At 41.0% G+C, this 1,148,505-nt stretch overlaps 3 protein-coding genes across 3 annotated transcripts; 2 read left to right on the top strand and 1 right to left on the bottom strand.

Annotated features, from left to right (window-relative positions):
• The first annotated feature begins 303,768 nt into the window (after nt 1–303,768).
• On the top strand, nt 303,769–304,275 carry Ferd3l (Fer3 like bHLH transcription factor). The gene has a single exon (XM_038338139.1). It carries the CDS (start codon nt 303,769–303,771, stop codon nt 304,273–304,275), a length of 507 nt encoding a protein of 168 aa, XP_038194067.1.
• A 30,875-nt stretch (nt 304,276–335,150) lies between these two features.
• Nucleotides 335,151–336,401, top strand: Twist1 (twist family bHLH transcription factor 1). The gene is made up of 2 exons (XM_038337806.1): nt 335,151–335,812; nt 336,309–336,401. The coding sequence occupies exon 1, from the start codon at nt 335,151–335,153 to the stop codon at nt 335,769–335,771; it is 621 nt and encodes a 206-aa protein (XP_038193734.1). The 3' UTR covers nt 335,772–335,812; nt 336,309–336,401.
• A 75,111-nt stretch (nt 336,402–411,512) lies between these two features.
• Nucleotides 411,513–1,029,509, bottom strand: Hdac9 (histone deacetylase 9). The gene is made up of 25 exons (XM_038336352.1): nt 1,029,484–1,029,509; nt 767,313–767,554; nt 763,560–763,710; nt 762,421–762,547; nt 760,040–760,161; nt 737,840–737,971; nt 732,969–733,084; nt 723,258–723,380; nt 720,180–720,390; nt 719,565–719,782; nt 702,578–702,835; nt 634,373–634,553; nt 624,907–625,040; nt 609,464–609,584; nt 604,599–604,648; nt 577,236–577,343; nt 554,997–555,052; nt 554,663–554,750; nt 549,467–549,586; nt 549,057–549,154; nt 505,873–505,991; nt 449,139–449,272; nt 438,091–438,175; nt 425,134–425,281; nt 411,513–411,574 (listed from the first exon to the last, which is right to left on the bottom strand). The coding sequence occupies exons 1-25, from the start codon at nt 1,029,497–1,029,499 to the stop codon at nt 411,535–411,537; spliced, it is 3,198 nt and encodes a 1,065-aa protein (XP_038192280.1). The 5' UTR covers nt 1,029,500–1,029,509; the 3' UTR covers nt 411,513–411,534.
• Between the last annotated feature and the right edge of the window lie 118,996 nt (nt 1,029,510–1,148,505).

Genomic DNA, 1,148,505 nt, shown 5'->3' with positions numbered 1-1,148,505 from the left:
ATGATGTCAGCTCTGACAAACAGACTAGTTGGTTCTCATAAACATCTATTTACTGTGTAAGCCAGTGATTTCATCTGTAGGTTTTATGTGTATGTGGTTTGTTGGCTTCTTTCATACAATATATTTTGATTATATTCGTTCTCCTCTTTTGACTCCTCCAGATCCCACAACTCCCAACATACCTAACCTCATGCTGTCTCTCTAAAATACAAAAACAAAACCTCAACAACTATTAATCAAAGCAAACAAAGATAGAAAAGCACACACAGAAACCCGTGGAGTTGGTTTTGTGCTGGCCTCCTACCTACACTCAAGCGTGGGGCCTGCTCTGCAGTGGCGTGACTGACGTGCCCAGTGACTCCACTGGAGAACACTGATCTCCCGTGACTGATGTGCCCAGTGACTTCACTGGAGAACACTGATCTCCCGTGACTGATGTGCCCAGTGACTTCACTGGAGAACACTGATTTCCCATGACTGACGTGCCCAGTGACTCCACTGGAGAACACTGATCTCCCGTGACTGATGTGCCCAGTGACTCTACTGGAGGACACTGATTTCCTGTCACTGATGTGCCTCCTCAGTGATCTGAGATAGAAATTCCATGTGTAATTCTTATAACCCAGGTTTCTCCAGAGAATTGGGATCAACAAGGTTCACATATACATTAAATATGTACACATATATGTGTTATACACACAAATAAAGTCACATAAGAGAGAGGTACAGGCGGGAGAGACTCATGTACTTGAATGAACTAATTCTTAAAATGTGGGACTTAGCAAGTTTAAAATCTGCAGAGGAGGCCACCAGGCTGGGCATCTTCAGAGACAATGTTGCTAACACCGTGGAGAGGCAGCAGCATGGCTTCTTCTTATGGGACCTCAGTTGTGTGTCAAATGAGATTTAGGAGATTATACAAGTCCCATCTACATTATGGAGGATGAACTGCTTTATTTAAAGCCTATACATTTAAAAATAAATCAGGTATAGCCAGGTGGTGGTGGTGCATGCCTTTAAGTCCAGCACTTGGGAGGCAGACAGGCAGATCGCTGTGAGTTCAAGGCCAGCCTGGTCTACAGGAGCTATTTCCAGGACAGGCTTCAAAGCTACAGAGAAACCCTGTCTTGGAAAACAACAACAAAAAAATCAAATTTAAAAGTTCCTCTACAGCAACATCGCGACTGCTGTTTGACTAAACATCTGGACATCACCCTGGTGACAACCTAGCCAGGGTGACACACAGGGGGAACTGTCACTGCCTACTCTACATACATCCTCTCCTCTGTAAATAGATCTGCCCTTCAACCCCTTCCTCTAGAAACAGTCTCGTGAACATCTTGTTTCTTGAACTCAACCATTTTTTTTTTTTTCGGTTTCCACAAGATTCAGTTTCCTTGGTGCATCTCCCAGAATGATCCTCTCTTTTCATTCCAAGCCTAAGGTGCTTCACTCCAGTTCTAGAGACTCTGAGCTCACAGCCTCTGTTTCCACACTTTGGATGGTCACAGACAATTAAACATGGCGTTAGTAGATCCCTAAAAACTCCCAAGGAATTCTCTCACTTCTCTTCTATGGCTATCCTAGTGTTTTTCCAAAATTATATTATAAACATTTCCGTAAACTAAAGTTCTGACACCATGACTCACTTCATCTGTCTTTGCAATAGAGGACTTGCCATTGTTTATTGTAGAAAAATCATTTGATATTGTGAACCATTGCATCCTCTTAGAACCTGCATTCATGTTCTTCAGAATGCACCCTCAACTCCCAACTCAAGTCACATGTTTTCTCAACACGCGGGGGTGATTTCTAAAGAAATGAAACTGTTAGCTGGTACTGAATGCTCACGTCCTGTGGTCCAGAACTCTTGTGATACCTCACACTGAAAGGTTTAGTGGACACTCAGAAGGATTGATTGAACCAGAATATTTACTCATTTCTGAATCCAGTTTTCTGTCTCAACCATTTAAAATCTGAGCTGTCCTTGAAGGATCAGTTCAAATGCCATTAGGTGCTTTCATGTACAACTTAAGTAGATTGATTCAATCTCAAGAAAGCAACAATTTTTGCACTTGTATATCACATTTAATCATGTATCTGTCATTAATGTGGCACATAATATTTTCTTCCTTTTGAAAGATTTCATATTTAGATCTGTGCTAGAAAACAAGCCTCCATATATATATGCATAAGTATATACACACATATATAGTATATCAGAACCATATTACAATTATGCTATGGCATTCTATTTGATTAGTGCTGATCAAAGAACCGTTGAGTGGTTTCAGTATGATAAATGAATGGGTGGAGAGATAGAAAACCATGTCAATGAAGCATGCTCTCTCCATGGATTTTTGATAGTATGCCATGGTCCTGTCTCTAGGCAGCCAACTCTTCTCGTTCCTTTGAACACCTTAAGGCATTCCCCCAAAATTAGGAGCTTTCTTTAAATGCAAGCTGTTGTATTGCCTTTCAGAAATTATGAATGTGAAAACAAACCACATATACATAATAAAAGAGTAAGTTTATTTTTAAATAGCTAATGAAAAGCACAGCCTTTACTGAGAGGAAACATCAAAACATAACACACCTTGCCTTTAAAAACATGTTGACCCTGCCCTGCAGGTGAAAACAGATTTGGCAACGCCATGACAAAACAATCTAGTGTGACAGAATGCCAAAAGGAATACGGCATTTGCTTTCAAAAGAAACCAGGAAAATATGAAGAAAGCTAGCCTTACTGTATATCAGCTTCTTTTAAACCATGATAGAATTTCTCCCAAGAGATGATCCATCACCACGAGACTACTAGAAATTAATGACTCACTCCTAATGTTCTGGGAAAACCCAGAGGGCGGCAACAAATGAGAAGGCTTGGTTTCTGGCAGCTTCTCCCTCATACCCTCACCCAAAATGTAATTTATTATTTTTAAAGAAACATCATTTTTCTTTATTAAGATTTTAAAGATTTATTTATTTTATGTGTATAAATATTTTCCTGTGTGTGCGAATATGTGTGCACGCACGTGTGTGTATGTGTGTGTGTGTGTGTGTGTGTGTGTGTGTGTATGTTTGTGCCTGTGAAGGTCAGAGGAGGGTGCTGGGTCTTCTGACACTAAAATTGCAGGGCACTTTCAGGCCACCATGTGGGTTCTGAAAACAGAACTGAATCTTTTGAAAGATCAGCAAGTGCTCTGAACTGCTGAGGTGTCTTCCCACCATGGTTTTTTAAAGGCATTTAACTACTAAGTTTTACTGTTGGAATCTTTTAGGATATGGTTGTCTTTAATGTACCCCCCAGGGAAGAAGTCATGCCACCTTTCAGGCTCATATTTTCAACCAGGCGACAAATGAGTTCAGGGAACCGAGATGTCCACCCCGCTAGCTGCTCTCCTCTGTTGTATTTTTCATACAATAGGGTATTTATTTCCTATTAAAAATTAGTACAAAGAAAATTATGTTTATATAGTGATACGGGAAGTCCTTCTGTCTGTGTGTTGCTTTTTTGGTTAACGAATAAAGAAACTGCCTTGGCCTGTTGATAAGGTAGAACTTAGGTAGGCAGAGAAGACAGAAATGAATGCTGGGAGGAAGAAGAGCGGAGTCAGAGAGAAGCCATGGATCCTCCACCAGATAAGACGTGTGGAAATTTTACCTGGTAAGCCACAGCCTTGTGGCAATACACAGATTAATAGAAATGGGTTATATTAATATGTAAGAGTTAGCCAATAAGAATGTAGAGCTAATGGGCCAAGCAGTCATTTAATTAATACAGTTTTTGTGTGGTTATTTTGGGGCTAAGCTAGCCAGGTGGCTGGGACAAACAAGCAGCCTCATCCTCCTACAATATAGGCATATTTAGCATATTTCTCAAGCAAACACAGTAAAATTTTTATTATTTATTTTTTTAAAAGAAAACTACCTTTTTTAAATTTCACATCCAATTCCAGTTCCTACTCCCTCCCCTCCTCCCCTTCCCTTCACCTATCCCCCACCCCATCCCTCATCCACTCCTCAGGGAGGGTAAGGCACATTGCTTCAGGGAAGGTCCAAGGCCATCCCTACTATATCTAGGATGAAGAAGGTATCCCTTCAAAGAGAATGGGTTCCAAAAAGCCAGTACAAGCAGTAGGGATAAATCCTGGTGCCACTGCCAGTGGACCCTCAGTCTGCCCCAGCCATACAACTGTCACCCACATTCAGAGGGTTTAGATTGGTTCCTTCCCTGTCCTGCTGGAATTGGTGAGCTCCCATTAGCTCGGGTAAACTGCTTCAGTGGGTGTGCCCATCATGGTACATTTGCACAATGGAGTACTACTCCGTGGTAAAAAAAACAATGACATCTTGAAATTTGCATGCAAATGGATGAAACTAGAAAACAATCCCATCCTGTGTGAGGTAACAGACCCAGAAAGATGAGCATGGTATGTACTCACTCATACTAGCTATAAAGCAAAGGATAATAAGCCTGTAGTCCATGACCCTATAGAAGCTAAGTAACAAGGTGAACCCTAAGGTAAACATATATAGTCCACCTGGAAAGGGGTAATAAACAAGATCTCCTGACAAAATTGGGAACATAGGGGTGGGGGTGGGGAGAAGGGAAAGCAGAAGGAGAAGAGAAGAGGAGAAGAGGAGGAGGAGGAGAACTTGAGGGAACAGGATAGTCGAGATGGGGAAAGGGCAAAGACAGAGAGCAAGAAAAGAGATATTTTGATTGAGGGAGCCATTGCAGGGCTAGCAAGAAACCTGGAACTAGAGAAATTCTCAGGAATCCACAAGGATGACCCCAGCTAAGACCCTAAGCAATAGTGGAGAGGGTGCCTGAACTGGCCTTGCCCTGTAGTCAGATTGACGACTCTCTTAAATATCACCATAGAACCTTCATTCAGCAACTGACGGAAACAGAGGCAGAGGCCCACAGTGGAGTACTGGGTTGAGCTTCCAAAGTCCAGTTGAAGAGTGGGAGGAATGAGAATATGAGCAAAGAGGTCTCAACTGTTTTCAACTATTAACTTGTAGGTTGCTACTCATCTTATGGCAGTAGCTAGGCTTCTGTTGTAGGGAAACATCTCCTAAATGGTCTCCTAGGATGAGTTTTACGTTAGTGCCTCTACATTTAGTGTCATGACTTCACCAAATATTTCACTGAGTTACCCTCGTTATACCTACACCACTTAATGTCCTTCAGTTTGGAACAGTGGTTGTTAGGGTCCTACATATAACACAGCGATTCTAAAGGCCATGTTCCTACTTTCATTTTGACTGCTCTGTAAAGTACCAGTCAAAAGCAATTTCTGGAAGAAAGGGTTTATTTGATTTATAGTTTCTTGCACAGCACATTACTGTAAGGAAGTGCTGGTAATTGCTTAGTCATCACTTCTAAAGTCAGGAGAGCAGAGGAGTGAATACATCCTTGCTTTCTTGATACGCTTACCTAACTTTCTCCTCTCTTACACAATTCTGCACCCTGGCCACCTATAATGGGTTTTCTTCCTACATCAACTAATGTCAAGATACCACTGTCCCAACACATAGACATATCCAAAGGCCAAGCCAATCTAAGTAAGTCATTACTCATTACGAAGTTCTTTCTGGATGATTCTACATTGTGTCACATGGACAGTTAAAACTAACCGGTACAGCCACTAAGTTAACAATAGCAATACTAAATCTGCTAAATTGATTATGTTTGGCACTCTAATGTGTTAACCACAGAGAAGGTTTTAAAAGTTTGTTTGTCAGAGAAAAACTTTGTTTATAGTTCATACCGATTGCCAACAAAGACTAAAATGTGAGTGTAGAGATCTTATATCTACACCACTTAATGTTCTTCAGCTTGGAAGAACATTTTATCTCAAGCTATGGGTGATTCTAGAACTAGAAAAGAGAACACATCAAACTAGCTCAGATGACCTTATGGTATCAAAAAGAAAGCACTGGAAAGAAAACAGAATTTTGTGTATGTGTGGGGGGGGGAAGGGAGGGATTACCAAAGGGACAGAGAAAGCAGCCCGTGACTTCTGTGGCTATCTCTGAAGCAGTTCTAGATAAACGATAGATGACACTTGCAGCAGATCATAAGTTAAATGTTCACAAATATTTGGTGATAGAAATTATGTTTAAAAAATTGGAAGAATTGAATATAGACAAATCTACCATGTGAGATAATTCTATGTAATTGGAACAACTCTGTTAGTAGAGATAAGCTTTTCTCAAGAAGATGAAACATTGCTCCCGCACTGCCAGGCTCTGTGTGACACCTGCCTATGCTGATTCTCCTCTCCTGCTCCTGCCAATTTCCACCTGGGACAGGAGAATAAAGAGCCGCTTCAGAATGGAGAAAGAAGTTCAGACCTGCACTGGCCATCTCCCTGGCTAGCGTGGGCCACAGGCTAGCGTGTGTCGTCACAGGCTAGCGTGTGTCGTCACAGGCTAGCGTGTGTCGTCACAGGCTAGCGTGTGTCGTCACAGGCTAGCGTGTGTCGTCACAGGCTAGCGTGTGTCGTCACAGGCTAGCGTGTGTCGTCACAGGCTAGCGTGTGTCGTCACAGGCTAGCGTGTGTCACAGGCTAGCGTGTGTCACAGGCTAGCGTGTGTCACAGGCTAGCATGTGTCGTCACAGGCTACTGTGTGTCACAGGCTAGCGTGTGCCCCATCCCTGTAGGAGTCCTCCTGCAGATTCATAGCCCGAGCTACCGTAAGGACAGCATCAGATGATTCCACAGCCTGGAACTTTCCACAGAGCAGCTTCCCTGTTCTGTGCAGAACTGTCAAGGTCTTCAAAAGCAAGGACAGTCTGAGAAGCTGTCAGAGCAGAGGAACCAAGAAACAGGAAAACTAAATGGAGCATCGTATCCTGGATGGAAACCTCAGACAGAAAAGCATACTAGGCAAATTCTGAGAAAAATCTGACCAAAAGCCTTATAAAGTTTCTCCTACGAACTTCAGATGATAATCACGCTGCCATAGTGCTTTATTGCTTGTGACAAGTGTGTCACACTAGCACACATGTTAATTGGAGAGAGGGGCCGTTGGCTGTATCAAAACTATACGATCTTTGCAACGTCTCTGCAATCCAAAAGCATTTTAAGAGAGAAATGTCATATTTGATTTGAATCTTTCTGCTATAGGATGCTAATGTTCACAGCACAGGCATCAAACATAATACATTTTGAAGGAGGACACCCACACTTCAGCTGCATCAGCCTTCAACCGCAGGGCCAGCGAGGAGGAGGCAGAGATTCCCAACAGGCTGTTAACACCAAAAAGCACTTCCTCAAGCAATCTGATCGGATCTTTCACAGCTCAGTAGCTACTTCAGGTTTTATGAGAATTCAGGGTGGCTATTAATTTAAGTAATAAAAGCAAATCTCCTGAAATCTTAACGTTGGACCATCTTTCCACTGTCTTCAGACCAGCACGCTGCCTTCCCAGAAAGCGGACCATTCAGTGTCCTGTCCGTTGCCCTGTGCCTTCCACACAGCTAAACACGATGCCAGTCCCTAATTCTATGAGCGTGACAGAATCAGAATTGATGTTTCAAAATTTATTTGTATGATCAAAGCCTCAAATTGGACGAACTGCAGGTTCCGTATGAAACTAATATCCCCTTGAAGGAGCGGCTGGAAAGATCTGATCCAATTACAACAGAAGCTAAATTCCCAGGCTTTACACAGTGGCTAGATTGGCGCTCATGCAGAGGAGCCAAATACAACCCTTTTGCTTTGGTAACAGCATCCCTTGGACTGTCTGTGTTTTGCTTTGAGTCAGGCTGGACTGTTGAGCCACTTTAAAACTTTGGGACTGCACTTGAGTAACGCAACTTGGGGCTGTGAAAATGGTTTAAAACTGAAAAGTGATTTCAGTTAACCCTGTAAAATTCACATGGCAACAGTTTATTTCTTTTTCTGCAACATTCAGTAATCCTGTAAACAAAAGGACACCCCATATTCGTAGTTATCACGTCCAGGGCAAGGTGAAATTGAAAACCGTGACCTACCACGAATGGACTGTTTTGATAGATCAAAAATTTTTAATTCGGCAACTCTTTCTCAGATAATGCAACCATGTGTGGAGAGAAATGGACTTGGTGCGTGGGAAGCCAAGGGGAAATCCTGTCCAGAGACGCGGAACCTGAGTTTCCAGTCCCACCTCCTCAGTCTTTCTTGGACAGAAGGCCATTCCCTCTGGATTCTCTGGTAAACATTTGACTTTTCCAACATCAGTTCTAAGTTGAGTGCCATCCTTTCTCAACTTTAAGATACATGTATTAAATTATACCAATAAAAGTCTTTTTCTTATATTCCTAGGAAGCAGGAAGCATGAATTTGTGAATGGTGATTCCATGCATAGCCGTGGAGATCAGGAGTCACAGAAAGTTCTGGGAGACACTAAGATTCCCAGACAAATATTGACTAGCATTTTAGAGAAACCATGTAATGCTTCGCAGATTCCAGTTTCCTTCATTACATCTCCTTGTGCTAAACTAAAGGAAGCCAATACCCTGAGTGATAGAGGTTGTGTCTTCGAATGTGTTGTTTGTTTATTTATTTGCATGTGACCAACACAAGGATCAGGTCTGACAATTTGACGTTATCCTATAATGTTCCAGAATGTAAATGAGGCATCAACATCACTACATGTTTCCATAAAGATACCTCTTCTGTGCTCTTCATCCCTTACTGAACTAAATTCCAACCAATGTTGGTGGGAGATGACCGAGTTCCTGGAGTTTGCGTTTCTGCACATGCTCTACCGTCTGCTTCCCTATGTTATTTGCCTAAATAAACAGTAAAAGATAAAAATAAATAGGAGGGGCTTAGTGTAAGACAACATAGATTTGAAAATGGGGCACCCTATTGACAAGTGTGGTCCAATCCTGGCTCTCAGAAGAGCTTAAAGGGCTCTGGACATGAATCAACACTCTCAAAGGTCTGTCTGATATGTCCCTCGCTGTCCCCAGCAGTCTGAGATGTAGGATTTGTAGGAATCATTTTAGTGGGTAAGTTCCAATATCTTATTATTCAACCTGCTATTCCAAGCCTGCCATTTTCATTTTTAAATTGAGGTTATGAAAAACAGTAAGCAACAGGTTTTTTTTTTTTATTTCTATTGTCTCAAATCACTAACTTAACACTTTTAATTAGAAGTAATTAAAGGGAGCCGGAGAGAGCTTAGCGGGGAAAATGCTTGTTGTACAACATGAGGCCTGGAGTTCAGATCCCAAACATCCACATCATGAGCTGATGTGAGCTTAAAATCCCCGTGCTGGGGAGTCAGAGATGGGAAGGGAGATCCTTGGAGCTTGCTGGGCAATCAATCAAGATGAATCTGCCACCTTCGGGTTCAGTGCGAGACCCTGCCTCAAACACTATGGTGACACACAGCTGAGGAAGATGCCCTGTGCTGACCTCTGACCTCTACCTGCACACACGTGAGTACATTCCAGCTAGATCCGTACACACAGAAATAAAAAGAAATCATCACAGCAGAGAGCTTCCTCCCATGCATGTGGCTTTCACTTCACAGCGCATTTCTTACTAAGTAAAAAAGCATGAATTCATTATTCTATGTAGGAGAGGAGGAAAGCTAGACTCACGGTTTAAGTAGTAGAGAGCCTATTTGTAGCACCAGAGAACACAGACAAAACTTAAAAGCAACTGTGATAAATACTGTTTTCAATTCCTCCTCTATGGTGTTTGCAACGTTCTTCGGGGTAAACACTCCCACTGAAGCAAATTCCAAGCTACTTTGTGATGTCTTTAAATGCGGAGTTGGGAAGGTGTCCACGACTGGCTTTTTCCAGCCAGCTGCAGCAAATAACAAAATCCGAAAAGGGGTGAGCCCCAATGCTATCAGTGATCCGTCTAGTGGTCAGAGGAGGCAGTGGAGCCTAAGTGTGAGCTCAGAAACAGTCTAAAGGACAAGGGTCATGTAGGCGCTGGACCAGTGGGCAAAGCTCAGGCAATGGACTTCAGCTAGAGAAGATGGCAGGCATGAACATGGCTGAGCGGTTTCTGACAGAGAACGGCCAAGTCTTGCTTAAGAAGCAACACTCTACCATAAGGTCTGAGGAAAGACTAGAAACATTATGTAGGAACACAGTAACAAAATATGACCATTTGAAAATACAGCAAACACCCTGTGGGCTATAAAAGAAAAACAGGCCGCTGACTAGATTTGGCCCGTGGGCTGTAGCTTACTGACCTGTCTTAAAAGATGCAGGCCACGGGCTAATTAGACTAATGTCTCTCTTCTGCAGAATGGCTGTGTTTTTCCAATTCTCTTAAACTGTCTGAGCGTGCCAAGAAGTCCACTGCACAGACTTCTGGAAATCGCATTTTATTTGGCCTGAGCTCACATTCCCTGATCCAGGGGAACCAAGGAGTGCTGTGAGCAGCAGCAAGTGAACACAACTCTCTCCATTTGCTTTAGACACTGAAGGGCATCGTACTGCACACTGAAAGCCGTGCACATTCATCTTGCCAAGTCAAGGAAGAGAATGGAGCACAGACTGCACCAGTGATCCCTTCTCAGAGAACCACAGGCCTCGGAGAAACCACGGCACTGGCAGCATCCTGCTTCTTCAGTATGGCCAGCTTACCTTGACTACAGGCAACTGCTTGCATAGCACGGGGCAAAGACTGTTGTCAACATGACTTGTTCGGATAGTAACAGAGCATAATCTTTTTTCTAGTTTATCATTTATAACACACTTTACAAAAACCTAGTATGTGCTACAGTCCAAAAAACTCCGAGAGCCTCTGTTTGTTGCTAAGCTTTCTTTTGTACTAACCTTTACGTGATACCAAAACGTACAGGAACACTCAGAAAAGGATGGGTCGTGTCGGAGGGGTACAATGTGAGTCAGAAAGGTTCCTAATAGCTAAATCTCAAACAATTCAAGCAAAATAAATAAATTACTATTGGGTCTTAACCTCAGTATGGAAAGCGGGTGAACGTAGGAGGGGCTGAGTTAGAAGGCGGTTGAGGGAGTGGGAGGGAGGCAGGAGAGAAAGTAGTGGGGGACATGTACCCACAGCAACTGTTTACGAGTATGATACTGTCAAACATCAAAACAACCACTGCATAGCACAGAGCATTCAACATCCACATCAAATCAAGGAATGAGCAAACTCCAATGAAGTTAAGCAGCAGCTGGGCAACGGGTTTTACCTCACAGTGGCTGTTCTCAAAGGGCTGCACCTCCCTCCTGGGTAAGACAAGATGGGTCCAGAGACCCAAGAAGAGGAAGTGGTTGTAGCTCATGCTCACGACCAGTGCACATGTCTGTCTGTCCATTCATACCAGGACAGCGGAGGAGACTTAGTCTGACTGCAGCAAGTGATTTTTTTTTAATCCATTTACTTAATTATTCTTTAGAGAACCAGTGCTCCACGTTAGAACAACTTTTAAAAAGTGTTTTCTGAGAAATGACATAAAATATACCACAGTGGTATGGCTTCCATTTTAAACAGTAGAAGGACAATACCAACGGTTTTGGTTAAATTTGATTCACCTTCCATGGAATAGTTTTGTGGAATTTTCCCCATGTATTTGGCTGAGTTTATTTGAATTTGTCTCAAAGGGTAAGCTTGAATAATATTTTCATTTCTCTACCACAGAACGTGACAATTAATTTAAATCACATCTCATGTTTCAGCACTGTAGTACCTTTGGGGTTAGACATTTTATTTCTGCATTGCTGCATTGAATACTCTGCTGCAGACGGAAGGGTTGGCTATACGGTTGGCAAAGGTCTGGATTGAGCGCAGGAGTGAGTTCCAGGGCCAGCTCCCCCTCTTGCCAGCGTTGTTACTCCAGCGTCCCTCAACACCCAGGCCTCAGTTTCTCTACCATGACAAAGGATACAAGACGTGGTTGGGTGTTTTCAGCAAAGCTGTGTGCACAATGAAATTGTGATGTGTACACGATTATATTTTATAATTCTAAAACACTACATCCGAGGATATTTGAAGTGAGAACTCAGAAGAATAACCTATTTGTAAAATAGAAAGCAATTGCAAATCCTCGTGTCAACTACCTTGTATGTTTGTAACCTGTGACTGATTTATTGGTATAAGGCTTCTAGTTTTTCTAAAGTTTGTTATTTCTGAAGTGAGCTTTTTATCACCAGTAGTTATAATAAACACGACACTTTTTAATCAAATCTTTTTCTCCATAATTGTTCTAAACAGTTTGTTACTTAGAAGTTACTGGGTCAGTATCTCCATTCACTTATTATATATGTATTTATTTATTTTAAGGATTTATTTATGTGTGTGCCTGTGTGTATCTGTGCATGTCCTGTCTTTGTGGTGTCTTCAGAAGCCGTTAGAAGGCATCAGTTTTCCTGGGCTGGAAGTTCAGGCCGCTGTGATCTACCTGGGTGTTAGGAACTGAACTCAGGTCCCTAGAAGAACATCAAGTGCCCTTCACTACTGTGCCATCTCTCCCACCCAACTCCCACCCCAACGTGGTAATCAGATTTTGCTATTTTTTTTTTAAGAACAGTGTTTGATAATGTATAGAATGCTGTGTCTAAAGACATAAAAGTAAAGATTCGTGACCTCAAGATTATCCATAGCCTACTGGGGCTCCCCCTAATTTTCCAAAAATTACAGGTACAAGTTGATTCATTAACTTTTAAATAGGAAACAAATTGAAAGGAGAATAAAACAAAAGCGTAATTAGTGTTCGGCTCATGGGTCCTTCGTCTGTATCACTGGTTAATTTAGCTTTACAAATCACCCACTATTTAGGCTCCAGATGTCACTCACTTTTCACTAAAGCAAACTCAGAACCCTTGATCCACATCCCTCTCTTACTCTGACCCCGAGCTGGTAGCTACTACCCTGTTCCATGAAGTGTTACATACTTGGGTTTTTCTAAGTGGGGAAGCTGAAGTGCCTATATCCACTGTGTACGTAGCAGCCGTTTGGGGCTTGGTTATGGTGACCACTTCCAAGGTTCATCAAAAGTCAAGTTGTATTACTAAGTGTCTGTTACATACCAATAAAGGTGTGTGTGTGTGTGTGTGTGTCAGGGGTGCCTAAAGTACCATTAAGCTAATAATAAATCCAACACCCTGAATTCCAGTGCCGTGAGGGTCAGACAACACAGCTGAGAAGAGCCGGTGGGGAATGAGCCGGCATGGAAGCTGAGGAGATCCAATGCTCTGAAGTGCTGGGTGTTGATTGCCACAGGGCAAGGCATGGCATGTGAAATTTAGCCGTTAAAGATCACTCGTGCTTCAGAGGGCTTGAGAACTGCATTTTCACTTAATTGATAAATCTAAAAGAAGTCAAAGTTTTATAAAAACAACATCGTCAAATAAAATCATTTCCAGCATTACTGGTTTGGAAACCATTGTTATTGCTTCTCAATCCATTGATCCGTTTCCTTGAGTTACATTACTTAGTTAGAAGTCTGGGTGCGGTAAATTCTGAGCCATTTCCCTCTAAAACTCTCCTTGCCTTACTCCCCTACCTCGAGCTTCCCCCAGCTACTCATTCTTCCTAACCCTGCCACCTCAGCATGCAGTCTCTTGTCTTCGTCTCTTATTCCCCCTCTGTCTCCTTTTTCACAGCCAGGGCCCAGTATGACGGGCCATGCTCGGTCTATCTCTTTCTCTTCCTGCCCTCAACTCTGTCAGATGCCTCTGGCTGTTCTCTCTCTCAGATGTACCACCCCACCCCCATCCCCCCTTGACTATACCATGGAGCGGATCTATCATCAGTGTCTGCGGTCCGGCCCCTGGCTGCCCCATCATCTCAGAAGAGGTTCCTCCGTCTTCCACCTCCCTTTACTCACCTCGTACCACACTAACAACCACCCTCACACCGAGCGCATTGTCCCAGCTCCAAGAAACGAAAACTAAAAAAAGCACATTTATCAAACCAGCTGTGAAATCCTGCCTTACTATCTTTCTGGTTGTGTTTTAGTTTCCCCAGAACGTCCCTTTATTTAAGTGATAGTCAATAGTACAATATCCCAATAAGGATATGGAGAAACAGTCCACCTCAGATGCTGTGGAGACTACACATTGGATGTTCACTGCCCAGACCCAGTCCTCCCCATAGAGCTTTCTGCATGTATTAAATACAGAGTATGGGTAGACACTTCTATTACTCATGTGGGATATGATTTCACTCCGTCTGTCTTTTATAGCTTTGCAGATAGGAAGGAGAAGTCTGTGGCTCCCTCTGCAGCCCTCCTTCCCTGGACAATCTGAACTCACAATGAAGCCATGACGTAACTGCTTCATCCTTGTGGATAGATGGCATCATCTTCACTTAAGAAAAGGAAACAGCAAGACCAAGTGTGGTTAACTGACTTGACAGTGATCTCACGGTCTTCTGCTCTAAAGCGGGCATTATAATCGCGACTGTTTCAGAGCACCTGGCCTTTGTCCCCACGCTATTTGCGTACGTCCTTCCTATGCCTCTCGAAACCTTAAATCCATATTTAATCATAAAGCTCTCAGCAATGGGAAAGTGTTTCTGCATCGAATTCAAAACAAATCACTGACATTAGATTGAAGGAAAAAATCCACTTTACACCTATGTACATGTGTGTACACATGCACTGTATTTAAGCTGAGAACCTTAGGCTTTGATCGTACAATGATGATCATGCCCTCACAGGCAAAGGCTTACAAGAAAATCTCCCATTTAAAAATCCTACAATTCTAAATAACTTGAGAAGAGAAAATTCATTCAAAAAATACTGGAACAATTAAAGAAGAAAGGGTAGTGGGAAAAAGAATCTTCGGGCACCTCCTCTGGCCGTATCCCAGACTACCCTTCCGATTTTACCAATCTCCTCCACTCTCTTGTGTTGGAGACCTAAAAGCAATGAAATCAACCAACAGGAACTGATGCCGCTGGAACTGTGACCCCCCAGTAACCATTCCCCTGCTAAATGATGTCCCTGCAACTGTGACCCTCCAGTAACCATTCCCCTGCTAAATGATGTCCCTGCAACTGTGACCCCCCAGTAACCATTCCCCTGCTAAATGATGTCCCTGCAACTGTGACTCCCCAGTAACCATTCCCCTGCTAAATTGTTTCTTATTGGCCTTTGTTCAGTGGCAGAAAACCCAAGGTGCTGTGATGTCCATACTCCATCAAGGGTCCTGCTGAGCTCTTAGAGAGCAGCTGTCAGCACCACATGTGTGGGTCCTGTGTTAGACATTGGCACCACACGTGTGGGTTCTGTGTTAGACATTGTCACCACATGTGTGGATCCTGTGTTAGACATTGATACCACATGTGTGGGTCCTGTGTTAGACATTGTCACCACATGTGTGGGTCCTGTGTTAGACATTGTCACCACATGTGTGGGTCCTGTGTTAGACATTGTCACCACATGTGTGGGTCCTGTGTTAGACATTGTCACCACACGTGTGGGTCCTGTGTTAGATGCTGGACACAGACTTCCTGAATCTCTCCTATGTCCTCAAAGCCCATCTTCCTGTTCTAGCCTCAGTAAGACCCCATACTTGGAAATGAGCAGTGTCAGAGCCTTCTAGGCCGTGGTGCCATGACTAGGAATGGTCTATTTTAGGAAGCTCTCTTCCTGCTCTTCCTGTTGCTATCCCCGTGTCACGCCCTGGTTCAGCCTTAGAGGTGGCCATGAACACACTAAATGACCTGCTGTGATACATCAAGTATCTTCTAGCTTTCTTTTTGTGGCTATTTCTCTCGGCCTTATGGGAATCAGGAAACCCAGAATTTCTTTCAAAATCAGGCATCTCTGAGAATGATTTTCACCCCAACGGGGAAAAGAGAAGTAGAGGCTGTTGAGAACAGTTAACAGAGGATAAGGCCCAAGGACAGAAAAAATCGGATGGAACAGTCTCATCGCTGAGAGACTTTCCCTGGGTCCCACCATATGAGGAGCACCAGGTCTCCGAGAGTACATACTCCGTCTTCTCTGTGGTCTGTAAGGGTTAACACTATGTTCTGGGCAGAACAGAGAGTTCCAGATAAACCTGTCCAGACACACACACACACACACACGCGCGCGCACACACACACACACACACACACACACACACACACACACACACACACACACACACACACATCACTCTGTCGACCAGGCGAAAATAAGCACGCACACACAAGCCAGCTTTCAGCGACTCTGTCTCATGGGAAGTGCCAGTTCCTTTGGCGCTCGGTATTGTTTTTGTCTAAATGTGCCTGGCCAAGTGACCTTGCAGACTTTGCTCCTGGCCTTGTTTAGAATGGACAAGGCTCTTGGAACAAAATGAGATCAAAGGCCCATTCAGGCCAGCTTCAGTGGGAGACTTTCTCAACTCTCGAGAGTGCCTCACTCACTCGGTCCTCTTCAAGTGCCATGAACTTCCCACCCTCAGGCACCAACTCCAGGCCAATTTATATTCCCTTTGAGGCATTGTAATGCTTCCTCCCACCTTCCTGCCTGGGCTGGTGATGTTCAACAAATATTCTGGAACTCCTGGGTTTGTTCCCTGTGCACTCTCTCCGGCTAGACCCCACCTGCAGCAGCCCTGGCAGCCAACCTCCTAGGACTCTTTCCTCGACGTATGTGAATGACCCAGGACTATCTAATTTCATATCCTTATGACTTCCCCTTATCCACCCCTTCCTTGATAGCATGAAACTCTGAGAGGGCTCATTGCAGTGAGGAAAAGAGCAAATTATTATTATTATTTTTTATTAATTTTTGTGCCTAGGGCCATTGCTGGAATGTATAAGCAGAAAGGGAACATAGGGCCATGAAGTGGTAGATACACGAGCCAAACTCCCGGCGTAACTTCACAGTTCCACTGCTCACAGGAAGACTTTCTGCTGCCGTCATTACTTAAAGGTTTCATTGATAACATCTTGGTTAGGAACGATTAAATTTTACACGTTCATAACGGTTGTTATGAAGAGTGACACTCGAGAGAACTTAAAAACACCCCAGCACAACAGACCCTACATCCTCTGTGGTCACCCCTCCGTGACTGTCCACCCAGCAAGTCGACTCATGAGCTCATTCTCTGTAAACCACTCCAAGCTAACTCTGAAAGAAGTTTCTTTTGGAAAGTGGCACCGACTCTCAGTCTCTAAGTTTACTACGTTCCCGAACCCAATTCCCATCCCTACAGTCTCTCATGCAAGTGGACAGTTTGATGTTTGCTTTGATACTAACCTAGGACATTTGCAGACTGAAAAAAGGCTTCATTTCATTTTTACTGCCTTAAGGAAAGACAATCAAAGTTTACCGTTTGCCTCCCCCAGTGCGCAAAGGAACCTTAAAGGTTCTATAGAGAAAATGTTTACCGTTCATTTTCAATTCAAAGGGAAACTGCTCTCACTTTTGATCCTGCAGGGAAAGCTAGGCGGCTGCTGAAGCACAATGTGTTCTTTGTGTTGGCCTAGGCTGCATGACAGGAGCTTACAGACCAAAGAGATATTCCAGCCACATGTTTAAAAGAACAGGCAGCAAGAAATGGCTTAAGTCAATTATAACCCTCCTTCCCAAACCAGCTTGTGGGATGGATACTATTATCCAGATACTTCTACCTAGCAGTCAGCCAAGGCTCCTCTTAGCTGGCTGAGTGTCTGAAACCTCCTCACTCTTGAGACCGACCGTAAAACCAACACACTGGCAAAGCAACAGTCTCACATTCCAAACATGCACAAAAACCAGGACCATAATTACCTCCACTGTAACCCAGTGGGAAAATGAGGCACGCTGCCTCCTATCCTTATACTGGGCTGGGGACCCTGTCAGAACTTCCCAGATGCAGAATAAATCCTCAAAGCTCTACTCTTCCCATGTGAGGCCACGTGCTCACCAAGGCTGAAGTCAAGGCAAGAGGGATCTGTTTGTGGGAAGACATATACTAGAATTAACGTTCATTTTGCCTTAGTTTGACCATTTATTTAGCTGGGAGTCATGCACACACACACACACAAAATTAAAGTGTCACTCACGGGAGTGTGCTAAAAAAGACTGGCCAGACACAAACAGATATAACTGGCTAGGTTCAGCTGACAAATATGGAAGGCCTACAGACTGACGCCTATTTCTGCAGGGTTGAGATTGACAAGCTTCAAGTGTAGAGAGACACCCTGTTTTAGAAATGAACTGGAGTGATTGAGGATGACTTTCAACATGGCCCTTGCTTCCAGATACACCCAACACCTAAATGCAAACATGCATACATACATATACATATGCAAGCAAGCTCAAGGGGAAAGGACCATAAGTAGATGATATATATATATATATATATATATATATATATATATATATATAATGATAGATAGACAGGAAGCAGAGTCCATTTCTAGGAAGAAGACTAAAAGCAGACCAACTTTTAATTTCCAACAATATTAGAAAGGAGAAATTCGACACCAAAATATTTCCTGTTAAATTAGGCATTTATACCAGAAACCTCATTTTAGAAATTATAACATTGAAGCAAAGGATATAGGCTCATGTTGTCATCCCAGCACATGGGAGGTTTAGGCAAGAGGCTCTTTGGTATTTGAGATCAACCTAAGCTACAGAGTGAGTTCTAGACAATCTGCGCTATAGTTACATCTTGTCTCAAAACAAACAAATACTCCTACCCAAATTAAAGAATTATGGTGTAAGCTGCGACTGTTTTAAGAATAATGTGCTATCAGATCTATCTGGAGTAATCAAAAAGGACAGCTTGCAACTCAATAACACCAACTGAGCAACCAGTCTTACAAATGTACTTCATGAACTTTTTAAAACATACACTAAGAAATAATTTTATTGTTTTAAATTAAATTATGTTCCATATATACATATATGTAATATAAAATATCTCAGTTCAAATATATATATATATTTGAAATATATACATATATAATATATATAAATAAGTATACACACACACACACACACACACATATATATATATATATATATATATATCTGTCACTTAGTGTGATGGCTAAAGTTCTTGGAATAATGTTTTAATTTTAAGTCTGTAATACATTTCAATGACTCTATGGTTTCTGGGTTATCTTAGTCTTCTTTTTCCCTTAAATTCTATGTGTTTCTCACATCATGTATCTTGATCCCATTTATGCTCTATTTAAATATGTCAGCAAACTAACTGAGCACTATGCTAATGGCAACATATGTCCTTTGGTCAACAGGGGGAGAAAATGTGTCTTTATCCTTTGGGAGTATCCAATGTAGCAAGGACACTGATACTATCATTAACAAATGATTCTCCTAAATGGGCTATTTTCCAAACCAAGAAAGTTTTCTTATGGATAACTCAGTTTATTAAGATAGCAAGGAAGAATTTCTATAGGGTGTGGACTTTTTCTGCCATAGGAAGCCACCTACTTCAGGCATCTAAAGAACCCAATGATGTGGTTCTGGATGTGGTAGGACACTCTCATCGATGACTACGTGATTCTCAGCCCTGGTTGTGAATACTTGTATAAAAGGCTAAGGGACAAACACATGTCAAGTCTCCTGTGATTCTGGCCACAAGGACACACATTCTGCCTCTGGGGGAAGGCTTGACTGAAGCACAAGACTGGCTCTTAGTTTTAGGAGATCTTTACATGTGCAGATATGAAAGAGGCAGAAAGCATTTACCAGCTGTTTCCTCAAAGCTTGCCCAGAAAGTGTGCTAGCAGCTAAGCAACAAGTGTCCAATCAACAGCAACCTGCAGAGTCAGATCCATGCAATAGCTTTGCAACAGGTGAGATCTCAGTTGACTGACAGGTGTGCCCCTTTGAGCACCCGAGATGGGAAGTAGCCAATGAAGATGATGATTTGTCTCAGAAGTGCCTTAAATGAAAGGGACATTTATTCTTTAGTTGCTGTAACTCTATGGCCACATTTAAATCACGATCATAATTTTTTCATAAGAGTCCCCTTTCAAAGGGTTGGAACAAAGAAAGACTTGCTTTCAAAAGCATCAAGTCCTATTCTGAATGTAACACTGAAATGTCGGTATTTACAACTGCACTTGTAAATAATACTCGCTGTGTACCTTGGTGTGTTCCTGTGTATTGTGCACCTATCTGGGTTTCTCTGTGTATTTAACAATGGTTTTAAAGTTAGTATAGAATGGAAAAAAACCAATGGCCTAGTAGATAATACAAAGGATCTGAACATTAAATAACTGGAATAAGAGTGTGCTACATAATAAACCCAGTGTTTCCAGTTTCTGCAACCATTCAAAAGGTTTTTGATTCATTGCAGATTCTGAATTGCTGGAAAAATGGCAGTTAATCACATCTAACACCTATGCAGGAACACCTGGTGGGGGGAAGAGAAGGAACACGAAATTAATGCTCTGTGGCAGACTCAGACACATTATTTTAGCTTCACAGAATTGACTACCATAAGTCAAACTCAGGATACACAGAATTGATTTCTTTTGTAGGCCAAAATTGTTTTCCTTGATATATCAATTCCTTAACTGAACCTGACTTTTATTGATTCTCTTTCCTGAGCAAGGCCGACTGCCAAGAGCGGAGTGGTGAGTGTGTCTTTCCCAGCACAGAGTATGCCAAAACGTCTTCTATATTTCAAAGTGACTTTTCATTGTATTTTAGCAAGTTGGCATAACAGTGTGCCTATTTTTAATCTGTTGTCTGCTGGGGGGTCCAGTTCAATTAGAGAGAGAGAGAGAGAGAGAGAGAGAGAGAGAGAGAGAGAGAGAGAGAGAGAGAAACTAGTATTTAATGGCATCTAGTAGAAAGACAAAATGTTTGCCTAAAAATATTTGAATTGTGCATTAATTTTACATATCCATAAAGAACTTAAATGAGTTGCAGGATATTAATTAGTAGGTCTTTCTACATTTTTGGGAGATTCTGCTATGAATTGGCAGTGTTGTTTTGGTTCATTCATGTGGCTGTCTGTTTACTTGTGGACAGATATTTATAGAGTAGATAGTATGTGTGAAACACTCAGTGTGTTCTGGGGACAGACAGATATAATAGATGAAATTATACTTCCTTCCTGAGAATGTGTGGGTCTCTATAATTACCTGAGTGGTAAAGATAGCTAAAATTGGAGAATAAAGCACACATAGCCTTCCTTAATGTTGGAAGGCAGAGAAAATGTCCAGAATTTCTTTAGTTCATTTTGGGGTGGGGGTAGATAAATGACAGATCGTAGAAGGTGAGACTCAGTTGCTTTCTTAGGAAGATCACTGCATGGTGTTTTAATGAAAGCCACTCTTCAGTATTTACACGCATTGCACTTGTCCACCTATGAATTTCTCAGTTTCTAGAGACCTTGCCAAGCTGTATGACCACCACTATGATCTTGTTGTGGCATCTTTCCACAGCTCCCACAATACCTGTTCTGCTGTTGGTAGTTAATTCCTGGTCCCAACTCTTACCCCAGGCAGCCACTAATCTACTTCCTGTCTCTTTAAATTTGCCCTTCCTCGGACATGTTATAAATACAGGATGAGAGTAAAACAGGTGGGCTTTCTGTATCTAGTCAAGCCCTTCTGTTAAGAAAAGCTCCTTAAATTCTTACTACATTAGTTGATTTTCCAATTCTTAGTTCCTCTCGTTGGGTGATTGGATGATTCAGAGCTGCAGGTTTACAGAGTGGGAGACGAAGCAGGACAGACCGAGTTCGTTTAGATGATCAGTTCAAGGAAACTAGAGACAAACACCTCGCTGCTGTGTGTATTTATGAAATAATCCAGGGTCTCAACAGGTCATTTTAGTGATGATGAGTGAACTGTATATTTGTTGATCAAACTCATTGTTGACCTCAGAAACTCATCTGGTATATTTGTTGATCAAACTCATTGTTGACCTCAGAATCTCATCTGTCACATTTTATAGTATAATTTATAAAAAAACATAAAAATTTAAATTTAGCTGGGCGGTAGTGGCGCACGCCTTTAATCCCAGCACTCGGGAGGCAGAGGCAGACGGATCTCTGTGAGTTTGAGGCCAGCCTGGTCTAGCAGAGTTAGTTCCAGGACAGGCTCCAAAGCCACAGAGAAACCCTGTCACGAAAAACCAAAAAAAAAAAAATTTAAATTTATTGTCATGAAGCTTGTTGGAGGAGGCTGCTTGTTAATTCCAAGCTGCTCAGCCCCAAAATAATCACACAGAAACTGTATTATTTAAATTGCTGCTTGGCCCATTAGCTCTAGCTTCTTATTGGCTAACTCTTACATATTAATTTAACCCATCTCCATTAATCTGTGTATCACCACGTGGTTGTGGTTTATGGGGTAAAGTTCTGTCTCTGGCAGGGCTACATGACTTCTCCTTGATTCTGCCTCCTTCTTCCCAGCATTCAGTTTAGTTCCCCCCAACCCCCAGCTCTGTTCTACCCTATCAGACCAAGCCAGTTCCTTTATTAACCAACGGTATTCACAGCATACAGAGGGGAATCTCACATCAGAAGCTTACTTAGTTTTGTATTTCAGTTATGCTAAAGCATGCTAAATTGTTTCATTTCAATCCACTGCAGATTAAGGAGGATCTGCCATGTGCTAAACGCAAGAATATGCTTGAGATGCAGCCTAATCCGCTCAGGGGCAGCCAAGGCCATGACGAGAAGAATGAAGACGCATTTCCAGCATGGATTCAGCTTGTTCATTTATGACGTCTGATTCGAATGTGCAGTGCAACCCCCCCCCCCCAGCCAAATGCTGATTCCCCAAACAAAGTGGAGCTTAATACTTTATATCCTCCCCCCCCCCAAGGGTCTAGACTCTCCAAGTTGTCCTCCAAAGCAATCACACAATGCAGCTGGGGATGAAGAGAGCAAACACCAGGCTTCCTTCTGAAAGGGTCTGTATCCCTAACCTTAAATTTAAATACAACATTGTATCAAAGCTAATTGACAAGGAAGAAGCTCATCAAGACAGCAGACCTTAAAAGTTACCTTTCTCAGACCGAACCCCAAGGGCAAATGCTTATTTAGAAGCTTTGTGGAACTGTTTTGAAAAAACAGTGTGAGCCACAGCCTTGGTCAGCCTGCACCTCTGCTGACTTGCTTCTTACTACTGCAAACACCAAGCTTTTCCCGGTGCCCACCCATAGCCTCCAGGAAGTGCACCTTCATGCGGTACTCTGAAGCCTCTGTTCTGAGAGGGTAACAGGCACAGTTGGGAAGTTTGTGACGTCTCCTGCAGGAACTGACAGCTCTCACTGGGCAATTCACAAAGAGTGGGTTAAAAGGGCCAGGCTTGCGTTTAAAAAATATTATAAAAACAAGGTAATATAAATTACATCACAAAACATTGGCAAGCAGAAAAAGGAAAATATTTTAAAATCATAACCCCAAAGCATAGCTACCCTTACAGTGTTAGCCCTTGTGCACATGCTTTCATGTCCATGAGTACAGGTGCACAACGTTGTCATTCCCCAAATCTGAAGAAGCCTTTTCCATGCGGTCTCGTGGGATCCACACCCACTGCTTTAGGGATTGAATCTGCTCTCTAACTCAGACAACCCTCTCCCTACCAGTGGGCCTGCTTTTCTCGTCAGATGATATGAACTTTTCTAAGTGTTTGCTATTTCCTTGTGATAGATAGCGAGATAATGGATTGCTGGGTTTTGATGTTGTTTTTATAAATACATTTAAAAATAGGTTGCCCAAAACTATGTTCTTATTAGTATAATGAGCATCATTAAAAAGGCAAGTTCACTTTATTTGCATTATTTATTGCTATTTATATATACTTGTGATTAAGTTAATATAAACTAGCATCCCAGGATGCTATTATAAATGATCTATCAATAATTAATGGGATAGACATTTCTTAGGTTGTTATTTAATGTTTTCCCTACTGTGATTTTATTCTAACCCCCTCATTGTTAATTCATGGATAAATTGAAAATCCTTTTATTCTATTTTAGTTAAGTTACTAGATGCTGTGTATTATGTGATAATAATTAAAATTCTTTTGAATATACTATAAAGTAATTAGTTCTCATTCATGTTGTATAAGGACCAAGATCTTTCTTACTCTGAGTTCTGTAATACACATTGGCTCAGTAAAATAAGAAAGTAAATAAAACACTTTGGTCAAAGCCCCTAGGCTATAGTCACATGATCAAGCATAATGGAGGCATTCTACAAATGAGTTTGACTATGGGCAAAAAAAAAAAAAAATAAAATTACTCAGATGCTGTAACAGAACAGGTAGAATGAGCATATATTAAACCGATCACTGATCATTATACCCATAAATTACTGCATCATGTCTCAAATCTCACGAGACAAGCTTCTTTTGCAGCAGACGGCAATTAACATAGAAACCCACAGTGCTCAACGTTCATAGAACAAGAAATACAAGAGTCCTAAGAGGGACGTCTGTATCACACCTCTTTCTCCCAAGGTTCAGAGGTCTCAGAAGAGATGAAGGAAAGTCAGGGGCAGGGGATAATCACAACAGAACAGCCCTTTTTAGATCAGCCTGGGCAGTAGTTCATACGAACTCACTGTGGTTGCGACAGCATGCATGCGAACTGAGCAAGAGCAAGGCCAATACGGCCCCAGTGTGGGGGCTGGCTGTCACAAAGATCCCTCTGCTGTTGAAGAGATGAGGGTAGCTTACCGCTCCCAGGAAAGGAGAGCTACTTTCTCTAAGGATGTGGCCCCAGGTACACTAATTTTCAGGGAATGGCCACACACCCAAGAGTGTATTGGTAGCACTAATTGAACTTGGTGGGTTAATAAAAAACAAGCTAATAAACAAACAAACAACACTAGGACCCTAGGTTGGATGGGTATAGAATGGAGTCAGACCTGGGAAGTGTTGAGGGAGATGATGATGCCCAAAATGCAGTATATGAAATTCCCAGAGTTAATAAGACCATGTTTTAGAGAGGATCTATAAGACTGGCTTATCGATACAGCTGGAGAAGCCCAACAGTGCTGTCTCACACCTGAGAGGCTGGGTGCTTCAGAGGAAGGATTCCTGGAAAGATGCTGGGTTTCAGTCCCTACAGAAGGCTGGAGAAGTGGTTTTAGCGTCAGTGAAGGTGTCAGCAGTGGCAGCAATGGAGTTGACCGACTCAGCAGCCAGAAGGACGGCCAAGCTCACAGAGAGCAGAGAACTTTTCTTCTTCCTTTTCTTCTTTTTCTCTTGGCTGCAACCAGAAGGGCACCACAGTATTCCCAAATCGATCAAGGCAGTCAAGATGATCTCCCCAAAACCTGACATAGACTCTCTTTCCTGGTGACCCTAGGTTATGCCACCACCATAGCTAAGATCACCATAATACCCATATGGCCGTAAGATGAGGACACACTCAAATGGACTACATTTTCACTCAAATGCTAGCTAAGAGTTTCATTCTAGTATGTCTTTCAGTTGTGTAGAAGGTTCATTTTGAAATCAAGAAGTAAAACCTTGCTTCCTCTGAATATATATATATTCATCTGAATATTTATGTATGTATGTATTCATATATATGCATACACGCACACACATCTCACAGGCCTTAGGGAGAATGCCATCATCAGCACTACAGAATGAACTAAAAATGTCCCAAAGGAAGTTCTAATGGAAAAAACATTGTAGCACCCCAAGAATACGATAAAATTCCTGGTCAAGTATAAAAGGGTAACACACATGCTTCTTAACATTTTGCATACATTTTGTATTGTTCATTATTTTCCTTGAGAAATACACATAATTTAAAAGAAACTAAGTAACCAGGTTATGAGACTTTGGCCTGAAGAGCTGAGCCAAAATAGAATCCTCTTTTCAAAACGTGAAATGCTTAACAAGTCTAAAAAAAAAAAAAAGAAAAAAGAAAAAGATCCAGTCTAAACGAGCAGTTGGTAAAGCCATCAGCCCCTCGTACTGGAACAAGCAACAAACACATGCACCAAGCCTCGAGAGTTGCTCCTTTGATTTACAGCCGCCTTGGAACTCAGCGTAACAAGGCGGCACTGAGCCTCAAGAGCCTCTGCAGTCAGTTTATTATCTAAGTTGTTAAAGATGCTAATTAGATTAGGAATTTGCTGAGCCTCTTTTATTCCTTGCAGAATGCAGAGTGTTTCTCCTGTTGCCCTTTGAAATTCAGCTTTGTGGCATGAAAACACAGGAAAGAAGAAATCTTACACTCAAGGAAATTGTAGGGTCCCATTGAATTCCAAAAATATTGTAAAAATTCCAATAATAACAGTCACCAAAGAGCCAAGAAAGAACCAGACCTGTTTTTAAAAATAATACACTTTAACGACTTCTGCATTGTTTGATGTATATTACACAAGAAGGGGGCAGATCGTGGATGGTATACCTAGAAGCCCGGGCTAACACACAGGGTGGAAACCACACTGGATGGTAAGTTCAAGACAAAACAACGGTTTCTGGGAAAGCAAGAGGCAGGGCCTTCCTCCTGGTGTAATAAACATCACTCCATACGTCATTTTAATGCCCTGGACAAATGGCTCAGTAGCAAGCTGTGGCAGAGGATGAAAAGGTTGCTGTGTACTTTGCTTTAGAACACAACCTGTTTGCAATAGTCTAGTCTAGAAATACGTTTGGCTTTAAGCAAAAGAAAAAATGAAAGCATCCATAAGATCACTTATTCACCTCAAAGATTGACATGAATGGAAAATGCTCTAAGAAGGCTAAAAAAAGTAAGAGTATGTGTATGTGACAAATAGAGTATTAGGATAATTATTTATAATTACTAAGCTATGAAATTGTGGAGCAATTTTCTTAAAATTATCTTTAGTTTAAAGCAGAAAAAAATGCATTTGTATGTGAACACTGCTTCTTTACTATATGACCAGGGAAGAATATATATCATAAGGCAATAGCAAAAAATTATGTTAAATAGATTATTAAATAGATTGTCATGGGACCTAAGAAGATTTTTTTATTCAAAGACAAGAGTTCTTCAAAGAAAATTGCTGTGTAGTAATTGTGAGAGTAACTGATGCTTTTGGAGTGAGAACATTAGATTTTGTGAACCAGCCCCTTAGCCTGTAGAGTGGATGGTCTTTGGCCACTGTTGAGATCAGGCTAGGCCTTATTCTAAGTTAAAATGGTGTTTTATTTTCTGGCTGTACATTGTCATAGGATACTTCATTTTAAAAGCAGCTTTGGTCCTGTTTTGAGGAAAGGTGACTATGGTCTCTGGGGAGGATCGGGTGGGGGCAGAAACTGCAGCATCTTCTAGAAACTGCCCATTCGGCACAGTAAATTAAAAGGGGAGCTAAATGAATTTATTGGAGTGAACTGACATTATAGAGCCAAGGGGTTTATTAATACATACGAGGAAAACCAGGCACAAGAGCTTACTGGACAGGTTATATCAAGTAAAAGGTATAATCCCTCTCCTGTGCTTCCTAAAGGACGGACTTCTGACATGGGGAAGACAAAGTCCCACACCAGTCTACCATCTAGAGTCTGGCACATGCTTCATGGACTGACGGACTGGCCTACCGCTCCTGGAGCTTTGGCTTAGCTCAGTCCCTGCCTGTTGGTATGTGGCATACTCTGCTGCCTGCTCATTCTGCTAGATCTGGACTTAACTTCCTCATTCCCTGCTTACAGCTCTGGATCCTTAAAACCCTTTCCCTCACAGCTGAATTTACTTGTCAATCTCAGACCCAAATCCAGCGGCTGCAGCAGCAGCACCCTCTGAGCGCTGGCCTCGTCGGAACGTTATCTGGTCAGTACAGTCTCTGCTGTGGGATGATGCTCCTGTGCACTGGGAAGACTTGTCATTCATATTGGTTTTAAAAAACACTGATTGGCCAGTATCCCAGCAGAAAGTGTAGACTGGGTGACCAGACCAGGAGAATTCTGGGAAAAGGAAAGGCAGAGAGGCAGTCATAAGCCAGACACAAAGGAAAAAAGATGAGAATGCATTACTGAGAAAAGGTACCAAGCCACGTGGCTAAACATAGATAAGAATTATGGGTTAATTTAGTAGTAAGAGCTAGTTAATAATAAGTCTGAGCTAAGAGAGCAAACAATTTATAATTAATATAAGCCTCTAGTGTTACTTTAGAACTGAACAGCTGTGGGGTTGTGTGGGACAGAAACTTTCATCTACAATCTCTTAGACCATTTCTGAACCTTCAGCTCAGCTGTAACCTCCTTGTTATAGTATTTGTACAACCCGTCCATATAAATAGAGATTCATAAATATATTTGCTATGTGCTTTATGATGTGTGATAGGAAAGTTCACCTAAGGAATGAAAATAGAAATAAAAACTGGCATTTACTTTGGCCAGGATGCCAAGATAGTCATGTTATCTGGCAAATTACTGTTATTGGAACATTAAAATTGGCGAATCTATTGCTACCCAGTTAATCCTGACATCGTGGAATCTATTGCTACCCAGTTAATCCTGACGCTGTGGAATCTATTGCTACCCAGTTAATCCTGACATCGTGGAACGTCGCAAACGTACTTTTCTGTTTCTGTCGCAGTGTGCTGACAATTGTCAGACGAGAGCCCTTGGCTCTGTCTGATCCTTGTACCCCTACCTCCATCTCAACTATGGTGGGTTGTGGAGTGAGCATCAATGAGCTTCACAGAAGCCCTTGAACACTGGGAATGGCGTAGATACATTTTCCTTTGTGACTTTTAAGGATATTCATAAGTGGTGTCAATAGCTTCAAAGTGATGTCTTCTTCAAAATTAACCAAGTGGCTTTATTAACCTCACCTCTCCTTTTAGAGACTGAATCTGCACCCTGTCCCCAGTTCACACGCCGAAGTTTAATTCCCAGAGTGGTTATTGTTGGAGACGAGGGCTCGAAGAATGGAGTTAAGGTTAAAGGAGACCACGAGGTGGGGCTACGGTCTGACCTGGTTAGTGCCTTATAAACAAGCAACAATAGAGAACACATACGTTCCCTGGTTTGTGCACAGGCACGCAGTGAGAACCAGCCATCTCTAAACCAAGAAGAAAATCCTTCCAAGAGTGCAGCAGCCTTTTTATCTTGGATTTTGAAACTTCAAAGCTGTGTCTTTTGAACCATCCCACTTGTGATGTTTTGATATGGTAGCTGGGGCAGACTATGTGCAAGATATTACTACAATCGAAGCAAGGATTTTTCAATATTTCCCACAAAGAGTATGGTACTTGTTTACTAGTGAAAATCATTGTTATATGTTTAATTTGGGTTTTAATCTGTGATATAATCTCATCTTGTTAATTTTTTTGTTTTATACTTTCCTGATATTTTATTCTCCAACCCTTTGACCAAAGTAAGTCTCTTTAGTATTACCTTGGATAAAGGCACAATTCGATAATGCAGTGAATACATTTTCATTTTATACTTACTGGAAACATTTAAATATAACTGAAAAGCCTCAATAGATTGACATTACCTTATTCTCTATGAACACCACAATACTTTATTTCTGGAGTACACTTAACTTTATACTGCCAATTTTGTAATGTTATTCTAATATGAACCATATCATCAAAACTAAACTAAAAAGCTCAAAATGATGTGTGAGATACATCCAGCATCATTTAAATATAACTATATTTAAAAAGTCATTCTATTTTAATTTATTTTAACCGGATTTCAAATTTTGATGTTAAAGATATTCAGAACGCAGTGATGAAATTCAACATTTACTCTTTAAAAATGTGTAAGAAATTAAGTATGCAGAGCTAAGAATACGGCTCAGTGGTTAAGTATGTTTCCTGTACAAACATAAAGACCTAAGTTTGGATTCACAGTACTTATGAAATAAAAGCCAGGAATGGCTTTGTGTACCTAAAGCTCATACACTCTGGGGTTGGTGACAGGATTGCTGGATCTTGCTAACTGGTCTGGCTGAAAACCAGAAATCTCAAGGTTCGTTGAGAGACTTATTTCAAAGGAACATGGTGGAAAATGACTGACTGAGACATCAGATGCCCTTCTCTGACCTTGCAAACACTGATGTATGCACATTCCTGTACATGTACATACACAGAGAGACACACACAGAGACACATACACACCGACACACACATGAAGATACACACATACACACAGAGACACATACACACAGACACGTGCACACAGACACACACATGCAGATACACACAGAAACACACGCACACACAGACACATACACACACAGACACACACAGATGCATACACACAGACACACACACAGACGCATACACATGGACACACACATGCAGATACACACAGAGACACATACATAGACCCATACATACAGACACACACACAGACTCACATACACAGATGCATACACACATACACACACAGACATACACACAGACATACAGACATGTAGACAGACAGACAGACAGATACACAATTTTGAAGAGAAATTAAATTTTAGGGGACATTACTTGTCCCGGTAGTAAATGTATTTAGAAATGTATTAGAGAATGGAAGGGCTGGTGGGAAGATGTGGTCATGGCCTTTATTGCTTTAGTCTTTTTGATGAAAAAAGAAGTTTTCCCTTGTCCATTTTCAAATCTCTGATTATCATCAAAAGAAAAAAAACACATTAGTCATCCATGTGCTCGTGTTGCTCATCCACACTCATGCACCAGAGCAGACCGTTTGGGTTGTAATTCTTTCACGACTTCTTCTTTGCCCCAACCGGAATTTATGTCCCTCGAGGCCCAAACCACAAATTTATGATTCTCAGTGGTAGCGAGTTCTGTTCTCTCTTCTTTCCATGTTGGCCTTCCTTCACTCTCAGCAAGCACTTTTTCTTCTACTACACAGGAAAGAAAAAGCAGAGTATATCAAGCAGGAATTCCCCAAACCACCTTCTTCCAGCCTTCACTAAAAAGATCAAAGAAAGCCAAACAGATGACTAAACAAAATGTGTTTGGAAAATCCACACCATTTCAGAAAAAGTTTCCAAAAAAGAAAGAGACTCTTGAAAGAGCACCAGAATAAAAGCCCGTCATATAACAAAGAAGAAACCAGGGAAAGATAAAATAACAGAAGCCTAAAAATCTAGCCTACAAAATACAGATTTTTTTTTTCTGAGAAAGAATACAAATGGTTTAGAAACAGGACTCTACTTTGTGGGGAAGGAAAACTCTCTCAGATCACACATAATGCTGGCTTGGGAGTCCTAGACATTGTAAAAATGTTTCAAGTAAAATCAGTATCATAGCATGAACAAAACACCCAAGCACACTGTTAAATTTTGAGATTAAGGAATTCTTCCAACATCTAGGAAGAAGAAAGAACATTTTCAAAGAAGTGAGATCTAGTAAGTGTCATATTTCTTCTCTGTAAAAGTAAACACACCATAATGCAATGAAAAATAGCTTCAAAGTTTTGACAGAGGGAGAATTATGACCCAATGATTTTATTGTATTATAGCGATATCCTCAGATGTACAAGGTTTTGGCAAATGCTCCAGCGTCATACTTTTTTCCCCCAATGTTTTCTCTGTGGTAAAATGACTCAATAAAGTGCAAAATTCAGGAATTGGGGAAGTCAGCAGTGGAAGCAGAGCGACTGTGGGGGTTAAGACAAACCAAGGGGCAGAAGCAAGCAGAAAGAAAACATGTTTTTAACACTTAGGATAGAAACCAACCCCATTCCAAATACACAAAATGCATCCCATTGCTTAGACTCACACTATTAGTGGGAGCTGAGGCTGCATGCATGCCCAGATTTGTTCATTTTTAGAAGGTAATTAGTTCTGAGAGTTTGATGCAATTTCTAAAGAGCTGCCATTCGGCCCTCAAATATAGAAAAGAGAAAATATATGTGTTTAGAGGAGGGAGGTTAGCAGGCACATACAGTTTGTAAAAATAAAAGACTAAAAGCAAAATGAAAGAAAAAAAAAAAACAGGCCAGAAAAGCGATATTTGCTCCTAAGCTGAGTTTAAAATAGATTCATTTGAAATTTCACAGTTTTCGACCGACTTATGCACATTTGTATATCAATTATACTCCCATCATTGGATTAAAAATAATAAGATATTCTTGAAAAAAACCAATGTAAAAGACAAAAGTCAACCATTTTATGAAGCAAAAGAAAATAAGGACAAGAAACAAACAGACAGAAAAACCCCAACGACCTATTAGTGATGAATCCACGGTATACTCGCAGTCCAGATTTTACTGGCATCGTGAGCAGCTTGGGCATGGCCGTTTTCTTTGTTGCTCTTCCCCATCCTCCTTTGCCAACCTTGCTTTTTATACCAAGCCACCAGGTGGTAAACGTTCCAACGAAATTCTATAGAGTTGGTGGTTTATGAGCAACATGTACTTCTCAGCTTCTGGAGGCTGGGATCGACTAGACCACGGCAGTTGACTGTGTAGCATGGGCCTACTTTTACTGGGTGCTCACATGATATCAGGGCTAACTATCTTACTTAGGGTCTCCCTCATAAGAGTGTTAATCCCACTGCAAGACCTAATTACCCCTCAATGCCTGCACTTCCCATTACCTTCAGTTTATGGAGGAAGATTTTCTTTTCTAACATGAATTTTTCAGAGGCAAGCATCCATATGACTGGAGACTGTAAATCCATCTTGGTTAAGAAGGATTTTTTAAATTTAATTTTTTTAATTTAATATTATATTTTAATTTAATTTTAAATTATTTTTAAATTTAATATTATTGTCCTTACAACCGCTTTATAAATAACCAGTTTGTACTGCAGACATGTTTGTACACCATCTTTCTGGAATTTTTCTCAGGCTCTTCAAACTCATTGCAACAAAAAATGAACAACTTTTAATCACACCACTCCAGGTCAGAGTTCTCTTCCAACAGTTCGAACTCCCACAGAGTCCTAAACATAACTTAGGATTGGTCTTGAATTTTTCTTTCACCATAGAATCTTTTTAACTCATTGTTAGTCTTGTTAAATCTTCTTAGTTAATCTAAAGACCCTGGGTTGACACTTGATTTTCTCCAAACTATTCTCTATTAAATTGATATTTTTTTCATTAAGGCAGATGTCAACATGCCATTCTTTTGTTGAAAGTGCTTCTGAAATAAAACCAGCCCATGTTTCTAGTCATGCCTTATCCAGGCATAAGGATTAATAATACCCCCTCTTGTTCTCAACAGTATAGAAGATTGTGTTACTTTATATCGCCACGATCCTTATAAAATGCCCTCTGACCTACCAGCCTCCTGTGCATTTGTCCAGACTCACCTTACACTACTTCTTGTCTTGTTCCACACTAGTCATGGTAACTCACCCTCAGAATCACTTACATGTTTATACTCTTGTCCTGCCTCCCATTCCCCCCAATTCTTCTCTATAATAGGAGGGCCACTTGTTTGTTCCTGGCTGCCTAGACCCAAAATAAGCACACAGAAACCATATTATTTGCAAAATACTATTTGGCCAATAACTTAAGCATATTTCTGGCTAATTCGTATCTTAAATTAACTTATCTCCATTGATCTGTGTATCACCACAAGGCTGTGGCTTACCCAGGTAAAGTTCTGGCGTCTGTCTCCCAGTGGGGCTACATGGCTTCTCTCAGACTCTGGTTTCTTTCTCCCAGCATTCAGTTAGTTTTCCTTGCCTACCAAAGTTCTGCCTTGTGCAGGCCTAAGGCAGTTTCTTTGTTTAACCAATGGTATTCACAACATACAGAGGGGAATCCCACATTACCTCCCCTTTTTGTTTAAATAAAAAGGAAAAAAAATTACTTCCTTTTAAATTAATTTTTATTGAGCTATACATTTTTCTCTGCTCTCCTCCCCTCTTCTACCCTCCCCTTCAATCTTCCCCCATGGTTCCCATGCTCCCAATTTACTCAGGAGTTCTTGTCTTTTACTACTTCCCATGTAGATTAGATCCATGTATGTCTCTCTTAGGGTTCTCATTGTTGTCTAGGTTCTCTGGAATTGTGGTTTGTAGGCTGTTTTTCTTTGCTTTATGTTTAAAAACCACTTATGAGTGAGTACATATGATAATTGTCTTTCTGGGTCTGGGTTACCTCACTCAAAATGATGTTTTCTAGCTTCATCCATTTCAAGATGTCATTATTTTCTTGGCTGTGTAGTTAGTACTCTACTGTGTAAATGTACCACATTTTCTTACCCATTCTTCAGTTGAGGGGCATTTAGGTTCTTTCCAGGTTCTGGCTATGACAAACAATGCTGCTATGAACATAGTTGAACACATGTCCTTGTGGCATGGTTGAGTATCCTTTGAATATATACCCAAAAGTGTTATATATATCTAGATCTTGAGGAAGGCTGTTTCTTAATTTTTTGAGAAATTGCCGCACTGATATCCAAAGGGGCGGTAGCAGCTTGCAGTCACACCAGCAATGCAGGAGTGTTCCCTCTCCACATTCTCTCCAGTGTAAGTTGTCATCAGTGTTTTTGATCTTGGCCATTCTTACAGGTGTAAGATGGAATCTCAGATTTGTTTTGATTTGCAATTTTCTAATGACTAAGGCTTTTGAACATTTCCTTACGTGTCTTTCAGCCATTTTAGATTCCTTTGTTGAGAGTTCTCTGTTTAGGTCTGTACTCCATTTTTTTATTGGATTATTTATTCTTTTGATGACCAATTTCTTGAGTTCTTTGTATATTTTGGAGATCAGCCCTCTGTCAGATATGGGGTTGGTGAAGATTTTTTCCCAATCTGTAGGCTTTTGTTTTGTCTTGTTGACCATGTGCCTTGTTTTACAGAAGCTTTTCAGTTTCAGGAGGTCCAGTTTATAAATTGTTTCTCTCAGTGTCTGTGATACTTGAGTTATATTTAAAAAGTGGTCTCTTGTGCCAATGCGTTCAAGTGTACTTCTCACTTTCTCTTCTATGAGGTTCAATGTGGCTGGTTTTATGTTGAGGTGTTTGATCCATTTGGACTTGAGTTTTGTGCATGGTGATAGATATGGATCTATTTTCATTCTTCTACATGTTGATATATAGCTATTCCAGCACCATTTGTTAAATATGCTTTCTTTTTTTCATTTGATATTTTTTGCTTCTTTGTCAAAATTCAGGTGTTCGAAGGTGTGTGAGTTAATACATGGTATCGATTCAGCTCCATTGGTCCTCCTGTCTGTTTTTATGCCAATACCAGGCTGTTTTCAGTACCGTAACTCTGTAGTATAGTTTGAAGTCAGGGATTGTGATGCCTCCAGAAATTCTTTTATTGTACAGGATTGCTTTGGCTATCCTGAAATTTTGCTTTTCCATATGATGTTGAGTACTGTACTTTTGAAGTCTGTGAAGAATTTTGCTGGAGTTTTAATTGCATTGAATCTGTAGATTGCTTTTAGTAAGATAGCCATTTTTTCTATGTTATTTCTACCTACCCAAGATCATGGGAGATCTTTCCACTTTCTGGTGTTTTCTTCAATTTCTTTCTTCAAAGATTTAAAGTTCTTGTCATACAAGTCTTCCACTTGTTTGGTGAGAGTTACTCTGAGATATTTTTTAGTATTTCTGGCTATTGTGAAAGGTGATGTTTCTCTGATTTCTTTCTCAGCCCATTTATCATTTGTGTCAAGGAGGGCTACCGATTTTTTTTTAGTTAATCTTCTATCCTGCAACATTACTGAAAGTGTTTATGAGTTGTACAAGTTCCTTGGTAGAATTTTTGGAGTCACTTATGTAAACTTTTATATCATCAGTAAATAGTGAGTGTTTGACTTTTTATTTTCTGATTTGTATACCCTTGATCTTCTTTTGGTGTCTTATTGCTCTAGCTAGGACCCCCAAGGAACTATATAGAATAGATGGAGAGAGTGGACAACCTTGTCTTATTCCTGATTTCAGTGGATTGCTGGGAGTTTCTGGCTATTTAGTTTGATGTTGGCTGTTGGCTTGCTGTATATTTTTTTTTTATCTTGTTTAGGTATGTTCCTTGCTCTCTCCAAGACCTTTATCATGAAGGGATGTTGTATTTTGTTGAAAGCTTTTTTGGAATCTAATGAGATGATCATGTGGTTTTTATTTTTCAGTTTGTTTATATAGTTGAATCCTTTGACAGATTTTCATATGTTGAACCATCCCTGCATCTCTGGGATGAAGCCGACTTGATCATGGTAGATGATGGTTCTGATGTGTTCTTGGATTTGATCTGCCAGTATTTTATTTAGTATTTTTGCATCAGTGTTCATGAGTGAGATTTGTCTGTAATTCTCTTCTTAGTAATGTATTTATGTGGTTTGGATATCAGGGTAATTGTAGCCTCATAAAAAGAGTTTGGCAATGTTCCTTCTGTTTCTACTGGTTTAAACAATTTGAGGAATATTGTTATTAGTTCTTCTCTGAAAATCTTGTAGAATTTTTTGCTGAAACCATCTGGTCCTTTTTTTTTTGGTTGGGAGACTTTTGATGACTGTTTCTATTCCTTAAGCAGTGTAGGTCTGTTTAATTTGCTTATCTGGTCTTGATTAAATTTTGGTAAGTGATATTTATCCAGAAAGTTGTTCATTTCCTTTAAGTTTTCCAATTTTGTGGAGTACAGATTTTCAAAGTATGACCTGATGATTCTCAGGATTTCCTCTGTGTCTGTTGTTATGTCCCCCCTTTATATTTCTGATTCTGTTAATTTGGATATTCTCTCTCTACCTTTTGGTTAGTTTGGATAAAGGTTTATCTATTTTGTTGATTTTCTCAAAGAACAAACTATTTTTCTTATTGATTCTTTGTATTGTTTTCTTTCTCTGATTTTCTATTTTGTTGATTTCAGCTCTCAATTTGATTATTTCCTGCCATCTAGATCTCTTTGGTGAGTTTGCTTCTTCTTTTTTTTTTTTCTAAAATTTTCAAATGTTCTGTTAATTCACTAGTGTGGGATTTTTCCAGCTTCTTTATGTAGTGCTATGAACTTTCCTCTTAACACTGCTTTTATTGTGTCCCATAAATTTGGGTATGTTGTGTGGTCATTTTAATTGAATTTTAGGAAGTCTTTAATTTCTCCCTTTATTTCTTCATTGACCAATTAATGATTAAGGTGAGCATTGTTTAATTTTCATGTGTTTGTGGGCTTCCTGGAATTAGTATTGTTGTTGAATTCTAGTTTTAAGCCATGGTGATCTGATGAGATACATGGGTTATTCTAATTTTTTGTATCTGTTGAGGTTTGTTTTGTTAATGAGTATGTGGTGAATTTTTGAGAAGGTTCCATGAGGCGCTGAGAAGAAGGTATATATTTTTTTATGTTTGGGTGGAATATTCTATAGATGTCTGTAAAGTCCATTTGAGTCATAACATCTGATAGTTCCCTTATTTCTTTGTTAATTTTTTTGTCTTACTGACCTGTCCAATGGTGAGAGTGGAGTTTTGAAGTCTCCCATTATTAGTGTGTAGGATTTAATCTATGATTTAAGCTTTAGAAGTATTTCTTTCCCATAGGAGGGTGTCCTTGTATTTGAGGCATAGATGTTCAGTATTGAGATTTCCTCTTGATGGATTTTTCCTGTGACTAATATGAGATGTCCTTTGTCTCTTTTGATTGATTTTAGTTTGAAGTCTATTTTGTTAGATATTAGAATAGCTACACTAGCTTGTTTTTTAGGTCCATTTGATTGGACATTTTTTTCCAAACCCTTTACAATGAGGCAATGTCTGTCTTTGAAGTTGAGGTGTGTTTCTTGTATGCAGCAGAAGGTTGGATTCTGTTTTTGTATCCAATCTGTTAGCCTGTGTCCTTTTATAGGTGAGTTCAGTCCATTTATATGAAGGGATATTAATGACCAGTGATTTCTATCTCCTATTAATTTAATTCTCATTGTTGGTAATGTTAATTTGTGTGTTTGTCCTTTCTTTGGGATTTGCTGCTGTGAAATCATCAATTTTCTGTGTTTTGTTGATGTAGCCAACTTCCTTGGGTTGGCATTTTTTTCTAGTGCTTTGTGTAGGGCTGAGTTTGTGGCTAGATATTGGTTAAATCTAGTTTTGTCTTGGAATATCTTGTTTTATCCTTCAATGGTGATTGAAAGTTTTGCTGGGGATAGTAGTCTGGGCTGGAATCTGTGGTCTCTTAATGCCTGCATAATGCTTAACCATGACCTTCTGGCTTTTATTGTCTCCAATGAGAAATCAGGTATAATTCTGATAGGTCTGCCTTTATATATTACTTGGCCATTTTCCTTTGCAGCTCTTAATATTCTTTTTTTATTTTGTATGTTTATTGTTTTTATTATTATGTGGCAAGGAGACTTTTTTGATCCAATCTATTTTGTGTTCTATAAGCTTATATCTTCATAGGCATATCTTTTTTTAGGTTGGGAAAGTTTTCTTCTATGATTTTATTAAATATATTTTTCTGTGCTTTTGAGTTGAACTTCTACTATACCTATTATTCTTAGATTTGGTCTTTTCATGGTGTCCCATATTTTCCTGGATATTTTGGGTTACGCTTTTGTTAGATTTAATGTTTTCATTGACTGATGATCTATTTCCTCTATTGTATCTTCAGCGCTTGAGATTCTCTCTTCCATCTCTTGTATTCTTTGTTTATACTTGTATTTGTGGTTCCTGATCATTTTCTCATGATTTCTGTTTCTATAATTCCGTCAGCTTGTGTTTTCCTTATTGTCTCTATTTCAGTTTTCAAGTGTTGAATAGTTTCATTAATATGTTTGATTGATTTTTCTTGATTTTCTTTAAGAAATTCGCTGATGTCTTCCATTTTTTGTTTGTCTTTTCTTCCTTTTCTTTGAGGAAATTTCTCATTTCCTCTTTAAGAATCTCAAAAATTCTACTGAAGTTTTTAAAGGTCATTTTCTTCTGCTTCATCTATATTTGGTTGTTCAAGTCTTGTTGTTGTGTTGCTCTTTGTGGTGTTGCATGTGTTCTTACCTTGTCTACTCATCTTTTTCTCCAATTGGTGTAGCTGGGGCTGTTTGTGACTCTGGTGATTAATCTTCCAGGTGTCACTGGATCCAAGGCTTAGATGGTTGCTCCTCATGGTGCTCTCAGTGCCAAGGTTCCTGTTACCCTGCGGATCACTCCATGTTCCTGGAGGTCACTCAGTGCTCCCAGGGTTTCCTCTGCTCCTGTGGAGTTTGCTGTCTCAGGCCTGCTCTGGCTCAGGTCCTGGCTCAGACCTGTTTCTGCAAATGTCCCTGGTCTGGATCTACTCCTCCAGAGGTCTCTGGTTTGGGGTTGGTCCTGCAAAGGTCTCTGGATCCAGTGTACTCCCTCAGAGGTCTCAAAAGGAAGGTTTTAACTGTAATTAAGTAAACTTACACAAAACAGTTATCAAGCAAGAATTATAGGTGCATTATTTATATCTATTTTATCTTTAATCATAACTAAGGAAAACCATGACTATCTGTTCTTAGCTCCATCAAAGACTCCAGAAGGATAAAAAATTGCCTTAGTAAACAGAAAGAGCATTGTAAGCAACTTCCAAAACTCTGAAAATGACAGAGACATCTCACTGCCTAGACAGTCACCCAGAGTTCTTCTGTACTGCTAGGGCATCCATCTCCTGTCTACAGGCCTATAATATCCAGCAGACTTTTCAAAAAAACAGAAAATTTCAAGTTTCACCTATATTGGCAGTTTTCAGTCACTTTTTTCTGTGTCCTGCAGAATGTCTCGCAGACTCTTTCATAAAGCAGGAACCCTACATGACCATCTCACCTTTGGGCAAGTTCAGCAGTCATTTCTCTGTGGGTCCTGCATGTCAAGTTCATCCATCATAGCATCAAATAGTCCAGGCAAGAGCAGTTTCTTGCCCAAATGGCTAACAAACTCCATAACAAGCCTCTTTGATCCCTATTTTCCTCTTGAAGTAGACACATCTGCCAGGAACAGATGTGTCTCATTGTCATGAAAAGTTCTAATTTCTTCAAACATTCTAACTGCCATATTCTGAAGGTCTCTGAAAAATCTGAAGAATATCTAACTATCTGAAATATCCATATATCTAGAAAACCTATCTAGCATGACTATACACTTGACTATCATAGATTATTATTATTAACCTATACTTCTTAATTATACATTACATTTTTAAAGATATGTATAAACACAATACCTTAATCAAGAACAGAAATATACATATAAGAAAATTGACCTAAAATATCTAAGTATTTTGGGGGGGGAGTGTTCATGGTGACCTTTTGGGTGGTTTTGTTCCATCAAACCACATTAGTCCTGAAGCAATCCACAGGTTCTCATCTTCTGTGGAAACAAAAGAAAAACCTCTTTTCCAAAGCAACATATCCTTAGAACCAAATATTGAAGACAAGATACCTTTAAAATATATATGTTGGTTACTTAGCTCCATCACAGTAAGAACTCATAGAAAACACAATAATATACACAATCCAGGCTCTCTATTTATTTTCCATTTTTATGTGGCTTATTTTTCTTTATTTCTTTAATCTACGACTGTCTGTACTCTGTCTCTTTAAAGACTTTGTTTTTTAAAGTCAATTTCTTTTTTTCCAACTCTCTATACCCCTTTACTTCTCTCTCCCAGGCCTATGTACATTTTATCCAACATTTAGAGGTCTTTTCCATCTGAATTTGTCTTTATTGTGTATCTGTAATCCTTTTCTGACCAGGACTTCTTCTTAAAATGCTACCTGCTTCTTTAAAACCTAAGCAGCATCATTGCTAGCGCAAATACGGTCCTGCCTGCTTGCTCTGCCCCGTCCAACATGGCAGAAGTCCATTCACTGCCTCTGAGACTGCTGGGTGGGAGTCGTCCTCACCACCCCAACTTTGGTAACCAGTTGGCTCATGCTGCCACCAGGTAACTTGCAGCACACTGCCCACAAACCCCATTTAACTGCTCAGCCTCCTGAAAGAGCCAGAGTTTGTACTGGCAGCATAGCCCAGAAAGCCACAGTTTCAAAACACCGTGTCTTTTTTTTTTCTACTACCACTGAGTCAGGAAAACTTCTCTTAAAAAAAGCCATAAGATTAAGCCATGCTTAACTGTTTTTTTTTTCCTTGTCTAGAATTCCTTTCCAAACTCTCTCAGGTTTTAAGTGGATTTTAGTTGGCCATGTTGGCACCAATTTGTAGTACAAGGACTGCTTATTTGTTCCTGGCTGCCCAGACTCAAAATAATCACACAGAAACCATATTCTTTGCAATACTGTCTGGCCAATAGCTTAAGCATATTTCTGGCTAACGCATATCTTAAATTAACCCATCTCCATTAATCTGTGTATTGCCATGTGGCTGTGGCTTATCAGGTAAAGTTCTGGCTTCCGTCTCTGGTGGGGCTGCATGGCTTCTCTCTGCCTCTGCCTCCTTCCTCCCAGCATTCAGTTTAGTTTTCCCTGCCCACCTAAGTTCTGCCTTGTACAGGCCTAAGACTGTTTCTTTATTAACCAATGGTATTCCCAGCATACAGAGGGGAACCCACGTCACTCCATCTCCTTCCCATCTCTGGTTCTCTCCTCCCATTATCTTCCTTTCATTTTGGCTCTGGGACAGTTCTGTTTGATCACTTTAAGAACAGGACATTTGCTCTCATTCTCATTCAGTGGCTCTTACTCATTAATTCTCAGTATTGTAGAGACAAGATCATTAGCTTTAATTTTCCCCTGTCCCTTATGCTCAATCAGGAATTCCGCTAGGGTTTCAAGAACATCTTGTCTTCCTCTCATAGTGCCTCAAACAGTTTACCATGATTTTTTTTGTTTTTGCTTATATTTCTCAGTGAACTTGAAAAGGCATCAGACCTGGGCCATCCGATTTGTCATTTTATCCCCAGTTCTCAAGTAGTCACTGGCAGTTAATAAATATTCCTAAAGGCCATAAGAATGTAAGTTCACTCATGAGCATCATAAAAGTATGAAAAGATACCGATCATGGCAGCTTTGATCATCATCAACGGTCGTTCTCAAATAGACGTGAATTGAATTGCTTCTTCCATCGGCTCTGAACATTTTAGCTGAGTATTCATGTCTGCAAACTCAGAGGAAGGACATTTCATTGCAGAAAGAGCAATGTGCTTTGTGCTTGGGGCACATCTCCCAACTGCTGCTTCTCCTGTTGTTGGACTCCTCTAGGGAGGTAAGGTGTTTGAAGGGACCCTGGCTCTCAGTGGGCTGCAGAGACCCTTCCTCCTGTCCATAGCAATGCAACTGTTCAAGGCAGCCAACCTGTTTCACATCCCCTTTCTGCTCACAAGAAGATGAAGGGGTTCTTTCTCTCAGGATTCCCTTCTTCCCTGTTCGGCTTAGATGCTCATTGATTCCCAAAGCTGCTCCTATTACCAGTCTCAGGATGGAAATCACGTGCTGCATTCTGTGCTTCTGCGAGCTGACCAGGCTTCAGAAGCAAATGACTTCTCAAATTATGGCCACTGAGTGGCTCTGAAGCCCTTTCCTCCTCTGCATCTCGATTTGATGGTTTTTTGGTTCATATTTCAGTGAGATTCTTCACTCACCTGCGCCTTTGTGCTGGGGCTTGGGTGTTAAGTATGGATGAGATAATTCTTGGATCAAATCCAAAGAATACTTTAAAAATTTAATGTGTGTGGGTAACAATAATGAGCGCACACTGTGTGTGACCCAGACACACTTGAGTGTGTTACGTTACTGAATTACCCGTAGGTAAGCACAGCTATACCTGGGTGGTCACTGGTAGCAAGTGAAGGTGAAGAGTATCTGTGTCCGTGTGGTGGGAGGAAGTGACGGAAGAGCAGAGGCTGGCTATGGCTCTTCCTCTCTACTCAACAGCTACAGTTGGCGGCCGCTTCTGAAACTCTGTATACAAATACCGCATTTTATATGCGTGTCTCTCCCTCAGTGCTGCAAACTGCTAGGGATTTGTACTAACTGTTTAATGTAGAGTTAGTAACTTTGTGGATTATAAAACTTCCAACAGCTTAACCAACAGCCTGCAATGTGCATTTGGAAAGGAATGCCTTTAATAACTCACCGTTCCCGCAAATGGAGCACGTGGACAAGATGAACTCTCCCTGAGGCGACGATGGTACTGGAATAAGCACAGTTAATGTGGCTGGAAGGTGCTTTAACAGCAACTCAAATTTCCCAGCCCGCTGAATGGTTCTGCAGGTCGAAGGGAGTGGAAGTTGTCTGAAGAAAGAATATAAAAGGAAATGTTTCTAAAGCTTTAAAAATACGTATGGAATTCCCAAAATACAAAGTTTTTATTTTCTTTTTTCCTTTTGGTATGGTGTTAGCAACTGCTGAGTCCAGTCCCTTCTTTTCAGAAGCACATAATCCCACATAGAAGAACATAACCTGACAAGTCTACCTCAGGAAAATATGTACCCTTAGTGCATAGGTAGACCACAAGGCCAGGAACCTGGGTCAATTTAATTCATTTTTAAACTTGCATTCTTCATTGTCTACTATGAAATTCAGGCTTTTAATATGGAGTAATTGAACACATTCCATTTCTAAAACAGTCCACTCTCACACGAGGGAAACAGAAACATGAATAGGGCACATTATTTGACTATAAATGATTACACACGGAGGGAGCACTACTGTAGACTTGGCACAAATACTGAAATTCACAGGTGGAGAAAGAGGAGCACGAACAGTGGTCTGGACATGTAGGGAAGGCAACGCATGGGTGCTGACAGGCTCCAGCAAGGATTTACTGATAGAAATGGCAGATAAGCTCCTCCCAAGCCACAGAAGAATGGCATTTTGTTGCTGGAGTATGTAAGGCTGTCAAATGGTTGCTCTGAAGACATAGAGAGATATAGAGAATACCACATGCTACATCTCAGAGCTGGCTGCTTGTTCTATACGAACGTGAAGCTACTGATGGACTCTGAGGAGGGAGGAAGGCTCAGAGAGTATTAGGGTCCAGACTCAAAGAGGGGCTGCTAGACAAGGGTCTGTTATTCATTGTCTTGTTCTGAATTGTCATTTGGCTGCAGACCAATATGTTGCCATACTGCATGTGTCAACAATGCTCATTTTGTGCCACCACACACTTAGCGTAAGAAATCAGCTCTTCTTTAGGTGGTCCACAGCCTGTTCAATAAGATAAACGCAGACATGTTTGGAATTCCTGATGGGAAAATGCTATCCCAACATGTATACACCGAACTTTGTTCCTGGCTACTTGAGGAACAATGAGTTAGTATTACAATGGTCCCAGTGAGAGAATAATAAAGACCTGAACTATACAAGTGATGTCGGGAAGGAAGATTAGAGAGCAGAAAGGCAGAGGGGAGACCTGGGAGGAGAATATGGAGGATCTGGAACTGCGGAGGAGCATGGTAAGCACCGAGAAGTTCTGTCACTCTGAGCCGCTAATTGGATGGGTATAGGATTACCAACTGAGAAAGAACTCCACGGGAGCAGTAACTACCAAGGAGTTGGGAAGGTCTGGCTTATTCGTGTCAGACTGAGGTGCCTGTGGAAATGCTGAATAGGATTATGAAATTGAAAGTTTCCATCGGTTAGAGCTGAGGGGGACGAGAGACATGAGCATCTGAAAGGCTTTGAGAACTTAAAATAAAAACTGTTTCTAGGAGCAGATCGTGGGAAAAAATGCATAAGAAACAGATGGAAGAAACGGAAGCTGAGACTCAACAAGAAAAGAAAACCATATTGCCACTTTCCTACAATTACCCCTTAAATAGACGGATGCCATGAAGTGAATCACCACACTTTAGACTTTATTTGAAGTGTTTAATGAACGTGCTTCAGTTCTGAACGTTCTGTAATATATTTAGCCAGTTGTTGATGTCAGTGCTCACGGGGAGGTCTGACCTGAGGATGCTCTGAGGGAAATGTTTCTGAGACCGTGTAAGATTCAGGTAGAGTACACGTTACAGGCCTGGATGCCTGCATAGAACACGTTACAGGCCTAGATGTGTGCATAGAACATGCTACAGGCCTAGATGTGTGCATAGAACATGCAACAGGCCTAGATGCATGCATAGAAAACTCCCTAGCTTTACAAAGTTTTCTATATCTGCAAAAATTTAAGTATATTTTCTCATTAAAGGAATCTCTTTTCATTTACTTTGCAGAAAAGTTCTATTTTAAAGAGTCAATCTTACTAAAATGGATTACTAATTTGACAACACTTTCACAGATGGATGAATAACCGTCATACGTAGAGATGACAAGGAGAGGTTACAAAGACATGGTGACTCAGAATGTAGAGTAACAGAATTTGAAGCTGCAAGAAAACTTGTGGGAATGGGAAATTTGCAAAATACTGTCTTAATATTAAGAATATGCTGTGTGTTCTAGTAAAATCTTCCTTCAGATGAGACAGATACAACACAATTCCACTTGAGTGTGTAGGTATATATCCAAGTATTCAGACCCATCATGTGTGATGTGTCCATCTTACAAGGACTCATTGAGTAATGCTATTCAGTTCACACCTCCACATGAACACCAAGATCTTACTGGTTATATTACATCATGTGTTAGAACCGAGGTAGATGTTTTAATAGATCTGAACGTAAGCGTAGAAGATACCAGAAAATAACCAGGAAGATAGTTTGCCACCATAAGTTATTATTAGGGTTGAAGTAGGATCCAGGATCCAGGAAGAAAACTTGTCTGTTTTTTTTTTTCTCTCTGATGAGTCCAAACCCATAGGAAGATACATTGTGAGCCTTCTACACCTTTTTTTTTTCTGACTTAATTGTCAATCTGAATGAAAATGCCTTATCATTATAGGCACCTCAGTACTATGGGTGCTTACTCGACTTTAGCAATTTAAGAGGTAAGTATATCAGTGAAGAACAATCAATTAATATGGAAGACAAGAACTTAGAACTCAAGTCTTCAGCATCAACACAAGCAACTTTGGGGTCAAGTTAACTGCTAAACCAAATCATACCAAGAAAGAAATTCAAAAATTTACACTGAGAAATATAATTTTACTGGGGGCTACAATTTTGATGTGTGTTTCAATAAGGTTGCATCTTCCTGTAAAAGTGATCCAGAAAAGTCAGCCACAGGAATTTCCTTTGTAAATATGTCACCAGGTGAAAAGAGACACAGAACGGTGGAATTGTCCTGAAAGGGGACAATGCGTGTTGTATCCAGGTCCGATCAGAACGAAGAGTAAAGTTAGCAGAGACCACAGTCAAGAGTGTCCAATCTTTTGCTACTGGGATACTGTGTTAAAGTTCCTATTCAGGAATTGTGCAAATGTGTTTTTTTAAAAAAATACATAAAAATTTTGTAAGTCAACCAAACCAAGAGGCTTCCGTGCCTTCAGAGAGACAGCTTGCAGAGATGAAGCTCTCTCCAGCAGCAGAGAGAGTAGAGATGTGGTGGTTGAAATGAGAATGGCCACATGGGATCATATGTTTGCATGCTTATTCCCTGGGTCATGGACTGTCTAGGAAGGATCACGATCTGTGTTGCTGGAGTAGGTTGTCAGACTTCAAAGCTGCTCCAGGTCTAGCATCTCTTTTACCTGTGGGTCAGAATGTAGAGCTCCCAGCTATTGCTCCAGCACCATGTGTGTCTGCCTCCTGCCATGATGATCTTTGACTAACCCTCTAAACCTGTAAGGAAGTCCCCAGTTAAATGCTTACTTTCATGAGCTGCCTTGGGTATGGTGTCTCTTTGTAGCAATAGACAGTAATTAAGACAATGGGCAAATACCCCCTCCAACAAGGGAACGACAGCCAGAGCATAAAATCAGCTCACCAAGCTGAACTCCCCAAAACAACCAATATAGATGAAAGATGGACTATGAAATTAAATAGATACTTCTCGAAGGAGCACAAACAGCCAGTAAATTCACAGGAAGGCTCAGTTTCACTGCTCACTACTGAAATACAAATCTAATACACTATGAGACATGATTGCATTCCAAGTAGAGTATTTATTATTAAAAAGATAAACATGAGGCAGAACAAAATCATTAGTCAAATAAATCATGCTGCTAAGGACACAGAGAAGAAGAAACATGTTCTGTCTGTGGCAATACAAACCATAGAGTTAGCATGTAAACTGGATGTGTTTTCTTAAAATTCTAAATATAGCCCTACTGTGTCACCCAGCAACTCAAAGTCATGATAGTTAATTCTATCCAGTCCCACTTTATATTGATATGATGCTTCCATGCGAATAGTATTCCTAATGTAGGCATGCATTTAAAAGATATAAATCCTTATGACACAGATTCTTTGCTGCTATGCCTTTTCAGCACTATGAACAGTAGCTAAAGATTAGTCAACACAGACGGAGAAAGGAAGCCTGAGAACATATAGGATGGAATACTAGTCAGCTGTTTAAAAAGGAAGCCCTTCCTTTGCCATAACACAGACAGGATTGCAGGTCATTGAGCTAAATAAATAAACACAGAAAGACAAATACCACCAGTTTTGAATCATTCATGGAAACTCATAAATTAATCTTGTGGAGAAACTGAATGGAATCTCTGCCAATAAAGACAGAAAAGGACGAATGTGGGGATGGAGGACGGCCATTTAGTGAAACACAGCAAAATCAGGGAAGGGGTTTATTCTGGTATTTCTTCAGTACAGTGGAGTCACTGTGGCTTAAAATAGTGTGCAACACATTGCACTAGAAACAACTGTAACAGAGCCGAAAGCTTATTATTATTCTATCTTTCTAACCACTAATTCTGTTGGTTTTATTTCTCTGTGTTATAGCTAGCTGCCATTGCTTGTGGCTACCTTCCTCAGAATCATTTTGTAGCACTGACCTGTGACAGGTACCCGTAACAGTTGCCGCTGTCTTTGTTTTGATGCAGCTGCAAAGTGTTTTGTTGTATAAAGTCCACGCTTTGGAATTTTCAGTAAACACTGATGAGAGCAGTAATTTCTGAATTCTTTCATGTCCACAAACATCAGGTTCTAGTCTTCGTGCCCCAGGGACGCCTGTGTGGGTTGGCCATGCCTGTGCTTCTTTTTTCTTCCCTCAGTACGAGGTGTTTCCTCCTGGTGTGTCAGAAGTCTGATGATAATCCTGTTTTTACGTTGCTGTGGTGAGTTGTTTCCTTTCTACTCACAAAGCTGGCCGTTTACGAGAATGCTTCAGATTTTAACCATCCAAGCGGAGCTCTGCTGGATGCACTGCTTATTAGGAACGTGGACTTTCACATTCACTTAAAGGAGAGCCATTAGGAAGTTTTGTTTTTGTCTGTTGTTTGCTTTCCTCCTTCAGGACCTTCTGCTGTGCACATTGGGTCTCTTCTGTTACACATTCCTATGCATATTTCTGTGTTTGGTTCTAAAGTGACCCTATCCCCAACTGTACTGTTCTTGAGACCAGGTCTTGCTATGTAGCCTAGCCTGACTTTGTGTGATTCTCCTGCTTTGGTCTACATGTGCCAACACGTCTATCCACTCTTTTCTTTAAGGGATTATTTAGTTTTGAAGCAAGGTTTCACTGTGTAGCATATGCTCGCCCCAAACTCATTAAGCACCCAGTTTGTCCTTCACCTCATGATGGCCTGGCCTCAGCCTTCCTTCTCATTGCTGGATCACTTCAGAGTTAGTGTTTACTTTGACAGTTTCTATACACACGGACCAAGATTTTGCCCTTTCTAATTACTTTGCAGAGTAATAATACAATGTTTGGCATTCTTACCCACCTCCCCTGTTTGTTCTTAAAGTTTGTCTAGATTTTTATTTTCTTTTTTTCTATCTTCTTTGCTTTTCTAGCAGTTCACAGGGCCATAGTACTTCAGAACCCTAAGGTCTTATTGCAATGTCCCTCTGGGTCTCAGTGCACACTCTTTGTTTTATGGCTTTTCAGATACACTCCTTGCTACTTACTGGCCGGAGCCTAAAGCACCATTGTTGGTCTAGTTCTTCCCTGGAACTTTGATTTGTTTAGATATGCCATTTTCTGGAGAGCCTCCAGAATATTTAGTAGCCTCCAAGTACGTCCTCCCGAATATTAACATGAAGATGCCACCTCCACCACAACCCTGGGATTTTCCTTCTTTAACATTTGGGTTGTTAGATTGGTATTTCTCCAAACACTCTTCTGTTCCAGTGCTAGATCCCAGACAGACAGTCGTTAGGAGAACTGCACTTGTCTGTGATGATGTGTATGCCTATGAGAAGAGTCTAAAGTAATACAGAGAGGCCTCACCTCTAGGATTAGTTTATGAACCTGCAAATCATAGCTTACAGATACTTCTTTTCATTCTCTTAGATCTCTGGCTCTTTCAAAAGGCTTTATAAACTGTAAAAATGACACAATTTTTGCAACTTATCATTTGGGCCTTTATGAAGTGTTCAATGTAAGTTTGAAAGCAAACACAGAAAACACACTCTAGACATAAACACCTGATAAAAGACTAATTACCACTCCCTCAGTAGTGTGCAGGTGTCCGCTCACGATGGGAAAGGTAAGCCAGTTAAACTCAATCAGGGCCAATTAAACATGACACAGATCCATGTCATCTAAGCCTTAATGAAAGGAGAACTGGATTATAAATTTTCCAACTGTGCTCAAAATTATGACTTGCATGTTGCATTGACATATCCTATGAAGTTTTAATTTACTTTTAGGCTGATAAACAGTGGTGTATTTTGTGAGGGGAGACAAGTTTGCTGGCAAGAGGAGGGAGGAGGAAAGAGGAGCTGGAGAGGAGGGGGGGTAGGGAGAAGGCTAAGAAGTTGGTCGTTCTGTTCTGGAATGTATTGACACAGGACTAGAGGAGCAACGCTCTTGCCTAGAAATCACAGCTAAAGGTTTGAAACCCGTTTCCCCCTAGCTTGTCAAAATGTAAATAACAGAGGGAAAACTGCAAGCACGTGGAGCCTACACTGTTGTGTTAGGATGAGTGTACATTGTGTAATTATCCTCACACAGAGATTCCCTCAGCTTATCAGGCTATTCGGGATTCAATGACTAAGGTAAAGGCAGATCCAGCGGGTGGTGTGAGCGTGCTAATATTTAATATTTACTCTCTTAAATTCTGAATTTGCAGAGGCTATATTTTATATGAAGCTGTTTGTCCTGCCTAACTGAAGCTCTAGCTGTTTGGTCAGTACACCCCACGCTCCTCCCAACCTACTATTTACTATCTACCGTTCTATTGCCTGCTTCTGAGGTTGTGCATCCTGCAATATGCACACGGACCTAAAACATAAACTTCCAATTCTTTGCTTCAATTATCTAGACTTCTATATAGAAATGAGGTCATGAAATAATTGCCTGGCTTATTTAATGAAGCAGAACGCCCCACAGTTTCATCTCAGTTGTTGAAAATGTCTAGACTTTTTTTTTTCAAGTTGACTAACATTGCATCATCCAAAAATAGCACATTTCCTTAATCCATCCCATCTGCCGAGGGATTCTTGGGTTGACTCCATATCTTGGCTTTTGTGAATAACTCCGTAGTGAACAGGGATTAGGATGTAGATATCTTTTCAACATTCTGATTCCAGTTTCCTTGAAAACGTCATAGCAAAGCAAGATTTCTGCTCATAATGTAGTTTGTTATCAGTTCCACGGGGAACACACATATGGTCTCCTATGATGGATACCCTTACTTCCATTTCTCTCAGCACTATACAGACTCCCCTTCCTCTGTGTCTTCATCAATACTTACCGTCTTTTAGATCATAGCTAGCCTCGTAGACGGAGGTGAGCGTTTGTTATAGCTTTGATCTGCATCTCCCTGAAGGGCGTGTTTTTATACACCTGATTTGTTTGTCCTCCTTGAAATAATGTCTCCGATTGTCTTTTGCTTTTTTAAAATCAGGTCATTTATTGTGTTATTGAGTTGGACGGATTTCTAAAATATTTGTCTATGAGCTCTTTGTCACATACATGGTGTAAACATAGTTTTCTAGTCCACAGATTGTCTCTTCTGATTCTTAAGCTTTATTATGCAGATTCTTAAACCATTTTAAGCTTTTGGCACACTCAGCCCATTCTTGTAGCAGAGTGGAGAACTTTTCACAAGTTTGGATCACAGAGAGGGTTTCTAGTAAGTAAAAAAATCCACTGTGGCTGCATGTGGATGTGGATTTTTTTTTTTTTTTTTTTTTTGACAAAGCAGGCTGGTTCATAGACGACTTAGATACATCTGTGTTGACCTTGGTAACTGAATCCCTGCTGTTGAGTAATTCTGTGTTCCCCATGGAATGGCACTAGTTCAGGGTCTGGTCAATTAAAGGACTGCTTCTTTAATCCCCTGAACAAGCACCTGCAGAATCCTGAAGGAGCAACCTCGAAAGTGGAGGGATGGATACGCAGCTGACCTCTGAAAACCCAGCGGAAACCTTCACCTCACCTCTCTCTCACTCTTGCCTCGTTCTGTCCCGGGAAGAACAATGTCCACTGAAGTTTGACTTTTGTAGAGAACCCCTAGGCTGTCATGGGTAGGGAGAGGCTTGAGGATATTAAAGACACAAAACCAAAGCAATGATTTCTTCTCTTTTAGAAACAGTGCCCAGTTTGCCAGCAGTTAGGCAGGGCAGCTCACAGGCAAGCCCAGGGGTCTCTAAGAACAATCTTTGTTTCTAAACAGAAAGGATTTTTGTCTTCTTGGGCAGGAAACCTAATGCAGGGCTTACGCTGGGATATATTTTCCACCGTGTGGCCTGGACAATAAACACGGGTCTTTTGATCTGTGTGGCAATGACGGTGGGGCTGGAGTTCTGAGAGCAGAAACAAATCTCCCAGAGGTGAGTCTGTGCCCCGGGGTCCTTTTGCATGTCTAAAGTTCACCAAGGAAAGCCAGAGAGATTTCAAATAAACATGTCTAAAGGGGTCATAAAAATCTCAACCAGCCTGATAGCTTAAATCCCTAACGTCAAAACACAGCAACGCATGGCCAGCGTCACATGAAACTTCCTTGGCCTCGGGTTTATAAATTAAACCTGCTTCAGACTCCCCTTTTTGCAAGGATGCGTGTACAAATGTCCGTCCTCCTTGCCAGCGTCTTCCTCCTACTCAGAACAACAGCAAATTTATCTTCCTGTTAATGCACGTGGAATCATTGTGTAACAAAACTCGGGGCAAAGAGGATGCTAGCGATGAATCATATCTAATTTTCATTAGGCCAGAACTGCATGCCATTGTCGTAATATCCACGGCCTTTCAACTCGCTGCTTTAACATCTTATCCTGGAAATCACCACCATTCATTATTATCCGAGCTGCCTCCATTTTCACATCAAAATGCCAGGGGTAGCAGGGTCGGCTTGAGCGGGGTGGAAGCCGAGAGCGTTATTAGGAAACGTGAGTGGGCTGAAGAGGGGCTCCCCGTGGAGCCGACTTGGCAGACTCTGAGTACCCAACTCAACCTAATATTAAAAGTGAGTCATCAGTTTACCCACACAGCAGGGTACCCCCTTTGTACCCTTATTCTGAACAACTCTGCTCCTGGCCAAAGAGTCCAGTTTAGGATCTATAATTAATAACCGAGTGAAAGGAATCCCTCATTTATTTTGAGAACCATTTTATTATTCATAAATTCCACAGCTACGGTTTGATAAATAATAAAACGCAAATAAATTCTGCCCTATAGAAAGGTTGCTTGTGTGTTCAGTGTGATTTATCTCTAGGAGAGGCCAAAGGCATTCAAGAAGAAAGTGAGCTTCACCTTCTTCCTCCAATAAGAAAAACGTGCCCTGGCCCTCGGAAGTTTCATGGGCCGCTGCTCCTGTGCTAGATCGTTGCAAAGATAAAATTCAGTTAACTATTGCGTGTCCATATAGGGTGCATTGAATCATCATGACCTTTCAATGGTGCAGATTTCAGTAAACGCCAGAGTCGAAATCCTTGCTTGAAGCACCGAAAGACAAATGCAATTTGTCTTTATTTTAGTTCACATACTAAATCAAAGGAATACAAGCACCGTCTTAAACTCAAAACCATGACTATGGTTTCCAGAACAGCCTCAGAATCCCTTGGGTCCACACTAGAGCACGCGTTTCAAGAAGCAGTTCCCTGTTTAACACACTATGAGGAGACAGCTCCGGGGTTAAGAGCGCGCTCTGCCCTCACCGAGGAACTGAGTCCTGTCTCAGAAACACGAAACCGCTCACAACACCTATGTGTCTACTTCCAGGGAACCCCGGACCTGACCCCCAGGCACCCGTGCTTACAGAAGCACACACATTCACACACGCACTTACACTCTCTATTTTTATTTATTGATTTTTAAACACTACATTTTTATTTTTTAAACATTAATTTTTTAAACAACTCACCATCATGTTTTCCGGCTTACAGTTAACTTCCCGTTTTTCCTTTCCATGTCTTTCTTCATTCTTTTTGTTTGTCATACTGTGCTGTATTGTTCTACCCTTTGAGTTAGATACATACTTAGTTTCCCCTTATTTTTCTAGAAGGATAGAGAGTGAAGACTGTAAACTCCTGACATTGGTGATACATTTTCCAATTGCTTTTATTCCCCCACTCAGCATGGTCTTAACGCCCGTGGGGTACTCCATGCTCCTGAACTTATTTCTTATTTTTTATAAAAACTGCAGGAGAGTGAATTTTTACGGATTTTAGAATCACTGATTGTATCCTGCTTTCTGCAGTTCCACTTTTATTCATTTAATGTTTTAATCAGGCAAAATGGGTCTTAAAATATAATCTTCCTAGAAATTTTCAATTCAAGCTTTTAGGCTTCTTCATGTAGGCTTCATGCATTCCTTATTCAAATGATACTCAGTTGTTTAGCTTTCTTATTTGATTATTCCTTTGAATTTTATCTTCTTTGCACTGACTGTTTGGTCAGGTTTGAATGTTGACATTTCAATACTTAATATACGTTTTGATGTGTTGGTCCCAAATATGTTAAAAAGGTCCTCCATGAGTAGAAACAAAGTCAACCCAAGAATATAGAGAATATGTAGAAAACAGAATCCCTGCATTTATGTGTACATATGGCATTTAATTTATGTTCCAGTTATTAGATCACACATCAAATGGATACTTACAACCTACTCATCATTACACTCATGTCTTCTTACAAAAGACAAAGGCCCTCAACTTAGACATTCACATGGGATGTTCATCTCCTTTCTTCCACAAGCTCCTGTTAAAAACTTGCTCTGCTTGAAAGCGAAATAGGTTAAGATTTCTGATACGTGCCTGGCACAGAAGGCGGTGAGGACCGCTGGAGTGGTTCTCATTGTTGCTTCCTGCACAGCTGACCTTTCAACGTTCCAAACACAAGAGTCTGAACTCTTCTGAGTTGACATCAGGATACTCATTGGTTCATCCTAGTGTATTCACTCTAAAGTCTTAGAAGACTTACATTTCAAAACTCAAATTAAATTCTGCAATTCAGTTTTTAAAAAATATTTACACTTAAACACTTCACTCTGACATGGAAAACAGGTTAAAAGTAGAAATGACCTAAAAATTGCTAAATATTAATGCACTAGTATGTTTAGAAAGAGCGTGTACTGCAAACAGCTTCAAGCGGAACACTCAATGGACAACATCCAGAATTTTCTATGACTCTAATTCTTTGTTTCGGGAAAGAAAAGGAAGTTTGAAGTGGAGTTCCATAGCAATTTAGTTTTACTTTTTAAAAACATGGACCATTCCCCAGCATCAAAAGGTCAGTGTTTTTCTTGTTAAAAATTCTCTAGTTTTACTAATACTGGAGCTTACAGGTTAGAGGTCAGCTTCTGACTGGATTTCTGACCCCAGGAGGCAGATCCTTCAGAAAACAGCCCAGGGATCTGTGGAGTGTCTGGAGAGCCTGTGCTAAAGGTCACAGAAGCTAAGTGCTCCAGCAGTGAGCCCGACTGTTAGCAACCTTCAAAGGGTTCCGTTCCGATTCGGCCATTACCTTGCATGCAGAGAATATCAAACGCATTGCTGGAAAATGTTTGTGTTCTTAATTTTGACCTTCTTCACATGTTACAGGCATTCATGGACTCTTAGCTTTGTCTTTGGTTGCTTTTCCTTTAACCAGGATGAAGTAAAAACTAGATGCTGACATATTGCAGTTCTCTCTGTCTCTCTGTCTCTGTCTCTCTGTCTCTCTCTCTGTCTCTCTCTCTGTCTCTGCCTCTGTCTGTCTGTCTCTGTCTCTCTCTCTCTCTGTCTCTGTCTGTCTGTCTCTGTCTCTGTCTTCTAGATTGAGAAAATCACTTTCTTTTTTGGTAGGTATATTTAAACTTTTTACTCAAGTCTAGAACACAGGAAAAATTTAAAACTGCTAGCGCATTCCATCCTGTGAGCTTAATGATTAATTAGTATGTTCAGCTTTATTTATATACCTTCTGAAATTTAATTTCTTCATACTGAAACAGTGTGTATAATTTGATATCTGAGAACGGTTTAGTGATCTGCTTGAAGTGTCTCGTGCTGACTTGTGAGAATGCATTTCTACTTTTTGTAACTTTTGGAGCTAACTAATAGACAACCGGGGTGGTTTAAATGAGAATGGATCCCAGAGCTTTGCACGTCTGAATGCATGCTTTAGCTTTACAGTTAGCAGAACAATGTGGGAAGGGTTAGGGGGTGTGGCCTTGCTGGAGGAGGTGTGGCCTTGCTGGAGGAGGTGTGGCCTTGCTGGAGGAGGTGTGGTCTTGTTGGAGGAGGTGTGGCCTTGCTGGAGGAGGTGTGGCCTTGCTGGAGGAGGTGTGGTCTTGTTGGAGGAGGTGTGGCCTTGCTGGAGGAGGTGTGGCCTTGCTGGAGGAGGTGTGCCCTTTGGAAGAGATGTCTCACTGCAGGGTGGGTTTTGAGGTTTCAAAAACCTACACCAGGCCCAGTCTTGTTCTCTCTTTGTGTTTTCCTGACTGTGCAGAGGTCGCTACCCTGTGCTCTCACACAGAGAGTAACCTCCTTCCTGGTCTTTTCTCCTAGGCACTAGCAGTTTTGTCCCTGCTTACCCCACATCCTCATACTGAAAATTACATCTTTCCTGGGATTTAAATTTTTTTATTTATAAAATTACATCTTTCCATGCACTTTATTAAGGCAAAATGACAGGGTTTCTGTGTTTGGACCAAAGAAACTTAACACTTGGTGAAAATTCCATTCTGGCTGCTCCTGCAGCTCTCTCTCTGGTAATCTGGACGAGAACATTATGCACTGTTTCTCTCAACTTAGCTGGGCCTGAACTGCAAAGCATTTCCAGAAAATACCTATGAAAATATGTGGCTTAACTTAATTAAGTGATATATTTTAGGCAAGTATCATAGAATTAAGGAGACACAAATTAATCTTCAAATCAGGAATGAAACATTCCTTTTATATCTATTGATCAATTGAGAACAGAAAACACAATTAAATTTGAAAGAGGATTTAAATAATTTAAAAATAGTCTCTCTACTTTTCCTTGCTGCAGGCCAACATTCTAACATTTATTTAATTTTCCCCAAGGCCCACGGATATACCTGTAAGTCATCATACTTTCATATGTATGTCTAGAATACATCAGTTTGATGAATAATAAATTTTTATAGATCAAAACCCTACTCTATCTGAGTTTTACTGTGCCATATTGGAAACACTGTTGTGCTAGACTTGACTGGACAGAAGTTAGGATAGAATCTCAAAACTGGTGACTAAATAAAACGACTGTTATTTTCCTGCACATTCAATATCAAATATCAAAAATTCAAATATCAAATACAGTGGTTTCAACATCAGATATCGAATTAGGACCTACAGCGCATGCTTTGAGAAGCTGGCTATTCAAACTTAGCTGCACAAGAAAGACGTGTGTCCTCACCAATGTGTAAATTAAGTAGATATCCCTGCCCTTCACCAGCTGCAGCACTTGGGAGAGTGGCCCCTCTACCCGGGGAACACAGTATAGCTGGCCCTGCGGGTGTAGATGTGGGAGAACCGACCCTGAGGAGTTGAAAGCAGGAGAACTGGTCCTGCCTCTTGCTCCTCTCTGCAAGAGGTGAACTAAGCAGGGCAATGCTGGAGAGCTCACCCTGGTGGTGAGGACGGGGAGAGCTGGCGGACCCACAACCCTGCAACAATCCAGGTCCAGAACAGGGTTTGTGTTGGCCCACCCCAACATCTACCCCATCTGTGATCTGCTGGACCACTGCAGGGTGGGCGATTGGGGGGATGTGGCTGGGTGGATGTCGGTCCTGTAGATCCAGGGCTCCGGGATCTTCACAACACACGGCAGCAGCTGGATACCCAGGAAGAGTTCCAGCGAGAGCCCAATGTCTGTGGTGTAGTAGAGATCGGGGACTTTGAACTAGACCAGTGATTCTCTGTAATGACATTGCATGTAAAAATGTATGGCTATATATTGAGGTATTTAATCCATTTGGACCTGAGTTTTGTGCATGGTGATAGATATGGATCTATTTTCATTCTTCTACAGGTTGACATCCAGTTATGCCAGCACCATTTGTTGAAGATACTTTCTTTCTTCCATTGTATAATTTTAGTTCCTTTGTTGAAAATCAGGTGTTCATAGGTTTGTGGGTTAATGTCTGGGACTTTGATTCGATTCTGTTGGTTGACGTCTCTGTTTTTATGCCAATACCACGCTGTTTTCAATACTGCTCTGTAATAGAGTTTAAAGTCAGGGATGGTAATGCCTCCAGAAGTACCTTTATTGTATTGGATTGTTTTGGCTAGCCTGGGTTTTTTGCTTTTCCATATAAAGTTGATTACTATTCTTTCAAGGTCTGTGAAGAATTTTGTTGGGATTTTGATGGGGATTGCGTTGAATTCATAGATTGCCTTTGGTAGAATTGCCATTTTTACTATGTTAATCCTCCCAATCCAAGAGCATGGGAGATCCTTCCATTTTTTGGTGTCCTTTTCAATTTCTTTCTTCAAAGTCTTAATGTTCTTGTCAAATAGATCTTTCACTTCTTACATTAGTGTTACCCCAAGATACTTTATGCTATTTGCGGCTATCATGAAAGGTGAAGTTTCTCTGATTTCCCTCTCTGCTTCTCTATCCTTTGTGTATAGGAGGGCTACTGATTTTTTTGAGTTGATCTTGTATCCTGCCACATTACTAAAGTTGTTTATCAGCTGTATGAGTTCTTTGGTAGAGTTTTTGGGGTCACTTATGTACACTATCATATCATCTGCAAATAATGAAAGTTTGACTTCTTTCCAATTCGAATCCCCTTGATCTCCTTATGTTGTCTTATTGCTATTGCTAGAACTTCAAGAACTATGTTGAAGAGATATGGTGAGAGTGGACCATTTTCCATTGAGGGGCATCTAGGTTGTTTCCAAGTTCTGGCTATTACAAATAATGCTGCTATGAACATAGTTGAACAAATGCTTTTGTAGTATGATTGGGCATCTTTTGGGTATATTCCCAAGAGTGGTATTGCTGGATCCTGAGGTAGGTTGATTCCCAGTTTCCTGAGAAACCGCCACACTGATTTTCAAAGTGGTTGCACAAGTTGCATTCCCACCAGCAATGGATGAGTGTTCCCCTTACTCCACATCTTCTCCAGCATAGGCTATCATTGATGTATGTTTTTTTATTTTAGTCATTGTGACAAATGTAAGATGGTATCTCAAAGCTGTTTTGATTTGCATTTCCCTGATTGCTAAGGAAGTTGAACATGAAGTGTCTTTTGACCATTTGAACTTCTTCTGTTGAGAATTCTCTGTTCAGTTCAGTTCCCCATTTTTTGGGTTAATTAGAATTTTGATGTCTAGTTTCTTGAGTTCTTTATATATTTTGGAGATCAGACCTTTGTCTGATGTGGGGTGGTGAAGATCTTCTCCTATTCAGTAGGATGCCTTTTTGTCTTAATGACAGTGTCCTTTGCTTTACAGAGCGTCTCAGTTTCAAGAGGTCCCATTTATTCATTGTTGCTCTCAATGTCTGTGCTATTGGGGATATACGTAGGAAGTGGTCTCCTGTGCCCGTGTGTTGCACTCTACCTCCCCCTTTCTCTTCTATCAAGCTCAGTATGGTTGTATTTATATTGAGGTCTTTAGTCCATTTGGAACCTCAAAGGACAGTCTCACCTTTAGGCAAGTTTAACAGTCATTTCTCTGTGGCTCCCTGCATGTCCAGTTCACACAGCATACCATCAAGCAGTCAGGGCTAGAGCAGTTTCTTGCCCAAATGGCCAGAAAACTATAAGGAGCCTCTTTGGTGCCCATCTTCCTCTTGAAGTAATTGGTGCTGCCAGGAGAAGATGTGTCTCATTGTCATGATAAGTCCTAAATTCTTAAAACATTTTAAATGCCATATTCTGAAGGTCTCTGAATTTCTGAATATATCTGAAGGATTTGAGGAATACCTATCTAACTGAAATATATCTCTATATATCTAGACAACCTAACTAACATGACTACAAGCTTGGCTATTATAGTTGACTATCTATTAACCTGTATTTCTTCATTATACATTACATTTTTAAATGAGCTGCACAAACACAATACCTTAATCAAGAGCAGAAATACACATACAATAAAATTGACCTTAAATTTGTATCAATAAACCAAGGTCCATACCAATGCAAATTTCTATAGCAACCCCCCACAACTGCTGTCTATCACGCTGGAAAGGATATAGTTCTGCAGTTTTAATCATTTCAAACATTAAAACTGAAACCCCCTTCAGCAAGGCCCTGGAATGAGGACTCGATTGTTATTGCACAGAGGATTTCGAAGACATTAGGCAGTGACATCAGGGAGGGGGGCGATGTTCTTTTATAAGGTGGGAAATCTCCTTTTACTATAATAACTTCATAGTTGTTACCTGGCACCAATTCGATAAGCCACTTCTGTATCAATTACAACTCAACTCAATGGAATATATAGGAACTATGGATGCAGATAACTCCATAAACACAGCAGCCAATAAAACAGAATAAGCAATGCTTGCCCAGTCACATGCAAATAGACAACTGAGGAAGGGAAGCTTAAAGATAATTTTGGTGTAAAATAATCCAGATTTGCCCTCCATAACTACGTGTTAAAGACTGTAGAGTAAGGTTTCACCCCAAGTCGTTGGACGCAGCTCCTGTTTACTGCTTTGAGCAATGATTCCTGCTACCGCTGGCCCTTATTATGTCTTCCTCCACATTTGCCTAAAAAAATAAAAAAAAGCTCCTATCCAAACAATAGACATTCAACAACACTGCATAAATCTTATTACTAATATTCAAAACATTCTTCCAAGGTTGTATAAACACGAGCCTTCATTGGAGAATAAGCTTTCTGTTTTGGTTGTTATGTTCATTACCAAACAGGACCGCTAGAGGGCGCGCTCTTGCATTACATGCAATTTTTTTTTTTTTTTTTTAAACCCATGCTTTACAAAACCCCCATAAAAGCTAAGATCAGTGTTTTTGCCTTCCTACTTGCCTACTAAATCAGGGATATGCAGTTCTTTACTTAAAGGGTTGGTTCTGAGTTTCCTTTTTTTCCCCCCTTGCCTAAGTGGAACAGATAAAGACCAAACCAAGTTAAATTTAACATTTCCAAAGGAAAATGGCCAAGTGCGGATTCAGCCAGTACTTCTGCCTGACTCTCTAAAACCTGCAGGGCAGTTCTGGGAATTTAACTCCTTGCTCTTGGGAACACACAGGCTTGCATAGTAAAAATGGAAACTGGAAGGCGGTCGGATCACGGAGAGGAACACAGGTTCTCATGTGACCAGAGGATCAATGAAACCTCGCAGGGCTCTGCCAGAAGGAGGCTGCCTCTGGCCACAGCGGCAGGACCTCGGTGGCTCCACCTGCAGTGTGCTCTCTCTCCTGAACGCTGTGTGGGAATGGGGAGGCGCCTGTGAGGGAAACCCACATGAAACGGGATGCAGAAAGAAAAAAAGCGTACCCTTCACCAACTGGTTTGCTTACTTTTGCCTTTTCTTTTCAGACCACCGGGTGTCTGGAATTAATATACTTAGGGCCAAATCCACTTCAACCCAGCCACAGTTCTGGCAAACTGAGCTTTCTACTGTGTGGTTTGGTGTGCCTTTGGCCCTCTCTGTCTGCTGGTCAGGTAGTTACTTCTCTCTCACCGTGAAATCTGCGGGCAAGGTTCCCAAAGCTCCTCCCAGCTCTTTCCATAGCCCAGAATCGAAGCATTAATATTTATTTAAAGCTTGAATCCTTGAGCACTGGAAAAATGTGTGGAGATTACATGTCCCTTCACCAGCGCGTGCTCCAGAGAATGACAGGTTGGGACCCTGGCCAGAGGAGGGCTTCGGCTTAATCCCAAAGAGCCGCTGCTGTCCTGGATGCCATCCCTGGTATGAACTTTTAGCTGCGAGTCTAGAGGTCCTGACCACACACCGAGCCTGTAAACCCGAGGCCGCCTCGGAGGGTGTGGCCTTCCTCTTTGCAGACTCCGGCGTCCGGGTTAGAAAAACAAGGAGCAGCTTTCTCAGAATGTTCAGTTATTTTTAAAATTTACCTCCGCCTGATGTTAAGTTGCCAATACTTTTACTATTATTATTTTTTATGTTGTCAATATCAGCCAGGACACTAACATTTTATTTATAGCAGAAAGGTACATGTTATCCATGGTAAAAAGAAAGTAGATTTTTTTTTTTTAAAATAATCAACAACAGAAAAAAAAAAAAAAAAACCCCAACAAAGCAAGAGCTTCCGTCTTCATCTGAGAGCCTCATAGGAATGCCACTAGTAACCCAAAGGAAGCAAGCCCACTGGCTTCCACCATGTGACGTTTGGATGACTGGAACCCACGTATGCAGGCGTTCCGGTGGATGGGGGCAAACGAACATGCAAGTTAGACACACAGCCACACAGTTGTATAGATGCACTTTACACGGAAGAGTTGAAGGTTGAAGTCTGCCCTGGAAAGAGAAAAAAAAGAAAAAGAAAAAAAAAAAAAAGAAAAAAAAAAAAGAAAACCCGCTTAAACCAGCAGGTTCTCAACCTGTGGGTCGCGAGCTCTTTCCCGGGAGTCACATAATGACATTTGGAAAACACAGACGTGAACATTAAAATTCATAACAGTAGCAAAAATTACAGGTATGAAGTAGCAATGAAAATAACATTATATGTGTGTGTGTGTGTGTGGGGGGCCAACGTGAAAGACTTTCACCGCAACGTGAAAGACTGTATTAAAGGATCAAAGTTTAGGAAGCTTAAGATCCACTGACTTAAATGAAACTTTAAAAAAAAAAAAAATGTAACCACGATAGTGAATATAGAGCCCGGCAACAATGCCACAAGATGGTCTTGAAGGATTTTTGATATCAATAAAAGGGATACACCTGGGTAGTTGTCGCTCAGGTTCTTAATTGCCCGGGGAAAACACAGCAGACTGCACACAGCGGCTGTTTCCCCAAACCTCTTACAGGTGAGCAGTCATGCCAGCGAAGGCCTTCTGCCTCCTGCAGTTGTCCTTGTTAGAGCAAAATAGACCCTCAGCCTCGGTCGTGATCTAACATTCCGTTAGTTCAGGTTGTTCATCTGGCCAAGGACCATCTAGGAAGGGGTCTTAATAAAGTCAGGCAAGGCAGCTGAGGGGAATAATTAGCTCCTTACTGAGATACGGTCGTCTCCCCTCTTCCAGCAAGAAACCCTGCTCCAGGTGTGGTAGCTTGAAGGGCCACAGGGCTATGTGATTTCTCCACCACTATTGTAAGCGTGGCTTCCTTGCAAGTTTGAACTTTTCCTTTGAAATTTTGGTCTTCATTACCTTCTCTGTCACCTCCATCCCTGCTATGTGTCTGCTTGTGGGCCACATGTCTGCCTCCTATGCTAGCTTACTGTGAAGCGTGGGAATTGCCTTCTCCCTTGCATTCTTTTCTGAAGTACACAGGTTGTTTGCATTGGGTTTTGGTTTTCTTTAAACTCTAATATAATTAATGTCTTTAAGCTTCTGTTTGAGTCCTTTCTTAAATTCCTTTATTAAGGAAACTAAGAACCCCAAAGGGGACTGCCATTTCCCCTAGACCGGCACTCACTGTGACGTATGGGATATTTAGGATGGGGGATGCCCTGTTGTTTTCCTATGTGGATATATTTTGAGTTGAGAAGAAAATGTCAGCAAAACACTTGTGAGACATGCACTTAACACACGGAGATGATGTGCACAATACATGTAGTGCTAAGAGCTTTATAGAAATTATTTCATGCGATTCTTCCAGAAAATCTGTAGGCCATTATTTAATCCAGAAGACTGAAAGCAGCTCTTAAAGAATAATTCATCTAAGCCATCAAAAAAGGGACTAGCCAGATGGCTGAGCATAAAGCCCCATAAATCTGGTGACCTGAGACTTGATTGAGTTCAGTCCCCAGAACTCACCTACAGTGGAGAGAACTTATTCCACAGGTTACATCCTAACTGTCACATGTGCTCCACGGCACAGGGATGTGCACACATCCACACACGTACATCCCAACTGTCGCATGTGCACCATGGCACAGGGACATTCACACACGTACATCCCAACTGTTGCATGTGCACCATGGCACAGGAACACGCACATTCACACATGTACATCTCAACTGTGGCATGTGCTCCATAGCACAGGGACGTGCACACATCCACACACATACATCCCAACTGTGGCATGTGCACCATAGCACAGGGACATGCACACATCCACACACATAAAGGCACAATAACAATTAAAAACATTTTAAAAAAGAAAGATAAAATTCAAACTTCAATACCTCATGGTTCGTGAGAGTATTGTATTATATCCCTTTGTATTCTGCTATCCTAACCTGTGGCAGGTTTGATTACTTTCAGTTAGTATCTTCTATAAGTGATAGACATTGAAGTCTGTGGCCAGTCAGTCAGCTTTGGGTACTTCCACCTTCACCATGCCTTACAGAACTTCAGGGTGAGCACTTGATGGAACTAAAGTCTTGATTGAGAAGAGAACTGTGTAGGATAATGGTTGTCATGTGCAGAGCTCAGAGTCTGAATTGTCATTTGGAGTTACCAGAGGCCTTTGAGTCTGTTAGGGGTCTCGGTTCTGGGTGCACGGGGAGGGGAGTTCTTTACAAGACCCCCTCTTGGTGTCTTTATAGACCTGAAACGGTCTTTAGCTAGTGTCCACTAAACTATGTGCTTCTTACTGCTTCCAGAAAACCCGGCAGAATTCCAGATCTGGAGTTCCTCAACCGAGATGCCAAACAACTGGACACAACCATCCACGTGGACCCTATACTACTGTCCCCACAGGGTCAAGAGGTAAGAAGTACTATGGCTGGAAAATCCTGATTCTTAGTAGATCCCAGACTCAATCCGTGGAGTCCTGACTAGGAGGCCATGTGTGAACCTGGCACCTTTCCCAAAAGAAACTAGAGGCTGCAGGGTGATTAAAGGTGCTAAGGAGTTCACCTTAAAATAGACCAGGTTTGATTGCAAAGGCAAGAACGGTAATCTAATTACAGTATTTCTCCTTCCCTCTTCCTCCTTCCCATAAACCTCTCTCCACTCTGCATCAAACTCACAGCCTCTTTTTTTTTTAACTGTTATTGCGTATATGTGTATATACATATATATTCGTAAATACAACCTGCTCAGTCTGTATACTGCTATTTGTATGTATGTATTTAGGGTTGACCATACGTACCGGTTGGTATGGTCTTTCCTGGGGAAGACCACCTTTTCCACCCCCAGCTTCACTCTGTTGCCTAGAGTTCTTTTTGTAGGGTTGAGGCCTCCCTCGTGGGGATTTCCTCCGTTGACTTTGGCATGGCCATTGGTGTCATCAGCTGTGTGGGTGAGGCGTTAGAAGGTATAGCTTATGATGTGACTGGCAGACACAATCTCATAGATTAGGGTGTTTGAATCAGTACTTATAGTTAGATGTACTTACAAAAGAAGTCAATGAGAAATAGAAGAGTCAAAGATACCCAGCTAATAGTGCATTTGGAAGTTGAGGCTTCCGTGAGCCTCTGAGTACATAAAACAAACGAAGAAAATGGAAAACTTGCCGGGCGGTGGTGGCGCATGCCTTTAATCCCAGCACTAGGGAGGCAGAGGCAGGCGGATCTCTGTGAGTTCGAGGCCAGCCTGGTCTACAAGAGCTAGTTCCAGGACAGGCTCTAAAAAAGCTGCAGAGAAACCCTGTCTCGAAAAACCAAAAAAAAAAAAAAAAAACGGAAAACTTGGTTCCTTCAAGGAAACAAGAATTGCAGTCCTAAAACCACACTGATTCAAATCTAATTCTACCAGCAGTTTTCTGAATAGTCATAGTAGTGGCTTCCCCTGAGCCTGGGCCCACTCACTCTAGGCTTTTGTGTGAATATCATCATTTTCTGGTGTTAGATGGTGGTGACAAAGTCCTTTGTTACGATATAACTGACTGGCATGCTGGGGAGTGATAGAGTTCAGAAAGTCTGGGTTTCATTTCTGCCTCAGAAAAATAGCTATAGAATCTTAGGATGCTTAATTGATCTTGTGGAGTTTTCGTTTTGTAATTTCACCCTTTTCTCTTTCATGAGCGGGGACGAAATCCGAGGCACCAAATACTCCACCATTGAGCCAAACACCCAACCATCACTCTTGTCTATGGGTCGCCCACTACAATGATAACTTAGTAGTTAAGATATAAACTTGAGAAATTTCTCAATTTATTAAGAAGAAAAGATACCTCATGTATATGATGCTTTAAATAATACAGTATGCAAATCAATGACGTGTGAGGGAAAACTTAAAGATTTCCATCTCCTCCCTCCCACCTCTCTCTCTCTCTCTCTCTCTCTCTCTCTCTCTCTCTCTCTCTCTCTCTCTCTCTCTCTCTCTCTCTCACACACACACACACACACACACACGAGACACAGAGACAGAGGGAGGGAGATCTGAGACGTGCATCAATAGCTAGTCCTACTGCGACTCTACTGCTGGCTTTCAAGTGTTCCTGTCCTAGCCTCATCTCTCTGGTGCCAGCTCCTTGACTGCTCTTATCCATAACACAGCATTAGACAGCAAGTGTTTCTTCCTGCTCTTCTGCAATCTGTTGAAGGATCTCCAAATACCCACTCAAAGGTGTCGATCAAACCCTGTCTCTGCCTGGAAACACTTTAGTTTCTTCTGAAGTCTTTAGGTAGGAATTTGAAATCAGCATTCATCATTGGACATGGGCCAGAGAATTTGAGGATCTGTGAGATTCCAATATTCTTAAACCTCAGTCGACAAAGTTTTATAAACTAGGAAAGATCTTAAGCTGGTGGCCTCTTGTTTAGAGACAAGAAACGTGTGGGCCCCGAGGTTTAAGGATACAGTAGTGTCTGCTTCACTGAGATCTGAACCTGGTTCCCCGACTTTTCAAGGTTCTGAACTTCTATTCCCCATCTCTAAACACGGACAGAAATGCTTGTTCTTTATGACATGGCAGAGACAGAAAAGGAGAAATGTGAGCCCTCCTGCTCTTTTATTACCCACCCTGCATTTTCCTACCAATCTGAGTGGTAGCTATAGAAAACACAAATGTATTCATAGTAACAGGCTCCAGGAATTCTCCGCTACAGTTGTGGATTACCCTTCAAGTGCCTGAGCAGGAAAGGAAGAAGAAAGAGACAAAACAAATTTGAACACGGAGTCCTAGGCAGGTTACAGAATATTTCTAGAGGACATTTTACTTTCATTTTTTCCAAACTGAGAAATATGTTATTCTTTGTTGGGAGCAGTGAACCTGCAGATCCTGAATTTCTTGTAAATAACTTGTTTTCCTCTGCGCTGAGAGAGCCTGCAGGCTGCTTTGAGCACGAGACTCTCAGTTCCTGATGGCAGGAGAGTGGTTTCTGGTGGGTTTGGCTGGGGCATGGCTGTTCCTATATAAACTGCTTCTGAACACAATAAAGGGGGCATTCTTGGGGCATCCTGTTTCAAGGATGACCTGTGTCTCTGTCTGTGTGTCTTTGTGTGTTTCAATCTCCAGCCCCTTGCCCGGTTCACGAACTGTATGGTGGTGCATAGAGCGCAGACGGGCAGGGTGTGCTGCAATTCTTCTACAGATACCATGTTTCTCCATGTTCTTAACCCTCCCTAAGATTAAAATAAAATCTTCCTTCTACGTTTTAAGAAGTCTTGTTTGACCAGGCAACTAACTAGCATAGAAGGGAACTTGAATTATTTCGCTGCCTGGGCGGTCAGCCGCCAGTAGCACAGGGCTCAAAGAGAATCCAGAGAGTCAGGGCATACATACTGTGAACTTTTTATCTAAGAGGATTAGGGGAAAAAACACTCACACACTCTCTTCATGGTTCCCATCAGGCCTTTTCTTTATTCTTTCTTTGTATCCTCAATTCTCTATTCTTATCTCTATCCAGAAATGTCCTTTCTGTCTCTCTTGTGTTTTCCTTCTAAGTCTCTTGATAGTTTCCTTCTGATTATATTTTTATTCTTTATTCTTGTTCTCCCATTCTTGATGTTTTCCTACTGACTCATTTTAGCTCTATCTTTATGTTTTTCCTTTGCAGCTTGTATACCCCAACAAAGTCTTTCAGGCAATATAGAAATTACAACAGTTACATTCTGTTTTTCGAGTGAATGATTACAATGGATACAAGTAAAAAAGCAGCATGTTTTCCATAGCCCTCTCATGATTAAATGTTTTACATATTACAGGGGAAAAACAAATTATCCCAAGAACCCACGTACATTCATAGCCAAGTACCTTGTTATTGATTAACAGTGTGTAAGTAAGCAAGATATTCTTTTATTTATTTATTTATTTATTTATTTATTTATTTATTTATTTATTTATTTATGTATACAATATTCTGTCTGTGTGTCTGCCTGCACGCCAGAAGAGGGCACCAGACCCCATTAGAGATGGTTGTGAGCCACCATGTGGTTGCTGGGAATCGAACTCAGGACCTTTGGAAGAGCAGGCAATGCTCTTAACCTCTGAGCCATCTCTCCAGCCCCTATTCTTTTACTGGTAGGGTATGTTTTGCTGTTACAAAGAAAGGGCCAATCACGTTATTACTTATCTTGAAAGATCATCTTATAAAGAATCTTAAAGGAATCACAAACCTAAACTTTTATACATGGAAAAAACCAGTCAGCTCTACTTTAAATCTTTAAGGCACATACCCACTCATCAATAGTTTTTTTTATATCAGAAGACTGAGGGCAAAAGGGTATAAGAAATTAATCGTTGCTTTTGATCACCAACCCTAGCAAGGGAAGTGTGTGTTTGCTCCATGGCTTTAGCGAGTTCCTCACTCAACTCTGTGCCGTTCTAAAACTTTAGACTGCCTTCTTGGGTTTTTCACCTCAAAGCTATTAGGTAAAAACATCTTAGTCTAACTTTAAGTTATTTTCAAAGCTTTGTTTAAGCTAAGATGCCCTCCCAAACCTATGAACACATCTCCCAACATTAAGATTAAAATAATTTAAATAGTTGGGCTACTGGGACTCAATTGTTTTTCTTAATCACTTACCCAAGCCACAGTCTATGAGGCTCCTCAATAAAAACTCATGTGTTCTATCTGGGTGACACTTCCTTGTTTTATTTTTTTATTCTCAAACCTCTATTTAAGCTAACATTATTATTATCAATTAGATAGTACAGTTTAGGAAGAAATCATCTTCATAATAATTCACAGGTAAAAACGCTCAGTAGGTATTTCCATGAGATAAATACACTACATACAGGCAGTGGGGATCTCCCTACATGCATACACACCATGCCAGATACCAGAGAAAGATGGCAGCAGCAAACATGCAAAGACACAGCAGGCGCAAAAGACATGCTGAAGTCTGTGGTCTCAGGGCCTGGCCTATCTGCTGTTCATCCATCAGGGATGTTCCTCCTGCTGGACAGACACCTGATCTTCGCCACCTGCTGCTCCTCTGCCACCAGCAGAACTATTTAGTGGAACTAAATTAATGTCTCGGAAGGAGTTAAAGATAAACATTAAAATTTCTGTCAGTGATGGAGAACTATCCTGTATGTTGAAAGAGCCCAGGATACAGGGCACGTTTCTCACTCATTAAATCACACAAAGAACTTGCCATTGTCAACTACTTTTCAAAGTAAACAGCCCAGGCAACACACACACACACACACACACACACACACACACACACACAGGTTTGGTTTGACCCACTCCATGAAACAGCCAGGCTCACCTCTGAAGTTGAGTATAAATCTCGCTTGGTTTGGTAACCTGCTGTGGAAGATGGACCCGTGTAAAGGGCAGGTGGGTAGAGCAACGGTAAACAGGGCTGCAGCAACATACTCCAAGCGTGGAACGCTGCCTGCCCAGGCATTTCTGCTCGCTCTGCTCAGACAGTCCGTTCTCTCCACGCTAACACCATCTCTATTTCTTCCTGTATCACTCTGATTTCTTAAGCACAAGCGTGTTCCCTCATCCTCTCCAGACTAGCCACTGTCAGAATAGTAGCATAGGAAAGCAGAGGGCCTCGTATTTCCCAGAGAGGAGGATGCTGTGCCAAGCAGAGGGCCTAGCGGAAGTGTTTTCAAGTCCCTCCCTGCCTGCTGTGGAGGTTCACCGCAAAACAGCGATTGTCTGTCTCCTTTGCGAAAAGTTAAAGCGTTTCAGAGCAGTTCATAGTTTTTGCTAATTCCATTTCAAATCCACACTTTTTCTTTATTTCACTATTATCACCTCACATTTCTTTTAGAGATTTATTTTTCTATTTTCCTTGCTATGTTTTTTTCCTATCTTTAGGAGACACATTTCTCTAGATAGTTTTCATTACCATAAGTTTAAGATATTATTTTTCTCTAAGCTTAGTTTTATCTGCACCCCACAAATTATAATATACTATACTTTCACTATTTAATTCAGGTTTTATTCTGCTTTCCAAAATGCTGAAATGTATTGCTAAGGCACGGTAAAGTTTCTGGGAATTCTCCTTTGATTTGGATGCTGGTTACACATGTGTTCACGTTTAGGAAGCTCTTGTTTCATTAGACTGTACAGATTGATTTATATAGTTGATGATACAGGATATTCCAGTGCATTCCAGCTTGAATTAGAAGGTATATTCTTAAATTTCCAAATATTTTGGTAATTACGAAGCTATCTATTGACTATCTTAGCCTGATTTCATTTAAGTTATTTCAGTACTTTGTTAACAATTGCTAGAAGTTTAATAAATGATATCACTTGCTAAATTTAAAACACAGTTTAAAAATATTTTTGGAGTCAGTGTTTTCTATTTGCCATCCTGGCAGGGACTGTTAGTCGTGTTGTTCGAGACATATTCAATTCGTTTTCCACTCCATGTATTACTCCAGTCTTCTCTCTTTTAGTTTTAGTGATTTTTCTTGTTGTTATGTGATAGAATTCTAAACAAAAAGCATATTTATGTGTCATATATAGAAGATAAATTATTGGTATTGGGATAAGCCTCTTGTATTATGTTTCTCTTCTTAGAGTATAAAACCCTTGTATGTTCATAAAAATGTAACTCAGTTAATCAGAACTAAGATTTAAATAGAGGACATTAGAAGTTCACACGTCTGCAACTTTTGCTTTGTGTAACTCCTGAGGTAGAGGATGGTAGAAGCACTAAGTGTTGCACCTTGGCACAATCTGACAGCCTGATGTTTTCTGGGAGATGAGCCCATACAGTCCACCAGCCCAGGATGCTCTAGAGATGAGCCCGTACAGTCCACCAGCCCAGAATGCTCTAGAGATGAGCCCATACAGTCTACCAGCCCAGGATGCTCTAGAGATGAGCCCATACAGTCTACCAGCCCAGGATGCTCTAGAGATGAGCCCATACAGTCCACCAGCCCAGGATGCTCTAGAGATGAGTCTATATAACCCACCAGCCCAGGATGCTCTAGAGATGAACCTATACAGTCCACCAGCCCAGGATGCTCTAGAGATGAGTCTATACAACCCACCAGCCCAGGATGCTCTAGAGATGAGCCTATACAGCCCACCAGCCCAGGATGCTCTAGAGATGAGGCTATACAACCCACCATCCCAAGATGCTCTAGAGATGATGAGCCTATACAATATGCCAGCCCAGGATGCCCAAGATGCTCTAGAGATGATGAGCCTATACAATCCACCAGCCCAGGATGCCCAGGATGCTCTAGAGATGAGCCTATACAGTCCATCAGCCCAGGATGCTCTAGAGATGAGCCCATACAACCCACCAACCCAGGATGCTCTAGAGATGATGAGCCTGTACAATCCACCAGCCCAGGATGCCCAGGATGCTCTAGAGATGATGAGCCTATACAATCCACCAGCCCAGGATGCCCAGGATGCTCTAGAGATGATGAGCCTATACAACCCACCATCCCAGGATGCTCTTTCAAAGAGCTTACTCATTACAATAAGCAGAGAATGCACCCTCTATTATAAAAGAAACAAATACTTATTTAAATATCTTCTATAATAAGAATATAATCAGGCCCACAAAATGCTTCAGGAAGTTTCATTGTTCTTTATATTACTCTCATTCTATTTTGGTAATTTTCTATGAATAGGAAAGTTATGTATCTAATTAAATTTCATGCCTATGTTAATGCTTATTGATAAATCTCAATTAGTCAAATGTACAAAATTATACAATAGGGAGAGAGGAAAGGCAAACAGTGGTGCTTTAAAAGATCAACAAAATTGATCAACCTTTGCAAAACAAAGAAAAAATATTACTGCCAGTATAAAAAGAGTGAAGGAAGCATCGTTGTGAGTTATATGACCATAAAAAAGAGGAATGGAGACTTTTTACAAACAGCTTTCATAGGACAAATGTGAAAACTAAGACAAAGAACAATAAGCAAAGTCTGAAAAGATCCAAAGTGTATTAGTGAAATTAAACCTCTAAATTAAGAACTTTAGCAAAAGTAATGTTATTAGGATTATTAAATAAAACCCAAGAATTGATGAAAATAACACCATTCACTTGGAAATAGAACTGTAATAGGCATGATTAGATGTCTAAGCAAAAAAGGGTATGCAAGGCTATTACAGGCCATGCCACCCCTAATATAGGTGGGAAATAAGATACTAGCAGAAAGGACCTAAGAATATGAGGAGAACATGATTAGGTTAGGGTTGACACATGAACACACAGTCACAGTAACATCCAAATGGGTCAACAAAACTTACCATTTATCTCTAATGTGGAGGGGAAAAGAATACATTGTTGACTGGAGAAAAACTATTAGCCAGAAATAGACACTCATGATAAAAATCCATAGTCAACTAGGGAATAAACATTATTTTACTATGATTGGAGTTCTGCCAATATCTCATAGTAACTATTACACTTAATGACTAAATGCTAAAACTTCCCCAAAAATCTTAGCAAAGGAATGTTAGTACTCAAGTGAAGGTAGATAAAATTCAGTGAATGAATATATAAGCAATATATGTGAATAAAAAGCATGGTTATGTCTCTTCACAGCAACAGAAACCCTAAGCAAAACACTTACTATCTTCCTCTCTTCTTTAGTGAGGGGTCAGAAAATGGTCCATGATTTCATTTAATTTGTTCTATGTTTTAGATGAATTTTATACTGGACATTTTGCTAATTTCCTATTGAGTACTAATTATCAAGTACTGTTAAGAATTAATTGCCATTGAGATTTTTTGTGTATGCTTTGAATAATGATCCTTTATTGGTTGGGTGTTCTATAAATATTGTGTTTTGGTCTGAGGCTTTCTCACCCTACTAGGATTTCACAGAGATGTTTTCATCATAATGGGGAGGAAGTAGGGCATACTAGCTTTAAAAATTAGCTGGCAAAACAGCGTGTATACGCTTCGCTTTCCTGTGGGAAAACTGTACCAATAGCAAGAAACTCAGGTACCCACTTAGCTGGTTTGGGAGGTCCTTCTGTATATGTGTTGCTTTTATTGGTTAATGAATAAAGAAACTGGCATGATCTGTCATAGGACAAAGTAGAGCTAGGTGGGGAAAACTGAACTGAATGCTGGGAGAGAGCAGGCCAAGTGGAAGAGATGCCATGGAGCTACCAGAGGGGAAAAACAAGATCTACGAGCTGGAATTTTGCCCATAAGCCACAACCACATGGTGATACACAAATGAATAGAAATGGGTTAAGTTAAGTAGTAAGAGCTAGCCAATAAGAAGTTAGAGCTAATGGGCCAAGCAGTGATTTAATTAATACAGTTTCTGTGTGGTTATTTCAGGTCTAAGCAGCCTCCTACAACACTTAGTGGCTGGACCTTTGGGGATTTGGGGTCTGTTCATAGGTATTATTTAACTCCAAAAACCAGAAGAACTGGGAAATGAGCTTTATGGCTAGAAACTAACTACTCTGACTTGATAGACTGCCTCTTTTTTAAGAAAACTTACATCTTTCTACATCCTTTCTGTAACAATTCACTTTTGCATCTCTCAATTAAAGAAATGATTCACTATGTTGAATTGCGATATTAAAGAAAACCATATATTCTCATCATAGGTATGTCCTCAGATTGACCAACTTTGTTTAAAAGACTTGTAACAAGTAAAAAAAAATAACCTAGAACATTGTTTTAAATGATAGAAACATTCTAGAAATCCCTTGACAGAGATCATATGATTAACCAATTGGTGCAATATATACAAGAGACATGGAATTATTTGTATAAAACTTACAGCTTCAAAATTTATGGCAGTAGCCGGGCGGTGGTGGCGCACGCCTTTAATCCCAGCACTCGGGAGGCAGAGGCAGGCGGATCTCTGTGAGTTCAAGGCCAGCCTGGTCTACAAGAGCTAGTTCCAGGACAGGCTCTAAAGCTGCAGAGAAACCCTGTCTCGAAAAAACCAAAAAAAAAAAAAATTATGGCAGTAATATAAACTCTCGAATGTCCCGGCTGCTGGAGGGAATTCTCTGCAGTAGCTCAGATGAAGGACGATGTGGCGGAGTGTGACAAGTGCAGCTGCCTCCACACAGAGGGAAACCTAACAGGCTGGAGAATAAATCCTCTAGGAGGAGTCTCGTAACGTGACAATCTGCTTTCTTGCTTCCCTGTGATAGGATTTGATCATCTGCTATTTTCACCCAATGTATAAGCCAACTTCTTTTGATTTCTCATCTCAGTTCTTCAAATGCTATAAGTAAGACACTAGGAGGTAATATTTTAAAATCAATCTACAAAATAATTCAAACAGTAAATAACTCAAATCTCTGGCAAAAAAAGCACACCCAAGAAAATCATTTCCAGGAGCATTTATGCCATTAGTAATGCAATGGTCCACCTTTCATGGGTTATTTTAAAGTCTGATGATTCTTTATGGCTGTTGAGATGTTAATGCTTCAAAGCTTTGGAAGTTATTGGTGTGATCCACAGATTCACAGCCAAGCACTGGGCTGACCTCCTGGAGTTCAGCTGAAGAGAGGGAGGAGGGATCATATGAGCAAGGGGTGGGGGGCAAGATCATAATGGGGAAAACCACAGAGATAGCTGACCCAAGTTAATGTGAACTCATGGACTCTGGATTGACAACTGGGGAGCCTGCGTGGGACTGAACTAAGTTCTCTAAATGTGGGTGACAGTTGTGTGGCTTGATCTGTTTGTGGGGCCCCTGGCAGTGGGACCAGGACTTACCCTGAGTGTATGAACTGCTTACAAGGATGAACATTTTGTTATATACTGAAAAAATGGGAAATAGACAACTTATACAGAAGCTTGAGACATCTTGGAAAACCAGAGTCCTTGATACTATGTTAGCATGAGCTGCTAATTTTATATTTAAGATGTCATTTCTGGTGTTACCATGAAGGACAAAGGGAAGCAAGGTGTTACCAGTAAAGGGATCGGGGAATCTCAGTTATAGGGATTGTGAGTGCCCTGATTACTCCTTCTTTTATCTCTCTGGCTTCCTCCCCACCCCTGTTTGCTCCCTCCCATTCCTCTCTATGCAGAGTTATGGGAATAGAAACTGCCCTTGCCTGAGAACTAATTCCACCAAGGTCAACTTAGGTAGGTACATATTTCTGAAGAAGTTTCCACTATAATGAATTACTTAGATTCAGGGTCTTGGTGAATCAGACCTATAAATGACATTTTCTTATATTCTTGACAGGAAAAGATACTTTAGATATTCTTCTATCTTCAGGCAATAGCTGAAAACCTTTGAACAGAGAATGACTATGGCACATCAGCCAACTACAGAAAGTGTTTGCTGTGTGGCAAATAAATAAATGTTGCTGAGCCAGAATAATTTTATCCTTTATATCTACATGAGCCGTAGAAGGTGGATTGGTTTGAGATATGTTTTATTTACTTAATGAAGCAGATAAGTGGTACCCTTTGATGTATATTGCTTGTGAATCCCAAGATGATTATATTTGACAGATGTTTGAGAATGAGTTGTAGAATTTAGAAGACTGTAAGTAGATAATAATAATCAACTCCTTTATTTCCAAGTCATCTTACCTTCAAAAATAAGGATCAAGAACTGGAGAGATAGCTCAGTTGTTGAAGTCTTACTGCTCTTGCAGGGGACCCAGGTTTCGTTTCCAGCAACCACACAGTGGCAAACGACTGTCTGAACCTCCAGTTCCAGAGAATTCAGTGTTGTCTCCTGGTCTCCATGTGCACTGTACACATGCGTTATACAGATGGACATACAGATAAAACATCCATACACATAACATTTAAAAAACCCCTTTAAAACAATGGCTAAAAGACAATACATGCAACAGACACTATTTTCTGATATTATATTATTTCATTTAAATCCATATAGTATTCATCTCAAAAATATGCCAACCTAGTCTTTTAGAGGCAGTTAAAAGGCTAACCTGTTTCAGAGAAGATTCCATTAGCATTACTGAGTTGTGAATACGTTCATGTATTTTTTCTTATACTGGTAAATAATGTAAGTTACAAACATGCTAATATAAAATTAAGGCTCTTTTATCATTCTATACACCTAACATGGTATCACTTCATCATCAAATTTTACAGATAGGTGGCCTTAAAGTAGGGTGGGAGTTCCCTGCTGTGTTTTGTGCTTGAGTAAGGAAACAGATAAAGCTTTGCCTGTCAGCCATTGTCTCTCCCATTAGTGGGATGGGTCATATGTTAGTAGACAAGACTTGTGATGTCGTATGTTTTAGGCAGCAATAATATGTGACATAAATTAGGCTGCCTCTTCCTAATATACTAAATATTATTATGAGATAGAAGAAATTGATACTTTTTTTATTTGTGAAGCCTGATTTCAGATTTTTCAATTTTGATTTAGTTGTTTTCATGGTTGAGAATGTTGGTTTATTTTTATGCTTCAGATTTCCTTGATTATCTAGTGAAAGTTTTAGTTAGTAATGAACTATTTTCAAGCTGGATGTACATTACCTAGGGTATTAGAGGTCTGCTATGGGCTGCATGTCAAATATTTGAAGATAAAATCAAACCCTACTAGGGTATTTGTTGGCACAGAGGTGGAACTTAATAAATAAACGATTCCAGGATAAAGTTCAGTGCTCCACATTGACATAGCCCCTTTAATCTTAGAATGCTGAAGCACCTAATAATCTCTGCTTTCATTTCCAGGAACTCGTCTCACATTTAAAGTGGGATCCATAAACCTAAGACACGTGAAAAAGAAATGTGTAAAGGCTGCTATCTTTTAACACACCACTAGAGCAGCCTGGATCAGTTTCAGGGGACTATCAGCTATGGCATTTGATTTGAAGGTGGACTAGGAATTTTCCATTTACAGCGATAACTCTTAGAGCTCTGATCCAATTATAAGGGATGGATTAAGAATGGCAGTGTTGGAGTAAGGTCCATAGTTTCCTCTAATTGCTCACATACCCGAAGAACAGAAAGAGAGAGTCCTGATGGACAGCCCAAGCCTGACCAATGACAGCACTGGGTCCTCTTCTAATTTCTACTTTTTCTTTTGTTTTCACCCCCAAATGGAGAAGACTAACATTTCACACATATATGCATCAAGCAAAATGAATAACAAATATTTCAAGAAAAAGGACCTCAAAAACTTTTCCAGAAACCATGAACCCATGAAAAGGAAGATGTGTAGCCAATGGAAAATACGTTTATCTTTCAAATTAACTGTTACTGAGTTGTCCATTTTTCTCTTTGTGCCACAGAGTAAGCTTTTTATTGAATTAACACTACATACCCCCTTCAAAACATTAAGAAAGCTGACAGTTGTATTAGTACGTTTTAAAGATGGACTTTTTCAAAATCACAAACTATTCATTGGAGAGCATAACGAGAAGACAAAAACAGGACCTCTGTGATTAAGAAAGCTTGTTGATCTTCCAGAGAACTTGCGTTCAGAACAGATGCCATGAAGCTCATGACTGCCTGTGACTCCACTTCCTGGGGATCTGATACTTCTGACCTCAAGCGACACCTGTGTTCACATGCATGTGTCCACTGGCAGACACTCAGGTACACATAATTAAAAATAATAAAAATAGACATAAACATTCCCCGGTAAATGTCACTTCTTGATATCTCAGGGTGAAAGGCCAAAGTCTTGCAATATCACTGTCCTAGAATGAGAAAGGACACAGTTGTTCCCAGGAATGCCCTGAGGAGCCATGGGAAGGTGTGGGAAACAGCTTGGTTAGCCTGCAAGCCTGCACCCAGCAGTTCCAGTTTCTCATGGGGTTGCAGGAGAAATGACCAGGTTATCATTTGTTATTACATTATTCTATCTTTTTGTAATTTAAATAAAAAACATTTTTAACAAAGGGCAACTCTGCTTATAACTCTAGGGACTTATAATTCTCAACTCCTGGGATTACGTCATTACGTTAAAACCTGGTGCCACAGGATGACAGAAACAGAAAGGCGGGAATGAATTCTCGTTGGGAAAAACTGATTGTAAAGTCAATGCTTGCCTTCTGTCAAGGCAAGGAGATGCACCATTGCCATGACTCAAGATCTTCTCTCTTATTTGAATTTCCCCAGGTAATTCTGTACATGATTCATGTGCGTACTACAGACAGAGGGACTGGGACCCCAGGGCTGCTGTTTAACATAAAGTCTATAAAAGCCAGCATGTACACTGAATATTTTAAACATTGTGGCTAGCGTTTGCAATAAGTTGGAAGTGACATTTTTATTTGATGTGATGCTATGTTTCTTTTAAAAATTATTTTCTCTTATGCTGATATGGTTACATGGATTATGTCTTCAGATATCAGTAAAACAGAACTGATTGAAATATAGAATCAAATAATGAAACAGAACTTTGAATTTAAAGAATGCATAAAAATACTGCTGGTTTAAGCCAAAGATTTTCAAGGACCTCAATTGTTTGTAACACTAGATGAGGGTTTAGGTTCCCTGATCTGTGTACAATAATGTTGCCACAGTGTGCTTCATGAGCAAACATAACTGACCTGTTCGCCTATTGCTTTGTGAGCAAAGTATTTTGGAACACAATCATACATTTATTTACATATTGTCCACGACTACCTCCATGCTTCCAAAAGCAAAGTTAAGAAGTCATGGCACACATCACATGGTACACAAATGTTATTCACGCCTTCACAGAAAACTTTTGCTGCCTCCTGCTCTAGAGTAAATGCTCCCCTTCAGATTAACACTCGGAACAACTTTCTGCCTGACCACCTGCTGACCATCTTCTAACTCAGGCCAGGAATGACTATTGCTCATTGCCAGAGAAACCCCAGATGAAGAACAATCTTTCTCGGAATGAAAATAGCACCCCTGTGGCAGATTCTTCCTGTTGTCATTATGAAGTTCATATTAACATGGGAGAAAGCACAGATGAGAGCACACTATAAAAAGATACGAGCAATAGAAAGAACAAGTAACAGAAGGCTGTGTGTGTGTGTGTGTGTGTGTGTGTGTGTGTGTGTGTTAATATTGCAATTTTGAGGTGGTCAAAGTCACGAGAAGTTCAAAGCATATTTTAATATACTTTTAATATTTAATTTTTGTGAGGTAAGACCCTGCTAGATGGGACCGTTACCTGGTGCTATTAATGAAGCCAATAACCCATGGCTAGACAGGTCCTCAGTCCTAGGGGAAAGCCTACCGTTACTCTGCTAAATGGACATAGCATTGAAATGATTCCTAATGACTAATTGTTATACTCACAGGTCAGAGAATCTTTCAACCCTCTTCAGAGAAGATCCTTCTTGCAGTAGATGACGATTAGCACTGGCTACCATGAGGAGAATAAGAGACCTCCGAGTTCTCGACCCTAAAAGGCCTTACTCTTGCTTCAAGGATAGGTGATCTACCTGGAAGAGAGTGAAAAAGATTTTGGAGCCAGAGGTGGTGGAAGGCCTCAAGCAAACAGTGTTTTCTATACATATCGGGACAGATGCCCCCGTTAACTCAGAGTGATTGAGCTGTGACAGCGTGTCTAGACTGTAGAGTGCTCTGTAACCTGTCTATGACCGTGTATGAGATGTGACAGCGTGCCTAGACTGTAGAGTGCTTGGTAACCTGTCTATGACCGTGTATGAGCTGTGACAGCGTGCCTAGACTGTAGAGTGCTTGGTAACCTGTCTATGACTGTGTATGAGCTGTGACAGCGTGCCTAGACTATAGAGTACTTGGTAACCTGTCTATGACTGTGTATGAGCTGTGACAGCGTGCCTAGACTGTAGAGTGCTTGGTAACCTGTCTATGACTGTGTATGAGCTGTGACAGCGTGCCTAGACTGTAGAGTGCTTGGTAACCTGTCTATGACCGTGTATGAGCTGTGACAGCGTGTCTAGACTGTAGAGTGCTCTGTAACCTGTCTATGACCGTGTATGAGCTGTGACAGCGTGCCTAGACTGTAGAGTGCTCTGTAACCTGTCTATGACCGTGTATGAGCTGTGACAGCGTGCCTAGACTGTAGAGTGCTCTGTAACCTGTCTATGACAATGTATGAGCTGTGTCAGCGTGCCTAGACTGTAGAGTGCTCTGTAACCTGTCTATGACCGTGTATGAGCTGTGACAGCGTGCCTAGACTGTAGAGTGCTCGGTAACCTGTCTATGACAATGTATGAGCTGTGTCAGCGTGCCTAGACTGTAGAGTGCTCTGTAACCTGTCTATGACTGTGTATGAGCTGTGACAGCGTGCCTAGACTATAGAGTACTTGGTAACCTGTCTATGACCGTGTATGAGCTGTGACAGCGTGCCTAGACTGTAGAGTGCTCTGTAACCTGTCTATGACCATGTATGAGCTGTGACAGTGTGTCTAGACTGTAGAGTGCTCGGTAACCTGTCTATGACCGTGTATGAGCTGTGACAGCGTGCCTAGACTATAGAGTACTTGGTAACCTGTCTATGACCGTGTATGAGCTGTGACAGCGTGCCTAGACTGTAGAGTGCTCTGTAACCTGTCTATGACCGTGTATGAGATGTGACAGCGTGTCTAGACTGTAGAGTGCTTGGTAACCTGTCTATGACCGTGTATGAGCTGTGACAGCGTGCCTAGACTATAGAGTACTTGGTAACCTGTCTATGACCGTGTATGAGCTGTGACAGCGTGCCTAGACTGTAGAGTGCTCTGTAACCTGTCTATGACCGTGTATGAGATGTGACAGCATGCCTAGACTGTAGAGTGCTTGGTAACCTGTCTATGACTGTGTATGAGCTGTGACAGCGTGCCTAGACTATAGAGTACTTGGTAACCTGTCTATGACCGTGTATGAGCTGTGACAGCGTGTCTAGACTGTAGAGTGCTTGGTAACCTGTCTATGACTGTGTATGAGCTGTGACAGCGTGCCTAGACTATAGAGTACTTGGTAACCTGTCTATGACCGTGTATGAGCTGTGACAGCGTGCCTAGACTGTAGAGTGCTCTGTAACCTGTCTATGACCATGTATGAGCTGTGTCAGCGTGCCTAGACTGTAGAGTGCTCTGTAACCTGTCTATGACCGTGTATGAGATGTGACAGCGTGCCTAGACTGTAGAGTGCTCTGTAATCTGTCTATGACCGTGTATGAGCTGTGACAGTGTGCCTAGACTGTAGAGTGCTTGGTAACCTGTCTATGACTGTGTATGAGAAGTGAAGCGTGTCTAGACTGTAGAGTGCTCAGTCTATGTAGAGTGCACCTGTCTATGACGGTGTGCTCCCTTGAAATCAGCCTTTATTAGATTAGTGTCTGTGTGTCTCTGGGTGTTGTTTATTTTTTTTCTTTTTTCAAGGCAGGGTTTCTCTGTAGCTTTGGAGCCTGTCCTGGAACTAGCTCTTGTAGACCAGGCTGGCCTCGAACTCACAGATCCGCCTGCCTCTGCCTCCCGAGTGCTGGGATTAAAGGCGTGAGCCACCACCGCCCGGCCTCTGGGTGTTGTTTATTGTCAAACTGTCAAAGGGCTTTTTTCTGTAGCCTTACTTGTCAATTGTCATATCTTCTCCCTGCCGTTACAACTTTTGATTGAATATAACATCAGTATTGAGGAAGGTTCCTTTGAGAGTGCACAACCATTTACCATTTATAAAGTTTTAATTGCTGAAGAATTAATATATTTTCTTTAAAAAGTACCTCAACACGAGGCTATTTTGATTCCAAATGCAAATGCTTCCATCTCGGCATGTGTATAAACGAAGTGTATGATCTTCACAGTTAAACCAACATACATAATACTTTTTCATGAAGCAAATTCTGATGACATGGATGTCTGTTTATAAGATTTCTTCCTCAGATGTGAACTTTTCCACTGTGTAGATCCAGCATCTCTTCAGGCTCGCAGTTAAGAAGTGTGTATCAGCTTCTGTCATTTTAGGTCTGACTGAAGACTTGGATGCTTTCATGTAGTGTGGAAACTGGCACAGTGTCTGGAATGAGGGAGGCAGCTTAACATCTGGGGCCTCCACAGAACAGGTGCACACCTCTAAGAAAGCTAAGCCACCTTCCAAAGCCTTGGCTGCGGAATCCGTGTGATGAATGACACCTGGGTCTCCCTGCCCCTGAGCACAGAATGTGCTAAATCAAGCTAATTACCTTTCATACTGTGTGTTTTGATTTTGCCTGCCTTCAACACATAGCTATTCAGTCATCTGTGGGGGGGGTGACCTTACCTTGACAAGCACCCCCATTCTTTCTGACTGTATTCATCTTTTGTGTAATGATTTTTCCTCACTGTTCCTTGAGTTCATCCTATCTGTTATGACACACTGGTCCCTCATCCTCATCTCTGTGACTGGGTTCTAAACTTACATAGGACAGAGGTATAATCATATAATGAAGTGTGTAGTCCCCAGCATTCCACAAAATTCCTTCTTAAAGCAGAAACTCACTGAAGATTTATTTATCATCATTTCTGGAGACATTTAAGTATTTTCAGGGATGGTGGGGAAGGTTTTAGAGGCCCTCAACACCAGCAAGTAAGTGGTGAAATATCCTGAGAGTTGTGAAATTCTTTAGAAATGTAAACAATTGCAGTTGGTGAGTTTTGTTGTTTTGAGGAGACAAAAGGAGCCATGTGTGCTCAGAAATAACTGCACAGCTAAGCTGTGTGAAGAATCAGTGACCAGTCTGCATGGTCATTGTCTGCATGGGCATCATCTGCGTGGACATTGTCTGCATGGGCATCGTCTGCATGGTTAACGTCTGCATGGACATTGTCTGCATGGTTATCATCTGCATGGACATCGTCTGCATGGTCATCGTCTGCATGGTCATCGTCTGCATGGGCATCATCTGCATGGGCATCATCTGCATGGTCATTGTCTGCATGGGCATCATCTGCATGGTTAACGTCTGCATGGGCATCATCTGCATGGTCATCATCTGCATGGACATTGTCTGCATGGTCATCATCTGCATGGGCATCTTCTGCGTGGTCATCGTCTGCATGGTTAACGCCTGCATGGGCATCGTCTGCATGGTTAACGCCTGCATGGGCATCGTCTGCATGGGCATCATCTGCATGGTCATCATCTGCATGGTTATCATCTGCATGGGCATCGTCTGCATGGGCAATGTCTGCATGGTCATCGTCTGCATGGTCATCGTCTGCATGGACATAGTCTGCATGGGCATCGTCTGCATGGGCATCGTCTGCATGGGCATCGTCTGCATGGGCATCGTCTGCATGGGCATCGTCTGCATGGTCATCATCTGCATGGATCTGTGTTACGCACTGGGCAAAATCTTTGCTCTAGTTCATCAGGTGATGTGCTGATAATTTATAAAAGGTAGAAATTAATTTTCTTACTGGTAGTCTGGAGGCTGGGAAATCAAAGATGAAGCCCCGCTGGTTTCTACGAGGAGAACAGCTTGCGTTCAAGGGTTACTTCTCTCCTCAGGAGCTGGGAGCACTGAGCCTTCACAGGCTTTGGATCCAAAAATGCACACTCTTTCCAAAATAGCACGCTCAGGTCTGTATGAATACCAATCAGTTTGCCAGCACAATGATGGTCTTGAGATTGGAATGGCCCTTAACAGTTTTTATTCTTTACTTTTAAACTTTTTTTATGTTCATGTGTGTGGATGGCAACACAGGCATGCAGTACCTTCAGAGGTCAGAAGAGGGCAATGGATCTCCAGAACTCTAGTTAAGGATGGTTGTGGGTTGTCCTGTGAGTGCTGGGAATAGAATCCAAGTCTTTTGAAAAGCAACTGAGCCATCTCTACAGCCGAGATCGTTGTTCTTAATATAGGTATGGAGTGGTGTTTGTAGCATGATTAACAAAAACCCAGAAACAGAAATTGCAGTTCAGCCTGCAGGTCAGAAAGGCAAAGTAGCCAGCTACTGGCTTTTACCTCTGCTTCAATCCGAAATGGCGATCTGCCTACAGGAACTCAGAATGAGACTGCATGTGAGAGCTGTCTCCTCCTGTCTTATATTCCTCTCTAATGCTGAGATTAAAGGTGTGCACATCCTGGATTCTACAGCAAACTAGTGTGGCTCCTGGGATAAAGGTGTGTGTCACCACTGCCTGGTCTGTAAGGCTGACCAGTGGGGCTGTTTTACTCTCTGATCTTCAGGCAGGTATTTCTCACTCTTGGAAAGCTAATCTTCCATAAGTAAGATTTTGTGGGAACACATTTCTGCCAACTTACTAGTGTATTGTGTGTGTGACTTATTTTTCTCTATAAGAGCACAGTTGAGTAATTGAAACAAAGACCATATGTCCTGCCTAATCTAAAATATTTACTAATTGGGTTTTCATGGAAAATGGTGAGAGGTTTCTATTCTCACAGACTCTAATATTACAGTAATATGATATTAAGACCGATCTTGACTGTATCATTGATAGTAATCTATATTTTTACTCTATTTTTTAAAAAGCATGTTGTCTACATTGGAGAATATGTTATCTTTGATTATTAACCATGCCTCATTTCCTGATTATGTTATACTCATACTGCAAAGAATGGTTTTCCTTTAGTTACTTTTAATCTATTCCTTTTCATCATCATTATCACCATAAGGGAAACTGAAACCCGGGGACAAGTGTTTCACATAAGTCTAGATAAATGTGCTTAGTGAATATGGCTTAACATAATAATTAATGGTTTCATGCCATCCTGCATGAAAACAGGTTGCGGTATTCTACAAGTGGTTTGTATTCTTTGCCATTCTTTTCAACTTTTTTTTTTTAAATCAGAGATTTGAATAGAAACAAAAGGCATGTTTAGCCTATTTGTGTCTTACACAGAGTTATGGAGGCAAGATTTACCATATTGGACAACAGAAATGATATTCAATAAGACTACAAAAGGTTGGAAAGATGGGCCAAAACTAATAAAATGAAATGTAACAGAACTGGATATAAAATTCTGTGTTTGGGTTAGAAAAATCAAACCATGAATATACAAATACAGCAGAAAAAATACATGGTTCAATAGAATTAAAAGGTGGTCATGTTTTAGGGTTAACTACAAGCCAAATTATGAACGAACCTTTTGTTGTGTATATGAGGAATGCTTATAGACTCTTGGCACACACTTTAAGGTAACTCTGCATCCTGGCCATGTGAAGGGGGCTGCTGTATAGCTCGCTGAGTTGATCATAGCCCATACAGAACGAAGCAGTCGGTTTAGGAAGCTAAATGTGGAGCTTGGCAAAGCAGTGGTTTTTGTTACTTTGCTCCCACTGTGTATGTCAAATACCTGGCCTCTCAAAACCTTGAAACTAAGACGTAGCATGTGAGGTTTAATTAGAAGCACCTGCAGAGGGAACCAGACAGGCAAAGCAGCAGGGCACAGCTACAGTTCATTCTAGGGAGAATGCAATTAGGGCTGCAACTAAGTCCTAAGTGGGATGTCATTAGTAGCAAAAGCTGTGGTGATGGGTTCATTTAAATTGCATATCTGATCTTTATTAGACTTTGGTAGGTGATATATATCAAGAAAATTATTTACTTCTTTCATATTTTCCAATTTAGTAAAGTATAGATTTTTAAAGTAAGCCCTCTAGATTCCCTTGTTCTCTGTTGCTATGACCTTCTTTTCATACCTAATTTTGTTAATTTGGATCTTCTCTCTCTACCTTTTCATGAATAAGGATAAAGATGTATCAATCTTATTGACCTTTATTAAAGAAGGAAGTCTTTGCTTCATTGATTCTTTGTGTTATTCTTTTTAGTTTTGCTTGTTCGTTTCTGTTTTGTTGATTTCAGTCCTGAGTTTGTTTATTTCCTGCCACCTACTCTTTTTGGTGTGTTTTCTTCTTTTGTTCTAAAGCTTTCAAGCTTTTAAGTGTGCCATTAAGATGCTAGTATGAGTTGTCTTCAGTTTTTTATAGATAAACTTGCTTCTTAGAATGCCTTCATCATTTCCAATACGTTTGGGTATGTTGTATGCACCTTGCTTAGTTGATCCAGAGGGCCATGTTCTTCTGATGTCCTCCATCCCCTCTGGCTCTTACAGTCTTTCTGCTTCCTCTTTTTCGATGTTTCCTGAGCTTCTAAGGGAGTGATTTGATGGAGACCTCCAATTAATGTTCTCTCGCCACATAATGTCTGGTTGTGTGTCTCTGCATCCATTCCCATCTGATGCTGGAGGAAGCCTCTGATGATGAGTGGACAAGGCTCTGATCTGTGGGCACAGCAGAATATCATTCACCGGTTTGCTTCTTGTATCCATTTGCTTGGAATATCTCTTTTTAGTCCCTTCCCCCTGAGGCAATGTTTATCATTGATGTTAAAGTGTGGTTTTTTTTTTTTTTTTTTTTTTTTTTTTTTTTTTTTTTTTTGGATGTTAGTCTGTGACTTTTCATTGGGAACCACCGGAGCCATTTAGGTTGAGAGATAATCAAGGAGAAATACTTGTTGATTCCTGTTATTCTGATGTGATGGTATGTGTGTATTTCCCTTCTTTTGACTTGATGTTATGGAAATATTTATTCTTTGTGTTTTCTTAGATGTGGCTAAGCTCTTTAGGTTGATGTTTCTCTTCTAGCACACTTTGAAAGGGTGAATTTATAGTTAGATATTGTTTAAATTTTATTTTTATCACAGAAGGTCTTATTCTCTCCATCTATTGTGCTTGACAGTTGTGCTGGGTAAAGAAGTGTGGCTTGGCACCTGTTCTCCTACAGCCTATAGAATATCTGTGCAGATCCATCTGGCTTTTAGAGTCTCCACGGAGAGGTCAAGTGTTATTCTAATGGGTTTGCCTTTATTCATTACTTGGACTTTTTATTTTCTGCTTTTAATCTCTGTTTTTTTATGTTTAGTGTTTTGATTACTAAGTGCTGAGGGGAACTTCTTTTTTCGTCCAGTCTATTTGGTATTCTGTATGCTTATTGTAGTTTAATGGGCATCTTCTTTTTTTTTTAGGTTAGGAATATTCTTTTCAATGCTTTTGTTGAAAATATTTTATGTGCTTTTGACCTGTGTTTCTTCTCCTTCATATATTCCTATTATTTTTAGACTTATTTTTCATAATGTCCCAGATTTCCTGGATGTTGCATTTCAAGGTAATTTTAGAATTAACTTTTTCTTGGATTGATGCATACCTTTCTTCTATCATGTCTTCAATGCCTAAGGTTCCCATCTCTTTAACTCTGAGTCTCAGAGGTTCCTGTTTGAGTTTCTAAGTTTTTTTTATTTCCTGGTTTCCCTTGGTTTTTGTTTCTTTGTTGACTCTGTTTTCAGCTCCTACACTGTTTTTATTCATTTCCTTCCACTGTTTGGTTTTGTTTCCTTGGACTTCTTTAAGGATTTGTCAGAGTCCTCTTTGAGTACCTCTATCGTAGTTGTAAAGGCTGTTTTGAGGCCTTAGTCCTGTGATTCAGCTACGCTGCAATTCTTGGGGCCTAACACAGTAGGATTTCTGGATTCTAATAGAGACATACTCTCCTGGTTGATATTGATAGTGTATTTACACTGGCATGTAGGCTTTTGGGTTTCAGGTGACTGTAATTCTAGGTGTAGGTATCTGGTCTTGTCTTTGCTCTGTGGGTCTCTTGCTATTTGGCTTCCATTTCCCTCTTTGGTTCTTTACAGGATCAGTGCCTGACTATGTATTCCCTGGTAGGAAATGCTTCCGGTATCTTGCTAGGTGGTCACTGTTTGTTCTGAGTAAATTGTGTTTCTAGGTATTGAGAGCTGACCCTTAGGAAGGGGGATTGGCAGGGTGGTGGTGGTAAGGGTGTCTGTCCACAAGAGGGAGGAAAGTAAGGTGTACCGTAAGAATCTGCTTTGTCTCCTGGCAATGGAGCATAGTGTGCAGAGAGGCCACAGCAGGCAGTCGGCTACAGAGCTGGAGATGAGACTGTGGGCTGGGATTTGGAAGAGTGAAGGAGGAGGTGAGGATCTGCGGTTAGCCTACCTGCTTCCCGGCCACAGTCACCTGTGTATTTTAAACATGTAAGACAGTCATATTTATACTAATATAGAGTTTTATTTTACTATCAAAGCAAGATATTGTGGAAAATTGAAATTTTTTTCTTTGTTTGGTAGTTGTTCCCAGTGAGACATCTGGGCCTAGGGATTTGTGATAGGGAAAGCAAGTAGCTGTTTATTGAAACTTTGTAATTGACACAGGCTTAAACACCTTCTAGACTTTCCCAAGAAGTGTGTGCTCTCAGTTTAGAAATGCGTGTCTTCAGAGAAACTCCTCCTATCTCGTTTTCAAGTGTGTAGTCATATTCTTTATCATCCTCACAGTTCTCTTAGGTCCAATGAGCCCTCTTATTAAGTATCTTTGTGAACTAGGACTTTGTGCACCAGCCTCTGCTCACAGTAGGCTGGGATTACCTCTATTTGCCAAACTCTCTGGTGTGGGGCTTTTAGTTAACCTGGTGACATTAGTTCTTTGATGAGACTAACGCTCTTGTTTTTGTTTGTTTGTTTGTTTTAGTATTAAAGGGTGGTAGAGACTCTCATACACAGAAACTGGGATTGATATACTGCTCTGTAATCCATTAAATATTATAAGTATATCATATTTATAAAGGCAAAAGGGTTTGTGCCCATCCTTTTCTTGATGGCTCTTGCCTTTGAACATCTTGAATTTAATGAAGTTGCATGAAAAGGAGGCACATTAACAGTCACTACGAATTATGTAGTCCAAACCTTCAAAGCATCAGGATTGCTAAAGTCAATGGATGAATATGGGACAATTCCAGACCAGGAGATTAAAGATGAAGGACACCCACATACAACACTGGTGCAGAAGAATTGTCTGTAATCTGTCAATCATGTCTTAAATAAACGCTGATTGGCCAGGCAGAAGGTAAAGGTGGGAAAACCAGACAGGAAGTAGAAATGATGTAATGAGAACAGGAGAATTCTGGGAAGGAGGAAGTTGATTCCTCACACTCCTGCCCAGATCACCGAAGCAGCAGGATGTGATCTGCACCACTGAAAAAAGGTACTGAGCCACATGGCTAACATAGATCAGAAAAATGGGTTAATCAAGATGTGAGAGTTAGCCAGTGAGAGGCTAGAGCTAATGGGCCAATCAGCTTTATAACTTAAAGAGATCTCTGTGTTATTTCTTTGGGGCTTGCCGGCTGTGTGGTACCGGGCAGGACAGAAACCCCAACAAGCAGGCCTGGCCCTCTCATGTTACACAACACACTCCTAGGTGCTGAGTCATGGATTGAAACAGCAGCGTCAGCAAAACTGGTGAAAGCTGAGCGGGGAATAAGGACGACCTGGTAGTGACAGATCAGTGCTAATTCCCACATCCTAATACCAGTATTGTGGCTGTATGAGATACTGAACTTGTTTTTAGTAAATCATAGAGGAAATTACCCTAGAACTTATAAGTTAAACACCAGGTTGAGAGGTTTTTTTTTTTCAAAAATAGTTGAAATATTTGCAAGTATTTTGTGATTTTTCAAAATTAGTAACACAATGTAAAGCTTTTTCTGATGGGTATGAAAGACAAAAATGTCTCTGAAATGCTCTGAATGGGTTTTTTTGTTCATTGCTGGTGCCTGGAATCTCTCATCTGTCCTCCGTGCTGAGCTTCCTATTGCATGCATTCTTCCCTCGTCTTCTTTTAGAGACTGGAATCTGATCAGATACCTACAAGTTGAAAGCATGAGAGGGATACTGGAGGACGTGTAAGTTTATCATACAATCATGGTTTAGAACATAAATCTCTGACTTACAACTGGGAGCGAATGAAACAGACTAGCTCCTTGTTCTAATCATTTTATAAATTATGTTAACAATGCAAACAAATCTAGAAACTATAAATGCTATTATCTCCAGGGGGGGAAAAGTCTGCTTCAGGGACTCATTCTTGCTTTGCCCTTGGCTGAAAACCAGCATTTGTCACCAGAAAATTCTCAAGTAAAGTTAAGTCTGCAATACTCTGCAAATGCTCTTATTTATGATGCCTCTCAAAATACAACCAAAGGAGCTGGGCAATTGCCCAAATTATTCTCAATATTTCAGAAGATAATTTAAAGTCTAATGACTTTTTAGTTGGTGTCTTATTGTTCTAGTTTAGAGCACTGGTGCTTTTGGACGTTTGACTAATGTTTAATAAAGATGAGATTTTAAGTACATTTTCAAGGAAAGGGAGAATATTTTGTCTGTCTGCTCTGCAAACTGCTTCTTGCCAAGATTTTTATCAAACTGTCTATCCAGATAGCCAGCCAGACATTTTTATAGTATTTTTATCTTGAATAAATATAACCATAAATCTATATTTCCGGAAATAAAATATTTACATTTCAATTATCAAATGCATTTCTACCTTCCTCCACTGTAAGAGCCTGGTAGATGATGTTGGAAGATCATCCTAAAAATTATTAGTTTATCAAAAAATCAGAATAGTTGTCTCAGGAACAAATGTTACATATGCCCATACATGCATACCCATTTCAGCTACTGTGTCAATATTTTGAAAACACAAATTTAGATGCTAAACTACAGCATAATATAGTTTTACTTCCAGCCTTTGAAACGCCCATTCTCCAGCTACTTCCGTCAGCAGAATCTTCCATTCAACATACAAATGTTCTTGAGCAGTTGCTGCAGAACTGTCTATCAACAGCCAGAGGCAGCTCCCATGCTGTGCAGACAGCTAGGTCACTCACGTTGGTCAATAGCTAATGTGCCCTGGATACTTAGCTGAACCAACCACTTGTTCTTAAAATTTCCCCATGAAGTCATATCATACTTTTATTCTGTCCTGGGGTACCTCTCCTTCAGACCAGGAAGAAATGAAGTTTAGTTTTTTAATCTGAGTACCAATGTATTTTTCTCACCATCAAAAATAATCATTGAATCTTATAAAAAAAATAGGGACATATATTAGTAGATGAGCAAAATATTGGCTTTGATCTAATTGAGCTGTCATAATGCTTGTGAAGGCAGAAAACAAAGATAACTTTTCCAATCCATGATTTGAGCTATTGTCAAAACCTGGATAATATATATGGGAGCCATTAGAAAAGGGTTATGAGAATAGTGAAAAAATCTATCTAAAGACTGAGAGATAAGAAAAGGCCCAATACCTTTCCAGGGTGCATGGTGTGTGATCTAATGGAGTTGGAAGGAGATTATGCCGAGGGACAATTGAGTGGGAGCAGAAATTATGGTGCATTTTGTACCATGATAATAATGTGGACACCACCGTCTGTCCTTGAGGCCAAGGGCGAGCTCACTACTCATGGGTGTTAGTCAGAAAACTGACAGGTACAGTATGATACCTTGAAACAACATTTTGATTTTAACATGAAAAGTTATTAAGAAGGAGTCTACTCAGGAAAGCAGGGGTATTTGACCCACAATAGTGGCAGAATAGAAGAATGTCATGACCTGTTAGCAGAGAACACACAGACACATACACACACATGCAAACACAGTCTCCTGATTAAAGGCTTCCAGGGACATTATATTTCATCTTCTTCCCTTGTTCTAATACATTCTGTTATCTCTCAGCAGTTATGGCTTCAGCTCAGTTTTATAAAATTGATCTTACTGAAACCCTCCAGTGTAAACCAAACCTTAATCAAAAACACAGCTCCTGCTAGTACTTACAATACTAATTTGCACAGTAGTAAAAATGCTGCCCTAAATTAGCTTTAATCTTCATTTGTATCATATCATTCACAATTGAGTTAAGCTATTAAATGTAATTGATTACAGATCATGCTTTGTGAGGAATAAATATCTCCTCTCATGGAAAGTGAACAGATGGAAAATCTAAGCATCTGATGCAAAAAAATCCTCAACATTCTCTAGAACAAAAGGATCAGGAGCAGGCTTTTTTTTCTTGTATTTTGTCTACTATTGAGTCAGGTCTGTCTATAAAAAATATGCTTAAAACATTTACATGTATTTAAAAATATTTTTGGTATTCACCTACCAACCATTGATAGCTAAACTCCTGAGCCTACAGTAAGCCCAAACCATCTGCCTTCAAAACTAAGACCTCTCTATATTTGTGTGTTTTTTCAACTAAGTGATTATTTAGGAAGTTATGGAAGAAGAAAGTATTATTCTGGGAGGAGAAAACTTCATTAAGCGTAGTTTATCTTTTTGTAAATTTGGCCTCCATCCTGAATTATTCATTTGTTTTTTTAACAAACCATACCCCTAAATGTTCATTAAAAAGGAGCCACACTGTTCTTCATTGTCCCCTGTCATTCTTGATGTTCTCAGAAGGCTTTGGGGATCACACTAGTCAACAGACACTAAATATTCAAAGCAACTGCCAACTAGTCTATTAATCATTTTCCAGAATCCATAAATAGAGGACTCATTAATCTCCAGGACCCCGTGAAAGGCCTAGGACATAAAGTAAGTCACAAATAACTTTAATAAAATAATTCTGTACTTCAGAGACAAGGGTGAAGGTCTCAATGATAAAGCTTCATAGAAAAAATGACGAAATACGCCAAGTGCATAAGGCAAGGCTAAAAGTGAAAGAGTACTTACTTTGTCATCCTGTCACGTGTGTGTGTGTGTGTGTGTGTGTGTGTGTGCGTGTGTGTGTGCACATGCACGCTCACACACGGAATCAAAAGCCTAGAACTATACCCAATAAAGATGCTTTCAAGTTAGCTGCTCAAGCCATCAAAAAAGCAAAAGGACAAGCACTGAGAAGAAAAAACATTTTAAAATCTTGCTGTAACATTCTATGCATGCAGCTAGAGTAAGGTAAAAATAGAATTTATGTTTAAAAAAACTCTGATGACCTGCATTTCTCTACCTAATACAGAGCTTCTTTTGCTTTTTTATGTGTTTTTAAATATGAAACAATTGCAGGTTTACACAGTTATGATAAATGTCCGGGTTGGACATGGTATCATGCCCATAGCCTCAGTGAGGAGCTGAGGCAGGAAAATCAATGGTGCTTAAAACAGGCCTGGGAAATGTAGTCCCTGTCCTGAAAGAAAAATGCTAAAAAAAAGAAATATTCAGAGATATCCTATGTATCTTCCCTCAGTGAAACTGGGCGGGGGGAGGGGAGGATTTTGTAAGCAAGCTTTGTTGTAATTTAAAAAAAGTGGGGTACCAGAGAAAGACGCCATGTGACAGAGTTCATGTGGAGGTTTTTGTTTGTTTGTTTATTTGTTTTTTTTTTTAATTGGGAGAAAGGGTATGAAAAAAGGGAGAATGGGAGAAGGGAGAGCAGTCTGTGGGAAACAGGAGTGACAGGAAATTAGAGGAGAGGAAGGGAGGGGAGGGGAGGAGAAAAGAGGAGAGAGAGAGAGAGAGGAGAGAGACAGAGAGAGACAGAGAGAGAGAGAGAGAGGAGAGAGAGAGAGAGAGAGGAGAGAGAGAGAGAGAGAGAGAGAGAGAGAGAGAACAATGGGAGGTTCCCTTTTAAAAGGGAAGAGTGAACAGGCACATGAAGATTTCTTAATGGCTACAGCTGAGGATGTATCCTGTGAGGACCCCAAGGGCAGGCCAGTACAGATGCCTGAACACTAACAGGCTTCTCTTCTCCCTCTGTTTCCCCCAGATCCATCCCCCAGTCTCATCCTGAACTTGATAACAGAACACCTGTGGAAGCCTTACTGCCCTCTTTCTTATCTCCTGGGGATCCCATAGATCTTCCTCTTCTAACCTTCCTCCTCCAATTGGCTGCTTTGTGCTAGCCCCCAAACACAGCAGGCACCCCTGCGATCCCCAAAGCCACTCCTTCCAAGGCGGTAAATGCACTGAAGACAGATCCACACCTCTCCATCTGCACCTCTGGATTCAGTGCCCCCCCAATACCACCCCTAGCTCTGTAGCAGAGAAGCTGATGCAGTCCCCTTTCTTCTCTGACCCCATCCCCGATGGATAACAGATGCCTTCTTCCTCAGCTCATCCCATCATTTCAGTCTCCAACGCCAGTCGGCATTCCCTGGGAACGGGACAGCTGAGCAGGCCAGGGAAACAGGTATGCCCACTGATGACTTTCACTCTTCCTCCTCCCCTCCAAGCCCAACTCCCCAGTCTCATCCCTAGCCTAGCTTTGCTGTGGACTCCAGCTGGGGCCTTCCTTTCGTTACCCACGTCTCTTATGGATCCCACAGACCACCTTTTCTTAGCCTCATTCCCTCCCTTGATCCTTTATCACAGCCCCAAACTCCAGCCGGCCCCTCCTTCCAGGGAAGCAGGTACACTGTCTTCAGATCTTCCCCTCCCTCTGTTGCTCTAGACCCAATGGCCCAGTCTCATCTCCAGCTCCATAGCAGACCCTCTGGGGTGACCTCTATTCACTGCTCCTCCATTCCAAGCAAACACAGTAAAGCATCCTGGATGAACACTCTGCTCTCCTGGCTTATCCTCACTTTAACTGAAAGCTCCCAATACCCAGAAACACATTACACCTGGAACTCCAAGTAGGTATAATTATTAGGTCTAAAGAAATTTTTTTTTTAAACCAGGCAAAACACAGTTACCACATTCTCTGAAAATCTAGAGAGGAAATAAAAATCAGTAAACAAAACACCCACCCAACAATCCAGAAATCAGCACCTAGACCTATTATCATCCCAATCCCAGATGCCTAGAAGCCAAAATAAAAACACAATCAACAGTAGCCAGGGCAATAATCTTCACCAGAGTTATGCTATCCTACCAGAATAGGTCCTGAATATTCCAACAGACCTGAAGCACAAGAAAAAGAGCTTAAAAATTGACTATATGGAGATGGTGGAGGTCCTTGAAGAGAAAGTGATTAAATTCCTTAAAGAAATGCTAGAAAGCACAAACAAGCAATTGGAAGAAATGAATAAATTTCTTAAAGAAAGCCAAGAAAACACAGAAGGAAACAAAAAGGGTTGAAGACCTGAAAATGGAAATAGAACCAATAAAGAAAACCTAAAGTGAGGGAATTCTGAAAATGGAAAATCTGGGTAATCAAACATGAATTACAGATACAAAAATCACCAAAAGAAAACAAAAGATGGAAGACAGACTCTCATGCATTGAAGATATGATAGAAGAAACAGACTCATCAATCAAAGAAAATGTTAAACCTATAAAACTGTTGACAAGAAAAGTCCAGCAAATCTGGGACACTATGAAAATACCAAGCCTAAATAAAAGGAATAGAGGAAGGAGACTCCTAGCTCCAATGTCCAGAAACTAGTCTTGACAAAATCATAGAAGAAAAATTTCCTAGCCTAAAGAAGGAGATGCCCTTAAAGTAACAAGAAGCATATAGAACCCCAAATAGAATGGACCAGAAAAGAAAGTCCCTTCAGCAAATAATAATCAGAACACTAAAATACAGAACAAAGAAAGATTATTAAATAGGTCAAGGGAAAAATACCAAGTAACATATGAATGCAACCTATTAGAATTACACATGACTTCTTAATGGAGACTCTGAAAGCCAGATGACCTTGAACAGATATGGTGCAGATTCTAAGAGACCACAGATGCCGGCCCAGGATACTAAGCTAAGGAAAATTTTTCATTTCCATAAGTGAAGCAAATAAGATAGTCCATGATAAAGCTAAATTTAAACACTCTCTGTCTATGCATCCAGTCCTACAGAAGGTACCAGAAGGAAAACCCCAACCTAAATATGTTAAGTGTATCCATGAAAATGCAGGGAATAAATAATCTCACACTTGCAAACTCAAAAGAAGAGAAGCAAACACACATACATATTACTGCCCCATCACTACCACCAATAACAAGAAAATTACATAAACAATCGTTGGTCACTGATATCTCTCAATATCGGTAGACTCAATGCCCCAATAAAAAGACACAAAATATCAGGGTGGATGTGAAAACAGGATCTGTCCTTCAGCTGTATCCAAGAAACACACCTCAGCATCAGGAATAGACATTACCTCATGGTGCTGGGTTAGAACAAGATATTCCAAAAAATGTACCTAAAAAACAAGTTTGTGTTGCCATTTTAAAATATCACAAAATAGACTTCAAACCAAAACCAATAAAAAGAGATGGGGAAGGATATTACATAGACATCAATGAAAAAATTCACCAAGATGATATTTCAATTCTTAGCATCTATGCCTCAAACACAAAAGCATCCATATCTGTAAAGAAAAATATTATCACAGCTTAAATCATATATAGGCCTTCACACACAGATAGTGGGAAACTTTAATACTTCACTTTCACGAACAGGTCTTCCAGACAAAACCAAGACAGAAAAACACTGGAGCTACCAGATATTATAAGCCAAATGGATCTAACAGATATTTATAGAACATTCTATCTAAACATAAAGGATTACACCTTCTTCTCAGCACCTCATGAAACTTTTTCTAAAAGCGACCACATACTCAGTCACAAAGCAAGTCTCAACAGATATAAGAAAAGTGAAATACCTCCCAGAATGCTATCAGACGACCAAGAGTTAAATCTGAATTTCAAGAGGAACAGTGAAGAAGGACGCTAAAAAAAAATCCCACACTAACTCAGAATTGAGTATAATAAAAGATTATTTATTTAGGGGTAGACTCACAAATCACAATCCTCTGCTGGAACAAGGAACAGCAACCAAACCCCACAGCCAGAAAAGAGGCCGGGTGTGCACTTTACATAGGCATGTGTAGTTTAAGAGGCCACACCGAAGTGGGCAGGTAATTTAAAGGGGTACTGGTGATTGGAATTCCTACAGCACCTCCCATTTTGTTTAAATAAGAAAGTTCTAAGCCTAATATAAGGTTTTATACAATAAGAACAAATATCAGGTATAAAAATTAGAACTATAACCATCATAAACAATATCAAGCAAGAAACATGTAATAAATGTTTCAATAATAACCTATCCTAATGAGTTTGTCTTGTATAATAAATAACTTAGCAAGTCATGAGAGGAAAATAACTACAACTATCGAGTTTTCAACCCCAGTGAAGACCTAAGAAGGGAAATAATATTACTTGAGTAAGCAGAAAGTGCAATCAAGCAACTTCCAAAATATGCAACAAATGACAGAGACAACTGGCTACCTGGGCAATCACCCAAAGTCTCATTTGCGATGTTGGAGCAACCAACTTTAGCTAAGACCTTGAGTAACTGACAGACCATTTTCAGAGGCAGGAAAATTTTCAAAACCTTCTTACCCTGTCTTGGCAAGACTTGACAGTCTTTTTTCTTGTATCCTGCTTGTCCTGTCCGGACACCATGCATTTTGTCAGTGGCTGATGCATGGGCAGTTCCTTGCCCAAAGGCAAGTTTTGCCAAGAAGAAAACATGCTCCAAGTGGAGTGTCTTCAGTGCTCAACATTCTCTCAGAAATAGATCGGTGCTGCCAGGAGCAATCGTATCTCACTTCAACAGAACCCTAAGTTATTTAAATGCCATATTCTGCAGTTCTTTGAAATGGTTGAAGATTACCTATCTATGCAGAATACAATCTCTATGTATCTAAAGAACCTGATTAGTCTAACTATAAGTATGACAAACATGGATGATTATTGACCTATGAATCTTAATACCTATATAACTTAAAGACCAAGATTTCATATTAGAATATTAATCTTTAAACAACTGTGCAACAAATAAGGACAATGACTTCAAAATGTAAATAATGTATAAGTATCTTGATCTGAGGTAGAAATGCATATTGCAATCAATATAATTTAAGCTTGTATCAATATACAAGAATCTATACCAATGTAAATTGCCTATAAATAATAGCTCACAAGTATTCACTCTATTACTCACTATTATTATTAGTGTGAGTAAGCTCACACTAATCTATTATCCCATCCTATTTCCCTTTTTTCCATAGAGATCCCTGATCCTACATAATTTCCCCCTCAACCCACAACCCTATACCAATTATAATCAACCCCTAAATGATGTTCCTAACCCTGAGGACAAACTTTGTTGGAAGACAGGATGTCATCTTCTAGAATTACTTTTAGCTGTCATGGGGATGATGTTCTTTCTATGGGATCCTGTGAAAGTAAAATGATGGTTAAGTTCCAAGATTACTGTCTGGTATAATTGCAAATAGTCTCTGAGTATTTGGTAGGGTTTTTCTGAGGCTCCTATTTGGAGCTCTGGCCAGAATGTTGTGAAAAAGCTCACCATTTCAGCTAGCCAAGTTGGAACCATCTTGAACAGCTGGTACCCAAAACAGGCCTTATAGTAGTGCTATCAGTATCATGTTCTACACTGGGGAAGGGGTTTCACTCTTGTTTCCACAGGAGAAGAAAAACTATGGATACCATCAAAATTAATAAAGATTCACTTTGAGAAAAAGAAACTGCTTGAGAAAGTGAAATGGCAGCACATCCACAACAGTGACAACCATACAGGTGGTAAGGAAACCATATAGGGTTGGGGCAGGGTTCTGCTATTGTGTTTATGGAAAATTCACATCTTCAAAAATTCAAGAGTCCCTGGATGGTTGGATGCTGACAGAAGGAAAAATAACAATCCAATAATGATCATTGAGAAAAAGGAATATGACTTACGAGGACAGGTGATCAAAATATACATTTAAATATATGTTTAAATATGTATTTAATTGTATATATATTTATGAATATATAAAGCTGGCTTTTGAGTTGGACAATGGCTCTGTACTTCTCTAAATCCAAGTGTGTTGTTAAAAGGAACATTCAGAGTTTCAGTCTCATGTCAGGAGTCATCTGGCATGGGACAGAAGGAAGACTTTAGGAAAAATTTTACTTTCTCCATGTTTATTTTGTCTATATTGTATTCTTCATTGAATGTATGTCTATATGGACAATGTTTCAGTTTTCCACAACAAACAATAGGTTCCTTCAGATCCTTTTCCTGCAGTAATCTTTGAAGTTTCCAGGAAGAAGATGGGGTCCCCTTTCTCAACAAATTTTGTTCTCAGTGTTGGGAGCACCATTTATGGGTTGTTGATTATTACTTTTATCAGGTAGAGGGTTGGGGTGGAAACTATGTAGGTTCAGAAATTTTAAAAAAGGGTTAATAATAGTGGGTAAGAGTTTATAATTGCGAGCTATTATTTATGGATAATTTACATAGGTATAGTTTTCTGTATATTGATACAAGTTCATATTATATTTGTTATTTCTGTTTACAATATTTATACACCTATGCAAAGTTATTCTGTCAGATTTTATACATGCCTGTTTCTACCTTTGTTTAGGACATTTTGTATACTGATACAACTTTTAGGATATATTTTCATATTGTAGTATATATTATTCTTACCTCTGACCAAGATAATTATACATTGTTTACATTTTGAGGTCATTGTCCTTATTTGCTGTACATTTGTTTACAGATTATTTAATATTTGACATGATATCTTAGTCCTTAAATTTTACAGGTATTTATAGGTCAATAGTTGTTCATGTTTGTTATACATATAGCCAGATCAAAGAGGTTCTTTAGATACATAGAGATTGTATTCTTCCTAGATAGGTAATCTTCAGCCACTTCAAGGATCTGTAGAACATGGCATTTAAATAATTTAGGTTTCTACTGACATGAGACATGATTGCTCCTGACAGCACCAATCTATTCCTGAGAGAATATTGAGAACTGAAGACACTCCACTCAGAGTTTGTTTTCTTCTTGGCACGATTGACCTTTGGGCAAGGAACTGCCCATGCCTCAACCACTGACAAGCTACATGGTATCCGGACTGGATGGGCACAAGGAAAAGGACTGCCAAACCTTGCCAAGACAGGGTAAGTGGTTCTGAAAATATTCCTGCCTCTGAAAATGGTCTGTCAGTTATGCTAGGCCTTAGCCAAAATTGGTTGTTTCAATATTGCAAATGAGACTTTAGTTGATTTCTCAGGTAGCCAATTGTCTCCATCATATATTGCTCAACTCAAGTAATATTATCTTCCTTCTCACGTCTTTGATGGGGTTGAAGATTAGGGAGTCATAGTTACCTTCCTCTTATGATTTAGCCAAGCTTATTTCTGAAGCAAGATCTAAATTTTTTGGAATAGAATGTTTATTAAAACATTTGTCATGTGTTCCTTGCTTAATATTGTTTATGTTAGTTGTAATTTTATACTTGATATCTGTTCTTATTGTGTATAGTTTTGTATTGGGTTTGGATGGCTCTTGTTTAGGCCCAAAGGGGAGATGATGAGGAAGCTTTCTTAACCAATTATCTTCAAGAGGTGGGACCAAGTTAGGGTGTGGCTTTCTGGGACCCAGAGAAAAGCTCTCTCTCTCTCTCTCTCTCTCTCTCTCTCTCTCTCTCTCTGGTTCCCATGCAGCACAGCTGAGCTTGGACTTCTTGTTCCTGTTTCGTGAGTTTTTCCCTTATAATAAAATAAAAATATAGTTGCTTTATCTTTTAGGTAGCCTGGTTATTTCCCAAATCAAGCTAACTTATACAAACTATAATCAGGATATATTGTATGGGAAAAGAATCTATTTCCCGTAAAAGAAAAAATATAAGATGTTAACATGGATGTAATTTTCTCATTTTGTTAAAGCTATATTGTAATATCTGGTAAACACGTATCATTTGGACTGAGCATCATCCTCTCAACACATGTGTTTCTCATACTCTATTCCTCCATTCTCTTGGGGATGCTTCTGCACATCATGAGACAAGGGGCGTAGAAGTGGCAGACACCTGTACCTCCTGCCAGGATGGCTTTGGAGGGAGGTTAGGGAATATGGAGATGGGGTTATTCAGGACACTGAGATGAGACTGGATAACCGCAGCTCAGGTCTCCACACTGCCATGCCTCACTAGAAGGCACACATTATCGTCAGCTCAAAGACACCAAGAAAATCTTGGCCACTTTCGGAGAAAACACCACCACCAAACGCCTGCGGATCTCCTCCAGGATGCCCCTGTAGAGAAACTGTTCTATATTTCTTGAAGTTTCTATTTATACCCTTTATTGCCCTTTATAGTGAAATGTCAGGACTGCAAAGAGTGATTTGATTTTGTCTGGGGAAACATTTGTTTTAAAGATGCTAACAGATTCGGGTAGTGGCAGGGTATAGTTTCTATAAGATGAAATTTCAAACAGTCAGTTACTGTTCTTCCATCCCTTTGAAGGGGCCCAAACAAAACAGCCCCACATTCATTACAAAAGACCTCTGTAGAGTGCCTTATTATGCATCATTTAGAAGGAGTAGAACACCAATCCAGGAATGCTTTGGAACTTCAGACTGTATAAATAGCCGCTCAGTGAATGACAGCTTAAGCTGTGCATTGCAGAAAGCATGGCAGAGACAATAAATTATTTGAACTGAGTTGCTCTTTCCATATTATTCTAACCCTTGAGCATCATCGGGACAATTTCCCTTCATTGTATTTCGACACAAACGTCCAAGGGTAATATTTAGAGGGATTTCCCACGAGCTCTCATGATGATCTGCTTTATTAAAAATGATTATTTCCAACGAGAGGCTCTAGCTTCCAGCAGAGTCAGGCGGGAGAATGCACGAGTCTCTGGCTCCAGGAACATTGCTGTAGATCCCTGGACAAAGTGCCAAAGGCTTTTTTTTTCACCTGGCCAGAGGATTTGGAAATGATTTTCCTTTGTGTCTGCAGCTCAGTTTAACAGAATTATTTCTGCAGTTAGGGAAAACCAGGCTAACATAGTAGTGGTCTTTTATCAAGTAAGGCTTTCTTGGCAAACTTTAAACAACATAAAATTGTTGATTTTTCTGACCAAAACTGTATAGTTGGTATACTCATAGGAAGACTTATAGCTTGCATGTGGAGTAATAATGTACAACAAATGCTTGTATAGACGTTAGAAAAAGTGAACACAATTTAGTAAACATTACCTAATGCCATTTCCTGCCTACATCTTTGCTGTGCCCCTGATACGCTTTGTTTTTGTGTGTGGGTGTGGTGTGGTGTGAAATGCTATGTGTGTGGGTAGGGTCATGTGGGGGCAGGCGACTGAGTGTTTACATGGGTGTGTGCCTGCCCAAAGGAGCAAAACTTGACAATGAGCGTCTTCTTTGATTACTCTTCCCCCTTTTTACTGGCTTAGACTTAGGGTTCTCTTGTTGAACCATGAGTTTTCAATGTGGCTAATCAAGCTAGCCAGCTTTCTCTGGAGAGCCCCGGTCTTATGCCCTTGAGTGCTGGAATCAGACATGGCCCCATGCCCACTGAACATTTACCTGCATGGTGGAGACCTGAACTCTGATCCTCATACTTAAAAGGCAAGTGCTTTACCCGCTGAGCCGTCCTAGACCACGCTCCTCATCTAAGGCTCTTCTTCCTAGAATGTTTCTAACTGAACTCAGTGCTGTCTAAAGATGGGCAGAGGAAGTTTCCCCCTGGAGTCCACCAAGAACTTCATCTTTAGGAGAACAACCACCGGTGCGTCAACTTTCCTTCCATTGGCATGTTTCTGCCAGTGTCCTTCTTGACCTGAAACCATACTTCCTTCACGCTCCTTTATAAGAAATCCACATATGTGCAGCATAGTCTTCAAATCTTCATGCTATTCTGGGCCAGAGTAGGGAGGTCACAGCCTACTGCTCTCTGGCATTTCACTTTAAAAAAAGATGTCTCTCTGCCAAGCCACAAGATCCCGTGGTTTGAGCCATTTTGTCCACACAGTGGTTAGAGTCCTCCTTTCTTAGATTAATTCTATTATTTTTAAAATTCTTTCCTACCCTCCCTCCTCCTTTCCTCCCTGTTCCTTCGCCTCTCCTCTCTCTCTCTCTCTCTCTCTCTCTCTCTCTCTCTCTCTCTCTCTCTGTCACACACACACACACACACCCTTTCCCTGTGTATGAGTGTGTGAAGTGAACATGCATGTGTGTGTACATGTGTGTCTGGGTAGGTACACATGAGTACAGGTTACCACAGAGTTCGCAGGAGGGCATTGGATCTCCTTGTCCTGGAGTTAACGACAGTTGTGAGAGGAAGATGGTTCTGGGAGGCAGACTCAGGACCCTGCAGAAGCAGTATCTGTCTTTTAACACTTGAGACACTGCTCCAACCCTGACACCCTTCCTTTGCCATGACTTTGGCCCCGGCACCCATCCTTTCTCTACTAGTCTTCTCTAAAGGGCTCTTTCTTCTTTACAAATCTGGATACAAATCCTAGTCTAGGAGATATAGAGCGTTTAAAACATCTTCTTAGTCAAACACGGTGCTCCACAAAGAAACAGAATAATGAATAATGTTCTCCAAAGAAAGAGGGAGAGACAAAGACGTCTCCTCATCTCCAGACTGTGCAATGCAAAAGAGAATGTTATGTGACAGAGAGTGGGCAAAGCCAAGGTCAAACCAGTAACTAACTCATAGATGATAGGCTAGCCTGCTGCTTTTACTCCATTTTCTGATAACGGTATCTGAGTATTGAAGATACTGTGAAGTCCTGTGAACTGGGCCTGGCCCAGGCCTCTAATCTCAATCCCAAGGAGACTGAGGCAGGAATGGAAAGCCCACCCTGGGCTGTAGTGAGACTCTGTTTCATGAAACTGAACTACAACATGAAAGAGAAATCAGGGACAAGGGCTATTTAGGCACATTATCCAACTAGCATATTTGTGGTTTCCTGTTCTGAGCTTTGTGGTTCTGCATACATTTGAAAGTGCAAATATCAGTCTTGTAAATTATAATTTTTCATATGTACATTTAAATATAATTTATCTAATTTTCATATTTTAATATTCAGAAATTTGATATGGGTATTTGGGAGGTTATAAACAAATATTCATACCAGTTTGGGCAGGGGGAGCCTTAACAGATAGTAAGAGAGAAACACTACCACAGGCTGTCCCCTGGCCAATGCTTTAGGGAATGGTATGCTGATATCCCCCCCCACCCCGCAACTCGCTCTCTTTAAACCTTACTCTAAATCCCCCCCTCTGCACCTGTGTCAGGACTAGAATTCACTTCTTTCCATGAGTAATACTTTTTTGGGAACTTCACTTCCTTGAAACTGCTGATGCAGTTGGCAGTTTGTCTGTCTTCCCTTCCGTCATTCAGGGAAGTGGTAAGCTGCTCACCTGAGAAAGGGAGATGATTCTAAGTTCCGAGTCTGCTGGGTTTGAGAGGGGATGGCAGATGAGGTCTGTGCGAGTCTTTTGTGTTGTTCTCCCACCCATGAGGTTGATGAGAACATTGAGAAAGGTTATCAAAGCCTTTCAGATTTGGACTAAGAAGGGGCAGGAAATTGCTCTCTTTCTGGCTTGCTTAATTATTGAAGGAACCAAAGAGGAAACAAGAAGATACTGGATAGCTGTCAAAAGTTGCTTGTAAAAATATTCTTCATAGCTACCGACTAGTAGGAAATGTCTTGTGGCTCCATGAATTTATTCTGCCTAGCATGGAAAACATGTGTTTAGATTCAGGCAGGTGTCTCCAACCCAAGGCTCCCAGCCTGCTGTTAGACAATGGTCTGTACCCTGTCAATTGTATTTTAACAAAACGCTGATTGGCCAGTACCCAGGCAGGAAGCATAGGTGGGGCGACCAGGCAGGAAATAGAGGTGGGGCAATGAAAACAAGAGAATTCTGGGAGGAGGACAGAGTCAGTCTGCAGTCATCACAAACGAAGCAAGATGAGAATGCCTTGCTGATAAAAGGTACCAAGCCGCAGGGTAACACAGACAGGAATTATGGGCTAATATATAAGAGTTAATAAGAAGCCTGAACTAATAGGTCAACCAGTTTAAAATTAATGTCTATATTAATCTGTGTGTTTCTTTGGGACTCAATGGCTGTAGGATGTGTTGGGACAGAAAACCTCTGGCAACACTGGCTGCAGTGGCTTAGGGTAACTATGAATATAGCCCAATATAAAACTGTAGATTTTCTTAAAACATGATGAGATTTTCTCTTTGAGCCAGGGTTTCTAGCCAGTCTGGCCTTGAACTCTTCATGTAGCATAGGATGAACTTGAATGTCTGACCTTCCTGCCTCTGTGTCCTCCTTGCTGAGATTACAGTCTGTCTATCATAATCATGTGTACAGTGTACAGTGGTGGGGACTGAACCTGGGGTTTTGTGCATGCTAGACAGACTCCCGATAGCTATGCCTTATCCCAAGATTTATGAATTGACCTGTATTTATCTACTTTTGTAACTGGTTATGGACCATAAATTTCCTCAATGACAAAGGCATCATATTACCATGTCAGGAAACTGGAACCATTGGTAGAAACATCTCTGTGTAGTCGCTGCTATTTCAGAGGAAAAAGGCCCTCCAGGGTCAAGTAGAATAAAGCCAGGAAAAACACATGACAAGAGACAAACAAGCATTGAACTAAACACCAGATTTAAAAATTTGAGCCTGGAAACTATGAGTTTCAAAAATTTAGTTAAAAACTACACAGGTTTTTTTTTTGTTGTTGTTTTGTTGTTTTGTTTTTTAAGTTAAAAGCTACCTTAATGAGAGCAAAATAGGACTGTTTCCTTGTTCTGCTTTATAAAGAAACTGGAGCCTACATAGATGAACAGATTTGCTCATACATCTAACAATAGACAGTGTTTAGACCTTTAACCCAATTTTCCTGGAGGAGAGATGGAAGGGTTTTTGCAAAGATTTTCCATGCTGAGGTCACTTCCAACACTGTATTTGTCAGGCACGGTGAGTTTGTACTGGACCTGTGTTCCTCTGGATCTCTGAATCACTCAAATATCGTTTGGGGGACATATCTGGCAAAACAAAAATAAGTAAAATAAACTGTAGAAACATTATTTTGATGTGGAATTTATGTACTTCATATGTGCAAAGAATTGAAAAGAAAGTAGAAGAATAAAAATATTGTTTATCATTCTATTGAATAAAGGATGGACACTGGGTGCACTGAAAAACTCGAGGAATCACCACAGCAATTTCCTTACATTTTTAACGTTTCTTTTAATGCCTGAATTTCTAGCAAATCCAAATCACGTGTTTTCTTTGCAACCTAATTAATGTGCAGCTTTCTTAACCAGTGGGGAAGATGGGATGTGGTGTTTTATGTAAAGGACTTGCCTGGCCTCTGGCATGCAATTGGCAGTGTTGGCTCTCTTGTTTTCTGAAAAGGGTTAAAAGAAAAGGGAGGCCTATATCACAGAAAACGTAGAATTTGGCTACAAGCGTCAGCTCACTGTGAGCAACAGCTGGTCTCTTTATAGGGCTTAGAATACAGATCGCATAAAACATATATGAGGAGGAAAAGGGTAAAACTTCCAGCGCCCACCAGTTGTAGCCTGCAGCATTGCACTAGAGCTCATTAGGGCGTTTACATTTATAATGCAATCTCTTTGAAACAGATTTATTTATTTTTTTTTTTTTAGTAAGGATCTTGTAAATTAAAACTTTCCCAAGGGGCTAACCTCATACGGCTTGTTCCAGAGGTGGAACTGCTTCTGAGAAAACATCTCAGAGCAGGAAGGAAAAATGGTTCTGTGTGAGCCAGTTACACAATTAGCCGTGAGTATAGGAATACCAGGGGGCAGGGCTGGCAGATAATAATCCCTTTGTCTTCAGAACCACGCTTATAAAGGGGGAGATACTTAGCCCACGTGACAGACCTGTGCAAATTAACAGGACGTTGTCTCAGCCCAGCTGGTGTGGTGTCACCATCTGGCTCTACACTCTACCTTTATTTGACCTTAGAGATTAGAAAGGCTTAAAATTACCGGCCCTAAAGGTTGTTCTGTTTCACATGAAAATGTATCAGTTCATCCACACCTTTTGGAGGGAAGTAGTTAGTGTATGAGGATTACAGTTTATATCCTTACCTTTTCCTACCACCTCATCTGACAAGATTCCTATGAAGGAAGTCATACTTAGACATCAAGTAAAGTCACTCAAAGGCAAACTGAATTCTGCTCCTCGGACCAATGTCTGCCTAACCCAGATTGCTGAAAGGGCTGTAGAGAGAAAGATCAGCTTCAGGGGCCTCTTTTTAGGTCACCTCAACATAAGAATGCAGTGTCTCTGTTAGGATTACTTGAAGCTCATCTGGAATACTGGCCAGCATGGTACATGCCACCAAGTTGACACTCCAGAATGAAGGATGTCTCAATGTATACATTTTTAAGCACCAGTAGTACAGTATTATAAGCCTGCTATTCTTTGCAAGACTTTAGTCCACGGGGTGGAAAAAATTTAGTTTCTTGGCTAAAATCTTGCTGCTATAAGGAGGTGAAGAGAGATGGAGTGAGGTGGAGCCAAGAGAATGAATGGGCACCTCTGGCTGGTAAACGCTGCATTCCAATGGAGTCAAGTGTGTGTGTGTGTGTGTGTGTGTGTGTGTCTGTGTGTGTTATGCATGTGTGTAGAAGCCAGAGGTTGGCATCATTGAGGAATCTCTCTCAGTTGATATCTTACGGGGGGAATAAGACTCTTGCTGAACCTGGGGTTTATTGTCTAGATAGACTGACTAGCAGCAGGTCCTCAGGAGCCCTCAGACCTCGCCTGCCTGGTGCCGGGGTCACAGGAAGGTGCTACTGTGTCAGTTCTGCTGTGTGGATTCTGGAAAGCTGACTCTAGGTGGCAAGCCCTCGACCAATTGAGCCGCCTCCCCAGACCAACATAGTCTTTTAAAAGTGATTTTAAAACTCATCTACAAATAATCTTAATTTTAAAAAACAGTATTGTTGGAATTATGAAGCATAGTAAGTACATATTTTACACAAAGATAATGTGGAACAAAGGACGCAGGTTATATGGGTCTCTACATAGCTGTTTTCTGACCGTTACAGATCTCACTTCTTAATCTCTCCAACTTCTTCCTCCTTTTCTTTTTCTTTTATCCCTTCATATTTTTATAACTCTTTAAACATCTTTAGATCATTCTCTGCTCTAAGGCATACCAATGCAGGCTCTGGGATTTTCAGATATGAACCTCACGGTTCACACCCTATAGTGAGGATTTTACATTGTCAGTTCCCATTTTGCTGGTCACTCTTTATGCCCCATTTCTTCCTTGTATGATTCATACAGTGTTGGATCAAGTGTGTATTTCAATTTCTTTTTCTTTAACTAAATATAAAGTTTAAGTAAATCATCTAACAGCAAAGCATTGGGAATCTTTGAGTATCTTATGATCTTTTTTTCTTATCTTTTGGTTTCTGCATCCATTTCTCAGATTATTGTGTTTTTTAGGAGTATTCCCTGTGCTCAGCCTTTCTAGGACATTCATTTTCCTAGAAAAAGCTCTGTTCTTCTTTGAACTCAGATTTCATATGATTGACTAATAACTAATCATATTACAGTCACAATCCAAATGGAAATGAACAGGTAAGAAGCAAGCCTGCTGTCTCTTGCAGTGTATCAATCAGTTCAGCCACAGTGGCACAGTGGATGGGCATTAGCCTTGCAGCTCTGAGCCTTCTGCATGCTCCAGACATTTTCAGTGTGTTCTGGAAAGGGCAGAGGAAGCGTTGCTGGCCCTGTGAATGAATGTAAGCAAGAGTTTCTATATAAAGTATATAATATAGGATTGTTTGGGCACTATGCCAAGAACTTAATGTTTGTTCAATGGTCAGGGAGATAGTTTTCCACCATAGAATAAGAACAGCTGAGACACACGACACTCAGGCCATTGAGCAACCTTATGTGTGCCTTCTTTTTAAAATTGCACCATAACTCTGTGCTGTAAGGGCAAGTTTTAATATCCTATTACTGATGTTTATTAGATATACAATTTTATCCAAGTTATAATTTTCTCATCTCACCGTTTTATAAAGTAGTATCTACCTAACACAGTTCCTATTATTTCAATGATTTATTGAGTACTCACCGTGTCAGTTGGCACTGGGGATAGATCGATGTTAAAATCTGTCGTTTCCAACGTGTGGTCCCCGGCTCAGTAGCACCAACAACACCTGGAGCTTGTCAGAAATGGACAACCTTGGGGATAATCCCAGGCTGGGCCAAAGAAAAGCAGTCGCCAACCTGTTCTGACAAGTTCTCCAGATGGTTTTGATGCAAACTAAAGTCTGAGATCCACTGGCTTAGCGTGAAAGATCTTGTCCTGCTGGCCGAGGTGTTTTAACAGCCTGGTGTGAGCACTGGCAGCTAATACACAAGCTCTTAGAACTCTTCCAGCTGTAAAGGGCAGCACTAAATGTTCATTGTCACGAATACTGCTGTAAACATTATGCCTCTTGGATAGAAACGGGTTGTTTTTGTTGTCTATCCTTGTATTATGAATATAGAACAATGCTATCAAAGGCAGGAGATGCAGAACAAGCAAAACTGGGCAGTGTTACAAATTTCAGGGAAAAGGAAAGGATCAATTAAGAGTTAAAATTCAGAAGGGGACAGGTGCCATGAATGATCTATCCTTAAGATCAGCATTATGTAGAAATGAGGGCAGCTGATCCTTACCCAGCCATTGCTACGTGGGACACAACACAGTTCTACCATAGTGTACACATTTTCAAGAGAAGCTGCAGTCTATGGTTCTAAACAGAACGTCCTGAGTTTTAAATAGTTTAACCTGATTCAAATGATAGTTCTAGTCAGACACCTATGTGGGAAATCTTCTTATTTCACCATTCTTCTTCATTTTACAAACCTTCAAACAAAGGACTTGAGAAATTAAAAATCACTGATGGCCATAGTGTGCAACACGGAAGAGGGGCATACTTTTTCTTTTGTTAGAGGCTCTGTTTAGCCTTCTGTAACTTCTCAAAGACGTTCACTCAAGCTGCTGGATTACTTAGTGCACAAGAGAAGCAGAAATTGGGCTGAATGAAAGAAATTCTTCTCAGAATAGGATTTTATAAATGCACATTGTACAAAATTCCAATATTAGCATTAAATGAAAAAGCTGTCATGATTTTGATTTGTGAGTATAATTTGCATCCAGTTGAGTAAAGATCACATCATTGTATGAAGAGCTGAAAGTCTAACACACCATACAAGGCCAGCTTCCATTTGAGGCACCTCATTCTGCATCCAATATGGCATTTCTGGGCCAGCAAATGAAGCTAAAGTTAGCCATACTATACACCATCATTCAAACTTGTTTAGATTTTTTCTTTTGATTCATGCTTTTGCTGCATTTTGCACATCCTCCTGACCATTCTCAGCAGCTGTAACAACACTTGTGGTTATTACCAGTAATTTGCAACTTATCAAACATGATTGAACCTTGTTCTTTTGTGTAAACGAAACAGAACTCTTTGGTTGGCTTTCTTTATACTTTGGACCTAGTGTAAAGGAAATGGAGACTATATTTGCATGCCAGACAATGAAACATAACACACAGTGTATACATGCCTTTGACATTGTAATTGCGAGCTGTTGTTTAGATTCCATGGATGGTCACTGGCTTTGGCTGTGTTGAAATCAGCTGTATCAACATTTAATCAAAGCCTTATAGATTTTGGTTGTATATTTTTCTAACGTCAAAATAGAAATGCGGAGACTAAAAAATAGCTTGGGAGGAATGGAGATGTGTGTGACACATTGCAGAACTAATGAACGTTCCCGGAACAGTAAACGGAGGCGTTCTAATTTCGTCAGTCATGAAATCAGACATCACATGGAGCTCATTTAGGATTGTTACCCACTCTCTAGGGGTTCAGCAGCTTCTAATTAATTTTGCTTCAGTTTACATCCACAGTGGCCTTCCTTACAATGTCGTTTATGGAGGTATTTTCTGGTTTAGAATGGAATGCTAAAAACTAAGCAGTAGTAAGATGTTTCCCATGAAAGCGTAATATGTAAGTCTTGGAAGTTAATATGTAGAATATACAACTACACATACATGCTATTTAATGCCATGTAGTAGGCGGTTTTGGAAGTCACAATGCAAAGTATTATCTTCTTCCTGAAGGGTGGGATAAACATCTGTATATTTCCACATGGAATTTATTAAGTTTCATGAGCAAGGTTTTTTGTTTTGTTTTGTTTTGTTTTTTCCCCTGGTGGTGATAGTTGGTGGAAGGGCAAGCCAATGCTTTATATGAACAAATCTAGGTTATCGCTCTGTGATTTTTGAGAAAACTACAAAGGTAATGATTTTTTTCTATATGTTATCACCCAGACTTCTATCCTTTCTAGAATATACAGAAATTCCTACAAAATGGAATGTCAAGAAACTATATTTTGATTGCAAAATTAGGAATGTATTGGTTGACTCATATACATATAATCTGGCATTAACTTTCACAGATACTGGCTGATGGGTCTTTTACAATGAGATGCAATACGATTATATTATGTAAGTGTAATGCATATTTAATATGTTCATTTTTCCACTCAGTGATAACCGTGGAAAGCACCAGGGTATTTCCTGTAGAAGATGGCAAGGGTAGTGGACATGAAATAAAGATTTGATGAGGTTATAGCACAAAAGTATGGAGAATTTATGTAACATGGAAAACAAGTCACGCAGAAATATCATGCTACCATGTTGGAGCTCAGAAATGTAATGATAAACGTTTAAGATCACAGATAGTAAGTACTGGAAAGACCCCTTTTCCATTTTCAGCAATGCCAGTGACAATATACTCTATTTGCTAATGTCTGTAAGGATGATTTTAAAATAAGAGCAGTTATACCAGTCAGGACCTATGGCCATCACCACATAACGGTGTGATCCTCAGAGTAACTGCTCTACTTAGCTGCTCATCTCCAAAGTTGAACAAGAGTCTCCTAACTCTCTGGTCATGGTTAGATGAAGGAAACTCGGAGGTGAATCAAATGCCAAGGTAAGGAAATTAGGAAATGTCTGTCTACGGCATAAAAGCAGAGTAAGGCATGTATGTCTTCTTTAATTGAAAGTGGATGTTGCACTTTGTGTTAGTGAGCGAATCAGAGCTGTTTCCGTCAGGTTCTCACCTGTGCTGTGTCACATGACTTCATGGCAGCCTTGCTTCTGCAGACAGTGTGCACACAATGTCACATTGCACAGTGTGCCGACTCCACAGTTCACACAATGTCACACTGCACAGTGTGCCGACTCCACGGTGCACACAATGTCACACCGCACAGTGCCAACAAAACTGTCGTAACTTCATAGGCTTGAATTCAAGATTATTGCGTATTATGAATTAGTGTTTTTAATGTATAGCAGCTTACTGTTCTTATAGAACATGATGGTTTAATCACAGAAAGACTTTTCATATTTTGCTAACATTATTCTTCAGCATCTAAGTTACAAGTTAGTATATTTTTGATTGCATTGTGTTAAAATGTTTGATTTTTAAAAATTGATGTTTGAGTTCCTGACTTCATGAAAGTGATTAAATAAATTTTGTCTTTGATTAAGATAAGATTTCCAAGAATTTCTTAAGTGGTGCTAAATGCATTTCTGCTGTTTTGTATTACATGCTTATGTGAAATTGTATTCTTGCTTTGATTATTATTAAATAAAAGTACCAATCAACTCTGAAAAACACTGAATCTACTTTATATCTAAAATATCAAGTATTTAGTCAAAATTTAATTTTTTATGTAAAAATATATTAATACATCTGTCTCATTATAGTGTCCAAAATTGCTTTTGTATTTAATTCATAGAAAATGTATTTGTCTATCAAAAATTTCTTTACATAAATATCTTCATGATTTGTTATTACAATATACTTGATTTGTATACCTATGATGTATACCTACGTACCCAGGGTCACACCAAAAGCAAGATAGAAAGAGATAAAAGAGAAATAAGTTTAGAAGGGCCTAGGAGAGATCAATGCGAATGTCTCTGAGGATAGGAGAAAAACGGAACTAAGGGGCATTGTCTGAAGTCTCACATATGGAGAAGGAATCTATTTCTTTCATTGGTGAAATGTTGGAGAAAACTTATGAAGACACAGAAAAATTAACAGCTATATGTTCATATGAAAGGGACTTTATGCTCCAAAGTAAATAAAAAATCCATGGCATATTAACTTTAAAAAATAAGTCCCTTTATATATTTATGCCATTATTTATTTATTATTTATTTTACATAAAAAGATTTTATTAGTAGGGAACAGGAATTTGACCAAACAAGTCAAATCCTGTGTCACCATCCGACTCCTTGGGTTCCTCCTCCTCCTCCTTCTCTTTTTTTCTCTGCCACAGTGGGAAGTGGGAGGGGTGTTGGGTAGCACAGAGCCCACAGAACCACTGGCAGCAGGAACAACCACAGCTCCATCAACAGGAACAATAGCATGGTTGCCAACACCCTAGGCAATGACATCCTAAGTGTTTTCTTCTTTTCTTTATTCTTTTCAGAATTTTCTTCCATTCAGCTCACTGATGAGCTTGTTGATCTGGTCATTGTCCACCTGGATACCCATGATGTCTAGTGTTCTCTTGATGTCTTTGGCATTGAGAGAGTAATTGTCCCCAAGGATGGCCAGCAGATAAGAGGCAATTTAGTGCATTTTGAATGGTACTAAATTTAGTTGCATGTTGCATTTACTGCATGATACAGGCCTCATGCTTCCAACCTCCACAGAGGCAGCAAAAGCTCCCCCTCTTTTTCTTGGCTATAACAATTTTAATCCCACTTGGATATAGCTTTAGGTAATTTTTTGGCACAGTGTCAATCTCTAAATTTCTTTCCCCCCAACATAATATTTTTGTTTATTTGGGAATTTCACATAATGCATCCCAATGACACCCACTTCCTAAAGTCCTCCCAGGTCTACTTCCTACCTTTGTGATCTTCCTTTCTGCAAAAAAAATCAAAGAAAAAATAATATGTTTTTTATTTTTATAATTTTTTACATCCTGATTATATTTTCCCACTCTCCTACTCCTCCCAGTTCCTCCCCACCTCTCCTACTATCAAGATCCACTTCATCTCTGTCTCCCACTAGAAAAGAACAGGATTCTAAGAGATAACCAAACATAATAAGACAAAATAATAAAACATAATAGGATTGTTTCCATATTCTGGCTATAACAAACAATGCTGCTATGAACATGGTTGAGCACATGTCCTTGTGGAACAATTGAGTATCTTGATATTGCTGGGTCTTGAGGAAGGCTGTTTCCTAATTTTCTAAGAAATCGCCATACTGATATTTAAAGGGGCTGTACCAGCTTGCACTCCCACCAGCAATGCAGGAGTGTTCCCTCTACAACAGTGTCTCCAGCATAAGTTGTTACCAGTGTTTTTGATCTTGGCCATCCTTACAGGTGTAAGATGGAATCTCAGAGTTGTTTTGATTTGAATTTCTCTGATGACTAAGGGTGTAGAACATTTCCTTAAGTGTCTTTTCAGCCATTTTAGATTCCTCTTTTGAAAGTTCTCTGTTTAGGTCTGTACTCCATTTTTTATTGGATTATTTGTTCTTTTGATGACTAATTTCTTGAGTTGTATATTTTGGAGATCAGACCTCTGTCCGATGTGGGTTTGGTGAAGATCTTTTCCCATTCTGTAGGCTGCTGTTTTGTCTTGTTGACTGTGTCATTTGCTTTACAGAAGCTTTTCAGTTTCAGGAGGTCCCATTTATTAATTGTTTCTCTCAGTGTCTGTGCTACTGGGGCTATGTTTAGGAAATGATCTCCTGTGCCAGTGCATTCAAGTGTACTTCCCACTTTCTCTCCTATGAGGTTCAGTGTGGCTGGCTTTATGTTAAGGTCTTTGTTCCATTTGAACTTAAGTTTTGTGCATAGTGGTAGATATGGATTAATTTTCATTCTTCTACATGTTGATATTCAGAACCTGGAAACAACCTAAATGCCCCTCGACTGAAGAATAGATAAGGAAAATGTGGTACTTTACACAATGGAGTACTACACAGCAGAAAAAAATAATGACATTTTAAGTTTGTAGGCAAATGGATGGAGCTAAAAACATCATATTGAGTAATGTAACCCAGGCACAGAAAGACAGTTATCACATGTACTCACTCATAAGTAGTTTTTAAACATAAAGCAAACAAGCTTACAAATCACAATCCCAGAGAACCTAGACAGCAATGACCCTAAGAGAGACATACATGGATCTAATCTACATAAAAGTAGGAAAAGAGAAGATCTCCTGAGTAAATTGGAAGCATGGGGACCATGGGAGAGGGTTGAAAGGGAGGGAATAGGAAGGGAGGGGAGCAGAGAAAATGTATAACTCAAAAAATCAATAAAAAACAAAATAAGATAAAGCAAAAACCATCACACTGAGGCTATACAAAGCAACCTAACAGAAGGAATAGAGCCCCAAGTGTGGGCATAAGAATCAAAGACCTAGTCATTCACACACTCAGGAGTCCCCTAAAAAATGCTAATGAACAGAGGACCTAGTGCAGAATCATATAGGCTCTGTGCTTGCTGCTCCGGTCTCTGTGAGTTCATGTGAGTCTTGCTTAGTTGATTTAGAGGGGATTTAGAGGGCCTTTTCTCCTGGTGTCCTCCATGTCATATAATTCTTACACACTTCCCATCACCACTTCTTCTACAGAGTTCGCTGAGCTCTGAGTTGAGGCATTTGATGGAGACATCCCATTTATACCCGTGTTGCTGTGAGACAATGGTCTTTTATCCTGTTACTTGTATTATTTTTTAATAAAATGATGATTGGCTAGTAGCCAAGCAGGAAGTATAGGCAGGGAAATGAGAATCTGGGGAAGAAGGAAGGCTCAGTCTTCAGTTGTGACTCAGATGCAGAAGAAGCAAGATGTGACTGCTTCACCGAATAAGGTACCGAGCCACGTGGCTAACATAGACGAGAATAATGGGCTAATATAAGTTATAAGAGTTAATAAAAAAAAATCTGAGCTACTAGGCCAATCAGTTTATAACTAATGTATACCTCTGTGTGATTTTTTTGGGACTTAATGACTACGGGAACTGGGAAGGACAGAAAACAACACTGTATTTCACAAGGTCTCTCTCTCTGTCTCTCTCTCTGTGTCTCTCTCTTTCTCTCTCTGTCTCTGTCTCTCTGTGTCTCTCTGTCTCTCTCTCTCCTTTCTCTCTGCATAATATCTGGCAATGGGTCTCTGTATTTGTTCCCATTTGCTGCAAGCGGAAGCATCTTGGATGATGGGTAAAAAAGACATTAATCTATGAGTATAGCAGAATACTCGAATACTGTAGAACACTGACCAGTAGTATTTGGTTTTACTCTAGGTCTATGGGCTGTCTGGTCTCTGGTTATTAGTCACCCAAGCAGTGTCAGCTATTGGTTCTATCTCATAGGTGCATCTTAAGTTAAACCAGGCAATGGTTGGTTACTCCACAGTTTTGTACTGTCATTGCCCTAGAATATTTCAGGCAGGACAGACTGTAGATCAAAGATTTTGAGGCTGCATTGGAGTTTGCCTTTCTCTTTTGGTAGCCTGCAGAGTACCTTCCTGTACTAAAGACCCTAGAATTCAGGGGTGGATCAATGTAGGCATCATCTTGATTTCTCCATGTTCAATGAGTTGTGTGGGTGTTGTCTTCAGCAATGAGGCCCTGTTGTCAGTTAGTGAAGAGTACCTAATTGTCTTGGCAACAGCCTGAGTTCTTTGGGGATTTCCATGGGACACCTTTGGACAATAACTCATTGGACATAATCCAGTCCCAGTACACTGGTAGCTTCATTTGGTGGCAAAAGATAGCCTGATGGAGGAGAGTTATCTGTCTATGTTACTTTCATTGGTTAATTAATAAAGAAAACTGCCTTGGCCCTTTAAGAGAATGGAAAATTAGGTAGGCGGAGTAGACAGAACAGAATGCTGGGTAGCAGGAGTGGGGAGACGCTTCAGGCAGTCTCCATAGTGAGTCTCCATGCTTCTCCTCTCTGAGATGGATGCAGGTTAAGATCTCTCCTGGTAAGCCACATTTCGTGGTGCTACACAGATTACTAAATATGGGTTAAAGGAAGATGTGAGAATTAACCAATAAGAGGCTACAGATAATGGGCCAGGCAGTGTTTAAAAGAATACAGTTTCCGTGTAATTATTTTGGGTAAAGCTAGCCGGGTGACGGGACACAGCCCACTGCTTTCTTCTACAATAGCCAGCTGGGACTCTGTCTCCCTCATTATTTGGATAATTGTTTAGAATTGCCCTCCCATATTAAGACATTTCCACTGCATTAGGTTTCCATATCACCCTCGAATGCGCCGATTCTAGCTCTCCCAGCGTCTACTTCTTCAGTTCCATCTCCCCTTCCCACCAAACCTCATCCTCCCATTGCCCTCTCCCTACTCCCAGTACACCCATAAAAGCTATTTCATTTCCCTCTCCCAAAAAGATCCATGTGTCCACCCTTTTCACTTCCTCTGTACCTAACCTCTGTATCTACAGACTGTAGTTTAGTTATCACTTATTTATTGATATCCACATGTAAGTGAATACATACCATATTTATCTTTCTGGATCTGAGTTACCTCACTTAGGATGACGCTTTCTAGTTCCATTCATTTGCCTGCGAATTTCATGGTATCTTTCTTTTAACAGCTCAGTAATATTCCATTTTGCTAATGTACTACATTTTCTTCATACATTTCTAGTTTCTGGCTATTATGAATAGAGAAGCAATGCACATGGCTGAGTGAGTGTCCTTGTGGTAAGATGAGTTGTCTTTTGGGTATATACCCATGAGTGGTATAGCTAGATATTAATGTAGATGGGTTCTCATCTTTCTGAGAAACCACCATATTGATTTCTATAGTGGCTGTACAAGTTTGCACTCCTACTAGCATGAATAAATGTCCTCCTTGCTCCACATCCTCTCCAGCATGAGCTGTTACTTGTGTTACTGACATGGTAAGATGGAATCTCAAAGTCATTTTGATTTGCATTTCCTTATGGCTAAGGATGTTGGACATTTCTTTGAGTGTTTCTTACTCACTTGAGATTCCACTATTGAGAATAGTATATTATTTGTGTTTTAACAAATAAAGCTTGCCTGAAAGTCAGTGCAAAGCAGCCACACTAGTCAGCCATACAAGCCAGGCAATGATTGCATCACACCTTTAATCCCAGCAGCCACAGTAGTTAGTCAAAGAGGCCAGGTAATGATGGTGCACACCTTTAATCCTAGCACTAGAGAGGAATATTAGGCAGCATGAGACAGGAACTCTTCTCTTTCAGTCTGAAGATTTCATAACGGTAAGAGTTCTCTAGTGGCTTAGCTGCTTTGCTTTTCTGATCTTCAGGTTGAACCCCAATATTTATCTCTGGGATTTTATTATTCATGCTACAGAGTTTGTTATATATTTTAGATATTAGTCTTTTATCAGATGTGGAATTGGTAAAAATCTTTTCCCCCCAAAAATCTTTTATGTGGGCTGCCACTTTGTCTAAATGATGGTGTCCTTTGCATTACAAAAGCTTTTCAGTTTTATAAGGTCCCATTTGTTAATTGTTGATCTTAGTGAAATAGATAGATAAGCCAAAGACGTCCCTTTATTTTTGATGCATTATAATCTATAGGTAACTCAATACAGTTTTATATAAATTGTGGCCAGCTTTTGTCCTTTGAGATAAATATAAATGATGCCAATCATTTGATGTATACCCAGACTCTATCACCTTGGGCTGCTCAGGAAAGTTCCTTATGCCAAATAGCTTATAACTCCAAGAGAGTTACTGAATAAGAAATCTTAATTATTTGTGCCAATGTTTAGAATGATTTCTGTGTAAGTTTACCAATAAATCTCAAATAGAAAAATAAATTATTTTGATATACAAATTATGTTTAGATATTGATTTTACTATGAGAAAATAAATTTCTGCATTTTACAAATGCACAAATTAGTAAAATATTTACAACAATTTGTTTGGCACCTAAAGACCCAACATCTGCCAATAGGTAGAGATGAAAGAATTGGTACTACACAAGATAGAAGCAGCATCTCCACAAAAGCATTTAAAACCAAGACTTTGTAACTTTCAAGGATGCTGGAAAGCTCATTTGTTTGGTTTGGTTTGGTTTGGTTTTTCGAGACAGGGTTTCTCTGTAGTTTTGGAGCCTGTCCTGGAACTAGCTCTTGTAGACCAGGCTGGCCTCGAACTCACAGAGATCCGCCTGCCTCTGCTTCCCGAGTGCTGGGATTAAAGGCATGCGCCACCACTGCCTGGCATCATTCTTTTCTAAAAGTGAGAAAAGATATTCTATATATATAATTATCTTTGTAATAACTAATTTTTTAAATTGACTTCTCTGTGGGATGAGGTCTTCCCGTTCTAGAACTGGAACACCTGGGATAGGACAGAGTTGTCCTGGATTCCTTCTCTGATCTTTATTTTGTAAAAACTCTGCTCATTCTTTCACTTTTTCAGCAGTCAGCTCTCACTGTGTTCTCACAAACCTGACAGCATATCCGTGTCTTGACCTCCCAATACATCCACACTGTTAACCCGAAGTACGCAAAAGGTCTTTCCAACGTTCCTTCTTTCATTATTTCACGTCTTACTTATTTTTTTGGCACCAGGATTGTGGTTATTGAAATGAAGGAAAGTAGATGAGCTTATATGTTCTTTAAAAAGGTTTTGATGAGGTATTTTGATGGGTTGGGTTTGAGGTGTGAATCAGAAATGATCCAAAGCCTTTTGGTCTGAGTAGCTGTAAACATGACGCCCTTCACTGAGAGGAGCGAGGCAATGGAAAAAGAAGACAATGGATTAGAAAAGTCAGAAGTGCTGTTGAGTGCACATCAAGCTTGAGCGATGCCTGCTTAACAGTCAGAGGGCAGCTGGAGTTAAGATTCCAGAACGGGGTGGGAAATAACATCTTAAAGTCATAGACATATAAGATTGTAAGCTGTGATTCTCCAGGGAATTGTGCATAGACAGAAAATGGAAGTAAGCCAAGACTATAATTCAAAGAAGATATAATGAAGTAGCAGGAAAGGATGAACAGCAAAGTTCTGTGTGTATACTTCATTTTTATGGCAGTGATATCAGTGTGAGGAAGGATGGGAGGAAGTATGAGAGGCTTTGACGGAGGAGAAGAGCTTGCACAGACGCCCAGGAGTGTTGGAATGTGACGGATTGGAGACATAGCGGCTGCCATCCAACAAGGGCTCAGATGAGTGTAGCTGTCTGAAATTAACATGTAGCTATCGATTTTCAGATATGAGTGTTTGAGCCCATGCATAGAACTGACAGAGAGTTGGACTTAAATCAAACTTTCAATGTTTCATAATTAATAATATTGGCACATTTTTACTTTTAGTTGTACAGTCAAGAAAAAGTAGTCTATAGATTACTAATCTTAGATTTTTTTTTCAAAATGAGTTGCATGTTAAAACAAAGGGCATCATTTTTTCTGTAAAAGGCCAACAGTTCATATGTTAGCTTGTATGGTCATATTGGCTCTGAAAAAACGAAAGTTTTGGTAGCATAGGTGTGGGTAGCAATTACCAACTCCACTGTTGTAGTCTAAAGCAACCCCAGGCTATATGCAAATGAGTGGGCGTGGCTGAATCCTAATAAAGCTTCATTTACAAAAACAGTTGCCAAGCAAAAATCACAGAACTTATATTGCCCAACTCTTCTTCAAGGCGTTGTCTAATATCCCTTGGTTACATATTATTTGGGAATAGGTGGGCATACATTTAATATGTATTCATAAAATTTCAGATTAAATTAGAATTAGTGAAACTTTACCATTTGCTGGGCATAGAAAACCAATTTCAAACATTGTTTCTCAGTGGGATGTCACTGACACCCAAGGGTGATTGTCAGAGCAACAACATCAGTCATATACTGAACTTTTCAGGGGTGCAGGGTATTGGCATTTACCCTGATCTTTAAAATCAGGTTATACATTTAAAATGAGCCCTGTGTGTTTGTATACACATAGTGGCATTTGAGGTAATTTTTATTAGAAGGTATAGAGTCAAATAAACTGTAAGAAATAGCTTTATGCTACAAAACCCAGAGTAACATGAAGCTAAAAAGAAAGAAGAATAAACGGGAAAGGGGCAAGCATGCCCTGAACACATGACCATCTGGTGTGAATCTATGGCTAACATGTGTATCCATGTAGCCAAATACTTTTCTACCCATGGATGAACTTTGAAGTCATTCTATCTAAACAATAGAGTCAATCACAAATAGCACTATAGTGTACGATTGAAATTATATAAAATATGCAGGAAAAGCAAATCAATAGAATCATCGAGTAGATTTGTGGTGGCCAGAGGTTGGGTAAGGGAGAAAGAGCCGTGGCTGGAGTAGGCTGGGTTTTGGAGTGGTGTTAAACATTCTGGAACTAGAAAATGGCAGAGTCTGCACAACTGTAAAGATACCAAAACACCCAACTCTACATCTAAGCTGGCAAACTTTAGGGTGGTGAGTTGAAGTCCAACCTGTACAGAGCAGCGATGACCACGTGGCGATGAGAGGTTTCCCTCTGGAACCACGCGTGGTGCTTACTTTAAAGAGCGCGTGGTGGCGTGGAGCAAGGAGAGATGGGTGGCAGCTCAGCTTCCTTAAGGACACAGCACTAAGGAGTTTTCCACTAGACCTCAAGGTGGGTTTAATTATAGGGATGAAAAAGTGCAGAGAAATGGATTTTCTGGTTCACCTAAAGTAACCTATTTTGAGTTAGGTTGGCAGGAAGGTTACCTGGCAACTACTGAGAGAGAAGGGAAGGGAAGAAGGGGGGAAGGAGAAGAGGTAAAGGAAGCAGAAAAAAGGGATAGCAGGGAGGGAGGAGAGAGGGGGAGAGAACAAGGTCATGGAGAAGAGGGGGGAGAGGGGAAAAGAAAGAAAGAGAGTGGGAGGGGAAATCTTGCTTTGGATGTAGCATGAGCACTGTCCTATATTAAGTATCACCCCATATCCTCACCACCAACACCACCACCCCACACCCAAAGCCACAGGCGGCCTTTAGGCTTTCCTCTTCATCTCCATAACAGCCTTGGGCCCAACCGCATAGTCTGAATTGGAAGACCTGGTTGTTTGTATATGTTCTAGAAGGAATGCTAACTGCTGGAGTGTTCCACACAGCTGGGAAGCGGTAATCACACAGCTCCTCCATGGCTGGATGAGTCACGCTGGGGAAAACAGACCCAAGGGAGGCTCGTTTCCCATCACAGATGCGTCTCCCTCCCACATCCAGGGGGAACCTGACTGCACAGCCTCTTATCCAACTCTACAGCTCTCAGTACCCTTCTCTGACACATAAGGTTCGCAAAGCCCATGGGCTTTCTGAGCTGAAAACTTTCTTAAGTAAAGCCCACTGTTTAAGTAACAAAGTGTTTACAGATGGAAAAATATAAACAGAACATCGAAGGCTTTAGAGGCTGACATCTAGCAGGCTGTGATTTCAAGGCTTTTCAAGGATCATTTCCCTTAAGTTAATAGCATCAAATTCGTGTCTTTAATTTTTCTTTTGATTGACACATGATCAGTGTTTTTATAGTATTGGAGTACGATATAATGTTTTGAAACATGTGTAAATTGTATAATCATCAATAAAGTTAATTAACATGTCTATCCCTTTAAACATTTATCATATCTTCATTAGAAGCATTAGAGAGACAGCGTTTCACTTTGTAGCCCTAGCTGGACAGGGACTCACTATTTAGATGAGGTTGCCCTCAAACTCATAGAGATTTGTCTGCCTCTGCCTCCAGGTCTTGGGATTAAAGGTGTGTGCCCAGAAATAAACCATTTTAAAGTTCTTTCTTTGCAATCATTTTAAATATATATTTTATTGTTAATTATAACTACTCTTATTGTATAGTAGAATAATAAAACATACTTCCTTTTGTTACGATCCAGCTGTTGACCAGTATTCTATCCCAACATCCGTGCCCACCTTCTGTGTAGTGATGAGCTGTGGGCCGGCTTCCCGCCGCCCTATGCCCCAAAATAACAACACACAAATTTAAACACTGCCTGGCCCATTATTTCTAGCCTCTTATTGTCTAATTCTCACATCTTGCTTTAAACCATTTCTTTTTTTTTCTTTTTTTTTTGTTATTTCAGAAAGATTATTTTTTTTTCTCATGGTTTATTTTTTTTTTATATTTAAAAATTTCCATCTCCTTCCCTCCTCCTCCCCCCTCCCTCCGCTCCTCCTCCCCCTTCCCTCCCCTCCTTCTCCCCCTTCCCTCCCCTTCCCTCCACCCATACCTCCCCTCCCTCCCTCTCAAGGCCAAGGAGCCATCAGGGTTCCCCACTCTATGCTAAGTCCAAGGTCCTCCCAACTCCCCCCAGGTCCAGGAAGGTGATCGACCAAGCTGAGAAGGCTCCCACAGAGCCCGTCCATGCAGAAGAATCAGAGCCCAGCGCCAATGTCCTTTGCTTCTCAGTCAGCCCCCGCTGTTGGCCACATTCAGAGAGACAGGTTTGGTCGCATGATCCATCAGTCCCATTCCAACTGGAGTTGGTGATCTCCCTTTAGTTCTGTCCCACCGTCTCCATGAGTGAACGCACCCCTCACGTTCCTGACTTTCTCCCTCATGTTCTCGCTCCTTCTGCTCCTCATCAGGACCTTGGGAGCTCAGTCCAGTGCTCCAATGTGGGGCTCAGTCACCTTCCCCATCTGTCGCCAGCTGGAGGTTCCCTCACGGTCCTGACTTTCTTTCTCATGTTCTCCCTCCTTCTGCTCCTCATCAGGACCTTGGGAGCTCAGTCCGGTGCTCCAATGTGGGGCTCTGTCATTTTCTTCATCTATCGTCAGGTGGAGGTTCTATGGTGATATGCAAGAAATTCATCAGTATGGCTATAGGAACTGGCCTTTTCAGGCTCCCTCTCCTCAGCTGCCCAAGGAACTAACTGGGGGCGTCTCCCTGGAAACCTGGGAACCCCTCTAGGGTCAAGTCTCTTGACAACCCTCAGGTAGCTCCTTAAATTAAGATATATGCTTCCCTGCTCCCATATCCACCCTTCCTATATCCCAAGCACCCCATTCCTCCGAGCTCCCCCCGTTCTCCCCTTCACATTTTTCTCTCCCCATCTTCCCTTGGCCCAGTCTCGCCCAACCCTCAAGTTCCCAATTTTGCCTGGCGATCGTGTCTACTTCCAATATCCAGGAGGATTACTATATCTTTTTTGGGGAGTTCATCTTCTTATTATCTTCTCAAGGATCCCAAATTTATAGGCTCGATGTCCTTTAATTATGGCTAGAAACAGATTATGAGTGAGTACATCCCGTGTTCATCTTTTTGGGTCTGGGTTACCTCACTCAGAATAGTGTTTTCTATTTCCATCCATTTGCCTGCAAAATTCAAGTTAAACCATTTCTAATAATCTGTGTAACACCATAAATGTTGTCTTATCTGGAAAGATTCAGCATGTCTGACCTGGTGGCTATCTTCATCGCATCTCTCTCTAGGAGAGGCACGGCAGTCTGCTCCAGAGAGCAGAGGCATGGCGATTTCACTAACTTAGGAGAGGTGTGGCATCTGCCTGAGCCATCTACCTCACTTCCTTCTTCCTGTTCTGTCTACTCCACCCACCTAAGGGCTGGCCAAGGCAGTTTCTTTATTAAAACAGAAGAACTCTCTCACATCACTTCTGTAAATCACTATTTGCATTCTCAACTTGTATAATACCTATTTTTTTTAGATTCCACATTTATGCTTTTTGTGTCTAGCTCACTTCACTTAGCATCATATCCCCCATGCACATCCATGTTATTGCAAACAGAAGGAGTTTATTCTTTCTTATGGGTAAGGTGTCAACACATCACAAATGTATTCCATGTAGATTGAACCTGAGCTTGCTTCCATATCATGGCTATCATGGACAGACTGCAAGTAACCTAGGCATCAAGACGTCTCTCTGAGTTTGGCATCATGATGCCATAGATCATAGCCATGATCGTTAGAGGGGATGACAATATTTTCTGTGAGTGAGTCTGGCACTGCATGCATCATCCTCTTCAGACCACTGAGATTTTTAGCTGTGCACCACTGAGCTCAACACTATGCAAATATTCACTCCTGTTTGTGTAGCAATATTTCTTCTCATACTATATTTTAATCACCAGATCCCAAATAACAACATAGAGACTTCTTATTAGTTATGAAAGCTTGGCCTTAGCTTAGGCTTTTCCCCAACTAGCTCTTTTAACTCAAATTAACCTGATTCTATTCATCTTCCTTCTATCACATTGGTTTGGTTATTTCTCCTCTGTACTGTATATCTGACTTGTTGTGTTTCTTCCTACTATCTCTGCCTTTTTTCTTCCCAGCACTCTCTGCAGAAACCCCACCTATCCTCTCCTGCCTACCTACTGGCCATTCAGCTCTTTATTAAATCAATTACAGTGACACATATTCACACAGTGTACTTAAATATTCCACACTTCCCTCCCCCCTTTGTCTAAATAAAAAGGGAAGTTTTTAACTCTAACATAGCATTTACATTTGGAATATTTGCAGAAAATATTCCATTTTCTCTCCTATCTTGGTGAGTCCAAAGTTTTACTGTAGATGAAAGTTTCTGTCCCACACAACCCACAGTCATTAAGTCCCAAAGAAACACACAGAGGCTTATATTAATTATAAACTATTAGCTCAAGCTTATTATTAACTAGCTCTTATAACTTAAATTAATCCATAATTCTTGTCTATGTTTAGCCATGTGGCTTGGTACTTTTTCTCAATAAGGCATTTTCATTTTGCTTCCTCTGTGTCTGGCTGGTGACTGACTCTCTGCTTTCTTCTTTTTAGAATTCTCCTAGTCTGGTCACCCCACTATACTTCCTGCCTGGCTACTGGCCAATCAGCGTTTTATTAAACCAATATATGAGTGACAAATCTTTATAGTGTACAAGAGCATTATACCTAAACCACTTTCTATCATAAGTATTACCAACCTAAAAATACCTTTTTAGACCTAAAATTATTTTCTTAGATAAACAACTTAAGTTTTTATGTCTCTCAACCTTTTATACTTTACATCTTTTTGTGAGTTTCTTTTCTGAAGTTGGTAACAAGGAAAACTATAACAATAACTATCTAGTTTTCAACCCCATCAAAGACTCAAAAAGGATAAAATATTACCTGAGTAAACAGAAAATGCAACGCAAACAACTTTCAAAACTCTAGAAGTGGCAGAGACAGCTGACCTTCTGGACAGTCACTCAAGTTTCCTCTGAAATGTTGGGACATCCATCTTCAACCTACAAGCTTAAAATATATGGCATACTTTTCTGAGATGAAAGAAAATTTGAAGAACTGTCCTACCTTGTCTTGTCAAAGTTCAACATTCACCTTCTTTTGTGCTCGTCCAACTTGGACAGCATACTTTCAGCCATCAAGGCAAGGGCAGTTTCTTCCCAAGTGGCCAACTTTGCCACAATAAAAGTGAACTCCATATGGAAGTTCTTTGAGGCCCATCATCCTTTTTTTTTGAAGCAAATTGGTACTGTCAAGAGCAGATGAGTCTCGCTATTATGAAAAGTCTTAGATTATTAAAACATCGTAAATACCATATTCTGTAGGTCTTTGACATGTTTGTCTGTTGCTTAATCTTGAAAATATTTTTCTAACATGACTACAAGTTTGGTTATTATAGATGGCTAACTACTAAACTATATTTTTTAAAATGAGCTGTGTAGGTACAATACCTTAAACAAGAGTAGACACATCTATAGAGTATGTTCTAATAAAAAATAACATTAAATCTGCATCAATATACAAAAATACCCTAAACAAGAATAGAAACATATAGAGCTTATTATAACAAAAATAGCCTTAAATCAAAATACAAAATTCCATACCAATGTAAAATACTTGAGATTAATCATTTCATTTTAGTTTAAAGTAGATTTGATAATCTACCCTTTTATTCTATTGTTTCTATGTTCCTCCTTTTCTTTCTTTTCAGAAAGAAATCCATGAATCCAATCTCCTTTGTTTAGTTTTCTTTTCTGACCATGACTAATAACAACTTATAACCAGCCCCTTAAATGATGATAAACATCCATCATACAATCAAAAAACAGCCACCTTGTTTCTGGGACTTTGGACTTCATGTTCTCTAGACCGCTTCTTGTTGTTTGGGTGGTGACACCATCTTTAGGGGACCCTGAGGAAATTGGGACAATGGTCAAGTCCTGGGAGAGCTGGCTGTATTATTTTTGTTTAGTCTCGGTGTGATGGGAAAGTGTAGAGGTTATCTGAAGTCTTGACTAGAGTAGTCTGTAAGGTTGGATCATCTCAGCTAGCTGCCTTGAAGCTATTCTGGATAAAGAATTTTGAGGAAATTGTAACAGAGACATTTTGAGAGGCTGGATCACTTGGGCTACTTGTTTTCATTGGTGTCTGGGCCTTTTGTTCTAAATATATATAAAATTTCAAAGGTAACATACATATCTGAATTGACACAAATATGGAATGTATAGCTTAGGTTTTTTCCCAAATAGCTTTTATAATTCAAATTAAACTGATTCTATTCATCTACCTTATATTATGCTGTTTGGTTACCTGTTATCTGTACTGCATGTCTGATTTGTTTTGTGTCTTCCTGATGTCTCTGCCTTTTTTCTTCCCAGCATTCTCTCTCCCCGCAGAAATGCTGCCTATCATCTCCTGCCTAGCTACTGGCCATTCAGTTCTTTATTAAACCAATCATAGTGACACATCTTCACATAGTGTATACAAATATTCCACAACATCTTTGCCTACTACTACTCAAAATAATTGTAAAATATCAGCAGTATAAAGTACAATCTATATCACAAATAAAGCCCAACTTCTTAAAGAACTGCATGTTTGATTAACTCAATAATCCGTATGATTGAGCCCCGAGAAAACAATAGATAATTATGAGAAAATAGATTATAAACTGACAGGATGCTTTTGATATAAGTTTCTTTCAAGAATAATGAATTGGTTTATTAAGGGTAGTAAGCCAAGTTATATAGGCAGACACTGAATAATCACATGGAAACTATAATTAAAACACTGTTTGGCCTATTATTTCAGGCTTCTTATTAACTAACTCTTACATCTTAAATTAACCCATTTCTATTATTTTGTATTTTACCATGAGGCTTGTGGTTTACTGTTAAAGCTCTGGGGCATCTGTCTCCTTTGGCAGCTACATGGCGTCTCTCTGTCTCCACCTTCTTTTCTCCTCTATCTCTGCTTGGAATTCCCACATTGCTCTATTCTGTGCTGCCATAGACCAAAGAAGCTTCTTTATTAACCAATGTTAATAAAACATATTCACAGCATACAGAGGGGAACCCCCATCAGAGTTTTAGAAGGAAATTTTGCAATTTATCTCTCTGTAGAGCTCTCCAGGACTCATGAACAGAAAAGTAGACAGTAAGCGAACTTTTTGTAAGATTCTAAAATGAGGTGGCGAGGAGACTTCTCCACTTGAGTGAATTTCAGTCTTCCGTGCTGCTCAGTACAGGGACTTGTGGGGGGCTCTGGAGATACCCCTGCTGCTCACTTGCTGTGGGCCTCAGGAGTTGGCAGTGGGAGAGTTCCTGTTTGCTATCACTTTCTTGGCTTATCAATCAAGCCATGGATACCTTTTCGCACCTCAGTGAGCCCATCAGAAAGTTACCTTCTTGGAAAAATATACTCAGGTTGAGTGCTTAACTCTCTCTTAAAATGAGAAGAGAGAATTTAAAAAATCTCGAAGTCATCAGAATGAGACTCACTTGAGGAAAACAGTGAAATTCATGAAAAAATTTACACTTGTGTAAAGCAAGTTGGCAGAGAGGAAACAGTAACTCGTTTAGTATGCATGTTCAATCATGCCTCAGAATTCACATAACTAGGAAAAGTCCCCCATGCTGTTCTTCCCTCCTTTTCTTAAGTCCCCCAGGATCGCCAGTCTTTGCTTAACGCATTTCTTGCTCAGGTATTTTCTTATAAAGTCAACTATTTCTCTGATGAATTTTTGTCATTTCGTCCAGTAAATCAAATATTCGACATGGAATAAAAATCAATCAAAACTGGGTTTTGTAATACATAATATATAGGCATACATTCCTGGTTGTCTGAATAGTGTTATATGGCTGTGGTCACTAAATAACTTAAAATATACATTTTTTTTTGCCTTATGCAGCATTTTCAATTTCTGTCACTAAATGAGCTTTGCAGGTGTGCAAATACCCTGTTAATCCTGGTGTTGTCTGAGAGACTGTTAGTCACATCAACCAATGCTTTAGAAGACTAGCAAAATGAAGAAAAGAATTTCAAAGCCCAACAATAAATTAGTATGAGGAGTTAGGTAACAACTGGAACTCTGTTATCTTAAGGAGTAAGGCCACCTGAAGCTTTGTTTTTTTAAGTCATGAAGGACTGGGTTGTTAAGTACAAAAGCAGATATGACCAGGCTTGTCTATCCTTGGCTTTTCCTTTTACGTGTTATTTCCTTGTATGGGATTGGGTAAAAAGAACCGAACCTACGCTTCCCGTTGCCTTTTGTGGTAAGAAGAGCTACTGCTCCCGCAGAGGATCAGAACTCAGTTCCCGGCTTCCACAATTGTCTGTAACTCGAGTTCCAAGGGATCTGGCACTCTCCCCTGACCTCCGGGCACCAGGCACATACACGGTACAGTCAGACAACACACTTGTGCATATAAACTAAAACTAAATAAATTGAAACAGACAGAGAGACAAAAATTAAACCTTCCCTGAAGGTCTGGGATTTCTTTCCAGATCTGGGATTTTGCAGGTCTGGAGATTTCTTTGAACAGACATTATGAGAATAGAGAGGATAGCCATATACACTTGCTTCTTCCCACTTCTGCATTGGAAAGGTAACCTAAAACAAAATCCCTACTTCTGAAAGACACGGTGGTGTACACCTTTAATCCAAGCACTTGGGAGGCAGAGGCAGTTGGATTCCTCTGAATTCAAGGCCAGCAAGGTGGTCTACATGGCAAGTTCCAGAACATTTAGTAGTATGTAGTAGAAAGACCCTGTTCTGGAAAACCAAACACAAAAGGAAAATCGTCTTTTCTAAAGTGTGTCAGAGGCATGAGCATGGCTTTGCATCACTTCACTGTAGCCATGAATTTAAGTCATGTACTGCACCTGAACTTCCTAAATCATCTAGAAAACCCAAATTACTGAGGTGTGTATAAAAGGGGTAGGTCAGAATGTGTCTCAAACTTAATATCACAAAGACGACATGAGAGGTGGCACATTCTTAGATATGACCATCACCCCGGTGGTGCTGAGATTTCATCTGTTTTAAAATGATCCTATAAATACTAGTTATGAATGTGCAATAATTGACTCACTATGAATTTGGTAACTCTTTGCTTAAGCAATTCTCCCCCAAAAGAAAGTAGGATCTGAGTACCGGAGGGCACATGGGTGTCTCAAGCATCCTTTGATGGTCAGCCTAAGGGATTGTGTTTATTTTTTTGCTACATGTGAAAGTTCATTCTCAGTATCAAGTTTATTTTGCCCGCTAACTTTGTTAACCTTTCCAGTTCTGTCAGTATTTGGTGTCCTTTCACAGAGGGCTGTTAGGATGGAGCGGCTGCATCGGGGCTAAAGGTCAGGCCCATTACTATGTTAACCTGAAGCATAGAGTACAGCTTTGGAGCCCACAATATGCTTTTGATTACCTTTTTCTTTTAAAATAAAAAACATACCAGCAAGAGTCCTGCAGCAATGTGCAGGGCCGCTCATAGCTACTGCTCATGGTTTTCAATTGAATGCTTTAAATTTTCTATTTGAACATCACTAAGAAGAGTGGATTTTCTCATTAAAAGAACAGCTTTGATGATTTTACCTCGGTTAACTAGCTAAGCTTATAAAAAATGTCAGGGATTTGAACTGTTTCAAAAATGATACGTATACTTCTCATCTTTAAAAATAATATTTATCTGACAGCATGGTTAATGAGTGAAACAATATCTATCCTTATTGAAATCACACTATATTAATGAATAGCTAACCTTGAGAGAGTCTCTTGTGAAGATTTCCTTCTAATCCCTGAGTTGTAATTCGTTTCACTCTGGAGAAGACATTCAAACCATCGCTTAGAAACAGTGTTTACAGACTTCACCAGGGCAACAGCCTAATCCTTAGGGCAATAATCTGCTGCCGCATCACCAGCTCCTTCTGATTTCAAATCCTTATGGGGTTACTTAGAAAAAAACAGAAACTAAAAGACAGGTTTTATTTTCTTCCATGGGATAGTCTATCCCATTCAACAAAAAGCAAAACAAAACAAGAGAAGAAAACCAACACTGTCTTCTTATCTTTCTCTTCTAAAACAAGTGTTTAGGGTCACCTCTCCTTGTGCTAAAATGTTCCCAAAGTAGGGGATGGGGAGATGAGAGTATACAGATGGCCAACTGTGAGAATTTGGTAAGCGAATTCCATTCGTTGTCTTTTTATTTTTGAATCTGATATCCAAGGGACACCAGGGAGATAGAAGATGATAAAGAAAAGGGGTGAGAGGAGGAGGAACAGAGGAGCTGTTCTTCTGTTAGAACTCCTACCCTCCATCGTTTGAAGGAGTTCTCTTGGCTACCATAACTGATATTGTAACATGAACTATGATCAATGTTAAGACAAAACCATTGTCACTGAAAGCAACATTTTACAATGTAGCTTCAGGCTATAAGGACAGGATTTCAGTAGGAATGGATTACATGTTTCTCCACATGCCAGAGAAAAGCACAAAGAAAAGATCTGTGAGCTCTTTTGTGTCAAAGAATCATCTGTTAAAGAATGAAAGCAATTGCAGAACCGTGTAGCCCAAGCAAGTTTTTTATGGCTCTGAACGTAATTTGTTCCTTCACTCATCGTGTGCTTTAACTGACAGATGTAAAGTTCCATGGGCATGTCAGAGTTTCTCCAAATAACTAGAATGTCTGAGCCATCAAAACATCTCTCGATCATCTGAGCATAGTGGTACGCAAGCCTTTAATCCCAGCACTTGGGAGGCAGAAGCTGGAGGACCTCTGTGAGTTCCAAGACAGCTACAGCTACATAATAGTGAGATCCTGTCCCAGAAAAGGAGTCTCTAGATCACAAGGCATACCACAAAGAGATGTAATCTGTACCCCAGTGCTGGGGCACAGGGGCAGTCTTCTGCTTGAGGCAAGGGCTGCAGGATAAGACGCCAGATTTCAAAACTGTGCCCTCTGTGATCCAGAGAGATGGTTCTGCGGTTGAGAGCATAGCTGCTCTCCAGACCACTCAGGTTTAATCCACGGCTCCAACCTCATGAAGTGGAAACCACCTGAAACTCCAGTTTTAGGGGTCCTGGCGCCCTTATCTGGCTGCTAAGGGCACTTGCGTTCATGTGACAGACATACCTATACTCTTTCATACACACACATATAACATATACGATAAAATAAATTTTTGTAATTAAAATTCCTTATAAAATGCTTTTATATAGTGAAAACAAAAGTTTGATTCTCAGCCTCAAGCTGATGTTAATCTCCAGAAAGGACAGAACCTTTATTTTTAATGAAAATAGCCTTAGCACAAATAAAGTTAGCAAAAACAATACTCCATTCTGTAAGAATTGTACTTTTGTAAGAACTTCCACAAGTGACAGTTAAAATTAAATTCTGATTAAAGTGTGTTACTGCTTCCTAGTATTTTTCTTTTCCCATGTGCATTTATTCGAATCTACCCATGATTCTAAGTCAGGACTTTTATGAGACCAACACACTACCTACTGTGCACATGAAGTACCTCGTGCTAGAGACTTTGAAAGTCATTAGACCCCTTCTCATTACCATCAAGTTCTCTCAACTCTCTCTTCTAGAATATTATGTTGTTTATTACTCTCGATAAATCTTGCTTCAGTTCAAATACTTATTGAGTACACTCAGAGGCCAATCAATAATATTCTTAGTTTCTGGAAAATATTGACAATGCAAAATGTGAGAAAGCTTAGGTAAAATCCATTTATCCATAGCTTCGCAATGAGACTCTTTGGATAGTAGTTATTATAATTATGACATTTGAGGTAGGTATTATTTTGATTTCAGCATTTGTTTTCACTTGGTAGATTATGTTTAATGACATGAATAGAGTCCCTAGTATATTTTCAATGTGTATGTTACTTTAAAATTATGTCCGTAGGCAGAATGTGACTCAGGAAGTGTGGCGCTCCAGACGGAAATGGTTCCCATAGACGCGAGGGAGTGGCATTGTTAGAAAGAGGAAGTGCGTCACTGGGGGCGGGCTCTGAGGTTTCAGAAGCTCAAGGCTCCAGCGTTCCTGCTGCCTACAGATCCAGAGGGAGAGCTCTGCGTTCTCTTCTCCAGCCCATGTCTGCCTGTGTGCCACTATTCTTCCCGCTGTGATGATAATGAAGTAAACTCTGAACTGTTAAGCCAACCCCAGTTAAATGCTTTCCTTATTAGAGGTGCCGTGGTCATGGCATCTCATCGCAGCAATAGAAACCTCACTAATCAATGCACAGCGGAACCTTCACAGGCTTCGTGACTGAAGTGACATCCCTGTCACCAACATAAAAAACATAAAGAGGTGGTGGCATGCATTTTAATGCCAGCACTCTTACAGCAAGAAGGGAAACAGAAAAGATTTGCTGAAGCTTGCATAGCAATTGGCCTGGAGTACAGAACAAGGCCAAAAATAGCAATAGACTTCAGATCAACAAGGAGAAAAGACAGAACTGACTCCCAGCGCTGTTCAATGACCTCCACACACGCACTGTGGCACATATGTTCCTGTGCTCACACACATACATGGACATATGTACACACAAAATAAACATACTAAAATAATCATATTACACTATGTTAGAGATTTTGGTTGTCCTATCACTGTAGAGAACTTTTAGAAACTCTCCAGGTATGTCCCTCACCTGTTCGTTGACCTAAATGGTCTCTAAGCACAAGGACGGTTCTTCATACAAACGAGACCATCAATGACATAGCCAAGCTGCTCCCCTCTGCCTGACTATCACCCTGGACCCTCCAGTCATAGCCAACAGACAAAGTGTTTCTGCTGACTCCTCTAGTAGGCGCTCACAAGCCGCCTTTCTGAAGGCCACGAGAAACACAACTGCACAGCCAGTACTTTGTTACGGACTTGGAGCACCAGCTCTCAAACTTCGTTTGTTTCTTCTCCTTTGACATATTTTATACGTTTAGGTTCCGAGGAACCCCGACTTTAATATACTCCACAAACAGAATTCAACTGGCAACATCCGTCCTCAGAGATTTTGTTTTTGAAAAGGCAGGATGTGGTTTCTTCAACCTGCCCTTTGGACCCTCTTATTATTATACAAATGCATAAGTAAATTATAAAAATCCACTTATTGAGTCATGTTGGTTCACCATATAAAATCAGCAAAAATGTCACCACAACTTTTATGTACCACATCCAAAAGGAGAAACTCCATGAACTACCATGCTATTAAGTAGCCTCAGAGATCCCAACCCTCCGTCTCAACACTGAGTGTTCGATTCCACAATGAGGTCATGTGAATAAGGCCTCGGGCTCCCACAGAGCAGTTCTCTCACAGGGAAAAAAAGTGGCTTTACTCCCTTGAGGTGCTGAGAGCCACATGCAGTAACCTCAGTCGCTTGGCCAGATCAAGCTCCGCGGACATCCAAAGCCAACTAATACTTTGGTATCCCGGTAAATGTTGCTAGCTTACATTTGCTTAGAAAAGTGGTTGAGAACTCAGAAAAATGCAGGAATGATAGTTTTCACTCAAATTCTTTCCTTAATAATAAATTCCTTAATAATAAATCAACATTAAAAAACAAACCTGAGACTGAGAGAAGCCCAGGTGGGCTGTGTGCCCACCAAACTCCCCTGTTGTCTAGGCCTCTGGCCACTGTAACCTCAGATTCTTCCCTCTTAGTGGGCATACCCACCCACCCAACTGGGCCGAGACTCCCTGCTCTACTGGAGACCTTGCAGACTGGGAGAAGTCCAGGTAGGCTGTCCTCCCCCATCTTCCCTATTTTCTGTCTCAGCACCCCCCATGCTATCCTCAGTCCTGCACCCACCTACTTGCTGTGCCCCAGCCTCCAACAGGGGCAGGGACTCCCTGCTCTTCCAGAGACCAAGGAGATTGGAGTAAGTCCAGGTAGGCTGCCTATAAATTCACCTACTCTCCCAGTCTCTGCACGCCCCAGTCTCCTGTGCCAGTCTAGTCTCCATATGCCAACCCCTAACTGGGGCAGAGACTCCCCTGCTCTTCCAGAGACCAGTCTACCTAAAGCCCAGTCCCCACAGACTTCCCACTCTACCAGAGACCAAGCAGACAGTGAAAGCCCAGACCACACAGACCAGAAAACCAGAGGAAACAGAAACCAAGGAACAAAACACCCATCCAACAAAGACAAACTCAGAAATAGGTACCTAGCCCTTTAAATACCCAAACCCAGACATCTAGAGGCCATCTTAAGAACACAAGAAACAACAACCAAAAAACCACGCCAACACCAGAACCCAGCTATCCTCTACAACAACCTGAATGTTCCAACACAACAGAAGCACAAGAAAAAGACCTTTAAACCAGCTTTATAAGGAGATTGAGGTCCTTAACGAGGAAATGAATAAATCCCTTAAAGAAATTCAGGAAAATGCAAACAAACATTTGGCAGAAATTAATAAATACCTTAAAGAAAGCCAAAAAAACAAATAAACAAGTCAATAAAGAAAACACAATCCTGGAAATGAAAAATATGGGTAAGCAAACAGGAACTATAGACACAAGCATTCTCAACAGAATGCAAGAGATGGAAGAATGAATCTCAGCATTAACTATACAATAGAAAAAATAGATTCATTGATCAAAGAAAACATTAAATCTAAAAAGTTCCTGACAAGAAATATCTAGGAAATCTGGGACACTATGAAAAGACAAAATCTAAGAATAAAAAGAATAGAAGAGGATTCCCAGTTCATAGGCCAAGTAACATATGAAGGCAGACCTATTAGAATTATTCCAGATTTCTAAAAGAGACTCTAAAGTCAGAAGGGCTTGGTCAGAAATCTTGCAGACTGTAAGAGATAACAGATGCCATCCCAGATTACTATACTTAACAAAACTTTCAATGGAAATTTGGAAAAAAACAATAGATACTCCATGAAAAAGTCAAATTTAAACAGTATCTATCCACAAATCCAGGCCTATAGAAGGTGATGAAGGAAAGATTCCAACTAAGGAGTTAAACTAAATCCATGGAAACACAGGAAATAAATAATCTCAAACTACCAAAAGCAATCTTTCTGTCTCTCCTCTGTCTCTGTCTCTATCTCTGTCTCTCTTTCTCTCTCATATACACTACCACCACCACCACCACTACTACCATCATCAATAACAGCAATATATAATAACAAGAATTAAAAATCAATGGTCATTAATATTCCTCAATATCAATAACCTCAATTCCCCGATTAAAAGACACAGACTGACACAAAGGATGTGAAGACAGAATCCATCATACTGTAGCACACACATCTGAAACATATCTGAACATCAAATATAGACATTGCCTCAGAGTAAAGGGTTGGAAAAGGTTTTCCAAACAATTTCACCCAAGAATCAAGTGGGTGTAGCAATTTTAATAGCTGTCAAAACAGACTTCCAACCCAAATTAATCAAAAATGATGGAGAAGAATTGAAGCATTATTAATAAAACCTCAGATATAGAAATTGGGATTCAACTTGAAGACTCACAAAGCAAAGTTGCCAGCCACTGGCTCTTACCTTGACCTCAGTCAGACAGAGGCAATCCTGTCTCCAGAAATCTCAGAATCAGACTGTGTCTGGAGAGCTTTCTCCTCTCATTCTATAATCCTGTCTAGGGATGGGATTAAAGTTGTGTATCACTGGGATTAAAGGCATGCGCCACCTGGTTTCTATGGCAACTAGTGTGGTTACTGGGATTAAATGTGTGTTTTACTACTGCCTGGTCTGTAAGGCTGACCAGTGGGCTGTTTTACTCTCTGATATTCAGGCAGGCTTTATTTATTAAAATACAGATAAAATGCCACTGCAAAAGACCCTTCATACTCAAAGGAAAAATCCATCAAGATGACATTTGAAGTCTAATGATCTATGCCCCAAATGCAAGGGCATATATACATTTGTAAAAGAAACATGCCTAAAACTTAAAATATACATTAATAGTAGGATACTTTCACACCCCATTAGCACCAATTGGCAGGTCGTCCAATTAGAAACTCAACAGAGAAACAAGGAAACTAACATGCTATTACTCAAATGGACCTAACAGATATTTTATAGAACACTTTCACCAAAACACACACAAAAAAAATACCTTATTCTCAGCACCTCATGGAATCTCCTTTGAAACTGAACACATACTTGGTCACAAAGCAAATCTCAACAGATACAAGAGAATCTAAAAAACACTTTTATCTTATCTGATCACCATGGATTAAAGCTGAATTTCGACAAACAGAAACAACAGAAAGCCTACAAACCCATGGAAACTGAACAACTCTCTACCGAATTAACACTGGGTCAAGGAAAAAATAAAGAAATTAAATACCTCATAGAAATCAATGAAAATGAAGTGTAATATATCCAAACTTATGGGACATAATGAGGGCAGTGCTAAGAGGAAAATTCACAGCACTAAGTGCCTTCATAAAGAAATTAGAGAGATCTCATTCTAGCAACTTAAGAGTACACTTGAAAGCTCTAAAACAAAAAGAAACAAACCTAAGAGGAATATATGGCAGGAAATAGTCAAACTGATGGCCTAAATTGATAAAATAGAAACAAGGAGAAAATACAAAAAAATCAACGAAGCAAAGAGTTGGTTCTTTGAAAAAATCAACAAGATAGACAAACTGCTATACAAATGAACTAAAAGACACAGAAAGAATATCCAAATAAACACAATCAGAAATGAAAAGGGGGAAATAACAGACACCAAGAAAATCCAAAGAATCATTAGGACATACTTCAAAAACCTGTGTTCCACAGAATTGGAGAAATCTAAAAGCAATGGACAATTTTCTTTAAATATGCCACTTACCAAAGCTAAATCAAGAACATATAAACAATTTAAATAGACCCATAACCCCTAAGGAAACAGAAGCAACCATTAAAAGTCTCACAAACAAACAAAATAGCCCAGAGTCAAGCAGTTTTAGTGCAGAATTCTATAAGACTTCAAAGAAGAGCTAATACCATTGCTCCTCAAATTATTTCACAAAATAGGAAGAGAAGCAACACTGTCAAATTCATTTTATGAGGGCACACTTACTCTGATACCCAAACCACACAAAGATTCAACAAAGAAAGAGAATTACAGGCCAATTTCCCCCACAAACAGTGACATAAAAGTACTCAATAAAATACTTGCAATGAAACCCAAGAGCATATAAAAAAGATCATCCACCATGCCCAAGTAGGCTTCATTCCAAAGATTCATGGATAGTTCCACATATGAAAATTTGTCAGTGTAACCCATCATATAAACAAACTGAAAGAAAAAAACCCACATTATCATCTTATTAGATGCTGAAAAAGTATTTAACAAAATTCAACACCCCTTCATGATAAAGGTCTTGGAGATATCAGGGACGAAAAGGACATACCTAAATATAATAAAGGCAGTTTACAACAAGCCAAAAACCAACCTTAAAATTATGGGGAAAAACTCAAAGCAACCCCCACTGAAATCAGGAACAAGTCAAGGTTTTCTACTCTATCCATATATATTCATGATAGTATTTGAATTTCTAGATAGAGCAAAAAGACAACTCAAGGAGATTAAGAGGATAAAAATTGTAAAGAAAGAAGTCAAAGTATCATTATTTGAAGATGATATGATAGTATACATAAGTGACCCAAAAGTCTCTCTCAGGGAATGCCTACAGCTAATGAAAATCTTTAGTGAAGTTTCCAGATACAAGATTAACTGAAAAAGAAATCAGTAGCCCTCCCATGACAAACAGGCTGAGAATGAAATCATGGAAATATCACCCTTCACAAAAGCCACAAATAAATTTTGGGATAACTCTCACCAAGCAAGTGAAAGACCTATATGATAAAAACTTCAAGTCTTTGAAGAAAGAAATTGAAAAATATACCAGAAGATGGAAAGACCTCCCATGCTTATGGGTCAATAGGATTAACAGTAAAATGGCCATCTTACTGAAAGCAATCTATATATTCAATGCAATCCCCATCAAAATCCCAACACATTTTTTTTTTTACAGAACTTGAAAGAATAATACTCAATTTCATATGGCAAAACAAAAAACCCAGGATAGCTAAAACATTCCTGTACAATAAATGAACTCCTGGAAGTATCACCATCCTTGATTTTAAGCTCTACTATAGAAATATAGTAAAAACAGCATGGTTTGGGCTTAAAAAACCAGAGAGTTGGATCAATGGAATCAAATTGAAAACCCAAACGTAAGTCCGCATACCTATGGACACCTGAATCTTAAAAAGAGAAGCCCAAATTATACAATAGTTAAAAAAAGCATCTTCAACAAATGGTGCTGGTCTAACTGTATGTTGGCATGCAGAAGAATGGAAATAGATTCATATCTATCACCCGCACAAAACTCAAGTCCATGTGGATCAAAGACCTCAACATAAAACCAGATACACTGAACCTGATAGAAGAGAAAGTGGGAAATAGCCTTGAATGCATTGGCACAGAAGACAGCTTCCTAAACAGAACACCAATAGTTCAGGCACTAAGATCAGCAATTAATAAACTGGGCCTCATGACACTAAAAAGCTTCTGTAGTGCAAAGGTCACCAGCAAAAGGACAAAACGCAGTCTAAAGAATGGGAAAGATCTTCAGATCAGACGGAGGGCTCCATCAGACTTTTTCTTTTCAGTCAACAACCAGTTCCCAAATGAAAACATGGATATTTACTGGATTTGAATGCTTTGTCTTGCTTAGCTCTAGTCTGGATAGCTCTTTTAACTTAAATTAACTTGTTTCAATTTATGTACCTTTTGCCTTGGGACTTCTTACTTTTCTTTCCTTATACATATGCTATTTTTGCTGCTTCTCATGTCTGGCTGGCTTCTTGCCCTGGGCGTGTCCCTCTCTTTCTCCCTTGTTCTCTCTTACTTCTTGTTCTTTTCTATCTATCTACCTTTCATTCCTGCCTGTCCTTTCTCTGCCTAGCTATTGGCCATTAAGCTCTTTATTAGACCAATCAAGTGCTTTAGGGAGGCAAGGTGAAACAAATGCAAGACATCTTTACATAATTAAACACAATCCTTATATTGTTAAACAAATGCAACATAAATAAATCTAACACACCTTTACAAAATTAAAGTAATATTCCACACATATTGCCCATTTAAAATAATATTCCACAACAGAAGGCTATTTACAAAATGCATAAAGAGCTCAAGAAACTAGATATCAAAAAGCTAAAAATACAATTTAAAATTGTATACAGATCTAAGTAGAGAATTCTCAACAGAGAAATCCCAAATGACAGAGAATCACTCAAAGAAGAACTCAACATCCTTATGCATCAAGGAACTGCAAATCAAAATAATTCTGAGATTCCACCTTACAACTATGAAAATGGCTAAGATCAAAAACACAAGTGACAGCTCATGCTGGAGAGGGTGCGGAACAAGGGAAACCCTTCTCCATTGCTGATTGGACTGCAAACTTGCACAGTCGCTTTGCTAACCAAAGTTTAGTAGTTTCTCAGGAAACTGGGAATCAATCTACTTCAAGACTCAGCTTTAACACTCCTGAGCATATACCCAAAGGATGCTCCACCACACCACGAGGACACTTGCTTAGCTATGGTCATAGCAGCTTTATTAGTAATATCCAGGAACTGGAAACAGCCTAGATTTCCCTCACCGAAAAATAGATTAAAAATGTGATACATTTGCACAATGGAGTATTACTGAGATGCTTGAAAATAACATAATTAAATTTGAAGGCAAAAGGATAGACCTAGAAAAAAAAATCATCCTGAGCAAGGTAACCCAGACCCAGAAAAACTTCTGAAACCTCTGTACAATACAGGCTTCTGGCAGTACTGCTGATTATGTAGAAAATAAGACAGTAAGTCTCTGCTGCTGAAGACACCACTTCTTTGGCCACACAACACTGAGGCAGAAGTCAAACTGAGATTGAGACGGCAAATTCCCTCCTCCTCACCCACAGCGCCAGGCCAGACGGTGCTACGTGGGCTGCTGGGGATATATAATCACCCATGTTCCGACTTGGGTACGCACCGTACGTGTTATACTTATCAGCGACCTGGACAAGTTGTTCTTATGGGTGCAACAGGGATGTGAATGTCTTTAATGCAACCAGCTATTTCGTGGCTGAATTTAAGGGCCATTCCGTAGGAGCAATCCAATGGTTGGCGTTATAAGTTTTCCCTGAACTCTGTAACTAGCGAAACCGTCGGCCCCAGGAGGGAAGCTTCTTTTACCACTTTTGTTCAACAGACTGGATATGCTGCCAAAGGTCTTTTTAAGCATGTGTGTTTATGCTGATAGATTACTGCTTCCATCAGTCATAAAGGAAGAAAACTTTTACAGAGTGTTGTCACTACCGAGATGTACAACTGGTTAAACTGTTTTGAGTAATCATCTGGTAATGCGAGGTAGACTGTTGCTATGGTACTAACAGACCAAGGCTTATCCCTAGATGAGGAAAAAAACAACCCTAAGATGTCTGTATCACTTCTCTTGTGACTCAGGGCACATGGCAGAAGCGGGAATTAAAAAATAAAAACTAACAGTTGGAGGGAGGGGTACAGTGTCATGTAGTTGTTTTTATGTATTGAAGATGATCATTGGCATCTTGAATTAGTCATCTGTGATGCAAAAAAAAATCTCTCTAGTGATATAGATGCTTAGGATTTCCCCTGGGGATTCCCCAGCGGTGTCGCTAATCTTGGGTCTCCCATGATTCTATGAGAAAACTCCATCCATTCATTGGTTCTTTGATAGACTCCTTCAGTCCTTCAGTGTCTTCTCTAAAACCGGCAGGTGTTTCTTTATGTCTTCCTAGGAAGAGTAACGTGTGGGTGCCAAGACATCTCTGTGTTGTACTAAAATCGCTCCGTCTGGCTTGATGCTTAAGACGAGCGTTGACTTATTTCTCAGCACTTGAGCCTCCCAAAATGAATTGTCCCTTTGCATATCTCCTTTCCCTCACAAGAACTCTGAGTTAGATAAAGAACTACAGGCAAGCCGGGCGGTGGTGGCGCACGCTTTTAATCCCAGCACTCGGGAGGCAGAGGCAGACAGATCTCTGTGAGTTCGAGGCCAGCCTGGTCTACAAGAGCTAGTTCCAGGACAGGCTCCAAAGCCACAGAGAAACTCTGTCTCGAAAAACCAAAAAAAAAAAAAAAAAAAAAAAAGAGAGAGAGAGAGAGAGAACTACAGGCAAATAAAGGATGCTGAGTATCGGGAGGAACAGTCTTCTCTGAGGGAAGAAGCAAAACACTTGGTCATCCAAACGGTCGGCCTGAAAACATCTACAAACAGGTAACATTATGTTATGTTACCAGTTTATGTATTGAGAAATTAAACATGAATGAAAGAACAGAAACACACACACACACACACACACACACACACACACACACACACTCACACACACATACACACACATGTAGTAACAGTTAAAGAAATAGAGGACACGAGTTTGAAAGTGAGCAAAGAAACTGGGGGACTGGGGGTACCTGGACAAGTTTGAAGAGAGGAAAGGAAGGAGTCATGATGCAATTATATTATAATCTTAAAAATTTTTGAAAAATCCCTCTCCCACTGCTAACTGCAGTATAGAATGGCAGGAGCCCTGCTCTCAAGTAAATCATCACAACTCATGCCTAGTACCACCAACTGTGCTAAAACCCAGCACGACCTGCATTTCTACCAACGTAAGTAGATCTCTTCCCGGAGGCAGAAACCTGTTTTGTTCTCATGCCTCACAGTACAAGGCTAGTCTGCTTGCTAGTCACCTGCCCCGTAGGCAGAAGGCCAAAGAGGCTTTCCAAGTAAGTAGTTATTACAATACCTGCCTGCTCAAATTCTTTAAACTAATTGTTCTGGATTATTTTACAATCAAGTTGATGTTTCAAATTTTATATTGAATTTTTATGTACATGAATGCCTTTCTTGTAAATATGTGCACCATCCATGTGCCTAATGCCTGTGGTGGTTAGAAGGCATCTCTTAAAAGTGGAGTTATAGATGATTGTGAGCCACCACGTGATTGCTGAATCCCAATCCTCTGGAAGAATATTACTCTTAAGTGCTGAGTCATCTCTCACCCTAAGTCGGAACTCTGAAATGGAAGGTCAGCTACTCATTACTTGATTATTATCCTTTGACACAGCTCTCATTCTCCAAACACACCATCCAGTATTCTGAACTAATTATAAAGACTCCTACATGTTTCTGGCCCACTCCTTCAGAAACCTTATGTCTTCTCTAGGCTATCCCAGTAAGAAAAGTTGGCCTGTTTCTGGATGCTCATGCACTCTGTCAGCATGCATCGCCATCCTGGCTGATCTGATCATCTCCAGGTGCTTACAGCTGATCATGGATATACATGGGTGCGTCACTGTGTGCACGGCATGCTCCAATCCTCCTTTGCCAAAGGATGTGAAGTGCTATAAAGGGGAGGCCTTTGTGACGTTTGCTCTCCCTCGTTTCTCGCTTCTGATTATGTGCACCCTGAGGGCAGTACTGCCATTTCGGTTCACCACCTGGCTGGTTACAGTACTTCTAATGTGGCAGGTGTTCAATAAACTGCACCGAGTAAGGATCTGTGGCTGACTGATTAACTTCTTGGCAAGTGAAAAGTATTTGATATTCCCCTTGAGTTTACAAACGGTTTATGCACTTCGCAAAGCGCCATGCCTCAGTCATTCTGGCTGAGTGAGAATGTGAACAACAGCCTCTAAATAAAGCAGTAAGGGCCCTGTAAGGAAGGCTGTCTCTATCCACATGGAATGTTTCCATTTTTATTACTCTGTTGTTGTGCACAGAGCACACTGGAATATGAATTGTGCTCTGAAGCCTTCCACCTCCAACCCAGAGGTCTTCTCGTGGCCTTTCTACACTGTTTTCCATGCAAATGCAGCCTTTCTGAACTGCAATAAAACTCACATATTCTCTTAAACATATGCTACCACACAATGAATTTCATTGAAGGAATAAAAAACTGATGTGAATTCTACCTGACTGACTATTCTCAGGTTTTCAGTGCTGCGGTTTAAACGATCAAGTGATGTTAGTCACAGCAAGTGACTTCAGGCCTCTGCAAATTCTGATCCTGGGAACTGTGTGACAAAATTAGAAAAAATAACTTTCTCAAGACAAGGTGTATTTTCAAGTTTAAGCCCCTCTCACAATGCAGAATCAGAAGTTCTATTCCAAACAAGAAAGTGGTGGAAGAACAACGGCTGAAAATGAGACTCACTACTGGAAAAGTCTCTCTCTCTCTCTCTCTCTCTCTCTCTCTCTCTCTCTGTCTCTCTCTCTGTTTCTCTCTCTCATTATCTTCCCTCCCTTCTCTCTCTCTACTCTAAGTGTATCTTTTGGAAAATATGATGTTTCCTATTACCTGTACCAAATCAATCTATACTGAGACCTAATTTGAATATATGAAAATTTATCTTGATTACTAAGTAGATGAATTTAAAAAAATCTTCTTTTCTAGATATATGTATTAATAAGAGTTCTCTAGAGAAACAGAACTTACAGAATCTGTGTGTGTGTATATATATATATATATATACATACTTATATATATGTATGCTTACATACACATTTATATAAAGGGGATTTATTAGAATGACTTACAGGTTGTGATCCAGCTAATTCAAAAATGACTGGCTATGAGCAGAAAATCCCAGATTCCAGAAGTCACTCAGTTCACTAGGCTAGATGCCTTAGCTGGTCTTCAGTATACGCTGGAATCCCAAAGAAGTAATGGCGGTGAATGAACAAACTTACTAGCAAAGAGACAGCAAGGGGACAATTAGTAAAAGCTTCTACGTTCCAGGCCTTATACAGGCTTCCAGAAGAGGCGTGGCCTAGATGAAAGATGTGTGTATCTTCCCACCTCAAAATCTGGTTTAGAAGTGGGTCTTTCTACTTTAATTAAGCAAAACAGGCTTCATGTGTGTGCCCTCCATTTCTGGATTTAGTTCATTGCAGATGTAGTCAGGTTAACAACAAAGAATGGGCATCACAATGTAGCTTTATTGTTTCCAAGAATTTTATGATAAAAGGCGCCTGACCTGTACATTACTGAAGAATACTGCTATGATACTCCCCTCTTCTCTACGATACTCCCCTCTTCTCTACGATACTCCCCTCTTCTCTACGATACTCCCCTCTTCTCTCACCACCTTTGAAAGATACATGTGTGTGTGTGTGTGTGTGTGTGTGTGTGTGGTGTGTATACATGCATATTAAAACACGATAAGTCCTTAACTGTTGAAAGAATCTATGTGCATTTTAGGAAGCATTTAAGTAAGTATGTAATATTTAGGTTTTTATTATCAGTGCACTAAAAATACTCAAATATATCTTGGCTTTTTGTAGAATGTGAATGGGGGACTATTATTTTCTCTCATCACCAATTATGGCGTTATTTTACTTTCTTTTTGGAGTAATTGTTTGAGTTAACATTGAATTGTGTTTTCGGGAGCAGATTTCCAGGCAGTTTCCCCAGGAAGCTCAGCTTTTCTGAGGGTTATCCTCTCCCTCCACTCATGACTCCCATTATAGGTACCATATTGATCGATGAGGGACCTTCTGAATGTCTTAATAACGCAAGAAACTTAAAACTAATATCAAAGTTCTGGCATCAGTGGGATGTGTATGTAATGGATGTTTACATTTTTATTGAAGATATATGGGGCTGATCTAAATAGTTATTACAGCATCGTTTTTTAAATATAAATACTACATACAACCATTTTCATTTTATACTCTTATAAAATTTTAAACCTACTCTGATGTTTTATTTCAGACACTCGCATAACTGCTTGTTTATTTTGGGAAGAATGCCTGGGTACATTTGTTTGCAGTGTGCCCATGTCTCTGCTTTTGTTTGGCAGGGCTCCTAGCTAGGCCACATGCCTTTGCCAGTGCAGATGTGTTCACACGGTCTATGGGTCACTTGTAGCCGGTCCCTTCAGAGTCTTTCAAGACCAGACTTCCAGGAGTCTAGCCAAAGCCCAGGTCATCTAAATGGGTTGTCCCCAGAACTTGTCGTGGTCAGAGTCTGCCTTCTATTATCATTTTGATGCCAAAGCACTGGCAACATAATTCCTTACCTGATGATATTGGATTTACAAAGGTGTGACTTCAGTAGATAGTTGATAAATATCTCCAAAGACCGTCATTCCTAACTTCTTTCAGGGAAGAGTTAATGTAAGCATTGTTCTTAACAGTGTAAAGTTCAAATTCAAATATTTGTTAATAATTCAAGCAATATAATTTCAACAATGTCAGTACTGCAGATGTGAGATGAAACAGAAGGAGAAATCAGGAAGCATTAATAGTCAGGCCCAAACTGTAGATATAAAGTAGTTGGGGACTTATTTTAATGAATTAAAGGTAACATTTTTCCCAGTGTGAGATTTGGATACCTTGCCAGTTTAAGTTGCCTGACAAGAACTCAAAATAATTGTTTTAAGGGAGTTTATCAAACATCAAGATAATATTGACCTAGAACTTAAAGAAATTAAGAAAGAAAAAAGAACGCATGAAAGAGAGTTCTCACAGGTACAATGGTGAAACCAAAAGATACAACCATGAGTTTAACAGACTTGATCGGGCAAAAGGAATAGAATCTGTGAATGATCCAGAGAGGATGATGGTGACATCTAGTCACAGGCTAAAGGAAAGGATGTCTGAAAGGAATGGAGAGAGACTCGAGAGGGGTGACAACCTCTGTGCAGACTTTCAGAAAGAAAAAGGCACAGAAAGTTATTTCAAGGGAAAAATGACTGGAGATGACCCCAAACAGCTACGTGAAGTTCCAAGGTTTCCAAGCAGTTCCAGCCCAGTGACGAATTCACAATGGCACATTGCAAGGGAACTACCAGTCAAAGACGAAAGCACTCTCCAATGCACTAGGGAAAAGAGGTACAAAGGCTGTCAGTGGATTTCGTCAGGAACTTGTAGATCAGAAGAGAAAAAGAATGTCTTCAAAAGAATGGGATAAGCCGGGCGGTGGTGGCGCACGCCTTTAATCCCAGCACTCGGGAGGCAGAGGCAGGCGGATCTCTGTGAGTTCGAGGCCAGCCTGGTCTACAAGAGCTAGTTCCAGGACAGGCACCAAAAGCCACAGAGAAACCCTGTCTCGAAAAACCAAAAAAAAAAAAAAAAAAAAAAAAAAGAATGGGATAAAAAGTAAAACCTGATAACCCCAAATCTTCTACCTAACAGAGCTCTCCTTCAGAAAAGAATTCTGGAAATGTGGCAAAGGGGAGGATGCATCTCTCTCTCTCTCTCTCTCTCTCTCTCTCTCTCTCTCTCTCTCTCTCTCTCTCCCCCTCTTTCTTCCTCTCTGTCTGTCTGTCTGTCTTTCTGTCTGTCTGTCTCTCTCTCACACACAGACACAGACACACACATAAGCACAACACACTAAATAAAAAATAAGAGACATTGATCACATTAGCAAATAATCAAGGACTTGATCAATATTATATCCGTCTGAAAGCATACTCGGAAGAAATGAATCCTGCAGGTGAAATGGAAGATGCTGATGAGCACCTTGAGAACTCAGGAGTTGTGTAGGGCAGATTGGTAACATCTAAGTACATAGTCAAATTCATAGTAGCTAATAACAGTGGTTGTGTGTGAAAACACATTTCTAGTAAAGGGTTTTAAAACTAGAACTTTAAGTTGACTGTAGCTATGATAATGTATTAATGACTATATGATAAAGATGTCAATTTTAGCATTATAAATATAGTATGAGATTCAAAGTGTAAAATTTTGCATACGATCAAAGTAAAGTGGTAAGGGATAAAGAAGACTATGAAAATTACAAGTGTTTATAGTGAATCTCATTTTAACCAAAGGGAACCTCCTATAGGATAAAAAGAAAAGAAAAAGTCAAAGTCAAACACCAGAAAATGTCACCAAATCACAAAGTGAAGTGGCAAGAGAAGAAAAAGATGACTTGAAAACACCCGTGGAATGGCATTTATAAATCTACACCACCAGTAACTATACGTTAAATGCAAATGGATTAATTTCTTTACTTCAAAGATACAGGGTTAGATTTCAGACGTTTTAACTAAAGAAGATTCAGCAATATTTTAATTTGGAGACTGACTTTGGCTTTAAGGACACCCAGGCTGAATGTGAAGGATGAAGCAGATCATTGCATGCAGCTACAAGCTGAGAGTGGAGGCAGAAGTCCCTTTATCACATAAAAAGGAAAGTAAGTCCAAACCAAAACCAAAGAGAAGGCAATGACATAATAAGTTCAATAGCAAATTCATCAAATGTGCACAGCTGTTTTAAGTATACATGTCGACAGAAGCAAAACACCTGAGTATATAAAACAGATAATCACAAAAATGGATGCAGAGAGAAGCCATGACGTAGCGATGCAGAGAGGCCATGGCGTAGAGATGCAGAGAGAGGCCATGGCGTAGCGATGCAGAGAGAGGCCATGGCGTAGAGATGCAGAGAGAGGCCATGGTGTAGCGATGCAGAGAGAGGCCATGGCGTAGGGATGCAGAGAGAGGCCATGGCGTAGGGATGCAGGAGACTAGGGTGATGCACGAGACTTAAATATTCCACCTTCAATGGCAAATTGTCTAGAATGAAGTTGATGAGGAAACACTGAATGAAAATACAGTTTTAAGACAGCTGTCACAGATATATACAAAAGAGAGTCACCAGGAAGCATGTTCTTACTAAATACACACAGAACAGTCTCCGAGATACATTGTGCGGCAGGCCACAAGACACATCTTAACAAATTTAGAACTTTGAAATTATATAAGCATCCTTTCCAAATTTATGGCATCAAAAGAGAAATCGAATGGCAAGACAAATATGGAAATTTCCCAAGTAAGGAATTTTAACAAGGGCTCCTTAGCAACCAAGATGTCAAAGAAAAAATCAAAAGGGAAAGTTTATCCCTTTATTCATTCTATGTGTGTAAATGCACGGGCTTGTGTGCCAGGGCTTGTGGGTGGAGGCCAAGAATCATACTCTCCTGTCAACCTGTGGGATCCAGGGATCGAACTCAGTCGAACTCAGGACTTGGTTCATCAGGCCTGTACACCAATTACCCCGTGCTACCTACTAAGCAATCTCACCATCCCTAAAGGGAAATTTTAAAACATCTTGAAGTAAACAAAAATGCAAATTTAAAATGTCAAAAATTAGGAAATATAGCAAAAATATTCTAAGGTAGAAGTTTCTAGCAATATACATCATCATTTAAAATGATAAAACTTACCAAGTATCATAAAGGAAACAACTCAAGAACTAAATATAGAAGAACAAGCAAAGTCAGCAGAAGTAAATAGTGATAACAGTAGAAATGAATGAAACAGGGGAAAATGGGAAGGATTCAGTAAAATTAAAATAGACAAACCTTTAGCACTTTAAGAACGAAAAAGGAAACTCGGGCTGGAGAGATGGCTCAGTCATTAAAGGTTAGGCTCACAATCCCCAAAAGAGAAAACTCAAACAAATAAAGCAAACCTGAAACAAGAACATTCCACCTGGTACCACAGACAAATACAGCATCACAGAGAAGCCGTGAATAATTATATATCAACATATCAGCATAAAAGGCAGAAATTTCTAACCATATTCAGATTATCAAAACACAGTGAGGAAGAAAGTGTGAGCTGGTGTGAGTGGCTGCTCACCCTTTCACAGCTCACACAACGGCAAATTAATCCCACCGAAGCAGTGCTAAGACTTGTGACCGCTAAGATGTCTTAATAAATGGCTCCATGCCATCATCAGGAAAGAGGCCTTGCTTTGCCTTTGTCCAAGTGGCATCTTCTGTGCTTCATGCACCAGAACCACGACCAGATGCTGGCTGGGGGTCACTGGACTTTCTGGCACCCAGAACCATGAACCAATAAATTTATGTTTACAATATATTAGCTAATACATGGCATGCTGTCCAAACAGATTATAACGGTCTCAGAAGTAGAAAAGTCTGAAGGTTTTAACAGCAAATAATAACTAAAATTAATTATTAAAAAGTTTATTCAGTGGAAAAGACTGGATGCTTTTGTTGATAAACTGTAAAAATATGTTTAAAGAATCAGTGGAAAATCTTCTCAAACTCTTCCGATAAGAGGAAACGTTTATTTCACAAGGTCAACATTATCGTGATATTAATCCCAGTCTAAAGAACTTCAACAACAGTCAATATTCCTGATGATAAATAAATACTAAAATACTCAATAATGCACTAACAAATAATATTAGGCATCACAGTAAAATATGTAGCATGATTAATTGGGATTTATCATCATGGCACAAGGATAATTTGATAACATAAATCAATATGTATACTATACCACATTAATGAAATATAAGATAAATATCATCTTAATCAATCGCTTGAATATTTTTTGATCATTTTTTGTTTTCATTTTCATGACAAAAATTTTTATATAATTATAATAAAAGTCATAAATCAGAACAAAATGCTGACTGTATAAGACAAACCTACAGTTAATGTCACACTCAGAAATGGGGGAGAAAGTCAAGAGCTTTTCCTCCAGGATGTAAAAGAGGCAGTCTTGCATATGTGATATGTGATGGGCTTCTGTTTAACATAGTTCTGGAGGTAATAGTCCCAGCAATCAAACAAGAAAAACAGAATAAAAGTCAAATTGGAAAGGAAGAAATAAGGATGTTTCTATTACAGATAGCATGGTATTTTATACAAAAAATTGCTTATCACCCCTAAAACTATCAAAAAATTCAATATAGTTGTAGGATACAAAATCAACATGTGAATATCAGTTTCAATTATATACACTATGAAAAATTTTATTTGATAATATGTTAGGAAAATAAGTACATCTACAATAGCATAAAACTAAAACATTAGTTGAGCCAGTGAGATCAGTTATATACACACTGAAAGATATAAAACATTGTCAGAAACAAATAAGTTCCAAGTGGAAAAATGTTCTGTACTCATAGATTGGAAGAATTTGTTTTGTCAAAACTTCCCAAGTAACAAACAAATTCAAACCTTCTAAAATCTCAACAGACATGAAGAGTCAAGCAATCTTAAGCAGGATGAACAGAATGGAAGACATCAAGCTTGGTGATCTTCCTCAACAACCAAAACAAAAAGGTGCTGATGTATGCACAGAAACAGACCAATGGAAAAGAACAGAGCAGCCAGACACAAAGCCATCGGTATGTGGGTACCTAATATTTGACAAAGGTGCCAAGAACACACCATAGAGGACAATTTCTTCAATGAATTATACTGCATATATAAACATGAAAAGCTGTGTGTGAAGTATCACGTCATCTTGAATAAACACAGAAATAAAGACAAGTGCATTTGCCACCCAAAAGTAAGATGAGAAGCCATACAATCACCTAATGACACTCAGAGTTTGTATGCTTCTGTATCCTACAATACTTAGTTGTGTGCGATCTGTCTCAGTTCCTTCTTACTCATGTGACTTCTGGCTGCCCAGTGAACACAGTTCTTGCCTCTGAAAGTATTACAGTTTATTGAGATTGAGTGATGCTATTATCAAAAACATAAGAAAATATTTATAAACGTGGCATGCAGCAAACGTTCCACAATTCAAAGTTACACATTGTGCATCTATGAGTCTGTGTGTGTGTGTGTGTGTCAGTGTGTCTCTGTGTATGTGTCCCTCTGTGTGTATGTGCCACTGTGTATGTGTATGTGTCTGCATGTATCTGTGTACATGTGTTCATACTTGCATGGAGGCTTTCTATTTTATTTTGTTTAAACTTCACCAGAAAAGAAGACATTTTCAAATCTACACATTGATTTGGAAGCATCAGGATCAACTCTGCCTATTGCACCCTTTCTGAGCTTATGCCTGACAACATCCCCAGGAAGAGCTGAGCCGTACTTTCCAAATGGAGGAATTGCCTGTGCCACCAGGGAGTCAGTCTGAATCGACAACCTCTTGCAACAGACCTTCAACATCAGCCTGAGGACAAGCGATGTGGTGAGTTCCTCAGGTCTGCACCGTGGGATGGAGTGTACCTCACTGTGGTGAGAGCGTGCCTCATTGTAGAGTGCTTGGACAGTATGCATACAAAAGGTTCTGGATGCTACTTCCCAGCACCACAAAACAAAATCTACTTAGAAACAGAATCGTAATTCTGACACACAATTTTTTTTATATCAGGTAGATGACATGGCCCTTGTCAACAATGGGATGACCAAATAGAAGCCAAACGTGTGGATCTGCAAGGCAAGAGGAATAAAAGCACATGTAAGCCAACACGCACCTTCATCCAATGTGGACACCTTTAAGGCAAACTCTCAATTTGTCTTTCCTTAGTTTAATTTTTTTATTGGCTTTTGATTAAATGAGAATAGGCATGTTTGCTGAAATTCTGTTTTTAAAGTAATTTAAGTAATTTTTTAAAAATTATGTTTTTTAAAAGATGAGTTGAAAAAACTACACTATTATTTTTAAGCCAAATGACAAATCCAACTGTATACATAAGCACCTTAATAAAAATATAAAAAACATATAAAATAATCTGATATTTGAAAATCTAAACTCATGTGGAAATGATAACACCATGGTATCTCATGTTCAAGTTGATCTTTTTCTCAGAATTCAGATGTGCTTACCTAAACAAATGAGCTAAGCATACAGTTTTATTTAATTATAAAACATACAGATATTTATTTAACTTTGTACATAAATTTTAAACTCCTTTTCCTCAAGTAAGTGTGAGTTGTTGTAATTTAGAAGCTAGGAACTCTTACAAGTGTTACAAAGACCATGAGTAATTAATACAATAATTCTAATTTATTGCTGCGGACCAGGTATTTTTTTTCAAGGCCCGTGTCACCTGTTAAAATAAGGTAACTTGATACTTCCTGCAAACAACTGCCTAGTGTAAGCAAGTTCATCTGTGGAAAGAAGTTGTATTTAATTTTGATTTGGTTCTTGGTTATCCAAAAATATCTTTAAGTCTGATTATTACTCATTTAATTTTTAAATAGAATGCATTTTTAGCTGGTAGAAAAATGAAATAAAAAGGGATAAGAATAATAAAGGACCCAGTTATTTCCTCCTAGCTTTACTATTCTGAGAACCTTTTTGAGGAAGACTTTAGACAAAAACTCACTGAATCTATTAGATAATAAAGAGAAAGCTTATCAAATAATTGGCTTAGCAAACTGCTCAATATAACTTCAATAAATTGTTTCTTGCTTAATTATTTTTATAGTCAATAAGTCAGGAAAAACCATAGAGGAACTGAAAATAATCCTTGGCTTTGTTTTTGCTCTCTTTCTCTCAATTTATATTAATTAATTTGTCTATATCTTTACATAGGGGCTTAATCATATTGACCTGTTTTCTGATAATATCTCACATGATAGAGTTCATTCCCAAAAGTGATATATGTGTTTATAAAATATAAATAAAAGAACCTATAAAGGTATCTTTTATTTCTAAGATAGTCCCTTTTTTCTGTATCTGTAAGGAAGAAAAAGAGATGCTAAATCTTTCTCTGAACTCTGAAAGTCTTCCAGCTGTGTCTTGAAAGGAGGCTTTGGCTTTCGACTCTCTTTCCTGCCTTGTGGATAGGAACCCGCCTGCTTTCATAAACAGTGGCCAGCTGTTCAGCTTCTAGTACCATGCAACAGCTACCACTTTTCTCTAGGGAAGTTCATCTTGATTGTATCTTCTTCTCCCACCTATGCTAGAAAACTCATTAAATTTTTGATTTATAACTGCTTCCTTAACAGAGACATTCACCCAGGTATGGAGCTGTTGGTACAAGTTTAGAAGCCCTGGAAGTCCCAATGCCCTCTCTTTACTCACTGACTGAATTTAGAGAAATCTTTGCATGCAGAGCTAGTTCTGTTAAAGCAGGAGGACAGCTGAGGGGCAGTGCATGCTGGGCACGTGAGGAAAAAAGCCTAACCACGCGATATTGCACGATATTCCGTGCAATGCCAGTCACACAGAGCACAAAGGGAGAAAAAGATTGTTTGGTTCTTTTTGTTTTTCCCATCATGCAAATGCCTGTAAAATCAGAAGTACAGTAGTGTGGGGTGACCAAACCCAAAACAGTTCTATCTCCAAGAAGTATTACAGCCCAGAGCACACAAAGGCTTACACTGAACCATGTTTCAATTCCTTAGTAAAGATTTTCTATTAACTCTTTTTTCTATCACCAAACAGAGAAGAATAGAAAGAATGAATACATAAAACTACAGATACATTTTCAAAAAGAGATAAAACAAACTTATTTTGCCATTAAGTGTTTGTCTTCATGATATTCTCAAAATATTTTTGTGTGAAACGCATCAGGCGAGGAGTGTACCATTATTAAAAACCAAGAGATAAAAGCTGGAATGTAGTTTTAGATGCCTGTATTTATGGGACAAATGGACACTGAAGTAACACATTATCACAGCGATGTCTCATTCCTAAATGCCACAGACAGGGGTTGTTTCCGGATTGAAGGAACGAGATACTGAGAGAAGCAAATGAAAAAATGTTCCCCGTGGAAACCCAAGTATTTAATGATAAATTCCTGGGTAAACATTTTCTTAGCCATTGTTCTCTCAGACTGTCCTTAATTGCTTTTCAATGCAATGCAAAATGACGTTTCAAAACTAATGTCTTTAATGGTATGGGGGTCGTATGAAGTCCGATGTAACTCCAAGTCCACTGTGTATTTTCTCTGCTAAGTCAGTTCCCTGGGATCTTTGAACTGGGAGCTTCAACAAAGGAAAACATAAACATTGGAAGTTTTTCTGCAAAGTATGATTAAAGTGTCTACAGAATGTGATGGGCAAGCATCCTGGTGTGTTTGGAAATGAAATCTTGAGCACTCTTTTTTAATATCGTTAGAGTGAACTGACAATAGTGTTTGTATATTTGGTTAAAGGCACAGTGTAAATAAAGTTTTCGCACACAGCAATTTCTTATTACTAATTTGGCTTTTCTTCAAACTTCAGAATTGTGCCTCCTAGTAATTATGGGCTTGCAGGGTACTATCTGCCCTTCAGAAGGAATGAGTCTGACTATCAAGAATAGTTTAAAACTTCGGCAATGTAAGATTACCCAAGGTTTATGTCCATATAAAATTTCCCCATGTATAGAGCTCCTTGGCAGCCATTGTATCGTTGGCTCTCGCCACAGCCCTGGCTGGAAGGAAGTGCTGCTGTCTTTCCCATTTCCCAGATGGAAGCGCCCAAGGCTCCAAATGCTTGCATGCCTTGCCTTTGAACAACGTGCTGCTTAAACTGAGACCTGAACTCTGTTTTGTCTGATCCATGTTCTCTTTTCCTACATCATCGGCCAAAGCAGCGAAGCACAGGAGATGGAGGGTGACCAGTTCTTTCCAACATCAGAAATTAAACAGCACACTATTTTTTTGCATTCTAAATTAAAATTGTTTTGAATGAAGAAACAAAGTTCTGGATTATTTACATGCAGAACATTTTTCTCCCTCAGTTTGGGGAGATGTAGGGAAGCGGCTTCAGGGCTGATGAGAAGGAGGTCAGTATGTAAACACCTCAGTGAAATCTTTGAGCGTCTTACTTGTCATTTTTTTTGGGGGGGGGTCTGGCTAATTAATATGATTTTAAATAAACATGGAAGGATTTCTTTGGGGGAAAAAATGAAAAGAACCTAAAGTTGAGTGGAATTTACAAGCTCATTTGAAGAAAAGTCTCCACTGTTTTTTCCTTACAAATGTAAAACCTCCCCAGACGGCAGTCTTTGTAGTTTGTGGCCCTGATTCAAAAGGCATATATTAACTGCTACTCTCTGCGCTGCATCAAGCATTTACAGGCCTCCCCACAGAATGGGTTCAGTAGTAATTAAAATAACACCCTTCCTCCGGGTGAGGTTACACTCAAAGAGTCGGGGATGTTTTCCTTTCCTTCCTTTGGGTAAATCCCCCCCCCCCTCAAGTCCAAATATGAAAAAGAATGGGAATGGGGTTGGAAAAAAAGAATTTGGAGGTGGGGGGGGGGTGTTACGTAGGCGGAGAGGCGCACAAAATAATATCGCCGTCGTGGCTTCCATAAACTATGGTCAGATGTTAATATTTCCTTCATTCTCTATCAGACACTGATAGACACACAGGTTTAAAAACAACAGAAAACAAAAAAGGGGTGGATATCATTCACTTACTGTAGCAGCAGGAAATCAAAGAAAGAAAATAAACGGTTGGAACTGCGGACCTTTAAGGGGCTGGGCAGACAGTTTCGCTCTCTGTGTATTTGTGCTCTGGTAAATGGTGAAGGGGAGGTAGAGGGATGGAGGCTTATGGGATTCGTGGGACTCCCACAGCTACCAGGCCAGCTGTACAAACACAGCAAGCTTTGTTGAGGTATGGTGGGCAACAAGCTGAGGCGGCTGAGCTATCTGACCTCTGAATCCCTCCTGAAAGCTGCACTTGAAGGAAAGCCAGGGGTTCTGTGTAAACGTCTCCTCCGGCCAGGAGCTGCTTGCTGGTCACTTCTGCAAGTCCCCCTGTCTCGCAGTGCCCGCTCCGGCTGGCTATATTTGAAGTAGAGCAGCTTCAAGAAGACAACCTTAAATTCTTTCCCTCCTCCGAGGCCAAACAAAAAGGGAACAAAAGACTCAAAAGCTCCGCCTCCCTGACTTGTATATTGTAGCAAATGTTCCACAATTGGGAACAATCTCTTGAGGCAGAGCTCTGGAGTTTAAAAGATTCCATTTTAAATTCAGTAAGTGCATCACAGCTTAAAGTGCCATGACCTTAAATACACACTTCTGTAAACAGCATGGAGCCCGTGGATCTGAACCCTGGGCCCTTTGTCCCTTTCCCGTGTTGCCTTTTGCGACTCACAATAGCCTCATGGCATAGAACATCTCGACTGCAAGCAGCCCACGGACCTAAATTGCTAACCTCAAGGAGAAACTTGCAAAGGTTTCGTTCTCTTTTCTAAACATTTCTGAACTCCAAGTGACCTCCTTTTATGCAGTCTCCAATTGGCATCCAGCACCTTAAGCATCATGCAGTCACTAAGCCGTATACAGACCATTAAAAAGTAGGAAAAAGCTACGCTGAAAAAAAAAATGGAAGAAAGAAAAGTGAAATAGATTAAATTTAAGTAGAAAATAGTTTTTGTAAACACCAAGAAATCTAGCAATGACTCATTGTTTAAAATGCTTAGAAACTCCTTTGGACTTCCAAAAACCCTGGGGGAAAACGAAAGAACAGCCCACACTGCAAACAGAAGGCGTGCACCAGCAGGGCCTCTAGCCTGTGCACTGTTTGCTCTGAGAACTCGAAGCTACATACTTTCAGTAGCCTTCAAGCATATATCTCTAGATGCATAGAGATATTAGCCCCAAATTGTATTTCTTTTCCTGAGAAAACATTCTGGGGTAGTCTGAAGTTTTATCGAACCTTTCCAGTGCACTTAGCTCTGGACTGTCCCTGGACCGGAAACTGCCTTTGCCATCTGACCGGAACCTGTGCTGGCAGAGGGCACGAAGCAAGAGCACAGCACGTAAACGTAAAAGCGAGATACAGAATTGTAGAGGCAGCCGGAAAGGCTCACAGACAGGGGAGTCAATAAAATAGGCCAGAACATCATGGTCTTTTTACGATATATCCCATGATAACTGTGAATAACTCCCATCCCATTAAAATAAGGATAAAATGAGCAGAGGTTGGCTTGTGGCGGAAGAACCGAAGCCACGTGAGGCATTCCATAGTGAAGAGCGCTTGGCTCAGCACAGCCAACTTAAGAAGGGTCACAGAATCCTGATTTCTGGCTCCGATGCAGAAGGCAAGATCTGCTCATTTAGAGAACATTTAGATGACATGAAACCTCAAACGAACTTGCAGAGTATACAGCTTCATACCTCTTGCTGTGGCCTTTTTAAATGAGTAAGATAGGTTTTAGATGGCTTTGAAGAATCCAGAACAGTCTGGCAAGGCCAATTTCATTTGGCTTTCACCGCTATGACAGAATTGCTGATATAAGCAAGCTTTGAAGGAGGAAGGCTTCACTTGGGGTCACACTTCTGAAGGTTTCAAGCCACGGTCATTTGGCCACCCTGCTTTTGAACTTGTGCCGAGGGAGCACTCATGCACGGTGCAACTCACGATGGAGCAAGCTTCCCGACGCGCTGACAGCCAGAATGTAAACGGAGAGATTGGGAGGGGAAGAGACCGGTGTTCCATAAGCAGTACGGGCTGAGGGGACACCATTAGGTTTTCTTCCTTTTCACAAGGTGCCACTTTAAAAATGTTCTCTCATCTTCCAGCAGCACTTGGTTCCATCTTTAAGGAAAGGACATTTGGGGGATATTTCAGATCCACGGCACAGTCTCCACATCACGTGTTCGTGTTTGTAGAATTCAACTGCTGTGAAAACGAAGTAGTTTTGCCCATTATCACTACCATTCTGTAGGACAGAATCGTTCGCTCTCTAATGTTCTCTTGATATCTACAGTATTATAAGAAGTGGCAAATTAATTAGCAGTACATGCGAGGTTTATTAGTAAAATAAGTAATGCATCCAGCAATTCATCGTGTCTATAAATTTGGATGTGGGTAGTGGTGACTAACTGGTTGTTATGACTGGACATCAGTCTTCTCTCTCTTTTTTTGTGTCTATAAACTACAGGAGATTTAAGCAGTCGAATGGCCGCTACCAATGGGCAAATTCAGAAAAATCATCATGGCACAAAGGCCCTGGGGCAAAGGTTTGTTGGAAATGGCAGACATCCTGAGTTTACATAGCCACAAAACAGTATGTAGCCTCTGGGATGAGTCTTTAACTCATTTAGTTATCAGATGGAATAGTTCATCTTACTTGAACCCCTTGGAAAATTTAAATAAAAAGGAGAAAAAAACAGATTAAAAAGAAATATTCCATCTTTCAAGTAAAACTAAAATAAGAATTTAAAAACCAAGCTTAGGGGCTGGAGAGATGGCTCAGAGGTTAAGAGCACTGACTGCTCTTCCAGAGGTCCTGAGTTCAATTTCCAGCAACCACACAGGTGGCTTACAACCATCTGTAATGAAATCTGGTGCCCTCTTCTGGCCTGCAAGTATACATGCAAGCAGAACACTGTATATGTAATAAATAAATAAATCTTTAAAAAAAATAAAAACCAAGAATATATGTTTTTAAATTAGGCCTTTATTCATTTTTTCTGAGCCATATATATGTGCATGGTTGTGGTTACCAAAGCATGTCAACACTTTTACATGCTGGGCTGGCCCTTTACCTGCTGGCTGTCCTCTGGCTCACTATTTTTTTTTAAACATAAAAATGGTTACATAGAGTTTTAGGACACTCAGTTGCTTTACTGAGTCCCGATATTCCCTGATTGTTTGCTTTGCTCTATTGGTATTTAAACCAGAAAAGCGGTTGTTATAGCTGATCGGTGTGAAGATATTCTAAGACAATTAACCATATAACCATGAGCACACCTTTCAAAACATCACTTAAGTATAATAATAGAAAATTGTGGAGAAAATTAAAAATTTATTATGTTACCCAATGTAAAATGTAATACTTTTAAGTTTTCATTATATTTATATAAACCACAACTATTAAATACCAAATAAAAACTATTACAAATATTTCAAAGTTTTCTGCACTTAATTTATCACTGTAATTCTTGCCAAACAGATACAACAAAGTATACATGGCTCAATAACTTTGGCCATGTTTGTCATCTGTGCTGTTAGACATGGACAGACTATTCATGGCACTGTGAGACACAGCTTTCCTTTGCGGGCCGTGCTTTCGTCTAGATATTGGTGTGTTGTTGCAGACTGCATGGTAGTGTTTGAAGGTCATGACTGAGTAGACATTCCACACTATGTTTCCTTTTTCATCCTAACAATTCAGTCATATTAGCTGTGCAAAGAAACGCATTCTGCGGCTTTGACCGTACCCTTCCTTTTCAAGTCTTACCTCTTTCTTCCCCTGGTCCTTTTCTCTCCCCAATTTTAGGCTTTTTTCTTTGGTTTTCACAAGCAAGAGACATCATACAACACTTTTCTCTATAATCTGGATAATTTTATTTAACAGAATGTCTTCTACTTCATTTTCCTGTAAATTACATTGTTTTCAACCGATCTACTCAGATGTAGGCTAACTGGATCTAGGCAGGGTTGTTGTTTTGAAACTTCTTATAGTTTTATATAGCGGTTTCATTAACATCTACCTACATCCTCTCCTGCAGTTATTGCCATGGGGACTATTTTGTTCTGTTTTTTTTTTTTTTTTATTTTATAGAGCCATTTTGACTAGGATGCAGCGAAAGTTGCATTGTCCTGGTGACTGGTGGGATTAAACGTTTTTTCTGTATTCGTTGGCCCGTTTGTACTTCTTCTTCTGAAAGTGTCCATTTTCACACTGATTTAACCACAGCACTGTCCACAGTAGCAAAGTCACCGAACCAAGCTACTTGTCCGCCAACACAGAAATGTGTGACACGCCTGTGCCGTGTCTTGTGAGTGGAATGACTTTCAGCTTTACAACAAAGTACTGGTTGGCCGGGAGTGGAGACAGCCTTGTCCTGCGAGATGAAGTCTGTCTGGGGAAGATAATCGTCACACACTCATTTGTAGTTCCTTGATGTTACATAGACACATGGAAGCGTGGATGTGACAAGAACATACAAATGAAACTGTCTGGAGCACCAAGGGGGCAAATTGCTGTGGGAACTTCTTCAGCCAATAGCCTTTAAGATACCAGCCCACTTGGGCGTGGCCTGTTATACTAAATGTGAAGCGCTTGCTCTATCTGCTGCTGGATTCGGTTCATCGTGCACAGGACTGTGAACTGTGCATCTACCCCTGAATAAAGACCCCCTTATTACACTCAGTTCTGAGCTAGTGTGGTGTGAAAGAGTCGCTCCCTTGGCTGCTGTGGCATCCTTTTCCAAGTCTTCCATTGTCACATCAGCAAGGGGGACAAAAAAACAGTCTGACGGGAGCAGGACTTTAGAAGGACAAACACAGACTATGGCTGCATCTTTGTCAGCCTGGCAAATTGCCACACCAATAGGAAGCGAACAAACCTGCTTCTCATAGCTGGAGATGATCCAGGGATATGGGCCATATCTAATGTTTTGAATTTATTGACAATAGTCACTGAAGGACATCAGATCCTTTCTTCTCAAACTACAATTTAACAAAGCATTTGTACTACATTGGTACATTGTTGCATATTAGTGTACATAAGTTTACCTGCACATATACCATACACATGCCACACATAGAAAAATTATACTAATCGGTGCACTGTACATACACACACTATATATGTACATACATACACCATACATATACCACACACAGAGAGAAATGACACTAACTGGCTGGAAGGCAGCTCAGGTAGAACTTCCAAGGATGTTTAGGGCTGTAGGTTCAATCCCATCCCTGCAAACACACAAACATATACACACACACACAGACACACACACACACACATACACACAGGAAGACTCACTAAAACATAGATATACACACAAATACAGACACATGTACACACAGAAAAACGCAGGCATACAAGAAACATATGTCCCTGAAGCTGGGAGTCTGCCCTGAGCAAGCTATGCCCTCTATTCCATCGGACAGCAGGGTGGCAACAGTATGCAGTGAGTGGCTCTGGTCTCACCTGCAGCCAGTCACCATGAGGGGACCACACCGCTGAGACCACGATCAAGTAGCCACGTCCCAAGTGCAGGTGCGATCAGCTGGCCAGGGCTGTCAGGAACTCCATCAATGGATTCCAGCCAGCTGCAATGCCTTTCACCTCTCAGATGTCACTTCCTCTGCTGCTCCAAAAACTGTTCCAAATGGCAGGAGTTTGTGTGCATAATGAAATAAGTTTGGGGAAGGGGAGGCTGTGGGAGAGCAGAAGGGTGTCTGCGGGAAAGATCTGGAAGGAAGAAGCTGCTGTAGGGTCTTAAGCAGTTGTTTTACTGCTGATTTCTCATTATCTCAAGGGCCAGTCTTATAATGAATGCATCTTTCTTGCCCCTCTCAAACTCACCCTTCCTTCATGAAAGTAGAGCCCTGTTGTCCTTTGAATAACTTCTCTGAAAATAGTATTATCAATTTATTATCACTCTGAATCTCAATTGTCTTCTTTATTCTGATCATTTCTTAGTTTTAACTAAGGTCCCCCCCCCCCAGTCTCATAAATACCGTTTTATAGTACTGCCTTTCATGACAGACACATGAGTAAATTGCTCAAATTCTGAGCTCTTTAAACTTTTAATGGAAGAATAAACCTTAGCATACAGGAAACACTACTTAAGAAACAACACAAAGGGCATTTTGCTTTTGTATTTAAGAATGAGAATTGCATAAGCATGATATTTTTACTTTTTAATGGTTCTCAAACCACTGTGTGCAGGAGGATTTCCCGCAGACTTTTAGAAGTCCTGTGTACCTTAGTCTGATCAGTGTGTGGGTTCAAAGTGCTCATTATGAGAATACAGGAGTAACCAATCAGTATGAACAGTGATATTAAACATGACCTTAGATTACAAGAAAGATGATTGTCACTTTACTAATATGTAATGCTTTATGGATGTCAGATATATTTGATTATGTTTCCTAAATATAACCTCTAAAAAGAAAAAAAGTTAAGGTAATTATTAAATGTTGAAGTATGCAGTGGAACCAGGATTTATCTCTACTGCTTATACTGGCTTTTCAGGAATCCATTCTCTTTGAATGGATACCTTGCTCAGCCTAGGTATAGTAGGGAGGGCCTTACCTTCTCTGAGGAGTGGATGGGGGTGGAAGGTGGAGGGAATAGGAGGAGGGGAGGGATTGGTATGTAAAGTGAAAAAGATAGATTTTTTAAATAAATTAAAATAAAAAGTTGAAGTATGTTGAAGATCAGTATGACCAACTCGATGAAAATGAAGATGAACACAGAAATTAGAGACTCAGAAAACAATTGCAAACACAAAGAAAAGGTTGATAGAACCCAACCTGGGGCTTTCACTTGGTAACACAAGCCTGGGGATCTGAGTTCAATGCCAGGAACCAATGTAAAGACGGAAGGATAGAACAAACTAATGGAGTTGTCCTCCGACCTGCACATGTGTTCATGGTGCATCCACATACACAACACGTGTGCGTCCACATACACAACAATCATGGAACAATTTTTAGCTAAAAATAACAAATCCACTTCTTAAAAAAACTATTTTAAAGGCCAAATAACAGCATAGTTATATAAACTTTCTGTACAAATGAAAATGCTCTCAAAATCAACATTTTTGTTAATGAGTGAACTTGAATAGTAAGCTATGTCAGTGAGCTTTTTAAGAGAACGTATATTTAAAACATGTAAGTAGTATTGACCTCGTGCCTATATCTTGGTGTCTATGGACTGTGCTCAGCTAATAAATATTAAAGTTTCTTGGGATGCTTGTTGTTCTTAAAGATGTTGTAGAAAAGATTACAGTGTCTAGGTGCTACACATAAAAATAATAAAATGGTTAGGGGTATCTTGACATTCCACAACATGGAGTATTTTGACATGCCACAACATATGGAGGCTCAAGGAATGTTGAAAACATAACAAGATAAATCATTTCAGAAACTAAAATTTGAAGAGCAAAATTGACATGTGAATTGAAGAAGAATTTCTAAATTACCTAAATCAATGGGAAAACATTAAGTCAAGAAAGTGTGGAACAAATGAAAAAAAGTTATTCCATAGAAAAACCCAACAGAAAGACAACATAATGTTTGGAAGAGGTCGACAAAGACTAGATGCCAAGTCTTAGAGTCAGAGATGTTTTTAGAGAAATTAGAGTTTTACTTGTAAAATTATTTAGACACAAATTAAAATAATTTGAGTCAGACAACAGTGTAGCAATTTCAGTGGCTAAAACCAGAAGATTGCAACTTCAAGTTTCAAGTCACAGGGCAAGTTCAAGGCAAGTCATGGCAACTTAATTAGACCCTTCCTAAACAACAAGTCAAAGACGAGCTGAACTAGCTCTCAACAGTAGAGCTCTTGTCAAGAAGAATGAGGTCGGAGCTTCAAACCACATCTTTTAAAATAATATTTGGATTTTAAAAAAGAAAATAATTAGGCATGCAGACAGGCTTTTAGCCTTCCCTCCCTCCCTCCCTCCCTTCCTCCCTCCTTCCCTCCCTCCCTCCCTCCCTTCCTCCCTCCTTCCCTCCCTCCCTCACTCCTTTCCTTTCTTACTTTTTTCAAATAAATATAACTAGAGAACCAAGACACAAACACAACTTAGCAATGTTTAAATAATAGGGATGTGGTGGTTTGAATGAGAATAACCCCCACCCCTAGAGCTCATATTCGTGTATGCTTAGTCCCCAGTGTGGCCTTTTTGAAGGAGGTGTGTCACTGGGGACGGACTGTGAGGTTTCAAAAGTGCAGTGCGTGCCAGGCTCAGTGTTTCTCTTTCTCTGCTCACTACCTGCAGACCACAAGGAAGCTCTCAGTTACTTCTCCAGCCTGCCTGATTGCGGCCGTGCTCCCCGCCATGATGGTAACAGATCAACCTTCTAAACTGTGAGTAAGCCTACAGTTAAATGCTTTCTTTTATAAGAGTTGTCTGTGTCTTTTCATAACAACAGAACAGTGAATAAGACCAGAACAAGCTGGGCATGGTGGCACATGCCTTTAATCCCGGTGTTTGTGAGGCAGAGGCAGGAGGATTTCTGAGTTTGAGGTCAGTCTGGGTCTACAAAGCAAGTTCCAAGACAGCCAGGGTTACACAGAGAAACCATGACTCTAAAAACAAAACAACAACAAAAAAAAAAAAAAGAAAAAGAAAAAAGGACCAGGATTTAGCTATGTATATTTGAGAAAAAAATCAAATAATCTTTGTATAACTGAATTTTACAAGGAAATAGAGTATTGATAGTAAGAAGATGTGTTGATGAACCAATGTCCTTAAACAGGGGATGGTGATGCTTCTTGGAGGTGCGCCATCTTGCTTTGCTGCGGCTATTCTGTGCTGGGCTCCTTCCCAGCCGTTGTGAGGCCTGCTTCCTTATCCTCACTTTCAAATGTTTTAAAAAAGAGGTTGAGGAAAAAGGTGGGAGGAAAAAAGCTGAGTGCTTTTTGTTTTTCCTTTTCTTTTTTATTTTTTTGCAGTGTTCCCAATTTTCTTCAGATTTGGGGATTTGTGTACATACCAGTTAATATAGGGGTATTCAGTAGCTAATATTTAGTAAAAGGAAGTTGATGTAGGTCAAAAAGTATTTGTTTAGGGCAAGGAAAGACACTTCTGCTGGCTCTGTATTCTGATTAGTTTCCATCTCATCTATGGAATTGGTAGTGTATTCTCCCTCCTCAAAACACTTCATGAGGGTATGCAAATATTATACCTACAGTATACTCGAGGATATGCAAATATATCTCTTAATAGTATACCTGAGGATATGTGAATATATCTACTTATAGTATACCTGAGGATATGTAAATATATCTACTTATAGTATACCCAAGGATATGCAAATATATCTGTTCATGGTATATTTATTTTATCTTTCAGCTGTATAGATAAAAATTGTTGCTCAAGATTGCTAGTTCTTGTTAATGCAGCAGATTTATCCTGCAATAGATAATAATTGTAAACCATAAACATTCTATTAAACATAATTTTTTTTATTTAAGGCAGGATCTATGTATCTCAGGATGTCCTCAAACTTGCTGGGTAGCATGAGGATGGCAGAAGTTCTGATCCTCTGCCTCTCCCTACTGATGAGACTGTAGGTGAAGACCACTGTGTTTGTTTATTTGGTTCTGGGACTCATGTCCAGTGCATACATGGTATACAGGCATTCTGCTGTCCGAGGTATATCTATGGCTCTCAGATTAAAAACTCTTTAAGTACATAAAGCAATGAAAATCATGAATAAACCAAGAGAAACCAACCTTGAAAATGAAAAACTTCTCCAGGTGAGTCCTACCTAAACTTGAATTTCCTCTCAGAGGCAGAAGTTGTACAAAACTGGAGAAGAAAGCTCCAACCTTCGAGTCTTAGGAACAGATGAAATAGAGGGACAAACTAAATGATGCATTTGTGAATTTGGGGGAATTTGGTTAAGATTAATAGATGCTACTTATCTTGATGCTAAGACAAAATGTACCCTACAGAAAGGATTTGTTTATCATACAGCTCAGGGTATCGCTGATCACAGAACGGATGTCTTAGTGACAGAATCCTGATGTACATGATCGCATTGTATCCACAGTCAACAGAAGGAGAGAGAAGAGAGCTGGTGTCCAGCTCACATGCCTTGTTTGTCACTAGCCTGTAGAATGGTGCCAGTCATAGTTAAGGTGGGTCTTCCCAACTCAATAAGCCTAGTCTAGATAATTCCTTAGGTCATACCCAGGCTTTGATGCCTTGGTTCTCAGGTGCCATTAGGTTTAAGATAGTGGCCATTACAGTATGCATTAAAGCAAGTAATAAAGGCACAATGAAGCAAATGCTCCCTGAAAGAAAATGAGGAGGAATCTAGATAAGCTTGAGGAATAGTAGATCATCCATCAATCTGCTATCTGGTGCAGGAGGAGGGTGTGGTGGTCTGTTGTAAGCATTTTAGAGCAGTCTGATGTTCATCAGTTTCTCAAGAGAGCATCTGCCTTGGTCTTCCTGGGACACAGTCATTGGTTCCATAAAGCCCATGGAAAGCATTCTCGGAGTACACACTTGGAGGTTACTGATCATTATAGATAGAATCTTGGTCAATTAAGCTGTCAACTGGCATTCTCTGCAGCACGTTCTCAATGTCACAAGTACTCAGAAAACCTAAAACCCTAGAGTTATTAAATCAGTAATCATGCTGGCAACAACCTTTCAAGACAGTCTTGTGAAATCCCAACTGGTTACCTCTGAGTGCTGCATAAGGCAGCTTTAATTACTAATACTGAAAGTCAGAGTCTTAGTTACCAGCAAAACCAACATAAGCTTGACCCTCTAGGAACTTTGTTTTCTGAAAACCTCCCAGATAGAAGTTCCTGGAAATCCCTTTATCACCAACTTCTTATTCAGACTGGTGTCAATGATTTGACGGAGAAAAACTTATTTTTCCATAACAACCATGGAACCTGGGGAGTCAAGCAAAAGATATTTTCTACTTAATGCAGGGCCATTCCTTTCCACCCAAACTCAATTATGGGAAGAAAAAAAGAGTACCACCCAGATGTAATGGTGCATGCCTGTAATGTCAGAATGGGGGAGGCTGAGGCAAAGGAATCATGAACTCAGGCCATATCAATAACCTGTTGAAGAAAGGGAGAATTGGATAGGAGGAAGGAAAGGAAGAAGTTCAAATGTCTACTTCTATGTCTGTCCAGAAAAGAGAAAACAAAGAACTAAATGACCTATATTCACCATCCGTTGTATGTAAGCAGTCAGTGGTGCTTACCTATCTTCCTGAAGAGAAATTCTTGGATAGAATAGGTATAAGCATATTATAAAGAGACTAAAGCAATACACTTGTCAAACATGTGGAGTAGTCATTGAAAATTCTCTCTGACACGAATCCTTTGACTATACCTGCAATCTGAATAAGGAAAAACTTTCCAGGTGTCAAATATTTCCCCCAAAATGTTAATGTATTCTAAAGATTGTAGCTGGTTGCTATACCATATGATTTTGAGGTCATACCTTTAAAGGCTGCATGTGATTTTGCCCAAGGGCTCTTTCCACAATCAATTTGATTAAGAGTAACTTTAAAACTCAAGCAATTTGCTCGAGTGCCCTGTGTGAACCAACTACAAAGGTAATACTCATAAAAGTGATACAATTTGGGGCATTTCGTCTTAAAATTGCCTTCTCATCCGACTCCCTGTGTGTATTCCTTTTTCGTTTTGTTTTCATTTTACATCAGAGAATAGTGGTAATTCAGCTAGCTGTCAAAACTGTTAGATAAATCCCTAACTGTAGTGCACACTTCTGACAGAGCTATGATACACAAACAAGGGGGATAGAAGACTGGGAGAGGGAAGGTGGGGGAGTTTTCTTCTTCATATGCCATGAAATACTTAACAATAGCAAGCTAACTAGACAAATGGAGAATAATAAAGTGTGAAAATTAATTAGCAAATAATTTCACATAATCTCTTTTACTGCTATAAAAAGCATTCTAAGAATATAAGACATAAGAATATAATTAAACATTAACTTACTATGTTTTCAGTTTATGGTTTAGAAAAAAATCATCATTAATATTTCAATCATATGGCCTTATTTTAGCAACTCAATATCTGCTTCCATCAGCTACTGGATAGAGTATCTCTGATGACAATTAGGGTAGTCACAATCTGATTACAGTAGATGGACAGTTCAGGCACCCTTTCCACTGTTGCTGGGAGTCTTAGCTGGGGTCATCCTTGTGGATCCCTGGGAGTTTCCCTGGGACCCAGATTCTCCCTAACGCTGAAATGCCCCCATCAAGAATGTCTCTTTCTTTATTCTCCCCCTACATCCTGTCTCCAACCTGCCTCCAACACCCAACTGGCTCAACCAGATCCCTCAAGTTCCCATCTTTCTGCCCCCCCCTCCAGTTTACCCAGGAGATCTTTTTTATTTCTGGGTCTGAGTTACCTAACTCAGAATAATTTTTCTCTAGTTCCATCAATGTTTTTTCTTTCAGTTTGTTTATATGGTGGATTACATTGACAGATTTTCATATGTTGAACCATCCCTGCATATCTATCTATCTATCTATCTATCTATCTATCTATCTATCTATCTATCATCTATCTATCTATCTATCTATCATCTATCTATACATTTTTAACAAATTATGATGGACTCACACTTGTCTACTAACTATTTTCCATATCTTTGCCCTTCATGGGTACCAGGATGTAATTATAATAATAATAATAATAATAATAATAATAATACATTCAACCCTTATCAGAGGATTATGATAGTCTTTCTTCTCACAGATATTTTATTTTCCAGTTTATCTTGAATAGATACAAATGACCCAGTGACTCACTCCATTGCAGCCCAGGAGACATAAAGGAAAGTTTATTGACAATGTTTCTTGACATCTTTAACATTTACTTAATGGCTGGAACAACACCTCTATTATTCCTTTACATTTTAAATGAGATCATAAATTCCAGTGCTCCACAAGCTCATTTTGCCACTATATGGGAAGAGCCAAGAAAAATGTGGGATTAATGTTTCTAATGTTGTGCTTATGAACAAACATCAGAGCTCTTATAGCCAGATTTAAATGCTATGTGATAAATTCTTCCATGTTTAAGTCAACTTAATTCTTTATTTCTACTGCTTTAATCTGAGTTTATCTCTAGTATTTGTATATGCAAATATAAGCACTATTGTTTATGCAAGGAAGATATTACCATATTTAAGGGTTATTATTGATATGTTTCTGCCTACTAGGGGGTGTTCAAATAATTCAATATATTTTTATAAAAACACTGTTTCAATCACGATTAAGTGACTACAGTATACTTAATCATTCCATAGATAACCAAATATTTATTTCTCTTATGTATAAATAATCAATAGACATTATTATCATTGTTGTGAACTTGATCATTGTTAGCTTTGCACATGTTGATTGCTCCTCTCTGAAACTCTGGGTGCATCTGGGCACATCAGATAATCTACTCAGAAATCACTTTGTATGTGGCATGGTGTGAGTGTAGGTGCCTTTTGAACTCTGGTTTTTCAAATATCACTTAAAGTATTAATAAGAGAATTATTAAGAGGTCAGATATTCAGTAAAGCTTCTTATATTATCTCAAGCACAATAATATAGTCTCCTGCTATGTTGTGTGTGTGTGTGTGTGTGTGTGTGTGTGTGTGTGTGTAATACTTTGAAAGAAAATGGCCCACAAAGAGAGTGGCACTATTGGGAGGTGTGGTCTTGTTAGAGGAAGTGCATCACTGTGAAGGCGGGCCTTAAGGTTTCATATATGCTCAAGCCATGCCCAGTGAGAGAGTGTTATGATAGTTGTAATGGCTATTCTTTGTTATCAACACACACGCATACATGCACACACACGCGTGCGCGCACACACACACATTTATTCTGTAACTTCCGTTTCTCTAGAGAACCCTGACTATTTGTTTAGTGTGTCTGAAGTATGTCACACACACACACACACACACACACACACACACACACATTTTTTCTGTAACTTCCGTTCCTCTAGAGAACCCTATTTGTTTAGTGTGTCTGAAGTATGTCACACACATACATGTGTGCACACACACATACATGTGCTTGTTTAGTATGTCTGAAGTATGTCACACACATACATGTGTGCACACACACATACATGTGCTTGTTTAGTGTGTCTGAAGTATGTCACTCTCTGGTAGAGGAGCTTTCACTGCTGTTCAGTTTGGTTCTGAAGACGCTTCCATGGACTGTTGTCTCCCGTGTGTCAGACGGCACATTGATAGGCATCCATTCAAGAAGGTTCCATTGTTGGAAGTCTGGAATCCATGTCCTTTCCTTACAAGGACAGATGATCCTCATGGTAGTGCCAGTGTAAGGAAAAGACCTAGCATGCCCAGTTAGACTCATTCTCATGAGCCACGACTGTCTGGACTTAAAGAATACATACAACTTGGGAGTGCATCCAAGTTAGAGATAGCATCCAAAATAAAAAGTATCAGGAACTGGAAGAAGTAGCTTTGATATACAGAGAAAATTAATAAATAAGAAAGAAGGGAAAATTTGTTCGGTGCAAAAATGAAGAGTTTACAACTGCGACCAAATCAAACTTAGAAGGGGCAGAACTTTATAGACAGCTGTGGCCACACCCATCATCAGGGGAGACAATTTAACAGGCTCATAGTGTCTGGGTACCAGTGCAGCAGAAAGAACACTTTGTCTTTGCTGAACTTAGTGATGGCACAACTGATAAATTCCCCAAGGCTTTAAAGTCCAAAATCTTTCTCTATTGGAACCAAAGAAGAATAACAATCAAGTCATAACATATTATAATGCTTTATCTGCTCATTTACAAACTGCTTTGATGTGACCAACACAGAAAATATTTGATCTGGACTAAACATTTGTGGTTGTTGCAGTATACAATTGGTGTTGCAGCAGCACCTATTCTTAAAACTTTTCAAGTAAAATGCATTTTAAAAGGAGCATGAGGCAACTCAGAAGAAGCAGAGTTGTTTAACAATCTGGCCAGCAGTATGGTTCCAAAGACATAGGCATGTGTCCACATGTGTCAGCTTGTGTATGCTCAGCATGTACAGTTTAATATCTATTATGCTTTAAATAAATATGTTTTAGAGTTTGATTTCAACTTTCATAACATCACCACTGCAAGTGTAACAACAGAGTTGGCCACTTTGGAGTCTACGAATGTTCTCTAACCGCCAATGAAAACTTGAGTTTCTTAGAGAGTTAAGTTTTAAATCTGAACTTGACAGAAATTTAATTTGTGGCATACTAAATGCAGCTATTTTCCATTTTTCATAGAAAAGTCAAAGGGTGAAGCAGCCATATGGGCTACAAATACATCAGCAGGCCGAATCTATTTCTGAGTCACATTCGTCATTCTACCTTGCCTTCAACACGGTAGGGCAGCAGGGATTGTTGCTCTTGTTTCCTGCAGGACTGGAAAGCCCTGACTAAATCCCCCGGCCAAGGGCGAGAAAGTGAGTTGGTTTAGGGCATCACTCGAATGAAAGTTTGTAAGTCGTGAATCAAGTGTTCTTTGATAGCAAATGTGCACTTTCTAGATGTGACGCAAACCCCATTCTAATTAAACCCTAGGCCTTCCTAAGCCCAAGACTGAGTCAAGAGACTTAAAACAATGGAGTCTAAAGGCCCCCAAGCTAAGAATGCTTGTGTTCAAAGACAGGGGAAGGTAGATGTCAGCTAGATAGAATACAGCTGACTTCCTTTGTGATCTAGTCAGGCTCTTGTAAGTCAGATCTGATGCATGCTTATGAGAAGGATCCCTGGAGCCCCTCTCTTCTGGTCAGATCTGACGCATCCTTATGAGAAGGACCCCTGGAGCCCCTCTCTTCCGGGAGCAGCTTCACAGAACTAGCATCTAGCAGCTGAGCTGGTAGCCTAGAGCCAGCAACACTGAGAGACACAATGAACTGTCTTGGCAGCTTTATCAAATACAGCAAAGTGAATCCTGATTTCTTATCCTCTGATGCCCGCTACATATTTAAATTTCCCTGATCCTCATTGTTCCTGAACACAGTTTGCAGTTTTTTTTCTTCAAGCCAAGATTTCTTGAGATCTGTATGGGAAACAGGAGTTCTTCCTCTCTGGGAATTTACTGAGCTTCTCAGCCTGTAACGCTCTCCAAGTGGAGACATTAATTTACTGCAAAGACAGAGTCCACAGTCTTGTAGGTGGCTTCATGTTCTGGGTTGCTCTCTTTTTCTGTCATTGAGCTTGTTTGCCATATAAAAAAACAAAACAAAACAAAACAAAAACCTTTTCTAAACTAATGAAAGATGAAACATTTTTGGCAAGTGGACTTCTTTAACAGGCCTGGGAAGCTCTGTTTATAATGGGAAAGTAGAATAAGCCTCAGGTTTTAATTTGTTTTTCTAGGGATAATGTAATTAGTCCTGATTTCGTGGCAGCTAATGGCTTCAAATGCTAAGGACTTTGGAAGATTTTCTTATTTATTAGGTGACAATGTGGACTGACCTCCTAGGTATTTAATTATTATCAGGGGCTGGGCTATGGAGCAAACTGCAAAAAATTCTGAGGCCAAAGTGTTTTCAGTTCAGCAATAAAATTAAAAGGATCAAAAGGACTCCTGAGAAACCCACAAAGCAGACTTGGGGAGTATGTTAAAACTCTGGATAACACACATTTTCAATGAAAGTTTTGTGACTGAGAGGAATATCCCAGACAAAAAGAAAAGCAGAGGTTGGCTCACTCTGGATGCTTCTTGTGAACCCTCTTCCTTCCACCTTGTACATAGAGTTGGCAAAATGGTGGCTAATTTCAGTGTCCTCTCCCTAGAAGTGTGTATGTGTGTGGATTCAGAAATCATAGTGGCGTCAGCATAGTGGTTAGCTTATCTGGAGATGCACAGAAAATGTCCCTTTCCATCTTTAACCCTTTAAGTTTAGATTGAATGCATGCACAAGGAAGGCCAACATGCTTGTCTTGAGTACGTAAGTTGGGCAGAGTTAAGGACAGAAAGTGCACGGGGGTGCTGATGTTCTTCTAAGTTCTAAGTGGTTGACTTACCAGTTCTTCAGTCCTAGCATGTGGTTCATCCACACTGTGGTGTACTACTGCGTTAGAAAGGAATTAATGAGGTATTTATAAAGTCCAAGGCTCACCCCTGACAAATGACTGGAGCCTTTCCTCCAGACCACACAAGACTACATTGTAACCGTGCTCCATAGAAATTTCTGATTATTCATAGAAAAATGCGTTCTATACAGTCCCTGGGCTCATTGTTTGTGAAGTATGAATTTGTTCAAATTTATGAACAAATATACTCCTATATTGAATTCTTTTGAGTAAATAAAGGAATTTCTGTATATGAATGAAATCGTGGAGTACCATTTGCAAGGAGCAAAAGAAGAAGAAAGATTTTTAATAGTTGGTAGCAAAATTCCCATTGGTTGTAATTTGTATCACTTTACACTGCTAAATCATTTACTTTCCTAAATTTTCATCAGTCATTGTCAGAAATTGCTACAATTTGACAGGATCTTCTTAATATGGCCTTCACTTGAAAGCATTTTTGTTTGAGCTGACACAATAGTAGAAGAAGAGTGCCAGGAGATTTGCAAAATTCAAGCTCATTTTTGACTATGTCAGGCCAACTGCATACTGTAACACAACAAAGGCCTTAGCAGGCTTTTCACAACAGGTGTTCCAGAGCTGAAAATCAGGGAGCACCATCTATGGATTGCTCCAGGCACTATTCAAATGTCATCACGGTATGTGTCAAGTGGATGACCCGAGAAATCACCTTCAAAACTGATAGGTTCTGGGTCCTATCAGAAACTCACCAGGCCTCAGTAGAATTATTCCAGTTAGCATTCTGAAGATATTATACCATTTTTAAGCAAATTATAGAGGACTAGTTTTTAAGTTAGGTTTTGAAACTTGAATCATTTTCTGACTGAAATAAAAGTTGACTTACAAGGTCGTTGTTACCTAAACCTACCATCCCTGGAAATGTATAATGAAAGCAGATATTGTTTTTATAATAACAATCCAAAAAAATTGACTTGTTGAGAGCACTATATTTCAGAAACTAAACTTTTGGGCATTCCTATGTATGTGCCTGAGGGTATGGCAGCCTTACGAAGTCAAGAAACTTACTAAAAGTATTAGCATGAAAAGACAGAGCCTGAATCCATCTCTACCTGGCTTGAAAGCAATTCCATTTCCACTTAACAGACAGTCTGAGGACGCCCAGTAGGGCATCTAGTGAAGAACATGGAAGGTGCCACTCCATCGCACCAACAGATAATGACTGGAAACCAAAATACACTCAACGGTAACGACCCTCTTAAATTTAAACCCACCAGAAAAGTGAGACAGGCCACTGTCTACACCACCAGGGCATGGGGAAGGAGACAAAGAGAACACGCACGTTGCTGTGGAATACTCCTTTTGTACACTGTGGAGATTTGTCACTTGGATTTGTTTAATAAAAAGCTGAACGGCCAGTAGACAGGCAGGAAGTATAGGCACAACAACTGAACTAAACATGCTGGGTGAAGAAGGGTGGAGTCAGAGGAGTTGCCAACCAGATGTAGAATGAGTCAGATACACAAAATAGGATAGAGGTAAAAGACACATGGCTGTAGACAGAAGTTTCTGTTCCTCCCAGTCCCACAGCCATTCCCACAGTCCCAAATAGACACACAGAGGCTTATATTAATTATATACTATTTGACCTATTAGCTCAGGCTTATTACTAACTAGCTCTTGCCATGTAAATTCACCTATAATTCTTATCTATGTTTACATAGGTGGCTTGGTACCTTTTATCAGTGAGGCATTCTCATCTTGCTTCCTCTGCATCTGGCTGGTGACTGGATCTCTGTCTTTCCTCTTCTCAAAATTCTCCTAGTCTGGTCACACTACCTATATATCCTGCTCGGCTAATGGCCAATCAGTAATTTATTAAATCAATATGAGTGACAAATCTTTACAATGTACCAGAGCATTATCCCACAATTTCCCCCCTTTTTTTCTTTTCAAAAAAAAAAAAAAAAAAACTTGAATCTAATCTTTTTTTAAACTTTTTTTTCCCTGGACATTATCCATAACAACTTGCAGCCAACACACTAAACAAATACAAACATCCATAATCCATTTTGGGGGGCGGATGTGGGCATAGTTTTCTAGGCTACCTCCTACTGATTGGGGACATCAATAATCTTACGTGGATCAAAAGAAAATTTAAGATTATGGTCAAGTCCTGACTGGAGGAGTCTGTGAGGCTTGATCATCTCAACCAGCAGTCTTAAAGTTGTTCTGGATGCAGAACTCAGAAGAAATTGCAACAGAAGTGCTCTGAAATATTGGATCATCTGGGCCATCTGCTCCCATTGGAGATTTTTTCAGGGGGGTCTTTTTGATCATACCTTATGTTTTTAACCAAGAATGAATCCACAACATCTCATTTCCTGTGGAAATAAAAGCAAAACCTCTTATCCAAAGTAACATATCTTTTGACTTAAAATTTGAAGTCAAGACATTTTCAAAATCTATAGGTTAGATTAATGAAGCAGCATTTATAATCAAATGTGTGTTTTAGCAGCTGTTGCTCCTTCCTCAGCAGTCAAGCAATTCAAAGATAGCACAATAAGATATAATATCCAGATTCTCTGTATATTTTCCATCTTTATGTGGCTTTTTTTTTACTTTGTTGCCTTTATTTTTATTTTTTATTTTTGTGTTTTTGAGACAGGGTTCCTCTGTGTACCTCCAACTGCTTTGGATCTCACTCTATAGACCAGGCTGGCCTCAAACTCACAGAGATCTGCTTGCTTCTGCTTCCCAAGTGCTGGGATTAGAGGCATGTACCACGGCCAGTTACTCTATTTCTTTTTTTTTTTTTTTTTTGGTTTTTTCGAGACAGGGTTTTCCTGTAGTTTCTAGAGCCTGTCCTGGAACTAGCTCTTGTAGACCAGGCTGGCCTCGAACTCAGAGATCCGCCTGCCTCTGCCTCCTGAGTGCTGGGATTAAAGGCGTGCGCCACCACCGCCCGGCTCTATTTCTTTTTTTAAGGACTTTTCTATCCTTTTTCTTTTTTCTCCCAAGCCTATGTATATTTTTTTAACAGACTGCACAACATCTAGAGGTGTTTTGTTTTCCATCTGACTCTGTCTTTACTGTATATATCTATCTTTTTCTGACCATATAAGTCTTTAGTATGCTAAGCAACATGGCTAAAATTAAAGTTGTGGCTTTGGCAGCTGGATCTGTCCCATTCCTTGGCTTCCTGAAAGTCTAGCTTCATGGTGGAGGTACAGGTGGGAGCTATGTTTAATGCCACAATTCTGTGGAGAGGGGAGGGGAGTAGGGATAAGGAAAAGGAAAGGGAAGGGAGGAGAGGAGGGAAAGGGTACAGAGGGGATGGGAGAAGAGAGGAGAGGAATGAAGAGGAGAGAAGAAGACAGACGAGGAGAGGAGAGGAGAGGAGAGGAGAGGAGAGGAGAGGAGAGGAGAGGGCTTACAGAAGGTACTCTGCTATTTCCTCCTCAGCTATCAGCTTGATAGATCTAAATGCAGAGTTCTGGCAATGTATATCAAGAAAACCAAGGAGAACAGGGCACATGAGCAAGGAATTCAGCACCAATTAAAGATGGAAACAAGAAAGGAATGGAACTATAAAATGACTCCTAACAATATTCTGCTATGCCCATAGATCAGTGTGTTCCTTGGCCATCATCAGAGAAGCTTCCTCTTGCAGTAGATGGGAAGTAACTCAGAGATAGAGACTCACAACTGGGAAATGTTCAGAGAATGAGAAACTTTGGAACACTCAGTCCTCAATGGGTTGTATTCAACAAACCCACCCCCCCACCTCCAACCAATGCTTAGGGGACTCTGTAGAAGATGAGGCACAAAGTCTATAAGAGTCACTGATGGTGGTTGACTCCAAGGAAAAGGTGTCTACCAGACTCAACAGGATGGACACACATATGAACTCAGAGACTGTGGCGGCATACCCAGGGACTAAACAGGTCCAAGTTGTAGTCTCTATGGTATTTTTGTCCCCCCCTTTTGTCTTTTATTGCTTTGTTTGGAATTTGTTATCATACTGGTATTTTGTTTGTTTATTATGGTTTTTAGATTGGCATTTTCATGAATTTGGTTGTGTGTGTGTTTGGTTTTTGTTTGTATTCCTGTTCATTTTCTAAAGAGAGAGAAGGTATGGCTCCAACTGGGTGGGGATACAGGAAAGAGCTTGGAGGAGTCGGGGAGGGGAACCTTGATAGGAATATATTGTATGATAAAAATTGATTTTCAGTAAAAAAAAAAAAGTATAAAAACAAAGGTTGTATAAATGTTTCCTTTTCATGTATTTTGCTAAATTTGTTTCCAATATTTGCAAAACTATTTTAAAAGTTCAATAGACATCTGGATAATATTGTTTATTATGCAAATAGAACACTAAAAATACAGTTTCTATTGAATCTACATTTTACTACTTTCTTCAGAGAATGCATTCCATCAATGTAGTTGGGTGGATAGAAATGACCTTCCAAAGGAGTTAAAAGGTTGTAGTACCAAGTCAGACTGATGTCCTTGTCTAACCAAAGAGGAGGCAAAGAGAGAGGGTGGAGGGAGAAGATGGAAAGGCAATTATATGCAGATTTGCTCATGTTGCTTCGCAGATTAACTGCCATTTCAAATTACAAAATCTCCCATCCTTGAAGCTGTCACTTTGCTTAGCACTTTCTGGAGAAGTCTTCTTAGCAAAGGGAATGTTAAAAAAAACATGGTCCCCCAGGGGGCCACTAAACTTTGACAGAGGCTTGACAGTCCTTGAAATTATATCTCCAAACCTTAGAGAGCCTGCTGCTTCAGTGGGAAAGGACATAGCCAAGCAAGTTATATATAAACTCTTTCATCGGAGGTGATGGTGTCATGGTGATTTCAAAGACCAACCCACGGGTAGTAAGTTCTCTGGTGTTCTGAAGACAGCAAGCTCTTTATTGTATTGGATGGGTCATTCTTGGAGCTATGCTGAAATCTGATAGCCCTAGGGGTTTATTTCCCTTCCATCTGAACAACTTTGAGTGAAAGTAAACTTTCTAGTAAAGTAAGGTCAGTATATGTATCATTAAAAGAAATGTGGTAATGTGCATTCATAATAAACTACTGCCGTCTCTTCTCACAGAATTTTCTGCTGGACAGTGCCATCCTTCACAATGTTTTCTTTCTTGAGTGCAAGTTCCTAAAGAGGAACAACATGCATGCGACACCCAGCAAGCTGTTCTTAGTGCCACCATAGCCGTTAAGGACACAGACAGTGGTCTGGCAGGCTCATTCCACTGTAAATGCTTCATAGTCAAAACCAGTAAAGATTAAGTGAAATAAAATACACATACTCATTCCTTGGAAAACATATAAAGATTTTTTTAAAAAAATTATAGAAGTCACATTCAATAATTTTCCACATACCTTTATTTATGTGTATGTGAATATGTGTGTCTCTCTGTATGTGTTTATGTTCTTAAACACTGAGCCATCTCTCCAGCCTGAATTCAGTAGTTTTTATTTTTGAGACACAAACTAACTACATATCCCAGGCTGGACTTAATCTCATATTTTTTTCTTCTTTTGCCTTAGAACATTGACAGTACAGGAATATATCACTACACCTAACCTCAAAGACTATTTGGGAAAATATTCAAAACACAATTTAAAAATCACTAATGGAAGAATTTGAAGTCCAGATACCTGAAAATTCATTATGAGGGCATTCAAAAGTTCAATATATAGAAAATATGTCTTGCTATGCTAAAAGCGTTAGTAAAGAAACTACTGAGATATAAGCTGTATCCCTTAAGTATAGTTTGTGTAGACATAGACAGCTTGTGATTTCTTAGCTAGGACTTGTTACTGCTTTAGTGAAATAAAAGAAGTGAGTCACTGTGTTCTGTACTTCTTTCTAAACTCTTTGAAGACTCTTAATGGGGGCATTGGAGTCTCCAATAACAAAAGCAAGTAAAGAAAGGGTGCACATGGAATAGAGTACAAATTACAAAGAGTCTGAGACAGAAAACAACAAGGTTTAATGGATTAACACCTTCCTAGCTAGGTAGCTAGGCTTCAGGGAAATCAAGGAAGAACAAACTCCAAGAAATAACAAGGACATTTCTAAAGACTCCAGTGCAGAGGCCTGAGGAGAGAAAGCGCTCGTGGCTAGAGTGAGGTGAGGAGGGTGAGGGCCAGATGGGAACGGAGGAGTGCAGAGGAGCCTGTGGCCTTGGTAGGAGCTTCATTGCATTCTAGGTGGCAAGGACACCCACTGAAGAAGCTTATGAACAGGAACAACCTGGTCACACGTTGAAGCTCTTGTGAGAGTTGATCGGGTTGGGAAACCAGGGAACAATTGTGCCCGACAGTCATCCCAAGGAGAGAAGCTCCTTCAGCTCAGAGGAGCTTCCCCCACTGAAGTGCCTGCTGTTTGCCTCCTATAAGATGTGCAGTGCACAATGTAAACTTCCTGCAACAGGGACATCCTAGTACTTAACTTTCTTTTGGACAAAGCTGGCCATTGGCTTCAACATAGCCTATCGAATATACCTACAACCTACATACTAACAGGTTGTACACAATCTAAGACTCTACACATTTTGAGTCTTAATTCAACCCTTATTAAATTATATCTTGAGAAGAAAGAGAAAATATGAAACATCCTATCAAATAATTGTTTACACGAAAAAAATTAAAATATGAGGGTTTTCCACCAGTTCTAGTTAATTCATCTGTTGCATTGAAGTGTTAATTCAAATTGTAACTAGAACGATGGAGGTCTTCAAAATGTTTGAATGTTTACGCAAAATAGCCAGGGTCTTGGGCCAAATAGAGAGACGTCACAGTAGGTGAGGAACCAGTGAGTCCATTTGCTGTGGCTAAGTGTTTCCGTCCACCTTCACGGAGGTGAAAGCAAATGGGGAGCACAGCTGCAGAACTCACGTCTTACAGCTGGTGATCACGCCGGCCCACCCTCTCATCAGGGATGAGATAGATAGTACCTGAGCACAGCTGCAGAACTCATGTCTTACAGCCGGTGATCAGGACAGTCCATCCCATCAGGGAAGAGACAGTTAGTAACTGCTCATCATTAACCAATGTTAACCCAATGTTAGTAAGCTGCTCATAGCTGAGACCAACTGGCAAAGAATGATGTGATCAAAAAGATACATTTTCTAGACTATCGTTTAGGTTTAAATTATTGCCTCTGACATTGCTCTTCCTGGTTGTGTACAAGGCAAACTTTTGCGCCTAAATGTTTCCTTTTTTATGCAGACGTATCTGTGATGAGTCCTTAACTCTGCCCTGACTGGAGGCCTCACTGTCCCGTCTAGAACAGCAGCACTACGCTCTTCTTGTTTAGCTCAGCTGGCTGTGGGCCTCACAGGATCATGAACAACCCCAGCTGCGACTTTCTGAACAATACATCCTTTTGTGTCAGCTGTCAACTCTGCTTAACGTAACCAAAGAGAAGAAAGAAAATTTTAGAATTCTAAGTCTCTGCTCAAAAGTAACTCTACCTAGCTCCAGACAGGCTGTACAGAAATGATCCAGCTTTGTGATTTTAAATTCAAATAATACAAAAATGTTTGGATGCCAATGTAAGAGGCGTAGTTAGGAGAAGATAATGTATAAGGCAAGGCACCTACAAACTCGGGTTCAGACTAAGAAATAAATTTTCTTCTTGGCAAAACTTAGTTCTGAATCAAAGACGTGGAATTTTTCAGTCTTTTACCAATGAAGACCTGACTTGTAATACCAATGAGATTCCTTTGGTTCTTTATAGAACAAGAAATTGCCCCAAATATCTTTTTTTAACATAATGGTTAATATAATTATCTGCTCATAATTATGTATATATGTGTTTCATATATAAAACACCTGCTAGATATGAGAAAATATATTCATCACATATTTTACTATTATTTTCATAACCTTTTAAGAACAATTGAAACTTGAAAATCTTTCAAGCAAACCAAGCCTTCAGTATTTCATACATGTATAAAACAAAATGGTATTATTCTGTTTCAATTATGTATCAAAGTAGTATGCATATACATACATATATTAATGGAATCTGTGCATTTTATACTTATGGTATTTAAAACATTGTATATTGAAAAGAATAAAGAAGCTAAAAATTTGAAATTCTCACGTGACAAAAAATGCAAAGACATGCATTATCCATAAACATTTCACAATTTATTTTTGCTTTATATTAGTGAGCCCATAAACATGCTGTTTTAAATGGATCTGAACATTCTATATTGGGCTGATTGGTTTCTTCCACTTTCAAATGTCCATGATTGTTAGAAATTCAAATTTACTCTTTTCTGTGATACATAGAATTCAGACTAAATCATCATTTAATTAATGTTAAAACACTGAAAGATAAAATGTAAGTTAATTACCGGAGAGATTGAAAGGAAAACAAATGAATTTGGTGGCTAGTTTCTACTTTTACATTTTTTGCCTTTCTTAAAAGCTATTTCTTTCCCTTTTCCCTTCTTATTTATACTTTGTGTCTTTCACATCGTGCATCTCCATCTCATTCATTTCCCTTTGCTTCATATCTGCTCTCTGCCTTGAAACCTTCCTCCCTCCAAAAAAATAAAATAAAATTTAAGAGAGAAAGAAAAAGAGAGAGAGAGAGAGAGAGAGAGAGAGAGAGAGAGAGAGAAGGAGGAGGAGGAGGAGGAGAAGGAGGAGGAGGAGGAGGAGGAGGAGGAGGAGGAGGAGGAGGAGGAGGAGGAGGAGGAGGAAAGAATCAATCTCGTCACGAAAGCTGCAGTGTGACACAGCGAGTCACACAGTAAACCCTTTTGTCCTTTTATCTCTATCTTTACCTGGGAGTGTTCATTGTAGAGTCACTGGTCTGGTTCGGGGCATCTGGTTTCTTCTACACCATCAAGCTGGACCCTCACTGCAACTCCTCTTGCTTATTCTGCTATTGCTCTGTGTTTGGAAATCCTGCGGCTTTGGGTCTGCAAGACCTGTTCCTTCACAAACTCCAGCAGGTCACAGATGGGGTGAATATTGAGGTTTGCCAATGCATAATCCTAGTTCTAGGCCGGGGTAGTTTCAGGGTTGGTCGGTTCTCCATCTCTCCCTTGTCTTCACCACCAGGGTGAGCTCTCCTGCACTGTGAAATTGTTAGACTCCAAGTGGATGTTGCCAAGGGCTAGGAAGAGAAGAGAAAGCAGAGTTCAGGACTTTGTGAAATGATGAGTTCTTGGTGATGCTGCTGGCACGGTGATGTGCGTACTTGACAGGAGTGACTGGTGCACTTGAAAACAATGAAGGTGACAAATATTTTATGTATTATCCCATTATTAATAACAAAAGATATCTGAATTCAGCTCTATTTGCTCACCCATCTCATATGTACTATTGAGTGATGGGATGTAAGGTGGTCAATAATCAATGCAACAGTTTAAGGTTTCTATCAATAGTGAGTGTTCTTCCTGTGCCCCCCATGCTCATCTCTCACATCCTTCATTGGCTTTCAATCAGCTCCTGACGTGGGGACCACTCAGGGTCATGTTATCCCAAGCCTACAGATGAGAAAACTAAGTTATAAAAGATGAAGCCATGTTACCATCTCACTTGTCCAATGAATGGTTGGGGGCTGCCCTTGACTGCATCTACTGACCTCAACAAATATTTACTCAAGGAACTGGATTTCCCATCAGTTACAAACAAATATATAATGTCTCTTAAAAAAAATTCTTTAATAAAGTCTTTATTCCAAGTCACTCAAATGAAATTTTGTGTATTTATTTGTTGACATACATATGAACATCATGCTTTGGAGGGTCTTGAGATTGGGAAACGTAGGCATTGCTGCTCCGTGACAGCACAGGTAGTTGAGAATCTTGGCCCATTGCTGACGCGATAGCCTTGCACACCTCCTGCTTTTGAACTTTCAATAGCAATACGTGAAGCTGTTAGGTGTTTTTACTTAGACTGTGGTGCACTGGGAAGAGAGCATGCATCGGAAACAAAAGTTTGCATTTTCATCTTCACAGATGTCTTGTGGCTGCCAATCACACGGCGTCGAGCCAAGTTTTCTCGCTCTAAATTCTCAGTTCCTGTGAGATGTGTCTTTGTTGCTCTACTCCACGAAGACAACGTGAAGGAAGATAACGTTCTCTATTTGTGTCCACTCGTACGCTGTACACGAATGTAAAGGAAGATAACGTTCTCTATTTGTGTCCACTCGTATGCTGTAGACGAATGTAAAGGAAGATAACGTTCTCTATTTGTGTCCACTTGTACGCTGTAGACGAATGTAAAGGAAGATAACGTTCTCTATTTGTGCCCACTCGTACGCTATAGACGAATATAAAGGAAGATAACGTTCTCTATTATTTCTGTCCACTCGTATGCTGTAGACGAATGTAAATTAGTATTACACATACTTCAAAGCTAACATCTGTGCGAAAAATGTGTAAATATGCTTAGCCTAAAAAAAGTATTGCTTTGTAAAATAAATCCAATTAGATTTATAGCAAAATATTTTGACCATATTAATTTTTTGAACAAGATTTGTACATGTATTTACAGCCTTAGGAAGAGCACCATAAATAGGAGGGATTTTTCTTTTTTTAGCATGGCATTTGCGTTTCTGCTTCTCTTCCTGCCCATCACGTTTACCCTACCCACTCCATCACTCTCTCACCATCTTCTCACAGGCCCCGGCGATTTTTCTCCCCTCTCTTTCATCGCCATCCTTATTTGTACATTCTTTCAGGAAAAAAGAAAACAACCCTCTCCTCTCAAACACAAATAATTTAAGAAATTCCTAAGCGTACACAAAGTACAGACTGTTCAACCTCCCCCCCCCCGCCTGCCCCCCTCCCTGATACCTTGGATTTCTTGCGGCTTCATATTTCACATTGAATATAGAAAAAATGTTGCAATCTATTTTAGAATACGGATCTGCTCCGTGTACCATTTATCATGTGTTTTCAGTAAATATATTATTTTTAATCAGTTAAGAAACAATGATGAGTGGATTCCCAGAGCTCAGCCTGATGCTTGGCTGCGGATCTCTGCCTCTGGTTCCATCAGTTGCTGGATGAAGGCTCTATGATGATAGTTGGGTATTCACCAATCTGGTTACAGGGAAAGGCCAATTAGGGCACCCTCTCCAGTATTGCTGGGAGTCTTAACTGAGATCACCCTTGTGGATTCGTGGGGATTTGCCTACCACCAGGTTTCTCCCTAACGTCATAATGGTTCTCTCTATCAAGATCTCTTTCTGGTGTATGAGCTAACTTGTTGGAGCCCATTCCCTATGGTGGGATGCCAAGCTCAGCTTTAATGCAGGGGAAGGGGTGTGGTCCTGCCCCAGTTTAATGTGTCAGACATTGCTGACTTCCCATGGGAGCCCTTACCTGTTGGGAAGAGTGAATGGGGGGTGGCTAGGAGGGAGGGAGGCGGGGGTACTAGGAGGAAAGGTTGGATGGGAAAAATGTGGATGGAACATAAAATGAAATTTAAAAAATAAATTAAAAATAAAGATGTGAAGTGTTAAAGGGTAGGCTGCTGATGTCCTTAATGATCAATAAAGCATTTTCTCAAAGAGAAGATGGTTAAGATGGTTCAAGGTGGTCAGGTTTATGTTGAGGTCTTAAATCCATTTGAACTTGAGTTTTGTGCATGGGGATGGATATGGATCTAATTTCATTCTTCTACATATTGACATCTATTTATGCCAACAAAATTTGTTGAGATGCTTTCTTTTTCCCATTGTATAATTTTAGCTTCTTTGCCAAAAAATCAGGTGTTCATAGGTGTGTAGAGTAATATTCGGGTCTTCGATTTGATTCCAATGGTCAACCTCTCTGTTTTTTTGCCACTATCAAGCTGATTTCAATATTGTAGCTCTGTAATAGAGTTTGAAGTCAGGGATGGTAATGCCTCCGGAAGTTCCCTTATTGTATAGGATTGGTTTAGCTATCCTGGAGTTTTTTGTTGTTGTTGTTGTTGTTTGCTTTTCTGTATGAAGTTGAGTATTGTTCTTTTGAGGTCTGTGAAGAATTTTGCTGTGAATTTGATGGGGAATACACTGAATCTATAGAATGCTTTGGTAGGATTGCCATTTTTATTATGTTGATCCTATGTATCCAAAAGCATGGGCGATCTTTCCATTTTCTGATATCTTCTTTAATTTCTTTTTTCAAAGACTAAGTTTTTATTAAGCTGGTCTTTTGCTTCTTTGGTTAGTGTTACTACGAAATACTTTATGTTATTTGTGGCTATTGTGAAGGGTGATATTTCTATGATTTCTTTCTCAGCCCTTTTATCCTTTGTGTATAGGAGGGCTACTGATTTTTTTTTAGTTGATCTTGTATGCTGCCACATTACTGAAGGTGTTTATCAGCTGTAGAAATTCCCTGGTAGAATTTTTGGGGTCACTATTATATCATCTGCAAATAGTGAAAGTTTGACTTCTTTTTTTCCAATTTGTATGCCCTTGATCTCCTTTTGTTGTCTTATTGCTCTAACTAGAACTTAAAGAACTACATTGCAAAGATATGGAAAGAGTGGACAGGCTTGTCTTTTTCCTGATTTTAGTGGAATTGTTTTGAGTTTCGCTCAAATAATTGCTATTATTATATTTACATAGGTTTCTAGTATCCCTGATCTCTCCAAGACGTTTATCATGAAGCAGTGTTGGGTTTTGTCAAATGATTTTTCACCATCTATTGAAATGCTCATAAGGTTTTTTCTTTCAGTTTATTTAGATGGTAGATTACATTGATAGATTTTTGTATGTTGAACTATCCCTGTATCTCTGGGATGAACCCTATTTGATCATGGTGACTGATTTTTTGATGTGTTCTTGGATTAGGTTTGCAAGTATTTTATTGAGAATTTTTGCATCAATGTTCATGAGGGGGCCTGTAATTCTCTTTCTTGGTTGAGTCTTTGTGTGGTCTCCATTTCAGGGTAACTATAGCCCCATAAGAAGAGTTTGGCAATGTTCCTGTGTTTCTATTATGTGGAACACTTTGAGGAGTATAGGTGTTAGCTCTTCTTTGAAGTTCTGGTAGAATTCTTCACTGAAACCATCTGGTTGTGAGCTTTTTTTTTTGGTTGGGAGACTTTTGATGACTGCTTCTATTTCCTTGCAGGTTATAGGTCTATTTAAATTGTTCACCTGGTCTTGATTTAATTTTGGTACGTGGTACCTACCCAGAAAATTGTCCATTTCTTTTATATTTTCTGGTTTTGTGGAGTACATTGTGGTTTTGTGTATACATTGTGTATGTGTGGATGTCCACACACCACAGCATGTGTGTGGAGTCAGAGGTTTTCTACTTCCCACTTTTATGATTTCTGGAAATAGAGTTCAAGTCAGCTGGATTACACAGCAAGTACTGTATCTCCTGTACCTTTATGTGGGTCCCTTCTGTCTTAAAAGGAGAGCTAAGCATACCACTGAAATTTTAAGAAAAACATCATGATGATCTCTGATTCTTGTACAGTATCAAAATACTGCCTAAATCAGTATATAAATTCAGAATAAAGCAGCATTCAGGTGTGTGCAAACCTAGTCTTCATGAAGTACTACCATAGATTTCTGTCATTCCCTTTCAGGTTTACTTCTGTAAGATTTGTACTCATGTATATTTGAACATCCCTGATCAGGCTGAGGGATGTAAGATTTGGTACCCATGTATATTTGAACATGCCTGATCATGCTAAGGAATGTAAGATTTGATACTTATGTATATTTGACTATTCATAACCATGCTGAGGAATACAAACCATAAGAAAGCAAATGAAGACATTTATTCTTTCCATTTAAAAATGTTTTATTATTTTATGTATACGAATGTTTTGTCTGCATATGTCTTTGTACTATGTGGATGGCTGGTACCCTCAAAACAAAATGACTGTGTAATTATTTGTGGGTTTTTTTCAAACATAAGGTATCTCTGTGAAGCCCTGGCTGTTCTAGAACTCACTCTATAGACCAGGCTGGTCTTGAACTCAGAGATCTACCTGCCTCTGCCTCGAGAGTGCTCAGATTAAAGACGTTTGTCACCATGCGAGCTTTTATTTTTTTATTGCTTAAAACAATTTCTAAATTTAAATATACTTTGATCATACTCTTTCCTTCCCCAAGATCTTCCAAAGCCTCTCCCCCTGCCCACTCAACTGCTCAACTTTAAGATTTTTCTAAAAAAAAAAGAAAGAAAACAAAAACCCAATACAATAACAACATCACACACACACACACATAAAACCCAAGAAAACGAAATGAAACACACTGCCACAGAAATAACCCTGAAACCTGTGAAGTCCATCACAGGCTGGGAAGATCTCTGTCTTGCGAGAGTCTGCACAATGTCTCCAATTAGATAAACCCCCTCTTTACATTTCCATTCTTTAAACCCTATTATGCGGCCTCATAGATAATTGCTATCAAAATAGACCCTTGATTGATTGATCTGGAAGTGTTCCTTATCCTCTTTTGGAAACATGGTACTTCATATTTTAACTTTTCTTGGGGACTTTAATTGTCAGCAATTTGTCTTTAAATCATCTGCCAAGGACACAGCACCAAAAAAAAAAAATTGAGATAAGAATTCTAGAATTAAGCCTGTTCATTAATCATTCTCTTCTGCTTTCAATGACAACACAGACGGTGGTGCGGCTTCCAAACCTTTGGTCTGAGGTCCTTCCTATTAGAATGTTTAATTCTTTACGGGGAGGAAACAGAAAGACTGACCACCGTCAGATACAGCGCTGTTTGTCTAGGAAACAATCTCATGCATTGCCTGTCTGGAAAGCACGCTGGGAGCTCACAATGCTAAACGCGTGACTACAAAATTCGGAAGTAATTCTGCACTGTGTTTCCCCACAGGAAACCTTTGTGCATAATATGACTTTGTTGGTTTTGTTGAGATTTTTCCTTGCTCATCTTGGCAGTGACCTGACAACCATCAACAGATCTATTTTTACTGTTTCTCTATAAAAGTCACTTTCTCTGTGTTTCCAAAGGAAAGACACATTTCTGTGAAGACTCCAGGAGATATTTGTCATAGGATCACAGAGAAAGAACGCTCATTTGATGGAGGAGTGTCTATGTGTTACTTTTATTAATAAAAAAAAACTGCCTTGGCCCTTTAAGAGAACAGAAAATTAGGTAGGCGGGGTCCCGCAACACTCATTTGCTTGCAAAGTAAATAATTGATTTAATTAGGTAGGTAACGATGGCTATGAATTAAAGGAGTTGTTTTCTGGATGTTCACCTTCTCTAAGGGCTTGCTGTGGAGGCTACCTGTCTCTGAGTTGTTTTCTGGATGTTCACCTTCTCTAAGGGCTTGCTGTGGGGGCTACCCGTCTCTCACTCTTGGTGGGTTGCAATACACTGCCAATGTACTTAAGATTTGAATTTCATTTAAATGTCACCAGTTGGGATGTCGGTTTTTCAGTGTTTCAGCCTTGAAGACCCACCAAATCTACAGCCAATGAAAACTCATACTTTTAGTTTTGTGCCCAAAATACATCATCACATAACTTTAAAAGATCAGACTATTTTATTGCAATATCAGATGGACTAAGTTTGTTTCGTCCCAGCAGATGAACCGCCAAGGCTGTACCAATTTATTACATATGCACATCAGTCAACAGACTACAGCATAATTTATTGTAATTAAGCACTTCTGTGTTGGGACACCCAAATGAGATTGGCCATTATCAGTGATGTTAATGGTTTTCTGAATAGTTGCCAAGTCATCCACTCCTCCCACCCTTCAATAATAAAATAATTTTGACAAAGGGCCCATGTTTCAACATTTTTAATAAAAACAAAATAGAAAAACCATCAGTAACTGAGTAATAAAGTTTCCTCTCAGTTTCTTCTTTGCCAAAACTAACAGAGAGGAAAATGTTCGTCTGGCACCTTGCCAAAAAAAGGAGGAAATTGAATGGTCTCCGTTTTTATTCTTTGACTAGTAGCATTGTAAACAGAGCACTCTTGGTGTTTAGATTCACTTTGACAGAACTGAGACACAGATAAGAAGTTTTGAAGACTCCATTCTGCAATTTATAGAGCTTGATTCTGCTTAAGATTTTTCAGTACCATATAAAAAATCAACGTGATACAGTAAACAATGTTGTGTCTGCCACTGACATAAGCCATATGTGTGCTGCCAGGCTACTATGCCAGCCACAGCTGGCATTTTGGTCACTTGCTGTAGAGTCCTTGCTATCCGGGAGCTCAGGATAATCCACACCGTTATCATCATCCTGATGAATGTCTTACTAAATTGCTGCCTGGAAGTGAGCTGAAAGTGTTCTCACACTACAGGAAGATGAAGCTGTTCTCAAATCAGTTCCCTAGGTTATTCATTCAGAGTGATAGTGAAACTTCCTTTTTTGGAAACAGAATCTGCTAAATTAAAACCACTAATACTCCCTTCATAGACACTATGAATGTAATCTAAGGAACACAAGTATCAGGAACAGACAATGCTTGATCCAGACATCAGAGCAAGCAATTACAAGAAATACCTAGTCTGGAGTGAGTTCTAGATATCCTTTGTTCTACAGATGTCAAGATGAGGTCTGGAGTGAGTTCCTGATACCCATCATTCCACAGCTGACAAGATGAGGTCTGGAATAGTCACATGACTTCCATTGATCTACAGATGACAAGATGCATTCTTGCTTCACTTTTAAGTTTTCTCACTCCAAACGTCTTACTGACCAGAAGTGTTTCTCCTTGTAGCTGAAAACAGCTGAGCTGACATGTGCGGCTAATAAATAAAATGGAGACTTATGTGGAGGACGGACATTTCCATTCCTGTCTCCTGTATTTTACTGAATGCAGAGCAGTATTAAGTGTATAAAAAGGCTTTCATCAGATTTAGCTCATTATTCCACGATCCTCTGTAGTAGGAGGCCTCTTGTTTGCTCCCAGCTGCTCAGCACCAAAATAACCACATAGAAACTATATTATTCAAATCACTGCTTTGCCAATCACTTAAGCATATTGCTAGCTAGTTCTTATATCTTTGGTTAACCCATTTCTATTGTTTTATATTTTACCATAAGGTTCGTGGCGTATTGGCTAAGTTCCAACTGGTAGCTCGCATCTTTCCCCTCTGGCGGCTCCATGCATCTCTCCAGCTTAGGTATATTTTGTTAAGCCATTGGTTGAAAGCAGCTTCTTTATAACCAATAAAAGCAACACATATACAGAAAGACTTCCCACACCAATCCTCTCTTTCACATACCTAGAATAAAAGCCAAAGCACCAGTGTGAAGATTAATACTTACTGTCAAGGTGACAAGGCCTGCATCATCCAGGAGACAAGCCTCTGGGCTTCCTAGTGGAAGATTATCTCCATTAGGTTAGCTGAAGAGGGAGTCATCCATACCTGGGGGTTTGAAAGTGAGCTGAGCATTAGCACACACACACACACACACACACACACACACACACACACACATGCACGCACGCACGTGTGCTTGCATCCCTCCTCTGTCTCTCTGCTTCCAGTCTGCGGGCACAGTGTGACCCCCTGCCTCAGTTCCTGCTGCTGTGACTTCTGCATCACCTCAGAATGTGAGCCACAACTAGCTCTTCATTTTGAAGAATTCATGTCAGGGACTATGTTGCTTCAAAGAGGAAGGCTGTCCTACAGCTGAGAGGTATGTTCAAACCTCACTCTTTGCCTGAAACACTTTTGAAGCTCATTACTGAACCTCATTCTGTGAAAAAATACTTTTCTAACAAAATAATACTAAATCAATTCATCAAACACATGTTCACAAAAGTAGTCAAGGCCCTAGATGGTCAAAAACCACATTTAAGGGTGTTCTAGCATCTCTCTACTAAATTTGTAAGTTTAATGGAAATCACCTCTTCCTTTACAATTGTAAGGAAGGCACTCAGCTCACTCCACTTTACAATTCGGTTAAATCCATCCTCTGTGACAACTATACAGAATCTTTTAATTGATTTATGTAAATTATTTGATCCTTAAATGTAAGGATACAACTTTCAATACACACATCCAACTAGGCTTTAAGTCCACAAACTTTCCACAAATTCAGTAATAATTGGCAAATTATTTATCCATTTCATACTATTTTTAGTTTCAAAAATTAAATGAAACTGTTAATTTAAATTAATAGCAAACAAAACAATAAAATGACCTGGAATTTTGAGTGTGAAGGCAAAATGTTAAGAAGTAAATAAATAAGGCTGTGGCTAGGGACATGGTTCAGCAGTCAGGTTTCTTCAATGCAGTTTCTCTAAGATTGTCTAACCATGTTCTGAGACAAGGATGATATAATCCCAAAACAGCACCTGGAGACCTGCTTCAGAGCGGGGTCAAAGTGAGCTGGTGGCCTCAGGGTGTGGTCTATCATGAAGGACCTTCTGGAAGTTGGCCAATTTGTGCGGTGGGGACCCTTCCAGGAGTAACACAGTACTGAGTGAGTGAGAGGCGCCGAGCTTCTGTCTTCCCTCCCTTTCTTCCCTTCCCCCTTCCTCTCCTTCTTTTGCTACCCCTCCAGCTTTCCCTTTGCTTCTGGTGGTGGTGGTGGGTGCTTCTAACTTCCCAAGATTCAGCCAGGAAAGAACTTGAAGCTGATGGCATCAAAACCCCAGATTCTCTCCTGGGCTTTAGTCTCATTTGACTGAGCATACCAGTGGACAGCGATCAAATGGAACTAATGACTAGGAACACTGTCCTGTGCTTTTCCCTCTCACTGAAGTTAACCTATCAACCACAAACAGATGAAGAGGCAAGAGCATCTGACCTCCCACCATGGCCTTTGCTCTCAGTCTCACCACATAGCTGCTCCCGGACATCCTAGCCCAGGACACCTAGGTAGCTGTGGGGTGATCTCAGCATGGGGTGTTCTCTCATGATCACCAATACACGGTGCGCTGAGATCTCCAAGCTTAATTTCCATTGCCTTCCTTCATAACTAAGGATGACTTCAGCCAGCCAGGACTCAAAACTCTGATTCAACAGAGTTGAGGTTCGAAAATAGAACTGTCCCCCCAGCAGTATTTTGCCAACCATGCATGGCCAGATATGGTATAATAAAAGTCACATTATTTTATTTTAATGCACTTTTGATTGCATATAACTTTGTAGAAAAAAGTGTTTGTGTTTGTCTGAAATATTGTTCCCTGGAAATAGACTTTCCTTTATAAAGAATTGAACGGGTTGTGGGTCAACCCTTCTAAACAGAACTCTATTGAAATTATACAATCATTAAATAATACATTTTATTTTATAATTGAGATTCATATTGCAAAATATATCATGATTTCTAGATAAAACTATTTTCTCTAGTAGGGAGGGCCTTGGACCTTGCACAAAGCAATGTGCCTCACCCTCTCTGAAGATTGGATGGGGGTGGAGTGAGAGGGTGTGTGGAGAGAATGGGAGGAGGGGAGGGAGTGAAAACTTGGAATGGTATGTATAATGACAAAGGGTAGTTTGTTTTCTTTCTAAAAAATAAATATATTTAAAAACCTATTTGCTCTGTGATGTGAGTTTACTTGAACATTACTGCAATATTGTCTTGCTATGGGATGATTTTAACTTTAAAGGGTAAGCATTTTAAGAAGAGAAAGTGGATAAATACAAATAAAAATCAGTAAATTCACCTCTCCTTTCCTAGCTTTAATCTCATGATATCAAGTCCTACCTGTGAGAAGTCACAGGGTGATGAGGGACAGCTCTCAGCATCTGATGCATCAGAATGTAGAACTCATTCGCTTTCCCGAAACTGCTTATTCTTTTGCAAGTCCAGTACTGAATAATAATCATTAAGACCTAAAAATGATAAACTCAAAGCGTGGGAAATATTGATTTTGAAAATAAACATAAAACGAAAAAGTCGCAAAGCAAATTTAAAGGGGAACCATGACAAACCCATCCAGGTGTAAGTCCCAGCTGATCACTAGCGAGGATGGATGAAAACAGAAGCCATTGAAGCCGACAGCCCCTCCTGGGGGAGTCTGTTCTCTGAATGAAGCAATTGTCTTTTCACACGAGCAAACATTTGAGAGTGATGAGATCCACTGCTCTTGAGATCCCGCTAGGGAAATAATGAAGTTTCACTCTACAGACACCACCCGAGAGAGGCTCAATAAAGTTGTTCAAATTCTTTAGCTTTTTCTCTTCTTCCCACTCTACCCCAAGGTGGGCGTACATCATTATGGAACAGGCTTATGGGAAATTTCCCTTTGCACTTCTTCCCTCGGGAGACTAAGAGTGGGTCAATTTTCAAGTTAAAAAAAATATTTTTAAAAAAGCTTTTAGTAAAATTTAGGGCAAAAATGACAATGAAAATGTCAATCAGCCTCAGGATTCGCAGTCACTAATTTTTGCCTGTGGAGTCACATGCTGATAGAGTGGTTGGTTATAGCTGCGTTTGTTATTTACCCCAGACATTATGAGATTTTGTGCGTGCGTTCTGGACTTGGATGCTCACCAGAAAAAAACAGGGGATTTCCCCTACCCAGGCCTCTTTTAAGGAGCAGTGTCTAACAATCCTATAGTAAACATTTTCTTCATTTAAAACTTTTACTTAATATCAATGTTGTTACTAATCACAAATACTGCAAATAATTTAAAAATATTTTAATAAAATAAAACTATGTCCGCAAAGCTCTTGGCAGCCTCTGAAAACAGAAAGGAAATGTTATTATTTAGAGCAGTATATCAAAGATATCGTATGAGGCCCAAGTGAGAAAATGTTGTTTTCTTTGAATCAAGGACTCCTAGAGTTTAAATACCAAAAAGACTGAGGAGAGCAAGATTGTTGCTTCTCTTCTTCACTCTCCATGCCTAGAAGAAAGCTTGGAAGAGTGGCAATTAAAAAAAAATATTTATGAAAACAAAGATGTGTTCTACAAACGCACAAACCTCTCAGCAGGATTTCACATGTGGATAAGACAAGAATAGCGGTGCCCTTGCCCAGCTTTAAATTGTGCTACGATTCTGCTGATCTGTGCAAAATTTAAATAACACCAGCTGTGTGTGTGTGTGTGTGTGTGTGTGTGTGTCCCCGCATGCGTGTGACTGCGACCCAAACACAACTCCTCACCCTTATCAATCAGAGAACAGATGTTTATCATTGGATATATTGTTCTCTTCACCACCCTTGCACACACACACACACACACACACACTCACACTCACACACACTATTAAACATCTCAATGTAAACAGCAAGAAACTCTCCCAGGGCACACTGCTTGCATAACCACTCCATCCCTCTTCCCTTTCTAACTCAGCCCCTTTGGGATACCTGCCTCTGCTTCCTCCCTCCAGCCTCCTCTCACTCCCTTCTGACCAATTCCAGGCAGGAATTCATCTTCCCGTCTTCAGGGAACCATTCTTCCACGGATTCTGCTTTCATGAGCATCTCACGTTTGACAACATTTTAGCTGATCATAGTCTCTTTTTTCTGGAAACCCCTTTCTCTGAGGGTTTGCAGTTTCTTCTTTTCCTCCTCCCATGGTGCCCTTCGCTTTTCAATCTCATTGGGAGGACCTCATCATGAAAGACACCTGTCTTCCATCTCCAGGAAACACCTGCCCAGACAAACATTCCCCCACCCCACCTCATTCACGTTGCAACAACGAAACAAGCTTCAGAGAATAGACAACAGTATCCCAGAAAGATCTGAAACTTATGAGAGACACGGGTTAGACCTGACTTCAGAGGGTTAAAAATACACAGGTAAGAGGAGAGCTTAGTGTGTTTATATAAAAATATTAATACTAGGCAGCAAAAATGAACTGAGCAAGATTTCTAAGCAAAGGCACCTGAGAAAAGGCAGGCTGTGGAATACCCTGCGTAGAGACACTTGGCTTCAGTCACTCCCTAGAGGATGAAGGTATTTTTGTTCTGAGTACTTAGTATGCAGCAAGAGACAGAAACTCCAGACAATTTATCTCAGGCATAAGAGGAAAAAGCCAATACCAAGAAAAATATGTTCCAGACCATGGCCATCAGATCAAATCATAATTTTGTGAAATACTATGTGGAGCATCTGCACGGCTTTTCATCCTAAAGAGATTTGAAGACCAAACTAGCTTAACTTTCATATGGAATTATTGCCCTGTTTTGAGTCTATAATGATAGATATTACAGAATTGTCAGAAGATGTTAGCTTCAAATTTTGACCATTTACATTCTTATGTGTTTTAAGAATCACTCCACAGGAATATTTGACATTAGCTTTGAAAACAATTTTCATCCTTTGAGAAAAGTATTTGATGTCTTAGAAAACCACACAATGTATTGTCTATGACTATAGCTTTGCTTTTATTTTTTTGACAAGGAATGATTTATGGTTGCTTGCATAAGTGTTGAACAATAGTGAGTCTGATAAAGTATCAACTGCTTAATTGTTTCTAAAGACTTTAGGTCAATTCTTAATCATTTAGAATAAGTCTACAGCAAACTATCAAAACAAACTACTGGTCCAGAATGAACAAAATGCTCCAGAAAACTGTTAAGGAAGTCTTACTTTTTATTTTCAAATACTTGGATAAATTATCTTTTAAACAAGCTCATAAAAAAGTATTGGACTTTGGCTCTTACTAATTCACTAATACACTCATAGGTTCCTGTCAGGCAGCTGCGATTTCTATAATTTTTATGTTCTCTGACAGAAAACTTATATTATTGACAACAAAAAATTAAAACAACAGTAGCTCCTTGAAATGGGAAGAATTAAGTAGCAACGGCCAGAGCAAACACAGAGAATAAGCTCAGTAGCAGAACACCTATAAATCCATAGTCATTAGCCTGGTTCACATCCTGCTTGATTCATATTCTCCCCCACCCTCTCTCTCCCTTTCACTCCTTCTTCCCCTCACCCTCCTCCCCTACTTCTCTCTAAGAGGAAATTCCTGTTTACATGGACAGTCTCCTTGGGAGTGTGGGGGGAGTAGAGATTGTGCTCTCTGGAAAGATATGTGGGAAAAGTGAGCTTAACATGGCCTGAGAGGGTTGTACATCTATCCATTCAAATTCCTCTTAAGAGATCTGTCATTTTCAGTCCAATGAAGTCGAGCAGGAGCCTCCTGTGAGCATCAGTGACTTACAAACGCTGCAGCTAATAAACCAGTACAGCTGACCATGCAATAGGAACACATGCTGATCTGGAAAATGGCAGCAGTGTGACAAAGCTATAGAATGAAATGGAGTCTTAAGATAATTACCCATCTGGCACTTAAATACTAAGTGACTGGAGGAAAAAATGGTTTTGTTACGTGAGTGAGTATCTCTATCGACGATGCTAAAATGAAATGGCTGGATTAACGCAAGGAGGAAGAGTTAAAAAGTTAACGAGGTACTCAGCTATTATCTGGTAGAAAGATTCAGTCTTTGAGCTACAAAACTGTGAGGTCTGTAAAGATGGTTATCTCACATAAAACTTTACAAATACATCATGCAACTGCATACTTGGCTGCGGAATGTTTTGTTTCTAGGTGAAGTGTTCTGTTTAAACCACACTAGGGAGAAATGTGGAGTTATTGGTTTTTTTTTCACTTATTTTACATTCTGACCAGTATTTCCCCTCCCTCCTCTCCTCCCAGGACACACCCCCACTTCCCACTCCACCCCTGGCTTCCCATCAACCTCTCTCCCCTTCCACTCCTCCTCTGTCTCCATTCAGAAAGGGGCACACCAAGTTATGGCAGGACCAAGCTAGTCCTTCTGCCTCAAGGCTGTGCAAGGTAATCCAACATGGAGAACAGGTTCCCCAAAGACAGCTAAGTGCCAGGGACAGGCCGGATCTCACTTTTAGGAGCCTTGCAAAGAGACCAGGCCACAGAACTATCACACACATGAAGAGGACCTAGGTTGGTCCCATGGCGGCTCCCTGATGGCTGTCTAAACTCTGGCAGTCTTGCTGAAGAGAGGGAAGAGGGATTGTAGGGGCTGACCGGGGCTCCTGGGAGCTAATGGAGTCTGGACCAACAGTTAGGGAAATATGGAGTTGTGAGGACAGCAGACAGGAGACTGAGGATGGGCAGAAATACAAACAGGGTTCAAGGGCACTCTTTTTGAACCTGCATCAAATAGCTATGAAGAGATTAGTGCCCAAATTCTTACACTGCATTCATTATGATCCAGTGTTCTAATACTTCTTTAAATCTCACTTGATTCTTTTTGCACTTCATTAATGAAGAAAGAGCCCACGCATTTCCCAGAAGCATTTGCAATTGTTTATAAAATTCCATGGTAAGTGACATGATGCTCTAAGTGAGGAAAATCAGAGAATAAAGAAAGCGAGGTTGTTAATTAATTTTTTTACTGTAAAATAATATTTTTTACAGAAACAGCATATTCCTACAAAGAATTTAAAAATGGATTGTCAATTTAGCTTCGAGCCTTCCATCAGGAAAGTGAGAAGTACGATCGTTATAAAATTATCATCACATATAAGATTTTAAAATAGTACCAATCATTTTAAAGTAGCATCCATTTTTGTGCAATGAAGTACACGCAAAAATCCCCTGTAGTCCCCTATAGAATGTATAATGGGATGATGTGGGATTGCCCCCTGTATGCTGTGAGTATGTTTTATTATCATTGGTTAATAAAGAAGCTGTTTTGCCTATAGCGGGGCAGAATATAGCCAGGCTGGAAGAGACATAGAAAGAAAGTAGACATAGTCAGGAAGACGCCATGTAGTTGCCCAAAGAGAAAGATCCAGAACATTTACCAGTAGGCCACAGCTTCGTGGTAATACACAGATTAATAGGAATGGGTTAAGATGTAAGAGTTAGTTAATAATAAGCCAGAGTTAATAGGCCAAACAGTGTTTTAATTAATATAGCTTCTGTGTGATTATTTGTGTGTGAGTAGTCGGGAAACACAAGAGCAGTCTCCATCTATAGTGGGACACCCTCGTCACTCGTATCCCTGTGCCACGTAATTGCACAGAGCTGCTTTCACTGCGACTGGCTCACCGCATGCCCCTGGGACTTCAGTGAAAGAGGTTCAGAAGGACTGCCAAGACCACACAATCTAAGCGTGCAGCTTTCTGACTGCCTCGCTGTGTTCAGATACATTTTCATGCTATTTAGCAGACAATGGGGACTGGATGCATGCCCTTCAGGCTGTGTTCATATTATTTCTCAAAACCAGAGCTCTGGTAGGAGTTTGACCTGCCGAGCTTGTCATCTCTGGCAATATCTTGCAGAATCAGCACAGCATACAGCTGGTTCTGATTGACAGTTTATCTAAACCAAGCCCCCAAAGTGCCCCTGCTAGAACCCCATGAAAGAGCCTGAGCCAATCCCCATTCCAGCTCTGTAGGAAAGTACCAAAGCAATGAGTTTTGCATGGAGCCAAAGTTTAGAAAAGTAGTCTGGCTAAGATATCACATATATGTTATCACAATATCCATGTCACTCAAAATTTCAGATGCTCAAAGCGGGGCATCTTGCACATTTTCTTCCTGGCTGCCAGGTAGAGTCACACGTAGGTGGAAATGAAAGCAGCTGGGCAGCGAATGATGACGACATTGAATGGCAATTAAATCACATATTATACAACGGTAGGATTTAGCAATTGCAAGGTGAGGATCACTTTTCAAATCGAGTCCTGCTAATATTGCTTTTTGTGCGTATGTATTAGCAGCTATTCTTTTATATGATGATTGTCTAGCCAATGATAAAGCTCCTAGAGCCAGCAATCATCCCTAATTGAATCCTGTTCATAAAGCGCATATTTGCGTTTAATAAATAGTACTCTCTGACATCTTTATTGCATGTAGGTAATGTGATGTGTCGTGTGTATTTAGACGCAAGGATGCCTTATATTAACGTGGATGTCCCCCGGGGAGTCATGATCCAAATGTTGGAAAGCACTGCACAAGAGTTTTACCTCCATTATTTTGGCCTCGAAATTTGTCTCACAGGATTTTAATGTCATACGCTAGAGCCAATGAAAAATGGTGTGGTTATGTGCGTGGGATGTAAACCCACATTTGGATCAGATTCCCTTCCACGATCTGAATGGATGGCCTTGGGTAGTGATGCGTACTTCTCTGGAGTTTCTGGAAAGTGCACAATCGTATCCACATCACAGGCAGGCGGGAGGCAGAGTGGGCGTGGACAAGGAGAGCTGCATGTGTACGAAGAGCTCTGGCAAGTGATCCCCTCTGTCCAAGAGACGCTAGCTGGATGATGAAGACCCACGAAATATGAAACAAACATCAGGTTTATTTCTTGGCACCATGTTCCTTTCTCAGGGATGCAGCATCTGAATTCATTATCAGCTAGGCCTACAAAAGATGCTCTGTGGTCCCCGATTCTCACAGGAGCAGCATGGTATGAGTTCTAATCCACAGCCAGGCCGTCCTGCCTGCACCGAATGAGTGTGCTCTGGATCTCTCACATTGAACCCTTGAAGCTTGTTTTGCGTGGAGTGCCGTGAGCCAGGGGTGAAAAGCAAAGGACGAGACCTGTGTTCTTTCGTGCCATTGTCAGATGTTCATAATTATATTCTTAGTGAACTAAGTTCATACCAGGGGTGTAGCAACTGTGGCAGGTCCCTGTAAATCAATGTGATGCCAAAGAAGGAGCATCACCTCAGCATTTTCCTCAATATCCAAAAGAGATTCAGACATTCCGTGTACCGTTAGTGGGCAGCAGCGGAGAGTTAGGGGTCCTTTAATGGCTGCCCTTTCTAGAGGCACCAGACAATAGTCTCTTTCTTGTAGCCCCTTCTGACATTAATGCAAGTTTTTCTGACAAGTGGAAAATCTCCCTGTAATTAAATTTCTGTTTTACTTTAATGTTTGTTCCCTAAAGAAAGTTCCTGTTAGCAGATTTCAAGCTGTGATAATAATATTTTCTTGCTATGCTATCAAAAGTTGTAATCTGTTTTCTTTCCTGGACAGAACTCAAAGAAGCCACTAGACTTAAGAAAAACTTAGTCCGTTCTTTTCAAAGTTTGAATAAGTTGTTCTTAAACAGCAACTTAGAGTTTCAACAGAGTTGGAGAAGCATCCGCAAGCCTACTGTAAACACTTGCTTTACAAGTGAAAGTCTCAGCCAACTTCCCAGTTTAGAGAGTGCTGACGTTTTCAGAGTGCAGAGGTGAAGGTGAGCAAGATCAAAGGAGAGGAACTGACATGTGTGTTGAGAGCCATGGCCTTTGATAATTAGCTTCTAACGTCAATATGATGGAAATGAACTCGGAAAATAATTGAATTAAGCTCAATTTTTCCTTTTGGGAGTTTTGCCTATTTTACTTAGGACTAACTTACTTAATCATGAGCTGACTAACTTCTACGTTATTAAAGTCAAATTTCATATGTAGCAGACTTTCAATCAGCTCCCAAATCATGACATGGAGACTTATTATTAGCTATGAATACAAAGCTCTATCTTATGCTTGTTTCTTGCTAGCTCTTATAACTTATATTAACCTGTTTCTCTGCATCTGCATTTTCCCTCGGGACTTTTTTATCTTTCTGTATGTCTTAATATGTGTCTGACTGGCTGGCAGCTGCCTGGCTGACTGGTCCTGGCATCTCCCTCTCCTTTTCCCTCATTCTCCTCTCCCTTCTCTCCTCCTACTTATTCTCTCTGCCTGACAGCCTATCCCTCTACTGCCTAGCTATTGACCATTCGGCTTTTTATTAAACCACTCAGGTGCCTTAGGCAGGCAAGGTGGAATAGCAACACATCTTTACAGAATTAAACAAATCAGCATAAACAGATGTAATACATCTTCACACAGTTAAACAACGGCAACATAAACAAACGTAACACACCTTTACACAGTTAAATTAATATTCCACAGCATTCTTCAAATCCTTGCCTTGGACTATCTACATGCTCTTTCATAAATAAGAACAAATCCCTCAGCTTTTACCAATCTGTTATGTGCTACTCATAAACAGAACACATACATGCTGGGCTTTTACTGTATGTATTTTAATAAACCACAAAACCTATCATTTTCTCCTTTTTTGCAGTCTCAGCTAAATCCTTGATTTTTGAAGGTAGGATTGTAGTGTGTAAAACATTTACAAAAAAATAACTCTTGTTCTTTTGCATGAAATGAGTCCTTCTAAAGTATAGATACAGTAAAATTCATTGCTGCTAAGGAGATAAACATCAAAATCTTTATTTAGTAAAGTTATGTTTATTTCCCCGGCTATAGAAAAGTTAGAAACATTCATTCCAGAACAGACAACAATAGTCAAATTCCTGGCCTCAAAGCTGGGAGAGGGTAAGTGATATAGAGATTTGCATTGGTATGGATCTTGGTTTATTGATACAAATTTAAGGTCAATATTCTTATATGTATGTTTCTGCTCTTGATTAAGATATTGTGTGTGCAGCTCATTTAAAATATAATATGTAATTAAGAAATATAGGTTACTAGATAATCATCTACAATAGTCAAGCTTATAGTCATGTAAGTTAGATTTTCTAGATATATGGAATATGGCATTTAAAATGTCTTAATAACTTAGGACTTTTCATGACATGAGACACATCTGCTTCTAGCAGCACCACCTACATTTAAGATGCTTCTCATAGAGTTGATTAGTTGTTTGGACAGGAAATTGCTCTTGCCTGGACTGCTTCATGCTGTGCTGTATCAACAGAACATGCAGGACCCACAGAGAAATGACTGCTGAACTTTCCTAAAGGTGAGATGGTTCTTTGTGGTTACTGCTACATAAAAGAGTCTGCCAGACATTCTGCAGTACACACAAAAAAAGTGACTGACAAACTGCCAATATGGGCAGAGCTGTCTTTAAAATTTCTTGCTTCATGGAAAAGTCTGCTGGATACTCTGGGCCTGTGAGCTAAAGATGGATGCCTTAAAGGTACAGAAGAATTTTGGGTGACTGTCCAGGCAGCAAGATGTCTCTGTCAATTCTAGAGTTTTGGAAGTTGCTTGCAATTTACTTCCTGTTAACTTAGGTAATATTATAACCTTCCGGGGTCTTTGATGGAGTTAAAAAATAGATAGTTATAATTATAGTTTTCCTTAGTTAATAAAACATAAAGTAGATATAAATATTGTAACTGTAATTCTTGCTTGATACTTGTTTGTTATATATAATTTTTCTGTGTTAAAGTTAAAACCTTCCTTTTTATTTAAACAGAAAGGGGGAGGTGGTGTGGGATTCCCCTCTGTATGCTGTGAATACCATTGGTTAATTTAAAAAACTGGCTTGGCCTGTGATAGGGAAAAGAGTGGAGCTAGGCAGGGAAAACTAAACTGAATACTGGGAGAAAATAGACAGAGCCAAGAGATGCCATGAGCCCCACTGGAGACTGAGCTAGCACTTTACCAGGTAAGCCACAGCCTAGTGGCAATATACAGATTAATGGAGATGGGTTAATTTAATATGTAAGAGATTGCTAAAGATATACTATAGTGATTGGTCAAGCAGTAATTTAATTAATACAGATTCTGCATGGTTATTTTGGGAGTCTGGGCAGCTGAGAAATGAACAAGCAGCCTCTGACACCAGGTGAGCATTTATTGTATTGGACAAGGAAGAGTTCCTAGAAATTGAGGAACTTCTGATTTCATGATCGTTATTCCACACTCAGAAACTCCATCTAGAACACTTATATTCATAGGTGCTTTTAGTCTCTGTGAATGGAGTCCTCCATATCTCCCCCAGTGGAAACCAAGATTCTTAAAAATATTGAAAAGTCTTCCTTATCTACTCCATTCAGAAGACAGGCTCATGCCTCCTGAAAAGTTAACTTATCAATTGACTATGGGTGCCAACAAGCCATACTTCTAAAATACAGCTTCTGAGGGTACGGGTAAATGACCCGAATGAAGGGTCATATAACCAATTTGGGGGGGGGGCACATGAAAAGCAGAACAGCAGTAATTATTCCTGAACACCCCAACCAAAAAAAACTATTTCAAAATCGTGTGTAATTAATTCAAAGTGTTTCTGTGCATGCTTGCCCATGCAGTATCACGTGACCTCGCTGCAGCCTTGGTGATGAAGATACAAAACACACACGTACTGTGCATTACACAGCAACACTGCAACACAGGCATGGACTATAAAGGCAAGAGTTCAGCTCACACTCACAACCATGCTACATTATAAATTGCATGGATTTTGCTGTACATACAAGAGTCCTTCATCTTAAAGAAACATAATGAGGCCACTATAAAAATAAAAGACTAAATATTTTTTGTAAGGAGAGCTGCTTGTTTGTTTCACAGCCACCTCGCAGTTCAGACCTGAAAGAACCACACAGAAGCTATATTATTTAATACAGTTTGGCCCATTAGCTCTTCTTATTGGATAACTCTTACATATTAATTTAACCCATTTCTAGTAATCTGTGTATTGCCACATGGCAGTGGCTTACTGGGTAAAGTTCCCAGCATCTGTCTCTGGCATGGCTACATGGCTTCTCCCTAACTCCTCCTTCTTTATCCCAGCATTCAGTTTAGTTTTTCCTGCCTACCTCTATTCCCTGCACAGGCCCAGAACAGTTTCTTTATTAACCAATGGTATTCAGGGCATACAGAGGGGAATCCCACATCCCCTCTGTGATATTTTCTATCATTCTTCAGTATACAAAAATTAAATTAGTATATCTTGGATTCATTGTATTTCAAAGGTTTATTTTTTTAAACAAATTACTGTTTAAGCAGTTGACTTGAGTTAATATTTACTTATTTATTTATTTATTAAATTTCCGCCTCCTCCCCACCTCCCATTTCCATCCCTCTTCCCCCCCAACTTCCCTCCCCCTCCCTCTCCAGCCCGAAGAGCAGTAAGGGTTCCCTGCCCTGCGGGAAGTCCATGGTCCTCCCACCTCCATCCAGGTCTAGGAAGGTGAGCAGCCACACAGGCTAGGCCCCTCCAAAGCCAGTACATGCAGTAGCATCAAAACCCAGTGCCATTGTCCTTGGTTTCTCAGAAGCCCTCATTGTCTGCCATGATCTGGGAGTCTGGTTTTATCGCATGCTTTTCAGTCCCAGTCCAGCTGGCCTTGGTGAGCTCCCATTAGATCAGTCCCACCATCTCAGTGGGTGGGTGCACCCCTTGCAGTCCTGACTTCCTTGCTCATGTTCTCCCTCCTTCTGCTCCTCCTTAATTTTTAAAGTATTAAATGACTTTTAGTTTAGGATTAGGAGGCAATTTCTAACAATTTTTGAAGTGGCTGTACATATGATTATACCGTTGTATGCTGCATATTTACATAAAGTGGCAATCTTAGTAGAGACAATCATAAAATCAAAATGTCAATCAACTCTAAAAACTCTGAAGCTTCATCACCATCTAGTATTAAGTATCCTGATAATGTTTAATTCTTTATATAAGATTAAACTCACATGTTCATCTCATCAGTAACAAATTTGCTTTTACTTTGAATAAATGGCAAGATTACATGTTTACCAAGGAACCAAAGTATCCCACCAACTTTTAAGTTTTTATATGAGATTAGGCATGCATGTTCATCTCATCAGTAGGAGATTTTCTTTCACTATTAATAAATGTTAAAAATATATGTTTACCAAGGAAGCAGTTTAAAACAACTTGGTGAGTTGCTATTAGCAAGTGTTTGGCTGGAATACCTGTTATATACTTACATATGTGAGGCAGCGTGAATGTTTCTTAGGCAGAAGAGGGCAAGGAGTGGAAAAGTTTAAGAAGTCATGCTCTAAAGCATTTGATGAAAGGAGGGTTTACAGTTGACAGAAGCCATTCCAGTGGTCATGAGGTAGAACAGTTCAGAGAATTCTGGCTTTCATTAGCAGATAAAGACATAAAACCCTTTCCCATTTCAAAGACGAATTGCCTATGATAATACCTAACCAAAGGAAAATAGACTAAGAAGAATTCAGAGTTTCCCAGACTTCAGATGAGTCTCTGGTTATCACTCCTTTAGGTGAGGGGTGTTTCCTCCCATGCAGACAGGACTGACAGCACGGAAGGTTCATTGAGAAGGTAAAGCAAGTGTTGGCTTTGTTGTCAGTACCTGGCAAGCTGTTTTTGCCATGGCAACTATTAAATACGTGACTTATTCAGGAAACTATTCCCTGTACTCACCATGATATCTTACTGCGAGTTATCATCCTAGCATAAATAAAAATTCCTAGTCAAAAGCTGTGTGTGCGAAGCTGATGGTTTGATGCAGATACCAATGAATGTGGGAGCTTGGGACATTATATGTCAGGACTCTAAGGAGCTTGCATCGTTATACATCGGGTCTCTAACTGCAACTCTTTGGTCTATATTTAGGGCTCCCACCCAACCAAAAACTCATTCCTTGTCCACCTCTCTGTCAGGTCTAGCATCCAGATCAACAGATTAAAAACCGTTTGAAATATATTAAGACAACCCTATTATTCACCAATCAAGGCATAGTGTCCAATATGGGGTTGGTGAAGGTCTTTTCTCATTATGTAGGCTGCCATTTTGTCTTGTTGACATTGTCCTTTGCTTTACATAACTTTCTTAGTTTCAGGTGGTCCCATTTATTAGTTATTGCTCTCAGTTACTGTGCTACTGAGGTTATATTTAGGAAGTGGTCTTCTGTGTCAAGGCGTTCAAGTGTACTCCCTGCTTTCTCTTCTATAAGGTTCAATTTGGTTGTTTTATGTTGAGGTCCTTGATCCATTTGGACTTGAGTTTTGTACATGACGATAGATATGGATCTATTTTCATTCTTCTACATGTTGATATCCAGATATTTTTGCACCATTTGTTGAATATGGCTTTTTTTCCTATTTTATATTTTTTGCTTCTTTGTCAAAAATCAGGGGTTTATGGGTGTGTGGATTGATATCTGGGTCTTTGATTAGGTTCCATTGGTCTCCTGTCTGTAATAGAGTTTGAAGTCAGGGATTGTGATGCCCCCAGAAGTTCCTTTATTGTACAGGATTGTTTTAGCTATTCTGGTGTTTGTTTTTTGTTTTGTTTTGTCTTTTTTTTTTGCTTTTTCATATGAAGTTGAGTATTGTGTTTTCAAAGTCTGTGAAAAATTTTGCTGGGCATTGCATTGAATCTGTGGATTGATTTTTGGTAAGATAGCCATTTTTACTATGTTAATTCTACCTACCCAAGAGCATGGGAGAGCTTTCCATTTTCTGGTGTCTTCTTCAATTTATTTCTTCAAAGATTTAAAATTCTTGTCATACAGGTCTTCCACTTGTTTGTTTAGAGTTACTCCAAGATATTTTATGTTATTTGTGGCTATTGTGAAAGATGATGTTTCTCTGATTTCTTTCTAGAAGAAAATGAGAAGGAAAGGCACCAGGTGATTTCCAACAGAAAAAAAGCCAACTCTCAGTGGCCAAATTAACCAAACTGTTGGCCACCACAGAAGAACTGCGTGCTACATGAAAATTACTTTCTTTCCTGCTGGTCTGTTTTACAAGGCCATGGAGCTAAGAGCTTTTAATTACAAAACTACCACAAAGAATATAACCTTGGACTGGTTATTTAGAGTGTTAACGCTGTTTTTTTTCTAATAGGTGACATAGTTATAAAATTGTTTCTGGGGCTGAGGAGATTGCTAAGTCTATAAATTGCCTGCTTTAGAAGCATGAGGATTGGGTTTGATCAGTAAAACCCAAGCAGGGAGAGCAGGTTTTACTTTCACAGGCTGTACCTAAAAAAAGAGAAGGCAGTGTAAGTTGAAATCATGTTCATCATCAAAAATGCTTTGGAAAGTATAAAAAAATACCTTATGAGCAATTCAAATCCAAAGGAAGAAGGCGAGAAGAGGTGAAGGGAAAAAGGACAAAGAAAGGAAGGGAAGGAGGGAGGGAGGAAGGGAGGGAGGGAGAGAGGGGAGGAAGGGAGAAAGGGAGGGAGGGAGGGAGAGAGGGAGGGAAGAGACAGTGGCACTGGAGACTGGGATGATGGAAAAGAGGCAGGAGTTCCAAGAGTGATGTCTGCTGTTCTGTTCCGCTGCAAGTTAACTTCACTGCAATAGCCTGTGATATTATTTCAAAGAAAATAGAGACAAAGGGGGAAAGCTTTCAATACCTTAACAATAATTAAAATCTGAAGCAATAGAAATGCTTATTATCCTGCTTTGATGAATACATATACTATACATGTACTGAATTATCATAAATACATATAAATACCAAGCCTACATAAAATTAAAATTTGCATGAGGATGAATGAGCATATATTCAGGAAAAAATAAATGACATTCTACACTGAAATTTTACAGAACAACTTCTGTTATTGGCAACACTGCTACAGTTTCACACCATGCTTGATGTCTATTTATAAAACTGGAAAGTAACACGATCCCACATTATAGAGTTCTGTCCAGCTAAAGGGTCACGTTTACCTGTCATTGGTAACTAGTATTCAGGTCTCAATGTACGTAATTGGAAGACTAAACTAAGGTTTACAACTTCATAGAAATCCTGGATTTACTCTATAAAGGTAACTCTGTTATAAAATGACCTTTAGATATTAGTTTCTCAAAGAGAGACCATTGAAACTTAAGTGGTGTGGAAACGTCCAGGGGAGGGGGATTTTTAGATATTTTTATAGTCTCTTTTCTATTCTTCTCACCTTATACTGCATCCTAGGATCTTGCTTGACTCTGGTGATATAAACGAAGACGGCGATTCAATCATAGAGGCATCTTATCAGGATTATAATAGCAAACAGTGCAGCGTTGCACCCCGTAGGATGATTTCTTTAATATAATGCATATAAAATAACTTAATATAGAAGGTCTCTATAATAGATATATGTCGATCTAATAGATCATAAACGTTTTTCATCATGTCTGGAAAAATGAAGTGAATAGAAAATAAGCAGGAAAAAGGATATTGTCATGCTATTTTAAATCTTAATTCACCTAAGATATTGTCAAAGTATTCGAGTTATTCTAATTAAATCCTCTGTTACTTTAAATAAACATGGCATGGGAGACACTTGAAGAGGATTCTCCTTTGCATCGCACAGCTCCATTTTAATACTTGTGTGTTTAGTTTGGCCCAATTGGGATGACTTACGAACATATCAAAATAGAGATACCGTCCCTTGATCTTTTACTGCCCAAAGGTTCCTTTTATTTACTTATTTTGAGTGAAGGTCTTGGAGAAAAGGACCAATCATTATTAATGAATTTGGTGCTGGTGAAAAACACCAGATGGGCCGTCACAGGGGCTGGAGTTCTTTTATCCGCAGGCTAAAGCAAAATACTTCTCTGTGTGGTTTGATTCCAGACGCAACCCGGAGTACAGATTATCTTTCCTTTCCAGACCTGTACAATCTCCGCTTCATTAATCAGCGTCTTTACTTTTCAGCACCCACCTCTTCTGGTAGGAATATCCCAGCAGCACAGAGATTTCTCTTTCTTGGGTTATTTTTGAAAAGGAAAGAGATGGCATGAAGTTGGGAGGTAGGCTTGTTTAGGGCATCCGTGGGGAGAAAGCCATGTAAGTTGCATATGGATGTGATCAAAATACACTGTATACATGCATGAAATTTCCAGGGATGAAGATAAAGTTGTTTTAAAAAGAGAAATAACTGGTTCTCATCATTTTCACACAACCTTTCCAGGAATAGATGTTTCACACCAGCCATGTCTTTTGATAGACAGTTTATGTCAGGTTAAAGGGAAATAAATTTGGGGCTTGCAAAATGTGGTCAATAATGCATTTCAGCTATCTAATTAAAGGCATGTTCACGCTGCACCAACGGAAAGTACCCACCTTAGGACTTTTCAACTTAACCGAAAAATGGAAAATCTCTAGACACTCAAGACTGTGTCTCCAGCTGCCACACCAAAGGATATGTTCAGTTCTAGAGGAGCAGCGATGGAAGCCCCATGACGGATTTTTTTCCCTATAATGATTACCTTAGAATAATTAACATTTTAATTTTTCCTATAGCATGCTAGTCACCAAAATTGTGAAAGACAGCTTTTAATTTCCCAAGATAAAACTGCAACTTCTGATACTTTGATGACTTGTTTGAGGTTACCCAGGTAACAAAAGAAAGGATCCCAATGAGCTCTGGCTGTGAGCCAGCCTATAATCTCTGCTGTGCTGGCCTCCTGTTGCTAACCCCTCATCTCCAGGCCACACCTTAAGCTCCCATGTGTCCAGCAGTCAGGTGGGCAGCACCATGTCCAAACGCAAAGCTCCCAATCACTCACAACTCACGCCCACTCCCTTATGTGTGCCGCCGCTAGAAAAGTTCCCTAGAGGAGCCTTTCATTTTCTATGCTTCATGTTCTCGTTATTCAGACACTCCATCATCTATTTATTTTACTGGTTTTCAATGATAACACTTTTCTTAAAATACACTATTGTGATAAAAAATTTGATCTCACTATTTCTTTGAATGCTATTATGAATACTGACATAATAGGTTATAAAACATGTATAATATCTTTGTTTTGTTTTTTTTTTTATTTTTTGAGACAGGGTTTCTCTGTAGCTTGGAGCCTGTTTTGGAACTAGCTCTTGTAGACCAGGCTGACCTCAAACTCATAGAGATCCACCTGCCTCTATCTCCTGAGTGCTGGGATTAAAGGCGTGCGCCACCACCGCCTGGCAAAATATGTATAATATTTTTATATACTCATGACAATCAAGACTGGGTTGTCACTGTCGAAACTGAAGTTACTGCAGAAGAGGGATTAGCAGTGACTTCCTTATTTTTGTCAAAAGAGTGTTTACTACACTATTACAAAAACATGGAAATATCAGATAAGGGTACAAAAGTGTTAGCAATCTACATCTCTCCATCTCTCTCTCCTCTTTCTCTCTCTCTTTTATTCTTTCGATTTGCTACCTCTTCAGAACTTATTAATAAAACATTTTTAAAAATTGTAATTTAAAAGGTAGAAAATTTCTACAACCTCTTTACCAAGTGGCTCTAATCTAAAATATTGGTGGCAAAGCCAGTCCATGCTTGGCAACTTTCCTTCACCATCTCTCTGAATGAGCAAGTCTCTCCTCCCACTGCCGTGTTCTCTATGTGACTAAGTCTCTCCTGGTGCCTCGACAGTTCCCACTGTTGTGTGCTCTGTGTGAGTAGCTTCTGCCACTTTGCCTTAGATGCATTTTGATTGGCCCCTTCTCAGAGTCATGCTTTCTGGCTGTTGCCTTCTTAGATACAGAGTGACTACCTCGTGTCAAACATGTGTTCACTTGAGGCTGACCTTTGATATTCAACATAGTTTCTTGAAATCAACACCCATCTTAGAGCCTTTCTCTTGCCTATGCAATGGTGCTCATTAAATTCAAAGAAGGCATAAGATCTCGTTGATTAGAATTAACACTAACTGTGTACCAAGCATTGAAATAAATGTATATATGAGTTTTCAAAAATTATGAATTTTCCTCCAAATTTGAGCATTGTAATATTAGATAATTTTTAAATGCCTCGGACTAGGTAAATTATGAGTTCTTAATTACAGATTAGGTTTTGGATTCATGCACATAACAGCAGTTTCATATATAGGCAAACATTATGTTTAAAGAGTAGATTCTGAGTTCTATATTTTAATAAAAATAATATGCCAATAATTCAATTGGTGTTTTAGATGTAACCAAACCCCAGATTCTATCATCAAAATTTCCCATTTAAAATAACTATTAAAAACGTTGACTGTCTAAAGGTTAGCATTCCCTTAGTAAATTTAATTAAACTGAATGTATTACAAACTTAAAAATTATAAAATGTATTGACAACTATTGACATGTCAGACTTATCTAGCAAACTCGTATAATAGGAAGGAAAAGAAAATGAGCATATAAAAAATAGGAGAAAAAGCAGAAACAGTTACACTTTCCACAGAATGTGTCAGTCACATTTCCATCCCTGTGATAAAGCCCCATGACCGAAAGCAGCTTTGGAAGAAATGGGCTATTTTGGTTTTGGAGGAATAAGAGTCCATAATTACAGAGAGGGGCTTGGCAGTAAGAATCAGGCAGAGAAGTAAGAGCAAGAGACAGAGAGATGGCATCTTCAACCCAAATACAAACAAAACCAATAAAAACTGGGAATGAAGTGGTCTCCTAATGAGGCTTGCCCCTAACAACATACTTCCTCCGGCAAGGCTGCATGCATACCCCAAACCTCTTCAATCAATACCACCAACTAGGGATTATTTGTTAAAATACTGGAGACTATAGGGGACATTTCTCTTTCAACCCACAACACAAGTCATACAAAAGCATAGAAACCTTCATTTATGGTCAGATTATCTTCTCTGGATTGTAAAAACCAGGCAGACTAAAATATAAAACAATAAAACAAAAAGGAAAGAAATGACTAAGATTTATTACAAACAGCTCTAAACTTCCTCTATAATTAGCAGGTGTCTTTCTTGCAAACCTTTTAAGATCTGGATACCTCTTACTGTCTCTGAGTTTCCAATTTTCTCTGGAGAAAAAGGGAGGAAGGGCGGAAGGAAGGGGAGAAGAAGAAGAAGGGAAGGGAGAAGGGGAGGGAGGAAGGGTGAAAGGTAGAGGAGAAGGGGAAGAAGGGAAGGGAGAAGGGGAAGAAGGGAAGAGAGAAGGGGAAGAAGGGAGGAGAGAAGGGGAAGAAGGGAGGGGGAGAGGAAGGGACAAAGGAAGAGAGAAAGATAAGCTTAAAAGAGAAATAGTGTCCCATTATGTAGCCCAAGCCTTCCAAGTCACAATCCTGATGCTACAGCTGGGGATAGTGATTGGGATGATGACATTGCATTGCTTTCATCAGAGCTACGGGATACTGAGATCAGCAGCAAGCTATCACTGGGGTTGATGTTACTGCCTCGGCCTTCCCTTTTAGGGTCGCTTGCATTGTGTGTCGTTCCTAAGTGGGAAGCACAGACTGTACTTAGAGTTGTCTGCCCATGCTTTCGTTGGCTGTGCTCAACAGAAATGGACTGTTACCCTTGCTTCTTGCCAGCATTTGCTTCCTCGGTGCTCAGGGAGTCACAATGCATCTGCTCACCACCAGCTTCCTTAGGACCAGGACCCAACGCTGGCTATGACTGGTCAGTGCTGCCAGATTTAGTGTGCGGTATGTCTCAAGAACAAGAGCCTTACCCCTGTCACCGCAAGGGTGGTTTCCTTGATGTCTATATCAACTTCATGAGATGATGCCGGTCTCTAAGAAGACCTATGTGACTAATTTAATATACTGTAGATCTCTGTTTCTTTCCATGTTATATTCCATGACATAGCTGTAGAAATTAGAAGATGAAATGAATGTGACCAGAATTTGTAGGTACCCAGAAAGTTGCATATTACAATCATCTAGACAGATTTAATAACTGCTTCTCTCTTGTTCTCCCCCAAAACAACTAAATCAGGAGTGGCTGGGTGTTATCCATTGGGAAAGGGGAACATTTGCTCCACAGGGCATCTAGGTATTCTTAGTGATGTGGCCAACTCTCTGGCTTCTATCTGGGATAGCTAGAGTTTCCAGGACTTTCCATCTCAGTGAGGTAATTTACAAGTTTATGAAAAAAATGGTATATACATGTTTTCTAGGCTATTCAGAGTTTTGCAATACCTGGGGCAGATGCTAGGAAAACAGGTATTGCAAAACTCTGCAAGTTTGTCTTTATTTCAGTACCAACTCTCTCTAAAAGACTGTGAAGACCGCTTTAATTCATGTTCTGTCGGTTGTCGTAGTAAAACTTTACGGAAAATTGTGGTGGAAACTTTGGGAGTCCCTCTGACTATTTTGCAATGTTGGTAAAGTAGAAAATTATACCAGTGATTTGCCAGGGAGATAAAACAGGCAAGTACCACATGCAGCTTCTACATAGGTTTTCTATAAACAACTGAATGGCTTCTTTAAGGTACAGTTTAAGGACCAGCTATCAGTTCATGTTACTTGAGATGTGTTTACATTAAGGTTTCATTTCCTTTCTTCAAATACTTTAAACTTAGTAGGTTCAGTGATGCTCAGTGAGTCCAGACACTCCATAAAGGCTTTTTGATGATGATAGTGATGAAGCTGGACCGTGGGCGTTCTTCTCTCTGTGCACAGAATGCCTCGATAAACTTCAGACCACACTTTGTCTTATCAGTTTGTTGTCTTTGCCTTAAGCCACATAACGTAGTTGTTACGTTAGTGAGCTGCTTTCGCTTCATTCCCTTACCAAGGAATAATAAGAAAAGACAGTTTTCTTAAACCAAGTTGGATTTTCGCGTCACAGGTAATTCACAAGAAACTCCATCATGGGGAGTTTTGGTCCATGCTTGTTTTTCTTTGCCTGGATCCCCTGATCTTTGTAAATTCTGCTCTTTGTGCAGTGTTCCCACAGGTTGTCCTATGAAGTAGGGGTTTGGGGTCAAGGGCCAGTGGGTTTGCTTTCATGTATGTAGCTCTAACTGTAACCCAATGCATCTCCCTCCCCAGAGCAAAGCGTCTGTCTTCTCAGCATGAATTATCTGTACACAGAGCAGGGTTGGAGCCCGCAGACCTTTTGAAGATTGACGTTTAGAGAGTCAGAACTGACACTTCACTGCACTGTTCATAATGAAAAAATAAATATAGAATCAATGCTCACACCTCGTGCTTTGACAGAACTTGAAATACTAATTAGCTTAACTTCTAAAAGTGGGTCTCAGATATCCTCCACCGTTAGAGATTGCGCACAAGTGAACTTTGCATAGCTAGCCCTCACAGCGGCTTTCCGAGAAGACAAAGAAGAGCCAAAAACACTGCACAGACCCCTTCCAATCAAAGAGCCTGGGCTTTAAAAGTTAACTTTACTGCCCAACTCTAACGTGTGTGTTTTCTTTGCCAGACAGGTTCAAAAAGAATGTCTGTTTTTATTTCCTCAAGCTTAATCCACACACAGGATCCTTCCCCAGTCTTCATGAGACGGCAGCTATCAGGCGAAGATATGCTGTCTGTGTTTGGGTTAGTGACTTTAAATTCTAATGGCCATGATGTAATCATTGCAATCAAGAAAAGCTGGTCTGTCTTTACATTTAGGTCCTTTGCCGTTGGCCTGGTATACTTTTGAACCTTTTCATTAAGCTAACCACAATTTGCCTAATTGGTAATTATCAGCAAGCCTGCTTTGCGCGGGGTTGTGGCCCCAAATTAAGTCCAATTGCAGTGGTTTTTGTTGTGGTAGCTGTTCTGACAAAAGAGTTTATAAATGTTTAGATAGGAAAAGGTCGTCAGTTGTACTTTTTGTTTTAGTATACTGATGTTTGTGCATTTGAGTGTTTTGCTCAAATTATGCATTTAAAAAAATTATGTCTTAGATTTGAATTTTTCTTTCCCCCACATAAATGTTTAGAGAATATTGGAAGTCTAGAATGAATTTAAAACATCTTCCCAAAAGGTAAAAAGTAAAACAGACACACAGGCAGATGTAAACAGTTTTCCCTGTCAGTCTTCAACTTTTTAAAGAATAAAAGCTTCTATAATTAAAATAAAATGCTGCAAACGTCTCTAGTGCACCAAGTCAAGCTAAGTCAAACTAAACTTCACTGCATCTGGACTTTAAACAAAGGCTCTTACAGTTTAGTTCTTTCTGATGATCACCGAGAGATTGCGAGAACTCCTCTCTCCTTCAAGTATGGAGAGCAATTGCTAAGAAAACAGGAAATCAAGGAGCAGCAAATAAATTAGTTGGTAAAAAGATAGCTATTCCTGCAGACAGATTTTTACCACCAAGAACTGTAACATTTTGCACTATTTCTGCCATATCCCAAACTTACAAAGAAATCTTCATTTGTTCGTCCTTATGTTCCTTATCCATGTGGTCTGCAGTGGGTTGAATTTTGACTTTCCAGGTCGGAAGAAGCCATGGGCAAAGGAAAGTAATTCTGTGGCTTATTCAAGCTGAGGATGGGAAGCAATAGTGAGCCGTGTCTGCGTCACAGAGTCTCTTTCTTGCTTCTTTGGGGGGGGGGTGTCATTGTTATTGTCATTGTTACTGTTATTGTTCTGAATTTCTTGAGGCTGAAGCAAGATTTTGCATATGCTTGGCAAGCCCTCTAGCACTGAGTCATATCCTCAAGCCATTAACTGAGAATGACAACCTATCCACAAGATAGTGTGAGTGACTTCTGTGCTGTATGTCATTGTAACCATGGTCCTCCTGTGCAGTATGTCAGTGTAACCATGGTTCTCCAGTGCTGTATGTCAGTGTAACCATGGTTCTCCAGTGCTGTATGTCAGTGTAACCATGGTTCTCCTGTGCAGTATGTCGTTGTAACCATGGTCCTCCTGTGCAGTATGTCAGTGTAACCATGGTCCTCCTGTGCAGTATGTCAGTGTAACCATGGTCCTCCTGTGCAGTATGTCAGTGTAACCATGGTTTTCCTGTGCTGTATGTCAGTGTAACCATGGTTCTCCTGTGCTGTATGTCATTGTAACCATGACTGTCCTGGGCTGTATGTCAGTGGAGCCATGGTTGTCCTTTGCAGTATGTCATTGTACTGACAGAAAACTCAAAGCTTTCCAACACCCAAAATATTTTTACTCTGCCTGAATGACGGATATTATTAATCCTTAAGGGTAATTAATCAACTGACATTAATAAATCGCTAGAACATCTAAAATAATAGACTGGTACTTACAACTCTACAGTAATGTTATAGGAGATGTTATTTCATTTTCTCCAACTAAAACAATAAAAGGGATAGACAGCAGTATTAATTCATGTTTTGTGCAAAATTACCTTGGGAACTTATTTCTGATTGGATTTTAATAAATTATAGTGAAAATCCTAATGTGAATATAACCACTAAAGAGAACTAGCTTCAAGACACTCCTAGTGACTTAGTGCCAGAAACCCAGGGGAGCAGATCTGTTAGGAGGAGCAGGTGAAAGAAATCAAACTGAGCATGGTATACACAGCTGTGTATTTAGGTTAGTCGGTGTGACAACGTCTGTTTTATAAGGTGATGTCCGAGCCATGCCTATTAACTGTAACCTTAAAGCTTTATTTAACATTTACCTTGGTCAACAGGAGGTACCTTCTAAATCTCTTGATTCGATCTACACACAGGGAGGCAAGTCCTGGGGTTGTGATGGGAAAGATAAACCATATGTTTCCTGTAAGACTGCATCTTTTATGGTGGCAAATTCTCTGGTTGACGTTATAATAAGCCAAGAAAACCATGAATGCTTTTAGGTGAAGCGATGAGACAACTATACATTTTATGCTTTTCAATTCTATGAAGAATTTGAAGGGCAATTGACTATGAATAGAACAAAATATGACATATGTTCAATTTCTAGTAAATATGCAATGCGCATTATTCCCACATGAAATGGAAATACACATTGATAGAAGTTGTTTATGTTTTTTAAATTTTGTCTTTGTCCTTAATGGGTTTTTAGTATCACCCTTGCAATGAAGTAATTCTTCCACAACAAGAAACAGAACAAACTGTGGCGCTCTGCCCTCTTAACTAGACCAGGCTGCCTCATGTTGGCATTCCCTCCCCCGTGAAGACCTGGGTGAGGTCCCATCTTCTCAAGGTCTTACAGCACAGTCCATAGCCAACACGGAAACCAGGGATCTGACTCCCTTCTTGTCTCACGTTCTCTTTCTTCCTCGGGTTTTACTGAGGCCAGGAAGAGGAGCTTTTTCTTACTTTCTATAACACATGCAAACTCTGTTTCCTAACATGAAAGTGCCTTGCTAGCTGACAGAGTGACCTGTCTAAATGAGGGCCCAAGGCCACACATGGGTTCTCCAGAGCAGGTCTATACCATTGTGAAGTCCTTTCTCTCTTCACAGTCATGACTATCATCTGTGTTATTGCTTTCAAGTGCAAACATGGCTAACACCAAATCTCTATGAACACATCTAGTCTACCACCCAGCTAGCTTTACCCAAAATAATTACACAGAAACTGTATTCTTTTAAACACTGCTTGGCCCATTAGTTTCAGCCTCTTATTGGCTAATTCTCACATCTTGCTTTAACCCATATTTAGTCATCTGTGTAGCACCACAAGGTGGTGTCTTACCAGGAAGATTCTTAACCTGTGTCCATCTCGGAGAGGAGAGCTATGGCGTCTGCCCGAGACATCTGCCTGACTCTGCTTTCTTTCTCCCACAATTCTGTTCTGTCTACTCCGCCTACCTAATTTTCTGTCCTATTAAAGGGCCAAGGCACTTTCTTTATTAACCAATGAAAGTAACACATAGACCGATGACCTTCCTCCATCACTACCCATTGCTCCCAGTCTCAAGCCTGAAGACCGGAAGCAGCAAAATGTGAAAGCCTAGTGAGCCAGATGTCATGTGTTAAGAAATTCAAATGTGAGAAGCATATCAGAAACTCAAACATGTTATCTGCCTTACTATGCTATGTTAAAGATGAAAAAAATTAAACTTTAATTATGCTGTCTTCTGTTCATGCCAAACTTACCAAGCAACTTTTGCAAATTGTTTCTCCAACTTTATTCCAATGTATCATTCAATCATGCAGGTTTTATTGCTGCAGGTCTGGAGTAAACACACCATGAACTCTCTCTGGCCTGGGGAATGTGGATTCTGAGGCTTCGGAACATATTGCAGCATTTATCATTTCATTCTAGTCATCAAAATTTAAAAGACCCTCAAAGCACAAGATGATTGGATACAAATGATGTAATGTTAAGTATATAAATTTAGCCTTTTCCTTCCCAAATTTCCATGTGAAAAAACTATAAAACAATAACAACAACAACAACAAAAGACATTACAGATGGTATAGAGTGTTTATATCCTGCAGCTCAGCATCTACCTCAAAATGGAAACCTCCCCTTAAACACATGTTAAATTCTTCAGCGAGGTAAATCTTGGTGATAACATTCTTCTGGTTTAGTGTGTCACAGCTAGTGATGATGATGGAATTCATTCAGTCTAGGTTGATGAGTAGTTTCTGGTTGCACAAGCAAAATCAATACTTAACCTCCACGTTTTTATGTTACTCTGGGTAGATGTAAGAAAACCAAGCTTGTGTCTTAAAGGATGTGACATTTCTGTGCTGCCTTAGCAGATCCACCTAGAGATAAGGATGTGGAGAAAACGGTCCATAAGCTGCAGCAATACATGGGTGCAAACTGTTCTTCACCGTGGCATAGAAATTGTTTTTGTTTCCAAAGGCAAAAAGAAAATATTAAAATTTCTTTCAGTGCTCCTTCCAACAATTTGAGCAAACTTAGGGAAACAAAAACTGTGATATTACAGAGAATGGTAACTATTGAATTTATGATAGGAAAATGCCAGCATCTGAGATATTTGGTGTTCTTGTTCTAGAAGATGGCTGCACAAAGCCAGCTTAAAGCAAAGGATAAGATTTCACATTTTATTGGTGTTTAGGGAAACTTTATACCCTGTTTCTGGAAAATCAGAAAGGGAAGTGGTTATAAGGAATCCACATAATAACGCATGGGAAAGCCAACTAGAATTTACAAGGGTGGGGGCCTGCACTTGTGTATCTGAGAACTGCCAAGTCACATGCTACACAATTTATTAATAATGGGCTGCTCCACAAGCCAGGCTTTCTCCATCTTCTCTTCATTTATGACTCTATTCCCACTAAGCCACTAAATTATTTTGGTGCAAAATATGTATTGTGAGTGAAAACAGCGTGGGACAAGATCAAAAGAAAATAAACGGCTGGTGAATCTTGCAGGCAGGTGGAGCATTTTCAGATCGTTCGTCGCCTACATCTCGAGGTTTCTGTTTTGTTAAACGCTGCACAAGTCACAGCTTGGCTTTGAAAGCAGCAAGGCCTCAGCATGGTTTCAAAGTCTAATTGCAGGAGACTTGGTGTTAAGCAAGGCTGAGTGCTCTCAACCCCACTCCAGTCTCGCAGCTGTGAGCCCAAGAGAAGGAGCCTGGTAGGTGGCTACCGATAGATTTCCCTGAGAGCCCACTTGAAATTTTTCTTTTATCGTCTTGAAAAGTGTCACACGTCAAATATATGTGTGTCACTGCTGTCATGTCCACCAGTGTGATTCTATTAAAAAATATTCCATTTAAGTCACACAGCATGCATTTGGGGTTTTATGCATAGATGCATCTCTCTGTGTGCTGTATTCTCTAAGTGCGTTTAAATGAGGTCAAAGTATTGAGCTCAAGAATTCACATTCTAGTTATGTTCTCATTGTGCCGCAGAGACTAACAGCATTGGCTCTGGTGAGTGGGGCTAAGTTTGTGCTGAACTGTGGTAAAGAGAGCCCTCTCTCAGAATTTATTTTTGTCAGTTTCCCTAACAGGATGTGCAATGAAACGCAGACTCACCCTGTCCCGTCCTGGCCACGCCAAACGCTTTTGCCCCATGGGCCAGCATGTCATTGTGCTTTTCATCATTGATTAGGCCCAGTGGTGAGAGCCGTAAGGAGAGTACGCTCACTTAACCATACACCCAGCAGAAACAAAGCAGGTCTGTTTGAACTTTCTGAGTGATGACTTTCTGCTCAAGCCAGGCACCCACAGAGGCCGTCCTAGCCAAGGGGAATGTAAACACAAAGCAGCCTGAGTCTTCGCTGCTACTTGGTGATTTCCAGGGCATAGCCTCTCATCTGTCTTCTGAAGACTGTGCCAGCAGATGTAGTCAGACTCCTTTAGTTCCTCACCATACTCACGAATTGTCAGAAGGGAAACCTCTGTTCATTTACTCCCAGAATGAGCTCAGATATCTTCCTTTGATCTTTTCTCTAGCCCTTCTCTTCCTAGGTGCTGTCTCTCCCTCTTTATTGAAACCATGAGGTGGTACCATTTTTCTCACAACAGATGGCCTCACATCTTCTTTAGTTTTACCCAGGGTTTTTGCTCCATCATGATATGGCAGGTTGGATGTAGAATGTCTACCACAGAGTTGTATGTTTGGTCACTTGGTCCCCAGATGTTCATAATGCTTTGGGAGGTTGTAAAACCTTTAAGACACAGAGCCAAATGACAGATATAAACCTGGGGAATGGGCTTTGACTGTTATAACTGGCCACTGTCTGCTCTGCCAACATTTGAACAAGCCAATCTGTGAGTCCCTCTTACCACAGATGGAGCCTGAGCTGAAACTGTGAGCCTAAAGAAACATCTTTCCCTTTAGACACTTCCTTCAGGTGTCCTGTCACAGCCTCAGGAGAGACTAATACACTTACCATTGCTCAGAGACTCGTAGACTCCCAGAGAATTGCATCTACAAGTTAACTGGTGGGCCTTATACTTACAGAATTGCAAACAAAACCCTCAAACAGTAGATAAGAAGAGATAATTAAAATCAGGGTATAATTAATAAAATTAGAGATGAAAAAAGCAATAACAAAGAATCAATGAAATGAGAGTTGGAAAAGATAAGGTTGACAAACTGTTAGAAAAATTAACCAAAATAAAAAGAAAAGATACAAATTAATAAAATTAGAAACAAAAAGGAGACATTATAACAGACAGCCATGAAATTTAAAAAAAAATCACAAATTGATATCAGTGATGAACATAGATGCCCAAGTCCTCAATAAAACACCTGCAAATGGAATGCAAGTTCATATCGAAAAGATCACTTATCATGACTAAGGTGGTTTCATTCCAAGGATGCAGAGACAGCACTACTTGTATAAATCAATAAATATTACACATCTCATAAATAAACTCAAATATCTATGATCATTTTCATAAATATATAAAAAGGCTAAGGATACAAAAGTCATTCCTCAATGTAATAAAGGATTTTAACTGATATTTTAATGCCTTCATTAAAAACTTTACTTGGAGTCACTAAATAATGTCATTTAAAGTGCAATGAGGGTTTTATTCATTTTATGATTGCAAAATTATTTAATATATAAATCAAATTAAGTGTTCTAATTAACCACTTACGTGATTCATAATAAAGATGTGTAAATATTTTTTGAAACAATGGACACCACACAACCGGCAACAAATAAAAATCGTCTCTGAGAAACAAAAAAATGATTCAATTTTTCTTTATGACATGGAAGTCTTACTAGTTATGACAAAAATCAGAAAAAGTGATTGAGTTTCAAGTTTTAGGTCAGCATGTATCTCGCTCTCTCTCTTTTTTTTTAACCTGAAAAGCAAAAAAAAAAAAAAAAAAAAAAACAGATAATAAGTGTCTTGGTGAGTGTTCTCTTGCTGTGAAGAGACCCATGGTCATGGATACTCTTATGAAAGGAAACATTTAATTGGGGATGACTTACAGGTTCAGAGGTTTAGTTTGTTATCCTCATGGTAGGAAGAATGATGCCACACAGGCTGGAGAAGGAGCTGAAAGTTCTACATAGATTGGCAAGCAACGGGAAGAGCTAGACCCTGGGTCTGCCTTGAGCATTTGTGCTCCAAATCCCACCGCTAGGGACACACTTCCTCCAACAAGGTCATACCTCCTGTTAAGTCCCTATTAAGTAGTACCCCTCCCTAAAGACCAAACTTCACATATATGAGCCTATGGCGCCATTCAAACTACCACACTATGACAAAACAGAAAAGTGAGATTATGAACAATTTAAAATGGTATGATTTTTTACAGTTTCTTTTTATTGTTATTCAAACATATTTCATAATATTATATATTTTATGAGTAACATGTTTTGGGAGGAGAATATGTACTCAACAGGTGAAAAACTGCTTTCCAGGCAACATCCTCAGGGACATTAGTGAAAGAGGGTGCAGAAAGGTTGTAAGAGCCGAAGGTGGGGAATAGCTTCAAAAACCAGGTTTTCTACATACAACAAGGCAGTACACACATGAACACACAGTAATTGTGACACTAGCAAGTTCCATCCAGATACACTGTTGTGGGAACTCCTTTATATTATTTCCCTTCTCAGGTCTTTAATGGGGTCAAAGACCAGATAGTCATAGTTACTTTTCTGTCATGACTTAGCCAAGGCATTTTTAATATAGGATTTAGACTCCTGAGGTTAGGATAACTATTGAAACATTTAGCATATGTTTCTTGTTTATCACTGTTCATGATGGTTGTAATTCTAATTTTTATGTAGGTTTTCGCCTCTTCTTTTTTCTGGACAATACTTGATATTTGTTCTTATTGTATATAGTTTTGTATAGAGTTAGAGGACTCTTATTTAGACAAAAGTTGGAGGTGTTGTGGGAACTCCTTCAGAAATGGTTCTGAAAGTTGGAGTTGGTTACCAAATCGTAATTTTTTGTCTGTCATTTTTGTTGAGTAAACAGTTTGTTGTGCTACTTCTTTTCTTTGTTTTTCTTTTTTTCAAACAAAAACCGAATGGATAGACCTGTGTTTTCTGGTGTGTCCATAAGTTTTGTTGCAAATATAGGAGCAGGGAAGGAACAAGGTCAGGCCCAGTTGAATATATGAATGATGGTGGCCACCTCGAGTTTTATTTTTGACTGGTCTTCTTTGAATTCATGAATGTTGTTCTGTGTTTATTGCGTTTATTTCTGCTGCCTCGGCTGGCACTGGCTGCTGCTGCCATCACTGCTGTCATGCCAGGGCTCAGAATTTCTCTTTTCTGAATGTTCTGGTCACTGGATTTATCGGGGATTCTGATGTCTTTTAGGTATGGCTAATATTGAAATGTTGTTTTATGCTGTTCTACTTTATTGAAAAGTTGACTCTGGAATTGGGTTTTGCCTCCCCTTTCTCCAGATCCCAGCATTCTTCTTTAAAAGTTTTCTATGTGTCCTATGTCAGGTGGTCCATATGATTTTTGTCACAGGGAAAAGAGATCAAAGCAAAATATCCAAAATAATTATACTACTGGTTTCATGTAACTGCCTAAAACTTTTGCTAAAATATAAATCTTATCTTGAGATATGTAAAATTATTGTGTAAGCTTTCTGTACTTCAAGCTTTATAACTTTATTGGGTCTGGTTTTTAAAATCTGTAAAATCTATAACAAAAAATTAACTTAAAACCCAATGCAGGGGGCTGATAGCTTAAAATCTATATGTAGCTAATCTTAAATTTACTCCAAGGGCTCACCTTGAAATAAATAGTAACCATGTGGATTGACACCAACTTGGCAGAAGATTACATCAGGATATAAGCAAAAAGTGGTTTGCCTCCATCTTAGCTGAAAAAAAAACCCAACAGGATGGTGGCAACCATCTGACTGGCAGCCGTCCATTGTGCCATGTGACTCTGAGACATTTTATGTCAGGTGACCTAGTAGTACAACCAGCTAAGGAGGCAGCAACTGGTCTCCAAGATATTTTGTATTAGGATTGATTTTGTAGGATAATTCTTGTCCTGAAAACAAAATCGCAGAAACAAGGTGAGGGTCCGAGAGCAGAACTGACCTTTCTCCTTGCTGTAGGCTGCACTGGATGACCTCTTCTTAAAGCTGACCTCTTCTGTCCATGTGTGAGTGTATAGGACTACACACACACACACACACCACGCATGTACCCAAACATACAAACTGACTTACACATAATAAATAATTTTAAGTCACAATGACTAAAAATCACATGAAAACTGCTTAGCACAAGCAATAATATAATTTACATAATACATTGTTATATAGTTTATGTAAGTTCAGATAGCACCCATGTGCCTATAAAGAAAACATGTTTAAGGAGTTCAGAATACAGAGCCTCAGTGTAGTCAAACTGAATCACACTATCAGAAAGGGTCATCTAGCACATCTTCCTGAAATGGCTGCCTGATCGATATTGAATCTTTGGTAGCAGGTCACTGAATCTCTACCAGGGGTTCTTATTGATAAAACTGGTATCATAGCCTGTTAATTTGAATGATGAAGTAAACTCATGTTGGTGAGGTCTGAAATGATCAAGACTTAAAAGTTGCTAAATCATACTTTAACTCAGTGTTGTTTAACCCCTAACCACACAACATTACCCAGATGTTTGTCAGAAATGCAAAGATCCACAAACTCTGCTTCCAGGTTACTAATTCAGGTTGTGCATTTTAACAAGAGTCTTGGGGAATGCCCATACATTATCTAAACTCTTTTTCCCATCATCACATCTATAAATTAAATTACACTTCCACAAGGGCTCTGAGGTGCTTAATACTGTCATCTTAATAGGATCTATAGTTGCTGTGGAACAATACTTTACCCTGTAAAGATTTGTTTCTTGTATTTGTTTAATAAAATGCTGATTGGCCAGTAGCCAGGCAGGAAATATAGGTGGGGTGACCAGGCAGGAAGTAGAGGCAGGACAACAAGAGCAGGAGAATACTGGGAATAGGAAATATTCAGTCTGCAATTATTATCCAGACACAGAGGAAGCAAGATGTGACTGTCTTGCTGAAAAAGGTGCCAAGCCACGTGGCTAACAAAGACAAGAATTATAGGCTAATGTAAGTTATAAGAGTTAATAAGAAGCCTGAGCTAATGGGCCAACCAGTTTATAGTTAATGTAGGCCTCTGTGTGTTTATTAGGGAGTAAAAGGATGTGGTACCTGGTGGGACAGAAACCTCCGTCACCATATAATCATCTAGGCGACAACCTTCTGGTCATATCTATGCAGAAATTTCTAGAGTGGGGTAATTCAGATGAAAAGACCTGCAGTTTTTTGTGGGCTGGGGTTTCAGACTGGATAGAAAGGAGACAGTGGCCTGAGAACCAAAGTTCACCTCCTGCTTCTTCGCTGTGTCCATAATGTGACCAACTGCCCCCCAGTCCTGCTGCCATGACATTGAAGTGTGAGCTCAAATAAGCACTTCCATCCTAAAGTCGTCCTTCTCATCAAGAAAGGTAATTGGTATAGCTTGTAGCATAGCCTTTGGGTTGATACCTGAGATATAAACCTAAGGAGTGTGTTTCTTCAATCCTACCTTTGGGGTCTGTAAGCCAACATATGCCTTAATGCTGCCCTGGGGACTTTGTGTTCATTAGAACACCCCTTTAAATCAGTGTACTGAGAGAATAACATGGCACAAAGTATTGAAAGGCTGAATTTATATTCAGATTTACATACTAGAAGGTATTTTTTTATGTCCATTCTCTCAGTCTAATTACTCATAACAATAATATTTCATTTTCAAAGATGTCTGGGGTGTTCTTGCTTTACTTGTTATTTTATTTTACAGTTCTGAGGCTTGGACCCATGGCCTGTAATCAGCTGAATGACACTCCCAGCCAGAGATGCCTGGGTTTTGATTTAAAAAGGCTAAATAGGTCTGAGAACTTCTCTCTTCTCTACTTACCTATTAATTGAGGAGTCCACAGTGGTGCTTTTACAGAGATAAGGGATGAAAATGTGGAGCAATGATGGATCTTTGATCATCAATGTTGTCTTAGGATCACTGGGTTGTTCTGATGTCTTGGTGTGTGATCTATGTGAAAACAATTACCCGTTGGGAATAAGTTATTGGTGAATTGGGAAATTAACAATTTAAATCTACACTTATATTTTTGTTTTCTAAATTTTACATTTTTATAATATATTTTGTAGGCATATAAATTAATCTAGATAGAAAATGCTACAGTTCTAAAATACAAAAGTTGTTGATATAGAAACAACCCAAGATTCAATGTATACTTGCCCTTCATATAAAACCAAAAAAATTATGCAATTTTTTTAATCCAACCTATTTAAGATAAAGTTAAATCAACCACTAGACCATACAGGTTAGCTTATACTAAATTTTAATTGGTGTTTTAATGTCCTGCCACAACTTCTTATGGAATCAGTAGCAAAATGATGGCTTCTAAGGCCTTTCTGTGTGTCATTAACTCAACTGCGTCATCTATATCAAAAGGCATTTGTTACAATGTACTTCAAGACTACATTCGGTTCTGAGTTATTGTCTCTAAAAAGTAAATACAAAGATCTAGAGCCGTCATTTAAATAGATGATAGATCTGTGCTGTTGTTTTGGCAGTGATGAATTCTCTTAGTGTATCCTTGATGCCATAATGGCTAAGGCTCTTGTGAACGTAACATTAGTGGTAAGTGGTTTACAATTGAGAATGAAAGGGTGCATTTTCGTGATCACAAATAAAGCTAAATACCCTCTTATTCAAGCGACGGAATACCCAAACCCTGACCAGTTGTACAAGAATCTCAATTAGGAGAAGCATTTCTACTTGTGTGCAGGCCGGTGAGTTACTACCCTGCAATTGTGGAGGCAGAGCACAGCAGACACTGTCTATCTTAGGGGTGCCCTTCTTCCCAGACCAGCTCAATTCCTTTTATATTAAACGTGGCAAAAAAAGCTCATATACTACGAAATAACCTATCAGTGTATCCATCAGTCAAAGTTACCAAGAACAGGATGATAAGTGTATTGAAGTAGTGTATTAGCCTATCTCAGAACTTTATCAGATGGATCATACTTCCTGAGATGGCGAGAAGTGGGGGAGGAAGGCTACAGCGTCACAGCGGAGCAAACACAAAGCCCTTGTAGCTTGTTACCGACTTGATGTGAACGTTTACAAAGCATTGCCTTCCAACGCTGACTGTGTTACAACCGATGAAGCATGAACACGTAATGCCACAGCGCACGACCGTTTCTCCAACACCGCAGTCACACTGAGCCCGGCTGGGAAGCCTGTGGGTAGCAAAGAGCTGAGACTACAGCCACTGGCCCAAACGGCCTTGCGTTCCCACTAACTGATGCAGATCTAAAGGCCTGGTAGAGAAGGGGAACTTACGCTAATTCCCGTTACTACTGCCATGCCAAATGTATTAAAAGCTGAGGAGCTAGGCATTTTCCTCCAAATTCCAGATACTGAAGTGCAAATCATTTTATTTTTCATTGGAGCAAACCAATTTAATGGATTTAAGTTTCTTAAAATTAATAAACTACTAAGAACATTTGATTTTTCTAAGATTCTGAAAATGTGAGTAACCAAGAGGTTCTGTTTAGTCCTTGTATCTTACTTAGGTTTGCATTGTGGAAGTACTCTTATCTGAATCTCAATTTAATCTAATTGTTCAATCACATTCACACATATGTAAAGTGGTGTGTGTGTGTGTGTGTGTGTTGTGTGTGATGCATATGGAAATCCAACATTAAATTCAATTATATAAAAAATGGGAAAACAAAAGACCAAATCATTACTTAACAATTAAAAGAGCAAAAGAACAGTGAAGTAAAAAACAGAAATCACTACATCTATAACAAAATCATAGTAGTACTTCCGTAGAATTATTTGAGAATTATTGTCCAACGCCTAAAACCTTTATATTGCAGATTAATGCCATTGAACAAAGCCAGGGTTTCACCATGTATCTGACTTCAGTTGGTCCCATTCCACACAGCCACTGATGAAGAAACCCCAATGCTTCTGTTCCGGAGAGGCTGCTCTATTTCTTTCTTTCTTTATTTTTTTTCGAGACAGGGTTTCCCTGTAGTTTCTAGAGCCTGTCCAAGGCTGCTCTATTTCTAAGATTGCCTTCATTCTAGCTGAGACACACCAGCTTCATCCTGCCCAGAGACACAGGTCCGCAGGAGGAAAAGCAGTTTATAAGTTGCGTGTATCAGTCCTGGTATTGTAAGGGAAAACACTAATACTGTATGCTTTAGAAACAGTACTTATGCTTATGTGAACAGTAGGTTCACATAAGAGGACAGGTTGATTCTCAGACATCTACAAAGCTTAAAACAGAAGATCACCCTCCAGTCCGTACTAAAACCACCCATAGCTGCTCTTGCTGAATGACTGGACCAACCCCGAAGAAACGTTCTCCTCCATTTCATAGATTTTGTATATAAATAATATGGAAAAATAACAATAGGAGGGAAATGCCACACTGTAGAATTATGAAGAAGACTCAGTATGGCTGGGATTCAGCTGTTTTATGAAGATGACAGGGAAAGCTGATGCTACCAAAATCAGAACTTCACTCAGACAACTCTCAAAGGAAACACAGTGGTAACTCAGGTTTTGGGATGATTCATGGAAGACATTAAACATGTGAAAAAAATATCCTAAATCTGGAAAACAAAAGTTCTGAGAAATCAAGCATGAGTGTAAGCTTTATAAAGATTTTTGCATTTTTTCTCTTATTTGTATTAATTTTTATAGTTATTGCTCTGGTAGACATTTATTTGCTCAAATTATTATGAAGACATTTAGTCCTAAAATACTGTGTCAATGTGACCATCCACTTTACTTTAACCTTCACTTCTCATGGTGTGCTCCACTAGACAACCATTTGGTAAGAAGAAAAATAAGCCCAGAAGAAGGAAGTGGCATGTGAGTAATACATCATACACACATCAGTAAATCTAAAGGGCATTCAAGAGGAATAATATCAATGAAAGTAGATGAACTAAATAATCTAGACATAAAAGAAGAACTCACACACTTGTTAAAATAACAAGAAACTAAGAGAAAAAAGAGCAGGGGTAAAGGAATCTTGAGTTCTTTGAATGTATGTGTAACATACTGCTTAAGCTTAGACCTGTATATTCAAATTCGGCTGCCTACTCCCACACCAGGAGAGAGAAGATGTGACGAGGTGTGGCAGGGAGCCTATAAGTAGAAACTGCAAAGTAAGATTATTACTTAACGAAATTGTTTAAAATGATTGTTTTAAATTCGTGCATACATTGAGTTTTCCAAATACAAATAGCAAAACCAAATAAATGTGTTACACAGAAGCTAAAAGAAATACAAAAGAAGAATCAAGTTGTTACTTCCTGCATGCAGTGTGGGCTTTCTGCATGGACGTTTCAGATGCAAGTGCAGAGAAAATATAATCAGCAAGAAATTTAATTATTGCATATTTTATGTAAATGCAATCTTTTTTTTTTTTTTGGTTTTTCGAGACAGAGTTTCTCTGTGGCTTTGGAGCCTGTCCTGGAACTAGCTCTTGTAGACCAGGCTGGCCTTGAACTCACAGAGATCCGTCTGCCTCTGCCTCCCGAGTGCTGGGATTAAAGGCGTGCGCCACCACCGCCCGGCTGTAAATGTAATCTTTATTTCTATTCTATAGTTGTCCTTTCTGAGGTAGTGGATTCTCTAGGTTTTGTCTAATGGTTGTGGTTTATTTTTGTATTCAATTTTGCAAGTTGTCTTTAAAGTAAAATTAAAAATTACTAACAGTTCATCAAAGCTGCTAAATCTTCTCCCTAATTTCTGCTAAGTTCCGACGACAACCTTCCAGATGATTCCCACACGTGGTAACCAACCAAAGCAGGTGCTTGTTGCAAAGAGTAAAATAAAATATTGATATTTAGTGGTTTTAAAATTCTCTTTGCCACTGTCCTCTCTGCTCCTTTCCCTTTTCATCCTCTGTTTACTTGCTTCAGGTTAAATTAAATTTCATATGTGGAGTTTTATTTCATCAGTTGTGTTTGCTGAACATCCAAACACCTTGTTCTTCCTTGGCCGTTCTGAGCATGATGTCACATGCACTCCCTTTATCACAGCCAACCAGGAGATAACACTACGCTACTTCACACACACCGAAAGGAACGTCAGCCAACACGACTCCATCAGTTTCCTCTTGCCCTGTTGGGTCATTGCCGTACCTTCACTGAAATATGCACTATGATTATTGAAAGTCATTATTGTTAGTTTTGTTTTTGGTATAACCAGATTTGAAGATATTCTAGAACATGCAAAGTAAATATTTAATGTTTATATTTAAGATTTATAGAAAGTGACATATGTATTGTTTCCCATGGTTTGTAGTTACACATTTCCATCCGCGGCCTTTGGTCTGAATTTAACACCAAACACACTAAATCCTCCCAGTAAAGACCTGCTGATATGGGCTAGGGAGATGCTTCAATGGATAGAGGTCCTAGCCCACGGGCTGGCAACCTAGGTTCACTCATCAGACTTCGCTAGGTCACAGGCATGAGCTGATGTCGTCGAGTCGACCTCCGACATCCTACATATGTGACAGCCATGTTCCTCCATGCAAACGCACATCCATACAAAGAGAATAAATAAAGCTGTCTTCTACACACTGTTAAAATAAAATAACCAAAGGCTGAGCTCCAAGTCTGCTCCTCTAATCCTGGAATGTCGTCCCTGCCCACACGGCCCTGGCATGGTTGTTTCTTCCGTGTGTTCCTGAACAGTGTTGCAGCCAATTCTTCTCCTTTGGTGGGATCATAATAACAAATCTGTCTTTCTTTCTCACTGTGGAATGAAACTAATACCTTTGTTTTCATTGCTCCGTTTTTTCACTTGTTTGTAGATATTTATGATCAAACTTGCTATAATTTTCATATTTCTTTTCTTGAACTTTGTGTACCTATAAATACAGTTTCCAACTATCTTGGAAATTTTTTTGTCAGTTTTTGCCTTCCTCTTTCTTTCAGATTTTCTCAACACATTTGGTACCAGCCAACGTGTGTAACTCACATTAATTTTTTCACCTTGTCACCCATTTGAGATCATTCCCATGGCTGTGCTTTTTATCACACTATACTTTTGTATGATTCATGGTATTAATAAAATACAGCCTACTTTTCATTTCAAATACATTTTTCATGTCTAAAGATTCACTCTAGTCTTTCTTATTTTGTTGTTTCTCTTTTCATGATATTCCTTCTTCCACAACCTCGCTGAACATCTGCAATGTATTCGTAACAACCCTTAGTGTCACAATTTGCTAATTTTCTTATCCAGTTTTTCTGTAGTCTATTTCTGTTGATAAATTATTGAAGCTCGTGTGGGTTATATTTCCTAGCTTGTGAGCAGTTCTATTGCATTTTTACTGGACTCCAGGAGTCTATTTGCTGGGAGTTTGGGAGCGTGGAGATAACTTCAAAACTCAATTTTACCCTTTACAGCTTAGAAAGAAAGAAGAAAGGAAGAAAAGAGTAGGAGGGGAGAAGAAAGAAAGGAAGAAAAAAGAAAGGAAGGGAAAGAGGGAGAGAGGGAATAAGTCTTTATTTAATATTTAATACATTTTGAGGGGATTCTGCCAAATGTCCTATATTTCAGATGTCCTGTATTTTCAGAGCTCACAAGTCTACCCTTCCTCCTCTGCTGGCTTTTGTCTTGACCTCTTGTGTTTTCTCCACGTGTGTCATGGTAACCAGCTCCTGCTGGGCTTCAGAGCTCTGTATCTGTGCTGTTTATTTTTGGCTACAAAATTCTTCAAGATTTAGTCTCTGAAAATCCGTCTCCATCACTCTGCAAGACTCTGGGTGTCATTCAGAATTATCTTTCTAGCGGCAGCCCTGGGAACTATAGAGTTGAGAGAGACACGGTGCTGGCTACTTGGCGGTGTGTCCCCCTTCCCTGTGATAACCAGGCCCTGCTCTGCTTAGCTTCTGAGGTCAGAGGAGATGGACCAAGTTCTGTCTGCTTTGACCTACAAAGTGGCTTCCTTCTTTCAGGAGTCAAAGTTCTATAACCTCTTTTTGCCCAATATCTGAAAATGAACACTTGGCTGTTTTTCTAGCTGTTTAATATTTGAGCACGATTCTGAGTCCATTATTCCACCCCACCAGAACTGTAAACCATTGACTGTCTAAAAAGTATAAATTTAAGACAAGTGTAATTATTTAATATTTAATATTTTTTGAAAGTCTTACCAACATATAATAATTTTCCAAGTAAAACCACTCTCTGCTGGTTGGTTAGATGAGCAGCAGAGGACACACATATAATTTCTGTGCTTTCTTTCTCTGATGCTTCCATGACCCAGCATGGAGTGTCCTTACTGGGGGCCCTACCTAATTCTAAACTTCTCCCACTACACACCACAGTGTAATTAAGTCACAACACTTTTAATAATTCACACTGGAGATTAAACCCCAACAAACATCTAGGAAAGAATTAAATTGAAATTACATTAGTTATATATTTATATCTGCAGCCAGACAGCTATGCAATATTGATTTTCTTTTGGGTCAAAGCCGTTTTCAATTCAGTGTTATTTTACACATCTAAGGGAGACTAAGTCTTTAAGGTTCTACAAATTTTTAATATTTTTTTCTGAAATAAGAAGAGAATTCAAAATATTGAATTTTTTCTGAAGTAACTCCCCTATGTAAGATTGTATTTTCAAAATTCCATACCTACTGGGCACATGTCAAAGGTTTCAAATTTGCTTTTCCTAACTTTTGGGATTTAGAGAGAAGTACAATGTCTCTATGACAATGCTGGAGCTCTCTGCTATTGATTCTTCATAAGTAACAGGTAAGAGAATTTTATATTCATCCCAGAGTTTAGGAATAAGAGGTTAAATGGGATTAAACATCACTTGCTGTATAAGGGTTGTTTTTAGGAGACAGGTTTATTTTCAAATAAAACTATACATCAGCCTGGGACTTCCCTGTCAATCTCCAACGAGGTTTCAAAGGAGGGAGAGAATTCCCAGTTTCTCACACTAGAATGTAAAACAGAGACTACCTTTTTCAAAAAAAAGAATCACATAAGCAGGCCTGCTTATTTCCTCATATTTTCTTTTTGTTTTGGTTTAGAGTGGGTTTCTTCTTAAACAAGTGTGAAATATTTCCTTTGTCAGAAGAACAATAGGGGAAGAAAAAGAAAAAGGAGGAGGAGGAGGGAGAAGAAGGAAGAGGAGGAAAAGAAGATTTAAAAGAAGAATCTACAACTCATCCAGAAAGTTGAAGAAAGAATTTAACTGAGATATAACTAAGATGATTGGTCCTTGAATTTCAGATTCCCACAGCTCAATCTAGGTCAGCTAAGCCCCAATCTTTCATTTACAGAGTAAGTTCTTTGGAAACACATGAACTAAAAAAAGATTCACTGGCAAAGAACGGTGTGATCAGTGGCTCGGTAATATGAAATGATGACATTTTGATTGTGTGTCGCAAAACTATTATGCCATTGTGAAAACACTAGGCAGTGTTTGTCACATCTAAGAGACAGATTTCAATGCTGCATCTGTAATTACTGCAGTATAAAATTATCAATACTTTCCTTTTTATTTCTAGAACCAGAATTTTGAAAGTGGTCAGAAAGTGTCTTCCAAGGTTTTGAATTAAATTAGAGGGCACAGCTTCTCTCTCTCTCTCTCTCTCTCTCTCTCTCTCTCTCTCTCTCTCTCTCCCTCTCCCTCTCCCTCACTCCTTCTCCCTCTCCCTCCCTCTCTCTCTCCCCCTTCCTTTTAAAATGACAGCAAGAGGAAAAGACTTCCTCACTAGGAAACCTTGGTTATCAGCTATTGACAATGGATCCCCAAATGTTTTTCATTGATTGCCAAATCCTTTGAACCATGAGTTGGGACCAAAATAAAATAAAAGCTGGCCCATAACATTTACATACTTATCATTACTGTTACTGATTTAAAGTAATCAGCAACCTCAGAAACAATTCTTAAATCTCTGAAGCTGAAATAGACTCCCTGTCCCTCTTTTTGGCTACAAATTTACATAAGTCAACTTAAAGGCTGATGTGGTAGAGGGAGACTTGGTTGTTGCCAGTAGCCAGCTAGTTTACTATTAATTATTAGTACTATTAATAAGCACTTATTTCGGGGCTTTTGTGTCCAGTTTCTAAAGTTTTTCTATAATCTGTGTAGTGAACGAGGAATCAAAATGAATCAAAAGAATGTGCTTATTAGAAGTGCAAAGGAAATAGTCTAAGGAAGCAACAGTTCCTTAGCTAGAGAGCAAAATATATCGATGAGTTATTGCACACAGATCGAATGCGATGGTTGTTTGAGTTAGCTATACATTATGAAAAAAGAAAAAAAAAACAAGAAAATCCAATTAAGAAAGCCACCTTGGCAATTATTTCTTCCAGTACAGAAACAGAATCATTAAACGAGATAAAATTCCGAAAGAAACTTCTAGTGTGAGGTTGCACACAGGCCATACATAATTCCATGTGGAAATGTTACTCAGGGAAATCCAGAAGCCGGATAATACCCTATAAAGAAGCAGGTGCCACCTGCCCTTGTGCACTTCAAAAATGCAAAGAATCGAGGACTGTTGCGTAAAATCAATAACAGGGCGTGTAGAAATCAAACGTCCTTGCCTCTGCGTATCCTTCCAAGCCTTAACCAGGAGCCGTGAAAACCATCCGGTTGCTGTTTTAATTTTACATATTCAGGTAAGTGCCTGGTTAATGTTTCCTTGGGAATGAGGTAATGCGGTCTGTGTTTTATTGACATTTATTGCAACGGCTTTTAAAAATGACTAGTATTTCACTCACAGAGTCTTGAGGCAGCTATGAAGACTGTTCACTTATTTTATTTATTTATTTATTTTTTTTAGTTTCATGTTCTTGCTCTTTATGGAAGGCTGTGTAAGCCAAAGTGATGTGTTGTAATTTTTCTTTAATGGACATAATGGGAAGAGTTTTGTGGATATAACTAAATTTTTATAATGGCATTCTCAAGTTCTAAAATTATTTTGTAAATCAAGCTGTCAGTGTTTCACTATTTGCAGAGATGTTGTCAATTGCACCTCTCAGATGGCAGACTATGTTAATACAGCTCAAACTTCCATCTTAATGATTAAATTATTAATATCAAATAGTTCTTCTAAAGCATAATAACAATTTAAAATGAAGGCAATTCCATTCAAATGGAATTTTTTCACAGAAACCCACAAGGGGATAACTGCTCCCTCAGCTTTATCCCACAGGATGCATGAACACCGTGACAGCAGCCTGTCGGAGTTAAATACCATCACTTGTGCGGCACACGTGGTCCAGATGTCAACTGGCATTGGCCACATCCTACTAGATGACGTGAACACGGCACATCTGTTATACAGTCACACCCACTCCAAGCACACGCAGATCTGAACCACGCTTCCCGTGAAAGGCCTACTGGGCAGGAGTTGACTTCTCTGCGCATGCCTCCGCTCAGGAGAATGAAAGTGAGCAACACTCCAGTTTGTCAAATCAGGGAGGAGAAAGTCTGGGTTTTCTAGAGAATAGTGACGCAAGCTGCCTTGGGGTAGGAAAAGACTTCTGTTGCTGCTAAGCAACTAACTTCAAACAGAAAACTGAATGTGATATTCTTTGAAAGGCTTTGCTATGGTTTGAACATTAATGCCCTGCTCCCTGGCAATGGCAGCGCTATTGTGGGTGGAGACTTAACGAAAGAGGTGGGGATTAATGGGAGAAATGGCTCTTAGGGGAGTGGGGAGGGCCTTGAGAAAGTTATTGGAATACCAAGGCCCTCCAACTTTCCCTCCCCTCTTCCTCTCACTCTCCCCTGTATGCTGTATCCCATCGCTCTCTTCCTTCCCACTCACGTCCTCTCCTGACCCAGTCATGTAACTAAAGGACCAAAACCTCTAAAAATAAGGAATTTTAAAGTCACTCTCCCTACCTCTTAAGTTGTTTAATTCAGGCATTTTGTCATTGACGAACAACTATTATTAGCTCTATGCCCCTGTTTTTTCAGAAAGGATCAATTAGTTGTTCCTCTTTTGCCACCTATTTTTTCTTTCTAATGCAAGTTATACCTCCTTTCTTGACTTTTGTTGATTTCTATTGGAACACGGTCCAAGAATGGAGTTGTGCAAGGGGAATCCCGAGTGCCTGTGGGAAAACGCCAAGAATACAAGACATGCATCTTGTGTCCTCACTTTCTCCAAAAACACAGAATTGTTCTTAAAATGTGTTTTCCTGCTTCTCCCAGGATTAGTGGATCGATATGAGTTTACTTCAGATTATTCATTACAACTGGAGATTGTTGTTTATAAACCTCTAAGGGAAAAAAAAAACAGATTTTTGCCATGTGAGGCTTGTCCTTGTGATTGTTGGCTTCACTCAGGTGACTCTTCTTAGCTGGCAGAGTATAAATTGTCTGATGCTCTGGATAAAGTTGGCTATTCCACGGGACCTCAGTGTACCTCATTTTTAGGCTCTGCTTTCCCAGGTTGCACACCCTTTAGACAAAGAACAAATCTGCGCGTTCTGAATATTAGCTCTCAAATAGTTTACAAAGAAGCTTCTGTGGGGTGAAAAGGTCCAAAGGGGAAAGAAAAACACTCTGCACCTGACTTGACTCCGGGACCAGGGCTTAAAATTCCGCCAATCCCTGAGCACAAAGTCCCACCAATCCCAAACCACCCTGGAAAGCTCCTACCTCCTTCCGCTTGAAGAAAGCTATATAAGCTCCACACCTTGTTTGGTTTGCTGCTGCTTCTCACCCTAGAGGAAGTCACCCACCTGAATTTTTCCTTTGCAATCAATCTCTTGAGGGAGGCTTGGTGTACGGTGTGATATTTTCACTAGAGGTGAGCCCAGCTGTAACGACTATTTTGGGAGCCACGGCAGAGAAGAGCAGGACTGGTTCAGTATCCCTGGGGAAACTTTCCCCTAGCACAGCAGAGTCCTTACACTTCAGGGTACCTGAGCAGAGCTGTAACAGCCTTGCTGGGGAAACCCTTCCGTGCCAGAGCAGAGGTGTTAAACTTGCATTTGAGAGATCTTTCACTGTAGCAGGGCCCTAAGCTCTTAGGCTTATAGTGACGCTGTGGTATCTCTTGGCTCCTCACTGTACCAGTTCTGCATACAGCTTACATAAATGAAGATTTGCTGAGTTTAAAAAATTTAAATATCAGCAATTACTATATTTCATTCTGTGGTCTTGCAGGATATTGCAAACCTCACTGCCATGATGCACGCTCTTGTACTTTTGGTATAACCCAATGGGCATTCTTGCTGCACACTTTCTTCATACCACATTGTTCTGCAATTAGACACTTGTGGCTTTTTGGGGGGCTGGTTTTGAGATATAATTACAAAATGTTCCCTTCTCTTTTCTCCCAGCAAATATTCCCCTCTCTACTCTATTTCAAATTCATGACCTCCTTTCTCATTAATTGTTATTGCATGCAAGTATGTGTATATATTTGTATATACACATATATTTTTAAATATAATCTGTTGAGAAGATACAATGTTACCTGTGTGTATGTTTCATGGCTGCCCATTGGCACTGGACAATCAGTTGGCATCCTTTTCCTTGGTGGGGACAGCCTCTCCCATCCCTGCTTTCCTCAGTCGCCTGTATTTCTTTGTGTAGGGTTGAGGCTTTGTTGCCTCTTTCTCATTCTGTTTGGCATGTTTGCTGTGTCCTTGTTCATTGTGTTTGGGTTTATAGTGCCTCTAGCTCTCTAGTTACTGTGTAATTTCTTCAGAAGGTGCTATAGCACCTGGAGCAGCCTCTGTAACACAGCCAATATTTTTTCTAAAGTAAAGTTGTAACACCATGTAACCTAAACTGTGCCCAAATTACAGAGTAACAGTTTTACAGGCAGTGGGCAACTTCTCTACATTGTAACTGTCTTAAATAATGAAAATAAATCTTGTTCAGTATGGTTTAATAATGGCATGGCCCTTTTTCCTTCTCATTTTAAACTGCATTTTAAGATGCATTTTCTTTCTTTTTGATTTATTCTCTGAAAGTTCTATACACAGACACAGTATATCTTGGCCATGTCTACCCCTTGTTCTTTCACTTCAACATAACCCCAGGACATTTCCTGTCACCACGTCTTCCTCCCAGCTTCATTCATGTCCTCTTTTTTTCTTTTTGCTCATTACTGTTCTGGCTCTCTCTCTCTCTCTCTCTCTCTCTCTCTCTCTCTCTCTCTCTCTCTCTCTCTCTCTCTCTTTCTCTCTCTCTCCTCAAACTAGTTTGTCCATATGCACAGGAGTGTGGGACCATCCACTTGAGTATGGAGAACTTACCAGTGGTTACATCTTCAAAGAAAACTGACTGTTCCCCACAGCCATTAACTGTCAACCGCTTCTCAGCTAGTTATGGAGCCTCTAGCTCTCTCCTCTCCTCTGAGTTGGAGCTTTTAATTGGATATCTCTGATACCCAACCCTCGGGGTAGCTTTTACACAATCAAAACTCCTTCTTGACATTAATATTCACAAGTTTCCTCAATGTCATTATATATAATAAATTTGTATAATCAAATAGTTTTCTACATTTTTAAGAAGGTAGTTATCAACACAAGAACTAAAAGAGAAAATTGTAACAAGCTGTTAACCAAAGATGAGATCACAGAAAATATATACAAATGATTTTCAAAAAAGTCTCCAAAGACAAAAGTTTTGCCAATAACCTTTTAGAACTGCAAAGGTCATAATGTCTTGTAAAATTCTGAGCTTTCTAGGCATACAGATGTACTTCTGAAAATTATAAGATGGTTTCTCTTCTAAGAGAATGTAATATAAATAATCATCAAAAATGTGGCTTTGACTTAGACATGTGTTGTAAGTAGCAAAAGAGTTTACCTTTCTATCCATCCATTTTATTATTAACAAAATGTGAGCATCACTAATACTAGACACATTGATTTCTGATATAATATCTTATATATGAGAAGTGTCAGAAGATGTAAGTATGGGCACAATTGTTACTATTGTATATTCTGGTCAGTTCTATGAGTCATAGAATAGAAATAAGTATACTTTAGAAAAGATTAAGTAATTATCATTTTGATTTATATATGACAACTACTAGAAATTCAGATTTCTTTGAATTATCAAAGACTAGAAGGGCAATTAACTATCTGATAAATGAGTAAAAATGATAGCTTGAATAAGTTAAAATCTATAAACTCATTATAAAAATATTTCCTTCCTGGAAAGACAGATAAATGTATGTCTAGCAAATTTGAAAAAAAATGAAAATTATCTAACTGCAAGAATGGAAGAATTCTAAAAACTGACAGAGGCAATGTATCAGAAAACCGTAGTTTGCAAACACACATACAGGCATGAGACCTTAATAAAACTATCACTGCAAGTCAGAAACAAAGGACCAATGTTCCCCCGTTAAGAAAGGCTGCCTTAAAGGAAGCGAACTGGTTCTGTATGTCTGCACTACCATTTTCTTTTATGTTGTCTCTCCAGCTCAAAATATTTTTTCTTCTCTGGTTACTACCCTTCCCCTCATTCTCAGATAAGGAATCTGATCCACAGAGACTGGACCGCCAGCAGCTAAGGTTCATCCAACGTGACCTTGTTTCAGGGCAGCATAGAGTCCTCCAGCCAAATTAGAAAAACAGTCATTTTACTGGGAATTCGGAGAGCAAGTGAAAGGCAGATTGAGTCTTTCTCTGGTTGGTTAGACGGTTCCCACGGGGACAGAGAAGTCACACAAACAATCGAGAAGGCTGAGAAAACACCCTGAGAAGACAGGCCGGAGAGGAAGCCACGGACACATAGTCGCGGTAGCAGGTGGGCCCTGCTTCAACGGGCACCTCTGAAGTGTGGCTGCATCTAGACATGGCAGCCAGGAATCACCCGGCCTCTCCTCACAGGAATGCTCCTGCCTTTCACTAGTTCCAGATTTTCTGTGATCTGCAAATAGAATTATCCTAAATAAAATTATCCAAAATAAATTCCAGCGGGTATAGTTAAAATTTTTGCATGCACTAAAATGAAAGTAGAAAAATGTCGGTGAGCACTGTAACTCCTTTTGGGAGGGTAAACAGCATTTCCCATTAAAATAAAAAAGAAAACTACTTAGGCTTCTGCACATAAATTTATAAACAACTGATAAATGGGGGATTGTTTGCACTAAATATAAATAGTGTAAAGAAGAGTTGCTTATATTATTACATTATATATTAGTTGAGAAATATACTAACGTACCCAAAGGTAAAGTCAAACGTTGGTCATGAATAGACAAATCATTGGAACATTTTCAAAGGTGCTCTGATGAGTGGAGAAAATTTAGCAATGTACAGAACATTTTCCCATATAAAATACATGTGAAAAGAGTACACTTAGATTTGCTGCTAGTCAGAAATTAATTTTTTAAAAATATATGAAGTTGTTCAGATCGATGCATACCCTTTGGACCAGCGTGCTGGAACAGCACTTCTCCTGAGTGCAAAAACCCAACTCAAAATGTAATGTTGAGAAGGGGATGAGTGGGCTTGCATGGAGAAATGCCAGAAGGCTTATGAAGAATCCGGACTCTCAGCTACGAGGCGCTCTCTCTCATTTCCACTTTAGCTGTGGCAGCTATCCGGAGGAAGGTAGCAAGCCCTCTGTGTGAAGGATGGCTTTCTATACTTTAGGTGTATGTCCTGCCAGTTCAATGGGCTGGCAGAAGGACTTCAATTTCTCAGTGGTTTTCTGTAATAGCCCAGAATTACACCCCATGACCCCATATTAACACAACTTGGGTCACATGTTCCTCATCAACATAATCTCTATGAGAGAATAGACTCACCTCTGCTGGAGAGTAGGAGGGCGTGGGGTTGTTCTCACAAGTCAAGGTCTTGCTCACATGGGTTAAAATGGGTAAAGGTTTCTCCTAAAGGAAAACTCAGCAGCAGTTCCAGGAGGAAAAGGAAATAGCTGATCACATGAAGATCTATGGCTGCTTGTGGCTTCAGACTCGGCATTCTCCCCGCCCGAAGCCTATGGAGTAGGTGGCAGCACACTCTGAAGCTCCCCCAATGGCCCGGGGGTAGCAACTCTCACATAAAGGAGCACTGTGATCCAGACGTTGACAACACAGCTCTTCCTAAGATTGTTCCAATGAGAAAACCATGAGTCATAAACATGCATGGATACTACATAAGCATAACACAAACATGAGCATGCAAGGATGCTATATAAACATAAAAACATAAACATGAATGGATACTATATAAACATAACATAAACATGAATGGATACTACACAAACAACATAGGCATAAATATGAATGGATACCATATATAAACAAAATATAAACATGAATGGATACTATATAAATATAACATAAACATGAATGGATACTATATAAACATAATATAAACATGAATGGATACTATATAAACATAACATAAACATGAATGGATACTATATAGACATAACATAAACATGAATGGATACTATATATAAACAAAATATAAACATGCATGGATAGTATATAAATATAACACAACATGAATGGATACTATATAAACATAAACATAAACATGAATGGATACTATATAAACATAACATAAACATAAATGGATACCATATATAAACAAAATGTAAACATGCATGGATACTATATAAATATAACATAAACATGAATGGGTAGTATATAGACATAACCTAAACATGCTTGGATACTATACAAACATAACGTACATATAAACATGTATGGATAGTAAGTATATAAACACAACATAAACATGTATGATAACATATAAACACAACATAAACATGAACATGCATGGATACTGTCTTAGCTTTATCTCTGTTGCTGTGATAATATTTCGTGTGTTTCAGTTTGAAGGAAGTTCAAGGTACAGTCCATCGTGGTGGGGAAGCCATGTGGCAGGGACCCAGTCAGGAACAGAGAGTGAGTGTGCGCTGGCTTTTGCTCACTTCCTTTTTCCATTTTATGCTGTCCAGGGTGCCGGTACTGGAAATGCTGGGGATATTGCGAACACTGGGAATGGCATCCATGCTGGGCAGGCTTTCCTACTGCCATGAACATAACCAAGATAATCTATTGCAGGCACACCCAGACACCATTCTCCCAGGTGATTATAGATCCTGTCAACTCAACCATACTAACCATTACAGATGTCACGTGGACCCACGTGAGGCTGTACTTTCAAGGGTAGCCAGATAGCAAGTTCTGAAGAAAAAAAATAACGGTAGGTGGGTGGAGACTGATACAGAGGGATGTGGAGATAGCTCATGTGGTAAAGTGTTTACCTTGCAAGCACAGCAACCTGAATTTGATCCCCCCCGCCCCAAGCCCAAGTGTAAAAACCAGACATGGTGGTATGTGATTGGAAATCCAGGGCTGGACAGGCAAGCAAGTCAGATACCTGGGGCTCACCAGCTAGCCAGTCTAGACCACTTGCTAAGCTTCAGACCAGTGAGAAACTGTTTTGTTCAAAAGATCTACTGAGATCACCTAAGGAATGACTCCTGAAGCTGAATTCTGACCTCTACATGCCCACGGAAGCATGTATACCACACTCACAGGAGCACAAACACTGTCACGTATACACTGCATGCACACACACATGCACACGGAAGCATGTATATCACACTCACAGGAGCACAAACACTGTCACGTATACACTGCATGCACACACACATGCCCACGGAAGCATGTATACCACACTCACAGGAGCACAAACACTGTCACGTATACACTGCATGCACACACACATGCACACGGAAGCATGTATACTACACTCACAGGAGCACAAACAGTGCCATGTATACACTGCGTGCACACACACATGCACACGGAAGCATGTATACCACACTCACAAGAGCACAAACACTGTCACGTATACACTGCGTGCACACACACAGGACACTCAAACAACCCATATGTGAAAGCTATGATTTTTCTTTTGCTCCTGCAACCAACTGTTCGAATGCCTCCTACCTGAACTCTGTCCCTGCCTCTCTCTAAACCTGCTAAGGAAGTGTGTGTCAAGTGCAGGTTCATCGGGAGCCAAGCTCCCTTGCTCTCCCTATGACCCCGTGACAATCCTCAATACTCAAGACAAGAAACTGTTTCTTTACCCAAACAACCACAGCCTGCCTGAAATTTTGGGCAGCTGAGAACCTAGCTTGTCCCCACAGGGTAGGAATATATTAGCCACCCTGTAAAAGTTATTTTTAACGTTTTAAAGCAACAGCAGATGGAGGATAAAGAAAGATGGAATTGGTATGATTTCTTCATACCCTGGCCTTAACCTTCTCCCTCCAGTCTCCCGTGGTTTTCTGTGGGAATTTCGCCCATGCAAATATTTTAGTCTTACCCCCACAACTAGAAACCGGAGACTTCAGAAACTAAAAACAAACAGGAAATAAAAAAAAAAAAAAACCCTGTCTACGCACACACTTCCAGTTGTCTTACTTAATAATATTAAGGGAATTTGACAAAGCTTGAAATCCTATAATTGGGTTTGGGAATAATTACCAGAAAAATTAAAGAGACATTCAAGCATTCTCACATAATTTGCTGACTGCCGTATGCAAATTATGTTCAACTGGTGCATGGACAATGTGAGTGAGGGCAACTTGTCGCTGTCCTGAGGGTGAAGGTCACCGCTGGAATGACGGAAAGACACAGACTGCAGAGCCCTAATGTAGATTAATACAGTCTGCATTTCATTAGTCCTGAATTGTGAGGAAATGGGGTCCTATTTTCACTGCCAAGTTCAGTGTGCTTACATTTGAAGTATGTGACTGTGGGTTGGCTGGTTGGTTTCATCTTTAGTTAGAGCATCTATTCATTAGATGGGAAAGACAGTTTCTGTCTCAAGGATGAGAACAGAAATGTGCACACAGAACACTCAATGCACGAGATGCAAAAGCTTATGTAGTTTCGTTGGGAAAATGTCACATGCAGCGAGGGACTTCGGGGTGGATCTTTACTGAAGATCACCTTGAGGAAGGAGTGGAAACCTAACAAGAACATAGGAAACAACAGGCTATGCAAGGCAAGAAGAACGTGGTGAGGGGAGGAGGCCATTCAGAAAACATCAACGACACCCTGAAGAACTTGAAGAGAGCAGTGAGTCGTCCAAGACAACTCCTGATGCTGTTTGAAAGGAAGCCTTATATGCTAGTAAGGACCAGTGGTTAATGCTCAATATTGTAGCAGAGAGAAGCGCCCCAGCTGCTGTGAATCCCAACCATGAGCAGAGTGTGTGCCTCCCCTGAGGCAGCTCCTTAAAATACAGTCTGAAATAGGCTTACATCAGGAGTAACCTAAGGCAGATTTAAGCTCAAGTTCAGGTCTGTTAAACAGCATTTCCTTAATGCGAGTGTATGCATATATGTGTGAGTGTATGCACATATGTGTGTGGGTAGGTCCACTAGATGTTCATACATGTGGAGGGCAGTGGTTGACTTTGGGATGTTTTCTTCAGTCACTTGTATTTCATTGAACCTGGAACTCACCCATTCCAGTGACTGTGAAGTGTGTGCCCTGGCAGACACCTGTCTGTGCCCACTCCCAGCACACAGCCTACTGGTAGGCACAGCTGTGATCTATGATGCAGACAGAAGGCTTGGATTCCCATCCTTTCAGTTTTCTTACCCACTGAGCCTTATCCCCAGCCCCAGATCCAAACCAGAGTGACTTAATTTCAGCATGACTTAAGGTAAACCTTAGTGTCTCTAGGTTTAGCAAGTTCCTGGATGAATTATGAACATGAGTCATTGAGACCATCTAAGATTCTGAGTGTCACAACAGGCTATGGATATTTCCCTCCACCATGCAAAACTTGCTGAAGTCTGAGCTCCAGCAGTCCATGCTGGTCCATTTGTGTCAAGGGTCAGAGAAAAAAGATCTCTACACTGTCTTCTACAAATTGAAAGAACCATTACAAGCCAAATGCATTGTGTATAAAAATGTCTGTTCCATTGTAGTGTGACAAGCCATCATTAATGAGTCATCAATGTGGAATCAGAATTTATTGATTCGTGGGACTATTTTCAATGCTATTACAATTTCAGACACTTTTAACTTACTATTTATTAAATTCATATATTGATTGGCCAGCAGGATTGTCCGTTCTCATGTCCATGGACAACAGATGCTTTGGTGACATCTCGGCATCCCTGCACACACCCACATGAGTGCAAATGTGCTCACACACCTGACTTGACTCCTTCTTTTTCATGTGTCCTCCAGGACCCCTTCTTAAATAGCTGAGCTGTACTTTATTTAAACTGATCATAAAAAGTCCTGCCTTCAGCATGCATCATAATAATTCACCTGTTAAAAGATGCATTGCTAGAAGAAAATAGTCCTCATTGTGGCTGTAATGGTTTAAGTAAAACAGGGCAGTTCATGGCACCAATGTCTCTTAAAGGGACAGAACAGACCATTACATTTGGGACATCTGCAGGGAGGCATTTTCTCTGAATACCTTCAGTCTCACTTCTTTGTTGGGAGAACTGAGCAGAAAAATTCAATTGACAAGAGGAATTAAATCACACAACTTGGTCCCTAGTTCTTTTCTTCTTGCTGAAAGTCTTCTTGCCAACAGCAACTGTGAATTCTGGTGTGTGTGCTGAGATGTAAGTTTTAAAAGGCAGTCATTCTGTGGTTTCAGAGAAGTCTGTGGCAGTCTAAGAGGTCTATGCCTTAGAAGGCACGTACAGCTGAGGTTGGTATTGGACTCCTATCCCTGCCATATCCTGCAATGAACTGCTTATCTACATTAAAATTTTATTTTGATTTCTATCCGTTTAAATATTTTTCTTCATCTCATAATTGTATTCAAATTCAAGGTTAATACTAATGTTTATTGTACTACTCCAATTTAAAAACAATTATATAATTAAAGCAAATATATGTATAATTTATAGCATATGGCCACTCTCGGGGGCTGTATTCTTCACCATTAATCTTCAAAGTAGACTGTCTATTAATTTTTTAAATGCTCTCGGGTTTGCGAATGGTAGCCAAGTTATTCTAGACATAGCCAACAAAAAGCTTAAAAGTTACAGAATCTTTATTTAGTTTCTTTTAGGGTTTAATGTAAGTTTGATGGAGGAGAGTTATCTGTCTATGTTACTTTCATTGGTTAATTAATAAAGAAAACTGCCTTGGCCCTTTAAGAGAACAGAAAATTAGGTAGGCGGAATAGACAGAACAGAATTCTGGGAAAGAGGGGGAGATGCTTCAGGCAGTCGCCATAGTGACTCTCCATGTTTCTCCTCTCCGAGATGGACGCAGGTTAAGATCTCTCCTGGTAAGCCACACCTCGTGGTGCTACACAGATTACTAAATATGGGTTAAAGGAAGATGTGAGAATTAGCCAATAAGAGGCTGAAACTATGGGCCAGGCAGTGATTTAAAAGAATACAGTTTCCGTGTAATTATTTTGGGCAAAGCTAGCCGGGTGGCGGGACGCAGCCCGCCGCTCCTTCTACAAAGTTAATTGATAATAATCCCAAGGAGAAAGTTTCCGTTTTACAATCCTTTTGTGTGTTTACGAAGGAGCTTCTGTCAGGGAGAAATCCCGGTCTCTGTCCTGGTCCACACTATCCTTCTTTAGTTCCTCTAGCAATTGCTGTTTTGAGGAAGAGTGTAGGTGCAAACTAGCCTTCCAATCGCAACTTTATGAGGTAGCTGCCTTGGAACGCAGGCATACTGGCTTCTTTTTTATTATTATTACATTCAGTGTGTGTGTGTGTCGTGCATGCTTCTGAGTGTCTGTGTATGTTTCTGTGTGTGTCGTGGTGTGAAAGCCAGAGAACAATCTGGGGAGCTTGTCTCAAGAATTGAACTCGGGTTGCCAGGCTTGTCAGCAAATGCCTTTACCCACTGAACCACTTCACTGGTCCCAAGTTGTTTCTAGATAAGCAATGTTTTGAAATGGTGGCTCCTGCTTTTTCCACACTTCTTTTTTTTTCCTCATTTTTTTATTAAAGATTTCCATCTCCTCCCCTCCTCCTCCCCCTTCCCTCCCCTCCCTTCCACCCATACCCCCACTCCACCCCTCTCCAAGACAAAGAGCCATCAGGGTTCCCTTCACTATGTTAAGTCCAAGGTCCTCCCAGCTCCCCCTAAGTCCAGGAAGGTGAGCAACCAAACTGACAAGGCTCACAGTGAGCCCGTCCATGCCGTAGAGTTCATGTTCATTGCCGTTGTCCTTGGTTTCTCAGTCCTCCTCCACCATCAGCCACATTCAGAGAGTCAGGTTTGGTCCCCTGTTCCATCAGTCCCATTCCAACTGGTTTCCACACTTCTTAAGCCCATTTCAATGTCTGTTTAACTTCTTTTATGAGTGCTGAGAATATTACTCAGGTACTCGTATGTGCAAGGCAAATATTGACCAACCCATCTAACTTCTTGGCCCCTTACCCTCTTCTTTGACAGCAAGCATGCGATGTAATGAGAAAGCCAGTTATGACATGTATAAAGCCATCACTTCAATTTCTTTCTAGTTCCAATCCTTTGTCCCCCAAATAAAAGGTCTTGATACACTTGGATATTCAGTCATTTTATATATGCTCTTGCATGCTTGTATACATGTGTGTGGATTCCTAATATCCTTTAATAGAGGTATCTCATAAAGGATTCAGCTAATAATGGAGTTTTATATTTCCAATTTTCACTTGAATACTTGTTTATAAAACTGCTGTAGCAAGTACCCCATCTTTGTCTTTATATTGCAATGTTTTGATCTTATAAATAGTTTCCTAACTACTCTGTACATGCAAAATCCACATTTTATTTCATTGTCTACTGGTTATATTTTTAAAATCTAGTCATTTGCCAACAAACACTCCTACTTTTTTCTTATGAAAATTTATAAATTCACAATTTATAATATATTTTATTTTTAAATTGTAAGTGTTCTAGACAGCTATGAAATCCTATATGATATACCATTTCTAATTCTATTAAGTACATTGTTATTAATTTAAACCAGCAATTTTGTGGACTTTTTGTTTCATTTTGCTTTGTTTTGGCATTTTTGGTCTTAATTGATTTTTTTGTTTTGATTTTAAATTTTTTGTAGTTTCTTTGTTTAAGATACCTAATGGGAATATGAAGTTGAGTGGAAAGGGAGTAGGGAGACCCTGGAAGGAGATGGTAAAAGAAAACATGATCAAAATATTCTGTATGAAAACCAAATTTAAAAAAGGAAAATATGTTTTAATGGTGATATCTTATATTGGTAGAAAAAAGTTATTTATTAGTATGTACTTGTGGAAAATAATTAGTAAATTAGAAAATAGAAGTGATTATTATTGGGTGTACAATTTTGGAGGAATATTTAGGGCTTACTGGAGGCCAGTCAGATCTAGTGATCCCAGGTAAAGACTATGCTCACTGCCCACTAATACTCCTTAAACAGTCTCTAACATCCCTCTCCTGGGCTCCATATCTGGCTTTCGCCTCCAGCAGCTTGACCAGGGACCAGGATGGTCCTGAGATCCCAGGTAAAACACCACTGACCGTCAACTGACCATCAGCTAACGTTCCTTAAAGCCCACCCGAAATCCCCAAACTGCACCCCCCACAAGGCTCCATATCCAGGCCTAAAACTTCAGAAGATTTTTACTTTACTAGAGGTCAGGCCAGATCTAGGAACCTATGGCCTCAAAACCCTAGTGGAGATAACCTAATGGACCCAAAGACTCATTAGTCACCAGAATCCTTGGACACTCAGGCCAGAAGACCTGAGAGAAAACAGAAACCAAGGAAAAACCACCCATCCAATAAAAAGACAAATTTAGGAAAGAGCACCTAGACCCATAATCACCCCAAATGCAGATGCCTGAACTCCAGCATAAGAATGTGATCAATAACAGAAAGGGCAATATGGCACCACCAGAACCCAGATAGCCCATGACAGCAAGTGAACATTCCAACACAGCCTAATCACAAGAAAATTATTTTAAAAACAACCTTATGAAGATGACAGTAATCATTAAAGCAAAAATTTTAAAATTCCCTTAAAGAAATTGAGAAAAAGACAAAGAAAAATTGGAGGAAATCAACAAATCTCTTGAAGAATGCCAAGAAAATCAAGGAAAAAGAAACAGATGAAGGAAATGAATGAAACTGTTCAGGACCTAAAAATGGAAATATAATCATTAAAGAAAACAAAAAAATGAGGGATTTCTTGAAACAGAAAATCTAGGAATGCAAATGGGAACTACAGACTCAAGCATGACCAGCAGAATATAAGAGGTGAAAGACAGACTCTCAGGTATTAAAGATACAATAAAAGAATAGATAAATTGGTCAAAGAGAATGTTTAATTAAAAATATTCTAACACAAAACATCCAGAACTCTGGAACATCATGATAAGACAAAACCTAAGAATAATAGAAACAGAAGAAGAATCTCATCTCAAAGGTCCAGAAAATATACTCAACAAAATCATAGAAAAAAGTTTTACAACCTAAGGAAGGACATGCCTATAAAGATACAAGAAGGTTTGAAGTACCTAATAGGCTGGACCAGAAAGAAGGTCTTCTCGCATAATAATCAAAACACTAAACATACAGATTAAAGAAAGAATATTAAGAGCTGCAAGGGAAAAGGCCAAGAGACCTATAAATACAAACCTATCAGAATTACACCCAACTTCTCAATAGAGACTCTAAAAGCCAGAAAAGCCTGGACAAATGTGTCTTCTCTAAGACACTACAAATGTTGGCCCAAACAACTATACCCAGCAAAACTTTCAAACACTATAGATGGAGGAAACATGACATTTCATGACAAAATCTAATTTAAAAGTATCTGTCAACAAATTCAGCCCTACAGACGGTACTAAAAGGGAAACTCTAACCCAAGGAAGTTAGCTACATCCACAAAAACAAAAACACAGGCAATAGGTAATTTTATACCAAGAAAACCCAAAGAAGGCACACACACAGACACAGACACACACACACACACACACACACACACACACACACACAACCACTTGTTCAATGGGTGCGTGTGAGACAAAGTCAATGGAAGATAGTTTCTCACTTGGCAAGGACCAATGGACTATGGGGCAGTGCTGAAATTCGGTAGCCAGAACCAGGTCTGAGAGTTTTTTCTGTGAAGGAGCAACTTACATGATTGACCTCACTTAGGTGACCAACACAAAAATGTCTACAGTTTGAGCAGAGGCAACAAGCGAGGCATGGGGCAGTTTTACCCAGTGGTTAGTGTTACCATAATCCAGGTGAAGTTGTGTATTTATTTGGATACCTTTAGGGTTATTTTTTTTTTTTTGATACCTTTAGGGTTCCCACTAAGAAGGGGGAATTCTATTATTAGGCACTAAATTACTTTAAATGTCCTTAGAGGACCTCTCTTGAGTTGTCTTCCTAAGACAAAGACTTTCGTAGCAAACATACCACACAAAAATCAATAGAAAATGTCTATGAATATTGATAAACATTATCCTGTATTAGAAGATAAATAAAACACATTTAAATTATGAACAAATATTACATGATTATTAAAGCAACATGAAATTACTATTCCACACATTTTCAAGTTAGATCATAAATATAAATTACTTCTTGCCAAAGAAAATATATTTAAGTGAACAAATAAAATAGAATAATTAAAAATAAAATTGACAATGTTAACTTACTATTTTGTTAATAAATTTTTGTCAATTAGCATGATAATGTCAAATTAAAATGAGGAACAAAAACTTTTGATAAAGAGGGTGCAAATTTAATTAAATATTAAACTTAGAAATCATAATTAATAAACACTGCAGAACTAAAATAGTATCCCATTAACATTTAATTTGATGTGTAATAAAAATAAAGGCAGAATTCTGTTTATAGTTTCTGGAGACAATTACTAAACTAGCAAGCTGAAAATATACCTAGTTAAAAAAGTATATTAGAGATATTTTCTAGGATTAAAACTAGCAATTATAACTGGAGCATTAAGGAAATAATTAACTTACATTTAATTTAACCACATTTAAGAAAGGGCACATAATATTCTCCTTGTGTATGTATGTGCACATTCTGATGTGAGCTTACATCCCACTTTCTGAGACAGAGTCTCCCTGAACCTGGAGCTGGCTTGACTAGACCAGCTGCCAGCATGTCTAATGTGTCTCCTGTCTGGGCCTCCCAGCACCTGGGTTACAAGTATTATCCCCATTCCGGGCCCAGATTTTATGTGGTGCTGAGGAATGAACTCAAGTCTTCCAACTTGCACAATTGACACTTCACCATCAACCAAACTCAATTTACTTTTCCTAAAATCATTAAAAATACATTAAAATCCAAGCAGTAGGCAAAAACCTCAAAGTGTTAACTAGAAAGCCTGTGTCACACTGTGCCTTTCTAGGTATATTTTTTATGACTCTTCATTATGTTTGAACCCAACTACCTATAACTAAAGATTTATGCATGACATTTTGGAAGCTGTTTGATTGCACTTCCTGCCTACTCAAGTAATATTATCTTCCTTCTCTATCCTTCAATGGGGCTGAAAATTAGATAGTCATAGTTACCTTCCTTTTATGATCTAGCCAAGCCATTTCTGAGGCAAGACTTAGACTCCTTAGGATAAAATGTTTATTAAAACATTTAGCATATATTCCTTGTGTAATATTGTTTATGCTGGTTGTAATCCTAATTGTATACTTGGTATCTGTTCCTAGTGCATATAGTTTTGTATTGGGTTTGGAATTCTCTTATTTAGACAAAAGGGGGAAGTGATGGAGAACCTCCTTCAGCCAATGACCTTGAAGAGGCTAGACCAGGTTGGGGTGTGACCTTTTGGGTACTCAGAAAAAACTGCCAGCCCACCCAGCTCTTTCTCGTTTTCCCATGCTCCACACCTTGAGGTGGACTTCCCATATCTGTCCCGTGAGTTTCTCCCTTGCAATAAAGGATAATATTTGGGGGAAAAAGATTTGTGCATGAAACAGTTAACAACGTTCAGCTGCAGTAAGAAGGCAAACTCCCTGGATAGGAAATAGCCCCAGATGATTTTAATCCTTTCAGAGTATTTTTATAGTCTTCACTCATTGATTTTAAACATATGAAATGTTATTCCTTATATCTATAGAAGAGCATTACAATTAGAATACATACATTAGTTTCTTTATGTACATCATAATTGGAATTATAATTGAATTATCCTTAATGAGTTTACCATTTCGGTAACACAGTATTCTGGTCTTCCTCTGAATAAACTGGACATTCCGATATTTGGTCACCTCTTCAACCACTGTGTTCCTGGAACCTATGCTGGCCTCTACAATCTCGACTGTGTAGGCTAGACTAGACTCCCACAGGAAAGGGACAGTTCACACTTGCCAAACACACCTAGATCTATGGTTGAAGAACTGGATAACCAGGTCTTGGAATTACCAAGATATTAGCAATTTTGAGAGGTTTGTCATCAACAAGGACTATGGTGTTCTCAGAGAAATCATGTTCGTTGTCTGGCCAAAGTTAATAATTAATTTTGATAAGATCCCTTCCAAGGGCACTCTTAACTGGGAGTAATAAGAAGGAAGTCAAATTCTGAAAATCTAACTACACAAGATGAATGGCCTACAAGAGAAGAAATTCCATGATCCACCTAATTGACCATTGGGGTGTTCCCACATAGCGTCCCAAGGGAACGTGATAGTCTACAGCTAGGTAAAATCACCTACGGACTCTGAAAGATGGGTCTGAGTTTGGATTGTTAGAGTTCTTCTGTTCTTGCATCTTCTAATGCTAAAGCAAAAGCATGCACTGTGCCTCACAGCAGGAGACTCCGACCCTACTCAGACATGCTTCCCATAAGCTGTTTAATCCATTGTTCTGTGTTGTCTTATGGCTTCCTCACAGTTCCCTTTTCTTGTGAGCTTAACTAGGGCCAAGGAGCAAGAGCTGGTAAGTGGGTAGTAGCTATTATATCTTCAGACCTCCCAAATGAGGGCTCATCGCCCAGAGGAGCCACATGCTGTCCCTTTGATACCTAAACATCTAACAGGAAACTAGAGGAAGACATTACACAGACAGAGAAGTCAACTTTTTATTCACCGTTCCAAAAGGCAACAGATGGCAAAGACCCCAGGAATCCTTGCCCTTGAGTGCCAAGTTGAGCGTAGTTTAAGAGTCCAAGGTGACTCAGGTTGGGTCTGAGATCCCCTGGGCTTTGGAATGCAGAATGTGCAGCTTCCTCGGCACCACCTGTTTCTGACAGAGCCCCAGCAGCAGTTTCAACTTCTCTACCTTTCACCTACAAAATGCCAGTATGTTCAGTCAGTAGACAACGTCCTTCCCAGTAGTCTATCGCAGAAACATCACCATGTTATACGTCACTGCTACTAGAAACAGAGTAAAGAATATCACTGCCCCATATCAGTTTTTAAATAACCCAATAAGACTGAAAGGTTAGAAATAAAATCCCTTCTATGAAGCTTTATGCCTGCTGCATTTAAAATTATACATTAATCCAATTTGCAGAGTAGGTAACCTGATAAAAGTAAGCAAAGCTCATATTTAGATACAAAACTAAATTCCTCCATCTGCCAGAAAGCAGTTACCATTCAGTGTGCGTTCCCAGCGAATGTGTCTATTTCAGATTTTGTAACCACTAATGTGCTTGAATCATAAAATGAAAAAGCCTAAAATTTCACGTGAGATAACCTTTTCTCAGCCATCAAAACACTTTGCAATGTGATCCTCCTATTAGTTAAAAGAAAAGTCAGGTGTTGGTTTACATCAGAAACAGTATGAAAATGGAATTGCTGCATGGGAAGTTTGGCACCACATCAGAATGAGAGCGGGAAAGTCGGCGGAGGCTTGCGCTAACCAGACTGCTTTTGTCCTATGCCTGTGTCAAGCCTCATTAGTCAGCAGGTCGGTGCGAGGTGACCTCGTGCAGCCTCTCTTCTTCTGTGCTCCTAAGCCTCCATTTATCACCTGTATACAATCAACATGACTAAAATACATTAGAAATTCATTACACTAAATCCTTGTCACTCATTAGCGCCCTGGGAAGCAAAGGTTCTACCACTCACACATTAGAGATTAATAAGCTGAGACCATCCCTGACTTTAGAAGCCTGGATTCCTGCAGTATTTATTATACAATAGCCAGACGTTGGAAGCCATCCAAATGTCCATCCCTGGAGATCTGGGTAAAAACAAAGTGGTGTGTGCCTTCAACGGAATATTATTTAGTTTTAAGATGTAAGAAAGCTCTGACATATTCTGTAACGTGGGTGAAAGTGACAGACGCACTAAAGAGAATAAACCAGCTAAACACATGGGGAGGGGGTACGTTTCTTCTAACACCAGGCTCCTAATGTCATCTCTAGAGGCAGAAAATAGAACGGTGCTTCCTGAAGCTGGGAAAGTGGGAAAGAGGGAATTATCTTTTAGATGGAGTCTTAAACGATATCATTTAAACAAATATTTCGGTTTTCTGGGAGTAAAAGAGCTCAGAAATTTGGCTGCACCACAAGGTGGGGACACTTGGTTCTGCTTGCTTGCGTGCTTCACAATGGTGGTTCTTTATGACACACATTGGGACACACAAAGGGTCTCCTTCGTGGGGGATGCAGCCACCTTTCAAATACCCACACCATATCTAGGTCCTTAGAGCCCGACATTCCTCTCCATGCACGAAGTCACAAATTCCTATCAACCCAGCCGTCTCTCCTTCCTGTTTGTGCCTTCCCTAACATCATTGCCTTTGCTTTATGAAGGCTGGCAGATTGTCAACTTTCACATTTGTTCTTTGACTTACTCTAGAAGGATCTCATCAACTCTGGTCTGAAAACCTTCAGTAACAAATTCCTTTGAATGAACTTCAATTGCATTCACATGGCATGCGCTATCCTGAAGAGTACACATCCTATCTCTTCCCCCTTACTAACCCTGCTTCCACCGGAGCTCCTGACATGCCAGCTCTCCAGAGATCTCAAACAGGCCCAAGCCCCTACTGGTTTCATCTTCCCTTGAATATGCTGTTTTGTTTATGTGTAATTCTTCCCTGGTCTTCTGATGTGGGAGAGTCTTCTGTTTGTGTTGATTTCATTCATTAATAAAGAAACTGCCTTGGCCAGCCCTTAGGTGGGTGGAGTAGACAGAACAGGAAGAAGGAAGTGAGGTAGATGGCTCAGTCAGATGCCACGCCTCTCCTAAGTTAGTTAGACTGCCGCGCCTCTCCTCAGGGAGAGAGATGCGATGAAGCCAGCCACCAGGTCAGATGTGCTGAATCTTTTCCGGTAAGACACCATTCATAGTGTTACAAAGATTATTAAATATGGGTTAGTCAAGATGTGATAAAAAGGCTGGAATTAATGGGCCAGGCAGTGTTTAAAAGAGTACAGTTTCGGTGTAATTATTTTGGGTAAAGCTAGCCGGTGGCTGGGAGCAGGGCGGCGGGATCTGGCCCACAGCTCCTCGCTACAGTCTTCTCCACTAAATACTCTTCCATTTGTCACTGAAGAGTTATTTAACAAATGTCTGATCTTGGAAGTTATTCTTCATATGAAGGAGCCCAAAGAGCTTTCTCAAGATGAACAGTGGTGCTCAGGAAATATCTTGTTCAGTACTTGTTGATTTATCCCAGAGTGAACAGCCTCCTATTTCTGAGCAAAATATCTTCTGTTATTTTCACTGCTACCCAGCAGCCCAGTACAGTAAGTCCAATGACTGAGTGAGGAATGAATGATTCAAAATGAATGATTGATAGATTAAAGCTTCCTAAGCATGAGGCCCACCACTAGAGCTACCAGGAGTAGCACATCTTCCTTCTCATGGGTAGATTATCAATTCTGGAGACTAGCCCATGGCTTTAGAAGAAACTATATGCGTTTGGAAAATTCTACAATTTTCGTTTTATTAAAGAAGTCAGATAATTGCTAGTCAATATCAAAGAATTATGTATCCAAAGGAAAAATGAAAATATTAAAGGGGAAGACAATTCACAGAGAGTCACCAATTTTGACCTATGGGGAAAAGTTTGATATAAGGTATAAGGGTTCAGAAGAATACAGCACCTTTGAGATCATTTCCATATAGGGAACAACTAGCTTCTCCACAGTAGACTGAAAAGCATCCAGTTCTTTAAACAAAAGCAAGAAAATAGTGGATCCCTGGAAACTGAAATCATTGTTGATGCTAGATGAAGACATACACATCAAAAGCCTACAGAGTCCTGCTTAGAAACAGTAGACTGTGAGTTGTCTGGCTAATTGGGGTGGGTGGGGGGATAACTGCTGAACCAGGGCCTGAGGAGCAAATCAAAGTGGACAGTTATCTGTCAAGGCCAGTAGTTGCTGTCATTTACTGGTGCTGCTCAGCTAATATCAGTGGTGTTAATGAATTCCAAAGATGTGGATGAATTATGACTGTAAAGCTCTTGCTGGCAGAAACTGGAGCAATATGATGGCACTTCTACTACTTTCTTTCCTCTCAGTTGAATGTCATGAGTTTAGAAAGAAATCAATAACGACAAGCTGGGATCACATCAGAGAGCAAAGAATTCCAGCAGCCTTGGAATTTCCCACTGAACCACTAGGAGTTATTGAAGCTGCCTGCAAAGGGGAGTAGATTCGCATTCCAACATTTAAGTTAGATGTATGTACACTGATCTATGGAATCAGCTAAATGTGGCATAAAGACCTCCAAAATCAGCTAAAACGAGAAACACTTTGGGGGGTGCTACAAAGTCCTAAATTTAGAATGGCAATAACCTTGCTAAGCTTTACTGAACCTTGGAATTATTGAGCAGATTCCTTAGTCCACTGTGTATCACTTCTTTATTTTCTATTCATAATACTTAAGACTACTTGTGAATATACAGTTACATCAAACCCCTGGAAATATTGGCACAGGAGGGCAAGAACAGTATCCACTGCCCATATACAGAGTCTTCAATCCCACTAGTACTTCTAATAAGGGTCATTACTAGTGATATAATACTATATGATGAGGTATATACATATATATGCACACACACACACACACACACATATATAGTGTGTAAATACACACACATGTATATACACTTCCCTTCCTGAATTACATGCATGGAGAAGATGAATTCTCAGGTTTGAAGGGTATGTTAAGATCATACATAAATTTTCTATAGTGATTTTCAGCTTGGCACAGCCATACAACAAAACATTTTTCTCCACTAACTAGGGAAAGGATGAGTCATTTTAAAGAAGATATTTTAGATATAAATAAAGATGTACTCATATTTGTAACTGAACTCTCAATGTAATCATCATCAATTACACCACAAAACCTAGCTGAATTGCTTCAAGCAACTCTCTCTATATTCTAATACAGGATTGGGAAAGTAAGGATGTTTCCTTTTAAGCTAATGTTAATTATTTAAATGGATCCAGAAAGCGTGGTCATGATAGGAACTCTAAAACTTTCAGCATTCCAAAAGCATTGCCCATTAATATCAAAGGCTGGAGACCAAATAAATTATGGGAGTAGGCTTAACATTTATCACAATGGTGATTCACACAGATACAGAACTTGCTGTAAGTCAGGGAGGTTGCTAACAGACCTGTAGGTGCTCATTTAACTTCAAACTTTAGCAGACAGTCGCCTAACACCCGTCCACTGTGTTGCAAATTACTATCAGAGTTTACAAAGTGGAAACAGACAAAATGACGTTAAACAATACAGGCAGCATTGTGCAGGAAGGAAATGACAGTGTGTAGGCTTAAAACTAAGCAATCTACCTTTAGATTCCACTTGTAATCAGCATTCTCTGTGTTGCTTTAATCTGGTGCATCCCTCTTATTCACATTTATACAGCATTCCCTGCTTGCCTTGGTCACACTTGGTTAAAGATACATATGCAGGATGAAGGAAAGATGCTCCCCCATCCATTACTACCTGTGGCAGGAGACAGAGCTGGCCTTGGGGTCTAAGGGTGGGAGAGTCAGTCCTGACTTTCACCAGCTGCCACGCATCAGAAAGCAGGCTCTGCTTCCCTTCTGGGCAGCACACTAGAGCTCACTCTGTTGAGGGATCAAGAGATGCAGATGAGCCAGCCCTGAGGGCTGGAGAGCAGGAAAGTTCTGCAGGCTGCACTGGGTGAGCTCACCAAGGCAGTGCTGGAAATTACCTAAGGAAGTGTTGAAGAGGGAAAGCAAGCTGATCTATGCAGCACCTCAGAGGCCTAGAACCAGGACTGTGAGTTGGCCCACCCCAACATGTAAACAGAGACTTGCTCGTTTCCCAGACCCGAATAATCACACCAAAACCATATTAATTGTTTGGCCAATGTCGTATGTTCCGATTTCTTACTTGACTTTACTCTGCTAAGCCATTGGCCAAAACGGCTTTATTCATCAACCAATAAAAACAACACACATACAGAAGGGCATCCCACAATCCCACATCATCTCCTCTCTTCTGTCTAAATAAAAAGGAAGGTTTTAATTTTAACATAGCAAAAATACACAAAACAAAACAGGTATCATGCAAAAAATCACAGTTACAATATTTTTATCTATCTTATCTTTTATCATAACTAAGGAAAACTATAATTATAACTATTTATTCTTCAACTCCACCCAAGACCCCAGAATGATATAATATTACCTAAGTTAACAGGAAGTGCATTGTAAGCAACTTTCAAAACTGTTGAATTGACAGAGACATCTTGCTGCCTGGACATTTATCCAAAGTTCCTCTGTACAGTTGGGGCATCCACCTTTGGCCTACAGGCCCATAGTATCTGGCATACTTTTTCATAAAGCAGGAAATTTGAAAGACTGTTTAGCCTATACTGGCAGTTGGTCAGTCACTTCCATCTGTGTCCTGCAGAATATCTGGCAGATTCTTTCATGAAGCAGGAACCCTGAAGGACCATCCCATCTTGTTGAAAGTTTAGCAGTCACTTTTCTGTGGGTCTTGCATGTCCAGTTCATACAATAAACCATCAAGCAGTCCAGGCAAGAGCAATTTCTTGCCCAAATAGCTAGCAAATCCATAAGGAGCCTCTTCAATGCCCATCATCCTCTTGAAGTAATTGGTGCCTCCAGAAGCATAAATGTCACATTGTTGAGAAAAGTCTACCAAGTTCTTAAAACATTTTAAATGCCATATTCTTTAGGTCTTTGAAATGTTGAAGATTATATATCTAACTGAAATATATCTCTGTATATCTAAAAAACTAACAAGACTAAGCTTGATTATTAAAAATGATTGTCTATTGATATATTTCTTAATTATACATTATGTTTTTAAATGAGTTGCACAAACATAATACCTTAAACAAGAGCAGAAATACATATACACAGTGTAACAAAATTGACCTTAAATTTGTATCGATAGGCTAAGATTTATACCAATGTAAAGAGTTCACATCTGTACTATATCCTCCTTTAAATGAAAACATTTATAAACAATCATTTGGGGAATTTAGGCATAGTTTTCTCCAAACTTCTTCCTGCTGTTTGTTGGGCAAACTATTTTTAAGGTTCATGAAGCCCTTTTTGGGGGGTCTTGTTTCATCAAACAACATTGGCCTAGAAAGAATCCACAGGTTCCAATCCTCTGTGGAAAAAAAAGCAGAACCTCTTTTCCAAAGTAACATATACTTAGAATGAAATTTTGAAACCAAGAAAATATATATGTTGGTTTAGCTTAGCAGTTCCCAGAATCAAATGTCTCTCTGCAGTTACAAAAATTCAAAGAAAACCAAATAACATGCATAATTCAGGCTCTTTGTATATTTCCTATCTTTATATGGCTTATTTTTCTTTACTCCTTCAATCTATGACTGTCTGTACTCTTTTATATTACTTTTACTGTCTCTTTAAAGACTTTGTTTTATTTTTTTTAAACTTTCTTTTTGGGACTGCCTATAATTATTTTTCTTCTCTCTTCGAAGCCTACACACATTTATCCAACACTGTGACCCATTCAGAGGTCTTTTTCTTCTGAATCTGTATTTATAGCATATCTGTAATCATTTTCTGACCAGGAGCACGTTTTTTTCTCTACGTGTGTGTGTGTGTGTGTGTGTGTGTGTGTGTGTGTGTGTGTATGCAGCAACATAATCTCAATATCTCTGCGAGGTTTTCCTGAGTAGGAAGGAATGTTATTCTGTATCTCATCGTTCCCGTAATCTCTAACACAATGGCATAATATGTGATCATTATGTGCTAATGGGAACTTACTGATTGTCTGTCTTCCATGACTGTTGAGTTCCTCATATCACAGAGTAGCGATGATATATGACCTAATCATGACAAAAATAATTGTAGAAATAAGGAAAGTATATGATACTTGAGCATCAATTAAGATATCAATTCTGGTTACTTGGAGCTTTCATAGTCTGGGCTTTGTAAAATACAGAGGATTTTGCTGAGATGAGTCCTATATCCTACACATATACACATCCTATACAACTGTCCAGACAAACAGTTTATCAATGAAATGTCTCCTATTCAGTAAAATATTCAATCCAGGAACACCAAAAGAGAATGGGTCTTCGCTCCCTGAGACAATATTCAGCTTTTATGTAATCAAAACATGGGTAATATTTTTACTTCCCCATCATAGCATATCAGTTGTTGTGAGATAATTCATTAAATCAAAGGCAAAAATCCCACCGGTTAGAATTTTAGCTAACATTTCAACATACCCCACTGCAGCATGCAATTAAGAAGCAGTAATAATAAGTCACAGTTTATCTCCATATAATGACTTCTGGGTCTTATGAAAAAAACCAGCCACTAAAGAGTGAGAACAAGCTTTCTCCTGCACAATTAGTATTTACTGAGTCTCCGGGGCTGAAATGACCTCAGCCTCAAGTCTTCACTCACAGCTGCAGTCTGTTCTCATTGCTATAGCAACCACAGGAACGCAAGCACTGTATTTCCTTCTCTGCCCAGAGCACATAAAAATGGGCAAAGTAGCAACAACTACCAGGAGACAGACAAATACCCTAAGAATGACCGTAATTAAGAACTTATATTTATGCAAGTATTTTGAAAGCACATCTGACTTCAGAGTGCTTCGATCACTCAAGTATGACAAAACGCACATTCATTCAAGTTTATTGAATCAAGATTCATTCGTTTCAGTTACAGGGACTGTCTATAACGAAATCCAAAATGGACTAGCTTTGTCTCCTTGTCTAAACAAATGGTTGGAAATAGATCTCCTCATTTAGGTTACAAAGAAACATACTGCATGAAACAATACCTTATTTACCCCCAAAGGGAACTAGAAAATAGCCAAAATATAACAAGTTAATGGCTTGATTCCAAGTTTTGTTATTTATCCCTCAAAACTATAGTAATAACAAAGACATTCCATCATGATTATGTCTATATCTTTAGTCTAAGTTCATTTTAAAGTAACACTAGTGTGGGATTTCACAAAGAACTCAGGATCTTTGTAATGCCTGACTCCCATTCTATAGGCCTGTGGTTGGAAGAACTCAGGTGGTGGCCCTGAGTAGCTCCATAGAGTGACTTTTCAGGTGAAATGTATCTGTGGTGTTCTTCGTTATAAATGCAACAGGGTTGGGTTAGGGGCACAAGTACCTCAATAGTGTTGTCTGATACATTATTTATATTTGGGTAAGGGGGACTTTTGAGTATCTATCTCTGTAATCTTCACAGACCTTTTCCTACAAGGAATTAGTATAGGTTAAAATAATAGAAGGAAGGGTAAAGGATACATGAATACATAGATTGAGTTCCTTTCTAATAAATCAGGGTTTCTGTTAGTACTTATTACTGTTTTAAACTTCAAAGTGGGATAGTGCTGCACTTTCTAAAGAAATCCATCCTGAGTTCACCAGTTCATTTAAGCTCTAGGAGTCTTCCTTGAAGGACAGGGCCAAACCAATCTGCAGAATGTGCTGGCGTAAGCTCTGTGAGCGGATGGACTGACAGCAAAATGAACACATATAGCACAAGTCCCTCTTCCCGGAGCAGCTTCAGAGAATGGGAACACATATAGCACAAGTCCCTCTTCCTGGAGCAGCTTCAGAGAATGGGAACACATATAGCACAAGTCCCTCTTCCTGGAGCAGCTTCAGAGAACGGGAACACATATAGCACAAGTCCCTCTTCCTGGAGCAGCTTCGGAGAACGAGAAGGCTTTCTTTTCTCTCACCTAAAGCACGTTTTGTTCACCAGTACAGAGAGAGCTATTGGGCATTAGCCTGTCTTGGGAAGGGCCTAGGATGTCACTCCCAGGAGTCCCGAGGAAAGTGAATTGTAGGACAGTTTATCCTCAGCACGTCAGTGACAGATTTAGAAGACTAACTAAACAAAAGGGAGTAGTGAGGGGACTGTGAAGCTGCTGATCTAAACCAGGAACGAAATGGAGCAGTCACAGTGAGATAAGAAAAATGGATGACAGTGACATCCAGGAGGGAGATGATAAGCGTGCGGTTTCTAACTGCAGGGCCATGAAGGGCAGCGAGGCACACCGAGACACAGAGGAACTCTAGACTTGTCCACAAAATCACAAGCGTACCAGCTTTTCTGTTTTGAAACAACCTCCATGCACTATGCTTTATGTGTGAGTCTAGATTACATTTGTGTGTTTTAAAAGACAGGGTAATTGCTACTTTTTAATCTCCAGATATTAACAGAAAATTGCTATTCATTATTAATTACTATTAAATAATTTTTAAATCTTTTGAGTTTGTCAAGAAAGGAAGGAAAGAAAAGAAAAGACGGAAAGAAGGAAGGAAGGAAGGAAGGAAGGAAGGAAGGAAGGAAGGAAGGAAGGAAGGAAGACTTTAGGCTGGGTGGTGGTGGCGCACCAGCACCTGGGAGGCAGAGGCAGGCGGATCTCTGTGAGTTCGAGGTCATCCTGGTCTACAGAGCAAGTTCCAGGACAGGCTCCAAAGCTACAGAGAAAAAATTAATGTTTAAAGAACTTATAGATGAAGTTTGCAACAACACCCATTTAAATAGCATTATAACTTTATTTCTTTTGAGTCCATACAGATATGCTAACATTAGAAAGAAAGGGATACAACGAAGTCTGTCTCCTGAATGAGCAAAACAGGAGAACAAAAAAAATTATGATGCACTTTCTAGTCACTAATGACTGTCTGAGTAAACGACAGCATAAATCCAGTTATTTGATGTCATTAAACATCTGCTTCATAAAACTAAATTCAGGTGAAGCACACTGTCGCTGTCAGGTAAGACAAGATGAAACGTTAAGTTCCTTAGAGAGTAGGAAGCAGTGGAGCCAGGTTTCCATACTGACAACTCAGCTGACTATGTCTGTAGAGTAAGTGTCTGGCTGAGGTTGTATAAGCATTTTAAAAGCCCTCAAGTTTCCTTCCTGACTCCTTCTCACCTCTCAGTGTGGAGCACACTTCCTGACAGAGTTGTGATGGCGCCAGCTCCCTGTCAGTGAAGAGCAGAAAGGAGAACCTTGACACAGTGGCCACCAACAGCTCCCCATGGACCACCACTACTTGACGCCGTAACTCTAGGAGGAAGCAGCTTGTCAGTCCACTGCCTCTGTGGTTGGTTCTGCATAGTTCTCCAGCAAGGGACTCTTCTTGGGAATTTAAAAGACTCTGAATGAGCCATATAATTTGCCTCTGCTCTTGGTGGAACTTAGTTTTGGAGCATAAATTAGTTCCTAAGATCATCGAGTACAAAACCTTCAAATAATTATTTTCTAACATTGTTGTAATTAATCAGTAATTCAATATTTAAGAAAATTCACATCCAATGAAATAATCTCATGAGAAAGTATGATTCTTAGTGGAATTTTAGAAATGAAAGGCCACTCAATAGAAAACAAAAATATGATTAATGTAAGGAATGAGTGATTTTAACTTTCTACCCTGTTTTGCACAAAAGTGTTCACTTATTTATTGCAACTAATTGTAAGTACTTGCTATTATCCTTCATAGTAGTAGGCTTCATTGGTGGTAACCTTCACAGTGGACATCTGTATATCTATAACAGCGGTGAAAACAAAGGAAAGGAAACATATATATATATATATATTCTACATTATATTACTACTATAAGTATAAATACACAGAGAGAGCAGACATTCACTCTTACTTCTTAGAAAAATAAAATTACTCACAACAAAAAACCTCCATAAAGAAAAATCTGCCTTCTTGTTCACTGGTGAAGTCTGAAATAGCAATATCTATGAAAGGTGCTATTAAACAAATTATTAAATAATGAAAGAATTTAACAATAAATAAATGTGATCATTCATAGTTTAATTACCCTATGGATTTAACAATATATACATGCTACAAAGAAGCCACCTTCCTTAAGGGTTTTAAGCATGTATGTGACACAGAACATTTCTTTCAGGAGAGAAATTATTACTTTTTAAAGGAATCTATCTGCTTGGAAAGGTACTTTAAGAAACTGAAATTTAGAAATATTCATGCTGCCTCAGGAATTCTGAGCCAGAATACATAACTTGATATTCTCAAAGAACATGAGTCCATGAGACTATAGATGTATGCCTAACTCTTAGTGAAAGACCAACAAAACAGCTATGTTTGAAACTACATACAAACATAAAAATGGACACATAGATTTTATATTATCTACTATATAAAATAGTGTAACATGCTAATTATAGCCATTGTTTCTTAATGCCATAATGTGTCAATTGTGCTAATTCTGTGACTGCATGTTATGATGTATGTAATACATAAAAAATTATAGAAAAATTTGAAATTTTGACAAGGTAAGAGTAATCTGTTATAATAAAGTCAAAAATAAAAACAAATGTAAGTAGAACAAATGTTTTTAATATACCTTTGTACAAGATTATAATAGGTGCAATAATTGAAAACAATTTTTGTTTGTTTTCTGAATATTTTCTCAATATTCTACTGTATCAAAAGAGCTTAGTCATAAGCTTATTTAAATGGAATGTTCTCATATTCAAATAAAGATATCTTGTTCTTGATTTTGTAGGAACAAACATCAGTTAATAACAACCTCTTCTCTCAAAAGGATAAAAAATACTGGATTATTTTAATTCTTATTATGTTATACATAATACTATCCTCAAATCTATCAGAATATTTCACACAGTCTTATTAATACTCACAAATTAGCACAACATCATTATTAAAATATGTGATAGTTACTTAGAGAATAACATGACCATTTTCAAATTTTCTCATCCTCCCCAAAAAGCAAATCCAAGATGGTTAAGTTAGTTTACACAAAGAAGAAAACATGGTCCCATGGGTAAAGCACTTGACACGAAAGTCTGGAGACCTAGATTCAATCATGGGAACCTACATAAAGATGGAAGGGGGGAATCAACCCCACAAAGGTGCCCTCTGACCTTCACAAATATGACGAACACATGCATACAGACACACAACAACAACAGAGGATTTCTTTTAAAAATGAGTTCGCACAATACCCAGACATTCTCCATAAGACAGAAAACTCTCTGAGTTCACACGCTCTGTAGGAAGAGGGGAACATTCAAGCCAGAATGTCCCCTGCTGTCCTTTGCAGCCAGACTATGGAAACGGGAACACTGAAAAGACGAAGAATGAGCAGAGAGAATAGATGGGGGAAGCTGAATGTCCACAGAATAGGAAAGGGAAGCCATTGTGCAAACAGCAGTGCAACAGGTCTGGACCTGGTCAACGTGAGCAGGAGATGGGAAGCCCAGGAGACCAGGAAATGTTCTCTACTGCTGCGTATGAGAGTCTTCCGGTGGAGATGGAGGAAGAATGGAAGTCAGGGTTTATTTGTTTACTGAGCAGGGTCTCACTATGTAGCTCTGACTGGCCCCGAACTCTCTGTTGTAGACCAGGATTCCTCTGCCTCAGACCCAGCTGCCTTTGCCTCTGGAGTGCTGGTGTTAAAGGCCAGTGGAAGTATCAGGCAGTGGTTGTACGAAATCTTTCAGGTGGAGATTGCTGGGTGAAAGTATGGAGAACTGGAGATTTTTAAATAAATTTCATAGTTTATATCATGAAGACTATGCCAAGAAGATCCATTCTCAACTCTGTGACCAATCATTAAGAGTAGCACATGCTGACTCTTACTCTATGTAATCGCTGTGCAGCTTGGTAGGCGGAGGATACAGGCAGCACATGGGACCAAACACACCAAACAACTCAATGTTGAAATGACAGATATCTTGTGATTCTCTGCAGTACTTACTAAGAAACAACACAGTTTGTTTAGGAATGGTATTTTTCAACATCGGTAATATTAGGGCTTTTATCACAGTAGAGATGGTTTTCAAAAATATAAACAAGACCTAAGTGGAGAGTAAGTGAGAATAGAAGAAAAGGCTGGGAACACACAGGAAATACAAATACCTGTGGGGAAGCAAAGCTACAAATTTCTATTACCCGTAGCCTACTTACCCCTGTCCAGTCCCTGATTAAATGGCATGAGATCATTAGTATTTCATCTATAAATTATTATCTAAAATATATAGATGAACGGAATATGAAATCATTAGTGTTTACACTAGCATCATCACTACGCATATCACTGCCCTACTTCCCTGAATTACACTCAGGTATTAACATTCAGATGTGCGGGCTGCATGAATTCTACCTCGTCTCCATAATCATATTTGGGGGCCCAGAGCCAAAAAAGTAAATAAGTTACAATCCTTAGGAAAAATGCCTTGGCCACAGTACTTCTGCCACCATGTACTATACATAAAACACCTTGACTGGCTAAGAATTTTAACTCTAGAAGAAGAGAAGCCAGAGTTGCAGGCAATGATGATGTGAACAAACTTATCCCGTGTATTTTATAAATGTGTGTGTGTGTGTGCATGTGTGTAATTTCAGACACATTTCAAGCTCCTAAGAGAATTCTGCTCTTTTATTTTTACCCAGTAAATTGTCAGAGCAGAAGCTGAGTGAAGGACCACTTCCCGAGACTGTTTTAGCCATTGAGCTTTCTGTACTCTTCAGACGCTCACCGAATGAAGCATTAGCAGTAGCTACAAGGATTGCATTGTTTCACACCAAACCTCCTCTACACTTGGACTCACGTATCACATGTGCTCTGTTTCTTACATTTCTGTTTTCACACCCACTGCTGAAGTGCAAAGGGATTTGAAGACAAGCAGCTTGGCCCCCTAACTTTCAGCTGCTCTGGCTGTGTTGATGGTGGAGATCATGCAACATGTAGAAAGTGGGGTCAAGATTAAGGAGATCGTATTTCTGCTTTATTCCTTGTGATAAGGTGAACATGGGAACACTGATTTTGGGTAGGGCATTCAGTTTTACTAAAATCTTTTAAACTGGCAGATAAAATAAGGGGAAAGATTGCTGCAGGAAGAGTGAGGAAAAGGAAAGCATCATAGAGCACAGAGAACACCAGCAAGAATAAGTCACTGAGACAGAGAAGAGCATTTCTCCTGGCTATAGGAAATACTAAGTGAGAAGGCCAACTGTCGTGACTCTAGAATGTTTATTCCTAATGGATTTTCTGAAATATAAAAGTATCATGAGGATATAATGCATGATTGTATGGTTTGCTTTGTGGGATTTTTAAAACGTCTATACAGTCCAATATTGAATGCTGAAATTTCCAGTAGTTATATTTTCTAATGATGTAGGATTATTAAGGATGAATTTGAGAGATAATGTTAGTGAGTCCTGTCTCATCCTATTAATTCATGTCTTATAAATGAGCGTAAGTAATTCTTGATCCAATAAATGAACAAATAGGTAACAGATGTTCAACTCCCTTTCTGAGGAATCACGTTTAAAATAATAGGTTGAATTTTGCAGGGTAGGGGGGCCGTGTGGCTTACAACCAGACCCTTTTTATTCAGAAATGAGGCAAAGCTGGAAAATATTATAGGCTTGTTCATCTCCGCACAGCAGTGACACCCGACTCTGTAGCTTGTTCATCTCTGCACAGCAGTGACACCCGACTCCGTAGCTTGTTCATCACTGCACAGCAGTGACACCTGGTTCTGTAGCTTGTTCATCTCCGCACAGCAGTGACACCCGACTCTGTAGCTTGTTCATCTCTGCACAGCAGTGACACCTGACTCTGCCCGACTCTGTAGCTTGTTCATCTCCGCACAGCAGTGACACCCGACTCTGTAGCTTGTTCAGAACTGCATAGCAGTGACACCTGGTTCTGTAGCTTGTTCATCACTGCACAGCAGTGACACCTGGTTCTGTAGCTTGTTCATCACTGCACAGCAGTGACACCCGACTCTGTAGCTTGTTTAGGACTGCACAGCAGTGACACCCGACTCTGTAGCTTGTTTAGGACTGCACAGCAGTGACACCCGACTCTGTAGCTTGTTCATTACTGCACATCAGTGACACCTGACTCTGTAGCTTGTTTAGGACTGCATAGCAGTGACACCTGGTTCTGTAGCTTGTTCATCACTGCACAGCAGTGACACCCGACTCTGTAGCTTGTTTAGGACTGCACAGCAGTGACACCCAACTCTGTAGCTCAGAAATCCTGTTCCAAGTTCACAGTTTGACAATCTAGTTAAAGAAGCAATCTACCAGGACATGCTACTGCTCCTGCCTCTCTCTTCTAAGAAGATCTCTCCTCTCTCTCTCTCCCTCCCTCCCTCTCTCTCTCTCTCACACACACACACCTCTCTCTCTCTCATGCACACACACCTCTCTCTTTCTCTCTCTCTCACACCTCCCTCTCTCTCTCTCTCTCTCTCTCTCTCTCTCTCTCTCTCTCTCTCTCTCACACACACACACACACACACACACACACACCAGAGAGTACCTGAAAAGAAGATGGTTGGTTAAGGTGTTTTGCCTGTGTTCTTGGTAGCTACCATGGAGCGCGTGAGGGAATCAGTAACAGCTGGACCTTGATAGTGAGGGAGACCAGGAAAACGTTACGTAAGGATGACAGGGTGGCAGAGCCACAGCTCAAGTCACATATATGAAGGAGAAAAGAGGGGATACTTATTGATGGCAGAGGGAAATCGTGTCTAAAGCACAGGAAGCACATAATAAATGCCCCCAAGTCAATAAAGGAGAAAGGAGGGCACAGCTAGCTACAAGGCAGATATGGAGACTCTTGACCACATCCTTTGTTCTTCCCATCCTGGTCTGCATTTCTTCAACACCTCCCACCCCCATTGGTCATCACCTGTCCATCATGCTACTGTGCACTCATAAATACGGCTTTAGTGTTACAGTGTTTATTAAATTACACTCGTGATTATCTTTCTAAAGTTTGGTTTATTGTTTGGTAATTTCTCATATATAACGTGCTTTGATCAATTTTCCTTCTCAAGCTCCTCTCCTATAACCACCCACAACTTCCCTCTTAGCTTCATTCGCTTAGTTTTTAACCCCCTGAATCTACTTAGCGATGCACACATATAGAATCATCTCCTGGAGGACATGGAGCCTCTTTGGAATCACATTCCTGAGGAGAACTGGCTCCTGCCCTACCGGTAACCATCAATGCCAACAGCTTCCCAGCTAGGGATGGGTCTTCCTGAGACCTCCACACCCATGCCAAAATCTTGAGCAGGTTCTGAGGCTGTAGTAACAGCTGCCCCTTACAAAAATCTTCAAACTATATCAAAAATCCCAAAGAGATAAATAGAAAGATTATTAAAGTAAAATTTATCTTTAAAACTAATTGCCATTGTATAGATGGGATTTAGTGTCTAATATGAAGTATGCATAGAAATTTGTCAAAATCTCTAAGACGTTAGGCTAAGTCCTCATTAGTGTGACTCACGGAATCACTGAAGCATTTTCTAGACTCTGCAATTAAAAATACCTCCAGTGCTTTCAAGCCACGGGTGACCACCATTTGGCACAGCAGCAAGAGCACCACTCTTAAGTGGTAAACGCCTGACTTCAAAGAGAAGCTAACGAAGAGCTTTCAAGAAGCAATGCTGCCATGTTGTGCTGTCTTGAATTATTAAAACATAATTCTAAAAATGAATTTCAATACTGCTCAGAAAAGTCAAGCATAGCATGTTGTCTCTTGACCTGTTGTTCTGGGGAAACCCAGAACTCAGAGTAGCCTCTGTAGCTATACAAAGACTGCTATGGCACTGGGGCCTCCTGGGAAATGTGTGCCTTTAGAAGACATGAATATGCATGACTGCCTGTGTTTCTCTAGTGAATAAGAAGAGTCTGTGCATCCATTCTAGCCAGTTCAGGTTTTTATTTTAATTAAAGAGACAGCTATTGCTCCTGTGTCATTTGTAATTCTTATGTATCTTTTTATAGTTGTATTTGTGGGAAAAGGAAACTAATAAAAAAGAATAATAGTATATTTACTAAAGCATCATGATAAACCCCACTACTCAGTATATTAACCTAAACATTTAGAAATGTATAATTATTCTTGATAAGAAAGACATATAAGTTTAAAGAAATTTTACTACTGTCATTTGCCAAAAACTAAAGTAACTTAGTAAAGAACACACATGTTCTTTATATAGAATGGCATGCAAAACTGGTAAGTGGGAAAGGATTGGTATTCCTTGCGCAAAATGTCTTCACATATTTAAAAAGCAAAGAGCATAATTTTCACTTGAAAATAATCCAACCTAAAATACAAAAGATAATCCAATTAGAATCTGTAGTTTATATAATCCAACGATTTCCCACATAAGAATTCACTGTTTGCATCTGTGGCAGGTATCATTACAGAGGCCCTGCATCAAGGGGCTCTGGACTGGGTTTTGTGTAGCCTCACAAGCAGTCAGATGATAACTTTCCTATAAACAGACACAGAAAAGCAACTGAGCCCTACCTAAAATTACCAAACACGTATTCGACATACATGCTCTAGTGACTGAACAGTTCTGAGATGCAGTATTCCAATGGAGGACCAATAATTTAAACCATATTTCTATGGAGGAATATGTAAACTCAAAAGACTTGTAACCATGCCTAAGAAACCACTATAATGTAAGCATTGGGTGTGATGTTCAGTTTACCATCACGTACAACTCTCTGAGAAAATCGACTTAATGGAGGGAAGAATCATTGGGACCACAGTTTGGGGGGCACCTGGTACATTTGTTTGCTATTTCTGGACCTGTGATGAAGCAGCGCCTCATGGCCAAAGTGCATAATGGACTAAAGTTGCCCACAAGATAGTGATTAAGAAGCTGAGAAAGAGAAAAGAATGAGTTGGGAAGGGTGTACTAACATACAATCCCCAAAATATGTACTTCCTTCAATTGGGCCTCATCTAATGAATTGTCCAATACTTTCCAAGAGTGTCACTAGCCAGGGACCAGGCTTCAACATGTGAGTTTGAGGAGTAGAGCCCTTCAGATCCAATCCATTACACTAGACTTTCCATGACTTTGCGGTAATCACATAAGTCTTTTTAACATCTGGCAGAAGAGGAATCACAACCCTTATGCAATCTCTAGTTTAATGCCCTTCAGGGTATAAAGACAGACCTTTGAAAAAGTGAAAAGAATTGATAGAATCAAGACAGCACAATGGGCTGAGAGCTGGGGCAGCAGTTACCCAAGCTTGCAGATCCTGAGAGGAATGGGAGTTCAGTTCCCAGCACACATATCAGGGGTCTTACAAGCGCCTAACTTCAGCTACAAGAAAAGCAGCGCCCCCTTCTAGCCTCTGTGGACTTCTGCAAACACATGACACACATACTCAAAGAGCATATGAATAAAAATAAATATTTTAGATAATATTAAAAGTTGCAAGTGACAATGATAAATGTAACATATAAAGGCAGACCTATCTGGCTTCTCAATGAGGACTCAAAAAGCCAGAAGAGCCTGCCTGGACATCCACCCAGTCCTTCTGTAACTTTGGAGCATTCATCTGTTGCCTACAGGCCCATTGTATCCAGCAAACTTTTCCACAAAGCAGGACATTTGAAGATCTGTTATGCCTTGTAATGGCAGTTTTTCAGTCACTTTCTACTGATCCCTGCAAAATGCCTGCAGACTCTTTCATGAAGCAGGAAACCCAAAGGATGGTCTCACCTTCTTTAGGCAACTTCAGCAGTCATTTTTCTGTGGGTCCTGCATGTCCAGTTCATGCAGCATAATATCAAGCAGTTCAGGCAAGAGCAGTTTCTTGCCCAAATGGCTAGCAAACTCCATGATGAGCCTTTTCAGTGCCCATCTTCCTTTAGAAGCTATTGGTGCTGCCAGGGTCAGGTGTGTCTCACTGTCATGAAAACTCTTAAGTTCTTAAAACATCTTAAATGCCATATTCTGTAGCTCTTTGAAGTGGTTGAAGAATACCTCTCTACTGGAAATATATCTCTGTACATCTATAAAAACCTAACTAATATAACTACAAACTTGACTATTATAGGTGATTATTTATTAACCTATATTTCTTAATTATGCATAGACTATATCTTCTCTGCACCTCATGGAAATTTCTCCAAAATTGACCACATACTTGGACACAAAGAAAGTCTCAACAGATATAGGAAAATTGTAAAATCTCTTGTATCTTATATGACCACCATGGGATGTCAACACCAACAGAAACAATAGACAAACTCATGTACACTGAACAACTCTCTCCTGAAGGAACAAAAATGTATCAAGACAGAAATAAGAAAGAAATTAAAGACTTTCAAGAATTCCATGAAAATGAATGCACAACATATCCAAACTTAAGGGATACATTAAAGTTGTTTTAAGAGGCAAGTTCATAGCACTAATTCCCTTCATAAAGAAATTGGAAAGATCTCACACTGGGAACTTAGTAGCACACCTAAAGGCTCTAGAACAGAAAGAAATGATCAGACCCAAAAGGAGTATACAGCAAGAAATTATCAAACTTGGAACTGAAATCAATGAAATAGAAACAGAGAACAATACAAAAAAAACAAAGTTGGTTCTTTGATAAGAGCAATAAGATAAACTAATCCTTACCTAAACTAATTAAGAGGTAGAGGAGGATGTCAAAATTAACAAAATTAGAAACGGAAAGGGGGAAGCATAACAGGAGACATCAAGGAAATCCAGAGAATCATAAGGACATACTTTAAAAACATATACTACACCAAATTGGGAATATATAAAGTAAGTAGATAATTTTCTTGATAGGTACCACTTATCAAAGTTAAATCAAGATCGAATAAATGATTTAAACAGAACTATAACCCACAGTTAAATATAAACAGTCAATAAAAGACTCCCAACCAAAAATGTCCAAAGCTGAATGGTTTTAGCACAGAATTATACCACATTTTGAAAAGAAGAGTTAGTGCCAATAGTTCTCAAATTGTTCCAAAAATAGAAACAGAAGAAACATTGCCCAATCCAGTTCATGTTATGAGGTGACAGTTTGATACCCAAATCATATGAAGACTCAACAAAATAAGAGAATTACAGACCAATTTTCCTTATGAACATAGATACAAAGATATTCAGTAAAATGCTTGAAAATGGAATTTAAGAACACATCAAAAAGTTCATTCTACATGATTATTATCAAGCAGATTTCATCTCAGAGCTGTAAGAATGGATCTCTCTCTCTCTCTCTCTCTCTCTCTCTCTCTCTCTCTCTCTGTGTGTGTGTGTGTGTGTGTGTGTGTGTGTGTGTGTGTGTAGAAAAAACAGCTGCATTAAAGAAAATGTGAAATCTGAAAAATAAATATCCAGGCACAAAACATCCAGAAAATCTGGGACACTATGAAAAGACCAAAGATAAATAATAGCTACAGGGGAAAGCAAAAACCAGGTCAAAGGAGGGAGAATATTTTTAATGAAATCATTAAAAAAATTCCTCATCTAAAGAGACAGAAACCTATCCAGATATAAGAGGCAGAACACAAAATATTCAGTACCAGAAAAGAAACTCCCCATGGCACATAATAATTAAAACACTAAATATACAAAATGAAGAAAAGATATTAAAAGTTTCAAGGGGAAAATACCAAATTAAAAATAAATGTAGGTATATTAGAATAACATCTGACTTTTTAATAGAGACTCTGAAAGCCATCAGGCAAAGATGGATATCCCACAATGACCTGAGACCATAATTCCAACCCAGACTACTATATGCAGAGAAACTATACATCACACTCAACAGAAAACAAAAACTGTTTCACAATAAAAGTAAAGTTAAGCAGTTTTGGCCAACTAATCCAGCTCTACAAAAGGCTCTAGAAGAAAAACTTGAGTCTGAAGAGAAGCTTAACTATATTCAAGAAGATGTAAAAAGTAAATAATCCTAGAATAATTAATCAAAATGGAGAAGAAAGACACCACCATAACACAGTAACATGAATTAATATGCACTGCTCAATAATAACTCTCAATATTAATGATCTTGATTCCCCAGGGGGAAGAAAAACACAGACTAGTAGATTAGATTATAAAACATGACCTGTTTTCCTACTGTATTGAAGAAACACACCTCACCATAAAGTACAGACATTACCTTAGGGCAAAAGCATGAAACAAGGTATCCCAAGCAAATAGGACTAAGAAGAAAGTCAGCGTAGTTATTTTCACCTATGACAAACCAAACTAATCAGAAGAGATAGGAAAGGACACTATATAATAATCAAAGAGAAAAAAAACCATTAAGAAGATTGTACAAATGTAAGCATTTATGCCCAAAACACAAGGGAACTCAATTTCATGAAGGAAATGCTAGCGCTAAAATCACACACTGACTCTAACACATTAATTGTAGGTAACCTCAACACCCTACTCTTGCAAATAGATCATTCAGACAAAAACCAAAAAAGGGTGGGGAGAGTTAAATAATAAACCAAATGTTCCTATCAGACATCTCCTTTCCTACCCCTCCTCCTCTGAGTCTTTTCAGCATGAGGTCACTGTGTCAACACTCATGAGAATCGCGACCTTGTCTCACCTTCTGCCTGCGACCTCTTTCCTAGCTTTTACCTGTATTTACAATGAGGAAATAATAATAATAATAATAATAATAATATTAAATAATAATTAAATTTAATATTAATATTAAATAATAATAATAATAATAATATTAAAACCCATGCCGATGTGAAGATCAGATCACTGTGCCTCTGACAACTTTGAGCATGCGAGAATGGTTTCCTTTAGTTTAGACCTTTCACAAACTGAGAAATTCCAAGTACTTAGGGAGGACAGAAGAGATAAAATGAGATCCAGGATACGGCATGGAGCAACTCGAGCAATGACAAAGTTTCTGCAGAAAATAGATTAATATTCCCAACCCGTTAAGTCCAACAAAGAGTAACTCCATTTTTAATGAAATAATGTACTTAAACTTAAAATATGAAATGAAAATAACTGGCAATATTGACACATTAGAGAAAATATAAACTACATCTTGACCTAACGAAGAACTTATATTTATTTAGCTATGCCAAATTGACGAATATCGACAAAGTGAGCTCTGGTTTCCTTGTACTACCGTTTAGATGCATCAAAAATTTAAGCAGATCTCACACTTTAATCAATTTAAGTCATATTTTTCTAGTTTAAGGTTACTGCTACTTTTGTGCATAGCCAAAAAGCATTGAACTTAAGAGTAACATATAGCCGGGCGGTGGTGGCGCACGCCTTTAATCCCAGCACTCGGGAGGCAGAGGCAGGCAGATCTCTGTGAGTTTGAGGCCAGCCTGGTCTACAAGAGCTAGTTCCAGGACAGGCACCAAAAGCTACAGAGAAACCCTGTCTCAAAAAACCAAAAAAAAAAAAAAAAAAAAAAAAAAGAGTAACATATATACTTAAATTTTTTAATTAAACTTAGACCTATGGAAAATAATTGTATATATTTTCTACCCTTTTATCATTCATCTCTTTAAATTATGAGAGTGCTGGTACTTATTGTTTACATGATTTTCTTTAAACAAAATCTGATCATCAAACTAATGATAGTATACACACACACACACACACACACACACACACATAAAGGTGATTGAAATATGTGCCTAGATATGTGTGTTGTGATTACTGAAAACCCTAAAGCTTTCTGGTAGCATACGTGCATGCGTGCATGTGTGGTGTGTGTGTGTGTGTGTGTGTGTGTGTGTGTGTGTGTGTGTGAGTGTGTGTGTGTGTGTGTGTGTTTGTTTGTGTATGTTAATAGAGAAAATACCTCTATTAAAAGTCATTTCTTATAATCACACTTGGGCTGAATCAGAATACCAAAATTTACTTCAAAGAATTTCCTTTTACTGTTTCAACTTTCAGTTTTCTGTGCTTCTTTCAGAACAGGCTCAATTTCTCGTGAGCAGCCTGGTGGTTACAGACGGGACCATTCCTACAGACACAAACTGTTTGGTGATTCTTGCTTGTCACGTCATGCTGCTGCAAAGGCAACCAGAAGCCCCCCCCCACCCCCACCCCGCTGTCCCTAGAAAAACCACAGGTCCTGGAAGCATGCCCCCTGTGGCTGCTGCAGAAAGCGTTCTGGTATCCATTCCCCTTCAGACACCCATTCACGATCCTCCACCCAACCCTTGAGCCTGGCCTTGGAGCAAACTAGGTTCCAAAGGAATGTCCTCCTGGGCTTGAACGCTGACGTCTGTCTGGTTATCTGAGCTCAGTATTCACCCTGGGATAATCTCACCTGCCTCTGACATGCCACAGGTACTGTCTGGGAGGTTGATCAATCTAAAGATGCCAGGTACCCCATTCACTGCGTAGGTTCTGGCAGTCCCCTCAAAATTGCCATGTTATATTATACAATACTTCCTTAGCCAGATTCCAAGGATTCTATAAGGTATAGTTTAATCTTAAAAAAAAAGCAAAAACCCACAACTGGAGGATATTAAATGGTATAAACTTCCTTAGCCAGAAATCCCTGATTTGGCTGCCCTTTGAAGTTTGTATCTGAATCTTTTTGATGTCTTAATATTATTTTAGAAATCGAAGGGGAAAGTTGACTTTGTAAATCATTTTAGGATTGCAAAAATGACATTATGATGATGAATGGCACAAGGCTTTCTTAAAGTTTCCCTGAATATTAAATTAATCCTGAACCAAGGCTGTCCAGCATCAGTCCCTGATAACGCAGAGGTCTGCGGCCTGCCAGACGCTCTCAGAAACCAAAATACTCCATCTGCATTATGAGCACCTTGCCACATCTGCAATTCTCTTACACAATAAAGTCTTGTTCTTTTGTTGCAAAATTGCTCTGGTTCATTTTTTTATTATTAATTTAAACCATGTGGCTAAAGGGTAATCCAGTAAGCCATAGGATTTCAGATCAGAGCCCAAATACAATCACATGTAACATCAAACATCTGGATATTTAGATGAACAGGAATGAAATTTAAAAAAAAAAATATCAGGAACTAAAGCATTGTCTGAATGAATCAATTTTAATTGTATATGAATACATTCATGTTCGGTTCATTTTCTTTGCTTGTTTCTTTTAAATAAAAGCCATTTTTTAAATTTAAAAAGTCATGTGTATCAGTAATAAAAAGGTATAAAAACAGTTATAGTTAACAACTAAAAATAATAATGATATAAATTGCTTTCACAACCTTTAACAGGTTTGTGTAAACAGAAGAACTACCTGTTTTCTCCCAGCATCAAGGTATACGGCTGTTCGTCGACCACACAGCCTTGCCTCAAAATATTTTACCTTTCAATATAGTCTATTGATTTAAATGTGTGTGCGTGTGTCATGACGATAAACAATTAGAAAAATAATTTACCTTGCTTCACTTTTACAGTTTTCTCAGATATCTAAAACTTGCAACCAGTAAATAAAATAAGGAAAATACAGTTCCCTGCTAAGGAGTCATGCTTCTCTGTGTTTGATGGAGCATTTGATGCAGCAAAAAGCTCCTCAGAAACTTTAGAGACAAAAGCTGGTCAGTTTTCCTAAATATACTAGGCCAACACTGTTTAGAATTAAAGTGACATTAAGAATAATCAATATATCTAAAAGGACTAAAAGGAGGGGTACAACGAGTCTATGCAAAAAAGTTATAGTTGGCTTATTAAACCAAAGGAAGGTCTTCTGCACTCCATGGTAATTTATTCTCAAGCAATTATCCTTAGATCTCCCTCTCCCTCTCCCTTCCCTCCCGCCCCTCTCTCTCTCTCCCTCTCTCTCTCTCTCTCTCTCTCTCTCTCTCTCTCTCTCTCTCTCGTGTGTGTGTGTGTGTGTGTGTGTGTGTGTGTTGTTTGTACTCTGTAATCCAGATGCTCTGCATTTTACTGCAGATGCCAGCTGTAGACATTCAAAAGTAAGATTCTTGAGATCAAAGAAACAAAGGTTGATCCTGCTGAAATGTTTAGCCACAGCTCACTCAGACAACTAAAGACTTCATGTTTCATGAGGTGCTTACACACTTTGTTGTTAAAACTATGTATTACGTTTGAAAATAAGTCACCTGCCTCTTTGGAATACTACAGACTGTGATGTGGTCTTAGCTCGTGTTAAAGGAGCATCCCTGTTTGCAATGGAGTTTTTGTTATTTTGGTTTAAAGATTGTTTTAAGGTCAAAGTATTGCTTAACAAAGAGGTGACTAAAATTCTTAGTGTTTGATGTCAAGTTGATAGGTATGAAAACACAAAGGTTAAAAGTAAGCGAAGGAGGATAAAATACCTATCTATAAGATAAATCATCAGGGGAGATAGAAGCCCCTGGGTCCATTTGTCAGCAGTGGCAGAAAAGGCCAACATCAATGGAGCTGACCACCTGATAACAGCTGCCTCTACGTTCATTTCTTTATATAAATAAATATGTTTGTTGAGGACCTTATGAATATCAAGCAATAGACACTCTAATGAGAAAAGCGTGCCTTCCCTCAAGGTGTTTATAGTCTACTGGAGGAGGTCAATACACAAAGATTCTCAGGTTCTAAATGGAGGGAAGTACAGATAGTCACAGACGGAAGCTACAGGAGAATGAAGAGATACTCACAGGGAGGGAAAAGAAACCAAGGAGGAAAGTGAACAGCCTGAGAGGAGGAGAAAGAGGTGCCGGAGTGAGCCTGGCAGACGTCCCCAGTTGAGCAAACAGCAAACATGTTGCACACACATGACATGAGGGCTTGCAGGCAAGCGATGCCATGGGCTAATGCGTGAGAACCTCTAAAGTTTACTAAACTAGACCTACTCCCGATTATGAAGGAGCTTTCTCTCTTCTCATCTCTGTTACGTTTGGTCCGTGCTTTCAGTTATTGATCTAGAAATTCCTCAGGACTTTCATCATCATCTAAGCCCTGCTCCATACTGCGTGGCATATGTTCTTTGAAAATGTGGCCATGCTCTAGGAAAAAAGAGTAAGGTGCGGTAAATACTTAAGATCAGTGCTCCATTGTTTACCACTTTACAAGACCACTGGGAGAACTTACAAACAGCAACAAGGAAGGACGGGTCTTCTAGGAGGTCCTGTGCCTGACTGAAGTTTATTCCCTCAGAAGCGGTGAAGCTCTGGAATTACTCCATTCCGCAACTATCTTCCGCCCTCCTGCTACATTTTATCCTCTGTATCAGTTATACTGTATGATAATAGTCGTATTTATTTAATGCATATTTAAAGAAAATGCCATCAGCTAGGCATTCCCTTGAGGTTTTCCACACATTTATTCTTCATAACAAAGACTCAAGTGATGGTGGGTCATCGTTCCCTTCATTACTTCCTAGGGTCAGTGAGCTAGCTAATTCACCTAAGTTCACAGGCCTTAAAACTCTGGTTCAAAGATTCGCGTGTAAGGCTCTTGTGAACACGTAAACAGCAGCAATACATTTATTCATAGTATACACATAGTTCTAAAGGGAGATGAGAAAAGTCTGCATTTAAAATAGGGGAGAACAGGTCTGTGTGGTCTCTCAAAGACATGCTGAATGTCCACTGGAGAGGGGTCAAATCATTCCTGGGAAATACACCCTTTAGCTCACTGGAGCAGAATTGTGCTCAAAATAATGACATTTAACCCTGGTCACCGACACATTTATGCCTCCATTCTTTAGCCAATAAATCGCTGTTAATAGCCAAATGCGGCGACAGTCAACACACAGTGTCTCTGCTTCCTCCTGGTTTCCCTCCTAGTAATTACAGAGAGAAAGAAGCTACGCTTAGGAAAAGGAGAGCATGCCACATGGTCCCCTTCAACCTCTTTCCTGTGCATCACACAACCCTGAGCTGCAGTTTAGAGATCAAGGGTTTGTGTCATCAAATATCGCATAACTGACACACAGATATAATGGCATAAGGCAAGAATTCGCTGTCTCGTACCTAGTGCAGGTTGATGAGCACAGCCAACTGGCTCTTATTTAGAATCTCACAGTCAGATAATTGGGGCCATGTGGTCCTGGAAAGGCTTCAGTGCCTATAGGGCTGCTGCCTATACTAAAATGGATGGAGCTGTGATGGACCGAAGAGCCATCCCTCTGCCCAAGTAGCTCTCCACACGACTGGCCTAGCCTTCTGGCATGACCCGTCCACCTCAGCATGGTCAGGCTTCTAATATACAAGGTACCTAAACTGAGAGAAGCCATTCCTTAAAGGTGGATGGAACCTAAAGGTGGGATGGGGTGTCCCAATGTCCATTGCTATATTCGCTGGCCAAGCAAGTTGCAGGCTCATCTAGCTTGTGGTGGGGCACACAATTTATCTCCCATGGGAAAGAACATCAAATAATTTCTGGTGGTCTTTAATCTACCAAGATAAGATTTTGACTTGGAAGAAGGGCAACCTGAAACTTATTTTGAGAAAACAGATGCTTAACTTCACAAATTTCTAAATGTAAAGCATAGTGGAATTCAATGAATTTAATCTTATTATGTATTAAAAATAATTTCAGCTGGGTCTTGGTGGTGCAAGCCAGCATTCAGGAGGCAGAAGCAACAGATCTCTGTGAGTTCAAGGCTAGCCTGGTATACAAAGTGAGTTACAGGACAGCCAGTACTGTTAAACAGAGAATCCATTCCTTCAAGGGCGCTGATCTTGCCTTTAATGGCCTTTAATTTTACCCTTTGCCTTGTGCATTAACATCTTCAAAAGCCAGAGATTCAATTACTATTCATCTAGCTTCTGAATTTGGTATCATTGTACTTATTGCTAAAATCAGTCTTTGTAAGTAATCTGTGAAGGTTTCCTTTGGGCCCTGTATAACTTTAGTAAATAACTCAATTTTCTTTCCTACTTGTTTAATTCTGTGCCAAGCATTTAAAGCTATTGTAGGGCATAAAGCCAAGGTGTGGTCATCATATAGAGATTGCCTTTTTACATTAGCATAGTTTCCCTCTACAAGAAGTTGATCTTGGAAGATTTTCATACCTCTAGCCCTACTTTGTTGTTCGATGGTGGCCTTGAACTCACAAAGATCCATCTGCCTCTGCCTCCCGAATGCTGGGATTAAAGGTGTATGGCAGCCACCACTGCCTGGCCCCTACGACTAACTAGTGGCTCACTGTATACTCTGATCTTTCAGCAAGATTTATTTGTTAAGGAGCAAATAAAGGGCTAGAGAGATGGCTCAGAGGTTAAGAGCAATGACTGCTTTTCCAGAGGTCCTGAGTTCAATTCCCAGCAACCACATGGTGGCTCACAACCATCTGTAATGAGATCTGGTCCCCTCTTCTGGCCTGCAAGTATACATGCAAGCAGAACAGTGTATATGTAATAAATAAATAAATCTTTTTTTTAAAAAAAAGCAAATAAAATATCACCACATTTGTTCTTGTCAACTTGCCCCTTTTCATTATAGATCTGCATAAGACCGGCTACTAATAGTCATACAACACAGTCATTTTGAAGTGCCAGTTCATCTGGTTGGTTTGTTTGTTTTGGGTTTGTTTTTTTATGTTGAGATACAGGGGGAAAATAAACACTGAAAACAGAGATCAAAGTTGATTATATTTAAGTAAAATTACAAATAAAACATTAGCTCCAACTAAAAAAACAAACCCCAAACAAACAAACAAACCAGATGACTTGGCACTTGAAAATGTCCCTGAAATACAACTCTGTCGACTATGACAGTACAATTCTAGAAAAAAAATCTGGAAGAAGCTTTGTCTAATTTAAAGATATCCCTAGAAAATAATAGTGAATAGGGGCTTGTCAGATAAAACACAAAATATGAACAAAACCTGGAAGACCTTAAAATAGGACAGATACATTTAGGAAAGACCAGTGTAGTGCTGAAAATAACACCAATTTGTACATTATGTCATTAAAATATTTACTATTTGAAAAGCATTTTTATATTTATTAATAACAAAAGCAACCGACTCATCTTATATTTTAAGTAGTAAAAATGAACATAGGATACACCACAAAATAAAGCCATGTTTTGCTGCGGTAATCTGATTTTCTGTCGGTGATGCTATTCAAATGTAAATAACCAAATTGTTCTTAAGCACAAGGACTAGACAGGGGGCTCAGCTCTTAAGAGCACTTGCTGCTCTTGAAGAGGATCTCGACTCAGCTCCCAGTACCCTCACGCTCACAACTGTCCCTCACTCCAGTTCCAAGGGACTTGACATCCTCTCTGGCTTTCATGCATGCTGCACCTATGTGATACACATAAGTACACACAGGCAAAACACTCATACATATAAAATATTTTTTAATTGAAAAGTTTCTTAGGAAAATATCAAAGACTATACATTATTAATAACCTCCAAAATTGTTGACAGAATGCTAGTTAAGAAGGTATTAGCTAGTATTGTCTGTATGCAGACTCTTATAATAACACTGATGTCATGGTTGGTAAAAAAAAAAAAAAAAACATATCTATTACTATGTCCTAGTCAAAAAAATTACAAGTTAATTTTGGTTTATCTGGCATAAATACCTAGCTATTTAAAGATTTTTCTCCATCATAATAAAACAATCTGCTTAATAATAGGGAGATTTTTATCTCCTATTTTTTTATCCATTATAAAAAACAAAGTTTAGTGAACAGCAAAGGAACAAGAGTTCTAATACATAAACAAGTACTTCCCAAATGTAATTTCAGATGTACAAGAGCCAGAATATTAAGCCATCAAAAGATAATTCATGGGAAAACTGCTGATTCCATGTACTTTGGACAAAGCATAGCCCTAAAAATATGTTTCAGAAGGCTTGCTTGGTATTGTATAACTACTTGGGTTATGTGGTTTTCATTTTTTTTTCATTTTTTTAGTAAACCATTGGTCCTACATTTAATTGTTCAGCACACAGGGAGGTTTTCCAAGCTCCCAAACAGAATCTTATTAAATTCTATTAAAGTTTAGGATGAGGTTTACATGACAATACTACCTAATAATATATAAAAACAGGAGCTTTTAAAATATACATTCAGTGTGTGTCCTATTCAAAACTATATTTATATAAACTTTAGTAAAATTATTGCCTAAAAACCTTTGCCTGAGTTACCAGAAGCAGTTGTGACAAACCTGGCAAACCAGTTTTCAAAGAGGTGGGCTTGTTCTGGGCATGCGCAGTTAAAGCACCTTACAGCGCATGCCCGTGAGGCCCAGGTGTCACAAACTACGACAATGGGCTGCAGAAGACTATCATTGCACTGATTCGCAGTTGATAGCAATGCCTGAGATTTGCAGAATCTCGCATTTGTATTTGAAGATCTCAGATCCTGAAGCACCTCTGTGAGGGATTCCCAATCTTTGTGTTAAAGTATACAGGGTAACTGCTTTCCTTCAACTCGGGATACTGACGTTCTGCTTAACAACTTCCCTACTAGATACCTCCCTCCCTCTCTCTTTTTAACTTTGTTTTGATTTATTCAGTGTGTCTTTCATACCACACATTTTGACCCCCTTCATTTCCTCTTTCCCTTCACATTCACCCTCTGCCCCTGCAACATCTCCACCCCCAAAATAAAATAAAATCTAGGAGAAAAAAGGGAAAAGTTAATACTCTGATCATGGAAGCTGCAGTGAGACACAGTGAGTCACACAGTAAACCCCTTGTCGGTGTATCTTTACTTGTAAGTGTTCGTTACAAAGAATCGCTGGTCTGGTTTGAGGCCTCTGGTTTCTGTTACACCATCAATACTGGGCTCTTACTGGGACTCCTTCTGAATACTCTGTTGTTGTCTGTGTTGTGGAGGACCTGCAGCTCTGCGTCTGCAGGTCAGGCCATGTCACGTGCTCCAGCAGATCATAGACGGGGTGGATGTTGGGACTGGAGATGTCATAACACTTGTTCTGGGCCTAGGCAGCTGCAGGGTTGGTCAGCCTGCCCGTTCTCCCCTGCCCTTACCACCAGGGTGAGCTCCCGCAGCATTGCCCCCACTAATTCACCCCGACAGCAATGAGAAAGGGATGGGGCCAGTTCTGCTTTAATGCCCTCAGAGTCTGTTCTACCCCACTTACACCATCAGGGCCAGCTCTACCGTGTTGCCCTGGTGAGGTGCAGGGGCTACTCTCCCGAGTGCTACAGCTGGTGAGGGGCAGGCACAGTCTTCCCACTCTTCTGACCACGGGGCCAGCTCCTCCCATCAGCCTCAATCATTGATGGGCAGGCAGGAGGGAGCATTTTTCCACCACCCATGCTGCCACGAGACAGATGAATGGGGACAGTTCTCCCATGCTCACAGGTTCGGGGCTGACTAACCCACACCTCGGATGACAGGGTTGGCTATATTGTGCTGCCCTGGTAACATGGAAGGCCTTCTCTCCCGAGTGTTGCAGCTAGTGGGGTTGAGGGGCACCACTTCTATGACCACAAGACCAGCTCTCCCACCTGCCTCAGGCAAGAAGAGTGCTGGGGGTAAGGGCATCTCTCCTCAACCTGTATCACCATATGGCAGGTGAAGAGTGGGGCTAGCTCTCCAGGTTTAGGACATTGGGGTTCAATAGCACTGGCTCTATTGGTGTTGCCTAGGTGAGGTACAGGGCCTGCTCTCCCAAGTGATGCAGCTGGGAGAAGCCAGGGACATGTCTTCAGCTATTGTGATCCCTGCCTCAGGCATTGGTGGTGGGAAGGGGAGGGCATCTTTCCCCCACCTGTGCTGTCACAAGACAGATGGGTAATAGGAATAGCTCTCCCATGCTCACAACCTTGGGGGTGACTAACCCACACCTCTACTATTGTGTACAGTTCTGCCCAAGCAAGGTGCAGGGCCTGCTGGCTCAAGTGTAGCATCCCATGAGGGGCAGGGATAGCTCTCCCACTCCTATGACCATAGGGACAGCTGTCCCACAGGCTTTGATAGTTTGGGGGCATTTCTCCCCAGTTCACGCCACCACATGGCAGATGAGGGGTACAGCTTGGTCTCCCACACTTGTTCTCAGAGTTGGCTCAACTGTCCCCTTGTCAACAGGATCAGCTCTGCTGTGTTGCCCAGAGGAAGTGCACGGCTCACTTTCCCAGTTGTTGCAACTTGTCAGGGGCTCAGCTCCCTCCCCATCTAGAGGCAGTATGGACCAGAGAGGAGGGTATCTACCTCATTCTTACCACCCTACTGCAGCCAAGGGAGGCAGTGCCAGCAATGTTCCTCTCGAGCTTTCAGGGCTTCTCTACTGTCCTGCCTGGGTGAGGCCATATCCTCTTCTGAGTGCTGCAGTTGGTGAGGGGTTGGGTCGCGTCCGCCACCTTCTGCCGATGTTAAGGAGTGAGGGGAAGGGGGCATCTTTCTCTCACCCATCCCACCACATGGTATATGAAAGGGGTGTTACCCATTCTTCCACTCCCAAGCTCTCGGGGCCATTTGCCCATGTCCCTGCACACGGGAGTCAGCTCTATGGTGATGTCCAGATATGGTGTAGGACCCTCTCTCCTCAGCACTTGAGGCAGTGAGGGGAGGGGCCAGTTCTCCCTAGTGTTGCAGCCAGTGGGGTCGGGGCCAACTCTGTCCAGCCCTGTTTCCTCGGCTTTGATGGTATAAGGGTCTAGAGACATCAAAAGAGACAGCGGCTGTGGCAACGCAGGTACTAGATGTAGGTGCTAGCAGCAGCCCAGGCCCATACTTCACCTTAGCCCCAAGTGACAATAGAGTCACTCACCTCAGCCCCTTCCCTTCCTCCCTCTCTCACCTCTTCAGATATGCCTCCGTTCACAGCCGTGAACTATCCCCCACTCCTCCATCCCCGCATATTACACAGTACCTCTGCTTACTCTAATAGTGCCCATCTGACTGGCGCTACAAGGTGCCGATTGGGTCCCTGTTTTCTCCCTGGACCCCAGGGTGGACAAACCCAGACCTGTGCGTGGGTCTCCTTGTCCTGCTCAGTTTGCCAAAATGTTGGGCTGGGTCATGCTTTCTCATCACAAAGAGATCATTATATTGCCCAACCACCTGGGCTTTTGGTTGGTCCAATGATGCTGCTGGGGTCCTGTGGGTGGCCTGGGCTAGAACCCCTAGACCATGTTTTACTGAATTCTGACTGCTCTGTCTGCATGGCATGAGGCTGAGACCCATAGCTTTCTTTTTTTAACAAAAAATTCATCGAGGTATAACATATTTGATAAATAATACATATTTAAATACAGTTTAATAGCATTCACATAAATTATACCTGAAAAAAATAATGTTGGCAATAAAAAGATAAGAATCTCAGTCAACAGTTTTCTTGGACTACTCTAGGATTCTTTCTCAACCATAGAACTCATTTATGAAAAACCGCTGGTCTGATTTCATTCACTGTAGGTTAATTTGTATTTTCAAGGGCTGACTATAAGTGAAATAAAATGTTCATTTTCATCTATTTTCTTGAAGTTGGTATGTTTTAAGACTTTTACTGTGCATTGGTAGTTCATTCCTTTGTTATTGGTGAGTACTGCTCCATTGTTTCGATATCCTACATTTGACTATTGGTGAATGTTTGAGCTGCATTAAAATTGGAGCTACCATAAGCAAATGAGCATTTGGGGTCAGCTTTACTTTCCCTTGTAGTTACCTGTGCACATACAGGTAGCTGTCTAATTTGAGGAAACTTTTCCAAGTCTTTGATTTGTACAGGCACTTTTGAAGAATAAAAGTTCTATTTTTTATTTTTATTCTTCTCTCATATATTACATCCTGACTGCAGTTTTCTTTCCCTACTCGCCCTGTCTACCCCGACCTTCCCTTTCCCCAAATCCACCTTCTCCTTTCCCTTCAGAAAATGGCAGGCCTCCCAGGGATATAAGCCAAACATGGAATAACCAACTGCAATAAGACTATGTACATACACTGTAGCATAAAGGAGAAATACAGTGATATTTTGTTTATGATCTAACAAGTAAAGCCTGCCCGAAGACCAGAGAAGCAAAGCATCCAACCACTAGAGAGCTCTCACCTCTAGAAAATCTTCAGACTGTAAAAAAGAGTTCCTTTCTCATTCTGCCTTCTGTTCCTCTCTAGTGCTGGATTAAAGGCATGTACCACCGCTGCCTGGCCTGTATGGCTGACTAGAATGACTAACTTTGCATTCTGATCTTCAGGCAAGTTTCATTTGTCAGCCTCTCTGGATCTCTGTGCAGGGACACACCTGCCACACACCTAGCTTCAGTAGCTTTCCTTAGTCATGAAGGGGGATTCTATAACCCCTTTCTTCTATTTTTGTCTCTAAACCAGAATAATGTTTCCAAAGCTGCCAAGTTCTGATGTTTTCTGGGGCCAGAATATGGCCTCCTCATTCAATTACCTCTTCATGAGTTTTCTCTTTTTGATGGTTAACCTCACTGTCTAAGATTGGCTATCCTAAAACTCTCTCTGTAGATCAAGCTGGCCTCAAACTCAGAGATCTGTCAGTCTCTGCTATCTGAGTTCTGGGATTAAAGGTGTATGCTACCACCCCTGGCCCTAAGTTTTTTTAATTCTTTTTCATTTTCTTTAATTTCTTTTCAGAAGTTGAAAGCTTGGCTAGGTGGGGTCTTGTCCTGAGGTTATCATTCCCTTTATTTCATTTCTTCATGTTTATCTCCTTAAACACAGGACCTAACGCCATTCCACTCTTAGTACCTTCTTTTCTCCTCTGTTTGTACATTTTGTATTTTTCCTTGCTCAGTGTATTCTTTTTTGTTATAAATCTTCATCAAAATGAACACTAATAATCACAGGACAGAGTTCTGTTTTGAGATTCCTCTGCTAGTGGAATTAATCCAAAACACTTCCATTTTGTTTCAGGCCAACTTTTTGCACAAGGGCAAAAAACAGTCACCAAAATATCATAAAAACAGTTTCTAGGTTACACACCAACGTTACTCAACTCTGAAACCACTTTAACCAGGTCCCTATAGTACAAATTCAGAACCACTGTCTTTCATGCTGCCACGAGTATGGCCAGTTGAGAACTGTTTAAAGCATTACACTGCTTTCCTAATCCAAAGTACCAAAATCCTCATTCCTCTGAACAAAAGCATGGTCAGGCCTATCACAGCAATTCCCCACTCCTGGTACCAACTTTTGTCTTAGTTAGGGTTTCTACAACTATGAAGAAACACCATGACCACAGCAACTTTTATAAAGGAAAACATTTCATTGGGACTGGCTCACAGTTTAGAGGTTTGGTCAATTATTATCTTGGCAGAAAACCTGGTAGCATGGGGGGCAGAAATGGGGTTGGTGAGGTAGGTGGCAGAGAGTTGAAGTGTGAATCTACTATTCAGCCAAGATTATATTAACAATCTCTAGTTCATATCATTCGACAAAGTGCAGAGAAAATACTCCATACCCCTCCTATCTTGGTGAGTCCAAAGAGTTGTACTTTATTTATTTTCTGTCCTTACATACATTACAAAGCCAAAACTATCTTTTTTTTATGTTCTCATCCTTATACACTTTCCACGTCTTTTGTGAGTTTCTTTTCTGAGCTTGTCAAGAAGGAAAATTGTAACTATCTAGTCTTCAATTCCACTAGAGACCAGAGAAGGAAATAATATCTTAGTAAACAGGAAGTGCAAGCAAGTAACTTCCAAAATGTGAGAAATGACAGAAACATCTGACTGCCTAGACAGTCACTCCAGGTTTCTCTGTAACATTGGAGCAGCAGTCTTTGTTCTACAGGCCTAGAATATCTGTAAGAGTTTTTTATAAAGCAGGATATTCTGAAGGGCTGTCTTACTTTATCTTCGCAAAGTTCAGCAGTCCCTTTCATTTATGTCCTGCTTGTCCAATTCAGACAGCACTGTCAGAAGTCCAGGCAGAGACAGTTTCTTTCCCAGTGGCTAAGTTTTGGCACAATGAAAGTAAACTCCATATGGAGTTTCTTCAATGCCCATCATCTCTAAAGTAGATTGGTGCTACCAGGAACAGGCATGTATCAATTTCATAATAAAAAAACAAACCTATATTATTTAAAAATTTAAATGCCATATTCTGTAGATCTCTGAAGTATTTGAGGACCACCTGTCTATCTAAAATATCTCTGTTTGACATTGAAAAAACACCTAGTATGACAAGATTGATTGCAATAGGTAACTACTAAGTTGCATTTATTGATTATCCTAAAGAGTTTGCAATAATAACTTTCAAGGACTAGAAATTTGTATTACATTATTAAATGAGCTGTATAGGTACAATACCTTGAACAAGATTAGAAATGTACGTACAGTATGTCCTAACAAAAATAACCCTAAATTTGTATCAATATACAAAAATATATTAATGTAAAATATTTTAAATTAGTAGTTGCCTTTTTGGTTTTAAAGTAGATTTAATAATCTACCCTTTTATCCTATTTCTCTTTCCCCCCCTTTTTTTTTAAGAATGAGATCCTTAAATCTAATCTTCTTTGTTCAGCTTTTTTTTCCTGACCATTAACAATAACAACTTGTAACTAAGCCCCCTAAACAATGACAAATATCCATGACCCACTGAACAACTGAAAACTTCCTGTCCCATCCCTTGGGAATGTGGATGTCATCTTCTTAAAATTACTTCCTACTGCCTGGGGGTGATGGAATCTTTAGGGGACCCTGAAAAACTTGATATAGTTAGCAAGTCCTGGGAGAGCTAGCTATATCAATGTTGTCTAATATCTGCACAATGGGAAAATGCAGGCTTTATCTCAAGTCCTGGCTAGAGTAGTCTGTGTGGCTAGACCATCTCAGCTAGCCATGCTGAAATTGTCCTAAGACGTTTATAGTCCAAAGCTGATCTTTAGGCGGTATTACCACAATGCAGTTGGAATAATCATCGTGGGGTTCCATCTTCCCTTTGGAGACTTCAAAGGTCACTTCAAGGCATGGTCATGGTTCACTGTAGAAAAGTTAAACATTTTAAATGTTATATGCAGCAGAACTTGAAGAGGTTAAAGAACCATAATTTGTTATATACATCCAGAGTACAAAACTTAATTCCTTTTTATCTGATAGAGACCCAAACCTGAAATCATGTACAGGAAGCCAGACGAAGTCTTTTTCTAGAAGTAGTTAGTACTCTACATGACCATTAATATCCTGACAAAAAGTTTAAATATTAATCCTATAAATTTTGAGAAAGTATTTACACCTAAGGAAAGTTTTAAAGAGTCAAATAAAACTAAAGAACTATGAGATTAGTGGCAAAAAAATACTCCCTAAATTTTGGGTTTTCTTCTGTCTCATATCAGGTAAGTCTTTGACATGATACAGAGATTCTGGATTTTCCTTTAACAAACATTTAAACAAGGATTTAGAGAAGGAGAGAACCGCACTCTAACTCCGAAGTCAGCTTTAATTTTTAATTGAACTGGGACTACAAAAAGACCATATGCATTTTGTATCTGAAGAGAACAGCAGAAACAAACATTTGGGAAGATTTGTGGCATTTTATCCTGTTGAGATATGCTATATCAATAGGCCAATTTATTCTTTTTGGGACATATTTTCTTAGCTGGATGTCTTCATTCTTCTGAAAAGACAAAAACAAACTCCTGCCTCAACTCTATAACTTTGAGAAGGTTCCCTTTTGGTAAGTTATATCTGATCAAATTAAAAGCATTTGTTAGTTTTATAAATTAGTTTAGACTGAATGGTCATGCTGCCTGATGAACTATCACCTCTTCTAATTAATAGGTTTTTCTTGTTCAAATCTAATCTTCATCAACTTTGATGGTATCCATAGCTTTTTTCTCCTGAGGAAACAAAAGTAAAACCTCTTCCCCAATGTAACACATAAAAAGGTCAACACATCTTTAAAGTCTTCAAGATCTTCAATGACAATATCATTTATTTATATTTTTAACTTTGGTCTTTGATCATTTATAGAAGTTTACCAAAATATTTGCTGCTTTATGATTTCTTCTGAAATTTTTATTTTATCTTCTAAAGCTATTCTATCATCCAGAGCAGAATGTCTTTTTTTTTACAATGGGCATTAGGTCCTTTAATTGCTCTGTGAAAAGTTTCTTCCATGATGACAGGGAATGACTGAGCCAAATTGATATGGAGACCTGTGAGACACCACCCAAGGCATTCACTGATGGCCAAGGGTTGCCTTTCCTGGTTCTTGTTGGTCTACATTTATTGGTCCAATGTTGGTCTTTGCCACACCTTCTGCATCCCATCCTCCAGATGGGAGAGATATTCTGTTTAGATTATATATATATATATATATATATATATATATATATATATATATATATATTTAAATAGTTGACATTTTGATTTTTCTTCAAGCCTCTGGAAATCACCTCTCCTATGCAAGCAACACAATGGTTATGAGATTCCACATTGATTGTATGTCAGATCTATTACTCTATGGCTTCTGATCTTGCCTTTAAAGACCTAATTACTCTTATGCATTGTGAATTAGCATTTTCAAAATCCAAAGACTCAATTATTATTTGTCTAGCTTCTGAATTTGGTATCCTTCTATTTATTGCTGAAGTCTATCTTTGCTTAAAAAAAATCAGTGGTTTCTTTTGTGCCCTGAAAACTTTAGTAAATGACACTCTTCTTTTTCTGACTTCTTCAGTTTTGTTCCAAGCACTGAAAACTGCTGAATGGCATAGAGCCATGGTGTGGCCATCATACAGAAACTGTCTTTGTACGTCAGCATAACCGTCCTCTCCAAGAAGTTGGTCTTGGGAGATTTCAATACCCCTAGTCCTTCTTCATTGTTCAATGGTCCTAGCCTTGTCTTTCCACCAGATCTTCCAGTACAATTGAGGACCAAGTTCCAATACTACTGTAACCAGTCTTGTAGGACAATTCTGTTACTAATTGACCATGAATTTAACATCTGTTTCACAAAAAGGTAAATGCATACCATATGAAATTATTGCTTCTTTAAATTTCCTCAAATCTAACATTTCAGCTCTTGGATAGCTTTGGGGATACCTGTCATTTAGCAGTTCTTGTAAGGTGACTGGATAAATTAAGGTTGTTTGAAAACCTTGGCCTGTTCCTCATTAACCTTATACTGTAATGCTGAGAATGGTTCTCCTTTAAATGCCTCTGTCTGGATCTGAATATCTCTATGATCTGTTTTAATAAATTTTTCTAAGACTTGTATCTTGGCACTCATATCAACGAACATTTTTAGGAATAAAGCAAGAATAAGAAAACCAATAATGAGCCGGGTGGTGGTGGCACACGCCTTTAATCCCAGCACTCGGGAGGCAGAGGCAGGCAGATCTCTGTGAGTTCGAGACCAGCCTGGTCTACAAGAGCTAGTTCCAGGACAGGCTCCAAAAGCCACTGAGAAACCCTGTCTCGAAAAACCAAAAAAAAAAAAAAAAAAAAGAAAAAGAAAACCAATAATGTTTATAATTGTCATTATGTAAATCCCATCTCAGTTCATCATTTAATTGGTCTGTTTTTAAACCATTCATTATGTAATCATACAGAAACCTAACTCCCTCCATTGTAATTGTATTTCCCATTTTCGACGTAGGGAAAAAACTTTTTTAAAAAACTAATTCTCCCTTTAAGAATTCTCAATTACCTGAACAAGTCTGCTGACAATGACGGTGAAGTGGGAGGCTGCTGCTGCTGTGTAGAACAGTAGAAGCCCCAGCCAGTTTTCAAGGCAGCCACCTAGTTTGCCAGCATCCCAAGGAGGAGGTACAGGGAAAGACCCACTATCCACTGGGAGAGGGAGCCCGCTGTCTGGAAAATGTACACATGGGATTGGGGGGAAAGCATGTGCAGCAGGAGTTGTCTAAGGGCAGAACTGGCTGGTGTAAGGGGCTAACTCTGGGCATTTGGAGCCCAGAAGTCTGTGGAGTTTGCTGCAGAGAGGCTGCAACAGAAAAATCCCAGGCTTGCTCTGAGGAATTGAAGGATGAATAATGAAAGCCTAGCTGGTGAGGTAGAGACTCCACTCTGGCTGCTTGCAGCTCCAGCCTGTGTTGGTGGTTGCAAAGTGACAGGCAAGTGGCTTTTTTTTTTTTTTGTGAATTCATGCCCTAAAAGTCGGATTACAGATGAAATATTAACCTAGTCGGTCTTATCAATAAAAGCCCAGAGTCAGATATCGAGGTAAACACAGAAATACCAGGGAAGCAAAAGAGCAGCCACAGTCTCTTCTTCCTCTTGCCTCCGACTGAAAGGGGTCAAGATCCTGTCTCCTCCTAGTCTTATCGTTTCATCTCCCTGCCCAGGATTATCACTTCCTGTCTTCTCTCCGTATAGACCTTCAGACCTCTGTGCTTAACTAGTGGCTAGCTATGCCCTCTAGTCTCCAGGGAGGCTTTATTGTCAGAACACAAACAAAATATCACAACAGAGAGTTCTACATCTTGATCTACAGGAGCAGAAGCTGACTGTGTACCACATTGGGTGTAGCTTGAGCATATGGGACCACAAAGACCACCCCCATGGTGACAAACTTCCTCCGATAAGGCAATACCTACTCCAGCAAAGACACAATTCCTAATACTTCCATTCCCTATGGGCCAAGCATTCAAACACATAAGTCTATGGAGGGCCATACCTATTCAACCACCACAACATCCCTCTTGATTAATTTTGGTTTGAAGTCTATTTTGTCACCTATTAGAATGGCTAAACCAGCTTGATTATTTGGTCCATTTGCTTGAAAAATCTGCATTGTGAACAGCTGTGTGGTTCTGTATCAATTGACATCTGCTGCAAAGAAAAAAAAAGAGAGATCTTCCTTAATGAGGACAACCCACCAAATTTTGATTAGATTTAATGTTTTAACTACAACAAGTCTCTCCATGTATTGATTTTTATCCTAATCAGTTTAAATAGCACTTTCATGATAACAAAATTATTTACATGTCAAGCAAGTGACCATCTTCATGGGCTTTACCAATGAGGGCAACACTAGAGTAGATGCGTTGTGTGCCTGCCTTTCCTGCATAATCTCTGCAAGTTCAGGCCTGTGGCTGTGTGTATACACACACACACTAAGTGCTCTAATTTGAGACTAGTTTGAATACTTAGCTCAAAAATTGCATTTACAGTCTCATGCTGATTTTTTTCTCTTTCTATAAATATCATCAATCTCCTATGTAAATACTAGGTAGACAGGCAAAGTTAAAGTCATCACAGTCAAGGAAGATTTAGAATAAAGCAAATCCTGAAATATCTTGTTTTGTCTATAAAATACAGATCAATCATTGGAATCTTTAAAAAAAAAAACACTTGTTATTTTTCCCCAAATGTTGTGTGTGTGTTATATGTGTGTATGTATATGTATGCTCACATGCGTGTAGTTGCAAGTGTTATGGTTTTAGTCCCTGGTCCCTTTAAGAGACAAGCCACGCCCACTCCCCCATCTGCTGAGGCAGGCTGATCTTCAGCTTCCGGCCTGAGCTTGCTCTCTTTCCCATCTTCCTCTTGGAGAAGCAGCTTTGCTTCTGCCTCTCTCCCCAGTTCTCCGCTCCCCCCTCCCTCCCCCTTCTCCCTTTCCCCCTTCGTAACTCCTGAATAAATATTCAAACTCACTCTGCAAGTCATGTCTATCCACGTCTCTGTCTTCTGCCCGCCCGCCATGTGTCTCCCTGCCTGGGACCAGCCACTGCTCTAAGACCGGCAGCCTTCTCTGCCAGGGACTGGCTGCTCGCAGGGCCCGCTGTCTGCCACAGGACCCGCTACTACCATTTGGGACCTACAGCATTTCTGCTGCCTACTGCCGCCTGGGACCCATTTTTTAAAAGAACAACAGCAAGTATATGAGCATATATGCACACATGTGGGTTGATACTGAATGTCTTCCTCTTTCTCTCTCTACTTTACAGGCAGGGTCTCTTCTTGAACTGCGGGATCAGCATTCAGGCTGGTCTGAGAGCCAGTTTGCTCTAAGTATTCCCTGACTCGTCCTCCCTAAACTAGGATTACAGGAAAGCCTCCTCATTCACCCAGCATTTATATGGGCACTGGAGGGCTGAACTGTAGTCTTCATAATTGCCTAGGACTTTGCCAAGAAGCCGTATCTCCAGTCTAAACCTACTCTCTTAAAAATACGTATTCACATTCACATTAAATTGTCCCCACCACTTTAGTGTGCCCAACATCTTATAACTTGGCCTTTAAAGAAAAAGGAAATTATGATGTGAAAAACACATAGAATAAAAATAAATTTTATTAATAAAGAAGAAAGATCTTTAAAAAGGAAAAAGAAAAAGGAGGAAATTGACCATACGATTAGCAATACAGCATCACAGCATGTATCCGGAACTACAAGTAGAAGTGAAGGATTATAATTAACCAAACCAGGCTGCTACTTCAATGTCAGCTAACCATGGGGGAGGGTGGCCGATGAAATCAGGGGACTAGAATCTCAAATACTGGTAGGAAAAATTATACTCAGTTTTGAAGCTTTGGGAGACTAGATGCACGTGTGGGATAGAAACAGACAGGCAGGAGATCCCAGAGCAGTTACATTGACCCAGCCACCTGGGTGAGGCCCCAACTTTAAAAGAGTCTGAGTCAACAATGAATGGGACAGCCAGTGTAGATTGAAGTGATTTCCTCAGATTTGGGTCTTAGAATTGCGTTAAATCCCAAAGGAATGTATAGAAAGAGGTCACCCGGTAAGGCATAGAAAACAGAAAGTTATCGAACAGTTTGAACAAAGAAGATGACCTAGTGTGAAAGAAATAAAAGAACTTAGCTTAAAACTTGAAATTTCCATGTGGCATAGAGCACTTCCGTGAGTGGCGCCTGAAGGTGACCATCCTTCAGGACCCACAGAGACACACATGCTAACACTTCCTCCATGATAACCGTCTTCATCCATGATGCTAACCAGTACGGAGATGCCGTAATCCTCAAGTGATAGCCATGCAAAACCACAAAGAGGCTAAAGACAGTGGCAGAATAACCAAAAATCCCTGTCAAAAAGCAGTGAAATGGTTCAGAAGTCTTTCACTTCAAAGTTGTTGGCTCTGGAAGAGCCAGCATTTTTAAGCTTAAGTAAATCCCTTAAATTTAGAAGAAATAATGGAGGATAGAAATAAATCTAAATGATACCTTTGGCATCAATACCTTAGCTTATTTAATAAAAAATATTGGATGAACCTAATGTAATATTCTTCACTGAAGATGATAGTTTCCAAAGAAAATGTGAATAAAATTCAAGATACATATTTAATATGGCTACAAAAAGGTTGAAAAATTATTATGCAAGGCTCTGTGCTGATATCACAAGGATGCCATTATTTTCAAGAAAGCAGTGTTGGGGACCAAACCCTAGAGTTCTGGTTGAATTCTGACTCAACCATTTGGAGTGTCACTTGCAAAATGAGGAACTGGGTAACTAGTCTGCATTTTATTGAGGTGTTAAATAAAAAATGCTTGTTGTATATACTTAGAATGTAGCAAGTCAGTGTACGTGTTACTATTATTACTATTGTTCCAGTCCTGGGTAAGTCCCAGAGGAGAATAAAGTGAATATCAAGCATAACTCAGATTATATATTTCAAAAACCTATTTACTCAATGCCTACAAGGTGCTGGCAAATCATCTGAAAATTAAAGATAAACCATCCAAGATAGTTTATAATCTCTTCAACTGAAACATTTTTGCCCACTATCTATCCCCAATGAAACTTTTATCATCTATATTATGATATGTAGTAGGGACTAATTGGTTCCACAAATGGCCCAGGATGAGGTCCTTGATGTCAACCATGTCTGGAGGCAGCAACTCCCCAAATCTCATTTAATAATTCAGTCTGAACACTCCTAGCTACAGCTCTGTCGGTTCAGATGCCAAAGATCAAGAATGCCGGAGAGTTTGGGACAATGGGGATGAGCAGGATGGTAACTCATGCGGAAGACAAAGAAGAAAGACTGAGCTGGAAAAAGCTTGAGACTTTAGTGCCATAATAAGATACCTATGAAAGGAGATAGAGGCACGGTCAGGATGAAATATGAAGAGTCTCGCACTGTGACACAGAGTGAAAAGAAGAAACATCAGCATAACATGGGGGAAATGCCTGCAGAGCTCTGCAGTGGGCAGGAGGGGTGGGGTCCCAGCACTCTCATGCCCTAGGGATGCCTTGGTGTGTATGGTGCTGCAGTAGAGATAGCTTGATGCAGTCATTGAAACTGGAGAAGAAACCCAGGACATTTAATTCCATGGCCAGCATTCAGAGTTCACATTATACTAAAGAAATCTCAGAGTTAAGAAGTAAATATGTTTTGTGTGTGGCAGTTTATAAGCTGTGGAAAAAAATAACAAAGTAAGGGAATCAGGAGACAGCAGACAAAGGAAAGAGATTGCTTTGTTTGGGGTAATAAGGAACCATCTTATCTAGTACAGAGTGATCCTCTGGGGATCTGTGATTATCAAGGCAAATGCTGTAACAAAATCATCTGTGTGAGTATCTGGGGGGAAAGTTATCACAGTCAGATGTGGAAAGGTACCAAGGCAGATAAACCAACTCAGCCATAGAAGGTTAAAGGAGAATGTGTTCTTACACGCTTTAGCATTGATTGACACGTAGCACCCAAAGTGATATACTTACTTAGTGTCTCTATTTGTCTAATAGCCATACTAAACTTACAATGTTCCAAGCTGACTTTGTCTTTACCCTCTCTCAAATTTCCCCTTTCTGCGAACTCAGAACTTAAGATCATCTCTGATCCCTCCTCATTCCTCCACACTCCATATACATGTACCAGCAAATCTTGATGCATTTTCTTAAGAACACATGCAGAATGCAGCCCTTCAATGTTACTACAACTCCCAATACCCTGAGATTCTATGGCAGCTCTGCAGATGTCCTTATTCCCTCTGTCTTGTTGAGTTTATTCCCTATATATTTGCTTAATGGGAAAAAAGCACTCTAATGTTCCCATCTTTGCTTAAAGTCAAACTCAAGGTCCTTAAGTGACAGAAAGGCCTGTCATTGAACAATGTTGTCTGTCATCACACCAAACTCAATCCTGTCACTCCTTCCTTCCCCCTCTTCTTTCTGAGGCAGAACCTCCCATGATAGTCCTCCAATATCCAAGTCAGCCTCACACCTAGTCTTGTCTCTGAGTCAGTTCTCTCTGCCGATGATGTTTTCCTACATCTGCAACTGAACCAAGATTCTAATTGCCTTCAAGTATTTATTAAAGTTTTACCCTTTTCTTTGGGAGCCTCTTAAGAGCAGTAATTTGCCCCCAACTTTCCAGTGTTCCCCAACAACCCTTTTATCCTGAATATCTTACATAGTTCTTCACCCTCAGTACTACAGGAAATACTTGTATTAAGTTTTTTCTCTTGTTCAGTGGCTCACACCAAACTTTAAGATCCATGCCATAGGGATCAAGGACACCATCAACAGTCAATAAACCTTTTAAATGTTTATTGTATTTTAAATGTACTGCATAGTACATTTAGATGATAGCGGAATAGTATGTTAACTATTCTGCTATATATTGATACAAGAAATATGTTAATATTCAATTGATCACAATATTTTGAATTTTACTTTTTTATTAAATAATTGTATCTTCAAACACATTAGGTCAAAGCAAATGAAATGATCCATTTTTTTAGCTAAAAGTAAATTGAAGCAGGTTGTTTCATATATTTTAACTTCATTCCAGTATTTTTCTGTATCATAAATAGTATAAGAGTAAACCCCTTTGAAATGTATTAAGTTACAAAATCACACAGCATTTAATCTACAAATGTACAAAAATACTTAACTTTAAGGATGAACATAAGAGCTATAAATTTTATTACAAAGGAAAATCACTATTAAAAAGTAATGTACAAAAATACAGCATAGGAAATGAGAAAAATGGAAATTATTTGAGGGCACTAGTTTATAGCAACCTGGGGGATATTTTTTTCCTTCACACCTCTCTAATTTCCACATTTTCAAACAGTGAAGAATTTGGATAGGGTTCAATCAATAACTAAGTACTAATATAGTTGAAAGTTTGGAAAATAGATTTATCCCAAAGGCTAACAGAAACAACTTTATTGCAGGTGAAGAAGAAAAGCCTGAGGCAAATAATGTAAGAACTTATTTGATGCCATTTTCAAACGATGCATTTACAAAGATGTTAGAAGACCGTCTGCTTAAATTGGTTTCTCCTGCTGTTTTTGTTTGGTGCTTGGTGCTAATTCAAAGTAGGGCACTTTCAAACAGTTCACTTCCAGCTAATGTGCTACTCTTCTGTATCTGGAAGGTTCTGCTTTGCCTACTGGAGGTGCCCTGCCCTGGTCTCCTGTGACTCCACCCTCCCCTTGGACAAGTGTCAGTAAACCACCACCTAAGCACCCAGTGCCAGACTCCCTGATACCCACTTTCATATGTAAAGCATCTTCATTTACATACAGCCAAAGCTTCTGGAACACTACAGTGGCAGAGTTGAGTCATCTTGGCGGAGACTGCACAGCCAGCAAAGCAAGCATGTACTATCTGGTCATTTTCAGGAACTGTTTCCAGACTCCCATAAAGTGAAGTTCCATCTAGATGGCTAATTCTAGCTCAGCAAGACATCCACACCCTGTCTGGAGACAGAGAAAAAGGAAAAAAAAAAAAGGCCAAGTCGGGGGAACCCATGGAACCACTTATATTGCGTGTGCCGTGACTCTTCGTCTTTTTCTGACATGTACTGACATAAAGACAAGTTCATTTCTAGGTGGCAGTGGCTTTAGTGAACCCCAGGAAAAGGAGCAACTTTAGGATGGTGTTGTGGGAGGGATAAGCCCCCACAACAGCTGCCTACTTCACTGGTTTAGACAAACTAGTCAGTGCAATTCTTGATATTGAAAAGCACTTCAAAAGTAAAACCTTGCTTTAGGACTTAGTCTGTTCCTCTCTGACTTCTACTTATCTGTAAGACAGCCAGAACTTTGGGGGTAGTGATAGTCTAAGGAACAAGCCGTTAAACGCTGAATCTGCAGTCAGTGGCTGAAACGTGGGTGCTCATCATTGTTCCTGTGCAGTTTCCTCTTCTGCTCTGTGCACCTCCAGAAATCTCTATCAGGAACTACAGGTTCAGTTGCTCTGAGCACATTGTGCTCCTCCTCTATGCCTCTCCTCCTGTGCTGTACATATATAAACACAGAAGCAAATACACCCTGGACAGCTCCACATTCATCTTAGTGAGACCACCTGTTAGGTATGTCAGTGAGTACACACACAGGTTTAGCACAGGGCAAGAGGAAGCAAGCCTAGGCCACTGTCTAGTTTTGTGTATAAAGCTTTAGAGAATTGGTCTATGCTGGTTACCTTTATGTTACTGTAACAACCTGAGGCAAATAACTTACACAGAATAACAGTTGAGGACATTGAGATGGGATCGTACATCATTGAGTGGAGCAAATGACAGAACAGGTTTGCCTAATTCATAGCCAATAATGAAAAACAAAAAGAAAAAAAAGAGATGGGGGGCTCATGAATCCACTTCAAGGCCACATACCTAATGATCTAAAACATTTCAGAAGGCTCTTAAATTTTCTACCTATTAAAATTTCTACCATCTTTCAAAAGTACCAAGCTGGAGAAGAAGCTTAACCACATGAGCCTCTGGGAGCTCTGCAGATCCAGATGGCAGCAGCAGCCGTGTTTGAGCTTCTGCATTTGTCTGTCGTGTTCTTGCTTCCATGCTGAGTGGAGGCAAAAAGAGAGTTTGTGGCCTAGAAAACCTAGATTCTTCCCCACTGAAGAAAATCTCGTCAGTTCTCGATGGCCACCATTGAAGGGAAGCCTTACTCCTATTTGAACTTGCAAATTTCCTGTTTAAATAGAAACATGAATCTCTTACCCTGTAATAAAAGAACACCCAGTGTGGAGGCCTGAAATTATGAGCCTATTTTCACATTGACCAAAGGTTGGAGAGTTGGAACTTGTTTCTAGTTCCTTCAAGGTTATTGTGCTTCTGCCTCAAAACAAAGGCCCTGCCTAGGTGTTGAGCAGAGAGTTCTGCTCTCTGCGAGCAAAAATCAATCTGTCTCCCCACCCCCCAGTGCCTGCAGTATAAGTCTGTGTTAATGTGTTTGCCTTCCTACATGGATGCTGGAGACCCAAAACTCAGGTCCTTGGGTAACTTTACCGATTTAGCTACCTTTCCAGTCCCTGGCTTTAAATAATTTTTATTTACATGTACATGTCTCTGAGTGAAAACAAAGTGGGCATCAGGCCCCTTGGTACAGTTCTAGATGATTGTGAGCTACCATCTGGGTGCCGGGAACTGAACTCAGGCCTCTGCAGGAGGGTTATTGTCAACAGCTGTGGCTAATAGTTAGCCCTTGTGCTCCAGGAAAGGGGCAGTAGATTGTCCCTACCTCAGACAAGAGTCTAAGGATCCAACTAAGTTCCAGTTCCCTTTATGGAGATAACTTGGGATTCCACCCTGGGAGTGGTTTGCCTAGAGTGTTTTGGTCTAGGATGACTTGTTTTGTTCTAGCAACAGAATAATTAACTATGAATGTAGCTCCCGACTTTCAGTTACTGTGTTCATTTTGTTGTATCCTGTTAATGCAGTCTTTTGTCTTACTCCTGCCTTTTGGGGTCAGGGGTATTTTAAGCAGTTGGAAACTAAACACAGGCGAGTTTTCAGTGCTCAGGGGCATTCCCTCCTGGTACTATCCTAGATATTTTCTCCATTTATTATTTTTATTCACGTCTTCATATTATTTACTATATTTCTAAATCCCCATGCCTTTACCCTGGTGAGAGGTAATTTTTGTTGAGGCTGGTCCTCGACAACCCAGGTAGTTCAGAAATACTCTAATAAAAAAAAAAATAAGGTTAGCAAGAATGATCTCTTCAGTAAATGGTGTTGTTCTGTCTGAATACCTAATTAAGGTAAAGAAATCTAGACCACACCCACTACTTCCCATAAAATGCCAAAATCATGACTAGATTATTGGTTCAACATATGAAGGTTCCTTTTAATGAAAACAAAAAACAAGCTTCTAGGAAAAATGCAGATTTTTAAACAGTCTCGAGAAAACGAAAGAATTAAAGATGATGATTGGGCGTTTGCTGAAAGCAGCTTCTTCTACGAGAGATCGATCACTGAAAGACCCACACCTGAGGTTCCAACCCCCGCAAAGGGACAATCGTCAAAACAGTGCAGCAGTAACATAAGGACGCACACGCAGCTCAAAGGAATGAAACGGAGAGCTAAGAATAAACCTGCACATTCACAGTAAGATAATTTTTCTCAAGTGCTTACTAGAAGGAGGGTGATCTTTTCATCAAATAATGCTGGAAAATTGAATCTCCATATTCAAAAGAGTGAGGTTGGATCTTATATAAAAATTAGTAAAAAGTGGACAAAGTTCATGAATATATGCTATAAATTATGAAGCTCTCAGAAGAAAACGTGAGACAGGAGTCTGAAAATACAAGTTTAGCAATGGTTTCTTGCACATGACACACAAAGGAAGGACAAAAATTTAGATAAATTATCTTCTATGGGAATTCAAATTTTTTATATAAAAACACTTTTTTGCACAGTAATAAAGCAACCTACAGAAGAACAAAATGTTTAAATCCAAAGTGAATAAAGACCTCCTTCCTTCCTTTACATGTTCAAAACAGAACAATTATTGTTTTCAGAGTATTTTTCAGGGATAGACTGTGCTTAAAAGTTCACAATATATAGTCTAAATCATCAAAATATTTTTCCAATAATACTCTCTGAAGAAGTAAAAGAGGAAGTGAAGTGAACCAGTTCCAGTAGACAGAGAACTTAGATTTCCTCAAAGAAAACATAAACATATTTAATAAATACACACGAAGGAATTTAACAGCTCTGATCCATAGCAAACCAAGTGGGCAACCATAACAAAAATCCCTTTCCCTTTAGCATGTCTCAGGGAAACGTAGATTCTTAGCAGAATTATCACAATGTCGGTAAGGGAATGAAGTGGAAATTCAAATAGGAGAAAAGATAAACCTATTAAAGAAGGACACTTTGAAGTAGATCCTGGATCTGAGGATCAAAACAAACAACAAACAAACAAAAAGAATTCAAGAGTATGCTGCATTTTTTAAAAAATATTTCAGCTGATACATAAGAGCATAAAACTTGGAAATACTGATAAGTAATATATATATATGTATATATATGCTAATATTTAAACCACACTAAGCATGTTATCTCTTTAAAAATTTCTTTGTAGTAGAAACTGAAAAATCTTTTTCTTTTAATATTGCTTTTCCCTGCTATGCGCACTAGGAACCCTTGCTTTGGTCACCCTCTGGGAGGTGAGGTAAAGACAGAAGAGAGAGGTTGGAATAGGGGGTTCTGGGAGCTGTCCAATGTACCGAGCGCTTGCCACCGAAAAGAATCTTTGTCTTCTCCCTGAAATCAAAAAGTCTCCGTTTAGATATTTGAAGCTTGCTGTTTCTTCTGACCTATCTATCTTTGAAATTGTTCTTCAGCGTGTTGTTTGCCTGTGTGCTTCTCACAGATCTCAACCCTGCTTGGTTAACTACAGCCATCAATAAACAAACAAACAAACAAACAAAAACTGGAAAATAGAATTTCTGTGTGAAAATTCGGGATATACAAAAATCAGTAAAATTTCATTCTTAATGTATCAAATTTACAATCTCTTGCAATTTTGTGGCTAGCTTCCGACTTTCCCTTAAGAAGAATTCAGTAATTCCCTTAAGTATAATTCTCCCTTACTGCGGCGTGCAAACGGATGGGGGTAGCACAGATCAAAGTGTTGGATTTTTCTTTGTTCAAGAACAAATACTAGACTGGCAATTTAAAAGTTCGAAGACCGACTCCTCTACAGAGGGTGAGCGGTTCTCTGGATTATTGAAGCTAAATCGTGTTTTTGAAAAGAGTCTTGTGGGTTCGGGGAGGAAGGGGGTGGGGACACCACGTGAGTACGGAGCTACTTTGTCCCCTATATACATACAGCAAATGTTCCGAGTCTCCAATTTTTATTTCATTATCACCATAACCTCTTCCCTCAAACACAGCCCTCTACTGTAGAGAATAAGGCCAGGGACGGTAAAGTCAAGTATCACAATTGTCAGGCTGATTGTGTCCAAGCCGACTTCAGAAGTCTGGGTCTGTAACCAGGCAGTGAGTTGTTTGCGGTGCCCTAGAAACAGAGAAAACACCGGTTCCAACAGAGACACTGGGGAATGCGCCCGGCCCCCCTGGTCATGCTTACTTAAGCTAATGGAAGGTCTTGCCTTTCAGCAGCCGCTGCACTGGGATACCAGACAAACAGCTCCCCTCGACCCCTGGCTGGAAGGGCCCCTCTTCTGGACATCATTAAAAGCGCAAGCACTTGCTTCATATCGATTGGCAAATGGCGGCAAGATTCAGGGCTCCTACCCTGAAGCCAAGGAGAAGCCATCGCTGTGGAAAGATTTGGGCTTTGAAGATCCTAACCGAAATTAAAGACCTACATGGAATAAGGAACCAAGAGAACCTTGGTTGGATACAATGATGAGACCAGACACAAAAAAGCACAGCAGGTAAAAACTGGGGGTTGCTGCCAAGAAGGAACTGCCCTGCGTGGTACTACAGAGGAACAATTCTTAGAACCTGAAAGCCTGTTGCCTTGAGCCTTCTATGAGCTTGTCATCTTCTATCAGTTTCCAGAAAAGGGTCTTTGCCCCAGCCTTCCCTCTCCCTGCGAATAATCCTTTCGGCTTAATGTCTCCCTGCGTTTGGTGATGATGCCCCTGAAGAGTCAAGGCCATTAAGAAGCCCCATCCGCCGCTATGCCCTGGGTGCAAGAAAATCAATGGCACAGTCAATGAGCAATGGCCACCTATCCTGAGAGCTGCCTGGACGCTACCATGCTGAACTTCGTCGCAGATCTTTCTTTGGCCTCTCCGAGACACCCTCTCCTCTGCGACTTCCCACCTGGGGTCCCTTTTGGGGACGGAACACTAGGGTTCAGAGAGAGAAGACCCAGGAGGCTGTCGCAATTTGAGGCAACAGACCAGGAGGAAGAGGGGGGCGAAGTGGTCTATGTGGACCGCGAGGAGGAGGAAGAGGAGGGAGAGGAGCGCGAGAGAGTAGCATCCTTGCTGGGCCGCCCCAAAAGGAAAAGGGTCATCACCTACGCCCAGCGCCAGGCGGCCAACATTCGCGAGAGGAAGAGGATGTTCAACCTAAACGAGGCCTTCGACCAGCTGCGCAGGAAAGTGCCCACCTTCGCTTATGAGAAAAGACTGTCTAGGATCGAGACCCTCCGCTTGGCCATCGTCTACATTTCTTTCATGACGGAGCTCCTGCAGAGCAGCGAGAAAAAGGAGGTCCGCTAAGCGTGGACGGGAGGGCCGAGGAGGACCACCACTGCCCTGCTCGCGCCTTTCTCGGAGGAGAGCATTTGAAAGGCAGAGCTATCGCTGGTCTTCTGAGCCTGAGTTTGAGATGGTAAAACCCGCACTCGTGGCGGCTCCGCAGCCAATGTACTGGGGATCGCGCGCAAAAGGGTTTCATAGGGTTGCGCTGGGCAAGTTGGGTGTCCTGGTGGTCAAGGCACTAGGGTTTCTGCGTGGAGCATGCGGCCTTTTCTGAGCTTCCCTAGAGATCCCTCCTCCTTGCTCCTTTCAAAAGTAGAAATAATAAAACAGAACCTTTTCTCACGCACGATTCGTTGCTGTCCCATCGCCACCTCCAGCAGGGGCTTTGCTGTGGCCAGTGCGGGTGAGTTCATCTAAAGCTCAGACCGGGTGAGCAGCCCCCCTGCTACTTTCTTTGGGTATCTTAAGCTTTGCTGGGGCTCGGACTAGTTAGGGGGAGGGAGTGGGCAAAGAAGATGAGCGTAAAGAGGGGGTAAGGTCTCCAGACCAACTCACAAAACGCAACCTCTGAGAAGGATAGTTCTCCCTCCCTCATCGTGCCCTCAACCCAGGGTACAGTGACCCCAATCTTCCTGTCAGGCGGACCCCACCTTGTTACGTGGCAGAATGCCTCAGAGTTAAAAGCAGCCCTTTCAGTGAAAACCACCATTCTGGGGCGGGAGGTGGGGGTGGGGGAGGATTCCTCCGGTCCCACACTCTCAGGGGGCCTCGGGATTAACACTTCCAACAGTTTCCAGGGGGAAGAGCTGCTACCTCTTAAGGAGTCAGGTAACCCTGTGCGCCTAAAACACAGACTTAAATCCTGGTTAGGAAAAGTTTCTTTCAGTCTTCAGCCACCTAGAGACTGTTGGGAAGGCAAATAGCCAAAAGGAGAGATGCGTTTTAATGTGTTGAAAATGCCTGCAGGTGGAAATTGAAACCGGTTTGTTCTGGGAGGCTACCTTCTCAGATCCTCTGTTACTGCGGTTCTTCCTCCTGAATGACCGGGAAGCACCTGAATCTGGGGGTCAGTGAGGAAAGGAACGGAGCGGGAGCACACGATTGTCAACCCATTCACTCCAATGATAAATCCCAAAGAAGAAATGCCTGGTTTTGCCAGGTATTGGTATGCACTAGCAAACCCAAGTCCTAGCGAGCTTGCAGCTTGTGCAGCGCAATCTTCTGTCATCCTCCAATACTAATAACGTGGGAGTGTTAGATAAGCTCTTTCTAAAAGACTGCAAAATGTAAATTTAAAAACTTAAACATGAAATGAACATTTAAATAAGCCCCCACTGCTAATGCTACTAGAATCTTCAATCTTGTTCCTTCTGTTCTCTTATTTCCTATGCAGTTAGAAAGTCAATATACGTAACAAATTTGTAATACTTTCGAACATTGATTTTTCTGTTAGAATTATGGAATGGGCACTTTAAATACTAGAGGGGATTTCCATTACTATATATTACTGCCTTGCCAATGTATCCCAGCATAATCTCCTTCCTTCACAGATGGCTAGCTCAGCACTTTCTCTTTTTTTTCCACAGAAGGTTACATTGCAAACAGTGTTCTTATCAACGTTTCTCTGTTATAATCACTTTGTGTTAGACACTTACAGTTCCTACAGCACACAAGTGGACTGAATTCCTCCCTGGACGCTGCCAGTTTGCATTCCCTTTCAGCTACACTGCAGAAGCACCTCCTGTCAGCACCCAGAACATTCTTCTTCCCACAAGGGAGCTTGTCATTCTCTGAACTGTGTACATTTAATTCTCTTCAATTCCCATGGTGATTATATAGGCATCTTAAGAAAGCGTACTATGCCTTTCTGAGGTTGGTATTAAGGCTCACGTATTTCTGGGCACTTCCATAAACTCTAGCACAAAGCCACACAAAGCTACAAAATGTCACATGCCAACTGTACTCAGGTAACGTTTGAGATAAATACTGGTATCATTGGGAGTTATATGACAGAAACCAGTCTTAAAATGTGTTCCTGTTGCTATATGAATAGGATGGGAAATAGTCTGACAGATGATACAGGTCAGTAAATTATAACGATGTCAATATTATTCTACTTTAGTGAATAATAATTGCTTCATTGCTCCTTTTTCATTTTATTTCAACGCACTCCATATTTTTTAGCTGAATATACTCGAAAAGTTATCTTCTGGGCATTCAAGAGTGGTTGAATTAAGCTTGAAAGGCAAGATATACAGACATGGACATTAGTTCACATTTAGAATTACATCTCATTGCACCTTTCCTTGGATGATGGAGAGGCGTCATGACTTCTGTGTGCCCAGTCTGCCTCCTGAGAGTGCATTAGAAATCCTGTAAAAGTCCTTGAAAATAGATTACATAAATGTAGCATTAATGTGTGGCTAATAACATTGACACTATATTATGAAATATAATTTACTAAATAGTAAATCTCTTTGGACACAGCATAGCGTACTTTGTGTATTTATATGTAGTTAAGAGTTAGTCATGCTTAAATCTTTTAAAACCTTTCCTTCTGTTCCTTTTGCTGGGACTAGGTGAGGTCTGCAATTGGTGCCTTTTCCCAATATCGTTTTAACTATGTCTTCCCCTCAGGATGTTTTCTACCTCTGCTATACGAATGTCAGAATAAACTGAAAGAGAAAAAGTATAAGTATCTAAGCCAAACACTAATAAAACCAGGGAGGGTATGTTTTCTAATGATCTAGAACCTTTGTTAAAACGGGCTGAGTCAAAAGACTGAGGGTGTAGCTCAGTGGTATTGTGCTTGCCTGGAGCATACCAGGCCCCAGGCCGTGGGTTCAATCCCCAACACTTCTAAAATAAACTGAGTCTTAAAAATGACTTTATATTGCATTTATAAAATAGTGTTTTTAGCCCCTCTTTGTCATGTTTTCATTGCCAAGGCTGGTATATGCTGTGTTTTAAGATACTTGTGTAATTATTCATTTTCATATGTGAAGGGAAAATAGCTAGTTGTTTCTCAACTCATCAGATGGTATTGCTCATACGATCAATAAATACCCATACTATCCAATTATTTATTTGTTTAATCAAATGTTTGCCTTTTACAGATCAGGTGGATGGGTTCAAAATTGAAGAGTCTATAGAATATCTCTTCATTCAGGTCCTTCTGGGAAATAAATAACAGTTCAGTTTATTTACATATATATATGTAAAGTATGAGGCTGGAGAGATGGTGACTAACACTGCCTGTTTTTCAGAAAGTCCGGTTCCATTCCCAGGACCCACATTGTGCTTCACAACTGTAGGTCCAGTTCCAGGGCACCTGACACCCTCTTCTGGTCTCTGAGGACACTGTATGCATGGGACACAAAGACATACATTCAAGCCAGAACATCCGTGCACATGAAGTAATACAATAAATAGAGATAAAACTCTACAAGCGTTGAAAAAGTAAAAGGAAATACAGAGTTCAAAATTTTACATGCTGTTGAAAAAATGTTTTAATTCTGGAGAGAAAATACCCTCCGCAGTCTAACAGCCATCAGCACCGCTGATCTCAGTGAGTGTAGTGGTCAACCCATCATGCTCCATCATTTCCGCTAGCCCAGCATTCTCTGCTGTGACCGTAGCCAACACATGCTGTTCCTACATGGCATTTCTCTTCAACATTCTCTGCTGTGACCGTAGCCAACACATGCTGTTCCTACATGGCATTTCTCTTCAACAATCTCTGCTGTGATCGTAGCCAACACATGCTGTTCCTACATGGGATTTCTCTTCAGGAGTAAATGGTAGCAATGAACTTCTACATGGAAAGCTAGTTCTCATTATTACTGAACGAATTACAACCACCATTACTTAAACTGTTATATCTTACAAGTATTTTTGCTCTTTGTAGATTTCTACATGTCCCCCAAAGGCAATGTCTTTTAAAGCATTTTCATAACCACCAAACTAATGTATAGTTTAAACCCTTGTAATGACCACAGACTCGGAGAAATTGAATTACTTAATCCTAATACCAAATCATCCTTAGGAATAAGACAAAATTATTCATAGCCCAACATTAAAACCTGTGTGCCACCATGTTTGACTCTAAGTAGCTAAACAATGTGCTCTTATTTTAGTTTTATCTGTGTATAATCTATACAGCCAATGTACATTCAACAAAAACTACCTTAGTATGTCAAAATTACTTTATTTTTTATTATCGACCTTAACATTAATGAAATATCATAGGACCTTGGGTTTTTAATAACTTCTACTACCGTAAAAGGGCCTAATGGTGTCAGTTCTAAAATGTTACAATAATTGGTTTTTGAATTTTAAAGTTATTTGATCATTTTGAGTCTAAATATCGTTTTAGATGTTGCTTGGAGGCAATTTATCCATACACCCTCTACAGACTGAAACTGACTTCTGGTCTCGAGCTCAGCTCTCCAGGAATATCAGGTTACTATTAGTATTCAGACATGCAAACCATAAAAAGATCTAAATGAAATCATATTTGAAAGACGTAATTAAGCCTTCCAAGAAAAGTAAAAATAATCAAGAGGCTTTTCCACCAACAGAGGAATGCTTAGACTGATCAGCCTTCCTGTTCGCTACCCAACTCAAAGGCAGATTCTGGCAAAATTAGCACTGAAAATTAAACCAAATATTCAGCTATTGTGCACAGCCTTGCATGAACGTTCAATTAAGGCCCTTGTATTGGTGCCTATTATCACATGTGTCAGCGTTTCCATTATGAAAAGTAGTTTATAGAAAGTTTATAATGAAGTTCTAAAAATACTGAGATTCAATTTAACATGCAAAATTTTAAGACACCTTTTCTAATTAATGACAGATCTTCAAGAGGAACTTCCAAGTCACACAGCCAGAGTTATATTTCACATACGTTGCTCCAAAATGTACCTACATTTTAAAATCCATTCAAAAATATTAATTATATCTTACTATTTTATTTTTACCAAATAGAGGTAACAGAGCCTTATTAAATGTTAAGTGCTCCACAGACAGTTTGCAGCAGACACTATTTCGTTAAATAATATTTGTTCTGATTCTTTTAGAAAAGTGATTTTTTTCTATATATCTGTAGCTTGGCTCCCATTCATTCACAGTTTCTTGAACTTTGCCAGTAATTTAAGGGAATTCAGACCCAAGTCTGGACAGCACCATCTTCCTGTGCATGCTGGGTTTAAGAAATGGCTACAGAATAGGAGTCAGCAGTTCTGACCATTTTGTTTTGACTTTGGGGTTTCTCTGAATCTGAGCTGGAAGGGAACGAAGCAGCGCAAAGTGGCAAGGATAAAATAGCAGAGGGATGGAAAAACTTCAAGTTCTACAGATGAAAGCCTAGAAATTTCCACAACTGTCTAACTGACACCCAGCTTTTCAATCTGTGCCTGTGGCACAGCCCTTAAGAGAGAGAAGAAAATACAAAGAGAGTGTGGTTGTGCATCTAAGCAACACTTACGGTTGATGTTTAATAAGACCCTGTCCTCAATTTAGCAAAAGGCAGTTAATATCTTAGTGTTGGTGAAGCCAAAATTTGACAGATGTGGCATGATGAAAATGAACCTGATAAAAACGTCTCATGTCTGATTAGTGTGATGTTTTTTCAAAGGCACCTTTTTCACATGCCTTCTCTCAATAAACCCTCACAGTTGGATTTCCACAAGATCTAAGGTCTCTCGATTAAACTGAAAAGTGATTGTACCATCCTGAATATTTCTTTTACTCATCACTGAAAACAGCAGGATACTAGAACTCCTAAGAACAAACAAACAGAACAATAACAGAAATAAAAACAAAAAGGCTGATGGCTACGTAGAAGCCCACATTACTTTCAAAGTCATGGCTGTCAAAGATGAAAAGCACCTTCATGTGTTCTCTGGATGATAAATTATACAAAAGGCTGGTATGGTCTGGCTCCCTCAAAGGCCACGTTTTACAACCTTCTATTCAGGGCTCTGCGAAGGAGATTTCCACCTGCAACCAAGAAATGTAAATGACCTCAGTGCAGCTGCTATGGACAGGGTTTTCCTTTTTTATGATTTCCAGTCTTCAAAAGAGGGAAAATCCTATGAGGATATGGAAATGGATCAAACCACTGGGGAAGAACGGGAGTCAGGAATCAGGTAAACGTGTCCGAGTAAATCGATGAATCCCTGCTATTTTGTTTGAAGTGACTGGGACTTCTTACAACAGCACTAAAACCCTAATCTTTATTTGTGATGGGTCCTAATGTATATTTTGAGTTAGGTGATCATATTGAATTTCATAGTGTTTGGGTAAGGCATGTTCTAAACACTGTGTTGAATTCTTTATATAACTCTTTAAAGGCCGCAGAATCATTTTAGGGTGCAGATAGGATTGTTTATTGAATTTTAAAGGCGATATAGAAAAAGGAGTTTGTTTTCCTAGTTTAATCATCTATCAAAAAGCAAAGCTAAGGTTTCAAAGATTTCAGTGCCCAGATCAGAAGGAGAGAGTTAATGGGGAAAGGGTAGATTATCTTTATACTTAAGCAGAGCAACCAGGCAGAAATAATATTCTTCTTTTATGTATTCCTGGAAACCTACCATTACTTCAAAATTGAAAATTTCAAAAATTTAATTATGAACTCTATTATCTTTTGACCTTGTAGCTACAATAAAATGTAAATGCCCAATTTTAAGAAATCATTCACAAGTACCTGGAACATGTTTTTGTTTTCTATAATTCTTCTGCAAGTGTTTCGTGAATGTGAGCTGTTACTTTAACATTTATTATGAACCCTGAAGTAGACACTGGGATATCCTTCCATCCTGACCTCTGTTTATGCCTTCTTTGGTCTGAGATGATTGGTTGCTGCAGACACATTCTGAAGTACAGAGTCATAGCATCCTGGTCCTTAGCTCTACCCTCTTGTTCTATAAAGAAAAACATAAACACAGCATTGTCTAAAGAAAGGCAAGAGATAGTCCAAAGAACTTACTGCTTGGGTCATATGAAGTAGATATTTAGTCAACAGTGCTACTACTGTAAGTGTTGATGATGATCCAGACTTTGAGCCTGTGAGAACACACATTTAAAAAAATACTCGACTGCCTGCTTTTCTGAGATAAAGTGAGAATTGTCTAAATAGCATAGCAATTTGTGTTCAATTAAGCTGCTAACAATTTGCCATTTTAAGTGTAGAAACTTTGATGCAGTGCTCGAGACGTGAAATCATGATCTGTGGTCCCTAGGAAAACCATGTAAATACTCGCAAAGTTATCTCTAGGATTATATATCTCTAGTATACAGGAGGGTTTTTTTTATTTAAAAAATTTCCATCTCCTTCCCTCTTCCTCCCCCTTCCCTCCCCTCCCCTCCCCCCATACTATCCCTCCCTCCCTTTTCAGGCCAAGGAGCCATCGGGGTTCCCTACTCTATGTTAAGACCAAGGTCCTCCCAACTCCCCCCAGGTCCAGGAAGGTAAACAACCAAGCTGAGAGGGCTCCCACAGAGCCTGTCCATGCAGAAGTGTCAAAGATCAGCGCCTTTGTCCTTGGCTTCTCTGTCAGTCTCCACCGTAGGCCACTTTCAGAGAGTCTGGTTTGGTCTCATGTTCCATCAGTCCCAATCCAAATGGAGTTGGTGATCTCCCGTTAGTTCTGTCCCACCGTCTCCATAAAACATCCATGTGTCACAAGAACATGACAGCTCAGCTGGCGACACCTTGGGGAAGTAGTGCTGCTAAGGGCCATCGCGGAAGATGGACTGTTCCAGTGCCAGCCCCTGTGCGTCCCTGTTCTAGACTGATAATGCAGTCTCGGAGTGCTGCCCACTCCACTCAGTCCAGGGAACAGGGGCAGGGTGGCTATGCTTGGCTTTAGGTTTCTGAGATGTTGAAGCGGTACCGTCCACCTCTCCTAGAATGGACCAAGGATTCCCAGGTCAGAGACCTCTCTTGGAGCATCCGCAAGGGGACATGGGTCCCAGGCCACATCCTTGGGCATCCTGTGTCACATCTGCCATTTAGAATATTTTTGCTTCTAAGGCCTGATCTTGTGTTCATTCGCATAGGCGTTTTGCGTCTGGACACGAGCACATTTACATACTTCTGAAAAGAAAACAATGCTTGGACCCTTTGGCTTGGGTTTCTTTTGCAAGCTGAGTAACAGCCTTTCTGTTTCTTTTAAATAAGATTAACCCTAACTTAAAAATAATCTCTCAACATTTAAAAGGGGGAAATTATTTTTTAGACGTATTGTTTTATATAAAAATTTGTCTAGAAAGATTTCTTTAAGTACCTGTTCCTTCAAAAATCTTTGATTCATCCTCATGTGTCTCATTTGAAGGCTGGTGATAAATGGCTTTCTTGAAATATGTTAATATTTTCTCAACAGAAAAGGAAATCCCCAATTTCAGATATCGTTATGATGGATTCATAGTTTGGGCTAAGGACTTGTGGTGGCTCTCCTTAACGAGTAAGTGACAAGCGGTGGCTTTGTTCACTGAGGACTTTATTGAACACGCCCCATCATCTCTTTCATCAGCGTTCATTTACGTGATCTCGCCAAAGCCCATCAAAAGTGGAGCTTAGAAGCTCATTTAAATATATGTGTATATAATATATATGTATGTTTCACATATATATGATACCGCTTTGCTTCAGAAGAGCAGAACCACAAATTAACTATCACACTCTTTGTTGTCATACTACACTTCATCAAACACAATGAATTGCTGCTAGAGCTGAGCTGAGACAACTGAAAGATGCCCCAGACACAAAAGCGTTACACAACAAAACAAGAAAAACCTCTGTAAATTGTATCCACATGAAAATAAGCATCATATCTCAGTCCAAACCTCAGGGACTTCCCCCTGAACACTCTCAGGCTTCTGCTTATTAATTCAAACCCATGATCCATCGTATGATTTAAACATGTTAGCATGCATATATCCAAAAACATTTCCGCCAGAATATCTTCATATATATTTCAGAATGTATTGTGCTTATGCAGATATTTTTATTCCTAACTAAAACTTCTAAAAAAATGGTTTTCCTTCCTTTTCCACAGCATTTTTTGGTAACTCCTGTCTGTTTTATTGCTGGTATATTTTTCTTGGAACTTAAACTGTGTTAATGATTATTATTGAAGGTTTCCATCTGTTGTCACAGAGTGGATTTTCAGGCAATGCCCTCATCTTTGCATATATTTAAAACAGGTATAGGAATGCTGAAGTTCTTCCCTAAACTCTGGCCCCACACAAGTGTATCAGCCTGAATATAGTTACTAAGACCGGCAGCTCAGACAGTGGTAGAAAAGAAGGCGTCTGGAATTGCAATTCGGGAAACCTACAGAACACTCATTGATTAGATGAGGGTCACTGGCTCAATGAGAAAAACAGAATTTTCCCTGGGAGAACAGCTCCTTCCTCTTGAGGAGGTTCAAGCGTTGCTGCAATTCAGGCCATTTCCATGTCAAGAAAGGGGTTTGGAGGGATTCATGAACACTTTCTGAACCTTGGCTCTGATCAGGAAGATAGAAGCAGAATTTTACAATATGATAAAATTTTGTGGATTTTACAGATTCCTGTAAATTTTCACTTGCAAAAATTGAGCCTATGGAACTCAGACTATGAATGCCTCGAGACTGGATTACAAAATATGCAATTCAGAATTGTTTACAATAAAATAGAAAAAATAGCATAGATGTCTAAATTGTGAGATCTTCCTTAAAACTGATACAGTCCTTAAAAGTATAAATATATAACAATTTGTTCTATAGATGGTATTAGTAAGTAATAATAAAATATTCTATAATTGCAAAAAACATTGTAAAACATGATTTTATTTCAGTTTCATCTAGGATATTATGCATATATTCACCCTTACATTTATAAATATACTAGAGGGGGATATTATCTTGTGCCCATTTGCATTCGTGTGTTTGCTATAATGCTTTTGTAACTAGCAATCCCTAACACAATCTGTGAGCAGAATCCTTAGTTTGAAGAACAGAACTGAGAAGAATTCCTGCTTTTCAATTCTAAAACTTTTAATGCAGTGTTTAAAATTCTGAGATGATGGATTCTACAATATTTCTCTGTGGTCGCTGGGAAAGAGAAAGCCCTTCTGCCTTCGAGAGCCACTCTGACGGCTGCACACCACTGTCCTTGCAAGGACATCCACTATTTTATTTCCAACAATCTAGGCTTAGATTGACAGATTTTTACAACTATCTTATGTGAAGGAAAACTATTTTTTAGACAAAAAATAATTTCATTTTCAAATTTGCCTTCAATAAAATCTATGTGCTAATGGTTCTCCCCCAGAAAGACTGTTGAAAATTGGAAGATAAGGATTAGATTCAGTATTAAACAAGTGTTTGCATTTTTAAGGATAAGCACTTATCAATACGCCTTTCAGTTCCAATGATAGTGATATGGAACACTTAGCTAAAATGTGAAGGGAATTCCTTTTAAAACATAACTAAGTTCACACACTACTTATAGAAACACACACACACACACACACACATAAGCACAGATACATAGTCAAAAATAACTCTCAATAATCTATACTGATATTGTGTCACTTATTAGTCAAGAATGTACTTACCATTTCAAATGACTCCATATTTTTAAATAATCCTCCAGGCTCGGTTCCTATTAGACCCAAGGAAACTTTAGTGAGCGGGAAGCAGGAACAGTTCCGTGGAAAGTGGGTAACACTCAACATTTATTTTTTAAAAGGATGTGCTAGTATCTGGAAATATAAGCTCCCAAAGTTTTACATATTCATATTCATTTTCTATGTGCATATTTTCTTTTATGTAATTTATATATTAATCTTTTGAAAACTTTGCCATATACCAAAAGCCAAAAAATACCCACACGTTTCTAATGTAATTTATAAATATTTAAAATGTGCACTGCTTTTAATAAGTTTTATTGTTTTTAACACATGACATTTTATCCCCATTAGCAGGAACAGATGTCTAGTGCATTAAAGAGGAAAATCCTGCACACGTGTTGAAATGGTGGACTTTACTGAGAGGAAAGGCATGTGCTTTGATTTATATTAGTCGAAATCTAGATACTGTACTTGGTGCTATTTCAGGAAATGAAAAGGTGAGGAAACAGTTATATACCAGTTAGAGCAAAAGTCTCCATAGAAACCAAAGTCTAAGCGTGAGCCACTTGAACAAAATTAATGCCTAGAATATGGTCATATTAACCCCATGAGAGCTAATTCCAACAAAACAAAACCTGCTCAATGATAAATGCAAATCACATAATATTTATATATTTTTTTTTGGTTTTCCACCAATTATAAAGCTAAACACTTATTGGAGATTACAAACATTTAGGAGAACTTTGAAAAGATCACAGGGAAAAAATGCTGCTTCTTCATTGTTCTCAGTGAGACTTCACTTTTTTTCACTACTGATTAACAGAAGCACAAAGTGCAGACTGAAAAATAATGTGGGGAGATGAATATAACTCAGTGGTAGAGCCTTGTCTCTCATCCATGAGACCCTGATTTCAGGCCCAATATTATAATACATGAATAAGTAAGTAAACAAGCAAAAACTTAGGGAAAGACAGCAATACAACCAAGTTTGTTGCCTTGGATGGTTTTATACCTCATAAACCACCTTCTCTTCTGATGACTACTCATGGTATTGCTGGGAACTTACTGCAGCTTCCCATTGTGCACAGTGCAGAGATAGACCCCCAAGTCATGGGATAGCTCCCACCATGCACAGTACAGAGATAGATCCCCAAGTCATGGGATAGCTCCCAGCATGCACAGTACAGAGATAGATCCCCAAGTCATGGGATAGCTCCCACCATGCACAGTGCAGAGACAGATCCCCAAGTCATGGGATAGCTCCCAGCATGCACAGTGCAGAGACAGACCCCCAAGTCATGGGATAGCTCCCAGCATGCACAGTGCAGAGACAGACCCCCAAGTCATGGGACAGCTCCCAGCATGCACAGTGCAGAGACAGACCCCCCCAAGTCATGGGACAGCAATTATGTCCCTGAACAACTCTAAGGACTAAGGTCTGAGTCATGTCATTCAAATCTCCCAGCTATTCTGAGAAGGAAATGATCACATTTACATCACAAATAAGCAAACAACTTCCAATTAGTAAAGAAGAGCTTAAGTAGTTGTGAAGCCAGACTTTTACAAGGCTGTCTCCTTTTCTAGAGGAAACCTTGACAAAGACTCCATGTTCGTTCCATGGTCAGGTTTACACCCAATCCTTATGAAGATGGTGGTGGAGTCTTGTTCCGAAGGCCTGGCTGAAGAGCTATCAGGAGTCCAAAGCACAAGATCTTTCAAGGAGCGCGTGTGATTCATCTTACGTGACGTAGAGTGCACATTATGTTTTCCCTGTCTCATTTTGCTCACTAGAATTGCTCCAAGTTCATACAGCGAGATAAAAACAAGTTTTGAATGTAAATTGGGATATTGACTTAGAAGCTTCAAAAAGGTGAGGGGGCGGAGAGACAGAGATAGAGATACATGCATCCTACAGCTTCACCTGGTGTTATAATGAGATATTCAGTCTCCATACTTTCTTTCAGGTGATGCATCTCATTAAAGTCCCTACTTCATAACTGAGCAAAATGTACCCTGTCAGCTAAAGACCCTATTTCAGATACTTATTATATTCCTTATGCTTAAGCATTAGAAAGAGAGGGAATAAATGTCCCTTTGTTAAGTTCTCAGTTTGTGCTTCTGTCCAGACCTACCCTACCTCCATAACAAGGATCCTAACACCTCTGACCTGCTGGTCACAGTTACTCCCAGGACTTTTTTGCCTCCAACCCGATTTTATTGGCCTGTTCTTGAACAAGATTAAAATCAGGTTGAGATGGATTCTCAAGGGAAAATTTAAGATGGAAATAAGGAAAATTCTTATGTAAAGACATTTGCAAGCTGGGCGGTGGTGGCGCACGCCTTTAATCCCAGCACTAAGGAGGCAGAGGCAAGTGGATCTCTGTGAATTCAAGGCCAGCCTGGTCTACAAATGCTAGTTTCAGGACAGGCTCCAAAGCTACAGAGAAACCCTATCTCAAAAAACAAAAACAACAGCAACAGCAACAACAAAAGACATTTGCTTTGTCATCTCAACACAAGCAGAACACAATTTGTGGGTTAAAACACTGGTTCATGGTCATGGATAATGCTTTTACAAGAAAAACTTACCACTAGGTACCGAATCCAGAGGTGCTAGGGGCCCTGGGCGGGAGAGTGAGTGCAAGGGAGGGACCATGGGAATCCCTGAGGCTGACAGGAAGGGGAGTCTGCAGAAAGGAAGCCTCTCACAGGGGTCATAATTAACTTATGAACAAATGGATCAAATGTCAAAAATGAAAACAATTCTCAGACTTACGGGATTTAATTCAGAAATAGAAGTTATCTCAACAAAACTTACAACCATTGGAATAATTTCCAAGCAACATGTGATTTATAACATTTTCTTTATAAGTCTAAAGTATGACATTGTTGTACCACTGGTTTTGTGAATATTCTTTAAAGTACTTCAGTCTTTGGAAAAATTAACATTTCCATATTACCCTGACCAAATTTAGCTGCACTTTCTCCTACAAATACCCCTATATCAGTAGTAATTGGAACATTGTAGGACTATTCATTATTTATTATTCATAGTATAAGTAGCTACATGTAACAATATAAAAAAATCATATAAATTTCTTGTGATTTCTTTTATCCCTGCTCTTATTCCATCCCCTTTTCCCTAAAAGTACAGCCTTTATTTTTCTTGTTAATGCTGACATTGCCATTTGAGCCCCTTGCATTTCACACGCGACCATATAAAATTAGAAGTTTATTTTTTTTCCCCAAGATACTTTCCTCCTGTAAAAGGCATGCAAATTGAATGCTTTCTACAGAAATTACACAAGGAGAAAACACGAAGATATACTGTAGCTCAGCCTAGGAAAGTTATTGGGCTACATAAATGTCTCCTTTGGGAAGGAGGGGTTGACAAAATGATCAAGAAGGTGAACAATTTCCTGACTTCCCTGTCTCAAGTCAGATGTTCATGGTCATTCCTAGGGGTCGCCCCAAACTAAACAAGCACATAAATGTCATGGTGAGGAGAGAGTGAACGGGGCAATAAGGCAGGCTCGGTTCACGTTTAAATTGGACTGGATCACGTTGAGTTTCCTTGCTCTGTTCAGCATCCAATTCTTGTGCTAACTTTCATTACCAATTTAATAAACATCTATCAAATATTTATTGGATGGTTACTGTAGACTTGGCTCTGCTCTCAACAGTATTCTAGCTTGGTTAAGAATCTTGGCCTGTGAGGAACTCCAAGTAGAGTAAGAGCTAGACATTTAACTGATTTCTGTAGATGCTTACTAGGAGATGTTGGGCAATTAGTCATTTGAGTTGTGAGGATAGAAGAAATACGGCTGCATACACGTTCTGCCTTATTTTAAATGCCTATCAGCTGAGACAATCAGAAAACTAGCAGTGATGGGTTGGATTAAGTGGCTCCAGAGCGGTTATACCATTCAGACTGAGTACAGGCAAAGGGCTAAACCCTAGCTTCAGGGTCCTAGGCCTGTTTACAAGCGAAGATCACTGGTTCTCAACCAGTGCTAGTCCACTCCTTTTCTTTGAGAACTAGAACCTGTAGAAGTGGTGACAGATGTCAGTCTCCTCTCCATTACTATAACAAACACCAAAGAGATCAACTTAGTCATCCAGCTAGATGGGTCACGTTGAAACCGGCACTGGGAAGGAGGTGTTACGTGCAGTACCTACCCCCCCCCCCCACTCTAGTGTATGCACATCATTCACGTCTGTACCCTTGGTTTACTTCACACGGCACTGTTCTGAGGCTTCAGAGGGTGACGACGATCTAATGATACAAAATACCGACAAATCTAGCATTACCTAAACCAAGTATGTAGGGACTGTTCTCTCCTTGGCAACACAGACTTAGATTATTACTGTTGAGTGGTCACCGGTGGTGATTGGATGGTCACTTGTTACATCCTGCCTCCAATTGAGGCAGGAATGCATTCCAGCTGAGTGTATTTTCCAGCTAAGGCTTTTGAGGACTCGGTGGTTCTCTTGAGAGAATATCACTTCATTTAGAACCTAACTGATCGTATTTATTATCACATTTTAGATTATATAGAATCTCAATTCCTTCTCAACAACTTCCCATTCCTCACCTTAAGAAATGCATTTGCTGAAGATCATCCTAAGAAAATATATTGTTTTAGATACTGAAAGACTATGAAGCATTTAACTATACCACCAGAGGGAAGATTTCCTTTTACCACCTTATTAGAAACCTATAGAAATGAAAGTGTGTTTTAAAAGAAAGAACAATCCTGTAAAATAATTTAATACTTATTTTATCGAATTATAGCTGTTCCTCATATTTGTCCACGCTCACTGATCCCCTGCCTCTTCCCAAATAAGCAGTTAAAAAAAAAAATCTAGGTACTACCTATGGCAGAAGACACGGAGTATTTGTCTTTATGAATCTGGCTTATTTCATTTTGCCCAGTGATTTCTATTCCTATCAAATAGTCTCTGATAATAGTATATCTTGATCTTTTATATGTGAATGAGACCTTGCTGTAGGCATTCTACATTTTTTCTTCTCACTGTTGGCACCTAAGTTAATTCCATAGCCTCTCTACAATGAATGGTGTTTGAATAAACACGGACATGCATGGGTATCTTTGTGGTGCCATGAATCAGATGCTCTTATGTAATATACCCAGAAAGGGTCTTACTGAATAACACACCAGTTGCATGGGAGTAGTGGTGTAGTAGCCTCCATTCTGATTTCCATAGTGACACTATATTTATTTTATATATTGTATATATTTTATATATATTTATTATATTTATTTTAATTAAAGACATAAAGAAGACATTTTTCTCCCAATGGCCTCAAGAACACTCTCAAGTACAGTTTTGAAGATGAAATCAAGATTGTGAAGAAGTCATGAAACAAAGTGTGCAGAGTATCTGTGCCTTTGTCTGTCTTTACTTTCTGCAAGGGAATTGTGTTTAGTGAAATCCACCCAAATTTGTATGCCATCTTTTATCCAGTAATCTCTCAGGTTCTTGGCGTGTAGTTCTCTAGAGCATCAGAGAGTGTGTGCAGGCACAGAGTCTGCTTCCCTGTGTCTTTGCTAGTACTTTTTGTTGGTTTTCATTTTCTCTATGATAGGAATGTTCGTCTGGGTAACAGAGAATCTCAGCATTGTTTTGATTTTTGCCTCCCTGATGACTACGTTGTTTCCATAAAGGCCATAAGTTACATTCTTATTAAGGAGGTGCAAAAGAATTTTTTCATGTATTCTTTTGGTCTTTTTCTATTTACTTTGTCCCCCAATTTGTAGATTGTATTATTTGCTATTGGTGTTTAGTTGCTTTGATTGTACATCAGTGCCTAGTCGGTGTAAAACTCTTCTCTCTCACTCTGCAGACAGTTCCACTGCTCTGTTTGGTTCCTTTGCTGTGCAGAGGCTCTATAATTTCATGCAATCTCACTTATCAGCTCCTGCTATTTGCTTAGCTCCTGGAGTCCTGTTCAGAGTCGTCGCCTACATCTAGATCTTCAAAGATTTTCCCTGTTTCCCCCAGCAGTTGGAAACTTTCAGGTCTTACATAAAAAAATATTTGAACTGTTTGGAATTTATTTTCTTTTGGTGTGAGACAGGGATCTAGTTTCCTTCCTCCACACGTGGATTCTCAGTCTTACCTGCACCATCTGTTGCAGGGGCTTCCTTTTTCAATGTGTGCTCTGACCCTCTTTGTTGAGAGTCAGGTGGCGGTAGCTGCGTGGATTTGTTTCCAGTCCTCTGTTCCAGTCCCTTAATCAATCCATCTATTTTTCTGATGCAACTGTTGAAATCGGAGACCGCTTTTTTCATTTCCTGGCTGCCCAGACCCAAATAATCACACAGAAACTATGTTAATTACAACACTGTTTGGTCACTAGCTTAGATGTATTCCTGCCTAGCTCTTATATATTAAATTAACCCATTGCTAGTAATCTGTGCATCACTACGAGGCTGTGGCCTACTGGTAAGGTTCTGGCATGGCTCTCATTCGGCAGTTGCACGGAGTCTCCCCGACTCCACCTACTCTCTCTATATATATCTCTGTTCAGATGCCCCCTCCCGCCTGGCTTTACTCTGCTAAGCCATTGGCTGAAACAACTTTATTCATTATTCAATAAAAACCAGCGCATATACAGAAGGACATCCCGCATCAAGCCATGCTGTTTTGTTACCGTATCTCAGGAGTATATTTGACGTCAAGTATTAAGGTGCTCTAAGCATTGCTCTTCTTGTTTGGGATTGCTTCAGCTATTCAGCATCTGTTATGTTTCTGTATGGATCTTAGGGCTCGTTTTTCTGTGTCTGTGTTCTATGCCATTGAAAACTCGATAGGAGTTGTTATGAACATAGAAACTGTTTTTGATGATGCAGTCATTTTCACAGGATCGGTTCTGGCAATTTGTGAAAACTCATCTTCTAGAGCGTTCTCTTTCTTTCATTATTATTTCATGGTGTGGGTCTGTCACCACCTTGGCTGGGTTTGTCTCTTATTTTGACAGTATGAGAATGTGATGGTTCTCCTGGTATTTTTTTTCATTTTTTACTTTGTAAGTGTTTCTGTGTTTTGCCTGCATATATGTCTAGGCATCGCATGCATGTCCGGTGCACATGACATTCAGGAGAGGTTGTCAGATGCCCTGTTTCTGTCATTGCAAATGGTGGTGAGATGTCACCTGGGTGTGAGAAATCCAACCCATGTCCTCTGGAAGACCAACAGGGCTCTTAACTGTGGACCATTTCTCCAGTCCTAAATATTTGTTTATTTTATGTGTGCGTGTGCCTGTGTGTATATACATATATCACATGTGGGTAGGAGCCCTGAAAGGTTAGAAGAGTGGATCAGATCTCATGGAAAACGGGTATTATGCACAATTGGAAGCAACCATGCAAGTTCTTGAACCCAAATCTAGGTCTCTTGCAGAAGCAGAAAGTGCTTTTAACTTTGGAACTCACTCTCCATTCCAAAAGGTGATCCTTTTCTTGTTTTGTTTTGTTTTTTTAATTTTTGGTTTTGGTTTCTTGAGACAGAGTCTCACTATGTAGCTCTGATTGGTTGGCAACATGCTATGTTGATGAAGCTATCCCAAAGCTCACAGTGATCAGCCAACCTTTACCTCCTAAACTCTAGGATTAAAGGCATTCACCACCATGCACAGTATAATTCTTTTCAGTAGATATGTCTCTTGGTGTGTAGAAAAGTTATTGGAGTTTGTTATCTTGATCCCTGAAGTTCCTTATCAAGTCTGAACATTCTCTTATTGACGTTTTTGGGTGTTCTAAGTACAGAATTCTATCACATGGAAATAAACCCTAACAATGATTAAGGATGTAAAAATTACTATACCCTTGCCCATATTTTCTATTAGATGTCTCAGGGTCAACATCTAATTTACCACTACAAAATACATAAGACAATGCATGCATATTCTGCTGCTAACTTGGATAAGTCTCTATGAGTGTGTGCTCTTTATTGGCCAACCTTACTTTAAATACACATCATCCTGGTGATTTCCTTCTCAACCCTCAGAAATTTACACAATCATAAGTAAATATTTTATATAAGGCCTATTTTATATTCAGGATTGCATAGTCTTGGCTGGGGAACAATACTGGGATACAACATGCATTTATCATTTGCTCTGAGCATACCTAAGTTGTTTGATTTTCATTTTTTACAGATAATTTTCTCTATTTGGATACCTTTAGAATAATTAACCTTCAATGGTATTCTTGGAACATTTACGGCTATGGATCTGCTTTCACCAAGTTTGACGCAGGGTATGGTATAGTGTCCTAGTTCATAAATGCTGCTGTAGTTCTCTAATTCTGAATAACTTTTCCTCTTATATCTTGTATTATTATTACTTCTCAATTTGTTCTCGCTGTTTCTAGGAAAATGAATTTTTTAAATTCTGTATTATCCTGCTTAAAGTTGTAATTCCTACAACCCTCTTCTGCTTCAGCTTTTCCACAGTAGTGATCAGGGTGTCCTCGTACTTTCCATGGTGATCCCGTGATGCTCTCCCCGTTGCATAGCTTAAAGTGCTACATCTCTGCTAATGAATTCCAAATTTTCTCTCTAGCCCAGGCCTCTCTCACAGACTTCAGACTCACATATCCCACCGCCTGCCCAACAATCCCACTTGGATTTCTAGCTGACAACTCAAATTTAACATGTCTAAAAACTGAAACGTCTCCCTGAAATATGTTCCATCCACAGTGTTCCCCATCTCCGTGGTTGCCAGCTCCCCGCATTCTATGGCTCAGATCAGAAGTCTTGAATTGCCTTTGATTCTTCCCCCTCACATGGTTTATCTGTAGCAGATCATGTTGTCTCTGACTTCAAAATATACATAGAACCTAACCAAATTTGGAATAAAACTCCAATCCCATTCCTGCCACTCAAGTTCAAGTTGAAACCATTTCCCACCTAGATTATAAGAATGGCCTCTGAACCTTGATCTTCGCTTCTCACGAGAAGATGATTCTCCTGCATGGCCCAGGAATGGCGTGGTTCCTGTCAGCTTTATGATCTTTGCACCAGACTCTTGGGGTCTTCCACATATTCAGGGGTCTCTGAAACCTCTCACGGAGGGACATCTTCATGCTATGCTCAGAGTGGAGTGGTCCTTAGAGGATCCCCACCCTGAGAAAGCAGAAAAGGGCAGAACTGGTGTTTGGGGGCTAAAAGAACAGCTCTCTTTCTATAATGACCAGAGCCTCTAAAGTGGGTGCTTCACTTGGCATTTGCTGCCAACTTTTGCTACTTTTTTGTTGTGCACAGGATAAGGTTGGGTTTTACTTGTTGTTGTTCATTTGCTTTTTGTTGTGTGTTAACTGCATAGTTGGAAGACTCTTTTTCTCTTCCGGCCCACGGTCAATGACACTAGCTTCTTTGCAGAGAAGATAAAGTTTCAGATGGATAAATCGTTCACACTTTATTGTAGTTCTTTTTCTCCTGTGCAATATTTTCCCTCTGGGATAATTTTCTCGTGCTATGACACAAAATATGGTCCTGTCCCCATCATTCATGACAAAAACAAAAACAAGCGAGTGTGGCCAAGATGTATTTACTGGGCCACTTCAGGACTCAGATAAGGATGCTTTCAAAGTTAATGTCATAGCCGGGCGGTGGTGGCGCATATCTTTAATCCCAGCACTCAGGAGGCAGAGGCAGGCGGATCTCTGTGAGTTCGAGGCCAGCCTGGTCTACAAGAGCTAGTTCCAGGACAGGCTCTAAAGCTGCAGAGAAACCCTGTCTCGAAAAACCAAAAAAAGAAAAAAGAAAAAAAAAGTTAATGTCATAGAATGGGGGAAAAAAATGCTTCCATGAATGGAGGTTAAAATTGCCATGGAACCTGATTTACATCATGTGGATATCTCGTTTTCCTAGTCTACATTGTATGTGATTCCCATATTCTGATCTTGATTAAGCTATTTTGATTGTGTAGTTCATTTTAAAAACTGTAATGTATAATTAGAAAATATAGGTTGTTAATGGATAATCATTGATAATAGTTAAGCTTGTAGTCATGTTATTAGATTTTCTAGATATGTAGAGATATATTTCAGTTAGATAGACATTCTTCATATCTTTCAAAGACTGCAGAATATGGCATTTAATGTTTTAATAACTTAGGGTTTTTCATGACAATGAGACACATCTGCTCCTGGCAGCACCAATCTACTTCAAGAGGAAGATGGGCATCGAAGAGGCTACTTATGGAGTTTGTTAGCCATTTGGGCAAGAAACTGCTCTTGGCTGGACTGTTCCATAAACTGGACACAAAGAACCCGCAGAGAGAGGACTGCTGAACTTGCCTAAAGGTGAGATGGTCTTTCGGGGTTCCTGATTCATGAAAGAGTCTGCGAGACGTTCTGCAGGACACAGCAGAAAGTAACTGAACTGTCTTTGGAATTTCCTGCTTCATGAAAAAGTCTGCTGGACACTATGGGCCTGAAGGCTGAAGATGGATGCCTCAACGGTACAGAGGAACTTTGGGTGACTGTCCAGGCAGCGAGTTGTCTCTGTCATTTCTAGAGTTTTATAAGTTACTTATTTCTTATTTACTTAGGTAACATTATATCCTTCTGGAGTCTTTGATGGAGTTAAAAAATAAATAGATAGTTATAGCTTTCCTTAGTTATGATAAAAGATAAAATAGATTTAAATATTGTAACTGTAATACTTGCTTGATAACTGTTTTGTTATATGTAATTTTGCTATGTTAAAGTTGAAGCCTTTCTTTTTTGTTTAAACAGAAAAAGGGGAAATGATGGAGGAGAGTTATCTGTCTATGTTTCTTTCACTGGTTAATTAATAAAGAAAACTGCCTTGGCCCTTTAAGAGAACAGAAAATTAGGTAGGTGGAGTAGACAGAACAGAATTGTGGGAACAAGGAAGTAGAGTGGGGGAGACGCTTCAGGCAGTCACCATAGTGAGTCTCCATGCTGCTCCTCTCCGAGATGGACGCAGGTTAAGATCTCTCCTGGTAAGCCACACCTCGTGGTGCTACCCAGATTATTAAATATGGGTTAAAGGAAGATGTGAGAATTAACCAATAAGAGGCTGAAACTATGGGCCAGACAGTGTTTTAAAAGAATACAGTTTCCGTGTAATTATTTCGGGTGTAAAGTTAGCCGGCAGCCGGGTGGCAGGACGCAGCCCCGCCGCTTCACACTACAGAAAAAAAAAGTTAATGTCATAGAATGGGGGAAAAAAATGCTTCCATGAATGGAGGTTAAAATTGCCATGGAACCTGATTTACATCATGTGGATATCTCGTTTTCCTAGTCTACATTGTATGTGATTCCTCGTCCCTGGAAGGATGACTACTCTAAGCGTAAGCACATTTAAACAGGCTTGCTAGAATAAACAGACAGACTGATGGCAAGTGCTTTGCTCTCAATTCCTATCTGACAGTGAAATCAAAGCACATCCCATATTTGATTGGGACATCTGAAAACTGTATCTTCCAATAAACAGAAATAAAAACAATAGACAAGACCAGCGAGCTCTTATTTGCTCACTCTCTCACTACCCTCTGTTTAGAATGAATTAATAACAGAACCAACCAACTTCAGTCATACTAAGTAAAAACTGTTGTGAGGCCTGACAGACCCACAGTGTGGAGATACTTGGAGAAACAGCAGAACGGTGAAGTCCTGCCCTGCAACCTGGGCAGACCCACGGCGTGGAGATACTGGGAGAAACAGCAGAAACACAGAAGCCCTGCGTGGCAACCTTTCCTTTACCCAATTTCTGTCTTGCTTTCTAGTCTGACTTCTCCACTCTTCAGTCTTCGTCAGTCCAGAGCTCTCCTCTCGGAAGGAACATGTCATAGGATTTAATTATCTCACCTGGGCTAGAGATGCGATGCAGGAGCTATTGTTTGCCTGGAATACAGGAGTCCTTGGTTCCATCCCCGGGACAGAGAAACAACAACAAAACAAAGAAGAAAGCAACCCCAAATGAAACAACCACTGAACTCACTCACGGGTCTAGGGAATCCAAGATTGACCACAGGGAGCATTCTTCACATTTAAAGGAGAGTGCTGGCGTGAGAAATACCAGCTCCAGTGATAGATTTAAAGCTTGGGTTACGGAAAGGAAACTCCTTCTGCCCCTGTTCTGCTACCTCACTGCCTATACTACTCACATCTGGCACAGAACTTTGAGCCCAACTGGCCACAAGCAGTGTCCACAGCTAGAAGAAACCTTATCATCATTAGTTTGGAAAATGCTCTCAGGCTCCAGATGTGGACAAGTCATCGAGCTAGAAACAGCCAGAGTGTTTTTATTTTATTTTATTTTTTATTTTTTTATTTATTTTTTATTTATTTATTTATTTATTTATTTATTTATTTATTTATTTTTTGGTTTTTCAAGACAGGGTTTCTCTGCAACTTTAGAGCCTGTCCTGGAGCTAGCTCTTGTAGACCAGGCTGGTCTCGAACTCACAGATATCTGCCTGCCTCTGCCTACCGAGTGCTGGGATTAAAGGCGTGCGCCACCACCGCCCGGCATTTTAAAAGAAATCATGACACAGCTTTCTATGCAGACAAGATACTTGCGACGTCTTTCAAGTGAATCAGCATTTCTCAAATATCCAAATATCCAGATGTTTCGTTTTACATCCGAAGGAAGGATATGTTGAATGCTGTCACACTGCTCCCAAACTCAGCCCATGTCCTACCCAGCTATCCGCGAGAAACTCTGGATGCACAGTTCCTGCTTCACATCTAATCATCCCTCAGAACCGAGGCTCGGCTGAAAGTCTTTCAGGAAGACTGCAGCGGCTACACTGTTTATGAAGATCGGCTTCTGCTAGAGAAATCACACGGGATGAGTGATAAGATTCAATACAGAAACCATGAGCCTGAAGAACATCTTAAACACGTGGAATCTGTGGGTTCACAAAGAAGGAAGAGAGAGGAAGACCAAAGAGCATCACATAGTCACAAGCTCACAGTAAATCTTTATTTCTAAGGAACTTGTGTAAGCACAGAGTCACAAAAAGACTTTGTAATAGCGGCATCCATTCTGTCGAACCTGACTCCTAGTCAGGATAGAACCATAGAAGGAGAGCCTCGTCAAACTGTGTCATGCTCCAGCTGTAGACAAGTGTGTCCACCTAGTCTCTGCAGAGCAACTGCTCATGAGCTCGAGTCTCCCTCATCGTTGCTTGCCCTCACTTTGGACCTCTAAGGCACAGTCCATAGGGAAGGCTGACGAGGAAAGGAAAGTGGGAAAGCCACACACGCGATGATCATGATGATCACAATGATCACGGAGTCCTTCCTGCCCACAGCCTGCCCTAGAACACCCAGTAACCGAGCTGCAGATCCCCCTTCATGCTGTGTGGAGCAAAGTGGCTCCAGAAGCCACATATTGCACCTTTTCTGTTGAGTTTGGTCTCTGAGCTTCCCTTTGTATTTCAAAGAAAGTCTTCCTAGGGAGGTTGCCGGTGGATTAAGGAAATTTCCAAATGCACAGATAATACTTATCACCTCATTCCAGGCCCAGAGTTCTCTTTGCTAATGGCACTCTTTGCTAATTAGATGTCAGAACTTTTCTATACTTCCTCATTTGCACAAACCACATCTTATTTTCCATTGTTCTGTGACTTGCTTGGTGGTATGAATTAAATCTTCTAAGAGTACCTACATAATTAGAGTCATCAACAGCTACAAAGGAACCAACCCCAACACTGCAGTTAATGTGTGCCACTGGGAACTAGATTTCAAGTCTGGGATGTACCTTTAAGAGAACCAGAACTTAACCATTTCTGAGGTTCTTTCATAGACTGAATGAGAACAAGCCTTGTCTAATTGAAGTTCTGTCTAAGAAGGTGAAGATACTGAGCCCACTTACTACCAGAAGAAATATCTAGCTTTGCCCTCATCATGTAGGTACAACGGAAATAACCAGGGCTCTAAGGGGTCCAAGCAACTGCTATGGGAATCCTGAAATTATATCATGGTTAATAGCATTTTCAATGAAGTAAGACATCAGCATTTCCCCAAAAGAAGGGTGCCCTGAAGTCCAGTAATGACAACATATTGTCGTATCCATTCTAATACAAGAGAAACCATACCCCATAGGTGAACATCATCAATAATTAAAAGTTTCATAGACTTTCACCCTGTCTTTGCTTTCTTAGTATGTCCTCAATAACGATTGGGATTTTTATTTAACCAAATGACTCTACCAAAGGATAGGAAAACACTTGAAATCATGCCTTTGAACAAACACTAATCTACCTGAATAATGCTGGTGGGTTCCTTCCTTGTTATTCAGACCTTTTGCTCTCTACAGCATGCAAGCTTCAGTCTGTTTCTCTTTGTCTCTCTTCTTCCTTTGCCCCAGCTGCCATTCTACTGTCTCTTTCCAGATTCTGTGCCATCTGTCTGGAGTTCTTCCTTGGCTTTCTCACTTGCTTTCCTTTTCTCTTTTTCTTTTCTTTTTCTAGATCTTTGTTCCACTGCTCAGTGCCTAGGGCAGAATATCAGCAACACTATGGGGACTGTATCCATAGAAAAACACAAATACAAAGTTAGAGTTTAACAGTGACTGACTCAGGATTCCCCAGCTCTGATGCCACTGAAACTCAGTACCAACATGACACAGTTCCTCCAGAAAAAAAATCAAAATGCATCCATTTTAATTTATAAAGTAATCAGCTGCTGTAAAACTTTTAAACCTTGGGTTCTCTCTGTTCTCCCAAGGTATCTTTAAGCTTACGACCGTCTTGTCTCCACTTCCTGAACGCAGGAATTATAAATGTGTGTCACTCATCTGGTCTCAGATCCTTTTCAGAGAAGGGAGGGGACACAAGGAGGAACAAGTTGACCAAAGATTATGTATAATTATTTTGAAGACATACAGAGAGTGACTATTCTAAATAACCCTACAATCTTTGAAAAATAATTTTATTTATCTAACATGTGTATTCAAACATATTTGACAAACCATGAAAACAATTTTAACATACCTTCCTATGCAGAGATAATGCAGATGCTCAAATTCAGTCAAGGGAAAAATTTTATTGAGACAGTATCTCACTATAGTTATGTAACTGGCCTAGCAAGCACCACATGGCTCACACTGGCCTTGAACTCTAAGCAATCCTTCTGTCTCAGCTTTGAAAGTGTTGAGATTTTAAGCACACACCAACACACCCAGCTAAGAATTTTTCAAATGCTCATATGATCCTTAAAAACTATTTTTTTGTTATTAAACATTACTCTAAAAATAGAGGTGATCAAGAATTTTGCAGAAAATCTGTCAAATACAAACATTTTTCTTTAACAACACTAATATTTTCGCATTTGCCGTAACTGTACTTTCCTCTGAGTTTCACGGTAGGGGGTAAATAAATAAAATGCCTAAAGGTTGAAGATTGACTTATTTTTATGCTTTTAAAAATTAATGAAAGTGGCACAGAATAACTAGACATCTCTAAAATGACATTCACTAACTGCTGTGTTTGCTATGTTGCTGTAAACGTCTTTTTAGGCATAGTACCTAGGAAATTGTGTCCTCTTGTGGTCACTGGCAAAAACAACATGTTTTCCTCAGGAAGAACCAAATCAAATAAAGAGAATGGGATTTGAGGGTTCAGGAAAAGCCATCTGTTGGGGCGGGGCGGGGAGGCTCCCGGTGAAAAGAGTTCGGATAACCAGAAGGAAAAACTGAGCTGGAAAAACAGTGTAAATTGTCCGATGTTTACTTAAATTGCTGAGCATCCAGCGGCTGAAGATAAGACATTGAGACAGCAGGACCAGGATCATGGTAAAATGTCCTGAGGAGTTCTGTATTTCTTAGGGTTTTTCTTCAGTTTTCAGAGCAACTTGACAATAACTAGGGAGTTAGGGAGGAGTGTGTATTTCAGTCAGGTCAACCAGCAGTGAGATGTGACACACTCTCCAAGCTGCACTTCACCATAAGCAGTAGAAGAATAAAATGAAGTCGTGGGGAAAACGTAGGACTCTGTGCATCACTTCGCCTGGCTCGTTCCAAGATACACAAGTCTTAATCCCATGCTCATCTCAAATGCAGAAAGTCAGATATTCTAACGATTAACATGGATGCCACTTTTATTTGCTCCTTTGTGGGGGTCTTTCAGTTCTTTTGCTTTTTAATTTTTTCTCCTTACTTCTCGATTGGAACTTTCAAATTGTATAACTTTAGTTTCATATTATTAAAGAAATAAGATGAAAGTAGACTCAGTTAGAGCCATGAATTAGAGTATCCCCAGTGGGACGAAGATGCTCAAACATCACCAAGGCTGTCTGCAAGGCAGGAGTGATTGAAGTCACTGGTGCTGATGGAGACTTTATATTACACTGTAATGGAATTATCTCTTTGAAATATCAAGCTGGGAAATTCCTGCAGAATGTCCAAAATTAGATGAAATCTAAGATGCACAACCTAAGACCTATTCAACTCTAGCTTCTCAGTATGTGCCCCCTTCTGCAGGTGGTCCCTGTGCTTCACCTAAGTGATTCAAAGACACAGTGACTTGTCATCTACAGACTGAGGAGAGACCCTGGAGAGTCACCGTGGAGTATACAGCTTTTGTACAAACCCAGCTTTAAAGTCTACCAGCTTGCTAACAATTTTACAGTGTGTTTCTTTTCCTTTTCCCAGAGTATTTGTAACTGACTGCTAAGAAAATGTCAGTGTACATTGGAAGTATAAGGATAATTACAGAGATGCTGCGTGTGCCCAGCATGAGATTTCTGTCTTTTTCTCATTTTTTTCTTTTTATAAGCACTGCTCAGGAAGAATTGCAAACATGCCAAGTTTGCAGCCTGAGAGCAAAGCTCCTTGTGAATTCTCCAAGTGCAAAAGGCGTTTGTTGTTTTCAGTGAACGGTTTTGTTTTTTGAGGGGGGGGGAAATCTTTCCTGTTTCTGAAGTAGTCAAAGTGAGTTAGATCCTAATTAACCCATCATCCCCCAGTCCCCAGCTGATGTCACATTGACAGAAGCCTTAAAGGGGAAGATGTAAAATTGTTTTACTGAAAAGACCCAAATCGGGGATAGAAAATAAAGGGAAATAACTCTCTGATGTTAATTTGAAACACTGTGCAAATCGCATTCACTCTCGTATCCATGAGATATCCAGAATTGTATCAGACTTGCAGGCAAATAGAGGACTCAGCTGTACCCAGCAATGACAGGAGAGAAGGTCTTTAAGTAAGCCCTGACAAGGAGCTGTACCTAGGACAAAGCAGCCTGCCTCAGCCCATCACCCACTGTGCACTGGTCACCAAGTCCTAGCTATTGCTGCATTGATTCACCTGGAAAGGTCCCACCTTTTGCTCAAAATATAAATCCCAGCCCCACTTAACAAGTACTTCCATCCTCCACACCTGAGAATGAGTTCAAAAGGAATGTCTATTCAGAACTAAAGTGATTCCTGGTGACCCTGTTCAAAAGATCACAGGACAGAAAATGGCTCTGTTTAGGTCATTCATTTCCAATGCTCTTCTAAGCTAGGTGACTTCAAAAGCTTAGCCTAAGCCCGGGGTGTGTGTGTGGTGGTGGTGGGGGCAACACAGAGGAATACCAGGGCTGGCTTGCTGACTAGAAGCCTTGAGAAACACGCACTTGCTAATGACCCGGGCTAGGCGGGAAGGTGAACTGTTTCTCCTCACCTGGTTCAACCCTTCCCCTCTCTCAATAGTGCCCCTCTCTGAAGTACGCCTCTCCCATTTCGCCCCCCCCCATCTTCCTTGGCTGTGTCCCCAAAGGAAGAAATGTTCCTATCCTTTGTTCTCTTTGCGTTATTTTTAATGCTCAACTAAAGGAAAATATTGAGATTGATATTAATAAAGGGAAAATTGAGATAGCTGAAAAATGGAAAATTCTCTAGAGTTCGGCAGCGACCTTCTAAAAGATAATTGCGGGACACTCTGCAATTCATATTTACAAAGCAGAACGCTTCGTAGAGTAAGAGGCAGAATTTCTGCCATGCTTTGTTTCCAAGGGATATTCTTGTCGGTGAAAGATGCAAATACGAGGGTGCAGGAGTGGCTTTATTTTGAGAAGAATTGGCTACGAGCTATTAAAATTAAGTGGAGGTCAAGTAGAATCTGGTTTTTAGCCAGGCTGTCATCTTAAAATATGGCAGAAGCGGGCGGGTGGGGCAGTCCAGTTGGCACGCTGTGGTCATTGTCTGGATGTCGGTAAAAGCTGCGCAGGACAACTCCAGGAGGTCTCTTCTCTGGTGAAAGCACGGTCGGGTTTACTGTTCTCTCCCCACAAAGACTGAGCCCTAGGACCAGACCCAGGCATTCCACACCCCAGCGTTTCCGTGACCCAGCTGAGCGCTTCAGCAGGAGGCGGCCACGTGGCCTGCCCTGCCTGGCAGGGGCTCCGGCCTCCAGCTTCTCAGGAAGTCGGTGCCCGCGACCTTTAGTCCAACCCAGAAAGGGGCACTTGCTGAGCTAGCATTTCCCCGGGGGATTGACCCGGGGATCCTGGGCCAGGACCTCAGCCAGTGAGTGGTGCAGAAGCTCGAGGCGCTGTTCTCTGAGCCTGTAAACTCTGCCCCTGAACTCTGGCTACTTGCTGCCTTAGGACCCAGAATTGCCGTTTTTTGAGTAGTAAGAGATCATCGTGAACAGACCCCCTAACCCCTCATCCTTTAAAAAAAAAAAAAAAAAAGTGCTGCAGGCTTCTCTCCTATAGCCGCTCCCCTTCTTGCTCAACAACCTCTCAGCTTCCAGTTTGCCAGACTCCTCTTTGGAGCTCTTGGGTTTTTACGGTGTTAGGTGGAAATGCTTGCATCGCCAAAGATGGCTGAAGGATCAGAATTTATGCATTTGAGGCATAACTACTCACGGGACCTGCTAGGAAGATGACCTGGGATGCATGCAGTTGAGTTCTCACTACACACACACACACACACACACACACACACACACACGCCTTAAAATTTTATACACTGACTACCCAACATTACTACTCAGGGCCTGATTTGGGAGTAACGGCGGCAGCGGCGGCGATGAAATGGTCACAGGGTCCTCCACCTTGAGCTCCAGCGTGGGGCCTTGGGGCCAACATGAAGGCTGCTCTACCCTCCCTTGCTTTTCCTCCCTTCCTAAGGAGGAGGATTGTCTCTGTGGAAGAATGAACTTCAGCCGCCTTCCAGCACCTTCGGAGGCTCGGTCTCTGGAGAGCAGGGAAACTTTAGATTGGGTTGCCTTAGCAGGAAAGGAGAGCCCAGCTGTTTCTCCGGGAGGGGTGAGATGGCAGGCCGGGGCACAGATCCACAGCCCCCGAGGTGTGGCCACGTCTTCAGAACTGCCCTGGGACTTCAGGGCCTGGCAGCGGCCATGGATCCCCGAGGACTAGAGGTTTCCTCTACCTGACTATTGGATGGGCTCGGAGATGGGCACTTTTCTTGCCACTCAACTTGGGCTCCAGCCATCCCCCAACCGGGCGGCCCCGAGGACTCTGAAGGATCCCGGGAGGGATAAGACTTCACTTAGAGCGTCGAAGTCGCTCGCCGCGGTCACAGCCACTCCCCCCCATGGGGGGGGGGCAGCAGCCGGGACAGGCCCCTCTGCCTGCCGGCCTTGCGGCGCTCGGGTGCGGGGGGGCGCTCGGCGCGGGATCGGGCGCGGAAGGAAATCGCCCCGCGGCCGCCTCACAGCGGAGGGGGAGAGCTTGCGGGGTGGGGGGGGTGGGGTGAGCAGGGAGGCGGGCACAGAGGCTGGCCGCCCGGGCCAGGTCGGTTTTGAATGGTTCGGAGGACGAATTGTTAGACCCCGAGGAAGGGGGGCAGGGCCGGGGGAGGGGGGCTGGAAAGCGGAAACTTTCCTATAAAACTTGGAAAAGTCCCTCCTCCCCACGTCAGGCCAATGACACCGCTGCCCCCCGAACTTTCCGCCCGCACAGAGGTATAAGAGCCGCCAAGCCCGCAGCCCGCGCCCGACTCCCAGACACCTCGCGGGCTCGCCAGCACCGGCACGGGCTGCGCCAGGGCTAGCAGGGCGCGCGTGCGGCCGTCGGGCGCCTTCTTTTTGGACCTCGGGGCCCTCCACACCGTCCCCTCCCCCGCCCGCCTCCCTCCCCGCCTCCAGCGCCCTCCCCGCGGAGGTTCCCCCCCATCCCTCCTCCCTGCGTCCTCCGGGCCGCATCGCCCGGGCCGGCGCCGAGCGCGGGGAAGCTGGCGGGCTAAAGCGCCCCGCTCCTCTGCTCTTCCCCCCCTCCCCCTTTCCCGGCTCCGCGAGGCCGCACGTCGCCGCCCGCGAGATGATGCAGGACGTGTCCAGTTCGCCAGTCTCGCCGGCCGACGACAGCCTGAGCAACAGCGAGGAGGAGCCGGACCGGCAGCAGCCGGCGAGCGGCAAGCGCGGGGCTCGCAAGCGGCGCAGCAGCCGGCGCAGCGCGGGCGGCAGCGCGGGGCCCGGCGGGGCCACGGGCGGGGGCGTCGGAGGTGGCGACGAGCCGGGCAGCCCGGCCCAGGGCAAGCGCGGCAAGAAGTCTGCGGGCGGCGGCGGCGGCGGCGGCGGCGGCAGCGCGGGCGGCGGCGGCGGCGGCAGCAGCAGCGGAGGCGGGAGCCCGCAGTCGTACGAGGAGCTGCAGACGCAGCGGGTCATGGCCAACGTGCGGGAGCGCCAGCGCACGCAGTCGTTGAACGAGGCGTTCGCCGCGCTGCGCAAGATCATCCCCACGCTGCCCTCGGACAAGCTGAGCAAGATTCAGACCCTCAAACTGGCGGCCAGGTACATCGACTTCCTGTACCAGGTCCTGCAGAGCGACGAGCTGGACTCCAAGATGGCAAGCTGCAGCTATGTGGCCCACGAGCGGCTCAGCTACGCCTTCTCGGTCTGGAGGATGGAGGGGGCCTGGTCCATGTCTGCGTCCCACTAGCAGGCGGAGCTCCCCACCCCCTCGGCAGGCCGGAGACCTAGGTAAGGACCCACTCCCGGGTCGCTCGGGCCAGGCCTGGGCTCCCTGGCCACCTCGCCGCCGTTCTGGGTGACCCCACTTTCCTTGCTGCCCTCCACCTAGCCAGGCACCGCCATCCCATCCCCCAACCCGCGTCCCTGGCAGGTAGTTCAGTCCCCACTGGGGAAACAGGTCCGAGTCCGGGAGACGGAGTGTACCCTTGAGAGAGGTGAGCGTGTGCGGGAGTGTGCGTGACAGAGACTTAAGAAAGTTAAGAGTGCCCAGAGCTAGCCCTCCCCCCTTTCTTTCGTCTTCAGAATTCCCTTCTTCTTAAAACAAATGTTTCCAAATTCCACCCCCTCCTTTCCGCCCACCCACTTCCTCTTGCCCTTGGGCTGAAATCCTTCCAGGTTGTTCAGCGAAAATTCTCGCTGGTAGTGATAACCAAGCTTAGCGGTCTTAGAAAACAGTCGCAGAGACATCCACAATAACCAACTTTCCCCTTCTGGGTTTTTGCAGATGTCATTGTTTCCAGAGAAGGAGAAAATGGACAGTCTAGAGAACTCTGGAGCTGGATAACTAAAAATAAATCTATATGACAAAGATTTTCTTGGAAACTTAGAAGAGCAGAACCCAATTTCAAAAGAATCAGGGCGTGGGGCACACTTTTAAAAGAGAAAGCCAGACAGGCCCGGTGGACCGAGATTCCCAGAGAGGCAGCGGCACCACCCTCACACCTCTGCGTTCTGATAGTATGAACCCTTGTTTGTGTCCCCCCCCCCACCTTTTGACGAAGAATGTTTTATTTTTTTTATGCATGCATTCTCAAGAGGTCGTACTATTCAGCCACTGAGAGCAAAGGCGTCACTGTGGACTTTCTCCATTTTAAAATGGTAACAATCAGAGGAATTTTAACAAGACCTTTAGAAATAAAAACGCTGGGATCAAACTGGCCTACAAAACCATAGTCAGTGAATTCCTTAAAAAAAATACTTCCTCTGAGGGAAAAGGAAAACATAAGATACAAAAGACAACATTCTATTTATTTATTGATGACCCATGGTAAAATGCAAATAGATCCGGTGTCTAAATGCATTCATATTTTTATGACTGTTTTGTAAATATCTTTTGTATATTATTTTTCTGCAATAAATAAATATGATTGAAAAATTTTAAGAATTTTAAAGTTTGGTCTATATTTTTAAGACTCAGAATGAAGGTGGTGGTAAATACTTGTTTGTTTAACTCTAGGGATGTCCAGGAGGGAGTGGGGCACTAATATAAACAAAGACGTGAAAACCTCAAATAAACCTGCTACTGACAGAGACAGCCACGCTATTTAAAGGACAGCTCTATTATTATTATTACAGCTTGGCGTTCAGCGGGGCTCATTGCCTCCCCATTTCTTAGGTTGAATTGAACAGATTTGCTACTAAGTACCCCTTGCTTACAGTCTGGACTAAAGCATCCTAGAAAGCCATGGGAAAACAGTATTATTTCTTTGTTACTAAGTATTTTCGTCCTTCCTTTAAAAAGGCTTATTTCAGCGAAAGGCCACTGTGTTAATGAAAACTACATATATATAATGTTTCAAATGTGTGGAAAAATTTAATTCAGAGGGAGATCGTTCTGTGATTTATTCACCTCTTGAATGAATGAATGATACCCAAGTGCCATGTTGATTAAAAAGGAAAAGGGGTTGCTTTATTAATGTTACCCCCCTGGGAAACAGGCGCCTGATATATACGTAAAGAATATATATCTGTGGAGTAAAAATAAATATCTAGGTTCTCGGTGTCCTTAGCAACTGCTGGAACAATTTCAGTTGTTAGATGCTACAGCTCTTCAGTCTTCAGTCAGTACCGTGTACACGCGCGTGCACACACACGTATGCACACACACAAACGCACACGCATGCACACGCGCGCGCGCACACACACACACACACACACACACACACACACACACACACACACCTGAAGCCCCATGAAAGTAGGACGGATGGAGATGGACTTTTATTTCAGGATATTTCTGGGACAAAAACATAGGTTTTTTTTAAATGACTAAAGTGAGTTTTTTAAAAGTTTAGTTTTTCAATTTTCATCAGCTCAGCAAGTCATGTGTAAATAGAGACGTTTTTGAGTTGGAAATGTTTCTGGTGCCTAGGTCACACAATAACTCACGTAGGCTAATGTCTCCAAACAGGCTGCATTTCCTTAGCTGAGGTCGAGATTGTCTTGTTGCCATAAGGTTTTTCTTTCCCACTTCACTCAACAGTGCCAAATGCTGACAGGACAGCCTTATGCATTAATTGTTGCGAATATTTTAGAAATATTTTATAATAAGGAGCCCGTAGCAGTGAGTCACATTAAAATATCAGTGAACGCATGGGGAGTTACTGGTTCTTATTTCTCTATTCTGTTTTAAAATTTTTGGTTACCCATTACCTTACAGTAAACAGATAAGGTGATTCTGTGTGGTGTATCTGTGGGGTATTTGTGGATTGCATCGTGTAAGGTAGACGTGTAAAGACAGTGTCCTAAAAGGACCAGAAAGAAGACCAAGATGGCAAATCAGACTTACGTGCTTCACCCCAGCATGTCCATTTTCCAGATGCTCTGGAAGGAGCGTCTGTGTTCACTAGCCTGGTCTGACTCTTCTTTCAGATGTCTTCAGGTACAGCAGGGTGGAAGTCCCATCATGACTGAGAAGGTAAATGCTACCCTAACTCCGGGTGTATAAGCTGATGCTTCAGACAAGAGTTGCTTTACTTTTCCTTCTTCATTTCTATTTTTTTTTTCATAAAAGGAAAAACTGGGGAAAGGCAGTCGTCATATTGACAGTAATAGAAAAATGAAGATATTTTCTCCTGGATTTTTGTAAGGTAGACAAACGTTTTTGGAAAGCTCATAAGTAGTTTTATTTAAGTGAGGCGACTTTGTGGTAGAGATTGTTGTCTAGAATGTAATCTCCAGCTTGCGAGGTTGTGTCTACAATCTCACCTCCACTACTGCAACATAAAATGCTTCATTCTTCATTGTAAAAATGGCCTGTTTGTTCACCGCCCCCCCCCATTATTCTCATTTTATTCCAGTGTTTTATTTTAGTTACCTTTGTTTAAAGTATGTGTTGGATAGATTACCCGTTTCGTGGTTTCATCGCGGAGACACTAAATCTTATCATTGTCCCCCAACCACAATGCTATGGCTAGGAGGAAGAATTGTATTAAATGGTCTTCCACCTGAAGAAATGAATTTGTTCTTACAGTGGAGATAGTTGTTTTTTATCTTGGTTTTAACTTCCTCTAATTGCTAAGCCTTTTATAATAACAGTTCAGTGTGTTCATGCACACACCTCTGGGTTCCGTGCATATATTGTACCGGTTAAGCAATGCACACATAATACAGACACAGTTACAGATCCCAAGTGCAACACATTAATAACATAACCTCAAATAGAAACTCACAGAACCTGTGTCCTTTCTTCCCACAGTCAAGATTGGCACACGCTTCCTGCCCCTGGGGTCTTTGGACTCATACTCATAAGGGGGCCTTTTAAAAGGGACACTTGGCCCCTCACAAAAAAGTAGAGCGTTTTGCACATTCCACGGTTTGGCAAAGTCAGACCTAGTTATTTTCTCTAGACCAGTATCAAGTTCTTCTCAGGCATATGATTTCACTTGAAGTCCTGCCCAGGAATCCTTCAAAGTGAGCATTTGTCCCGCTCTCATGATGTCAGGCGGTTTTCCCTGCATCTGTAATTTGAAGAAAAACAAACAAACCTGCGGGGGGGAACAAACGCCACGGAAACCCAAACAGAACTCCGTAGGGAACGAGGGTCTCACCTGCGTAGGGTGCACCAGAGGGGCACTGACAGAGGCTTTCCCCTGCGTGGGTGGCAGTCCCACCGGTTCTGTGGGGAGAGTGTCAATGTCGCTGCTCCCTGGATGGCACAGACCCACTGCTTTGGGCCTCTGGCCGCTGCTAGGGGGCCGCTGCGCCAAGTGTCAGCGGTAGCACCGCGAAGCAGCTATAGACGCAGGCAAAGGCCCAACCTCAAATTTCCAAAGACAGGCCCGCATTAGTGGCAAACTGGGGGTCGGGAAGGGAATCCCCAGGGGCCACTTTTCCAGAAATTTCTGCTAATGTGTCATAAGTGCCCCACCCCCAGCCCCAGTGAAAGTGGAAGGAAAGCGCTCCCGCACAATGGAAGAAGTTGGCTTCTTTCTTACTCTCAATAGCGACAACTGCACTATTTCTCAGACTCATCTTTGGAAACTGAACATCGAAAATACAAGCAGAAGGATTAATTTTCTGTTTTTAGTGGGCAGCAAAAGACAGACCCAGTAAACTGGGTACCGTGTGTGTGTGTGTGTGTGTGTGTGTGTGTGTGTGTGTGTGTGTGTGTGCGTTTTTACACTCTCTTTTGTTTCAAGGCCCAAGACGCAACCCCACTAAATGTTCTTAGCAATCAAAGCACGCGTCCTTTGAAGAAGGTGTGTAATTGGAGTTGGAGGCATGTATGGAATTCCCAGATGTCTATAAAGTAAGAAGGAGCCTGTGGCAGGTCGCTGGAAGTTGGGGGCAAGTTACAATCGCTGAGACATGAGGAACTGCTTTCTCTCCCTTGATGCAGGCCAGAGAGTTAAACGTCTGGAAAAGTCGGGATGTGAGCATCTTCTTGTATCAAAGTCATAGCAACATGGCAAAAAGCACATGGTCAGAAAACCTCAAGGAAAACAGTCAATTACAGTGGGGATTTCGTGGGCGCCCTGCAGGGAGCTCATTTGAGGTTTGCTGCAGCAAGGGCCTTCGGTGACTTCTTTCTTGTTTACGTGGGCTGTTTTCTGTTTCTTCTTTTCCCTCTTACCCAAACTGGCGACTGGATCCTCGTTTAGGCTGAGGCCAGACGAACAAAACTTCAGACTAGAAAAGGCAAAAGCCTTGCAAAAAGCATTCCTTTCAGAAGGCAGCCTTCGCAGGGGCAGGGAGACTGCGAGCAGACCGAGAGAAGTAACGTAAACCGTGCAGCCTAAAGGTCTACCAGACAGAGGGACCGCTCCACGAAAAGACTCGAACCTCAGCGGCCCTCTTTCTGGTTGTACCGAGAATTATGAAGAGGGCTGAGGAGTAAGGTCTGGCTGACGAAGCTGAAGAAGCTGGATGCGAATGCAAGCGTGAATGTTGCTTACTGGGCAGGTTTTGTTTTGTTGTTTTGTTTTTAGTCTGTAGCCCGAATCGTAATAAGACTTTTCTCCCTGGGTTCAAGGCATTGCTCTCATCTACCTGCGTAGAGGCGCCCCAGGCGGGAAAATTCTTAGTGTGCTGGAGAAATGGGCTTGGCAAAGGCTGGCACTGGGAGGGGGCATTTGGGGGGGATTTTGACCGGGGGAGGGGAGCTGGAGTAAGTGGGGCGTCTAGAACAAAGCCTAGGAAGGAAATGGCTATTCTAAGGCAGAGGGGAAAGGGACTTGCAGGAGTGCCTCAGAGAAGAGTTGAGCAGGTACCTGAGGAAGTTTATCTTGCCCAGATGTTGAGACTTTTATGAAATGTCACGTGAAGAGAACAGATGTGCAAGTGGAGCCACGCCCTTAAACACAAGGAAGTCTTGCAGGGGAATCTAGGCATAAATCAACAGCCTCTTTTTTCTCTCTTAAATACTCACTGAAATTGAAGGCTCATCCTAACTGCATCTTCCTAAAGTCCCTGTTCTTTCCGGGCCCAGTATCTTTGTTTCTCCTCCAGTGTCCTGTTTTCCTTCTTTATGTCCCCCACCTCCCATGTTTCTCTCCCTGCTTCTTTGCATTTGATCCGGAGGAAAGTATCGGGTCTCAGTTTGAAAAGCTGAAACTAATCAATTGCCTATTTGAAGGGGTAGAGCGCGATAAGAGAACAGGAATGCCAGGCTTGACAGACCCTAAAACTCCAAGATGCCTGCACGGGCTGAAAGATGAGCGGGTGATCCCTCCCTCCTGGGGCTGAGAACCTCTGCTCTGGGGATCCCTGAGTCCGTGGGGAAGGGATTTCACCAAGATAAGAGCCTGCTTTGATTGAAAAGGTATTTTCCCTCAAAAGACTTGTACACATAAGACACTTTTTCCCCATGTGAGGAGAGAAGCTTGGTCTGTAAACAAAATGAAAATGAAATAACAGTTACCCAGTTTGGGAAATCAATATGATTCCTTTTCTGTGTTTAAGAGGTTGTCCCTGGAGGTCCTTGTTAATGCTAACATGTGGGCAGCCCAGGATCTCCACATACAGTAAGAGTTTAAATATTTGTCTCCGCCTGTACAGTAAGGGTGTAAAGTCACTGTGCTGTGGCTACATCTCTTTGACATCCGTACTGTGTCTGAGTCCGGCTTACTTGTTATTTAGCCTTCCACTAGGCTCTATGCTTTAAACAAAACTTAGGGAGTTAGAGCATTTTCTTCTACAATATTATATTCAATTTTACTGCCAGGGTTTATCTTATTAAAGTTTCCTGTGTGTGCGTGTGTGTGTGTGTGTGTGTGTGTGTGTGTGAGAGAGAGAGAGAGAGAGAGAGAGAGAGAGAGAGAGAGAGAGAGAGAGAGAGAGGGGGGAGGGAGAGAAAATACATTCAAAGTGATTCCATTAACGTAAAAGGGTAACCTGAAATTTAACTTCCCAGAACCAGAGGAACAGGCAGATCCTTCCCTATAGCATTCAGTCTCCATACACTTCCAGCATTATTTAAGCCTGATTTATTGTTTTCAGGTATATATAATGTCTAGCTGCAGCTCCCTGACATGCTGAATGCTAATACTGTAGCCAGATCCTGTCCCCTTTAGACTTGCCTGGTCTTCAAGGAATCATTACACTGGGGACCCCTCTACCTCAAGTGTAAAACTTTCTTTGAGAGACTTTCAGGTCTCCATTTTCTAAAACGCGTCACTGTGAAGTCTATGTCCTCCCCCTCTTTTCTTTCTTTCTTTCTCCTTTATTTCCTTCCTTCCTTCCTTCCTTCCTTCCTTCCTTCCTTCCTCTCCACCCCCTTCTTTCTTCTTTCTGCTTTTCTCTTCAACTTAACAGAAATAGAAAAGGTCTGTGGTCTACTTTGAGAGCAGAGACATTTCCCTACTGCAAATTTAGCAGAGAGACAGGAGCACCCCTGAGGCAGCGTGCTGCTCCAATACTTGGGGGCATTCCTGCCTTCCCTAACAGTATTCTTTTAAATGTTCTTGTAAATCCCATCTGTACTTTGAAGGAAACTTCTGTTAGCCTTCTTGCTTCGTTCCACCCCTGACTCCTCATGCCATACCCCATCAACACACACCTTTTAAAACTTCTGAGTTTTGTAGCACAGAAAAGAGACCCAGGATGAAGGAGAATCCTTCCTCTTCCTTCTTTCTCTGCAGACTGAGTGAAATTTAAAACACATCTCATAGATCAGTTTTCCTCCTCTGATGTTAGGCAGTCCACGACCCGGATTTTCAAATAGCCAGGCAGGAGTCTGCAATATTTAATCCAGCCAGCTATTAAATGTCCTCAGGCTAAATCAGGAACACGAGAAAGAATCCTTACCGGGATAATGATACCAAGACCGGTTGGGGGGAGGGGGAGGGGCAAGTAAGGGGCAGACAACCCCAGGAATATCTTGGGCTTGAAAAATCCTGTTTTTAGAACTCCTGTCAGAATAATAACAAATCTAAGAAACATGAAAGAAAAAACTCTTTGTTCCAGGAGATGGTTTTAATGAACTACTACAACACACACACACACACACACACACACACACACACACACACACACACACACACACACACACACAGTGCTTCAGAGAGACCGCTTTTCCTTTACCTATTAGGGACTAGGAGGGTCCGTAATGTGATACCGTCCCTTTTCCTGCCGCCCCCTTCTTTCCCCAATTAAGCCAAAACGGTCTTTCTAAGGAGCCCTGGTCTGCGGACTGAGGCTGCTTTCCACACCCCAGCTCCTGCTCCAGTGTTCACCCTCGCTGCAAAGCCAGGCCTAGTGGGATTGGGCCTCCAGGATCTCACCTTCTTAAGAAGGCAGACACCTTCACCTAGAAGCTAACTGTCCTGGTATCTAGCAGGGACAATTCTTAGGAAGGCAACAAATGGCGTTCCCCAAATCTGCCTGCCTTGGCTCCCCACTGACCTGGCGCAACGGTTTTTGTTGATTTAAACCTTCAGGGGGAATTGCTACTAAGACAGCAAACGGGGCTGGGGGTAGGAGAGTAAAGTCAGGAGACCAGGCTGGAGTTCACCAGAGAAAAATGCAACAACATGGTGGGGGGAGAGAGAAAACCTTTTAGGCAGCAAGGACTAGGCATTTTGTCAGTCACATCTGTCATTTGTAGCAGTGGACAGATAAAACTATCCCTGATCAAAGAGGTCCGTTCATAAATCACCCATAAGAAACGGATTGTGAGGAGCAAAAGACACGTGTCGAATAATCTCGACCCGGGCGTAAGCTCCCCACCACACGATTCCCGCCGCCCCTTCCCATGGTTTCCCGGTGCCTCGGCTCCCAGCTGAGAATGGGGGGCGCTCTCCTTCCTGGCCCTCCCTGCCCCCAACCCCGCCGCCCCATGGCCTCCGCCGCACAAATTCACCGGACCAGCCAGGTTCCGGGTTTGAGATTTCCTTATGATCTTGACTCTGGACTGACCACGCAAACATCAGGGCAAAGCCAATGGATGAAGTCTTTATATAACTTGGGAGACAAGGGAGTTGGTCTCTCAAAACCGAAGATATCTTGCTTCCAGGTCCTGTCCTTAGATTCTTCTTCCTACCCTTTCCATGGTTACCCCACCCCCTACCCGAACCTCATGGATCTTTATTCCCAGAGAACGCAAATCTGCAAACTGTTCTGGGCATAGAATGCGCGGAGGGGAGAGTTCAGTGGGAGCTGAAACCGGCCGGACGCTTGCTGCCTTCCGGAATATTTGGGTTTGGAGGTTCAGTGTTTAGCTCGCAGCTCAGCCGCCCAAGTGCACTAGGAGTAGTTGCTGTCTTCGACACTGGAAACAAGTCGATTCTCTTTTCCCTTCCCACTTCCCAAGCCCGGGACTGTCCATCCAGCACCTGCTTCCTCTGGCTGACACAAAGCAGGTTCGTGCGCTGAGCGCCGGGCTAGCTGTTGGAGGACCCCGGGAATGCTTGAAGAGAGGCCTGAGCCATGTTGCCGCGGTCCCCAAGATAGTTGGTCATGTTAACGGACTTCGTGAATCTGTGCGCAGGGTTTATATCAAAAGATGCCCCCAGCTCCTTGCTTTTTTCCTAGCTTCAGCGTTCCGTAGATAAGCGAGATTTTGCATGAAATAGGTGTTTATGGTTCTGCAAACTGCTCTTTGATCTGGGATTTGAGGGGTGGAGTGTGTGAAGGGTCTCCAGACGCTTGTCTGATTTGAATGCTTCTCAGGATGATTTATGGCAAAGGCTCATTTCTGACACTTCCAGATGCCCACTCTTTTTTACCCAACCAGGAATGGCTGGGAAGTCTGTTTCCAATGGCCACTATCAGAGGTACCTAGACACCTATGGCTCATTCTTGCCTCTTATCCCAAACTGGTAGTGTTTTCTGGTCCACTAGGGAGGCCGAAAGCCTTCTCTGCCTTCGGAGAGTGGGACGTGATCTGAGATGGCTAAACTTCAGGCGTGAAACCGAAGCACCCGCCTGCAAAGTTAGGCTTCTGCAGTAAGTCTACTTTGTGCAATTAACCACTAGCTCCCCGCCCAGTTGGTGGTTTGGCGTTAATGCGCTTTGACCCCCCCCCACCACCCCTCCATGTGAAGTAGGGCAAAAATAAGCCCTCCGCTGGGACCCCTAGCAGTTTCAGCCTCCAGTTTCGGCCCCAGGCCGAGGCAGAGTGGTTCGAGGTCCCGGTTCCCGCGGGGCGGGGGAACCGACAGCGTTCAGAAGCTGCTCAGGCTTGGGATGAGGGGGGAGGCGATGTCTTTCGGAAAGCTCCCTGCAGGCTCGGGACAGCGAAGCGAGGCCAGGAAAAATAACCCTAGCGACTCATTTACTGCAAACTGCACGGTGAGGTTGGGAAGCTGGAATGCGCACCGCGGCGGGGTGGTGGGGGGGGGGGCAGGTCAGGCAGAGCCGACTGTTGCGCGATTTTAGGGGACCCCTAGGGCCAGTCGAGCTGAGTATGTGCTGAAGGCATTTGTCAACTCGAAGCCAAAGGTGGGCCCGACCCTTAGTGGCCTCCAGTGGACGCCTTTCTCTATGGAGAGAAGTTTCCCACTGATTTTTTCTATGCAGCAGATCGGGGTGACGAGGGGGTCTTCTTCCTTCATTCCAGGAACAAAGGGAAATTAAGGAGCGAATGAGCCTTGCAGGCTCGCCTGAGACCTGGCACTGCTGGTGGTATCTGCTTTACCCGGAGAGCGGCCCTGTGCCTAAGAGTCTTCCAAAATGGAAATCTGCACTCTTTGAGAGAATCTGTCCTGTTGCGGGTGGGGATATCTGCACCATTTGGGGAGACTCACTATTTGGTGCAAACTGCACTATTTGTGGGACTCTGTACTATGTGAAGGAATCTGCACTGTTTGGGAAACAATACCTCTTTGGTCACTTTGGGTGTGGTCTTTCATTCCTCCTTTCAATATTAGTGATTTGAAGGTTTGTGGGTTGTAATATTAAGTGGAAAAAAAGCCTGGTATCCTGGGTGACAGAAAATATATTAATTCTCTGAACAAACAGTGTGTAAACTTTCCTCATTCTCCCTAACATTACAAAATGAGGAACCAGATACTGGGTTTTATAGAATCTGTCCTGATTGGAGAAGCTTACTTATAGGCCAACACTGCAGGTTGACTACTTTCTCCTATCCCTCCAAGGGCAACTGGAGAATTGTTCAAAATCATTTTCTCTATTTTTAGAATTTGATCAGTACATCAAAAGATCTAGCTCACATCTTATCATATAAATATATATGCATAGTATATATTCAAGAGCACAGACTCTTAAAAAAAACACTTTCCCAACTTCAAACCTATCAAATGTTTAACAGCTGAAGGATATTCATCTTTCGGAGGCTCGCCAAAATGTCAATAAAAATTTAATTATTTCTGGAACATATGGGAGTACTTACAAGACCCAAAAAATGTGATAGCAAGTATTGATATTAAGAGGAAACTGTACAATATACTTTCATATTTTCTGGTCAAGACCATATATCCCTGAAGGAGTCTACAAGCCACAGACTTATTTATTCTTCCTGGCAAGGTCTCCAAAAACATCATGAAAGGTAGGTTGGTGACTAGCAGGGTCTCCTGTGTTCTCTGTAAGAAGAACCACAGTGCCATTCTTGTTCATTTGCTGTTTGTTTTCTGTAGGAACCTCTCAACAATGTCTATAATAGCAAAGACCATTTCATTGCAGAAGAGGGAGCAGCGTCCATTGCTACAGTCTTTGTGTGTGTGTGTGTGTGTGTGTGTGTGTGTGATCAGCTAAGGAGAATCACCATCCAATCTGCTCCATTTAAACATCCTCCCTAATGTATGACTTTGTCCTGTTGTGTGATAAAAGGACATCCACAGGTGATCTGTATCTGGCTGTAGCAAAGAAGACTGATGTGTGACTTTGGATAAACACCAAAATAGGAGTCTTTTGATAAGGTACTTCCACTTAAAAGCTTCAGCTTCTTCTCCTCTACCGCTTTCCAGAAGGTCTTGGGCATTCGAAGCAGAACACTGGTACATCAGCTCCTGGAGAGCAGTTTTCCTTCCAGTTGGCCACTGCTCTGGGGCCATTCCTCTGGAACCCTGAGAGTCGGTTTGACTTCTGTGTTGCTGTTTCCAGCTGTCCCTGGGGTTCTCCAAAGCTGCTCGAGTCCTGGTTCTTTTCACCCAGAACAGGCAGGTCCCAGAAGCCACACTGCGGTGGTGGTGGCAGTTTGCACACCATTTTGGCTAATTATAAATGGACTCTCCACCATTGGAATAAAGATTGTGTCCCCCCCCCCGTGTTTAGATTCAGCCATTTAATTTAGAGGAAGGACTCGAAACACAAGTGTTAGAGGCATTTTCACTAGAATGCTGCTCCTTTCTCTACTGAGACATGAAGTTTTCAGATTTTAAGAGCGATGGTAAACTCACAGATCACCTATGTACCAGAATAACCAGAGAAGCTATTCCCTAAGGCTCACTCTTTCTCTCCTACTATAAGTTTTAGGTCAACAGAACAGATAACAGGACAATAACTGTCTTTTAATAAATGAAACTAGAAGCTACTCCTCAAATCTGCTCAACAACTGGCAAGTGAAAAAAATATGGAAATTGCATCTTTTCATTTGTACAGAATAAAAACAAGAGTCTTGACTGAAGGCAAAACTTGTCTGTAACATCTTAATACATGTAAAGTTCTGGGTACTAAATGTTGATTTTGACTTTTTATAATTTTTGCACCCAATCTTTACTTGTAGAAAGGTGCCCTGAGACCATTATTTTTTCATTAATAAACGTGGTTGTCTCTAAGGATGCTCTTGTGTATCAAGATTGATGGAAAAGGATGACTTAACCATGTACGTACAGACCGTATTGTTCAGACCATCTGAGAGTTCAGTTTGCCCTATGGAGTAATTAAGAAATGGGGCAGAACCCAAGGAGAATGATCTGAAGTGGATTTTTCCATCCCATGCAAATGGTCCCACAGGCCTTTTCTGTCTGTGCCCTGAAGTACAATTCTTAACTTCAGCATGTTTCTCTAGTGGCTTTTGAGTAGCACAGAAAAATAGCACCCTGGGTGAGAAGTGAATGAAGTTATATAACCATAGATGATTCCCGTTTGCTCCTGCAGAATGACCTGCTCGTTTATCGGGTGGTCCAGAAAGAATCTCCAATGTTTTAGATCAACAGGAGCATTTTCAAAACGTTTGCTCGTTCCCAGGCAGTTTTCTCCAAGTGTCAGGCTGCATGGGTGGCCGTTGTGACTGCTTTTAGCCAAATGAAGTAGTACTCAGTCAGCAAGCGTTTCCTGAAGGTTTCACTAAGGTCCAGGGGGTTGTGCTGATGTGACTTTGTGAGCATGAAAGGAGCAGCTTTTCACTGCAAACCTCACACAGCTGAGCCTGTGAGTGGACGCTTCCTGTCGCGGCTGCTTCCCTCTCTTTTCAGGATATCTTGGAATGGTGTAGAAAGTTAGGGACCCACTATCCTCAGAACCAAAGCCCCTTTGCTTCAGCGTACTGAGACTGTGAACTCGGTGTGTCAATGGAAAGAAAGCCCTTCTGCTTTTTGCCAGGCTGCTTCTTCTCATCAGTCTGTGCCAGCATCCCACAGACTGAGACCCACTGCTAACCCATAGGCTCTTCTGATAGAGGCATCCCCAGCTCTCTGACAGGCTCAGCTCTCCATCCAATCAGCACCAGCACCTGGTGCTGTGGAACATTTGAATTAACATTATCTCTATTCCAACAGAAGATTCCCAAGGCAGAGTGGCCATAATCCACACCTAAAGGAACAGAGAATCACAGCATTGAACGTTTCCATACTGAACATTTCCATACTTCTGTGTCTAACACATTACACTCTTGTGTTAGCCCCAAATTTGTATTTCTAGTGAAGACCAAAGCAAGCACAAATGACGTTTCAAAAGATATTTATTAAAACGCCATGACTCAAACATTCATTTTCTCTTAAATATTTTATGTTTTAAATAGCTATGAAGCCCATTGCTGCCACTTGCCTAAAGGATTTTTTGTTGCTGTTGTTCAAATAAGTGAGGGGATATGTTTGGGGAACTCAAGGCTTAACCTGCAGGACAGCATTGATTTCTCGTGCTGGGAAAATGCTATCCCCATCAGTGACCCTCTCTGCAGTCTTATGTGGAGCCTTCACAGCCTAATCTTCACAGCCTAAAAGCAGATAGGTATCTAAAAAGGCTAGCTTACTACCAGAGCCTTTTAATGTCTATCAAAATGATTCCATTTCCATTTGATCGTGGGTTTTTTTTTTCTCCAAATAAGTTCTGCACATGTGCATTGAGACCAATTCTAAGCAACCTGCCTAGAAGAGTCCACCCCTCCGTGGACCAACCTTGTAGAGATTTGTGTTTTCTATTCCTGGGCTATAAACATACAGCATGACTTTGTCACCTCCCAAAGTAGCTCAGTTGCCCATAACTAAACAGTCCACGTCAATCAATAACTGTGAGCAACCCAAACTCTAAGTTATTTATTGACTACGCACACGTGGTATTCCAGAGTCAAGAGTGGTGGTCTCCAGGCTGCAGTGTAATCGATTCTGAGTTGAAGGAAGCATTCTGAGGAGAGTTTCAGTTTGGCGTGACCAGTATGAATGGCGAGAGCTGCCTCTCCACCCTTCTGCTCTCCCTCTTGACTCCAGAGATGCGGTGAACGTGCGTAATTTAAGGCAGGTGCTCCACATAGTGGGCTGACCACAGAGGATGAGAGAGCGTGCATTTGATATCCTGACGGCTGCTCGTTAATAGACTTTAAATAGACTCTGACTATTATTTGGCTTTTGGCTACAACATTTATTTTCACTTTCTTTCAAAGGCCTTTCTCTTTCATTTCGTCATTTTCCTCACCCTGAAATGTAACCCTGGTCCAGTAAGACCAAACAGAGGATTTATCTATATTGTCATCAAACTAAATGCAAATGAAATATCAAAGGGGAGCGGAAGGCACCAGTATTTTTGGATCTTGGATGCTGACAGAAAATGCATGCGTTTTTCTTTGCCTAGGTAATAACAACACTTTATTTTTATATAAAGCCTTTCATCTGAGAATCTCAAAGGCCTTCAAGGTGTCATTTGGGTCTGGTATTCTTCAGCTGGCTGCCCTTGGTCTTTTCAGTAAGACCACCTTGCTATTGGATGGAGTTTCTCAGCCAATCTGCACTTGGCCATGCATAGCCAGAAGTGTTTCTTGAATTGATCAAATAAATGACCAGTTATGATGTTTCTGAAACAACACTTAGAGGAAGTTGGTTGACAAAGGTGATTATTGAATTCGCAGGTGGAGCAGTTGTGATACTGTTTCTGCTCCAAAGAGGAGCCCATGCTGCGACCCTCAACCTGGCTGCATCTTCCGGACACCCTGTCTACCTGTGTCCTCCCCTTCCTGGCTCATCACTCAGGGAGGAAGTGGGGTCAGCACATGAGCCAAAGGTTCCACTGCATGGGAGAAAAGAGCAACGTGCTAGGAAATGTGAAAGATGAATAAACATATTTAAATGATCCCAAATTAAAATAAAAAGGACACAGTGTGGATGTGCCAGAGGGAGTGTGGCTTTTAAGTTCCATACCTGTTAGCTGAAGGACTACTTGCTTTGGGGGTGTTAGGCTTTGGTTGTCCTTTACTGATGGTTTTGGTTCTTGGAGACCAAGTCTTGCTATGCATCCCTGGCAGGTGTGGACCGCATGCACACATCTGACTGAACTCAAATTTGGGTGTGATCCTCTGATTCTGCCCTCTGGATGCTGGGACTATAGGTGTACACTAACCACACTCAGTGGAAAATATGTATTGACATAAAGCAGGAAGCAAAGGCATGGCATTCTGTTATATTATATGTCATACATACACATCTGAATTAAAAAATAATTTATACATTTGTACTATTAATTTTAGTTTATACACAATATAATTATCTTACTCTTTGCTGCATTTTGTTTTGCCTCATATATTCAAACTTATTCATTTGCTGCAGCATCATGGTTGTCAGGGTGAAGAACCCTGAAGTCTGGACCGTTTCTTCTTGGCATCATTATCATTATGTGATTAGCTGTTAACTGGTGTTTCATAATTTGAGGTTATTCCACTTAACATTTATAGCTTGATATTCTCTTGGGACCGCACATCATGATCTACATTTAGTTTTAAAATTCGTGGTGAAGTTCGGGCAAGGGATCTTTCCTTTTAAATGTAAGACAGTTCCAGGGCTTTATTCCAGTGAGAACAGCTTAAGTAAGAGGAACATGCACACTTTTCACTAAGAAGCGTCATACAGAAGGAGACTCGATTTCATCTGAGAATAATTATAGATTTGAAAGAAAAAAATACTAAACAAAAATATTTGTTTTTCTTTTCCATTCCTTCATTTCACATTTAATCAGAGCTTTTGTATTTGAATTAATCTTTCAGAGTAAATCACTGTTACATGTAGACAGAAACAAAACTCATAAGCGGTATTAATATCACATATGGGCACTGCCTGCCATCACTCTTGTCGTGGCTTCTAAAGGAGTCACCTTAGATGTGTGCCTTCTGATTTCCTAAGATCACGGATTCCTGGGACCAACTCATGTGGTGATTTAGGTTAAGAGAAAGCCCTCCACGTAGCACGCTAATTCCACCATGTCTGGAACAGAAATCTCAGCATGATATGCCATGTTCCTCATCTGTGCGTGCCATCTGGGTCCCGAGCTCGACTGTGATCAGCTCCAGAAGAAATGTGCGTAAACAAGCCAGAGTAGTGATGAAAACAACATCCGATCTTGATCGTCTCACTGTCTGAACCTCAAGGGTCTGGCGTCTGTATGGCGTTCGTTGCCGTCGGTCCCGCTCATCCTCAGAGTCGTCCTTTGCACCTCATCTATGTGTGAGTAGACTTTGAGGAAAGAATGAACACTTCAGTCAGCAACATGAAATAAGGAAAGACGCTGAAGAATGTTTCTTCATTAGGGAATCTCAGTATGGGGTTTGCTTTTATATTTCTTCTGGGCAGCAGTCAGAGCATTAACGCTGCCTTTGAGATTGGCATCTCTATTCCTGTTTTGAACTTATAATGTAGTCTTACATTATTCATTTTTCCATAAACAATAAATCCCTTTCTGATGTGTCGTTGAGTTAGTTGGTTTAGGGAATTAAAAGGAGAAGGTCTAGTCTGAGCACTGCTTCATATTGCTGTGCTGTTTCCCATGTGCCTGATCTCTTGGGCACCAGGTTACCTGAAATTGAGTAATGAATTATATCACTAGCAATTTCACGCTGCCCCTCCATGATCTAAAACCTCTGTTAACCCTGCAATAAAATGGAATCTAAAATATTATCTTGGAGATACTTTTCTCTGTGACTGGACAAAATTTAAATTTACAAGATCAATTAAAATGTTGATCTTTCTCAAAAGACAGCTTAGAAGTTGTAAATTGAAGAGTTACTGAAAATTTCCAAATTCTGAACCTACGGTCACTGTAGGTTAAAATTAGGGGTTTAAAAACTTGAGATGAGTAAATAGAAAAATAGCCATAAATCCGTATCACCTCCCTGATGTCAGAAATCATTTTGCTAAGAGTTGCGCTTTTCTGTTTTTCTGGAAAACAGTAAAAACCAGTAAGTTTTGAACCAGTAAGTCAGAGTGTTCTAACTCCTTCCCAGGCTGCCTTGCCCAGCAGGCATCTCCTGCACAGCTGACTCTCAGGTTAAATGCCTTGACAGCCAATAAGCAGGTAAATTTACATAACAATTAACGCTCTCATCATTGGTGATTGGAGGGCATGTGTAGGAATACATCTTGACTGTGACAGTCCACACCTTCACCCCAATTCCTCATTTTTACATCTGGTATCAAAGGAAGGGTCTAAAACTTACCTCTTGTTTTGTTTTGTGGTCACTAACCACGAAGAAATTTGTCTTTTTTTTTTTTTTGAACACTGGAAATAATTTCTGGTTTTAGAAATATTAAACCACAAGGGGAAAAAAAGTTTGAGAAACATTACGGGTCTGCCGAAGCCCTCAGAAAGGCAGGAAACGGAGAGTTAACGCAGGGGCTCTGATCTAAGTGTGTCTGAGGGAGTTAACAACCCCCAAAGAATGACAGCTTGTGCCTTTGTGCCTAGCCCACAGATAAGGAAACTGAGAAATCAGCCTGGTGTTGGCAGAGGGATGTGGCAGGGAGCACCCACGGTGACTACAGTTGGAGCATCGAGCATCCGTGTTTACTAACGTACACATAAGCATCTCCTCTTGCACAGCTTCATCACGTAAGATAACATTTGCAAGTTCAAAGCCGACTAACACAGCCAAGTCTGTTTCACTTTGTGGCACAGATGTAGTTAATGTCAGATTTCTCCAGTGAGATTGGAGTGATGGCCATTTGCATAATTTATGTGCCTGGCATATGGAAGAAACAATGCCTTTCCTCGGGTCACTTTACTAGTCACACAGTAAAGGCCAGAAGAGAGCTCAGAGAAGAAAATCCCCCTGTGTTCCTCACACAGAAGTCAGCCTTTATTGGCAGTAGTGGGCGCAGGTTTTAAAGGGAGCTTTTCAAACATTATGCACTTCTCATATAGAAACCACATTTCAAAAAGCAGCCATGAAAGAAAACTTCGCTAAGAAAATCATCATCAGAATTTCTATTATCTTGTAACGAGTTTACTTAAAGTTATACCTTTTTAAAAGACATGTGCCAAAGTAAAGAAGGAGCTCTTTCACCTTGCTGTATAATGAAAATGTGGTTTGTGAAGACTTGGGGGCATGTCAGTATTTATGCCATCCTCTTGGTTCTTGAATCCTGCTATTCCGTTCTAGAAATCTGAAATGTCTAATTCGAAATCTTTATTAAATTGAATCTAATTTTACATTGGCAAAAAAAACCCCACACATGCAAAATTATGTATTTTTCCTCAAGACCTTAATATTGTTATTTCTGTTCTAATAGCTAATTATTATATAGTATAGAAAATCTGTATTGACGTTTAATAAGAATATTTATATTAAAGTCATTTTACTTCTAAATAAATTATTTAGTATATATGCTATTATTATAATTAAGCTAAATTTGTATCAGAATGTTGTCCTGGGTTAAATTTAATGCTTTGTGTCTCTTTAGCTTGTAAAGCTAAAAGAATTGAAAGTCTTTGAATTACAGACACATCTTTGAAAGGACTGAACCACATCACCACCACAAGATAGAGGCTCTGGAACTGGAGTTTTATGAACTGAAGCGTGACTGTTAGTTGAGGGATACTGTATCATGTCATCGAGAGTGCATTGTTTCCTTTTGTATGAAAAAAAGTGACAATTTCCATATGTGCCAGTTACACATGTAACCAGAAAATGAAAGATAAACTTAGGAAGTCACAAATAGACTGCTCTTAACTTAAAGAAAAATAACTTTTGTTTGGAATCACTTTGCCTTCCCAAATATATACATACACACATATGTGTGTGCGTATGTGTGTATGTATATAAAGATAGCTATATATTTGAGTGCTGTCTGTTTCAAAAGAAAACTAATCATAAAAATGAGCCATGTTACATTGTTGTACTTAAGAAATGTCCATTTTAAACACACAGTTATATTTATTGGAAACTAATCATCTGTTTGTATGCACTAGTCATTTCAGAAAGCTCTAGTAAAATAAGAGGCATGTAGCAGTCTGCTAGGCAGCAGTGGAGATTGCTACAGGTAGGCAAGGATTAGCTTTTGTAACCCAGAAATATTGTTTCATCTGAATCTTATACCTTGGTGATTAAACTTTAGTTTTCTATGCTTTAATATAGAAATGTTTAAAAAATGTTTGTGCATAAACATTATACAATGGAGTATTTCCAGATTCTGGAGCTAAATTATAATTTCCCATATTGCATATTCCAAAGCCTGGGTTGATAGGGTTAAAGCCATATGTATGATACAATTATTAAACCTATAACTCCCACCCCTTTACCCCACAACATGGAAATCACATTACCAGGGACAGAAAAGCATACAGAACCCAAAGACGTCATTAACACACTTCTGATACTCTAGATGCTTGAAAAGGGGCCTCATTACCTTAACGAGCCTGCTTTTCTATTCTGAGCTGGAAGGACTCTTGACACATTTACATAGAAAACGCAGTCAATGTTTGGAAATGCTTTGTAGTGGCCAAAAGCTGTGCATTTCCTTCTGCTGACCTGATTCTTTTCTTCAAATAAAGTAAATTAATAGAAGATGCCTCACGCAGCCTCGCTGCAGATGTGTGCACGCTGCAGAGCTAATTGCTCTTCTGCACATGCTGAAGTGAGCTTTTCAGGGAATGAGCGGCACTCTGCCACACAGTGGATAGCAATGCGCTTGCATCACCGGATTATCTCAGCGCCATCACTGCCTTGGATCCATGCTCCTCATTTCCTTACCACCCACACCCTTCCCTCCCCTCTCTTCAGAAGGCTGATTTGTGTTAAGAGGGGACCACCAAGCCATTAACTCCAGGACAGAGCTAGCCTAGCGTTCTGCGTGGAGGACGAAGCTCATGATCATATCACATTAGCTCTTCCCCTGCACTATCCTTGTTTCTCCCAGTGCTTTCAAGAGGCAATAACTTCAAATACCTCGCATGGAAATGATAAAGTGCCTGTTGTGCCTTCTCTTTGAAGGCGTTCTCCTGCGGAGTATCATATTTAAATAAATTGCCATTGAGTTTAGCGAGCAGCACAATCATGCCCATTGAGGTAGAGTCTTTTGATCATATTTGGTAACGCAATCAAGGATCACATGAGGATTCTCTAGCAGGCCAGCCTTGCTGTGTGCTAAACAGGCGACAGGAGAGAGGGCATTAATTGCCCTGAATCCACCAACATAACAAAGCACACCTGTGTTCCATATACTCTAGCCCCTCAGGCGGTGGTTACATCTACCACCAAAGAAATTCTTTTCAGTTGATTGATCAGTAATTTCATAACAACTATTCAATTTTTAAAATGCAGGTATACTCTTGTTAAAAAACAAAAAGAAATGTGCATAGACACACGCCATTGTACTTTTATGGAAGGGAATTATCTGAATGGGACAGGAACCATAAGCTCTTTGCTGACTGACTACTCAATTTCCATCTTCACCATTGGTCCTTCTTTCATCCTAATAAGGAAACAATAGCTGCCTACTTACTGCAACAATTTTCTCAAGGATCCTAGGAAATACTGGTTAAGAAGACCTTTGGAAAACAAGCTTTCAAAGCACCTTACAAATGAACTGGTCTTACCAACTGTGTGGGCATGTGCGGCACACAATCCGTGTGAACAGTGAACAGGAGTCTGCCTCATGGTCTCTTTGCAAGTGCTTTTGTGATTGAAAAAAATAATAGAGCTTTGGTATCTTTCATCTACCAGAAATACAGGGTCGCTGGTGGGACTTGCCTGGTGAACATTAGCTGAGGGAGCGTGGGGACACTACTGAACTCCAGCAGATGAGTTCCCAGAGGAGCAGCAGATGTGGACGAGGGGGCTTGTGAAGAATTTCCTGCCGTACAGTCCAGCACTCCGACTTTCCGTTCCTCTCCGAAACATGAATGAGAGCTAACTGATGGCGTCCTGAATCACTTCCTCCTGGCAGACACTTCGATGACCTCTTACCCTGCCTAGCCCCTGACAACCATTTTTGATAGTGAAAGAAAAATTTAAAAATGGAGACAGCAACTAGTAAAGGCTTCTTTTTAATCTCTACCTCTATCAGTTTTGGGAAACGTCATTTCCCCCCAGCGTGATTCAACACCGCTCTTCCGTGGAGAGGAGACGGGAAGGCTAGTTCCAGGCAGAGTCCCTGACTGACGGTCAAAGGGACAAAGAACCAGAGGAGCTGGGCACAGAAAGCACATCTTCAGTTCTATGCTGGCAGTGGTGGCCGAAGTTCCTTCATGGATGTTAAACTGCGCTTCCTATCTATACACCCTTACTGCGAATGAAGTATTAATTCTATAACTAGACAGATAGATGCCTATATCTCTAGCCTTTAAATGGTGTGAAATATGTAATCGCCATTTTACAGATAAGATAATGAAGGTTAGAGATGTTTGACTCATTTACCCAGAATTCTTCATAGTTAGTTAGCATATCCAAAATCTCAATCTAAATCCATCCAGTTGAAAGCGATGTGATCTCATTTCTACCCAAAGCCCCTGGAATGGAGTTGGGGCAACCAAATAAACTACATGCTGACAGTATTTGTATGTATTCTGCTAGAAAAATTATCAAAACTCCACTCTCAAAGTGGAACAAAACAATAAGTATTTGTTCCAAATACAGCATGTGTAATGAGAAACTGGGTGGCATTTTCTGAAGGGAAGAAAAGCTGCTGTCTTTGCTTAACTGTTTCTCTCATAACCTGACTTCGACTGACCTTAATGATCAGGACAATGAGGAAGACTTCACAAGGCCTGTGAGTCAGCCCTTCCAGCGCCCCATGTCAGCAAACAGCCTGAAAGCACAGTCATAGGGTTTCACACGGTGCATTTTTGTTTATGTCGAGGGAGGTAGAGGGAAGAGAGGCTGCCGGCTTTGTTATGTGTTCAGGAACAGTTAAAAGTCTTCATCCCCAGAGGCCACTGGGCAGTTGTTGGCTTGGTGCCGACATTGTTAAAACTGTGTTTGTTCTCAAGTCTCTAGGAGGAGTTTTTAATATTTTAAATATTCGTGTTCTTCATGTTCCTTCTCTATTCTCTAGAGAAATTGTTTAAATCATTTGATTGATCTATTTTTAGGGAGCAGCTCAGTTGTAACCCATTAGCAGAGAGCCTTGCTTTCTGTGAGCTTTATAGTGCTTTCTGTAGGATCTGTCAGTCATCTTTGTAGAATCTCCCCAATCCACAGTCCCAGTCTCGCCCATGAGTTAAACAGTTTGCACAGTACCGAGAGCCTTTCTTTTCAGTAGAACATAATAAATTTGAAAAATAAGCTAATCAGCTCTTCTTTTCTCTTTATAGTCAATCCTAGTGATTGAGTTTTAATATTGAAGTTTATGATTCTCATTGTGCACAGGCTATCAAAGGTTGGTGAACGGACCTAACGAACAGGCTGTGTGTAATGTTTCACTGTCCAGACCCCTTTTGCTGCAATTCTGGTTTCCCCTGACAGCTGAGCCATGTGGTATTATGGAAGGCGTCAATCTTTCTGCAGCTTTGACACTTGTGACGTGAAAACTAAGGACGTTTTTAGTAGGGGATGCACACATGCAGGAGATGACCTAGCTCTGAGACGAAGCCTGTTGTTTTATTAACCGGCCTTACTGTGTTCCCTACCATCCCCTCCAAAAATGAGTCAGCCATCCTTTGCTTTTATTGAAAAGAAGGGACACCATTTATCTGAACAGTTTCACTAAGTCCTTTCCAAGGTGCAAAGCATGTGTGTGTGTGTGTGTGTGTGTAAGAGAGAGAGAGTATTTGTGTGTGTAAGCGTGTGTGTATGTGTTTGTGTGGTAAGTGTATGTGTGAGTGTGTGTATGTGTGGTAAGTGTATGTGTGTATATGTGTATGTGTGTGAGTATGTGTGTATGTGTTTGTGTGGTAAGTGTATGTGTGATTGTGTGTATGTGAGTGTATGAATATATGTGTGTAAATGTTTGTGAGTATGTGTGTGTGTGTGTGTTTAGTATATGTGTGTGTGGTAAGTATATGTGTGAATGTGTGAGTGTGTCTATGTGTGTGTATGTGTGAATGTGTGTGTGTGTGTGTGTGTGTGTGAGAAAGTGTTACAAGGTCGGATGTGGTTGGTTCAGTGGGGTGAATAATTTCTCCTTCAGCTCTGCCCCTATACTTGGTACTTCTTACCTAGTGTGCAATGGTTTGCTGCAAACACACGGGGACTAAGAACTCCTCAAATCATAAAGGATGTAGCTGATTCTGATTTAGCCGTTGTTGGAAGGTTTGTATTAGGTCAGAGGGGAGCTTGTGTGAGCACCTTCCTCATATTTAGGGACAAGCAGGAAGCTGTTTGTTGATGCTGTATTGCTTCAGGTTGTGGTGAGTGTGTGTGTGTGTGTGTGTGTGTGTGTGTGTGCGCGCGTGTGCTGTTTTGACTTAAGAATCTTGGCAAGTTTTAACAAATGTTTTGTAATTGTTAGCATGAAGTAAAGACAAAGCAGAGGAGAGAAATGGAAGGCTTTGGAATACACGGTGTGTGTCACTCGTTTCAAGCCGGGACACTTCTGTTGGCTGGCAATATTCCTGGTACTTTTGTACCCTGAATCTGCACTACAGTCCCAGTCAGTGGACGCCCTGCAGTGAATGTCCTCCTGCCCTGTCTAGGCACGTGGGGCAGCCTCTCTACTCTCTGCAGATGAGCCCGTGTTTATTGTGATTGTGTTACATATGGCCAAACCTCCCGGCGTCTGAACTTGCTATTGTGATTGTGTTACATATGGCCAAACCTCCCGGCGTCTGAACTTGCTATTGTGATTGCGTTACATATGGCCAAACCTCCCGGCGTCTGAACTTGCTATTGTGATTGTGTTGCATATGGCCAAACCTTCCGGCGTCTGAACTTGCTATTATCTCGCACATCAGTGTCACATGTAATCTGCCTCATCACTCAAATCTCAGGAAACAATATGTTCCGCATTTTTACACAGTGTAGGACTCCCCTGTGCAGTTGCCGAGATCTGAGCCTGGAACTGGAAACGAACCTTTCCATAACTAAGTTAAAACTAATGCTGCCAAGCCCAGCACCGTGATTCAGAGGGGAAAGAGGAAAACATCCGACCAACATTCAGCAAAGAAAGAGATTTATCAGCCCTCTTTGTCACTAAATGCTCCTCAGGAACCGCTCTGTTGAATCACATGTCAAAGAGTCAGCAACAGGGGTAACGAACCTGAGTCTTAAAGGGAAACACACTTGACTGTTTATTCATTCATGTTTTGTAGACATTCTTAGATTCTATAGCAATATGTTGGAAAGCAGGTTTCTTTCTTACTTTTTTTTTACAGTTTTATGGAGAAATAGTTTTCATGCCTTAAAAGTTCACCCCTTTAATAATGTACAAATCAGACATTTGTAGTGTATTATCTCCGCCAGTCTCAAAGACAAATCTTACACCATCTAACCATCAACCTCTGTAATGTCAGTTGCAGGTGTCAGGCTGACTGCAGAGGAAGCAAAGCACTCGCTCTGGGTATGTCTCTGAGGGTTCCAGGGGACACCCACACATGCACTTGTTACCATGGCGAGGAAAACAAGTCTTCCCAGAGTGTTACCATCCCAAAGACTGAGAACAGGCAAGCTAAGCGGTGAATTTACTCTTATACAATATCCTCCCATCTGAGTCTGAATACCCTGTGACAGCCCTGAAAAATCAAAACTGGGATTCCCTGGTCTGGGGACCTTGACTCTTGCACCAGCCTTGCCCTGTGTCTCCGTCTAATCTTCTCCTTCTCTGACGGCCTCAAGCTGACTAAGCCACATTACTGACTTCATGTTTTCAAATGGGGCAAGGCCTCTCTTGAAACTTCCTATAGTAAATAACCTCTGTCTGTCTGCCTGTGTCGAAGCACCTGCTTATCTATATTCTGTTATGGCATTTTGACATAGAACCCTAATACACTATCATGACTCTGTTCTTCCCAACAATAAGCTACAATGGTTTCTATTGAATTGTCTGTTTTGACCGTTGCAAACAAATAGAATTGTTGAATGTGTGTGTGTGTGTGTGTGCGCGCGCATGCGCGTGTGTGTGTGCATGATGTGGGATTCCCCTTTGTATGCTGTGAACATGTTTTATTACTGTTGGTTAATAAAGAAGCCGCTTTGACCTATAGCAGGGCAGAATATAGCTAGGCTGGAAGAGATATATAGAGTAGGCAGAGTCAAGGAGATTCCATTGTAGCTGCCAAAGGAGACAGACACTGGACCCTTAGCAGTAAATCACAACCTTGTGCAGATTAATAGAAATGTGTTAATTTAAAATATAAGAGCTAGCTAGGAATATGCTAGAGTTGTTGGCTAAATAGTGTTGTAATTAATATGGGTTTTGTATGATTGTTTGGGTCTTGGGCAGCTGGAAACCAATAAACAGGCTCTAGCTACATGTGTGCATGGCATGCATTACTTTTGACAGGTTTCCCCTTAACGTGTTTCAAGTTCCATCAGTGCCACAGCACGAGTGGTCCTGTGCTGTTTGTATGATCATTGTTTGGATGGACCATGTTTTGCTTATTCACTTAGCAGGTTCAGTTCAGCTGTCCCAGGAGTGCTGCTGTAAACATCCATGACCTGTGTTTTTAGTCCTGTTGGGTGTACACTTATGACTGGGATGAATGAGTCATAGAATGTCTCCCTGGTTAACAGTGTGAGAACCTGCTAGAGCGCCTCTCAAAGTGGCTGCCCCATTTCACAGTTCCCAAAGTGGTATCTGAGGGTTCCATGTCCCTCACAGCCTTACTAATGTTCTTTTCTTAATGTGACTTTTTAGTTCTCCTGATTCTTTAGCTACGAAGTGTTTGGATTTGCAGTTGGTAACTTATGACATAAAACAAGATTTGCAGTCTTTACTGATTTCATGTATTTGGAGAAATGAGTGTTCAAATCCTCCAGTCATTTCTCAGAACCTGGTCTGTTCTTGAGTTGTATGTCTCCGCGTGTATTCTAGATATACATCTCATAGCACATGTATCCAAAACAGGAACAGGTGTCACAGTTTGAACACAAAGATGGTTTTCTAGTTTTCTGTATTTCTTTCTCTTTTCTTTATAGCATCTTTAAGGTATGAAAGTTAATAATTTTGAGCAAATCTGTCTCTATTTTGTTGCTCATGCTTTTGACACTGCATACTATAATCATTACAAATTCAAGGAAATTTCACTCACAAGTTTTCTTTAAAAAACTTTATAATTCTAGCTCTGATGCTAAATTGAGACACTGCCTCCAGTTTGAGTTAAGTTTTGCATATGGTATGAGGTGTGGACCTAGAGCTCACACGCAGCTCTCAGGCTGTGCTAGCACAATTTGTCTGATAATTATTATTTCCTTATCAAAGGACTTTGAAACTCTTGAAAACCAGTTGACTATGGTCAACCTCATTCTGTACTCTCAGTTCCACTCACTTGATCAACGCGTCTGTACTTAAACCAATATCACCCTCGATTCATCCTGCTTTGAATAAGTGTGAGTCTTCCCTACTTTGATCTTGTTTTCAAGACTGGTTTTCCTATTCAAGCTTCTAGACAAACATTGCTGAAAGAAATTAAAGTGTATTTAATAAATGGGAAAACATCTCCCATATTTCCCAATGATGTCCAGATTTTTGTGAATTAGCTACGTCAACCCTAGATGGTATCTTGGTAGGAATTAGCAAACTGATCATAAAATCGCTAGGGAAATTTTGGTGAACACAATAAACAAAGCAATCTTAATTGCTTGATAGCCCAAGCATGGTATCTTCTGTGGATGAAACTATAGTTAAAATTGAAATGTTCCAGAAGTCTTGAATTTCTTTTTTCTGGTTTTTATTTTGAAAAGCATAAGAAAAATCATACAAAATATGAAATTTACCTTTTGACTTCATGGAGTAGCAGGAAAGGGTAAGAGCTCACTTTGCACTTCTTGAATTTACCTGTTTCACCTCTTAAACAGGTATACAATTTATAGCATCTATGAAATATAATCGTTCTGATACCAGTTCTTTTTGAAGGATTGTATCTTGGAAAGAATTATTTTTATAGGCTCATAATAAATCACAGGTGCTCAGAAAATGTATGGAATATTACAAAGATTTTCAACACTAATTATTAACCATGTGGATTATTTGGAATTAACAAGTGTTATGACTCCCTGAATTTTATTCAAAAGACATCATTTTTGAGATACTAGGTGATGCTTCTTCTTTATCCTTCTCATTCTCCTCCTCCTTGTTTTACCCACCTCTAGTAATCTCGAATATTTCCACAAAGAAGTCCAGTAAGTCTCCATGAAGTGAGTTGTGCTTATTTTTCGTGTCCGTATCATGAGACACAGGAATTTTCTGCCCAGCCTTCAATTTAGGCAGAAGTGATATTAAAAGTGATTTAGTAGGTAGGAAAATAGATAAACTCAGAGGCATTGGGGGTTCTGTAGGTAGGGAAGACAGTCAGGCAGAATGGCTAGTAAGTAGCCTTACCAAGAGTGAGGCAATCCGACCATGATGTGTTGGGTAGCCATGGGAGAATTCCTCACCTGGGAGCCCTAGACCAGGAAAACGGGTTTATGACTGGCCTGGAGTGACCACTGGGACACCCAGTCTGCATGAAAAGGTCGGGTAAGTATGAACCTGGAACTGTTTTCTTAAATACCTTACATGTGTTTGACAACATCAGTGGGAACCCAAAGGAACAATGTAAAATACAGAAAGCATATCATTGCTCTTTTTTACATTTTGATATAACAGTTCCTATTCTCGGAGAGAAGCAAGAAATCAGCATCTTACTTCCTCCAGTATGGCTTATTAACACACTAACTCCATAACCAGAAGAATAGTCTGGTAGTTTGTATTCTAAGCCCATTTTAAAGATATAAAAAAAAAAACAAGATTTCACGAATCTGAATTAAGTGGTTTATTCTAACATAGGAGTAGTTATATTAATCCATTTTCTTTGGTTGCAGATTACAAGAACGGGAAGTTCAAAGGCTTTAAGAGAGCAGCACCATTTCTGCAACAAACAAGCAGAGTACAGGGGCTGGAGAGATGGCTCAGCGGTTAAGAGCATTGCCTGCTCTTCCAAAGGTCCTGAGTTCAATTCCCAGCAACCACATGGCTGCTCACAACCATCTGTAATGAGGTCTGGTGCCCTCTTCTGACCTGCAGGCATCCACACAGATGGAATATTGTATACATAATAAATAAATAAATATTTTAAAAAAAAACAAAACAAGCAGAGTACAGTGGAACGTACAGGAAGCAATCATTGTGAGATACTATCCGGAGTCAGGGCACGACTGTGGTCTTCAGAAAGCTAAATAAACAAAAGGAGCCTGAGGACAGGTCCAGCATTGTGATTGAAGGATTTTCAGGACCTCAAAGCAGGGCGATGGGATCTGCGAGGAGTGCAGTTCTTTTGCTGAATACAGTAAGGAGAGCAGAGCTCTGGGAGGAGGAAACTCCCCTCTGCATGGGCGATTACCAGACTGTGCACAGGACATGGCAGCTCATGAAGTCAAGCTAAGCCATAATTCTAGAGAGAGCAGAGGAGAAAAAGAATCTTTGAGCTCCATCTAACCAGGGAGGGAAGGCCCCTGGAGCATATGGGTATTCAGTAGGAAATATTAAAAAAAAAAAAAAAAAACTAAACTAGATGTGGAGTAAAAAGCATGACAGAGTCTCACTGATATAATTTAATATTAATGTGTGAAGCTGATGTGCAGGTTGTCCAGTTGCCAATAGAAGAGCCGTTCAACCCTAGGCAAAGGAAGGCTGTGTTCGTCAGTAGACTAGCATCTGGAATGGGAGGGAAAGTAGGAGCACACCGCCGTAAATATTTCCCTCTCTGTGTGTTGCGTTACAGCACGGCTTGAAGACAGATGACAGTATGTTAAAGATGTCTATTGTAAACTCTTGGGCAACTGTTTAAAAAAATCAAAACACAACAAAAACAAAGAGGTATTGCTAATGAGCCAAACACACAGATTATTTCTGAAGCTGAAAGATAATTTAAAACAAATTAGGAAATAAAAGCAAATGTATAAAAGATAAAAAGAGAAGAGGCGATGGGTGCAAATCCCACCATATGGGCAATTACACTCACTAGAAGTACTTCATCTTCAAACAACCCGGCTGTGAGCATCAACTAAATACACTCAGCCAACTGTGAGCACACTCTAAGGAATTTCCAGTAATACATGAAGCTACTATGATTGTTTGCCTCTGTAGACCAGGGTCTTGCCTTTGAGCATTTCATTTTTAAGCCTTCATTGCAATCTTCTTATTGTTAATACACAATTTTATGAACTATATATATTATATACATAATAGCAAAATTGACATTTATCTAATAGACTGCTATTTCCTTCTTAATCTTTAATTAGTGTGTATTTGTTGTGCACAGAGTTGGGTGTCATGTAATTTTTTTGAAGTATATCATGTTGTTTGAACATATTTACCCCAACGATTTTTCTCCTCTTTGCCCTTCAAATTTTACTCTCTTCTTTTAATTCACTGAATGTACCTTCATCTCCTTTCTTGTCTTCTCTCTCCCTCCCCCCCCTCTCTCTCTCACACACACACACACACACACACACACACACAGAGACACATAGACACTTAGACACACACAAACATACAGACAGACACACATAGACATACACAGATACACAGACAGACATACGTAGACACACACAGACACACACACAGACACATAGACACTTAGACACACACACAAACACACAGATAGACACACACAGGCACACATACACTTTACACTTTTATGTACCAGTGGGACTCACAACCGAGAGAACATCTACAATGTTTGTCTTTCTGCATCTGACGTCTTTAGCTTTATGTGCTCTCTAGCTGTGTCTATTTCCTAGCAAAGAACATAGTGTAATTCTTCCTTACGGCAGACTAAGTCTCCAATCTGTACACATGCCATGTTCTCTTTATCTGTTTATGTGTAGTGGATATCTAGGTGATTCCATTACTTGGCTTTTGTGAACAGTGCTCCAATAAACACGCACATGCAAGTATCTACATGGGTATGATATCTTAGCATTCTTCAGGCGTGTACCATGGTTTATCTGGGTCCTGTATTGGTTACATTTTTAGATTTTTACTTTTGAGGGAAAGTCATACTGATCTAGAGTGACTGGGCCGGTTTACACTTGCAGTTATGTGTAAAAGGGTTCCCTTTCTTCATGCCCTCTCCAGAAGCCATTGCTTGTTTTCTTAATGTTAGCTGTGCTATTCGAGGCGAGGAGTCTTAGTAGAGTTTTAGTTGACATTTTCCTGATGGGTAAGGATGGTGAATAATTTTTTTGATAAATTTATTGGCCATTTGTACTTCATTCTTGAAAACTGTTGAGAAGTAGTACGAGCTGAGGTAAATCGGCCTTTATAGTGGAGTTTTATGTTTAACTGCTCATATAGATGACAGACGCTTAAATCCCTCTAGTGTCCTTTAGTCTCCACTGTCAACTTCCGGCTTCCGTAAGGATTCCTGCCCAGAGTATGCCTGGCAGCTGTGTATCTGTTACCACCATCTGTGCGGTCTAGGGCACAGCGGAGGAAATGAAGTGTTCTGTTGTCTTGATTATGTGCTCACCTTGCGATGGGCTTGTACACCTGAGCTATGGCTTCACTGGACTCTCTCAGTGGCCTCTTCTGTCTCCTCGGGAAAACAAGAAGAAGGTAGGGCGACAGACTTGCGGAATGCCGCTCTCCCGGTCTCTACCTGCAGCAGAGGGAGAAGAGGTCGTGTTGGTACTCTTAAGTGTTATATCACAAGGTAGCTCATCACCTTCTCTGCCACAGGAGACACAGAGACGTGGTAGGATTCCTGGGGCTAAGCCCACAAAAACAAGAGGATCCACTAAAACTCTGGCCACCATGGGTTCTCAGCCTCATGTGTCACCACGTTCAGACACTGGCAATCCATACAGCTTGCCGCTGAAGTTTGACCAAAAGTTGGTACTACAATAGCTTCTGCTCCGGATATGTGTATCTCTGCTGGGACTTCCTGTTTCTGTGTTTTAACAGATTTAGTGGGATATTTTACTCATAGTCCATAGTTTTACATAGAGTCCAGAAAAAGTAACTGATTTTCATGTTGTTCACTTATTTATTTATTTATTTATTTATCTATTTATTTGTTTATTTATGTTTGTTTGTTTGTTTGTTTTAAGTCAGGGGTGATGATTTACAATCTCTTTATATATTGTATATAAAACTAATGGCCCATCCACTTGGATTCCTTTTTTTTTCAGTTCTTATAATCTTTAGCTCTAAAATTACTATTTGGTTCATCATTTTTCATTGCATATATTTCTCACCTATTATGTATTTCAAAAGTATTTGCTACTGTTTCTTTGATGTGTAACTTAAAACACTCAATGCTAACACCTCTTACTTTGGGATTTGTTTCTCTTGCTACGTTTGAGATATCCTGATTTTTGCATGACAATTGAGATGTGACTGAAACCCGAATATTTTGGATCCATTACATTACAAAACTCAGAATTTTATTTAATCCTGTGTACTTTTCCAAAGGCATTTCATTATCTTATTTGTATGAGTGCTCGGCCTACATGTCCATCCGGGCAACATGGGCATGCAAGTGGCCACGGAGGCCAGAGAGGGTGTCACAGTTCCTAAAACTGGAGTTATGGGTCTTTGTGAGCTGCCATGTGGGTGTTGGACACACACTGGGGTCCTCTGGGAGAGCAGCCAGTGCTCTTAACCACTGAGCCATCTCTCCAGCCCCTATCTTGTGTAACAGGAACCCTCCTCTATTGTAACTCCATTAGGAAAAAGGGGAACCTCATCAACGCTACCAGATGCAAATAGAAATCAGGGCACTTGCTTTTTATTGGAGTTACCTCAGATACAGAAGGTTCTCAGTAGATCTCAGCTACAATGGCCCCAGCATTGCCTGACTCCTTGTGCCACTAATTGGCTTGCTTTTCTTGTATACACAAGACAGAAGCTGTTAAATTATTTAATTTACCCCCAAACAGAAGTTGCTAATTTATTTGTGAACTCAATTAAACCACAATAACAGAAATTCAAAGGGTGTTATGAGAAAATTATGCTCTTATTATCCATGAGCATAGATCCAAAAATCCTTTATAAAGTATTAGCGAATTGGTGTATAGAAATAGTAAAGTTAATTTTATATTTGAAAAATTATCAATGCACTTTGTGTTGTAGGTAGATAAATCCAAAAATCAACACTCGGACTAGACTTGCCAAAAGTCCGTTTGACAAAATTAAATGTTCATCAGTATATATATGTATATCAGTATATATCTATATCTATATCTATATCTATATCTATATCTATATCTATATCTATATCTATATCTCCCCACTTCCACCAAGCAGCTATACGGGGTGTGGCAGCAAGCAACAGACGTGGCAGTGGCAGCATAAGAAACAGAAATCACACTGGTAATAACTTGAGGCCTCTCTCAAAGCCCACCTCCACTGATGTCCCTCCTCCAGCAAGGCCACCCCTCCTAAGCCTCCAGTAACACTACCACTATTGGGGGGGGCAAGCATGCAAATGCCCAGGTTATGGGGGACATATCGTTCTAACCACCACAGGAACCAAACAAGGAGTCTTGCTTTCAGTAATGCTATCCAATGTTACACCTAGTGTCTTAGAAATTGAAAAACACAAGGAGAAAAAGCAGGACATATCAATTGAATAAAAGATTATCACTGAATAAATAAATAAGTCACAGAATGAAATAAAATATTTCTGGCACATATAGCTAAAGCATTTATATTTTAGAATGTAAATCATTTGTATACTTAGTAATGAAAAGTCAATGCAAATTGGAACGAAATTGAAGATAGGTTTTACCAAAGAGTCACAAATCTTGAAATACAGGAAAGGATACTGAAATTCATTAGTTACAAAATAAATACAAATTAAAACTCCAACAAATGCTTCAGTTATTCTCTAAAATGACTGTTTGAGACATACTTTTATGTTTTTATTTTACTTTGAGAATTTCATATATGCATATATTTATATAATCATATCATATTTACTCCACTCTACCCCTGTGACCCCTCCTAGACCACCAGACCACATTGACCTCCCAACTTCATGTCATCTTCTTAAACTAGCATTCTAAACAACCCACTAAGTCCTGTTAAGGCTGTCTGCATGTGCATGGGTGAGGGACCACTCACAGGAGCATAGGCAACCTATCAGGGGCCATTTTCCTGAAGAAAACTGACTCTCCCTGCCCCAGTATCCATAATCTGGTAGTGGAGCCTTGTGGGGTTCTTCCCCATCTACGTGGGACCTTGGCTGGCTTGGCTTTGTGGAGTCTCGTTCAGACAACAGCCTGCTGTGAGTTCAGAAGTCCCATGGCCATGCTGGGTCCTCAAGATGGGGCTTCCGCCATACTGAGTCCTGAAGACGGGGCTTCTCAGCAGTTCTCTCTGACCTCCGGCTCTTACAGTCCTTCCTCCTCCACGAAGCTCTTGGAGGCTCGAGGAAAGAGGATGCAGAGGAATTGCACACAGTTGTCGCATTTAGGATTGTATACCTCACAATTCCTTATTTTCTGTACTCTGATCAGTTCTAAATCTCTGTATGACCTCTCATCCACTGAAAAAAGAATCTTCTCTGATGAGTGCTGAAAGCTATATAATCTATGGTTAGCAATGGTAGCATTCGGTAGGTAATATTTTTTTTTTTTAAAAAAAACCCTACTATTCCTCTGTGGGAAGGTGTGGATATATCTCAACTGCAATTGTACAGGCGAGTTTTATGGCAACTTGCCCTAAGCTTGACACAGTCGTCGTCGGAGGAAGCCTCAATTGAGAAAATGGCTTTATAAGATCTGGTTGTTGGCAAGCCTGTGGGGCATTTTCTTCATCAGTGATTGACGCAAGAAGGCCCAGCTCCTTGTGGGTGGCACCATCCCTGACTTGTGGTCCTGGGATTTGTAGGAAAGTAAGCAGAGCAAGCCATGAGGAGCAAGCCAGCCTGCAGCCCTTCCATTGCCTCTTCATCAGCTCCTGCCTCCAAGTTCCTGCCCTGCCTTGTCTTGGTGATGAATGTTGCTTTTGGTTATGATGCTTCACCGCAGCAATAGGAACCCTAACTAAGACACCTGTATTTTACCAAAAGAAGTGAGGTCCATTCATCAAATGCTGGAATGGGCAAAGTTAACATGATCTGACAGAAATGTAAGTAAGAGCAAAAGAATACCAAACCTCATCATGGTTCCCAGAGCTTTGGGAAGGAGTTATTGACTTCAATGGAACACGAGTAACTTTTTTGTCTGATGGAAATATTCAGTGCCTTGAATTATAAAGCTAATCAAATGGCTGAGTACATTTATCAGAACGTGGAGTCTAACACTGGGAACAAAAGCTACATTTTCCATGGCATGCTTAACAAACCTCAACAAACTTGATTAAAAAAAACCCAGCAACTTCAAAAATAAATTGTCTTGATATATAGATAGAATGAAAAATATTTATTGTTGCAAATTATAATAAAAATTGATTAATATTTTGATAAAATTGTGTAAATAAAATTGCTTATGTTTGATAACAGCTGATGTAACACTTTGGATTCAAATTAATGATTTTGCGGCAGTTTTTTTTAATAGCAATGTGCCATATGGTGTTGTTATGATCTTAAATTTAGAGTTAATAAAATATAAATTCCTTGAGGTGTTAAAGGATAAATTTCACAAATATATTAAATACCTGATTAGCTGAACATGCCCGAAACATTTTCTTGTTATTTTTGAAAGTTGTTATGTAGTTAGATGTGCTAAAAATTAAAAACAAATTTCCTGTTTTGCTTTTCCCTCCAGCCCTGGAGAACATAAAGTCTTCCAATGTGAATGAAACAGGAAACTATTAGGAATTATCTTTTCAAGATGACAAGATTTATTGTTTACAATTTTTTTTTTTTTTTGTGGAACATCTCGTTGGGCGGGCACTACTTAAGAGCGAGCGACTCCACTGCCAGGCGCCAGTTCTTGACGTTGCTTTGCTTGCTCTCCACCCTTTACAAAGCCTAGCTGACGGTCAGTATGGAGGACAACTTCTGTTTGTTTCCCACGCTGTGGCATGACGTTACTGTGTGGGGGGAGAGTCCTCTAGACTGTCATCACAAAGAATGAATTTAAATAAAAGCCAGTGTTTGAACGGATGAAAACACCCAGAAGAAACGGAGGAAAGGACTTAAGCCATTGAAGTCTTATAATACTGTCTTTAGTAGTGTTTGAGAAGAGGGCAGCATGCGAGCACGTCAGAGTGTCCGAAGGCGGACGCCATTTCCTTTGGGTCTCCGCAGCGTCAGAGACCTTGTGGTATCATCATCCCCGTGTGAAGCGCTGCTTACTATGAACAGGAAAGAAGATTGCATGAAAGCATTACAGATCTTCTGAAGATGCAGGGCACTTTTCAGTAAAAGAGTCACATATGCAAAATCGAAACTCGAAAGGAAGATGTGTGCGTCAGTCCTAAGTACTCCTAATTATTCCGGTAGCGTTTATCTTTTGCCTGCCAGGGTGGCCTTGAAATGGGCTGGCCGAGCCTTGTCTCCTGCTCTCAGACCCCGGAGCTGACACTGTTAATCACTGAGCCAAATAGAGGGTGTCAGATATAAACTGAAAAACCCAGAAGTACTCAGCGCTTTGCTATTATTTTGCCTAAAAGGGCTGGACCTCCCTATCGGGAAAGCATTTTTGGTTTTTTCGTGAATGCATGAGCATCACACTCTGAACAGGATATTAATTCTTGTGCTGATGGTTGAGTATCCATTGTAATCCCATGCAAGCGAACATCGGGAAGCACTCACTTTCAGGTGTAAATGTCCAGTAATAGCCTCCTTTACTGGTGATTTCATAGTGGAATTAATTGTCATACTCATCAACAATGTGAACAGCGAGACGTGAGACTACATGTATGACAGGAGGAGATGGCAGAAATACGGTTCATGGAATACAAAACGCTCTTCTTCTCTACTCAAATGATTAACTATGTGCGAAACATCCCAGTGAGTTTTGTTTTCTTCTGCGCCAGTTTGTTCTTAACTCATCTGCATAGTTAGATAGCAGAAAGACAAACGCAGTACACATTGGCTCATAAATGGATATTAGAAGGAAAGCAAAGGATAACGAGGGTACAATCCACAGCCCCAGTGAGGACCCTAAGAAGGAGGCATAGGTCTCTCTAGGAAGGGGAAATTGGTAAGATCTCCTGGGTAAACTGAGGGGGTGGGGTAAGAAGGGAAGAGATGGGGAGGAGAAAGCCAGAGAACTGCTCGGTCGAGTTGGGGAGGGACAGAGAGGGAGAGCCATGAAAGAGGTGTCTTGAAAGAGGGAGCCTTTATGGGGTCAGAGAGAGACCTAGTGCCAGGGAAACTCCCGGGAATCCATAGGATGAACCATGCTAAGACTCCTATCAGTAGTGGAGAGGGTGTCTGAACTGGGCTTCCCCTGTAATCAGACTGATGATTGCCCTGATTGCCATCATAGAACCTTCATCCAGTAACTGATAAGGTCAAGCACTGCACTGAGCTCCGAGAAGCCGGGCGGAGAGAGAAGGGCTTATACCAGCAAGGGGTGTCAAGATCATGACAGGAAAACCACAGAGACAGCTGACCTGAGCTCATGAGAGTGCATGGACTCAGGACCGACGGTTAAGGAGCCTGCATGGGACCAAACTAGGCCCTCTGCCTGAGGGTGGCAGTTGTGTAGCTTGGTCTGTTTGTGGGGCTCCTGGCAGTGGGACCAGAATTTATTCCTGGTGCGTAAGCTAAGTCCATTCCCTATGGTGGGATGCCTTGTTCAGCCTTGATGGAGGGGGAGGAGCTTGGTCCTGCCTCAACTTGATATGCCAGGTAAGGGAAGCTTTACCCTTTCTGAGGAATAGTTAGAGGGTGGGAGGGGAGAAGAGGGGCAGGGAAACTGTGGTTGGATGTAAAATGAACAAAAAACTTAAAATAAAAAAAAGAGTTTAATAGATGATACTGATTTGAAAGCACTCAAGTGTTAAGGGTGATAGTGCACGCCTTTAATCTGAGCACTTGGATTAAAGGCAGAGGCAGGTGGATCTCTCCGGATTTGAGAGTTTGATTCCACCCTCATCTACACAGCAAGTTCCAGGCTAGACAGAACTACACAGTGAAAACTCTGACTCAAAAAAAAAAAAAAAAAGAAAAAAGAAAAAAAAAGAACAGGAAAGCAGGCATAAATGAAATCAATGTTTTCTATATTGCCACAGGTATCAGTTTCTAAAATAAATCATTCTCTTGGAGATTTCAGATAAAACTGTTATAAAATATAGCATAGGAAAGATGTGCAGTCGGGTGTGGGTAATTAATCTAGAGCCCGGCACAGTGAGGTGGTTAGAGAGTGACGTCATTTGTTTGAAGAGAGTGAACATAACGATGTCCATGTTTAATGTTCGCAGAAAGTGAACGGAAAGCTGAAACGTTTTTTGGATTACTCACTTTTTAACAGATTCAAACCCTCTTCCCCTCTTTCATGTGGACAATCAAGAGTTTCCCTGGATCACATGACAGTGAACTTGAGCACAGAAATAGATTACTGTGATGATACTTAAGAGACTGTTTTGTGCTTGTCATAAACAAGGAGCGGGATAAATGCAGGGGAAACATGTGACCTTCATGATGTAGGAAAAACAAGGATAGCTGGTGATAGAATTGATGAGCTAGAATTTAGGCTATACATGCAGATGTTTGATAGTTCTCTTTAGAATATCTTGTTTGGAAAAGGCGTTTTGTTTTGGATAATCTAGCTTTGACATACCCAGTGAGCTCAAGTCTAGCTTGCAAAAATTCAAGGTGAAAATTGCATAAAATTTAAAATGGAACAAGCCATTCTGACCCTTTAAAATAAAAATGCATCTCTTGGTGGACCTACAGTAATATTTTTAAGGTACACATAAACACACACACATATGTAAATATATATTTATGCACATATCTATGGACATACAACCATCCACCCACACACATATATATACCCACACATATATGTACAGCCATACATACAGGTGTACACATATAGGTATGTACACACATATATGTACATGTGTGTTCATATATATGTTTGCACACACATATACATACACACATGTGTATATATATATATATATATATATATGTTCATATAAAAATTTCTTCAAACTTTCTGACTCAGAAACCAAGATGTTGTTAGGTTGGTGCTGTGTAGATGACTCATTTTGGTGCTCAAGATTTTGGTGTTTTCATATACAAAATGAACCGGGTCAAACAGATGCTCCTTCCTGTTCTCCTATCACAAGCTCCAGTTGGCTCATACTTGGTTGTAATTTGCAGACAGGAAATAAGGGAACCCGGTGGAAGGCAGAAAGCTAAACCACAACATAATCATATAGACTTTAAGTAAAATTTCACATTTATTTATGCTCGTGCGTGCACCCGCCTGTGCGCCTGTGTGTGTTCCTGTGTGTGTGTTCCTGTGCAAACACATGCATATGGCAGACTTAGCACATCTACCTCCTTCCTCCAGAGGTTGAACTCAGGTCAGCTGGCTTGGTGGCAGGCACTGGTGTTCATTTAACCCCCCAAACTCCCAGCCTTCAAACAAGAAATAGTATAGCAACCGTTTATGTGTCTTTTTCATATAAAGTCCATTCTTGTCTCTGTTCACTTCACGTTGTGCTCAGCTCCACTGTAAATCTGTAATGAGGACTCACATGGGGTGAGGCCACTTACTCCCTTTGCTCTGTTCTTCCCAAGCAGTATTTTGAGCATACACTTTTTATCCCAGGTTTTTGCTATTTAAATGTTTTGCTCCAAACAATACAGAGTAAATGGTTCATTCGTAAGATCTCTTTGAAAACACTGGGATTAGAAACATGACTGACTGAAACTGAACAAGTATACAAGCCTATTCAGGCCTCCATTGCTTTTTTTTTTTAATGGTTTTGTTTTCTTAATATGCTTTTACTTGAATTAGCCTCATATTACTTTCTCCTCTCCCCTTCTTCCTTCTAGTATCCTCTCATTACCCCCTCATTTTCAGGCTGATAGCCTCTTTTATTATCAATCATAGAATATAGTATATAGACGATGTATTATATTCTTCTTATCCAAGCAGTCTTTCTCAATGTAACGTTTTAATTAATTCTTTGAGAATTTCACACATGCACACACAATGTATTTTAATCTATTGAATCCTCACCCCTGCTCCTTACTCCTCCAGAATCAACCCTGATTTTCTCTCTCTCTCCCAAATTGTTTTTTGCTCAGATCAATTTCTCTACTTTTATACAGTTCAGAACATCTTCCTTAGGGAACAGTACTGCCCACAGTGGGTTGGCTCCTCTCATATCAAAGACCATCCACAGCAGATATCATAGACACAACAGACATAGCAATAGGCCAACCTATCTAAGACAATCCCTTATTGAGATGCTCTGCCCAGATTCTACATTGTATAAAATTGACAATAAAACCATCACACCAAAAAGAAATTAAAATAGATTAACATCTGACATCCACTCGACATTGAAAACATTTTTGGTGCTTTATTTTTTTTTTTTGCTTTATTTTAAATTATAGATTGAAAAAAGTAGCTACATGTCTTGTGTGTGATTTCAAAGTGATGTTTTACAATACAGAATACAGTATGGAGCAGTAATACTATAAAGAATAAATAATTGAATCTGAACATTCTATCACTTGGCCTTTTATTTGCTATGCAATCACAACCTAGCTATTTAAATGCCAAACTTCGAATTCTCGTTCATAAGGTAGAAATGGCAGTATAGGTGAAGGGCAAAGGAAGTGTCCCACACATTTGGTGTTCTCTGTTTTCTCTCATCCTTACTTGTTTCGGGAGGGAAATGCGACCAAACCCTTAGGAAGCATCAGTATTACAGAAACGGAGACTTCAGAAGACTCAAACAGTTTCTGAGTCCATCAACAAATTGTCCCTTTAGTAGGAAACCATCACCCTTCAATGGAATCCCTCTCCTAGGTAGGTGTCAGTTCCTGTTGTCATTTTTCACTATGTTTAATCTGGAAGCTACCTCAGTGCAGCAATTTTTCCAACTGAATGTGTCCTCTAGTAAATAAGAACCACATTCTTCCCCTTGAATAATGTCATTTACAAAACAAAAAACAAAAAACAAAAAAAAACAAAAAACAAAAAAAACAAACCCATGAAACAAAATCCAAAGCCTGAGCATTTAGAGATCAAATTATTCCTCTGAGTTAACAGGCTACTCAGTGGACCTGGGAAAGCTTGCCATGACTGCTCTGTGGTTCATCTGGCTGGGGATCAATGAAGACAGTCTACTCTGGGTTCCAGGATAATGTGGATCAATGAAGCAAATCAAGCATAGAAAGTTATGCAACACTATTTGGAAAAGCCAAGATACTACAATACAAAATGATTCACCATATCAATAGTAGTATGTTGGATGGAATTCATATTTTTAAATATATTTTCAGGATGAGAGAAAAAGAGCAAATATTGAATGATGAATTTTAGAGCAACAAAGAGCACCCAAAACAATGGTGATTTAAAACGCCATGTTATCTGTAGTGCAAGGAAGCTTGATCTATCACAAAAACATCCAGATACCGGATATCATTGCTGGGCCATGACAAAGACTTTGAACACTCTTCGGCTGCTGCTACATAGTCAGCAGGCATGGAAAGGCTGGGATTACACACAAAATGATTTATAGATTACAAGTATCCACACTAAAGTTTGGATGCATACAAGAATGTTCCCGTATTCACGTCCATGGTTAGAGCCAGTCTTCAACCCAGCGTTCATGTCTACAGCCAGAGTCAGTGTTCACTTTCACGGTTGTGCTTGGGGATGGTCTGGGGAGAAGCCACAGAAAGCAAGCACATCTTGCTCATCCTGATTTATGCTACTCCCATTTATTTTGCTAAGTAAATTGAACTTTTTCCAAGACAATGATGGATGAGAAAGGCTTCTTCACATTTTTTTTCAAATCCTAGAAAAGATTGAGCTTCTTTAGGGAATACACTCAATAGGAAAATAACTGGGAATAACTTACCCTGAGCATTACTAAAGTAATTTTGGACAGGGGCCACATTCAAGCAGGAGCGGCTGGCCCAACCTGGGCCTGAATCGGCAATGGACACAGCACAGCCAAGTAGGGACATAGGGCTCTAACTCTGGCCTGCAGCAGATCTCCAGCCAAGCCACCACCCCATTCCATGCAGCTGAAGTGGACAGAAAGCAACCGAAGGCATGAACCAGGAGCACTCCATTGTACTGGGTGTTTGGACACTACCATAATCTCCTATGATGAGGAAGCATGGCCCAGCCCTGTGTCACAGCCACCTGAGTGAGTCAGGGAGACCCACATGCAGGCCTGGGACTGCATCCCCCCGCCCCAGACTCCAAAGACAAAACAGGCCACCCAGCACCTTGCAGCACTAGTCAGTAGGCTACCATTAGAGTGAACAGAGGTATGGTATGATGCCTTGACAGAGAGAGAGAGAGAGAGAGAGAGAGAGAGAGAGAGAGAGAGAGAGAGAGAGAGAGAGAGAGAGTCCACAGGTACAGGCACAGCAGAACACCAATGCCTGGGGCTGCTGGGAGAGCTGGCCCTGTGGTCATAAGAATGGGAGAGCTGTCCCTGACCCCCACCAGCTCCAACACTTGGGAGAACAAGCCCTGCACCTCACCAAGGCAGCTCAGTAGAGCTAACCCTGTTAGTGCAGGTGTGGGTGAGCCAGTCCAGAAATTGTAACCATGAGAGAGCTATCTCCATTTTCCATCTGGTGGACCAAGCCTACAGCTGCCCAAGCCCAGACCTGGGGTTATGATTTGTCCTGCCCCAACATCTACCCATCTATGATCTTCCAGAGCATGTAAATTGACCTTACCTGCAGACCCAGAGCTACAGGATCTGTACAAGACGGCAGCAGCACGATGTCCGAGAAGAGTCACATACAGTGGAGACCTGGGGCCTCAGACCAGACCAACGACTCTTTGCAAGGAACACTTGCAAGTAGAGATGGAAAGGAAGAGGGGCATACGGTGTGACTTGTTGGGCCACATTGCAGCTTGCATAAGATTTTTGACGCCTTTCTTTCTTTTTTCATTTTCCTCATTTTATTTTCTTCCCTTTTTGTCTTGAATTTTATTTTGGGGGTAGATGGCATATGCGAAGGTATGGGGAACGAATGGGATCAAGATACATGATTTGAAAAGCACACAGAATAACAAGCAAGTCATTTTGACAAAATTCTAAGAAAACAAATCATAAGGCAATGTTATCATTCATATCTCACCATACAGCCAGAATGGAAAATAATGCAGACACTTTTTAAAGGAAAATTTATTATAGATTCATGGCACCTTCCAGAGCTGTAAATGCTGGCCTGCAGGGAGGAAGCTACCTGGTCATCAACTTGATTTTTCCATGTTCCACGACCAAGTGTGTGGTGTCTTCAGCCATATCTGAGTATTTGAGTATTTGAGTGGTTAACTTGGAGTATCTATAGAATACAACAAATTAGAAAAGGACCACTGGTTGGGGACAGGGAAGAAAGATCCTAAAGGTACAGGCACAGCAGAACATGGTAACACAAAAAAGAAAGGGTAACAGTGGGGAAAGAGGTTTATTTGGAGAGGGATGGGAGGGGAAGGCAGTAGGAGGCTAGGAAGGGGGAAATAGCTCTAAGGAGTATTTGAAATAGCCATGCAGAAATCTACTGCTTTGTAGGTTCAATCTATGTTTATGTAAAAATTTTAACTGAAGTCACACAAAGTAGGGAACAATGCTCCCCTGGCAGCCTTAAATGACTAAATAAAAATCCCACTGCTCCAGAGACCCTCAAAGCAATACAGGCTGTTGCTATTGCTCTCAGCTACCCACTAGAACTTGATGGAGAGGCAATAGCAATCTTAACTTCTCTGACTTCTTGGGAGTTCAAGTTTGAGATCTTTGGCTTCATTTGATGCCTTTTATTTTGAGACAATACTTTTATGTAATCTATAGTTTTCTTTTTTTACACTATTTGATTCCATTTTTCAGAAAAAAAAGAAATACGAGAAAAATCCTTGCTTCTTTGTTTAAGATTTTCTTATTTACTAGATAATAATTACTATATATTGGTACATCGCTACATTGTCAAAATATAGACACATAAACATACTTGCCAAAAAAAGAGCTAAATAAAGAACAGTATTGCATGGCTTGTGAGATAAAAAAAGTCCTGTATCCTGGGGATAATTGACACTTTTTATTCTCTGATACAGATGATAAGTGTCCCTCGCCAATACTTAAATGGAAACTTCAGAGATGTACTATAGGAATTCCCACAGCAGTAGCCTTTAAGTTACCTGCCCACTTGGGCGTGGCCTCTTACACTGCATGTGTCGATGTAAAGCACGCGTCCAGCCTCTCTTCTTGTTGCAGGATTTGGTTGCAATTCACCATTCAAGCAGAGAATTGTGATTTGTGAGTCTACCCCCCTAAATAAACAACCCTCTATTATACTCAATTCTTAGCTAGTGTGGAATTTCTTTTAAGCATCCGTCTTTAGAGACGTGAAATATTAACAAAAATCCAAGCCTCTGCCTTCTGACTTGGAATTGTGCTCTACAGAGAATGTCTAACTGTACTCTCCTTGTAGCCCAACAAGAGTTTCAGTATCAAGTTAAGAGAAGTGGGTAGTCACGGCTTAGACCTTCCAGGAACTTGTGCTCCCTGCCCGTCTGCAGGCAACCTCCACAACTCAGCCCCTTCATGGTTTATTTTAGTTACAGACAATTGCTTGCCCTGACTTCACACTTTGTCAGGCATGTGGCATCTAATGGCTGGTCCAGCTGGGATTAGAACAGGTTGTCTATTCCAGGTCCAATTCTGAGATCCCACTGTGGGGGTTGGCCAAGGGTTTGTAGACCCAGCATTCAGACTCCCCCATCATTGCTGCCTCTTCCTAGTCCTTTGTCTAAAAACCTCATCTCAACCTCTGCTTCCAAAGAACCAATCTGCAAACACATGATACAGATGTGCTGACACTGTGGCTGCCTGCCTCTACTGCTCCTTCACTTGGACTGTTCTTCATCGCATTTACTGGTTTTTGTGAGATACAATGCCAAGTATCTTGAGATGCCATTCTTTGTCCTTTGGCACATTTGACAATCTTAGGTCCTAAGGCCAGAAGTTTTGGTTATTCAGCATTGTTACCAGACTTTCCATTTAGAGGATTTGGATATAAAGTGTACTTTTGATTAAATCAGTCTGGGTCTCATATAGTCAGGCTAGTCTTGGACGTCCTTTGTAGCTATGATGGATTTGAACATCTGTTTGTTGTAGGAGGCTGCTAGTTAGGTCCCGGCTGCTCAGCCCCAAAATAATCATGCAGAAACTGTATTAATTAAATCACTGCTTGGTCTATTAGCTCAAACTTCCTATTGGCTAACTCTTACATTTTTTAAAAAATTTCATTGATTTTTATTGAGCTCTACATTTTTCTCTGCTCCTCTCCTTGCCTTTCCCCTCCCCTTCAACTCCCCCTCAAGGTCCCCATGCTCCCAATTTACTCAAGACATCTTGTCTTTTTCTACTTCACATGTAGATTAGATCCATGTGTGACTCTCTTAGGGTCCTCATGGTTATCTAGGTTCTCTAGGATTGTGATTTGTAGGCTAGTTTTCTGTGCTTTATGTTTAAAAACCACTTATGAGTGCTCCATCCATTTGCCTACAAAAGTCAAGATATCGTTATTTTTTTCTGCTGTGTAGTACTCCAATGTGTAAGTGTACCATTTTTTCCTTATCCATTCTTCGGTCGAGGGGCATTTAGTTTGTTTCCAGGTTCTGGCTATGACAAACAATGCTGCTATGAACATAGTTGAGCATATGTCCTTATGGCACGATTGAGCATCCTTTGGATATATACCCAAAGTGTTATTCCTTGGTCATGAGGAAGGTGGTTTCCTAATTTTCTGAGAAATCTCCATACTTATATCCAAAGGGGTTGTACCTGCTTGCACTCCCACCAGCAATGCAGGAGTGTTCCCTTTACCTCACAGCCTCTCCAGCATAAGCTGTCATCAGTGTTTTTGATCTTGGCCATTCTTACAGGTATAAGATGGAAAACTTGTGGAACTCCAGTAATGAACTGTACTTTTAAAATTTTGTAATACATTAAAGAAGAATAAAGCCAAGGTTAATGAACTGTGTATATGACAGGCAGTTCAGGGAAACCACAGAACAATCTCTAGGAAAATGCAAATATGTTGAGAGTAAGAAATAAATGAAGTAGCATATGTCAGCAAGCTGTTTGCTGTACACCATTTGTCTACTTTTATGAATAAAGTTTTATTGATATACAGTCCCACATATAGCTGATTTTATTCTATAATGTCAATGTTTAGAGACCACATGATCTACACAGATGATCCAATCCTTTGTAGAAATGTAAATAACTATGATTCAGAAATATAAAGAAATATATTCTAATCTCTGAAATGAAAAATAATTAATAAACTTTTCAGGAGACTAGTAAGAAAATTAGGTAAGGTATAGATAAAGATTATTATAAATAATGATGCATAATTAATGACAGTATGAGGATATTATGAAGAACTAATATCATTAAATTTGAAAAATTAGGATTGAAGAAAGTCCAAGGAAAGTATAAATACTTAACACATCTACAGTCTTGACAAGTATGTGAAGAAGCTGAGCTCATAGTCAGTTTTCCCATGTAGAAAACATTAAGTCCAGATGTGCTTCACAAATAAATTCCTGTGAACACTTAAGAAACAATGCAATATCTAAACAGTTTTGTATACATTACTCTAGAGTAGAAATAAACAGAAAATATTTTCTTACATTCTTTTTAAATTTTTTTTGTTTATACGTTTATTTATTTCAATTATGTGTTTATATGTGTTGGGAGGTAGTGGTGGTGTACGCAGTGTTCTCAGAGACCAGAAGACGGTGCTGACAGACACCCTGGAGCTGAAATTCCAGGTGGTATGAGTGTTGGGAACCAAACTTGGGCACTCAACAAGAGCAGCCTGTGTTCTTCACAGCTGAGCCGTCTTTATAGAGTCTCACCTTCTTAAGAAACTCAGAGGCGTATTTACCCAGTATAAATCAGAATATGTGAATAACAAATTATAAGCAAGTCCACTTGGTAAACTGTAAAATACTAACAAAACGTACATATACAAAAATAATCTGAGGTAGAATATACAATTAAAATCAGTTTTGTAGCAGAATGCAGGAGAAGGTTTTTGTTTTTGTTTTGATTTTTTTTTTGTCAGAGATACTTCCCTTTGCAGCAAGTACCAATTAATATAAAGACTCAGAACTGGTCAAAGCACTGAGAATAGGTGAGCATGGACCAACTAGCTTTAAGCAGGACATCTTAGTCAACTTTCCAGGGTTCACAGAATATTGCAACAACAAGAAGAAAACAATGTAAAAGCCAGAGGTTGGAGGCAAATGCTGCAAACAGTGTCTTCTGGAGATGACACAGCCATCGTGTTCACAAACTCTCTTTAGCCATGGTGACCTGTATGAGACCTACAGAAGACTAGACTCCACTATTTCATCATCCAGGGGAAGGGGATCCTGAAGCCTTCATTGAGGGCCCATGTGCAGTGAAAGAATATTGAGAAGAGAGAAAGAGAGGGCCATCTTCATCAGTGGAATATCTACCACGGTCTGCCAAATAATCCCCACTCGAAATCATGCAAGTACTCATAACTAAACTCAGCAGATCACAGATGTACGAAATATTTTAAGCCAGGAAGGAGGCTTGTTGGGAAGGAGGCTTCAATAGATAAGAGAGAGGCATAGGGTGTGAGAGTGACCAAACATCATCATATGCATGCATGAAACTGTCAAACATTAAAAATATTAATAACATTTTAAAAGGGAGTTACTTTTTAAAGGAAAATTTCGAGCCATCTGGCAATTCTTTGGTAATTAGAAAATGGCCACGGTGGAAGTATTTATAGCACAACGTAAGACCGCCGCTGTATTCTGAAATCACAGTGTTCCCGTTCTGCCTCCTTCATTCCCCTCACTCTGCCTTCTCCTCCTGCTTTCCTTTCCCCACAGCATGCTCTACCAAATTATACTGGGTAATTTGTTTATTTAATATCTTCACTATTTATCAGACAACTCTGTGCATAGAAAATAAGGTTTTCTAGAACAAGGGCTTTTGAGTTAGCCAAAGATTATGTTGACTACATACTAAATATTTGATGAACGTCAAAAAGATAGTTATTATATGTCTATTATACTAATATGTTATATATTACTATGCCAGAAGTACTAAGTAAAACAAATACCAGGTAACTATTTTTACATCAGTGACTAACTTACTTGAGTTGATTGATAAATACGGGACTGAGTGATAAAGATAATGACTTCAAATTTGAAATAATGGCAAAAATTATTTTTAGTAAGAAATGCTTACTAATTGGAAGTATATGAAAGTAGCTAATATTGTTTCAGAAAGACAATATTATTAATAAAAATTTCCAGTTTTGGCCAAAATTCTAAATAGACATTGTAATATATATTTAAGTGATTGTCCTACACATAGACTTATGCACTTAGTTCATAATGGCATATATATAATAAAACTAACCTTTTAACAACTACATTTTATTTGTTATTTATGTTTCTTTTAAGCAAAAGACTTTAGCACTTAGGTTTCCTGGTTTTGACTCTTACAGATGTTTAGAGACTTCTAGGGCTAAAGTAAAATCGCTTTTTACTTCATTGCTGGGGTTTGCAGAGCAAAGATTGGAACAGATGTGATGTTCACTGTAGAGAATTTCACATAGGGACTGCAGAATGTGTGTGTGAGTGTGTGTGTGTGTGTGAATGTGTGTATGTGTATGAATGTGTGTATGTGAGTGTGTGTGTATGTGTGTGTATGTATGTGTGTGAATGTGTGTGTATGTGAGTGTGTGTGTGAGTGTATGTGTGTGAATGTGTGTGTATGTGTGTGTGTGAATGTGTGTGTACATGTGTGTGAGTGTGTGTGTATGTGTGTGTAAATGTGTGTGTGAATGTGTGTATACATATCTGAATATTGTACACATTTCAACAATCTACCTGCTAAATTAGTTAATCACTGGCAGTTTGTTCTCTGTTTCAGTTTGTCTGTTGCACACCTGAATATTGGGTTTAGCAGTGTTTCCAACAGGTCGTTTAGCTTTTGAATGACTGTGGGCATGCAGACATGACTAAGAAAATGAAAATTGTAAAAGACTGGCAAATATCCATATATATTTTGCAAAGCACAAAAGAAATAAGAATGATCTGTCTGTATTACTATTTCTCGACTGGATGGTATTAAGTCATTTCTGAGCTGGTGGAAGTGGCTTCTCTGCAGCGTGCTTTTAGATGCTCCTTGTTTGTCTTTCTTGGAAGTATAGATTAAAGTCTTTCAGACTGTAATTTTACGTATCCTAAAACACCACATTACACTCCCTTAAATGACTAACATTTCTCTAACTACAAATGAGAAGGCAAACATACTCATTGCTGTACACTCATTGCTTGGGTCCTCGATTCTGTTTTCTCCAATGTCATATTTAGGGATTTTTAAGCATTCAAATTAGTATTTTCTTCCTTGTCAGTTTTGTTCATATAAGCCAAGAGGTTTACACAAAGTCAAATGGCAAGCTGATCTTTGAGAAGACAAACATACATGACTCTACCTAGCTCTAACTTCTATGTTCTTTGAAACCCAGTGAAATATCAGAAATCTTTCGGGAGTCTCAAATATGTCTCTCAGAATTGTTTCGCTTTCTTAATTTTTCTAAACACAGAGCTGTAACCCCGCCCCACACTGTTATGTTCTTGGCCAATCACAGTCACTGTGGAAGCTCCACAGTTAAATAAAGTCAGCCCCAGTGTGGAAAGGGAGTCATACCCACCAGGTCATTCCTCAGAAGGAAGTTGGAATAGTCGGGGGATAAAGGGACACATTTCTCGTATATTCCCATGTGTAACTAGCATCCGTGGGCTCCACTAGCATCCGTGGGCTCCATTAGTATCCGTGGGCCTCCCTAGCATCCACAGGCCTCCCTAGCATCCACGGGCCGCCCTAGCATCCATGGACTGCGCTAGCATCCGTGGGCCTCCCTAGCATCCGTGGGCCTCCCTAGCATCCGTGGGCCTCCCTAGCATCCGCGGGCTGCGCTAGCATCCGTGGGCTGCCCCTCCACACAGAACTTCACCCCAGGAGTCCCTTGCTCTCAGACGTCCGCAGCTGGAGAGTCTTCTCTGCTCACTCACTATCTGTGCTGCCAGCGTTACTCACATTCTAGATATTTCTTGCTCTAAAGAGTACCACAAAATTTAAAATCCAGCCGAATCCTGAGATCTACAGGATGTTTCATGACTTAAATAGGCATGCTTCATTGTTAGAAGTTATTTCTTTGGTTTTTCTTTGCTCTGTATTCTAAGGCACTGAGTCTAGCCCAAGACTTAGGCTGAAGGACATAACGTTTGTTGGTGCCCATGAGCAGGGTCAGCAAGCGTGTTTAGCAGTCTGTGATTTGGGGTGTGATAAATACATCAATGCCATGCCTTTGTTGTGGACATTTTCTGAGATTGATCGATTAGCAGCAGAGGCTGCTGGAAATAAGTGAGAACACATTTTCTGTAACTTAAAGACTACTCTACCTGACACTGCCAACCTTGTAACACAAATGCCAGTGCCACGTTGCTTGGAATTGATGCTCATCGGTGCGTTAGGGATACGGTTCTATCTGCATCCTTCAGACATTCCCCTGATTCCCCTGTTGTCTTTGATTTTCGTGCTTCTCATTTCTTGGATATACATAGCTGGTATATCAACAAGGATTATGTCCACAAGAAGAATGGAAAACATGCAGAGACTTGTGCTAGCTATTTTTTTCCCTTTTGTTGAAATATATAAAAAAAAAATCCCTTCTAGAAGTTCAGCATAGCTGGCCTACATTCTTCTATCTTTTGCCATAAGCCTAGCTCCAGACCAATAAGTGAGACCTGACCCGAGAAAATGCGAGAATCAGTAAAACATTTAGACAAACTATCTTGTCGCAAGTACAAAAGTCTCTGAGGTCAAGATACAATGTCTGAACAATCTCAATTAACAAAGAACAGTGTTGGATGCTGTGCAGGCAGTTAAAGGATGTTTATTTCTTCACAGTTATGCTTAATTTTCCTTTTGAATCATGAGTAGCACACAGCAATGGTACAAACGCAGTACCTCAGGTACCATTGAATGAAAGCATTCTTTAAGCTCTACCTTCATCAGTTACTTAATTTTAAGGCATGATGGAATATAGATGTCATATGAACATTGATAGCTTGATGTAAATGAATTATAATATCAAGATTTTGGCTCTGGTTCTCCATTCTGGCAGCTGTGAGCTGGGGCACTCTGAGGAATGTTAACTGGAGCTCAGCGTTTTCTTTTGTAGCGCATTGGTGTACTGTAAGGATGCGTGCCATGGTATGATTGTAAAGATTAGAGATTTAGGAGCTAAGCACAGAATCTGATATGTTAAAATGCCCTATAAATGTTTGCAGTTGGCTTTCCTTACTCTTGCTGCCATAGCGACGGGCAGGCTGAACAGAGGGCGACATAGGGATGCGCAGGGCTAAAACAAACCTCAGTTTATCTCACGTGCTGTGTGTAACGTGGGAGGCATGAGGAGAAGCCCTATCATGTCCTGTTAGGAAATTCTCTCTCTTGTTAAAATAGCAGGTAAACTAAAAAAAAAAAAATCACCCCACACCTCATCTATCACATAATCACAAACCTTGGGATTCAGTCAACAGACATTTCTAATAAATTTGAGATTTTATAGGAATGAAGACTATTCCAGGACATTCTTGAAAACCAGAGGGAACTAGTTCTTCTCAGATGCATTGTCAAAGCAGTGTATTTAAAAATTAAATGTGAAAGCACAATCCTACAGATAAAGCTCTATCAGTACAATTATAAACTATTGTCTCTAAAGACAGGCCCTCTCTCTCTCTCTCTCTCTCTCTCTCTCTCTCTCTCTCGTGTTGGGAGACTTGGTGTACGCATACATGTGCACTCAAGTGTGCGTACCCATGTCCAAATATGTAGAAATGCCTTCCTGTATTGTTTACCACCTTATTTTGTGAGACAGGACCTCGTATTGACACTGAAGCTTTCCCTTCCAGTGCTGTAGCCACACCCAGCTTTTATGTGGATACTGGGGATTTGAACTCACACCCTGTTCCTTTCATGACAAGCATTCTTACCCCCAGGGCCATTTCCCCAGCCGTGATGGAGGTCATTTCTAATGATGGTTTAAACCGCTGTATTATAGCAGACCCCCGCTTTTCACCCAATTTTTTGAAAAGCCGCCATCTCACTTTTAAGTTAACATATTCAAGAGCTCAATAACATCCACCCCATCATTAAAGCAAATCACAGAACTATTCATAGATGTAAGACAAAAAGCGACAGCAAAGGATCGTTTAAAGAGCCAAAGGAGTTTGCAGTTACATTCAGAGAGTCTTCAAAATCACATGGAAGGGTTCAGGCTGTAGCTTAGTGGTGGGATGGATACTTTTCTAGCATGAGGGAAGCCACATATTTAATGGTGAACACTGCAATAATTAGTTTGGAAAACAGGTTAAAATAGCTTTTCCAATTAAACATAGCATACTATATGTATTTTATTCACACACACACACACACACACACACACACACACACACACACACACACCCCATTGGGACAAGAGCCTAAACCAACCAGAGGTCATCATGTAGCAAAATTTTTGAATACCCATTATGAATACGATACTATGTAAAACTTATTTCACTTTTAAAATCAATAGTAGGTAATATCTCTCCTTGAGACTGAAAGGTAAAGTCTGCTGAACTTTTTCTAAAATATGTTCAGTGCAGTATAAAGAGAAAATTCTGAAGGTCCAGAACACTACAAGGACAGAAGACAATTTGCTGGAATTCTACTAAAACTAGGAACATCTAATTTTAGGTGGATTTTTCCTGTCCCAGTAACCTGCTCCCAAATACTACAGAGAGACTTAATATTAATTTTGTAATTATTACATTTTAATTAGCCCATATTTCTTATCTATGCTTTGCCACGTGGCTGGGTACCTTTTTCCAGCACTGCCTGCCCGTTTTACTTCTCTCTGAGGCGGCTGGCGACTCCTCTGACTCCGCCCTTCTTCCCATCATTCTCAGTTTGGCTTTCCCACCCAATTTTATCCTGTTCACCTATTGGTCAGTCAGCTTCTTTATTAAGCCAATCACAGAGACAAATCTTCCCAGTGTACAAAAGGATTATTCCACGGGACTAATTATTACATAGGAGGGAAGATATGAGCATATTGTGGCCTGACTGCACTGCATGTGTTATTTAGCATAACCACAGATCTTTATATAAATTATACTCCTTGTAATCCGCAACGCTCATGTAATTCTTGCTATCTATTGTAATTTAGAAAAAGCAGTGTGCGAGAGAAAGACGCCATGTGGCAGAGCTCAGGTGGTGGTGGGGGGGGAGGATTTTTCACTGGGGGAAAGTGAATGGGAAAATGGGGAGGGCATAGAGGAGGCCAGCCTCTGCGGACAGAAGAGAGAAGGGGGCCAGACAGATGACAGACTACAGACGGAGACAGAGAAAGAGGGAGGGATGAGAGGTCCTCAGGGCCCTTAAAAGGGAATGGCGTGAAGGTGCACGGGAAGTGAGTGCTCTTAGTGGCTACAGCTGAGGACGGGTACATCAAGGTCAGGCTGGTACAAATGCTTGAATACTAACGCTCTCCTCACCCAGAAGCCTTTCAACTTCGTGCCTTTTCTGTCTGAGTGCTTCCAGTCCATGCTTAGCTATTTTGGTTTTTTTTGTTTTTATGGCACTTTACAAGTTTATTCTATAAAGATAAGTAATCACCACTTTGCTTTACTGACATCAGCTGTCTTTGATTTCCACCTATCTAGACCATCTTTGTGAATATTTCTATGGGAAAGGAATCACAGTATCTAGGATAACTTTCGCCAAAAGTTGGTCTTCGAATCCCTTCCACATCCAGCAGTGACTGCTTTCGGTACACAGAACCCTGAAATCAGTCAATTCTGTCAACCCATGCCTGCCCCACATCCGGTTTCCAATCTCCTCATTTCGCCATCATGCTAAATTCTGATTTTTTTTTCCTCATCCGTAGTAATAATTCTTGTGAACTTCATAAGCTATGGGTTGTCTTTATCTTCCCTGATTTATATGGGCTTGTCATAGCTTCAGCATGAACTAGCTTCGCTCTAGATACCATGCTAGGCCTGCAGGTTTGAAATGACAGTTGGGTACTTCCTGGTGGCCTAAAATTGTAATCCCACTTAAGAATTTTCAACAAAAAAAATGCAATATTCGAGGAGTGCAGAATTGTTTCCTAGAGTCTTAGTCAAACATAATTATTTTCAGATACTTGGTTGCTATTAATATTGCACAAATACTGTATACATTTAATAAATGTGTGTTTTTCAATCAATTCTTAGTATTGAGGCTTAATTGGCATGGTAGGGATCCTGTACTGAATATCGATGGTCACCCTCAAACTGACATAGATATTAAGGGTTTGATGGTCTGGAAAGATGGCTCAGTAGTTAAGAGAACAAGTTACTGTTCCAGAGGATCTAGGTTCAGTTCCAGAACCCATGTGGCATCTCATAATCTCCGGCCCATAACTTTAGTTTCTTAAGACCTGACACCTTCTTCTGGTCTCAGAACACAGACAGGCAAAAATATCCATACCAATAAAACTCCTTAAAGGGAAAACTTAATTTTTAAAAAAGTATTTAAGGTTTGATTTACTTTGTCTTATTTAACATTTTTACTTACATATCATACTGCATTTCTTCCAGGAAATTCAAGGGTAGTCAAGACTCTACATGAGTGCCTTCTCACAGGGGTTTAGAACATGAACATGGCACCCCAAATTTAGCATCAGTCATGCTCACTGAGCAGAGATAGAGATAGGTTTAAATATCATCCCATTGTTCCAGGTTCTTTAGGGATGGGTTTAAATATCCTCTCATCGTTCCAGGTCCTTTAGGGATAGGTTTAAATATCCTCTCATCATTCCAGGTCCTTTAGGGATAGGTTTAAATATCCTCTTGTCGTTCCAGGTCCTTTAGGGATGGGTTTAAATATCATTCTTGTCATTCCTGTTCCTTTAGGGATGGGTTTAAATATCCTTTCCATTGTTCCCCTTTCTTTAGGGATGGGTTTAAATATCCTTTCCATTGTTCCCCTTTCTTTAGGGATGGGTTTAAATATCCTCCCTATCATTCCAGGTCCTTTAGGGATGGGTTTAAATATCCTCTCCATTGTTCCAGGTCCTTTAGGGGTGTGTTTAAATATCTCTTTCATCATTCCTGTTCCTTACCAACACCTTCTCAAAAAGGCAAACTATTTTTCAGATTTTCTCCTTGAGATTTCTGTTGTGATTTTTTTTAAAATAAATGGCTTCTTTGCTGACCTACTTTTAAACAGAAATATGTATCTCCTGCTCTGAAAATATGCCTGGCTGTCACATGCAGGTAGTCACGGTGCTGTTGGTTCAGGGGATTGAAACCTGACATGCTGTGCAACCCAGAAACGTCTGTGACAACATTTTCAATAAGGTCAGGTTCCTGAAGATGATGAGTGTGCTTTATTTCCACTCTGGGGCACTGTCTGTTTCAGAGGAGGGGCCAGTCGACCTTTGATCAGTCATATAAGAAGTCACACATGGAAACCTCAGTTTGCTAAGACCGTTTTTGGTGCCTTTTACATCAGTCTTTCAAGGCAACACCCAGGTCAGACTCCCCTCAGCCTCACTTGGCTCAGAGCAATCACAACTGTCAAGTTAGCGGTCCAGACAGCACTTCCATCGGGGACAGAAAGGCTCCCTGTGGGAACTGCCAAGGGAAGAAGTCCCTTGCAGTTCAGCTCCAGCTAATGGGCCGGTGGTCTTCGTGGCCACATATTTGTCTGCTTTTTGTTTCTGATAACTTTGGGAAACCACCTTGCTGTTTTCCAGTGTGGTCTCCTTTGAAAGAAGTCCATCGGTAATCCACACCTTCCTGTCGTCGTGTGTGAAAAGATGGAATTGAGGGTTGTTTTTTCCTGTGGTTTGGTGATGTTACCCAGGAAGTTCCAAATTCCACTTTCTAACAGGAGAGAACGGTATGCCATGTATCACAGGGACACATTTTCTTCGGCAGGTGTAAAGGAGAAGCATATTTTTTTTTTCTCTTCCATCGTGCTTTATGATCTACTTGTGGATTTCTTTAAACTGCTCAGACACACTTTTACCTTGCTCGCACAATACTGCAGGTAGGTGTGTTTTCATTGGATGCACGGCTTTTCCTAAAGCTATTTGCAGTGTTGTTGTAGAGTAAATGGTTTTCTTTGTGGCAATCATTTATCCTGTATGACTGAGTACACACCGGAGCAAAGAGCTGATGTCTCTGGGATTACGGTTTAGGAGCTGCGTTGGCGGAGAGGACTGTATGCATTTATCAGCCTTGCCCTGTACGCTCTCACAATCAGGGCCAACCGGGAAATAATGCATCCAGGTTCGTCCAGAGAAATAATGAGGCAAAGTGAAAGTGTTCAGTGTTGGGACACTGAGCGTAGATCTTGTTAGTCCTGCTGACTTCCTACCAGGTCTGCTAGCCACATCATTAAGGGCCGTTGCTTTATTTATGTTCCCAACTTCATTTTTAATGATCCTTACAATGTGTACACATATTTTGTTTAGAATAATGGTGCAACAAACAATTATAGTTCACGGGGAGCAGAAATAAAACGCATTTGTTTTCACCTTCTGAACTCTCAGCTCGGCATCTTAAAATGTTGAATGTATTTAGGAAAGTCGGGTTACAGCTTAAACGGATATTATATTACTAAGTTACATGCAGCTGAGTTTCCCCCGGGTCACACACCTACAGTTCCCCCTCTGCCTTAAGAGGTTCCTAAATTCAAACATTTTTGAAAAGTTCCAGCAAAACACACCATTTCAGTGTTGCAATATCTATGCAACATAAAGTTTAATATCACAAATTTAATACTGTGCATATACATTCGATGGCATGAAATATAATTAGGCTGCTGTGCACCCACTATCACCTGCATTTCTAGTTTTTTTTTTTTTTTTATTTCTCCCAACTGAGCTCCTCTGTGCATTCTACGCTAACTTTTCCTTCTTATAGCTCGTGGTAGCCGTCTTTCCACTTTTACGTCTGTGAGTGTGGCTGCTCTGCAAACCACTCACGTTTAATTATACCGTACACATCCTTTTGTGACTGGCTTGCTCAGTTAGACTTAGCATCTTTAGGAATCAGCTCTATCTCTAGTACATGTTGAAATGTTATTCCTTATAAGGCATTTTTCATTTCCGGTAGAAACTGAATAATAATCCATTGCACATATATACTATTTTTTCTTTACTCTTTCTTCTGCCTGTGAACACTTTGGTTGTATCTATATTAACATGGTGAATAAGAAAGCTGCTATGAATATCTTTGGATTGATTTTTCCACACTTGTCTTTTGACAGTTTCGTGTATGTATGAAGAACATTCTGATCACTGTAACTCCATAATCTCCACTGCTACCCCAATATACACAGAGCTCCCCACAAATTCCTTTCTCACATTTATGTCCTTCTAGCTTTGTTTTGTTTTGCTCAAGACTGTACTTTCAAATGTTTTTGGTCTGTATCCAAAAGTGGAATCACTGGATGATATCACCACGGTGTTTTTCAGTGGCTGCCGATGGTTTTATTCCTGCCAATGTACAAGGCTCCCAGTCCCTCCCCACTTCGTGCCAACATTTAGTATTTTCTCTTTTGGGTTTTTGGTTTTAGCAATAGCTGCCCTAATACATGCAAAGCGGTGTTGATTTGCATTGCTTTGGTGGGTACTAATAATGAATTTCTTTACATATGTAGTTTGGCCATTCCTATACTTTATTTGAAGAAATGTGTGCTTAAGCTCTTTGCCCATCTTTAAAGCAGGTTCATTTTTAATTTTTGCAGTTGCTGCATGGACTTGTAGGAATCTTTACATTTGGGGATATTAAATCTTTATCAGACATTAACAGGACACAAGCTGTCAACTACCACTAATTCCAGCAGTTCCCAAACCACTGTGTTCTCCTAGTCAGAGTAGGGGGTTATGGCGGTCTGGTAACTAAAGAAGTGTTAGCCCATGTCTTCCTCACAGTGCTTCTTAAATGGATGGAATAAATATACTCAAGAACTGACAAAACCTCTAAACATTTTCCTGACCTACAGAGTGCAGGATATGGAGAGAGAGAGGCATATGAAAGCCCGGAGCCGTATCCACCTCAGATGATGGAGTGAGCATCTACCGTATTCCTAGAGAGATGCTAACTGTATACCTAGAGGTAGTGACTCCCCCTGCATTTTCACAGAATTCACATTGTTTACTGTCCAAAACACAAGCAGAGTTTGGAGATAGACAGAGGGTTATTTTAAACACAATTAGGTGGTGACTCCAATTACACCCTCTAAAACAGATGTGGTCACATTGGTTGAGCACACAAGTTTATCTCTTAGTTTGGTGTGCAGCTATTGAGGTAGCTAATGCTTCTTTCTCCATGTCTTCCAATAAAGAGAGACCTCATGAAGCTGTCCTTCAGCTGATGAGGGAAGCAATACACACCCGAGTAGTGCATGGACTCTCTAGTTCAACCTCCTGATTTCGATTGTAGGATCTTTGACGATCCTTTGTTTCAGTAAGGTATCACATTGATCCCCTACATTGATAACCATATGCGCATTGGTGCTGCACAACACTGCATTAACGCTCTCTAAATCTATGGGATAGAGAGAAAAATAAATCAAATGGAAATCCAGAGCCTTGTGCCGTACCGAGATTCCTGGGAAGCCAGTGAAATGGCACAGGCAGAGTACAGTGGGGGCAGGGAACTACCAGAACGTTCTACCACTCCTTCATGCAAAGAAACGTTTCACAGCCATTGGTAATTCAACAAGAGGATGCCCTGCATACCTTGGCCAGGATGACAGCTTTCCAGCCCTATGGCTGCGGTAAATACATGTCTGACATCAAGGCATCCAGCTGATGGCATTCTGTTACAGCAGTGGAGCAGACTTCAGATGCCACTTCTGCCTTCAGTCTACATAATAGCGGGGAGGGGAGCCATGCATAAAAACTCCAGGGAATCGGCTTTCCTGTTTCCCCATATCCACACCAGTGTTTGACTCCATTAGTTTGTTTGTGTTTAATTTTTATCTAAGTCATTCTGATTGAGGTAAAATAAAATCTCAAAGTATGTTTTAATTTGCATTTTCCTGATGACTAAGGGAATTGAAATTTTTTTTTTAAGTTTCTCAGCCATTTATGTACCATCTTTTGAAAACTCTGTTTAGATCCACACCCCAGTTTTTGACCAAGCTGTTTTGTTCTTGATATTTAATTTATTTAGTTCTTCATGTATTGGAGGTTCTAATCCTTTTTCAGACATAAAACTGGTAAAGTTTTCTTTTCCCTTCTGTAGATTGCTGCTTCACTCAAATGATAATGTCTTGTGCTGTTCATGTGATTTTGTTCAGCAACTGTGGGTCTTAATCCTCATGAATTGCTGGGGAGAGTGTAAACAGGTACAAACAGTCTGGAAATCAGCTTGGAGATTCCTCAGAAGCACAAAATAGATCTAGGCCATGATTCAGTTGTACTAGTCTTGGGCGTATACCCAAAGGACTTTATGTTGTTCTACAGAGATTCTCTTCCATGATCATCGCTGCTCTGTTTACACAACAAGAAAATGGAAAAGTCTATAGTTTCATCAATTGATGAATGCAAAATTAGAATGTTTATTTATACAGATAAATATTTAGTTGCAAAGAAAAACGAGGTTATGAAGTTCACAGAAAAATGAAGGGAACAGGAGAAAGTCATCCTAAGTGAGGTAATGCAGATCCAGGAAGACAAAATGGAACGTTTTCTCTCAAATGTGGGAGTTAGCTGTGGCTCTTTAAGTATGTACATTTCATTTGGAATTCCCATAGAGATTAAAAACACTTTTTGATAAAATCTAAGGCCCAGTCCGTGAGATGGAGCAGCTTGGGGCTATATTCATAGATGAGTGCATCCTTCAACCCCCATCAGAGGTGCTTCTGCTTGCAGTGGATAGCAATTAACACAGGTAGGCCTTCAACTGGTCAACATGGAACTTACAAGGGACCGAAGAATGCTTAGCTCTAAATGGGGCATTTGTATTGCACACTCTCCCAAGCCTCAGGGATCTTTGCTATAAAGGGCCAGAAGGAAGGAAAGATCCTCTGGTGATGGGTAACTGCAAGAGAACTAATTTCTTGGCATGATAAGGCAGATGCGTATATGGACGAGCAGCAACTGATGATGACAGCAAACCCAAGACCCGTGTGAGCTCAAATGAGACATAAACTCAGCAGATGAGGCAAGGGGAGGCATGGATAACCGCCACTAGCTGAGGAGGCAAGGGGAGGCATGGATAACCGCCACTAGCTGAGGAGGCAAGGGGAGGCATGGATAACCGCCACTAGCTGAGGAGGCAAGGGGAGGCCATGGATAACCGCCACTAGCTGAGGAGGCAAGGGGAGGCATGGATAACCGCCACTAGCTGAGGAGCTATTGGCATTCAGCTGCCAGTAGATGGAGAGCCAGTTGTTCCGTGTTTTGTTTTGTTTTGTTTGTTTGATTTTTGTTTTTTGGGTTTTTTTTTTTTTTTTTTTTTTGACAGGGTTTCTCTGTGTAATAGTACTAGCTGTTCTGGATCTAGCTCTTGTAGACCAGGCTGGCCTTGAACTCACAGAGATTTGCCTACCTCTACCTCCCAAGTGCTGGGATTACAGGCGTGCGCCGCCGCCGCCGCCGCCGCCGCCACCCAGCCCTCAGCTCTCTCTTTGATGGTGTGATCCTGGAAGGACAATCATGTTCCATGTCAGGCTCCACTACCAGGAGAAGGTGGGCAGCAAACATTTGACTCAATGTGTTTTGTAAACAATGAAGAAGGAAGCGTGAAGATGAGGAGGCAGGAAGCTGAGGGTGGGCATGGGGTGAGTTTTGGAAGGGGTGAATATTATCAAAACAAATTGTCAAAATTATCGATGAATTAATAAAATATTACTTTTATTTTTAAATAGAACACCACGATATTCTCCAGCGCATGAGTGCAGGTATGACTTTGTTAGGTACTCTCTTGCCTTCTGTAGATCTTTGACTGGTTTTTAGAACTCCTATCCAGTTATCCTCATCCATCCTCTTTTGTTTATTTTGTGTGTGTGTAACAAGCAAGTTCCTAAAACATCTCTCTCTATCAAACTTATGTGACCTTCACCCAAACTTAAAATGCTTGCTTTTAGAAATAGGTGGATGATCTATAATAGTTCTATATGGTCCAACGTAAATCCAATTCTTTACCTGGGACTTCAGTCAAATATTTAATGGACACACTTGACAAATCCCAGTAATATAATTTTATGGAAATGTTTAATTTCTGCCAACTCGCTGATTTGACTCTACATACAAGTACATTCAGTCTAATATTCTGAAGCATATGTGATAATGCCAAGTTTCATGTCTCAGTCTCTGTACTAACCATGCACATAGAAGCATTCTTAAGTAATTATAAAATATAATATTTTAGCAAACATGTTATTCATATGTAACAAGTGCATTATTTCCTTGTGCCCAAAATGCAAAGTTGCAAATTACATCCAGGAACTCATCAAATCTGCTAGATGAATTATGTAATTCAATTTGGCAAAATTTTTGCACACAGCGCAAATAGTTTTCTTTGGTTTTCTTGGATTCTGTTCTGAGAAGGAGGTAGCTGGGGAAAAAAAAGTGAAAAATTACAGGATATGATTCATAAAAATCCCACATCTTTTTTGTGTGCTCGCACATTCTTTTTTGAGGGGAAATATTTTTGTCCCACAGCAGTGATTTTTCTTCTCTTCCGTGAATTCATTTAGTCAAAAAGATATCCATACACAATCTATACATAGCATTGAAAAAGAATAGCTAGAAAGAGCCGAGATTCAAGGCGTTCAACAGATCAAATGTGTGGCATATTCATGAAATCTGCTCTTCAGCAGAACGGAATGTGAAGCCTAAACGCGAACATGGCCACAGTATGTAACTCAGAGCAAAGAAAGGAAACCTCAGCTGCGTGCTCTTGCCAAGCTTCGCCCCAAATCCTTTGCTCTCCAACAAGGAACGGGTAACTGTTTTCCTGCCGCGGTTGGAGAAAGAAGAAAGAGATGTCCGAGTAATCGCACCCTGATTTCTCCATTTCAGACAAGCAGCACCGTTACCACCCTTCCTTTCCTTTGCTGCCGACAGGAAGATCAAGCGCACCTCCCCCATCTCCCGAAGGAAGAACTATCCTGGGCCTCTTGGCAGAGGCACCTTCCATAGAATGCCATAGACATCAAATAATTAGGAGTCCAATCTTGCAGCTGCTTAGTTTCGGTGTTTCTGATATTTGCTCTCTCTCTGAACCTCTTTTAACACTTCAGGTTCATGAGAAACTGTTCTGGGAATGGATCTTCATGACCCAGTCAGAGGGGCTGTCTTAGTGGGACAAGAAACTATTTTAGAAGCTGAGGTGTAGAGAAGCCGCTTGTTGGTTCCTGGCTGCTCAGCTCCGAAAAAAATCACACAGAAACCATATTATTTAAATCACTGCTTGTCCCATTAGCTCTAGCTTCCTATTAGCTAACTCTTACACATAACCAACCCATCTCCACACAGCCTGTCTTTGGCAGGGCTTCTCTCCGACTCCCCCTATAGCTCTGCAGTTCCTTTATTCATATGTTGAGTGCATGTCTATATTAATTTATTAAGTCAATGTATGTTAAAATAGCACAGTAGCTGAATCATACCTGTGGTGGGAGTGGGCTGAAAACCTAATAGTTGCTCAGTCCTTGAGGCAGGGTGCTCGGCAGTTCAAGGACTACCACATTGCTAATCTTTCACCGGGAGAAGATTCCTGGAGAATCATGGACCACTGGCCTTTGGTCCATGAAGGAAGCCAGAGCATGCTGGTTCTGGTGTAAGGAGAAGTGGGAGCAGCAACAGTTAAAACCAACTGCCGGCTGGCAAATAGGAAGTCAAATAATCTTCCTTCTGCCATGCCATTTTCATTTGGGATGCCAATACAAGGAGCCACCTACAGTCCAGGTGGTCCTCATGAACCTGTCAAAGCAATCAGGAGAGTTCTCCTGGCCAAATTCCCTATTCAGGTGATCCTGATATGTGTCGAATTGATTAAAACCAACCTTAACAAAACTTGGAAGTCAAGCTCTGGGCAAATGAGGCCACTGATACACCTCATACACACAAAATAACTGTTCACACTTTAAACAGCTAACTCACTGGGATCTCAGCACAGGGGACAAATGCTTTGCTTAAAAAGTGGTAATTATACAAAAGTACATCCGATGACACCTTTATAGATTTATATCATAAATTGTGCATTTGTCCCTTTTTCCTGGCTTTCATCAGCCGGCATCTTGTGTTCTCCATATAGTAATTCCCTTCTCCTTTTGTATACCCTGGATGCAGGCACGCACGCACACACACGCGCGTACACACACACACACACACACACACACGGAGAGAGAGAGAGAGAGAGAGAGAGAGAGAGAGAGAGAGAGAGAGAGGGAGGGGGAGGGAGAGGCAAAGAGAGGTAGAGGGAGGGACAGGGAGGGACAGGGAGGGAAGTGTTGTATGATTCTGCATATAAGACAGAAAGGAATATTTGCCTTTCTGATTCAGGTTTGTTTTGTTATCATAATCCTTAGTCTCACCCATTTTCCCTAAAATAACACATTTTTGTTATTGATCCATAAACCACATTTTTATCTGTTTACCTGTCGGCTGGCACATCTAGGCCGATATCATGTTTTGTCTACTGTGATCAGTGTGGCAGTGAGCATGTCTGTGTGTGCCCCTCTGTGGTTTGCTGACAGATTCCCCTAGGTGTATGCTCAAGAATGGGATGTGTGAATCACATGGCCCTTCCTCTCTCCTTTTTAATCTTTTGTGAAGAATCTCCACACTTCTTCTACCATGTCTGCCACTTCACATCCCTGCCAGCCGTGTATACAATGTCTTTCTCCTCACACTCTTCTCAGAACTCTGTGTCACTCACTTTGCTGATGATGGCCATGCTGACTAGGGTGAGAAGGAGCCTGAATTCTATTTGAATTTCTATTTTCCTAATGGCTAATAATGTTGAACCTTCTTTCATATACTTTTCGTACATTTGCACTCTTTCTTTTGAGAATTGCCTGTTGAATGAATTTGCCCACTCACCAATTAGATGTCTTTTATTTTGCTGTTTCTAACATTTTAAATTATAGCTTTCTTGCTACAGAGTTTCTGTTATATTTGTAGTTAGTAAATGATTCCCCAGTCTGTAGCTTATGTCTTTAAGTCTCTCCTTTGCTATTCAGAGCTTTTAAACTGCAATTTCACTGGACATTCACCGCAGCGATTGACGGAGCTACAGGACTTTTCAGAACGCCATGCCTGTCTCTGCACCACGCTTTCCTGATATTTCCCTCTGTCAACTTTAATGTTGCAGATCCTAATAGCTTTGGTCTGTTTCAAACAGATGGCTATAAAGCATGAGGGATAGGGATATAGTCTCATTATTTCAGATGAGTATCCTCTTTTCTACTTCTGTTTCATAAGAGTTGTCTTTGCTCCAATATATGTGTTTGATACCTCAAACAGTGATAATTATAGCTTTGTGAGTTTATTTCTAGATCCTTTCCTCCATTGGTCTACTTATCTTTTTGCTTTTGTGTTAGTTATCCCTTGTGTGACTTTTCCTGGGGAGAGAATTTTCCTGCTTATTCAAAATAGGGTAGCAATTATAGCCCAAAGATTTCACCCAAATTTACCTTTGAAGCATTTTTTTTAAACAGGGTATTATTAGGATCTCTGAAACTGTACCACTACCCACTCCAAGTTAGCATCAATTGGTCTTGGAATTCATCACCATAGGGGATACATTTAAAGAGTTAGTGAAATCCAATATTTTAGAAAAATATCTCAATTATATCAAAATAACAATGTTGGTGGAAGATACTATACCATATAGCCTGTTTTATTTTATAGTCATTTTTTTATAACTCACCCTGTCCTCAAATCAAAGGACGCTGCTATGGGGCTGTTCTACACCTCACCAATCCTAGAGGGCTCAAAGGGGTAGGTAGCCTGCCCTGGCTACTCCTTCTTTGGATGAAGGGAGTAGTCAGTACATACTCTTGCTTACTGTACCTGCCACTGGAGCGAGTTTTTTGTTCTGACAGGCTCTGAGGCACTACTGTACCTCGGTATCAGCCACCCTGACTGCGGAAAAGACTGTGGGTTGGACAAATAATCCGTCTGTGGATGCAGGGAGAGTCGTTCTTTGGCGCCTAGCCATTGGTAAGGAATGTATTCACCTGTGGTTGGCCCCATGTGGGTAAGCACATGGACAGCACTAATTGGTCTCAGGGGGCTATTTAAAACCAAGGCGAACAACCTGGTTTTCTGGTTCTTGGACTCAGGTCACCAGGCTCAAGTAGCAAATACGTGTACCTGTTGAATCACCTCTCGATGAACCATCTCCAGATTCCCCAACTACATCTCAGGCTGGAGAACTGGAGACTTGTTCCGTGGTCAGGGCTGACTACCATGAAACTGATGTCACTTGACTTAACCTTGTGGAAACGTTTTAAACTCCTTCTCCTAGGGAAGCCAGGAGAACTGGTTTCTCATCCTTGTTGCTTAACCATTTTTTTTCTCGTTTACCATTTTTTAATTAGTTCTTTGAAAATGTTGTACAATGTGTTTTGGTCCTATTCAGCCTTCTCCCAATTCTTCCTATCTCTTTCTCCTTCGCTATACTGTCAACCTTGGGGCTTGCTCTCCCTCCCTCCCTCCCTCCCTCCCTCCCTCCCTCCCTCCCTCCCTCCCTCCCTCCCTCCCTCCCTCCCTCTCTCTCTCTCTCTCTCTCTCTCTCTCTCTCTCTCTCTCTCACACACACACACACACACACACACACACACACCATGCCAAGTCCAGTTGGTGCTGTCTATTTATACTTGGATGTGTGGCCTCCCACTGGAACACAGCAGAATGACCAGAAGCCATACTTGTGTGGAAAACTGATTCTTCCTTGCCCAGCAGCTACCAACTGCCCATAGCTCCTCGGCTAGGGTGGGACCATCAGCCTACCTCCCTCTCCAGGTTGGGATTTGTCTTCTCTTGAACTTGTACAGATCTTGGGCATGTGAGGTCTTCTGCAATAGGCTCTTACTCTCCATTCTGGAGGGTAACCATTAGTATTGGCAACAGCCCTTTGTCAGAGCATGGTCCAAGAAGAGTCCTTCGAGCAGAATTCTGTCTGGGGGAAAACAAGACGTGAGTCTTGTGACCTCACTTTCTTCAAATCATGGACTTGTTCTTGGACGGTGCTTTGATGTCCCTCCCGGGTATGGCAAATAGAGTGAGTTCCCTCCAGAGCATTCAATATGCTGGCTGTTTTGATTTATCTGCCCTGATGGGAAACCATGTTCCTGCTGTGTGCTCAGAACATGTGGCTTGCTGTCAGGATTGTACACTTTACGCATGTGTCTGCTCTTAACCCTCTGAGTATAAATAGTCTGCTGCTCAGAATAAGGCTGGCTACTGCATGAGACTTTAGGCCGCCTCATTTATTGCCACCATTCTCCCAGATCCCAATGTCTCTAGAGCAGTGACAGCCTGTAATGTTTGAGAAGCTATGGCACTTCATTGGCTAATAACTCCAAAAGAGGTAACCCATTCCTGGGATGGGGCTTTTTTTAAAAAAAAAATAACATATTTTTAATTTTTAATTATTTTTATTGCGCTATACATTTTTCTCTGCTCCCCTCCCTTCATCCCCCTCCCTTCTGCCCTCTCCTGTGACTACCAATTTACTCTTGAGATTTTGTCTTTTTCTCCTTCCTACATAGACCCATATATGTCTCTTTTAGGGTCCTCTTTGCTGTCTAGGTTCTCTGGGATTGTGGACTGTAGGTTGTTTTATCTTTGCTTTACTTCTTAAATCCGCTTATGAGGAAGTACATATTATATTTGTTTTTCTGGGTCTGGGTTACTTCACTCATGTTTTTTTTAGATCCGTGCATTTACGTGCAAATTTCAAGATGTCATTTTTTTCCCACTGTGTAGTACTCCATTGTATAAATTATCACATTTTCTTTATTCATTCTCCAGTCGAGGGGCATTTAGGTTGTTTCCAGGTTCTGGCTATGACAAACAATGCTGCTATGAACATACTTGAGCACATGTCCTTGTGGTGTGATTGAGCATCCTTAAGGTATTTACACAAAAGTGGTGTTGCTGGGTCTTGAGGTAGATTGTTTCCTGATTTTCTGAGAAATTGTCATCCTGATTTTCAAAGCAGCTGTACAAAGTTTGCACTCCCATTAGCAATGGAGGAGTGTTCCTTTTACCTCAATATCCTCTCCAGCATAAGCTGCCATCAGTGTTTTTGATCTTGGCCATCTGACAGGTGTAAGATGGAATCTCAGAGTTGTTTTGATTTGCATTTCTCTGATGACTAAGCATGTTGAGCATTTCCTTAAGTATCTTTCAATCATTTAAGATTTCTCTGTTGAGAGTTTTCTGTTTAGGTCGGTACCCCATTTTTATTGAATTATTTGTTGTTTTGATGTCAAGTTTCTTGAGTTCTTTGTACATTTTAACGATCAGTCCTCTGTCCAATGTGGGGTTGTAAGTATTCAACCCACAGCTTTGTGAATATCAGGAAAGTGATCTATTCCTAAGCTTCCTCTCCACCCTTTCTAAGGAATTACATACTTTCCATCAAATGCTTATCTTTGTATGCATTTAGATGTGTGTGTTTGCACGTCATTAAACCAGAAAAAAAGTGAAGTGCAGAAAAAAAATTCTAGTGGAGGTGGGAAATGAGGTAATGGATTACTTTTAAAAGAAACAGAAGGAAGAACTAATGGAAGGAAGGGAGGGAGGGAGGGAGGGAGAAGGAAACAGGTAGGAAAGAGTCAGGTACTAGGGAAGGGACCCATTTAGAACAAAGAATAATGATATATATATATATATGTATATATATATATATGAGAATATATGTATGATATATTCATATATATGAAACACCACGATGAAACTCAATACATTGTATGCTAACTTATGAACAAAAAGAAAAATAAATTTTAAAACTGAATTAAATTAAAAAGAACTTCAAAAAGATGTTTCATTTGTTATTTAAGCATTGATGTGATGATAATTTTACTTCCCTAGTGATATTTTTCTGAGATTTCAATGACAGAACAGAAGAATGTTAAATGTGTACTAGTATTTCTATTTTATTTTATTTTTGGAATGAATAAGCATGACAAAACATGAATAACAAGGATCACACAAACTAAGCACAATGCACTAAAATGTGCATTCTTAAAAACAATCTCATTTAAGTGGATATAAAATTTTAGAATTAGAAATAAATCATAAACATAATATTACCATGTTAAAATATTCACATATTTGCTTTTATTATGTCATGAAATGATTCTCTGTGATCACATCTTAAGATTTTAACCCTTGTGATTATTTTTTAACTTTCTTTTCATTTATTCTTTGTGTCTTTGACATCAAGACTCCTGATCCCATCCATCTCCCTTCTCCCCCAGAATAAGACAAACAAAAATAAAATAAGGGGAAACAGTTATAAAAGGGAAAATCTCATCATGAACGCTGACGTGTGACACAATAAATTTTAATTTTAAGCCTTATTTCTTACAAAACAATTAAAGGAGATACATAAGTGGGCTTATGCTATATTTTATTATTACACTGCAAACTCTTTCAATATGGAGTTCAATGGGGTTTCTTGGTTTTTAGACATACTGAGAACTTTAAATCTTTTCTCCTCTTTTCAATTCTTGTACTTCTTATTTTCTTCTAAAAAGAAAATTTCTTGGTCTCTTATCCCGAGTCTTGCTTCCCTATTCTTAAGATACTTGCCAGGAGAATTTTCTGGTTTTACAGAATAATTACAAAGATACGTATAGAGTGATCCATTTGTGACCAGCCAGGAGGACACTGGTACCACGGTTCTGGGGTGAATGGCAAGGTTTGAAAGTACTTTGTGTCCAACACCAGTAAATGGCACAGATACAAACGTGCTGAGAAGTGAAAGACATGCTTTGAGCTTTCGACTATGCTTGCTCCTTAGGCGAACCAGACACCCAGCCTTATCTTTCTGCTTACATTCTGCTGTTTCTTTCACCATAGAAACTTAAAAAACAGACAACCATGAAGTAACATTTGCCATTTGACAAATCTGATTAGGACAAAGGTAATTACCATTGAAATCAACTCTACTCACAAGTTTACATTTTCTTAGACAAAATATGCCTATCCTTTCCCAGAAGGAACCCAAACCATTGTCCATTGGAAACAGTCATATTTTAGAACGTTAAATATTCCAGGGGGTTGTAAAATAAAAAAATAAGTGTTGGTCCTGATCTAGATTTCAAAAGATTTGTAGTATGTGTTCCAAAGACAATTTAGAGTTCTTGTCTTGGTTAAAGTAAGGTGAGGCATACGGTGAAAAATAGCTGTTTTATACTCTACTAATCTAGCCATGACGACCAGATCCATTTAACTCCACAATTTAATAACCTCCCAGGTTGTCAGAGGCTGAGCATACAGTCCTTCCTAAAGGTTAGGTATAGATTTTTAGTTGAAATTTGCACACTGTGTACTCTTGTATGGGTAGTAGAGGACATTTGGAAAGAGCATAGGCTTTTTAAAGCTAGAAAGTTGTAGGCATCTCTTACTGACTATAACAATGGTGAGTGCATTATATTCATTCTCATCGGTAAACAGCCCACGTGGTACAAGAGTCATGTGATAAAGAGAATTCTACTATAGCATTCTGTAGAGGAATATGCATTTGGCAGACCTTATTGCTCTTCCTCCTGACAAGCAAAAGCAAGCTATGATCAAACCAGTTACTGTAACTTGTTTGAGACGGGGTCTCCCACTACAGTCCAAGTTGACTTGAAACTCACTACATAGCCAGGTTGTCCTTGAACTTGTGGCAACCCTCTTGTCTGTCTCAGCCTCCAAAGCTCTGGGACTACAGGCATGCACTAGCAAGTCAGCTAGTAACTATGTTTTGATTTACAATTTTTTTTATGTTGTGAATTTTCATTTCATCCTAAGAAATACTTGGAAGCAAACATCTCCAGCCTTTAAATTAAAAAAGGATTAATTTTCATTTTATATTTGTGAGGTATTACCTGCAATTATGGATATATAGCATGTTTGTGCCAGGGGCCTGTAAAGGCAGGAAGAGGGTGTCAGATCCCCTGGAACTCGAGCTGCAGACAGTTGTGAGCGGCTATGTGGATCCTGGGAAATGAACCTGGGTCCTCGGCAGGAGCAACCAGTGCTCTTAACTGCCGAGTCGTATCTCTGGCCTCAGATCTCCAGAGTGCTGAAAAGTAGAATAGTGTATATCATCATATCTCACAATTAGTAATATTTGTTTATCACAAAATGTCTTTCATGTATTTGTAATTATTTGTGATAGAGAGTCTAAGGGAGGGCACCTAGGATGTAGAAACTTTAGGACACATTTATTTCAAATAGCTTTCATTCACATAGGACTAGAGGAAAATCTAATCAGTAAAAACCACAAGACAAAATGGGCATTGTTATTCTTTTTAAGGAGTGTTGACACTAACAACATCAACGATCCTTTGGAGAATAATATTGTGTTTTCAAATCCAAAAGACTAGGAAGCAGGGAGAAGGAACATTCTGAAAGCATGTTCAACAATGGTGCCGTTATTAGGTACTGAACCTTTATTAGGTAATTATCTTGCACACGTGGGAGCGCATCACTGGCAGAACAACTTCATGTTTGACTATGTATACTTTTCTTAGCAGTTTCGGATGACAGATTTTGATGAAAGTCAAAAAATTAAGGGCAAAACTACTTGGTCACAGAGGACAAGCAACTGATCTTATTACAGTAACAGCTACAAGACCACAATACAAAAGACACATTTGCATGACACAAACCATAAAGTCTTCATTATATGCACTCACTCCAATAATCATGGTCTAGCATTTAACCAAAACAGTGGTGAATTTGTTTGCCTGGACTTCCCAGTTGATTTACAACATCAGGTTGTTTGTCTCGAATGACACGGGTTGCCAACGGAAGGTGACAGCACACTCGCTGAGCCCAGCCGTCCCTGAAAGAACAATGTCACCTCACCCAGCTTCTGTGAAGGTCTACACTGGCAGAGCCACCCAAAGAGAGTCTGAGAATCTTACAGTTTAGCAAGAGAGAAGGAGCTTTTTCCATTCTAAAAATAGCCTTTGCATACACACAGAAGTAACATTCCTCTTCAGATTACAAAACTTTTCGTTCTTTTGTGGGTTTTGTTATTCCATTTCTACTAAATGTTAATTAACAAAGAGCTCAATCCAGACACTCCTGTGACAGTTTTTGTCATTGTTACAAATGCCATGTCCTTGAGAGGGCAAGGGATCTGACCACAGTATCTCTGGAGACAATTGACCACATACACGTGGCATTGTTTGTGCCTGTATGTGCAGAAGGACCAAACAAGAAAATTAAAGGAGTCCATTTTCTATTTCACATGTCAGATATTTTTATTTCCAAAGTATATAGTCTTCTAGTTTCTCCTTTGCTATTCTTACTTAAGGTGGTCATGTGTACTTGATGGTTTGCCTCACGTAAGTATCTTCCAAACGGCATGGGGAGTGTGAAAAATCTTCCCTGTCTGATAACCAATTATTACCCAACTGGATAGTAGCAAAAATGGTGAACGATAATTGACCAAAAATAAAATTCTGCATTAATAAAAGAAAGTGGCAAGCCCCAAGTACAGAATAAATCAAAGCTTGGTATGCTTTTAGAAAAAGCTAGCTAAGCCAGGTATCTCTCGATAAGGTATAAGTAAACAACACAATCAAGACTATAAGGCTAGGCTTAGATAAAATGCCTGGAGACACATATGTCAAGTGGGGTCTCAGAAGAGAAATGTGCAGGGTTGTTTCTGCTTAGGAAACATAAGGTAGGGAGAATTCAGAAACTGATTGTGTAGATATGCCAATTTGCCATTGGCAAGGAAGCAAGGGAAACAAGAGTTAGGGGGAAGGAAATCATTGGTTAGAAATATTGGCACTGTATAGCATATTATATATTTGCTAGCTTTTCTAATTTGAGACTTAAGACAGCTGATAAATCATAAGCACTCTAATATGTTCTCATTGAGATACAGTCCAGCTAGCCTCAGGTTTATGGTGTAAGATTTGTCTGATGGAGTTACTTCCAACATACTTACTAACAATCGACACACTCATTCCCGTAGATAGATCCATCATGAGACTAGGTAGGAATGTTATAGACAGAACGCATATGTACTGTGTGACTGGTCTGGAGAACAGCAGCTCTACGGTCTTGGTTATATATAACATGAACACGAGAGCTGACGGTGAGCGTGACCACAGCTCTGGTCATCTTTGAGGTAACGGAAAGTCTTTCTTCTCCACCTCAGACAGATAATCTGCCTTTTGCTTCTTTTGGGGGTAAAAATGTCATCTTTATTGAAGTAGGGCTACAAGTGTGCCATTTGCATTCTCTCTCTCTCTCTCTCTCTCTCTCTCTCTCTCTCTCTGTCTGTCTGTCTGTCTGTCTGTGTGTGTGTGTGTGTGTGTGTGTGTGTGTGCCTCAGCAAGCACACGATTTCATTTCCAAAAGCAGGAGGAGAATATTGAGACAGATAAGACTAGGAAAGACAATGTCACACAAAGACGGAATGGCGAGTTCAAGCTCAGAATGAATCAGACAAAATTTTGGCTTCTTTCCAGGCTGCTCAGTTTTAACACTTGCTTCCACTGAAACTCATAGACAAAAAATTTTGAGAGAAAAATAGAAAAAAAAAAAGAAAGAAATCTTAATAAACTGCCTTAATCACAAAGTGCCAGAATCAAATAAAGCGAGTTAAAAAGTGCTGAGCGAGGAGGAGGTCTCCTCCAGCTCACCCTCAGGACCATTCTCACACGCACTCCCGTGTGGACTCTGTAAAGATATCAGCACATTCACAAAGCTTCACGATTGACCTCTAGCAATAAAGCAGGTCTGACCTATTGGGAGAGACTAGTCCGATGGTTTTTGAAGTCTTCGAGGGAGGAAATGCCCCATTTTCAAGGCCACTGTGTTTTTAGTTAGATGAATGAAAATGTCCCTAGTGGGTTGTAGTCCACACGGAAGGCACCATTTCTGTTCCCAGGACTGTGCATGGAAATGTCACTTGTGGGAGTTTTTAAACAAATATATCTATTATCTCCAAAATCCGAGTTCTCTCTCCAGTCTGAATATTACAAATTACATAAAATATTTAAAAATATTTCCGTTTCAATATTTTCCCATTTGCTAGTCTAAATTTTCATCGATATTCATACCTGCTCAGTCCTTTCTAGGGTTGCTTAAGTCACTCAAAAATAAAATGTCAAATTATATAGAAAACAAAACTGATTATATTTCGCTTTGTTTCTATTATTTAAACTTAGTAATTTTTACACATATATTTCTCAACAAATTATTTGGTTTCAACAGGTGTGTGTTGTGCTAGACTGTGAGGGAATTCATGGGGTCATCTTTCAAAGGGTGGGTCAGAATGAGCCCCAGGAGCCATAATGTTTCTCCATTAGCCTTTCATTTGGGACCACTGGGAACAATAAAAACTAAATGTGTAGGTGAAGAAAAATATACCAGTTGAACTGAAAATGTGGTCAGCTTCAGAAGAAATGCTGATGCTCTCGGCCCTCTGAGGCCACACTCTGTTGTGTAAGGATACGTGCAATCAGGTGTAGAACATCTCAGCCTCCAACGCTACCTAACTTCAGCTGCTGTCCTTCCCCTCCAGGGTGTGTCTGCCTCTCTCTGGATCCTAATAATTTGGATTGCAATGAATTACATGTGTTGTTACACAGCGGGGAGGAAGAGTGTGATTAGCTCTTTATTAAGTATTTTAAAATTCTAAACTACCACAGAGATGTCTCAGTGAGTTGGCTTCCTCAGGCTGAGAAGCCACCTTACGAGGCCATGTGGTCACAGGAAGATCAGTGAATTAATAAATTAACATGCTTGTGCTGCCTTGTTTTGTCTCATTACCCAGCATCTAGTATAGATTCGCAATGACGGGACGTGTAACTCTAAAGTTGGTTTTAAAGGTTTACAATTACAGAGCTTTTTGAAGTATGATAACTTTCCCTCTTTTAAAGTGAGGTCTTCCTTGTAAGCCTTTAAGCCTTTGTTTTTCTTTAAATAAATTTTCTCCATTACCAAGGGGAAAAAAAGGAAAAGAAAAAGAAAATTAAAAAAGGAGTTAGCAAATATAATTGGCAGGAATTTCTCTAAAACATCAAGAAAATGGAATTTACAAAACATTTATTATAATCATGAGTCTAGATTGACTTAACCCTTATGCAATGAAAGTCACTTTTACCTAATACTGAGTTACATTCCATTTCAGATTTCCTATTTCAAAGGGTATCTCAAATTTCTAAGATGTTAAACCAAGTACTGAGCCATTTTTGTATATGTAATAAAAGTCTTTAAAATTAAAATGGTAATCCTAAAAAAACCAAATGCATGAAAAATGTGGCCTGGGTGTATAACAAAGGGGAGTTATGTAATTCTACGTGAGTGAGATCTTTCATCTTTGATTTACAGGTTGGAGTCCTCCCTAACTAAAACCACATTGTTCCATGTCTTTCAGATCTTGGCCTTCCCTAAAACCTTGTTTTAATTAAGGTTTCTTTCAGATTTCTGAATAAAAGCATGACAATCTTCACTTATGGCTTTAATATATCCTTTGAGTTAGGAAAATATATAAAAAGAAACATCAATGTTCAAAAGCATTGTCAGATATTAAATATGTGAGCTATTCTACCTCAGTGTCTTAGGTGTTTGAGTTATGCACTGAAATGCATTTTTCAGAGGCAGCGACTAACTTGCTCCTATTTTACTTAGTAAGCTGTTTTTAATCTCAGAAATAAATGTCCTTTATTTTGAACCTTTGCTGGAAAGGCAACCCGTGCAAAGGTGAAGTTCTGGGTTAGTGTCCATGTGAGGGCACAGCTCCTACCTTAGCCCCATTCACAGCGACTTCAAATCATTGCCTCCTTCACTAATGCGTCTCTAAGACCTGGAACACTCACTGGCATCGCTTAAGCCGTGTGCACTAAAGTAGGTCCGTGGCAGAATTGGATAACAAAGTGGGTTAGCCTGAAAGGTAAACGGTAGAAACCAAATGCTAAGCTCCCCTGAGGATGGGAACGCTGCCGGGGTGACTTCTCTAAAGGAGGAAGCAGTGGACGGAGAAAGAAAGGCGAGAGGTGTGCTGGAAAGATGTGACGCAAACCACAGCGGTTGAAGTCTGTGCTTTGCACAGACAGCACATCTGCCCAGCGATGCACCCCCACAGCCATGGTCCTCTAGATGGAGGTGCATGCGGTGGAAAAGACCTCACTACCGGACAAAACTACAAATCCATAATCTGTGAGAACTTGAAACAGACAAAATAGGACACAAAATACTGTCCCATTGCACATGGTAGGCACGGTGTGCAAGTTCCATTTGGACTGCCAAATACATTGTGATTTTTTTTTCCCCACTAGAACAAAGCCTCATCCCAGCTCCATCTTGAACTATTACCACGAAGGATGGAAGTGTGTTAGAACAAAGAAAAAAAATCCAAAACAAAACAAAAGAAGAAAATCCCTGCAGCCCACAGCAATCTGTCTGTAATTCCCACCATAGCTGAAAAGAAACAATTTAAGTCTACTTGACAGTAAACTGCACAAAAAAAAAACACTGGTCACTATGCCAGGAATGAAGATGGCCGTCCTAGCTTCTGAAACGGACAGTATCTAGTGCTGCACTCAAGGTTTCTAGCTCACACCGCGTCTGGGAGTGGGGGTCTCCAGCATAAATGCACGCGGGAAGCAGTTTCTTCCAGTCCTGGTTACTGTAACTTTAGACTCACAGTGGTTAAGTTTCAGGAATCTGCACTGCCCTTTCAAGTCCATCCAAAGAACAAGTGAAGCTGCTGTTCAGAATCTGATGCCCAGTGTTTACGTTCCATCAAACCGTGCCACCCAAGCAGCAGACGTGTCTGAGGGTGCTGGGGTTGGGGGTGGGGGATACACAATGATGTCACACACAGGAAATATCGGGGGAGACTTGGCACTTCACAGGGCTGGTTCCTCTTCCATGGGCTCACCAGCAGTTCTGTAAAAATAAACAGGCAATCAGAATACGGCACAAGAGTACACAATGGCATTGTAGACTTTCATGCACAATCAAAGCTGATTTTTCAGCTCTCTCCCATGTTTATTTGTGCCATTCAGTTATCCATAAATAGAGTTTCTTTCCTCGGCAGTATAAACAAATGTCAAGTGGAAAAACATTTTAGATCCAAGCAATCATTGGAAATGTTCCTGTTTATATTAAAACATGTCAGAATATTTTATAACTCTAGATTCCAAAATGTACATGTTTTGTGTCTTGGACAGTCGAATAATTTATTGGGAAAAAATTTAGGAGCAATAGCAGTGATTTCTGGAACCTTTTTGCTAAGGACAGTGAAAGATTCAGCTACCTTCTCGAGGAGGCTCATCCAGGCTCTGGGTTTTGCTTCTGTTTTTTTCATGACTGGATTTGGCCTTCTGCCGGAGGCATTTCAAATCAAATCCTGAATTTGATTAGCAAATCACCGCTACAGACCTAACATTGGTCTAACTATGGTCGTGTATAAATCGTTTGCGTTTGGCATCATAAAGTGGGGTGCTCAGCTCAGCTAAAAACCAAAGCTAATTGCTTGAAAATTATCCTTGAGTGTTAACCTTAATTTAGTAACACACTGAGAGTGTTGTAAGGCTAACTTTTACAATGCTTTTTAATTCAGTCAAAAGGACAAATTGCAGCAGGAACCCGAATACATCAGACTGTTGGATTGTCTTGGGAAGTTGGATTAGGGGGATTCGAGATGCTGGGATGGTGGAGGTTGAGTCTGAACCCTGGTAGGCTAAAAATGTGGTGATGGGTAATTATAGCACTAGAGTCCGTGAGATCCAGCTCCAAGTATGGACCACGATGAGGAAGACGCTCCTGACAGAATTAAAGAAGAGGGTAAAACAGCAGCGATAACAGGAAGGGTGCGCAAACAGCAAACCCTGCAATGCTTCAGATCCGTCCGCTCTTTACCCCATACGTACAGAACTGTGTCAGATGGCACATCAAGACCGTGTGATGCTTTCGGCGCCAGTAGGAATACAATATACAGGCTGTACCTCTTGCTAGCAGATAGAACAATGCGTAGATAGATAGGGAGTTTTCACTTCATGATGTGTACTTGAAGACATTCTATAACATGTCACTGTCATGAGAAACCTTAGCATGCATGATATGCGACAGTTATGGAGACAAGCAGGCCGGGTAGGCATGCTATTTTACAGGCTAAAGAGGAAGGACAATAGGAGGATTTTAACACATCTTTTAGGAAATGAAGAATAAAAATATTAGGCACTCATTACTTAATATTATCTAAGATTCAAGTTCTAAAAGATTCCATGAGTAGTCATTTTTTTTAAAAAAAAAAAAAAAAGGAAAAAAAGAGAAAAAATAATTTCCTAGGAATGCCCAAGAATGTTCAAAATAAAGACACTGAGGATGTGTTTAGGCTTCATCCTCAAAAGATAAATACAATTAAGATGAGTCATGGTCAAGATTTGCCGCTAACCATATTCATCAGCATTTGAGAAAGAAAAATCAAATTAAGAAAACATTTTCATTTTTTAAAAAATACTTATAAATATACAAACTTATTTAAAAATAATATGTGGATCAAAACTTTAAGAACAAGCTAATGGACAGCGATCACCCCACTTCTAACCCAAGGCTACAGGGGAAGGATCTTTCTGGACACAGCTACTCGAGAATCACTGCGACTGGAAGGCCACAGAGACGACCCGGTCATCCCATGTGGAGGAAGCTGGCTGAGTCTCGGTGGAGGAGCACACATTCTCCATGGGCACAAAGGAGGCTTTTCAGACATGAGCATATGTGGGTAGAAAATAATATAAAACATATACAATAAATAGATTATTAAATTGTCTTTTCAAAAAAGCCTGTCCCTGTGCTCTCTATGGAGTCACTTTCTCAAGTAACCCTTAGCAAGCAAGTGAAAGGCTTGTAGGACAAGAGCTTCAAGTCTTTGCAGAAAGAAATTGTAGAAGATATTGTGAGATAGAAAGATCTCCCATGCTCAAGGATAGGTAGAATCTACATAGTAAAAATGGCCATCCTACTGAAAGCCATCTACAGATTCAACACAATTCTCATCAAAATTCCAACACTTTTTTTTTTTTGCCCAACACAATTCTTTATAGACCTTGAAAGAAAAATGGTCAACTTCATATGAAAAAAAAAAAAAAAAACCCAGGATAGCTAAAACAATCCTGTACAATAAAAGAACTTCTGGAGGTATTACCATCCCTAATTGCAAGCTCTATTACAGAGCTATAATAATAAAACTGCATAGGATTGGCATGAAAACAGACACAGTGATCAGCTGAATTAAACTGAAGACAGATAAATCCACATGCCCATGGACAAGTGATTTTTGATAAAGAATTTAGAAACACACAATGGAAAAAAAGAAAGCATCTTCAACAAATGGTGTTGGTCTAACTGGGTGTCTGCTTGTAGAAGAATGAGAATAGCTCCATGCCTTCCACCATGCACAAAACTTAAGGCCTTGTGGATAAAAGACCTCAACATAAAACCAGATACACTGAATCTGATATTAGAAAAGTGGGGGGGCGGGGTAAGGAGGGGATAGCTTTGAATGCATTGGCACAGGAGACGACTTCCTAAATAACACTGATAGTGCAGACTCTAAGACTGACAATAGATGAGACCTCATTTATTGAAACTGAAAAGCTTCTGTAAGGCAAAGGACACCATACATTGGACAAAAGTAGCAGCCTACAGAATGCGAAAAGATTTTTGACTAACTCAGCGTCTGACAGAGGGCTAATACCCAAAATATTTACAGAGCTCAATTAACTAGAAATCGACAAAGCAAATTATCCAATTGAAAAAATGGAGTACAGATCTAAACAGAGAATTCTCAACAGAGAAATCTGAAATGACTGTGAAACACTTAGGAGAATGTTCCACACCCTTAGCCATCAGGGAAATGCAAATCAAAACAACTCTGAGATCCCATCGTATTCCTGTCGGAAAGGCCAAGATCAAAAACACAAGTGAGAGTTTGCGCTGGCAAGGATGTGGAGCAAGAACACTCCTCCATTGCTGGTGGGAGTGCCAACTTGTACAGCCACTTTGGAAATCAACATGGTGGTTTCTCACAAAACTGAGAATTGATCTACCCCAAGACCCAGTTAGAACACTCCTGAGCATATACCCATAAGAGGCTCCATCCTACCACAAGAAGCTCAACTACGTTCACGCAGTTCTATTTATAATAGCCAGAAACTCGAAACCACCTTGATGTCCTTCACCTGAAGAACTGATAAAGAAAAATGTGATATATTTACACAATGGAGCATTACTTAGCTGTTAGAAAAAATTACATCACACAATTTATAGACAAATGGATGGAACTAAAAAAAAATCTGAGCAAGGCACCCAGACCCAGAGAGACAAACATGTTATGTACTCATTCAAAAGTGGATATTAGCAGTTAGTTAAAGGATAATCACACTATGATCCACCGACCCAGAGAGGTAACGAGGAGGACCCACAGGGGGCGGGCAGAGCTCATAGGTCTCTCTGGGAAGAGGAAATTTAATATCATGGGTAGACTTGGAGAGGGTGGGTATGAAAAGAAGAGAGATCAGGTGAGGGAGGAGGTGGGAGAGACAATACAGGGAGAGAAGACCCGAATGAGTGGCATTGCTGAGTGCGAGGGGATGATATGGCAACCTAGTGCAGTGGAAACTTCCTGAAATCTGTGACAGTGACCCCAGCAAAGAAGCCGATGGAGCCCAAACCAGCCATCATCTGTAATCAGCAGGACCCCCAGCGGTAGGGCTGTGACACCAATCCAGCCCCAAAGCCTGTGATCCACACCTGTCCGGCCTGCAAGATAAGCAGGGGCAATAGTGGCTCAGGACTTGTGGGAGTGGCCAGTCAATGGCTGGTTTAACTTGAGGCCCACAGCAGGAGAGGGAGCCCATGCCTGACACAGTCTGGACGGCCAGAAACTGGACGCTGGTTGGCGCGGAGACCTAATGATCAACCAAACACTACTGACAAGACAAAAGTTAAAGAAATGATTTCTAATGCTATTCTGACATACTCATAGATCGGTGCCTAGACCAATCACCATCAGAGAGGCTTCACCTGGCAGCTGATGTAAGCAGATGCAGAGACCTAAAGCCAAACGTTAAGTGGAGCTCAGGGAATGCCCAAGAAGACGGGGAGCAAGGGTTGTGGGAGCCTTAGAGATCAAGGTGGCCAGGAGAACAAGGCCCACACAATCAACCAAGTAGGGTTCATGAGACCTGCATGGGTCTGTCCTAGGCTTGCATTCATGCCATGGTTGTTTAGTTTGGTGTTTTTGTGGACTCCTAAAGGTGGGAGTCTGGGTATCTCTGACGCTTTTGCCTGCTTTTGGGACCCTCCTCCTACTGCCCTGTTGCCTGGTCCAGCCTGGATAGGAGAGTTTGTGCCAGCTTTATTTAAACTTTCTCCTGCTGTTCTGGGGAAGCTTGTTATTTTCTGTAGGGAAATAGAGTGTGTGATAGATCTGGGGCAGAGGGGAGGTGGAGGGAGGGGCTGAGAGAGGTGGGGGAGGGAAGGGGAGGTGAGGGGAGGTGGGGCAGAGGGGAGGTGGGGAAGGAACTGAGAGAGGTGGGGGAGGGGAGGTTACTGTCAGGATGTATTGTATGAAAGAACAATAAATAAAAAGAAAAAAAATCACTTTCTAGTAACTTCTTTTTCAAAGCTACTTTATCTACGGTAGTCCACCTTTAGCATGTGCCCCCTCTCATCATCACTATAACACAGTGCCAGCAAGTTAAAAAAGCTGTCTTTGCTTTCAGAGGGAATGTCCTGCACTCAGTTCCAACGCTGTTAGGTTTTAAACCCTAACTGTGGTAGAAATTTCTTTTCAGAACAGAGAAGTACTACTTGGTTGGTCCTCAGGGCCATGGGAAGCAGATATGTTTTCATAAGAGAGGGCGCTTTGTAAACTGTGAGCTGTGAAAAATATTCAGAACAGTTGTGCTACTTGTATCTCAAACCCACCCATCCTGTCTCAGCTTCCCCAGAGCTGAGGTTGCAGGAGTGACCCCCACATCCCACAGACATTATCTTCATCAAATCTGTATCCAGGAGAGGAAATCAAACATATTTTATATGTTTGCATGTTGTGCTTTAGACACAGCGAGCGTGAGAGTTGTTACTGACAGATGACAAGCACTTTCTTGTTGGAAGGCCCCGCTGGCCAGAGGTTGCAGTCTATCATGGCCAGGAAGCCCTTAGGCCAAGCTCAACAACATGGTCGCTTCCACCAACCCCCGGCAAGATTTCTTGCTTTCCACCTGCCCTTGTCTGGAGAATGTTCCTGGACCCAGAGTTCTGACTTTATCTGAAAGCTGTCTCTAAACCTGGATGCCTGATTTATCTCCAGGGTGACCCTGGGCACGGTTTCCTGCTAGAAGCCTCCCCTGTTGTACACATGGCAGCTAAGATTTGTGCTAGGAGCTTTGCAGTAGGACCCTGCTGCCATGTACGAAACCTTGCAATTGGACCGTGCCAATTAATAAAAATTAGAGTTTGTCTCCCAGCTGCCCAATCCTCTATATTTCCTATGGTCTGGAATAAAGCTGAGCTGATTCACCAAAGTCATACCCCGGAGGGCCTTCTCTGTCGTCCTCACGGCCATCTGAATCCTTTTCCCTGCTTCTGCTCCCTTGACCCTCATGGATCAATGCCTCAATGGCCCTGAGAGGAAAGCAGAAATACACTTTTTGTTGGTGTTTGTTTGCTTGTTTGTTCTGCTATTGTTCTGACTTTTGTTTTTTGACACAGGGTCTAGTGCAGGCAAGCTAGCCTCAGACTTGCTATCTAGCTGAGGCTGGCCCTAGGTTCCCGATTCCACCTCCTAAGTGTTGGAAATACAAACAGCAACAGTGTTGGGAAAAAGGTGAGATGTGGCGTTCTGGAAATGTGGGGGTTCTCGCTTCAGCCATCCACAGACTAGCACAGGATACTTTGGTTAGCAGATGTTCCCCCAGGTCCTATGACCTACCTAGTCACAGGTTCTTGGCTTCTTTAAGAATGCTAGGTATGAATGCCATTTCATGGAGAGGGCCTTAGAACCAATCAGAAAGTTAGCCCGTAACATCCATGTGCTCCTGTATAGCATTGTGCCTATCATGTCAGGCCAGGCATGCAGTCTTTGCATATTTGAATTTAACCCCATTTGCAATTTGAGCACAGTGGCACACATTCTGGGAGGCTGAAGAAGGATTAACACAATTGCAAAGACAGTTTGGGCTATATGGTGTGTTCAAGACACACCTGTCCTGTGTACTGAGTCTCTGGGGAAAAAAAAAGAAAAAGAAAAAGAAAGTAAGACTAAATTTGAAAAATAATCCCACCCATATGGATATAAGGAAACCAGAGCTAACAATACAATAAATCTGCCAGAGAGAACTCTGCAACAACAGCTCAGTTGGTTGGAAGATCCGCTCCTTCACCACTGCAAGCCAGGGCCTTTGAGCAAACATGAGCTCTGATACTCAGGGAAGGATTCCTTCAGCCCAGTGTCACAGATTAAGATCATTTACAAAGTGAAGGGAGGAAAGAGAGAGTAATTTTGAGATCAGATATAAGGAGTCTACTGAGTGTCCCGGGCTGGTGTCGGTAAGGAGTCTACTGAGTGTCCCGGGCTGGTGTCGGCGATGGAAATGGCACTGAACAGGAGAGGCCAACTCCCTGGAGCTTGCAGCCTACAAGTCTTCTCAAAGTCGGATGACTTTAATGTATGTAAAAGAGAATCTGATTGCTATCCAAATTTGCATGTTTGGGTTATACCTTAAAGCCGGGCTTCTCAACCTGTGGGTTGCAACCCCTTTGGGGTCATGGGACCCTTTCAAAGGGGATGCCTCAGCCCACCTCAGAAAACACAGATATTTGCATTACAATCATGGGTCGCTGCAACATGAAGAGCTGTGTTGAATGGTCTCAGCATTAGGAGGATTGTGAATCACTGCTTGAAAGACTAGTCTATCAGCAAACTGCATGACTTCATCATGGGAAGAAGTGTATTGGTCTTCTCCTTGGCTCTTTGCGATAGCCATGAACTCCCCCCACACTGTACTGCGTCCCCATGCCCTGTGCTTTATGACTTTTACATTCTTCCTCTTCTCTCTGTTGTTTTCCTCCTCCAACAATTTAACACACATAGGAGATATTCCATAAAAACCTTTGAAATGCTTCTATGCAACCAGAGCTGGTGCTATAGCTCTTTAGAAGCAAACTAAATTAAGAATAAAATAAGAACTTCAGTGAAGAACAAAATTTTCAGAAATATTCTCAATCTAAGTTACAACCTTACACACATATGATACGTATGGGGATATATATATATATATATTTAAGAAATTGATGTATCCATCAAAGAAATTGTTAAATCTAAAAAATTCCTGACAGAAAACATCCAGGAACTCTGGGATACCATGAAAAGACCAAAGCTAAGAATATCAGGGATACAATACCCTCCACAATACAGCGAAGCTCTACTCTCTTAGCTAATACGAGTCATCATATAGATTACTCTATTGCTCTTAAAAAGCAATGAGGTAGAAAGTGGGATGGGGACTGAATCTGGGTGTGAGGAGAAAGGGAGACATCGAGTCACGGAGATACAGTTTGTGTTCTGCAAGATGAAGTTCAGGAAATGGATGCAAGTTTGTTTCCTCCGTTCACACTCCTGCATAGCACACTTGAAAACCATTAACGTGGTAAATTTTACTTTCAACATAAAGAAATCAAAATCATAGCAGTTTTATTCATATTAGTCCAATACTGGAAGCAAGCCAAGCACCAATCTACAAGTAAGTGGATAAACAAATTAGGATATGTCAATATGCTTGTTCTAACGAGCAATTACACATGAGCGGAACACTAACTGTGAGAGACATGGACAGATGTCAAAAATATCATGCTTAGTGGAGTGAGAGAAGCCAGATTACCAACCAATATGTAGCACACAATTCCACTGAAATGAAATCTAAGAATAAGCCGATGAATGGTGGTGTAAAAAGGTGTTACGTCTCTGGTGGGACCTGTGTTGACTGGGAAAGCAGATCAGGACTTCGTGGAGTGGCAGACATGTTCCCCACCAGTCTCGCTGTGGGTGTGGCTTCCACCAGTGGGGTGCCAGCAAATAGCACCATACAGGCGATTACCACAGGAAACATGTATTTTAGTCAAAAACTAATTACGTCAGGTTGTTGTCGGAACCTAAAGCAGAGCTCAAAGAGAAGAGAGGGTTACAGAGGACTTCATGGGACTTCAGGGAGGGTAAAATGACACAGAAGGTGGTCTCTGTGGAGATGGAGGGCGCTGGGGACTTTCAGCAAAGAACACCAGGCCTCGTTCTTACAGCTGGCGGCGTTTGATTTGTTTGTTTCTTGTTTTGTTTGTTTGCTTTTGGTTTGGGGTTTTTGAGACAGAGTTTCTTTTCTTTGTGTAGCCTTGGCTATTCTGGAACTCACTCTGTAGACGAGGCTGACCTCAAACTCAGAGATCCACCAGCTTCTGCCTTCTGAGTGCTGGGATTCAAAGCATATGCCACCACTGCCTGGCTACAGTTTTGTTTTTTAAACAGTTTCCTGGTTGCTGAATAGAAAAACGAGCAGAAAAGAGACTTGAGAATAAGGAAAGTACTAGAAATATTTGCATGAGAGATTGAAGTAGGTTGAAATGTGTATTGGTCGTACATATGTAGAAAAAAAATAAAACACTGAGTCATTTCCTCTACCTTGAATGTCACTCATGTAGGCTTTATACCACAGAATTCTTGCTTGATTTTGGCCAGAAGGACTGTATTGACTGAAGAAAGTCAAGGAACTATGAACTGCTACTGGCTTTCAAGGCAGAGGAAGAAGCCATGAGCCGAGGGATGTAGGCAGCTCCTGGAAGCAGGGGAAAGGGAATAGCTTCTCCCTGGAAGAAAGCCTGCTGACACCGGCCAAATGGGAAATCTGCCCCAGGATTGGGCCTAGAGAATCTCTACCTTGCTTTAAGTAGTTAATTTTTAACTTTTTTTTTTTTAAATAGAAGCAGGTAGAAACCTTCAAAGTAAGTTGGTGACCTTGGCTGTGAGCATTTTGTTAGGCATGGAGAGAAGAAATCAAAGGCGTCTAAGGAATGAATGACATGATGCTCTCCCTGCTCGTTCTGCACACCAGATGGCAGGCCTGGCGTTATTTGCATCACCTCCATTTTGACCTTTGCCCTTAAATACTGTCCCATTAACTGTGACTTCAGATTTCCTCTAATACAATTATCCATTCACAAGAATTTCTCATACAGCATCCCTACTATATGTTCTTAGCTAAACCATCTTTATGATGTAAGACAGAGTTTGGCTAGTCAACACTCTCTCAAAATGGGGATTGCCAAAAATGAAAATGCTATATTTGAAAAAGTGCAGTATTTATTTCCCTTGAAGTCACAGCAAACAGAGTGCCCAGTATCATTCATCATATCATTAAATAGTAAATACTTTACTATTTAAGAGTGTTTTTCTTCCAAATTACTCTTTTCTTTATTCATGAAATTACATATATGTAATACATATATTATACATATATAATATTTGTATGCTTTTTGAGGTGGGTTAGCCAGCTACACAGTATGTAATAGAGTCAACTTACTACTAAGTGGTTATGCAGTGTCGATCTCCTGGTGTTTAACCAAGAATACTAGAATGCACAGATGTGGAGGTATTGTCTCTGTATTCTTAAAGGTCACTGGATCACGAACAACTGATTAGGGGAAGAACAAGAAGAGCAAACGGAGGGAGGAATAAACATGAAGGGAAGAGTCAGATCCCACGCTCCTAGGGGTTTCCTAGAAAGCAGGTGTGGGGCTGGATCCTTTACGTGTGCTCTTTAATCTCTCATGCATAGGAGTCAGCCTCCCTCTCTTAGAGCCATCTCTTTCTTAAGCAGTGAGGACCAGAATGAGCAGGAAGAAGAGAGGAGACACTAAAGCTCTTGATGTACCCCAGTCTCCCCAGCGTTCTATCTGATCCTGTTTCCTTTCAATAAATTAAATACTGTTTTATGAAGGATGTAGACTGGACCCACTGGATGGACCAGGTCAGATTTCACCCCTGCTCCGAGTTTGTATTATGTAATGAAAACACACAACGTAGGCCTTCCAAGAGGACAGGGATGGAAGGACATGTGCACAGAGCTTTCCTGTTCCCACAAGGAGGCTTCTAGATCTGAGGCAGCTTTTCAGCTGATGCCTGGCTGACACCGAGAGAAAACTGAAAGCGAGATGCATTTCGGAATGTTTGCCTGCTTAGATAAACTGGTGCGGCGCAGAGTGACTCCGGAGAACGGCACAACCCGTGCTATGTCCATTCCTAGGAGCCGTAGAGACGTACTCCCATTGTCCAGGAAGTCTGAACAATCGTGCTTCTTTGTGTGTTAGATATGAACATGCATTGAGAAGGTCTATGCTTTCCTATAAGTCACCATATTCAGAAAAACAATACCAGTGTCCTTTGGCTCTGTGGATAAGCTGTTCAAAATGAAGGCCGAGACATCAGCAAGTTCTCTGCTAATGGCACCTTATCTTCACAGGAAGACAGCTATTCCACAAACTCCGAAGCAAATATTCCCCCAGGTTTCAAAGATTATACAAAGGCTTGAAGCTACCTCTTTCATGAGAAAAGTTACCAAAAGTCGAAAATTAACTGATTAAGGACCTTATAAGAGATGTGCTCAGATAATCGAACACAGTGAGCCCGTCTGTCGACAGCTCAGACTGATATGTGAACATTTAATTTTCACTTTCGTTTCCAGCCGGGAAAGGAAAAGGACTCAGCCAAGATGTCTGGAGTGCCAACGTGCTCCTAATCCTTTGTAGCTGGCCATCCTGAAGTCACTGGGAGCCGACTGACCTTCCTTTCTTCTAAGAGGAAATTGAAGCCTGTTACTAACTCACCCAGAGTCCAAGCACAGAGGCACACAGCTACACACGCACACTCCAGATCTTACCGGCATGCTGTCCTAGCAAACGAGAGAGAAAAAAAACACCGCAACCTGCCTCTAAACCATCTGCTGGATATACCAAGCCTACACTCTTATTTTTTCTTTGACTCCCACACGTGGGCATGCTCTGGGATTTGTTTCCCACTTTCTGCCGATCTACCCATCATTCCCTTCCCATTTAAGTCTTTTGTCACTGAAAAATGACACATGATTGCTGTGTATTTGGGAATGTTCCACAGCATGAGCTCCCACTGGCCTGTCTTTCCTCAATACTGTGTTCTACAAGGCTCATCAGTGTGGTCATAAAGATGAAATGGCTGTCACCCCACCCCCATTCAAGAAAACGAACAGAAAACACTTAAAATGGTTCTTAGCCAGGAGCATTTTATCCCTTATTCACTAGTGGTAAATGAGTCAGATATGAGTTGGCCAAGAAAAGGGCTGCCTTACCCAGAATCCGAGTACAAAATGAGTCATCTCCCTCCAAACACCAATATATCCTCCAAAATAACTGGCAAGAATTTCCTATAAAAAGAATTTGCCTTTGCTCTTTCCATCCATTTAACTCTCTGATTTTTTCTATTTTTTCAATTTCCTGTGTGATTACAATATTGCATTCACAACAAAGGCCCAGGGGCCTTCCCTTTATTTTTGCCTGCTGAGCAGGGGCGATTCTGATTGCAAACCCTGGGTCAATCTCCCGTGTTCTCTCCATCCCCCTCCCTGCCCCCACCCATGTCTCCATCATCCTGGTCAAGAAAGTCATACCCAGTTTAACTGAAACACAGGATCTGGTTCCAGGAGAATTGTTTTCTGTCCCTTTGTTGAGGGAAATAAAAAACCACAGTTGATAGTTCAAGTCAAACCATTCTTTTCTCTCGATGATAAAATAATCATAGTTTGTACAATCTGTCTGAAAAGGATAAACAGACAAGAATCCTGGCTTCCACTCTGCCTTTCTGTTCACCAGGACTCAGCATTCATGTGCCCTACGGGCCCTCAGTGGAAGGGCAGAGTCACGGGGAACCGAAACTGGGTTCATTCTTACAGATTCTCAGGAGCCAAGCACATGAATTACCACAGAATACGCAAATGTGCTTACAGAGGTAGTTCCTGCCAAACGCCGACATTTTTTATATTGCTTGGGGTTCACAACATCTCATATTATTGTTAATTATTCAAAGCACTGCAATTTCACGGACAGAATTACTTAGAATTCACTTCGCCCAGCGTGGAATTCACCGTACTTTGCTGTGTTAAATGTTTCTGAAGAACAGCCTTGCTCTTTTCGATCCCACACTAACAGATGTTAGCTTCCTTGGTTTTACGGCCCTCAGATGACAACTAACTGGGTTTGGCCTTGGGAATCACTGCAACACCTCTGGATTATGAACCTGGTTCAGTTCTGAGCTGGGGACAGCAGGGGGCTAGTTCACATAATATCAAAGATGTAAAACACATTTTCCCCCTTTCTCCAGGTACTGTGGGGGAAATGCCTTCTACTTCAGCATCGCACAAGTGATCTCCCCATTGGTAATTTTCTCCTCAGCTGGTTACAGCAAGAGAAAACATAGGCAGAAAGATTAAATCTCTTGTTCAGTGTATCAACTGTTTGGACACAAACAAGATGTTAAATCCATTAAACTGGGAGTATCCAGCTAAGGCAAGAAAGCCAGAACAGCTCACATTCATGTATTTGGGAGGTGGCAGGCTCTGATGTTACTGATGCAGGGAGCTGGAGTTCCTTCTCAGAAGCAATCCCCAGAGTTATACCTGACACAAGCCCAGAGACAAGATGTGACCTTGCAGCCAGCTGTGGAAAGCGCCAGTACGGCTGATCACAGTGGACTGCAAAGAAATAGTGAGGGTAGCATCTCTATCAGGATGAGGGAATGGGCAGGACAATGTGCAAGCCGACAATGGTTCCTTAAAGAGTAAGCAGGCAACCCACCCCAGTCTGGGTACATACGAAGACAAATCGAGAACATTCTCCTCATGGAATAGAGAATAGTCAGCCTCATTTCTCCTAGACTTCACACACACTGCTGTCTCCTTGGCAAGCACCTTCCATCTTTACACTCGTAGACCCAAGGAGACCCATGTATGTATACAACCCTTGGCCCCTGACCAGCATCCCGCGCAGCTTCACCTTCCTGTGTTCCCTTTCTTATATCAGTAATTACGAATGATGAGAAGAAAGAACATCTGGGAAAACAGAGAGAGGGGAAGATATGAAGTCCCCAAGCAGCCCTTTCCAGGGTGACCTGCACTAAACTGCCCAGCGAGGAGTGGTTTTCCTCACCATCTCTCTCACGCTCTCTCCTTCTCTGTGAGCCGTGTGCTCCAGCTCTGTTTTTCCCAGGAAGCATGAAACAGTTGAGTTCTCCACAGCCTAGAATCTACACTCTGCCATCTGTGGCTTTGGAGAAAACAGCTGGAGAAAGTAGAAGACGTAGGCGAAGAAGAAGCAGAATGAAGGACATTCCTGGCCACATGATTCCCCCCATGCTGGGCCCGTACCTGCCATCTTCCTGAGCGAATGGCGGTTCCACATCGACCGTCAGAGAAGCCAGTGCAGACACGGTCTCCGACTCCTCCTGCAGCTGAGACCCAGGCAGAGCACGGCCCCGCGCAACAGCCACCATCTTGATCGACTTCCAGTACTTGCCTAGAAAAAAATCCACATGTTTTGTAGGAATTTTAGTTAGATCAATAGTAATCACAGTATGATTACAGGTTCAAGTCCTTTTGCTATGCAGTTGTAATTTGGTTTCTGAACTGCTGTAATTAAGTCCTTTTGGGGGGACGCTAAGGATGCCAAGTTGTGAAGTACTCATGGTCCCAAGCCAAGATCTCAGCCTTGCTTGGAAAGCAATAAAGCAAGGAGTAATCTACGGTCTAATAGACTTGCTCACAGACTGACACATGTCCCTACAACTAAATAAGCAAACTCCAGGCATCATGCCCTTTGCGAAACCCCCAAGAGACCCGGAGATAGAAGTCTCCTGGAGAAAAATGAATGAAACAGCAATGTTAAAAGTCGCTACTTGAACCATTACCTTGCTTTTTTAAAAAAATGAAGTTGGAATACCGAAGGAAAAGAAAACCCAGAGATGCCAGCATGAATTGAACGGCACCTTTGCCAGAACAATCAGGTTTGTTAGTCCTGGATGTTCTTTCGTTCTCAACCTCAGGGTGTGTACTAGAGCAATAATTGATTTAAAACTTTAATATATGTGCTGGCTGATGTTGGAATTTGTCCATATGCCATATTGATCTTTCTTCTTTTTTTTCTCTCTCTCTTCCTTTCTCTTTTTCTCTTCCTTTTTGCTTTTTTGGCACAGAAGAAGAAAGGGAGAGAAGTGGGTCGTTTCTTTGAGAAGTTCCAGTAGATAAATGTTCCAGGGCAGAGGCAGAGGCACACAGTCACTAAGACTCATTTTATTTTATTTTTTATATTTTTTAGTTGTTAAGGGTTGAGTGGTCTCAACACTTAAGTCACTACACTCAGTCAAGACTGTCCACTTTCAAACTCTGTGTACTCACCAACAAGAAAGGAACTTGGCATGCCGTTTACTTATTTTAAAACAAGAAGGTATTGTTTGAGAGCAGAAGATAGATCCATACTGAACTGCAAAGTAAGACCACAGCCCTGGGTCCAGCTCTGCTTTTAGCCATTTTTACCTTGTGTGTAAGTCTTACTGGGATTTTGTCCTTTCCAGTTCTAATTTATGAGAGGAGGATCAGTCTCCATCCACTCTCTGCATCAACACGACCTTCAGATGTAGGTGCCCACTACTGACTGCTACCCTTATGGTTATCACAGTTCCGGCCATAGTCTAGGAATCTCAAAGCTTCCAAATCTTACCAAACAACAAGTTCACCAATGGACTCACAAGGTTTTTTTCTTTTGGACAATAATGCTGCATCAGATTTTCTTAACTTCACTAAAGAAAGGGAGAAGCCTGTTGAAGAGTTCTGTTAGCTGATGACATCAGTCCTGTAAGGTAAAAATCTCAGAGCTCTCAGGAGGAGAGAAATAGCAGAACTACCCATGGTGATGGCAACACAAGGGTAAGTTAATAGGGGCAAAAACGGTAGTGGAGAAACAAGCAGAAGGCGATTGAACTAACATGGAAGGAGGCACAATGCCAAGCGTTCGTGGCAGAGGAAGCAGGATGTTCAGGGGTCTGATAACCCTGTGGCTTATTGGGGACCATCAGCTGCTAGGCACAAGAATGACAGAGGGCGAGGTGAATGAGGCGGTTTGGAAGGCAGGGACTAGCTAGCACGCAGTCTTAAACCTGAGACGGAGAACTCCGTTTTCTTTTTTAAAAAGGTTGCTCTGGGGAAACGATGAAGGGCAGATTGACAGCTGGTAAGAGTGGAAACAGGAAGATCAGTTTCATATCTCATCAACCTAGAGGTGGGAAGGATATCTACCCAAAGGCAAGAGGTTTTGGTGTAAAGACTGAGGAGACACACTCAGCGGCTTAGGACGGGGTATGTCTGAGCACATTCTTCAGCATCCTTCTACCTTTCAACTGTGAACGTTATCCCCGACTGACAGATCCGTTCTAAGTCTTAAACTTTTCTGTATAACAGTGTCATTATTGTCTGACCCAAGTCAGGAAATACATAGGCTCCCACCAAGTAGACACATCTGCGCGGGGCCTCGGATCTGTCTATTGACAGATCTCTACCACTATTGAGCCTTGTTTTGGTACTCGATATCCAGGAAGGTAGTGTCCCACACTCCCTTGCAAATGACCAGGCATATCTACAGCATCGGAGGGCTTGGCTTCCTTTGCCAAGCACCGCATCTTTCCTCAAGAAGAGCGTTCCTGACCACAAAGGAAACAGACATATTTACATCCACTAGACGACGAGGAAAGACAACACGAATTATTGGCAGCAGCCTCTGAGAACAACTGACAATGGTGGCCCTTCAAACGCTACTCCATGTATGTGAGTAGCAGCAAAGCCGTAAATCAGTGAAGCTTTGTAAAATATAGTTTAGCATGTATAATATATACTGCAAAGTTAAGATTAAAGTTTGACTTTATACATTACTTACTGATTTAGGCAAAGTCTATCAAAACAAAGGAATAGTTAGCACTAGTAATACACAGATAGGCCACTATCTGTCTTCATAAAGGAGAAAACTTTAACTGGAGGCAGGGACAACCCAGACGGTGAACTACAGAGTCAGCTCAAACCCTGTCATTTATGGAATATTTTCACATGATGTGTGGATTTTTTTTCTTTTCAGAAACAGATGTGCAAAAAAATCATATCTAATGGCTTGGGAGTAATAACATCATTAGCACATGCGAGAAATGATCCAAGATTTGCTATTGGAGTTTTCAGGGACTGCTGTTCATAAAGTAAAATATTAGTAGCCTGCCACTCCTGGGTGCTCGCTCCTATGGCAATAAAACTGGCAGAGGAGAGGGGTTTTCTGCTCAAACTGGACGAACACCGTCCTCTTCTGTCGTGTTCTTTCTCCTCATTCATTTCTCCCACCATGTAAATCTTCCCACTTTTCAGCACGCTTTAAAAGAAAAGAACAATTTAGCCTTCACCATTCTGCATTTTTGTTTTTCCTGGCCAAGGGAAAGTGAAGAACGAATCGACAATAAAATCACAAAGTGGATGGTGGAATGTGGCCAGGCCAGAGCGGGCGGGCGCGAAGTGTAGACAGTGCGCTTGGGCCAGAGCGGGCGCGAAGTGTGGACAGTGTGCTTGGGCCAGAGCGGGCATGAGTGTGGACAATGTGCTTGGGCCAGAGCGGGCGCGAAGTGTGGACAGTGTGCTTGGGCCAGAGCAGGTGTGAGTGTGGACAGTGTGCTTGGGCCAGAGCAGGTGTGAGTGTGGACAGTGTGCTTGGGCCAGAGCAGGTATGAGTGTGGACAGTGTGCTTGGGCCAGAGAGGGCGTGACTGTGGACAGCGTGCTTGGGTCAGAGCTGGTGCCAGGGGGGCGCCTGGCAGGGACTGTCTGCTGGAGGAATGGCCATGGGAATAAATAGGTAGCTTTGACATAAGGAGATCTGTGATGGAAATAATCCACTGACCTTGAACCTTCTCCTCCAGGGGCTCAAGGTCACTTTGAGACTTCTGGGCCTGCCAAAGCTCTCCTTTCTCCATCCCATTGGGAACCTTGGAGTTACTCAGACTGAGATTTGTAGATTTCACTTTCTTCCCATTTGATGACACCCTTCACCTTTCCACAGCATGCTTTCCTAGGTGGACGGCTGCCACTGATTCCAACCACAGCGACACTTGGGGTTTGTGATAGGCCCAGATCCTATCTTCCCTGTAACTTAATACTTGTTAGAATTTACTCATAGCTAAATGGAGAATTTTATGAGGATCCAAAATATTGCATAGGTATAAAAATAAAGATACTCTTAAAATTTGACGTATGAATTGAGTGACCAGTTAGTGTTTTCCCACAAACTGGTACAAGTTTGTCCCTAGGTGTACGGCCAGCAAGGTATGCGTATGGGCTGATGCAGTCCTGCAACCATCTGTCTTTGGCAGGGGCAGGGTTGCCAATGCTGGTTTATGATTCACTTTTCATCCTTCCTGCACATCTGCTAAGATAATAACAGATGGTCATCTGTGGTCCAGGCTCCTTTTAATTCCTTTCTTATTCTTTATTTCTGAGTTTGTCTTTTGGAAAAAGGAAAAGGAAAACCTGGGGAAGTGCTGGATTATTATTTCTGTGAAGTTTTATGCAAAACTGAGGGTAGATGGCCATTCTTCACCCTTTGCTGTTATTATAACCTTCATATTTAACCCTAAAATGAATCTCGTGTCTTGCTTCTGCCGACCTTCCCTATTGGTACATGTCCCTATGGTTTGGATTTTATTCATTTCTCTAAACAGGTTATTTGTTAATTTTTAAAATTAAGTTCATATTTTGTTGAACCCAATGTTCCTATGCACTGAACACTTGAGTTAGGGATACTTGCCTCCTGAAAGAAGGTTCACTGGCATCTTCCAGAACCCAAGTTAAATAACAAACAACTTCTCTAAGACCTCCCAAGCTCCTACCCTGACTTTTGACAGATGCTGGACATGTGTGCACACGTCAGGCTCCATTGTGAGCTCACACACCTTTCTGGTCACGTAGATGCCACTGCCCACTGCTCTTTAGGATGCTTCAGCTTAGATTTTTCCTCTCTCTGTTCTGTTTCCCCACATCTTAGTGAGTTCAATAATATATTAAAGTTTATTCTTTTGTACATATACTAAATCTCTTTGTTTTTAGGTGGGGCCTGTTGAAGCTTCTGTCCAGTTATAGCTGAAAGAGGAAGTTTGTGGGATTCTAATTTTACTTAGGAAATAGGGTGGAGACATAGACATCTAGATTAAAAAAAAATGGACTTTGATGTCACAGTCCCACCGAGGATAACCTACGGAGATACAGAACAAATGCTCTTCCCCTTAAACCCAGGCTTCTGGTCTGTTCTGCCTTAGCTGATGGGGTCCTGCTTGGTGACATCTTAGGATGCTCTCCTCCCCAGAGCACTCCCATTGGTAAAGAGGTTTTGGGCTCAGATGCATGCTTTGCTTTTTTGGTTCTTTGGGTTTTCATTAGCTTGGATTGGTTAGTTCTGTGAGCGAAAACTTTTCCAACTGCAGTTGCAGTGGGGAAAAAGCAAATTACTGTACCAAGTTAAATCTCTAAGCAGATGGAAGAATTTTTGCTTTTATTTGGGTGCATTTTAGAGTCGGGGGCTCCTCCACGCGAGAGTCAGAGTCTTAGTGTTTCAAGAAAATGGCTAATTAGAAATTCAGAATGGGCTTTGAATGTGTCATCTGCACATCTGACTTGGCTGAGGTGCAAGTGCAGGGGAGTGGGGTTAATAGTGGGAGAATGCCTAACGTGGCTTTTCTTCACCAAAGCTCTGCCTGGCCCGGGGCTGGAACATCAAGGCCTCTGTCTACAGCCAAGGGCTCTATGACAAATCACAGCTCACACCTGACAACAGGGCAGGGACTTGAAATTCTGCCAGCCCTTGCATTTTTTTCCTGATTAGAGTTGTTCTACAAGTTTACAAGGGGCTCTAGAGCGGACTCAGAGCTCTGTGGCTCCTTGGAATTTGGCACAGGGCTTCCAGACCTGACTACGGCTCAACCTCAATTAGTCTGGACAACTAAAATTCCAGTTTTTAAGTCTAATTGATTTTCCCCCTTAAGTATGTTACCTTCAAAACAGACGGGAAAATGGGGGAGAGACACACAGACAGGGCAGTGGGAGCGAGTTTACCCGTGAGCTGCCAAGACCACAGTGGCTGGGAGGGAGGATGCTGGAGCAGACGCGTTTCTGTGCTCATTTCCCCCTGCTCATTAGCTGTGTGGCAAGTCACCTGGTGTGCCTCAACTTCCCTAAAGTGGCGATGAGGATAGAGAATTCACTTTATTGAGTTGTTGGGAAAAGTTAAAACTGTTAGTTGGTCTTAGTAGGAGTCTAAGGTAGCTCATGGCAGACAATACACCCTTAAGAACTGGTGATCAAACACTAACAGCTCGCAGCATTTGTCTTGTGTAAATCATTTCATTCAGTGGTCCTCTGTCACTTCCCCGTAGAACGTGGGTGCTGAGAACAAAGCTCACATTTCTCCAACACTCAAGACTCTCAGCAAAGCTCGTTCCGAAGCCCCACTTTCTGTCTTCAATTTTATGAGGTAAATATTGCTAGTTTCCCATTTTCAAAATAAGAAAACCTAAAAATTGTTTGTCTTCTCCATGCCAACTAATGACCTTATGCTAATTCTATTTTGAAACTGAAGCAACCAATAATCTTTGCATATCTCCTGATCCTGGTATAGGTACAATAATCTTGTAAGATTTATTTTTATTATTTCATGTATAGATGTGTGTGTGTGTGTGTGTGTGTGTATGTGTTGTGAGTACAGATGAGCAAGGAGCCCAGACATATGCAATCCCCTAAAGTTACAGATGGTTTTGAGCCGCCTGACACAGGTCCTGAAAACCAAAGCCAGGTCCTCTGGAAGATCAGCTAGTGCTCTCGACTCCTGAGCCACCCGTCTACTGGTCCTTCCAATAGAGGCCAGATGATGCCTCATTCTTGCTTGAAAGCAAGCTATTCATGTCTGGAAGTAAGCAGTCCTTTCTAAAACTATAGCCTCTTATTCTTCTCTCCAGATCTCAGCAGGATGGAAAGGAGGAGAGCGCAAAAGAAAGACCAGAAAAAAGAAAGACAAGCCAAACAAAAGAGTATGGGACAAAAACTCAGAGGGACATATGAGTTTGTGTAGGCATGTGGGTGTGTAGTCAGGTCAACTACAAGTTAATTTGCTGAGGGCATGTCAAAATGCAGAGAAAACGGAAATTCAACTGCATGCATGGGCCTTGAGGTAAAATATTAAGCAGTTTCTCTCACATCAAGAGATATATGCAAATTCCTATTAGAAGAGGAACCATCTAAATTTCCCCCTGGTCTGTCTGATGCAAATGCTTCCTCTCTGGTGGTGGAGGAAGCATGGTGTCTGAGGAATGGGGGAGGGTAGCTGGACGGACATTGCACAAGAGTGAAGACAGTGGCTGCTACCTTTATAGCCAGTCTCATCTTAGCTTCAATAGCCATTTTCAGTTATTACTCTCATATCTTCTGCGCTAAAAGACCTGAACAGCTCATGTTCTGGCCATCCATTCTCGTGTAGGATCCATCAGTGTTTATCTTGCTCTGAAAACTACTTGATCCCTATAAGAAATAGAGTATGAATAAAATCACTCAAAATAGGCTTCCCTCATCTTTGTTTAGTTGTTAACATCAGTGTTTTCTTCTGAGGATACTTTTCAGAGCTAGAGGTTGACCCAGGATGAGAAGGAAAATGGGAGAAAGGGAAGCGATGCCAGCAAGGAGGTAGGAGCCGTTCACTCAACAGCGCATGCGCCACGCAGACAGCAGTTGTAGCTAGGAGGAGCAGGCGTTGGACAAAGCTGCCTCTTCATAAGAAAGTCTGTTTCCATTCTGATTTGCTAATGTGGAAGACTGCTTGAGATTTGCTTTCCACACTGGGCTCAAGTCCACTGTATATCATTCTCCTGGGTACAAGAAAATCATCTCCTTTTTCAAAGTGGCTTAAAAGTTGGGTCTACTCAGAGAACTGTACACATGCTGGTCGTCCCTGAACAATGCTCTACAAGTGTGCTTTAAAAACAATAGTGGCATCTTAGTACTCTTCTGTTGTCGTGATAAGACACCATGGCTGAGGCAACTCACAGAAGGAAGAGTTCATTTGGGGGTGTGGTTTTAAAGGGTGAGTCCATGAGCATCACGACAAAGACCATGACAGCAGGCAGGGATGGCATTGGAGCCCTGGCTGTGAGCTCACATCTCATCCACAAGAACCAGGCAAAGAGAAAGAACTAACTGGGAATGGCATGAACTTTTGAAATGGTATAGCCTGTCCCCAGTGTCACACCTCTTCTTAATCCTTCTCAAACATTTCCATTGACTGGAGGCCAAGCATTCAAAGCCCAAGGGAGACATTCTCATGCAGACCAAAGCAACAAATCCTTGGGCATGAATATACTTTCTTGATCCTAAAATCAAAAGATACTATGATTATCACATAAAAAATCTACAAAGTTGGTTGTCATTTATAAAGGGAATTTTCACTAAGAAATTAAATGAAGGGAAACCATGTCTCTATATAAACTTCTCAAATTTTGGGGTTTTTTTACACATGAAAATCCATACCATTTCTTATGCTTTCAAGAACTTAAAATTTTGCTCTTCCAATCTGAATCACTTTAATTTTATGGAAAACTCGGTTCACGGTTCTCCCAGCCCAGTCATGGGCCAGCACTGGTATAAGAAAAGCAGTCAGAAGAGCCTGCTTCCTACCATGCTCTGCAGAAGTGTGGGGAACTTCAGGGTCTCATGGATGCTCTGGGCTGGAAGCATGTGTTTTAGGACAGAGTGCACACACATGAGGGTCCTTTATCCTGTTCTGGTCTGGCTCTGCCCTGGCAACACTTGCTAGTGATTACGGCTGTGCAATCAAGTACCAGACTCAGGTCTGAAAAACATTTCTTCCAAGATTAGCAGGGGAATGGCAACACAAAAAAAGTAGTTTGGTGTCTTCACAGAAGGACGGACTCCTCCTTGCAGGCTGTGAAGCAGGAGAAAATGTGCCCTCATGCATTTTGGTCCCTTTTCACTCCTCTGAAGCAAGGATGCTTGGCAGGTATAATTATATTAAGCTATCTAAGAAAAGGCAATCTAGCCAAACTAAAAAAGAAACAGAAAAAAAAATTGCTAATTTATTTCAAATATTTGCAAAGCAGCTGTGCATGCCACTCTTGGCACACAAGTTTCAGCCATTAAGAGACAACAAGCAAAGCTCTCAGTAAAGTGGCTTCTGCTGTGAAAGGCCATGAAGCTAAATGAGCACATGTTACAGGGCTTCCTTTTCAAGACCAAACATGATTCCTTTGCCTCTACATACCACATTTCTTTCTTTGTTCCTCCACCGACAGTCAGTCAGGCTTTATTCTAAATAGTGCTGTGACGAACTTGTCAATGCCAGTAATTGTAGATATTTTAACAATTATTTTTGATAATATTTAAAAGTGAGATTACTAGGATAATATATGGTAATTTTACTTTCAACTTTTAAAGGAAAAAAATCTTAAAAAAATATATTGCTAGGCCGGGCGGCGGTGGCGCACGCCTTTAATCCCAGCACTCGGGAGGCAGAGGCAGGCGGATCTCTGTGAGTTCGAGACCAGCCTGGTCTACAAGAGCTAGTTCCAGGACAGGCTCCAAAGCTACAGAGAAACCCTGTCTCGAAAAAACCAAAAAAAAAAAAAATATTGCTAGCCATATACTCTCACTTCTTCACAAAGACAGCTGACCCTTATATACAGTTCTCTGCCATGAGAGGTACGTAGCCTGCAGTCTATCAGGAGAGGGGGCTCCACCTGTCAGGGGAACTGACCGCCCTGCAGAATCCTTGCAAGGCTTTCCTCTTCAGCTGAATAGGACCACAGGGATGATCCTGCTGCAGAATATAAAAGGCATGTGTCCAGGCAGTGGGCCAAGGCTAATCACAGCGACCAGCACCTGCACACCCTCAGCTGGGGGGCTCTGTTCTCAAAAAGAAATCCACAGAAGGCCTGTCAGCACCTTGCTGTGTGTCTGGGGACAGAACTCTCTAGGAACTTGTTTGAATGCTTCTTCCCACATGGGAAGGCTATGTCCCAACATTTACATGGCTCTAAACTGGAGCACAGAGGAATCCTTCAGAACCTGGGCTAGGAGGTGTGCTAAAACTCAAACACCTCCTTGAGCTGAAAGAAGGACCCTTGTGGCACTCACTAAAGAACAGAACCCTTGTTAAAGAAAGGCTCCTTTCGGGCCCGTTTCCTAGGTGTGAGGTCCATGGCCTCAGAAGCACCCCTGCTTCTTGGACCACTTTTCTGCTGTGGACTCAAAATTCATAGCAACATCCTAATAAGGAAGGGGTAATGTGTTTTTCTTTTGTTTGTTCGTTTTTTAATTCCAAAACTCTGTAGCCAGGATTGCTTACTATTTTCCACGCAGAACCAGAAATGGAGAAGCTGGTCAAGGATCCAGAATACTCCAGGACACTTAGTGTGGAAGAGTGGGAGTTGATCGTGGAGAAGTAAAGGGAAGAATACAACCATACTTTGTAAGAAGACCAAGTACTGTGTACTGAACACAAAGCCCATCGTTTAAATTTCCCTTGTCAATACGATGTTTCAGACCCCAAAATACCCACTTTACTTTGCAGTTTCATGGTCATTCCTAATTTCCTTCTCATTCCTTTAGTTTGAAACAGCAGCCTAACAGCCACACACACTTAGAACCAACAGAAATGCCGCACAGTGCGGAAGGACCGTGTCTTATGGATTTCAATTCTTTCCACACGAAGAAGTCCCCTCCAGACTTGGGTAGGCCTGTCCCTTTACGACCCCGTCCCAACACCATTCATCTCCCTCTAACTACAATTTAAATATTTCTATTAGTCTTTTAGTGTTCATTTTTATTATCAGAGCTTTGTCATCGGAACTGGTTATGTTCTGGAAGGGCCCAAGGAAAACGTGGGCTTCTTGTTATAAACTTACTGAGAATTTGAAGGCAGCAGCAACAAGAGTACTAACTCGAACATGGATCATTCCAAGAATGGGATCTGCATGAGCACAGGCCAAAGGACAATGGAGCTCAATTCTCTCTGTCCAGATTCTGAAATATACTCTTTCCTTTTTTAAATTAATTTTTTCATTTATTTTACATACTGACCACAGTCTTCCCTCCCTCTTGTTCTCTTGTTCCCTTTTTCTTCCTTCCTTCTACTCCCCCTCCATTTCCACTCAGGGAAATGGAAGTCAAGAAAGCATGGCATATCAAGTTGAGGCAGGGCCAAGCTCCTCCTCCTACATCAAAGTTGGGTAAAGCGGCCCAGCTTGGGAATTAGATTCCCAAAAGCCAGTTCAAGTGCCAGGGACAGATCCTGATTCCACTCCTAGGATCCCATGGACCAAGCTACACAACTGTCACACACATGTAGAGGCTTACATTGGTCCCATGTCCTAACTAGCTCTCAGTCCAGAATCTATAAGCACCCATTAGTTCAGGTCAGGTGTCTCTGTGGCTTCCCTTGATCTTGGCCCCCCTTCCCTTCAGTGAGCTCTTCCTAGTAAGGAGAGAGAGGGAAGATTGTACATTCTTTGTTCAAGTGATAACTATTAAATGGGTTGCCTGTCTTGGCCTAAGACTAAGAACAGCTCCCACAAGGCTAGGGATAGTTAATCCTCATGGATTTGCATGCTATTTGTTAGTAAGAATTCATGAAGAAAGCCAGACTGAATAGGTGAGAGGATAGAGCATGAACTTTTCTCTAGAAGCTGATGCAAGCTTTGTTTCATTACAGCTTTGAAGACTGGTTCCAGAATTACCTCCTCAGGTCTACCTCCTCTAGAGTCTAAGCTTGTACATGGCAAGACTCTTCTTTGCTGAAGAAAAAAGCTGCTCCTTCACCATGGCCTTGTGGCCTCTAGGGAGCACTGAACTGAAGCTAGACATTTTATATTCCTTCATCTACTAGAATGTAAAACCATCAAAGCCAGAAACTCTTCTACCCATTCTCCTCTTCATCTTCCTTCTCTTCCCCTCCCCCCTCCTCTTTCCTGATCTTTGTAACTTGATAACTGACCAATACTTGACAAAATCATTCTTAAATTCTTGTTGAACTGTTAGTGTTATACTCTGAAGATACACATGAAGAATTTTATATGAATGTTCTGTGTGTAGAATGGCAAAGGAATCCTCGGGAAAAGATTACAACACACATAACGACAGAGCTCACTTTATACTGTCAATATCCTACACAGGGACTTTGGATAGACCTGGAGGAACAGGAGAGGCCTGTCAGAGATCACCCAAAGAGTCCCTCTGGGTGACCTGCACTGGTATCCACATGACCTTCCTCATCTCCTCTCAAATCAAGAGGCAGACATGAGCAAGCTATTTTATTAGGGCCAACGAGCATCCCAAAGCTGGTCTTTGGAGACAGTCAACTCCTGGAGCTTAGCTTTATCCCAGGAACCTTTCTCTCTAGTATTTGAATATTTATTTTTCTGTTCTCTGAAAACACTTGAAATCTTTCACTTACTCCATAGTTATGTATAGTCAGTAAAGCTTAGTGAATGCCAAGAGCCCACAAGCCAGGCATGTGTGAGATTTAAGGGGGAGGGATCTTTCCAGTTTGTGTGTGGCATTATTGGTACCAAAAAATGGTAATGGCACACCTCATCTCCTGGTTGCCACTGCTCAAGAGAAGACTGCCTCTAAGATAAAACAAAGACTTTTTGGTGGTGTGGAAAGCATGCTTCTATGGGAAATCCTCAAAGCTCAGGGGTTTCTTGATCTTCCTGAGAACCTACCTTTGCCATTCAGCACTTGTCTTTGTGCTGACCTGCATGCTACTCTCTAGTGGGGGACCTTGGTGCCTGTGAAAGTAACTGCCTAATGAAAACACCGTCTTACCATGTTTGCCAAAGTGGGGCTTTCTCGTAATGAGACCTACTCATTAAGTTTTCTCGCTTGTCATATTTAAAGCCAGGGCATGACTGTCAAATCCCAACACACTCAGGAGATGAGTTGCTCCTAGTTAAAGCTGCTACACAGTCTACACAGCTGTAGTTTCTAAATGTAGTTAGCTGCTCAAGGTCAGCGTTTGGCATTTGAAATGATCTTAAGCACACAGAAAGCAGGAGAAAAATGAGATTCAAAGTCTAGATTCTGAGTTAGGACACCAGTGGAAGATAAGACTATCTCAGGCAATAAATCAAGACATTCCAATAAAGTATATGTGCAAATGAAAATAATTATGTGTTGCTGTGCTTTTATTCCCAGTATAGATCCAGTGAACTTGACCCAGTTAGAGATGAGAAAGAAGCTGGAGACATACTTTGGATTTCAGTGATCCTCTGTAAAGAAGCGGCAGCGTTCATGTTCGGCGTCTGGTGGAGGACATCTTCCTCAAGGGGCCCGAGCTGCAGGAACACAGGCAGAGAGTGAGGACAGTGATCTGCACAAAAGCAAAGCAGGCAAACAGTCTCACCCCAGAGGCCTGCTCCAAGAACTGCTTAACATTGTGCTGACATCAGGTCCCCAAGTGTAGTCAGTCATATTCTGTGTCCATGTAATTAAATTCCAAGGAGGTTTGCTATTGGTCACAAGATTAATGTATGAAGGCCCTGAAGCAGGTGCACATCTGTGAGTTAGTCATTTAAAATCTGAGTTATTTGTGTACCTTTTGTGGGCCTCCCACAAACCGAATTCCATCATGAGGGGATCCACAGCTGGGGCTAGTGAACAAACTCAGGGAGGGCATGGGGCAGAGTGGACAGTCTACTATCTGTGTTTCCTCAGTGTTCTGACATTTAATCGTCTTAAACATTAAACACTTCCTGGTGAAAAGCCATGAAACATTTGTTCTTACTCTTGAAATAGAGCAGAAGAAAAAAAATGTATTAAAGAAGCCGGAGGTAAAAGGACAACACAGCTCCATTTAACATCTACTTTATTCAAAACTGCGATCATGTCAGCCTCAAGCTTGGGATAAATTCCTTCTGTGCAAATCTATCATGATCTTCTGGAATTACACTGATTTTTCATGGAGGAATTCAGCGAACATTGCAGGAAATGCTGCAGAGATCCCGATAGTTCTGGATCATCTCCGTTAGGAACAAGTCTGGTGGCACAGACACTAGACACATGGGTGATGGGCGTTCTGCAGGGTACGGTAGTCGCAAAGAAAACAACCATCTAGCTTTGGGAACATAGAAAGCAAGCGACCAATGGTTGGGACAATGAACCCTAAACACGCTGTTTTCCTGGAAAACTTTAAGTTAATAACCTCAACTAAGAAGCAGTGGTTGAACAGAATGGTGTGACCAGGAACTGCTGTCAGCAGGCAGACCAAAGCACACTCTCATCCAAATTTCTTCAGCGGGAGGAAAAACTAAGAAAAAACCACTCAGGGATTATGAATTTCCACAGCATATGTGAGTGAATCCCCCCCACAGGGTCTCTTGGAGTTGATTATTCTGTACTTCAGTCACGGGACAAGAACAATAGCACCTTTCTTCCAGATGCCACAGGATAGCAGAGTAGCTCGGGGATATTTACACATGAGCAAATTCACTAAATATAACTTTGTAGAGTGTTTTTCTTAGCTGCCAATGAAAAAGCTTTAAAATATCAAAAGGTCTGTACGCAACACAATTTAGCAAGAGGAGAAACACCACTGCACCCAAGCCCATGTCAGTGAAAGGCCATGGAAGCTTAGATACATAAATTCGGTAAAAATCATTTTTTTTTCAAATCAGTACTTCACATTGTATCTTTAAGAATATGTCATCCTGCTCACGACCCTCATCTCAGAGGCAAGACCGAACCATAAGCCGAGATTTCTTGGGAAATGTTTACGGAAGAGTTAGATAGGGTCAAGCAAGCCACTCTGCTCATACACAAACGTCCCTCCCACTCACATCTTTCTCAGGACCTAGGGAAAAATAATTTTTAATAGCAATAAAATGTTTTGATATGCCATTTCATATTAGAACTTATGCACAAGATTGGCACAGTCCATTTTTTTCAAAAACCTTCCTTGGGACTTCAGATTAAAAAAATGCTGACAAACTTAATGGTGTTGGATCCTGGAGGGAAAACGAGAGACAGATCACACATGCAAAAGCCCCACTTTTGCAACTGGAGCTCACTGAGGTCTGTGGGCTTGTTTTTAAGTCCCGGGTAATATAGAAAGTATATGTGGTTCAGCGTGTTGAGTATGAAAACACAAACACTTCTAAACCCACAATTTAGAGTTTTCAGTAGGATGGATAAAGTTGTGCCTACTTATAAAAGCAACTCAGAGAATTAAGGAAATTAAATTGATCATTTAAGCCTCTCAAACCATTTCCCTGAATGTCATTTGAGGGTTTAACCTTCTGTAAATTGCCCCAATTTGTTTCATTTTGAGTGTGTACACACAGACAGGGCTGGATTCAGAGCGTTCTCAATGTGGGCTCTTTATATTTCATCAGGCAGCGGTGCAGAGAAGGCCGTGGGCAGCAGTCTCTCCACTGGCAAGGACGCAAGCAGCGTTTACAGGCTGTTTTCCTAAAATTAAAGACTTGTACACAAGGACCACAGAATTCAGGTGTGTTTTCTTTCTTTCTTTTTTTTTTTTTGTTTTGTGTTTTCTTTAGAGAATTTGTTGACTTAATCACTCAAAATTATGGGCAATAAAACCATCTGATTGAAGCATCCACTTGATAAATATTTATGAGTATTGGTCATTATTAGTAATCTAATAACTAAGTAATGAAATAATACTAAGCAAATAGTCATTTTCAATAAATTTGGAGCAAACATGATATTATATGGTAAAGTTATGATAGGTGTTTAGTTTGGCCAATAAGATGTAGTAAAACATTGGCTATTGAAACCAATCAGAATTACTAAGTGGTCTAAGCAAACAGGCCAGTAAGATAAGGTAGATCTAGAAGCTAGAGGTCTTACAGGCCCATCATGGTATCTGCCAAGCAACTCTATTAAATAAAGATAATTTTCATGAAGTTATTAAGATAAATCATACAATTTAAATACAACCCATAGACACACAAAGCTAGTGGTTGATCATTCTTTTCTACATGTAAAATATAACCACAACCATTCTTTATGTAGATTTAAGCTCAGTGATAGAGAAACCTGGTTCTCTATATCTCTTACATAAAATTGAGCTATTATATGGGCAGAATTCAAATGTTTGCTCACTCTCACCTGTCATGACTTCCAAGGTCTGCAGTTGTTGGAAAACACCAGCAATAGGCAATTAATTAGTGGAAGAGGGAGCCTTAGGGGCTGTGAATTAGAGAGGGGGTGGGGAAGTTTGAGGGAACATGGGAAGGTTAGAGAGAGGATGAGGGGAATGACAAAATTATATTTTAATTAAAAATAAATTAATAAAAAAGAAAATTTGAAATATTTTAAAAGTAATAGCATGAATAAAGATAGAAGGAGAAACAGGGGGACACTTACTAATGTGTCTGGAAGAACTTAAAGCTCCAATGCTCAGGTTCAACCTCAGTTATTCTGGGTGTTTGGTATACTTTATGATATGGTTATAAATTATTTATGTGTGTTTATTTATTATAAGTTAATTGATTGATTTTTTTTTAAAACAGTCTCAATAAAACTCAGACTGACAATGGAGTCATGATTATTCTACATTCACCTCCCAGCTATTGGCAGTATAGAGGCACATGCCACCACACTCAGACGTAAATTTGATTTAAAAAGTTTTGGAGGTAGTTTTAACTTTCAGAGACTTCTAAAGATCATTCAGAAGTCTCATAATATGGAAGAACTCGTACAGGTTTTCCTCATGTTCATGTAGCTATGTAACATCTGCATATACCTCAACTTTATTTCCTATGCTATTCTTGATATAAAGACATACCGTTGGCTTTCACCAACTTTTCCAATGAATTTTAAATTTGCACAAATGTTAGTTGAATTTAGTTGAGTTGACCATTAATCTTGTTAAACTTAAGTACTAAACATGCTTTAATGAAAATAACATAGGGGATTCACTGCACACCCAGTCATGTGTAATTAGTAAGACGCTCTGTGGCATCTTCAGCCTGCAGAGCCTTCTTCCTGGCTCATTAAGCTACCTAATTCCCACGCTGGACTGTTGAGAGGAAAAGTGAGCATCCCAGACACTCTTTACATCAGATAAAGGAAATTATAGTCCACCACTGAAAGAGAACTTGAAAAAAGTCCATATCTACTAAATAGAGTATAATTGTAAATAAACTGTAGTAGTCTCCTAAAAATTCTCTTTCATGAAATATAAAACCATAAAGTGTGAAAAATGAATGGGCTATAGCTGTGCACAATGACAGAGAAGACTCTCACAAACAAAATATTCAGAAAAAAGACATTATATATAAATAGTATATATATGAATATATAATATTGCATCTTTATAAAGTTTACAAGTGGGAAAAATGGAACATGGTGTCAGAAATCAGAAAATGAGTTACTTTCAGAAAGGAGTCAAGCAGTACCTTAGATTCTCTTGACGCGACTCAAGGTTAGACATGTGATTCTAATTGGATTGTGCATATTTGTGTAGATTTTTGCATGGGTATTAGAGTTATACCTAAAAACAACTTTGGAAACACTGACCTTTCTTTCATGTACTTAATAATGGGAAAGATCTCTGACTAAGGCAAGCAGGGATACAGACTGGGTTTTCAGACCGTGCATGTTCCACGGCATGGTGATGCCCAAGAAATCAAGGGAGAGTACCTTGCTGCAACAACGCTATGTTCTTAGACATGGACCATAAGTTCACTGGCAGAGAAAACCGAAAGTCTGACTACAACATTCAGACAACTCAGATGTGGTCCAAAAAAATGTTCAGATGTAAGGATCAAAGGGATTATGGAAGAAAACAATGGAGGATAAAGAGTCGGGGGTACTCACTTGACCTTCTGTGTTGATGAACTATTTATTATCAATTCCCCTGCGAGAAGGGATTGATACTTAAAACCCTACTCTCATCTAAATAATTGCTCAGGAATGACTGCAATTAGTTGTATATCTTTAATTTGATTGCATAAGCAAGTCTGGTTATAATTTTATCCATACTGTGAACCATGAGTCAGTCATTCTTAAAACAGCCCATTGTTGTTGGTTTGAAGCCACTAATGTTCTTCAGCGAACAGACTCGGAGGGGCTGAAATCAGCGTGGACTGGGTTGACCACTAAATCACTAGGCTGAGGTTATGACTGTTAACGCTCATCTCCCACCTCATGTGGAGGATGAAGGACGATATCAACACAGCCCTAAAGAAGCATCTCTGAACAGCAGCAGGTCCAACTGGTCTTGTAGGAGGGATTGGAGGACGAGGGAGAAGTTGTGTTCGTCAGTTCTTGATACCAGGAATATTCTTCCCCATGACAGGAAGCAACGGTGGACCCAACTAACATTAGCGGTAGCTGATTTTCATGTTTTCATTTCTCAGTTTTGATTTATGTATTTTCATTTTTAAAGGTTTTGCTATGTAGCCCAGGATAGACTCAAACCTATGGTAATTCTCTTCCCCCTGTTTCTTGATTACAGAGTTTATAGGCACTGGGCACAATATATGGTTTCCTTTTAGTTTCACTGAAAAGATTTACACCAAGATTTGCTTTCCCCTCTTGCTTCAGCGATATCCTGGTAGCTTTCATGATGGAGAGGCTTCATTTGGCAAGTGATGCACTCTGTGGGCTAATGGCCTATTTCAACCTGCCCCTTTGATGCCACTGAGCCCAGAGCAGGTAAAGCTACCCACAGCTGGTTTCCGGATCTCCCAGGAGACAGCTGTGGCATCACAGAGGAGACAGCATTGCTCCTGGTGAGATGCTTTCGGCAGGAGCTGAGCGTCTACCGCCCCTAAGCCTCACACCAGTGGTTTCTTCTGTTGTTCCATCTGCAGTGATTGTCCTCTTACTACGAGGTATGGGCGTATTCGTTAGGACCTCCCACGTTCTTCATAGAAATCCAGTTCGTGATGATGCTCTTTCACTTACCCAGATGTATTGCCTGCTTTACACCTCTGAGCTTGGACTCTTCACCATCAGAAACAAAGCAAGAGCATCCAGCCAGAGCCTCACTGTCCTCATTTATGGTTCCTATTATATAATGGATCTTTTTCTTAGATACTAACTTGTCAAAGTCTTACTTTGTACCCAACATCAAGGTTAAATGCTATTTCTCTGTAAAATATTCTCACATTCCTATAGACAAAACAAATATCCCCCAGCTGGGCGGTGGTGGTGCACGCCTTTAATCCCAGCACTCGGGAGGCAGAGGCAGGTGGATCTCTGTGAGTTTGAGGCCAGCCTGGTCTACAAAGGGAGTTCCAGGGCAGGCTCCAAAGTTACAGAGAAACCCTGTCTCAAAAAACAAACAAACAAATAAAGATAAATATCCCCACAACGCACCCCTAGGATCTTTACCAAGGCTGCCATTACTCTTGCTTGCATTAGAACCAATAAACATCAACATAAAGAACAGATAGGTAAAAGCATTCCATGATGTTTGGTTCTTTATAAAAAGAAATGATTTCTTTCTTTTTATGAATAACTATAATCCATGATGTGTTCGAACTCACAACCCGTATTTTTTTTTTAACTCTGTCTTAACAACCTGGACAGAGATAGTTCAGATGATTTGCACACAGTTTTGAGTTATCTGGATCAGGAAGCATTTCCTGAAGCACACGCTTCACCTTCCTGTACTCATCTCTGAATAAAAGCAACCGGTCTCCCAGGCCACATCTATACTGGAAAGAATATCCAGATAATATTTTTACCAAACTATTTTACTCCCTTTAGATACCCCACACAACTGCTTTTGGAGTACAGGCAGGTAAGAAGACCACAGAGGAAAATGTCATTCTGGAGTAGCAAACACTCTCTCTCCTCCTCTACTCATGAATCGTAACTACTTAGGATTTTGCAAGCATTCCCAGATTCACACCAATTCCCCAGTGGACTCAGCCTCAGTCATACATAATCTAAAAGATGAAAAAGATAGCAAAACAATATCTCTATGTAAAATCCAATGCAAACACTCTCTGTCCCCCCCAACTTGGACAACAATCTCTCAAGGGTTCACCTCAGGGGTGGCTGTCAACACCCTCCAGGAATTAGTTAAAGAGGTTATTATTATTATTTTTTTTTATCCAGCATCTTTAGAGCACAAAACCATCTTTAAAAACAAAGGCAACTTCCACATTCAGCCACTGTCTGTGAAACCCCAGACAAAGATAAAGCAGCTGGGTGTATTTTAGAAGACAGTAGTAATTTTTTAAGAAGCATGAGAAAAGGAAACACAGAGGGAGTGGGGTGAAAAGAAGGAAGAATGGAAGGGAGTGAGAAAGGAAGGGAGGAACCAAAAAGAAAGATAAAAGGAGAAAAAGGAAAGAAACCAGAAATCAAGCATTACTGAGTAAGAGGCTCCAATATCACCCATCGCTGTGAAAATATGGGTTTAGTTTTCAAAAATCTTCCTATCTTTCTAACAAGCTTGAGTCCATTGTTTATCCTCCTTTGGTCTGTGGCCTTTGCTAGCTCATGTTTGCAACTCAAAGCTTCTACTCCTGTGCCGTCTTCTTCACTCTCCAGAAAGCCTGTTTTCAGACTGGATTCCACAGGCATGGGAAACGCCTACAGCTTTTCTCACCTCTAAAGCAGATTTCTTTCAGAGGAAGCAAACTGAGGTGCTTTTAATTGGCTTTGCAGAACAGTAGTTGAATGGAGCCTTAAGGAAACTGTATGTTTCCTAGCCAGCTCCAACACAAATGACCAGAATGAAAGACTTCCAGGGACTTCATGTGTATCCCTGCCGCTAAATCTTTAAAACGACGTGACAGCTCACAGAACAGTACCTGACCCTTTTCTAATCAATCTCCTGAGTTTTCTCATTTTAGATATTTAATTCCTCAAATTCCAAGTTGGAGTTTTTAAGGGCTTCGGTGATAATGTAAAAAAATATTCATCATAATATGATTTGACGGATAAAGCCCAGCTCCGTACTTGGCCAGAACAAATTAAAAATAAAAACTTTTAGTATGATTTCAAAAAAATCAGCCTCCTCCTGGAATTTCCTGTACCATATTTGCACATATTTCTTGAAAAGAACAGCTAGATGTTTTGCTAAGTAGTTCATTCCCATGCTGGAAGTGTTTGAAAAGAGAATGCCTGTTTAAGGCACAAATGTTTAGAGAGCCTTTTTAAAAAAAATAGTAGTTCTTGGTACCCATCTATGTGTCTGCAAGGACAATGAAACCAGAGGTTCTTGCTGATCCTACAGTTCCTTGGGGTTATGAAATTTGTATTATTTTCCTGATGATAAGTTAGAAGCAGCAGCAGCATTTTGATATATTGACAAGGCCTGGCCAAGAACAACAAGAAAAAGAAATGGCATTGAAAAAAAACCTGGCAAAATGTTTATAAATTCTAATCCTCTACACATGAATAAATACATGTGACGAAGTGCAGAGTCCCTGGCAAAGGCCCTCTTGACCTTTCTAATTTGAGCTCAATTGCATCTCGCGGTCGGGAAGCCCGTTGCTGCTGTCAGTGTTTGAAGCTCCAGCTTCAGCACATTTTGTTATTTGTAAAAGTGAAATCCCAGATAATAAGTCATAATTGCTCTATTAATCACTTGTGGGGGGGGGGGTTGGAGGGAAATTGGGATTTTTAAATTGCAGTAATTGGTAACTGAAAGACGTCGTTTTTATTTTCTTATCCAGAGATTACCACATAAAACTGCTGTGGAAATTATATGTAGGTATTTTGGTTAAATGGTGAGGCACATGCAATATGCCTTATATATTATTTTTTTCTGCAGGAATGAAATTTAAAACTTCAATGTAGTCACAGTGACCTGTGACCTGGAAAATACCCCAAGCTAGGCATTGGATTATAAATTATATTGTCAATGAAAGTGAGAACTCTTTGTTTCTCAAGTTGTTTCAAGTATTACACGTTCATTTCCTCTTTCTACATGAATTATAATGTACAGCACACTTGGATTTTTCTTCCACTTTTCATTTTAAAAAAAATCCCCTTCTCTCTTTGCTTTGTTCTTTTTGGTGTAGATAGATCTGCTGCAACAACATTTACCTTCCAGTGCTCAGTTTACTAGCTACAGCCGTCACTCCTGTAGCATCCTGGAGGGAATCTATAGCCCGGTCTACATCCCTAGAATCTTCAATAGAACAAACTAAACTCCCCTTTCTGTAGAGTGGGATAAACAAATTTTAGATTTTGCTTATGCAATTGAAGATGGCCAATGGAAGGAGACAAGATGTGGGTTAAAATATTAAATTGCAAGATAGAGCTTACTAAACGATATCCAGAGAATTAAAGTCAGTTACACAATCAATTTCTCTCCCAAATAATTCTGGTTATTACTTCCTGGGCTTTATTTGTTGGCCATCTCTATACCTTGCAGACTGACTAAGATTGGCAAATCATGCTTTTATCCTCTAGGTCAGAGACTGGTGTTACCTAAAATATAAGAGATGGCTGGAAAGATTAGCTACTTCACTGGAGATGCTTTTGGGAAGTGAGAACTTGGCCCAGCACAGAGATTTCAGTAGAAAAGGCATTATCTTATGACCGCACTGAAACTGAGGCTCTGAATCTGTAGTTGCCTTCCACGTAGCTGGAAAGGCATCTGCCTAGGCTTCCGGTAATGCTTCTGTCTAGGCGGGACAATCTGTGAAGCCACAATGCACAGCTCATGCTGGTTTTCTGCTGCAAACCACTGTTCTGCTTAACAAAACACTCTCATAGTCTTCAGGCTTATAAAAGAGATTAAAAGCCATATACAGCTGGTTCTAAAAGCAAATGTCATCTGGTGGGCAAGCAGAGCCCGCTATAATCGATGCCCCCAACAAGCACCCAGCATTTTGAACTTCCTTGGTCGCCTACCCCTAAATAATTCCACATCGTGCTTGACATTTCTAGCTTACAGCAATCATAGAAGACTATTTGTTCATCTTTGATACTGTGAGTGATGTATGAACTGAAAGAGCAGCCTATTATTGATCTAATCGTTAAGTTGTTACAGTCTCCCTAAGCTCCTCGCCAGGAGGCTGTGCTGTGAGCACTGTCTAAAACTGTAGGACAGTGTTAGACACTGTCAGTACTGCAATATTCTTTAGAATTATTATTATTATTATTATTATTATTATTATTATTATTATTATTTATTATTATTATTTTGGTTTTTCGAGACAGGGTTTCTCTGAGGCTTTGGAGCCTGTCCTGGAACTAGCTCTGTAGACCAGGCTGGCCTCGAACTCACAGAGATCCGCCCGCCTTTACCTTCCGAGTGCTGGGATTAAAGGCGTGCACTACTATTGCCCGGCTTTCTTTAGAATTATTAAGTGCGCTTATTCAATAAATATGGCAAATAATCATGTGGTGTGACTTCAGACTCATGATCCTAGCAGCAGCACAAGTAGTTTCCCATCAATATGCACACAATATCCTAAGGTTTTGTTAAAAAAGAAAAACCACGAAAGGTAGGTTTCAAAAACAATTCCATGAATAAGCAAAGCTACACTTCCAGTTCAAGTTCACGATAGGAAGGTAAAATTCTCCCCCAAACTAAAAAAGGAAACTAAAAACTAATTCATTAACCGGCCATACATTCACTATAAAAACCTAAGCAACTTGACGATTCTAACCAATACTCACAAGCCGTGAAATAGTTGCTGAGTTTCAATGAATTGATCTAAAATCTTGTCCTGACCTATCCCCAAATGTCCAACTGACTAGAAATGAAGTCTATGGAGTGATTAGCAATTTGTACTGCATGTTAGGTGTGTGATGGGGACCTCTGATCTTTTAGATTCAAGTTCTGGTCTTAGGTCTCCTGCAGTGCAGCTGGATGGCAATAGTGGAGGTTTCAACCTTAAGGAGATTCTTTATCACTCTCAGGAAGACAGGACTTGATTGCAACCTTAGGAAAAATAAACATTTTCAAATGCTGAAAAAAAAAGCCTAAGATTGTTTTTTAAATGGTTTTGTTTTTCTGACAGTAACAGGAAATTTCAAAACTTTTAAAAGTTTAATTTCACATTAAATGATTCAGTGCTCATTTGATTGGCTCAGTAGACAAAACATTCTTCTTTCCAAGCATTTCCACTGCTCAGTTTTTGACTGTCTGAATAACTTGACTGGCAGGAATGCTGTGTGGCCACACTACCGGGGAAGACAGCAAAGCATGTCACACCAAAGTACAGAAACTTCTGGTGCCTACGTCGTTCATGGTGAAAGCTATGTAGAACGTTCTTCTTTCTTAGATTCAACAATCAACTTTAAAACACACTTGCATACGTCCTCCTCCTCTTACCCCTGACCTTCTGTTCTTACCTCGTTTCCTAGAAGGGCGTTTATGCAGGCTTCAGACGCGTCACAGATGGCTGTCAGATCGTGGCCTCCTTCTAGAGCCAAGGCCACACGCCCATCGGCCAATGTCATCAGCTGCTTTGTCAAGTGACCAAAGCCTACCATAAAAAAGAGAACATTTAAAAGCATTAAATCAAGGAAAAGTACACGTAGGTAACAGTGGTTGAGCGTTTACTTTGTCAGAGTTCCTGTTCAGCATTCTCAGCACTTTCTAGTGGCACCTCATGTAATGCTCATCTTCTTTTCTCAGAGTTATAGACAAGGGCATGAAAGCCCAAGACCCCACAGATGAGAACTGTCACAAGACTTGTGTTTTTCACCTGGCTCCTCGCCCAGCAGGGTGTGTAACCATCTGGTGACAAATTTGAAGAAGGTCTGAAAGCAAGCTAGTGGAAGAGTGCTTGATTAGGCTGTATGACTACATTCCCTTCCCCATAGGTGTGCACACGCGCGCACACACACACACACACACACACACACACACACACACGTGTGCGCACAAACACATAGCTCATGTTGTTTGTCACGTGCTTCTTGTCTCCATCATTAATCGTTATTATGAAAGGAAAGTTAGTACTTGACGATTACACATGGTTCAATTTTTATAGTCTTTTGCTATAAAATACTTGATAAATGCAAATATATAAATAACATCTATACATTAATAGGCTACTAATGAACTGACAGCAATTTCACTTGCATCTCAAGGGAAACAGTGCTGGCCCTTCTGTCAAAAGCCTGTATGTGCTGTTCTCCAGTAGCGTCGGCTGCCTCCATCTGGGAATGAGGAGTCTGAGTTTGCTTTTTGAATTCTATTGTTTTCCTTTGTTTAATTTGCTTGCCTTCAACTCTTACAAAAGCAGTTTCATATGTGTGCAGCTTGCTCTCCTTGCCTCGTGAATCTTGCTTTCTCTAATCTGTGCATGCATGAAGCTACAACTCTTTGGTGTCTAGTAGGCAATCTTGTCTCTACAGAATCGACTCACCCAGTTTTCTATCTATAGATATTCGGTGGTGCTGTTACAAAACTTTTAGGGTTTTCTTTTTTGTTATTGTTATTGTTGCAATCAATGTTGCCAAGATTATCCTATGAAGGGTCTTCTGTTGCACATATGTAAGAATGGAATGAAGTTGTGAATTAAAAGCTATTAAGTAATGCCAGATTACTTCCAAAGGTCCATCAGTAGTCCCCACACTTAAAAGCAATGCCCACAAGGCTTCCAGTTCTATTCTACCACACCCTTACCAGCCTTACGGTGCTGAGCAGGTGCATGAAGAGTGTCTTATTATGATGGTTTCATTATGTGTAAGAGAGGAGCTTTCCCTTTCTAGTTTGAGTTGAAGTTCCTATTTAAATAGTTGTAGAATTTGGTTTCATTTTTTTCCCTCTACACGAAGTGGGTTTTTTTCCCTTAACATTTGGAAATATTGTGAGTTAGAAGGCATTCATCAGCATTTCTGTCACAACACCATCGTTGCACATGTGACATAAAATAATCTTTCTTCTATTGCATTATTTTTCTGTGAGAGTCCAGTTCGTCTCACCGATATTTTCTTATCTTGTATCGATCTATGTTCACAAATGGGGTTAATCTTTAATTTTCCATTCTTGTGTTGATTATGATTGTGGTGTAGCTAGAGAGTCCTGTCTTGGCTATCTGGTCTAGAATGTTGCGTAAATATTTCTTCTAGTGTCATTTAGCCATTGACTTCTCTATGACAAAGGTTTTTTTGACTATTGATTCAATTTTTTGAAGGATTATTCATGCTATTTCTTCCTCAATTATATTTTTCTATGAATTCATTCTATCATTTTCATTCTCAAATTTATTGAAAATTCTTGCATTTTTATCTTTTATCATTTCCAACTCCAATGAGATGTATGTAAATTTTGTCACCAATATTTCTTAAATTCTTTCATATTTTCCACTTTGATTTCTGAGCTATAGTTTCTCTTTTTACATAGTTATTTTTTTCCTTCTGAACTATCTTTCAAACTTTTTCTCTCAGAAATGTCCAACCTGTTGTTTAGAACCATTATTAACTTAAAGAGATTATATTGTTTAATCACAGCATTTCTATTTGTTTATATTTCATAATTTCCCAGTTACTTTTATAAATTCCTGTTCTGTGCTTGTGTCTTCTAGGCATTCACTGTATTTCCTTCAGCATGTTTTACTTGCTGCACCTTGTATTTAAATTCTTTCATATTAGTTGGCTCTTCCTTTTTTGTCTTGATTCATCTCCAATTTGTTTTAGTTTCCTACTTCTGTTTTGTTTTCTTTTGCTTTTACTTTTTGTCTATGATGTTCACATACAGTTTATATATGAGAAATCTTTGAAGCCTGGAGCTAGAGACTGAGTGTCTGTGACCACATTCCCACTTTCCTCAAGTGGATATGATGAAATCCTAACTACTGAGGGGATGGTACCCACAGGTGGCCTTTTGGTGAGTAGGTGATAATCTCATGAATGATATTAGGGCCTTTAAAAAAAGGGGAACTCCAAAGAATACTCTAAACATTTGGTTTTTTCTCTGTTTTCCTGGCAAGGAGGCCACTAGAAGCTGTAAGTATGGAACCGTTCATTGAAACTAATCGTGCTGGTGCTCCGCTACAGGTTTGGCAACGGTGAGGAAAAAAATTCAGTTGGTTTTAATCCATTGTTCTATTATACTTTATCGTATGAAACTTAACAAGGACATTTTATTGAATGTAGCATCTGTCTTTCAAGCCCGGCAGAGTGTAGTTTAGTTTCTTCTGCTAAATGCTTAAGATACCATCATCTAGGTCCATTTTACCATCCTGAATTCAAGGGTTGATTTAGGATTTTGATTCTGCATGTTTATCATAAACATGGACCAGAAATTTGATCACATTCATGAGGAAATTGCTTGATTTTTTTCCCCACCTCTTTGCTTTCTCTTCCCTTCTGGCTTTCTTTTCTTCTCTTGCTATGATAGAACAAATAGGCTGGCCTTCTTTCAGCTGCACTTTTTCTCATTTGAGCTGGCCTTTTCTTGTTCTTGGTCTTCAATCCTTCCCCCATTATAGGATCACGCTTTGACTGTTCAAGCATCCAAGAAACGGTGTTCAGAAAAATCAAGATTTGGGGACAAATACTAACTAACATCTCTAGTATTTGTTCAACTTCCTTCAGCTTTTCATAAGTCATCAATAAATCTGGAGGTATGTTTTTTATATTTACCTTAATGCTTTAAGATATTTTACATCAAAGTATTTGAAGACACACGCTCTTTCATGTTGCCAAATTGGAATATTCTTATTCAATATTTTTTAAACTCATCGTATCATACAAAGCTGTCCACTCGAGGAATAACTGCACAGTAAATACATATAGACAAAAGAATTGTTTCAGCGTGAGTTTTGTTTTAGATTTTCTGAACTTACAGAGAGAATACTTAATTTTAAACCAAATACACTTTAGTAATTAATGAATTCTCTTTTTCAGAGTAGTTTGGAAGTTACAGTGAAATTGATCAGGAAGTACAGATTGTAGCCCGTATTCCCTTCTCTTCCTGTTACTCGTTCACATCAGTATTTTACATTCACTGTAGTTCCCAAGTGAATAATGATGTATTCTCATGAACTGAAGTCTACACTCATGCTTCACACTTTGTGTCTTACGAGTCTGTGGAGTCTGACAAAGGCAGAATGCCATGTGTCCACTGTCTTAATATCACAAGAATTGTGGCAACGGCCCTAAGAAACCCATTTGCTTGACCTCACCAGCCCCTCTTGCTGCTCAGCTTTTGCTGATCAATGGTCTTCCCGCGTTTTGTCACCTACTTGGCGCTTTCACGAACTCAGAATTTTAGTTTGTTTTATTACTCTTTCTAAATCAGAGAACACACGGTCCCTTGCCCTCTCACTGATAGCACCCATTTGGAACACGTGTGCGTGCCTGCACATACCAAAGACTGAGCCTGCAAGAATCAATCTGAACACAGAAGCGCATGCTCTAAAGACATGTCTGGGCTGCTTTCCATCGAACACGTGCTTTTCTCTGAAGTATGACAGTCTCATACATGAAAAGAAATCCCTGAACTGCCGTTGGTAGAGCAAAGCTAGAAGCAATGGGATGGGTCAAGTAGGAAGAACACAAACTTAACGCAAAGTGGCCTCCGTGTCAGAACAACAACAACAAACATAATAAATAATATCGTTTTATGTTCTGAAATGAACTGGAGCACTCACCCAATCAGCAACTGTAGAGTTTTCGGTTGTGGTCTAACATTTGATCTCAGCTCTGACCCCTACGAGATGGCTTTCCCACAACCCCCCTAAAGCACTGTAAGTCAGTCTTAACCACTTAGCTACTATTTGGATGGAAGTCAAGACAGTCACCTTCTACATGTCCTATATTCTTATGTGGTTGGGAAATTATGTTTAACAGTACACGGAAACCAAGCAATAACAGCTTCCTAGCTGTCAGTACCCTTCCCTGCCTGTGGAGCTGCTGATCATTTCACACTGGCCACTTCAGCACGAGGCTGATGACAGTGAGTTCCAATGAGCAGGAACGGAGGAGAGACGCTAGAAAACAGGAGATGCAAGGTGCTCAGAAGTGTCCTCGCCCCAGTCAGCATCAACAACATTGGGAAATATAGAATAGCTCAGACAAGGTCACAGGTGATATTAAGTATTCTAAAGAGCATCTTCTGTAACTTAACCAGGGCTATAGCGGCTGTTTTCATGATAGAATTCTAACGCAAGCCCATGTACTATGCATTTCATACTGATTATTACTCCAAGAAATTGGAAATGCAGTGACGAAAGTCTCATTGGCAAATCAAATTGCGTGTATTTCTCCAGCAAGGGCAGAGGAGTCCCAGATTGATTTAAGCTTAGTTTTACCTTTGAGAATAAAAGAAATGTCTCATAAAATGCCAAATTTAGACTGGATGGTAAAAAGTCGGAGGGAATAGCGGAATGGGGCTAATCTTTGATCTCGCTCCAAATTCCTCCTCCTTCTACCTCCAGGCTTTGTTTCCATTCACGTGCTGCCCATGTGATCGCTGGAGTCAGAGATGGTGGCAGCTGAGCTCGGGTGCTTACGTGTGGAAAAAACACCAAGTACGGCAAAGAAATGAAAGTGTTCCCTTCTAATCTCAGTCAGCAATTCAGGACAGTGCTCCTATTCTTTATTATCCCAAGCTCTTTCATGTTCATTTCTACCGCACGCACATGTATGAAGCAACAAAACGTCAGCTGAACAGAGACCAATGAATGCCAAGACGTTACTTTTCAGTACAAGAGAGTTTGAATAGAAGCTAGGCCTGGGCATGTGTCTATGTATCCGATTGATTAGAGTCTAGGTAGCTAGTTTTAAAAACCATCAACCCAACTTTTTGTGATCGTGTTACTTCTAGGTTCACAAACATCACAAAAGTTATTCTCACTTTTCACAGCCTCCAGAGTTAAAAACTCAGCCTTAAGGAAGAGAGAGCACCCTGCATGTGAGGTCTGGTGAGCTGAGTCCGCCGGAGAAGAAACTTGTCTGTATGAAACAAGGCATGGAGGACTCCAGTAAGCATGGACTGCAGAGATGTTGGGCTGGAGCTCCACAAAGACCTGTAGCTTTGGGGAAGATCCAGAGAGTGACAGCCATGTGGACAGGCTCAGGTATTGATATCAAGTTACTGGAAATCACCCTAGACAGGCCCCTGCTACCTCTAATTTCTACTGTTGAATTCAGCAAGAAACAGTGTGAGCATGTGTGTGCATGTGTGTGTGTGTGTGTGTGTGTGTGTGTGTGTGTGTGTGTGTATGTGTGGTGTTTTCCAAGACAGATTTGACACCATTTCTTTTGTGGTTATCTTGTAGACTAAGGCATTAGTCAATAGTGCCATGACTACAGTATTTAAAAAAATACTATGCTATATGTTACATTATATCACTAGACTGTATACATTATACACTGATAGACTGCATGTATTGCAGTTGGTGCTTTTTTTTGGAAAGAATTTACATGTATGAAATTGTAAATGCCGGAGCGAAGGTACAACAAGGCCAGTCATTTCTCTTGATAACCAAACACAGCTGGCTTGGTTACTGTTCTCATCAGTGACAGCAGAGCTGAGAAATTGCACTAAGGGAAGGAGGAGTTCCTCTGGTTCGTGGTTCAGGGGCACAACCATCACAACCTACAGGAGGGTGGTAGGAGTGGCTTACACAGGCAGCTGTTCGTATGTGTAGAAGACAAGCACACCTATGATCCTTCAGCTCCGCCCCCATTGCCCTCTGACTGCCCACTAGGGCCCACGTCCTAAAGGTTTTACAATCTCATATGTCAATGTCATACAGTGGGGACCAAGTATTCAATGCATAGACTTGTGGGAAACACTTCTCCCGTCATCAACAGCCATGAACTTGAGCGCTATAGAAACGCAGACAGGACTGCTGCAGAGATTGGAAAAGCGTTTTTAATTTAAAATCCTGTTCAGTCTTGTTGATTTAGTAGAAGAAAATGCGTTTTTTTTTTTCTCCTTAAGAAGTATCCAATGAACTGTAAATAGGGAAAGGTTTGAATTATCAGCTTCAGGGAGATTTTCTGCCATGCTGTGTGTCTTTGCTCTGCCAAAGAAGTCATTTTGTGCTGCATTCTCAGGAGTTCAGAAAAGTTGCCTGGAATGGAAAGTTACTCTTAGAGATCTCAGAGATTAAACCTTATATACAGAATAGCTAAGTCATAGGACAGAAAAAAAATCCATCTCTCCCATCGGCACAGCTTCAAGCCTTTACTTTAAGGCAACCAGATCGCTCGAGAGGAGCAGAGGTGACAAGGACTAAAAATAACTTCATTTTAATTGTTTTAACGGAGAACCAAAATCAGTACATCCCTGTAGATTATTTCGAAAATGGTTAAAGTAAAAAATTTCATTGTATGGCAATGTAATACATGAAAAACATGCCATATGCTATTATATTTTATAAAATATCTGCCTCTCATTTAATAAATAAGTTAAATAACAACAGTTATAGAGCAATTTTATATAATAACAAATCCATGTTTCTGTCAACCAGTGATAATAAATTCTGCTTTCTTTGCTCTTCATTGTTGTTTATTTCAAAAATAAAAGAAAACCATGCTAGATTTTTTTAAATTTATATGCTAAAATGTCACTATAGTGAAAACATATCTCATATCCTCAATGTCATTTTAAATACATTAATAAACCAGCCAATTATGTTTTTATGTATTTGTTATTATTCTTAAGTTTTATATCAGATTTAAAGGACATTTATATCATGTATAATAAAAATAGTCATTCTATGGTGATTCCTGGGTTGTTGTGTGTTGTTAGGGATAGATTTCTATTATGATTAGTTTCCTTTCTTTAAAATAGGGCATGACACAGCTATAAAGGCTGAAGCATTTAGAGCAAAATAAGAATGATGTGCAGTCAGTGTTTTTCCTTCCTTCCTTCCTTCCTTCCTTCCTTCCTTCCTTCCTTCCTTCCTTCTTTTTTTGTGTTTTCGAAATAGGATTTCTCTTTGTAACAATCCTGGCTGTCCTGGAACTCCCTCTGTACACCAGGCTGGCCTCGAACTCAGAGATCTGCCTGCCTCTGCCTCCCAAGTGCTGGGATTAAAGGTGTGCGCCACCACTGCCTGGAACAGGCAGTATTTTCTAAACCTGATTCTTTAAGGATCTATGTTTGGTAACACCTGGTGTAAACAACCCATATATTCTTGGGAGCCTCCCCAAAAGCTTGTTTTTAATATGAAATGGCAAATGTTGCTAGAAAGCTGAGGGAAATCTACCACAGAGCGAAGATGGAATTATCCCCAAACTGCAATTTAGCGTCCATTTCTATCTTGCTACCCTGTCATAACATAGATACAAGCTGAGTGTCAGGCAAATATCAAGGAAACATACCCTTGTCATGACTGACTTGATGGATACAGAATAATGCCACACGGGAGCGCTTAGAAAAGTCACCTCACTTGGAATTACAAAGCTCCAGTTTTGCTGACTTCCATCTCTGTTCATTGCAGGTCTTCCTTAAGCATTGTTTTCTGTCTGTTCCACAAATGCACCAAAGAGGAAACCCGAACAAGTGTTACCACAGCTAACCTTCCGCCATTGCCAACACTGCCATTCTCCAGAGGTGCCAGAGGAAAGTCAGCAGTAGTCAGGGTCTCTTGAAATAGTCGCACTATTATCTTAGGAGTCTTATCATTTCTCTGTGACTCTTAATTGCATAGCTATATGACACAATATCAATATGCTCATTTATTAGCAGATTGGTTTCATTTGTAGCCTAATGTTTGCAAAAACTTCATTGCATATTTTATATAGAAAAGATTAAAGAAGTCAAATGATCTTGCCCAAGTTTATTTGAAATTTAACATTGTATATCAGCTGTCATAATCTCTATAGTTTTACTAGTGAAGAATGCTTCTATAGTGAAGTCTAATTATAAAATCTGTAGCCTTTCTTTCCCTATTCCCCTTGGTCATTAAGTTACCATGCTGCATTGGAGGGAAGCAGTCAGGCTGCAGTTGAGAGAGAGGCAGGGCTAGCATGTGGCAGTCTCATGTCCTGTGAGGCTCTCAAGCAGGACTTCAAAGCGGAATCTGATTGTGCAGATGGGAGGAATGCCTGCCACAAAAATACCTTTTTAAGACGCATGGTGCTGTAATTCATATGGTAGGCACTTGTGATTCGTTCCTGATGATGTTGGGATCATTTAACTCACAAAACCATTGTCGCTACCATAAAATCCTTTCATCTGTAGCCAAAAAGGTCCATTTCATGTAAATGAAAAAAAATTTCATTAAAGTATCACCTTAATAATGGGAAAAGATATATTTTTTTTCCTGGTCGTGTTTAAAATGCAAATCTATAGACATATTCTGAAGATTCATTTCATGTTAAGATCTTGACTTATTTGATGTCCCAGGACTCTTTCCAAGTTCATTGAAACCGGAAATCAATTTTAGAAGAAATATGGAGATTATTATCATTAAATCTTTCAGCTGGCTAACTCCAAGCTGCCCTATAAATATTACATATGTTTTAAAGAAGGCATTTCAAATCCAGTAAAAAATCCTTTTACTCTTCTAGTTGGTGATGTTCGGGGAAGTAAATAAGTTTCCATTCTTAGTACCTTCAGAAAGAAAATGAGTATTTGCACCGGATTCTAAGAAAAGTCTGAAACAATGGACTATTTCACTGTTTTATTTCTGAACAGTAAGATGAATACTTACCTTCTCAAGAACAAGAATAGTGAGAAACTCTGACTGATATTTTTACTACACACCAACCCATCCATCCATGATCTAAACAAGTAACTTGACAGGCACTGTCATGCGCTGTCAGACACTGTCATGCGCTGTCATGTGCTGTCATGTGCTGTCAGACACTGTCATGTCTACTGATGCCTTCACATAAACCTGATGTGCCAAGTGGGCACATGATGATACAAATCCTGCACAAACCTCATTGATCACTCAAAGATATAACTAAATCGTGTTTATTCTACTGCACAGGTTTGACTTGAGTGCTGAATCAAAAGACAGTGAGAATCCTAAGCGGCTCTGTAGGGCAAAGCCTGAAAGCCTGGACTCTGCTTTTGGAGCCTTTCTGTTTGGTTTTAGCACTGCAGGTTTAGCTGGGGGCTCCAGAGTGCCGAGTGAGCCTTCCACCACTGACACATCCATGGGCTGTCTCTTCTAATGAGGAGTTCTTCATTTTGTAGTTTCAGATTCAGAAATCAAGATTATGTATAATTCAGTGTTTTTTTCATTTTAAGAGTGAGAAAGCTAGACACTAAAAGTCAATTATGAGGGCAAGCAGACAACAACAGAACTAGAGTGGGGGTCCAGATGCCCAGGGAACTCATTTCACATCGTTCCTTCCCAACTACATTTATGTTAATACTGGTCATGTTCTCGGATAAGACTTCCATCTCAAAGATGGACTCTCCCTCCCTCCTCTCCCCCTCTGTGTGTATGTGTGTGCACATGTACATGCGTGCTCTTATCTCTTCTTCTCCTTCTTCTTCTGTTACAAACTGTTGCTTTGTTGTGTTAAGTGCAAACAAACCAGAAGCCCAGAATCATATGAATTCAATTTCTACTAAAATATGCAAGTGTAAAACCAATGAGGGGGAAAAATCCCTAGAAACCCTTCTTTTGGCAAACCCCAATTGCAACTTGATTTGCCAATCACTAGCTTTTACTGCTATTTCCAATAATTAATCAAATACACAGAGTCTATCCTTGCATTGGTGTCTCTGTCCATAAGTGACCAAGTGACACCGAGCAAAAGCAGATCATCTCCGGCAGTGATGGTGCCATTATAGTAGCTCGAACAGCCCAAATGGCACCAGCAACCCCTGCACTCATCTCTAAGAATAACGATGGTGAGACTAGAGTTCTGGCTTCCAGGAACCAAAAAATATTAGTCTTGTCCACAGACAAATATCAGTTGACGTGGAGAAATATGAGTACCTCAAAATAAATGAAGCGATATAAGGCATAATAGAGAATGTAAGTGCACACAGAGGACACTTGGAGGCAGTGTTACATCTGTGAGCCTTTGCTTTAGCTTCCGTTTCCGACATGACAGTAGTCATGCTGCTCGTTTCACCCGAGATGACACAAAGGACAGGCGTCACTCAACCATGGTGTCAGGGCAGTACCGTGCCAGCAGGGCTGTACCGTGTGAGCAGGGCAGTACCGTGCCAGCATGGTAGTATCGAGAGCTAGCATTGGTCGATTCAAGGCCATGGACCCATTCATAGTTTCAAAGCATTTCTAGATAAACATGTGATATCTCCTAGATGGCATCACCCTCTTAATTTATTAATTTATTATCTTTCAGGAAATTTCACTCAGAGCAGAACAGGATCACATGCTTTCCGTACCCGGAGAACAAAGTAGGGAATGTACCAATAAACTTGGCGAGTAGGAGCCTGTGCTTCCAGATAGTCCTCTCTGAACATTATTTTTGCAAAGATAAATCACCAAGACCTGAACAATATTCTCAAATTCAGTGTCGAATTTGGTCAGGATGGGTGCTCGGTATAGGTTACTGACAGCTGCTTAATTGTAATGAACTCATCCAAGCCTACACAATCCCATTTCTATGACACAAAGCAGTAGGCAGGACCTGTGGAGTATCCCTAGTGACGTTGATCCTGTAGTACCCTTCCTTGGGGGTATCATATATAAACAGCGTGAATTGGTGATTCAGGGAATGACAGATTGTATTTCTGTTGAACTGGAAAGTACCAAAGAGCTCTTTGAGGCACTGTGATGGGGAAGGGAAGGATACTCTAGCCACCCAACCATTTTAACCCAAATCTCACTACCTGGCCACAGAAGAGGAATTTCAAGAGATTTGAAGCATAAAAATTCATAGAGAAGGATTTGAAAATTGAGGAAAACATGTGGTATGAATGTCAGTGGCTTCTAGACAGTATGAGGACCTCAGGTTGGTACCCACCATGGGCTGAGTTTTGCCCAGCAACCCGAGCTCAGAAGAGGAGTCTTGCCCAGGGCCTTCTAATTACACTCTAGCCAGGCTTGATGCCGAGTTTCTGAGACCCAGGGCTGAGGACACACTTGAGTCTGTACAGATTCCTGACTGGCAGAACTTGGAGATAAGAACGTAAGCACTGAATCTCCAAACTTTTCTCCCTATGCCAGAGGCTACGAAACACCAGACGGCCCACTATCCTTCATGAAGTTGGGGATACAGAGAAACAACGATAAAGGTAGCTATAAGACTTAGTGACAAGAATATATTTGTCCTGTACAAGTTCGTGGCCTTAGAATGACATTTCATTCAGTCTTAACGCTGACCTCATGAGGCAGCTATGAAAAAACACTGTATGTGGCTTTCAATGAAGGAGCAAATGAAGAGTTGAGGGAGCATTTGGGAGTGTTCCTAATCTCACAGACATGTAAAGGAGAATAGAGGACATCAGTCTTTCTGACTTTAGAGTCTAAGGTCTTCACTATTGCACAGACTTCCTCTTCAAAATGAAAAGTGCAAATGGACCCTAAATTCTTAAACTAACTCTCTCTCTCTCTCTCTCTCTCTCTCTCTCTCTCTCTCTCTCTCTCTCTCTCTCTCTCTCTCTCCATCATCACCACCATCATCATCATGTTGGAATAAGATAGAGTAACAACTGCCAGAACTGACCATCCCATTGGCTCTATGTAGGTGGACTACTGGAAGAAAATACAATTGTGAAGTTCTCTGCTGTGAAGGGATTCTGTGGAAAGCCATTGCCCGCCCGCCCCCAGCTTCTCCATGTCCCTGAGCCAGGCCAATATCTATGGGTCACTTTGTGATAAACAGCACTGCACATTATTTCTGGGTAAGTATCCATTCGTGGAGAATAGGACATCATCGTCAAGCTTAGAAACATACTGGTTTCTGACCTCTCCTAAGGCTCTGCTAAAGAGACATCCTTACTGTAGCAGGATGCATGCTGCAAAGCCTTTCCAGCCAACACACCTGGTTCATGATGAGGTTTCCAAGGGCTAAGAGGGCATGTGAAGTAGAAACCCCCGGGTTCTGAGATAACAAGCATGCTAGCAGGAAAGTCTGGGCTTAGTGCACAGCACTTTAGCTGCTTCTCACATTCTCAAGAGCAAGTTCCAGTTCTTCAAGACACGACCATATTTCCTCTTCCCACATTCCACCACACCCACTCTTACCTAGCACACAGCTGTTATGTATGTGTTGAAAATACTCCCATCATCTACTAGCCCAATACTTCAAGCTTCTACTTATCATTCTCCCACCCATCTTTAAATTGCAATCAGCTTCCTGTTCTCTCTGTACACTCTTCACACCCATAATTTTTCCTTATACTCCTTAATATATCTACCTCTTATGAGACTTTAAACACCTGGAGTTTGGGAGCAAATCTTAGCACCTACCACAGGACCAGCTGAACACAATATATAGTAATTAAACTATTGATGACTAAGCCGTTAAGCACCGACTGTGCAATGATGCCTCATGTTTCTATAGAGTTCATGGCAGGGTAACTTCTCTACTAAATACTCGGCAGTGTGTGTCTGCAAAATTTTGCAAATACCCATTTTAGAGTTGAAAAGGCAAAAAAGTTAAGCACATTGGCCAAGAGGAAATAGCAAAGGCAGAATCTGAAGTCTCAGACTTGTTGCTTTAATTACAGCTCCGATTTTGCAATTTAGGATCTATAATTACACTGGAGTGTGTGTGTGTGTGTGTGTGTGTGTGTGTGCGCGCGCGCGCACGCGTGCGTGAGCGTGTTTCAGAAAAGTAAATAAGCTAAAAAGAATGAAAAATACTCTTATGGTGTATCTGTTATAGTAGATCTATTCTTTTGTTTGTGTGTGTGTGAATGTGTTGTGTACATGCATGTTCATATGAATGTGGTATGCAGGTATATGTGTGTACACGATGCATGCGTGTAAGCAGTGCATGCAAGTAGAGTCAAGGGCCAATTTTGAGTGCCATTCCCCAGGAGCTGTTTGTTTGTTTGTTGTTTACTGTTTTTGAGGCAAGGTTTCTCACAGGGACCGACCTCATGAAACAGAGGAGGCTGATGTGCCAAAGAAACCTAGGGTCTTCCTGCTTCTTCCTTCTCAGTCCTGTGACTCTCTGAACCACCTCATCTGACATTTTATAAAAAACATGTTGATTCTGAATGTCAAACTCAAGTCTTCTTAGAAGCATTTTAATGATAAAGTTATCTTTCCAGTCCTATTTTCTATAAGAATGTTTTTTTTTCTTTAAAAAAAAGATACTGTTGAAATGTAAGTAGAAAATCTTTCTCAAGGATTGAGCATGGGGAATGAAGGATAAAAAGGATTTAAGAAAGAAATTCAAACCAAAGAAACACAATATCCCAAAGAGAAAAATCAATCCCTTCTTGTCTCAGACTGTTAGTAACATAAGCCCATAACACAAGGAATTCTGCTGATTTAGCTTCCTACAGTTTTCAAGGGGACACCGTCAAACAACCATGAGGAAGAGCCCATTTAGGGAAGGAACATTTGTGGAGTTCTGACTATACGCTCCAGTGACTGTGCTGGGCAGTGGTTAGTACGCTGTGGGCCAAGCAAAGTAAGTATTTGCCATCATAGTTTGTAAGCTAAAGCTCGTCAGAGGTAGCCAAAACAGGAGCAGATGGCATTGTCCCATCTAAACAACCTGTAACTGACCAACAGGCGAGGAAGTAAGAAGAAAGGTCCCTCACCCTCTCAGCCAGCTCAGTCGACGGGCAGACTGTGTTGACATCTTCAGTTGGCCACAGGACTTTCCAGCAAGCCACTTTACTAAATCCAAAGGCTGCTACATTCTGACTGCAAGTCCTCATGCATCTACGATCGATGACTAAACCGTCCTTGTGCCTGCTTTCAATTACACTGATAAGCATTGAGAAACAATCCCCTTGGAGTATTTTGTAATTTTTTGTTTGATATACCACCCCACTCCCTCAAAACCCTCAGATGGGCGTTTGCATTCCAACGTCAGCCCTGCATTCACTCATGGCAGTGGCCCCAAGCTTAGCTCTCACGGAACCCTTCGCAAGGGTTCTGCTCACGGCCACGCACCCGTTGCGTTGCTACATCCTTCCCGCAGTCACTGCATGATAATCACTTTAAAAAATATTTTGTATTTTCAGCCCACTTGGTATATGGTGCCTAATGTCAAAATTATTTTTATTTTTCCCTTTGAAGGAAATGTCACTGCTGAGTCTCATCACACATGTTCTTTATGAACAGGTGATAATTCATCTTCAGAATGCCAGGTAAGTGTCTGCTATATTATTAAGGTTCGAGGAATGGTAGTTTTTTTTTTTTTTTTTTTTTTTTTAAAAAAAAAAGCTAAATTATTCCCTCTATGCCATATGGCAATGTATGTCTCTGCCAAAAGCATTCTTTGGAATTGCATTTCCCAAATGACCTTGGTTTTTAATTTCAATACCCAAATACCTGATTTTAAAAGATAAGTATCTACCCTCGAGGCAAAACTGATGACTTCTTATTTTTCCTTCCTTAAAAAGCAGCTTAGAAACCCTCTCAATTGTAGGTTTCAAGCAACCATTTAATTTAGATTAAATTAGACAGCAATTGTATGTTAAATAAATATGAAATGGCCCTGGATATTTTTTAAAGATCAAGAACTCTGTAATATGTAGGCTACTATTACATATTTGTTATTGCTAATTTAAAAAATAAATAACCATTTAATTGAAATACTTAAGGAACCTTTGCAAAGGGAAGCACAACACTCAGCAAGCCTTGAGAGAATTGAGCAAGCCCAAGGAAGTCATTGCAAAAGCAAAGTGCTGCCCAGTGCCTAACAGGGAGCAGAAATGCGCCCTGGAACCATGACCAGAATTCTTCCTACAGCCTCTTTATAAATGCCTGGTGCATCCTTTCAACATGAGCAAAATAAAGACTTTGCTTCAAATATTGATTATTCAAGAGATTTTGTTCTCTGTTTAGGGCATTTCCCTTTGTCCTTTTTTTTCTTTTTGGATAAAAATAATGAAAGCTGAAAAAGTCCCTCTAATACTCTACACACATAAAATATTTTAACATAACTATTATAATTTGAAGAAGTGCAAATATTGCCAGGCACATTCTTCCAGGCCTTTTAATTCACACGGTTCTATGCTCTTCCAAGTTGGAGGTATGGGACGTTAAAATGGCCCATTCTAGTGGTATTATGACTCAGGTTATGGCTTCTCTGTGAATCAAGCCAGGCTCCAACTTATGTTACATAAGATTGCATAATGTTACAGAAAAATATTTCACAAAGTATGGAAACATTGCAGTTCAAATAGTTTAAGACCCTTCGGGATCTGTAAGGTGATAGGACTCTAGAATGAATCTTGAGAGAGTGAAGAACAGAGTCCAGATTCAGGACGGGTAGATCAAAGATAAAGTTGTCAGGACTTTGATGACTAGCTGGGTTTGTACTAGAATAAATAAAGCATGGTCTGCTGGCCATTCTAGAATCATTACAGCAGGGAGGTCACAGATACCTCTCAAGGAGAGTCTTAATGAGATTAGGCAATTGAACTGCAAACCAAAGCTGTTCCCAGACGCTCTAGGCTGGAAGCCAGGCTGGGATGCTCCAGGTGGGATAGCTGTTGGATCTGCTGCTCCTTGAGAACATTCGTTCAGATTTTCAAACACACTTAAAATTTCATATTAACAGACATATCTAGAAGATCGGGAATATTGGGATTTTATTAAGGTGTGATTATCAACACTTTTTTAATCAAACAAAAAGTACAATAGCTACTGGAAGCAAAAATGACAAGTGTAAAGATGACTAATTAGCCGTGGACAATTGCAGAAACCTCAGTTGACTTTTACAGGGATGGAGCTTTTGTCGTGGTGAGAAAGTCTCAATTGTGTAGCTCTTCATCACCATTTCCGGCGTCAGACAAATTCATTAAAGAAAAACTATTCTTTTAATGAAGCTGTGCTCCACCAGCTGCTTACATGCTACCCAGACACTTGTTGACTGCTATTTCCTAAAAACTGTTAGCTGCTAGAAAAGATTCTCTTGTCTGCTTGGTGACCTTCAACCGTAGAATCAGGAGAGAGCCATCGACTGGTCTTTGGTAATGACCAGCAATTAAAGGATCCGATCAACTGAATTCCGGGATGAAAGAGGGAGGGTTCTTGAACCAGCTAGATAATTTCCTCAAAAAATCAAAGGCAAGTGTTGAACTAAATCAGTATTTCTTAAAGTGTGGGGATTAACATCTTTATTAACTAAAACCACAGGGCAGTGTTTTAAAATGCAGTTTTGAACCCCATCCTGGACAAAGTCAAACTTGAATACAAGTCTCTGGGAGACCCAGAATACTTCTAAATTGTATCCCGCTGAGGCCGACTCCGTCTGCCTAGGTTCTTCTGCCAGCACACATGAAGGCCTCTTCTAGACATGACATCTGGGCTCGGGGGTTTGATATGTCTGTAGTAGTAGTCAAGAGTGAAGGGGAACAAAGAAAGAAAGCAGAAAGCTCCAAACAGAACTGGCCCAGCATTGTGTTATTAATAAGACGCGTATGCATTGCAAAGATAGCAGTAGAGCATGCTGCGCCTGCCCATAGAGCATGCTGTGCCTGCCCATTGGCAGTTCCCCAGGCCACTGTGTGTCAGCCTCTCTCAGCTATTGACTTCCTCTCCCTCTTAATCCCATGAACTCTGTATTCTTGAGATCCCTAGCATGGCTTATCTGTGTGAAGAGGTCATCATTCTCTGGCAGCTTTGGACTTGAGGGTTTCATCCTTACATTGAAATGTCTCTGTATGTAAGAATCATAGAAAACTATCAGAATCTTGTACTTGTGTGTTAAGTTGGAGTGACAGAGAACCTTTCTTTTCCTATTAGGGAGAACTCTCCTGAGTCTTGCCTTCCACAAATTATATTATTGAAAGAAATAATTTAATCATATTTAAGACCAAACTCATTTACTGTGTTAACTAGTCTTATTGTGGATTAAGAAAAGTAAAATGCTGATAGGTAGATAACCATCCTGTAACTGTGAATAAATAGTATTAAGTTAATGGCCATCTATTTCCTATAAACAATGACTCCCAAGTATTCAAATGCCTTTGTTTTAAAATGCACATTTTTTTCTGTATTAACATTAAATTTTTCTGATTATTTCAGTTTTTAAATTAATCATAATTTGATTTTTAACTGCAGTGTTTGTTAATGAAACTCCTGTATTGTGATTATGCCGTCTTTTCTACCTTAGACTTAAAGTTGCAGATAATTTGAATAGAGGGCAAGGGACAGGATAAAAAGGAGGATGTAGACAGTGTTGGACCAACCAGAGAAGTGCATTGCAAAAGACAAGTGGCTTAAAAAGAATAAGGTCACTGGGATTAAAACCAAGTTCATCACAAGAAGAAAGAAGTCTGGCTATTCTTAATACACACAGAATACATGTGTTCAGGATAAATCCCTATCGGATTTAGTTGATTCAACAAAATCCATTGACTCTATACAAAGTTTTGTTTCCGGTTGTGACAACAGAGGTGGCAGCATTTATAAAGAGCGTAGTCCAGGTGCAGGTGCGTGGCGATGCTCAAGAATGCATTCAGCCTTTAGCGCAGTAGGAGCGGGTGATAGGAAGAACGGTAATACTGTGCTTGTGTGCTGGCTCAACTTAACACAAATTTCAGCAATTGCTTTAAAAAGTCTGGAGTTCTCTTAAAGATTAGTTGATTTATTATTGTGTGTATATGTGCATCATATGTATGCCTGGGAGTAGGCGTGCACGTGTGTGGCACGCATGGCATGTGGAGGTCAGATGACAAAATTGTTAGGAACCATTTCGTCCCTTCCATCATGGGGTCCAGAAATCTAATTCAGGCCATTAGGCTTGCCTGGAAAACAATTTACCTGCTTAGCCACTTTTCCCAGACCGACCTGGAATTCTTATAGCTATAACAGCACACATGGAAACTGTACATAATTACATAAGTACCTCAATTCGAATACATTAATCTATAGGATATCACTTGAGTGGCATTCTTATTAACACTTGATCTCTCTTTCTTCACTTTCTTCATCCTTTGTCCTCCCTCTGGGAGCACTACCCTCATCCTTTGCCCTCTCTCTGGGAGCACTTTCTTCATCCTTTGCCCTCCCTCTGGGAGCACTTAGCCTCAGTGAACTCTTCCTTAGTCACAGTTACTCCGTATCACTAAGGCAAATGTTGAATTCACCGTCTTCTACATTCTTTTCCTAGCTCCTGTCTCCAGTCACACATCGCCAGTAGGACACTTCTTTGAAGACCTACTACAGGGGTGTCCAGACGTTTGGGCCACATTCATAGTAATTCTGGTCTGCATGCAGCCTGCAGGCTGTAGGTTGGATGCATCGGTAACAAGACTCTAAACATGTCTAAATAGTGCACTGCCCATTTTACCCGTCTTCCTCACTTTCTCCCAGTGACATCCTTACATCTTGTTTATAAAGCTAACGACAAAAGAGTTCAAAATATGCAATGACCCCCGAGGTTGGGCTATTTGACTTGCTACTCAAGTATCCAATAAGCTATTGTTGTCAAACTGACTCTATCAGACTTTCCTTAGTATAGTAAACGTTGAGATTTTGGAATTTCACTTACATCGAATACATATTCTTTGAAATCCCCGACTCTCCATTTTTTTTTTTCAGTAGGTGGAGAGATAATATTTGAGAATTGTTGTGAATACCTGGACACGGCCCCTACCGGTCATGCTGTGCAAGGGCAGAGTAAATGCCAGGGAAATGCATGGTCATTTCTCTCAGTCTTTCCATCAGCCTCTCCTGTTCTTAGTACCTATGGTTAGTTAATTCATCGTTTAAGACAGCTCTAGCTGGGCCTCTTGGCCCCTGCCTGTAATCCCAGCTCTTGCAAGGCTGAGCTGGGATGGCAGAGAGTTTGAGGCCAGTCTGGGCTGCACAGGCTGCTTGAAGAAAGCCTGAGCTATGGAATGAAATTTTTTTTCAAAAAGAAAAAGAAAAATATTACAGATTCCAAAAGAACAAAAAAGAAGGATGCAAGGAAGGAAGGAAAGAGGGGAGGAGAGGAGAGGGAAGGGAGAGGGATGAAAAGGGAGGGGAGGGAGGGAAGAGAGGCCAAGGAGGGAGGAAATTAGGGAGGGAAGACAGGAAGAATGAACTGTGTTGCCCCCACCCCCACCCCAGCCACCGTACTTCCTCTGAGCTCTCTATCCTGTACTGGCAAATTTACTTTAATCAGATACTGCCTTTTCTATCACATTGGTCCTTTATTATTTTTAATTTAACTGTGGGATTCCCATTCTCAGCACACTAGCAAGCAAGCCAGTGCAGCCATATCCAGTGCCTGTTTGTCCCCCACCCACAGTGACGTCCAGAGACACATCTGCATCAGATGGTATCCATGCAGGCATCTGAGTTCCTCCTCATCATAGACGACCGGATCCTGACTATGCCCGGGTTGGGAGGTCATAGCTCTAGCCCTCTGTTCTTTCCTAAGGAACACAGGAAGGTTTCATGTGAGCACGCTTTGAAGGCTTTCATGCTAACTTGAATTCTTCTTCTCTTTATCGTATGTGTTTACGGAACAGGGAGTGTGGACACCGCCTGTCTCCTCTGCACTTGGAGAGTATATGGTCTCAGAATTTAATTTAGAGTTAAGCAACATGGAGTCTACCCTACACTCGGAGAAGAGTCTCAAGGTCCGGAAATAAACATTCTGGGATGCTCTGCAGGCCAGATGTGCAGGCTGTAAGATGGCATTGTGGGAAAAAAAGAGAATGAACCCCATCCCGTTAAACTTAGGGTATCCCCAGAGAGGCTTTTCTATTGCTCTGTTCTTAGCAAGGAAGCAGCACAAAGTGCTTTGCCCCCTGCTGGTTATTTGCCCATCCTCTGTTAGTATTGGTTAAAACAGGAAGCCAGGGGTATGCTCCAGATCAGTGCAGTGACCCGCAGGTAGCAGCCTGCATCCAAACCCAGGTATTTATGAATGCGTTCCTCCCTGAAACCCAGTAATTTCTCTTTTCCTGCAGCCACGTCTTACGATCCACCCGAATTTGACCCCACAGTTACGCATTGTGTTGTTAGCAGACCGCGTTGCCACGGTGAGGGTCTGTGTCCTTCCCAAGCTGGTCATTAGGGAGGGTACAAAGTCCCTGTAGGCGACAGGAAAGCTGTTTTGCGGTGACGAGTCTGGCTCACTCAAAACGTAGCTAGGTCAAGCTCTCATTGCTCTCTACCGTGCTTCGAGAAATGGCGGCCACATTTCAGGCTGGTGACTGACGGTTCATATTCACGCTGGTGCACTTTCAAATACAAAACATCCCCAGCCCGGCTTTGTTCTTTTTGAGATGTCTGTTTCCATCATCCTAAGAAAATGCAAGAACGGTGGAAGGCAGGTGTGTGGGCGTGACCTAAACTAAGGTTCATTTCTTTTTTTCTTTTTTGAGGGGAGATCTGTTTTAATGTACAGAAAAAGTCACACAGGCTGATCCCAAAGCTTTGACATGCTCTCTAGCTGTCTGACATTCCTTCTGAAGTCCATGAGAGTTTTACTCTCCGAAGGGCCTGGGCCATAATTGCTAAATGAAGAACTATCCAAGAAATAAAGAAACTTGAAGTTAACTCAGGAGTAGGGAGAGACCTAAATGCAGGAAAAGTGATTTTGTTGTTGTTGTTGTTATTGGGGGAAAAGAACAGGGGTTTAAACAGCACATTTATTTCGTTTTAATTCCTGGGCTGTCAGACATCGGCTCTGAAGCCTTGATTCGGAACACATGCGGGGCCCTTTGAAGTTCTGCTTGCTCTTTAAAAAAATTTTTTTAACAATGGCAGTAAGATATAAAGAAATTAAACTGCAGCATAATCATAAAACAGAACCTCTGGGCCCCTGATGTACAAATTGTCCCTGTTTCCAGGTTTTCCAGTCTTTGTTTGCGAAGTCTTACTAGGGAACATAAATTTATACTTTTATTTATTTTTTTGTCCGCTCAGCTTACTCTTCATCTGCTGCCTAAAAAGTCGGGAATTTTACTTTTGCTTTATTCAACTGAAAAGAAGTTTTTTGTTTTGTGTCTTTTTAAAGCAAGATGGGACTAATTTACTAAGTGGCATCTTTTACGTTTTTTATAAAAGCCATATATATATATATATATATATATATATATATATATATAGCTTTTAAGTACCCAAATTCTCTTGGTAGAAGGACAAAAATGTGAAGAATTTTGAATCAGGCCAAAGAAAATGTCTATCTGGCTTTCGTGTTCTAATGATAAAAGGTTCAGATTTCAGCCATACTTAATGAAAATGTGCCCAGGTTTGCACATTTGGGGCACATAAACTCATGTACGCATGTCTAAATCACGTAAGTGAATACCGGCCATCAGTTTATACACACACCTTACAAGTTTGAATGAGTATGAGTGCTCAGACCCCATTCAGTCTCTACCATTACCAATAAGCTCTCCTGGGGCTTATTATGTTTAGAAACAATTATTTATAACCCTTCCGGATGCTGTCACTGTTTATCAAACCTTTGCACTTCTAATAGTGAAACTCCCATACCCAAGGTGCCTTTGTCTCCTCTATTCTCAATGAGCTTTTTAAAACCCTTGTCCTCCCATAGATTAACCTTGAGTACCGCTATAATGGCCACTTGTCACCGTGGCTGTTAGGTTCCATTCTATGGCCAATGGGATCTGTGACGTTGGAATACCCTACACACAACACTGTTCTGATCAGGCTGTCTCAGCTGGCCCTTGAGAATGGACTGCTGAATTGGTAGGAATTTTTTGCACCAGGTATATTACAACTATCATTTAATATTACATTTCATATGCTTGCAGTTTACTGATTATATTTTATAGGGCATCACAAAACCCCAACCTCATCACTTCTTGATTGTAGGATTATATTTACTATAATTCATGCTCTAGGGTTACTTGTATTTATTGTGTCACGTGAAGAAAATTCTGACTTCCCCATTGTGCATCGCTTCTAAACTAATGCCAGTGATTTCCATGTTGGCAGCTTCACACTGCCTGAGTGTGAACCCATCTGCGATGACAGAGAAGAGAACTTACTTCTCACAGTTTTGGAGAATGCCAAGTCCAAGATGAAGATGCTGTGTAGAGATGGTCCATTTTCTGCTTCATGCTGGCAAATTCTCCTTATACCATCACACAGGAAGAGCAGGGTGGCTTTGGGGGAACTAATTATATTGGGGCACTAACTCTATGTTTATCTGTATAAGGATAGGCCTTTCAGTATCTGTCATTAGGTTCCAACATGTCAGTTTTTGAGACACAAATACCCACGCCACAGCAGCAGGACTTTTGTCTTCTTATCACTGGAAGAGTTGCTTTTAAACTGTTTGCCTGCACTAGTCACTTGCCAAAGGCCACCACATCCAACACACTCAGAGGAGTTCATTTACAGTTTACAGTGATCACTTTATTTTAATAGTGTGACCTGGGCATATCAAGCAAGAACTGTATATGAAATTTATTTTTGTTTGCCTTCCTTTTGGCAGATATTAAATAGGTACACTTGTTGACAGAGGTTTCTGTCTCACCAGGTACCCCAGGCATTTAGTTCCAAGAAATCACACAGAGGTCTACATTAATTATAAACTGATTGGCCTAGTAGCTCAGACTTCTTATTAACTCTTCTAACTTATATTAGCCCATTATTCTTGTCTATGTTAGCCTTGTGGCTCAGTTTCTTTTTCAGCGAGGCAGTCACATTTTGCTTCTTCTGTGGCTGGGTAAAGACTGCAGAATTGGGCTTTCCTCTTCCCAGAATTCTCCTGTTCTTTTTGCCTGCCTCTACTTCCTGCCTGGCTATTGGCCAATCAACGTTTTATTAAAATACATTTGACAGGGTAGAGGACCATTGTCCCACAGCACACACTTAGATGCAGGGACTCCTGCTTGCGTTCTTTTTGGCGGACACTAAAGAGGCACACTAGATGAAGGGACTCTTTCTCCTTCCCTACACCTGGAAACTACTCCTTCTTGCTCAGGTGCATATTCTCCTTTCCTCTCCAGTGCCAGTCAACACAAGGACTTTCCGTTCACAATGTCATCTGTCTCATCTTCTGGGCTCTCAATTTCTCTTTTACTGGGAATAAAGTTATACTTTCAAGTCTCTGGAAAGCACCCCTCACAGCTTTAATGAAAACATACATCCTGTGTGATGTCAGCAGTAACTGGGAAAGCTAAAATAACATTCTTCTTCTGTCTGGCACAGGGTCAGCTAGCTCCATGTGGTCCGTGTGTAACAGGAACAAAATTATACCTATTATCTTCTTCCAGGGGGTTGGTGCAAATTGTGTATTTCTATGTCATTAGCCTAGCATCTGAGACTGGTGACTGGAAGGGTGGTGTCAAGGATGTCATATAGCCTAATCCCATAAGCATTAAATAATCATCACATGGATTGCCAGCCTCCTCCCATTCTACTTAGATAACTGCCTCCATCTAAAAATGAAAAACATTTTTATGCCAAGGGTTTCAATGATGTTATTTTGATATGAGTGACTGACTGTCTTGAATACAAACAGACTTTAGACATAATAAATCAATACGCCTATCTCTGGAAAGGATGTGGAAGAGATCTAGATAAGAACTGGAGGAAGTTTGAACATGGACAACAGCCATATGTTGAAAAGATTGAATGTATACACTCTTTCCTAGTCTTGGTCTGGCTCTTAAGATGGCTAGATTCCTATCATACTCAACAGAGAATCACACAATTTTAAGGAGAAAAAAAATGCTCATTTATACGTATCACAAATGAACAATTCTACTAAAATCTCCACTTTAGTTTTCCTTTTGTTTTGAGACAGGGTCTTACTCCAAGGACAAGATTGACCTTAACCTTTCTAAAATCCTTCTGCCTTGCAATTAGAGACCTATGGCACTCTGCCTGCCTCTACACAAGTGGTTCTCAACCTGTGGGTTGCGACCCCTTTGGGGGGTCAACTGACCTTTTCACATGGATCACATACGAGATATCCTGCACATCCTATATTTACATGATGATTCATAACAGTAGCAAAATTGCAGTTGTGAGGTAGAAACAAAATAATTTTATGATTGGAAGTCACCACAATGTGAAAAAACTGTATTCAAGGGTGAAAGCATGAGGAAGGCTCTGGACAATATTCTAATAATTGAGGTTTAATATCATCTGTGGTGTAGGAGTAAGGAAATTACTAAGCATATTTCTAACATCTATGATAGTCGCTTCTGGATGCGTGAGCATAACTTTCGAGCATTATTATGACAACTCTACTTTAGGTCTGCCTGGGTTTAACTCAGCCTGTGACAGGACGGCTTCCTTGCAGTAGAATACCTAGCTGTCACTAGAATCTTTACTGTTAATGCCTTCCACTCCCGTTTCTCTTGGTGAGACGAGCTATGAGCCATGTTCCGAATCGCCACTGTATTGACATTTAACTCAGATGAAGTGTTGCTATGGAGAAGTGACCTATGCATTGCAAGTTTTCAATTCAATGCCCTTCTTTCCCTGTTGCAGGCCAGTAGGTGCCTCTAGTTGTGATGGTCACATTTTTCTAAGACATTGTTGTCAAACGACCCCTGGCATCCACAATTTACCTGTAGCTGAGACTACCAAATAGCAATACTTTTCAAGAAAATGCTAATTTGATACACAATAGCTTTTCATGCTTCCTATGAATTGATTAAAAATACTATTTTTTATTTACTGTGTATTTATAGTTCTCACTTATATCTCATGTGATTATCATTAAAACTCTAGGAATGTAGGATTTTATGTTCATTTTCACAGATAAAAATTCTGAGCATAAGAAAGAAAATTAGCTTCTCAAAGATTACAAGGCGATAAGGATCTAAATAGATCTAAAGACCGATATTCAAACAACATATACAATGTAAAGTTAATTATGACTATTTAAAGGTACCACAAATATTGATATTCTTATTATGTATGTTATCTTTAAGAACATTAATCCTAAGAATCTATCTAATTTGTGTGGTATCAGTATTTTGAAGTGGTTTTTGTATATTTTTTTTGTTAAGAGACAGTATAGTCAATTGTCTCCTTTTCTTTAAAATAAAATAGAATATAACAGCTAAAGACAAACAATATGCAATTAAATATGCTATACATATATAGTAAAATAGACTGTGTGGTAAAACACAGCTGTGCATGTCATTGTAATCAATCCCATGGACGTTTCCCTGAGCACACACCTTCCATGTTGCTGGCCATGTAATGATGTTGAACATGACGAAACCCTGTCTCCTTAGGTGTCAGTAGTCTACTGATATGTCACTGCTCCCACAAGACTGAGATGACCAGGAAGAGGACCAGTGCGGTGTTGATGCTCTGCTGGGCTGAATTCTGGAATTATCTGGTTGCATATCACTGAGGATGGTTGGTCCACCCAGGCCTCTTCTCAAAAGCAAGGGTCTTAATGACGTCATAAGTGGATTCTACTGGGCTTTTCCAGGTCGTGGGAGAACCTACCCCGTTAAGTTTTCTCCATCTTTATGCAAAAGATATAAAGCACCCTTATGTGCAACCCAGAGTGAAAGCCAGTGGTGTAATAAATACTTCCACTGTATACTGATTTCTAATTGGCAAGTAGAAACCGGACATGTTCGGGACTGGGGATTTAGTTGGCCATTCAGTGCATGCAGCCAGTGCATGAAGTTCAGATCAGAGTGGCTGACATAAATTTGCTTTTGTTGTTGTTTTGGTAGGAAACCTTTAAATTCTTCTTTGCTAGCTATTTTTAAATATTCATTGATTGTTGTCAGAACCATCATCATACTAATATTAACAGAATATTTAGAAGTTGCTCCTTCCATCCAGCTGCAGCCCCCTGGTGTCCATTTACTAACGCTATCTCCCTTCTCCTTCCCACACCATCCCAGGCTCTGGAAACCATTACTCTCTTATCTACTTCTTTGAGATGAAGTTTTTAGCTCCCAAATATAAGTGAGAACATGTGGAATTTCTTTTTCTGTGCTTCATTTATATTTTCCATCCATATTGCTTCAAAGTACAAAATTTACTTCGTTTTCACGGTTGGATAAATTCTACTGTGTATACATACCACATTTTCTTTATCACTTCACCAATGAAAATTTGGGGTAACACAATATTGGAATACATCATAGCATCGCAGTGTGTGCATTCCCTTTCACTCTCTTTAAACAAACCTTCAACACTTAGGCTTACGCACTTTGATATCCCCACGGTTACTTACCTAGTGACAAAGCCACTTGGTGTCTGTACTACTATTTTCTGTTCTGTTTGGCTTGGCAACCTTCTTCCCAATCACAACCTTCTAGTAAGTTAGATGGAAGCTTCCCTCCTCCTCTGCCCTGGAATGACTGTTTTTCCGTGCTAAGAATTAAGAAGGAAACACGCACCACTGTGTTCCACATGGACCACAATGCGCAGGACAGGTCCCGTGGAATCCAGTTGACTTTTTATTGAAACTATGTATACACTATCAGTGCCTCTTGTGATTTTCAAGATGCCAAGCACACATTCCAGGGTTCCTTTTTTTCTCATGAAAATGTTCTCAATACGAAGAGAAAACATCTTCCTACCATCCTACTTCCTCTCTTCTCTCAAGTTTACATACAAACCCTCTCATTTCCAGGTTGTCAATTCCCAGGTTGCTGTTGCTCTAAATTAAAGGTTTTGTGAACTTAAAACCTTGTGTAAGGGTGCAGTGTGGCTGTGATCACATTGGTGATGACCTCATGGTCATCGTTACCGCCTACGGCCCTTAAAATTCACTGCATGGGTGCACAGAAGAGTGCTTAGAGCACATTTGCCAGTCAAAACAAAGAAGCTGCGTGCCAAAGACTGCTCGGGTTAGTTGCCTCTGACTGTATGCGGACCGACGCATGCAAATGAGACCTTAAGAAGCATCTCCGAATGCTGTGGGATCTCTGAAGCAACTGGTGGATGGGCCTTTCTTCCCCGTTCTTCTGCATGTCATTTTTCTATTTTGCCTCTGTTTCCCCCACCATGAGTAAAATCCTCCTTATAACTCAACAGCCTTGGCTAACTTGACCTTGCCAGTTTGTACATTTTCTCACAACTTAAGCTACATTTACACAATTTTATGTCAAAGCAACTAGGAAGTCAAGAGCTATACCCAGTGGCTATCTCTAGTAAGACAAACAATTCCCCATGGGGGGAAAAATCACAATTTGGGATGGGGGAAAAGGAACCTGTGGCCCCAGAGGAGGAGCAGGAGGCTGAACGATGGGCCCAATGGCTGACGCTTGGATGCCAATGGCAGAGTACTTTACCATCAGGGTACTTTGTGTCTCATTCATTTATAACGGGAGTCTTCTCAAACTCACATTAAGTCATTAAGACTCCTCACGAAGACACTTGCATGTCAGTTTCTTCATAAAAAATGAAAAAGAAAGAGGCAACTTTCATATTATACTTTTCTAATATGGTTGGTTTTCCACAGGGTATGAATGAGATTATATCCCTCTCCTGAATGTCTGTCAAGATATCCTGAAGGGCTCCCCATTTGATTATGTTGTGTCTAGAAAGTGAGACACTCAGACAATCAATAAGCTGATATAATACTTTAAGGATCAATGGATTTTAGAACAAATTCATTCCCTCTACACACTTGTAAATACATGAGAACCTCTACCAGGGTGAAGACCCCATCTTATGTAAAGATACTTTCTTTTTTTCTTTTTTTTTTTTTTTTGGTTTTTCGAGATAGGGTTTCTCTGCAGCTTTTTTAGAGCCTGTCCTGGAACTAGGTCTTGTAGACCAGGCTGGTCTCAAACTCACAGAGATCCGCCTGCCTCTGCCTCCCGAGTGCTGGGATTAAAGGCGTGCGCCACCACCGCCCGGCTGTAAGGATACTTTCTTACGGCAATGTGAACCTCTACCAGGGTGAAGACCCCAGCTTACGTAAGGATACTTTCTTAGGGCAGTGTGCTTTCATTTGGTAGCTATGTTGGCCGTTTCTTCTTTTGAAATATCTTTGGTATGTCAAGAAAAGTAGATATTTTATAATACATTTTACTTTTATTATATGGATATGCAAAGTAGTGAAGTTACTGTTTTAGTAAATTTCTACTTCACCCCAAATTATAAATTATATAGGCATATTTTTACATTGTATAAATTATGTATATGTGCATATTTTTTATCTTGTTATTTTTAAAGCTTGTGCTTGTTCCAACTGTTGGGTGTTTGGGGGAAAAGATAGGAATTTCTCTTGCTGCAATTATGATCATTGAAACTATAGACATTCACCAGAATCTCTGATCCCAGTAGGAGCCGACGTCGGTCTGGTAATAGAGCCTTGGCCAGTTGTGTGGAGGTCATGTAGAGGTGAACAGAATATGAAGTATCTGGCTCCAGTTCCTTTTGGAACATTAAAGAGACTCCAGATTAATACAATGGGAAGATGGGGAGAGGGGACGGCAAACCTGATGACAAGCCAAATGGTCCATTCCTGACTGACAGTGACCGACAGGTATGGGGAGGGAGGCTGAGGAACGGAAGCTTGGTTTTATCAGTGTAGAGAGAATAAATAAAAAGCATTTGGTTAAAAAAGATAACTAAAAACATGGAAATAAATATTTGGCCAAATGAATCAAAGTAAAACAAACAAACAAACAAAAAAGCCTATTACGTTCTCTGCAGATATGAAAACTCACTCTTCCCATGGTCCAACCCTGGCAGCCAGTGAGATAATGAGAAGGAATGAAGAGACTTAACAGTTGTTCTCAGAGGGCAGGATGTTCCAGTGTAGATCTATTTGATGCTGCACAGAAGAACACGAAGGAAAGAAGCTACGGAAGGCGAAATGGACCAAAAGTTGAAGGACAATTGCTGACTAAGGTTGCTGCGCTAACATATGCCATTGCGGGACACCATGAAAGCATCTAATTGTATTATTATTTTGTGTGTGTGCATGTATATGTCACGGTGCATGTGTGAACGTCAGAGCACAATTTGCTGGGGATGGTTTTCTCCTTCTGCCGTTTGGATTCTAGAGCTTGGGTCATTAGGCCTGACGACAAGTGCCTTCACCCACTGAGCCATCACAACACCTGAAAGTATTGTATGTAATAGAAAAAGAATAGTAGAGTTGTTGTAGGAGAAGCAGAAGGGCCTCCTACACAAGTTGTTATCTATACAGAACTGAGGAGATTAAGGATCTGAGAAAGCAACAATTTCCTGGAGCAACACCACTAAGAAAATTGTCCACTGGGACTCGAAAGCAACTTTTCTGGCCGTAAGCCTTCCTCTAGCTACCATCAGGCTAGATTTATTAATCCTCAGACCTCCCCCCTCCTCACACTCTGACCTATACACCTTTTCTCTGACTGGAACATGAACATGCAAATTTCTTGCAAAGTCTGCATGCAAGAAAATTTTAGAATATATTGGCTCAGATTTTCCTAATAACTGGATAACACTTTATTTGACCAGACCAACCTTTCTTGTAAGACCTGGATGGACATTTATTTTTCTGGGCAGTTTGTTTGGTTTGACTCTTAGCAAGGCACCACCTGCGAGTCAGGGTTTTCCCCGCTGCAGGGGCCCACACCCCTGAGACACACTCAAAGGAATAGGACTGGGGCAGTTCTGGAAGCAGAAGCCCCTGTATCCAGGGCAGAGGTGTGTCTTAATTATCAGCAGTGTGAAATTTCCTGCTCCCAACATTTTCTGGTCCTTGGACACTAAAATTGAAAAGAGCAATGTGCTTCTTCTGTTCATGCATAGATCTGATTGCTTGGCAAAGCCGTCACAGTCTAGAAAACAGAAGGCAATGCTTAACTGAAGTTAGAATATTTTTATTTATTTCTACAGTCCACTCAATCATTGACCTGCCCATATCAGTGTTGCAGTTGCTCGCAGGCAATTCTATTAGAAATGAAATATTGTCAGAGGGGCTTCTCAAAAAGTGCTTCGTCTTCATTGTATTGAGAATTCCATTCCAAATGAAATCTTTGGGGAAATCTCTTTACTGACATACTTTTCCTTCATAGTTTTCTCTCAAATGCAGGGAGGTTTTCCTGCCAAAACCTCATTTCTCTCTTTCTTCTTGGCTAAAGGCAGACTTCATTCTGCAGATTTCATTCCTCCCCACCCCTTGGTGGGGCTCACCACGAGGACTCTCATAAGGACAAGGTAGAGGGGCTTTGCCCTAATCCATATCCCAATGAGCTGTCCCGGGAGGAGGAAGGGCCATTGCTTCCCCACCATTCCATTAAACTGCTCTCAAAGCCCTTACTGAGTTTAGAGCCTTGAGAGATGGCGGCTTTAGTCTCTCCCCACCAGGCCAGCATTCCCCTTTTTAGTCAGCCTCCAGGAACACAGTTGGGAACGCAGAGGATCCTACCAGATTAGTTCCAGAGGCCTGGCCCTCCGGGGGCTTTCACCTTGAGAGTCTCTTTATTGCAAAGCAGGACGCTGCTGAAGCTGATGTCTCCACACAAACCGGAGCAATGTCATGTGCAACATTTCTTCTGTCACCTCATATGGTTATTGAAAGAGCAGAGAGAAGTAGAGCAGGTAAGATCAGACAAAGCGTGATGAAATTGAATCTGGCGTAAAATAGCATGGCCACCCTCTGGGCGTCCAACACCCCCCCCCCCCCTCCAACTAGGAGAGGAAGGAAAGCCACTGGCTAAATGCAGGGAAGAAAGGTATATATGCAGATCTGAACATTAGCATTAAACTCAAAATACTCGCTGTTTTTATGATTATTATGAAAGCAGTCTTATCGAAGATGCACAAAAACAGCTAACACAAACCAAGCTGGAGGACATGCAGTATATCCTTGGTCACACATTCATATGTGAACACAGCAAACAGAGAGGACCCGGACAGTCAAGACCCTGTGGTTTTCCTTGATTGTAGATACTAATCTGTTGCTGGGAGGGGTGTAGCTACAAGGCAACAACAGCCTCACAAGAAACGAACCGTTGTAAATATTTCTATCACATTGCATGTTCCATAGATAGCTTGGTATCAGGCCTTCCTTTTCCTTCTCCTAATGCCAATAATACATACAAATAGCAGGGCTTTGGGAAAAGAGCGCTTTTATTTTTTAACTTTGGGATATTTTAATTCTGTCCCAGCAGAGAACAGGATATATTGTTCACAGACTCTCAGAGGGAGACACGTACACATTATGTACACATGTGTGCGTGGGGCATCTGAACTGCTGTGGCATGGAGCACTGGGAATTAAACACTTGTGGAGGATCTCTGCCGGTTTTTATTAGAAGATCATGATTAATGTCATAGAACTTAAGCAATCTTTGAAAAGAAGTCAAAATGTGCCACAAAAATTCACTTGATTGTGCCAGTGGGAATATTTCCTAACATAGTCCTGAGCTTCAAAAACAGCGCAAGCATGTGAACCCAGCGAGGGCGGGTTCTTCCCAAGTACATTTAATTTATTCAACAGAAAAATGTTGGGAAAGTTGTGGGTCTCATTAGCATGAGAGAGGAGCGTCAGGAGGTGTCTCCCCACTGGCTGTCCCCATGCTGATTTTCCCAGCCAGGGTGGTATTCCTGTTCCCTATGGCTTCATGTCACTGGTCTGCAACTCAGATGGTAACTTTAAGATGTTATCTCCTGGCTGCTCAGATAAACAGCCCATTATGGTTTTATGGTGGGCCATTCTGAACCCTCAGAGGATTAGGAGATATAGGCTGGAGTTTGTGGCTCCCTGCTGGACTATCAAGGGGGTCCTGGAATCCTGTCCAGACTATGTCTCTAAGCAAACACCTCTCTCATAATGGTATTCTCACCCCGCCTTCTTGGCCATGGACTTCAAACACTGAGGGCCAGAAAGGCAATACCCTTTAATATAACAGAGCCAACCAAGTGGGGACAGACAGGGCAAAGGTAAGGCGTCTCGAAGTTGGCATTTGTGTGTTTAGCCACATGGGGTGATTGGGGCCATCTGTTCCTTAGTTAGCTAATGTCCTTCCATTCCCCCACCGTCTCAGGATCAAGAACACTCCAAGCTAACTGGAGTAAGCTTTCCTAACCAGAGTGGTGCATATTTGTTAGTTTACTTTCAATCTTTAAATAAAGAATATGTAGGCAATTGTGTATGGTATAAATAGTGTGTGTGAGAGAGAGCGAGGGAGGAGAGAGAGAGAGAGAGAGAGAGAGAGAGAGAGAGAGAGAGAGAGAGAGAGAGAGAGAGAGAGAGAGAGAGAGAGAGAGTGTGTGTGTTGGGAAATTGGGTCTGAACTTGAAAGCAAGATGCTCAAAACAAAACTCAACTGTAACCTCTTGCTTCTTTATAACCTTATAACCTTTCATACAGGAGAAACCCCTCTGGAGAACTGTGCAGACAGAAAGCTTTATTTTTTTGAGTAGTTTACTTTGTAGAGTCATATACAAAAGAATACCTTTCTCTTGTTTTCAGGCAGTTGTGTGTGTATTGCATATTCTTTCAAGGAACATCTCACTTCAAAGAGTATATACTCTCAAAATCTGAAGTTTGGAAATATGAACTAGAAGCTTGATTCTTTTTTTCTTTTGTCAACATTTTCTGTTAACAGAGTGCACCTCCCGTTTAGGGGAGAGTAGGCAACTCTCAGAGGAATTAGTGCTGGTAGGAACTAGAACCCTAGGGGGTTCACTCAATGGAACCCACAGCTCTTTGCTTCAGTTCAATCAAGGCTCCACACGGGAAGGGCCCTCTATTGATGGGACATCCAATTAGCATTTTGACTGGGAGGGGGAAAATCTCTATCTCATCCAAAAGTTATGTTTTCAATCAGTGAAAGCATAGCAAATATATTCTGAGATTAAAACATGCTTTTTCATTAATAACCGTTTACTTTGTGGGGATTCCAAACCCAAAGCCATACTTTGGAAGCTTTTCCCACAAAATAACACAGTCATCTTCATATTCCTTGGCATCGTGATCTTTTATTAAATTAAAATTAATTTTACCAGTTTATAAAGACCAAAATTATACATAGTAGTGGGGAGCCATGTGATGTTTAAATACATGCATACATTATGCAATGTTGATATTAGGTCAACTCTCTCTCCCTCAGACAAACACTGAAATGTTTCAGAATCCTTTCATCTATGTCTGAACTGCACAGCTCATGACCGGTGCCTGTAGTCAGTCTCCCTACTGTGCGCAAGCACGGTAGACCTCCTTCACCATCTTCCTCTAAATGCACAGCTCATGACCATTGCCTGTAGTCTCCCTCCTGTGCGCAAAGCCCGGTAGACCTTCTTCCTTAACCGTGCAAGTGCAAGTGTTGAGACTCACTGTGGAAATGAAGTCATGTAGTAGCTGTCTTCTGTGCCTGGTTTACTTCAACGAACATGATCCGCACTTCTACTTTACTCTCTTTTATCCTTCCAACGTTGAGGGTGTGAATTTTGATGGACGATGTAGGGTCATTGACAAGGTATGGATGGATTGGCACGTAGGAACAGACACACATGCATGTGTACACACATGGAGGTACACAACTACTCTCCAGTGAGAATCTGTCTTTCTCAACACTTCTTATGATAGCTCAATAATCTGTTTTCTTGTTAAGAAGCTTCCTCAAAAAACAAACAAACAAACATACTTTCTTATTAACTATCTTTTATGCTCCTCGAACACTGTGCACAGATCACTTACTTTTTCCACTGAAAATACGATGCGCTTGCAGACTCTGTCTGTTGTTTTGACAAAGCACCACTTCTTTTTAAAGTTATACTGAAGCAGCCTTGTTGGTGATGTCTTCCCCAATCAAGAAAACTGTCATGTTTTTATATGTGCTCCCATTGGACTATCATGAGCATTTTGCATCTATAGTGTTACAGTTGGGTCCCTGTCTCTGTAAATAGGTTATAAGCTTTTCATGTACTCAAGAACCAACAAATACTTCAGTGAAACTAAGAACTAGTCTCACTGAGCAATGTCTAAGGCAGCACACCGTGAGGAAAACAGCTGTGCGGGGATGCGTGTTCCAGAGAAATAGGTCCCTCACAAGCATGCATGGGGCAAGCTTTACTAGTTCCTGTACACGTGTGAGTGCTATCATCCTTCTGTGTTTCTGGAAGGATGGATTAGGCAAAAGTAGAGCACAGGTGGTCATAGGCTTTTGAACTCATTACATGGTGCACGTGCCCTTGTGTACAGACCCTTTGCTGGAATTGACTAAACAATGTTTTAAACCCCCCAAATTTAGCAGGTATATGGATAAGGAAAATATAACACTTGTTTTATTTTTTTTAAAATCAGTTTTAGCATTTAATTATACCCATTGAAAACAGGTAGCAACTAGCATATAAAAATTGAAACGAGACTAATTCTAAAACTACGGAGAATGATAACCTACTATTCACCCCATCAAACGGCCCAGTCAGGCAACTTCACCAGATCCCTTTCTAACACAGCAGAGTCAAACTCAATTTGATTTCAAATTTGATTATTCCATATTCTGCAGATTAAGGAGGCAGGAGACAATGAAAAGCTAGCAGCTATATACTGTGGTCTTTAAACAGTTTGTTGGTGAGGTTCACATGGATGTTAGGGATTGTGTTATGAACACATTCTCGTCCAGCTATATTCTAATACGAAGGGATGGGTGAGATCCTAGCCCAGCATACACTCCCTCTGATCTTCAAATATCATCCAGTGAGTCATCATTCGAGAGGCATGCTTGCCTTTTACCCAGTGACGGCTGAGTTTCTTTTTATTTCAGCATGTACGTGACATAGTTTCACATTTGTCGATCACACTGCTGCAAACAAATATGCAGGGAGCGCCACTAAACCAGTTTCAGAGCTATTTAGTCGGGCCATGTTTTCCCACAATGGATTTTAATGGAAAATATTAGTAGAAAGTGATTTAGAAAATACAAAATGGTTAAAGGTCATGATTTTAAATTTGGTGAATTTAAAATTTTAAAGCTGATGAACATCTGGTTGTTGAACTGAACGAATGAATGTTGCTACATCTTTAGATTGTTACTGTCTCTAGAGATAGCTCAAAACCCCTTTCTTTTTTCTTCTTTTGTCTTGGGAACTGAGGATGAATTTTCAGCATTGGACAGATGAAAGTTTAACTTTTCTTTTTATTTTTCTGTTAATGTCCTTCGTAGTGAAAGTCTCAGTAAGAGAGCTTGCAGTCTTACAGAGCTGGGCCGAACCCATGCTCTCATTTCTCCCTGGTCCTCAGGAGTGGCACGTGACCCGTGCTCACCATCATTGGCAGAATGTTTTGTATCTAAATCTTTACAAAGATTTTTATACCTAAAAACAAAATCTTCAGACACACTGGGAGGTGATTCATCTGGCACAGGAGTTTATTGTACTGTCTGATTCATGAGGGAGACAAAAGACCAGTTGAAGAATTCAAAGAAAAACACAGAGGGCGTCTGGGCAGTTTTAGCAGCCCCAGCGAAACACAACACCAAACAGGATGTCTCCGTTCCCTTTGAACTTGAGGCTTCCCATAGACCAGTGCTACTGATTCTCCAGTTAGTTATGTGGTGCCCGACATCCAGGGCACTTAGCGAAGATAAGCTCCTACCTTGTGCTTTTAAGGGTGATGGAGAATGAATTCTGCCTGACCTGACTGAGTGCTTTATCAACGTCATTGTAAACCTCGGGGAATAAACACATTGTGTTTGGGTCTCAAAGCAGTTTTTTGTTTGTTTGTTTCCGATTTTCCCCCCTATGATTGAACAGCAATAAATCTTCACCTCGGAAAACAGATTTTTACACATTTATATGTCAAGACTAATTGTGACTTTAGGAATTGTGTTACAAATGCATCCTTAAATAGGAGTTACAAATACACCCCATTTGCTCATTGATTCTGAAAAACAATTATATGTGAAATAAACAAATTTAACCACCCAAACTAATAATTTTCCTATATTTTATTATCATAAGTAATGGAATTTTCTACATATAAAGATAGAAAGTATTGTCTTTGAGTTCTTCCTTTTGCATGAGTCAAGGCTTTATTTGCTCACACCAGAGGCTTCTTTGATTTTTCAAGAGGCCAGATGGAATACCATCTCTCCCTGTTCAGCCTTGCAGGGGAAAGAAGCCCAAGAGTTTCTGCTGGAGTAGAGGGGATGTGCTATCCTATTTATTTCTGATAATGAATTTGAATGTCAATCGGTTGTATCTCACCAAAAATGTCTCACTTCATGAAGCGATGGGACTCACTGAGATGTTTATAGATCTTATGGCATTTAGAGGGTCTGTACATGAACTGAAAATGTCTCACTTCATGAAACGATGGGACTCACTGAGATGTATATAGATCTGATGGCATTAGAGGGTCTGTACATGAACTGATCTCTGGGACGCAAGTCATGACTCATTCGTATGCTCATATGCTGGTTATCTTTGCTAGCAATAATTGGAACTCTTCCTTATTATCAAGCTAACATCCTTCTTTCCTTATCGCTGCCTACTACCTTTCTAGCTTTGACTCCGCTGGAATAGAGTGATAATCCCGGGACCCACAACCCATCGATCCCACCAACCTTTTGTGTCTCAGATCCTCATTTCCTCCCTTCCCTTAGTCAAGTTAAAACTCTTGCTCCCTCACATAACTGGTTCCTTCCTCTTTTGTGCTTTCTCATTTCTGGTTGGAACCAACTCTCTAATAGGCATCTAACCCCTTTGCTGAACATGTCCGTGGCAATTAGATTACTCTTCTGACTTTGGACTGTTAGGGGATGTCCATGAAATTTACATCGGCCTTTAAAATTGTTCCAAGATGTTTTTCTCTAGTAAAGTCCCATCTTCAAACCCCTGAATAATTATGACTATTTTCTATTTTCAAAACTTCAAAATGTCTCCCTACTTTAATTCACAACGATCACTTTCTTATTTACTGAGGGAAAACCTAGTCAGAAACACACTCCACCCATTGCCAACCACTGTGTGTGCCACAGAGAGGCTGCCATCTGGACAGAGTGCTCTGCATTCCCCACTGTTCGTGCAGAGGAAGTCTCCCATACCCCAGCCAGATTTCTGCCTGTAAGAGTAGCTCCTGCCACGCTGCACACCCGAGTGCAATTCTGCAGCCATTTTCTTCTGCACTTGTGGCAGCGTCGATGTTCCCTCTATAGCAGGTCGCTGCAAGCATTCTGCAGACGTGTTGCTGTTTAACTAACATCACCTCTTAAAACAATCCTTGGATCACTCGACTGCCTCTGCTCATTGCTCCATGAGTCTGCTCCCTCTAGAGCGAAATTCCTCAGAACAATCCAATTGCGCAGCCTACTGTTCTATTTTACAATGATCTCTTGGAACTAGGCTTTCCCCACCAAACAGCTTTCTATCATGGTCAGCGGTGGCTTTCCTGTTAGGAAGTTTAATGGTCAGTTCTCATCATACCAGATCCATCAACAAAGCTTGACAGAACTCCTTTGCATTATCCCTGCTTCCGCTGGGTGGCAGGGGAGTGCAGAGTGCAGGCCGGGTCGTGAGCCTCAGTCCTGGTGAGGGCTCCTCCTCTGAGCTCTGTTCAGGTGATCTCAGCAGGGCTTTTAAGTTTAAGCTTTCAGCTTAATGCCTATCCTGAACTCAAATGCATCCAGTTGTCCTCTTGACAGAGCTACTTGGATATCTGAGGAACATCTCAGGGTCTGACATTTTCAAAGATAAAGGCCTGATCTTGAGATTCAGTCTGATTCCACACTTTTTCCTGATTCAGTCATCAGCAGCTCCTTCCTGTGCAGAACATGGGCCCTCTCCTGAAGTCAGCGTTTATTTTATCCAACCTTGACCAACTCCTCATCCTAGATCCCATTATGCAAACGCCGCCTACAAAACTATCCATGTTGTGGGCCTGAAGGGAGAGGGCATGGGTCTGCTGTTCGCAGTGTGCAGCTTTCACCCTGCTTTCCCTCGCCGCTGTCACCAGCAGCGGCCAAAGGCACAGATAAAGAGGCAGAGGCAGGGCACTGGAGATGGCAGCCTGTGACTCTGCTGTCACTACCCCGGTCACATAGGTAACAAAGGACAGTTTTGTTATTGATTCCATCTTTTTACCTACTTGAAACTCTGTGTTGGCATTTAACACTCAACTTCAGGAAACAAAACGCACCGGGTTGGGGAGGGGGGGTGTCAGATAGGAGCAACAGCTGTGGGCTGGGAAGGGGAGAACAGCGGTGGTATTGAAAATCAACAACAATCTGACATCTGAGGAACCTCACTCAGGTGAAGGGAAGATACAGACAGCGGGAGAGCCGCTGCAGACTGGCATCCTCGTTTGTCCATGAAGAGGAAAGTTCTTCAACCAGCCTGGGCAGAACCTTAATAGCCCTGTAGGCATAGCTCAGAATCTGATGAGCCATCCTTGGTGCTCTAAACCTTCTGAATCAACACCCTGACCCCGACACGGGGGTTAAGCCAATGACCTCACATGGTAAGTCAGCGCTTGACCACTGAGCAACCTCCAGTCTTCTTGTTACTCTTTTAAATTTTGAAAACAGCCTCTCAGTAGCTGACCTATAACTCACTCAGTGGCGCAAGCAGCACTGGGATTTGTAGTCCTTGTGTCTCGGCCTCCAGAGTCACTATTTATTTCATAGGCCTGCACCAGGAAACCCAGTGTGGATTTCTGTCTGTGCCGTCATTCTCCTGTCCCCACGGTTTTTGTCCTCTATTAGCCTTTAAGAAGTCTCTGTGGGAGAGAAGATGCTAGGACCAAACTGCAGCTCAGGGACCAAGTTACCTCTGTGTGGTTTTGCAAGAGAGGGGCCTAGGTTCTTCAAGGAGGGAGGAGAGAAATTTATGCTCTCTATATGCTCTCTATATACAAGATGTCACTCTGGGACAAAAGGAACATCAGTGAAAATATGAGAGAGAGAGAGAGAGAGAGAGAGAGAGAGAGAGAGAGAGAGAGAGAGAGAGAGAGAGAGAGAGAGAGAGAGAGAGCTGCCTTTCCCTGTTTGTAAGGCCTACTTGTCATATTAGCATAAATGGACGATACATTCCACCTGGAGATTCCACCTGCTCATACTCAGTCTCTTATCACTTTTATACTTTTGTTTCCTTAGTAAAACTGCTTATCTGATGGCCTTGTTAGACATAATAAATAGGAGTGAGTTGAGTTTACTCTAGATTATAAGAATTTATCAGTTCTTGTGTCTCCTGTTACTCTAGAGAGGGAATTTTGCAATGCTGTATTAATGGACCGAACACTTCTTCCCATCTGAAGACAACCAGACATGTTCTTCAAAGAGGTAGATCCTTAGTGTCTGAAGAAAACACAAAAGAACTGTCTGCTCATCCTTAGTCCTCAGCGCCAAAGGGCAAGTTCATCGACTTCCTTTATTTTTCATTCCTTCTTGTTGTCTGAGACTGCAGTCTATGGTCTATAGATAATCCCTGGATTATCTGAACTGGCTTTGTCCTGTGGGCAGGCTGGCCTTGAACTTGTTGTGCTCTTCCTCTCCTCTTCTCTAGACTTAGAGGCAAGGTGTGGAACAGTGGGACACTCCTTCCCTCTGGATGCTTCTCACACTTCCTGGACTAAAATGGGTAGTTTAATCTAGGAGGTTTGATGTACAGTTATAGATTTGGTTGCAATCCCAGAGTTACTGTTCCTGTCCTCTCTTAACTACACAGGGGCCATCAAACAGATCCCTGGAAGGACCCCATACCCCAGGGGTAGAGCCCCCACCTCTCCACAGCATCCAAAGTCCATCTCACATGCCGTTATCTCTAGGACCAGGCTAGACAAACTGATGCAGCCAGTGGAGTTTTCCACTTCCAGGGGATAAATGTTCTAAACATTTGGGGATCAATTCTGTTGGCCTGAAAAGTTGGTTGAAATTGCTTTTCTCCTTGCCAAATACCTGAAAGCACCCCTGGAGGCAATGACAGCAGGAGCTGGACCAGAATGCACTGGGAAGGAGAGAAGCCAGACTCCCTAGCATCCTTAGGCTATGACTTTGGCCTGGTACTGACTCTCTGTGAAGTCTGGTACTCCGTGATTTACTCAAGGGCCTTGGTGGTGTCTTTCCCTAATTGCTGAGCTCACTTTGTGCCCTGGTGCCAAATAGTCCCCCAGAGACTACTGAGTAAAACAACAGGCGGAGTTCCAGTGACCATCGCAGACCCTTAATGAGATGCAGCTTTTAGAAGCAGCCGACCTTCCTGGAATGGCCCCAAGTAGCCGGACACTCCCGTTTTCTTTAGGCACTTCATAGGCCTGTCAGTAACTCAAACTAGCTTCGTTTAATAAAAGATCCCTTCTGCTGGCTGCTTTGGTAATGCCGTGGTTTTAGGGACCCTTCCATGTGCCTTCTTTAGAGAATTGTACCAGAGCAAAGAGGAGACCATTGTACATGACAGTGCTGTGGGAGAATGTTTCAAACCAAAAATAACACCCGAGAAAGCTGCTTACCTTCGACCCACCAAACGGCAGACAAGTGAACAGAGCTGGCGACCGGCTTTGAACCTGAGATAAGACACTTGAAAGGGACCACTGGAGGTTACAGGGCACATGGATGCACTAAAAAGGCAGATCAGAGAGACTCACCGAAATCCGCAGGGTCAGAGTTGGGAGGAGGCCAGTAACTACAGTAAATCCTGCCGGTGTTACCTGGCCCTGACCGAGCTGCAGGCTGCTTGATCTTGGCCAGTCTGTCACTGCCTCCGTCAACCCTTCCGTCTCTCTCTCCTCAACCTTCACTTAAAATTGTATCACAATTCTACCAGAGAAACACATGTATATATGTATGCACATACAAATAAAATATCCTTGAAAGACTCCAGTGAATGCCTTACTTTTTAGTTTCAGAAAGCCACTTTGGAAAAGGCCATGAATTATGTTGCCATAGGATACTCCTGGTCTCAGCAGCAAGCTTTCTTTCTTTGATTCCTTGTTTTTCTCTCCAGCAGCATCAAGATGCTTGTCTCCCCTATTTGGAAACCTTTGACGTGTTTGTAGCTGTGTTTACCAATCGGAGACGTCTGTTGTATGCAGGGGCTATCACTAGCCTGCACTGCTTGTGTGTGCTTGTCCAGTTAGACTGATTCTCTCTTACGCAAAATTCTGAGAGAGCCATGCCATGGCCAGACAAAGGCATCCAAATGTTGCAAAAAAAAAAAAAAGTCATTTGGGCTTCGGTCAACAGTTGTTAATCATTTCTAATTTCGTTATTTTGAATATATAAGTTATATATTATAAGAATATAAGTTATTTTGAAGTGCATTTAACGACCCGATACCTGGGCTGGGCAAAGGTGCTCACTGGTAGGACACTTACTCAGCATGTCCAGTCACTGGTTTCTAACTGTAGCATTCTAACAAAGACAAGCAGGTTGGTTTCAAGACATAGATGTGTTTATCATGATCCACATGTCTATAACACAGCTGGTAACATGGCTGAGGCAGTAAGGCTGCAAGGTTGAATCCCATTGGGCTACATAGTATGTACAAAGCCAGCTGGACCAGCTTAGCAAGTCCATCTCTCAAAACAATGTCTCCTGTTAAAGTCTAAGACTAGAGTTGCTTGACAGAGCACTTGCTTAGCTTCTGAAACACTGTGTTCTCTTCCCAGCACAGTGAAAGCAAACCAAAACCAAACACACAGGCTTAGACTTAGATGACACCAGCACAGGAGAGCGGTTTGATGGCCAGCCTTGAGCTTGTTACAGTCCAGATCCAAGCACACTCTGGAGGCAGATAAAAATGCTGAGACTGTCTAACACTGGCTAACATTTGTGGAGTGCTTGCTAAAGGGCACGGTTCCAGAGGAGCATTCAATGGGATGTCTTATCTAATCTCCACACAAATCTACGCACTAGACAGTTTTATTTGTATGTGAGAAAATGCAAGTGATTAAGGCTCCCTAAAAGGCAAAGCCCTTTGTGTAAGCTCACACAATTGGAAAGACATCAGAAACAAGTCTTAGGAAATGACCCAGTGGAGCCACGGAGCCTGCTTTAAGAAATTAGTTTAAGGCCAACCTGGGCTACATGGGGAATTCTAGACCAGCCAGAGCTACGTAGTGAGACCGTGTCAAAGAAAATAATTAACTAACGTATCTCAGCCTATGAGAAACTCAGGAGAAAGGGCTCTAGATTGGAGCAGCGTGCTCTTTTGTGATACGGCAAACCTCACCAGACTGGAGCCTCCTGAAGGGAGAGCAGAAGAGGCAGCCTGGGGAGGGAGGGCCCATGTGGTTAGAGATGTGAGGTGCAAGTTCTTGCAGAAAAAGAATATCAAGCTGTGTGTGGGAAGGCGTGCTCACTCGTGGGTCGTCAGTGGACAATAACTCAGCTTTGAAAATAAGTATTTTGTCCTCTGGAGTTTTTAACTGAAGCAGAAGAGAGAGGAAAGTGTAGCCATGAAAGACCATATGTACAGATTATACCATTAAATACATCAAAATGGAAGCTTTATAATAAAACGAACATTACAGACTTCATGATTCTTATTTTAAGCCTTCTGTTCTGCTTTAATTATTAAAATTATAGGTACTTTCACAAGCATAAAGATACCTTTATGCTGAGAAATTTCACACATTGGGAAGTGATAATAAGAGAAATAAGAACTTATATCCTGGTTGGACGTACACAATTTCTGGGATGATCTAGTAATAAAGTCCTTCGTGAGGGTGAACTGGAGAGACGGAATAAGAGACTGTAAAGGAGGCTTTGCATTTATTGTCTGCTGTGTCCATTATTTCTCTAAGCTCCCTATGAGAATGAATTTCATTGGTTTTAATAGAAATAAATGGCATTTATCCATGAGACTGAGTGATAGCTCTGATTTGTGGTAAACCTTGGGAGCGCTCAGCTTTCCTGGCCAGCTCACACAGCTCCGTAACCTTGTGTCCCTCTCTCTGTGCATGGAGTACCTCTCCTTCTCGCGTCTGGGCTTCTGCTGATCCTTGAAGTAGGTAAATCATCAGTAAAGTGCTCATGGACTTCCATATTGTCAGAATCAATTCTGGTAGAAGTGACAGTGACAAGCTTCTGGTGAGCTCTGCACATGGGATGCGAGCAAGAGGAAAGCCTCAGCACACCTGAGGCTGCTGCTGAGTGGCCTCGGGAAAACCCACTCTTCCAAGCCCCTGAGGGCTGGGGAGGGCAATCGGGCAGTCCCAGCGCATATGGGCTCTCGGGTTCCTAACACGCTGACTGCTGGGCTTGGCACAGTGGTTCACGGGTCCTCAGTGGCCCATCCTCAGTAAGATTACACCTAGGTCAGGTACCTGGAAATCTGGGCACCTCCATTCTTGTCCCTTCCTCCTGTGTGTGGCCTTTGGAAAATGCAGCAAATTGAGAGCACAAACTGGAATCATCTGAGGAGCCCTCTGTGAAAGAGGCGCTCAGCTGTGGAGCTACATTTTCTCCTCTTTTTAGTATGGTAGCGGCATGTTTAGCGTCAGGTTTTTCTTCTTGTCTGATAACTCAGTCCTTGTAGCTGTCATCTGGCAAGATGGTAAAGAGGAACGTCTTGCCTTCCTGGAGCAATGCAGGTTATCTCATAACGTTTTGTACTGTGCATTTAAAATGCACCCAGTCCTGAGACCAGAGAAAGTGCCTTTCTCCAGAGCTCTTTGGGTCTCGGGCTCAGGTGCAGTTTGGGGTTTGTGAGTCAAAAGATACAGAAGTGCTCTTGATTTGGAATTCGAGGGGTTATCTTTGGACAGAGTGGGCTAACTATCTAGGATTCTCAGATTCGTGGCAATTGCTGTTGTGAGAACTGCCACAATCCCCAGAGATTTATCTGTAGCCATGAATCCAGCATCGGGAGTAGAAACTGAAAGACTCTGTTGGGATAGAGTTAGGGAGAGGAAGTTCTCTTTAAGGATAACTACAGTTAAGGGTTTCACATGTGTTTTGGATATTTTCAAATACTGAACTTTCCACAGCATTTTGATAATGCAGTATTAGCTTTAGAATGGGACTAGAAAAGCAATCTGACACACGAATTCTGACCTTATATGCACGGGAATAGAATGATCCTAAAATTTAGTGTGCTCAAAATCATATCTTAGCTTTCGAAGATTGTCACATTTGAACTTTCTGAAGTCATCCTCACTGATACTTAAAATGGCTCTATACTTAGCCAACATTCACATAATTAGTCTTAATTCTAGTTGAGAAAAAAGTTAAAAGCACAGAAAAAGTGAGTTTTTAGTCAATTAGACCAAACTGCAAACCATTCATCTCCTGAGCCCATATCTTTTCTTTCTGTAAGGAGATAGCTGCTAGGTTGGAAACCCATGGACCGATTCACAGAAGCGCTGTCCCATGAGATCCCTGAGAAGAAAATGTCTTTTGGGTACAAGGAACACATTCGTTCCTGATAATTTCCTTGATTGCTTATCAGCTACGCACAGGATCGTTGGTAATTCCTGGTCACATAGGTGCAACTCCTGCGTAGCACTGCACAGACCTGTGACGTCACTTATCAACCTGCTGGACTGGTGCCTTGGGAACCGAGCTGCTTCGTGAAAGGAAACAGACATGGTTGTGATGCTTCAACGTGGAATCTTTCTAAAGGGGTCATTGTTATGCAATGTTTTTGCTCTTCTGGCTTTTTACCTTTTTGGGAGGAAACCCACCACTCAGTTCCCAAATAAATCACACACTGAGGCTTATTCTTCCTTATGGATGCCTAGCCTTAGCTCGGCTTGGTTCTAGCCAGGTTTTCTTAATTTAATTAACCTTTTCCCTCTGAGCTTTTTATCTTTCTTCTGTATATCTTACTTTCCTTCTTACTCTGTGGCTGGCTGGGTGGCTGGCCCCTGACAGCCTCCTCTCCTTGTTTTCTTGTTCCTTCTCTCTCCTTCCCGATTTCTCCTTCTATTTGTACTCTCTGCCTGCTAGGCCCACCTAACCTTGCTCCTGACTCGCTATTGGCTCTTCATCTCTTTATTAGGAGCATCAGGTGTTTTAGACAGGCACAGCAACACAGCTTCACAGAGTTAAACAAATGCAGCGTAAACAAAAGTCACACACCTGAAAATAATATTCCCCAACAGGTCATGGATTGAAGACTTAGTTTCCAATAGAGTCTTTGGTGGTGGTGGTGGGGGTTGGGAGAAATGACTGGATCAGAGAAAGCAATGACTTCAGCAATTAATTAAGGCATTAGTGCACTCCTATCTGAATGGACTATTGGGCATACAGAGGATGAAGCCTGACTGGACAAAGTGGAGCGCTGGGTTCAGCTCTGGGGATATCTTTTCCCTGGCCCCTTTCTCTTGGTTTCTCCCTGAAGGCTGGATGCACTCAAGTATCTTTGCTCAGCTGTACCTCCATGACTTGATGTTTCTCCCTACAGCAATGCAGCACATAAATATGGGCTGAAATCTATGAAGCACCTCACCTGCTTGGGTCTTTGCCACAGTGACAGAGAGAGACTAGTAATGAAGTCAGTGACTACAGACAGCAATCATCAAAATAAAGGGTTATAGCCGTTTCCTACGGACCTTTCGAGAAGAGGAAGAACAAATTTTGTCTGAGCTAGTACAAACTCATAGTAAAATATATATTGATAAATTCCCTAATAATATTATTACTTTGGATTTTTTTCAAATATGAACCAATAAGAATCTGAAAAGAAAGTACAGAATTAAAATCTAAGCTACAGTTTTAGCATGGCTTTCGGCTGGGATTTCAAAAAGTATCTCAAAGAATAAAATACTGTACTGCATTTCATATAAGATGTCATTGATTCTGGTACAAAATAATTGTAGTAGTTTTAGATGCCATGTTGTCAAAATAAGAATCATTGCTGGTCTGACACTGAAATGTCACTGAATGTGAATGGCATCCCAATTTCAGGCATGTTAAAGTATGAAAAAGTACACATTAATATTAGTGAAATATTATATACATTTAAATATAAATTGCAGGTGGCAAACTCCTTCAGGGTGAGCTCTCCTTATGTGCCTTCTTTTCATAAGCAATACTAATATGGCTACAGTTACAGTAATTTTGGTCTTCAAAACTAAGCAACACTACCTAGGATAAGGATGGTTTTATAACATCAATAACTAAACAAACACTACCGGTGGAAAATCTTCCTCTATAGCTTGGTTTTTGGTTTGTCATCTAGTGTAAGGGAAGAGACAATTGAGGAGAAAGTAAACAAATATAAGATTTAACACAGGGAATTCATTCACTTGAGTAAAGCTCTTGGTTGTCATAACAAATAAAAGTATCCACAAATTTAAGATATGCTAGTTTCCTGCTAATATTTTTCTTAAATTAGCTAAGTTCCTTCTTTCCATTGGTTCTTATATGTAAGTGGAGTATGTTGTGTAGTTTTAAAAATGTCTTATAATTCTACTTGCATGTGTTCATAGGGGACTGTGCATTTGTTTGAGCATTTAACACAGTGACATGCTTCTGCACAACAGTGTTGAACCAAAGCGCCAAACCCTGACTGCTTGCTGCAAGAAAACTCCGTGTGAAGCAGGGAGCACTGCCTGCAGCTCTGACTGCTTGCTGCAAGAAAACTCCGTGTGAAGCAGGGAGCACCGCCTGCAGCTCTGACTGCCTGTTGCAAGAGAACTCCATGTTATACAGGGAGCACCGCCTGCAGCTCTGACTGCCTGTTGCAAGAGAACTCCATGTTATACAGGGAGCACTGCCTGCAGCTCTGACTGCCTGTTGCAAGAGAACTCCATGTTATACAGGGAGCACCGCCTGCAGCTCTGACTGTCTGTTGCAAGAGAACTCCATGTTATACAGGGAGCACTGCCTGCAGCTCTGACAGCCTGTTGCAAGAGAACTCTGTATTAAGCAGGGAGCACTGCCTGAAAACTGTCATCTTTGCAAAGCAGTTTTTCTGATTTGGAGAATTTTATTCAAATAAGAAACTCACTGTTGTTAAGATTTTATTTCATTTTGTATATTTTCACAATTCTGAATAAGCTTATACATTGGAGATATTTTTAGTAACCATTTAAACCTAGTGAAAAACATAGGAAGGTGGAAATAAAGAGATAAGATCAAGATATGTTTTGTTATTCTTTGGCTCTATAACTTTCACAAAACATGACTTAAAATTAGATATGTAAATGATGGTTTAAATTCTTGTTTAAAGATTCCAGGGATATAATATTCAAGGCAATAAATAATAATAATAATAATAATAATAATAATAATAATAATAATAAACAAAATGGTGTGTTTTAAGATTACTGTCTTTTTTTATTAGATCTATGTAAGTCTCTCTTAGTGTCCTCATTGTTGTCTAGGTTCTCTGGGATTGTGGTTTGTAGGCTGGTATTCTTTGTTTTATGTTTAAAAATTCACCTATGAGTGAGTAGATGTGATAATTGTTTTTCTGGGTCTGGGTTACCTCACTCAAAATAATGCTTTCTAGCTCCATTCATTTTCCTGCAAAATTCAAGCTGTCATTATTTTTTTTCTGCTGTGTGGTACTCCATTGCATAAATGCACCACATTTTCCTTATCCATTCTTCGGTCAAGGGGCATTTAGGTTGTTTTCAGGTCTGACTATGACAAACAATGCTGCTATGAACATAGTTGAGCATATGTCCTTGTGGCACAATTGAGCATCCTTTGGATATATACCCAAAAGTGGTATTACTGGGTATTGAGGAAGGTTGTTTACTAATTTTCTGAGAAATCGCCACACTGACATCCAAAGATATATACCAGCTTGCATTCCCACAAGCAATGCAGAAGTGTTCCCTTTTCTCCACAACCTCTCCAGCATAAGTTGTCATCAGTGTTTTTGATCTTGGCCATTCTTACAGGTGTAAGGTAGAATCTCAGAGTTGGTTTGATTTGCATTTCTCTGATGACTAAGGATCTTGAACATTTCCTTACCATTTGAGATTCCTCTGTTGAGAGTCCTCTGTTTAGGGCTGTACTGCATTTTTCTATTGGATTATTTGTTCTTTTGATGACCAATTTCTTGAGTTTTTTGTATATTTTGGAGATCAGACCTCTGTCTGATGTGGTGTTAATGAAGATCTTTTCCCATTCTGTAGGCTGTCTTTTTGTCTTGTTGATCATGTTCTTTGCTTTACAAAGCTTTTCAGTTTCAGGAGGTCCCATTTATTAATTGTTTCTCTCAGTGTCTGTGCTGCTGGGGTCATATTCAGGAAGTGGTCTCCTGTGCCAATACGTTCATGTGTACTTCCCACTTTCTCTTCTATAAGGTTCAGCGTGGCTGGCTTTATGTTGAGGTCTTTGATCCATTTGGACTTGAGTTTTGTGCATGGTGGTAGATATGGGTCTATTTTCATTCTTCTACATTTTGCTATCCAGTTATGCCAGCACCATTTGTTAAATATGCTTTTTTCATTTGATATTTTTTTCTTCTTTGTCAAATATCAGATTTTGGAAGGAGTGTGGATTAATATCCTGGTCTTCTATTTGGTTCCATTGGCCCTCCTGTCTGTTCTTATGCCAATATCAGGCTGTTTTCAATACTGTAGCTCTGTAGTAGAGTTTGAACTCAGGGATTTTGATATCTCCAGAAGTTCTTTTATTGTACAGGATTGTTTTGGTTCTCCTGAGTTTTTTGTTTTTCCATATGAAGTTGGGTACTGTTCTTTCAAGGTCTGTGAAGAATTTTGCTGGGATTTTGATGGGCATTGCATTGAATTTGTAGATTGCTTTTGGTAAAGATTACTATTGTACCTAACCATAAAAACAAGTAGGCAGTTCAGACAGACAGCTGTTGAGTACAGCCCCTTGCACAAACACTCCGTGATTCCTAGGAGGCAATTTAACGGTGACCACACTACCGAGATGAAATGAGTGTTCCTGCTTTAGTCACGAAATGGTCTGCAAGAATTTGTGGTCATCTGAGAGCCCAGGGGCATTGACTTTGAGATTATTTTCTTCATTTCTTTTTTTGGATAGTTTATTGTTTATTTATAGATTTTTATGGATTTTTTTGATAACTGGAAACTACAATTCCACTGTCTTTATTTATTGGTCCAGTTTTTTCCCACATTCCTTAGGATTTTATATACACAGAATTATGTCTTCTGCAAACAGAGAATTTATGGGTTTCCTTTCTCATACAGATGGCTTTGGTTTCTTCTTCATGTATTACTGTTCTGATTAGCCCTTCCAGTCCTTGGCTGAACAGGGGTATCCCTGTCAAATAGGGCATCCTCAACTTTTGTTTCCTGTCTTAAAGGGAAGGCTTTCTGTTTTCCACCATTGTATATGATCTTACCTAAGTTGTTGAGGATTTTTTTTATCCATAAAATTAATGCATTTGTGGCATCTAGTGAGGTGATCGTATGGTTTTATCCTCTACTCTGCTAACATGGGGTGTCACATTTATTTATTCGACTGTACTGAACTACTTATGTGTCTGAAGATAAATCCCACTTCACCATGGTGAAACTTCTTAGTCTGCTATTGACTTGAACCCCAAATGTTTGATTCAGGCTTTTTTTTTTCTGTTTCTTGACTGTGTTTAGACAGTTCAGTTTTTAAAAATGCATAACAGTAAAGAATTTGTTCTGTATCATATTAAAATGTCAAGAGTAGATTTCCTTTTTCAATACAGCAAAACAAAACTCAAAGTGTTTAAGCAGGCGAGGACTAATGCTTCCTTACCATGAAGAAATACTTGTTTATTTTCTTTTAAAGGCACAATATCTGTCCAGTTGCCTCTGGACTTTTTACAAAGCAGTCATAGACACAGATAAGGAAATGTGAGATGCAGGCACTTCTCTTATTAAGCTGACCTTTGTTTTGTTTGATTTTATTTCTTTGACACAGTGTCTCATGTATCCAAGTCTGCCCGCTAACTCGGCGAGTAACCTGGGATGATCCTGCACTTCTGACCCTCTTCCCTCCATGTCTGAGAGCTGGGTTCATAAGTATGTACTTCCACACTGTGTATATGTTACTAAGGATTGAACCTTGGGTCTTGTGCATGTCAGGGAAGTACTCTAGTAAGGAGCTGTATTCTGCAGCCACCATAATCTGCAGTTGAACCAGTAATCAGCTACTATGTATCCAGAACCTTGATGGCTTTCCTGGACTTTTCACCATTCTACAAGTTGTTTATAGGAGCTTACACCATCTACCAGGAAACTAAAGTATCTGCCTAGTGTATCTGTTCTTCCTAGAGAGTACTTACATGCCAAGAATTAGTTTAACTTTATCTTCAGAATGTTTGAAATGATGTCAACAATAAAATTAACAACTGACAGTAGTAAGTTATTTATTCTTTTGAGATGATGTTGCTCCAGATCCTCACTAAATTGTTTTCCTAGTTAAGAAACAACTTATCTGGACCTAGTAGAAAATGCTTATAATGCTGGATCATGCAGGAGGGTCACATACTTCAGTCCAGCATAGCACAAAGAGATCTTATCACGTACACCACACTACACACACACACACACACACACACACACACACACACACACACACGGCTCCTCTGTAGTAATTATTCATGTCTAACTAAAGTTTAATATTTACAGAACTCAATAATCCTCTAGTCTGACTTTTCCCAGCAAGGGTGAAAATGAATTTGTCTTAACCAATTAGAATCTAGCAGGTGCTAATAGCTAGAATAGGCACATGGTCCAAGACCCAGAGGGACAAGGAAATTATGACTTCCCTGTCTAATTGTTAGAGCTTCTTTCAACACAACTCACAGCAGGAGAAACCACTGAACAGTCACAACTGTGAGGGATAATTTTTAGAACTCTGAGTTTGTGTTAATGAAAATATTGTGAGATATGTATCTGTGGTTCAAAATAAACAGGAAGTGTAACAGTGAACAAATTATTAACTCATTTATAGAGAAGAAAACACAGTAGAAGATCTACACCATTGGCTTCACTCCTTCAAAAGCTGGTGTCGACAATTTGCCAGACACTGGGCTAGTCTCTGAAAACACAGTGCAGAATCCTACAAGATCCTTCTTCGCAATGTAGCCTGGTGGTAGGAGCTTTGGAGAGTCAATGCTGACTCCTTTCCTCCCGGTATTCCTGTTTCCGTGTTCGTTTTTATTTTTGAGACCGGTTCTCACTATGTAACCCTGGCTTATCTAGAACTCACTATGTAGACCAGGCTGGCCTCAGGTTCCTCCTCCAGCCTACGCCTCCAGAGTGCTGAGATTTTAACAGCATAGACCACCACACCCAGCTTGTTTCTTCCAGTTCTTACCCTCATATAGAGGAGGACAAGCAGAGAAGTTACTGGGGTCAGTGAATCCTCAGGAAGTATAGGTTATTAACTGTCACAGATGCTGTCCTCTCCGCCCTTGTTGCCCATGGACTGATGTTCTATCATTAGAGGGCATGACACAGATTCCCCAGTCACAGGTAACTAGTAAGACCAAACTGGTGGATAGACTTTTCCCCACAGACTGAAATGCAGTTTCCTTCACAGAGAAAGAAGAAGCATACAGTAAAGAAATCACACGAGTAAATGCATTCAGTGTCTTTATAAATTTTAAGTAGTGGGACGAAAACCAAAGATTTAAAAAAATGGGCAATTTAAGATAGATGTGAGGCCCCTGGAGAGAAAGACACAGTAGAAAGGGAAGCAGCTGTACCACGCTGCTCTTGTTCTGGCTCAGTCTATTTTAAGCTCTGGGTTAGTAAAATGCGCAGAGGGAAGGCTCTCTAAGCTCCACCATCCTCATACAGATCAGAACCAAGATGCAGCACACACAGACATTATGGGCAGGTGGGATGGCCAACACAGCCTAACGTATGGAGCACGTTTGGTTCTTTGCACTTATTTGCTGTTTTGATTAAAACCCAGCTTTTTAGAGACTTATTTTTAGTGGGCCAACTAATCAGGAAACACTTGTTCTTCTGTGAAAAATCACTGGCAGTTAGGTCTGAGTTCATCTAAGCAGGTGCTTGCCCAAAACTGTGCTGGCTCCCTATCCTACCGCACTCCTAGTAGTAGGGAGAAGATTTACAAACAGGAGAAACAGTAGGAAAGCAAGTCTCTAAGATAATGTTACATGGTTTCTTCTTCAAAAATTAAATGAATAAAAGCAATGCTGTTTTATCTGATAAAAATGGTTTATATGGTTTATATCCCAGGAACTATAGAATTATTACTAAAATAAAAATTGTATATGGTTTTAAAATAATATATATCTTATCAGACATGCCTATCATTTTTTTCCAGAGGAAAAAGATTCTTATTCATATGGGATAAGCAATCTGCCTGTAGGAATTCACTACAGCACACCAAGGGACACAGAGAACAGGCACAGCTGGGAAAGAGACAGAGAGAGAGAGAGAGAGAGAGAGAGAGAGAGAGAGAGAGAGAGAGAGAGAGAGAGAGAGAGAGAAAAGCATATTTATTGTGAAACTGAAACTGAGCTGGAACTAAAGAGCTTTTGCTCTCCTGAGGTGATAACACCACAAAGCTGGGAACTCTGGGAGGGGAAAAGCCAGTATCACTCTTGAACATGGCATTGTTGCCATGACAATCTTCTTAAACTATAACATGAAGACAACCAGATACGAACTAGAATATCTAGTAAGGGGAATGGATGCTTTCAAGGTCACAGCTCTGGGCTTAGGGCAGAGAAGCCTGCATTTAGGTTGGAACTTAATCTTGGCTCTGAATTTAAAGAAGAACAAAAATTCTAAGCAAATATTTCTAAAAGTCCGTTAAAATTGTTTTCAACTTTAACACAAACAAAACCCAACATTTATGTTGTAGTTTTGTAGCTAAGACAAAAAAAGGATGAGAGAGGAGAGAAGAAAGCCACGCTAAGAATCGTCTTTATTCAAAGTCACCTCTGTATTTAGGCTGAAATTCTTGTCTCAGAAACAGCCTTCCTTTCTTCCTTTAATGTCAGACAGCTATTTAGATGTTTAAAATGAACAAAATCCATTGTTGTTTTGACTTGATCTTTCCTTTCCTTTCAAAAATATAAAATAAAGTACTGTAAAAACTCAATTTGACGTGCCAAGGAAATAAATTTTCAGATGTCTGAAATGACAGTACCCTCAAATCGCTCTCAGATCAAATCATCCAGTGTTTGACTTGGAACAAGAATGAGTTTAGCTAAAATTGAAAAAGTTTAGCAGAACATTTGTTTTCATATAGTTTAGTTACAATTTACTTTAGATTTGTACCCCATTTTCAACTTTGTGTTGGGACTCTGCACCCTGGCAGGATGACTTCTGGCACAGAGCACTGAGATCTCAATTTTAATCGCCTGTCTGTCAAACTGAAGAGAATGCATCTGCCTGGTACAAGCCAGAGGAGAGCCACTTGGGAGTCTCCGGAAGGCTGTGCAGCAATCCCAGATCCTGCCCAGTTAGGGTGGTGACGTCCATGGTGAGAAACTGTTGCCAGCATCCCACAGCCTCCCTGAAATGATGATGTGGTTGCTCAGAGGTGGGTGCTGGTGTCCATGTTATCACAGATAGTATTTGTGGGTCTTTGACCCCAATGTGACCTACTGAGGGCACATTCCAATCTCTATTCTTTTGTATGTGGTGGCATGGTTTTTTTCCCTCAGTGAAGAGAAATCCAGTACATAGCTCACGCCATTTCAACTAAAAATCCACAAACACTTTATCACACTCCCAGTTACGAAATCTATGACCTGTTCCAAACAGCCTCTCCTCTTCTTCACATTCTAAGAACCTCTCCCCTCATTATGAACCTTCCTGATGGAGTGGCCAAGAGCAATCACTACTACCTGATAGCCTCCTGCATGGCAGCTTCTGTTGGACAGTAAATCCAAGAAGAGAGATATGAGCAGGGACTAGGAATCTATGAAGGGACGGTGGGACTGTTCTACAGTCATATGTATTTGGGTGCAGGAAGCAATAAAATATCCCTTATATAAATATAAATATGCTAGCATGTAGCACAAATAATAAAAATCTAGAGTCAGATACTGGGGTTCAACATGAAAACCAGAAAAGCAAAGCAGCCAATCCACTAGAGAAGTCTTACCTCTACCAAGGCTGGGCCACCACAGACTAAAGAGCCAGAGCCCCTCTCTCTTCCCATTTGCAATTCCCTCTAGTGCTGGGATTAAAGTTTGAGGCACCGCCACCCGAATTTGTTTCTGCACTGATCTTGTGCAGCTCACGGTGGCTTTGAATTCACAGAGATCCATCTGCCTCTGTCTCCCAAATCCTGGGATTAAAGGTGTGTGACACCACTGTCCGGCCTCTAGTGATTTAGCTTTACCCTTCTGATTTTAGACAAGCTTTATTTTTAAATAATATAAAATATAAATAAAATATTGCTATATTAGTAGATTTGAAACGTTGAAGATTTCCTTGCATTCTGTGTGAAAGGACTGGGGTCTAAGGCCACCAAATTAGCAGCTGGGTCCTCAGGATGGACATGGTGGTGTAGGAGAGAAGTAGGAATTTAAGAGACGGGGCTAGTAGGGGGTTGTCGGGTCACGGAAGGGGTGATTTAGTAGAGAATTATACCATTCTAGGGTCTTCCCTTCTCTTCTCCCCCCTACCCACGAGATAAACAATTGTACTATGCCGCTTACTTCTCACCATAACAGGCCCACCAGTGATAAACTCAAAAACTGCTGGCAGAAACAACCCTTCCTCATGGTGTAAGGCGACTATCTCAGCTAATTTATCACGTCATCGGAAAGCTGACCAGCACTGCCGGAGCAAAAAGTGTTAGACACAATGTTTCTAGTATCTATAAGCAAAAGAGACCACATCGATACTGTTTGTGATTCTACTTTTCAATGTGACATTTGAATCATTTGTCCAAGATTTAATACAATGGTTAGTCCCTTTTCCCTTGGAGAGATGGAGAAGTTAAACCTCCACCTCTTGGCAAGGGGAAAGACTCAAAGACCCGCGTTTCCCAACTCCTGAAGGAGATGTGTGAATTCCATGCAAAGGGCCACCCTTCCCAGATTTCTGTCTTTCTCCCCTTGGGGTTTGTATCATTTAGGTATTCCTTTGTTTGGATATAAAACTTTACTTTTCTTTACTTAAAGTAAACGAGTTACCAGCCTTGACTCCAGTAAGATTTATCTACAATAGAAAGACAGATTTCTATTTGAGGTGAGTTCTGTGAGCAGCATCACCGCAAGGATCATAAAGATATTTAATACAAGAAAATGCCTCTGTATTCAATTTTTCACAATATGCATTATCTAGTTTTTTGTTGTGTGTGTGGAGTTGCCGGCTCTAATATGTTTTCGATAGACAACAAGGCACCAAGAACCCTGGGTAAATAATAGATGTTAAAAATAGCTACTACCTAACAATGTTACTGGAACAATTAGAGCGCAGAAATGTTCTCACATGAGCAGCCAACGACAAACAAAGGTTGGCACGAAGCTGTTTCTTGGTTCTTTGCAAATTAATATAGTAAACGCGTTCCAAACTCATCTCTCCCACTTAAAACCGCTGGAATTGTTTTTGTTCTGTTTGCTCTCGGCTCCCCCAAAGCCTATAATACCGGATGCCGTCCTCTGTAGTTCTACAGTGTTGTCTTGTTTAGTAAGTGCGCATGGTGCCAATGCATATTTACATGCATGCACTACACACATGCTTCACTTTCCTGTGCAGAGTAAGGAAATTGTTCTTAAAGAAAGTTCCCGTCTAGCTCAATTCAAATTCTTCAAACACAATAAAACACAAAATTCACTTCTCTGCTGGGTAGCTGGCTGCTGTGGAACACAGCCAGAAAGTGTGTCCTTGCAACCCAACAGAAGGCCAGCACAGGCCTCAGGGACCCTTAGGAATGCTGTAGCACAATGAAGCCTGTATTTGAACCTGGGAGCACATGACATTATTGCCAAGTAGCTATTTCTATTCCATGTACAATGGAATAAAAATCACGGCTACGTTCTCCGTTCAAAAGGCCCAGTAGTTTTCCTAGACTTATGACTTCTCGGATCAGCTACTAGATCACAGACAGAAGCCATATTGCTTTACTCTCTAAACGCAAAGTAAGACTCCTGAAATGCAGCAAGTTTCTGACATGTCTATCAAGTCCACCATAGGAAATTATTTTTGCTTTTGTTCAATGAAATTTTCTACAGAGACACAAAACTGACAGAACAGTAAATACCACGCCAATCATTTTCAAACATCTCCCCAGAGTTTACAGAACTCATGTAAAAGGTATCACATATCGCAGAGGACAAAACGGTCTATGACGTCATAGCATTTCATGACGTCTTGGAAGAGATACTTGCATTTTGCTGTCACTTTGTAACCTCCTAGGGGAGGGGTGTGGCCTTCCAGCGCATCAAACCCTGCGGACACCAGGACCATGTCTGGGTCAAACTCTTTGGCCACAGGCATCACGACAGTCCTGTAGGGTGAAAAGGCAACAGTCACTCAGGGAATGCTGGGTACCTGTAAAAACGGCTTTGTGAAAATGACTTGGCACAGCCTCAGTCACTTCCCAGGGAAAGAAGGAGAAGGAAACGCTAGCTGGATCAAAAGCTTAGCACTTCCTTCTTATGTGAGCATCCCAATCCAGTCTTTTCCCTTTCATCTTTTCCCCTCCAGACTGCACACCCCCATGCTCCCCAGGTACATTCTGCAGCCTGTCCCAGCACTGGCACATCTGTGTGCTGCTTTATTCCCTCGCCTATAAAAAAGAAAGCCCGCTTCTTCCAGAGGAGAGCAATGTTTTACGGGAAAACCGAAGCTTTAGGGAGAACCTAGCTTACTCTAGTTAGGAAGAAATTGGTATAAATTTGAACTATAAATTTCTTTTGGGAAAAAGTTTGCTTTCCCAACTTTAAAATATATATATATATATATATATATATATATTTAAATATTTGTCATGGTAGGGGGTGACTCTTACAGAGGAAAAACACAGAATTCCCTTAATAGAATCCAGATTATGATGTTAAGGGAGTCCAAGGCCAGACACAGCAGGAATGTGGCAGCCTTGTCCCTGGCAGCAGCCCCTGCTGGCCCCACTTAGACACATCAGCAGTCACCTCTCAGCCTCCTCAGGGCTCTGAACCTTCCCATCCCTCTTAGTTTTGAGAGAAAATGACTGCAGGACCTCAGGAAAAAAGTTTACGAGAGCTTCAAGCTCAGAGTGCCATCATAAAAATTCAAATACCAAAGACTTATTTAATCAGATGAGGAAACAGCACACTATTATGAAGTTTACTAGGAAGACTTCTGTCTGTGCCGAGGAACTGAAGCAAGTGGTCCAGGACTAATCCTGCAGGAGAGAACTAATTAGCTCTTTGACTTTTTAAGAAAAACAATTTAGATTTTCAACAATGATCACTTACCTTTATGTAAAGAAATTTTGACTGAATGCTGTACATTAGGAAGTTGAAATTAGAAAATAGCTAAATGAAACTTATCTAAAGAGAGAGAGATAAATCAGCTCAACGCTTTTTCTCACACCTCTTCTGCTAGCATAAAACGCCAGCCCTTGCGCCTCCAAACATGCACACATCAGATTTCCAGTCCTCCCACCAGCAACTGGAAAACTACCGAGCCTGAACTATTTACTAATGAAACTAAGAGAAATAGAATACTGCCCACTATGTATAGCTTATTTATGTTTTTATTCAATAAAGTTATAAATATTTAGAATGGATCCAACTCTGAAGAGATTCATAAGATTCTTTTCTTCAATATTATCACCTCAACATTGTTTTCATAGAAGTATCATGTCTAATCATTCACTGATGTTCATGAATGAAAAGACCATGTGTTACTGAGACATTGGGCTACTCTCTCAAAGAATTCAGAATATTTCCCCAAGATTCTCCCTTTATTTTGGCAGGTAGTAGATACTTTCTTAGCAAACTGGTCTAGCTTATCTGTAAGCCAATCAACACATTCGGTGTGCCAATCATTTCTGAATTCACAAACAAGGGGTTTTCAGTCACACTTCGTCTCAGGGAACTCAATCCGATGCAGGTGGATTCATTCCACAAATAATAACACAATGAGAACTTAGGGGGGAAATCTAACACACATCCCAGTAAGCTTTAGATGCAAGCTTGTCGCAGCCTGGGGTCATCTGAGAGAAGAGCCTTGACTGAGGAATTTCCTAGGGCAGATTGGCCTATGGGCATAACTGTGGGGGATTGTCTTGATTATTAATTAAAGCGGGATAGCCCAGTCCCTTATGGAAGGCACCATCCCTAGGCAAATAAATGGTCCTGGGGTTGGGCAATCCATCCAGCAAGCAGCATTCTTCCATGGTTTCTGCTCTGCTCCCTGGGCAAGAGGGCAGCTTGCCAAATAGTCAGGAAGCCTGCCTTCCGGTTCCTGCCGTGGCTTTCCTCAAGGGAGGACAACAGACTGAGAGCACAAGACGAAATAAAGCCTTCTCTCCCCAAGTTGCGTTGGTCATGGTGTTAGTCACAGCAAAAGAAAGGGAAACTAGGATACCACAGTATCTACTAGAATCTTTCATTGAAAGCACACATTCTTAAAACTCTGGTTTCCCTTCAGAGCAAGCCTTTAATATTATAATTATTAGAATTTGTCCAGATGGCAACTGTCTATGGAATGAACTAAGCTATGTGTGATTATAGAAAGTTTGTTTGATGTTCTGATACAAAATATTTACAAGTTTTCTGTTACACTGAAGAACTACATGGCAACAACTGCTTACGAATAGTATCGCTGGTGACGTTTTTGTTCATTGACTCCAACTAACACACATTGTCTACTTTGTTGCAGACACTGTCATGGCTAAAGACTGTCCAATTCTAAACTGGATCTTAATGATTTTCATGCTGTTGATACAAATTCTTCCTTGCCTACATCTCATAAACAGATAGAACTAATATTCCCCAAATATCATTATATTGGTAAATTAAAAAAAAATTCTGTGTGTGCAAGTGCTTTGCCGGAAAATATGTCTGGGTATCACCGCATGTCTCATGCCCACAGAGGCCAGAAGAGGGCATTGGATCCCATGGGATCAGATGGTGATAGATGATTGTGAGTCACTACAACCCTGGGAATAGAACCCAGGCCTCCTGGAGCAGCCGCTGGTGCTCTCAACTGCTGAGCCATTCCTCCAGCCCCATATTTGAAAACTTTTAAAGAGACATCACCTTTGTCTTCGAGCTCTTTTATTTATGTTGGCATGGATCTAGAATGCCCACTACAGCCGGGTTTCCTTTCCGAGACTCATTCTGAAATTAACTACCATTGCTACAGTGTGGATCACTGCCGTTGCTCTGGGAGTGGGCTCCTGAAGCAAGGATGAGTCTGTCAAGGGTCTTCTCTGTGCTCTGCCTGTTTGTTTGTCCTTCCACCATGTTATGGCTCAGTATGGTGACCCATACCAGACACCAGCACCACAGTCCGGACTTTGTAGCTTCATAACCATTTTCCAAATAAATCTATATTCTATATTGATCATCAATCAGTTACAGCCACACAAAATGGACTAAGACCATGTATAAAATACCAAAAGACTGTTATGAAAATATTAAGTGAAAAAAGCAGTATAATTTTTCTTGAATAAATTTTTCAAAGGCATTCATGGGGTTTGTTGTTAAAGAGAAAAGCAAAACATGCATGTTTGCTTGGGTTATCATACACTTCCTAATAACCATGACACCCCAATAGCAAAAACCTGTCATTGAATATCTAGTGTTCCATTGTCAATCTCCAATAAAAGAATACAGAGGTCCTTGAAAAGTGATTGTCTCTAGGACATTATCACTGGAAATATGAAGTAGCTCAGGAGTACTGTAGGGTGGCAAGGAAATTGTCAGAAGGGATGGAAATGTGCCTACGGTGCGTATGGACTAAAGCAGAAAAGCCTGGGGAGGCTGGAGCTGTAACAATTCCAGAAACACAAAAAGTAAGGCTAGCGGTGGATTATAACCAATAAAAACTAGATAAGTAGTCATGAGTTCATAGCATAACAGAGATATAACCAAATAGAGAGGAAACCGCTCTTCCTACAGAGTAAACTATCAACTAACAAGTGTCCAAGAATTAATGAAAGAGAAAAGCACTATTTGAATAAGATGAAAAAGAATTGAAGGAAGCAAGATTTACAGGTTCTATTTATTTTTCACATCAGGGGACACAGAGATGCACACAAAACCTTTACTATTGTAAAAGCTTCTGAAACTCCTCCAATATTCCTCCAAAATAAAAATTTTCTGAAAAGAAACGCGACCAACTCAACAAGGAGAATGCTATCAGCAAAAGAACTTTAAATTTTTTTTAAATGTCTTGCTCATTTATTTTACTTATGTGTATGTGTACTTGCATGAGTTTGTGTGTTCCACAAGTGTGTAGAACCTAAAGATGACAAAAGGTGAAACTGGAGTTACATATGGTTGTGGGCCACCAAACAGATGCTGGCAAAACTGGTCCTCTGTAAGAGCAGCCAGTGCTCTTAATTACTGAGCCCTCTCTCCAGCCTACCAAACAGATTTTTAAACAAAATTTGGGCAGTGAAAATTTGGGAGCATATTAGGAAAAGGAGCTAGAAAAGGAAGCTGCTGCCAAGAAGGAAGTAGAGAAGAGATATCTGGCCCAAGGAAGCCCTTGGTAAGAAAATAGACACAGTGGAAGGGAAAGGGAGGACTGAAAGAAGACATTAAAGAAATGTGATCAACAATCGCCTTTTTCCTGCTAACAACTAGGCTTAGCATTTGGATCCTCTCTTCCTTACTGACAAGTAGGTGTGCACAAAGCCCAAACTTTTCCTGTGATGTTGGTGACCTCCAAATACAATTCTCTTTGTTTTGTCTTTAGGGCATTCAGTTACCACTAGGGCCCCTTCCAGAAGATTAATCCCAAGTAGAGTGAAGATAAAGATACTAGTTGATTCCAACTCTCAATTGACATTTATATACTCCTTAGGAAAACTGACACCATGTCCTGCCTTCTATCAATGGAAAATATAAGAGGATTTACTACTTATGAGAATACCCAAGAGTATAGAAAAAATAATAATGTTTTTGTAGTACTATAGATTAAGTCTCAAACACACACAATGTGCCCAGATACATAAGACAGTAACCAAAAGGGAAAAACAGAGGACATAAATTCCAGCAGAAATGAAGAATTAGTGTAGACATCAGTGAAGAAGGTTGACAGTAAACAACAGTCAACGACTAGAACAAGGAAGAGAGTCGGTGGGTAGCGTGCGAGAGAATAGATGTAGACACAGAGGAAGGGATGGAGAGTGGGGGGGGGTGCTGAGCATGGACTAAGGGGCAGCAATGGCAGAGAGGGCAGAAAGCAAACAGATCTCGGGCTCTGCCTGCTCCTCAGGAAGAATGTGGCGGTGTCTTATGACACAGTCATGGTTGTATCTCCCTGCACATTCTGAATCCATCACTTCAACTCTCATAGAAAGATTTCCCCAATAGGGCTCTCTTCTCGGCTTTCTCCAGTGTCTGGGCACATGGTCTGTGTCTCCTCTACTAACTATGTACTCTCACCTGAGCTCTTCAGAAGCTGGAGAACAAGTGAGCGGTGGCAGGAATGCCTGCCCGTTTCCATCCATCCGCTTCTTCCACGAAACCAGATTTTACCAGCCATCTATCAGGCAGGTTCACTGACAGTCCTGCCCTCTCACTTCATAGACTTCATGTCTTAACTGAGAAGAAGGAGTTTATGAGCAATCAAGCAGTCAATAGCCATACCGCCCTGAATGCACCTGATTTCATCTGAACGAGCAAACGTTTAGTAAGAACTAGGGTGAGACGTAAATCATGCGGAAGGCCACAGCAATGACTGGTCACAGAGACTGACTGTCTAGTGACTGGTGTGGGGAAGGGCATGTGCAGTTATAGGGAAGAACAGTTGCCAGCTAGGAGAGTATGTCTACATGCCCCGAGGGGGGGGGGGAATTGCCAGGTAGGAGAGCACATACACACGCCCCGAGAGGGGCTTGGACGTACTCAGAGACCAGTGGGATGCTGCTGCGGCTGACACACAGTGTTAACAGTGGAAGACTGTTGGATGTGGTCAGTTGCATACCTGGTAATGATGCCAGGGCAGGTGGAGCACTGACGGCCATTGCAGCGCTTTGAAGCTAAGTCTCAATAAACAAGAAGACCCTGAAAGACTGGAGAGGACTGTGCCATGTTCTCATTGATGTCACCTCAAACAATGGATTTCTATCTCCTGTGTGACTGACTGAAGATGGCATATATTCATGCATACAGGAATTATAGGAGAAGAGTCATATCGACACTTTTTGTATGTATAATTGTTGGTCATGGCTTCAAGGCATCAGATTACGAATTAAACATTTCCAAATGGGGTCAGGGGTTGTTTTCTTTTATGATCCTTTTCCAACAAAACAAAGCAACATGATATTATGCACATTTCCCTTCATGCACCTGTACTTCTACACAAAGTGCAGGAAACAACATCTGCAGGAAAGCTACTCATGACAGGCCATACTTGGACTGGCAAACAGCACTGTTTCACATCCAGACAGTTGCCTGGGACATGCCCAACATCTCTGTAACCTCTGGACCACTGTGCCCAAGACATCTGCTAGGGAATCTGTGCTGGGGTCACTGCGCATACCTCAGACGGTTGGTGTTCACAATCAGTTACACAAGCCCTGATTTCTGTCCTGTCTTTCTATCTTCATCTTGCATCTCCATGTGCAACCACCTCACACATGACAAATACACTCCACAACACACACACACACACACGCACACACGTACACACACGCACACACGTACACACACGCACACACATACATCCCTAAACACATAATGGATGCCTTCCCAAATACACCCTCTACTCTGTATACACTCAACACATGTACCCCACACAAACACCCATGTAACACATGGGAAACATTCAGCAATTAGTCACTGAACAAAATCTCAAATGAAACTCCTTCTGTTGTGTTTTGGTTTCTTTTTTTCCACTTATCTCAGCTGAAGTTTCTTGACTCCTCACCCTGCTTGGGCAGGACACGTCACAGATGCATTTTTTTTTTTTTTTTTGGTTTTTCGAGACAGGGTTTCTCTGCAGCATTTTTTTTAGAGGCTGTCCTCGACCTAGCTCTTGTAGACCAGGCTGGCCTCGAACTCACAGAGATCCGCCTGCCTCTGCCTCCAGAGTGCTGGGATTAAAGGCGTGCGCCACCACCGCCCGGCCACAGATGCATTTTTAATGGCTGTTCTAGTGACGGCCATTGCCTCTTCTTATGGTTTCATTGATGCCAACATCTGCTTCAGTGTAAAAATCAGAATTGTAAAGTTCCACAGAATCAAAGTCAGAATAGGAGCAATGACATCGGGATGCATAAATGCTCACTCTGCCCACATCATCTGTGAACTGCACTAATGAGGAGCATGGGCATACACAAGCACCGTGCAGCGCAGAGGCCATGCAGAGGCTGTGGCTCCCGCTCTCCCTAAAGCACCCTGTTTTTCTCTTTCTGCCTTTGTCTACCGAGATTTCCTTTCTGTCCCCATCATTCTGTTTTAAAGACATCCCACTGTCTCGCTTGTACTTTGGTACACCAACTTACATGTTTTTCTTCTTACTTATCCAATTAATCATTGAACTAAGGAAAAGCTACTCTTAGTCCGTCCCTAGTGATCTTGATTTGGTGGCTTTGGAACAGAGCATGAAAGAGGAGACGGCAGGTTTTCAAGAAGGGGTCAAACTCAGCAAAGCTTCCCACTGGCTGCCACCTCACTGCTGAATTCTCTGCTTCCAGTGTGTAGTGGCAGTGATCAGAAGACACTTGCTTGCCAATGCAACACATCCAGTTTCTGTCCCAGGCAGTGCTTCTAACGAAGGGCTGGAAGACTCACCTCCATGCCTTACCTCCGAGGTCAGATGCAACTCTCATCTCGTGAAGGCTTCTGATCCCAGAGCCACCGTGTCACACAAGCACTTTCCTTACATACACTTCTGTGTCCTGAAACTTAGCATCCCTTTTGGTCAAAGTATGGGCGCATGTTTACTGATTCGCCCACGTCCTTCCTGGGTACTGTGATATTCCAGTAAAGTCCTGTCACCCTCCAGGATGAAGGTGGCATAAGCACCCACTTCTGCAGAGGCTGATGTCCAAAATAAGACACTCTGAGATAAGTCCTTGCTCAACCGTATCTCTCTCTGGCTCTGGAATATTGTCAGGGAGTATAATATTATATATATGGTAACATATTTGGTATTCTACTGAATGAAACATTATGCTAGCTCTCTGTAGCATAACTTTAGTGTAGCAAGTAGAGGAAAATTATAAGACTGCTTATCTAAAGATAAAGAAATTTGTTTGATTAACAAGGATAAACACGCTGATGACACAACAAGACATGTATTTTGCTGTTCTTAAATGCCGTGTTGGTGTCTGATCTAGAAAAAAAAAGCACACAAGAATTTGAAGCTGTGAGATACACTGAGCTCAGCGTTTTCAGGAGTCATACAAGAGTTAATATTAAAATAGACATTCTTTGGCTGAGAAACATAGAATAGAAAGCATCTCAATACACATGGATCTATAAACTATGCCGTGTGCGTCCCTTTCCTGTCATTATTGAGCAAAAGTGTATAAATATCACATTTAAATATATCAAAAATGTAGCATTGTTTTGCAACAGCGGTTCTGAAGTGTTTTGTTATTATTCCAAATGTGGGTCCAGTAACTTATACATCATCTTACGCAAATAGATAGTAACTTATAGATGATCTTGCACAAATAGTGACTTATAGACAAACTTATACAAATAGACAGTAACTTATAGACGATCTTACACAGATAGTGACTTATAGACGATCTTACACAAATAAACAGTAACTTATAGATGATCTTACACAAATAGTTCTATAACCGGTTCTAAGCCAATTTTTCAAATCTGTAAAGGCAAAGGCTGGAAGGAATGGGGTCCATCCTGTGTTCTTACCTAATCCTTAATTTAGAAACAGCTTGAGTCCTCAGTCACAACCAGAAGCATGATGTGTGATGGCCAAGGGTCTTAACCATTGTTAGCTCAAATCCTTGGCTTTTTTTTTTAAAGTTATTTATTTATTTATTGCATGTGGATGGGGGTTATGTCTGGGTATCATATATGCCCAGTGCCTTTGGAGGGTTTACAGCTGGACGGCTGTAATTACAGATAGTTCTGAGCCACCGTGTACGTGCTGGGAACTTGACCATGGTCCTCTGAAAGAATAGTTAGTGCATGTGACCACTAAGATATCCCCTCAGCCGCCAGATTTATTCGTACAGGCCATGAAAAATGTAAGATGCTTCTAGAAAAATGTTTACAAAAATCAAAACAAAAATTTCAACTTAATTTCCTTAAATAAACACCAAAGATACAAGCAAGAGAAAATATCATTAGTATGTGAGAGAAGAAAAGAGCCCATGTGACATGGACAGAACAGAGTCCACGTGACATGGGCAGAACAGAGCCCACGTGACATGGGCAGAACAGAGTCCACGTGACATGGGCAGAACAGAGTCCACGTGACATGGGCAGAACAGAGTCCACGTGACATGGGCAGAACAGAGTCCACGTGACATGGGCAGAACAGAGTCCACGTGACATGGGCAGAACAGAGTCCACGTGACATGGGCAGAACAGAGTCCACGTGACATGGGCAGAACAGAGTCCACGTAACATGGGCAGAACAGAGTCCACGTGACATGGGCAAGAACAGAGTCCACATGACATGGGCAAGAACAGAGTCCACGTGACATGGGCAAGAACAGAGTCCACGTGACATGGACAGAACAGAGTCCACGTGACATGGGCAGAACAGAATCCACGTGACATGGGCAGAACAGAATCCACGTGACATGGGCAGAACAGAATCCACATGACATGGGCAGAACAGAGTCCACATAACATGGGCAGAACAGAGTCCACGTGACATGGGCAGAACAGAGTCCACATAACATGGGCAGAACAGAGTCCACATAACATGGACAGAACAGAGTCCACGTGACATGGGCAGAACAGAATCCACATGACATGAGGAAGAACAGTTTAAGTAACACGAACAAGAACAGAGTCCACATGACATGGGCAGAACAAGCTCCAGTGACATGTATCTTTGCAAATCTTAGTTTATTTTCATTTCTGTAGCAACATGGTGGCTGTAAAACCCAGCTGTAATGAACTGAAAGTAAAAACTTCTTAACTGAAATAGCAGAGTACTGTTCAGAAAATCTAAAAATTCTGATTTGTTTGCTTGTTGAAATGGGCTCATAGCAGGAATATTTTCTGCCATAGCAGATTTCCTTACAGTGGGACAATAAGATGACTGTCACGTGTGAACTTTGGAAACTTCAGCAGGTGCCCATTTCTTGTTATGACTTTCTTTATCCAAAAAAAAAATTCCTACAGAGACTTTACTACCATCCAATTGGTCATAAGATTTCTCCGCCTTTGGGGGATGCAATGAGGGGCTTAGCACACTTATTGCTTTTCCCATCACCCAACAACGGCGCAGAACAATCCTTTTTGTAAAGTTTCAAATGGGTCTCTCTTTGGTCTTTCCACAAGCGATTGCATTCCATAAAATATTATTACATGAAGCCAAAGGACCCTGGCTAAAAATTAAACTCAAGATTCTAATAAAATCTCTCTCTCTCTCTCTCTCTCTCTCTCCTCTCTCTTGCTGTCTCTCTCTCTCACACACACACATGCATGTGTGTGCACAAGAATGTTTGCCTTTATATTTTTTCTTAAAGAGAGGACTTTGTAGACAGAAAAAGAAGGAAAAAGAAAGGTCAGACTTGGCTTTAAGTAAATGTTCTGTGGTTTACAGAATTCACAAAATAAATTACGGCATGACATCCTCTTCAAGGAACTGTTTGTGTCTTTGGAAAAAGTGTGTATTATTTTTGGTGAACTCTACCTTTTGATGTGGCCTTTCTGAGGGAGGCAGCATCATCAGGTTTTTTAAAAAAATTGAATAACAATGTGGGATGAACAAGACAAAAGGCACCCTCATTTAGTAAGGAAAACCCTTCTTGTTCCCTGAGGCATAGCCAGAAAGAGACCAAGAAAGAAGACAAAACTTGAGGCCTGCCTGGAGTTCTGAAGTCCAGAGAAAGGCTGCGTCCTCAGTCTGAAGGCCAAGCCCAGGGACCTTGGATTTCACTCACAGCTAAAACGGCTGGGGACAGAGTTAGTCCGCAGGGCAATGAAATAGTTCATTTTTGCTGAGTTCTAGCAACACTGTGCGTATTGACCATTTTGAAGGGTACTATGTGCCAGGGACGACGTTTTACAGTTGTTATTCTTTCTAATGTTGTCATACCCACAGGTGACTTGAAATTATGTGTTTTATGTGAAAATATGCATTTGCTCCAAGTCTATAGGTGAATAAATTGTGAATATAGGTGACTATAAGTGGATAGTATAGGTGAGCATAAGTGGATATTCACCTGTGTTCACAATTTGTAGCTAAGGAAATCGAAACTGTTGTCAGGTGAAAACCTTTGGTCCGTCTGCTCAATTAGCTGGTTGGATTTTGGTTGAAACCCAGATTTATGTTAAAGCAATGGCTGCATATTCTGAAACGTGATAATTTCGCTGGCATTTGATTGATTTCTGGATGAAAATGTGCTGCTTCTGCATGACAGGACTCTGTGCGGCTAGGAGGGCACATGTTCCTAATCAGGCACTTCAGTGCTCCTATGAGGGAAAAGCTGCCGGGGTGCGGTTCCCTGCTTCGTAGGAGACAGGACCCACGAAGGCCCAGTCTACTCTGAGGTAAAATAATGAAGAGTTTTCTACAGTGCTGGAGTAAAGTAGTTGATGTTTACTGTTGTGCATGTGTGCATGTGTGAGCTCATGAATAACAGTGCCTGTGTGTGTGCCTGCATGCATGTGTGTGTGCACGTACGTGTGTGTGCGTGCGTGCATGCGTGAGCCCCCAAATGCCAGTGCCCTCAGATCCCAGAGATATTGAACTCCCTGGAGCCGGAGCTACAGTAGTTGTGAGGCACCCAATGGGCACACTACGGGTCAAGCATGAGGCCTCTGCAAGGCCAGGAAGCAGCCATCTCTCTTGCCCCTGATACTTACTATTTTGGGAAAATATTGAAATATTACTAAGACTACAGTTCACCAGTTGGTTTCCTATGAAAAAATTCTAAATGCACTCAAACTGCAGATATAAAAATTATTGTTCATTATTTTCACAAATACTTAGATACGTGGCTTTCAATATCTATTTTCAGATTTTAAAAGTTGGATGCTATAGTGAAAGCCACGCTATGATGCATAAGCACCTGTAGAATCTCTGTGTTGGCCTACGTCTGCAATCTCAGCGCTGGGAGGCAGAAACAGGTTGATAGGTCCCCAGAGCCAGCGTCATGCCATCTGTTGGGTGAGCTCCATGCTCAATGAGAGACACTATGTCAGAAAATAAAGAGAAGAGAGCTGAGCACTGGCTTCCACACTCACTCACATGCACACGTGTATGACATACACATATACATAGAGCACACACACACACACACACACACACACAGAACACACACACACTGATTCATTCACTCACACACCCATGCACTCACACACTCAAGCACAAGATTTCATTTGCTTTAAAATTTTTCTCAATAAGCAAAGTAATCAAAGCTGACTTTGACAAGTCTGTCTTACTCACAGATCTGTTTGTTCATTAGCGAGTGGATTCCCCAAACCCTCTTACCACATCTGCACTGGATCTCAATGCCACTGGACGAAGTGCAGGGTTTCACTGATTAAGGAAAACTGCTCTATTCTGGAAGCTTACACGGCATTTAAGAAACAGACTTGAAAACAAAACTTTCTTCAGTGCAATACGGCATCTTCTCCCTCACATTCCCATAGATATATTGATTGTTTCCAGTTCAGAAGAATAATTGCTTTAATAAGTAGAGCTATAGCTACAGATGCAGAGAAGGAAGTGACAGGTTTTCCCCAGAAAATGGAGAAAAGGCTTCACAGATAAAAGGACATTTATAATAATAACTGGCTATTTAAACAATGGCTTAGAAGGTTTTGATGTTTTTAATTCACAGCCAACAAAACAACACACATTTCACCTCCTTAACGAGTACACAGACACACAGACACAGTGCCTGCGCACACACATGTACACACATGCACAGACATGATTTAAGAAACAATATTTGTACTCTTGCCTTTTCTATTATTCCCTAATACACTCTATTAACATTATTAGACTTAACCCATCAAATTGATTTTATAGCCTTCTAACGACTTTCAACTCATAGCTAAAGAAAACAGGACTTTAAAGGAAGAAAAGCAATCACCAACTGAGTGAAAGTAATTCCAGACAAAGGGAAGAAAGATTTCAGTCACGGAATTGCTGAGGCTGTGAGGAAATGTTCAGCTTAGGTGAAAAATAAATCATGATGGTGAAGGGTGAAGGATGGAAGCTGAACTGAAGACAAAGAACAGAAAAAGTCAGCGCCATAGCCGGGGAGGACATGGCGTGGATGATAAATGCAGCAGATCTCCTTCCAGGAGAGTCAGAGCAGGAGGAGAGTGGCCCCGCTCTGTAACCTGGGGACAGAAAATCACCTGCATCTCAACAGACAGCGATGTGGATGGAAAATAGGAGTATACTAACACAGTAGAGAGGAGAAGCTATGAATCCTCAGCCATGGTCAGGTCAGTTGGAATGGGCAGGAAGGTGGTTATCTCAAGCATTGTATCCAGAAAGAGATTCAAGGTTAGACAGTTAAAAGAAAAAAAAATCCTAGTAAAGAAGAAAAAATTAGGTGAAGATGAAAAAAAAATACATAAATTGTTTCCATCTTCCAAATGGAAAACAAATTATATCAACAACATCATGGGATTGGAGAGATGGGTCAACAGCTAAGGGTACATACTGCTCTTGTGGAGAATCCAGAACCCTTGCAGGGTGGTTTACAAACATCCATAACTCCCACTCTAGGGGATCCAGTATCTCCTGCCCTCAGCAGGCACCCACGCTCAGCCTCTCAGATTCCAACAGACACACACACTCACTCACATATACACACACAGAGACATACACACAGACACACACACATACACGCACACACAGACACACACCTTTTTTAAAGTCATGTATTCAAACAGCTATTCTGAAGAGTTCAAGTCATTCTTTCAAATAACAGTTACAAGTGAACATCAGGTTTGCAGGATTGACTATTAAATATTTGAAAAAATATTCACCTTATAAATAATAAGAGAAACAGAATATTCCAATTTTCATTTACCAATTGCCTAAAATTAATAGCTTCAATATTTGATATTGGTACAGAAGAATTAAAATTAGTAAGCACATATCTTACTGGCAACATTACATCCTATGATCTTTTGGAATTCAGCTGGATTATCATACCAAGAAATTTAAAAAATGATTATCATAGTTGTTGACTAAATACTCAGCTTGGAAATTATTTCTTTGGGGTGGATGTGAGGGAAATTTAAAAGGTAAAGAACCTGCATCTGTTCACTATTTAAAGTAGTGGATATTGAAGAACACTTTAAATGCCCACCAGGAAGTAAACCACAGCCGGGAGCTATTCTGAAGAATTTCATCTGGCTGGGGGGGACTTTGCGCTCACACTTTGATAAAATATTTTTGAAAAAAATTATCAATGACCTAAGAAATTGTTAATTCTGATTTTAAAATGTAGGAGTCAAAACAAATGTAAAAAATAAAAGAAATGCCAAATTATGGTGGGGTAAAAATAACTTCTTATTCTTACTCTCCTATATTTTTCATGAGTTTACTAGTGATTATGAGCACGACCTTTGAAATTTACTGTGGTAAAAAATGGGTATCATGTATAAATTTATAACCATTTATCCATTATTCACTCATGACTAGAAATCAGTTTTTAAACTTTCATGTATTGATGGTTTGCCTACATGTATGTACATACCTAGGGCCAACAGAGGCCAAAAGAGGGCATCGGATCTTCTGAGACTGGAGTTATAGGTTGCTGTGATCTGTCGTGTGGGTGTTTGGAATTGAACCCAGGTCCTCTGGAAGAACAGCCAAGGTTCTTAACCACTGACCCACTTCTCCAGGACCCTCCAAATTCTCTTAAAGTTCTTTTTCATTAAAAATGCGTGAAAACACCCATAACTTCCAAAAGTTTGGGAGAGTACATGATTTGTTCAAAGATAAAAAGCAAACCAAAACCTATTTTCAAAGTTTAAACCTCAATTAAATTATTGTATACCATTATTCCATCACGGTCTTTTCCAGCAAAGACATCGATGGAACAGTCCAAATTGTTCTGTGGACAAGGACAAAGTGTTCTCTAACTGCATCTATCTTGAACCAATAGTAAGGATACCAAAATTTTCCAAAGAACTACTATTTAATATTCCACAGGGAAATATAACTTACATTAAGACTGAATGTTTATCAAATTTATAAATATATTAGCTACATGAAAACACTTTAATTATATTCAAATTAAAATAATTATGCTATCTTTCACAAGGGTTGTTTTATTATCTCTTCATTTTTATTCTCTGCACTTGTAAAGACATCCTTTTTAGTAGGTGAGAGTTGAAGTATTAACCCTTCTGTTATGGTTGGAACCTACACAGGCTCCTGTGTTGTATGCTAGATTCTCATCTGATGCAGCTCTTTTCAAAGCGACTAAGGCCTCAGGAGGCAGAACAGAGCTGAAGGGGCAGGTCATTTGGAGAGAATGTCTTTGAACACTTTTTGGTTGGTTCCTAGTCCTTCACTCTCTGCCTCATGACTGGCATGGTGAGCCCCTGTGCCAAGCTTCACACTAAAACGACGTTCTGCCTGATCACCAGTATAGCATCCACAGAGCCAAGGGCCGGGGCCACATGAAAACTTCCTGTGTGGGATGCTGCTGTCAGGTCCTAGTCTAAGTTATGAAAAGCCTAACAAATTTTTTGTTACTTTTGTCAAATCCCTAGACATAAAGAAACAGTGGCACAGAACCTTGGACACTAGCTAGGAAGGGAACAGAACACAAAGGAGAAAGAGTCAAACAAAGGAGCCTTTTCAGCAGAGAACCACAAAGATTGGACAGGATAAAGATTCAGGAGAGATTTAGATATCAAGTAACAGTGAGAATAAGAAGTTAACAAACCACTGGCACTTTGGGTTTGGTGACCAGATGAAGAAGTGACTGTGGTTCTGGAGAAAGGATAATGCCCGAATAACCAAGGAGAGTGAGCTCTTCTCAGTTGGGTTTCAGAGTCCACAGCAACGTGTGTTTATGGCCCATGCTGTAAACGTAATATCCTATCCATCTACACCACAGTGAGCTCCACAAAAGCTACTGATACTTTATCAGCCAATTTGAGATGTATCCTGAAGAAGAGGGTTTTCCAGATGTAGCTCCTCGAAGACTTGCCTTCTGAAGACTCAGATCCTTTGTCAAAAGCATAATAGTTTTAGCACATGATACCCACCCAGTAGGCAGGAGGCCTTATTCTAAGAGCTCAGTGCAAAAATATTAATTGTGTTGCACAAAGAGCCCTAAAGATTTACCATCCATGCTTCCTAGTTTGCGGATCTGAAACACTGAGATAGTCAGTCGACGTTGCTTGTGCCACACCGTACAGGAAATGGAAGGGCTGAGTTTTGAAACCCGGTAGTCTGGGTCCTAAGAGCACACAATCCAGGGAATTACACAAACTGTTTAAGAGTGTGACAAACTAAACAATCAGTTTTCTAATTAGAAATAGTTTACAGTTTGAAATAGATCTGCTATATTGTTCCCATCACTCAGAATTGTGGTAACAGAAAGCAGCTGATCCCATTGCTGTTCTAGTCGCAGAGATGTGTGCACATGAGGTTTTCCACTTCCCGCCTTTACAACACAAAATACCAACCTGCAATCAAGAGAGGGAGGCAGAGTATTTGTAAAATACAGGCTTCTTTTTGCCTGCTTCAAGTTCAATATAAGAAAAGAGTAAAAGATGTGCCGACATTGCTTCTATAATCCATTATGTCAATATTGCCGTTGATAGTAATCGCTGTACCAGAGAGCAACCAGGTGGGAAGCCCTGCTGTCCATTGTCATGATGGGAGCTTTCGGACATATTCTGATAGTCAGGGTTGTTTTGGAGATTGAAGTCACAATTGAAAGTTATTTATATTTTCTTGGGACTTAGGAGCCTTTATCTTCTTCACCTTTGCTGCAATATTTCTCATGAGCAAACTACAAGTGCCTTCTTTTAACATGTGCATCTCAAGGGAAGAGCAGGGCTCTGTCTCCACACCACAGCACCACTCTGAGGCACATGTTGCGTCTGTGTGCAGAACAGCATCTTTCCTGCTAATGTGACTTGCGCTTTATTCTTTGTAATTAGGCCTTTTTCCCAGGGCAGAGTCCCAGTCAGTAGCAACACTCAACGCTCACAATTATTCCGCCCCTCGTGTTTCTCTGCCTGAATCCCTGGAAGACCGCAGTGAACGGGACTCACAGAAGGGGTGTTTCCATTACCACGAAGGTCTCTAGGTGCCTTCAAAACTGGCAAGAGTAACAAGAGGGCAGTGGCATTCGATGCCTCTGGTGTAGCAACATGACCAGGATTTGGTTAGGGATCACTTATTTTGGGTTTTTCAGTATTTTGACCCACTCAAGGGACACAGTCGATAGAATGGCAAAGCAAGAAACTGAGGAAATAGCAACCACTGCTTAATGAGATTAAACACATTAAGAAGTGGAGAAACCACAAGCCATTGGGGAAGAGCACTGGACTTCGGCATGGCTGTGGCGTCTAAGACAGCGGTATGTGAGCGGAAGCAGGACTTGCACAGAAATGCAGAGATGAATCACAGGGAAGACCTGGAGCATGCGCTCTCAGCATGCTAGAGATGAGAACAGAACCATCATTGAGCCAGGTTTAAAAACTAGCAATACTGTCTTGACTAGAGAAAAATGTACATTTATGCTTTCTTCCCAGATCAGTGAAGGAATCAAGCTTTAAACTCTCCTCTATAAAATAGCGTAGTGGCAGGAGAGGGCAGAACACATACATGCGCTGCTTCCTTTGGGGAGTTTGCATGTAGAAACTACTGCTATATGGGACCAAGGCTAAAGGAGGTCCTGGCTGCACAGCTAGATTCTGCCACCCCATGGCTACAGTGCAGACAGAGTCCATCTGTTTTTGGAGAGCAGAACCAAGGACTGAAGGATCCTTTTTACTTAAGGCCTCCTACCTCTGAAATGCACTGCTAATAACTTAGCCACTAAGTATACATGTTTAGTCAATATGTCAAATCATAATCAAATTATTATGGAAACCTTGGTGATATTCAAATATTTAACAATGGCAGCACAAGACACTGCCACTTGGGGGAGTCACTAATCATGTGGGTTTCCTTGGCGATTTAATAGTTTCCAAATTAATTGCGATCTGCAATCAACAACAGAAGCCTTTTCTTTCTGTTCAGTCTGTTGTTTGCTTTCTTGTTACCATGACTGACTTTTTTTTAACAGGGTCACCCCATAGCTCACACTACAGTGGGACTCAACACTTGACCCCAGAACACTCTTCCTTTCCGACAATCCTCCTGCCTCAGCCTAACAAGTGCTTGGATGGCGGATGTAAACGACTATCCTTAGCTCCTTTTCAAAAGCACACTTTGATCATTTGCTCTTCTGTGAGACTTTTTCTATTTCCTCTGCTATTTTTCTTTAATGTCTTTAACCATTTGGTTTCAGCGTTTTGCCCTCTCTTCCTTTCCAGTTCTTCCAGTCATCTGAAGTATCTCCACCATTCCGTTATCTCTGCCTCTGTTCGGCGTTCCGTGTCATCAGCATGCCTTCATCTCCCTGCTCTACGGGATGCCAGCAGCCCCGGAACACCTTACATTTTGGTAAATATATACCTACATACATATTTATATATACATATGTGTGTGTTTACAGCTAAGGATAATAATGACAAATGGCATATAAACATTTCTTAGAAAGGTATTGAAAACATCCTTTTATTTTTATTAACATAACCTGCCTATTGGCAGTACTGGCTAACTAACACGCTTGCCAACCATATCACATTAGGAAAATTTCTGGAACATTCCTAGTGAGATGTACTCACATAAAAACAGCCAGACAGACTTTTGAGGATATAACTTATTATTCTAATTTTGATTCCTAAATATTGTCTTCTTAATACCGACTGCTGTTTTCTGATACCAGAGAGAAGAAAGCAGTTCGTGTGCTTCTTCTCCAACTATGGTTTCACAAGCTGGTTAAGACACAATTCAATCAGCTAAGATTATCTTTTGTCCAGTAATTTTCACCAGACAGATAACTTCTGAGAACACTGACAATCAGCTTGTTTTTGCAAAAATTGATTCATCTGACTAATTCAATTTTGTACAGTTTAATTGCATAAACATGTTCTGCAGGGACAGACCACTACCGCCCACTGGAAGAGTCTACAAGTTGACAAGTTTTCAGCTGTGTAGCCAGTCCATTCAGAGGACTAGCGAAGAAGAACAATGTAATAAAAATGTAATAATAAAAAGGCAATGACAAACACTGAGCATTAATTCTAAGTTATAAAACACTTAAGGGGGTATTTTAAAAGTAAGATGTCACATGCTTTATTTTCAACATAATAAGGAAGTATTATTTAGTAGAGATCTTAGCGTTGCACTTATAAAGGTGTTGTGAATTTTGGATCATGATTTGAGCAAGGTGGTTTGAATGAAATCAGCCCCCATGGACTCATAGGGAGTCCCACTACTAGAAGATGCAGCCTTGTTGGAGTAGGTGTGACTTCGTTGGTGGAAGTGTGTCACACAGGGTGAGCTTTGAGGTCTCAAGCTCAAGCCAGGCCCAGTGTGTCTCAGTGTCTCCCTGCTGCCTGTCAATCACATGCAGAATCCTTAGCTCCTCATCCAGTGCTATGCCTGGATGCATGTAGTAATGAGGCCGTGTCCTGCTGACTAGCTTTACACCTGAAATAATTACACTGAAACTGTATTCATTAAACACTGCCTGGCCCATTAGTTTCAGCCTCTTATTGGCTAATTCTCACATCTTGCTTAACCCATTTCTATTAATCTGTGTAGCACCACGAGGTGGTCGCTTACCAGGAGAGATCTTAACCTACATCCATCTTGGAGAGGAGAGGCATGGCAACTGCCTGAGGCATCTGCCTGACTCTGCTTTCTTTCTCCCACAATTCTGTTCTGTCTACTCTGCCTACCTAATTTTCTGTCCTATGAAAGGGCCAAGGCAGTTTCTTTATTAACCAATGAAAGTAACACATGACAGATGACCACCCTCCATCAGCTGCATGCCACTGTGGCGGCCAGGATGATAATGAACTAAACCTCTGAACCTGTAAGTCAGCCCCAATTGAACGTTTTCCTTTATAAGAGTTGCTTTGGTCATGGTGTCTCTTCACAGCGATAGAAACACTAGCAAGACCAGAAAGGAGTTAAACTTTAAAAGCCAGTCAAAGTGACATTTGATATCATCATCTAGTCAGCTGTGTTGAAAATGACTGTCACTGTCTGCACCTTCTGTCACTCATCTCAAATGGCCACTTAGAACTGCCAGGCTTTGTATGAAACCCCCAAATTCATATTTTTCCTAATGGATTTAACCTTAACAAAGATCACCTACAAATTTATTCTGCTATTTATTGGGGCCTTCCATTTATTTTAGTAAACAGAATTATGCAAAAATCTGGGACATATTTATTTAGTATTTTTCAAAGGACTCTAGTATGTCAAGGGTATTTTCTCTGTTTAACTTTATTAACATAAATCACTCTGGCTAAGATGAAACAGCATACACATGATCTGTACTAAAGCAACTCTGCCCTTTAGGAGGGAACTTAGCCACCCCCACTAAGGACTAGCTTTAGCCCAGGCTTGGACTGTGTTCACAAACAGGTACCCATATTTCATACTGGAGGTGATAGAAACCTGCATACTCCCACATAAGCTCCACTTGGTCTCCTGTTCCAATGCTGATTTTTTTTCCTTTTGTTTGGGATGCTTTCATTAGATTTCTGGTTGGTTCTTTTCTGTTTAATATATATATATATATATATATATATATATTAAATATAGACACTACCCCCACGTGATATGCATATCTTAATATATGCTGGAAGGAGAGAAAAAAATCTTTACTTTGACCTCGGCATAAGCCCTCATGTGAAAATGCATCTCAGTTGTGTTTTTACTTCAAGAGATTCCTCCTGGGAACAGTTTAAGAAACTCTCTCCTCTTACAATACTCCATGTTCCTATCAAGACCTAGAATAATCCTTCATTTCATCTAAGGCTCAGTGTGCAGTGTGCTGTACATTGTTTTTATCTCAACTAATGACAGAACAAGCCAGGAAGACTACATGAACCCGAGTATATCATAAAACCAACGAAGCTTCATTGTCAAAATCCCTGGCTTACATAGACCTTTTCCAAGACACGTTACCTCTTTTCTTTGTCTTTGTATGAATGCAATTTAACAGGACTATTGCATACTACAAGTTTTCCATACAACTCTCAGTTCTGCAAAGAGTAAGTCACTTCCTACTTCCTTCAGTTCCTAAGGCATTTTTTTTTTTGTTTTTTTTTTTGGTTTTTCGAGACAGGGTTTCTCTGCAGCTTTAGAGCCTGTCCTGGAGCTAGCTCTTGTAGACCAGGCTGGTCTCGAACTCACAGAGATCCGCCTGCCTCTGCCTCCGAGTGCTGGGATTAAAGGCGTGCGCCACCACCGCCCGGCTCCTAAGGCATTTTAAATGTAAATGTGTTCTCAGGAAAACACACCTCTTCAAAACACCAATGGCTCAACTGAGATGCTGACTAAGGCACTGGAACAGGGGGATTTCTATTTCTGTGCTCTCAGTGCCATGCCAGGAGAGTTCTGTCTGGGAGACAGGTTTCCAATATCTTTAGTCCCCTTGGTGTTTCTGCCACAGGCAGGTACCTGTGTGAAAGGGAAGTTGCCATTGCTCAGTGGCCGGTTGGTTTCACATTTGAAAAGAGGATGACAGTCTAATGAATGGAAGGAAACCAACTCTGGGCTGATGATGGAGCAAAGAAAGTGGAAAATGGTTTCATTTCATAAACACATTTTAAAAGACAAAAGTAATTACAGGCATTTGATGTTAATGGAATTTTAACAAGTTGATTGGATGATGTAATAGAAGTCATTGCAATGACCAACATTTCAGAAAAATTACATCATATAAATTTAGGTCTTAACCTTTCATGTGTACTCTTTGAAAATTAAAAATACAGTTTAGTGGGAAAGGAAACAAAGGATGGAAATTGCTAAAGGATAATGCTAAGGCTAAATGGAGGAGGAAGTAAAGGGCAGGTGCTGCAGCCCAGATGGTCCTGATGGGAAGCTGGTAAGGGCAAAGTCTAAAGTTCCTCCTTTCATCTCTGGCAATCCTACCCAATAAAGGGACGGTATAACAAGACAGAGGCCTCTGACGGTGATGGTGACAGTGACGAGCTACTGAGTCTACAGCCTTGAAGAAGGGAATTTATAGTTCTATGTAAGAGCCCCAGAGAGCTACCTTGGTCCTTCGACAGAGCAAAGACTCAATAGGAAAGAAGAGCACAAAACCAACCCATACCAGAACAAGAATTTGCCAGAATCTTGATCTTGGACATTATAGTCTTCAGAACTGTGAGAAATTAATGTTTATTTCTTACAGTCCATGATATTTTATTACACCAGCCTCAAGAGTTGGAGACGGGGATGGACTAGTTTTCTACTTTGAATGAATGACAAAGTCATACAGACACACCTTTTTCACCATGGCATTAATTTCCATGGGCTCTTTCTTAAGAAGGCTCTCTCCCAAGCCTAAGATTGCTGGGGACAGATGAAGGATGAGATACAAAGGTTTTGAACTTTCAGGAGAAAGACACACTCTCAGTCTTTTCTGGGCTCAGACAAGTCCATGACATCCATAGGTGAAAGCTTTTTACAGATTTGATTACAAGAAAAAAACCCTCCCTTCTATGGTCAGTTTTGCTCTACTTGAACAAGAGGCACAGGAGTTCGCATGACATGAACAGAGCACCTCACAACCGCGTTGTCTGTTCCCAGGCACAGCCGCTAGGTAGAGCACCTCACAACCATGTTGTACGTTCCCAGGCACAGCTGCTAGGTAGAGCACCTCACAACCACATTGTACGTTCCCAGGCACAGCTGCTAGGTAGAGCACCTCACAACCATGTTGTCTGTTCCCAGGCACAGCTGCTAGGTAGAGAACCTCACAACCACATTGTACGTTCCCAGGCACAGCTGCTAGGTAGAGCACCTCACAACCACGTTGTACGTTCCCAGGCACAGCTGCTAGGTAGAGCACCTCACAACCATGTTGTCTGTTCCCAGGCACAGCTGCTAGGTAGAGAACCTGACAACCACGTTGTACGTTCCCAGGCACAGCTGCTAGGTAGAGCACCTCACAACCATGTTGTCTGTTCCCAGGCACAGCTGCTAGGTAGAGCACCTCACAACCATGTTGTACGTTCCCAGGCACAGCTGCTAGGTAGAGCACCTCACAACCATGCTGTACGTTCCCAGGCACAGCTGCTAGGTAGAGCACCTCACAACCATGTTGTCTGTTCCCAGGCACAGCTGCTAGGTAGAGCACCTCACAACCATGTTGTCTGTTCCCAGGCACAGCTGCTAGGTAGAGCACCTCACAACCATGCTGTATGTTCCCAGGCACAGCTGCTAGGTAGAGCACCTCACAACCACGTTGTACGTTCCCAGGCACAGCTGCTAGGTAGAGCACCTCACAACCATGCTGTACGTTCCCAGGCACAGCTGCTAGGTAGAGCACCTCACAACCACGTTGTACGTTCCCAGGCACAGCTGCTAGGTAGAGCACCTCACAACCATGTTGTCTGTTCCCAGGCACAGCTACTAGGTAGAGAACCTGACAACCACGTTGTACGTTCCCAGGCACAGCTGCTAGGTAGAGCACCTCACAACCATGTCGTCTGTTCCCAGGCACAGCTGCTAGGTAGAGCACCTCACAACCATGTTGTACGTTCCCAGGCACAGCTGCTAGGTAGAGCACCTCACAACCACGTTGTACGTTCCCAGGCACAGCTGCTAGGTAGAGCACCTCACAACCATGTTGTCTGTTCCCAGGCACAGCTGCTAGGTAGAGAACCTCACAACCACGTTGTACGTTCCCAGGCACAGCTGCTAGGTAGAGCACCTCACAACCATGTTGTCTGTTCCCAGGCACAGCTGCTAGGTAGAGCACCTCACAACCATGCTGTACGTTCCCAGGCACAGTTGCTAGGTAGAGCACCTCACAACCATGTTGTCTGTTCCCAGGCACAGCTGCTAGGTAGAGCACCTGACAACCATGCTGTCTGTTCCAAGGCACAGCTGCTAGGTAGAGCACCTCACAACCATGCTGTATGTTCCCAGGCACAGCTGCTAGGTAGAGCACCTCACAACCACGTTGTACGTTCCCAGGCACAGCTGCTAGGTAGAGCACCTCACAACCATGCTGTACGTTCCCAGGCACAGCTGCTAGGTAGAGCACCTCACAACCACGTTGTACGTTCCCAGGCACAGCTGCTAGGTAGAGCACCTCACAACCATGTTGTCTGTTCCCAGGCACAGCTGCTAGGTAGAGAACCTCACAACCACGTTGTACGTTCCCAGGCACAGCTGCTAGGTAGAGCACCTCACAACCACGTTGTACGTTCCCAGGCACAGCTGCTAGGTAGAGCACCTCACAACCATGTTGTCTGTTCCCAGGCACAGCTGCTAGGTAGAGAACCTGACAACCACGTTGTACGTTCCCAGGCACAGCTGCTAGGTAGAGCACCTCACAACCATGTTGTCTGTTCCCAGGCACAGCTGCTAGGTAGAGCACCTCACAACCATGTTGTACGTTCCCAGGCACAGCTGCTAGGTAGAGCACCTCACAACCATGCTGTACGTTCCCAGGCACAGCTGCTAGGTAGAGCACCTCACAACCACGTTGTACGTTCCCAGGCACAGCTGCTAGGTAGAGCACCTCACAACCATGTTGTCTGTTCCCAGGCACAGCTGCTAGGTAGAGCACCTCACAACCATGCTGTACGTTCCCAGGCACAGCTGCTAGGTAGAGCACCTCACAACCACGTTGTACGTTCCCAGGCACAGCTGCTAGGTAGAGCACCTCACAACCATGTTGTCTGTTCCCAGGCACAGCTGCTAGGTAGAGAACCTCACAACCACGTTGTACGTTCCCAGGCACAGCTGCTAGGTAGAGCACCTCACAACCACGTTGTACGTTCCCAGGCACAGCTGCTAGGTAGAGCACCTCACAACCATGTTGTCTGTTCCCAGGCACAGCTGCTAGGTAGAGAACCTGACAACCACGTTGTACGTTCCCAGGCACAGCTGCTAGGTAGAGCACCTCACAACCATGTTGTCTGTTCCCAGGCACAGCTGCTAGGTAGAGCACCTCACAACCATGTTGTACGTTCCCAGGCACAGCTGCTAGGTAGAGCACCTCACAACCATGCTGTACGTTCCCAGGCACAGCTGCTAGGTAGAGCACCTCACAACCACGTTGTACGTTCCCAGGCACAGCTGCTAGGTAGAGCACCTCACAACCATGTTGTCTGTTCCCAGGCACAGCTGCTAGGTAGAGCACCTCACAACCATGCTGTACGTTCCCAGGCACAGCTGCTAGGTAGAGCACCTCACAACCATGTTGTCTGTTCCCAGGCACAGCTGCTAGGTAGAGCACCTCACAACCATGCTGTACGTTCCCAGGCACAGCTGCTAGGTAGAGAACCTGACAACCACGTTGTACGTTCCCAGGCACAGCTGCTAGGTAGAGCAATATGACTCAACATAGAAACATAGAAACCTGCATTTGTTGTCACAGTCAGGAAGGAGGATTATTTTTCTGCTTTGTCTATTAACCTATAAAAGACCTACAAAGACCCACTTGTCACAATGCCATTTCACCACTCGGAGCACCACGGTGTAAATAATGCTTCTTTGTTTGATTTCCAGTCATGTGATTCAGCCTATGGGAATGTGCTGAGGACGCTGGCATTTCTGCAGTAAAATGGATGCACACTAAGGAAGCAGCAAGGAACTCTGCTGACTCGGGGCTTTGATAGTCATAGTATCTTTTGAATAAACATGTGCCAACCACAGCTGTGGTTTAATAAAGCACAGAACATCTGTATATCTAGAAATACTATCCTTGAGAACAAAATGCCATTAACGCTCATGGACCCAGACGATCTACTGCCAAAGCCCTGGTCATTTTTAATCAGGGAAACTGATGGATTCTCTCTCATCAGGGCACGTGTTCTGTTCGTGTCATACAAAATACTCACAAGGCAAGTGTCGGTTGACACTGTCATCTCATTGACACGCAGACAAACAAGTCTTTCTTTCCCTTGGCATAATATCATCACAAACAGTAAAATGAGGCTTTAACTTTGTAAATCCATAGATGGATCTACTCATAAACCCAATTAAATGTTCACACTGTTGTTAATCACAAATCAGTTCTTAATTACAAAAGTTTCAAGAAAGAACCAATCCATATTTTTAATGTGTTGCATCTGATCTAAAACACACATGGGAGATATGTGTCTATATTTAAACTGAAATTAAATATACATGGCGACTCCAAATATCAGCAATTTGTTATAATTCTGAATGGCAGTAACTTTACCCTAAGAAAATTCACTGAGTGATTTCATAGTGATAGCAAAAGAAACCAACCCGCTCTTCTCTTCCTTCATTCGCTGTTTTTGCTTCTTGTTGGTCCTTTATCTTCTGAGGGTATTTTGTCTAGGAACTGCTTGGACGCAATCCTCAGGACATGGGGACATCATCCACAGCATGTTTTTGCTAATGACTGGCGTGTATGATAATGCAGTACTGTCCACGAAGACTCATAGACTTATTTTGCATTAGACAGTACGAGCCTTCCAGGTAGATTAACCTCATGTATGAAACATGCTTATTGAATTAATGATGAACTCACTACCTAAACACCCACTGTATTCCTACCTGTCTATCACAAATTTAAGTAACACTGTGTTTGGTTGACTGTTAGTCTTAAATTCATTTATCAATACTTTAAAGAGGAAAGCTGAGAGCATCTGGGAGTCCAATTATCAAATAATTTGAGGAAATAATTCATAAAAATTTATGGATTGATAGATATTTTTAAAAAAGTCTTTTCTAATGAATTTTTATTGTTGAGAAACATGCATTAATATTCCTTAAATCTAGTGTTTTGCAACTGCATCTTGGAAGCACTTTCATCAAGACATCAGAGTGCAGTTTTTAGTGGGCTATTCGACCTTGCAGAAGGCTTTAACATCCCTCGTACTCTGCCTAGGCTAGCATCTTAAACAACAAATCCTGAAAGCAAGAAATGTGGAACTGGCGTGCTTGGGGTGGTGGTTCTGTTGAGGACGTCTTCGTGGACTGCAAGCATGCAGTCCCCAGGTCTTCCCTTGGTGTGTAAGTGACAGAACAAGTACCCTGTCCCTTTTAGTTCCCGACAAGGACACTCGTGGAATACGTACATGTAGGCCCTACTCACCATCCCAAGGTCCTGTCTCCAAGACCATCATGCTGGGCATTACGGCTCAACACATGGATGGTGGGGGACACAGACATCCAGTCTATAAGGGTACACAACGATAACTAAGTTGATACTTCAAGTGAGCCGAATACACCATGGCTTTTCCTTTTTCTGGCTCAAGCTGAAGTCATCTTTATGATTGGAAAAATTCTGGCAAGGCTCACTTGCATTTCTCTAAGAAAAGAGAGAGGCTACAGAGTAGGTCTCGGTTTCGTCTTCCTAATACTGTTCTCCCCAACTGTTTACTGCTTACCTAGAGTCAGCTGTATACCGTGTGAGTCCCAAGTCCTGGTCTCTGTCTTCCATTTTTGGAGGTCCTGTCCCTGTGCCCACCAAGCCTTGACCCCTCCCCAGAGGAGTGTCAAGATGAGCCCGCCAAAATTTTGTCCACTCCCCAGTCTACTTAAACTGCTTCCTCAAAGGTCCCCTCGTGGTCTCTTCCCTACCTCCTCCAGAGAGCTCGCATTAGGAACAATTCCTAACACCACCCTCCTGCCCTCCTGGAGAGCTCCTGTCCTGTACACCTATACACTTTATGCTCAGAATGCTCAGAAGGACGGACCAATTGTCCACAAGATCATGCATATTACTATAACACACTAGTCAGGTTTACTTACATAATGCAAACATACTTAGTTATTTCTTTCATAATACCTAAGTATTATATATTAAGTATTATATACCTAAGTAATATATAAGTATGATATCTGAGGCTATCACACACTGGCTACTCAAAGATAGGGTGACTAGGGCAGAAAATGGAGAGCCTACATCCTGCAGCTTTCCCAAGCGAGTTTCTGAGAGAGCTGAGGATTGGATAACTCTTCACTCGCTCAGATGCATAACCCGCCCTTTCCCATTCTACCGCAGAAGGAGCAGCCTTGAGACTGGAGAGCGTGGACCCCCCCCCCCCCCAACACACACACACTGCTCAGCGGACCTCTGAGAAGAAACTTCCACGTTTCTGCACATTGGCTTCCAACTGGAATGGGAGCACTCCATTTCGTGCAGCCTCTTTGTGAGAGCTTCTGGAAGTGGGGATTTAATTTTGTAGGCTCTCCTGAGGGGGTCTTTACTCCTCAGGGTGTCAGGACAGCTCTCCCAGCACAGGGGGGGTTCCGCACTCATTTCTACTTCAAAGGTGAATTAATAATAATCCTCCTTATTATAGAATCCTATCAGATCCGCTGGAGTGATGATTAATTGGGAGGCATTGACAGTTTGTTTCTCATTTTATTACTTTCAGTATATGGTGTGCAATCATTTTGGGCCCCTAAATATAACTTTTCCCTCCGGTGGGGGGGTGGGAAGAGGCACAGCGAAAATGTTTAGAGAAGTAATCATTTGCTTAAAAAATGGAAATTGGGCTTCTGTGTTGTGAGGAATGTATGTACATAACGCTGAAATTTAACACTGGTAAATGACCTGCGTACCTCAAAGTAAAGTTGCTGCCTTCCTACAGTGGCCTTTAACCCTGCCCTTTCCTCCAATCTGAGAAGAGCTGATGTTGATGGAACATATAATGGCCCCTTTCCTGTGCAGTAAAGTCAGCAATAAAGCTTAGTAATTAAGGGTACCAGGGAGGCCCAGCCCAGCAGGCTAGTGGTGTGGCGAACACTTTTAGAACTTCAAACAATATCAAAGTCACTGAGAAGCAGGCCGAGCTCAGTCCTGGTTTGAATTAGGCCCCACTTCCACACGCGCTTTTCAAATCCAAGCTCAAACAAGAAAGCCAAGGCCTTCTGGATTTCATTAGGGCCAATTATCTTATCTGTTTCATCTCAGGCCTGACCCTAAGGCTGGCAAACAGCTATTCAGTGCATTTGTGTGGTTGTTTGAGAAAGCCTCCAGTCAGCCAATGGCCCGAGGACCTGCTAATTAAAACACCGTTGCCCCCTGCCTCCAGTGATTAAATATTTTCAAGCTTTTGTAAATAATTTTTCCATTCTTTGCCCCAAGCCTCAAAGGTCCAATACATGCGGTAATTTATTTAGTTTGTCAGAGAATACTGTTGGAAATAGGGTCATAATGGGACCTTTGGAAACTTTTATACGTCTTCGTACTTCTGAAAGTGACAGTTTATAAACCAGCCCAATGTGTATACTGTTTCTGATGTAATTATGTCCTAATGGCCTTTCTCCTTTTGAAGTGATATAGTGTATAACAGGCTTACATTTTGTCAATAATCATATTTCCTTAAATGTCTACTTGATATCTAGAGTCAGAATTTAATGAGATCATTTAGGTCCTAGAAATTGTACCAAGGTACTTTGGCTTTACATTTTTTTTTTTTTCCGTTGCTGGAGGCTGGGTCCCAGTCCCAGATTAGCTCTGGAAGAAGACAGCAAACAATGAAAATAACTCTTGCTGTCTGTGAGGACCTGCTGGGAAACACTGAACTTTCTCCAGAGTCAAATCCTAAGGAATTCCTGAGTGAGCCATGTGGCAAGGAAGGGAGCATTCGGAGAGCAGAACCTTAAGGATTAGAATCGCTGAATTCAAAACACTTCCCAGGCCGAAGGTATGCTGGGAGTTAGCTGAGCAGAAAAGAGTTACCTGGCAACTAGGTTATGAAGATTCAGAAGACACCGGGAGCCATCCTTGCCACTCGGATATACACGGAAACACACATGGGCCTGGTAAATGCTGCGAGAAGCTGCCATACCCGCTGGCCTCCCTGGGTCCCAGGGCCATGTGCACCGGCGTGCCTGAGACTGGAGACAGCTACTTGAACAAAGGCAGACAGAGCAGATGAACACACACAGACGCCCTTCTTGCCTCCTGGCTTGGGCACAGCCATACTCACACACGGCTCTTCCAACCAATCCAGCCACCTTTTATTAGGGGAAAATAAAAATGCAGTTTTGTTTGTTGTTGTTGTTGCTCTTTTTGAAGTATTACAAGAAGAAATTTCGGCTCATTAGCTACATCCAATGCGCATTAAACACACCCATGAAAAAGAACCATTAGACAGAACAGCTCTGCCTCTGTTGTTCCCAAAATGACACTTTGGTCTTACTCTAAATAATAGGCTTTTTATAAAAACATTCACCAAAGGCAAACAATTAAACAATACATAAAGCACCAGGGGGCAACCTTGTGGTTCAGTTATAGTTAGAAGCCCTTCCAAAGGAGATCATGCAGGCCTTTTATAAGAAACAAACAGTTCTCCAAAGATTATGAAACAAGAAAATTTTAAGTTGTCTTATGTAAATGCTGCTTGACCCCAAATTTTGTGTTTGTCCTTGACAATGGGATGATGCCCTCCTTACCTTGTGACTTTCCAAACCTCTGGAGCATACCAATTTTTACACATTATCACCATTTTAAAACAAAGACAAGATACTGCAAATTAAGTGAAACCTTCATATCAGTTAAATATTTTCATTGGATTATGCATATAATTATTTGATTTAAAAAAAAAAACTCAGTCAAGTGGAATATATTGACCTTCTTTGGGCAGGCTTTAATTCTCTGAGTAGTTTAGGAATTAATACGTTATTTAAAGAAGTCAATGCCATTCGTCCCTGCCTTCCTTTTCCACCCTGCTGGAACACCAAGTATAAGCATATTTGCTGGAGGGTGAGGAGCCATTGCACTTCTGAACTGGTATTTTCATTTTGGAATTTCTGGACATACTTTACCAAGTAGCAGAGCTATGCTCAGAGAGGGGACTGGCATGCACACAATAAGGCTGGAGAGTGAGTAGAGCCACCCGGCTTGTAGAAGTTAGGGTCTCAGACTGCAAGTAAGGAAGAGAGGACCCACGTGCAACTCATGCCTGTTTCATTACACCTCAGGTTTTGAATGTGTGTCGCCTCATACCTTTGACTTTGGCTCCTGTCTCATTAGAAGGCTCGTTTGTGTCTGAGCCTCCGCCTACTTCAGTAGCTGCAGTATTGCTGTGATGTCATGAAGCCGGGAGAAAGCTAAAATCTCACATCATAAGGAAATCAACCTTTTGATTCTAAGTGCAATAATAAGTACCTCTTTAATGGGGAAAATAAAATATGGACGCGTTTCAAAAGGAAGGTACCCTGAGATTGAGATGTGGGTAGATCTGAAACTCAGCTGAGCGTCAACACAGACACCATCATTAACCTCGCCTCATGGTTCCTATATTATGAAACATGAGCTGCTACAGTAAGATTGCTTTTGGCCGTCCTTCTCCCGCCGTTTATAAGCTCACTCTCCTCCTTTGTGGCTTTCCGTCAACCCTGCTCTTCAGAATTTATCTAGACAGCCAGTACCTGGTTCTGCTGTGCCCACAAGAAAGAGGGGCAGATTTATACCAGATACAAGGGTAAGCCTTTGTCTTCCAGAAGGTGCCAGAGGAGTTTAAATACCTACATAAGTGAAAACAGATGCTGATTTGAAAGTTTCATCTACATGATATCAAACCATGGGGATAGAGATGGAAAACTGAGTCTACAATCTGGGGTTTGATGTCCTGTAAATACCAGAACTCTCCATGAAGATTCTGTCACTGTATTAACCTCAGCCCAGGCCTTCGGATTTAGGAGAAGCGGAATTTCCATGAGTATGATTTCTCCACTGAAGGAAGTCAATGAGTAAATTCCTCATAGTAAATCATCATATTTATTTAGTTCTCACAAAAGGAATACAGATTTATATTCACTGTATATTGAAATGGTCCACTTTTTCCACATTGCTTTTCATCTCAATAAATCTAGTTTTGGCAAACTTTAGATTTAAAATCATGGAATTATAAAAAAATTTTTTCAGTTGAAAAAAAACCCAAAACAAACGACTATACTAAAACCCAAAGACACTGGACGCTGGGCGCTGTTGGCTGAAGGACAGGGAGAGTGGACTGTTTGGGGCAGGGCTCTCCCTTGTCAGTGAATGCAGCAAAACAGAACAACAACGGATCCTTGTAATTTCTCCTAGATATTTATCTTCCATCTGGCTATATCACAAACGGCCGCCTAAAGGTGAAATCATGTAAGCTGGCAGTCCAGCTGACCTGTTACTTCTAGCCTGGAAACTTCGCAACAATACTTTGTGGTGGGATTTCATGTCTTGATATTTCAAGGAACTGCAAACACACTGGGAAGATTTTATACAAGATGAGGGCTTTGTAATTGATGTTTTTTCATTTTAAAACTGAAAACACCATTTCTAAGAACACGGCTGAGCCCCTGTGTTAGGAAGTACTGCTTGAGAAGCATGTTAAATTAAATATAGCCATCCCTTTAACTACCCTTATTATTTGGAAAACTTTTTAATTACTGCACAAATTCATGGAAATTTTAGGCTTTAGAATTCATTTAGGGCAAAAAAAACACATTTTCTTAAAATTTTAATAGTTTATCTGACCTTTTAGAAAAAATTTTAAAAGTAAATTATAGCATTTGAACTACTTTAAGAAGTTGTCCCCTGAAGATACCAATGACTTCAAAATTAGAGGACTTCGCAATATTTCCTGGACTTTGTTAACTTGACTCCACACTGTCGAACAGCATCATATCTCTTTGATGCTCAGCTCAAACATCAAGTTTGCAAGCTTCCTGAGGAAGACAGGTGTGCACAAGATCAATTTTCTCTCAGGGTCAAAGAGCAGAAATTCTAAGAATATCTAGAGACACACACCTATAGAAATTGTAATTTTTGATGAAAATTGGTACAATATGTTGCACAGATGAGAAAAAATGCTCTTATGTTTCTTCTCATAGCAAAAGAGCAGACAGAGCTGATAACTTCCTAAAAGTTCTTAAAAGTTGTGTGTATTCTATGACTAGTTTTGATTAAATGTCTTGAAACATCTCAACATTCTGAATATAGAGAACAGAATATGGATAATGACTAAAAATGTACCTCACAACATCCATAAATTTATACATATTGCTTTCTATTGAAATAAAATATTAATAGCTGAAAGTCATTACTGCTTTGTTCTCAAGATTGATTGACAAGTTCAGATTTGAGGTCCACATCGTATTTATTAGCTACGTCTTTCAGAAAGAGAAAATGTGGGCTTGATTTGTAAGCTATGATAAATGGTCTAGGAAAGAAGGTAGCAAGGCCAATTTGATATGTACAGTATTTCATATTGGCAAATTGCTTCAAGAAATTTTATCCTCATTCCTAAAATGTCTTGGGCATCCTTGGGAAAGAGCACACTATCATAAGCATAATATATTTATTGTCACTGATGATGGAGGATTCATTCCAAAACTGGGCAGCATCAACCACAGCTCTCAGAAACAAAGCAAGACCCCCAAATCATATGATGCTACTGAGATTGAAGTCTACTCTTTCTTCCAAAATAGAATCTAAAAGTTCATTTTATATTAAAATTTAACTTGTTTTAGGTCTTGTGATATGTGCCTTACTTGAAAAAAATCTAATTACATATGTGAGAAAAACATGTTTCTTTAAATAAACTTGAAAAAAATCTATTGTAAATAAAACTTTTGTGACCAGAAAGGATGAAGGTCACAGGGTTCTGGTTTGAATGAAAAAAACTCTGACTTGATCAAATGGACAGAAGCCTTTTAGAGAGAGAGCAAATAAAAGTCCAAAAGGTCGTTTTCTATTTCAAAATGTTGCTATTGTTATCTGCTGCGGTGCCCAAGTGTGTGCAAACACAACCTCACTGTATTATTATTTTGCCACCTGTACGCTCGTCAGCGTACACTTTGGGGCTAATAAGTATCGTCTCAAAAATGATGCCTGAGAGCTCTGCCAGCAAGGCTCTAACCACCATTTAGAAGTGTGTGACATGGAGATACCTGGGGAGCTTAAGAGGTTTGGTGTCGCCACGTGGAAAACAATAGCCCTTTAAAAAGCACTGGGGATTTTAGAAACAAACATCTACCAAATGTTACAAGCTCAATGCATGCTTTAGGTTGCTATTATTATCATTATATTCTTCTTGTCTCGCTGTTACTGTTTTCTTTTCAGTTTAACCTTAAATTATATTAAAATAAGAACAATGCCCTTAGAACAATATTTACTTACTTACCCTTACCAAATGTGGGGTAAAGTAAGCATGTAAGCATTTATGTATGGTCTTACTTAACTTTTTAAAGGGAAACAGCCTTTCTTTAGTCTGTGAATATAACAAAGGATTCAAGAAATACTCTTCTAAAATTAATTATAAAATGATAAAGTGCTTGATCAAATAACAATGAGAAGAACAAATATGAGGTGCTAATTTATGTGTCTTGCTCTAAATGATCTGCTGTTGACCTGTGGCAAAAACATACACGCGAGACAAACCATTTTTTAGTAGCTGTCAGAAGCCTGTGTGAGGAATGTGACAGCAAAACTCTATTGCTTCTCATAACCAGTAGAGGAATCATGGGCAGACACCACTTCTGTTCTGAAGAACTTGTCTGAGAGAAGGAATTGAAAGTCTGAATGATGAGTTGAGAATGCTTACTGCAGTTTTACAATAGTGAGTTTGAAGCATGCTTATGAAGTAAACAAATAGGTATGAACTGAAGAAAGAGACAGAGGGGATGGAACAACTCTTATGTCCTCAAAGTGGCTTCACTGTTCTTAGCTAAGAAGCAAAAAGCTGCCCTTCTGACATTTTTAGTTATATGGCCAATGATGCTTAGCAAAGTCTACAACATGAAGTACAACACACTTTGATGAAACATGTACTTCCTTAGTCAACAGAATGAGGGAACGTGGTGTTTACAATGATACCACAAAGGTCTATAACTTAAATTTTCGTTTCTAAAAATGAAAACTCTAAAATCTCCCTCTCAGCACACTGAGAAGCCCCAGTCATCTCTAATTATTCTCAGTTGATTTTGCCTTGAGATGATTTTCTCTGTACAGCTCATGTTTCAGATATTTGTCTTTTGGAAAATCTCATCAGTGGCAAACACTCATGAAAGTAGCTACAGAATATAACACATTGGCTTGGTGTTTATTTCTTAAAATCAAGACAGACTGACACAATGCAGACTGACAGCTCCATGAACCCTGTTGGGTTACACCCTCAGCATCTGCCAAAAGGACGCACATTGCAGGAGATAGCATAGTCTTCACTCAGAATCTGTGGGAGCTTGATCCTGTAGAAACTAAAATTTGCAAGAGTGTATGCCCCCTGAATCCTTTTTCATAAAACGGTGTGGTGTTTGTGTACAACCTGTGTTCATCTGTCTATATTTTCTAAGTTAACAAATAAATGAATTTTATCGTGATAGGGATCAAACCCTGGGTTTTACATGATAGACAAGTACCCCTCCACTAAGTTCCATCCCTGGCTTCCTCCTATATTTTTTAAATCACTCTTTTTGCTTTGTGTTGTTTGTTTCGAGACAGGGTTTCTCTGTTCAAAAGTCCTGGCTGTCCTGCATCTTGCTCTGTAGACCAGGCTGGTCTCAGACTCACAGAGATCTGCCCACCTCTGCCTCCTGAGTGCTGGAATTAAAGGCTTGTGCCTCCACCGCCCAACATAAATCAATCTTAGATTACTGATAATACTTAATATAATATAAACTCTATAGCACTATACTGTTTAAAGACTAAGATAAGACAATAATGCCCATTACTATCAAGTCCATGGGCGTGAAACTTGTGGACATAAAAGGGACTCTCCACTGTGGTTCTCTTGAAATGTAAAGGGGGGGAGTGGAGAAGGTAAATACAAAAGGAGGGCAAAATAGTGATAAAGATTCTGAAAAAGCTATAAAGAATCATACAATTAATCATACAATTAAAATATATAATAAACGAATCTTTGTATATGTATACACAAAAAATTATATATCATATTTTATTATATAACATAATAGTATATAATACAATGTATTCAAAATAATAATATATATAATTATTTTTAATGAACTTTTCCCATCTTGAGTTGGCAGTACAACCTCCAAGAGTTGAACACCACATAACAGAAACCCAATCCCAGACACGAGAAGCCCTCTTTTGAGCTGTTGGTCAGGGCTATCCAAGGGATTCTCAAAATATACAGCCTATTGCTATTGCCTTTGATTGCCCTCTGAAGTGGAAGGCAAGACTCTGTTCCTGAAGAGGAATGCACTTCTGAAACAGAGGCCTCTGAGTTGAAATGGACCTGAATGCCCCCTCTCTGAGGACTTCCATGGTACCAGAAAGTGACATGAAAACTTACAAAGGAGGGAGAGATCCAATAATCCTACCCAGCTACAACACCTATGAACCACTTCAACAACCAGTACGGCATGCTAACACAAGAGTGCAATAGTGGCACACATACCTTGTTGGCAACCAACAGCTCTCTAATTGGACTTATGACCTTTTCAACAAGATGGTAACCATAACTAGGAAAGACAACCTCACCAACTCTACGGGGCCCATGAAGTCATGAAACTTGGAGGAGAAACTACAGACATCACTTTACTAAACCATCGTAACTCCCAACTATGTTCCCTTGTTTGTCCTTCTTTATATATCACCCCACATGAAACACACTTTGAAACAGGTGGAGACCACAACAGAAGGCTATAGCCAATCAAAGGGCAGAGTTATGGAGCCCATTCCCAATAGATGCATCTACAAAACATTTCCTCACCTAAGGTGCAGGTAACATTGCAAAAGAAGAGGCAGAAAGACTGTATGAGTCACAGGAAAGGGAGTTTGCTGTGACACTGTGTCTCCTAGAGTGTCAGAAGCTACATTCATACAGTCTCACCAACATGTCTGCTCAAACATGAGTTTAACAAGGTGGCACCAATGGACATACCAAACTGGATGGGGAAAGCTCATGTGACCTCATCCCTACACAACAGGCAACCAAGGAGCACTGATAAAGGGAGAAATAGTATTCTCCAGGAACGGCACTCCAACTGCTTAACTAATAACAAATGGTCAACTTAGAAAATATGTGTACTAGTATATAGACAGAGTAGGCTATATTTAGGAATACATATATATATATATATATATATATATATATATATATATGCAGTAATAACAATTAATGAGAAGAGAGGCCATGACTTTGAAGGTACCTAGACATCTTAAAAACAGTGGGCTCATAAGACACGATAAAGATAACATTTAAAAACAGTGCTCATAAGACATGATCAAGAATTTAGGATCGTTGGGGTGATCTCTTAAATGACTGGGCAGATGGTATTTAGCAGGCACGTTGATGTCTGCTGAAGAAAGTGAAGACACCTGGCATTCTTTGAGCAAGTTAAGAGATCTTCAAATTCCAGGTAGCCTTTGCAAGCATCTTGGGAATCATCTAAAGCAGAGTCTTACAATTCACCCCTAATAGTCCAAACTTTGTCTCTGCTCTGAGTAGGGAGCCAGAGCCATGTATGAACTCTGCACACAGTCATCATTTCTGGTTAGGCTGGACAGTCAAGGGCACATGAAAGTCTTACCTTTTGGCACTATTTGCTGTACTTTATCACTCCTTAGCATTTTAGGGCATAAGAGAGTAGCAATGTGGTAAAACAAAAAAGGCTTAGAGGTTAGAGCCAAAATCGAAGCTCAGATCATGACTCTTCCAGTTAGTGTACTCTGACTTATATTCAGAATTTTAACTAGCCTTAATGCTTATAAAATAAGACCTTGCTTATAAGACCTCATTATAAAAAGCATAATTGCCTTATAAATGGTAACCCTGGAAGCATATCTTAGTAGAACATAAAATATATTTAATATTATTGAATATTTTCTAAAATTCTTATGAAAACTATAGCTTTACTGTAATGGGGCAAAGCACCATGACTGGGGACAAGAAGAAAACTGTTCACTTCATAGAGACCAGAGAGACCAAGAAAGAAAGGAAGAGTATATTCTGACTTCAACAGCACACCCACAGGGCTTAAGTTCTAGTGGGCTCCCTTCATTTCCTAAAATTTCCCCACTGTATGAAAGCAGCCTTAGTATGGGAGCAAGTTTTCAAACACACAAGCCTGTGAGGAACATTTCAAGAGCACAGTGATAAGCTTGGATGGTAATACTGCATTTAAAGTGATTCACAAAATTGAGGTGATGGAGCACAAGACAAGACCAGAATTCAGATCTTACATAAAAGCAAAGCAAACATGGCATCCTTCTTGTAATGCTATCACTAAGGAGACAGAAACAGGATGTCCTCAGAGCAATCCTCTCGTTAGCTAAATGTGATAATCCATCAGCACCTGGTCCAAAAGACCCTGTCTCAGTAAATAAAGTGAAGAGTCTCATGATCAAGATACTTGCGGTCAGTCAACCTCTGGGCTTGACACTTGACAGCACCCTACACAGACTTGCACCACATACATGCAAAAATACAGATACACTCTTGCCACATATACATGCAATAATACTTGTTACTATATTATTTATACTACATAATAATATTATATACTTTAAACAGTTACTATTGCATGCATATGTGGCATGCAGATGCATTATTATTATTGTTATTGTTATTATTTCTGGAATCCATCTGACATAAATGCAAAATTTATAACTGCCAATGGATGACAGATAGATAGGTAGATAAATGATAGATAGATAGATAGATAGATAGATAGATAGTGTCTTACTTTTCTATTGCTTTGATTAATCACCGTAACCAAGGCAACTCGGAATAGAAAGCACTTAAATGGGCTCACTGTTTCAGAAGGATAGAGTCTGGGATGTTATGACAAAAGTATGGTGGTAGCACCAGCTGAGTGTTCCCATAATGATCCACGAACACTGCTGGGCCTCAGAGGTGCTCCAAACCTGTGGGGAGACCCTACACCTGGTGTATCCCTCAGGACTCTAAAGCCAGAACCTCACAGAGAGCGAGATCAAGTTTGTCTACTGGCGTTGGATGGATTTGACCCCCTTGAATCACATTTGTAAAAGTTTTCCTTTGTTGTAGCTTTTTAGAAACAGAAAATGCTTTAGGCCATTTACCTTTCTCAAGTTGAAAGCTTAGCGAGATAGGGTCTTGCCCCCAGCCTCCCACCCTTCCCTTTATTCCATTTTGCAGAAGGCTTCTCCTTAACCTCATCTCTTTCAGCACCAGCCTCGACTCCAACATTAATTCTTATGTCTTTTTTCTCTTCAAATTGATGTGGGAGAGTCGTCTGTTTGTATTGATTTCATTCGTTAATAAAGAAACTGCCTTGGCCCATTTAATAGGCCAGCCCGTAGGTGGGTGGAGTAGACAGAACGGGGAGAAGGAAGTGAGGGAGATGGCTCAGACAGATGCCACGCCTCTCCTCTCTGAGCCAGTCACCATGAAGCCAGCCACCAGGTCAGACATGCTGAATCTTTTGTGGTAAGACACCACCTGTGGTGTTATACAGATTATTAGATATGGGTTAGTCAAGATGTGAGTAAGAGGCTGAAACTAATGGGCCAAGCAGTGTTTAAAAGAAAACAATTTGTGTGTTGTTATTTTGGGGCATAAGATAGCCAGGCAGCCGGGAGCAGGGCGGCGGGAACGTGCCCCACAGCTCCATGCTACATCAAATGGTACATGTTGTGTTTCTTTCTGTCCTACTCCATCATTTTCATTGTAGATCTACATATCAGTGATTACTAATAACCACATGACAGAGTCAATGTTAAGCTATTTTGAAATCTCCACCAAAGAAATTATTTCATTACTATTGAATTTAATCCCAGGCAAACTCTTAGGACAAGCGTGCAGTAACCACATTCTTCAGCCTCTTTCCCAGCAGCTGCTGAATATCGTTCTTCTCTCTGAAGTCCCTGGAGCTGGGCTTCCACAGTCCACATAGTGCTTATGGCTGTTATTTAGGCTCCTAATATGAAGCCCACTAAGCCCTGTTTATAGTGTTCAATTTCTTTTCTAGTCTGAAGTAACAAAGTTTTTCACAGTCATTCAGAGCCTTACAAGGTCATGTCTGTCACAGCAACCCTGCACCAAATTCTGTCTTAGCTATTTTTCTATTTCTGTGATAAATCACCATGTCCAAGGCAATTTGTGGAAGAGTTTAGTTGAATTTACAGTGTCAGAGGGTTAGAGTCCACGCTGGTGGAGCAGAAGTATGGCGACCTGAACAGCTGAGAGTTCATATATTGATCAGGAGGCCAACAGAGATAACTCAAGATGCTAATAGTCTTTTGAAATTTCAAAGCTCACAGTGGATGACAAACATCCTCACCAAGGCCATACCTCTTTTAATCTTCCACAAACAGACATGAACTGGAGACCAAGTATTAACAGTTCAGCCTATTGAGGCCTTTCTCACTTAAATCACATGGACAGTTAAACTAATACATAGAGCTGGGCCAAAGACATTCATAAAATTATGATCCATTTACCTTCTACCAAGGTCCCTTCCTGACCTTGGGGAAACAATAACAGGCCATCTCATGCCTCCCCTCCCTTTCAGTCTTTTTGCTTTGACTGGTATGGATCTATCTTCAACCCCTCATGGGCATGCTGTGGGATAATGCTCTTGTACACTGTAAAGATTTGTCACTCATTAGTTCTAATTGGCCAGTAACCAGGCAGGAAGCATAGGTGGGGTGACCAGACTAAGAGAATTCTAGAAAGAGGAATGGCAGAGAATCAGACACCAGCCAGATGCATAGGAAGCAAGATGAGAATGCCCTCCTGGGAAGAGGTACCAAGCCATGTGGCTAAACATAGACAAGAATTATGGGTTAATTTAATTTATAAGAGATAGTTAATAATAAGCCTGAGCTAATAGAACAGTTTATAATTAATATAAACCTCTGTGTGGCTTTTGGGACTGAACAGCTGCAGGACCAGGCAGGACAGAAACTTCCAACTACATAAGCAAGTTCCCTTCCCCCTAGCAAACTTCTACTTACACCTGAAAGGCTAAACACAGTCTTCCCTGACCTTTCAGGGAGAGTTGGCCCTCTCTGCCTAAGCCGTTTGGGCTCCACAAAAGTTACACTTCACTTCCTAATAATGCTACAGGCCAAGATGCCCTGATTCTGAGCACCACAGTCTATGGCATACAGCATGCCCAAAAGATACTTTTTGAATGAATTGCTTACCTTTTTTGACTCATTCAAAACAAATTCACAAGTATTTCCAGGCATAAACATTTAAAAAAATAGTCATGATTGATTGTCAACTAGTAATAGTTTTAACTAATTATTATAGTTTAAAATCTGGTTCTCAAATAATTATGAATATTGTATAAAATAGTTTTTAATTGCTACAGTAATATATAAGGCCACGTTTGTAGTTAAACTCAGGTAATATGGAATGAACTGGGGAGTTCATAACAGTTTTCTAACATAACTTGTCCACATCCAAGCAAACACAAAGTGCCTTTCTTGATTCACTTACCGTCTCAATCACAAAATAACAAAGTGCACTTACTATCTGCTTGTATATTATTACATGAAATTATGATCAAAGGAAACAAACTCATCTACCACTCACATCTGATGTGAGCATAATTGGAGCAAATTATAAATAGTCCTTTGACACTGCACATGCAAGATTCATTTCTACACAGAGCTGAAAATTTAATGTGTGTTATGAAACCACATCAACTTTGTATTTTTGGTTGTGAGCCTAGCCTTTAACAGCTGAGCCATTTCTCCAGCCCCCACATTAACTTTATATGTGTTATATGTGTTAATGATTTTTACATATACATGTTATTTATATACTTATTACATTTATATGTATTTATATGTTAATATTAACATCCACAAAACCCTTAGAGTTCCTTTAAGATGTTAATTATTTTTAAATAATATTTCTAACTTGCTGTTAATTAAAGCAAAATTTCCTCAAATACAGCCTAAGTTCATGATAAATAAAATTGTTCCTGTTTTTCTTTCTTTAAGTGTTGTGGACACCTTTGTGTATATTTTTTCCACAAAGTGTACATCTAAAACGTGGGTAGAATATTCTTTCATATAGCCAAGCACTGTGCTTTTATAAGTAGCTACTTTTCTACAGTGTTGTGGCCCTCTTTTCTAAAAAGCGACCCTTTCAATGAAACCTCCGACACAAAGAAGACTGGCAGCTCACGGGATGTCACTCACTGACATTTCCCGGCCCTTCCCCTGTGCTCAGATGTATTACAGAAGGCTTCTCTTTGGGGAATTTATGAATGGTGGATTTGATGGCCACTCAGGTTTGTTTTCACATGGTCATTGAGTTTACGCTGTGAACTAAACAAAGCACGTGGGGAGCTCTGCATCACCTTTGAGTTAGCCCTCTGGATCTTCCATGCTGAGCTTATAGGGGGATGAGACCTTCCCAAAGACCTTGTTTTTAAGTTTTTAATTCAAGAAAAGAAATGCTGCTTTTAAAATTTTACAGAGCTGGAAAGCAATGGAGAGCGTAGAGAGGGGGAGGGGGACACAGACCATGAGTGAGATCCAGAGACAGAACACGAAATTGTATTTATTTTTTGAATCATCAATCTTTGCTTAGTAAAAAACACATGTGGTGAAATTTACTCCTAAATAAGCAGGAAACAAAGAATTGGCGAGTATTTTAACGTGAGCAGGAAATATGCAAAGTCTTTTGTTATCAGATGTCATAGCTCAGGCCAATGGTCTGAGAAGGCCAAAGGGATTTTAGCTTAGGAAATGATTGCTCTACAATGGGACATAGGCACTAAAGGACTTCTCAGAGCATTTAATATGTGAATGTCTACTGCAAACCACTTCACCTATTATAACAGGCAATATTTTCCAGAAAAAGTCAATTAATAACGCATTTTCTCCCTTTGCATTCAGAGGGAAATATGGCCACCGGTCAATATACTTGTATAAAACAGCTAGGTCTCGATAAGCCTTATTTCCATATGCATATCTCCACATGGCTTGGTGGAGAATTAGCATTTCTCTTTCATTTGGTATTTTCTAACGTGACACTTTCAGGGAGAAAGAAGTACCAACCTGAAGGCTTCGAGGTACTCAACATCTCCCATGGGGGGGTCAAGGCCACCTGTCCAAGCAATGTTGATGTTGAAGCCTTCTCCCAAGCCTACTCCAACCTGGGAATAGAAAAACACACCACTGTGGGCGGAGAACAGAGGAGAGGGAAGAAACAAAAGGAGTGGGAAACAAGCACATGGGAGCTCTTGAAATAAACATCAAACACAGCGTCAAATCAAGCCAGCTCTGCTTGACAGCCAGCTCTCTGGATTATGCACTTGTTCTGCACTGGTTCTTGGTCCTGTGGGACAGGCGGGTAATCTGGGGTAATTTAAAACAGCAGCAAAGGACAAGAAAATTAGGGGTAATCACGCAATGCAATTACCTGCGAGATACAAGTAAAAGCAGGGCTCTAAAGAAATAAACCGAACCTCATTCGGGGCTCCACTGCCGGGGAAAAAGTTTCCTTCATCATAGCGATGGAGCGAAATGTACAGGACGCTGGGGTCAGCATAAAAGGCCTGCTGTGTACCGTTGCCATGGTGAACGTCCTACGGGAAAGAAAACAGATGACAAGCACCGTCACATCTGACTCTGGAGATGGCACTTCTCATTCCTGGTTTCTTCTCTTCCTACCTCACCCTCCCTTTCATTTTCTGTCTTCTCATCGGCTTTTCTCTCTCTCCCTTTCAGCCTACTTCTACACAACCCTTTACTTCCTGAACTTTCAGGCAAATTACCCTTTAATGCTCTCCTTTTTTTTTTTTTTAAACTGGCTTCTAAAAATCAGGAAACCATAGCGAGCATGCCCTGGAGACTCCAGATGAGCAGTCAGTGAGAAAGCCCAGTCCTTCGGTCCAATTAGATATTTATACATCGGCACTTTGTACTCTTTGCTTCAGTGATGGAATCCTGCATCCTGTTTTATAGAGGAATTTTATGACTTATTAACTGCCAACAGTTCATAACCCCTCAGGCTTAATTAACTAGCCTCATTGGCCTCTGGAAAAAAAAAGGACTAATGTTTAAACTCCAAACTAGTCTTTTTCAGGGGGATCTGTGGGTTACAGAACATTCTCACAATTCTTGACAGAACAGTAAACCATACGTGTATGCCTTGATTTGCCAAGTCCCACCATTAAGGTCAAAGGCTTTGCAACCAGCTGAATAAATTGGCTTTCTTGAAGCATTCAGTTCAGTTAGCAATCCCTCGGCAGCTAGAGTCACTTCAAAAAAGACGCCAGATGGGAAAAGGACTTCCTACTACATTTCGCTAAAACTGTGGAAGCAAGAGTAGAAGAAACAGGGGCATGAGCTCATTAACTGTTAAATCATTTGGGCCAAAGCAGGAAGATGGCACAGGGATCTACGCAATCCTTTCCAGTCTGTCTCACAGATAATGACTGCATCACGGATCGCTTCCCAGCTTTCTTCCTCATACTTCCCCAACTTCCCACTCAAAAAATCCCATTATCAATGAACGAATAAATAATTTATTGGACATTGGTAGAGGATAATGATTCAAAACTTGATGGTTCTATTTTTAATATAGATACATGTCACAATTGACATAACTATTGGAAACAATAAAAGGAGTACGGTTTAAAATATCTTTATTAAAAAGAATTCAGGTATTAAGGACTTCAGTTAATAGACTCAATATTTTCCGAGGAGAAACAAGCAGGCTGCTAACGAATGCTGAACTACACATTTTATGCAGAAAATATTATTCACTTATACAATTATAAAGAGCTTTGGTACTTTGTAGCTATTTAACACATTGGGCTTCATTTTTTTTATCAGTAAGCTTTATACTATTTTAAACAATGTTTCTTACCATCATTGAGTGAACAAATATTAAACACCTTGAATTAATTACTTAAAAATTATATAAGACATGTGGTATTATTTCTATTCTAAAAAATATGACAACTGATGCTCTAAGAATTTCAATAATCTACTATGAATCTACAGGCAGCACACTGTGAAATAGGTTCTTGAATCCACTTATTACTGCAAATGAAAAGCCAATTTTATTCTTACTTTTCTGCTTCTTTTAGTGAGCTTATGAGGTGAACTTTTGGAAACTAACTATCCTCCGTGAGATAGACAGAAACCCCTCCTTCTCCAGTCTCCAGCCCCCAGTTCCACTAGACATCTCCAAAGCCCCCTTGATGCTGGAGACCTCCTCTGCACTTGCTATCTATGGTGTAGACATAAAATAATCTGCTCTTATCCATGCATGGTGTAGACATACAATAATCTGCTCCATGCTTCACATACCAGGCACACCCAAAAGTGATCAGAGAGTCATATTGCTCAGGCGGACAGGAATCATCTCAGAAACTTTTCTAGCCAAAGATAAACACATCAGAAAAAATATATAACTTGCTGAAAACATATTAATTACTGGATTTCTGAATATTCAAAAGAAAGGAAAAGATAGTAAAATTAACTTTTTCTTTTTCATGTGAACAAAAATGAAACAATTTAAGCCACAATGTATTTTATACTAGCTAGTACTTATCCAGAATATGTTTAAAAAACAAACAAAACCAAAATAACTCTAAAGGAAGACACACCAGAGGGCTATCTCTGCTTCCCCTCTAGTAGCCAGGGCTGTAAGGCCAATTTTGTTCTGGGTTGAAAAGCAGAGAGAAACACTGCCTTGACTATTCCCTTTTCTTTAGTGACATTGGAAAACTTTATTTAAGAAAGAGGGAGAATAAAAAAATGACACCTATATCTATCCCTGATACAAAATCATCTGATCTTTAAAACTGTGTGGGGTGCACAAATTGTAAAAAGTGCATCCTGTCCAAATCCATCCTAATCGCTGAGCAATGCTCCATTCTGTATTTATTTGACAAATACTTAGAGATAAATATGAATCCGCATACTAGGTACGAGGCAACAAGTTAAGAGTGTAGGGTTGAGAGGACCTTCTGCTACTTACTCCATTCAAAGTAAAGACTGCTCAGGAACTAGCTAAACCTGCTCCTCCATGGCAACAAATATATATATATTTGTTGTACTTAGATGTACTTAGAATTATGGAAAAATGCCTATCAATATTTTACTGTTTAAAACAGATACTATAAAAACCGATTCTTTATAAGAATTTAGAACCTATGTATTTTATTCTTATTTAAGATGGCTATGAACAAATCATATATTCTTCCAGTTAATATTATCCTTTATAATTATTTAGTATATGGAGACAAAGGTCTAAATGTTTTGATCAACAATGGAACATCCTAAACTATAAGACATTCGAAGTAACTATTTTGTTATAAGTGAAAAACAGAACTTAAGAAGAATTGTGATGTAAAATTTCCTTCTACGCTACACATATGATTCAAGGAAGAAAGTCAACTCCACGGACACGCTGCCTCCTGGAACACAAGGCTGTGCTCTGGAAAGTGGTAAGGCAAAGATGCCTACTTCCTTTCCCTACTGATTTGCACATCAGAGAGAGAAAAGGCATGAACAGACTTCATAAATAACTGGAATCCCACCTGACTAACATGAACACACCTCTGAAGTAGGCCCTGGCCCACATAGAAGAGAGTTGCAACTCTGGCTTTATATTTACTTGGCTATAAAATGTCTAAACTAGCCACTAGATGAGAGAGCTGCACTATGGTGAAGGACCCTAGAGCCTATGATGCCAGTGGATCTGAGGGGATGAACCGTTCTCCCCTTGAAGAATCTTCTTCTCTCCTCTGTCACTTGCACAGAGACCAACTGGCCAGGGAGAAGGGGTGTCTCGGCATCTCGTGACGCCTTAAGATGTCCTTCTCAGTTGCTGGAGGAAACAGGAGTTTCCTCAAAGTGTCCTGTAGCTGCAGAGTTTGGAAGACTGGAAAGTAAGATGTGTGGGCTGGTGGTGGCCTCAGAGGCTACCCTTTGGACAGGACTTCATACTCTGAGAGGACCTGAAACAAAAACTCATCTGTGGGAGCCGAATGGGAAAGGAGTATCCTTCACGAATTGGATGACAGAGTAAAATCACAACAATTGCCAGCCACATAGAGGAAACTGACTCCTTAGAGCTACCACATCAATCAGTATAGAAATTGAGACAGTTTCTCTCTCCAGTCAGACCCATACATCTCTCAAGAAATACCTACACAGCTAGAATAGCTTGTCCCTCTTAAGAAGAACAAGGCTAACCATTGACCTTGCCCAACTCTCAAGTTCCTGGATTTCCACTTGCCATCTTTTCCTTCTAAGCTCATCCTTACAAAACTCCAGGAGAAATGATTTTTAGATTAACGTGCATGCAAACTCTGAATTACGTCAAGCATCATTCAGAATGTATTTAAGAAAATAGGTATTCGTGCAAAGTTACAAGAACTCTGCAGTGTTATAGCTCTCGTCTTCAACATAGCCTATTCAGTAGTGAACTGTGACCTACTTTGAAACTTAAGTGTGTTTGGAAAACACATTAGAAAATTAGAATTCAATATTTTCACATAAAAATGCCTGCAGAGAAGCCACAATATAAAAAATCCCTGTTTTAACCAAGCCATAGAAGTGGTTGTCAATCTTCCACTTTTTTAAAAAAAAATCTTCATTTTCATTTAAATATTACTTTGCACAACTTTGTTAGTGGTCCCTCCACCCTTTGGGGGTGCCCGCTTAACTAAATCTAAGGGCTGGAGGTTGATGTCATGACTTCCAATAAGATTTAATTATGAGTGCAGATATGAGCAAGATTTAAACTATTAAGGCTTGCACTTCAAAAAAAACCTTTAGCATTTTTTTGCCTTTAAATCTTTTATCACCTGTAAAAATTAATTAAGTGCAGATGCAGCAGGTTTAGCTTGGATGCCAGGGTTCATTTCCTGTCTATGCTTTGTCAGACAAGCCATTACACCTCCTGGTGAAGTGCAGGCAAACTGAGAAGCGGGCTCATAAATCACCATTGCCTTTCCCTCGCCCTTTCCTGGGTTGTTGGTTCTTTCTGTATGGGGCAGATAGATCTCCAGCTCATTATTCATTCATACATTTTAGACAACCTGCCAAGTGTCATCTGCATTTAAACAAACCACTTGCTGAACAAATTATAACTATTGTGTAAGAATGCTACATGCTAAAATACAGGATGCATCCAAGGCTTCTGACTTTTAATCACCCAGGGTTCCTGCAGGGAGTCATCCCAAACTGGCATCTGAGAACTGAGATCTTTTCACCGAGAATGACATGTTGACTTGTTTTAATACCAGTGTTGCACAATAAGGGACATGATTGCTAACTGGGGAAAGCGGCCAATTGGTTACCAAAGCAACAGCATTCCTTCCAGCACATCTGACTAGTTAAAGTCTATATTCTGTAGGGAAAAGTAAATTCAGGTTCTGTTGGGTTATTTTAACTGTGGAAGTATCAATTCATTTAAGGATCATAAAAGTTGCCCTGATCTGCGCAGTCTTCTCATTAAATTGCAGTTAACACCATGAAAGTGAAATGTGAATGTTTATGGTTTCAGAACTGCAGTCCTGAGTCTAAGGCGTTTCCACACGCAAAGGAAACACGCCTATCCGAGGTTTGCAGGGTTAAGAGCAAGACAGCCTTTCAGAGAGTGTGCATCCACTCCCCTCTACCTGGAGGTCAGGCATACATACCAGATCTACAATCAATATCTTGTTCATATTGAGTTGGTCTCTCAAGTATTTGGCGGTAATTGCAACTGAATTAAAAAAGCAGAACCCCCTGTGGAATAAAGAAGAACAGAGAAGTAAGAAGGAAAATCATCCAGGAAAACCATTATAAATAATGTTCAGAGCATTTTTTTTTAAAGATGCTATATGATCTCTGAAGTCATAAATCTGCTTCTGGGAGTACCTCGCGAGAGTTTTCAGCCCATCTGTTAGCAATTAGAGACTTCAGAAACGTGCATGGGGCAGGTGACTACCAGGAACCATGGCACTGGAGATGGCGGTGGGCCCTGGTACTTACATGGCAGCAGACTCTTCAGCATGATGGCCTGGGGGCCTCACAACAGCAAACCCGTTCTGGAAGCACAAGACAGGGTTTTCAGTAGCAGGGATAGTGATACTGATCGGATCTCTGCAGCTAAGCACCACAGACACACAAGAAGACGTCTGATGTCTCTCAGACACACCCAGGCATAGCTCCTTGTCCTTATCACCATGTCACAGCATCAAGTGAGACACTTGGGTCACTTTTGCTCAGATCCAGTCTCAAACAGGCCCTCGCTGATCCAGAGGAACAGAGCGCTGGGAGTTGTTCATAGCAGTCAGACAATCATCTCAGCTGTTAGACTCACACAACTCATTTGCAAGAATACCCTTTAAATTTCTAACATCAACATCCTAGAGAGAGAGAGAGAGAAATTCACTCTTGGTGCAGGTTTGGGTCAAAGTTCAGAAAGACGGGAAGATGCGAAGTGAAAATTCCTGACCTGGGTCCCTTCAATGGTCCTTTCCACTCCAGTGTCAGCAACATGATAAATTTACACTTGCACATGCACATAGACACAAAAGAAAGCCCAGAAAGGTGAAAAGGAGAACAATGGAAATCCCATATTTCTTCCAGTCTATAAACTGAGCTTGGATGACTGCCAAGGAGTGTGAGTTTATTGGATTCCCTAAGTCAATTTCTAGCCCAAGTTCTGGAATTTTATAAAGAATTCCAGAGCTGAGCAGCAGTCAGATATAGCCATGATCAAGAAATGCCTTAACCTCCAGGTTAGTGGAAATGCATCAGAGAAAGCTGAAGAGACTCAGCGTGAAGGCAGGGAGCCATAAATCCCCAAAAGCCGCGCGAACGAATGATGGGTTGTCTGATGTGAAAAAATAATCGTTTATCACATGGGTCACACCACTTTTCACTTAACTATGATTCAAGGAGCATGCTCCAAAAAGAATATTTCCTTAACCACAATCCATAACTTCTGAGATTATTCTAATAAACCTCAGGAATTTTCCTTCTAAATCTTTCCCTGAAATCATAAGAATCAAAGAGTCATCCTACTTAACCTTCATGACTCTTTGATTCTTTATGATGGTAACTCTTTGTTACAATTTATAGTCGTTGGGTAAATTGACTTTATATTCTGTTGAGTGAATATAGTAACGATTTTCGAGAGAAATTAGAAGTGGCAATAGTATCTTCCTGTGATTGGAAACGTCACCTTTAGTACAAATTTATTATGAAATGGCACTGTCACAGAGCAGCTTTTTCACGAGGGCTCTTCCCTCGTGTGCAGACCCCTGCTGTAATTGAGGGGGTGGCTAGAGATGAACAGAGCGGGCTGCTGACGAAAGGGATCAGGTAGACTGATTTTCCCTCTCTCTCTTCGATGTGGAATTTCCCTCTGTATGCTGTGATTACCACTAATGAATAAAGAAACTGCTTTGGACCTATAGCAGGGTAGAACTTAGCTAGGCAGGGAAAACTAAGCTGAATGCTGGGAGGAAGGAGGGCAGAGTCAGAGAGAAGCCATGTAGCCCTGCCGGACACAGATGCCAACCCTTTAGCAAGTAAGCCACAGCCACATGGCAATACACAGATTAATAGAAATGGGTTAAATTAATATGTAAGAGTTAGCTAATAAGAAGCTAGAACTAATAGGCCAAGCAGTTATTTAATTAATACAGTTTCTGTGTGATTATTTCAGGACTAAGCAGCTGGGAACCAACAATGGGCCCCTGCCTCCTCCTTCATCTCTTGCCTTTTCCTTATGTTGTGACTGAGAATTACAACTTGACCATATGCTGGCCTTGCCTCCCGATGTCATAGCTGCCTAGTCTTGTATTGTCTACGTGTGAGTCTGTGGTATATTGTTACAGCAGCAGAAAATGGACGAAGAAGCTGAATCACATCTCACTAACTAAAGGCCAGAGATGATGATAAACATGTCTCCCACTGTTTTCCTGAAATCATTTATGCATTCTCCAGACTTTATTATAGAGAAAGAAACTATTGATAAAATAAAACAAAGTAACAGACACTGGAATTTTAAGGTTAGTGGGGAAATCTGCAAAGATCACGATACACTCAATAAAAGCCACTGAATGAAAGAAATGAATATAAGGCTTGGTAAACACAACCCACGTGCAAAGCCTTGCATGAACTCTGCTGAGATGGCCTCCTTCCTCTTAGAGTCTGACTTCCAAACAAGGTTGGCCTTTTGTTTTATGATTTTCTGAGTAGCTACCAGTATTTTGTTTCCGGTTCAATTAAACTGGTTTATGAATGAAGGCCATGTTTATGTAGCACAAAGAAAAAAACAACCAATCACCAGTGTGTACTGAACACTATGACTAATCCAATAAAAGACATGGAACCCCCCATGGTAAGCCATATTCCGTCATTTCCCTCGCGTGCTGTGAGGGAGTCTCACGTTCATATGGTGCCTGCAGAAGAGACATAAACTCTCCGTAAGGTAGCCTGCCTGTATCTAGACACAACTTTCGGGAAGCATCGACACTCTTTGAATTATTAAAGAGTGCTTTCCCTAACACAACTTTATCAACTGTGTCTACAAGCTTCTATGTGAAAGGTCATATTTAATTTATAATGATAGAAACTGCTAATTATCTAAATAATCAGCTAATACTATGAAAGTGGTAATTAAATCCTGACCCACTTAGCCATGTAATCCTAATATTATCTACCCACTCAATAGATTTACTTGGATATCTCAAGGGCACTTCAAGTCAATTTCTTTGGAAAACAATCTACAAATCTCCTAATCTCCTTAACATGGCAATGACACCATCAGCTCAAGTCAGAGGCTGATGAATTCTCTCTCCTGGCTCCTTCTCCATCCTTCTTCCATTCTATTTTAGTTCACAACCTGATGATATAACTTTGAAAAATTACTCAAACTTCTTCTCTTATTCTTATGTCCAGTCCTTTTGCTTTGCTGGGTTATGCTGCAGGACCATGCACACTGACAACAAGTACTCTGCCGAGAAGCCACACACTCAGCCCTTCCTTGAGGGTTTTGGCTTTGTAGGAGTTGTTATCTTCAGAATCCATACAATCTTCTGTCCCCTGATTTCTCTGCTTTCTGAGGCTTGCTATTAATAAATTTGTATCCTGCTCAGTCTTCTTTTTAGGCTGTCCTCAGTGACAGCATCACCTTCATGATTCTATGACAAGCAAGTGTCTATTTGCCCAGGACCTTCTCTTCCCAAACAACACTGAACAGACACCCCACTTCTAGTTCATCAACCGTATTTAATTTCGCAGCCGGGCATTCATCAGCTACCACGTTCAGTTCTCTCTCATCCTGCTTGGACTCTCAGGCCGTCATTACATATCCACACAGATGGCCACCTTGTCCTTTTTACTCACTGAAGGACACTAGCAGTACTGGGTTACGACCCTAAGAACCTCGTATACTCGTTATTACTGACTTATAGCCTTATTCCAGTGACTGGGAGCTACATGTTCAATACGCCATCTCTGAAGAGGCACAAACATTCAGTCTGTTACAGATTTTCAACCATGTTGCCCTTTCCCTTCTTGTGGATTCAGGCAAAATTACAAGTCTGATAAGATACAACTCACACCTGCTCCATCCCTGCATCTATTGAAGCACACATAAAAGCCAGATGTCTGGTTGTCCTTTACAGTTAGGATCTTAAACTCCAAGTACATTCCTCAGGATGGCTGGAAGCCACACTGCATTCCTCCATCAATGAACCGACTGTCCCTGACTTTCACATGAGTCATCCGGGCTTCTCCTTTTCCTTCAAAGTTTCAACAACCCTTCGCTAACTCCTTAAATTCTGCTTCTGCTGAAAAGTTATTTCATTTATAAAAAAGCAAGTAGAATAACATATCTACATACTTCAAGTGAAAACATACTGACTCACTCCCAGTAGTCCTTGCTGCTGACCTGTCTGCCCTTGCTCCTCCCACACCGTTCTAGGCACAGCTAACTATGACCCTCCTCCCTCTCTCTGTAGCACCTTTATCTCTTCTGCTATAGTATTGCAATCAGAGCAAATGTTTAACTTTCTTGTCTTAAAGAAAAGAAATAGAAACTTAAAGGCCAATGTGATGCGATCAGGACATGGGACTTTAAAGATGGAACTCATCTTGAGGGCTCCTCCTTTTAAAGGGATTAAAGTCCGGTTCCAAGGGGCTTCTTGCAGCCTGTTGTTTATTTGCTCTTTTTTTCCAGCATCTTGGAAGCAGAAGGCAGCTCAGCTCGGGGATCACAGCGAGTCTCATCTGGGCTTGGGATTCAAGGATGTCAGACTGGGAGGCTAATCCACTCTTTCTGAGCTTCTGAGCTATGCAGCTGGTGGAATTTTGCTTTGACAAAAACAGAGGAAGATATTCTCACAGTTGCGCCAGGCACTATTTTGAGTACCATCTTATGTGGGTGAAGACTGGGTGTACTTCTGTTGATTGGTTTTGATTATTGTGACCTGAATGTATCATGTCCTACTCACCAAGGCACCTACTTCCTGCCTGTCACTTTGTTCTCTACTCTGATAGGACATGGGCACATAACAAGACGCCAGTAAGCAAATGAGGTGTTTCTGCTCAGTCGCACGGCATGTGCCTACTTTGCTCCTCCATGCTGGCCTTGGCCTCAAGTTCTTTACTCGCACAGGTGTTTGTACTCTTTCTCTTTGTAGGTCACCATTAGGCTTGTTGTGAGAAGTCACCCATTAGGTTGGAGGTCACCTCTTAGGCTAGATTTCCTCAGAAACACATGAAATACTTATGCCTTATAATAATAAATAAAATCTTTGTGTTCCATTTTCGATGAGAAGTATATCTCACAGGCACGTGTGTGAATATTTGGGCCCCAGCTTGTGGCTCTGTTTTAGGATGCAGTAGAAATAAAGGATGCCAAATAAAACATTTAAGTTAAAACAAATTGTTCTTCTTGAATTTTGACAAAATGGCAAAAAGATGATGAGTATTTTGGTTTGATGAAATAGGCTGGGAATGACTTCAAATGACAATATTAATATTATAGAAATATCTAGATACTCTGAACTCCATGACAAGTAATTAATTTACTATTTGTCTATATCCCTCTATGTCTGACAAACAAAGATTTGTTGTATGTCATACTGTAAAACAGGATTTCCCCAGATTTTAGATTCATACGATTCCATTAATATTTTTCTAGTAGTCTTTAATACTTCACTGTTTTGAAACAACAATATACTAGTCACAAAGCATAGCTATTAGAAAGACTAGAGCCATTTTGGGAAACTACCAGCATTCTCAGCATTTCTGGGCAGCTCTGAAGGTCTGGAAGTTTGAGGTTGGCCTGGGCTACATAGCAAAATCCTATCCACGTATGAAGGAAGAATGAAAGAGAAGGAGAGATAGAGAGGTGGACGAGGGACAGAAAGAGGAAGGAAGTTAGGAAAAAGAGAAGGAGATGAACATACAGTGCACACAAAAAATGCATACATTTGTCCTTTTTTACTACTATGGCCATGGTAAGAGATAATGATTTTAGTTTTGTAAAAAATAACCAGTTATTCAAATTTTGGAGCACATGTACTACTTCTAGCCAACCCTACCCTTTTAATCTGTATTTAGATGGCTAAGGTAAAAAAGTAGAAATGTTTACTCCATAAAATTTTGATTTATCATTTTACTCTATGAAACTGCTCTTTAATTTACATTTTATTCCAAGTTGTAAAGACCAAAGCATTAATCTGAGCAAATTCATACTTTTCTATGCACCGGGGGCAACTTTATGGTGCTAACATTTTCATTTGAATAATCCAATTTTCCTCTGTTACAGTTTCAAAGTCTCTGCAGCTTAGAATGTGACTAACCAGAGAGCTTTTAGAATATTTTATCACCATCAACAGTGAGAGTTTATATCTTACGTCGCGAGTTTACTCCGGCTTTGCGTCTGGAGCTTCAATTAGTGCAAAGGGCCCTTCTCAGTTAAAGGAGAGAATTGATATATGTTTGGTGCCATCATTTGAAGAAATATAATTGACTCTCCTATATGGCCAGATGACATTTATAATATTGCCTATATATAAAACTTGATTTGAGGAAAAGAATTCTAATCACTTTAGACTACTCTATTTTTACAATTGATGAAATCTATATTTTTCTGGACAAATTTATCGAAATGTCAAATTTATTTTTGTGTTCTTCACAGGCAGAGTGAAATTTTTTTCAAGGCAAATAAAGAGAAAGCAGTAAAGAAATTACTGGAACCACTTTAAACAGTTGCTTCTTCACACAAAGCTAAGTCCATTGCTATGGCAACAGCAGGCACAGAAAATTCAGAAGGTACAAAATAACCCAGCTATTTTCTTTGACCTGCTTATAACTATCGTTCCACAAACGGCAGGAATGCATATTTTCATTTACCTGATAACCATGTGGACCACTAGGTCGTCCACGAATAACAAAATATCACCCACAATTCCAACACGTGCTGAGATGAGAAATGCAGGGTTCAAAATCATGGAAAATAAGGGCTTGTGACCCCAGACGAGAGTGACCTTGAAGGAACACACTCTGTCTTACATTCAGCTAATGCAGTCTCCGATGGAAAAGTGCATGTTATTATGTATGCACATTTTAAGAAAATCTGAGGCATGAACCTATAATTCTGACATGTCTCATAGGCCAGCCATTTCTTTTCTCTTCTCTAGATTAAAGTCAAAGCGAAAGGAAGACCAGAAAGTCAACGTTGCCTTCACAAAAGGACATCAGGGCATGATGGCCGCACATCTTTTTCTGTAAGTCCCTAATCAAATTTTAGATTTTCTGATCAATTATTTTAGACATAGCTTTATTTTGAGCACATTGCAATGTGCTTTCTGCGTAGCATTAACCACAAACCATCCAAATGTTGACTGAGATTTCAGAACAGTGGATTCAGATTTGTTTTGCAGAAGTACTATTTCAATATATTGCTAATTTAGAGCTTGGTCATTATCTCCTGATATTAAGGAGTATTACTGAAGTATTTCTAAATGTCTGAAGCACCAGTGCTCAGTGGAAGAGTGTCTATCCAAACCAAGCACAGCCTGGAAAAACTTTGCAGCACTTCTTTCCAAGTACCATCGATGTGATGGTTGAATTCCTACCTCTAATGCGTTGGCTGAACTGGAAGTTCATAAGCTATGCTTGATGCGGCTGTAATAGATCACTGGAAGCCACAATCCCAGCCACGCCAGAGATATGCATTGAAACAAATGACTTTGCAACTCATTCTTTACCTTTATAGAGGTTGTGGGTGGGTTTTATTTCTTTCAAGAGAACTAGTTTGGGATATTCAAACCCACTCTCATCTTCAGTTATAACTATATTTATCTAATATGTCTATGAATAAGCCATCTGATTATGATTAAGTAAACAAATAAACAAAAAGAAGTGGCTGGAAAGCAGCCATTCCTTCTTTGTATAATACTATATGCCGTGACCGTCAGTCTTTTCTTCCCTCATATTAACTTGATCATAAGTATCCTTTCCAAATTCTCAAAGAGTTTGTCGTATGTACAAATTTTTTATCTGATGATGAAGAACTCTCTCTCTCTCTGTGTGTGTGTCTGTGTGTGTGTGTGTGTGTGAGAGAGAGAGAGAGAGAGAGAGAGAGAGAGAGGGAGAGAGAGAGAGAGAGAGAGAGAGAGAGAGAGAGAGAGAGGTGGGGAAGGAACGAAGGAAGGCTAGAACTATTTTAAAGTGCTTCTATAATACTCAAGCTATAAAAATATTTATTTTTATTTTACGTGTGCGAGTGTTTTGCCTGCATGTATGGATATGTACCACATGCATACCTGGTTCCTACAGAGGCCAGAAGATGGAATCAAATTCTAGGCAACTGGTTACAGACAGTTGTAACCTGCTATGTGAACGCTGGGAACAAACCCTAGGTGTCCTGTAAGAGCCACAAGTCCTCTTAACCATTGAGCCATCTCCAGATTCTAAAGTTTGTTTTTTAAGCAAATAGTGTAGGGCTGGAGAAATGGCTGAGTAGTTAGCAGCATTTGTAGAAGTCCAGGGACTAGGGTTCAGTTTTGACATATAACCACTGGTGACCCTAGTTCCAAGGGACCTGATGCCCTCTTCTGGCCTCCATGGGCACCAGACATGCACTTGATAATCATACATACATGTGAGCAAAATACACATACATGTAAAATAAAATATGTATTTAAAAATTAAACTATAATCTGTTAGGTCTTATTGGGGTCTTTTAATCTTTCATTTAAGGGGTGGTTGGTAAATAACACCGAAAATCACATCGCATTACAAACATTAAGTACTTGAATAAGGCCAAAAATATCAATCACAATTCTTGGGGAAAACCTATGATAGGAAATTTGAATTCCTTTATCTGTGTTTGTATCCAAAATTGCGTTTGTGGTACTAAGATAGTGGCATAAGATTTGATTCAATTACCCATATGATAACTAAAGAGAGCAACATGGGATTTGACTCTTTTACTTAAGCTGAAAAACCCTCCAGTGGAAATTAAGTTTCACTTGTTGCTACCACTGCATGGTAAGGTATTTGGCCATGAATATTGAAGGAAACTGTCCCTCCTCCTGCCAGTCTCCAATACTGCACTTGGGGAGTTACACCATCAGAGATATACTCAGGGATAGACAGACAAGTTGTCCCCTCTTCTGTCCCCTCTCATTCCTTTCCACATCCGTAGTATAAGAATAAATAGCAAGTAAATCAGAGTCTACTTTCCAGGAGTAACTCAGGCATAGCCATGTGGCTGAGGAGTTGCTAAGTATCCTAACTTTCTAACATTGACTTTTATGAAAATGGTACTGCTCATTATTTACATAACATGTCTTCTATCACCCCCATCAAAACCCTTGCTCTGTACCCACCGTGGTGCTGGATCCGTCCTGAGCTCCTTCTGCTTAGCTATGCTCATTTCTGCTATGAAATATGGCTCTATGTTGATTACATTGTAATGGCAATTTAATTCTTAGAAATTAATGTCTACCTAGAGTAATAAAATAATTTGCATTTGTTAAAGATCATAGATGTTTAGCTTTCTCTAACATACAAATCTTTATGAAAAGAAAGAGGCCCACTGGCCAATAAGAATGCCCTAACACTATCCAAATATTACATATTTATAAATTTTACATTCAAATTAGTAAATCATAGTCGATTTTTTGGATTCTCTTCTACTTTACTTCACTAGACTGCACAATATTTTGGAATGTATTTAGTATAGCACTTAATACCAGGTAATTTAGCCTGCAGAAGGACTTTCTAAAATGATTAGTTTAGCTTAGAACCAATGCCATGAATCAAACCTTTGAAGGAAGAAAAGTATCACAAGGAAAGGCTGTCTTAAGCAAACCAGAATCTGGAAGGTTAAGAGAGGTGGGAAGACTTGCCAAGAAAACAATAAGGGACATGTGGGAATCACATTTTGTTTCATTGAGTAAGCTCAAGGGAGCCAGGAAAATAGGAGCCCAACATTAGCAGTTTAACTGCATGAGGATGCTGAAGCAGAAGCACAGATGGCAGCCTTTCTTTCTCCCTGAAAGATCCAGGAGGAAGGAGCTTGATGACAGCATTAGAACACAGGGTCAGGGCAGCCTGGCATCTGTGGGCTTTAATGCCCACAGGCTTGAGCCTGGCAGCACTCTGGCTGCACAGGGATGAAACGCACTCCTGAAAAATCAGGCTTCTGGTAAGGAGACAAGGGACCCGATGATGCTCATGTTACATGTAATTTAAGTTGAGTCTTTTCGAAAATAATAACAATGGGTCCACTATGAAGAAGGCCTTGGGAGGGAGGAAGTCATCAGGATGTGGACTTGGTAAGGCCATAATAACCTACCGAAAGCAATTTGTTTAGTTTATCAATCAGTGGTTGAATTTGACTCATGGCCCAGCAATTCAATTGCTGGATTTTTTGAAACATGACTGTTTCTTGGACCACATTAACCAAAAACTATCAGGTATTTTTCATCATGTAAATAGAACCACATTATGAAAGACTTCAGGGGAAAAAAAAAGAATTAGGGCAAGATAATTTTGCTATTTTTTTCAGAAGTTGAAATTTTTTTTTAATAAAGAACGATGAATATAGCCTTCCATAAAAGTAGCAAGACAAAATATAGTGATGACCACGCTGTGAATTAAGGCTGCTCTGGGTGAGAAGGATGATGGCCATCAAGTGTCACAGACCAGACCTGTTATCATTATACTCCTGTGGACTACAGCAGATTTATTTGTTCTCAGTTACAGCCCCCTGATAATTTTGGTATCATTTAGTTTATACAAACATCTTTGATTAATTTAATGAAATTTCAGTAATTTTATTTCTGTACCAAAACATATATCTTTTGGATATAGGGTTTCCATTTTGGCCATGGATTGTTTCTTGCATAAAATTCTAATTGTCTGTGAATACCTTTCATGGGAAGAATAGCTACCAACAAGTAAGTTTGATCAATAAGTTCAAGCTAGGCAATTAAATAAAAATTTCAGCCACAGAATTTAAATCGTAGAGCATTAAATACGTAATAGTGGTTATTGCTAAAAAAAACACCAAATGAATTTTCATTTTACATGGAGTTTATGTGTATGTGTGTTTGAATCTGTGCTTGTATGTAAAATTTACCACCACCTCAAATTCCAAAGGTGTAAAAAAACTTACATTCCCTGAGTGTGTATGATATGTGCAATTCAGATTTCAGTATAGAAAACCATTTCCTTTGTAGAAACTGAAACACTTGCAGTATAAACAAATCAGTAGGTATCAAACTTAATACTATCACAGACAAAAGAAATTACTTGGAACATATATTTATAAGATATTACTTATTTCATATTTTGAGTTCTGAAAGTAAAACAAAGCTCTGGAAAGCTTTGTATATAAATGCTGAATTTGATACTAGAGTTTGTGTTGCAATTCTTTCCAAACTAAATTATTTTTTAAGTCTCATTGAAGCTTTTTTCTTTTTGTCAAAAAAAATCCAGTGGTTTTTATTACTCCCAGAAACAAGAATAGGAAGAGAAAATTAGGCAGTGGCTGAGCTTGACTCTTTCCAGAGAACGCATCAAACTGGGGAAGAAGCTTTTATTGACTTTATGGAACTTGGCATTTTAAAAATAAATTTATTTATTTTACATCCCAGCTGCAGTTTCTGCTCCCTCCTCCTCTCCCAATCCCTTCCCAGACCTCTTCTCTGTTGCTACCCCCTAATCCACTCCTCCTCCATTTCTGTTTAGGAAAGGGCAGGTCTCCTAGGTATATCCACAAAACATGGCATATCAAGTTGCAGTAAGACTAAGCACCTCCCCATGTATTAAGGCTGGGCAAGTCGACCAAGTATGGGAGTAGGGTCCCAAAAGCCAGTAAAGAGTCAGAGACAGCCCCTTCTCCCACTGTTAGGAGTCCCCCAAGAGGACCAAGCTACAGAACTGTAATAAATATGCAGAGTGCCTAGGTCAGCCCCATGAAGCCTCCCTGGTTATTGGTTCAGTCTCCATGAGCCCCTATGAGTCCAGGTTAGTTGATGATTTGAGTTTTCTTGTGCTGTCTGTGACCCCTCCGGCTCCTACAATCCTTTCTCCTCTTTTTCAGGATTCCAGAACTCCTCCTGATGTTTGGCTGTGGGTCTGCATCTGTTTCCATCAGTTGCTGGATGGAGCCTCTCTGATGACAATTTGGCTGGGCATCAGTCTGGTCACAGGAGATAGCCAGCTCAGGCTACCTATCTGCTAGTGCTAGAAGTCTAAGCTAGCATCTTCTCTGCAGATTCCTCCCTAGTGCCAGGCTTTGGTCTGACCTAGAAATGCACCCCCTTTCAGTCTCTCTCAGTACTCTCCTTTTCTGTCCCTCTCCCTTCATGTTCCCACCACACCTGCTCCCAATCCACTCAAAAAACTCTTTTTACTAACAGTGTAAATTAGGTGTCAGTGAGAAAACCTACGCCTGATTTAGGTTTTGGCCTTTGATAGTCTCCAATAAAAGACAAAGTTTCTATACTATGAGTTAAGCCACAACAAAGTCAACAGTCAGTTGCGGAGGCTGGGAATACGCACATCCAACCACCGTGGACCACACAGTGAAAACCCCAATGAAATATTCGCTATGAGAAGAACAGATGTGTGGGAAGACATTCTGGAAGGAGCCCAGCCATACACCTAGATGATGGCTGGGAGCATCAGGCAGACCTGCCATCTACTTCCCCGTCACCAAGATCTAATAAACATTCCTAAGTTTGTCAGTTCTCGGAGACATAATGGCTTACTGAACAACTTTCAGGACAAGTCGGAGCCCCTGGCACACACGGCAGCTGTGAGGAGACCCCAAGGATGCGTCTACTCACAGATCACCCGTGTGAGTGGGGCTGTTCCTAGTCTCAGGTACGGGGTCAGCACTTACAAGCAGCCATGCAGACACTGTCTTAGTGACGTAGCTGCTTACTCTTTCATTTGGACCAAAGAATCAAACAGATCTAAATTTAAATTAAACCCATTTCCATCCTAATCACTGAAATGTGTTCTGTGTGAGTCTGCTATGTAGAATTTTCAAATAGGAAGAATTTCAGCAACCTAGTAAGCATAGATTTGTTTTTTTTAAAAATCTATGCTTGATTGGTAGAAAAACAATGGGCAAAATTTCAAATCTGCAAAGTTAACAACAAATAACTAAATAGATAAATAAATGGTTTAAAAATCATATAAGATCGTGGGACACCAAAACTTTCAAAATTGAACTAGAAATAAACAGCCTTGCTAGTCTTTACTTGCCTTCCAAAAGGTGATACCTAGCATATACTAAATATAAGATATGGAATGAAGCAAGCAGAAAAAAAAAAAAAACCACAACGGACAATGAGGGCTCCTGAGAAGCCAAAGACAATGGCACTGGATTTTGATCCTACTACACATACTGGCTTGGGGGGGTGGGGCTAGTCTATTTGGATGCTCACCTTCCTAGACCTGGATGGAGGGGGGAGGAACTTGGACTTCCCACAGGGCAGGGAACCCTTACTGCTCTTCGGACAGGAGAGGGAGGGGGAATGGAGAGTGGAGGGGGAGGTAAATGGGAGGCGGGGAGGAGGCGGAAATTTTTAATAAAAATAAAAAAGCAAGATACACAAGCAAGTAAAAATAAGGTACAAACAAATTCTAAGCATTTGTAAATTATCACACACAAAGTTTGGGGAGATGGGTATGCTGAAAAAAAGGAAAATTATAAAAAAGAGAGGAACTAAGGAGGAATCTTAACATCATGATGTGAAAGGGAAGAACCTATTTGCAAAGGAAGAAGAACAGACAGGACGCGAGAAAAGCCAGTCCCACAGAACCTGCAGAACCATCGAGGGCAGGGATCCAAACGGAAGCACAGAGAAGGACACAGGCCTGAAGACAGTAAACAGAGCGCCAGTGTCCAACGGAACAGCGTGTAGTCGGCCTAGGACACGCAACAGGAGCCTTGGGGGTGCAGGATATCAGAAGTGCAGCAGAAAGTATTCAAAGAAGGGTAAAGTTATCCAGTTTGGAGATAAAAGGCAATAAAATATTTTTTAAAAGATCAGTAATAAAAATGACAAATGACAGCTGATTTCTCAAATAAAAAGAAAACAGTAGGTAACTATGAGTACATTTAATGTGTGAAATGACTGGCAGCATGAAATTTCTAGACTTATCTTTTAAAAAACCCACATTATTTATATATTAAAGGTGATTTGGTGTCAGTAACAGGACAAGGAATGGGGAAGGATGTATTGCAGGTTGAGAAGAAACACTACCAGATGTACAGATAGCTGAGTCTGTCCGCATGGGTACAGAGCACTGGGGAGAATAAAGATGTGGGCTAACATTAATCATTGTTTTACTTATATGTTTATACGTATCTTCTCTTCCTGTCCCCTTCTCTGCTCCTACTCTTTCCTCTCCTCTCCTTTCTCTCCTTCTCCCCCTTTCTCCCAACTACAATCCGTCATAAGAAATTTAATCATTTCAAAAGCATTAGGTGTTAAAGGAATATGGATAACTCAATGTGGGTATCTATAATTATTGCAAAACTGAAATATATGATCAAGTAATATGACATACATTAGGAGGTAAAGAGAATTTCACCATTTTAACTTGCAATAACTTTGAAAGGTTTAAATTACAGAAAATAGTTTTTTGACCGTAGAAAGATTCATTCCATGTGAATTATGAAAGACAGTCTGGGAGTGTTCAGCTAGGAAGTAACTGAATAACAGAATTCTAGTAACTGTACTGGAGAAGATGTCAGGAGAGAAATAAGACAGTATTTTAATACTTTGAAATTTATAAAATGTGGCTAAAGGAGTGTTAAAAGAGAGAAATATATAGTCCTAAAATGTCTTTATTGGAAAAAACTGAAACCTACAGACTTAACTTTTTCAAATGTTGAGGAACAATCACATGGAACTCAGTGTAAGCAGGAAATAGTGAAGGTCTAACCCATGAAATAGAAAAGAGAAAAGAAGAGGATAATAACAAAGCAGACACACCTGCTTCGAAACAATCTGCGAGCATCACGATAGGAAGGAGCGAGCTAGCATTCAGTCTACAGTCCAAATTTTAATTTCTTTCAAAAATCTTTTTTCTCATAAAGCACACAGATTCTTAACTTATGACACAGAGTTTTATCCTCTAGGCTATTTCCCATATAAAATACTCACATATGCCAAAACACTGTTGGAAAGGTATCTTGCTGATGATTTTATTCATGAGAAATTCAAGCAAAAATGAATCAATATAAGGAGTAATATTCACCCAGTATGACATTTAGCAATAAATGTTATTAAGCTCCTAATGAATGCAACTTCATGGGTTTGCATTACTATAACACTGTGCTAATAAAGAGAAGTCAGAGCAAAAATATTAGAAGTTAGTTTTTATATACTTATAACTACATTATTACTGTAGTTGACACATAAGTGAAGTTCTATATCACAAAAAAGAAAAACATCTTATGATGAGAAAACTCAGATGCACATTTGTCTTGATCTTGAGGGAATCTGAAGGGAATATTTAGGTATTTTACAACTTGTGGTATAGCTAGATACAAGCACTTTTCTTAAAGAAGTAATGTCTTGGTTTGATTTCTGCTGCTTGGGAGGAAAGGGTTTACTTTGCTTACATGTCTGGTCATATCCATCTGTGAGGGAAGTCTGGGCAGGAAGTCAAGGCAGAAACCTAGAGGAAGGAATTGAGTCAGAAGCCATGGAGGAACTTACTATCTGGCTCCCACAGCTTGCTCTGCTTGCTTTCATACACAACCCAGGCCCACAGCCCAGGGGCAGCATCACCCATAGTGCTCCGGGCTCTTCACGTCAACTGTCAACCAAGAAATGTTCCATAGACACTGCCACAGGCAAATGTAATGAGAGTAATTCTTTAATTGAGGTTCCCACTATGAAAGTGAGTCTAGTTTGTGTCAAGTTGACAAAACCAAACCATTATACGTACTGGATATAATTCTATATCATACTATGACCGAAAAAAACCAAGTCAACAAAAACAAAAACTCTTTTATTTAAGAAAAATGTAATGCATTACTAAATGGCTTCCATCTGAGGAGTCTATCTTGATTTGGTATGACTGGCTATGAGTCTACCTTGAGTGGGGATGACTGGCTATGAGTCCACCTTTAGTTGGGATGATTGGCTAGGAATCTACCTTGAGTTGGGATGACTGGCTAGGAGTCTACGTTGAGTTGGGATGACTGGCTATGTATAGTTAAGCATATTTGTAGTCACTCTTATAGAGAAATCAAACTGATATTTACTTGGGAGTTCATCCCTACTGGCTAATTTTGATAGTGCTACAAGTTTCTATGCATGCTCCCCAAAGGTCTTATCACAAGCTTCCAAATCTTGTGAGCTATAATGCCAAGTGGTCCGACACATATGCCCACTGTTTCAATGCTGGCATGAATGTTACAGGTGTAAGCAAACCATTTCTGGTGGCACTGAAAGCCTGCACCATGTGGAGGACTCATGCCTGATAATATTAACTGGGCCAAAACCCCATGGCTGAGCAGATCACACGAGCTGAAGAAGAATCCAAATCTTTTATTCTGTTTAATTGGCATAGCATTATTCTTCTCCTGAAATACTTATCCCTATACCCATAGGTAAATGCATCTTTCAACTGTCACCACAGGGGCTTCTTTTTGCAATAGATGGTGACATGAAGTCTCACCCATCTCTACCCTCGAAAGCTTCACCCTGGAAAATTCTGCCCCTCCACAAGAAAGACTACATAAACCCTGTATCCTGTTCAGTTCTCTTCTGTTTCTTGCTACAGCAGAGGCAGCTACCCTTTTGTTCTCCCAATAAATCTTTTTGTGAGGCTTGTTGTGTGGTGTATGGTGTGACTTTGTTGAATTCCTTGGCTCCTGACTGCCATGAGACCTTCCTATCCGAGCTGTAGGGCTTACAGGTGAGGCAGGCAGGAAACACCCACCTAGTCAGCCAGATTAACTGAATCAACCCTCAGTTCAGTCAATGGAGTGATTGATGTCACACATCCCAGCTCTTTTCTGGAAGGGAAGTGGAGGAGCAGCATATCTGGGAAAAAGGAGGTTGGGGGAGGGAGGTAGAAGTGGAGGGAGAGGAGGCTGCAGGTGGGATGCATTGCATGAGAGAAGAATAAATAAAAAGAAAAACGAATAAAAAAGAAAAGTAAGCTTTTAAAGCAGTACATAGCATGTACCATTTAAAGATGTTTTCTATGTTATCCCTGAACATTAGAGCCCCACCTCTCTGGGAGCGGGGCTTAGTACAGTTGATAATTGTTTTGTTTGGTGGTTTTCTGAACTACTTCTATAAAGTTTGCTCTCTATTCTTTGTGTAGTACTGTCTTCTGTTTTGTTAGATTAGTGCCCAGGTATTGCTTCAGCCTTTGTGGGGTCACCACATGTATGCAAGTGTGTCAGTGTACACACTCAGTACCTATTTGGGCACCTAACCTTGTCTTTCACTGCCAGTTTGAGGAGAGTCTCAAAGTCAGCTTGAACCAAGGGTTTAGGGCTTCTGTAGGTCTTTCCTGAGCTTGAACACAGCCCTGGGTTGACACAGCACCATAGCCTGTCATGCATGTAGCCTGCTGCATGTCTGTCATGCATGTAGCCTGCTGCATGCCTGTCATGCAGTTGTCCATCAACTGAATCACATGAAGCTTCTTTATTGCCTCCTAGTTTTCCAATAAATGACTTTGGAAGAAAACTTTTATACTGATCTTATTTTAGGAGAATTACTTTGGAATTCCATTTGGCATTATTACTAAGATTTATTATGTGGTTAGCCTAGAAACTGGACATTCTTGTAATGCATAGTTAAAAAAAAGGAGTATGTTGAAGTATTGTTCAAAGAGCAAATGCTGGCAATAACAAAAACACCCAACAGAACAATGAACTATTTTTGATGTACAAAGGAATACTTTATTACTCCAATAAAGATGCATACATCTTCATGACATGATTTTTAAATTAAAGAACACTAGAAGAGAAAACATCAATACTATTCTATGTTTTTTTAAAGACTAAAATGTTCAAAACTATCAGAATAAATAAGTAGGTAATTTCTCAAAAGGCAGTAGATTTCTATGCCTGGTTCAAAAAGATAGGGATGAGGTGGTTGTGAGCACATATTTGTTTGGCCAGCACACTGTCTCGAGTCTGACGAATGTACTGATCCATGGATAGCTTGTTATTCTCCTGCCTTTTGAATTTGGAAGTACTTCATTTGTCTTTCAAAAAAGGATTTCTTTATTTTTAATTTATGTGTATTAATGTTTTACCTGTATGTTTGCATGTGCATCATATGCATATCTGATATCCTCAGGGGTACAAAGAAGACCTCAGATCTCCTGGAACTAAAGTAACGGGTGCTTAAGATGCTACTTAAGATAGAGCTGGAATCCTATAGCCATACTGATGAATTTCTTGCATATCACCATAGAACCTCCACCTGGCGATGGATGAAGAAAATGACTGAGCCCCACATTGGAGCACCGGACTGAGCTCCCAAGGTCCTGATGAGGAGCAGAAGGAGGGAGAACATGAGAAAGAAACTCAAGACCGTGAGGGGTACGTTCACCCATGGAGATGGTGGGACAGAACTAACGGGAGATCACCAACTCCAGTTGGAATGGGACTGATGGAACATGCGACCAAACGGGACTCTCTGAATGAGGTCAATGGTGGAGGCTGACAGAGAAGCCAAGGACAATGGTGCTGGGCTTTGATTCTTCTGCATGGACGGGCTCTGTGGGAGCCTTGTCAGCTTGGTTGCTCACCTTCCTGGACCTGGGGGGAGTTGGGAGGACCTTGGACTTAACACAGACTAGGGAACCCTGATGGCTCCTTGGCCTGGAGAGGGAGAAAGGGGGTATGGGTGGAAGGGAAGGGAGGGAAGGGGGAGGAGGAGGGGAGGAGATGGGAATTTTTAAATAAAAAAAATATATAAACTATGAAAAGAAAGATAGAGCTGGGAACCAAATCCAGACCTCCTTAAAGAGCAGTTGTTGGTCTTGATTGAGCAATTTCTCTAGCCCCATCTTGTCTTTTCACACACATCAAATAATTCTAACCATAAAATGAGGACACAGGCCATCTACTTGTGCTACAGGACAGCTCCTATGTGACAGCTGGAAGAAAATAGAGGGTCGTGAAGTTTATAAACTTTATTAGCTGAATACAGGATCTTAAAGGGTTGGTTGAATTCTTTAGGTAGTATCCTACCAGGGGAATTTACTTCAAGAGTGCTCACTGAGCATGGGGGGGGGGGTTGCATGCCAAGCAAACCAACTTTACTAGTTACTCAAAGAAGGGTTGTCATAGCAACGTCACATTGCAAAATATGCACTCAAACATCAGAGACATCATCTGCCACGCACGCAGTCAGATAGCTTGACTTTTTGTTGTCATTTCTGAATAAATTGTGCAGGCAGATCAAAGTGTCATCAAAGTAGATTGCTACAGGAATTCGTAAGAGATTCTTACTGCATATTTGTTTAATGAGCTGAACAAGTATTACCACTTAGAGATATTTCTATATTCCATGTGTACTTTCTATAATGCCCTACAGAATTTCATTTTGAGATAATTACTCTTCTGGTACACCAAAAATTCCAACATTTTCAGAGTGTCTGTCCCTTGGTACCAGAAACCTATGTGAGGAATTATGCATATATGTTGTTAAAAACCGAGAAAGCCTGAAATGTCTCATAATTTCCATTCCACTCTGCTGATTATTTCCATTCTGTTCTAAAAATATACCAATTTACAGCTATAGTTTGCTACACGTGTTATATTTAAATGTCACTTTGAAGCCTTTCCCGTTTGCTGGATTCATTCTTGTAATTCTTCTGCTTTATTAGTTTCTCCAGCGCCAATCCAGGCAAAAAGGGAAGACAGGACAGGCAAGGTGAGGCGCAGCTCCTGGGTGGATCCAGGTTATCTGACTGGGTTGTTTCTCTTCTAGAGTGTGTTCAAATCAGCTTTCCATCCTTTGTGATCCCCATGATCTCCCTCCAGCTCATCTCTGAGCTCCTGACATATCCAGCCCCACTATTTTTCAAGAAAGCTCTTAATTCTTTTATGTATTTTCCAAGATAAAGTAGCACTCTCTTAAAAGATGTAATATTATGCTACACCAGTGGTATTTTATTAAAGTTTAGACTTTCTAGGAAAATGGGCAAAACATGTAAGAACTGAACATAGACAGAAAATTACAAAAAGTGGGGTTTTTAATTTTTTGGTATTTATTACCAAGGTATTGTTTACCAGTGTCCTAAAATATGCCTCCCCATTTCCTTCTTGGATCAGAATGTAGTGGACCCAGAAGTCATGGGCAACAAAGCCCTTAGCCAGCAGGTCCACCAGGCTGGAAAATGGCGCACAGAGACAAGTGAAATGGAACGACCATCTGGTTTACCAGGGGTTCACAAGGGTGTCTCTAGCTTAGTTTTTGGAATTCTCACTGCGGCTACAAATCATTTTTGGTTTCTGTGTTTCCAATGTAATTTTCCTGTCCCCAAATCAGTAACTGCCAGGGGCTCATTTGTAGTGTCAACATGGAATCAGTTCCTATTATGGTACTGTCTATCTTGGATTTTCTTTCTTGACCCTCAGAAAGAAGAGTTAACTCCAAAATCTGAAACGTTCGCCAAAGCCAGGCGAACTTAGGTTTGTGATATTTGCTTATTTTCTATGCTGACAGTCCATACTTGAGACTGAACTCTGCTTTTCTCATTTACAAATGCTCAGGGTCAGTGTCTGCATTGTGGACAACTTTCAACTTCTTCAGCCCTGCTTGGTGATCAGTCAGGAAAGACGCCCAGAGAAGCCACACAATGCTCCACAGGGTACTGGGATAGCAGAGCCTTTTTCTCTACCAACCACGCCTGCTGACTGTTTAGCAAAGAGGAGAAAAAGCATCTGCAGGAATTCTTGCTCTTAACATAAATAGCCCATGTTAGTACAGCTGGTGGCCAGCATGCCGCAGGACTCTGTGTCCACAGCTTATTTGTAACTGATCATCTGAAATGACTACCTGCTTAAAATGGAATTAAGTTTCTGTTTCATTCTCTTCATTCATAAATTTGTGAATTCTGTAGAGCCCGAGAAAGGACAGTCATGATTTTCTTGACTGTCTACATTCAAGCTAAGAAGGCTTCTAGATTATCAATGAAATAGTCTGAAGCTAAAAACAATTAGGAATTCTGAATGCTGAAGCAGAAATTTCTTTTGACATCACGAGTGGGTATGGCAACAAAGCAACCGTAAAAACTGGAATATGTAGTCAGGTTATTATTGCTTGCCACGTGAGTCCTTTTGAAAACAAGATTCTCAAATATCCTTTAGAGATGTCCACTTATCATAATTTATGACGTCATCAAATAAGAGTCATTATCCCGAAGGCACTACGGGGGACAGCAAAGCCTGCCCAGAAAGCAGAATCCCTCTGACCTTTTGATTTATCATTTGCAAAGATAAGGCCTGAAAATTAACCATTGCTTTCATTAATGGTCCATTAGTCTCCAACAAGCAGTTAGTGTCCCCAGGCTCAATCTTGTCAAACACACACAGGCATTTCTTTAAAAACAACAAAACCCTAGAACCTACCACATCCAGAGCTTATTTCTATAAATTCTGACTTCTGGGAAAGATGACACCACAGTTTTCAGTACCACCCTACATTTTCAATCACCAGATTCAGGTATAATTTGAATAAAAATTTCATTTAACCCTAAGAATAGCCATTCTATTTGAACTTTATCTTAGATTCACAAAACTCCCAGTACATATATTGCTGGTCGGGGTAATTTCCCTCAAGCCTCACAACTGCTAAAAATACCAGACCAATCACCGTCCCAGATCACGTTATGAAGTGTGTGAACTAGTGCATTAAACCTGTGTTAGCACCAACCAGGTTTATTGGGGTAGCTACATTCAAGACACACATGGCATACCTTTAAATAGCACTGTTAAAATACCAAATAAAATGTCAATGTCTGTCAGGTCTCTGGTTTTTATAAATTGTTTAGACTGGAGACGTTGGAGTTTGGACATTGTTCTTTTCATATGGAACATAAGGAAGAGGCCATAGAAAGAGAAGAACAATAAAGCATAGCTCATGTTTGAAGTTCTTTCATGGAAAAACATACTTCGGTTCATTACCCATCCAACCAACAATTTCCTCCCAATCCTTCCGTCTGTGTTGACTTTCTCCCCCTCCTCTCTCTCTCTCTCTCTGGGTGGTATTCTGAACTTATACACACTACTCAGGAACTGTAGTTCCTAAGTCACTTCAAAAGAGAATGTTGGGAGAGCATCACAGATCTCTCTCTCTCTCTCTCTCTCTCTCTCTCTCTCTCTCTCACACACACACACACACACACACACACACACACCACACAAACACCACGCACTCACACAGACACACACGCCCCACATCGTATTTTTAATATGGACCACAATTTTGTTCACCGTGACTATGGTCTTACAAATACACTGTTGTGCTCTGACTACAGAACATTCCAGAGAGGAGTAAAACTCTTCAAGCAGGAACTCCTTACAGAGGAGTTCTGCTCACACCTAGTGACCACCTCCTTGCCCTCCTCCCTCCATCTCTTCCCTTTGTTAACACACTACACCCTCCACATCCCCCAAACAACAACATCTCTGTTTCAGTGTCTTCTCTGGATTTCCCACACTTAATGCAACCCAGACCTCACCTTCAGCTCTCCTGAGGCCACTTTGGAAGCCAGCTCAATGACACAGCCAACAGCCATGCGTGCAGCACCGGACGAGTGAAGCTCATTCCAAATGGTGTCACTGTCCACCTGAGCAAACAGTCAGCCGGGCCCAAAGAAGGAGAGAAAAGGAAAAGAGAAAAGAGAAGGGTGAGAAGAGCGTGGGGTGGGAGGAGGGGAAGAGAAAGCAAACCCGCGAGGAAGGGCCTGTAGACTAAAGGCTATGTGCAACAGCTTTAGTCTGCAGGCCTGGCCGGCTGAAAAGACCTGCTGGACACGGCTTTGCATAGACTTTTTCTCTGCGCTGACTTCTCCAATGGAAACACATTCCTGCCATGCCTCACTGCCATTCCCTGTTTAGATTTCTCATTACAAACAGCATTACATAGGCCGGATCTGGCTTAGGTACAGGCCTGCTAGAAACCAGGCCCCAGCAGTAGGTAGAGCGAAAACCAAGAGCACTTAGTTAGACATAAAAATCGGATTTGCAAGTGCTGGAGAGAGAACACGCCATTCTGACTGCAGGTTTGTCGGGAGCCAAAGTCAAGGTTCAGGCAGGTAGCAGTAGCAGGCAGTGAAGAGGAAGGAGCAACGGTGGCTCAGCCCCCAGCACAGAAGGGACTCCTGGACCTCCCACTTAGAGGGATTTGATTTACAGAGACGCTTCCTTCTTGGACAGGTGCCTTTCTGAGGTTGGTTCCCGTGCACACTGCTTGTGAGCCACAGCACCTCCTGTGCACCAGGGCACTGGCGCCTGTAGGAAATGCCGCTGGTTCTTTTCCATGCACACACTAAGAGTGCATGTATTAAGAATATTAAATATACAGTAGTAGTGGTTTTAATTATAACGTGTGTCCCACATCTTACGTATCAAGTATTTCAAATATTGAAATGTTGGTATCAAATGACAGGCAGCTCTGATATCAGATTTCAGAGTGTGTAAACCATGTGAAGTGTTAATAAATGAGATTAAATGTTTGTGGATGTAAATATCAAGCCTTTGCAAATGGGCCAGAGAGGGTTTCCTGCTCAAAATAAGATTTGGTTTTAAAAAGTTGAGAATAAATCTAAGGCAAGTAACATGGGAAAATGAAATTGATAAAAAACAAGGCATTCTTGCAAAGCCCTAACTGGTTTCATGAGTCATATCACGTGTCTATTCATTTCTCATGCAATCATGATTAACTCAAATCATGGCAAGCTGTCAACAATAGAACCAATAACACAATCACATTGTTGTCTAGGAGTCCTGGGCACACGGGTGCTCAATGCATGCTTGAGGTTCTGGCCCTTATCCAAACAACTGTGACCCCAAGTTGTCAATAGAAATAAAAAAGCATGAGAATTATATAATCATGCAAACACAGATAGACACACAGAAAATAAGGTCCGTGTAGACAGGGTGGCTGTGAGGAGATAAAAATTTCAAGCCAATCTGCTAGGGGAGACCTCATAGCTTTATTATTAAACCTGGGTTACACTGAGCCAATGATTAAATTCTCTGTGCCCCAATTTGCTTATCCACGAAACCATCTTGAAAATCATCAGAGGTTAACAGCATGAACTGTTTTTCCAGAGGCTCTGATCTAGGTTTCTGGTAACCACATGGCACATCTTCACACAAACAAAAAAAAAATAATCTAGAATATCATGTGTGTATGGTTGCTCCAAGGCTGAATAAGGAGGTGAGAAGCAAAGGGAAGCTGCTTTGATCCCAGCCACTGCTGCACCCATACAGCACCAGGCACAACTGAGCCCCGGGAAACGCTTCATGAACCACTGTTGGTTGGCGTCATATAGCATAGAATCAGCGTTCACATCACTACACACCCACTGCGATCATAGTAGAGTCTAAATGAATGAGAGCTTGACCTGAGAAGTTAAAGATTTATCACTGAATCCACAGTAGCCAGACTGGACTGAATAACCACGTAGATTCTAAGCACCTTGACTGGTCAATTTGGAACAGTCAGGCATGACTCATTTCTACACATTCTTAAGGCAGCTGGAAATTTCCTTCTAAAAATGTGAAATACTCCATCGGGTTAGAAGTATTAGCTGTTGCTGGGTGGTGATGGCAGCACATACCAGCACTAGGGAGGCAGAAGCAGGCAATCTCTGTGAGTTCAAGGCCAGGCTGGTCAACAGAGCGTGTTCCAGGACAGGCAGAGATACATAGAAAAACCCTGTCATGAAAGAAAAAAAAAAAGTGGGGCGTAAAGGAGAAAAGGTAATTTTATCTGTTATTTCAACTGAGGACAAGGTTGGATTAGTCACAAGACTAAAAGGCTTTGGTTACCACAGATACTTTTTTTGTGTGTGACATCCACCTGCATGTTCGCACACCTTCTGCTTTCTGGAAGTATTTTGTGTTGATAAACAGTCTGTGCCTGTACAATTAGTAGTAGTGCAGGAAACAGTGGTGGTGACGGTGTGATTTTATGTGGCTAACATCTGTCTAATATCCAATATGAGTTGTTATTTGGGGATTTTAGTAGTAAAGATATAGTTATTGTTCTCAAAGCCTGGTCAATAGATTCTTGAGATTTTATGACTTATATCCAAAGTTTTGCTTATCTCCAAACACATCCTCTTTTAGGAATCCATGGTATTTCTCACATGTTCATTTATTCATACGTAACTATGCAGGATGCTTATGTAGAACTGCTTGAATGTCTGTGTTATGTACAGTTTATAATTAGGTGGTAAAAATGAGCAAGGTTTGCAGAGATCACCCGATCACTGGCGTCTAGATTTATGAGTAGTTTTCTTTCCCTCAGTGACTCAGCTGTGACAACATGGCACAAGCAGGGTAATTTGCACAGCACAAGTGCATTGGACACAGTTAGCTTTGGCCTGCAGATGGCTTTCTATTCTCACACAGCTTTCCCTTGTTCTTAGGGTCTAAGTGGCTTAGAAGGCCACTTGCCCTATTAGATGAGGAACCCATTTTTCTAATTTCATTTACTATTAATTATTTTCTAAATGCTTATTAATCCCTATCATGGGTTTTGGATTCGCTGTATAAGTTTTGGAAGAGTTTTAGGGATATCAAGGCTCTATCCCCAAAAGTTTGTTCACCAATCCATTTACAAACACACTCCCAAGACGCTATGGCTCCAAATGGCATTGCAGGATCAACTTAGCGATGAAACATGCCTCACCTGTATTTCCACATCTTACAAGACCTCCCGCAGCATAGTTAGATACTCTGGTGGCTGTATTAGCCAGTTAGCGAGATCTGGAAGGGACTGTTAGCACATGCCAGACAGATCCAGGGAGGTTAGCAAAGTGGTTCAAGGGAAAAGACTCTGCACTCATGTTTGACACCTTTACATTGAGTTTATACTGAGATTCGGGTACCACTTGATGAGAAAACTCTAGAGTGAGGTCAAAGGTCAGCCAATGATCATACTGATGCATGCCTAAGAGGTGCTTCCTGTCTGGTGGGAATGGTAGTCGCAAACACCCAGGACCAACTAAGGCTATACTGCTAGAAAGCCTACAGAATCAACTGACTACAACTTAGTCCGTATGGAGTCTATGACAGCAGCCCTGGAGACCCTAATATGAGTTGAGTTGAGGTTGCTGAGGTCCAGTGACGAGAGTTCCAGGTTGTAGAGAAGTCAGAAATCAGGGGTCAGTCACCAGGTAGCACAGTTTCAAAGTCAGAAGGCCAGGAACAATCAGACTGCATTAGGAATCAGGTTGCCATGGAAACCTGAGTGTTTAGAGAACGGAATGAGGATTCAAGGACCCTTTTGGTGTCCATCCTTCCTAAGGCACCCAAACGTTACCTCTGGAGAAAATTCAAGAGACTGAGTATTGCTCAAATAGGCTTAAGCCAATCATGAGTGGGTCTTAAAACGATAGAATTTTTTTCTGAAGGAGGGGATAAAAGTATAAGAGACCAGTGTATTACTAATTGTGAAGATCAGTGTTACTGGTAGAAAAGGGGAAATGCTCATTCAGCAGTGCTGAGGGAACATAGAGTCCTCTGTCTTGCTTTCCTTCTCAGTTTTGCTTATTTATTTTGAGACACAGTCTTGCTATGGGTGTTGGGCTGACCTGGAAATCATAAATCAACTGCTTCAACCTCCCACGTACTGGGTTGAGAGGTGTTTATCACAATGCCTAGCTTTAGTGATGTGACTTTATTAATATCAGTGTTAATTTTGATCGTTGTGTATTGAATCCCCTTGTCATGCTCAGCAAATGTTCTACCAACTAAGCTACATCCTCAGCCTTTATCTCATTTTCAAGGACAAAAAATGACTTGGCTAGATCCCAGGGGAAAATATTTATCCCAGGTTCTGAACAAAGTCTCTGAAGGCTACTTGTTTATCATTGATTTTATTGAGCTATATATTTTTCTCTGCTTCCCTCTTTTCCTCTCCCCTCACCTCCAAACCCCCCAGGGTCCTCATGCTCCTAATTTATTCAGAAGATCTTGTTTTTTCTACTTCCCATGTAGATTAGAACTATGTATGTCTTTCTTAGAATCCTCATTGTTGTCTAGGTTCTCTGGGATTGTGGTTTGTAGGCAGGTTTTCTTTGCTTTATATTAAAAAACCACTTATGAATGAGTACATATGATAACTGTCTTTCTGGGTCTGGGTTATCTCACTCAAAATGATGTTTTTCTAGACCCATCTATTTGCCTGCAAATTTCAAGACGTCACTATTTTTTTCTGCTGTGTAGCACTCCATTGTGTAAATGTCCATTTTTCTTATCCATTCTTCAATTGAGGGGCATTTAGGTAGTTTTCAGGTTCTGGCTATGACAAACAATGCTGCTATGAACATAGTTGAGCACACGACCTTGTGGCATGATTGAGCATCCTTTGGATATATACCCAAAAGTGGTATTGCTGGGTCTTCAGGAAGGTTGCTTCCTAAGTTTCTGAGAAATTGCCATACTAACATCCAAAGGATCTGTACCAGCTTGCATTCCCACCAGCAATGCAGAAATGCAGAAGTGTTCCCTTTTCCCACAACCTCTCCAGCACAAGTTGTCATCAGTGTTTTTGGTCTTGGCCATTCTTACAGGTGTAAGATGGAACCTCAGAGTTGTTTTGATTTGCATTTCTCTGAAAACTAAGGATGTTGAACATTTCCTTAAATGTCTTTCAGCCATTTTAGATTCATTTGTTGAGAGTTCTCTGTTTAGGTATATACTCCATTTTTTATTACATTATTTGAGAACATTCAGCCCCCAAAAGGATATCTCCATCCCTCCCTTCAGGGCTCAGGAAACTGAGGAAGAGGAGGCAGAATGAGTGGAACAGCCAAAGGGGATGGAGAACACCAGGAGATCACAGCTTTCTAGACACCACAGGGCTGGTGCACACGTGACCTCACAGAGATTGTGGCAGCATGCACGGGGGCTGCATGGGGTCTGCACCAGATGGAGCTAGCACAGATGGGGCTAGCCCTAGAGCTGAAAGGACAGGTTTACACACCCAGCCTCCATTCCTAACCCAGAGACTGAAGAAGGACACTTAAAAGAAATTCCACACTAGCTCAGAATTGAGTACAATAGAGGGTTATTTATTTAGGGGTAGACTCACAAACCACAATCCTCTGCCGAAATGGAGAACAGCAATGGAATCCCACAGCCCAAAAAGAGGCCAGACATGTGCTTTATGTGGGCATAAATAGTATAAGAGGCCACGCACAAGTGGGCAGGTAACTTAAAGACTACTGGTTGTAGGAATTCCTACAGCAAGAGGCCTTCTCCAATTGACAACTGCTTGAAAAGGAAAGTTCCGTTTTCTTCAAGGGCCAAAGGCGAGTCACTGAGGACAAAGCCTGAGGCATGTCCCTGCCCAGCAGTAGATGACCGACCCGACACAAGGTGAACTCAGTGATAGTTGTAGAGGTTTCTTGTTTCATGATGATTTGTCTGGGCTTTTTTTTTTTTAAACCTTACAGGTTTTTTGCTATGATGGTTTCTGATTTTGTGCTTTGTGGGAATCCTGTGTGAGCAAATGTATGTGTCTATGCATTTGTATCTGCTTTTCACGCTTTCTTTGGCTCTTTTTCTTCCTGTTTGTTTTATCCTAGTATAGTTTGTTTTTAATTGCTTGACTGTTTTCTAACAAGAGATAGAAAGAAAGAAAGTGAATCTGGGTGGGTGGAGAGGTAGGGAGGAACTGAGGGGAGTCGGACCGTGATTAGAATATATTGTATGAAAACAAATCCAGTTTCAATTCCAAAAAAAGAATTCTAATTGGAGGAAAAGTAATATGGAGCTATCACGATAACTTAGTAGGTAAGGGCATATTTTTAACCAAACCTAGGATATGAATTCAGCCCTTAGAACTCCCATGGTAGAAACAAGGATCCAGCTACAATGACAGGTTGTCCCCTAATGTTCATATGTGTCCTGTGCACGTATATCCACACTGCACCCACACAATACAAACAGATAAATACACACACCTAATAAAAACTAAAGTATCACATGCTTCACAGTCAGTGATGCTGAGCTAGACGGCCCTTCCCTGGCAGCACAGAGGCATATGGATGGGGGGTGCCTTCCCCACATTGGCAGCTGGAAGCATCAAACCCAAGGCATGGTCTTCCTCCAGCCAAGGCCACCAGCACCGCCCGTGCTTCATACAGAAAGCTCTTTCCTCCGTCACTGTATTTTCATGGGTGAGTCCCTCTCCCACCAAGTGAAATCCAGTGCTGACAGCAACTCCACCCATCATGACCAGAAGAGGGCTTATGTGTCCTATGCTGACTCCCTTCTAGCCTCCTCTTTTCAGGTAGGGACCCCAAACACAGGCTGCTAATTCCATCCATTCCTGACAAGTGTTCTTGGGATCTCCCCTCCATCTTGAAGCCGGGACCCTAGACTCTCGTCCCCAACTCCATCCATCCTCAAGGGCACCAAACCCACACTAGCAACTCCTAGAAACCCACACTCCTGCTGCCCGTCTGTGGACCACAGGTCTGACACCCTGGTTTGTAACCCCTCCCGTCTCTCCTCTTTGGTTAGGGATCTTGGCCTCCGATGACCATCTCCACCAGCATCCATTGCCTGAGAAAGAGCCCAATCCCTTTCTCCACTCTCCTGAAAATTATCTGTGAGAATCTTCTAACTCTATAGGTCAGCTTCTGGGTTTAGAAACCACATTTAGCTGAGGTGAGATTACTGTTGCCCCATTTAAACACCAACACTGAGTTGCCCGAAGACTAAACCCTAAGCCCAATGCAGCTAGTCTGCCACCTGATAATCTGTGGTAATATCAAACAGAGATTCAAACACCTACTCAAAGGAGAGAAAAGAGTTCGATGCCAAGAAACACTACCTATAACCTAGCTTTAGAATGCCTAGTAATAACCACAAACACAAACATGAATAACCAAAGCAACATTTTTTTCCCAAATCAGTACTTCAGTAGTAATGTTTCCTCAGAAACGCTACTTAGATGGCACACAAAAGCTATAACTTCAAAGTAACAAGAGCATGCATAGCCAGGAACCTGAAAGATGTAACGAATAATTACTAAAAGGAAACTGTAAATATACAAACAGTGGACTGAATAATAAAAACAAATCAAGACACGGAAATAGGATTCATGAAAGGATAGAATAGTTTAAAAAGTCAAAATGAAATAATACTTCATGTGAAAAATTTAAGAATTTGATCAAATTAATAGAAAAGGCCTTTTTAAAAGAGACCAAATAAAGTGGAAAAGAGAGTATCCTATCACAAAGACAAGCTAGAGGAACTAGACCAATCGAAGGAAATGTTAAATACATCCCCTCCCAAAGAATCCAAGGGAACATACAGGAATTCTAGGATGCTATAAATAGACAGAATAGAAAACAATAGATATAGGAGGAGAAGAAGGGGAGGATGGGAAGGAGAGGAGCATCAATGTGAAGGCAAAAAAATAAAATTAAAAATTACAAAAAAAATCATAGGAAAAAAACTTTCCCAACCTAAGAAAAGAGATACTTATCAAGTGTCAGGATGCATACAGAACACTTAAAGACAAGACCAAGAAAAACTCCCTAAGTTGTCTAACTGACAAAACAATAAATACAGGGAACAAAGAAAGGATATTGAGAGCTGCGAAAGAAAGAACAGGGTGTGTGAAATGGAAACCCATCATAATAACAGCTGGCTTCTGAGTGGAGGTGATGAAAGTCACGAGGCATTAGACCAATGATCTACAACTTATAGAAGACTACAGATGACAGCCCAGACTACTACACCCAGGAAAACATTACGTCATAACTGAAAGAGAAAGAAGCAATTTCCATGATATAAACATATTAAAAAGCAACAAGAAAAGTTAAGAAAGGGTTTTCTTAATTTAATTTTCATTTAAAGGAAAAAACTCAACAAGATATCACAATCCTAAACACACATGCACTGAAGCAGGAGTGCCCAGCCTCATAAAAGAAGCACTATTATACTAAAAACCACAGACAATCCGAACACAGTAAGAGTGGGTGATTTCAGTGCCCAACGCTCATCAATGGACATGTTATCTGGTATTAAATCTAAGTTGAGGAACACTGTAGTTAGATGACATCATAAATCAAATAGGTATCAAGAATACACAAATATATAAAGCAGGTATCTATAGAACATGCCACTCTAACACTAAAGGATATGCATACTTGTCAACAACCCAGGGAACTTTCTCCAAAATATATTACATGTTAGAACACAAAGCAAGTCTCAATATAGAAAAATCGAAATCATGTCTTGCATCCTATGTAACCACTATGGAATAATGAGAGTTTCAACAACAGCAAAGTGGATAAAAGGGACACAGACTCATCGAAGTTGAGCAACACTCTGCTGAATCCAAACTGGGTGAAGGAAGAAATCAAAAAGGAAAATTTAAAATTCATAGGATTTAACTAAAACGAAAACACAGCATATCCCAATCTATGGGGCACAGTGAAGGAAGTTTCAAAAGGAAAGTGTATAGCACTATGTGCCAACATAAAATATTATAACATATCTCATATTAATAACTTAATGACACATATGAAGTCCTTAATAAACAAGAAAACCAACAGCTCAAAAGTACATGGGAAGAAATAGTTAATATCAGGCTGTAATTAATAAAACAACAATGAAAAACTTACAAAGAACCAATGAAACAAAGACTTGGTTATTTGAAAGGACCAACAAGATTGATAAATTCTTAGTTAAACTAACTGAAAAAGGATTCAAAATAACAAAATTCGAGATAAAAGGGAGAGATTACAATGGACACTGGAGAAACTCAGAAAATCAAAGAAAATACCTTTAAAAACTTATAATCCATCAAACTGGAAAATCTAAAACAAATTGACCAATTTCTAGATATGTACACTGTGCTAAAGTTAAATTGAGATGAAGCAAATAATTGGAATAGACTCATGACATCTATTTAGATAGAAACAGTAATTAATTTTAAAGGGCCAGATGGATTTGGTGCAAAATTATACCAGACCTTCAAAGAAGACCAGCAACAGCTCTCAAATTACTCTAGAAGACAGAAATGGAGGGGACATTTCCAAGTTCCATATGACCCTGATATGAAAACCAAGTGAAATCAACCCCAATGAAAAAGAAAGAAAGCAAGCCAACATCATCTTAGCTGAAGAAAAATTGAGATTTCTGCTAATATTGTGAGCAATTCAAGGATGCCTATGCTAACGTTTTAACTAAAGTGATAGAACAAGTAAAAGAAATAAAGTAGTTACAAATAAGGAGAAATAAAGCTATTTCCAATTTCTGACGATATGATTATATTCAGAAAAGAACTGGAAGACTCTACCAGAAAATCCCTACACCTAATAAATACATTCAGCAAAGTGTCATGATATGAAATTAACATACAGCTGGGTGGTGATGGCGCACGCCTTTAATCTCAGCACTCGGGAGGCAGAGGCAGGTAGATCTCTGTGTTCAAGGCAAACCTGGTCGACAAGAACTAGTTATAAGATAGCTAGGGCTATTGCCCTGAGAAACTCTACCCTAAAAAACCAAAAAAATTAAATAAATAAAATAAAATAAACACACAACAATTGGTGGTCCTTTTATAACAAATCGCAAAACATCTAGAAAGAAATCAAAGGGGGCAAAACCATTCAAAAACACCTTGACATATTTTGGAATAACTGTAACCAAGAAAATAAAAGTGTTTGTACAAAGAATAGTTTTTGGACACTAAAAGAAAAGAAAAATAACTTGAAGGAGATACCAGAAGATGAAAAGAACTCAGTGCTCATGGATTGTCAGATTAAATTTGTGAAAATAGCCACCCTACCAAAAACAATCTAGATTCAATGAAATCTCCATCACAATTCCAAGGCAATTCTTTACAGAAATGAAGAAAAAAATCTTAAATTTCATATGGAAATACAAAAGACTCAGGATGTCCAAACAAGCCTCAAAAACCAAAATAACAACAACAAGAACAGATCTGCTGAAGGCATCACCGTCCCAGGTGTCAGGTTACACTTTGGATTGACAGCAATACGGACAGCATGGCACCAACACTAACACAGACTCCGTGATCAGTGGACGGGAACTGATGACCCATATGCAAATCCACACCCTACAGCCCACATAATTTTTGACAGAGTCCAACAATACACAGGTGAAGGGAGTATCTGCAACCAATTGTGTTGGCCAAACTGATGACACCATGTGGAAGATGGAGGTCTGATCTTTATCTCTTGCCCTGTGCAAACTCAAATCCATGTGGAACAAGGGGTGGACACCCTGCACTATGTTTAAAACCATTGGCCGAAGGAAGTCTTTTCTCAACAGGACCCTAACAGTGCAGGCATTAGGACCAACAATAAATGGCACTTCGTTAAGCTAAATTGTTTTTAATAGAGTGAAGAACACTATCACTTGGGAGAAAAGGCAGGATTTGAAATAAATTTTACCAGCTATGCATATGACAAAGGATTAATATCTAGAATATACAAATACCTCAAAAAAATAAACATTGAGAAAACAAACAACTCAATTAAAATGGGGCATAGAACAAAACAGTTCTTGAAAGATGATATACAAGCCGGACAGTGGTGGCACAAGTCGTTAATCCCAGCACTCGGCACAGAGGCGAGTGGATCTTTGAGTTTGAGGCTAGCCTGGTCTACAGAGTGAATTCCAAGATAGCCTGAAGCTGCACAGAGAAATCCTGTATCAAATAGGAAAAAAAAGATGAAATATAAATGACTGAGAGACATCTTTAAAATGTATAACATTTTAATGCAAATTAAAACTATTGTGAAACAATCCTTAGAAAGGCTCCACTGTCATGGCCAGGCTGGTTCCACAGGTATCACTTCTGCTCAGGGTGAGGATGAATGATCACAGATGAGATGGTGTCTGTGTTCTGTCTAAATGGGCAGTGGCTATTGAGTTCCAAATAATGTTTAAGGAGTGGATGGCATGGTGTTTTAATAGAAGTTCTAGTTGCTATACAGTTAGAGGCAACATTTTAATTATTAATATTGGTAAGAATCAACTTTTTAAAAGTCCCAGGGCATGCTAAACCAGACAATCTGTGCTAAATATTTGTGCTCTTTATCTATATTCAGTTAGTCATTGGTTTATCTATTTTACAGTGCTGGGGATAGAACCCGAAATATGGTACATGCTGGGCAAATCTTCTACCACGCAGGTATTGTTACCCCAACCGTTGGAGGGCCACACTTTACACAAAGTTTAAAAGCTCCAAAGTGAAGAAGGCAAAACCACAGCTCATTTGAACTAACCAGGCTGCTTCCTGTGTAGCTGAGATCAAAGCTTAGCCCAGGAGACTCCTCAGGGTAGGGCATTTGGGAGGCTGACCTCCGAGTTCAGGAGGTGTGCTCATGATTCCAGCTCCCGTATCAGGGCTGCCACTAGAGAACAGTGGGTTGGACAACAATTAGGGGTTTTATTCCGTTTTTATTTTGTCATCTAACCTCATCTTTAGTGATTAGAAATTATTATCTTTTATAAAAGTACTGCTGCATAACAGATGGGAAATATAACATGAGTAAATACATGTCTTGCAAGCTGTGATGGCTGGAGAAGCTTTAATTTCACAGAAAAGGACTTTCTTTTCAAACTGAACAAAGAAGGAATCTTATCTGAGTAAAAAGGACACAAAACAATGCAAAGCAGGACTATGAGAAATGCACTTGGAGTATTTATATTTGTAATAACTTACAAATGGTCTTAAGATGGCTATTTTACTGAAATGTATGGGAGAGGATGGTTGCTAATACCGTGTCTAGTCACATATGAAGAATTTGTATCTAGCGGTTTCCAAATCCTAGGACTAGAAGAAATTAATGTCAAATATACTTTTACAGATAATTGCAGGGCATCTTCCCTATTCCCTTCTAGTGGTAGCATACTAATACTGTCCTCCACATAGATCAACGAGATCTCAGATTCTGTATTGACAGGAATGATAGGCACCTTAAGGACCAACCCTCCCGTTCTCAGATTACTTAAACATTGGCACATTCATTAAATAATTGAAACTCCAAGAAAAATGAAAATGACACCACTCCCATCAGAATAGCTTTGAATTCATCAGAGCACACAGTGTGTTTTAGAAAAAATGGTGGAATGCAGCACCAGTAAGTGCTCAGTAAACATTAACTCAAACAGAAAAAAAGAAGGAAGGAAGGAAGGAAAGAAGGAAGGAAGGAAGAAAGGAAGGAAGGAAGGAAGGAGGAGGAGGAGGAAGAGGAGGAGGAGGAGGAGGAGGAGGAGAGAGAGAGAGAGAGAGAGAGAGAGAGAGAGAGAGAGAGAGAGAGAGAGAGAGAGAGAGAGAAATGAGAGGAGAAGGAAAGCTGGGGGTTTAGTTCTAACATTACTTTCTATTCAGCAGCACATCAAAGGACTAGAATCATCTGTGATGATGCTGGAAGCCAGAAACTCCCTCCAATCAGCGAGCTCCATGTTTAAGCAACATATGGATCTAGTTCAGCCGGAGTTTCCTGAATGAATGTGGGCCTTTGCGGGCTTTCCAAGCACATGGAGCGGTGCTCCGTCATTGGCACTGGAAACAAAGCTAATGGCCTGCAAAGCCGCACATGATAGAGATTAAGCTACCTGTCCTGAATGGATGTGATGGTATTTAAACTGGAGAGGGAATGACTTAGAGGAAAAGGAATTTAGGCACCGTCTCCTTTGTAGGATCTGAACGCGGCCAGTTGATTTCTTTTGGAAATAGTTCCAGAGCTAAATATAATACTACTGTGCCCATTAAGAAAATGGGTTTCCTATGAGGTGGGCATGTGGCACATGATGGTTGCTCCAATGTCTTGAACATTTCACCCTGCAAGCTGGGTACTGAAGCCCCTCTCCTGGCACTAAGCAGTTTAGTGAGCATTTGTTATTATTGTGCTGGGCTCCTAGGGCCGTGGGCATGCCTGGATAATCGAGTTTAAGCTTAAATAATGATCAGATGCCCTTGGAGACCCCCTGACAGACACCAGACTCAACATGAAGCAGAGGCTTTTCATCACGGCGCAGACTCTGCCTTTGGAAGCATGCTGTAGAATCGTTAGTGGCAAATGAAATTAAGGGCATTTTGAACTTTTCATTCTCCCAGGTAGTGCACTTATTTTAAAGCAGCCATCTACTGTGAGTCCACTGTTTCTGCATGGAGCATTCTGGTTTGGTAATATAGAAAACAAATCCAGTGTTTTCAGATTGTTAAAATAATTCTTACTTTGTTTAACATATAAAATACTGTTTTTTTTTTTAATTTTTTGACTAGCTTATTCTGTTTTAAGCCCTATATACTGATTAAGCTGAGAGCCACAAGTCAAATTTCTTTTTCTTTTTGTTAAAATAATATTTTATTTCATTTAAAGGGTATTTGAGTATATTTATATTTTTCTATTCTGAACCCATCACTCTTAGAGCTAGATCCAGAAATGCTAATCCTTTGTTTAAGGTCATGGACACAGAAGGGGTGGGAGTAGAGTAGTCCACAGAAAGGAAAATCTAACTTCTTAGCAGATTCAGTGGACGCGTGTATGTCAGATGGATCATCCCATAAATAGATTTGCCAGCATCTCACACATCCATGTTGATACAGCGGCACCTCCTGCCTGTGTGCTTTACCCTATTTAACCTGAGGTGCGTGACTAGTTTCTGCTGGAAGAGGAGAAGCTGAACCTGAGAGAATTTAGGCAACTTGAACATAAATAGCTGGGATTGTACCTAAGTCTGCTTTGGTCATCAATCATATTGGCTGAATCGTGACCTCCTCCCTGACATTGAAGTCCTTATTGTGTCTGCATTTGGAGACAAGGTCTTTCAAAGTTCCACAGGGTTGTATGTATTATAAGGGTGTATTGCAAAGTGACAGATTTCTTTATAAGGAAAGAGACATAAGAAGCATACATATGAACAATTGGAAGACCAGGAAAGGCGCAGGGCTGTTACCTGCAAACGCAGGGCAGAGGCCTTTGAAAAGCCCACACTCCGATCTTGGATTTCTCACCACCAGTACTATGAAGAAATAGCTTTCTGCTTAAGTTGCCCAGTTGCTAGTATTTTGTTTTGGCAACATTAGCTAGACTAACAGGAAGGTGAACTCCACATCTGGTCTATACATGTTTGCCCGATAACATCCCTACTAATGATACACCGTGACGCTGATGGAAAATGCCTTAAGCCTAGGACGGTGGTTGGCTTCTAACCATATCTCAAGGATGAGACACATAAGAGCGACTCTCTCAGTTCTGTTAAGATAATGAACTGATGAATGTGAGTAGTGATCTTATGCTCACACTTCTATGGTCAGGATTTCACTGCAGATAAGAATCAACAATGTATTATTAAGGGTCTCCCCCACCCCTGACCCGTTCAGGTTCTGTAATACGTTCATGATTTAATGAAGAGCTTCCTTCTCTTCTGCAGTTAGCACAGTCCAGGACTTCAACTCTCACTTGCCCATGCTTTGGGCTTCACTTTATATGTCATGTGACATTGGGTCTTCACTAAACCATCTACATCGTAAGTACCCACATATCTGGACACTCTATTGTCATGGTCTTCCTTGACTTCCATAGAAATTTCTCTCTCCGGTATCTATTTTCCAAAAAGAGATAGATTGTCTAGAGCACAAGACAACTAAGTCCCTAGTGATGAGATAGTGGGAGTCTGCTATCCGATCTCTGAAGAAGAAACAAAAGAATCTTTATAAAAAACTCAATTTCAAATGTGGGCAATGGCCACGGACTGTGTGATACCCAGGGAAGATAACTGTTCACCTCTCACTGGACATCTTCGGCAAAGAACCTAGGCCTAGAGAAGTTAAATGGTGTGCGGCTATTCCTCAGAATCCTGACCCTCGAGGCAGGGACCCTGCTTGGGTAGCGCAGACATTACCCCTACACACTGTGAGTCGTGCAGGCAGTCTGGTCCCACGCGGCCCTCGGGGTGAAGTTAGAGACGCACCGATTGGCAACCAGGGTTTTGGGTCCAAGTTTAGTAATTAGTAAACCAAGGCCCCTGTGCTTCTGTATCCTCACGGACGTTTCTGAAGGTAAAACCTACCAGATATGGCCCTGGATTGGCGTCCCATGGAGTCATGGTTTTCACAGCAGCTCATCTGCTGTTTCAGCAATCAAGTCAGATCTCAAAGGTACAAGCCAGCTTTCCCAGGGCACACGCACGTGTTTGCTCCCCAAGGCCAGCTGGACTACTTCATGGGGATGGGGCGGAGGTGTACTAACCTACATCATCACATTTGACCCTCAGGGAGGGTCATGTAATAAGGGAGGCTTCTCGAATTCTATTGGATAGATGCAGAAACTGAAACTCAGATCAATAATTGCCAGAGGCTTTGTATGGTCAACATTTTAGAATCGCAGATTGGAAGAAGACATCTTAACATCATCAAACTCTCCAGGAACCATTCTGCAGTGACTTTGCCATTCTCTGAAACCCCGCGAGACCTCTCTGATTCAAAGTGATGTCATTTATTTCCTCCTGCGGGATGGCACTAGGACTCATAATTCTCATGTTCCTTACGGTGCTCTTCCTCCGTCATCTCTACAGCCGTAATGATGTGTATGCTTGCTTCTCACATGATACAAAACAGACGTGTACATGACAGACATAGTCATGTCATGTTCTGTTGACACCCTGAGACTCTTGCAATGGAGCTGAGATGGATTCGTGATGACAATGGGTAGACAAACCCACATACGTTCTCTCTTCTCCTCAACTCTAGGAGGAGACATGACTGACAGCCTGCTCCCGTGGGATCACTTGTAGGCTGTAATGCCCACACCTTAGCTTCTTTAGCCATGGTGAGATGAAAAATAAACAGAGTGGCTATGGGGAAGACCTCAGGTTCCCGGTAAAAGCATGAATATGATGAATGAACACTGTGACTGATATTCCATATGGAAAGAAGTCGTGAACTTCGTGTTACCACCGGGAGTCAAGGGGAATGCTGACAGCCTTAACACGCAACCGCAAACCATTCCCAGTCTGACCAACTGCTTTCTGGAAGCTTCGCGGATCTTGCATGTGTGAATTCTAGTTACTCATCCTCTTCAGCAAAGTATCCCTTTGCTCTTTAGTTGCCAGAAATAAAGGACAGTGTGTGTTTGCTTTAGCAGTGGGGCTGCATCTCAACACTTGAAGGATGCTTACTTAAAGATATGGATGCACTCATAAGTGTATACAGATTCTGTAGGTTAAAAGGGCCAGGCCAGCAATCTGAGCATCCTGTTGTTGCTACACATAGTTTCAGTGAGTACTCATCCATCCTGTTAGAGGTGAGTTAGAAATAGAGACAAGAAACACTGTTCTATGATTTACTTACCACTTCATTTCATCTGAAGTATATACAATGTAAGGAGTACTTCATAATACGCTAATCCCATATTCATCAGATGGCAAGTGTTATAGCTCTGTTTTTACAGAGAGCAGCTTAATAAAATTAAGCTGACTCAGTAGGTGTGTGGAATGAGATTTCCTCTGCATTATCTCAGTGGTTTGGCCCAAGGTGTAGATTTCCCAGCGACATGCTTTCTACTGACATGAAATTCTTTTGAACCCTAACCCATGGGACCTAGATTTAACCCTTCATAGGAGTTTTAATAAAGAATAAAATGCTTTTGGTAAAAGAAGAAATTATATTTTTCCTTGTGGTTTGGGGTGTTTTCATTCCAGACAGGACTGGTGACAGTCATATGAGGTTAAATCACAGTGAAGTGAGTGCCCAGTACTGGGGTTGAGAGCTAGGAGGTCAGCCCACCTCTATTCCAATAACCCCTATTTGTGTGACTCAAGGAAGTGGCCTCTCTGAACCACAGTTTCTCTTCTATAGACTACAAAGTCTTCACGGCATCCTTAGGAACGAGATGCCTGGGACTATTGTGCAGACTGAGAAGACTGACGTGGACTGTCATTGGACGCTTTGCCTACGTAATTGCCAATTTCTTCTATGAGGCTGTGAACCATCCCAATTTTTCCAACCCTAATGTGACATGTTTCATCGGCTTCTCTGTGGAGTCACTTCCTCTAAAACATCTTATCTGTCCCATTCTTGATGGATAATATCAGCACCAAACTCAGTCTTCTGGGCACAATTCCAAATGACTCAGTCCAAAAAATGTACTGATAATGTCTCAACACAGAATATGCGGAGGGTAAAGACTGGCATATGACAGCAAAAAGTATTTCTAAAATGCAGATATCAACATTTATGTTCCAGGGAACACGTTCCTATGACACAAAATTAGAAGTCATAAAATAAAAATGGGGAAGTCAGGAGCTGGCCAGATGGCTCAGTAGTTAAGAGTACCTGCTGTCCTTGCAGAGAATCCCAGTTTCCAGCATGCATTTTGTGTTGCTCATTAATACCTGTAACTCCAGTCTCAGGTGATCCTACATCCTCTTCTGTCCTCCACAGCGCCAATCATGCATTGGTGAACATACATGCATACAGGCACTCACACATAAAAATAAATCTTTAAAAACTCAGATGTTGGATAAGTGGTGGTGGTGGTGCACGCCTTTAATCCCAGCACTCCCGAGACAGAGACAGGGGATCTCTGTGATTTCGAGGCCAGCCTGATCTACAGAGCAAGTTCCAGGACAGGTTCCAAAGCTACACAGAGAAACCCATGTTGAAAATTAAGGGGGGAGGGTCATGAGATGGCATTTATTGGGCCTATATTAACCTAATGAAACCTACTTGTATGTTTGTTCTCCTGGCTCTTGCAGCTCAGATATAAACAAGGAAGAAACAGACATAGATAAATGTGTCATAGCAAAAATGCCAGCTAAGAAGCCACAAAAACACGTGTACATCTTCTGTGGGACAATGGTTTTACCCTGTAAAGATTTGTTTCTTGTACTTGTTTAGTAAAATGCTGATTGGCCAGTAGCTAGGCAGGAAGTATAGGCAGGACAACCAGGCAGGAAGTAGAGGTGGAGCAATGAGAATTCTGGGAAGAGGGACGTTTCAGTCTGCAGTCATCATCCAGACAGAGAGGAAGCCAGACACAGAGCAAGCAAGATGTGACTGCCTCGCCAAAAAAGGTACCAAGCCATGTGGCTAACACAGACAAGAATTATGGGCTAATATAAGTTATAAGAGTTAATAAGAAGCCTGAGCTAATAGGCCAATCAGTTTGTAATAAATATAGGCCTCTGTGTGTTTATTTGGGCCTGAATGACTGCGGGACCAGGCAGACAGAAACCTCTGTCAACATGCAGATGTGCTACATGCAAATGACATGAAATTTGCATCAGACTTGAAAATTGGCAGATATTAGGGGAAGGTACATAACTTTAGCTTGACAATTTAAATAATAAAGTATATAGAAATAATAGCCCCAGAGACTGGGAACCCCAACACACAGTCTCAGACATTGAGGTCACTCACACAGACTACATGTAAGTCCTAGACCTTTGAATGTCTAGATAAGTGTGTTTGTACCTAGGCTCTTCCTGTCATTCCTGGCCAGATCTTTGGAGATCTTAGGATTTCAAGGTGTGCTCATCACTCCTCTATACTGGCCTACAGCACCAAAATCCAGAAATTAAAAGGAAGTCTACCTACTCTGGGTTCTGGACAAAACAACCCTCCTACAGTTGTCCATGACTTCACAGTTAGGATGGAATAGCTCTCCCAGATGTCTGGGTAGTTGTGGCTCTTTCCCGACCTTCTGAGTTCTCACTGCTTCTATACTACCTCCATAGAGGTCTCTTTCTGGACTCCTCTGATGTGGATTTCCTGTCTGTATGCTGTGAATATCACTGGTTAATAGAGGAACTGCTTTGGGCCTATAGCAGAGCTATAGGGGAACAGAGCTAGGCAGGGAATACTAAACTGAATGCTGGGAGAAAGGAGGTGGAGTCAGAGAGAAGTCGTGTAGCCCCCACTGGAGACAGATGCCTGATAGAACTTTACCCAGTAAGCCACAGCCACATGGTGATACACGGACTAATGAGATGGGTGAAATTAATATGGAAGAGTCAGCCAATAAGAAGCTAGAGCTAATAGGCCAAGCAGTAATTTAAATAATATGTGTGATTATTTCAGGGCTGAGCAGCCGGGATCTAACAAGCAGCCTTCCTACAACACTCTTCTTCAAGCCAGTCACTAAAAATTCTGGGGCTCTCGGTCCAATTCTCACTTTTCCTATCCTAACTGTGAAAAGGTAGCACTTTCCCACTAACCTCCAGGTCAGTATTCCAACCACGCCATGCTCAACACCATGTTTACTTTTTCTCCATAACAGTCTTCACAAACACACACTCGCACACACAGGCTCACATAGAGATACACATATGCAAGCACATACACACAGACACACACACTCACACACACAAAAAATACACACAGTCACATACAGATACATCCACACACAATACATACACAAACACAATACATAAATACATATACACACACTAACACAAAACACACACACATTTATACCCTCACACAACACACGCATATACACACACTCACACCACACTCAGACTCACACAACACACGCACATACACATTACACACACACACACAATACACACACAATACACACACGTACACTTCAACTCATTTACGTCCATTGTTCCTCTCTCTCCCTCGCTAGTGTTTAAGTTGCATTGGGATTGTTTTTCGTTTTAGTTTCATATTCTAACAGGAAAAACATCTTGTTTTATGTTAACTAAAACAGAAACTTTGTTAATAGAGACAAAGCAGACATAACAGACAAGGTCAGCTGTGTCAGGGGTGCTGTGGTTGTAGTCACAGACAGTCCGAATAATGAAGCATCATTATTGTGTACTGGAGTTTAGTTTGTCACGAGGTTGGGTTTCTGACACTGAAATCCTTGGAGATGGAAGCATAACAAAAAAACAAAACAAAACAAAACAAACAACAACAACAAAATAAAAACCCTGTGAGTTTGATATTGTCATATCCAAATGGAAACGCTGAGCTGGGACTCAGTTTACCTCACAGCAGGCTGTCAGAAGATTACTTACAGTTCCATTTCCTATACTTGCTCTTAACTTTCACTTGGCCTTGTATCTTTCTTGAGAGTTAGTTAGAAGTGACAATCAGATGTTTAGATGTTTAAATCTAGTCAGTATGTTTCAATGTTCTGGGTTTTTATTTCATAATACCGCATATGGCTTTGAATTAATTAGTTAATTAAATGCGTATGAATGTTTTGCCAGTGTGTACGTAAGTGCACCATATGCATGCATCGGACATCCTGGGAGAAGTCACAACAATTGTGAGCCACCAGGTGAGTGCTGGGACACAAACCCACGTTCTAGACGGAAGTCCCTGCCCTTACCTACAGAGCCATCTCTCCAGCAGCTTACTCTGTGTGTCAGTTTATATAAAAGCTCAAACTCATGTCATTAATTTCTCTGCAGCGACCACAGAGTCCACAGCTAAGCTTTCTGTGCTCTCAATATTTATAAAATGCCAGCATTTACAGTAAACACTGAGGACCCTCATGTTGTCGTCAATACCCCACCGCTCTTACACGACTGAGGATATACAATTAGCATAATCTATATAATACTAGAAACTTCCTGAAATATAATTCTTGCTACATTTTTTAAGTCAAGGGCAACATGAGTTTTTAATAGAATTCACAACGCGAAATAAACCTAAACGATTTCAGTAAGACAGTTTTATCAATTTGACTTTTTCCAGGTGTTGTGGGTATCCTCCTAGTGTCATTTGTAGCAAGTTTAAAACTAATGAAACTCCAAATACCACTGGGCTGAGGACAAGAAAAGGAGACATGAGAAAACATGGTGAATCTTCTGGTGCCGAGGGGACGGTCCTGATGCTGGTTTGATCCAGGGATGGGGGGAGCATACATAGTTATATTCAGCTCTGGCGCTGACTGCAAACACCTCTGAGCTGCACGAGAACATAAAGGGGAATGAGCATTATCTTGATTTCTCCGTGTGAGAGCAGACACTACCCTCAGTCTCTTTCCGCTGATGGCATAAAAGGCATTGTGCCTGCGGAGGGTACTGGTGTGGAAAAGCACGAGATGAGATATGATCAAAAAAGAGGTTCCTCAGTCAATATCATAACCTAAGGAACACCCAGATGTTTGGCATGCTTCAACATGAAGTGCTCTCAGGGGTTGGGAGACTGGAAATTCTCTCCCAGTGACATCAGGTTGGTGCCACTGTCAGCAATACAGAGGGGCATTATGACCAGAACAGTTATGCCAGGCTGCCTCCCCGACTCTCCCGCATTCAGACCACTTCGCTCTACACGACTCCCACAAACATCCACGGCACAGTACTCAATGTTCTCGGGGGTCTGCTCATGACTGTGCAGCCCTACACCATCCTTCTCCTCTGCTGTGGAAATCCACTCGCCTGTACCCCCACAGTGCATCCGACCAAACCAGGCCATCCCCGGGCCCAAAAAGCTCAGTCTTTGCCATCCTGGACCTCTTCCCGCCTTGCAGTCACCACCTGACAGCACACGTTATACTTCTAAAACATTAGTAATGTTTTGAAGAGGCAATTCTAAATAACAGATAAATCTCAATGAACCTTTTATTATATTGGACTTAATGGTATGTCCTTACATTTGGTCACTACATTATTCTTTACTATTATGTAATAAAAAGGGAAATTCAGAGCAACCTGTCAGAGGTTTTGCCATGGAACTTGGTTCACAGCTATTGAGGGGACTTAAGGTAGTGAGGTACCAATGCAGTGTGCACAGTAGAAACAATAAAGCTACCCAGATGGTGCAAATGTCCGATGCCATTAGCTTCTGTTTGTTGGTAATGGAGGTGGTCATATATATGCAAATATACGTATATGTAAATTTGCATATGGGAGGGAAGAATAGCTCTGAGAGAAGGAAAGAGAACAAATGTACAGGATTACCTCCAAACCTACCCCTGTACAGAGGCACATAACTGGGACGTCTACAGGAGACCTCAGGCTAACTAACCAATCCCTCAGCACACACAATAGTTTCTTTTCCATTTGCCCGCCCCTAAGTAAATAAATAAATAAAACAAAATATAAATGACATCCACAAGTCCTCTAAGTGTGTGAGATCCTGGTGTCACCATATAGAACAGAGACAAAAAAAAAAAAATAGACGTTAGTAATGTAAAAGCTGTATTGGTGCCCCAGGGTCAGAAGCTTGCCGCTGGGGAAGGGGTTTCAGTTTAATCTCACACAACGCCTTACTTTCAGGCCCATCCTGGACTGGTAAGTCAGGCCCTGATTTTGTCTACGCATTGTGCCTGTGTCTCTCAAGGTCTAGGGACTTGCTCCTCCTTTCCCCAGTCCCTCTTCTTCCCAGCAAGGCCCAACGCTGCCCAGTGAGCAATGTTCTTTTCTACATCTTGGCACTGGGGGCTGGTTTATTGGAGGATTAAAGTGGAATTCTCTGCTGTCTGCAGGGCTTTCCCCAGGGAACAGAGCATGAAACCCAAACTTATATAAAATCATATCCTGTTTGCAAACACCATACTCCCCCCGCTTCTCACTGATCGGGTCCCATAAACCCCAGCATAGCTTGAGAGTCCATTCCTCATCTAAACAAATGCCATGAGCCGCTTTATACTTTTACAACCATGTCAAAAAATAATATTGCCTGCCAATAGTGATGTGATTGGAGTTGCCTCCTCTGAGCCATAAAAGAGGGGCAGAGTCTGTTATCAATTTCTCTAAGTGTACCGGGGGAATTATGGGTCGATTCAGTTCCAAGTTATAAACGACATCTCAAAAGCCACAGAAGCGTTTGAAGCCGGGAGCTGATGACGACATTATCATAAAAGCCTGCTCGTCCTTGCGTTTGTGGTTTTTTTTTTTTTTTTTTCCTATCAAGTGAAGAGGGGTAAAATAAGGCTGAGAAATGACTTCAAGATTTCTTCGCACAGCCGTCGTCAGATGGCCAGGAAAATGATCACTGTTTTTAGTGATGTGTCCTGAGGAGAGAGAACTAGCTTGGCCTCGCTCGGGCCATTGTTGCCAGGGTCTCCTAATAATCTGTTTCACTACATGATGGCCAAGGCTCAGATTTGGCAACGTGCTCTTTCAGATGGTGGGTCTTCTTGCGGCGGCATTACTTCACAATTAGAAATGAGTCATGCCCTGGTAACTAAGAAAATGAGACTCGAACACAAAGAAAATTGGAAAGCCGACATTGTCGCTCAAAACCTGGTTCTGGCGAGCATATTCTACAGGATCCTAAATGCTGCTTGCCTGTGAGCTGCTTGACCGAGAATCCAATTACTGCAAGCAATTCTAGGGGAAAAAATCTAATAAGAAGCAGAGGTTTTCTGATTTCATAATGTCCCAGGTCATCTCCTCAAAAACCAATTAATCCAGCATCATTCAGTAGCTTCACATTAAACCCAGAGAGAATCAAGCTCTAGATTCAAAGCAATGACAGTTTACATCAAGGCCAGGAAATCACGGAGTATTTCTGAATTGAAAGCAATGGGTCTATCTTAGATAATTTGAACCAGAGGAGTGTTTTAAGACAAAAACAATTACCAAACGATTCCAAACCTCCATGGTGCATCCTTAACTCTAAACTGGGCTACTCCAGGTTCACGTTGGCTGTCTCTTGTATATGTTTTATCTGTGGTTGCTCTGGAGGTGAAAATATAGACTGGTTCAAATCCAAAGGACCCAGAGCTCTTCCTAGGGCTGTATCAAAACTAAAGACCCAAGGAAGCAATATGACTTAGGTATAGTCAAGAATATGATTTGGTTCTTTAAAATAACAGTAATAATTAATAAAAATAATTATAGACCCAAGATGGCTCAGTGGGTAAAAGCACTTCTGACCTAAATTTAATCCCCAGAATTCCTGGTGAAAGGAAAGAATTAAATCCCCAGAGTTGCTGCTGACTTCCACAATCTTGTCTTGGGTTCTTCCCAACCTATCTATCTATCTATCTATCTATCTATCTCTCTAGGAGCGAGCGAGCGACCGAGCGGCAGCGAGCGAGCGACCGAGCGAGAGAGCGAGCTGAGCGAGCGAGCTAGCGGAGCGAGCGAGCGAGCAGCGAGAGAGCGAGGCGAGCGACGAGCAAGCAGCTAGCGAGCGATCAGCGAGCGAGCGAGCAGCAGCTAGCGAGCGAGCGACCAGGAGCGAGCGAGCGAGAGCGACGATCGAGAGCGAGCAGCGGGCGAAGCGGGCGAGCAGCGAGGAGCGAGCAGCGAGCGAGCAGCAGGGAGCGAGCAGCGAGATAGCAGCGACCTAGCGAGCAGCAGCAGAGCAGCACCTATCATCGGGCATCAGCATCTATCATCATCGGTCTATCATCAATCTATCTATCTATCTATCTATCTATCTATCTATCTATCTATCTATCATCTATCTATCTATCTATCATCTATCTATCTATCTATCATCTATCTATCTATCTATCATCTATCATCTATCTATCATCTATCTATCTATCTATCTATCTATCTATCTATCTATCTATCATCTATCTAAACAACAGACGAAATTGAAATGTAACTACACAGACAAACAGAACTATTGAACCATATAACTTTGCCACAACATCAAGTTAAAAGTGTGGTCCTTGCTATACGTGTGCATACATGTACACACACACACACAAACACACACACACACACACACACACACACACACATGATTCACCAAGTCCTATCCAGACGACAGAATAAAATTTGCTAATCACAGTGTCCCTCTCAAGTCTTCCCCAACCATGTCCAGGACTAGTCAGGCCACCTGACTCATGTCTCTTCCTGTCTCTGCCCACACTGTCGTAATCCTCCAGCACAGCTGCTGCCATCCTGATCAGGGTTGTGTCTGAGATAAAGATAAGAATGTGTTCTTTGGCCCTGCCGTGCTTCACGTTGGGCATACAGAGCCGGCAGGAGCGGTCACTACTCTTGCTTTAGGTACTTTACAGAGGTTACCAGAGTCATTCTCGCTGAAGATTAAGTTAACTTGGTGTGAGTTTAGTGAGGGTTTGCTGGGGCACTCTGGAACAGTGGACTGCAGGAACCCATGTTATCTTTTGGAGGGGAGTCTCACGGAGGCATCGGTAGCTCAGCTGTGTGTCGGGACATAATGTATGTGTACAGGAGTAGATTTGCACCATCCCTTTAATTAGCTTTGATATCCTTCCCACCACAGTTCCCAGAAAATAGCCTCGTTTCATTCTTTGTCCCACTTGTAAGTAAGCACTCTTTCTCCCAGAACGGTCACTGGTGATATTAGAACATGCTGGCAAAGGCAATGAAAGCCGTTTCAAAAGTCATTTGTCCTCCGCCTTTTTAGAAGCGTCCAGCAAGCTCCCAGCACTGCAGGGGTTTGCTACAACCAGCCAGCTCTAGAGTGGGATGGTGACTGTTTTGTGTCAGGGTTCAAACAACCACAGTCAGTGGTGAACAGCTACGAAGAGGCCACACCAGGCACCGTGAGGCTGGAGGGGATGAGGACAGAGCCAGCAGCCATCTGCAGATGGTGAAGCCCGTGGAAGAACTGGAAAGGCTGCTTCACAGCGTCTGCTTGTGAATGTGCCCGTCGGTCCTTCTAGCCCTTCACCACTGGCTGTGCGATTTGAAACAACTGTGAAAAACTGTCCAGTCCAAGTAGATATTGATTAGTGTTGGCATTTTATTTCCAGAGAGGCAAGATTAGGGAACAGGAAGAGATTCCTAGATTAGGCATCATTAAAATGAATAGAAGTCTATGGAAATTTTCTGTATAAGGCTTAGCAAAGAATTGTCAAAAACATGATTTTTGTTCTCTCTGTTCAAATTCTACAAATTGTGTTGGGACCACTTGGAGTCCTGGCCTCCAGCTGCTCTTCCCTGCTAGTGATCTTTACTTTCCTTCTGATTTGAGTTACTAAAGGCTGTGTTAAAGTTGTTTACCGGCTCTGCTTCACGAGCACGTGTTGCCTTGGCCTTGAGGATCAGAGGATAAGGTTTTCACCTGTTGGCCCACCTGACTGATGGGTATGTAAGCCTCTGTGGTGCTATAGAATAAAGGGCTTCTTACCAGTGACTAGAGGTCCGTGTCTCTGTCTCTCTGTCTGTGTGTCTTTGTGTGTTTCAACCTCCAGCCCCTTGCCTGAAGCTTGAAAGATCGCGAACTACATGGTAGCGCATAGAGCACAGACAGGCGTTGTTTGCTGCAAAATTGTACTTGATTTAAATGCCTGAGTCCCTGGGAAGCTGACGTGAGGTAAGCTGTACCGATATGACTGGCCACTTTCTGTTAGAGAATGAAGGTTTGTTACTGGTAAGGACTAACTTTAAATAGATTACGGGCTATAGGGTTTGTTCTAATCATCCACAAAAATGTAGACATTTCTCTTCATATGTTGCTGAATCTGAACAAATCTTTCCTTGAAATGTGGTATAAATATCCTGGGTCAAAAGTCTTTGCTAATTATTGAAGAAGAAAAAAAATCAACATCAAGGGGCTCATAATGTGTCCCATAGTGCAAAGCACTTTGCATAGTCGGTGGCATTTTAATGCATGCACACAGCTGGTGGCATCTACAGAAAGAGGAGTTGTGAGCACAGCCACTTAGAAATCGTTCCTGGGAATGTTCTTCTGCCACAGGAAAGTCTAACAAAGCCCATCTCCAGGAGTACGTGCCTTATCACACAGCGTGAATGGATAGGCCCTCGCATTTGGGGTAAGTCTAAGTCATCACCTCAAAATCCATAAATCTGTTTGGAACAGGAAGCTCCAGATTTTGCAACAAGCTGAGCAGGTCACACTCAGCCCTTCCTGCAAGGCAACACTTGGAAATCATGGAAGAGTTTCTGCAAAGCCTGTGCAACTTAAAAGCAGTAAACAAATTTCTACTTACCCCAAGTCCACCACAAGGCAACGAGGAAAAGAACTTTCGGGAGTCGTCACCTGCACAGTGAGAGACATGAAACATAAATGCTATGAATGGACACTTCTCACTCCTCGGGTGTTTATAAACATATTGTACACATATGTGTTCCTTATTTCACTTACTAGAATATAAACGGAAATTCAGACCAATCGGAGTTAATTTTGAGAACACACTGCTTCTTTATACAGGTGCACAACTACAAACTCAAAGCCAATAAAAACAGGAAAATAAATCACATACACACACACAGAGAGAGAATTGGTTAACTCACATGAACAAGAACATGTAAATGAAATTTGGTTTAAAAATTGGTTTGTTTGCGGTACAAAAATTCATCTCATGACTCCCGTGGGGCCTTTGAGCCCCAAGTGAAGATACTGGCTGAGCATCAGCTAAAGCTTTTCCCTATTTCTTGGCCTGCAGCCGTGTCCCCATGTCTCCCCTACTCCCTCACCCATACTTCCAAGATGTCCCTGACCTCCATTCCCTGAAGCCCCTCTCTTGCCGGAACCCTCCTTGGGTGAGGCAGTGTCTGTTCAGGGTTGAAGCAGAAGCAGAGAGGGATTGTACACACAGTCTGCTCACCCCACCACCCCTTGAGGGCATTTGGAAATACACTCTGCCTTCCTCAGAAAGATAGCAACTTTGGTTTTGTTTGTTTGTTTGTTTTTGAGATAGAATCTCTTTCTGTCTTGCTAGTTGGTACAACTCTCTCAGTAGCCCAGGCTACCCTTGAACTCACAACAATCCTCTTGCCCCAGTCTCTAAAGCACTAAACCACCAAAAAAAGCTCAAAAAAATTTTAATTTATGGCAATAACTGTTCATTGCCATTTAAAAAACTGCGACTCATGGAAGGCGACTCTGTGATCTACTGAGCTTATTTTCCAATAGGGTGGCTCAAGCGATTTAAAAATGTTCAAATGCAATGTATTTTCTCATTGTCTTTTTATTAGTTATTTAATTATTTTATTTGTGTGTGTGTTTGGCCAGGTTATGTGTATGGGCACCACGCGTGTGCTTGGAACTCCCTAAAACTGGAGCTACAGGTAGTCATGAGACGTCCTGTGGGTGCCGGAAATCCAAACTGGGTTCTCTGCAAGAGTAGTCAGTGCTCTAACCACCGAGATACCCCTCCAGAACCAGGAACTTAGTCCTAGAAATGTGTATGTATGTTACATATTCTGAGTATCTCAGTCTACCTAAGGAATAAGTAAGATCAAGTGCAGCACAGGCGTCTCCATTGTTCGCATAATTTTGAAAACGTAATATAATAAGGATGGTATCATTTGAGGGAGGGTCTATTGATATAGATACAAAGTCAAATTTAACATATGTCCTGAAATATTAATTATGATTATCTCCTGAAATGAAGGTAGGGCGCTCAGCATCATTGGTGGAGCCCAGTACAATTGTCCACTTCACCTATGGCTGATCAATGAAATGCCAATTAAAACTGAAAAGAGGTTTGTGGTGAAATACACACGAGCTGAATGTAAGTCTGCAGAGATGGACTGTAACCGAAGAGAGCTGATTTTGAAAGCAATACACTTTATGAGTTGGGTTTTTTTTAATACACTAACTTACAAGAAAATTATAATGAAAACTCAATGTGTAAATCAAAACATCTAATTAGGTAGAGACGTTACTTCTTAGAAAAAACTAACAAGAGGCGTAGCTCAGTGAGCTCAATGATACAGCACTTGCGTAGAAGGCACAAGGCCTCGGAACACTGGCACCAGTAAACGACACTTAAAAAGCAAACACAACAGAGCCAGGTGATGGCGGCTCACGCCTTTACTCCCAGCACTCGGGAGGCAGAGGCAGGCGGATCTCTGTGAGTTAGAGGTCAGCCTGGTCTATAAGAGTGAGTTCCAGGACAGGAGCCAAAGCTAAAGAGAAACTCTGGCTCAAAAAACACAAAAACAAACAAAAACAAAACAAAAAACTTAGGAACAAGAGAGATGGCTTAGTGGGCTGCAAAACAGAGTAACCTGCGTCTAGGACTCAAGAGGAAACAAGAGTCTTGTAACCTGTTCTCTGATCACAGGGCCCTTGCAAAAGTCACTGATACATACAAACAAGTGAGCACACACACATAAATCAACAAATACTACTGCATAGCGCTGTACAAAAATACAAACAGGTGAGTACACACACTTAGATCAGCAAATACTACTGTATAACTGCACAAAAATACATACAAACAGGTAAGCACACACATAAATCAACAAATACTTCTGTATAACTCCGCAGAAGGGTAAACTTGTTTAGTATTGTTATTATTAACAAGGGTACTCCTATCTCAAATGTGAATTAAACACTTTTTTAATGTCTGAACTCATTGCTTATGAGCGAGCAACAGAGAGGTAAAGGAACTGTTTAATATGATCAAGTATTTTAAAGAAGTGATCAAAGAATTCATTAAACTCTAAGGGAAATAAATGTATTTAATGATGTTTAAACTTTAGTTATATGATAATAAAAATGCATTAAGTAACTGGTAATTTTAATTCAGCTGTGTGAAAAACATTTACTTCATTTTCTGAAACTGCTATTGACAGCACTATATTAACTAATCAGAGGACTGAAATCTGACGAGCTGGAGGGAATGGACAATGGCAATAGAATGGCAGAGGCATTAACGCTACAGAAAATCTCCTGCTAGAAACCAGGGAGGACAATATTTTCAAAATATCATCATCGAGGCCCAGAGTATCTATGGAGATAAGTGGGCAGTCACAATAAAATACAATTACTTTGTAATGTATAGATGTTTTTCAAGATACAAAGACTGGTTGGTCTGGTTGTACTGAATTTTACATAAATCTTCCTTCTAATTAAAATCGTAGTTATCTGGAGTCTAGTATAAATTTGGAGTTAGAAGTGACATCTCCTCCCATCTTGTTGGGAGGAATAGGGGAAGTCCAACAGTTGCATGGGGCTGAACAGGATGGATAAATTAGACAAAGCATCCTGAGTTTCTACACATAGAATAGTATCATTCCAGTGTATTGGAAACTAAAGAATCACAAAGCACAATAATCCAAATTCCACAAAGAATGTAGTGCAAGCTTTTAAGAGAACCTGGCCATCTACTGAGAGCTGGAGCTGATGGGGATCAACTGTACTGTTCCTCTGCACACAGGCTCAGGGAGTTCTAAGTGTTGCCAAAGTGGAATATGGTGGCTGGCTGAAAGGCTTCAGAGAATGTGGCCCCTCTGCACTGCCTGCACTGGGGTAGCCCATACTGGAAGTGTTGCCTTGATCAATGTAGTTATCTGTAATTCATAAATATAGTATATTCATAAAGTATAATGTTGTCCAAGTTCAAAGTTCACTTCATTAACAAATCTCTTTGTTCTTAAAACATGGAATGGTGGTTGCTAGGATGAAATGGTGGTTGCTAGGGAAGACTGCACACATCAGTCCATGCTCAGTAATGCTTACACGCCTGAGTGAAACATTTGTATGTTCAAAGTGTGATTTCACCCAAAGGACAGGGACCTGGGTATGGTGGCCGGCTCTTGAGATGCTGAGGAGGGAGAACCAAATAGCTCAAAGCCAACCTAAGCCACACACATAGACCCAATAAAAAGAATCAGAAAAAAATGATCTAAACTATAGATGTTTAAATCGATTTATCTGTATTCGTGTATGTCATACATGAATTTAATTATACGAGATAAATTTCTTACCAGAACCAATTTTGAGCAACATTTTTTTCTAAAAAACTGAGGAATATCTTTGTTCTTGTTCAGTTTAGTTCTCCTGAGATGCCAGGCCTGTCCTGGTCCACACATGAGCAGGGACACACTAGTGAAGCCGTGCCCTCATTAGAGGGGCTTGCCACTCATGTAAGAGGGCCCGGGGCGTGTGCAGCTAACCCGGTTTCACTGCTTTCAATGCTTCCCTATGAGCACCATATTCTTGCTCTGAACTGCTTAAGGCCGTTAACATAAATTACTTTGAAATAGTGTCGAGTTATGTAAGAGAGTTTGATAAAGTAAGGCTGATTAATAGATTTCTTCAAAGGAAAGAGGCAAGTTTCCAAGTGTTTCTCTTAAGTTAAAACTGTAAAATACAATTATTTCAGCATATGTTTCCAAGTTAGGTATTGTTATTCAATTATAAGAGGCTATGAATAAAACACAATTTTCTACTACTGTTTTGCACTAATATTTTTCCAAAAATACTGCTTCAAGTATCCATACCAAGTCTCGTTGCTTAAATTTTATTTTAAAATCTGATACAGTTTTAGGGGAAAAAAAAATCATCTCTTCATGGAAACAAATTACAACCATTAATTTTCTACTTGCAGCATTTACTGGAATATTTAGTTTTCAGAAGTACAGCAAGTATTTAATGGACTGCATTAAGACCTCCAGCTCTCATTTCAATAAGGCACTCTGCTATCTCTCTGTGTGGAGCTCAGAAATAAAAACTGAAAGAGAGAAAACAAGGAGAAGGGTAAAAAAAATCCTTATAAAGAGTGTGAAAATGTCTTATGAGCTTTCCATTTAAAAAGATGAGCAAACACACTTGGCAAACTCCAATATTTCTACATGCAAAAGCATTACCATGTAACTGCTACTCAAATAAAAGTTAATTTAAAAATAAGCCCTCCACACTCGCCGCGTCATTTTCTCATGCAGGATTCTCTTGATCTGCACTGGCTCTTCTGTCTTACACAACTCATTCCAGGCAGCAACTGCTGGAAAAATTGATTTTTATTTTGTCACACTGCTTGCCAAGTATTTTGAGCTGACACCAGCGTTGACTAATGGCAGTGGTGGAATGTGCTTTCTCAGTAGAAGGGAGGCCTGTACAGACCTAACAGTGTCCGGGAGTCCAGCTTCTGCCCGTCCAGGGGGCTGGCGCCGTACAGCAAGGAATGATGTTCAGAGTGAACAAGCTGTATTTCCTCCAGGCTGGCTTTTCGACCTTGAATTCGCTGAAAGAAAACAACAGCAATTTACAGTCGTCCACTGGCAACACTCGGGAGAGAATGAGACCTCCAGTCGCATTTACAATGATTAATAACGGACTCAGATTCATCATGCAAGCATGAGACATAGTCTGCTTGGTAAAGTACAATACCAAAAACTGGAAAATGAGCAGATGCAAGATTCAGATAATAGGCATCTGATGACATAAAACTTATTCTTTTCTGGCATAAAAATAAACTTATAACAAAGAAATTAGCAATTGACTCTTCTGTATAAAGTGTCTGCTCAGGAACAAACAGGGGTCACAGTTTATATAATGAGCAAACTTATTGCCCTCTCGTGTTTCATTGACCTGAAGGAGATGCTGAAGGAAGGATACGCTTAACATCACTAAATCTGACTGCACTGGGATTTCACTATCACAAACATGACGATTACTTCATGTGTATGCCCCTCATGGTAACCGTACACTAGATCAACATTTCTCAAAGTGTATCCAAAGAATACATACAGCTCAGAGTCTGGTTATCAAAGGATACATACAGTTCAGAGTCTGGTTATCAAAGGTCTGTACTGTGTCAGTGTAGAAATTTGCAGTCAATATTTAGAAACTTACAAGGCAATCTGACTGTAGTTATTTTTTGTGTTTTAAAACAATTTTTTTCAAGTCCTCAGTCTCGATTTCACTCTTAAAATGACTCATTTAATATATTTTATAAAAGTCTTAGTCGGTGACGGATTTGCAATTAAATACAAACGCTACTGATAATTTGAGACAATCTAGACTCAGGCTCAGGAGAGAATTTCACTCATTCTAACAAAGAATTGACCTTCGTAATTGTCAAAACAGTGCATTAAATTAAATCTCAATTAGCCGACGTGTGGTCTTCCTGACATCATTTCTCTGTTAGTATCCATGAACCTGATAACAGTTGTTCTGACATACGATGTTAATTCACCACTTTTGAAAGCTGCTGTGCTCCCTAAAGCTACACAGACGACATTAATGCTACACTCAGACCACAAGCAAACAGCAAGTGAACACTGAGGCACAGAGCTTTGGTGAGATTTAAAAAGAATCCATTCTTCCATGTCGCAGAGGAAGAAAGGAGCACCAGGTAAATTGGAAAAGCATCTCCCTAAGGACCAGGACAAGGCCATCTTCAGTCTCCTGGGTGTAAAGGGATGAGGCTGAAGGATGGCCATTCAGTGCTGATATATGGTTCACTGAGAGGGCAAGCTGGAGAAAGGGCTGCATAGTGACCCTCACGTTTTACTGTGCAGGAGGCAGCGCTGTGCTTGTCATTAAAATAGATGATCAGGTCATAGTTATTCACAGTTAGGGAGGAATGGCAGGGGCCACAGAGTAAGAGAGCAACGGGAAGCAGGAAAGACCACCGTCATGTCGCAAATAAACAAGCAAATACTTAGAATACTTAGGAATTTTCTTTGCTATACTATTGAAGTTTCCTGTTTTCGACACTATCATTCAGCATTATATAAATCTAGTTTACAGTTCTAGAAAACTATAGAAGGATATAATTTAGAGAAATTATTCCTAAGATGAGAAATCTAATATGAAAGATTAAGAAAAAAATTGGAAATGATGAGCCTTTGCTCGGATTAAGTCACAAGCATCTGCTAGCAGTGGGTGAATGGCTGCTAAACATGAGGTTTGGAAACGTTTATGAAAGCCCAGGACAACTGAATAATTAGAACAACTAGCAAAAGGCAAAACAAGTAAGAGAAAGTTGAAAGTCAAGAACTCAAGACAGTTTAACAAGGAGATTTCAAAGGTGGAAACCATTGAAACCCTGGTAACTCCATGGTTTGAGTCATCTAAAACTAGAATGAGAAGAGATCAGAAAATCAATATATCCAATAAATCCTAGTTGCATAACAATGACCACTTAGAAAGGAAACAACAGCCTGTCCATAGACACATATGATATATGCAGATAAAGTGGAGCAGCAACACATTAAACAATGTCAGGTATTTCTGTTGTTTTTTAAGTATTGGAGATTGAGCCCAAGACCTGTATACTAGGCACTCACTCTACCTCTAAGCTCCATCCACAGCACTCTAGATGTCAAGACAAGGTCTTACTAAGTTGCCTAGGAGGACCGTGACTTGCAAAACTCTTGCCTCAGCCTGGGATTACAGGCTGCGCCACCAAGCCATGCTAACAAAATCAACTCTATAGTTGATATTTAGACCCATGATTTGACTATTTTATCCTAAACACTTATCATGTTCCTCCCCCTCCTTTCTTGCTAAGATTTTTCTGTACATTGAATTTTTGCCTCTGGTATGAAGTGAAACATCATCATAGTGTTTTTATAGCTGGTCACATACATGTTCATAATATATACCCCATGCTTGCCTCAAATGTTTTTCTTATTCTTCAGTGATTCAAAAAGCATTCTAGTTGAACACCCAGCCATGTAGCAAACAATAATGTGTAACAGGATTTAGGATTCCTAGTAGTAGTAACAATAGTCACTCAGTGATGGCAATCGTAAAAAGACACCTACTGAATCCCACTAGGGTAAGACTCCAAACAGGCGATACGGATCCAGCCGGGCTCTTACTTTGAGTTTCCACTTCTATTTCATAATCTATTCTTGCGTCATTATTTAAATTCACCACTGTAGATAAGTTTTCATCTTGATAACTCATTTGACACAAATGTTGGATACATCTGGCTCTATCTGTCTGTCTATCTATCTATCTATCTATCTATCTATCTATCATCTATCTATCTATCTACCCATCTATCATCTATCTACGCTGTTTGAAAAAAATAATTGTATTCAATATAAGGAAGCAACCATTCTTTTCCTGTGTTGTTTGCTTTGTTATTTGAGTCACCATCCTCCTGCCTCAGCTTTGTGAGTACTCGGAAGACAGGGATGCTCCATCACACCAGACAGGAAGAACTGATCTCCTGACAACCACTTTTGTTTCTCCCAGCTGCAGGAGAGGAAGAAGCGGTAGAAGCCAGCCTCTGACAGGTTTCTCACTCTCTAGAGGAACTAGGAGAAAGCATAGCTTGGGAGTTTTGTCTCTGTGGGCACCTAGTAGACAGCTGAGCGGAGAGTCCCTGGTTTGCCATGCTCTCTCTCGGAACCACTGGGTGGCTCTGGCTCGCCCACTCTTCTCAGATGCCTTGCACGAGTCACCATCAACTTTCCTCAGACTGATAGCCAGTCCTTCTCATTTTCATCTACTCTTGCACTTGTTTAGGCTTAACTGTAGATATTTTTATCTCATCCTTTCTCTTTCTGTTTCCCACGTGCCCTTTATTCTTCATTTTTCCTCCAAGATGCTCCCAAGAGCCAAAGGTCAAGAGCATAATGAATCACAAAATGGGACAAAGTGCTCTGTTCGTTATGATTTAGGGAGATGCTGGTTCTATTCTCAGAGATAACTAACTGGTCTGAAGGATGGCTATGTAAACTCTTTTATGATAGTCTGATCCAAAGTATTATTAAGAATTCTGAGCATATTGGGACATTTAATGCATTTAAAAGATATGGTTTATCCGGGGAGCTTCTTCATGGCACCCAAACATAGGCCTAGATTTTTGCCTATACAGGCCAAGCAGTAAGTACTTACAGTGCTTCTTATGTCTCTCTAAGCCTGTGTTTATTGCTCCACTACCATTCTTTGTGTCTTGTCTTCAATCAGTGCCCATTGAAAATCAGGAAGGAACCAGTGCTTAATGAATACCTACTTTGCAATTATGAGTGTATTCTGATTCAACACAGATCCAAGATAGTTTCCATTCAGATTGGAAGTTTGACTAAAATCATGTAAAATGACGGTATCATTGAGTCTCACGCTGCACCACGGTTCTTTCCTAAAGAAATAGTCTTTCTGAAATAAAGCCCCTTAATGCAACGTGATTACAGAAAGAATGCTCTGAACATGATCTCCAAAGTCATACTGTGACAGGATAAAACATGGCCTGCCCACACCCACCCACACACGGAGTGCACACACGGTATAGATTCATATGCTTTTCTGCCAAGGAGTAGAGAAAAAAGGAAACGGTTCTATTCCTTCCTCTCCTGTGTTCAAAGGCTGGATTGAGGCCAGTGTCCTAATCAGTTCTCATTGGCCCTGGAGGAATCAGAACCTTTTGTAAAATATAATAAAGGGCATAAAATCATGATAAAATGCATGAAAAAGCAGTGCCTTTGGTTAGGGAACTAGAAATAATTTGGCAGAACAGATGGATTGCATTGGTTTGGTATTATTGAGGACATGAAAGGGCTTATTCTGCGGCAGTTCCAAACGAAGAGAAAAATGTCCAACTTAAATTTGACAAGTCAAAGTACCTGCCCTCACTGGGGGGAGGGGGACTCCATTTTCTTTAATCATTTTCAAAGTATGGACATATTAGGCAAAATTATCTACCGAAGTGTCTCAATTTCTAAGAAGATTTCCTCCATTATTTGTAAGTAGAAGGATGTGTTTATATGGCTTTTTCCCTGAGAACTCCACAGAGCTGCAGAGAGTCAGAGTGTGTGGGGGAGGAGCTGTAAGTAGCTTTAGTTGCCTTCGACAGCAAATGCAATGTCAAACAGCTTCAGCATGGCCCACTGATCAGTCTTAATATAAGTTTTTCTCTGGATACAAAAGAAGTATGCTCTCGCTATTTACGCACAAGTATATCTCTTTCAGCAGTAAGAGGCTGCAATCAGCTGTCTAGCTATTCCATTCAGACTGTTTGTAAGCCCTCCAGCTACTCCTGCAGCCCCTAGTCGCCTGGTTCCCTCAGAAATTTGCTTAGAATAGGGAATGAGGTGAGGAAGAAAGCAAGTCAGCAGGTATTCTTGCTGGGTTTTGGTCTTTTTTATTGGTTGTATGGAAACAAAGAGGCTTGTAATTGGGAGTCCCGAATTCCAGCCCTAACTCTCCTGTGTCATAGGTGACATTAGCGACCCACGAGGCGTTTGCACAGGCCCTGGTTTCTTCATGTCAACAACAGAGGTTGGATAAGCTATTCTGAAGTTTATATTCATAAGAGTGATAAGGTCCTGTGTGAAAACAATAAAAACTACACATTTAAAACTTAAAGCACACTTCACTGTGATTTTCGAATTTGCCTTGGGGAAGAAAATGCAATTTCAATATATGTTACTGTGTTTGAGGCAAGAGAAGAGGCTGGGGGTGAGGGCGTTTGCAACAGGTATCCATCCCTTTCAGAAGCCAAAGTTTACAGATAAAATCATAGTTTCCCATAGCCGGTAAGATGGTTCAGTGGGTAAGGGTACTTGATATTAGGCCTGACACCCTGGGGTCCACATTGTAGGAGAAAGCCTACCCTAATGTCATCTCTGACTTCCTCCCCTACCCTCCACAATAAATAAATACACTTTAAAAGAGTGTTTTTTAAGAATACATATTTTTATATTATGAGGGCTTCAAATAACTTTTCCCTCAGTCTTTTTTGTTTGTTTTTGTTTTTGGTGACAGGGTTTCTCTGTGTAACAGCCCTTGTTGTTCTGGAACTAGCTATTATAGACCAGACTGACCTCAAACTCACAGAGATCCACCTGCCTCTGCCTCCCAAGTGTTGTAATTAAAGGCATGTGCCACTACCACCTGGCTCACTCAATCTTTTTTTTTTAATTTGGAGGATTATGTCACTTCTGTTTATTTATGCTGCTTTGGGTACTACAGATTGGATTCAACACATGGGCAAGTTCTTTCTGAACAATGGCCCCTTTGTGTCTCAAGGAAATAATGGTAACTATAAGTGTCTCATTCCTATATCCATGATCTATGTCCCTCTTTCTGTCCACCTTGTTAGCCTTGTGCTAGAAGCTGAGTCTGTGCTGCAGTTATTCTTGGTTGCCTGTGGGTCCAGAGCATTTGACGAGGTCTATTGAGGTACCAGACAGAACTCTCTCCAGTGGATTCTCAAGAACAGTCTACATCAAGAACAGCAATCCAGAGAAGGCAATGTGTTCTTCCCACTAACACATTACTGGATACTGGAGTAACTCACATTTTGGACAATGAGACATGAAAGAAGGTTAGGAAGCTCTTTCCTGTCTTCAACTTGCCATTTAATTCAGTAATTATAATTCAATTAAAATATTTTTAAATGTTCAAAACCCCTTCAGAGAACCGGAAAACCCCATTTTAATGTAGAAGTCTTCAGAAATAATGAACATATACAGTACCTGTTTTTAATTTTTATTTACAGCAAGTTCAAATGGTTATGCTCACCTGGAAATAAGAGGGACCCCAAAATATGATCCCTTACTTTAACTGTTCAATATTCATAATTTTAAGAAGAATCTCAGAATTACTTTTTAATTATAAATAACATAGAAGTTTGACTTAGAAAGCTTTTTCAAAGCAGTAAACATGCATATAACAAAGTTTCTCTCAATGAATATTTTGTGTTGTTTATACACTGAAGCTTTTGGAAAACTGAAAGCTATATAACTGATCATTCTTTAAAATCAGATGCAATGCTGCTATTTGAGAAGCTCTGACTCAGTTTCCATGCCCATGCAGAGAGGCAATTAAAACATTGTTTTAATTTTTCCTTTTTCCTTTTGATTTTTGTTTTTTTTTTTCTCCAGGCTAATACTTACTGCTTTGCAGACATTTTAAAATTCGAAATCATAAAAGTTCATGTGCAAGTGAACAAGCTGCAAGTGATTGTTGTGGCCATCTGTCTCGGCCCAGTGTCCTAGGATGCACCAATACTTCTGGAAACAGGGCATCATGTGCCCCTTGCTCACACCTCACACCTCACACCTAGCTCACTTACAGTCTCTCCAAACCGCCATATTCGTAAGAGACAATCCCAGCCTCCTGGCATGAGCTTGTTACTGCTTTGTGGTTGCGTTCCAAGGCACAAATATATCTAAAAAAATTTTTGTGGAAACTAAACAAAACAGTAAGCTGTCGTGTGCTGCCACCTAGGTAGAGTGCTCTATAAGACAAATGTTTAATTGGATTTCCATTAACTAGCAGGATTCGTGCTTTGCAGTCTTGAAGTCAAAAGACCTGTGTGCTTCCAGAGTTTCTCCACAGAGAAATTATTTCCTAGTGTGGGTTTGAAAGGAGAATTTTAAGTTCAGTTTTGTGTGCAGGAAAGTGTGTCAGAGGTCCTGTCCCCAGGCTGCTTGGCCATCGTATGCTTTGTCTACCAAACTCAGTCTCCGTTTGAGATGTTCCAGAAGGGGCAACGGTAGCTTGGTTATGTCCCAGGATTATTTGGTAATTACTTTGTGTTGGCACCAGAATAAAAGAGTTAAACATTTCAGCACAGTGTGTTGCTTGGGTTTTTTTTTTTTCTTATGAATTTAGCGAAACAAAGTTATTCAATATTAGTCACAAGGAGGCAATGCAAATCCCACATAGTATGCAATCCAACAAAAGCATTATAAAATGTTATTATTCTCAAAACAAATGTGAGAGTGAGCAAATGTCTGTGGGTGGCTTGGTGGGGCTGGGAGTTATGGAAGCTTCTGGAAAAACAACTACAAGTGCATCTCTAACAGATGATGGGTTAATCTGCAACTTTTTACCCCACTAAAGAGTACATTCTCTTCAGGAACACAGGAAAGCAGGGTACCTAATCAAAGAGCTTATTTCTGAAGAGGACTCTAAATAACCCCTCTGGATCCATTTTTCATGGTGACCCAAAATGTTGCTGGTTTTGTTTTTGCTCCCAAGGGAATCACTGACTTAAGTATGAATGATTCAATAGGGGAAAAAATTAAATAGTATTGGCATGGAGGACTCCTAACCGCCTCAGCTTTTTAAAAAACAGTGCCACTTCATGCCAAAAAAGGTTAACCCATGTAACCACCGTGTTCTAATATAATAAGGATCTGTGTTTTCCCTGGCGCTAATCAGGACTTGTCAGCAGAGCCAAATCACACTATAGCCCACAAGCAACAGCAGTGTGTCCACCACAACATCCCTGAGTTAAGTCTACTAGTAAGGCAGGACTGTACATCTCAGATGAACTCCATAGCAATTCAGATTTCAGACAATTCCAGTGAAGGAAGCAATCTGAACAAATATCCCATCTAACACTTTCATGGAGACATGGAGGACGCAGTGATCAGTGAGGTTAAATGACATAAGGCACACAGATGGCTAAAGGCACATTCAAGGCTAAATGTAATAGTGACCTATCTCTTTTGAGGAATCCATTTTGGTTAATTTAGAAAACTAACACTGGCTTTGCAGATCACACTTTTGTTTGGAAAGAAGTAATCCTTTCAGTGTCTTTAACGATGCCTTTTGTAAGATATTATTATCTTAGGTATAAAATCACCAAGTCTGCTGGCTAAGAAGAGCTGACTGTACTCTGTCATCAGCAGAATGGAGGGTCCTTATCTTCTGTCCTGGGTTAGTTGTAACTTCAGCACAAAATGAAACCAGGACGAGAACAGGAAGGAGGGCAGGTTATTCAACTATTGAATGTAAGGTCTGGGGTACTTTCTCCTCGTTCTGATGCATAGCATCACCTGCTCTTTTATTGGCACCAAGAGAGCCTTCTGGTGCTGTCAAGACAGTGGAGAGAGGGGCCACAGTCTTTCTTGATCATTTTCTTTTCCTAAGCTTAATCAACAAGAGTCTTAGTAACTGCAGAAATGTAAACCAATGAAGATGCTCTAATTATATTAGTGTTTGTGTGAACATTTGGCCAGCGCCTGGCTTTTCTCCGTAGCCTCCTCTGAACAGAGGTATCTAAAAACTCAGATGCTGATAAATACCAATGAACAGGTGTCTCACTGTCACCAAGGCATGGTGGTCATTCACTGGGTCACTTGGGCACACATTTGTAACATGATGGGGACCAGGCCTGCTTGTTTGGGTTTCTGTCCCGCCCAGTACCCCACAGTCAGCAAGCCTCAAAGAAATAACACAGAGATCTCTAAAAGTTATAAAGCTGATTGGCCCATTAGCTCTAGCCTCTCACTGGCTAACTCCCACATCTTGATTAACCAATTTTTCTGATCTATGTTAGCCATGTGGCTCAGTACCTTTTTTCAGTGGGGCAGATCACATCCCGCTGCTTCGGTGATCTGGGCAGGAGTGTGAGGAATCAACTTCCTCCTTCCCAGAGTTCTCCTGTTCTCATTGTATCATTTCTATTTCCTGTCTGGTTTTTCCACTTTTACCTCCTACCTGGCCAATCAGCGTTTATTTAAAACATGATTGACAGAATACAGACAATTCTCCCGCACCACACATTAACCGTACAATTTTTCTGTCCTTAATCCTGGCCTGCAGAGTAAAAAACACAGGGGTTGGAGATCAGCAATCTGTGTTTGACCATGCCTAGGGTATTCTGACATAAACTAACATTTAAGATTTCTGTTTTTGGAAACGCATGTTGATTTCCAAACATAGATGTTTACAATGACCTGGAGAGAAAATGGTATCTCCCAAGTGTCATTTTTAAGATTTAGACAGTGGAAAGGGATGTGTTGCCATCACTTGGGGGCATCTTACTCCTATTTGGTGCCCTTTTCTGTGTATGTGAATATATCCTGTCTCTTGTGAGCAAGTAATTTAAGAGGACATTGCCATGAGAAAACATTGTCATAAAACATTGTATTTTTCAGATCGCTAAGGAAATAAAACACCCTCATATCAGACCTAGTACTCAATCCCTAGGGAAGCAGCCCTTCTGAACTTTTCCATGAGTTCCCAGGGATTACGAGGTGGACAAGGAGCTCAGGTGTAACTTCCTGTCGCTCCCCACAGACACTTTAGAAACACTGCATTTGGTTCCCTTTACTCAGATCTATGGTGCTCCTTATTAAATAGTCACACCCACCAGGCCTGCATCCCCAGCTAACTCTGGCAGGCAGATTTTTCTCACTGCTTTTGATTCCAATTGAAGGTCCAGAAGCAATAACTAGAAAGCCTTTTAGGGTGGTAGGTTACCTTCTCTTTCAACCAGGTGAAAGTCCTGCACACCCCACCCCATATAATGGTGTGATGTGGTTTTGTTTTCTTTAATTGCTGGGGGTTTTGTTTATTTTTGTTTTATAGAACAGAAATTTTCAAAATAGTTTAGTATGAGATAGAAAGCTAATATATTGATACATTCATATAAATAATTAATTTATTTAAAAAGAGTGTAAAGAACTCCATGAAAAGAATGTATTCCTGCAAGCGTACTTAGTAAAGACATGGCTGAGTATGCTGAAGGGCTCCTCCACACAAGGCCGACACTCAGCAAGCACAGGCAGCAGACTAGGTAAGCCTGATCTGCATGCAATCAAGAACTCTGGCAGACAGTTAGGAGACACACACACACCCATCTTGTAGCCCATTCAGAAACAGGACTTTCTTCTTCATAGGGGCCCTTCAACATGAAAGTTGATTCGGTTTAGTTCTTCTTGGCACCGATACTCCAACTTAGGGTTGTCTTGAAAGTCTTCCCGGGACCGAGTCTGTGGGTGCTGAGTCTGCAGCATGCATTTCTCACTCCTGCCCTCCACAGAAGCAGGAAGTGCTGTGCAGGGCCAGGGTGTCTGTGGGTGGCATTGAATGGTTTCAGGTTTTGAATACAACTGAGTGGGTCAGATAAGAAGCATGGGTTGAATGAGTTTTAGGCTGCGTGTTGAAAGGGAACAGGGGCTATTCTTCTGATCTTGAGTGGATTTAGGGAAGATCAGGACTCAGGGAGTTAGCATGACCCTAAAACACTAGGGGGTTTGTGGTGGAGCCGTGGGTGATGTATTGGGAAGTACGGACTTGGGGGGTGGCCTGCGGCTAGCCAGTGTTTATCCAGAGCTCACACTGCATGGCACAGTATACTCCCCTGGTCTTTAAGAACCTGGCAGACACAGTCCCTGAGTTCTTGAGCAATTGAGGTGCCTGATGAATTACACAAGGAACACGTGACGTGACCTTGGAGTTTAACAGAACACAGACTGAAGGAGGGAAGAAGAAGAAGAAGAGGAAGAAGAAGAAGAAGAAGAAGAAGAAGAAGAAGAACAAGAAGAAGAACAAGAAGAAGAACAAGAAGAAGAACAAGAAGAAGAACAAGAAGAAGAACAAGAAGAACAAGAACAAGAAGAAGAGGAGGAGGAGGAGGAGGAAGAGGAGGAGGAGGAGGAGGAAGAGGAAGAGGAAGAAGAAGAAGAACAACAACAAGAAGAAGAACAACAAGAAGAAGAACAACAAGAAGAAGAACAAGAATAAGAGGAGGAGGAGGAAGAGAAGGAGGAGGAGGAGGAGGAGGAAGAGGAAGAGGAAGAAGAAGAAGAACAAGAAGAAGAGGAAGAAGAAGAAGAAGAAGAAGAAGAAGAAGAAGAAGAAGAAGAAGAAGAAGAAGAAGAAGAAGAAGAAGAAGAAGAAGAAGGCAAAAAAAAGAAGAAGGCGACTGTCTGCCCCTCCGGTCCTCCTCTCTGGGATGGAGACGCTTCCTGTCTGCCATCCTTGGAGCCTGTGTGATGAGGGGGCAGAGTGGCTGTGCTGCCTGCTCTTTGCATACACCAGGTGAGGAAGCCTCGCTCCCTTGGTGGCCAACACCTTCTGCCTACATCTGGGTCTCCAGTAGCACTTTTGTCCCAGAGGGTATAAACTGCCTGCGGTTTCCCCCTCACATCCTACGAAAGGGATTGCAGACTCTCATCTCTTTCTGCCTTGTTAACGAACTCTTCCTTGTCTTTTCCTTTGTCGCCACTGTTGTTTGTTCTTTCTCCATCCCTGGGGGCTAAGCTGTTCCCCCAGCCGCCAAATTCTGATCCTTCCCTGTTTTAACCAAATCCTAGATGGGGGAGAAAATGCTAGGATGCCAAAAATAATATGCTATGCATTAGGAGATTCATAACAGTTCCTAAGAGTCAGGCGGCCTGGGACGGGCTTGTGCCCAGTGGCGAACTCCTTCTAGAAACGTAGCTTTCAGGAGTTGCTTTGGTTTGAGCTGTCCCCAAGGACTCCGCGGAGAAGCAGAGCACAACTAGGAAGCAGCTAACCTTGAGGTTTGTGCCCACCAAGACAGACTCCTCTCTAGCAGCTAGCCAGGCTGGGTGGGGGTATTCGCAGCTCCTCTGGAGCTCCTGTGGCGAGCAGGATATCCCTCAAAGGGAGCTTAATAGCTTTCTTATAGTCTAGCTCTTTGGGGACTACCTGTCTTGCTTGAGAGCTGTAGGACTAAGATTGGATGGCTTTCACAAAGAGGGCAAATGAGCTTTCTCTGCATAGGCAGGCTATGGGGACAGCACTGGGAGGAACACACCTGCGCTACCTGTTAATTTGAGGGTTACCTGCCACAGTGATGCTTATTTAACAAGGCTGGAAAAAAATTATACCTCTTCTTTTCATCTTTTGCTTGTGGCATTTCCTTCTGTGGTATGTATCAAATCAGGCTGGGTTGTATAACTCTAATTTGTGTGGTTTGAAACAATACAGTTGTATATTTGAGGGACTGAAAGGAAGACTGGCCAGAAAAGAATGATTATAATACTTGAAAATTTTAAGGTCAGTGGGAACCGTACTACATTCCACTCATTCCTACATTCCGAGTCTTCTTATGTGCAGTCTTCGGGCAATAAATCCCAGGAACACCACGACCAGACAATGCACTCAAGTCTAAGGTCGGCCCTTGGCATTCCTCGGAGAGAAGCCAGCTGCTACAGGGCACACCAGAGACCCGAATGCAGAAAACATGTAGACGGCAATGCCTAGGCTGACAGAGGACCAAGCAGGTTCAAGGGTGAGTCACCTAGGCACATGGATAAGAGCGTGCGTCCGTTCAGATCAGCCTACAGACACCCCACACCTCCTCTTTCTCCTACATCATGTGCCCCATAAGGGATATTTGAAGGACCGATTTGCTCCCCCAAATCACATTATCCAAAACCATAAAATCTTTAAAGATAACTCTAAAATTAACCAAAGAATATGAAAGCCTTTTGCCAAATAATGCGGGTGCCAATAAGAAAGGATAGGTAATGGTCCTTTACTCGGGACCAGAGGAATAAACCCAGCTGACTGTCCTTCATCTCGCCTTTTGTAGGAGAAGGATCCATTTGATCAATAGTAGAAACTATTCTTTTGTTTGTTTGTTTGTTTTAGAGACAGAATTTCTTCTGTAGTCCCAGCTGCCCTGGAATTCACTCTATAGACAAGGCTGACCTCGAACTCACAGAGACCCGCCTGACTCTGCCTCCCGAATGCTAGGATTAAAGGCACGCACCACCACCGCCTGGCTGTAAAAACTTTTAATATGAAAAGTGTTTGATAAATCCATCACAATCAGACAAATAAGTTTGTGACGCCAACGCTGACCACACTGCTCTGGGGTGCTCAGTCACAACAGCAATTGCTAAGGAACTGCAAGGCATTACTATTGCCTTTATGTTAAAGGATTAATACTTTTACATCACAGCATATATTTTTCACCTAATTCAGCCTTCAAATGAATGAGCAATAAATAACTTTGCATTTTCTAAGGGAAGGAAAGGACCAGACAATTTTAAGTCATAGAATCAAACATACTCTTTCCGCTTCAGAATTTCTCTCTATGCATCTACATTTCTACACGTAAGTATCTATCTATCTGTTTTATTATTATTGCTATTTTTTTTAACGCATGTCTTTCCTCTGTCTTTTTCCATGCTAGAGATGAAAGGTTCTCTAACCCTGAGCTATGTATGCCCCAGTCCCCTTTTCATTTTGAAATTATGAGCCAGGTTTTCATCTAAGTTGCCTAGGCTGACTTTGAATTCACCCAATAATCTAATAAATGCCTAAATTTGTGATCTCCTGCCTCAGGCCCTGGTGTAAGAAAGGCCAAGTTACAGATTTAAACTAACTTGGATTTGAGTGGCAATTTTGTTGACTGCATTTTGGGCGGTTAAAAACAATGTACTATTGTGAGTTTTTGAAGATGTCTTTGGGAATGATAACAACAATATATAAATTATAAATGACTAACACAATCAACACTGAAAATATTTGCTTAGAACTTACATGTTATGCAAATAGCCAGATATAACTTAAAACTCCTAATATTGTCTTTATTCCGGCTGGAGAGATAAGTCAGTGGTGAAGACTAAGTTTTGTTCTTACACAGGCTAGATTCCCAACAGGTGACTCCAAGCAACCTATAACTCCAATTCCGGAGGATCCAATGCTTTCTGGCCTTTGCTGTCATCTGCAAGCTCAAGGCGTGTATGGACTCATGCAGGCACAGACACCCACAGAAATAAAATAAATAATAACAATACTAACAAATCTTAAAATAATTGTTAGTTTACTGAAGTATAGTGATTTTAATATGTTCTTAATAGAACAGTGTTCTCAGGCCATAGTTATAATCAAAGGCTATTGATCTCCCCAGACCCTAACCCCAGAAAATGAACACTATGTTGAATTCTTTTCATTGATCCACAGAGAAGCACAACCACCCCGATCCAGCACGGTGGGATGCTTATCTGTGAAGACAGAGATGCTATTCGTCATGTGAGCCTTGTCCTGCCAGAGTTTGGCACTCTAGAACACAATGTAGACATGGCAAATGAAACAAAACTTCTTAATCAAGAAATACTACAACAAAGCAAGAAAATATATGGAGAATATTGATATTTCAAACTGGAATATAAAATGCTACTGGATTTTAGAGAAAACGGAAATTTAGAATAAATAAACCAAACAGCTGCTACTCATTTATCCCAGATTTTGTAAATTTTAAGTGACTTATTCTGAGTTATTTTCATCTTTCTTTTTAACCTCTGAAAGCCTAAAGAAGCAAGCTTTTTAAATGGGCCTGGGACTTACCAGCAATCTAAAAACATGAGCCTAAAGGAATATTGATTAAAATCAAAAATATCCGAACCTATCACAAAATTATAAAGGTCTCAATGAGTCACTTCAATAAAAAGGAGAGACTTGCTCCAGTGAGAACTGTCAATCTTTAAAACCTACTCATCCCAGCTAGGCAGAACTGGCAGGGGCCTGCATTACGAGCACAGTGCAGATGACAGACAGCAATGGCTAGTATTTAATGCTTGGCAAAGAGTTTCTCACGTTAACTTGGTTATCAGTGCCCATCTGCAATAATTATGCTATGCTCCACTTCCCACAATAAAGTTGGGGTAAAACACACTGCAGCGATGGATAGCCACTCTGTCCACTAAACATGGAGAACCTACTGTGCATCCAGCCAATGGACAACTGGGCCACTTGTGTCTCAGACACATCGTCAATCAGTGTTTGCCCTGCGTGGTTAACATTTTTCTACTGCCACTTGAGTGACTACTAGCCTCTTCACGTGATTTATTTAAGTAAGTACGAGAGTGTGGCCAATTCAGGATTACCTCACATTTATTTAGCAGCCCGGTTTCTTGCAGCCGTGACCAGATGCTCTGTATCCGCCCAGCGTGCTCAGGGTGGGTGGCGGCATTGCCACAGATGCACCGGTGTCTCAGCATCAGAGGGTCGTAGGCAATCCCTGCGAGACGGAGAAACCACAGCAAAGGTCGAGTGACGCAGGGCCTTGTTGTGCATTATAAGACAAAACGCTTACCCTGAGGCCGTTCTCAAGGCCGAGTCAGCTCTTTAGCCTCGCGTCTGAAAACCTGTGCAAAAAAACGCACACCATGGATGAACCAGTGCTCAAATCTTAGTTCAATAAGTACGTAAAGTGATATAAATATGTGTATATATATATATATATATGTGTGTGTGTGTGTGTGTGTGTGTGTGTGTGCGCGCACTCATAATAGTAACATTCATATAAGGCAGTCTTAATATATTTCTGTCAAGGACTCTGTGCTTCAGTCTCACGGGAATGACAAAGTTTTCCCCCAAACCAGGCTCAGAAGAACAGCAGGACCTTCTGGTCTTAATATGTACGTTACGAAAGATTTGTCTGTAGCTAGAACCAGTGTGCACAGACACTATCAACCGCAGCCTCCTCTTCAGCAGCCTAAAACTTCGGGAATTTTTCATGCCCGACAAGAGGCTTTTCTATAATGTCTCCCGTAATATTTTAGCCAGCAATACCAGTGGGGAGCAGCTGACTCACCAAGTGAATGCATGTCATTGACAAGAGCACAGTCATGTCAAGGGCTGGCCCTCAGCTAAAACCAGTGTGTGGAGACAGTGTTAAGGCAGCTTTCTCCCCCTGGATGTGACTCTGTCTGCAGAAACTATCAACATTACCCCTCCAGGATGGCTGCAACCAGAGATTGCTCGGCTAAGAGACCTTCTGCCTAGACTGGCTAGCTACCTCCTCATTCAGCTGTATACAGCAAACCCATTTCCCACTCAGCTGTATACAATGAACCCACCTCCTCGTTCAGTGCTGAGTCTTTGGGCTGCTGCTGCATCTCCATCAGAGCACACAGCCCACCCAATCCCAGTCTATCTATAAGGGGGTCTGTGTGTTTGTCCTTTCTTCATGCCCTCATAGACCCTGTCAGGTCAAGTCCAAAGATGTGGAGGTCAAATCAAGTCCAAAGCCATGCAATGCCAATTGTAAACATTATAATATTGGGAAACTCTTGTCGGGTTTCTTTTAGAAATGAGTATCAAATATAGTGCCCACACTATAGATAACAAAATTGAGCGTCAGAATTTAGTATATGTGATGTTTTAGTTATATCCAATGATGAAAAAAATATGTTATTAGAAAGTTATTAGTGAAACATAATATGGGATTTTGGTTGGGCAAGCCATAATGTTGTTTACAAAACTGTCTCTTATTAGAAATGGTTTAACTGATCAATTATCTTCTGATCAATGGCAGCTGAATTGCATTCAGAGTGCTGGGTGGATCAAGTACCTATAATAAACACTGTTCAGTAACTTACAAGTGCCACCCTTTGATTTGGTATCATAAAGTTGACTTAAACAAATTTTATTTTCCCTTTGACCTACATTATTATATTAGAGAGATGTTACTGAAGATGTTCAAGCATTTTCCCTTGAGTGTCCTAGAATCATGCAGAAGAATGACATCTGCGTTTTCAAACCATGTGGTAAAAATTATGTCTGTCAGAAAATACTGTTTTACTGTTCCAGATAATATCCATTCTTAAGACTCACTGGCTTCAAAACCCGCTGCCTGTCCCTGATCTCTTGGAACATTTCTCAGCCTGGACCTCTCTTCCTAGCTGTCGACACACACACACTTGCCATCTGGATGCCCACATCTCCCCTTGATGGCCTCATTGCTTTTCCTCAATGCTAATGGCTCTGATTTTCAGTTCTTGGTCTTAAACTGCACTCTGTGCTCTTCATTTTTACAAGGGACTTCAAGATCCTTTATTGCTCACCGCAGAAACCTTGATGTCCTCTTGATATTTCCTCGACTCCAAAGGCGTCTGTTTTCCCTCTCAAACAGATCTAGAATCACTCACTTCTTACCTCCTCGGCTCAAACCATACATAATCCAAAGCACCATCCCTTCTAATCTGGACTCCTGAGATAACTGGGGACTAGCTACTTGACTTTCCTTACTTCATCCCGCTCCATGGTAGCCACTTTGCTCACAGACTTCCCTTCACTGAAGAGAGTGACATTCCATAAATACAGCAGAGATAAGTCCCTTCCCTGCTCTTACTCTCTGTTCACTGGCCTCTCCTTTCTACAACAAAGGCTTTTCTTACATTCCTCTGAGAAGGTCATAGCCTGCCAGCTCGAGATCTTTCTAGTGCTGTTAAATCTACGTGCAAGTCCTTCCTCGTCTGCCCCACTCGCCTGTCAGCTGGCTCCTCCTACTTCATTCTTCAAGGCTCAGTGTTGAAGTCACCTGCCCAACATAATACCACCTGAGATCTGTGCATCAGATCTCCCCTACCGGTGAGCCTGCTTTCTCTATGCTCCAGGGACTCCTCCAGAGCGTGGATAAAAATGACATCGCGGTATATTTTTGTCAACTTTATGTTTTCTTTATTAGACAGTAAGATTTACAGAAACACAGACTGCAACTGTGTTACTTAAAAACGTTTGACTTCCCAGTTCTGCAGTCATGTTTGGAATGAGGCAGCTCCTCCAGAGTGCGCTGGGTAAGGGAGGGGAAAGCTCAGGTGAGGAGACCCAGGAAGAAAGGGTCAGCATTTCTGTGACACAGCCCTCCTTGATGAGTTCGGCCAGTAGGTCTGCTCGAACTCTTGGTGTGTGCACAACCTTCTTCGCTGATACAGTGCCCTTTGCATCAAACCCCTGATTTTTCAGTCCAAAAACATTTCTTTGTCCTCATTTTATATTTGTATAAAAAATTTTGCACATTTTCACTGTTTTAATTTTGCACAAAATCCAACATGAATGAATATTCTTTTTTATTCTTTTTTTTTTTAATTTGGTTTTTTGAGACAAGGTTTCTCTGTAGCTTTGGTGCCTATCCCAGAACTAGCTGGGATTAAAGGCATGTGCCACCACTGCCCGGAGAATGAATATTCTTAAATGAAGTAAAAGGAAAATGTTAAAAAGGGCAGGAGAGAGGTGGGCAGCAAGGAAGGCTAACATGCAAAACACAAGGTGCACATGTATGTCTTGATCGTCGTCCTTATCAAAGTGGTTTATGAACTGCACCACATACTCGGAGCTGTTTAATACATTTTCAACTTCGGTTATACACTATAATAAATGATAAAATAATATGGAAATAAGAAGCATAATATCTGCCTGGCTAAAATTGGTCCATTAAAGAACACAAAACATAATCGTTCATGTTACTTAATTGCTTCTGTTTTTCTTTACAAACCCAAGCTCATATAGATAATAAATGTTCCTCTTTCAATTTTTTTGTTTTTACAACACACACTGTCAAGAAAGCTAAAATGATGAAACCAGCTGTGGCCGCTGCTAAGTCTTGCCCGGTACCTGGAAACTGTAACATAAGTCCGGGAGCTCTTGCCCCGTACCTGGAGACTGTAACATAAGTCCAGCAGCTCTTGGAAAGGCATTTGAATTTAAGAGGAGATAAATGAGCCCTGGAAGCCCAGCACTCTACTGCCTCATCTTAATGACATCTCGATGAGGTGCTAACAGGTAGACAGAGAGGTGACATCAGCCCAGCCTTCTCGGTTCCCTTCCTCCTCTTGTCCCTTCCCCAGGAACACTGACTCAGAGGCTGAGGAAGCAGCCTGCTGTCCTTCCTGAGAGCCACGTGGAACTGACCTTTGCTTTACTCTCTGTCCCTGCTGGCTACCAGCTGAACACGATCTCATGAAAAATGATTATGTAAAAGTCTTAAAAACCATTGCCTGTACTTGAAACCGCAGAAGAAAGCTTTCGACAATGCAGACACACACACACACACAAACCCCACATACATATATACTGTACACTCTATACTCATACACATACTGCATACTTACTACACACACTCAACACACAGATACACATACCACACACACGTGTACACACACTACACACATACCACACATACAACACACACAGACACACACACCTGCACATACACTACACATACCACACACACATATTATACACATACCACACATGCACACTACACAGAGACATACACACATACACAGACAGACACACACACACATACTACATGCACACACTACACAATACTTATATACACACATACACACACATACATGAACACTACATAAACAGACACACACACAATATTCACAGACATACACAGACATAAACACACACACAGGCATACACACACAAACAAAACTCATAAAAAATTTGGATGGTTTTGATAAATTTGCACTGTGTTTTCTGTCGGTTTCAGCTTACTAAATGTGATGTTGTATTTGAAGTAGCAAGTGTATTGTCTTCCATGTTCCTGACTATTGCATTGCTAAATGACTTATTAGCCAGGTAATTTGTTCATGTCTACAGAGCAGTCTCAGTCTAGTCAGACTTGGTTTAGTTTAGCTGAGTTTTTAGGGTCAATTAAAAAACTTGAGTTTAGACAAACACTTTAGATAAAGAATTACCAATGTGATTCCTAATTCCTGGCATTCAGTTTCTTATTTCACTTCTGGTATCTTCCTGGAGAATCACACCTTCTCAGGACATCTGTCGCTAGCATAGTTCCGGGCACCACCCTGCATCTCTGCTCAGAAACACGTGTTCGTATGTAACTTTCCAGTGTGTATCACATCCATTTTACCATGTTTAACTCATGATCTAGCATGAAAATGAGACAGACACGAAATAGCCACTTGAAATGCATTTTCAAACTGTGAGTAATAGTGACGGCAAAGGCTGTGCCAGTCAGAGACCTCTTAAAAATAGCAGCTGAAACATTTTTAAAAGACAAAATGAGAAGATGGTAGGATTACTAAACCGGGTAGAGGGACCTGGGGAGCCGTTTCATAGATCCCGTCCAGGAGGAATCCAAGACCTTATGGAAAATGATGCCTTTCAACTGATGCGTCCGAATGTTTACCTTGTTCTTCTTTCTGAAGTGACCAACAGACAAGCTATCCACATATCTATTAGACTGCGTTAGGAATTGTCTGTAATCTATAGGTGACGTAACAAACTGCACACACATGCAAATGCACTCCATTGCATATTAGAGACTCTTGCATCCTTAGGGGTCTGGAACCAATCTCCCGCGGGCGCTCAGAAAGACTCTATTTTGAAACAAGTGTCATTGCTGACAACCTGCAGGCAGGCGCACGGTTGCTGTAATTCTTTCTGTTCATAACCCCAGTCTACCCATGAGCCTATTTGCCTTGACCTTCTCATTTCTACACACTCTTCAGAGTGTGCTCTTCCTCACATCTGTTATATCTTTTCTTGGGAACACATAAATCAAGCACCAAGTTATTTAATTTAAAATTTTAGATTTTACTTTATGTGCATGATTGTTTTGCCTGCGTGCATGTATGCACACCACATGTGTGCTTGGTATCCACAGAGGTCAGAAAGCATTGAACCCCCTGGAGCTGGAGCTATGGATGGTTGTGAGGTACCCTTTGAGTGTTGAGAAACAAAACCTGGTCGTCTCTTAGCTGTGGAGCTGTCTCTCCAGCCATGTAATATTTAATTATTTGTGAAATTTAATATTTAATTATATTTAATTATTTGTGAAACATAATGTGTCAATGAGCAAATTATGTAATATCCAAAACTAACTTTCAGAAGATTTGGTAAATTGCATGTTTTTACTAGTTGAAAATGTTTTTTTTTATGATTCATAATTTGTGTTTTTTAAAATGATATTATCAAAGTATCAGGTAAAAAAATGAATTGAAGAATTTCCAGCACAGACTTCTGAACTAACTGTTACATTGCATGAATCGAATTAAGTGCTGACATTCAACTACAGAGCCAAGAAAGCGTTAACCAGCATGTAAGCTGGCAAAAGGAGAAGCCAAATGTAACACAGATTTACTGGAAAAATGGGATGATTTTTCTATATTCAAGAATGAGTGAGAAGATAAAACCAACATGGACACAAAGAGAGAGTGGGGAGGGAGAGGGTGGGAGAAAAGGACGGGGGGGGGGGGGGAGAGAGGGAGGGAGCTACAGAGAGACAGCCTAAGAGACTATGTCACAGAGATTGCAGAGGAAGCCGGTCACACTTCCCAGCTCAGTGGTCATGATCTACTGTAGACTGAAAAACAGTATTTTAAAAACTGCTTTGGCATCTTCAAATTCAAAAGTCATTGTTCTAAAAAGATGTATGTATAATTTTTTGTCTTGTTAAGAAGAAATTTAAGAAGAAGGAAAATACTGGAAATAAGTACAACCATATCTGAACTGATTCTCTTCGCAGATAATCGCCAATTCGTCTTCTGTGAACGCATATCAATGTCCAAAGGCTTTTAAAAATATTCGTTTATTTTTATTTTACATGTGTATGTGTTTTGCCCAGGTGCTTGTCTGTACACCAATATTCCTCCTGCAGACTGCAGAGGCCAGAAGGTAGCATTACATCCCCTGTAACTGAAATTACAGACAAGTGTGAGCTTCCATGCTGGCTCTTCTGGACGCGCACCCACGGCTCTTAACCCCTGAGCCACATCTCCAGCCCCAATGGCTGCGTCTGTACACTCCTACAGAACCCACATCAACTTACTCACGTCTCCTCCAGCTGCTCAAAGGCTCATGTGTTTACTCTACTTGACGTGTTCCAGTCACGTACCTGAGTGCTAGAGTTAGCGAGAACAGAAAAGTCGACCCGTTCCTCATACATTCTCCTCTGTCACACAGTCCCCAAATCAACAGTATTTAGAGATTTTGACAGAAAACAATCAGTGTATTACAAGGGACTACACTAAGTCTTCTGGGTTTAGTGGGAAAAGAAGGTTTTCTTGATGACATAGCATCCTAAAGACCTTTGAAACTGCAGGGATACACTGAAGTCAGCTGACCAAGACATGGCTTTCATGCATGTAAAACCAAAATGGCAGCAGGCAGAGAGAAGGGGAACTTAGCAGTTCCCATACTGACATGCTTGCGTACACTTGCTTTTCACTATTTGTACTCTTCAATACGCATTGATTTAATGTTCTAATTATTTTCACGACTTCTACAAACATCAGTTTAGTTTCAGCACCATGATTCTATTTCAAATTCACCTCTAAGTAAAATGGGAGTGGTGTAAAGAAATAACTTATTAGCGTGGACTAGGTCCTGTAACCTCTGGACCAAAGGAAGAGGCTGTCGGGCTTACAAGTGGCATGGGAGAGAGACCAGTCTAGTATGTTATGAATTTTTCATTGCAACAAATACATTCAGTGTAAATTCACAGCTATTATCCTATAGTGGACAAACTCTGTGAGCCATGGCTGAGTCTTGGATTTTGTGACTGGGTCCACTTAGTTGAGATAGCTCAGTGGTTAAGAGTACTGCTTGCTCTTCCAGGACTTAGGGAAGACCGCAGAAGGGGAGCCAGAAAGATGGTAAGAAATGATCAGAGAAACGAGGGCTTTGTTGTGAGACAGTTCCCCTGGGAATATCAGAGTTTACATCCATATAGTCTCACCAACATGAATGCCTCCACACTAGCTACACAGAGACAATAGAAACAGATGTGCTTACAGGGGTTGAGGAAATCCCAGGAAGCCTCAGTCCTGCACAAAGAACCACAAAGCAGCTAAGGGATGCTGAGAGTGGGAGAAACAGAAGGATTTCAGGGCTAGAGAGATGGCTATATGTTTAATAAGAGAACCCCTTACTCTTTCTGATAACCTGGGTTTGGTTCCCAGTAACCACATGGCTAATGATAACTATCTAACTCTGGTTACAGGAGGATCTGTAGCTCTCCTCTGGCCTCTGTAGGCACCAGGCATGCATGTGGTACACACACACACATACACACACACACACACACACACACACACACACACACACACTTACACATATACACATGCACACACACACAAACACCAACTCATACACAAATACATACACACAAACACACATATAAACACACACACATAAACATATATACACATAAACACACATACACATAAGCATACACACAGACACACATAAACACACACACCATCACAAACACTCACACACATCGGGCATAGAACATTAATACACATAAAATTAAACAAATAAATATGGGAAAAAGCATTACAGTATATATTTGGCATCCTGGTTTTGAGCAAATTTTTCTAACCCTGGGACTAGCACAGGTGTGATTGATGCCAAAGGCTTCCACGGACACTGACAGCTGTCAGGTGCGGGCTTTGAAGGATCTCTAGGAAGATTTCTCAGTACTGCAGGAATGAGGAAATCTGGGTAGAGGCTGCTGACATGGCAAAGGAAATATGCCTAAATTATAAAATGTAATATGGGCATTGCTGCCTTTTGACATAATCGCTTATCAAATTATCTCCTATATACACTCTTGAAAGATATCTATCGCCAGTTAACTAACCTGGTCAATCCATTAACTGATTTCTAAAGTAAAAAAAAAATGATAAATCACATGAAGGGTTGGGAACACGATTTTAGAAAAGGCATTTTAGTATGTCCAAGCTCAGAGGTCTGCAGGAGGTCGTAGATGCCCCATCACCAACCCTGGATCCTGAATAACAATTTAAGAGGAAGTCTAACAGACATATGTATAAACTCTCCCTTGCTATAGCCACGCCATAACTCTCATGGAGCATTAGTATCTTCTATTTGCTCAGCCACAGTGGGAGAGCAAAAGTATGGACCACGCCCCGTTTTTGGCTTGTGTCTCAGACCCACCCTTGTTCTGGACTTACAATTATATGCTTGTTTTGTCTGTGCTCAGGCTCTTAAATATCAAACACGGTGGAAGTCAATGAAGATGGTGGTCACGCAGCCCACCCAGAGGCACCATAATGAATGGACAGGTAACCACCATGCATAGATCAAGCAAGGCTTGCCTTGGGACCCTTGACTCCCATGAGTCATTTGTGTGGGAAGTCAAGAAAAAGAAAACAAAACTGAAGCAAAACAACAAGAAGCCAATGAGGAAAAGATACTCTTCAGAGCCAAATGAGGACGCCAAGCATCATAAATTTACTTGCGGCCAGTCTCGGGGAAGGTAAGCGTCTGCAGAACACTGCTGAAGAATGTGGTGGGGGGGTTTCATTTCCAGGGGGATCCATGCACCTGTTGATGAATTTTCCAGGCCCTTGAATGATAACAATTTATGAGGCTATTAATGCTAAGCCCAAGATTTATCAGATGTGCCGTTTGTCTTGTGACCAACATAACCTCATAAAATTTGTGTTGCATTGAGTTAAAAATGGAGCATTCTGCTATCAGAGTTATTCAGAGCATTTAAATCGGCTAATCCTACAAGAACTGCGCATTTCTCCTGCCTATTAAATGGTCTTTAGGGATGCCTACCAGTGGTAGAGGCGGGCTGGCGGGGACAGTCTGCTGTTGAGTGAGGTAACGTGGAGGCTGCAGGGGAGGAATGGGTCCTGGAGAGGAGGCCATGCTTCTCTGATCCATCGATGCCAACCGCAGCTAGCCGAGCCTGGTGCACCGAGAGCCCGCGTGTGTGTGAGGACTCCAGCAAGGGAGGCTGCCAAGGAAAGGGGAAAAGAGAAAGAATGTGTGAGCCCAGCATTGAGGAAGACACTGAGAGCAACATGTCAACAAAATAAGTTCATCAGGCCAGGGACATAAACAGTGTAAGGGGAAAGGAACAGAAAACATAGAGAGATGGGAAGAAAAATCAAGATTTGGGTCAAGATCAATTGATCCATTCAACAGATGTTTGCACACTGACAGCCATCCCTGCAGTCTAGCTAGGAAAGCAGCAATGGCCGGATGAACTGATTCCAACTGCCAGTCTGAACCGGTTGAAGGAAACAAATCTTTAAGTCCAGTAAGAGCATCCACTCACTCTTGCCTTCTTTAATACCAAGGTTTTGAACTCAGCCCTAGAAGGCACTCTCACGAAAGGAAGAACCAGTTAGCCACTGTTAGACTAGCTAGGAAGCTTGATTCTGAACTGTGTGCCCTGAGTTTACTTCACTGGTGTTGTGGGGGAAAATCTTGAGCACTCCTGAAATTACCAATTAGATGACTATATTTTGACACCTTTCAGATGTCATAAAATGGCATAGGATGGCAGAGTTTTGTCATAGTTTGAAGAGGAGAATATCAATGCTATAAAATCCCAAGTGCCTTTTAGAGATTCTAACATTATTTTTGTACTGATCAAGTTATTCAGTCAAAAGACCAACTCTTAAAAGCTTCGAAGTATCATTAATTTGGTCCTTTGTGTAAAAGGACAATCTTTAAAACACAGACAGACAGAAGACAGTCTGTAAAACACAGATAGTGGATGGTCTGTAAAAACCAGACAGACAGTGGACAGTCTATAATACCCATACAGAAAAGGACTGTCTGTAAAACACAGACAGACGGTGGACAGTCTATAATACCCAGACAGAAAACGGTTGATCTGTAAAACCCAGACAGATGGTGGACAGTCTATAATACCCAGACAGACAGTGGACAGTCTATAATACCCAGACAGAAAACGGACGGTCTGTAAAACATGGACAGACAGCTGGCAGTCTGTAAAACCCAGACAGACAGCGGACAGTCTATAAAACCCAGACAGAGAACGGTCTATAAAACCCAGACAGACAGTAGATGGTATGTAAAGAAACAGACAGACAGTAGTTAGTCTATAAAACACAGACAGACAACAGACAGTCTGTAAAACATGGATAGTGGTCAATCTATAATTTATACTGTATAATCTTATCTAATTGTAACTTTGCATATAATCTGAATTAACAGATACTTATATAAGCTGTAATGATAAGTAGTTATAACTGCTTACAGTTACGAATGTGTGAAAAGACTTCTTGGTTTAGAAGAATTTAAAAGTACTTTAAAATTAACTTTCCCATAGGTGTGGTTAGGTCTGAGGATGCAGCTTAGTTGATAGGTTGCTTGCCTGGCATGCTAGCTCTAGATGGGAACAGTGGTGCCAAAACTCAGAGCTAAAAGTTGGAAAGTCTCTGAAGTTCACAGTCATCCTTGGCTACATAGCAAGTTCAAGGCCAGTCTGGGATACATGACAAAATTTAGGTTACGATTAATATTGTGAAATGTTACCTCTGCTTTGTTCTGTAGAAAAATCAATCTGCCTATATGATGGATGCCTATATGATCTGTCATATAGTCTCTCTTTGGCTGGGATGGCTTTTCTGCGACAGAATCCAGCTGCAATAGTTTCACGGCTTTACAAGAGCCTAACTCTCCTGTTTCCTTACCGTCACCGTGTTCAATGCCTGAGCCTGAGCTGTGAGAACACACACCACCTATCCCTCCTAGAACGTAAAATTCCAGAGAAGACCAAGTCATAATTCTGACTTCGAAAGTTTTCCAACACTATCCTAAATGCGTGAATAAACATTGACCTGAATGTTTGTGATGACTCTCTCCTATGTCTGTTCAAGCCAAATCTAAATCGATGCAAATAGCTCCAAACTGCCACCCTTCTGCGCCACCCAGACTTACTCCTTCCTGAAGGAATTCTCTCCCATGCCTCCTGCGAGCCAGGAGTAGACAAGGAAAACTACAGATAGACAATTAAGTCTGAAGGAGCTGCTCGGTCTGCCAGTCTGTCCTCCTTGAAGGGAGGACATTTCCAGGCTGATATCATCTTTTTCTCTTCTAGGGTCAAATCAAAATAGTGCCTGTTACACACAGGTATTATACCCAGGGCTGCCTGACAACCTTTATGAGTACTCTAGTCTATCTGGGTCTCTTCTTCCAAAAAAAATAATATTAAAGTTGAATTTTATACTCCTATGGGATTCATATATGCTCGCGAATATTATATGCATATTCTATTATATGATTAAGAAATGAAAATTTGAGATGTTTCATGGGTTCTTAAAAGTTTCATGAGACCTGGCACCACGCTCATGATGTCGAAGGGATTGGTGCTTCTGATAATTCGTGCTTCTGTCTTTCTGCAACAGGCTTTACACAGGACTGTGAGACTCCACACACTTTACATAGAGCATTGTTGAACAGTCCCGTTCAATGCTGCATCTCTTTCTGGTAAAGTCTCATCACGTTGGACTTTCTCCTTGTTCTTGTCAGTTTTCCACACATTCAAGCGAATGGCATACAAACACTATCTCTTCGCTCATGATTGCTGCCTGGCATCTTGTTAGTGTGTTAAACTACATAACACAATACACATGTAATAACCACTGGATGAGGAAAAGTCAGGGTGCTTTGAAACTGTTAGAAATTTAAAGAAGCCTATGAAACTGATAAAGTTTCAGGAACTTTTGTCTTAAGAAAGCAACATTTGAGCTAAAACGCAGAGGATAAGTGAAGAGAACAGGGATAGCCCTGGGAAAGCTCATGAATGTGTGTGTGTGTGTGTGTGTGTGTGTGTGTGTGCGCGCGCGCACGTGCACGTGCGCATAAGTGTGCTAGTGTGAGGGTTGGGTGTGCTAATGTGTGTGCTCCATCTTATATACCACCACAAAGTTTTGAAAGCAGACACTAGCTACAACCCTCCGCTGATGAGCTTTCTGCTGCATTTACTCCTGTGGATTTCTAAAAGCTAAAATATTATTGTGCATTACGAATATAGAATAAGTATTTAGAAGTCAAAGACCACATTCCTTCTTTAATATCATAACCATATTTCAGATGATGAGGAAATAGTTACTGTCAGGACTCTATGTGGGTGAAACAACCATCATCTTTTTTTTTAATATGGTGCACATTTATGATTTCTGCGAGCTTCAGAGAAACTCTAAATATAACTTTGAAGGTTCATAATTTGCTGACTCATAACTATGATGTAAGTGGTTTGTCTTTGTACGAAACTTTCCAAGCCAACTAGCAACCTCCAACTCATCCAGTGCCCATCATTATGAATACGCACTGCTGTAAGAGAAAAAGAGTGTACATGATAATAGTCATTTATCGCACTGTGTCTGGTATCTACTCAGAAGCTCCGCTGTGCTGTCTAGGCAGCAAAGGGAATCAACCACCCCTCCTGAATTTGCAGACTATCACCTGAAGTTTCAGCATCTTGCCTCTAGCAAGTTCCACAAAAATATGAACTTTGCCTGTTACTAATTCCCAGTCAAATGCTTCATTTCAATACACAATAGATATGAATATGTTGACTAACGTAATAAATAAAAAAGAGGTACATAACCATCTTCAAAATCTCACAGAAACAACAGTGGAGAAGAAGAACAAATGTGATAAATTATCATAAGGTGTAATACAACCTGGGGTATCTGAAAAGTTTGTGAGCAATGGAGCCAAGGCCACATAGTTTCCAGTCCTTAGGAAGAGCAGCATGCACATCCCAGTTAATTGAGGACTGTTTTTAATTGGTACTTTTACGTATTTTTCCAGGTTTTTTTTTTTTTTTGCCCTTCACTGCTATTAAGTTTTTAATTAATAAAACTTCTTGGTGTTCATTCTTTCAAGTGTTTTCATTGGGGCAGATGCATCATCAATGGACCAACAACTAAACACAGCCAGTTATATTCAAATTATCAAACAAAATAGGATGGTAAGGGGAAAAACAGTCATGCACTTTGGGAAAATCGCCGACCAACATCGAGTTCTTTCGCAATGAATCATGGCTTTTAATGTACAAGGAGGGCCATGACAATCCAGGAAGCAAATGAGTCTTGCAATATTGTCCACTGATGAAAAGTCAATGATGAAAAGTTTTCTACCAGTATCAGGTAGAAAAATGATACTGAGACTTTCCCTAACAGCTAAAAAGAGCTGAAATGTTTCATGTACTTTTTAAAATTTGAAAATAATGAAAGAAAATTTTGTCATTTTATGCTGCAGTTTTGAGTATGAAAGGCCATATTCCTATCTTTTATCCTCAGAACCCATAGATTTTTAAACTGTACACGTAGCCAAACTGCCATTTCATGTATTAGCATGTATCATGCTTAAGTGCCATAATCATGCCGCCTCAAAAGAAAAATAATTTATAGATGGGCTGAACAAAGTCTGTTGTCCTTTAATGCTAGTTATAAATGATAAATTTGCCTCTGTAGCATGTAGGGTGTGTGGTTCATCACCTGGCCCCCTCATGTCCCATTGATTATGTTCAGGGAAGTTATCATGTACCCACACATAAGCCCTTCATATTGCCCAGTGAGTGTTAACGTGTGTGGCCTGCCTTCCAGCACTGGGTTTGCTGTCTGAAAGCAGGTAACTCACTGAAGCTCTTCGCAAAGCAAGCAGCCTCTAAACAGCTCAGGACTAGCGACTGTGGCTTACTAGCAGGTCCTCTCTGCTAATGGCTGTGTAGGGCAGAAAGACTTTCAGACTCTGTTTCTGCTTTCTGTGCTGTTGCCTTTTGCTTGGTGCTGTTATGCTTTCTTGGCTCATTGCTACTTTGATGAAACCTGTTTTATGGCTTCCGGATTTCAGCATCATCTCAGTGATTGCATTTTTGCCATGTGGGTGCTCATCAATGGCTGCTGTCAATGTCATAGCTTTAGCTACAGCAATAACAAAATTGATAATGTCTGCACTTTGAAACAATCAGAGTTATTTGAATTTGTTTCATAAAAGATAAAACTTCAAAGAAAGAGTATTAAAGAAAAAAGGAAAGAGGAGATCCCGGGGCTAATAATTGGGAGGAAAAATTCTGCCTGGGTTTCCACTCAAATCCTATTTCTAAAGCCATTTTTCAGAACACCTCCTTCCATTTTTAGTGTTAGTTAGGCAAATTCAATTTCCTTCTTGGCTTACAGTGTTTTGAACTTCAGAAATATTGCCATTATAAAAAAATAGATTGCAAATATTTCTCGGGGTTTTCATAAAGATTCCAGGGGCATTTACACACTCGAACCTTCATAGTCTTTGGGATGAGTGTGTAAATCTTGGTTAGCTTTAGACTTTGTAAAATTAAACATACCTGCTAATTATTTGCAAGTCATTGTTTAATAAATAGAAACAATATACATTCTTTAAAGTAAACGGGGAAAAACTTTAAGAAGAAAAAACAAGAAATAATATAAAAGTAAATGCAGTAAAAAACATACTGAAATAGTTCTTCAAATACAAACCATAAAGTGAAGTGCTAGAAAAAAAATCTCAAACTCTTAGTAAGCACAGCTGATGTGAAAGCACCCAGTTACCAGGTAGAGGACAAAGGCAGCCAAACGTCTTTGGCTAGACATATTAAAGGCAAAAGTTCTACAGAGAAATAGAAGGCAAATAACAGCATAAGACAGAAGCCAACTTTTTTTTTAAAAAAAGAACAAACCAGATATTAGGGAGAAAATATCAGAGACAGAGAAGTATATCTATAAGATAATACAAATATTTAATTAGCAAAAAATTCTAAACTCCAAGGAGCCCTATAATATGGACTTAAAATTACAAAACAAATTGGCAGGGCTACTAGAACCAACTGCAAAAATCCACATGCAGAAGAATTTTACTTATCATGAAATGAAGCTAAAGAAGATTTTAACAAAATTCATCACTAAAGAGTTACCTAATTTTCAACCAAGGAATATATTCTTTCGTGCACAGCAAAGATAAATCATAGCCAAATTGATGGCTATAATAAAGCAAGGATTAACATCTACAATGCATTCTGTTCGTCTACAAAGAAAGGGGATTCTGGCACAACCACAGGAGGGATAGACCATAGATAAAGTATGATACACAAAATAAGCAAGGCACAAAAGCAAATATCATGTGATTTCACTTCTCTGAACAAACACATGGATACCACAGAGGTCATGTGATTTCACTTATGGGAACACTTGGACACATGGATAACACAGAGATTATGTGCTTTCACTTACATGAACACATGGATAGCACAGAGGTCATGTGATCTCTTTTATCTGAACACATGAACACATGGATACCACAGAGGTCATGTGATTTCACTTCTATGAACACATGGATAGCACACTATACTGCAGAGGTGGCTTACTAGTTGTCAGGTGAACATGGAATGTCTGGGAAGGTGAACCCTGCTGCATGGAGAAAGAACACCTTGTACCTCTCTTACTATTACACACAGAAAACAATGGAAAGTGTTTAAACATAAAGGCACAATGTTTCAAATTTAAGAAAAGCTGTTGAGATTACCATTATGATTTTGGATAAAAAAAGGAACCCCCAAAACTTCTATTTTTTATAAACTAGAAAAACAAAAATCAGAGATAGGGTAAATACTCACTTAACAAAATAAAAGGAAAATTTTAGTGCCTATTAAATAATTTCTAAAAGAAAAACAAGAAAATAGACAGAAATTATGAATAGGAAGCTCCTAGAGAATGAAAATCTCAATGATGTAACAAGTGTGTACACAGCAATAGCCACAGCTAAGGAAGAAAACACAAACCAATACAACCATGAGATACCACTCTACACCCTTGAAACTGATCAGAAACACAGACTTTGGATATCAGCCATTATTGAGAAAGCAGAAGAGAGTAGGATGAATGCATAGAGGCCTGTAAGAAATGGTTGTGAGCACCTTAAGAGCAATTCTCTAATCTGTATCCAAACGAAGATGAAACAGACTACAGTAAAAGTGAGTAAAGAAAATAACCAAATCAACAGACATAACTCCTACTGCTAAAGCCTTAAATCATGCAACTCAATGCATATGCAAGCACGTATAAATATAAGAGTAAGAAAAATGAATAATAATACAATCCAAAAAAAGAAAGAAATGTGAAGAAAACACCCTCAGACAATTCACAGGAGAAGAAATGGAAAAAGCATATATTAGGAAGGAGATATACAGGAAATTTTGATGGTATCTGTATTTCTTTTTCTTTAGCTAGGAGTTACTGGTGTTCATTACACACACACACACACACACACACACACACACACACACACACACACACAGATTCTCCACCTGTGAATGCATTTTAGTAAACTTTACATTTTTGTCAGTATTTTATGTTCATGCCTGTGCTGCCTGTGTGTGTCTGTGTGCCGCTTCTGTGCAGTGCTTGAGGCTAGAGAAGGTGGTAGAGCCCTGGGAACTGGAGATACAGATGATTGAGACCTACATGTGGATGCTGGGAATAGACCTAGGTCCTCAAAGAGCAGCCATTGCTGTTAACCACTGAGCCATCTCCACCCCAAACTTTAGATGTTTAATAAGTACTTCAGAGGAGACAGCTACCGTGCACTCACTCCACTGAGAACAAAAGGATGTGTGTACAGCCGCAGAATGAGATGACATGTCCCAGCAGAACAACTGGAAGTCAACAGCAGAACACGGCACCCTGAGACTATAGCAGGAGAAACAGTATCATGGCCTGCACTGCCTAATTACCTTTACATGGGGGAATATGGAGTCTCTCACTGCAGAGATAAAAATGAAAGAGCATCTAAAAAAACCCAGTCAACATAGTAGCGGGGAACCTCACCAACAGGCTTGCAGCCTAACTAGGTCTAAACCTTCTCTGGACAAACCGAAATTTGGGGTAGTCAGGATCCATCTTAGAACAGACACAGATTGGAGGCACAGGGTTCTGTGGCTTGGTTTGGTGCCTGCAGAGTACCTTTTCTTGCAATAGTCTAGAATGTAGGGGTGAAGGCTCTCTGCAGGCACAAGCTCAACCTCTCTATGTCCAATGAGCTAAGTGGAAGTTGTCCTCAGCAATGAGGAACCACTGTCGGTTTCCAGAGACTGACCTTCTGTTCTAGCATCATCTGGGGTTGCTTCTCCACAGGACCTCCTCAGCTAACAACTCAACCAAACGTAACCCAGTTCCAGCACTGGTTCAGAATCAGTATCCTGCAATCTGAGAAGTCCTCACTAGGCCCACCCTCATAGATTCCAGGAAGTTTCCCCTATGCTAGGTTCCCCCGCCATCCCTAATACCTAAAATACACCTTGCCTGCAAGTTGTGCTGGGGATTGGTAGTGCAGAGCATGTGGGAGTCACCAAACAACATTTGGTTTAACTTGAGGCCCATCCACAACAGGGATCCCATGCCCTACCCTGCCTGGATGCCCAGGAAAGCTGTGGGACAATAGTCTTGTACCCTGTCACTTATATTGTATTGCTTTAATAAAATGCTGATTAGCTAGTAGCCACGCAAGAAGTATAGGTGGGGCAAGCAGGCAGGAAATAGAGGCAGGGCAATGAGAACAGGAGAATTCTGGGAAGAAGAAAGTTTCAGTCTGCAGTTGTCACCGACACAGAAGAAGCAAGATGAGAATGCCTCACTGATGAAAGGTACCAAGCCACATGGCTAACAAAGACAAGAATTATGGGCTAATTTAAAATGTAAGAAAGAGTTAATAAGAAGCCTGAGTGAATAGGCCAACCAGTTTATAACTAATATAGATCTCCGTGTGTTTCTTTGGGACTGAATGACTGCAGGACTGGACAGGACAGAAACCTCTTTCGACACAGCAACCAGAGACTGGGTAGCCCAGACCTAGGGTACAATAAATACTACTAAAGAAAACCAATAAAATTATTCTTAATGACATTCTACTATACTCATTCATGGATGTCTTGTCCAGTAGTTATCAGAAAGGCTTCCTCCAGCTTTATATGGCAGCTATTGCAGAGATCCACAGCCAGACATTATGCAAAGTAAGAGTCTACATTAGAGGTCTCTGTTGGTTTCCTCCTATTGGAAATAGAAGGCCCAGCAGAAGAGGGTGGGGATGATTGTAGACGTCAGAGGAGATGGAGGACACCAGGAGAATATGGCCACAGAATCAACTAAGTAGGGCTCATTCAGGCTCACAGAGACTGAAGCCACAAGCATGGGGTCTGCACCTGGTCCTTGCTATAAATGTTGTGGCTGCTAGTTTGATGTTTTTGTGAGACTCCTAATGACTGAAGTATTTGTATCTCTATTTTGCCTGCTCTTGAGACTCTTTTCCTGCTATTGGGTTGTCTTGACCAGTCTCAATATGATGGCTTTTGCCTTGTCTTATTGCTTTGTCATATTTGACTGTTGTCTCTTGAAGGCCGGCTGTTTTCTGAAGAGGAAAAGGGGAGGTGGGAGGTACAGGGATGGAAACTGTCACTGGAATGTATTATATGAGAGAAGAATCTATTTTCAATAATAATAATAAAAAGAATGGACACAATTTATAAATTGGAACTGCTATACGGTCAGAAATCCATGCTGGTTTCCATTCTGGGACCCTAGAGATATTCCACTGAACCACGTAGGCAAGCTACAATCTTGAAACAAACAAGCAAACAAACCAAGCAGAGTGTGTGTGACAAGAACTCAAGGAACACGCTGCTATTTGGGGGGACATTATTGTCACAGGGATGGAAATAAGAGAGTGTTATCCTCAGGGTTGGATAACTAGGGAGCCTGCAGGGCTGTGGCCAGGTGAGTATGGTTTCAGAATAGTTAGAGACAAACTTTGCCCAGATACAAGCTGTACTCATCCCTCTCCCACCTCGCTGGCTCTAATAGATACTCATTTCTCCTCCATAGTCCTGGCTATTATTTCATTCCCAGGTACGCACAGGTATCTGATTCCAAGGTGGTACTTCTAGTTTGGCATGCACACAGTTGCAAGAGAGAAGATTGCCACAACTCCGGCTGCCACTGCCACTTTAAAAGCTCATTTATATATATTACACCTGTTTCCTCCTAAAGCTCAGGTGCTATCATGGAAGAGGGGGTATAAAGATGGTAGGAAGCAGAAGCAGTGGGTAACTACAAGGAAACAAGGGGTTTTCCAGCCTCAATAGAGCAGTTGCACATATGAACTCACAGATGGTGTAACACTGTGCACAACACCGGGGGAAACTCAAGCTAGACAGAGTCCCAGCATGGGTGGGGGGGGGATGTGCACCAAGTCCCACCCCTCGTCAAGGAGTTAATGGTAGTTGATAGCTACTGGAAACAGGAGAGTTAGTTTTCTTAAGGGGCATGACCCCTGGTAGGTTCAGTATGTATTAATGGATAGCCACACAACTCAGCGGTACTAATAGGACTAGATGGGTTTATAAAAAAATAAGGACATAAAGTTGTGTAGTTATGGAATAGAGGGAAGATCTGGAAGGAGAAGGAGAGAGGAATGAAAGTATACAAAATATATTGCATTCTCAAAGAACTAAGAAAAATATTTTAAAAGCTCATTTAGATCTAAGAGAATATAAATAAAACTAAGTATTAATTATATGAGTGTGTGGTTCTTTGAAAGAAAATGACAGGATTGGCACTATTAGGAGGCATGGCCTTGCTCAAGGAAGTGTGTCACTGTTGGGGCGGGCTTTAAGGTATCTTCTGCTCAAGTTTCCCTTGGTGTGACTCTCAGTTGACTTCCTGTTGCCTGCAAGATGTAGGACTCTCAGCTACTCCAGCATTCATCTGCCGCATGCCACCATGCTCTCTGTCATGATGATAATGGGCTGAACCTCTGAAACTGTAAGTGAACCACCTCATTAAATGTTTTCTTTATAAGAGTTGCCTTGGAAGCCGGGCGGTGGTGGCGCACGCCTTTAATCCCAGCACTCGGGAGGCAGAGGCAGGTGGATCTCTGTGAGTTCGAGACCAGCCTGGTCTACAAGAGCTAGCTCCAGGACAGGCTCTAAAGCTGCAGAGAAACCCTGTCTCGAAAAACCAATAAATAAATAAATAAATAAATAAATAAATAAATAAATAAAGAGTTGCCTTGGTCATGGGGTCTCTTTATAGCAATAAAAACCCTAACTAAGATACAAGTAGGTAACAGGAGTAGGGGATGTGTGTTTGTTTTCAGGAATTTGGACTTTGATACCTTGGGTCTGGAAAGCAATGGACTGCTTTAAGCACTGTTTAATGAGCCATACTAGTAGGAGCATGGAAGACAGTGGTGCTAAGAGTTATTTGAACTGCTGGGGTCTCACTCAAGAGGTTTCAGAGGAGATGAATTTTAGTATGTGTCTAGAGATCATTCTTGTGATATTTTGGTGAAGGAAGAGGTTGCCATTTGCCCTTGTCTGAAGAGTCTGCCTGAGGCTAAAGTGAAGAGTTTTGGACTAATTCTGTTGGCAGAGGAAATATCAAAGCAGTTTATTATAGACTTTGTCATGTAGTTATTAGTGGTAATGCTAATGAAGATTTACAATGTAAAGGAGTAAGCTGAGCAGAGTAAATTACAAAATGTAAATTTTGAGCAAAAGAAACACCAGGAATTGAAAGCTAACTTCTATGTTCAAGGAGATACATGTACTAAGAAATGGAATAAAGGGAGTGGTAACCGCAGGGCAAGATCCCACCCAGCAAGTTTCCAGCTTGTGAAAAGGAACTAAAGAAAAGATTAGAGACTTGTGTGGTAGTGGGTCGCACCTTTAATTCTAGCACTGGGAAGGGAGAGGTTGGCAGATTTCTGAGTTTGAGACCTGCCTAGTCTACACAGAAAGTTTCAGGTCAGTCAAGCTTAGGATGCCAGAGTTGTGGGTTACCTGCTGAAGAGACCTGGTAACAAAGAATGGAACCAGTCTAAGAGAAATAAGTTAAATGCAGTCAATACAGATGACTGGTGTTGGAGATAAGGAGAACATTTTGATATCAGACATGAAGATGCAGAGTTTGTGTTTGTTCACTATGCTCTCCTTTTTTACATTTTGAAGTGGTAATGTATATTCTGTGCCAATATATGTAAGAACTACATGATCTACTTTTTGATTTTCATTTTTACAAGGGGATTACAGTTAAGAAATTGCCATGCATCTTAGAAGAGACGTTAGACTTTGAAACAGGTTTGAGACTGTCATACTTTATGGGAACTTTTTAAGTTGAACTGAATGCATTTTTGCATTACCATATGGTTATAAGCCTTTGGGGTCCAGGGAGTAGAATGTGGCAGTTTGAAAAAAAAATGGCTCCAAAGGGAGGAGCACTATTAGTAGGTGTGGCCTTGTTGGAGGAAGTGTATCACTGTGGGGCTGGGTTTTAATGTCTCTTTTGTGAAAGTTTCCTTCAGTATGACCCTCAGTTGATTTTCTGTTGCCTGCAAGATGTAAGACTCTCAGCTGTTCCAGCACCAAGGCTGTCTGCATGCCATCATGCACCCTGTCATGATAATGATGGACTGAACCTCTAAAACTAAGCAAGCAACCTCAATAAAACATTTTCTTTATAACAGTTGCCTCAGTCATGGAGTCTCTTCATAGCAATAGAAACCCTAAGACAGAGCATGAAAAACAACAGGGTTAGATATTAGAAATGAGCAAGACATATTTTAGCATCTGTTCAACAATTATAAAATTTAAATTGCTGCAGTACTTTTTCCCCTTTGCACATAACTATCATCCCACAGTCAGAGTAGAGATGATCTCAGCCAGGTTCTTATCAAAATGTAATAGAAAGAACAGTACAGTAAGGATAACACTCCCTATGGGAAGGAAGAAAGGGAGAGTGAGTCACAGGGCCCTTGATGGGATTTCAGTGGTTACTGCTTTCTAGGCCTCTGGCTTCAAGCAATCGTCAAGATGGAAGAATATAACACAAGCAGAGCGGGATCTGGGAGGGGCAACGCCAGTTTCCGTGAGGTCCTCCTCGCGATGAGCTCTCACTTTGTGGTGATGCAGCTATTTCCAGGTCACTCACGATCCTCAAGCTCCTCCCATGCTCTGTAAGCAAGCAAAATAAACTCACTGCTTTGCCGAGCTGGACTTCCCTGTAATCCTTACTTTAATGTGTGGTCAGTGTCTCACTGAAGTGAACACATTTGTTCACTCGTCTCCAGAAAAAGATGACAAAACATGATTACACCAACCTGAAGGTACAACAGACAGGATAAAATAGAAATAAGAATACCCGACCTTGAGAACAGATCTTCTGAAAAATATTTGACACAGATAGAATTAAAGAAAGAGCAAAATTACATTGAAGATATTCGGGACAATGTCAAATGATCAGATATCTACAATACTGTTATCTCTTAAGGTGAGGGGGAAGAGGAGGCAGAAACCTACTCAAAAAAATCGAGAATGTTCTTTATTATAGGAAAATCCTGAACATCTGAAGATAGGAAGGCCGTAGAACGACAAATGACACAGACAGAATACTCCTGACCTCAGCATGATATACTTGAACTGCCAAAAGTACAGAACAGAGGAAGGAAGTTTAAAATGTGAAGAAAACATATTTAGGCCACAACCATGTAACTAAGAGAAGATTTTTCTCCGAGAAATACCATCGGGCTAGGATAACATGGAAAAATGTATCTACAATTCTTAAAGAAATTGACTGCCAACTTTGATTATTTTACCAAGCAAAGATATCCCTCATAATGAAAGGGAACATGAAAATCTTCCAGTATAAGCTAAAATTTGTGAAAAAGAATGAATTTATGAGACCACTAGACCACTCCTCCCAAAGATAATTAAGGAAGTCCTACCTCTAAAAGTAAAACTAAACAGTGCTACAATATGATGTAAATATATGGATCCCTCTAGAAGATTATATTTACATAGCAGAAATAGAGAGGAACCAAACCAGAACACCACAAAACTGCAAAGATGAACAAGAAAAGACGACACAAACAAACATATTCAAATTCTTAGAAGGAAATAAATGATTTCCACTCAGTCCTTTCAGCAATAGCACTGGATATAAATGGTCTTAACTCTCTAGCTTAAAGGTATAGACTGAGCTTATTGTGTTGATAGTGCCAGGAATCCTGTACCCAGGGACCAAGAAGGGAGATTATGAGTTCAAGGCCAGCCTAGGCTATAGTAAGAACCTCTATCAAAAGAAACAAACAAAATAATTCTGCCCTCCATCCAAAGAATAGTACCAACAACAAATAAAAAAAAGATACTTGTTACATGCATTTAAAAATACAATGCAATAATATGCTATCTACAAGAAGTTAACCTCCTCCATAAAGACAAGCAGACTGAAAGTACAGGGATGTGAAATTATATATAAACTAATAAATTGGTAACATAAGCACAACATACACCCAACAAAACAGATTTTACTAGACAATCTTACCAATGACAGAATACTTAGGACAAAATTAAGTGAAGAGATATCATAGCTAAATCAAATTATAGATCAAATAGACACAACAAATATTTATAACAGAATACAGTGGTTGAAGAATACATGATCTTTTTATGAACACAGGAAATATCTTCTAGAATACACAATATACAAGGCTGAAACACAAGTCTTAGCAATATTGAAAAGACGAAATCATGTTATATACCTCTCCTGATCACATGGAAGGAAACTAAAGTCCAACAAGAGAAACTTTAGAAGTACACAAATACAGGACAACTAAATCATAATTTTGAACAATTTCTATGTTACTTAGGAAATCAGAAGGCGAATTAAACATTCTTGAAGCAAATAAATTTAGCAATACAACCTACTGAGGCATGTGGCTATAAAAAGCATTGCTGTGGATGATGTTTATAGAATGAGTAGGGAGGACAGAAAAAGGTTTCAAAAAACAGTATAATGATGCACTTCAACGTCGGAAAAACATATATCAAATGTAAAATTAGCACAGGGGAAGAATTAATACAATTTGGAGTGGAAACCAATGAAGCAGAACAAAAAAATTAATACAAGGGTTTTTTAGAACAAGGAATTGACTTCTTGATTAAAAAATACTTACAAATCCTTAGTCAGAGAAGCACAGATACATTAAAGAAGAGCTGAAAAAAGAGATTTGTCAAGGGCTTCCATATGCTAAGTATTGTTTGGATGATTATAAAAATCTGTATACTTACAAATTGAAAAATGTAGATTAAGTTCTGGTTACTTTATAATTGTTAAAATTGAATCAAGAGAACAGGGAGAGTTGGAATGATCCTGTAAGATGACAGTGACTGGGTAAGTGATAGTCTTCCAATGACATACAGCCCTTCACTATGGTGATAGTCTTCCAATGACATACAGCCCTTCACTATGGTGATAGTCTTCCAATGACATACAGCCCTTCACTATGGTGATAGTCTTCCTATAACATACAGCCCTTCACTATGGTGATAGTCTTCCTATAACATACAGCCCTTCACTATGGTGACAGTCTTCCTAGAACATACAGCTCTTCACTATGGTGATAGTCTTCCAATGACATACAGCCCTTCACTATGGTGATAGTCTTCCAATGAAATACAGCCCTTCACTATGGTGATAGTCTTCCTATAACATACAGCCCTTCACTATGGTGATAGTCTTCCAATGACATACAGCCCTTCACTATGGTGATAGTCTTCCTATAACATACAGCCCTTCACTATGGTGATAGTCTTCCCATAACATACAGCCCTTCACTATGGTGACAGTCTTCCTAGAACATACAGCTCTTCACTATGGTGATAGACTTCCATTGACATACAGCCCTTCACTATGGTTTCACTGCTGAATTTTATCAACCTTTTGAAAAATCAACGATATTGCTTTTCAAAATGTCCTATAGATTTGATAGAAAGAACCCTTCCAAAATTATCCAATGTAGTCCAATTATCCTGCTACCAAAACCAGGTAGAAACACCACAAAAATATAACTATAAGCTCCAAGCCTCCAAATAATACTAAATAAGTCCTGTAATTTGTTAAGTCCCAAAACATAACTAAATTAAAGACAACATGAAAAAACCCTCAAATTGCTTTCATCCCAAGTGTGGCTCAACACATGTGAATAAACCAACAGAACATCACATAAACAGAATGAAGGAGGAAAATCATGGACCTTTTAATACATACAGCAGAAAGCATTTAATCAAATACAATACCCCTTCAAAATAAGAGCTGTGAAAAACATAAGGCACACAAGGACCATGCCTGTAAGTAGGCGATATATAAGACATACAGCAAATTTGGTCATGAGTGGGAAAAATAAAGCATTTTCTCTAACATGGAGAACAAGCCTAGGATGTCTACTCTTGCAATTCTTACTTCAACACTAGAGGTTGTAGTCTGAGCAACCGGGAAAGAAAATATAAAAAGCCCATGGGTAGAGGAGGAGCGAGTCAAATTGTAACCATTGATACATGAGATGCTTGGATCCATAAATCCCTCTAAACTCCACAGAAGAATAGTAGGATTGATACAGAACTCAGTAAAGCAGCAGGACGCCAATCAACATAAAATTCAGTAGTTTTTCTATAGAATACCAATGAATTTAATGAGGGAGATCTTTATATCAATTCCATTCGTAATAGCCACACATAAACAGGCACAGAGCCAGGAATGAGTCAAATAAATAAGTGAAGGACTTCTATAATAACAGCTACATAGCAGAAAGGAAATAAATTAGAGAGACCCTATTCAAGGTACAAAGACTACCAAAAATTCACATGGCAGCAAAAATCCCAGACAGTCAATGCAGTCTTAAACAAAATCCATCAGAACAAAAAACTTCATATTAGTTAACTTCAAGACATATAACAGAACCAAAACAACACAATGTTGATATAAAAGATAGATGTGTAGATCAACGGAACAAAATTGGGAATTTAGGAAAAAGCTCACACATCTACAGCCACATAATTGTCAAGAGTGTCAAAAGACAGGGCTGGAAAGATGGCTCAGAGGTTAAGATCATTGGTTGCTCTTCCAGAGGTCATCAGTTCAATTCCCAGCAACCACATGGTGGCTCACAGCCATATGTCATGAGTTCTGGTGCCCTCTTCTGGCCTGCAGGCAAACATGCAGACAACACTGTATGTATGTGTGTGTATAATAAATTATATGTATAATTATATCACATATAATATATTATATACATAAAATAAATCTTTTTTAAAAATAGTGTGCTGGCAGACATATTCACTGTAAAGAGGATAGTCATTTCATTTGACGGTTCAGGGCAAACTGGATTCCCACAGGCAGAACACTGACACAACCTTTGTCTCTCATGATGTACAAAAGTCAACAGAAAATGAACAAAATACACCAAAAATTGAAGCTGTGAAGAGACTAGCAGAAATGTAGGGGGAGGGGTGCTTCAATTATTATTAAAGGGAATGACTTTCTATAGGACAGCAAAAGTATCAGAAAAGTTAACAAAAATAAGATTACAATAAATTAAAAAGCTTCTACACAGAAGAGCAATGAAAAGCAATGAGACAAGGTCTAAAATGGAAAAATATTTTTGCCATTTATTTCTCTGACATGGGTTAGCATTCATGTTATGTGAAAAATTAAATATAAATTTAAAAAATCAAGGTAAAATAGACAAATGATCTAGATAGATTCTCTGTATAGGAAGGTATGCTAATGGAAAATGAAACATTTCAATTGCTCATTAGCCATATTAGAAATTGAAATTAAAGCTACAATGAGATACCATCATACCATTCTGGGTAGGTACCAGAAAAAAAATAATGCTTTGAGATCACAGCAAGAACAAAACTGTGATGTTTGATGTAGATGTACTTAGAATCATCATGTGTACTATAACAGGAAGATGCCTAAAACAGATCAAAACAGAATTGCAATAGTAGATATCCAACTGCTGGGAAGATCCCCAGAAGAAATGCGGGGATGCCTGTGTCCATGTTGGCTGTAGGAATGTAACAACAAAGCTATGATATTAATCTGGGTGCCCACTGAGAGAAGAACGGACATGTATGATGTGCAATAGAATATTATTCATCCAAAAACAATGTTATTCTGTCATTTGATGAACAGTAGTTGGAACTGGGGCAACCATCACGCTGTCAGAAGAAACATAGAAGTAACTCTATATCTATAAAACCAAAGACACATGGGAAAAGGCCATGGATGTATTAACCATCATCAAAGTTAAAAGGTTTTCTGCTTCAAAAGATACTAAGTAAAGGAAATGTTAACAGTTAAGTTAGAGGCAATATGCAGATCACGTGACATGCCAGCTGTACTGAGACTCTAGAGTAGTCTTCCAGCATTACAACTGTCAGTAGAAGACAGCCTACGTCTTCTTGGGAACTGCCCAAGAGACGCTGTCTCCCACACGATGGAGCACAGGAAAAGGTGCTCAGCAGTTGCAGCCTCTAGACCTTTCTAACCCACAACTACAGGAGGATGCAGGACCACAGGAACTAGAGCAGTTTATTCTAAAAGGATCCAAGCAAGCGTCAGGTGCGATGTGGAAAGATTGGAACACCCTGCTAATGAGAATGTGAGAGGTGAGACCATGTTCCAGTTTGCAGCTGCTCAGGAACTTAAAATAAAAAGGGACCTGGGACTCAGCAACCTCAAAGGTGGTCATAAATTGGCAGAAGCATATTTCCACACAAAACTCACATGAGTGTCCATAGTGACACAATTCATGGCAGTCTAAAAACAACCTAAACGCTCAATGTTTCGTGGGTTGGTAAATAAGCACTACATAGAATGTTGTTGCACAACCATGATAAAGCAAGAAGCATGGATAAATAATTAGCTGGATGCATCTTGATCATGTGAAAGGAAAAGGAAAAAGCAGAAATCATGTTTCATATTGCCAAGATGGCTCAGCCAGCACCCACACAAAAGCTGCGCGTGATGAGGCATGTCTGTAGCTCTAGTGTTCCGGGAGAGGTTACAGGTGGCTCTCCAGAGTTTGCTGATCAGCAAATCAGTGTGCTCCGGACTCAGGGCAGACCCTGTATTGAAATGTGACATGGAGAGATGCATAGGAAAATACTTATTGACCTCTGGAACTAATACTCCCATCTACACATGTACACACACATGCACACACATGCACAGACACATGCATGCACGTGTACATACACGCACGCACACATAAACATACACACGTGCACACACACACACACACACACACACACCCTCCATTCCCATGTTAAAATGCATTACTTTATGGAAACAAAGATAAATAAGTAGTTGGGCTATGTTCTCAGTTGATGTATCACTGCTAATGGGTAGGGTAGTAAAATGTTCTAAAACTGACTATGCAAGAGGCTGCATAGTATGTATGCTGACTGCACTCAAATAAGTCTCTTAATTATGTACAGAAACCCATGTATGTTACAATGTGTACTGTGTGTTAGCTATAGTACCAAAAACGTTTTCTACTATTAAAATTTATTTTAATATATTTATTTCCTTTTGAAATCATTTTGGTTTATACCTATTTGTATAGGTAGCAATATATTTTACAGTTGGTAAATATAAATTTATGTGTTTACATATCTATGCAATTATATAATTATATATAAACATGGTAAATTATATTTTCTGTGCTAAAGAAAATAAATGTTAGTTTATTCTTCACTCCTTTGGTGTGAAGTATAAACCTGCCTTTCACAATATTTTAGTTAGGGTTTCTATTTCTGTGATAAAATATGTTGGAGCCCATGAATGTGGATTCATTCAATCTTGACCAAAGGTCAGAGAGTTCAGGCCTGTTCTTGTTCCTTCAAGGTTATGATAGGAGATTTAATCCAGGGTGTGGCTGCCTACAGGCTGCTTGGCCTAAAGTGTGGTCACTGCATGCCCTATGGAATTCTTAACTCAGGATATAGTTACTTGATGTTTCAGGTATTGAAGGGGTAATTATTCTGTTTGTTCTTTGTATCATGGTAAAGAAGTCTTGCCTTCTTCCCCCCCCCCCTTTGGATTGGGGTATTTAAAGCATATAGAAAATAAACATGGGCAAATTCAGTATTCACTGGGTTGCCCTCCCAACTCTATCCGGTGTCTGTCCTTTCCTTTTGTGTGTCTGTTTTTCCTGTCTAACATTTCTAATCCACACACCCCTACCCTGGGATGTTGGACCCTGACAGATGGACCTCAATGTGGTGCCCATGACAAAAACATCGTGGCCCAAAGCTCTTGATGGAGGCAAGGGTTTCACCCTACAATTCTCGGGTTATATTCCATCAAGTAGGGAAGTCAGGAGAGGAAATCAAGATGGGAACCTAGAGGCAGGAGCAGCTGCAGATGCCATGGAGGAGTGCTGCTTACTGATTTGCTCCTCACGGGATTCTCGGCTGCACTCTGACTGCACAGAGGAACAGCAGCTCGGGGATGGCGCTGCTCACAGTGAGCTGGACCTTCCATATCAATTGTCGATCAAGGAAAAGCACCACAGGCTTGTCCTCACACCAATTTAGTGGGGGCATTTTCTCAGTGCAGGTTACAATTTAGAGTAACCTGTGTCAAATGGACATAAAACCAGGTAGCACACCTAAGCAGAGAAGGCTGTGTCACCCCCTGCCTGCCTGAAGAGCACATCAGGATTCTAAATTTCAGTAGGCAGGGATGGTACCCAGTGCAAGCAGAGTGGCCTCGCAGTCGTGAGCATTCGTGACAGAGGGTACTTAGGGCATTCTTCTGACTTCCTGCAACTGCCAAGTGGTGGCCTCTTGGGAGAGGTCAGGCTCAGGTAGGTGAAGTAGTTCCTTTGTCTGCTCATTGGCCATTCTAGGTGAGGCAAATACTACACTCCTCCAGTTCTTGTTCTGAACAACAAAGTGGAACCAGGTGGATGGATGGACACACACACACGGAGGGGGGGGGGGGGGGAGAAACGCTCAGAGGTGAAATTTGGATATCCCATATCCTCACGCTAAACTCACCAGGAATCCATAGTTGACAGTTTACAAGGCAAGTTCATGAGTAACTGAACGTTCCATAGCTCGCATCTACAGCATGGTCACAGGACCCAGGGGAACTGGGTTCAGCGGTGGCCAGTGTTCGTAAGCACACATGGGAGGGTTGAGCATGGAGTCCTAACACTGCAAGCAGGCCTGCTGTGAGCCAAACCTACTTTACCACATTGCGCCTTCGTACAATGGTGTTGGTAACATTTACTGCCAGTCACACAGAGTTCATAAGCAACTCCTGCCGCGAGGAAATATGCCCAGATACAAGAGTTTCCTGAGGGAAATTATACCTAATTTGTTTGCATTATGCATTTTTCATCCTTGTAAGGGTAGTTGGTTTAGAATTGTTGAAGATTCAGCCACGTTGGAGCACTCTTGGAAAGTGACCCCTTTAAATCAAGAAAAAATCCACTTCATTACTAAACACAAAAGAAACCACAGTCAAACTTTTAAATTAAATCAGTGAGTCGTCCACAAAGGGTAGTTTCTATCACAATAGAACTTTTTTTTTAATCCAAGTTATATTTTTTTCCTTCAATTGCTTTTCAGTTCTGTTTTTATAGTTGCCTGTAGGAAGAAAAATGTTCAAGAAGGCAGATTGAAGTTATTTTAATTATGTAACAACCCAGAGGAAGATGAAATTGTACAATGGCCTAGACGAACATCTTCCGTCTGGTCAGTAGCCAATGGCTGGGGAAGGTTGAACAATAGAGCCGGGCTTAGAAATAATAGCCTGGAGATAAAGGGAAAAGCTAAGTCTGGCTTGAGGATGATAAATCTCCTGAGTGTTTCCTTTATTCCTCCCTTAGATAATTGGAGTCCAGATATAAAATAAATCATAATGAGAGAGAAGACAAGCAATATAAATCACTGCTTCGTGGAACACTTGGATTGGATAGATTTATATTGAATAGATGTTCTCAGTCTAGGATTTCTGGAAGAATTCTAGGGGGTTTTAAACTCCTGAAACTATATGTAAATTGTAAGACTGTGTATTAGTACACCTCTTCAGTAGGTAGTCTAGATCACTGATCGAGGAAATAATTAATTTTTAAAGTAATACCATGGATTAGCAGTCTAAAAAAACTTGAATATGTGGCTGTAATAAAAGGCCACCAATCACAACGTCCAGTTCTCTCTGCTGATCTAACAGTTTTGAGGCAGATAGTAAGACTGTATTGGGGTTTTGGAAGTTTAGACTTGGGAGTTTAGACCCATAGTTGGGTTACGAGAGTAAAAATAGAACTCTCAGACCTTCCCATTGGGAGAAAGCATTGTATTGAACACAACTTGGGTGGTTCACCAATAACTTGCCACTGGTTTCTAAACACAGCTACTTGTGTGCAAGTTAACAAATATGAAAAGCTCAAAACCACAATTGCCTTTTATCAACATTTGCCCTTTCTCCCACAGCATACATACATCAAGGTAAGACGTGCCCATCTCTTGTTAGTGAACCAGAAATCACTCGCAGACAGCATGCATTGAAATATTAGACTCGTCACTACAGTAAACAGAATATTGTCTGATTTTCATGTACTCTTGTATCTTCTTAAAATGGAGCAATGCTTCATAAGATCAGTGAGATTTTTTCCTGAACTGCACACTTGAGCCCACAGGAAAGAAACAGTAACTTAAACACATCACTGTATGTGAAAACTGCCTATTTATTTCACAATTAGATATTGAAGAAAACGACTCTGTTGCATTTGTCAACATGAATGTCACCATATATTTAAAAAAAAACAGTTATTTACTTTTTGAAAGGAAGTTATTTATAAAATATTTCCTCCAACTTAAGTGTCTCAGGTAAGATATTTGTAATTTGAAAAAGTTGGTCGTTATTGCTTGGCTTTAGTGGGTATAACTGGTTGGCACTATTTCTATACTCAGCATCTGTGTGTGAGACCAGACAATAACAATGCTCTAGCAGTGGATGCACGACTTCTCTATAGGAGTGCGTGGTCCAGGTGGGAAGATGAATATCCAGTGAGAACAGACATGCAAGTGCAGCAGGGACTGTGAAGGGGGACACACTGGTGGGATTTAGAGCAGGGACTGTGAGGGGGACACACTGGTGGAATTTAGAGCAGGGACTGTGAAGGGGACACACTGGTGGGATTTAGAAGCCACCAAGGTAAGCATGGCAGAAGAAGACTAAGATGGAAGAATAGAAGACAAAAGAGAAGGATGAGGATTTGGATGAGCAGTCAGTCAGCGGAAGATGCCCCTGCAGAGAATAGTACATGAGGCTACTGTGAACGCTGGACCCTAAATGACACAGAATGAACGTGGGTTTTCAGCTACTCCATGGCTGCTGTTGCTCAAGGTTTTTAGCGTTGCTCACTTCCTGTTCAGTAGGCCTAATCCAAATGTCAACATTATCTTCCAGGTGTTAGAATCTGGAAGCTGGCTATTATGCAGAGTGGGCAAGAACAGATACACATTTTGAATCAATCATGATAGTAGAATAATGGCCCACACTATGAAGCCATAATTTGCATTGGCTAGCCATTCTTCTTGAAAGAATAGTGACTTTTTCTGCAAAAAAAAAACTTACCTGAAAAGTACTGTTAAGAGTCTATGTCTCCATACAGGATAACAGATTCATCACTAATACTACATTATTCTTGATACCAATGATATCAAGCTATTATGGTAACAGCACAGTTCAAGTCAATCATGGGTAGTATCAATCAACAGTATGCAGATTCAGTTTTTCATAACCATCAATAGACATTTTTTCCTATTTTACTCTACCCGCATAAGTATGTGTAGGAGTTACTACCCACTAGACAGGCGTTGTAGACAGAAGTTGCCACATCATGCCGAACTGGCAACATCCATGCCAGGGGACTGAACTGCTCTGCCAGGCTTGGTGTCGAGTGCCTTTAGCTCTTGAGCCATCTTGCTGGCCACTGTATAGGAGTTTGAACTTCACCCAGACAAGCAGGAGAACTCACCGGCATGTCTGAAACCTCCAAAGAACACAACTATATTTACATTTGAATAGGACATAGGCCACCTCAGGTGATTTGAATTAGGATTTGAAAGCTGGTTGTATGTAAGACTGACCAGTGGAGTGACAGGGAGCCACACTCCCTCCATCCAACCACCCGCATGTGTTTGCATGGATATGTAAGAGTTAGATGGTGTTTGGTGATTGCTAAAGGAGAAAGGATGAATTCTGATGAGAAACAAGAGAAAAGAAGGGAACAAATACGGACTGAAGAATGGCACAGAACCCTGCCCTCTGACGAGGCCCAGGAACCTTCAAACACATCATGCCTTTGAGCAAACATTGAAGAACTGTTTGGATGCTTTAGTAAACGGACACTACTCATTCGTTTTCCAGATGCCTAAGTCTGAATAATCACACAGACACTGCATTAATTACAACACTGCTTGCCCAATAGTTTAGGTGTATTCCTAGATAACTCTTCCATCGTAAATTAACTCATTTCTATTGTTCTGTGTATCACCAGGAGGCTGTGGTTTACTGGGCAAGGTTCTGGCATCTGTCTCCTCCAGCAGCTACATGGTGTCTCCTTGGTTCCACCTACTCTCTCTATATATCTTTTTGGATTTCCCGTCCAGTTCTATTCTGCTCTGTCATAACTCAAAGCAGCTTCTTTATTAACCAATGGTAATAAAACATATTCAGAGCATACAGAGAGGAATCCCACATGATGCTCTGCTTGCTTATAATGTGATATTAAGCACAAGCACTAATCATTCTAGCAAATGGAGCAGAATGCAAAGGAGGGTATCTTTTTATTTTTTTATTTTTTTATTTTTTTATTTTTTTTGGTCTGGTAGAAACTATTTGAATAGATTTAAGAGCACCCAGTACTACTTGGCTCTCAGGGCTGTAGCAGTCTGAGAACCTGGGAGTCCCATGTGACCACTGAGCCCCAGGTGCTGGTGGCTTGCTAGTGGGAATGGATTAGGGAATATTCAACAGTAGCCATGTGGTACTAAATCAGGTTCTCGTTCTCGCTTCCTGCCAGGGACTACCTTTCACAGCCTACTTGCTGTGGAAGATGGGCAATCAGTATCATGCCAACTCATCTGCAATCACCACAAACCACAGTAATTAGGAATAAAGCCAGAGAGTCAGGGGATGGCAAGGAGACTCTCCTGCCAGCCAGGTGGCAGGGCAGCAGCCAGCCCAGGAGGTGGCAGACTGCAGGGGGAGGAGCAAAGTAGGAGACCTCAGAGAAAGAATTGTCATTTCCCGAGGGACAGAAGTACTTTCCATGTGGGCGGTGAGGAGCATGGCCACTGAGAATCAAGGTACGTATCTTCCCCAACCCACAGGTGTCTCACTTTCTGAATTCACAAATTTCCCAAAACAGTGCATATGGCACAGACGTTTTTGTCAAAATTCAGATAAGACAATCTATTTAAAATATTTAACACAGTGAAAGGTGCATACTAAACATTCAGACATACCAGCATTATTCCTATGCATTTCAAACTGAAGCAAAACATTACACTGAGGAAGTCTTATTGGTACTTGATAAAACTGCAACTCAGGCTAAAGCTTGAGGCTGTTACTTTTAAGAGTCACGCTTATTTGCATTTTCACACGTGCACATGTGTACGTGTACAATTGCAGTCTTCATCATTGACTGGTAAAGCAGTAAAGTAAATTCTCTGCTTGGGTTTTTTTTTTCTCTGTGTTCACCTGTGCTCTGTTAGGGGCAGAACATGTGAGATTCTGCTTTGGCTAGCTCATCCATGAGCATGTGACATACTTTCAATTCTGAGATGTGCATGTCAGCTGTGTGCTAGGTAAACAGATGAAGAGAGACACTGTTCCAAGTGTGCTGAATGTTGATGAACTACGGATATTATCTTTGGACTTGCACTATACACGATCATTTTTACTAGGATGGACAGATGTGTATGTAACATGCACATACATCTCTCTGTCCTTTTGTGTGCATGTGTGGATACATGGCGGATGTATAATGTCAGCATATCAGTCATGTTGAAGGGAGGTTAAAGTTAGCAATTAAGATGTTTTAAACGCCGAATAGAAATACGATCAATGGAAGATAAAATATTAACAAATTGGTCACAGATCTTCAAAATCATTATTTTCCAACACTCCTAATGGGCCACGAAAGAACCATCATTTAAGCCTTAGGAGAGGGTCAAAAATGGAACCAAGGGGTGAAAGGTGCCCACACACTTGTAGGATAATCCCTTAAATTCATGTACATTTGACTCTAACCCCATAAGGGAGAAGCATGTCTTAGTTTGATAACCATTATACACAAAAGTATGTTATATTGTTTATACTGTCTAATCAACATTTGCTCAATATTCCAGTTAAATAAAAATACTTGAGCTTTAACTCAGTATGTTAGAAAAATATAATATTGGTCATAAAAATACTTGTTGAACCAGATACTATTCACCACTCTTACCACTGAGAGTCTCAAATGTGAAAGTGGCCTGTCAAGACAGTGAGCAGTTAGGTCAACATCTCCAAGACAACAAGGGTATCCTTATCCATCATGTTTGTTCAGAAGTTTGTTTAACGCCCAAAGTGCTTCAGAATAACAGATAAAATCACATGCTCTAGTATCCCTTTGTAACCATGTCACCCCACATCAAAATCCAAGAGTTCTCAAACCTCTTTTATAGAGGGATTATAGTATTTGACTATAAGCCAGGCATATTCTCCTGAATACATAAATGATTTCTATGGTACTTAACAATATCTAACATGGGTAAAGTCATGACCCTATATTCCTTATGAAACAGTGACAGGAAATTGTTTATGCATGTTCAGTACAGATACAGTTATTTTTAATACTTATGATTAGAAATTGTTGAGATGAATAATGAGAAATTCAAGTATATAAAGAGTATGTTTATTTTTTGTGTGTGTGTGTATGAATAGATACAGAAATAAGATAAATTGAAAATATATGCATGACTAGAACTTCATTATTGCTATCTGGTGACCACATCAATGTAGGTGTTCTGGAAGACACCAACTCTCTCTCCTCACCAGGATCTTACCCACCAGTACCCAACTACAGAGCAAACCTACACATTAAAACTCCAGCATTCCTGTTTGCATTGCTTAGGGTGTCAATGTCATGTGACTTCCATTCCCTGGGCAAGCTCTGGCTTGTTCGAGTCCCTTCAAGGATATACCCCATACCTTCTCCTGCGAGATACAGGGACACTTCTTCTCTACTCTTCTGGGCAGAAGGGCCCTGGGACCAGTTATGCTGCTTATGTAGAATCTACAACCTTAGCATTGGCCTCACTGCTTTCTCTCCCTGTTTTTAAGCTAATATTAAATCACACTGGTGGAAAAAAATCCACAAGGCCACAGGAAGTCATGACTTTGACTTACCATCCAGCCTCCAGCCTCAGCTGGCTCTCAAGGCAGCCAGGCACTCCAGTGCTCCTGGTCCCTCCCTTCTATCTTTTCTCACTGCGTCACTGTCTACAAACCCTTAACCCCACTCAGCAAATGACCTCACCTTCTGCTTCACAAAGGAAATGGGGGCCAACTGACAGTGACTCCCTCCACTTCCTGCCGTCCTCTGGCGTTCTTATCAGCAGCTACATCCATCCTTACCTCTCGTCCTCATTTTTCAGCTGAAGTGATCTCCCTCTCCGTAGTCAGCACTAATCCCACCACCTGTGATCTGGATCCCATCCCTCCCACTTCCCCAGGGAGCTACCTCATCAATCACTGTGCTCCTGTATCCTCAGCCTCCCCTAGTAGAGCGGCCCTCTCCACTACACACGCAAAAATGCTTTCCGCTTCTGCCAGTACACACGCACGTGTGTATGTGTGCGCGTGTGGACGCACAAAAGTCACACACCTTAGTGACACAAGGATGGCAATTGTTAGTCGTATGTAGATTAGTATTTCAATGTGTGTACAAAAAACATGTACTGCAAACACGCATGCATCTTGGATTTTTCACGTAACACTGAGTAACTTTTCCTAGCCATTAAGGTGTCTATTATTTTTCAACATGCTAATTCATTATTATTTCAATATATTTACAAACTTTAAACATTTCATTAAGTTTTCAGGCTCCTTGCTGGTTCTTCTCTACCCACACTTCCTTCCCTGCCCACAGCAGTGTATCTGCCAGCACTTGTAAGCAAGCCTTCATTGCAGATTCCTCTAATGAAACTACCAGTGATCCCACAAAAACTTTGGCTTTTTCTTCTGTTTGTTTTTCCCTACTCAAAATCGTGACTTTGCTTTACCTTTTTAATTTCATTTTTATTCCTAGATGCCTGTTTTCTGGAGAGGCAGAAAGGGTGTGGATAGAATGAGCAGGGATGAGGGAGGAACTGGAGGGAGGTGAGGGAGTAGAAACTGTAATCAGAATACATCGTATGGGAAAAATTTCTATTTTCAATAAAAGAAAAAAAAAAAACCACAGTTACCAGCAACCTCTTTCCCGAGACTGAAGACATTTTCCTGTGTTTGTCTAGCTCGTGTTCTCCAGATATTTGGCATGGGTAGTGACTCCCAAACTCTCTTTTCTGTCATCTGGCTCCTTAGCCCCCTTCAGCTCCTCCTCATGGGCTTACAGCTGACATTTGGTTCCCAATCTCCACCGTCACTCTGGGGTTCTTTATGCGCTCTTCTCCTTAGGGGGAACCAAGATCTCATGTTTTACATCCTGCTGGTTCCCAAGCTGCACCCGCAGTCTTCCCAAGCTGCTCCCCGGGGCTTCTCTACCTGTCAGTCAGTACGATGAGCTGCTTTCCTTCTCCAACTCTCCACAGCGTCCTAGAGCCCCTCCCTCCCTCATGGGCAGACTGTGTCAGTTAACTGAGTGCTGACCTGACCTTCTCATTTTGGATTTCTTGGCCTCAGAACTGCTCATTTTCTAAGAGAATTCTTTGTGTGGGGCTCTGCATTTTATTGTATGTGTGTATCACAGAGTATGGAGCTTCCCTCAGCACCACCCACTAGATGCCAGTAGCAACCCACCTTACTGTGATCACTGAAGGTGTCTCCGGCTACGGCTAAGTGTTCCCTGGGGACAAAGTCGTCTCGTGCTAAGAACTGTTGTGCTCAATTTGAATTTCACCTATGTAGGGCCTGTGTGCTCATGACTTTGGTTCAGCAGCTACTCTTGTATACTACAATAAATTATGACAAAGAAATTGGGCAAGTGCAGTAAACAAGGAAAACACAAATGTGTGGGAACAAAGTCATTATTTTATGAAAGCATTCAGTCTTTACTGTGAACTATTTCTCTATATACTTATTTATTTTGAAACAGTGTCTCCCTATATTGCCCTCCTGGCTCTGTCTCCTAAGTGCTGGGATTACAGGCTGTTGCCAATTTGAGCTAATCTATTACTTACAGATCTGTGGCAAATAAGAGGTCATTAACATAAAAGAGTTTCAGTCTTGAGGTTGTGAACAGAATCGGGCATACACTTAGCATGCTTGGAAGCTTCTTTATGCAAACGAGATATCTTCTGTACCTGATATAGAAAAGGAAGGCACAAAGGAAGAATGTTCTAATGGGACAGACATTTTATCACATGCCCTCAAATGACTCGGCTGTGTGCAAGGTGAGAGGGCTGGGGCGGCTTCTGTCATCCAGAGATGTCAGAGAAGGAGTTCCTGAAGGAGGTCAAACTCTATAGGGCATTGTTTCTCAACCTTCCTAGCACCATGACCCTTTAATACAGTTCCTCATGTTGTGAAGATTCCAACCATTAAATTATTTTCATTGCCACTTAATAACTGTAATTTTGCTACAGTTATGAATTGTAATGTAAATATCTATGTTTTCTATTGCTCTTGGTAACCCCTGTGGACGGGGTCATCTAACCCCCAAGGGGGTGTGACCCACGGGTTGAGAACCCCTGCTTAAGTCTTCAGCTATGCAAGCCCACCCACAAATCAATGACGTTACTCCTTTCAGGCTTAGCATGATTTCAGCTATGGAGTATGATCATGCTTTTCTCCAGTGAAACACATCACAACGTATAGTGTACTAAAGTATTCTCATTAGTTAAATTCTGTTTATAAGCACAGGCCAAATAGTCCTAGGATTATGCGTGCTCTCATAATCTCTGGAGAGACCACACAGACATTCAGATGAGCATCTAGATGGGTGGACTCAGGTCCCATATTCTAACCAGGTTGAGGGAGGGGCAGACTTTGCACCACAAGAGGCATCTGACATTGTCTAGAAAAAATGTTTATTGTCCACCTGGATGAGAAATCTAGGGAAAGTCCTTTCCTGTGATCTCATAGGGAGAGGGCAGGGGTGCTACCGAAATACTGTGGTACGCAGGATAGCCTCAAAGGTTATTGATGGGCTGACATCTGGAATGCCAACAGAGGAAGGCTGGGCAGCTTTCTACCCCATGTTCGTAGATCTGCGTACAAATCAATGTGCTAAAGACTCCCAGTGCCCCCAGTTCAATCAATCCATCCTCATTAAGATCTCCCTGGATGGTTTTGCCATGAACCTTGAGAATATATTAAATATGCTGGAAAGACAGGAAAATAAAGAAGACATTACAAATAACTTTATGCATCTCTTTTTATTGTTTCATGTGATTTTTAGAAACTTAAAATCACACATGTGGCCTCCATATTTCTGTGGGCCCCTACTAGCCTATGATATTTCTTCATATCATAAAACAAAGTATTTCCGTATTTCTAAACTCCTATGAAACAATATCCATTTTACTCAGCAACCTTTGGTATTATACTGATCTTCCCTTTCTATATTGATGGTTAACTTTTCATCAGAAGTTGGAATCACTGGTATATGTCTGTATTTTAAGCCAATCCCTGACTTCGTCCTTGCTTTAAACTCTTCCCATATGTGGCAGGGGTGAGGCACAAGCTGGTGCCCTCCCCTGACCAAGTCCTGGGATCATAGACCTCTGCTGTCACACCCTACTCTACAAACTCCTTTGTCACAATATTTGTCACAGAGAGGATCAGGCTATCAGAGTTCAGGCAAATGAGAATGCCGCTTGAAAACGCCACACTCATGGGTCTGCTCACTGTGTAACATAAATTCAGTAAGCTAGAATACTTCTTCCAGTCTGGGGGTGGGGGAGTCAGCTGAAACACAGGCTTCCTGCAGCACAGGAAGTGCTGGTACTTGGAGGCACAGGAGAACCCCTAGCAGGTCTACTTATCGGAATTCGTCCCTGTCGGCCCTGGATGCTCACTCAGCCACTTCTCAGTATGGATACAGTATGGATACAGAGTGCCTGGCCGCCACTGGGCGCTAATCCTAGCAAGGGCACTCATGCACCTTTGCCACACAACAAATGCCACTCAGACGAGGCAGCCACGCTCTCTGTGCCACAACTTAGTTCTGCATCTCCTCTTCTCTTCTGCGCCTGGAGCGGCAGGAATGCCAGATTCCTAAGGCAGGATAAGGTCAGGGCTTGGCCTAGGACCCAGTTGTGGGAGCACTAGAGGAAGTGGCTAAAATTAGTAAGGACTGAATGTGTGCCTGTGTTGCAGAGAAAAGGGACAAGGAGAGCGACCCCGAGCACAGTGGTTTTGTTCTTCCAGAGCAGGAGGAATGTGCCACTGCCCATGGGCCTGGAGGAAAGGATGGGGGCATATCCCTGACTCCTTCCCTTTTGGGGTCAGACAATTTTATTGACCTCTCCCCATTATTTTTTTCTCTCCCACTATTCCAATTTGAAACCATTTGCAAATATGCTAAACTAGGTCATGCATTCAGCCCCCAAATCTCATGAACAATATTGGAAAGAGAAAAAAATAGCCATAAATATCTTGGTTTGTGTCCTAGATAAAAATACAGAGAAGTAGACAGAATCTAACCTGGGTTGTCAGTCACAGATGAGAGTTTGCTCCAAGGCCAGTTATTAATGTGCCCATGTGGGAAATACAGCAACCAGATTTGCCCACATGGATACGTTTGATGTATTTAATTTAATTCTAAGCATTAATTATCCAGGGGACTGGGATTTCTGATACATGAGCATCCAGAACAGACGAGTGGGAATAGGAAGTTGGGGACATAATTTCATTATGTTTGCAAAATTCCGTAATACTTTTCAATAGCCGTTTCCTCTGAGCTCCCGTCTAGAAATTAAACATAAAGTACTGACGTATATAGGGTAAAACACTGGAAAAACCAAAATTGTGTTTCTCTTTTAAGGAAAAATTTTCTAATCATAGAAATTTGGTTTCTTTGGTTATATGGGAGAATTTGAGGAAAGAATCCAGTAGAAGGGTTTGAAAGGAATGACTGTTGAAACAAGTATCGCTTGCTATGAGACAGCTTTTTCTCAGATCCTTGTTTCATCAAAATGCAGTAAATTTAGGGTCCAAATGATAAGAGGGATTTTGAAATATCTGTCATTCAAGAGACAAAAGCCTGGGTTTCCTGTGGGAAGGGAGAAGAAATGGAAGCAGCTTGGCTAACTAAGCAGTGACTGATGTTGGGCCAGACCTTGCCAAACATGAAGGCGGGACCAACAGATGAAGCCACGTAATGTTCAGTGAGGATTCAAATTCATTTCTAGAGTTGGCGAATCGTCCCAGGCTCCAGCACCAGGACAGGGGGACACAGAGAGTCACCTCCTTTCTCATTTGCCACTTTCCGGATGTGCCACCTGCTACAGTGCATCCATCCTCTCACTGCAAGCATTGGCTCTTGTTCGCTGAGTTCTCATTATGGCCTCTGAGAATCAAACCAATCATTCGAGGCAAAAACAATCTAGTTGTTAGGATGCAGGGAAAGTTTCAAGGTCTCCAAAAATAAAGGCATGGAAAACACGGGAGGGAAAACAGCCTTGGGAAGAAGGGTCTGGCACTTGGAGCATCAACATCCTGGTCTTTCAACACGGGCCAGCAGTCTGGAGATCAAGCTAGGCAATGCTCTTGTCCTTACTCGGCTGTCTATAGTTGCCCAACATATGTGCAGTAGCTGAAGCTAACAGTCAGGGCATGAGGACGGAAGTTAGCAACAAACACTTTCAGAGACTGCCCGTCGGCATTGCCGCCCCAATTTAACCTGCGGTACTGCTATAGGAACATAGGAAATTGGAGGATTGTGTTCAAGGTTTGAACCCGTGCCTGCCTCCAAAATGCATGCTCCTTCCTGCCACTTCTCCACATGGGGAACCACATGTCCTGGATACCGTGTATACATGAAAATTGAGAAGGTCTCTGAAAAAAATCAATGGATCTTTCTTATCTGTTTCACCCATGCAGGAGCTCCATCACTGACAGAGCCTTGAGTCCACAATTATCCCAGGCCTGTCTTCCCATGATGACGAGACACGTCGTCTCTAATTCCAGTTACAAACTCTAATTTTGCAACAGTAAAAGCATGATCTCAACATACCATATTACATATCTAGGAACTACCAATAAAAATTCTTAAGAGACTAACAGAATCGAATCAGAAAAGAAGGGTCAGTTAGTTTTGGCTAGTTTAGTGTGTGGTACTCAATTATGATAAATTGTTTTTTTATTAAACAGAGGGTACAACAAAGTTTTGTTATAAAAAATATGCAAACAGGGCTGATGCACATATGAACTTACAGGGACTATGGCAACATGCGTGGGACCGTGCATGCTCAAGCCAGAAGGGGTCCTAGTGCTGAGGCAGCAAGTGGACATTGGGACCCATTCAACTGAGAAGCTATTTGTAATTGACACCTTCTGGCGAAGGGAAAATTAGTTTCCCCAATGGAGTGTCACTGCATGTATCAAACACACTCAAAGGGAACCTTTATTTGTCCTGTTGGTTTTTGTTGTGATTTTCCTTTCTTTTGAGAAAGAACATGAAATTGGCTGGGTAGGGAGATGGTTAGGATCTGGGAAGAGTTGGGGTAGGAGAAAACATGATCAAGATATAGTGAGTGAGATTTCTCAAAAGATGTCTGTTTTGGTTTGCCAGATCTCATTTGTGTGAAGCATTTGGATGCACTCTTCCCCTAAATATCTCAGAGTGTTTGGGATCATGGCCAAAACTGCAGGGAAGTCTAATTATCTCAGCTGTTTTCTTGTGTTTTGTTTTTGGCTAGAGAGGAGGAAAAACACTGTGCCTGGCTTGTTTCACGAACAAATTTCAATATATTCACATTTATTGATTCTAATATTATTAAAAAAAGAAATTCAATAGTCATACCACAATTTAATATGGTTTTCTATATAATTAAACTGCATTTCAGGAATTAGGGAGACTTGGTAGTATAATGTAGCAAGAAATGCCTGTGTGGCCACTCTGTCCTGTGTATGAACTAAGAATTCATTTTTATATCAGCTTTGAACTCTGTCAGGGGAGGTACCTTAACCAATAGGATAATGGCTGGCGTGGTGGAAGCAGAGACTGGAAAGCATGGGGTGATCTGGCCAACTGGGCTGATCGTGGCCAGAAGACCCTGAGCCATCCTGTATATACGTAGCCACCACGAGGATGAGCAGCCAGATAGATGGAAGCCACAGCCCTCTAGCAGGGTAGCCTTCCCAGACAAGTGAAGGAAGGGTCATTCCGAGCTGGCTAGTCAAAATTACCAAACCATGAGCCAATGCTTGAGAAAGGACACAAAGTCATTGTTCTCAGCTTAGCATGGGGAAGGCAGCCAGCTCGGTATTGTCTCCATAAAATCTGCACATGCAAATCTGGCTAAAGTGCAGGGTGATTGAGGGCTGTTGCTAACACACAGTAGCACACAGGAAAACAGTGAGGTGCAGCCTCACTGGCGAGCGTCACAGTGAGCAGACTGGCTATTGCTACTTTCAGGAAGTTCTAAGAGAAGGTAAATTCTACTAGATTCTTCACGTGGAAGGGTCAGTGAGGGTTTCATGGCGTCAACAGAGACAGTGCACATAGAACAGCTTGTTTCTAAGGTGCCAGAGTATGTCACACAAACCCAAAGACTTCAAATGCTGCTCCTCAGCCAACACACCTTCTATTAGTAAAAGGGAACATTCCAAATTTCCAAACTTTTACAAAAGCTACTTCTCCGGGAAGGAGCCATTTTTAAAAGAGATTTTCGCCCCTTTCCACGCATGACAAGCTTGCCCATTGCTCCATAATTGTCATCTATGGTCCTCCTTTTCCTTAAAATGTATTCCATTAAATCACTGCAGATAAATCAAGAAAAAATAATTTCAAAAATATACAATAATTTGAAAAATAGTAAAATGGAAGTATAAATGGCTGCTATGGACATCTGCACATCCAACATGAATTTGGTTTTGTAAGCATTCATTATACTTTCTATAAAGGAAGAATGTCTATTGTAATTGATTAAATTAATTTTTTCCTAACTTTAATCTTCAGTGCTATTAACACATATAATAAAATAAACTAACACAAACTGGAATCAATGGAAAACATATCAATATATAACAATATGCTAGAAATAGTCTCTGGAAAAATATCAAGAAATTTGGACCAAACTATTAGGCGTGGCATTACAGTTATGAATGGTTATTCTTTACAGCATTAGTAAAAGCATGTTCAGAACTTGTATAAATGGATGGAATTACAGAACATACATGTACTGTTAAACCTTGTACATGTTTTCTCACATTGATTTTTTTTTAGACATGCTCACACATCCCACGGCTACTTTCATCAAGCATTTCCTCGTCTCTTGTTGAAAACATTTATGCAGGTCCCAAGTCTGATACATTATAGGTTATTCTTATGTGTATACACACTGCTGGCCCACTACACTGTTCTGAGTCTCCTAAACAGACAAGGGAGGAATTGCTTTAAATCACTGGAATGCTTGGAAATACTATCGATTGCCAGTGTATTAAGGCAGTGCCTTGGAAACACAGCCACGCCATACACGACTGTTACTCACAACAAAGCAGACAAAATCAGAGGTGAGTCAGGCATGTGGGTCCTCATGGTGCCCAGCTCGTGGACAAAGACACAGGCAAACTGCACGGGATTCCAGAGTCACTGCTGTGTATTGCTTTAACACGCTCTTCTGCGGGGCTGTCCAGTCACACACTATGAAGATGACCTTCACATGTGCACTGCCAAGAAAGAATTTTTCTAACCAATGAGATGGCGTGAAGCCTGCCACTGACTTTCCAGCCTCACTACTCGGCAGCGTACCCATTCATGCTGAAATACTTTGCTGACAAATTGTGAACGGGACTTTTAACTAACGTGGTGTGAGAACGAGGTTTTTAAGAGAAAAAAAAAAAAAAACTACAGAGAAATCAGAGCGGCCTTCTCCCTGAATGCAATATCCACCTATTACTGACCACTGTGACCTTTCTGGGAAAAGTCACTTCCATTGGACAGGGTAGTGGCCGCAAGGCAGCAAAACACCACTCAGTGTAATTCCTTACAGATGACAGGAACTGGAAGTTTCAAGGGGGAAAAATGAAAGCCATTCACTCTTCCAATGACACAGTCCTTTGATACCACAAAGCCATTTGGGCTGAGAGCTCCAAGGTCAGGAAGGCACGTAAAGATTGGTGATTAGAGAATTCTATGTCAGCAAAGTGTGGCAAGCTATTAAAGGAAACTATAGCTTTTATGATTGTGTGGCTGAGACTCCCCAGGGCTATTTGTATTAGCTATTGAGTTAAGCATAACTTATTTAGCCCGAGCATTCCAGAAAACATTCTGATGTCAGCTACTGCAGGAAAATCAACACAAAGCAAAGGAGGAAACAGAGCTGATCTCAAACAGATAAAACGGAGTAATTTAATTTTCTGAACTCGGGCGTTTTAGAGCATTAAGAATGAGGAATTTTAGAATGGTCCTTTCAACTTGAAAACTAGAGTTTACTTAGGCATTTGGTGGAGGGGGAGAGGTAGCACAGGGCTTATGTAAGCAATTCATTGAACTTATATTTAATTCTGATCAAAAACTGCTTTGAATATGTTTAGTAAAACATTCCCAGGGCTGTGCTTTGGGCTCCCATTAGTGGGAGGTGGGGGTGTCTCCCTTTTCTTCCTATGGACTAAAGATAACTTAATTTTGTCTGTGAATTTTTGCAAGAGGATATAGTTTCAGTGTCGCTCCTAAAACCATGGATTCATGAGGTCTTTGGGGTTCACAAAACACTTCCATGGTTATCAACAAAATTTTAAGACAAAGCTTCCTCATTGACCACAGGGATATGCTACCTCCAAAAAATACCTCTGTAGGGAAGCTTAACCCAAAAGTCTATATTCTTCTGCAGAAGCAGAGAGAGGGGTGCTGGAGTTCTCAACTCCTGGTTCATGCCAAGATACATGAGAGAAATTTCTTCCCAGGTCTTATTTTCTCAGGAAAATCCCGAGGCTCATGGGGAAAACAGGAGCCATGCCAGCATATCAGGGGCACCAGTGCCTAAAATACTCATTGCTAATCAAAGTAGTAAAATAGGTGTGTAAGAGTTTAAAGATATCGGAGACAGATTTTGTCTAAGCCATTAAAAATTAGCAAAAGGAAGAAACATTTCCTATCTTTGCAAACCAGCACTGTCATTTTCAGAGAGTTAAAACAAAGGAGAAGTGCCTACCTCTCGGCGGTGGGATTGGGTTGGTTTTGCCAGTTTTGATGCTTGTCCAACTTTAATGAATTTTCTAACAAGATTATGCACCCTTGCTGATTAAAAGTGAAAAAGAATTAAATAACCGCTGCCTCTTACAGAATGGGAAGACAGCTAACGATGCTGTCTCCATAGGTTCATCCTTGCCCTGGTGGACGGCTCTGCGGATCTCAGCCTGGGTAAACACAGAACGCAGAACGCACTGTGGGGCCATGCCAGGGACGTGACTAGAGCATCATCTACAGAAGACCCTGACAGGTATGATGTCACACACATCTGCAGGCAGATACCACTCCTGGATCATAAACTGCAGTTGCATTTTAACTAGTAAATGGAGCCTTCTAGTTCCTTTTAAAACCTTATTTCTCCTTAAAACTGTGCTCATATTGCTTGTGGGAGGAAAGACCACTCCAAACAGTACACTTGTAGTCACATCTCTAAACCATGCCAACGCCATTAAATGTCCATATTATAACTGCTAATGTCCATGTCGAAGGTTTGCTTACCATTCTGTCACCTTTAAATTGAGTTTTCAGAAATCTTTTCACTCAGGTAATGACCAGAATCATAAGCTATTATTGTTGTTATATAAGTTTATAGTGTAGGATAGTTTATCATGTACTAATTAGGTCATACATCTAAATAATCATATACAACTATGCAATATATTTGAACACATAATTATGAAACCCTAATAACATTTTGCAAGCTCTGATAGTTTTTAGATAACTAATTACAATCTCAGAACCAGCCTACTTCAGTCAGTTGGAAGTAAAAGTCCGCTGGGATAAAACAGCTGCCATTTGGGGGGCACTGTCGATGAATTCAGCTAAAATCACTGCGTGACTGAAAACAGGATGGATCAAGGTGACCTGAAGAAAAAAGTTCTATTGTATTTAATCATGGTTATAAGGCAACAAAAGGTAATGGATTTTACCTTCCCAAACAATGCAGTAACAGTTCAGAAATTCTGACTACAGCAGTCACGTGTGGTGTATTCACAGTGTGGACATTGTCTGCCAAGTGCAGCCAGAAAGTTGGCATTATAAATGAAGGTGTGAGAGAGAACTCGAAAACAGAATGACCCTTCGAAACACCATATGGGCTTTATTTGCTTTTTGTCTCTTGAGGCAGGCATTGCTATGTAGTCGTAGCAAGCTTAGTATGCACCTTGTATATGTTCAGGGATCTCACTTGCAGCAATTCTCCTGCCTCAGCCCACCAAGTGCTGGGATTACAGGCATAAGCCACCATGCCCAGATCTGTTTGTTGTTTTGGCTGCCGTTAAAGTTCAGGTGAGGATAAGTTCCAGTTAGGACCCTCATTCGGTCTAAGCCTAGAACGCCAAAGAAACACAGACCTGACGTGAAAGTCAAGATCCATTCTGCATCTCTAAACTTCCTACATTTTCGTGGCGATAGTCTGAGAGAACCAGAGAGACTGCCACCAACTGTTCATCCTAACCAAGCCCTTACTGGTTAAAAAGGTCACTCTATGCTTGCGGTGACTGGGACTCTTTTCAACCAATCTACCAAAACACTGAACAAATAAGTCCTATGTCAGGCAGCACAGGCCTATGCCACAATTTCGTGTTATGATTATTTATACAACGGCATAGCAGGAAAGACGGGGAAAATCAAGACTGCCCTGTACCTGTACAGCATCTTACATTCAAAGCCCAGCACAGCACTGCACAGACACGTGCTTCTCTTCCAGCTTGAGCGGCCAGTCCACATTTACCAGATGCATAGCTGCTGGTTTCATCATTCTGCCCTACCGCATGAGCCAACCTTGTTTAGTTTCAGGACTGGGTTTCTTCTAGTCATCTTGGTCTAGAGACGAAGTCCCAAGAAGGTTCAAGATGTGTAACTTCACTGACTCAGAATAACTATGAAGCAGCATTTACATTGCTAATTCCACACATCAATCTTTCAACTAAACACAATCTGACTTTTTTAGAAGAAACATTGTGAAAATTTAGAGTGTTTAAATATTTTAATGGAGTTGCCTCTGTTACCTAACGCAAGTTAGGGTAAACAAGGAGATGTCAGGAAAAAAATAACGTCCAAAAACCTTCTCCTTCTATAATACTTCTCAGCAACAAAGAAATTCTCCCAACCATTTGTCCTCTTTGAAGATAAGATTCTATTTGCATAAACTGGAGGGCCTCTTCAATGCAGCTCACATTATCTTGACTCTAAAGTGACTTATGTCAAGATCAAGGAAACCAATCAGAGAAGATGCACTCCAGGACACCTTAGGAGCATAAATCAGCTCCCCCTCTCACTGAGTCCTGACCTGCCAATGGGATCCGTGCGTCTCTGTTCTGAAACAGGAGGCCAAGGTCCATCACTGTGGCACTCACTCTCTTCCCTTAGAAGTCCTTCCTTTTCGTAAGTGACGGGGATACCTAGAATCAGTTATCTCAGGGGCTAATGAAGGTTGGAGATAAACCAGTTCGTGACCATCTCATGCCCTCTGAACCCTCCCAGGACACCAGCCTACTGAGTCATTTATCTCTTTATGTGAAGAGAGAAAATTAACCCTGGAGAAAATGAGATAGCCCCTTGGGTGTTGGCTAAATGGGGTATGGGCTTTCTTCTGAGAAGAAAGAGAGAAGAACGGAGGGAAAACCATCACATTCACTAAACCATCGGTGACGAGTAACCCTTCCTCTACCACAGCCACGTTTCCCCTCCACAGTGGCACTCTGGCCTCCAAATGTCTACTCAGCCTAGTCTCATTTGCCCAAATCTTTAGATGGTGCAAGAAACAGGTCCACCTGTTTATCACAGTTGTGGTGAACTGGAGGCGTCCTCCTTTGGTCTCTATTCCCGTGCTCACTTGGGAAATACAAATGTAAAAACTAGCTACAATCTCATTGCTGCTCTAGAGACTCACTATGCATTGCTTGGACTTCGTGCACGCCATTTGTTACCAACGTTCCAGGCTGCTTTAGATATCTTCTAGTTTACAACCCTCAACTCAGTTCTCTAAATCTGTGTTTCAAACAATTTAACTACACTTTGATTCTGTTTGGAAAAGCAGTTCTGAGTTCCCCTCACGGGTGCACTGGAACATATATTTACTGCAGTTTGGAAACTGTCATTTGAGGGCCAATGACAAGATGAAAATGACTCATTTAGCGATCCTTTAATTTTACAAGTACTGTTGGTCAGAGTGGGTATTAGAGGCCGGGTTACTCCTAGAGCACATGAAGACGGTCTTTTGAATAAAGACATTCAAGGGTTTTACAAATCCCAGCCTCTGCAGTGCTCAGTCTGCCTGCTCTGAGAGCATCCCCTGCTGGACAATGCCTCAGGGTGTGCCACAGCTGGCCAGAGTGCTCTCTCTCTCTCTCTCTCTCTCTCTCTCTCTCTCTCTCTCTCTCTCCCTCCCTCCCTCCCTCCCTCCCTCCCTCCCTCCCTCCCCTCCCTCCCTCCCTCTCTCTCTCTTCTCTCTCTCTCTGTCTCTCTTTCTCTGCCTGTCTCTCATTTCCTCCCCAGTATGATGAGAACTTCTCACTTTTCTTTTTAAAAGTAAAGTCTGTCACTTTCTCTGTAGTGCCGAATATTCAGTTGAAGCAGGCACACCACACACCTCATTTGAAATGAACTGTTTTTCTTAGAATAATGACAGGATAATGCTCACTCAATAATTTTGTTTAAAAAAACATTATTTTCCCAGCCAAGGATGTCTACTGTAAATATCACTAATAAACATCTTTAGTTTTAACAAATACTACTCAATACCAAATGAAGGGCTGGGCAAAGATGGCAATGCCGGGGACAGAAATAGGCCCAAAGGCATGTCTGTGTATTGTCTTTAACACATGTGTCAGAGGATAACATTATCTTAATTTATTGTTTGTTTTCTGTGTGTCCTAGAACATTAAATAACTCCTAGTCAATTCAATTCCAATCATTAGCTACTATTTAAAATGTATTATTGTTTATGTTATGTGAATTTTATCATAGTAAAATTTGTAATAGTAAAACCACAATATCTATGTAAAGCAGTGCAACATACAATGTTGTATGGAAAATGCACTTGTCCAATGCACAAATCCAACTACTGGATGTGATTGACTTTTAATAGAGACATATGACTATAATGTGGGATTCCCCCCCCCCCCACACACACACACAGGGAAGAGCAGCAATATGATCATTAATTGTCAGTACCCAAGCAAAGCATATTTTCCTCCTTAGGAGAAACTGTAAATAAAGATTTTAAAAAATTGCTAGTTAAGGAAGTTGCTTGGGGCTGGAGAGATGCTCAGCAGCTAAGAGAATTTGTTCTTGCAGAGGATCCAAGTTTCATTCCTAGCACACACAGGATAATTCTAACCACCTGTAACCAGGGGACCCAACAGGCATGCAAGCAGTGCACAGACACGCATGCACATAAAGTAAAATAAATTAAAAAATAGTAGAAAGATAGTAGCCTGCAAGTTCTGTATATTGTAACCACTATCTATGGAAAGTTCATCAAACAGCATGATGCAGCCACTCAGACAAGGTATGTGTACTAGCCAGACCCCCATTAGTTTATTGTGGCCCACACAATAGCTTTAAAGGAAGATCAGCAAGAAACACCAAAGTTATTGCAAGATAAATAGGCTTAGACCCAAGTCTTTATCCCACAAATCACACAAAAGACAACGAATATGTTGTTTATTCTTCAATTTGTTACCTAAAGACAAAAATGTGGTAAAATCAAGGCTCATTATCAAGTCCTTGATCAGTGTTTAAAAAACTGTGTTTCACAAAATAACATTTAAATCAGCGACTTGCTATTTCATTTTTATTTTTGGTATTAGGTCAAACCATAAATAAGTTACTTTGGTGCAAGACTCCTCTAAGGAGGATTTCCTAGAGTGTACTGGACATCTCTACAGCACTGGTTCTTAACCTGAGGGTCGTGGCCTCTCTGGGGGGGTCAAACAACCCTTTCACAGGGGTTTTCTAAGACCATTGAAAAACATAAATATTCATAATAAAATTCATAACAGTAGCAACATTACAGTTATGACGTAGCAATAAAATAATTTTATGGTTGGGCATCACCCCAACATGTGGAACTATGTTAAAGGGTTGTAGTATTAAGATGGTTGAGAACCACCACTCTACAAGATTCCCATATAAAACTGCTTCCAAAATGTATCAGATTGGAAAACATCTCTCTAGAGTGATGTTTCAAGATACAGCTTGGAAAATTCACTCATAATTTATCGCCTTCTTGCCTAGTGTGCTTAGAGACATCCCATTCCATCCCACATGCAGGGAGCCAACTGAGCACCGACTCTGCACATGGCCAAATGTGCTTCTCGATCTCACTCACGAGCCCCTTGGAGACAGGTGTTGCTGGAGGCTGCTGGTTTTATTTCCAGACACCCAGACCAGAAAGAATCACACTGAAACTATATTAATTACAACACAGTTTGGGCAATAGCTTAGATGTATTCCTACCTAGCTCGTATATCTTAAATTAACCCATTTATTTTAATCTGTGTATTGCCACATGGCTGTAGCTTACCAGGTAAATTTCCCCTGGGTGGTTGTTCCAAAGAAGGGGGCTACATGGCTTTTCCCTGACTCGACCTTCTTTCTCCCAGCATTCTGTTTAGTTTTCCCACCTAGTTCTACTCTGCTCTATTACGGGCCAAAGTAGTTTCTTTACTCATTAACCAATAAAAGCAACACAAAGACAGAAGAACTGCCCACACCAGACAAGTGTTATTAACTCCTCTCATCTGTGAAGAACTCCTGTGTCTGCTTAAGCTCAGGATGAAAAAGGAGGCAGAGACAGGTTTAACCCCAGGCTCTGTTACTGTCATATCTGTGTATTTTCTGATGCTATGCCATGTGAACTACTCATTTGGTGACACCCGTTGGTGGCTCTTCTGCTACGACTAACCCTAAGTCGTGTGGCAGAATCAGGATCAGCATGGACTCCTTTGCATTGGCAAGACTGGTGGTTTGACCTCTGGCCTGTAGCCTAGTAGAAAAACTTAAATTCTATGTAGTGTGCAAAACTCCTCCTTGATGCTAGTTTTTTGTATAATTCTATTCAAGCTGAAGAAAGAACATCCTCTAAAGCAGATAATGGAGCTGAGAATGTATATCTCTTACATAATTCAAAACTCGCGTCTTCAGTACTAAAATAAACACAGGATAAACAGGAGAGACACAAAGTAGGTCACAAGCCACCAGAAAGGAAAAGTTTTGGCAAAACATTTAAATGTATGGATCAAGAGTCAGCATGCACTAGACATATTAAACACCTTTATTTCTGGGAGTTTTTTTCTAATTTGGAAATAAAAGGAGGCCTGCTGCTTTGGAGACAGGGTTTCTCTAATAGTCCAGGCTGGCCTCAAACTTATGGTCTCCCTGCCTTGAGCACCTAAGTGGTGTGATCGCTGTGATACACACTCAGCCCCAGAGATTGAGGGTGGAGTGTAATAATTGATCTCAGCAGTTTTTCTCAAGCTTTATGTTTCCTAAATGTGCTCTTCCTTCTCCCTGTCAATAACCATCTAAGTCCTTGTCACAGACAGAAAGACCCTTCTATGTGTCAGTATGTCTAGTCAAATGGAATTAGCATCCATTCAGAAGGCTCTCCTGGAGAGGAGAATGTCACAGGAATCATTCAGATGCAAACACACATTAATCAGACACATGTTGATACCATGGCTATCCTTTGTAGTCCCTAGTGATGAGCCAGAGTCACCTGGTATGAAACCATGCAGAGTTCCTATGCCTTCTTCTCTGAGAGTACAGGCCCCATCCCTGAAGTAGACAGGGAGCCTGATGATCAAACCATCGCTGTCTGCAGTGAGAAGCAAGGCACACAGCTGAGATGTTTTAGCTACACGTGCTCCATTTAGTTTGCAAAGTTAGTTACTTCACTCTCTTGGTTTCATGTTCAGAGCATTTTTACTTGAGTAATTATGATTTTCCTCTTCTTTGGGAAGGCATCAGTCAATTCTACTACCTACTGCTTATATCCCCATAAACAAACAAAAAGAGTGCACATTTTAAACTTTAGAAACTTGACATTGGTGAAAACAGGAAGGGGACTTCTCCTCTGTCTCAGAGCAGCAGCAAGCAAATGAAAACAGCCGAGTCAGGAATGCTAACACAGAAGAAATACCTGAAGGAAACTGTCCCATGAGGGATCGGGTAGAAAGTGTTTTTTGCCCCCATCTTCTCAGCATTGGCTTGCAAAGCAGATTCAAAACTTTCCTGGTTCTGTGCAAAACAAAAATCCCCCCATCCCTCCCGCCATCTGATCTGTGGAGCTGTAGCCTGCCATTCACAATATTTGAGTTTTGTTACTACAGATTGTTGCTGTAGCATCCTGACATGATCGTCGGAAATGTCACGATGCCACCCAAAGGTGTTTTAATGCCCTTCACTATGCATCCAACCTTCGGGAACATGAAGCCTGAATGGAAAGTTGTCCCCCAGCCTCACTCTCTGACAAGGGGACTTTTGCAGTAAAGGTTGAAAAACAAGCAGCAATGTTCTGTGTGGTTTGAACTGGATCATTGGCCATGGCACCACACTGTCCAGTCCCCACATCTTTGCCTTTCTCGAGGATCCTCAGGCTGCCAAAATGCCACTGACTGACATTGCTAAACCTTGGTGCAAGGTATAAAACTATCCATGGAAATGAGTCTCACAAGCACCGCAAGGAAAACTGTTTCTCCTTTACAAGAACATGGTTTCTTTTCTTAGCACAGTTTGGAGAACTTGCATGGGTTCCCTTGTCTATATACAGTTGACAAATATAACAGAAGCTCTCACCTTAAACCCTAGATAGCCACAGAAGAACCACACCACCAATCTGATACAATGTCCTGCTTACATCCATCCATAGGAAACCAGGCTGACTTGGTCTCAGTGACCATACATTTGCCACGAGGAGTTCAAGTCCTTTTTGCACAAGCTCTGCTGTAAAGCCAAGCGCTGGCAGAAGGGAGGTCCTGTGTGTGATTCTGCAGACTCTTACTCTGTCCATGAAGAGAATGCCCTTGGTCAAGATAAGTTTTTGTCCATTTCTGAAACATTCCAGAGAAGGCCCACTAAGCTCCTTAGCAAGAGTTAGCACCCATAGTTGCTGCTTTGCTACTTATTCATGTTGTACACAAAAGGTAAAGGCATCTCCTAGTCTCACAAAGCATAATAGTGGTCAGAGTACATGAAACCTTGGCTATGTTCTGGCATGGACTCATTAGGAATCTCACACTGATACGCACTGGGAGAAAAAAAGGTATTATTTTAGATATCATTATAACCTTCAGAAGATAAATTTCATAAAAAATACAAACTGTGTGTTTCTTTCTGTACTCTGACAATCTATTTTATTTATATTATTGTCAATGTAAATCTTTTGGGAACTTAGTTTTAATTTATATGAGAGAATGCGAATTTAGATGCACCAAGGCTAAGACAGCCTTAAGCAAGTGATAGTTGAAGCCTCCATTCAGCCAAATTGCTTTCCCCTTTTTTTATCTAGACTGGTGATGCTTTAATCTGTTTCACTGGGAAATGATTTGTGCCGGTAGCTAACAACAGCCCAAGTGTCTCACGAAAAGGTATTTACTTGTCTTAACCTTTCTTGGCCACCATTAGGGTCCTTGTCATTTTGACTTCCTCTCAGCCAGTGACCTCTGCCCTGCTCCAATTTAAAGATAAACTAAAAGGCTTTTCCCCTGAATCTGTGCTTCTGCTAGTTTTTCAAGGAAGCCGTACGATGCAGTTGTCTAGCCAATTACTGCCTATCTGAAAGGATATATGAGGTAGATAATTGAGTATGGAAGAAGCAGGTTTAGGAAGAAATAAACAGGAGTAGTTGACGGGCCAACTCTGAACGCATCCTGCATCAAAATAAGGAAGGGAAAATGATTACAGATAGTAAACCAGGAACTTCTCACAAGCCTGTTTCTTATCAGCGATATATGGCAATGTGTGAGAATATTCCTGAAATATTTTATGAAAAGTGGACTAGAATTTCAGTGAAGCAACGCCTTGCACATGTTCATAACAACTGGGTAGATATGTTAAAGGGCATTCGCTATTTCACACTTAACAGAGACCTTCTCTATGTCATTAGTCAGAGATAAAGGGAGACTCCCAGCTAATACCATAACGTTGTCCCTGCATCCTTTCTGCTGACCAAGAACTGATGCTCATCATATTGCTTGGCAATTCTAGTTTTACTCCCCTTTGTGATAGATAAGAGAGTTAGCAATGGAGTAATATTAAACAGGTGATTTGAAAAGTTAGACTCTGTAGAACACACACCTATCACTGCATCCATGTCTACATAAGTCCGTACACGAGATTGTCACTTTTTCAGTTGTTGATCTCAAAGCTGCTTCTTAGTCCCCAAGGTTCAAGTTGCCTATAAGGTGAAATCTGATAGCTGGGTCATACATATCCATATCACATTATGAATTATCACAAACTAAGGAGGGTATTCAGCAAGGCTGTGTGGTAGATAACATGGATACTGTATTAGGCGAATTCTGAGATTATATTTATTACATGATACCACATTTCATTATAGAGTCAGGGGACAATTTTCTCTCACAGAAAAAAAAAGAAAGAACTTGCCTTTGAACTCTGAAGACATGCAGGAATTCCTTTGTCCTTCCCTTTCTGAATTACACTTCATTTTGAATTAGGCTAGCCTGGGTCTTTGATTAACCTTCAAGGTCACCCCCTTGATATGTTCTTTACATATCAAAAAAATTATTCCATACTGAATATCAAAGTTTCCTGAATGTTAACTATGCTACAGAATTAGTTGCTGTATTTATCAAATTTATCAAAATGCATGGAGTGGTGAAGAATTAAAGATCACATAAGAATATAAAGAATATAAGATATACCATGGTTTTATCATTCTGAATAGCATAAATGCAAATCCCATGACAGATGTGTTTATCCGTGTGAGGTCTACAGTAGCACTGGTCATAATTCTCTTAAATTAATTTGCGACACTGCAAGCGAATATATGTAAAGGAAACCAGGATGGTGAGGTGCATAGGCTTATCAAGGCCAAATCTACGGAATCTGTTGTACGCACAGTATCGTTGAATAAACAGTGTATTTCCTAGAAAATGTGGATATGGAATTAGCAAAGCTAATTTAAAACTTGCGATGATACTAGAGAGCGCATCACTTACTAATTTTTTAATATCTACATAAAATCATGGCATTTTGGAAATTCAACTTTTAACAGCTGTAAAAATGTAAAATTTTATTATATATACTTTTAGCTGCTTAGGTAATAACTACTCATAAATGTGACTTAAATTGTCACTGGCAGATTATAACCCATTACACTCAGGTAGAAAAATGCTTGGCCTTCAAAATAATGTCCCTCCCATTAAAGATGTGTGATCTGAAATTACACATGCTTTATAGAAACATATATATATATACATATTTATAGAGTGAAGTTGGAGATGCAAAGCTGAAAGTCAAAGGTTTTCAAGCATGCTTCTCACAACTGCTTTAGCAGCAGTGTGGCGGATGAAGGGGCTCTGGTAAAGTGACAAATATTTAAACCCCAGGTCGGTTAAGAGACAGAAAATGTGGGAAATTTACACCGAGTTATATGTTTAAAGTTGTGTTTACTTTATATACTAAGAGATAAAAACAATGATTTAGACAAAAATCTTAACATGAATCCAAGTCTGCATCACGTATGAAGGACAAGGATTCAAGAGTTGGGGATTCCCTGAGCGATACTCTTCCGTCTTTATAATGACCACGAGATGTACGGCTTGTGAGCCACGGTCTAAGAGAATGATTACAAATGCCACTGGCTTCAGTGAGAGTCAGCGCCATCGCTGTGAAGCCCTCTCCACGAGAGCTAGCACACACCACTCAACGTAAGCGGAGAGAGTAAGAGATAGAGGGCTGGGGGTCTGAAGTTGATGGATGTGTAGATCCTCTCTCAGGAGCGTCACGCCATGACAGGCAACTGTCAGGGAGACCGTGTCAGCCTCTCCCCACCTCTGGGTTTGGACGCAGTGGAAACAAGATTTCCATCACTGCTTGGGTGGGTGACTGCAATGACAGAAGCCTCTGCGACCAGCCGCCCAGGACTCTCCTGCGTTTGTTTGTTTGTTTTTATTAATAAAGGCTAATGCAAACTGATATACATAAATTATTTGGCACTGTGTTTGCCATTTAGTTCTCGGTATTCACCTCCCTTTCCTGTGGTTTGTTTTCTTCAATTATTGAACATGTCTGCCATTAATAAAATTTTTTCATTCTGCGCTATTTTTGGTAGTGCTCTTTGTAAAAATGTAAATGCTGGCACATGCTGACTATTTTTACATATATTTTATGACTAATTTAACTGGTTTATTTTTGTTGCTGAGAATATCAGAAAGTCTGTCAGAAGAGAATATGCTTCTCCCATCTCCCTCCCTTCGGGAGAGACTCTATTTGCCAATTCTGGTTCAAAAATAGTAAATTAGCATTCACTTGACATTTTAAAAAAAATTCAACAAAGCCTTTTCATTTTAACGATTTGGATTTGGGAAGAAACTATGCTTGGATTGAGGTGGGGGGAGAGAAAGACAGAGAGAGAGAGAGAGAGAGAGAGAGAGGGAGGGAGGGAGGGAGGGAGGGAGGGAGGGAGGGAGGGAGGGAGAGAAGGAGGGGGACAGACAGAGATGCAGAGATTTTTAAACTAAGATAACCATTCAGCACTGGTTGGTCTGCTGACAGCTGCCCATGCGCTGTGGATACACACTGCCTGTCTATCTAAATGTGACAGATTCAAAGTAACTTTCGATTATTAAATGAAGAAACCCAGGAACCAAAACTTAGAAATCTCTTATGTGGCCATGAACTAGGCCATACTGTTCCCTCTGGTCTCACTTTGTCATCTCAAAGGTCAGGCCCAAAGAAGAGGCAGGTGCCCTTAGGACGGCCGAGCCAGACTGAAGGAGCGGGCACGACACAGACAGCTTTAAGAACTTTCCGGCAACACACCATCAGATTTTAGAGAAGTTTTGCAAGTACCCCTTTTTTCTCCTGTGCTCCAGTTAGCCTTTCTAACAGCTGTGGTCAACCACAGCGAGGGTGGAGGACAGCTTTTGCTCCATCAATTACCTTCAAAGAGAGATTAAATCACTTTTTATTCGACAATAACAACAAAACGTGGTAAAGCCTTAAGGAGGAATGGAGCATGGTAAAGAAAGCCACATTAAACGGGAGAGCAGATTAGAGTATAAAAGAACCAATTCACATTCAAACTTGAAGTGCTTAAAATCAAGAGAAATAGTTAAACAGCTAGAGAATTGGCTCTAGGACACAGATTTGCTTGGCAGAAGCTTTCAATGACAAAAAAAAGCAAACACTAGAAAGAATCATTCACAATAATATACCCGCACACACACACAAGCACACCCTCATTGCACATGCACACCCACGAGCATACACACACACACACACACACACACACACACACACACCCTTTTAGGTAAGAAGCAAGGCTCACGAATAAGTGAAGAATAATAAACTTATAGTTTAGTTTTCAGAATTTAACTTTGCATTTAAAATTAGGAGGTACATAATTAAAATTTAGATAACACACTTGATGTAAGAGCCCCAGAGACCTCTTTAAACGATCTGAGTTGTCCATTTGAGTACTAAACAAGATGAGTAAAATGGTTATAATTTAAAAAGAGTTGTCAATTAAATTACTCAAAAATCATCTTTTGATCACAGGGACATAGATATGTGTGGATATAATACATATATATATATGTGGATATAATAAGACTTGAAAATTAAATTAAAAGCATATTGAGAAAAATACATTTAAAACTTGAATTTGTCAAATTTTTATATTTTAAGTTTATTAACAGGCATTTTCAGATAAAGCTATAAATAATGATTTCCTGTTTGTCAAATTTTTATCCTTGAATGAGTCAAAAATGTACAAATCTTCTAATAAGAAACAGACATTTTGTGGGCTGGGGTAATAGCTCAATAAGTAAGAAGTTTGCCTTGCATGCTTTTGGACCTGAGTTCAATTTCCCAGACCCAAAGTTCATAAAAGCTGGCACAATGATAAATTCTTATAATCCTGATATGATATAAGAACATCAGACCAATAAGAAAACCTGTTTCAAAATATGAGACAACATTGAAGAATGACAATTGAGGTTATTTTCTGACCAATACGCCTATGCTTACCTGCATACATATGGATACTTCACACACACACACACACACACACACACACACACACACACACACACACGGAGGGAGGGGGTTACCAATCATCATAAAACAACAAAAAGCTATTATATTGATGGAATCTCTTTCTTAGTCATCCAGTAGCCATTAGGGGGCATAAAGTTGCAGAGTAGGAACCCAAATATCCTTTTCACTATAAGCTTTCGGGGGACGCTAAACTCTGCTTTAGCATGACCACTGTAGAGAAGACAGACACTCCATATGGGTTGCAACCACAGCTCAGCAACTTAAAAGCTACAAGACCTTTGCCAAAAGTGGCATCAAGTTTTGATTTTCAGGTGGGTGTTTTCCCCATGTGATGTTAGAAATGACACCGCCTTTCCAGCCCACTTCTTTAACAGAACACTACTCTGGGGGAGGACACATGGCCGTCTTGTTATTCCTGATATTCTTCTGCAGGCTTGGAAGGAAGTTTCAGTACTGGGTCATTGTCCAGTGCACACGTATTAAGCTAGACTAAGCTACACTGGTTTATTGAACTAAATCTCAATAAAAGTAGATGAGAGACACTGGAAAGTCCATAAAGCAGCCACACATTCATAGCTGTATATGAAACAAAACTTTATGATGCTGTATAAAAATGTGGATCTGTGGTTTGGGGATGTCCTGTTAATTTACAAGCCCATTGATTGACAAGGACTCTTGGCACAGTTCCACATTTCCACAGATTTATTTAAAACTTGCAACTTCCTTCACAGTTATTAGGATTTTTTGTAAAATATATTATGGTAGCACAAAGTTTGCATTTTCAGTGGAATAAGGCTGTATCATTTAAAATCTTTATTCTAAGACTTTACACATTTTTTTCTTTAAGAATTCTTAGGATGGCCTCTGTCATCTGTCACCTCTTCATTAACATCAGTTCCAGCTTTACTTCACATTTTCAACAAAACATCTACACCTAAAAGCACACAGCAAAAATTACTTCTACCTCCCATAAGTATATATTTGTAAGAATCAGTGTGCTTCCTTGTATTTAAGTTTAGACAGCCATTTCTAAAATACTCCAATAAAAGGAATTTTCTTAGGTGGACACTCGCTTCTCAAATCTAAATGTGGTGGTGACACCAGTATGGCTGGGTGTGGCAGTGGTCACGTTGTTGCTGTTGATGGCTGTTATTGTTTTTGGTGGTGGTGGTGGTGGAGGTGGTGATGGAGGTGGAGGTGGTGGAGGTGGAGGTGGTGGTGGTGGTGGTAATAATGTTGAACAAGTCACTGCCTTAGAGAAATGGCTGTTTTTTTTTTTTTTGACTACACCACTCTACACTGTGTTTCTAAGATAAGGCATCCATTCTAATATCTATTTATTTTCAAATATTCATAAGTTTATATGTAGCCTTGCCATATTTAGGTGTATAATAAAAGTATGAATAAATAGAGGTTTAAAGTTTTGATCACAGGGGTTGCTTTGATCTGGGAAGAAACTTTAAATACTGGGAACAACTTGTGAGCTGGCCTGGGGAGCTGAGCGCTCTCTCGCATTGAACAAGACAAAGCACACACCTTCTTTCCAAACAAAGCAAAACATTGTCTTCTTCAGCAACGAGTTCATTGAAAGATTTAGAGGTTCAATAAGACAAAGATCACACTAAAATATATAAAAATCAAGAACCCACAAAAGAGTCTTGAATTAAAGCAGCAGGGTGCTAGCCAGGCCAGGGTCACAGCAACACAGGCTGTCTTAAGTGTCTACTAACAGAGGACTTAGAGACACACTCTCCTAGATTTTCAGATGAGAAAATGCAGATGCTCTCAAACTTATTAAAGCAGTGAGAGCAGTGGCTCTTCTTCAGGACGCTCTGTGCTTTGTTTTCACTTCCCAGAGGCCAAAATGTCATTTTTCCCTCCAAAGCAAAACGAAAGCCAAATGGTGAAACTGCAGAGATCTGGCAAAACAAACAGTGGGGTTTCAGTGGTTTTATCTGCAGCATCCCCAGCTACCCAACAAAGCCAAGATATTGTCCATCTCTCCGACAAAGAGCCTCAGAGGTCCAGAGTGACGTGCCCGAAGGCTGGCATGTGACTGGGCTAATTAAATTAAATAGCAGGAAGCAGCTCTTCCCCAGGCCTCTGCCTGGCCACACACACACACACTGTAACTATTAAAAAGTATATAGTATCCACACACCATCCAAGAACTAAAAGTCATTTATTGACCTAAGTTCCCTGAACTCTGCTTTAATGCCAAAGTCTAAGAACTTCCTAAATTGCTTCAGAGTAATCCGTGAGTCTTTAGTAATTAAAGGGGATGGAAAAGGACTAATTTCTCAAGGTTTACCCACAGTATAAGCCAGTATTCTGAGTATTCTAAAACATTCTAATACACCAAATAGCCTCAGTACTTCTGAATCACATGGAAATCGCAGTTCAAATGGTTATGCCCCCTGCCAGTTTTGTGGGTTCTCTTTTCTTTACCTCACTGCCGACTGCGAGAGTAAGACCAAAGAGTCACCACCCTTGGGGACTTTGTGAGAAACTGCAATTTCTTCCTGTTGTAGGTTTAACCGAAAAGGATAATTTGCTCTGAATTATTTCAGCTCTAGGCTTTCATACAAGACCACATCATTTTAAACACACACACACACACACACACACACTTGATGTTTCTAGAAAACACGCATACATTGAAAGGTGCCACTCGATTTTATAAATGAGAGTTTTTCGTTTTCAGTGATTTCTAACAGTAAAATATTTATTATGAAATCCCAGTTGTCAATCTGGATGAAGAAGTAAGTGACTAATCATTGTAAAAGAAATTAAAGCAAGGAAGTCATCTAATCTAATAGGGGTCATGAATTCTGAGAGTGGAAGGGAATTTTAATTTAAAGATACAGAAAATACAGAATCACCATAGATTATGACTTCCCCACTTACATAAACACACTTCATATATGTGATGAGCATCTACATTCTGCACGAGTGATAGTGTGTGTGTGTGTGTGATTTGTCTTTCTGTGCCTGGCTTACTCCACACATAATGATCTTCAGAGTCATTTCAATTGTCCCAAATATCAGGATTTCTTATTTTTTTATGTAGAAATAATATCCCTCTGTGTGTATGAACCACCTACACTTCACTCAGTCATCTGATCATGAACACTGAAGCAGATCCTACATCTGGTCTATTGCAAACAAGGTCACAGGGAACTTATCACTATATAGACATCTCCTGCCCAATGATTTCATTTCTGCCAGTACTCAGTGGTGGGATCGTCCAGCCATTTACCAGTACTTTCAATAGTTTGTGGTGTCTTCATACTGTTTTCATAGATGGGGATGGCTTGCATATCTGCTCACAGTGTGTCAAGAGCTTCTTTGAGTCACATCCTCTCCGGACCCTATCTCTGTAGGTGCCATTGGAAGGCACGTGAGACAATACCTCCTTGTCGTGTTCCTCGCCTTTCTCTGGTGATTAGCGGTGCTGCATGTCATGGCGTACACATATGAACACTGAGCTAATTCCCTTTGGGGAATTACTCTTCAAGTGCTTCGTTCATCTAAAAATCAATTTATTTTGGTCTTGCTATGAAGATGTTTGATTTCTTACAAATGTCGAATCATCTTTACCAGATGATACATGTTTACGAATATTTTCTCCTATTCTGTAGATGAGACTGTCTCCTTTCTTTGTGGAGTGTTTCCATTGGCATGTGGTGGCTTTAGAGTTTCACATCATCTACCTGTCTGCTTTCTGTTTTTAAAGTCTTAGCCAGCAGCTGATTGCCTATATTAATACCACGGCAAGTTTTCCTGAGGGTTTCTCTTTAGCAATTTATAGTTTGGCATATTATATCTAAATAATCCATTTTAGCTGATGTTTGTTGTAAAGTATTCCTGGGGTCAGAGGGGTCAAATTTCATTGCTCTGCATGTGGTAATCCAGTTTCTCTAGCAACATTTGCTGCAAAAGGCTGCCATTCTCCAAAGCATTCCTGACACTTCCACAGAAAATCAATTGTGTGGATGTATTTGTAGGTCTCTACTCTGTTCTGTTGTCTCGGGGCCTTAATTTCCAGTATGGCACCATTGGGTCACTCGAACTCCCACAAGCGGAATCTTAAAAGCTGCTCTTCCAGAAATAAAAACTCATAGGCCAATTATTTAAACTAAAATCCAAATGGGCTTTGAAAATTAGGTGACATTGTATATATTGGCTTTATTACATGAAGTACAGAGTAGACAGCACTGAGGATGCATGGGGATAGTGATGCCCATTCAGTCTGTGTTGTCTTGTGTACATATAAGTGAAACTTCATGGTTGTTCTTCTACAATTATGTATGAAATAAATATAAAATATATGCATTTGAATTCCTTGAATATAAAAATGACCGAAATATAATAAATTCAAAGCCTAGTAGAAAATGGCCCAAGCATCCCCAGAAACTGACTTGGTAGGAGTCAATAAGAGTTAGGATTCTTAGATGAAGATGGGTCTAAAATTAAGCCAAAGCAGTTTCCCCCAAAGTAGCTGTATTTGTCTTAATGCTATTCTTGATAAATTCTTACCTTCTTCCTCATCGCCCTTGTCCCTTATCCCTTGAGCTAAAATGGGCTCTATGTTGTGTCACTCAAGGACCCAAGTACTCAGTGTAGTTGGTGTGGTCCCGAGGACTCACATGGTAGAGTAAGAAAAAGGTACACTGAAATCAACGGCAGCTGTGTGCTCAGAGGAAACTCCGGGACAAGCCTTCAGGAAGGATACCAATCTCAAACTTTCTGCTGTCTAAATGAAGTTACTAGGTCTGAAAAGGAGTGAGAAAATGTAAGTGCGCTCAGGAAGAAAACTATGCCGTAGTACCAGACCTGGAAATGCAGAGACCGTGCTAACAAAATCAGTTCAATAGGGCTATGTCAATACAGAGCAGAGGAATGGGAAATCTATAGCAGAATCAAAGAACTTTTCCAGGTAAGAAAATATGAGAAAAACAGGAGGGAAAATATTAGAACAAAGAAGATCTTGCATTTTCTCAAAATGTAAGATACTCAAATTCTCAGATATATAAAGAGAGTGGAACAAAGAAAATTGTCATTAAAAGAAGGATGGATATATTTAGGCAAGTGATAAACAAATTGTAGAAAACCAAGACAACTAAAACTCCTAAGGGCCACAGAAAGAGCGCACAACGTGACTTTAAGATCTACTACACAGCAGCAGAAATCATGAGTCTGTCGTGTTGATACAAATTTAGATGTCAGTAGAATACAATAGTTTCAACATTTGCCTACACACTGTATTCAGTCAGTTTTTTAGAAAGTACCAGAATAGTTCAAAATAGCATAGACAATACTTGAAAAAGTGGTGCTGAAATTTTAGATAGCCAGATGTAATGATGAACTCCAATTTATCTTCATACCACACAAAACTCTAACTATGAAGGTAAACTGGAAGAGATAAGGGCTTTCAAAAGAAAAATGGGAAGGAACCGACACATCAAAACTAAAACATTGCTTCTCTGAATGCAAGGTGAGCTACGGGGTAGATGAAAATATTTTCCAAGGCATGGAACTAGGAGAAGATTTATCCAAAACATGCATTATTCCCTGAGCCAATAATAGAAGGATATGCCTATGAAAAGTCTGCAATGTGAATGAATGAATTACTCACAGGTACAAGAATTGCCAAAGAACACATCTAAAGATGCTCAACCACATGAGTTGTCAGGGAGACACAAGTTAGGACACAATAAGAACCTATCAGCGCATCAGTTGAGTGGACACAGTAATATAGTGCATGTGTCAATCAATACTGCAATGCCCAGTATTGACAAAGAGGTAGACTGATAGAAGTATCCTTTGTTGATCAAATGTGGATCAGCCAGTTACAAAAAGCTTGGCAGGCTTTTATATAGCAAAACATATAATTAGCATCTAGTTGAACAATTCCATTCACATATAATTATCAAAATAAAGACCCAATATCTATAAAACTCTCTGCCTAATATCCATGAAGCTTCATTCATAATGGACCACATGAGCATACTACTCAGGTTTTGACCAATAAATCAATGCATAACTATCTGTAGTGTATCTATGCAATGGAACACTACCCAGGATCTAAAATGTCAATATTACTGACACATCAGTGGATTTCAGAAAGATTTTTGTCTGAATAAAACAGATCTTGACTGAAAGGATCACAGATTTTTTTTTTTAAAAAAATGACAATTCACTGGCAAAAATTAAAAACAACGAACAGATAAACAATCAATAATTGCCTGGATCTGGGCAGACTATGAGAATGGGAAGCTGGTTTTAAGAATTGGGGAGAAGCCGGGCAGTGATGGCGCACGCCTTTAATCCCAGCACTCGGGAGGCAGAGGCAGGCGGATCTCTGAGTTCGAGGCCAGCCTGGTCTACAAGAGCTAGTTCCAGGACAGGCCCTAGAAACTACAGGGAAACCCTGTCTTGAAAAACCAAAAAAAAAAAAAAAAAAAGAATTGGGGAGAAGATTCTTTAAGTGACATAAATACTGTGCATCTAGATTATAATAGATACATTTGTCAAAATACAAAACAATGGATTTTGTAATCTATATTTTGAAAAGTAATTTTAAAACTCAGTAAAAATTGTGAAGTTTAGTGGCCAAAGAATAAACTTTATTAAAAATAATTCAAATTATTATGGAATAACAGCCAATATGAGAAACTGGCAGTTCTGAATTCCAGAACTTCTTTCTGAGGGGAAACCTTTAGCAGCTTCAATACAGTGACAGATACAGGTGCGGCGAGCATATAGGACACCAGAGAAAGAGAAACCAAGTCTAGTGTGGGGAAGGAAAGTCAACAGCAACAGAATCAAGTTGTGTTATATTGATATTTGTAAGACAATCGTGTAAACAAGCAAAAAAAAAACTTTTAAAATATATACTTCAGAAATAATGTTAAAGGCATTTTACTGCACACAATTTAAACGTTAAAGGAAAAAAAAGATAGCTAAAGGTTGACCAACATGACCAACACTCATAAAAAAAAAACCTCAAACAATGGATCAGAGAGATATGTCCTCTGTGTTGAAAGAAATTAACAGGCTAAAGGCTATTTAAATTCACGAAGTAAGTTCTCTAAGGTCAAGAAACCAGCAAAAACTACATCTCCCTATGCCCTTCCTTCATTTACCTAACTGGACACAGACAAAATAGTCTCAGAATGTTTGATGGAAAACAGGAACAGAATCAAGTAGGTGATATTGTATCCCAAGCAATAGGGAAGGGGACTCAAGAGGATAAGGAGTTCACAGTTGTTCTCTGATGCACTGGGAGTTCAAGGCCAGCCTGCTATACTTTACACTCTGTCTCAAAAGAAAAAAACTCCTCCAACCCTAACAAAACATAAAATCATAGCATCACTTGTTACTATGGTAACAGCAAAGAAGCAGAGCCCATGTGACTCCAAAGGAGAGCCTCCTGTAAACTGCTGGGCAGTGCAGCAGGTTTCAGGACTTTGTTTTTTGATTGTTCATAGGGATCTAACTTACAATTTCTATAATAATTACAACAGCTGACCAGATTTAACAAATGATCAGCACGGCCTTGGGATGATTAAATAAATGTCTTCACATGCAGTTGCTGCGAGGTGACGAGGTTTCAGTTTGAACTCCTGTAGCCTCTACATTCAGCAATACAGTCACTCAGAGGGGACAGTCATGAAGCACTGCCATGTGTGGAGCACAAAGACAGAGCACAGAACCACTGTCCAAGGACTGGTTCATACATTGTAAAAACGAACACACCAGCTTCTATGGTTAGCCATAGTTTGCTAAGATAAAGATGAGCTGATATAATATTAATATGAATCATTTTGTCCTTTTTCCAAATTTCAATTTTCAGAAATTCTGAGGATCCTGCACAAAAGTGAAAAGTTAATTAAGAAGTCATGACCATTATGAGATAAAGTACTTTATCTAAATGTGTAGACAAAATATTGTGATACATATTTGAACATAAAATATATAAAACCAAGTAATTCATGAATGATATTAGCCAAGAAATTCATAAAATAAAAACCTATCATTTACTAGTCATGAAAATGAATTGTAGCTGTATTTAATAGTGTTGGCTTAGAGAAAATACTACCTGTGAGATATAGCTCAGGAAACAGGTTAGTGGAGGAGGCTCTGTCTCACATAGTAAATAAAACTAGCAAGTAAAACATGGAAAAATGCAGCCATTATCACATGAATAAGTAGAATGAAACCCAACAATTGCTCAAATGAAATTAATGTGCAGTTCATAGATTCCAAGTGGTAGAGGAATCACAGGTTACTCAGTATATTCCCCTCGAACCCAATGACAAGAGCCTACAATCACAGAGAAGAAAGATTTAAAGAAGATTTACTCATAGAAGAGTATGAAACTCATTCCAAGAGGGTTAGAGTTCAAATGAGTTGGAAAATTCAGAGATACCATACAAAGGGAAAACAGGATTTAGAAAAGGCAGTCAAAGCTCCCAAGACAGGAATAAAAACTTGAAGAAACCCTGCTGACTAGACCCCCATCCCCATTGAAAATGTGCTATTCAGTCTGCATCCTAACGAAATCTTAGGTTGGGAAATGTCCCAGGTCAGAGTGTCAGGCTGAACTTTGAGGAGGACTCCCTGATGCCATTTGCATGAAACAAGAACTTGCTGCAGAGAAGAAGAAATGGTATCTTACGTTTGTTACTTCGATGGGCACATCAAACACAAAGGAGACTATCACCATGATACAAGACTGAATTTGTGTCGGCATGAATTAGGGCAGTGACTGAGGAATCAAAAGCCAGGGGTGAAAAGATGTGGTGGTTTGAAAGGAGCGAGACAGAGAGCGACAACTAGAAGACAGGGCCACCAAAGAATACTAAGGGGTAATCTATCCTGGGGTTCAAATGGGCTCTTCCAGTGGCGATAATGTTCAGAAGTCAGTTCCTCATCCTTGAGATGAGAAAGGCAGAACCAGTGAACGGCCCTTACAAATAATAATGAAAGTGGAGCTAAAGCTTTGAGTTGTCTTTAAGGTAAAGCGGAAAGCTCCTTAACGTTGACCCATTCCCATAGTCTAGAGCTCTGCTGTCTGCATCGTCCGAGCGTGAGGAGCCGTCGGCGTGACATCTGTTCATTCAGATCTCACAAGTCACATTTGCCAAAATTATGGGGTGAGTTCTATCTAGTTCCAAAATAGAAACTGAAATGAGGATTTCCTGGTGTAGAAACATATCCAGTGTATGATTCATTTATTTGCATAGCATATTTAATATTTTTCATGTATGTGATAAATAAAATTAGCATGAATTGTACATGAAAATAACATATATAATCTTGACTGTTAGATTAGCTATATTGAAAGGGGAAAACAAATCAGATTAATTTTACCGATGTTATTTGATCCCATATATTTAAACCTTTTTATTTCAATATGTAACCAACAAGGATGATTTCCATACTAATACTTATTTTCCTGTGTCTTTGAAAGCTTGGCAATACTTTGTCCATTGGAAAAGTTCTGTTTCTAGTCAGCCACATGTTAAATGCTCTGTAGTTATATGTGGGTATCCAATTTAACAGTGAACTTTTTGAAATCTTTCTAAAAATTCTATTAACAGAAAGAGGAAAATTAAAGAAAAGGCACGAGAATTAACACAACATGAAAATTGAAGAGTAATTAGACAGAGGTAAATGTGAATAGCAAAAGTAGGACTTTATACCTGTGGAGAAAATTAACTACCTCATTTTGAAAAGTACACCTCCATGAGGCATTCTTTATAAAAAGATAAACCTATTTTCTTTCATCCAATTAATATCAAATATAAATACCGAGATGGTTGCTGTTCCATGCTTCCTTGTGAAGGCAAAACAAAGCAGCAAACTACATGATATATTAGAGTGTCATTAGCAGGAACGGCAGGAGAGAAAGAGTCAAATCCACCAGACACAGGGGAAGAGAGAGCCCCACACCTATGAAGAGTTGCGTTATGAATCACAGGTCCATCACGGCTGCCAAGGCAGGCTGCAACTAGAGATTATGGAGCCTGAAGTAGGAGGATTCTAAATGCAGTCTGGGATACACAGCCATAGCCTGTCTAAAATATCAAAACTCTTGAATGTATAAAAGAAAATCATTTTAGTAATGATACGTAGAACTCAGAACAACTCACAGGCCAAACTCTGCCTGCTGCAGAATATGTAGAAGGCAAAATAAGAGTAAATCTTTGTGCTTTCATGTCAGAAGATGGCTTCTTCAATGACATCTAAAGCACAAGCAACCAAAGGAAATAAAGGTGGACTGGCATTCAGTAAGGTCGAAAGTGTCTGATAGTCTGATAGTCAAAGTACACTATCAAGGAAATTATAAAAATCACAGGATGGAGTAACATTTTAATTGGAGTCATATGCACTTATTAAGTCTCAATAACAAAAGGACAAAATTTTAAAATAGTAAATATGTAAATAGACATTTTCTAAGGAAGTTCCTCAAATGGAAAATAAGCAAATGGAAAAAAAATGTTCATGATCATTAACCCAGGGAAAAGTAGAAAGCACTTGAAGAATAGCACTTCCCAGCTGTTATCATGACTGCCATAAAAAATGAAAAATGAGGCCGGGATGATAGCTCAGATGGCAAAGCTTCCACTCAAACAAGTGGACCGAAACTGGACCCCAGAACCCACATAAGCTAGCAAGGTATGGGAGCACGTGCCCTTCATCTCAGTGCTAGGCTGGCAGAGGCAGCAGGTTCTTTGGAGGTAAATTTCAGGCTCAGTAAGAGACACTGCCTAGGAGAACAAGGGGGAGAGCTCTGAGGTGTGGTACAAGTGCACACACACACGCACACGCACACGCACACACACACACACACACACACACACACACACACACACTCGAGTTGAGGGGCAGAGCCAGCATGTGCTGGAGAGATGGGGAGAATGGGGAAGCATAGCTACTGCTGGTAGGAAAGCCATATAGCTTAGGTTTACGGAAAAGAGGTATTACTCCTTCAAATGGTAAAGTTGCCAAGGGACTCACCAATTATGGAGATAAATAAGAACATACATTAGCAGAAACAAAACTCTTATATGAATGTTCACAGCCTCATAATTAGTAGAGACAATCCATGGTCCCACATCTGATGACTGATAAATTATACAGTATATAATTTTGTAATGGGTTAGTACTGCAGGTCAGTAAGTAATGAGCTCCTGATAAGTGTCAGTGTGGACATTTCAGACCAGAGAAGTTGGGCACTGTGTGGCCTTTTGCTCCCAACTTGTCTCCTTTCACAAAGTATTTCCATCCTTGAGTGCATATCAGAAACTCCTTACTTCTTGTACCCGAAATATTGTGTTAAAGGGACCAAAGGCCACACAGTATCTAAGTTCATGGATATGAAATGTCCACATTGGCAAATCAAATTCGGTAGGTTGTGGCCAAATAAAGTTGTACAGATAAGCTAAGAAATTGTTTAAATTAGCAGATATGTGTTTAGACTGTGTGAAGACGTGTCACTGTGGTTGGTGTAAGAGCTGAAAGGCCAATAGCTAGGCTGGAGAGAACAGGCAGGAGTTACAGGGAGAGAGAGAGGAACTCAGTATGAATCCAGGCCCATGAGACACTGAGGGAGTCAGACATACAGAATGGAAGAAAGGTTAAAAGCCATGTGACAAAACACAGATTAATAAAAGCAGGTTCATTTAAATTATAAGAGCTAGTTGGGAACAAGCCTAAGCTAAAGACCTAGTTTTCATAATTAATAATGTCTCCATCTCATTGCTGAGGGGTTAGTGGGCCAAGAAAGCCCAACAAGAGAGATAAGTAGAGAAGTAGAGAGTAGACAAATTATTAGAGATAAATAGATAAAAAGAACAAACCTTGCTGAATAATAGCGGTGATCGCAGTGAGAATAGTCTACAGCTGAGCCACACTGCAGAGGACACTGAAGTAACACACGAGAAAGACGTTATAGCCTATAAACTATCAAGTCTCTCGATATCAAGTCAGACGATCATGGTTAAAGCCATGATAAATCAGACCGTGCACCAGGGAGTCATTTGGGACCTCCATTGTCTCCAAAACTGATTGGGAATTGGATTGTCCTCAAGGGCCTGCATGCCTCACGTGATATTTAGGCAATGGGACCAGAACTGGAGCATGTGATCAGAGCCTAAATCTCCCTCAGACAGGTTTTTATATACTCCAGACAGCCCTCTTGGATGTCTAGAATCCTAGGAACGATCCCCTTTGCCTCTCTGAGATCTTATTGGACCACTTTTAGTCCAAATGAATATCAGTGTAGCCTCAGCAATTCAAAGGATTCTAACAGACGGTGTCTGCTTATGTGTTAGGCTGGACTTCAGCTGCGAAAAGATCCAAGAAAGGCCGAAAGACAGACAGAGAGCATAACTGAAGTCCTTCCTTTTTTGGTCCTAGCTTGGTTTATTTTGTTGTGATCAACGCCACAATCAAAAGTAACTTGGGGAGGAATGGGGACTTGCACGTTACAATCCATCAACCAGAGAAGCCAAGGCAGAAACCACAGAGGAATGTTGTTCATTGGCTGGCCCCTCCGCACCTGTTCAGCTAGCTTTCCGAGACAAACCACCACCGACAATGGCCCAGGCGCTCCTGCCTCAGTTAGCAATGGAGACATTGCCTCACTGATCCGCCCACAGTCCAGCTGAGATTCCTTCAGACAACTCTGGGCTGTGATAAGGTGCCCGCTGAAATCACCTGGGCAGTGTTCCTCCCTCTCCAATGTTTACCCCAAGTGCACAGCATCTCGGTCCACCCCAGCACTGCCTCCAGCAGGAAAGAAGAGGCACACATGTTTTCATGAAGAAACATGGATGCATTTCAAGATGAAATTACATGCACAAAACTCTCATCTCTGAACTAGGAGAACACTCGACACTTGTCATTTACAGTAATGATGTAAAGAATTGATTCGGATCAGTTAATGTTGATGGAAAAGGGGAGATCTGGGTGGAAGGAAACTAGGAGAACGGTAGGAGCAGCTGAATACGGTGGGGGAGTAGGCATCTTGGATCTGTAAAAGGGGATCTTTGCACACACAGCACAGGAGTCAGGGCTGCGGATACAGACTCGAGGGTCAGAATGCCCAGGTTCCCATCAAAGGTGGACGGCCTCTGCCAGGAGTGCTTCACGCAATAACCACCCCACATGCCCATGGTACAGGTGGATGGAAAAGGTTAATAGATTCAAGGTGCTCGCAACTACATTTCATGCATTTAAGTCTGCCATAGTTAAAATGAAAATCCATTTCATCAAAAAGATGCAGGAATATGGCACTGTCTAAACATTTGCTAAGACTCCAGGAAGTTACTGTGCTAGGAAACAGCTATGCGAATAGAAACACGGAAAAATTTAGAGTCTTAGCTTGACTCAAAGGCCGCATTTCTGGTTCCTTAATATTTGTCTACATTCTGTGACTCCCTCCCCCACCCCGCCCCACGTTCTCCTCTTTAAATTGGGTGTGGAGAAGTTAATGATAAAGAGAAATAATCCCCAGGTCCTTTTGTACCTCTGAGTTCTTCACTGTGAGTGGCTACAATTACAGACTTGAATCATTTGATCATTAACTTTATACCTATTTTTACCCATACACAATTATTTAGAACTACATGTTTCAATTATTTAAAAAAAACACAAAATCTAAGAGCCACTATGCTATTAATATCTATATGAATCAGGTGCTAGATTTAAAAATACGTTGAAATTGAATCCCCTTTTAACACTTTTCGGCAAACACTAAGTATGACGAATATAAAAATTCTTCCAGACGCCTGCTCATTTCTGTGAAAAGCAGGAATCTCTGCTTCAGCCTCCCTCCACCTCCACCAATGCCAGCAGGATGATATCTCATGTGATATTCTGCAGTGCGGTTCTGACCTCCAGAAACATTAACTTGCATGACAGTACTATAGAGTAAGATATAGAGGGCAATGTAAATGAACCAGAGGACATTTAAAAAATCATATTTAACCCCTTTAATTCAGCACACGGTAGCACATTCTGAAATTCTGACAGTAAGTTCTGCCGCCAACAAACCAGAAGGGGAATAAGCTGGACAGTCTGGGGCTGGCTCACATCACCTCACACTGGACCTCAGCATACAGGAAAGCTTGCTTTATCTGGCTTGCCACTCTCCACCCAGCATTACAGTAACTGCCACCATACACGGGGAGCGCGTTTCATCCCTCATCTCTCTCTCTAAATGTATTCAGTCACTTTTATATGCGGTTTGGAACCTCACCGTAATAGACAGCATTAAGGTACTTGCAAAAAGATTCATTTTATCGTTTATTGAGAGCTTGTTATTTTCAAGGGAGCATGTTTAGCTTATTTTTAAACTTTTAATTACATTTGTGTGTGTGTGCGCGCGTGTGCCACAGCCGATGTGTTGTCTGAGGACTCAGTTCTCAGTTCTCTCCTCCCACCGTGTGGGACCTGGAAATCAAACGCATGTTGTCAGGCTTGGTAGCAGACGCTTGTAGCTAATGCTGAGCTCTTGACAACCATGTTAAAAGTTTAAAATAATTTTTAAGTTGAATAGCACTAGGGACTATTTATATTTCTTTTATATTTAGAGGATGACATTTTAATTTAAATACCAAAGAGGATAACACGTCCTTTAAAAGGCCACACTAGAAAATGGAGCATGCAACCGGTTTTACGTCTGTCTCCTGGTTGATAATGGCTGATACAAATAGTTCAATATTGTTATTGTTTTATGTTATTTTAAATGGTATTAGAAGCAATTTTTCAAAATATCTTCATTTTCTTGTTTCAACAAAAAAATGGAAATTTGTATATGTGATCTAATGTACAGGTTTCAAATTCCATTAAACATATCAACTTTACACAAAGCCAAATGTATGAAAAGGGATCTTTTAAAAAAAACTTTATTTGAGAAAGGAAGAGACTTATAACAGAAGGCAAGAAAGGTAACATACAGACAATATATTTACAACACAAAACAGGATCTCACCTCCAAGGGTGTAAATCATAATAAATACAGTAGATCTTAGAAGAGACATTTATCGGTTAATTCTAAGGGTACTTATGTCCAGCTTTTCGTTTTACTGGCTCCAGGCAGTTTCTTGACTAAATCCAAAGACTATCAAATTCAAACAATTACGTCCACCAAATGTACTGATGAAGATCTCTCCAATGACATTATAAAAAATAGTTTTTTTTGTTTTTGATCACATATCTTTGAAGAAGTATTATACAAAAGTCTGCTCAGCCACGTGTTCCTCCCCAAATAAAATGTGTTTTAAAAGATGCACTATCCCTTTTTTTTTTATGAGATTGAAAAAGGAATTTGAAGAAAATGAATATTTATGAGATGGAAAAATATACAATTTTATCTTAGGCATGCCATATTTTTAATGCGAAACAACTGACAACAGTCATTTTAATATGAAGGAATATATTAACCCAGGCATATGGGTGATAGGGAGAGTTACCTATTAGAACTAGCTGTCAAATTATCAGAAGGACTTTCATTATGTGGAAAAACTTTTAACTTTCTAACTCTAGTTATGTTAATTTAATTCAAATGGAGACTTTTTTAAAAAGGATAATGTATCTTTAGCAGGAACATTTTAAAAGAAATAGTTTTAAATGTCACAGCGAAGTGTAAACAACACGTGCTAATAACATACAGTTGAACCATGTCTACATTTGGCAAAAGTGCTGTCTCCTGAAACAGGATACTACACCTTAAATAGCAGGGATCAAGGAATATAAATATTTTAATAGAAAAAAATCCTCACGAAGATTCTAGGTCAATTTGGATTATCCATACCAAAGGGGTCTTAATACAGCACACGTTTGACTAGCTTAACAAAAGTAAACCCGTAAAAGAAGGCAAACATATCAAAAGGGAATATGAAGAAAACGTTCTAGCCAATAGCTTCCGTAAGGGTTTCCCAACTCATGGTGGGATTTTCCCAGCCAATAAATCAATTCATAGAACACCCTTTAAAAAGTGAAAGAGCAGAACACTACCCTCGGATTGTTTCTCCTACATCCCCCAGAACGTGAGTCATTCGGAATTCCTGTTTCCAGGAGACATTTCCGGTCCCCTCTCAGGATGGCTTTTCTGTAGAACAGCGGGAACCTGACAAAGAACTGACTTAAATAAATATCGTCTCGGTTTCTGTTGCGTTCAGAGTTGTTTGTGCTTTTATAGCATCAAAGGACACGGTCATTCTGCAAGGGCCATCATATTCAAGCGGATTCGTCTTGTTAAACCAACACTCGGCTTTTTTATTTATTTGTCAAAATGATGTGGTATATGCCATGGTATGCGAGACATCCTAAGGATACCAGGCATCAGTGTGAGTCACCCTGTGTAAGCCTGCTTTTAATTTGGTATCAGGTGGTAATCATACTACATTCTCTGCAGCTGTGCATACATCGCAACATCTGCGTGGACCACAGGGCTGCACGCTGCTTCTCGACAGCATTTGCATGGGTTCCGTTTCAGAACTCAACACCAGCAACTTACACAAGGTTTAAACATTGTGCAAGGCTGCGTCAGACATAGGGTAATGGTCAAAACGGAACTTCAGCTTGCATCTCTGCTCAGAACCACCCGAATGGCTAAGGTTTTCAGGTGTGATGTATGCAATAACCAGAGCTGCAGGCATGGTAGCCAGGTTTCTACTAAAAAAAAAAAGAGAGAGAGAGAGAGAGATAGAAAGGGGGCGGGGAGCAGACTACCTTCAACAGTGTTCAAGACTATGGTATGATACACTATGTACAGCTGTATGAAAAAAATGAATTCGATATGTTAAAAAACATCATCTCTAATAGAATGCTTCAATGATCAGGCTGTAGACTACATTCTGTGCTCACAGACCTCAGCAGCTAAAACTGAAAACAACAATGAGCTCATTTTCACTAGAAGTAACTGTTGTATCAGGCTTTGAGATGGATTTAAAGCCTATTAATTACCTGGATATTATATAGCATGATTTTAGTGTAACAGGCATTTTCTTACCAGTAAAGGTTCAATGAAACCTTGATACCCATACTCATTCAGAGATCAGTATAGAGTGGTCTTTATAAAGAAAAAAATATCATTTTACCTGTTTTAGAATTCTTAAACACTAAAACTGGAGATATACGCTGATAGGTAATAATAAGCATTTAGCAAAATCTGCAACACATTTATGTTCAAATAATGACTTTAATTACAAATCCTGGAGCTAAATCTTTGCCTATTACCTGTTGCATATAGGCAGCCTGCTCCCCACATTCCATTTCCTGTATCTGAGCATCTTCATCGCTGTCCACTGGCTCCTCCTTGACCTTCACAGCCCCAACTTGTCCCAGTGTGTCCTCCACACAAGCACGGCTGCTCCCAGTGCTGTGCTCGCTAGAGGTCGCTCTGTCTTCCATGGCCTGGTCCCCCTGAAGCTCCTCCTCCGCTTCTTCAAGATGGCTGCCTGGTTGCTTCAGTTGTTCAATAGATTTCGAGAGCAGCTAGAAGAGAGCGTTCAGGGGTTCAGAAGTCAATAGTTCTTGATGCAACAGATTCAACTCATACTCTCATTTTTAATACCTCAACTTGAGCTAGAAAATGCTGGAAGCATTAAGGGAAGAAGGTGGATAAATCTTATCCATGGAAGCTACAAAACTTTCATAAGGACTTTAATATAAGTAAACTTGAGACTAACCCTTTCCTAAGAAAGGCTGACGTTAGCGTAGAAACCCTTCAAACTCACATTTAAGCAAATACTAACCGCTATAAAACCGCCAACTTAAATGGTAGTGGTTCTTTAGAACTAATTCTCTGGTGCCCATAGGATCAAATTATGACAGTATTTCAAAACTAGAATTGCAAAATACAGAAATACTCATTGTAGAATTCTGATGTTTAAAGATATCAATGATTTTTTACCATTTTGGAAGGGCATAATATATTTTTGATTGGACCCGAATGGAATTAAATAAGAAGTAAACAAGAAACTAGATTCAAAATAAAAAAAAAATATTCAGATGTCTTTCTTACTTGGCTGGGTCGATACCTGTGTAACCGTTTTCCGGCCTTCCTGGTTAGCAGCAGGCAGTGAATGTGACCACGGAAAACAAAACTACAATCAATATTTTTCCGCATAAAATTTTAGTTTAGCCGGGTGGTGGTGACACAAGCCTTTAATCCCAGCACTCGGAGGCAGAGGCAGGCGGATTTCTGTGAGTTCGAGGCCAGCCTGGTCTACAAAAGCTAGTTCTAGGACAGGCTCTAGAAACTACAGGGAAACCCTGTCTCAAAAAACCAAAAAAAAAAAAAAAATTATTAGTTTAACTCATATTCACATATAACAGGGTTTAAAGATCTAAGCATGTTTTAATGTTTGAATACAAAGTTTACTCAAACTTTGAAGGGCAAGCTCTTTAGATGTCATCCATCCATCGCAAGCAGCCCTGAACATGCTGGTACATCCCTTAAATTTAACTGAAGGGATGCATATTGGAAGTTTTCATCTTTTCTTTTTTAAACATTTATTTAGTCGTAGTTAGGCTCCAGCCACTGCTAATGACTGGAAATGGGCAGCCCTTGTGTCAGTGCGTAATCATGAACTAAGACCACTGCATTTTGATCTCATTTTCATGTGCAAAGATTTTATTTTATATCTAACAAGGGCTTTAAAGCATAAACTCTGGTTGTTATGCTAGTGCCCTGCGTGTACAGCTGGGCATGGGAGTGGGGTGAGATGGCAGAAGCCATGGCTGGGAAGGGAAGGCGGAAAAGGAGACAGACAGACTGAAAATATTTCGTAAAAAGTGTCACGGCTCATTCCATATTTTGGTGGAGAACAAGAATATACAGAAATGAACTGTAGGGGCTGGAGAGATTGCTCAGTGGTTAAGAGCATTGCCTGCTCTTCCAAAGGTCCTGAGTTCAATTCCCAGCAACCACATGGTGGCTCACAACCATCTGTAATGAGGTCTGGTGCCCTCTTCTGGCCAGCAGGCATACACACAGACAGAATATTGTATCCATAATAAATAAATAAATATTTTTTAAAAAAAAAAGAAAAAAAGAAATGAACTGTAATAGGATAAGACCCAAATATCTCCAAGCCCAGCAGAGATGATCGAGCAAAGAAAACACATACCAATTAAAATCCATATCAAAAGGAAGAAAGACAGTTTCAATATTCATTTCCTTCGTGCTGACAACTTAATTTCTATTATTCCTGGGCAGTCAGCATAAGGAGAAATTCCTCCCATCATCCTTAAAACATCTTTAAGTGCATGCTAGGAGACTATTTTCTGTATAATTGTCCTAGTTCTGCACAGTAATCAGCAGTTCCTGTCTTAAACACATAATTGTTTGCACACTGCTGAAAGCTCGAGGAGCAGACACTCCACTCCTTTTGAATTCGGGCTGTGTCACTGTAGAGCACATGGTCCTGCAGGTTTGGGAGAAAGAACACTAGGACCATAGAAAATGAGAAAAAAGTAAAAGAAAAGTCTTATTTTTGGTGGAAACAGCAGAGTTGAGAAAAACATTCTTCAGAGAAAAGACATCAGGCAGGTCTGTTTCAACCCTGTCCAGCTCCCACCCCTCGGCTCCATAGCCATAGGATATTAGCGCAGTTTTATGGGGAGAAAGAACGGATTTGAGAAGAGGACAAGAAAGTGCAAGGGCCTTCAAGGAAAATATTTACAAGAAGATGACTGACATTTCTTCCTGAACAGAAGTTCAATGAACCATGGGAAACCTCCTCTTGATACCACAGCTTCGCTGGCAGAATGAATGGGACAGGCTGGCATGTCAGAAAATGCTGAAAAGGAGGCCCAAAGACACTGGTCAAGCAGAACCTCACACAGGTGTTCAAACAATATTGCCAGAAACAGCTTCACAAGGATAGCAGATTAAAGGAACAACACCACATGGGGTGTGTGGCATGGGAATTGTAAGAGACTGGCCGGACAGTCCGAAGCACAGGAGATGCGTGGCAAAGGTCCCTACTTGATGGGGGAGGGGGCAGTTCTGAGCAGCTTTCTGGATCCATCCCTTCTTATGGGTCCTTTGCGGAGTGTTCTTAGGGAAGCCACGTGTCTTCTAAGCCATTCTCCCACGGCTATCACTTGCCTCAGCTGCTTGCTTCCTCCACTGCAGGACCAAGTTCAGCATGCACTGTTTTCGGCGCCATTGCCCTCTTCAGTATGTGTTGTAATGCGCATGTGCGCTAGCGCGATTGAGTGGCTTTTCCTTCTGCACGTAAACGACACCCAACTGCATTCCTCTGTCCCCCTGTTAATTTGCTCCACCCTTATCCCTGGGTCGCCAGACTGCCTTTCTTCTCAAATCTTTCCTTGCTGGTACTTATGCTTGTTATTTCACTCAGAACATACAAGCACCCAAAGGACAACTCCAGACACTTTCCGGGGGCAGGGACAACAGTGTTCTTGCTATTACAGTTAACAGGACCTTTGTCCCCTACCCCAGTCACACCTTTGACTTATGTCCTGGGCCCAGTGGCTCCTGCTAACTTCCTCTCTACCTTTATGAACTTCACGTCTTTTCTGGGTTTGTCTCGCCTGCATGTTTACAGGAACTTACTCAACTGAAAGAAGACATCTTCCACCGTTACACGTCTGCCTTCACAGCAGAACCTGAATTCCCTCTTCATCCTCACCTCTCCTCATTTGCTCACTTTAAAAGCTATGTCAATTACGTTTTCATCCACACCATTTGACTCATAGCTTTCTTGCTGAGCTCAATAATAACAGCACAGAGGAAAATTCAGGTGGGCATTTGTAAGAAGTCAATTTTATGTTTTTTGTTTATGATGTATGTGCTTGTCATTATGTGCTGTGGACTATCAGTTGAAGCTGTGTTACATTTGATTGTGCTGTGGAACATTGTTTTAAGGCCGCAAAGATGGGTTGCTTTCTTTTATGCTACATTTGTTCAACTCTGTGAAGCTATGTTACATTGCCTGTTTAAAACACCTGATTGGTCTGATAAAGAGCAGAATGGCCAATAGTAGGGCAGGAGAGAGAAATAGGCAGGGCTGGCAGGCAATGAAAATAGGAAGAGCAGAGATCAGGGAGGACAAAAGGAGAAGGAGAGCTAACATCAGGGCCCAGTCACACAGCTATACAGCAAACCACGGAGTAAGAAGTAAAGGGCGGTGTACAGACAAGGAAAGACAAAAGCCCAGAGGGAAATAAGCCAAGCTAAGGCTGGGCATTTATGTGTAATAATACATCTCTTGTGGTTATTTGGGAGCTGGGTGGGGGGGAAACAATTACATGATGAGGATGCTACGTGCGTGGGTGACAGTGGAGGGCACGGGTTGGATCCTTTGGAGGTGGAGTTACAGACATATGTGAAGTGGCCAACAAGACAGGTGTTGCAAACTAAACACGGCTACTGGGAGCTGAACTGGAGTCCTCTGGAAGAACAGCACTGAGTCATTTCTCTACGGCCTGCCCTCTCCCCTACCCTCCATGGCCATTTAAACGGGAGATTGACAGGTGTCATGGAAGGTCAAGCAATAAAGTCAAACAAGATGCAGATAATGGCACCTTGGAAAGAGAGAGGCTATGCTCACTAGTGTGGCAAATGTCATTATTAACCAGAACAGAAATTCTCAGCAATGGTAAGTATGGTAAGCTCAGCTATGACCTGAGTGTTCATGGAACACATATGTACTTTTAACAGAAATCTTTCTGAAATTTAACCTCTTAATGTGTTTATAAGATCCTGGAAACTCCCAGAGATCACCTCATGAACTCAACTGACTTAGCATTTGCAAATTCACTGACATAGATACATACGTGGCATTGCAGACAACACTTTTTTTTTGTTTGTTTGTTTGTTTGTTTTTCGAGACAGGGTTTCCCTGTAGTTTCTAGAGCCTGTCCTGGAACTAGCTCTTGTAGACCAGGCTGGCCTCGAACTCAGAGATCCGCCTGCCTCTGCCTCCCGAGTGCTGGGATTAAAGGCGTGTGCCACCACCGCCTGGCTCAGACAACACTTTTTAATGTGCAATTGAGGAACAATGCTGCTTCCATTGAGTTCCCCGACTTCACCTCTACTACTGAGGTATTGGCAGGAAGAGAAGGATAAAGGCATTCAGAAAAAATGATGTGGCCATCACTTGGTCATAAAGCTACATGGCAAATACTTTCTTTCCAAGAACAGAATTCCACTAGGGTTTGTAAAAGAAATGGTTCCTGACAGAACAATGGTTTATGAGTTGAAATCACATGTGCATATATGTGTATGTTTGTTTGTGTGTGTGTGTATACATATATATGTATATATATGTATGTATGTATGTATATACATATATATATAGATATATATAGATATATATACACGTTGGAGTTGAAAAATGTTTTATAACATCCTAAACTCTTATTTTATGAAGAAGGAATCTCTATTCAAAAGAAACCATGCCATCCCCAAGAACATGAAATGGGAACCTGTGACTTAAAAGGAGCACATTCATAATCTCCCTGTCTACCTCCTCTTCTAAGAGAGCAGCCCCGTTGTGACAGGCAATTGAGCAGGGTGAGCAATTCCAGTTGCTCTAATGCACTCCAAACACCCATCTAACACCTTCCCAAAACCACTTGGCTAGAAAATATCTAGAAGGTATCATAAACTTCCCAACAGCACCAAGATAATCTCTAATCCATCCACCCATTCACCCACGTGTTCTCGCGAAGTGAACACCAACACCCCACTCCACAAGCCGTGAAGCTGAACTTGATCCTTGTCTCCCTTGTATTTCCATTGCGTCTGTAGCAAGCCCACAGCATTGCACAGCGGAGCCTAAGTGTGGACATGGTCCTCCACTACCACTCCTGTGGTCAGCATTATTGCTCCTTCCCCGAGTGTTTCCCTGAGACGCTTGACTCTGGGCTTCTGTCTCGTGTGGAACCTTTCAACAATGCGGTTCCAGTGATCATCTGCAGCTATGTTAGGTGCCATCTGTCCTCAACACACAACTGTCAGAGAGCTTCCCACCATGTTTACAATAACATCCAAACCTCTTAAAGTGGTCCACAGATGTCCCGTGACCGGGGCCACCTTATTTCTCACAGTGTACTGTAACCTACCATTTCTGTGCTCCAGATACCCTGGACCCTGGCCATCTTGTAAACATGAATATGCCATGCTGGCTCTTGCACGAGACCTTGGCAGATTCTGTCCTTTTTACTTCCTCACAACAACATGCCTGATCTGACTCCTTAGAGCACTTCATTGTATTACCATTTAACTAATATATTTTTCTTTGTATCCTTGATTATGGCCCTGCATTTTGTTGTTATTTTTGCTAGCAGTTATTTTGGTTTCTTACTGAAATTCAAATGTCACAAGAGTGCAGGGTGGATATCTTTCATCATCTTATATCCAAGCACCTCATGGCATGGCACCCAGATGGGCACCACAGATCTCTGCAAACCTAATGCATGGTAGCAAAGCTTTCAAACTTCCCCCTCAGAATGATGTAGGGTACTATGTGCATGATCAATATCTTCCACTTTCTCATCTGAGGAAGGAAGATGCTCTCTGTGAATATTCGTGACACACAATCAGGCAACGGGGACATCTTGAAGCCAGTTTCACAAGATATAAATGCACAGAGGAGGTTAATTTTCATTTCTTCTTTTATTTTAGGTATCTGACTAAAGCTGTTTTCATTTAAACACTCATATTTGCCAGAGTGGAAAAATTAGCAATTAACATCAGCAAGAAAAATCTACAAACAAAAGTCACAGAGAAATTCTGCCTGCCAGGTTTGACTTCTTTCAGACTTTTAAAATGAACAGTTACTGTGTACTATTTGTAAGTATTCGGATTACGCTGTTTTCTATGTGTTTTTGAACTCCAAACACAACCATTACAAAGATGGTACAGCTAACCCTTTTCTAATTTGCCTTGCTGCTGAGTGGCCACAGATGGGGAAAGATGTCTGCTTACTCTCAGTAGGGTGGCAGGGTCTCTCTTTAGTGCAACATCTGGAGGTGATACCCCAGCAAAGTGAGTCTGTTGCCTGGCTGGCTGGAAACATCTGTGTGACAGACAAAGGCACAAGCCTGTGTGAATCTCTGCTGAGTCCCCTTCTGTGAAACACACTGTACGCTGTCTACCTGACCCCAGGTAAGACACGCTGGTGGGGACTCCAGCCGAGACGAAGACAGGGACACACAGCGTCTCTACTCCCTTAGCCTGTGCTCCTCCTCATGGGACACTGTGCCCCTCAGTCTTTTTACAACCTTGCTGCCATTGTGCAGGTTCTGAGAAAGCCACAGATAGTGCATGACCTCACTGGGATGTGGTCACCCATGACAAACACTTGCTCACATGAATACTCTTCCAGGAACTATGACCAATGATCAAAATACCTTGTTTTCATGTAAGGAATTCAATTAAGCTCTTCAATTCTTACCGATAGCTCCTAGGGTTGGATGCCATCTGTAGTTTTAGTGTTTTATATTGCATGACAAAATCACATATTCTATCAATACATGATATAAATTCATTCAACACTGTTTGAAAAGCTGGATTGCTAATTTCAGCATATTAGCACATTAAGCTCATTGCTATAAATATACTACAGCCATAAGTGCTTTTCATTATAATAGCTAAAATTCTACAATTTAAATATTCCTCATGAAATCCTTTATATGTCCACAAAAATCTTCATTTATGAACCATGAACTAAAAACAGTCTTCAGGGGTAAACCTACTCTTGATTACTGATGACTTTCGGACATTGTGGACAACTCAGCAAGCACTGGGTTTCTTATGCAACAGTTCTGCAAAACAACCTTCAAGCAGGACAACCCAGTGAGCACGGGGGTTCTCGTGCAACAGTTCTGCAAAACAACCCTCAGGCAGCTCAGCACTTCTTAAAAATTCTGCCTCGAATTTTAAGACAGATTTTCCTTAGGCAACAGTGCAAATATGTCTTTTTCCCTTTTCTTTTAAATAAATGTAATATTCTTCTTTTGGAAAATAAGACCTTTTCCTTAAGCTCCAAGGAAACTAGACTTAAAAATAATGATAAAATCCTGTCCCGATTCACAAATAGATTAGGTATGTACCAACTGTTCTCAAAAACAGCGTGCAGAACTGGGAGGATGTTCAGATCAGGAGGTCTACGAGAGAGGAGCACTGTCCTCCAGCCAAAGACGCTGTGCCACTTTGATGCTGTGCATCTCAGGAAAATAATCGGTGGGGCCCAGACGAAAGGACGAGAAGACAACGTCTCTAAATATTCACTCATTGTTGACATGATTAAAAGTCAGCCACACACCCTTCCCTCCTGATGACGTCTACTGATCTAAAGGACCGAGTGAGTTTTGGATAAGTTCATCTTTGTCTTTTTAACCCTTATTGATTATCCAGACAGTGCCTGTAATGAAGACAGCTGGCTCCCAGAACGTCTTAACATTTCAGTGACGACTCCCTTCTGGAAAAAACCCTCAAAACATCTTCCATTTAGCTTTGCTGAGTAAGTTGTCCATCTGGGCTTTCATCCCTGCAACCATTAACTTATTAAGCATTAACTGGGAGGCCCTGGGAAGACACTGGTCAAGGGAGGTTGCTCCCAGGTCTGAGTAGGGAACACGGACATAAGAACTGGCAGTCAGAGAAAGCAGAGGAAAAGGAGTTTATACTGAAGCTCCTCAGGAGGGAAGGCCATGTTGACATGGATTGCAGTGACAAGATCATCTTCAGATAAGACCTAGAGGATGTGCAGACCAAGCGACGGTCACCTTAGAGGATCTATTTTGAGAGGTAAAGACAGATAGAAGACTGAATTTTCAGAAAATATAATCTTTAGCTGAAGAGTAGATTTCTTGAGAGTTTTTCTTTACGACACTAGCTGTCTTCCACACTTTGTGTTTTAAATAATTCTGCCATTTATATCCATTAATAGAATACTGAAATTTGTCCTTCATTATCTCCTTGCCAATATGCAGCTGGTAAAACATTTAAAACATTTTCTTCTTTCACTCTTTAGGGGAAGAGATAAAATGCACATTGGAAGGAGCCCTTTTATTTCTATGCCTGGCAGCTTTACCAGGGTCTCAGTAGAGACAGCAGCTCAAAGCCAGTTCCTCCAACCACTGCTCACTTCCCTCCCTCCCTTTCTCACCATCTCTTGTTGATCAATCCTTCCCTTCTGGAACTAGAAACAGTGCGTGGGCCATTTAAGAATGGAGACAGGAAACTCCGGATGGCGATGATCCAAGGAAGAGGGGACAAACAATAAGCCTGCAATTCCCGCAGTTTCATCTTTTGGAGAATAGCCAACATGTAGACTTGGCTTGGAATCTATTTTCGAATGTGACCAGAGTTGGTAGTCCTAAGACACTAAGCTTGCTCACACAGACAGCTCTCAGCCTGGACCCCACACCATAGGCTGATGCTCCATGACCCTGAAAATAATTCCCCAAGCATTCTATAGGGAAAACCAGTCTCTTAAAACAATTTCCTGTGCTTGTGATATGTCTTACTGTCTACCCTTAGTTAAAAAAAAAAAAAAAAAAGATGACTTTGCCAGGAGGTAGGGTAGAAACTAACTCCAGAGGAAGGGCAAGAGGGAAGTTGAGGGACTCATTCTACGCTGTGATTTTGGTAATGATAAGACAATATGGATTTGTCAAAACTCATTGAACTGTTATGTTTTACTGTGTGGAAATTACGCTTCAATAAAAAGCTTGATCACCAACAAAAATATTGTTCCGAAGGGAAAGCAAATCCTGCTTCCTGACGAATGCGCAGGCGCAGGAGGGAGCTGGCACAGGGTATGCTGATTTGGTTTACAGCAAAGGATGACCATTGGGGCATGTGTGTGCAGTGTGAGCAGCCCACTGCTTCCCGACGTCATAAGGAAAACGGAATTACAGTGTTGTCCACGCTCATGCATGCTGTGGCTTGCACAGGGACCGCCATGTCTGCAAGGCTCTGTCATGTGCATCCTCTCAAGTCTTCCTCCCCTCCCAGCCTCTGCAATTTGTTCATCAGAGGATGATCAGACACAATGTTGACTGTTCCAACCGAAGTTACAAGGCTTCAGCAATGTCCCTCAGAGGGCCTATTGAGTGCCCTCAGTTTCGCAGTTCATGTGGGTTCTATGTTCTACACAACCATCTTTGGTTATTGTTAACAGTTTGCATGTCTTTGGGACATCCGAGGAAAAGAGCATGCTTTCTTTATGTTTATTTACACTTTTACCATAATTGTAAATGGGCTAAGACTTCTGTGGGGGTATCCTCAGTTCCTCTGGACCAGCACTAACTCTGTCTAACTACAGTTTTGCGGCCGGATGCACAAGAAGTAAGAGGGCGCTGGGTGAGACTCATCCTCGGGAGAGCAGAAACTCTATGACAGATGACAGTTCTGGATCCTAGGCCCCCTCAGGTGTGACCAAACATTTATGGAAAGAGCTGCGGAGTACAGAAAATATGGAACTAAAATTGGGGGCGTAAAGGTTGCTCAAACCTCTAGGAAAGAATCTGTTGTACACTTGCAGTTCTCAGCTTTACAGACCACAAGCTAGATTAAGACGTCCTTATCCAGACTTATCCATTATTTCATTCTGTCAAATGAAACTACTTGTCAAGGTTGAGAAGCACCCGAATTATTTAGCATTGCTTAGATCCAAATGAGCCACGCTGTTCACACGGCTTCCTTCCCCAGGCAATTTTCTTTCCGCTGGTCGCTTACCTCATAGTAACTATTCAGCTATTTTTTTTTTTTATTCAGTAAAAAGTGCCTCTGAGGAGATTAATGTGTAGATTGAAAGATAAAGGGCTGAGGTCTCTGCCCTCGACGCTAGCGCTCTGAAAGCAACGCTGGAGCTGTTTATGGAGACTAGGCTTTCATCCACTGGAATGGCCACTTAGTCTCATTTCCAAACACAGGATTTCATCATAGTTAATAATAAAGCAACAAGCAATTTTCTGTATTATAAGCTACCAAATTGTAATTATATAGCGAAATGCTTTTATATAAATTTTCCGTGGTGATGCAAGCTGGTTTTGTAGCAGAAGTGGACTTTTTAAAACGCACACTACATACCTACAAGGATCTGTTTATATTGGCCTAACCATGTCAAAACAGAACCATTTTAGGAGAAAAGTCAAAGTTTCTTTTACAAAGCTCAACAGATAGATAAATAATCGAGGGGGCTTTTTACTGTAATAAAAGCTGCTTTCAGTGCGTGCTAGCGTTTTTGAAGATAGTATCCATCTAATGGGCAGAATGCTGTCCCCGGCTGGTGATTAAAGCACCCTCATGGAAACAGGCTGTCAGACGGATGGAGAGAAATGAGTCCTGACAAGAGTAATGCCTGCTTCCCCAAAATGAAAGCGCTGTTCAAGTTTCTACTCATCAGGTTTATAAGACTTAAAACAAGGCATTTTCCAGCCACCCAGAGAAGAGATGCCAACATTAGCATTTCAGTAGAACATGATGAAGTCAGTAAACGTTCAGCTTTGGGCTTGCTCAGAACTCCTGTGAGAAGATGGTTTGTCCCGCGTTAAAACATGACCAGGTGGCGGCACGCAAGAGAGAAGCACAACGTGACCTGTCTGCCGCTAGGCTCAGCACTACATGCACAACTGACTGCCAGCCATTTGCAAGCCTTGATCCAACAGGACATCCGAGAGTCCCACTGCGAAGGCCACCTACGGGACTGCCAAGCGAGTGAGTACCTGGATAGAAAGCAATGCCCAGGAAGACAGAAGCAGTGTGGGCAATAGGATTTCTTCACACTGGCTTTTTAAAATGTGTTTCTGCTCTGCTTTTAATGCGAGCTCAGTAGCTTTGTGACGGACACAGGAAGGACCGCTCCTCTACTTATTCATAGGCACATGACTAAAATCACTGACACAGTAGTTGAGAACAGACTTGAGCTCTGTGCACAGGGAGCACTGCCAACTTTCTAAACTTGATGAACCCTCTGGAAAATGCACATCTTTGGTGGTTTTGTAAATTGAGTTGTTAACATTCAAGGGATAATGCACAGAAGGATGCTGGCGTGAAGAATTCAGCACGTAGTGGATGCTGTATGTAAAAAGAAGCTGGTGTTATTTAGGTATTACTCTCTGGGAGCTGATGGTGGGGAGATGCAGGCCGCAGGAAAGAAGCAGAAAAATACACTAAAATAAAAAGGTTCAACACACAGAGCTGAGATGGCTACAGGCCTTTAATTATGCCTCAAAATTAAATCTCATAGGTAAATCAGAGATAAGGGTAGACGTATTAGAATAAAGCTATTATGAAGTATAGGTTTGTTTCTGGATATGAACCACAGATTTATAATCAGTGAAGTTTTAAGATACAGATGTCTACAGGATAGTGTTGATCTTCAAAACAGCTTTGGCAAAATGCATGCTGCTTCCAATAGGACAAACAGCAATCCTGTATTAGCACTCAATTCAGGAAGGAAATCACATGTACTGTTTGCATGTGACCACTGACACGAAAGATATTTTCCTGGGTTTCTGAGTACAGATGACTGGAGCAGGGAGTAGTTATCAATCATCAGGGAGTATGGATGATATGTAACATTGACTCATACAATTACACTAAAAGGAATTAATGAAACATATACTACTTGAATTGAGGGTCAAAGTCCCTTACAAAATGTTGAGCAAACTCCCTATTTGCTCATCTTTGGGGTTGAGCGGAAATGTACTTTGTCAGCACAGAACCACCTAACCGTTCTAATAAGGCAACACAGAACATCTGTTTGGCCTTCAACTCACTGGTCATGTCTTAGACATACTTTTATTATGATAAAATAATACTCATGTCAAAGTGCTTAAATATGGTAATAAATAAATAATAAATATTTTTATTTAGACTGAGCCTTGACATACATAAGATATCATCTTTTGAATTATGTGTTTTAAAAAAAATGTGTTGGCTGATATCCAGCCACAGGAATGAGTAAGATATTTATCACAGAGCCAGTAAGGAAAGAAAAGGAAAAGAAAGATTATAAAGATTAAAATAATCAAGAGGTAACTAAACAAATCGCAAATATTATTTCCTCAAACAAGTTCATTTCTACCCTTGCTTTCTGTCCTGATAATGCACACTGTGTTACTCGAGTTACTATAAGCTCATCTTCTACTTCCTTCCCTGAGGACAGGGTGAAGATTATCAGTGCCTAAGGCACTGTCTACCAAGATTCAGTAGTGATCTGCCGAGGGAGTACAGGTCGACGGACATGTTGGTCAAATATATAGTGAAACTTCAGGGCAAGTTTATTTCATGGAATGAATATTAAAAAAGAAATTATTAGCGGATGTGTGAAAATTTCAGTTAAAGCAGAAATTCTTGGGCATGGATCAATGCTATCTTATTAAAGTCACAGAGAATGCAGGGGTTGGGAGGGCAGGGGCTGTCAGAGATCTTTGTTAAAGTTAAACTAGAACATCTAAAGAACAATCTCAAAAACAACGCTCCACGGTGACAGAATTGGAGATGCATGCTTTTATTAAACTATGTTGAAATAATCATCAATATTAGCAAGCGATGTGTGTTTCTTTTAACTCAATCATAGTTTATTGTCCTGGGTGTAAAAACTGGCAATATTTAAACTCAAAGTGGGCTCAGAAGAGAATTACTCACGTCTTACTATTTGGGGGGGTTGTCTTTTATATTTTGGTGAAATTTTTGTTTTGAGAATTCTTTCTATCTTCTAACAGGAGAAAGAAAACACACTGGCAAAATCAACTGCCTTATTTTGGTTCTAGGATGAAGAAATTGTAGTTTGTTTATTTTTTTTTAAATTCACCTAAATGTAAGGCATCATAGTATCCACATACCATATACCGGCAATAAAAAAATGCACAATTTTGCTTTTGAACAATGTCTAAAACAAATAAATGTTGCAAAATATGATTTCTGCATGATTAACTATCTCAAAATACTTTCAGTGAAAATAGAGTATTCAGACTCCTGAATGGAATGGTAAATCATTGTGAATGAGTTTCTTTTTCTTACTTAGATCTATCCTTTCTTTCACAATACCCCCATTATTTGCTGTTAGACATTGCAAAAAATATTGTATTTCTGCCCACTTCTTGGGCATTTATAACATAATTATAAATAACAAATAATCTTGGGAGGCCAAACACCCCATGTGAATGGCATCAAACTAGAGGCAACAAGTAGTCAGAGAGCCAGGGTGGCATTAGTAACATTTGTATTACACATTTCATAAGTTCTTCACTGTTTCCATCTAAGCTCTCTAAGAATTATTGGCAATTCAGATATATCACTGAAGTCCAACTATGTAACCAGATACTGGTTCAGAAAAAGCCGTATTTTTAAAATACTTATTATACTTATGTATGTATTTACTTAGTTTGTATTTGTTTGTGTGAGTGGGTGTGCATAGGCACATGACACAGCACACATGTGGAAGCCACAGGATAAGTCGTGAGAGTCTCTTCTCAGCCTCTACCACATGGGTCCTAGGGTGGAACTCGGGTCAGCAGGTGGGATGGCGAGCACCACATTTAAATGGATCAGTCTGACAGTCCTGAGCCTTTATTTTTAACTATGTTCTTATTTCATGTTTTTCTCTAAGTCCTCAAGGGGAAAAAGCACTATAAAAAAGCTCAGAGACTTAAAGGAAGATATATTTTAGGCATGCCATTTGCACACCTAGGTGCTCACATATGCTTACTTCCTGTCATGACTGCTCATGAGTGAAGGGCCAGGATTTGAGGATGCCTGCTATTTGCTCCAGTTGGAACGGATGACATCAAGGTTCATCCATGATAGGAGAAAATGGCAAAAGTTTTGTGTTTGTTTCTTACTAATAATTATTCTAAGAAAATGAACAGAATGCACATAAATGTATTATTAAGGAGAGACATGGCAATTCTTGGCATCTGAATAAGGGCACTAACCCAATAAAAAGTAAATAACCTCACCACCTTGGCAGAAGGGTAACCAGCAGTGGCTCACTTCTTGCTGGTTCTCATGGAAACACTTCAGAATACAATACAGTCTCAGTATTTTCTTTAATAGGCTTCTTCTCCATTTCCTTAGACAACTGAGGACAGCTCAAATATTTTCACAATCTAGAGAACATCCAGGGAGCGTATGCCACTCGACTAAACATATGGAATATATATTTGGAGAAAAGCCAACTGGAGACATGCTCAAGTCATCCAAACGCCCGAGCTGAGAGGAGCTAACACACAGAGGTCAGCAGGCACTTTGAAGTTCTCTGGCCTTCATTCTACCTAATTAAGACAAGATTTAATAATCAAACCACTGTATAAACGTCTACCTCAGCATAGAGGTTTGTTTCTAATTTGGGGGAGAATTCTTAACAGATTCCAGGGAGTCAGCCCCACATAGGAAGGGCTGCTGATAAGATTTGCTTTGCTTGTTGCTCGAATGCAAATGCCTGCTTTTCATCTTAGGTTGATTCTGAGATTGAGTTTAGCATCTGCCAGTCAAATCTCTAGCATGATCACAAAGAGTAAAATGTAGCATTAGCATCCCATCTGAAACACCGAGTCAGAAAAAGTGAATTCTAAAATATTCTAAAGGTATTCATATAAAACATGTGATTCCAAAGGAGCATACCTCCCTGATTTATCAACAGCAATATATATACACATATATTCCATGCACTTTTATAAATGTGGAAATGTGTACCAACAGAGGCTTAGCAGTCCAATTGTGTAAGTTCACCAACAAGTTTTATAAGCAAACCTAACGTTGAGTCAAAGCATAGGATTCCTGCTCTTTCAGCCCATATACATTTCTTGGATTGGATGTGTTTTTATAAGGAATATGGAGTTACTTTAAGTTGTTCTGGGGCACCACAAAACAAATCTCACTCTACCACTAAGAAGTAAGCCTGTGCAGTGGGCAGAAAAGGACACTAATTCCTTCAGGAAGAAACTGATTTGACAGAAATAAAGTTAGCAAACTTAGAGAAATGCTATAGCAAGCAAATGGTTCAGAAGGAGTCTAAAGCAGTGGTTCTCAACCTTCCTAGTGTTGTGGGCCTTTAATACAGTTCCTCATGTTGTGTTGAGCTCCCAATCAGAAGCTTATTTTGCTGCTACTTCCTAACTGTAATTTTGCTAGTGTTATGAATTATCATGTAAAATCTGTGTTTTTCAGTGGTCTTAGAGGACCCCTGTGAAGTGTTGTTCAAGCCCCTAAGGGGTCATGACCCACAGGTTGAGAACCGCTGGTCTACAAGATCTCATGAAAGAAGGTTGGGAAGAGCTCAATTCCACCCTGATACCCCAACCCACTCACAGTAGACTGTCTCAAAAACCAGTGGCTACGCTGGACAAATTCGAGTTTGTGTCTCTTAGCACTGCTCAGAGCTCCTCAGTCCAAGCTCCTTTCATGACGCCCTCTTTGAGCAGGGGTGGGGGTGGGGAGGGGGTAGCGTGGGGTAGGGCTGACACAAAATGAAGACCCCACTCTTCCTGCCATGAGGAAGAGGTAGGGCTCACCTTGCTGTGCTTGTGTGTGCAACAAAGCATTTACTAGGCTGAGCTGTACACCTGCTTACCAGTGCACAGCAGTGCCATTAGGACTTGCACACATGTGACAGAGTACCACAAGAGAGACGGATCATAGCCTACAAATCCACAGAACGTGCTATCCCGTGCCGTCAGATACGATTACACTGCCATCACTGTTACTTCGTGGGTGGTTTAGTGATACAGGCCATCATTATTTCAGCCCAAATCGGGACTGGGAAGAAATTACCAGAAGTTGCAGTGAAACTGTTTCAAATGGTTTTTGGAATGAAGTAGGCCTACTGAAAACTTAACACAACCTGGAAGGAAACATGTTGCCAAGAAACACCACGCTGGCTTACACTGCCCTATCTACCAGCACCTGAGGTACCTTTCCAGCCTGTCCAACCTCACGTTTACCCTGTGTCACAAGGAGGCTTCATCCACACAGGACTTATGTCCCTGTGAATGAAAACAAACACCCTCCTGATTGTAAATCAAATTGTTAACCCATGATCTCAGTCTTACTTCAACAGTCCTGTGGACAGAAAAATGGTGAAAACAGTGGTATTGGGGGCCCGTCCTTCAACCCAGATGTCTGCACAAACATGGTGACTTTTGCCTTGTGTGTGATTCCCAACATCCCCCTCTCATTCCCAAATGACTTGGAAACGGTACTTTTAGTATTTAACGTCGCTTCATGGCTTACTTTGTTCATGTGGACCTGCTGCTGGTACTGCTTCTGCTTTTCCAGGAACTGGTGGTGTTGCTGCTGAAGGACCAGCTGAGCCAGTGTGCTCTGAGGCAAAGGCGCAGACTGGGTTCGATTCAGGGGTCGGTGACGGGGCAGTTTGTGGGTACCTCTAATACCCGGTGAAATTCTTTCTTTCGTTGCCAAGGGAGACTGAGGGTGTAAGGGAACTCCACCTGAAAAACAAAATGTGCATGTGTGTATGTGAGAGAGAGAGAGTGTGTTTACACATTGATATGTAAACAAAGATGCACTTTTAAGAGAAGACAAGAAGCATCTGCCAGACAACTGAAGACAGGTAGGTTGTGTACTAGAAGACACGAGTACCAAGACGTGACCAGGCTTATGTCTGTGCAGCAGAAGCCTCAGCCAGCAATGAGGCTCGTTATATCCAAGGGTTCCCTCCCAGCTCCAGCCTACAGACCAGGAACACATAACGCTCATAGCTCCTCCCCCAGTGCCAAGTGTCTGGACTTGTACAGCAACATTACAGTTTTGAGTTAGAGAAACGTCACATTGGATCACGGATAACAGTACTAAAAGGACTTGGAAAATGATGTCATTGTTAATTACCAGTCACAAGGAGCTTCTGCTGCCGCATTTGTTCCTTCAACAGTAGGTGCTGCAGGAGAGCTTGGTGGCTGCTGTTGGGTTTCCCCTCCATCGCTACGTGAGCATGGCTGGAGGGGGCTGCAATGCCACCGCTGAACTGGCCAGGCAAAGGGACGCCTTGCCTGAGGATCTGTGTCTCCGACTTCTGCTTCTCCTTGAGTGAATTAGAAGCCTGTGCCAAGAGAGAAGCAACTTGTTAATCTTCCTTATCCCAGTGACACACCAGGCCTCTAGCTATTAGGTAACATGAAGAGGAAAATGTATAATACAGTATCTTTTACACGACTTTTAGCAGAGAAAGAGAATTAACAAAATATACATTCGCGCAATTGGAAACAATTTAGCGAGTGAGTATCATTGTACTGAGCCTAAGGAAAATTTGTGTTACCTATTAAAAATGAGAGTAAACAAAACCCTCAGCTACACAGGGAAAACAAGTTTAAATGTTTTGTCGTTTATCCTTGTGATAATGGTTACATAAATAACAAAATATACTTCAAAATTTCTTACTGAGAAGCTAAGTGTTCTCCCCCCAAAAAAGTATGGGAAAAATGCATATGTTAATTAGCGTAACTCATTACATTATGCAGATCAAAAGACGATGTTGTAAACCACAAATACATGTACCTTTTGTACATTAGCTTAATAAAAAGTCAACATGAAGTTTAGGCTTTGTAAGAGGGAAGCTGAGTTTTTATAATACTTTAAAATGCACTGCTTGAGTAAAAGGTGTGCTGGAAAGTTAACACTTATTCAAATAAAGGCTATCGTGTGGATGAAGATAAGGCAGGCTGTAATTCTAGAATCTCAAGACAAACACAAAACATACATTTTTACATTTCCTCTAATTTTCACAAAGCTATACATTTCAAATATTTTTCTAAAAGTGAAATTGTCTCACTCTGTGAAAGCTGGTACAAATAGACAAGACTTTGATTTAAATATATTTTTTCTATTAATTCATAACAGATCCCTACATCTCTGAATATTAAAAATGACAACCTAGATACTTTTGTATAATAAAGTAAACTACAAGTGAAATCAGATATCAAATAAAAGTGTTATTAAGAACTTGAAAGGCATGGTAACGCAGTAATGAAGTCATTATAATTACATCATCAAGAGCAATAATGAATTATCCTATTCAAAAACTTTAATGAATGGCGGTCATTTTGGTGTTACAAAAGCAGAAGGCTAATACCTCAAAATTATTTGGCATGTTTCTTTCCAAAACTTATGTTTCATCTTTCAAAATTGCTGTGCACTAGGGAGGCAAAACAATTTTCAGTGATGGAGAAATTGAAGGACGAAGAGGTAAATGGTTTGTCTGAGTCACAGAGTGGGTCAATCCGATGTTTAATATACAAGGGATGCCTGGCCCAGACTCCTTCCTTAAAATCTTCCACGATGCAGTGGGGGAGGGAGAGTTAGAGATCCTTCTGCTGGGGAAAGGCTAATCTTCCAAGATGCAGTGGGGGAGAGAGAGCTAGAGATCCTTCTGCTGGGGAAAGGCTAATCTTCCAAGATGCAGTGGGGGAGGGAGAGTTAGAGATCCTTCTGCTGGGGAAAGGCTAATCAAGATTGGTACGACTGAGAAATTAATTGTGAAGACCTCATCCACACCAAAATAGAAGCAAAGAAAAACAAAACGAATCCAAACCACGCTGGCTTATTCATCCAAAGGCACCAAATGGCATTGCCACTGAAACGTAAGATGGTCTGCCTTTAGTACGAGTCCTCTGGGAAAGAATTTCTTGGACCACATTAAAAGTTGTGCATGTGTGAGCTAGCAAGAGACAGTGGCTGAGAACACAGAAAATGGAGGCATCCAAGTGCCTGTTGGCATCTCAGGGAAGTGTGGGGCTTGGTAGCTATAACGTTAAAACAAACGACAGAGGAATAAAAATAATTTTAGTAAGTGATGATTTAAAGATCCTCATGTCTTATTTATAGTTTAATTTCCACTTCCACTTTACCTTCCATTAGAACCAGTTGTTTACAAGTCTTTGGAATTTCAAGAATGTACCTGACTCAGGATTTTCATGCTTCTCTCTGTAATCCCTGGATTATATCGGTCACTGAATCTGCCTACTCACAAATGGTGTACAGTCATAGAAAAAGATATTGTGTTCTATTAATACTCCACATGGAATACACTTCTAGTTCTGATAACATGCTTATCTCAAAGACATATGTGATCCTGACATGCTGCACTAAGGAGAAGACGTGGCTCCGAGAGTGCCCACCCAGGTGACAAGAATCGGGATGGATTTCCCCTTCAGTGTCTACCATCTGACGTCTATGTATGCACAGTTTAATTTCCTAACGTCTGTGGTGAATTATCCCATGGGAAGCTGATAAATATTTGCTAACAAGTAAAATGCATATTATTTTAGAGAATGTGTATAAAGTTATTATTTTAATCTTCTGTTATACTCGGACAATTACTCTGCCTGAAGATCTTATCTCAGTAGTCAAGATTTTTAACCTAAATAATTCTCCCTAAAGTCTCCTGGGAATGGCAGATATTGTTCTTAGGGTGCCTTTTCCAGATACGTAACCTTCACTGCGGAACCAGTGCCTTCCCCAAACAAAGCCACTCAGGGATGGATTCTACAGACAAGGTGCTATCGGGATTCATGGACTGAGCGCTGGCCTAGGGGATGCTGGGTCTGCCACTCGCTCCCTGAGTCTGTGATCTTGAGCTTTTAAATCCCCAGCCTTGGCTTCCTGGTCTGTAAATGTGGACTGCAGTCTCCCCTTCACAGGAAGGAAGCTGGAGACACAAAACTGCGTGTGAAGAGGATTACGTATTGTTACGTTAGAAATCATTACCCAATCAAGTAATTTGTAAATGATGACCTGATCCAGTTCTGTGAGTTGAAGCTAAACTGAGAGCCTTTAAACAAAGCAGCAAATAACAAACCATGGACGGGATGCTGTTTCTAACAAGTTTCTCAAGTCCAAATACACAAGAAATAGCAAGTTCATGTAAGACGTGTCACTGGGCTGGCTTGGGCTGGGGGCACTGTCACTCACATTGAGTGGGGACGACACAGCTGGAAGTCCCAGAGTGATATTGGGCAGGGAGGGCGAGGTGTAGAGGCTGAGCAGGTTCATGGAATCTTCGTGAATCAGAATGCGTTGCTGTGGAACCAGCTGCTGTTGAAAAAAAAAAAAGGAGAAAAGGAGATTCTTAAAATATTAGAAATTCATCAGTTTTCTTGGTAAATGCTCAAATCCCACAATGCAGTTTCTATGTTACCTTAGCAAAGAAAGACTCTAGTGCTTACTGCTTGCTTCTATATAATACTCAGACATTTTAGTATAAAATTTAAAAGTCTTTTTTTTTTTATCAGAAAGTCATAATATGGTGAAAGTCATAAGATATGGTGAATTAATTTCTATTTTCATTGTGAAGAATTCTTTTGGAAATCTAGCTTTGCGGACTATAATTAACATGTTTGTCATGTATCAGGAGAATACCAGAATCAAAGTTGGTGACTGGTGCACATTTATAACCCTTCCCGTACAACAACAGCCACAGCTTTGACCACAGTCTCATGCCACTGTTCTGTGAGGAGAGCCACAGGAAAGCAAGCCACACCAGAAGGCTTCTACATTAATCACATTTTAGTATAAAATTATCAATAAGCTGTGGGTGGTGTAATTTCACATCATATACTTTCAAAACTAAATCTAAAATGTTACGGGATTTCAACTTGACAGTAATATGCATTTATAATGAAATACCCTCAACCTTTTGGCGTCTCAGTACTTTTTACAACAAATACCTTTTCAACCCAACACTAAGAGATGTGTGTTCCCACATGTGGCTCACAATGGCTGCTTAGCCTACATTTTCTGTGTAACTCTTGCTCCCCCCCAGGACTTTTACACAGTAAGAGCTCCAAAGGTCTTATGAGACCAGGGAACTCTGGCCCGATACGGTTCCCAAGGGCACAACATCCTGAAAAAGAATACCCCATGTAACAGTGTGGCACAGTGACTGCTTTCTTCCCAAACAAAAAGCATATGGGACTCCAATAATAGACCACCTCCAAGAGGGATATTGCACGCACGGGCTTTGACTAAAGTAAATATAATAACTTGTCAAGCATGTTTGGAGGAGCTGTAGATTTTCCCCAGGACAAACCTGGGATATCAATTAACAAGGGGAAATATCACGTGCCAATACAACACAGCCCCAGAATGTCACCGAAGAGTGATGCACCAGGAAAACACAGGATGTTATTCCAGAACGTTATCTCAATCATAGGGCTGTTTGGAGATGAGACTCAGCCTTAACATAATACAAGCAGAAGCATAGCGTGGGGTTTTCCCATTGCAGCCTGGAGCTCTAACTCAGGCTGTGTTCTTCTTAAAAGAACATGTCAGTTATTCATGCATGAGAATCCTGTGTTATGTCGAACTATTAATGCTCCATTGAGTTTATACGGCAAAATTAAAGATGCCTAAGCCTCCAAAGCAAGAAGATTATTGGGAAAGATTTTTAAATTATAATGTACGAGATTATAATTTTATTTTAGGAGTTTTTGGTAACAGTTGTGTGTTTGCTCAAAGTAAAATAGCAAGCAACTGTTTTGTTTATAAAATGGGCTTTGAAATCAGCTTTAATATATAATATATGCACAGAATACAAAAGATGCAAAGAAGTAAAAATGTTTTATTAGCTCACTGGCAGCTAATACTCTTTCAAAATGAGGGAACAGCCCACTCATCTATATTCATAAAAGCGAAAAAATGTGGAGCAAGAGCCACTTCAATTATGAAGTGCCATTCAAAGTCGACTGCTTCCCACAGGAGCCACACAACTGAATCTCTGGTAAGAGAGTCCACAGGCCACAGAGAGGAAGTTGTCTCCACACGTGGGTTGACATCTGTAAACCCTCCTGCCCCATAACACGAAAACAACACAGTTGGGTGAAATCCGGTTTCTTTCCAGATGTGGTGATGGGAACAGCTGGCAGGCCTGGCTGAAGTGGGAGGGATATGTATTTGGTTCTTTGCTGGGACTGTAGACCCCAGAATTTATATAAAAATTCTGTGATGCCATCTCTCACGTGGTACATTCATTTTCAATATCTATCAAGTACCAAGCCCTGGAGGTTAGCATCTTCTTCACTGATCCTCCCAGACTACCTCGCAGTTCAGGCAAGGAGACTGAGCATGCGCATGAAAAGGAGTCCCTCACAGCGGGACCAGCAGCAACATTCTCAGTCCATCCAACTCTGAGACTGCCCTCCTCCCCAACGGAGGCAAGAGAAACAAGGAGGATTGATACCATGTTTGAGAAAAGCCCTAAGGCTTACAAAGAGAAGCAAAGGAGAGAGTGTGAGGCCTCCTAAGAAGACAGTCCTGACCATCTTACAAATAAAAGAACTGCTGACCATGGCAGACATTGCCTAAGGTTCTGCAGAACTCAAGGGCTGTTCTCTGTGCCCATGTCTGTGGGTACAGTTGTCCTCACAGGCCGGAGCACCATATGGGGCGTAGGCATTGCTTGTCTCTCTCAACTGTTACAAGGGTACTAGGCACAGAGTTTAAGGAGATTTCCAGCGTTGCAGATCTAGAACCTCCTAGAACCAGACAACTGTTTCCTACAAATTTGCCTTTTTGTTCACAGCTTTCCCCAGCTAGGGTTTTGATAGGAACAGTCTATCTGTTCTGGGCCTTAATAAAATCTGAGTGCCGACAGATGGTGCAGAGCCATTTACCTAGACAATGAGGGATCCTGACCTGTGGTGCTCCCCACCTCAGCACTGACCCACTGTGTGCCCTCACAAGCTGTGGTGCTCCCCACCTCAGCACTGACCCACTGTGTGCTCTCACAGGGTGGTGTGCTCCCCACTTCAGCATTGTGATAAGCGTGCACAGATCCAAAGTAAAACACAGAACATTTCTAGAAGATGGTTTCAGAAAGACCATTCTTGGTGCTATATTGCTGAGATGTCAACGTGTCACAACATAGAACACTGGAAAGGTGGCTTTAACATAAAACCTTTCAACAACTGCAAACCCACACTGTAGACAAATGAACTAGAAGCATTAAACGTAAGGCTATCATATAACCTTTATGAAGCCCTTGACGATCAGCTCATCAGGGGTGAGTATGGGTGGGCAGGCAAAGAATTCCTGCGCCTCTCATCCTCAGCGGCTAGTCAGTTACGGCAAGAAAGGAGAACAAACATCAACACTCCATTATCACCACCACTACAGTAAAGTCAGAACATGGGAATGGCACAAAGGATGAAGTTAATGCAATCCCAGGCTTTCATGGGTAACTGGTAATTCACCAGGAACCTGGAATTACGTGAAGCTGGAGTGGGGGACCCACCTTTTAGTAATATGCTCCAAATTGTATTTAACTTTTTTCTTCACTGTAGTGTCAATTGGCAGAAGGTCTTATAGATACATAAACTGAAAAATACACAAAGACTGAAAAATATGCCCCTCAGAGGAGACTCAGCTGTTGACACTAAGATAATATTGACTTAAAGAAATGGAATCAAGTCTGTTGATGCTCTGGATGGAGGGAACTTAACGACGGGCATAGCACTTCCGCCAACAATTCAGAAACATAAACCATCACCACAACACACACCATGAACCGAGGGGCTCCTCTCCTGGACAAGGGAGCTTACAGAACATTTCCCGTGACGGCTGCCAGGATGGCTGAGACAACACTCCTTAGCCTGTCTCGCCAAGGAGTAGGACGGGGTAGAGAACGCCGGGCAGCAGGCACCATGGGCTTTAACAGTGATCAAAAGCATTCAGCAGCTACTACTGGATCTAAACCACGTGGTCAGTGATGAAGTAAGACGGGAGATGAGGTCACGACCCTGTGCCACCCGTGTTCTCTAAAATCCGCAAGACACAAACCGTAAGGACACGCTTTGTAAGAGAAAACACAGGGTAAACCCCAGAAACGCCACTGCTCTGCGGGCAAGAAACATAGAAGGGGAGGAAGAGGAAAGGAAGGAGGGAGTAGGGGAAGATGACGGGGGAGGGGGGGAGTGAGCAACATATACTGCCTTTACTACTTGTGCGTCTGACTTGAAAACAGATATGTAATACCTGCCTACTTTTGAACCACAGAACACATGAACATATAATGCTCACTTTACTGAATATTCGAAATTATCTATAAAAGTCCAGAGAACCAGAAAGAGAAATCCAGACCTGGATGACTAAAACAAAATGTTTATTGTGAACATTGCACATCTGAGCTCTGCCATGTGTGGGCTGTGGATGCAGCCGCCTACCTGCCCTAGGAAACGTCTTTTGGCCTAAGACGCTCTGACTATCTCGTCAGGCAGTATCCATGTCTATCAGGATGGGCTACAGGAAGACATACTTGTGTCAACGACTTTGAATTAAAGGGGTGGACTGTTTAAAAACAAGACAGCCACATTTTTAAAAAGCCCTTAATGACTTAATGTTTGCGAATGGCTTTATCCGTAATTTTCAAGATTGTATCTCTTTTCTATGCTTTGTTTAGAAAAATGATACGCAAAGTTCTACATGGTAAAGAAAGAGTTATTTCCAGGAAGTAAAGCTCTCGAAGTTTGAAGTTTTCATTTTACATCAAAGATCATATTATCATAAAATGTGAGATAACATTTTGAGGATAATAGTAGCAATAATTTTTATTAAATTTTTTATATACTCTCTTCTTCGCCTTCCCCAAGTCCTCCATGTTTGCTCCCATGCCCCTATACACCTAAGGTCATGCGCTCTCTCTCTCTCTCTCTCTCTCTCTCTCTCTCTCTCTCTCTCTCTCTCTCTCTCTCTCTCTCTCTCTCTCTCTCCTCCCAATAAAGTAACAAAAATTCAAAGCAAATGAAAATCAAAACAAATAAATCAAGACAAGAGATACCAAAACAAAATCAACAAAGAGCCCACGAAGAAAGAAAACATGGAGTCTGTGTTGTGTTGGCCAACTATGCCTGGGCACGAGGCCTGCCTTGGGATGAAGTTGATATACGCAGGGGCACTCCACTGGAGAAAACTGGAAGTCGGAATTTTAATTTTATTTATGTATGTGTGCATATATGCACATATCAGTATGGGTACCCCAGGGGACCAGAAGAAGGTGTCAGATTTCCTGGAGCTGGGGTTACAAGCGGCTGTGTGTCCCCCAACATGGATGCTGGGAATGGAACTTGGGTCCTCCAGAGAAACAGCGGGAGCGGCTGAACTGCTAAGAGGCCTGGGAGTTTGCTTTCTAACTCTGCATTTCTATTTTTATGAAAGATCTTGCTTTGTAATATTGGCTCATGTGATTATTGTGTCATAACAATTTCTTTTCCAAGTGGGGGCCGAGTTCTAATTGCTGCCATATGAACCGTTGCTCTGAGGTACCCACTTAAATAAGGCAGCAAGCGCCATGACAGCTATTACAAAACAACAGGCAGATGAGTCATGGGCTGGAGCGACACAAACAGCATCTCCGGGGATCTTAGAATATTTAGCCTTAGTATTAGAATTATTTTTTTTTTTTTAAAAATCATTTGCTTTTGCTGGAAATTTTTTTTTTAAATAAAATAACATCAGACACGACCACTAATGTCAAACTAGAAATAAGCCAGCAGCTTGGCTACGGCTAAGATAGCTATCAAATAAATCTACGGGATCTAGCGTCATGGTGCTGATACCCATGGAAGCATATTTGAACCCACAGGCCCACAGCATTAGCAATCCAAGCAACTGGATGGCTAGAGACATCTCTGACGGGAGCTGGAAACAGAAACGCTTGAGGTTTTAGTTCCCAACCAAGTCTGCAGAGGAGTAAAGTGAGTAGCTCCAACAGTCTGCATTCCGGGACTGAGAATATGAGGAAAGAAGGGGAACAGAAGCAGTCAGAGCAGAGGGAAGGTGGAGACACGCTCTCCTATGAAAGCCACTGGCCTGAAGACAACTTAGTGAGTTTTCCCTATGAGGAGTCCGTCCTGATGAGAACAAAAAAGAACTTGTTCCAGATTTCACGAGGTGCCACCTGCCTTGCCAACAGGGACTCTTTTCCACAGAGGGGCAGGAGCCAGTCTTGCCACTATATCATCTGCCGGGAAGCTGAGGGTTAACACAAGTTTGGCAACTTGACAAACAGTGGGTTTTGTAGCAGTGCCCAGGCCCAGCCTCCAGACAGTATCCGCAGATGTCACCCACTATACTCAGGTGCATCCTGCGCTGCGATCTTAAGTACATTCTCCCTCATCTCAGTCAGGTGGGATCTGCATCTTATATGATAGAAAACAAAACTGTTTTCAAGAACTTCGGGGTCCCTTTTCCAGTGTCCTAAGCCGCAGATGCAAGCAGAATCCTGCCCGTTCACGTGGTCTGGAGGAATTAGATACATTATTTCCTCCTTACAGGCCGTGGTACAGAGAGCCATGCACACCCAGGCTGCTTCTTTTTTAACTTGGTGACTGGGGTTGGTCTAGGGCCTTCTGTGTGCCAGGCAAGGACTACACCACTAAGAGACACACACAACTCTGTCTTTTTCCCTTTTCCCATCCAGATGGGTTTTCACAATGTGACTTTGTACCCTAGGCAGACTGTGAACTTAAAAACTTAAAATATTCCTTTTACCCCCCTGTGTTATTCGATCAAAGCAGAATAGTCTATAAATGACGCATTACACAACCGAGGGGCTCAGGATCTCATTGTGGGAAGAATTTTGACCTCAAGCTTCCTGTTGCTATGAAATCACATTCTATTATTAATCTTAGAGGGTAGCTGTGAAAATCACACAGGGAGTTTGAAGATACACTTTCCTGTGTCTGGTTTTTCTAGGTGGTAGCGGACCACAGCCAGGATGTTAATTCGCTGAGAGTCGGCCTAAATTCTGCTGCCTCCTCACCTACCCAGAATGAATTACACTACAGAACTCTGTGGATGGAACGCAGCAGAAAAACACATGTTAGCCATCAGGGTCGCATTTTTGTTTCTGGGCCACAGAAAGGCTGCCCATCAGTGCATGAAGGTCTGCCCACCTGGCCTTTGGGAGCACAGTTCAGGCACACAATTAATTCATTATGAGGTAAGTCACTGCTTGCTTTTGAACTAGCCTTGCCAGCACTGGAAGCGAGTGTCCTGCCACTGACCTGGAGAAATCCCTCTACCCTTTAAACTCCACTAAATCACATTTCCTTCTGTTTTGTTGTGTTTTTCTTTTTTGGCCTGCTGTGGGTGGGAGAAAAGATTTGCAGTGGTGGAATACATTTAACAGTTAGCTGAAAAGTTGGGCTATCCAAACCTAGTCTGTGAGGGTAAAGACTGAGGAAAACAAAAACTACAATGCCTTAATTTATATTCTTCCTTCTCTCCGTCTCTGTACAAACATACAGCTACACACACACATAGAGATTCATGGATGAAATTAGGGCTAAGCAATCTAGACAGTTTAGTAGGTCCCAGATAGCCAGAAGAGAAAATCCTTCCATTTTGCTTCCAATAATGTTTCTTCCTGGTTTTCATTCCACTTTAACAGAGAAGTGGATGGATGTGCTTATAATGAAAAGCTAAGAATGTCTTCCTCAGCATTTCTCAAACCATACTTTCTTTGTCCTCCTTCTGAACTTAATCAAATCCCACAGGCTTGTCCTCACGCCTCTGTAGCCCTTCACTAAACAAATACTTGTCAAAACAAAGCTTGGACAAATACTGTAATACTTTCTGCATCTAATAAAATGTGAGCATGTGCCAAAGAGCCAATGCCAAGGCACTGACATTGCCACTCGGCGCATTACCTGCGCGGATGAATGTTGGGCCACAGGGTGTCATTTCCCAAGAGTACAGACAGCCCCAGGAGCGATCACAACCTCACCCCAGCATGTCTATGTGGTTCCTGAGAATAGCATCGTTCAAGTGAAAGTGGAAATACAACACTAATTCACTTACTATTTGGATGAAATTCTTGGAAATAATTAAAGGGTCATATAGAAAAGTCTCTTGATATGAGAATGCAATCTCAACACCTGAAAGTCCTGCTTACATGTGGGGTCACAAATATTCACAGAATATTCTAGCTCACATCATTACTGGAGAGCAACATGCAAAACATGTAGCGTGACTAGATAGGACAAGCAAGAAATTGATAGATGCCTGAGAGATTAGCACAATGGTCTGGATGGAGGTTGGTTCGCCTTCCAGTAGCCGTGGCGCTCATCCGGGAGGCCTTTATCTTTTCTACTCATGCTCTGGGGCAAATTGCAGAGTTTTAGGAGAAGCTGTCCTACTCTGAGGAGAGTCACATCTGCTCTGTCAGGCACCCAGGGGCTCTGAACTTAATCAAGGGATGCAGGGCCAGGCTGTGACTTCTGCGGTGACACCACACAGACTCACTCACGGCCACACTCCTCAGGCAGGGAATATGCCACTGCTGGGTGAGGGGAGTTTAGACACTTGGGATCCCAGCGCGGTGCTGTGAGCGTCTTACTTAGCACGTTCTCCTCGCCCAGCACTCGGCCTGCTCTTCCCTCCTGAGTGTTTTGGGTTTGTGAGAAACCAAAGGTCCATGTGAAGACCTTGAATCTTTTAAAGCAAAGGTGACTCCAGGGATTTTTCAGAGACGACCTCCATTTCCACCTAATGATTTCAGAGAGACCTGCAGTCTATGCGCGTGCCAATGTGTTTGTGTGCACGTGACATGTATGGAAGTCTTGACTGGAGGACATTTCCGTCAGTGAGGACGATTGCTTCAAATCATTGGGTTCCGTCAGGAGACAGTACAGTGATTCCCTTGCAGAAGCATTTTGGTACAGTGTGGATAATTCAATGGCAGGAACACTACAGATACAGCCCAGTGAATGACAGATTTGATGACTGTCTCTTAGTCTCAAAGTACCAAGACTATAAACTACAAGAGGAGAGGCAAGTAACAGTTACACGCAAGAGCAAAGCACAGCAACTCTTTCTGCACAGAGGATGGGTAGGAAGAAGGCAGTATGACACACAGAAGAAAAAAAATAGGGCTTCAGTCTCTGACCAGTCTGTTCAAAGTAGTTCCATTAACACTGCTATTCAGACAGCTACCTCAGCACCGTCTAATAAAGCAAGCACTGGACTCTTCCTGACAGCCACTTTCTTCTTAGTGTTGTGTGTCACTGACTATAACAAATGATAATATTTTAGAACAATCTTCTATACTAAGTCACTTTCGGTAATGGAGTTCCCATTTTTATTCGTGAACGAAGGGGTATATGCAAAATACAATCACGCAGTAAATATTCAAAAGTGCTTGCCCGGTACAGCTCTAGCTCCGTAATCATAGCACGGACAACAATTGTTTTCTACTGTTCTCCAGGTCAAATGAATAAAGCCTACCCTGGTAGCAGTTAGTGTGAGAGGCCTCCATGGACTTTGTTGGATTTTTATGGGTGTGTCCTACTAGAAAAACAAACACCCTGGCAGGATGACAAATCCGGGTATCATTGGGCAATGCAGAAGCAGCTTCGCTGGGAAAGTCGGAATGCTGGCTTGCATGGCAGTGTTTCTCCAACATGGATGTTATCAAAACCACTCTAAATATAATCAAGTTTATTCAAATCCACATATAAACTATCATCGATATGGGGCATAGTAAGAAAGACAGCTAATCTTTCTTCATAGCAGGGAATACTTGGGCTATGTTTATAAATCTGCAAGGTTTGAAAGTGAGGAGACCTGGACAGCTAACACTCTGTACCACAGAACCAGTCTCCAGAAGTAGGAGGAGAGGGGCCTTACCTCAGGGAGAGGCGTGGGAGGCATAACTGAAGCCTCATTTTCGGGGACATTTCCGGCAGGCCCATTGTTTGGTGAACTGGGACCGGACCCTGGAGAGCTGCTACTGACCGAGGACTCTGAAAAACATGGGGAAACACACATGCATTCATGAACAACACACAAAGATCAGCTCTGCTGGCTATAATACGTGGTGCCAGATAGGGTGTCTGAATGGCAGGCGCTACACAAAAAGAAGCGAGGGCGTTTGGACTGTTTCTAAAGTCTTCTATCTCCCCACTTTGTTTTGAACTGTCAGAAGTACTATATGGTATTGACAGTTTCTATCAAAGGTACAGAGCTATTAAAGGTCACAGAAGCCATTGCTGAAAGGGGGAACAAGAAAGGCTCTCATGCTATCATAACAGCATACAGAGATAGAGATAATACATCTGCACATGGGGTAAAGCAAGCTATCAACACATCAGAGAAACCCAGGGCAAGTGGTCCTGATGCTGAACTCTATACTAAACTTTATTCAATACACTAAGAGTATATCTTATTATAGTAATGCCAGTCAAATAGTTTGAGAAAAAATAAATAGAAACTAAAAGTTTATACATTTCATGACCTTATAAAATGTCAGGTGACTAATTTTACTCCCATTGAATTTCTGGAAGTTGAAATGTCATTTTAGTAGTGTACATATTTAAATACCAATGAATAAGAAATTCCTTGTGGCAAAAATTTGAAAACAATATAGACTTGATAATCTTCACATAAAAAATTCATATGGACCCCAACATGTAAAGAAACTAATGTTTTTTAAAAACATCCAATTAAAAACTGAAAATTCCAATTCCTAAAAATCGAGCTGTCCAAATCATTGTATTGAACATGGGAAATTATCCTTGCCACCTTCTGCAGTCACTTCTGGTGTTTACTAAGCACCTCATCCACTCTGTGCTAACCCTGCTCTGCTCAATGGCATGGTCTCTCACTCTTCGGGGACTGAGAGAAGGGACCTCATTCCCACCTGCACATTTCCCTTCCTGCCGTGACTACACTCGGCTGCTGGAACTCTTCTTAAACTTTTCAAACCCATGGTTTTCATTCCTTTCCCTCTCCCAGTGACAGCACATTTATTTTTACCCATAATCCTACCCTACTCTTTTACTGCTTCCATACATGGTTCCATTGGTTCCTCAAAATCCCGATGCCCTTCTAGACTGAGACGGCCCTACTCTTGGGACTGTCCCCTCATCTGACAGAAGGTAGTGGTCCCTGAGAAGAACAGTTCCCTCAAGGCCAGCTCATTCTCTCCCGCCATGATTTCCTCAGACAACTGTACCCTTTCTTTCAAACACCACCAAAGTTGACTGCTTTAACAAAGCAGTCCCAGACGTGCACGCCTTCCTCTGTGCTCAGGATTCCTTTTCCTCCCTTCAATCTTTGCACACAGACGTGCACTAAGTTTGCAACTGCACTGTCTCTGTGTCTGTTCTGATGCTGAATCCTATCTTTGGGCACACTACTTTCACGGAGGTAGTATTCCTTGTGTAACGCTCAAAAATTCTAGTCTGACTTCCTTTGAAATGTTGGATTTTCAACAATTTATTTTATTTTTACTGTGTGTGTGTGTGTGTGTGTGTGTGTGTGTGTGTGTGTGAGAAGTCCCTAGAGAGGCCAGAAGGAGGAGTCACCCCCCCAAGCTGGCATTACAGGCAGTTGTAAGCTGCACCAAATGGTGAGAAAAATCAGGAATCCTCTAGAAGAGCAGCAAGTCCTCTTATAACCACTGAGCCATCTCTCCAGGCCAGAATTTTGGGTATGTTTAATCCTCAAATACACGTGTAGAACACATCATATTTTAATATGCGATGCTTCCTGCTGTGCTTGCAGTTCACCCCATCCTCAGGGTCATCCTTATTCGTCTGACGACTGCCATTCCATTCTAACTATTGATTACCTTCTCTTAAACTGTGGCATAAACTCTTACTGTTCAGAGCCACCAGAGTAATCTCTAAAGATTTTCTTTAAAATTCTTCCCAGAAGAATCCGACAGAACGTTTTCACCCTCTATTCCCACGCTTGCTCTTTCTGTTCTGGGTCTCCGCACAAACACACACTTTCCCACATCGTGCTTTGACGACCTCACTCACTGGCCTCACTAATCCTCCGGGAAACTTAGTTGCGTGCTGTCTGTCCCCCATTGATCAGGGGCTCACAAGTTCCAAACAGTATTTTCTTGACCTCCGTCAAAATGACTTTCAGCTCTCAGCTCTCTGCCCTAAATGTTGCTTTACTCTAAAACATGGTGCAATTAGAAGGATGGGGGATTGGTGAATGAATTCTGGTCCTGACATTGGTTTATTATGGCATTTGAGGAAATAATTGGTACCACAAAATGCTCTGTCCCATATGCTCAATGCCTTTCTGTCCATATATTTTGATAACAATGTGATTAATCTGGATGTTTCCAACACTGCCTTGTAAAATGTATCTTCTTTCTCTCTTTCTGTATATTTTTCTTTGAAACAGGGTCACACCATCCAATCTGGGAGGGCTCAAACTCTTGACCTCCTCTCTCTGTCACCCTAGTGCTTGCATTATAAACAGACATGCATTGTAGTAATACAACAGACATGCATTACTACGTGTAATGTAGTAATACAACAGACATGCATTACTACATGTAATGTAGTAATGCAACAGACACGTATTACTATGTGTAGTGTAGTAATGCAACAGACACGTATTACTACGTGTAGTGTAGTAATGCAACAGACACGCATTACTATAGACACATAGCTTTTTTGATTTTATTTTTTAATACACTTAAAAATTCTTACAGACACTTCTTTTCCTGACTCTGACATTACCAGGATGGCTATGACTTCTCACCAATATTTCATTCCCACATTTTTAAAAACACTACATTCTTAAACATTCTTCTGTCTTTACCATCTTAAATGATCTTACTTAGTGTGCTATCAGAACAAAAGTGTTTTGTATAGAGACCCCTGTGATTGCAGCGTTTCAACTACAGTAACAGGACGCTACCCCACAAACTGGTGAGGAACTGAGAACAAGCAGTGAATGCTTTTATGGACGAACGGGGGAAACCTAGGAGAAGGAATGACTTTGGACCTGTACTTGGAGAATAATAAATATCTGGTGAACATGGAGCACTAGAGGAGAGGAAAGACCACAGCAGGCACCGGACTGAGCCAGGGCACAAAATTTTCAAGGAAGACAACTTCCTGGAGGAAGAGCAGCAGAAAAAAACTTGAACTTGAAAATGTGTGAAGTGGCAATTTGCTCTTACATATTACCTATGAAGAGGAGAAAAAGAAAAAAGGAGCAGTCGCTTCAAAGAAAAAAAGGTAGAGAAGAGGGTAGCAGAAATGCCAGTGTAACAGTCACGGGGGTGGTAGCCTCCAGCTGGGCACTAAAAACATTGACTATCGCCAAGTCCAAATTAGATGGAAGTCCACTGAGAAATGGGAAGGGCACCAGGGCAGACACCCGCGTGCTGAAGTTCAGGTCTTCCAAATACATTTTGATTCAGTGGGAAATACTCATTTAAAATAAGAAGTAACAAACAAAAAGTTCATCAGCGGATCTGCCGGGACCAGCTCACAGGCTGGAAGCATATGAAAGTAGCAACCACACAAGGCAGGTACATTTCACCTCTTTCATGGGATGAAAAGGAATGCTTTCTAATTTTTATCCCACAAAATTAAGGGAAAGGATCTATAATTTAAAACTTAGAATTTAATTACTATAAGCTTGTGATTATATAGATATTAAAAATAAGTTACTGTTCATTTCTTCCAAATTTCTCATCTCCCCCAAGGAAAAAGTTTTCAAAATATAACCACTAATACTGTTTTTACATAACAATACTAATCTACTGTGAATAGAGAGAAGACTGAGGTGTGTTTTACAAACAGAAATAAAATATGTCAAAGTTTTTAAAAACACACGAAGGGTGAGGTCTGATCTGAGAGCGCCAACATTATTGCTTGTACTGGTATAGTCACAGGCTTCTCAGGAAAGAGGACGGAGTTCCGCCCAGGCACACGGCACTGCTCTGAGGCCCCAGGAAACATCAGTCGGTCTTATCCTGTGTAGCCCTTCAGGGTCCCGTGTCTTAGGAAGCAGCAGCCAGCGTCACTGTGCTTGGCCTTTTGGGTTCTGGTAGTCGTAGGGACTTCTCTAATTTCAAAACAGGTACAACGGGGCGAAGGGTTTGTAAGACACCACTTTGAATTTCCTAACCTGTTCACCCCACTTCTAACCAGGCAGTTAAAGAAAATATGAACTCTTGCATTTGAGACCAGTGAAAATGACAGTCTTTCCCCCTCCATAAAAGGCAGCATTTCCCCCTCCTGCCATGAGTCCCAGGTCACCAGTAAACACATAAAGTCATTTATGAGTTCTGTAAATTTGTTGAAAAGTCAAGGTTTTGGTGTTCCACATAGTTTAATTTTCCCAGATGTATTTGCTACCTTCATGTCTGAGTAGGGGAGGGACATGCTCCTCTTGAACCTCCCTCTGCACATTTCTGGTCGGATTTCATTAAGTTATAGTCTACTGGTGGGCGTTTCCCCAGTGGATTTCCCTTTTCTAAAAAGCACAGGGCAAGCGCTGGTGTTGCTTAGCCGTGCTTTGGCTGACACGGAGGTGGTTTCTCCCCTTTAATTTCCTGCATTATACAACTGGTGAATGCATAGCAAGGTTGACTGAACTACTCGTGAGCTTTCAAGGAAATTGCCTTTTAAGAAATACTTTTCACAATAAGTTTTATTAATGAACAGGCATATTTATTCTAAACTTAAAAAATCCCTATGCCCCGCAAGTGTCAGTGTGACTGCCCGGCCCTCAATTACCTGTCACCTCAAACACTCTCTTCTTGAATGAAGTGACAACATTTCCATCCTTCCGCCTGAGTAAGGGGCTGCTTCTCCTCTCTGCCACTTTCTGTTTTAACCTGGACCGCACCTTCAAGTTGGGCTCTGAGGCTGGGAATTGAGACAAAGAAAATAGATAAAAATTAAAAAATAGAGAGCCAATTGCTCCTGTGTCTAAACTTAAAAAAAATAAGAAAGACTATTTTCTCCTGCTCCATTCTTCTCAAATTAAAAACCCAACCACGTATATAAGGTGTTGACTCTAAATTCATCAAACAGACAAATATAGTAATCATTTTATAAATTAAGTTTCGCACTTCTCAATATGAAAGTGAAATGGAAGCAAAACTTACTCTTCTACTCAACTTTTATCTAGCACAACCATAATTGTTAATGGGAGGTTTGATCACTAATTACGGGTAGGTCTGAATAAGATTTATTAGACGTCTCTGGCTGGCCCCCTCATTCTCTCAAGCCTGAAATTCAATAACCACTAAAACAGTAACTTAATGTGAGGTTGGAGACTCTGACCTGACCCTGGCAATAAGAAGACACCTCCACAGAGCATAATTTATGCCTGATTCTGACTCCTGAGATATTTCTTTGTCAGTAGCTTCTAACCTAAAACTCTGGAAAAACATACTTGACACAATAACACGAGAGGAACTAGTGAACTAGAGTCCCTGCGAGTAACCCTTTCCCTGCCCCCAGTACTCAGGCAGGAAAAAGGAAGCTGACCAAAGTGGAATTGAAAGTTGGGAGTTAGGGTTTATGTTCGAAAACACAAGCTCACATTAACCATATGCACATTGCTATGTCTTTGGCTACATTATTCCAAATAGCGAATCTATATGGCTATCGTTTATTATACTTTTAAATAATTATGTTGGAAGAATGGAAGCATTGGGCCCATCTTGTGTTGTCGAAGTCCATTCTCTGTGATGATGGAGGTGGTGATATATCATAAGGCTGTTTCTGATAACTAACATCTTATGTTAGTTTCTATATTGCAATATGACCCTAAGTGCTCTATCAATACTGACTTACCCATAATACTTAAAACATGCGTACGGCATATACTTTATCTATAATGCTGTAGTGCTGATGAGGAAGTGGAACTGCAGAGGGTGGGTAACTTGCCCAGCCTTCCAGGGGTGATGGGATGAAGCCAGGCCTGTGTCCAAGCTCCCTGCCCTATCCTAACCTTGCCAGGCACTTCTCTTTTCCTTACACTGGAACATCATAAAAATTAGAAGATGGCTTCCATAAAGTGCTGGTGATTGCCCACAGGAGACACCATGTTCCCGAACTTTCTGATCAATGAAAACCTCTCCTCTCAAAGAATAGCAGCGGTAGAATTCAGAGCACACCCACACCCCTGTGAGACACGAAGGGTCCTTACTTCTCTGTTCTCTTGTTCTCTTCCCTGTAGCTGTCAACTTAAACAGGGAACGACTGCATTTCTCAGTTATCAAAATAAAGCAAGCTCTTTCATTTTGTGTTGTGTATTTATATTGTGCTTGACAATATTGACAGTACAGAAAGGAGGACTTGGAGTCCTCAACATTACTGTACTGGCACCCTTTCTGTTTTGCTTAGGACGTACTCAGAGAAACAATGAGATTTCTTTATTCACAACTTTTGGAGAAACCTAATGGATTAAACACTGGCTGTCAAGAGGGAACAAAAGCGCTGGCTTGTCGCTTCATGAGTCTGTGGAGGGTGACAGATGCTTATCAGTGGTCTCAGCTTTGACCATCCTGCCTTCCCTTCCTCCCTGACTGTCACTGATCCATGACTTTAGAGCTAAGAATCAACCATCCCTTCTTCTTCAGCCCTGTGAATGAAAGGCTTCTTGCTCTTGCCATTTTCTGGGTATCTCCACAACCCTTTACCCTGATCCCTTCCTTGTAAATAGCTTTGCCAATCAACAATACTGCTGATGATAATGAGTTCCATCATCCCTTCTCCCTTTTATCCATCACTTCCTTGGCATCAGCAACTCAACTCTGATCAAGAGACTCCTTTATAAGATGCAATTAATAGAGATTTGAATGAAATAATATCTCATATAAGACATTGATTCTAAACCAGAGAAGATATGTCTCCGAAGATGTGTAGCAATGTTTGAGACATTGTTGGTCGTCAGCATGGAAGATGAGACCAGCACTAGTGTCAGAAGGTATGGGTACGTCATCCCACAATGCACAGGGTTCTCTTCATGATGAGGACCCATCTTGGCCCAACCGTAAGTAGTGTACGAAGCTTCAAGCGGGGGCAATTAGTAAGTGGTTGCTGTCAGTAACCACACCACTATGGGGTGAGTAAAGGCGATGGTGAGGGCCGTGGGAGACAATCAGAGAAAATGTGGAAAAGTCGGGCAAGAAAGGAGAGATGACCAACAGTTGAGGAGTATTACAGGGAGCCCTTGAAAATTTATTTTTGGAAATTGTTCCTTAAATATCCTCATGCTACCAATATTTCTATCTAAGGTTTTTTTTATTGACAGGTTATAACTGCACTTACAGAGAAGAGTATGATGGTTTTGGACCTTTACGTGTTACATATTCATCAATTCAGAAAGATTCAGTCATCCCTCATCTCAAGCACATGGTTTGATTGGGATGAGTACATTCCGAATCCTCTCTGCTAGCTATTTTGAATGATACAATACAATACTATTAATTATAGTCACTCTTTATGTAGAGGAACACCCACAGATGTTCCCCCTACCGTGCTGTGGTTTTCTATCTGTGACCTCATCCTCCTCTGTCCTCCTGAGCCTCTGGTTTCAGGATTCCACTGTCTGTTCTGCTAGGTCAGATACCTCAGATTTCACACAAGGGTAATTGTACAAATACCACTAATATTTATAAAGAAAGCAAGCCTAGCCAACTTCTTCTTTTGGTTGGAGGAGATGTATAGAAGGACACAATTATCAAGTTTCAAAAGGAGATTTGACACCACACAAATGTATGGTGTCAAATCTCCTTTGTAAATCTAGAAAATACCTGAGTTTCCAAAAACTAGAAATCATGGATACACTAGAAACTGCAACATAAACTCATTTTTGAAAAAAAAAAAAAACTGTAACACAATCTTCACTAGGAAAGGTCTATTCCGTGGTCCTAGCAAAAGCTTCGGTCTGGCTCTCAGTACTTTAAGTCACCAGGGAGAGTATCTCAGGGTTAAAGCACGAGAATGTAGTGGCAGGCAGCTCCAGGCAAGTTTTTGCAGAAGTCTACACACTCTGTCCAAAACTGGTACAAACAGGTAGACTGGAGGATTGATGACCTGCTACTTTCCCCTTAGATGTACTTTCACTTTCAACGCTCCGACCTCCCGAAAGGCTGAGGATTTCCATGCTACTCACTTGCTAATCCTCCAAGGTCAGAGGAGGTGAATAATTTTGGAGATCTTCTTCCCTATGGACATAGTTGATGGCTACACAGCATGGCTGGCTGCGCTAATCACCTTTCAGCTCTACTCCACATCTGTCCTCTACATCTCAATGAACAAACTGAAGACGCTAGCATGAATGCTGGCTAAGAGGAAACTTTGCACCACAAGTGATGTTCAAGGCCCTGGGCCGGACACAAAGGAGCTCCGCAGAACGGGCCTACGGCCCAGTCTTTTCCTTATCTCCGTTAGTAAAGAGAAGAGTCAGCACACACAACTGAACAGAGTTTCATGACTTAAAGGTGTTTTAAGTCCTCGTTCTCCTACTCAGTGGTGCAGAATATACTCAGGGAGGCTGCGTATAAGAATCAAAATCAGGAATTTAGTAGGAAAGTTCAGTCCTAGAAGCCATAGGTTAACAACTAGGAATCCCGGCACAGCTGCCAGGCTCAGGCTTGGCAACACTAGGAAATGGGTGTGTGTGACATGGTATTTAAGGAAGACCAGGGAAAACCATGATTTGCAAGAGTACATAGGCACACAACCCCCAGGGAATCTGTGGACATGTGGAGGTCTCTGACACAAGCAGACCAGACTCCAACTCCAGGGCTAACTTTCATGTGCTAACCGTAATCACGGGAGAGTAGATGAACTCAGCCAACTGTCTGGTCATCTATGAAAGCCCAGTAACAACACTGTTCATCACAGTGGGTCTCTCTGAATGTCTCGTGTAAGGAAATTATCCTGATATAAAATACAACCAATAAGATGAAAATACAGGAAGGATATATATATAGGATATATGCCTACCACCGGTTGACTCTGGAGCTTAACGCAACACTATCTACTAAAATGCAGTCAGGATGTAAAATACATAAATAAGTTAAATAAAAAAACAATAAAAGCAATACTCAAATTCTAGACTTTCACTATTATTTAAAGTAAATTTATTAGTAGCTGACCACATATTTTCTTTGCCTGTTTTGTAAAGTATAAATTCTACTGAAATATATCACTACCCATTGAGAATTATTACCCACTATGTGCATTTTATCTCAACTGAATTTTAAGAAAATAAGATATTATTTTATTTTATATGTATAGGTGTTTAGCCTGCATGTTTAACTGTGCACCACCATGAATGACTGGCCCACAGAGGTCAGAAGAAGAAACCAGGTTTTTGGAACTGGAGATTCAGACGATGTGAACCACCATGAGGATGCTGGGACTTGTGTCTAATTTTTCTGGAAGAAAAGACAGCATTCACATCTGGTGCACCATCTCTCCAGTTCTCAATTAATGTTTAGTCCTAGCTTATGAATGCTCATTACACTAACAATTTTGGCATAAATATTCAATATCGGATGCATCATAGGATGCAGAATATTTCCATTAGGAATGATAGTAAGAAAAAAAGTGTGATTGAGTTAAAAAATTACTTTTGTGAATATCTTAAATAAACAATTTCAAAGTATTAATTAAGATGCTTATTAATCAAGAATAAGCACTAAATTACTAAATATCTCTTATGTTAGTGAGTCTTTGTTTAGGAAATTCAAGAAGTTAGTGCACCTGTCACGAATGTCAGCTTTCTGATCACAGTTGAAGGTCAAGCATCCAGCGCCAACTTCCAATCCTTTCTTTGGCATGATGCAGTCTTCTGGATATGCTGGGCATCTCTCAACTTAGGGGCATCACTTCTCCCACTTCTGGACTTTTCTTGATGGTCCCTACCTATAGACCGTCTTAGGAACTTATGCTTCCATCACTCTGTCACTGAAAGGGGATAATCTATCCCACACTCCATGTGTTTCCTGTGTGAACATCATGATTCCTGGGGTAGTTTCTGCCCAGGTCATTCTTCTCAGCTATGCTCATGTGTGTTGTGCACGTCTCATCAGTATACACCACCATTATGAAAGACACTGGAGAGGCCCAGCATGTTCTCTAATCTAGTGAATTAGGAGATACTTCATCAGCAGGCATGGTGGTACATTCTTGTAATCCCACCACTTGAGAGACACAGGAAGGAGGACAAAGAGCCTGAGAGCCGCCCAAGGCTACATAGAAAGACCTGACTGGGAAAATTATGCAAGTTACTCTAGTTAGAAGTACTGCCAGGTGGTGGTGGTGCACACCTTTAATCCCAATACTCAGGAGGCAGAGGCAGGTGGATCTCTAGGAGTTTAAGGCCCGCCTTCTCTACAGAGTGAGGGTCAGGAGAGCCAAGGCCACGCCGAGAAACTCTGTCTTGAAACCTTCCCCCAAATAGAGTTCCATAATCAGACAAGCATTACAGATCTTTGAAAACGGTCTTCAGGGTTATGCAATAAGAGCCACCACTTGCAACTTTCTGGCTTGGATAACATAAATCTTTAATGTTATGAGTCAGAGTTGATTTCCAATGATAACCATTTAAAATATGAAATTCATACAAAAATTTCTTTAAAAATCATTCGGGGAAGCCGATAACTAGCCATGCTTGTGGTCATAGGCAAGTGCCATTTCATATAGAATTCCTCTCTGAGGAAGTCCATAGCCCATGTCTTTCTCCCCTCTTACTGCAAATATACTAACAATGTCTGCTTTGCAACAGAGAATTATTCTGTTTCAAAATCTGTTGGTAAACACAACTCATGGTGATTCTTCCAAAGTGTTCATTTCATAATATTTATTACTTTCCTCTAGTTATGCAAATCATGTGTTTTGGATGTTTAAAAAGGACCGATTAACACACTTTAATAACATGACTTTTGTGTCTGGATATAAAAAGTTATGAAAATGAGAATCAAATTATGTCAATGACTGTGTTCATATAATAATATATCTGTGTGTCCTAGCTCAAGAACTATATATTCTTGAATACATTCCCATTTACTTTGCTTTTCACTTAAAAATCTGACATAGGTAGATGTTTATGTATTTGTCTACAACTCAAATTACTCCTAATGACTGACACAATGTAAATGGTGCAGTGATATTTGTTATAGTGTATTACTTAAGGGACAACAGTTAGGAGGATGTCTACACATTCAGTAGGGAGGCAGTTGGAGGAATCTGAGGACATCAAGCGTTCAGATAGTTGCCCGAATGCAGTACTACACAGTAAAGGGGGGAATTAAAGGGAAAGATGAATTTAATTTTGCTAGAAGATTCTCCTGCTCAAAGTGAACCTGCAGCTGTCATTCAGTTTCCCTCTCCAACTATGAAAGAGAGCCAGTGCCTGTCAGAAGATACAGCTTGAGAAACAGTCAGACGCCCATGGCCATCTTTGAGGGTGGGGTCTACATCAGGAACTGCAGGCAGCCTTCAGAAGCTGGAAATGCAGGCAAAGGTGGCCGCTGGAGACTCCACACAGGTGCATAGTCCTGTTGACATGATGTTAGCCCAAGGAGACTCCTTCTAGACTCTGACATCTATAACTGGTACATAATAACTGTGTTCTCTTACCACACAGGTTTGTGGTAATCTGGTACAGAAGCCATTAGGAACCAGCCGTGCTGAAGGGAGCATTCCAGGGAAGACTTTGTTTCAGGAGTCTGATGACGGTGGAATATGGTTCTGGGTGGATCTGGGTCTACTCTGCTGTGCACTTATTGTCTTATTTTTACATAACCAGGATAGTAGGAGGATAATTAATGAAATACCCAACGCTTAGCAAAAGGGTGACAATTTGCTTAAAATTACTACTTATCATTTTATAATATTTAATTTTCTACAAAGAGCAACTGTTTTATTAGTATATTTGCTTATCCACAAAATAATACAAAAAGAAAAAAGTGTATTTTTTTCTTCTGAATCATTTTGTGAATCATTCTTAATTTATATAGTATAAATTAAGAATAATTTAACTTTAAAATACTAATAGCACCTTTAAATAATTAAACAAGTGTGATGAGCAAACAATTTCCAAAACCCGAGTGCAACACTTTATGTTTTCCTCTTGGAGATTCCATCTGAAATATTAAATTACGAAGCCACATACTCTTATCATGATTTCTAGTTCTTTATTTATTCAGTTTTTCGGGACAGGGTTTCTCTGTGCAACAGTCCTGGCTGTCCTGAAACCAGCTCTGTAGACCACGCTGGCCTCCAAATCCCTGAGATCCACCTGCCTCTGCCTGCAAGTGCTGGGATCAAAGGTGTGCGCCACTACCACCTGGCATTTTTTAAAAATAATTTGTTTTGTTTTGAGACAGGGTGTCTACATAGCCCTGGGTGTCCTGGAACCCACTGTGTAGACCAGGCTTGTCTTGATTCCACAGAGACCTGGCTTCCTCTGCCCTCGGATTGTTGGGACTAACAGTGTGCACCCCACACCCAGCTTTCAAGATGTCTATTTTTAATCTCTCTTTCTGTTTCAATGTAAATAAAAAAGGAGGGAGAGTCGGCTGAAATCTCTAATTAGTCTTAAAATATAGTTAATTAAAATTGTTTTTGCTCTTATATAAGATCTTTATGGTATATGACATAATTCCAGTCTCTTACAATTTAATCAGCTAAATATAAAATACAACATTCCATCTGGTAAATCAATTTAACAGGTCTAATCGTGCCCCCATATAACTCAATAAGACACGGAGGAAAAACATTGAACTGATATCTCTTAAGAAGAGAGCCATTCAGAATCTCCGACACTTTGCCTTTCTAAGGTAAAAACCAACAACGGGCAGGCGGCAAGCTTCTGCACAGGATTTCCCACGAGAAACCCAGCAGCAAAGTGGAAGTCTGCGCTATCACACGCCAAGCACCCCATAATACTAATGTGGCTTTAACCGGAACACATTATTTGGCAGCTAAACGTTTTAATTAGAGATGTGGTTTGAACAGATTTTTGCCAAGTTTATATACTGCAGGGGCTCAAAGAACGACATTGTTTTTCTAACGGTTCTTCTATTTCAGGTGGTTTAAGTGCTGTGCTTTTCTTAGGGGTAGAGAAAACCTGAATGCCACTGAGCTTTCTATTTTGTGGCTTTAATTAGTTTCACCGTTTCTTCATGAGTAGTTAATATCAGACAATAAGAGTGATGTACCCCTCTCATGGAATGTTTATTGAGCATTTGTTCTGTGCAAAGTTTATCCTGGGATTTTAGAAGGAAAAATGAAGGCCGAGAAGGGTGATCAGTTCTTAATGGAAAAAAATGAGGTGGAAGAAAAACTATTAACCTGGACAAGAGGAGCGTGAGGAGGTGGGGCCAGTGCAAGTCCAGTGATCAAGCTTGTGTGGCTTTGGGAGTAGCAGTGAAAGAAGAAAATCACGAGGATTTAATGCCAAATATCTGCAGAGCACCTCAGAAGGATCAGCCTAGGTCCACAGCAGGCATATAGCTTAAAAATGTCACAATAGCTTACTGACAAATACTGGCTAAGAAGCATGAGACCCTGAGTTCAACCGCAACACAGAAAATAATTGGAAAAAAACTCAGTGGTATCTAAAGTTGTGTATATAGATGTCAGATTATGATCTAAAGGGAAAGAAATTGAGAGCATCTTGATCAATCTTCATTTTTAGGTATAAACTCTAGGCTAACCACCATCAGAAGCACAAATTGGTAGGAAAAGGACAGAACTAGAAACAGATGGGGAGTAAGCTCGGGGGACGCCCCAGAACACATGCATGTAGAGGCTTTGTAAGAGCCAGAGATGGGTGCCTACTGCTGTCAATCAGTGTCTGACGGACACTTCTGAACTCACAGCAGTGTGGCAACGTGCTTAAGATCTGCACAAGATAAAGCCAGCCAACATCCCAGAATGAATGAGAGAAGGACAGATGAGGCCCCACTGCAGCCACAGAGAAACTGGCAGTTGATGCTATGAGAGGAGGGTGAGTTATCTGACTCTTGTTGTTATTGGATAGTATGGCTTCTGGTAAGTTTTCCACACTGCAGGGGATGGCCTGACACTTATGAGCATGGGGAGCACTAGCTGGACTCTGTTGGTTTAAGGAGTGAAAAGTGACATGAAATTAGGAGGAGATATGCTGGGGGCTGGGAAGAGTTGCAGGAGGGACATGGCGTGGATATAGTCAAAATACACTGCCTACATTGTGAAATAAAGACTATCAGATAAACTAAAGAACTGTCAGAACGTGGGGCCGAATTGTAGGCAGCTCATGATTCACGGGCTTCCATTATGAGAGACACGTTAGTGAGAACAGAGAGGGCAAGTTAGAAGTATAGGCTATAAGCCAGACAGGGACGGCCAGTGAAGTCACAGCCTAAGAGATAAAGAAAAAAGCCTGTGAATGCCGGAGGCAAATAAACAAACACGCAAACCAAAACCTAATGATTTGGAGATGCTGGAAGCACTGGGAATCCTTTCAGACTACTGAGCTGGGAATACATTTGATAATATCATCAACTAGCAAAGGAATGTCTTGGAACTACACTAAATAAACATCACTCTGAATGCACCCATGCAGGCAATGAAACAACAGTGTCTGCGTTTGATACCAAAAGCAAGAAGACAAAAGTTACAGCCTTTATGAGAGAGTATGGAAGTATTACTAAAGGAGAATGTCAACCAGATGGCCACAAAGATGCTCATAGGGATTAGGGGAACTGTCGGGAAGTATTATTTTCAGGTGCGTGACTTTTGTTTATAAGACATTTGCTTAACTCTGTGAAGCTGTGATTCTTTGCCTGTCTAAAACACCTGATGGTCTATTAAAGAGTTGAATGGCCAATAGCAAGGAGAAGCAAGGATAGGTAGGGCTGGCAGGCAGAGAGGAGAAACAGGAGGAGAAATCTGGTGGAGAAGAAGAAAGAAGAACGAAGAGAATGTGAAAAAGGAGAGGACAACAGGGGCCAACCACGCAGCTACACAGCCAGCCACGGAACAGGGGCCAACCACGCAGCTACACAGCCAGCCACAGAGTGAGAAGGAAAGTAAGGCACACAGAAGCAAAAAAGATAAAAGCTCAGAGGCATAATACAGTTGGGATAATTTTAAATTAAGAAAAGCTGGCAAGAAACAAGCCAAGCTAAGGCCGGGCATTCCTAAGTTACGATAAGTCTCTATGTGTGTGTGATTTATTTAGGAGCTGGGTGGCAGGTCCCCCTCAAAAAGCCAAAAAAGTAAAACATCACACAACAAGGAATGGTTAAGTATCTTGGGATCAGATTCTGAGCACCTGAGAACCAGAAACCCTCTTTTAATACACTCAACACAGGTTCTGGTGGAGTCCAGGTGCTGAACAAAGAGTTCTCTTTCGTTTCCACAGTATCCTGTTATTCAGAAAATATCAGAATAGGCCAACCGCTTGACCAAGAAGACCGATCAGTAATGAAACTGCATGAAGAATAACAAGGCTGAAGGACAGATCAAATGGTACTCTCAGTCTCTACCAATCTCCACAGAGTGACGAAGTAGAAACTAACACAGGAAGACGTTAGCCCCTGAGCCTCTGAGCTAGTTTGTTTGTATTTGACACCCATAAGCTCTCAGAGAGAGTCACTATCAGGAAATGTGGTCTTATTGGAGGAAGCTGGAAGACAAACGCCTTTAATCTAGACCTTGAGGCTGAAGGGCAAACCTTTAATCTGGGCCACACCTTCTATTGGGAGTGTGTCACTATGGGGGCAGGCTTTGAGGTCTTTTTATTTTTCTCAAGCTTCAGTCCCTGACAGTCAACAATAATACCTGTTGCTGCTGAGTCAAAATGTAGGATTCTCGTTTTTAGCACCGCAGCTTCCTGGACACTGCCATGCTTCCTGCCATGCCGAACTGAATCTCTGAACTGTAAACAAGTCCCCTCAGTTCAATGTTTTCCTTACAGAGTTGGATTTATGTTGAGGTCTTTAATCCATTTGGACTTGAGTTGTGTGCATGTTGATAGATATGGATCTATTTCATTCTTCTACATGTTGACATCCTGTTATGCCAGCACCATTTGTTGAAGATGCTTTCTTTCTTCCATTGTATACTTTTAGCTCCTTTGTCGAAAATCAGGTGTTCATAGCTTTGTGGGTTAATACCCGGATCTTCAATTCGATTCCATTGGTCAACGTCTCTGTTTTTATGCCAATACCAAGCTGTTTTCATTATTGTTTTTATCCTGGAATATCTTGTTTTCTCCATTGGTGGTGAAAGAAAGCTTGGCTGGGTAAAGTAGTCTGGGCTTGCATCCATGGTCTCTTAGTTTCTGCAGCACATCTACCCAAGACCTTCTGGCTTTCATGGTTTCCATAGAGAAGCCAGGTGTAATTCTGATAGGTTTACCTTTATATATTACTTGACCTTTTTCCTTTGCAGCTCTTAATATTCTTTCTTTATTCTGTATGTTTTGTGTTTTGATTATTATATGGCGAGGTTTTTTTTTTTTTTGATCCAGTCTATTTGGTGTTCTGTATGCTTCTTGTACCTTCATAGGAATATCCTTCTTTAGGTTGGGAAAGTTTTCTTCTATAATTTTGTTGAATATATTTTCTGGGCCTTTGAGCTGTAATTCTTCTTCTTCTACTACTCCTATTATTCTTAGGTTTGGTCTTTTCATGGTGTCCCAGATTTTCTGGGTGTTTTGTGTTATGAATTTGTTGGATTTAATTTTTTTTAACCAATAAGCTCTGAGTGTCTGAATGACAGTTATGTCATAGCTAAGCTTGCCTTGGCCAAAACCTGGGCTGTATTAAAGGAGAGTTACTAGTGACAAGTGACTATTTAAATTAACTTAAAGTAGAAAAAATGAATTCAGTTCCAAATAATACTAGCTCTATTTCCAGTGTCCAGCGCCAAGTGACTACACATAGCTGGTAGCTACTGAGTTGGGTGATAACACGTTAGGAACTCTTCTGTGACCATTGATAATTTTGTTGGGCAGTATGGTTCTGTACTTTTCTTAAGGAACCATATGATGCAGCTCCAACTTTCCAATAAATTCTCCGTGAATATTAGCTGTGTGTGAGAAACTTTTACATATACACAATAAAACCAAAATATTAAAAATAAAGTGACACAAATGATATATTGAAAAATGCAAGCATCATGTATCTTCCTTGGCTACATTTTCAAGTGGTTTAGACTGTTGCTTTCACCCAAGAATGCTGGTATCCCAGAAAGATGAAGTAACTTCTCAGTAAGGAGAATGGTTCATATGCTACTAAATCCTTCAGTCAGCTTGTCAGGATTCTTTTGCATGCATCTCACCATGGAGGACTCAAGCTCCTCCATTGCAAACCTGCTGTAGAACTCCTCCCTTCATCCTCAGGAGTGTGCCCAGCACAGAACGTTTGTCAGGGCAAACCTGCTGTAGAACTCCTTCCTTCATCCTCAGGAGTGTGTCCAGCACAGAGGGCTTGTCAGGGAATGAAGACGTAACAAGTACAGTCAAGGACACTTTTAGGAACATCAAATAGGAAAGAAAAAGATAAAGGCAATCGGATATCTTAGGATTGATAGAGAACTACTAACTTTTACTAAAAGAAATGATAGTGGCCCAAGACTGCAGATACAGGGACTCAAGAGCATGGGAGTTCTGGAAGAGAGAGTCCAAATTAACAGCAATGACAGAGGACCAAACTAGTCTATAACAGGAGAAGCTGGGGGCGTTGCAGGGAGACAAGGAACCGTGATGAAGAATCCCATATGCCTTAGGAAGCTGCTGCTATGTTAAAACACTAAGAAGGAAGAAACTACTTACACATAGGTAATAGCGTCATGCCAGATTCTCTGCCATAAGGGATACTTTCATTGAAAAGGATCCAGAGAGCTGGATAAAGATGTAAAGATAATAGTAACATGCATATTTCATCATTTGTTTCATTTCATCTGATAATGCTCACTAGCTATGTCTAAAGTATGCACATACTTATATGGGATATTTCCTCAGGATTTCAAGTTCTATAACTGTGAATTTTACAAATTAGGATTTTTTTTAAACCCATTCTCCTACTTTATAACAGATGGCTAAACACTTTAAAAGCCTTAATTATTATTTTTTTTGCCAATTTCTCATTCCAATCTTATCTAATATGTGCTGCCTGCTTTTAATTGTGCATTTTACGGGGAATGAAAAATATTGCATTGACTTTGCAACAGTGAATAATTACATTGAATATGAGAAAGATTATGAGACAACAGTGAGTTTATCTGTTACCTATGAATTTTTCAGTTAATTAAAATTTTTTTTCTCCGAATCTTTGTGAAAGAAAATAAATTTCCTTATATAATATCATTGGTCTATTTTTATTTACATGAAAATTCTGGAATTGAAAATCAATGTTCACAAGATTTGGTGACATGGTTAAGAAAAGATATGCCATTGAAATTCCTTTAAATTCTGTCCTGGTATGAATAATTCCTTTCGCTGGTATTGCACCGTTATTCTCAGTAACTGATACTGGCATCATGAGTACTGAGACTGCCGTGTTTCAGGCACTGTGCACAGGACTTCCAGGAGGTACCTTCATCGCTGACAACAGCCCTGCCACAACGGGTGCCTGGAAGAACTGAAGCTACAATGTGAAGGGACAGAGAGCACTGAGCTAAGCAAAGCTCTCAGGACTCCCACCCGGCGCCAAAACATGTTATTCCCACATCTTGTCTTTCTAGGCTGTATCAGCTTCTCTCCCCTCATTTTCCCTTCAAGTAAGTTGACTTAGACTCTCAACATTCTTACAAGGCAGATTAATTATCCCACAGTTCACAACTGGTGTTTATATTAAACTCTAATTGCCCACCATACTAATTACCTATGCAATTAGTAAGATCAGCCTCTCATTTATTGAACTATGATTTTTTATTTATTGTAGTCACCAAGTCTAATATAATCATAGTTAATCTTTGGGTCAAACAGTTTTAGTAACATTATTTTCTATTATGGTTTCTATGTTCTTAAAGTGAAAATGTATAGATTATAAATTTAATTTTTAATTTATCACAGGTAATCTTACTACTCAAAACTGATTAAGATATTATAGATTCTTATACTATAATAATTAATCAAACATTAAATGCAGTGGCCTTGTATTAATTAAAACTTATTTTCAAATTATCTGAGAATTCTGATTACTGGATAATCAAAAATTGATTTCATTTTTCCGACCTTATTAGAGGGTCATGAATTTATTATTACCAGAAAAATAAGATAAACTCAGTCTTTCTAATTCCAAAGGTATTGCCCTCTTTTCCAACCCAATATGCTATCAAATTTCTTTTTCAGTGCAACAACGATGAAGATACTGTTTATTCCACCAAATATGGAAGAATGAGTGACATATTAATGGGGGCACAGAATAAAACATCTACATCCTACACCGTCATCAGGAGTCCAGTAAGGGAAGACTGGGTTAGAACTCAGGGACCTGGGAGACAGAGGCTATTTCAGAAACACTGTTTAGTGGAATCCTAAGATAATAGGGGAGTTTGGGAGTGGACAACACAGGAACCAGAAAAAACGGAATTATCTGGCAAACACAGTTTTAGTAAATTGTTTGTTAAAAGAGGTCAGCTCCAGCTAAATGCACACATACACATTCATACCAAGTCATAAATATAGAACTTTTTATTTTCCACTCTGTCATTTCTGCTTTTAACAAAATTACAGTAGAAGCCAAAGAACGGGAAGAACACAGCCAAAGAGTCAACACAAATACTCAGACTCAGAGGAGACTCATCTGGGAGTCTCTGGGTGATTAACAAAGCACTACAAGTACCATGTTCAAGGCTCTAACAGGAGAGCAGGTGGCTCATTCATCCAGGAACATGGAAAACTCAAAGAAGGAATGTAAAAGGAATCTTTTTGGCCCAGCAGGTAGAGGTACTTGAAGTTAACCCTAAAGACTTGAATTTGATTCCTGAGACCCACATAGGAGAAGGAGATAACCTGCTCCTACAAGTTTTCCTCTGATCTTCACAGTGTACACATATGCATACATACATGCTTGCACATACACAGACACGCAGAGACACAAATAAATAAAACCTACTACATTTTAAAGGGGAATCCTAAAAATAAAATCCCAGTAACAGGAAGTATGCCATTAATAAACTCATCAGTAAGTACAAAAATGTAGAAGAGAATGATCTTCAGACATTTGGACAGTAGCTCTCCTTCCCCAAAAAGAATTCCAAAAACAAAACAAAAAAAATCTTCAATTTGTGGGATGAAGGGAAGGTACAAGCAATGCCTAATCAATATAATTAGTAAGAGATAGGGAAGAGAAAAGATTATTTAATTTATTAATAAACTGATAATAGTTAGCAGTACTAGTATGTGTGTGCCCATGTATGTGCATGCATGTGTGTATATGAGTGTACTGTGTGTGTAGTGATATTTTGTTTGTGTTTTAACAAATAAAACTTGCCTGAAGATCAGAGGGCAGAGCTACGCCACTAGAGGCCAGGCAGTGATGACACACACCTCTGATTCTAGGATGTGAGGCAGAGGCAGACTCATTTCTGTTACTTCAAGGCCACCCTGGGCTGCACAAGAGTGAATCTGTGTAAAAGAGAAACAGAGATCACACAAAGGTGGTCCCAGCACTTGGGATCCCAGGCCTTTATTCCCAGCACTAGGGAGGTGGAGACCAGAGTGATATGGCTGGGCAGAAAAGAATTATAAGGCAGGGAGAGACAGGAGCTCAGTGCAGTTTGAGGATGCAGTCTGAAGACAAGATTGCCCTTTTGGTCCGAGGATATGTAGAGGTAGGAACTCTAGTGGCTGGCTGCTCTGCTTCTCTGATTCATAAGCTTTCACCTCCTACATCTGACTCTGGAGTTTTATTATTAAGAACAATGAGAATTTGTGTACTCGTGTGTGTGTGTATGTGTGTGTGTGTGTGTGTGAAGACATATTCATGCTATTGCACAACATGAACAACTTTCAGGATTTAGTTTCTCCACCTCCATGGGTTCCAAGCAAGCTCTTTCACCTGCTGAGCTATGTCACCAGCCCCAGAAGAAGAACCCGAAGTTACAGACGATGGAAATTATCCAAAGTTAATGACAGACACTGGGTCTCAAATACAGGAATTCAGACAATATGATGCTGTATAAATATCCTCAATCACAAGTAGCCTTATCATGTCCTAAATGCAAAGATCTTAAGACAGTTTTTTTTTTTAACAAAACTGCAGGGAGTAGCAGAGAGAGAACGTTTTAATCTGGGTCAAAAGGATAAGAACTGCATCATCTCCTGCCAGAAATCATGCAGTCAAGAAAAGAATGATGGAGAGAAGTGGTTAAAGTCCAGAAATCTGAACTTGGCAAAACCACCCTTCAAGCATGAAGTAAAAATAAAGGCAAACAGAACTAAGAGGAAATTTTACAAATAGACCTGTCTTGAAAAAAAAGGTTAAAAGCAATTATTTATCAAGAAGGAAAAGGACTAAGTTATAAGTTCAGATCAGTGTTAAAGAAGGGTAGAATAAAATGCTTTAATTTTCCTATTTATTACCATTATTATTATTAGCTAACCTAAGTCAGAGGAAAATTATTTGTGTTCATGGATAGGAAATCATTATTAAGATTAAAATGCTTTCCAACTTGACTTACACATTCAATACCATCACAGTCATAATCCCCTTAATTTAATTGGTGAACATCAACAAATACATTCTAATGTACACATGAGAGGACAGAAGGAGCAAATGTAGACAACATGAAGGGGAAGAAGAGCAGATCACTGTGCAGAGACGACCGAGAGACTGCGAGGGGTGCGTCTGTCACACCTCTCACTTCCCAAAGGCTCAGGGTCTCTGTGAGTTTGAGGCCAGCCTGATCTACAAGACAGGACAGGTTCCAAAGTTACAGAGAAACCCTGTCTCGAAAAATAAAATTTGTGAATGAGTGTTTTTCCTGCAAGCAGGTATATGTGCCACGTGCATGCCTGGTTCCTATGGATGCCTGAGGATAGCACTGGATCCTCACAGAACTGGACTCACAGATGATGATGAACCACCGTGTGTTGGTTGGAACTGATCCCAAGTTCTGTGCAAGAAGAGCAAGTGAGCCATCTCTCCAGCCCAAGAAAAATATTAAAATAATTACTACATACCCACTTTAGGGTTGTAGGAATAGGTGGGAAACAGCGTTTCAAAAGCGATGTAATTCTGTGTAAAGCTATAATGACAGAGAGATGACACCATCAGGTTACACTGAATTTCTAAGTTATCTACATACTATAGTAACAACAACGTCTTGACAGTGGCTGAAGGGAAGAGAGATAGATACTCAGGGCTAAAGTACTTTCTAGGCAAGGGTGAGGTCTGGAGTTTGTGTCTTTCACACGTGTGTCAGACAGGCACAATAGTGTACCTGTAATCCCAGTGGTAGGCAGTGACAGGAAATGCCTAGAGTTAGCTGCCTAGCTAGAGAAGTGGATTTGAAGAGCTCCGGGTTCATCAACAGGCTTTGTCCTGGTAGATAAAATGAAGAGCAATGAAGGAATACACCCAGTGTCAACCTCTGACCTCCAAACAAGCGAATATACACCTGCACATTTGTGCCCGCAAATATGCACACACATATCACATGCACACCACTTTTACACACATGCACAGATTGGTTGATACTACAAAATGCTGATAATGGGATCAACATAGGTGCAACATGTTATTTGCTCAATATGTAGCCAAAAAAAAAAAAAAAGCTGAGTAGAAAACACACAGTACAGATCTCCCTATACGGTAAAGGCTTGAAATAACCATGGCGCTTCTTTTAGACTTCATGCCAATTTCTGAAATGTCAAGGCATATGCAAAACTATAAAAGGGGGGAAGAGAAGGAGGAAGAGACAAGGAGAGGGGGAGGGAGAGATTTTTAAGACCTTTTAAGGAAACATCCTTCTGTTAATTTTGGATTACAATGCCTTGGATAGGTCACCAAGGTTCCTCATCCTGACCACTGTGCTGCATCAGATTTACCAAGCTGGACATTGTCTCAACCGTCCCCTTTCCAATTTACTCTAAGTGGAAAACGCCATTGGCATTCTGCAACCTTAACTTATGTTTGGATCCCTTCCACCTTTGAGTCATATTCCAGTGTTTCTGACCATTAAAATGAGTGTTTCAGTAGGACTGGAACAATCTTCTTAGCCAAAGCCAGGCTTTATATGGCTCGTGCAGTTTAAGAGGTTAATATACCCTGCCTGCTTGCTTTGTTCAGAAGTATGAAATGGAAAGATTATAACATTCAAAGAAAGGCAAAGTTCACTGGGTAAGACCTCGATAATATAAAAGAGTATAAAACTTCCAGAAATTTTTGTCATAATATTTTATGAAACATATGCACATACTCACTGGAACATAAGCCAAATTAAATGGTTTTGAAGGTCAGTTCAAAGTCAGAAGACATGTAGTATTTCTGTGAAAAATATGCAATCTTTTCAAAGTGCCAAGCCCCAGAAGCTCCCTACTTTATTATCAGTCCTGTGGTGTGCAGTAGAAGGAGGGGAATCTGGTTCCATAGCAGTAACACTATTCTCTGCAACGCATATTCCAAGTGTCCCCATAAGCCAACTCTTGTGTCATGGAACAAGGAAATTAAGTATGGGCAAAAATATGGTATTCCTAACTTCAAAGCCAGTCATACCCATTCATTTAAGAATTAAAAACAAAATAAACCTAACTCTACAGAGATGGCTCATTGGTTAAGAAAATTGGGTGATACTTCAGAGAACCCTGGTTCAATTCCAAGCACCCACATGGCAGCTCTCAAATGTCTGTAATCCTAGTTCCAGGGATTTGACATCCTCACACAGACATACATGCAGGCAAAACAGAATGTATAGAAAATAAAAATAAATAATTTTTAAATGAAAGTATATGAGTTTTATTAGCTAAAACAGATTGCGTCCAACTCTGGCCCTCCCAAGAGGAGGAAAGCAAGGGTCCTCCTTGTATGAGAAAGTTCAGACTCCTGTGAGAAACTAAGAATTCTGTAGCTGGCTATTCCTGGGTTGTTTGTGGCTGAAGATAGGGGTGTCCAGAAAGCTCGGAGAGCTTCCAAATTGTTCTTACGGCGGCAGGGACATCCCCAGGACTACCTTAATCTACTGAAAGCTGTACAGGCTTTCCTTTCTCTAACTCCACTTTTATTCTCTAAACCTCACTAATACACACAAGCAATTCGATAAATGATCAGGGTGAAAGAAATAAAAATGATGTAGTATTATAGGCAGTTCAAAAGACAGAACTGGTTCGTTTATCAAATTCTGCTAAATCTGGGGTAATATCTAAGTAGACAGCAGAAGCTGGAAATCTGGCTGTTGTGACACAAAGCTCGACTCTGTGTTGGCTGTCCTGGTACTTCCGGATGACCGATAGCAATGCCCAAGGTTCATTCAATGTGATGTCACTGTATGACACAAAAGTCACCTTCAGCATTTTCCCCGTTCACCACCTACATTTTGCTATGGCATAATTTTATAGTTTACATCTTTCAAAATACCATTTGAGTCAGGAGAATATAGGAAATGCTGAAGTACTAGTCAATAATTGAAATATTATTGAAATTTTTCAGTGACCTATGAAAGACCAACATAGGTCTCAGTTTACTCACAACACAGTTGACATATACCAAGAGGACCCATGTCTGTATACTGAAGAGCCCTGCCTATTTGTAATTAATGAAGAGCATCTCTGAGTGTTTTTGTATGCAGAAAACATCTGTGGTTTATTACATCACACTTTTCTTCATCAGACAGTGGGAATTGAAAAGGGATATTCTGAAGCCCTATAATGATATCAAAGTATTAACAGCTATTCAAGAACTTTAACGCTATGATGTTTGAAAACGTGTGGTTTTTGCAGATCAGCAGCCTGGTACTTCATAAATATCAGATTTTCAGCAGCAAAAGGTCACATTTAGAATATTGGGCAGCTACAGAAAATATACCATACGACAGGCCATGGCTGTTCTCATGTATGATATGTCACAAAGAGCTTCTCACATATGTGCCCAGATTCAGATCCAGGGACATAACATACACACTGAGCACGTTTGTGTTGTGGATCGGGAATTTCATTGAGAATAAATTAACAGCTCATCCTTCATTCTTCTCACAGGGAAAGTAAACTGTTCTCGTGAAAACAGAAGGATCTAGATCACCAACTTTTAATACTCATTAGTTTAAAAAACAGATTTTCTTTGTGGATGCTTGGGGGTCCAGATGCCCCTTCTCTGGAGGGCACTTCAGCTAAGTCCGTGTGCCGTCTCAGCAGTAAGAGGACAGAGCAGGCCACGTGCTCAGAGGACAGGTCTATGAATGCATACATCACTTGTTAGGAGCCTTCTGCCACAAGCAGACTACATGTTCTTTCCTCCTTGTCATTTCTTGGGCTATTTCACGACAGTGCCTTCCCTGATTATGGGAATGTTGATAGAATTTTTGTCAATAGCTCCCACACATGTCACCAAATATTAATGCTGTTAGTGCCACACCCTCTGTGAATCAGTTTCCACAAACTAAATCCCCAGGTTGAGAAGTACAGAAAGCCTCAGTCTTCTCTTCCCTCCTTTAAAGACCTAGAGACCTTTACTCACAAGAAAGGCAATGCACTATGTGGGTAGCAACGTAAAATTCAGTTGCAATACATGAAGCTCAGCCAGTCCCCCCTTTCCACTGGACCCTGCTGAAATGTTCTACTATGTCTAACAGCCTAGAGACACAAAAATCCCCAGCCTATAAAGATAAAAAGGCACTGACTGCCTTGGGAGGCTCAAGCACTCTTTCCCTGCGTCTGGGACTATATAAAATAGATGAGGGGAAATAGATTCTCATCCACAATTGATTTTATTCTTAAATCTTCATTATGCCACAGGTAAATTATCTGACAGAAATTAGCTTCAGCATGTGTTTGTACAATCTACATCCATTTTAATTACTCCAAATTGCTTGGAAAAATGAATATAATTATTTGAAATCACCACTCTGTAGAATTTATACACAAATTACAGAGATATAGTCCCTCATAAGACCTGTGCAAAATACAATAGCTTCAACTATCTATGAATGCCAGTTTAGAAGCTGTGGAATATTTTAAATCTTTTGAAAAGCTGCAGTCTCTAACACTGAAAGCTTTAGAACATAGTGTATACAAATCTTATCTATTATTTAAATGTATTGATTATACTAGGAAGAACATATATGCACAATAAATATCACTTGTCAGTGACATTCAAGGGGAACAGATGGGAAAAGAAATGTACATGATTTAGAGATGATACTGTCCATTAAATCCTAAACAAAACTCCATGGTGACACTCCTCCAAACAAGTTTTACTGCATGTTCCTAAGAGTGTGGTTGTGTGCCCTTATACATGAAATTAATAACACATTTTTACTTAGGTCAGGAGTCTGGAGAATCCTAGGGAGGAAATTTTCTCAGAAGAAAACATTGACTGAACTGATGCTCACTACATCAATATTTGAAATATTAAAATTAAAAAATGTGATGGACAGAATATTCTGACTAGACATGCTTAAACAAATGGTTAAAGAAAAGAAGGACAGTATAGGATCCTTAAAACAAACAAACGTCACACTTTTCTGGGGTCGGCATTTTCCTTTACTGTAACATTGATTGCTAATTGATTTCAGATATACTTTTCAATCTTACAAAGATACTTTCATTATTTAGTGAATGGACTTATGCGGCAATAAGGAAAAGGGAGTCTTGCATCTGTGTTTCTCTGAATATGTACAGGAGCTCACGTGTGCATGTGGACACATTTGGTTCAAGAAGCTGTGAGCGAAGGGTGTACAGCCTAGACGTCATATTCTTTAATTAAAAGGAAGGTGTGTCGTGAAAAAGTAAGCGTTGTCCTGGCTGTGCCAACTTACCGGTTTTTCTCAGGGGGAAATCGTCCTTGGCCTCTTGGGCTCCTGGTAACGTGTACTTGTAGGATGGAGACGTCCCACTGAGCGGTGGAGAGCTTTGATCCAGTGAGGTGTGGTGAGCAGCCCTACAACAAAGAGGACATTCGAGTCAGGAGGAGTCAGCTGCACGCGCTGTCCACGTGACTCAGCCGTTCTCCCTCCCCAGTGTCTGCAAACCACAGCCTCGTGTATCCAAGTTCACTACAGCGAAACAGAACACTGAGGGGTTCTTAGCAGCGCCCACCTTGTGTTTGGTCACATGGGAAATTTCACTTTGATAGAAGAACTTAGATTGTTATACTTAAAAAAAAAAAAACTACACAAACGAACTAACAAACAAAAACAGCTACCATTCTGATCCTTTGGAGTCACCTTTATACAACAACCATGGTGGAAGTGAACACGTCCAAAGACCTCGTGACTGCCAGATGGCATAGCCATGTGCACAAGGACAGCCTTTGTACTGAAGAGACGACAGTGCTTGGAGCCTCAGGGCCTGAGTCCTACAGGCCAGCTTAACGTGTGGATTAGAAGGCACATTCTGGAGAGAGGGCTCAGCGGTTAAGAGCACTGACTGTTCTTCTGGAGGACCCGGGTTCAATTCCCAGCAACCACATGGCAGCTCACAACTGTCTGTAACTCCAAGATCAGACAAACACGCAGGCAAAACACCAACATACATAAAAGTAAAAATACGTAAATTGTTGAAAAAATGAAAGCACATTCCTCTTCAATAGAAAACTAACTTAAAAATATGTTATTTTTCTTGAATGAATATATTGAAAAGGAAGCAATTGTGCTACTGAAGAAGAATTAGGAGGACTGAACTCAAACTACCCAGTGTGCACAAGAATCCTTTATCTGAGAAATACATTCTCAACACCTAACTCATGTATGGTCATTTCACATACTTCAAACTGGCAAAAAGCATCAACACGTGTTTTTATGCCTCTTTACAGAGACGAAAACTGATTCTTTGAGAATTCAAGGAAAATTCCCAGAGCCACATAGCTAATTAATGATTTATGGTTAGCTGGAATTATATTACATATAAACAAGAAAAGATCACTACTGACATGAAGGCCACGTCAGATACACTCAAGGGAACAGCTGAAGCATTTTCAGCGGATAAATTATTCCCTAGTAGTTGTTTCTCATTAGAAAATTATGGTTTTTTTTCCTGAAATGTGCTAACTTTGAAAGCATTATGAATCAGTCACTTCCTATGTAGATGACTTAAGATAACAAAATTATATTTCTTTCAGACTGTTTTCTGATACTGGCTGGTTTCTCAGGTTAACCGATACACACGTGGGACACAATTGTTCATATGTCTAAGATATTTTGGAATCTGCCTGGTACCTCCATTTTGGGAAAACAGGAGGGTTCATACCTATAAACAGACTTTGAAATATAGTAACTGTTCTGCAAAAACTCTCGGGATGCTTCCAAATTCTATGAAATAATTAGTATATACTTCCTGTCCTTGATGCAAGAGATTGAAAAACAAGTCACATAAAGCCTTGAGGCCATTCAACAAACACATTTATGAGAGAAATGAATCCAATATCTACTTGCCTATTAGCAAATGTGACTTTTATATCTAGTCTTTGATGGGATTTGGGGAAAAACCATTTCTATCTCATTGAGAAAAATATTGTATTTTATGTACTCTCTCCCATGAAAGCTTCCATAGTACATGTATCTTACTGTCAGCTTGTATGTCTCTCAGAAGCCAAACCATTATTTCATGGGGTGGGAAGGAGTGAGGTAGAGTGGGCAGAACTGAAGAAGTCACTAAAGGCTTAGGTTTATTTATCTTCCTCCCTCCCCTCCCCTTTTCCATCTTCCTTTGAAAGGACCAAAAATCATCTGATTGTCTCAAAATAGCTCTGGTTTCCATTTTATATTAAACCACATGAAACAAAAAGAGGCCCAAATCTCTTAAGCATTCACAAATCTGCACAGATATCAGAGAAACTACCTGAGGATTCAAAACCATCCCTGGGTTCTACCCCTATGCCAGTTACTCATTCAGTAAGGAAGACAATGCACTCCCTGCCCTCCTGGTGGGTGATAGATGCTAAAGCTAACTGAGCCCTGCTTGCACCTATATCCTTCCTTACATTTTTTTTTCCTGGGGACTTCCCAGCAACTCTGGAGGCAGGTGCTGTTGTGGTCCCTTTTTTGTGGAGAGAAAGGCTGATCCTTAGAGATTTCCAGGCACTTGTAAGCAGCCACGCAAGCCCCAGAAGTGGTAAGCTCAGGATTTCTGCCCAGGTCAGCCAAAGAAGAAACCCATGCTCTCTATCCTCAGGATGAAAAGAGCCAAACACAGAACATACGTGTACCAGAGCTTGGGATGGCGGCTCGCGGAATGATTCTTTCCATTGGTTGGAGTGTCTTTCGTTGCTGATTTACTCAACAGGAATTCTTGAAGCTTCTGCTTTACCTCTGTGCTTGCCACTGCCCCTGAAACACACACACAGGGAAAGAGACACCGCCTGTGGGTCACTTAATCTCACTACTCAAAAATACTCAACAATGGTTACGAAGAAATACCACTGGCCACAGCATATGGAGTTTTCCTATTAAAAGAAAAACAAAACCAAATCTACATAGACTATAGGAAATGGCAGAGCCCCGTGTTGTAACTGTTGCTTTCATTACAAATTTTCAGAATGTCTTCAATGAGTTTTTGGATCATTTCTATAGGAACAGGAGTCCTAGGAATTGCTGAGGGTTGGGGCTGCAGTTAAATGGTACAATGCTTGCCTAGTATTTGTGAAGTTCTATGTTCAATCCCCAGTACTGAAAAAAATAAGCAAATAAATAGGAGTAAATCACTAGTTTTTAATTTTATTTCTTTTTAAATCAGGAATCTTGGAGAGTGTTGTAGATTACTATAATACATTAAAATGATCTTTTCCTGATTTTCTTGTTAAAAAATTCAACATCGTTTTAAAATTTATTTGATTATTAAACAAATCAATTCAGTTGATAATTTCAGTTCAAATCACCACACAACTAAACGTTGCATTGACCTGAGTTTGAACTGACTGGGTAGAGGGCAATTATTTGGCTCTGTCTCCCTCTTGTGGATCAGTATTTTGCAAACATTCTGCCTTGTGTCTAAGAACAACAAAAGGGACCGGAGGCGTGGTATGTACCATGTTCAGAGCAACAACTGCCTGGGCAGGAAGATGGAAGAAATGAAAACATGTAAACGTAATTTTGTGACTGAATCTTACATTCCATCCCTTTAGTGTGATGGTATTTACAAACTCCAAAAACCATGCCTGCGTCTTTGGCAATGCCGTGTTTATTTCTCATTATGCTCTGCAGAGCTGTTAGGAAAGGGCTCTGTAGACTCTACATTATTCTTTTAACTAGACAAGGGCAGTTTCGACAGGCTTATTTCCACGGTTCATCAGTCCCTTGCCATTCGGGAAGAGAGCGCGTCTGTTACCCTGGTGCCTCTTACTTTCTCGTCCTCTATCTTTGCCTCTGAGAGGAGGAAGCTGCTGCTCTCTGCGGTGCCTCTCTACTTCCTGTTCTTGCCTCTGCTGCTCCAGTTTCTGCTCCTTTTCTAGGAGTTCTTGCTGTTGTTTTATGGCTAGAAGTTCCTGTTGCAACTTGCGAGAAGAGAAAGACATGAGAGTGTGCAATTTCTTTAAGCTTCAACGTCATCACTCACTGCCCCACACTGTAACATTATCAACGTTTGGAACTTGATAGCATTTCTCTGGTGCTTCAACCACCTTATTACGGCTGAAATATAAAGATAGGAAACTGAATGGTTTTGATATCTACAAGAAGTAAGTCTTCAGATAATTCCATTACTTGTAGATCACTATCAAAAATTATTACCAAATCCACTCAGGTCATTAGAATGCTGTTGGCTTGAACCGTTAGCTCCTTTCCCTGTGGGCCTACAAAATATAGGCACACACAAATGCAGAGAGGGCCTTGATGTCTATTTCACAAAGACTCTCTCACCATAGATAGACAACCAGCTCTTACCCCGAGATACAGTATAAAATTACCATGGATAGGACGGGGGTGAGAGTTAATTTGGGGAAACCTACCGGAAACAGAACAGACACTAAGACTGTACCCTTCCACAGAGACAGTTATTGTTAGGGTGACATAATCTACACATCCATATACTTCTCTAGAAGATCACAGAAAGTTCAGAACTGACTTCTAACACATGAAAGCTTCTAGATTAGAGACACAGATCCAAATAAAATCACTTCTACAAACTCCCATGTACTGGAGTCTGGTTTTCTGATACCTCTGCATTCACTTCAAATCACACATAGCACAGATACGAGGCTATTTGTTACGTTATTTGAAGATGGAGAAATACATATATCTGCAGAAAAGCAAATGTTCCCGCTGGAGAACAAACGACTCTCTTAGCCTCTGTCATTGCCACGTACGAGATCTGACTGGGCACTAAAGGTGCTCAGAACTTCAGTTCACCATGAGTAAGAAGGACAATAATGCCTCTCACAGATCATATGAAATTGGGATTTCTGTTTTGAATGATGCAGTTTCATTTATTACTATTCTAGCTTAATAGCAACTAAAAAATAATTTATCCTTTTGCATATTTGTTATCTAAAAGCTTGTATTTTATAACAAATAGTGGAATAAAAATTAAAAGCTCTCAGGACCTTCTTGTTTCTTTGTGGCAACAAGAAGGTGGGTTTTTAGGCCAGGAGTGACAGCCTAACCCAAGCCTGTGGTTAGCAGTGACTCTGTCTGTTCTCCATCTTACAGCTTAATCCCGTGTGCTTTGTTTTTATCCGCCAACTACTTAATGGGTGTTCTCAAATATACCACTGTTACTTAGGAATCCATAGTTATGTTTAAATTCTGTTTGAATGCCAACTCTATATAGCTATCAAGACTGGTCAAATGGATTCAATACTTTATCTAAAACCTCAATGAAATCAAACTATAATTCCTTCTTGATATGAAAAACCACACAGATTTGCTACCATAGTCATTACTTACATTTATTATAGGAATGGGGTATGTCTAAAAAATTTAAAAGAATTAAAACTTAACACGTTTCATTCCAGCTGTGAGTCACAGGGATTTGAGAGCTTTGGGAGCAAACTAGAGAAGACAACACATTCTAGTCACACTCTACGTGGCTTTGCGAAGTCACACCATTTCTCTCTACCTCAGCTGATTAGGCAGAAACTGGGAGACTAGAACAGAAGGCAACAGGTGCGAGCTGTGAGAAGAGTCGGAGTTCAAAGGCTAATGCCCTTAAAGCTTGGGGTACTCTTTCTCATGCAAATAAATCTAGATGAACGCTAAAAACATTAACCTTTAGACCTACCCATAAGACAGTAACGGGGCAAAATAAAAATGGTTAGGACGCATTTAACTTCCTAATCTTAAAAGGAGGATGCCAACAGGTCTTCTGCCTCTCACACTAGGGAAAACATCTTCTTAAAGCTATAGTTCCCTTCTAATCACCTCAAGATCCTAACTCTCTCAAGAGCCACTTTTCCAACCTCTTCTAGATGTCAATCAACCTGTCATATCATTTTGTGCCACAGAAGGAATCACCTACTTGCTACTCTTAGGTTCTTAGTGATCAAATGGTAAATTACTCACACTTGGCCTCAGCAATAACAATGGCACCAAACATTAATGAAAAAGAAACAAATCTGAAGCAAACCAATGCAAGCAGCTCATCAGCATGGCTTGATACTCCAGGAGACGGACTCATATACAAAAGAAAATGAACCATACAGTTACTCGGCTCTTGAAGCAAGTTGACGAGCACGCATCACACCCTGCCTCCTGGCCCAGTTAACGTGCCTGGAAGGAGAGCAATCTAGATAGCCATGCTTCTATTACCATTCCAAGGGTCAAACCGAAGGAACAGTGTGGCGTTTATTAAAAAATAAATGTACAAACTAAGTGAAGGTCACTCATATTGTAAATATAGCCATGAGATAATGATTTCATTGGGGACACACAGACAAAATCCTTCATTCTTATTTTTAAGGTATTTTAGGGAGCAATCATATGAAAATGTTTAATAATCTTTGTTAGTTAAGGAAAGAGATTATATTTTATATCAGGCATTAAAGAGCCTTTTACACAGATAATATATCTTGCAGAACAAGAAAAATGGGAAGAACATAGTGCTTCTATCTTCTTAATCATTGTAATTTAGTGTTATAACTTCATGATCTATATTGATACAACATTCATGTGTTTGTACTTGATACACATGAGATTATGTGCCTAGAATACAGTACAGTAAAATATGACAAAATGCATAATTCTATTGACTATTACCCTAAGCCATCTTTGAAGGAGTTGATTATAAAATAAAATTTTATTATAAATATTATGTGCTTTTAATAATAAATTCAAATTAAATATCTATTTTACTGACTTGAAACATCCTTGTGCTTTCTTACAATTTAAAAACATTGCTTCATTTTGCAGCCCAGATCTAAAACTTCCAACTTTTGGGTTTAGAGCTATGTGCTGCCATACCCTGCAAGACCCCTGTTGGTAAAGGTCTTTGCCAATTATTAAAACAAACAACCAACCAAAAGACAGACAAAGCTACAGTGACACATTCCAGTGAACACAAAATCGCCAGATGTCAGTAAAAAATCTGAGCTCTTCTTATATTTCCCCCGATTTAACAGTCTATAAAAGCATTAAAATATTTATTCCACTTTTGTGCATAAAAATATAAAACCCCCTTAGACTTTTCATTGTATTATTTTATTTTGATTTTGATTATACGCCCTATAGTCTTTTCTACAAGGAAAACCTTGTCTTGCGCTAGACTGAGAAGAAAACAAGAGACTCGGGCTGCTCCTATTCACGGGATGACTTTACCCTTCCTCTTGAGCAGGGATGACTTTACCCTCCCTCATGAGCAGGGCACACAGGTTCTTTAGCAGCATAACCTGGCCCTCTCTCGGCTTGTGGTTCTTGGTGGTGTCTACACGGGGAAAAGGAACACATGGGAGAGGGTACGGACGCGCATGGGAAGTTCCTGCCACTCTTACCGGGTACTTAACCACATTTCCAACTAGTACAACAACAACTGCCGTCAAGCCACACATCCATGTCTTAACCACAGCGAACTTGCCCATCTGTGCTCCCGAGGGCTGGTCTGGGGTCCACACCGGAGTGCAGGGGCTTTGATTGAGAAGGACAGAGACAAAGACACATTTGCTACCTTGATGTGTTCCTGAAGCTGCGCCTGGTGCTGCCGCGTCAAGTTCTCGTGCTGCTTCTGAAACTCCGCGATGAGGAGCTGCTTCTGGATTTGTTGCTGCTGCTGGATGAGAAGCAGCTCCTGCTGCAGCTGCTTCTCACGGACGACAGGGTCCACCACGGGCATCATCATCCTGAGGTCTGTCCTTAGGTCTAAAGGTGAGATGGGCTCCAGGCCCATAGGAACCTCTGACTTCACATCCACTGGAGACACGGGAAGGAAGACAGAGAAGGGGAGACGAAGATTGGAATTAGCACTCTTATTCGTAAACAAACCAATCCTCTCCAGCACTCGTAAGCAGTCACATAAAGGAAGGGGCACAATCACTGCTTTACACTGAAGGCAAAATGTGTTTTGTACATAAATTTTGGTAAAAGGTCCTTGAGTTAAATCCACTCAATAACAAGTATTCTGCTCTGAATCTTTCTACAGATGTCTGTTTTCAAATAGATGGATTCACCTAGAGGTATCAAAAATCATTTATAAAGTTTATTAGACTTAACCACTTAACAAATTTAAGCCAATGAAGACCAAGAAATGCAAGATGAAAGAAAGATGTCATACAAAAGGGAACTTCTGTCACGAATCAATTCATGGACTCATAAAAAGCCTTATAATCAGGGACATAAGAGTTCTACCCCAAGTTAAGCATGCGATGCGATACACCAGCATTCCTATCAGACTTAGGAAAGAAGTGGGAAAAATCTCCATCCAGATTCAGCTAATGGTGATTAACCATAACAACAGGCCAAGTCCGCACATGAAGAAAGAAGTGAGAGCAGCCAAGTGTCTAAGTACTGGCTCTTAAGTAGTAATCATTTAAATCGTGGAAACCTCATTCTTAAAATAAACAAGAGAGGAAGAAGTATGCAGGAACTTCAAGTAAATATTTAATCAAACCACCAAAGGAAAAAAGATCTGATGACCCAAATGTAACTTTTGAAGATAATATTTAAATTCATAAAATTGAATTGGATAATATATGTGAAGTTTCTAGCACAATTTGAGTAGATAAGCAGGCTGCCCCACCAAAAGAAAGTTTTAGGTAGGAAAACCACAGCCCAAGAAGCTCTCCAGATGTCGGTTGCTTATGGCTAACGTCTACTCTAATTGGTCAGATCCCATGCCGAATTGGTGGCTGAACATTCTGAGGAATACATCCATCCTGAGGAATTAGGTAAAATTTTTTAAAAAAGTGAAACAGGTCAAGTTAAGGACAATGAGCTTTTTGGAAGACGAGGTTATATCTCCTCAAAATTAGTGAACCACTACTCAGCTCTAACACCCAGCACAGACAGAAATAACTATAAATTTTAATTGCAAAAATATTCAAAATACTTTAACTTTCTGAGAAGCCTAGGGAAAAGGTTCAGTAAGTCAACCGCAATATGCAAGCCAGCAGTTTCACCTTCTGCTCTAAAACCCAGTGCTTGCTCCAGTTCCCCTACTTACACAAGCCTGGGAACACTATTATCTGCACCGAGCCCCAGCCCCACCACCACTAAAGCAGAGGTGGTCAGAGCAATGTAGTCAAAGGCTCACAGGAGAGCCGTCACTCACAGTGTGTGCAGGACACCCTTCAGGAAACACTGTTGATTTTTGTCTTCTCTATTACATACAAATGGAAATTTTCTGTACATTAAAATAGTTCACCAATAATGATTAGCTAACCAATCAAAAAGTGTGTATAAGCAACTCTTGAAATAAAATAATTTCTATAAATATTAGAAAATAAAAACAATTCAGCAACTAAAAATCACCTTCACTGGCAAATAATATAAACCACTAATAAAATAAAACATCACTATGCACTATGTAGCAACAAAGAATCACATATGTGCCCATGTATACATGAGCATGCATTTAAGTCTGCCTGCATCATGCCCCATTTTAAAAGGCAAGAACATAATTGAATTATTTATTAAAAGCGGTACTTCCAGTTGGTATAAAATTGACAAAAATCAATCCAAAATTTGAACCATGAGATATTAAATATTTCTATAATTTTATTTAGGTTTGCCACCTCTAGAAATAAATCATACAGAGATGATCCTAATGGAGAAAAATCCTTCAATGCTACATTGTTATTTGGAGATTTTTGTTTTTTATTAATGTCGTAGTCACCAACTAGAAGGAACACCTAAATAAACTATGTCATATCCATTTGGCAAAAAAACAAATGTAGTCATTGGCTGGGGACAAAGGTCAGCGGATCAGTTCTCACAGTACAAGCATGAGGACACGATTTAAGCCTCAGCATCTACATTTAAAGAAGCAGTTGAGATGGCGTTGCAGGCTGTAGTCCTAGCACCAGGCAGCCAGCCTAGAGTCCTTGGGGAACTGCAGGCCAGCGACAGATGCTGCCATACTGAGGAATGACACTCAAGGTTACCCTCTGGCTTCCCTCCACAAATATGTGCACGCATGTGCATACGCCTTTAGATGTAGAAGCATGCACACCATTTACACACACATGCTCAAAAACATATGAATCCCTAAGAATGAAAATATTAGAATCAATAATAAATAAAGATCAATAATAAAATGGCAATAATATTGTGATCAGCAAACTGTACACACTGTTATGGAGCCCCTGAAGTATTAGACATCGTTGAAAATGGTGAGCCTCAGGACTTGAGAAAAATAAAAAGATAAACAAATCCAGTCATAAGTACGCATGTGTACACACACGCACACACACGGAATTGTCACTCACACTAGTCCATACATTCTTTGCATGGAGCGACACAGAGGACAGATGAGGGAGTGCTTCAGATGAGAATCTGGGTGACTCTACTTTCTTCAGCTTTCCATAGTTCTTCTTTTTTATTTAGTTAATTTAAAAAATTTACATACTAGCTCCAGTTCCCCCTCCTTCCCCTTCTCCTGACCTCCACCTCCCTCCATCCCACCCCATATCCACCCCTCAAAGGGTGTAAGGCCTTCCTTGGGGAGTCAGCAAGGTCTGAGATACCAAGTTGAGGCCAGACCGAACCCCTCTCCTGTATTAAGGCTGAGCAAGGTATCCCTCCATAGGGGAATGGGCTCTGAGAAGCCAGTTCATGCACCCAGAGTAAGTCCTGGTTCCACTGCCAGGGGCCTCCCCAACATATCGAGTCACATAACTGTGACCCACATTGAGAGGGTTTAGTTCAGTCCCATGCAGGATCCAAAGCTGTCAGTTCAGAGTCTGTGAGCTCCCACTAGCTCGGGTCAGCTGTCTCTGTGGTTTTCCCAATCACAATCTTGAGCCCCACCTTGCTCATATGATCCCTCCTCCCTCCCTTCAACTGAACTCCAGGAGCTCAGCCCAGTGCTTGGCTGTGGATCACTGCATCTGTTTCCATCAGTTACTGGATGTAGGCTCTATGATACAATTAGGGTTGTCACTAATCTGTTTATAGGGAAAGGCCAGTTCAGGCACCCTGTCTACTATTGCTAGGAGCCTTAGCTGGGGTCATCCTTGTGGATTTCTGAGAACTTCCCTAGGTGAAAAATCCTTCATCAAAATCCATATTTCTAAAAATTACTATAAATATTCATCATTTCCGCATGTTCCACATCTACATGGGTTTGAAGATCCCAGACTGGGAATTATTAAGTTTCTATTCTATGTAGATTTATTGTTTATTTTCAGGGCTTAAAGGAAAACTCCCCGATATCCTGTTTAGAGTACCAAGGCCTCACGTGTAAATGCTTATGCATGCACGCATTCATGCAGCAGCAATCACACTGTATGACACACATGCACACATGCATTCATGCAGCGACAATCACACTGTTTGGCACACATGCCTGCCTGCATTCATGCAGCAGCAATCACACTGTATGGCACACATGCACGCATGCATTCATGCAGCAGCAATCACACTGTATGGCACACATGCACGCATGCATTCATGCAGCAGCAATCACACTGTATGGCACAGATGTGTGAGTGCATTTGTGCAGCAGCAATCACACTGTATGGCACACATGTGGGAACACATGTGTGAACACACTCGTGCAGACAGGTATCAATCTTTCTTTGCTGATATCGGCTATTTTTCAATGTGTCAATCAGAAGTTTGAACTATTGATACTGCATGTAGCACTTTAATGATGATGGGAAATGATTTATTAATAAACGATGGTTTGGCAAACAGTGACTGCTTAGGACATTACTCTTGTTCAAGCAAATAAAGTGTGACAAGTCTGAAAACAAGACGTCTGAGTAGGTAGGCCCTTAGCTGTAACGGGCCATGCACACCTTCTGGTCCCTTAGCTGTAACGGGCCATGCACACCTTCTGGTCCCTTAGCTGTAACGGGCCATGCACACCTTCTGGTCACTTAGCTGTAACAGGCCATGCACACATTCTGGTCCCTTAGCTGTAAGAGGTCATGCACACCTTCTGGTCCCTTAGCTGTAACAACGGGCCATGCACACCTTCTGGTCCCTTAGCTGTAACAACAGGCCATGCACCCCTTCTGGTCCCTTAGCTGTAAGGGGCCATGCACACCTTCTGGTCCCTTAGCTATAACGGGCCATGCACCCCTTCTGGTCCCTTAGCTGTAACGGGCCATGCACCCCTTCTCGTCAAGGCTGTGAAGGGTTGTGAGAGTTTTCATGAGTCCAGCCTAAAGCAATGCCGCTAACCACGCACTTCATTTTCATCTTTAACAGGCCAGACTCTAGTCTTCTGTGTTTTTCATAGACATCTTAATAAGCAGAGGTCAGAATCTTAAACATAAAACATAAAATAATTCAAAAGACCCTTGGGTCTTCTATATTGGTTAATAAACTATAAACATCAATCCCTTAAAATTCTTCAAACAAACAAACAAGAAAACAAGATACGGAATAAAATCTCCCAGTGCTCCGAAACAGTCACTGCAGACCTCAAAGGGCAGTCTGACTTCTTAACCTGTATCCCTACAGAAATGACTGTGTCTAACCGCCTGCATTTGTTCACAGACTAATCACTAAATTGTGAAAAATCACCCTCAACTTACAAAAACTGCCCTTGATTATAAATAATTGCCCAGGACTGAGAAAAAGCGGCAGGCAAGATCCCCAGTCTTTTATCCAATTTATTCAGCAGAGATCCACATTCCATTTGTCTAGACTAAATATAGCAGCGTTTAGACAAGAAATCAATAGTGCACGCCGAGAGCAGGGCAGAGGCATGAATATTTCATCCAACGTGAAGAGCAGCGGTAATCAGCAGAGTCGCGGCTCTGGCCGGGTCATCTTCCGCCGGCCACTTGGACACCGCTCGTCTCTGTTATTCACACTTATACCCGCCATTCTTCTTGTTTTTTAGCAGACGTTGCATTGTGGGTGAGAAGGATGCTTCTTATTCCAAAAGGAATGTTGAATTCTTCTGACATCTTTGCTGAAAGGCTAAGGAGTTTCCCAGGAACAATCAGAAACGTACGACCAGGGCTGTTTCAGCAAGTGACTGTCACCTTTGTACTCAGAATGTGAAAGAAAGGGCACAATGGAGAGCTACGTATTATAACCAGAAATAAACGGCTTGCAAGGGAAACACAACTATCATTTTTAATGACTGGATAAGCAGAATTGCCTCTGTTTATATTGCTTGTCTGTTGGGGACCACACACAATTCTTCAAAGACTATTCAGACGTGGTTGTCAGTGACTCAGGATAGAAGGTGGCTGATAACAATAAATATTGGTATTAACATTAGTTATCAATGATTGTAGTTTCTTTTCCCTAAGAAACTTCAACCCAGGACATAAGTAAGAAAAAGCCACGATAAATCTAGCTTTCTTTGGACTTCTCTTTTCTGAGATTATAAATACATGCAATGACCTGAAAAATAGCTAAAGGGTTGGGAGCAAAGGTTCTTCTTCCAGAGGACTCCAGTTCAAATCCCAGCACCTACAAAATGGCAAACAACCACCTGTAACACCAGTTCCAGTGATCTGCCCTCCTCTTCTGGCCCCCATAGGTACTGCATGCATGTGGTCCCCAGACATGCATTCAGACACACATGTAAAATGATATAAGTAAATGAATCTTTAAAAATAATAAAATAAAAATAAGTACACTCAAACATTATTTTAGATTTTAGATTTTTAGATTTTTCAAATGCTCATCTGGAATATTCCCACACATATATTATCTGGTCTTAATTAATCATGTTATAAAAGCTTATTTATTGTTTGTTCATTGACTTGTTTCTTTGATAGATTCTATTCTGTTGATCGATAGATGCATTTTTTGAAACAATTTTCAGGTTTTAAAGTACTCATAAATGAAAAACCTCTTACTTCAAAACAAAATCCTAGATTGTGTGTGTGTGTGTGTGTGCATGCATGTGTGTTTGTGTGTGTTTTAATACTTACAGTTGTCTAAGCAACATATATATCTGTTTAGTTTAATTAAACTTCTAGGAGAAATACATTTGGTTTTTTATTCGCACCTGGGCCAGGGCCACAGTTGATTCGGAGTGCTGGAGCCAAACCAAACAGCCATAAATCTTTCCTAGCTCCTTGTTTGTGAGCTTCTTAGTTAAGGACAAATGAACATGGCAGACTTCCTAGGATTCAAAGAAGGACTTGGGTCACAACTTTATCCATTGGCTCCAGAGGAAAAATCCACCCATTTTCAGAATCTTTCTCATAAATGGAAACATTTGAAGACAGAATTTTGTCTATGCAAACTATCACTGCGGCTGAGACGTAGTTTAAAACCTCGGTTTCACACCAAGATATTGGCATAGACATTCTCACACCCAATTTGTTTGGATCAAAGAGTGACTTAATTTTTATATTCTAAGTTCTACAGAAATCAGAGCCATGTCTAACAGTATCAGTTGATATCCAGAATTACAGAGGTCCAAACTCAGGGCATAGTACCTACAATACTGGCCAGAGGCAGCATTTAATTAGGTTCCTTATGCTACAGAATGCTTGCCTTTAAATTACTGGTAAGTGGACATACAAACTGAAGTATCTAGATTTGAGAAGAAAGAAATGTTGCTTTGACCACTTCTGCTCTTTTTTCCATTCCTCCTCCACACACAAAGACCTGTGGGAGTGTGGACATCCTGCCCACCCCCTGGGAAAGACCACCCAATCCACTCTTCACAACCGCAATGCCACCCCATCAAATAGGTAGGTGATATCACCAGTTTGAGAAATATTTGTGTACTAAACGGTATAAACAGGGCTTCACAGAGGACGGATCAGAATGATAGCCTTAGTAGACATTTTTACTCATTAATCTTCATACTTGTCTCTCTGGTTGCATAGTTCAGCCTCTGCATGGCTCCAATTAAACACAGCAATGCGTGCTTGGGCTACCGCCCCCTCTCCAAATTCTGATCAGTACTGAGAACGGTGATAATCCTAGCACATCAGGGAGGGCTGAGATTATCATCTGTGTCTATTATGATGCTTTGTTTTATGGTTCCGACACTTTTTGACCAATTCCAAATTGGTAAGAAATAATTTACAGAAATAGGACCCAACACGAATTAAGATGTTACTGGGTTGAAGACTACTGTGTGTTGGACTCTGTGTAAGCACACAGTTTACCTTTCTGTGCAGACATTAAAGATCTTGAGGACTACATATAAGATGATCCATGAGCCAAGAACCGTTGTCTTCATCCTAAACACTTACCTCATGGATAAGATGCCAGCTCCACCCTGAAGAACCTTGGGAATTTTGCTCTGGTACACACCTGCCTTTGAGGGTTCTGGGACTCTATCTTCACCATTTAGGTCTCCCATTGTATATGGTGATTATCTTGCAAATAGTTAGACTTTACCTTTCAGTTTATTTTTCTCCTGACAATGAATCTGATCTTGGAGCCTTGGCTTAGGGCCATGTTGTCCTGTGATGAACATAACCAGCTCAGGTGCCTATATTCCTGTCTATGGGACACAGCTTCCAAGACATCTACTGAGCATAGCTACTGAGGAGATCAGGCTCTGGCAGCAGACACCTCACTGTCCTGCCCTCACTTTCTGTGCAAGAACAATACTTGCAATCACTCACTCTTCTCTGCTAACCATGTTCAGTCACAGGATCCAACTAATCTCTCCATCACCAGTGTCTGTGTCCCTAAAGCAGCCCTTTCTCACTGTCCCTGGAGCACCCCTGGGGAGCCTTGGTCTTTAGCTACAAGTACAAGGAAAGGCCTATGTGCATGCCTGGAATGAATGGATGGATGGATGGATGGATGGATGTCTAGGTTTTATAACGATCATCAAATTGAGGTAGGAGAATGTAGATAACATTAGCTTATTGTGTATTATTAGCATTTACGATATAATCATAAGGAAATAAAAAATGAACAACTCCTCAAACATTAAAAGCACAATATTTATAAGAATCCTGAAAATTAGTTTGTCCAGAGATGCACAACTTTCCCTCACAGCGATTGTGATCAAGTCAAGAATGCCTTTAGTTTCTCAGAGTGCACTAATACCTGGCATAAATGCAAAGAAAATAAATTCAAAAGGCAATCTGGGCTTTGATTTACTGTTCTCTTATTTCCCAGGGGTCTGGACAGGAAACAAAAATAACCACAAATGACTAAAATATCAGTAGTCCTTGAAATATCAACATTTAAGCTAAAGCAGGCTAACTTTTTAATCAAAGGCTTTGCTATTTTGATTTACTTAATTCAAACTCCCTCTCTGCAAATATGCTTTTGAATTAAGCAGTCATAACAAACCATAACACAAACATGAATTGCCAACTAATTTGTAGAGCACATTTAATTCTGTCTACACAAAAAACACAGCTTTCAACTCAAAGAGCAGGAGAGACAGTTTATTATAGAGTCCAAATTGGGTGACCATGGCCTGAGAACACGAATTAGGGTTACCCCAGATTCCATGTTCTAATGCGGAAGCAATTTCATGAAGTTTTTATAGTAACAAAGTAAAAAGCCAAGAATCAAGGCGCTTTTCAAATACCTTGTTGGAATCGCAGAGAGGCAGTTACAGCAGGAGAGGCTACTCTCCCATTGGCCTCAGATGCTGTCTGATGACAATCTTGGCCTTTCGGCTGGTGGAAGCTAGTGCTCTGCTAAGTTACTATGTCCCAAAGGGTTTTATCTGTTTGTGACAGGGTGTCAGTAAAGACACAGAGGCGGGCTACTCAGGGTCTAAAGCTAGCATAGGAGAAGGCAATTAGCTTCTGTAAGATACCAATTTCTCTTGCTCTCATATCTGTCCTTCCCCCATCCTGACTATCCCATACTCTGAAGTTCTCCACACCCCTCTCCTTCTCCCCTCCTCCTTCTACCCCCCTTTTCCCCCCACTCCCTCCCATGCTCCCAATTTTGTCAAGTGATCTTGTTTGTTTCCAATTTCTAGGTGGGTCTATATATTTTTTTTTGTGGGTTTACCTTATTACTTAGCTTCTCTAGGATCATAAACTATAGGCTCAGTGTCCTTTGTTTATAGTTAGTATCCACTTATAAGTGAGTAATACCATATTTATCTTCTTGGGTCTGGGTTACCCCACTCAGAATAGTGTTTTCTAATTCCATTCATTTGCATTCAAAATTTAATATGTCATTGTTTTTTACAGCTGAGTAGTATTCTAATGTGTAGATGTTCCACATTTTCTTTATCCATTCATCAGTTAAGGGGCATCTAGGTTGTTTCCAGGTTCTGGCTATTACAAATAATGCTGCTATGAACATAGTTAGGCAATATCCTTGTAGTATAATTCAGCATCCTTTGGGTATATGCCTAAGAGTGGTATTGTTGGATCCTGAAGTAGGTTGATTCCCAATTTTCTGAAGAACCACCATACTGATTTTCAAAGTGGTTGTACAAATTTCATTCCCACCAGCAATGGATGAATGTTCCCCTTACTCCACATCCTCTCCAGCATAAGCTATCATTGGTGTTTTTTATCTTAGCCATTCTAACAGGTATAAGATGGTACCTCAGAGTTGTTTTGGTTTGCATTTCCCTGATGGCTAAGGATGTTGAACATTTCTTTAAGTATCTTTTGGTCATTTGAAATTCTTCTGTTGAGAATTCTCTGTTTAGTTCTGTACCCCATTTTTAATTGGCTTATTTGCAATTTTGATGTCTAATTTCTTGAGTTCTTTATATATTTTGAAGATCAGTCCTTTGTCTGATGTGGGGTTGGTGAAGATCTTTTCCCACTCAGTAGGCTGCCTTTTTGTCTTATTGACTCTGTCCTTTGGTTTGTGTCCAGAAGCTTTTCAGTTTCAGAAGGTCCCATTTATTTACTGTTTCTCTCATTGTCTGTGATACTGGGATTATATTTGGGAAGTGATCTCCAGTGCCCATGCATTGAAGACTACTTCCCACTTTCTCTTCTATCAGGTTCAGTGTGATCAGATTTATATTGAGGTCTTTTATCCATTTGGACTTGAGTTTTGTGCGTGGCAATAGATATAATCTTTATTGAGGGAGCCATTATAGGGTTAGCAGAAATCTCGGTCTAGAGAAATTCCCAGGAATCCACAAGGATGTCTCTGGCTAAGACCCTAAGCAATAGAGAAGAGGGGGCCGATCTTGACTTGCCCTGTAGTCAGACTGATGAATATCTTAAATATCTCCATAGAACCTTTCATCCAGTAACTAATGGAAACAGAGGCAGAGACCCACATTGGAGCACTGGACTGAGTTCCCAAAGTCCATTTGAAGAGTAGAAGGAATGAGAACACGAGCAAAGAGGTCAAGACCATGATGGGTTCACCCACTGAAACCGTCTACCTGAGCTAATGGGAGCTCAGCCACTCCAGCTGGACTGGGAAGGAACAAGCATAGGACCAAACTAGTTCCTCTGAATATGGATGACAGTTGTGTGGCTGGGGCAGACTGAGGGGCCATTGGCAGTGGCACCAGGATTTATCCCTACTGCATGTACTGGATTTTGGGGAACATATTCTTTTTGGATGGATACCTTGCTCAGCCTAGCTATAGTAGGGAGGGCCTTGGACCTTCCACAAAGCAATGTGCCTCACCCTCTCTGAGGATTGAATGGGAGTGGGGTGGAAAGGTGTGTAGAGGGAATGGAAGGAGGGGAGGGAGTAGGAACTTGGATTGGTATTTTTTAAAAAATCTATTTAAAAAAAGATACCAATTTCTCTATTGCAGTTCTATTAGTCTTCACAGAAACACTTCTTAGCAATTCCCAGTGGCAGGTTGAAAGTTTTGTCATGCATGTTAGTCTCTTACTATCTGAGAACTGAGTAAAAGTTTCATTGGCTCTGTGTACTATGGGGAAAAATCAAGCCTGTTTATGCCACTTTATAAAGAACTTGAACTAAGAAACTAATCTAATCTACAGTGCTTTGTAATTTGTATAAAAATTTAATCTGATGCACAGGCACCAGAAAATGAAACCCAGAAGAGGCGGGATATTTTAGTCTTTTAAGTGGATAATAAAATAAAAATAAAATAAAACCATTAATTAAAGAGTTCTTTATTAATTTAAACTCAAATTTCATCTGAAGTTGGGAATAAGATGACTTCCAAAAAAAAGGACCCATAACAAGAGTGAGACAAACTCACCTTTATCCATGTATCTCTGTAAGATATATTTTCAGTTAGACTGACATTTGCAAATGGCTAAAATATATCTTTCCCATGGAAATATGATACTGGATGCATAGGATATCCTGGTGATGGCAGAACCTAGCACATTACATGGTATAACAGACACCTCGATTGTCCCTTATACCACTCTACGAACAGACTGCACTTGATATTCCACAAATAAACTCAAAGTGTATCTTCAACCTTCCATCAGAAACTCAGTCTTGGCCTGGGGAGAGAGCTCTACTGGGAAAATGTGTGTCATACAAACAAAAGTACCTGGGCTCCATCACCAAGACCCAAATAACAAGACTGGGTGTAACCTCTGCGCTTCCAATCCCAAGACTGCAGAGGTGGACACACTCAGATCCCTGATGCTAAGTGACCAGACAGCTTAGCCTAATGGGCAAGCATCAGAACAGCTTCAAGATAGTGTCTCAAAAAAAAAAAAAAAAAAAAAAAAAAAAAAAAAAAAAAAAAAAAAAAAAAAAAAAAAAAAACAAGGTAGAAGTTGCCCAGGGAATAACATCAAGAGCAGTCCCATGTGCACACACATACATGAGTATGTGAATACCCCATGATTTTACCCACTCATAAACATACACACGGAAAAACTGACATCAGAAAATAACACATGTCTTAAAAGACTATAAACGGGTGCTATCTTCATAGATAAAACACAACCCTGCTTACAAGAAACAATTACTTTGAACTAGAAAAAATGAACCCAGTATATTCTCAAGGTTTCAACACCTAAATTTACGACAATGTTCACTAAAATGTCCAAGACACACAGGAGAATAAAAGCAGAAGTCCAGTAGGACTCGGATTGACTCACTGTTCTGGGGGCATATTATTATATTATTATATTATAATATTATTATATTCAAATTACAGACAATTCATGATACTGCTCTTTCAAATAAAATAAAATTATCATTTTGGAAAAATAATATTTACATAATTTAAAAAATACTGAATACATTTATACCTTCTGCATGCAATGATAAAACCAAAAATCCTCCAATGTTGTATATTCAAACTTGGCAAACCTACCGTCACATCCCTGCCACATGGGGGCACCACTTTGGCTTGTAAAGGGAAACACCACAATCTTCTTAGGAATCTCATTGGACAGGATTTTTAAAACCCATGAGCCCCAGGAACCATGTATACTTATAACACCTTGCTTACCTAGGCTGGTTCCATGTTTGTCTTCCAAATTTGTGCAAGGATAAAGTAAGATACCCTGATGCTGGGGGAGAACTGGCTTCCTTCTATCCATTACGGCACCCGATGCAAAGCGCTTACCATGTCCCATACACGGCATTGATTTGGTTACAAAAAGAACGGTCACCTTCTTTATGCTGTCATGAAGCTGTGATTTCCTACAACCTGCCCAATGGACACTAATTTGACATTCCTTTATAGATAAGAAAAGCATAAGCCATCAAGCAATGTGGTCAAGGACACCTGAACCAAGACGTAAGGCAGGAACCAAGCTCACACTGCCGTCTCTGAAGCCTTGGTCCTTACCCTGCATCCCGAGTCCTCCCCTGCTCTGCTGAATGACTCTCCTTTCCATCTACAGCCTCGGAGGCAAGCATTAACGTAGTGAGAATGAAAACTTTTTGTTAAAGTACTGCCTCTCTCTATTTTTAGAGGTGAGGAAAAGCTTTAGCTTGTACCTGGCAACACATTCCAAGGGGAGTCATGTTCTTAAATACATTTCTGCATATTTTGACACATTTGTATATTTTCAGGTAGGCTTAACACATCTTTCTTGGCATGTGTATTTTAATGCTCTTTTAAAGAAATAATTCTGTACTTAAGAATTCCAAATATAGGACTTCACTTTATTTTAGCTTTTATAGAGCTAATTCTTTTATACATTCTGTGGCATCTTACCCATTTCTCCTTAGAGTCAGTGTCTAACGATTTCCAACCTGATCCATGGACTTAGAGGTACAGACTGCCTCGGATGATGTCATTTTTGCCACTTCCTTAACAAGATCCCATTTGGACAAGTTTAGAGGCAGAAGGATGGAATCCTAATTAACTGCAAATGATGTTTAAGTGTATTTATTACTTATACATTCTAGGGTTTTTCATAAATTTCAGGGTTTTCTTTTCAACTAAAGAAAATAGTAACAAAAAATGATGAAACATCTGTTTTGTCTTGTTCTGTTTTTTTTGACAGTGTGAGAAAGGATTTGACAGGATAGTCTTTAGTGACGGATTGCTTTCATATTCCAATGTTTTTTGTTTCTCTTCAATACTTTTTATGTTCTCTAAGAGAGAGAATTACTGGCCACGAAGAGACATAATAAATAAAGAGGAGGATCTACCAAAAAGTGCCTAACTCTGTCAAAAACTGACTTTTCAAATATATAAGTATAGATCTGTTCATCAAATAAAGATAACCATATTTGACAAAAGAAACTGTAATAATACTTCATGCGGTTTCTCTTTCATTAAACTGTGTTTGAAAGTCTCTATTTCTGGCCGATCTCATAGAATCTGTTTATAGAACTAGCCTGTATGGCGAGGGCTGCCAGCATAGATTGCATCTGAAAATTTCAGCAAAGCCTCAGGATGACTGGTCTAAATCTGAAGTAGAAACTTAGCAGCCATACATCTCTAGGAAATTATAGAAAGCACTAATGTGCAAGGGAAATCTGCAGGGCAAGAGTCGCTAGACCATGGTCCATGAGATCAATTCAACCTCTTATATTTCATTTTTAGTTTTTGTAAGCCTGTGTTAATAAGACTACACTTTAATGTGTTCTTGTATGTATGCGCAGAATGTGTGTGTGTGAGGCACGAAGGGGTCGTGGGGAACCCTCAGGAATTGTTTCTCAGGCCCAATCTACCTGAGTTTGTTTGTTTGCTTGCTTCAAAATTACTTTTATTATTTTATATGTATGAGTATTTTGCCTATGTGAATTCCTATACCTGTTGCCTGTGAAGGCCAGAAAAGGTCATGGATCTCCTAGAACTGGAGTTCCAGAACGTTGTGAGACACTGGGTAGGACCTGAGAGTCTAATCCAGGTCTTCTGGAAGAGCATCCGGCACAGCTAAGCTCTGAGCTGTCTCTCTCAACTCCCATCTTGTTTTTGAGACAGAGTCTCTTACTGAGACCCGGGATTTGCTGATTAGGCTGGGCTGGCTGGGCAGGCAGCCTTGGGAATCAGTTCGTCTTGCTCTCTCCACATCTGGAGTTACAAGTGCTTCTCATGATGCCCCACGTAGGTTCTGGGGCTAGAATTCAGGCTTTCTTAAGTGGGTGTAAAATTTTTGAGAGAGAGAAAGAGAGAGAGAGAGAGAGAGAGAGAGAGAGAGAGAGAGAGAGAGAGAGAGAGAACAGCATCTATTTCATAATGAAGAAGAATGATTAAAAGAAATCTTATACTAGTTCAGAATTGAATATAATAGAGGGTTATTTATTTAGAGGTAGACACACAGATCACAATGCTCTGCTTGAACAGGAAAGAACAACCAAAATGCCGCAGCCGGAAGAGAGAGAGAACAAACACATGCTTTATATCAGCATATACAGTGCGGGTAACTTGAAGGCTACTGGCTACAGGAATCTCTACAGCACCTCCCCCTTTTGTTTAAATAAGAGAATTCTAAGCCTAACACAAAATTACATACAATAAGAACAAATATATCAAGCAAGAAACATGATAAATGTTCCAATATATATCCTATCCTAATGAGTTTAAGTCTTATAAATGACTTGGCCAAGTCAGGAGAAGAATAACTACAGCTATCTAGTCTTTGACTCCATCGAAGATCCAAGAAGGGAAAATAATATTACTTGAGTAAGCAGGAAGTGTAACCAAGCAACTTCCAAAATGTGCAACAAATGACAGAGACAACAGGTTATCTGGGCAATCACCCCAAGTCTCATTTGCAATGTTGGAGCAACCAACGTTGGCTAAGGCCATTTTCAGAGGCAAGAAATTTTTCAAAACGATCTTACTCTGTCTTGGGAAATTTTGACAGTTTTTTTTTTCTTATAATCTGCTTGTCCTGTCTGGGCATCATACATTTTGTCAGTGGTTGATGCGTGGGCAGTTCCTTGCCTGAAGGCCAGTTTTGCCAAGAAGAAAACAAGCTCCAAGTGGAGTGTCTTTGGTGCTAAACATTCTCTCAGGAATAGATTGGTGCTGCCAGGGGCAATCATGTCTCATGTCAACAGAACCCTAAGTTATTTAAATGCCATATTCTCTTTGAATATGACTAAAGATTACCTATCTATGCAGAATACAATTTCTATGTATCTAAAGAAAATATTAAACAATCTTTAAACAACTGAATAATAAATGAGGACGACCTCACAATGTAAACAATGTATAAGTATCTTGATCAGAGGTAGAAATGTATATTGCAATATGAGAAATATATCCTAAAATTGTATCAATATACAAAATGTCTTGAGCAGAGGTAGAAGCATGCATGCATACAATGACAAAATAACTTTGCCTAGGTATACAAATACTGTAGACAAAAATAGGAACATAATTAATATAATTTAAGTTTGTATCAATATACAAAAATCTATACCAATGTAAATAATAGCTCACAAGTATTCACTCCATCATAACAGGAAAATTATGTAAAACAGAGATTGTTGTTGATAAATAAAGTTTCCTGGAACACAGCTAGTCACATTTGTTTATGTCCACAGTCTGACCTGAATGTTACAGAGTCAGTATGGCCTTCTATCTGAAGCATTTATCTCCGAACTTGACAGACAAAGCTTAAAGGGAATCCACTGCCAATCTCTCTTCTGACCTTCTGTAATTTCCTTGTGCCTTCAAATGCTTGTGTACTTTGCTGGCTTAATGAAGAAAGTTAAATGTTATCATAGTTTATTTTTTTCCCTGAATGATACACAATTAGCAAGAAATATGCCAACAAAGAAATTTGTGTATGAGACGCTCTGGGGATTTTCATTGTTAGTGCATTAATTCTTGACTTTATGGCTTAGTCTTCGCTCCAGCACTTCACTAGGTACCAACATATAAAGGCTCGCAGCGTTTTAAAATGACTAAGGTATGCTGAACACCAGCTCTGAGTACTGACAGAATTTCACAATGGACACAGGAAGGCCTTACCATTCAGTTTTAATTTATTTCCAATTTACAGAAGAAGAATGAGAAGCAAACAGGATAGAATAATTTTGCACATGCCACTTTTACTTGTAATTTACTTTTATTATGCGAGTATCTGATGTAGTTGGCAGGTAGGACACACACATCCTGGCACATGCATAGTGGTTATATGGAAATGGTTGTCTCCTTTCTACCTTTTGGGGGTAAATAGTTTATCTTCTGGGCCATCTTACTGGCCCTCTCTTCCTTCCTTCCTTCCTTCCTTCCTTCCTTCCTTCCTTCCTTCCTTCCTTCCTTCCTTCCTTCCTCCCTATTTTCTGAAACACAGTTTCTCTGTGTAGCAGTCCTGGCTGTCCTGGAACCCACAAAGATTCACCTGCCTCCAAGTGCTAGGATTAAAGGCATGTGCCACCACCACTCAGACCCGATATTACCTTTTAGATGCTATTTTCTTTATTCTTTTTAAAGCACAGTAAATGCTAATTTAGGAAAGTCCAAGGAAAGCCTTTTTGCAATGATCTATACTAAAGATTCAGTTTTGTCTTCTTAATACAACTATTTTCAATGAAGTAGGGATAATCAATTTTACAAAAACTTTGTGTTCAACAAACACTCATTAACTTAAAAATCTTTTTAGTAAAGGACAGCTCCTAACAATTCATTGTTTCTACACAAACGCCAAGCTTACAAACATTCATTCCATATAATTTTTTGGATCATACCGTCTTAGTTAGGAGGACAGGGTTTGTTTCAGTTTACAGCTCCATATCACAGTCTATCACTGGAGGAAGTTGGGATGAGGGTACAAGGTAGGAACCTTGAGGCAGGAGCTGACGCGGAAGCTGCTTACTGGCTTGCTCCCCAAGGCTTGCTCAGCCTGCTTTCTTACAGAACTCATGACCACCAGCTCCAGGTTGACACTGCCCACAATGAGCTAGACCCTTACACATCAGTCAATCAAGAAAATTCACCATAGGCTTGCCCACAGAACAATCCAATGGTGGCATTTTCTCAGTTGGGGTTCCATCTTTCAAAAGAACTCCAGCCTGTGTGAGGTTGACGCAACTGGTCGGCACACTCCAGCTCATGTCAGTTGACGCAACTGATCGGGACACTCTTGCACCCACTCTTGCACATATACTGAAAAGGACAAAACAACTTACAGAAACCAACTTTTGTGTCACTTTTACAAAGAAGTATCTGAAAACTAAACAATGCTGAGCATATTGAGTATTTAAGTTTTTGTTTCTGATGTATAAAGGTTGATTTATTTCATACAAAACATTTTAAAGCACATTAGAGTTTTAAGGAGCCCTTACAAGGTGCTCAGAGCCATAGTGGGCACACACTTGCCTTTACAGTTACAGACACAACACGACATCACTACAGACTTTGTTGTCTCAAACAAAATAGTGTAGAAGTGTGTGGGAAAGCAGCTAACCAAATATTCTTCCACATGTTGTAGTTTTAAATTAATGTAACCCAAATTCACAGGAAATAGATTGCTAACCACAGTCCTTAGTCAAGCCACCCAAGCCCAAAGGCTTCTATATATTTTCTGCAACATCCACAGTGCAATTAGGATGCTCCAGTGGAGCACAAACCTGCTTGAGAACTAGCTTGTTACACAAAACGTTAAGACCCATGTTGTTAGGATCATACTCTACACCCACATCCTAGATCTGTAATCTTTCAAATTAAAAAAGAATATTGCAGTTAAAGAAAATGTAAACAATGCAGTCACTCTCTATCCTAACAGACATACTTGCAGAGTTTCCCAGGCTTCTCTGCGGCAGCACACTAAAGAAGCAGAGTCAGGATTCTCGGTGACTCCCAGTGAGGTCAGACACTTCAACCAGTCCCACCCTACCCTTCTCCATGCTGGATATGTCCAATAGGGTTTGTTTCTCTGAAGGCAAATTTAGCACAGTTCAGGACACATTCATAGCCACAGTTCAGAACTGTTTACGGAGCAGGTGGGACTGTCAAAGCAGATGTCCTTTAGCTTAAATGACACAGCATATCTAAGAAGATGCCGTCTTCAGCAAAGACCAAGAAACATGAAACAAACCCAGGAACAGGGGGATGAGCTGCATCCCTGCCAACAGCTACGTTTCTCCTCTGAGAAACTCAGCTTCAGGACTACGTGTGCAAGTCCAGCTTCCAACAGGACTAAGTGTGCAAGCCCAGCTTCCAACAGGACTAAGTGTGCAAGCCCAGCTTCCAATAGGACTAAGTGTGTAAGTCCAGCTTCCAGCAGTTCTGTTGGGAGCTGTGAGCCCCCAGGTCCTGCATTTCTTGTAAACAACTTGTTTTCCCCTGATCTGAGTACCTACAGCTGCTCTGAGCAGGAGACCCTTAGGAGTTCCTGATCGCAGGTGAATGGTTTCTGGTGCACTTGGCTGGAGTGTGGCTATCCCTATATAAGCTGCCCCTGGACACAATAAAGGGGGCATTCTTGGGGCATTCTTGGGGCATTCCTGTTTTAAGGATGACCCGTGTCTCCGTCTCTGTGTGTTTGTATGTTTCAATCTCCAGCCCCTTGCCTGGTTCATGAACTGTATGGTGGCTCATAGAGCACAGACGGGCGGAATGAGCTATACAGGCCTAAGTGTGCAAGCCCAGCTTCCAACAGGCCTAAGTGTGCAAGCCCAGCTTCTAGCAGGCCTAAGTGTTCAAGCCCAGCTTCCAACAGGGCTAAGTGTGCAAGCCCAGCTTCCAACTGGAGTATGTATTCAAGTCCAGCTTCCTACTGGACTAAGTGTGCAAACCCAGCTTCCAACATGACTGAGTGTGCAAGCCCAGCTTCCAACAGGATGAAGTGTGAAAGCCTAGCTTCCAACAGAACTAAGTGTGCAAGCCAAGTTTCCAACTTTAATGTGTGAAAATGCTTTCTCTTTTTTCCTCAATCTCTTTCTTCGTATTTCTTTTTCTGTCCAGAAGGCATCAATTGGCCTCCCTATCAACCTTCTTTCAAATTGCTGGCTAATGCCAATATCTTGTCATCTGTTCTCTTAATTATTGGCTAATTCTCACAGTTTGCCCACAGACTGAGGAGGAGGACGGTGACAGAAAAACCATAGGCGTCTGTAGTCTCAGTCCTGATCCTGATTCCTGGGTTCCTCATAGATAAATCAACTAAAGCCAAGAGCAGAGGCTGTGATCAGCAAGTTTCTCTCTAGTGCCAAGATTCCTTCTTTCCCACCCGCAAAATTACATGTGTGTATTACACATATGTGCACTGTTCATGTTTTAAATCTTTGTTCGAAATTCTATCTTCAGAGAGTGTTCACTGTTGCCTCCATTGACTTCTACGGGGAAAACAACAATCTGTGATGAACTGGAAGCTCCTCGTCCCAGTGGTCCTAAAAAGGACCCCACTCACCATATAAGCAACAGTAGAGAATGACTCTCACAATCCTCAGGTAATACACTGTTCCATTGAAAATCATGCTAGCACAGACTTGGCTTGAGATATAAAACTCAATTCTAGTCAAAACAGTTTCATTCCTCAATTGTACTGTTAGGAAACTGCCCATGAAACCCTCAGCTATGAACAGCAAACTTGCTTTTCCTTTCTCTGCTGCAGTGAGAAGATATCTTTTTCTGAAGGAGTTGACTCACAGGAAAGAAAAATGCACAAAAATAGGACTTTTTATACCTCATTACTTATTAAAAAACAATAATTTTTTCTAATTTAATATATTATACCATAGACCAATATAAGACACATTTTGAGGAAACAGTCCACAACACTATTCTGATCCCATTAAATGTGATGAATATTTGAGGGCAGATACATCACTTAATAAAGAAACACCGGATTGCAAAGGTATCACTGAAAACAAGTTGTCCACATCATAATTATGTAAATATTTCCTGTTTTGGTTAACATAGACTATGGTTTTACTTTGAGGTGCTTACAGAAACATCTCCAATTTGTTCTTATTATTTCAGTTTCGCTGCTTCCAAATGCACCTATGTTTCCTTTGTTGGCTGAAGTGGTGAGAATCCTGCTGTTTTCTAGACATACCCCACACAGGACGGCTACTGAGTCCTGTTCACGAATGGAAGGGATGCGCTCTCATTTGGATGCAAGTCAATGCTGTTTTTCTCATCCCCACTGCTTTGGACGTATGCTGGCCCAACTAACAATGGCAGACACAGCAAGCTGCCCCTAGTAAGATGCTGACGAAGTCATCTTCCAAGAAAGACAAATGTGGATATTAAGATGTTAAGAAAAAAATATTCTAGAATAATATCTCTTTGGAAAACATTCAGACTCCCAGTTGTAAATTGTATGCTAAAAAATACCAGGGGGCAGTTTTCAAAAGACACGTGTTTAATCAATACCTGTGCACTTGAGATGCAGATGAGACTTAGCCATAACTCATAAACACTATTTAAAATGGTATGGGAACATAGAAAAATAAAAGCTTGAAGTTGAATTTATAATAATAATGTTCTGGAGAAAGGAACTTCCTAAAAATTTTAAGACCAAAAAGAAGCACAATTTAAAAACGTAAGCACTGGTAGTATTTCAATAAATTATATTAATAAAATATTAGTACAGATATGGTAACTCAACTAGAAGGAGCAGGAGTAGAGACCAAATGGCTATCAAAAGCATGAAGTACAACATGGCAGAGAGCTTGGGGCATTTTTTAAGGTATTTGTGAGGATGACAAAGGAGAAAATTAAAAATAAAGTCCCCCTTAAAATCCAATAATTGTAATTTAATGGAGCATTTTACAGCAGTATAGAGAAAACCTTTTATTTTTACAGACAATTGACAGTCATATTAACAATTCATGATAGACCATGAAGTCAAATAAATGTATGCATAAAGCACTAACTCAAGTGGATCATGTATCAAAAATTTCAGAACCATAACTCTCAAGTTCAGGAAGACAACACAAGAAAAAATTAACAAAACCAAAAACACAGGTAGGTGTCCAGAGGAAATAGGTGCATTTCACTACAGCAGAATCAACAGATGTTCCTGAACACATTACCAGCAACCCACAGAATGGAAGGCAACAATGTTTAAGCTGTGTATCTATCTATCAAATGCACGTTAAACAATCTCATATAATTCAACAACAGAATACAAACAACCCAATTAAAAACAAGCAACAGACTTAAGAGGACAATTTTCTATATAAAAGAGCAATACAGACTTGAAAAGTACTTGAGCCTTATTAGTCTCAGAGAAATGCACACAAACCACAATGAAATACCAGTGTATATACATCACCATGGAGTATAGAAAGCACATACTAACAAATGCTGTCAGCTACTTACTTCCCAATGAGTTCCTTCAGGGTATGCACAAGAGAAACAAAAATACAACCATACACCGAGAAAAAATACACATGATTTCAACTTTCAAAACATAAATATTTACATAACAAGTCAATTGTAGAAGTATCCAAACATCTACAAACTTGTAAAGGAATAAATAAAAGTGGCAAATGCTTAGAAGATAATATTATTGATTACTAAAAAAAATGAACAAAGTATTTATTCATGTGATAATAAAGATGAACCTTATAAACAGTTACCAAGCCAATGAAACAAATCAATGAGAAAGTTCCCATATCCTGATTCTGTTCCTTCCAAATGTCAACAGTAGGCAAACACGGAAGCATAAAAAGTGGGTAGTGACTGTTCAGAGCTGAGGGATTGTTGTGGGAGGCCTTCTGTCTATGTGTTGCTTTTACTGGGTAATGAATAAAGAAACTTGGCCTATTGAGAGGGCCGAACTTAGGTAGGCAGGGAAAACTGGACTGAATGCTGTAAGAAGTAAGGTGGAGAGGGAGATGCCATGGAGCCACCAGAGACAGATGCTGGGAATTTTACCCAGTAAGCCACTGCCATGTGGCAATACACAGATTAATAGAAATACGTTAAATTAAGACGTAAGAGTTAGCCAATAAGAATCTAGAGCTAAGGAGCCAAGCAGTGTTTTAATTAATACAGTTTTCTGTATAGCTATTTTAGTTCTGGGTGGCCAGGATGAACAAGTGACCCTTCTTCCAACAAAGGATTGGTTGCTAAAGTGTGTGGCTTTTCGTTTAGAGAGAAAAACAATAGTCAATATTGGGTTGTGATCATGATTGGTCAATGATGTATCTATATTCAAGCTGTGTACTTCAAATTTTCATTTTTAAATAGCATGTATATGCATGTGTCTGTGTGCAGGCATAGAAAAGGTGCCCATGGAATCCAGAGGAGGGTATAGGATCCCTAGATCTGGGGGTGAACTGGGGGGTTAGGCAACTGTGAGCTGTATGATGTGAGCACTGGGCGCTGAACTCAGGTCCCATACAAGGGCAATACGTGCTCTCAATCCCTGAGAATTTCCAGTACTTTACGTGGGTAAATTTGCTTTAATTAACAACTTCACTATGTTTTTTTTAACTACACTGAGATCTAGAAGTAACAAAAGATCAATAGATTAAACAAAATACTTTTTCACCTTCAAAGATAATTACTTGGAAACTATTATACTGTATTTCCTACAGAAATTTTTAAACATGGCAATGAAAGTTGTTCAGTGCTTTGTAAGAGCGTTTGGTCTCTCTCTAGTGGTAAAAGTAATTTTTGTTCTTGAATGCATACTAGTACCTACAGTCCATGTGGAGGAAGCTCTTGTGGTTCAGAGAGAAGGCACAATTGCCCCCAGTTACCAGCTCCTTTCCCTCAAGCAATAGACCTTTCAATCAAGGAAGGAAACAGGTTTCACTTTACTGCTCCTTTGAGCAGTACTTCAGATCCTCAGGAAGTCATGCTATACCACAGAATGGCGATGGTGATCTTTGGTGCTTTGGCCAGGTCACCACTTTCCAAAGCCTAGAGCAAAGATGAGACCTACAATTTGTCCTGCGTATAAGATGTGTTGGGGTTCAGTTGGTGCAGAAACTGTGGGAGTGGTCTGTAGCCAACCCCACTGGTACAGCATAAGATGAATACCATGAGAGGGAGCTTACCCCTGCCACTGCCGGGCGCATCAGGACCCAGAGAACTACAATGGACCCAAAGATGACTGACAATTAAAACAAGTCAATGAAATGATTCCTAATGGTATTCTGCTATACTCATAGATTGATGCCTAGCCCAATGGTAAGAGAGAGACTTCATCTAGCAACTGATGGAAGCAGATGCAAAGACCCACAGTCAAACATTAGGTGGAAGTCAGAAAGTCCTGTAGAAGGGGGTAGGAAGGATTGTAGGAGCCAGAGGGGTCAAAAAAAAAACCCCACAGAATCAGCTGGCTCACAGGGGCTCAAAAAGACTGAATTGATAACCAGGAACCAACATGGGCCTGACATAAGCCCTCTGCATATATGTGACTGTTGTGTAGGATGGCCTTCTTGTGAGACTCCTAACAGTGGGATCAGGGGCTTCCTATGACTCTGTTACCTACTTCTAATCCTGGTGTGTGATTCCAAAGTCCTCTGTATTCATCCACCGCCTCTCCTTAACAAGCTCCTTCCTCAACCTACTAATTGCCCTTCCTGACTGTGGGTGAGTGGTCCATGTGTTACCCACAATTCCCACAACATCAAAATATTTCACAGCCAATTATCTTCCCCTCTTGCAATACAGAGTACACCCTTAGAAAGGCAGCTTAAAATGTATATTCACCCATTCAACAAAGACAGAGGATCTGCTATATTCCAAACCATTGACCTGAGCTCAGAAACACAACACGAACATCCAACTGTATTACCTTGAGGAAGTGTAGGTTGGAGAAACATACAGAGCACCCAAGCATGCTGCACCGCAAGGGTGTGGAGTTGGCTTCACCCAGGAAAGCCAGCGGCAGTCAGGAGACAGACAAAGAAAGTGGTGTAGAGTGGCCAGTGCTGGCTGTGCGAAGAACCCAGGGCTAATATCGCCATAGTTAGAAGGAGGCTAAGACACCAATGCAAATGAGCGATTGTTCTCTGTGAAACAACACCTGCTGGTCTCTTGAGAGCTCCTTTCCTTGTTTTCTACAACTCTTTGGGGGGTTTGCTGTTTAGTTCTCTACTTCTTAGTAAGAGGGACTTAGGTTTCATGCCCAGTGTCTCTACACTGACATATAACATACATGTAAACATCTGTCCGATTAGTCTGAAACAGTCTGGAAATTAAATTTTAAGCCATTAAGCATATGGACCTTTATATTTTTTGAAAATATTAAAACGATCGTTACAATAAGAAGTGTGCCTCTTGAAAAGGGAGCACTGATTGAGCTTCTAGAGTAGAAGGGAAATGTGCTCATAACTGTCCATTCTCCTGCAGACGTCACAACCTGCTGTGAGTTATCCATCAGGTGATGAACAAACAGTCCAAAGAAGTAGGAAGAATCTGAGATTTGGGTCAACATGATCTCTAACGTTGACATCTGGGCTTATATTTGTGAAGTGTAGCAGGGTTACTTCTACTAACACGTGAATATAAACATCAGACTTCAGAAAACGATTGCAGAAGACATCAGGCAGGTGACATGCATTTTGGAAAAGTTATATCTACAAAGTTGTTTCTCAACAGTTGTTAAGTAGGTATCAACTACTTCCATATCCCAGACCAACTATGCAGGATATGGAATAAATAATAAAAAAAAAAAACAAAAAAAAAAAAAAAAACGCCGTGGAGACCTTAGGCTACTCAAAGCTTCTGTAATATGAAAGAGGTGCAAGGAAAAGTAGCCAAGGGGACAGAGGATGCCCTGAGAGTTCCCGCGTGTTCCCTCTCCCCTTTAGCATGCTGTGAGACCAGTGAAACACACTTCCAAGTGTGATGAGAGAGCCTGGCATGTGTAGACTGCTTTCCGACACAAGCTTGAGAAATACAAAGGGTGAACATCAAGGGCATGAAGAACCCACTTGGGAAAGGATGTTTTAGCTCAGAAGGGATCTAAAGTACGTGTCATGGGACCTGTATGGGGCCAGCAGCCAAAGGAAACATAACAAATAGCCTGGGACTATCTTAGAATTTGCCCATGTAAGACATGCAGGATGATGGGGCAACTTGATCAGGAACTGTACACTGCACATAAGTCTGCTGGCTAATAATGGCTAGCGTGAAGAAGAAGAAACTAAGGCCGCAGAGGACAGGAAACTGGAAGTGAATATACTGTAAGAGGTGCCCCGCCAGACAAAGAGCTGGTTATTGGTCCAAAGCAGGGCAGCGCCTTGCTTGTGCATTTCCTACCTCTGCGCAGTGACGCGTTTTCTACCTCTGCGCAGTGATGCGTTTCCTACCTCTGCGCAGTGATGCGTTTCCTACCTCTGCGCAGTGATGCGTTTCCTATCTCTGAGCAGTGACGTGTTTCCTATCTCTGCGCAGTGATGCGTTTCCTACCTCTGCGCAGTGACGCGTTTCCTACCTCTGAGCAGTGACGTGTTTCCTACCTCTGCGCAGTGATGCATTTCCTACCTCTGCGCAGTGACGCGTTTCCTACCTCTGAGCAGTGACGCGTTTCCTACCTCTGCGCAGTGATGCATTTCCTACCTCTGCGCTTCTTTCCCCACCTTCACCATGAGAAGAACTTGACTGAGCTGGAGATCAGGGACCGAGCATGCAAACAAACAACGAGGCTAGTCATGGAAATCCACACATGGCAGACCTCAGCCAGGAAGAGGGTGATGTCTTTATACTTGGAATAAAGCTTAGCAGCTACACGTAGAATTCCAGTCATGAAATTATCTAAAGCCAATGTGGCTTGAAGATTGTTACCTCTTAATGTGTCAGACAGGACATGGGGCCCTCGCGTCACCCCCAGTGGAGGGTCTGACTTTTCCCACAGTAATAGTTGCAGTGAGCAGAGGTGAAAGACATTAAGGTTGGCTTGCTCATAACATCCTACCAAACCCACATAATTAATATAAACACTCTAATAGCAATTATGAACAACAGTCACCCAAAAGGAAAGAAATGTGGGCCCAATCTTAGTGTGAGAGGATTAAAAGAAACAGTAACACATGTGGCTGGTGCGACCTCAGTCTCTGTCCACAGACTGTGCTGTGCAGATTTGGGGGAAAGGCCTGCTCTGTGACTGTGACTGTGACTGTAAGCTGACACCGGCAGCAGGAAAGTCCTGGGACATCATCCCTGTCACCACCTCTTACTCTCCAAGGCAGCGTGAGTGACTGCAAGTAAGCTATCCAAAGAGATCCGTGTTTATTTGAATTTCGGACTGGAAGAAATGGATGTGTTTTCTGACGATTCCTAAATGAAATACTGAAAACGTATGAAGAATAACTACAAACAAGGATTGATCTAAAGGATGGCTGACTGCACGGACTTCCCCAGGGCCCCCTGTTTAAATGAAGAGAAATGCCTTCTGTATTTGAAGCCTGAAGCCTACCGAACATGCAAACGTTCTTTAAACAGCTTTTAAAAATGTTTTTATCGCTGGTGCTTGTTTATTCTGGTCTCATATATTGTTAAAAACTTATAAATGCCGGATTCTTTCAAGTTCAGCAGCTGGTGGGCTCACTTGTAAAAAGAAATATAATTGTAACTACATGATGAAGTTCAACTAAATATTTACCAAGCCCCTAAAATACAAAAAAAAAAAACAATGTAAAACAACAGTTAGCATGTGAATAAATAAAACTTTTATATTCTTGTTTTAAATTACAAAAGTAACAGTATGTTTGTGGCAAAACACTTCAACGGGAAAAGAAACAAAAGAAAGCCAGGCTTTCTCCTTCTCACTCTGTGCCTCAAGACGCTGGTCCTGGAGACCATATTCACTTGTTCTAAATACCCTTCACATGTATAGTGACACACTATTTCTATGTTTCACTGTATTATATATAAGACAGATGCTGACATAAGATTATGAACCTGCTAGGCACTTTATTTTTTATTTACATATGCAATAGAGAAAATTGAGAAAGAGATGAATTTAAAATATATCACGAAGGTTCATGTTAGAGATAAAGTTGTTTTGAAGTTGACAAAGCTGTGGGATAAGAATCTGAAAACTTCCACAGAACGTCCCTTACTCTACATCTGTAAACTGGGGCCTCACAGAGAACAGACCTAAAATGCTAAACTAACAGGAATCCAAAAGAGCTTCTCCTAATTTCAAAGTAGCCATAAGCATATTTGTTGCTAAAGGAGCTGAAAATTTGAGCACATAATTTTTTCTTAGCTTGAATTTAAATGCTATAGCTTGCTTGAGCATCCTTCTTGAGTCTAGTGGATTTCTTCGTGACTCATTGCCAGGTTGATTTTCTCATGAGATCCTATCCAGAAATTCTAAATGAACAGAAATATTAATATCTTTCTTAATGTACCACACAGAAAACAAACTTTTAGAAAGACTGCCTAAGCCACTAGGAAATCAGACACTAATTACTGCATTTATTTAGTAACCCCATGAGTAATTTATCCCATCTTCCTTAAAGTCCTTCAAAACCTATCTCATCTTCTATGGAATTAGGAACTATTACCAAAATTTTAACAGACGCATAAAAATGTGTGGGGAAACAGTGAGAAACAGAAGTTTTATTGAGTTAAATATCAACATAAGTGACAGTAAAATTTAAAATCTTCAATTTACTTCCAGGGAAACACTTTTCCATATGTGGAGTTTGGCTGCTGGCTTCCAAGACGGAATGAGGCAGAAATCAGGGAATCTAATTAAGGATCAAGAGAACATCTGGAAAACCAGCAAATATTATTTAGACAGGAAGATGCTCTGGACTTTTTCAACACATTTTTTTTTGTTTGTTTATGGGTGTGTATGCGTTGGGTGTGTGTGTGTGTGTCAAGGCTTGAATGTAGAGATCTGCGGTAGGGGTGTGTGCCTCAGTTCTGTCCTACCACAGTGTAGATCCTGGGGACAGAAGTCACTTCATCAAGCTTGGCTGCAAGTGTCTTGACCAGCTGATCTACTGCACTAGCCCACTTTGGATTTCTGATGACATAGTTATCGTTACGATCACACCATGGTTGTTACATGTTTTAATATTCTTAAACATCTCAAGCTCAACAGTGAGAAAAGTCACAATTTTGGATATTTTTTCCTTTGCATTGCTTTTCCATGAGTCCCTCATTCATCTCAGCGCATAAGCATAGACTGAAAGAGTGAGAGAATGGCTTAATGAAAAGCAAGGCCAAGGAATCCATCTGCCTTTGCCTATTCTGAGTGGCTACAGCAAAATACCGCAGTCTGATTTGAAAAGCCAGGGGCTTTATTTTGGCTCATGGTTCTGGAAATTATAGAATCTACACTCACGTAGCCACCTGCGTCAAAGGCCACCTGCTGGGCCACAGCATGGCAGAGGGCATCACATTTGGGCTAAATGTGTGGTGGCATCTGGCAGCACTGGCAAATGTAGTGCGCCCTCACTGTCCTGCTCTCTGTAACTGATAATCAATCTCAAAGTCAGAGTGCAGAGTGCTCTTCTTCTCTAAACGTCCTGCCCTCAGGATCTCCCACTGCCCCATGCCTCCTGGAGGTCCTACCACCTCACGGTACCATTGCAACATGACCGATAGACCACTGCTTCTATGCTTAAGACACACAAATGCTAACTACTGTTTCCATCTACAGGAAATTTGACGATTTCTTGCTATAGTTACAGAAGACATAACATGACCCCACCCTAGAAGTGCAGCCTAGAACAGTAATTTTATTTAATGCAGCCATGATTTGAGGAGGAAAGATTGCTGAGAGTCTGCAAGAATAACCTGTAATTTTGGAACAGGGAGGGAGCTTTTATTATAGAATTTTTCCTCTCTCTCTCTCTGTCTCTCTCTCTCTCTCTCTTTCTCTCTTTCTCTCTCTCTCCTTTCTTTTCATCCCTCCTTCCTTTCTTCCTCTTTCTTTTCTTTTCAAAGGTAGGATCTTAGGCAGCTTATAGCTTGGGAGAAGCTCACACCATCTTTGTAGTCCAGCATGATTTTGACATCCTTATCCTTCAGCCTTCCCCTGTCAAGAGCTGGAATTACAGCATGTTCTACCATGACTGGATTTAGATATACACATATACAGGATTTTATATAGCCTAGGCTGGCCTTGAACTTCTGACCATCCTGCTGCCACTTTCCAAATGCAGATATTACAGAAGTATACACCACACCTGGGGACAAAATTTTTGATGACTTATTTTCTCTAATTAAAAGTCACTGTATTTTTTATCATAGAAAACAAACAAAAAATATAAGAAAAACGGAAACATGACTTTTACCATCTATAAACAATGTGAGATTCATATTTGAAGTCTACATACTATGAGACCAACAAGTGTAAAACACTTTTCATCTTGGTCTTTTAAGTATGATAACGCACTTATTACCATGTTATAAAAACTAAAGCTGTCTATAAACCTGATGAGATGATCTAAGCCATAAACTCATAGTGATTAATTTCATGATATTTTTACTGACAGACATTTAAAATTCTTTTAGTTTGTTACTTTTAAGTGTCATTTAGGATCAAACCTACAGAATATGTTTGGCAAAAGTAGGAAATGCAAATAAAAATCAGAAAATGTAATCAACAATTGGATCTTTTAGCCTAAAGTATCTGTATACACGAGTTTGAATGTGTGTATAATAGAATAAGATACCATTCACAGTACTTTTTGTATTAAAATTATTTTCCATTATTTCTACTGTCAATAATATCCACCAGCATTGTCTCATCTAAAGGACATAAACGACTCTCACACAATTCCCTTTAATTGCCCCAAATTAGCCAATAGAACAGTGTGTCAATAATTAGTAATGGCTCCAACTTTAGTATCAGACTTGGGGAGGACTGTACAATCCTTTGCCACAAGTAGCACTGCTGAAATGGAGATTTCTGTGTGTAAGGCATTTTCTATAATTAGAATTGTTTCCTTAGGAGAGGTTCCCAGAAATGGAATCAATGAATCAAATGCCATGAACTTGTAAATCTCTTGATACCTACTGCCAAATGGCTTTCCAAAAGCATTGGACCAAATTACATTTCCAGCAGTAGAGCATGAGAAAGTTTTGAAAAAATGACTAACGTTAAACATTAAAGGAGACTTTTGAACACAGTTTTAATCTGATGTCAGGAAACAATGAAACCATAGAACTTCATGTGCATATATCACTTATCTAACCGATTCGGGTCAGTTGGCTGAGTTTGTCCTATACACAGAAAATTGAACCAGTGAAGGGCTACGATTTGAACACAACAACGTTCCTCACGTGCCTCACTGTGCTGCGTTTTTGAACACTTGGTCTCCAGGTGATGTGGTTGTTCGGAGGTTGTGGAATATTTAGAATATAGAGACTAGCTGGTAGACATGGGGCACTGGGGGTGGACATTAAGGTTTAGAACTGGAAGCTTCTCCAGCGAGATCTCTATGTTTTCTGACGGTCAGTGATGTCAGAAGCTCCTGCCTGAAGCTCTGAGCGACACGGAGCTGTTCCATCATGTCCGCCTTTCCATAGAGGACACAACATCCAGAGCCATGAGCCCAGACACGTCTTTCCTCCCACAGGTGGTGGTTGTCAGTTTCTCTTCCACAGAAAAAAGAAAAGTAACTAACAGAATGAGGAAGAACAGCTAAACTCAACCGATAAGAGATGATTCCAGCTGGGTATGCACATGGTGATCACACCCAGGATTTACAAGGACAATGTTAAGGGTCGTCTAGCCCAGTCCAGGACTAAGGTTCATAAAGTATCCTTAGCAACAGTATGGCTTACCCCCAAGGATTAAACAGAAGTTATGAGGGAAAGGAAGGGTGAAGACAGTTGAAGACAATCACAGCAGAAGGGCCAGCATGTGTCCTGAGTCCCTTGAGAACAGGAGTGTAATTCACGCATCTGTTACTCTTGGTGCCCAAGAACACACAGACGTTGCAAATATAAAATTACAGGGGGCCTCAGTTGGATTAACCGGAGAATTAGTGTGATTTAAAGTCAGCACAATGCACAGAGCTCAATGGTGGCTCTCTTGCTGGTATTATACTTTGCCACAAATACTGCTAAGAAACGCCGAGCCTGCAGCTGCCGCTGGAAAAGCAAAATCGAGAGCACTCACCTATCTAGCCATTGATGCTGGCACAGAGAACGAACCAGCTTTCTTTCCCTCACATGTTACAGGGGGGAAATTCTTAGACACAGTCAAAGTCCATGAAGACGTCTCTTTAAAGAACTGTAATTGAAATGGCCCAAGCAGTGGTCACGAGACCAAAGCATGCACTTCTGAAGACTAAGGCCAAGCTCACCGTGGAACGTGCAGATGAGTTCTCACAGGTACAGCTTGTTCTCAATTGTTTGGTTTGACTTTTTGAAGTCTCTAGCATGGATTGCCTTTAAAAGTTTCTTCTTAAAACAAAATTGCTATCATTTATTTTTTACTGAATTTTTACACATCATTAAAGCACAGCCGTTTAGTCTCTAAGACAACCATACTGTTCTTAGGGAAAAAGGCATCCCCCAAACATAGGATTTTTAAGATGTTTATTTTACAATGAAACAGGCCACAGGCAAATAAACACAGTTCTGAGTTAAAAGGAGCAGGGGCATTAGGTTTCAGAATTATCGTAAAGCAGGAAGCTTGTGAGGGTGTAATAGAGGATGAAAGCAGTCCTGGCCCTGGAGGCTTCCTGCTGGCTGCTGGCAGAGGCCATGCCAAAGCACACAAGGCTTTATACAGCACGCGCGAGCGCACACACACACACATATGTGCGCGCCCACACAGGCATGCACACATACATGCACAAACACACATGTGTACATGCATACACACAAACACCACATATGCACGCATGCGCACACACACACAAATGTGCACACTCACAGCACTTGGTCCACGCCTTTGTGGCTCAGCTAGTCTCTCTCAAAACATCTAGTTCAGAAATGAAAGACAAAATGAAAAGTACAGAGAGTTAATTCAGCCAGTCTTGACTCTACCTTGCTTCCAAGACACTTGGATTGGAAAGGGCTTTAAAGCTGGTGTATTTTCACGTTTTCTACTGACAGAATGTCATCTGGGAGAGTCATCTTCTCCCTGATGATAACCCTACACATTACACACGCTTTCATGCCCAGAACAGCTCACTCCTCCAGGGGTGCTAATTGAATTTCTCTCTAAACAATCCATTTAAACCAGCTTCTTAGAGCAAGATGGGCTGTAAATCTGGCTCAGGGTTTCTATCCACTGTGGTAAAGAAAGCATGCCATGCTCCCAGGTACAGCCGCATTCCAAACGAAGAAGTGCAAGACATGCCAGTGGGGGAAGGGGTGCACTGCATCTTGGTCATTATTTTCTCTTCCTCAAAAGGCAGCGGCAGCTTCAGCTGAGCCTGAGCAGCCATTGCACAAAGGGAAACTGTTTATTCAGCTCTGTTCTCGGCAGTCTGCTTGCACAGGGTTTTAGTATATTTTTTCTTTTTCTTTTTTCTTCCTTCCTTCCTCCCTCCCTCCCTCCCTCCTTCCCTCCTTTCTCTCTCTCTTTCCTTCATGCTTTTCCTCTCTTTTCTCACTTTGATGCACTAAGTTGTGGCCACTGTGGAGTCTACAAAATGAACTGATAAAACATAGAAGCCTGCATTCCAGAACACAGACAAGAGACAACCGAAGCACACATAGCATATGCAAATGAACTACCAAATATCTTTAAGGTTCAAAGAAAAGAAAATCTGAATAGGATGCTCACTTTGTAAGCTCATACAAGTATTTTACTAATAATTTATATTTTTACCTGTCATCCTATATGCACTTGTTATATAAATATTTGATGTCCTTAAATAAAACATATAGACATAATAAATCAGGACTATAAATTTTCATATTAGTCACAGCCTGAAACTCATTTGTGCATGCATAATCTTAACCAGAGTTATCACAAAGGATAATTTGACAATTCCAGCAAACACTAAAAGTCTTTTTACATGCCTGGGCACAAAAGAAAATAAAGGAAAGACATATACTTTATATAATATGCTATAAGAACAAACATGATTATAATAAAGAGCAGAAGATTATTTTCTCCATGACACAGCAATGCACAAAAGAATGCACAGCCAAACACTGAATTTGCATTTGGTGTCCTGCAATGAGCCCAACAATGTCTCACCAACACAGCACAACAGCACCTGCTGCACAAATCGGCAATCACCCCAGAAAAATGGCTAACCTAGCTTTTATTTTTAAAAAAAATGAAGCAATGCTGGTTCTTTGAAACTTAAGCAACAAAAACAAAACGTTTTCTCAGCAGTCCAAATTCTGAACAAAAAGTGACCTTGTTTGTCGGTATAAAATAGTATAAAAATAAGGGGGTACAACAGATTATCAAATCCTTCACATGCACTTGCGTTGATGCTCGGCCATGTGTTTAGCAAGGGCGTGCTTTCTCTGGTGTCTTTGCTCGATCAGGAGGACAAGACACGCACTTTTCCTCTACCTCAGTAGCTGTTCTTTCCTGGTCTGTGTCTCTGCTTCTCGACTCCCAGATCTCTTAATTCTGTAGCTCCTGGTTTCTGCATTGGTCCTCGTCTTTATCTACAGTCCCTTTCTCCCTGAGCTCATCTAGGGTTATGGCGATTATCTCAGATATACATCTCTGGTCAGAAGCCAACTCCTGAACTCCCAATTCATACATCAGCCTACCTACAGGCACTATCTACCTGTACAATCTACTTGAACTTAATTTGTGCATCTACAGACTTCTCCATGTGGTTGTTGGAACTTAATTTGTGCTTTCTCAACCCAAACAGCCACAGAGATATCCCGCACCCTTCCCCTCCTCTCAGAATTCCATATTTGAAGTTCATTACACCCCTGAGATCCGACCCATCTGCTGCCTGGAGCCTCAGACCACTGAGTTCCATTGCCAAGAAGTAACTGTTTCAGATGCATTATCGTTTCTTAAGCTATTAGCCCATTCTTCAAGGGACCATGGATGTTTACTGTTTGAGACAATTACAAACTGTAGAGAATGACTGTGTGTTGTTTTTGTGTGTGTATCTACACTTTCATATCTGTTGGTTAGATTCCCAGATATGTATCTACTGGATGAAATGGAAAATATAATTTATGTATCTTAACATATAGCGGAAAAGTCTCCGGAATGACAGTATCATTTTACATACCCACAAACAAGGTGTGAGAATTGATTTCTTTGAATGATACCCTGAATTTGGTATTGTCATTTTTTATTTTTACTTGTAGCTGTTCTAACAGGCATGCATTACTGTTTCATCTGAGATTATCATCTGCCTGAAGGCTAACGGTGTTAAACACTTTTCCTGTTCTCATTCATGTTCCATGGACCCTCTTCAGTGAGCCTCTTCAATGCTTTTGAAGTTTTCTTCTTGCCCGGTTTATTCATTTTACTTTTGACTTTTGAGAGTTATTCCTACCTTATGCAGTTGCCTGTTGTCAGGTGGAAATGATGCTCCTGTACATAGACAAGGTTACATTCAGACTGGCATGCATTTATTAAAAGAATAATCCCAAAAGCTTATTATACAACACATGCAAATACCATTAAACAACTGAAAAAATAGCCTTTGTTGTTCCCTTCTTAGACTGTGAGCATCTACATCTTCTCTATTCTACCTCTGTTAGAAATATAAGTAATAACCTAATAGGCTCAAATATATATTCTGGTTTTTTATACACTCAGGATCCATATAGCATGCATTATGATAGGTCAATAACATACACACTTCATACACTATTCTCAGTTTTTATATTACTGGAACTACAGCCTCTGGGCTATCTTATCTTCTTTACAATTGGCAAAATGCTGACCAATAGATTTCCTTTTAGTATGTTTCTGAGATTCAACTATAATTTTTATTTACTGAAAAACTAACTTCCTTATGATGTGAGGCATTGCCTGTTTGCTGTTGTTTTGTTCTATCTTTTTGAGACAGGGTTTCTCTGTATAGTCCTGGCAGTCCTGGAACGAGCTCTGTAGACCAGACCAGGCTGGCTTTGTCCTCTACGGGTCTGCACCACTACCCACCACCACCCAGCTAGTGGTATTGCCTTTTGAAAAGGGTTTAAATCTTATCAGCTCTTTGTCACAAAATGGTGCTCTCTTAGCATAATTTTGGGTAGGAGGTTCTTCTGTGTATGCGTTGCTTTCATTGGTTGAATAAAGAAACTGCCTTGGCCTTTTGATAGGGCAGCACTTAGGTAGGTGGAGTAGTCAGAACAGAATACCGGGAAGAAGGGCAGTGTGGCAGACGCCATGGTTCTCCTGCCCAAGATGGATGCTGGTTAGACTCATGCCGGTAAGCCACAGTCAAGTGGCAATACACATTAATGGAGATGGCTTAAACTAATATGTGAGAGCCAATAAGGGGTTAGAACTAATGGGCCAGCAGTGATTTAATTAATACAATTTCTGTGTGATTATTCCAGGTATAAGCTAGCCAGGTGGGATGGAACAAAAGGACCTGCTCTCCTCCTTACTACATAATTTTTCATTCTTAGAAGTGAGGTTCAAACCACTCTGCTTTTTCTAAGTATTTTTTAAAGTTGGGGTTGCAGTCTGTCACACTGGCTGATGATGACCAGTTTACAATTATCATCTCTGCCTCTGATTCACAGTCAAGTCAGGGAAAGAGCTCATACAGGCCACCCCTGTAGACAAAAATAAACAGCAGAATCAGCTGGAAAGGAATTGGTTGAACACACAGAAAACAACAGAGGCAAGGTAACCCAGAGTCTGGGCCACCTACGGGAGGAAGGAATATAATGTATTAGAGCATAGATACTGGACCTGTTAGCCCAGACTAAAACACCTGGAAAGCAACCCAACGGATCAGCTTCACTACATATAAAACTGGAGCTGGGAAAACTGATCTGGGAAAATGGGGAAAATGTAGTCAGTAAAGGATATGGAGCCAGTATAGATGTTGAGACCACTGTGTGCGGAGTGTCCTAGAGATAGGACCTTCGGTGGGTTTAGGACCAGTAAAAGAATGTCTAGGCATGCCCCTTTGGTCTTCACCCAACGTTTCCCATTAGCTGAACCTGACAAAGACCGAGGAAAGTTCCTGGAGGGGATATTTTCTAGAATTCGCCATTTGCAAAGACAAGCAGGTGAGAGGAGGAGATGTGCAGAGAGTAGCCAACCCAGCTGTGAACGGGACTCATGGATTAAAACTGATCAGGTAAAGACAAGAAAGACAGATTTCAACAGAGGACTGCACCTTAGCAGCTCTAATAGAAGGCCAAAGTTCAAAACTACCGCAAAAAATTTAGCTTTACTGACTACAAGTGAATATTATCTATGGCAACTAAGATCTCAAAATTTTAAGAACTCTATCACAGTTTAGCAAATCCAGATGGCACACACTGGATAAAACTTCACTGTGAACAGGGCCAGGTGGGGGAAGATAGAGCCTGTGATGACTCAGCTATTTATTCCTCAGCTCTGACCCTTGGAATGCTATTGGCTACGGACCCACTGATGGGCTGACATCCTCCATCATTATGAACATACCTACAACATCAACTATGAACAAACCAAAGCACTTGTCCCTTATGTGGTAATATGCTATGTAAGCTTCATTCTGGCTGAGGAAGTCTAACAGAACCCTGAGAGGGAGAGGAAATGGAAAACATAATGAGCCTGAAACACGGAAATGGAGAGGCCAGGTGACGTCTCCTGATTTCTCTTCTGATGTCAGGTACTTAGCGCTACCTAGCCGAAGCCATAGGAAAAGGAGAAGGGTTTCTATTACAAGGTAACAATGGACACAACCAAGAAAGCAGACACACCTAATGGAATGCAGAGGCTGTTGATTCCTTGCCAAGAGCTACTTCCCCCACTACATCAGAAATGCTTTGTCAGGGCTTTTCCCAAAATCGTGTTCTTATACTAAAAGGATCTATTTTTTTTACTTAAATGCAAGAGAAAGACTAAGTCTGCAGGGAATATCTCTTTCCAGCTCTGTGTAGTCATGGGTGAGGACATGTGGCACTTGGCAAACAGGGTAGGAAGGAAAGCAGCCAAAATGTAGGAGCTCCTCGAACTGTTCCCTTTCACACGGTCGTTCAGAAGATTACAGTTTTGTCAACACATGAAATGCAAGGGAGGATAGATATTTATACTGTTTTAAAATAATAAGCTAATATATCAGACTACAAGGTAAATCTCAAATACTAAACTCAAGAACTTTTAAACCAGAAACCTGCAAACCAAACAAGGAAGAAATCCAAGCTTTATGGCCCAGCCTTACCTACCTCGCCTTGTGGGTTCAGGACTGGTGAAGCAGTAGAGTGTTCACTCTTCCCACTCAGCACACGCACCTCTGCCATCTGTCTACGCCACACTCTCAGGGTACTTATTACCTGTGTGGAATTTCCATCAGCGCCACAGGACATTTGCTGGGCTCTCTACACTTCATACCTGGAGGAGGTTCTGTGTAGAGTGCCTGAGATATGAAGTATTGAGACAGTATCTCAAGGACCCACGCTCTAGTGTAATAGTTCTGAAGTCTGTCCTTTATAGGGTCATAAGTATTTCAGAAAGTTTGCCACTATAATGAGGCAAAAAGAAATATCCCATTGGTTCACTTTCCTGAGCTGCCAAATAGAAAAGGCTGAACTATTTACATGCTTACAAGTTAACACCTCAAGACATTTCTCTTGGGCTTTCAGAAGATGGCCGATTTTTGTGACATCAGGCTCCAAAAATCACAGTTTTGCCAAGATACAATATGATGAATGGGGAAAGAAGCTAATGTTGAAACAAGATACTGATCTGGGCTGTGTCATTCTGTATCCATGGAGCTTTAAAATATAGCATAGCATCCACGCTGAGAAGCATAGGTACACAGTATGGGAACTGCAAACATGGGATTCCTCAACATTGGTACCATTGACATACTACTCACATATTACACCAGAGAAAACTTTTGCTGCGGGAAGCTGCCTTAAACATTTGCAGGGTGGTGTTTACCCACGAGAATTCCAGACACTGCAGAGACTATGCCACCAGGCAGATGGTTGTATCCATACCACAACTTCAAGACTAAATACTGACGAAGACCAAATACACACCTCTGTTCTAACCTTCTGTCAGATTTTTGTGGCTAAGAACCTTTACACTGATGTCTACCTGGCATCTCCCACCTAACAGAGCCCCAAGGATGTTTCCATTACTAAACACCCTTCACCCGATATTCACATATCAGTAAATAATAAAATCTATCATACCCAGATCCAAATCTCAAGTTATCCCAAAAGTTGTCTCTGTTAAAGTATTCAATATTGTCAACCCCTCCAAAACATCACTCAAACCGAGTAACTGCTTCACCTGACCAATGTGTCACCTACGTCCATGCCACCAGCATGCTTGAGTAACTGCTTGCCCTGATCAATGTGTCACCTACATTCTTGCCACAAGCAATCCTACATCTAAAATATGGCTATGGCTCTTATTGTCTTATTCTGACATTTGATTTTGGAAGCAGAAATAAGACAATAGGCTTATTCAAACATAATCAATAAGATCATGGCACTCACATGCTTAACTCTATACCTCAAATGGAATTTGGGGTTTTTGCAATAGTTCAAGGGCTATGATCTCTGCTCTCTGGATGTGCCCTCCAGTCTGATTTCTTGATCTCTTCTGTGAACCCCAACTTCAGCTGCTCATTCTCTCTTCATGAACGATACTAAGTTGTAGGAATCCCTGAGTAAATGAATTCCTGAGTGAATGAATGCTGTTGACATGGACAAGGTCATTTCAAGGACCCCGATGCCTCAGACCCATGGGAGCCTTCAGGAGTGAGGCTCAGAAGGCCAGCAAAGACTCCCTTTCAGCGTGCAAATGTTGAGTGTGCACAGGAAATGTCCACTGTAGCTGTATCCACCAATGTTTACGGCGTGACAACTGCTCTCCTGCAGCAATTACTCCCACAGAGATCAGCTAAAGGTGCGTCCTTATTCAGCTGTGCACATGAACCTTTCTTCTTTATCTGTATGTAAACGACACACCTTCTCCCCCAGCTGTAGGCAATAACCCTGCCTCCTTGTTAAACTCTACATAACAAACATGCTGAGCTTCCAGCATTTTGCGGCTTCTCTATTTAAACACCCTCTCTACTCAACCCCACTTTTCTGCATATGTGTGTCAGCCTGTCATTTCTTTATGCTTTTGCTGTCTCTAGTCAGGGCTCTGAGACCAGAGTCCTGCAGGGATGTGGCACTAAGGAAGGTCTGGACTTTTAGATACATAGTTTCTTATGTCTAAACTGGCTTCCTTCAGATATCACTACTGCTAGCTCACTTGCTGCTTGGAGGTTCCTGAACAAAATTACTTCTTAATGTAAATTTAATTTAAAATTTCTTTTTTACCCAGGCAGTAGTGGCACATGCCTTTAATTCCAGCACTCGGGAGGCAGAGGCAGGCAGATCTCTCTGAGTTTGAGGCCAGCCTGGTCTACAAGAGCTAGTTCTAGGACAGGTTCCAAAGCTACAGAGAAATCCTGTCTCGACAAACAAAACAAAACAAAACAAAGTTGTTTTTTTTAAAGAAGTACTTCATTTTTCTCACTAGGATGAACACCCAATGAGAACAGAAAATTTGAAAACTGAATAAGATAGTATATAGCAAGCACCTAATAGCGCATGTAAAACTTGTGGGTAGCTCAACACACTTAATTTGAATAAATAAAAATCAGAAGAGACAGACATATGTTTGTAGGAAGGACAGAAGGAAGGCACCTGATGCCATAGGACACAGAATGGCAAGGGGTGATGGTTAGAGACTGCTTTCTGGGGAAGAAAACACTTCATCTTGGTCTTGAGAAAAAAGCAAAAGAGAAAATTCCAGCTGGAAACAAGTTTGGTAGGTGCAAGATCAGGTGGGCAAAGACCAACCCTAAGAGGGCAGAGGAAAGGTCAGTGGAGGAGGAGGGGTATCCTACATAGTAGTCCTTAGCTTTGATTCCCGACATATGTTCCATGAAGTACACAAATAAAGAATCCTATTCTACCTGTAATATATTAAAATCACAGTGTGCGAGTCAAGCACGCATGGGAACCTAGAGACTAAAGGACTGTCAGACAGAATGTTGAAGGGTGTCTTACCATGAATGCATGCTCTTCCACACCAGTATCTTCAAATTAGACAACATTGAAGTAAGAAATACCAAGGCCAGAACATTCTCTCAAATTATTAAACGTCTTTAGAAAACAAGCATATTCAATATGTGGCATCAATATGCTATGAGCTATTTCATATTTCCACTATTGCTGAAATAGTGCCATCATAAAAACTAGTGACAGCAGTATAATCTACATACTTCTTTATTAATTTTTGAGTACATCACTCCCTCAGGGTAAATTTGGGAGCTAGATCTACTTTGTGAGAGCGCTTATAAATGCTTTCCAGCTCTAAATCATGCATTAATGATCCTGCGGAAAGAACCTGGCCACTCACTCTCTCCACCAGCAAAAGATGAGCCTATCTGCCAAATGCTTTTCAATATTACGTTGAATATTTTATATTTTAATATTTTAAACTGTATATCATGAATCGATTTCAGATGCTCTATTTATAGCAAAATTCAACTTTGTTTTATGTGTTTACTGTCACTTGGTAATCTTTTTTTAATTGTCTCCCATATTTTTAGCAAGAATTTTTCTGTATTAGGAATACCACTAACATTGAACAGCATTCCTTTCTCATGGTAAACATTGGATAATTTGGTCAAAGAAATCTATATATATTAGCTCATTTAATCTTTAAAACAGTCCTATAAATAGTTAACACTAATTTTACAGATGAGGAAAAGGAGATATAGAAGAGTTTCATTATGCTCTGAAGATGGAGGTGATGTTTGCTCAGATGTATATAGTTCAGCCTATCTAACGGAAAAGTTCTTAAAGAAGCTGAGTTCCATTTTGTACCCACTATCTATCTAGAGCATGTTCGTCACGAGTCTGAGGACATCTTCCTACATGAAGATGGTTCTTTGTCCCATATTCCTTCTGGCAATTTCTGAAGGCCTTTGTTAATCATCTCCCCAGGAAGGGGAAGTGGTTCTGTGGCATGAGGTGGAAATGAAGGCCAGGGAAGCTGCCGAGCAGTCTATACTGTTGGGCAGCTCAGCTCCCTGCCACAAAGCGCTGGCCAGACTAAAAATGTGAATGGCACGGGGACTTGAAAACATTGATTTAAGCGGATATATATGCTCGCTATGTGGAATTTGGATCCCAGAAACACTGCCAATGCCAGAGAGAGAGATTTGGTATAAACAATATGGAGTCGCTGTGAACATATGCTGTTCTCTAAAACCCCACTCTCTGGCAGCTCAATATCAAATTTATTATTAAGTTTTTTTCTGAATTAAAAAGACTACACCATATGAACGCTTAGACACATAGAATTTGTTTTCAAAGGACCCGTGTTTTTTAGTAATTGTATAGGGAAATTGAAATCTTGTTTTCGTTCCAACAAAAATGTTTCATAACAAAATCCCATATAATTTATAATGTTTGCCACCAATGTGCTTGCAAGCAAATGGGGGTCATTAAAGACACAGAAGAGATTGTTTTGGACGATTTGTGTAATTCTAGCAATAGAAAAGCATATATATATATATATATATATATATATATATATATATATATATATTTTAAAAGTATGCCATGGGCTGCAGAAATTGCTCCCAGCCTTTGGTAACTGCAGCTCCAGGTGATCTGAGGGCCTCATCAGATCTCCAGGTCTGACCGAGAGGACACACACACACACACACACACACACACACACGGACACTGCCAGGAGGAGAGGCACGGCACAGACGGATGTGATGGTTCAGCTTCTTCAGGAAGGTAAGTGTGACCCTCACCTTCCTAGAATCTTCAAGGCACATCAGGATGCCAAGGTCATGTTCTGCTGGCGGGCAGCAAAAAGGTGTTAGTGCATGCACAGTGGCAAGGAGCCTGTGCCACCGAAGGGTGCAGCAAAGACTGTACCTCCAGGGAAGAGAGACTGTGATACCATCTGGGCTTTGGAAGATTTTTTTAAATGAGGACTCATTGACTATTGAAACATTTTATTCTTATTCCATGTGGAAAAATTTAATGACCATCACTATAGATGCCCAACATTTAGTGGGGCAGGGTGCACGTTTGGGAGTAGAAACCTAGGTTCGAGTCCTGTCTGATGACATTTGCTTGTGACAAAGGTAAAGCACATTAAGCTCAGTGATCCCATTTCTTTACTCTAAATTGGGAGGTAGAATAGAGTTCTCTCTTAGAGTTCCTGGAAGGATAATACAGAATAAGGCATGTAGTCTTGCAGTCAGGTTTACCAATATTTAAAACTCTTAAATTAAGCATTTCAAAATAAGTTCAAACAAAAAAATACCACACCGTGAAATGCCAATCCTTTCTTTCCCTGAATATTACAGTCACAGCTCAGACAAGGGCACTGCCTCTAAGCTCTCTGTAGCTCCATTTTAAAAGCAACGCCTCACTCACCCTGAACTTGCATTATCAAAATTTAACTTTTAAAATACTGACATTATCTCAGTGCTGTTTAGTCTCCATGCCGTGACTTGTCACGGGTGCCTTTTAGAAAGTATATGACACCTTGCCTCCTCCCAGGAGTTTCTCTGAGCACCTGAAACATATCAAATGTTGCCTACTTCCAAGCCTAGCTCACAAGACATTATTTGGAGTCATCAATATTTATTAAGCAAAAGAATAAACAAATATCCTAAGGATGGTTTGTTGATCAGATGGTAGTCATTCATAAGAAAGTCCCATTCCATCCTTTCTACAAACTTTAGTTTTCTTTTCCCTTCTCTATTAAAGGTATTTTATTCTCCCCACCCACTTTCTTCCTTGATGGAGCATTATTTTCAAAAGAGACAAGCTGTAAAATTGACTTCTTGAGTGTACAGGCATACACATTTATAAAATCATAAATTTAACTAAAAGCAGAACTCTCTCTTCACATCCAAATTCCCTACCCCACTCCCACCCCATCGCAGGCACAAAGATTTAGGGCACACTGCTCTATGTTTGCACAATATAAGCTTTTATTTTTTTCCAGCTTAAACAAAAAACTACTTTGAAGGGGAATAAATTGGGATTTTAGACAAAACACCCAACTAGCACTTTGTCCTTTACAGTGAGTGTCTCCTAATGTCAGCATCTTAACCGAAATGGTCAGAATTAGAATCGGCAGCGTCATAAGACTGTTTACTGACTGACGGCTCTCATCTGAATTCACGAGAGTTTTTCACTTTTTCAGGAGACACAGCTGGTCGAGTGTGAAGTGCTTCCCAGAGCTTTGCTTCTCTGTAACAGTCTTGCCAGCCCCGGCTTCAATGCCCTTCATGCTTTGGGGAGGTTTCTCCTCAAGGACTTTGAAGAGTTTGGCTAAGCTGGAGTTGGTGTGCCTGTCTCTTCATGATGGGACCTAAGAAGGGCATCTGGAAGAGGGAAGAGCTGAGGAGAAATGCTCATCTTATCACACCAGTGCAAGTGCTAAAGACACCTGCGTCTTGCTCGCTCACTAAAGCAGTTTCTGCCGCCGCCCCCACCACAGCCTGGTGGTTTTCCCTTTTCGATGTGCTAATCTCTGGAAGCGCGTGACTAATTTAAGGGCACTATTATGACCATACAACTGCGAGCAGAGTTTATCCCCATCCCAAGCACAGGAAAGTCCTCCAGAGAAAGGTGTTTTCCACCCCTTACAGCACACAGGAGGTGAGACTTCATTCTGATCCTACATGGGGATGGAGGGTTCCAGTGAGTTTAGCAGCTATTCAGTGCGCAAGGGACAGGAATCACGTTCAGACCCACAAGTCTCTAAGCCACAAATGCATGTAAATGCATGCTCTGTCCTCCCTGCCTGTCCTCAAACTAACCTCAAAATAAATGTCAACGGAGGCAAAGCAATAAATTCCTGCCACTGTTCGACTTAAACACGTCACCTTTAATATCACGATGCGCTTGAAGAAGGGCGCTTATTTATGAGGGCTGTGGCAGAGCCATGTGAACATTAGGAAACAGACAAGATCTGTCATTCCTGGGGCATTCAGAGAGCACAGATAGACATCTCCAAGCGGAGGAGAGGGGGGAATGAAAAGGGAGATTCTCGTGAGAAGATGAGAGGGAATGCATGGCTGGAGTGGGAACTGAGAAGCCAAAGGCCAGACGTAGTGGAGGGAAAAGGGGGCAGATAGAGTTAGAGAGTGAGAGAAGCATGCTTCACACTTAGTGACGTCATCATCCTGCTGAGGGGCTTGTTTCAGAGTAAGGTCATGGCTTAGCTGGCACAGAACAAAGCAGGGGTGACGCCAGGGACAGAGAACACTCGACATCAGGTCTGAGGCCTGATGACGCATGGCCCATTGACCCAGGGCTGAGAAATGATGGAGCCGAGAGGCGCAAGTCAAAGAGCCCTTGATAAGGGCTATGGTGTCTATGAACACAGAATAAACACCCAGACACTAGTCCCATTGCCACTGCCCTCAGCTTCTTCCTCCTACAGAATTTCAGGCAGCTTGGTTTGCGCTATCCTTTACAAGGTCCTGTATCTGAAAAATGTCCCAGGGCTTCTATCCTTATGACTAGTTCAGCATTATTTTGTTTTCTCTATAACATTATACATTCTGATTTTGCATTTTTCACCTTTATTGAGGTCTTAACATCGATCCTGAAGTTGATATGAATTTTTACATTTCCTCATTTTTATATCTATTTATGTAAATCCACCTACTGTGGCCTTTTTGTTGAGTGTGTGATTTTATTGTAGACTTGGGCATGATGAGCACAACCAAACACCTAAATAATGGCCAAGGACAACTGCTCAGCTTCCTCCTGAATACCTATAGCCTGGGACTGCTTGCCTACAGAGACCTCTACTCAAGACTAGCAAACAACTTCCCTTGTGTTTTACCTCACAAACACACTGAGAAAGGTTGTGATAATTGTACTGTAAGAGAGCCCCATCTGATCCTACATACACACTTCACTATATGTGTGTCTGTCCTTCCTTCCCTCATCTTCCCTAGCCAGGGGACTAAGACCTAAGTTGGAAGGCACAAGGCACTTTTTCAAGCCTGGCCCCTCGCTCCTGCCTTGTTCTTTATTACCTATTTCCATCCCTTAGCAACACTGAAGCAGCAACCACATTACTTCAAGTCGCGTGGCAGAACGTCCACGTCTCTTCCTCCTGCCTCACATTTTGATCATCGTTGCCTTCACCACTTTTAGTCACAAGAGTAGAAAGGCCCACGGAGGCACACATTTACCTAAGCTACGGTGAGAGTTTCCTCTTCATCCCATGAATTAAGGTGCTTTGACAGAGGGAAGCAAATCCGTCCTGTGTCTCGCATGATGGCAGAGGGTTAGGAGAACGGGGAAACCCATGAGCAATGAGGTCACGCCAAAACAGTGCTTCTCAGGCGAGCGGTTGCTTAACACATTAACATGCACACAGTTTTTCGTGCAACCACGTGGGTAAGCAACCTTTGGTTGTTGGGAGGTTGGATACTCTATGGACATAGGACTTTATTAATACCTCCGCAACCATACCACCATAAATTTACTGAGTTTCAGGTAGGGCTTTGGCTGAATATTATTAAGTTAATGATCTCTTAGTGCCTCAAAATACTTTAACATTCACACATATGTTTTCATTAGCACAACAGCCTTTTGGATGCCCAGAATTTTAATCAGATGAATCATTCAATATGGTTTAAATTTCCATATAAGTCAAGGTCACATGCTGGGACAGCAATATATTAGCTATTTTAAGTACAAATCTTTCTTTAATATACACAAAGCTCTTGGATTCTAAGGCAGAATATATAGAAAATAACAATATTTCTTCATTGATTATAGGCCAGCCTGAAAATTGAGTACTTTACTATTTTGTACCTCCAGATATATAATTGCTTCCTAAATCAAAATAGTTCTTTCTTAGTTTACATTCTCCTGTGCCAAGTTAAAAAATGTAAATGTTTACTTGGGAGTTGATTCTGAGAAATGAGAGCTCAGGAAGGCAGGCAAGAAAGCCAGTGTGTCCTGAGTGTGCAGAACTGGAGTGCCTTCATCCTGGTGCCCTCCACGCCCTACCTTAGAAAGAACTCTTAGACAGTACCCATGTAAGGATGATGGGACAGGATTAGTTCTTGACAGCTGCGGCAGCAGGCTTCTTCCAGGCTGCTTTCATTTTCTCATTTTTAATCCTGTATTGCAAATGGTCTAGGCCTTTCAATACAGAGGAAGGCCTAAGGCAGGGAAACCGATGCCCACAAGAGCTCCTCCCTCAGAAAAAGTACACATGGCATGGCCTGGGAGGTCTGGTCAAGGCACCTAAAGCTTCTGCTAGAACTTTCTGCTCAGAATTTTGGCTTCTGTTCATCATTTCTTCTTGATGACCCCTTGTCTGTGTGTAATCACTCTCTTAATTTCTTCCACCCCGTTTGCCAAGTTCTATGTAGCTGGAATGTAAATTTAAAAAGTAGTACTTGTTTTATCAGAATGGTTATGACATAGGAAGAAATGTTTGCTTGCTTAATGGGTGTGCAGGCTTACCCCAGAGGAACACTTGTAAACTCAATGCAATGTGGTTTCAAACATGTTTCTAATACAATCTGTGCTATGGCATTTGTTACTAATAAAAAAGAGATTGGGTAGCTGAGGTTAGGATGGACGAGCTATCACCAAAGAAACGAATTGTGTGAATAGGAATACTTACAGTATCCATCACAAATTTTAATGTCATCACATCATGATTAAAATCATAGCTGCAAATATATCATCTCCATAACAGTGGGTTTCCATGGCAGCCATTTCTGGAGGTCTTAGAAAGGCTCTACTGTTACTGTCCGAAAACACATGGTGTCATAATGACAATCATCACACTGATATTAATTCAGGGGCAATTTGAAAACTCAATATCAAACTATCTCAATTCTTTGAAATAAAGCTATGAATTTAAAGACCTATTTTACATTTTTCTTTCAAAATCACCAACATTCTAACAAAGCAAAAAGAACTGACATTTCATCATACATTTTTAATACAAGTTTTAAAATATGTTCTTTATCTTTTTGCACTGAAATTAATATATTATATAACAATATATGACATTGTTATATATAGGGAAATATATGTTGTTTTACATAGAGAACTTGTTTTCTATATAGAAATCTGTCCAACAGCAGAAGTGCAGCCAGAGAGGGGATGGCATTAAGCTGTGCTTACACAGGCACATGGAGGCCTTCATTTTCTTCCGTTCCACTTCCTTACTCATGAGAAATCTGTCACTGTACCTGTTAGAGGCTGTCAAATAGCAACGTAAATACTACGTGTTAAATTTGATTTTATTATCCACAGAGTAAAAGGAAGTTATCAGAAGTTATTTTTCAATATAACATTTTGGGAACATGCACTTCTTAGTAGATCATTTTAAAGAAGGATATAAAAATATAAAAACAAGTCATTCCACCATTTCCTGTAATTTGTGTTAAGGTTTGAACTCTTGTTTTCCTACCTAAGATGGTAATTCGAGTATAACCACGTCTGTTAAGTGTAGATGGATGTGTTGTTTGTGGTTAGCCAGTGTTTACTCTATTTCAAGACAATCAAAGGGTCACACCCTCTACTAGCTAAAAACTAGTGCCCAGATTACTGGTGCTTGCCACTTTTGTCCAAAAATAATAACTGTAAAATAATTTTTGATATCTTGAAGTCAGAAGACAATAGTTTGAGCTAATATTGTATAGAACTATAGAACTTATCACTCTTAAGAAACTGTTCTACCTGGATAGTATGGGAGTAGGAGAAGGGAGCAAACAGGTGAGGGTGAACACGCTTCCTTTTTGTTTAAGACATTTCCATCCTGATGAATGTGTGTGTGTGTGTGTGGTGTGTGTGTGTGAGTGTATCACTAACACTTTTTAGTGTTATATGTATACACACACATTTCTGTACAAACATACATACACACACATTTATATACACAAAGCACATTCAACTTGACTTGACATTGGGGGAAACCCTCAGAAGGCTGGGGAAGCCCAGTGGTGAGCTCACCATGCATGAGCAATGCCCTATTTCGAAACGTTGAAGTAAAAGGTCAATGAATGTCAAAAAAGGAAATTTCATACCCTCTCAAGGCTTTTCAAAAAGTTTCCTCTTTTTCTCTAGAACGTTTTGCATTAGCTAAAATGGATGTCACCTCCCAAGATGGAAGGTCAGCACACACTGTTGGTAACATACAACACTGGCTCATCACTAAACGTGGCTTCCAGGCAGGTCACTGAACACCATGTGATGGGAGCTGCCATGTTGTTGGCTGGCTTCACAGAACCAAACTTCCTAACCTTGGGAGTAACATCTCCAGGGTATTAATGATGCTTTTAGTAGAATAAATATTATCTCAAAATCATACCATTCCTAGAGAACTAAACAGAACATCTAAATTTACTGTTTACAGTTTTTAAAAACAATATAAGAATTTGGCTTCGCTTTAAAAACAACTAAAGAAATAGCTGGAAAAAAATTAAGTCTGTGTAAGAACTACCTTATGTAGGTTAGACCATGATATAAATAAGCACACAGGTTGTCAGGTCTCTTCCCAAGTCATACTCTAATATAAATAAGCACATAGGTTATCAGGTCTCTTCCTGGTTATACTATAATATAAATAAGCACATAAATTATCAGGTCTCTTCCTGGTTATACTGATCATTACAGGAGGTGTTTCAAATTTCTTTAACAGCCAAACTCTAAGGACTGATTTCTATTGTCCTCAGGCCCACACGGCATCGACCTCGTCGACAGTTGGGGCTGGGTCATCTCAAAGCATATCTTCCACAGAACTAAGTACTTCAGGAATGGAATGAACCAAAGTGTTATCATTCTGGTCTGAACCATCACTTGTGGCCATTTTTCTTGTCCGGTTTCTCATTATCTTCTGAGTTGCCTTCGTCTACCATGCCTAGGAGATCTTCAGAAAGGACAAGAAAGGGAAGGAAGGCAAAGGAACCAAAAAAGACCCTTTCCTGGACGGTCATCCCAAAGGCACCTTCCTGGTGCTCAAAAGATCTCTGGTTATTTCTCCTCTCCAATCACCAGTTTTCTTCTGAAGTAGAGACATTTTCTTCTCCCTGATGCTCTGTCAGTGTTTGAGGCCCTTTTATACTGAGACATACCAGAAAGAAAATGGGATTTACATTTAGACCAAGGGTTGAGACTCTAGACTGACATGGTGGAAGGACAGAGTCATCGCACGGGTACTAAGTGGATGCTGATGGCTGCGAGGGCTGCAGGGAAAAGGGTTTAACTCCAGAGTTTCTCTGTGAGGACATCTGGTTTTGAGGACACATCCTATCCTGAATAAGGAGGCCCTGAGACTGGCAGAAAAGCAGAGGATGGAGAGGAACCAACAACCCCTCACACTGAATTACAACTGTCAGTTTCCATACCAAGACCCACCCTCGTGGTCCCATCTCTGCTTCCATGTCTGTCACTAGCGTAAAACCCATCAGAAGCATGTGTGAACTGGCAAAACCGTATTGCTTTCAGACATGCTTTCTTAAAATATTCTTTACCTATGAGATATATAATGAGTTCACAGGGTAATTATTCTATTCAAGACATGGAAAGTTATCAAGAGGCAAGAAGACTGACTTAATCTCAATAAACTACTTCCTGGAAAATAAATAGATTTTCATTCAAATTTCTTTTTAGGAAAGTCTTCACTGAAAAATAATCTGCATAGAGAGTTATAATAAGAATAAATTTAAATAAAAAGCACTTATCAATTTATCCTTCATGTAGTCTTATGACTCAAAATATATTTAAAAATTCCACCATTCAAATGCCTCACGTATAAATTAGAATAGGAAATCCACGTATTAGTTACTTCCAATTTTATTCTTCTAAAAACTATCGAAACTAATTGCTAAATTATAAGAAAATATGACCTAATACCTTAATTTTAGATTGATTTTGAAATTTTGAACATTAATGAGGAAAACTGAGGAGGATTTTTTTCAGAAGTAGCACACATATAACGTCTGTCAGCTCCCAGTATTTATCTAAAATCATTTATTTACTTCTGAACCTAACTTTGTGACACAACTGAGATCTTCTCCTGTCTGCTCAGATTTAACCTTTCAGCAACACTAACTCATTCCATTTTGAAATAGCAGAGGCAATTCTATTAACGTTCAATTTTAAACAGATTTTTGTAAATCATGATAGTTTAATTAATTTTTCTCAAAAAATAGCATATGCTGTAGCTTTAATGGATAAGAGGGAAATGTCAGAGCTTCCCCAACTCCCTAATACATTCTTCTGCCATTCATTAAAAAAATAACTTTACCTCAAGACACAGGGCCAGACCAAGGATCACACAGAACTGACATTTCGTTACCAACTTCATCTTAATGTGCATTCAACCCCGAAACCATCCAACTCCCATTCATCTAAAAACCCCATCTTTTTCCCTATGAAGTAGTTTTATGTTGTGCGTTTTATTGTTCCAGTCTCTGGAATGCAGACTTTGGCTCTGCAGTGTGGCTCGCATTTCTTTCAAAGGAACCCGCACTGAGCTTCATAAAGGTCACCTATGACCCCGCTGCCTTTGAGTTAGTTACTGTCCTCCGAGCTTGTGGCTGACCCAGAGTGTCCTGTTCTCTGGGGCTGTACTTCAGGATATTGTTAAGATCAAGTTGAGGTTTTTTTTTTTTTTCTTTTAAGTCATATAGGCAATTCTAAGCCATAGATCCTTTGTACTACAAATAGAATCAGTACAGTTAATTGAAGGCTTCCCGCTGCTGCCTATAGTGAGTTACAGAGGCAGGTGAAATTCCAGTCAGATCTTACAATGCAGAGCCAAAGGCAACTTTAATTTCCTTTGACAGCCTTATGAGATTAACTGTGATAATATGTTTGGTGACATAGTGAGATCAATCAGATTTTCCCACCTCTTATATCTACCGAATCACAAGTACCAGAGTCTGAATCTTCAGATGTGGGCAACAGAACACTAACACCGTGTCAGTTCAAGTGTGGCAACCAAGTGCTCTGCTGCTCAAAAATACATGGTTTTAGTAGTCCAGAAACAGCCATTGTGTTGCAGATTAAAATATAACAGGATACTCTGTAGGGTTCAAAACAGGCTCCTTTGAGACTCAGGTATGAGAAGCAGCAGGACTTGTAAAGCCAACGACTCAAGACGCAGCCCTCAGACAGAGCTACTTAAAATGCCACTGCACGATTTTAAACAGACATAACAGGTCCACAAGTTCTATGGGCCCACGAAACCACTCCAAAACCATGTCACGAAAACTTTCCCATGTAGATTGCTTCTTGAGGGAAGTCATTCTTTTTTTGCCCCCCCCCCCAACAGTGCTTGCATTACTTAGATGTCTTATGACAGAATACCCTGATCAAATCAACATTAAAGGAAGACTCAGTCTGTCGTGGTAGGAATGCCCTGGTGGCAGGCACCCGCAGCACCTGGCCACACTGCATCTGGGCACAACTCACTGTCCTCCTCACTCAGGTGAGGGCCTCAACCTAAGACATGGCACTGCCCATAGTGAGAGAGGTCTTCTCACCTGCCTTGACCCAATCTAGATAATCTCATGCAGAAATGTCCAGATATGTTTTCTGGTGACTAGAAATCAAAAGAGAATTTGGGAATTATAATTCCTCAAAGTGACATAAATTGAAGGGCAATGGGTATGAAATTCGTGGCATAGGCAGCAGGCATTCTCCCCTGCTCAACAAAACCAGACTAAAGTTTGTATGACACGAAAGTCTTGTGTTCAGAAGGACCCTGTTGCCATCAAAACATTTACTAGAATCCAAGTTCACTACTATTATTATTAATGGTATCTTTTATCATATGTAAAGAACAGGATAATTGAAATTTATCAAAAGGTAGCTTAAGAAACAAAACGAGGCTTCCAAAAATATTTACAATGAATATTATGATGTATAAATGAGCATGAACGAATTACTAACAACTAAAGATGAATTAAATGAATGTAACTATCTAAAGGCTCCTCAGGTTCACTAATTTTAAAGATTTATGCCATGTGCCTACAAAAAAATTCTAAGAACTTTCAAGCAGAAAAGGAACTAAAGAAACAAAGGCTTTCTACTATTTTAGTTACTTTAAAATGTTTATTCCAACAAGATTTTATCATCAGTAATTATTTCTAAAAGTCGCTAATGCTATTTGTTTTAGTGTTCCATCTGGCCTCTGCCTGAAGCATGCCGTGGGTTTTTCAGTTGCCAACACATTTTTTTCTTGAAATTAATTTTTCAAATAGTTTTATTTCCTCTGCTAATGACTATGGGAGCCCACTATTATGACATGCAAATCTATGAGGCATTATTGATTTAGATTGACTTATTAACATCTCTCTAGTTGGAAATCAATTTACACTAAAAGAATGTTCAGTTTGTACAATCATTCACTCCCAGGGTGCTGCAGAGCCATCTGAGACGTTCTGGATGGTGTCTGTAAGTCATCCCGTGGCATTTTAAGCGCAGCTGTCCTGCCGTATACAATCCTTCCTGTGTATCTGCAGGTCTTTCTCATATGACAGAGATACTAAGTTTTACTGCCATATTCCCCTCTGGTTTTAATATATCCCATTTATAGTTTAATTGACCTAGGAGGTGATAAAATTCTATCAGTCGGTGCTGTAACACAATTCACTCATTTCAAATCATCCCTTGTATCTCTGGATGTATAGAAAAGAGATCTAAGAGACAAAACATATCCCTATCCTCTTAACTTTCTGTCTCCTCTAAGTCTGAACATCATTTTCTGTTTTGTGGATAATTTCTAGTAATCTTTTAATCATAGCTGTAAAGGCTTGCTATCGTGAAGTCACAATATAGAACCTGTTCCTCTCTATAGTCTAACCTCTGTTCAGGCTGTACCCTGGCCTTTACTTAGCTAGCCACCAGCAATCTCAGAGCAGAAGTCCCAGCCCCTCAGATCTAATAGAAGACCACATTACAAAGTGGATGGATGCCTCTATTTCACTCCCTTAAATAAAAAAAATGTGCACAAAAATTTGAAACTGAATAGTAATTCTACATTTGACCAGTGCAGTTCATGCTTGAATGTGCAGAGTTAAATTAAGTAATTACCTTAAGTAAAACTGCTCCCTGCAGCACTCAGAGAAAGATGGCAGTTAGCTACATTATCAGCTTCCTCACACTGTACTACATGTGTGTGCAGGTATATCACATGGGACAGCATGTTAAGAAGCATTGACACTTGAGTGTACACACTCTGAGAACAGCTAACTTCATCTATACTGGCATTTTATTTGTATTTTAATAAATAAAACTTTGGCTGGGGATCAGAAAAGTAAAACAGACACACTATCCAGCCTTACAGACCAGACAGCAATGGCACATATCCTTTATCCCAGTAGCCACACTAGCTTGCCATAGAAAGCAGGAGGTAGTGGTGCACGCCCTTAGTCCCAGAACTCAAGAGGATTATGAAACAGGAGAGACAGCTCTCAGGCTCAGGCTCATTCTAAGGTTTCCTGGATTCAGGATCACCATTTCAGACTGAGGTCGATGTAAGAGCCAGTCAGTGGCTGGTGCTTTGCTTTTCTGGTCTTCAGGTTGAACCCCAGTATCTGTCTGAGTTTTTATTAATCACGCACCATTCATCTATGCTGCAGTTTCTCTTACTCTCTATGATTTTGTTGCAGAAGATCTTCCTGCTTTCTTTTTTTTCCCTAGCTCTCATTTTGTGAAAATTAGCCGAGGGTCCCCACAAACTCCACCTCCACCTCCTCCAATCCAGATGGACAACAGAACCAAGAAAGGGAAAAGACTTCATCTCAAAAGTATCGAGTAGTCACACAATGTATTTCTTCTGCAATTGCTCATCTAAGGAACCTTCCTTCAAGCTTTTGCTAATAATCTCAGCTTCACAAAAATGTCGGTTTGGACCACTTATGACTAAGCAACTTCACATTATAGTTATTTACATTCGACACAAATAGTCCCGTCCCCATCTCACGCAAAGGAAAACACAATAGACTTGATGTTCTAGACAGGCAATGTCCCAAGGTGTTTAGACATCTGTATCAGATTTGTTCTTTACTGCTTGCCTTGATTCCTGTTTGTTTGTTTGTTTGTTTTTTCTACTTCTGGTCCTTCCCTCTCATTATGCTCCCACTGTTCCTGCACCTTGGGCATTCATAGTTAACAGTTAACACCATGTGATAATTGTATAACCTATTTTAAGGAGTCTTCCATCTTTAACACCACAGCCCCAGTCACATTTCCAATAAGCCCTTCTGATCAAACAACTCTCCTGCTGAACATTCTTCAGAAGTTCACAATCACCACCTCTCTATGGAACTGAAGGTCATGAATCATGTCTTGTTTTCAGCTTCATCACCAACATTATAGACTGCCTTCCAAATGCCCCCCAGCCATGCTTAACTTCCCTTCCTTTGTGTCCTTTGAACAGATTCCCAGAAGTTTTCAACCACATCTTTTCTACAGGTGACACCTTCCATTCCTCAGCCCCAGACTGTGCACTTCTGGAAGCAAGATATTACATCAGTCAGTTTGACCAACTAAGACGGTCATCCATAACTGCTGGTTAAATGAGGTATCTGAGTCTTTCTGGGCCCCATTTCTTTACTTGTCAAATGAGAATACCACCTACAAAGGTCTTCAGGGGAGACATATGAAATATCAAATACTTCAAGTTTATAGAAATTAATGCTGTCTCAAGATCACTATTCCTTCTAACATACCTTTGGCCCCAGTTCAAACACTGCGCCTATGAAATCCCAATCAAAATTTCAAGGATCAAGAAGTAGTAGAGGTATGGTTTGTTTATTGGGTGGTTTTTTTAAAAAACAAATTTTCTGTTTCTTCTTTCAGTGTTAGCTCATGCTTTGGAAAGCAACTGAAAATAAACTAAGACACTATGTTCTGTCCAGGCATGGGTCTGGTAGGAATATAGTGGCAGCTGGGATGGTGGTACTAGTGTTAAAGTGTATTCAGTATATACACAGTACATAAAGTGTATACAGTGTTAGAAGTATATACAGTGTATATTCAGTGCATACTGTTAGAAGTGCACATTGTGTATACACAGTGCACAGTGCATATGGTATGTACACAGTGTATACCATGTTAGAAGTGGACACAGTGTATATCATGTTAGAAGCGCACATTGTATATACACAGTGTATACCATTAGAAGTGGATACAATGTATATACAGTGCATACCCTGTTAGAAGTGCATTTGGTATATGCACAGTGTACACCATGTTAGACGTGGATATAGTGTTGAAGCATATATGGTGTACACAGTGTCTATCATGTTAGATCTTAGATCTTCAGAGTTTCTTAGCCTAGTGCTGTACCTCTGGAATCTTCTACTTTATTCTTTCGCTGGTACACCTTTCCTCCCCTTATCTAAAGATGGATTTACTAGTCAGGTATCTTCTGACTTAAAAATCTTTCAGGCTGTACGGCTGTTACTTCTGAATGGCCCCAAGTGGGTTTTTTTTGTACTTGGCAGATCCACCACAGCCATTCACAGAGAGGCAATCTCTCTATAAATGAACAGATTCCCACACGTAGGCTGTAATATATGCATAACACATTCCTAGCGGTGTTAATTTTGGTCTAACATCCTCCTGATGGTCTTGATTACCTTGGAGACTTACATCCTGCCTTCTGTGTATATGTAGTTGTTAGTCACTTCTGCCGAGTTGTCTCACCACCATTTCTCAAGAACGATAACACAAGAGACAATGTTTCAATAACTTATTTTTTTCAACAAATGTTCATTGGAGTGCCTGTTTCACCACACTGTGGTGAGGGTTAGTAAAATTTAACTCAAATGTAATACAAAAAAGTTTTATAAATATCCAAATAGCTTTATATTAAACACAACCAGGACTACTTCAGAGTGTCAATCAAAAGCTTTCAGTGGTTGAATGTTTTTTTTTTTTTTTTTTTGGTTTACAAGTAAAATGTAAATACCTTAACACAGATCACCTCCAATTTCTTCCATTCTCTTTGTCATAATAATTGGGCCTCCTAGACTATTATTGTCTATGGTCACATTTCTATGACTGCAGTTCAAACAGTATGTGAATCATCCGTATCCTGAAAAAATAATTATGTACAAATAATCATGTAGAGCTAGCAGAGGGAGAGGCGCTGTTTGGGATCAACATGGACAATAAAGCATGAACGACACCAGTAATTTTTAATTGGAATCATTGGAGGCTTTCTCAGCTTTGCCTATTTTATTCATGGCGTGCTAATCAGAAGGATGCTGGGCACAGATTCTCGGCAAATGATCTACACTGTGACAAATATCAAGGCATCTGGTTATGTCAGATACCTCCCCTGGGGAATTCAAATGAAATAAGAAGTGTTTTTGTTCTTAAAAATCTGTACTCTGTTAGATAGGATCCAACTGAGACTTAAACATCTCATCTAACTTTTACAATGCCATGTTTCCAAAAGGAAATTATATTACACTTGTCCATTCAAAATGCAAAAGGCAAGACATCCAAGAATGAGATTTCCAGCAGAATGCAATTTTAAAGACATGATTTTTCTCCATTACTAGAGATAGCGAGCATTTTAAAAGCCTGTTCTTTCATAATTGGATTCCAAATCATTATTTTTTTGCCAAACCGAAAGGTTTTCTGCATTCTTAAAATAATTAGGCAAGATTTCAAATCAAATTATCCAATTTCAAAGCTCTATTTTTCTTCCTAAATCTCCTGTTAGAGGCCTGCGGTGACTAAGCTGTGTCATTCTCCTGGCTTTATTAGGGGAATGTTCTAAGTCCTTCACTTTCTATGTAATCAGAACTATAATTTCTTCGGGTTATTTTAAGAACTAGCTATGGCTAAAGCAGGAAACTCGATTTTATTCTGAGCTGCAGACATGTCGACACAGCAGAGCAGGGATCCAGCTTCCTGGACTATCTTCTTTCACCTCAGGGCAGAGCGAAGCTCTAGGCTAGCTACACTCCAGTCTGCAGAGCCGGTAACTCCTTCCAGGACAGAGGGTAGCAGAGACTGTAGCAGAGACGACACTTGGCGTGCTGGTATTCCATTACTCTAGAAATGAAGGACTTCTCTACCCTGGGCACTGTCTTTGCTAACTTCTTCTTGAAAGCCGTTTTCAACAGAAGGGCATTTGAAGCCCAGGTGCTAGAACCATTTGATTTAAAAAAAAAAAATCAAAAAGAAAAAAAAAAAAGCAGAACAGAAAGCTCTAACTACATAAGCCTGCTGAGTTTATCATCCGCCCTCAGAATTTTGTGACTTAATTAACCAGTTCTCCTTAAACAAGCTGGTTGCCTCTAATTATGCTGATCTTTTTTTCCCCTGTGTTTGAATGCAATATCAGCAGTGAGTTCTGAAAGTAACAGGCAAAATTTTTCTAACTGTGAACTACACGAAAGCTCTGTGCAAAAGGTGAGCTTTAGAACGACAAAAAAAAAAAAAACATAGCATCATTACTGTAACAACGTGATTGCCGTCACAAGAGGCCAGGATAGAGAGATGTTTCCCTTAATGGTGAAGGTAATGGTTATTGACATTGCTTATTAATTTTAATGACCAAGATTATAGAGTATGGCTTATGGAAGCTTGTCTCTATACTACAAACTCTTACATTACTTTCTTGTTACACTGCATAATAGTTAAGATTAAATGCTGGCGTAAAACTGCTTGTGCATTGTAGCGAGTACGTCTGCACAGCAGTTACGAGGGATCACCCGGTCACAGGTTATATACTTCCTGGATTTTGATAGTAGTTCCAGCTTTTATTCCTCTAAAATGTCTCCATTATGATCGTTCCCTGATGCAAAAGTTGCCCTTCCATACCAGCCCAAATGGACAGTATCATGTTAATTTACCTCCACTAATATGACAGAAAGATGCCTCATCACACTCCTGTGATCCCAGAGGCAGATTGCTTGCTCCTGTTGTCTGTTTCCTCTGTGACTGTCCTCAAGCAGCCTTTGACCAATTTTTTTTTTTTATCTAGGCTACCAGTAATTCTCAGAGTTAGACTGACAATGAGCCCTGCGGATGCAAACTTCTTGAGCATTTCTTGTTAGTCTGGTAGTAGAAAACAGAAGCATAATTTGTCATTTGATTGCTTACGAAGCCAAATAGATCATCATCCTTTTCTACTTTCCCTGTATAGAATTACACTGGGCCAGGGCTTTGCTAAGAAGTGTTGTGATACTCTATTCCATAAGTCTTTAGAAGAAATAAATATATTTTTCTAAGGCAAAATATCTAAACTTATTTTCACTGAGCACATTTAAAAATTTATAAAGATGTATTTTGTTTTAATACATTTTTTAGTCTGAGAATTTCACACATGAATATAATATAATTTGATCATATCTACACTGACAATTAATCTCAGGCTGCTACCCCAACACATCCTCATCTCAGCTGTTTGTCCGCTTCTTTGGTAGATGTTCTGTTTTATATCCCACTGGATCTAATTAGTGCTGACCATGTGCACATGGGTTGTGGTTATCCACGAGCAACCTATCCCCAAAGAATTCTGGCTCCTCCTCTCATCAGCACCTACCAGCTGGTAGAGTCTTCAGCTTGCTATGGGGTATTTGTGCGCCTCTTCCCTACCCCTGCAGGAATATTGACTGGTTCGTTATTGCGAAGGCCTCATAAAGTAAATACAGCCATTATGATTTCATGGGTACAAACCCATGCCATGTCTAGAACACAGTACTTCACAGTACTGCTCCCTCTATTCTTGCTTTTTTTTCTGTCCCTTCTAGAAGGTCCCCCGAGGAATGAGGATGAGAGGTGACGGATGTTCCACGGAGAGAAGGCTACACAAAACCACTTACTGTCTTCATTTCACAAGGAGTAACTATCTCACTGACCGCCGTCCACTGCAGCAGCTGTAACTATCATCTCACTGACCGCCGTCCACTGCAGCAGCTCTAACTATCATCTCACTGACCGCCGTCCACTGCAGCAGCTGTAACTATCATCTCACTGACTGCCATCCACTGCAGCAGCTGTAACTAGCATCTCACTGACCGCCGTCCACTGCAGCAGCTGTAACTAGCATCTCACTGACCGCCGTCCACTGCAGCAGCTCTAACTACCATCTCACTGACCGCCATCCACTGCCCCAGCTCTAACTATCATCTCACTGAGCGCTGTCCACTGCAGCAGCTCTAACTACCATCTCACTGACCGCCGTCCACTGCAGCAGCTCTAACTATCATCTCACTGAGCGCTGTCCACTGCAGCAGCTCTAACTATCATCTCACTGACTGCCATCCACTGCACCAGCTGTAACTAGCATATCACTGACCGCTGTCCACTCTAAGAAAAAGCTTTCTTTACAAGACTGAGCATGGCACAGATCCTCGTGCACTTCTGTTCTTGGATTTGCAGCTTCTGTCTCTGTACTTGCCCACTCTACGTCTATAGACTTTAACATTTGGTTGGCTTTCATTGCACATATTTTTCGTATTTACCTTTGAAACAGAGTCTTGACTCCAAATTTTAGATTCATTCTCTACAAAGTGGTTATCGGTCACTTAACAGAACCTGCAGATATTGGCAAAATCAATACAGGCATTGCAGAGCTTATTCATATAAAGATTCATTTGTTTTCAATATAGTAAGGTCACCAATATAGTAAAGACACCACATAGATTAAGCCATGGGGCATGTAAAAATCAAGTTGCTTTCATAGCACTACAAGGTTCTATGTAGGCCACTGGGAGGAAAGAATAATCAGTAATTTTATCCAACCATGTGCCCTGTGAGCTGTAATAATGACTGGTATGGCAAGATATGCCCATGTGTGCAATATTGGTATGAGTGTTATGGGGTAACCAATTGCTTTCTGATTAAATCTCAAGCTTGTTCTACAGGAGGAAATACATGCCAGGTCCAAGCACCCAGAGATGGCAGTTCCCAGACCTCAAGGGTGAACCCGTCACCATCACCCTGCTAAATGGAAACAATATAAAACTGTTCTCTAAAATAATAATAATAATAATAAAACTGTTCTCTAAACTCTCATATTTATAATTTAGGGCACAATCTTTCCATAGATGAGTTCAATCCTCAGACCTCACCAGAGAAGTTCCCTTGTGCAGTGGATGGTGTTTAGCACAAAAATTCTAAATTGCTTACAGCACAGAGAATAAATGTCAGCGCTGTGTTCAGCCACAAAGGGGACATTTGTTCTGTGAACATGGCTGAAGGAGAACAAAAAGATTTTAAGAGCTGGAGTTCAAGGAGGTGTGTAACGAAACACATATTCTGAATATGACAGGATTCTGGGCTCATTTCACTAATTTAGGGGAATTTTTCTAAAGTAGGTTAGAAACAGCCTATTTCTAGGGATGCCCACAGGCTAAAAATGTAGATTGTGATAAAGTACGTGTCTGTCACGTGTGTGGATCTATGTCCAATGCTCAGAACTCAGGAACGACGAGAGACAGGAGCAGGGAGGGTGCACTGTGCGTCACTGAGCACACTGTGGTCCCTGCAGTCTGCTATGCCTGACCACTAGCTCTTCCGTGTTTAGATGTATTCTGTTGTCTTTCTGTCTCTGCCTTCTCAATAATTTTTGTTATTGTGAGAGGGAGTTAAATTTGGGGAGAGTTTATTTTCACCTGATATCTATGTCAGTGAATCATGAGTTAAGTCAAATCCAGCACCCTCTCATGTCTATAATCTGTCTTCTTAGAATTTCATGTCTATGAGTACAAATATTAATTCTAAAGGTAATCACCTGTATTTGCCATGCTCATAGATTCCTTTGCAAACTGCACAGAATTGAGGGACATGTAAAACAATGCACTTGCACTTAGACATAGTCACAGATTAACTCACAGGATTCAGAGACAGCTGTGGACGCTGAATAGCTGTCTGACTTACTTTGTACGAAAGAGATTCTTGGAGCTGGGCATATGCTCCAGCAGTTAATAACACTGACTGCTCATCTTCCAAAGGACCTGGGCCTGATTCCCAGCACCGACATGGTGGTTCACAGCCAGCTCTGCCTCCAGATCCAAAGGATCTGATGCCCTCTTCTGGTGTCTGTACCACGATGCACACATGTGGGAGGGTAACAGACACACATGCAATGAAACACCCATATACATGTGAACACAAGATAAGATTAAATTCAAAGGAAGGAAGAAAGGAAGGAAGGAAGGAAGGAAGGAAGGAAGGAAGGAAGGAAGGAAGGAAAGGAAAGATTAATAAATACCTGAATGGTTGGCAGATCTGAGACTTGCTACACTGTTTACACTATGAAATGCAGTTGATCAAGAAGGACTGGGGCAGCAAGTCATAACAAATGATGGCATTTCAAATGCTTGATTGAAAACTATACAGAATATATGAAGATTTGACTTTGGTGAAAAAAATTCACAAGAATAATTTTATATATATATATATATATATATATATATATATATATATAGAGAGAGAGAGAGAGAGAGAGAGAGAGAGAGAGAGAGTTAAATGCACTCACTAGGTAAAGAAAATGAAGAAACAGTTGTATTTTAAAGTCAAAAACATTAAAACCAAAGCAAACAACAAACACAACTGTGTGTTAGCCAGAAGGGCTGCCATGCTATCCAGCATTTCAGATGTGGAGTGAAGAGTCCCTCGATGTCTCAGACTTGTCCAGGCATAAGATCCTGACAGCAGCACTGGAGTGAAGGACGGAAGCCTGAGGACAAGCTAGGGAAGAAGGAAGGCACTAAGGTGGGGGAGCAGACGTAAGAACTGACTTTACAGCTCTCTCTTGGTTCCTTAGATGTGTGAAAGAAAGATGCTAACAGCCCTGCTAGATCCCAGAGCACAATAGGCAACAAGCCCAGCCCTGTGCCTCTCCCAAGCCGACCTTTTCTTTCATTCTCAATCAATACACAGTCTTTACCAGGAGCAAGGGATGGAAAGCGGCAGGCAAAGAGGACATCCTTGCAACCCGACGCACAATGACGTCTCTGAATTTTCATGGTCTGTAGAAACAGTCGAGTGGCCAGTCGTGCAGGGAGGGAGAAATGCTGGCCGTCCCTGCCTGCGAAAAAGCTCCGGATTTATAAGTATTTAGGACCTTCATTTCAGAACCGTTTTGACTGTGTCTGCCCTCACATGCTAGGAAGTCATTTCCTATATATGTGGTCACCAGCTATGAGCCAAGAATCCACACACAGGCTTCAGGCCAAACAGTCATGCTTAGAGTGTGTAAAAAAAGACACACCGAGAATGCAGTCGAAGTTGTTTTGATTTTCATAGAAACTTCAGATCAGAAACCAACCTTTAAATCCTCCCTTCCAGACATCGGATAATGCAGTGAAGGAAGGAAGATACATGTATTATTTTCTCAAAACAGGAGCTCTTCACAGCACTCTCTATAAGGTCTCCTTGGACATGAAGGAAGCAGGGAGGGTGGGGCTTCCCTGCAAGAGTATCCAGGAAGACCTGACTGGCAGGTAAGGATGATACTAACAACCTCAGATACCCAGGGTAAAGACTGAGAATTTGGCTGCTTACTGCAGACTATGTTTTTTAATGGATGTGAACTTAGCTGAATATATTTTAATAAGAAGAAATGCATTTCAATATTCTTTTAATTTAAACATTATGAATTCAAGAGATGAGCCCACTCACTGGTTTTATATTTTAACTGTACTATGCATGGCAGATTGTAGCCCACTATTAAGAGGGCTGCAAGCAAGGTAAAGAGTTTGAAAAAACAACATAAAACCCATTTTTGTCTAAAGAAAATAGCCAAGAAATAGCTTCAGGGCCACTGCGGGATTTCCACGCTTGAAATATGATCTAGCTAATATTTATAAAAGTAATTATGTCATAAAATATTATCATGAAGGTCAATAAGAACATGCTTCAATTTTTTAAATAAATAGGTAACATTCAAAATAAATTATTTATTTATGCTCAAAAAATGCAGCATAAAGGGCCTAGGCTATTTAAAGGTCAAAAGCAAACAGAGCTGAAATGTCACAGTAAACAGGCACTTGGTTCAGATATCTGTTCATTGATTCAGTCACTTATTTTTCTCTAGTCCTTTGTTAGGTGTTGGGTATTCTTCTAGAACTTAAGCTTGTTTCGTTGAATTCTGAATAGTTTAATTAACACTGAAATTCACATTCGGTGCTACAGAATTCTGCAGGAAGACGTACTCATCTTTCTCTAAGTTTAACCTCACCAAGGGCTTGGGAGACAGTGGAGACAGTAAGGCCTTTGCCTGGAAAGCCTGGGGCCTGAATTTGATGCCTATAAGCAAACCCAGACAAGGCTTTGCTCTTGCAGTTCCAGGACCAGGGAGGTGGGACAGAAATACACCAGCCTAGTCTACACAGAGGGCTACATCTCAGTGAGAGACCCTGTCTCAAACTGCATACTAGGAAATGCCTCAGAAATCACAGCTGAACCTAACCTCTGGTCTCCATATGTAACACACACACACACACACACACACACACACATACACACACACACACACACACACCCAAACATTCTGGTCTAGGTTCCTGTAGTCTGGAGTGTTCGGTCACCCAAACCTCCATCTTTGGTGCTGGAAGCTAACGTTCAGCGCTGGATCCACACTGCCTCTCACACTCCGGGAGTTAGAAATCTTTGCAAACTGGCTACCCAAGTAGCTAAAAAATTTTTTCATTCTCAGAATACTGAATATTTGTGAATGACTGATGTGTTTTTGGCAAAGAAATGAACACTTCACTGAAGCACACTATATTCAGCAATGAGCTACACTCAACATATGAAAGGAAAATTTCCATGCATTACATTTCAAAAGATTGGAAAGAAAAAGAAGGAAAAAAAACCTCTTGTTATCTTGATTGCAACATGTAGCTTTGGCATCCTCTAAATACCACCCATAACTCTTGTAGAGCCCAATAAAGATGACTTCAAAACCAATATATTCTCCTTATTTTAAAGATTTAACAATAAACTGGAATTCAGGAGAGTTTATTCAGTATTCCTAAGGAAATGTACCATACTTATCCCAAAATTTTGTGTTACAAAAATTATTTCAATAAAATAATTTGGGAGAAAGACAAGATAGCTAAAAATAATTCCTTATCTAGTCAACAACTGATTTTGATATGTTGTAATTTATAATATTATATTCAGTAACAGTATTTATTTGACATATTTCTTTACAATAATACTGTTAGGGTGCTATTAAATTAAAATTATTTTGTGTTGTAGATCCAAACAGTTTCAATGATTAGTAATGAAAGCAATTCTCAGTGAAAACTAAAAGTTCAAATATAGTTATATTGTAATTACTTTTCCTGAACAGAGATAGGAAGAAAGATGTGAATTCTTATAAGAAAACTTTAAATTTGCAAAAAATATATAGTACTCTTCATTACTAAAATGATAATAAAATAATGAATTATAATGCATAAGAAATTTATCACATAGGTTGCTACTTGCAATTATATCTATATCCAATTCTATCTTAGATCTTTACATGGTTCTTGTTATAAAGCTAGAAAAATCACTGAATCATAATACAGGGATTATAGCTGTGCACAGATGTATTAACACTAACATACATAAGCAGCCAGGTTCTATCTAATAAGATTTTCCATTAATAATAAGCAATGCAATGACAATAGGCTCATAAACCTCTGAAAGGACTGAAGAATTCCTATCACCTAGTACCTTTACAATAGTCCATGTCTTGGCACAAAACGACTCAGGTGCACAAATCCTGAGCCTCCTTCTACAGTTGCCTACAGCACTTAGTCTTGAAGGAGCACAATGTGCACGCTTGGGAAACGAGCTGAAGCCTAGGTGTGCAGTATTCTAGGTTTGAGGAACTACACCCTGCCATTCCTAGGCTACTCCAACCTCCTAATGACACCTCCTTCATCAGGGCTCATCTTTGTGTGTGTGTAACACAAGACCGTTTACATATAGAGAGAAGCCTATTCTGATTGCTATCTACACCGGGGAAGCTATAATAACACTGAAACGTTCTCTGTTGACAAGGGTGGCTACAAAGCTTTGATGAAAATGTAATGTGTTCAAAACCAAAGTCAGACAAAGCACAAGCTTCAGACTTTCAGTAAGTTTCAGATAAACGAGAGCTATTCAGGTGTTATTACAAAAAGAGTTAAGAGTCTCCAGTACATATGTCCTTGGGATTACCTGCCTCTTGGCTCAGGGATGCTGCCAGTGTATAAGGAAAGGAACATAGCAAGGCTGAGGAGGTAGTCCAGTTGCTAAGGATCACCGTGCATCTGAGAATCCCCATTTGATCCTCCAAAATGAGTGTGAAAAAGCCACCTGCAATCATGCAGGCCTCTGGGCTGGCATTGGGCAAGGGCAAACAGGAGGATCCCTGGGGCTTGCCAGCCAGCCAGTCCAGAGAGTCAGCTCTCTCTGGGAGCAGGAAGAGACATAGTATCAAAAAACCAGGGACGACCAACTAAAGAGGACATCAGTGTCAAATTTTGTCTCCCAATATACACAAGAACATGCATGTGAACACGTGCACACACACACACACACACACACACATGCATACACATGCATACACATGCACACAGACATACACACCAAATTGTTACCATTTTACAGGTATCAGAGACCAACTGAGCAATCATGGGTTATAAAGGCCAAGAAAAGAGACATCCATTTATAACTTCCCACCTCAGGGAGAAGAGCAAATTCTGGCCCCAAACCCCTTCGAACCCCTTTTGGTTTTGTTGCAAAGAATGCCACACTGGCCTGCACTCTCAGAATACCTGCCGATGGATTCAGGGTTTTGGCACGGGCTCTTTCCCTGACCTTGGATGGTTTCTCTTTCACGTTAGCACAGCTGGGTTCTCTACAGCTCATCTCAGGTGTCAAGTCTCCTTTGGTATCTATGGATCCTATTCAGGAAGTACCCTTGGGGAAGCTTTAGGGCAGAAATACCTGCTTTTCTTCGTGGCTTCCATGGATATGGCTTCCATGGCTAGTCCTATATTTTACTTGATGTATGTGCATCCAACTCTTCTCTGTGAGTTAACGTCACACTTTTCTTTTGTAACTGAGTGATCAGCTTAAATACCATGTGCTTCTCTCACCTATTTTAGTACCACTTGCTCCCTTCTTTCCCATGCCTCCAAAATCTCAAGAATAATATACTGGGAAGACATCAGTTTTGTTAAAGTTTTAAGCTATAACCTGCACAACAGTACAGCTATTGTATTTCAAAAATAATCATTCAAGGACATTAATGATTATGAATTTTCAGACTAAAAATAGTAATCGCTCCAAAGCATTTTATTGAGTCTACCCTGTTTGCATTGTATGTGCTATTATTAAAATAACTCCCTGTGTTTCCTGTAATCTATTCAACCACACCTTCACTTGAACCAATAATGATTGATATACTTTTATATCACTTGAAATCTAACCTCTGATTTGCCTTTTCAAACCCCACCATCTGTCCACACTAAGTGGCGCGCTGAGTAGAGAAACAACATGACACATTTCCTAATAGATCTTGTGAGGATTTTAACTGAGATTGTGCTGACATACTTCTATAAAGCACAGAATAAATTGATACCAGGCTATTTTAAGGTAGAGAATTTATTGGCTTGGAGAGGTAGCATGGAAGTGACATTTACTTTTTATTCTCTAATATCACTCACCGTGACCGTTATATTATTGTACATCAAACATTCATGTTTTCAAATTAGCCATTTTATAGACAATGAGATTAGTAGATTAATTTTTGAATAAGCGGCATTTAAAAATAAAGTTTTTCTATTCGTGAACACAGCTGCTCTCAAATCTGATCTTGCTTTCCTCGATGCCTTATCAATAATTTTGTATGCCCTTGAGAAGTTTCTAGTTACCATGTTGCTGTGAGTGTTTTTGGCATTTTATGCTTGTGATTTCTTCTGGATTAAAGCCATCACTCCCACTTTTTAATGTAGTATCTTTCTGATAGCATACCAAGCGATGTAGCTCAAACTCTTGGTAGTTCCATTAGTTTCTCTTTATGTCAGATTCTTTTAGATTTTTTATCATGGATACAAGTCTTAGAATGTCCGCAGGGCCACCCAAAGAAAATGTTCCTTATGTTAAAGGGATTCTGGATTTTCTGTTGTTTGTTTTCATGTGCATGGGTGACATTTTTGGCATGGATATCTGCACATGACTTATGTGCCTGTTATCTACAGAAGCCAGAAGAGGGTGTCCAGTCACCTGGAACTGGACTTACGATTGGTTGCTGGTAATATATGGGTGCTGGAAATCAAACCCAGGTCCTCTGGAAGAGTAGCCAGTATTCTTAACCACAGAAGCATCTCTCCAGCTTCAGAATGCTTTAACGTTACCAAGAGATCCACAGGATCCAATGGGCTGAGCCGGGAATACTTACTTTCCTCTTCTACTTTTAGCCGAGTGACAGGTTTACCACGGCAAGGCACTGAGTTTTGATGAATGTTTTTATATATCTTATAAGGTGATCACATTTTCTTTTTACCCAATCTAGAAAAGAGCCATGTTTCCTGGCAGACCTTTTCTTTACCCATTGGTACATTCCCGGGGTTGTCTCTAGGGATACCCAAACAGCAAGTGCTGTGTGAAGAATGGTTGAGTCCAACACTAGCCAGAGAAATTCACACAAAAACAGTAATGCTGTACCATTTTTTCTGTCACTCAATTTGGCAAAACTGTCTAAAGTTTGATGCTATCCAGTGTTGGCAGGGATGTGGGGAAGCCAGCCCCCCATACATGACTGCTTAAATACAAAGATACTTTCTGCTCTGTGCTGGCTCAGTGCCCAGGGACGTTGGATGGACAGGGGAGAGTCACATTAAAGATGTCTCCATGTCTACAAAACAACCTAGCATGTTTTCTAGTCACCTAAAATTGAATTCTCAAAGGATCATCGATCTTTACAGTCCAATGGCTTGGAAAACTTTCCGTTTAGTTCGGGATTCTGGGTAGTGACCACACAGCGCTGTTTCTTTGTATTTAAGCACCAGGTATATGGGGTTTATTTTCCTTCTTACAGTATAAGTTCAGATAAGTTAGATACTTGGATAATTTTTTCTAACATTTCATATCAATTTAATAGAAAAACAAAACAAACGGGTAGTTCTAATAAACTGAGTTTATTACACCTCAAATTAAAAAGCCCTAGGAAGTTGATTCAAGAAAATCTAATTCTTTTAATTATGTTCCCACAAAGGGATGAGAAGCTTCCAACTCAAATGGCAGACAGCCCTTGATTTACCTCATCCCAGTCCAACCATTATACCAGCCAAAGCCTTACCTGGGCCTCGAAACGGTGAGAAACCACAATCTCAGTATTCACAGCTGCTGAAAGGGTGCCCAAGATGCACCTCACCTGGGTCTACTCAGCCGGCCTCAACACCTGTGCTGAGAATTCCTTCCCTTCGTGGTCCACACTGGATGCTATAAACTAACTCAACTTTATGTACTTCGGCTAACTTGGCTCTGATTTATAACTAAACCACAGGACAAAGTAAATGACTATAAAACTTGTATCTTTCCCAGCTGACGGCACTCAGTACCTTCAGCACCCCCTCCCCCGAAACACTTGTTTACTTCACTCCTCTCTTGGAATTGCTTCTCTGAGACACTGATCCCCTCTTCCATCCGCTGTTCCTTCATACCTCACGATGTGAGCTCCTTCTGACATTTTATTCTAGATTGTATTGTAAAATGACTGACACCCTTGCCACTCTGTGTTTGCTTATTAAGCTGTTTATATGAGGAACTTCTTTCCCTGCCTGATTGTTAAGAACGGCACCAATTAAAACCTGACTAACTAAACGTGAATGAGCTCTATTCTAAACACTTCCAATGAAAGAATTATTTGGGGTTGACACTATTAACAGAAAAATCCATTATCCTCTAGGTTTTTCTAAATAAAATATTGAGGGGAAAGTAGTATTAAATAGGCTCTAGTATCTTAATTACAGAAGCACACACCTGTAATCATTTTCACAACATGACTTATTCTTTTACTTGGATAAGAAAGTATGCATTCATATTCAGGCATTCTTAAATTAGCTAGTTCACACTTTGCATTCTGAATGCAGAAACATATCTTAGGAAATTTCAGTTGGCATTATTCATTGAAAAATCAAGTTAAATAAGCACATTCCCAATTTCATTTTGTTCAGAATTGAAATATTTAAATGGATATGGTGTGTGTGTGTGTGTGTGTGTGTGTGTGTGTGTATTCAAAGACTGAAGTTTTTTTTAAAGATAGGGTCTTATTAGTTAGGCCTTGATGGATTGGAAATTGCTATGTAGAACTAGGCTGGCCTAGAACTCGCAGAGATCTACCTGCTTCTGCATCCCTAGTGCTGGGATTAAAGACATGTACCACCATACCATAAGCAAGGTCATTCTTAATTAATATTCTATAATAAATGATGAAAGAACCTAACTGCATAAATATCTATTTTTCAAATTTAAGGACACTGAAGAATTATTTTAGATGTAAGAGAAGAAATAACTTCCTTAAAATTATAAAGTTTATCAAAACAGCCTTGAAATAGCATTGGTCTCTTAAATCACTCATTCAGTCACTGAAAAGCGTCCTAAGGGGTGTTATGTGTTAGGTTCTGAAGGGTCAAAAAATAGAAGAAATCACATTTTCTTCTTCTATAGAGTATGGGGGCAGATGTGTATAAAATGTTAGGATGCAAAACAGAAAATGCTCTCTGGGGGTCATAAAGGGTTGATAATAAAAAAATCTACATTAAGGGATAAGCTGGCTCACAGGGAGGAAGAGGGAAGGGATGGCTGAGTTAAGCATTGGGGACATGTAATAAGATTTGGAAGGAGCAAGGTTTCCACCAATGAAAAGAAAAGTTACAGCTGGAACTGAAAAGAAAGCATTTCAGAAAAAGAAAATGTCTGTCTCTCTCTGTCTCTCTCTCTCTCTCTCTCTCTCTCTCTCTCTGTCTCTCTCATGTTATCTATCTACTAATCAGTAACACATCATTCAAAAAACACTCTTTAAAATACAACTGTAAAGCACTAATAAATACTGATTGAATGAGATGAGTGTTTGTGGTGTAAATCAAGTTACCAAGAACTGTCTTCCTCAAGTTACCCTGTGAACCCACAAGCAATGTTGTCTAGGAGTTTGGCTCAGTCCTGGTCTCTTGAAGCTGAAGAAAATTATAGCTGAGAACCTTCCCCTGGTTCTCCCCTACAAGCTGAGAAAGGCTTCCCCAGTTCATCCAAGGCAGAAGAAAATGGAGATTAAAATACCTTCAGAGCGCTTCCTGCTCTGCTCCAAATGCTTTCATGCCTTTTGACCTAGACCGACTGTAATGTTGGGGACAGGAGGACTCATGAGGCATCAAGCATGTGAGATAATTTGTCAGACCCTCAACCAGAAGTGTTTGTCCAGTCTACTGTGCGAATCTGTCACTGTTCCCTATCCTCGAGACACAGCATCTAGGGGAAATAGCTCTTGGCGATCTCTCTTGCCCACCTCCATTTTAAAGACATCTGTCACCTCCAGAAAAGCATTCCCTTAGTCAGCTATTATAATAATGTGTCACAAACCCACCAACAGAGTGGAGACTGTGTGTTCTAAACGTTGTGCTTGGAAATTACAGTTCATCTGACAGAGATGCTGTCTGACCCACATTTGCCCGAATAAAGCACATGGCACAAAGCAGGAGCACACAGAGATGCCCCGGGAACTAGTTCTGCACTTTGGACTATCTAGAGAGTATGAAACACTGTGCTTACGAGAACACATTTTGAGACTTCTGCTTCCACTGCTACAAACACACTGATGGTTCTCTTTTGGGGCCTCGGGAAAGGACTTCTGGCATCATTAAATGACAAACTATACAGCTCACATCAATCAAGCCAGAAAGTTATGCTTAGATAAGATTGTAGCTGCAAAAAACGATGGACCTTTACCAGAGACCCACAACTGGCCATGGGACAGAGGACAAGAAAATGCAAAATGTTCAGCTGTAAAGGGAACATATACACCGTATCCTCTCCTCCACAGACTCAGGATCACTGTGGAAGAGATGGGGCAAAAGACTACAAGCCAGAAGTGATCTATTGCTACATGGAAGTGGTATCTTCTGACGACAGCAAGGTCGCTGGACAAATGAGCTCACAGTAGTTGGGACAGCGAGCAGAAGACTATGTAAGCATGAGCAAGACTATATCCCAGGGAATGAGGTAGGCATGAGATTCCACCCCATCTGAGGAACTATTGGCCATTGCTAGCTGCTGATGAAGAAAACGACTCAGTGTTTCCTAAGAGGAGAGCCCCTGAGAAGTTGAGCATCCTCCAGTGGGATCCACCCACACAAAAATAGCACAAAGTAACCGTGCTGGAGAAAAACAGGACAAAGGTTGCTGGGAAAGGAATGGGGAGCTAAATAGGACCAACTCCTTTTACAACATTTGTAATAAACTAACGTGAAGCAAAAATGAAGAAACGAGGAAAGGTACAGACAGGCCACTGTCCCTGACACCAGGGACACTTGTCTTTGTCCCACAGAGAGAACCTTGGATACCGGCCTTTCTCGGCCCCCTGACCCACTACAATGAACAGCTTCCCCACCCCTTCCCAATGGCAGAGGTAACTGGAAATTAACACAGTGTGTGTGTGTGTGTGTGTGTGTGTGTGTGTGTGTGTGTACTCCACAGTTGTCTCCTCTGTGGAGGTAACTGTAGCTGGAACACGGTTGGCTTTCTAACAAGAAAACACAATGAGTGACTGCCTCAGTGGGCTTTGAGACCTCCAACTCCACCACATGCTCAGAACATTCAGTCTGTCATTAACTAAGAAGGGTAGAGGTAGCTTGCCGTGTTCTCCTGTTGCTTCGACACTGCAGGAACTGACAGACTCTTACATATTTATTAAGTTTTATACACGTGCATATACAGATATGCATATATGTAACGCACACCCATGATAGCACTCATGTAGAGTTCAGAGAACATGTGGGTTTCATGAGTTTCTGCTACTCTGTGAGCCTTAGCGTTGCAGCTCAGGGTGTCAGGCTTGGTGGAAAGGACACTACCCACCTGAAATGAAACATCTGTGCCCAAGCTCAGCTTCTTTGAATAGATTTTCATTCCTGTCTATCATTTCCTGCTGTTTTGTTTCTTGTTTACTTTTCAAATTACTAATGGCCAGTGGACACTTTCATGTCGGACACAATCACAAAAATACATCTTTAAAGAAAACAAGATGGTATTTATAATAAATATGTACTATTCAGTTTATAAGTTTGGTGAATGTTTTCCTCAGCCTGGGCTGAGTGAACCACAAATGAGAAATTACCTCTATCTGACTGGCTTGTGGACGTGTCTACGGCACATGTTCTTGACTGTTAATTGATGTGGGTGTGGTCCTCCCACTGTGGAGAGAACCATTCCTAGGCAGGTGGACCTAGGCTGCATGAGAAAGTTATCTGAGCAAGGGCGGGGCAACACAGCAGTCAATGCAGCCTTGCTCCATGGTCTGTGCCTCAGTCCCTACCTCCACGTTTGTGCCTTGGGCTCCTGCCCTGGCTTCCTGAGATGATGGACTGAACCCCGTGAGCTGAGTGAATCCTTTCCCCCTAAAGACGTAAGTGATCACAAAAGTATGTCTATTCCTAAAGATTCCTACACTGCCCATTCTCAAGCACTATGATTCATGAGACATATTAACATACCATTTTAATATCCTCATCATCTAGCAATGAGTTGGTTTAAATTAGGAATGTAAAAAAATGCAAATTTAAAAGATGAAAATCACATGTCTAATTTGGGAACAAAGTATCAATTACTCAGATCTGAATTAAGCAAATAGGTGGGGTAAATTGGGAAATTTCTCAAATGCAAAATTACTCATTTTATTGTATTTGAAACTTACAAAGTTCATCAAAAGTTAGTTATACCAGAACTTTATACTTAGACTGTTCATACAAAAATTTATATTTATATTATTTATACCTCATCCACTTAAATAAGAAATTTAAAACAATACAGTATTTCTCTCATAGCACTACTTTACATATTGTTGCAATAAAGTTGGAAGCACAGATAACATTATTTTATAGGCACTATAATTTATTATTAAGTAATATAAATATATATTCATTTCTACTCATTGTTTATATTAATTGTGCCTTTACATAGTATTCAATTATACTTCACTTCCTAAACCCAGTCTCCAGGATTTTAGAAATTAATCTACTAGGGAAACTAAAGAGAACTTTAGATTTTCTAATTTAAAATGGGTTAATTTTTAAATAAGTCATTTTTGCAGAGTTAATGAATGTGTGTGTGCAAGCACATGTGTGTTCATGTATGTGTATGTGCTTAGGTGTGCATGTGTGCAAGCACATGTGTGTGCATGAATATGTGTGTGTATGTGTGTGTTTGCGTGTGAATGTGCGTGTGTGCATGTGTGTGTAATGCTCTGTTCGCAGGAAGGGTCAAGAGCCATGAGCAGTCTGCTCATGAGTGATGTTAACACCAAACAGAGAGCTTAGCAATGCCTGTTTCTAAATATAACCCCGTGTGTCTCTTGTTGTCACAGTCAACCGGAGGCTCTGTGCTCTGGGACGAAGCATCAAGGCTGTCTCCTAGCCCTCCTGCAATCATCATGCATTGCCGCCCAAGGCCTCTCCTCTCCCCCAAGGTGGCAGAGATAAAAGAACACTGCAGCCACTGGCTCCCATGCTGGCAGCAGTACTGCCCCTGAAGCAGACTTATCATGTTGTTTGACAGCAGGAAGGGATATGTGGTTTCACTTGAATGTTATTCTTCTTTATTTAAACTACTAGAAATAACCCAAAAATGACAGAATGCTCTTTCTATAAATAGTCATTCCAGTGTAGAGTTATATTAGGGGGAACTCAGATGGCATGATAACGCCTAACAAGCTAATCTTAGACCCGCAATGCCATCAGATAGAAATACCCAGGCTAAGAATAACGGACCCAAAGGACTCAGCCTGTTAAGGAGAAGCACAGACACACAGGCATCGGCAGGTTCCATGCCTTTAATGATCCTTCGAGAGGATCTTCCCCCCAGGAAGGCAAGAAACTATTGCTTATTAGCATGATAATCTATAATGCTTTTAAAATTTATTGATTCAGAAAGATTGCACAAGATTCGCACAGCAAATGAGATTTTTAAAAAGTTATTAGAAATCAAATAGTTGCTTTTTTCACAATGTGACCAATATCCAGTTGCTAACTTTAAGATTAAATCACCTATATATCACATAATGACACTTAATGAAGGAAAAATTTAACTCAAAGTAAGATATATGTTCATGATAGCATAAAAATGCATTCAGTTTCATCGAAGTAGTCCAAATTGGAGACCTAAATCTATACCTATATGTCTGTATGAATATAGATGGATGACAGAGAGATACAGACATTAAGTGAAATCTAAATTTTGTTGACCAAATCTTCATTTTAGCTCAATAATTTCATGTTACAAATTAAAATTTGGACATGAATGGATCCTCCCAGGTTTCTAGGTAAAGGTAAAGGTGAGCATAATTCAAACTCCTTAGTAAAAGGAAATAAACCCTGCAGTGTTAGTATTTCCAAAACTGCCCTTCCAGTGCTAGAACACATCAGTGCTAACAGGCCAGTGTGCAGAAGGGCTATCTTTCTCTAAGACTAGCGTTTGTGAAATACTGAGAAACATACAAGATGCCCCAGGATACTGGTTCTGCCAAAGACCGCTGGCACAGAACACTCAAGGTTCCCCTACCTCTTTGCAGGGATGACCATGTTGACACCTTTCAATTTTAACCATCAAGCACTGAGAAGGTAGAGCAAGAGGCTTCCAGCATGGCTTCTAGTGTGCTGCCTATTTCTATCTAAATTTCCCCAAGATTTCGATGTCTGCCTAGATATTTACTTGTAAACCTGACTAAGGTCACATTTTTAGTGTCAAGCAGATAGGAATAAAATTATCCTCTAATAAACATTTTTCTTTTGGAAAGAATATTTTCCTTTTTGGAAAACCAGACTCTCTGGCATTGTCTCCCCAAGGGACCATGCGCCTTCCTTACCTCCAAACTTGTATCCTAAGATGTAAACTAGGAAGGGTAGACAAGGACTGCGCTTCATTAAACTGCGAGGGTAAATGACAGAGCAACACCAAGTTCAAGATGCCAAACCCACAGCTGCTATACATTAAGAGCGCAGACGGGATAAACAAACTCACTGACCCTCTCAGTGGCAATAAAACTAGAAAACTGAGGTGGAATCCGAGCACACACCATGAGCACAGTAGCCGGGAATGACAAATATATCTGAGGGTTGGCAAGACGGCTCAGCAGGTAGCATGGCCCACGTTCCAGCCCTAGGTCTCACAGTGACAGAGAAACAGGATGCCAAGTGCTGTCGTCTGACCCCACACTTGTGCCACGGCACGTGTGCAACCCACTGGGTTTGCTAGCTCACCTCAGGCTAGCTCCCTAGCTAGAGTCTCCCTGAAAGGTTTCTGGGAAAGCACACAATGTCATTTAATCAAAAACTGTCTATGTTTTTCTTTTCTTTTCTTTTTGTTAGTTTTGTTTAGTTTTTAACTTTGGGTTTGTTTTTCTGTTGTAATTTAGTTTATTTGAACTTGAATTTCAAGTTTCAGAATCTGAATCAACTTCCTGTTGTTCCCATATCGGAACCCTGTTTGGTAATGCCATGTTTTACAACACTCACCCAAATTTACCTCAAGCACACTGAAAATAGCATACTCGTGGTGGCAACGGGGTCCATCATGAACAAAAATTGCGAAGCTAGAAGTTTCTCAGAAAAACTTCTAGACCACGAGGAAAAATATGAAAATAGCATTGTGGGTGTTTCCAAACTTCGGCACGCAAAGTATTCAATCCTATGCAAAAGGCTAGCTACACTCTGTGGGTTAGTCAACTTCTTTCTTCCTTATGTTGTATTTAGTTATTGGGTATTTTAAAGACTTTATGCATAAAAGACCCATGATTTACCTTACTATGGACAAGTTAACAATATAATAATGAGAGGAAAATATATTCCTAGCAAAAACACAAGAATTGCCTAGTTTTTTATTCATTAACTATAGAAATTTAAATTATGAAATTATTTGAGACAGTACTTTAATGTTTAAATTTGTTTCATGGGAGTATCTTAGATGATAAAGCTCATCTAAGAACACAGGAGTTTGTCTTGCTCCCTCCTTTTGCAAACCTCCTGTAATTGAAAAGCAAGCACTGTCAGTAGCAAAGACTCCATGAAGCACAGGCATCCAATGACACCACGGTATACCTTCAAGACTAGGGAGAGACCCTGCCACACTGAAATGGAATGCTGAATGCATGCCAACTCAGCTAGAAGCTTTTATCGTTTGTTGTTTTGAGACAGCGTCTCACTCTGCAGGTCTGGAACTCACTATTATGGCAGGTTGGCCATAAACACATGGTGATCCCCCGCCTCGGCTTTCCAAGAGCCATGTCTCTGTGCACAAGATAATGTTTTCTTCAAGATTTTAAAGGACATTTTCATAGACTTTTATCTCAATTATTGTTTTTAATATATCACAATTCAGAAGAATAATTATTCTAAAATATAAACATGTTTGTTATTCTCAAAATGCAGCAATTAGGAGAACCTGTTGGCAAAGTTACTGTTTGTTAAAGATTGTCTTTTATGCTCTAATAACAACCCTTTATCTTTCTTTTTCTCTTTCCTTTTCTTTGTTCTTTTTTTTCTTTCCTGAGAATTGAAGCCAAATACTTTGCCTAACCTAGAAAAATTTCCTCTACCATTAAATTATATCCCAGATATATAATCATTGTATGCTTTAGTGTCTCTGAAGTTTTTATATCCATAAGAACCAATGCTGAGGGAACTAACTCATCAGGTTCGTAATAAATGCTTATAATGAATCATATAATCATGTTGGCATTCCTTCCTTAAAAGCGGCTCACAATCAAAGAGTAGCCAGCCCCCCTTCCACCCCCGTTGTGTGCTTCAGTGCCCAGCACTGGGCTCTGCCTGTCAATGTGTAATACCAGGGAGGTCCGTAAGACGTCCCATCAGTGTTACACAGACATGGCTTCATGGGCATAAGCCTGCACTACAATTCAGCGAAAGGTAAATGGGAAGCACAGTTCACTCCTATTACTAGAATGTTTATATTTCTAAAACTTAAAATAAATTTGCAGAGAAGGGATTTTCTGCCACCAACATGCCCACCATAGTGAGACCTGTGGAGTCCCGCTAATCCCTATTCTTCTGTGGCTGTTTCCTCTCTGCAGAAACCTTGAGTAGGCTCAAGGCCGCTTCCTTCAGGGTCTATGCCATCATCCACTCAGCAACTGCAGGAAAGGTATGCAGATGATGCCACCTGGCCAACACATGTCAAAGTATGGCTATCGGAGGAGTCCTTATTCTTCGGCGATATTCTTCAGTTAAACAAAAGTCAGACATGAGGAGGGTTCACACATGTAATACCAACATGCAAGAGGCTAACGAGGCAGGAACCTGGGTTCTAAGCCTGTCTGAGCTACATAGCAAGAACCTGTCTCAAAACTGGAAAAGGGTAGGAGCAGACCGAAACAGATGTCAACGTGGGAGCTGAAGAGATGGCTTGTGGGTAAAGTTCAAATGTGAGAACTTGAATTCAGATCCCAAGAAACCACAACCCCAGTGTTTGTATGATGACACGGGAGTAAAACTGCTTTACAGACCAGATTATGGTAACACACACCTTTAGTCCCAGTAGCCACACTAGCTGCAATAGAAACTGGGCGGTGCACACCTTTAATCCCAGCCCCAGGGAGTACTATAAAATGGGAGGAAACAGCTCTCAGACACAGCTTCCTTCTGAAATTCCAGTAGGCAGGATCGCCATGTCAGATTGAGGTCGAGGTAAGAGCCAGCTACTAGCTGTTTTACTCTCAGGTATCCAGGCAGTCTTTATTTATTAAAACACTACTGAAATGCCACTACAGTGTTGGGAGCAGTGAGAGCCCAGATCCTGAATTTCTTGTAATCCCCTGATCTGAGTGCCTACAGCTGCTCTGAGCACAAGACCTTCAGGAGTTCCTGATGACAGGAGAGTGGTTTCTGGTGGGTTTGGCTGGGGCATGGCTATCTCTATATAATCTGCCTCTGAACACAATAAAGGGGGCATTCTTGTGGAATTCAAGGATGACCTGTGTCTGTCTTTCTGTCTGTGTTTGTGTATTTTAACCTCCTGCCCCTTGCCCGAAGCTCGCGAACTGGGTGCCAGCGCACCGAATGCAGACACGGGGGCGCCGTGCGCAACACTACAGTCCATGGATGCTCATGGACCAGCTTGTCAGGTGTACACACGGCCAACAGCAAAGAACTCCTGTCTCGAACAAGGTGAAAGATGAGGGTCCACACCCAGGTTGTCCTCTGACCTCCACAACAGGCTGAACTCACATATGAATATTAACACACACGCAAGAGAGAGGGGGGAGGGAGGAGAGGGAGAGAGAGAAAGAGAGAGATAGGGGCGATAGAGAGGGAGGAAGGAGAGAGGAAGGGAGGGGCAGAGACACACAGAGACAGAGGCAGAGAGAGCAGGAGATTAATAACAACAGAGAAAAAGAGCCTAAAATAGTTAGTTGCCCTCCATCTCTCTAACCCACCATGCATCAAGCCCAGCAGACCTGGGAACACTGTTGTGAAACCGTGACCTTTGGATCGCATAGCAGTACCAACCATGCGACACCACCAGGACCACAGCCAGTGCAGTAGAACTACTAGAAGGGCCTGTGGGAATTGAGCGCAGCTGCCTTTGCTCGCCCCGTCGCAGCCTAACCACAGCTCACGGTAAAGACCCCTGGGCTGTCAATCTGACCAGTGTTCCTTTCCTTGCAGTAGAAATAAACAGACTTATACACACACTGCTAACAATCGAAATTTTGGCACAATAACTTTGCATGTGGAAATCTTAGAGAATAAATTCCTATAATCAACATATTCTTACATGGGTTGGAGAAACACAGGCTCAGTGGGTAACAGGGCTTGCTATATACACAAGGCCTTGAGCTCGGATATCAGCACCCGTGTAACAGTCTGGATATGGCCCTGCACAGGGCTGTAGCTCTGGAGGTGTCGCTGGAAAGAGATGAGAGCATCATTGCAGCCTGCTATGCAGCAGCCGAGTTCCAGGTTTAATGAGGGACCCTGCCTAGAAGGGGCGAGGTAGGGATTGAAGGAGCAGCACTCTTCTGGCCTCCATGAGTTCACAGGTACATGTACCACACATGCATGCACATACACAACACACACATGTACCACACTGTACACAAATACCCATGCAACAAATAAACAAATGAGTATAAATGTACAAAGCAAAAGTTATGATCACTTTTCACAAATGCAAAGTCTTTACTAACATTCTATCTATGAATGATTTGAGGGCATGAATAAATTAAAAAATACTCTCATAAAAATAAGACCATGTTATTGGTATTCATCATACCTGAAAAACAACCTTAAATGCAACTGAACTTAGCAGATGTAAAACTGCATTTGAAGAAACTATAAACACGCTAAATACTTCTTCATCACAAGACACTATTTTCAGGAGGGCTCTCTCTAGGGTTAAATAAACTATCAGAAATAATTAGTATTTGGAAACGTAAAAACAAAAAGCCACTGTGAATTTCTATTTTAAGCAGCAGACACTCTGTCCCTGTAAGGAAAAGGAAGGATGTTAGCAAGCTCCCACAGTTTTTCCTTCTCAGCGAGAGGAGCTCCGTGCTGCTATGTCTGACTGATACTCTACAGTGTCCAGGGGATGAGACTGGCGTTCTCCAATAAGCTAAGTCCACCAGGAACAACACCATCCCCGTTCACTTTACTAAGTGTCCTCTCCTAATACGATTGTGTTTGAGTTCATCTGGTCATTAACTGGATTCCACTACCAGGTCATCTCTCATATTTGAGAATTTTCACACTGTTTAACCATTTTCTTTCTATTCTAATACTTCCCGTCTGACGCCACCACCAAGGACCCTGCTCTCACAGCTCTAGAACAACTTCTTCTTCTTCTTCTTCTTCTTCTTCTTCTTCTTCTTCTTCTTCTTCTTCTTCTTCTTCTTCTTCTTCTTCTTCTTCTTCTTCTTCTTCTTCTTCTTCTTCTTCTTCTTCTTCTTCTTCTTCTTCTTCTTCTTCTCCTTCTCCTCCTCCTCCTCCTCCTCCTCCTCTTCCTCCTCCTCCTCCCCTTCTTCTCCCTTCTTCTACCTTCTTCTACCTCTTCCTCTTCTTCCTCTTCTTCCTCCTCCTCTTTTCTTCTTTGTCTGAAACAGGATCTCACTATGCCACCCTGGCTTCCCTGAAACTCGCTCTGTAGACCAGGCTACTGTCAAACTCACAGAGATCCTCCTGCCTTTGTCTGTGAAGTGCTAGGATTAAAGGTTCATGCCACTACACATGGCTTCTTCTCTGTCTTCTGATGTTGAAGACTGGGTAAGTTGGATGTGCTTCCCTGAGTCCCATTGAGTTCTTTCCTCCCGCCTGTGACCTTACCACTTGTAGCTGCCCATCCAAAATCCTGAAAAAGTTTTTATGGCTCAGTAGCCCAATCAGTGTATGACTAACTGTCTAGAGATTTGCATCAAATTATCCCAGAAGATGAGAAACTCTTTCAACCTGCAGTATTTTTCTCTTCTTCAAGTAATGTATCTTTCTTCATTTTTTAAATATATACATACACACAATTTTTTGAATTATGTTTTGAAATATTGACTTCTGGGACACAAATAGCCACTTCACTTGTTGATCTTGGCCATTCAACTGTGTTTCCCTTTCTCTAACTACATTAGCCCACTTTCCTTTTCAAACTTTGATCCTTGTCAGTCTCTTGCTATTTCTAATGATGAATTTTGTTCTATAATACCAAGGTTTTGCCATTCTCAGGTGATCTCAGTAGGAGGAAAGCTCCCTTTTCATCACATCCTACAGTTTCACCATTCTCCTTTCAGCTACTGTTTTGGGGAATTTATGCTCTTACTAAGGTGTGGTGTTTCTGGGAAGCAATTCTTAGATGATATCATTGGTCCAAACTCTGAAATTTTTCTGTTTGGTGAAACCCTAAGATTAGTTGGGCAGGAACTGCCTGTTCCAAAACTCAGCTAGGGCCTTACTTGTATGCCTATATTTCTCTAGAGAGGCCATGTTTGAATCCTTTCCCCCAGTTCACCAGCTTTTTCTTCCATAATTTCTTCTCCTATGCCTTAGGCATGTGGGAGAAGAAGGGTACCCCAAAATGCTGAGACAATCCCTCAGTTTGCTGCTCTCCAGCTCTGGGAATACTAGAGTTCTTAGGAACTTGTTGACTTAAAAGTAAAATTCTAAGAGTTTTTTTTTTTTTGGCTAATTATTGGAGGCATGCACATATCCTTTTTTTCCCTTTTTTCTTTTGTGCAGTTTCTGTTGAACGCCATGTCTAATGGATTGTGTTTGTTTTCCAGCTTAGGCCTTTCTGAGACCCACTTCGGTAGCAATCAGCATGAGGAACTATGTCTGCAAGACATCATCACACTACGCATCTCCAACTTCAAAGTCATCATTTAGAAAACGTTTTTAGTTCAGAATTTTGAATTTTCTCTGACATCCTAGGGCTTTAGAGGATGTTCCTACCTACATGAGCCTCAGAAATATGATACCCTCATCTTGTCCCATTACCAACAGCCTCACTGATGAACAGTTTTATTTTCCAGTACCATCAAATATTCCAACTGATAACAAACTTAACGGTGACATGGTATGAGTTAGAAAATAGAAAAATGGCAATTAAATGTCATGCAAGAAGTAATTCTCATAGAATGGTAGTTTTCAGAAACATCCTCATAATTACATTCTACCATTTAAATAGACACAGTTGATTACTGAATCCAGAAGGGTCCATTTCCCTCAGTATAACATACCAAGAGATAGTAGACTCTGGAAAGGTGAAGATACATCTTAATAAAAACGTGTCAAAATTTAGACTTAAATGTTTTACGTCATTAAAAATAGGAATACATAGTGAATATGATTTTCCTTTATTTTAATTCTAGCAGACAGCAATTCCTTCATAAATTATCCAACCTTGAGTGGACATTCCTGCTGGCAACATGCCTGGCGACAGGAAAACACCCCTCATTGTGCCAATTCCTGCTGATAGACCTGAGTCAATACTGGTAAATAGTCCACACAAGCCCCAACAGTGGAAAAGCACTTGGCAGATTTACCACTTTTGATGGTTTTCAAAACTGACCATTGTAGAGTTTTTTAAACTGAGACACCAGCAGAGCATATAATACATGCAGACCACCCCAATCCTAATGTCAGCCTGCCCATCATTATTAGGGAAATGTGCGACTACATATAACAGCTGCACTCCAATGACATACAAGTTCTCCGCACAAACATAATGTACTTTAACACACAAGAGCTAATATAACAACAGCAACAACAAATATCATCTCGAGACCTCGCTAATCACACTGTCTGATAAAACATAACTGAACTCAGTATCTTTTGGACTTTCACAGTTTGAGCGCAAACTCACCAGCTTCCTTGTCCATGACTACTATATTATGAGATGTTTCACAGAACACACACATACGAACCTACCCTGATACATAGTCATGATTCACACAAGAAAGAGATTTCGTTCTTAGGAAAGCAAGCTATCCAAAGAAACAGCAGATTTATAAAAAAAAATTAATAAAACTGGATTACAGAACAAAACATATTTCTTCATGGACAATCCAACTCATCTGGATGGTTTGGCAAAACCAGAGGGCCATGTTCCTCCACTTAAAATGATATCAACACACACACATACACTTTGCAGATATGTCTACACATGTGAACCCCATAGGGATGCTGGGAGGCCAGTGGGTGCATATCATCTGTGATTATTAGAAGCTGAGCACCTCAACTGCCCAGCTAGCGGGCAGCAGGCTCATGAATGCGAGTTCTCAGAGAGCACCTCTACCCCCACCCCACCATGTGTGTGTGTAGCGCGCGTGTGCGTGTGTGTCACGTGTGTCACGTGTGTGCCACGTGTGGCTGTCGTGTCTATCAGTCACTGTGCACTTCTTATCCTGGAGTCCAAACCAGGTCAATGGTCCAAGGGAGAGGAAAGCGAGATCTGTAACTCTATCAAGAGAAACACACCTCTAATTTAGTAATGAGTCCAAAGGAAAAGAAAATGGCCTGGTGAAGGCTCACCAGGACCAACCACACACTCCCGAATTCTACTGCTGTGGGTCTAAGTTTGCTAAGGGTGCAACAGCTGAGGAGATTTGCAAACCAGTTAAAACAGAAACATCAGGGGTGGAATCTAAGCATTATATCTTGAAAATGTGCTTGGTTTCTCTATGATACAGAACCAGTGTCTCAGAAATAAAATACACAAAAAAAGATTGAGTGGATGAAATCTAAGGTTACACTTGTAAAGCAAAGTTGAATATCATAGGGCACCATAGGAATCAACTAATTAATGCAATGAATATTCTAACTTTTAAAAACAAGTACAACTTAGACCTTCCCTGTTTGTGTGAGACAGACTGTTGGGCCGACTCGGAGCTACATGGCTCCTCTTCGGTTAGAGCTAGTGCCGGATGCGGCCGCAGGTGGGACTGGCTGCCAAGCAGTCTCCAGGCTTCCAGTTTGAAAATGTTATGCTGCATACTGATCTTTCATTGTCAGGCAAATGACTTTGGCGATTTGAGTCAAGTCGTTTGCTTATCAAAATCAAGGAAAAAGAGCAAAGCTTGCTAACACACATGTGGCTAGCCCAGTGTCAGCTAACAGTCGTTACTTGCAGGACATGACTATGTTTCTAGTTTTCCAAGGAAATATAACAGAGACAAAGACTAAAAAGATATGGTGGTACTGAAGACACAGCTAGAACAGTCCTTCCTAAAGTGATCGTTGATGTCTCAGAATCGCAACGTTAAGCGCTCTCTCCACCCAGGCACACCTGCTGGCTCCTCCCCAGCCCTTGCCCACTTACACCCACAGTGAAAATAAGCCACGGAGGTTCTAGCAAGTTCACTTTTGCTAAACAGAGACCGCTCATGAATACGATTTCTGTGACACTGGTGTAGAATACCAAATTTTACAAAACTGACATCTCATTATGATTCCATAAAAAGACTGGGTAAACAGAGGATATGAAAACCATCACTAGAGCGGAGCTTTACCGAAAGCTGGCTTTAAACAGGACCCACAGATGGGAATGTGTATGGGCATGGGAGCCAACTTCATGCCAACCTGTGGAATATTCCTTTCCTGCTTAAGTGTACTCGGTAAAAGCTGTTTAATATGACAGCCCTATCAGGGCATCTAGGCCGTGATCTATAGCTATAGGGAAGCCCACAGGGGGACGCGGAAACTCCAAGGAAGAACCAGTTTAGGCTACAGCTCTCGGAAGAGGAAGACAAGAGCAGAGTAACAAAAGCTTATGAACTGGTTGTAGGAAACGGACAACAAACAGCAGAAATTAAAGTGAATCAGAATCAGAATGCCTGCAGAGTCTGAACTTCTAACAGAGCAGACAGACAAGTGGTCAAGGCTGCGTCCCATCAGCCCACTCCCAGAGCTCAGGCATGGAAGAAAATTACAAAGAAGAATTTGACAAAGCATCGCACCTGCTTTGAACCCCTCTCTCCTTCCCTCCCTCCCTCCCTCCCTCCCTCCCTCCCTCCCTCTCTATCTCTGTCTGTCTGCCTCTCTCTTTCTCTCTCTCTCTCTCTCTCTCTCTCTCTCTCTCTGTGTGTGTGTGTATGTGTATGTATATGCATGCATGGTGTGTGTACCACTGCACCTGCCTGGCAATGCTAGACTTCCCAAGTGTTTGGGGGTAAATTAAAATAAGCATCTGGTAATAATTCTATGCCATCCAAAACAGATTCGCTTTGAGCTTCAGAGAAAAAGCCACATTAGGGAAGGAATAAAAGTACCTGAGAACTCCGCAGACACAGACTTCAGAAGGTAGGTCTATAAATAGTTGTGCTTGTGAATGCACACTGTAAACAGAAAACCATCCGGCTGGCTGGAGCTGCGATTTCAACTGAAGCCCCACCATGAACTTAAGTCCCACTAGCAGACGTTCACCATCAGCCCAGGGCAAAGGCGAACACCATCCTTTTACTTATCCCAGTGTCTCCTGGATCAGTAGCAACGCTCTGCAGTTTCATTCAGAAGTAGCCTTCTTTAACCACACTCAGAACGTGCAGGGAAATGGTAAGGGAAGGATCTAAGTGAAACCCTTCAAAAGCACCAAGAGAAAAACAAAACATCAACATCACACCGGAAAAGCTATTCCTTTAAGCAAGCTGCTTTTCCTTCATTTCCCTACCAGCCTGCTCTCCAGCCTTTCCCACACATAAAACAGACATCCCAGCTATAAGAGAGGTCATACCTGAGCTGATCATACTGTGCATTCTTTGCTGAGCCAAGAGCTGCTCTCGTCCGGCCACTCCATCTGAGGAAACACAGGAGTCACTCTCGTAAATTGTCTGCAGCATGCTCCGGTCACTCTTACTTCAGCTCCGTGAAACATCCATCACGGCTGCCTGCTCTGGTCCCAGGAGCTACCCTGGCTGGTCCTCCCTCCTCCCCGAGGAGAAACAGCAAGCAAGCGGAGGATCAACTTCCACAATGATTTCCTTTCTGCTCAGATGGACATACCCCTTTTTAAAAAAAGACCTGGGCTCTTTCCCCCACAGTTACCAACCTGTGTGCAAAGCAGGAAGCAGTGGATGCTATGGCTTGCTGGAGTTTTAGGTTATCCTGGAAACTAAAAGCAGGCAGGCAACAGGAATGTGCTTCGGGGTTATTTCTTTGTAAGAATAAATAGAAAAATATTAACTCTACCCATTGGGGAAAACAAAGAAAGAAAGAAAACAATTAAACCTGGCGTCTAGCTCCTGGGCTGCTAGGGTTTCAAGGCGAGATCCTCACCCTGCAAGTGGCTCCAGAGGGTGTCCTCCTATCTGTCTGTGCCTCTCTCCCTTCCCTTTCTCAGTCTCTCTCAGCTCAAGTTGGCTAAAGCTAGTGATAATCCATTTGCATATGAATCAACAACAGCATGGCCCACAGGCACAGAAATAGAACAATGGTCGGCCTGAGCCAAAAATAGGTCAAGCATGGCCGAGTGATTGGAGCCTGCATTAATGCATTTAAAAATACCCCAGCAAAGCCAGCTGTCCAGCCTCTATCTTTCAAACCATAATTCTCTATTGCAGGGCCTTAAAAGCAATTAACTCTTTCCTTCCTCGGCTTGCTTTCCATACTGGGTTTTCACACCGGCATTGCACCCCCAAAGAAAGGAAATAAGGAAAAAAAAAGGAGAAGAATCCTAACTCAGAGAGGGAGAATGCACACACATTTCATTTTATTTCTGTAGTATGTGTTTTTGGAAGAGAGAGCAGAGAAGTGCAGAGCTGTATTGGTTCTAAAATAATACTGGAAGCTTTTGCTCATAATGTGGTTTCTGCCTCACCCACGCCCAGCAATCCTGGTGTTCTATTTTGGTTGTCTGTTTCTCTGGCTACACTGCAGTTGGCTGGAGGACTAGAAGCTTTTCTGCCTTCTAGTTTCAGCACCGACAGGAGATTCAGCAGAGGTAATTTCTGAAAACAAGCACACCCCAGAAGAAAAATTTTTATGAAGGCTTGGCTTGTGGCTTGTTTGGTTGGTTGTTTTTTTTTTTAAACTTATTTATCTTGTCCATTCCACAGTTCCTAATGTGATCTTAGACCGCACATCAATTTTAGTGCGTCCGGTTTCTGCTATACTTAAAACAAAAATCAAGCTGTGTCTTAGAACTGCAAGAATTTTTCCTCTCTCAGCCCCTCAGGCCAGACTCTCTTTACCTATAATAGAGGAATGTTGATGTGAATATCTGCACCTATAAAGCAGTCAATCAATATGTTCACTACCCAAGTACAAATGGCTAGTGTCTATTTATACCTTGGATGGCTGAAATATAGACCTCAGTTTTGTATAGCATGCCAATAGAGTTTCAGGCCAACACACATTATAGACTTCCCCTGTGAGGTAGATGGAATGCACAGCTTCTCAAGAGAGTTTGATAATCTCTGGCATACATTAATAACGATGATTGCTCTCTCAGCAATAAATTCAGCATCCCGAGAGGGGACACGGGCATCTAGCCAGTTCTAAGGGCAAACACAAAAGTGGCACCCATCATGCAAGTTCTTCCTTGACAAACAGACTCAGCAGGAGCATCAGCAGTAGCAGGGAAAGGAAAGGCCAGAGACCAATCACAGAGTAGAGGCATCTCATCACACCCAGGCTGTGGAACCAGGAAAGAAGGATGGATGCACAGAATTCTGGCAAAGAGAAGACAAGGCAATACTGGCTGGATTCTTTTTCTTGTGTCAATTAATCTCTATTACCCATTACCCCTCTTCAGGAAAAGGCATTATTTGGACAGCTAACTCACAAAAGTGTTAAAACAGTATTTTTTTTAATGTCCTTGCAAGTAGGCAGAACAACAAAACCGTAATGTTTCTATCAGTGGAAAATATGTTTCATAGTTTCTTTTTAAAAATATGCATGCATAAAATTCAAGACATGGAAATACTGTCATCTAATAGGAAGCCATACTTGCATGGTTATCACACACAGCACTTTAGACTTCGTGAAAACGGACCGTTCATGAGCTGCCTCCGTTTCCTTCACAGTAGCTGCTCCTCCCACCAGGGCAGTTTCGGGGAGGGACGCAATGTTCTTCCTTTATGATTGTTTCATTCTTCTAATATTTATTTGCTAATGTTTTTGCACTATAGGATCTATCCCCACTTATTATTAAGGTTCAATCAGAAAAGGTTTTAGACATCCATTTACAGAGATTGGAAATGATTTTTTGTTTATAATTAATTTTTGTAAAGTACTTATAAATATAAAACATCACACGGGAGATTAGCCGGACCCTAGTGTAGACCATCTTAATTAACTTCCCTACAGTTAGAGCAACCATTCTGAAGCTGTGGAGACTCACGTTGGATCTTACGCTTCTACTGTTAATTATATTTTTGCGGATTTATCCAACATGGAAAAAAAAAACTTGAAAAATTAATGATGGAATCAAGCCTAGGAATACAATTAATTAGCATTCTATTGGCTTCATTATTCCGTGGCCATGATTTAATGTGTGCACGTAGGTTTAATCCTTCCTTGCCACCTAAAATTTATCTTTTTTATTTTCTTCTTTCTACATGATATACTTTAACCATGTGTATATTTGTTTACATGTGCCCATAACTGTCATAGGATAGATAGGCATGAGAAAAAATGATCTTTTTATTTCTGATGTCATATGACCTCAATTAATATCAACTAGCGCGTTTTAAGTTCACCTGCTTCTCTGTGATTCTGTGTCTCACTTCTTTAAAGATGAATTGTATTCCATTTTCCATACGTACCAGATTTCCTTACCCTTCCACTGGTAGTCAGGTAACTAGGTTGGCTCCATTTCCCTGCCGTAGTGAAGAGAGTGGACCACCATGGGGTGCAGACATCTCTACTGGGGGGGCACACTGAGTTTGCTGGGTGGATGCCAAGGAGTGAATCAGCTGGGTCTGGGTCATGTGCTAGGTTTATTTTCAGATTTTTGAGGAATTTCCAAATTGATTTACAAATGGTTGCATTCATTTGCACCCCACCAGCAGTGCATAGGGGCTCCTCTCTGGACAGTTTCTCCAGTCCTTGCCAGGGATTTTGATAAACGCTATTCTGGCCAGGTGAGGGGGGATATTATAAGTTTCAACTCATATTTTATTGATGGCTAGGCATATTAAACATTTTTAAAAATTGTTGCCATATATTTGTGTTTCTTCTTTTTGAAACCTCTCTTCCATTCATTAGCCCACTTGTTAGTTGGCAGTTTTCTTTCCTTGATATCAAATATCTACATTTCTTCCTGAAATTCTGTCTATCAATCCTTGCCTGGTGTATAGCTAGAAGATTCTTCTCCCATTTTGTGGCTGTTTGCGCTCTGATTTGTTTTCCTGTGCTATGCAGAAACTTTATATATGAATAACTAAAAAGTATTTCAAATGAGCCAAGCTGAAAAGAGCAGTCCACAAAATGGGAGAAATTCTTTGCCAACTATGCACCAGATAGGTATTATCTTCACTCTGTAAGGAATTCCAAACGTTAAATACCAATAAAACAATCAGCCAATCATTAAATTGTCTAAAACACTTAAAAATAGTTCTCAAAGAAAAGAAATTTAGGCAATAAATAGCAGTCAATATCCTTAGGCATCAGGAAAATGCAAATTAATATTGCTTTGATCCCATCTGACCTCTATCAAGATGGATTTCATCTAGATGACAAAGGACAGCAGTGCTGACAAGCATGTTTAGACAAAGGAACCCTCACCCACCTCAGGTGGGAACTAAAACTGGTGCAGCCAGTATGGAAATCAGTATGGAGTTCCCTGTAGCCAGAGCTATCATTTCGGCTCCTATACTCTTGTTGCTATACACCCAGAGGACTACAGGCTAGCACCCGGCATAGCCAAACTCATTACTGCATTATTAGGATACAGGATCGGCCCAGAGGTTCAGCAACAAATGAATGAATTAAAAGAAAATGGGGGTCACATGCGCACAATAGAATCCATTTGGCTGTAAAGAATGAAATTGTGACATTTTCAAGAAAGTTTATAGATCTAGGTATTATCATCTTAAGTAAAACATGCCAGACTCAGACAAATATTTCTCGTATGTGGAGTGTTGATTTAAATGTATGCATGTGTGTATTTATGTAAGACATACATATATGTACATGTATATACAGGGTATCAGAATAGAATGGAAACTGTTAGGCAAGAAGACGAGATCTAAAGAGCAGAGGGCAAAGAGAGAGAGAAGGTAAGAGGATATTCATTATATAATGTATATACCGTAAGATCGGTCAGGGGAAGAACTGGGGAGAGGAGAAAAGCACCAGAGGGAGGGGGGGAGCAAGAGAGGGTTAAACAGGAATAAAGTTTGATGATATTTGTGAGAATGTCACGATGAAATAGATTTCTCGGCTAATGAAGGCTACCTCTCCTCCCATTGAGTGTTCCCCATCCACCCATCAAATGCTCCCCGTCCTCCCATCCAATACTCCCGTCCTCCTGTCGAATGCTCCCCGTCCCCCAACGAGTGCTCCCCGTCCTCCCATCGAATGCTCCCCGTTAGTCCATCCTGTGCTCCCCATCTTCCCATCACAAATGTTCCCCGTCCACCCATCATGGTTGCTTTCTGTTTCTGTGTCTCTGTAACAGAACCATCATTTCTAAACAGACTTGTGTAAGACGACACAGGTGATGCCCTCCAGTGTTCAGGTTCTCTCCTTACACAACCTTGCCCTCACCTAATGATACAAACACACTACTTTACTTTTCCAGAATACAGTTTCAGATGAATTACTGATTAAAACAGAATAATTGTCTACTTGTTTTGGGGTGTTTTTAACAGAATATACAAAAATTGTGGGAAAATATGTAAGACAAATAACACAATCATAATATTGGCATAATAGATGCCTACACATCCTTCGTCACTTCATGTTTAATTACACCCACAGACCACAATCGACGGAGAAGATCCCTAAGCTTTTTATGAGCAAAAAATAGAATAAAACTCTAGAATAGCAAGCAATTATCCCATTTCTCTGAGGTTGCAGGAAACAGCTGTCCAACGTGTCTTCGGCTGGGCAACGTTTCACATCTCACCTCCAGAGAAAGTGTTTATTCCGCTTTCCTTTTCATCAGCAGCCCTGCCTTTCATTTAAGTCTTGACAACAAAAGATTATTTAGTGTGAAATATATCGGGCCTATTGTAAGGCAGCTGATGCTTGCCTCCCAGAAGAGGAATAAGCATCATGAAAACTAACACCCTGGACACTGACCACCACGGTTTTCATAGCCAAAAAACTCAAAGATGAGAAGCAGAATGTCTCGCATCATCTCAAGAATGCTGTTTAAAAAAGGCGAGGAAGTTTCCCAGCTACTCATGAGACCAGGTTTACTGAGGCAGACATTTTCTTTTACGCTAATCTTGACAAACTAATGTAAACATCAAAGTAAAAGGGCAATTTTTTAACATCTCAATACAATAAACTTAATTTGAAGAACTTCTTTTGAAATTGAATTGTGTATCATATTTTGTTTTCAGATAGATAAAAATCAAAGTGAAAGAAGAACACACAGCCTAGGTTCCCACATTAATGAAGAACAGGAATTGAATCCCATTATCAAATGTTTTCCAGACACTGACAATGGCAAAGCTTCTCATGAAAATGCCTGGGAACACACAGTGATGTGTCTTTCCAAAGCTGGCCCAGGACTGAAGACACGACTCAACAGATGAGTGCTTCCCTAGTGTGCCCAAGGCTCTAGCGTCTATATCTAGCACCGTAAAATACAAATGAAAACAATCTACACAGATACCCTCTGACCCCAGTCACTATGGTCTTTCTCAAATCTGTCTTCCCGACAGCTGAGGTTCCCACTCTCAGCGAGGCGATACACCTATCATCTCTTTGCCAGGAGGGCAGTGGTGGAGCAAGCTTTTCATGGAGAAGCAAATGCTTTGAGCCCAGAGTGTAAACTTTTAAACTCATTTTCCTAAAATGCTAAATTGTGTTTTATAAGAATTTTTATAAATTTCTGTGTGATGTCCAGTATCCTCCATCTACTCAGCCATCCATGGTCATTTCCCTCCATTTCAATTTCATATTTCTCGAACTACAGCCATCATTATGCATTGCATACATTCCTTTGCGATCAATGGGTTTCTGCTCTCAGTTTCCTTGGGAACAAGGTAGGGTGGGGAGGTACTAAGGATTTCTGTTTGTGAATTAGTTTATTCAACGGAATTTTCTCTCTTGGAAAATAGCATCACTTCTTAGTAAAGAAGAAACAATAATTTACACTAATTCCTCATAATTTGGTGGAGCTGTTTGTGAACACACACTGCACTCCTGGACCCCTGGACAACACACTGCACTCCTGGTCCCCTGACCAGCAGGCACTGCATTGCTGGACCCCTGGACAACACACACTGCACTCCTAGACCCCTAAACAACACACAGTGCACTCCTGGACCCCTGAACAACACACACTGCAGTCCTGGACCCCTGGACAACACACACTGCAGTCCTGGACTCCTGAACAACACACACTGCACTCCTAGACCCCTGAACAACACACAGTGCACTCCTGGACCCCTGAACAACACACACTGCAGTCCTGGACCCCTGGACAACACACACTGCACTCCTGGACCTCTGAACAACACAAACTGCACTCCTGAACCCCTGAACAACACACACTGCACTCCTGGACCCCTGAGCAACACACAGTGCACTCCTGGACTCTGGACAACAGGTGATGCACCCCCAGACCTATCAGCTGGTAAAGATTTAAGCAGATTCATCGCAATAAAATTATGCAGAGATTGTCTTATTTAAAAAAATTAAAAAAAATAATTTTTAGATAATCATCATAACAAAAGCTTTAAAGCCTTTTTTGATCAATTTTTCTTCTAATGCTTTCTTTCAAATAGAGTACTTTGAACTATGACTTAGTCTGGTTTTAACGGTTTACAGAGATTCAGGATCATCTGGGAACTTGCTAGAAATGAAACTTACTGCTTCCAGAAGAAGTCTGCATTTTCTGCAGCTTTCCAGCTGATTCTGAGGCACAATAATGTTTGAGACCAAGGAGATTCAATCATCTTCCCAAAGCAGTAATTACACTGCTAAAAATACGGATGGATAAAACATCTTTTTAGTGCAATATCAATTTAGCAAGTATTATTAGAAAATAATTTTTAAATGAAAATAATTAAAATAGCTAAGACACTAAGAAGTAGTGTCATTAATATTCAACATGAAAAGGCCAGGGAAAAGGTTTTGAAGAAGCTCTTAGCTGATGAACATGAGGCCAGAAGCCCCCAGTTCAGGTGAGGACTATCTGTGCGCTTTTCTTCCCTGTCAGCAACCTATTCTGAGTTATGTTTTCTGTGCTTTCCAGTTGCACATGTTACTGTATTCAGGTCCAAACATCCAAGACAGGAAGGTAAATCCATATGTCCACACAAATCCTGGAATTAAAGGAGCAAGTAAAACTCAACTTTCCAAACAAAACTCATTCACTCTGATACCGAATGATCATGGACGTCCATGGGATGGCAGCCTGCACTTCCCCAGAACTTCAGCTTGAGAAGAGATACAGTTACAAACACCGCTTAATGTTTAAGAAATCTCTTGATATGTTGTCCACGCATGGTAACATATAACCTGGAATGACAGCACTTGGGAAACAGAGACAGGGAGATCACCCCAAGTTGACATTATGTAAAAAACATGCCAGGCTAGCCTGGAATACATAGACCATGGCTTAAAATGGAAACAAAGTCCTCTAGATCTTATTTCAATTTTCTGTTAATTTAAATACTGTGGATTCTAAACAAGAAACCTTGTAGGGTTATAAAAATTACACAACATTGTATAATGCTGGCTGATGGACATTCAAGGGGGTGAAAGCTATTTCTGTATTGCTGCTACAACTGTGCTTCCAGAGAACTCAAATTCAAGGTACGAAATATTTGAAAGGCTATTACTCATCTGTTGCCAACAAACTGCAGAAATCCTTAAGGAAAGTTGTATAAGTTGGCTAAGTATTGAATTGTTCACTATGGTCATGAGGCTCCATACAACTGCTTGAAAAGATGGTCTGTTTTGACTCTGGTATCACTACAGCTAAGTACAATGATCCACACAGCTTTCCACCCAAGAAATATGACTGCAATGAATAAATGATGGTTGCTCTGGGGTAATTCACCTGTTCTATGACTTAGAATATTTCATTGCTATCAATTTTGCCATAGTTTCTTATTAAAACATCAATTTGGCAATAAATCAATCACAATCAAAAGCTAAACTCATAGCTGTAATTATAATCAATTTAATTCAATTGGGTTTATCACACTTTCCCCTGACTCATTTCCCTTGCCTTATTATCATCTATAAAATATAAGACACGTTCTTCCAAGGTCGTCTGAATGTGTCGAGAATCATCTAGTAGAACTTGAGTGTCCTTCTTGTGAGGTATCTGAAAGATTACCAGCACAAAGAAATTAATTTAAAATGCATCTGCGACACCAAGTTTGCAATAATGGATTATAATGGATTCACAATTGTATTAATGCAGAGTTTTTAGAAAAGTCTCATTACAAATTGCATTGGCTAGTAAGACATATTTTTATTGGAGGTTTGAAACAGGGTCTAACTAAACAGTCCAGACTTGTCTTGCCTCGAATCTGTTATCCTCCTGCCTCTTCAAAGATGCACAACCATCACTGGCTTGTGTACTCTACTTTGACTGATGAATCTATCACCTCTACTTAATATAAATGCATTACAATGTTTCACCCTTTCAAAAGGAGGGCACATAATACAATGTAGCATTTTTATACCCATCATTTTTTTGACTCTAAGATAAACACCACACATGAGAAGCAAGTTAACACCATTTTCTATTAGTGACCATGTAACACAGACACGGACGTAAATGCCAGTACATATTAGCCAGGAATCACTGCTTGTATTTTATTTGCATGATGGTTAGTTTTGATTGCCCACCTGATACAATCTAGAATCACTTGGAAAGAGACACATTGAGGAACTGTATGAACATGGATGACCCATGGCCATGCCTATCAAAGATTTTTTGATGGGGTGACTGAGTTGAAGCAATGTGAAGTGAGTGTGGGCAGCACCACCAGTCTGTGGGCTTGGGCCTGAACTACCGGAGAATAAGGAAGAACCAAGAACAAACACAAACACGCACGTGCACACTCATTTTTCTCTCTGCTCCTAACCATGGATATGACGAGCTGCTTCAAGTTGCTCCTGCCTGCCTCTCCTACAACGATGGGCTGTCACCTGGAATATGAGCTAAGGAAGTTCTTCCCTAAGATATTCTCATCAGAGTGTCTCATCACAGCAGAGGAAACAGAACTAAGACACATGGCAAATAAGGTCCTTTCTAATCAATGAGCATCTCTACTGAACAAAACCTACTTTGAAGTACAAAAACTATCTCATTTTGACCAAACTCCAGATGGACGAGGTAGCTATGACATCATACAGGTGGCAGAAAGATCAGCTTTAACATGGACAGGGGTATGGAAATAAAGACTCTTGTCTACGCAAGTGTCGGTCACAGCTGATCTTCAGTGTTCAGTATGAGTTAATAGTGAAATTAACTCTACAGAGTAAGTCTGCCTCTTATGTAGCTGGGTGGTAATACTTCACAGCTTAGAGATAAAGTGTGGTTTTGAAAACAACAACAAAAAAATATTCTGTAATATATAGAGTCCCGAGAAGTGCTACGGTTGAGAACTGTGAGCAACCTAATTTTTGCAGCTAATATTAGAATAGCACAAATCAAAAATCCAATCCACAGCTTCCTTATCATTTCTGACCACGACAGGCCTTCACCTCTTCACACCACAACCTATCAAAAAATTAAATCACGATGGTTCTAGTGTGTTTTCTCTAAAAAAGGGGGGGGGGCTTATTTTAAAGTTTTGATTAAACTCTGACTTAAGAATTTACCTTATTTGTTTGCCAACTATCAATTTTAAGAAAGAGTAAGGACCTAAAACATAATGTGCTTATATTTGACAGACTGAAAACCTTTACAGCAATGGCACATAAAATATGAACATCAACTGTTGGCCATATCACTTAGTGTTAAGAAATCACAGGCATGGAATTTTGAGGACAGAGACAAATGACTCTATACACGGCATGTTCTGACCGCAGTGTGACTCACTTGACACAAAGGTCCATTTCTCTTCAGATGCCAAACAGAAGGTATAGTATGTTGTGTACCCTATGCCAATCCTTCATTCTTCTGTATTTTTCGTATAGTGTTCTAATAATCCATGACTGTCTTCCATCTTCCCCAATTTTGTGAACCCTTTTGCATTTTATAAGCATATAATCTCCTTTCATATTTATGCTGCATTTGCATAAAAATCATTTGTTTCTATTAATCAATTTATGCTCACATTCACCCTATAGATAATTCTCTGCATACTTCTGGATTATTTCTCCCCTTTTGTCAGGTCAAATAATTTCTCTTACACTTCATAAACTACAAAAAAAAAGCCACTTCAGTTCTTGATAGTTTGGCACCTTCTCTGCAGTGAAGCCTTCCATGGCATGAGTGATCATGGATGAGAAAACCCAAATTCATGGTCCAACCATGACAAAAATCACAGGCATCTGAAACAGTTTAGTTACATACATGATTTTGTAACTATGCATCGCCTCTTCCCTCCCGCCACACTTCCCGGATTTCATCTCGGATGGCTTTGACCTCCTCAGAGACGGTCATTTTCCACACCTAACATCATCATCCCGTGTCATCCATGTGACGATTCCATAACATACAGTGCTTTTCAGGGCAAGTACCAGAACCATTAGAAGAGGATTAAAAGCTCTATAAAACTATTAAAAATTTCCTCAGATTAAACACAGTACTCAGAAATATATTCAAGAGGATTTATTTAAAATATTTACATTTCTACATTGAAACTTTATTTAACAATAAACAAAATGGGATGCTGGAGATTCTACAAATTCTCCCTGCATTCTTAGGACTCCCTAGGCATCTGTCCCACCCAAATTGGCTCCCGTTACGTTCTTCTAGGGAACACACAGATGTGGTTCATCTCACACCATAAAAGCTCTGGTCAAACAGAATTCCAACGTAGAATCACCTTGACTTTGAGCTTTAAAGGAACCCTACTTGGCTAAAGCCTTTTGAAAGAGGGCCATGTGCTCATATATCTTCCAAATCAAAAGGATATATTCAGGAAGCTGTTGGAACTTTGGCTTTAGAGATTAATCTAAAGGTGATTCATGAGAAGCCCTTCATTTCCTTTTAAATGTATTTCTATTTTTTTCTTTTATATTTGAGATTGTAATTACATCACGTCTCCCTTCCTGTTTCCTCCCTCCAAATCATCCCATAAACCCTCCCTTACTCCCTTTCAAATTTCTGGCCTCATTTTCCATCAATCATTGTGCGTGCATATATGTGTATGTGTAGACATATATTTTTAAACATAACCTGTTCCGTTTGTACAATGTGCCTTGTATGGGTGTTTGGGAGTTGACCATTCGGGACCGTACAATCCCAGGAGGCCTGTTTTCCTGCTCCCAGCATTCCTTAGTTGCCGCCTGTAGTTCTCTGTGTAGGGTTGAGACCTTGTCCCCCATCCACCCTGACAGTTACGTAGCTTTTCAGTCTGTGTCACGGGTTGTGTGGAGAACACTTTGAGTGGACTTCTGCTCATTATCAGTGGTAAATCAGTTATGAAAGGTACAACTGGGACAAATTCTTCAGCGTTTCTGTGTCGTCACAGTTTGCTCACCTTACAAACGAGAATGTTCACAGCTAGTCTGTGGCATTACTGTTTAGAAATGCTGACCAGGAAGTCCTCCCATTGTGAAAAGTAATAGCACACTGTCATTTTTATTTTTTAACATCATTAAGAACTGCCTGAGGATGGTGAGATGGTTCGGGGCTTAGGAGCATACACTGCTCTTGCAGAGGGCACGAGTTCTGGTTCCCAGCACCCATGTCAGGAAGCTCACGCCTGTAACTCTAGACGCAGGATGGCCCAATGCCTCTGGCCTTTGGGGACAGCTGCACTATGTGCACACATCGCTCTGCTCACACTCACACACAGACACAAAGCTTAAACACGCTGTATGACAGGGGTCCATCATTAGCTCTATTTCTAAGGTCAGCTTGCACTATCACAAAGCAGAATCTGAAGATCTCCGATTTCCTCGCTCTCCTATAGGAGAATAAACACCAAGTCCAGAGAGTGAGGAGGCCATCAGTGTTGGCATCTCTTCTGGGCTTCTGAGCAGACTTCAAGTACACATCAGTGTGCTGCCCCAGCTATCCACACGGTTGTGTGCTAGGCGTCCTTGTAAAGCCGACCTGACGTGTGGACGAGCAAGAGAGACTGGCAACTATACTGGTGCAGATGAGAACTCCCACGGGGGACACTGAATTACATCCGTGTTTGCCATGTAATCACGACCCCGGGGATATCTCGGTACACAAAGCGTTGGCCCAGCTAATATTTGTTTTATCCCAGACAGCAGGGACACAATTTAAAAATCAATATGCTAACATTAGCCAGTTCACCCGAAGTTGTAGCAATCTGGTTTCTAAGGAACTAGAAACTGTTGTCTTTTTATTTGGGCCACACCTGCAGGGGATTCTCAGCGGCTCTGTTTTCAGTCGAGGGGGACAAGCTCACTGCGAGGAGCTGTTGGCTTTGTGTTTCCTTTTAAATGCTTCTCAGTTTACTGAGAATTTCATATCCTCAATATTTCATATTCATACTGTATTTACTTCAATTTCTACCCTTCCCTCCCCCACTCTAACTCCACCTGCATACCCTAACTCCCTCTCGAATTCATGACCTCTCTTTTAATTATTGCTTTACACACAGACCTTACTGAATCCTTTTAATGTTGTTCCTAGTACATGTGTTTAGGGCTGACCACTTGGGACTGGATAACCTACCGGGGAGCTTGTCTCTGCAGAAAACTGAGATTTTTTTTCTCCTCCAGCAGCTGCTCATTGTGTCTATAGTTCTTCAACAAGTGTGGAGTCTTCTGAACTCCCCCTATCATGCTGGCCTGCCAACTAGGGCAGTCTGGCTTAGCCAGCCACATTGTTGAAACACCATGAGGCCAGCATTCCTGTCATGTCTAGAAGACACTAGCAAGCAGCAACTCTCCTGGTCCTCTGGCTCTTCACAGCCCTTTTTGTGACTTTTACCGGGGTCTTAGGTAGAGAAGTTGTATTGTAGATGTATCTGTGGGGCAGAGCACCCCATATTGTAGATGTATCTGTGGGGCTGAGCACCCCATATTGTAGATGTATCTGTGGGCAGAGCACCCCATATTGTAGATGTATCTGTGGGGCTGAGCACCCCATATTGTATCTGTGGGGCAGAGCACCCCATATTGTAGATGTATCTGTGGGCAGAGCACCCCATATTGTAGATGTATCTGTGGGCTGAGCACCCCATATTGTAGATGTATCTGTGGGCAGAGCACTCCATATTGTAGATGTATCTGTGGGGCAGAGCACCCCATATTGTAGATGTATCTGTGGGGCTGAGCACCCCATATTGTAGATGTATCTGTGGGCAGAGCACCCCATATTGTAGATGTATCTGTGGGGCAGAGCACCCCATATTGTAGATGTATCTGTGGGGCTGAGCACCCCATATTGTAGATGTATCTGTGGGGCTGAGCACCCCATATTGTAGATGTATCTGTGGGCAGAGCACCCCATATTGTATCTGTGGGGCTGAGCACCACATATTGTAGATGTATCTGTGGGCAGAGCACCCCATATTGTATCTGTGGGCTGAGCACCCCATATTGTAGATGTATCTGTGGGCAGAGCACCCCATATTGTAGATGTATCTGTGGGCAGAGCACCCCATATTGTATCTGTGGGGCTGAGCACCCCATATTGTAGATGTATCTGTGGGCAGAGCACCCCATATTGTATCTGTGGGCTGAGCACCCCATATTGTAGATGTATCTGTGGGCAGAGCACCCCATATTGTAGATGTATCTGTGGGCAGAGCACCCCATATTGTATCTGTGGGCTGAGCACCCCATATTGTATCTGTGGGGCTGAGCACCCCATATTGTAGATGTATCTGTGGGCAGAGCACCCCATATTGTATCTGTGGGCTGAGCACCCCATATTGTAGATGTATCTGTGGGCAGAGCACCCCATATTGTATATATGGGGCTGAGCACCCCATATTGTAGATGTATCTGTGGGCAGAGCACCCCGCATTGTTGTTCTTGCATTTTGACCAATTGTGGTTCTCTGTAACAGTCTCCATCTGTTTCAAAAATCCCTCTTCAATGAGGGAGGGATAAAATATTTATCTTTATACTTACCTCCTCATCAAATTTGATTATGTTAAATTTCAAACCCTAACAGACTAAAATTTACTACTTGCTCATTATCTAAATTATACCTATTGGTGTAGTTCCTTGAGAAACCTCGAGCCTAGTCAAAAAAAAAAAAAAAAAAAAAAACAGAACAAAACAAAAACAACAACAAAACTAAACTAAAATAAAACAATTAAGATTTCGACTGCTAAGCATTTGAGAATCTACAGTCCTGTGGATACCCGATGGGCATAGTGTTCCACAGCCCAGAAGCCCTGGACTCAAGCCATTCTCCTGTCTCGGGCTCCCGAGTAGCTGGGACTACAGGTGTGTGCCACCATGGGTTTAAGATTCTGAGTGCTAACCATTTAAGAGTTTACAGTCCTAAATCAAGTCATCCCATGTATAAGCAGAAGAAAACCACTAGCAGAACACAATGTTAAGAAACCTCAGGGACTTGATTTTGTTTAAATATGCATTCCATTGAAAGTAAGAGCAATCAAGTACCCTACATTACATAAAAACAATTAAAATTTAGATCAATATGGATGCTGAGAAATGAGAATCTATTATGACCATCCTAGTACTGACTAATGGCTGACTTTGGTTTTCACAGTCTAGTATACAACCATATTGTTAATATGGGGAAAAACTAAAGTACCCATTTATCTATATTCAAATTAATCCTAAGTCATTTTAACATTTCAGAGAGAGAGAGAGAGAGAGAGAGAGAGAGAGAGAGAGAGAGAGAAACGAGAGAGAGAGAGAGAGAGAGAGAGAGAGAGAGAGAGAGAGAGAGAGAGAGAGAGAGAGAGAGAGAGAGAGAGAGAGAGAGAGAGAGAGAGAGAGACTCATGAAATAGGACATATTGGTCTCCAGACATTCAAAAACATATAATTCAGCTAACTGGGAGAATCTAGATTAAGGTGATACACAAATCCTTGAACCTGTGCTGACAACACACACACACACACACAAAGAGAGAGAGAGAGAGAGAGAGAGACAATCATCGTACTTGATTTTCAGAGAACAAAAATCTGATCACTATAAACCTTCACAGTTATCAATGTAGACTATGTCCCCGAAGATTTGAACTCTAAAGACAGAATCTGCTTGCCTTATGGAAATGCTTATATTCCCTGAGTCCTAGAAAATGCTGTGTGTATGCAAAATCAGTTTTAAATTTCCCAGCGTTAAGCTTCTTTCTATGGGAAGAGACAGAGGCAGCCACTCTGACACAGTGGCTACCCACAGTTCCATGCACACCCGTCTCCCGGACTGTGATGAGAACAACCGGGATGTTGGGAGACACAGTCTCAAGTACCGTCAGAACTCAGCCAGCATCACACACTCCCGGGAAGGTTCCCAATGGCCTTTGTGTGTTCACCTCTTCCTTTTCTTCTAAGCCAGCTCTCATCTTCATTAGCTCCTTCAAGTCATTTTATCCTGAGTCCATAGTAACACTTTTGAGATGCCTTTTTTCCGTTATTAATCTCCCTAGTTTAGCAATCACTGTTTGGTCCTTACATTCATTTGTACGCCATCACTGACAGGGTGTGGCTTGGGTTTTCAACACAGGGATTGAAGGTGAGCTCTTTTTCTTGCATACAGTTGCATACTTTTTGTTTTGCTTTTCTCTGGAGCATCCACCCAATGCCTAATTCGATGTCTTCCTAATTTCCTTACTAGGAAGACTGCAGCAGTAATGAAAGTTACTTGTGACCAGCGCTGTAAGGAAAATCTGGTTTAAAGAGCAAATAATTAGCCTTTCTTCTGCTTTGAGTTTCCTCAGAGAGTCTTATGACACACGACATTTTAATTCAGAGTGGATCTGACATTCAGGGGCGTGGTAAGAATATGATGGAGGGAAAGGGCCACCGCTTCAGTCATGCTACAACATACATGTTACTCACGTGTTTGTGCTGTTGGCACAGAGCACAGAGTGTGTGATAATTTCACCTATAAAATCAGTGTCAGTGTACCTTATCCAGCTGGCACACAGGAGCCCGCGGTAACACCCAAGGCCTTCACGCTTACGTGGGGCTCACTCGCTCACTGGTCATCCACCTACGTCTTTAACAAGTGTCCCCCCCACACACCATGGAGTGTGTGACACTCATGTGCACAGCTCTAGCTTTAAAAAGTGTCCCACGCACACACCATGGAGTAGTGTGACACGCGTGTGCACAGCTCTAAATTTAACAAGTGTTCCACACACACATCATGGAGTAGTGTGACACGCGTGTGCACAGCTCTAGATTTAACAAGTGTTCCATGCACACACCATGGAGTAGTGTGATGCTCGTGTGCACAGCTCTAGATTTAACAAATGCCCCAATGCACACAAACATCGAGTAGTGTGACGCACATGTGTACAGGTCTAGATTTAACAAGTGTTCCATGCACACACCATGGAGTACTGTGACGCTCGTGTACACAAGCTCTAGCTTTCAAACCACGCAAGGGACGCTGGCTGCTCAGTGAGGTGGGAAATGAAGCATGCGCCAGGCTCATTCTGTGTCATAGGTCACTTTATTTTCTCTAACTATGCAGGAATACCAGCTATGTTGTGATTTATTAACTCATAGAAAATGGTTTTTTAATCATCTCTTCAAGCACTTGAGTTCACAAGGAACTTCTAGGTAACGTACGAGGCACCGAAGGCAACATTTAGGCTATGGGAGACCAAGACTTTGCTCTTCAAACAAAGCCAAGTGTTCCATTTATAAAACTTGTCCACACTATTCAATAGTTTACTGCAGTTAAACTATGTTTTGCATCCCCATAATGAGACCTAAGCATTTTAAGTTCATTATTTCGAGCACCATGAAGGAGAGGATAGGCCCATAACAATTAATGGATACAGCTAAAACAACAATCATATTCTAGTCGAAATTCAAAGGTGGCTAAATTTGTACGTGGATAACACAGGACTGTCGAGTGGCTAACACACTGTTCAAAATCTGCATTACTTTGCAGTCGTACCAGTTCCACCACCACAATAGCCATGTCAGCGCCATTATTAACATTTACAGCCTCTTAGTTAGAGACACAAGTTACTTTTCGTCAGCCCTAGCCTACTGCACACATTCAGGTCAAACTCAGCATCAGTAATTCAACTTGGCCAGAGGCTGCCATGCTGAGTGAATGCGCTGAGCAATGCACAGCACATGTGAGAGCAGAGATGCCACCGAGAGAGCCTGGCTCTGCAGGACGGGGACTGCGCCTCACTGTGAGAGGGGACAAGGTGAAGGTGCTAGGTTCTAGTTTATCAAATGTACCCTAACTAGCTCCTGCTGGCAATGCGGCAACACAATTAAGGGTCTCTTCTTTCCCATTCTTACTGAAGGTTGTTACTATATTTTTATTATTCTGTTTTTCAAAGCATATGAACCGGCATTAACTTATACAACTTTGAGTCCCCATTCAACGATAGCAATTGATTTAATGTTTGCTGCGGAGAATATGCTTTAGCAAACTGGGCTAAATTTCTGAAGACTTCCTTCATTTGCTACTCTCTGTCCCTAGCTGGGACAAATGGCGGGTGTTTGGTCTTCACACCATTCCATGAAAACCTTCCTCCAGCTCAGCCCACAAACGTCCGTCTTTCTGAGCGGTCCATCCACCCTTCCCCTGAAAATGTCCAGTGAATCAGGAGTTAATGGAGAGAAAGTTGAAGCTTCCTTCTGGTGATCAGGTTGCCTGGATACAGAACTGTCCATCCTATTGACTCTGATTCCATTTGAATTTCCACTTCTTCTGTGTTAGAAACAGGGTTGTGTGCATCCGGGAGAAAGCTGAGGATGTGGCCCTGACTCTGATGATAATCGTCTCACCTGGGATGTGACCTTCACTGCTTTTGGTCATAGCAATCATAGTGCTCGCATCGCTTGATGACCTCTGCTGCACGGCACTGATCTGTAATGTTTGCCTTGGATGGCTTCCATCCTGGTAAACCTACCATAAATTGGAGACATTGATGTCGGAAGTGCATTCACACACTAATCTCCTGAGCTGCTGTTAAAGGCACTGCTAAGCATTGGTCTGATACCTTTGCAGACACCTGACTGGCCAGGAGCTGGGAGTCTCTGGGGCTGCTGAACCAGTGAAGGGATCTTACACATATTGCTAGGCCACGAAAGGAGAAGTTTTCAAAGCTCAAAGTATACTTTTTATTAAACACATACTAAGTTCACACCCTCATGAAGCAAAATCATAAGTCAGACTATCATGAGCTGAGGGCTATCTACAGTAGGCTACTTAATTAATATGCTTTAAACCTATTCCAACTCAATCTGCTTTTACTTCAGACAAAATCAGAAAAACACAGTCATCAATGAAGGAGGGAAAATAGCAAGGAGGAGAGCATGCTTTTGGAAACAGGCACTCTTGCAGGAAAAAAAAGAGATGAATTCATAAAACAAAGAAAAAGAGAAGCTAAAGTTAGCAAATTTTTATCTCTTTAAGCCTTGCTTGCACTCTAGGGTAACTGAATGTTGGCATACATGTCTTGCTTTCACATGTCAATGCTATATAATGAAGACTTTACCATATTATCGAATATTAAAATATTAATAAAGATAACTGAGAGATGGTTAAATTGAGGGTCCCCCCCCCCATTAAAGAAGTCAAAAAGAAAGAAAATATTAAAATTTAGTCTCTGGATAGGAAATAAATAAATACTGAATATTACTATTTTCCTTACCTTGACCACCAAATCAAAAATATTGTACCGAACAGGAAATTTCCAAGAAAAGTCAAGACAGTTTGGAAGTGCTCAGATTTCAGGAGTTTTTTGTGAAGTTCTAGATACAGAGAAGGTATTCTGACTCAGAGACACACAGATGAGAGGGGCAAGGAGACTCTGCAAGCATACCTAAACATACACAGACACACAGATGTATGACAGAACATACCTAAACATACACAGACACACAGATGTATGACAGAACCATCCCATCAGTGTGCGGGTCTCATTATGAAGAGCCATATGATAGGGTCTCCATAAAATCCACTCTGTCTTAAACTACATCTATAGTCAAAATATCAATATGAAGATAGATCAAATAATTATATCCAAAGAACGAATTTCAAAAGCTATAGTGGGGAAAATATAAAGAAGTATACTTATATCCTGGGACAGTTTTGAAGGTCATAGAGTAGATTGGTAAAGATGATATAAGCATATAATTTGATGTAAGGACATCTTTGAAAAGAAATAATAACCAATAACAAATTAGGAAATTTTTAATGGTGCATGTGTTCAGCCAACAATTAGCATTCAGAATATATATTAAAAATAACATTTGCAAGGACACTGAAAAAGATATAGCCAGTTTCAAAGTGATCAGAATGTCTAAGTAAAACTGCCATATCTACCCCATGCTTCAAATAAGTTCAAGCACACTAGTCTTTAAGAGACAAAAGAATTCAGCCAAAATGAGATCCCATTTTATATGCACGGGGAAGCAAAAGTTGAAAGTAATGATATGGTACCACGTATTTGTTCAAATGTTGACTAATAGGGTCTTTTCAACGTTTTGTACAAATGCTGGCTCTTCTCAGGAAATTTCCATTTGAAGTGGCAGCATTTTGCATTTTCTAAGACAGCTAAATATTCTGGGTAAAATCCTAAATTGAGTCCTGGCTAAGTTCACCTTCCTCTTTTCTTTTTTGGCTTAATTTAAACTAAATGTATTCTTTTCAAGACTTTCTTATTGTGATTCTGCTACCAACAATGAAAAATTACTATGGAACTTGAAATAAAAGTTGACTTTAAAGTGAAGTGATGTAACATAAAAGGAATGTACTAACGAGCGCCTCATCAGCTCAATAATGCTGCACAGAATTAGTAAATGCAGAAATTGCACTTAGAAGCACAGTTTCTTTTCTAAAGATGATTACCGCTTTAAGAAATGCTTCATGTCTGTTTCTAGCCCTCAGGCAATTAGAGTGTGGACTGATCTTTGTGCTCTGGTGTCAAGTAGGATCTGCAAAACTCAGCCACAGTCATGCTTGGAAGGACGACTGTAAGATACCAACTAACTGTAGTGTAACGACTGTAAGATACCAACTAACTGCACCAGCATGTAGAACAAAAAGTAGTGAGAGCTGGTACAGGGCTATTATTAGATCAAAGGAAATCTATGGATTCTCTGAAGGCTTCTTGATTTCTGCAAATACATGCGATGCACATGGTGTTTAAATTATGGAACACTTACAAACTGACACAAAATGGATTCTGAGACTTGACTTGTATAACATGTCAGGTAGGAAGCTCTTCACCTGTTTAAAGTTTCAAAGGCTCAGACATTCTAGGAAATGTGATCCAAAGTAAAGTTTGAGACTACCTTAAAATACTTTAAGTTTTAAAAATATATTTTACTAATAAAGAAAAATTTGTTTCCAGAGACACAATTTGGACTGAATTTACCCAATTCTCCCATTTCAGTTAAAAATCTGTCAACATTTTGTTGGGTTGTAACATCAATACACAGATACATCTTACTAAGTATATAATTATGTTACACACACACCACACATGCTCACACACACGTGTGTGTGTGACTAACTGCCTTCTCTGTCTGCCTTGGCTTGGAAATATTAACACTCTGGATCTAGGCAATAACTGGGAGGCCTTTAAGCTATCCACTGTCATTGTGAATCTGACAGTTCTTAGGGGTACAGTTAGGTCTTGGAGACGACCTGCACTTCCTTTCTTAGTCCTCAGGACTAACGGAAGTGAAAAATGAGCACTAGGATTCAGATCAGTTTTACTTGGCTGTGGCATAATTATGGAGACTGATTTATTGAATGCAAGGCCCATGCAAGCATGGCATGTTGCTTAGCTTGAAGCCAGAAAAAGGACAGCACCCAAAGGTGTTTTACTGCGGAATGAGTGTGCTGTTTCAGAGACAGAAAACGCCCACAACTAGAAGCTAGAACTTCCATTTTCAGAAGCAGCACGCTGCTTCCCAAGGACTCATGAGATGAACCCTTCGATACCTAATTGGCATGATGTATGAGTTCTCCTCGAACTAAACTCGAAAAACAAAACTTTACAAATAATACAATTTAGCTCTCTGTAGACATTGCTTTTCTGGTTGGGAATATGAAGTTGGAGTCAGTACTTAAGTGCTCATGACAATACACTATGGTTTTTAACATCTGTGTGGTCAGAGAAAAAAATATAAAACAAAAGAGACGATTGCTAGGCTGACAGTAGAAACACTGGGGAGAGAAGAAAGAGTGGAGGTTTCCAAATGAGCCCCACCACTGACTTTTCTCCTCCAATGCTTCCATACTGACAGACACTCACCAACGACTGAAATCCAGCAGTTAAATCTGCCATTGAGAAATGCAACAAAGTTTAAAAATGTAATTAAGGGGTGACATTTGAGATTATTTGTGGTGGTAATGTCACATCAGAGCCCCTGGAGACATTTTTATCAGCTATCTTAGCCTCCTGCTACTGAACTTTAAAAACCATCTAGCTAACTAGCATGGATATGAATCAAATTGATGCTCACATCTTTCTTCTAATCTGCATCTGTGCTCAGAGGCCATGAAGACCTGGCCCCCGAAAGCAATACTTTTCATTATGAGCATCCAACTTACATTTGGTTTGACTCAGTCTTTCTGGGAATTTCTGATATTAACTGGAGAAGGCAAAGCTGCCCAGCAGGGAATAGCTGAAGTCACTCATGACCCGTGATATCTAAGCCAAGTGTATGGCTTAGATATCACACCTCCCATTTTTACAAAGATAGAATAGGCACAGTTTGAATGCTGTTTAACCATCAGCGTGTTAAAAATCATATTGATATTTGTCGTTAAAACAGTAAGACCTCTGAAGATGGCATTTACTTCAATGTCATTCCGGCTCTGCTGTGCCCAAAGAATGGATAGTTTTATGGGGCAGTGGTAAGCCGTCATGATAATGGGTTGCTGATAAGGGGGAACTCAGCCTGATATCTGAATTGTCTCTGTCGTAACTGTCATTTTATGAGACAGGGCAAAGGTGACAGATGTCAGCATCTAGATTTTGGACTTGGGCTCTGGAGCTGAGAGTAAAATAAACACTTCCTGTTTTTTGTTTTGTTTTCTTTTTAATTTTTGAGACAGGGTTTCTCTGTGTAGCCCTAGCTGCCCTGGAACTCTCTTTATAAACCAGTCTGGCCATGAACTCACAGAGATCTGACTGCCTCCATCTCCTGAGAGCCACTTTTAAATTATCCAATCTTCAATGTTGGGTTACAGCATGAGAAAGCATACCAATACAACATCCAAAATCAAAATGTCAAAGCTCAGTCCTAGAGAGAAGTCTTAGTCCACGAACTATGCTGACTAAAGGAGACCAAACATATAATGAGAGCTTTGACTTGTAAATACCTAATTAGGTTTCGAGGGAGATTATCTAAATTGAGCTATAGAAAATATACAGTAAAAGTGGGCCCAAATACTTGCCATTGTGGAACAGGACATTCCTAAATATGTCATTTCAATTTTAAGATCACACAGAGCTACATGTTACAGTCAATAACACTGAGGTTGCTCTGGGATGCTCTGGTGTATGAGCTACTCTAGTGGGTTTTGCTGGTATTTGGCTGTTTACGGCTGACATTCACCGAAGTTCTAGCCTAATAGTCATTCCAGAAGAAAATTTCTCTGCCATGAACAAAGCGTCTTTGTGCTTCTGGTAAAACATGACTCCACTCAGGCAATTAGCTGTTTTAAAAATAAACTAATTCATTTTGGAGATGTGATGTATAATTACGCAGCTGCCTGGACCATGGACGACATGCTGGCGTGTTAGCGAAATCAGAAGACGAGTAGAAAGCACCTCCATGGGGCTGGTCACATCACGGAGTGACTGTCCTGACATCACATTCACACTGCTGGGGCTGCAGCACAGACTGGCTCCCTCAGCAGTGAACTCTGACAGGAAGGGCGGGGTATCTCCAGGACAGAGGAGCAGATCCGCACCCAACTGCAACAGCGGAGCTCCCTTCCTCTGTACGTTTGAAGCTCGGCTTCCTCTGTACGTTTGTCTCTTAAATCCTCAGAAAAATATGACGGTCATGAGTGAGAGCGAGAACAGGGGTTACATCAGAAGGGCTAAAGGGGGGAAAAGAAAGGGGGCTTACGTAACTATATTTTAATATCAAAAAACTTAAAGAGGCAACGGAGACATCTTCAGGACACAGGACTCTGGAAATCACGTCCACTCATTCCACCGAGGTTCTCACCGCTTCAAGGAATGGAGTGAAGTCACGGCACGTGGCATAGGCGAGTTTATGGGAAGGGCATGCAATGGAGCTCTCCTGCTTTCTGAGATTTTGGCTAAAGCAGCAACCTCTGTGTTTGTCAGGCCTGGCTATTAGAACTTCCCGATCCTTCCTAGTTCTGTTGGGAAAGAGCTCTCCTTGAGCCTTGCTGTTACCATGGGCCCCCTCTGCATGCTGGAAAATGCACAGCAAAATACCCATGGCCCGTGATGGAGCACTTTAAACTCTGAGCACAGTGACTGTCTTGGGTCATATAATATAGTCCCATAGGCCACACCCTCACCACGTGTCTTCTGGGCATCTCCTTCTTCTCACCCCTCCCTTCCTCATTTCATCTCTTCCTCTATCCTTCTCATCTTTCCCCTCTTCTTCCCCTCTTCTTCCCCTTTCCTCTTCCTGTCAACCCCCCACTCTCTCTGCCCTTCTTCTGAGCAGTTCTTGACTTACTTTTCCCCTTCTCTGTATTCGAGACTGCCTTCATGGGTAGTTTTCAATTACACTGCTATTGTGCCTTTAACGTTTGGGCTTTTACCACTGCCTTTATTAAGGAGTCCCCTAATATCCTGAAAACAAAGAATATGAATTTTTCAATTTGAGATAAACACATAAAATAATCATTATCTATCTCAAACATGCTTTTATATTATCTAGGAATGTTAAGTTTTATTAAAAATGTGGTAATGAATCTGCCCTACTCCCCAAAGGAAGAAATGATAGTTCTAATATAATAAGATATACAAATAAAGGGATATATTAAAAATAAATGGTTTTAAAATGCTTCCCCTGGATACATTTTCATGCATTAAAAAATCAGACATAAACTTTGTGGCTTCTACCTCCTTTCTCTGAGTCTTTGATTTCATCAGGTGAAGAAGAAAACCCTGGAGGGTTGCATTGGCATGAGTCTCCCAGGGACAAAGGGAAGCGACAGGGGTAGCTACAGAAAATACCTGGGGTGGTAAGTCAGATGTCAGGCTCCCTTAGACGGTCTTTGATTCTGTTACCTAACTTAAAACATAAGCGACTCAACAGTAGAACAAAGAACCTACATATCCAATACCTAGAGTGAACCATTAAGATTCTGTTACAATTGGCCATCAATGCTTTGCTATATTACATTGTTAGCTTTCAGTCTTATTTTGTGAAAGAAATACAAAGAATATTCATGGACGGGCACACAGGAAACAGAAGGAGCCAGCTAGGGAGCCACTGCATGGTGCCATTTCCTCCTTCTCCTTCTTCATGGATGGTCATTGGTAACAGAGACGAGAACGACAGAACACAGAGTCCTGATGAGATAAGAACTAATGACTCGCTTTCCACATTGTGAAAGGTGCATGAACAGCATAAACGTGCACAGGAGCCTTAGTGTGCACAGCTCTACCGAAGAAAGCTCCTTACAAGGCAGTGCTTGTCAACCTTCCTGTTTCTCATGTGGTGGTGACCACTAACCCTAAAACGATTTTACTGATACTTCATAACTGCATTTGCCACTGATATGAATCATAATAAAATATCTAATATACAGCTCCATGGGGCCTTGACCCATGGCTTGAGAACCATTGTCTTAGCACCTACAGCAAGAGGTCAGAATGTTTGGATGCTGAGGTATTTTATGAGCTTTTAATAACATTCCATCGCTAAGCTGATCCATGAGCATAAAACTTTAAGAAAAAAATTCAAACAAGGCTTAAATTAGTGAGAAGTAAACCAAATGCAGGTCGATAATAAAGCATGCTCTAAGAAGAAATGTTGTGGCAAAGATAAAGTCCACGTTGTGAAAGACAACTCCACAAGTCTTTTACATATAACTTTAACATTGTCAAAATAATACCAATTATACTGTTGGAGTCTATTTTACCAACTTAAAATATGGCTTGGATTTTGCCATCCATTCTGAGAAATGTGGTCCATGGCCTATGTCTATGCAGATGCACACTTGGGCTGTAGATGCACACTGCTTAGAGAAGAAAGACCATCTTACTGAGATACTTTAAGGCTGGTGTGTAGACAAAGATGGGAGACTTTGCAAAATAAAAATGTCAGCTGTTCTAAAAAGGCAAACAAAAGTCACCCCTGCCTATGTTAATGTTAGAGGTGTGTCTACATTACGTCACAGCAGCCAGTGTGACACCACTCGAGCCTCGGGAGTCCTCTGCTCAGCCCTATAAGCAGGTTAGCACGGATACTGAGAATGACCCCATGATAGGATGAATATAAATGCAGCTGCAGAGTCCAACATCTCTCTTTGAACTGGAGTCAAGCAGTGTCAGAGATCCCATCTGCATTTGTTTCCGAGACTCAGCAAATCCCAGGTATCTTAGCTCCCCAAAATGGCACAGGTACTATCTGCTAAGCTTTGTTCTTGCTCGATTACATAACATCATAGATCAAATGGACCTAGGAGAACATTCCTTCCAAAAGCGTCACTTGACACATTAATTCTCATCACTCCATGGAGTTTATTCAGAAACAGATCATATATTAACACAAAGCTAATCTTAGCCAATATAGAAAAATTGAAATAAGTCCTTATATCCTAGAGTCACAATAGAAATAAAACTATAAATCAAGAGAAGTGCTAGAACATAGCAAACTCATTAAATAAGAGGAATGGGTCACTGAAGAAACCAAGAAAACTATGGATTGTGTGGCACATTTTAAACCCTAGCACTTGGGAGGCAAAGGCAGTCAGACCTCTGTGAGCTCATGGTCAGCCTAGTCTAAACTGTGACTTCCAAGCCAGCCAGGGCTATGTATTGAAGACACTGTCTCACCTTCCCACTGAAGGGAATAAAAGAATTCCTGGAAGCCAATGATGTCCTGACAGTGTGGGAAAACTTTTAGGAAACAATGAAAACAGTCCTAAGAGGGAGGATCAGAGTCCTAAGTGCCTATAACTTAACTGTATACCTTATGACCTTGGACAGAGGGTTGTAAGAAGAAGCCAGTTCATACATACATACATATATATATATATATATATATATATATATATATATATATATGGCATTGTAGTGGCATTTTGTTTATATTTTAATAAATAAAGACTTCCTGAAGATCTGAAAGTAAAACAGTCCCACTGGTCAGCCTTACGGACCAGGTTATGGTGACATACACCTTTAATTTCAGTAGCCATAATGACATACACATTTAAGCCTGGTAGCCACAATGACTCATATCTTTAATCCCAGTAGCCATCCTAGTTGCCATAGAAACTGGATGGTGCATTCCTTCAATCCTAGTGGTTCATACCTTTGATCCCAGCACTAGAGAGGAATATAAGACATGGCAAGATAGCTCTCAGACACAGTCTCCTGAGATTTCTGAAGGCAGGATTGCCATTTTCAGATTGAGGTCAAGGTAAGAACCAGTGGCTGGCTGTTTTGCTTTTTGGACCCCAATTTCCGACCCTGAGCATTGTGCTTCATAAAATCTTCCTGTCTTTCTATAGTTCAAGACAGATGGGATTGTCTGCCTCTCAAGACAGTTGTACATCAAAGATGATTAGGATATTGTCAAGTAGCTTTAACTTACTCATTTCTACATTTGGGCACCTAGTACACACTATTCCATACATGGGAAAGAGACAATATGGCTGTTCTCATGAAACCTGCATTTTAATGAAAGTCACAACCTATAATAATCGAGAACAACAGGGAGTAGCAGTCTTTCTTGGACCACTAGTCCCCAAATCACAACACAGAGACTTATTGATGTGGGAAGTCCTTCTGTATATGTGTTGCTTTTATTACCCAATGAATAAAGCTGTTTTGGCCAATGGCTAAGCAGAATAAAACCAGGTGGGAAATATGATCAGAGATATAGAGAGAAAGAAGATGGAGTCAGAGAGACGCCATGTAGCTGCCGAAGGAGACAGACGCCGGATCCTTACCAGTAAGCCACAGACTTGTGCTGACACATAGCTTAATAGAAATGGGCTAATTCAAGATGTAAGAGCTAGCTAGGAATATGCCTGAGTCATTGGCTAAACAGCATTGTGATCAATATAGTTTCTGTGTGATTACTCAGGTCTGAGCAGTCAGGAAACAAACGAGTGGTCTCCTATTACAACTTATTAGTTACGAATGCTGTCTTAGTGTAGACTTGTTTCTGACTAACTTCTAAAACTTTATCCACTTCTTTTCATCTTCATTGTGCCTCAGAGCTTTTTACTTTTTCCATTCTGCATGTTCTATTTCCCTGCTTCCTCTGCAGCTAGTTGACCACTGGAGTCTCCTTCTCCTCACCAACCCAGCCTAGATTCCTCCTCCTACTCATTCTCTCTGCCCACGAGTCCCAACTGTTCTTCGACGGCCTAGCTATTGGCCTTTCAGCGTTTTATCAGAAAAGCCATGTGCCTACGGCAGGCAAGGTAAAACAAAAGCAGCACATCTTTCCCCAGTTAAACAGATGCAGCATAAGCAAATGCCACATATGTTACACAGTCCCTTTCCATGTCACGAGGGAGACCCTATAGCAGTCAGTACAACAGGGAATAAACTTGCTGGTGGGACACAGAGTGACTTGGGAGGCAAGGGCCATTCAGCAAGGCTAGTGGTGAGTGATTTGCAATCTGAATGATGCAAAGGATCCAGCCTCCTAAAATGAGAAAACTCATTCACAGAAAGCAGAGCCCCCTCCTGTGTCATAGCTGCAACAGAAAGCAGGCCAGTGACTGCATCAGAGACAGGGTGGGTGATGGGGGATGCAAGGGCTTTCCAGAAGAGAAGTCAGAACCTGTAAACCATAGGACACACACACACACACACACACACACACACACAAAAAAAAAAAAAAAAAACAGAGATCTCCAGGGCTTTGGTTATGTGAGGGGTGGGGCAATATATGGTTAAAAAAACCCTCCATTCTCTCTTTCTCGGGGCCCTAACCTGAGAAGCAGGTCCGGTGCCAGGCTTGGCGGTGTGTATTCAGCAGGCATGTATTCAGGGGGCAGCTAATCACAACATGACCCTGAGGTGAGCTGGCAGAGGAAATAGTGTAAACATTATCTTCACCATTGGATTGGATTTAAAACTTGCCAGTGATGATCTTATCTTGGAAGTAGGAAAAGGGAGATATCACATATACATATAAATTAGGGAAAAGTATACTTCAGATAAAATCTTCCCATTAACATCAGCTAAGGCAGGGCTCCAAATGGATGCATCAGGTCTGTAATGAATACAGGACAGAGACATTCCCAGGACACGCTATGAAGAGGCACTGACACGGACCTCCTGTGGTCACTGGTCTAGGTGCCATTAGTGGTAGAATTTTGAATTTGTAAAAGCATTTTGGAAAACCAGCACATAAACCATCATTCCAGAGTCGTAAGTATTCTACATTAGCACAGCTAAATTGGTCAAGTCTTCCTAGCATGGTAGAAGCCTCAAATTTTCTTTCCACAAGCATGATAACACCCTTCATCTAGTAACTAAAACCTTTGTTCTTAGTTGCCAACCACAATCCCTTTTGGGCAATTAAAGTCTGGCATATCGTACAGGTTGTATGGAGGCACATGGGCAAGAAGGTGGCACCCTAGTCAAGGCTCCTGATGCTAAGATGTTCCCTGACTTTACTGACAGACACATCTAAAGATGACTACCTGGATTTTTGCAGATAACAGCCCAAAGATCCTATATAAACATCAGTACTTAGTAAATATTGCTTTGGGCCCACAGTTATTTGTAGTACAACAATACAAATAACATCAAGGTTCATGAACCCCAAATGACTCAAGCATTAGTAGATTACTGGATACAAAGCTAAGGAGCTGTCAGAAATGGCAGGGGTTGGCAAGTGGGATGTGTCTAGAATTTGGTGGTCTGGAGATCAAATGCAGGGATAATCAGGCCATTTAGATCCAGAGCATCCGATTTTGCTGAGTAAGAACATGTGGACGTGCTTTTTGTTTGTTTGTTTGTTTGTTTGTTTGTTTTCTTGACCTTTTATTGTGTACTCATACATAAAAATTTTTATATGGCTCAGTTTCTTTTTTTGTAGACTTTATTGAGCTATACATTTTTCTCTGCTCCCCTCACTTTCTCTCTGCTCCCCTTCAATCCTCCCCCATGGTCCCCATGCTCCCAATTTACTCAGGAGATCTTGTCTTTTTTTACTTCCCATGTGGATTAGACCCATGTATGTCTCTCTTAGGGTCCTCATTGTTGTCGAGGTTCTCTGGGGTTGTGATTAGTGCTTTTATTCACAACAGAACACAGCCACCAATGGCCACCTCACTCGGACACGGCCCTCGACGCTCGCTTTGCATCAGTAACCTCGCTCTCTTAGAGCTTTCATTTTCAACTTTAGTTCAAGACAAACGTCCTGTTCACGTCTCCTCTGTCCGCTATTTGAACAACTGTTCTGTCCTACTTCAAAGTAAGAACTCAAGTAGGCAGAGAGGCCCCAGGATGGCACAGAACAAATTCCTGCCTGGGTTATCCCTGCAGACAAAGACGCAGGAGCCCTCAGACACAAGCGTGAGAAATACAGTGTGGTTACAGTGCCAAAAGGTTACCTTTAGATCTGACTGGGGCGGGCAGAAATGGCTTTACGGTTTTAGTGAATGCAGTAAGTCAAATGTGGGCAGACTGAGGCGAATTCAATCACCCGTCTACTGTTCTATATAAATGGAATTGGAATTTAGCCACACCCATTGTTTACATTGTGTGATTGTGTGTACAGTTGTGCTCTGCTAAAACAGGGAGCTGAATCACTGTGACAGAGACCATATGGCCTTATACACATAAAATATTTACTCTGGCAATTTATATAAAATTTGGTCAACATCTGCTTTAACTGATTTTCGTACAAGCTGGCTCATGTCTATAATGAACGTTTTCTTTATCTTTGCATTTCAGTGACTTAAGATAGAAGAGTTTTACTCAATATTTAGAAAATAAAAATTCCACAGTTTGATAAACATATAAAAATGCATACAAGGAAAACTGATTTTACCAGTGTAAATGATAGCCGCCTAAAACAAACAGAACCTTTACCTCTTAAGTGTAAAGAAATGTGTTGTTTCAGGAGCCACGGAGGCTTCAGCCTGGCATTCATCTCTATACTCCTCTTGGTACAGAATGACTAGACACAAGAAGACATGTGTTCACTGATGTGATTGTGGTCTCAAAGTTAACATTATCTGAAACCCGTAACTTCTATAATTGAGAGCAAGAAGGATTTACCTTTAAGCCCTGAGTCCCACCCACTAAACTGAACCAGATATTTAAAAGATTGTAAGGAATTCATCAGTATAGGTGCAGCAACCAAGATCCTACCTACTGCTTAGTAGGAACATAGAAGGCTGATATACTGAAGGAGGGAGAAGTATTAAGTGTGTCCTTACTTGAGGACTTATCTGTGGGAACTTTGTAAATCGCTCCTATTCATCAAAAGACACTGGCTGTGTGAGCTGTTACTACTGAACACCTACACATGTTCCCTGGATCTCTCAAGCTTCAGTTCCAGTGCTGCTGTTTAAGATGTGCAGCTTTCTCTCCCTTTGTTAATATGAGGTCAACGCACTGTTTCCAAGAATAACACATATTTCTATGTTTCCCAGAAATGGCATATATAAATACGACATTTAATGCTGCTCTTTGATTGATGAGATTGGACTTGGATAGTGAATAACACTGAGAAGTTGCCAAATTTGAGCAGGAAAATGCACTGTTGTGTCCCAGATTGAAAAGGGCAAAAATATTACAAATAAACTTCCAAGGTTTCTCTTACAGCACAGACACACACACATACACACACACAGAGAGAGAGAGACAGAGACAGAGACAGAGACACAGAGAAACACCTCCTGCTTCAAGCAAGAAATGACCCCTTCCCATAGAGTCTGAGTTGCATGGACCACTGAAGAAGAGTGAAGTTCAGGGCTGATTACAGCACCGCTTGGGTCTGAATCAAGGCAGAGAAGCAGAAGGACTATACAGCACAATGGAATGGGAAGATGTCTAAGGAGCACAAATAAAGTCTGCGATGAGACAGGTGTCCAAGATAACAATGGTTTCATCTTTCTAAACAGAATCTGAAAACACAGACATATTGTTGTCCTAAATTTATTTTTATATTACCTGGTCGTTTTATATTCCCTATACAGTAATCTGAAGGCTCAAGAACATGAAGAAGAACTTGGTGCTTGGAAATTAAAGGCAACCCATACATCACTCGATACTAAGGTGCAACCGTGCTGTTTTCTTATCTTTCTGGGTTCTATTCACGCACACATACACACATTGATTTGGGGGTAAATAATGATTTCTTCCAGGTTCTAGTATGTAAACAGAGACTGTACTTTATTTCCCAGCTGTGCAGACCCAAATTATCACACAGAAACTATACTGATTACAACACTGTTTGGCTAATAACTCAGGCACATTCCTAGCTAGCTCTTACATCTTAAATTAACCCATTTCTAATAGTCTATGTATCAGTTCGAGACTATGGCCTACTAGTAAGGTTTTGGGTGTCTGTCTCCTTAGGCGCCTATATGGTATCTCACTGACTCTGTCTACTCTCTCTAATATCTCTGTTCAGACTTCCTGCCTGACCTTACTCTGCTAAGCCATTGGCTGAAACACCTTTATTTATCAACCAATAAAAGCAACACATATACGGAAGGATATACCACATCAGAAGTTTTTCACTAAAAGAAAAATACAATGTTAGTTTGAAAACTAACTATTGCCATGGTCATAATAAAGGTAAATGAATTAAATACTACAAGTTTAAAAGAGGGCTACTTCAGAGAGGGTTTTGGTGCATAAGAGATGAAAATCAACCAGGAATCAGTCACTACAGAAAGTCAGAAGAACAAAAAGTCAAATGCTAGGAGTTATTTAAACAAGGAAAAAAATAAACACAGAAACTCAAATGGAAAACTTAAATTCACAATAAGCTGATCAACAAAACCCAATGAATATTCAAGTAGTGTTTTCTTGCTTAAAAAGAAAAATGGAAATTTTAAATAAAAGTAAAAAAAATTCTTAGAAGAGCCAATGCCAGCACAAAATAACTAGACAATCTTTCTCATCCTCCAACAAATAAATCTGAACTCATAACAACAAATTTCTTCATGGCCCAGATAATGTCACCAACAAACTGTACCAAACCTGGCAGGGAGAAGTGCCACCAAGTGCATCCTGGAAACAGAAGAAGGGAAGGAGACAGGGAACACGATCCTGTCCTTAACAGGAAATCTGAGCCTTCTCATTAATGTGAAGGCCAAATGTCAACAAAGGTAAAATCCAAAACAAAAACCTAAATGTGGTGGACACATCACATTTCTTTAACTATAGAAATTTAAAGGCAGTCTCTGATTAAAACCAAAATGATACACATTTCAGTGTGGTTGAAATGTAAACGATTGGGCACACCAAGTAATGAGGCAATAAAGAGACTATGACTCCCATGGTGTCGACAGGGCTCTTATACAGTGAACTATGACAGGGCACAAATTGTATACTGTGCATCCGTGAAACCCAACAGGCTAAGACCATAAACAGCGCCGTGCACAGCACAACAAGCATACCTGGAGCGAAAGGCCGATGGCAGAAGAATGTGGGTGATTGAGTGGCATTCATGTGTGGTATAAAAATGGGTAGAATGGGGGCAGAGCAAAAGCTCCACACTTAACAGTGGAAGCCCCAACAGTTTCCAGCTTCCTTCCCTTCCTCTCCCCTTTCCTTCAACCCTCTCCCATTGTCCCCATTAAATTGCCTTCCAATTTAATCAGGAGATCTTGTCTTTTTCTACTTCCTGTGTAGATTAGAACCATGTATGTCTCTCTTTGTTGTCTAGTTTCTCTGGGGTTGTGCATTGTAGGCTGGGTTTTTTTTTTTTGTCTTCATGTCTAGAAGCCACTTATGAGTAAGTACATAGGATATCTGTCTTTTTGGGTCAGGGTTACCTCACTCAATGTGATGTTTTATAGATTTATCCCTTTGGCCACAAATTTCAATATGTCATTATTTTTCTGCTGTGTATTACTCCATTGTGTAGATGTACCACATTTTCCTTAACCATTCTTCAGTCAAGGGGAATTTACATTGTTTTCAGGTTCTGGCTATGACAAACAATGCTGCTATGAACAGAGCTGAGCACATATCCTTGTAGCACAATTGAGCATCCTTTGGCTTTATACCCAAAAGTGGTATGGCATCTTGAGGTAGGTTGTTTCCTAATTTTCTGATAAATTGCAACACTGATATTCAAAGGGGCTGTACCAGTAGCATTTCCACCAGCAATGCAGGAGTGTTCCCTTCACCACAAAACCTCTCCAGCATAAGTTGTCATCAGTGTTTTTGATCTTGGCCATTCTTACTGGTATAAGGTGGAATCTCAGAGTTGTTTTGACTTGCATTTCTCTGATGGCAAAGGATGTTGAGCATTTCCTTAAGTATCTTTCAGCCATTTTAGATTCCTTTGCTGAGTTCTCTGTTTGGGTCTGTACTCCTTATTTTTCTTGGATTATTTGTTCATTTGATGACAAATTTCTTGAGTTCTTTGTATATTTTGGAGATATCCTCTGTCAGATGTGGGGTTGGTAAAGATCTTTTCCCATTCTGTAGGCTACTGTTTTGCTTTGTTATCTGTGTCCCTTGCTTTATAGAAGCGTCTCAGTTTCAGAAGGCCCCATTTATTAATTGTTTCTCTCAGGGTCTGTGTTCCTGGGGTTTTATTTAAGAAATGGTCTCCTATAATAATGAATTCAAGTGTACTTCCCACATTCTCTTAAATGAGGTTCAGTGTGGTTGGTTTTATGTTGAGGTCTTTGATGCATTTGAGATTTGTGCATGATGATAGATATGGGTCTATTTTCATTCTTCTACATGTTGATATCCAGTTATACCAGTACCATCTGTTAAATATGCTTCCTTTTATCCATTTTATATTTTTTGCTTCTTTGTCAAAAATCAGGTGTTTGAAGATGTATGGATTAATATCCGAGTCTTCTATTTGGTTCCATTAATCCTCCTGTTGGTTTTTATGCCAATACCAGGCTGTTTTCAGTACTGTAGCTCTGTGGTAGAGTTTGAAGTTAGGGATTGTGATGCCTCCAGAAGTTCCTTTATTGTACAGGATTGTTTTGGCTATCCTAGGTGTTTTGCATATGAAGTTGAGTACCATTCTTTCAAGGTCTGTGAAGAATTTTGCTAGAATTTTGATGGGCATTGCATTGAATCTGTAGATTGCTTTTGGTAAGATTGCCATTTTTAATATGTTAATTCTACCTGCCCTAGGTCATGGGAGATCTTTCCATTTTCTGTTGTCTTCTTCAATTTCTTTCTTCAAAGATTTAAAGTTCTTGTCATATACAAGTCTTCCACTTGTTTGATTAGAGTTACTCAAAGATATTCTGTTACTTGTGGCTACTGTGAAGGGTGTTGTTTCTCTGATTTCTTACTCAGCCAATTTATCATCTGTGTAAAGGAGGGCTAATGATTTTTTTTAACCTTGTATCCTGCTACATTACTGAAGGTGTTTATGAACAGACAATTCTTTACCCTACTCTAAGATCAAATGAATCCATTGCCAAAGACTCTGGTTAAACCACAGCAAAACCTCAGATGATTGCATTATTACCATCCAGGTGCAGGTGGGCTAGCATCATACTGAGCTTCTGTGCAAAGCTGACCATTGGAAGCAAATGTAAGCTGACTTCCCAAATTGTTTCACATTCCCTTTGTCTGTAGCCATGTAGCAACCAGGCCTGAAAGATGCCGAAACAGGAAATGGCATAGATGTCTGCCATTCTCACACATGAGGACTAATGTATGCTGAGAAAAAACAACAAAAAAGGGGATTTCCTTTCATTTCAGTGCACAGCATCTTCAGGGAACTGGACTCGGCTCAGCTGGATCCTTCATCTTTACATTCACAGATGTTAAGCTGTGATTTGGCTGCTGGCAAAATGAAATGATCATACAGAGCCCCTGGCAAGGAGCAAACATTGGAGGTGGAGATCTGTTTTCCAGTTGTCATTAGTTAATTATAGTCAGTAAATAAGCCTTTCCTACCTACTAACAAATGGCCTCCCCAAAGGAAAAGACTCCTACAGAAGTAGTAGTAATGGAAAAACACCCATGGGAGCATTTGTACTACAGTTTCTGGTTTATTTATTTACACATTTTCAAAGGTAAGGTTTTTCATCTCTTTTTATTGTAAATAATTTTGCCCCTTTTGTTATTCAATAACTGTATCTTTTAAAATAGAATATATCATGGAAGAAAAGACTTAAATTTTTACTGTCTGACTTAGCTAGTAAAACATACTAGGACGTATCCTAAAAAGAAGAAGAAATCTAGAGAACTGACTTCAAAGAATAAGGAGAGCAGGGACAGAGCGACAGGGATCCAAGGGTACATCTAAGTCATCCCAGGGCTTGTACACTTGGTGACCCTGCATCCATTCATGACAGCTTCTCACAACAACCTGTTGGTCTATTTCTTATGGCAAAAGTAGGTCAAGCATGCCTTGAAAAACACCTATGCTAACCACAGCACTGCCCAGTAGTTTGGAAAAGGAGTCAGTCCACCCCAGCTCAGTTCAATGCCAAAAAACACCGAAAGAAACAGAGATCTCGTTCTGCTAGAGAATACAGTGGCCACAGGGCAACCGTTATCATGATGATCTGTGTGGGGATTGTTGACGTGCAAAAGTCAGGACAACACTCGGGAGGCAGAGGTAGGTGGATCTCTGAGTTCGAGGCCAGCCTGGTCTACAAGAGCTAGTTCCAGGACAGGCTCTAGAAACTACAGGGAAACCCTGTCTTGAAAAACCAAAAAAAAAAAAAGTCAGGACAAAAGGAAAAAGCCCCTCTGTGGGAGCAGAGCCGACCCAAAAGAGCTGCCACCTCCCTGTCTGCCTTTGTCACTGCTGTGGCAGAGCTCATGAGCTCAACATATTAATTTGAGATCATGACTAGCCCAACAATAAAGAATGAGCTTATATACAGGCGAACTTTAACTATGATGTAGATGACCACAATAGGAAACCAAAACTCAACCTCCAAACTATATAACACTAGCTATGAACTTTGAAGTAAATTCAAACTTTGTGAGTCAGGATCTAACCCTGAAAAGGAGAGTGAGCCTTACTTCCTTCGAAAACAACCGCAATGCAAAAATACTAAGAACAAATATGGCTGAGTGGGTTCTGGTTTCAGCACAAAGTGATCTGAATTCTATATTTATTGGTATATCTTGAAGGTCACGTAATTAGGGTGCTTTTTCACAGTTTCCTAGTAACCATTTTCTTTCATAAACATTAGGCATATTTCACATATGCTCATCCCAGTTACCAAGTCTACAGGAGCTCTTCTGGGCTCCCTACAAACCATTCTGCCGACTTTAGGTTTTCATTTCATTCTGTTCATTATTTTACTTTTGGCCCAGGAATTGTGGCCAAATGCTCACGTGTTAATTAGCAGTACACAGACACCATCAGGGTGACTCCCACTTTGGAAAACACTATACTTCTCTGGGACACATTGCTGGAGTTGTTTGAACAATGGCACCTATTCTTTGATGATGAGGCAGCAAATGTCTCAAGTGGGGTCCAGTCCTCATTTTAAGAGAATACTATACAACAAAGAAGAATGGACCTAGCAAGTTTCTTATTGCCAGCATATATATTTGAATACATGAGTGATGAGTTAAGCTACACTTGACCAAGAATCTGCATCTATATCAATGGCAGAGAAATAGATTCTATGTGTCAGAATAAAACCTATTCAGCTGCAAGAAAATACCATGCTTCCCACCTGAAAATCTGAGTCCACATCTGATGAAGCCAACTGTTTTTGATCAATCCAAAGAACAACTCTGTTCAAACTTACTTTTTAAAAAACTCACTAATGCCTCAGCAGAGATGTCAAATTCAGTGAACATGGAAGGAAATTAATTAGAGCAGATTTTGTAGCATGCAATTATAACACTACTACTGTCCATATGCAGAAAACAGCTACTCTGTAAACATGATGGGTCATCCACACAGAGGCAGGCAAGAATTAACCAGAAAAAAACCCCACTTCATTAAAAGTCTAAGATTGACATATCCAGAAGTCCATTTCTTAGCCGATATGTTTATTACAGAGTATGTCCCCTTCCAGTTACTAACAGCTCTTTCTCATCCTAAATTAAAAACTAGGATAGTAGAGACCCGCAAGACAAAATGCTAAGCCTCCTCAGAGGCAGCACAGGACACAGTATCCAGGGCTGAAGAGAGCGCCGTATTCCCTTCTGGCTCATGAGAAGAGGGTGAAGATGGACGGGTAAGTCAGCGATAGCTTGAGACACAGTGAGCACGTGAGAGCGAGTCAGAGAAGGGCAGTCTCCTGTCTCCTACCAGGCCTGGTGTGAGCACGGTTCCACCTCACAGCACGCCTGAGCAGAGGCAAAAATGTTTTGTACTTCCCGAAGGTTGATGAGCCTGAAGTTGATCTGACTTCAGGGCCTCCAAATCTGTGAGTCCATTCTTATTAGTCATCCTTAGGTCAAGGTTTAAACTCTGAGTCACAATCCTGAAGGGCAACTTACTTCAGATTCAAATTAGAATCTGAAATATGGCTTTGAAAATTACAAAATCATTGCCAACCAAAGCCTGCTACTCCTCCCACATAAGTAAGTATAGAAAGGGATCGCTGCTCAGTTTTCATACACACAGGAGGGGAAAGGCAGAGAACACTATGTGTAAAATACAGCTACCCAATCTTTGGTTTGGTTTGGGTTTTTCAAGACAGGCTCTCACTATGTAGCTCTAGCTGTCCTGGAACTCACTCCATAAATCAGGCTGGCATTGAACTCACAGAGATCCTCCTCCCTCTGCCTCTCAAATGTTGGGATTAAAGGTGTGTGCCACCAAGTTCACCTAGCAACCAAATCCCCTCTCAGGCTCACGAACCTCATGAATGCAAATGGTAAATTTTTATAATCTTAAAAAACTAAATCTGAATCAACACAGCATGTAGATCAATACAGTGAACAAAACCAGTTTTGCAAAACACGTTCTAACTCAGCTCTAATATAAATATTAACGTGGAAGAAATACGAGTTTCATTTACTCAGGGCTGTAAATACTCTTATTCTATGGAGCTATGGCATAGGGAGGTTTAATCCCGCCCCTGCAGGGAGAAAATCTGCTCCTTTTAAAGACAAAACAAATAAACAAACAAACAAAAAAAAATGTTCCTTCTTTATCTCTTGGTTTCCATGTTTTATGGTTATAGATGTTGCAACACCAATGCTAACAGATAAAATTAGAAAAAGCCCTGGAAGGGCCAGAACACACTCTAAGGGAGCTCCAGAATTCTCAGCCACCATATTCGTGAGGAGAGAGGAAGACCCAGACTGTTTAGCAATAGTGCATGGGGGCAATTCCCTGCCTACATTTAGAAGCCTAATTTGTGACCCAGCTGTGCTGTGGGCCTGTGTGTGCAATCAGGTGACAGTTCAGCCCAGTCTTCAGGCTAGACAACAGAATCTGCATGTAAAAACATCTTCAAGGGAACCTTATAAGAAAAACTAATCATTTATAAGACATTTTAATTTTTTGATTATTATGGAAACAGATTTGTCTATCAGGTCCTCATTAGAAATCTCTATTTTATTTTAATGATTTTTATTGAGCTCTACATTGATGCGGCGGTCGGAGGAATTTGGAAATAACCAAAATAGCCTTTTTAGAATAAATCAGTTTTAATAAAAGGAGAAAGCGGGATACACTTACAAAGCCGAGGTTCCAGCAAAGCAGAGAACCAAGCGGGAGAACAAGGGGAGCCTATCCCAAACCTGGTTCTTTTAAAGGTATCTTTTGCCCCTGGAGCGGCCACGCCCCTCAGACAAGGGATTGGTCAGCCGCCCCAACACTACATAGAATCTCTTTTGATGTTAGCTTGTTTCCATGTATTTCAAACCTTTAACTGCACAGGGTGTTTTCCCATTGTATTTCAAAATGGATGGCCTGACTCAAATATACACAATTGGGAAAGGGGCCAATAATATCAGAACAATGTATAATAGTGGTTCAAATTTTACAGAATTTGCTGCATTAGGCAAAAACGTCTTGAATTTAAAGTTTTGTTTTAAAGTCACCTCTTCATTTTGATTGTCTGATTATGCTTAAACTGCATAATTTAGTTTTTTAAAACAAACAAGATGATTCAGGACTTTTTTCCTGCACTTACCTCCCAGGTTCTTAATTCAGTTTATCATCTAAATATAGAGCTTTGAGTGAAGCAAATAGCCACTTTAACTATGATGTAGATGACCACAATAGGAAACCAAAATTCAACCTCCAAACTATATAACACTAGCTATGAACTTTGAAGTAAATTCATAGACCAACAGAGAGAGACAAGGACAGACCCAGACAACAGTGAAGAACTGGTGATCCTGGCTCAGGGCAGCCTGTCAGAGAGCAGCTGAGAAGACAGTCGCACAAACATCTCCCTTCCTGTTTTTATATGGTTTAAATGTGTGTTCTCAGCACAAGACAAGCTTGACCATGAAATCAGTTTATAAATGTTTCACTTCATACAGTTACAGACAAGTGATAACCCGGTGTGAGAATACAGAACTGTTAAGTAAAAATCAGATAAAAGTTAATTATCACATGCCACAATTTCAGATAAATGCTGAAAGTAACAGCTGCATAGTAAAATAGAAGGCAATTTTGTTTCATTAGGAAATTAATAAAGCAAGCTTCCTATTACCCACAGGTTCGTAATTTAGTGAGACATAAGTAAAATATTAAGACTTATTTTTTCTTATATTTTTGGTTGTGAGTCTACCCTTTAGCGGCTGAGCCATCTCTCCAGCTTTTATTTTTTCTTATAATTATATTTCAGCTGGTTATTTTGGAGTATATTATATTAGATTTACTTCAACAAAGAGAATTGGAGATAAAAAACATAAACACCTGCATTTGGTGACCTCCACCACTGGTGACCTCGACCATTATTAATTTTTATGATTTTTTTCGATCTTGGAAATTAAAAAACACTGACTTTGTAATTATCTATATTTTTCATGATTAGTCACTGTAACAGACAAATATAAATAATTGATACTTCATTTAAACGTGTTTTCAATAATTTCATAATCATACGTTAAGAAATCGTACCAAATCTGTAATCATTGACGTAACCTACTATACTTTCTGAACAGCGTTTTCAGATTAGATGGTGAGATTCTCAGCATATAATTCCTATTATATAATTCCTTCATTCTTTCTAAGTCATTTTGAAGCTGAGGTGAGAAGGAACAGCTCTGAACAGATACTGAAGAAAGCCAGCCTATAGGTAGGCACGGGGTCTCCTCTAAGACTGTTCTTAGTTCCCAGGTTTGCATTGCAGTTTCTGTCTGCCAGTCCCCAGTCTCCTTCTGCTTGTAGAACATCAACTTTGATGGGCACTTGGTTAGCATGGAGATCACGAGTTCCCTTACTTTGTATGCTCTACAGACACACCACTCTGCATGCTCACCCCACTTCCCACTGCCCTGCCATCGCCTACCTTCCACCCTTCCTCATTCACTCCCTTGCCGTCTCCCTTTAGATTCCACCTTGGACAGCCACATCTCATCATGTAAGTCAATCTAAGAAGTCCTCCTCTATAACACGTATATAATCTATTGGTTCTCCTCCAGAGGACTCTGCTGGATCACAAGGACAGAAGGAATCCATGGTAGCTATTTTCAGTCAATAAAACCCTATGCAATTGAAAATATCTAGTATTTAGAGAGGAGCAGTAACTGAATGATAGGTAAATCAAAAATGTATAATTATAATTTTTGCTATAAAAGGACAAATATGTATATAGAGGTATAAATTAGAAATTTTTATTAGCTGAGATATTATAAAGAGAATACTAATTAATGAAATAATTTAATAATTAGTAATAATTATCACAATATAACAATAATATAGAGTTCTAACAAATATAAATATATGCTATATTATATATAATAAATATAATGAATATATATTATATATAATCAAAATACATAATTAAGTAAAGTTTTATAATAAGCCATGGGGAAGGCAGAGTCACACTAAACATAAAAATAATTTCTAACATATTTTTGATAAAAATGTAAGCTATTTTTCAACTCTGAGCTACTGATACTAAAATCAGAATGAATAGAATTGCCCTTTTGATGGATAGGGTGCCAGAGCAGAAAAGTTTTATTTACACAAACTTTAATTTGAATTTATATTCAGAAAGATGCATTAAGCATAGGTTTAGTCTTAGTATATAAATATAAACCAACACACCAAAGCAGATGGAGAAAGTGTCTGCTGCTAACTCTGCTGGGAGAAAAGCGTTGGTACCTACAAGACACAGGTGAAGGAATCGGTTTTCTGGATAGGAAATTCATGCCATTCACCCAGGGACTAGCGCCAACCACTGCCAAGTGCCAGCTATACATCTGAACAGAGGATGAATGTCCAAGATACATAAAGAATTAAAAAAAAAACTTACAGTCAACAACAAAAATAAAACTACAAATGACCCAGTTAAAGTTACACTACATATATAAGCAGAGAGTTCTCAAAATAAGAAAAAGAAAAGACAAATGCCTTGAAAAGTGTTCAATAATCAAATCGGGAAATGGAGATGAAAAGAACTTTAGATTTCATCTTACCCCTGTAGAATGACTAAATTTTAAAAAAAATCAGCATCAAAGGTTGGTGAGGATATAGGGAAAGAAGAACTTTAATTCACTATCAGTAGGGTAGTAAGTTTGTATAACCACTGTGGATCATCCTCAAAAGGCTAAAGATAAATCTACCGTCCGACTCAGCTCAACATCTTACTCCACAGACTTTTGCTCAACCATGTGCATCGCTGCTCAATTCGCAACCGCTAGGAGAAGGAAACACCTAAATTCTACAAGTGATGGAGGATGGAAACATAAAAATGGAGTGTGCACACATAATGGAGAAGTTGTGTTCACACTGCATCATAAAATGTGCAGGTAAATGGATAACTGTAACATGTCATAGTGAGTGAGGTTCCAGATCTTTAAATGTGAGTACCTAACCTGGAGTAACCCCAGAAACCAGCATAGTAAAAGGGGACCCTTTGTGGGGAGACAGCAGGAGAAAGGTGCTGTGGAGGAGGAAACGGGAAAAACAGGAGGAGGGACCTGATCTGGAGAATCTGGACGGGAAAACACTGAGGGCAAAGGAGAGAGAGGTCAGAAGGAGAACTCAGGATGCTGGGCGGTGCAGCAGCACACGCCTTTAATCCCAGCACCTGGGAGGCAGAGACAGGTGGATCTCTCTGAGTTTCCGGCCAGTCTGGTTTACAGAACTAGTTCCAGGACAGGCTCCAAAGCTACAGAGATAACCCTATCTCAAATAACAAAGCAAAAAAGAATACTAAGGATGACTGGAAAAGACACAGGGAAACAATATTTATGTTTACTTAAATACATTTATAATATATATACTAATATAACAATATATTATTATATATTTATAATAAGTAAATTTATAATATATAATAAATAAATAAATGAAGTTATGGCACTTGATGTGATAATGCTACCCCAAGAGCCATAGATAATGAGCAGCCCAGAAAACTGTTCTCAAGGGAACAACACTGGCACTTATTTCTTGGTAGAAGACACTGAATTTGTCTTAAGACCTACTTCATAGGTGGGAATTCATACTGGTTACTGCAGATCTAGCCAACTACCCACAGCTGGTGAAGCCACGGATCTAGAGGAGAACACACTGCTCTGCGGTCCTAAACCAGCTTGGCGCCCAACACATTCTAAACACCTAGCCCACCTCTGAAGGTAAGTGCAGCTCCCAGGCCTCGTCAACAAATTTTGCAGCAGCATGAGACTCTCACAGAATACTTTCCAGCTCCAGAACCCCCTCCAGACCCTTATGGTGAATTTGTTTTTTTTTTTCCAGCAATCTACAGAACCTATCTTTATGTAAGGTGTCACATGTATTTTATAAAGAGTTTCAACATAGTCACCTCTAACCTGAGAAGCAGAAATCACATTTAAAATGGAGATATTATTTATATAGAGTTTTTTAGGTTGACACCTCATAGAAGAGAAAGTGGAAGGTACAGTTTAACGTATTTGCACAGGAGACCACTTCCTAAATATAACACTAATAGAACAGACACTGAGAGAAACAATTAATAAATTGGACCTCCTGAAACTGAAAAACTTCTGTAAAGCGAAGGACACAGTCAACAAGACAGAACAGCAGCCTACAGATTGGAAAAACATCTTTACCAACCCCACATTGGACAGAGGACTGGTCTCCAAAATATATAAAGCACTTAAGAAACTTGACGTCAAAAGAACAGATGAATCCCAAATGGCTGAAAGACACTTAAGGAAATATTCAACATCCTTAGCTGTCAGAGAAATTCAAATCAAAACAACTCTGAGATTCCATCTTACACCTGTAAGAATGGACAAGATCAAAAACACTGATGACAGCTTATGCTGAAGAGGATGTGGGGTAAGGGGAACGCTCCTCCTTTCTTGGTGGGAGTGCAAACTTGTACAGCCACTTTGGACATCAGTATGGTGATTTCTCATAAAATTAGAAAACAATCTACCTCAAGGCCCAACAATACTGCTGTTGGGTATATACCCAAAATTTCTTTCTTCTTTGCATTATGAAAAGGTCAAAGCATATTGAGGCAGTTTGCAAATACTGCTGTCAACTGTCTGTGTCTAGTTAAAGTAAGCAAGCATACAGGAAGAGTTATCCTCAAGCTAAAGTTTCTCTAACTTGCTTTCCCTTGCTAACAGAACACAGCCCCGCTCTGGGCACTGGTGAAGAGACAAGCATGGCTGAAGCCTCCAGGAGGTCAATTACCGATGCTGATGAACAACACCAGATTGAAAGTTTATGAAAAATGACCCAGGAAGTTCTACGAACATTAGTTTTTTACCGTACAGTCCCTCTTTCCCTGCAGAAGGGATGCGACGCAGCTCCAAGGGACACCTCTCCTCTACACGCATTAGTGTCCGTCACGGGTACCATCATGATTTGGGTGAAGTGTTCACTGAGCAGAAAATTATTAGCCCTTGAGAACGCAGAGTTGCGTAACACTGTCATACAGAAAAGACTATAAACATACAAAAGAATACAACTCATTCAAAAATAACCTGCAGTAGAAAACAATGAAGTATTCATTTAAGAAGGTAGAATAAGTCACTGTAATTGGGTTTATACCACTGCTTATAGTTGTGATTGAACTAATGAGACTAATTTTACTTTCATGATTAGTGAAATCTGATTATAGCTGATTGAATGCATAATCTGCTGCATGAAATTTGGCCTCAGTAAAATGCATAATTCTCTTTTCTGCTACCGTGAATTCCTCTACCATTGACATGTCAAGTAAATCTCCTACCTCCCTACAGCACATAAATAAGCAATAGATGAGACCTTGTCAGGTTAGAAGTGATTAAGGGGTCTTGGCATACTTTAAATTTCAGAAATGCATGTGTAGCCAGTACATCCTGCACTGAGTACTAATTAGTTATGTATTCTGGAGGAAATTTAGTCATTAAATGGAAGAGAACAGTAAGATAATGTTTTCTATTCTTAGTTCATACAAATTAAAAGGATGGAAATCATATTATGATAAAGATTATAAATAGGACTTGATGCTAATGAGCAAAAGGGAATTAGCAAAAACAGTTCTTAGAGAAATGACAATAGAAGAGTGCCATCAGTTCCTGGTGTGTGCAATTTCAATTGCGGAGCCAAATAATTCATATTGCATTGGCACGAATTCATCTGAGGACTAATGCCTCCTTGGCATGGCAAAGCCTCAAGGACTATGAACCTGCAAGGAAAACACAGATTCTGGCAACATCAAATATCAGCCTCCTTTGTAACTAGGATACCATCTTCTCATCCCATATGCTAAAGAAGAGAACATGCCTGGAAACACAACTGGGGTATATGATGTCTGGAAGATGCAATATGTCAGCTAGCTTTCTCCTTTGATTTGTAGGACACGTCGCTCACTATGTAGAAAGTACGCATGAACATGTCTATTAAGAAACCTTATTACTGCTATCAATAGTAACTCTATTAGTAGTGGGAACATAGCATTTTCTACAGATGGATACAGATAGCTATATAATTTTTAGGTATAAAATTAAATAGACATATACACAAAGTCAAAGTATTTCTGTACATGTATATAAACGCAGTTCAAAACATGCCCAAACTCCTGAGCTCCACTTTATGAATGACAAGTTTTGCTCTTCTAGCTGACACAAAGAGCCAAAATCTGTAACACAAACTCTCTCTCTCTCTCTCTCTTTCTCTCTCTCTCTCTGTCAGACAACACACACACAAGCACACACATACACACACAGCACACACAGTGAGTGTGCATATACATGAACGTATACTCAGTGTTGAGCTCTTCATTGATCACCACCTGCAAGGTTGTCGTTATAAGAGGAGAAGACACCCTTGCCGAAAGCTCCATGTGTTACATATACAAACCAGGAATGAAAGCAGAGGGTACAGCCAGGGGCCACTTCCTGTGTGACTTGGCCCCCTCTCCTACTGTGAGTATATGCTCCTGTCTGTCAAATGGGACCAGTTCCAGTGTGGAACTTGAGAGAGGTAAGGCTAACTGATTCGTTGGTCTCCTTTGGTTTAATTTTCTGTCATGAAGAGCAGTTGTTGCGGACCATGAAATCATTTCCACAGATTGCTTCATAATAATTCACAGAAATGACCCTATCATGTGATCATATTGTCGTCTCTGTTCATGGGAATGTGTATTCTAAAGTGAAACAATTCCTGTGTGTGTACGCGTGCGCGCGCGCATACACACACACACACACACACACACACAGGAGCACATGTGGTTTGCTTTTTGTGGTGGTGATACTGTATTGGTGGGGTGTTCTTGTTTCCTTTAAGACAAACTCTCTTGCCCACCTGTCCTCAAATCATACCTCATACCCTCACCACTAGGTAGTAGGGTCACAGCCATGCATATGCCGTGTGACACTTTGATCGCGTTCTGACAATAAAGTTCGCTTTATTGTCAGAGGGTGGAGCTAGCTACCAGCCAACCAAAACTAACCATAGAGATTTGGGAAAATTAAGGACAGAGAGGAGACAGGAAGTAGTAGGGCGGGGCTTAGAGAGGCCCCCAGACCTGTGGATGGAGGAATTGAAGAGACGGGAAGTCACTGTGGCTTCTCTGCCGCTGATCTGATCATTCAGGTTCTTACCCTGATCTCTGACTCTTGAGTTTCTACTGATAAAGAATAATTAGGTAAACACAACAACCATACACAGAGTTTGTTTGGTTTTTATTTTCCTTTCCCAAAAACATCTCACTAATAAAGCACTTCAGGAAAAACATGGCCTTCCTGTGCCAGGCCTGTCTGTCACTGCTGAGATTCTCTTTCATGTCTGTTGAACATGATGAACAGAACCTGCTATGAAGTCCGCATCTCAGCATGGTATCCCGTAAACCAGGAGACAGTGTTGAGATTTGTTTGTTCCAGAGAGACAATTCAGACACCAGGAATTAATTAGTTAGCAACCTGGATGCCTGGCCCTTCCATTGGAGCTGACTGTCCAAACACAGCCCCTTGTGAACCTTCACGAGGCACCACAGCCGCCTTCACTTACGGAGCTGCGTGTGTGTTCGTGGCTGGGCAGGGCTGACTGCTTTGGAGATGTGGATGAACTTGATGCTAATTAACCAGGCAGTGTCTTCCCTGTCAGAACACTGAACACTCTCGGGAGAAATGAAAAGAGGCAGCTTCCCCATGGTCTACAGCTTAAAGCATTATAAATAGACGTTGCAAAGAAGGAGGATGGTGTAATCACTAGGTAAGGCCTATTTCAGACATCGTTCAGTTCAGATGACTTAGAAACAGTTCCAGGGCTTCAGGAGATGCAGGCTCTCTGGTTTCTGCTGATAGTTCTGAGCCCTCTAGTGAGACGAAAGAAGGGCACAGATAAGGTAAGCAGAGGAGGGAAGAATGAGCGTTGCATCACGGGACAACACGGAGAACAAATCTCAGGTGTCGAGACAGGGACTTTTGAAATTTGAGTAAAGGGATATTTAGTGTAGCTCTTGTCAGAAATATTCAAACTATACAAAGTAATGTATCTATTAGTAATGGGAAAGAGACGTGAAACGGGGGGAAAGGGGGTATAATTCTACATTCTTACTGTGCTTTACGAAGTACAAGCCTGCAGATACCAGTTTGTACAAAAGCAACAAAATCCTTACTGTGATAGCTTGATCCTAAAGCAGTGGTTCTCCACCTGTGTGTAGTGACCCCTTTGGGGGCCACAGATGAGATATATAGCAAGTCAAAATTTTATATTGCAAATTATAATAGTAAAGTTACAGTTATGAAGTAACATTGCAATAATTTTATGGTTGGGGGTCACTACAACATGAAAAACTGTATTAAAGGGTCACAGGGCTAGGAAGGTGGAGAACCACTAAAAGTCAAGTCTCTAGTAAAAACATATATTTTATACTTTTTAATGAAAAATTGACCCTAAAATGTGTCTAGTAGCACACCATTGTCCTCAAATTGCTAATCCATCACCAACACATAATCACAAAAATCTTGAAAAGTTTTTAACAGTTCTAGTGGTAAGTAAAATACCATACATAATTTTTTCTTGATTACACTAAAAGAAAAAAAAATACCATATGCTTATTTATCTATTTGACTTTCTTCTTCTACAGATTGTGTTTGTATAGTCTTTATCTGTATTTGTATTAAATACAGTGACTTATGGGAACTCTACAGATAATCATGAACACATAACACATATTGACATGTTTACCCAGTAGCTAATATCTGTATGTCTGTGTACCTGTTCTCTGTCTATGGAAAGCATGTGACATTGATGCCTGTTCTCTTTATGGTCTTCGGTATGGATTTGGCTGTTGGAAATTTTATTAGGACAGATGGCAAATGAGGACCCAGAGATGTAGGGGACTTATTCATGGTCACACGGATGGACTCTGGTGACATCCATCGGTTTCAATCCCTCTCGTTATAATCCACACAATCCACAGCAGCAGAATTGGCATATCACGTTTTTGGCAGATCCTATCTTAGTGTTCTTAAATACATCACATGGATATAAACACAAGCATGCACGCGCGCGCGCGCACACACACACACACACACACTTAAAATTCTTTTACCTTTATACATAAGAAATACTAGTTTCTACAAACCATTTCAGCTCAAATAACATGAAACTGCACTAAAAACCAACTTTAATGAAAATGAGCTCAATACAACTGATAGTGTGGACTAGAGATTCCCATCTTTAAGCGTAAGTAAACCCTTCTACTCAAGTGCAGGAGACACTAGCTTTCCTCCCACGGCACACTGGCTGCAAACCGCAGAGAGCATGTGCTAATGTGCATGTCACTTGTAGCAGCATGCTTGGCTTTAGGCATCAGTCATTGACAATGAATACAGCTGGATTCTCAGGGTCAAAAAGCCCAGCGTTTATACCACATCAAACCTAGTACCTATCTACAATTCCCCCTTAACAATAATCAGCAATAAACAGCATGAAAGTTTTATCATCTGCCTACTAGAACACATGATAATTTAACTATAAATGTGTATCACAGTAGAAGCCTATTATCTTAAAGCAACTTTTAGGGGAAAAAAATCTACTGAATTTTCAATTTAAGAGATTTAGCATCCACTCACAGTGGATGCTAAAGTTTTACACACTTTCCCTTGCAAATGAGTTAAATTGAATGCTTCTTATGAATCTAAAACGCTAACAGTCTCTCATGACAATCCCACCATTTAAAATCACTCAAGCAGATGGGTCCAAAAATTATCAGTCTACCAGAAATTAGAGAGAAAATAAAGCCACCTATGGATTTTTAAGTTAAAAAACTCAGCAAAACTAAGGAATATTTTCTCATTTATCTCATCATCACAAGTGTTCCTAATAAGATATCCATTGTCAATAATTATGGATTATTTCTATAAAGATGGCTGCAAAAAGGGTAGACAGAGCACCAAACAATATCCTTTCTTTATATCATTTTCTTAGATATATATATATATATCTTCAAAATATCATTTAAATAAAAATTTAATGAATCACTTCTTAGTAGTTTAGTTCTAATAGAGTTTATAAAGCTACTTTTTCTCATATATCATCTCAAATAGATTCTAAGAAAACATACAGGATCAATCAATGTAAGCATTAGACATCTATTGCTATTAGTGAAAACATTACTTATTTGGCTTGAGTTGTTGTAGTCGCTATAACCACAGACTTGGATTCTCTATAAAGATCGCCTTTTCAGCCGGGCGGTGGTGGCGCACGCCTTTAATCCCAGCACTCGGGAGGCAGAGGCAGGCGGATCTCTGTGAGTTCGAGGCCAGCCTGGTCTACAAGAGCTAGTTCCAGGACAGGCTCCAAAGCCGCAGAGAAACCCTGTCTCGAAAAAAAACCAAAAAAAAAAAAAAAAAAAAAAAAAAAAAAAAAAAAAAAAAAAAAAAAAAAAAAAAAAAAAGATCGCCTTTTCAGTGTTTTAAGCACAGGTGCTCAGAAAGTCACCTGGATCAGATTTCCCAATTCTTGGTGCCGATGAAATTTCAGCACATGAAGGCATTTAAAGAAAGTTTCCAAAGTTAAGGTATGTGCCTCCTCAAAACTGTAATAAAATATATATATATATATATATATATATATATATATATATATATGGTCAAGTATCTGCCAAGCAAGACTCTCAGTTTTGGCTCTGAAAATCAAAAGGTAAGTAAGTTAAAATATACAGTTTGTTTTCTCATTGGTTCAGTTTTTCAAGGAAAGTAACAGCCAAATGTGAGGGCTGTCAAACAATGGAGCTCTGAATGGACAAGGTGAGGCTGAGGACAATGACTCGGAAGAAAATGCTTCCCAAGGGGAGAGAGACTATAACTCTGCCCACTCAGACCTGAAGCCTAGCAACAGATCAGTGTTCCTCAGAGAGTTAAGTCAGAGGTGCTTCTCTGCCTCCGTGGACAAAGCAAACAAGAACTGATCGATTTGGAAAGATGTAATATAATGTCTCACAAATAGGATGAAATTGAGCTAGGGCACAAAGGCATGCATGTTTTATCCAAAGTCCTTCAAAAGGAGCCTAAGCAAGAGAGGCTGTGAGAAGGATGAGGACGAACACTCTAAAAGGGCATGCTGAAAACTCCCGAGTTTAGTATGCCGGCCCTGTAGAGAAGGTGCTTCGGCAATGTGTTCCAAACATTTACCATTTCCGGTGAACGCCTGACAAACAACTCGACTGGAGGACATTTCTCAAAACAGAGAAATTGATGCTGCAACATGAAGACATGTGGGTAATTCAGTGTGCATCCACAATCTCAAGTACTATACAGAGTTATAACCAGTGCAAAAATCCCTTTATCCATCATCAGGCATCATGGGACAGCAAGCACGTACATCAGCAATGATGTACCGAGGATAATTTAGCCCACTTGTTTAAAGGTCATACAGAGCTATCTGATTTGGAATTTCCTAGCCATACAATTAAAACAGTGTTTGGTTATGTAGAAAAGTCAGTTTGTGGATAAATAAATAGTAACATTACAAACACATGGCATGGCCATATTATGAGTCATGTCCTTAATTCTCTAGCTTGATCAAGGTTGGATCCCAACTAGGACCTAAGAGAAGGGATCCCCAGAACCCTTTCACTTGTACATCCCCATAGAAGTAAGAAAGTCAAAAGGAATAATTTCTACAATTTTGTTCACTTCTTTAAGCATTGAGAAGCACTTCCCAAACTATTAGTTATCAGTGTCTCAGTTACTGTTCTACTCCTGTGAGAAGGGACCATGACCAATACAATTATTAAAATAAAGAATTTAATGGGGGAAGTTAGTTTACAGCTTCTAAGAGTTAATTCATGGCTATCACGGCAGAGGTCATGGTGGCAGGCAGGCAGGCAGGCTTGGTGCTAGAACAGCAGTGGAGAGCTCACATTTGGTCCAAAAGTTGAAGGCAGAGAGGTGAAAGGGGTGCAATTATGGGCTTTTGTAACCTCAAAGCCCTCCCTAACTGACTCACCTATACCAACAAGGCCATGCCTGCTACAAGAAGGTCATGCCTCCTAATACCTCCAAAACAGTTCCACTAACCAAGGACCTAGAGTATTCAAATATGCAAGCCTCTAGGAACCATTCTCATTCAAACCACCACAATCAGGAAGTCAGTTCACTGGGGTAGGGGTCAGAATGGGATGGGCCTGGACAGGACAGCAATGGATAAGAAATGACAAATTAGATAGCATTACGGAGTGATATGGTATGATAAGGCTGGCAGGACCAGCCTAAGCTAGGCTAGACTGGACTACATTAGCATAAGAGGTTTATAACGAATATTTGCTCCCAATGCATGTAATATATTATATCCCAATGCATGTAAATATGCAAATAGCCACAATTTACAACTACTTTAATTACTCTTTGAAAATACAGGTTATGATCTACAGTTTAAGATACACGTGTATGAGAACAAGTTATATTTCTAAACTCAGATGGAATCTGTTTCCAAGCTTAACTCGGCTTTGTGTACTTTGGCAAACTAACCTCCCAGAATCTTCAATATGCTCCACCTTATAATACTCATAAATTTCAGATTTTAAATTAACTAATGTGTGAAATGTCTATAGGAGTTTCTGACACCCATGCAGCATTAAAAAGTAATTAATGTTATTTTTATAATTGTTGCCTCCTAGTAAATGTTAGAAATATGTAACTGATACAAGTTATTTTTCAACTTTTAATCAAAGACTAAAAAAAAAAAGATGAAGAATCCAGTCTCTCAAGATGATGTCCTATGGTACATCAACCATCTGATTCAAGTATATCTAAACAGCATAGGAATTCCATGACTTGGGTCAAAGAAATTTCTAATTTCTTCCTCCCCTAAGTTTAAATCTTATGCCTTGTACTCATTTTTGACTGACTTGCAACACCATGGGAAAGTTGTATCAAAGACATGTCGTTTATATTCTTCTTTGTTTTTATTGCCAAAATTACATGCTAAAGACAAGTTTAAAATTCATATCCACATACATTGCCAAACTTTTCCTAGCCCTCTGCAATCAAGGACATTAAATAAAGCCCAATATCTGGTGGAAAGTAATTTTACCACCAAAGAACGGTTGTGTGGTAAACACATTTATAATTAACAAGACTTTAAATGCCTTAATTTTGAGACTTGATGATGAAAATTCAAGAAGAATACACAAGGGACAAATTCTTATTCATTTATTAATGAATTTTGATCTAGACAACTCAGGGAATTCCCACTTCTAATCAGGCAATAATGTCTCTGCCTCGCTGCCATTCATGAGCTAGTGTAGGGAGGAGACTCTGTGAGGAGCTAAACAAATGCACACCTTGGTGGTTGCTAAGAAGGGATATGAAGATGGCAGGGAAATAAATAAGAACGCGGTCGGGAAACATTTGCTCCTTTACAGAAGACACCACGAAGTTCATTCAGGTGGTGATGACTGAGAACACATCTAAAGACAGACGGCAGAGCCACACAGATATCCGGAAGGTTCAGCTCTAAAGTCGCGGGGACTCGGGCAAGCCCTGGGACTCTCTGCTTGGAGAAATACCAGTATGGGGTGTGAACCAGGGGCACACAGAGTCTGGCTGGCCCTGGGAGCTACTCCTGCCTTTACCCTGAGGAAGATCAGTGATTCTCAACCTTCCCAATGCTACGACTCTTTAATATAGTCCTCATGTTGTGCTGAGCTCCAACCATAAAATTATTTTCCATTCTGCTTTGTAACTGTAATTTTTCTACTGTTATGAATTGTAATGTAAATATATGATTTGCAGGATATTTGATATGTGACCAACCCTCATGAAAGGGTCATTTGACTCCCATAGGGGTCGTGACCCACAGGTTAAGAACCACTGTCCTAGAAGGTTCTGTGTAGAGGATAGATGCTCAATGCTCATTCAACCTTGTCGTTGAATATATTAGCATAAATCTGATCATCACTTACTCCACAATCTTACCAATACTTATATTTTGTTTCTGATACTCTAGAAATACAAAGGACTGCCTAATTGAAATTTGCATCTGAAATTACCTGGCACAAGTGAAAAGAAAACTTGGAACACGCATCAAACCCACTTAGGAGTTTGTTAGAGGGGGTGCGTACAGGCCTGGGAAATAGGAGTGCAGAGAGAGAGAAAGAAAGATGGTGGGTCCAGGGGTTGGCGTGACTATGTCACACGCAGATGACACAGATGATGGGCTCACACATGCAGTTAATGGGCTCAAACATGCATGTAAGGGCTTAGCTAAGTCATAGTGGATGTAACCATGCATGCGTGCAAAGGCTTAGCTGAGTCATGGTGGATATAACCACGCATGCGCACACATGGATCATGCAGGGCCCTTTAACATTCAGGCACTTCTGCCTGAGGGCTTGTCTGCACGTGCATGGCTCTAGAGCCGGGAAGTATAAGCCTTATGTGGTTGAAATCATTACAGCATCTTCATTCCCCTAGTCATGAGTGACACTGAGCATCTTTTAGAAACACTAATTCTCTCTGGCATTTCTCCCTTATGGAAGTTCATTTATAAACTGTTTTTGCTGTGGTTCTTTTGTCTCACTGCTGTATTACAAAGAGTCTTAGGTATTCTAGAAATTAACCCCTTATCTATCAGCGTATGTTTTGCAAGTCTGCTGTCTTTCTAGTCTGTGAGCTGAAGTTTTCACTTCTTTCCTCTTTTCTTTGCTCTAAGGAAGCCCTCAGGTTGCTGGACACTGTTGGTGGGAAGGAAAATGGGTGTCACAGCTGCATAATTCCCTTAAAATTTCTGAAAGGACTCAGAAATCCCACTTATCGGCATTTACCCGAGAGAACTGAGGATCTAAATAGCCACTGGCAGTTGAGCAGATCGGAAAGTGTGGCTTCCTCACCCAGCGGAATGACTGAGCTTTGACGACATCCTGCCACAGGCAACAGTGTGGATAACACTGCCTTTGGTTCAGTAAAACACAAAGCCACAGAAGGACAAATATCGCGTGATTTCACGGACGTGCTGCGTCTCAAGTAGTCAAAAGCTTACAAGCAGAAAGCAGAATAGTGGTTCCCATGTCCAGGGAGAAGCAGGGCAAAGATAGGAAGCTAGCAACACAATTCAGTCCTAAAGCGTGAATCATGTCTAGAGAGCTTTTGTACTACACTGTGTCCACGTTTTGATCACTTATGAAATCCTCTATAGAGAGATGGGCACCATGTTAAGGGAGAGAGGAGGAAGGGAGGAAAACATGACCGGGGAAGGATGGAGCAGAGTGGAAGTCTAGGGAAAATTGATGAGATAAATTAGAGTCTTGCAACAATACAGGACCGTCAGAGTCGGCGGAATGGTAGCTGATCAACAATACAGGACCGTCAGAGTCGGCGGAATGGTAGCTGATCAACAATACAGGACCGTCAGAGTCGGCGGAATGGTAGCTGAGGTGGAGCAGGCAGGACCTGCTGATGGAAAAACTGTGGAACAGGAGAAGAAAGAAAGGCTGTCCGTGCTAGTAGATATAAATAGTGGAAATTCCAAAATGACGAAGGAGTAAATTAGTGGATAAAAGAGCAAATAAATAAATGTACGAATAATGAGGCGGAACACGCCAACGTCTGCACTCGGTGACCATGGAGTAAATGCCGCTCTGTTTCTGACATGGCGTTCCTGGAAAGGCTCAGCCAGGAGCTCCTGGAAATAACACGAGGCTCTGGGTGTGAGGAAGGCCCCAGAGTTCCTCAAGGATTTAATTTGCACCATGAATTCTGAAATAGGAAAAACTGAGCCTTCAATTTGAAATAATAAGTTGGTCGTTAAAGGCCTAGCATAGTGGGATGTTGCCCTGCCGGCAACAATTGGTTGTTACTCTCCGGTCAGCTAATGTCAGGCAGGCAATAAAGGTAATTGTAGGAAGGATCAAAGAGCTGAGCTCCTATGGAGAAGCAAGTGCATATGCCCCCAATATTTCATCACTGAGAGGTACCTGCCTTCTTTTCCTAATATGAAAGCCATAAAAGGGAGGGGAAACAGCCCTTGAAAGTGCTATTGTTAAGACCAAAAACTAATTAGTCATTGCTTCCCAAAGTGTTATGTGAAATGTCTCCAGAAATAATGGTCTGCTCTCCGGATTTTATAGGTTTGCTGAGTCTAGTGTTCTCTGGAATTTCCTGTTTCCCTTGGTAGGGAAGATTGAGTAAACTTTACAAGTCATCTTGAATAACAAAACCCTCTCAATAAAGGCAATCATTTGTGGATTCATAAAGTGTGCAGCTAGACTAGAGGTAAGGACGAGAGAGGTGAACGAAAGTTTCAAGACTGTAAGTGAGGTTGACTAAACTTGGTTTTTTTGTGCCTGAGGTGGTTGGTAATTTTCTACTTTGAAGGTACACAACGAAAAGCTCATATTTCGTGTAGTGCATTCCTATAAGATAAACACACAGGTCATAGTCTAATGTGATCACCTAATAATCCTAAGTACTGGATGTCCAGCGTACATTATGTAGATACACACAGACTGAGATTGATAGGTACAGCATGGTCACTGAGTGTGTGACACCTAAGTTCTCTGCTTCTCAATAATATTTAAAAGTTGCGTTAACATCTGTGCAAATCCCACCACATAAGAGGAAATGCCCTTGGCACATTGGCCTTTAGAGGAAGAAAGAATAGCGAGTGTGTTCTGCATCATAGCTAACGTCAGAAATCCCCATGAACAAAAGGTGACAAATATACAACACAAGATTTCTATCCTACAACTGTTGACATATGGCAATCATCTCTCTGGAATCATTCCACTCTATTTAGTTATGCGTGGCTTATAATTAGACCTGATTTACTCAGAAGAAGCATGAGATCAAAACTGAATACAAATAATGAGTCTGCATTTCTGTAACCATCGATCCACACATCTGCTAATACATGGATGAGCCTGCTCATCACGGAGGGCAAATACCCAGTCATGAACACAGGGAAACATTTTTTTTTTCTTGTAGGCCTCTACAATTTTAAAGCACATGCTAGCCCTACAGAAGTTATGTTGTATTTGAATCCATCACATTGGGTTTAATTAGTCTAATTTAATCCTGAACTGTTCTGAGGCATATGACAATCTCAGCTATGCACCAAGTGTTGAAAAGGTTTGTAGTCTATTCCAGAAAGAACACAAACCTTGACAGAGCTTGCCAGGGAGCAATTTCCATCCAACGCTTTCTACAAATGTAATATACAATGAATCATTCAATGTTAACTGTGCAGAAATACAGCCACGTGGCGCTCTGTGTGTCCTGCCAAGCACTGATCTCACATTAACTGGCGAAGGGCGGGCCCCTCTATAGCCATGTGGAGACTACATGAAATGATAACGTGTGCCCGGATGATAGTTTGAAAACCCCAAATGCGATTTAGTTGACAAGCTTCATCAATGGAAAATGAGGAAGCAGCTCTTCCCTAGCATGTCACCGGTCCGCTTGGCTCTGAACTGGGGAGCAGTGCCCATTCATGCCACCTTCAGCTCTAAGGGTCCTGTATCTCTGATGGAGACGTAAACACTTGCTGTATGGTCCCAGCTCTCACCCAGCTTTCAAACCATGCCCTGGCATCTTACAATGATTTCTCATTAAATTCAACAGAATTTGCAATGAGTCTATGCTTAATTTTTTTTTAATTGTCTTGTGCACAGTCCTGCAGTCGGTCTACAAACTCCTGCATCAATAATTCTAGTGAAACCAAAGCTCTACTTTATGAGGCTATTCTAAAACAAGAGGAGAATTCCTAATGAAAATGTTCTCAGAAACTTCCTTAAATAAGGCAGAAATGTCATTGCTGCGGAATCAAGGCTGAAAGAGCAGCTTGAACCCAAGACAACAACTCGAACATTCTGAACTAGAAAAGCCACGAGATGTGCTATCATTGCTTCACTTAATTATTAAAGCTCATAGAGGGGGAAAATCTACTGAGATTATTTTGATGACTTAGAACAAATAGAACAAAATCATATATATCTAGAAAGGAAAAATAAAAATGCCGTATGTTCTCCACTTCTGAGAACCTGTCAGTGTATGGGGGTAAGGAAAAGACTTGGAAAAATGAGGCTTCCACAGAAGCAAGATGTATCAGTGAACAGTGAGTCTCAAATCTCCCGGATTCCTGTCCGCCTTTGACCTTCCCTCCATATTTTGTCTTACAAATATCTACATAAGAGGAGAGCATTATTATTTTTGTCATTTTAAGATATGACTACAATAATAAAATAAATGTTTAAGATAAGAAATGTATTATTTTTAAAAAATGGAAAATAAACTATGTTTCAGAACAGCTTTCTGGTTTCTGTGGTGAGATGTGTCTACGTCCTCCATTTAATTATCATGCCAGTGCGATCAAAAGTATAATTATTCTCATTACATAAATGAGGAAAATGAGACCCCAAGAATTTAAATAAATTGCTCAAAGCCCACAGTAAGGAAGTGACTTGATTGCCATTTGAACCCAAATTTAACCATCTTCAGATTCTTCTACCTTTGTCATGGAGAAGAGATTTTACAAAACAAAAAAGAGTTGACCACCAATTAATTATAAACATGTGAGAACTGACTGACTCACCTGGGAATGAGGCTTCTACTGTTAGATAAAAAAGATCTTTAGCATAGAATATTATCACTCCATATTAAGGACAAAAATTCATAACGCAGTCATCAAAAAGGGTCTCAAAGCCACCACATGATACTTGGAGCTCTTTAAGGCTGCATCAACACATCGATGAACTTATGAATTTGAGTTATTTGTTGTGGTTCACTGATGTGTTAATGAACATGTTGTGTGCCAGTCTCCAGATACTTCAAACACCAGGCAGTAATTCCTTTCCTCCGTGAGGGTGTGCACAGCTCCTCCAGCCAAGGCGTGGGCATGTCTCTGTCCCTCTGGATCTGGGCTGACCTGTGACATCCTTTCTCTGACATAGATGGTATGAGCATGATTCTTCTTTTCGAGTCACATTGCTAACAGATTTAGCCTTCTAGACTCTCCTGCCTCTATTCCCTTGGGACTCATCATCTTTGTAGGAAGAACTAGGAATGACAAGGAGTACGGGAAAGCCAATAGAGAGCTAGTCACCACCTTGTACTTGCTGCCCCAGCCTCGATTAAATGCCATGAAAGGAAAGAATCATACTGCCAGGCCAAAATGCAGAACCATAAACAAATAATTGCCAATTTAAATGATATTTTGGGGGCGAATTTTTACAAACTTAATAAAAATGAGATACTGGTCAGGTCATTTAAAGCATTACTTTAAGAAGCTTATGTTTTATGAAGTCCTCTTCTCATTTAGTACCTAGCACTAGAATCAAGAAAAGACACCATCAGACCCCCCCCCCACCAAAGAAATTACAAAGGACTATAGCTATGATATAAAAAATGTCAAGGAAATATATTTAAAAAAAAAAAACAAAAGAAAGTCAGGATTCCCTGAAATCTGACTATGCAAAAGAATACTGAGCTATAAATGTAAACATCAATTTAAATATTCCATGTAAATGATAGGGGGTAGCAATGACCTCAGTGCATTCAGAGACCACATTTGTAAACAGTCCCTGCTGAAGGGTGGAGACCAGCAGGTTGCCTTGGGCTTCTGAGTCAGCCAGTCTAGCCCATTGGTGAGTTGTATAGGTCAGTGAAAGAGCCTGGCCCAAAAAAATATCTGAGGGAGGGAGGGAGGAGAAGAGAAGAGAGGAGGAGATAGGGAGGAAAGAGGGAGGGAGGAGGGATGAGGGAGGGAGGGAGGGAGAGGAGGGAGGGAGGGAGGGAGTTCATTTCAGAGAAGGAGCTCCGAATGTGGGGGCGGGGAACACGTGGAGGTTTTCGTTTTCTTGCGCAAGGGCCTCGCGATGCTGTGAAACGGGAGGGGAAGGAAGGGAAGGAAGGGATGGACGAGACCAAGATGGACAGTGCCTGAGGTAATCAACACGCCACTGGGTTGCACTCTGTCCTCTACATATGTGTGTTTCACATGTTTACCCTGCACATACCATAATAATACACAAACATAACAAGCATAACAAAACAATGAAAGCATTTTAAAATAAAAAGAAAATATGCCTATTGTAAATATAATTTAATATTCCAGGTAACGAAAGTGTAAAACCATAATCTCGACCACCGAACACTATCTGTGATGGAAAACGACTTCCGGTAGAGAAGTGCTGTGTGCAGGCTCTCCTTCCAAGCACCTAACACTCAGGGCTCTCATCCAAGGGCTCAGCTCAACTCCATCCTCAAGCTCAGGGCTGTGGAGAAACAGCAATTATAAACACAAACTTGAAACAGGGAATGAGTGTGGAAGAGAAAACAGCCTTTGTCCTAATCCCTTCTAAGGTCTGCAGAGGGGTGTGTGTGTGTGCGTGTGCGTGTGCGTGCATGCGTGTGTGTGTGTGTGGTGTGTGTATATGCGTATGAATATGTTTGAGAATGTGTGTGTGTGCACGTATGTGTGTGCGTGTGTCCATGCATGCGTGTTCGTGTGTGTCTGTGTGTGTTTGTGCATGTGTGTATGTGTGTTTATGTGCCTGTATGTGTTTGTGCGGGTATGTATGTGTGTCCATGCATGTGTGCATGTGTGTGCCTCTGTGTGTGTATGTGTGTGTGTGTGTCCTTTCAAAGAAAGGAGCTACCGGCACGTTGGACTGTGTCCCACTGCTACTTTCCCTCTCTGAGTCCAAACCCCACAGTGAGGCCTTCCTTTCCCATGACCTCTGGCTGTCAGGCTGCTGCCGGCTTTCCCCACAGGCCTGCTCTCTCCCTCCTTTGAAGATTTGTTTTCTGAAGTCGATGTCTTGTTCCTGCCCGCCAGAGAGCCTTTGCAGGCCACCACTAGTAGCCCACTGATGGAAACTGGGTGGAGGGAAGAAATTCAGAGTTTCCTGCTCTCCGTATGTGTTCGGTTGTAATATATTTATGATTTGAGTACACCTTCTCCATCCAGCCTATCTCACTGGCCCGTGCTGTCCCCTGCTGCTGTAGCTTTGCTGGCTGTTATTTCCCAATGGCTTCTTTTCTAGTCTTTTCTCCAAAGAGATCACAATAGAAAAAAATTAAGCAAGGCAGAGTTCCTGAGAAGTATACAAAGAGGTCACAGACTTTCCTCACCATTATCAGAGAGGAAAGAAAGGGATTGCTGTGCAGGGACGGGGAATAAACTAAATGAGGCGCCAACTCACAGAGGGGAGAATGTGTGAGTGAGCAGAGTTTGAAAAATGACGTCTACGTTAGCTACGCTGAGGAAACACACGGACATTGGTAGCCACTGAAAACAAAGAGACAGTCAGATAACAGCAAGCTGTCAGTCACAGGCCGAAAGCAGGGAAGAAAAGCTAGACCAGGAGCCACCATGACCCCTCTGGGGTTGGGCCAGGACGCAGTCTCTATAGACAATGACAGCCGCCGGCTCTTCAGGGGTTAGTGCAGTCCTCACAAGAGGCTGCTTCCACTCGAGCCTCCCATTAATCTTAGGCATTCAGTCATCCGGTCACGTGGCTAGCTGAGGTTAACAGTCCACTCATGGGGAGCTAAATGTTTGCTTGAGAGGTAAGCTCAGTCAGCCGTGACACTGAACCATCAAGAAGCCAGTGAAGAAATCACTTAGGAAATTACACCCTGAAATTTCACTCTACAGATGTGTAATCATCGGTCTCCTGGTTTCAAAGGTACTTTGTTTGAGAAAGGGTCCCTGTATCTTCCCAGATATAAAAAGATACCCTACCTCCTCTCTTGATCTCCGTGGCTCTCTGTGCCTCTTTGCATCTCTGTCTCTCTAGCTCTCTCTCTGTCTCTGTCTGACCATCTCTCTCTCCCCTCCCCTCTCTCACTTTCTCTTCTGCTGTTCTGGTTTCCTCCTAACAAGGAGAAGGTTTTTTTCCTTCTTCTTTCATCTCCTTCTTTGAAAGAAATGCTATATTTTCTCATTTTAACATGTTTTAAGATGAATGATTAGGAAGAAAATGTTTTGACACTTAGTTGTTTCTTGAGTAACACGCTTCAGATTAAACTGTTTAATGAAGTTCTTCTGTGAGATACAATGATGAGGGCATCGCATAATGGACCGAGCTGAGGTGGCTTTCTACAGTCACCGACCAGCGTACATTCCAGTCAGAACGCTGTGGATGGGCAAGCACGTGGAAACGGAGGACAGAGGGATTCAGCAGCAGTGGGAAGGCAAAGCGAGGCTTAGGTCTAGGCGGAATGATACACACTTCCCACGTTCTCCCAGTCAGCCTCTCTTTCATTAGCTGTAACCTTGGGCTCATCCCTCATATCTTGGGCTATGCAATATGAAACAGTCTCGCATGGCTTCATCACATCTGTCCTGAGCACGCTTACTACCTGAGGTGTTCTTATTTCTTCCTTTAACTTCTCTCACACTAACACGTGCGACCAAGAACAGCAGGCACCGTCCTTCCCACCCTTGTCTTTATTGATGACCCGGATTTCCAGAGGCTGGAGACTTAACAACGTGTAGAGTCAGTGAAAAAATAAAAACAAAGAGGGAGAAATGAATGAACACTCCCAGAAATGCTCAGTTGACCCTGGGGGCATGGATTTTATAAGTTATTAGTATGACCAGAACAAGCAGAATTTGAACTAATGCCAACGCAAGGCTGTAACTCCAACCCTAAACAGGAAAGGCACTCTGGTTACTGTTGGAAAATGTCAAACCCGGAATGTCTTACACAGATTTTTCTCTTACAGTTGAGGAACATTGGTGCTGTGAGCTCTAGCAATCACACAGGGTAGCACAAGTGAAGACTGTGATTTCTGAAATCACAACTACTCAGAGCATACTGAGTCCTAGCCCTCAAACTCAGATTCTGTATCAAAATTCCAGAAAGATAAATAAATCATTCCAAGTAAACAAACCCAGCTCAAGTCCCAAGTACAAGAAAACTGCATTTAGGACGAGAACATTGGTGCTTGCCTGGTCTTCCAAACAATTCCAGCCAGTTATCTAACTTCTGGGCTTTATGGATTTTTTTTTATCTTGGTAGGTCCTTTTCTCCGCCCCAGGCATTTCCATACAACAGCAGAATGGTTCCTTCTTCACAACAGGCTAATGTCATGGTGCCAACGTTTAAGACTGTAACGTACAGGCGCAGGCACCAAAATTTAAGAACAACCATCATTCAAAAGCTGTGCCCTTCGCCTGTGCAGGCACCTTGTACATCAGTGGTGGAGGCTTGTAATGTTAATGAGCATACCACTGGCATATTCTTGCAGATATTCATGAAGAAATGAGAATACTTTGGTAAAAAATGGTGATATTTTAGGAGATCTTAGCAAACTAAAATATTTATTAAAAAAAGAGAAAGAAACAGGTCCCACCATTCTGGTAGAACTGCCTGTTTCCTTTCATTCACAACATTCTCCAATAGTTTAAAAGGCTTGTGCTAACGAGAATGTGATTTATCACTTTCCTCTCTAAATAAAAACTCAAGATAATAACATAAGAGTTTGCGAAGCATAGAATAGAGTCATTTATCCACTTTGGAGATTCTGGATGCTGTTAATGCTAAAAGTGAGAAACACCAACCTCATCTTCCCACTTGGAGACACCCACACCCATACACAGTTTGACCTAACCTTCAAACATCAACTTTAGGGTGACCTTCACTGGGCACAGCGAGTTCTTATAGGCATCTGTGAGACTTGGCTTCTTCATGACGAACAAAGTAACAAGAGGGTTTCAAAGATACATTTATTAGATAAATAATTAGCACATCAGTCATCATCGTCACACAAACATATGTGACAGGCTGTGGTTGCTATGCTCAGTTGGTAGGCTGTGGTTGCCATGATCAGTTGGTAGACTGTGGTTGTTGTGCTCAACTGACAGGCTGTAGTTGCTATGCTCAGTTGGTAGGCTGTGGTTGCTATGCTCAGTTGGTAGGCTGTGGTTGCCGTGCTCAGTTGGTAGGCTGTGGTTGCCGTGATCAGTTGGTAGGCTGTGGTTGTCGTGCTCAGTTGGTAGGCTGTGGTTGCAATGTGTAGTTGTTAAGGGCATGTTTTCTCCATCAACTAGAATGCCCAAGGGGCTGATACTCACATAGTTCATCTTGTATCAGTTTAGGGAGAGTCAACGTATGAAAACACTGAAATATTTCCACTGTAAAAGAAGCCACTGCTTAGTAAATCTGCTCCATTCGCTTCAGCAGCGCCCACAAACCTCTCGGGACCTAATCCCAGCCTGCACTGCTCTCACACCTGGGCTCAGGAGCCATCAAAGCCAAGCCAGCAGCTGCCATGGAAGCCTTCTGGGACCTCTGACACTACCATGTCTTTGGTATGTTTCATCTTCATAACAACGATGAAAGGAACAATTGGCTCTCGTGAGAGAATGCTGAGCTCAGCCTTGGCTTACCTCTATTTAGTTCTTCAAGTAAGATGCACATTTCCTTAGTTACTTACTCCCCCAAAGGATCTATGCCTACCCTTACAAAGTTTTTCTTTATGAAAGAGAAATGTTTTAATATACTGTTGAGTTATTTATAACATAACATGTCAAGGCCTTCACTAAAGAACAGATAATGTAAAAGAAATAACAAGAAGCAAAAAAAGAATCCGGGGTCCATTCTTTTCCATGTAATTCACGTGTCACAAATAACTCCATTTTGGGTACATATAATTATTAATGCTGTTGAGTAATTTAAAATAGCATAAAATATAAAATGGGAAATACATCTTTGGAGTTGACTGAGATGAATGGTTTACTAAACATGGAGTTTTCTGCAGTCAAAATAGATAAAACTGAAAAAGGAGAAAGAGGTGACAAAGATAGCAAAGAAGCAAAAAATGATTATTTTCCTAGTTTCTGTTCTTTTATAGACATTATAAAAAGGTCCATGCAGCTGCCACATTGTTGCCAAACACCTCTAAGTAAAACATTTCCTTTTACAAAAATGGTCTGAAATTTTTGCTTAGGACAGATATGTTTCAATTTTTCACTTAAATACATTTAAAAAGTAAAGGTCAATTAACGGTGTCTCACAATCGTTTGGGTGTTTTAATATCTGGGTCGCAGCGCTCTGGCTCTGGGGCTTTGGTTTTGTAGCATCAATCACCAATTGTAATTTCTTCCCCCAGCTTCCTCCCTTCCACCTGACTGAAGGCGCTCCTGTGTGGTCTCAGCTGAACGGAATTTAGCAGCTTTCACTTAGCCTTGTTATCACAGTTACGTATCTAGCTCCAGGAGAGAAATCAGCTACTCAAGTACACTCAGCTGAGGTAGAAGCCACAGGTCACACTGACTTGGAAGTTGCCACTGTTAGCAGTCCAGACTGCGCTTAAGTTCCAGAATGCGTGCTTGGCAGGAAACGGCCAATGGAAAACAAGTTCAATGGCATCGTTGGGTGTTCCTTACCTCACTACGCCACAGCAGTGCGTCTGTTGTTCTCAATGTTGACTTACATTCATTTTATTTTATTTGTATATTTTTCCTCTCATTATGCTTCCGGTTCTTTGCGTTTATGACATGGCTTCCAGTTTAGTGTTCTTAAGGGATTTCCGAGCCTTCATATGCCTTTGCTTGGGCTCTTTCCCTTCCGTCTGTTTGTCCTGTCCTGTTCCAATGTATTAGTTGTTATTTTGTCTTATTGTATTTTATTTTATTTTTATCCTTTAAAATTCTGTTTCTTTTCTAATGAAAGACAGAAAGGGCAATAGAGCCAAATGGGAAGGGAGGAGAAGCTGGGAGGGGTATCAGGTTGCATTACGGGAGGGGGAAAAAGCTATTCTCAAAAATAGCAAAAAATAAACTCCAAAGTAAAAATGTATATTTTTATAGTCAAACTATTATATTTGCATAAAAATAATATGTAAATGTAAAGACCACTGCAATCTGTAATTGCTGCCATCTTAATTTGGAGTAAAGGAGTTCTGGGCTGTGTTTGGTGGTGTTAGGTGGTGGTGCGAACACATGAGTCATCTGCAGTGTCTATTGGCATCCAGTGGTGGTGTGAACACACATTGCATGTGTAGCATCTGTTAGTGTTGGGAGGTGGTGTGAACACATTGCATGTGTAGTATCTGTTGGTGTAGAGTAGTGGTATGAACACATGTTGCATGTGTAGTATCTGTTGGTGTTGAGTGGTGGTGTGAACACATTGCACATGTAGTATCTGTTGGTGTTAGGTGGTGGTGTGAACACATGTTGCATGTGTAGTATCTGTTGGTGTTGGGTGGTGTTGTTAACACGTTGTATGTGTAGTATCTGTTGGTAATGAGTGGTGGTATGAACACATTGCACATGTAGTATTTTCTGGTGTTGGGTGGTAGTATGAACACATTGCACGTGTAGTATCTGTTGGTATTAGGTGGTAGTGTGAACACATGTTGCATGTGTAGTATCTGTTGGTGCTGAGTGGTGGTGTGAACACGTTACATGTTCAGAACCAAGTCTATAGTACAGCTGTATAGTGTGACTTGGCCAAACACTGAAAGAAACACTTAGGATTCACAATGCATTAAATTGTGAAAAAAAATTTTCATTGTTGATTCAGAAACCTTTTACTATTGCTAAATGTTTCATGATCCATATATTTGATTACACAAAACCTATATGAGTTCTCAACCTAAAGTTTAAGAAGGTAAGATGTTAGATTCCTATAGCAGGAAGTGATGGAAGATCATGGTTTTGAGGCACAGAGTGCAAAGGCAGCTACCACAGAAGGAGCAATCACCATCACCTCTATTACAGCCAGATGCAACACCGTCCCTCTCTGAAACCTTTGCCTCCGTCGCCTCCTCTAACCGGATATTCTATCTGTCCATTACACCCTTTTATTTAGCAGCTTCATAGTCAAACTGAGGAAGTGAATACTCCGCTTATTTGAGCTTAGAAATATCCACACTGCATATCTTTAAATAACAGTTTTTCCTAGCTAGAGGCCTAAAATCAATATGAAAAATAAGTCCCATCAAGTGTTTGGGCTGCCTAGCATCATCCCCTAAGGTAGGTGTCACCAGCGCTACACAGATGCACCCAATATTCAGGCTGGAACTATTATTAGCGCCTCTGAAGCGCTGAGTGCCAAGCATGTGCTGCAGACTGCTCCCTTGCTGAGCAGCTTAGCACCCGCTCATTTGCCATGAAACAGTTGCCAGAAGCATACGTTGATTCCCAAATACTTCCTTAACTGGATTATAATACCGTAAAAGCTAGTTATTTTTTTTTTTACATAATGCCTATAAAATCAAATTAGTGTCACATTCTCTTCACCCAAACTGTGCGTCTTTTGTGGAGCTTACATTTATCCCTTTTATTTTCCTAGGACAATTTTCGCGCTAAGAATGTTATATGGAAAATTCAGGTGGGTGCTTTGACAAAGGCCTCTAGTTCCAACCTGTTGTATTCCTCCAGAACAAAATAACCTAACATTCTTCTCTGATGAGTCACCACGTTTTTGTCTTCACGTTTAAATTAGTTCTTTGAGGTGGAATTGCCAATTTCTGAGACATTATTCTCTTAGAGAAGAAAGAAAAGCAGAGGGGACAGTCGAAGACTATTGCTGCATGCTGACAGGACACAGTGTCACGGACTGGAAATGAGATGTTCAAGCTAAATTCGTTTTATAAATCATACATGGATTCATAGCCATTTCAATATAAGCTACTTTATTATATAATGCATATATATGTATATTAGCATTTATATGAAACAGTGTACACATGCATGTTAGTACAAAAAAATGTATGAATGTGTAAATATAAATGAACGCGGACATAAATATTGATAAATATTGAGTATATATGTATGTATTAACCCATATGTATATATAGTTGTATGTGTGCATTTACATTTATGCAAATGTTGTACATATATTAATTTAAACATGTTTAAACCGTACATATGTACATATACTACCATACACATCTATACAAATGGTGTGTATATGCCTGTACATTAACATACGTGTAAATGTATTCGCATTAGCATATGCATATATCACTATTATCAGGGATATAATTATTAATAGTATGTGTACATATTCATGTTAAGATAATATAAATATATGAATATTGATGTGTACATATTTATTTAACTAATGCATGTATGTATGCATAGTAACACAGCCACATATATAACAATATGTGTGTGTATGTGTATGCTCGTATACAAGTATAACACTCAAAAAGATTTTCTGAATTCTGTGTGTTCCTGATCTGCAAGGATCTGGAGACATTCAAAGCTCCAGTATCATTGTTTGACCAAGTTCACTGTTCCTTTTTGCTAGCTCTGACCAGCCTCAAAGGCCTGGGCCTCAGCTCCCATACAGAATGCTGCCCATCCCTTCATCTCTTCATTCCTCTCTCCTATGTCCTGGATGCTTCCTCATTCAGATTATAGGCAACCAATTAAAATGTATTTTTGAACCATGAGTTTGAAGATTGTTCACTTTCTCAGCAACATGTAAAAATGGATATATTACCTTCAAACTAAATCACCATATGGTTACCAAGGGAATAAAAAAACAAAATTGTAATGTATTCTAAAGTCCTATTTGAAGATTACAGCTTAACACCAAGAGAAGCTAACAGACATCTTCTCCCATAGAGAAGCTAAAAAGAATGTTGAATTTAAAGTTGTAAAGAAAAAGAGCTATTATTCATCTTCCTTCTCTTAATTAAAACTAATTCATTTTAATGTCTCTCCATGCTCCAATTAGCCATAGCTCTAATTACAAAGAGATCCTAAGGTGGAGACGGTGGCCAACTCAGTCAATATTTGAAAGAGGTTTTGCGTCTGAAAACCACTTGTAAACATGGGAAATACAGCTTCTAATGAATTGCAATCATAACACTTTCCCCGCCAAACTGAGTTGCTTATGTGGTATATACCACTAGCCACAGTATGCATTTTCATTTCCTGATGAAAAGATACACTCCAAAAAGGAAATGTGCTAACACTTAGATTCTATGACATAAGCGTAATTAAGCAAATCTGCCTTCTGAAGAAAGCATAAAATGTCAGATTTACAGCATTTTATGTGACAGAAGCCCTGTTTCTAAGAGGCAGTTTGTGTGAGTCGGAAGGTGCATGCAGATGGTCACTAAACCCTTAGTCTCAAAAAGGTAACACCGGGCCAATTATATTTTTTACACTTCTGTCTATAAGAATTATAATTTCCTCATTTCTATGAAAAAGAGACCCATAGTTGAGATCCATAAAGATTCCCTAATCAGCTTATATTGTGCAAGAGTATTAAAGTCTCTGCTTTCACAACAGTGACATGAAGAAATACACACTTTGTGATGTATTACTAGCGCTGGAGCTCACATCTCTCTGCCCCGAACCACCTGCAAGTTTTAATAGTCATGTATCACCAGGGTACCAGAAACTCATAAAGTTTAACCTGCCAATTAAGCAGGTAAAGTTTCAGTCCTGTGCCATAAGACATAGTCAGCAAAACTTCAAAAAAAAATCTTGAATTCTTTTTTGCAAGGCAGTGGAATTCCAGGACTGATACTTTAGCAAATTGTAGAAAGTAAAAGCTGATAAACGCAGTTGAAAATTATGTCCTTACGGAGGGCACAGAGTTAGCGAAAATGTGGAAGTCTAAAAATGGATCTGATGATCTCCACAAAGCTGCTGCCTGAGGATTTCATTGGTAGTGGGGCTCCTCAATCGGCATCAGCACGCACCTTTCTCGGAGCTGTGATCTGTATCTGTACCAATTTCTCATATCTGTACCAGTTTCTTACATCTGTACCAATTTCTTACATCTGTACCAGTTTCTTTGGAACAAGAGCTTGCAACAGAAACTACAACATTCTTAGGATCACATGTAAACATCCAGTTCTGTAATCCCAAAGGTGGGACCCATAAAAGCATAGGCATCTAAAGATGCCTTGCAAGAATGAAAAGGCTTCCTAATGTTCTTTTGTAACCATGGTGATGTCTAGAAGGACATCCCAATAGGGTGACTTCAGGGGACACAGTTTCATAAATGGCCCCCTAGTGTCAAGGCTCAGGATTGTAGCCCCACCCCAGTCAGTCATAGCACAGACTACTGCCATGTTGAGGGACTGCAGTGGTAGGTGGAGATACTTTCTTTTCTCAGTGCTTCCTCTATATGAAGGAATATAAAGATTCCTTCTATGAGGGAGTCAAAAGATTTATTCCAGAAAGGTAGTGAAAGTATTATTACATTATTTATTATTATTATTATTATCATCATCATCATCATTATTGCTTTGGATAAGGCTAACAATGTTTAAGTATTCATTTGCTCTTATCTTATTGACTATAACTCTATAACTCAAGAACTATAGATTATACATAAAAGAATAAAATGCTGGATCCATGTATCTGATAATCCAATAGGAATAACAATAAAGCTAGGCCTTCTATATTTATTTATTTGAATATAACTCATTTTGCATCAATTTGTGAACTAATCTGTACACACTGACTGCCAACACTGTACCAAGTACAGCTTTATTGTGCCTCTATACACCATTTTATTTAGTCATTCCCTGACAACAGATTATTATCAAAGCATAAAGTTAAGTTATCAATTGATAACTGAGTGGGGCCAGAACTCAGATCCACTCCGTTAGGCTGTAAAACATTTACTTTTTATGACTTTTTATCTGTATCCAAAGACACAATCCAGTCTCAAAGAATCTCAACTGTACATAAAGACAGAACCTAGACATCCAGGCAGAACAAAGTACAATTGGATTTCCTTTAACAAGTAGGATAGCAGCTTCTGCTTTCTCAATGCTCTCCAGGGCAGAGTCTACACTGAATCTGAATTCAGTACTTCAGGCTTCCTATTGTGCTATCAACGGACACACCCCAGTGCTTAGCGTTCAGCTCATATGTGCTTTGAAAACTTTCAAGGATCCTAAGGGCATTCAGTGCACTGAGTAACTACACACAGGATCGTAAGGACATGCATTACACTGAGTAACACACACCATGGAGAGTCGGGGAGGGAGCTTGGTTTGTTTTGTCAGAGTTTCCCTCACAAACGGACCAATCTCTCATCCTATTGATCCTTTAGACACTCTTCTATTTCTTCCCCAAATACACCTCACATTTGTTGCCTGTGACATCACAGTGTCCCAGGGGATGAGAGGTGTAAATGTGCAATGTGATCTGACCCTGGCGAGCAACAGATCCTGCTACAGAGATGTTCACATTATAACTTTCTTTGGCAGAAGAGAAATGGCTCTTCAGTTTAAAAAGCAAAACCCAAACAGAATTCAAATGTTTTCTTCTAGAAAAAGGAAAAAGAATTCAGTAAGTGGATTTGTAATACATGAAGATCAGGAAAGTTGACCGTCAAGGAGACAAACAGGGAACAGAGGTCCAGAGTAAAAGGATAAACACAGCCCCAGCCTTAGCCACTGCGAGATACAGAAGCAACTGAGCAAAGTCTAGAGATTCCAGCAAACAGACAACACTAGCCGACTCTGAGTTACCGACACACCTCTAACTGCTCACGGATGCACACTTGTTTTCTTACAACGCTGGGGATTGAACCCTGGGCCTTGCAAGGGCACGCTTAGGCAAGGACTCTGCTATTTAACTGTATATCCACCTTTTAGTGCACACAGCTGAATGACTGCTTTTATTGCATAGAACCAGATTCTCTCTTTTACCTAAGACTCACGTGATGCTTTTGTAGCAAAAGATTTCAGGTAATTGATATAAGAAGCACATTGTGGATATTAATCTATTGTTGTGTGCACACCTGGTTTATTTACACTTTATGTATATGTCTGTCTGCTTGTGTGTGTGTGTGTGTGTGTGTGTGTGTGTGTGTGTGTGTGCACTATGTGCAGAACAGTGCTTTAGATCACCTGGAACTAGAGTTACAAGTGGTTGTGAGCTGCCATGTGGGTGCTGGAGACTAAACCCAGGTCCTCTGCAGGAACAAGTAGTCTTTATTAATGATCCATCTTCCAAGCCCCCTATTTTAATAGCCTTGTAAATAAAGAGAAAAAGGCAAAAAGTCAAAGTTTAGTCTCAAGGAAAATGTAATATATATATAATTTATATATGTATATATGTGTATATACATATATATATATATTTATATTGAGTTTCTAGATCTAAATTCAGCATATAAAAAGCTACATGTACAACTATTTTTAGCCAAAAGGGAAAATGTTTCTCTTATACAAATGTTTGTAGAAGAATGTGGAACAACTGTATTTACTCTACTCACAACTATGGACTGTAAGTCTTACAGTCGGAATGAATGATTTTTCTTATTGAAATGAGACTCTGGCTATGTCAAAGTACAGGATGGTCAGTATGTTAAAGACAATTTTCTCAGGACCATTTCTTATATCTTCAGGTACCAACGCGGTTCTGCTTTCAGATTTTAAAATCTTAGTTGCAACTCGCAACTGCCTGAGAAGGGTTTTTCTGAAAACACCAGTGGACAGGTTTTGCTGAGGAAGCTTTGACCAAGGAGAGGTGAGCTTTGGATTCTGTCCTCACAGAGGAGGAAGCTGCCGAGCATCCTTGTTTGCCCCAGCAGGAAGTGTAGAATACAGAAACTGTTCCAGCAGGAAGTGCAGAGTACAGAAATTACCCTGATGCAACGGCTCTTTTGTTTGCTGATTCTGCCAGAAGTCAAAGTGCTGAAGGAAACACTTCAGTTCAGGAGTTAAATTTGGAGGTGAGATGAAATCACTTTTGAAATCATAAATGAACAATTCCAGTGTGTCTATGCTGGCAACATTGCCATATGTCTCTCTCTATTTTTTCTCAGATGAAAAAAAAAAGATTGTTCTGCAATTTCAATTTTTTTCTTTCTTTTATTCAGGCCTCAAACAACCATTCACATTCTAGGGAGATGGCCACAGAAACTGAATATTGTATTTCCAAGAAGACAGCTAAAGATGCCAGCGTGTGGAGAAAAGGGAAGAGAGAGGCTATCGCTTGCCCTCAAGTTCCCTTCTGAGAAAGGAACACGCTCAAAGAGAGAATGGAGCAGCTGAGAGGAAACATCTGGAAAAACAACAAAACAAGAGCCAATGGTGACAGTTCAACACAACGTAGGGGGACCTGGCAACTGTACGTACATAATGAATGGGGAGGTAAGAATCAGGGTGAGAACGCAGCCTAACACAGACATTTCAGAGGCGCTGGGAAAGTCCCAGGCCCTGACCTTCCAGCGAAGCTGTGCCTGTCATCTGTGTCACTAGCTGGCACCTTCAATCCAAGTGTGCAGGAAAGTACAGTTAACTCAACAGCGTGAGCAAAGGCAGTGTTACCTGGCAGAGCCTGGTCACCACAGGTATAGTTGAAAGTTTATGATAAAAAGAAATATGGGGAATGTGTCAGTGGGAAACAGTTAAAAATGACTAAATCTGTCCTTCCTTCTGTCAGTGAACTATTATTGATAAAAATCATAAGACGTTACTCCGCGATCTATAATGACGACTCTAATTTTTTTTTACCAGAAAACACATTAATTTCATTACTATTTTTCATTACTATGTTTTTGATTGAAATGAAGTTGTAAATTTATCAATATCTGGCTACATAAGCATACATCACTCTATTCACACATGTGAGGGTGGGATTTGAATGTGTAGGTACTTACACTCAATATCATCCACTGCCTCCACTCTGCTTAAAACATCAGATTTCCTGTAGATGCTGTTAGACTTGATGTGTCACCCTGGATTTCCCCTCTAAATGTTAATAACATAAATATATATACACACATATATATATATACATACATATACATATATACATTTATGTGTATATATATATATATGTCTTTTTATTGACTTGTTCTTGGAAGAACTTTATCAAGGAAAGCATGGAACAGTCTGTCAACTATGTACAAAATTCAATTCATGCAACAGAAACACAAAATACTAAATGACTCACAATGCTTAGATTTTTATTCCATGGGAGAGTATATTCTCCAGCACTCTTGTCCTTACAATGCTGCTCATGGATCTGAAAGCATCTGGCGGCATTCTAGAGCTGCCAGGGGAAAAGTCGAAGTCCTTGGCATTGCAATCAAAACTCTTCACGAATCAAGGATGGGTCCTTCTCCACGCCAGTTCATCCATCATCCAACCCAATCTCCAACTCTGTGCTGAGAAGTCAAGTTCACCGGCTTGCCCCAGTACCCTCTACCGTAATTTCTCACTCCCATCTTAGCCTGGACTCTCCTTTGCCTGCCCTGGATTCATTTCAGCTTCCTACTTGTCCTTTGGTCTAAGAAACGTTCTCTGGTCTCCTTTCTCCGTCCTCACTCAAGTCTCTACACACAGAGACCCCTTCATACCATCTGCATCCTATTTCCTTTCAACTCTCCATCCTGACCAGGTTTCTGTCCAAAATAACTTCAATCTGTTTTGTGATGCCTGCTGTACTACATTGATCCCATTAACTGACTTACCTGTTGTACTTATGAATAGATCCTCAAGAATCAAAGAAAGAAGATGTTCAGCTTTGCTTTTCCCTGTAGTCTATTCCTTTAGCTCTGTCATAGTATTTAGAGAAACTTTGGGGCTTAATAAATACTACATTTGCTTTCTCAAGAGAGCATTTGACAAAGGAATTGATGAGGCAAGAGTAAAGGAAAACCTATGAACAGTAGGTAAGTTCTGCTTGAGGCATTAGGACTATTCTTCACACCATCATCATAACTCCATTTATCCTAAATCAGTCACAGCTACTATAGTAAAGGTGAGGAATCCAGGTCATCTTCTCAACCTTCAGTCCAATCAAATGAATCAGTAAATAAGGCTAATATTAAACAGGAGATGTAAGTATGCTACTCAAGGCACAAGGTCCTCAGGTTTCATAGAACACAGCCCCCAAGTTTGGGTACAGCTTCTCCTTCCTCTTCTCCCCAACTAGATGTCTATATAGGAAGAAATATGTCTTAGAATTCTGCACAGCAACTGACCAAATGCAAAGGAGTCCAGAGGAGACAGGCATAGCTGGAGAGAAGCAGATTTTCCTGGACTTTCACATAGCCCAAGAGAAGATCAAGTCATTTCGTTTCCTACTAGCCTGGTATTTCGAAACGTGGCACACCTTGAGTCGATAACACTTCACAAAGAAACACAACTTTAGATGGTTTGCAAGAAGTTTGTCTTTGATCTGCCCCACAATGTCCTTGCTGTGTTTCCCCCAAGACACCAGAAAAACACTTTATTGAGTTCTCTATAATTTTCATAACACAACAAGGTATGTGAGCCAAGCTCATGTAAACTACAGGGTGTGTATGTTTAGATAAAGTTCTCATATCAAATGCTTAGATGTATTCAAGATTCCAAATTTTGCTTTTATGTTTTTAGAATATTTGTATGCTGAGATATCTTGGCGATGAACTGAACTGAAATTCACTTGCACTACATGGGTAGCTGATGTAGGTGTGTCTTCTATCTATCTGATGATTTCATTGGATAATTAATAAAGAAACTGCCTGGCCCATCTGATAGACCGGCCCTTAGGTGGGTGGAGTAGACAGAACAGGAAGAAGGAAGTGAGGTAGATGGCTCAGTCAGATGCCACGCCTCTCTTAAGTTAGGCAGACTGCCCTGCCTCTCCTCAGAGAGAAGCCAGACGCGATGAAGCTCCAGCCCAAGATGGACGTATGTTAGAAACATCCCGGTAAGGCACCACTTCGTGGTGCTACACAGATTATTAGATATGGGTTAATCAAGATGTGAGTAAGAAGCTGGAACTAATGGCCAGGCAGTATTTAAAAGAATACAGTTTCCGTGTAATTATTTCGGGTAAAGCTAGCCGGTGGCCGGGAGCTGGGCAGGATGAAAAGCAGGCCTGCCAGCAGCTCCTCACTACAGGTAGCCTACCCACAAAGCCTGAAGGTCATTTATATATTTTTGTGCACCTGCATTCTGACTATAGGTACAGAGTTTTCCATACTTGACCTCCTGTAGGACTCATACTTTGGATTTGGGGTCATAGATTATCTATCTGAGGATGCTCGGGCTGGGTTGTAGTTTTTCAGTATCTGATAACTTTAAACACTCATACACTGCTATATTAGCTGATAGCTCCACTAGTACAGGGGAAAAAAAAAGAAATTGGTTTTGCAAAAATGCAGACTTTATTTGGACAACACAGTCTCTAGCTCATGCAGAGACTGACCACCTTTCATTTTCCAGGCCTCCAGTGAACTGCTCTCATTGTGAGGCTTGCTCCTCCCCACACATATGTGAGTGCAGCCTGGCTCCTAATTCCATTCTCACATCTGAGCAGAGATGTCCACTTTCCCTGTCACTCGCCAGCATCCTCTCCCATGCCATCAAACACCTGCCTCCCTCCTGCTACTGTTACAGATGCCACTCACCAGCTCCCCAACAGTTGCTCAGGGAGTTATCGCTTGTCTAACCTTACAAGGTTGGATCTCTGGTGGGAGAGAATGGTTTCAATCCACAGCTTCTCCAGCGCCGTGCTTCTATGAATCCACATCTCTCCTTAACACCCATATCCAGGGTCAGAAGTAGGGTGTGCCCTGTTCTCTTCCACTGTTACCCTTACCAAGAGCACAGCTGTGGAAGAGAACTGTGTGGGTGACCTCATGTATTTCTAACTGGAGACAAAAGTCCCTCCCACATCTACACATTGTAAGTCATTGTTCATTAAAAAATAAAACTGAAGTGGAAAGAAGAAAGGAAGTCCTTTGGCCTTCCCCTCAAAGACCTTACAACTGCTGTCCATTTCAACTTCATCTAAGACAGGAGGTCAAGGTGGGAAACTACCTCTTCCTTCTCATCTCATCTCCATGTCTCCAAACGCAACTGTTAACTTTCCAAACCTGTAGTCGGAGGCTGCTCGTTCGTTCCCAGCCGCTCAGACCAAAAATGATAACACAGAAATTACATTAATTACAACACTGCTTGGCAATAGCTCATGCATATTTCTATGTAAATTAACCTAAATTAACCCATCTCCATTAATATGTGCATCACCACGAGGTCATGGCCTACCGGCAAAGTTTAGGCAGGCTCCAGCGGAGGCGTCTGTCTCCTGTGGTGGCTGTGTGGCTTCTCCCTGACTCTGCCTATTCTCTCTCTACATCTCTGTTCAGATTTCCCTTCCAGCTTTACTCTGTTAAGACATTGGCCAAAACAGCTTTATTCACTAACAAATGAAAGCAACACATAGAGGGAAGGACTTCCCATACCACAAATCCCTGGGCTGTTCTTTGGAGGTCTGAATGGAACAAAGCCTTTGAACCAAGGCCCTGGGAACCGTCTATGTATAGACTTACAGTCTCCATCCTTGCAACTGTCTGAGAAGGTAAAGAAAGAAATATCTCTTTGTGCTGACTGGGAGCAGAGCAGCCAGCTACTCGGGTGCTCTGGTTCTTTATGAGACCCTGCTCCCAGTTTCTTTCCCAGAGGTTGATCTGTGAACATCCTGGAGAAATAGGAGGGGCATGGCAATTCTGTATTGCTCTGCAAGACACACAGCAAGCACATTGCTGAGCCTCAAGGAAAGACACCTGAATGTTCAGGATTAGAATGTTCTCCTAATTCTCCTTGAAGTCAATGTGATGTTGGGGGAAAGGGGAACTTGCCAGAAGCACATGTATTTGGACGGCACACGCTCTCCAGGAAATCGACAAGAACAAAATGTTTCACCGTTTTCCTCCTCCTGACCCTGGGGATTATGCTCACCCTTGTATATTTAGTACAGAGGGGGTTTTCAGTTTTCCCATCTTGTTTGATTCAGTCCCACCCGATAAAAAAAGCTTAGAGAAATTAGCTTTGCCACACACCACTGACCTACGGAGTCATTTTTCAGCTTCGTGAACAAGTCCAAAGAAGAGGAAATTATTTTTTATTAACCAGGTACTAAAAAGTAAAGCCTTTTTATAATGGTGGCTCACTTCTTTCCACCAAGAGCAGTGGGCAAGGGGAAACAAATCCAACTGCAATAACTTTGCCCATAGGCAGTTTTATTAAAATCTATAAGGTGAAATTTTTAATACAATCAAATCATCATAAAATATGTTAGGCATTTATGGTAAATAGAACTATTATTATACACCTTTCTCCTGTGACACCACCCCTGGGAAAACGGGATTTGTAGCTTTCAGAAATGAGCCTTTTGTAAGGTGTATTTGGGCTCCTCTAGCTGGGGTCAAGTTGCGTTTTCCATTATAAACCTGTTTCCAGGGGTTTATTACCTTGTCATAAAAATCTGCTCGGGGCTGAATATAGCATATACAGTCTCAGCTCAGCAGCGTGTTCCCTGCAAAAATGTATCAGGATTGAGCAAACAGTTTAGGAACATGTAAATGACACAATTATGCCTGAAACTTATCTTGAAGGATCCAGTGAGCTAACCCAGTTCAAATACTTTGTGGAGCCAAGACCCACACCCACAGTCTGACATCTTCCCAAGACTAACCTAAGGATCTATAAAGTCTAACAATGTTTCTAGGCAAAGAATCTGTTGATCTCTTAAAGGGAAAGAAAAAAATTCTATAATTAAGGCAAAATTTTCTGAGATTTAAAGTCAGAAGTGTTTTCAAAGAACGGAATATTTTTTATCAATGTTTATTCTGAAAATACCTTCTTTTTTCTTGGAAATATTAAAACAAATATGAACCAAGCAAAAGCCATCCAGGATTCATTATTATATAATGATTACCTGTGTCACATTTTTTTTGTGAATAGTTTTTTAGATGGAATTGTCTGTCATGCCCGGTCCCACAGCAATTCAATCCCAAATAAACACACAAAGGCTTATATTAATTGTAAAGTGTTTGACCTATTGTTCAGGCTTATTATTCACTACCTCTTAAAACTTAAATTAACCCATAATTCTTAACTATGTTTAATCACATGGCTTGGTACCTTTTCTCAATGAGGCATTCTCATTTTGTTTCTTCTGTATCTGGCTGGTAAAAGATTCTGCCTTTGTCTTCCCAGAATTCTCTTAGTCTGGTTGCCCCACCTATACTTCCTGCTTGGTTACTGGCCAATTAGCGTTTTATTAAACTAATATGAGTAACAAATCTTTACAATGTACAAGAGCATTGTCCCACAGCACTTCCCTTTTTTTCTTTTCAAAACAAGAACTCTCAATCTAATCTCCTTTGTTTAGCTTTTTTCCTGACCATTATCCATAACTTTTAACCAACACTCTAAACAAAGACAAACATTCATAATTCAATTTTTTTGGTGAATGTATACGTATTTTTAAGGCTACTTCCTGGCAATTGGCGGCACATGTAATCTTATGGGGACCCAAAGAAAATTTAGTATTATGGTCAAGTCCTGACTGGAGTATTCTGTGAGGCTGGATCATCTCAGTCAGCAGTTTTGAAGCTGTTCTGGATGTGAAACTCAGAGGCAACTGAAACAGAGGTGCTCTGAAATGTTGTATTATCTGAGAACAAAACTCTTAATCTCAGGGAATAAGCCCCATGTTGGGCACCATTTTTGCTTTGAAATATTGTATGTAGAAAGAAAAAGTGCCCTGAGGCAGCAGGCGAGAACAGTCCTAAACTAAGGAGGCTGGGGATGTCTTCCAAGATTAGGCTTAGGAATGGAGTGCACCAAACTGAAATAGAGTTTTCTCCTAATAAACCTGGAATTTAAGATGTTTATTATAATCTTGGAAAATAATCAGGGACCCCCAGCAGGTTTCAGACTCCTCACTGCAGTTGATATAGCTACAGTCACGAATGCCAGAATTCTTCCCAGTCCCACTTAGTGCTTCTACAATTAAAATTCCAAATATTAGCACACTCTGATGTTCTCAATGAGCATAATTACCACCACTAATCAGATGCCTGCATTTTTATTTTAAGATTTACTTTTGGGGCTGGAGAGACAGCTCCATGGTTACATGCATTTCCTGTTTTTGCAGAGGGCTAGGTTCAGTTTCCATCACCTGTATTGGATGGACTGTGACTACCTTTAACTCCAGTTCCAAGTTATTGTTTTCTATGGCCTCCACAAGCACTTTCAGGCACGTATACACACACACACACACACACACACACACATATAATATATATATATATATATATATATATATATTAAAAAGCAAAATAAAACTTTTTTAAAATCAAATATGTACATGGATGTAGTTATGTACACAAGTCCAGAAGACAGTGTTGGATCCTCTAGAGCTAGATTTACAGACAAATATAAGTCATCCAAAACAGATATGGGAACTGAACTCAACTACATAATCTTTATCCCTAAACCTTCTCTCCAGCTCCTGGACATCTGGAATTTTAAAGCTTGTGTTTCATAAAAGAATGTGAAAAACAGAGACGAGATCTCTGAAGAATGCCAGCCAATGGTCAAGATCAGAACCTTAAACTCTGTCTTCTGAGACACTTTACAGGGTCAGAAGAGGCTCAAATAGAAAGATGGGGAATGTGCAAAGGGTCAGTGTTGTCAGGAGGCCACCTGTTTGTGTCCCAGCCCTCCAGCAGCTCAGACCCGAAATAACCACACAGAAACCATACTATTTAAAACACTGCTTGGCCCATTAGCTCTAGCTTCTTATTTTCTAACTCTTACATCTTAATTTAACCCTTCTCCATTAATCTGTGTATTGCTACAAGGTGTGCCTTAAGGGGTAAAGTTCCAGTGTCTGTCTCCAGTGGGGCTACATGGCTTTTCTCTGACTCCACCCTTCATTCTCCCAGCACTCAGTTTAGTTTTTCTCACCTAGCTAAGTTCTGCTCTGCTATAAGTCCAAATAAGTTTCTTTATTCATTAATGGCATTCACAGCATACAGAGGGGACTCCCACATTAGCCTAAGGGGGACACGCCTTTAGCCAAAGGGGGACACGCCTTTAGACAAAGGGGGACACGCCTTACAAAACAAGGTTTTTGGCTAGGCTTCCCCTTCATTGCTGAACTCATTCCATTCCTTAAACCATATAGGCTCAGCCTTCCCGCCCCCTTACGATTGGACAATCGCCGCTGCCAGTAAGTGCAACCTTCCCACATTCCATTTTAATTTGTTGAAAATGATGAGACATGCATAAAGTATTAGTAGTAGGACTGAACCCCACCTCTGAGCGTCCCTTTGGCAAAAACGGTGTTCTTGAGATGGGCAGCTGTAGCCTAAGGATCTAGGGTCCCTTATAGGGAGAATGATTATCTCAAAGCCTAAGTACACAGAAACCTGACACATCCACTTTAATGGGGTGGGAGACTGTTGTTTACTTAGTTTCTGAAAGTCGTTCTAAATTTGGCTTAATGGAACCAAAGATTTAAATTAGTGACCGCCTTTTGCTGTCCAAGAAATAGCTTGAACGTCACTGAGACACGTGTTTGGATAGAAATAAAAATAGCTCACACTAAACTCTAAGCACTCTCTGAGCTCCACGTGCTACAGGGCCTGTTGTTCCATGAATTGCTCCTACATAGCCTGTAATATCATTTCACTGAAATACTTTCCCATGGCCAAGGGAAGGAAGGGCCCAAGCAACTTCATATAAAAGAACACAGCAACTTAGAGGAGCTGGAAGCATTTAGGCCTGGACACTGTGCCGTCAGAGAGGCTGCAATAGGAAGGCGGCACGGGAGCCTCTGTAGGGGTGGGGGCTGTGTGTCCTCTCCCTCTGCTCCAGCTAAGAGCTTCCTCCTAAGAGTTTATACTCCACAGTCCTGAATACCTCCAGCCAATCTTACCTCATCCTTTCCTTTAACAACCTAAGTTTAAGCTTAGGAGCATTTTAAATATATGAAAGACTAGCACAATCCCACAAACAGCACCCGAAAACAAGCCCTTAGCATTCTGCCATATTTGCTTCGAGCCTCTCCTGTTTCTTCTTCTTTACTCCCAGGTCTCAGACTGCTTCTAGAAACTTCGCTGGGCCTAGTACGCCAAAATCACTTCTGTAAAATGCTGCTTCCATAAATCTAATTTTGATCAGTTTCACATGTCCTGGTTTCCAGAAGGGTCTGATGCAGTCTTACGGATTTTCCTGGAACAGCTCGCTCTGTCCTTGTGTTGAGTTAATTTCTTCAGACCTCAGTCACCTTTAGGTTTTTATATCATCTTAAGGCAACATCATCCACAATAACAACAACACCTTACCTGCTCAGGTTTTCATTTGTGTCATTTTAATCGTTTTCTAAGTGGCTGTTACGTTCCCTTCTATTTCTAATAGTATCTGTATGTGTCTCTGTACTCCCTGTTTTTTTTTTTTAAATGAATCTTGGCAGAATTTTGGGCTACTTTAGTAATCTTATCCAAAGCTACGTTCAGCACCCAATTTGGAAGGGCTTCTGAACCTCTTAGTGAGTTATTGAGTCCAACCCCAACAAATAAGCCAGGTTACTAGGAGCCTAGAATCAGTGCTTCCCTGGGCATCCTTTGGTTCCTTCTGGGCTAAATTCCATCCAGCTGAGCCCTGTCAAGCACACGTGAGGATGAGGTCCTCTACAGAAAAACAAAAAAGCACGAGACACCTGCTGACAATGAGGCAAACCCACAAACGTCAGCAAGTGACACGGAGTCTGTCACCTAGACGTCTACTCAAGATCTGGGGAAATGACATCATCTGGACCGCAGGAATCAGACAGTGACGTGTGAGAATAGGGTTTGAGCAACTCAAGACAGCTACAGCGGCACTGGTCTCTATTTGCAAAATTCTGGTTGTGTGTTTAACCAAGACTAGCCAGACACGAAGAATACCATGGGGAATGGGAAGAGGTGTGGTAAGAAAGAGACAGAAAGCAGCATGGAGAACAAGCAGCCCTCACTGCGTATTCAGAGCGGCATATCTGCAGGTCGTCCCAGCACCCAAGCATGCCAAAGAGTCCATGATCGAGAGAGGTTGCGGTTCACCGGTGGCATGGTGTGTAAACTGGTCTTCTGAGACCAAAGAGCAAATCTGTGTAGCTTTAAAAAAACTGCTCTGTTTTCTCTGTATTTGGCCGACTTCGCTCTAAAACATGTTAGCTTCGTCGTGAGAATGAGAATGTCACTCGGTGGAGACGGAGCAGTGTAAGTTTCAGTAAAAATGTGGACAAGGGAAGGTCCAGTGAGAAACTCTGACAATGGTAGGTGTCGACTAGGGGCTCACTCCAAGCCTGCTATACTCTGTGTGCTTGCATGGATAAACTCTGGCCTCCTGAAAACGACCCCATAAGGGAAACACACCTACTGCCCACATTTGACTGAAGTTGGAGAGGACAGAGGCTGAGAAACCTGCCCGAGGTGACTCACGCAGTGGGTGTCAGATCCTGGAGTTTAGTCAAGCAGTCCCATACCAGGGCTGTTGTTGTCAGTGGGTGAGAAGATTAAAAGACAGGTTGGAAACTCCTTGAGGTTCCCAAGCACAGCCCCTGGGAACACTGCGCTGAGTATCTCACGTGGTCTAGGAATACAAAGATGACGTCACTGATTGGCGAGGAGTAAACCTGGGTAAGCAGTTCTAATTCATGGCAGGGCCTTCCTTCTGGAAACGATAAAATGTATCATTACCCAACTGTAGAATATAAAGACCAGCACATAGGGCAAAAGTTTTTCTAATTTTCTTTGACCAAGAATAGCAGTTTCTAAGATTTTATTTTTAATCTTAATACAGGTACACATGTATACATGTACCCGTGATCGCAGGGATCCTCAGAGGTCAGAGGCATAGGATCATAGAGCTAGAGCCACAGATGGTTCTGAGTCACCCTGTGCAAGTGCTGGGAACTCAGATCCTCTGCAAGAGCTGTCATTCACCAAGCCACCTACCAATCCCTTCAAAGACCCTTTAAACCCTAGAAGACAGACAACAATATAGGTCAATTTTTATTAACCATCTTTGCTCCTTTATTTAGAAACATATTTTTAATGAAATAGTCATGTCTTTCATAATATCACATGACATTGCTGAAAGATCATAGTGTCTTTTTCATCTTTTGGTTCCTTGTTATTTAATCATTAAGTCCACTTGGTTGTAACGCACTTGCTTCCTTGGCATTGAATATCTGTAACATACGGAAATCCCTGTCATGCTACGGTCAATAAAAGTTTTTTCTCCTCTGCCATAAAGATCCCTACCTCCCTTAGAAAGGTTCAGTAAGAGTCCTGGCCAGTGCACTGTGGAGAGTAGGGATATCTGGAATGCCAGATCTCCTATGCAGAGCAACCCAACATCCTCCAGATGCTGTCTCCCTCCTAACGTGTGGGATGTTATCATCCTTGGCCCCTTTGAAGCCACATGCTGAAGATTTATAACCTGCCCTCAAGATGGGTCTCTGAAGGCCAGCTCAGAACACAGCTGGTATGCTAGCCTCAATTCATGGAGTGCCAACACTCTCATATAAACAGAAGAAAATATGTCACTGCGAAGATCCTCTGACCAGTTTGTGCTCCATTGTCCCAGCCAGCTCAGCTTCACCAAGAAACTGCACTTACAGTTTCAGATGGGATGGCCCTGCAACAAAGACCAGGCCACTTTCATTGTCAGTGCAGTGATCAAATTCTGGCCACAAGAAACAGATACTCCGCCCTAGAAAGCTAGTAACCTATGGCAAAAGAAAAACACTTCATATGGCTGAAGCCCAAAGGACAATTTAAGTGCCTAGCCAGGATGTGGGATTTTCTGCTGTATGCTGTGAATACCAATGGTTAATTAAAAAAAAATCAAACAAACAAACCTGTTTTAGGCACACTGCACCGCAGAAGAAGGCAAGGTGGGAAATCCAAGCAAGTAGAGGAGAAAAAAGTAGGTGGGGTTAGGGAGCAGTGTCACCAGCCACAGGAGACAGACATCGGACTTAGGATTGAACCTTACCCGGAGGCCACAACAACCATGTGGCAATACACAGATGAATAGAAATGGATTACTTTAAGATATAAGAGCTATCCAATAAGAAACATGAGCTAATAGGCCAAGCAGTGCTGTAATAATACAGTTTCCGTGTGATTATTTCATATCTGGGCGGCTGGGAAATGAATGAGCAGCCTCCAACTACATAGCCACACTCCAAATCCAAGGAATGTACATAAGACAGTGACAGTCTCATGTATTTCTGGTTCCTTGCTGCCTTTTACTATGACATTAAAAACTGAGATTCCAGAGAAAATTTTTGGAGAGAATGTAAAGATCTAAGATAAGGCCAGAAATGTTAGAATTTAAGAGCCTATGCCTTATTCCCAAACAGAAAAGACAAATAAAATTATAAAGGGCTCCTTAAACAGCAAAAATCATTAAAAATTCCCTGGATGAACAAAAATCCTTAGCTCTCTGAAGAAAAGCTGTGAGAGAAGGAGCATTTCTGCCCCTGCCCATAACCCACTGTTTGATAGGAACCTGAGAGGGCCTCACCAACAGAGAGGACAAGGGAAGATAGAAGGCAGAAAGATGCACAGCCTAAAGATCTGCGCTCCGAGTGTCCTAAGGTCGTTCTAGAGCAGACGGACTTGGCTAAGATAATAGGACCCACTAAATAGCTGAGAAATTGGGGCTTTAAAGAAAACTAGGGTACCATGTCGGAGAAGAAAACTGCTCCATCTGAGTGTTGCTGTGTCTTGCCTTCCATTCTGTGGTCACCAAAGACTAAATACACCAACCTATACTGGGGCTCCCGACCTCCTCTGAGAGGAAGGGGGCTCATGGAGCTAGGAAGCCCCAAGATAGGCCTTCTCCACCCACTTCTGATCCTCTAGAGAGGATGCTGGTGAAGGAAGACTTTCTCAGAGATTATCTGGTGATGGACAATTTGAGACCAAATGTGCTTTTACAGATGATATATTATCACTAGGTTATCTTACCGAAAAAATACAGCAGGCAGGTTGAAGACAGAATATCAACTGTTTTATAAGAAAAGCCATATACTTGACTAATACAGATTTCTCTCCTGAACAAGATGAACGCACATATACTCTATAATATCTTCTAATAGTACATCTAGAATTTGAAACTAAAGTTTTACTAACTCACTGAATAAATAGAAACATTTGGTTACTTAAATATAATGACAAATGACCATCTTCTTACTTTTTTACCTAAGACATATTTTGATAGACAAGCAAATTATTAGTAGCTTTATAATGAGATAATTCATTGATTGCAAATGAGTTAATGAACTGCCTATTTGTATCTATATAACACTTAGCAAAACAAATAATTTTGTCAGAGTTCTGAAATATCAAAAACATCAAGAAAATAATTTATTCAATGGCTTATGCCCACAGCAACAATTACTGCTTCATTTATTTTCCCTCTGAAAGGAAAGAATGTTCTCAAATTCTTTGTTATTTCTATATTTCTAAAGATAAGCAATTCTCCTTAATCTCTGGCCTGGCAAGAGTATGATTTCAGCTGGAGCTTCTCCACGTCCTGCCCACCTCCTTCCTCATCTTCTGTGAGGAGTCAAAATAGCAGAGTATCACGTTGGGAATGACATGGCATTTCAGGAAAAGCCCACACGACAACTGTTGGAAATATTCTCTGTGAGTTTCTGACTGAGAAATAAAACACGGGCAGCAATTTGGAGAAGCCTTTAATTGTACTCAGATTCTATAACAGGAGGAAAGGATACGATGTGGGAATTAAGAAAAAAATGGGCAGGGTTATAAAGCCAGAGTTTTATTGAGCACCTTCTATGCATAAGACCTCCCTCTCGGCTCCAACAGAAACAAATGCTTGCAGGATGGTTGCGAACAGCAAGGATGGAAAGCGGCTGCCATGGACCCCCACCATCTCGTATGGAAACATAGAACTGGGCTGGGGGTATAGAAAGTGGGGGGTGTTTAAAGCAAAGACAGAGACAGGCAATATTTGAGTAAGTGATGTTTTCTTAGGGTTTCTTTGATTCCCGGTAGCTTTGCATAGCTCTCAGGCTCCATCCGCAGAACTGTCAGGTCTGAGAGAGAAAACATGCATAAAAGGCCAGGCACACACGAGAGGCAGTGGCCCAAAAGACCGCCATGCTGCTACACTAGGGAAAGAAAGACAGAGATGCGGGAAGAAAAGGATGGACCAGAGGGAGATTCCAGTGAAGGCGCAGAATGCATTTGGCCCTGTGGTATCTCAAGACTCTAGCACCAAAGTCCATAACTGGAAGTTGGTGAAAAGGCTGAAAAAGGCTTTACAAGGTGTTAGAGGGTTTTCCTTCAGCCTGGCTGGAGAACTTAGGGGTTGCAGAGCGGAGACAGGGAGACTGAAACTGGAAAAGGATGAGCACGCTCCTTTCCAAATGTGACTTCATTATAATCAAGGTGATTGGGGGCAGTGCAGTGTGTGTGTGTGTGTGTGTGTGTGTGTGTACGTGCATTATATATGTAATATGTGTGCATTTGTATTATACATGTGTGTAGTATGATATATGTGTGTGAGTATATAGTACAGGTGTGTGTATGTGTTTGTGTGTGTATATGTAGTCTTGCCCATGACACAGTGTGACTATAGACATCACAGTATAACCTGAGGTGTTGGCCCTCATCTTCTACCTTGTTGGAGACAGGGTATCTCTTGTTCAGTGATAGGTATGTCACGGTATCTGCCCCTCAAGCTTCTCCCATCTGTCCCTGTTTCCTAAGAGGGCTATGCTAGATGCACAGATACTTACAATCACTGTGCCCACGTTTAGCATGAGTTCTGGGGATCCAAACTGAGACTGCCAGGCTTGCATGGGAAGTCTTTTATTCATGAACCCCTATCAGCTCTTTTTAATGCTCTTACTAACTGGGCAACAGGAAAGAGACTAAAGGCCCCCCTCATATAGTGTAATGTTCAATTCTTCATTTTAATTCCACCCCTCTGGTATCTAAAAAGTCCAAGGTGAAACTGACCTGGTCTCAAGTTAGGGCTTGGCCTCAAGGTCTTTGTAACTGCAAAGGGATTAGCTGACAAACGGAAGAGCTCATGCACAATGAAGAAAAATTAATGAGATTTTTCAACTCAAGTTGAGTAAAAATCAGACACTAATGAAAGGTATCAAAGTACAGTCAGAGGAAAATAGAAATCTAATGAAGAGAGAAGTGAAAAATTAACCACAAGAATAAAAGAACTCAAGGGAGAAGACAGCAGGAACACGATGCTGTGGCCAGGCTGAGCGTGGCAGCAAGAAAACTTAAAGTAGTGTCTACACAAGATGGAAGTACGCAGGCTATGAGATTAGATTTGGGACTCAGGAAGGCTTCCTGGACAATCTAGGTTAGGCTACTCATGCAGGAAGAATTTCTTCAGGTGGGAGAGTTAAGGGCAGATACATCAAGGAACCAGTACCATGGTAATGGGGCGGGGGGCTATAAAGACAGCTGCTACTATCTGAATATGAACTGCTACCATTTTGCTGTAACAAAGGGCACATGAAACAGTCCAAAAGGCTTCCAAGGTGGTCCTGGACTGCACAGAGTATAACTTCTTAGCAGCTGTGGGCTGACACTGCAGACTGAGGAGGGGAAAAGCTTTGGTGAGACCAGTGCCTCCGTGGCTGCAGCTGTGGCTGCAGGCAGCAGCTCAGCAGCCCTGTGCACAGGAATGCCTTCCTCCAGCCTTGTAGTACATGTGGAGGGTCTATGCTAGACCCCACCACCAGTCCTGACCCCTGCAAGGACCTGAGACTTCCATGGGTCAGGTTTCTCTGTGCAGTGATATACTAACTGTCACGCAGCTTCTGGGGAGTCTATAAGGTCATTACAATAGAATTATCAACAAGCAGTTACTATGGAGCAATGCCCTAAATATAACTAACTATGCCCCTTTGTTCTGTTTGAATTTTTTAGCATTTAGTTGGGTGTTTGCAAGTAAGCTCTCCTGGGAACAGGAGCAGAGAAAGGTTGCAGACTTAGACAAGGAACAACACACCCTATCAGTACTGTTGCACCAAACCTAAATTCCTGCATGTTTATCTCACTTGGCTAACTGGTCAAACTGAAAGTCAAATCTGGCTCCGTTCAGCAGAGCAGAAACACAAACAGCCCGTCATCCTGTTCTGCTATCCAACATGAGAATGCTAGCCTGACTGGAGTTACCAACCCCTACCAGGTCTCATTAGGCATCTGAAACACTTGGGCATTAGTGAATTTCTCCATTCCTACCTGGAGAGACCGTGAACACGTCTGACTATATCATCTTGTTTCCTTCTTGCAGCCAGGTCTCTGAGACACAGAGTGAAGGATTCAGAATGCCATTAGTACTCGATTACAGAAGGAAGCTTATTTTTTTTTCTTTTTCCAACATTAACACTCTTGCCAACTACAGGAACTTAAATTAAAGCTTTACAAGTTGGTGGTCCAGAACACAGGTATGGAAGGAATATGTTGGATTGTGGGCTCACCTTTGCAAAAGGAAAATACAAACAGAGCAAACTCTAACTGTCTGAAGTGTCACCAGAGAGGGAATCCTCCTTTTTCAGAGCTGAGTAGAAGGTATAGGCAATGCTAGTTCACAATGATATTTGATTAATTTTTAGTTGTTGAGGAATAACTTGTTACTCTCAAAAATCATGCTTTGTAGAAAGTTCTACTTTTCCATGTTTTGTGTGTATTTGGACATAAAATTTAATTTGGAAAAATCCCTGAATGGAGATTCTAATATATTTCATAGAAAAAAAATAACCAGATTTACAGGGGTTCCCGACCACATCAAGAAGGGTGAAGCAACACCCTTCAAAGAAAGCTTTGTATTTAACCTCAGGGAACTGATCGACAGTTGCTAGAACATGAGACTCTTAATAGCAGGGTTGTGGCTTCCAGCCCTATTTTATTTTGGGTGCCAGATGAAGTATTTACCTAATTATCCTTTATCAATAAAAACTCAGGGGTCAGATATTAGGGTAAGAACCTGGAAGATTGGAGAAGTGGCCAGTGACACCTCTCTCTCTCCCTCCCTCTCTCTCTCTCTCTCTCCCTCTCTCTCTCCCTCTCTCTCTCTCTCTCTCTCACACACACACACACACACACACACACACACACAGAGAGAGAGAGAGAGAGAGAGAGAGAGAGAGAGAGAGAGAGAGAGAGAGAGAGAGAGATCCTAAATCCAATCCAAAAGGGCCAAGAACCTCTCCAAGCCCCATACTACCACTTCCTCGGTCTCTCCTGTCCTCAGTCCTCCAAAACCTCTATGGCTAATTTTGGTCAGTGAGTAGCTGGCTCTGCCCTGTGATTCAGAGAAAACTTAACTGACAGTCTTGGGGGTATCAGAATGTGATCAAAATATCACTCAACACACCACACAAGAGATAGAATACATACATAAAAATAACACAGAAAACACTGATGTATTTCTAATGTTAAAAGCATGAGCAAATCTGACGAAAGACCTTGGTTATGCACACGAATTACCCTAAAATGTGAACTCCAGCCTCTTTTGTCTAATCCATTAACTCGTGTCTCCTTTTTTGATTGTAAAAACTACCTCCTTCATAGCCTTTCACGGCATTACCTCAATCTGAGTATCCAGTGTATACTTTAGCTTTTTCTTTCCTTTAATAAAAAAAATGAGTCTGAAGTTTACCTATTAATTATACTTCTATCATATGCCACACACACTTTATCCCATGGCTGCCACTTCTCCCTTAATTGTCAGTAATTACAGTTTTGATTTCCTTTTGATCCAAAATTTAGAAAAGTGGTTTTCGTTCTATATGTCTCTAATAATTTCCTGATTTAAAGCTTCATTATTAATTTTCACTGTAGTGCTTTGTGGTCAGATATTATAAACTGTGCCCTTTCTAGCTGGAAATAGTTATTTAACCACATAACTATGTCCTCCAATTTTCTCCATGTCATTTGTCAGAGACAGAGAATAATTATATTCCCAGCACAATTAATCTTCTTTTGTAAAAAGCTGTGCTCTATAAATACAAAGAGGCAGCTTCCCAGAGCTCAGAGGTGCTAGAAGCAGAGAAACTTAGACTCCTTCCCCTGGATACAAATGAAGGGGAAGCCTAGCCAAAAACCTTGTTTTGTAAGGCGTGTCCCCCTTGGTCTAAATAAGACAGAACCAAACCAAATACAACTATATTCAATAGGAACAAATAATAAATATAAAATTACAAACAATATTAAGAAGAAACATATAACAAAAGTTTTACTAAGCATTCTATTTCAAGGAGTCTAAATAATGTAGAGGGTAACTACAATTATCTAATCTTCAACCCCATCGAAGATCTGAGAAGGGAAGTAATATTACTTAAGCAACCAGGAAGTACAAACAAGAAACTTCCAAAATGTGCAACAAATGACAGAGACAACTAACTACCTGGGCAGTCACCCAAAGTTTCGTTTTGCAATGTTGAGGCAACCAACTTTGGCTAAGGCCTAACACAACTGACATAACATTTTTCAAAGGCAAGGAACTTTTTGTAGAACTGTCCAACCCTGTCTTGGCAAGATAAGACAATCCTGTTTTTATCCATTTACGGATACTCTGAAACTCTGTCAGTGGTCGAGGTATGGGCTTTTTCTTTGCCTAAAGGCCACTTCTGCCAAGAAGAAGACAAGCTCCCAGTGGAGTGTCTTTGGTGCTCAACATTCTTTCGGGAGTAGAGTGGTGTTGCCAGGAGTGATTGTGTCTCATAAGTACCAAACTCTAGGTTAGATTAAAGGCCATGTTCTACAGCTCTTCAAAGAGGTCGAAGATTATACTATCTATACTAAATATAATTTCTATGTATCTAAAAAACCTGAAAAACAACTGTGCAATAAATGAGGACAATATCCCCAAACGTAAACAATGTCATTATACAAATAATATCAGAGGTAGAAAGGTACATTGCAATATGATAAATATCTCAATATAACAATTGTTTTAAACAGAGGTAGAAGCATACTCTCATACAATAGAGGTAGAAGCATACTCATATACAATGTTCAATATACAAGAATCAACCCCAATGCAATTTTCTAATAACAATAATTCACAAATACCAATCATCCCATCAAACCAGGTAATTCCCCCCCCCCCCCCCTTTAGGGGGACACGCCTTACAAAACAAGGTTTTGGGCTAGGCTTCCCCTTCATACAAACCTGGACACAAACTGTTCTCTCTCTCTCTCTCTCTCTCTCTCTCTCTCTCTCTCTCTCTCTCTCTCTCTCTCTCTCTCTCTCCCTCCCACACTGTGTGTGTGTGTCTCTCTCTGCCTCTGTGTCTCTCTTTCTTCTGATATGATGCCAAGCACAGATCTATCTGTAAATGATGAGATTGCTTAGAGAAAGAAAAAGAAAGAAAGAGAAGGAAGGAAGGAAGGAAGGAAGGAGGGAGGGAGGGAGGGAGGGAGGGAGGGAGGGAGGGAGGGAGGGAAGGAAGGAAGGAAGGAAGGAAGGAAGGAAGGAAGGAAGGAAGGAAGGAAAGTCTAAGAGAATCCTAAGGACTGACACAATGAGCTCCACAGGTGGTTATGTGAGCTTACGTATAAAGTCTCCAAAGTCCCCAATTTAAACTCAGATAGAATCACAGTGGTGTAACTGCACAGCTGAGGCTGGCCTGGAACTCACTCTGCAGCCCAAACTGGCCCCAAAATCCCCATTTCCCACCCTCTGTCTCTGCAGTGCTAGGATTACAGCTATCTACCACCACACTGAGGTTCCAGACTCCCCATTTACCACCCTCTGTCTCTGGAGTGCTAGAATAACAGCCATCTACCACCATGCTGAGTTTCCTTGCTCCTTGCATTCCCGTGAGGACTTCCCCTGCACTAGGCCATGCCGGGCAGCTATAAAGGAGCAGAGGACCATCCACTCTGTCGCTACTGCATCCTTCCTCCCAGGGCACCTGCTTCCTGTGCTCTCATGCAGCCCTGGAAAACTTTAGAGCAGATACAGTTTTTTCCTTGCAACTGAACCTCAATGCTGCCAAACTTGATGGTTTTTTGTTTGACTTTTGGTGCATTGATGCTTTAGTATTCCAACTGTGTTTCCCCAGATGTTTCTTCAAGTTATTTGTAACAAGCGTATGTTTTCTTAAGTTTTCTTTGTTTTATCTCATTTTAACTTACTGACCATGTATCATTTAACATATATTTGAAAACTTATTAACATTGGTCCACGACTTCACTGTACTTCGGGACCAGAGTCTCTGTCTTGGAGTAAGGCCATAATGATGAGCTCATTCATCCTGCACCAGACAGAGGGTCCCACCAGGCAGACTTCCAGGAGGTTTAAATGGTGGTCTCATCAGTAATGGGGCAAGGTGCTTGTGGAGCAGGAAAGCCATCCCACGCACACATCCCTTACATTTGCACAGGGGGTCAGGAAGCAGTGCTCTCTTTGGTACTTAGCAAGGTTGTGATACGACCTTGTGCTGGAAAAGCCCAAGGAAGGGAAAGAAAGAGCCGCCGCTCTGGAGAAAGACTCTCCTCTCCAGAAGGTTAATGCGCTTGATCTTGAAGACTGTCTGTGAAGTTACCCTGGTGTGTGTCAACACAACGTAACCAATGAGCCTTCAGTTCCTAACAGTTCAGTTTTTTAAATGTAGAACCCAAGGTCAGAATAGCACAATGTGTGAAAAGACCCATGAAAACCTGGTACTGATTTCCCTTCAAGACATTCACGGGGCAGGGGTGCTGTAGAGACGGTTCAGTGGTTAAAATCACTGGCTGTTCTTCCACAGGACTCAGGCTGGATTCTCAACAGCCATTCAGTGCTTTACAATGACCTGTAACTCCAGCCTCAAAGGACATGATGGCAACTCTGGCCTCCCCAGGCTAAGACATCACTAGTGCACGACATCCCTGAAAAGAATTTCTAAACGCTTACAAAGTAGAGTGGCTTCCCACACACATGAATCTGAGACCTGTTTTCTATACCAGTGAATCGTGGTTGATTGTTCTACCACCAAATCACAGAAACAAAGCTGCAGAACTAGTCTGAGGGAAAGTGGCCACAGTTTTAATCTGCGTAAGAACCAATATAGACCAGGATTGTTCAAAACAATTCAGGTTTTATATTTATTTTGTTCAATGTATTTTCTTATTTTCCTACCATCACAGCATTCACAGGAGACTTTCTAAGGTTTTACTGACATAGTATCATTTGTAAACCATGACATTTCAAATTTCAGCACCTGAATCTCAGTTAGGACCACCTCAATTTTGATAAAAAAAAAAAAAAAAAAAAAAAACACAAGGGCCTTAAGATATGAATTCAGAGAACAAGCTTTGGTTTTATTTCAGTAGGTTTTCAATAAAATTGATATGCCCAGTGTATCAAACCACCAGATGTAGCTTTAAATAAAGCTGAAGTGGGGGTTCTGGGTGCAGTTCTACAAGAAACAGTACAAACATTCCTTGAAAGCACAATCCAGGGGCAGCTGCTTTCCATCCCGGTTGCTCAGACACCGAGGGGAAACCATTTTGTTTAGTTTAGTTCTGGGTTATGCTTTTATTAAATGCAAATATTTACTTCAAAAAAGAAACTATGCTCATAAATAAGAATTATGTACTTGTAAACATGTGAGCCATAAATAAAAGTGCATCTACTATTAGGTGTGCTCACTTTTTAAACATTTTGGTTTGTTTTTTTTTTTTTTTTTTTTTTAAATTATGTATGAAGTGCCCATAGGGGCCAGAAGAGGGCATCAGATTCACTGTTATAGGCAGCTGTGAGCCTTCAGACATGGGTATGAGGAACCAAACTCAGGTCTTCTCTGAGATAGTACACATTCTTAACCACGAGCTAGCTCTCCAGGCCCCCATATATATGTACGTGTGTGTGTGTGTGTGTGTGTGTGTGTGTGTGTGTGTGTATTACTACAGGAAACAAACTAAATTACTAAAGTTTGATTTGGCTGGTTAAACAGTTCACCCCTAGTTATCTTTAATATATATATAATCCATTCTCAACTACTTTTACAAGCCATAATTATCAAATATTTATACCATAAGATTATAAGCAATGAATTAAAATGAAATATTTATTTTTAAGTATTTATGAAAACAAACAAGAATACATAATTTATTGGTTAGACAATATACAAACAAATAAATAAACAGAAATATAAAGATGTGACCAATTATTCACTCTCTTGGAAGCTAAACTGTAGAATTTTTTTTATGTGGACAGAAAACTTCTGTTTGCTTTGACCTTGGCAGAATAAAAGCTCCTTTGACCTGTCATCTGCTGATGACTTTAATCTCTTGCACTTCCTTAAGTCAGAGCACAATCCTCAGCCCTGCTTGCTAATCCTAGCCCTGTCCCATGGGGTTCCCTCCACAAATTTAGCTCCTAATTTAGCTCTTGTTTCTCTACTACGCTTTAGTTTTCTGGTGACCCAAAACCTTTTGAGCTTCCATTCTGCTGATAAATCATTTAAAAACATTACCAATTTTCAGGCCATCAGATTTACTAGTTTTGTTCTGAGGAATCTGAGAATTGTGTTCTGGAACGAAAGCTAAGTAGTTTTCAAGGTGTGAATAGGACCACTTTCATGTGCCCTTCTCTATTTAAAGGACCACATTTCTAAAGACCAAAAGAAAAAAAAATGATTTTAAAATCCTTGTCTCTGAATAACCGAGTCTGGGCATTTAAGTCATCAAGTGTGGTCCCATCCTTATATTGTTATAATCTCTGAGACAGAAAACACGAGACAGATCAGCAAAGCTGTTTGATAGACACACTGTAGGATTTATGGGAAGAATAGACCATGCTTGACCTCTGGGGGCTAATACTTGGATTTCAGGTCACGCCCAGCACAGCAGCCCCCCTGGCTAAGGAGAGCTTCAGAGCTGCACAGAAACCATCCTCAAGTCAGTGACCACGCACAGATGTGGACAAAGAGATGCTTTCCATCTCTCGAGGGACAAAAGTAAGAACTCTTCCAAAAGAACATAGCTACTGTGGTTATGGTTAGTAATCACTTCTTGATGATTAGACACCTACAGCATTTCGTGAGTACCCCATTGTCTGCACACTGATATCCTGACCCCGATGTGAGCACCCCAGATGTCCGTATGTTGACATTCCGACCCCAGTGTGATAGTGTCAAATAAACGGATGCCTCCAACAGGTTCTCACTCAAACATGTGTGCTCTCCAAACCCTTATGCCCATACTCTAGAACCGTAATTCCTACAGTGGATGAGAAATACAGTTTGAGGTGTTCCATTAGAACAGACTGGGCTAGGACACTAAGTGCAGAAACATATGCTTACTGGTGAATTAAAATAGATTCTGAAGTAGAGATCAGGGATGCTCAAAGTACTGAGCCATACTTCCCAAGTGTTTTCAACTGAGTCTTAGTCTTGGTATCCAACGGTTCCCCTTACTCCGCACAAAGATAAAGAAACCTCACATCCTTTGGGTTAGGGCTGGAGGGCAGCATTAATGGTGCAGCAGGATTATTTGATGTCTGCTAGGCTGCCAAAGCAATATAAATAAACAATAATTCAATAACAACAGGAAATGGAAATATGTATTAACCCATGCTGCCAGCCGTTCTGATATATAAAAGATGACAAGTTAAAGCACTGTGATGTGAATCATGAAGATGTGAGCATGTATCCTATGTACTTAAAATTATGGTTATGAAAAGATTAGTGACATCTTAGATTATTGCTGTCCTGTATACTGAACTAACACAATACAAAAATTTCATATCTTATGTAGAAGAAAGAGTACCTCTTCTACATTGCATTTATTTTGACCAATTCAATAATATTTTGATTCATTTAATAAGTGAGCATAATATCTATTTCTGTTCTTTCACGTGTGAACCCCCACACCGTAGGTGTCATGCGTTAACCTTGCCACCCAGTGTCTTCTCATACTGCACACCCCCCAAGGACCACTACTTCTCAGGCTCATTCCTTCCCTGCTGTGCCAACACAGCCACACAGGTCTATCTTCAGGGGAGTCAGAATGATCTTTCAGCCTCCCCCCAATTTAAAGTCACAGTCTACAAATGATAACAATAATTAGAACTTTTATTTAAATCATCTCTATTCTACATCTACAAATACCACCATTATATAGAAACTGAAATAATACAATATTTTATTTATTTTCCTATAGACATGATTTCATTTCTGTAGTGGTTTGAATCAGAAAAGCCCTCATGGGCTTATACAGGTGTGGCCTTGTGGGAGCAGGTGTGGCCTGGGTGGAGGAAGTGCTTCACTGGAGGTTGTCTTCGAGGTTTCAAAGCCTGTGCCTGGCCTAGCTTCGCTCTCTGCTTGTGAATTAGGATATAGCTCTCAGCTGCTGCTCTAGGTCACATGTGCCACCATGCCCCCTTCCATGACAATAACAGACTGACCTCTGAAACAAATCCCCAGTGAAATACTTTCTAAGAGCTGCCTTGAACATGGTGTCTCTTCACAGTCATAGACCACTGACTAAGATAATTTCTTACCTTAAAAATCAGAAAACTAATGTCTTTTCCATATGAATGACTCTATGTCAGGCTGCTGGGTGACAGGAATAAGGCCATGAAGGTAGGGAGGGGAGGGAGGACTTGGGTCTGAACTCCTGGGCTGTAAGGAGTAGCCCTGATGTGAATGTAGTTCCAGGACAGGGTGTGAGTCGGGGACTAAAGGAGAGAGCAGGGGCATTTGAGTCAGTGCTCAGCCAGAGGCCACCATGCCTGGTGACATTAGCTTGTCCAGGGGACAGAGAATAGGAACAGAAACCCTGCTAAAACACCAGCTGAATCCCACGAAGATTTTAGAAGTCATCTCATTTGTTCTTAAAAAAATAATAATAACCTTATGAAACAGGGCTTTCTTATGCTGATGTCCTGAAGAGGAAACTACCTCCATGGGGTGAAATAGTCTATGGGAGGCTGAGTAGCTAATAGTGCAGACTAGACTCAAAATCAAGGAGGCCTGTCTGAACCTGAACATCTGCCTTTTGGACACTTCTACTCTCTCCCAAACCTACAAATGCTACCAGAAAGGGGCCAGATGGAAACTCATGCATATATCTCATTACCATATATGTATGTGATATACTATACATACTTATATACATATGTTTACTAAATGTAATCGATAAAATATTATAAAGTCAGATACATATATGCTTTCTATACCATTTAATACATGAACATTCACTCAAATAAAAGAAATAAGTGGGACACAGACTTTAGCATATATTATTACTATTCTGTTATTTTAATTATATATATACAATTATATATATGATATATATAAAAATACTTTGTTCTAAAGTTTTATCTTATCAATAATTATTATCTCCAATTATTTTATAAGTTCTCAAGTTAAATAATTATATAACACTTTCACACCTAAAAAATACTATGTGTCAACCACAGAAACACTTGACTGACAAGTAAACGTTGGGCTAACTAAAAGGCTAGAAAAAATATATTTCAAAATTTTGATACAAACAAATCTCAAGGAAGACTGGAAAGTGTTATTGATTGGCAAAGCGGGGTCACCTGAGAGTTCAGGCTGTGGCGTGCTCCTCTCCCTGCCCTTCCGTGTACCTGAACACAAAAGCAAGCAGGACACCAGTTCTGGCTTTTGCCCCTCATTTCCTGCTATGAAACCCCCCAGCTACTATGAGAGGCCATTAAATTTGAAGAAGGTCTTCAGTGGACCCAAAGAAGTTCACCCATGTGTCTAAGTGACTTAGACACAAAGTTTAGCACAACAAGTGTTATTTCACTGTTAAGATGCTCCAAATGCATGCATGTATCTTACATCACAATAGCTCTGGAAAGTAGGCAGTGCTACTGTTTCCCTCGCCTCAGACATGAGTAAACTGAGTCATGGGGTATAGAAGCTATCGTTTTTATATAATACAAGGGGGTAGCACAGAGATGGTTTAGTTTTAAAGGCCTGCACTACCTCTATGAAGACCTAAATTCAGGTCCCTGCATCAATTTAACCTAGGTGCCAGTATGCATCTGTCATCCACTTCTAACAGAAGCAGGCCAGGGGGTCGCTGGCCAGTCTAGGTCCCGGCAGCACAAAAAAAAAAACCTAGGCACCAGCAAGAATCTGTCACCCAATGCTACACAGGAAGTAGGTAAAGGGGGTCTCTGGCCCTCACTGGGGAGCAATTTAGCCAAATTAGGGAGCTCCAAGTTCAATAAGAGACCTTCTAAAGTGAGGTAAAACATGACAGAAGAAAACACTGGAAGTCAACCTCTGGCTTCTTCATACATGTGCACACATATGCACATGCAATCCACATGAAAATGTACATATGCATACAAAAGTACTATATGACGTCATTACATTTTTCTGAAACTATAAATAACTTACATAATAGAAATTTAATAAAGGAAAAAGACATCTTGACACTGCTTTAATGCTCTAAATGCATTTTAAAATGCAGTTGTTAGTGCTCAGAAACACTATAGCACCAGGTCAAAAACAAGAAACATGTGACTCTTGACTTCAGTTACCTAGGTTTTGAACCAGCATTATATAAATGTAAGTGTCAAGAGAAAATTCTCAGTTTATTAAGACTACTGCTATGGGAAGACAGGATAAGGCTTCTGCATTCTGATTCGCCTGTACAAAATGATTTGTCTCCTTACAGTCCATAGGCGCTCACTGCTGTTGAGGTCCTGCTCACCTCCCTGAGTGTGATGAAGCCTACTGGAACAGTTCAGCAGGTCAAGGATGACTTTTCCTGCCAATGTTGGTACTTTGTAGACTAGACTAGGTCTACTCTAGGGAGGATGTTCTCAGGTCTGCTGCTGTGATAAAACACTGGCTAAAAGCCCCATATAGTGGGAAGGCTTTATCCGGCTTACTGATTATAATCCATTGTGGAGGTAAGCCATGGCAGGAAATCGAGGTAGGAACCTGGAGACAGGAACTACAGCCGGGACCAGGCAGCGATGCCACTTCCTGGCCTCCTGGCTTACATGGATACTGTTCTCATGCAGCACAGACCTCTTTGCATAGAGATTTTACCACACACAGCAGGCTGAGCCCTCACCATTAGCAATGTATAAAATGCTCCACAGACATGACCATGGGCTAGTCTGATGAAGGCAATCATCAACTGAGGGTCCCTCTTACCTAAAGTTTAAAAAAAACTAACTGCAATCTCTAAAATTTCTAGCACAGTATCTACAAACATTCAGGAATGGTCCTCACAGTGGAGGGAGTGTCTAGACTAGGCCAGTCAAATTCTAATGAGAATCACTATTAATGTTGGGTGATCTACTGATGTGGGAGGCCCCTCTCGGTGCTGTGATTACCATTAATGAATTAAAAAAAAACTGCCTTGGCCTGTTGGTAGGGAAGAACATAGGCAGGCTAGAGGACTGGACTGAATGCTGGGAGAAAGAAGGGCGGAATCAGGGAGATGCCATGAAGCCATGGCTGCCTGAGACAGATGTGCTGAAACTTTGCTGGTAGGCCTCATGGTGATGTACAGATTAATAGAAATGGGTTAAATTAAGATTTAAGAGTTAGCCAATAAGAAGCTAGAGCTAATGGGCCAAGAAGTGATTTAATTAATATAGTTTCTGTGTGATTATTTCAGTTCTGGGCAGCCCGGGACGAACAAGCGGTTCCTTGCAACAATCTACAGATGAGATGAAACCCAGACCTGAGAAGCAGACTGCTGTCGTCTCACCAGTCACCTCGCCATGCCTGTCTTGGTTCTCAGTTTGTTTTTCTGGATGAGTGGCTCATTAGTGTTGACATAATTCCTTCTGTCTAAAAAGCTGATGTCCCTGCAGCTATAATCACTGTTTGATTCCCTGGACTCAGAGCCTTTCAATTCTGCCCACATATTGGGATCACAAGAGAAACTTTAAAAATTCTGCACCCACAGTCTGCCTCAAAGGCCAAATCAGAAGGCGTTGGATGTGGCTCACTTTACTGGAATGGCTGAGCTCAATCGGATTCTTCAAACGCCTGGTTTTTAGGTGGGAAAACAACTGAACATTCAGTTCCAAAGAGCCCCAAGCCTACACGGGATCTGCTCCTCTCCAGAAGCTAGGATGTGTCAACAGTCTGCAGACAGAGGACAGCTTACGGCTGATGTCAAATCCTAGCTGAAGTCTGCTTTGCTGTCACAAGGTAAGTCAGTATGGATCAGGGAACCCATAGTTCATAATATCCTGTGAGTGAAAACTGATTCTCAGTTATTAAACTATTTCATAGACTTCACAGGACAAATAAAACCATCTGCTGCCACAATTATTTTAAAAGACACGAGAAATGAGAAAACAGATCATTGTGACAGAACACAGCAATTAATAATGTCTCTATTTTCTGCTCTTCTCTCTGTATAAACATCCTATTGTTCATTGCCGAATCTCCCATCTTTTCTAACATACAAATTATAATAAGCATAAAAATATCAATAGATCTGCTAGCTTATAGCACAAAACTAGAATCAATAAGGAAAACTATATACACACACATGAAGATACGTCATCACAAGCATTAATTTAGTTAACATTATTAAATCTGAATTTTAGGAGAAAAATGGATTTTTAAATGTATTTGTTTAATATTCTTTCTACAAAAATTAATCTCAAAAGTGCACAGCACGATAGATATATTCTATTAGAAAAATGAAACAAAACAAAATATAATCCCCCATGCCAAAACATTCACTTTAAAGTTTATGGAGGGAAAGTCATTCTCGTGCCTACATATCACTGAGCTGAAATCCATGCCTGGATTATTGCTGTAGAGTAGCGGGCAAGGTTTATTTAGGAAATTTCATGCCGACCTTCTGAAGTGTTCACCCTACCCCTTTCCACGCATAATTCAATATAAACACTTTTCTTCTGACAGACGTTTTGAAAGATCAAAGTGCAGAACAAAGGCAAATGGTGACAGGAAGCACAAGCTCTGGACCACGGAGACGAATGGATGGATTAGCCAGAAAATGCGTGGTGACACCTCAGTCCTCCACAAGAGGTTCTGTTTATGTGATTACAGTCTCAATGCTTCAGAGATCCAAACCTCTAAACAGCCATCCTCCTCTTTACCCCATCAGGAGACCCTGCAATATTTCAACAAGTCCATACATCAATGCCAATCAGGGCAATTCACCTGACGTCTCATTATAGGCTCTCGGCAACTGGATGTCATCTAGGGGAGCACAATAGTTCATTATGTACAGTGGTGTGGACCAAACAGAATCCTTATGCAAAACGTGTCAAACAAAATCCAGAATATGGCCAGCAAGGGCTAGATAAAAGTCAGATAAAATAAACCAGCTGTTGTGGATTGCACCTCTTACACAGCACATGTTCTAACCACCTCACACATATGATTTCAGGACATATTACAAGCAGCAGTGTTGGGATAAACACAGCAATACGGCACACTGGAGCTAGGGAACCAGATCAGGAGTGAAGCTCTAACTACACGGACTGCTCTGATCTGGGCAGAAAAAAAAAATGAGACTGTTTGGGTTCAAGAGCTGCAGCTCATGATTTCCAGCCACTCTCTAAATTAATGTTTTCAGCAGTGTCGGGCACCATCATGTTGGTTTTGGAATAGGGCAAAACATCAAAATCCTGGCCGGCGTTACTCCTTTCACTGCTAGCTTGAAGGGATATGCAATTAATTATATTCTAGATTTATGGGACTCTAACAAGAACCACACCGACCGGCTTGCTAGTGACTACGGGACTACGAGGTAAACCACTTGAGGCTGGAAGAAACTATAGGAATATGTGCACAATGGTTTGAAAGAATAAATTTATTTCTTAATGACTTATACTCAAGTCTAATAAAATTCATAGCCCCGCTTAGAGTATCATGATCTCTGTTGACAATTTATGTTTAGTAATAAAAATTAAACATAACCAAAAGAGTAAATCACTCTTTAAAAAAAAAACTTAAAATCCTCTTAAAAATACTTTAAACATACAAAAGAAAAACCTATTTCCTAATAGTTGTGGCTTATTAATTCCTTCGGCTCCTATGAGGTTCTACATTGTCTCTGGGGAGCGGCAGTTCCCCTGGTGCCAAGAGTTCTGTCTCTGATGGCAGAAGGAAGACAGACAGTGCTGAAACCTCTACCTGCTACTGCATGGACCACGGGGCCCTTCCAGGAGTCCCTGCACAATGTTCTAAAAAGATGTTTAGCCTAGCAGTGCTGGCTTCCTGAGCTGACTAACCTCAAGATGCTTCACACACAGTGAGAACCTCCACTGAAGGAGGAAGTCAACAAGTAACTGACAGAGAGCTCACAGTAAAGAACCCTTGCCCTTCCAGGTCAGGACACTAACTTACAAATCGTCAAGACAGAAGAGAAAAGGCAAAAAGAACACTAGAGAACGAGAAGACACTGGAAGGAACAAAGATTAAGTCATGGGTAACAGACCACTCTTGGCTGACTCTCAGAAAGTGTGATATACATATTAATATGTTTAAAATAGTGCTGTAGAATATAATGGCAGGAGTTGTTAATTACCTTTTGAGGGGATTCGCTAAAGGAAAACTTTCAAAATGAAAATCTGTGTATATCACAAACAGTGATGTGGGATTCCCCTCTGTATGCTCTGAATATGTTTTATTATCATTGGTCAATAAAAAAGCTGCTTTGGCCTATGGCAAAGCAGAATATAGGTAGGTAAGAAAACTAAACTGAATGCAGGGAAAAAGAAGGCGGAGTCAGACAGATGCCATGTAGCTGCCGAAAGAGAAGGATACCGGAACCTTACGGGTAAGACACAGCCTTGTAGCAATACACAGATAAATAGAAATGGATTAATTCAATATGGAACAGCTAGCTAGGAATATGCCTGAGCCATTGGTCAAACAGTGTTATAATTAACATAGTTTCTATGTGAATAGTCATGTCTGAGAAGCCAGGAAAGCAAAAGAACAAACTCCGCACACACAGTTCAACATTCTACTGTCCTGGAGACAGGTCATGCTCTGACAGGGTTCATGAGCAACTTGGACTTTCATTGCACTCATAATGTGGGAAGTGAGGGAGAAACACTACATGACCCAGCGATTCTGTAGAGTCAACAGGGGAGGACTTCTGTCCTTGAAACACAAAGGGTGCTGGTGCAGAGCAAGGAGGGAGAGTTTTAGAAGCCCCAGATGGCCCAGATGTAAATCGTGTGAAAGCCCTTAGTGAGATGGTAGGTGTTCAAGGGATGGAAAACGGCTTTAGCAGATTTTTAAACTAATAGCAGATGGAATACAAGGGTAGTTTATAATCACTCTGTCTGGATACATGCGGTATTTTTGTCAACAACGTACTCAAGTGTAGTGCTGTACACTATGTGGCAAGTTCCTCAATCCCATAGCCCCTTCTCCACTTGGTGGCTCCAGGGAGAGGCATTTGCTAGTTGGGTTGGCCACTAGTTATACAAACTTCTCCGTCTCCCTGACTGAGAATCTGAAACCTAGACATGTGCATTATTCTTCTCACTGGGATTCAGTGGCTCCTCAGGAGACTCGGGGGAAAGAGTAAGTCCGCATGCTGGCACACGGGGATGAAAGAGAAAGATGTCAGATGAAACTGATGGTGTTCATTCACAAATAAATCGGAAAGTAATTTCCCCCACGAAACAGTGTGCTTTGTTTCCTAAGTAAGAAGCACCCGTGAAAGGCACAGCACAGTGTTCACCACTGGGAGGCACCGGAGTCTGGACTCGTGGCAGGGATGGTGCTACAGATCACTGGCTTGTCAGTGACATGTGATTGATCGGCCACAAAAATGAATGGGATCCCCAGCTTGTGCTCCACACAAAGGCATTCCAGCTGGAGGAGGAGGAAAAGAGGGCGGGGCTGCTCCTGCCTTAGATAAAATAAAGAAGGAAATTTCAAGATCTTTCACCAAGACTTAAAGACGATTAACTGTCTAGTAAAAATAAATTTAAACTCACAAAACTAAATTTTCATATATGAAAAGAGAAAGAAAGGGGAAATAATTTATAACCTGGGGAAGGATACTGGTGATATAAAATTCCCAGGCTAACATCAGATTGTTCAATAGCTTCTATAAGTGAAAGAACCCCAAAGAAAAACAAATATATCAAAAGGAACCCAAACTCACACTGAGGAATTAAGATTATAGAACATTTATTTTGGAGATAACAAAAATCAAGCAAGCTGAATGTGTAGGTGCCAAGGAAGATTCAGAGCAATGAGAGCTCTCACACTCTACCTGCAGGGGTATAAATTGTTTCAACTTTTAAAAAATAATTTTAAGCCATGACATGGAAGATGCACACACCCTATGACTCCTAATTCCATTTCTAATGTAGCCTAGAAAAAGCTAATTACACTCTAGAGAGCACTGACCTTGCAGCAACAACCTCCACTAATGCTCAAGGAGGAAACTGTGAGCAAATGACTTCATCAAGTAATGAAAGAGGAAAGGGCAGGGAATGTGAACAAATTCCATAAAATGCTCAGAATGGACTTAGAAACATGAGTCAGTGAAAAAGGCAAATTGCAGAAGAAGGCACGCGTTACCATGCTATAACAACAAGCCTACCAAACAAACAAAATCAAACTGAAGATGGCTTCTTTAATTTTAAAAATATCCATAATTTCTACACTACACATTATACATGCATATAAAAATGTGCATATCTACAGTTTGGTTTATGGGATTTCACTTCTTTTAGCTAACCTTTATGTCTTTCACCTTTCAGTGAGATATAGTATTAAAAATACAGTATCCTTAATTTGAAAGATAGAAGAAAGGGTAACATCCTTGCTGAATACGGACTTCGGTGGCACTAGCTGAGACGGCTAGCTCCAGCCTGGTGACCCTGAGCAGGGCTGTCCCTTTATGCGTGCTATGGGCTTGGCCTCTCTAAGCATTTGACTTCCTCTATTAAAAGATACTCGATGCTAAATGTTAAGAAATGTGTACTTACAGAACTAGCCAATTTTAGATTTCCTATAATTTGCTTAATCCAAACCATTTTATATATTTTCATATTAAAATGAATGAAGAACAGACTATATAAATGTAACTAGGTATCAGCATCATTTTAAACAAAAATAGGAGAGTACTGGGCGGAAGTTGAAAATGGAAGATGAGCTTGGTGGCTATCTATGACCTTTCTTTTCAAATTAATTCGTAACGTGCAGTGAAAATAGAACACTGTCTTGAACGAGGGCCTGAAGGACCAGTCCGACATTATCTGCAGAACACAAAGAACTCAAAGGTCTCGTGGCCAGCCAGGCACGGTTAGTTTGCAGCAGAGACTCTCCCCAGGGAATTCAGCTGGGGAGCCCAGTATCTTGACCTTGGCTATCCTGCCTCACATCAAGAAACCATGACCAGGTTAGTGACCCCAACCTTGCCTTTCGAAAAGCAAGGAAGAGGTGTGTAGTAGAGATGAAGGAGACACTGTCTGCAGAGCGGCCGAGGACTCCTGGTGGCCATTTACTAGGACGTTAGATAAGTGAGTGCATGGCTTTCACACAACAGTCTGATACAGCCGACTGTTCAAAACGAAGGAGTTGAACTTGAAGATGTTTAGAGAAAAAGTCACATGTGGAAAAAGCATATAGGGAACTTCACCAAGAAAAGCCAACCATGGGGCCATGCCAGTCTCTGGCCCAGCTGATAAGATTTGGTGCCTATTGCATAAAACTACAGAAGTCACATCCTCTAGATCAGTGGCTCTCCCCCTGTAGGTTGCAATGTGATTCTTTTGGGGTTCACGTGACCCACTCACAGGGGTCACTAAGACCATGAGAAAACACAGGTATTTACCTTCCAGTTCATAACAGTAGCAAAATTAGAGTAACAAAGGGGCAACAAAAATAATTTTATGGCTGGGGACTGTATTACAGGGTTAGAGCTTTAGGGGGGCTGAGGCCACTGCCGCAGACAGACATCAATCACAGCAAGGGAGGCACCTATAAGTGCCATCCTCTAGCTACATGTGCACCCTCCTCACTGCTCAGCCATTAGTCTCCTTGAATTACTCCTTGGAACATGGCACTTCTGATGGGCAAATCAGAAGCAGAAAATGCCTCCATTTTGTGAATAGGAAGCAGATGGGCTGACTTAGCTGTACTTACTGAATCAATAATGGCACTTGAGAGTCCAGCCAAAGTCAGATCAGAGATTTATCAGCATACAGAGTCCCAAAGCAGAACTCAGGAAAAAAAAAAAAAAAAAAGAAGATGTCCCTTTAAGAAAACAAGCTACCGTTTATCTATACTCCTTCCTTGCTTCCTTCCTTCCTTCCTTCCTTCCTTCCTTCCTACCTACCTTCCTTTCTTCCTTCCTTCCTCTCTTCCTCCCTGTCTCTCTCTTTTCTTTTTGGGTAATTTAAATTACATTCTATAAAATGAATAAAAATGGGCCAGTTTTTCTTCTATGATTAAATTTCTTTTAAAACACAAAATTACTTAGCAATCTTCAATCTTGCCCATTAATACAACCCCCTTCAAAAGTACATGGAATCAGAGACTAGGAAGTTACAAAAGATAGGCTCTTAATTTGACATTAAGAAAAAATAAGGAAGGAAATTATATGAAAACCCACTGTGGAGAAAATAAAAGCACTGAATTAAAGGCTTTAAGAAAACTACCTTATTAAACTCTATCTTTCTTTAAGAGCGATAAATAGAATTAATTATAATTAAAGGTTGTAATTCCTTTGGTAATGTGCGTTTCTTGTCATAAGCATTCTTTAATCAATTCAGAATGCAAACTTGCTTATTAGCTAGTTCACTGCTTTAATGAGCTTTTATCAGCACATGTCTAAAAGCCTCTGGGTACTTGAACCAATCAGGGATGCATTTCTGTTTCCCCCCACGTACTCAACACGCTTGATGATTTTCAGGTCTAGGTTTTCACTGCAAGAAAGATACAAACTAAATGTAATAAATTATGCTCTCTGACCTTGAATGAACAGACTGCACATTCAGTCCTCGGGATTTTTCTAGCAATCCTTGCTAAAAGTTAAGTTCTGCATGAATTTTAAATTTCATTTACCAGACGAGATTTAAAATCTCCAACACGACAGGCTGATGGTCCATGTGAAATAGCAATGAGAACAGAAACTGGACCAGTTTCACACCAACCTTTGCTCATTTTTTTGGAAAAGAAGTAACTTAGCATTGGCACTCACAGCTTCATAACATAGATTGGTGTAATCAATATTGAATCGATATTTCCAAAAAAAATCCTCCAACATCTCCCAAATCTAGAACACATATCATGATTTCCGGTGATTGGATCATCTACATTACCAAGAGTCTATATTCCCCAGATATCAAGACTGGTATTTTTTAATCAAGGTTCTTTTATATGCATACTATTAAGCTACACTGCTTGCCTCTGAGACATGCAGAGAAAGCCAGTTCACTACACATGGTGGTGACAACGGGCCCCTTCCATTTCTACAGTTGTGTGGTGAGGCTTGGAAGTGATGGCTGGAACATGATAAATGCCGAGAGCCCACATGGTCAAGTAGGAAATGGTATGTCATTCGCAGCCTAACAGCTCATTCTGTTCCCTCCAAAACAATCCATAGTAAGCGAGGAGAGCTATGGCTCGCAGGAGGGTTGGAGAGTGTGCTGCTGTTCCTCTGTGTGTTCACCCAAGCACTAAGGGAGCTGCAAGAGCACCAGGGTAGCCTGAGCTGTTGGATGGTTGGATACTGTGCTGCTGTTCCTCTGTGTGTTCCCCAGGCACTGCAGAGAGAGCTGCAAGAGCACCAGGGTAGCCTGAGCTTGTGGCCTGTGCTGACTCAGCACTTGTCCTTGACCCAAGACATCCCAGGAGATCTGGGAGCTGGCTCAGAGAGAAGGGAAGAATTAAGGAGGACCTGAAGGGACAGAGCAGCTCCTACCCTGACAGATGGTCTCTAGAGTGTATCAGCACTAAACTGGCTTTCTGCCAGAGTGTTCCTCTTGCTCTCCCTTCAATAAAGGAAGCAGTACATTAAAGAGTTTTGCCGACTAAGGACAATTTGGAAAATCACACGTTGGAAATAGCATGGCCACAGGAATTAGAGTCAAGGCCTTTTCTCTAAAAAGTAGTATTAAGCATTTCGTCAGGAAGGAGCCTGTGGTGGGATGGTGTCCATATTGAGTCCGTGTTTCTAAAGTGGGAGACATGAATACTTCTTTTGGTTTCTCCGCTGAAATAAACTGAATGTAATTATGCACCAAATATAAGAGTGTGAACATTTAAGCTAAAATTGAATTTAAAAGTTTGAAGTTCTCCCCGATGGGAGAAGGGAGTGTCACTCCTCAAACAGAAAACCAGCATGCATGAGTGATGTTGTGAAGAAACACGGTTCTGATCTGGGCTGTGAGTAGGTAAAGGAAAGAGGCCATGCCTGGAAAACCCGGGTTATTTCCTTCCTAAGAAACTGGGAAACGAGATGGAGACCACGATCCAGAGGGTACGTGAAGGAATTTTCCAAACTAAAACATCATCTTATGTTTATCAGAATAGATGTTATTTTATTATAGCAATCAGGCTTTTTTGGAAGGAGCTTTAGAAACTTAAAAAAGAACATGTGCCTGTAACTGTGGCAGGTTAGAAACTGACACAGAAAAAGAGCCAGTTCTTCTGCCATAGTCTAGGGTTGCTCTACCCTTGAAGAATTCCCAGTAAAGAAGGCTGGGGAGACGTCTAAGGGGGTAAAGCACTTTCCACACAAGCACAGGAACAGCTCGTAGTCCCAGAACATAAATGAAATGCCAACTCATCTTACAAGACAGGGGACACCTGAGCAAGCAGACAGCACAACTACCTGTGTGGATGAGCTCTAGGTTTGACTGAGAGACCTGCCTCAGTGAATGAGGTACCAGAACAATTGAGGGTGGCTCCGGGAATCAGTCGTGGGCTACCATGTGTGCACGTACCTGCATGTGTGCCCACACAAATACAAACATGTACACACATACACACACACACACACACACATTTACACCTTTAAAGAAGACACTGTTTCCCTCCTATTCCTACTTCAGCGTATGCACTATATACATCAGAAATTAAGCTGCAACAATGATTTTTATAAGATTAATTTTTCATTATGTGTGCGCCCATGCACGGTGCACGTGTGGGACTGAACAGCTGTGGAATTGGGCGGGACAGAAGCCTCTCACAGAGATGTGGTTCAGGCTCATTATCTCCACAGCCACCCTCACAGGGAGACATCTCAATACCTGTTCCGTTCCTACTATGCCAGGTTGTTTCTCATCTAACGTGTTTCATATTCCTCCCCCACTCAAGAGAACTTTGAGTTCCTCTATCTTTTACATGCTAGGACCACCAAAAATCTCCTTTACCAAACTCATTATTGACTCCCTAGCCTAAAGACAGCCACGAGCTATACTTCCCGTTCTTTATGCTAGAGGTAATTCTGACCCATAACTACAGGCTGTGCTTTTTATGGATATTGTTTTTGTTTTCCCAATCATCTATACAGGCTGTATTTCTACATGAGCAGAAACTGTAGGGAACAGCTTGAAAGCAATGGCGCAGGGGACAACATTCTGGAAAGAACACAGACAGTTCAGGCAGTAAGATCAACAACTAAGAAACAGGACCTCATGAAACTGTTTCCAGTTTCATGTTTCTGTAAGGTAAAGGACACCATCAATTGGACAAAGCAGCAGCCTACAGAATGGGAAAGATTCTTAACAACTCCACATCTGATAGAGAACTAAAATCCAAAATATATAAATAACTCAAGAAACTAGATCAAAAAACAAAACCAAAAATGCAAATAATCCGGTTAAGAAATGGGCTAAAGACCTACACTGAGAATCTCAGCAGAGGAAACCCAGACGGCAGAGGCACAATTAAAGAAATACTCAACATCCTTAGCCATCAGGGAAATACAAATCAAAACTTCTTTAGGATTCTATCTTACACCTGTCAGAATGACTAAGATCAATAACACCAGTGATAGCTCATGCTCGAGAGGATGTGGAGCAAGGGGAACACTCTTCCATTACTGGTAGGAGTGCAAACTCGTACAGCCACTGTGGAGATCAGTATGGGGGTTCCTCGGAAATGTGGAAATAGAGCTACCTTTGGGGCATATAACCAAAGGACACTCCATCCAACCACAAGGACATTTGCTCAACCATGTTCACAGTGGCTTTATTTGCAATTGCCAGAAACTGGAAACAACCTCAACAGAATGGATAAAGAAAATATGGTATATTTATACAATGCAGTATGACTCAGCAGTTTAAAAATTAACATCATGAAATTTGCAGGCAAACGGATGGACATGGAATATATTCACTTAATAAGTGGGCATTAGTTGTTAAGCAAATGATAACCAAGAATAATCCATAGACCCAGAGAGGTGAGGTCAAGAGGAGGGGTCGAATGGGAAACATATAGATCTCCATTGGTAGGAGAAATAGAATAGATTTTATGACAGACTTGGGGTGGGGTGGGGAGTGATTTGTTGGGGGGAAATGGGATGCAGGGGGAGATAAATGGAATTGGCAGTCTTTGAAGGGTAGTGTGAAATCCTCATGTAGCCAGAAACTTCCTGGAATCTATTAAGGTGATCATAATAAGGATTCCAAGTAATGGGGGCTACAGAGTCTCAACTGGCCATCTCTTGTTACCAAACAAAGCTTCCAGTGGCAGGATTGGGTTGCATCCAATTGGGTTGTTGGCCAAGGGGATCCCAGGGAGATTCCCAAACAACTCAGTCTGTCACTAAGACAAAGAGATGACTCTGCAAATTGACAGAGTGTCCCGGTCGCCAAGGACAACACACACACAACTCATTGAACATGGAGATGTCAAGCTGGTGCTCACATGGCCTACATTCTGGTGTCCTTGGTGCTGGAAGGTACTCTGCAGGCTACAGATGGGAAAGGAGGACACCAGCCCGGCCACAAAATCTTTGACCAACAGTCTGCCCTGCCTGCAAAATATTCTAGGGCAAAGGTGATACAGAGTTTAGGGAGTGGCCCTGTCTGACTTGACTTAACACCAGCTCCATGGGAAAAAAAAAAAAACGCATACCTGATACTGCTAGGGTCACTGAGAACCAGAGACTAGATTGTCCAGATAGTCTGTAAAACCAAGCACTACCAGTCATCATCAGAGAGGATGGGAACATCACCTGGAGAAAGAGTCTCAATGGGGAGTCTCCATCAAATCTCTCCTCTCAGTGCTAAGGGAATCCTGTGGAGTTTTTAAGAGCATGGGGGACAGAGAACACCAGGAGAACATGGCCCTCTGAGTCAACCAAGTCAGGCACAGATGAGCGCACAGAGACGGAAGCAGCAAACTCGGGGTTGGCATGGGTCTGCATCAGGACCTCTATGTATTACGGCTTTTAGCGTAGTATTTTAGTGGGACTCCCGTCGGTGAGAACATGCGGGTCTCTGACTCTATTGCCTGCTCTTGGGACGCTGTCCCTTCTGTTGGGCTGCCGTGTCCAGCTTCGATGGGACAGTTTTTGCTCCTTCTTATTATTTTTTACTTGTCATGTTTTTGCTTGTCATCTCTTAGAAACCTGTTATTTTCCAGTAAGAGAGAGAAAAGGAGTGGATCCAGAGGGAAGCAGAGGGAAAGGGAGCTGGGGGAGTAGCTGGGAGGAACAGAGGGAGGGGAATCTATTATCAGGATACAGTGTATGAGAAAAGAATCTATTTTCAATAAAAAGAAATGAGAGAGATCAGGAGAAGAAGAGATCGAAGAACTTGTTCTCTCTTCACAAAAAAAAAAATATGTCTAGAGACCCAGCAAAGCTGTGGCCATACTGAGTAGAACTGAAGCGTCCTGGCACGCTAACTTCCGATACCCTCTAGAGCACACACCTTCTGCATGTGGTAGCCTGATCCACTACCCTTCCCTTCGTCTTGCTTTCACCTCTAGGAACTGCTACAGTCGGCTAACAGACCATCCTGTGGCTTTGCAGTCACAAAGGACTGGATTCTACCTTTTATTCCTGTTGCCTGAGAATAAGGTAATCTGGCTACAAGCCCATACTGTAAACCGTTTATTAACAGAGATCGATGCCAGCAGGGTGGGAACCTCTCCTTCCCGCATTAATATTAAGACATGGTACCCAGGCTTGTCCGGTAGAATTAAAGCCCCTCCCTTCTCATACTTCAAATTTCTGCTTCGTGCCAGGCATGGGTGGTGCACACCTTTAATCCCAGCACTCGGGAGGCAGAGGCAGGAGCATCTCTGTATGTAAGTCCAGCCTGGTCTACAGAGTGAGTTCTAGGACAGGCTACAAAGCTACAGAGAAACCCTGTCTCAAAAGAACAACAACAAAATTTCTACTTTATATTCTCAGTGTTGATAAGAAGTCTATGACCTTGAAGAAGATTTCAGCTCAGCAACTTCTTCTAGAACCTACCGATGCTTTTCTTTCTCTTTTAAACCTAACACTACCCAGCCTCTTAAATTCTGAGAGACTGGCTTTCTATTATTTAAGCTATTCAGTCTATGATATTTTGGTCTGAAAAACCAAAAGAAAAAATGGATGCATGTTTGAGAAGGTATGTTATGTACTAAAGTTTATATTAAAAACCTTTCATAATTCCAGTGATAAGTATGTGATTTTTTTCTATGTTTTGTAATGTCTTCTCCTTTGGTAATCTGAGTAATAAAATAGTACAGAAGGCAAAAACTTTATATGCTGAAATCTAATCTCAAGGCAATGGCTTTAGGAGATGGAGACCTTTGGAAGATGCTCATGTGAAAATGGTGATTTCTCATTTTTTTCTTGGGTTCTCAGACCTGAATAATTGCACAGAAATCATAATAATCATAACACTGTTTGGCCAATAGCTTAGGTGTATTCCAGGCTAGTGCTTACATCTTAAATTAACCCATTGCTATTCATCTGTGTATCACTATGAGGCTGTGGCCTACTGGTAAGGTTCTAGCATCTTTCTTCTTTGGCATCAACATGGCACCTGCCTGACTCTGCCTTCTTTTCTCCCTGCATTCAATATAGCTCTATTCTGCCCTGCTATAGGCCAAAGCAGTTTCTTTATTAACCAATGGTAATAAAACATATTCACAGCATAAAGAGGGGAGTCCCACATCACTGAGGCCATGAATGTGAGGCTCTCTTGAATGCAATTGGCATCCTTCTCAAACAGACTCTGGTGAAGTGGGTGTCCTCTTCCATCAAATAAGGGGGTAGTAGAGGCACTGTCTATGGGCCAGAAAGCCTGACCCAGGCAGGGCATTCCCTGGTACTTCAATTTCAGAGGCTCTAGGCTCCAGAGCTCTAAGGCATGAATTAGTGTTATTTTTAAAAATTGCATATAAAATAAAATTGCATGCGACTCGTCTCTAGGGCTAATGTCAACTCTATGAATATATATTTTATTTTTACAAAAATGTACCAGGGATAAGTAAGTGGGACATTAAATTTGAATTTCACTTGTCAGCAGAATTTGCTCCTTCTGAGGAATTCTCCCAATGATGGACTGTGACCTGGAGGGAAACATACAAATCCTTTCCTTAAACAACAACGACAACAAAACTTAAGTTCTCTGGGCTTTGTGTCTGAAGCTTGACACATTGTAACAAATTCTGGCCCCTTCTCTGTCTGGGCAGAGTATAGCTCTCACACTAAAATTTCACAAACTTTATTATTTCAGGGACACTCATCACAATCTCTCCAGATTCACATCTCCCCTGTGTACAGACTGTCATGTGCTTTAACTGGCTGCTATCCTGACGACCTAAGTCGTCATTTGGACATGTCGTGGATACACAGAGGCCAAAGGATATTTGTAGAGCATACATATCCGAGTGAAACAGAGGCGCTAACGAGGGGGAGGAGAGAGCCACTTCCTGCTTGTCTCTGCAAAGCTCCTTGCTGCAAAGGGACTCAGGGTGGGACCCTGAAACCAGCGGCTGCCTGCTCAGGAGCCTGCAAGTTAGGACTTCAGTCAGGCTCTTCCCTTTCAAAGCACGTGTGCTGCCCTCTAGAGGCGACAGGGAAGAATGAAGTGGTCGGAAAGGGAAGCAGGCACCAGAAAGGCTTGCCTGGATGCTTTTCTTACAAAGTTTAGCGTGACTCTGAAAAACTGAATCGTGAGTAAACACCTTAGGAGAGATTTCTGAACTTGATGCCAACAATAACTGTCTGAAAGCATGGCTATAGATCGTTTCTAGCTATTTTATATGCACTTTAAAAGTTTATTGATATATACATATAAACTTAACCAATTAAATATTTAATTAAGTTAATTTAATTAAATATTATATTTAAACCAGATTGTGTAACTGACTGCACAATCCACATTTAAAACATTTCAATTACTTTAATAAAATCTCCCCACCTATTCCAGCCCCGCGACCTGGAGCCACAAACCTATTTTGTACCTCTATAGATATGATTCATGGTCTATGTTTAAATATAAAAGCCTAGAACCAAACAAATCAGAACACAACCATAAAGACACGTGCCTCCTTCAAAATGTCTTACTTTGATCAAGGTAACTAAACGGGATTCCATTCCCTTACCAAACCAAGCTTCTGGGGATGTTCCTGCAACCCAGGTCCTAGGACCACGCACTGTGTATTTTCACCTTCTGAAGATCCGAGGGTGAAGGTCTATGTAGCCGGTATCTTTGAGAAAATCAGCCGCCTGTGCCCTTTTCCAACAGTCCACAGCAAACTAAAGCATCACTTTAGTGAGGAATTCATGGTAGGTGCCCTAAATCGGATAGCGGGGTCGCATCTCCAAAGCCCAGAGAACATTGCCGCCGGCGGCTGAAGTAACGCGAGAGTCAGAGGATGGGGAATGAAGCTGCATCCAGGAACTTGCTGCACTTGCAGCCACCTGGACAAGACTTGCAGGAGACAGGGCCTGCCCGCCTTTCACCATGGACAGAGTAGGAACACGGGAGACTACCATGCGCTTCTTCCTTATTTGGGGAAGAGTGCTGTTTTCTTCAGTGGTGTAGCTGCCGTTATGCTACTGTAATTTAATTCAGTGAGCCACGCACAAGAACAGTGGGTGAAACAGAGTGTGAGGCCTAGCTGGGTAAAGGCTTTCCCACTCAGAGTGAGGGGGGGCTGAGATAAAAACGACTGAACTTATTGATATAAAACGGATGAAGATGTCAAGCAATAAAAACATTAAAAGAAGTCATGGTTTTAATATGTACCTCGTTGGTCATGAGAAATTCATTTTTAATTGAAAATGGATTTTTCTTTCACAGTATATCCCAATTACACATTCCCTTCCCTGCATTCCTCCTAGCCCTCCCCCACCTCCCCTCTCCCTCAGATCCACTCTCCCTTGGCTTCCCCTTCAGAAAAGAGCAAGCTTCCAAGAGATGATAGCCAAACAGGACAAAACAAGATACAATAAGACAAGGCGAATATCAAGACTGGATAAGGCAGCCCAATAGGAGGAAAAGGGCCCCCAAACAGGATAAAGAGTCAGAGATATACACACTCTCACCTCACAAAAACACCAAGCTAACATCTGTAACATACATACCGAGGAACCTGGTACAGACCCATGCATTTTTACCTTACCATTTTCTAATACTGAATTATTCCTTTTGCTACCAATGAGATAACTTCTCCTTTGAATTTGTCAAGATCATGTTAGTCCCAGAGGTATTCCCTAGACATAAGCACTCTGCTGAAAATGAAGATCTCTGGGACCCAGATGCTGGCGAGATTAACACCAGACCTCGCAAATTCTGCGCTGAGGTTGGACACTGGCTCTGAAACTTGCTGTACCCCAGGCAGCTCCACTGCACCCAGGCAGCTCCATTGCACCCCGGGGGAGCTCCACTGCACCCCAGGCAGCTGCAGTGCACCCCAGGCGGCTCCACTGCACCCCGGGAAGCTCCACTGCACCCCAGGAAGCTCCACTGCACCCCAGGCAGCTCCACTGCACCCCCGGGCAGCTCCCCTGCACCCCAGCTGACTTCTCATGGAGGAAACATGGGATGTCCAAGAGTGCCGGCGTCTGCACTCGGCTCACAGCCCACAGTGACTACAGTCCACACAGTCTAAGAGCTATTATCCCAAGGACAATCACCAGCGTTTCCGCCTGAGAACAAAGACTGCACCTAGGCTGCTGTAGAACAGCTGAGAAAGAGCAGAGATTTTTTTTCATCAATTTAGTTATTTGCATCACGTGCTCTTCATATCTTCTTTTTTTTCTTTTTTCTTTTTTTTTTTTTTTTTTTTTTGGTTTTTCGAGACAGGGTTTCTCTGCAGCTTTTTTAGAGCCTGTCCTGGAACTAGCTCTTGTAGACCAGGCTGGCCTCGAACTCACAGAGATCCGCCTGCCTCTGCCTCCCGAGTGCTGGGATTAAAGGCGTGCGCCACCACCGCCCGGCTTCTTCATATCTTCAGGGTCACGTGAGGCCCAGTTTGTTTCCAAACCTAAGGACCAAGCCCCAAAGATTTCAAACGCTGAATTCGAAGAAGGAAACAAGGGTGCACGAGAGTTTTTGTTTCATGGATGCGCTGAGCTTCTGTGGCCACCTCAGCTGCCTTAGGAACACTTCTAGTGGGGCAGGAGAATGCCTCTCAAGAGGTCAGACTATAGATATTATCTGAAATCACAGCAAGACTAAGGAGCAGCCAGTTAGGGTCTAGACTAGAAAAACAAATCAAACAAGAAATCACAAAATGGTGTGGGTGTGAACGATTTGATTTTTAGGTCTCTTTTCTAAAAGTTTTAAAGCGTTAATTTGGGGACAATGTGCATCTTAGTGAATCAAAACCATTGTAATGAACGTAAGCAGGTCTGCTGATTCACATCCACCAGTCTGGAAAAGCCCAGATCAGCACGGTAACTGCAATTAACGTTTCTCTCTTTCAAGCATCATGGGGCAGTTTTATAAACACCAACTTGTGTTCATTTAAACCAAATATTAAAACCAAATCTTTCCTAGGTGATAAAGCTTGCCTGCATATTTTCATTATTACAGAATGGTTGCCTTTAGTCCATAAACTACAAGGGCACAGTGAGGTCACAATGAAGTGGCAAACATAATAAATGAGAAGAAAAGTAACGAGAGCTCATATTTAACATGACTTTTTCACCAGCGAGGTAAGCGAATGTTCTTTGTACATAGTACATTGAGTAGCGCTGGTTTTAAAATGGACTTTCTATTTAAATTATGCATCTAAACTCTCTTATAGCAAAATTTTTAAATATTTTCTTTATAGTGTTTTTATCCTCTTAAAATATATAATCCAGGATTTGCCACTAACAAATGTGAAGTTTAATTTAAAGGCAAAAAAAAATTAGCATGTGCATCCACTAACATCAGAATGAAAGACTTCAAGTGAGCCGAATTCAGATTGTGGAGAAAGCACCAAATCGGAAGAACAAATGAAACCCCACGTGCCTGTGCAGAGCACGCCCCTTACACTATGACGGGGGCTGGAAGCAAACTCTTAAGCTCACGGTTTTAAAGAGCCGGGCCCGCCCCTTTCCTATGGTGCAAAGTACAAAGTTGGCTTGGGCAGGGAACAGCTTGAGATCTCGCTAATCAATGTGTGCTGGTCACATGGAAGCACTGGCCAGTCTTCTGTTGTGTGGTTCAATCCTAGGTTGTTGGTCCCCCAGATGCATCGAATAATGTCATCAATTTCCTTCAACTAACTGATACAGAGTTCACTTGCTCCTGGGGAATAAGAGGGCCGTGACAGTAGCTCAGGGTCACTCTGCAGCCAGAACAGGCATTATTAGTTTTATGCTCAGGGGCACAGAGGTAGGGAAAAGGGCTGTTTACTTAACGTTCTTCAATTCTTTTAGGTTTAATAAGACTACATCATGATTTGGGGCTGAAAAACACATTTGTTTTGCTCACAAAAAAAAGGTCTTTCACAACCTCCACACCTGTGGTTCTCAGAAGCTGTAAGATCTGAGGTCATCCTTCAGCCACATCCTTGCTGAAATGGCTCAGGCTTGGGGGTCTGGGGGAGGGGGGAGCCTCGTGCTATTTACTCCAGAAACATCGCTGTATCTCAGGTCTTTCTGTTATAAAGGCCTCTCCAGAGGATGGCATCCACGGAAACAAGGGCCGTGGAAGGCCATGTGCTGCTAATTAAGCACTCTCTCTTCAGTTTGATTACATAAAGACTTGGTTTCGTAATACAAAAGCATGTGAAGGTCGGTGTGGCTACGGGAGAAACTTTAGATGCTACGACAAACGCAATAACGATGAGGATTACTTGCTCATAAAAGTGAAGCATTTCTCAAAACATTTTTCTGTTTTGTTGAGGTGCAGGGAGATATTTTGTTGACACGGACCTTCTGCACGACCCTGGATAGGCTATCCTTAACTTTCCTGTTAACATGCAGAGGGGTATTTTTGAGGAAGACAGATCCAAAAGCAAGGATTGCAACATTGAAACACAAAAGTAACCAGACCAAGCAGGGGCAGATCTGCCCTCCAGCTTCTCCACTTGGTTATGCGAACCCCCTTTCTAGGCAGAGCTTTGAAGTCCAGCTCCCCAACACAGCACACCAGCCCTTGCCACAAGAGCCTTGACTTGGACCTTCACATTCCCTTTGGAGTATTTAAGGCAGGGGTGACTCACATATCACAGAGCCAAGAAACTTTAAAGTGAATTTCTGGAACGTTTGAGGTATCGGCTGCTCCAACAACTGTGGTACTGCACTGCCCTCCAGAGGGGACTCTTTGGCAAATACTCACAACCCATGGGAACAGGGCGAACGGGGAGAGGATGTGGGGGTAGTCTTCCCTGCGATTATCGTCCTTCCACCTTACACATCTGCAAACACAGGTCTGGGAGTCAGTGGGCGCATGCTGCTCGGAACACATGGTACCTTGTCTTAGATCAGCTGTCTTCTGTCACCTCAAAGTTGTATTTGCTGCAGCTTTCACTAAGTGATAAATATTAATTATTTATGTTTGAAGGCTTGTTTATTCATGCATATTTTTTTTCAGAGAAATCACACTAAACACATAGCCAAAGGCAGCCTTTACAAGCTGAGACTCTTTGGAGATGACTTACAGGCACACAAAGGATAGCTAGAGACAGAATATTTTACTGTATAATTATATTGTCATCACCTAACAGAAATTTGAAGGGTGCCCATGGCTACTGTGAGAGGAAAAAAAAACAAAAACAAAAACAACTTATCTTGAACTTTTCTTCCACTATGGAACCCATTTCTCCTCTGTCCAACATGCCATCTCAAAGAGGGGGTGGCTTTCATGGCTGGTCAATCCCATTCACCCAGCTTCTGTTCCAAAGTGCAAGACGTGAAGACAGAGCGGATGACTTCTCATAGAACTGCGATCGCCTTTGCATCCATGTGATTGAGCCAACACTTGGCAATGGAGGGCATTCGCTTGGGAAAGCTAAACTTCGACAAATATTTACGTAGGGCTTTGCAAATATTAATTCAATTATCACATCTATGAAACTTATATTACAGTAATCCCCCACCTTTGGGACAGATGAGCCACCAACAGGTTAATGCAGAATCCTCGAGCTGGAATATGATGGAACTGAGATCCAAATTCAATTTGGCTTCAGTCATAGTTCTTGACTTTAACTTAAATTTGTTAACCAATATATAGATACCATGCCTACCAAATTATAAAGGTCATATATAGATTTTAAATGAAGCTAATATTTAGGTTATGTCTTTATAGTTCATAACATACAAAAATAGAACTTTCATAGATCTTGAAAATGCTGCAAATCAGAATGAACTATAATATAATTGGATGGTAATTGGAAAATATTTACTGTTAATTTTTAAGAGAAAGTAACAAAACATTGAAACAAAAAAATGTGGCTTCACGGTTAAGAGCACTTGTTCTTGCAGAGGACCCATGGTTTGGTTCCTAGTATTCACGGGGTGGCCCACAAACATCTGTAACTTCAGCACCAAGGGATCCAGCTCCCTCCTCTTCTGACCACCATGGGCACCAAGCATGCACACAGTGCATCAATGTACATGTACTTAAAACACTCATACATACAAAATAAAACTAAATAAATCTTATCATTTAAGTCCAACACTCACACATTTAATAACTAAATAAATCTTACCAAAAATTAATTTCATAAGACCATAAAACTAATTTTAAAAAAATCATCCACAGACTTATTCCTTAAGTATCAAAGAACTTACTAAATATCAAGGAATTTATTCATGCTCTGTACCAAGCCATAGATTTCTAAGATAAATAATTGTGATAACGTATCTGTCAACAAGGAAAAGAGAGATATAATCATTGGATATGAAAACTCATGATGAAGAAAAAGAGAGCTGATAGGAGACTTTAGATGAAACCACATAATCACTGCCCCATTAAAGATATGCATTACAAAATGTATTTCAGGCTATGCTGAGAAAACAATGTTCTTGCATCAGGCCCTGGCTGGCCTGCTAGCCAGGTGGCTGGGTTCAAACACCAGAAGGCCCCTGGGAAGGCTGTCGGTAACTACAAAGCTAATGTGGTCAATGCCCGGTGTCGTTATGGGGATTAGATGGGGTCACACTCCACAGCAGCACCTGCACGGCTATGACATAAGCTCCTAGCAGACATAAATCATACTCCCTCTGTTTGGAAAGCAAATAATAAAATAGTTGCTCCATGTCTCTTGACCTTTATTTCTGGGAAACTTGGATTTTCCCCTTTTTGGTTTGGAATGTGCACACCAACCCAGAGGAACAACTGGAAACCTCCATCACAGGGCGCATGCAGCAAGAGCCACCTCCTCACCTCCAAAGCAACACACACCTTAAACATCAACAACTTATTCTGTTGCAAACTAGCTTAACATGAGGTGGGAAGGCGGGATGAGGAGGCAGACATCAGAAAGAAAGACACCGGAAGGAACCCGAAGGTCTAATACTGAGGGAGGCACGGGGCTGACAAGCTGAAGGTGGAGAAAAGCCACTAGGGTATTTCCACTGAGAGCTGCTAAAGGTTCCTTAGCAGAAATGTAGGAAGACGTGGTGTATGACTGGTTGCTACATTCTTTTCCATAGAATCCAATTACTGAAACCTGCAGTTTCCCCCAAACCTGCTCTTCAAGTCAGCTTTAACATGGCATAAGATTCAGTGACATGAAAAGACAAGGCAGAACATCAGCCCGAAGTCACAGAATTAAAGATAAGTATTATAATTACGGACATCTATAAATCCAGTTTGCCATAAAGGCAGAATGCAGCACAATGTGTTAGTGAGGGGAGATGCCCCTGTGTATATATGCAGCCTCTGCTCCAAGCAGCATTAACCAGGCCTGCTAAGGGGGAAGGCATTCTGTTTGCATTCTGAGACTCCTTCTCTCACACTCCAGTTCTCTGAACTCTGGAGAAGATCAAGTGAGCAGCACACCATCTTAAGAATGAATGGTGGTGCCGGGCAGTGGTGGCAGCACTTGGGAGGCAGAGGCAGGAGGATCTCTGAGTTCGAGGCCAGCCTGGTCTACAAGAGCTAGTTCCAGGACAGGCTCTAGAAACTACAGGGAAACCCTGTCTCGAAAACCCCCCCAAAAAAAAAAAAAAGAATGAATGGTGGTTTAGTAGAAAGAAAATAATCTTTAAAAGTTGCCTTTACTCTAAATATTCTATATATAGAGAAACTTTTCATCTCCTGTAGGTACAAAGACGAAACACTATCTAGTCAATCATGTGGTTATAAATGCAGTTAATACAGACAATATTATGAATTACCGAGAACTCACATATAAAGTTTTGACACTGTAAAAATTATAAAATTGCTAATATATAAATCATTCAGTCAATTCAAGGCTTACTATTAAAATATTTACTGAGCTCCAGATATGCGGTTGATAGTGGGCATACAGCAGAAAACATAAGGTCACTATTTTAAGAACATATGTTACAACAGTAGAAACAAGAAAAGTTAAAAACTCAAAGGTTTTGATGACTTCAGTAGAGAGCAAAAGCAGCGAAGGGCAGGGACAGTTCTTTGCACATAAACCATGAGCCAGCAAGGGCAGTACTGCGCAGAGAGACACATAATCATCACAGGGCGTTGCTGTGCACACAGACACAAACCAGCAAGGGGTAGTACTGTGCACATGGACACACAAACCATCACAGGGCAGTGCTGTGCACATAGACCATGAGCCAGCAAGGGCAGTGCTGTGCACAGGGATACATAAACCATCACAGGGCGTTGCTGTGCACAGGGACACATAAACCATCACAGGGCAGTTCTGTGCACATAGACCATGAGCCAGCAAGGGCAGTACTGTACACATGGACACATAAACCAGCAAGGGGCAGGGCTGTGCACATGGACACATAAGCCAGCAAGGCGCAGGGCTGTGCACACAGACACATACACCAGCAAAGAGCAGTACTGTGCACATGGACACACAAACCAGCAATGTCCTTGCTGTGCACATGGACACATAAACCTGCAAGGGCATTGTGTGCGCATGAGCACATAAGCCAGGTTGCATCCTCTTTGGCGCAATAACACAGAAATGACATATTTTAACAAGTAACCCCAGAGGCTCTCATCAGGCCATTTTGAGAATGAGGAGATGGAAATGTACTTTGCCTTTTCTACTCCACTATCTCTCCCGATTCTCTGTTTTAAAAAGAGAAAGTAGGAATGTTTGGCCCTTTAACCCCTCACTGGCCTTCAAAATCCAACGCTGAGTGTCCCACTTTGCAATGGAAGAGAGAAGGCTTTGGATTACTGACTTCAGAAATGTGGCAGTGAATCCACCGTCTCTGGAGCAGTGGTTCTCAACCTATGGGTCATGACCCCTTTGGGGTCCAATGGCTCTTTCATAGAACTCACCCAAGACCATCAGGAAATAGATATTTACACAATTATTCATAACACTAGCAAAATTACAGTTACAAAATCGGTATAAAAATTTTAGGCTTGGGGTCACCACAGCATGAGGAATTTTATAAAGGGTCACATCATCAGGAAGGCTGAGAACCACGGGTCTAGACCCAGGTATATGTGAACAGAATGAAAATAAGCACAATTCACCTGGAAGCAGATGTATTTAGTTTCGCTTTGCCATTGCTATGAGTTCATGTGAACATCTAAGAAAGGATACTTAAAATAGAATGTCACTATGTGAACTTATAAAATGACCCCCTGCTCAACACCCTCAAAAATCATGTCCAGACTTTCATAGTATTGGGGCATTTTACTCTTAATATTTTATTTCTTAGCAACCTGGCTAAAAGTGTGACTGATGAGTGTTCATTTTCCTTCCCTTTCTGGGAAGAGCGTGAAAACAGACTTCATTTGGAAATTTTTTAATATGCTTTTAAAATGCTCACGGCTGTATATTCTGGCAATGGATGAGTAGAGCAAAGGCTTAGCAGTGTTGGTAACTGGGACTGGACTGGGTGGCCTGCAGTAACATGGTGAGTTACTGAGCTAAGTTCATGTTCTGTAAAGTACTGTAAAATGGCTAGTCAGTGTGATACAGAGATCAAGTGAGAGCCGTGTGTGTGTGTGTGTGTGTGTGTGTGTGCATGTGTGTGTGTGTTTGTGTGTGTGTGCGTGTGTGTGCGTGTGCGTGTTTGTGTGTGTGCATGCTTGTGTGTGTGTGTGTGTGCGTGTGTGTGTGTGCATGTGTGTGCGTGTGCGTGTTTGTGTGTGTGCGTGCTTGTGTGTGTGTGTGTGTGTTATAAAGAAATATGACCATATTATACTTGGGTCACAAGATCCTCTCATGAATGACCATGTACTGGTCCAGTATGTTACTCTAACAAAGCTAACCATTCTTGGGCTGGTGGAGAGGGAACGTGATGGCTTTGCAGAGAGCATGTGTTGCAGCAAACTGCTCACATGGGGGGGGCCAGCGCAGAGAGGTTGAGAGACAATGGTGCCACAACCCTCTGGGCGCTGCACCGGCATGACATGAGTACCTCCCACATCCCACACCTTCCTCTGATGCCACTTGGGAGGCCAGGTCCTGTCTGTCCTAGTGGGTGGCACACAAGAAACCACAGCAACCCATAAATTAACAAAGATTGTGTAGGTTTGAGAAGCAGCAAGCAAAGCCAGGTGGCAGACGAGGGTCTTCAAAAACAAAACTGGACTCTCAGCTCTGGGGTCCAAGAGAAGACTGGGAAACTTAAACCTACTCTAGCTCTGAGATTTCAGTGTTAGCTGGTGAGAGACAGTGTGTTTTTAAAATGCAGACAGGAAAATAAATATCAATTCTATTAACTATTGCTAACAGGAAGTAGTACTCTAAAGATTTCAGATAAGACTGTTTCTTTCTCTCTCTTTTTATTTTTATTGAGCTGTACATTTTTCTCTGCTCCCCTCCCTGCCTCTCCCCTCCCCTTCAACCCTCTCCCAAGGTCCCCATGCTCCCAATTTACTCAGGAGCTCTTGTGATAAGACTGCTTCTTAAGACTCTATCAAATGAACTATTTCGAGGTAGAAAGTTATTTTACTGACAGCAAAGGGACAATGTGAAGAGCGTAGCTCTTATCTTCAAACTAAAAACAAAACACAAAAGTCATGGGACATTCACGTCCATCCTTTAATTCCCCTTAGTGGTAGGAAGGAGAAGAAAAAAAAAGTGATAGAAGTTTATACTTCAAATAAATGCAAAACTATTAAAGTTAAAATAGAAACTGACAATGTTTGAGATTTAAATGACTCAAATTCTTTTATGTAGAAGCAGCCACAAAAATGTAATGGCGCCGAGTACCCCTTGTCTCTAAACCTTGGCAAATTGAAAGTATTTTGAAGTCATCTAGTTAATGGAGTTGCCTCATCAAACTATCAATTTCAAACATTTTATGGATTCTTTCTCAATGCAAACATTTTGGTTTCTTTTTTTGTGGCACAATTAGTTCTATTTCGGGAGGATGGAAGAAACTTTCTTCATTATGGATGAGAAACCAACTTTTTATAGCAAATGATTTGTAATTAAACCAATTACATTTAGTATTCAAAAACCCAGAATGTTTCTTCTATATATCCTAAATTAGCACTGGTCTACTCTAGCTTCCACAGCAAACTTTTGGAGAAAGAAATGACTTCCTGAAAACTATGAAATACCTACCTTGAAGATGGCTGCGGATTTGGGACATAAACATGGCTGACCGTGGAGCCTCCCTGGGATGTAAATGAGTGAAAGACGCGCACAGGACTCAGCCCTGATTCATGACAGGAGCCACCAGGGGGAGTAAAAGCCTCAAAACACAGGTGAAGCCAGGAGAAGAGGCAGAATGGAGGTGCAGCCTGCACCAAAGGGAAGAATGGGCTAAGACAAATACTCCAAGTGGAGGGAGAGTCAGACTCCCCAGGGCCTGAGCCCAAGAGAAAAACAAACCGGAAGCACCCATCTTGTGAAAAACGTATCCGCCTCTTTCTGTGAAAAATCCCAGAACATAATAAACTAAGAGGCTTTTCTTTGTTGGCCCAGTAACTCTGGGAAAAGGAAACAGGGCTGGTTTTTACCTTCCATTGCCTAAGGAACTGCCTAGTCAGGAGGCAGCCGACCACTGAGCACAGAATTACCCAGGTCGCCGCTGTCCGAGTGAACGCGCCCTTACTTCACAGCACTAGCACTGACTCCCGGGGCGTGGGCATGCCAGGAACCGGCTCTGCCACGCTGCAGCCCAAGCCTAAATGAGCAATGTGATTCTGCTGTGCAGTGACCTGGTGTTGATGCCTCTGAGTCAGACACTGTTCCCATACACGGGAGGAAAGAAGACTTAACCCGATCTGCACGAATTAATGACTGCCAACCCCAGGAAGGAGACATTTCTGAGAACAATAAAGAAACGGGGAAAAAAAAAAAAAAGTTCAGCAACAGACTAAAATGTATTCCCTGTGCACAATGTTCCATTTCAACGTTCTATACAAGCATTCTACAAGAGAGGAAGTTAAAGAATGAACGGAGTTGACGAGGAGGGAATTCTGGCGGAGAAGCACTCCTTCGCGGGCAGGAGAATTACCTCTGCATCACCTCTCAGGAACAGAGGTACCAACTCAGGGGCTCCCCGGCCACCTCACTCGGTGCGGGGCTGGGAATCAGATCCTCTCACTGTTCCACGGGACACATATGTGAGCGCCAGCACAGTCCGGAGCAATCACGTCTGAGGTGTGCGAGGCCTGCCCCGTGGTCACCGGACCCTTTCACAGATTCTTCCTCAACCACCTGGGCCACTCACGAGCTGTCCTATCAACTGGTGGAAGTCGGTGAAGTAAATTTTCAAATGTTCATAAGAGTCTTGTTCAAGATTCTTCAGCTGAGCTGTTAACACTGAATGCGATAAACATTCCCAGTAACAGTCACCAAAATTCCCGGGCAGAGCTGGGCCCTTGGCTCCGTTCCAAACTGCCCAGCTGATCTGCACTTGCAAAGTGAACAAATTGCTCATTTTAACTATGATTTTTTTTTCCTGTCAAAACCATGGTTCAAATAATGAGGCTCCTATCATCCCTGGAAACTCTACAATGGTCATTTGGGATGCAAAGGAAAATGTGTCTAGAATCAACAGGATGGTGACCGAGACAGAAGTCTCCACAGTCTACATGGTATCATTTACCAGATTTTCTTTTCTACTTCAAACTATGGGAAAATAGAAAAATTACTTGAAATAAAGATATTAGGACAGTGGACATTGGCTGCATAAAATCAGCTATCATTATATATGATGCATATAGATAACCCGCAGATTGTTCTAGTTTGAAACATTCCTCAGCGAGCAGGAATGTTTATTAGGATAGAACCCTGAAGACTTGCAGAATTAAAGAGACTGAGGATGGCGAGAAGTTCAGGGGAGACCCAGAAGACGTCAAAACATTAAAACAAAAACAATTCCAGATTAGCAGGTATTCACCAGTACAGGATGAGGTGGCAGGAAGATCCCAGAGAAGACTCGCAGAACAGCTCCTGAGGGGCCGAGATGCCACACAGAGCCACTTCCACCAAAGAGAGGAAAATCTTGGACCCTAAGACCAATGGTTTTCCTTGGCATAAAGAATAAGTTAGGACAGATGTAAACGCATTCTGTCTAAAAGGAGCCAGGGAAGAAAAGTTGGTGACCATCTAACATCAGCACCTAAGGTCAACCTTGTATTATTCTAAATATAATTTTTAAAACCTTACCAGTCATGAAAGAAACAGGAAATTATGACTCCAAAAGAGGAAGAAGAAGGAGGAGGAGGAGGAGGAGGAGGAGGAGGAGGAGGAGGAGAAGGAGAAGGAGAAGAAGAAGAAGAAGAAGAAGAAGAAGAAGAAGAAGAAGAAGAAGAAGAAGAAGAAGAAGAAGAAGAAAGAAACATCAAACAGGCTCCCAACACAGAGGTGCTAGAATCAACTGGAAAAAATTAAACATTTAAATAGTGATGTAAGTAAATCCTGTTGGGTCAAAAAACAAAATAGTGAAATGAACGGTATTAAAAAAAAAAAGAACCAAGGAAACTTTCTAAAGATAGAAACTATAATGTGTCGGGAGGGAAATACGGTGGATAAAATTGAGCAGCTGTCAGATGTAGCGGGGATGAAAGGAGATCAAGCAGACGTGAAGACAAGCAGCAGAAACAACCAACACAGCACGGTGAGGAAGGAAGTTAGGGTCTTAAATCAAACAGGGAGCTTTGTCAACATGTGAAAACGTGTCGAGTTATACCGCAGACATGCATTTGGAGCCCTGGAGAGGTAGGACGTGCTCGTTGGGTAGCCAGCACCCATTGTAACGCCAGCTCCAAGGGTTTCAGATCTTTCCTGGGCTCTACAACACCGCACTTAGATGGTACACAAATATACCAGTAGGTAAAATATCCACATGTATGAAATAAAATATTTAAAAATTAAAAGTTCAGAAATATTTAAAGAATTCTTAGCCAAAAACCTGTAATAATATATGTAAAGTCTATAATTGAAGCAACAATAAAATGTATGACATCCGCAAAAAAAAGGAGAAATGTAAGGTATAATTCTGGCAAAGTTCTCATGCTAAAACAGATGAGCGATCATGTCGCCAGAAGATACACAGTGGTAAATTAAAGATGGATAATATAGCCCCTAAGGTAACAATGGAATGAGCTGTGGTTCGACACCGAGAACAGAAGATTAAATGAACTCATTTAAAAGAAGTAACTAGTCTGAAGAGGTACGTTAGTTGGTGAAATAATTTTCACATAAGAACCTGAGTCTGATCCCAATAACCCACTTAGAAAAGTTGGGTATAATGGAATGTGTTTTTAGTCATGGAACTGCAGAGATAGCTGGGCCCCTGAGAAGTGTTAGACAGGAGCCTCACCTACCCAGTGAGTTCCAGGCCAAAGAATAGCCCTGTCTTAAAACAACAAGGTGGAAATGCCCAAAGAATGACACATGAAGCTGTTCTCTGGCTTTCACACACAAGCATACATCTACACACATGTGCAAACCACACGAGTGTGTGTGAATACACACATAAACACACATGCAGGATAAGACACTAGAAAATAGAGAGAATAAAAGAGGGTAATGGAGGTGGTTATAATTAAAGCATGTTATACTATATATGCATGAAAATTTCACAATAAAACAAAATATTTGGTACAGTTAGTATATGTTAATAATACTGTTCTAAAGATAATCTAAAATAAGGTACAAAAGTAAAATGTGAAGACAGAGTAAGTTGGACAACAAGGAGATAAATTTGCGCCTAATTATATAGGAGAAACACACTAAATATAAATAATCTATTACAACCAAAAAGCAGAGACTGTCCTATTTGACTTAAAAAAACATACGAGCTATTTAAAATAGTCACTATAGAGTGACATGAATAAGTGAAAAATGTGAGAAAAGTAAAAGATACAAAAGATAATACGCATATACAGAAAATTTGAGACAAATTAGATTCTGAAGCAACTAATATTCGTAAAGACTGTCATTTCCTAAAGGTAAAGTGGTCAGTTTATGAAGAAGACATAGCAACCCTAAATAGTTATGCAGTCAAAAAATTAAAAAAAAAATCTAACAGACTGACAAGAAGAAACAAATGCCATTTGTAGCAGATTTCAGTCACCTCAATAGTTGAAAGAGAAACAGTATACAGAAAATCAGCAAAGACATACGAGAGCTGAAAAGCACCATCTCAGGGCATCTACATAAAAGTAAAGAACAGACATCATGGGTTATTTACTTATGGTTGTGGTTTTATATATTATATCATACGCCATAAAGTAAATTTTAGTAAATTTAGAACGTACTCAATCATACAACTGATTTCTTATGACTCCCCCACACCAGCCCAAAAATCACTTACACAAAGACATATAATAAAATCTTGAAACAGTTAGGGAGGAAAGACATTTATACACCTTTAAATATCTATGGATCAAAAACAAATCAAAAGAAAAATTAAACGTGATTTTATTTCATTATGTTTATTTGTATCTTTACGAATGTGAGGTACAGGGTATGGTGTTTTGACACACACATAGCAACATAGTAACTGCAATAAAGTGGGCATGGCCTTCAGTTCACAGTTACTCTCTCTCTTCAGTATTCTAAAAGCATTTTAAATCGAGTTGGAATGAAAACATAGCCTATAAAAATAAATGAATAGCAGTTAAGATGCTAATTTTGGACAGTGTCTTAAGCCAAATACTACCTTAAATAACTAAAAAGAGTGGGCAAAAGAAACCCACAGCAAGGTAGAACAAGGTTGTGGTGAAGACGGGGGCAGAGATGGATGAAACAGGAAAGAGAGACAAATAGAGAAAATCAAAGAAACCGAGAGTTGATTATCTGAGAAAATTCTCACAGAGTTCCTGCCAGACAATCATGAAAAGAGAAGAGGTGAACAGCCATATTAAGGCTAGGAATCATGGAACCAAGTGTGATAGCACAATCCTATCATCCTAGATGCGAAGACAGGTGGGTCTTTGTGAGTTTGAAGCTAGCCTGGTCTACAGGCGACCCGGGGCTTCACAGTGAGTCTGTGTCTCAAAAAGGAATGGAAGCCACAACATCACTTCAGAGTTCACAATCAAAAGCTCTTCCGAGACAGTTGCCAACAATTTATGCCTATACATTGGAAAATGTCCATGAAATGAATAATTCCATAGAAACAACAAAACGCCAAAATCACAGAGAAATAACTGTGGCTAATATTGTATTATGTGCTATATGCCTTGGTAAATTTAGAATTAAACTATTTGGATTTGTAATTTGAACTCTCCCCATAAAGGAAGCTCCAGGCCAAGAAGCAGGTCACTGTTGAAACCCACGAAAACACTAAAGAAAAACTGAACCAACGGCTGGGAATGAGGCTCATGTCAGTCACCCCGGCTCTCAGGAGGCAGAGGCATCGCTGTAAGCGCAAGGTAAAGCTGGGCTACACAGTAAGTTCCAGGCTGTCCAGAGTTACAGGGCGATGCTCTATCTCACAGAATAAGGAAAAAAAACACCTCAAACAGTGTCAGATATATATATATATATATATATATATATATATATATATATACACACACATCCAGAGAATTCAAGGGAAAGGAATCTTCCCCAATTTATTCTATGAGATCAGTGTTATACTGATATACATTCAAAGGAAAGAAGAGTGTAGATCAACATTCATCAAAGGGAAGCTTGTACTATATAAAAAGTATTATATGCCTGCTCCAAAAGTAAGATCAACTCCAGAGGAGCAAAGTCGGGTCATCATCCAAAACTCAATTTTACAAAGGACATTACAGGTGACAATAATCCCGTGACATGAACAGAGCAGAAGATAAATCCTCAAGCTACACAAACACAGATGCAAAATTTGGATCTAGATCCCAGCAAGTGCTATTCATTTAGTCCTGACAGCAGAAATCTACCCAGCACCTACTGTACACCTACACCTAATTCTTCCATCTGCAGAAACGCTTCCACGCAGGAGGCAGTCCTTTCTAGTGCAGCAAAGGTGTCTTCCTAACTGCGATTTCTACAGCAAAGCAGCCATCTTTTCTTAGTTTGGTAGCTCGTTCTTAGAATAAAAAGGGCATTCAACCCAACATCGACTTTGCCAACATAGTAGAATGCTACTGAATATTGGATGGATTGCATAGCTTTATCTCTTGTCATCACAAATCTATTTCTATAACTTAGAAATATCTGTAATTTCTATTTTGACTTCTGGCTCTCAAATGCCCCTTATGTGATGGCACTCTGTCTCCCTTTGGCAGAAGCGTGCTTCACGCTGCTGGAGTTCTTCACTATAGGCCATCAGCCTATATGTATGTACTGCTGTGTGTGTGCGCATATTTTGGTGCAGGTGGATGCATTTGTGTGGATGCCAGGACTTTACACTGGTTATGGTTCTCAGTCATTTTTATCTCATGGCTAGATCGGTTGGCCGGTAAGCCTTGGGAATCCTTCTGCTTCTGCCTCCCCCGAGTGTGAGCAAAACCACCAGCGACTAGACTTTAGGTTTGGGAATGTGTGTAGTTAAACTCCGTCCCTTGTGCTCGCACAAGGACCATCTCCCCAGCCGCAGGCGCTATCATTGATGTACTTTATATTTATTAATGCATCTTCACAGCTATCCTCTTGCCTCGTTTAAAAATCCTGTGAGCTTGCCAGAGAGGAAGCAATGTCTTTATTTTACAGATGAGAAACTGAGGCCCAGACAGGTTAAGTGTCTTACCCATGATTCACAGCTACTTAATTTCTACACAAAGGTATTTTCTCCATCACCTTTAAGCTTCAGAATGAGATAGCTGCATAAAGCTTAAATGTCTTTCTTGAATAGCGTGGCCCATGCAAGTGGTTTCCTAACAGACCCATTCAAACACATCCAACCATGAAAGTCTTTCAGATGGTGGTGCCTACACTGTTGACGATAGCTGCTCAGCTAACTGAAGAATGTACATATTGCCAGCCCAACACGATCACTAGGAGATAGATCAACCATAGTGAGCAACTGCCCTTTAGAGGACTAGGGAACTCAGATCCAAAATATATAAAATTCCTAATACATCAACAATGTTGTTCACAAAAACAGCACTCTCCTTACTGAAGAATTGTCTTAGTGTGTTACACAGGAATGGAAAACAGGCTGCTTTTTAGACAAACCATGGAACTCTGCAGTTAACCATGTAGAATAATCATCCTACACAAATTGTTTAACAGAAACTAAGTCAAACCACTTAAAACCTACTTAATCTACTTTGGAGTTTTGTTTTTTTCTTTTTAAACCCAATTTTAGAAGAACTGCCTTTACACAGGCAGGAAGAAATGAAGGTTTTCCTCTGCTATAAATAGAATACAGAAGTCGCAGAGGGGAGTGTCTGAACATTGTTGATTCGCTGTTCCTCTTGTAAAGTCAGCAAAGGAACATGAAAATGATTCTAAAGTGATATGTTTACAGGTTCCCAGATGATGGTAAATCTTTGAAAACAATCTCACCCTGTCTCTATTTCTATAATTAATTATATTTATTACAAACTAATGCCATCGGAGCTACGTGGTGGAGGCACTAAGACGCGCGGTCCGGGAGCACGCACACAGCTCATTCCACTTGCATTATGCAGCTTTTTTTATTTTGGTGATTATAAAATATTCCCCGACAAAATTAGTTTAGTTGCAAACTTGGGCATGTAAATTTCACACAGCTACCATTTTTTCTGACACACTGTCAGAATGTCGCAGTTTCTAAATAATGACAGTACGTGGCATGCCACCACGACTACTTTTTAAAGAGATGCCTTCTTAGGAACTTAACGTTTGAAGGAACTGCGACCAAGAATCAACAATTTGTCACCATTTCAAATATGAAACTCACATATCATGATACCCTCAAGTTGAAGGATATGAGCTCAAAATAGATGTAATGGTTAAATCTTATCTAGATGGCTAGATTTGCAATCAGACTTCTACCTATTTTATTCTTCAAAACATAATGAAAAAATAAAGCTTGCTATTTGCAATATGAAGGACTGTGCAGCGGGTTCCAGCCACGGGGCTTTGTTTAGTGGTATTTGTACCTCTGAGCTTCGTTTAAATGTGAAAGCATGAAAGGAGATTTTTTTTTTTTTTAAGGAGGAGCGGGAGCAATGGTTCTGTGTTTAATAGCACTCGCTACACAGGCCAGGGGCCTAGGTTTGGTTCCCAGCAGCTGCAGGAGTTTCCAGGGCGACAGAATCGGTCTTCTGGTCTCCTGTGAGTACCAGGCACGTTCATGGTAGTACACACATATACTCACAGGGAAGATGCTCATAGCTATATAATTTCAAAATCCTTAGAAAATATGAAAACAGATGATCTCAACTACACAACATCTCATGGAGCTGCCAGCATGGGGCCGGATCAAATATGAAGAGAGTAACAATACTGTGTGGACCTAATGCAGCATAGGCCATGTGCTATTGGTCTGTCTATTCTGTGTCCTCTTTTCTAGATGTCTATTCTTATCATTATTGTGTGGGGCGGAGGGGGGGAGGATGTGTGTGCCCTCACGTGGGAGGGTGCCGGCTGGCCATGGTGCCCCTGTGCAGGCTGGAGGTCAACCTCAGCGTGGGGTCTCACCTTCCGCCTTGCTTGAGACGGTCTCTAGGGTTTCATCAGCACACCATATAGGCCAGCTGGCATTGAGCGTCCAGGAGTCTCCTCTTTCCACCTGCCAAGCCCCATCGAGTGCTGAGATTACAGGCACGTGCTACTGTGTCAGGGTTTCGTGAATGGCTTCCAGGGATCTGAACTCGGGTTGTCAGCCTTGCATGGTAAGCACTTTTACCCACCGAGCCATCTCCTCCTCTGCCAAGGTGTTTCTGCTTCACGGTGGAGAGGCCTCAAAAGCACCAGCTGTTAGGGTGCTTGCCCCGCGCGCTTCATCTCGTGGGCGGGTGAGTGGACGTTCGATTGCATTCTCCCAGCAAAAGTTAAGTTCTTAACTTCCTGAGGGAAGTTAAAGTAAGTAGTCTCGTAATTATATATATTTATATTATCAACATCATATCATGAACAGAAAGATAAATAAAAAATAACAATGTGCCCCCTGCAATGTTTCTGAGCTAGAACGCTCTTCGAATTGTGCTATCTTCTTGTTTTGCTGAGTCTTTTTTCCCATTCTATGGATTAATCTCCAAAGCATAAAATCCTCCCAGTCTTGGCCACAATCCCCTCCAAACATCACTCGGTGGACAGGAAGAATGTAGCTGGGATCATTCACTGTATAGTTAGCTTTGTGGCCCTGCCTGCTGCTTCATTTCTGCACACACAACACCCTAAGCCTTCTTAGAAAGAGAGCCAACGGCCACTTATCCCCACCGCGTGGGAATGGGACTGCTTGCACCCGCAACATTTTTTCAGCGCTTGTCAGACACTGTTTGCTTTACTTCTAGGGGTGCCGTTATAGCACGCCTATGCATTATCTGCTAAGCTCCTTGTATTTTTCAAATGAAGATGCCTAATTCTTGTCATGTCTTTTCCAGGCTCCAGCAGAATTTTGGAAATTATGGCCAAGAAAATCAGAACCATAGGTATCTGGTGTTGCTAGGGCATCAGTGACTCTGCCTAAATCAGGACTATGATGAACATCTACTACTTACTTTAACTTCCCTCAGGAAGTTAAGAACTTAACTTTTGCTGGGAGAATGCAATCGAACGTCCACTCACCCGCCCACGAGATGAAGCGCGCGGGGCAAGCACCCTAACAGCTGGTGCTTCTGAGGCCTCTCCACCGTGAAGCAGAAACACCTTGGCGGAGGAGGAGATGGCTCGGTGGGTAAAAGTACTTACCATGCAAGGCTGACAACCCGAGTTCAGATCCCTGGAAGCCATTCACGAAACCCAGGAGAAGCTAAGAGACAGCATCTCTGAGTTAATGTCCTTCCTGCATGCTGAAGAAGCCCAAATTGGAGCCATGGGTTGTTGTGACAAAGATTGCAAGCTAAGAATGGAGCTGGCCCCAGAACCAGACAATGAGGCAAGATCGCTGCAGCATGCTGAAGGCAGAGAAAAATGATCCACAGGAGCATAAGCCAGTGTGTTCTTCTTGTTTAATTGACACATTTTCCCCTGTTGCAGCTTTTGCCGAGCTGTTTTAGATTGTCTTCTGTTCCTGGCAATAAATGTATTTCTTCTGAGATCCTGTTTTGTTTTGTGTTGTGTTGTGTTTCTTCTTCCTCTTTTCAAGATTTTAATTTTCTCCTCAGAATTGGTTGGAAGTTATCCTGAAAGATAGTTGGCCAAGCAGCAAATAGACAGATGAATCTCATTCCTAGATGCAGGAGCGCACTTACCCAGCTAGTATTTATAAACACACCGTTCTCCAGCTTCAGCCTCCCAGATCCCTGGCCTTCCAACATCTCCAGATCCTACAGGTCCATCTCTTCAGATAATCGACAAGAAGGTTGTCGCACAGTGTGTAGGTGGGTCAGTGGGCGGGGCTAACCACTGTTCAGTGGCATTCTTCACAATCATCATATCATGTGACTACCTTCTGGTCTTCCAGAGTTGGCTGGCACTTGTCTACAACTAGCTCCTCGCCCTGTTCCTTTCTGCTGAAGGTTCAAGCTTCTAATCTTTATCATAACTTGAATGAAGTTTCTGTTAAGTAGTGGAAATAAATGTATATTTCTATTAACAACTGGGAAATTATTTGATACTTCGAAGAGGTGACTAATGGCAATAATCCTTAAAACATTAAATTTATTTTATATATAAATCTATGATATTCCTTTAGAGCAGCAAGAATGCCTTGAGCATTTCCCATTGAATCTGATACAGGCTGAGATTATTATATACTAAGGGATTAAATTATTTCTATTAAAGTAATATTTCTTCAGGGAGTTGATGAGGTTTCATTTCTTTTCACACATTTTATCTATCTCTGGGGTGAATTTGCTTCTTTGATCTATTTCTATGACTGTTTATTAATGAACTGACTAAATTTTCATAGTACAAGTAAATTATTACTAAGATATATTATTAAATTTAACGTGCTATTTCATGCTTATCCTCTTTGTCTACATATTTATAACAGGGTCTGATCAATAGAAATTTTCTGTTGTGACATTCTGGCAGGGTTTTACTTCCGGCTGACAGTCTTGGTGATGACATCTTTACGTTCTGAGCCGTTCTCTGTCTTTGTTTTTTGTTTTTTATTGCTGTTTTGTTTTGTTTTTGTTTTGATTTTTTTGAGACTAAGTCTTACTTTGTAGCTTAGTGAACCTGGAATTCACTACTGAAACTGCCCCCCAAGATAACAGCTATCCTCTGGTCTCAGCCTTGTAGAGGCTGATTACAGGTATGAGCCACCTTGTTAAGTCTGAGAAATAATTCCAAATTAACTATCATCATTTTTTTTTATTTAGAATCCTGCACTCTCTACCCTGGAATAAAGTAGTCATCAAATACAGGTTTTTTTTTTTTTCGGCCACCAGGTATATCAGATTAAAACGTCCATGTTCCCTAAAAATCGTTCCTTTATACATTTCATAAGATAATTGTACTCTAAACTTCTAATTGGATCTGTAAATCCAATTTCTATTCATCATTTGTAAGAGACAGCTCCTGCATATATGAATTCCACTTTTAAAAATTTAACAATTTTATGGCTTTTTGTTTATTTGTGGGACATGTGTTACAGCACACATGCTGGCGTCAGGAAATAAGCTTTAAGAGTCTGTTCTCTCCTTCCACTGCGGAGGTCCCAGAAGAACTGAACAAAGATCTTTAGGCTTGGTTGTAAGTGCCTTTATCCACGAAGCCTTCTCAGTGGACACTGATTTCCACTTTTAATGGACTCATCATTAAATTATATTTTCATTGCATCTCACTGCCCTTAGTAGTACAATAGGTTCAAATATTATACTTTATTTCAATCTTTATTTTGTGAAAGTATGTAGGCCCGTAGTGAAAAAGTTTAATCCTGTATGTTTGCAGTGAGCAAAGCTTTGACGGGCTCGCAGGAGAATGCTTTCCTGAGCAGCAACGGCGGACAGCTTTAGTCTGTCTTGGAGCCACTAGTTTTCAATGTCTTATTTTGTTCAGGTAGTCATTTGTTTTTGTTGCATTTTTTTGGTTAATTTCTTGTTTTGTTGCACTGTTATCAGGTAATATGGTATATGCAGGAGACAGGTAAATTAATACCTGTCAAGTTTGACAAGCAAACATAGCATGATACAAACACTGTGTTGATTTAACACAGACGTGGGCTTCTTACAGCAGGAAACGCTGGATAAGAAACTTTAAGGAGTGTGTCTCCTCACAAAGTAACATTTTTGGTCACAAGGTTCTCCACCTATGGAAGGACACCCTCAGGCCTCTCCGTTCCTAGTGTGCAAGAGACACACTGTTTCCTCTGCGTTTACCTAAAGTAGTAGCTCACATCCTACTGACAGTGAGAAGTGACAGCATCCTCTAGTGTCAACACAGACGGACAGACCTGAGTGAAGCATCTGAGTAACCTTCTTCACTACAGCAGGATCAAACCCTGGGAGCTCAATGTCTAAACAACCGGCCCCGTCTTCTGCCCAGCTTCTTAGACAGTCAGCTGGGACCCGAGCGTAACCAAATGTGGGGGTGTAAAACAAAAACTATAAAACATTAACCAAAATAGAAAGCATTATGGATATTTTTCCTTTTTTGTTTTTGTTTTTCAAGACAGGGTTTCTCTATGTAGCCTTGGCTGTCCTGGAACTCCATCTGTAGACCAGGCTGGCCTTGAACTCCACCAGCCTCTGTCCACCAAGTGCTGGGATTAACCGTGTGTGCCACCACGGCCCGTCTGAATCTGAGACTTTCTAGCCTGCTAGCGACTTCACCACAGCCTTGGTTCTCCCACAATCATTGATCTGCATTCTCCAAGCACAGCTGATGCCATGTGACACCAACAGACCCAACGGGAAGCACTCTGGCTAGACCTCCAGATGACCATTGGCAAGGAGTCACGCTACTGCTTCTCTTCCCACACAAAGTTGAATGGAAACAAACGCGTTTAAGATGTTTCTGCCCCCATTTCTCAGCATGGATCACATGAGTATAGCTTTGGACTGTACTGTGTTATCAAGCTTGATTTTAAAAACTGCTGTTAGTCTTAACTTGAATTTCACTTAAAAAGTCAATCAAATTCAGTTTGGTACTAGGACAGGGTTGCCAACTGTTTCTCTCAAATGCATTCATGTCATTTTGTGTGTATTTGTGCAAAATCCATCTGAGCATTGAAAAATACAAAAGCACAATCTCAGCAGACTCGGACAGGACCACTGCTGAAGGTCCTGCAGGGTCAGACATCCATCCAGTCAAGATTTATTCTTCTGTAAAGGGACCTGGCACCTTCAGCTCACTACCGTGCAGTCTGCACTGAACACCAACAAATGGTAAATGGGAACACCAAAGAATTGGTTCTAATGTAAGTCTACTTATGATTTGTTAGCAGCAAATGTTTGGATCATATAGTTATTTTATATACCTATGTTCTGGGGAAAAGGACATATAAAAATTTCTTGGAACAAAGCAGATTCATAAGTGGAAACATTCCACAAACGCACAGTGTTGCAGGACAGAGACAACACTTTGGACCCTGGTCCTACTGGCTCCTATTGGCTTTCTCTTCTTCCATCTGAACAATTACTGAACACTTGAATATTTACTAGCTATATGAAAAAAAAAACTGTTACAGAAGAGATTCAGTGGTCAAGCAGCAAGAGAAGGCTTTTTCTTCATTTTTAAAGATTTCAAAGAGGGGGGATTCAAGGAAAGGTGGGGAAAGGGAGGGAGGGTGTTACAATTTAAGCAAAGCTCCGAGTCCCAGGTTTTGAACAGCTGAGCATGTTTGTTTGGTGGGATGCAGAAATCCCCAAGGAAATGGGTCCGTAGGCCACAGGCTACAACTTGACATTCATTGGTCAATCTTCCTGCCACCAGAATATGTGTGCTCTCATTTTTTTAATATTTAAGCAAGCACCTGAATATTTTTTCTTCTTTTACAGAAACAATGTGAGTTGGTATTACAAAGAAACAGACAAAATTGGTCTGAATACTTAAATGCACAGGCATGTGTAGACCTGGAAGGCATAGTAAGCTTGGGGTCCCAGAAATACAGTGACCCTGGGGACCTGGAGATACAGGGGGTCTGGGAGACACAGTGAGCCTGGGGTCAGGGAGGTACAGTGAGCCTGGGGTCAGGAAGATACAGTGAGCCTGGGGTCAGAGAGATACAGTGACCCTGGGGTCAGAGAGATACAGTGAGCCTGGGGTCAGAGAGATACAGTGAGCCTGGGGTCAGAGAGATACAGAGAGCCTAGGGTCAGAGAGATACAGTGACCCTGGGGTCAGAGAGATACAGTGAGCCTGGGGTCAGGGAGATACAGTGACCCTGGGGTCAGAGAGATACAGTGACCCTGGGGTCAGAGAGATACAGTGACCCTGGGGTCAGGAAGATACAGTGAGCCTGGGGTCAGAGAGATACAGTGACCCTGGGGTCAGGGAGATACAGTGAGGCTGGGGTCAGAGAGATACAGTGAGCCTGGGGTCAGAGAGATACAGTGACCCTGGGGTCAGGGAGATACAGTGAGGCTGGGGTCAGAGAGATACAGTGACCGTGGAGTCAGAGAGATACAGTGACCCTGGGGTCAGAGAGATACAGTGAGCCTGGGGTCAGGGAGATACAGTGAGCCTGGAGTCTGGGAGACACAGTGAGCCTGGGGTCAGGGAGATACAGTGAGCCTGGGGTCAGGGAGATACAGTGAGCCTGGGGTCAGGAGATACAGAGAACCTGGGGACAGGGAGGCACAGAGAGCCTGGGAACAAGAGGTACAGTGAGCCTGGGATCTGTGCCTGTGAGAGGCCTTGCTTCTAAGTGTAGAGATGGTCGCTTCCCTGTAGTCTCTGTCTCAAGAAGACTGTGCACCTGGTGACCCCCATGCCACTGAGCTCATTGCTTGTGATTCTGAATTTTTTATGATATGATTTTAACATGTCAGGCAACCATTTGAGAGCCTATTTATATCACACAACAATGCTAGCTAATGAGATACATCATTTAAAAAGTATTTATAGCCGTTGACCCTCGCAAACTTCTTCAAACACAAGTTCCATTCTGGGCTTCTTTTGGAATTAAAATTGATAAAATTAAGAATAAAAGCATTTACTACACTCCGCAAGCAATGCTTCAGGATCAAAAGTCGCACCTTGCCACCCCCCGAAAGGAAACGCTGCAATACGCTTCAGCTCCATTTATTTTGGTCTGGGGTTATTGGAGACATTTTAAACTTTAAGTGAAAATATATTTACTTAAACTAACACATCACCTTTTATTACAAAGATCGGCTTCCTGTCATGCTGATAGAAGCAGAGGTTAATAACAAAAGTAAAAGGTAATTAAGTATGGATATTTAAATAAATGGGATTCAGAAACGTGCCGCACGCCTGATTGTTGGACTAGAATTAAGCAGCTCATCTGCTTATGACTGATGAGGATGATGCTGATGGAACAATTAAAACGGCAACTTTCAATTTCATCAGGACGGCGCTCTGTAATTCTCCATCAGCATTGGCAGCAAGGCCTGTGACTTGGTCCTGTCTGCTTATGGTTGTGGCAACAAAGAAGTCTGTTCTTAATTTGTGCGCTAGCACTTGGCTCCGGTGTTAGTCGGGGAAAACTTCTCCCTAACTCTTGCTGGGTTACCATCCTCCTCGCTGTAGCCAGGAGTCCCTGGGACCAAAGCGGCGGCCACTTGTTTCAGGCTGTCCTTCCTCCAGGCCCCGATTTGCATAACTTTATTGTTTTGTGGCGTCTAAGCTTGTGAATTTATTACCCAGGCACCTGCCAGTGTTTCTGTATTTAAGGAACTGTCAGCAGTTTCTATTTTGGGGTTTTAAGTTTTCTACAAAAATTCACTCTGGGTTGAATTTTGGCATGTGTTATAGGGTTACAAACCAAAAGCAAGTTATTTTTAGAAGATGGGAGGGAGCAGAGGGGAAACAGTTTCTTTCTTTTTTGCTTGAGGTATATAAGTGTAAAATAAAACCCAGGAGTTGGTGGTTACGGAAGAAATCTAAGGCATTAATTCTTTTTCATTTTTTTCTGAAATTTAAAGATTTTTCAACCCGTTAGCCTACACTGCAGACTAATGTCTTCCGAGAGTGTGGAAAATATTAAAATTATATGTTCATTTATAGGCAAGATATGTTGTGTACACATTAATTTTAATAATGAAACACCAATTTGAGTAAAACAATCCACTTACCAGAGATTAGACTAGAGCCAACCGCCAGATTCAAACCTTTCTGAGTTCTGTCTAAAGTGTGTGCCCCACTACCCATCCCCACATGCTCCCTGCCCACAAAAAGAGCATCACTGCCTGGGCACTCAGGGATATTCCAAGTCATGTTTCCTTAGAAATCTAAATCTTTATTCTGGATGCATAAAAATGGATAGGATTATTTAAAATTTTCCAAAATAATATTGAAAATTGTTGTCTTCCCTAAACATGAAGGTGTATAGGTCTGGCCGGTTTTCACAGCTTCACATGATCTTCACATACACAAAAAAGAACACACTCACTGAGTCTCAGGCACTAAAACAGCCCAACTTTTAAAAAGTATCTTGTATGTAACACACATACTATTTCCAATGCAAACACGCTCTCACTGGCTGAACTGAGAATTAACTCATTGCTTACACACTTCTGAAGCACTTTGGGGGGCTCGGCGTGGACAAGGAAAGCTGGGCTAGAAAGCTCAAACAATATCTGGGTGGTAAGGAGAACATTTTTAAAAATATTTTACTCTTATTTATTTTTAATTATACCTTTGCTGCTTGAGAATTTAATACACCCACATATTGGATGTATTTCATCAGATGCTAACTCCCCACCCTTCCTCTCCAACCGACCCCCGTCCCCAGATTGCTTTTTCCGTCCGACTTCATCTGCTTTGTTTTTCGGTACCACTCAATCAACACAGTGTTTGCCTGTGTGTGTGCAGAGGGAGCTACAGGACCATCAGAGAGTAGGAACCCTTTTCCGGATCACAGCCATTGCCAACAGTTCCTCAGTTAGGGGCCAGACTTCATGAGAACCGTCCACCCATGCTGGAATTCTAGCTGACTTGGCTTGGTGCAGGCCATAGGATGCAACCGCAGTTTCTGATTTCCTGTGTGCGCTGGCACTGGCATGGCCGGCAAACACATCTTCATCACAGATGTCAAGGGTCTCTGGGTCTTGCCATCTTTCTACCCTGTAATGACCCCTAAGCCTTGAAAGAAGAGGGTGTGGTGAAATACAGCCCTCATTCAGAGCCTCTCATTCCCTGTATGCTGACTAGTCATGGATCTCTGTCGTAACCACAATGCATTGCAAAACGAAGCTTCTCTGATGAAGGCTGACAGATAAACTTATTCATGACAATAAAAGTTAGAATTTAAGGGGGACAGTTTATTGCCAGGTCCACTAAGTAGATAACAGCACCCATATAAAAAAATGATAAAGAGAAGTTTTCAGAAGACAGAACACTATCAACGTGAAGTATATACTGGCCTATAGTCTGAGGAAGACAGTCCCTCTCAAGCCCATAGTCTCTGAGTGACCTAATTCTAATCTGATTCACCGCCTCGGCACTGGGTCCGTTTCCACAAGCACCCCACATTTCCATTTAGAATTGAAAAAAGCCCCACGTACCAATGTATCTGAATGCTGATACACATATTCACATCTTACAGGTTTAGGTCATGGAAACGTTGCTCTGTATGAGAGCTAACCCTAACATGCTAACCAAGTGTTGGCTTTCATTTCTAAACTCCAGGCCCAGGACCTGCAAGTCCAGTCTCAACACCTCTCAGGCCCTTTAAAATAAACACATGAGGAAAGGCAAAAGCACCCTGGGACGGCCCTGGCCAGCAGCCACATCTCCTATTAGCAAGCTTAGGTTACACTGAGTGTTCTCTCCAGTTTCCATAAGAACTAAACTTCAAGGAGAAATATGGCCATAACTCACATTTCTGTGACTTCATTTTATTTTAATGAACATCAGGAAAAGCTAAACCATAGATTTCTAAACAATACCTTATCCCCACTCTGATGTCTCCTGGTCATAATTATGGCTTGAATAAATATTTTTACGTAGTTTTAGATTTTTCCCATTTGCTGGCTACCAATTGCTGAAAGGTAGCTCAGAGCATGCTAACCCCAAAGCACTAAATGAATATTATTTTACTGGCTTTGCAGAGATGAAAAGGGAAATAACTACTAACAGAAGATTAAAATAACCAACAAGTTGCTTACTAATTAAAAGCAAGAAACACGGCAAGTTTAGTGTTAGTTAGGAAACAGAAAATTGTTTCTGAGAGACTTGGACACATTTGTTTTTTTTCTGTTTATCCAAGTTGACAGTGGAGGCTCTTTGAGATTACCTTTAATTTTCTGGTTATTAATAATTCTAATTAGCTTTTCCATATTTATGCAATGGTATAAAAACAAGTTCCTCAGAAACATGTGTTTTCTTTCAGCTCTCCTTGCTTCTCAGGTATAAAAATTAGCACCCTAAGAAGTGCCATCGGGCCCAGTTTATTCTCTAATTATTCTAACTGCTGTAACAATTCAGATTTGGGCTGAGCACCAGACTGGCTCCAATGCAGCTACCATATTGGTAGATTGGAAATGCCAAATGTTAGCAACTGGGTATGCTTTAAAGCAATGTTTATTGGAGAGGATGGTCTCAGTAACACATCAGCCTATATCTTGTGTTATTTAGATACTGATGTAAAGTAAGAAATAACACATTTAGGTTATCAGATGAAATCTAATTTAAACTCATAACTGCTTTTCAGAATAAATTTATTTCCATAAAATATAGTATTTATGTATACTGAATTTCCCAGATTACCCAACATAAGAAAAGAAATAAAGTAAATATACAATAGGTAATCTAAAACAGTTCTGGTAAAAAACCGGTGCAAGCCAGGCCTGGTAGAACTCACCTGTGATTTCGGCCACTTGGGAATTCTTAAAATCTGCAATGGTAAACTTAACAGGATGAGATTAATGTTATAAAGGGACAATAACTGATGCCAATGTTCTGCTCATGCCATCATCACTAGGGAAAATCGCACAGCATGTTTTTGTTTTATCTATTCCTTTATGTATTGGAAACAGGGTGTTTTTCTCCCCAAAGTTGTCAGCAGAAGACATACAGGCAACTCACATCATTTCCACTCTGTTTTGTCTTAACCTGGACCTCTCTGCAGAACGGCTGCTCATTACTGGGACACTTTAATTCTTTCCGTTGCTTTAATGCAGCCAGAGGGTCCAAAACACATTGTGGTTGGTTCATGTCTTAAGCACATGAACGAATTTAGTTCTCCACTCTGATATACGATAATGTAGCTTATGAAGGTAATAGAAACAGCAAAACATTTATTGTAATGTTAAACGCTGTTGGCTTTATTCATTAGAAAAGAAACCTGTACTGTTTGAAATCTGAGATTAAGACAAGATGTAGCGTCTTCCTCTGGTGAGGGTATCCTGCGCCCCTTACTGCTGTCCACTGCATCACAATACGTCAGGAAATATGGCAGCGGCTTTAGAGACCGCTGTGCTCACAAAACCAAGAGCTCCAGACTCATCTCTTGATGTCTCACAGCTCTGTTCACAGGGCTCAGTCAGGATCTCGCTAGACTATAAACTGTTCAGCTGTGCAGGGACTCCGCCTGAGATCTGTTACAGTTCTGACCAACCAGCAGGTCCTGCTGACTCTGATCAGGAGAGCGCCAACAGCTGTGGCACGCAGCTAACGCTGCTGAAATACTGGAATACTCATCGAGAGAGTGCCTCAGAGCGCTGCAGACGGCTGACACACGCTGTTGCATTCCTACGAGGTGGCTAGGATGGTTAATAATTCTCAAACAGATGAAGACACCCGGCTTCCCCAAGCGTCTGGGCACATGTGCATCCTACAAGCACTGCAGCTGCTCTCTGGCTGTGGGGCATCATCACATTCCTGCCAGACATCAAAACACGAAGAGGTTGGCCCTGGTCTGCGCACTGTTGATACCAGCACCTACAAGGTAAGAGCTCTTATAAAGGCACTGTGCTTCCGTCTGGGAACATCTGTCTGCTCACAGCCTTTTTGTAAAACTCTGCAGAGTCTTAAGATGCCCAAGATGGGGCATCAACCACCTAAGCCCCATGAGGAGTGATGGGGATTGCTCTTCACCCTGAGAGACGAGGATCCTCTAGGAAGCTTTGGCAGTATCTCTCCAGGTGATGTGTTGTGAAGGGTCTGTAGAAAACCAGGGCCAGAACCAAGAGCTGGCTGTGGAATCATAAACTACAGTAAAAACACAGCGAAGAAAGCCGATGGCCTGGACCGTGGCCCTGGCACTGGAGATGACAATAACCTGTCACAGGTCATATGCAATGGCACGGGAAAGGCAGGAAGAGTTGAAAACAGCTGCATGTGGGGTCTGGAGGATTGAACCGCATCAAAGGTAAGCCAGGTGTGGGATTCTCGCGGCTAGAAGAGTAAGTTGTCTGTTTGCTAATTTAGGGAGGGCTTTGGAGAGATCAGTACATGGGTGACATTTTCTCCCAGTAGATGAACCATCCTGAAAGAACATGCCTTACAACAATGGAATTATTCTGTGTCAGGCTCTCCTTCCTTCGACTCCTCGGGTGCTACCCCCAAGCTCCTCACAGTCTCTTCATCCTCCTGGATCCTTTCCAGGCTGTGCTATGTCCACTGGGTCTTTTGTCCTCGCAGAGGGATGCTGTTTCTGTGTCCTCCTCCACCTGCTCCGTTAACCCTGTCATTGCCTTACAATCCTGTTCTCAGGCCTTGCTCACTGCTTTCTCCCCTGATGCACTCCTCTGAGACACCTCCATACCAAAGCTTATCCAGCAGCAAGGGTCATTAGCTGCACCTATTCTATACACTATCTTTAAACAAATCTGTGCAAAGTTAACTTTTCAACATGAAACCAAATCTATTGCTAAGTAATAAGGGCTGCAGTGTAGCAAAATCTAATATGTTCTCGTTATGTAAACCTTGTACCTAGAAGTTAATTTCACCAACAAATTACAGCTAAATACTCCATCATATAATCCTAAATAACCTAAAGAATTAGCCCCCCCATGCACACATACACACATATACATTCACACACTCACACACATACATACACTTAGACACATACACACACTCACACACACATGCACACACATGCATACACACCACACACATACACACACCACACATATACACACCCACACAAACAAATACACAAGCACACATACATACACACACACACTCATAACAGTTATATGAAATGTCCTTTCCTTCAAATCCAAGGCAACGTCTCTCCTGTGCCCAGTCTGTGAAGATGATAAAGAAACCAGCTGAGCCATCTGAACCATGATGCTTACGTTAGAGCCATGAAGTACTACACTGAGAATTCTCTCCCTCTCTCTCTCTCTCTTTCTCTCTCAAACACACACACACTCACACACACACACACACACTCACACACACTCTCTCTCACCCACACATACTCTCATATACACTCACACTCACACACACTCACACACTCACCCACACATACTCTTACACACACTCTCACACACTCTCTCACACACACTCACACTCACACACTCTCACCCACACACACACACTCTCACCCACACACACACTCACACACTCTCTCTCACCCACACATACTCTCATATACACTCACACTCACACACTCTCACACACTCACCCACACCCACACATACTCTCACCCACACACACACACTCACACACTCTCTCACCCCACACACACTCACACACTCTCTCAACACACACTCACACTCACACACTCTCACCCACACACACACACTCACACACTCTCACCCACACACACACACTCACACACTCTCTCACCCACGCACTCACACTCACACACTCTCAACCCACACAAACACACACACACACACACACACACACACACACACACGCACACTCACACACACTCTCTCACCCACACATACTCTCATATACACTCACACTCACACACACTCACACACTCACCCACACCCATACTCTCACCCACACACACTCTCACCCACACACACACACACTCACACACTCTCTCACTCACACACACACACTCACAACACTCTCACACACTCACCCACACTCACACACTCTCACCCACACACACACACTCACACACTCTCTCTCTCACACACACACACTCACACACTCTCACACACTCACCACACCCACACATACTCTCACCCACACACACACTCTCACACACTCTCTCACACACACTCACCCACACACACACTCACACACTCTCACACACACCCATACTCTCTCTCTCTCACACACACACTCGGATTATGCTGCTTCACAAGTGAACAGTGCTCACTGATAAATTCTGCTGCTGTCCATGCTATTGTCAGAACACGACTAAAGCAGAGTATCTTGCAAGCTATCCACTTCTCTCTCCTGAATTCTGGTTATTACTATTTGCATATAATATGGAGAGCCGGGCATATGTCACAGGGCATGACAGAGGCCAGAGGACATCTGTGCAGTCAGGGTTCACTTATATGCAGGTTCGGGTTCAGGCTTATGTGGCAAGCATGCACTTTGCCCACGGATCCTCCCCCACGGCACAAGACAGACATTTCTTGTACTAAAAATCTAAGAGGAATTTCCACTTAAGAGGGGCATAAAATAAAATTCACTAACTTTAAATGTCAAGGAGCTCTTTGAAAATGAGGCTAATACATATTGAAAAACAGAAATATTTCAATGTCTGCCCTACTTTTTCTATAAGTACCAAGTGAAATATTCACAGCTATTTCTAAAAAAAAAGTTGCCACTCTCCAATTTAAAAGGAATGAGTATCAAAATTTCTACAGTTCTATTGCGCTTGGGTACATCCTCTCTGGCCCTACTATATAATTTTGTCGACTTGGTCTGTCCAGGAACAACTTTATGAAGCAATTATACATGCACTATCTAAATCCAAACAAGATGAGCCAGCCCTTGAAAGGACGGTCAGACACTCCTCCAGAACTCACTAATACTTGCCAATTCTTAACGAAGTTGAGCAGCCACTGCTAATCTAACCTTGCTCTTGCAGTTTCACAAGCGCACAGGTGAATAGTTTCACAAAGGTCACACAACGACTCTGGCTAAACTGAGCAATTCAGCAACGTGCATTCTAAACATCGCCTGTTTAGGATGCACTCTTTGGTAGTGAGTTTATCCTTTTTCTATGAGCCATATTTTCTTTTTAAACAGTATGTGGTACATTTATAGCATTTAATATACAAATCAGTGCTGGGTGTGCAATTTCACACCTGTGATCCTAGCACAAGGGAAGCTGGACAGGAAGTTCATACCTGCAATCCCAGCACAAAGGAAGCTAGGTATGAGAGTCACACCTGCAATCCCAGCACAAGGGAAGCAGGGCAGGAGGTTCACACCTGCAATCCCATGACAAGGGAAACTAGGCAGGAGAGTCACACCTGCAATCCCATCACAAGGGAAGCTGGGCAGGAGAGTCACACCTGTAATACCAGCACACAAGGTAAGCTGGGCAGCAGGTTCACACCTGTAATCCCAGCACAAGGGAAGCTGGACAGAAGGTTCACACCTGCAATCCCAGCACAAGGGAAGCAGGGCAGTAGAGTCACACCTGAAATCCCAGCACGAGGAAAGCAGGGCAGGAAGATTGCCATGAATTCCAGATTAGCCTACCTGGGCAATAGAAAGAGACCCAACTGCCACAACGGCAACAGAAAATCCAGAGGTGGGGCAGGCGTGGAAGCAGCTAAGACAGAGAGACCGATGATGACCGACAGGATGGAAGCCGGCATATTAGAGAGGGGTGGGATAAAGAATAAGGTGGAAGGAAGGAGCCAGGGAAGGCCTGTGCCATGCCAAGAACAACTTCCCTTCCCACCACCATCTGGACTTTTCACATCTGACTCAAGCAATTCCAAAGCTACAGATGTCCCGAACTCCTACCAAAGTTTGCAAGCCTTGAGGTGTGGATAGAGAAAAATATTTGGATAATATGGAATTGCCTGTGCTACAAAACATGCAATTTCTTTGGTTCAGCTTGAGACAAATGTTTGTCAATGCCAGTTTTGCCTTAATGATCTCAGCTCTCCTCCCCTCCCAAGCATGGCTTAAATCAATATTCCTAGAGAGGGGCAACTGAAAACTTTCTACGCATATTTCATAAGGATTCCTTGAGATCATTTAGTTAACCATTGGAGAATCAAGGGACCATCCATGGCCCCACAAACACCAGGTGCTAATTCGTAGTCTTTAGGGGTGTCAGGGAGGACGAAAATCAACCTAGCTGTTCACTCAGAACCCACCAAAATGGATCTTCTTCTTCCTCATGTACACCAGGGGACAATACAGCAATACAACTGACCCAGCAGAAAGGAGCACAGGGAGTTCCATGGGTTGGTGACTTTTTATTTCTTTGAGAGTAAATCCAAAGTTTGCCAAATTCACCGTTCCTCTGCTTGTGATTGGTTGATGTGACTGACCATAAGGGACTCTTGGAGGAGCCACCAGTCCTGCAGCAAAACCTCTTTGGGGGCTGGGGGAGGAGACTGTCCTGAAATACAGGAATGCTACCACTCACAGCGAAGCTCCACCCCTGTTCGCTGGTAGTTTTAGTGAGATTTCCAAGCCTCTGAAGCTCCCACGAGCTGATTTAACAAGGTCAGCCACAGAGCTGATGGGGTCAGAGCAAAAGCATGGTTGAGCATCTGATCGACCCAAATCAGTCTCATAAGCTAATAAAGGGAACTGGTTGGTAACTCCCATGAGTAGTTTTGACAGTGAAAGCCACTGGGCAGGCGGCTGCATCTGAGCAGCCTGAAGACCTTGGCCTTGGAGGTACGACAGTGAAGGCTCCTGAAGCCAGCTCGTCCAGCCAGGGCTGGTTACACTTCACCAGCATGGGCAGGCAGAGAAGGAAAACCATTCGCTCCCTTGGTAACGAGTTCCTAAGGTTACGATTTCGCTTTTAAAAGCTACTCATCAACAGCGAGATCCTGCTACAACATAATGAAAGGAGACTGTATGTGTAAAAAATAAAATTGCTCAGTTTGGGTCCCAAGAGAAAGAAAACAAAATGTTGGGAAGGCTGAGACGGTGTGCCCATGGTGGCAGAGCTATTCCTGCAAAACTTCGTAAGAAACTTCAGATCCCTCAACTATGATCTGGTAAGTCCTCGGGGCTCTAGCTGGCAAGAACTTCCTCGGGCGCCCTCCAGAGATGGAGAGGTTAAAGTATGAATGGAGGAACAGCGTCCAGAGGCCTTTTAAAAATCAGATTTTCTACCTTTTTGCCAGAGTTAAGCTACAAGCACCAAAATGGTGAGTTTTAAATGAAGAATTAAATTTAGCAACACATTTACAATGGTGATTCCAATAATCGTGGCAACTCACAAAAGTTACACTTGGGAAGAATAAGCAGATTTGTTCAGTTTATTTTTAAATTTTATAGGCATCAACAAATAGCATAGTTTCCAAATATTTTATTTGATGTGTTTTTTTTTTTCTCTTAATCTGGCTGAGAATCCACTTAAAACATTCACGAGTTTCCATTTTATTGGTTGCTAGATGAGTTTTTATTTGTGGATACATTCTGCCTACTTTTAAACTGTGATTCTGGCTTTTCGGGTTTATGGTTATGAGCATAAATATAAAAAGGAGCCGAGAGGCAATTTTCAAAGTTTTACTGAAGCCCAAACTGCTGTGAGCCAGCAGCAGCGATTCCTCACGCCACTAATCAATATCGATAAGGAAAGACCAAAATGGCAAACATATACCGTGTCTTTGTTTCAATTCTGGTTCTTTTAGATGTTTGTTTGTTTGTTTGTTTGTTTATTGTGTGGGTGTGCCATGGGAAACCCCAAGTAAGCCACAGTGCATGTGTGGAGGTCAGAGGTCAACCCTGTGAACTTGGTTTCTCTCCTTCCAGATTCTATGGATCCAGCACCAACCATCGGCTTTATTTGCCAGGCCTTCTGGCTGACCTCTACCCTGCATTTTGGAAACGATAGGAAAAGGCACTGATTGATGGCTGCACTCACTCAAAATGTGATGCTGCTGTGCTCTGTAAATCCTGGGCCTACAGATGCCAAGCAGGGTGGTCTGCAATAGGCCTGACTGTCTGCATGTCTAGAATCTTCCCTGCAGTGAGGCCAGTACTGCTGATCCAAGAGTAGGCTTGAGGTAGCAAAAGTCCACAGCACACACACGCTGAACCAGGCTTGAGTTTCAACCATGCAACCCTCAGCACCCTGTGATGGAAGTCTATCATCCCCACCTATTCCACAAGGAAATAGCAAGAGAGAAAGAATTTATTCAACTAGAAAAGGCTGAACCCAAGTATGAGCTGTGGTCTCCTCAAAACCAAAGCCCTGGCCTGTCGACACTAATTCACTGCCTTCTTCTGTCAAGAAAATAACCCATTATTACCAGAAAGAGCTACTTACAACCAAGCCACTTATTCAGGAGGGATGCATTGAAATCAGCCATAAAGCAGGTTAGAAGTCCGGGTGATTAGAGCCCGCTCCTGTATAATTCTTTTTCTATGAATGTGGTAGGAGCTGAAAATTCTAAATATTTCCACCATCTCCACAGGTAACACTGGGAGTTAGTGCCTCTGTCTGTTTGCTGTGCTGTCTGAGTAGGTAACTCACAGACGTAAATGCCTCCGGCGATCGCCCTGTTCCTGGAAGCGGCCCAGTAGAGGTGTGGCTGATCACACATGTGTTCCGAGAGAAACTAATTCACCGTTTTTTAGGGGTTGGATGCGTAGCTGCCGTTTCTGATCCGGTTCAAGCACACAAACCGTGTGTTTCCATTAACACCTTGTCCTGAGCCATAGTCCCTTTGCCATTCTGCCTCTTTTCACGCAGGGCTACAATCCCCAACGTGACAGTGTGACAGAGCTTCATATGGAAAAGCTTCCTAAGAAGCAAGGGACTCAGGGCGAAGGGGCCTCTGGTGAGTTTCTGCTCACTCTTTGGTGCTGTTCTGAAAGCAGGAACATGCAGTGAGAGGATGGAAACAGGCCAGGCACAGCCTGAGAACACCGCCCTGCGCTCTCCTGTCTGCAGCAGGCTCTGCCCGTCCACGTCCATTCACACGTTGACACATTGTTAATTTAACATGTCTACTTCAAAGGACTTTGACTCTGAGTCCCTCCCACAAAATGGGCCAGAAACAGCCAGGAAGCACAAAATAAACCTTCTGAAAACGCAGGACAGAGTGGAATGCCATCGGCTAGACACTGTAGAACTTGCAGCCTGAACAGTCAACTCAGAGGTGACTGAGATCCTTCACCGGCCTTGGCTTTGCTTGAAGCAGCTGAGGCGTTGGTAGTTATCAGAGAATGAATTCAGCAGCAAGGCAGCAGCTAGCTTGGCCCCCCGGTTAAAAGTGAAGCAATCGCCAAAGCCTCCTTAAGAAAGAAACGCGAGAGTTACGGGTTCAACCTTGCCGTCTATGGGAAAAGATTCCACACTCCTTCAAAGTTTATCCTCTCACGACGTCAGAACTCTATTTTAAGACCCGTGTTTCTGTTTGCATGGTGCTGGGTGCCTATAACCCAGTTTTCATAAGGCTGGGGCAAACAGATCTTAACTCCAATGCTGTGTTACATTGCAAAAGCCTGCCTTAAATTCACAGTCACGTTTACTACACACGTTTACTAGTCACGTTTATTACAGTTCAACCTGCTAATTTCAGAAATGTCTACCGAACATAGAGAAAGAAAATGCCCCGAAGATCACAGGTTTTCTTTTTGGAAGAATAATTGGAAAACTATAGCCTTTTATGGCATCAATAAAGACAATCTGAAGGGAGTAGGGAGCACAATGACACGAACAGCCATGTTGAAGTCTGGATTCATGTATAAAACTGTCTTGTTCTACAGTGGCAATCTGTAGCACAAACTTGGGTACAATGACCTCCTCCTCAGTGGGACACCACTGAGGCTTGCGTTTCTTAACTTTTATGTCCACATTTGTTATCTACCACTCACTACAGTAAGCTCAAAGTTATCAGGGAAAACAGGCTGCCATTCCAACAGGTAGAGCCCTTGATGGTAGAGGCAGTTCTCCAACCGTTTCATGGAGCATTTGTGCCTCTGCATGTGGTCTTTAGACCCCTGGCATCTTCTGAGAACTTCTGGGAAACGTGGAACTCAGGTGGCTTCCTGGACAGGTGGATGGCAGTCTGCATTTGAACAAGGTTCCCACAGGGACTTCACAGTTTGAGAAACATCACTATCAGGGCTGTGTGTCTAGGCACTCTATGCACGCTTTAAATTCAATCTTCACAACAACACTGCAAGTAAGATATTGTCTCACTTGTCATTAGCACTTTATGCCTGAGGAAACAATGTAACAAGTTTCCAAAGCTCACATAAGGAGCCGGTAATGTAGCTCAGGAGAGCCCTTTCCTAGCACACCCAAGGCCCTGAGTACAATCTTCAGAACCAACACACACAGAGACACACAGGCAAATAAGCACACACACACACACACACACACACACACACACAGGTCATGCAAGCAAAAAGCAACAGGCTCAAATCCAAGTGTCTCAGACATAACAACCCTAAGCACTTGCCTCTGCAACTTTAACACAGGAGATAGTCAGAGCACACCAACAAGCATCAGAGTCTGTTTAAGTCAGGGCTTAGCAAGTCAATCTGTATTTCAAGAGCCTCACTGTGGCTTTATTTACAGTAGCCAGAAACTGGAAGTAACCTACATGTCCCTCACCTGAAGAACGGGTAAAGAAAATGTGGTGCACTTATACAGTGGAGTATTGTTCAGCTGTTAGAAGAAAAGACATCACAACGTTTGCAGGCAAATGGGCAGAACTAGAAAAGATCATCCCGAGTGTGCTCACCCAGACCCAGAAAGACAAGCGTGCGGTGAATCACTTACACACAGACAGCAGCTGGTAAGTAAAGGATAATTGCACTAGTGTGAAGTGTGATAACACTGGGCTGGGCTGCAGACACAGCCATGCATTCCAGAACACCACCGCCCTTCCCACCCTGTGATGCTCTCTCCTGACGGCACGTTCAACCTGAGCTTCTATAGTACTGTCCCCGGGGGACTGTCCAACATGATTTCGCAAAAAAAAAAAAAAAAAAAAAAAGGTTCACCCTGTAAGGAAGGAGAATGGGAGGATGGTTTTAAAAAGAATAAGCATGGTTTTAAAGGCAGAATCTCTGACTTGCATGCCTGCTACCTGGTTAAATTTGGAAAAAGTGTTGATTCTGCCCACTTTTAGTTTTATATATAATCAAATCGCAGATTCTAATTAACCATTGTAAAACTCTGAAATCCATCTAAAAATTATATCAAATAGTTCTCTGTAAAATTTTCCAAGGGAAGATGATAGCCATTCAACTGGATTTTCTGTTTATTTTCTATTGTGCCACAGAAGTCTCCGACATGACAGGAGAAATTGAGGCCGCCTAGCAAGTGAAATGCAGGCCCCGTGGCTGAGTTAACAAAGCGAGCACACCATTCTCCTTCTCATTAAGGGTGCGATATTATTCCAGTGGTTCATAAAATATTCAAGAGTATCATTTTTAAATTAAATTGTTGGCATGTGTAATAATTTTCTACCTAACACATCATACATTATAAAGGCATTTGCATATATTAAAATCAAAATAATCCAAAGTTCCCTCCCGTTGACAAGGCTCTCCAGCCTCCGTACCCGAGGCTGGCTAACTGGTACCTGACTCACAGGCTGCAACCTCTTCCTCAATGTTGAACAAGGGGAAATGAAGCTTGTGCTTAAGCCTAAACCTTAATAACTCAGAGTGTTAGCTCATAAATCTCCCGACAGGAAAGTGTCCCATTCTAAAACCACTTCCCAGAGAGCCCTGCCAGAGTCTTTGCCACAGAACAGCAACTGTGACTGTAGCTGGACCAGTGAAACAGACGACCAGATGACTTAGCCACGAATTCCCATCAGCTCCCCCACGTGACTGCGCTAGCTTGTTTTCCATATGATGGGCAACCAGCAACACTGGATACATTTTTCCTGAAGTAAAAGCCTGTTTAACAAATGCATGAGAGACAGAAAACACCAATAGTGAAGAACCGTTTTTCTCCGTATCACCAGTAGAACTACCTCCAAGGACTGGACAGAGAAACAATACGACACATTTAAGAAGGCACAGGTCTCACACCCAGGATCCCAAAGCTCCGTGGATGATAAGACCACAGGACGGCGGACAGCTAGGCTTCCTAAGCTCTGTGGACAGGAACACCGATCTGAAAAGCTTTGGTAGCTGTGGCGAACAAAGCAGACGGACGTTTTACAGCACCAAAACCGTTTTCTCCTTGAGAAATACACTATCAAAGTCGCTAATCAACCCATTAAACTGTTAGCAAATTGCAGTTTTGAACCCTTTAAAGGGCTCCACTTTAGTCTTCCAAGAAAAAGATTGTCTAGGGCAGGATACAAAGATTTCTTGCCATGATTACTGTTCTGAAGCTAAAAATAGCTGTCCGAGAAAATTGACATCAAGCAGCTTCCTGTCACACATCTGACCTAATTCAGCACACTCTCACCCCAATCAATCCTGCCTGAAGACTTGCTTCCAGGCTGCAAAGCTTCTCCTAAGAATAATTGGCCTCACGGTGGACCTATGGTTTGAGCGCCATTTGCATCTAAAATATCCAGGTGTGCAAAATACTAGAAACCACTTAACGCCTGCTAACAGAAAGCCCGTTGGGTTAATTTTATAAAATCCATACAGGGAAATATTATATAGCTGTGCAGAGGACCTCTGAGGAACAGAAGAGGAGGAGGAGGAGGAGGAGGAGGAGGAGGAGGAGGAGGAGGAGGAGGAGGAGGAGGAGGAGGAGGAGGAGAAGGAGAAGAAGAAGAAGAAGAAGAAGAAGAAGAAGAAGAAGAAGAAGAAGAAGAAGAAGAAGAAGAAGAAGAAGAAGAAGAAGAAGAAGAAGAAGAAGAAGGGCATAAAAATGATGAGTTGTTATGCATTGATATTTGCACATACTCTCACAGACACACCAAGTGCCATATTCTGGAAGGCCACATAAGAATGCAGAAAGGGTGGCGACTTCTGAGAAGACAACAACAGGCCAGGCAAGGTGCTGGAGACCCAGTAAATCTGTGTCATTGCTCTCCTGCTCTGAGCTCCTTATCTGTATACCTAATACACATTTCAAGTCAACTGAACAGTACTGGGGAAGGAATAAACTCTGGAGCTGTTATTAATGCACAGCCATGCTTGGTGTCCTTCACACCGAGTGCTGTGCCCGGGGAGGTGTGTATACCCCCAGGCCCAGCTCCTTCCCACCCTCCCCTCACAGCCTAGAAGCGTCCCATTAAAAAGATGGAGTTGAAGCTTTTCCTCAGTTGTTCCCTGAGCTGCTTTAAGTAGATTTTCCATGGTAGTGCCAAATGGGGACTTTGAGGGCAAATTCCATTTCCCTTTCAAATTCATTTCCATTGTCCCTTTTAGAAAAACTTTCTCGGGCTGGAGAGATGGCTCAGTGGTTAAGAGCACTGTCTGCTCTTCCAGAGGTCCTGAGTTCAATTCCTGGCAACCACATGGTGCCTCACAACCATCTGTAATGACATCTGGTGCCCTCTTCTGGCCTGCAGACATACAGACAGAATATTGTATACATAATAAATAATTATTAAAAAAAACTTTCTCTAAAGACCAAACATATTCTAAGCAAGAGGTATAGTTGTATGACAGCGTCTCTACATTCGGTGTCCAGGCCACCTTCTCCAACCTCACCTCCTGGTCCCTAGGCCTTCCAGAAAGAAACTCCTGGCATTGCAGCAGAAAATATAAATTATAAGACATCATATAAGCAGATCTGTAGTTTCCCTCACTCACACGGAATACCTATGCAAGAGAAGAATGTATCATTTTCACTAGGGATCATATTAAAAAATTAAAAACCTTTGTTATAAATTGACTGTGAGGATAAAATGTATTAATTCAATGTAAAATTAACTGCACTTAATACACTGTCTGGAACTAAGTATCTCCTCAAAGCATTAAGTGCATAATTCTGGTTATAATAACATTAATCAATTGGTATCTTTGTCTCCACCAAGCCTCCCCAGAAGTAAATGAACAAAATCAATATGTAATTAATGTAAAAATATGATACTAAAATGCAGAACTTATTAAAGCTTACTTAATGATATAAAAATACCTACAGGTATTAATTGTCAGATTTTACTTAAGAATTTTCTTTGAAACACCAGAAAGAGATAAATACAGTAGAATCTCATAACTACGTTAGGTAGTAGATACTGAGGCTCGGTGTCCTTCACAGTATGGAATGTGATTCAAATTCTCTCCCTCTCTCCTTCCCTCCTTCTCTCCCTCCCTCTTTCTTTCTCTCCCTCCCTCCTCCCCTCTCTCCTTCTCTCTATCCCTCCCTCTCTCTCCTTCCCTTCTTCCCTCCTTCTCTCCCTCTTTTTCTCTTCCACTCTCTCTTTCTCTCCCTCCCTCCCTCTCTCCCTGCCTCTCTCCTTCCCTTCCTCTCTCTTTCCCTCCCTCTCCCTCCCTCCCTCCCTCTCTCTTTCCCTCCCTCTCTTTCCTTTCCTCCTTCTCTCTTTCTCTCCCTCCCTCTCTCCCTCCCTCTGCCCCATCCTCTCTCCCTCCCTCCCTTCCTCTCCCTCCCCATGTGTCATGTGTTTGTGTGTGTGTGTGTGTGTGTGTGTGTGTGTGTGTGTGTGTGTCTGTGTCTGTGTGTGAATAGCGGGCTTACACATGCTACTAAGAGACCTTGAGAAAACATCAACTTCCCTTTCTTCTGGTTCTACATTTGGAAAGAGCCCAGTTTGCGTTCTGAGTTCTTTGTCTGACCTGAAGGAAATGCCAGCACTGGACAAGGGGTCACACTGAGTGCTGGCTGTGCCCAGTGAGAAGAAAAAAATCCTAAAGCTGAGTATATATTTATCATTTTATGGACAGCGCTCCTGGTCTAATCAGCAATAGGCTGTTGCTGACACACAGCTATGATTTTGGTGATGCTCCTCAATGCCAGGCCAGTCCATGACTAGAATAATGGAATACATCCTGACAACGGAATACATAGGACTTGTGGGCCATCTTGGGTCCTCCTCTCAAGAAAGACCCACTCTGGTAGTTTAATCACAACCTGATGCCAAACAATGCCTCGGTAAAGCGTTATCAAGATTTCTGTAGTTAAAACATCCTGGAAACCATGTGCTGCAATCCCTTCCAAGTCTCCTTCCTATGAAGAAAGTGGGTATGGTATTTACAAAGTCTCCCTATGGCCAAGACAGCTAAAGGGGCCTCGCTAAGACCCATGTGATTTGTTCACCTACGTCTGATTCACAAGGTCTGGAAGGCACACGTGTAGCCAGTTCCCACAAGCAGTTGTGCTGAGCTGTGCTGGCCTAAGGAAGCCACTGACCGGTTCTTCCAGTAGGGCCCTGCAGCAAATGTGTGTAATGAGCAGACGAGAAACGTCGGGGTTTTGGTGGGTGCTGTTTTGTTGCCGTTCCTTCATGATAAACTTGAAATAACCGAATCAATTAAAACTTATTCTAAATCATGGACATCGATGTGGCTGGGTCCACACCTTGCCCTCACAGACTCTAAGTTCTGGTGGCTTTGCCACAGAATGAACCACGCAGCAGGGCCCACGGAGGCTTGTAAAGTTTCACTTCAGCAATCCTCGCAGAACTTCTTTAGGTTCTGTTTGCTCACAGAACAATAAGTGTTCCCTGTTTGGAAATAGTTCCCAAATGTTCCCTCTTGCTTAAATCGCACGAAATCTTAGCATACACAACACACATATTGTAATCTCTGACTGAATGGAGGCCTTGCTCCTCTCGGGGAGAAAGGAAGGGTGTTATTTCAGGGAACAAGCGAGTACCTTTACCAATTCTTTTCTAAGTTGCAAAATACTGCAATAAAGTATTGCTCAAGTCAGACTGAAACAATTTTCCCATCTGTCAAAATATTTTAAATAGCATCAAGCTGGTATTACTTAGTCAAAACACTTCATCAGAAACGGAATCTAAATTTAAATAAGCAGTTCCTCGAACTATGTAGGTGAGGAGAGAGAACTGTGGCTGAGTGCGCGCAGTTCTGTGGCTAACCTGCAAGGTCCCATTAAAGGGACCTCAGAGGAAACTGGTGTCAAGCCAAGAGCGGGTATACCCTGGGCAAAGGAAAACAAACCCTGCACAGCGGGCTAACACGGCATTGTTCTGCGACTGACGCACTTCGGTTCTTCCAAATGCCATAAAACACTCCAGCTTTACGAAGGTTCTGGTCGTTCTGGCAAACTTTCAGGTACAAAGGAGAGGGCGGAAGGGGTGATTGATAGGCAGGACCAGAGATCACAGCAGCACCTGCAGGAGCTGAGTTCGCGGTAATCACGCACCAGCCATCTGACTGTGTGTGCTCCTGAAGCCTCCAGGTTTACAGCAACCTGAGTTCACAGAGCTGAGATCTGCCTTATATCGTGTCTCTGAGGACGGGATATCAGCCAGATGCTGGGAGGGTCCTGTTTCCACCTTCATGCTCATCCAAAACCACTGCACTAATCCCCAGAATTTCAGTTTAAGAGACGGTATAATGAGGGAGCTAATGACTATTAATTTTGATACATGTGTATATTACACATGATATATATATATATATGTAATGAATACATAAGAATCCATGCACTTTCAGGTTTTATATATTCTCTATTTATTTTGCTATGAACCTATCTAAAGGTTAGCAGGACATCTCTGGGTGGGACACACCTTACATGCCTGCATAAAGTACTAATTACCAACTACCTAGAAAAGATGTCAAAGCTTTCTTCAGCTTTTAAGACCATCCAAACCTAATACAGTGGCATCTCTCATCATCTCCAGAGGGTCACAGGGTTTGGACCAATCCTGAACCTAGATTAGCACAACTAATCTTCAGAGAAACTGCTTTGGGCAAAGGACAAGGGCTAATGCAAAAATCTTTCAAGTCGTCAAAGCCTAAAGAGTGAGTGACGTCGGAGGACTCAGTTGCAAATGGGACGTGTCTACCACACTCCCTCCCCGAGGCCCAGGGGAGATCAAAGAGAGACCGTCTCTGGACACGGACGGAGCTTCCGCCCTCAACTACGGTGCTGTGGACAGTTGATGGCCTCTCAGGAAGGGAGAGTTCGTTCTCTTTAAGGTTTGGATCCAGGAATATGGACCACGTTCCAAGGAACTCTCCCTCATCCAGGACTATATGGGCAGCACGAATTGGATAATTTAAAAGAGAGATGATGGAGGTTGCAGGTGAGGTAGGAGGTGAACAGTAGGGTGACTATGACAGGAATGACTTGGATGCAATTCTCAAGCAATTAATGAAAATATTCATACATATAATGCATTGTCAAAACCAAGTACTCTTTATGTTGAACAAGTCAAATATCAATTTAGGAGAAAGCATGATATTTAGAACAAATAAATTCTTAAAATCTTATGTAATTACATAGTTAGAGTTCATAGTAAACTTTGCTGAGGTCTGCATGCGTGTGTCCTATTCTGTATATGCACATGTGTGTACCTGCACGAACACACAGAGGTCTAAGGGCAGCATCACTTTTTTGTTGTCTGCATGTGTGTGGTCTGTCTGTGTACGCACACGTGTGCACTATCCCATGAATGACAAAGACACACGTAGGAGAGCACACATTTTTAAATATTATAACTTTAAGCAAATTGCTTTAACATATGTTTGTATTCCAAGGAGTCTGACCATTGTAACAACATCGCAGATATTTATCGTCAGAGACTTTCTTCATCCTATTTAAGAATTCTAGAGCCGAGGGCCAGCCTGTGCTATTGGGATATCAGTACACCGTGTGATGTGTTGCTGTGATTGGTGTAATAAAAAGCTGAACGGCCAACAGGTAGGCAGGAGGGGATCAGTGGGATCTCCAGGGAGAGAGAGGAAGAGCAGAAGGAATCCAGGAGCATGGGAGAAGACAGCAAAACACAGAGAGGAAACAGGAGGTACAAGGTGTAAGTGAGGTCACACCCTACAGCAGAATGTAGATGAATATAAACAGGTTAATTTAAGTTATAAGAGGTAGCAGGACAAGCCCAAACTAAAGGCCGAGCTTTCATAATTAATAAGTCTCCATGTCATTATTTGGGGTCTGGTTGGTCGTACACAGAAAGTCTCTTGCAGGCCCGCGGTGGCGATGTCAGAAACACTAGAAAGAACAACTATGTAATGGGAAGGAGAAAAAGATAGAAAAACAGAGTGGTGTGCACCCTGGAGAAAGGTAGATAGAAGATCGGGCACTGCCAAGCAGGGTTGGCAGGATGGTGTACAACAGCCTAGAGCTTCTACAGACACACACAAAAACAAAACTGCCATTTTGTTCCCCTGTGGCTCTGGGCAAAAACAGAGGCCCAAGATGGGGAAAGGTTAACTTTCCGGATTGGACCTCCATGGAGGACTAGTGTGGCTTGAGATGCCACCTGTGCCACGTTAGTGTTGGTGGTGCATGCTGCTGCCCCAGTCTGTGATGAAGCCTGAGGCTCATGTGGACCTATGCAGTCTGAGCCACTGCCTGATTCCTTGGTGATATCCTCAGACTTAGCTGTTTTGGGGCACCAAGCTGAAGTGAGTGACCTAGGCCCGCGGAGCTCTTGGCCCACGCAGGCACTGAGGGCATGAGCCGGCCAGTGGTCTTGATACAGTCAAGGGTCGCATTGATATCTACGACCTATGTTACCACCTAAGACCATGCAGGCCCCTGTAACCTGGGCTGCTACCTGAGGTCATGTTAACATAGGTGTGGGAGGGAGCCCGTCTATCCCTGGTGGACAGTCACACAGCGACCCTCCAATGCTGCGGGAGCAGGAAAGCTGGTCCTGCACCTCGGCCGCAGTGGCTTGATACCCTGTGTGGGGGAGAGCTGGCTTTCCACTTGGAAAGAGGACAAGGCTCACACCTCACTGGCCCACAGCACAGGGAGGGTGACATGGAGAGCTGCCTCCACCCCTTGCTGACCCACAGCACAGAGGTGCGTATGGCCGCATGGGCAATAGAGAGCTGGCTCAGGCGACCACAGGGCTCTCCTCGGTTGATGATTTCTAGCATGGGCGCAGGAAAGAGAAAGACTCATCCTTCCTCAGACCTCTGGCCACTAGGTATTTGACCAAACTCCAGCGAATATATGGACCGTACCAAACGGACTGCTTTCTTGGAGGAGGTCATGGGGAGTGGGGTGGACATGGGAAGACTGGGAAGTGAGTGTGATTGGGTGGCCTTCAAGTAATTTCAGACATTATCCTATTGAAATTTTTAGGTCAATTATGTATCGTGACTAAATTTACAAATAAACTAGCTTATTTGAAAAACAAAAAGAATCCACTGTATTTCACTGATAAGCTTCAATCAGAAAGTAAAGTTTGCCAAACCAAGTATACGCAGATCATTTACAAACACCAGAGGCAAGATGTTATTGTGTTAACCCTGTTTCTTTCATGGTTTTATAGGTTTGTTTGACCAAGTGAAAGACTGCTTCTGTCAGGAGAAAAAAAAAATGTTAAACTTAGAACTAGAGTTGCCGACTCACCTCATATAGGGCTTAGATCCCCAACACCTGCACCAAAGGGCTTGCTGCACGAGCGAGCGTGAGGATCTGCGTTCAGATCCCCAACACCGCACCAAAGGCGGACACAGCCATCTCATTTCACACCCAAGCAGTTGCTCTTCGGTTTTTCAGGCCATGCACTGAGGTGCTCAGGCTTCCGTGGCCCCTGCTAGGAAACCCCTGGTTCCCCCGAGCGCAGCCCATCATACCTTCACTGTAACGGACACCCGGTTAGGATGCCTGCTCTAAGGCATTCAGAACGGAAGTGGCGATTATGGGGTGTTCCACATTTCCTAGGCACAGTTCTAAAGTTAGTCATCTTACGATTGACAGCTCTGGGGTTACTGATCAGAGCTTCAAACCTTCCATGACTAACTCCAGGCCTTTGCGGAAGTCAGTTATCACCATTTTCCCGACCATGCACATCAATAAAGTCCTGATAACAATTCTCAACTTACTACTTGGTTGTGAGCAATAAATGACAGAAAGCAAAATGACCTCGACTCAGTACCTGCTGTATTGTAAATTCAGAACTGTTAAGCTCTTTCACAATCTCAAAAAAAGACAATCAACAAGGGCACAGAGGCATGCAGATTCAAATCTAACTCGCTCATTGCTAAACACGGGCAGAGCTCAAGCCAACAAAATTCTATCTATCAGTTGGAGTTTAACTTAAATGGCCATTACCATGAAACCAGGTAACCCCGCACTGCAGGTTGGCAGGTCCTTCATCAGCCAAGCCTCTTTCTGACTTCCTGCCTAGAGCATTATTGTCAAGATATGATTAGCAACATCACAACTGTCTGGGGTTCCAGCGAGTCTGGAGGAAGAGAGCATAGCAGTCAACAGAGTTTTCCAGCCCAGACCCAGGGGTGACTGCCACGCCTAAGGACAGCTTCACGGTCACACTTAAAGTAGGGAGAGTCCTAAGGCCCGAGTTCCGAATTGGCTACTCATACGCTCATCTACAACTCCATTTCCGTGGAAGCAGATTTGGTAGGCATGTAACAACTCTTCTGCACACTTGGGGCTCTGCTCCACAACATAAAAATGTAAGGCTTCGTTCTGTGACCACCCTTTTGCCATCTCGTGCCCAGTCATCCCAACATCACCCCACTCAACCATTCCATCAGCTTGTGTTCTTAGACCATCTATGAGAAACCACCACTCTCTTAATGACTTCGGTATGCTATTCTGCGCACACCAAAAAAAAAAAAAAAAAAAAAAAAAAAAAAAAAAACAAAAAAACAATCCTATGCTTTAAGAAAGAACCATGGAGTGACCCATTAACAACACAGATAATTATATAAAAATACTTATCTAAGTATTAGCTTTTCCTGACCAAAGAATAATAAAAGCCCTGTACCTAATCTGAAGTCCCTTCCATTTTCTGAATAAAAATGATTCAAGAAAAACTACATACGCCAAGAGAGTCCCACTGGAGCAATGACTAGGGAACGATGCATACAGCAGACGTCACAGTGGCAATTAGGTGCACAAAATCAGCAGCCTGAGCCCAGAGTGCAGACAAACAGCCAGCCATGCAAACATGCTCCACCCACTCGCTGTGCACACTGAGGCTCAGAGGCTTCCACATGCCCCGAAGGAGAGAAGGAGCTGACAGTGAGGGCTCTACCCACACTGGAGCACGTTAGATGCTTAAAGACCACTTCAAAGGCAGCTCTGCCCCAGTGCTGAGGAGGAAGCAGACACAAGGCCTCATCCGTAGCACCCAAACTATCTCCAATGGATTACCACTTGCAAAGAAAAAGATATTTTCTCCAAAGGGGCCTCTCTGGGTATTCAAACCACTCACTCTCAAGGACAGGCCCCACACGCAGTAACAGATGCCAACACAAAATGAACTCAGCGGTGCCTTGAATTTTGAGAGGAAGGGAGTCGTTTTTGCTATTGTTTTTGGTTTTGTCTTACAGGTCTGTTGCTTTTGCACTATGGTTCTGATTTTGTGTTTTATGGGATTTCTGTATGGGTGACAAGTACGTGTGTGTGTTTCTTGTGCTACTTCTGTGGTTCTTTGTCTATTCTTTATATCTTTCACCCTATTCTAGTCTGTCTATTTTATTATTGGTTTTAGAAGACTATTTCTTTTCTAATAGGGATAAGTGTGGCTTTGGGTGGGTAAGAAAGTGGGGAGGATCTGGGAGGAGATGGGGGAGGGAAAATCATGACCACAACATACTGTATGAAAAAAAAATCTATTTTCAATTAAAAGAAAAATATGCAGCAAAATCTTTAACACAGTTCATTTAGGTGAGCCGACTACTTTTCAGATGCACAAATGTAGAAATGGTCACGCTCAGTGATATATTCCAAATTCATCTTCTTATACACTGAATCTGATGGCGATAAAGGGAGACTAGAAAATACTCGTATGGGAATATCTGACCACCTGAGAACATGTAATTAACAGATATTTTCCACGGCACCATTTCCTCACCCCCTTTATTAAGCATGAGTGTCTGTTGGGAACGGGAGGAGGGACTGGTGTTTCTCAGGTAAAGGCACAAAAGACAGTGGTGCTTTGCTCTGTTAATATATTTGTTGTACATTTATGCTAATTCATAGTCTAGTAAATGGATGTCAAAGTTTTGGTTTCCATTTCTGCATATAAAAACCCACAATTGCAATATGAAAAAGTATTAAGCGATTTACCTTCCCAGTAGGTTATTAAACAAAACTTAAATGAAATCTCTGGAACAAAATAGGGGAATAAAACCATTTTATGCAAGGAAAATTTTGATGTGTCTATCTATGTGTATACACATGTGTGTGTACCCATTTCAACATATCCCCATAATGCATACACACATACATATACATACATATATATGAAGTAGGCAGAGATTTATAGTTATTTAAATATGGGTTTAAAAGGACAAGTTTAGAGACCAACATCTCAGAAAACTGAATCTTCAACAAAATTGCCAGGATCACTTGGAGAAATGGTCACCATTTACATGAATGCTCCCATAATTTTCTCCATATAATAACTCCAGAACAGAGATAACCCAAACCTGTTAACAAATTCATTGTAAGAAAAGTGTAGAAATGGCATGCAAGGTCTTAAAATAACTGCTAAAGAGAAGTAGGGCCCTCCACACAGACACACTATAAAATATGCTATCTTTAAGAATCAAAATTCCTAGAAAATATAAACTAATAGCAACAAAACCCAGGTACCTGTCAGCCCCACAGAGCTCTATCTCAGGAGTTAGGAGCATCTGCTATGCAAGCCTGAGTGGGGGCCTGGGGTCCCCACAGCCACTGTAACCCCAGCCAGTACACCGCACACTTACACCACACATGCGCATACAAATACATACACACACGTACACATAGACACACAAGTACACACACACACCACACACACTGCACACACATACACACATGTACACATATACACATACACACACCACACACATACACACATACACACTCACACATACATACATACACACATACACACACATATGCCCACATACACACTCACACGTACACACACAGATATACAGATACACACATACACACTCACACATACACACACACACACACACGTCATGAAACAACTGTTTTATAATAAACGGCAAGTTCGACTACCCTGTCTAAATGATTGTGTTCTATGTAATGCAGAAGCCACTGAGCAATGCTGCTTGCTGAGCTTGCTCCTCATGACTTCCTGGCTTGCTTCTTACACAACATGCCCAGGATGGCAACACGGACAGTTAGGCCCTCCCACATCAATCACTAGTCAAGACAATGCGGAAAAATATGTGCACCAGCCAGTCTGATGGAAGCAGCTCCACATTGGAAGTTCCCGTTCTCAGGTGACTCCAGTGTGTATCAAGTTAATAAAGACTGGACAGCACATTTGTTTTCAAGGGGGAACATTAATGTAATTGTGTTTGTTTCTTTATTTGATAGCAGTTTTCTTAGAATGGTTGAGGAAGAGTGGTGTAAGCTCTTTTCCAAGACCCAGGACCCATGCTATCGGGCTTTGCAAGTGATGTGTTATCAACTGTAAAATAACTGTTTTGGAAAGAGCTTTGTAACAGTTACATATAGGAAACAACCATAATCTTCCAAGTTATGTGGGACAGCCCTTTTCTAGCAAGCACAAAGCATTCTCTACTTTTAGTATAAGGTGATGTAGGTGTGTCTTCTATCTATCTGATGATTTCATTGGATAATTAATAAAGAAACTGCCTGGCCCATCTGATAGACCGGCCCTTAGGTGGGTGGAGTAGACAGAACAGGAAGAAGGAAGTGAGGTAGATGGCTCAGTCAGATGCCATGCCTCTCCTGAGTTAGTCAGACCGCCGTGCCTCTCCTCAGAGAGAGGCCAGACGCAATGAAGCTCCAGCCCAAGATGGATGTATGCTAGAAACTTCCCGGTAAGGCACCACTTTGTGGTGCTACACAGATTATTAGATATGGGTTAATCAAGATGTGAGTAAGAGGCAGAAAATAATGGGCCAGGCAGTATTTAAAAGAATACAGTTTCCGTGTAATTATTTCGGGTAAAGCTAGCCGGTGGCTGGGAGCTGGGGCGGCGGGAAGGCGGCCCGCAGCTCCACACTACAGTATAAGGAATATAAGAAATACTTGAAATTGTGTGAGCTCAGGAACTTTAACTTCATAGTTGTTCATGTTTTTACTTGAGACGTTTCCAGAAAGAAAACCAAACTGGTTTATTAGGAGCTAGGAATGCGGATCATTGGCACAGCGCTTGCTTGGTATGCATGTGGCCCTGGGTTCAATCTACATGCCTAAAGATAAATAAGAAAGGAAAAAATAAATAAATAAATTTGCTCTTATAGCATACCTTCATTTGACCTTAAAATAATTTCTGCATGTTCACATTAGTCCTGATGAACAACATGTTCTATGTCTACAGAGAACATTTCACACATTCTTATGCACACTACATGGTACACACTTGACTCTGTCACTTCTTTCAGGAGGTTAAGTCTAAGACAACCCCATATTTACGGCTCCAGCAAGAGCGGCGTTGGTCCAGGACATATCTCAACCTTCATGCGCTTTGGAAAAGCTCATGTGTACAGAGAGGTGCAGCTGTCGGTGGAGAAATGCGAATTATGAGTGGTGATATCCGCATTGCCAGAACTTATGACTTTTTGGAGGCTTTGAGTTGGTGAATCATAGAGAAAATGAAAGGGCTCCCACAGAGATACACACCAGGTCTAGGACAAGCAGCGCAGCCTTCCTGGGGACAAGGTGCTGCGGAGCAGAGGCCTGACCTTGGTGCAGCTTGGACCTTTCTAGCAGAATGCCGCACGACACCATGACAGCAGATGCACTGGGAGAGTCCCCTGGCCAGTGGAGTGTGATTTCACGAGACAGAATTAACACGGAAAAAGTTAATAGGAAAATACATATCTCTTGGAATGTGGCCGATTCATTACTTCCCTCTCCAATATACTACCCAAAGGTGCTAACAAAACTGAGGAATATGCTAAATTGTGACTATCAGAACATGTCGTAAGTAGGGAAAATTTTGAAGCAAAAAGGGCTTCAAACGTTATGCAGCAACACACACACACATATAAACACAAAAGAATGGGCGGGGGGAGGAAGCCCTTAGGGAGCTACATTGGCAAAGTACTAGTCACTTTTTAAAATAAAAGTTTTTTAAATCTTCTTTTTGCATAAACATTAATGCAGCCCTTTAAGATGCAGTCACACACCTGAGGCTGTTCCCCCCTTCACTGTGCTTCAATTCAACTTCAATAACAGACAGAGTAGTAACTACACACATCATTATTCATTTGGAAAAGTTGGCTCCAAAAATGTTTTAAATCTAACTTAATATTTTCAGCCAAAAGAATCTATCCCAATCCTAATTCAAAACATTTCAAATTTCAAAAATGTTTTAGCCTAATTGTTGAAATTTTCATTTCATAGCATTTACAAAATTCTAATATGATACTTTTTTAAAAAAAAAAACATCTTGGTTTTCTCATAGATAAATCTTTTTGTTACAGATTTACCATTGGTTTTCGTGACTTCATATGGGATAACTAAGACAACAGCCAATAGTAGGATGTGCCTGGCAGTGGCCCATGTAGCAATGCGGTCACATAACCACTGCCTTAAGGATATAATTGAGCACAGATTAATTTGTAAATATTAACTGCATTAAAAGTAAAAAAAAATTTTTTTGAGAAGAACATAAAACAATACTGAAATATGGGTCTAATATGTATAAAACTATTTATGAATTTGGGTACAAATCATGGAAGTATTTGTGAAAATGATGTCAGCCAGCTTTGTGGGCATCTGCCTTGTTACCTGAGTAGCCCACCAGAAGGACCCACTTGAGGTGCGGGCACTAAGGTGCCCTCTGAAGGTGCCATCTGGGACTGAATACATTAGAACAATAATAGCGCGTTGTGAATTACTGCTAATAATACAGATGACACATTTGCATTAGTAACTAGTGGGACTCTAGAAAAAGAAACGGGAACAGAGCTCTAAATGGGGTGTGAGAGAAGAGCAAAGTGTAGCCCTCATCAGCAGAGGTAATCAGGCGGTAATGGGGCTCAGGAGCTCAAATGGGTGCTCAACAGAGGAAAGCTGGTCAAGCCAGTTTACATATTGATCTACACGGACTCTTCGCTTCATAGATGGGAAGACTTAGAACCAAGAAGGAAAAGGACAGGATCTGGGAAGAGACTTCTCTTATGCCACGGTTTTGACTTATAGGTTTGCTTGGATTCTAATAGAATTAAGCTGCTCTACATCAGGACAGCCCCTTGTTTGAAGTTCTACAATATATTCCAAGAGAGATATATGTTTGTGTGTGTGTGTGTGTATGTGTGTGTGTGTGTGTGTGTGTGTGTGTGTGTGTGTGTTCATCATCATAGAACCCTTAGCCTAATTGTGAATGACAGGTTACTATGAGAATGTGTATTATAAAGACAATTACTCAAAAAGAATAAAGACAATAAATTCTTGCCTTGGAGATGAATATCAAGGGACTTTTTAAAATAGTTATTCAATAACACATTAGATACATCAAGAATATTAAAATAAAATGAGAAAAAATAGAGAATGGAAGATCTTCCTACATTTTAAGAAAATGAATCTAATATTTTTTTAATTATTTTGACTACAGAAATTCCCTACTGTCCACTACAGCATAGGAGCTAACCAGACATCAAATGTTCAGTTCCAGTGTGACAAGTCTAACAGCCGTCAGGTAAAGCACTGCCTTCTACTCATACCCGTTAGAAGAATCCTGTTGAAAGTTAATCCTAGGGAAACATCTCATGGCTTTATTGTTGACGTTCACTTACTTATTTCTACAAAGAAGGATCAATAAGAAAACCAGATTGAAAAAACATGTTGTGGGACCAAGAAACAGTGGTCAATGTGTCTACTTTCCAGCCCAGGACCTGAGCCCAATCACCAGACTGATGTGGGATTCCCCTTTTCATGCTGTGAATACCACTGGTTAATAAAGGAACTGCTTTGGACCTATAGCAGGGCAGAACTTATCTAGGCAGGGAAAACTAAACTGAATGCTGGAGGAAAGGAGGTGGAGTCAGAGAGAAATCATGTAGTCCCACTGGAGACAGACGGCAGAACTTTACCCGGTAAGCCACAGCCACGTGGCGATACACAGATTACTAGAAATGGGTTAAATTAAGATATAAGAGTTAGCCAATAAGAAGCTAGAGCTAATGGGCCAAGCAGTGTTTTAAATAACATAGTTTCTGTGTGGTTATTTTGGGTCTGAGGCCAGACGACTGAAAAACAAGCAAGTGGCTTCTTCCTGTAAGACAAGACCCTGTTTTAAAAGTGCTTAGCATGTTGACTTCTGTTCAGGGGGTGGGGGTCAAGGAAAATAGATCACCAGGGCTCACTGGCATGCCTGCCTAACTCACACAGTGAGCTCAAAGTCAGTTAGGAACCTTCTCTCAAAGTCAAAGTGGACTGCCCTGAGCAATAACGCCTTAAGGCATCTTTCGATTCCCACAACTCCACATACATCTGCACACCTGCATGGGCAACAGCATTCGTGCAGAAAAAGAGAGGAGAGAGGGAGACAGATGGACAGACAGACAAAAACAGAGAGGCAGAGATCACTTTACATGATGGAAACCTGTAGACAGACCATGGGAAAGTCATTAAGATCTCCACCTCCCATATATTCAACTTCTGAGGGTGATCTACCACCAACAACAACTTACACTGGCACTGAGCAGATGTGCGTCATACTCTGTGTTTGGGGCATTGCGGGCATTGGGTGCCAAACATTCTGATGGAGAAGGAAGCTGCTATACACAGTATAGGACCTACAACAGCACCCCTGGCCTTAGCTAGCAGATGCCAAAAACATACCTCTTTCCCATTCTGTGACTATCAAAAATAGCCTCAGCCACTGTCAACCGTGTCCCAGGGGACACAGCTGAACAATCTGTATCTGGTAGCCTTGACATTTGGAAATACACTTATGAAGAAAGTGCTGGCTGCAAGCATTTTCTACTTTGGGGAAGTAAATCTAGGATAACATAAACAATTTACTTCTGTTTTCTTGAATTTTGCGCACTTCATGACAATAGAAATAAGAGCATAAATATAACACCACTCAAGAAATCAGTATGGCGTTCCCTTGTCTTCACATCTTCATGAAGTCCGTCAGCCATAATGTCCTTAGTTTGTCAAAACAGCACAATTTTAAAGAACCTGCAGGCTCCACAATCCTTCTATGGTTCTCAAAGTGCATTCGCTCTCTACGCAGGTCGACATCCAGTCCTTGTCTTGACCATGCTTCCCTAGACTTCCTCTGAAGTCACAGCTTTCTGGATTCCACTTTAGCAGGCTGTGGTCTGTCCTGATTGGCTGTTTCCACTTCAGCAGGCTGTGGTCTGTCCTGATTGGCTGTTTCCACTTCAGCAGGCTGTGGTCTGTCCTGATTGGCTGTTTCCCCACTGCTCATCTGCTAAATTTGGGAGTTTCCAGAGTTGAGCTTCGGACCCTTGGCATCCCTCGTAGGATGCCCTTTCCCTGGGTGAGCATCTCCCTGGCTGCACAGACCCCGTAGGTCGCTGTGCCTTCCTGGAACGGTTCAGAAGCATCTCATGCGCTTGCTCAGCCTGTTCTCAGTTACACCATCTTGGATGCACGTTTCCAGTGAGGTCCTAACAGACACTCCCTCACTTGTTTTCACGGGCAGCTCTTTATCATACCCTACGCGTATTAAGAGAGTTTCCAGTCTGCATGCCACCGCTGCCCCTGATGCTGCTGTCAATCCAGAGCGTTAATTATTTCTGAACCAGGCAATAGACACAAAAGCGTTTCTGTTCATCCAGCCTTACACCTCAGGAATCTATTCTCTCCTCGACCTCATTCTGACTGTGTAAACTTTTCAGTTCCTTCGAGCTGTACTGGACAATTTGCAGCTCCCAACACAACTAACCTATATGGAATCCAGATTCTGCCAGTACCTGCAAGTAATTCCCCTTTTACACACACAAGTGCACTGACTTTTTATTCTGTTTCTCATCGTACGTTAACAGAAACTTTCATCCTCAAGAACAGTGATACAAAGACACAGACAAGTGTTTTTAAAATTGGGATATAAAAGCAAGATTTGGAAACATGAGTCCCCAGGACCAAGCCCTTCAAAAACTACATGAACACACAACAAAACAGGCATTGATAAACAAAACGGTACTTCTGTCTCTAAACACAGAAGGTGGAGCAGCTTCCAACCGTGGAGCTAGTTTGCACATTGTGTGTTATGCGTTCTTCTGAGATAAAGACACTGAAGACAGAAAAATAAAATGAAGGAAACAGATGAAGGAGCAATTGCAGAAGATGGCTCGCATTTGGCAGAAGTAGGGAGCCTGTGCTTGCTCCAGGTTCTAAGGGGGGGGCTCAAAAACCCTCTCTCCCGCTCCATCCGTTTCTCCTCAGACTCTCTCTCATCCTCCCTCTCCATGCCTGCTTCCCTTGTTCCCCCTCTAAAAGGGGCTTTCTCTGTCGAAAAAAATAAAGATTTCAAAAACCTTTCCAGCAATCAGAAAGACAAAGCTCGCCTGAGTTTCTCAAGTTGACCGAAGTTCTTTGGACAATGATTAAAAAAAAAATAAATAAATAAGGAAAAATGAATGCGTGTCCATTGTACCAGATTTCCTGACAGAAGACAAGCCATCTCTTTGCACGACTGCTTGCTCAGCTCCACCTCCAAGATTGCCCCTTTCAGTAAAAAGGTGGGGGATGAAATCATTATTGCTTTGTTGGAGGGAAAACTCTCTCCAAAGCTGTGAAATTCACCTCTCCCTTCATTCACACGTTCAGTTCTATTTTCTGCAGTTGCACCAGTAATCTAGAAAAAAAAAGAGTGATAACCAAAGCCAGGGTCTAAAATGCCTGACTGTGCTCGGCCCTGTTCTCCCCAGCACCTTCCCCGAGACCCCACCAGTTCCTATGTCTGCAGTGCCTCCTCGGGGTTCATCATGAGTCACACGGATGACACGTGCACTACACTGCAGCTGATACAGACCACACCACAGCACTGCATGCTCTGTAAGACGAACTTAGGTGAACATCCCGCTCCCTCTGCACAAGCTCAAGTGAGACAAACGGCCACGGAGCAGATCAACCGCTGAGGATGGTAAAGAATGCTTCTTTCCCCTCGTCAATACGTATTTCGCTACAGTGGGGCCTCTGCCCCACCGGCCTTCATATCCGTCAAAGTTTACAACACATTTCCAGATTCTAATTAGGCAGTATAAGAATTCACTCTGGGAAGAAAACATTGCTATAAGAAAGTCTTTTCCATGCGTCCCATGCTAAAAGATTACTGATAACTCATTCAGGAAGACGAAGAGCAGAACCTTGCAGGTGTTTTGACAATACATTTTTGAAACAACCTATTATTTATTAGGCAAGTGCTCAAATCAGACAGACATGGGGGAAAATCTGTGGTGTCTAATTAATAACAAAAAGTTGCTTCCTCTCCCTGTGCCTCAGTTCTTTATATCTAAAGACATTAATGAGTATCATAGAGAGATGTTGGGAGTATTAAAGTAGAAAGATGGTCTGTGTACAGAGCAATGACAGCCGATCCTAATCGCGCCATACAGGCCTCAGAACGTGAAGAAGGAAAGGTGATCCAGAGAACACCTCCACCGCCCAGTTTGTTACCAGCCTCAGGATCCCATCCCTGTCCTTACAACTGAAAAGAGTTATTTCGCCAGTTTGCCATACCGGAAGAAAACCTGGGCAGCCTGGAGACACTTCCTCAAGACAAAGAAAAACCAAATCCAAGCTAGAGAAAGAGACCCAGGTAAAGCAGTGTTCATTCATAGCCACACCCATCCCCGCAGCAGTTAGAAGGCCCAGGAAGGTGTCCCTGCCCTCCAGTCTGCTCTTCACGGCTCTGAGAGCTTCCACAAATCTCTGCTGCCTCTCCTTCTCCCGGAGAAGATGAGCAAGGCGAGCTCACTGCTCATTTTCAGACACATTCGGAGGATAGCTGGAGGGAGGGTGGCTGTGGGGAGAGCAAGGGGTACTTAGGGCCAGGACAAACTTCTCAGTGGAAATCTTGCTCATGTGTCCTCTATCAAATAATCAGGAGGTAAACAATGGCCAGAACAGCGAAGTATCCAGAAAGAGACCCACCCTCACCTTGCTGTAATAATTTCAGGTAACAGTTTGTAGGACCAGCACCATGTTTGAATAACTTTCCCTGGCTGTTTGCCCCCTCCCTCAGAAAACTGGTATTATTGTCTTCATTAGAGGTGAGGAAACTCAGGCACGAGAAGTTAAGAAACTTCTTGGGAATACCATATATAATGAAACCAAAACTCTGCCTAAAATAAGTCTGGTCCCCAAAAATATCCGATGTCCCATCCCCTGCTCGTTGACTCGCTGGACCTCCGAAGTCTAACTTCCCATTGGTCATCATTCCATCCTACGACCTAACAGTCTCCAAAATTGAAATCTCCAATGAATCGGCATGACCATTTAGGGAATTTTAGGTCTCTCTCATTTAATACTTACAAGGGACATGTTTCAAAATACTATAATTCAACACCGCAAAGCAGGTGCCCACTGCGATGGTACTTAAGAAACAACACCAGATCTACTGGGGGCTGGGTAACAAGTGCCTGAGGAACCCGTGCAATGCTCTGAATATTCACTTTCCATTATCAAAAAGATGAAAGCAAGAAACTATTTCAACCACGTAAGAAGGTAACGGCTTCAGGTCCAAGGCACGCAGGCTCTGTAGCTGACTGAGAACCCATTTATGATAACATACCCGCTCCCTAAGTGGAAGCTGCCACCAACTCTAGAACTGCCCCAGCCTGGAACCGCCAAGACTTCCCCAGAGCTGAGTTTTCCCTCACTCCCTTGTCTCATTGCTACTGATCAGAACCCCTTCTGCTCCCTTCATTCCAGGGTCATCTTCCCACAGCCTACGGACCCTTAAAGACGTCTGCAAACGGAAGCTGAGAGACGCCCGGCAGGACACCCTTTTTACACTTCTCTTTAAAACTTAAAAGAAAGAAACTCACCTGTTGTGTTGTGCATTCCCTCTTTGCCACAGTGTGCTATGGTCCTTCTGAACGTTTCTGTGTCCGTTACAATATTAAAGAGCCACAAGGAAGGGAAGTGGTTAGTCAACTTGCTAATTTTGTCATCGTCCCCCCCTCCCCCGCCCTGAAAAACACTACCTGATGCTCCAGAAATCAGTGCTACAGTCTGCTTCCCTGCCTCAGCACAGCAGCGAGGCAGAGCGAGGGACGGCAGTACCAGACACTCAATGAATGAACATCTTATTACTATTAATAAGAAGCCCAATACGTGCCAGAAAGCACTGATTCAACAAAATGAAGAGGAGGAGAGAGGATGTCTGTCAGCCCGTACTCCAGCGCACTCCGTACGGGTGGGAAGGAGGAGCTTTTAACGCAATCAGAGGACGAGTGGGAAGTGGCTGGTGTTTCATTCGTTGATAAATTATTCTGCCCTGGAATGGAGCCAGTTTACCGGATATAGAAACTTCCACAACGTGGGGCCCTGGCTCAAACCACTCTTCCTCCGGAGTCTAGTAATTAACAGACAGGACAGAGTCGAAAATGTGTGCCTCTGGATAAGGGAAAATTAAGCACTCTAGAGGGACAGGGACTGTGTCCCCGAAGCAAAACTCTGTAAGGAATGAGCAGAAAAGACAGACCCAGGACATATTTTATGTAATAAAATGCTTTGCTTCCACCCAACTCGAAAAACTGCGACAAATCTATAGCACTGTCACCCCAGAGCCCCGGACAGGCAATTTCCTGAGCTACTTAAGTAGATGCTGTTTGAACTAAACCTCAAGTACTCACTTTGAAGTACATTCCCCACCATCTCTGGGGATTATGGAATTAGAAGAAGAGAACGTTGAAAAACCAAATCATCCGGAAAGCTCATTAACCCTTGTCAGAGACGGACCATGAATGCATCCCCTCAAAGGAGTTCTGACAGACGGTACCCAGTTAAAGTCAGCTCACGAGTGTAACTGAGGACAGGAGCCCTACCCGTCCCCTTCCTGCTATTCCCCAACTCAGTGTTACTAACCAAATCAGCAAGGGGAAGAAATGAACAGCAGGGAGATTATTGCATGCGTTTCCCATAACATAAGCCTGTTTCCTACTTAGGCCAAGTAAAATGTACTCTCTGACGTGAATGTAAGTGAAATGTAAGCACATATCTTGTCTTCTGAGAAGCAACAACTGTAAAAAGAACCCCACCTCAGCCCCCTATCTAATCTTGTCATGGCTTAAGGTTGAAAGAAACTCATGGGACCTCCACACTTCACAGTCAGGGTCATGTGCACTCCTCCCTCATAGGCACCCTTCTTTCCCGTTGTTTGCAACCTCCTTAGACTATCGGGTCCTGAAGGACAACACAGCCTTCTGGAAGCTTGTCCCACAATGCTTCTTCATCTCTGGTTGAAATCTTAGAATCCTCTCTGTCAAGTTATAAATTTATTTCCACGTTACATCTTTCTAGCAGACCGAAGGCCTTGCTGGGGTTTAGGACTGCCCTTGATGCCCACCTAGAACCAGCTGTAAGCTTTTTAAAAAGCTCTACATTAGAAATAAGTGTTTTGAGAAGCCGCTTCGTGCACCTGAAATGAAACCCATGGATTATGCCATCACAAGCCACATAGTGTAATTCTGCAACATGAGATTGCTCTCAGGAGTGAGTAGTTGCATGCTGAAGAATTCTTCAGGCACTTGAGCTGCCACCAATGAGTTAGCTGAAGTAAAAAGAAGTGAGCTCCTGCAAAAATGTGAAGAACTCAAGAGCCGGAAGGGTCTGACATTGCTTAAATAGTGGAACAAAAAGCAGCAATATTCAAATAAGAAGCAATGAACAGAGTTATAGGTTCACAATAAAATACAAGGAAAATAAGGCGAACAGAAGGCCACAGAGCATTCAAGACAAGCCTCAGACTATACAGGGGCTGGGACGTGGCTCAGCAGTTAAGAGCTCCGGCTGCTCTGCCAGAGGACCTGTTCAGTGCCTAGGACTCACGGGGCCGCTCACAACTCTCTCTAACTCCAGTACCAGGGGACCTGTTGCCCTCCTCTGGCCTCTGTAGGCACAAGACATGAGCATGTTACACAGATATACACACAGAAAAAAACACCCATTAATATATAAATAATAAATTCTATAGACTATAAAAGTAAACATGAATTATTTTCATAACAGGATCTGAGAATTGTTGCTTATCCTGAAGACTGAAGAAGTCTTGGCTGTCTTTCCTTACATATGAAAGTAGGGCATGACAAGCACACGGCTAAAGCTATGATCTGTTGATTACTCAAGCACAACCATCAACACTGGGGCCAGTGGTACGGCTGTCACATTTGTGCGGAATGCATAGGAAACCTTCAAACAAGAAAACAGGGCTGCTACCTAGAATAATGTGACTGCCACTGTCCTTGGTTATCCTAGGAAATCCACTCTCTTTGCAAACATTTTAAACCTGGGAACTGGCAAGATGATCAAGACTGGAGAAGACCGGGAAAGACAGAGGATGATGAAGGGCATGTGTGCCTGCCATCAAAACCTCCCCAATGAGGAGACAGGGGACGGTGGGTTCCAGCAGCAAAGGATTTCCTCTCTTTCAGTAGAAAGCAAACCCCTGTGTTTCATGGCAGATGTTTTTCTCAGCAGACTGAGGCATTGTTTATGATACAAAAAGTTTGAGCCAGGCGTTGGTAGCGCATGTCTTTAGTCTCAGCACTCGGGAAGCAGAGGCAGGTGAATCTCTGTGAGTTCAGGACCAGACTGGTCTACAGAATGAGTTCCAAGACAGGCCCCAAAGCTACAGAGAACCCCTGTCTCGAAACAAACCAACAAACAAAAGTTTGTCTTTGGATTTATATGATCTCTAACCTAGGCATTGACTCTTAAATCAAAAAATATTTTCAGTACTAAGATGGGTAATAATAGACTGGGGAGAAAGCTATGTGTAAGCTTGGGGACCTGAGTTTGATCCACAGAAGCCACATTTGAAAAATAAAAAAGAAATTGGGAACAGTGGCACGGGTTTATAGACCTAGCACCAAGGATACTGTGAGAGGCAGAGCCCTGGGCTCCCTGGCCAGCTAGCCTAAACGATTTGGCAGGTCCCAAGCTACTAAGAAAATGTCTCAAAACCAAGGTGATTAGCACCTGAGGAACAACACTTAAGGTTGAGCTTCGACATTCACATGGATGCAAAGATGTGTCTTTGCATGTATACACACACACACACACACACACAAAGAATATAAAAGACATCTGCGTACTGCAAGCAGACGACCACATACTCCTTTGATCAAGCAGACGACCACAGACTGTGATCTTATCGTGTTAAAACAATTATATAAAAATTATAATTTTAAAAGGACTCCAGAGTACCAACCATCGTGTTTACAGATATCTCCATTAACATACCATTTTCCATCTTCTTTTCACCCTTCAGTATACTCCAGTATACTCTAACTTTTCAGAATTAATCCCTAAGGTTTTGATTAAGAATTAAGCAGCAAAGCACATTTTGAGTTAAGAACGAAAGAGAAGGAAGCTATGAACATGTCTTTGCGTACATTTCTAACGGACCACGGGTAAGTGGATAAACACTCTTCCTCTCAAACCACCACCCTCTCTGTTTCACCCACAGGGGAAGGACCAGCGAAGCTCCTGGGCAATAGGGGCTCATGTCAAGGAAACACATCCATTGCTTACGTTGCAAAACTCGCTATTTATCTACTTTACCAGATACCCAACGCCTACACATGACGGAGCTGAGGGTAATTACACAGACAACACTGAAATAATGGTGCGCTGATTTTTAAAACAAGAGCATTAAAACAACCAAAAAATAAAATTTCCTATGACCTAATAATAATGGTAACAATAATAAGTATTATAGTGATGATGATGAAGTTAGAAGATGCTCTGGCAATTTAATTGCTTTTTTTCCTATTTACTAATTCAATATTATAAGCTGAGTCATGTTTGAATTCAATTAAATTGGCTTATTAACTTCCTCTAAAGCTTAAAAATGCTGCAGAAAGCTTGCCTCTCTTATAAACCAGTCTTATCCTTCTCTTGACAATACCTTGAACCACACTTTGTTTCCATTACAAGCCTTTCCCCAGAATTAAAATTTTAATTAGAAATGTGGCAAAACTGATCATCACAGGTACCAAACATGACATCATATGAAAAGCTTACATCTGTAAAATTCACATGTAACAAAGACATTTAAAATACATAATCAGTAGGCACTTCAAATTCTATAATGACTATTGATTTTTTTCCAATTTGGAAATGTGTATACTTAGAAAACTAAGATAATTGTGTGGAACAATAGTATAACTTGAAATAGCGCTTTGTGCTGTATCTCAGGGTGTAGAGTCATGTGGTGTGCTGATTTCCAAGAAAATTGCCCCATGCTTGTCTTAAGTTATTTGGTGATTGTTGCTCAGATCTTTAAATGTCTTTTCAAGTTTATTCATTTCAGTTCTGCAGGATCAGAAGACTATACAGTTTATGAACTAAATCTTTCAGTTATATCTTTCAAGTCTGACTTTCAAGACAGATTATTTGCTGGTTTCCAAGTTGGGAATTCAATACTCGTAGGGAACTCAGAGTAAACAACAAAATTATTGGTTGCCCTACACAAGAGTAGACCTGAAAGTCTCAGAAGCACAAGTATCCTACTGTATGTCTTCCTTAGGAAGGCAACTCAAATGCTTAGGCATTTGACTGAAAAATATATTGAGGTGATCATTCTGAGTCAAGAGTTTGCTAACTGACATGTATTCAAATTTAAAAATCTCTAGTTACTGCATGTGCACATTTGTGTGCATGACTGTACACTAAGCATTTGTACTCTCCCCAGTGAGAATAGCAAGCACACAACACTCGACTCTAATGGTAATCCATGTATGACAGTTCTGCAAGATCTTCACTTTTACCTCTCGACTGATGCTAAGGCGCTGATGACAGACGTGGCGTGAAAGACACGGCCAATGGGAGCGCGGATGGTTCACGTTTTCTAGAAGTAAAACTGAAGAGCTAAACGAAATTTATGGAAGCATTCTTACTCTTCGAAGGTGACTATTTCTAGGAAAACTTCTAAAGAAAACAGAGCTAGAAGAGGCAGCGAGTGACGGAAGCAGCTGAACGCCATCCCACTGTCGGCTCAGAGTGTCACTGGAGAACCCTGTGTTGCGCGTAGACCTGATAATAAACGACATAATGTTGTTGCCATGAGATGAGCACGGGCTTCTACGCGTGCAGTTCGTTCGCAGTGCAATGCCAAGGGTGGGAAAGAACACGAAAGTCCATGTGTGGCACTATCCGCATCCCAGAGCACCAATTCCACACTCCGACTCCCCCTCAACACACACGTAGTTTAGAAGAGACAACCAAAAAGACAGCTTGGGATGTGAAGCGCCTGTCCTTCGGAATCTGGGTTTTATTGATTTTTACTTTCATTTTGATGGTTTCTACTTCTCTCCTTGATTAAAAAAAAAAAAAAAAAAAAAAAAAAAGCAAAGCCTGACGGCTTTGTTCTGACGACCTCATGCTCTTACGGAAACGACTGTCTTCTACTCATATTGTTACAACTGTGTCCTATTACCTGTAACCGTGGGATGCTAAAGATCACAAACAGTGGGAAAATTCACAGGGAACAATAATAAGAACAAGCATTGTATTTAAATTAAATGAAGGAGAAAAATTTACCAACAGATCTTATGAGAAACCTGAAAATCCCCGTTTGTTTCTCACAACAATCATGGGCTACATGTTCTTAGAGGTCCTTGAAAGATGGACGTCATTACTGGCAAATGGAGGCCCAGCACTGGTTGTCATTCATGCCGACCACACGGTCGGTGTCTAACGCGACACAAAGTTATTTCTTCTGGAATCCGGAGAGTTCATCCCTGATGGTCTTCGAAGCAGAACTTTTGCAACAAGGGTGGGAACAGAGCAGGCCTCCTGTCCTGTGACCCTGGTGTGAGTCTGGGAGATTGAACCAGAGCTAGTGAGAACCAGAGATAGCACAGAACAAATGTTCTGAGAATTAAAATCAAGGTGCGAGGTCCAAAGCCAAGGAACCAAACAAGTCTGAATTTGTTATGTGTGTCAGTACATAATGAAAGCCAAATTTTATGTGCATGCACAGGCCTGTGTTTATTTTTAGACAGCATATATAGGCTATTTTTAGATGGCATACTTCATAATTATTCACCTCTAAATGGAAAGTTTTAATTATACAAATGATATGCAACAATAAAGTTCAATAATACAAAATCCCACACAAGGACAGCAGTGAAACTTGTCTCACTGGTGACTCTAACACCTCATAAGTCACTGGTAACAACATCCACACCTCCATGGTTTATTCTGTCTTCTTTACCTTTTCTTGTTGTCAATGTGATGCTCTGTTTTGTTTAAAAACAGAGACTTCCTATGAAACTCAAATTGACCTCACCTGGCTATCCCCATGCCTAGCCCTCTAAGTGCTGGCTTCATACACGGGACATGATGCCCACTTCCAATGTCTCGCTACGCAGTCACGAACACAGAGGCCGTATTTACGCAACTGAAGGCCATGCTAATCATGGGCCACTTAACTAGTGGCAAGAATTCTAACTGAACCCGAGAGTGCAACTCGCGCAGTGACGTTCTTCTCGTCTCTCTGGGAAAGTGGGCTTTCCGGACCGTTTCTAATTTCTTGACGCTGGATTGTACCGGATACCACAGGACTCTTCCTAAAATGATCTAGTAACCTCTAAAAATAGAGTCAGGAATGTTAGTAAAATTTCTTATTTTCTTTCATTTACAAAATAGGGTTTTACTATAGAGAAATTCAGTAAATAAGATTGGTTATATAATGAGCCTTTGTACTATAACTAATATATTGTGAATGGTCAAATATTGATAAATTCAATTATAATGATTGGTAACAAACAATATTTAAATAGTGTTCTCGTTATATTAAATATACCTTGTGACTCTGTGTGTGTGTGTGTGTGTGTGTGTGTGTGTGTGTGTGTGTTCAGGCATGCATAATGCACAAGGATGTGTGGTCTTCTGTGAGAATGTATGCGTTTCTTTAAATATTTTTTATGGTAGCTATGAGCTCATTCTGGACCCCTTTCTAAAGAGCATTACTATATGGTTTTTAAAATTCTTCTAAGATCCATAATCCTATTGAATCAGGAATAAAAACGTGTACTTAGTTTCAGGCAAACAATTGTTCGGCAGAGGCCCCTTCAATTTTTAATTACTCCCTCTTTCCTCTCCAAGTTCACTGTTATTCTCTGATGTTGGATCTTGAAAGCCAGTCAGGGCACATTATTTATGTTACATTCAATAGGGAGAGAAAGAAGAAAAGGCATTTTTTTTCGGGACACTAACACTAACCTTGAAATGTTATTTTCTGAACGTTTGTTCTGCTCACTGAGCAAATTTTAGTCTTCAAGTCAGCTGTCTAAATACAGTGCTTAAGCTCTGCTTAAAGGCTAAAAATACAGACTCCTGCACAAGGCGATGCCGACAAAGGCAGGTGCTTAGAATGTGGTTCGTGAGGAGTTAAGGTAATTGAACCTCAACTGTACAGTTCAGCCAGAAGAATTCCTCTTCGACACCAAAGCTCTGGAGTCAAATCTCAGCTATTATTCTCTGAAATACTTCAAACAGAGAAGCAATTAAAGAACTGTTTTTCTGAAACTCTTTGCCAGGTCCTCGGTTTGATCACTTGAAGCCTGGGAGTCATGGAACCCATTGGCCATCACTCTCTCTTAAAGAGACTACCTACAAAAGCAAGCTCAGAAAGCATACTCGGTCTCCGATGGCTGCAGAGACCATGCGGTAATCTTCTCTCCTTGAGAAAATATATGAGCAGAAGTCAGAGCAGTTTAGGTGACCAGTACTGCCACATGAAACCAAGCTGTCACTTAGAAAACCCACCCATGCGGGAACATGTGTCATCGCCTGCCTGTGTCAGAATAATTACCCTGTCACTCGGTTCCTTGGGCCTGCCCACCTCAGACCCAGAAAGTAGACACAGGAGCAGCACAGAACAGCCTATGATGGGCAATCCTGACTTTGGAGAAATGGGAAAGATCCACTGAATGAAAGAGGGAAAGGGGGCTGTGCTCTTGGGTGGGTTTTGCCTGATGAAGAACACAGCCCTGCAGAGAAGTCCTAACCATACTTGTCTGTTATCCAAACCTTCCTCTAAATGCTTGCTGCTCATGCTTCTAAATGCTGCCCCATCTTCTTGAATGCTTTATTTAAGTGCCAGGAAGTGTAACTGGCAGGGGTACTTCCTTCACAAATGCGTGCTGAAATGAGTAGCTACATTCTCACTTCCCTTTTAATCCAATTTTTGACTTTCAATGATTTTTAAGGGTTATCTGCATTATTTCCTTCAATCTCTAAGAATTCCCCTTTCAACACTCAGAATTCCCCCTTTTAATAGGATATGTAGGAGATAAGTGAGACCCAGAACCACAGGCTCTAAAATGATCTCATGAAACAATATTTGACCAAGTTATACAAAACCCGTGAGTTAACCCTTGTGAAACATGCTTCTAGGAACTATTTTTGTTACATAAGCAAATGTGAGAATCTACATGAATACAGGCACACACACATGTGTGTGTGTGTGTGTGTGTGTGTGCTGGCTATACAAATTCTGATGAACTTTTTATATCACTCTTATCCTAATGTCACTGGAACAAACTCAGACAAAAAAATCTTTCCTCATTACTCCGTCCACTGCTGCTCTATAATAATTAGAACTATTAAGGCATCTACTCTTTAGTATAAGAGCAGAGAAAAGCTGGTGATCCAAAATTAGGCAGTGAGTCGAAGCAACTAAACAGTATGATTCTGTTGACAGTGCTGTATCCAGGGTATTTTAATTAAAAAGTTTGGGTCACTTGAAAACATATTGGTAAAGAAGAAGTTGAGCGGCTCACATGGAGATTTATTGTCTTTCCCAGAAGGGCGGATTGAATTCCTGCACATGCCAACTCTCAAGCTCAATATATTTAAAGTTTATTTTTAAATTAAATTAAATTAAAATGACAAAAGCGGGATTTTAAAGGACCCTAAACGTCCCCATCCCTGCTTCTTGGTGTCCAGACCCTGATTTGCGGAGTCCCCACTGCCACTCCAGAGACAGCGCTGCTGTGCCATTAAGGGCTCAATCGGGGGAAAAAAAAAAAAAGACTTTTCTTTCTTGAATGACTAAACACCTCTTCATATCAAAGTGACTTTATTTTTTTTATTTATTTATTATGTATACAATATTCTGTCTGTGTGTATGCCTGCAGGCCAGAAGAGGGCACCAGACCTCATTACAGATGGTTGTGAGCCACCATGTGGTTGCTGGGAATTGAACTCAGGACCTTTGGAAGAGCAGGCAATGCTCTTAACCTCTGAGCCATCTCTCCAGCCCTCAAAGTGACTTTATTAAACTGATGTGAAATGCATACAAGATTATCTTTTCGTGTGCACATATTCACAGTGTCCCTGGGCTTTTATTTCAGCATGGAAAATTCCTAATATTTTAAAGTCAATGGGGGGGGGGGCTAAAGAAATAAGTACATCCTAAACACTTTTCTCTTACCATGTTCCATGAAGGGCATGTCTGAACTGAGATGTATGTAGATAAACATGTGACCCTGAAGACCACAGAAATTCCAGGGGAAAGCCTGTGTTATGTTACACATGAGATGCTGCTTCCTTGTTTTGAATTATTGGTGCTGCTGTGGAAACAGCACATTGAAGAACTCTGTTCCACTGTGAGCTATTTATATTATTTCACTTCTTCCTAGGGACTACTTCCTCCACTAAATTCCTCATGATTTTAACAATGCAATCCACTCAATAACTTTTTCAAAATGTCAACTAATTGTGAAAAAAATAAACTTACCTTTGTATTATAGGCAAAGATTCTGAACACAAAGGTAAATTCTTAAAGTAATTTTATGTAACTGAATACACATTTCACAGATCACAGGGTGCAACTGCCCAATCATCCTTTGCTGTGGGACGCCCACTCCACGTGCATAACTGGCCTAGCAGTAATTTCCATCTCTAGTTTCATAAAGCTAAACGATGGAGTCAAGCATTAACACCCCTGTGAAATCCTGTAACTATCCAAGCAGGGGTGCAGGGACCTTTGGAGTCTACCAGTGGACTGTGGCTTCTTTCCTAGCTGTACGTCTTTCTTTAAATTGTTGCATTAAAATAGAGTGAACACATAATGAACAACGTAGGAATCCACTTCCTTACTCAACACGTATTTCCATAAGAATGCATCTATGCTCTTCAAGGCACAAGACACGGGCTTGGTGAATGACTAACTAACGTCCTGGGACATCTCCAGAAAGATGCAAGGCAGGCAATAAAGAGCACACCCAGGGCAGAACGACATGCATCTTAGAAAATACTACATGCAAAGGGAAACATGGAATGATATTCTGTAGTTTTAAATAATGTGGTCACGGCTAGATTCCATGAGAAGATGACTTCTGAGAAAAAAAATTGAAGGTTAATCTCTTATCATCAGAATAAGGCTGATAGAAAAGGCAAGGTGTGGAGTGTCTCCTGGGAGCACTTGAGTAAGGTCACAAAATATTGCAGCGGCTAGCGGAACAGAAGCAAAGTGCCATCCAAGTGAAGGGGCAGTTTCTGTGATAAGGTGGGTCACGGCACAGGTCCCACAGCACACAGTGTCTTGGGGGACATTGTGGGTCTCTGGTGTTTGCTGATGAAAACTGGGGAACGATTCTGGGCTCTGAGCATAGTGGTATCGTGACTGATTTTTGAACTGGATTATATAGGCCCTGCTTGAGAACAGGGGGTGTGAATGGTGTTGCTGAGCAGAAACCTAGAACCCACAAAGAGGTTATTTCAAACCCAAGTGAAAAAAAATGTGGCATTGGTCTGTTAATAATAGGAGTACCAGGAAACTGGCTGTGTATATTTTAAAGGTTTTTGTTGTTGTTTTTGTCTGTGATTGTGTGTGTATGTGTGTGCGTGCACGCGCTATTGCTGGTGTTCTAGGTGTGATGTGAGTGCTGGGTGCTCGGTTTTGGGCTCTCATGCTTGCAAAGCAAGCACCCTTAAACTAAGTCATCCTTCCAGTCACACAGGGTATCTGCTAAGGGCAGAGATGAGGAGAGTCTCTGACTGGGGAACTTTGAGTGTGAAGGGAAGATAATACCTTCATTATTATACATAATACATGTTATACATAATAAATGTGAAGATGGCCTTCACACTTCCAATCTGAGCAATTAAAGAGCTGGGTCACCACCAAAATAACAAACAAAAGCAAGATTTTGGCCCTACTCCCATCCATTTGGTGGGACAGTTTATCTTTCTGGAGCATGTCCTTCCACATTTCCTGTGTTTACAACTTCCAAGAGTGCACAGCATACATTTCCAACTTTATAGAAACAGAAACGTACACATTTCTGCAAATTTTTAAAAATACATTTTGAGATCAACTTATCCATATTTATATAGCCCCAATACATTATCAAGATATATAATTTTCTACGAAAGAAAATTACCACAAATTATTTGTATTTCATACTGAAGAAACCACTTCTTGTTTGTTACCTCTATAACAAGAAAAAGACATAAAAGTTATCTGTAGAGAATGTGCCTTCCTGTGAAGTGGCTGGTCATCAAATGATAACTAGTTTGTGAACCTGTGTGAAGGCTTTCTCCCAAGGTCACGGGTTTGCACCTCCTCGCTATCATCAAACGCCTGGCGTGCCCAGCTGTGCCAGACCTCAGTGCGGAACAGTATGCACCTGTCCCTAGGATGCAGGTGTGGAAATGTATCACCGCAGATTTGCCTGGGGTTTCCTAGTCATTATTTTGGCTGCTACTTTCAACACATCAACTATTCCTCTTCTGCTTCCTAATGAAACACATACATAAACACATGCGCATGTTTATGTGTAGATATATCTGATATCTTAAATGCCTTTGTCAATTGATAATTTTTATTTACAGTTATTCATCACTTTATTTGACACTGGTATTTTAAAATGTTTTGTTTAGAAGGTTGACTAGGGAACAGAGGGCTGGCTCAGCAGTTCAGAGCACTTGCTGTCCTCTAGAGGACTTATTACGTCCCAGCACCCACATGGAAGTTCACAGCAGTGCTCAGCGTCAGTTCTAAGAGATCTACTGGCCCTCTGCCCTACATGGTACTAGGTAGGCACATAGTCTACATATGTGCATGCAAGCGAATACTCACACACATACAACTAATCCCCCTTAAACTTTTAAAGATATTCCATCTTTTGTATTTTTAGCTTAAGCCCTTAATCTACCTAGAACTACTTTTGGGTGGGGGGGGTGCCTTTTTTATTTTTTTAAAAAAATTTCATTTTACATTCCAACCACAATTCCCCTTCCCACACCTTCTCCAGCTCTGCTTTGCCTCCCCACCCCAGTCCATCTCCCCTCCACTCCTCCCAATGGGTAAGGAATGGTGAAGTCAACAAAGTCTGGATATTAAGTTGGAGCAGGACCAAGCCCTTCCCCCTTGCTTTAAGGCTGAGCATGGATTGTGTTTTTAAGAAGCAAGGATACAATTTTAATGTTTCCTGTCAGCACTTTATTAGATAACTCATGGTTTTCTCAGTGATCAGGAAGGTCATGTCTGCAACTTCATTACTTCTGGGTCCTCCCATGGTCAGTTTTGCTATACACCATATACTATTGTGTTCCATTTCTCATGCTGTAACAAAATGCCTAAAAACAAAAGGTAAGAAAAGAAGGTTTTTTCCATCTGATCATTTGATAGTCCCCCCCATCACGATGAGGAGACCACAGCACCAGGTATGTGAATTGGCAGGTGAGACAGATGAGTGCTGGAGCCCCTTGGGTCTCTCTTTGCATTCAGTGTGGGATCCTAGCTCCTGAGAAGGCCCTGATCAGAGTGCCTCCCTTAGCAGTTATGCCTTTCTCAAAGGTGACTCTATAGCCAACCCTGTAGACCCCAACTGTATCACGGCATTTTAAGAAGCCTGGGCATCTGATAAAACCAGTCTTCTGTTTTACTATTTCTCCTAAACATCATTTCTCTCTCCAAGCCTTTACACTTCTACGTAAAACCACAAATTTGTCTGGTAAATTACATAAAACCTTTGCTGCAGTCTTGATGAGGGTGTTGCCGAACCCACTGTTCAAGTTCCTGAAAATTAAGTTTCTTGACACTGGCTGCTTCACCGCACAAAGAGGATGCTGGGGCTCGTTTGTTTAAATCTTCTTAAATCACTTTGGTGAAGCGTCATTTTTGTCCTTGGATAATTTCTTATAATTAGATTCATTCTTATATTTTTTTCTCATTTTTATGTCTAATGTCAGTGAGTGATCTCTTCATTTTTAATTCAGCAGACACATCTCTTTCCCCTTGCGCACACACACCTCATCATACATTTCACATTTAGCATTCCCTATATGAATACTGATCATGAATAAATGAACGGCACACCACCTGATCCTGGCCATGGAATGCTGTGAGACTTCAACGAGAAATAAAATTTCATAATGATGGTTAAGGATAAATATACTACTGGCTATTATCTCATTTTACTTTCAATGTGCTAAAATTAGCATGTGAGAAAACACAGTCAAGAATTACCCACAACTTTTGAAGACTCATTTGAAGAGGAACTATCTAAAGAAGAGGAAGAAAAATTGGCTGAAGTCAGTATTTTTGGGCAACAGCAAGAATAAAACACTTCAGAGGAAGAATATTTTACAAACATGTTTTTAAAAGTCAGACTTATAATTAGAGATACATTAATACTTACCCTAAATGTATTACAGAAACAACCCTAGTCCCACTGATTCTTTCTTTAAAGAGTTTTTGTTATAATGTACTACCTTATTTCTCTTTTAAAAGGTACTATTTTGAGTATTTCATACATGCATATAATGGACTTTGGTTATACACATTCCACCCCTTCCTCTCTAATCCTCCCCCATCTACCTTCATTACTCCCCCACCTTAATGTACTATTTTTAATGCTCCAAGTTTAATAGTGCTGCTAGTGTGTGCAGGAGTGTAGGAGCACCCAACACAGCATGGGTAGCCTGCCGGGTACCATATCCCTGAAGACAACTGACTCTTCCTTCCCTAGATGCCATCAATTGCTGCAGCTCTTCAGCTGGGGGTGAGATTGAATGAGAGCATCCCATATCCATGCTGGAATTCTGGCTGGCTTGATTTCATCCATGTCTCGTGAATGAAATTATAGTCACTATGCATTCACGTGACCAACATTCCTACCATCTCCAGAAAAGACTGTTGTGCATCTGAGTCTTCCAGTCTCTAGCTCCTAAAATCTTTTCATTTCCCTTGTATGATCAGATGATCCCTGAGCTTTGTAGGGAGGAGGCATAATAGAGATTAACAAACTACAGTCTCTTATTCCCTGCACTTTCATCAGTTCTGAGTGTCTATATTAATAATCATTTATTACAGAAAAGAAGCTTCTCTATGAATATAAAGATTAAGTATTTAGTGGGCAATATGATACTATGCTCATGAAAGGGTAGAAGACACAATCTTAGAGACTCGGGTTCTTGACTCAGGCATGAGCTGTTGTATGGAATGGGCCTTAAGTCACAAGAAAGCAGTTGAATACTTCCATAACACTTGTGACACTATTGCACCAATCAGTAGATCTTGCCAGGTGGGTTATTATTGTAGCTCGCAGGGTTCATAGTTGGGTTAAACTGTTCATTATTCTTATCCTCCAGTAGTGTTGATAGCCCCTTCCAGCACTGTGAAAACTAGCCAAGAGGAACAAAGTATCCAGGTCAGCACCAGCTTGAATTCTCCATGGCCTACGGCCGCCACTAGATGTCTTCAGCAGCCAGGTAACCAGGAACAGTGGTAATGACCTTTACTGCCTATGAGACCCCACTGGCCCGCAACTTGAAGGGAGGCAGTCCATACCTTGAACTCAGTTGTTTTTATTTATTAGCCTATGGGTTCTCAGATAAACTCTATATAAAACTATAGAGCACATTTTATCTTTTAAAAAAAAAGTCTTAACCATGCTCTTACCAAGAAAAAATTAATTCTATTTACAAGGTGAAAACCTCTGTAGAAAAAAATGAATAGCTTATTATATTCCAGATAAGAGTCGTGCCATCCAAAATACTAAGATTCAAAACTACTCCCTTTTGACTGCAAAATGATTAATGCAGAAGTAAATGTTATAATCGACACAATTAGCATTGTCCTACAGAAATAAATATTTGATATACTTCCATAATAATTTATCATGTCACTTAAAGCTCCATATCTAAACACCACTATTCCCAAATCAGTATTTTGGGGGTAAAATAAAATTGGGCATTTGCTCAATCACCAGTGTTCAACATGCCCAGTATTACTCATTATGGATCATTGCTGTTGTTGTTGTTGTTGACTGGGACTCAGACCCCTTCATCCTGCCACACATGCATTTACTCATCAAGTATCTGTGAATAACACCTACATGTTGGGCACTGTGTCAGCTGCAAGAGGTGCCATGCAAAGTGGGAGACGCCACACGCCTATCCTCCACAGCCACCAACTTCTATAGGATACGGTAGTCAACGCTCTGCATCCATGTTCAAACAGTGAGACAAAGACCCTGGTACCCACTCCTCAGAGATGCTTAGCGCTTGTCATCGTTATGTGTTTGCTTAAAATTAGTCCTCAAATAAGGATATAAAATGATTTAAATGGCTTTCTATCACTTTGATTTAGCTTCTCACAAAGAAGAAAGGAAACAAAAAAGAACCTTCCCAATAATTACTAATAATGTGAACATAATTATTTTGCCCAAAAGCACTAGAACCTGTAATTCAGCATTTCCACTTTATTTAACTAAAGTAATATATGTATACATGTGTATATACATTATATATATATACATTATATATAATGTATATACACACATAGAATGATATGTAAGTTCATAGCCCACTTTTTATTTTTAAAGATATGATTTAAAGTGCTGAACGGAGAACATGCTCCAAGAATATGTCATTCTCTAGAAAACCCTCACATTCCACATGAACTTGGCCATTTTTTACATCATGGAGCATTCAGACATTTGTCTGGACTTTGATCCTTTTAGTAAAACAATGTAGAACCCTATGATTCTCTGCCTGTCGTCCCAATCCATGAGAAACTGGTTGCAGGCAAACGGTAAATAATACATGGCTTCTGCTTCATCCCTTCTTTCACTCCTACAGAGGTTCCTGGCGGTCTCAGAGAGTATCTGTTTTTGCTGGAGTCCCACTCCTATGTTTATGTCTGGAGTCCCACTCCTATGTTTATGTCTGAAGCACTTATTGACATCCAGTTCGACATGGGAGCCTCTGATAACCAATGAAGATGAAGAGATGAAGGACAACCCTTACCACTTGCTGGGGGGTCCGTCTCTAACAGACATCCTCAGTAAGACTGATTTTCCCTTCCCTTCCAGGGGACACATGGTAATACCTAAAATAGTTGTAGTTGCTGTGGCAATGTCGGTGAGCAAGGCAGCAATGAGGGCCATGACTGGACATTCACAGTGCACGCAGAAGTACCTCACGACAAGGAGGCACCTACCCCAAGCATCATCAACACCAAGGCTAAGGAAGCCTTGATCTACTTCTTTTGTGGGCTTTCCCCTTTCTACAAACACAATCATGATATTTAATAAGCTACAAGAATGGCAACAATCATAGAGCAACTAACACAGTTACCAGGCAACCAAAGGGGCCAAGCAGTAGGAAGGTAACCCCAGTTGTCACTCTGCCAGCTCGAGCACCTAATGTCACATGCTGTCCAATCAGCTTTATCTGGAGCACACAATTCAGATGCTAGTGTGGTTTCTTCTATGCGCTTTTAAAGCCTTAGATGTTAGGACTTTCTCAGGGAAGGAAATGAAAACAAAGTATTTTTAACTACTTGCTCAATTGCCTAGAAAATTGCCTCTTAAAACATTTAAACACCCACTTCTCATTTTTTTCCAAAGACCTAGAGTGGCCAAATGATATCAGTCTTTGGATTTTCCTTGATAAGGAAACATAAAATTTTGAAGTTTGGATAGTTTTTATATATGCACACATGCATTCATATATATTCAATGGGCATTCTATGCGTGTACATGAATCCAAGACACATAAATCATATACTTGCTACAAACCCGACAGTAGCAACTTCTCTGAAATTCTAGATTTTCTTCACATAGACCTCCACAAGCCCTCAAATGGCGGGAGTCTCGACACGGTACCAGAAACACAGGCAATGACATTTCAACAGTAAATGTTTATATCTCAGCAGAGGCGTCCTGCTTCTGAGATGCTGTACATAATGAGATTGCACAGTTACTTTAGTCTTCTTTGTGTTCAAAGACCCGTGGCACAGCTGAAGGCAATAAAAACTATCCAATTGTTTTCTTACTGTGTGGGTCTGGAATAAATGGTCCCGTTGTAAGGCAGTAATTTGTTCTTTTGTTTGATCTCTTCCTTTCAAGGTCTTATCAATCAAAGTAACCCATCAATATGTTCCTCGTGACATAAAACATCAAATGCCAACCGCCCCGCATTACTGACAAAACTCGTGTTTGGAAAATAAGCCCAGCGCAATGCATCGCTGCTTTTAATCAGGATAATGAACGCCATTAAGAAAGCCACAACCACTCCACCCACAGAAGCAAATCATTTAGAGCAAATATCTTCCCAGTGGCTTGTTTTTCTCTTCAAGCTTTAATTGAAATAAAATAAATTTAAAATTTTTGAGGCACTTAAGCCTAAGAAAGGACTTTTAGCAACAATGTTTTGAAAATTTCAATTCTGGTGGGAGGTCTTTTTGAGACGTCGTCTACTAAAGAGGAAATACAATTCATGAACTCAAACATCAAGAAAATTTGAGGCAAATTTTAGTTAATTCACAGTTTTATTAAGCAAATTTTATATGCCAAGTGCTATAAGGATACAACAGATAAATCATATATATATATATATATATATTATATGATATATGATATATATATACCAACTGAAGAAATTTATATATCAGCTATATATGTCAATAAAATATGAGTTCCAGTAATAAGACTTCTTGGAAAATAACTGAACTCTATCCAAAATAACTGACATTTTGGAAGAATTTTGTAAAATATTTTCACCTTGTCTCTTAGAATTGTGAATATCATTTAGTGTTTGTATTACCACCATTAAATAAGTGAAATATCAAGAAAACAGGAATGGATCTGGAAGTACAGATCTTAAAACATTCCAGTGATTGTGCCTAGCGTGACATACATCATTTCAAATTAATTAAATCAAACAAGTTGCTCAGCATTCTACCAAGTATAAGCAAGGCGAAAGCAAAAGTGAAGATCGTGTCTGAACAGACTTATGGGTTTTCTTCTCGGTGTTTCTATAGCATTTATGTGACATGTGTATGTGTTTACTGCCTCAGTGCTATGCACATAGCTATGTAAAAGACGAAGTCATAAACATAAGATATTTCCACTTGAATCCCATCAATCCCAACACCAATGACAAATGCAGCAAACAACAAACCAAGGGACTTCCACTCCTCCGTGTTTACTGGAACACTGTTCATTGGTGCTCTTCCACTGGTTAAATGGTGAAGAAATATGGTGATTACATACAAAGCAAAACTACCTCGCCTTCAAAAGGAAGTCCTGTCATTGGCCACAGCGTGGATCCATATTATGTCACAGGAAATCAGTCAGACACAGCAAGAGAAGTGCCTCCTGATTTCATTTGCGTGTGGACTCTAAAGCAGATTAATTCTTAAGAATAAACAACAGGATGTTTGCCATCATGGGCTTGGGGTAGAGAAGGGGTTGGAAAGATACTGGTCAGAGGAAACAAAATATGATAGCTAGGAATACATTTAATAGAACCTTAGCTTTATGTAATAACCAAATTGAACTCTTGAAAACTAAGAGTCAATATTAGTGTTCACATCACAAAATAGTAAATGAAGTAATGTATATATTACATCATCCCATCACATTCTGTGTATATGTTATAAATAATAATTATAACTTTTACCTGTCAATAAAAACAAATATGAAATATCTAACATTTCTTAACTGCGCCACCATAATACCCATCATTTAGACATGAAACTGGCTATACACTGGTCTCTTTGGACTAGACACAAATGATAATTTTTGTTCATTTTCCTTTCATAACTCCGGTTAACTCAAATAAGTGATTCTGATCACTTTCCTATCTGGCTCCATTTTCCTGTCATTGATAATGATGGACAAGACACTGACCATGACTTTCTATGAACTACTTTCCATGGTTACTCAAGATTAAAACCTTTTCTCTCAAGACTGAAACACCCGTCCTTTTAACTAAATACGGGCTCTGTGAGAGCCTTCTCAGCTTGGTCGATCACCTTCCTGGTCCTGGGGGAAGTTGGGAAGACCTTGGTCTTAGCATAGAGTGGGGAACCCTGATGGCTCCTTGGCCTTGAGAGGGAGGGAGGGGAGGTATGGGTGGAGGGGAGGGGAGGGAAGGGGGAGAAGGAGGGGAGGGAAGGGGGAGGAGGAGGGGAGGGAGGGCGGAGGAGGAGGGAAGGAGATGGAAATTTTTAAATATAAAAAAAATAAACCATGAGGAAAAAAAAAAGATTATCAGAGGCTCAACAACTTCCAAAGATGTTACTAATGCCCATATATTCTATTCTTCTGTCTTGCTACAACTGGGTGGTGCCATTGTGAATATCAGTAAGGAATGCTCCAAGTGACAGACAACTTGGCACTGAGTGACTTTGATGACACTGAGGTGTCATTTTCACTACGCTTTTCATGGGTCAGCTAGCTATGTCCCTGAAGACGAGCAAGCAGTGGTATAAAAACCTACTGGTGCCTCACAAGAGACCAGACAGGGTGCCATCCTAGAGTCCTTGTATTTCTCAGAGTCATAGCTCATATCGCCAAGAAAGTTACAGCATGCTCACTTACTGACGGCCATGACAAGGCAGTGTGGATTCATTCTCGCAAAATAATTATGGATTGCTTCATGTAATGAGACTGGCCTTAAGCATAAAGCCTACCATGTGCGTGCCGGTGTCTGTCTTCAGGAAAGGAACATCTGCAGCTTCTAAGCTGACAGCCAAACTCGCTCCCAACAGTAAAACAGAAAACTGATTTTTAAATTTGAAACATTGATTAATCAAACACAAATATTTGGCAGACATTAAGGAAAATGTGCCAAACGTACCTGTCACAGCAGGGAAAAATGAGCGTATTCATTGCTAGGGATGAAATTAGAGATCTGAAGGGAAGGGTGTGAATTCTGAGGATGACATTGGCCGCCATGGCATTTTCACAGCATCCATGCTCTCCTAATGAGATGAACGCCAGATGAACGCCACCACTGATGTAGGCGATCTGTGATATGGGCATTTGGGAAATCTGTATTTCTTTGGTGCCACTATGTATTCTCAAATAGTCAGGGCATGGTGTTCAAAGAGTCAACGAGACAAGTAGATTTTAACGTAGAAGATTACAAAAAGATTTTGAGAAGAATTATTCCCTTTGGGTCAAATTATACAATACAGCCATCCTTTTGAAAATTACCACTTAATCTGGTTTTAATATTGACTAGTATATTTAACTGTCTCAGGTAGGCCTTAAAATAAACTAATCCATTTATTACTGCAGATGGAATAAAGAAGCCAATGTGAAAATCAATCTGTCTTATATTAACTTAAACATTAAGGTAATTTTCAAAGTGTAAGCAATGTTATTTTTCTAATTCATTTTTTAAAGAGCTACATTACACAAAAGTGATGTGCACATTAACATACACGTGTTGTTTCTATGTGAGCGCCATGGCTGTGGCTCAGTAGGCAGTGTGCTTGGTCTGAAGCCTGGGGTTCAGTGCCAGAGTGGACATGGTGGTGCCTGCCTGCAATTCCAACACTTGGCAGATGGAGGCGGGAAGATGAGAAACTCAAGATCAACCTCAGCTGTGTAGGGACTTTGAGGCAGCCCAAGATACATGAAATTCCAGTGCAAAAATATAACAAACATGAATACATTGGAATATACTGAAAAGCATGAAAAACAAAACCAAACAAGCTGCCAGGATGAAGGAGCATTCACAGACTCTTCTGACCCCAAGTCTAATTGCTGATTTTTACTAACCATGTGTTTCATCAGAGAAAAGCAAAACAAACAAACAAAAAATTATTATGAACTCATACAACATTCTTCCTTGGTGGCTATTTTGATATTTTTGAGCAAATATCTAAAAATCTCCAAGCTTGAAATTCTGATAAGAAAGAAGCACAATCGGATGGCATGAATATTGCTTTTAGCAACGTATCTGTGTATATCAAGATATATTCTTTTTCCTCCTGTCAATAATCATGGATATTAAAGTAGATGATAATGGATTGACTCTACCACCCAATATTGATCCACACTCTGAAGACATAGGTAAGCTTTTCTAATTATATATGGGATCTAAACTGTCAAGAGCGTACATGGACAACACTAAATCAAATCCAGTATTTGCAATAAAAAAGCCCTCCAGTTCTTCATTCATTATCATTAGAGCAACTTAACAACTGTCTTGACAGCATTAAAATAGGAAACAAAACTCCCATGAATGAACATGGACTGTGTAATAACACTGAGAGGAAGGCTCCATTTTCCCAAAGATAGCCAAATTCCTACATTCAGTTACACAAATAACTTTCTTCTCACACTTAAATTTGAATCAGGAGTTTTGGGGTGTCAGTAAGAGAGTAAAGTCTATTAATCTCCATATTAATCTACAACTCATTTAGCAGGTACACAGGCAAGACAGTCTTAACAGCAATAATCTATTCTAATACAAGTACCTGCGAATTAATCAGTAAGTGAATCAATGGCCTATGGATCTGTGGCCTTTCATAATGAGTATGCATAGATTAATTTTAACAAGCTAAAATCTTCTATACCTAGGAAAATGGTAAAAAGTGTGCCATCAAGCAATCAGCAGCATAATTTTACACCCCATTTATTTTTTATAATGTCTTTAAGTTAACTTATCAATTTGTATATGGATATTTACCAAGCTTTGTTTTTCTTTAACACATTAGTTTTTTTTTAGGAGGAATCCCTTCTTTTCCATTATATCTTAATTTCCTCCTTTTTCGGGTTTTCAATTTCATCATTGTGTGGTTTGATAAGATACAGTGTATAATCTCAATTTCTTAAAACTCATTTTATTATATAGAATTTGTATAGTGCTTATATTCTAAAGAGTACTCTCGGCTACTGTTGGGTAGAGTGTCTTGGGCATGCCTGCCAGCTCTTGATATTTTATTTGTTTATTTATATATTTTATTTTATTTACATCCTCTATTTCTTTGTTAGTGACAGCGGAGTAGTGAAGTCAACAACTATAACCACTGAATTTTCTGTTTCTCTTTTCATTTCTGACAGTTTCTGCTACATGTATCTCAGGACTCTAAGGTTAGATTCATGTTTTATAATTGTTTCATCCCCATAGAATGAAGCACTTATCATTACTACACACACACACACACACACACATATTATATACATATAATATACATATATGTTTTAACTTGAGAGTATATACGTATATGTGTATACGTATATACTCTCAAGTTAAAACATTTGTCCTTTAAAGTCCTCTCTGCCTACTACATACTATGCTAATATAAGTCATCCCAGCCTGATTTTTACATATCATTTTACATATTATTTTTTACCAATTTGTGTTTCTGAATCCAGCATGCACAGCACAGTTTCTGAATCACTAATGCACAATGCATAGAAATCTGATACATCCTAACTTCCTTTAAAAGAATTATTTGCTGATTATCATTCTGTATGTGCTCATGATGTGTGTATGTACATGTCCATGTTATCATTCCGTATGTGCTCATGATGTGTGTGTGCATGCCCATGTTATCATTCCGTATGTGCTCATGATGTGTATGTGTGTGCATGTCCATGTTATCATTCTATATGTGCTCATGATGTGTATGTGTGTGCATGTCCATGTTATCATTCTGTATGTGCTCAGGATGTGTATGTGTATGCATGTCCATGTTATCATTCTGTATGTGCTCAGGATGTGTATGTGTATGTATGTCCATGTTATCATTCCGTATGTGCTCATGTGTATGTGTGTGCATGTCCATGTTATCATTCCGTATGTGCTCATGATGTGAATGTGTGTGCATGCCCATGTTATCATTCCGTATGTGCTCATGATGTGTATGTGTGTGCATGCCCATGTTATCATTCCGTATGTGCTCATGATGTGTATGTGTGTGCATGCCCATGTTATCATTCCGTATGTGCTCATGATGTGTATGTGTGTGCATGTCCATGTTATCATTCCGTATGTGCTCATGATGTGTATGTGTGTGCATGCCCATGTTATCATTCCGTATGTGCTCATGTGTATGTGTGTGCATGCCCATGTTATCATTCCGTATGTGCTAATGATGTGTATGTGTGTGCTTGCCCATGTTATCATTCCGTTTGTGCTAATGATGTGTATGTGTGTGCATGCCCATGTTATCATTCCGTATGTGCTCATGATGTGTGTGTGCATGTCCATGTTATCATTCTGTATGTGCTCATGATGTGTGTGTGCATGTCCATGTTATCATTCCGTATGTGCTCATGATGTGTATGTGTGTGCATGTCCATGTTATCATTCTGTATGTGGTCATGATGTGTGTGTGCATGTCCATGTTATCATTCTGTATGTGCTCATGATGTGTGTGTGTGTGCATGTCCATGCCTGCCACGGCTCATGTGTGGAGGTCAGAGGACAACTCTGTGAAGTTGCTTATCCCTTTAACCTTTATACCTTTACGGGGGTTCCAGGATTGGACTCAGGCCCCCTTTTCCCAATGAACAATTTGTCCCCAATACCTGTTTCCAACTGGAATATTTAGTTGATTTATAATGAATAAGTTACTGATAAGTTAAGACTTATGCCTGTCATTTTGTTGGTGTTTATAGCTGTTACTTCAATATTCTGCAATTATCATCCAATTTTATATGAAATACTTAACAGTGAATCATCTAATTCTTAGGTCACTTCTATTAATATGCACTTTTGTTTTTTAAGGAAAAATTTTAACTCCTTCTGATTAAAATTATCATCTCACTTTTATAACAATATATATTACAGATTAACACCAACTATTTTAATAGTATAAAACTCTTGCTTTTACATAGATCCATCCCTTCCACCTCTTGTCTGTTAATATTTTATACAAATTACCTCTTTATATACTTTTATATACTATATTGTATTCTTTTATACTTAATTATACATTAGTCAGTACACATGGTTTCATAGTTATTACCTGGAGCATTATTTTTCTCATCTTTTATAGGGGAACATTATGTGGGTGTATTTGTGATATGTGTTTGTGCACATTCTTCTGTGAGAGGGTATACATGCCAAAGAATACATGTTTAGGTCAGAGGGTAACTTCCCACCTTGTTGGAGACAGAGTCTCCTTGCTGTTCTGTTATATTCGCAGAGTAGCTGGCATGTGAGGTTCATGGATTCGCCTGTCTCTACCTCCCTTCTCTCCACAGGAGCACTGACTACAGTCAAATGTTACTAAGCCATGTTCACATGAGTTCTGGAGATTTGAACTCAGGACCTAGGATTGCAGACCCAGTTCTTTACCCAGTGAGCCATCTTCCAAGCCTGCATGAATATTTTAAATAAGACTAGAGAAAATAGCACTAGAAACAAAACTATTATCTTCCATATTTACTCACAAGTCACATGTATCCATGTTCTTTATTTCTTCAAATGAATCTAACCCTGGTGGACTTCTTTAGGACATCTTGTAGAAAGATCAGCTAGTTAAAATTTTTCCCCATTTTTGTTTATCTTATAATATCTTAATTTCCCTTGGTTCTGAAGTATTTTGTTCAAAGGAACTTTTGGTTGACAATCTTGCAGCACTTTAAATGCATAAGCCCACTGCCTTCTGGGCTCTGTGTTTCTGGAAGGGAGGTGAGCTGTCATTCTGACTGGGAAACCTTGCATGAGAGGAGTTACATCTCTGCGTGCCAGCGAGACTAACTGCTTAGTTTTGTTGCTTGGAGTTTTTTGTTTTGTTCTTGTGTTTCATCAATTTGAATAAGATATTTAAAATTAGGTTTTCTCTTACTGTGTCTGAACTGAACATTATTAAAGCTTGTGGGTATGTAGGATAATGCTTATGACCATAAATGGGAGGGGTTTTGTCAGGCATGAGGGCACATGGAGGCAAAGGTAAGGACTTGAAAGGGGATTGGAGAGTCAGGCGTTAAACGGAGGGGACAGGGGTCAGGAGTTGAAGGGGAAGGGAGATGGGAGGGTAAGGAGTTGAAGACCAGCCTTTTATTCCAAAAAAGTCTTTCTCTAAAATCTAAACAAAAAAGTTAAGTGGCTTCCTTGAGAATTTTCTCCTGCTTCTTTTCCCTCTCCTGTCCTAAAAAGTCTGTTATATCCATGATGCTGCACTTGAAGAAGCCCCGGGTCACGGGGCCTCTACTCTGACTTTCCCTATTCTGCCTCTCTATTGTGTAGACTGAACAACTTCCATATGCCCAAACCCCACTGTCCTTTTCCCTACTGTAACCTCAAGTCTCCTCTCAAGTCCCACATAGCACATTTTTCATTCATTATTAGCCTTTTAAACTGCATAATTGATATTCTTTATAATTCCATGCTTTTTAATCCATACTGTACATTTGGTAATAGAACATATTCTCCTTTTGATTTTTTTTGGAATGGTTTCCTTTAATTTTTAAACCTATTTGCAATATAGAACAAAGATATTCAAAGTTGATGTTCTTAAGCTAATATCAACTAGCCCTATTGGACAGAATGTGAGTTTATTGGGCTATTCAATATAAGTCTTAATGTATATCAAAGCAATTAATGCTTCTATGTGAATTAATCATCCACACTTCCTTCTACTCCTACATGTGATAATGAAACCTTTGAGCTGCTTTAACAAAGCCCTTTCAGATAATTGCTTTGTTTTGGTTTTAATTTTAAAAGAGTAAATTGACAGAGGTCATTAGCACTGCTCATGTTTAAAGAGTTCATGTCAGTTTTTAAATAGAGAGGGATATATTAGAAGATGTGTTGATATTGTGTTAGGTCCAAAAATTTGAATAGCAATTTTAGGTGTATTATCATTAATGGAAAAATTAATATGTCAAAATAAATTAAAAGAAAATATACATTCAGTCATACTATTTTAATTTAAAAGATAGAGCTACAATGCACACATAAAATAAGTGTTCTTATTTGTTTGAAAAACAAGAACAACAGAAACAAAAGGGAGTGCGCTTTGGTTTCATTAGCTCTTAAAGGTACTAATAAAGGCTGGGCAGTGGTAATGCATGCCTTTAATCCCAGCACTCCAGAGGCAGAGGCAGGAGGATCTCTGTGAGCTCAAGGCCAGCCTGGTCTACAAGAGCTAGTTCCAGGACAGGTTCCAAAGCTACAGAGAAACCCTGTCTCGAAGAAAGACCAAAATAACTAACAGAGAAATAAAAGGGAATTTTTCTTTCTGGTATGGATGAGAGGGCATGCTGAGAAATGGTAGACATTCAAATCTATGCATGATTTCTTCATAAGCCATAAGCCATTTGTGTTGCTGCTCCACATTGAATCCTTTTTTTTTTCTTGTAGACCAGGCTGGTCTCGAACTCACAGAGATCCTCTGCCTCCCGAGTGCTGGGATTAAAAGCATATGCTATCACCTCCTGTCTTCCACACTGAATCTTAAATGCAGAAAACAAACCTTATTTTCGAGTGAGAGGAAAGGGTCCCCTTCCTATTGGTACAGCCTCACTGTTGGTGGACACACATTCTTTCCCTGGAGGACACTGAGCCAGTGGGGTAAGCTGGGATACAAGCCTTGAGGTCCATTAGCAACTGTTCCCGAACATGTGGAGAAAGGTTCCTGCAGATATGTCTTCAGAAGAGATCAAGGGATCAGTGAGGACAAGAGCATTAAGTCACAGGCCCTCATGTCCGTCATGCTGTAGAGCAGCACAGCCCCTTCTAAGGTGGTACAGGCAGCCTAAGAGCGTCAGGTCCTTGTAGTCTCTGGACATGGACAATCAGGCTTCGATGGCTTCCCGGTGTAAACCCCACTCTTCCACCCCAGGCTCCTCCACACATGACAGCAGAACTCAAATCATTTTGCATATTCATGCTCTGTGAGAATAAATGACCCGCTCAGTCACTTCCTCCTGGTAATCCATTTACTCTTACTCTTGAGCAGCAAGCACCACTTTAAAACTAAGTATAAGTCCTAAATCCACCCTTGCCAGTTCCACAACTTCACATGGATTAATTCTTTAGAAATTCTGTTTCTTTATCTCCAAAGTGGAAAAAAAATAAAAGCTCCCAAGACTGTGGAGCTGACTAAACGTAACAATGATGTTTTTGAAAACTCTAAAACCATTGCACACAGAACACATTCCACACGCTAGCCTCCTCAGTAGCTGTGTTACAAATACATGTCAAAGAACGGCGACAATTAACAATTTACAACCAGAAATAAATGACAGCCAGCGCCACTCGACAAAATGTGCAGGATGCCAGGTGAAATCGGACTTTAATTATACTATTGATCAGCATTCATTCTGCCTTTGAATATATACTGACCATCCGCTACACAGGCAGAGATAAGTAAGCTGAATGCAGAAAACAAGACATTGCTTCGAAAGGGCTGAAGTCACCGTGGGAATGGAAGGAAAATACACAGGGCTATGGAGTAGAGAAATATTGGGGAAATGTTTAGCATATTGCAAAATATTTCTAGAGGAGTTAAGGTTTCAAATTATGACTGTATCCTTATTAATTCAGTAAAAACAGGCTCTAAATGGAATTCTGATGTTAAACATGTAACCCTTTTCATCAACATTTACTGAGGACCTACTGCACGCTGCCCATGTCCTCCTATCAAGCTCCATACAACACTCCTGGGTAAAAACAGCTGGTCTTCATATATCAGTAAAATGCTGGTTTTTGTTTTGGGGCATAAGACTGCTGCTTAGGATCCCAGCAACTTTCTTTATTTTAGTAAAATTATAATTTTTACTTAATTACAGCAACTAAAAACAGCACTTGCTCTAAGGGTTACGGTTCAATATCATCACAGTTGATCTGAGTGGGAACGCTTACTGATCTGTAATATTGCTCTTCTTACTTTCCTCCTTTGTATCCCCACAAAATTATTTCAGAAGTCCAAAACTGGACAAAACAGTACATCCAATTCCATCATCTTGTTTATTGTGGGTGGGATTGTTCTGGTTTAGTTGCCACTGCTGTAATAAAACACTGACCAAAGTACCCTGAGAAGGGAAGGGCTAATATCATCTTTTGGGTTACAATCCATCAAGTAAAACCAAAGCAGTGGCTTCAAGAAGGGGCTTGAAGATAAACCAATGGTAAAATGCTAGCTTGGCCTGCCCCAGACTTGTATATACATTCCAGGTCCACTTGCTTAGGGATGGTACCACTCACAGTGGACTGGACCCTCCCACATCAATTAACAAGAAGACAATGCTCCATACACACACCCACAGGCCAATCTTAATTAGGTGTGTCAAGTTGATGACCAAGGCTAACCACTTCCATTTTTCCCATCAGCTCCTCTGAAATCCAATCCCAACCTGAAACTACAAAGTGTGTTTCCTATGCTATTTAGCTGATACGTCTCAGATGCTATGTAGTGCTATTATATTATTTTCTGTGTCCTTCATCCCACTAACATCACACTGTCTCACAGGCAGCATCAATATTACCTCCTCGTCATTATGTAAGCTCTGTCCTCTTCGTGCAGGAGCCTGCAAAGAGTGGTACTGTATAGCAATTCCAGACACCAAACAGAGCTCCACGGAATAATCGGCTGCTGTGCTACTCGAAAAGGCAAGCTCTGCATGTGATGAGTAGGAACGTTTCTGGGGCATTGACCACAGTCATGCTGTCACTTAAATGTTTTTTTAAATGTGCTTTTAATGTTTCCTAGAAATGTCAATGAATTCTGAAAACTCACCATCCTTTCATCAAGGAGTGTAACAGAAAATAATGAAAACCCAGAGACAGACACTGAGGTTCAAGATGAAGATCAGAAAAGCAAAGCAGACAAGATACTAGAGAGCTCTTACTACCACCACTAACGTTCAGTCTGCCCTGCTCCTGTCTCTTCCTGCCTTATAAACCTCTGTCCACCCAGCCATATCACTCCTGTCTCCATCCCTAGTACTTGGACTAAAGGCCTGTGACTCCCAAGTGCTGGGAGCACGTTTGTATGAGCTCTGTTTCTCTTTTGAAACAGATTCAATCTAGTGTAGCCCAGGGATTAAAGGTGTGTGCCACCGCTCCCTGGCCTCTAGTGGTTTGGCTCCACACTCTGATCTTCAGGCAAGCTTTATTTGTTAAAATATAAAATATCATCATACAGGAGTATCCAGAAAGCTGGATTTTTTTTTAACTCACCCATTATGTGTCAACAATAGGTGTTCTACACTGAATACTTTATCACTAGTTTTTAACTCATCTGATTCTCTAAGCAAAGCTAAAGTCTTCTTGGTCATACTCTGTCCTGCTTCAATACCCTGCTCCCTGCTTACAGAACTGCTCATGGGTGCCACACTGGTATGTTCTACTCCTCGTCCAAGAATCAATGCAGGTGTTACTTTGTCAACCCCACTTCTCAGCTTAAAAGCAATCTCATTCTGCCACATTCAAACTGTGGCAACTGTCTCATGCCCCTTACAACACACTGCTTTGACTACATCTTCTTTTGTATAAGATATCTGAAAACTAGCAAACTGTCCATGGCAGAAATTGAAGCTGCTTTTTGTCAATATTTTGAAAATATCTATTTTTTTAATTCCCAAAATGACTCTGCCTTAAAATGTGTATTTAATAAATATATTATTAACTCTCCTGGTAGACCTTCATTAACAATTTATGAAAAGACAAACAGAGGAGCATTTGTTTGTTTGTCCTAAGAAGCAAGATGCTTTTAATCCTATCCATTGTCTGTGTGTGTCCACATAAACATAAAGTACTAAATATTCATAATTGTTCATAAATTGCATATATAAGATGTTTAGTTAGTGCCTCGGTTTCAATTACCCACAGCATGGCTTTCCTACACAGGCACGTAAGAGCTATTCATAGTGTGTAACTCCACACAATCGTACTTAACAGTACTGCAATTAATAAAGCACTTAAATTTATATAGGAGGGAGGGGTGCTCCAAACTGCAGAATTCAAATTAAGTTGAATGTGCAATTAAATATGCTATAAAATTTCTCCTTAGAACACTTATTTTATTTGTTAAAGAACATATGTTCTTCCTCAAAATAACTTGCTATTTTTGAACTATTACTCAGCCACATACTTCCAACAAGCAGAAAAGGTTACCTCAGATAAACCTTGATTTTACAATATTTGAAAATTTTTCTGTGCTGCTCTTTGCCAAGTGAAAACTCCTGAGTCATAGGTGAGAGAAGTAGCCTCAGAATTGCTTCTCCTTAATGCAGCCAGCCTGAAAGAAAATTACTTCAGCAATTAATAATTTATCACCAGCCCACATTTATGACTGTGTTAGCCCCACAGCAAAGATGAATGTAAATATCAGCTTTAGTTCAAGTTTTCACAGGCACAGTCAAATCTTAGAAGATAAATGGAAGGCTCGAGGAAAGGCAGCTCGCTAATACAGACATCCAGATAATCAACCACCCGAGACCTCAGTCTTTCCATCTGAACTGTCCCAGGCTGGGAATACCTTTACAAACAGGTTCTTCCAAAGCTGCCCCTAAGGTAATATCGCCTCCTTCTTTTCAAGTCTTCATTGCTATCTATTTCATCCACGAACACTGTGTTAGCTTAGAAACTTCTGGAGTGTATGCAGGTCTGGAAAATGCCCAGCCAATTTGCCCTACCTGAACTCTGATAAAGGCAGTGACCAATGTCCCCTAGTCAATTCGCCACATCTGAAGGGATTGATGTTTCCAAAGCTTCTTTGTTTTACCTCCACAAAGCAAAGGCCTAAATTATATTTTCTTGGCTCTCTTAACATTTTTCATTTATGTTAAAAAAAAGAGTTCTAAAAAGTGTAAGGTAGTGCCACAGTACTCACTAAAATACTTCATTGTGTGGTCTCTGCAGTTCCGCCATTGTTGGCAGACTGGATGTACCTCTCAGCGAAAGACGTCAGAAATTCTAAATGGCTGTGCCTAACAGAAGGCTCCACACTTGCCCCATTATCTGAAGCAGATTGGTAAGAAACAACACTCTACTGCAGAAACCAATGACGATTTGGGCTTAAGGCTCAGGGAACATCACAGAAGACATTGAAAGAACGTTAAGAGCCAGAGGACAGGTGCTGTAAAAAGCTGTCTTCTAAGTATGGTGTGGCTCCCACACTTATGAACTCACAGCCTCTGTGGTTACCTGCAGAAGATGAAACCAGCCAACATTCCAACACGGGTGAGGGCGGGCTCAGGAGGCCCCACCCCAGCCAAGGAGCTACCGGCAGGTGACTGGTACCAGGGGAGGAAAAAGCATTTTTCCCAACGGCACAGCCTCTTTGTAAGTTACTGTGTTCCGGGAGGTACCCCATGTTCATGTATCACTCACTGGACTCAGTGGGTTGACATAGATAGATAGATAGATAGATAGATAGATAGATAGATAGATAGATAGATAGATATTTTTCAAGTTCATGAGTTGGTAAGAGGGACATGTTGACAGGGTCTGAGAGCAGTAAGAAGGGCAATTGGGGGAAGATATGATTAAAATACATCGTATATCTCTATGAAATTCTAAAAGAATAAAGAAAATATTTTTATTTATTTAAAATGACAAATCTTTATAGTATCTGATTCCTTCCACCTGTTGCTCCGTTCTATTTTACAAGAGAAGCTTTTCCGTTCATTTCACAGGAATAACGTGGCACTCCCTATGACTCCTGTTTGATTGCTATTTACTTAAAAAGCGAAAATAATTTTTTGATTCCTCTGGATGCTCAGGTAAAATCTTAAAATTAGCAGGCAGATTCATAATGAACTAGGTGCTTATTTAAAAATATTTATAATATCCCATCCTAATTTCCTCCCTATGGAGTTAACATGACATTTGTTTTTAATGACTAGCATGCAAGGCAGCTGTGGGAAAATACAAGGACAATAAAGCCAAGCTGAAGACAATGAGGAACAGGGACGGAAAGGAAGGTGGATAAGGCGGTAATAGAGGAAGTAAAGATGGTCAAGAACCTGTAGGAATGAAAATGGCACAGTGAAACCCCTTTGCGCAACAAAGATCCACGAGCATTTTCAGTCTACATTAAAAACCTCAGGTACACACCGCATTAATTAGTGGCTCTCTTTCTCAGAAAGGCAAAAGAAAAAAACCTATTCATTAACAAAGAAGCATTAATTTAATGAATTAGCAGCTGCAGACAGCAGCAAACATGGATAGATCTGCTCACTTGATGGGACTTTAATTCCATCACCTTCTACTTGTAAAACCATCTACTTAAAAATAAATACTTAGGAAAACTGATATGATGATAAGCCACATTCTATCTTTTAAACCATCATTCTTGTTTAGTAAGCATTTTTAAATGGAAAAAGATTAAACTAAATGCTAAAAACAGGCTGAGAGTTTTCCAATGGAATTTAGAGTAACAAATATAAAAGCACTTTCTTCAAGTTTTCTTGTGATACCAGGAGCAGGTAGCCTGAGCCTAACCAGACAAACATGTCACAGCCAGCAGAACAAAGGTGGAGTGGTTTAAAATACAACTCAGGTTCCAGTTCCACTCTCAATCACTGCCGAACAGAGACTACCTTTATGGACTTGCCTGAGTAATCCAAACAGTTTGGAGTAAATGTTGATTGAGTGACTATATATTCCAGTGATAAATCAAGTCTCCTCTGTGAACCACAGCATCTACTAATTGGCCATGTCAGGTGAAATATTGCTCCCACCCCACAGGCTGGTGAGAAGGCTTTTCCCGAGCAGTCCTGTCAGAGGCTTGCTCCTCTGTCTTTCCGCCTTGGTTTAATTTGTGGTTGAGGTTGTGAAGCAGTTATCAAAGAAAGCGTGGGGTAGCATACTCGCCCTAGATCAGAGGAAGTAGACATGAATCATACGGCCAGAACATAGTGTGGGTGATAACGAACCAAAAAAAATGCAAAACAAAACAAACAAAACAAAACATCAAAGCGTTATTGAACTTCTTAAAAAAATGCCATAGTCCAGGATGTTACTCTGCAGGCTACCAAAAGAGAAACGGAAACACCAACACAGCCACAAAATCTTTGAGCTACAGTCTGTCCTGCTGGCGAAACCTGCTAGAGCAACGGTGGCACAAAGCCTGGGGACATAACTCAGCAATGTCTCGCTGGATTTAAGGCCCGCTCTATGAGCTGGAACCCATTCCTGACCCTGCCTGGGTGGCCAAGAACCAGAGACTAGCTAGCCCAAAGACCTAGGATAAAACCAAATACTACTGGTTAAAGAAAAAAAAGTAATAATAAAATCAGGGCGGTGGTGGCGCACGCCTTTAATTCCAGCCCTGGGGAGGCAGAGACAGGCGGATCTCTGTGAGTTCAAAGCCATCCTGGTCTACAGAGCAAGTTCTAGGACAGGCTCCAAAGCTACAGAGAAACCTTGTCTCCAAAAAAAAAAAAACCAAATAAATAAATAAATAAATAAATAAATAAATAAATTGAGTCTAATGCTATTCTGCTATACTCATTGATCAGAATCTTATTCAGTCCCTATCAGAGAAGCTTCCTCCTGCAGCAGATGGGAACAAATACAGAGATGCACTGCTGGAGATTACAGGGAGAAACAGGCCTTGAAACACTGTAGTGTGGAGCTGCGGGCGGCTTCCCACCGCCCGGCTCCCAGCCACCGGCTAGCTTTACCCAAAATAACAACACACAAATTGTATTCCTTTAAATACTCCCTGGCCCATTATTTTCAGCCTCTTACTCACATCTTGACTAACCCATATCTAATAATCTGTGTAACACCACGAGCGGTGTCTTACCGGGATAGATTCAGCATATGTCCATCTTGGGCTGGAACTTCATTGCATGTCTCTCCCTGAGGAGAGGCATGGTGGTCTATCTCACTTAGGAGAGGCGTGGCAGCTGACTGAGCCATCTACCTCACATCCTTCTTCCTGTTCTGTCTACTCCACCCACCTAAGGGCTGGCCAATCAAACGGGCCAGGCAGTTTCTTTATTAGCCAATGAGAGACCTCCATCAAAACACACAGCTCTAAGTAGGATGTCACTACCAAATCCTTCACCCCAGAGTTCAGGGAACCCCACTGGAAGAAGATGTCGAACGAGTATAAGAGCCAGAGGGATGGAGGGCACCAGGGAGCAGGCCGTCTGAACCAACCAGGCAAAGATCATGTGAACTCACAAGGATTTAAACAGCCAGCACAGGGCCGACACGGGTCCAGAGGTCCTCTGCATGTATGTTATAGCTCAGGCTTAGTATTTAGGGGACTCATGGATGAGTGGGTTTCTCATTTTTGTGACACCCTTAGGGCTCTTTTCCTTGAATTTGTTCACCTTGCCCAACATCTATGTGATGGATTTTGGTTTATCTTATTGTATTTTATTTTGTTATGCTTTGCTCCTATCTCTTGAACGCCTATTCTTGTCTAATGAGAGACAAAAAGGAGGGGGATTTAGTAGGAGAGGAGCTGGGGAGGAGCTGGGAGGAGAAGAGGGACGGAAAACTATAATCAAGATATGCTGTATGAGAACAGGAACTATTTCAATAGCGGAGAAAAATGAAGTCACTCGTTAAAGAAAAGAAAATGTCGTACTCACAAAATACAAAGATATTTTATTATACGTGGTTTTCATTTTCTTGTTTGTTTCTGTTTTCAGATACCTTGTCTCTCTCATTTCAATGCTGAGGGGGTAAAAAAAACTGTTAAAACCAAATCTACCTGGGAAGCTCGTATCAATGATTATCAGCCATTTGCTAATTCTCACGAACTAGAACACAGGAAAATGTTAGATTTAATTCACCTCAGCAACTTTTGAATCCCATTTGTGATTAAAAAATTAAAGTCATCAATTAGTACATTCAATTAGTAAATCTGGAATGACTTCCTTAATCTATGATATTTTAAAATTTTAATTATTCCAGACTCAACTTTATTAGCTAGGCTATACATAATACATTTTTATGTTCCTAATAAATTAAACATTGTAAAGGCCTTAAAATAAGCATTGCATATAATTTTCTGTTTTTTCCAAGAAACTTAGAGTAAAAGCTACTCAAATAATCTTATGATTTCAAATTTTTCCAAAAGTGAAACTGTCCAAATTTTCTTAGCTTTTGCAGAAACAGTACTATAAACTAACCTATAGATAAATGAAAAAAAATAACAGGATGGGCTTGAAGCTTTTTGTCAATTTTATAAAACATTGAGCATATTATTAAAGATTCAGAAAGAGAAGGCCCTCCAGGATCTGAGCCTCATCCCTCACTGGCCAAATGTCCTTTGTCATTTTGTTTTGTGTTTCAAGACAGGGTTTCTCTGTGTAGCTCTTCCTGTCCTGGAACTCGCCCTGTAGACCAGGCAGGCCTCGAACTCACAGAGAGCCACCCTTATTAACACCTTATTAAGCAATTCTGATCCGTCAGCTCAAAGGAGGAAGAAGCCGTTTGTCAGCCGTCAGTAGCTGCTGTTGTCACCAATGTAGTCTCTTCCACCGAGCAACGTGTAAGAAATAGAGCGACTTAGAGGAGCGGGTGGAAGATGTTTGCATCCTGCAGTTGTTGCATAGTTTTCTAAGAAACGCCACACCTCCTTCCAGCTGCCAACTTTTCCTAGGAATGGAATTTTGGTTTCTGTTTGGGGTCCTCAAAATTTTTGCTCCTACACCAAGAATTCCTATTTCTGCTGCGTACAAAGAGCGCCAGTCCCAGACACCAGCCCCGGTACCAGCACCAGCCCCGGCACCAGCCCCAGCACCGGCCCCTCATTCTCCCGCACAGTCGGCTTTACTTTTACCCTTGCTCAGCTGTTGACTTGTTCATGTTCGGAAAGTTACTCATTTATCTTAAAAACTTGCTTTTAATCCCTTCCCTCCAAAAGGAAAATCTCTTACTGTTGTGCTGAGCTACTCAGCAGCAACCTATTTCCCCCCACTGGATAGATGCAGCCCTCACCCCATAGTCTATCTGCTCTGGAAGCCGGATTGCTGCCCCATAAAACAGTACAATGGTACTATTATCCCATAATCATTATCATTACCTCCCCCTCCACCACACAGATCCCGCGAATCCTGAGCATCTCTGCTTCTCCAGTCTTGCTGTATCTATCCTCCCTGCTGTGAAGCTGGGATGAACCATTTTCACGGAAGCTCAATGTAATCACGAACAGAAACCATAAAAGATGTGTCTTAACTAAGTTGCATCATATTGATACCATTGTATTATATGGGAATTTGAAATAGTTCCAGATCCCAGTCAAACAGATGGGTGACCATGGGGGCAGAGAGATCTCAGCCTGGATCATTTCCTTCTTCAGCCTTGCCTTCCTGCTATTGGCCGGGTTACCTAAGTGAGATTCAGTTTCACACTCTTGAGCTGTGATTGCTCAGGTAGGCACCGACATCCCCAGCCTGAGTGGGTTTTAGGAACAGCATGACCACGCTACTAAGACCTTCTCTAATAGCGAATCCATCGCTGTTATTAGACCTTCTCGATGGCCACAGAATTTGCAGATAGGGTGAAAAGCAAGGCAAAGGACTTTCGTGATCACTCCGAGAAGAATCCACCACTTCCAGGACTATAAAACCCATTTTCCCAAAGCTGAGAAAACAAGGCTTTTAGACTGTGTCTTTCCAAGTGACCAGAGGGAATTACAAACCCATCACAGCATCATCGGTGAACTCAGATCACACAGCAGCTCAGCTCTGTGTAGCCCGAGGCTGTCTGTGTGACTATGCAGCAAGGAAGTCCTGTGCCACTGTGCCCAGTTTCATGTGGGATCAAACCCAGGACTTCCACCACGCTAGGCAAGCACTTTAACAATGGCCGAGTCCCACCCAGCCTAGCATCTAACTTTTTCTTGAATACTTTCCCACTTAGTGTTTCTTTCCAACACTAATAATACAGAAGATTACAAAATACACACAAAAGGGTGAATTAGCAAATAAAAGTGGGAGTAGTAAAAAAGAAGGAAAATTATAATCACCAACATCTGACGCAGTCTCGTAGTCAGCTAAAGCTTTGGTGGCGAAGCCGCTACATCTTTTCATGTGCAAATGGCTAAAACAAAATATTTGTTTTTCAAGAAATTTAATCATCTGGCAAATATTGTCTTGTGCTACTTCAAATAATACAGCAATAAAGTCTGCCAATAAACATGATTTAAATAAAAGTTTTTGTCAAATGAGCTTCTTCCATTCTAAGAGAGTTTAACAAACCAAGAGGCTTATAGAAACAGAATTATAGTGACTGAGGAAACAATAGAAAAAAATTAAGGTAAAGCCAAAGAAGCATTTGAATGACAATAAGCAGAAAAAGCACAAGGTGGAGAGGAGAGGTCAATGGTTAGTGCACAAGCCAATCATACTGTTATTCTGGTAGCACATCTAAGAATAAAAGGATAATCTAAATATACGTTAATATTCACTCCAAAGGAAATGAAAAATGGACTCAAGTAAATACTAAAGGTATACAAATAGACATTATCAGATTAGATCATCTTGAGGGTTGGGATTCAATATTCCATCTTTAGCTTTGGAATACAGTCACTTTGCTCAGAACAAAATGATCAGCCCCTTGCTTCTTCCAGGAACTTTAGGCTTGGAGTTTCCCGGAGTTCTGCAAAATGGGTTAGTGACAGAAACACACAGCCTTCAAGTCAATGTCAACTCCCCACCTTGTGAGTCAGAAGCAGGGCTGTGTGCCCAGCACCTCCTCAGACAACAGCAGCGGATAGAGAGAAACGGTGATGAGAAAACTCCAAGTCAGAAAACTGGCACAACCCTGTGCTCTGAGGAACAGCCAACGGACACTCCTGACCCACTATGCACTGTGGAGATAAAATAATGTCACCCAGGACTTGACACCCATGGTTCACCTTAGACACTGGCAGCCAGACGCTCTGATCCCAGAACAAAAGACTCATTTCCTGCATTCCTCAAAGTCCCAGGAGGCTACATTATTTAAAGAGAAGAAGCAGCCCAAAGTCCAGTGAGGCCTGTTCTCTTCCTTGAGCCCTTCCTATGATCCCACAGCCTACAACACCCAGAATTCTAGCTCCAGAAGTAAGTCTCACTAGTCTTTAACTAGTCTTTAACCACAGCATGTTGACATGTCACAATGCTGCTGGCACTGCCAGTCCTGGCAGCGATCCAGCAGGTGATTCGGCATAAAGAAATACCAAAGTTTGGCACACAGCAATGGTTTGGACACATGTCCAGATAGCTTGTAGATAAAGTATACTCAACTATTATTACGCAGGCTTTGAAGAGATGATGACATTAGTGTCTTAAGTAATTGATAAGATAGAAAAACCACTGTCTCTTTCATTTCTGGTCTAATTGTGGCACCTCCCTGCTCTTTCCATCCAGTGAAAACCAGCAGAAAAGAACTAGCGCAAAGGGCAAATCAGCAGATGGGGAGGCGCTAGTTCACCTCACAGACACAGCTGGAAACACACCTGAAAAGTCAGAAACAACACGGAAAGAGGAACTTATTCCTGGAAGGAGAGACACCGTCTATGTGTTTAACCATGAGAAGACCAGAAAGTCAAGCCATGACAATAATAGAGCATTTCCCAGAGGAGCCTGGGGGAGGACCTTAGCAGGTCATGCCTTTTTCAGCTGAGAAGAGGCGTGTGCTCTGAATTTTCAATATAAATAAGTACAGTGGTAATTAACGAGCTGGAACTAAAGGAACCTACATGATAAACAAAATGTTTTCGTTCACTCTTTGAAGCTGCCCACCTTCTAGATATGTTCTCCTACCCTCTAAGCCCAAATCACCATGAGGAGCACAGTATTTTTAATCGAACATTATTTGTAGTTACAAATCTAGGAAATAGCCAAGCATTTTTTTTTTTAGATAAACTATTCCCAATCCACTTGCGTTTAGGTGCTTTGCGGGTTTTATTGCCTTCATCAAGTGCAGACCTTAAAGGTCTCCTCTGACCTTCAAGGAGATCGAGCTAACGACATACACAGATTTTTAGAAACATTGGAACCTGCTAGCTTGGATGAGGTCCAAATAACCCAGAACACCCCACACCATGCCACATAGCAAAGGCAGGGCAGACAAAGATGGGTACCCCCAGCCTGTCACTCTGTATGTACAATGCTCCTTTCAATGTGATTTGTCTATACTTACCTTGGAACTCGTACCCAGCGTTACGGTAACAGCATGCTGACATTCCAGGAACTATTTAAGAGTTCTCAAAAGGCAATTCCCACTCACTGGTGGCAGCTTAATATATCTGAATCTGAGCCCATTTTTTTATTCAACTATAGAAAGAGTCTTCCAGGTCTTTGCTGAAATGTATTCCTGTATTTCTCTCCTATCATCTGAAATGTTTTTGAAGAAAATCAAAGGTCCATCTAAAATAGAAATCTATTTTTAAACTTCTTTTAACCGCTTGAAAAGAACAGGCTTGTCGATGGTCTATGGGTAAAGGGAAGGAATGAAGGTGGTCAGGAAGGCAGCCCGATGTTTTCACCAAGTCCTTGGCCAGCTTTCAGGGACACCCCAAGGAAGCCTAAGGACCCTGCAGACTAGGCCTCCCCTGCTCTAGCCCTGTCCAAGTTCCCCTGAGAGCTGCATGACTGCTTGGAGCTTCCCTTTCAAGTGTGGTCATCAGACAAGAAGGGGCTGAGCGCTCAGATTCTCTGGGAGAGTCAGAGGTGCTTCACAAGAACCAGGTAAAATGGGTATCCTCCTATTCTGAATGGGAGCTTTACTCAATATGATTCCAGAGGAACGCGCCCTTCTGTTTGCACGCCACCCCCTTTCTTCTCTAACATATCCCAGATATCCTGAGGCCTTTGTCTTTTCAGCATTGTCTTTCAGAGAAAACCAAATTGCCACATTTGACACTTGGACATTTTGAGATCTTCTAGATGATTTCCAACTGTAAGTGGAAAGCCAGTAAGAAATCTTTAAAATACACTTAAAATGCCCATTAGCGGAAGAAAGATTGCACTTGGGGGTTCCAAACTGACAGGAAAAACAACTTCTAAGCATTATCAATTTGGGCTGAGTACCTAAGGCAATGTTCCACAGAAGCCAGTGACTTGCCTCTGGAGTCTGTTCCCCACCTCCCTAATAGGCCTGGAAGCCACAGACAATTAATTATTAGATTATGTAACTCCCACTGTTAGAAGTTAGCAGAATATTCTACAGCTTTACTTCAAGTGCGATGCTTTCCAGCTAGGGGGCAATTCCATCAGCTCCCTCATCTGCATCTTCCTGCCACTTAAGCCTGGCTTCCCAGGGTTTTCCTTTAATTGGCTCAGCCTTCTTCTGCCCTCAATCAGCCTGAGTGTATTCTGGGTTCTCAGTGAAGATGACTCTGGAAACTACAGGACCAACTTTCTCCATCCACCCGGAACCTCCACATAGAAAGGTCTGTCCTGACTAGCAAAAACAGGTAATACCATGCTTCTAAAGTCATCGCCCCCAGAATACGAGAGCAACTGCATCCTATGCTCACTTTGAGACATCATGAAAGGGAGCAAACAGACCAGAATTCATTGGGAACACGCAGCCACTCTGTTCACTTACTTATAGCAGCAACTAAGCTATCAACACCAAAGGATTTTGATCAGAGACAAATGGAATAGTAGGTGATATACTTCTCTGGAAACAAATCTGAAAGGAACGATAAACTATTATTGGTAGCCTCAAACCCTAGTCCTTATCACTGACTTATGGCCTCCAAAAGGTTTATCCTCTCTGGTTCAAGTGATAAAAGTGTGATCCCTAGGATGGCAGTGTGCCAGCAGTACAAACCTACAGCAAGGTAAATATTTTATCAGGCCAATGCCTTAGAAGACATTAATGCTGCTTTTTTAGGGCAGGTTAGGTCTTGTCCGGGGAGTTACTGTGAAGAACAGACAAACCATATAATTAGCCCCTTCTGCACATGGTCAGCCATGTTCTGCTTCCCCATCTTGCTGGGACCAGCCTAGGGACCATCTTATTTTCTTTTTGTGGCTCTGATACAACACTCTGAAAAGAGTAACTTAAGGGAGAAAGAGTTTATGTTACGTCAAAGTTCAAGATACAGTCCACCATGGCAGGGAAGCCACGGCAGCTGGAACGTGAAGCAGCTGGCCAATCAAACCCATATTCAAGAGAAGACCTCAGTGAACACATGTCCACCAGCCGAGGATCACAGTCAGGGAATGCGTTAGGGCCTTAGACCGCAGTTACTCCCTACACCAGTCATGCCCAGAGGGTAAACTTTCAGGTAAGTCTAGGTTTGTCCATTTGAAGAGCAGGACACTTCACCAGAGAGATATTAGGAAGCCACCCAAACTTAATTTCAGCCTAAAAAACTGAGATAAACTGTTGTTTTTTAGAAAGAATCCAACCTTGGATGTTTTGTTACATAAACTTAAAATGGATTAACACAATTGTAGAATTAAGTCTTGGGATAATGTTTTAAGGATTAAAAAAACTGATTAAAAACATCAGCATTTATGACCAAGTTCATTGTTATTTGTTTGCAGAAATGTCTCTTTCAAAACAGTACAAAAGGAGCCACAGAACGTCCAGAGGAAATGTTAATTGCAAGGGCTGGAGAGTTGGCTCAGCAGTTAAGAGCACTGACCTCTCTTCCAGACAACCTGGGTTCAATTCCCACATAGTAGCTCACGACTGCCTCAACTGCCTATAACTCCCCTTCCAAAGGATCCAATGTCCTGGCCTAGTCTCTAAAAGTACTAAGAATAAACATGGTACAGACATATAGAGAAGCAAAAACACCCATACAATATAAATCTCATTATTAAAAAATAAGAATAAATGTCAATTGCATAGTCTAAAAGGTTGGAGAAAGAATCAAGGGCTATCTGTCTAATGACATCACTCAACTTAGCCATCTGCTGTTCATGATGACATCACTCAACTTAGCCATCTGCTGTTCATGATGACATCACTCAACTTAGCCATCTGCTGTTCATGATGACATCACTCAACTTAGCCATCTGCTGTTCATGATGACATCACTCAACTTAGCCATCTGCTGTTCATGATGACATCACTCAACTTAGCCATCTGCTCTTAATGACATCACTGAACCTAGCCATATGCTGTTAATGATGACTTGCCATAAGGATACTATGCCACTGTAAGGTTTCAAATGCCACCTTTGGTAAAAGAACATGAATGGACGACGCTTAGATGCAGCCCATAAGTCACTCTTGGACTTTACGCCTGTTATCACACTGCTTGACTCCCCTGAGCTCCTCTGGCCTGTTCTAAAGGTAGGTTCACTTCCATTGTCAAAATTGAGACTCACCTATTCCTCATCAGCAACATCATCACAGTCTTAACTGCCCCACTTGGAGCTTTGTTTTCTCTTCTCTCAAGATATCTTAAAATAATTATTTTCTTTCTTTGTACTCTAATCTATCCTATGTCTTTGTGTCCCTTTGTCAAAACAGTATGAGATTATCCAGTGTTTCTGCAGGTACCTCCTCCCCTTACAAATTCTCTATGCAATTCCACATGTGGCAACATTAATTTCCTTATGATATCACTCAATGATTCCAAATAATCAATACCTGGGGGCCAGGCCAAGCTTTTAAATTCTACACTAAGTGGTTTGTTTTTTTAACTGACGTCAGTCCACAGCAAGCAAGCGTCTCCAGGCAATAATAAATGGCATCTGATAATCAGGCAGGGTAGTAATATGCAACTAATATTGTTAAGTTAGCAAGAAATCCTCAAAACACCCTAAAATGGCTTTTAATCATGCTCTCTGATGGAGGAGTGTCTATGTGTTACTTTCATTATTAATAAAGAAAACTGCCTTGGCCCTTTAAGAGAACAGAAAATTAGGTAGGTGGAGTAGACAGAACAGAATGCTGGGTAGCAGGCAGTGGGGAGAGGCTTCAGGCAGTTGCCGTATGCAGTCGCCATGATTCTCCTCTCTGAGATGGACGCAGGTTAAGATCTCTCCTGGTAAGCGATCCACCTTGTGGTGCCACACAGATTACTAAATATGGGTTAAAGCAAGATACGAGAATCAACCAATAAGAAGCTACAGATAACGGGCCAGGGGCCAGGCAGTGTTTAAAAGAATACAGTTTCCGTGTAATTATTTTGGGTAAAGCTAGCCGGGTGGCGGGACGCAGCCCGCCGTATGTCCATGAGGTGAAACGGACCTGATTCCCAACAACTCTGCACTTTCCCTAGCGTGCCCAGTGCAGGTGATCGGGAACCAACGGCCCTGGCCCGAGAAGCATAGCTGACGCCCAGGGCTTGTCACCAGTGAAGTGAATTCATAGGGTGACTAAGGCTGTGGGACTTGAGCTTTCAATCTAAAGGATGGAAAAGTCTTACACAAACTAGAATGAACTGACCATCCTATCTAGATGCCATGATACACTACAGCAAGATGAAGAAGCACAATTGAGACAAGGGAGTTAACAGCCATGGAACACGGAACCGCTGTCATGAAACCGCGTTGATGTATTCCAATGGTTTTGCCTTCCCATCTTGAAAGCTGCACATAGAAAGTCTCATGTCAGTCAGGGGCTCCATTTGCCACCTTGGTACATGGGATGTCAAGGTCTTTCTATTAATCTATTCGGTGCATCCCAGAACAAAATTCCAAGACCATTCAATATGTATACAGGACATTTTATTTATTTTATTTCCATCTAAGTCCAACTTAGTGAAACAAATAGTTTTATTGAGGTAACTTAAGGAAGCAGGAATAATTTGAGGACAACTATATCACTAAAAGCCCATCCTATCTGGAAAGCTGGGCCATGATGGACAGCCTGCAGGTAGCTGGTCACACTGGAGCACTCTGCACAGTCTGCAGGTAGCTGGAGCACGCTGCACAGTCTGCAGATAGCGGGTCACATTGGAGCACCCTGCACAGCCTGCGGGTTAGTTCAACATTTGGAGAGTGTCCTTTCCAGACAGCTCAGTTGCCCTGAGCCTTTTTCAGGTCTCTTCTCCTCCTCCACCACCACCTCCTCCTTTTTTGTTTTGTTTATTTTATTTTATTATTTTGAAACAGGATCTTATTGTATAGCTTTGGCTGACCTGGAACTTGCTGTGTAGACTAGGCTGGCCTTGAACTCGGAGATCTACTGAGATTAGAAGCATGCACCAGCACTCCTGGCTTTGATCTCTGCTTCTCACAGGAAGCTCAAGTGATCTGTGAGTGTCTCTCAGAAGTCTTTATTCTTTGCCTACATATGCTTGGGGAAGGCATGAGTCTGGTCAGTTTCAGGGACTTCCTGAAGCCTTGGCATTGTTCACTTCTTACAATTAAGGAGCTACCCTGCAGGATGGAATGCTTCACCTCTCCTTAGAACATCCTATTGTTGTACAAGGAGACTTCTCATTCATTTCACCAGCTGCCTAGACTGGTAAGGTTCTGGCATTCTTCTCCTTTGGCAACTATTTGGCATCTCCCTGACTCTGCCTAATCTCTCTATATATCTCTTTCAGCCCAGCTATATTCTTCCCTGCTATAGGCGAAGCAGCTTCATTTTTTATTGTTTTTATTGAGCTTTATATTTTTCTCTGCTCCCCTCTCTTCCACCCACCTCCCCTTCTACCTTCTCCCATGATCCCCATGCTCCCAATTTACTCTCGAGACCTTGTCTTTTTCTACTTCCCATGTAGATTAGATCCATGTATGTCTCTCTTAGGGTCTTCTTTGTTGTCTAGGTTCTCTGGGATTGTGAATTGTAGACTGGTTTTTCTTTACTTTATGTCTAAAAGCCACTTATGAGTGAGTACATTTTTTTTAGAGACAGAGATGTCACTTAGTTGGTGGAAAGCTATCCTGTCAAGCCCAAAGCCCTGGGACGTATCTCTAAAAACACTGCAATATAATATGCACATATAATCCCAACACTTGATTCAAAACTCCTTTGAATCAGGAGTTCAAAGTCAGCTTCAGCTATGTAAGGAAGTTGGATACAGTTGGGGCTCTCTGATACTCCATCAAAGAAAGGAAAGAGAAAAAAACAAGAAAGGGAGGAAATACATAGGAAAAAGGGGGGAAAGGGAGAGAGGGAGGAAGGAAGGGAGGGAGAGAAGGAGACAGGGAGGATGGGAAGGAGAAAATTCTTTGTAAAATTCTGTTTAAGGAGCCACAAAGCCAGGTGTGTATGTAGTGCAACTGCCTTAATTTCCTTTAACTGAGCTTAATTTCTACCATAAACCCCCAATTAATAGCAGACAGCTTAATTGAGTCTCTTCAAATAAGTGCAATCAAATTAGTGATTACTCAGTTATTTCTGATTTGGAATCTATCAACTTGGAATGAGACAGGCAAGTAAGTGTTCCTCAGATTCCACAGTCTTTCCAGGCTCTGTAGGTGAGGGACACACTTAGGGCCTCAGACTGGCAAGGAGCGTCTGCTGGTTAAAGGTGGCTCAACTCATCCCACAGGTTCTGCTGCGTCAAGTGTGGGAAAGCCTGAAAATCTGCACCCCTAAGGTCTGCTCAGGACATGATGGGGGCTGAGAGCCTCTGAGAGTCAGCAGTCTGCACCCCTAAATTCTGCTCAGGACATGATGGGGGCTGAGAGCCTCTGAGAGTCAGCAGTCTGCACCCCTAAAGTCTGCTCAGGACATGATGGGGGCTGAGAGCCTCTGAGAGTCACCAGTCTGCACCCCTAAATTCTGCTCAGGACATGATGGGGGCTGAGAGCCTCTGAGAGTCACCAGTCTGCACCCCTAAAGTCTGCTCAGGACATGATGGGGGCTGAGAGCCTCTGAGAGTCACCAGTTTGCACCCCTGAAGTCTGCTCAGGACATGATGGGGGCTGAGAGCCTCTGAGAGTCACCAGTCTGCACCCCTAAAGTCTGCTCAGGACATGATGGGGGCTGAGAGCCTCTGAGAGTCACCAGTCTGCACCCCTAAAGTCTGCTCAGGACATGGCGGGGGCTGAGAGCCTCTGAGAGCCATCTGTCTGTACGCCATACTTGTCCAGCTGATTTCACGTCTTTGTTAGTTTTCTTCTTGGCTCTGAATTAGCTTCCTTGAGCTGTCAATCCTCCATCTGGCAAGGGAATGGCTCCTAATGAAAACGGCATGGAGGCCTAACCTGTTTCCACTCGGGGTCACGGAGTACGCATGTGAGAATGGTCAAAGTGCCTCAACTAATGTGTCCAGCACCACCACCCACACCATGCTACCTTAGCACTATGCACACAGCTCTTTTTTCTGGGGAGGGGGGTCCCCTTAAAAACCAAGTGACCTTAGAGAAGGCCTTTGAATGTCACCTATGGTATGGGGCTGGTATTATCTTTCCTGGCCTGGAAACTCATAGAAAATGCAAAGGACTCAAGTGTAATGTAACATTAAAGCTTTAAGCAAAAGACCTGATATGACACGCACATCTTCCATCCGCCTAAGCCGCGAGAAGTGCACAGGTTTCCGCTATGCGTGTGTTTTTAGAATGAACACGGACACTGTGGATGTCTGCAGCCACTGGCTGGACAGACTCATGCACCACGATGGCTAACCGGAACCACTGGGTACATCCCCTCTGAACTTCATGTCCAGGGGCTGTAAGTTAGGTGGAAGTGAACAAGGGGAGGATCTCAAAGCGTGTGCGCACTTGGTCTGCTTCAGAGACCTGGCTCCTCATCATACTACCACTGCCGGCACAAACGGGGCCAGTGTCAGCATCTGATAGAACACGGCTTCTTTTCTCCCATTGATGCTTCACAAAAATATCTTAAACAAAACCGATGAAAATACATTTTCGATGGTGTTTTACCACGCGTGCTCCTTTACCAGCGGTGGTGGCTTTCCATCTAAAATGGGGGGGCTGGGGCTTCGGAGGGCATGATTCCCCTCAGCACATTCCCTCGCTCTCATCCTCAATGGAGTATCAGGTGCTCTGCCTCCCATCCCTTCAAAGCAAAAAAAAAAGCATCAAGATTTTCAAATGTTTCCAACATTTTCAATGTAAGTGTAAGTGACACCACTCCTAAGACCCAGAACAAATAATCTTGGTGAAATCTGAAGAGGGACAGGAGGTCATTTCCTTTCCAGTGCCTGGAGGGAGCTCAAAGAGGCGGTGCCAAGGTCACGTAGGTAGCTACAGATTAACTATAAACTCCATAGATTACTGTTTCCACAGCAGAGTCTTAGGCCACCAGCTCTAAGTCCTGACCCTCTGTCGGAACCTGCCATTTAATGAACGCTTCACTACCCATTCACACAAAGGGGAACCGACCGCTGGCTTCCAGCAGCACTTGGGAGGTTTGCACAGACAGTTTTCTATGTTGGTCTTAGAAAAGTTAGCCAAACTCTATGACTCAGTTTCCTAATCTGCAAAATAACAACACTCTTTTTAAAAAAAAAAAAAAAAAAAAAAACAAAAAACAAAAAAAAAAACAAAAAAAAACTACTGGATATAAGGATCTAGAGAGGTGGCTTCATGTGAGGGCGCACACTGCTCTCGCAGAGGGTCAGTGTGGTTTCCAACACCCATGTCATCTGCTCACAAAAGCCTGCGGTTTCAGCTCCACCACATCTGATTCCTTCTTCTGGCCTCCATGTTCATCCACACATAGACACACATATGTATACATAACTACAATTAAAATAAGAAGCATTGGATATGATGCTAAGGACATAAGCAGCCGCATGTGGACTGATTTTTATTAATGACAACACTTAAGTCATGAGTAGATGAAGTAATGAACCAAGATACTTTCAGGTATCTGTGGTGTTTAAATGAAAAATGTCTTCCATGGGTTCCAGTATTTAAATATGTGGTACCAACCGGCACTGCTGCTTGGGAAACTTGGGAGTTTTGGCCTTGCCAAAGTAAGTGTGTCGCTGTGGGCAGACACAGAGGAGAGTCCACCTTCACCTACTTTTGCTCTCTCTGCTTCATAGCTGAGTTTGAAGAAGCAAACATGTAGCTCGTTGCTCCTACCTTTAGCTGCCAGAATTGCTCTCTATGACCAACTCCTACCTGCGGAACTGTAAGTTGACTTGTGTCTTAGTTAGGGTTTCTGGTGCAGAGACAAAACCCCATTGCCAAAGACAAGCAGAGGAGATAATTCCCCTTACACCTCCGCGTTTCTATCCATTACCAAAGGAAGTCAGGACAGGAACCCAAACAGGGCAAGATCCCGAAGGCGGGAGCTGATGCAGAGGCCAGGGATGGGGGCCTGCTTACTGGCTTGCTTCCTGTGGCTTGCTCAGCCCACCTTCTTAGAGAACCCAGGACCAGCAGCCAAGAGATGGCATCACCCACTGTGGGTTGGGCCCTCCCCAACTGAGTGTTCACTAAATGAGAAAATGCCTTACAGCTGGCTCTCGAGGAGGCATTTCCTCAGCAGAGGCTCCTTCCCCTCTGACAACGCTAGCTTGTGTCAAGTTGACACAGGACATCATCCAGTACAACATTTTCATTCATGGTGTTTCCTTCACAGCAACAGAAAAATAGCTAATACCACAGCAGTCAAGCTGTATTAAGTGTGGGCCCAGCCCCCAGCGCAGGATCTCCTAGTGGTACTCTGGGGCTGGGGAGATGACTCAGCAGTGAAGAGCACTGGCTGCTCTTCCACAGGGCTGGGGCTCACTCCCCAGCTCCCAAATGGTGGCTCAGACCATCTGTAACTCCCATGCAATGCCTTCTTCTGACCTCTGCAGTTAACGATGGCCCCCTTGCTGTACACATATACATGCAGGCAAAACACATGTATAAATAAATATTAAAAAACAGTAAAACTGGTGGTATTCTATGATGCCTGCAATGCCTCAATGATATGAGAACCATATGAAAAGGTATTCTTACAACAGTAAAGTTCTGACACAGATCACCCAGATAGAATAAAAAAGCCAGCAAAGATGAATGCTTATAAATTATGAAAAGAAATTCTGTAGGTATTGATGCCAAAGTTTGGGATATAGATCTGTGAATGAAGGTGACGCCAATCAGGATAGGAGATGAAAACCTTTGCCTATTTTTAAGTTTTATTTATTTATTTTTTGGCCACTTTCCAATCTGAGCACTGAGTAGAGAATATACAATAGATTCCATAGCCTTTTACATGAGCAAACTTAGTAATCATTTGAATACTTGGAACAAGTATTCAGTGAAATCTTGCAAAAAAAAAAGAGGAAAGAAAGGGGGCTCTAGAGAGAGGAATGAAGGTCTGTGTCAGCTTGTTCTCCCACAGGCTATGGATTGATGCTGAGCATTTTGGCTAAAGCAATTTGACTGTAGCAAGAAAAGTCCTTCTGCATAAAAATAACTTGTTTTATAAATTAGCTGTCAGGTCGTTGGAGAAGCCAACCATGAACAATTTGTTGTTGGTTATATTTCCATTATTGCCACTATTTTAATCCATGGTTTCATGATTAATGGTTTTCTAAGAAAACTTGTTTGAAGGATAAAGAATGAAATCCGTTAAATGAAGTGTCGACCTGACAAGACTCATTTCTCTGGGTTCTCATCAGTACAGAAATTGCCATGGCATAATAATGGTCCAAGAGATGAAAAGGAGTCCTATTCTGTCATGTCTCTTCTATTTAAGTCTTCAAAAATGAAAAATAATGAGAAAAGGTGTAAAACAAATTGCTTGATATGCCAAGGAGCAGAATAATCCCATTAAAGTAATTAGAAGTTCATTTCAAATATGAACTACTTTGCTGTCTCATTGGAGGGAAAGCTCATTCTGGGTGACCCCTTGGTGTCGTGGGCCCCATTTATGACATAACTACAGACATGTTTGAAGCACTTACTCTCTGAATGTTTTTAAGAAAACCGCCTGACACCACTTCTCTCAGAATAATAAAGGCTTGAGAGCATCAAGATTTCAAGCTTTATACTTCTAGGATGGTATATCACGTTACTTTCCCTCAAATTGTATCTAAAGAAGAGTAACTATTATGAGAATACACTTCTGGAAATTATGTTTGCATGCAAGAGGACTGGAAAGGGGATTTGACAGCAGGCATTAGATTTCTCACTATGTACAAAATATGAATTAATAATGCTAACAGTAGCTAAACATAGCTTTGTGACCAACTGAGTCAATGACATATGTCTCTGAGCAAAAAAACCTGTTATTTCAATCAGTGTTCTTTGATATAATCTACTTTGAGGAACAACAGAAGAAAATCCACAAGAAAAGTTTTTGCTAATAAACAGGAAGGAGATACAAGGATTAATTAGAAGTCATGCCTCCAGGGACCTCAGAGTCTAGTGGGGGGATAAAGACACGGATAGAAATAACTGAGATAAGAGAGAAACGTGACATGCAGGAGAACCAAGGGAGGAAATTGTTAGACACAACCAGGGTACCATGCAGCCCTACTAACCAGTGGCAGTAAGAAGAAGGCTGTGGGTTTGTAAGACATGGAAGTTTGCGGTAGTTGCTGAACCTTTGCGAGGAAGAATTAGGGACTAGAATATCAAGAGGACAGAAGCAATGAAGAGAGCCCTAGTTATCCAGGCTCCAACACTATTGGAACACTAGGCGCTGAGGTTTGAATTCTCCAGGTATACAGCTGGTGCACAGTAAGCACTCAGCACACAGTGGATAAAAGAAAACTATCCTGACTACAACAGACACTTGAGTGCAAGATTCCACCTAGAACATTACTAGCACTTTCAATACAGATGTGTACACTAAGCCTATACATGTGTGCACAAGCCTATACATGTGTGCACTAAGCCTATACATGTGTGCACTAAACCTATACATGTGTGCACTAAGCCTATACATGTGTGCACAAGCCTATACATGTGTGCACTAAGCCTCATTTCATATTTGCTTGGATGTCACATCTAATAATTATGATCCACAAACGCACGAATCATTTCACCCTGTGTGCCGATCGCTTCACCTTCATCTTCGATCACTCCACCTTCAGTGAAAACTCACTTGGTTTTGTTTTGCGTCTACTCTTTCAGAATGTGTCCGTTTTCATGTGTTCATGTAGGATTTCATATGTTTCTGCCAATGTTTAGCAATGGAATATAACATTTTATATTAAAAACAATGTTTTTAATTCTAAGATGAAATAGTACTTCAGTGGCAGTGGTGGGGCACGCCTTTAATTCAGCACTCAGGAGGCAGAGGCAGGTGGATCTCTGTGAATTTGAGGTCAGCCTGGTCTACAGAGTAAATTCTGGGACAATCAAGACTGTCCTACAGAGAAACCCTGTCTTGTAAGACAATAAATAAATAAATAAATAAATAAATAAATAAATAAATAAATAAATAAATAAAAGCTGGCTTAGCAAATCCCCTGAAGGAGGTACCTCACCAAAGCTAAAGCAGAAAAATGTCTATGTATCTGTTTCCTCCTGCATCCACCTGTCTTGATCCCGTCTCCCTTAACTCTCAAACAGGAAGCTCTAACTCTTCTGCCTGTTTAAACCTCCTGGAAGAATGGCTGCTCTCACTAGCCTACTTTTGTCAGGATTTATTCATACCTACAGGAATTTGTGAGTGCCACAAATGAAAACATTTTTATTCCTAATAACAAAAGGGATGTTCTCATGTTAAAGGACTTCCAAACACCTGGGCTGTCTACCAAGCCTGTGTATCTATCTGACATTTAGGTGATATAAACACTTGCTTAAATGTCACCCTTTCTTTAGACAGAACTCCATGGGGTTGGGGTGGGGACTCAGCTGCCCTTTGCCTACCTTGCTTATCTCCAATGAAGATGCAGTGGAAAACCCTGCACAGTGGCCCGTGTCAGCCCCGCTTGAAGCAAAAATCCAATTTGTGTCTTGGGAAGGGAGGCACAATGCACAGTCTCCATAAAGCAGACTGCTTCCTAACTCTTCTGGGATGCTGGAAACTTCGGGGAATGTAGGAGCAGATGTTGTATCTTCTGGGAAGAACTACATCACCCAGAAAAGGGCTGCCTGCCAGCAGGTTCCTTCTCTCTGAGCTTGTTCCCAATGGAGTCTCCTTTCCTACATGTCAGCCAACTCCAACCCTCATTCACTTTAATCTTAATTGCATAATACTCTGCTTAAGACTGAGTTACTTTTCTTACTATCTGCAATGCCTGTAATGTACTGTTATCTGGGATCCTTCCTTTTGCTTCCTACATGTTCTAAAGTCTCTAACAAATGGTTACGTTGTCAGAATGCTTCCACTTCATTAGTAGCTCCATTTCTGCACCCAGGAAATAAAGCTGATGAGGAGAGACTTTTAAAATCAACGTTGTAGCATTTTATGTACCTATGCATTTTACTTCTGAAACAAGAGATTTAAGATGGTTTAAAATTCAAAAGATTAAAATCCATTAACATAGCAGAGAAAATCCAAGATAATCAGGAACGAAGAAGAAACTATCAGAAAACACAAACTGAGGGAAATTACTTCATTTGAGGGCAAAACTAAACTCTGATAGCTTTTGTTTCTTAATTAAAGTAATGCAGCGGACCATTTAAGATGGCCATCTTTCTTCTGGAGCTGACTTCAGGGGAGTCTTTCTTCACGATCCCAGATGTAACAAAATCATTAAGCACCAAGAGTCTTCAACAACAGGCTTTGTAGACTATTCAAAGGTAACTTTGGGGGCAGGTGGTCCTCTGCAGGATAGCACACCCCTAGATCTAGACAGCCCCACACTTGCTTAAATGTTGCAGCCGCTACTGTGAAATTACTGCTAGCTCTTAGTGACTAACAGTTCTTAGCATCATCAACAAGGCTGTTACATAAGAGTATCGAAGGTATGTTTGTCTTCAAATGTTACAAATTCAGTAGGCAGACAGTTATAATAGTCACATGGGAAAAAAAGAGTCCCTCCTATTTAATGTTGTCAAGAACATGTCTAAACATGTTTTCAAACTGTTTAAATGATCTTAACACAAGTCGTGTTCCGGGATTGGTCGGGTTTAACCAAAGTCTACCATTCGGTAGGTGGAAGGCACTGAGGGAGTTATTCTGCCCTCATTATCTGTGTCTTCCTTTCTTCCTTGTAAAGTTCTTATAGTAGTTCATTTGTTGGCTTACTTCACTAGAGATTTTTTTTTTTTTTTTTTTTTTGGTTTTTTCGAGACAGGGTTTCCCGTAGTTTCTAGAGCCTGTCCTGGAACTAGCTCTTGTAGACCAGGCTGGCCTTGAACTCACAGAGATCCGCCTGCCTCTGCCTCCGAGTGTTGGATTAAAGGGTGCCACCACCACACCCGGCACTTTACTAGAGATTTTTAATGAAACTTAAGTCAAATATAACATTAAAGATGCTCAGGCTACATCTGGACCCTTTACAAATATTAGCCTGCCGTTGGCATTAATCATCATTGCCATCATATAAAAATATGTTCTTAGGGAACTAATATACCTCTCCTTGGTCTGCCATCTCACCACCAGCCCTGACAGCTTCCTAATGAAAGCTGATTTTAACACTAATAGTAAGTACACCTGGTCCTCTTTAAACACGTTCGCACATCCCATTTAACACTGGACTACTCGATGTCGTCTATGCAGCTAGTTCTTGGATCAACCCACTATTTCCTTGGTTCGGGTATTTCTCCTTGATAGTATAATATTTCAAACCTCCCCTCTATGTTTGCCTGGGAAGATAATTCACCATCATTATGCAGATGATGCGGGTACTCATCCCCACTCACATCAGCCCTAAATCCTACAAACACTAAACTAAAGTGAAAACAGATTATTTCGAGAGAAGAGGAAACATCATCATTTCACCCTGTTTATTGTGGCACCCTGCTCGGAAACAACATATTTATTTTGATGGCTTTTAGATAGTCATATTTCTTAGCTGTGAATCTTTAAACATGCTCTGGCTTCAAATCCGTTACTCAGATAAAGTCTGACTTGCTCACATTGAACAGCCCCTCTAAATGACGCCTTTATTTTTTTTTTTATCATTTTTCATCTGAATTGTATTATCTTAAGGAACAAATCTTCAAAGGTATTCACAATCAAGTAAAGACTTCTCAGATGGCACTTTATGTAAATTTTAACTTAGAACTATTATAATTACGTCTTCCTAATTCCCTACCAAGATGAACTAGTCACCCAAATTGTTTTGTTTTCAAGTTTTGGATATAGTTGGGAGACATTTCTCTGCACTCACTCAGCAAATAAAACAGACCTGGCAGGTGATTTTGCATGAGGAATGAAGCCTCCCTGCACAGAAGAATGTAAGGAACATTCTTGTCAGCAACATCATGAACAGAATTGAGGCTGCAGATGGGACTTCCTGGAAGAGAATTAGAGCCCCAGAATCTCCCCATTCTATCTTAGCCACTACAGTTTTTCAATTATGGCACAAGGCACAAGGAAAGGAGCCATGGACTGGATGTCTCAACTTCTCTTTAGTCTCCCGGAAAGCCGGGAGACCTGGTGAATCACTACTATGCCACCTATAATAGACATGGGAATTCCACACAAAGAAAACAAAGCTTTCCTTAAGAGTGCTGTGTGGTGCACCAGGCCTGTTTGTGCTCTATGCGCTACCATACAGTTCGTGAACCAGGGACTGGAGGTTGAAACACACAAAATCACAGAAAGAGAGAGACACGGGTCATCTTGAAACAGGAACACCCAAGAATACCCCCTTATGTGTTACCAGAGCCACTTATATAGTGATTCTTTTTTTTTTCTTTTTTCTTTTTGGTTTTTTCGAGACAGGGTTTCTCTGCAGCTTTTTTAGAGCCTGTCCTGGAACTAGCTCTTGTAGACCAGGCTGGCCTCGAACTCACAGAGATCCGCCTGCCTCTGCCTCCCGAGTGCTGGGATTAAAGGCGTGCGCCGCCACCGCCCGGCTCTTATATAGTGATTCTTAACTGATAACCACGCCCCATTCAAACCCACCAGAAACCACTCTCCTGCCATCAGGAACTCCTGAGGGTCTCATATTCAGAGCAGCTGCAAACTGTCTCAGAGCAGAGGAAAACAAGTTGTTTACGAGAAATTCAGGATCTGGGGGTTCACTGCTCCCAACAGTGCTGCATTTAAAGTTATGTTAATATAAGTAGATTCATGGTGGAAGATATGGCACGTGTGTCAGACAAAGTGAGAACCTGAGTTTAAATCCCCCAAAAATATACATACATGCACATATGTGTGTGTGATATGCACACACATGCACTGTGAGTGTACAGAAATATAAACTACAGCAAGATATACTATCGGTTCAAACTTTAATGATGTAAGTTTCCAAATGAAGGCTACAGACAGGTGACTTGCAAGTCCGCAAATGGTAAGTACAGAGCATGCACCTGCCTTGGCTCCTTCCAAGACCTTCTCACTAATTTTGTGTCCCTTATTCTAAACTAGGTTTCTTCTTGTTATGAAACTTATAGTTCAGAAAATTTGTCTCCTCACCCATGTATCCTGACATATGCAATATTAACTTCACACACAGTCTCCCATTAAGAAGGACAGGCCAGCACAGCCACGTGCTGTTAGAAATGCCAGATCCGCTTTCTGCCCCACAGAGGCCACTGGACTTGGCTTGGAAGGTTGAAGTCTTACCCCACTCAGTCAAGTTCTTGCAAGCTGAAAACCACCATGGGCTTGGAGGCATATCACTAATCATAATTTCCTCATTTCTCAGTCAAAGGCAGGAAGAGATGAGCACACGCAAGTCAGCGGTTACCTTAGGGAAAAGACTCGTAAGAAGGTGCCTGAAAGTTTCCATTGCTGTGAAGAGGCATGAGGGCAGCAACATTTAACGAAAGTATTAATGCACGCTGGCTTATAGTTTCAGATGTTCAGTCCATTAGCATCATGACAGGAAGCATGGGAGTGTGCAGGCAGATGTGGTGCTGGAGAAGAAACTGTGCATTCTACGGGTAGCAGAAGTAGTCTGTGTACCACACTGAGCATAGCTTGAGCATATGCCCACCCCTCCAGTGACACACTTCCTCCAACACAGACACACTTACTCCAAAAAAGTCACATCTCCTAACACTCCCTATGGGGGCCATTTTCTTTCAAACCAAGACATTCTATTTCCTGGCTCCAATAGACTTGTAGCCATATCATAATTTAAAAACATATTCACTCCAACTTCAATACTCCCCATAGTCTATAACAGTCTCAAATTTATTTAAAAGTCTAAAGTTCAAAGTCTCTGCTGAGATTCATACAATCTGTTAACTGCAATTCCCTATAAAATCAAAATAAAAAAAAACAGATCACATATTTTAAAAATAATGGCATAATATATACATTTCCATTCCAAAACATAGAGAAGGGAGAAGAGTGAGGAAATACTGGACCAAAGCAAGACCAAAAACCAACTGGACAAAACTCCAAACTCTGCATCTCCCATGTCTGATGTGGAAATTGCTCTTCAGATTTCCAAGTTCTTATACTTTTTGGCCTGTAACCACACTTCCTTCTCTTGGGCTGTTTTCCGGTCCCTCTTAGCAGTTCTACATGTAGGTGTCCCATGGCTCTGGCATCTCCAGCATCCTGGGGTCTCTATGGCAATCCAGGCTTCACCTTTACAGCTTCACAAAATGATTTTTCTGCCTCCACTCAAGGACGCCCCTGACACATGCCTGGTCTCAGACGCTCTCCTTAGCTGTGGAAAAAGATTTCCATTAACCTCTTTCTTCTATCCTTGACTCTAAAGCAAGAACCACATGGCCAAAGGCTGCCAAGTTCTACTGCTTTCTGGGATTGGAACATGATTCCCTCATTCAATTTCCATCTTCACCAGTTTTCTGTTTCCTTCTCTGCCTAACTATGACTGTTCTGAAACTGCACATATAGACCAAGTTGCCCTGGAGTGCTAGGATAAAAGGCATGCAGCACAGCCAGATAGTGGCCTTTAATCCCAGCATTTTGGAGGCAGAGGCAGGTGGGCTTCTGAGTTTAAGTCCAGCCTGGTCTACAGAGCAAGTTCCAGGATAGCCTGGGCTACACCATACTTGGCTCTAAGATTTTTTTTTAATTCCATTTTCACAAGTTGGAAACTTAGCTGGGTGGGATCTTGCCCTGAGATTACCATTCCATTTATCCCATTTTTTAATCTGTTATCTCCTTGAACACAGGACTTATCTCCATTCCTCTTCTGGTTCTACTTTTCTCCTCAAATTGTGGTATTTTGTACTTTTCCTGGATCAGCTTGCTCCTTTTCATTATAAATCTTCATCAGAGTTAACACTAATAGCCACAAAACACTAGGCTGTTTTGAGATTTTCTCTGCCAAAAGAATAATCCAAATCTCTTCAATTTAGCCTCAGACAGACTCTTGAGGACAAGGGCAAAAAGCAGCCACATTTTTTCATTAAGATACCACAAAACAATCTCTAGGCAATGTACTAGAATTCTTCCTCCTCCAAACACTCTTGAATCAAACCCCCAAAGTTCAAATTACCCTCAGCACCACTAGCTTTCCATGTTCCTACTATGACCCATTAAGCAGCTTTGAAGTATTCCAGTGCCTTTCAAATCTAAAACTCCCAAAGTTCAAACTCCTCTAAAAAAAAATGGTCAGGTTTAATGAAGCAATTCCCTAGACCCTAGTACTAACTTCTTCTTAGTCAGGGTATCTATTGCTCTGAAGAGACACCATGAAAGCAGCAACTCTTATAAAGGAAAATATTTAATTGAGGCTGGCTTACAGGTTCAGAAATTTAGTTCATTATCGTCATGACAGGATGCACGGGAGTGTGTAGGCAGACAGGGTGCTGAAGAAGGAGCTGAGAGAGCTCTATACTGATCTTGATCCACAGGCCACTGAAGGAGTCTATGTGCCACACTGGGTATAGCTTGAGCATGGGCAACCTAGAGTCCACCCCACAGTGACACACCTCCTCCAGCAATGCCACACCTCCTAATAGTGTCACTACCTTTGGGGGTTATTGTCTTTCAAACCACCACAGAAGGATGCATGCTAAGAAGAAAGCAGTCCTTGAAGTAGAACCTTGGCAACATAGCCCAAACTTGGCAACATAGCCCGTCCCACAGGAACTTTCTAGACAATCTGCCTTGGAGGAAAGAAACATAATCTGACTATTTTTCCCTATAAGACTACCCTATATTATCACATATCTCCTTATAACAATGGCAGGACACTGAGGGATTGCCTAATAGGTAAAATTGTTCAGGGGCATGGTGTCAAAAACAATTCCAGTCAAATGAAATCCTACCACAAAATGAAGCTTTGGTTTTATCTTTATAAGTTTATTTGCTCTGCATAACAATGAAGTGATATGCCTCTGAAATAATTTTAATTTTAAAAACACCCCATGGCAACAATAAAAATCACAAACCGGAAGCTTATAGCTTCCTAGAGCTTGTAGGAAATGGTCTCCCTCTGTGAGAGTACCCGTGACTGCAGTGTGCTGGCCAGTGTCTGTAATACTTTGCTACTGAATATTTACATTTCTGCTATTTAAAAAGCGCAATGACAAGGGACTTTCAATGAAAGAAACCAAATCCCTCTGATGCTGTTTCCTGAAAGGTGTACTTTAATTTCCTCTGAATATAAGTGCAAATAAATCTATTGAGCACATACATACTCTAGAAGATTGTCACTAAGCTTAAACATAACAATTTTAACACAGGCGGAAATGAATAAAAAATGTATTAGCACCATGGCTTAGCAGAAGAGACGCTGATGCTCAGAGAGTATAATCATCTGGGAAGCACTCACAGGTTACTGCTTCAAATCAAGAACACATGCAAAATTTCTTAAACTGTTGGGGAAAATTCTTCAAATGTTATAATATTACACAAAGAGTAAAAAATAGTATGATAAATTTTTAATAAATGAAAACCGTGAGCAGGCAGCAAGCTGCATTGTTAGCTGATATTTTAGGACCTGCGGCTCAGCAGCAAGATATTATTTTTGCAGAAAACTTTCTCATCTGTTTGGAAGAATTCTGTGAGGTCTGGTCCCAAGCTCTTACTCACACCTTGGAAGGTTCTTGATAACAAATTATCTTCCTAATTCTGCAACCTTCGGGACGGTTGCACGGTAGCTGCAGCTGAGGACGGTTGGTTGGGGTGTGTCATTAGATGTGATTACACAGCTGTAACCAGTTTATTTTAATAGGAAGACATCATCCTACAAAAGAACCTGAACTTACCATTGTTCTTGTTATTGTTTGTGTCTGAAATAGTCCCTGAAGGTTCATGTATTGCGGGCTTAGTACACAGCATAGACTTTTGACAAGTGACTGGATCCTGAGGGCTCCGTCTGATCTTGGGATTTATACAGTGGCATTATTAGGAGGTGGGGTTGGTTGGAGGAAGTAGATACTGGGTCATTGCCTGACAAAAATCTACCTCATTCTTCCTCAGCCCTCTCACTTTCTTGCCCCAGTCTCTCCCTTGGCCACTATATCTGTGAACCTCTGTTCCCTGTACCACTCATGGGAGCATCAGCCCCACTGTGACCAAGAAAAGATACGGCTGACCCAACATGGGCTGAAACCTGGGAAACCATGGAACAAGAGAGCGTTTTTCTCTTTTGACCTTGTTCCTCTAAGGTATGTGTCACACCCAATAGAAAGTCTAATATTTTCCCCACAAACCAGAATTCATGTACAATACAAACAGTCTCACTCAGTAAACAGAGGCAGTAAACTTATTATGTTCTTTGAAAATCCTGTAGGTAAATTTACTAAATAACCGCATCATCAGAACACACACACAATACTCAAGATTATTTACAGCTTCCATCAGAAGATAAAAATCCAATTAAATTTATAGATGTTCTGGCTTACTACAAATTCACTCAGAAGTGTTTCAAGAAAATCCACATCCTTTACCTCTTATTTATTTTCCCTTCAAGGTAAACTTTACAGACATAGCCTAGTGTCCTACACGGCCCTTCCCATCAACTTGCTCCTGTGCACACCCCTGACAGGTCTTCGTCCCTGGAGATTAGCATCCCCCTGTGCTGTATGTAGAAGGAGTGATCTGTGAGACCCTTTCCATCTTTCCAATCACTGTTCACGGGAATGTGAGCCACTGCCAACTCTGAGAAGCAGTCACTATTCACCTGGTCGTGCTCATTCTACCTCACAGTTGAGACTATAGCCAGACATACAAAACTGCTAACTGTGCAGGCTGTGAGAGGGCTTTGGCATTCTATGGGGTTGGAGGACCAAACGTCATAGGTGGTGGTGATTCCTTACCAGTGTTCCTCTCACTACTGCACTGTCTCAGATCATCAGGAGGAGGGGGAAGGGGCTTTCTGTGCAAAGTATGATCAAAGTATGCAGAAACAGAAGTGAGTACAGAGTTTACTAAAGAAGTGGGAAACTAAAAATGGAAGGGGCCAAAGGTAACCTGAAGGGGCAGAGAGGGTGATGGAGACTAGATTCTAGGTCAACGGGAAGGACACTCAATTAAAACAATAGCGAACAGCCTAGGAAGCTGGAAGGTGTAAACTTCACTACCACGAACGTCCTTGGCAAAAACAAAAACAAAACCAGAACAAAATAGAAAACAAAAAACCCCGCTTTTCCTTTAACCCACTCAGCACATAAAGAAGATGCTGACCTGCCTCCAGCAGGCCATTTCAGCCATCCGTTTTGATTTCTTTATAGGACATTGGGGTGCTTCACTACCTGACTGGAAGTGAGTAAGCAGAAGTGGGGGTTTCTGAAGCTTTGCTGTTCCTTATATAGGTGAAGGGAGAAGTTGCAGCCTGATGGCTGGAGGGACCACACGCTACATGCTTGCACTACCCCTTTCTATGAAGCTAAATTTGAAGCTTGCAAAACCTCCTGCTTAAAAATACCTCCCCAAAGACTTCTGCTTATTGTTCATATTTTTCTGTCTTGTGCAACTCAGGTCCTCACTTAAAACTGTTTTTGCAATATTTTTCTTTATGTCAAAAATATAAAAGGATACACTTGATATAATCCTTCAACATGCTTTACACAGTGGAGTTACTGACAAAGAATGATTGTTATTCCTTTAAATCTAGAGACAACTCTGATTTTTGCTATGTTTCATTCACATACATGAGTTATTAAATAAAATTTAGTCACCAAACATTGAGTTGTGGCTAGACCTCACTTAGCTACTAGGGACAAGGAACATCCCTAGCAGGTTTTTCTTTAACATAGGACTTATATTTTCCTTTTAGAATTTCAATTTTATTCATACTATGAAAGAGTGAACTTGTTGCTTGATATGAAATATAAAGTCATTTTAAAGACTGTATTAATCCTTTTTTTAAAAAAGTATGCTTAAACAGAAAATGATAATCTAATAGAAATTCGCTAACACGTATGTAGGATATTTACATGTGTTCTTTTATGCTCATTAAAAACTTTCAAAATTGAAGATGAGAATAATAGACACCAATGAAGTGTGGTCGCCTTCCCTTCCCAATCCCTCATGTGCTTCAGTAGCCAAATTTAAAGACTTTTAGATAACCATTAATTAATGTCAGATGATAACAAGGTGAGTGGACTTCCTGTCAACAAATGACTAAGATAGTTTTTAAAACAAAGAAGTGGAAAGGCTACAAAATGTGTTGCTTGTACCAATAGTCTTAAAGTTGTGGTGATATCCAACTCTTGATTCTGCAAGTAAATGTGGAAGCCCTAACAAAGAGCAGCATGAGCGGGAAGCTTCGGGGGATCTGTGCAGTCCATGTGAGTATCACAGCGTAGGTGAGATACAAGTATATTGTAAACTTATCTTAATGATGTTGAAATTAATGGAGAAACAGCAATGGAAAAAGCCTGGTAACTGTCATGAAAATTACAAACCTAGGATATTTTCAACAGAATAATTAAAGAAATGCATTTCTATTTTCAGTTTTAGATGTGTTGAGAGTGGGAACATGTTTGTTTGGGTGAGCGGGGTTTGTATGCGTGCTGTATGTGGAGGATGGGAGCATGCTTGTTTGGGTGAGCAGGGGTGGTGTGTGTGATGTATGTGGAAGGTGGGAGCATGCTTGTTGGGTGAGCAGGGGTGGTGTGTGTGATGTTATGTGGAAGGTGGGAGCATGCTTGTTGGGTGAGCAGGGGTGGTGTGTGTGATGTTATGTGGATATTAGGAACATGTTTGCTTGAGTGAGCAGGGGTGGTGTGTGTGATATATGTGGAGGGTGGGAGCATGCTTGTTGGGTGAGCGGGGGTGGTGTGTGTGATATATGTGGAGGGTGGGAGCATGCTTGTTGGGTGAGCGGGGGTGGTGTGTGTGACGTATGTGGAGGGTGGGAGCATGCTTGTTGGGTGAGCAGGGGTGGTGTGTGTGGTGTCTATGTGGAGAGCGGGTGCATGTTGGTTGCTTGGGTAGGGGCTGTGAGTATAATGCGTGTGTGGCAGGTAGGAGGGTGCTGAAGGGTGCGGATATACCGTCTCTTCTTTCTTATCTATGGGAAAACTTTCTCATGCAGTAGTGATAAGGGAATAAGTTTTAAAACTGTAAAATCTTCTAGAGAACAGTTTATATTTATGAAGGTATGTGGAAATTTAAAATAACCATTGCCATTCCCTTAACAACTCAATCTGTACAAACCCAGCATGAAGAAGGAGAGAAATACGCAGCACATATAAAGAGGTATCCCCTTGAAATAGCAAGACACGTCGACAGCCAATCTGTGGTTACTTGGGAACTGCTGACCAGTAACAGACCCCTAATAAAAGCTAAATTAGGCAGAACTCAGTGAATCCTATGGAAGAGGAGGGTGGAGAACACCGCAAAGAAAACCACAAAACCTACTAGCGTGAACTCGTACGGTTACACGGAGGTTGAAAGGACAACCAGGAGCCTGCATGGGACTGACCTAGACCGTCTCATCTATGTGACAGCTGTGGGATCCCAACAGTGGGAGTGGAGCAGGGCCTGTCTCTGGCTCCGTTACCTGCTTTGGGGCCCTCTCCTCCTGCTGGCTACCTCATCCAGCTTTAATAAAGAGGAGGTGCCTAGGCTCACTGCAACTTGCTATGTCACGGCTAGTGACATCCAGGAAAGTCCTGCACTTTTCTGAAGAGAAGCAGAGGAGAAGTGAATGGGTTAGGGGGTCCTGGGAGGAGAGAAGCCAGAAGAAATTGTAGTTGGGATAGAAAAACATACAAAAATAAATAAAAACCAAAAATTTTAAAATGTAAGCAGCAGTCCATATAAAATAATAAACCACATTTACAAGTTTACATCTAAATGATGAAATAAAGGCTTATTTGCAAATATCCTAGGAGAACATCTGTGTGTGTGTCTGTGTGTGTGTGTGTGAATGTGTGAATGTGTGTGTGTATATGTGTGTGTGTCTGTGTGTGTGTATTTGTGTGGGTGTATGTGTGTATATGTGTATGTGTGTGTGGTCTGTGTGTGTGAATGTGTGTGTGTCTATGTGTGTGGGTGTATGTGTGTATATGTGTGTATGTGTGTGTGGTGTGTGTGTGAATGTGTGTGTGTCTATGTGTGTGGGTGTATGTGTGTATGTGTGTGTGTGTGGTGTGTGTGTGTGTGTGTGAATGTGTGTGTGTGAATGTGTGTGTATTTGTGTGTGTGATGTAGTAGACTATCTCTGCACTGCCGTGTCATGTGGTTGGGGGAATTATAAGACCCTTAATGCTTTTTAGTGTTATTAAAGCACATTTAAATTTAAGAAGAAAGGAAGATTTTTCATTTTAAGACAAAGAAAAGATGAGGAAACTTCTAATAACGACCTTCCAGCTTCAGGCGCTCACACGACGCTAACAGCTACCTGCCTTCTAACAACACTCTGCTTACTGTTAAATAAAGTCCTTGTCAAGGATTAATAGGTGCTTAAGAGTCAACTTCCCTTTTCGAAGAACTACAATTAAAAGAGCCACTTACAAAGGGATTCACAAGCATGTTTCTCAATTCATATTTAACTTGCAAGTAACATCCCCATTAGTACTTGAAACCGAGAATTATAAGTCGTATCAGGAAGAGCATTTATTGAAATCTTAATCATGGGGATGGGGCCACTTTAATTCAACTTTTGAACATTTTTTTAGCTTTAGAAACTAAGAAGAACCCATACCATGTAAGCCTTTAAAAAAAAAAAAAAGAAAGAAAGAAAGATCATCTCTTTAATGGCATACTAACTTATTTCTATCAGAAACTATAACAATGTGAAGTTTTTCACATTACATGATCATGAACAATGAGGATTCAATGCTCTGGAAATTGGGAGTTTTGCATTCGGCGTGACTTTTAACAGTTTTACGAAAGCAAGCTCTAATTATATTTAAACATGAGAGACCACCACCGACCTTAGCAAGGAATCTCACTTCCTCTGAGAAGAGGAAAGCTCCCTGACAAGATTTCAAATCTCTCACTGGGGATGAGGTTGGGTCCTCCAAGGGAGGTTCACTTCCCTAGCTGGGAAGAGAGGGCAAGCGATGTTATGCTCTCGCCAAACGATAAATGAACATTTAAAATTCAATTTCATAGGTAAGGAAACAGATTAGAAGGGTGAAGGTTTTAAAGAAAAATGCTGGGCCTGACTGTCAAATAATGGCCTTCAGACTCCTAGGTCATCAGATGGGGGTCATCTCTAAAATCAAGGCCAAGCGTTTTTAGCAAGAGTATTAGCAATGACAAAGGGCAACCCGCTGAGGCTTGTGCCCCAAAAGTACAGAGCGAACCCACTCTCAAGCCGAGGCCACCCCATCACAAGGGGCACTAAGGAAGGAAGCATCTTTTATTTTCTTTGTATAAACAACTCTCAAAAATACTCCGGGCCTTGACAAATATTCTTCAGCCCTCACCAAATATTGGCAGATGGCTGGAAACAGGAGATTTGAAAAGGAATCTTCTTCTCCCTTTTAACCTATTATTCTTACAAATGAACAACCAGTAAAATCTAAGTAATGGAAATTTAGTTTAGTAATCACCTCCGCAATTTGCCCAGTATTTTGAGAGCATTTAAGTTTTGGATTTTTTTTTTAACTACAAAGAATCCCTGTTGTATAGAAGATTCCTGTGGAAGATGGTTTCAGTGAGAACAATGTAACTCTTTAAGAAAAACTAAATCTACCTACAAAGTTAATTAGGACAAAGACACACTTCTAAAAATCAAGAGTTAGAGTCAACACTCTTAAAACAATTCCTCTTATTAAACCACAATCAGATGCTATATTCTCTGTCATGATCTTTTTTTTTTTAAGAAAAAAGTATATTGCACCTAGTATTGCTAGAATTGGTCAGTGTGTATTAAGTATAGCAGTGTACTGTAAGGCCAATGAAGTACATAAATTTGGTATACTTTTGTGGTAAATATTTTGGCAGCATGTGTATAAAGTCTTAAAATGTTTATATACCTTGACCTAATAGCAATTCTAGGAATTCATCTTAGGTAAACAGTACAAGTACTAGAAAAAAAATTATGGGCAAAGGACTATAATCCACAATTTATAATAGTCAAGTACTTGAAAGAATCTAATTATAAAACAACATTAATAAATTGGCCTAATAAATTGCCATGCCCACAAACTACATTCCAAGGAAACACATAAAAGCACTGTGTTTTAGAACACGGAAAGTATTTGGGATCTGCTCTTGCGTGGACTTTTGGCATGTGTACGTGCAGTGGCTGGTCTTCAGAAGAGCCGACAACCGTCAGCATCTCTTCCTCACGCCTTTGTGTCGTCCTCTCCAATGGGGTGTATCACCATCACTCCTGATGCAGCTTCTGCCTCCCTCTCCGGCATCACTCACTTGGAAAGGCCTGTCGAGCAAAGAACTGAGGCTTCCAACCACGGCCAGTGAGGAACTGAGTCTCCACTCAGCAACCAAGCCAGCAAGCCGAGCGCGCACACGGAACTCTCACCCTGCTCATCCCTTCAGGGTAGCACCAGCCTACGTCTTGCTGTGGACACGGGTGCGATAGACTTACGGTTCTGATGAGAAACAGAGGGGTAGAAAGGCCCTCAGGGGCATCAGGGTGAGGGCGCACATCTGCAGAGTAATTAACTTTCTGACTGCTTCTCTCTTTTTAAGGAATAGGAAATGTTTTTGAAGTTGTCTAAATGTGTATTTGTATGACTGGCAAAAAAAAAAAAAAAAAACAGCTTGTAATATGCCAAAGGCACAGAAGAGACATTTTCAGCAAAATACCCATCTCTGCTTCAAAAGGCCAAAGCCAGAGAGTTTCCCAAGGGATCAAAAGAATAAAACGCTCTTCCTTAATCTACTGTATTTTCCACGCATTCACTAACTTTCAAAAACTACATTGTTCGGAGACCACACCTTAAGTCACATAAGGACCGTGCCTGTTTTGTTGCTGCATGCCTGGAGTTCTTTGAGGATAAAGACAGTGTCCCCTTTTAGATGCTGCACACGTGCGTACGTACGATCTGATCAAAGCAGATGATGATAAAGCCAGGAAACCTTCATGACATGGGAAGGAACAAGGCTTCTCTCGTTAGCAAACGCAGACAAAGGTTAACACGGATCACTCTTTGCGCATCGTTCTCTCCCTCAATGCAGGATTTCAGCCATTAGTAGCAAATCATGTGGATGTATTGAGGTGTGTGTGTATATGTGTGTGCATGTGTGCACGCGCGCACGTGTGTGGAAAGAGAGAGATTATATGAGCCTTTTTGGCTCAATCTCACATAAATCCCTGCACATAAAAAAGACTAAGGTTCTCTCTAAGGCAACTATAATTTAGCTTATCTCATATTAAATTTTATTTTAAAATTGACCAAAACAGGTATTAGATTTCCTATTCAAATGTATATTTAAATGGGGGAAACTTGTGAATTATTAAAAACAGGCTAAGTTATTATTTAAAGTGTGTACAATTGAATGGAGCCAAATAAACTAAAACATGTATTAGTAACTATGTGGCCTTTCCAGTCCTTTACTTTTCAAAAGTAACCGATAACATCAACTCTGTTAACCGATAGCACCACTGGCAAACTATACTACGAATCTAACCTTTACAATTATCTTTCAGAAATAGCATGTCACAGTTTCAACTATAAACACAGTAGTAACACTAGACTCTTCCAAAATGATGACAATAAGAAGGCCCTTCCCGGTCAGTTTGCTCTGGGTGGACAGCCTCATAAAACATGCCTGACGTCGAGAATATGCGTGACTTCCTCCCGCCTGCAACACAATGGGCAGCGATGAGTTGCCACTGTCGCCAATGAATCTTCTTATGAATGTTGTACATAAAGTATTAAACTGTCTATCGCAGAGCGCAGCCCATCTCTGTGATAACTGATTTCCTATCGGGGAAGCACAGAACATGACATTTCCCTCTGATGGGAGTTTCAAAACGCATCAGTTGCCGACATGACCGAGGAATTTGAGTGAGAGGCATCCTGACCCTCTCACCTATCAACCTGAGCTGAAAATAAATTCTAAGAAGCCACAGCATGCATTCCTTCAAGGCCATGAGGCCAGACGGACGCACGTATTTCCCTGCGTGAAGAGTTCTGTCAGAGCACCACGGATGCAATTAAGAACCATAAGTCTGCGAAACTGTTAATAAAACAGTGACTTCGGATTCTGGCTGACGCTTTCTGTATGATGTTGAATAATTACAGTCCGAAGCCACAAAGTCCTCATCTGTAAAACAAGACAAAACATCTACTTCATGGAGCTGTTACTGTGTGGTGGGTCCGCCGGACTATGGGATATGTGATTATCACGTTCCCGGTCCTACGTAACAGCAAATTAGCCCATAGCTATTATTACAGTGGTGCACTGGCTCTAACCTCACTGGTTCTATAGACGAATTCCCTTTCTTCTTTACAGTGGGTAGGAAAAACAACTGCTGAGCGCTTGCTAAGCTCACAATGCTGGAAGCCCTGGGACTCGACAGAAATTATTACACGAGAGGCCCTTCAGAGGTACTCAGCGATCTGTTACCCCTGCCTGGCTCATGTCTCACAATGCTTCTATGCCTGCATCGGGAGACTGGAGCCTCCAGCGCTTGCCTAAGAAGTGGCATTCCCCCCCGTGCAAATCTGCTGCTTTCAGAGCTCACAAAACGAGGCTGTGTTTGAGTTGGGCTCTTACAGTGTGAAGCAGCAATGTTTAGCGGTACTGTTTTATCTAAACAGAGGGAGAGCTGCACAGAATTAAAATTTAGCCAGTGTCTGTGTTCAGCCCTCGGCTACTGGAAATCAGCCCCAGCTGCATCGGGCAACGCGTGACTGCCCATTCTCAAGGAGCCCTGTCATGTATGAAAACCGAGGAGTACCGTATCAAAGCTGGACTATGAACAATCAGTGAGCCAACAGCGTTCTCATTATTTATAGTAATTACATCTGTATAGAAGACTGTAATTAACCAAAAAGTTAAGCAAACATACGCTAAATATGGAAAATCCTAGCGCATCACAGCCCAGCGAGTATAACTAGATTTTAAGGAGAACACGGGAGGTGCTGTTGAGGAACACGCCACGTCCTTACTTAAGTGTCAATCTTAAACCCTTGGCCATCAGGACACAATGACTTTTGAACAGTATTTTGACCTGTGCACGGATGCCTCTGAACCTGGAAAAGTACTTTTTGGTGTTACTCGGCAGGAAGCTAATAGCAAAATAAATTAACATTTTACTGTGGTTTTAATTGGAAGTGGCTGTTCTCAACAATATGTTTATCAAACAGTGTGACTGGCAAAATGTATTACTGTAGCTGTAGTTATCCAAATTACATGCTGTCTAAAGCAAAAAGGGCAAAAGCCAGCTGGCTCGTTGAACGTGCATTTTCTAGACAGCCTGCAGCTGCTTCTGATTAAGCCACAGCGCAGAACTCCAGCGATCTATTTTTAGCCGTGGGAGCTTATTTTTAGGACTCACGCGTCCAAGGCATAGGGCATTTACATTAATAAATGAAAACCACCTTCGATTAGGAAGACGTTTATCTGACACTTTGCTCTGGTCTGCGGCCACACAGAAGGGCCTGCAATTGGACACAGCAGCCTGGAAACCTAGATTTTAAACCATGTGTCTTCTCTGCCAATTTCAGAATCCTCAGGGAAGGACAGAGAAAAAAAAATGGATCCTCTCTGCATCATGACACAGTCAAGAAAAGATACAACAAGAAATTACATCCCCAGGCGAGGAGGCAAGCACAGGTACTTGCCCATTTTACAGATGTGCAGGTAAAACAATGAGGAGTGTTGTGAGGCTCCAAGGCCCTGTCTATACGCAGAGTCTAGGCTCTAACGGACTGCGCTCTCTCACCACAACAAGGTTAAAAATAGATTTTAAATTTTATTTCATCAAAAATTACAGTAACAATATATAAGGGAGGTCCCAAGAATCTTGACTGAGGTTTATTAGAACACTCCAGAACTGAGTCATAAGCATAAAGATGATTAATAAGAAGCCTCGTTTCCTCTAACCGAAGTCTCTAACATGCTTTTTTTGGTTTTTTGGGGTTTTTTTTGTTTTTTTTTTCCACCACTTGATAAAATCCTCACCAGCCGGGCGGCGGTGGCGCACGCCTTTAATCCCAGCACTCGGGAGGCAGAGACAGGCGGATCTCTGTGAGTTCGAGGCCAGCCTGGACTACAAGAGCTACAAGACTACAAGAAACCCTGTCTCGAAAAAACAAAAACAACAAAAACAGAAACAAAACCCTCACCCTCGGGTAGGGATGGGATATAACACTTGGGCGGCCACGTGCAGGATGCTGAGAACAGGAAACATTACAAAGGCACGCACGTCCTAGCCACTATAACACTTCTGTTAAAGAAACACAGCTACAGCAATAATCCACGCCCGATGCACAGCCTGGGTCATTCTGTCCCAGAGATCCTCCCACCACTGCTCCTGGCCCAGAAGCCACAGGCTTCTGTCCCAGCATCCCTAGCCAACTCTTCTTTGTGAACCGGATGCTCACTCTCTTGGAGGCGCTTCTCGCTCTTGCCCCATTGTGTATTCACCATAGCAGAAGTAATCACCAGGGCTGTGCTTCATGTCCGTAACTCAATGTATGCTTCTTTAGAATCGAGTGTGCAAGTACTCTTTTTATAAGGATGTATTTTATGTGTGTGAGTGTTTTGCCTGCATGCCTGTGTGTGTACCATGTGCACACCTGGTACCTACGGAGGCCAGGAAAGGGCACTGGATTTTCTGTAACTGGACTCCCAGGTGGTTATAAGCCAACACAATCTGTTGGGTTATATGCTGGGAGCCAGAGTCTCTGTAATAGGAGCAAGTGCTCTTCACCACAAAGCCATCCCTTCAACCTCTAATGCTACTGCTTTAAACATTATCTGCATCTATCTAGCTCTGCTGCATGCACAGTCCTTGTGGAACTCAGCTCCCTTGTGCACATTGCACTCAGACAGCACTGGCCAGCATTCACAAGTGTTTGCTGAGCACACGAGCATGGCAGCCATTCTGGAGAGGAGCAGACCCAGAAGACACAGGACACCCAGTTCTCTTCGGGTGAACGCCTTCATCTTTATCAGCATGGACTAGGAAGACACCAGAGAATGCCTAAGTGGCTTTGCAAAGGGGACCACATCAAACACTAGACACAGAACGCTCTGAGCATTTCAAAAGGAGAGCATGGGGGTATTGACGTTTCCCACCGAAGCTGATCATTTTGACTCATAAGCAGAAAAATTCAAATGGTTGCAATATGCTTGAAGTTGGACCTTCTTCCTCAATGCATAGTATTGTTATACTTCCAGCAAACATCAGAACTAATCTACTATCAACAAATGATGAAAACTGTAGAATAACTTAATTAGCCAAAACTGGCCCATCATATATGCACTAGAATTTGAGGAGAAAAATGAAGGTGTAGGTCATTAGCCTACAATAACTCTTGAACAGCATTCTGATTTAGAATCAAGACCTCAAAGCTATTTCCAAACTCTCATCGCCACAGAAGACGGGTTATCAGGCCTCGTCCCGCAAATAGAAAAGCAGGAAGCCCAGCCCAACAAGAGCTCTAGGGAGATGCTTTGAAACAGATAAAATGCTGCTGCACACACGTTGCTGATGATGGGACTTCCAAATTGCTAATCACAGACTGACATTTTTCCTTTTCATTATTAGGCATCTTCCTTCCTCGGTTTTAATAACACGCTTTCAAGTTTCCAGGGGACTTTGCCCATTGTGGCTGGTAACTACTTGAGTGCATTTTAAGTAATTATGGTCATATTTGCTATCAGGACTCCAAGGGGGAAGGCCATCCTGTGTGAAAATGTCAGGGAGTATTTCTTTCTTGTCCTTGACGTCATTGCCACGCTTTCTTTACAAAGACAGCTAATAATGAATGGTTGCCAAGAGTTCTCGCCCCCAGACTGTCACAGAGAACTACATGTTAAAATGATGATCTTGGTTATAAATAAAAGGTATGATTTCATTATAAATATATAAAACATGTCATTTTATTCCATGAGAGTCTTCCCCATGTTCAAATTAGAAGGAAAAAGAAATAACTGTAAACTGATGCCTGACCTCAAGCTTAAAAGTGAGCACTATACTGACTTTGAGGTCCCTGATATGGGAAGTTTATAGATCGTAGAATACAAAGAAGAAAGGGGAAGGGACTTTTTATTATGTTTTTACAATTATTTTATGTGTACATGTATACACATACAATACACAGCATGCTTGCGGAAGTCAGAGGATGGCTCTCAGAAGTTCTACTATGTGTATCCTGGGAATCCTCAAATTGGGAGTGAGTGCCTTCATCCTCTCCACCAGCCCTCTGGTAGCGACTGGTCGCAATAAGCCTAAGTGACTCATCCGGGTTACATTTGCCACCAGGACAAATATATTTGCCATCAGAGCTCTAGCCAACAGCCTTCAGTCCTAACGGTAAAATGTGGCTTATATTTGAAATAGATTTAAGAATATGGTGCAAGCCGATTTACCCTATTTGACTCAAACAAAACCTTCTTAACTGAAATTCATTACAAAAATTAATGTATCCAAAACTTGTGATTACATTAATTGTAAACAATTCAATACATTTGAGTTTGTGAAAAAAATAGCAATCCCTTTACCAATCAAAGCCTTCTCCATTGTACTGTAAATATCATCGGCTCCATGATTACATCACGGTATTTATAGCTACAGCTGGAAAGGCATCCAAACTGCTCAGCTGCAGTAGGTACTCAACAGACATCTGATGAACGCAGCTTGATCTTGAAGCACTCCACTGGCTACACTTGCGGTTCCCAACCATCCACAACAGTCAAAGGAGCAATCAGGCCTGTGCAGGGGGAGCTCGTGTTGTCCTTCCTGTAAAGACACGGTCCTCCGCTTCTACTGGGCTTCAGCTACTCTGATGTCACCCCAAAGAAACTGGATCTGGTTCATCTCAAACGGCTGCACAGTCAACAGTAGCTAGGCCTGGCGTCAATCCTTCCGTTCTGCCATCTGGCCCAGGTAACGATGGCAGTCTGCGTTAATAGAAGATTACGTCTCCCACGAGGTTAATCAATAACAAAGGGAAAAGTGTTTGGTAAGCAAAAGTCAGAAGTGTTTTTCCAGAGGCGGGCAAGAGCTGGGCTTCAGCCAAAATCCAGCCCTGATGGGAATGTGACCCAGACCAGTTTTTCCTGACGTTCAGCATTCCCTTGTAGAAAATGGGGCCATAAAGGACCTAGTGGATTTGGTATTGGAAAACAATATGCGGCAACTTACGAGAAAGGCTGTGGTACAGCTCATTGGGAGAATGTACAAGGCCCTGGGTTTGACCCATAGAACCACCACCACCGCAGCAGCAGCAAAATATACAAAAAAGTCTGTTAGGTAAAAAGGTGATTAATAAAGGTTTATTTATCCCAGTATAAAAGAGGGAAGTGGGTCAATAACAGGCATGCTCCTGCCATATGTGATCAGACATGTTCAGGGTAGCACTCCTGCCATATGGGATCAGGTGTATTCAGGGTAGTGCTCCTGCCATATGTGATCAGGCATGTTCAGAGTAGCACTCCTGCCATACGGGATCAGGCGTGTTCAGGGTAGAGCTCCTGCCATATGTGATCAGGCGTGTTCAGGGTACCACTCCTGCCATATGTGATCAGGCGTGTTCAGGGTAGTGCTCCTGCCATATGTGATCAGGCGTGTTCAGGGTAGCGCTCCTGCCATACATGGTCAGGCGTGTTCAGGGTAGCGCTCCTGCCATATGTGATCAGGCGTGTTCAGGGTAGCGCTCCTGCCATATGTGATCAGGCGTGTTCAGGATAGCATAGCAGTAGACCAATGTTGCCTCTCGGTGGTTTCAGCAATTTTTCTACACCTTGCCTGCAAGACATTATTCTTTCTTTCCTTCTACTTTTCAATGCTCTTCACAGGTATTTAAAAGGCTGTACCCGAATCATCTACAAGGAAACTAGTCCTTGAAGGAATCCATCCACTGGACTGTTAAGCACATTAAATGGTATATGCCCTATAAAAGTCTGTATTCAACAAATTGGAGATTCACACAGCTGTGGTGTGTCCAGTAGAAAAGAGTGCAACCTGCATTTTAAAATGACATACATATGAAAATCTAATAACATATAATTATAGGTATGCATATATGTAAGCAGAAGACATAGCACTTAGACATAGACATCTATCTATGCCATAAATGTTAGAAAGTTTAAGGTCAAAATACATATGACTCCAGATGAAACAACTTTATACTCCTTACAGTATTTATTTTTTGTCTTTCAGTTATAATTTTCTATCTAATTATCTATTTCCTTGACAGCGTATACTTTCTTCTATATGGCCTTTTCCATTATTAAGGGAATGTATTTTTAATGCAATATCTCAGAGCATTTCTGAATGATATAGTGTATGAAATATAGGAAAAGCACTTGAACTAAATTTATTGCCAAGTCAGTGCTACTCCTACCCCGCAGCTTGACCTCTTCTCAGAAGACTAAAAACTTACATGATTAAAATATTTCCATGTGTACCCAGAAAACAAAATGCATTCCTTTAAAAAAAGAAAAGAAGGGAGGGAGGGAGAGAGGGAGGCAGGAAAGGGAGGTGAGGAGAGCAGAAGAGAGGAGAGGGGAGGGGAGGGGAGAGAGTAGGAGAGAGAAGAGAGAAAAGAGGAAAATAAAAAGAATATTCCCACCCCCCACAGTCCTATCCTTTCTTATAACACAATCCTAGTCTCACACATACACACACACACACACACACACACACACAGAGAGAGAGAGAGAGAGAGAGAGAGAGAGAGAGAGAGAGTTCTATCCTTTCTTTCTTATAACAGGATCCTAGCCAAAAGACACCTTCTTGTGTATAAAAAGAATTACACAAGAGAAAGTCCAAAGACAACCTTCCCCTGGGAAAGGTTCATTTACGTCACTGAGGTCCTCCTTGTTTCTGATCTAATTTGCAACTAAAGAAGATTTTAAATAAACCAAAGTTTAGGGAACTGAAATAATAAGCTCTTTTGCACATTTTAAGATAAAAGATTTATAAACCTCTATAAGGAGTATTTCCCAAACAGTGACTACTTTATTGTAGGTAAGCCTTCTTACACAAAACCCCTTACCACCTTTTGTCCCCTCTGACTGCCAATTAACAGCTGCAATGACAGACACTCTAATTCACATGACAGAAATAATCAGTCGCAGGTTTTCACAACAATAGAACAGATTGTTTTCTATAATTTCAATCAAGACTTCACAAGAACATGACTTTGTTGGCACAAAACTTCTCATTTGCCAATCACTGGTTTCAATAACCAAATCATCATAGTATAAAGTTCATTATTTAAAACTTAACTGAAAGACACTTCAATATTTGTGTCTTTGTGCACTAAGTCCAAAAATTGTTGTCAATGAACGCCTGAATTCCTAACTCAATAGAAAGGATATATGCACCAATCTTCCCTGTACATACCAAACCCTCAACAAAAGGCTTCAGAAAAAAGTTAAATTAAATACAGCATTACTTATAGACTCACAGAAAACATTCATAGCATGCATATGGTTATATTTTCATATAACCATAAAATAAAATAAAACAAGACCCTGGCAATAATTCTGAATGAAAAGATTACATGCAAGTCAATAGAGGAACAAGCTGTGCATTTTAAACCATCAGGATTTTAAGATTTTATGTAGTCTATTCTATGTTTATCCGTGCTTTGCCTGCATGTATGTGTACCACACACATGCAGTGACCCTGGAGGTCAGATCACCTGGAACTGGAGTTTGAAGCAGCTGTGAGCTGTCGTATGGGTGCTTAGATTTGAACCTGGGTTTGATTTTACCATGAACCATCTCCCTACCCCCAAAAGATGTACATTTTTAATAGCTTAATCTTTCACATTAAGGAAAACAACATTCTTGGAGAAAGAATTTAAGGCATATTAAAAGAATATATCTATTAAATAAAAGGGATGATTGGGTCTTTTCTGTGCCTCACAGAGGTTATAAAAACTCTGATGGAGAAACAGAAAATGGAGAAGAAAAATCCCAAAAGAGCGCAGATAAGCACAAGAGCAAGTAAACTAAAGGAACATGAAAGAAAAAATGAACATTAAAGCATTTTATTTATTGAAGCAATGCCAATTAAAACAATAGTGGAAAAACTACTTTATACTTATTAAATGAGTTGGAAACAATCTAAGAAACAATATACGGCACTGCCCAAAGTTCTGGGAAAAGGGAAGGTAATAAATCCATGCCGCGGCCTCCAGCAACAGACTGAGAAGAGAGTAGATAACTCCGACAAAGAGAAAGGCCAGCCAAACAGAAGTCCATGGTTAGTTAATGTAACCGTAGCATGAATCTGTTTCACAAGGGCCTTAACAATGGCTGGGGTCTGATCAGCCACCTGAGAGCAAGCTGGTGTCTGAGGACCAAGCCCCTGCTGGGGCCGTACTGATCTGGGTGGACAGTACTGCCAGCCGGGGCCATGGAGCTATCTGGGCACAGGCCGCTGTCTGGGGCCACATCTGGTCCATGGCCCTGCAGTTGTGGGAGCCTGGGGTGGTGTCTGTGGCTCCTATTACCACCACAGATGCCCAGGGTCTGGTGAGCCACCAGAGAAAGGACATGCTGCCACTAGGGCCATGCTGATCTGCGTGGCCTATGCTGCCACTATGGTCAGAGTGACATCCAGGACGAGCTGCTGACTGTTAGAGGATTTCTGCTGGCTGGCAGAGACTGAAGGCAGCCAACGCCTGGCAGCTTTCTTTAAATTCTGCAAAACAAAAACTCCCTCCTCCTCAGCAAGGCTTCCTACCCTACACACGTCCTTTCTGGAGAAACTTTCTGGAGGACTGACCTTATCTAAACGCTGTCTCTACACCAGATGCCTGGTTCATCTTTAGCTTGACCCTGGGCACAGATCCCTGTTAGAAGACTTGTGGTAGGAGCCGGGCTATAGGACCCTACCACCACACACTAAGCCTTGTGACAGATAGGATCATGCGACCTAATGGCATTGTCCCCAGGCTCCCCAATTCCATGTTTCTTATGCTCTGGAGTAAAGTTGAGCTGATTCCCTGAAGTCTCTCTCCTGGAGGCGCCCATGTTCCTGGGCTGCATACGGAGTTTTCTGCCCTCCCCTTCTACCTCCTCCCGCTCTAGGACTGGCCAGCAGGCTGGGGGGTGGGGCTGATGGCCAGCAGGCTTGGGGGTGGGGAGCCGACCACCACAGCTGCCCAGGGCCACGTCTGGGTCCATGGTCCCACTGCAGGTCTGTGGTGGTGTCCATGGCCTGTGAAAGTAGAAGGACTCATTGGGACCATGCTATGCTGAGCCAGCCTTCCCTTCACTGACCCTGAGATAGCCGGCCCCAACCCTGGCAGTGTATGGACACAAAGAAAAGCTAAATTGTCAAACATATTTCTTTAGGCAGACAATATAAGCCATTATTCTAATTCTTTTCATGGTATTTGTGTCACCAAGTAAATTATAAAACAACTTCAATGTAACTTTTATGTTCTCTATAACTTTCCCTCTAATAATTCTTTCACGACTAATGAACCTCACCACAAATGTCATATACATACAAATGTGCTGTGGGATAATTCTCTAGTACCCTGTAAAAATTTGTCACTCATATTGGTTTAATAAAATGCTGATTGGCAGTAACCAGCCAGGAAGTATGGATAGGGCAACCAGAACAGGAGAATTCTGGGAAGAGGAAAGGCTCAGTCTGTAGTCGCCCCCAGCACAGAGGGAGCAAGATGAGAATGCTGCACTGAGAAAAGGTATCAAGCCATGTGGCTAAGCATAGATAAGAATTATGGGTTAAGATGTAAGAGCTAGTTGTTAATAATCCTGAGCTAATAGGCCAAACAGTTTATAATTAATATAAGATCCTGCCTGTTTTGTTGGTTTGAATGACTGCAGGACCAAGCAGAACAGAAACTTCTGTCTACATGAATGGGTGCATTCTGTATTGGGGGAATTTGTGGGTGTTATGCCCTGGTTATTAAGTTTTCTTTCCTTTCTGGAAGCATCCATTTTTTGCTTATTGAGAGCCTTCAATAACTGCCCTTTCCTTCTGAGAAATTGTGCCAAAGTAGGTTTAGGGGGCAAATCAGTAATGCTGAAAATAATACATAGAGCAGGAAAAAATTTAATTCCTCAAGGTATTTCTTACAAGCTACCAAGTGCTCAGATTACTTCTTAAAAGTAAAACACTCAGCGCTGAGGCTGATCTGCTTTAACACTCAGTCCACCTTGACACAGAAGGAGGTGTAAGGGGGCTGGGGAACAGGTCAACAGTGTTCTCAGGCTGTGCAGAAGGCCCAGGACTTACCTCAGTACCTGGAAGAAAGCTAAATCAAAGCAAAGTCAGGCACTTTTAGTCTAGTTTTTCATTTCTGTCTACCTTTCTGAAATCACAGCATTCTGAACAAAACACTTGAAAACACAGAGGGACCTCAAGCCATTTACCCAATTAGAAATTTGATGAGTGATTAGTGGCTTCCCTTCACAAGCACGTGAAAATGTTCTAGGAACAGCTTCTGAAGCGGTGCACACATATTCATTCATTTAACCCTCACAAGGACTTTAGAGGTAAATACAGTAATTAGTGCCCACACCGCACAAATGAGCAAAGAGAAATGGCTGTAGGGAAGCTGGTAGCATGGAGCCTGGATGACACAGAGCTACAAGCTCAGAGACTGCCGAGGCTAAGGCAGGAATATGAATTCAAAGCCTTCTGGCTACACTAGAGTGAGCTCAAGGCCACTCTGAACAATCTACTGAGATTCTGGCTCAAAATCAAAAAAGAGTTTGGGATTTAGCTGAAAGGCAGTGAGTGGACTTGCCTGACAAACATGCACACACACACACACACACACACACACACACACACACACACACGAGAGTCAGCATTAGAACTGAGTTTTAACCCAAGTATACACTCCAGAATCCCACTGGTCTTTTCTGACCTCATGGACATCATCCCAGCTGAGCTGTGACGACTTCTCTACTTTCCTTGTCTGAACAGCCTTCCATTCTCAAGAATAGGCAGTAAGCTTGCAAGAGCAGGGATGGCAGGGAAACAGTAGGCACCCATAGAACATGAGAATTTTAAATCGCTTGTAATTTACCTCTGAATGAAGTCCAAGCGTCTGCACACAGGTGCACCACGCTCTGTGAGGCAAGAAAGTCGAAGGCAGAAATCTTTAATAGGGAAGAAGTTCAGACAGTGTCATGGCTGACATAAGAAAATACTTTGCAGAAGTTTAATGAAGAAAGTAAAGAAACGAGATAATCGTTTTAGGAAATATGAACTAGTGAGACTTCACAGAGAATTACCTACAAAAGTCAACAAAAATCTCAAGAATCTTGCAATGTGGCATTTTATGAAATTCAAAGCAATGCTGGCAGGGTGGCGGAAAGAGCTGGAAATAAGCTCATTCAAATCTGTTTGCAGGAAGCTCTGAATGTCCTGCTGGAATGCAATGGGAGCGCACTGGCAGAGGCTGACACAGGCTGTGAATGGGGACGCGGTGGGGACAAGGCACAAACACCTACGCGGAGCTACTGGAACAGGTTTTCCTCGGGACATACCAAAAGTGGTCCGGGGCCAGAAACCTACAGTTCCCTATGACCTGATGGTGAAATTCAGCCCACAGTTGGAAGGACACAGGAAGCCTTGGGTCCACTAAGTGATCTACAATACAGAATTACTGTAGCAGAGCTGTTCGGCTGACCCCTTTCTCATTCCAGTTCATTTCTTAACAACGAGGAGAATAAACAAAGGGATTAATCTGTAACATTCTAAAATCCTAAAGAAATGTAAAACTGGTTTCTCAAATTAATGTGAAGTATAGGGGACCACCTTTTAAAAGCAGCAAATCAAAATACCTAGAGTCAAAGTCTGAGACCTGAACAGCCTCAGAGGACAGATCTTTAGCCAGCCAAATGATTAGCACACACACAGTGTTCCAGGGTGTGCATGAATTCCAATTGCAGGGAAACCCAAGGTACCTGGCTCTCCTTATGAGTAAGACAGAGGGCCACACCAAGCCGTGCCTCAGATGTCATTGCTACGCTAGGAGTCCTTCCTGAAATTAACTACCAGGCAGCTCTTTAAAGCGAAGAGCAAAGGCCATAGCATGTAGCTGCAAGACTGAAGACAGCCTACTGAGAGCCAAGAACTGCCTCTCCTTGAACAGATAAAAAGGCTCTTTATCTGCAGCCGCACGCGCCTGTGTGTAATTAAAATACAATATTAACCTCGGTGCAAAGGTCAGATGAGAGAGACAAACTACTCTGGCTTAACCAAGAAGTCGCTGCTTATAAATTGTTAAACAGGCATATCCTTAGAGGGATCGTTCATAATATTGAACGCCTTGTTAGTGCACATGAAAAATCTAGCTAGGTTTCCTCTTAGCTTGCAAATCCAGAGATGTCCAGGTGTATCTAGAATTCAAGGAGATCCTATAAATAGACTGGGCCAAATTCCACAGAAAACACCAAGACACATTTGATCCAGTCCAAAAGATAGAAAAGCGCTCCACTGAGCCACAACCCATGACTCAACATGAGGCTTCCCATGCAAGGTACAGGCTAGGAGCAGCTTCCAGAGATTCAGTCAGAAGTCACAGTTCTGAGAACACTGAACTCCAACACGGCTCTACATGAAGGTGCCCCTCTTTTATGCCTGGACACTGAAGACACTGACCACTCAAAACTAGTTGGCTCAACTGTTGATCTAATTACATAGGAGGATTTCAATTATGCCTGAAAATTCATTACAAATCGCAGGTAATCGCATCAAACAGAACTAAAGCTTTGGTATATTTTTAAGCAAATAAGTTGCTACACTGAGATAAGTACATGATTTCCACCAGACAGATAATTGTTGTCTTGTTCAATTGCACTACACATGTGTATCCAGGTATAAAACATTCCAAAGACGAATCACTGCGAAGGGAAGCAGTCATTAGTGCGACATCAATGGAGTAAAATTATAGAAAATTTTTACTGATGATTTTTATACTCCAAATGTGGAGACACTTCTTTTTTGTTTTGAAGGAAAGAAAGCATATTCTATATTTATATGTATGTATACATAGAAATACTACGTGGTCATTTAGCCAGCATGTTTACCTAAATGTCCCGTAAAGAAACACACAGAGCAAAAGTTATCTATTTTTAAACGTTCTGTACAGAAACACGCACAGAGAAAAATTAATCTATGGGTAAATTACTACACCAGAAACCCAGGAGTTCGGATAATGCAAAACTAAAACTCAATAATTTTAAAGCACACCTCCTGGAAATCACACTTTTAGCTACCTGTCCTACACAGAGAGGATTTTTACCAGAAAGACACATATTGGTTGTCATTGCCACCTATCCAGTCCCTGAGAGAAGTTTTAGTCATTAAGTGTCCTCAGCTAAAGAGCTCCAAAGCAAACAAAAGATGAATCCGATCCCATCAGCAGCAGTGTCCTGTTCCTTCAGGCGGATCATTGCAGATGGAAGCTGGCCACGCCACAGGACTGCAGAAGAAGAAAGACAATGGAGAAAGGCCGAATAGTTCAGAAGAAGCCCATTATCGTCAAAAGCAGTATTTAACCCACAGCATTGTCCTGGGGTCATAAGAAATCTGCTTCATAAAGACAAAGCTGATTTTAAGATTCATCATTAATTCATTCAAATTAAAGTTTACGACAGTTTTTCCCAGCTGGTCAATAGTGTCTACAACATTGTGGTGGTTGGAATGATAATGGACCCCAAAGGCTCATACATTTGAATGTTTGCTTCCCAGTTGGTGTAGCGGTTAGAGGGAAGATTAGAAGGTGTGACCTTGTTGTAGGATGTTTCAAAATCCTACCCTTGGTCCAGTCTCAGGATAGAAATCTCAGCTACCGCTGCAGCACCATGCCTGTCTGCCTTCCATGAACACAATCATCATGGACTCGCTCCCTGAAGCACCAAATAAACCCCAATTAAATGCTTTCCTGGTGAGTTGCGTTGGTCGGGGTGTCTCTTTACAACTGAACAGTGACTAAGACAAATACTATCAACACACATGTTAAAAACTCTGAAAAAGAAGATGTCACATTTTCCCCCAGTGTTTAAATCCACCATATCTCAGATTATACCATTAGAAAAACAAATTGTCAAAGGGCACCGACTATAATGTAAGCATCGCTTACAGGTCAAACAACAAACTGCTGTTGATCGTGGGTTGCACTGAACCGAGGAGAAAGCTAGTACGTCAGCTAAACTGAGTATCACAGACCTTGATGGTACCAACACAGATATATAAACATAGGGAGCAATGAGAGAGAGGTCTGGGTGAGATGTGTAGAAACCCTCCACACCTCCTTCCAACACCCCCCCCCTTTTTCCTATCATACAATGACTCCATGAGGCTGTAGAAGCTGAAGACATGCAATAATACCCATAAAAACCCAATTGCTGTAGAGTTCATGTTCATTGCCATTGTCCTTGGTTTCTCAGTCCTCCTCCACCGTCAGCCACATTCGGAGAGTCCGGTTTGGTCCCCTGTTCCATCAGTCCCATTCCGACTGAACTTGGTGGTCTCCCGTTAGATCTGTCCCACCGTCTCAATGGGTAAACGCACTCCTCACAGTCCTGGCTTCCTTGCTCATGATCTCCCTCCTTTTGCTCCTCATCAGGACCTTGAGAGCTCAGTCCAGTGCTCCTATGTGGGGCTCTGTCATTTTCTCCATCCAATGCCTGTGAGCCTTGTCAGTTTGGTTGCTCACCTTCCTGGACTTAGGGGGAGCTGGGAGGACCTTGGACTTAACATAGTGAAGGGAACCCTGATGGCTCTTTGTCTTTGGAGAGGGGTGGAGTGGGGGTATGGGTGGAAGGGAGGGGAGGGGGAGGAGGAGGGGAGGAGATGGAAATCTTTAATTAAAAAATGAAAAAAAAATAAAATAAATAAAGCAAAAAAAAAAAAACAATTGCTGACAGTGTTAACATTTACAGAGATGTGTCCTGGTTTTCATACTTGTATTAATTTTAACTTCAAGCCAAAAATGCTTCCATATGTGATAATAAGGAAGTTTTGACTTACTCAAAAATATTGTGATGAATTTTGAATAGTTAAAGCTTTTTTAAAGCTGATAAGGGTGGTTTACTATAAACATTTATGTATTTTCTGAATTTACTAACTAAAAGGTCATTGTTGCAGCTTTGAAAAAAATAATTTTGACTTATATATATTCTCCTAAAAGAAAATTACCTTAGCCTCTTTGAAGGATAAGAAATTTCTATTTAAAGAAAGAAATTTACTTCTAAAAAGAAATAAAATGTTCTATGAACTAAAACCTCAAGTTTCTGTCTCACTGCACATGTTGGGGTGAGGAAATCCTAGTTCCTGCCTGAGTTATTGCTACCAAGACTTTACCAAGTGGGGAGCGCCTGGGTATGGGAGGCCGGGAAAGCAGCTGCGTCTCCCCGCCCTCCGGCTCTGCAGGACCTGCATGCTCCTCCAGGACGCTGGCACACCAGTGTCCGAGATGGCAAGTGCTGCTGCTTCTGCCCTGTGATTCGCGTAGAAAATTCAGGCAAATCGCGGACTCCGATGTCTCCCTTTCTCCTACATAGACATGTTGTGCTCATGTGATTTTAGGTGAGTCCGTGACACCACATGCAGCTGAATCACACAAGCAATCTACCTCATTCCACAACAGCCATGTAAGGAACTGTAGATGAGTCTCCATGATCAGCTCAGAGCCAAGATAATCCAAACCAAGCACTATCTCCCTCAAAACCAAGAGCCCTTAGTCTTCCACGTGCCTATGACAGCAGTTACTAAAGTCTCAAACACTGTCTGAAAATTGAGGTCATGCTTCTTGTGGAAATAGAATGCAACCTTGTTTAAAAATTCCTGAAGACTTTAAAAATAGTCTTTCTTTTATTTTTTGAGATTATAATATTGTTCTTTCATTCCTCTCTTCTCTACCCTCCCAGCCATCCCACACACCGCTTCTTGTTCTCTTTCAAATTCATATCCTCCTTTTTTATCAATTGTTACTACACCCATATTCATATCCTCACCTCCTGGATTCTCATATCTAATCAAGTCCCTGTGTCCTCTGTACAGTCCCCAGAGAAAAGGAGCCAAATGGAAATCTGTATTCGTTAGAGATATAAAGGGACAGGATTTATTATGAGGAATTAACATACACGATGCACTCCTACGTCAAAAGGCTGCTTGTCTTTGATTTCAGAAGTCACCAGAGAGAAGGTTTTTCTACACTTTGGATTTTAGCATTCCCTTCTATTCAGATATGCAGTTAATTAGGTGGGGATTGCCCACATTTCACATCACAATATCTTTTATTCAATCTACTGATTTAAACAGTCGTATTATCCAAAAACATTTGACAAGATATCTGAGACCCCATGGGCCAGCAAACACAAATATTAGCCAGCTCACTGTGGCTTTTTCAAAAGTTTTTCATCTTTCTTTTTTCCATTTTCATTTCTACTTTCTCTGTTGAGTTCGTATGATCTCTAAATTGTTCCGAGAAAAACATTTGACACAGAAAATTACAACCAATTAAAATGCAGAGCCGTGGAGCCCAGTCACAACTGATACTTCCACAGAATGTTCCCATGCCTCAGGCCCCTAGGGCAGGCTGTAAAAGGGAAACGGGGAGATCTTAAGAGCCAAAGAACCAGGGAGTCTGCTGTGAGACCAGAAAGAGCACCCATAAAGTACCATCCCAGCATGAGATGACAAGCTTGACACCAACAGACTTGCCGAAGTGGGCAGGGAAAAGCCGACAGGCCTCGGTCTACACAAAGAACCACAGAAAGCTAAGGAGCGCACAGAGTAGAAGAGCATACCTACTGGTTATTATATACCAAATAGTCAGCCTTGAAAACATAGATATGAGTAACATTATACAGACTGAGCAGTTATATGTGTATATACATATATGCATGTAATAATTAATAAGAAAATGTATTTCATATATAATGATCTATATTTATATTATAAATCTTCTCTACACAAGAACACCTGTTCTCTCCTCCGCATCCTCTCCTCTCTGTGAAGCACGGATCACTCTGCCCGTCAACATTAAAACCTATGTGTTTTACTCAGGAAAAGCTAACATTTTTCATGGCAGGAAACCATTCCAGGCCATAAGCAGGACAGGCAATAGAAGGTACGTATGTCCTCTATAAAACTTAGCACAGTTCAAAAGGCCTAAAGCTTTGAAGATTTGTTGATTCTCAGTTGCAACTTATCTCAATCACAGATTTCTCCATCAGACCCTGCACAGGTTAGAGGTTAGAATTTACAGACGACTCATTTAGGATTTCTCTGTCAAAAGGAGGGTAAGTTTTCAATGCCATATACTTTTTCATATGGGCCATTTTTATAACTATGACAAAGTTTATTTAACATAAGTAACACAACTTAAAATAAATTTTTAAAATAAACTTAAAATTAATTAATTTATATAAATTGCCAGGCAGAAAATCTTTTAATGCCAGGAACAGCACCAAAATAAATTAAAAGCCAGCATTTTTTTTTTACCTCCTAATACCTTAGTGGATGGTTTCCTGGAATTGTCTCTTCAGGCAGAACATTAATTTCCATCCATAACTGGAAATACTAACATTGACAAGCAGTGAAAATACCGAAGACCACAGATTAAATAAAAAATAGAACTAGATAAACTAAAAAGAGAGAAAAGAACTTGCTAGTGAGATAATCTTTGAAAATACATGTTTACCTGTTTGTTTAATACACGAATGCATCTATTTTTATTATTTTTTATTTTCTCCAAACAATATATTCTGATCGTATTTTTCTCCTCATTAGCTTTTCCCAGATCCTCCCCCACCACCCTACCCAAACATCTTTAAAAGTAGCCGTAATTACACCATATTTGGAGCCAGAGAAATATCTAGAGGGTTATATAATTGAAGAAAGGGTTCTAGGATTGTGGGAAGGGAGAGGCAAGTGGTGCCCTGGCAGAGATGGAGGGGGCCCTTCAATCTGCACATGCATTCAGGGCTAGGGTTTAGTCATAGATTCCATGAAAGCCAGGCACTTTTGCTTCTGTTTGGGATGATGGGTAATTCTAGGGTCTATAATGGTTACACAACAAAATGAATGCCTGCTACATCACTAAAGTACATACTTGAAGAGGGTTCAGATGGTAAAATTTGACAGCTTAAATTTTAATTTCCAAATTAAAACAAAACAAAAAAATTAAAGAGTGTAAGCAAAAATGACGACAAAATAATCCATTTAAATAGCTAAGTGTCAAAGACTAAAAAAGTGGCCATTACACAATGTAAAGAGCCATCTCCAGCTCCTCTGACAGAGCGGGCTGGGCTGCTTGTGCATCTGAGTCCTTTTGAACTAATGGGCATCCCTCTCTGTGTGTACAGACGTGAAGAAACAGACCCATGCAGCCATCTGGGAACATACTCTGCCGCTGTCACTGCCTCGGGCGGTGAGTTACGTGGCCAGTACTCAACTAATATGCAAACCAAGAGCACAGTAACAAAATTTGCACAGACCCCTTAAAAAGCACAGGGAGAGGCGGAAAACAGATCCCTGCCTTCAGAACTGTCAAAGTGATGAGCAAATGGAAGGCGGGGCCTTTGAAGGGAATGACAAAGCCACAGGTGGCATGGGAAGGAGCCCACTGGTCCTGCTGTCTGGATTCTCAGGTTGTAGGAGCTGGAGTATCGCCAGCTCACACTGCAGAACTCACAGTGTGTACAATGCAACAGGGAAAACTCAATAAAAACCAAGGCGTTGTGAAAGCAAAGAGAGAAAAGGGTATGGAAGGCAGGCTTTGCAGACGATCCATGCAGGGCTTCCTAGGGAACTAAAGCTTGCATTTGAAATACTGGCACATTTCTAGATGAAGAACAACTGAGTTCTAACGTGCATGTGGCATTATAAAGCATAAATCGATGTTTCTTTTATCGTTGAGGAATAAAACACCTCAGACTTCGCTAAATCTTGTGACTTATAGCTCAACGAGAAGATACAGAAGCCACTTAATTTAGCTAATACTTCATTCCCCAGGAAAGGAGTCGGGAGTTGGTAGGACTGGAAACAGTATACACTTCCTGAATGAACTGATACAAGTCATACACGGTACTGAAGATTTCACGTCTATAAAAGTTATCAGCTTGTTGTTCCAACACCTACCTGATTACATATGAAGAACAACTCTTTTCTTATCTATAAGGAGCTATGAATGATCATTGCTTTTCAATTTGTTGTTACAGTTTACTGACTGCTTATCCAACATGGTGTTCAGTGATATGGTCAATATTCATGTCCCCAGAATAATCGTAATTCATATAATCTCTAGTAACAAAACTATGAGACTGTGGGCCAGGAATGACACCACATACCTGTAATCTCTGCACTTGGGAGGATGAGGCAGGAGGATCAGAGATTCAAGGCCATTCAAAGTGTACACTTTGCATGCCGCGTGATAGTCTAGTTTATTCTATTGCTCAACTGGAACATAATAAATTCATTTCATGTCCCATAAGTAGTTTATGGCATGCAATTTATAAAATGCTGGACAAGTTCACTAAAATAAACCATGATTATACAGTCTGGAAGGCTTGTCTACAGCGAGTGCTTCTTTACTTTTGCCTTCCCTTCCTCTTCGCATTACAAGCTCACGAGCTTCCTTATCAAAGAGGTATGAAAATTATTTCCTAGGATGCACGTTACTGCTAAATTTTACAATAAAAGAGTGTTCAAGGCATCTTGCAATGAGAAAGTATCTACTGACGAACTTTTATTTGCCCGCCTCCAAGGCTGTTCGCATCGATCTCCGTCATCACAAAGAGCAAGGCAGAAGGGTATTAAACACTGGCAACGCGTGATATAAGTTCAGATTTTAATTAAGTGAACGACACTTCAAACAAGTTGCGAATCTTCCTTTCAAAACATTGATCCCTGAAAAAAAAAATGGCTTCCAAAACAGGCAGTTGTGGCAGTGCACACTGGAAGGCTGTAACGAAGAGGCAGCGGTGGGAGGGTCACCAGTTAGAGGTTGGCCGGAACTACAGATTTTCAGATGTGTGGAGACACAGCTCAGGGGTTGCGCACTGACCACTCTTCAGTAGGAATCAGTACGCACGTGGTAACTAAGAACCGTCTGTAACAGGTAACTGTAACCAGTCCCAGGGGACCTGACACTCTCTCCTGACATCTACAGGCACTGAACACACATGGTGCAAGACACACACATGACACAAGCAAAACACCCAGAAACATGGAATATAAAGAAACGAGTAAATAAAGAAATAAACGAACTGGTATGTATTTTCACTTTTGATAGTCTTAATCTCCTATCTTCTGCTGTGATATACCCACTGCACCTTCAGGGCTATATAGAAATATTGATCAGGAGAAGCTAAGCAATTCTCCCTGATCATGACTATTTTCTTTGGTGATCCATCACAAATTGGTGAAGGTCGTGCTCACTTCTTCACATCACAGCTGCAACACCACCTAAAATACTGCCCCGTAAATGCAATACAGTCTTTGCACAGAACGCGTATGGCTTCATGAACACCTATCGGCAGTTCCTAAAAGCTTAACTCTGAACTTCAAACTTGATAAAATGAAAAAAAAGTTCCTTGTGTATGTGTGGTACTCAAATGTTTAAATCACCTCACTTCAAATCATGACAGGTAAAGCCACAAAGTTTCAAATGCTAAAAGCACGTCCACTCACAGTTCAGAGAGACACAGGTGTCAAAACTTTAGAGCCATTGTGGTCCTGCGGTCGGAGCATGCAATACATTTTATAACCTTGGCAAGACATATTTTTGTTTTTCATTTTATAACCTGCAGTTCTAGAAGAGCCGTGGCGTCCTCTTCTGCCACTAGCTGACTGTACCTCAGCATCCATCACTTGCTGCCGTGAGGGATCACATGAGACAAAGAATGAGACTCACGGAGGGTTCTCTAGGGCAGTCTGAAGTCACTCGTTCAGGAATCTAGCAACAGTGTAAACACAGTTTAACAATGCTATGTGGGCGATAAAACTCATGAGGAAAAAATCTCCATGCTTTTATTGCATAATTCCTCCCAGTGTTTACCAGGTCTGCAATGATGATTTGATAAGTACGTTTAACTTGTCAAGCAACGTTCCTTCACCCACACCGGTCATAAATGACAGGCCTACAATTTAGTTCCTTCCCTGTCTCATAATCAGACTTATGGGGGAAACTATACTGCGCTATTTTCCCTATGAGCCTTCTTGGGGGTGTTGTTTGGCTTGTGTTCTGTTTGAGTTTACTTTTTGCCTACTTGTAAAACATCACAAGAGTTGTGTGTGGGGGGGGGAGGAGAGAGCTACAAACGGAGGCTGGAGATGAAATGGACAGAAGATGGACTTATCTTAGCACACCCTAAATTCAGCGGTTACTTAGTGAGTCCTGCAACACAGCCCACTAGATACCGGGAACCAGGACGGAATGGCAGTCTTCACCCGAGCTGCTAAGACGAAGTTTAGGAAAGAGACGTAAAGGAACCTCCAGCTAGCTTGATAAGTGTAATTCTGAAAACATTTTCACCCAGTTGCACAGGGAAATGTGTACTGGTGTGAAAGAGAAGGACGCTTTTAACAATGGCTGAAATCTCAAAGACCAACAAACCATCTACCCGTGTTTCACAGTGGTAAGAGGCTGCAAGCTGTCCATGACCAGGTGACAAGTGACAAAGACCGGATAGGTGGACTCATGTCTAGGGAGCTTCAAAGCCTACGCTCTTTCTCTCAGGACAGGATACCCATGACCAGGATATCTATGGTCAAGGCCTCTTGGACATTTACATTTAAAATACTGTTTAAATACTGTGTTTAAAAGACGATGTTCATGTAAAAAAAAAAATCCAAGTATCATATTGCTAAGGTAAATCAACCATGGATGGTGACAATATATCATTTCACCTTCTACTATGATGTGGTCATCCCTGTCCATGAGAGCCAAGGTTTCCGCTATGACGTGGTCAGTACTGTCCGTGAGAGCCAAGGTTTCTGCTATGACGTGGTGAGTACTGTCCGTGAGAGCCAAGGTTTCTGCTATGACGTGGTCAGCTCTGTTCGTGAGAGCCAAGGCTTCTACTATGTGGTCAGCCCTGTCCGTGAGAGCCAAGGCTTCCGCTATGACATAGTCAGTACTATCCGTGAGAGCCAAGGCTTCCACTATGACGTGGTCAGCCCTGTCTGTGAGAGCCAAGGCTTCCGCTATGATGTGGTCAGTACTGTCCATGAGAACCAGGCTTCCATTTTGATGTGGTCAGCACTGTCCACGAGAGCCAAGGCTTCTGCTATGACGTGGTCAGTACTGTCTGTGAGAGCGAAGGCTTCTACTAAGATGTGGTCAGTACTGCCCATGAGAGCCAAGGTTTCTGCTATGACATGGTCAGCCCTGTCCATGAGAGCCAAGGCTTCCACTATGACATGGTCAGTACTGTCCATGAGAGCCAAGGATGCAACAATGCAGTTACTCTTGTCCAACACAGGCAAAGCATCTAATCAACACACCGTAGATGGACAAGTGGGTAGATGCATGGATAGATGAAGGAAGGCATGAACATTCACATCTGTTTGTTCACACTCAGAATACATGGTTAAAAAGATTATTTTAGCTGGGCGGTGTTGACATACACCTCTAGTTCCAACTTTCAGGAGGCAGAGGTAGATGGATCTCTCTTCTGAAGCAGTCACTTAACATGTCATTAAGTTTGGGCACTCTTTTGACAGTAATATGTGAGAAATGGTGGCCAGGAGGGATGAGGATAACTAAATATCACATCAGGTTGATCTGGCATCTTCCACACGAGGTAAACAGAAAGGCAGCAGTGCGCTGGCGCTCAGAGCGCTATGGAGGAGCACTGGGCTCATCGTGCTCCCAAGTCTCTGTAAAACACTGATGATTCAGGCTCAGTATCTTCAGGTGGGAAAGGAACTTGAGAACAAGCCTGAGCCCACGTAAGCCTGGGAAGCATCGACAGTGTATAGGAAGTAGCATGTTGCTGAGAAAGGTGGAAATGTGACTTGTCCAACTCCCTGGACACAAAGTCATATACTGTCAGCACTGGTAATTAGGGTAGCCCTAAGAAGTGACAATGATATGGTAGCCCTAAGAAGAAGAACGATACCAAACTCACAGCACTACACATAAACACAAATGGAGGAGACAAGACTGAGAGCCGCTGGGGATAGGAGCAGAGCTGGGCGCCATTGTTCTGCCACAGTGGCAAAGAAAACATCTATGATGTTCAGAGAAAGTAAAAGTTCCTGAGTCTTCTACTGTGAGTGTAAAAGGATGAAGTCACCTCTCTAGAAAAGGGATGTCTGGATGATTAATAACTCTGAAAAATCCAAAACCTTTTACACTCAGTGTGTAAACATTTTATTTGTTCCTCCATCAGCTCCTATGAGGTAAGGAAATCAGTTCCTACACTTATCATTTCCATGTTAAAGGTGAGGAAATCTGAACTCAGAAAAGCTGAATGAGCTTGAGCACATGAATGGCAAGGCCTGGAACTTGAGGTCCTTAAACAAGTTTGCTGAGCTACCCAGGGGTACCACTCCTCAGCCTGTTTCATCCACATGGACTTTCCCCTCTTTTGCTTCCACTCCAAGTTTTTTTTTTTTTTTTTTAAATGTGGCTGTGAATAATCGGTCTTGTGGTTTGGATAAATCCCAAAAGTAATGCTGCTTCCTCAAAATCTGATTATATCCAGAGTGGCCTTCTTGCCACCAGTCAGATGCCAGTAGCCAGCACTCCAGGCCTCCTGCTCTTTGGCATCTACAGAAACATTTGGTTCAGAAGGAACAAGGCACTTTGCAAAAGGTGAACACATATCATTTGTACCAGTTCTGTGATTCCTGATGCAGAAAACGCACGCCAAGAGTCACTGAATTTTTAATTTACCCAAGAGTCGCAGTTGCTCTACTGACTTTGAATTATTCATTTGTAAATTAATGTACAGTTCTAATTGAGAAATTAGACTAACACTGGGGGAAACAGGCCATGGTTGAAAGTCAATAACATAAGAAAATGAGTGAGTTTAGATAAAGAGAAAGGCTTTCAAAACCATGAATATGTGGTCTCACACATCCTTGAAACAACTATCATCAGAGGTAAATGTGACTCCTTCCAAAACAGGACTTAAGAGTGTGGTTTTCATAACTCATTAGACTCCATCTCCATCAGAAAGGGGCATGTTATTTCCCAGATATAAGGATTCTTTTTTGACTCTCTGCTACTCTTTTGTGCTTTCTTGGTGCTGGCTTTACCAGTGGTCTTCAGAAATGGTGACAAGGATAATCATCATGGGGATTAACAAGAGTCAAGTGGCATCAGGATGACGGAAGACCTGCTTGAGATTCTGTGTCCCACCCCTAACGACCCACTCACCCCCTGCCACCCCTGTTTCTCCAACAGGGTTTCCTGCATAGTTCAAGCTGAAAAGCCACCAACTTCCCCAATGCCATTCAAATAAATCATAGGCTTTTCCCACAGCTGACTAATGTCCATATTTTCACCAGAAAATGACTCACCGTGAAAGCCTTTCATGGAGAGGTAGTTGGATTTCCTTTGATTTTCATAGGACACTTTTCTCAGATTCCCACTCATTGATCCCCTAATAAAGTTAGGGGGTGGAGTAGGCAAAAAGATCACATCTTGGGTAGTACCTGCAGCACTAGACCAATAGCACACTCAAGACACGAAGTGGAGACAGCACTGCAGCGTCTTTTACAAATGCAGGCATGGTGCTAGTTTCATGATATTGGAAACTATCAAACCGAAAGAGAAAAGTTATGATTCTAAAAAAACTACAAGAAATGCTGTATTATATGATTAAATATATTCAAAACATCAGAGAGCTATTATAAAGTCCTCCTTATTAAATACCCTAAAGCACTTTAATGAACACTATAGATGCTAATCACAGAGCAATCAGGGACAAGAGAGCAATACAAATCCCAGAAACTTACCCGGTTTCAGCAAAACATCCCGACAACAAAGAATTGTAACTTCTATATCTGAAAGATGATAATTTTATTTTGCCAGTATTTTTTCTTTCTTTCTTTTTTACCTGAGCTGAGGACCAAAGCCAGGGACTTGTTCTCTTTGGCAAACACTCTACCACCAAGCTAAATCCCCAACCCCTGCCTGGTTAATATAGTAAGTCTTTTAATGCCCACTTTTTATTAGCGTGGTAGACTGAAAGGAGATGTTGACATAAGGAGAGGCTACAGCAGTAAAACGCCACTCAGCAGTCAAGATGCCTCCCAATTTCTAGTATTTGTTTTTTCAGTATCTAAGCTCAGCAACTGTTTGAAATGTGGAGACCCGCGAAGAGCTTCATGGAGCTCGTATGCTCACATTACCGCTCCACCACCAGTCCTTCTTATGCTGTGGAAAACAGCAAGGAAGCTGGAAAAATGGAAGCCAAGAAAGACCTCAAGGATTCGAGATGGAACCAGGCTCAGAAAAACAAGCAACAGAAGTTGAGAAATTTGTTTACGTTTGTCTCCTTCAAGCTGTTGTAATTACTAAATATGTATAATCTTAGGCTCAGGTAGGAAAATTCAGAATTGAGAGATTGGTTCAATGCTTATTTGAATATTTAGGAGTCTTTTTTTTTTCAGCGAGTTATGCGTTCTTTGACTGGCAGCCTTGGACTTGGAAAGAATTAAACAAAGACCCATTGGCTTTTCAGTCCGTGTCGTTCACCCCTGCTGATGTCATCTGAATTTGTCAGTTTCCTTCCTTACATCCCTCTGTTGTCTGTCTTCAATTCAGTCACATTCCCTGGCTATTCGTCATAAACATTTTAGATAAACCTCCATTTTTATTCCCCAAACTGCAGTCTGTTCCGAATGCTTCCAGGATGGAAAGCTGGCATCCAATGAATGCAGAATTCACAGTCATAGTCCCAGTGTTTTAAATCTATCAGACCATCAGGTGTTAAGCAAAGTATATTTCACCCCATGTTAGAAAAAATATACCTTCATTAATTACAAAAACGGCTACATCCTAATTCAGAATTCTCAAATTCTTATGGCTCCAGACCAACAAGCTGCATTAAAAGAAAACTGGCATCCAGATTTGAGACCCTGATCCTCACTTCCAGCCTCAAATCACCAGCATCCCCAATGTCAAACCTCTGTAGATTTTCTCCTCATTATCTTCTCCTAATAGATGCCTGTTCGGATCTTATATATCCATCAAGGGCAGTTTGAAGGTTTCCTTCTCCAAATTCCCATTTGACCCAGGAATGCCCTCATTCCCCTAGGAGCCTCCGAATGGTTTTACTCAGGACCTGTATGATTGCTCTCCTCATCAGCTAGAGCACAAGCATTCTATGTGCAATGCTATCACTACAGAAGACTCTTCTATTAGACTTTTTTTTTAAAAGACCTGCTTTGTGCCCATGTGACGCAGAACAGGCTGATCTTGACGCTGAAGCTGATCACTGACGGGTTGATGGGAACTGGTAAGACTAAACATGCCTTAGGAAGGTCTACGTTCTATGTTTGTGCTTCATGTATTCCTTTCATTTAACTGAGCTGGCACTGACTCAGGTCTCTCCACCACACTCTTACAGACACTTTGCAGTTTACACATTGAGCACAGCCTGCAGTTATTGGAACAACGCACGAGCCCCAAACCTGAAAGCGGTTTGTGCTCTAGACTCAGAGAAAAAGAAACGTACAAGGAATAACTTCTACAGCTCTGGAATGCTCTCTTTCACCTTCCTGTCACCTTCTGTATGGCAATGGGGTAGACAGCATGATGACTTTATTAAAGGCAGTGCAGTGAGCAAGCTACGCTAAAACCTGGCCCTGTGTCCGGCACATACCAGAAGGCAAGAAATAAAACTTCAGTGAATGAATGGATAAACAGAACAGCAACGTCTAAACAGAACTGAAAGGTAGCATAACTTTGAAAATTATGTCTGGTCTGGGGTTGATGAATAATGGCCCTCATTGCTACCCAGAGATATCTTCAACTTATTGCTAGAACCATAAGTACTGTTCCAAATGAAAAAGAAAACAGGGGGGAAAAAATGATTTCACATAGGTGATTTAAAACCTTGAAGAGAAAAATGTATCCTTGTAAGGCAGAGGGAGAACTGACACACAGAAGAGAAGGCTGGAGTACAACTGACAGAAACCAAGGAACCCAGCAGCCAGCAGAAGGCAGACGAGACCAGGTGGGTGCTCGCCCAGCCCCTCAGGTGTAGAGTTTTGCTGACACCTTCATTCCATCCCAGTGAAACTCATTTTGATCACCAGGAAACAATACATTTCTCTAATTACAATCTAAATTAAGTGTGAATTTGGCACAGCAGCCCCCAGGAAATGAATAAAAGTAGGAGAGAAACTGGTCTTCAAACAGTCAAAGTAACTCAAACAATACCCTAGGGTCCTCTGGAACAAAGTTGGTTTCTCTGAGGGGCTGCCCTGCTCCTCTGGTTCCAACTCTTCTGCAATGCTGCTGCGACACGCTTAGGAGCCACAAAGCTCTGCAGTTCTTAGATCTAAACATAGAAATAGAAACAACCTCATCTAGACAACAAGTTGGAAACTGCTAGTATATATATCTGATTTAAAAAAAAAAAAAAGCTAAAGTTTCCAATACACGGATGGTCCAGAAAGACATTAGGATGAATTTTTCGATTAAGCCATGTGTAATCAACATCCCCACAGCCAATGTCCGAAGAGCTGGTGCTGTGGATAAGGGCCGCTCATGAAGAATGCAGAAAGCATAAAAGTGCGATGAAAAGAAGAAGTAAGGTATTTGTACCACTCACAACTGGGCATGATACAGAGCAGACATAAACACAGAACAGGGGAGGACTCACGACGCTTGCTCAAAGGTGGGAAGGTCTTGAGACAATAACAAAGTGGAAGATTGAGACAGGACCAAGAAAATGAGCCAAGATACTAATCTCCTCTGCACCAAATTTTCCCTGACTTTCCCTCTATATGCTATGAATATGTTTTATTACCAATGGTTATTGAAGAAGCTGTTTCGACCAATGGTTTAACAGAGCAAAGTCAGGCAGAAAATCATAACAGAGATATAGAGAGAGTAGGCGGAGTCAAGGAGATGCCATGTTTCTGCCAAAGGAGATGGTCACCAGAACCCTACCCGTTAAGCCTCAGCCTCATGGCAACTCACAAAATAATAAAAGTGGGTCATTTTAAGATATAAAAGCTAGTTAATAAGAAGCCTGAGCGTTAGACTGATATGAATAATCTTAGATATATATTTGCATAGTCTTTAATTAATAGTTAAATAGATGAGAAAAAAAAACATACCCAAAGCAAAGAAATTTATTTTAGGCCCGATGAGCGTAAACACTTCTCCGCTGAGGGGTAGAGAGTGGAAGACTAAGCTGTCAGGAATACAAGGGCAGCTGAGGCAGAAAATGCCAAATCCTTTTCACCCTTCTTTTTGCTGGAGAACACACAATCACAACAGGATGTAGGCATTTCTTTAATGATCTCGCAGTTATAACAAGCAAAATAAACAATCCAGCCTTAACATGTCACTACTCCCTTAAGACGTCAGTTTTCCTTTGTAGTTTAAGAATTAGTCACTCATTTAGATTGGAGCAAGTCCCTGTGGATTCAGCGAGTTCGTGGATCAACTAATGGGTTGTGGCATTATTGTGAGCAGACACTGCTCCACAGGGGGCTGGACCATTGCATCATTTGGCCTGTGATAAACAAAGCCTACCCAAGAGGCTCCCTGCAGTTCTGAGAGATATGCCTGCTCCTGGGCCTCATCTGTAGCTGCCACCATCCTCGGGAAAATGGACACACAGGAAAGGAACCAAACTTGATTAGCTAAAGGCCATACTAAGAGGTCACTTCTCCGTCAAATGACATACCACAACACCATCTGCCAAAAAGCAAAAAGCACATTTTTAATGGAGATGCACAGAACGTGTAAGACCCCATTAGTCTCCGCGAAGACTGCAATCATTTCTCTACAAGCTCATCGTTTTAAAAAATAAAATCTAAACTTTCATATATGTTGAAAACTTGTCAGTTTTAAGTTTTTTGATGTTTACTACTTGTCTTTAAAAGGTAGCTCAGGTAATAAATGTCTTGCAAGGATGAGGGCCCGTGTTTGATCCCAAGAACACATAGAGGAAAAACAAAAAACCAGGCAGCGTAGCATGTGCTTGTAATCTCAGTGCTGGGTGGCAGACGCAAAGACATCCTGAGTGCTCACTGGACAAACAGCCAGCCTAAGCTAAATATTAAGTTCCTGATCAATGAGAGACTTTAGCACTTAAGAATCTCAAGGAAAAAAAAAGCTGGGCAGCACCTGAGTAATAGCATCCGAGGTTGTCCTCTGGTATCCATAGACATACATGTGTTCACACATGTACACAAGCATGCACACACACACACACACACACACACACACACACACACACACACACACACACACACACCACAAGCATACTTAATAATAAGCAAAATTTTATTAATTTTTAAAGTTTGGATTATTAGGTCAAATTCAAAACTAACATAAAATAATACCCTTTGAACAAGGGAAGTTCCACAAGGTCCTGCCAAATAAAGACTTGCAGGTGCTCACTGGTTACTGAGCCGGAGACAGAACCAGTTTCCTCCTAGGATGAGCTCTCACACAAGTCTGCCATTCTCGCGTGGTGAGCCGTGGACACATGGACACGTGAGCAAATCTAAACCGACTCGTAAATTGTCTATGCTTGTATGTACACACATGCGTAACAATAATGACTAAAGGAAAGGGTGGGACTCTGGGAAGGAGAGGACGAGGGAGGAACTGGGAGAGGACAAGGGCCACATTGAGCAATAGGAGACGGTGCTACCTTAGGGCACAGAGTCAGGAGCAGAAGGCCCTGGAGCAAAGTCAGCTGAGGTCTCACTATGTCCACTTTCATGCAAAGAGTTCCAGGTTCTTGTTCAAACCTAGCCCTTTGGTTGGACGTTTGTCCCCTTAGGGGATTTTCCCAAGTGGGAATTTTAACCTTCCTGCCATTACAACAGCCAATCAGATTCCTGCCTTCACTTAGATGACCCAATCAGAGAGGAAGAAAAGAGGCGTGTGTGGAGAGTTACTCTTGCTAGGAATAAGACTTGCCTGTGTTCTGGACTCCAAATCTCTGCAGTATCTTCTTCTGGGAAGAAACCAGCCCCTTTAACAGGACCCTAGGCTGAACATTGCAGATATGCATTTATATATTAAGGTCTCAGAAAATCAAATTTAAACAGGGAGCATTTCCAACAGGTCCTCCATGGACAGATGTCAGGGTGGGCCAACCCAAGTCCCACCTGTGGGTCTGGGTGGGAGCTGAGCTGGTCAGTCCTGGCCACTGGGCTCACCTGCCTCAGGCAAGGGGGTGGAGCCAGCTCCCCTACACACTTCAGGGTCACTTCTCCCTCTCTCCTGAGTGCAGGGGCCAGCTCTCCAGTGAGGCTTGGGTCCAGTTCTCTAGCTGCAGCATCCAGCAAGAGGCAGGGTCAGCAAAGGGTGGGGCCAGCTCAATATGGCCCTCTGATTTCATCATGCATGGTTTCTATGGCCTGCTGCGGAGACACGGGCCACAGACATCAATATGGACAACAGCTGCAGTTGACCATGGACTCAGACATGGTTCTCAGCAGCAGCTTGGGCCTGGACACCAACAAGGCCATAGGTTGTGGTCCTAACTCTGGGCTTCTGTAGAAGGGACTGGTCCTGTAGAACAATATCCATGGGATCTCCATGACTTGGCGTGGCCATAGATATCCCAGAGGAGCTCTGGTGAGGATGCAGTGATGATGGTATATCAGAAAACAGAGACCTTAGGCCAGGTCAATGACTCCCTGCAATGAACATTGCTAGTAAAGCTGACTGGATGAAGGGGTGAACTGTGTGATGTTCCCAATGCCACCAGGACTAAAGAAGAGGTGTCGGTGAGACAAGAAAGATGGAGAGGCAGAGAGCTTCTTTTATTTTGGTTTGGTTTGTTCTTTTGTTTGTTTGCTTTCTTGCTTGTTGGCTTGCTTGCTTTGTTTTGGTTTGATTTTTTAATTTTCATTTTGGTGGAGTGCTGCGGGGGCTAGGGGAGGATAGGGAGGACTGGGAAGTGAACAGAATCGGGGTACATGATGTGAAATTCCCAAAGAATCGATAAAGAAATTATTCTAAATGAACAAAGGAAGCAATTGAACATTCTATTACCGTTTCCACTCAAGTGTGTATTGGGGAACGTGGTAGCGCCGAAAGAAGCAGAAGCCCAAATTACTAAAGGGAAAAGGGCGGGGTCCGCTTTTATCACTGCACTAGATAAGTAGATCTGAGAACCGGTCCACATTAATGGAAGTTACTATGAGGACACAAGTTTTACAGATAATGGCCACTGCACTGAAGAGCTTACTGCTGAAGACACAGACAAGCTGTCTCAGAAGACAGATGACATTACAAAGGGTAGCAGTAAACTGGGGGAAAATGATTACTATGAGCTGTCATTCAAACTCCACATCTCATAAAGCAAGCAAACGGGTGAGATGGAAGGGCGTGGCTGCCGACGGACACAAAGCAGAAGGCCCTCCGTCAGCTGCCTCCATCCTCCGCAAGCACCAGCATCACCGTCAGTCAGAAGTCACCCGGAAAGGCCCTCAGTCTTCACTCGGTTGGCTCCTTCTGTACGCTTGGCAGTGTGTTGTTCAATTGAAGGCAAACCATGGAAAACAATGACTGAGTCCCTTCACAGCCCTCACCCGGACAGAAACAGGCCTTACGAGAAAGGCCCTTGCCCTCAGAACACTTGGTCTGGTTGGTAAGGCAAACTACAGCACCAGAGAATAAATGTCAGAAACGACAGTAGCTTCAGATCTCCATGAGCGTCACAGGAGTCAGAGCTGCATCAGGAAGGCAGAGAGAGCAGGGCACCCATCAGTGACAAACACGCATACACAGGTCCCCTCGGGGGAGCCAGACATGGGGAAGGGAGGTACACAGAACCACTAGCCACCAGAGCAGCCTTCACTGAGGAGAAGAGGAAGGTGGGCATTTAAAAGGTACAAGGTCCCTATGTGATGGAGGATTCCCATTGGCTAATAAAGAAACTGCCTGGCCCATTTGATTGGCCAACATTTAGGTGGGCGGAGTAGACAGAACAGGAAAAAGGAAGTGAGGTAGATGGCTCAGAAAATTGCCCCGCCTCTCCTCTCTGAGGCAGACTGCCGTACCTAAGAGAGAGAGATGCAACGAAGCTCCAGCCCAAGATGGACGTATGCTAGAATATTTCCCGGTAAGACACCACTTTGTGGTGCTACACAGATTATTAGATATGAGTTAGAGAAGATGTGAGTAAGAGGCTAAAAATAATGGGCCAGGCAGTGTTTAAAAGAATACAGTTTCCGTGTAATTATTTCGGGGCATAAGCTAGCCGGAGGCCAAAAGCCGGGCGGCAGGAATGCAGCCTGCAGCTCATCACTACAGAATGGCGCACAAGTGGATAACTGAATCCACAGAAAGCTTAAGAAAGCTTGGGAAAGAATAAAGCATGGCTTCTTGGTAGCAGCAATTTCTTGGGTCTGAACATGTGCTTTTCGGTTTTTAGCCGCAGCAGGAAAAAAGTTGTGCTGTTTTAAAATGCCAGCTTTCTGGGCTGTCCTGCCGCTGCAAACTCTGACTCTTTGAGGCAGGAGGGCCGGCTCCAGACAGAGGACTTGAGTGTTGTCTGTGGACATACTTCTGCAGCTTGCTTGCTGGCAGGGACCTCAAAACACAATAGAGTTGTGGTAATAAAAATGGCTAGAGCGGGTACCTCCGCCATGAGGCTGGAAAGCTAAGGAATGGGCAGGATCTAGCCGGCAAAGCAGCGGCTTGAATCCTACCCATATTGCTCAGTAATTTAAAGGCTCATGTGGTCAGAGAGAGAGATACAGTAAAGAGAGAGTCAAAAACAAAGAAGACCTCTAAATGATTTACAGTGTGTTAAAATATATGCAGACTAAAGGTTAAAGTTCTTAAAAGTAAAAAACGAAAAAAAAGGAAGTAGTTTGTTGTGGTGGTACACACCTTTAATCCCAACACTTAGGAGGCAAGGTAGATTGACCTCTGTGACTTCAAGGTATGGTAGCACACGCCTTTAACCCGAATGCCTGGGAGGCAGAGACAGGCAGATCTCTGTGAGTTCACGGTGTGGTAGCACACACCTTTAATCCCAGCACTTGGGAAGCAAAGACAGTGGATCTCTGTGAGTTCAAGGACAGCCTGGTCTAAAGAGTTATTCCAGGACAAAGATATAAAGAGAACCTGTCTCAAAAAAGTAAAAGTAAAAATAAACGAAATAGTGGTTAAAACAAAGCTGCACAAAGATGGAAAATATATGGAGAACCTTGATACTGTATGCTATTATGCTCTGGATTCTTTGAATGCTGAGGAAGGAGCAACAGATGCTAAAAGATATTTGTTTATAAATGCTGCTAAACTAATACAACATAGGTATTTTGAAAATACCTTGACTTCAGAATTTGGATCTAAGGATATGATACTTTGGAAAAGAGATTCTTCTTTTGTTTTTACAGAAAATGAGACCCTATGGATTGCATCTATCCCAATATGGTATGATAGACCACGCCCTCCTGAAAGGTTGCAGTGAACACCTTCAGAAAATTACTTCACCCAACTGATGACTGAGATGCACCTGGCACACAGGTTACACCATGAAAGATCTGATTAAGAGCACCCCCATTCAGCATGAAGCAGTTTGGAGAGAAATAACTGCGCCCATATTCCCAAATATTGTTTATAAGTGTTCTTTTACATTTAAAGGGGGATATGATATAGATATGAATAATTTACATTGATATGGATTTTGCTTTAGTGATTTAAATTTAAGGTCAATTTTGTTTTATGTATATGTATTTCTGATACTGATTAAGGTATTGTGATTGTGTAGTTCATTTTAAAAATGTAATGTATATAGCTTGTTAATGGATAGTCAATAATAGTAAAGCTTATAGTCATGTTAGTTAGATTTTCTAGATATATAGAGATATATTTCAGTTAGATAGGCATTCTTCATATCTTCCAAAGACTACAGAATATAGCATTTAAATGTTTTAATAACTTAGGGCTTTTCATGACAATGAGACTTGTCTGCTCCTGGCAGCACCATCTATTTCAAGAAGATGATGGGCATCAAAGAGGCTCCTTATGGAGTTTGATAGCCATTGGGCAAGAAACTGCTCTTGCTTGGACTGTTGCATAAACTGGACACAGAGAACCCACAGAGAGGACTGCTGAACTTGCCTAAATGTGAGATGATTCTTTGGGGTTCCTGACTCATGAAAGAGTCTGTGAGACATTCTGCAGGACACAGTAGATACTGACTGAACTGCCTTTGAAATTTCCTGCTTCATGGAAATGTCTCTGGATACTATGGGCCTGAAGGCTGAAGATGGATGCCCCAACAGTACAAAAGAACTTTGGGTGACTGTCCAGGCAGAGAGATGTCTCTATCATTTCTAGAGTTTGGAAATTGCATATTTCTTATTTACTTAGGTAATATTGTGTCCTTCTGGAGTCTTTGATGGAGCTGAAGAAGAATAGATAGATAGTTATAGTTGTTTTCCTTTGTTATGATAAAAGATAAAGTAGATATAAATATTGTAACTGTAATTTTTGCATGATAACTGTTTTATTATATGTAATTTTACTATGTTAAAGTTAAAGCCTTTCTTTTTTGTTTAAACAGAAAAAGGGGAAATGATGGAGGATTCCCATTGGCTAATAAAGAAACTGCCTGGCCCATTTGATTGGCCAACATTTAGGTGGGCGGAGTAGACAGAACAGGAAAAAGGAAGTGAGGTAGATGGCTCAGAAAATTGCCCCGCCTCTCCTCTCTGAGGCAGACTGCCGTACCTCTCCTAAGAGAGAGAGATGCAACAAAGCTCCAGCCCAAGATGGACGTATGCTAGAATATTTCCCGGTAAGACACCACTTTGTGGTGCTACACAGATTATTAGATATGAGTTAGAGAAGATGTGAGTAAGAGGCTGAAAATAATGGGCCAGGCAGTATTTTAAAAGAATACAATTTGTGTGTTGTTATTTCGGGTAAAGCTAGTCGGGCACCACGGGAGCAGGGCAGGAATGCAGCCCGCCGCTCCCATCACTACACCTATGTACCTCAGGGAGAAGTGACACACAGGCTGACATTCCTTTAGCGGGGCAGAGGCTGGATGAGGTTAGGACCAAGGAGGGGTAATCTCAGCAGAACGTTTCTGCCATGGAGGCCAGAGAAAGGCTTCCTCTTCAGAGAACCCCAGGGCACTGCAATGCGCACCAGGGACCTTCCCACAATCCCACTTCCTCAGCTTTCTTCCCCCCTCATGTCCTTTAGTTTTTTTAAATTCTATGATATTCATCTAATCTAATTTAGAGTAAGGAAGAATAAGAGAAAATTAAAGAAAGGTAAGAAGGCAAATTACTAGCTTCCTCACCAGAAAGGAAAAGGTGCCCTAGGGTGCCACACCTTTTGAAATTTGTGAATTTAGCAAGAGATGCCACTCAACACAAACCATGGTATCCATTACCGCTCCTCCATCTACGGCGGCTTTCTGGATTTTCTAGTAGCTCCTTTGGTTGCTATACAATATGTGGCCCTTTTAAAGTACTTTTCTCAATTTACTTTTTAATTTTAAGCATAAAGCCAAATATAACACATGAAATCTTTCTTTACTGAAAAATAATCATGATAATTAAAGCATTTAGCACAGGTATACATGGGGTCGAAAAATCACACACACACACACACACACACACACACAACCCTCAAAAGCATTCAGAGTTATAATAAGCTTTGTGAAAATAGTTTTTAAAATATTTTGAATAACAATGTTTCCAAATTAGATATATAGTAAGAAGAGGCAGGTCTTTTAGAAGAACAATCAACTGGTTATCACTTATTTCAAACACCCACACACCCTGAATGAAAATAAACAAACATCCATGCCCATGAACGTACTGGACAAACCTAAAGGGGAAGGAAGGCAAAGCCATTGTTTGGATATTCTTCTTATCAGACACAGATTCTAAGAAGAAATTCAGAGCAGTTTCCAGTGGAATTCCAACACTAATATCAAGAGGGGGTGCTCTTCAAAGCTAATCAGGCAACGTTAATTATGCAAGGATTGCTGAGAAGCAGCCATCTGTCTTAAGAGGGGAAAAAAACCACAGAGCAATCCTGAAAACAACTTGAAACAATTTCATAGTTTCTCCATTTCCTGGAACTTGATGGAAGACTTTAAAGGGAAATACACGGAGCTTTTATCCATGAGGCTCTCTTCTCTGAATATTAAAGTAACTCCAAAGCAAATTGAATCAGTGTCTAAGTGTAAGTACACATTATAACATTTAAAGATCATCCTTTTCATGGGCAGCACAACAACAATCAAATCCATAACATTTCCTCACCAAGTGGGAACTCAAATATCAAATACCAGCACAGAAAATACAGAAAGGACCAAGGGAATAAGGAAAGGGGGGCATAAAGTTTAATGACAAATGAACGCTAGGGCCTGGCACAGTGCATGTGCCTGCGAAGCCTGCACTCAGGACACAGAGGAAGCTATCTATTGCAAATTCAAGGCCAGCCAGGTCTGTGGAACAAGGTCCAAGAAAACCAGGGCTATGCCCCAACTCCCAAAAAACAAGAAAAAGCAAATGGAGGATTGAACAAGCATGTGTATTTTTCTCCTAATAGAAAACGTTGTGCTTTCTCTGAGTTTACTATGTTACAAACAATTTATTATTAGAGATTTTAATTTCCTAATAATAAATGAAGACATAGTAAACCATAAATGGGAAAGACTGCTATTCATTGATTCACACACACAAACTAAAAATTATATATATATATATATATATATATATGTATATATATATATACACAACACACACGTATACATATATAAATTAACTATACACAGGAAGCTACATTAAAAAAACATTGGGAGTTATTAGCAAAAAGTGTGGGCAACTTTACACCCCCTTTGTACTCCCTTAAAATTACTAGTCTGTTATGGAGTGGGGGATGGAAAGGAAGGAAACAGGACAAATGTTTTGGGTCTCTTAAAGGCGAACACTGGGCAATATAGAAGGGTGGAAACATCGCATAAATGCTCCACAGAACGCTGCTAACGAAGGCTGAATATTTCGCATCAGTACCTAAATTTAACTTGTGAAGCTTCAGAGAATACCGAGTCAAGCACTGCATTAGAATTGCATTCATGGAAAAATCAACGTAAAGTTTGGAGCACTGTGTAACTGGCCTGGAATTTTAACCTAGCATTCTAAGCTATGAAGGTGTATAAAACGTGACTCCAATAAGCCATAGAGATCAGACAGGAAAATCATGCATAATAACTTCAAAGTTCTTCTTCCTCAACATACATGTGATTGCAACTTCAAGTTGGCTGCTAGGATATTGATATATGGATCAAAGACATAAGAAATGTACATCAGACACCCAATGTCTACAAACTGGAGAGTTCCCACTAATAACTTAAACTTTCTCTTGGCTACATTAGACATCATCTAGTTAACATGACTCATGGGCAACCATTTAACGTGTAATAAGTGATTTGTCCTGACTTTAACATGTCCGTGCCCCTTTGAAAGAATCTTCCTTAACTCTTCAGGTGTTGGTTTAATCAAGAACATGTCATATCACCATGGTATATATTTGTAATACCTTATTCGCACTCAGAAGCAACACACATGTTCAAGACAAATCTATGAGAGACGAGCTGGTTCGTTACCACACCCATTCCCTTCTTAGAAGGGTACAGCTACCCCATTCATTTCTCAGCCTCCTTTGTAGTTAGGGATTACAGGAAATAAACTATACCCAATAGTATGTGAACAGAAGTGTACAGCCTGCTACCGCAGACAATCCACTTCTTCCGTGTCCCTTCCCTCATCTACACAGGAAAGTGCATAGTACCTTAAAACCATGTTAGGAAGAACAAGAGACCAGAGCTGCACAAGGCCTTGACAACAACTAGAAAGAAAAGCCACCACTCAGTAAAGTGTTTCAAGACTTCATCTGAAAGAGGAAGAACCTTTCCCTCTGTTTGAGTCAGAGTCCAAGGCTTCTTTGTAGTGTTATAACAATGCAGACAACGGGCATTGTCTAAACTGTGAGCTACCCACACATTTGAACTGTGAGCTACCCACACATATGAACTGTGAGCTACCCACACATGTGAGCTATGACACGCATAATGGAGAACAAATAAATGGCCAACACATTCACACTTAATAATGTAGAGAGAGCTGTATCTCCTTGAACAGTGTGGAGAAAGGCATGTGTATCACTGGACACTCTACAGAAAGGTGTGTGTCTCTGGACATTCTAGAGAAAGCTGTGTGTCTTACTGATCATTCTAGAAAAAAGCATGAGTCTCTCTGGACATTCTAGAGAAAGGTGTGTATCTCACTACTGAAAGATCATCTCTTGGGAATTGAAAAAATGAATAAAATGTAAGTTTCAAACTTAAATTTCAGTTTAAGAAATTTTAACTTAGAAGTAGCAAAATAACAAATCACTTATAAGCTAATTTGAAGAAAACAGTTCAAAATAATTAATAAATTTATAGCAGTGAATCCCATGAATACTGTAACCTGGGAAGAAATCTTGTCTCAGAACATGTCAACAGACTAATCTATTTTACTGTCTTGGAATATTTTTGAATACTGTTTGGCTAAGAGCCTGAAGATGTTCTAGTTCCTTGGTGCCTCATGGAAGGGCATCTGATCTGCATCCAACTACAAAGCCAAGTTTTGTGTGCATCCAGGGAAGCATAACCTACTTGATTTGTGCTGCGACTCTATTTCATTAGCTTTCATTTTTACAGTAACATTATGGGAAGAAAAGCTGGAGAAAAACACTCACTTGGACATTATGATATTTGTTTGCAACTCTGTCCTGGTTTCAGCTTCCGGCTTAACGACTGAACGGCACCACAGAGGGTGATGCGCCGAAGCGAAAGTGGTGAATCATTAAAGAGTTCGTAAATTTTAAAAACAGGGGCAGGCCTTCTGGGTGCCATATGCTTCTAGAAAACTCACTGTTGTGCTGTATTAATTGAACCACGAAGCCTTTATTAGTTCCCTTTAAAAATGCTTGCAGAGAAGCTTTTATTAACGATTGCCCTCAAATTGTTTATACTACTTAGCATTTCCATAACAACTTATATTTCAAAGAACTTTTTGATCATTAGTTAAATCTATTCTACATTTCTATAAGGGAATGCAGCTGTTGAGCAAAAGAGAGACACAAAGGGAAATGCCTGAACTAATTTTTGCCCAAGATTTGTCAATGAATAAATGAATAGAAAATGAGAAGATGCACAGAAGATAGGCTCTGGTGAAGCTTTGGCTGGAATAAACAAGCTTATTCTCTTACTTGTTGCAGGCAGAAGAGTTGTTGTAAGTATTGCCATAACGATGACAGGAATGACATATTGTCATCCAGCAAACTCTTATGAGCTGATCCGTAGGGAGAGCTTTGGCTAAAGTAATTTTAAAAGCTACTGAGAAGTTCCAAAGCCCATAGGTTTTCACAAATCTAGAGGTGCCATTAAACATTGTGCTTGGAAATTTTTAGAGTATGCATTTTTAGAGAAAATTACAACATTAAAGTTACATTTGTCAAAATTAAAAATGCCGAGATCATTTTCGGGTTGGTGCACCCAATTATTCTTCTTTTAAAACAATCCTAGCTCTTTTCTCCATTGTATAATTTTAGCTTCTTTGTCAAAAATCAGGTGTGCACAGGTGTGTGGCTTAATATCTGGGTCTTGAATTGATTCCATTGGTCAACTTCCATTTTTAAGCCAGTACCAAGCTGTTTTCATTACCACTTTGAGCCTGTGAGCTTCTTTTTTTGCTCTCTCTCTCTCCTGAAGAGGTAGTTTTTCCTCTCCTCTCCCACCTCTCTCCCCTCTCTGCCTCTCTCTCCTCATCCCCCTCTTTCTTCCTCTCCCTTTCCTCTTCCCTCCCATAGCCCACTAAATAAATATCCAACCTCACTCTGCATGGTGTGCCTATCCATCTGTCTCTCTCACACACACCTGTCAAGGCTTCTCATGGGGCCAGTTGACCCGCCAAGGTCTCTCAAGGAATGGCGCCATTTTATTTTTACCATTACGAGGGGTGAGGAGAACTTGAGAAAATGGGATAGTCGAGAAGGAGGAAGAACAAAGATGAGAGCAAGAAAAAGAAATATCTTGATTGAAGGAGCCATTGTAGGGTTAGCAAGAAACGTGGCTCTAGAGAAATTATAGATTTTCAAGGATGACCCAAGCTAAGACACTAAGCAATAGAGGAGAGGGGGCCCAATCTTGACTTCCCCTGTAGTCAGACTGATGAGTATCATAAATATCACCATAGAACCTTCATCCAGCAACTGATGGAAACAGAGGCAGAGACCTGCATAAGAGCACTGGACTGAGCTCCCAAAGTCCAGTTGAAGAGAGGGAAGAATTAGAATATGAGCAAAGAGGTCAAGACCATGATGGGTACACCAACTGAAATAGTTTATCTGAGCTAACTGGGTCTCACCAACTACAGCCAACTGGAAAGAACAAGCATAGGACCAAACTAGTCCCTCTGATTGTGGTTGACAGTTGCGTGGCTGGGGCAGACTGGGGGGGGGGGGGGGGGGCACTGTTAGTAGCACCAGGATTCATCCCTACTGCTTGTACTGGCTTTAGGGGAACATATTCTCTTTGGATGGATACCTTGCTCAGCCTAGATATAGTAGTGAGGGCCTTGGGCCTTCCCCAAAGCAATGTGCCTTACCCTCTCTGAGGAGTGGATGGGGGTAGGGCGGGAGGGTATGTGGAGGAAATGAAAGGAGGAGATGGAGTGGAACTTGGATTGGTATATATAATGAAAAAAGATAGTTTGTTTTCTTTTTTTTTTTTTTTTTTTTTTTTTTTCCACCAAACCACAGTTCAAATATTTTGACCCATTCAACAATACTGTCAGGAAAACAAAGAGCATTTGAAACAGAATGCTACCTCTCAAAATTGTAAACAATATACAAAAAAAAAAAACACAAAAAAATAAATCCCCACAAACTCAATGTTAAACAAGTTAGATCTGATAGTTGCAATAAATAAATAGGAAAAAATTCTAGCTCAAACATGTTGTCTAAATTCTTGGGATGTACTTTAAAAAAAATCTGTTCTGTGTTAATACAGGTTTGAACTTTTCCTGAAGAAAAAAACAAATGCACTCTGCAAGTATCTTTGTGGCCCATCTGTCACCTCATAAAACTAGGATGACCTAGAGAGCAAAAACCTATAAGCCTAGGATTTTCCTCACAGACCAGCTCTCCTCTAGGTCTTCATGACTAGGTACTTCATCCAATTACTATGAGAGAGGAAAACTGCTAAACTGTAAAGTTAGCTTACACAAGGGACCTACACAAGGAGAAATATGAAGGTGCAATCTTTTTTCTTTGCAATGCTGCCAGTTGAGGAACACTGGTGCTTTTAGACAAATTAAGGGTATTTTGCACGTGGCAATAACCTGCATCTGACCTCTCGCACTCTAGGGTTGTACTGTAAAGCTGTTTGGAGCAGAGGAAGGTGGGACTCTGCATTTTTAACAAAGGCCTACAAGTTTTCTTTATCTGCTGTTCAGAGAATACAAAGTCAGCTGAGCCTTGAAGTTCTTCCCTTTGAGATTTGGCCATCCTTATAAGAGAACAGAATTCAGAACACTGTCCGGAAGAAATGGGTTTTTAGTCTTATACTAAAATGCTTACAATACGGAGTGGGCCAAGGCTTGTACTGTTTCTGTCTCTCCCTCAGAGGGTTTTATCCATAGATAAAACACATGTTTTAGTGGCTGTACCCTGCTGCGTTACACACTACATAGTAAGAAGTAGGCCCTCAGTAAACTGTGTGTGGATGAATGGGTACTTCAGCTGCAGAAAGACAGACTTCCCCCCATACTCCCCAGCACCCAAAAAGAATCCCCAAAATTCTAACTTTGAACATTATTGGGGTAGCAAGATTGAAATAACAACCAACAAATGTTGCATACAAAAATCAGTACTTATTGTTTGACTGAATACATGATCAAGACAGTAATCATTTTCCTTGATATCAACAGTATTTGAGTATGGATTTAAAATGTTTCTGAAACTAGTATCTATGCATGGGGAAAATAAGATTTCATGCTACTACAGGACCAGTTTCCAAGATGAAAATAAATAATCTAAAAGTATTAAAAAAATTTTGGAAGCACTGAAGTATGTCAATGTCTCTGTCTTTGTACAGCCCTGGAAACTGTTTATGGAAGAAAACAAAATAAATGGATGATGATTACATAAGACCTATTCAAGTCTCTGTGTAGAGTTTTTTAAAAGAAAAATGTAAGAAAAACATTTTCTGATTGAAACAATCTGATTTTTATTTCACCAGTGACAGACAGCTCTATGGGACATTAACAAAAACAATATAAGAGCATTTTGGCAGCTGTGCCAAAATATTTTCTTTTATATACAAAGTGCATTCTAGGTCTCTGATTAGACTATGATATTTGAAATGAATGTATGTGACCTCCACCAACCTACAGGAGTCAATTCCTAGGATATTTTCAAATTTTATTCATAAATACTTCTCAGTTAATTGGGACCTTTTTATGATGTCAAGCAGAACCATACATATGTTTAAAAAGAATATACAAGAAAATGTTAGAGGCCCTAAGATCAAATGAGCTCCCTTCATGGCTTCTTCTTTATTGGCTACTTTTTCACTTCTCCTAATTGAACCATCACCATAACTGGCAAGGACTTCTGCATTAAAACAGTAGCCTCTAGGGACATTTTCATATTATAAAATCAGCATCATAAGATCAATATTCTGTGGGACAGGGTATGTTTACTCTAATTGCCAAATATTACCATGAGAAAAATATAGTTCACCATGGTGGCTCTAAATGAAACACCTCTTTTTTTAAGCTATGAAATTTTGAAATGTTAATTTGAAACAAATACCCATATATCCAAATGCTACCTAAATAATGACGATACTATTTTAAGTTCATCCCAGAAGAAATGGTAATAACGCTATTCTGTAACTGCAGTGAACAATACAGCTCACAGAACACACACTTCAGCAGGCCCTGTGGGGGTGAAGGGCAAGAAGAGAAGGCAAAAACTGAGACCTACCGTTATAAATCTTGGCCTGAATGCAACATCCTTACCAAAGGGAACTTGTAAAAATCACCAATTTTTGGCCCGCCTCTCAGAAGGATTAAGCAAAGAACTTTGTGTACAAGACTTGTTTAAACAAATTCTCCAAGAGAAGTCACTGCACATTGAAGTCTGAGAGCCATCAGGCTATCAAGGACCCAGGTATAGGTAACCTCTTACCTGTCCAACTAGATGGCACAATTCCTATTGTAAACCAGACTCCTGATCCAAACCTGGGAGTATCTGCACTGCATCCTTCACAATCAAGCTAGATTTCCCTATAATTCCCAGTAAACAGCCCATGGGAGATAAGACAGTGAGAACCGAGAGCCATCCGTCTGGGGCGGCACTCCAGAGGCTGAAAATATTGGCAAGAGGTCCACTTTGATGAACTCTGAATAGCATATGGCATTGGCTTTGACAGAAAGGATGGGGTAATCACAGGTCACCATGATGACACAGAGATTAAATCCTCTGAGAATGACAAAAGCGGAAAATGCTCTCATGGGCTCTCTGTGACTGACATGTGATAGCTGAGCCTACTCCATCCTCTCAAAACTTGGACCATATTTGTTCTAAGAGCAACTCCCTCCTCCTGATGGAATGGATCACAGTAGTTGAGCCGCACATATGACTGTCTCATAGGAAGCAGGCGCTGAGATTAGTATTAAATATGTACACAGGAAGCAGGACGGGCAGCAGCAAAGGGCAGGGAGTAAAATATCCTTCCTGTATGTTCAAGAGATGGAAATGGAGTCCACACAGAAACTGACTCCCACAGCATAATTTAAAAGCCAACCGAAAACTTAAATTCTTGCATCATATTCAATATTGATAACAGCAGAAAATTTAATCTGAACATTCATTTAGAAACAGAATGACTCAACAGCCAGTGCTCAGACGGCCGTGAACGTGAATTACTCAGAAGGTAGACTGTAGAATGTAAAATCCAAAACATATGATACGATTATCTAATCTTCAAAAAGAACTTTGATGGCTTCAATTGCCTGATCTGAAGCAACACAAAGCAGTAACCGTTCCCAAGGCCCCGGGACTGACCTGGCTGCGCTGGAGAGCTCATCGTGGGGATCAGAGGGGCTGACGGCAGAGGGTGCAGAGTCACGGCCGGCTCTCTGCTGACAATGGCTGTCCAAGTGACGGTGGCAGAGGAAAAACCTAGGGTATAAGAAAAATCACACTGTGGAATCTACAGGTTACACAAGTCCCATGAAAACCAGAGAGCTGGCTGTAGATCTCAGCTCAGCGACAACTTACTGGGGTCCTTGAGAGTCACATCGTGTTCTCAGCCCTCTAACTCTTCAGCAATAGAAGGGCACATGTGAAATGGGGTAACAGTTGAGTTCTGCAGTGTGTATGTATGTGTCTCTGGGTTTGATCCCCAGCACCGAAAAGGGGGGAAAGCCAATGACTACCTGGCTTGCAGCACAGGGATTTTGTGACCACGGAGCCATAGGAATAAAAGAAACCAGTGAGTGAAGAAGCTCTTCATGTGGCTACAGCTGGCTTCCAACTTGCCATTTTGTGACTGTTTCCATTCCCATAGAAATTGGAAATCAAATTTTGGAGGTCTGGATATTAATACCTCACTGCATAACATTTTTAGCTGTTATTGTCAAATATTTACTGGTAGGAACAGAACCAGTTGGTGGGGGGAAAGCTGAAGCCCTAAAAAAGCAACAAATAGGTCATAAATCATAGGAGTGACAAAAAAAAGAACCATTACAGACTCCACTTCTTGAAATCTTTTGCAATCTTGTTCCTGCTAAAAGCAGTAAGAGCCACTCTCTCTAGGAGTGCCACTAACAGGATGGACTGGCTCTTGGAAGGGAATTTAAGGGGCTTTCTGCTCTGCGTCTGGATGCACTTAAAGGAAAAGCTATTCATTCCAAGGACATCTCCCTAACGGTTTACTGGAAAGGCAAACTTAAAAAAAATAGAAGAAGAAAGAAAAGAAACTTTTAAGCTATCCTTAGCACGCATTTTACTAAACAGAGCTGACCTGCAGATACCGGCGCTCCGAGAAACAGGTCTCTCTGCCTTCAGAAAACACGGCATATTTATGACACTCTTTTCCACCAGTATTTTCAAAGTGTTATTACTATTTTTGCAAGGAAGTATAAAGCTGGATATAAATACATATTTCTTTGAGGAAATATATAACAGCACCAAGAATACGGCTAATGCTGTAAAGATCTCCACATGGAAACCTGGGATACTGAAGCAGTCTAGCAGGGTGGCGGGTCTCTGCAGGCTGCTTCACACTCTTCAGGCTTTCGTAAGCACTAAGACTTAATGACATTAAAAACAGGCATTTTGGTAAATCCTCTTTAAAAACCAGACCGGTTTTGCTCATTTTACCAGCACTATCGATAGGTTTATGATTTCTCTATCAGTTAAGAACGCAGCATCTCTACAAATGGAAGGAAAAGGCAGAACAAAATCCTTTGCTTTTCATATAAGAAAATGGTCATCCTGACATTGACACCTTAATAAAAGATCTTGGTGTCACACTCACTGCACTGAGGTCACCTGCACAGCTCTTCAGAATCACAAGCTGCCTACACAGAGTGCATCGTCATGTCTGAGCTATTGTTACAAGAACTAAACTAATAGTAATTTTTGTCTCCACGTTTACTCACCACCCGTCACTACCTTTCACAGGTAAAAAACATCAAGATGTTTTCTGCTTCATAATTTAATACAAATAAATAAAAGAGTAAATTGTACTAGGATTTAAATTTATAGACTATTTTAAATCAACAAATATGGCTTCACAATTTTGGTTTTTCTTTTGTATTTTTAGAATGTAGTCTGAACCATCGCATAAATGCTCTAAATACCTTCCTGAGTCACAGTGAGAGCTGAGTAGGAACTGTACACAGTCATCCTGGGTGAAGTAGCCTGGACCCAGAAAGACAAATGCTGCATGCTTCTTCTCACAGGTAGATGTTGGTTTTGAATCTTTGCATATACGTGTGTTTCGTATGAAATACTCACAAAGGTCAGGAAGCAAGGAGGAAACCATAGAGGGAAGGGTTTCCAAGGGATGAGACACATGTGCAGTGATCTAAGCACGGAGAGGGGAAAATGGAACAGAAGGGTTTAATACAGTGTGGGGGTGAAGACCAGAGCAAGGAGGGTAGGGAGGGATAACTAACAATAAAGGAATTCTGAAGACACAATATGAAAACCTAATACCGTAGCAGCTTCCTAAAAAGATCATATCTACATATACATACACATACACATATATGAGTTTAAATGTACCCCCTCTACAACAGGGTGGCATGACTCCTGCTAGAAAACATAGGCAAACAAATAAATAGACCAGTGCTGGAAACAAGATACCTCTTTTGGAACTGTTGACCAGTGGAGTCCCATAATCCCTAAATATTATAAGCTATTAAGAGTGCTCTAACCCCTCCCCAGAACTTGAATGTAAGACCATGTTGGCTGAAAACATTACATAACTGAGTTACAGAACATAGAGAATAAAGTAGGTATTCACCTAGAAGTTTCCTGCCTAACGGTTAGCCTTCATGGTCTAGAAGGTAAAATGAATGCTACTTACTGGAGGAGAAAAAGAGTTACCAGTCTTAGCCGTGAACTCTGTGAACTACAATAACAATTGGCCTGGCAAGACTTGGCCACTGGAATAATGGTGGCATTGATTAGTGTGGAAGGAACCACTTTCTAGATTTAAGACCCAGTCCAAAAGATAGAACCCATACCTGGAACCATTACTGGGGCCAAGAACCTGTTCCTAGATAGGTCATAGATCCCAAAGAAAAACCTACTAGCACTGTTCTGAGAAACAAACACAGCATTAGGCCAACCCCTAACAGTTTACTGCCAGTTCCACAAATTAGTGAATCGGCTCTTGTCAGAGAGAGGTTTTCTTGCAGTAGAAGGCAATTAGCACAAAGACCCACAACCAGTCAACTAGAAAAAGCAAAGGACTGGAGTGAGTATCTCTGACCGGGACATCTCTACCACGCCCCTCCCTGTGAGCCAGAGGTGGTAGATGACAGGGAAATGGCTTCTGGACACAGCAGGGCAGATGAAAACGTGAGCTCACAGTAGTGTGACAGCACACACAGAACTGTGTGAGCTCAAGACAGACAAAATCCAAGCATGGAGCAGGGAGTGGGGATGAAGTCCTACCCAGAGCTGGGGAGCTGCCAGCAACAACTGATGGCTGCTGGGGGGTGGAGGGTCAGTTTTGTTAAATGGTGCATCAATCGCTTTCCATGGCAGGCCTCGTATTTGGAGCGCGCATATCAGACTCAATTACTTATTTAGAAGAGGAGAGAGAGAGAAAGCAAAAGAGAACATAAAGTTTGGTGGATAGGGAGGGAGGAGTTGGGGAGTGAGTGAGATAAACATGGTCAAAATACACTGTATAAAATTCTCAACTGATTATTGAAAATACTGCTAAAAAACAACCGAAGCTGAGCACATGGATCAAGGCGTGTCATCCCTGTTCTTGGGAGGGAGATCAAGAGGGTCACAAACTGAAGATAAACCTGAGCTACAGCAAGATTCTAGCTCAGAAGAAAAACTAAAAATAGGTAAATAAACAACTGACTAACAAATATCAAGGATCAGGAAGGCTTCAGAGACTGCAAATGAAGCAGTTCTCATCATATAAAGGCAATCTGTCTTTCCCCCTCTTCAGGCTTTCATTCTATGATATTCCTCTGTACAACTGATAACTCATTGTCTTACATATTACCTCAGCTCACCAGATAACTTTCAACAGTTTAACCTTGGTAGCATACATCACTCATTTCCTCAAAGAATATGCATAACAATCATCTGCACCAGGCTGATTTGTGGCCAGGCTATAACCACTGGGTGTTGACTTCATAACTTCAGTACAGAGTGAATCTGGCATAGAAACAAGAATCTTGCTTCGGAGTATCGATGTTCTTGAAATTTAAACAACTCTCTTTGACATTCAACCTTTTAAATAACTGCCTAATCATAACACGTTTTCAAACCATTATAAGTGCATTATTATTTGAATAGTTTACCCGAAAACCAGGAGGCATTTCTGTGCCGCTACACATTAGTTTCCACTTACTGCGCTTTCATTTCCAATACGCCACATTAAGCTGAAGTTATCGCTACAATTAGAGCTGCATGCTAGAATATAGTCATTTAAAGGGCTCTCCTGTGCTGCTTCAGGGAATATAGATCCATGTGTGTGCAGAGACGCAGGGTTGCTGCAATGATACGTGGCTGCCTCTGAGGCTACATAAGCCTTCTTCTCCTTGGGACCACAGAAGCAACAGGTGACCACAAGTCTATACCTCTCTGTGTACTCAGTGTGTGCATGTGTGTGCATTTGTGGGTATACAGCTGTGACTGGGAGCCTGGCTGGACTGGCTTGCCCAGGAAGCCTCATGTAAGCTTTTGTCTCTGTCGCTGTGCCTGTGGGTGGTTAGTTGCTTAGTTTGTTTAATGTGGGTGCTGGGAACCCAATTCAAGCTGTCAAGCTTGAACAGCAAGAACTTTACAAACTGAGCCATCTCTCCAGCTTCCAATCCACACCCTTTCAAGACCAAGTTGAAATGGAATTTTACATGAATTAAGAACATTTTTATTTGCTTAGTAATACGAGGGTTCAGAGGTCAACATCTATCGATTAGAACAGGAAATTTACTCTCAACTCTTTCCACAAATCTTTATCCAAATGCAATGCAAAGCAACAGACCAGGGCAGGGAAGCTTTCCTCCTACCCTTTTGCCATTCATATGATAAGAGCAGATCATGAATAATGTAAGACTAGCCTTCAAATGGAGAGATAACCAAAAAAGATAAAGATAACAGAACTTAAATGCAAAGTATCAGAACATATAATATATGACTTCAAGAAATAGCTTCAATTAGTTTGAACATCAGTCTGCAAAAACACATAGGTTTATACTGAAGAAAATTACAGAGTGATTAAAAACAAAACTGCTAGGACTCCTTTATCCCGTAAAATTGACACACCAGGGGACAGCACTCCAGGGACATGGTATCTGGCAACACTTTGCTCTACTTACGCAGCTGGAAGCGGGGACACTGACACAATCCATTGCTCTAGCCCACACCACCACCCTTCCCTATGCTGTGATCTTCCCATGGGTCTTTTCCATATGTTCAGTAGCAATGATGCAGGCAGGCAGAGCTTTATCCGTCACAAAGAACTTACACTTGGAGCGTGCTCTCTGACTTTTCACGGCCCTCTGGAAACACTGAATAATTTAATATTATCCCCTCTTTAAAGATAAAGCCAAAGCTTAAAAGAGTTCCAAGTATCTTGCTCACAGAGCATACTGGCAATAGAGGGGTGGGTCCTCTCTGAAGTGCTGTCTTTGCGGCTCACCAGGAGGTGTAAGCCCTCACCTCAGAACTGTTCAAATATCAAGACGTCTACCCGGGCCTCACAATTTCAGGAGTGATCAAGTTACAGGTCTCCTTTGCTAAAGAACCCTTACTGATTGTTGGTGGTCTTGCCAGAGGAGCAGCGGACGGTGGTTGACTTCAGGGTGTCAGACCACCAGGAGGAAAATCCCTGGTGGGTGATTGTCCGATAGGCCAGGCCCCAAGACTCCACAGACTCCAGAGTGTCTTTTGCTTCTGCTGGGCCTTCACACGTCTGCTGCTGCCATCTTTCTCTGGTATCTGGCATGGTGTGAATGGGTGTGGGGAGATCCCCACTGCCTGTAATATAGTGTGTTTATCTCATGGAAACATCCTATGGCTTCTTATGAAGATGATTTCTTCCTAAGCTGGACTGTCTAATTGATAAGAATGTTAGTTTAAATAAAGTTTTGATGATAAAAAAAATAAAACAAGGAAGTATCACCCAGCTAGAACACATGAGTTTCTATTGAGGAGCCTCATAAACTGTGGCTTAGGTTAATGATTAAGAAAAACAATTGAGTACCAGTAACCCAGCTAATTTAAATTCTTTTAGTCTTACTGTTGGGAGATGTGTTCACAGGATCCAGAGAGCATCATGGCTGAAATAAAGATTTGAAAAAATCTTAGACTAAGACGCTTTTGTCAAATGCTTTAAGTTGAAAAGCCCAAGAATACAATCCAAAATTTGAGAAAGGCACACAGTTGAGTGAGGAACTCATTAAGGTCAGGGAACAAGAACAAATCAGCCCAATTATCCTTAGCAGACACACCTTTCTTGCTAGGATTGGTTGATGACCAAAGGAGATGATCAATTTCTTATACTTACTTTTACCCTCAATCTCTTGATATAAAAACTACTGATGAGTGGGTATGCACCCTAAAGACTTAAAGTAGAGTTGACTGATTCTTTAACATACATGATAGTTTAGGTTTGTGATTCCTTTAAGATTATCCATAAGATTACCTTTCAAGATAAGCAATAAAGTGATTGGTGCTTTCTTTGTAACCACAAAACACAGCCTGTCAGTAAAAGAATATCTTGCTTGCTTGCTTGCCTACACTGATAATCAACAGCAAGTTGCTTGGATATGAATGTATATGGGTTCTTAGGATAATTTGTTTTCCACCTGTAATACATAACATGTTTAATCATGTAAGGAATATGGAAAACATGATGTTTCTACTTGTATTCACTATAATCATTTACTTGAAAAACAGATTGGAACCACATTGTAATTTTTATATTGCCTGAAAGATTTTGCTAGGGTTTATAAACTGTAGGGAAAAGAAAAAAAAAGATAGAGTTAAATTAGTTAAAAGGAAAACAAGAATGAGTGAGTTATACCTTGACTAATAAAAACCCAAACAGATATTGGGGTTCAAGATGAAAGATCAAAGAAGCAATGCAGCCAACTACTAGAGAGCTCTTACCTCTACAAAATCTTCATACTGAAAAGAGAGCGAGTTCTTGCCTCATCCTGCCTTATATTCCTCTCTAGTGCTGGTATCAAAGGCATGCGCGTGCACCACCACCGCCTGGCCTCTATGGCTAACTAGTGTGTCTTCAGGGATTAAAGGCGTGTGACACCACTGTACGAATGACTAGTGTGGCTAGCCTTGCACTCTGATCTTCAGGCAAGCA

Source organism: Arvicola amphibius, chromosome 7 (assembly GCF_903992535.2).
Source record: "Arvicola amphibius chromosome 7, mArvAmp1.2, whole genome shotgun sequence".
Classification (NCBI taxonomy): domain Eukaryota; kingdom Metazoa; phylum Chordata; class Mammalia; order Rodentia; family Cricetidae; genus Arvicola; species Arvicola amphibius.
The sequence above is the reverse complement of the archived record's forward strand: the minus strand, read 5'-3'. Positions and strand labels throughout refer to the sequence as shown.

What these genes read in the sequence shown, in the direction of transcription:
- Ferd3l (XM_038338139.1), top strand. Translation starts at nt 303,769, where the DNA reads ATGGCCACCTATCCTGAGAGCTGCCTGGACGCTACCATGCTGAACTTC.
- Twist1 (XM_038337806.1), top strand. Translation starts at nt 335,151, where the DNA reads ATGATGCAGGACGTGTCCAGTTCGCCAGTCTCGCCGGCCGACGACAGC.
- Hdac9 (XM_038336352.1), bottom strand. An exon ending in CTCCCACGCCTCTCCCTGAG is followed by an intron (nt 723,381 to 732,968) that starts GTAAGGCCCCTC and finishes TTTTTTCAACAG; the next exon opens with CAGCTGGTTCCACAGCAACG. An exon ending in AGGCTGCCTATATGCAACAG is followed by an intron (nt 634,554 to 702,577) that starts GTAATAGGCAAA and finishes TTTCCTTGGCAG; the next exon opens with CCTCCCTTGCTGGAGTCCTC.